Source organism: Phocoena phocoena, chromosome 15 (assembly GCF_963924675.1).
Source record: "Phocoena phocoena chromosome 15, mPhoPho1.1, whole genome shotgun sequence".
In the NCBI taxonomy this organism is placed as follows: domain Eukaryota; kingdom Metazoa; phylum Chordata; class Mammalia; order Artiodactyla; family Phocoenidae; genus Phocoena; species Phocoena phocoena.
Genome location: NC_089233.1, coordinates 51,855,571 through 53,001,758, shown reverse-complemented (window position 1 = coordinate 53,001,758; position 1,146,188 = coordinate 51,855,571). Strand labels below are relative to the sequence as shown.

At 38.4% G+C, this 1,146,188-nt stretch overlaps 2 protein-coding genes across 3 annotated transcripts; one reads left to right on the top strand and one right to left on the bottom strand.

Moving 5' to 3' along the window:
• Positions 1-44,753: 44,753 nt before the first annotated feature.
• TMX4 (thioredoxin related transmembrane protein 4) lies at positions 44,754-83,829 on the bottom strand. Its single transcript, XM_065893060.1, has 8 exons — positions 83,645-83,829; positions 75,915-76,030; positions 66,952-66,997; positions 65,191-65,319; positions 58,385-58,430; positions 51,653-51,754; positions 46,974-47,037; positions 44,754-45,118 (listed from the first exon to the last, which is right to left on the bottom strand). Exons 1-8 carry the CDS (start codon positions 83,827-83,829, stop codon positions 44,754-44,756), a joined length of 1,053 nt encoding a protein of 350 aa, XP_065749132.1.
• Positions 83,830-227,187: 143,358 nt separating this feature from the next.
• On the top strand, positions 227,188-913,267 carry PLCB1 (phospholipase C beta 1). 2 transcript variants are annotated; one of them, XM_065892597.1, is made up of 32 exons: positions 227,188-227,627; positions 245,280-245,357; positions 460,594-460,662; positions 688,342-688,479; positions 711,966-712,045; positions 713,821-713,874; positions 714,975-715,050; positions 722,458-722,558; positions 724,144-724,310; positions 744,878-745,024; positions 756,530-756,687; positions 767,988-768,070; positions 774,277-774,361; positions 775,612-775,789; positions 780,251-780,318; positions 782,545-782,641; positions 784,899-784,983; positions 786,572-786,696; positions 790,363-790,517; positions 793,463-793,627; positions 795,217-795,316; positions 796,131-796,235; positions 797,249-797,358; positions 809,810-809,942; positions 812,768-812,821; positions 816,084-816,303; positions 820,538-820,718; positions 838,880-838,956; positions 839,062-839,151; positions 839,620-839,677; positions 840,274-840,360; positions 912,259-913,267. In XM_065892597.1, the coding sequence occupies exons 1-32, from the start codon at positions 227,529-227,531 to the stop codon at positions 912,484-912,486; spliced, it is 3,651 nt and encodes a 1,216-aa protein (XP_065748669.1). In that variant the 5' UTR covers positions 227,188-227,528; the 3' UTR covers positions 912,487-913,267. The 2 variants fall into 2 exon arrangements, with proteins under 2 accessions (XP_065748669.1, XP_065748670.1); XM_065892598.1 differs by lacking the exon at positions 912,259-913,267 and adding an exon at positions 849,342-849,437.
• The last annotated feature ends 232,921 nt before the right edge of the window (positions 913,268-1,146,188 follow it).

Below are 1,146,188 nucleotides of genomic sequence, written 5' to 3'. Positions count from 1 at the left end.
CTTTATTGGGGTATAATTGCTTTACAATGGTGTGTTAGTTTCTGCTTTATAACAAAGTGAATCAGCTATACATATACATATGTTCCCATATGTCTTCCCTCTTGCGTCTCCCTCCCTCCCACTCTCCCCATCCCACACTTCCAGGCTGTCACAAAGCACCGAGCTAATATCCCTGTGCCTTGCGGCTGCTTCCCCCCAGCTATCTACCTTACTACGTTTGTTAGTGTGTATATGTCCATGACTCTCTCTCGCCCTGTCAAACCTCACCCTTCCCCCTCCCCATATCCTCAAGTCCGTTCTCCAGTAGGTCTGCGTCTTTATTCCTATCTTACCCCTAGGTTCTTCATGACATTTTTTTCCCTTAAATTCCATATATATGTGTTAGCATACGGTATTTGTCTTTTTCTTTCTGACTTACTTCACTCTGTATGACAGACTCTAGGTCTATCCATCTCATTACAAATAGCTCAATTTCATTTCTTTTTAAGGCTGAGTAATATTCCATTGTGTATATGTGCCACATCTTCTTTATCCATTCATCCGATGATGGGCGCTTAGGTTGTTTCCATGTCCTGGCTATTGTAAATAGAGCTGCAATGAACATTTTGGTACATGACTCTTTTTGAATTTTGGTTTTCTCAGGGTATATGCCAAGTAGTGGGATTGCTGGGTCATATGGTAATTCTATTTGTAGTTTTTTAAGGAACCTCCATACTGTTCTCCACAGTGGCTGAACCAATTCACATTCCCGCCAGCAGTGCAAGAGTGTCCCCTTTTCTCCACACCCTCTCCAGCATTTATTGTTTCTAGATTTTTTGATGATGGCCATTCTGACTGGTGTGAGATGATATCTCATTGTAGTTTTGATTTGCATTTCTCTAATGATTAATGATGTTGAGCATTCTTTCATGTGTTTGTTGGCATTCTGTATATCTTCTTTGGAGAAATGTCTATTTAGGTCTTCTGCCCATTTTTGGATGGGGTTGTTTGTTTTTTTGTTATTGAGCTGCATGAGCTCCTTGTAAATTTTGGAGATTAATCCTTTGTCAGTTGCTTCATTTGCAAATGTTTTCTCCAATTCTGAGGGTTGTCTTTTGGTCTTGGTTATGGTTTCCTTTGCTGTGCAAAAGCTTTGAAGTTTCATTAGGTCCCATTTGTTTATTTTTGTTTTTATTTCCATTACTCTAGGAGGTGGGTCAGAAAGGATCTTGCTGTGATTTATGTCATAGAGTGTTCTTCCTATGTTTTCTTCTAAGAGTTTGATAGTTTCTGGCCTTACATTTAGGTCTTTAATCCATTTTGAGCTTATTTTTCTGTATGGTGTTAGGGAGTGATCTAATCTCATACTTTTACATGTACCTGTCCAGATTTCCCAGCACCATTTATTGAAGAGGCTGTCCTTTCTCCACTGTACATTCCTGCCTCCTTTATCAAAGATAAGGTGTCCATATGTGCGTGGGTTTATCTCTGGGCTTTCTATCCTGTTCCACTGATCTATCTTTCTGTTTTTGTGCCAGTACCATACTGTCTTGATTACTGTTGCTTTGTAATATAGTCTAAAGTCAGGGAGCCTTATTCCTCCAGCTCCTTTTTTCGTTCTCAAGATTGCTTTGGCTATTCGGGGTCTTTTGTGTTTCCATACAAATTGCAAAATTTTTTGTTCTAGTTCTGTGAAAAATGCCAGTGGTAGTTTGATAGGGATTGCATTGAATCCGTAGATTGCTTTGGGTAGTAGAGTCATTTTCACAATGTTGATTCTTCCCATCCAAGAACATGGTATATCTCTCCATCTATTTGTATCATCTTTAATTTCTTTCATCAGTGTCTTATAATTTTCTGCATACAGGTCTTTCATATCCTTAGGTAGGTTTATTCCTAGATATTTTATTCTTTTTGTTGCAATGGTAAATGGAAGTGTTTTCTTGATTTCACTTTCAGATTTTTCATCATTAGTATATAGGAATGCCAGAGATTTCTGTGCATTAATTTTGTATCCTGCTACTTTACCAAATTCATTGATTAGCTCTAGTAGTTTTCTGGTAGCATCTTTAGGATTCTCTATGTATAGTATCATGTCATCTGCAAACAGTGACAGCTTTACTTCTTCTTGTCCGATTTGGATTCCTTTTATTTCCTTTTCTTCTCTGATTGCTGTGGCTAAAACTTCCAAAACTATGTTGAATAAGAGTGGTGAGAGTGGGCAACCTTGTCTTGTTCCTGATCTTAGTGGAAATGCTTTCAGTTTTTCACCATTGAGGATGATGTTTGCTGTGGGCTTGTCATATATGGCTTTTATTATGTTTAGGAAAGTTCCCTGTATGCCTACTTTCTGGAGGGTTTTTATCATAAATGGGTGTTGAATTTTGTCGAAAGCTTTCTCTGCATCTATTGAGATGATCATATGGTTTTTCTCCTTCAATTTGTTAATATGGTTTATCACATTGATAGATTTGCGTATATTGAAGAATCCTTGCATTCCTGGAATAAATCCCACTTGATCATGGTGTATGATCCTTTTAATGTGCTTTTGGATTCTGTTTGCTAGTATTTTGTTGAGGATTTTTGCATCTATGTTCATCAGTGATATTGGCCTGTAGTTTTCTTTCTTTGTGACATCCTTGTCTGGTTTTGGTATCAAGGTGATGGTGGCTTCGTAGAAGGAATTTGGGAGTGTTCCTCCCTCTGCTATATTTTGGAAGAGTTTGAGAAGGATAGGTGTTAGCTCTTCTCTAAACGTTTGATAGAATTCACCTGTGAAGCCATCTGGTCCTGGGCTTTTGTTTGTTGGAAGGTTTTTAATCACAGTTTCAATTTCAGTGCTTGTGATTGGTCTGTTCATATTTTCTATTTCTTCCTGATTCAGTCTTGGCAGGCTGTGCATTTCTAAGAATTTGTCCATTTCTTCCAGATTGTCCATTTTATTGGCATAGAGTTGCTTGTAGTAATCTCTCATGATTTTTTTTATTTCTGCAGTGTCAGTTGTTACTTCTCCTTTTTCATTTCTAATTCTATTGATTTGAGTCTTCTCCCTTTTTTTCTTGATGAGTCTGGCTAGTGGTTTATCTATTTTGTTTATCTTCTCAAAGAACCAGCTTTTAGTTTTATTGATCTTTGCTATTGTTTCCTTCATTTCTTTTTCATTTATTTCTGATCTGATTTTTATCATTTCTTTCCTTCTGCTAGCTTTGGGGTTTTTTTGTTCTTCTTTCTCTAGTTGCTTGAGGTGCAAGGTTAGGCTGTTTATTCGAGATGTTTCCTGCTTCTTAAGGTGGGCTTGTATTGCTATAAACTTCCCCCTTAGAACTGCTTTTGCTGCATCCCATAGGTTTTGGGTTGTTGTGTCTCCATTGTCATTTGTTTCTAGGTATTTTTTTATTTCCTCTTTGATTTCTTCAGTGATCACTTCATTATTAAGTAGTGTATTGTTTAGCCTCCATGTGTTTGTATTTTTTACAGATCTTTTCCTGTAATTGATATCTAGTCTCATGGCGTTGTGGTCGGAAAAGATACTTGATACAATTTCAGTTTTCTTAAATTTACCAAGGCTTGATTTGTGACCCAAGATATGATCTATCCTGGAGAATGTTCCATGAGCACTTGAGAAAAATGTGTATTCTGTTGTTTTTGGATGGAGTGTCCTATAAATATCAATTAAGTCCATCTTGTTTAATGTATCATTTAAAGCTTGTGTTTCCTTATTTATTTTCATTTTGGATGATCTGTCCATGGGTGAAAGTGGGGTGTTAAAGTCCCCTACTATGAATGTGTTACTGTTGATCTCTCCTTTTATGGTTGTTAGTATTTGCCTTATGTATTGAGGTGCTCCTATGTTGGGTGCATAAATATTTACAATTGTTATATCTTCTTCTTGGATCGATCCCTTGATCATTATGTAGTGTCCTTCTTTGTCCCTTTTAATAGTCCTTATTTTAAAGTCTATTTTGTCTGATATGAGAATTGCTACTCCAGCTTTCTTTTGGTTTCCATTTGCATGGAATATCTTTTTCCATCCCCTTACTTTCAGTCTGTATGTGTCTCTAGTTCTGAAGTGGGTCTCTTGTAGACAGCATATATAAGGGTCTTGTTTTTGTATCCATTCAGCCAATCTGTGTCTTTTGGTGGGAGCATTTAGTCCATTTACATTTAAGGTAATTATCGATATGTATGTTCCTATTTCCATTTTATATATTGTTTTGGGTTCGCTACTATAGGTCATTTCCTTCTCTTGTGTTTCGTGTCTAGAGAAATTCCTTTAGCATTTGTTGTAAAGCTGGTTTGGTGGTGCTGAACTCTCTCAGCTTTTGCTTGTCTGTAAAGGTTTTAATTTCTCCATCAAATGTGAATGAGATCCTTGCTGGGTAGAGTAGTCTTGGTTGCAGGCTATTCTCCTTCATCACTTTCAGTATGTCCTGCCACTCCCTTCTGGCTTGTAGGGTTTCTGCTGAGAGATCAGCTGTTAACCTTATGGGGATTCCCTTGTGTGTTATTTGTTGTTTTTCCCTTGCTGCTTTTAATATGCTTTCTTTGTATTTAATTTTTGACAGTTTGATTAATATGTGTCTTGGCGTGTTTCTCCTTGTATTTATCCTGTATGGGACCCTCTGTGCTTCCTGGACTTGATTAACTATTTCCTTTCCCATATTAGGGAAGTTTTCAACTATAATCTCTTCAAATATTTTCTCAGTCCCTTTCTTTCTTTCTTCTTCTTCTGGAACCCCTATAATTCGAATGTTGGTGCGTTTCATGTTGTCCCAGAGGTCTCTGAGACTGTCCTCAGTTCTTTTCATTCTTTTTTCTTTATTCTGCTCTGCAGTAGTTATTTCCACTACTTTATCTTCCAGGTCACTTATCCGTTCTTCTGCCTCAGTTATTCTGCTATTGATCCTATCTAGAGTGATTTTAATTTCATTTATTGCATTGTTCATCGTTGCTTGTTTCATCTTTAGTTCTTGTAGGTCCTTGTTAACTGTTTCTTGCATTTTGTCCATTCTATTTCCAAGATTTCGGATCATCCTTACTATCATTATTCTGAATTCTTTTTCAGGTAGATTGCCTATTTCCTCTTCATTTGTTAGGTCTGGTGGGTTTTTATCTTGCTCCTTCATCTGCTGTGTGTTTTTCTGTCTTCTCATTTTGCTTATCTTACTGTGTTTGGGGTCTCCTTTTTGCAGGCTGCACTTTCGTAGTTCCCGTTGTTTTTGATGTCTGTCTCCAGTGGCTAAGGTTGTTTCAGTGGGTTGTGTAGGCTTCCTGGTGGAGGGGACTAGTGCCTGTGTTGTGCTGGATGAGGCTGGATCTTGTCTCTCTAGTGGGCAGGTTCACGTCTGGTGGTGTGTTTTGGGGTGTCTGTGGCCTTATTATGATTTTAGGCAGCCTCTCTGCTAATGGGTGGGGTTGTGTTCCTGTTTTGCTAGTTGTTTGGCATAGGTTGTCCAGCACTGTGGCTTGCTGGTCGTTGAGTGAAGCTGGGTGCTGGTGTTAAGATGGAGGTCTCTGGGATATTTCCACCGTTTAATATTATGTGGAGCTGGGAGGTCTCTTGTTGACCAGTGTCCTGAAGTTGGCTCTGCTACCTCAGAGGCAGAGCCCTGACTCCTGGCTGGAGCACCAAGAGCCTTTCATCCACACAGCTCAGAATAAAAGGGAGAAAAAGTAGGGAGAATTAGTAGAAGTATGAGTAAAGAAAGAAGGAAAGGAGGAAAGGAAGGAAGGAAGAAAGAAGCAAAGAAGGAAAGAAAGGAGGGAGGGAGGGAGGAGGGAGGAAGGAAGGAAGGAGGGAAAGAAGGAAAAAAGAAAGAAAGATGATACAGTAAAAATAAAATAAAGTATAATATAGTTATTGAATTAAAAAATATTTAGAAAAAAAAAAGGGACGGATAGAACCTTAGGACAAATGTTGGAAGCAAAGCTATACAGAGAAAATCTTACACAGAAGCATACACATACACCTTCACAAAAAGAGGTAAAGGGGGAAAAATCATAAATCCTGCTCCCTGAGACCACCTCCTCAATTTGGGGTGATTCGTTGTCTAAAGGAGGGAAGGAAGGAAGGAAAGAAAGAAAGAACGAAGGTAAAGTATAATAAAGTTATTACAATTAAACTTAATTATTAAGAAAAAGAATTTTTAAAATAAAGTCATGGACGGATAGAGCCCTAGGACAAATGGTGGAAGCAAGAGTATACAGACAAGATCTCACACAGAAGCATACACGTACACATTCACAAAAAGAGGAAAAGGGAAAAAAATCATAGATCTCGCTCCTAAATTCCACCTCTTCAATTTGGGATCATTCTTTGTCTATTCAGGTATTCCACAGATGCAGGGTATATCAAGTTGATTGTGGAGCTTTAATCCGCTGCTTCTGTGGCTGCTGGGAGAGATTTCCCTTTCTCTTCTTTGTTTTCACAGCTCACAGGAGCTCAGCTTTGGATTTGGCCCTGCCTCTGCGTGTAGGTCGCTGGAGGGCGTCTTTTTTTTCGCTCAGACAGGACGGGGTTAAAGGAGCCGCTGATTCGGGGCCTCCGGCTCACTCAGGCCGGGGGTTGGGGGATGGGGGAAGGAGGGGCACTGCGTGCGGGGCGGGCCTGCGGCGGCAGAGGCAGCTTGACGTTGCACCAGCCTGAGGCCCGCCGTGCGTTGTCCCGGGGAAGTTGTCCCTGGATCCCGGGAACCTGGCAGTGGCGGGCTGCACAGGCTCCGCGGAAGAAGGGTGTGGAGAGTGACCTGTGCTCGCACACAGGCCCCTTGGTGGCGGCAGCAGCAGCCTTAGCGTCTCCTGCCCGTCTCTGGGGTCCGCGGTTTTAGCCGCGGCTCGCGCCCGTCTCTGGGGTTTGCGCTTTCAGCCGCGGCTCGCGCCCGTCTCGGGGGCTCGCGCCCTCAGCCGCGGCTCGCGCCCGTCTCTGGGGTTCGCGCCTTTAGCCGCGGATCGCGCCCGTCTCCGGAGTTCCCCCAAGCAGCGTTCTTAAACCCCTCTCCTTGCGCACCAGGAAACAAAGAGGGAAGAAAAAGTCTCTTGCCTCTTCGGCCGATGCAGGCTTTTCCCCGAACTCCCTCCCGGCTAGTCGTGGTGCACTAACCCCTTCAGGCTATGTTCAAGCCGCCAACCCCAGTCCTCTCCCTGAGCTCCGTCCAAAACCAAAACCCGAGCCTCAGCTCGCAGCCCCGCCCGCCCCGGCGGGTGAGCAGACAAGCCTCTCGGGTTGGTGAGTGCTGGTCGGCACCGATCGTCTGTGCAGGAATCTCCCCACCTTGCCCTCCGCACCCGTCGCTGTGCACTACTCCGCGGTCCCGAAACTCCCCCCTCTGCCTCCCGCAGTCTCCGCCCGCGGAGGGGCTTCCTAGTGTGTGGAAACTTTTCCTCCTTCACAGCTCCCTCCCACTGGTGCAGGTGCCGTCCTTATTCTTTTGTCTCTGTTTTTTCTTTTGCCCTACCCAGTTACGTGGGGGAGTTTCTTGCCTTTTGGGAGGTCTGAGGTCTTCTGCCAGCCTTCAGTAGGAGTTCTGTAGGAGTTGTTCCACGTGTGGATGTATTTCTGGTGTATCCGTGGGGAGGAAGGCGATCTCCGCGTCTTACTCTTCCGCCATCTTCAAGGTCCCCCTTGTCAACCCTTCTTAACATCCCAATAAAATGTTCAGCAGAATAATGTCTCTTACAAGGGTAAAAAATATTTCATTGTGAGTTTGTTAGCCGGAAACTGGGTTTGCCTCTTGGTGGGTGTTGAGACAATAGACAAAATCAAGCCAACGATCTGGAGAAGGAAGGATTTATTATTACTTGCAGAAAGTAAGGGAAGATTTATTATTACTTGTGGAAAGTAAGGGGGTCTTTCCCAAAGCAGTGTCTACCCTAACAGCAAAATTGGGGAAGTTTTTTTTTGGAATTTTATTTTATTTTTTTATACAGCAGTTTCTTCTTAGTTATCCATTTTATACATATTGGTGTATATATGTCAATCCCAATCTCCCAAAAATTGGGGAAGTTTTAAGCAAAGGGTAAATGTATATTCATGAAGGAGCTGGAGCAGAGAATTCAGCATAGAATTAGGGCAAAGGTCGACAGAGTCCAAGTTTTAGTTGATTGAAGTTATGAGGGTCAACTTAATCATTCCATCCTCCACCTGGGGGGAGGGGGGCTTAGTTCCTACAGAACTCAAAGATACATTATTACATATATCCCTTGAGGAGGAACTAGGACTCTGCTTTATCACTGCACTATTGTTTGACTGTCTTTTTTCTGTTCCTGCATTCTCTTGTTCCCTTGAGATCATTAATTACCTAGACCTTTTCAAGGGCAAGCATTGCAGCCATGCTTAGATCACTAAAATGGCTCAGGACAAAATGGCTTCTTTTATGCCAGAAAAAGAGAAGCCAAATGTGGTCTTTTCCTCTGGGGACCCTCCTACCCTATCTGCCTACAGTTTTACTTTGCATTTTCCTGATTATTAATGAGTTTGATAATCCTTTTATGTTTGTTTATTGGTTTTTTATGTTTCCCAACTTGTGAAATGCTTGCTCATGTCTTTGGTGAATTTTTATATTAGATTTGTTGTTGACAGGTAGAATTTCTTTATATACTTTGGATACATCTTTTGTGGTTATACATATATAAGGTACATTTTTACTAAGTTCTTGACGTTTTTCCCACACACAAAATGCCAATGTCAGTCTCAAAGCTGCCTGATTAAGGACAAGTGTTTAGATAGTCCCCATTTTCTTTCTCTTCCTTCTTTCCTCCTTTTCTTTCTCCCTCTCCCCTTCCTTCTCTTTGACTTTATCTTTAACTTCATTTTCTTTCTCTTCTTTTTCTTCTTTTTCTTCCCTTTCCTCTTCTTCATCCCCCTCATTCTCTTACTTTTGTTCCTCTTTTATCCCTCTCATTCTAATTAGAGTCAAGTTCTAAATGGGCAAGTTGCCTCTAGCCAGGTGAATTTGTTTTTTTCTGGTTCATCCAGTAAATGTGTTGCCCTTTGAGGTCCTGGCTTTGAGCTGCAATGAAAGCATGCACAACTGTTGCAAGCTTCTGGAAAGTTTCCCTCTTTCATTCTGTGCAAAAAGGCAGGACTTTGCAACAGTCCCTGGCAGTGGTCTGAAGATGGAGATGAGGTGCAAAGAGTTTTCTTGTGCTTCTCCACTACACTGGTTAACATCTTTTTGAGTATCCACCTTGAAAGTGATATGGTTTGTCTTCTGTTCCCCAAGGTCCATGAAGCAATTAAAATAGAAATCCAATTCAAGGGTTCAGCACATGCCCTTGGAGGAAAATTGTCTCTGCTTACCTCTCTGGGCTCTTGCTCTCATTCAACTTTTGTCTGTTTATTCCTTACTATTTTATGAAGATGCCGATGCCTTTTGCACTGTGTTACTCATTATTGCTCTTCAGCAAATAGATCTCTTGTCTTCCAGGCTCATCCTAGTATTGCATGTCCTGATTTACATGTGGTATGGTTGGGTCATAAAACCTGTTGGCCAAAGAATCATGGGTGGAAGTGTAGTGTGTCAATTCTGGGACAGAGAATTTAATAAGAACTGAAACCCTCTGGGTCTGTTGTTTCCTCTGCCATGATAACTAACAGTATTAATACCAGACAGGGCCCTGTGGGGCTCCTGGGTACAAAAGTTTTCTGTGTCCCCCCTTTCTTTGATTACAGGAAATAGCCTTCATTCAGCCTCCGTGAACTTCCCTGAGTTCCAAGGGGCAAATTCAAGCAGTTGTTAATTAGGGAAGGGAGGGGATGCAAGACAAGGGAGAAACAAACAGTCAAGAGAAACAATAGTGCAGCCTTGGGGCAAGGTCCTTGTTTCCCATCAAAGGATATACACAACAATATCTTTGAGCTGTTTTACAGATACTGAAACCCCCTCCAGGTGGGAAAAGTTAACGATTAACAATGGTATGCTGCCCACAAGCAAGTAGTCCCCAGACCAGTTGGAACCTGAAGGTTGATGATGCTGACTCCTACTTACCTCACCATCAGCCCATCAGAAGAATGTCCATGAGTGGATCACACCCTCTTTGAACCATTACTATAGAACTTCTCACTATCCTCTCCAAGTGGGGACACATAGTTTTTTGAGGCAGGAGGTCACTGTGTCCCCCTTTGCCTGGGAAAGTGACAAAGTTTTCCTTTTCTTCTTTACCCAAAACTCTGTTTCCAAGATTCAATTTGGCACTGGTGTACAGAGAAGCTGAGCTTTCGGCATCAATTTTCCAAATAGTGGCTGTTCCAGCAGCCTGAGTTCCCAAATGTGGGCATGATGGAGCATAGCCTCTAGCCAGTACAAAATGGTTACAGAGTGTGAGCAAGAATAAACTTTTGTTGTTTTAAGAGACTGACATTTTGAAGTTTTTTACTACTGCAGTACACCCTGACTGACTTAAAAATAGTATTAGAGAAAGAGTAACAAAAAAGAAAAAATGTTGGGTATTTGGTTAGGGGGTGAGTAGTAGGGAAACTATTAAAGTTAAGAAGGATTAAAATTCATGTCATGCAGTGGCAAAACCATTATTATTCATATCACTAGCAATAACTTGGAAGGCAGATCACCTACTTAATGAACCCCTAAGGGAAAGAGTTGGAAAGCAAATATATAGCATGTGTTGGCTACTATTTAGCTGTGTTGGGTGCATTACTACAAGAAAAACAAGCTCACAAAGACTTGGCTGATTTATGCACAGGGAAAAAAAAGATTCCCAAAAAGAGAGTCCAGAAATGTGGAGATTTGAAAGGCTTGCAGATGCTACTTGTTCCCAAACCCTGTCAATAAAAATTTAAAAGATGTTTGGGTGATAAATGTCATTTCAAGGATCAGTTCTGTGCAAGGATCAAATCTAGGACACATCCCTCACACTCCTTGTTAACACAACTGAATGAAGTAAGCCATCTCAGAGCAAGACCCAAAGAATATGATGCTCAATAAATCCTTTCAACAGGACAGCATGACAGGGAAAAGAGTAAAAAGGAGTGGCTGAGATATCCAAGTTATGACCCAGTCCTTCATCATCCCAAATTTAGTGACACAAAGCAAGATCTGTTTTGATATGCTCATAGATTCTGTACATCAGGAATCTGGACAAGGCAAACAGGGATGGCTTTATGCTCTTCCATGATGTGTTACCTCAGATGATATGACATGAATATATGGGGGCTAGAATCATCGAGGGGCCAATCACTCACATATCTGGCACCTTGGCTGGGATGTCTTAAAGGCTAGAGTCAGCTGAGACAATCAATCAGACAACCTACAACATTAAGCTTCTTCATGTCACTAGGATTTCTTCACAGCAAGGTAGCTCAGGTGATTGAACTTCGTACATGATGGTTTAGCACTCAGAGAGTGAATGTTCTAACAAACAATGCATAAGCTACGTGGCTCTTTACAACCCAGACTCAGAAGTCACATAGCACCACTTCTTCTGCTTTTAGTCAAAGCCATCTCAAATTCAAAGGAAAGGAGACACAGACTTCAACTCTTTTTTTTTTTTTAAATGGACCTACAATTATATTTCAGGTGTACAAGATAGTGATTCAATATATTTTTCTTTTTAACATCACTGACAGTTATTTATTTATTTATTTAAATTGAAGTATAGTTGGCATACAAAATTGGTTTCAGGTGTATAACATAGTGGTTCCACATTTATGTACATTATGAAATGATCTCCATTATAAGTCCAGTAACCATCTGTCACAATACAGTTATTACAATATTATTGATTGTATTCCCTATGATGTACATTACATTACCATGACTTATTTATTGTATGGCTGAAAGCTTGTACCTTTTAAAACCCTTTACTTATTTTGTCCATTTCCCTACCCCCATTACCTTTAGCACCGCCAGTTTTTCTATATCTATGAGTCTGTCTCTGTTTTCTTCTGTTGATATATGTGTTTGTTTTTTTAGATTCCACAAATAAGTGAAATCATGTAGTAGTTGTCTTTCTGTCTGACTTATTTCACTTAGCATAATACCTTCTAGGTCTATTTATGTTGTCCCAAAGGCAAGATTCCATTCATTTTTTTAATGACTGAATAGTATTCCATGGTGTGTTTGTACACACACACACACACCACATTTTCCTTCCTTATCCATCCATTGATGGGCACTTAGGTTGCTTCTGTACCTTGGCTATTGTAAGTCATGCTGCAATGAACATAGAGGTGCACGTATCTTTTTGAATTAGCATTTTCATTCTCTTTGGATAAATACCCAGCTGTGGAATTGCTGGACCTTCTGGTTGTTCTATTTTGAATTTTTTGAAGAACCGCCATATTGTTTTCTATAGTGGCTGTAGCAATTTGCATTCCTACCAACAGTGCACAAGTGTTCCCGTTTCTCTATATCCTCACCAATACTTGTTATTTGCTGCCTTTTTGATAATAGGTATTCTGACAGGTGTGAGGTGGTATCTCATTGTGAATTTGATTTGCATTTCCCCATGATTAGTGATGTTGAGCATCTTTTCATGTGCCTGTTGGCCGTCTGCATGTCCTCTTTGGGAAAATGTCCATCCAGGTCCTCTGCCTATTTTTCAATCAGATTTTTTTGATACTGAGTTATATGAGTTCCTTGTATATTTTTGTATAAGGATATCAATGCCTTATTAGATATGTGATTTGTAAATATTTTCTCCCATTCAGTAGGTTGCCATTTTGTTTTGTCGATATTTCCTTCACTGCGCAAAAGCTTTTTAGTTCGATGTGGTCCCATCTGTTTATTTTTCTTTTGTTTTTCTTGCCTGAGGAGACATAACCAAAAAAATTGCTAAGACTTATGTCAGAGAGCTTACTTCCCATGTTTCCTTCTAGGAGTTTAATGGTTTTAAGCTTACATTTAAGTCTTCAATCCATTTTGAGTTCATTGTTTTATTTTATTATTATTTTTTATTTTGGCTGCCTTGGGTCTTAGTTGCAGCATGCAGTATCTTCATTGAGGCATGTGTAATCTTCATTGCAGCACATGGGCTTCTCTCTAGTTGTGGCATTCAGGTTTTCTCTTTGTAGTTGTGGCACACAGTCTCCAGGGTATGGGGGCTCTATAGCTATGGCACACGGGATCCAGAGTGTGTGGGCTCTGAAGTTTGGTGGCACACAGGCTCTCTCGTTGAGGCATGTGAACTCAGTAGTTGTAGCATATGGACTTAGTTGCCCTGCAGGGTGTAGGATCTTGGTTCCCTGGCCAGGGATCAAATCCATGTCCCCTGCATTGGAAGGCAGATTCTTTACCACTGTACTACCAGGGAAGTCGCTGGGTTCATTTTTTTATATATGGTATAAGACAGAGACTCAAACTTTTTGTTGTTCTTGTTGTTCATTGCTATATATTCTTTTTTAAAAATCACCTTTATTGGAGTATAATTGCTGTACACTGCTGTGCCAGTTTCTGCTGTATAACAAAGTGAATCAGTTATATGTATACATATATCTCCATATCCCCTCCCTCTTGCACCTGCCTCACACCCTCCCTATCCTACCTCTCTAGGTGGTCACAAACCACCAAACTGATCTCTTTGTGCTATGCAGCTGCTTCCCACTAGCTATCTATTTTACATATGGTAGTGTATATATGTAAATGCTACACTTTCACTTCATCCCAGCTTATCCTTTCACATCCCTGTGTCCTCAAGTCCATTCTCTATCTCTGCGTCGTATTCCTATCTTGACCCTAGGTTCATCGGAACCATTTTTTTTTTTTAGATTCCATATATATGTGTTAGCATACGGTATTTATATTACTCTTTCTGACTTAATTCATTCTGTATGACACTCTAGGTCTACTCACCTCAAAACAAATAGGCCAATTTCGTTGCTTTTTATGGCTGAGTAATATTCCATTGTATATATGTTCCACATCTTTATCCATTCACCTGTTGATGGACACTTTGGATACTTCCAAGTCCTGGCTATTGTAAATAGTGCTGCAATAAATATTGTGGTACATGTCTCATTTTGAATTATGGTTTCCTCATGGTATATGACCAGTAGTGGGATTGCTGGGTCATATGGTAGTTCTATTTTCAGTTTCTTAAGGAAACTCCATATTGTTCTCCGTGGTGGCTCTATCAATTTACATTCACACCAACAGTGCAAGAGGGTTCCCTTTTCTCCATACCCTCTCCAGCATTTATTGTTTGTAGATTTTTTGATGATGGCCATTCTGACCGGTGTGAGGTAATACCTCATTGTAGTTTTGATTTGCATTTCTCTAATGATTAGTGATGTTGGGCATCCTTTCATGTTGGCAATCTGTATATCTTCTTTGGAGAAATGTCTGTTTAGGTCTTCTGCCCATTTATGGAATGGGTTGTTTGTTTTTTTTAATATTGAGCTGCATGAGCTCCTTGTAAATTTTGGAGATTAATCCTTTGTCATTTGCTTCATTTGCAAATATTTTCTCCCATTCTGAGGGTTGTCATTTGGTCTTCTTTATGGTTTCCTTTGCTGTGCAAAAGTTTTGAAGTTTCACTAGGTACCATTTGTTTATATTTCTATTTCTCTAGGAGGTGGGTCAAAAAGGATCTTGCTGTGATTTATGTCATAGAGTGTTCTGCCTATGTTTTCCTCTAAGAGTTTGATAGTGTCTGGCCTTACATTTAGGTCTTCAATCCATTTTGAGTTTATTTTTGTGTATGGTGTTAAGTGTTCTAACTTCATTCTTTTGCATTTAGCTGTCCAGTGTTCCCAGCACCACTTATTGAAGAGGCTGTCTTTTCTCCAGTGTATATTCTTGTCTCCTTTGTCAAAGATAAGGTGACCATATATGCGTGGGTTTATCTCTGGTCTTTCTATCCTTTCGATTGATCTAAATTTCTGTTTTTGTACTAATACCATACTATCTTGATTACTGTAGCTTTGTAGTATAGTCTGAAGTCAGGGAGCCTGATTCCTCCATCGCCGTTTTTATTTCTCAAGTTTGCTTTGGCTACTCGGAGTCCTTTGTGTTTCCATAAAAATTGTAAAATTTTTGTTCTAGTTCTGTGAAAAATGCCATTGGGAGCTTGATAGGGATTGCATTGAATCTGCAGATTGCTTTGCGTAGTATAATCATTTTCAAAATGTTGATTTGTCCAATCCAAGAACATGGTATATCACTCCACCTGTTTGTATCATCTTTAATTTCTTTCTTCAGTGTCTTACAGTTTTCTGCATACAGGTATTTTGTCTCCTTAGGTAGGTTTATTCCTAGGTTTTTTAGTCTTTTTGTTGCAATGGAGAATGAGATTGTTTCCTTAATTTCTCTTTCAGATTTTTAGTCATTAGTGTATAGGAATGCAAAACATTTCTGTGCATTAATTTTTTATCCTGCTACTTTACCAAATTCATTGATTAGCTTTCATAGTTTTCTGGTGGCATCTTTAGGATTATCTATGTATAGTATCATGTCATCTGCAAACAGTGACAGTTTTACTTCTTCTTTTCCTATTTGGATTCCTTTTATTTCTTTTTGTTCTTTGATTGCTGTGAGTAAAACTTCCAAAACTAGGTTGAATTATAGCTGTAAGAGTGGGCAACCTTGACTTGTTCTTGATCTTTAAGGAAATGGTTTCAGTTTTTCACCATTAAGAACGATGTTGGCTGTCAGTTTGGCATCTATGGCCTTTATTATGTTGAGGTACGTTTCCTCTATGCCCACTTTCTGGAGAGTTTTTTCATAAACGGGTGTTGAATTTTGTCAAAAGTTTTTTCTGCATCTATTGAGATTATTATATGGTTTTTATCCTTCAGTTTGTTAATATGGGGTATCACATTGATTGATTTGCATATATTGAAGAATCCTTGCGTTCCTGGGATAAACTCCACTTCATCATGGTGTATGATCCTTTTAATGTGCTGTTAGATTCTGTTTGCTAGTATTTTGTTGAGGATTTTTCATGTATCTTCATCAGTTATATTGGTCTGTAGTTTTCGTTCGTTGTGACATCTTTGTCTGGTTTTGGTATCAGGGTGATCATGGCCTCATAGAATGAATTTAGCAGTGTTCCTCCCTCTGCTATATTTTGGAAGAGTTTGAGAAGGATACATATTAGCTCTTTTCTAAATATTTGGTAGAATTCACCTGTGAAGCCATCTGGTCCTAGGCTTTTGTTTGTTGGAAGATTTTTAATAACAGTTTCAATTTCAGTGCTTGTGATTTGTCTGTTCATTTTTTCTTTTTCTTCCTAGTTCAGTCTTGGAAGTTTGTACTTTTCTAAGAATTTGTCTATTTCTTCCAGGTTGTCCATTTTATTGGCATATAGTTGCTTGTAGTAGTCTCTCATGATCCTTTGAATTTCTGCAGTGTCAGTTGTTACTTCTCCTTTTTCATTTCTAATTCAGTTGATTTCAGTCTTCTCCCTCTTTTTCTTGATGAGTCTGGCTAATTGTTTATTAATTTTGTTTATCTCCTCAAAGAACCAGCTCTTAGTTTTATTGATCTTTGCTATCTTTTCCTTTATTTCTTTTTCATTTATTTCTGATCTGATCTCTATTATTTCTTTCCTTCTGCTAACTTTGGGGTTTTTTTTGTTCTTTCTGTAATTGCTTTAGGTGTAAGGTTAGGTTGTTTATTTGAGATATTTCTTGTTTCTGGAGGTAGGATTGTATTGCTATAAACTTCCCTCTTAGAACTTCTTTTGCTGCATCCCATTGGTTTTGGGCTGTTGTGTTTTCATTGTCATGTGTCTCTAGGTATTTTTGGATTTGTACAGTGATCTCTTGGTTATTTAGTAGCATTTTGTTTAGCCTCCATGTGTTTGTATTTCTTACAGTTGTTTCCTGTAACTGATATCTAGTCTAATAGCGTTGTAGTCGGAAAAGGTACTTGATATGATTTCAATTTTCTTAAATTTACTGAGGCTTGACTTGTGATGCAAGATATGATCTACCCTGGAGAATGTTCCATGAGTACTTGAGAAGAAAGTATTCTGTTGTTTTTGGATGGAATGTCCTGTAAATATTAAATAAGTCTATCTGGTCTAATGAGTCTTTTAAAACTTGTGTTTCCTTATTTATTTTCATTTTGGATGATCTGTCCATTGGTGAAAGTGCAGTGTTAAAGTCCCCTACTATGATTGCGTTACTGTCAGTTTCCGCTTTTATGGCTGTTAGCATTTGCCTTATGTATTGAGGTGCTCCTATGTTGGGTGCATAAATATTTACAGTTCCGTGTTCTTCTTGGATTGATCCCTTGATCATTATGTAGTGTCCTTCTTTGTCTCTTGTAATAGTCTTTATTTTAAAGTCTATTTTATCTGATATGAATATTGCTACTCCAGCTTTCTTTTGATTTCAATTTTCATGGAATATATTTTTCCATCCCCTCATTTTCAGTCTGTATGTGTCCCTAGGTCTGAAGTGGGTCTCTTGAAGACAGCATATATATGGGTCTTGTTTTCATGTCCATTCAGCCAGTCTATGTCTTTTTGCTGGAGAATTTATTCCATTTACTTTTAAGGTAATTATTAATATGTATGTTCTTATTACCATTCTCTTAATTGTTTTGGGTTTGTTATTGTAGGTCTTTTCCTTCTCTTGTGTTTCCTGCCTAGAAAATTTCCTTTAGCATTTGCTGTAAAGATGGTTTGGTGGTGCTGAATTCTCTTAACTTTTGCTTGTCTGTAAAGGTTTTAATTTCTCCATCGAATCTGAATGAGATCCTTGCTGGGTAGAGTAATCTTGGTTGTGGTTTTTCCCTTTCATAACTTTAACTATGTCTTGCCACTCCCCTTTGGCTTGCAGAGTTTCTGTTGAAAGATCAGCTGTTAACTTTATGGCGTTTCCCTTTTATTTATTTGTTGCCTTTCCATTGCTGCTTTTAGTATTTGTTCTTTGTATTTAATTTCTGGTAGTTTGATTAATATGTGTCTTGGAATGTTTCTCCTTGGATTTATCCTGTATGGGCCTCTCTGTTCTTCCTAGAGTTGACTATTTCTTTTCCCATGTTAGTGAAGTTTTCAACTATAATCACTTCAAATATTTTCTCAGAGATTTCTTTTTCTCTTCTTCTTCTGGGTCCCCTGTAATTCGTATGTTGGTGCATTTAATGTTTTCCCAGTGGTGTCTGAGGCTGTCCTTAATTCTGTTCATTCTTTTTTCTTTATTCTTCTGTTTGGCAGATATTTCCACTATTTTGTCTTCCAGGTCACTTATCCGTTCTTCTTCCTCAGTTATTCTGCTTTTGATTCCTTCTAGAGTATTTTAAATTTCATTTACTGTGTTGTTCATCATTGTTTGTTTGCTCTTTAATTCTTGGATTTTGTTAAATGTTTCTTGTATTTCCTCCATTCTATTTCTGAGAATTTGATCATCTTTATTATCATTACTCTGAATTAGTTTTCAGGTAGACTACCTATTTCCTCTTTTTTTTTGGTCTGGTGGGTTTTTACCTTGCTACTTCATCTGCTGCATATTTCTCTGTTTTCTCATTTTGTTTAATTTACTGTGTTTGGGGTCTCCTTTTCCCAGGCTGCAGGTTTGTAGTTCCTGTTTTTTGTGTGTGTGTGTGCCCCTAGTAGGTGAGGTTGGTTCAGTGGCTTGTATAGGTTTCCTGTGGAGAGGACTGGTGCCTGTGGTCCGGTGAGTGGGGCTGTATCTTGTCCTTCTGCTAGGCAGAGCCATATCCAGTGGTGTGTTTTGGAGAATCTGTGAACTTAGTATGACTTTAGGCAGCCTCTCTGATAATGGGTAGGGTTGTGGTCCTGTGTTGCTAGCTGTTTGTCATGGGGCGTCTTGCACTGGAACTTGCTGGCCATTGGGTGGAGCTGGGTCTTAGTGTTGAGACGAAGATCTCTGGGAGAGCTCTCGCCGATTGATATTACGTGGGACTGGTAGGTTTCTGGTGGTCCAATATCCTGGACTCAGCCCTCCCATCTCAGAGGCGCAGGCCCGACAGCCAGCTGGAGTACCAAGACCCTACCAGCCACTCAGCTCAGAAGAAAAGGAAGACAGATTTATGTCATAGAGTGTCCTGCCTATGTTTTCCTCTAAGAGTTTTACAGTGTCTGGCCTTACATTTAGGTCTTTATTCCATTTTGAGTTTGAGTTTACTTTTAAGTATGGTGTTAAGAGTTCTAATTTCATTCATCTACATGTAGCTGTCCAGTTTTCCCAGCACCACTTATTGAAGAGGCTGTGTTTTCTCCACTATATATTCTTGCATCTTTTGTTGTAGATAATTGACCATATAAGTGTGGATTCGTTTCAGGCTCTCTATTCTATTCCATTGATCTATGGGTCTGTTTTCATGCCAGTACCATACTGTTTTGATGACTGTAGCTTTGTATTATGATTTGATTTCAGGGAGCATGATGCCTTCAGATATGTTCTTCTTTCTCAAGATTGTTTTGGCTATAAGGAGTCTTTTGTGTTTCCATACACATTTTAGAATTATTTGTTCTAATTCTGAAAAAAATGCCAGTGGTATTTTGATAGGAACTTCATTGAATCTGTAAATTGCCTTGGGTAGTATGGTCATTTTAACAATATTAATTCTTCCAATCCATGAAAACAGGATATTGTTCCATCTGTTTGTATTATCTTCAATTTCTTTCATCAGTGTTTTATAGTTTTCTGAGTACAGGTTTTTTACCCCCTTAGTTAGATTATTCATAGGTATTTTATTCTTTTTTTGATGTGGTTGTAAATGGGATTATTTTCTTAATTTCTCTTACTGATAGTTCACTTTTAGTGTACAGCAATAGATTTATCTATATTAATTTTTATTGTGCAACTTTACCAATTCACTGATGAGCTCTAGTATTTTGCTGATGGCATCTTCAGGATTTTCTATGTATAGCGTCATGTCATCTGCAAACATGACTTCCTTTCCAATTTGGATTTCTTCTATTTCTGTTTCTCATCTGATTGAGGCTAGGACTTCCAATACCATGCTGAATAAAAAAGTGGTGGGAGTAGACATGCTTGTTGTTTTCCTGATATTAGAGGAAAAGCTATAGTTGAGTATGATGTTAGATGTGAGCTTTTCATATACAACTTTTATTATGTTAAGTTATATTCCTTCTATGTCCAGTTTGCTGAGAGTTTTTATCATAAATGGAGGTTGGATTTTGTCAAAAGCTTTTTCCACATTTATTGAGATATTCATATGATTTTTATTCTTCGATTTGTTAATGTGTTGTATCACGTTGATTGGTTTTTAGATATTGAACCATCCACCTTGCATCCCTGGGATAATTCCATGGTGTATGATCCTTTTAATGTGTTGTTGAATTCTGTTTACTAGTATTTTAAGGTTTTATGCATCTATGTTTATCAGTGATATTACCCTATAATTTTCTTTTTTGTGTGATATCTTTGTCTGATTTTGGTATCAGGGTGATACTAGCCTCATAGAATGAATTTGGAAGCGTTTCTTCCTCTTCAACTTTTTGGAAAGATTTGAAAAGGAATGGTGTTAACTCTCCTGTAAATGTTTGGTAGAATTTACTTGTGAAGCCATCTGGTCCTAGACTTTTGTTTGTTGAGAGTTATTTATTACTGATTCAGTATCATTACTAGTAATTGGCCTCTTCATATTTTGTATTTCTTCCTAATTCAGTTTTTGGAAATTGAATGTTTCTAGGAATTTATCTGTTTCCTCTGCATTGTCCATTTTATTGGCATATAATTTTTGTAGAAATTTTTTATGATATTTTTTAATTTATGTGTTGTTCGTGAGTTTTCCTTTTTCATTTCTGATTTTATTTATTTGGATCATCTGTCTTTTTTTTTTTTCCCTTGATGATTCTAGCTAAAGGTTTATAAATTTTGTTTATCTTTTCAAAGAACCAGCTCTTAGTTTCATGATGTTTTCTAATATTTTAGCCTATTTCATAATTTCTGCTTTGATCTTTATTGTTTCTTTCCTCCTACTAACTTTGGGTTTGTTTGTCTTCTTTTAGTTACTTTAGACATAGGTTTAGGTTATTTATTTGAGATTTTTCTTGTTTCCTGAGGTAGGCTTGTATCTCTATAAACTTTCCTCTTAGAACTGTTTTTGCCATGTCCCATAGATTTTTGAATTGTTGTGGTTTCCATTTTCATTTGCCAATAGATACAGTTTTTATCTCCTTTCTTATTTCTTCAGTGACCCACTGGCTGTTTAGTAGCATACTGTTTAGCTTCCACGTGTTTTTGGTTTTTACAGACTTTTTCTTATAGTTGATTTGTAGTCTCACAGTACTGTGGTCAGAAATGAGGCTTGATATGATTTCAACATTCCTAAATTTATTGAGATTTGTTTTGTGGCTTAGCATGTGATCTATTCTGGAGAATGTTTCTTGTGTGCTTGAAAAGAATGTGTATTCTGCTTTTTTAGAATGGAATTTTATAAATATATTCCATCTGATCTAACGTTTCATTTAAGGCCAGGGTTCCCTTATTGATTTTTCTGTCTGGATTATTGGCCCATTGTTGTAAGTGGGATGTTCAAATCCCCTACTATGATTGTATTACTATCAGTTTCTCCCTTTACATTTGTTAATATTTGCTGTAGGTATTTATGTGCTTCTATGTTTGGGGCATATATATTTAAAATGGTTATATCTTCTTATTTGATTGATCCCTTTATCATTATATAATGTCCTTCTTTGTCTCTTGTTACAGTCTTTGTTTTAAAGTCTATTTTGTCTAAGTATTGCTACTCCACTTTTCTTTACATTTTCATTTGCATGTAATACCTTTTTCCATCTTCCATCTCCTTACTTTCAGTCTGTGTATGTTTTTAGACTGAAGTGACTCTCTTTTAGGCTGTTTTATTTTTTAATCCATTCAGCCACTCTATGTCTTTTGATGGGAGTATTTAGGTCATTAACATTTAAAGTAATTATTGATAGATATGTACTTTTTGTCATTTTGTCAATTGTTTTCAGGGTGTTTTGCAGTTCTTTTTTGTTCCTTTCTGCAGCATTTGTTCTTTTCCCTTGTCATTTGATGACTATCTTTAGTGTTATATTTGGATTCCTCTCTTTTTTGTGTTTGTACCTATTATAGAATTTTGGTTTGTAGTTTCCATGAGGTTTATATATAGCAATATATATATATTTAGGTTTCGGATCTCTTAGGCTCAAACACATTCTAAGAGCCATGCATTTTTACTCCCCCACCAACATTTAATATTTTTGACATCATATTTCACATCTTTTTGTTTTGTGTATTCCTTAACTACTTATGGTTGATGTAGAAGATTTTAATTCTTTTGTCTTTTAACCTTTCTACTAGCTTTATATGTGGTTGATCTACTACCATTACTACCAGTGAGAGGTTTTCATTCATAATTTTCACACATCTAGTTGTGGTCTTTTCTTCTGCATTTAGAGAAGTTCCTTTCATATTCCTTTTAAAGTTGGTTTAGTGGTGCTGAACTCTTTTAACTTTTGCTCGTCTGTAAAACTCTTTATCTCTCCTTCAAATCTGGGTTATAGTCTTGCTAAATAGAGTATTCTTGGTTGTAGAATTGTTCCTTCCATCAGTTAAAAAATATGACATTTCCTTCTGGTCTGCAAAATTCTTGCTGAAAAATCAGCTCATGTTCTTATGGAAGTTCTCTTTTGCATGACTAGCTGTTTTCCCTTGCTGCTTTTAATATTCTCTCTTTAGCTTTAATTTTTGCCATTTTAATTGTAATGTGTCTTGATGTGGACCTCTTGAGTTCATCTTGTTTGGGATTCTCTGTGCTTCCTGGATCTAGATATCTGTTTCATTTCCCAGGTTGGGGAAGTTTTTAACTATTATTGCTTCAAATAAATTCTCTGCCCCTTTCTTTCTCTTTTCTCCTTCTGGAACCTCTATAATGCAAATGTTAGTAGGCTTGATGTTGTCCCCAAGGTCTCTTAAATTGTCCTCCTTTTTTAAAATTCTTTTTTTCTGTTCAGCTTGGGTGATTTCACTATTCTGTCTTCCAGTTCACTGATGTGTTCCTTTGAATGATCTAATCTACTGTTGATTCCTTCTAGTGAATTTTTTATTTTAGCTATTGTATTCTTCATCTCTATTTGATTCTTATTGGTATATTTTGTCTCTGTGTTAAACTTCTCACTGTATTTATCCATTCTTCCCCTGAGTTCTTTGAGCATCTTTATGATCTTTACCTTGAACTCTTTTTGGGTACTTTGCTTTGTTCTGTGGTTTTATCTTCCTCTCTTTGGAGCATAGCCTTTTGTTACTTCATTTTGCCTAATTCTCTGGCAGGGGGCATTGTACATATCAGGTAGATTGATTACATTTCTCAATCTTGGAGAAGTAGCTTTTTAGAGGAGACATCATATGGGGCCCAGCAGCACACTCCTCTATGATCACCAGAGATATGTTATCTAGGGGTGTCCCCTGTGTTGGCTGAGTGGGCCCTTCTCTTTTAATGGGGCTAAATACTGTGGGTGCACTGGTTGGTAGTGCTGGCCCCTGGCCTGGTTGACTGCCAGGCCCTGTCTTGTACAGAAACTGCTGACCACTGCTGGGCAAGGCTGGGTCTTGAGGTGGCTGGCTGCATGGCCCAGGGGAACCTGGGGCTGGTGTCAGCCCACTAATGGGCAGGGCCTTGGCCTTGAAAGTCCTGGGTTGGTCCTGGCCTGCTGGTGAGCAGTGCCAGTGCCAGTGGAGTGGGTGGTAGGGCCCAGGGGTGCTGGCCCACTTGTGGGGGCCAGGTCCTGGTGTGGCTGGCTGAAGATGCTAGGGGAGCCCAGGACTGGTGCCAGCTGCTGGTGGGTGAAGCTATGAAGCCATATAACCAGCTGCTTGGCCTAGGGTGTCCCAGAGCTGATACTGGTTCACTGGTGGTTGGTGCCAGGTCCTGGCACTGCTGAGGTCCCCTTTCTTGAATGTGTAGTGCAAAACTAGAACTACCAACCACCTTGGTCTCTACAGAGAGTGCTTCAGCAACATCTTCCACTGGTAATTTCAATACTAGTGTATTACCAAGTAGTATTTTCTAAATTGATATTAAATACAGGTACCACAAGACTCTTTCAAGTATTTGTCTCTTTCTTACCAAATTTTACATTGTCAGGTCATAGGAAAAAGAAACAGTGGTTAAATTTCATGTTGGTGACCTATGCTGCCAAAATGGTATGTTTTATGTGTTAAAAGAAAAACTTTACCCTTCACCTCTCACCTTCCCCATGACCCTCCCCTCTAAATACCCTTCTATGGAGGATGACTCAGCCGACAGGTCCATTCTTTGCCTTTCCCAACCTTTTCCCTCTTTCTTCCTGACATGCAGTAAGCTCCAGCAATTATAAGACAAGGATGGGTGTCTGAGCTAAAGATGGTGAGACAAAGAGACAAAGAGCCTGGGTCCTGAGGCTCACAAAACCACCTTACCAACTCCAAACCACCTGCCTCCCAACTTCTTTCATATAATGGAGCATAACACTTTATCTTATTTAAGTTCTTTATATTTGGTGCATCTTTTACTAGCATCCAAACACAGTTCCTGATTGACCCAGACCTCAATTCATTGGAATGCCCAGAAAAGAATTTAATAAGGTAATAAGGTATACAACATATTATATATACACATATACATACCTATGTTACATATGTACATACAATTTTTTATGTTTATACAGATAGATGAAATTGCAGTTATAATTAACTGAGAATCAAATGTAGCTTAATAAAAAATCTATAGAATAGAGATAATTAGAATTCATTGAGATTAGTCTCAGTACAATCCCAGAAGCATTCATTAAAATATTACTTCCAGTTGTTTTGTTTTCTTCCTACAAATTTATTGGGATGAATATGGGGGTGTGTATGGGTGCGTGTGTTCTGTGATTTTGACACTGAACATTAAAAAAAATTTCCATTTGGAAATTTTGTTTTGGTTCTTATCAACTGAAATTTCCCAGTCTATTCAAACACTATCAACGAGGGCAGGACAGAAAATACAAGAATATTCATAGTGCCTAACTGTAGTTTCTGATGTCACAAGAGTAGACTGATTAATTCCTCTCCAGTTTATTTATAAACTATCAATACTGTTTTTAAGCTATATGCCCCCAAACTGGAGGACCTCATAGTTTCTTAGATTGCAACCAGATAAAATATGTAATCAATGACTAAGCCAGTCACTCTGCTTATTGAAATCTCAACAGAAGAAAAGTTCTTCTCTGTATACAAAAATATATAAAATACATATATTCTGGTCGTGAACACCAGCACCCCAGATGGACATTACCCCTCACTGCTGAGGCAGGGTAGCACTAATGGGATTTTGGCCTGAGTGATGTCTCTTGCCTCTTAATGAACCCATCCAGCAGCTGTCAGGCTCAAAGAAAGGCTCTCAATCTATTAAATGAGACCTTTACTATCCCAGCTCTCTCCTCAATAATAAACAACAACAGAATGTTCCCAAGCTTCTGTAGGTTATTATAAATTTACCTCCTGCCAATAACCTCATTACAATCGGGAAAACAAAGGCTCTTTTCAACTTCTGTGCAGCACCTGAGTGAAGTTTACCAGTCAGCTCATTACAGAAAATAAAAGCAGATGATTTTTCAGGTGTTCAATTCTTTGCATCTCTGTTAAGCCCCAGCACCTTGAGTGAAAAGACAGAGTATTTTTTTCATGGCTGTCCTTCTTTCTATGCTAGAATGAGATAATGTTGTAATGAAACATTGTAGCCCTTTTCTTTTCTAAGCCATGCTTTACTCACTGTGAATTAACTCCTAAAAATTAAATACACGTGTTTAAAAAGCCTATTGTATGTAGGCCTTGTCTAACAGGGAGAAAATTACCAAAAAAAGATAGGAATTGTTGAAAAAAACATGGTGAATTCGCAGCAGAATGACAATTGGAAAAATCTATCTTAACCTTCCCCACATCAAATGGCTTTCAAAAATTGTCCCCTTTGAGCTCTTAGATCACTTCTGAAAACAATAATAAGCCTCTGATGCTTTTCCACAAGTCCTCAGCACATCCTCATCTACCTTTTTCTTCTCTTAGTATCCACATTCATCTCTTCAGTTCAGTTAGAGAATATTGGGAACCAGGCCAGCTCTATAATTCTGAGCCCTTTTATCTTAATAGGATTTTCCAGAAATCATGTGGATATGGAGCATACAAATTAGTCTGCCCCTTCAGCTTTCAGTACCAGGAAACTGTCTGGTAATGAGATTTCAATATTGATAGACATCTACATTTTCCAGAAAGGAGATGGCATCATTTTCAATATGCAGGAAACAATTTTTCAAAGGATAGCCAAGTTCAAAAAACACAGGAAATATAAAATGATACACTTAAAACTATGGTCATGTGGGCAGGTTATTTATTTTGGGCCAATATTTCTCAGCAGAAATAAAATGTGTTGTTGGTTTTTTTTTTCCCAGTCTGGAGTCATTACCTATTGCTCCAAAAATCAATATTTGATAACGTTAAATAATTCCTGCCCACAGAGGATATGTAAGCTCTCAAAATGTTTGGATAAATATGAAAGAGTGGTACCCAGAATTCAAGTTCAACTAATGAGGCACATAATCTATTTTGTATCTGCCATTTTTCATTTCCTGTGATTGGCACACTCACAGAAAGGCAGCTGATTCTAAAGTCATTTCCCAAAGTGGGTTCCATGGATCACTAATAAATATTCCTTGATAGAAATATATATGGAAAAAATATTGCTTCAATGAAAAATTATGATTGTTTAGATGACAACCTTCCAGGTTATCTGATTATAGTGTCTCACCATCATTGAACAATTTTACAACCATGTAGGTTGTAAACAACTGAAGGAAATGCAAAATAATTCTTGATTATAGATAGACAGAAAATTCAGCCCTGTCTATAGGAAATCAATAGACTTCCCTCACCATCTTGTAGAAACACCAGTATTACTTCCGTTTGCACATTCATCTCATGCTCCTGATCTAGAAATATGTCTGTCAATGTTTTCTGTCTGGTTCTCTCACTGATTATGAGTTAAATGAAATTGTTAACGTATATTCATTTTTATATCTGTGTGAGAGGCATTTTACCCCTGTATAAAAATGATCTTTTAACACGTATATATATTTTTTAATAATACAAGTTTGGGGAAAGTTTGGGTATAGAGGACAGGGCACTGAGCTGAGACTTGGTGGCCTGAGTCTCTTCCAGACTTCTATTAACAATAGGAAGACTATTGCTTAACTCTGTATTATGGAAAATTTCGAGCAGATTCCAAAGCAGAAAGAACAGTAAAATGAGCTTCCCTCCATTTAACCATGAGCCAGCTTTTGCATTTGCCAATTCATGGTCAAGCTTATTTCTTCTATCCTCTCCCCACAACTTCCTGTGGGATTATGTTGAAGTAAATTCTAGATATAATATCATTTTGCACATCTCTAAAAGATAAAGTCTCTTTTAAAAAAATATATAGCCATAATACCATTATCACACCTGAAATTGAACAAAAATTCCTTTAAATCATGAAATAATTCAATTACTTTTCAAACTGTAATCTATTGACAAGTCATCTACTGGCTCTAAATGGCACTTCTTTGGCAAAGAGAGGCCAAATTCCTAAGACCCCATCCATCTCTGCTGCACTGTTTGAAAATATGTCTTTGTGGATATCTTGCTTTTATGCAGTGGCTACACTTCTGAAACACTGAACTTGGTCTGAAATTTTAGAAACCAAACCCTTGTTCAAATGTGCCACAATGAACTACTACTTTAAGAAAATGAGCAGTAAATAATTTTGACTGAGCACCTTCCATTAATGTGTTCATGTTTCTAGATTTTTAGGTGTCAGGTTTCCTAAGATAAGCTACTGCTTCACTATTGATCTACTTCAAGAAGTCCTATAAAATGACTATACCTCAGATGCACAAGCAATCACTGAAATAGAGTCTGAACATTTCTACAATGTCATGAACATAAGAGACATTCATTTCAAATCTTTAGAGGTGCCTCTAACATACAAGCCATTAGGAAGCACTCTGGAATCAAGAGCTGGAATTGTCTTCATTGTTAATGGTTGGAAGCTCTCTTAGTTTTCAGGCTGCTATAACAAAATACCACAGATGAGTGGCTTAAACAACAGAGTTTAATTTTTTTCCCAGTTCTGGAGGTTGGGGATCCCAAGATCAAGGTGCCAGCTGCTTTGGTCCCTGGGGAGAGTTCACTTCCTGGCTTTGAAATGACCACCTATTTAGTGTGTCCTCACATGAAAGAGAGAGAGAGGGAGAGAGAGGAACACGTTCTGATATCTCTTCATCTTATAAAGGCAACCAGACATATCAGGTTGGTGCCCCATGCTTATGACTTCATTTAACTTTATCACGTTACAGGCCTTATCTCCAAACACTTTGGGGGTTATGGCTTCAACACATGAGTTTTAGGGGGACACAATCGGTCCAGAACAATAGCTTAATCCAATAATTTTATCTTTCGTGTATCATTCACCCAGGTGCTCAGGCCCAAATCTAGGAAACATTACTAAATCTTCTCTTTCCCTTTGACCTCCACATCCAATCCAGTAGCAATTCCTACTGGCTTAATACTAAATTATATCCCAATTCTCCTCACTAATCAACACCTTTATTTCAACCATTGTGGTCTAAGCCACCATCCTCATTCACTTGAACTGATGATCACAAAATGAACTTTAAAACAAGTCAGATCATGTTAGTCCTCTGCTTTCAACCCTCCAGTGACTTGTCATCACACTTTCAATAAAATCTGTACTTCTTACCAGGTGACTTTCAAGGTGTTACTAATCTGCTCATCCTACCACACACACTCTGTGCTTCATCTCCAACAATTCTATTATTTTTGCTTGAAGATATCAGACTTATTCTAGCCCCAGAGACTTTATAATTGCTCTTTCTTCTCCAAGAAACCCTTACCTTCTAGATTTTTCTATAGCTGGATCCTTATGCAAAAAACTGTTCAAATGACATCTTTTCAGAGAGGGCTCCCTTGACAGCCCTACTGCATCCTCCTTCCCTAACCCTGCCCCTTATCCTGCTTTATTTTCTTCACATCACTTATGAAAATCTGAAACTAAACTTTTTACCATTTTTTAAAAAGTATTGGTGCCCCCCTACTAGAATGTAAACTATCTGAAATCACAGTTTCATCTCTCTTTTTCATGGTTGAATCTCCAGTGTCCAGAACTGGACCTTGGAGTGTGTCCTATAGGATGCTATGGTAGGCTTAATAACTTCCCCCCTCATCCCTCAAGGTGTCCACATTCTATTCTCTGGAACCTGTGAATATATTACCTTGAACAGCAAAGGGACTTTACAGATGTGGTTAAATTAAGGATCTTAAAATGAAGGAGACTATCCCAGATTATTCCAGTGAGCCCTAAATGTAATCACAAAGGTTTTTATGAGAGGTCAATAGGGGAGAAGGTGGTGAGGTGAGGACAAAAGTAGAGATTGCAGTGATATGGCCAGAAGCCAAAGAATGCTGGCAACTTCTTGAAGCTGGAAGAGGCAGGGAAACTGATTCTCCCCTGGAGCCTCCAGATGGAAATAGCCCTGCACCTTGATTTTAGCCCCCTGAGACCCATCTTGAGCTTCTGATCTCTGGAACTGTAAGAGAACACATTGCATTGTTTTAAGCCCCTACATTTGTAGTAATTTGTTACAGCAGCAATAGGAAACTAATATAGATGGATTTAACAGATATTTGCTTAATGATTAAATTCCTTATAGAGGCAATATAATCAATGATTGAGAGCACAGCTATAAACTAAGACTTTTTTTTTTTTTTTTTTTTTTTTTTTGCGGTACGCGGGCCTCTCACTGTTGTGGCCTCTACCGTTGCGGAGCACAGGCTCCGGACGCGCAGGCTTAGCGGCCATGGCTCACAGGCCCAGCCGCTCCGTGGCATGTGGGATTTTCCCGGACCGGGGCACGAACCCGTGTCCTCCGCATCGGCAGGCAGACTCTCAACCACTGCACCACCAGGGAAGCCCTAAACTAAGACTTTCTTGAATTCAAATCTAATCTGTTAGATTAATGAGATAGTATGTGCAAAGCACTCAATACAATCATTCAGTAAATGTCATTTATTATTATTGTGGTTTTAGTCCAAAGATAAGTCCTAGTCTTATGTTCCTTAACCCATGGTTGTATACTAAAATCGCTTGAAGAGGTTTAAAATGCTCATGTTTATCTCCCAAAGACAGGGTCAGCTACATAATATACGGAGCCCCTTATTCATAAGTTATTAAGAATTTCAAAATAGCAACAGCATAGCATTTAAACTGAGGTTTCAGCCCTTCTAAGTATGGGGCCCTGTACCACTGCACAAGTTGCATCCCCATGCAACCTACCTTGTGCAAAGGTTCTGAAAATTTATCTAGGGTGGTGTTCTGGTATCTGTGATATTTAAGTCGAGTTTTTCTAGTATAAAGCCATAGTTGAGAACCTCTGATATAGTCCAAAATTATCATTTAATAAGTCAAATATTGCTGAGACCTATGTCCTGTGCTGCCTCTCCAGAGCATCACTAAAACAGCCTGTTGTTAGACAAAGCTGAGTTTATTGCTCACTCTGGTAAGGCAGAGAGATGAGCACTACCTCGACACTCCAGAAACATCTCAGAGAGGGAGAGACAAAATTGTGATATAGATTGAAATTTGCAAGTCTCCTTTAAGGTTTATGTTTTTTAAATTTTTGCTTGTTTTGTTTTTCTCACAAGTAAGGACAGGCTTGGTTAGGACTGGGTAAGAATCAGGAAACAATAGTTTAGGATCAGTGAACACAGTAAAGCGGAAAAGACTTATAAACTACCATTTGATGCCTTCTGTTGAAGAGTGTGCTGGGCCTTTTAGAAAGTTTCTGGAAATACCTTATTTAAAAGTTATCTGTAACTTTTAAAGTCCTGTGTAAGTGCTTCCAGGAAGAGTAAAGTTAAATTCATGAAGACAATGGAATAATACAATAATGTTAATATATATAATAAGTTGTGCAGACAGTTTGGATTTTCCCCCAGAAATGTTAAGTGATTGGCACAGTATCACTCAAGTAGTGGGTGAGTCAGGCTAGACACTAAAGTTTCTGATTCTGAAGATAGTGCTTATACCACCTTACAGGCTGCTTCTATAGAACCATAGGTTGTATAGCCATCTAATTAAAATCTCTCAGGTTACACTCAGAATTCTCACAAATGGTATTTCAAAGACAGTATTCACAATAGGTATTAAACTTCCAGAAAATTGTAAGAGTAAAATATAATTGGATTTTATAACAGAAAAGTTCAAAGGATTACTTTTTCATCATTAAAAAGATAATAGTTTCAAATCCAAAGGTAAATTTGAAGATTTAAAAATTGTTATGCCACATATGTAATATATCTGTGCATCTTATACTTAAGTTTGTTTCTGAAAATACTTGAGTTGGTTCGGTACTCAGATTTGAGAAGGCTTCACAAATTACTATTTCATGGCTGTTACTGTAAATTGAAACATATCTCAATCTTTCAGTCTAAGTGTTTTCGTTTTTTCAAATAATGCAGCAATGTATGTTTTAGAAACTTTTACAAGAAATCCCCATCTTTCTGGGTTCACTGAGTTACACCAAGAAAAGAAGTCTTTGTTGAATTTTTCCTAAACTAAGTAAGCTGTTTTTCTGAAAAATAAGCCCATATTTTTGCAGACTTTTACAATAAATTCTGTTTAATTTCCTATTGGCATTAGCTATTTTTCTAAAGAGAACTAATTAATGATGCTTTCTTTGATGAAGAGTCTGTTTCCTTTGGTTGCCAATGGTGTAATGCTGAGAGGACTTGTATAACCCTCTGGAGACAGTTTTACATATAAAATTAAATTCCATACAGAAAAGCAAACAAACAAGCATCATCAGCCATTGCACACTCTTTTTTAAAAAAATTATTTTATTATTTAAAAAAATTTTTTAACATCTTTATTAGAGTATAATTGCTTTACAATGGTGTGTCAGTTTCTGCTTTATAACAAAGTGAATCAGCTAGCTATACATATACATATGTCCCCATATCTCTTCTCTCTTGCATCTCCCTCCCTCCCACCCTCCCTATCCCACCCCTCTAAGTGGTCACAAAGCACCGAGCTTACCTCCCTGTGCTATGTGGCTGCTTCCCATTAGCTATCTATGTTACGTTTGGTAGTGTATATATGTCTAGGCCACTCTCTCACTTTGTCCCAGCTTACACTTCCCCCTCCCCATATCCTCAAGTTCATTCTCTAGTAGGTCTGCATCTTTATTCCCGTCTTGCCCCTAGGTTCTTCTGACCATTTTCTTATTTTTCTTTTTTTTTCAGATTCCATATATATGTGTTAGCATACAGTATTTGTTTTTCTAACTTACTTCACTCTGTAGGACAGTCTCTAGGTCCATCCACCTCACTACAAATAACTCAGTTTCGTTCCTTTTTATGGCTGAGTAATATTCCATTGTATATATGTGCCACATCTTCTTTATCCATTCATCTGTTGATGGACACTTAGGTTGCTTCCATGTCCTGGCTATTGTAAATAGTGCTGCAATGAACATTTTGGTACATGACTCTTTTTGATTTATGGTTTTCTCAGGGTATATGCCCAGTAGTGAGATTGCTGGGTCATATGGTAGTTCTATTTTTAGTTTTTTAAGGAAACTCCATACTGTTCTCCATAGTGGCTGTATCAATTTACATTTCTACCAACAGTGCAAGAGGGTTCCCTTTTCTCCACACCCCCTCCAGCATTTATTGTTTCTAGATATTTTGATGATGGCCATTCTGACTGGTGTGAGATGATATCTCATTGTAGTTTTGAATTGCATTTCTCTAGTGATTAATGATGTTGAGCATTCTTTCATGTGTTTGTTAGCAATCTGTATATCTTCTTTGGAGAAATGTCTATTTAGGTCTTCTGCCCATTTTTGGATTGGAGTGCATGAGTTGCTTGTATGTTTTGGAGATTAATCCTTTGTCAGTTGCTTCACTTGCAAATATTTTCTCCCATTCTGAGGGTTGTCTTTGCATCTTGTTTATGGTTTCCTTTGCTGTGCAAAAGCTTTTAAGTTTCATTAGGTCCCATTGTTTTTATTTTTGTTTTTATTTCCATTTGTCTAGGAGGTGGGTCAAAAATGATCTTGCTGTGATCATTGCACACTTTGTTGGGAACTTATGGTGGAGCCATGGAAGGAAGGAAAGACAGAGGGAAAATTCTGAGCAGCAGGTGTGAGATTTTCTTTTTCTACACCCTCAAGGCTAATTTACTTCCAGGAAAACAGAAAACACTGACTGGAATTAATATCACTAACTTGGGAACTCACTGTAACATCTTTCACTCAGATGTGAAATTTGCTATACGTAAATGTTGGGGAAGGAAGAACTATTGTTTTATTTCTAGTTTTAGGCTGAATGCTCAAGGTGTCAAAGAGAGAGAAAAAAGATGGGAGCGGGGAGGAAGGTGATGTGCAAAAATATGGTCCAGAGAGGCAAAAAATTATATCAGCTGTAATTTATCATTATTTCCTTGTAATGTGACAGGGATAGTATATTAACCTATGAGTATTTGATGATTTCCCCCAGAAGGCAATAGTATAGATGTCTCTCATTTATTCCTTTGTCCTTCCTCTACCCGCCTAGACTTTATTACACAAATTCAGAGCAATCAGTAGAGCAGGGGAACAAAAGAAAATAAAAGATTAAAAGATTTTTAGAAGAAAAGGGTGAGGTTTATTTATGAAATCAGGAAAAAATGAGACATGGAAGGAGGAGGGAAAATCAAGAGCTTATGCAAAAAGAGTCCAGGGGAACATTTGTGGGGAAAAGAATGGAACGTGAGAAAGAGGTTGAGGTTGAAGGGTAGCCCATGCACCCTTGTATGAGATGGTAGAAGAATAAAAGAAATGAGTTGGAGCTTTTGAGCACTGTTAGTCTGGATAATGAATTGGACTCTCCTTAGTACTTTTCCAGAGATAAAATTAAGTATTCATGTTCCTGGGTTTAGCTGTGTTGGCTGGAAATACTGAACCATGTAGACCCACTAAATTTAGATGGGTTACACTTTGGGAGTGAATCTCCAAGTCTTTGGATTTGTGATGTGACATCCAACCGTGCTTTGAATTAAATTATCACCTGAGTCAACAGTTCATTTTGGTATGAAGGCCAGACTCTTGGAACAATGAAATAAAGTGGGAACTGAGGAGTGTGGTCTTGAAATAATTCTAGAAAGCCAGAGCAATGTGGTTGAGGCTTTGCTGAAATGGAAACTGTAATTGGGAGAGGAAGAAGGAAAAGTAGTTCCAATTTGGAAATCAGATTTATGAAGCAAATATAATGAATGAAATTGAGATTGTCTTTAAAAGGAAAACTTCTCTTGTGAAATTGCAAACTGGACATTTGTTTTAAGGCAGCTTCAATGGCCACTTAAATTCTTAAGGAATTGTATTCCCTTCTCAACAGAGAAAGAAGGCCTATGTCAATCCTGCTTGGAGCACACAAAATATGCTGCCTTGCTCCACTGCTGGTGAACACATTTATTCCAGGGCGATCTGGCTGCTGCCATGGAAGTCGACTTCAAGCAGACTTTGGAACCACCGAAACAAAATAATACCTCCCAGAAACTTGAGAAATCTGTGGGAAATACCATGCCAAGGAAGGGCCAAATAAAAAAATTTGAGTTGTGATTTGACCATTCCACCAAAATAATACAAAGATGCACAGACACAGAAATAACGAGATGCTAGCATCTAACATCCTCCACCAGGGATGATTTATGAAGTCAAAGCTAGAAAAGCTGCCATTAATGTTATGGATGGTTTTGAGAGGATGTGCCCATGAGAAGTAAGTGGCAGAAAGAATTCCCAAGGTGGACCATCTGCCAGGGGTGATGGAATGAGGCTTGGCAAACCTACTTGTTGGTGCAATTAGGTGAGGGGGGTCACGATTCGCTGGATGTTAATCTTGAAGCAAGAGCCTCATGAATTCTCACTATTGGTGAAGTAGACCTAGGCTGAGGAGGATAAAGAATGGATATTAATGGCCTTCAGGATCATCACCTAATGGGGTTCATGTCAGAGACCTTGAGCACATCTAGGGAACTGGAAATTACAGCAGGGATATTCCCTCTTATTGAAGTCTCCTCAGGGGGTCATAAATAGGACCCAAATCCCAGTCAGGGACCCCAAAAGACAGCTCTTCTTGCAGGTTGGGCACTAATTTGCTTCCAGTGCAGGTGGTTTTCCTATGATGAATGGAGATTTGAAAAAAACCTGCAGGGGTGAGTCCATACAGGGCTCACTCTCGGCCTGTGTGGTTGGACCTAGAAGGCTGGGCATGGCCACTGTCCCCGTCTGCCTTGGAGAAGAGGGGAGTCTAGTGGTGGCCTCCACCTTGAGGGGGCTTTTCAGATCAATCATCTTTCCTTATTTGAGGAGCAGAGACTGGAGCAGAGGGCTTGAGATTTTCTGGGGAGGCAGGGGTATTATTTACTAAATCTGATATATTTCTAGAAACTCCATTAGCGAATTTTCCCATTCTCTGCTTCCAAAGTTTCTGGAAAGGACAATAGTGAATTTTGGCAGAAGCTGCTGAGCCTGATAGTTTCTCCTGACAGAGACCCTGACAGGGATTTTTATCTGCCTGGAATAAACTAGAGAATTTGGGGGGTAGCAGATGGAAAGTGTAATAGGCGCAGTTACTTTTGACATCTGGGCATTCATGGCCTCTCCCCCATCTCCCCTCCCAATCAAAGAGAATTCTGGCAATGTCATTTTTGTATTTACTATTTTTCTGGAGCTCTGTGGCTTATTGTACAGTGAAGGAAACTTAGGAACTAAGATAGGGTATCTATATCAGAAAGGATCTGTGGAGAAAGGGTCTTTCTCCAGAAAGGGTAAAAATAGAGAGGTAGTAGGTGAGAGGAAAATGGAGGTGAAGAGAGACCAGTGAATGTTCACACTGGGGACACCAGAGAGAATTTTTCAGGAATAGATTAGAGAATAAAAGGAGGGAATAGTGCTGGCTCGGGGAAGGGGGTTGATCGCTTTGGGGACTAAAGGAGGCAGAAAAGGAAAGGAATATAAGAAAATCAATATTTACTTTTGATTACTAGATTATGGTCCTTTGAATTCAATAATCCACAAAGACAGGGCTATATTAGCCTCAGGATTTATTTAAACCATGAAATCCTACCTCATAGCAAAGTGAAAAATGTAAGAGAATCCACCGCTCAATTTAAGAACACAGTTATTACCAACTTCTTCCTCCCAGCATCTGCATTTACTTCCAGGATCACCTCATCCTGCTTTCAGGAACTGGATAGACCAAGGTTGTGCCTACTTCTGGTTCATCCTCATTCCTAGCATGAGCCTTTTCAGAGATCTAATCCAAACCGGGGGGTTTCACAGGCCATCCCACCCTTAGCCAATCCTTGTCTCCTCAATGAGACAAAGTTCTCAAAAACATCACTCAGCCTTTCGCTACATTCACCACCTCCACATCTAGAAATAGCAAGTGCCCTCAGTAGAAAAGCTGACCCTAACACCAGGATCACATTCCTGACCTTTCCATCTCCCCTGACCTGGTAATCCTTCATTATCTTATAAACTCTGATGCCCTTAAGCAAGATGTGTGTGTATGTAAAATTTATAATATATTACCATTTTAACATTTATATACATAAATATCAATATATATATACATATATATACATGTATATATATAAAGTAGCTTTTCTAGCTGTCCTCATTAGGAGGGTTGGTTAGAATTGTCTAGAATGTCATTAATGGATGTGGAAGTCCCTTACTATGCCCACTGTAAAGATGAGGCACAGAGAAGTTAGATAACTTGCTCAAGTTCACACCACTGGCAAATGGTTCACCCCCAGGAAGACTTGCTCCAGTATCTGTTTTCTCAAGCATCTGCTCCCTGCAAGGGTGAAATGCATTGCTTTTTGGTGACATAAGAACACATCTTGGAAAATCCTTAGGATATATTTCTAACATTCATTCCAATATTTCTACCACAGATTATTAGTAAAGTAGTTCAGGAATGTGTCATACTCAGAAGATAACATGGACCAGCCAAGAACTAGAAATACTCTGCATGTCTATTAACAGAAAAATAAACAATGTGCTATATATTCACACAATGAAGTCTACACATGAATAAAAAGGATTGAAGTGTTGATACATGCAGCATGGATGAATCTAAAACATTATTCTAAGGGGAAAAAAATGCTCTCCTTTTGTGTTTTATATTCCTTCTAGCCTTTTAATAATTTTTAAAAGTTTGAAGTTTTTATCTGATATTATTATCTCAAGGATTAGGGAAAATCTAATCCTGCTGTCTGATGAATATTTTTCTTGTGTATTTTGTAATTTTGAATTGTGAGTGCATCTTAAGTGGGCTTCATCTATGGGAATCTTTATGCCAGGTTGAAGGTGTTTTCAATGGTACTTAGTTTTGTGCTCACTTTTGCTAGTATACCCTCCTGACCCACTTTTTATGAGAATTTCTTGATTTGGGGCCTTTTGAGACTATGAAGCTTGTGTAAATTCAAACTTCAGTTTGTAAAGGTCAGGCCTGTGGTTATGATTTCCCAGGGAAGACTACTGTTTTCAACACACAGACCAGGCCAAGAGAGATAAGCTTTCCCCACGTGCTAGTGAGCAGATTTTTCATTTCACTGAGGATGTGGCTGGGAATTTTATGCAGTTTTGATCCCAACTTCCCACCCAATGTCAAGACACTGTACCCTGTAACTATGTGGTCAAAAAAACACACACCCTCTTGTTACCTAGGACAGCAGCTTCCACCACCACCATCACCCCCACCACCATCACTCCCACTGGGGCAGTCTCAGTACCAGGTCATGTTTATTTACTTCATGATTTTTGGCCCCTGTGAATTTTTCTTTCTTTTGTAGTTAGCTATGCCTTTAAAAGATGTCAGTTGTATTTTAGCCAACATTTCTAGTTTTTGTGGTGGGAGAGTTTTCAAATTTTCTGTTCCCTCAATATTACTTATCAAATAAGTTTCAGAAATGCTAAACTCAACTCTTCCTTGGAGATTCACATCATTAGCCTGCTAAAGGACAATTTAAATTTAACCTTTTAGGAACAATGTACACTAAAATCTCTCTTAACTTGGGCTTGCCCTTAAATCACTATTTTGTTTGCATATTATGAATGAGGCAGTTTCCCTCATGGGAGAACTCAGGAATAATCATGGACTTAACTGTTTCTCGAGGCCACTACTTTAATCTGTCACTAGGATTATGTTGTACTCACAGGATGGAGGGGGTGAGGGGGTTGTCCTTCTGCTATAGCATGAGAGCAGGCATGCACTTTTAAAACAAATGTCAATACTATTTATGTGTGTTTAAAAGCATAGAAGAAAAAAACCACCCTATTTTATGCCAATTAATAGGGCAGTTTGCTCTGTTAGGAGGTAACACTTTTCCAGAGTCAGTTGAATAAAGGCTCTGAAGGAGGGTCAAAGGATTTGATACCACAGTATAACCATGTGGCTTTGCCCACAGCTGGCTCTCATCTGTGGAGGAGTCAAGGGTATGAAAAGTCTTAGAATACTCTGTACAATATTGTTATCAGTTGGAATAGTTAAAAGTCAATGGTTAACCCAAAACCTGCTGGTTTCTAATGCTATTTATTAGATCGAGACTCATGCTCAGAACTTATTGCACAGAGAACTAATGATTGAGGGACAATCCTATAGAGTGACAGCTCTGTAATTTTGTAAACCTGGCAGGTTGTCCTTTTGAGTCTGGGTCTATCCTATGGATTCTACAGGGTAACTAGTTATAATTTTAGGAATTATATGCCCCACCAGGGACAACAGAACACAAAGAATGCTGGTGGTATAAACCTTTTCAAAGTATAATTTTTAAGGTTAACATGATTAATCAGCTGTCTATTAACTAGAAACCATTTTAGGGAGATTTATGGAGTTTATAAATTACTGATTAGATATCAAAGACATTGAAATAGTAGAAAAAGCTCATACTAAGATTAGTAACTGTTCCTCTCTCATTCCCTAAAAGGAAAATGAGGTCTAGAACTCACTCTGAATGCTCAGCAAAGAATCTCCCACTGAAATAAATATTAGTCTTATTTTTCCATATGTGCATCTTAAAGGTTGCTTGCGTGCATCAGAGGGGTTCCAAATCCATCTCTGCCTCAGAAACCACTAATCCTGCCCTCCTGGTCACATGTACCATCCAAACCCTCAGCCTAGATCAGCTTCCTCTCTTATAAACTCACATAGCATCTCTTAACTCTTCTATTTGTCATTCTTTTTTTAAGCTTACTCTTTCTTTAAAATTTTTATTGGAGTATAGTTGCTTTACAATGTTATTTTTGACTGTACAGCAAAGTGAATCAGTTGTATGTATATGTATATCCCCCGTCATTCTTATTGCACTTATTAATGTCCATCTTTCCAAACAAAACACGAACTCTATGAGAACGCACGACTCACAGTTTGAAAGCTCTGGTATCTTGAAGACCAATTATAGGCAAGTGCAGAAGGCAGACAACCAGCACTGGGCCCGTATGTATTCTTCCCTCTCCTGTGACATGTGCATTCATACGACTAATCTTCGTGAGGCAGTCAGGTTACAAAGGCAGGTAAGATAAAGTCACTGTGGCAGAGACACTAGCTCTCAATCCCCCTTTTTCTTAAGGACACGGCAAGATTACACAGCCCAGTCCCCCTTTAGGTTAGGCGTGACCTCTCTCCCAGCAAACGTAAGTGACACGGTCCAGCTATAACACCTCCCAGGAACACTCCTCATGCTCTCTCCACTTCCCAGTGACCGGGGGTGAAATGAACACAGTCACCTCAGAAGCCACAAGTTAGACAGCAGAGCCTCTCTTGACCTGGGTCCCAGAAAAACTTGCATGAAGCAGGGCCTCTGCTCTCTGGGATGCCTGAACTCAGTGAAACAGTAATAAATTTCTCGTTCTGAAAGTTCCTGAGATTTGGGAGTCTGTTAACACAGCCTAGACTAGCCTAATCCAGTTCTCAGTCTCAAAAGGATCACATGTCCTAAGAAAGATGTGTCCTATTATTGTGGAACAGGTTCCAAATAGCCTCCGAGATTGAAGCAAAGCAGGGGATTGCATTTTGCACCTGAAGTGCTGTTGGCTTCAAAAGATGCAGGTTTTGCTCCCAAGATGTATGACCAAGTTCAAGTAGGCTGAGATACCACATAATGGATATTTTTCCATTAGCATTCTGAGCCAGTTTCTCAGAGGGGAAGGATTTGGTGGTATGGAAGTTTAACCATTTTTTTTCCACACACCCCCCACCATCTTTCCAAAGTGAAAAATCCAATATCCATTATTTCAGTCCCTGAGGGTGTTTAATAAAAGCATCGCCTCATGTCCTTTGTGCTTTTCCACTGCTATACTGATAGGAAGGGTCAGGTGTAGGTCAGAATCTTCTGAATGCCCTAGGAGACCATGTCAACTCACAGTGTCTTGAAGGGTTAGCAACATCCCTTGCCATCCACTCCAGCCCTGGTCACCTCCAGACCTCAGGACAGAAGACACCTGAGGGCAGTGAGTTTCTATAGGCAACACAACAACTGTGACAAGGAGGAAGCCTTGTTTCTCTGCACTCATTCTTGGTTTCGTGAACCTTCCAGAGCAGCTAAAGGCAAGGGTTCAGGTTTCATGAAGTCAAGGAAAAGAGGGAGAAAGAAAGAGGGAAAATGAACAGACAGGATGGAGGATGGACACACGAAAATTATTTTTTAAGGAAGTAATATTTTTCACTGCCTAGGCAAATGACTTCTGTGAAATTCTTATATGAAAAGTAATACACTGTTTTGTTTTTACTTAGTTATCACTATCATTAGGTTTCGATGCAAGTGGAAATTTACAATAAAATGAAAACAAATAGCATCAAGGATGATATACAATTCTGTGATAATGTGATTTGTAATTCAGGCAATGCCCTGCTTGAGACTCATATCCTGATTTCCCACTCCAGTTGCTGCAGAAGCAAAAAATACAGAGATGAAGAAAAAATAATTAAGTATCACTAGGCTTAAAGATTAAGACCATTACAAGAATATAAATAATGAATTTATAATGTATTACAATACAAATAAACAGTATTTTTAGTATAAAAGCTGCATTTGCACGAAGAAGCTATTTAGTAACAAATATGATTAAAATACATCAGAAACATGTTAAAGTTGTATGAGTCACATATGTCACAGTTCACATGAAACTTCACTGAAAATAAGCCATCTGAAGGCCACATGTCCTGGTATGAAACTATCAAAGGCCTTTCAACCAAACCTCCTGGTTCAGGAAAGATGCTCAAAAAACTGCCCCATCTGGGTTCATCAGACTTGATGACTCCATGTTTGGTTTTCAAAACAAGCTATAAGGGATCAGAACGTAGGACTGAGGTACACAGATACTAAACAAGAAGGAACTTTTCTATTAGCGCAAAAGATTTACATGAATACTTCCCAAGATATTATATTGAAAGAATGGGTCAACCACACATTTAGAATACTGGCAGAAATAACACTTTAACACTGAGATGAAGGATATATCGAAACTACTGAGACACATTAGCAAAAGCACCAATCTTCCCCTTCTTTCTCTCACTTCATGCCACTTTAAGGTTTTATGCTAAAAGCTCAGGTACATCCTATCATTTCTACCCTTTTTTGGACTCTTTAATGTTTCCCATTCTGTAAAACAGGCTCCACTCTTAAAGGACTTGGTAATAAAGAGTCACATGCCAAGTACTTGCCTTAAAAGACACTTTTATCATCTACCCAAATTACACATACCCAAATCCTGGAGAAACACCATAGCTATCAACAAGGATATGGGCCATAAGAGAGTCAAAATTTGGCTTTCTCCACCGTCAACATCAACCTGACCAAAGCTTGTTTGCTTTTTGTCACATTAGTAATTTTGCATTTCTTTTTGTAGTCAGAGAGGCCTGTGGCTAACAGGGATTGTGTTCCCAAGATCAGGCTGGGGGTGCATGCCCATGTGGTGCCAGGCCCTGTGAGCTGAATGAGCAGGGCCTTGCCCCATTCATGCTTACATTTCAAAGGGAAAGAAGGAAGTGGGATTGCCTATATGTTGCTTCAGCATGAGATCTCTAAGCAAGTTGGGGTGGTCTGGCAAGAGATGAATAATAAAAGAAAGAAACTAAGGAAAATGTACCTAGAAGTTTCAGATTTTCCCTCTAATCAGTGAACAGGCACCCCATTCCCACTACTCACACATAAAGCACTGCACCCCCATTCCCAAATGAGCAGTTTTATTTACCTAATTTTGATATATATATAATACTATTCTGTAACTAAATAACTGATATTGTAATATAGGGAGGCATGACTTTTATTTTTTCAATCAAAATCATGTTTCCATGCACTTGACTTCTGTATTAAATATATTATCTAAAGGAAAAGTCTATCAATCCTATTGAAATGTTAAACTAATTTTTAATTATTTTGGGTTTTTTTTCCTTTAATTTTATATTCAGTAAGTATTGAAAATGAACCTAAAGGCCAGAAGTGGAAAGAAATTAAATTAAATGTATACATCTTTCACCTGAATATTAAAAAAAAACAAAAACAAAACAGGAAAAATGGTCCCTGTAGCCAGATACTTCAACTTTTAATGGATCTGGTTCTTCAAACTGTTTTATTCCTCTTCCTCCAATTTTTTTAAGTATTGCTGAGAAAGAAAATACAAGTATTGCTGAGAAAGAAAATACATGTCTCATTATATAATCAGATACTATTTGGAGCCCAACTGGGAATTGGCCTTACATTTATAAAAAGCCAAAGTAGACTTTACTTCTTCATTCCTTCCCCTTTAGTGAAATACTCCACTTAAAAAAAAAAAAAAATTTCAACATTGCAGGGGAGGAGGTATTGTACAGAAAAGCCAAACTTCTTTTTCCATACCCTTGAACTTGAACTCAATGATCTTTGAAAACTTTGTTTCAGCTGATTAGAAAAGAAAGAAAATCCAGTGACAGGAGGGCAGATCCAGCTCAGCTCTGATCCAGAAAGGCTTCCTGGTATCAGGGAGATGCAGCTGCCTCCCTCAGAACCATGGTGCTTTGGGTGATGAGGTATCAGAGCCCCAGGTGGTGGGAGGGGCAAGAAATGAGCACAAGTCAATGTTTTCCCAGTCTGTCAGTTCTGTGATAGCCTCAAACTTGAGGTCGTGTTGCTGTCTGAAGAAAAAAAATATTGGCAACTCTTAATGAATGTCACTGCACTGGGGGATGAGACTGTCAGGTCACTGAGTTGGGAAGATGAAAAACAACCAACTCTAAAAACTGGATTCCGTCAGAATAAAAACTCCCTTTGTATGAGGCTTGCAACAGATTCTTTCAGCCACACCAGGGTAGAGTTTCAGAACCTCCCCTTCCTCCAGTGAGCCCGAGTTCAAAGTTAGTACAACGTAAGGGTTATTGAAACAGCCAGATAGGCATATACTGCGTTTTTCTTTTTAAAGATGACAGAAGCTTTTTGAATTTCATAAACCTGTACTACTTATTATTCTGTCTGGACCCAAAGGGGTGTAGGATCAACTTTAGACATCTTTCATAAGCTTGGAATCTAATATTATGAATTTATTCTAAGACGCAAATCAGGTAGATGGATGGATTTTTTAAAAGACATTGGGCCCCTGGGTACTTTTAGCAGATTGAGTATTGAGAGATTTACAGGGATAAAATTCTTTACAAGATTAAGGAAGAAGGAAACGAAACCAAATCTTTCATTTCCAGATATACACTTTCATTAATTCTTTCACCAAAAGCACATCACTGAAGGAAAACCAGAAATGGTTTTTCAGTTATTATTAAAGTGGTTCAAGAGCCAGGGAACCCCTTGAGATAGAAACAAAACAACACAGTATTCAAGTTTTCTTCATAAGACTACCTTGTATTGGCAAGACTTAGGAGACTTCTGGCTTCAAAAAGAATATTGCTTCAAAAAGAATATTGCTAAAGGAACTTTTTGAAAAAAAAAATGACATTTTGGCTAAAAACAACAAGAAAAATCTCTCTTGTAAAACCCCTACTTCCTTTTGAATCTCCAAAGGTTACAACATTTGAGATGCTTGGCAGTCATGGCTTCATGGGCTGTGCTTCTTGATTATCTAAACCCTTAAGGTGGAATAAACACAGCTGATGTCAAGTAGACTGCTGTCTGAGTCCTCTCACTGAGGACGATTGTGAAGAGTGTGAGGGGCCTGCAGGCCCATGGTGGGAAAGTTGGAAATGCTAAAGGTAAGAAATAAAACATAAGAAGGGAGATTTAGAGAGTTAGGAAGATTTCCAAGCTCTTTTCTACAATAATATCCAAGGCCCTCTCAAGTTCTATCTCTAAAAAGTACACTTGTACTATGGTACCTGACGTTTCTTACAGTTTGACAAAAATAAATATTCAATACAAGAAGAGGAAGCAAGTTATCAGCTACACCCTGAGGACGTTCATTCGCCCTGCTTTCATGTTAGGGGCCTGCAGCCCTGTCTACCGCCCATGAACAGTGCTCATGATGGCTGGGGACTGCTTCCTCTGGTCAAAACTCTGGAGCCCCAAGGAAATGAATTTGTTCTCATCACAGGTCCCAAACAGATCCTAACAGCATGTTTGTTTTTCTGTACCCTGACTGTCATGCCTGAAAGATTCTCCTTAACATATATGAGACTTAATGCCATGAGACTACATGGGCTAGAGATCATTTTTTAAGAGAAGCTTACTCATTCAAGAAAAAATAAGGATTTGGTTTAAACTGCAGACCAGAAGGAAGCAGACATATTCTTTTGGTCTGTATCCTTGGAAACACTGTCATCAGGCTGACGGTCCCTTGTCGGCATGCTGACTTCTGCGCTGTCTCACTGTGTCTTCCGCTGCCTCTGTGCCAGCTGGACAGGGCTGCTCTGGGGCATTCTCTTCAGTCCCAGCAGGTCCTTCATCCTCCTGGGCCTCCCTCAGGGGCCCCTGGTCCCGGGCATCACTCCTCTTCTCGTCCATGCCAGCAGCCGGGCTGTCCTCCTCGTCCTCCTCTGCTTCTTCCTCATAACCAAGGTCTTCTTTCTCTTCTTCATCATCTCCAAGGCTGTCCTTGTTTTCTTCTTCATTTGAATCATCCTTTTCTTCCTCTGCATCCTGCAACTGTTCAGTTGTATGAGCCTCCTCTGACCTAAGATTCTGCTCTGTGGAGGGAAGAGAGGGGAACATCCTCTGAATAAACAATGGGCATTCACAAATACTGTATGTTTTCACTAGTATGTGGAATCTAAAAAAATAAAACAAATATAACTAAACAGAAACAGACTCATACAGAGAACAAACCAGTGGTTACCAACAGGGAGGGGCAAGACAGGGGAAGGGGGTAAGAGGTACAAGCTACTAGGTACAAAATCAATAAGACACAGGATGTAATGTACAGCATAGGGATATAAGCAATTTTTTTTTTTTTTTTTTTCAGTACGCGGGCCTCTCACGGTTGTGGCCTCTCCCGTTGCGGAGCACAGGCTCCGGACGCGCAGGCTCAGCGGCCATGGCTCACGGGCCCAGCCACTCCGCGGCATGTGGGATCTTCCCGGACTGGGGCACGAACCCCTGTCTCCTGCATCGGCAAGCAGACTCTCAACCACTGCACCACCAGGGAAGCCCCAGCAATATTTTATAATAACTTAAAATGGAGTATAATCTATAAATATATCAAATCTCTCTGTTGTACACCTGAAACTAATATAACATTGTACATCAACTATACTTCAATTAAAGAAAGGTCATTCAGCAATTGAGTACATTTAGCTGTGAAATGAAACAATGGGGCATATGACAGTCTTCTCCATCTTGGAACTATGTTATCACACAGGACAGATCTCTGGATGGCATCCTGGCCCCACCCATGGCCTCTGCAGCACCTCTCTCTGGAGATTTCACTAACCATGTTGACTTTGGCAGAGCCCAGGGGCATGGAGGGCAAAGGTTTCTTTGTGCTCTGTATTTTAAACTGTGTAGAATGTTCAGTGACCCACTCACTGGTCATGGTGATTGGTTCAGAACTGTGACTTAAGCCAAGCCAATCAGAGTTTTGGCCAGGAGTTTTTGGCCAGAGTCAGGAGCAAAAGCTTTCTCTCTTTCTACAGGGACTGCTAAGCTGATAAAATGTGAGTTGGGGCTGTTGAAAGCTACTGAATCAGCTTCATGAAGTAGAAACTATCATCCCTTGGGCTGTGCATGAAGCCAGAACATCCCTGGATTTTTCAGTTTTGTGAACTAATAAATTTTTCTTTTTTCCCCTAAGTTGTTTTAAAATGGGATTCTGTTACTTTTAAGAATTCAAAGGAACATATTTTATAATTATATATGGAAGTTTCAAAGCCTTAAAAACGTCAAGAACTAAAAAGAAATATAAGCTTATTTACTTGAACTCCCACATAAAATTCAACAATTATGAAATCTCATAAGAGTCTTCATGGGGACTTCCCTGGCAGTCCAGTAGTTAAGACTCTGCGCTTCCGCTCCAGGGGACATGGGTTCAATCTCTGGTCGTGGAACTAAGAACCCACATGCCTCACTGCACAGCCAGCCAAAAAATAAAAAAGAGTCTTCATGCAAACAATAGGAATAAAAGCATGGAAATCCAGGGGTATTTGGTCCCAGGAACAGAGTGAAATAGTGAAAGGATTTGAGGAGATGGCTTTTAAAGGACTCAGGACAGTTACTGGCACACAGTAGACACTCAGTAAGTGTCAGTTCCCCTCCCTCCCTGCTCATTCCAGTTTCAATGAAGGAAAAGATGTCAACTGATTAATGAAGGGCAAACAATTCAAGGGAAAAAGCAATTGCCAAAATGAAATGTTCCTTAATTTAAGAGAGGAGAAAAAAAGCATTTTTGCTCAAATCTATCTAGAGAACATATTTCAAAGGAATTTGGTAATGGTGATGGTTTGGTCACCTAGCAAATCAGGGGAAAAATCAACTATCTATATGAGCATGAAAGGGCACACCACAGAATTCCAAAAATACTCTATCTCATGAATCTGTCATACTTACCAGAACCTTCAGATAAATGCCTTGGAATTGGCAGATAGAAACATTCTGATATGACCACCAAGACCTGGAGGGAAAAAAGTGATTTCACAGTGAGTGGATAGGACATTTGTTACCAAACAACCTCAAAGTTAGGTCCTGCTTCTATAACCAGACATTCATAGACAAATATCAATACACAGCATTGGTCAAAAGTCCTCAAAAAAAGACAAGGGTATAATTAAGAATTTTCTATTTTTCAAATGTGATATAACATAGGAAAACACTATTAACTGTAGAACAGGGGTCACAAAGTCAAATGTATACACACAGACCACTAAAAATAGATGAATCAAGCAAGTGTAAGAAAACAGACACTATCAGCCAAGTCTAAAGTGATCTTTAAAAAAGAAAACATATTCTGACAAATAAAAGTAGTCTGTACATGGGTTGTCTCTCACCAGTGGGTAACCCTGATTGTGTGGAAGAATACTTCAGGGTGTAGAATTCTTAAGAGTCCTATAAGAAATTACTACAGGGACAAACTGTGAGAAAACACTTCAGTGATGTGAACTAAATCCTATTTTAAACAGTGATTGACTGGCTTCACACCTCTGACCTTGAATGCAGCATTGAGTCACTTGCTACTTACTATAAACATGCTGTTTCCCTTGATAAACCACAAGCTCCTAAGAGGCAGGTTCATTCTAGTCCATGTTCCAGGCCTGGATGGTGTGGGCCGTGGTGATGAAACTGACAGGACGACGTGTGAATCGGGGCCAAGTCAGCGGGAGCCCCTCGCTCTCTACGCCCTCCCCATGTCCTCCCCTACACAGTGCACAACACAGAGAAGTCAGCACAGGAGGAAGCTGCCCACTGAGAAGGGCTTCACAGTTCCTCTTTTACCTAGCTAACTCCTGGAGCTCACCTACACTTTGAACGACTGCCCAGTCTTTAAAATAGGAATAGTACTTCATAAATATGTTTTTAAGGGGCTCTAAAATTTTAAAAACCCAAAGTCATTGTCCTTTTGATTCAATTTTATAAACATCAAGTGAGAACCTCACTTTATTACCATCTGTATATTCATTTATTACTTTACTTAATATTTGCCTCATTAGGTTCAAGATATCATGTTAACTTCTGAGGGGAAGGGTTCAAAAAGAGAAAAAAATGGCAGTTTAATTAAGAAGCAGTATGGAACAGGGGTCTCATAAAAAATGAAGAAAGCTCTTTGATAGATACTTAAGAGATACAGAGATTACAACCAGTTATGGGGGTGGGGAAGACTCTAGAATGACCACTTGAAAGGTGGCATTTAGGGTCCTGGGCACGGTCAGAAGCGGAAGGGCAGCAGCAGCTATCTGGCTCTTGTAAGCGACACCAAACTGGACCACAGGGGCTCCTGGATCCAGAGAAAGGCCTAAATGCCAGGCTGAGGAGACCCATGTGCTGGGCAGTGTTCCTCCTTGGGAAGGAACAAGCTCCAAGCCATCAAATTGATTTGAACAGCAAAGAGGAAAACATTTCCATCTGAAAAGACTGAGGTTGAAAACCTATTTCTAATATGACAGTCACTTGCTTATAGTAGCTATTCACTGGACATAATGTTCTTTGTGACTTTTTTTTTTCCTTTTGGGTTTCTTAATACCAACTGGAGGGGAAATTTTTGGTCCTGACACATTGCAAGGGAAAGAAGAAACACCTGCCAGTGACAAATAATTGGCATTTACAACAAAGCCTGGGAGGGAGTAAGTCCCACCTGAGAGATACCTGGGCCATCTAGAACGCTAGGTAAGGGGGCCTAGCAAAGACTTACGGGACACCAGCCTCAACCCTGTCAGTTGTGTGACCCTGGGCAAGTCACTTAACTGTTCTCTCACTTGCACTTTCTCTTGAAAGGACAAGCTTGGGACTAGTCTATCATTAAGGGCTGTTTTATGTCTCTAAGACTATATAATTCCATTATACTGTCTTCCTTCCCAGAAATTGGGAGGAAAACCCTCTCATTCTATCAGTTCAGGATCTATTTTCCAGTCTCAAAAACCACTCCCTTGGGATGAGTCACTTTCTGAGCCACTAAGAATGGTACTGTTTAAAAACAGGGTCTATATAGGATTGGTGTCCTCATCTTCATCTTCCCTTCCATGGTTAGATTTTCAGGTTTCAGCTTAGCAGACAGCCAGGCATCTAAAAGAGGAGAGTAGACGGATTTGCCATCTTTCACAGGAAAGATGAAACTTTCTTCCACTAGGAACGGGTCAGCAGCATGTAGAAAAATAGTCCACCCAACCTGCAAAATCCAGACAGTGTCTATACATACCACCCGAAATGGAGACCAGATAACAGAGGCAAAAGATTGCTACCTGTGTTTTCCATTGCTTTTCTGCCTGTCTACAGATTTGCTATCTTCCACCTTTCAAAGCAGAGTTGCTGATGTCAGAAAATGATGCAGCCTGAGTGATTTGATACACAGACTATGCACTTCAGGATCTTTCCCATATTGGTTTAAAATGCAAAATATATACTTGATTTCTAAAACTGAGCTCTTTGTTTACATGTGAAAAATAACATTTAGTAAAATATTTCAACCACTAGGCTCAATCAAGACAGCAAGCAAAAATCAAACTAGCAGCCTTGTTTTGACTTCCCATCTTTTAAAATTAAGGAAAAATAGGAAATGTAATAGTCAGGCTTATGGGAAACAATGACTTGATCCGGAAATCACTTCTTATGGAAAACATCCTGCCCTTTCTGGCCACTGCAAAAGTTAAACTCCATAAAGACTCATAGAGGGAAGGAGACCCTCCAAGGTCACCAAGACCAAGTTTCACAAAACTGCACACTAGGCCTTGCTTTCAGCCCCCAGTTAATGGCAAAGGTGACACAGAGCAATGAACTGATCACCTGCAGACCTCATTGAAGGCAAAAATTCTAGCTGTTGTGTTTCTTTTAACATGTTACAGTTGTAGAAAAGGCATTTTGAGCAGAGACATGTGTTTGCTATTTTATGGAAATGTATTAACAGAAAATGTATGAGTCTATTACTGCTTTGAAATTATTATTTCCTTAAATAACATTCTCTTCCCAACTTCTTATGAAGGAACAGTAATCTCTATCACTTAGTCACTTGAATAGTCTAGAATCAACTCTCTTCTTTCTTCACGTCAAGTCTCTAATAACCTTCCTACACTGATTATTTGACTCTAAGTTTCCAAATAACTTAGGGCTTAGGCAGGCCTGACTTCTTGGACTTACGGTCAACCTCAAAAGTAAAATTCTAAAACTCTTTATGTGAGAAGATTTTTCAGTGATCTTCCAATAGGCCCACACTCAAACTACATTCCCCATAATTCCATCTCAGAATCACCCAGGATCTCATACTGTTCCCCCTACAGAAGCCTCACACTGATGCAGCTCCAGAGTAGACGGTAGATGGGCGAAGCACATTTATATCCAAAGTCAAAGTTATATCCAAAGTCAAATCATTTTAGGCCAGAGCATTAGGGAAATGTTAGTTAGCAGTAAGATTAATGCAGCAGAATGGAACATACCTAGGACCTAATGAATGACATATCTAAGTTCTATCCCCACCCATGAAGTTAACATCAGCAATCAAATGACAAATATAAACCATAATACGAAGTAAGCATGTTCATGGCAAAATAAAATCGAGCTTCCTTGGCTCCTTGGAATATGACTTTGTAGTACCAAGTTGTGACTTGCTATAAAGGCGACTGCTAACATTTTAAGTTTATTTTTTAAAAGACCTTGCAAAAGAGCTGAAATACATTACAAAATGTAAGGATAGACTTTAAGACAATCTTACCTAAAGGGCTGTCCTTTTCATACAAATTTTTAGTGATCATCAATTATTCCTATCATACAGTGTTTAAGGGCTATGTGATTAGTATATAGTATAGTAACTTTTACGAACTTCTTAGACTTTAAAGCCCAAACTGATCAAGTGTAGGTAAACAGAAAGATTTCAAAAATATATACAACCAAGAGTAAAACACGCCCAAACATTTATAGTTGCCTATATAGTTAAGTAAATAAATGTATTACTCCAACACTTACCTAAAACTCTAGGGAGAAAATACACACATACCTAATGGATAGTAATTTTCATATCCAAAGAAGACATAGTGATGTGGTTTGCATCTTATTTTTTCACATAATAATGACTGTGTTTTTTATCCACATTATCTTACACACTCCACCTGGGGAAAACTGCAGTGTATGTATAAGCAGCTGGTGAGTTTAGAGGTTCAATCTGAGTATACGAACAGGAAAGATCATCTTGTTCACCCAAGAAACAAAGTCACAGCTTTGGCCTTATCATCACAATGTTCTAATCAAGTAGGCAATTTGTGAATTCACAGCTGACTCAGTTGTCTTGGAAACTGACTATGAATTCAAGTAAGTCTCTATTTCTTTCTTCATTACTGCCTGTATTTTGGGCAGCACATGACTTCAGAATATTTAAGGGAGAGGAGTAGGCAATAATAATTTAATGAATTTTCCAGTATTTCTCAAATTTCCATTGAAAGCAGTATCAAACAAGCAAATATTATTTAACTGCTTAGATTACACACAAAATGATGTTTGTTTAAGAGCTTTTTCTTTCTTGGCTGCTTTCCAGTTTTGCATGAAACCAACTGGCTTTAAAGACAAGAAAAAAGATTGGCATTATCTCTTACCAGACCCATGAAAAGGCCAAAAATCAAGGTGGCTATGATGAAAAAGACATAAGAACACCAAGCAGGAACTCCAAGGGTCACTGTGAAATAGTTGTGAAGATGCTGTAATCAGAAGAAAAAAGTAAAAAAAATATATTTATAATGAGGACTAAGAATGTTTGAATCTCCCTCTTTACCTATAACTCAAGTCTGCAAATTGTTTCTACTTATATGAGCCCCCACAAAGGTGGTCCAGCAGTTTATGCATCTATATGATTCTTCAAAAACAAGTCAAATTTTACAACATTGGGAATCTGAGAGTAATAATCAAGGTCATATCTAGTAAGAGTTATACTTCCTTGAAGTTCATGATCAAATAGAACTCTGGTAGAATTGGTTATCTAGTCCCTTCTTCCATCCTGAGATTTTCTTGGTCACTCTGCCCTAATAATTTATAATCTTAATTTTTACTCATAATATGGCATCCATAAAAAATTAAACTTCTTCGGCCTTTACCAATTTTTAAGTAGAACTAAATTACTACTTACGGAACATCAACCATTTAAAATGTCTCCGTGCTTCCTTTTCTAATCAGATTCTTATTGCTCTACCCTCACTCATCCTTAACAACTTTCCTAATCACCATAAAACCTGAATGTAATAATAGAAGAAATTTTCCAGTTAATTCATTATGAACAAATAAGATTTAATCAGTCTTCGAATAGAGTGCACATCCCTTCTTGTTTACTGTCCCCTGGGACTCTATTTGATGCCAAACACTAAAAAATAAGTGAGGAGATACAATCTTAGCTAGAAATTATTTACATGCTAAATCATACAGGAATTACAGATATGAGCCTGCTAGTCTGGAGTCAAAGCACATTTATATATGGACTTGCAAGAGCCATGCTGCCTCATGATGGCTTTGTGATAATCTATTTTAGGCTCTTACCGCTTTAAAAACATTCACTAAAAAAACAATAGTTTTATGATTTTGTTATGTCTATAGATAGTTTTATCTATAAAATTACTGGGCACAGGATGAAATGGCTCCAAGCTAAATGCCACCAGCAAGCAGATATAATGACTGAATGACTTGCCTAGAACTGATAAGGTTGATGAAAATGAGGCCAAGATTCTATTTTAATATTTCTCAAAACCTAAGTTACTCGACTATCTCCCATTGGTTTCTCAGTTTATAACTATCAATACAATTAAATAATATATTTTATTCCGGCTTAATTCAGAATAATAAACAAAAAAGCTTGTTAACTGATCTAGAATAATCTGAGATCTCTTCTCTCCAATTTTTTACTCAGCAGTAGAGATATATCTAAAGACTCATCAAGTTTTTAAATACACATAATCAGTGTTCAATAAATATTTATTGAATAAGGAAAAGATACTAGCAAATCCTTAAACTATTCATAAGAAATGCAAACAACTCTTGATTTGAAAAACTGTCATCTGTCCTCTGCTGATGGCACTGGTCATCACTCTGTCTTCAGCCAGGGCAATTATTTATTAAGAATAAATAAGGGGACACAGGTTCGTGCCCCGGTCCGGGAAGATCCCACATGCCGCGGAGCGGCTAGGCCCGTAGCCATGGCCGCTGAGCCTGCGCGTCCGGAGCCTGTGCTCCGCAATGGGAGAGGCCACAACAGTGCGAGGCCCGCGTACAGCAAAAACAAACAAACAAAAAAGAAGAATCTAGTATTCTGCAGACCAAGTAGGCAAAAGAGGTGTTTGGGATACAAAAGGTTGTTTCATTCAAATTCCGTTCAATGGAAGTTTTAAGATGCACTGCAGAGTTCTCTACTTTAGGAAATTTTGTATATTGAACAGTTTATTTATGCCTTTTCTTGATTATTCAATATCATCATCAAGATTAAACTGTGAAATGTGCCAAAGAATTAGAAGACATGGAAAGCCAGTATTCCTTTGTGCTGACCCATGGATGTATGAATTCTGGAACTTGCTTTATAAGTAATATCTGCCCATATAGTTGGAATGAATAACAGCATCCAGTTATAAGTCCTTCTGGACAGTGTCTTGTGCCCTTTTGCAAAATAAATGATTTAAGAAACCCTCAAGAAATTTTCTAAGTTATTTTCTAGGATTCAGTAAATTGTGTGCCTTTGAATCACTGCATTCTGAGTCAGTCTTAGTGCTTTCAAAAACATCCTCTTATTATAATAGGTTCCACTTCAATTTTCTTGTATCAACTCACTCTTTAAAGGATTTATTTGAGCTTCTTAGAGAAACTCTGCCATCTTGTGGTCTTTTTAGGTGATTATTACTAAAGCCTCATTAATCAAGTTGTACTCTCACAACTGCAGCCACAAATCTTTACCTGTTTCCTTTGTCTGAGTCCACGATGGTTTCAGAGTACCTTTAAGAGTATTAGGGTTCCTGGTACTAGGCACTTGAAGTTTTGTTGTATATATGTTTCCAAGTAATAACTGATTAAAACTGACCTAGTTCAATTTTAGATTTCTGTGTTTCCTTTCGTTGCCAGGTAAAGTAACAGTTTTCACTTGTGGAAAATACTGACCTAGTTCAATATTATATATGCTCATTACAAGGAAGCATCCTGTTGTTTACTTATGCACGAAAATGTCGCCTGCTGAGCCCAATACCTTATACTTTTGCAATAGGTGACTGAATTAGAGCTAATTTTTGGCTATGTACATTTTGGCTACATACATTTGAATGAGAGAACTAAATGCAGAACAAATGAGAAGAATATTCCAACCAGTGGTCAGATGGATTTAAGGAATGGAGCCAGGCCAAGGCGTCCAGGGGTCAGAGGTGGAGCCTCCCCTCCACAGGGAGGCCAGCAAGCCCTCTGGGATCTGAACTACTGCAGGTCAGGTTAAATCCCGCCCAAGGGCACCACTCATCCAGCCCAGCGTCCCAGAGTCTCATTCAGAGCTGGGCTGGCCCCAAAGGACAGAGAGCCTTTTGAATTTAAATCCCATCTGCATCACAGGATATACCCTGAGGAGTTTGGGGATGATCCTTAAACCCCTTTCAGACACAGATTAGAATCCTCAAAATATCCTCCCTGTGTGGGAGTAGCTCAGAAAGCCTTCTCCAGTGATCACCAAGGGCTCACTTCCCCTTCTATGTTCTACCCTCTCAACACCTCCAACAAGACACAAATCTGCAGCCTCTTGTAGGCTCGAGGGTAGGTGACTTGTGGATGGCCACCATCTCACTGTAATATGGTTCCAGATATTTTTACAAACAACAAAAAATCCAAAAACACTAAGAGAAGAGACACCACCATCTAAAACACAGGGGGATGTTTTAGAGTTTTAAAATTCACTCTGGTTATTCTCCAGTCTAAACATTCATGGCCTTTAATTCTCATCATGAGATACTGATAAAGCATTAAATCTTCTCCATCACACAGCATGTCCAATAAGGTGTAGCACATCTTATTGTAACTAAAATTTGCCATATGCCTGCATCTTTTCGTAACAACAGTAACACTGAGGAGAGGTATTAACTTACATCCTGTATTAGCTCAGTAAGCAGCACAAATTCAACAAATAAAGTAATGCTTAAATACATTCAAATGCTAAACCTAGTTAACAAAAGTACACATTGTACAACTGTCATAAAACCCTATTTCAATCCTATCAACCATGGTTAAAAAATAAGTGAAAAAAGATAAAGTATTCTTTGTTGTCTAATCAGCGGAAAAACTAAAATAATGATGACAACAATGATTAATGAATAAAAGTAACAAAAAACAGTTTTCAAGTACATGATAGGCACTAGGTTCTATGCTAAGCACAGAACAACTGTCTATGGCAGGGAAAACAAATGGGTTGGGAAACATACAGCGGGTGGACTAGCAACCCATCCATGGGACACTGTTGCTGAGAAAAGACTGACTCCTATCTGTCTATGCATCCACAAAAATCTCAGTATGGTTAAGAGACTGTGGATTGGCATCAATAATCTTGCCTCACTGGCATTAGCCCCTCTGCGTCTTTCTTTCTTCCCTATTTTCACCTTCTTCCTCAGAGTCTTTACACTCTTTTAGTTCCAGGGCTGTGTTTCTTCTGTTCACTGTTAATACAGTTGCACTACAGTTTTATATTATCTAGACTTGAGTTAAAAACAGATTATGTTCCCCACAATTACATACTCAACATTGATGTGAGGATCTTGGGCACGGGAGAAGAACCAGCTAAATAAGCTAACTGAGCAGCCAGGTGGTCAGCTAGGAGAACGGGCTTAAGTATCAGTAGTTCTGTAAGGACAACAAGGCAAACTATAGCTAGAGGTTGCAGTGGGAATCAGAGACTGATGCATAGCCAAGGACTGGGTCACACCAGGCCAGAGATCATACCCTCTGAATAAGAGGACAAGGGCTGAATTCTGAAACCACAAGTGGTGAGAGCCCTTCCCAGAGATTTGATGAAAGGCTGGGGACTTGTATCTAAGAATAAAAGAAATTACAAAGGTTTGTCAAGAGGCTTGAGGAAACCAGATGCTGATACAGAGAGTAATACCACATTTCTATTATAGATATTTAAGGTAATGTGTACACATATGAGGAGACTAAAATAACCTACAAACCTACCATCTATATTCTTTTAGTCATGTACATCCCCACCCCGCCCCCCACCACACACACAGACACAATCTACAATCAGGGCAAATATATTAGTGACCCCAATAAATATAAATGGACTAACTTTATCAGTGAAAAGAATTACTTCTTGCTATATGCTTTTTAAAAGATTCACTTAAAACATAACAACAAAAAGGTTGAAAGTAGAAAAAAATATCCCAGGTATACACTAACCAGAAAGAAAAAATATGGTATTAATATTAGACAAAATGACCTAATAGAATGTAAAATACAATTGCTGTGTGTCAAATTCTACAGTTCATCTTATAAAATTGTATTTTTTGTTCTTTTTAAAAATATCTGGAAAGTCTAAACATACGTATATATAAAATATATAAATATCATATATCCTTTACTTCTCAGTCCTAATAAGAACATCTTAATTGGTTATTCAGAGATGGATCATATTCTATTCTCCAAATGGCCTTTTCTCTGAAGTCCAATGTATCCACACAGAATCCATCCATGCTGCCCAAGGCTGTGCACTGTGCCTACAAAGATAAAACATCAACTCCTGGCCTTGGTGTGCTCCAAATGCCACACATTGTAATCATTTGCATGACATGATGAAAAACTGCAACTCCTTGTTTATCAGTCAAGCTATAAGAGGTCTGAGCAATCATTTATTTTCCCTGGTACTACCTTTGAAAATAAAACTACTCTTTAACAATGTGTGAAGGTCACAATCAGCTTCCATCTAAGCTCTTCTTAACCCTCAGAACAAATTCATCTCTTGACCTGCAGTTATAATAGATTCTGTGCTAAGATCTTGATGATGATTCCTCACACTTATTAAATTATCCTCTTGGATTACACATTATATGGCTATAAGGTTTTCAGATAGCTATCAGAATATATGACTCCATCAACCTTTAGTGTCAAAATACTGCAATAGGCTGAATCCCTTACTCTCAGTTCCTGGTTTGCAATTCATAATTCTCAACCTTTGAATAAACTTCTTGACAATATTACGAAAATATCAGAAGAAAACCATATGAAACTCAAACTATCTGAAAAGGGAAAAACGCTAGTTATTGTTTAATATGATATACAAATATCAGAAAAGTCAGTTAACAAATCTTAACCAAAAAAAGACTGAATCTAAGTTACCAATTTGCTTTCTGTTTTAAAAATTAAACAAAAAAAACCTAAAGTAGGTATCTCACAAGGCAGGAAATATAATACAACTGAGAAACTAGGACACAAAAATTTGTTCTTAAATTTCCCTAAACATACAGTAAATGCATGAAAAACAGAGAGTCTTCATGAGCTCCCTGAATATTAAGTTCCAAATATGATGCATGAACTATAACCATAGCTTAGAAAAGACAAATATAGGGAGGGACTCACTTCTAAAGATCTTTTGAAATACTTTAAGGATATATATTTAATTTCACAGCTATTTTGTCAAATCTGGTAGGATTTATTAGTTCACCCTACATGTAAAGAGGAGCAAAAGCTTATGTGATACATTTAAGATTATGTAACAGTTCAACATTTTAACCTAAATAAGTTCTAAGCCACTGAAAGGACTCAGTGAAATGATACAATCACACATATCAGGGGCTCTCTTCCTTAAAGGGCCACATCATAAATATTTTAGGCTTGTGGGCCATATGATCTCCATCACAACTACCCATCTCTACCACTGTAGTGTGAAAGCAGTTACAGAATACAAGTAATAAGTGCATGTGACTGTGTTCCAACAAAACTTTATTTACCAAAAAGGGTGGCTTGGCCCACACACAAGTTGGCTGATCCCTGACAAATATTTGATCTGTAGGGAGATTACAACAATGGGAAAATAATATGAAGAGAAACCACATAAGCCCTTTCAGCTTTGTTAAAAGGATTCATTACCGATCTAAGAAAATATGACTTTGACACAGTAGTTACAGGTCTCTGTCCAATTTATGTCCTTACAAGGACACAAAGACACATTTCCACTGTGACCCCATGTAAGAGTAGTTCTGTGACTTAAAAAGAAAACGGAAATTATGAAAACATTTATAAGTGTTTATTTTCCAATTATTTAGGAGCTACCGTTTCACTCTTAAAAAGAACCCTCTGCCAATATAATAATAAAGGGCATATTTACTCACCCATATCTTGCCAGAGATGCTAAAAAGACCAGCCATTCCAGACATCCTAAAAACATAAAGAGAAGGAGAACCACTGGTGATGTATGGTATTAAAAAACAAACAAACAAACACAAGATTCAAGTCACAAGGACTACTCCTCCACTTCTTGCAATACATTGTCCTCTCTCCTGGATTCATTTCCATCCTTATAGAGCTTAGACCCCATGGTCACCATCTGAACTACTCTGCTGTAAATACGGTCAAGTCCCTGATCCTTTCTCCCTGCATGGTGCATGCCTGGCGAAATCCCTAACCCTGAGCAGCTGAATGTCTCTGGGGAAAAATCACGATCTCCCCTCACAGTCACAAACCTCAGCGAGCACTCAATACGGCCCAGTCCCACTGTAATCTTTTAGGCTCTTACCTGAGATGAGAGCTCCTTTTCTCTCCCTTCAAACTTTACACACCCTCCCCTCCCCATCCACTCTCAGCTAACAAACACTCCTTGTCTGTCACTGTGAAACCAGAAGCCATTATGTGATCTCTCTTATCTTCCCAGCAGCAAATCTGAGCCTGGTGTACAACTGCATCCACCTTCTCCTATTGCAACAGAGAAAGGCTACCTGCCTGAGCACAGTCCAAACCCTCCACTCGTGCCTTGCACCCCATCCCTTCTGTCTTGCTAATGACTTGGTTTTTCCTGTCATCCCATTTCCTGCATCAGTAATTTCTTCCTCTCTGCTGGATCATTTTCATCTGCACGAAAACAGGTTCTACCCTCTCTCATCTTTTGAAAAGAGCATCACTGGACCTCAGACGGCCCTCCAGCTTAGCTTCACAAACTTCTCCAAAGAGAAGCCTACGCTTGCTGCTGCTTCTTCCTCACCGTATCTTTAACACATTCAAATCTGGCTTCCATCACTACTGCACTATCACTCCTTGTCAAGGCCACAATGACATCGCACTGCTTCACTCAATGTCTCTATCTCAGACTTGATCTCTCTTAACCCCTTGGTAACATGGGACACGAGTGACTATTCCCTCCTTCTTGCGCACCTTTTACTTGGCTTCTAGGAAACTGTGTACCCTCGCCTGTCCTCCTGCCTCACCGGTACTCATTTTCAATTTCCTTTTGCTAACTCCTTCTCTACCCAACTTCTTAACTTTGGAGTGTCCTGTGGCTCAGGCCCAAGCACTTTTCTTTTTTTCTCTCTCTAGGTGATCCCCTTCCTTCTAAAACTTTAAATACCATCTATATGCCTTGTATTTGTGTTCCTGAATTCTCCACGGAGACCCAGCTCCATGCATCCAACTTGGCAGCTCTACAAAGAAGTCTGCATCTCAAACTTTACATGTCCAACACTGAACCCTTGATTTTCTCTTGCTCAAATCAGTAACTGGTACCAAGACCATCAAATTCTCAAATCAGAAACCAAGGAGTTGTGTGTGTGTGTGTGTGTGTGTGTGTGTGAATCTTCCCTCTCCTTCACCTGAGCAAAGTCTACCTTTAAAACATATTTTATTTTAATAGTAAAACAATTAGTAAAACATTTTACAACTACATTTACATCATAAAAAAATTTAAATTTCATTTAAAAGTATCAATTGATAGTGGTGTTGGATTCACATTAGCAATCACTACATGATCAAAGAGAGTGCTTTCCTTTGCTTTATTACACAGTTATTTCTATTGAGTTAACTACTCAAGTTTCAGACTGCTTTATTTTTTTTCTCCAGGTATACTCCTTTCTTTAGGGCTCCTAAAGCTTCAAACAATTGTTCCTTCCTATCTTTAAACTCAGTCCTGTCTCAGTTTAATTCAGCATCTATTAGCAGACATTGATTTCAATCTTATTCTTCTTAGCTATTATTATGACATACAGGGAAACAAAAGAAGCATCAAAGCTTAACATTTGCCAAGTGTTTTTTATTTATTAGGGGCCATGATTAGCACTGAATCTCAGTCTTCAGGGAAGAGCTGGGAAAGTGAAAAATATGATCTCATCTTCCATTTAGAGACTAAAAAGCCTGCTGTTAGTGGGCTCTGAGTGATGCTAAGTTTAATCACTTGGTTAACCAGTGATTGAGACAGACCTCTCCAGTGGAAATGCAGTTTTCCCTTGGTAATGGGTAGGTCATTTGTGGGGTGATATGTTGGCACCATACAAATACCCATTATCCCACAATCTTCTGCCCAAGAGTTTTACAAGTATTGATGACAATGGCCCTGGTCGGCCATCATGCTACTTTCATGCATCCACTCCACACAATTCCTATAACATTTAATAAACTGTAATATTATACTTATGTTCGGTATTCGGAAGGCATCTGAAGTTGTATGGCACTTAATTTAAAAGGCTTTAAAGGCCTGTTCAGCAGTCACTTGTTAACAGCAGAACTATAATTTTATTAGCACCAGCTTCCAAGTCTGTAGTGGTTCCCAACTTTGGCTGCTCCACAGGAACACGAGGCTGCCCCACCAGTACCAGTGTAATCAGAGTCTCTAGGATGGCAGCCAGGGGTCAATAGTTTTCAAAGTCCACAGGTGATTCCCCTGGACAAGCAAGGATGCAAACCACTGCTCTCAATCATAGTAATGGCACTTCTTACCACTTCAAATTCAGAAAGGTAGAGTTTTGGTGAATCAATAAGCTGACTTTACAGTTCTCTGAAAATGTGAAGAAAGTGCAACACTGTCAGTTTTCGCTAGAAAACTAGTGCTCTTGAAACTCATAATTCCTTAAGAAGAATCCAACATCACAGACCTTAAGCCACACTGCATGATTTTTGGGAAATCGAGTCCAGAATAAGGCATGTTTTCTGCCCAATTCTCAAAGAGATCACACTAATATTGGACCCCCCCCACGGGGTCCAAAAGTGGCCTTAAGTAAGTTTCCCTCAGAGAAGAAATTGACATCATCATGAAATACTAATGATACTCAGATATTTCAAATCTATCCCTAAGCCATTTTTTTCAACCAGAAATTTACTGCATTTCCCAAACTACACAAAAGTAAAAGTTTCAAGTAAGAGCCCAACCATCAGTCATGTCCATCTTTCTGCAAAAGTCACACAAAAGGATGATGGAGAGAACATCTTTATAACAGTTACACACTTCAAAACCACAAGCACCCAACCCAAGGGTATGTTAGCTAGAATTATGTAAGATTCACCTTTTAATTGTGTCCTGTGTCCTGCCAGGTCCAGTAAGGAGGGCTCTCACCCAGCTGGCAGGCCAGGTGTGACAGTCAGGCGCCTCCTTCCCCCATCCCTACCCCTGGCCCCCTGCCTACTGATGAATGTCCCTGAAGCTGAGCGGTGAGAGGTGGGAGCAGACAAGTGGCCCAGGTGGGCAGCGGGAGGAAAGCCTTGTTTGTATGTTATAACAATGACAGTGATGCTCATGACAATGGGACTGCTCAAGCTCAAACCATGTCAACAATGCGGATACAGAGCCTCAGCAAGACTGGACATGAGAATCTATTTGTTGGCCCTGAGTGGGCAGCAGCCGGAAAGTGAAAGTGCCACTGGATCCCTCTCCCTCTCCTCTGCATTACAGCTCCCATCTTACCTGGTCCATCACAAGGAGGGAGGCTGGGTCAAAGGGTGGCCCAGTGTGGCAGGGATGCCAGGAGGGGACAGAAGGAGCTCTGGGGTGAGGAGTGAAAAGAGAGAAAAGTCTCACAGGCGCACTCCAGCCACCAGCTGTCAGAGGTTCTCCAGGCCAGGCCAAACTACAGGAAGGGAAGCCCCAAGCAATGGGAGCTGAAAACTGAACACGGTCAAAGTGATGACTGAAAACGCTTAATCCCTCTGTCAGTCAAAGAAAAGCTGCTGTGTCTTCAGTCCCCATCACTAAGGAGGCCCAGCACATTATTGGATTCTGGGTACTGGAGAAAAATGCATGCCTCATTAAAGAGGTCTTGCCAATCACAAGGAAACAGAGCATCCATGGGTGCAGTTGCCTGGTCCTGGTATCTCAGTTTGGCATGGAGGGGTGGCAGCTGCTCTTTGGGGGAAATCTCTCTCACTTCACCTGAGGCAAAGCTGCTGGCAACAGTGTCTCCATTTAGAGGCTCCCCTGAGTGCCTGAAGGAGCTCTCCTAAATGCCACCAGTGATGTGCACCACAGCACCGCCAGTGTTCAACCTCAGCACCCACTCTGCACGGCCACCAGTGGTGGCCCCGCTCAGCAGGCAAAACTCAAGGCCATTCTCACTGCAATAGGATGAGGCCAACCTGCAATACGGACCTCAACCATGTCCCTCAGGAAGAAGTTAGAATCTTATTTCAGTCTATTATCTATTGTAACCCGCCCAAAGCAGCTTAGAGCAACCTGCTAATTTTTGTCATCACCAATAATCACAGGGGGATATAGGCCACCCCCACCCCACTAGAGAGACCACTCCCACTACCTGCAGCCCAAAGGGGCACAAGGCACTTCAGTTAGGTTTTGCAGCCCCCATTCCATTGGTCTGGGTGGGGTCAGATGGGTATAATAATAGGGTATTGTATTTATGATTTTTAAAACGAGTTCTTACCTTTAACAGAATGACACATTTGGTATCTCTTTCAAAACAATTGATTAAAAAAGCTATAATTTGATGATCATTATAGGTGGGTAAAGGGTACATGGGGGTTATTGTACTATTTTCTGTACTTTTATGTATGTTTGAAAGTTTCCATAATAAAAAGTGAAAAAAAAAATTGAGTTCTTGTACAAAAATATAGAACAAAGTGGCTCATACCATTATGATTTGTGTATGATTCATACTTGTTACAAGCAAAATAACATGTTGCCTTAAAATACTACCAGAATATAATAAGGAAAAAAATGGAAATGGATGAATTCCTAAAAATGCCACACATCTACTGGTAGCTACAATTTCCAAATTCAATACATCATTCCCAAGATAAGTTAAAAGGCAAACATTTGGGGCTTCACTGGTGGCACAGTGGTTGAGAGTCCACCTGCCGATGCAGGGGACACGGGTTCGTGCCCCGGTCCAAGGCAAACATTTTAAAAGGAAGGTCTGAAAAACATACATTTTTCAAAGGATCACCTGCAAGTTTAAGAATTAATTCCAAGTTTTCTACATTCTCAGAACTCATAAAGTCTCAAAAATCCTGTGGATCAGTCCCTTTTCCAGCCCACTTTCTAACCTTCTGGAATATGAAACCCATACACCATCCAGTGACACCTCCAATTAACAGCTGGGTTGCCACGCTATACTTCTTGGCTGAAGGCCCAGATTCCTACCCAAACACCTTGCGCCACCATGGCTGCTTTTTAGCAAGGTCTGCAAGGTCCAGTGACTCAAAATTTCCCTCAGTCTCCTTAACTGGCTGCGGCCATCTTGGCAAGCCTGTCTCATGATGACCCCTGCAGGGGCTCGGCACAGTGGGACGTGGAGTGGCAGGCACGCTGCCACCGGCGCGAGATGGCTTCCAGCATGTGGGGCAGATGTTTAAAACATATTTTAGATCCACCCATTCTCTCCATCCCCACTGCCACCACCCTGATCTGCACTGACACCATCCCTGGGCTAGACTCTGAGACAGCCTCCTACCTGTCTCACCTCTCCACATGGCCTTCTCCACTCTCTGCTCACCACGTGCGCTGCTAAACATCCCAGCTCCTCACTGGCCACAGGCCTGCATGATCTGCTTCCTGCCCTCCTCGCTTTCTCAGTTTACACTCCTCTCCCTCCCTTTCACTGGCCACCTTTCTGCTCCTCAACACACGGAGCTCTTTCCGATTTGGGGCGTGTGCGGATGCTATACCCGTTCCTGGGAACGTTCCTCCCCTGCTCGTCACCTGGCTGGGCCATGCTGTCTTTAGATCTCACTTGCAGTCCTCCCTTCAGAGCGACCTCTCCTAGCCCCCATCTAATGTCTAATGCAGGCACGCTCCCACAATTAGTCCCTGACTTAGTAAAGGTTTATTTTTTGTTTTTTTCTGAACAGTCCTTATCTAGACTATGATTCTTTACATCCCTAGTTTTTTTCTTAATCTGTCTTACTTTAAGTCACCCGAGGAGAGCAGAGGGGTCACATCTGTCTTGTTCACTGCTGCACATCTAGCACTTGGAAAAGTACCTGCATAAAATCAGTGCTCACATATTTGCAGAATGAAATGCCAGAGATGAGCTGCTTTTAGAACAAGCCATGTATTTCCTATAAATGCTACCAGATTACTTATTCCTGAAATATGGCATGATTTGACCCTATTTCAGCAGGGATAGTCCTTACACTTATATATACTAATATAAAATTAATTACAAATATGACAATTCATTCAAAATTAAAACTGTGAAAAAGTTATTATGGCTTGGCCTTATCTGTCTCACCAAGCATTATACAGTTTGCCATTATGGCCAAAAGTTACCCCAGCAGTATTCTGCTAGGCAGCCAAAGACACCATCAGTCTTATTTTCCACATGGATACATGAGCAATTCCTTCATGAACTATAATTCAAGAAACAGTTGCTCCTCTATCTTATGAATAATTTATACGGAAGGAAGGATGGTAAATGGTGTTCACCATATTTTGTAAAGAAAAAACAGGTGACATGGTGCAAAAGTTAGAAGAGAGGATTTCTGTAACCCACCTGAATCTGGGTACTTAATTCCCAGTATCCTAACAACCAGGTGAAACATATGTGGGTCACAAAACCAGAAACACAACATGGGCCAAGCATAGGCATGTGTAGTCTGGGTAACCAGAAGTGAATAGAAGAAAAATGTAGACTGTCAAGTTCTATGGGTTGTTAACTTGAGACCATCTGTTCTATTAATAACACCTTGTCATTAAAAAACAAGTTACGTTAGAGAAGCCGGGGATTTCCAGCCAGTCAGAGGCTCAACTGATTGCCACTTCTTCTCTAAGATATAGTTCTGCAGGTCTTCATAGATTCCTGGGCCACGGTAACGGCGGAATATCCCATCTTTTGCACTGTAAATTATAAAAACAAATAGAAAATAAATCCATTAAAATATCAAGTATTACAGACAATGAAAATCAAAATAACTATTGGTTTTACATGTGAACTCCACTCTGAATTTTAACTTGGCTCAAATGAAGAAAAAGAAATGTTATAGTTAGGTATAAGTCAGAAAGCATGCATAAATACTTATCTAGTACAAATGAGGAATTCCAAAACAGAAAGTATTAAATATTCTGTTTTATTACTGCACAATTTGTGACTATAAGCAAAGTCCTTGGCACTGTCTAATCTGCCAAGTTACTTTTTATTATTTTTGCAACCAATTATTCCGATTTTTCTTATAGCAGCAAAACAGCAATTGTTATCAAGTTTTAAAAAATTGTATCCACATTTCCAAATCTATGTCATCCAAGTCCCTCCCCTGAAAATTAACAAAATGCCTCTTAGTCTCACATACGCCTTTCGTCTTCCCTCCCTCTCGCTTTCTTGCCAGTCAAGCTTTCTAGAGGAGGAGTCTACACTTGCCATTTTCTCCTCTTACATTACTCATTCAACACTCCTGCAGTCGGGGGTCCTGCGTCCATGACTCCATGGAAACCGCTCATATTAGAGGTCTCCGATGACTCTTAAGTGCCGTATCCACGGAGCACTTTTCTGCCATTTTTCCTGGGTGGGTCATTGGCACTGTCCACTGCTGAGCCTCCCTTCCCTTGGCTTTTATGACATGAGCTCTCTGGACTTCTTCCTACTACTCTGTCCATCCCTTCTCATTTCCACATTCCCTGTTTCCCTTTGCAGATGTCCTAATGGTGGTCAACTCAGGTTCTATCCTTGACCTGCTTCTCTTCCCAATGTATCTATTTCTCATTGTCTATATTTCTACTGTTATCTAAACCTCAGTATGTATCTCTAGCCTAGATCTTTCTTAAGAGCTTTAGATCCTGAAATCAAGCTATCACCTAAACTTCCCCATTTGGAATTAGCATAAACCCTTCACATTATCTTCTCTATTCTGGCCTTTATCTTCCAAACTTCACCTTATTCTAACGGTTCCTCAAAAGCTTTCACTAGTTAAGAATGGCCCATTGGTAAGTCATCACAGGCTCCTTCTTCCTTATGGCTAATCAATCACCAGTTCCAATGATCCCATCTCCTAAGTATCTCCGGAATCCATCCCTTTCTCCTTCCCCCCTCTCACTACCTAAGCCTCTCTAGCCCCATCACCCAGGATGATCCAGCTGTACCCTATGGGCCAGCCACAGAGAACTAGTTACAGTTCTCTGAAGGTTATCTCCTTTTCTCCCGGGCTTTTCCATGATACATCCTCTATCTGGAAAGGCCTTCTCTACCTTGCCTGCTTAACCTATTCCTTCCTATCTATTAAGAATCATCCCATCTTTTAACATCATCAGAAAAATCTTCTTTGACCTCCTCACCTATTTGCTACTTGAAATTAGGTTCCTTTCTCTGCAGCACCCTGAGCATCCCTCTCTTCTAATCACTATCATTCAGTGCAGACCAGTCTTTCTCCCTTCAAATGCTAAGCTGCATGAGTGACCATTATGGAAAACAACTTAGAATACTGGTACACATCTACTGATTTCTAATCTTTGTAAAACCAGAAAATTATTTGAACTTACTGAAAAAATGCTGGGAGGGTAGTGACAAAGAAGCGGCCACTCAAACCTACAAGAAGCATAGACAAAAAAGTTACAAGTCAAACTCAGACTAAACCAAGCATCTAACTTAAGGTGCAAGAACAAACGGCCTTGAGCTTGTTCTTACAACCACATTAGCAAAATCTTTCCCATTACTGAATCACATTTACTATTTTTTTAAAATAAATTTTTACCCATTTTTATTTACCTAATACTTTCTAGTCATGACATACAACTTGCTTATCTTTGATGTGTTAAACTAGAGTTTTCTGGCTTGTGTAATACTTAGAATTATATGGTGGCTGAAAGGATAGGTATTAGAAACATGCAATCTGGGTTAAACAACTAAATTCTCCATTTACTAGCTTTGTGTCCTTAGATAAATTACTTAACCTTTCTGAGTCTTGGCTACCTCATCTATAAAATGGGGATATAAAAGCCTAACTGAATTGTTCTGAAGTTATATTGGATCATTATATCAAGTGTGTAGCACATAGTAAAGGACGCAATAAATAATAATAGGTATTATTACATCAGTCATACATTTAAAAAATAAGGAATACGAAATAAGTTATGTATAATCTTTGCACATTTATAATATTTGCAAGTACTGTCAACGGATTCTATATACATTAAATAGATTTTTTTCAATTTGTCTTGGCAAACCTTTACTGAACACTAACTACATATCAATTGTTATGCCAGGTACGTGTGAAGACAAAGATAAAGAAAACCCTTAGTCACTCAGCAAATATTTACTAAGCACCTTCTTTGTTCTGGGCACTGTGGTAACTATTCAAGATATAGATAAACAAAAAATGCGTACAGTCTAATGGCAGAGGGAAAAACTTAATCAAAATAATCACAACCATGACTACAAACAGAGATTGATGATATTAAGGGGCATGCAACAAAAACCTGAATGATATAGGAGTAATGAGCATAATGCTCTTTAAATGTTTACAAATAAATAATGTTTATGTGGGCACCAAAAGTGAGTAAGCCTGGTTCTGGCAAAGAGAAGCAAAGCTGAAGGCTATCTCTGACCAGCATGGAAAAATGAGACATTATTTTCACCTTTCTCAAAACTTCTGCTTTTCCCATTGAAGAACAATCTGGACAAAATCAAACAGCTATTCAAATAAAGTGGCTCAAATTTTACATCTCTCCTGTCTCACCTGCAATTTGAAACACTGAAGCTTTACTTTTAATAACACGGGAAATTTGCTTATATTCATTCTATAAGTTAAACCTATATTCAGTATAATAATTATTAATTAATGATGAGTCTTCCAAAAAAAAATTACTATTTTTTTTCTGATATCAAACCAAGAAGACTCTAAAACATCCCTATGGCACTTAAAAGAAAAGATAGTATTCTGAAGGTAATAAAAATCAATTTACAAAAAGAAACATTTACTACATACACTTATCATTGTACATCTGGGGGGAAAAAAAAAAAGGCTGTACTGGCAGTTGCAAAAACACATGTGACCTGAGAAGTCCACTGAGGATTTAACAAGCATGTTCACCTCTAACATTGTTTGGAAATACAGCCCAGCAGGGGAACAAGGGTATTTTTTAATAAATTTCCAATGCTTAATTACTAGGGGAAAAAGCATTGGTAATCCTAAACTATTATATGCTTTAAGCTTAAAATAATTATTGCAAACAGTTTCATCTCATTTCTCTCCTAGCTAGAGATTCTTATGACCATTCAAAAATTTTATCTAAGGAGTTACAGTATTAAGGAATTATGCTTTGTTTATATGGCCTTTTAAAGTAGAATGAACAAATAGCATCCCATCGCTACCTCAAGTTTCTATTTAGATTTTATTTTTATCAGAATAAATAGGATTTCTAATAAATGTTAGGTATCACTGAAAGCAGTATTTTTAACTTGTTCCTTAAAATCCTTCATGTGATCTTGGTCATCATTGGCCATGGCAATAAATAAAAAATAAATACATCTTTTTTTTTTTTTTTTTTTTGTGGTACGCGGGCCTCTCACTGTTGTGGCCTCTCCCATTGCGGAGCACAGGCTCCGGACGCGCAGGCTCAGCGGCCATGGCTCACGGGCCTAACCGCTCTGCAGCATGTGGGATCCTCCCGGACCGGGGCACAAACCCGTGTCCCCTGCATCGGCAGGTGGACTCTCAACCACTGCGCCACCAGGGAAGCCCAAAAATAAATCTTAAAAGTAGTTCATAAAACATTAAATTATACAAAGTCTTAAAAGTAGTTCATAAAACAAAAAGACAACCCTCAGAATGGGAGAAAATATTTGCAAACGAATCAACGGACAAAGGATTAATCTCCAAAACATACAAGCAGCTCATGCAGCTCAATATTAAAAAAACAAACAACCCAATCCAAAAATGGGCAGGAGACCTAAATAGGCATTTCTCCAAAGAAGACATACAGATGGCCAAGAGGCACATGAAAAGCCGCTCAACATCACTAATTATTAGAGAAATGCAAATCAAAACTCAATGAGGTAACACCTCACGCAGTTAGAATGGGAATCATCAGAAAATCTACAAACAACAAATGCTGGAGAGGGTGTGGAGAGAAGGGAACACTCTTGCACTGTTGGTGGGAATGTAAATTGATACAGCCACTATGGAGAACAGTATGGAGCTTCCTTAAAAAACTAAAAATAGAATTACCATATGACCCAGCAATCTCACTACTGGGCATATACCCAGAGAAAACCATAATTCAAAAAGACACATGTACCCCAGTGTTCACTGCAGCACTATTTACAATAGCCAGGTCATGGAAGCAACCTAAATGCCCATTGACAGACGAATGGACAAAGAAGATGTGGTACATATATACAATGGAATATTACTCAGCTATAAAAAGAACGAAATGGGTCATAGAGACATGGATGGACCTAGAGACTGTCATACAGAGAGAAGTAAGTCAGAAAGAGAAAAATATCATATATTAACGCATATATGTGGAATCTAGAAAAATGGTACAGATGAACCATTTGCAAGGCAGAAACAGAGACACAGATGTAGAGAACAAATGTATGGACACCAAAGAGGGAAACTGCGGGGCGGGGGTGGGATGAATTGGGAGATCAGGATTGACATATATACACTAATATGTATAAAATAGATAACTAATAAAAACCTGCTGTATAAAAAAAAATAGTTCATAAAACACATTAAATTATACAATATGAATTTCCAGATTCATGAGCCAGCTTACCTGGGGTTAAACTCCACTTCTGCCTCTTAGTTTTTAATATGAGACAGTTAATTTAAACTCTCTGGGCTTTAGTTTTCTTATTATAAATGGGCATCACAATTTCTATCTTGCAGTATTGTAGTATTAAGTGATTTTATATTTATATAGCACATAGAAAACAGGGTCTGACATATAGGTACTTAATTAATGTTATTAATTTCTTTATTTAAATCTCTGATTCGAAGTTAGAATAAAATAAGAGGATGTAACAAACACTAGTTTAGTCTTAAGTGCTTTGGAAATTGTGCCTTATTTTGGATAACATAACTTAAAATTTTATAAATAAATGCACCCATGAAAATCAATGCGAAAATAAAAAAGAAACACAGTGATGGATGGTCTCTGAGATTTCTGCATCTTTCTCATTCAGGCTAGACGGTACAACAGCACACTTGTTCCCCAAATGGCCACATTAAAGGGTATAAGAAATTTATAGTTTTTGATATGAATGTCTTCTAATTTTTAATACTGATACTATGAAATGTTAAGGGAGACCTTCATCACCTGAAAAGTTAAACCATGACCACCTTGGAACACAGAAGCACCATGTAAGGTCGTGGCTTTATGATTTAAAAACAAGTATAGATATTAAAGAATTAAAACAGGGCAGCAGCTCATTTCAAGGTTTGCATAATGGTTCACTGACACAAACTTCAGAAAGTATGGAAGAAACAAGCACACCTCAAATACTTAAGGAGACATCCCAAAATTTCTACGGTACCTTTTATACTTTAAGGGTAACTTCCACTTTAAAATGAAGACTGCACTGCAGCATAAAATGACAATAATCCAAAATGCAGAAAAAATTTTAATTTCTTATTAGCAAGCTTATCTTAAACACATATAGCAAAAGAAAAAGAAGAATTAAAGATTAGAGAAATAAAATTTATGGCAGGGAACTAATTTCATATGCAAAAGCACAACAGAAATTATTTAAATTTAATATTAAGAAAATGGGGACAGCTACTAGCTTTTGTTCTATCATTTATTAGCTGTTATTTTAGGCATGTTACTTAACCTCTCTGAGCCTCAGTTTTATGAGTAATAATATATAAATAGTTTGTTCTTCCTAGGATTGTAATGAAGCTAAAATGTATGTAAGTGCTTAACACAATTACAGGCTGAAGTAAATGCTGCTAAATGTTTTTTTTTTTTATTAATTTTTATTAGAGTATGGTTGCTTTACAATGTTGTGTTAGCCTACATTGCAGAACAAAATGAATCAGCCATACACATACAGATATCCCCTCCCTTTCATACTTCCCTCCCATTTAGGTTACCACCAGGCATTAGGCCGAGTTCCCTGTGCTTTACAGTACGTTCCCAGCAGTTGTCTATTTTATACATAGTATCAATAACGCATATGTGTCAATCCCAGTCTCCCAATTCCTCCCTCCCCACCCCTTTCCCCCTTGGTATCCATACATTTGTTCTCTACGTCTGTGTCTCTATTTCTGCCTTGCAAATAAAATCATCTATACCATTTTTCTAGATTCCACATGTATGAGTTACTATACGATACTCGCTTTTCTCTTTCTGACTTACTTCACTCTGTATAACACTCTCTAGGTACATCCACATCTCTACAAATGACCCAATTTCATTCCTTTTTATGGCTGAGTAATATTCCACAGTTAGTTATTATCACCAAAGAGAGAAGTAGAAGGAAAACAATTTTAAAAAAAAAGTAGAACTAATCTTACCTTTGAAATTGAAATAAAGTTGTCAGTATAATAGAACACAAAAGACTAAGTTTTACAATTATAAAATTAAAATATCAATACTAACTAAAGTACAGTAAACTAAATTGTCTTCTATAATAAATTAGTGGCTTTAAAGACAGCACTTATTCTTGACCATGGTAAGGGTCTGGTTTACCTCTCATCTAGTGCAACAGCAATGGGTGTTCTCTGAGCAGTTGCTCTTTTCCTGTCCTGGACAACTAAGCTCATCCGCATGGAACAGAAGGTTCAAGTATATACTCATTGAATTTAATTTTCCAAAGTCAACTCAACTGAAACATCATCTGGCCTATGCAGTATTAAACAGGCAATATAATGCAATCTAATCTAAGGCCTGTGCTCTCCTTGACTTCTACATCTCAGCTGTAAAAATGCAGTGTCTTTATAATCCTGAAATCTTATTTTCTATTTCAAATACCTAAAAAATCTCTTATTAGAGATACCAATGGAACAGTTACAGGCATAACTAAAGAGTATGCATTAACACCTCAAAAATTCTTGCTTTCCCTTCTTTTTAAAAAAGAAATGAAATTATCCCTAACTAGCACTCCTGTGCACAGCAGCCCTGATGAAAGATACAGTAATGCAGATCTGTACCCAAATATCAATCTGTATACAGAAATATCTAGTAAAGAGCTCAGCCCTGGGGAAAATAATATCATTTTGACGGTTTCCCACTCATTCAGGAGGTAAGATTTTGTAAAAATGAAGTAAATACTTAAATAGCTTCCAAGAATAGGGACAAGCTGCCCCAGGGGTTTGCCACATAAGGCATGTTCTCTTCATTCAGCTTTTAGGACCCCATACTTCTCCATCTCCTTCCTGCTTCACTGGCTTCTCCTTTTCTGCTGCTTGAACTTCTTTTCTTCTAAATGTTGTAATGCCCCAGTTCTCAATCCACAGAACACTTCTCTGCACACACTCCCTAGGTAATCTCAATTCGTCCCTTTGCTTCAAATACCATCTACACTGATGATCCTTAAATGCCTATCTCTAGCTCACCTCTATTTGGATTTCTATGAAACATCTCCAAATTAAACCCTGTCCCAAACCTGATCCTCCTTCAGTCTCCTCCATCTTCTTTCCTCTCACCAAGTGCTACAACCAATCTACTGGGAAATCCTTTAGGATATTCCACCCAAATGCTGTATCTCCAATCCAGTCACTTACCACTGCTGCTACTAGTGCAAGCCACCATCCTCTCCACTCTGGGCTATTGCATTAACCTCTGAACTTCTCTTCTTGCTTACACTTCCGACCTCCTACAGACAATTTTTCACATAGCCAAATGAATACTTTTAAAACATGAATCAAATAATGTCACTCCCGTGCACAAAACCTTCCAGTAGCTTCCTTTCTATCATACTTGGTATAAAACCTGAACTCCTTGCCATGGCCAACAACAGCCTAAATGGTCTGGTCCCTAGCTCCTTCTCCAGTCCCATTTGTCTCAAGGACCCCACTGGCTACCATATTGTTACTCAAATAAGCCAAGTACTCCTACCTGCACATGCTGTTTGCTCTGCCTGGAATGCTCCTCCCCTAAACCTTGTTGAAACTCATTTCCTTAATTTGTCAAGACCTACAGTCAAACAGCCCTTCCCTGGACATCCTATTAAAATAGCGGCTCCCACCATTTTCTACATTTTTACCCTGCTTTCTTTTTCATCATAGACCTTACTACCACCAGACATTATTTCCCAGTTTTCTTTTGTGATTGTTTATCCCCTTCACTAGAATGTAAGCTCAATGAGGAGCCAGGTCTTTTCTTCCTTATTCACCTGCACCATTATTTACCTGCATCATTCGTCTGTATCACTGCTATCCAGAACAGGGTCTGGTGCATGGTATCAACTCAAAAATTGGTTGCATAAACATATTATTTCTAAATGCTATTAAAATATTATTTGAAAGCATGAGGTTTGTAATTTAAAGTAAAATTATAAACATAAAAGTTTTATAAACATAAAATAATCTAAAGTGAAATATTCTCTAGGCCACTCAGTCATGTGTGTAGAATTCTGGCTCCTAATTTTTACCTATCAGTTACAGGTTTTCAGTTGTTATCATTTAAAAGAATTCTAGAGCCTCTACTTTAAAAATACTAAGACACAAAACAACCACATTTTGTTTTTTGGACTTTGTTTCTTCACTAGTTTCATAGGACATCAGACCAAAGACTTTTTTTCTTCTTCTTTGAAAAGGTTTTACACTTACATAAATACTATGAGTCAATGATAAATTTGCTTTTAATATATTTTGTCATAATCAATTTCTCTTACTTCATTATCGAAAAAGCATTTCATCCATTCACAATGGAAAAATAGTTTATAAGTCTACATTTTAGGAGGAAAGACAGTATTCAGTTAGACTTTAGATCTGTGAATCCATCACAAAGCTAACTGTTTAATTCGTTTAATTCAAATCATGCTGTGAATTCACAGCAGGTATGCCAAAAGGCTGAAATGAGAATAGGTCGGCTGCATGTCTAAGAAACTCATCATAAAATGTGTCTGGTGCCCACAAATTAACAAGGACTCAAACTATTAAAAACACAAAAACAAGTTTACCACAGATATGTCATTGCAATGATTTGACCTCCAAGCAGGAAAACTAATTATAATAGCCCAAATCATGAACTAATAACTATAACTGTCCATCTCTAAATAGCAGAGAGGCAGAAGTGGTTTTGTTTTAAATGCTTAAAAAGGTTGAGGCCTGAGGACTCATGGCTTGTAGCAGAAATCTCTCTCCATGGGTTTGTCAACACATAGATCTTAACGGACACCATTCATTTTGTTGTCCCAGTAACTGGTAATTCATTATTTTGTGTTTATTGAACTCAGTTATTACAGAGAAGGAATAGCTACATTTCCACACCTACCATCTTTTTCCCCCTTGTGAAAGGATGCAATAGGTAGAAATTAAATATAGATAAGAAAACAATTACTCATAAAGTTTTAAAATAGTCAAATTTGAGATTTAAATCATAAAAACCCAACTTTTCTCAATTTATATATAATACACAAAGTTACATAAAGTTATTTTTAAACTATAAATACAAATTTACTGTATCTTTTCAGAATTAAAGTCTCCTTTATCTCCCTCTTTTGAAAAATTATATCATTAACAACTAATAAATGTAGATGGTGACAGAATTAGAAATTTACCATTCTGGAGCTCTTAATAAAATATTTGATTCAGGTAAGATCATTACAGATCTTAAAAGTCTAAAGTATCACCCCACAGATTACTTTCCAGCTACAAAGTAGGGTCTTTTCTTTACAACTGAGATGTTTAGTGTCATCACCTTAACCAAATGCTCAAATTCAACATCACTAATAGTGACAGTACATGTCTTACGATGGGATACAATATAAAGTCACAGCATCACCTTTCCATAAATGTCTAATCCAAATTATGCATTTACACTGAAGTTCAAGATTACAGAAAATATAAGAACAAGTTAAATGTCACCATAAGGAAACATCTAGGCAAATCCTTGGCCTGTTCTCTTCAGAATATCAATGGCATAGAAAAAATGGAGGACTATTCTAGATTAACAGAGACTAAGAACACATAACAACCAAATGTAATTGGTGAACCATGATTGGATCCTGGTTTAAAAAACTATAAAAAGTCATGTGGGAAATAATTAGGGAGATTTTAATATGCTGAAGTATTGAAGAGTGAAGTCTCATGATGTCTGCAACTTATTTTCAAATGACTCAGCAAAAAAATAATAAAAATATAAATATATACACATATGTATGTGTAAATACAAACACAGACAGATGGCAGATATGCTAAAATATTATCTTGATTTTAGGTGGTCAGTTCATGGGTAATCAATATTCTGGTCTTCCAACTTTTCTGAATGCTTGAAAAAATTAAAATTAAAAGCAACTAACTTTTGCATTTAATGTTCAACATTTACAGTACCTGGTTCTTGAATGACATCTACCTTCCCCACACTGATCTGAAGTATTTCACCATTCTTTGCAAAAGTCTCCCATTCTGAATCAGTCTGCTGACAGGATGGACACCAAGGGGCATAACTATAAAAGAATAATAGCTAATCAATATACATACATGAAAAATATCTGTAAAACAAAATAGAGAAATAGAGTATTTAAATTGACAAAATAAATTCTTAACTAAAGGGAGACACAAAAGCAAGTTTTCCCAAAGTCATTAGACAACGAAAAACAGAAGCACATTTCCATCCTAGAATTTAATATAAATATTATGAATATATATTTATATATTATTTATATATTATAAATACATATTATTATATTATTTATATAAGTATATAATATTTATATATATATATTTATATATATATTCCAGGAGGAATATCAATTCCCTGGGAAAAAATTAGCCAAAGTTTAAGATTTTTCACAAATTACTATAATACTTAAAATATTTTATTTCAATGTTATTGCTACAATCAACCCAAATTTTATCACCTTCCAGATAGTTTTTGATATTTGAGGGTGCACACTGTTTTGAAAGTGCTACTAAAGGAGAACAATTTTCACAAGGGTGCCCCTAAACTAGCCAAACCAGTTTCAAATCCATCAAAGCTACAAATCTGATGAGCAAAGACCACAAGATCTGCTAGTGGGTCCCCAAGAACGTGAGTCATTTCCAAAGATCTGTGGCAGTTCTGAACCATTTCGAGAAAGAAAGCAGAAGCTATAGGCTAAACAAACTCTACCTGACACTTAAGAATTAGAAGAACCTGTGTCTTCAATCAGAACTCTGCTTTTTACATTAAGTTTTTTCATTCAATACGCATGAACTGAGCACCAACCAAGAAGCTGAGGCTATAGCTGTGAACAAGACAGATGTGCCTCCTCTCCTTAGGGAGTATACAGTCCAAAGAGGTAATTACAAACCAGGTGGCAAATGTGAGTATAGAAAAGATGGTATAGAGACACTCAGATGCTGGGTGATCTCAGAAGGGCCTAAAGAGAAAGAAGCAACTGTGCTAAGATCTAAAGGAGGAGTAACAGTCAGAGAGGGATTAAGGAACATTCTAATCTAAGCAGAGAGAACAATGTGTGTGAAGGTGCAGAGCACTGAGCATTTAACTAAAGTTGTATAAAGAGTTAGCACTCTATTTGAAGCTCCATGGTTAGCCCTAAAGAGGTAAGAGAATTCTGATCAGATTCACATTTTGTAAAATGCACCCAGCAGTTCTGTGGATAATGGATCAGGGAAGAATACGATGGAAGCAAAGAGAAGAGGTAGAAGGCTGGCCCTCTCTAGCTCTATCTTTAAGAAAGACTAGTATAGGGGTTCCCTGGTGGCGCAGTGGTTGAGAGTCCGCCTGCCGATGCAGGGGACACAGGTTCCTGCCCCGGCCCGGGAAGATCCCACATGCCACGGAGCGGCTGGGCCCATGAGCCATGGCCGCTGAGCCTGCACGTCCAGAGCCTGTGCTCCACAACAGGAGAGGCCACAACAGTGAGAGGCCCGTGTGCCGCAAAAAAAAAAGACTAGTATAGCCAATTCCAAGATCATTCTAAAAGGTCATTAATCTTCCCATTATAGCTCACTGTCCAATCCCTGAGGTCCAGGAGACATGGACCAGAGAACATGGTCCAAGAACAATCTGCTGACATGACATCTTTGAATGTGGATTTTTCTATAAACACTGTATACCTACACTTCCAAGGCAAAGTACATCCTGGTATAGAGTAAGTGCTCGATAAATGTTTGCAGAATATATAAGTGAACAAACTTTAAAGAAAATTATATTCTTCATCTGAGAAAATAGTTGTTTTCTACATATTTTCTAAATATCCAAATGGCAGATGAAACTGGCAAGCAGTTGGTAAACTCTAGGGAAAAAAGGAACATTTTATTATTAAGTACATTTCAATAGGCATTTCAATATATTGGATAAGAGTTCTGCCAGAGGCATCAGAGAGACCAATTACAAATTAACCATGTGTCTTTGAGCAAGTTAATAATCCCTCCATGCCTCAGCTTTCTCAACTATAAAATGGGATAATAACAGCAGCTACCTTAGAATGTTATTGAAAGATTAGACGACACATTTAAAGCAGGCACATATTAAGAAAATCATTAATGTAAATGACATTTGTAATATACGCCTGGTTTCAGAGACATTTTTATGATGCGTTAGCTCATCTGAACCTTATGGCCTCACCGTTGTAAGGCAACAAGGCAGATTCAGAGAGACTTGCTGACAGTCACCTCAGACCACACAGAGCAGGAACATAGATGGAGGTATTTGTGTGATAAAAATGTCCAAGGAAAATAAGATCCGACAGAGAAAGACAGAGAGACAGACAGTAGGAATAAGAAAGACATTACCAAAAGAAAGGAAGAAAGTTTGAGGTACAGTTTAACTTCTGATCCTCTTTGCTTTGTTTCCCTAGAACTGTTTCTGCATACAACTGTTTCTGTATACAACATATTTGCTATATCAGTAATGATTAAATCATGCAAATTTCATCATTTTAAAAAATCCTAGTCCCTAATCTCTAGACAGACTATTATATAAATAGGGATTTTGGGGAAACTGACCCTCAAAATATGCAAATGCCACTGAGGTAATTTTAGATACTCCATTTTCTTTGTCGCTGTTACCCACTGGTCTGTGGCACTGTTAATGCCATTATTGCTAAGATTTAATCAGAGTTTATTGTGCTGGAATGTACCAAGGTCATCCATTAACCTAGTGTATTCTTTTGGTGACGGAGATAAAGCAGCCCTGAGTCTCAGAAGTGGGAACTGGTCCATTGTTGTTGCAACTTTTTAAACTATTAGTATTCTTTTGTGTCTAAAAGATAGTCATTTAGGATCTACCATGACACCTGCTAGAGAAATTTCACTAGAATGAACACTCCATGAAGGCAGTGACTGGTGCATTGCTTGTACCTAGAACAGAGCCTGGCACATTCTAGGTCACAGTAAATATTTATTACATCAATGAACAAAGGGGAGGTGATAGTGATTATCCTTAGTACCTAAGAAAATATATACAGCTGTTTCCTTCAGTGATATACTAGCTCGTTATTAAAGAACAATTAAAGTCTATTATTCATTCATTCACTGAGTCAAAAAGTATTTATTGAACACCTAGAACTTGACAGTTATTAAGGTTCTGTAAACAGGAGGAGGAAAAACTTTGTTCCTCTACTTAAAAGCTTATCATCTAGAGGAGGAGTAAGACAAAAACCAAGTACAAAAACATATAAATTGATTATAAGTTATGATAAGGTCATGCTAGATACAAACAAGAAAGAATTTTCCTGGGTGGTTGGGGTACAGAGAAGGCAGGGCACCTGTATGAATGGTAAGGAGTGTCAGGAATGAACTCAAAGCGATGTTCTTAGTTTGCAGAAATTACAGAGATGCTAAGTCATGGGTGGACCTCTGAATCCCATAGGGAAAAGGCCTCCTCTTATATGGGTCAGGGTGCAGGCCAGTTGAAAGCGTAAGCATGAGTCAGCCAGGCTCTGTGCCTTCCTCCAGGCTCCCCCGCTATACAACTACTCTCCTCAGCTTGCACTGGGGATTGCAAAGCTCAGGCCAGCATTCTAGTTCTGGCCTTGCCCACCACTTACTAAGGATATGGGTTAAAACTGTAACCTCCCAAGTTTTCGTCTCCTTTAGTTAATGAGAATGAGAATAATAATTCTGCACCAGATTTCTGGGATGCTCAAATTCTGAAAGAGGGCATTCTGAATTGCTTACACTGATGTTAGCAATGTAACTATTTACTGTGATGATGATGACGATGGAGATGTGGATGATTACCCTTTGTGGAAACAATGTGAAATCAAATACTTCTATGTTAGCCTATAAGCTCCTCTTTTGCATGCTTTTAAATTACCCATAACAGTACCTAAGGCAGTGGTTTCCAGTCAGAGGCATTTGGAAGTGTGTATAGGGGATGGAGGTTTAAATATTTTTGATGTCACATGACTACTAGAATGTTATGGGCAGGGGCCAGGGATGCCAAAGGTTCTGCAATGTGTGAGCCATCCCCACATATCAAAGAACTGTCCAACTCAAAATGGTAATAGTACCCTGGTGAGAACCACTGAGGAATGCTCAATAGAGGAAGCATTCAACAAACATTTGCTAAATAAACAAATGCTACCTATGCTACTTATTTCCTTCACAGCCCAGCAGACATGCCAGTCCCTTGAGATCAAGAAATGTAATTTATTCACTTTCATCCTCCCAAGTCCCCAACCCTGAACCTGACACATAACAAGCATTTAATGACTATCTCTTATACATTCAATCAACAAATCACCACTATCGATGAAAATGCAAGAAATTATAACTATTTGATATGGGCAAGTTAAGGCAATGATGTTCTCTCCAAGTATAAGAAGGATACTAGAAAAACAACGCTAAAAGAGGAAATAAATGAGGCTTTTCTCCATCACCAGATGACTAGTTTCAATTTTGAAACATGATCATCCCAAGAACAAAGTCAGAAAAAGTATTGCTTTATAAAGATTTCTATGCCTTAGAGATAAATATTTTAGATATTTTAACCCAAAGACATATTTTTCCTCTAGATATCAGTTTAAAGTATGTGGGTCAAAATTAAGCTTTGTAGATATCTACTTATGTCTTTGGGGTAAAAAAGCCACCAGAACAGCATTATATTGTATATTTTTGTGTTTCAAAAGAACAAAAGTAGTATTCTCAAGCACTGATATGATGGGAACCAAGCAAGTGTTTAAAACAGCAAAAGGTTACAAAGCAACTTGAAAGAAGAACAGTATGAAACAATGGAAAGAGAGAAAAGAAAACATCAGAAGGCCTTTTAAAGATTAGATAATCTTCCCTAACCCAAGAAAGGACAAACTTTTCAACAGAGGTTAAGAGGAAGAAAGCACAGCAAACCAATTATAGAGACATGGCAGAAACAGGGGTAAAAAGTATAAAAGAATGTATGAAAGCAAATAAGAAGAGAAAAACTGAGTGTATAAAAAATCCACAGAATTAAAGAAAATGTTAATAGTAATGGGAGAATTTTTCAGGTTTTAAAAGGTTTCAGAATAAAAATGTGAATTACTGCAAATATAGTTTTAGCTGATATTTCTCCTTAACAGAGAAGTGCTTTTTTAAAAATTGAAAATTCAATTGCAAGAATATAAAAAAGTGTTTGACAGTCAAAGAAAACATAACAAATTAAATTTTACATTAAGGACTTTTCATGTCTCAGAGCAGACAAACACTGCTATGTGCTTCAAAATAAATTATTGATACCAATCTAACCAGGAATTGTATTATAGGAACTTTGTACGAAGTGGGATCAAAAAGAAAAAGTCCCCAGAGGAGAGGTAGCATGTAAACAAATGAACAAGTAAAGAACTGTCATTCAAAGTAATGTTAAAATTTTAATATTATCAGAAAGACTCCTAACTTGCTTCTTTTGAGAAGTTAAATATATCATCACCTGTGGATCCCTAAAAATCTCCATTTATTATGACCAGTTCATCTGAACAAAGTACTAACATGGGAGCAAGTATTAACACATTTTGTTTTCTTCTTATAGACACCAGAAAAAAAAATCAGATAACTTACTAGATGTTTGAAAGAATTTCTAGAAATTTATAGTAGGCTTATAGTGGTACTGAAGATATAAATTTTATTTTTTTTAAGTGTTGGATTTTGTCAAAGGGAGGAGGAATATCACAAATAAAGAGCCACAATTTTCTTCAGGACGAGCACTTAGCTTCTGGAATTTGGAGGGAATGGTTCTTTCCTTTCTAGCTGCACTTCATATCAACCTACTCTGAAGTGTACTAGATGAAAAGAGAACTTCTAAGAAGATCTCAAGTGTCTACACAGCTTACTTTCGGTTACAAGTATCATCCTGAACCAGAGCCCAAACATAACTCCATACAATGGACACATAGCAAGCTTACAACAATTGATTACTACACCTCAGCTTGTACATTTATGAAGTAAAATTTGAACCATCAACATAGCCATAAGAGTTGTTGGCTGTTGCTTGTTTATAATCTTAACTTGGCTTACACGTACCTGAGCTTTAGTGTTCTTAGTTTTTACTTAAAAAAAGAAAAATAAGAACATAGCTACTCCAAAAGGAACTATAAAGGAGTTAAGGCCATTAAACATAACAAGTCTTTTCTGCTTTGACCTTCATCATGCACATACACAAACTCAGTTTTAATCAGAAAACTGACATCTAGAAAACCTCCATTGTACAAGCACCTACTTAAAAAACAACTTTCTGTACTACTAGCTGATAAAACAATCTCTCTAAAACTCTTGCAATTATTACAAACATGACAGTCCTGTCATGCTTACTTTAAAATTTTCTCTCTTAAATAGAAAATGACCTCATCTCTATTCAAAGTAGTTAATTGGTTAATTTTAATCAGTGCTTCATGTCTACAGATCTCTTTAATAATTTCATTGATTTATTATGATACCAAAGGCATTTTACTTTGAAGTCTAAAATATCCCCTGCTTTGTGACCAAAAGGTAAATACTTGTTTGAAACAGTACTGTGCATTATGTTCTTTGAACAATGTCATCTACTAAGTGACTTACAACTTTTGGGCCTGAGGTTTTCAGTCTATAGAATAATCTGTTTGCAATCTAAATTCAAAGAATCAAAATTTAGTCTTAAGACAAATGAAGGAAAATTTCAATTCTGTTAAAGTCTGTGTCCTCAACGTAAAATTAGTTAACAGATGTTAGCAATCAAGTATGTGTATCATCTGAAAACCACAGGCTAAGGAGAAGTGGTCTCGGTGATTATTTCTTCAGCCATTCTCCATTTTCCTTACAAGCCCCCCACGATGGTCTCTCTAGCCTATTGAGACATCTGCCCACTGCCTATTTCAAGCCGTCTTTCGAATGGTTACTTCCTTCCTAAATTTTAAACTATAATGAATAAATCTTCCCTGCTCCTAACTCAAAACTGCATTTTCCCACCTCTCCTCAAGCCAAGGCACTATCCAATATGTACCTTTTATTGTTCAAAAGAGGCAATTTATTAATATCCTTTTCTTTAAGACACTAGCACAATTAAGTTATGATACCTACCCAGAAATCTCTACCTCTAAAAACTATAGCAAATATCAACATTTATTTGCAATCTTGTTTTAAAACTTCAAAGGCACCCACCTTTCCGTTTATCTTTCACAAGGACATCGGGCCTTCAAAATGAAGACTGAGATACTTTGTACAGACTGGTCTGCCCTTCACCATGCTGCAATTATTCATTCAACAAGTACCTTGCCTAGTCAGTGCTACGTTATTTGTTCTGTACAGAAGCGTCACTGAATGACAGCCCTTTCCCCTCTACATACACTTTTATCAAAAGCTAGAGACTTTCTTGCAGATTTCTCTGTTCCCCTTCCTCCCCTTGGTAAACCGCTCATCCAACCCATCCCTAAAACACTTCCTCTCAAAATAGGGAACTAGTCAGGCAGGAGAGGATGCGCTACAACCGCAGCCCTCAACGCGGAGGGCCGGGCGCGCATGCGCAGCGTCGGGGGCCTGGCCCAGCTCTGCAGGTCGCTGGCTGGGCGGGTCCCGGCCTGAGGTCTAGCCCAGTAGGCACTGCGGTAGCGGGAGAGGGCAGCAGCCGCGAGGGCCGTGTGGCGAGCGGGGCGGGCAGGCACACTCACAATTTCAGCATCCACTCGCCCTCCAACACCAGCGTCCAGTTGGAGGCTGTCATGGGCCGCACCAGGCTCCGCTCCTGCGGCAGCACGGCCTGCTCCGGGCCGGCCTCCGCCTCCGCAGCTGCCGCCGCCGCGACCCAGGCGACCAGGAGCGCCGTGAGCAGCGGGCCACGGCGCCCGCCCTCCATGTCGGGACGCGGAGCGAGGCTCCTCGGCAGGGTCTGGGGTAGAGGGTACGGCCGGCCTGCGGACCGGGCCTTCCCAAGTAGTGCGAGGAAAAACCGGGCCGCCCCGCCTCCACCGTACCGCGCCGACCAGCCCAGCTCGAGAACGGGATGGCAGTCACCGCCTCTTATCGGCCCGGGCCGCGGAGGCCACGCCCCCTCCCGGCTCGACTCGCCGTTGCCCGGGGCGTCGGTTGCCTTGGCAACGGCCGCCCTCCCCCTCCTGACCGCTGCGTTGAAAATAAACAGATGAGCCGTTGTTGCTTAACTTAGAACCTGCCCGGCGTGTGCCTGGGCTCCAGTTAGTGGGGGGTGGGGGTGGGGGTGGGGGGGGCGGTTGGTGCGTGTGGCTTTTTCTAAAGAGAAACGTCTCCAGTAATAAAAAAATGCATCACCTATTCAATGGTAGCAAAAATAACAGCAGTGGACTACAAGTAAACTGCTGAATGGAAAAACAAAAGGACATGTTGGGCATCTCTTACTGAATGGGAGAGGAAATTTTAAGTACTCTTTGCCTGTGTATAATGAAGTAGCACTGCCTAATTGGAGATAATGAAACTAGACCATGCAATTGTATTTTTTACAAAAATATTGTTAATTTCACAAAAAAAACGTTTAAAACATGGGTACTAACAGATAAAATGAGTCAATAAGAATAGTGCCAGTTGCGATTAAATGACTTCTCGCTTCTCTTGGCTACACTTTTGTTAGATCTAAAATGAGAATGGCTTTAAATGATTTCCACATCTCTTTCCAGATACCCATTCGATGCATCTGTACCTTGAGATCACTACACCCTTAGTATGTAACACTGAATTAAAATCAGAGGTCGGGTGTGCTGTTTCAAAGTGTTGCTTTACAAGAATTCATTAGATGTGAAAAGCATAAAACTGGGTAGTGTGGTCAATATATCATGAAAAAGTGTGATTTCTGTCTGGGCAGAAATCAAATCAACAAAGACAGCTATGCAACTAAGGGTATTGCAGGGCACATGAGATCAATCTCCAATCAGTACTTACAGGTGAGAAAGATGAATTTTGCTGGCAGAGATGATCATACCTGAATTAGGTGTTAATTAGTTGTTGCTCAATTCTGTGTGGAGCCAGCCCTTATCTGTAAGACCCAAATTTACAAACCACTGTAAACTTGGAAAGTGGCCTTGCAATAAATGTTACCAAAAGTCAGTTATTTTATACAGATCAGTCCTATAAACTCAGTGGGAAATATTTTATTTTGTTTTTAGAAAGAAATGGCATACACAGAAATTCTATCATTCTTTTCAGTGTAGCTTTTGTATATGATATATGATTGGTAAAACAAATTCTTAAAATAGGATCTGATATTAAGGAATTAGTGTTAATTTTGTTGGGTGTGATAATGGTGTTATGATTATATTTTAGAAGCTTTTATTGGTTACAGATAGTGAAATATTTATGGGTGAAATAATATGATGTCTAAAATTCTCTTTACTCCAAAAATAAAATGTGGGGGCGGTGGAAGGAAAATGGATGAAACAAAAGTAGCACAACATCAATCAGTGCTGAAGCTAAAGTTCATTTTTGCTATTCTCTCTATTTTTGTGTAGGCTGGAAAATTCGCAAAATGAAAAGTTAGGAAAGGAGAGTATCATTACTGAAGCTCTTCCTTACTTCTAACACAAAATGAGTGTTCAAGGATTGCATTTCTTGGCCTTCAGACTAGGGTCACTAGGAAGGAGTATAGCAAGCATGTGTGGGCAAGTGTGTGGTGGGGTGGCACAGACTAGGTTAGGGCATTGGCCTGACACTTTCTACCTATGTGACTTGGGGCTAAAACCAGTTAACACCAAATTTTCTTTTTAAATGCAGGTAATAATAGAACCTACTGTATAAGGTGGCTATAAAGATTAAATGAGATAAATATAATGCCTAGATAATTAGGTCAGGGCTCAATCCTTTTCATGTTTAAAGCATGGAATCACAGTTTATAGAAGACTGGTACTTGGCAATGGGAGAAAGAACTTTTGTCCCTAGAGCAGTTTCCAATGGTGGCACTGTGGGCAGCTATGGTTACACAAAAACGCATGGCTCCTAGTAGGAAAAGGAAGCCAGATAACAACAAATATTCCAATGGTAGAAACTTTAAAAACATAGTAACAAGCAAAGACCTTGATAAAATTGGCAATGTGGGACTTAATATTACTAAGATAATCAATGAGGGATAAGGAGATTGTATTCAGATTACAAACTCCATAGTAATAAGTTATAGAAGTAATATGCACTGATTTTCCTATTGAGGATGGAGAAACTGGTATGGAAACATTAAATAAGCTACACAATGCTGTAAAATTAGTCCATAAAGTAATAATAGTACAGGAATTTAATTACACAAACAGATTTGCTAAATGCCTTACAGGAACAAGAGGTGGAGGGAGAATTATTAAATAGGACACTTCCTAGAACAGATGGTAGAAGAAACCATAAATGATTGAAATAAACTGAATTGTTCCAGGCTAGTGACTAGAAATGAATCCAAAAGGAGCCATGGTAAGCCTCTAAGAAACAGCAAACAGCAACCCCAGGACCACCTGCTGGGGAAAGAGAATCAACTAATTTTTTTTCAAAACTAATAAGTGAGCTCAGGAAAAGCTGCATACAAGAGATATATACACAGGTCAATTCTCTTCCTATATACCAGTAAGAATTAATTTTAAAATGTAATATAGACAAACATCACATTCAAGAGCAACAAAAACTACCCAAAGAAAGAAAGAAACATGCAAGACATATGAAAAAAGCTAGAGGACTTTGTGGAGATGTCAATTTCCCCAAATTAATCTGTAAATCTAATGCAATAGGATTCAAAATCCAACCAACTTCTTTCATTTAGAATTCTAAAAATCTATCTTAAAAAGTTAATGCTTAAGTCTAGACAATAGTATTTTGAAAAAGACCAATGATGTAGGTCTTGCTCTCTCAGGTATTAAATCTGCTATAAAGTTACAATAAAACAGGGAGGTATTGGTATAAGAAGAAGCAAATAGAAAAATGGATCAGAGTAAAGACTCAATAAACAAAACTATATGTATGTGGATATTTATATATGTTAAAGGTGGTGTAGTTGACAGGATAAAGTAGACTTAGATTGCAGTGACAAACAACCCCCCAAATTTCAGAGGCTTGACTCATAAAGTTCCTTTCTCTGTCATACAAAATCCTCTTTGGCCTAAGAGACTCTGGGGAAGCTGAACACTAGGGAGGGTCTACGTAATACATGCTGCTTCAGTCTTATGGCTCTGCCACCTCAACACGAGACCTTCCCCGTGATCATAGCAGGGAAAGGGAAAAGTAAAAACCGCAAGGAGATTTTGGCTTCCTTAGGCCAGAAGTAGCACATCCCAATTCAGCTCATGGTCCACTGGCCAGAACTAATCATAAGACTGCATCACTTATAGGAAGGGTGGTCATCCATGGGAAATGAATATTGATGCATACTAATAATGTCCAAAAATGGCATTTCAAATAGGTGGGAGCAATTGGACTGATGCATAGTAGTGTTAGGACAATTTCCTCCTCATTGAGGAAAAAAATATCTCTACCTCAATCTACATATGAAAATATTTTTCAGATCCACTAGTGAAAAAGTATACTATAACAAATGTTCTTGGAAAGCTTTTGGGGGAATACTTTTATAATCATCTGATGGGCAAAGCCTTCCTGAGTAACACAAGAAACACTGAGGCCATAAAAGGATTCTGGTAAATTTGCCACCCAATAAAAACAATTTTTAAGTAAAGCCAAACTGAGCAAAATGACCTGAAATACACACAACACACAAAGGTTTAAATTCAAGAAGTTCTACAAATAATTAAGAAAAAGATATACCGCCCAATAAGAAAAATAGAAAAGAAAATAAATACCCACAGAAGAAGAAATCCAAAGGCCAGATGAGTATGAAAACCTGTGCCTGCATACTGCAGATCAGAAAAAGGACATTTTATAGTTGCAAATACAGTTTATTTGATAATTCCCTGTGATTCCCCTTGGAGTCCAGTCAACTGCGATTAGGACCAGCCACCCCAATATTATAAAGTCTTCACTGGACTCTAATTACAATAGCTCCCTTTCTGTAACTACTTGCCCCCTCATTTTCTGATTATATTGTCTGATTACATGATATTTGGGGACCTGGCAAGTTAGTGTCAATTTTAAAGTAGGATTAAATGGGAACTGGAAAAGAGAGAGGCACAAATTTTATTCAAAGCAATTGTGTGCTACAAATCTGGCAAATTGTACATGAAGGGGGAAAACAAAACCATCAACGAATCCAAGTATAAATATTATGTGTAATGTTTGGTAATCTCTAATAATCACCAGGCCCTGGACATTGGAGTATACCAGGCGGTTTCTTCATTTCATTCAGCAAATTTTATGGAGCATATATTATGTGCAGGCCTTATGCTAGATTCTGTGAGATCAAGAGAGGCATGAGTCTCCATTCTTAATGAGGAGGCATAATAAAAGTTAAATAATGTTCAGAAAACACTAAGTATTCGATGGTCTAGAGCATTTCAGAATAGGAAGGTTGAGAATATGCCACAGAAGATATTGAGCTTTAGAGCTCCTCTGATAGGAATAGAACAGACAAAGAAAAGAAGCAGAGAAAATTCCAGATGGAGAAGATGCCCTGATAACAAGAAAGCATAAGAACCCCCAAATTTAACTCTCAGCCTTAAAAAAAAATCTAAACCATGTTTATTATGAACAAATATCTGTTGTCTTGGCATTTGAAGGTTGGGAAATCAGGCTAACTGTATTCGTGTACTTAACACAGTTAGTCAAGATTTACTCTTATCGTAGAGAAGAAACTGGGAAGGAACAAAGATGTCCATTGAGTTTATTGCTCTGCTCCAAGGCAATAAAACATGTTAACTAAATCATCAGTTCTTGTTATCTACACAAGAATTCATTTTACAAATCTCATTTTAGTAAATATTTCTTGATATTTGAACCAAATATTTCCCAAGGTACTTAAATCATGCATTAAAAAAAGTTTTCCTTTTGTCTTATTTACATTTCAGTGAAGGTAAAGAACAACAGTTCACCATTTAATAAACTTAAGTTTATATTCCTAAGTATAATTTTTGTCCATATTTCAAGCTCCTCTCACTTTGTCATCATATTTGAAATCCAAAATTAGACACAGATAAGCATTAAAATATTAGACAGTACAGGCCAAGAATTGAACATTTCTCATTTTACCTAATAAAATACTTTGGGATAATCACTAGGCAGTAACTTATATGTTCCTGATAGAAGCTGAGAAAACAATTTTGCTTGTCTTACAAGAGAAAATATGAGTAAAATGTAACTAAAAGTCCATATTTCACATAAATCAGTAGTACAATTTACTATTAAAGCATAAACATAACACTTAAAAATTATAAACATAGTAGGATAGATTCTATATAACACCATTTTGCCCAACTGCCAGTGACTTGCTGGTAAATGATCAACAACCCACATCCCTGAGGCTGAGAAGCCCAGACTTGTTGAGTTTGCCAATTTTTGCGTGCTAAGTACTCCCACATGACTGATTTCAAACTACCAACTTGATATCCACCAGCTAGAAGCATTTCTGAAAATTTGCCAGTTGGCTCTTACAAGCTGGTGCAAGGTGACTCCAGCGTGTCACTGCAAACACTGATAATACTCTACTACCACTCAATACAATTGCTTACCCTTTATTGTTTTAAACACTAAAGATAGGGGTTTAAAAGCTTTAAAATACTTTTAAAATATATGGATATAAGTGTGTGTATGTGTTTTGCAAATTTATGAACTTAAAATACTACCCTTGATTCAATTCCATGCTTTGGGGCACTTACTAAATTTCTTAAAAAAAAAAAAATTTAAACATAACCAAAGAACATGTATGTTTTCAAGTGAGTCCTTACATAAAGATGTACCTGGTGTTGAGTTACTGTTTGCATCTGTTGCTGTGAATGCGTAGACACACACACACACATCATTGAATGTTTTCTTTGAAGTATAGTTGATTTACAATGTTTCAGGTATACAGCAAAGTGATTCAGTTATACATACATAGATATATGTATTCATTTTCAGATTTTTTTCCATTGTTGGTTATTACAAGATATTGAATATAGTTACCTGAGCTATACAATAGGTCCTTGTTTATCTATTTTGTATATACTAGTGTGTATCTGTTAAACCCAAATTCCCAATTTATCCCTCCCCCATCCTTTCCCGTTTGGTAACTGTAAGTTTGTTTTCTATGCCTGTGAATCTATTTCTGTTTTGTAAATGAGTTCATTTGTATCATCTTTTTAAGATTCCATATCTAAGTGCTATCATATATTTGTCTTTCACTGTCGGACTTCACTTAGTATGATAATCTCTAGGTCCATCCATGTTGCTGCATTAATCCCATACTGTTTTGATTAGTGTATCTTATAACATACCTTAATATCTGGTAGAGAAAAGTGTATGCCTTTGTCTATGCTTTTCATAATTTACTTGGATAGTCTTATTTCTCTATTTTTCCATATATATTTTAGAATCAATTGATTTGGACCAATCCTAAAAACAAACGAACTAAAACTGCTGAGATTTTTTAAATTGTGATTATACTGGATATATAAATCAATTTACAAGAACTAACATTTTAACAATATGGAATTTTCTAATCTATCAGTGATGTATAGCACTAAATACATCTTATTTAATGTTTTTGGCTAAAGTTTTATGATTTTCTCCATAGAGATAACACAGTTTTTTTGTCATGTATACTACTAACTACTTTTTTTTGGCTGCACCACGTGGCAGGCAGGATCTTATTTCCCCCACCAAGGATTGAACCCGTGCCCCCTGCAGTGGAAGCCAGGAAATTTCCTGGGATACCAGGAAAGTCCCTAATTACTCTATTTTAAAGTGCTATTTTAATTGGTCTCTCTTATATTTTCCCCTCTAAGACTTGTTTCTGGGACATATGGCTGCAAACGATTTTAAATATAGATTTAGTATACACTTAATTGTTAAACTCAGTTCTGGAAAAAGCTGTCTGAAGTTTTGTGGCAGAAAAAATTTTAAGGTGGCCTCTGGTGTACATACCCTGTATAAGCCCCTCCTCTTCCGTGTGGGCAGGACCTGTAAATATAATGAGATATCTCCCCATGATTAGGTCAAGCTATATGGCATAGGTGGAGGGATTCTGCAGATGTCATTAAATTCTCCAATCATTTGAAAGCTCTTAAAGCCCTTACTAAGGGCTTTAAGCTACTAAGGGCTAAGGGCTTAAAACTCTTAACCCTTCTTAAGGAACGACACTCTTCCTCTGGCCTTGGAGAAGGAGGCCCCCATATTGTGAGCTGGCTGTGGAGAGGTCTGGCCTCGAGCAGCTGAGAGCCTCAGTTCCACAACTAGAAGAAACTGAATTCTATCAATTACCTGAATGAGCTTGGAAAGGAGCCCTGCTATCCTGATGAGAACACTGGGGTCAACATGTTGATTTCAGATATGGGAGACTGTGACCAGAGAGCTCTAGTATGTCTGCCTGGGCTCGTGGCCCACAGAAACAATGAAATAATAAATATGTGTTTTTTAAGCCATTATGTTTCGGTAATTTGTCACACAAACTTGTAGACACTATCAGATTAAATAACTCCTGTTGGTCCCTAGTTTGCTAGGAAAATTTTTTAAGAACAGAGGTTGAATTTTATCAAATACATTTTGTGCACTTTTCAAAAATATCATAGAGTTTTCTTCCTTCAAAAGATTCATGTGTTGTATTATATTAACTGATATTCTTATATTAAAGCAACCTTTCATTCTGAGGGAGAGCTTTCTTATATCTTGACCTCCTGTTCCTCTCTTCAACAGGGGCCCCTAAATTTACAGATTCACTCAAGGTTGAGAGAAAGTGAGACTGGAGGAGACAAGGCCAACTTCACAACAGCACAAAAGGAGAAAACTGGAAAGTCACTGATAAACTGTGGGGTCTGGGGGCTTCCTGACACACATTGAGAGACCCCACCATTTGTGAAAGCCACGTACTAACAAGAGCAATTATATGTACATATGTGGTAATTTTCACTTATATTTGTAAGATTTTCTAAGAAAAAACTTTCCTGTTTTGTTTCTTTTCTTCCAATGGTACATCTGTCAGTTTTCTATGGAATACTAGGTGTCCAAGAAACACAATTTTCACAAAATTTACTGGTTTTTTAAAGCATCATTTAGTATTTAAATGTCTTTCTTAATCACTTTTTTTCAAATCACCATCTTTAAGGTGACTTACATAAGTCCTTGACGCAAGTGTACTAGATACTAAAATTGGTAAGTGTGGCATATAGCCCAGTGTCAACCATAGAAAAGAGACTCAGAAATGATTTGTGGCCTTAATTCATTAGACGTCTTCATCATGTTTAGCCAAGTGAGTTTATATGAATAGTTTCATGTCACACGTATCACATTATAGACCCTTCACAAGCTCAGATTTGTAAATGAGCAGTTGCTGTTTTAGTAAGAAGGACACTGTGAAATAAGTTTCAGTTAACTTGTTATCAGAAAGTGAAGTTATCACTGGCCCAATATTGCAGATGGAAACTATTTTGCAATACTTAAAATACAAAATTTGTAGTATATATAAACACTTCCATTTGTTAAAATGGGATTTTATTCCAAAAAGGACTGATTATGAATTCATAAACAAGTCAGGAGAGAGGATGTAGAGATTGCCACGGTGTTGTGAAGTGGGTTTTTTCATTTTATGATAATTCATTGAACTATACATTTGTGTTTTGTGTGCTTTTCTACATGTATGTGTTACTTTACCTAAAGTATTGGAAAATTTCATATTCTTGCAGTTTGTTTAACATAAGATAATGTTGATCATATTGGAAAAATCAATAAATTAGGTAGGTTATAAAATAGCACAAGTAGTATAATATCATATTGGAAAAATTCACAAGTATGTTCATGCACACACAAAAATCTTGAAATATATACACCAACAATTTCCCAGGGGCGAATGTAAAAGTGTTGTAGTGTGTAGCTATAACTAGTCTAGTTATAGATAACGCTATGTAGGTATATAAAGAGCTTCCTCATTTTTTTTTTTTTTTTGCGGTACGCGGGCCTCTCACTGTTGTGGCCTCTCCCATTGCGGAGCACAGGCTCCGGACGCGCAGGCTCAGCGGCCATGGCTCAAGGGCCTAGCCGCTCCGCGGCAGGGGGGTCTTCCCGGACCGGACACGAACCCATGTTCCCTGCATCGGCAGGCGGACTCTCAAACACTGCGCCGCCAGGGAAGCCCAAGCTTCCTCATTTTTTTACAGCTTCAGTATTTATGTATAAATTAATCCGTTTTCTGTCGATGACATTTAGTTTATTTCTAAGCTTTACTCTCCTAAACAATGTTGCAACGAATAATCCTTTACACACAATGAATTGCCTATGTGCAAGTCTATCTATAGAAGAGTTTCCTAGAAGTAGAATTGCTGACTTAAGGAAACATGCATTTGTACCTTTGACAGCCATGGCCCAATGGTCCTTCAAAGAGATTATCTCAATTTTATGCTTCCATAAGCAACGGCTGAAAGTACGTTTCCACATCCCACAATGTATGAAAGTACTTCTGTGTCAATGCAATTTGTATCTACTCCATTTCCACCCCCCTGAAAACTTGCTTAATGCAGAAAATGTGAAAACTATACAATAAACAAATATTTTGGATGGTATTAAAAGTGATCCCCTCTCCCCTGTCCCTTTTTCTGGCTTTGATTTTTTTTTTTAGATTTTCAAATTAACGGAAAAAAATCACGCTACAGAACAGTATGTATAATATACTACTAGGGGTGTAAAAAGTGTTAGAAAAAGAATAGAAGTATGTATGTGCAGAGAAGTTCTTTAGAAGTTGAAATAACACATAGATTCCCATGAATCAGAGAGATATTTCCCAGTCCTGAGCTTTGTTAAATGTGGCAAGGGCCTACACAACCAAAATGCTCAGATGAAGCACAGAGAGGTCTGTGAAGTTATGGAGGCCCTCCCCTTCCACCCCACATCAGCTAGAGCTGCACTCTCTATGTGAGGTCCACAGGATCACCTGCCACAGTGGGAGCGTTTAATTAGGAAGCATCTTCATTTTATACCCAGGTATAGCCTACCTGACATTCTCCCAGGATGCCCAAGTCAATGATACTGGGTTCTATTTACTATAGGTTACCCTTAGCCAGGACCGCCCCCCCAGGGACCTTTTAGAAACAGTGCCTCTGCCTCCTAACAGACATCAGTTAAGTCTATTTACCCAGAGGTCCAGATGCCTCCCCTTGGGGGCATATTCTCTGTAAAGGAACGAGTAGATCTCAGCCAGCTGATTTAACTTCCTCCTCCCAGAAGGATACACTACAGTGTCTTAGGGAAGCTGGATAGCTGGGAATGGGGTAAGATGGAGATTTTAAACTGAATATCTTTTTTGTCCCATGTGAATGTATTACCTATTAAAATGATTATATAAATACAAATAGCAAAATTAGTAAATTAGAAACATGCAGTTTATAACCAGTAGAACATGATATTTCTGAATCCTTATTTTGTGCACATTCATGGAAAAATGTTATATGCTTCTATGCTGTCGTTAAATATCGCCAATTTAATTTTGGTAATGGAATATTTGGCACAGAGAAAATTGAGAGTGAGGAAGAGAGTGTAACAAGATTAAAGTCCTTTGGCTAAGAACAGTACAGATTCTTGTGTTTGGTTTTGGAGCTTTGCCTAATAACAGCCTATTTTTTTCTTCCTGAAATATATTAGTGGATTTTATGGGATTTCTGAATGAATTAATAGCATTTCCATTTCTAGGTTTGACCATTGTATTTTATTGTGCTTTCTGAAGTAATGGCTAGGCTTCAGGACATTATACTAGTCCTGTCCTTGTCAGTTTATTGCCTTAGCAAGACAACTTTTTTGTCTTAGGTGCAGAGGTAATATGTTACAGACCTAGAATTTGGGCTGGATTGGGCCTGCCACTTGTTATTTATGTGACTTCAAAGTCACTCAACTTCTCTGAGTTTCAGTCATATTCTCCCTATCTGTAAAATGGGGATATCAGTGACAACTGTTTCAGCCCAGATTCTCTGGAAAACAGAGCCTGAGGCCAGGTTGACAACAATGATGCTTAATGTGTGGGATGTGTAAAAGTCTGGAGCAGTAATAGTGAGGGAAAGAAGGAAAGTGAGACACCAGGAGGTACAGAGCCATGGTCATCAGCAGATATATCCACCTGTCACGGGATATCCTGGATAACAGAAAAGAGAATCCATGCGCCAGACCAGTCCATCAGAGGGAGGAAAAAGAGGGAATCTACTGGCTAGGCTTCATGCATCTCCTCTTTCCCACTGGCCAAAGTTCTCATAAAATGGGATTCAATGCCCTGCACTGCCAAGTGGCATCATTTGGCCCTTTCAGCTGCTTCTTGGGATGCTGTAACCCAAGCCCTGGGGTGCAATGTTTCATTGAAATCCTCAAGTGTCTGGAGGAGTCAGAACTCTGGATGGCCTGCCTGGCTGCTTTGGGGTGGCCATGAGGAAGCTTCCAGCATTCATGAAAGTGACTGTCAGCCCCAGGAGGTAGGCATGAGCCAGAGTAGAGTTGGTAAGATGTGGAAGGTGGCTGAGGTTCCTGGAGATGAGCCTCACTCATGATCACCCCAATACTGTGCTGACAGTAGGACTGTTTTTGTTCCTCCATAAAAAGAGCAATGACTTATATTATACAATTTAGGGATATTAAACAAGGTGTTTTAACCTATTGTAATGCCTGAAATTCTAGCATTAGGTACTCATTTCTTTGGTCTTAAAGAGGTTTTGGTTTTGAGATTCTCAAATTAGAATTAAAATACTCCTATATGGTAAATATCTTAAGTCATCATCAAAGAACAGTTTAGAAGTTAAAAACTAGACTCAACCAAGCCCTGGAGGAATGCATTAGAATATTTGGTAAATGAGAATAGAATATAGAATTAAAGTAGAAGGATTCCTGGACCAACTCTGCCTAAATTTTTCATAGTCCATCCCAGAAATCACTAGCAAAGGAGTTTCATTAACATGCACTCTTGTTGGGAGTGCACTATCTTTCCTTAGTGAGCACTATAGTGAAATGATCTTTATGAGTGTAAGGGTCAAGATTATGCACTTTGTGGCCAGACTTCTGGATTCAAACCCCAACCAACACTGCCTCTTGTGAACTAGGAGACCCTGGTACAATTGTCCGGCTTCATGGTAGAGCAGTTCTCCGATCTGTAAAATAACCTAACAAACAGTAAACTAGTTAATGTATGTAAAGTTCCTGTAACAGTGCCTGGTACTTTGGTAGACACCCAACAAATCTTGGCAAACAATCCATCAGATTTCAGCTACTTTAGAAATATATTGTGACTCTGAGCTTGACTTTCCACTACTTCCTTGTAATGGGGCCATCAAGATCTTTGAATGAATAGAGTCACAATCATATGAGCTACATATTTTTTTATCACAGATTATTTTTATTGGAGATAGCTAGTCTCAATTCCATCACATCAAATCAGGTAAGACATGGAATTCCACGTTTTGTGTGAGAAATATTATGTGATTGTATTAAAAAACCCTACACTTTTACCATAATAATTATGCTCAATATCTATACATTTCCCCATCATAGCTGTGTTCTATAAAAGTAAGCTATCAAATTAATAATGAAAATGAAAATCTCTTTCAAATTTTTCTATAAGCCTTTGATGTAATTCTTTCCATTATTTGTCTATCCATTAACTTAATTATCTCTGAGGAGACGGCCAGGGGGTGTTTCTTGGGCTAGCACAAGATAGCTGATTCTTCTCCCCAGACATCCTGCTATGTTCTGTCCAGGGATCAGTGCTGGCGAAGGATCTAGAATGTTGAAAAATTCAATCCCTCCCTCTCTCTCTCTCTCTCTCTCTCTATATATATATATATATATATAGATAGATAGATAGATAGATAGATAGATATAGATATATAAAACATAGAATATATATATAAAACATAGAATACACATAGCATTTCTTTCTAAACATATGAGATAGTCCAAACAAGCTAGCTATATTTCAAGACTAAATCAGCACAAGAACAGTGAGAAAAGATGAAAAGGAAATGATTTTTGAAAAAAACTTTGAATGCAATACTAAGGCCAAGCCCATTCAGTAGGGAAAAGACAATCTTTTCAACAAATGATACTGGGAAAATTGGATATCTATATGCAGAAGAATGAATTTGGACCCTTACCTTACACCATTTACAAAAATTAATTCAAAGTGAATCAGAAACCTAAACATAGAGCTAAAACTATTGAAGTCTTAAAAGAACACAGGAAAAGTGGTTTCTTGAACGTGACACCAAAAGCATAGTCAACAAAAGAAAAAATAGATAAATTGGACTACATCAAAATTTAAAACTGTGCACAAAGGGCACAATCAACAGAATGAAAATATAACCCATGGGATGGGAGAAAAATATTTACCAACTTATATCTGGTAAGGGGTTAATATAAAAAATATATAAATAATCCCTATTACAAAATGGACTTTAATAGACATTTGTGCATTGAAGATATACAAATGACCAATAAGCACAGAAAAGATGTTTAACATCATTTATCATCAGGGAAATGCAAATCCAAACCACAAGGAGATACCACCTCATACCTATAGGATGGGCTACTATCAAAAAAATAGAAAATAACAAGTGTTGGCAAAGAGGTGGAAAAATGGGAGCCCCTGTGCACTATTTGTGGGAATGTAAATGGAGCCACTGTGGAAAAAAGTATGACAGTCCCTCAAAAGACTAAAAATAGAATTACCATATGATCCAGCAATTCCACTTCTGGTTCTGTATCCAAAATAATTGAAAGCTGGGTCTTGAAAAATATTTGTACACCCATGTTCATAGCAGCATTATTCACAATAGCCAAGAGGTGGCAACAGCCCAAATGTCCATCAACTGGTTAAATGGATAAGCACAATATAGTGTATAATGCAATATTATTCAACCTTAAATAGGAAGGAAATTCTGACACAAGCTGCAACATGGATAAAGCTTGAGAACATTATGCTAAGTGAAATAAACTCATCACAAAAAGGCAAATGCAGTATGATTCCACTTATACGAGGTACCTAGAGCTGAAAAATTCGTAGAGAAAGAAAGTAGAATGATGATTGCCCGTACTAGGGGGAGAAGGAAAAGGAAGTTTATTGTTTAAGGGTACATAGCTTCAGTTTTGCAAGATGAAAAGAGTTCTGTACTTAATGCCACTGGACTGCACACTTAAAACTGATTATGATGATAAAGTTTATGTCATATATATTTTAACACAATTTAAATAAAAATAAGAAATAAATATGAATGCAATTTCTAAGAAATTGGAACACTTGTACATTGCTGGTGGGCATGTAAAATCATGCAGCTGCTGTGGGAAACAGTTTGGAGGTTCCTCATTAAGTTAAATATAAAATTATAAGATGACTCACAGGGGCTAAAATAGATATTTATACAAATGCTCACAAAACATTATTCAAATAGTCAAAAGATGGAAACAACTGTCCATCAACAGATGAATGGATAAGCAAAAGGTGATATATAAATACAATGGAATATTATTCAGCTGTAAAAGGAATGAAGTTCTGATACGTAGTACAAAATAGATGAAACTTAAGACCAATAACCTGAGTGAAATAAGCCAGACACAAAAAGACAAATATTATAGGATTTCACTTTTATGAAATACCTGCAATAGGCAAATTCGTAAGGACAGAAACTAGATTAGAAGTTACCAGGAGCTGAGGACGGAGGAATGGGAGTTACTGTTTAATGGATAGAGTTTCTGTTTGGGGTGATGAAAAAGTTTTGAAATAGATAATGGTAATGGTTATACAACATCGTGGGTGTAATTAACGGCATAGAATTGTACACTTTAAAATTATTAAAATGGGAAATTTTGTTATATATTTATCATAATTCAAAAATAAATATAAAAAAGTGCTAATACCACTGACTTTTTGTTTTGTTTTTGTTTTTGCGGTACGCGGGCCTCTCACTGTTGTGGCCTCTCCCGTTGCGGAGCACAGGCTCCGGACGCGCAGGCTCAGCGGCCGTGGCTCACGGGCCCAGCCGCTCTGTGGCATGTGGGATCTTCTCGGACCGGGGCACGAACCCGTGTCCCCAGCATCGACAGACGGACTCTCAACCACTGCGCCATCAGGGAAGCCCCACTACTGAGCTTTTAAAGTTGGTTTTTAGGAAGTGAACAAAGGGAAGGAGTTGGAGGGCACCCTAAGATTTCATGGGCTGTGAGGCTATTCATGCTATCAAAACTGAGCATGTAGGAAGAAGGGGGATGGGATTATGAGAATGAGAGGAAATTGTTCCTTGGGTTTTGATTATGTTAAATTTGAGATGGTTACAGGGTACTGGTAATTTGATTCCAGATAATGGCGAAATCAATATTTGGAAATCATTAGCATTTAGTGGTAGCTGAAAAAAATAGCATAATGATAATTAAAACTTAAGACAATTTTAGGAAAATTTAAGCTCCTCTTCCAGTCTAATAAATATGATTACATTAAAACTGGAACAAAACCTAACAGAAAATAGCTTCCTCCTTAATGGTGGAGATAATTCTTTTCTTGACTGTTCTCAAAATGGAAAAAGTCAGAGTGAACATTGTTGTGCTACTCCATAGCAACAACCTAACTTGATTTTCTTTTAGTTACTGCCAAAAATTTAATTAGATCCATAATCTATGATCATTAGTAGTTTGTCTATTTATTCTAGGGAACCATGGGCTTTTGAAGGCTGGTTCTGAGAATTAACTTACTTAGATGCCCCTGTGCCTTCTGTGGGAACATGGATTGTTGCTAAGACCCCTAGACACATGAATTTGGATATTACCAGCAAAGATTAAGGAACTCTACCCTGGAATGACCTCACGTGATAACATCCCTAAGCCAAGGTTCATATGGTGTAACATGTGAGAAAATCTTGAGACAGTTTAAAGTTCTGTATAAATATTATTTATTGCTATTATTATTGTTATGAGACAATCAGGCTGAGTAGTGCATCAGCTTGCATCATTAGTACAAACATGTTAAGAAGGAAGTTAGCAGTGTGATTTTTTTTTTTTTTTATGTATGATTCCAGCTGGTTTTAGGACTAGAGAACTCTGATTCGATACCTAAAGTAGCTCCTAAAAAAATGGTGTCATTGGTATATACAACAGTATAGGCATTTTGGACCAGGTAACTCTTTTTGTGCGGGATTGTCTGGTGCATTGTAGGACGTTTATCAGCACCCCTGGCCTCTACCCACTAGATGCTGGTACCCCCTCTCCAGTTCTGACAATCATCAGTATTTCCAAATTTGCCAAATGTTCCCTGGGGATGAAAATTGCCCCTGGTTGAGAATCCCTGCTGTATACACAGGTGTTTACATCTTAACTCATTTATAATAAAGATAAATAGGATTCAATATAGTGGTCTAATTGTCACCTAATTGGACTATTGCCTTTGAGAGATGCTAAGGAGAGATGCTTCACTACTGGGGAGCAAGGGAGTTATTCTATGCAGCAGTGGATCCCAGGATGCCTGATAGCAGAGAGGCCTTTGGAGCAACCAAATGGAGCCACCGAATAGGGTGATTAGGTTAAGATTTTCCCACCTCCCTGGAGGGTTCTGTCCTCTCTGCAGCTCTAGTTTCACTTTCTTAGTCCCACCCCTCTCCCAACATAGCCACCAACACAAAAGTACCACCATCACAGAATAAATCACCCTGGGAAAAGGATGAAGTTTGCCCTGCTTAGGGAGAGACGGGTGATGTTTATCATTATTTTCCTTATAAGTTTCTGAGAAATAGAACATCGAGGCAGCCATAAAAATTCTAAACTCTAACCTCCCTCTTCTCTTAGTTCTCTGGTGTGAGCAAGAAAACATGCTGCACATTTATGGATAATCTATAAGATATTTAGAAAGTCTCACTGTTCTATTGCTGTTGTTCAAGGTACAAATGAGGAGTTCAGCGTAAGGTACATGGAAACCAAGGAGCCTTTTCTTCTTTGTTAAGTAAAAATAATATGAGCTGACACCAGCACAGAATGTAACTCCAAGAAGGAGAAAACTAATGTTTAATACAGACACATACATATGTATAGTACATCAAAACATATAACTTTTAATTTTGAAATGATTTTAGATTTACAGAAAAATTATAAAAAGAATACAGTTGCCATTCACTCCTCACCCAGATTTCCCTGATGTTAACATCTTACAGTTATCAAAACCAGGATATGAACATTAGTACAATATTATTAAATAAGCTGCCTTATTTGAAGTTCACCACTTTTCCCATTAATGTTCGTTTTTCTTTTCCAAGATCTAATTCAAAATCCTACATCATATTTAGCTGCCAAGTCTGCTTGTTGTCCTCCAATCTGTAATCATTTCACAGTCTTTCCCTGTTGGTTTGTTTTTTGCTTTGCTGAAGTTGGAATTTTTTGTCTTTCCTTGTTTTTCATGACCTTGGCTGTCAGGATATTCCTCGATTTGTGTTGATATATTTTCTCAGGATTAACCTGAGGTTCTGCATCTGTAGCAAGAACACCACACAAGTGATGCTGTACCCTTCTCAGGGCATCCTATCAGGGAGTTGAGATGAAAATGTGTCTTACTATCAATGACTTACCCCTGTTCTCTTGGTTAAGGTGGTGTCTGCCAGGTTTCTGCTCTATAACATTACTATTTTTCCTTTTTATACTTAATTAATATCTAAAAGTGAAAACACTTTGAGACTATGCACAAATCTTGCTTCTCAAACTCTGCCCACTTCTTTCAGCATTTATCAGTGGATCTTGCCTGCAACAATTGTTTCTCTGTTTGCCTTTTCACGATCTTCTATTTCCTCATTCCTTCTACATTTATTAAGTAGAATCCTTCTCTAGGTAGAGCTTTCCATTTTCTCCCACTTATTTATTTGTTCAGCTATTTGTCTTATCACCATGAATGCATGGATATTTCTTTCATTCTATGGGTTAGAAGCCAATACATATTCTCATTATTTATTTCATTGCTCAAATTGTTATAGCTTTTGGCCTCTTCCAGCTGAAGCTTGGGTTCCTTTGACATTCCTACATCCTTTTCTGATCATTTCCTTATTTTCAGCACCAAAAGAGGTTCTCTGCCCATTTTGTATTTTTAAAATTAGATCTTCTTTTTCTTTTCATTTAAAATGAAAAGCATTTTTCATGCAGTTAATAAAAAGGACTGGGATTTGCAAAAGCCGAATAATTATCTTGAAATAAAAAAGATTTAATCTCCAAAGAGAAGGAAGATGGTAGATTTTGAGAGAAAAGGAAGAAAAATACAGAAGAGCAATGCAAATGATACATAAAGAAAACAGATGAGCATGAGAAGAGCAACAAAGTGAGTGGGAAAAAAGAAAGACATTTTTTGAAATTTAAATGGCTCTAAAGCACGGTAAATGGGGAGAAAAGTAAATGAAAAAGAGAGGTGTGATGAAGATCTTAAAAAGTAATACACATTTGACTTTATATAACACTTGGGCACTTTATAATATTAAAATTAAATACTTCATTTGCATAAAATACTTATGAAAATTTGGGAAAATATCTAAATTTCCAATCTTTTATTGCTCAGGTTCTTTTGATTATAAGATTTGTTAAATTTGTAGATGGCTCCCTTCTCTGCGAGAGAACATACTTTTATTCCTTTATATTTATTTTTTCAAAGAAATGTGATGGAGGGGACAAAATGATCACAAGCTGTCATGAGCCCTTTCTTCTTTAACAGTTGCAAGGCTAAGCATTTGTTAGCTGCCACCATCCCCCATCCTCATTTCTCTTTCAGTACTCTCCTTGAAGTTCTAGTTTTAGGTTCTAGATCTAGATCTAGAACTAGATCAACTGGCGTTGATCCCCCATCACCGGGAGCTGGTGGCACAGTGTTGGCACTCTTTTCCCAGCCTTGTGTCTGCTGCCTCTCTGCTCTTGACTAGACTGCTCCTTAGCGTAGGCTCTCTGGGCTCTAGGTGAAATCAGAATTCATCTTCCTTCTGCATCACATAAAAGGATGGATTCTTCTCTACTCAGAGAGAAGACATATAAAAAAAGAATAAACTAGCAAGATCTGCTGGCCCCACTCCCCAGACTAACCCTGAACAACCACAGAGCAAGACCAATAAATCTGAAAAACTAACTTCAACCCTCAGAAATCCCTGAAGTAATCAAAGTGTGTTAGCTGTCTTTCATTGTATAACAAACAACTGTTTGTTATTGTTCCTGAGGATGAGGGTCAACAGGGAGTTTCCACAGTTGTGTCCTGGTCAGCTGGGGTTGGCCTGCCATGGCTTCATCACAAATCTGACCACTGGGTTGGCTGGCAGTGGAGACAATGAGGTGACCCTGCCAAATGCTTCTAAATGGATAAATTTCAGCAGACTTCGAAATGGTTATATGTCCGGAAAAAAACCACAAAATATCTACATTAGGACAAATAAATAGAAAACTTGATTAGAAAAATAACCATTAAGAAGCACTAAAAATGCCACATGCTGTCAGGTGAGTTCTATATATTGAGTGAAGGGATAATCTCTGCCTTAAAAAAAGAATCTCTGTTAATATATTTTTAATGTTCATTCTCCCTAACTTACTCTAAAATCTCAAAGAGGTTCCAGTCAAAATCCCGTTATTTCAAGAAACTGAAAAACTTATTCTTAAATTTACATGGCAGAATTGACACATATAAATGATTATGTTGATTTTGAAAAAGAAGAGATACAAGGAAGAATTTGCCAAACTAGCCATAAACTGCTGCTTCAAAAGGATCTTGTTCCAGACAAGAGTTCTCCCAAGGGCTAGGACTCTGGGCTCTGGGAAAAATGCTATTTCACCAGAAATGAAGAAATGCTACAAAGCCATTATAATAAAGACAAAGTTCAGAAAATAAACACACACATATATAAAAAAACTTGGTATAATATAGAAGTGGTACCTCTAATCAGTAGGGAAATGATGACTTGAAGATGTAGTTTTGGAAAAACTGGATAAACAAATAAAAATAAAGTTGGATCCATTCCTCACACTATACCTTCAACAAGTTTTGGAGTGGGTAAAAACTTCTTAAGAAATACTCTAAAAAATTATAAATCATAAGGTAAAAATATGGATGGATTAGACTTACAACATAATTAAGAGTTCCTGTTCAGTGTAGGCCATCATAGACAAAATCTGGGAGAAGTTAAATGCACTGTCAAAAATCCGTAAGATATTAATACCAGTAATATGCAAGGACATAAGAAAAGAATGGGCATCCAATAGAAAAATAGGCCAAAAATATGACTAATAGAAACAAAAATGGCTAGCAAGGCTATGGAGAGATACTTTATCACACTAGAGATCAGATAAATGGAATGTGACAATAATGACCCTATCTTTTTGGCAAAAAACAAAACAAAAGAAAACCCCAGTGGTATTATTATACCAAGTGATAGCAAGGCTACAGGGAAACGGAAGCCTTACTGAACTTCAGGTACAAGTTTGGACAGTGCAACATTCAGAAGAGAAATAATTCACTATTTTATGAAATTATACCTGTAAAATCCCTATAAAATACCTCTGAGAAGATAAATCAGAGACATTCCTGCATGAAGGACATATGTAAGGATTTTTATCTAAGGTCTCAAGCATAGAGGCAATCCTATTGGCTACCACTAGAAACACACTCAGACGAAAGGTGATGGATACTGTGTAGTGATTAGATGCAAAGAACTAGAGCAGAAACAGCAAAGGGGGGATTCTAAAAAGAATTTGGAGTGAAAATAGTAAGAAACTGAATAAGATCTAGAGCAAAACACTGGTGGTGAGAGTGAGAGGGATAAAGTAAAATAAAATGAGATAGAGGTTTTGAATGAAATAATCATAGCATCCTAAGAATTGGGTGTATGATTATTTTAACTGTGCAACCAGCTAAACTAAAGCAAACATTTCTGCACTTTTCTCCACTGCAGATATGCAACATGTCTTATTTTGTCCGGTGTCTACATGATAGGTAAACATTAAAGCCACACACTACTATATATAAAATAGATAACCAACAAGGACCAACGGTATAGCACAGGGAACTCTACTCAATATTTGTAATAACTTATATGGGAAAAGAATCTGAAAAAGAATGAATATGTATATATGTGTAACTGAATCACTATGCTGTACACCTGAAGCTAACACAACATTGTAAATCAACTATATTCCAATAATTTTTTTTAAAAACCTAAGGCCAAAACAAGTTTATACCTTATACATTGCCTGTTTTTATACTCAGAAAACTTTTAAAAATCATTTTTACTATAATCATGACACACATGGTTGTAATCTTTTTTAAATGTATTTTTTATTAAAGTAAAGTTGAATTACAATGCTGTGTTAATTACTGCTATACAGCAAAGTGACTCAGTTATACATGTGTGTGTATATATATATATATATATATATATATATATATCCTTTTTCATATTCTTTTCCATTATGTTTTATCACAGGATACTGAATATAGTTTCCTGAGCTGTACGGTAGGACTTTGTTGTTTATCCATTCTATATATACTAGTTTGCATCTGCTAATCCCAAGCTCCCAATCCAACCCGCTCCATGCCTTTCCCCCTTGGCAACCCCCAGTCTATTCACTATGTCCCTGTTTCTGTTTCTGTATCATAGGTAGGTTCATTTGTGTCATATTTTAGATTTCACAAATAAGTGATATCATATGGTATTTGTCTTTCTCTTTCTGACTTACTTCACTTAGTATGATAATCTCTAGTTGCATCCATGTTGCTGCACATGGCATTATTTCATCCTCTTTTATGGCTGAGTAATATATGTACCACATCTTCTTTATCCATTCATCTGTCATGGACATTTAGGTTGTTTCCATGTCTTGGCTATTGTCAATAGTGTTGCTATGAACATAGGGTCACATGCTTGTAATCTTATCATAAGTTAGGAAACCCATGGAGACTCATGCACATGGCCATTCCCACAAGGTCAAGTTATGGGTCTTCCAAAGCTTATGGGTGTCTTCTTAATATGATGCCACAGTACCTTAGAAAAGTTTACCTTTCCTTTAGTTTTTCAGATTGATGATTTTCACTGAATCTGATGGTCATCTGTTATTAAAATCAGGAAAACAAAGCTTAGAAAAAAATGTCCTATACCTTCAAATAGTTTAAATAAAAATCATTGATAATTCTCTTATTTTTATTTAAAAGAAAATACTGTTAAGTCGTATTTTGATGCAGCAAGTACCTTTCATGTGATAAGAGGAAGATAAAAAATTTCCTATAACGATAACTTAGCTTTTTCGCTATGTGAAATGGTGCACAAACATGTTTTGTATTCCATTGATACCATTTCCTTCCACACCCTTCCTTTAGAGTCGAAATAAGGAACCTATAAACCTATAACTCATATGTTAATTCTCCATATCACTCACTTTAGCGCATACTGGCTGAGAACAAAGAGAGAAAATCGCATTCTAGGGCATTTGGTTCTCTAGCTGAGTGCTCCCAGGCAGGTGGGGTTCTAACTGTTCTGCGGACTGGTTCTAGCTGGCTTTTAAGGTTTGTGCCACTAGATGGCGATAGAGTTCATAACGACGCAGTCATTTCTTGGATGCCGCGGGATCCTTTCAGTGCTCCGTTATTCATGCATTTGATTTATTTATTTTAGATTATTCTTTATTATTCAAATATAATTGTTACTCAGATAACTGCAAGATACTATGAATTTCTAGAGGACAGAATCCTTGTCTCTATATCTTTGTGTAATCTTTAATACTTCATTTCAGTAGTGTATATATTTTTAAATAATATATATTTAATATATAAATTACATATGCTATATATTATATATGAATATGAACTATAACATACAGGTAGGTGTTAAACAACAGTATACTCTCCTTTGTTACAGGCATATAAATAAGGACTTGCTGGCCTTCACACTTGAAGAAGCAATTTTTTTTTTTTTTTTTTTTTTTTTTTTTTTGTGGTACGCGGGCCTCTCACTGCCGTGGCCTCTCCCATTGTGGAGCACAGGCTCCGGACGCACAGGCCCAGCGGCCATGGCTCACAGGCCCAGCCGCTCCACGGCACGTGGGATCCTCCCAGACCGGGGCACGAACCCGTGTCCCCTGCATCAGCAGGCGGACTCTCAACCACTGCGCCACCTGGGAAGCCCAAGAAGCAATTTTTGTTTACCCCATTTAGTAAGTCTGACAAATGGCGAGAACTTAATAAATATTTGTCACATGAATGAATGTCATCACTCGGCTCTCATTCTCCCCCATTCTACTTAAACTAATAATCATCACTTCAAAAATATGCTATTTCTTTAAAATGACAATTAAATGACTATTACATTTGACAGTTGACAATTACTACACTGAATCAATACTTTGTTGCATCTCCTAAAAGAATCGTGTTTCCTACACTTATTTTAAAAGTTCCCTGTCACAGTAATCAAACACACAGGGAGAAAGAAAAAACTATCCTTCTTCAAGTGTCTAAAATCAGATGAAGCTGAAATGGACCGTGTGATTATAAACGAGAGGCAGAGTGAATTCCACATCTGCTTGGCTCTTGTGACTTCCTGTGTATCTTGGAAAAGTCACTCAGCATCACACAATAACCATGTAACAGAAGAGGCCCACTTAATGAGATGAGAGACCTACAGACTATGTTCAGTCAGTGGCTATATTTTCCCTATATTGTCCTTGCCTCCCCAGAGAGAGGCCATATCTGACCCACTCCTGAATTTTGGAGTGAAATTTAATATGCGCCCAAGTTTTTCTCACTCCCTAAGGCCCCTTCTCTGAGCCCAGAGATCCCATCAGCAGCTTCCCTGCTCCTCCTCAGGGGTCTGGGTGCCAGGCTTACAGGTCGCCTCCTCCAAGTTCAACTCACTAGTATCCCCTATGCAGAGACCCGAGGTGCACATCCACAGAATACCTTCTCTAAATTTCCAGTTTTGATTAGCCCAACACTTTCCATTTTTCCACTTAGCTCTTGGGGTGCTACTTGTTCCCTGTAATTGTTAATTGAGTGATTTTTTGTGTGTGTGCTATTATTTCTTCAGTGCTGGGTTAATACAACTTTATATTGAATTCTCACGGTGAACAAAACTGGCATGGTTCTGTCCTCTGAGTAGACACTGACTGATAAACCTTCTGTTGGCCGATAGTGCTCTTTGAATCTTCTCTGTTGAAAACTTGGTAAATTTCTCATCCAGGACAATGACAGGTGAACTAATACTTAGCAAACTTTCATCTGTATTCTAAAATGAAAATAAGAGAGATTTCTTATAACAATATAGAAAAAACACAAAGGGACATCTAGCAAACATACTAGCTATTTTTGCAAAGTAAATACCTTGATTCTACATCAAAAGCATCTTTGCAAATACTATTACTTAAACTGACTGGAAAAATACAGTTCAATGACTTCAAGAATGGGAAAGACACTTTGACCCTGAAACGGAAGCATCAGTATCCCATAAAACAGTAAAAAAAAAAACCCACAAAAAACAGGATATGTTTGAGGAATTCTGGCTATTACAGTGTCCACAAAGTTAGCTCAACACATTGTGTTTTATACACCTTGCTTATCAGAGATATAAGAAACCATTCGGATATTTCATTCTCATTCAACAGCATGCCTTCATGCCTTTCTCAAAGAGCCGCTCCAGTTTAAATAGGAAAGAGTCCTGTCAGAGGAAAGTTAAATGAGCTAGGATTAAGATACAAGGATCATTATTTCTTATCTGTTTTGATAGCTTTTGTTTATCAGTAACATTTCCCAGATAGATGGCTCAGTTTTAGTTAGTTTGTTTGTTTAATGAGATGTCCTGGCTTGCTTTTCTTATTACAGCATGTGTTACCATGGCTACTGTATTTTTTAAGATTCAACTTTTTGCTCATCAAGAAGATACCTTTACTGAACTTTTTTTCCCAGATTACGTAAATAATATTTGCCTAAAAGAAATTTGATACATCAAATTACGTGGAGGAAAGTAAAACTCATCTGAAATCTCACCATCCTACCTCACTATTAATTTACATACTTTTATGTAAAACCTATGATGGAAATATTTTTAACACCACCTTGACATTATCTTGTAAAGCTAACCATGGTCATAGACTGGAATCCAGCAATTCAAGCCCTCAGTACATACGATTGGGAAATTCAGGAGACATAGACAGGGATGTTCATAATAGCCCCCCAGGGAGAGAGAGAGAGCAACACACTTGTTCATGAACAGAGGTGGGGACAATGAATTGTGGTATAATCATAACTAGAAGATTATACAGCAGTGAAAATGAATAGACTACTCTGCTCACGAGCATGGATGAATCTTAAAACATATTTTTTTGTTAAATGTCATATTTATATAATATTCATTTTTATATTCATTGAAGAAATTAAATACAGACTCTTGCAGGTTGAAAACCAGTAAAAATGATATTTGACCTAATATCTGATAATCCAGAAGAAATTAACAAGTGTCATGCTAGAACGTAATTTTTAAAGGAAAAAAGCAAGTTGCAAAACAATACACGTAATATGATTCCGTTTTTATGAAGATAGTAAACAAGTGAAACTCAATTTTGTTTAGGGGTATGTAGTTAATCTATAAACAAAAGCAAGGAAATGATAAAGCACCATAATCTTCTCCAATTTTGTCACCTCTACCTTGCCCCCACCCTTCAGTCTTATATTTTTATCCCTACCAAAATCCCAGCATATGTGCAGCCTTGGAAATGCATCTCCTTTCAAGAAGGAGCTAGACATTCAGCTGCAAGGAATGCAGTCTGCTGAAAGCTATGGACTTTAGCTCCCCCTCAGCTTTTGGTTTGATATTACACATCACTTGGGGCAGACCTGAGCCAATGACTGGTCACTTGTGCCCAATGTGAGATTCCTTCAGTGGGAGACCTTTGTTTCAGGGCTTCCCATTGGACAGACCTAGACTTTGACAGAGCTGAATTATAATCTGTGGCTTACTCTATCCTATCCTGCATCTTCCCTCTTTTATCTTTCACAAGTACTAGCTATCACAAAACTACTTGCATTCTTAAGCCCATCTCAACATCTGCTTCCCAGTGGACACAATGAAAATACCTATTTTCTCCAGTTGGCCTAATTTTGTACAAATACACACGTTTGAAGGTTTAGCACTGTTTACTTTAAAAACTGTGATGATATCACAATTCTATTCATTTGTTTTTGTCACTTAGGATAGAGTGGCTCTGGTGCCAAGTCCACCTTAGAGATCTAACCCATTATTTCTTTTTTTGTTGTTGTTGTTTGTTTTTTTGCGGTACGCAGGCCTCTCACTGTTGTGGCCTCTCCCTTTGTGGAGCACAGGCTCCGGACGCGCAGGCTCAGCGGCCATGGCTCACGGGCTCAGCCGCTCCGCGGCATGTGGGATCTTCCCGGACAGGGGCACAAACCCGTGTCCCCCACATTGGCAGGCAGACTCTCAACCACTGCGCCACCAGGGAAGCCCCTAACCCATTATTTCAAAAGCTGCACAGCATTTGATGGCATTGATGTCCCTCAGTTCATCAGTTGCCCCACTTATGGGAATTTTTGTTTTCAATCTTTTTGCATTTCAAACAATTCTGCAATAAACTCACTTGTATATACATTCCTATGTACCAGACCTTTTATTTCAGTGGGATAGATTTTCAAAGTAGGATTTCAGGAGGCATGAATATGTGCATTTTGAGCTTAAATAAGTATTGCAGATTGCATTCCAAGTGTTCCTTAAACAGTACACATCCACATCGGCCAAGGGAGGGAATACCTTCTCCCACAACCATGCCGGTGGCAGTTGTAGTCACACTGATTTTTTTTCCAGTCTGAAAGATATAAAGTTTTATTTGCTGTTACTGATAATTCTACTCTCTAAGGACTGGAGAGATTGAACATTATTTCCATATGTTTATTGTTTATTTGTATTTGCTTCTCTATAGATTGCCTTTTCATATCACCTATGAATTTTTTCATAATAAAAAATTCCTATGAATTTTTAATTAATTTGTTACAGCTCTTTGAATATTGTGTAGTGTAACTACATATATTTTATTCTTTTATTAAAGTATAGTTGATTGACAATATTACATTAGTTTCACATTTACAACTTAAGTGACTATTTTTATATATAGATTATATGCCATTTAAAGTTATTATAAAATATTGGCTATATTCCTCATGCTTTGTAACTTATTTATTTATTTATATTCAAGTTCAAGACTACCTTTACTTTGAAAATTCATACAACATTATTTATTCATACAACACACAACAATGTATCAGGCACTACAACAAACTGAGAATCAAAAGATTTAAGGGAATCCTCTCAGTGGATGAACCAGGATGGACCCTGGGTCTCTGAGCTCCTTTTTAAAATTTTTATTTATTTTTACTTATTTTTTTAACATCTTTAATAGAGAATAATTGCTTTAAAATGGTGTGTTAGTTTCTGATTTATAACTAAGTGAATCAGTTATACATATACGTATGTCCCCATATCTCTTCCCTCTTGCATCTCCCTCGCTCCCACCCTCCCTATCCCACCCCTCTAGGTGGTCACAAAGCACTGAGCTGATCTCCCTGTGCTATGTGGCTGCTTCCCACTAGCATTCTACTTTATGTTTGATAGTGTATATATGTGCACGCCACACTCTCACTTTGTCCCAGCTTACCATTCTCCCTCCACGTATCCTTAAGTCCATTCTCTAGTAGGTCTGCATCTTTATTCCCGTCTTGCACCTAGGTTCTTCTGACAATTCTTTTCTCTTTTTTTTTTTTTTTTACATTCCATATATATGTGTTAGCATACAGTATTTGTTTTTCTCTTTCTGACTTACTTCACTCTGTATGACAGTCTCTAGGTCCATCCACCTCACTACAAATAACTCAGCTTCATTCTTTTCTAATGGCTGAGTAATATTCCACTGTATATATGTGCCATATCTTCTTTATCCATTCATCTGTTGATGGACACTTAGGTTGCTTCCATGTCTTGGTTATTCTAAATAGAGCAGCAATGAACAGTTTGGTACATGACTGTTTTTGAATTATGGTTTTCTCAGGGTATATGCCCAGTAGTGGGATTGCTGGGTCGTATGGAGGTTCTATTTTTTGTTTTCTAAGGAACCTCCATACTGTTCTCCATAGTGGCTGTATCATTTTACATTCCCACCAACAGTGAAAGAGGTTCCCTTTTCTCCACACCCTCTAAAGCATTTATTGTTTGTAGATTTTTGATGATGGCCATTCTGACTGGTGTGAGATGACATCTCATTGAAGATTTGATTTGCATTTCTCTAATGATTAATGATGTTGAGCATTCTTTCATGTGTTTGTTGGCAATCTGTATATCTTCTTTGGAGAAATGTCTATTTAGGTCTCCTGCCCATTTTTGGATTGGGTTTTATATATATATATATATATATATATATATATTTTTTTTTTTTTTTTTTTTTTTCCTGTGGTACATGGGCCTCTCACTGTTGTGGCCTCTCCTGTTGCGGAGCACAGGCTCCGGACCCCCAGGCTCAGCGGCCATGGCTCACGAGCCCAGCAGCTCTGCGGCATGTGGGATCTTCCCGGACCAGAGCATGAACCCATGTCCCCTGCCTCGGCAGGTAGACTCCCAACCACTGCGCCACAAGGGAAGCCCGGGTTGTTTGTTTTTATGATATTGAGTTGCATGAGTTGCGTCTATGTTTTGGAGATTAATCCTCTGCCAGTTGCTTCATTTGCAAATATTTTCTCCCATTCTGAGGATTGTCTTTTCGTCCTGATTATGGTTTCCATTGCTGTGCAAAACTTTTAAGTTTCATTAGGTCCCATTTGTTTATTTTTGTTTTTATTTCCATTTCTCTAAAAGGTGGGTCAAAAAGGATCTTGCTGTGATTTATGTCATAGAGTGTTCTGCCTATGTTTTCCTCTAAGAGTTTTATGGTGTCTGGCCTTACGTTTAGGTCTTTAATCCATTTTGAGTTTATTTTTGTGTATGGTGTTAGGGAGTATTCTAATTTCATTCTTTTACATGTTGCTGTCCAGTTTTCCCAGCACCACTTATTGAAAAGGCTGTCTTTTCTCCACTGTATATTCTTGCCTCCTTTAACAAAGATAAGTTGACCATATGTGCGTGGGTTTATCTCTGGGCTCTCTATCCTGTTCCATTGATCTATCTTTCTGTTTTTGTGCCAGTACCATACTGTCTTGATTACTGTAGCTTTGTAGTATAGTTTGAAGTCCAGGAGCATGATTCCTCCAGCTCTGTATTTCTTTCTCAAGATTGCTTTTGCTATTTGGGGTCTGTTGTGCTTCCATACAAATTTTGAAATATTTTGTTCTAGTTCTGTGAAAAATGCCCTTGGTAGTTTGATAGGGATTGCTTTGAATCTGTAGATTGCTTTGGGTAGTTGGGTCATTTTCACAATGTTGATTCTTCCAATCCAAGAACATGGTATATCTCTCCATCTATTTGTATCATCTTTAATTTCTTTCATCAGTGTCTTATAATTTTCTGCATACAGGTCTTTTGTCTCCTTAGGTAGGTTTATTCTTAGATATTATATTCCTTTTGTTGCAATGGTAAATGGAAGTGTTTTCTTAATTTCACTTTCAGATTTTCAGCATTACTATATACGAATGCAAGAGATTTCTGTGCATTAATTTTGTATCCTGCTACTTTACCAAATTCATTGATTAGCTCTAGAAGTTTACTGGTAGCATCTTTAGGATTCTCTATGTATAGTATCATGTCATCTGCAAACAGTGACAGCTTTACTTCTTTTACAATTTGGATTCTTTTTATTTCTTTTTCTTCTCTGATTGCTGTGGCTAAAACTTCCAAAACTATGTTGAATAATAGTGGTGAGAGGGGGCAACCTTGTCTTGTTCCTGATCTTAGTGGAAATGCTTGCAGTTTTTCACCATTGAGGGCAATGTTGGCTGTGGGTTTTTCATATATGGCCTTTATTATATTGAGGAAAGTTCCCTCTATGCCTACTTTCTGGCGGGTTTTTATCATAAATGGGTATTGAATTTTGCTGAAAGCTTTCTCTGCATCTATTGAGATGATCATATAGTTTTTATCCTTCAATTTGTTAATATGGTGAATCACATTGATTGATTTGATATATTGAAGCATCCTTGCATTCCTGGGATAAAGCCCCCTTGATCATAGTGTATGATCCTTTTAATGTGCTGCTGGACTCTGTTTGCTAGTACTTTGCTGAGGATTTTTGCATCTATGTTCATCAGTGATATTGGCCTGTAGTTTTCTTTCTTTGTGACATCTTTGTCTGGTTCTGGTATCAGAGTTTGGTGGCCTCGTAGAATGAGTTTGGGAGTGTTCCTCCCTCTGCTATATTTTGGAAGAGTTTGAGAAGATAGGTGTTACCTCTTCTCTAAATGTTTGATAGAATTCGGCTGTGAAGGCAACTGGTCCTGGGCTTTTGTCTGTTGGAAGATTTTTAATCACACTTTCAATTTCAGTGCTTGTGATTGGTGTGTTCATATTTTCTATTTCTTCTTGGCTCAGTCTTGGTAGGTTGTGCATTTCTAAGAAATTTTCCATTTCTTCCAGGTTGTCCATTTTATTGGCATAGAGTTGCTTGTAGTAATCTCTCATGATCCTTCGTATTTCTGCAGTGTCAGTTGTTACTTCTCCACTTTCATTTCTAATTCTATTGATTTGAGTCTTCTTCCTTTTTTTCTTGATAAGTCTGGCTAAAGGTTTATCAATTTTGTTTATCTTCTCAAAGAACCAACTTTTAGTATTATTGATCTTTGCTATTTTTTTCCTTCATTTATTTTTCATTTATTTCTGATCTGATCTTTATGATTTCTTTCCTTCTGCTAACTTTGGGGTTTTTTTGTTCTTTCTCTAATTTCTTTAGGTGTACGGTTAGGTTGTTTATTTGAGATGCTCTTAATTCTTAAGGTAGGCTTGTATAGCTATAAACTTCCCTCTTAGAACTGCTTTTGCTGCATCACATAGGTTTTGGGTCATTGTGTTTTCATTGTCAATTTTTTCTAGGTATTTTTTCATTTTCTCTGATATCTTCAGTGATCTCTTGGTTATTAAGTAGTGTATTGTTAAGCCTCCATGTGTTTGTATTTTTTACAGATTTTTCTCTGTAATTGATATCTAGTCTCCTAGAATTTTGGTCAGAAAAGATACTTGATAGAATTTCAATTTTCTTAAATTTACCAAGGTTTGATTTGTGACCCAAGATATGATCTATCCTGGAGAATGTTTCATGAGCACTTGAGAAGAATGTGTATTCTGTTGTTTTTGGACGGAATGTCCTATAAATATCAATTAAATCCATCTTGTTTAATGTATCATTTAAAGCTTGTGTTTCCTCATTTATTTTTATTTTGGATGATCTGTCCATTGGTGAAAGTGGGCTGTTAAAGTTCCCTACTATGAATGTGTTACTGTCAATTTCCCCTTTTATGGCTGTTAGTTTTTGCCTTATGTATTGAGGTGCTCCTATTTTGGGTGCATAAACATTTACAATTGTTATATCTTCTTCTTGGATTGACTCCTTGATCATTATGTAGTGTCCCTCTTTGCCTCTTGTAATAGTCTTTATTTTAAAGTTTATTTTGTCTGATATGAGAATTGCTACTCCAGCTTTGTTTTGATTTCCATTTGCATGGAATATCTTTTTCCATCCCCTCACTTTCAGTCTGTATGTGTCCCTAGGTCTGAAGTGGGTCTCTGTTGACAGCATATATATGGGTCTTTTTTTTGTATCTATTCAGCCAGTCTATGTCTTTTGGTTGGAGCATTTAGTCCATTTTCCTTTAAGGTAGTTATCAATATGTATATTCTTGTTACCATTTTCTTAATTGTTTTGGGTTTATCGTTGTAGATCTTTTCCTTTTTTTGTGTTTCATGCCTAGAGAAGTTACTTAACATTTGTTGTAAAGCTGGTTTGGTGGTGCTGAATTCTCTTAGCTTTTGCTGGTCTGTAAAGCTTTTAATTTCTCCATTAAATCTGAATGAGATCCTTGCTGGGTAGAGTCATCTTGGTTGTAGGTTTTTCTCTTTCATCATTTTAAATATGTCCTGCCAGTCCCTTCTGGCTTGCAGAGTGCAGAGTGAAAGATCAGCTGTTAACCTCATGGGGATTCCCTTTTGCGTTACTTGTTGTTTTTCCCTTGTTGCTTTTAATATTTGTTTTTTGTTTATAATTTTTGATAGTTTGATTAATATGTGTCTTGACATGTTTCTCCTTGGATTTATCCTGTATGAGACTCTCTGTGCTTCCTGGACTTTATTAACTATTTCCTTTCCCATATTAGGGAAGTTTTCAACTATAATCTCTTCAAATATTTTCTCAGTCCCTTTTTTTTCTCTTCTTCTTCTGGGAACCCTATACTTTGAATGTTGGTGCATGTAATGTTGTTATAGAGGTCTCTGAGATTGTCCTCAATTATTTTCATTCTTTTTTCTTTATTCTGCTCTGCAGTAGTTATTTCCACTATTTTATCTTCCAGGTCACTTATCCGTTCTTCTGCCTCAGTTATTCTGCTATTGATCCCTGCTACAGAATTTTAAATTTCATTTATTGTGTTGTTCATCTCTGTTTGTTTGCTCTTTATTTCTTCTAGATCCTTGTTAAACGTTTCTTGTATTTTCTCCATTCTATTTCCAAGATTTTGGATCATCTTTACTAGCATGTTTCTGAAATCTTTTTCAGGTAGACTGCCTATTTCTTCTTCATTTGTTAGATCTGGTGAGTTTTTGCCTTGCTCCTTCATCTTCTGTGTGTTTCTCTGTCTTCTCATTTTGCTTATCTCACTGTGTTTGGGGGTCTCCTTTTTGCAGGCTGCAGGTTTGTAGTTTCCGTTGTTTTTGGTGTCTTTCCCCAGTGGATAAGTTTGGTTCAGTGGGTTGTGTAGGCTTCCTGGTGGAGGGGACTAATGTCTGTGTTCTGGTGGATGAACCTGGATCTTGTCTTTCTGGTGGGCATGTCCATGTATGGTGGTGTGTTTTGGGGTGTCTGTGGCCTTATTATTATTTTAGGCAGCCTCTGTGCTAATGGATGGGGTTGTGTTCCTGTCTTGCTAGTTGTTTGGCATAGGGTGTCCTGCACTGTAGCTTGCTGGTCGTTGAGTGGAGCTGGGTCTTGGCGTTGAGATGGAGATCTCTGGGAGATTTTTGCCGATTGATATTATATGGAGCTGGGAGGTCTCTTGTGAACCAGTGTCCTGACTTTGGCTCTCCCACCTCAGTGGCACAGCCCTGACTCCTGGCTGGAGCACCAAGAGCCTGTCCTCCACACGGCTCAGAATAAAAGGGAGAAAAGAAAGAAAGAAAGAAGATAAAATAAAATAAAGTAAAATAAAATAAAGTTATTAAAATAAAAAATAATTATTAAGAAAAAAAAATTTTAAGTAATTTAAGAAAAGAAAAGAAAAAAAAAACGGACAGACAGAACCCTAGGACAAATGGTAAAAGCAAAGCTATACAGACAAAATCACACACAGGAGCCTACACATACACACTCACAAAAAGAGAAAAAGGGAAAAATATATATATATATTATTGCTCCCAAAATCCACGTCCTCAATTTGGGATGATTCGTTGTCTATTCAGGTATTCCACAGATGCAGGGTACATCAAGTTGACTGTGGAGATTTAATCCGCTGCTCCTGAGGCTGCTGGGAGAAACTTCCTTTTCTCTTCTTTGTCTGCATAGCTCCCGGGATTCAGCTTTGGATTTGAACCTGCCTCCACGTGTAAGTTGCCTGAGGGCGTGTTTTCTTGCCTCAGACAGGACAGGGTTAATGGAGCAGCTGATTCGGGGTCTCTGGCTCACTCAGGCCGGGGGTAGGAGGGGCACAGAGTGCGGGGCGATCCTGCGGCGGCAGAGGCCAGTGGGACGTGGCAGCAGCCTGAGGCATGCCGTGCTTTCTCTCAGCGAAGTTGTCCCTGGATAACGGGACCCTGGCACTGGTGGGCTGCACAGGGTCCCGGGAGGGGAGATGTGGATAGTGACCTGTGCTTGCACACAGGTTTCTTGGTGGCTGCAGCTGCAGCCTTAGCGTCCCATGCCCGTCTCTGTTGTCTGCGCTGAGAGCCGCAGCTCATGCTCGTCTCTGGAGCTCCTTTAACCGGCGATCTTAATCCCCTCTCCTCGCGCACCAGGAAACAAAGAGGAAAGAAAAAGTCTCTTGCATCTTCGGCAGGTCCAGACTTTTCCCGGACTCCCTCCCTGCTAGCTGTGGCGCACTAGCCCCCTTCAGGCTGTGTTCACGCAGCCAACCCCAGTCCTCTCCCTGGGGTCTGACCTCCGAAGCTGCAGCCTCAGCTCCCAGCCCCCGCCCATCCCGGCGGGTGAGCAGACAAGCCTCTCAGGCTGGTGAGTGCTGGTCTGCACCGATCCTCCATGTGGGAATCTCTCCGCTTTGCCTTCCGCATCCCTGTTGCTGTGCTCTCCTCCGCGGCTCCGAAGCTTCCCCCTTCCACCACCCGCAGTCTCTGCCTGCGAAGGGGCTTGTAGTGTGTGGAAACCTTTCCTCCTTCACAGCTCCCTCCCACTGGTGCAGGTCCCATCCCTATTCCTTTGTCTCTGTTTTTTCTTTTGCCCTACGCAGGTACGTGGGGAGTTTCCTGCTTTTTGGAATGTCTGAGGTTTTCTGCCAGTGTTCAGTAGGTGTTCTGTAGGAGTTGTTCTACATGTAGATATATTTCTGATGTATTTGTGGGGAGGAAGGTGATCTCCGTGTCTTACTCTTCCACCATCATGAAGCTCCTCCCCCTTATTTATTTTATACACAGTAGTTTGCACCTCTTAATCCCCCACCCCTTTCTTATCCCTCCCCACTTCCTTCTCCCCACTGGTAACCACTAGCTAGTTTGTTCTCTGTATCTGTGATTCTGTTTCTTTTTGTTATATTCATTAGTTTGTTTTAAGTTTTAGATTCCACATATAAGTGACATCATACAGTGTTTGTCTTTCTCTGTCTGATTTATTTCACTTGGCATAATACCCTCCAGGTCCATCTATGTTGTCACAAAGGGCAAATTTTCATTTTTTATGGCTTAGTAATATTCCATTGTGTATATGTGTGTGTGTGTGTGTGTGTGTGTGTGTGTGTATCTCATATCTTCTTTATCCATTCATCTGTTGATGGATACATAGGTTGCTTCCATAACTTGACTATCATAAATAATGCATTGGGGTGCATATGTCTTTTCAAATTTGTGTTTACATTTTGTTTGGATATATAACTAGGAGTGGAATTCCTGGGTCATATGATAGTTCTGTTTTCAGTTTCTTGAGGAAACTCCATACAGTTTTCCACAATGGCTACACTAGTTTACAATTCCACTAACAGTGTACAAAGGGCCCCTTTTCTCCACATCTTTGCCAACATTTGCTATTTGTGGTCTTTTTGATGACAGCCATTCTAACAGGTGTGAGGTGATATCTCATTGTGGTCTTAATTTGTATTTCCCTAATGATTAGTGATGTTGAGCATCTTTTCACGTGCCTATTGGCCATCTGTGTGTCTTCTTTGGAAAAATGTCCATTCAGGTCTTCATTTTTTAATTGAGTTGGGTTTTTTTCATTTGTTTGATATTGAGTTGTATAAGATGTTTATGTATTTTGGATATTAACCCCTCATAGGACATATCATTTGTAAATATCTTCTCCCCTTCAGTAGGTTGTCTTATAAAGTAGTGGTGATTAATGACAGTGGCAGACATCTGTGTCTTATTTTTTATTTTAGTGAGAATGGATTTAGTGCTTAATTAGGATGGCAGCCATTATTTTTTGAAGTTTGAGAATATTGGTTTATTTTTTCCTTATTTATTTTAGATTTCTATGGTCAATTGCTGCTGAATTTTCTCAAATTCCTTTTTAATATCTATATGTAGTGTTTTTGCTTTTTCTTTAATTTGTTGACAGTACAAAAAATGGGAAGAGTTTTCTGATATTGTACTGTTGAAGTATTCCTGAAACCCACCTTATGTTTTCACAATGTATTATTTTTGAATCTCTGACTTAATATAATGAAGAAGGGAGAGCTTTCCAAGTTTTTTCTTCTACTAAGGAGTTAACATTAAACTTATCTATTCTGAAAAACATAACAATCATTCATTTGATTTTAGTGCCATTTTTATTTATTTATTTGGTGGTACGCGGGCCTCTCACTGTTGTGGCCTCTCCCGTGTGGAGCACAGGTTCCGGACGCGCAGGCTCAGTGGCCATGTGGGATCTTCCCGGACCAGGGCACGAACCCGTGTTCCCTGCATCGGCAGGCGGACTCTCAACCACTGCGCCACCAGGGAAGCCCCATTTTCATACTTTTTAAAGAATGATTGTTTTCCTTCTCTCCTTAGGTAATTTGTTTCTTCATGATTTTTACAAATTTGGATGTCAATTTTGATAATATTCATTTTTGTAAGAAAGTATGTATTTTCTCTAAACTTTCTAATTTTATGTCATAGAATTCCATATAATCATTTCATTTGTTTCATCTCTTCACCTATGTATCCTCTTTTTCTTTCTTATTAGTGAATATTTTTTTACTTTCCCTTTTATCCACTAGTTATATTTACCTATTTTACGTCTAGGATTTGTTTATCCATTTTTATTTTTTATTTTCTATATTTAAAATTTCACTATATATCTTTATCCACTCCCTCTTTCCATTTTCATTTATATCTGTGTTCTTCCAGCTTCTTAAGATGAGTTTTAACATAGTGGTTCAGAGTGTACACTGGAGCCAGACTTCTCTGGCTTTGAAGACTGGTGCTACCACTTGCTATGTTACACTTGTCAAGCTGTTTAACTGTTCTTTGCCTCAGTTTCCTCATCTAAATAATAGGGATAATAATCTCCCTCCTAAAATTTTGTGAGAATTAAATAATATAATATAGATAAATAACATAGAAGATTATCTACCATATACTAAGTATTATGAAGTACCATTTTTTTCCTTTATTCTCTTTCTCTTTGGAAAGTAAAAGCATTTCAGACTGTATGTTTTCCTGTGATTATGCTTTAGCTATGTCTCGACTGGTGCGAAGTGTTACTCTTTATAGTCATTTATTGGTAGATTTTCATGTTAACTTTGTTTTCCTAATTAACTCAAAGGTGATTTGGTATTATGTTTAATAATTTTAATTCTTCAGTTTTTGGACATATTTTTATTATGTTTGGATATCATGATCAGAAGATGTGTCTTAGAAAATTGATTATTTTTGTTTTGGGTGGTCAATTATATAATCAATTTTTATAAATGTCCCATAGATATGGGAGAATTGCATATTCTCTACATATAAATATTTGCTGTATCAAAAAATCAATTTTTGATTGTGTTCCTCATTTCCTGTTCAAGAGCTTACTGATTCTTCAAGTGGTATTTATAATATCTCACCATAGTTCTGTTTTTTAATTAAGGTCTCCTTGCACTTCTGATTACTTTTGTTTTGCAGATTTAGCTGTCATATTCATTGGCTTATAATCTTTGTGTCTCCATTAATAATTGTGCCTTTTATTTTACATAATGTTCCTTTATGTTGTTAGTACTTTCAACCTTAAATTATCCTTCTTTACATTATATTGTAAAACATGTTCTTTTTAGTTTTGTTTGCCTTGGAGCTACCATGCGAATATGAATATTTCTCATTTTCTTAAAGGAATATTTTATTTCTTTCTTAAGTCTGGTATAAATTTCTATTTATGCTTGAAGTTCAGGAATTTTTCCAGGATGTGCCAAGTCTCATTTTATCAGTCCTGTGAGGAACTTATTTAGCCCTTTAACTATGAAGAATTTATCTTTCCTCCACTCAGAGCAAATCTCTCCCATTATTTAATTGTTACTCTCCTCCATCTTTTCCTTTATCTCTATTTGGGGTTCTTAGTAATAGCATTTTAGAATGTCTGGAGTTGTATTCAAATGGCTTTGGGTTTCCTCATGATTTCCAAATCTTTGTAATTAATTTTTGTGTTTAGAGATATTTATTACCCAGTTATCTGATCTCAGCTATACCTACACTCCCTTTCAATATCTCTCCTGAATCATAAAATGGAAAATCACTTGCTTATGTTCCCAAAAGAACTTTAGGTTTATAATTGAATCCTTTTACATCCATTTAGTTTGTTAGTTAATTAGTTATTTAAGGTTGCCATCAGTTCCCCGCAGGAGTTCTTTTCTGGTGGAAGCCACCTGTTCAGGGTGATCAGACCCATCACTCTCTCTCTGACTTCTAGGTTCAGCCCACTTTATGGTTATTTTGCTGCTTACTTATGGATGACTTACTCTTAGGACTCAGCCTTAAGTAGGTATTTGGTATCTATTAGAAGCTTCCAGCAAAAATCATATTTATTGGTGAAATGTAAGAGAAATTCCCATCAAAGTCTTAAACAAGGCAAGGATAGCTATCATGGTCACTGCGTTGGTGATCATAGCCAATGTAATAAAACAAGAAATGAATTATGTACATTGATTAGAAAGAAAAATGACAAAACAGGCATTATTAACAGATGATATCATCTGTGCAAAAAGTCTGAGTAGAAACCAAAATATCATTAAAAACAAGAAAAGAAATTGTCAAGGTTGTCAGACGTAAGATTAACATACAAATCTCAGATACTATTCATAAACGGTAATAAATGTTCTTAAATGTCTAGAAATAAATCTACCAGGATATAAATGTAAGGTATATAAGAAGAAACTCCACAAAAGGGAAAAGTACAGTAACATTCAGAGGAACATGCATAAAATTTAGATGAGAAAATTCAATATTGTAAATATTTCACTCCACACATTATTCCTTAAATTCAGTGCAATAATAAATAAAATTCACATTGGAATATTTATATGAATTTTTATGTAAACTTAAGAAAATATATCTAAATTTCGTCTGGGAGAAGAAAAATATACAAACAAAAGTATAGCCAATATATAATTTTCATTAAATAGACAAACAAACAAAATAATGAGTAACTTGCCTGGCCTGATAACAAGTTTATTCTAGATCTACAGAATAAAAGCAGTGTAGCAATAATTTTAGAAAATATAAATAGACGAATCAGATAGAATGAATAGTCCAAATATAGACCCATTTTCAGTGGAAAAATCAGTATACAGTAAAGATGACATTTAAATAAAAAGGATTAATTGTTTAGTATAAGGTACTAAGGTCGTGAATTCTGCATTCGGAAGAAAAATAAATTCAGTTAATTATTTCAAATTTGTTGCAGATCGGTTTCCCCAGGAAGCATTTTTGAGACAGATTTGTTGACAGGACGTTTATTGAGGATTTGCTCTCTGGAGCAAATACCTGAGGGATATGTGAAGGAAGCAGCAGTGCACAGAGGGAGAAGTTGGGCTGCAATTTAGTCTCAGGGGCTTCTGCCAATCCTAAGTGGAGCCTCTGAAGCCGGGTGTACATTGGGATGGTGTGCAGTAGTCCACAGGGAACAGTCATTGGATGTGGGCTGCCGGTGGGTAGGGGGCGTGACCCTGGCCAAGGCAGCTTTCCCCAGCTGCGGGCAATTTTTCCACAGAAGGTTGACACTACAACAATATTCACAAAATGAATTCCAGACGTATCTAAAAACCACTTATAGGAAACTAAAATATGGGATGTAAATTTTTTTTAAGTATAAAATATTTATAATCCTAGGGTAAGAAGGCCCTTCTAATGATAGGTTGACTACATGACTTAGAGTTGAGAATGTCTAGAAACATATTATAACACAAAGAAAGTCAAAGGACAGACTGGGAAAAAATATCTGCAGTGTGTTTTAACCAAGGCATGATGTATGGGATGTAACAAAAAGTAACATTACTTCTGTCTCCCAATGGACATCCTAAAGATGATTTAAGTAGGAGAAGCTCTGATGGGCACCATGACTTTTCTGTACTAAGTTCATGTTAAGTTAAAAACACATTCTCATTTCAGCCCAAGGTATTAATCCACACTTCTCCTCCTCCTCTCCAGCTCTGTGTGGCATTCGTGGGGCCCCAGATTTTAGGGAAGGGGATGTGGTTGCCTTCTGTTGGTTCTTTATCTCTCCTCACCTCATGCTCTCTAGCTGGCTGTGGTTTTAGACCCTGCCTGGTGGTAAAGGGTAGAAAGAAGGAAAGAGAGGTAAAAGAATAGAGCAGAAAAGTTTCTGCTTGGCTGGGGATGGCTTCTGTCACAGCTTATGTCTGGGCCTGGCTGTGTTCAAAGGAGACTCATGGGAAATTTGGTGTGGTCTTTGGAAACCAGGATGATCTCCCCCAACCCCAACCATAGCATTCATGCCTCTCTGGCCCATGCCTCCAGTAACTTGTGGAGCCCTCCTCAGGGATCCCCCAGGTGGTTTTGGCACAGTTGGAAAAGACTTCCACATTCCTGGACCCCCTGTGAGTGGGAGGAAATTACTCCCCCAATGCAGCCCTTTACACTCTTTTTCTCTGTTCCATTTGTCACCTTCTAGACATCTTGATCGGGAGACAAACAGCAGTCAGATTTTCCCCAACTGCAACCCCATGGACAACACTAGGTGTGAGGAGGAGAGAGACATGTACATGGGGCCAGCGATGGGCAGGGATGGAACTCACATGGGAAGAGGCCCTCCTAAGAAATCCCTTACAAATCTCTGCCCATCTTCTCAGCCCATTGTGAATGAGGTTGTTTGTCTGTTTGCTTTAGGTTCAAATGTACTCTGAAAACATCCCTGCACAATACATAACAGAAAAGTGATTAATATCTAGAACATATAAAGAGCTTCTACAAATCAATATGGGCAATTTATTGACACAGAAGACAAATACAAAAGAACAATTAAAGGGAGAAAAGATTCCCAAACTCATTGATAATCACAAGGATAGAATTTAAATCAACTGGCACTTGGATTATCAAAAACAGAGACGTTCAAAGCATCTAGCTTGACAAAGATGTGGGGGAATAAATATTCTCATTCACAGCAGTGGTGAATTGGCAATTGGACAAGGACTATGTATTACAATGGTGGAGGGTAATTTAGCTATATAATTAGAAATTTAAACCCTCACAGTCTTCAATGCAGCAATTCCACCAGAAGTGATTATACTAAGTTTTACAATAATGAGTGAAAATGGATTATCAGAGATAAGGAAAGTATGTACAGTTGTATAACAGAGATTTTTTTCTTTGGTACACATCTGATTTGTGACCATCAAAGTTCTGCCTGTAGCATATGCTTTACTGGAGTGTTTACAAGAATATGTTCTATATAATACTGTGCATTTAAAATATTTTAAGAGATTATAAAATTATTGTTTTGCAATAACTTAAGTACAACAAATACAACATTTGTTTCACAAGACATAAAATGACGTCACCAATACACTCTCTTTTGCTCTTTTCCAGGCTACTGGTTTCAGAGAAGATAAAAAACACTTTTTCACAATCATTTTATTGCAATGGAATGGTTTTTAAAATGGAAGAATTAGAAGGTCAAGACGTTCCTCTAAACCTTGGTTTCCCAATCTCAGTTGGCCATCACCTACATTCTCTTAAGATTATAAACACCAGGTGCAACTCTAATTTTCACAGTTAAAATGGTGTCCATGGACCTAAAATGAAAATAATTTTATTTCCATGGCCAATTTATGTTAAAATTATCTTCTAATTAAGAAGAATCTGCCGAGCCCATTTTTCCTTTCTTAGAGCTGTTTTCTAAGAGATCTTGGGCCTCACAACCATGTTTCTACTACAGGATCCTGTTTAACATGTTTCTAAATCTGAATGGGTCTGAATGACCCAAGATCTATAATCGGACTATCTCTTCCTGATATTTGGGAGTGAGCTTGAAGGACACTGAAGAGTCTAGTCTGGTTGCTTGAACAGAGGACACAGAAGCTCAAGAGACACAGGGCAGAAAAGTAACACAAGCATTCAGAAGGAGGGCAAACCATTCTGCAAAGACAGGGAGAAGATTAAAGTAGACACACAAAGAGGAGCTGAGAGGGAGACAGGGAGCAATTGCCTGGGTTCATAACCGTTTCCCTTGTGTTGAAAATAGTCCCTATTAGTAATGATACTTTTAGAATTTATTCTATGCTGGCAACCTTTCCAACCATCTTACACAAGATATACAGTCTCTTTCAATCCATATACCAGTAAGATGACTAAATACTCTTAGCAATCCTATAAGTGGAAGGAGAGTTTATATATCTATGGTCTCAGAGCTTGCAACGAGAAGATCAACAATCTGAACCCAGGCTGAATGACTCCAGAGCCTAAGTTTGCTCTCTCTTTCTCTCTCTTTTAACTTTTATTTTAAATCTGCTTCTTTTTTTCCAACAAGTTTTTATTTTGAAAAGTCCGTCTTTGTCCCTAATATTTTCCTTAGGTTGTTTTTGCCACTGAAGATGTAATGAAAATCATGTATTACATTTAGTTGTCAGGTTCCTTTAGTCGCCTTAAATCTAAAATAGTCTCTGACTTTTAAGGTGTCTTGTTGTGTTTGGATTTTTGTCTCATGCCTCTTCACAGTTATCTACTGTTGCACAACAAACTACCCTACTACCCTACAACTTAGTGATTTAATGCTATTAAACAACCATCCTTTGATTATGGTCACAGATACTGTGGGTCAGAATAATGGACAGAGTGCAGTGAGGATAGCTTGTCTGCTCCATGATGCTTCATGCCTCAGCACTTAAATGGCTGGAGGCTGGGATCATCTGAAGCCTTCTTCACTCACATATCCTCTGCCTGAGCTGGGATGATTCAAAGGCTGGACTCAGCTGTGGTTGTCAACTGGAACACCTACACATGGCCCTGCCATGTAGCTTAGGCTCCCTCACAACATGGCAGCCTCTGGGGAGTTAGGCTCAGGGCTCCACCACCAAGTGTTCTAACTCCATAGTGTAGAAACTGAAAGGCTTTCAGTGATCTTGCTCAAAGTCGCACAATGTCACTGCTGCTCTATTGTACTGATCAAAGCAGTCACAGAGGAAGGGAAACAGACCTTCTACCTTTTAATGGAAATAGTGTCAAAGAATTTACACCATGTTCTAAAACCACCAAAGTATCATTGATCTCTTTGAAGAATCCAACCCAGTTAAATACATTTCTAACATCATGACATATTATTTCTTTCACAAGTTACCGTACTAGCTTTCAATTTTTCTTTTATAACTCCAGCTTGAAGCAGATTTCTTTTTTTTTCTGTTTTTCTTTCCACTGCAGTGATTTTTTTGTTTTGCTCAAGGAATATTCCCATTGCTTAAGATTAACATTTGAAGTGAACTATGAATAGTGTTGTATATAATGAGTACTGTAAAGGATATACATTCTTTTTTTAAAAAAAATACATCTTTATTGGAGTATAATTGCTTCACAATGCTGTATTAGTTTCTGTTGTACAACAAAGTGAATCAGCCATATGCATACATGTATCCCCATATCCCCTCACTCTTGAGCGTCCCTCCCACCCTCCCTATCCCACCCCATTAGGTCATCGCAAAGCACTGAGCTGATCTCCCTTGAAGCAGATTTCTGTTAGTTAAGTTAAAAGAGCTCTAAAGAATAAGAAACATATTTCAAAATTCTTAATTACATTGAATCTTTATGTTGTATTGGTAACAAGCAGGCAGGTCTTCAACAAAACTGCCTTTTATTGCCACAGAAAAAGACTATCTATGACCTTCGCTTCCTCTTACATCACCAAATCAAAGCAACATGTAACACGTGCAAACACATAAGGACCATTCAGCCATAGCACCTCATAGCATGCACCAGGACATATTACAGGAAGAAAACAAGCGTGGCATGCAGTTCTTCTAATAAAAATGAAAAGGAAATGTAGTTTTCAACCAAGAACACTTTTTTAAAGTTAATTTATTTTATTGTATTTATTTATTTTGGCTGCGTTGCATCTTCGTTGCTGCATGCGGGCTTTCTCCAGTTGCAGTGAGCAGGGGCTACTCTTCATTGCGGTGTGTGGGCTTCTTATTGCAGTGGCTTCTCTTGTTGCAGAGCATGGGCTCTAGGTGTGCAGGCTTCAGTAGTTGTGGCTCGCGAGCTCTAGAGCGCAAGCTCAGTAGTTGTGGCGCACAGGCGTAGTTGTTTCATGGCATATGGGATCTTCCCGGGCCAGGTCTCGAACCTGTGTCCCCTGCATTGGCAGGCAGATTCTTAACCACTGCGCCACCAGGGAAGCCCCCAAGAACACTTTTAAAATAAGATTTATTGATGTATAATTTACATACAGTAAAATTCACCCTTTCTTGGTATGTCATTCTATGAGTTTTGACAAAATAAAGCATATAGTCATAGTCAGGTAACCACCACCAAAATTAAGTTATAGAACAATTCTATTACTTCAAATGATAGTCTACTGTGCCTTATAGTCAATTCTTTTCATCCATTCCCAGCTTTTGGCAAGCACTGATCTCATTTTCCCCCTATAGTTTAGAATCTTTCAGAAGAGGTCATGTATGTGGAATCACTTACCATATGCATTTGAGAGTCATCCATGTTGCTGCATTTATCAGTAGCTCGTTTCCTTTTCTTGTGGAGTATTCTTCCATTGTAAGAATACACCACAATTTTATACAATGAGGGAAATTTGGGTTGATTTCAACACACAACTTTTTAAAAACAGCAGAAAAAGGTAAAAATTAATCTTGTCAGAGAGTCTTTCATTTCTTAACTGTCTTCATATTTCCAGGCCATTTTGAGTTTCTTATAGCAAAAGTTAGAAATCATCAATCTGATGGGAATCAGGCAAGTTTGGGGGGGAGCAATGGTCTCTTTCTAATCAATCTTTTTACCCCTGAATTCCTTCTGGTGTGATGCAATTGCTCCTGCTTCCCAATCAGTATGTTTATGGAGAGCATTGAAAGATGATTATGTTTCAGTGGGGAACAGCTGGCCTCATAGCAACTGGATGATAAAGGGATTATCCAAGTGTATAACTTATAAAAATTGGGCCAGGAGCTGGGTTTGGGGATGGAACACCCTCTCTGGCCGACTTTTAAGGCTCAGTCCTCAACGATGATGTTGATTGGGCAATCGTGAGCTTTCTACAGGATGGAGAGTGATGGCAAGGACGATGGCAGGGCCCCTGGAGAAAGAACATGGATATTTCTGCTTTTTCCACATCCAGCTCCCTCTCAGCAATAACTCAGAGTGAGTCATTGCACATGCTATGCAAGATTTCAATAGAAATGAATTTTAAATCCATTAAAAACAAGCCCGTATCAGCATTGTCTCCATGACCCCTTGCCTTTAAAACAACTGAGAACAATGCTGCTTCACTGATTTTCTCCTGCTATTGTATCATTTGCATAAAACAGGGTTACCACAAACGTTTCCCTGCCCACTCAACATAATGCACCTGCACAATTCTCTAATTTCACTGTCAATGCAATAATCTTTTCTCCTTTGTTAAAAGGCTCTCGAAGTCACTGTAAGTAATGCCAATGCATACTGAATTTAAGTCAAATCATACCTTTGCCTTTCCCACTAACTTTGAAGCTGGAAAAAGCAAGACCTGAAAAATTAGAGATGGGTCCTGGAGTGAGTCACTCAAAACTCAAGATCCCTGGTTTTGTGACAGCCAATATTACTAAAAGGAAGAAAAATAATAGGAAAAGAAAAAAAGTTAACCATCAAGTTCGATTTTTTTTAAAATTTATTTTCAGTCCCTTTCATTTTATAATACTTCTTTCCTTTAAGGAGTTTCCATCAAGAAATGAAATGAGTATCAACTTACATTTACCTGTCAACCATCTGTTTTCCTTTTTCTTCTTCCAACTGTCTCCCCACCGATAGAGCTTTCTCAGTAACTCTTACCAGCAGTATCCTGGTTAAATGTGACTAGACATTTACAGAGTTATTCACAGAGACTTCAACCAGGGCTCACAAAATATACACTCACTCATCTACACTGCTCATTTCTGCACAATGACTGGGAATGAAAACAGATTTCATTATTTTCATCACCCATTAGACTGGTGTTTATAAATAACTACATAATTAATGTATAAAAATAATTATGTAAATATGTACCTATATTTATGAAATGTATATCTAATGAATACCTAGATATACAGGCATACATATGTGTACATATAATGCCTGTATACCTTTTACATGAATGTAGGCTCATGGAATTCCCATGATTGAACCCCCAGTGGTGCCCGGCACCTGCCCCAGTCCCCGCATGCTCTGACTACAGCCCTTCCCTCCCTTTCGTTGCTTACTTCACTCTGACCCCACAGGCCTCTTTGTTTCTTAAACACACCAAACTAATTCCTTCGTCCTGGATGTGTTGGATGTTCTCTTGGCCTCAGGAAGCTCTTCCTCTCGTGCAAGCAGGACCAAGTCCCTCTCATCTTGAATATTTCAGCTGAGCATCACACACTCAGAATGACTTTTCTTAGCCAATTGAACAGAGCTTTCCAGTCATTCTAGTTCTCTTATGCTTTTCTTGGCTTTTCCTTTGTTCCTAATTGGCGTACTACCCGTCCTCTGCAGTAGAGGGTGAGTGCCTCTCTAATGGCCCCTCATTCCCACGGCTCCCACTAGGTGGGCTCCCACTTGAAGCACCCGATCTTCTCTGCCTGGGGCTTCCTTTAGCCACAAAGCATGCTCAGCCTGCACAAGGGGGCTGGCCAAATCACCAGCGAGTTCATGCCCCAGGAGCAGCCCTCATCCAGTGACGGCTGAAAGCTGATGGACCCTTAGGTGGGACAGCTCTGAGGTGTACTTTGTGACATAGCCTAGAAAGCCAGAGCAGCATTGAACCCCAATTGCCCAGAGCACTAACAGCTCTTCAACACACTTTTCCCTGCTTTTCTTCCCCTCTTCCCTCTCCCCACCATCTCTCAAGTAAACCGTTAGTGTCCATGTACTTGTTTCAGGTCTGCTTCTGAAACATCCGACCTAAGACACTCCTTAAATTAGAATGTAAGCTCCACTAAAAGCAGGAAACATCTGAAACTATTTGTCATTATATCCACACCCCACACTCCCCACCCCAGCTCCCACTTCGCACACGGGATAGATATTTGTTGAATGAGTCAGTGATTACATTTGTATGCATGTATGTGTGGTAGGATATGATTTGGATACCTTAAGAAACTTTGCCACTGACCCTAGGGCCTGCCTATCTCCCAATATAGGAAAGCTCTTTATTGCCTGGGGGCCTGAGTATTGAAGAGAAAACACAAAAGCACACAGACAAAGTGAAAAGACAATGGGAGACTTTTGGGATTCTCAGTTGACATTTAAAAATGTTTCTGAAAAGTTGAGGATGTGATTTTTGAGAGGAGGACCAGCTACACTGCAGGGAGTGAGGACCATGGCTCAGGGGACCTAGGAACTTCCCATCTTGCTATCTTCCTGTGGTATTTCTCCACCAAACTTTCTCTGCTTCAACTTAGAGAAGAAGAGACATTAGGATTTCCTGGAGATTGTCAGTGGTTTGATAAAGTCATATTTAATATAATTCAATCAAAAATAGTTATCATACACCTATTATATATTTCCAGGTATTGTTTTCGGCATTGAGGTTATCACCATGAACAAACAGTACAAAACCCTTGGCCTGATAGAGCTTAGGTCTGAGAGGACAGAGGCAGTTCAATGAGTGAGCAACATTTTTAAGTGGCATAGATAATAATATCAGTGGTGAAAATAAACGTAAGAGAGTAGGGAGAAATGCTGCTATTTTATACGTAGAGGTAAATGCAGGTCGTCTGATGAGAAGACATTTGAGAAATGAGGAGGCCAACTCTGCAGATACCTCTGGAGGGAGAGCACTTGAAGCTGATGAAATAGCTCAGGGCAGAAGCCATGAGGCAGGAGACTGCTTGGCAAGTTGAAGCAGCTGCAGGGAGACTCTGAGTCTGGGGGCGGGAGAGTGAGATGGTGGGGGATGGGACCAGAGATGGAGCAAAGACACTCTGATATGGAATTGAAACTCTCCATTATTTCCAAATCATCTTTATTTGACCTAAAGTCAATTAATTTGACAATCGTGCATTAATTGAAGAAAGAATCTACGATGAAGTTGCTTCATGGTCACAAGATGGCTGCTGTCCTCCAGCCTCAGGCCACAATCTTAGGAAAAACAGCCAATGTTTACTTTTATACATAAAATTTTAATTGAAAAATGACAGCATGTTGAAAAGTGCAAAAATCATAAGTATGCAAATCGACGAATTTTCACGAACTGAACACATCCATGTAATCAACAACCAGACTAAGAAATAGAATGTGAATCAACCTCCCAACGGTAAGCGCTATTCTAAATTCTAGCACCATCTTTTGTTTACCTCTTTTGAGCTCTATATAAATGGAATAAAATCATATGTATTCTTTAGTATCTGACATCTTTTGCTCAACATTAAGTTATAAGATACATCTGTGTTGTTGTATGTAGGTGTATTTTGTTCATTCTCCTTGCTGTGGGTGAATTATTTGAGTTCAATGAACAATACAATTCATTTATCCATTCTGCTATTGGTGGGCATTAGTATTTTTTAGTTTGGGCTTCTATCAATACAAATAGTGCTGCTGTGAATATCTTTGTATATTTTGGTGTACATTTTTTTGGGTATTTAACTAGGAGTTGAATTGCTGGGTTAAAGAAAATGCTTTTTTTTTTTTAGCTTTAGTAGATTCTGTCACACAGTTCTCCAGAGCAATTGACCAATGTTTTTCTCCCTTAAGCAGTGTATTAGAATTTTTGTTGGTCTATATCAGACAGATGGTATGTCTGTCTTTTTAATTTTAGCCATTCTATGTAGCAGTATTGGATTTTAGTTTTAATTTATATTCCCTTGATGATTAATGAAGTTTAGCACTTTATATTTCTGCTGGTAATTAAATGTTCCTATTTTAAAGGCAGCTTATAAGTCATTTTAAAAGTAGTTATGGGAATTATAAATGAAGATGATAAATGTCTACATCACAGGGTGGGAGATAATTGCATGAAAGGATCCATGTACAAACACTCAATATGACGCCTGGTAGAGAGTAAGAGCACAATTAATATTATACGTTAATGGCATTATTTTATGTTCTAAATAAAGAATAGCCTAAAACCTGTGATGATCTTTGCTACTAAATATTCCATTTGAAGATGAAATCTAGAGGCACTGCTGAGTGAAAAGAAAGAAAAGATGAATCACTTTCACAGAGCCAATAAAAATGAAAGGGCACTGGAACAGAAATAAACTAATCAAAGTCACTTCAGAGGCTGCACTATTTTTGTTTCAGTGATAAATATAGTCTTAAACGTCAAAGTGTGAGGGTCAAAATACTGACATTAAAAAGCTTCATCTTTAACAGCTTGTATGTACTGTAAGTTTGATTATTGACATATTTCATTGAGTTAGATATTTTCATCTTTAGTCTGTGAATAAACATTCTTTTAAGATCTATAAAATACATTGGTAATATTCAGCACAATTCTTCTGAGGCTTATTTCCATAATTGTCACTTTTTGCTGTCAGTTGGGTCATTAAGTGGAGTATGGACTGGATTAGGGCTAACCTACTGTACAGGTAGAAGAAACAGAAATCAACATGGAGGAATGTTAATACTGAACTAGCATCTGATGTAAACCTTAAAGGATAAGTAGGGTTTATCGAAGTTGAAGGCAAAAAGGACACATCAAGTCATAAAAACAATAACAGCAAAAGAATTGACAAAATATTGTACATGTAATGTTCAGAGGATCATGAGGTCTGGAAACACAGATACACAAAAGGTAAGTAGAGTGATACAGGCTGCAAAGATTATGATGGATCCTGACTGTCATGCTGGATTTCGTTTTGTAGCCTTTAGGGGCTTGGGAAATGATTTTGAACTGAGAATGTTATGCCTATAATGTGGGAAGATAACTTTAGAAACCTTGAAAAGAGTGGATGACATTAGGTTTGAGAGCAAGAAAATCATAAAGACTTTTGCAAGAGAAGAGTTGGTATATGATGAGAGCCTGACCATAGGTGATAAGAGAGAAAAGGTGAGAGAGGTGATTAATTTGAAATATATTTTGAAAAAAACTTGATTAAACTTGATGATCTGTTGGATGAAGAGAATGAAGGAGTGGTCTAAGATTACAATGAGTATTTTAGGTTAGTACTAGTACTTTCTAATTTTAAAAAGTCTTAACAGGACTGGATGGGACCAAATTTGGGAAGAAGATAATGAGTTTACTTTTTAATTTGATAATTTTATTCCTTTGCGTTTGTTAATGTAATAGGAATAGTAATGAAAACTAATGTAAAACCAAAGGTGGGAGCATTTGTGGGGGAAAAGATAAATTAGAGGAAGGAGTAGAAAGATAAACAGCAACAACTATGGAGTAAATTCATGAGCCAAACAAATTTGGACAATGAAATGATAGAGATTCTCTATTGATGACATGATTTATGATAGACATCTAAAACATATCATAGATTTTTCTGTGAATACAAAGATTCTCTCTTTTGGTATTTTCATTCCAACCTAATTGAATGGGGAATTGTCAGCACCTAATAAGTGAGTAAAAGGAATAATATTCCTACATAGTTTTGAATACTCTTAAAATTGGAAAAGAGATCTTCCAAATAGATTGTCTTTTTTTTTTTTTTTTGCAGTACGGGGGTCTCTCACTGTTGTGGCCTCTCCCGTTGTGGAGCACAGGCTCCGGATGCAGGCTCAGCGGCCGTGGCTTACGGGCCTAGCCGCTCCGCGGCATGTGGGATCTTCCCGGACCGGGGCACGAACCTGCGTCTCCTGCATCGGCAGGCGGACTCTCAACTACTGCGCCACCAGGGAAGCCCAGGTTGTCTTTTTATGTTATTCTTTTATCAATGCTTTGTATTACTATAATTCATTCATTTGAAAGTTTTTTTTTTCTAAATTTCTTAACTGTTTCAGGCACTGTTCTAAGCACTGGGATACAGCAGTGCACACAATCAACCCCAAATCTCACTCTTCCTCAAGAACTGTTGAACAGTTATCCAAAAAGTAATCACCCCCCCAAAAAATTTACAGCAACTTTTCCCTATTTATTTACCTTCTTCCTCCCATCATGAAAGGCAAGCACAGCCAAACATACCCACGATTATAATGTAGAAACTGCATTAGACTTGGCAATCGCAATGGGCCAAGTGACATCTGTCTAATAGAGATAAGTGGGTATTGTGATTTCAGCACAACTATGCTAACTGTAAAATGCTAAATAAACATTTAATGTGCCTCCTGTATTTCAGTAAGTGGAGCCAGTATTTTGTGAATAGGTGTTAATCCATGTTCATGACTGTTCCAATTTTTCACGTCGTGAGAGCTTTTGACATTACACAGTTCATTTTCCCAGAAAGGACAGTGAGTCCTTAAAGTAATTATTTAACTAACCTCTGAGTGAACTGGCTCTGCTGTCACTGTAAAAATTTGGATGTACTCATTGTATTAATAGGCTTTGGCTAACTTCTGCTTCTTTACTTCCATCTTTTAAGCATGGATCTTGTTCTAAGTGGTCTCCACTGCGAAAAGATAAAAGGCATATTTTAAATAAACTCTACTGCTGCTTTTTACTTTTATTTCCCCATTTGAATTTGATTCTGGAATCCTACATAGTTAAATCATAAAAGAGAAGGCATTGAGGACACTTCATCATTGTGAGAAACCCCCTTATATAACATTGACTCACACTGTTAAAACTGGCTGATGTTTTACCTTAGTCCCAGAAAAGTTCCCAGGATTTGAAAGTAAATCTATACTTTCCTCATTTGTCACTAAAAATCAAAATAGTTACTACTGGCATGTTAGTAAATACTTATTTTAAAATCTTATTCAGACATATTTTGTCCTATTTGAACTATGGCCTTTCTGTGTTATAAATCTTGCTTTGAAGATTCATTGTCATCACTACTTATTTTTTGCTGCTTTGATTAACACAATTCAAGACTCACAGATGTACAAGTTGCCTGAAATACTAAAATTTTACTGAAATAAAGCAAAACATTTCAAAATAGCCATCTGAAAGAAATCCAGAATTTAGGAAGATATTCTCACCTTGAATGAGCATCATTTCTGTGCAATAAGGTTCTGTTCATTGTATTTATGGATTTTACAGATGCCTTGAAATATGTGTTTTTCTTCCGAGAGAATATAAAGAAAGCTAAATATCTACAGGAATTCTTGAAAAAGTATGTTTAAAAAAAACTGTGTGAAGAGAAAAAAAAAAAAGAAAAGGAATAAATAGATTTTTATTTTTCTTAGCACTGACTAGTTTCTCTTGAAAAGGTTCCAGTAGGGGAAATCATAAAATAAAATTATAAATAAGGTAGCTTGCTAAATTTATTATTCATTAAAAACTTCCTCTATGATGTGTTCCAAGGTAAAAGGAATTTACAACCATATTTCAATGTTAGTTATACATTCACTAAATAATCTATTGCTCATCATTATGTATTCCACAATCTTCAGATTATATCTTGAATCTTTTTATACATTATACTTCCAAGATTTTATTTGCAGTATTGGCTTAATTTTTCAAAACACATGATTAAGATGGTTCATATGCGCTTTTATTTTTAACACCACACTATATATATATCTTTATAGGCTTACTGTGTCTACATGTGATGGTAGCATATAAAACACTTCGTGGTCTTGATTAAAGGAATGGCATGCAGAGTTTCTCTCTCACTTTACTGGAGTTCAAAGTTTATTTCTCACTTTGTTGAAGTTCTGAATTTATTTCTTACTCTACTGAAGACTGCAAGATATAAACAAACCTTTTAAAAAATAAACCGCCAAGAGTGCAGTAGAGGTGAGCAACACTATGGTATTTCTTTGAGCGAAAGTCGATCATGTGAGTGAAGTTTCCACAGTCTTCAAAAACAAGTGGCTTTCATATTTGAAATAGCTGAAAAATATGGAGATACATAACTTTTGGCCATGGCTTTGAATTTTAAGAGTGGGCTAAAACCATCCTAGTCCTGTAAACAATCACATTGGTTGACTGAAGCTGCCAGGAAGGTGTTCCATAGTTTTGGGCTCCTGCTAGGCCACCATATTTTGAGGCTGCAAGACCTAGATCAGTAGCAATCCAGCTACTCGTTTCCATAGCTTACATCACTGGAGAAGGTAACAGGCTTTCAGCTGGGCATGGGAGGTGGGAGCTATAGCATCTCAGAAGAAAACTGAGATGTATCACAATAGAAACTCTCAGACTTCATTTTTACCAAAGCAAGAGCCATAAAATGATATTGTAACTGGAGAGAATGACTTTGGAGTGAAAGATAATCTTCACTGGGATGTAAACTTTTTGAGGAAATAATTAGATTTAAGTATAAAGACAATATTTTCAGTTTTTAAATGACAACATAGGTAACCTTCAGAGAGTAGTTGCAGACGCATTATTTTAGAAGATTTAAATAAGTATTGAAAAGCTCAAAAATATATTTGTGCATTCTTAATTTTTGAAAACTTATTTTTCATAGAAATATTTATAATGCTACTACTACTCACTGTTCATTGTATATTGGCTTCCTTCTTATTAAGAACTCTAACTCTTTTTATTAAAATTAGGGGCAAGTAAATTTATAATTCTTAGATGTTAAACTTTGGGAACCAACCATTTCCTTTATTTACAGTAGGATAAGCAAAGTAGTTTTGAATGTCTGCTAAGTGCTAGGTACTGGCCTGTAGAAGTATATATCAAAATGTGAGAAAATGGGTGCATAAATATAAAAATAATATTACAAAGTAGGACATGGCTATTGCAAATAACTGATACAGACAATAAGTACCATGTGGATTTAAAGGAGACAGATTTCTTGATGTCAGGCAGTCAGAGAAGGTTTTATGGAGAAGGTAGAGAAAGCAGGAACTGGAGATAAAACAAATAATTAAAGTATGTTGTGATAATTTTACGTGATAGAGGTACATATAAGAGTTTCGGCATCACTAATAAGAGAGGTCTTGCAGGATTAAATTCTTAGTGAATCATATTATTTCCCATTTGTACTTATTCTAGGACATCCTAAGACACGACTGTTTGGATTGTGGAGTAGATGCCACCAGTACCCTGTTACCTCCTGGACCACCTTCCAAATAAACTTCCTCCACTCAAATCTTTGTCATAGAGTCTGCTAAGGCAGGAACCCAGATGAAGACAGATGGGATGGGGTACATTTAATTGATTTTGTGTTAGTCAACGGAGTCATGTTTGAGCAGCACCGAAAACTATGCATGTGTGTATATATAAGTGACAGGAATTACTAAAGAACATCTTACTGAAATGCAAAAGCCTTAATATTTCACACTTTTATTAATTTTCTTTCTTAAGATGCTTAGGGCTCTGCTTTATCTTCGATACATTTAGAATAATATTACATTTTCTGGGTCAATGATATTTCATTTTATGTCATTATCATAAAATTGAAGTGATTTTAAAATGTAGAAAGAAGCAGTCTGAAAAAAACATAATTCACTTTGCGTTGCTTTTTTTGTCCAGGCATTACCAAGCTTAAGGTGGAATATGATGACTGAAGGAGATATATTCAATAACTGGTGATGGGAGAGAGCCATTAGCATGAGGAAAAGGCTGTTTTCCATGTATTTGACTTGTTTTATAGTGTTTCTCTTTTAGCCAGTGTATTTTCAGAGCATCACAAAAAATTTCATTTTATAAGAATGATCTCAGATTGCACTTAGCAACAATACTATATTTATACATTTTGTATGAAATTATAATATTTCTCTCATCTCATGTTAAAATTAGGAAAAAGGAAGTAGAATTAAAGACAGAAGCTATTACAGAGGCATATATGAGATGGCATATTTAGTGGTCTTAATTATAACCTGTGGATTCCAGATTACATGACAGGTAGTAAATGGACTTTTAGTTAAAAAATTAACCCCATCAAATTATATTCCCAAATCATATTTACTTACCTAATAAAACTCATATTCATTTCAACTTTATTACCAGCACTCTGCAGCTCCCTTAACACAAGCACACCCAAGAGTAGTGTATGATGAACACACCTATTAAGTGCTAGAAAACAGAACACTCGTTAAAATGACCAAGATGATTTAAAAAAAAAAGCATGACTTTTGTCCTCAAAAAAAAAAGAAGGAGAAGGATGATCCATAAAAAGTGTGATGACTTCCTTCTTATCCCTGGAACATCAAGAGTACTGAAACAGCAGCATTGTACAGGGAGGTCAGCTCAGTGCTTTGCGATGACCTAGAGGGGTGGGATAGGGAGGATGGGAGGGAGGCTCAAGGGGGAGGGGATATGGGGACATGTGTATGCGTATGGCTGATTCGCTTTGTTGTGCAACAGAAACTAACACAATATTGTGAAGCAATTATACTCCAATAAAGATTTATTAGAAAAAAAAAGAGTACTCCTGTCAAAAACTGGATTGACTTCCTCTTTAGCTGTAAAATGTACTGCCTACCTCAAATCAAATTGTGAAGAAACAATTTGCAAATATTAGTAACTGCTATATAGTGTAACCTAATTAAACAAATTATCTTTGGAAGTGAGCCACTTCTGTTAGAGGCCCAATTTATAAAGTTGCTACAACTAGTTTCATTTTATAAAAAATGAAATTAGGAAATTCTCCCAAAGTCTCAAAGCTGGTAAGTATGGATCTAGAAACTGCCCTTTACCACTACATGATGACTAAGGAGAAACAGGACCCAGGACAAATGTGACATAAGATCTGTTCATTTGAAAAAGTAGAGATTGAGAACATGAAGTACCGCCCTCATAGGCTGTTGCAGCTCTTTTGAACAGAGAAGAAAACAGTCTTAATTTCATTAGATTACTCATAATTTATACACTATTCTCCAATTTATGAAAAGAATAAAAATTCAAAACAGACATTGTTATTAGCCTTTGAGAATATAAGTATTTTTACTTCCTTTGCTGTGTCTTTGTTCTGGGGCCAGTCATATATAATTCCTGGGAAACACAAACAAGTGAGGGGAATCTCATTCCAGAAACTCTCTGCTCAGTTATTTTTCAACCTTTCATTACTTAGGTCAATCTTGAAAGCAAAGCCTCATCTGATTATGTGGGAGTTTCTCCAGTAATGAATTGACCGTTATAACATCTAACTAGTCATCAAAAGGGACAGTAGCTCATATTTTTATTTAGTTCCATTCTTCTTCTTCCATTTGTTTACTTGGCTATGTCTTTGAAAGATAAATAACAGGGAAGGAACAAGCCATGAATGCATTGTGATTTAGTGATATTACTTAGTTCTTATAAAGAGCAACAGATAGTAATGAATTTGTGTCAAATCTATAGATTAAATCATATCAAAATTCATAAATTCAGGTAACTTTGTCTAGCAGGAGCTATACATGAGTCAGAGAAAGAAGCATATTAAAATTATTTAAAGTAGGAACAATTTCGTAGGTCTTCTCTCCTGGTACCGTTTCCCCCCTTGTGACAGGAGGACTAGTCACAAATATCCATGTACCTCTGATCTGGAGTACATCTCAGATTAGCCATGGTATCAACAAGTGACACAGGGCCAAAAACTAGGAGCTGGGACTAAAGCCTATTAGGTAATGACACTTGACACAGTGTCTGACATGTCTTAGATTGTCTTCTCCATAGGCAAGCCTAAGACCAGGATACATAGGCAAATGAGTTCTTAAGTGAGCATTCTGAAGGGAAACTAGTAATACAGTGGTAGAAATGGAATAGAGAGGGGAGAAAGCTAAGCAAACATGATTTCAGGTAAAGTCCAATTCTTGGCCTGATCGCAGTGGGAGCTCTGGAGCTTAAGTCACACACTAGAGTTGACCCCTGCTCAAGATAACTGTACACACACATTGTACATTTAATCCAGCAATTCCCCTCTCTCTCTGGGGATCACTGTGGTCTCAAGGACCACAGCTTAAGTTAGGTGCTGTCCCTGAATCTTGGTCAAATCTTAGGGTAGGTTGTATCATAGCTGGTGGTCTCTCTGTCTTTGCAGAATAAATGTTCTAAAGGAAGTGGCTTTTATAGTCTTGTGCCAGGCAGTCATTGGTTACAGATTGTCTCTAGGGAAACAGGAAAACCCAATGACTTCTGACTCCCCAGAGACCTGATAAAATTGCCTAATGGTGGTCCTTTCAGGACAGTTGAGCTGTCAGGAACAAAACACACAGAACACAGGGGATCTGAGGGGATGGAGACGGGGAGAGCAACAATGCCTACTGCACATACTAATGTGTAGTTTTACTGTGTTGGACATGATAGTACTTGCCACTGTGTCCATTTATACTTGGGGTAAGTTGTATTACATTAGCTAGCTGTCTTGGTTAAATAAGAAACCCAGTTTGGCTCTCTTATTTCAGGAAGGGCTGGATTTGGCCCGTGTTCTGGGCCAAACTTTGCAGATCCCTGATCAAAATTAATGTTATGAAATAAACTTTCTGTGCAATTGTATGAGGGTTAATACTGAACTGGATTAGAATTTTACTATCTAAGCTAAAACAAGACAAATCTGCTATTTTACCCCCATTGCTGGGGTATTGCCCATAGCACCAAAAATAGAAATTCAGTCCATAAAGTTCAAAGGAATCCTTTTTATTGCTTTTTAAAGTTTCCTGTTCCCATTAACTCTGCATTTCCCTGTACTCTCAACAGGGCACTTTGCAGGAGAAAGAGTTTTGGAGTCAAACTGGATAGGGAAACAGAATTAAATACACATGTTTCTACCATGAGACTTTTTAGCACTATTAATATATGTTGTAAATCCCCAAGAAGGGTGATACCAAATACAAAATTGTCATATTGAGATGACAGTGTAACCTTTATTGTATGGGGCATCTTTTAAGACTAATGTCCCTGGGCACACTTTGGTGAACTCTATTATGAATGAGTAATATAGAAAATTTACAGATCTATTTGACTCGTGATTATAGATACAAATATCCTAAACAAAATGTATGCAAATTGAATCAGTGTATAAAAATAATATGCCATGACCAATATGAATTTAAGCTATAAGAATATATATATTTCATCATGTTAAGAGAAAAAATACATAATCATTTTAATAGTTGTAGAATAAGCACTTGCAAAATATGTAACCATTCATGACTTAAAAAAAAAAACTATTCATTAAAATTGGAGTAGAAGACAATTTTAAGTTCTGCCAAAAATTGAAAGAAACAACTAAAACTAGATAAGCCATCATTCTAAATGGAGGAACATTTAAAATATCCTCTTTCAAATTAATTATAAGGCTCTCTACTATCATTACTTTTACTAATTATATTGGAGGTCTTGTCTAGTGTAGTAAGAGAAGAAAAAGAAATGAGATATAAGGATTTGAAAGTTAAGAATTACATTTTTCACTAGTTTCATGGGATGTTTCTTTCACTATTTGCATGAGTCATAGAAACCACAAAAGAGTTCACAAACACATTAGATGTAATAGAGTTGATTAAGCTCATTAGTTATAAAATTAATAATCAAAAGTCATTTGCATATTTATACAACAGTTGCAAATACCTAGAAAACATAATTTTTAAAAAAGGTACCATATACAATTACATCAGAGAATACCAAGGACCTAGGAATAAATTGAACAGAAAATATGCATAACCTCCACAGAGAAAATTGTAAAGTTGTACTAAGATATACCAAAGAGGTTATAAATAAAAAGAGTTTTTATAAATACTCTAATTTCCCCCCAGTTACCTACAGATTCAATGTAAATACAATTAGATCCTGACAGAGCTTTTCCTGGAAACAGATAATACTAAAATTTACATGGAAGTATAATACGCCAGGAATACTCAGGACTTGTTTGAAGATCCTTTTGAAGCAGAGAGAAGACTTGCTGTATCAGGAATCCAGATATATAGTGGAGCTATGGAATTTAAAACAGAGAGGTAATGACATAAGAAGAGAAATATTAAATGGTGAAATTTAACAAAAACACAGAAAGAGACCTCAGTAAACAATGAACTTTGCTCTATAACAGCAGAGAAATGAATGGACTGTTCGGTAACAGAACTGGGAAGAGTGGTTGGTTATTTGGAAAATAATGAAGTTGGATTTCTTTCTCATACCCTATTCAAAACTAAACTTCTGCTGGATTAAAGCCTTAAATGTTTAAAAAAAGGTTGAAAGTTTGAAAACCATCGGTAAATATCTTTCAAATATTGGGTCAGGGAGAGGAAACCAAAGGAAATTATGAACATAGGATTCAGGATGATGGTTTTCTGCTGTGATGAGAGGTAATGATGGGATGGGAAGGGATCATATTTGGATAGGTTATTATCAGAAGTTCAGCTTTTGTTTTGGTAGTTGGCTGATTTATTATTAAATAAATAATATAACCATAAAAGTAAGCTATACGTGACAGTGTCACAAACCAAGGGTTGTGATTAATCCAATTCTAAACAACCAAGGTCCCAATACAAAAATAATAAATGTACTATCATTTTTAATATTTTTATGCTTTACAGTCCAGAGTATGTGAGCAAAGGAAACATTATAACACAACGGGTTTGAACATGGACTTCAAAGTCAAGGGGACTGCCTAATTTCACCACTTCAATCTAGGATGCTAGTTTGTTAACAGTTCTAAAGCCTCAGCTTCCTCATCTGAAAAAAGGGTGACATCACCTTTGCCTTGAGTTAGTTTGAAATTTAAAACAAGAGCATGAGATCACTAATGTCAGTGTTTCCCAAATATTTCACAAAAGTTTCCCAAATAGAAGAGGAGCGTGAATGTGTATCTCTGGGTAGAAGCAAAAGTAATCTTCCACAAACACACGCTTTCTTTAGGCTGTAGTCTGTTGTCTCTAAAATTTCATCCTAATTTTGACTATTTTAGGTCCTCTTTAAATGTTTCAAATCACTTATCATCAGCAAGAATGTGGAAAAATAAAACTGTGACAGAAGACCCAGCGAGAACTCAATTTGTGAATGTGTGTGTGTGTGTGTGTGTGTGTGTGCGTGTGTGTGTGTATGCGTGTCTGTTCTGTAGCAGGAAGATCCCACACTTGACTCTGTGGGTGAGGGGCCAAGAGCTGAGATAGGGAAATGTGAATTATCAAGAATGAGTCCACCTTCTGGAAAGGTGGACAAGTCTTTAGCATAACCAAAATCAGGCTTGCCCACGTAAGCCATCAAATCATGCTTTGAAATTTGATGGAATCTAATAAACTCTCAGAGGGCCAAGAAAGGAGAGTGGTGTCAGTTTTCAATGTCTCACTAGAACAGAGAGGGGGAAATGTTTTGGAATTTCTAAGAGGTGGGTGCATGCAGCTAATTACTTCTGCAGTGACAGGGTTTTGGGGAGAAGGACTGGCTGCTATTGGTTGAATCCTTAGAAGCCTAACCTAAGAGACCCTATAGTCAATCTGAGCATGGAAAGAATATAGTATAAGCCTTTGTAGGACCAAGAGAATCCCAACACAGCATGGCTCAACAGATTGGTGCCTTTTGCATTAAGGACAAACACCAGCAAGAACCAAATCAAAGTTTAAAACCCCATGATTCCTACTTACACAGGAGGGGAAATCTGAGATCCATAGCTCTGGAATGTTCATGAAGCTGCAAGAATTTGATACTAGATCTCCACTAGAGAGGGCCTAACACACCTTCTAATTTAATTTTAGCAATAAATTAAAATGATACTCCTTGTACTCACATTTTCATGGAACAATTCTTATCTGTTTCTGTCCAGTTAACAAGAGAAATTACACTGAATCAGTCTTCCCATACCAGAAAACCGGGCCAAACTGAAGAGAGCTGATACCTTATACAGGCAATGTCTCTTCTATTTTTGTAAACCAATGTTGTGACAACCCAGACTTTACTCAAACAGAGGATTGGGATATATGTATGTATATAAAATCTATCTACTTAAAAGATAATTCAAAATGGTAAAAAAAGTTACTAGGTATCTAAATAAATAAATTTGAATAAATAATCTGAAAAAAAAAAAAGCCATACAAGCCCTTTTTGGAGAAAATTGTTTTAAAAAACTTAAAGGACCAAAAGAAAGACCTTATTAAATGGTGAGATATATCATATCTTGGATGAAATAATCCAGTATAAAAAGATGTCCATTCTTTTGTGCTAGCCATAACAGGGAATACAATCAATTCCAATAAAATAGTAAATGCAATTCATCAAGGAATTTGACAAACTCATTTTTTTTTTTTTTTTTTTTTGATGATACGCGGGCCTCTCACTGCTGTGGCCTCTCCCATTGCGGAGCACAGGCTCCGGACGTGCAGGCTCAGCGGCCATGGCTCACGGGCTCAGCCGCTCCGCGGCATGTGGGATCTTCCTGGACTGGGGCACGAACCTGTGTCCCCTGCACTGGCGGGTGGACTCTCAACCACTGCGCCACCAGGGAAGCCCGACAAACTCATTTTAAAACTTGTATAGAAGAAGAAAAGTACAGGAATAACTAAGATCATTTTGAACAAGTAGGAGAAAGAAGACTGTCAATTATTAAGATTCATGATAAAGATATACTAATTAAGATAATTTCTTTTAAAACTGTGTAGTAGTGGTGACTAAATAAATAAATAGAATAAAACAGAAGGAAACAAAATCATGCATGGGACTTTGATATGAGAAAAAATAAGGATATGAAAATCTGGGGGACAGGATGTATTAGTATATTTGGTTTTCTATATGGAAAAAAGTAATCTAAAATTCATATCATAAAATGCAACAAAACTGGGTAAAGACTAGCTTGGAAAAAAGTAAACCTATAAAAGTATAGCTTATTCTCTTTATTATCTCAGAATATAATGTTTGAATAAGTAGATAAAGGAAAATGTAAAATCTTAAACAAGTTATTATCATAAGTAATAGATTGACAGGTTGAATTGCATCATAATTAAAAGCTTCTCTACAAATAAGACACTGCAGTAGGTAAGTTCTGAAATTGTCCCCTAATCTCCATTTCTCTTGGTGTTCATCACTTTGGGTAATTTCCTGGAGTAGCTTGTTTCTTTTTTTTTTTTTTAAATTTTATTATTTATTTATATAGCAAGTTCTTATTAGTTAACCATTTTATACATATTAGTGTATATGTGTCAATCCCAATCTCCCAATTCATCACACCACCCCCCCACTTCCCCGCATGGTGTCCATACGTTTATTCTCTACATCTGTGTCTCTATTTCTGCCCTGTAAACTGGTTCATCTGTACTGTTTTTCTAGGTTCCACATATATGCGTTAATATATGATCTTTGTTTTTCTCTTTCTGACTTACTTAACTCTGTATGACAGTCTCTAGATCCATCCACGTCTCTACAATGACCGAATTTCATCACTTCTTATGGTTGAGTAATATTGCATTTTATATATGTACCACATCTTCTTTATCCATTCATCTGTCAATGGGCATTTAGGTTGCTTCCATGACCTGGCTATTGTAAATAGAGCTGCAATGAACATTGTGGTACATGACTCTTTTTGAATTATGGTTTTCTCAGAGTATATGTCCAGTGGTGGGATTGCTGGGTCATATGGTAATTCTATTTTTCGTTTTTTAAGGAACATCCATACTGTTCTGGAGTAGCTTGCTTCTAACCAATTGTAATGCCCAACATCCGGGGCAAGTCATTTCTGTGATTAGATTACAAATGTTCTGACTGCTATCTTGCCAGTACTTTCTCTCCCTTGCTTGCTTTGATGAAGCAAGTTGCCATGTTGCGTTTTCAACAGCCAGCAAAGAAGTGAGTCTCTTAGTCCAGCCCAGAGGGAACTGAATACTGCCAAAAACCATGTCAATGTGCTGATCCTTCTTCAGCCGGCCCTTCAGATGAGACCCTGGCCCTGCGTGACACCTCGATTGTAGCTTTGTAAGAAGCTCTGCCACCGAGAGCTCAGTTAAGCCATGTCTAGATTCCTGACCCACAGAAACTCTAAGATAATACACATGTGTTGTTTTAATCCACTAAATTTGTGGTAATTTGTTTCACAGTGATAGATAGCTAATACAGATACCATGAACAAATAGATATGGTCAGAGTGAGACAAGACATTACAACACATATAATAGTCAAAGCCTTAGTATTTAGAAAGGTTAGTACATAAGAAAGACGTACCAATTAACATTTTTATGTTAACATTTTATGAGGATCACTCAAAATGGGCAAAAGAAATGATCAGGTAATTCATGGAACAGAAACCTGCATTGACAATACACAGATGAAATAATGGTTATTTTCACTAACATTCAGGGAAATGAAACTTAAAGAACAAGTAATATCTTATACCTATTTGACTGACACAAACTTTAAAAGTTTGATAAAGTCTAGTATGGCCTGTGGAAATGAGAATTCAAATGCACTGCTGTTAAAAGTGTAAGTTATCACAACTACTCTGAAAATCACAATTTGGTAAAAATTAAATGAAGCATAACTAGGGCTTCCCTGGTGGCACAGTGGTTGAGAGTCCACCTGCCAATGCAGGGGACACGAGTTCGTGCCCCGGACCGGGAAGATCCCACATGCCGCGGAGCAGCTGGGCCTGTGAGCCATGGCCACTGAGCCTGTGCGTCTGGAGCTTGTGCTGCACAACAGGAGAGGCCACAACAGTGAGAGGCCCGTGTACCGCAAAAGAAAAAAAAAAAAAAAAGCATAAGTAAGACCCAGAATTTTCATTTCTAGGTAAATTCTCAAGAAGATATGAACAAAGGTACATATTTTGGTATTTTTTGCAGTCATGAAAAATAGGAAACAGCCCAAATGTCCATCAGTAGTCAAATGTTATAGTCATGCTTTGAAATTATATACAACAGTTAAATGAATGAATTAGATCTATAATATTTAGATAAATTTCAGAAAAGAACATTGAGGAAAATACCAAGTTGAAAGGCATAATACACAATATGATATTATTTATGTAATTTATTAATAATATTTTAAAACACCATTCAAAAATAAAATGGATTAAATAATATTATAATATATAATACTAATAATAATTATTATTATTTTAAAAACCGACCAAATATACACTAAATTCATGATAGCTATCATCTTGGGAAAAGAGAGAAAAGTGATTCCAGGAGAAACCAAATTTTATTATTTTATTTTTATGCATATTTTTGATATTTTATTTCTTTAAACAAATTATTATTTATACAAAATGTGAGCATGTTTAAATGTGGGGTGATGGGTGCAAAAATGTTTGTTATCCTTGTATTTTTTGGTATTATTTTCCAAAAAGAAAAAGTATTAAAAATAAAAATGATCATGTGTGGCAATTGTTTCCTCAATGTATGAGGGTTGACGAAGAGAGAAACTGAGAGATTTTCAGAAAACTGCCTAAATTAATATAAGACAACATTTCTGACTGGTCAGTAAAAATGTCTGTGAGGAAATCTTCTTGCTTAGAAGTCTTATCACATGTCACATGTCAGGCTGGAAAGGTGGTATTATGAGTATTGGCTATTTTAACACTAATTAATGAATTAATGTTAATTATTTTAACATTAAAGTTATTTTAACATTAATTTAGCAGTCATTTTGTTTACATGTAAATGTAGACTCAAAGACAAATAATCTTTACTATCAGCTTTCTTTATTTAACTCATAACTTCATTGTTCATTGCTGTAATCTGATCGCATGCTGTATCACTTACTCCTGGTTAACAAATCACTCCAAATCTTAGTGGTTTAAAACAGTAACCACTTGTTATTTCATATGGGTGTAGAGCTTAGCTTAATGGTTCTGCTGATCTTGGCCAGGCTCACCCTTGTGTCTGATGTTAACTTCTGGGTTGGCTGAGTACTGGATGATGTAACATGACTTCAGTGGGACAGATCAGGTCCAACCACCTGTGTCATCCTCCCCAGTTTAATCCACACATGTTCTTGTGGTTGTGGCAGGGGTCCAAGGAAGTGAAAATACCCAAGTGCAGAGCTTGGGTCAATAATTACCTGTCCAAAGCCAAAATCAGTGCAAGCATGCACTACCACAGTATGTAGATGCCAGGAAGTGTGAAAAATTCAGGACGTTAGCAGAACTCATCTACCATACATACTTATAAACACTCATGGTTTTTCTTGTAGCCTTTTAATAAAATTTACTAAATTGGGCAACTTTAAAAACCATCTTATTATTATTAAATTGGTGACTACAAATAATATTTATTCAGTCCCCGGACTGTTACGTTTTATTCCCCACTGTCAATAATAGAAGTTCTGAAGTGAGTTTACTTTCCTCCACAATTCCAGTCCACTCCATTGAGACCAGGAATCTATGGTGCTCATAAATATAAAAGAGAGAGAGCATTCCTGTTCATTTTGGCCTTACAGTGTTGGAGGGGTGCTGGCTGCCAGTAGAAGTTCCATCTTCTAATTTTGAAGCAACCATCAGTGGTAGGGTGACACTATGGTGCTAGATTTTCCTCAAGATTGAATTCACACCACGATGGGAGGGTTGGAGTTCTTTTAGCTCCTTACCCAAAAGTTTTCTCCAGGTGCCATTAGATTCAGAGTGTTGGAGAGAGACTTGCTGTTGGATGTTCTTTGATGAAGACTCTAGGAGTGACTAAGCCTTTAGTGATACTCTTATGCAGACAGATGTCTCATAGGCAGGTGAGATGCTATCCACTCTAATAAAAGGATCCTTGATGGCTGGGGAGGAACCCTATTCTGCTGCGACCATCAAAGTCCATAGCTGAAAACATTCTTAGTATGGCAGAATCCACTGAGAAGAGACATAAGTTCTGGCTATGAGGATTTTTGGTGACAACCCCTTTCAGTTCATGCACAGTGACCTCTCTGGCTTAAGGAAGGGCTAGTGTTGCTGTTTAAAGAACTCTTAGTCTAGACTCTTCCTACACTGATAACCTGCTAAACTCAAACTTTGGACCTGTGAATTTCTCTTCAGACTTGTAACTTTATTTCAATTTATCTGTAGCCCTCCCCTGCTACTGGGTCTTAGTGGCTGTCACCTTGGTTCAGCCTTCTTATTCTCTCTGACTGGAACCTCACTTAGCAGAAAACATCTGGATTCCTTCCTCCAGGAGACCTGGAGCTCCTTGTACAAATTTGTTTGCCTCTTCCATCTTCAGTTTGCTCTGATAATCAAGCAATTCCCTTCTTGAAGCACCTTCCTTTGACTGAGCATTGCAAATTTGCCTCAGTGATGAGTATTTAAAACACACTTTTCAAAAACCACTTTTATCAGTCCAGGTATTGGATTGGCAGAGAAAACCAAGTTGCAGGCTCTCTGAAGCTTAGGTGGATAGACTTTAGAGGGCTGAAAGGGCTTGATTCAGTCTCCAAAGTTAGCCCCCTTGTAGGTGTAGGCCCACATTCCCACATATAAATCTCAGTTTATACTATATTCACTAAAAATCATGGCACATAATAATACACACATGTACATAATAATACATATATGTGCATACATGTGAACAATGCATATTCAGCATTAATGCATCATGAATATCGGTTTGCTCAGTACCCACCTCGTGCTAGACACAGTGCCAAGCACCAGGACAGAAAGACAAAAATGATATTACTGTTGTTACAGAACTCATGTACAATTTTTAGGTTGGAAAAGCTGTAGAAAATATATAAGATTTTTGCCATGAGTATATTGTTTCTAATTTTACACAAATATAAACACCCATTGTTCATTATCAGAGCTTAGAGTAAGAACGTGGATAATTTGTGTGCAACTCACCAAACAAACTCAGTTTGTAGGCCTGCAAGGATTCTTTAAATGAGTTTCAGGACAGAATTTATCAGAAGCAAGCCTCTTGCATACTTGGAAGAGATAACCAAGGTTAGTCAGCTCCTGGCTTTTTCATTTGATATAACTCAGATATCTGTGATTTTGCCAAAGTTATAAATAGCCAACAGGCCTTTGAAACACATTTTCTTTATCATGAAGTGTAAGTTTTATATCTCCTACTTTGGTAAATTTTATAAATGCCAACTAGAAGCAGCCATTTTGGAGAAAAGTCATGGACTCAAGTAACTTTTTCTTCCCACTCACTTGAGTAACCCTTGATATATGGAAAAAAAAAATCCATTATCATTATTTTAAAAGACTGAAGCAGCATTATAGTTAAAAGCATATACAAACACTTTTAGAAAGCATGAGACACTACAAAAGAATGCAAACCATAAAGCAGAATCAGTTCTCAATATTTAAGGAATTGATTTCAACCTGTAAAGAATTGGGAACTGGTACAAACTGGTCCCCAGTAATTGATAATGCACTTGGCAAAAATTACTTAAAAATAAATAAAAGGAAACAAAGGCAGAGATCAGCCAATCATGGACAACTTTATATTGTCAAAAAGAGCACCTTTAGGATGCTTACTAGTAGATCTGGCCTACATTTTTAGAGGGATTTTGAACACATGGTTTGATATTTCACATTAAAATTATTTAAAAATGAATATGGGGGCTTCCCTGGTGGCGCAGTGGTTGAGAGTCCGCCTGCCGATGCAGGGGACACAGGTTCGTGCCCCGGTCCGGGAAGATCCCATATGCCGCGGAGCGGCTGGGCCCGTGAGCCACGGCCGCTGAGCCTGCGCGTCCAGAGCCTGTCCTCCGCAACGGGAGAGGCCACAACAGTGAGAGGCCCGCGTAACGCATTAAAAAAAAAAAAAAAAAAAAAAATGAATATGGTAATTTTCCAAAATGAAAATTTTGTTTTGTCTTTATATGTTTATTCCAGCAAGCAATAGGAAAATTGGGAATTAAATCATTATTCAGAATTAATTTTTGTCATTGAAAAGACATTCTTTTATTATACAAAGATTCTAAAAATAGAATTTCAATCGAAAGGATGGCATTCTAAGTCCATTTATGAAAAATGGTCAATTTTTCAGAAATTGACTTAGTTAGTTATGACTAGTTAGTTCCTGGGCAATTTGTGCTCTGCTGGAGGACTTTGGTCATGAACTCCTTTGACTCTCAGAGAGGTCCAGCAGCTGCGTTCTCACATCTGTCCAGCCCTAGGAAATCACTGACTATGGTCAGAGCATGAGCAGACAGTTATCAAGGACCTGAGACACTGAGGGAGAAAAAACTCTGATGTCATAAGCATCTCCATCTTTCCCGCTTTCTGGAAACGCCTGTCTGACCTCCCATAGGCAGGCCTGGAGGAAACTGAGTAATAGGGATTTAAAATCTTGTTTAGTAGAATGCTTTCAATTAATAATTAATTTATATCCCCCAAGGCTTTTAAATTAATTTATTTTTATTATATGGATTAATACATGGATTCTCTTGCCAAATTTTGTGTTTAAAATAGCAAATAAAATGGAAGCGTTTTGAATAGTTACCAATACCAACCCTTCCACCATGTATGTATTCTTTCATCGCTTTTTTGATGTGTATATGCAGGTTTGTGAGGGTGTGTGGATGTGTGTGGATGCATTCAGATGTTTATAAAAATATAGAACGCAAGTGCAGTTGAACATATTTTACATATATTGGACATTTGCATTTCCTCCTCTATGAATTTCCTACTGGAAATTCAAAGGAAGACCTTATAGAAATGTAAATATATAGGGATTTTTGATATATGAATAGTTTCATATGCTTATATCACTGTACGGGTCACTTAGAAATAAATGTTTCAGAGATCTTTCCTTATAGAACATAAGGAATTATTAGTCGCTCTTTAACTGCTGTGTATAGTTATTCCAGAGGAGAGATTGGAAAGGTTTTATTTAACCATTTCCTTGTATGTGCCTCTCTCCACACGTGTCAGGTTTTTCTAGCATAACCAGAAGCAGAATTTTTAAGTCCAAGGGATACATAGTTTACTTTTTAAGAAATTGTGCCAAATTATCCTCCAAAAAGACCATGCCAAATTATTCTCACTAATCACGCATGAAAGTTAATGTATCTCCCACCCTTGTCAACAGGGTACTAACAAACATTTTTATTTTTGCCAAGCCGGCACAAATTACTGCATTAAATTTGTTTGAATTTTTAGTTCCCTGGGTAACAAGTGCAGTTGAACATATTTTCCGTATGGTTACTGGCCAGCTGTATTCCCTCCCTCTCAATTTTCTATTTTTGACATTCAAAGAGGAAATGCAATACATTTGTTGAAGTTTATTATGGTATTATGTTTAGCTATCTTTTAGCTATATTTTGTGAAAGTACTTTCTTGTTGAATTGAAAAAGTCATTTATATATCCTGGATATCTTTTTTTATATAAATTTATTTATTTGTTTTTATTTTTGACTGTGTTGAGTCTTCGTTGCTGTGCATGCGCTAGTTGCGGCGAGCGGGAGCTACTCTCCATTGCGGTGCAAGGTCTTCTCATTGTAGTCACTTCTTTTGTTGTGGAGCACGAGGTCTAGGCACACGGGCTTCAGTAGTTGTGGCACGCGGGCTCAGTAGTTGTGGCTCGCGGGCTCTAGAGTGCAGGCTCAGTAGTTGTGGCTCATGGGCTTAGTTGCTCTGCAGCATATGGGATCTTCCCAGGCCAGAGATCGAAACGGCAGGCAGATTCTTAACGACTGCACCACGAGGGAAGCCCTGGATATCTATTTAATTTGTGTGATAAATCATTTGCCCTATTTTCTGACTTGTATTTTAAATTTAATAATGATATATTTTATAATTATTTTAATAATTAACTTTGAAATTTTATAATTAAAGTTTATCAAACTTTCTCTTTATAACATTTTCAGGACTTTCCCAAAGTCATAAATATATGCTCTCATTTTTGCTAAGGTTTTGTTTATATATTTAGATTTTAACCCATCTGGAAATAATTTTTGTGAGTAGTGGGTGGGAGGTAGGGTTCAAATTTTATTTTTTCCAGAGGGAAAATCTATTGTCCCAGTCATTTAGTGAATACTTAATTTCCTCACTCTTGGGAGACGCCACCTAATTAATACATGAAATTCTCATAGATATAAATGTATTCTTGACTCACTCGTTTGTCACATCTCAATTTTTAAAATTATAACACAAATGTCAGGAATTTAACTATTAATGGCAACAATTAATCATGATCTTCATTCATTTAACAGAGTTTATTGAGTGCCTATTTTTTGCCAGTCACACTATTCTAAGCCCTGGGAGAAAGCAGTGAATGAAACAGGCCAAATCCTTGCACTCATGGCTGTTGTGTTCTGTATGGACCAGGTGTGCCAGAGGGCACCACACAACCAATGCATGATGATACAGCAGATCTACAAGATGTCAAGCTTAAAAATTGTTGACCTCCTCCTAGGTAGTGTTAAAGAATGTAGATCCATTTTACTTACACCAAAGTCTACGTAAGATACTTTTTGTTTTGTTTTGTTTTGTTTGCTTGTTTTAATGAACCCACATCTAAACTTCACTTCAGGAACAATCAACATGCAAAACTCTAAAACTACAGAAAATGCATATGGCAAGTTCTTTTCCCCAAAACAATTTAAACTATATCTGGAGAAATTAGACATAAACAAGAAAAATTATATAGCATGAATAGATAAAAGCAATAATAAATGAGGGGCTTCAAGATAACACAGCATTACTTTTCAAATTAATAGGATAAACCATAAAAATCACACCAGTTTGAGGAACCAGATAAATGTGCTCTGGAAAGATTGAGCTAGACGCTGAACTCTGATGTAACTATGAAAATGCAAGTACGTGGACACAAGTGGTATGGCATTCTTGATTGGGGGAGTTCCTCAATTCTTTGTGTCAGTTTTATTTATTTATTTTTTAAAACATCTTTATGGGAGTATAATTGCTTTACAATGGTGCGTTAGTTTCTGCTTTATAACAAAGTGAATCAGTTACACATATGTTCCCATATCTCTTCCCTCTTGTGTTTCCCTCCCTCCCACCCTCCCTATCCCACCCCTCTAGGTGGTCACAAAGCACCAAGCTGATCTCCCTGTGCTATGTGGCTGCTTCCCACTAGTTACCTATTTTATGTTTGGTAGTGTATATATGTCCATGCCACTCTCTCACTTTGTCACAGGGTAAGCTGTGTCAGTTTTATTGAAATGGAAAAAGGAGGATGTGTCATTAGACAACAGGCTGAAAAAAGCAGTAAAGAGAGAGGGCTTTAAATAGCTAAGAAGTGTTTGTTATATGTTATATGTATCAAGGGAAACCAAAAGAAAACTTTTAAGCAGAAGAAGGACTTGATCACCTTGGGTTTCATAGAACTGACACGCCTGGAAATCTTGAAGGCAGGACAGTCTGACACAAAAGACTGTCTTAACTTCTACTTTCCTTTGAGAGTCCCTTCTTTTCCCCAATGTGCTCTGTGTCATTGGGCCGACCTTCTCTCCTGCCATAGTGTCCTTTCATATTTTGGACCCTCCAGAAATACTAACTATTCTTCTCTACTTTTCAACCCTAAAGAAAAACTAAATGGCCTCTGCCACAGTTATAATGAATCTGAAGATGATCTATATCCTGAATTCTCACATCTGGTCCTGAAAGTAATGCTCCATGAAATACATGTGCATTTCACATAATTTGGGGATCAGGAGATGGGAAACCCTTTCCTAGAAAGCATGTGACAATTTCAGCTTCTGGGGCAGCCTGGGAAGAGAGATACTTTTGTCTCAGAGGAGTTTCAGGTCCTGTAGGAGCCTTTAAAATGGCTCCCACTGACTTCTCCCTCTGGGATTTCATGCCCAATGTATTCCATTTTTTGAGTGTAGGCTGGACTCATGACTTGCCTCCAGCAAACTGGATATGGCAAAAGTGATGGGATATCACTTCTGAGGTTAAGTTACAAAAGATTGTTTCAAAACAAAACAAAAAAAAGATTGTTTCAACTTGCTTGTCCACTCTGGCTTTCTCTCTCTTGCTCACTTTAATGAAGAACTTAAGGAGGACTCAGCCCAACAACTTGTGGTGAACAGAATCCTATCAGCAACAATACGAACACATTTTCCCTCAGTGGAGCCCTGACTAATAACATGATTGCAGCCTTGTGAGAAACCTTGAGACAGAAGACCCAGTTAAGCCACACACAGATTCTTGATCCACAGAATCTGTAAGATAATAAATGTTTATTGCCTTAAGCCTTATTGCCTAAATTTTGGGTAATTTGTTATACAGCATAGATAACCAATACAGGCCACCTAATTACAGAAAATTCCATGGGTATTGTAAGCAATCCAGAATCTTGGGGTAGGAAGAGACTTTAAAATCAACTAGCTCCATGCCCAGTTAAATGTTTGAGACTCTCATAAAATTCCTGCTAATGATGGTCAAGGCATACTTGAACACCTCCCCTCTTCTGAACATTTTAATATAATTTTCAGTTGGGTTTGGAAATTTCCCTGTAATAGTCACTTGATAATGATAAAATTTCTTATCTCTGTGATCAACTGTCATTAATGTTGGTTTCTCATTTGGGATAAGGAAAATTATATTATTGATTAAGAGTGATAGAAAAGAAAAAGCATGTTATTTAGGAGAAGGTCTAATGCATGTCGGGTCTAATGAATCTTTCTGTAGTCACATTTCCTGTGTAAAACATGTCATCTCCAGAAAATGGAAATGGAAAATGGCAACATAATAGTGCTCTAAAAACATGATAAAGAGTGAAAAATGAATTATCACCAGAGTTGTAATAAATACCCACAACTATTTTTTTAAAAGATAAAACACATGTGACAAATGTGCCTAGACATAATGATTTGGCTTCTTTAGGAAGAAAACCTGTACAGTAATAATCCAGATCATACAATTACCCTATGAACTAGTCTTCAGTAATAACAAGCATAGGATAGCTGCAGTGCATCTTGAAATCCCACAGCATTTCCCAACTGCATTACTAACAAATTGAAGTCATACACCCAAATGTGGTGAAGCAATTCATTCAATAGCAGCTGGGAAAGATTGGTCAGCTTAAATAGACTCTAAAGATAATTTAACTGGCAAGGACACTTGAAAGAATGCCACATTGGTGGATGATTTATGTAGCTGAGGCTATTGATAGCCTGCTCTTACTCCCTTGTGACTCAACCCTACACTAGGAAGGCTACTTAGTGCAAACACCTGCTGCTCTCTGCCTGTGAGCTTTCATTTTGGCCCATGCTCTTGGCAAACCAGAAATGCCGGAGGGAGGATAATGTTCTGGAAGCAAGGTCCAACCAATGTTGGAGCAGAGGTTAGAAGACAGATACACAATCTCCCTTGCTGCTCTGTTGGCATAACTCTAATGCGTGTTCTACACTGTCTCCCAGAGTTCCCCAGCTGCACTGAAGCAGCAATTACCCACGGTGGTAACTTGCTTGATGATGTAAACTTCATTGCCTGATTTCCCTTCCATGGTGTCAGTTCCCTGCTCCACTATAGGTGTTTCCTGAGATAACATGTAATAACAATAAGCATCCCTGGGGCCACCCAAATAAATTATTTGCACTCAAATCCATGTCTCAGGTTCAGTTGCTGGTTGGGTTCAGATCACATCTCAGGAACCCAACCCAAGACATCTTACTTAGCAGCTGTACATTTAAATCAGGTATTATATTCTGAAAGAATTGGGGGAAGTTTTATACACACAGAAACGCTTAACAATAGAGCACATAAAGGGAAGTAAATTTCCTTGATTTAGGAGCTAAAACCAGACTTGGGATGTCACCTTAATGTATTTGTGAATTTTTGTTACATTTTCTCTTTCTTATCTTTAATTTTGAGGTGATGCCAGAGGCAATGTGCTTTTTTTAAAAACACTTTTATTAGAGTATAATTACTTTACAATGCTGTGTTAGCTTCTGCTTTATAACAAAGTGAATCAGCTATATGTATACATATATCTCCTCCCTCTTGCATCTCCCTCCCACCCTCCCTACCCCACCCCTCTAGGTGGTCACAAAGCACAGAGCTGATCTCCCTGTGCTATGTGGCTGCTTACCCCTAGCTATCTATTTTACATTTGGTAGTATATATGAGTACATGCCCCTCTCTCACTTCGTCCCAGCTTACCCTTCCCCCTCCCCATGTCCTCAAGTACATTCTCTATGTCTGCATCTTTATTCATGTCCTGCCCCTAGGTTCTTCAGAACCTTTTTTTTTTTTTTTTTAGATTCCATATATATGTGTTACTTACGGTATTTGTCTTTCTCTTTCTGACTTACTTCACTCTGTATGACAGTCTCTAGGCCCATCACCTCACTATAAATAACTTTATTTCATTTCCTTTTATGGCTGAGTAATATTCCATTCTATATATGTACCACATCTCCTTTATCCATTCATCTGTTGATGGACACTTAGGTTGCTTCCATGTCCTTGGTTATTCTAAATAGAGCTGCAATGAACATTGTGGTACATGACTCTTTTTGAATTATGGTTTTCTCAGGGTATATGCCCAGTAGTGGGATTGCTGGGTCATATGGTAGTTCTATTTTTAGATTTTTAAGGAACCTCCATACTGTTCTCCATAGTGGCTGTATCAATTTACATTCCTACCAACAGTGCAAGAGGGTTCCCTTTTCTCCACACCCTCTCCAGCATTTAGTGTTTCTAGATTTTTTGATGATAGCCATTCTGACTGGTGTGAGGTGATACCTCATTGTAGTTTTGATTTGCATTTATCTAATGGTTAGTGATGTTGAGCATCCTTTCATGTGTTTGTTGGCAGTCTGTATATCTTCTTTGGAGAAATGTCTATTTAGGTCTTCTGCCCATTTTTGCATTGGGTTGTTTGTTTTTTTGATATTGAGCTGCATGAGCTACTTGTAAATTATCAGTTTCTTCATTTGCACATATTTTCTCCTATTCTAAGGGTTGTCTTCTCATCTTGTTTATGGTTTCCTTTGCTGTGCACAATCTTTTAAGTTTCATTAGGTCCCATTCATTTATTTTTGTTTTTATTTCCGTATCTCTAGGAGGTGGGTCAAAAAGGATCTTGCTGTGATTTATGTCATAGAGTGTTCTGCCTATGTTTTCCTCTAAGAGTTTTATAGTGCCTGGCCTTACATTTAGGTCTTTAATCCATTTTGAGTTTACTTTTGTGTATGGTGTTAGGGAGTGTTCTAATTTCATTCTTTTATATTTAGCTGTCTAATTTCGCTGTTCTAATTTCATTCTTTTATATTTAGCTGTCCAGTTTTCCCAGTATTGAAGAGACTGTCTTATTTCCATTGTATATACTTGCCTCCTTTATCAAAAATAAGGTGACCATATGTGCATGGGTTTATCTCTGAGCTTTCTATCCTGTTCCATTGATCTATATTTCTGTTCTTGTGCCAGTATCATACTATCTTGATGACCATAACTTTGTAGTATAGTCTAATGTCTGGGAGCCTATTTCCTCCAGCTCCGTTTTTCCTTCTCAAGATTGTTTTGGCTCTTCGGGGTCTTTAGTGTTTCCATACAAATTGTCAGTTTTTTCTAGATATTCTTTGATTTCCTCTTTGATTTCTTCAGTGATCTCTTGGTTATTTAGTAGTGTACTGTTTAGCCTCCATGTATTTGTATTTTTTACAGATTTTTTTCCTGTAATTGTTATCTAGTCTCATAGCATTGTCGTCAGAAAAGATGCTTGATACAATTTCAATTTTCTAAAATTTAGCAAGGTTTGATTTGTGACCCAAGATATAAACTATCCTGGAGAATGTTCCATGAATACTTGAGAAGAAAGTGTATTCTGTTGCTTTTGGATGGAATGTCCTATAAATATCAATTAAGTCCATCTTGTTTAATGTATCATTTAAAGCTTGTGTTTCCTTATTTATTTTCATTTTGGATGATCTGTCCATTTGTGAAAATCAGGTGTTAAAGTCCCCTACTATGAATGTGTTACTGTCGATTTCCCCTTTTATGGATGTTAGCATTTGCCTTATGTATTGAGGTACTCCTATTTTGGGTGCATAAATATTTACAATTGTTATATCTTCTTCTTAGATTGATCCCTTGATCATTATGTAGTGTCCTTCTTTGCCTCTTGTAACAGTCTTTATTTTAAAGTCAATTTTGTCTGTTCTGAGAATTGCTACTCCAGCTTTCTTTTGATTTCCATTTGCATGGATATCTTTTTCCATCCCCTTTATTTTCAGTCTGTATGTGTCCCTCGGTCTGAAGTGGGTCAGACCTATATATACTTGTAGACAGCATATATATGGGTCTTGTTTTTGTATGTATTTAGTGAGCCTGTGTCTTTTGGTGGGAGCATTTAATCCATTTACATTTAAGGTAATTATCAATATGTATGTTCCTATTACCCTTTTCTTAATTATTTTGGGCTTATTATTGTAGATCTTTTCATTTTCCTTTGTTTCCTGCCTAGAGAAGTTCCTTTAGCATTTGTTGTAAAGCTGGTTTGGTGTTGCTGAATTCTCTTCACTTTTGCTTGTCTGTAAAGGTTTTAATTTCTCCGTCAAATCTGAATGAGATCCTTGCTAGGTAGAGTCATATTGGTTGTTGGTTTTTCCTTTTCATCACTTTAAATATGTCTTGCCACTCGCTTCTGGCTTGCAGAGTTTCTGCTGAAAGATCAGATGTTAACCTTATGGGGAATCCCTTCTGTTATTTGTTGTTCTTCCCTTGCTGCTTTTAATAATTTTTTTTTGTATTTAATTTTTGATAGTTTGATTAATATGTGTCTTGGTGTGTTTCTTCTTGGATTTATCCTGTAAGGGACTCTCTGCACTTCCTGGACTTGATTGACTATTTTCTTTCCCATATTAGGGAAGTTTTCAACTATAATCTCTTCAAATATTTTCTCAGTCCTTTTCTTTTTCTCTTCTTCTTCTGGGACCCTTTTAATTCGAATGTTGGTGCACTTAATGCTGTCCCAGAGGTCTCTGAGACTGTTCTCATTTCTTTTCATTCTTTTTTCTTTACTCTGCTCTGCAATAGTTATTTCCACTATTTTATCTTGCAAGTCACTTACCCATTCTTCTGCCTCAGTTATTCTGCTATTGATTCCTTCTAGAGAATTTTTTATTTCATTTATTGTGCTGTTCATCATTGTTTGTTTGCTCTTTAGTTCTTCTGGTCTTGGTTAAACATTTCTTGTATTTTCTCCTTTCTATTTCCAATATTTTGGATCATCTTTACTATCATTACTCTGAATTCTTTTTCAGGTAGACTGCCTATTTCCTCTTCATTTGTTTGGTCTGATGGGTTTTTACCTTGCTCCTTCATCTGCTGTGTATTTCTCTGTCTTCTCATTTTGCTTAACTTACCGTGTTTGGGGTCTCCTTTTCTTAGGCTGAAGGTTTGTAGTTCCCATTGGTTTGGGTGTCTGCCCCCAGTGGGTAAGCTTGGTTCAGTGGGTTGTGTACGTATCCTGGTGGAGGGACTAGTGCCTGTGTTCTGGTGGATGAGGCTGGATGTTGTCTTTCTTGTGGGCAGGACCACATCTGGTGTGTGTTTTGGGGTGTCTGTGACCTTATTATGATTTTAGGCAGCCTTTCTGCTAATGGGTGGGGTTGTGTTCCTGTCTTGCTAGTTGTTTGGTATAGGGTGTCCAGCAGTGTAACTTGCTGGTCATTGAGTGGAGTGGAACTGGGTTTTAGCATTGAGATGGAGATCTCTGGGAGAGTTTTCACAGTTTGATATTATGTGGAGTCAGGAGGTCTTGGTGGGCCAATGTCCTGAACTCTGCTCTCCCACCTCAGAGGCACAGGCCTGACACCTGGCTGGAGCATGAAGACCCTGTCAGCCACATGGCTGTTTCTAGTGGCAGTTGAAAATGACAGTGTGTAGGGGAGGTATATCCATAATTCTCCACAGGAAAGGAGTATCCAAGGCTTGTCCTGGGTGCTGCTAGACAAGGAGATCTCCGGACCTGTCTGCCAGAATTTTAAAAGTTTGTATAGAAGCCTTAATGGGTTTCAGTCACTTATTCCGTCCACATGGGGATAACACATCGCTTGCCAGCACAGTTTCTAAACTTTCATGAAATTGAGGTTGAAATATAGCGTTCCTCAACCCAAGTGGACTGTGGATTCACAAAGAAAGATTCACAACTCAATAATAACCATAACTTACTGAATACTTAATAAGGGTCAGGAAATGTGCTAAGTGCTTTATATATATTTATCCGTTCTACGTCTAATTAACCTTAAACTCTACATACTGTTCTTATTGTGCTTTTTTTGTAACAAATTTACTGTTTACATGAAAACTGCACATAGTTACAGTTTACCATATTGTAAGTCTAAATGTTTACACCCATGAAACCATTACCACGATCAACATATCCAAAACCCCAGACATTTCTTCATGTTTTTTTTACAATTCTTCTCCCTTCCTTACCTCTCCTTTTCCTTAGGCAACTGTCACTATACATTAGTTTGCATTTCCTTGTATCTTACATAAATGAAACAATACAAAATATAGTCTTTTATATCTTCCTTCTTTCATTCATGATTTTTTTGGGATGCATTCATATCATTGTATATATCTATAATTCATTCATTTTCACTGCTGAACTTATTCCATTGTATGAATATCCTACAATATGTTTATACATTCACCTATTGAAACACACTTGGGCTCTTTCCAGCTTTTGACTATTACAAATGTGAACATTTATATACAATATCTTATATGCATTTATTCTTTCATTTCTCTTGGGTAGATGCTCAGAATTGGAATAACTGGATTGTATGGCAAGCGTATGTGTCACAATTTAAAAAATGGTCATTGTATCATTTTATATTCTGCCAGCAATGTATGAGAATTCCAGTTTTTTTCACATCCTCACCAGCACTTGGTATGGTTAGACTTTTTATTTTTAGCAATTCTTACAGGTGTGTGGTGCTATCCTAATATAGTTTTAACTTGCACTTCTCTAATGACTAATGATGTTGAACATCCTTTCATGTACTTATTTCACGTGCCTCCTGTATATCTTCTTTGGTGAAGTGTCTATTCAAATAACTTGCCCATTTTTATTTGGTTGGGTATTGTCTTATTTGGGTTTCAGAGTTAGTTACTTACTCTATGTACAAATCCTTTATCATATATATAATTGGCAAATGTTTTCTCACAGTCTGTGGTTTATCTTTTATTCTCTTAACACTATGTTTTGAATAGAAAAATTTTTAATTTTGATAAAGTTCAATTTATAAATGTTTTCATTTAGGGATTATGCTTTAGGCATCTTATCTAAGGACTCATTGCCTGACCTAAGATCATAAAGATTCTCTCCTATGGTTTCTCCTAGAAGTTTTAAATTTATCATTGAGGTCTATTGTTCATTTTGTGTTTATTTTTATATATGGATCAAACTTTATTTTTTTGTTTGAATATCCAATTTAGCCAGTGTCATTTGGTAAAAAAACTATGCTTTCTTCACTGTTTTGTTTTCTCAGTTTTTCCTAAAATCTGTTGTCAATATATGTATGGGTCTATTTATGGACTTTTCATTCCAATCCATTGATCTATTTGCCTGTCTTAACCCAAACACTAGAGACTCTCTTGATTATTATAGCTTTATGAGTGTTAAAGTAAAGTAGTATTAGTCCTTCAAGTGTGCCCTTGTTTTTCAAAGTTATTTTGGCTCTTCTAGACCCTTTATATTTCCACATGAATTTTAAAATCACTTTTTCAATCTCTACAAAAAAGCCTTCTGAGTTTTTTTTTTTTAATTTTTAATTTTTTGGCCACATCATGCAGCATGCGGGATGTTCTCCAACCAGAGATCGAACCCGCACCCCCTGCAGTGGAAGTGCAGAGTCTTAACCACTGAACCACCAAGGAAGTCCCACCTGCTGAGATTTTGATTGGGACTGTATTGAATCTATTCATCAAATTAGAAAAAAAAAATGTTGTCTTAACAGTATTGAGTCTCCTGACCCATGAACATGGGATATCTGTCTTTCCATTTATTTGAGTCTTCTTTAATTTCTCTCAGGAATATATTGTCATTAAAACTATAGTTTCCAGTGATTAGGCCTTCCACATATTTTATCAGTCTTATCCCTAAGTATTTCATATTTTTGATGCTATTGTAAATGGTGTTATTTAATTTCAATTTATGATTATTCATTTCTAGTATATAAAAATAAAATTAGTTTTTGTACATTGATCTTATATCCTGCATACTTGTTAAACTCATTTAGTTTGAGAAGCTTTTTTGCACATTCTTTTGGATTTTCAATATAGATTATCTGGTGTTCTTTGAATGAAGACAATTTTACTTCTTTCTGTCTAATTTGGATGATTTAAATTTATTTATTTTGCTTTATTCAGTGGATGGAATCTCCAGTACAGTGTTGAAAATAAATGATGAGAGTGTACATCCTTGTCTTGCTCTTTCACCATTAACTATGATGTTAGCTATAGTTTTGTCATGGATATACTTTATCAGATTAAGGAACTTCCCTTTCATTCTTAGTTTGCTAAGAATTTATACTGGCTTTCATCTAATATAAATTTATGGATGTTATCAATGCTTTTTCTGCCTCTATAGGGAAGACCATGGGGCTCTTCTTTTTTGGTCTATTAATATGATAAATTATATTGACAGTTTTTTAAATGTTAAACTTGCATTCATGGAATAAACTCTAATTGGTCATGAGGTATTGTCTTTTTTATATATCAAATGATTTGATTTGCTAAAATTTTGTGAAAAATATTTGCATGTGTTTCTGAGACATATTGGTTTTTAGTTTCTTATAATGTTTTTTCTGAATTTAGTACCAGGGTAATTCCACTTCATAGAATGAATTGGGACATATTCTCCGTATCAATTTTTGAATGTGTTTATATAAAACTGGTATTATTTCTTCCTTAACTGTTTAGTAGACTTCACCAGTGAAGCCATTTAGGCCTAGAGTTTTCTTTGTGGGAAAGTTTTTAGCTACAAATTAAATTTCTCTAGGAAATATAGGGCTAATCAGTTTATCTGTTTCTTCTTAAAGGAGCTTTAATAATTTCCTTCTTTCAAATTATTTGTGCATTTAATCTAAGTTGTTGGCTTTACTGGCATATAGTTTTTCATAAAATTTTCTTGTTCTCCTTTTAGTAACTGTGGTATCTAGAGTAATGTCATCTCTCTCATTACTGATACTTGTAATTTGTGTCTTCTCTCTTGCTTCTTGGGTTGTCTGTCAAGAGATATGTCAATTATAATAAACTTCTCAAAAAACCAGCTTTTGGTGTCATTGATTTTTGTCTATTTTTTCTATCTTCTATTCTATGGATTTCTATCATGATTCATATCATTTCCTTTTTTCTGCATACTTTGGGTTTAATCTGGAATATATTTTCTAGTTTCTTAAGGTAGAAGCTAAGGTCATGTTTCAAAACATTTCTTCTTTTGTAAAATAGTATTTGAGTGCTATAAAACTACCACTAAATAATGCTTTAGAGGCATCTCACAAATATTGGAATGTTTTGTTTTCATTTTTATTCAGTCTAAAATACTTTCTAATATCTATTTTGATTTCTTCTTTAACTTATGGGTTATTAGTATGTTATAATTAAATATGTTATAATTAAACACATGTATGTTATAATTAAATATCTGTGGATTTTTCAGAGATATTTTATTTCATTGATTTCTATTTTTATTCCATTGTTGACAGGTAGTATAATTTGTATAATATGAATACATTTTAATTTTCAAGACTTGTATTATGGTCCAGAATATTATCTATCTTGGTAAGTGTTCTATGTGTTACTAAGTCCAAGCTTATACTGCTTGCCACATGACAGGCCAATAAATTGAAAGACGAGGTGTTAGGGCAAGGAATAGTAGATATTGCTCCAAAGAACCATCTTACCCGAGTTAGAATTCAGACTTCTTTTATACTAAAGGGGGAGATAGTGATAGATCAAAAAAAGTATTGCTATAGGGCAAAGGAAATAAAAGCAAAAATAAACAAGTGGGACATAAGTAAACTTAAAAGCTTTTGCACAGCAAAGGAAACCATCAACAAAACAAAAAGACAGGAGGGACCTTCAAGATGGTGGAGGAGTAAGACGTGGAGATCACCTTCCTTTTCACAAATACATCAAAAATACATCTACATGTGGAACAACTCCTACAGAACACCTACTGAACGCTGGCAGGAGACCTCAGACTTCCCAAAAGGCAAGAAAATCCCCATGTACCTGATTAGGGCAAAAGAAAAAAGAAAAAGCAGAGACAAAAGAATAGGGATGGTACCTGCCCCTCTGGAAGGCAGCTGTGAAAGAGGAAAAGTTTCCACACAGTAGGAAGCCCCTTCACTGGTGGAGATGGGGGTGGGTGGTGGGGGAGAAGTTTCAGAGCCACGGAGGAGAGCGCAGCAACAGGGGTGCAGAGGGCAAAGCGGAGAGTTTCCCGCACAAAGGATTGGTGCCGACCAGCTCTCACTAGCCAGAGAGGCTTGTTTGTTCACCCATCGGCCAGGAAGGGAGGGGGCTGGGACCGGAGGCTCCGGCTTCGGAGGTCAGATATCAGGGAGAGGACTGGGTCTGGCTGCGTGAACACAGCCTGAAGGGGGCTAGTGCACCACAGCTAGCTGGGAGGGAGTCTGGGAAAATGTCTGGAACTGCCTAAGAGGCAAGAGACCACTGTTTTGGGGTGCACAAGGAGAGGTGATTCAGGGCACCACCTAAACGAGTTCCAGAGATGGGCGTGACCTGCAGCTATCAGCGTGGACACAAGAGACGGCCATGAAATGCTAAGGCTGCTGTTGCAGCCACCAAGAAGCCTGTGTGCAAGCACAGGTCACTATCCACACCTCCGCTCCCAGGAGGCTGTGCAGTCCACCACAGCCAGGGTCTTGTGATCCAGGGACAACTTCCCTGGGAGAACACATGGTTCGCCTCAGGCTGTTGCAACACCAAGCTGACCTCTGCTGCTGCAGGCTCACCCCTCATTCCGTCCCCCTCCTTCCCCCAGGCCTGAATGATCCAGAGCCCTCTAATCAGCTGCTACTTTAACCCCATCCTGTCTGAGCAGGTAACAGACGCCCTCAGGTGACCTACATGCAGAGGCAGGGCCAAGTCAAAAGCTGACCCCAGTAACTGTGTGAACAAAGAAGAGAAAGGGAAATTTCCCACAACAGCCTCAGGAGCAGCAGATTAAATCTCCACAATCAACTTGATGTACCCCACATTTCTGGAATGCCTGAATAGACAATGAATCATCCCAAAATTGAACAGTGGACAGTGAGAGCAACTGTAGATTTGGGGTTTGCTTTCTATATCTAATTTATTTCTGGCTTTATGTTTATCTTACTTTAGTATTTAGAGTTTATTATCATTGGTAGATATGTTTATTGATGTAGGGGCTCTCTCCCTTTTTAAAAATATATATATATATATTTTGTGAGTATATAGGTTTATACTTCTTTGTGTGATTTTGTCTGTATAGCTTTGATTTTACAATTTGTCCTAAGGTTCTGTCTGTCCAATTTTTTCGTTGTTTTACATTTTTAAATTTTTAATATTTTTTGTTGTAATAACTTTATTTTATTTTTTCTTTCCTTTTTTTCTCTCTTTTATTCTCCCTTTCCTTCTAAGCCATGTGGCTAAAGGGTCATGGTGCTCCGGCCAGGTGTCAGGCCTGTGCCTCTGAAGTAAGAGAGCCAATAACAGGACATTGGTCTACCAGGGACTTCACGGCTCCATGTAATATCAAATGATGAAAGCTCTCTCAGAGATCTCCATCTCAATGCTAAGACACAGCTCCACTCAACGACCAGCAAGCTACAGTGCTAGACACCCTATGCCAAACAACTACCAAGACAGGAACACAAACCCACGCATTAGCAGAGAGGCTGCCTAATATCATAATAAGGTCACAGACACCCCAAAACAAAACACCAGACATGGTCCTTCCCACCAGAAAGACAAGATCCAGCCTCATCCACAAGAACAAAGGCATCATTCCCCTCCAACAGGAAGCCTACATAGCCTATTGAACCAAGCTTACCCACTGGGGGCAGACACTAAAAACAACTGGAACTATGAACCTGCAGCCTGTGAAATGGAGACCCCCAAACACAGTAAGTTAAGCAAAGTGAGAAGACAGAGAAATACACAGCAGATGAAGGAGCAAGGTAAAAACCCATCAGACCAAACAAATGAAGAGGAAATAGGGAGTCTACCTGAAAAAAGAATTCAGAGTAATGATAGTAAAGACGCTGCAAAATCTTGGAAATAGAATGGAGAAAATACAAGAAACTTTTAACAAGGACCTAGAAGAACTAAAGAGCAAACAAACAATAATGAACAACCCAATAAATGAAATTTAAAATTCTCTAGAAGGAATCAATAGCAGAATAATTGAGGCAGAAGAACGGATAAGTGATCTGGAAGATAAAATAGTGGTAATAACTACTGCAGAGCAGAGTAAAGAAAAAAGAATAAAAAGAATTGAGGACAGGGTCAGAGACCTCTGGGAAAACATTAAACACACTAACATTTGAATTATAAGGGTCCCAGAAGAAGAAGAGAAAAAGAAAGGGATTGAGAAAATATTTGAAGAGACTATACTTGAAAATTACCCTAATATGGGGAAAGAAATAGTCAATCAAGACCAGGAAGCACAGAGTCCCATACAGATAAATCTAAGGAGAAACACACCAAGACACATATTAATCAAACTATCAAAAATTAAATACAAAGGAAAAATATTAAAAGCAGCAAGGGAAAAATAACAAATAACATACAAGGGAATCCCCATAAGGTTAACATCTGATCTTTCAGCAGAAACTCTGCAAGCCAGAAGGGAGTGGCAAGACATATTTAAAGTGATGAAAGGGAAAAACTGACAACCAAGATGACTGTATCCAGCAAGGATCTCATTCAGACTGGACGGAGATATTAAAACCTTTACAGACAGGCAAAAGGTAGGAGAATTCAGCACCACCAAACCATCTTTACAACAAATGCTAAAGGAACTTCACTAATTGGAAAACACAAGATAAAAAAAAGACCTACAAAAACAAACTGAGAACAATTAAGAAACTGGTAAAAGGAACATACACATCGATATTTACCTTAAATGTGAATGGTTTAAATGCTCCAACCAAAAGACACAGGCTCACTGATTGGATACAAAAATAAGACCCATATATATGTTGTCTACAAGAGACCCACTTCAGACCTAGGGATACATAGAGACTGAAAGTGAGGGGATGGAAAAAGGTATTCCATGCCAGTGGACAGCAAAAGAAAGCTGGAGTAGCAATACTCATATCAGATAAAGTAGGCTTTCAAATAAAGAATGTTACAAGAGTCAAGAAAGAATGCTACATAATGATCAAGGAATCAATCCAACAAGATATAACAACTATAAATATATATACACCCAACATAGGAGCACCTCAATACATAAGGCAACTGCTAACAGCTATAAAAGAGGAAATTGGCAGTAACACAAAAATAGTGGGCGATTTAACACCTCACTTATACCAATGGACAGATCATACAAACAGAAAATTAATAAGGAAACACAAGCGTTAAATGACACAATACACCAGATAGATTTAATTGATATTTATAGGACATTCCATCCAAAAACAGCAGATTACACTTTTTTCTCTATTGTTCATGGAACATGCTCCAGGCTAGATCACACCTTGTGTCACAAATCAAGCCTCAGTAAATTTAAGAAAATTGAAATCATATCAAGCATATTTTCTGACCACAGGCTATGAGATTAGAAATCAACTACAGGAGAAAAAACATTTAAAAAATCCCATACACATGGAGGATAAATAATATGTTACTAAATAACAAAAAAATCACTGAAGGAATCAAAGAGGAAATCAAAAAATACCTAGAGATAAATGACAATGAAAACACGATGACCCAGAACGTATGGGATGCAGCAAAAGCAGTTCTAAGAGGGAAGTTTATAGCAATACAAACCTACCTCAAGAAGCAACAAACATCTCAAATAAAAAATCTAACCTTGCAGGGCTTCCCTGGTGGCACAGTGGTTGAGAGTCCGCCTGCCAATGCAGGGGATACGGGTTCGTGCCCCAGTCCAGGAAGATCCCACATGCCGTGGAGCGGCTGGGTCCGTGAGCCATGGCCACAGAGCCTGCACATCCGGAGCCTGTGGTCTGCAACAAGAGAGGCCACAGCAGTGAGAGGCCCTCATACCGCAAAAAAAAAAAAAAAATCTAACCTTACAACTAAAGGAACTAGAGAAAGAAGAACAAACAAAACCTAAAGTTAGTAGAAGGAAAGAAGTCATAAAGGCCAGAGCAGGAAAACATGAAATAGAAACAAAGAAAACAATAGCAAAAATCAATAAAACTAAAAGCTGGTTCTTTGAGAAGATAAACAAAATTGATAAACCATTAGGCAGACACATCAAGAAAAATAGGGAGAGGACTCAAATCAATAAAATAAGAAATGAAAAGGAGAAGTTACAGCAGACACTACAGAAATACAAAGCATCCTAAGAGACTACTACAAGCAACTCTATGCCAGTAAAATGGACAACCTGGAAGAAATGGACAAATTCTTAGAAAGGTATAACCTTCCAAGACTGAACCAGGAAGAAATAGAAAATATGAACAGACCAAACAGATGTAATGAAATTGAAATTGTGACTAAAAATCTTCCAACAAACAAAAGTCCTGGACCAGATGGCTTCACAGGTGAATTCTATCAAAAATTAAGAGAAGGGCTTCCCCGGTGGCCCAGTGGTTGAGAGTCTGCCTGCTGATGCAGGGGACGTGGGTTCGTGCCCCGGTCTGGGAAGATCCCACATGCTGCAGAACGGCTAGGCCTGTGAGCCATGGCCACTGAGCCTGTGTGTCCGGTGCCTGTGCTCCGCAACAGGAAAGGCCACAACAGTGAGAGGCCTGAGTACCACAAAAAAAAAAAAAAAATTTAGAGAAGAGCTAACACCCATCCTTCTCAAACTCTTCCAAAAAAAGGAGAACTCCCAAACTCATTCTATGAGGCCATATTATGCTGATAACAAAACAAGGCAAACATACTACAAAAAAAAGAAAATCACAGACCAATATCACTGATGAATATAGATGCAAAAATCCTCCACAAAATACTAGCAAACAGAATCCAACAACACAGTAAAAGGATCATACACCGTGATCAAGTGGGATTTATCCCAGGGATGCAAGGATTCTTCAATATACTCAAATCAATCAATATGAATCACCACATTAACAAAGTGAAGAAGAAAAACCATATGATCATCTCAATAGATGCAGGAAAATCTTTTGACAAAATTCAACACCGATTTATGACAAAAACTCTCAAGAAAGTGGGCTAGAGGGAACCTACCTCAACTTCATTGTATAATGAAGTCCTTATACAACAAACGCACAGCAAAAATCATTCTCAATGGTGAAAAACTGAAAGCATTTCCTCGAAGATCAGGAACAAGACAAGGAGGTCCACTCTCTTGACTATTATTCAACATAGTTTTGGAAGTCCTAGCCACGGCCATCAGAGAATAAAAAGAAATAAAATGAATACAAATTGGAAGAGAAGAAATAAAACTGTCACTGTTCACAGATGACATGTTACTATACATAGAGAACCCTAAAGATGCCACCAGAAAAATGCTAGAGCTAATCAATGAATTTGGTAAAGTAGCAGGATACAAAATTAACACACAGAAATCTCTTGTATTCCTATACACTATTGATGAAAAATCTGAAAGAGAAATTAAGGAAACACTCCCATTTACCATTGCAACAAAAAGAATAAAATACCTAGGAATGAACCTACCCAGGGAAACAAAACACCTGTATGCAGAAAACTATAAGACACTGATGAAAGAAATTAGCAATGATACAAACAGTTGGAGAGATATACCATGTTCTTGAATTGGAAGATTCGATATTGTGAAAATGACTATAATACCCAAAGCAATCTACAGATTCAATGCAATCCCTATCAAATTACCAATTGCATTTTTTACAAAACTAGAACAAAAAATATTAAAATTTGTATGGAGACACAAAAGACCCTGAATAGCCAAAGCGGTCATGAGGGGAAAAAAACGGAACTGGAGGAATCAGACTCCCTTACTCCAGGCTATACTACAAAACAACAGTCATCAAGACAATATGGTACTGGGGAAAAAACTGAAATATAGATCAATGGAACAGGATAGAAAGCCCAGAGATAAACTCACGCACATATGGTCAACTAATCCATGACAAAGGAGACAAGTATATACAAGGGAGAAAAGACAGTCACGTCAATAACTGGTGCTGAGAAAACTGGACAGCTATATGTAAAAAAATGAAATTAGATCATTCCGTAACACCATACACAAAAATAAAGTCAAAATGGATTAGAGACCTAAACGTAAGACTGGACACTATAAAACTCTTAGAGGAAAACATAGGAAGAACACTCTTTGACATAAATCCACAGCAAGAGTTTTTTGATCCACCTCCCAGAGTAATGGAAATAAAAACAAAAATAAAGAAATGGGACCTAATGAAACTTAAAAGCTTTTGCACAGCAAAGGAAACTACAAAAAAGTTGAAATGACAACCCTCAGAATGGGAGAAAATATTTACAAACGAATCAATGGACAAAGGATTAATCTCCAAAATATATAAACATCTTATGCAGCTCAATATTAAAGAAACAAACAACCAAATCCAAAAATGGGCAGAAGACCTAAATCGACATTTCTCCAAAAGAGACATATAGATGGCCAAGAAGCATATGAAAGGCTTCTCAACATCACAAATTATTAGAGAAATGCAAATCAAAACTATAATGAGGTATCACCTCACACCAGTTAGAATGGGCATCATCAGAAAATCTACAAACAACAAATGCTGGAGAGGGTGTGGAGAAAAGGGAACCCTCTTCCACTGTTGGTGGGAATGTAAATTGATACAGCTACTATGGAGAACATTATGGAGGTTCCTTGAAAAACTAAAAATAAAATTACCATATGACCCAACAATACCACTGCCAGCCATAAACCCAGAGAAAACCATAATCCAAAAAGACACATGAACCTCAGTGTTCATTGCAACATGATTTACACTAAACAGGACATGGAAGCAACCTAACTCCCATCGACAGATGCATGGATAAAGATGTGGTCCATATATACAATGGAATATTACTCAGCCATATAAAGGAACGAAATTGGGTCATTTGTAGAGAGGTGAATAGATCTAGAACCTGTCTTACAGAGTGAAGTAAGTCAGAAAGAGAAGAAAAAATATCATATATTAACGCATATATATGGAACCCAGAAAAATGGTACAGATGAACCAATTTGCAGGGCAGAAATTGAAACACAGATGTAGAGAACAAACGTATGGACACCAAGGGGGGAAAGTGGCCTGGGGGGGTTGGTGGTGTGAATTGGGAGATTGGGATTGACATATATACACTAATAAGTATATATTAATATGTTTAATATGGATAACTAATAAGAACTTGCTATATAAAAAAATAAATTAAATTAAATAAAATTCAAGAGAAAGATAACATACACAGACTCAATTTCACAAGCACTGAAACTGAGAATGAGATTAAAAGTCTTCCAACAAACAAGAGCCGAGGACCAGATGTCTTCACAGGCGAATTCTATCAAACATTTAGAGAACAGCTAACACCAATCATTCTCAAACTGTTCTAAAATAAAGCAGAGAGAGGAATATGACCAAACTCATTCTGCAAGACCACAATCACCCTGATGCCAAAACCAGACAAAGATGTCACAAAGAAAGAAAACTACAGGCCAATATCAGTGATGAACATAGATGCAAAAATCCTCAACAAAATACTAACAAACAGAATCCAACAGCACATTAAAGGGATCATACACGATGATCAAGTGGGGTTTATCCCAGGAATGCAAGGATTCCTCAATATACGCAAATCAATCAATGTGATACACCATACTAACAAACTGAAGGATAAAAACCATATGATCATCTCAATAGATGCAGAAAAAGCTTTTGACAAAATTCAACACCGATTTATGATGAAAACCCTCCAGAAAATAGGCATACAGGGAGCTAACCTCAACATAATAAATGCCATATATGACAAGCCCACAGCTAGCATCGTTTTCAATGATGAAAAATGGAAACCATTTCCTCTAAGATCAGAAACAAGACAAGGTTGCCCACTCTCACTACTCTTATTCAACATAATTTTGGAAGCTTTAGCCACAGCAATCAGAGAATAAAAGGAAGTAAAAGGAATCCAAATTGGAAAACAAGAAGTAAAGCTGTCACTGTTTGCTGATGACATAATACTATACATAGAGAATCCTAAAGATGCTACCAGTAAACTTCTAGAGCTAATCAATGAATTTGGTAAAGTAGCAGGATACAAAATTAGTGCACAGAAATCTCTTGCATTCCTATACACTAATGATGAAAAATCTGAAAGCGAAATTAAGGAAAGACTCACACTTACCATTGAAACAAAAAGAATAAAACACCTAGGAATAAACCTACTTAAGGATACAAAGGACCTGTATGCAGAAAATTATAAGACACTGATGAAAGAAATTAAAGATGATGCAAACAGATGGAGAGATATATCATGTTCTTGATTTGGAAGAATCAACATTGTGAAACATTGTGAAAATTACCCAAAGCAATCTACAGATTCAATGCAATCCCTATCAAACTACCAACAGCATTTTTCAGAGAACTAGAACAAAAATTTCACAATTTGCATGGAAACATAAATGACCCCGAAGAGTTAAAGCAATCTTGAGAAAGAAAAATGGAGCTGGAAGAATTAGACTCCCTGACTTTAGACTATATTTCAAAGCTATAGTAATCAAGACAGTATGGTTCTGGCACAAGAACAGAAATATAGCTCAGTGGAACAGGATAGAACGCCCAGAGATAAACCAATGTACATATGGTCACCTTATCTTTGATAAAGGAGGCAAGAATATACAATGGAGAAAAGACAGCCTCTTCAATAAGTTGGGTTGGGTAAACTGGACAGCTACATGTAAAAGAATGAAATTAGAGCGCTCCTTAACACCATTCAGAAAAATAAACTCAAAATGGATTAAAGACCTAAATGTAAGGCCAGACACTATAAAACTCTTAGAGGAAAACATAGGCAGAACACTCTATGACATAAATCACAGCAAGATCCTTTTTGACCCACCTCCTAGAGAAATGGAAATAAAAACAAAAATAAACAAATGGTACCCAATGAAAATTAAAAGCTTTTGCACAGCAAAGGAAACCATAAACAGACAAAAAGGCAACCCTCAGAGTGGGAGAAAATATTTGCAGTTTAAGCAAATGTCAAAGTATTAATCTCCAAAATCTACAGGCAACTCATGCAGCTCAATATTAAAAAAACTAACAACACAATCCAAAAATATGCAGAAGAAGTAAATAGCCATTTCTCCAAAGAAGATATACAGATTGTTAATGAACACATGAAAGGATGCTCAACATCATTAATCATTAGAGAAATGCAAATCAAAACTACAATGAGATATCAGCTCACACCGGTCAGAATGGCCATCATCAAAATATCTACAAACAATAAATGCTGGAGAGGGTGTGGAGAAAAGCGGACCCTCTTGCAGTGTTGGTGAGAATGTAAATTGATACAGCCACTATGGAGAACAGTATGGAGTTTCCTTAAAAAAATAGACAAAGAACTACCATATGACCCAGCAATCCCACTACTGGGAAAACCATACCTGAGAAAACCATAATTCAAAAAGAGTCATGTACCACAATGTTCATTGCGGCTCTATTTAGAATAACCAAGGACATGGAAGCAACCTAAGGGTCCATCAACAGATGAATGGATAAAGGAGATGTGGTACATATATAGAATGGAATATTACTCAGCCATAAAAGGAAATGAAATTAAGTTATTTATAGTGAGGTGGATGGGCCTAGAGACTGTCATACAGAGTGGAGTAAGTCAGAAAGAGAAAAACAAATACCATATGTTAACACATATATATGGAATTTTAAAAAAATGGTTCTGAAGAACCTAGGGGCAGAAGAAGAATAAAGACGCAGTTGTAAAAAATGGACTTGAGGACACAGGGAGGGGGAAGTGTAACCTAGGATGAAGTGAGACAGTGGCATGGACATATATACACTACCAAATGTAAAATAGATAGCTATTGGGAAGCAGCTGCATGGCACAGGGAGATCAGCTCTGTGCTTTGTGACCACCTAGAGGGGTGCGATATGGAGGGTGTGAGGGATACACAAGAGGGAGGAGAATTGGGGATAAATGTATATGTATAGCTGATTCACCTTGTTATATAACAGAAACTAACACACCATTTTAAAGCAATTATACTCCAATAATGATGTTTTAAAAAAGATAAATACTGTATATCATTTATAGATAGAATTTTAAAATTAAAAAACTGCAAGGTCATAGATACAGAGAACAAATTGTTGGTTGTCAGAGGCAGGGGGTGTGGAGACATAAGTGAAATGGGTGAAGGGGCTCAAATGGTACAAACTTCCCAGTTATAAAGCATGGCAACTATAGTTAATAATGTACTATATTGCATTTTTGAAAGTTTCTGAGAGTAGATCTTAAAAGTTCTCATCACAAGAAAAATGTTATAACTATGTATGGTGACAGATGTTAACTAGACTTATGTGGTGATCATTTTGCAATATATATAAATATCAAATCATTATGTTGTACACCTGAAACTAATATATGTCAGTTTTACCACAACAAAAAAATAATAAAAATCTTTACTGTGAAAAGAGATCAACTAAACAGAAAAACCAAAAAAATATCCTAATGAATGGGATAAAATACTTGCAAATTATACGACTAATAAGGGTTTAATATCTAACATATATAAACAGCTAATACAACTCAACATCAAAATATAAGTAATCTGAATAAAAATTGGCAGAAGAACTAAATAGACAGTTTTCCAAAGAGGAAATTCCAATGGCCAAGAGGCACATGAAAAGATACTCAACATTGCTAATCATCAAGGAAATGCAAATCAAAACCACAGTGAGATATCACCTCACACCTGTTAGAATGGCTATCCTCAAAGAGAACAAAAATAACAAATGTTGGCAAGTATGTGAAACAAAGGGAACCCTCATATACTGTTGGTGAGAATATAAATTGTTGCTGCCATTGTGGAAAACAGCATGGAATTTTCTCCAAAAACTGAAAATAGAACTACCATATGACCCAGCAATACCACTCCTGGGTATATATCTGAAAAAAACAAAAACACTAATTCAGAAAATGCATGCACCTCAACGTTCATAGCAGCATTATTTACAATTGCCAAGATATGGAAGCAACATGTGTCCATCAACAGATGATTGGATTAAGAATAAATAGTATATATATAATGGAATACTACTGAGCCATAAAAATGAATGAAAAATTTTCCATTTATTTCAACATGGATGGACCTGGAGGGTATTATGCTAAGTGAACTAAGTCAGACAGAGAAAGACAAATATTGTATGCTCTCACTTATATGTGGAATCTAAAAAAGACAACTAACAAATGAATATAACAAAAAGGAAGCAGACTCACAAATACAGAGAACAAACTAGTGGTTACCAGTGAGGAAAGGGAAGGAGGGAGGGGCACGATAGGGGTAGGAGATTAAGAGGTACCAACTATTAGGTATAAAATAAGCTACAAGGATATATTGTGCAGCACAGGGAATATAGCAAGTATTTTATAATAATTATAAATGGAGTATAACTTTTAAAAATAGAGAATCACTACATTGTACACCTGTAACTTAGCTAATATTATACATCAACTATACTTAAATTAAAAAATTAAATTTAAAAAAAGAAACCACAATAAAGGTGTTTGCTTACAAAAAAGAAAGAAAAGTGTTATTAATTAATTACTTAATTTTAAAGAAGGTGGAAGGTTGTTACAAACTTGGTGTGGAGGGGATGTGATAATCCTTTGTTCTTTCAGTTTTCTTGCAGTTTTTGTTCTTGCAGTAGATCTGGTTATGAGGTTCCTGTAAACCTCCAACAAGAGAAATGCTATTCTCTGTTCTGCAACTTTTTATCTCTACATGAGTAGAAAAGTGTTATACCTTTAGAGGTCAAACGTTGGAGGCAGAGCCTTAAGAAAGGCTATTATATATATATATATATATATATATATATATATATATATATACATATATATATATATTTCAGGTTATATGCAACATTCTTTTACAAAGACGTAGAGTCAGCATGACTAAGCACAAGCAACAGAGCACACAGGTTAGAACTAAAGGAATAGATTCAATATGGAGTCAGGTTTGTTTGCTTTTACAAATGTGCACTTGCCAAAAGTGTGTATTCCTCTGGTGGATGAGGTGTTCTATAAAAGTCAGTTAGGTCAATCAAGTTGGATGATCATATTGTTCAAATCTTCTATATTCTTACTGACTTTCTGTCTTCTTGTTCTATCATTTTTCTGAGAGAGATATATTGAGAACTTTTACTATAATTATTGATTTGTTATTTTTCCTACAGTTCTATCAGTGTTCACTCGTGTGTTTTCAAACTCTGTTGTTAGGTGCATAAACAATTCGGATCAACCATTTTAGTATTATGAAATGATTTTTTTTATGCCTGTAATATCATCAGCTCTAAAATCTCCTCTGTCTGATACTAATATATAGCCTATCCACTTTTCTTTTGCTTAGGACTAGTGTGGCATTTTATTTTTCCATCCTTTTACTTTGAACTTGTTATTTCATATTAAATTATATTTTGTTTCTTGTATATAACATACAGTTGAGTCTTGTGTTTTTTTCAGTCTAATAACCGAATTAAAAGGCGGAGGCCTTTTAATTGGGGTGTTTGAATCATCTGCATTAATGTGATTACTGGTGTGCTTAGGTTTAAGACTATCATCTCCCTATGTGTTTTCCATTCATCTAATCTGCTTTTTGGTCTCTTTTCCTTTTTCCTTGGTTGAGATCATTTGAGTATGTTCATGACTTTATTTAATCTGCTTTGTTGGCTTATTATAACTTTTTGTTTTGTTTGCTTAATAGTCTCTTTGGTGTTTAAAACTTGAATCTTTTAATTTATCACATTCAACTGTCAATTGTTATTATACCACTTGGCATAGAGTTTAAGAATCTTACAAAAGTATGCTTCCATTTTTCCTCTCCCAGAGTTTATGATTATTGCCATACATGTTTACTTAAATGTATGTTATAAATCCTACATTACATTGTAATTATTTTTGTTTAAACAGTAAATTATATTTTAAAGAAATTAAATAATAAGGAAAATGATCACCATATATTTACACATATAGTTACCATTTCCAGGGATCTTCATTCTTTTGTGTAAATTTATATTTCTGTCTATGTCATTTTTCATTTGCCCAATGGAATTTCATTAAGATTTCTTATAATGTAGGTTTGTTGGTGGTGAATTTTTTCAGCTTTTGTACATTTGAAAAAATGTCACTATTTCACCTTCATCTTTGCAAGATATTTTCTCTGTGTACAGAAATCCAGGTTGATAGGGTTTTTCTTTTTTGGGGGGTCATGAGGGGTGGGGGCTGGATAGGGAGGTTTCAGTATTTTCAAGACGTTGCTCTGTTGGCTTCCTTCTTGTGTTTTTTCTGACAAGAAATCTGCTGTCATGTTTATTTTAGTTCTACCTAAAACATGTCTTTTTTCTCTTGCTGCTTTTAAGATTTTCTCTTTATTACTGATATTGAGCAATTTGGTTATGCTCTACCTATGTATACGTTTTTCATGTCTCTTGGACTTGTTGTTCACTGAGCTTCTTGGATTTGGTTTTTCAGTATTCATCAAGTTGGGAAAAATTTCAACTTTTGTTTCTTTAAATAGCCCCTCCCCCTTTGGAGTCTATTTACACATATAAGCAGGGCAGTTGACTTTGTTTCATAGCTCATTGATGCTATTTTCAGGTGTGCTTTTTTACTCCTCTCTCAGTATTTCATTGTGGATAACTTCCATTGCTATGTCTTCTAAATCTCTAATATTTTACTCTGCAGTGTTTAATTGCTATTAATCCCATCCAGTGTATTTTTCATCTCATACATAATAGTTTTCAATCTGGGACATTTAATTTAGTCTTTTAAAAATCTTTCATTTTTCTACTTATCTTTTTGAATGTATGGGAACTATGTCAATGTCCTTGTCTGCTAACTATAACATCTGTGTCAGTTCTAGACCCATTTCAGTTGATTGATTTTTCTTATTGTCATGAATATTACTTCCCTGATTCTTTTTCTACATAGTAATTTTAATTGGATGCTTCGTGTTGATTGTAAATTTTACCTTTTTGGAGTGCTAAATATTTTTATATTACTATAACTATCTTTCAGCTTTATTCTGGAAGAGATAAATTACTTGCAAATGGTTAGATTGTTTTTAGGGTCTTGCTTTTATAATTTTTTTGGTGGATCCATGCGGATATTTAGTCTAGGGTTAAGTATTTCCCACTACTGAGGCCCACTACTGAGTACCTTCTGGGTACTAAATCCAATGTCTTGTCCTGTGAAGTTGGAGGTAGTTGGTACAGCCACAATTACCAGCACAGAATGGGTGCCAAACAATGTTACAGTGATTCTAATCCTTACATATGATTTTTTCCTGGCCTTGGATAGTTTCTTTTTATGCACATGCTGATGGATGCTCTGCTGAATATTCCAGAGAGGCCTTCTACATACCTCCAGAGTTCTCCCTCTATTTAGCTCTCCTCTTTCCAGTGCTCTGTCAAGAGATCGGTTGCTAACTTGTTCTCCTTAGACTCAGCTGTCTCTCACCAACTCATGGAATCTGTTGCGCCCTCCTGGGTTTCTCCTTCTCTGTGCCAGGACATGGAGATTCTCTCAAGGCTAAAAACTGGGCCCAGGGCTTCCCTGGTGGAACAGTGGTTGAGAGTCCGCCTGCCGATGCAGGGGACACGGGTTCGTGCCCTGGTCCGGGAAGATCCCACATGCCGTGGAGCGGCTGGGCCCATGAGCCATGGCCACTGAGCCTGCGCGTCCCAAGCCTGGGCTCTGGAACAGGAGAGGGCACAACAGTGAGAGGCCCGCGTACAGCAAAAAAAAAAAAAAAAAAAAAAAAAAAAATTGGGCCCATTGTAAGGTTCACCTCTTTTTTTGTTTCATGTCTCTTGAGGATTACCATTGTTGGGTGTCTGATGCCCACTGTCTTGAAAACCATTGCTTGTATATTTTGTCTGGTTGTTTTATTATTTCAGATGGAAAGATAAATCTAGTCCTTATTATTTCATTTTTTCTGTAAGCAGAATAAGGAATAAGTAATTCCTTATTGTAATTTAATAAATGAGTAAACTGAAACTAAGGGAGTAACTTCCTCAAGTGGTGAAGTCAGAATTCAAACGTAGATTTTCAAACTCCAGAGCATTAATTCTTGACCACTACTCCCTACAAATTATGTAAATACTATTCCAATACTTGCCACCTAATTAGCACTCAATAAATATTACTTATTTTGATATATTAACAAAAGCTATTAAACTGAAGTAAAAAATTTTAATGGAACCAGAAATTTTTTAAGGATCAGATTAGTTACACACAAGCAAGGAACTCTAGATCTTATAAGCTAATTACAAGAAATTTGTGACAAAAGTAATTCAAGTATAGACATTAAAAGGTTGTTTTGAAATAGCTAAGGTTGACCAAGAAGAAATAGATCTAAATCCTAAAGCAATGGATTCAGATTAAACTTTAAGAAGTTTTATTTTTGAACACTTAAGAACCCTTTACTTGGGTTACCAAAAGTTGTGAATCAGATATGCATACATGGATCCGAAACGGATTTCTCCAATGAGTTTTCCCTTGAAAGTCACTGACTTAAATCTTAACAGAACTGATTCATGAAAAATGGGCCAAAATTTCTAATTAGTTCATTTTTTAGAGATATGTGAATGAGAGGCCCAGGTGGTTATGTCTGAGTTAAGAGGAAAAATAGAAGGTAGACTTCACCAATAAACTATTATCACATTTTTTTATATTTAAAAATGGGGCATCTTTATCATTTTGTTTCTGAAGCATATATCTAAAAGTTTATACTGAATTAATACATATATTTCCCAAACCACAAAAGGCTGATAAACCTAGAATTGGCATCTTAATATCTCTTCTAGCCCGATGATTCTACCTGATTAATTCTAACCATTTCTCATTACTTGCTGAAGCAGGCAGGTAATACTCTGTATTTGGCTGCTGATAAAGTGATGTCTATTGCAAACCCTGAAGTGGGAAAATATATGAGATAGTTCCTTTTCTTCATCCCTCTCTGCCTCCATACAGCTAGAGAAGCTGGCCTAGTGCCTAATAACTGGCTTCTTATAAATGAACACTTTGGGGATAAAAATATTATTGGGGGAAGAATAATGTGGAATTTGAGAGAAAGGAAAAGAATAAGAGAGGATAGTGTAGCATGGCACTCAGAATAATTTTGCATTCACTCAGAAATAGGAAAATATGTAGAAGAGGTAGATAAAACAATGGAGAACATAAGGAATCTATTTTTCTTTTGGATCAAGGTCAAGTTAACAACTTATCCAAAGGCTCTAAAAAAGATGAAGCATGCGATAAGCATAGCTAACTACCATAACAACTGACTCATGCGACAAACTTTATTTGCAAGAAAGTTTTGAGGCTACTGAATCAAGAAAAGAAATGCAAAACTGAAGATTTCAACAGGATTGCAGAGGATGAAGGAGATAAAATTATATTTTAAAAGTAGATATTCCAGGATAAGTGATGTCAGGCTTGGACAACAAATGCCTCCCCCATCTTTGGTAATTCTATGCTGACTCTAGTGGTTTTTTTCTAATTCAATTACTAATGCTTCAAATTTAAAAAAATATTATGCATATTTAACTTCATTGAAATGGGATTTGAGTATATAAAATACTGCAAATATTTAGTGGACTATCTACATATTTTATCAGACAATTTTATACAGTGAGTATAAACCTCGTATTTTTCCTTTTTTAAAAAAAAGAACTACCTCAGGACTTCTCTGCTGGCACAGTGGTTAGGACTCCATGCTCCCAATGCAGGGGGCCCAGGTTCAATCCCTGGTCAGGGAACTAGATCCCACATGCATGCCGCAACTAAACAGCCCACAAGCCACAACTAAGGAGCCCACCTGCCGCAACTAAGGCCCAGCACAACCAAATAAATAAAATGAATATTTTTAAAAACCCAAAAACATGTTAAAAAAAAAACAAACACCTTCCAATATCTCATATCAACACCTCTCATGAAATTCTTCAGATGAGATTTGCTCTTTTCTTTTGTAATTCATAAGTAGTTTTGTTTCTAAGCCCACTGTACTGAGTCAGCTTTTACTCACATCTGTAGTACCCATGTGTTTTTTTCCTCACCTTTTCAGACAATAGAAATATGATTATTACAGACAATGGTTTTGCTATCTGCAACTCCCAGAAGACACAGTGCCTTAGATATTCTCAGTATTTCATCATAGGCCCCACCAATGTACATTTAGGAATGAACTGATAAGAACTGAGTGTCCACTTGAGCAAGAAATTTTTGTGGTTACAAAAATTATTCTGGAGAAATTATATTTTTCCTCCTCCTTCTTATCATTTAATAGCATGCTTTGAAGTGCATACACTTTAAGGGGAGATATGGTTTCTGTCCAGTGGGGTTATTGCTGAGAGGGCCCCCACTGACCTTGTTTCATCAAACCCATATCAACTCTTTTTCTAGACCCTTTTTTTTTTTTTTTTGGTCATAGATGTATTTAGCTCTGAATTGGAAAATAAATGGTATCCAGGGCTGAGTGACTTAGCAAACAAATGATGCATGGATATTGCAAAGCCAACCACTCTCTTGAATTGTCTCACAAAATTGTTTAATGGGAAGGAGATGGCAATTAACTTTTTCCAGTTACCATTTCTCTAATTCAACATTCAGTTGCTGAGTGTCAATGGGAGCTCCACAAATCATTCAGGGGTCAACAATTAAACTCCGTGACCGGACTTTTAATGATTTCACTTTCTCTTTTTAAAATGAATTTTGATAAGCTTTAAATGTGTCTCCTTCCTTTTCAAAATATTAAGGCTGTGGGCTGTGCCTCTCCTTTGCTCCAAACACAGGGAAAAAATATCTTTTTGAAATCCTATGGCTTCAAAGAACTTCTTTATCTTTATCTAGATGGGAGGAACCACAGTCTAAGACCAGGGCATTTGGGATCAAGAAAAACTGGATCTGAATCTGAGCTCTTGCCTTCCTCGCTGTGAGATAATAGGCAAATTACATAGTCTCTGGGTCCTTCCCTGTAATATGGGAGTAATATTAGCTACTTTTCTACAGAGCTGAAATGAGGGTTAGATGAATTAACATATGTAAAGTGCTTGACCAAAAAAAGAATCAATTCCTTCTGTCTTCACGGTAAAACACCTACTGTGAGTTTGAATCTTGTTAACTGCTAATGGTGGAAGAATCAGGGAAGTATCAATTTATGGCTTGCAGTGATATATGAGCCAATTTAATATTATAAGGTATTTTATCCTCTCTTAGCAGATTTTTTCCCAAGGAACTTGTGTAATTCGTCTTAGCATTTCTCACCCATCACAGTCCTGAAGGCAACTAACTGCTGTGATACATATAAAAAAACTGGAGGAAAACCTATTAGTTTATCTAGAGCTTAGCAGATTCTTTGAATCTTGCTAGTCTACCCTAGAGGCATGCTGATTCAACTATAGGTTGCCTTAAAACCACATCTTATCCTCTAAATTTGTAATATCCAACATTTTGATCCCCAAATGCTCATCAGTAAAAGCAATTTGTGCATACCATCTTTAAAATACATTTATTTATAAATGATATATATGTTCTTCTATACTGAGGCAGTTCACACATTTTAAAAACATAGATAAAAAACAAGTTGAAATGGAAGTTCCAATCTTTTCTTGCCATGCTCCAATAGATCATCTTGTACTTTCCTTGGTGTGCCTCCCCTTTGAGCCAGGATGTTTTTGTTGTTGAATCTCACACGATGGTGGAGCATGCATGAGGCAGAGCAGTGGATGCTGAGACGAGCGTTGCTTTCTGTTGGCCATATTTATGGCATGGCAGGTTCTCCTGATCTTATTTTACAGGGAGCTGAGTCAGGTTCCTTTACTTTTTCAACAAGGACTGGAGGAAACTGGACTCTTGGCCCATTGCCAGCCAACCCTTTTTTTTTGGCTTTATGCTTTTATAATCAAATATTGCATCGTGTCCTTTGAGATTTGCAAAATTGGCTTGAATTCCCACTCTGAGTCCTGTGTAAGTGTTCTTGCCCTCTCTAAGATTTCCCCAAACTCCAGGGTGGTTTTATATCCCTACAGTTAGCTTTCCCTCCACTTTCTTATTCTTTGAAATTTTCTATCTTGTTTACTTTTGCCACCCAGCAAGGGTTCTCTTCTCTCACCTTGTGCCACTCAGGGGAAGGACAGGGGGCACCAGCATGGGACACAATTGTAACAGCTGAAAAGAGTGTTTCATCATGGCACAGAAGAGCAGATATTTACAATTATATATTACTATCCTGTGATATTTACTTTTAGATTCCCTTTGTCCTTATCTGTCTCTATGCTGAATTTCCTCTTAGATGTCCCTGGCCTTTCACTATGATGATATGTCAATCTCTCTCAAGGTTATCCATCCATCACCCACTATCTTGGGCAAATATTTTCCAGAACAAGTGGGGGGACCAAGACCATACTTATATGACAGTACTTCATACAACTGTTGATCCTTGTGTCACTACATTGATGTGTCACAATCTATTGTGAAGTGAAATGCAAGTAATTTCTTACTATCATACTGTGAATAATCTTTATTACCAAATGAGGATGAATTCAAAGTTACTCCTGAAAAAACGTTGTTCTTATTTCTTTGCATTGTAATATAAATTCTAGAGTGGAAGAGAGAGAGGTAGAGTTGCAACAGGTGTGTTGGGAAATGTGCATAAAAGTGGTACATCCACGAGAGTGTGTCCCATATGTGAACATCAACCATCATTAAGGCTTTAGCAGACAAGTGTTGTTTCTCACTTATTCAGACCAATGTATCTCCAGTGTGGAGTCCATACCCAAAGGAATGAGCAAGGTGATTCAATGGGGCAAAAAGAAAATATTACAACTTATATTGCAGTTTATTTTTATCTCATCGTTTTAAAATTATCTTTTGAGTGTATGTAATGTCACATGCAGAAGGGTTAAAGCATAGCCATAATTCTTTGACATTTCTCCTGTGAAGAGATAGGTCCTTGTCTCCTCCTCTTGAATTTGAATATACTTGTATTAATAGAGTATGGCAGAGGGAAGACCATGCAACTTCCCGGCCTAGGCCATGCAGCCTTCATCTTGTTTGCTGAAACACTTGCCCTGGCAACCCTGAACCACCATGTAAGAAATCCAAATACCTTGAAACCACTATGCTGTGTGGGAATCCAAGCTATAAAACACCCTGATACTTCAAAATTATAGCCGAGCCCAGCCTAGGCACCAGGCATGTGAGTAAAATGGTCTTTAGATGATTCCAGCAACTGAACTTCCTAATTGAAGCTCCAGGCATTATGGAGCAAAGTTAGACCATAATTCCCTGTCCGAGTTCCTGATCTACAGGGTACATGAGCATACGAAAATGCTGTTTTATATTTTTAGGTTTTATGATGCTTTTTAATGCAATAACAGTGATCTGAACAAAAATGTATAAATATATTAGTACAAGGACAGATATATATTGTGATGGTATATGAAAAAATTTTTACTGATGGAGTGCAAGGTCAAGAAATTTAAAGACTACTGAAGCTAGACCTTAGATAGTGATCATAGGCATACAGAAACTAAAGATAAGAAGTTTGCATAACCAGATAGCCTAGTCTGATCCAAGTATAGAGCTGAACAGCAGAGAGAATATACAGCATATTGGTCAAACAAGTGGTCAGAAATCAAACTGGACAAATGCAAGAATCAAAGACTCCATGGAGATTAGATAAAACAAATGCAATTGCGTAGGCAAAGTAGGCAAAATACCTCAGATACTTTGAGGCGACCTAGAGAACCAGAGGAAAATTTCAGCCCCATTAACAGCTCTCATGAAACATCTATTAGGGTAGAAATAAACTTCAGGCCAGTGAGGCAGCAGAAGCAAGTACGTAATGCTCCAAACTGGAAATGAGAGCTGGGAAGCAGCGCTGAGGACAGTCCTGGCAAGTTAGGATTTTCTTGACTATCGGAGACCTATTACTTTCTCCTACAGCTCTACACATTTCCTTCAGAGTATTAAGATATAACTCACACACCATAAAATTTACCCATTAAAAGTATACAATCCAGTGGTTTCCAGTATATTCACAAAGTGGTACAACTGTCACCACTATCTGATTCCAGAATATTTTCATCATACCAAGAAGAAACCTTTGAAAATATTAAAGTGGGAGGAATTGACCTGTTTGATTTTAAAAATTTTATACAGATACAATAGTCAAGACTGTGGTATTGACAGTGGAATAAGTGCAGAGAGCAATGGAACAGAATAGAGACGCAAGAGAACCAACACAAATATGCCCATCTGATTTTTGACAAATTTGCAAAAGCAATTCAGTGGAGGAAAGTAAGCCTTTTCAACAAATGGTGTTGAAGCCATAGGCCAAACATCCACAGGCAAAAAAAGAAAATGTTATAAGAACCTTTAAATGTCATGCTTTATCCTAAAATTAAATCAAAATTGATCACAGACAAATATAAAATGTAAATCTATAAAATTTTAGAAAAAAAGTCACAGGAGAGGACCTTTGTGATCTAGGGCTAGGCAAAGAGTCCTTAGACTTGACACCAAAAGCATGATTTTTTTTAAAAAATCATAAATTTGACTTCATCAAATTAAAAAAAATTTGTTCTGTGAAAAATCATGTTAGGAGGATGAAATGACAAGCTATATATAATGGCAGAAAATATTTGCAAACCACATGTCTTAGTCCGTTCAGGCTGCTATAACAAAAACAAAACAAAACAAAACAAAAAAACAAAAAACACAGACTGGGTGCCTTATAAAAACAACTGTATTGCGTACAGTCTTGGAGGCTGAAAGTCTGATATCAGGGTGCCAGTATGGTCAGGTCACATATGAAACAAAAGACTAGTTAGTATCTAGTATATATAAAGAACACTCAAAACTCAATAATAAAAGACCAAGCAATCCAGTTAGAACATGGTCTAAAGACATGAAGAAACATTGTTTCTTTGCAACCTTGGGAGTTCCCCCAGTGAAATTTGAAACTGTCTCCTGTTCTAGGAGGGCAAGGAGAAGAGACAGACCACTCCAGATTGGTATGTGTCAGGGTTATTTTAAATATTTTTTTTAGTTGAAGTATAGTTCATTTACAATGTTGTGTTAGTTTCAGGTGTACAGCAAAGTGATTCAGTTAAACATGTACATACATATAGTGTTTTTCAGATTCTTTTCCATTATAGGTTATTGCAAGATATTGGATATAATTTCCTGTGCTATACAGTAGGTCCTTATTGTTTATTTTATATATAGTATTGTGTATATGTTAATCCTAAACTCCTAATTTACCTCTCCCCTCTTCCCCCTGCTATCTCCTTTGTCAACTATAAGTTTGTTTTCTGTCTTTGAGTCTATTTGTGTTTTGTAAATAAGTTCCTTGGTAACATTTTTTAAGATTCCACATATAAGTGATATCATATGATATTTGTCTTTCTCTGTCTGTCTTACTTCACTTGGTATGATAATCTCTAGGTCTATCCATGTTGCTGCAAGTGGCATTATTTCATTCTTTTTTATGACTAAGTAATATTCCAGTGTGTGTGTGTATATGTGTGTGTGTGTGTGTGTCTGAGTGTGTGTGTGTATACACATATATATACACATATATATATACGTATATGTACCACATTCATCTGTCAATGGACATTTAAGTTGCTTCCATGTCTGGGCTATTGTAAGTAGGGCTGCCGTGAACAGCACTATTGGGGTGGGGTGCATGTATCTTTAGAGTTTTCACATTTTCTGGGTATACGTGCAGGAGTGGGATTGCAGGATCATATGGTAACTCTATTTTAGGTTTTTTAAGGAACCTCAATACTGTTCTCCATAGTGGCTGTACCAATTTACATTCCCACCAACAGTGCAGGAAGGTTCCTTTTTCTCCACACCCTCTCCAGGTAGCTGTTAGTTTTTAATAAGCAAGGGAACTTACACATGAAGCTTTTCTTGGGCAGTCGAAAGATAAGTAGATTTCTGCATCCATCCACCAGAATTGTAAGAGTTTATATAGAGGCCTTAACTGGGTTCAGTCATGTATCCAGCCCAGATGGACTCAATAACACATTGCTCTCTCAAGGTTGTGTCCTTGAAGTGGCTCCTAGTGCAGAAATAGTGGGTAGAACTACATTGCAAGGATAAAGGAGGGAGTAAGGAGCCTTAGATTGCCCAGGTCTAGCATGAGGTTGACCCAGCAGCCACGTCCTCTCAATGACCTCCTCCAACAGAAATTGTATCAAAAAAGATATACAGATGGCAAATAAGCACATAAAAAGGTGTTCAACATCATTAGCCATTAGGGAAATACAAATTAAAACCTCAATGAAATATCACTAGCATAATGGCTAAAATAAAAAATATTGATAACACCAAATGCTGGCAATGATGGAAAGAAGCTAGATCACTCAGCCATTGCTGAATGGAATGTAAAATACTAGAGCCACTCCAGGAGAGTGTTTGGCAGTTTCTTAAAAAACTAAAACGTGCAACAAGTATACAACCCTGCAATTTTACTGCTGGGTTTTTATCCCAGAAAAATAAAGACATAAAAACCTGTACACAAAGGTATATACCAGCTTTATTCATAAAAGCTTAAAACTAGCCAGATGTTCAACAGGTAAATTGCTAGACACTTTGTTATATATCCACACTATGAAATACTACTAGCAATTAAACTATTGCTACATGCAACAACCTGGGTGGATCTCCATGGCATTATGCTGAGGGGGAAAAAGCCAACCCCCAAACGTTTTATATTATATGATTCTACTTATATAACATTATTGAAATGACAAAATTATAGAAATGGAGAACAGATTAGTGGTTGTCAGGGTCAAAGAGGGGATGGGCTTAGGAGGTAAGTGGGCGTGGCTATAGCAAGACAATTTCAGGGATTCTTGTGGTGATTCTGTACCCTCACTGTATCAATGTCAGTATTCTGGTTGTGATATTGTATTATGGTTTTCCCTTTGGGGGTAATTGGGTAAAATGTACAAAGGATATCTTTATATTATTTCTTAAAACTGGATATGAACCTACAATTACATCAAAATAAAAAGTTAAAGTTAAAAAAAATAAAGATGGAACTGACACCCTCAGTAGAAGAATTGCAGGACCCTTTAGCCTGGATTAGATTATGATAGCATCAGGATGACATGATGCTGTTGATTTGTTACTACAGAACAATCCATTAAGCAAAAGAGGAAAAAGAACTAAGCTTTCCAGAAGGCAGGTGTCTAGTTGGTAAACAGTAGTCTCACAGGAGCAAGGCTTGTGTGTGAACAAAACAGACATTTCTTCTGAAGATGCCACCCATTGGGACATTTAGCTTGGCAAGGGGAGAATGGAGTAGATTTTAGTTTCCAGTAGCTGAGGACAACAAAAGCCCTTCTGATATTGCATGACAGGGATTGTACACAAAACAGAAAGAAGGGTCATTTTCAGCCAAAAAGAATGGTCAGTCAGAAAAGTGCTGCGAAGGAAACAGGAAAATTCAGTGGGACTCTTTAGGATGCTGTTGGTAGAAGATGATTTGCAAGGACAACCAAACTAGCCCACCATGTTAAAAGCTCCTTCACTAAGCAGTGCACACCAGCTGTGGGGAATTTGCTTACATTTAAGGAATCTTTGACTTTAAGGCGGGATTCAGTGGGAAAAATTAGAAAGTGTTTTTAACCACATTCATACTGCAGGTACTCATATGGTGTTCATATCTTGTTTTTGCTGTTTTAGTGAACTTATTTCCAAGACCAGTTTTCTTCATCTGTAAAATACCTATAAAGTTATTGGAAAAATGGAAAACATGCACAAATTCCCTATGACAGTGACTGATACATGAAAATTAGAACTTTTGAGAGATCATCTCTATTCCTGATCTTATATGTACTTGATAATATTTTGAGTTATTCTCTGTGAAATTATCTTCTACAATTAGATGTGATGAGTATAATAGGCACTGGGGTATTATGTGTATCTTTTAAACCTGTATTGTTTTAGTTGCAACCTCATAGACTAATTACAGAATTAAAAATTCGCTATTAGTCAAATGACTAGTTATACCTTCCCTGATTGCCTATTATATTCTAGACCACAGCTTGACTTGGGGGAAAGTTTAAAAGTTGCTTTTTTAATAGACAGGCTTTTCTGTTTGCATTACATTATAACAGATGACATTTCTTGTGTTCATCAGTGCCTATCATATTCGCACATTACCCATGAATGGTGTTTTGGATTTCTTTTTAAGGCATTCTACTTTATTCCCTAAGTTTCAGTGAAAATGAGAAACAGAAAAACAACATTTTAAATTTTGTTAATTTCTTATAAAAGTAAAATGTACATATAGAAACAAAACTGTAAACAAAATGGAACAGTACAAATGAACAGTAATTGTCTTCTTCCTTCTGACTCTCTAGCTCCACTTTTCAGAGAGAATCATTTAAAAATTTTTATTAGTTACTTCCTAATTCTAAATAATTGTGTTAATTCTTCTATTTCCCTTTACAAATTTTTTCGTTTCTTTTTTTTTTTTTACATCTTTATTGGAGTATAATTGCTTTACAATGGTGTGTTAGTTTCTGCTTTATAACAAAGTGAATCAGTTATACATATACATATGTTCCCATATCTCTTCCCACTTGAGTCTCCCTCCTTCCCACCCTCCCTATCCCACCCCTCCAGGCAGTCACAAAGCTGATCTCCCTGTGCTATGCGGCTGCTTCCCACTAGCTATTTATTTTACGTTTCGTAGTGTATATATGTCCATGCCACTCTCTCGCTTTGTCACAGCTTACCCTTGCCCCTCCCCATATCCTCAAGTCCATTCTCTAGTAGGTCTGTGTCTTTATACCTGTCTTAACCCTAGGTTCTTCATGACATTTTTTTTCTTAAATTCCATATATATGTGTTAGCATACGGTATTTGTTTTTCTCTTTCTGACTTACTTCACTCTGTATGACACACTCTAGGTCCATCCACCTCATTACAAATAGTTCAATTTCGTTTCTTTTTATGGCTGAGTAATATTCCATTGTATATATGTGCCACATCTTCTTTATCCATTCATCCAATGACAGACACTTAGGTTGCTTCCATCTCTGGGCTATTGTAAATAGAGCGGCAATGAACATTTTGGTACATGACTCTTTTTGAACTATGGTTTTCTCAGGATATATGCCCAGTAGTGGGATTGCTGGGTCATATAGAAGTTCTATTTGTAGTTTTTTAAGAAACCTCCATACTGTTCTCCACAGTGGCTGTATCAATTTACATTCCCACCAATAGTACAAGAGGGTTCCATTTTCTCCACTCCCTCTCCAGCATTTATTGTTTCTAGATTTTTTGATGATGGCCATTCTGACAGGTGTAATATGATACCTCATTGCAGTTTTGATTTGCACTTCTCTAATGATTAATGAAGTTGAGCATTCTTTCATGTGTTTGTTGGCAGTCTGCATATCTTCTTTGGAGAAATGTCTATTTAGGTCTTCTACCCATTTTTGGATTGGGTTTTTTGCTTTTTTGTTATTGAGCTGCATGAGCTGCTTATAAATTTTGGAGATTAATCCTTTGTCAGTTGCTTCATTTGCAACTATTTGCTCCCATTCTGAGGGTTGTCTTTTGGTCTTTTTTATAGTTTCCTTTGCTGTGCAACACCTTTTAAGTTTCATTAGGTCCCATTTGTTTATTTTTGTTTTTATTCCCATTTCTCTAGGAGGTGGGTCAAAAAGGATCTTGCTGTGATTTATGTCGTAGAGTGTTCTGCCTATTATTTCCTCTATGAGTTTGATAGTTTCTGGCCTTACATTTAGGTCTTCAATCTATTTTGAGCTTATTTTTGTGTATGGTGTTAGGGAGTGATCTAATCTCATACTATTACAGGTACCTGTCCAGTTTTCCCAGCACCACTTATTGAAGAGGCTGTCCTCTACTGTACATCCTTGCCTCCTTTATGAAAGATAAGGTGACCATATGTGCATGGGTTTATCTCTGGGCTTTCTATCCTCTTCCATTGATATATCTTTCTGTTTCTGTGCCAGTACCATACTGTCTTGGTTACTGTAGCTTTGTAGTATAGTCTGATGTCAGGGAGCCTGATTCCTCTGTCTCCATTTTTCGTTCTCAAGATTGTTTCAGTTATTTGGGGTCTTTTGTGTTTCCATACAAATTGTGAATTTTTTTGTTCTAGTTCTGTGGAAAATGCCGTTGGTAATTTGATAGGAATTGCATTGAATCTGTAGGTTGCTTTGGGTAGTAGAGTCATTTTCACAATGTTGATTCTTCCATTCCAAGAACATGGTATATCTCTCCATCTATTTATATCATCCTTAATTTCTTTCATCAGTGTCTTATAATTTTCTGCATACAGGTCTTTTGTCTCCTTAGGTAGGTTTATTCCTAGATGTTTTATTCTTTTTGTTGCAATGGCAAATGGGAGGGTTTTCTTGATTTCACTTTCAGATTTTTCATCATTAGTGTATAGGAATGCGAGAGATTTCCGTGCATTAATTTTGTATCCTGCTACTTTACCAAATTCATTGATTAGCTCTAGTAGTTTTCTGGTAGCATCTTTAGGATTCTCTATGTATAGTATCATGTCATCTGCAAACAGTGACAGCTATACTTCTTCTTTTCCAATTTGGATTCCTTTTATTTCCTTTTCTTCTCTGATTGCTGTGGCTAAAACTTCCAAAACTATGTTGAATAATAGTGGTGAGAGTGGGCAACCTTGTCTTGTTCCTGATTTTAGTGGAAATGGTTTCAGTTTTTCACCATTGAGGACAATGTTGGCTGTGGGTTTTTCATAGTGGCCTTTATTTGTTGAGGAAAGTTCCATCTATGCCTACTTCCTGCAGGGTTTTTTATCATAAATGGGTGTTGAATTTTTTCAAAAGATTTCTCTGCATCTATTGCAATGATCATATGGTTTTTCTCCTTCAGTTTGTTAATACGGTTTATCACATTGATTGTTTTGCATATATTGAAGAATCCTTGCATTCCTGGAATAAACCCCACTTGATCATGATGTATGATCCTTTTAATGTGCCGTTGTATTCTGTTTGGTAGTATTTTGTTGAGGATTTTTGCATCTATGTTCATCACTGATATTGGCCTGTTGTTTTCTTTCTTTGTGACATTCTTGTCTGGTTTTGGTATCAGGGTGATGGTGGCCTCGTACAATGCGTTTGGGAGTGTTCCTCCCTCTGCTATATTTTGGAAGAGTTTGAGAAGGATAGGTGTTAGCTCTTCTTTAAATGTTTGATAGAATTCGCCTGTGAAGCCATCTGGTCCTGGGCTTTTGTTTGTTGGAAGATTTTTAATCACAGTTTCAATTTCAGTGCTTGTGATTGGTCTGTTCATATTTTCTATTTCTTCCTGATTCAGTCTTGGCAGGTTGTGCATTTCTAAGAATTTGTCCATTTCTTCCAGGTTGTCCTTTTTTTTTTTTTTTGCTGTACACAGGCCTCTCGCTGTTGTGGCCTCTCCCGTTGTGGAGCACAGGCTCCAGACGCTCAGGCTCAGCAGCCATGGCTCACAGGCCCAAGCTGTCCGTGGCATGTGGGATCTTCCCGGACTGGGGCACGAACCCACGTCCCCTGCATCGGCAGGCGGACTCTCAACCGCTGTGCCACCAGGGAAGCCCTCCAGGTTGTCCATTTTATTGGCATAGAGTTGCTTGTAGTAATCGCATGATCTTTTGTATTTCTGCATTGTCAGTTGTTACTTCTCCTTTTTCATTTCTAACTCTATTGATTTGAGTCTTCTCCCTTTTTTTCTTGATGAGTCTGGCTAATGGTTTATCAATTTCGTTTATCTTCTCAAAGAACAAGCTTTTAGTTTTATTAATCTTTGCTATCGTTTCCTTCATTTCTTTTTCATTTATTTCTAATCTGATTTTTATGATTTCTTTCCTTCTGCTAACTTTGGGTTTTTTTTGTTCTTCTTTCTCTAATTGCTTTAGGTGGAAGGTTAGGTTAGTTATTCGAGATGTTTCCAGTTTCTTAAGGTAGGATTGTATTGCTATAAACTTCCCTCTTGGAACTGCTTTTGCTTCATCCCATAGGTTTTGGGTCATCATGTCTCCATTGTCATTTGTTTCTAGTTATTTGTTTAAATTTCCTCTTTGATTTCTTCAGTGATCACTTCATTATTAAGTAGTGTATTGTTTAGCCTCCATGTGTTTGTATTTTTTACAGATCTTTTCCTGTAATTGATATCTAGTCTCATAGCGTTGTGGTCGGAAAAGATACTTGAAACAATTTCAATTTTCTTAAACTTACCAAGGCTTGATTGGTGCCCCAAGATATGATCTATCCTGGAGAATGTTCCATGAGCACTTGAGAAAAATGTGCGTTCTGTTGTTTTTGGATGGAATGTCCTATAAATATCAATTAAGTCCATCTTGTTTAATGTATCATTTAAAGCTTGTGTTTCCTTATTTATTTTCATTTTAGATGATCTGTCCATTGGTGTAAGTGGGGTGTTAAAGTCCCCTACTATGAATGTGTTACTGTTGATTTCCCCTTTTATGGCTGTTAGTATTTGCCTTATGTATTGAGGTGCTCCTATGTTGGGTGCATAAATATTTACAATTGTTATATCTTCTTCTTGGATTGATCCCTTGATCATTATGTAGTGTCCTTATTTGTCTCTTGTAATACTCTTTATTTTAAAGTCTATTTTGTCTGATATGAGAATTGCTACTCCAGCTTTCTTTTGGTTTCCATTTGCATGGAATATCTTTTTCCATCCCCTTACTTTCAGTCTGTATGTGTCTCTAGGTCTGAAGTGGGTCTCTTGTAGACAGCAAATATATGCATCTTGTTTCTGTATCCATTCAGCCAATCTGTGTCTTTTGGTGGGAGCATTTAGTCCATTTACATTTAAGGTTATTATCAATATGTATGTTCCTATTCTCATTTTCTTAATTGCTTTGGGTTCGTTATTGTAGGTCTTTTCCTTCTCTTGTGTTTCTTGCCTAGAGAAGTCCCTTTAGCAGTTGTTGTAAAGCTGGTTTGGTGGTGCTGAACTCTCTCAGCTTTTGCTTCTCTGTAAAGGTTTTAATTTCTCCATCAAATCTGAATGAGATCCTTGCTGGGGAGAGTAATCTTGGTTGCAGATTTTTCTCCTTCATCACTTTAAATATGTCCTGCCAGTCCTTTCTGGCTTGCAGTTTCTGCTGAAAGATCAGCTGTTAACCTTATTGGTATTTCCTTGTGTATTATTTGTTGTTTTTCCCTTGCTGCTTTTAATATGTTTTCTTTGCATTTAATTTTTGACAGTTTGATTAATATGTGTCTTGGCATATTTCTCCTTGGATTTATCCTGTAAGGGACTCTCTGTGCTTCCTGGACTTGATTAACTATTTCCTTTCCCATATAAGGGAAGTTTTCAACTATAATCTCTTCAAATATTTTCTCAACCCCTTTCTTTTCTCTTCTTCTAGAACCCCTATAATTCGAATGTTTGTGCATTTAATTTTGTCCCAGAGGTCTCTGAGACTGTCCTCAGATCTTTTCATTCTTTTTTCTTTATTCTGCTCTGCAGTAGTTATGTCCAGTATTTTATCTTCCAGGTCACTTATCCATTCTTCTGTCTCAGTTATTCTGCTATTGGTCCCATCTAGAGTATTTTTAATTTCATTTATTGGGTTGTTCATTGTTGTTTGTTTCATCTTTAGTTCTTCTAGGTCCTTGTTAATTGTTTCGTGCATTTTGTCCATTCTATTTCTAAGATTTTGGATCATCTGTACTATTATTATTCTGAAATCTTTTTCAGGTAGACTGCCTATTTCCTCTTCATTTATTAGGTCTGGTGGGTTTTTATCTTGCTCCTTCATCTGCTGTGTGTTTTTCTGTCTTCTCATTTTGCTTATCTTACTGTGTTTGGGGTCTCCTTTCTGCAGGCTGCAGGTTCGTAGTTCTCGTTGTTTATGGTGTCTGTCCCCAGTGGCTAAAGTTGGTTCAGTGGGTTGTGTAGGCTTCCTGGTGGAGGGGACTAGTGCCTGTGTTCTGGTGGATGAGGCTGGATCTTGTCTTTCTGGTGGGCAGGTCCACATCTGGTGCTGTGTTTTGGGGTGTCTGTGGACTTATTATGATTTCAGGCAGCCTCTGTGCTAATGGGTGGGGTTTTGTTCCTGTCTTGCTAGTTTTTTGGCATAGGATGTCCAGCACTGTAGCTTGCTGGTTGTTGAGTGAGGCTGGGTGCTGGTGTTAAGATGGAGATCTCTGGGATATTTTTGCCGTTTGATATTATGTGGAGCTGGGAGGTCTCTTGTGGACCAGTGTCCTGAAGTTGGCTCTCCCACCTTAGAGGCACAGCACTGACTCCTGGCTGCAGCACCAAAGCCTTTCATCCACACGGCTCAGAATAAAAGGGAGAAAAAGTAGAAAGAATAAATTAGTAGAAGTAGAAAGAAAGAAAGAAGGGAGGGAGGGAGGGAGGGAAGGAGGGAGGGAGGAAGGAAAGATGGAAGGAGGGAAGGAAGGAAAAGAAAGAAAGAAAGAAAGAAGATAAAGTAAAATAAAATATAATATAATAAATTTATTAAAAGAAAAAAATAATTATTAAGAAAACAAAAACGGACGGATAGAACCCTAGGACAAATGGTGGAAGCAAAGCTATACAGACAAAAATCTCACAGAGAAGCATACACATACACACTCACAAAAAGAGGAAAAGGGGAAAAAATCAAAAATCTTGCTCTCAAAGTTCACCTCCTCAATTTGGGATGATTCTTGTCTATACATGTATTCCGCAGATGCAGGGTACATCAAGTTGATTGTGGAGCTTTAATCCGCTGCTTCTGAGGCTGCTGGGAGAGATTTCTCTTTCTCTTCTTTGTTCTCAAAGCTCCCAGGGGCTCAGCTTTGGATTTGGCCCCGCCTCTGCGTGTAGGTCACCAGAGGGCGTCTCTTCTTCGCTCAGACAGGACGGGGTTAAAGAGCAGCTGCTTCGGGGACTCTCGCTCACTCAGGCCGGGGGGAGGGAGGGGTACGGAGTGCAGGGCGAGCCTGCGGCAGCAGAGGCCGGCATGATGTTGCACCAGCCTGAGGCCCGCCGTGCGTTCTCCCGAGGAAGTTGTCCCTGGATCCTGGGACCCTGGCAGTGGCGGGCTGAACAGGCTCCCCGGAAGGGAGATGTAGATAGTGACCTGTGCTCGCACACAGGCTTCTTGGTGGCGGCAGCAGCAGCCTTACTGTCTCATGCCCGTCTCTTGGGTCTGCGCTTTTAGCCGCAGCTTGCGCCTGTCTCTGGACCTCCTTTAAGCAGCGCTCTTAATCCCCTCTCCTCGCGCACCAGGAAACAAAGAGGCAAGAAAATGTCTCTTGCCTCTCCGGCCAACCCCAGTCCTCTCCCTGCGTTCTGACCAAAGCCCGAACCTCAGCTCCCAGCCCCGCCCACCCCGGCGGGTGAGCAGACAAACCTCTCAGGGTGGTGAGTGCCAGTTGGCTCCGATCCTCAGTGCGGGAATCTCACCGCTTTGCCCTCCGCACCCCTGTGGCTGTGTTCTCCTCCACGGCTCCGAAGTTTTCTTCTCCCTCCTCCACCCACAGTCTCCGCCTGCGAAGGGGCTTCCTAGTGTGTGGAAACCTTTCCTCCTTCACTGCTCCCTCCCACTGGTGCAGGTCCCGTCTCTATCCTTTTGTCTCTGTTTATTCTTTTTTCTTTTGCCCTACCCAGGTACGTGGGGACTTTCTTGCCTTTTGGGAGGTCTGAGGTCTTCTGCCAGCATTCAGTAGGTGTTCTGTAGGAGTTGTTCCACGTTTAGATGTATTTCTGGTGTATCTGTGGGGAGGAAGGTGATCTCCGCGTCTTACAAATTTCTCCCTTTACAAATTTTAAACTGTATATTGGCATTGATTTTAAAAAGTAACTTTCCTCATTTCTATCACAGACCTATTTACTTCCCTCTCTTTTCAACTTTTGTTAGTCTTGTTTTAATTTTCAGTTGTTTCATTGGTTATCTTTATAATTTCAAAAAATATATTTATTCCCAATACTTATTATTTTACTTCCAATGTCCTCAAAGTTCTTGAATTTCCTTTGTATTTGGTTAAGGTTTACTCTCAAGTAGAGTTTCCACAAAATCAATTTGAATCTTTTCATGTGAGGAGACATCTTTATTTTTCTCTTATACTTGCTTGGCTGTAAGTTGGACTGATTTGGAATTCTTCGTTTAAAATAATTTTCTCTCCAAACTTGGAAGGCATTATTATATCATTTTCTGGCAGCTATCTGATGTCATTCTTACTCTAGTTTTTGGGGAATTACCTTATTGTTTTTTTCCTGTTTGAAAGTTTCTGGGTTCTATTTCTTTTCAGTTAAAAACATTGATTTCAGAAATTGATCTTTTTAATTTACCCAAATCCCAGTGAGCCTTTTAGGCAGAAAACATGTTTTTTTGTTTGTTTGTTTGTTTTGCAGTACACGGGCCTCTCACTGTTGCAGCCTCTCCTGTTGTGGAGCACAGGCTCTGGACACACAGGCTCAGCGGCCATGGCTCATGGGCCTAGCCGCTCCGTGACATGTGGAATCTTCCCAGACTGGGGCACGAACCCCTGTCCCCTGCAACGGCAGGCGGACTCTCTACCACTGCACCACCAGGGAAGCCCAAGACGTGTTTTAAGTTGTCAATGAGAAATTTGTTGCTATGATTCCTGTGATTATTTCTCCCGTTCCTCAACCCCTCACCTAAATTTCCATTTTCTTTTTTTGGAACTTCTCTTATATATCAATAGGTGTTAAATTTCCTAAACAGACCTTTGATGATTTTAACTGTGATTTAAAATACTTTTTCTGAGTAGTGAGTGGAGACCTTCAAGATGGCAGAGGAGTAAGACGTGGAGATCACTTTCCTCCCCCCAAATACATCTACATGTGGAACAACTCCTACAGAACACCTACTGAACGCTGGCAGAAGAGCTCAGACTTCCCAAAAGGCAAGAACCTCCCCACGTACCTGGGTAGGGCAAAAGAAAAGAGACAAAAGAATAGGGACAGGATCTGCAAAGGAGGAAAACTTTCCATACACTAGGAAGCCCCTTCACTGGCAGAGACCCGGCGGGCAGGGTGTTGGCGGTGGCCAGAGGGAAGCTTCAGAGCTTCAGAGCCATGCAACAGGGGTGCAGAGGGCTAAGCAGAGAGATTCCTGCACAGAGGATCAGTGCTGACCAGCTCTCACCAGCCCGAGAGGCTTGTCTGCTCACCAGCCAGGGCTGCTGCCGGCTGGGAGCTGAGGCTCGGTCTTCAGAGGTCAGATCCCAGGGAGAGGACTGGGGTTGGCTGTGTGAAAACAGCCTGAAAGGGGATACTGCACCACAGCTAGCAGGGAGGGAGTCCGGGGAAATGTCTGGACCTGCCTAAGAGACAAGAGACCATTGTTTCAGGGTGCGTGAGTAGAGGGGATTCAGAGCACTGCCTAAATGAGCTCCAGAGATGGGCATGAGCTGAGGCTATCAGCACAGAAACCAGAGACGGGCTTGAGATGCAAAGGCTGCTGCTGCAGCCACCAAGAAGCCTGTGTGCAAGCACAGGTCACTATCCACACCTTCCCTCCCGGGAACCTGTGCAGACTGCTACTGCCAGTGTCCTGTGACCCAGGGACAAGTTCTCTGGGAGAACACACGGTGTGCCTCAGTCTGGTGCAACGCCATGCTGGCCTCTGCCACTGCAGGCTCACCCCACATTCCGTACTCCTCCCTCCCCCTCAGCCTGAGTGAGCCAGAGCCCCCTAATCAGCTGCTCCTTTAACCTCATACTGTCTGGGTGGGAACAGATGTGCTCAGGCGATCTACTAGCAGAGGTGGGGCCAAATCCAAAGCTGAACCCCAGGAGCTGTGTGAACAAAGAAGAGAAATGGAAATCTCTCCCAGCAGCCTCAGGAGCAGTGGATTAAATCTCCACAGTCAACTTGATGTACGCTGCATCTGTGGAATACCTAAATAGATACTTAATCATCCCAAAATTGAGGTGGTGGACTTTGGGAACAACTGTAGACTTGGGGTTTGCTTTCTGCATCTAATTTGTTTCTGGTTTTATGTTTATCTTAGTTTAGTATTTAGAGTTTATTATCACTGGTAGATTTGTTTATTGATTTGGTTGCTCCCTCACTTTTTTTTATACATAGATATATATATAGTTTTACTTTTTCTGTTTTTGGTAGTGTGTATATGTATGCTACTTTGTGTGATTTTGTCTATATAGCTTTGCTTTGGCCATTTGTCCTAGGGTTCTGTCTGTCCATTTCCTTTTTTTTTTTTTTTTTTACTTTTTAAAATTTTGAATAATTTAAAAAATTTTTAATTCTTTTCTTTTCTTTCTTTCTTTCTTTCTTTTTTTCTCCCTTTTCTTCTGAGCCATGTGGCTGACAGGGTCTTCGTGCTCCGGGCAGGTGTCAGGCCTGTGCCTCTGAAGTGGGAGAGCCGAGTTCAGGACATTGGTCTACCAGAGACCTCCCAGCTCCATGTAATATCAAAGGTAGAAAGTTCTCACAGAGATTTCCGTTTCAATGCGAAGATCCAGCTCCACTCAAAGACCAGCAAGCTACAGTGCTAGACACCCTATGCCAAACAACAACCAAGACAGGAACACAAACCCACCCATTAGCAGAGAGGCTGCCAAAAATCAAAATAAGTTCACAGACACCCCAAAACACACACCGGATGTGGTCCTGCCCACCAGAAAGACAGGATCCAGCCTCATCCACCAGAACACAGGCAGCAGTCCCCTCCAGCAGGAAACCTACACAGCCCACTGAGCCACACTTATCCACTGGGTGCAGACACCAAAAACAACAGGAACTATGAACCTGCAGCCTGTGAAATGGAGACCCCAAACACAGTAAGCTAAGCAAAATGAGAAGACACAGAAATACACAGCAGATGAAGGAGCAAGGTAAAAACCCAACAGACCAAACAAATGAAGAGGAAATAGGCAGTCTACCTGAAAAAGAATTCAGAGTAATGATAGTAAAGATGATTCAATATCTTAGAAAGAGAATGCAAAATCTTGGAAATAGAATGGAGAAAATACAAGAAACGTTTAACAAGGACCTAGCAGAACTAAAGAGGAAACAAACAATGATGAACAACACAATAAATGAAATTTAAAATTCTCTAGAAGGAATCAATAGCAGAATAACTGAGGCAGAAGAATGGATAAGTGACCTGGAGTTTAAAAAAATGGAAATAACTACTGCAGAGCAAAATAAATAAAAGAGAGTGAAAAGATTGAGGACAGTCTCAGAAACATCTGGGACAACATTAAATGCACCAACATTCGAATTATAAGGGTCCCAGAAGAAAAAGAGAAAAAGAAAGGGACTGAGAAAATATTTGAAGAGATTATAGTTGAAAACTTCCCTGATATCGGAAAGGAAATATTTAATCAAGTCCAGGAAGTGCAGTGAGTCCCTTACAGGATAAATCCAAGGAGAAACATGCCAAGATGTATATTAATCAAACTTTCAAAAATTAAATACAAAGAAAAACTATTAAAAGCAGCAAAGGAAAAACAACAAATAACATACAAGGGAATCCCCATAAGGTTAACAGCTGATCTTTCAGTGGAAACTCTGCAAGCCAGAAGGGAGTGGCAGGACATATTTAAAGTGAGGCAAGGGAAAAACTGACAACCAGGATGACTCTACCCAGCAAGGATCTCATTCAGATTGGATGGAGAAATTAAAACCTTTACAGACAAGCAAAAGCTAAGAGAACTCAGCATCACCAAGCCAGCTTTACAACAAATTCTAAAGGAACTTCTCTCAGCAGGAAAAACAAGAGAAGGAAAAGACCTACAATAACAAACCCAAAGCAATTAAGAAAATGGCAGTAGGAACATACATATCGATAATTACTTCAAATGTACATGGATTAAATGCTCCAACCAAAAGATATAGACTGGCTGTATGGATACAAATATGAGACCAATATATATATGCTATCTACAAGAGACCCACTTCAGACCTAGGGAAACATGCAGACTGAAAGTGAGGGGATGGAAAAAGATATTCCATGCAAATGGAAATCAAAAGAGAGCTGGAGTAGCAATTCTCATATCAGACAAAATAAACTTTAAAATAAAGAGTATTACAAGAGACAAATAAGGACACTACATAATGCTCAAGGATCAATCCAAGAAGATATGAAATTTGTAAATATTTATGCACCCAAAATAGAAGCACCTCAATACATAAGGCAAATACTAACAGCCATAAAAGGGGAAATCGACAGTAACACATTCATAGTAGGGGACTTTAACACCCCACTTACACCAATGGGCAGATCATCCAAAATGAAAAGAAGTAAGGAAACACAAGCTTTAAAAGATACATTAAATAGATGGATATAATTGATATTTACAGGACATTCCATCCAAAAACAACTGAATACACTTTCTTATCAAGTGCTCATGGAACATTCTCCAGGATAGATCATATGTTGGGTCACAAATGAAACCTTGGTAAATTTAAGAAAAGTGAAATTGTATCAAGTATCTTTTCCAACCACAACGCTATGAGACTAGATATCAATTACAGAAAAAAATCTGTAAAACATACAAACACATGGAGGCTTAACAGTACACTACTAAATAACCAAGAGATTACTGAAGAAATCAAAGAGGAAATCAAAAAATACCTAGAAACAAATGACAACAAAAACTCGATGACCCAAACCCTATGGGATACAGCAAAAACAGTTCTAAGAGGGAAGTTTATAGCTATACAATCCTACCTCAAGAAACAAAAAACATCTCAAATAAACAATCTAAAGTTACACCTAAAGCAATTAGAGGAAGAAGAACAACAACAACAAAAAAAAAACCCCAAAGGTAGCAGAAGGAAAGATATCATAAAGATCAGATTAGAAGTAAATGAAAAAGAAATGAAGGAAACAATAGCCAAGATCAATAAAACTAAAAAGTGGTCCTTTGAGAAGATAAACAAAATTGATAAACCATTAGCCAGACTCATCAAGAAAAAAAGGGAGAACACTCAAATCAATAGAATTAGAAATGAAAAAGGAAAAGTAACAACTGACACTGCAGAAATACAAAGGATCATGAGAGATTATTACAAGCAACTATATGCCAATAAAATGGACAACCTGGAAGAACTGGACAAATTCTTAGAAAAGCCAAAGCTTCTGAGGCTGAACTAGGAAAAAATAGAAAATGTTAACAGAGCAATCATAAGCACTGAAATTGAGAATGTGATTAAAAATCTTCCAACATACAAAAGCCCAGGACCAGATGGCTTCACAGGTGAATTCTATCAAACATTTAGAGAAGAGCTAACATCTAACCTTCTCAAACTCTTCCAAAATATAGCAGAGGAAGGAACACTTCCAAACTCATTCTATGAGGCCACCATAACCCTGATACCAAAACGAGACAAAGATGTCACAAAGAAAGGAAACTAAAGGCCAATATCACTGATGAACATAGATGCAAAAATCCTCAACAAAATACTACCAAACAGAATCCAACAGTACATTAAAAGGATCATACACCATGACCAAGTGGGGTTTATCCCAGGAATGCAAGGATTCTTCAAAATACACAAATCAATCCATGTGATACACCATATTAACAAATTGAAGGATAAAAACCATATGATCATCTTAATAGATGCAGAAAAAGCTTCTGACAAAATTCAACACCCATTTATGATAAAAATCCTCCAGAAAGTAGGCATAGAGGGAACTTACCTCAACATAATAAAGGCCATATATGGCAAACCCACAGCCAACATAGTTCTGAATGGTGAAAAACTGAAATCATTTCCTCTAAGATCAGCAACAAGACTAGGCTGTCCACTCTCACCACTATTATTCAACATAGTTTTGGAAGTTTTAGCCACAGCAATCAGAGAAGCAAAATAAATAAAAGGAATCGAAATTGGAAAAGAAGAAGTAAAGCTGTCACTTTTCACAGATGACATGATACTATACATAGAGAATCCTAAAGATGCTACTAGAAAACTACTAGAGCTAATCAATGAATTTGGTAAAGTAGCAGGATACAAAATTAATGCACGGAAATCTCTTGCATTCCTATACACTAATGATGAAAAATTTGAAAGAAAAATTAAGGAAATCCTCCCATTTACCATTGTAACAAAAAGAATAAAATACCTAGGAATAAACCTATCTAAGGAGACGAAAGACCTGTATGCAGAAGACTATAAGACACTGATGAACGAAGTTAAAAATGATGCAAACAGATGGAGAGATATACCATGTTCTTGGATCGGAAGAATCAATGTAGTGACAATGGCTATACTACCCACAGCAACCTACATATTCAATGCAATCACTATCAAACTACCAATGGTATTTTTCACAGAAGTAGAACAAAAAATTTTACAATTTGTATGGAAACACAACAGACCCCAAATAGCCAAAGCAATCTTGATAATGAAAAATGGAGCTAGAGGAATCAGGCTTCCAGACTTCAGACTCTACTACAAAGCTACAGTCATCAAGACAGTATGGTACTGGCACAAAAACAGAAATATAGATCAAAGGAGAAGGATAGAAAGCCCAGAGATAAACCCATGCACATATGGTCACCTTATTTTTGATAAAGGAGGAAAGTATATACAATGGAGATAAGACATCCTCTTCAATAAGTGGTGTTGGGAAAACTGGACAGCTACATGTAAAAGAATGAAATTAGAACACTCCCTAACACCATACACAAAAATAAACTCAAATGGATTAACGACCTAAATGTAATACTAGACACTATAAAACTCTTAGAGGAAAACATATGCAGAACACTCTATGACATAAATCATGGCAAGATCCTTTTTGACCCATCTCCTAGAGAAATAGAAGCAAAAACAAATATAAACAAATGGGATCTAATGAAACTTAAAAAGCTTTTTCACAGGAAAGGAAACCATAAACAAGATGAAAAGACAACCCTCAGAATGGGAGAAAATATTTGCAAATGAAGCAACTGACAAAGGATTAATCTCCAAAATGTACAAGCAGTTCATGCAGTTCAATATCAAGAAAACAAACAACCCATTCCAAAAATGCGCAGAAGACCTAAATAGACATTTCTCCAAAGAAGATATACAGATTGCCAACAAACACATGAAAGCATGCTCAACATCACTAATCACTAGAGAAATACAAATGAAAACTACAATGAGGTATCACCTCACACCAGTCTGAATGGCCATCATCAAAATATCTACAAACAATAAATGGTGGAGAGGGTGTGGAGAAAAGGGAACCCTCTTGCCCTGTTGGTGGGAATGTAAATTGATACAGCCACTATGGACAACAGTATGGAGGTTCCTTAAAAAACTAAAAGTAGAACTACCATACAACCCAGCAATCCCACTACTGGGCATATATCCTGAGAAAACTCTATTTACAATAGCCAGGACATGGAAGCAACCTAAGTGTCCATCGACAGACGAATGGATAAAGAAGATTTGGCCCATATATACAATGGAATATTACTCAGCCATAAAAAGAAATGAAATTGAGTTATTTGTAGTGAGGTGGATGGACCTAGAGTCTGTCATACAGAGTGAAGTATGTCAGAAAGAGAAAAACAAATAACATATGCTAACACATTTATATGGAATCTAAAAAAAAAAAAGTTTCTGAAAGACCTTGGGGCAGGACAGGAATAAAGATACAGATGTAGAGTATGGACTTGTGGACATGGGGAGGGGGAAGTTTAAGCTGGGATGAAGTGAGACAGTAGCAAAGACATATATACACTACAATATATAAAATAGATAGCTGGTGGGAAGAAGCTGCATAACACAGGGAGATCAGCCCTGTGCTTTGTACCACCTAGAAAGGTGGGATAGGGTGGGAGGGAGGGAGATGCAAGAGGGAAGAGATATGGGGATATATGTATATGTATAACTGATTCACATTGTTATAATGCAGAAACTAACAACCATTTTAAAGTAATTATACTCCAATAAATGTGTTAGAAAAATAAAATAAAATATTTTTTTCTTTTTTACCCCTTATATCTGTGGTTTTAGTCTTGGCATTTTGCCCAACACAGTAGCCAGAGTGAACTGGCCTTAACATAAGTCAGATCATGACATTGTTTATTCAAACCCTGCAGTGGCTCCCCCTTTCTCTGAGAGCAAAGTCCCTGCAATAGCCAATAAAACTCTACATGATCTTCCTCTTGCACCTCTCTGTCTTCATCTTCTGCTACCTTCACCCTGCTCATTCCAATCCAGCAATATTGCCTCTTTGCTGTATCTCTACCTCCCCAGGCTCACACCTGCCTTAGAGACTTTGTGCAAACTATTCCGTCTTCCTGGAATTCCCATTTCTTCTAGATACTCTCTTAACCCACTCCTCCTATTTCTCATCTTTGCTTATATCTTAATTGCACAGTAAGCCTGGCCCCAATGGTCCCATTTAAGTTCCAAAACCTGCCTATCCCAGAGGATTCCCAAGTTTGTTCCCATGCTCTTATTTCTTGCCTAATATGCTGACATTTATCTATTTATTATGTTTATATTTATTGTTCTCCAGCAGCTAGAAGGTCAGCTCTGAAGGACAGGATTCTGTGTCTGCTTACACTAGTATAACCGAAGAATCTAGTTATACTATCAGAACTAGGCACATAGTACGTATTTAATTAATATTCATTAACTAAATAAATAACTTGTGTCCTAGAAAATTAAATGATTTTTTCTTCCAGCTCCTCAATGAAGCATTTTATTCAGTAACTCTATTTTGAATTTACATGAATCCTTTCTTTTTCTCAAAAAATTATTCCTTGATCATAGCTTCTTATTTTTCTTTTACAATCACAACAAAATAGGAATATTTCTAAGTTCTTTTTTCCTCGAATTTTCTTAAGCAAAAAGGTGAATCCTAATTTCCAATTAATTCAGTCATTTTCATTTTAAGTTATATGGCAGTATACAATAATCATCTTGATTGTCAAAAAATAAAAAAGAACTTGGGAGTGAATATAAGTAGCTCATTGTTTAAAATAGAAAAAAAAAAGACTTGACTGTCACAGCTGGGTATGTAAATCAAATTAGCTTAAGCAAAGAAAGGATTTTTTTTCCTCTTTTTGCTGATATAATTGAAAACTCCATGGGTTTATCTGTCTTAATTTATTGCTGAATCATCTATCTCACTCTCCATCATTTGAATACCCTCTATTCATGAGGGCAAGATGCCCCCGGATACATGGGAGCCTTTCTAAGTAGTCACAGCAGAATAGTTTCAGTGACATTTCTGATTGGTTTGCCTTAGGTCACATGACTAATCTTAAGCCAAACTTGTGGTCAGGTATTTGAGATTCTCTGATTTTTCTAGACCTTGATCTTGTGTTCCCAAGGTGAAAAGAGGTAAAAGATAAGCAGCTTAACCTAAACTACATGAATAAAGTTCTCCCAAACAAAGAGTTATTAATATTGCTGCAAGAAGAGGGAGACAAAAATTGTGCATCAGTCATAATCTCCGTGCATTTTGAGGAAAATAACTGGTGCTTAGTTTCACCTAGAAGTTTAGCTAAAGATACAGAAGAGCATTTATCTTCAGGGAAAGCCACCTGAGTACAACCAGCAAACTATTTTATTAATAGCTTTTTAAATTAGTTGAAGCAGTATCTTCAACTCTTATCTGGACAGATCTATTTTTAGCTCAATGTAATCAACAGGATTCCATTGACTTTGTGATTTAATTTTTATAGTCTATCATAAATACTGCTTGCTGAATCTGAGACTAAATTCATAAGATTAGATATGCAAAATGTTTATTCTTATTTCTTCAAAATTGTGCCAGGCAAAATTTTTCCTAGAGAGAAGTAATACCTAAGTTTCTGATAAAGGTGGGGGGGGGGGAAGAAACACTATAATTAATTCATTTTAAAAGGATAAGGAGGGACTTCCCTGGTGGCGCAGTGGTTACGAGTCCACCTGCCAATGCAGGGGACATGGGTTTGATCCCTGGTCCAGAAAGATCTCACATGCTGCAGAGCAACAAAGCCCATGTGCCATAACTATGGAGCCTGAGCTCTAGAGCTTGCGAACCACAACTACTGAGCCCGGGTGTTGTAACTATTGAAGTCCTGTGCCTAGAGCCCATGCTCTGCAACAAGAGTAGCCACCACGATGAGAAGCCTCACACCACAATGAAGGGTAGCCCTGGCTCACACAGCAGCAAAGACCCGTCACAACCAAAAATAACTAACTAACTAAATAAATGAATAAAAAGGAAATAGGTTAAAAAAAAAAGGATAAGGAGTAAAGCAAGTAACACAATAATAACATAATAATAAGTAACACTAGTAATACTTCTACTAATAACTTTACTGTTGAATATTCTTAAGTCTTTCAAAATATTTTCACTTATGCTATCAAATCACTTGTTTTCTCACCTCATGAATTCAGCAGGACAGATATCATTGTGTTCATTTACCGAACAAGAAAATTGAAGGTCATGTAGGTAAATATAACATTTATACAAGCCATCACGCAGTTTGCTCATGCTGTATTCGAGATCTTTATTTATGTCTCTACATCACCTTTTTGGATTATGAGCATTATGGGGGTGGATATCTTGCATTATTTACTTGTGTAGTCCCAGATCTTAGCCAGAGCCTGGCATATATCAGATAACAAGAAAAAACTTTTCAAAATAGAATTTAACTGCCTGTGGTCACAAAGCTAAGTCACACATGGCTGGGATGAAAACCAAGTTCTTGTGCTTTTCGATACAGCATGTAGACTCATTAAATTGCAATCAACGTGTCACATATGTTTTTAAAATAAATGAACACAGTAACCTTGAGTCTAGTGAGATGTCATCCAGCAAAGTGTTAGTCAGGAGTCCCAGCAGGAAGAAGATGACACACCCAAGCTGAGTAAATGAGGAAGGTTAATAAAAGGACTATTATAAAGGTCAAGGAAGAAAACAAGGAAGAGTGCAGGACACTGGGACTAGTGATAACAGCAGGGAGCTTCTACCACTCCTAGACCTGGAGAGGTAAGGAGAAGAAGTTCCATAAGGAGTTCCATAAGAAGGAGTTCCATAAGGAGTTCCATAAGTTCCATAAGAAGTTACATAAGGGCAACTTGATGGGAGCTGGGGTCCTCAGGAGATGGGACCAGCTAACTTACAGGGTTCCAGAAGGCAGTGAGCCAGGAGAATAAATACCCTAACTTTACCTTCCTCCCATCTCATCCTGGTATATACCATGGCTGAAGCCAACCAGAAAACAAAGAGCAGATACTCCTATTGATAAATTCATCCAGATTAGCATTGCAAGGGCCAGGGCAGAGAGCAGGATGGAAAAGGATGGAGAATGGAGCGGTCAACAGAAGACATCTAACATGGAGGATTTGCTACCCCAAGCCTTCAGTGACAGAAGTGAAAACTCCCTTGAGTACTTAGCCTACGCTTGACTAGAGACTGAGGAAGCTAATATACTTGGAAGGACCTGGTGTGCTAACAGGGCTGCTGCCAATCTTTGGAAGAATAACTCATTCTTGCCAAGAAGCATAACAGATGGGGTCTGTGGTTTAGCTCACCACTTCCATTGTGTGCAGCTGTCAGTTGTGGCTACAGTCCTGGGTTCTAGAGGGTTGCAGGCTGTAATATGTACCCCAGATCTTCCAGAGAACTACTGGCATACTCTGCCCAGTAAGTACAGGCACAATCCATCCACACTGTTAGAATCAAAGGATATTTTTCATTAATTGAATGTGACAGTGCATTTACCCCTCTTTTTTTTAGAGAACAAAATACTGATTCAAAGATTGTTCTGACTATGAGCTCCAAACAACACACACCACAGAAGCCAATGACTCAGTTTGGTCTATTTCTTTATGAATAGATTCTTCTGTGTGGCGTTTCCAAGTGAGTCCTAGCTTGCAAATTCTCAGCACTGCTCACCCAGCAGTAGTCTCCCTTTAACTTACTTGGCATGGCTTTTCCTCTTGGGCCATGATGATTTCAGCTGTGTTGGTGTGCAACTTGTACATGCAGAATATTAAGGAAATGACCTGAATAAATCTCCTTCAAGCAAAGGGTCAGAATCAGGCTTCTGGTAACAGTGTCTAAAAACTGGGATGAACCACATCTGTTTCCACCATTGTATGACCCTGTGAACTTGTTAACCTCTGTAAACTTTGGTATTTCCATCTATGGAAAGGATATAGATTTATCTCCCCTTCCTACATCCCCAGATTTTGGAAATCTCTGATAAGATTTCCTTATTATAAGATATTATAAGATATTATAACCCATAATATATAGTTATTAAAGATAAACATTATTATAAGATATTATAACCCATAATATATAGTTATTAAAGATAAACATTAATTTTAAATATTTTAAAGGGTTTACATATGCCTCTTGTTCTCTCCAGAATAGTTGCTGGGGCTTATGAAGTAGCATGTCTTAATTAAAATAGAGGAAATGTGCTTTTATTTCAACCTATCATGAAAAGTTGAATGAAAAAGGAAAAGTCACTTATTCATTTTAAGATTCAGACTTTTTATGTGAGAAATGGTGATAATAGGAATTTACTTTATGAATTTTCTCTGGAACTAAAAGAATAAGTGCTTTAAAAAAATGAAGTATTATAAAAGTGAAAGTTACTTTTTAGGTTAGTTTAGATGAGTCATAATATTTGATAGATCTATTTATTTTCATGTTATGTACACAGTGTTTTGCTACTCTTGACTAATATTAGAGTCAGAATTCTACTCTATGAAAATGGAATATTTCAGTATTTCTAAAAAGAAAATATGAAAGTCATGACCTAAGTGACTCTGGTCAAGTGGAAGAAACCCTGGATGTGCAAAGAGAAAGAACATTAAAGAACTGATTTTTTTTTAAAAGTCTTTTATAGGTTTAGTAAGATTTTGGTTTAATAACTAGAGGTATCCATACTCATAATTTATCTATTGCTGCTACAATGTTGTGTTATAAACCACCTCAAAGCCAGTGGTTTAAAAAAGCAGACATTATGATTGCTGATGGGTATGGGGTGAGTTGGACAGGTCTTCTGCTATTGGCTGGACACATTCATATGTCTGCAGTCAGCTGTGGGTTGGGAGGCAAGTCTGTTGACATTGGCTGGGTTCTATCACATATTTGGAGGTGGGCTGGCTCTAAGCTGGTTTGGATGGGTTCAGCTGGAATGACTAAGCTTTTCTTCATTGGTTTCTTACTCACCTCTGGCAGGCCAACCGGGGCTTATTTTCATGATGGCTAGACGTGGTAGAGGCTTAGGCTCAAAAGTAGTCTATTGCTACTTCTGCATCATGTTTTTCTGGGCAAACCAAGTTATAACACCAAGCTAGATTTGAGGAGTAGACAAAGACTCTACTGCTGGATGGGAGAAGCTACAAAATCACATTGCAAAGTGTATGGATACAGGGGGAAGTAGAGGATTGGGGCCATTTTTGCATTCAGCCTACCACACTTCTCTACTTAAATTGTCTTGTGAGCAATAGGCAAGGGCTTATAAACATCTGGGAGGTTTCAAAACTTTGGACATTGCTATATCAGTGTGCCACTACAACAAGCCATCTGTGTAGAGCAAGCCAAGTTTGTACTTAAAGGGATCTATGAGACATGCCGACTATTCTTATGAATGTACAACTTTGTCTGACATACATTTTTTAATATCTGGAATATCCCATTTGTGCAACTTGAGCAATCAAATCAGATGCAGTAACTGGTGGTGTGACACCTTTCTCAGCCACCCTTATAACAGGATAATTCTTAGGCTGCTATTTATTTTACATATTGGATTTAATTTACAGAATAAACATATGTCATTTTCTGAAAACTTCCATCTCATTTGCTTATATTTTTAGAGGGAGGAAAATTATCTTTACTTAATTATATTTGGAAATGTGGGCCTTTGTACAAAGGGCTGTTATATAGCACAGTGGTCCCCAATCTTATCGGCACCAGGGGCCAGTTTCGTGGAGGACAATCTTTCCATGGGGGTGGGGAGGGACAGATATGGTTCAGACGGTAATGTGAGTGATGGGGAGTGGCTGTAAATACAGATGAAGCTTCGCTCACTCGCCCGCCGCTCACCTCCTGCTGTGAGGCCCTGTTCCTAACAGGCCGTGGACCAGTCGTGGTCCATGGCCTGGGGGTTGGGGACCCCTGATATAGCATATTTATTTGTAACTCAACATTAAAAAGGGTGTATGTAGAGGGGGAAGCTGGGGAGTATTTACAATTCTTCGCTTCTGCAGTGTAGATTATTTCTTTACTTAAACATGGAGCTTCAAAGAGGAAGTTAGATCAATGAAAATAACATATTTGCTTGGCCTTTGTTAATAACAAAGATTTTTGCCTGTATCTTCATGAATATGGAAAAAATAGAATTAAAAATATTTGGGAAAGTAAAACCAGATAATTATAATAAAACCAGTTAAATCAGATGCAAACTATTATATATAGGATGGATAAACAGCAAGGTCCTACTGCATAGCACAGGGAACTATATTCAATATCCTGTGATAAACAGGACGGAAAGGAATATATGGAAAGGAATATGAAAAAGAATATATATATGCATAACGGAATCACTTTGCTGTACAGCAGAAATTAAACACATCGTAAATCAACTATACTTCAATAAAATTTTAAAAAATAAGTCAAAACAGAAAATTTTAAATTATATAATTGAGAAAACAGTGACTATAACCCCAGGGATGGTTTTGGATATTTCAGAATACAGCCTGGCCATGGTCATTCCTAAGAGAAAGTTTGAAGTTATAATAAAATGTAGCCGTAATGTATTTAGAGGAGTCAACCAACTTTCTAACTAGTCATAAAGTAGGAAAATAATCTTTCACGTTATTATGCAACCTGCAACGTTTTTACTAGTTATAGTCAGGATTAAAAATGTCAGTTAGGGGCTTCCCTGGTGGTGCAGTGGTTGAGAGTCCACCTGCCGATGCAGGGGAAACGGGTTCGTGCCCCGGTCCGGGAAGATCCCACATGCTGCGGAGTGGCTGGGCCCGTGAGCCATGGCCACTGAGCCTGCACATCCGGAGCCTGTGCTCCGCAACGGGAGAAGCCACAACAGTGAGAGGACCGTGTACCGAAAAAAAAAAAAAAAAAGTCAGTTAATGTATATAATATATACGTAGTGGGATTATATGGGAAATTTACTGTTACTCCAATATTTCATTGTCCAAAGTTCTAACTAGAATTCTTGTTTCTTTCAAGTATTCATTCTCCTTAGCCTGTTGAACTGCCTTTGAACCCAAAGACCTGTGATAATCTACAGGCTATGTGTGGAGACTAAAATCCCGTGCTAGTCTTCAATTTCAGAGTTCTATTTTGGCTTTATTTACTGAACATTAACTGATTGTATATTGTAACCTCTTGTTCACTGAATTCATGTATTAAGTGGGGTCTTTATAACATTTTAAAATAATAATTATTTTTAAAGCTATGGTGGAGAAAGGTGAGTTTAAGATTCAAATCCTGGCTCCTACATCACTAATGAGATGACTTTGATAAGAGCGTTGTTCGCCTCCTAAGCCTCCTCTTCTCATCTTTAAATTGGAGATAGTAATGTTACTGATCTCATATGATTACTATAATAATAATGAGGTAATATGCACAGAGTAAAAATGTAGTGAGCTTTCAATAAATAACGATAGCTAGAAGTCATGCTTTGTTTAAAATACACCTGTTTCCTAACCCCTGGAAGAATCTTTGCTAGGAAATCTGAGCAACATAAGAGAAAAGACTATAAATGCTGTTATTTAAGTTACCCAAGGAAATATTCCAGTCTGATTATCTTACAACCACATTTAATAAGCTCTGCCCATGTCTTTAGAGCTTTTAATCAGTTTTTTTCTTTGCTCTACTCTTTTAAATAAGCTAGCAGCCAAAAATCACCAGATATTTGTGGGAAGTATCTGATATGAAAGATAGAGACAAAGCAAGCAGGAGAAAGCAACCAGATGGGAACAAAGACTAGCCATTGGAAGAAGACTTTAAAAATAAAGAGTCAATTAACATCATGGAGGGAATTGGAAATGAGACCAGGATGCTATAAAAATGATCAGAGAACAAAAAAAGAGCTCCTTAAAATTCAAAACATGATAGCAGAGAGGAAAACTGAAACAGAAGAGTTGGAAGGTAAAGTTTGAAAATGCCACAGAATGTAGAACAAAAAGATAAAGTAGGCAGACAGGAAAAAAAGATAAGAAAATTAGAGGAACAATCCAGAAAGTTCAATACCCAAGACAGGAGGTGTTCCAGAAGAAAAGAAAATTAAGAAGAGGAAGTAATAAATAAAATATTTCTGGAGAATAATTTCTAGAACTTTTCCCAGAATTACAACATGATTTTCTAAGTTGAAAGAACCCAATGGATGCCCAGAGTAGTGAATAAAAATAACTCGAACCAAAGTCCAAAATTCATGTAAATTCAGGACAATTGAGGGCAGAGAGAAAGTCCAACAAATTTTCAGAGAAAAAAAAATTTTCATATCAAGAAAGAGAACTAGGTTTACAACACTGGAATCTAAAAGACAATGGAAGAAAGCCTTCCAAATTCTGAGGGAAAATCATTTCTAAACTAGAATTTTCTGTTCAGCCAAAATATCAATTAATTTTGAAGGGCAGAATGAAAGTATTTTCATACATATCAGGTCCCAAATAATATACCTCCCTTGCATACTTTCTCAGGAGGCCACATAAATATAAAATCCTTGAAATCAAAGGGTTAAGCAAAAATGAGGAAGAATTGGGAGTTCCAACACAGTAACAAGGCAAAGGTAATCCATTCTCAACCTTATGAAGAAAAAGCCCCAGAAGACAGTGGTACAAAATCTGGACAGAGAATCCAGGTTGGAAAGTGTCAGAAGTGCCCAGGAAGACATCTTCAAGAAAAAGATGAGAGAATATCAACATGCCCTCAAGACGAGGAGATTTCAACAACTGTAGCTATGTGGAATTAACAGTAAGTACAAAACAATCTGATCAAATGAGAAAAGAAGGTATAGAGAACAAAATATTGTTCAGGAAATGAAAACTAATTATGACAGTTGCATGACAGCTATGAATATACTATATATATACACATGTATGTTTAGTAATAACATTTAAATATGAAATATAGAGCTAACCAAAATTAAGATAAATCTACATCTATGGTGGGATAATGAGGGCAGGAGAAAGATGAGGAAAGGATGATGCCAAAAGCAAATTCCTCATCTTCTCAATTCTTGATTGAGAAATCAACAGATAGTGAACAGAGTGAATCAGTCAGTTGTGATGTAAATGTATTATTTAACGATATGGCGCTAAATGGCAAAAGAATCAGGTAATGTGATTAAAAGTATTTAAACTGAAGAGAGGGAAATTGGGTGGGGTTGGGACAGGAAGCTTCATCTATTTATGGAAGCTTTATACATTTATTTGGCACTTAAAAACTAAGAGTTTGCATATTTGATAAACATGAAATCTAAAAAGCAATGTATCTATGACATTGTACTGATTCAATTTTTTGAAAAATGAGGATAAATATTTCCCCAAAGAAACAGGTTTTTGAGAACTTTTAAACATGAACACACTCACACACACACACACACACACACACACACACACACACACACAGACATTCATTACTGTCACCAAGCAACTATTTTCTATCAATAAATGTGAGACGATTCTTTTCCCCCATGTGTGAGTACTGCAATTCTTTGCCTAACTTTTATCTGTAGATTTAACCTCATATTCTTGAGAATCAAACCTACCAAGCAACTTTACAGCTAAGGCTAGTCCACAAGAAAGCAGTGACCAACTTTCTCCTTCTGTCCCTTCCTCTGGAATAAAAAGCAATTATACAAATATAGAACATATTTTATTATTAAAAAATGCTTGTAAAAATAGAACTAGATAATTGGTCTCATCAAAATTTATATGTCTTTGCCTAAATGAGGGATCAGAAATTAAACACATATCAATACAAAGGAGACAAATCATTATATAAATAGAAAATCTCAATATTTAAAAATTCAAATACCAACTGTTAGCAACTTAGTGCATTTTTTTGTAGTAGCCCTGGTTATTGTACTATGAAGAAAAAAATCTATTCTCTCAACATTCAGGCATGAAAAAGAGACAGGGCATTAAGACAAATTAATTTTCTGAGTATAGATATTAAGCAGCATGTTAGCTTTCTCCTGTGGTACAATCTTAGTTTTCCACCACAGCACATAAAAACATATTCTAATATCAGTAACTAGCCAGATGGTATGTTACCCATGGAGTATGGAGTCAACATGGATTTTTTGCCCAACTTCAACAGTCCATGAAAGCTTAGCGTGTGACTCCATTATATGGAGTTCAGCTATTTTGTAAAGAGCATACATCTCAGGAGATGAAGCTTAAGATGTATGCCTAAAAGGCACTATGATTATTTTATAAGTAATAAAATAGATTCTCCTCAATGCCAAGATATTCCTTGAGAAGAAGTTAGTTCCTTAGGAAATTGGAATCAGGACTGCAGGACACTGGAGAATCACTTGCTTGCCTGTGGCGCTAATACACTGCACAGGTACTTCTCAGCTCCTGTGTGCACACCAATCTCTCAGGTTTTTGGCTAAAAGCACACTGTGATACAGTTGGTCTGAGGTGGGGCCCAAGATTCCGTATCTCTAAAAAGTTCCCAAGGGATGCTGATGCTGCTGGTTTGTGGACCACAAATTGAGTGGTTAGGTGCTAAATGATACCATAAGCTTCTCATTGATTAGATTGCTAGGTTTCCTATGTTGGCATAAAAGAGAGAAAACTAATTATAGAGTTTAATAGATTTCCTATCACACAGTAGGAATTCAATTTACATCTTTTGAGAGACTATGCTATCCTCAGATAAGTATGGAGTTGAAGAGAACCCCCAGAGAACATATCTTAGGCATATTTAATGAGAACTGAACTCTATATCTCTATATGCTTGGTGCAATTTTATATTTCATTTATACAAACAATGTAATGAGAAATGCTATTTTAATAACTGAATTTCTCACATATTTGCAGAAAAGATTAATTTGAATAATTATAAATTATACACCAAACATTATTTTATGGGGAATGTGATTTTGCAAGATGATTTCCTTAGATTTTTCTTTATTGTAGGTTTTGCTGTTGTCAGGCTCTTTTTGTTGCTAGGGGTTGTTATGGGCCAAAATTTATATTCACTTATATTCACCTAGTTCAGACAGTTGCCTGTCTTCATGTATAAAACATATTTTGCTTCCAATCTGCTATATTATGTGGGCTTACTTCTTTATAGTTTATTAGTAGAATTAACTGGACCTACACATTCCATGCCATAGAGAAATAAAGAAATAGGACACTTTATGAGGCAATAAATGCTCAGTTACTTTAAGGGAAAGGTTCAAGAAGTCTTGAACTTTTTTCTTCCTATAGAACAGAGGTTTGCAGACTATAGTCTATGGACCAAATCCAGCCTGCCACCTCTGTTTGTAAATAAAGTTTTATTGGAACACGGACACACTCAATATGTGTGTGTCTATACTGTCTATAGCTAATTTCAGTCTACAGTGGTGGAGTTGAGTAGTGATAGAGATCATGTGGCCTGCAGAGCCTAAAGTATTTACTCTCTGACCTTAAAAGTTTGCCTATGGGCTTCCCTCGTGGCGCAGTGGTTGAGAGGCTGCCTGCCAATGCAGGGGACACGGGTTCATGCCCTGGTCCGGGAAGATCCCACATCCCACATGCCGCGGAGTGGCTGGGCCCGTGAGCCGTGGCCGCTGGGCCTGCGCGTCTGGAGCCTGTACTCTGTGGTGGGAGAGGCCGCAGCGGTGAGAGGCCCGTGTACCGCAAAAAAAAAAAAAAAAAAAAAAAAAAAAGTTTGCCTATTCATTCTGCCATACAGTTAAAGAGTATATTCTTTCTAATAAATTAATTTGAATAGGTAACAGGAGACAACATTATTATCTTCACTCAGACTAGAATTAGAATGTAGGGTGATGCAAATCTTGCATTGTTTCATCCTTTGGAAGGTGCAGTGGCAACAACATAGCTCAAATAACAGTATATATATTCTGTTTGGTGGAGAGGTTCTCTCCATTGTCTATATGCAACTTAATTTTTCTTTTTTAACCAATCCCCAAAACAAAAGTGACTACTTGTTATTAGGGTATTTTCATTTTTTTCTCTGTAGTCAAGAAAAGGGTGTTTTGCATCTTCATATTTATGACCTGAAATTTTTTACTACAGTTTTAAGTAAACCATTTTCCAAGTTATTTTTCTTTTCAGATTTGTAACATAATCACTGCCATCTGTTGCTTGGCTTGGCTGTTCTCTGCTCCTTGTACATATTTGTATATGGGAATCTGATATTTAATATGTACCAGTGGAGGTAACCTATATTGGGGAAATGCGTACATGTTTATAAAATATCTGTATTTACCCAATAAATATATGTACAACTTGATTCAATTTTTAAAATCTGTCTTAAACTGCTAACCTGGTACTATTTTTGTGAATGCAAAATCCCAGCTCAATATTATTCTTTATCTATATGATTCAGTTTGGCATTACAAAGCTGGGTCAACAAAGATGTGGGGTTATTTATTTATTTCCATCTCTAAAATCAGAAGGAAACTGGAATATATGTCTTTCCTTTTAGTCATGCTATTTAGTTAGATAAAGAATGAAATCGTCCAAACCCTTATTCTGTCAATTCTCTAGCATATTATAATGTCAGCATTAAAGTAAAAGATGGTATTCAAGTGAGAAAAGCACAAGTTCACAGTCTCTGTAAATCATCATAGATTGACATACATGGCAACATCTATCTCTAATTATGTAGCTGCTACTGTAGCATTGGGGCCTATTTTTAATAAAATGCAACACTATGCCAGCTCCCTCATTACTTAACCTCACAAATACTTTGAAGTACAATTATTTTCCATGAAAACCAGTGTTTCTACCCTGATCCTGAATTGGTGGAATGACTGAAAACCAGCAATTTCTTCAGGAACAGAAACCCCGGGGAAATACATGAAAAAACAAAAGGCATTTTTCATAACCTGCTGGCACAGAGCACTGAAAGACGTTTAGAGAATTGAAGTGGAACAAAACAATAGCATCAGAAGCCGCAAGAGTGTTCGCTGTTTGCTTTAGTATCAGTTAGGGCTGTTTGTGGCTTCATGGGCTAACCCCCCCCCCCCAAATTGTAGGGATTTAAACGAGATAGAAACCTTTTTCTGATTTAAAATCTAGGTGATCCAGGATGATGTGATTGTTGGGAGACCCAAGAACTTCTATCTTCCTGCTCTACCCACCTCACTTCTGACTTCCATTCTCAAGGTCACCTCAGGGCTGAAAGTTTAGCCCTCAAGTGGGCATTCCATGGAGCAAGAAGTGGGAATGAGGGCAGGTGAACAAAGCATACTGTCGTCCCAAATAAGATTGGAGTCTGTTGGAGGAGGTCATCGAGCGGGTGTGACATGTTGTCCCGTGAGCTTGATCTGGGCAATTGGAGGCTCCTCACCTATCCCCTGTCCCTGAAATGTACCTTCTGCCCAATAATTCACAGTGGGAGCCATTGTCAAGGATGCATCCTTGAGAGAGCATGAGTTGTTGAGCCCATCTGGATGGGATACGTGACTGAACCACGTTAAGTATAAACTTTAAGATTCTGGTGGGCCGGTGCCCGATATAAGCCTGTTATGTAAATTCCCTTGATTTTAACCTGTCATCTACCAGTCTAGAGTGTCTGCTTCTTTCTTTGGTCTCTTCCTGCCCTCTGTGTACCTGCAGTAGTTTTGAATTCCCCCCCAGGGAACTTTTGAGGTTTCAAACCAACAGAATCCTACTGCCACTGGCCTCGAGGAGTATGGATACTGGGTAGGCAACCAGACTCTCTCTAACAGGGACTCCCTGATGAGCATCTTTCCCCACTGCTTTTGTATGTTTTACATAATAATTTGATTGGTTATAACACAAAAGTTTGCTCTTAGATCCCTAAGGTGGGGTGACTATAGAGAAATGACAGAATGCCAGAAAAGAGAAGTCCTGATTAGAAACAAAGTCATGTTCTTGTTTGTTAAAGCCCAAGAAAATGTGAAAAGATGGTTATCCATATTTTATAGATGTTAGTGTACCAGTAAATGGTGACTGAAGTCTTTGCATAAGAAGAGGTTCAAAATTGGGGAATTTAAGTTCAGTTTAATTAGGAGGGGAATTATTATCTGAAACTAGTCAATAGGCCAAAAGATTTTTTAAAAGTGTGAATTCATTCATATGTTCAAAAACTCAAAAATAATAATAAATTTCCTTTAAATTCTGGTGAGATATCACTAGAGACCCAAAGGTTGGTGGTTATATTTGAAGTGAGAGAGGATTGGGGGGTGCTGATATTTATTTTTATAGAATAGAGAAGACAGAATGACTCATGAAGATTATATATACTGACAGAGTGCTGCATCACTCTGTCAGAGGGTCTGGAGATGGCAGGAGAGAAACAGGGTGAGGTGGAGAGGTCTTTCCTAGATGCTTCTTGTCCTAAGGCATTGTTTCCATGGGCCACACTCCCTAACACCTGCATTTTCTGTGAAATTGGATTCTTAGAGCATCTCTCCTTAGACATTTTTGGATCTGCACTTCCAAATTCTTTTTTTTTCAAAATGGTGTTTAAGGTGATCAGACAGATTTCAATAAAAGCTTTTACTTTAAATGAAGGATAAAACAGAGCTTAAATGAATATTGGGTCATTTTTCTTCTTTTTCAAGAAGAAAAAAAACCCCACCATTTTTGTAACATAACTAAAACAATCTGAAAGCTTTTTTCTTTTGTGTGATAGAATTTAGAGAAAATGCATTGTGCTATTAAGAAAGGGTTCAAAGGAGAGCCTCTGGGGAGGGAAAGCATAGCTTTTCCCCCCATGCATCAGTGATAATTTTAAGTTGTCTTCTTTTGAGTCCCTGCCTGTCCCAGGGTTTTACTTGATAATAGAACTCACTGAGTCAGAACTTGGCAATTTCATCACGATGCCTGTTCTTATTTACCATCTAAGATGTATAAATCTTATCTCTTATATTGATGTGAAATGTAATAATGGTAATAATGTTGCTAATGACATTTACTTCTTGGCTTGAATACTCTCAAAGTATAGTTCTTGTTCACAGAATTATACTGTGCAGGTGATCACGTGACCCTCACCCAGCAGTCCCTTCAGGTACCCAGGCTAACAGAAGCTCTGCTTTCTTCAATGTGTGGTCCTCAAGGTCACCATAGGGATCATCTTCATTCGAGACAGTCAGGGAGGGAAAGGGTATGGAGTAGCACAGATGGAGGGTTTTATGTACCAAAGACTATTTAATGTAACCCAGATGCGGTTATTATAAAGCTGGTTCTAGGCGGTTTTTCCTCCCTATCTCTCTGTTATTTCCAAAAAGATAGAGTTAGAGGAACCCTGATGCTTAGATGCAATTAGAACACATTTATTGGTAATGGAAAAGAACTTTTCAATTCTAGAAGGTTAGAGATGAAAATGGATATGATTAAAGTTTATAGAATCAATGCAGGCAGAAAGAAGTTGACTAAATCACAGACCACAGAATTAGGATGCTGCCTTTGAATACTGCTCATAAAAAGTTATTCTAGGGCACATAAAGGCAATATAGTACAATTTTAGAATAATTATAAGTGCATTAACTACTATTGATTAGCACTATGTGACAGAGACTTGCATACATGATTTCATTTGATCTTCACAATAACTCTTCAAGAAAGTGTAGTGTGGTGATTAAACGTGTCTGCTCTAGGGCCAAGCTGCCTGGGATTTAATTCTGGTTCTTCCACTTACTAGCTGGAAAATCCTGTACAAGTATTTAACCCTTCCCTGACTCAGTTTTCTCTGCTATGAGATGGAGATGATAATGATAACCCGGTTCATGGGGTTAATGTGAGGATTAATGAATTAAAAGTGTAAAACCCTTATAGCTTTCATCATCATTATTATTTACCCATTAATATATTAGGCTTCTGTATTTCAGAAAGAGGAAGATACTTTCCCAATGTCACAAAGCTAGTCATTGGTAGAGCTGGCTCTTAGAAAGTATGTCTATTCAAATCAAAACACCCTTCCTTCCCACTGTGGCAGGCCTCGAGTGAGTGATGAACTGCTAAGAGACAGGGCTACATACCACAGTTTTCTAGAGGAAATGGGAATATTTACATTATATTGCAGTTAAAAGTAGGGAAAAACTACTCAGATCTGAGTTGTAAGTTCTAGAGGTGCCTAGCATGGTGGTTGAGAGTTAAGTTCTCAAATCAGAGATCCTAGGTGTCAAACCTGGTTCCAAGTTGGGTAACCTTAAGCAGGTTAATTCACCTCTCCAAGTCTTAATTTTATAATCAATAAAACTGGGGATAATAATATGGTCCACCAGGTCAGCTGAGACTAATAGTAAGGCTTAAGCAATAAACACACTTATTGCCTCACTTATCAGGAAGTCTAGAGACTTGCAAAGGGCTAACAATCTCATGAAGGACTAAGTAAGGCTCTTTGCATGTTTCTAGTTGGCTATCCTCTTTACAGGGTAACACAGAGAGAGAGACAGAGAGGGAGAGACAAAGTCAGAGAGAGACAGAGAAAGGAGCAGCCCCTACTTCCCTTAATCCATTGGGCAGATTTGGGTCTCCTAATGACCTCCTAAACGTCAGAGAGAAGGAGAATGTGATTTCTATAATTGCTTTAGACCAATAGACCAATAGTAGTTCATTTCCTGGGAAGAGGGAGGAGCCACCTTTCCTAAGCACATTGCCAGCTGAACCAAATCAGGGTTTGCTTAACAAGGAAAAGGTGGTGGGAGGGTGCTGTTGAACAGTAAGTGTTATGTTATCAAGTATCTGGGAAGTGCTTAGCCTAGTGCTCTGGCCTATAGTTAATTCTCAGTAATGGTTAGCTTTGCCAACTCCCTGACATTCCCGAGGGCAATTCTGTGCTCTCACATAAAACAGACCTTTTTATTGTTTTAAAAACAGAACAGAGCACTGAACTTGATGGATCACAGGCCTGGCTCACACAATTTTGGATGTTCTTACCAGTCCCTTTGCATGGCAAAAATCCCCACATGTTAAAACTACTTCTGTCTTGTATCTTAACCAGAGGTGTGGAAAATGGGGGAGTTGAACCAAGCTGCCTCAAGCCTCATCTTACATGTTGAAGGGGGTTATTGCACAGCTCTCCTGGCTCAAACTGCATCCTTCTGCTGGCAGAAGGAGTTCCCACAGTCCATGCTTGTCTTGAAGACAAACACTGTTCAGAATTCTACAGCTTTATTCTCCTTACATTCACAGCAACAAGCAACAGCTGGGAAGGATCAAGAATACTAGATGAGTGACTCAACCAGCTACTTCCCACAATAATGGTGCATAATAAATGATCCCCCAGTCCCTGGCCAGATCGGTGGATCCAACAATGAGCATATATTGTCATGCTCATAAGTCTGCAGGTTGTCTGGGTTCTGACAGATCTCAGATGGGTTCTGTTGGATTTGCCTCTAGGCTGCAGATCGGGCCTACATCTTCCCCTTATGGCTCTCTGAGTTGTGTTTTTCTCATGGTAATAGCCAGAAACCCCAGAGGGCACGGATATTTCCCACCCATCCTCACAAGTATATTTCCAAGCCTTTTCTTAGGTCACATCTTCTAACATCTCATTAGCCATTATCAATGGGGTGAATAAATACACAGGTCACCATAAGGTCACATGGCAAAGTGTGTGGATACAGAGAAGGACAAGGAACAGAGAGAGATGATGCAATCAGCCACCACGAAGAGCCTCATTCTACCTTCTCATTTAGCCTAGAGCCCATTTCTAATCCTCCAAACTCATCTTCTAGAGGGCACATCTCTGGTCTATCTTGCCTTCCTACATCATTCTGCTGTTAAGCCTATTTGGCCAATAATCTTTTCAGTACAAAACTGAGGGCGGTGGAGAAATAAAAGAGAGAACAGAGAAGAGAAAAGAACAAGTCTGGTAGGATGAATTATAAGCACAATTGAGAAGGGCAGGAATGCTAGAAGTAGAGTTGTGTTGCTGTTTTCAAGAGAAGCAGTGTGAAAATGTGATGGTGCTTTCTGCACTTAGCAAGCCAAGGCCACTGGATAGAGAGTCTTTGGACAATATACTCAGGTTTTAGTTTAGGGACATGTGATCAAAATGAAACAAGTCAGTCTTTAAAGAGATTCTTTGTGGCAAGTGGCTTCCAAGGACCAGGTAAGGCCCCCCCAAAAGAGCAGGAGTCTGGGGTCATGTTCACCAGGTTATCCTTGGTGATTATCATAGTGCCTAGCATACAGCCGCTAATTAACACATATGTTTTGAATGCATTGAAATATTTAACAGCAAATTTCCCCATCAGATTTTGGGTAATATTTTGACCGAGTTTATAAACATTGGGCCTTGGAAGCCTCTGGGGCAGAGGAAAAAAGACAAACACTTAAGAGAAAAGAATGTTTCTCTCTTTCTTTGTTCATATTCTGTTTCTTTTTTAAAATCAGCTTTATTGAGGTACAATTTACTTACAATAAAACATACTCATTTTAGGTATACAGTTCTATAATTTTGACAACTGTGTACACACATGATATGGAACATTTTCGTCGCTCTCAAAAGTTCCCTGGTTCACCTTCCCTGTCAATCTCTGCCACTCCTGGCCACAGGCGACCACTGATCTGCTTTCTGTCAACATAGACTGGTTTACCTGTTGTAGGATTCCTCAAATAGAATCAAACAGTATGTAGTCTATTGTGTCCAGCTTCTTTCACTAAGGCTTAGAGTCTGTGTGATTTATCTGTGTGGTTGTATGCCCATTACTTTTTTATTGCTGAATAGTATTCCATTGTTTGGCATACCACATTTTGTTTATCCATTTACCTGTTGATGGACATTTGTGGTTTCCAGTTTTGGGATATGATGAAGAAAGCTATGAGCATTATTGAACAAGTCTGTGAGAACATATGTTTTCATTTCTCTTGGCTAAATACCTAGAAGTAGAAGTTCTGGGTTTTATGATAAGTAAATGTTTAACTTCATAAAAAACTGTTTTTCCAAGTGGCTTTACCATTTTATACTCTCTCCAGCAGTGGATGAAATTTCCAGTTGCTCCTCATTCTCTCAACACTGGTATTATCGGTCTTTTAAACTTGATCTACCCTGATGGGGCTATCTCTTTCTTTGTTTTAAAAGAAATGAGAAATGTTTGTTGAATGAGTACAAACATCCTTACACCTATGTTCCTAAATGAGCAAGTTTCTATCAGTTAGACACCTCTCTCTCTCTCCTCCTCTGTCTCTGTCTGATACACGCGCGCGCGCACACACACACACACACACACACACACACACACGCAGGGGCCTTCTGTCATCGTGGGAAATAAAAGCATTGTTTCTCTTAGAATAGGCTTGCTTTCTCAGAAACACAACTTAATCGAAGAATGCCCAGGCTTCAAGACCAGCGCGCTGCAAATTCTCAGGGCTGGCAAGGTTTCCCCAAAGAGCTCTCACTCCATGCCTCTCAAGTGCTCTCTTTACTAATAAATAATAATTGTCTTTTCAAAAAGCTGGTTTGTGGTCAGCGCTGGAGAGCTCCAGCTACAGGGGAAAGCAGTGGGTCGCTTCTCCGCTCCCTCCGACGGCTCCCTTTTCCCACCCCGTTTGGACCCAAGGACATTTTCGGGCTCGGGCTCACGTTCCCCAGCAAACCCCCAGGAACGCCTGACTCCTGGACACCCCAGCACCCCCAGCACCCCGCCACCAGGGCACGAGGCATGCTCAGAGGTGCGGCGGCGCAGGCGTTGGCTGCAGTGGAGCCCGGGAGCCGGAAGGTGCCGCTGCGTCCCCGCTTCCCAGTGCCTGACCCAGTGCGCAAAGTTGGGCTGGAAGCCGCCGGGGGAAGGAGGGACTGAGCGAGCGCTGGTGGCGGGGAAGGGGGGCGGGAGGAGGAGGGAGGAGGGGAAGGAGCAGGGCGGGGGGGCGCCGAGCGTGTGTCATTCGCGCTCTCCCTCCATGTCTAGAGGATGTGCTGAATGGTACGCCAGGAGGCGACGGCGGCCGAGGAGCAGTATCCGGCGGCGGCTGGCAGCCCTGTTTGGCGGCTCTTTGCCCTCCGAGGCTCCGCATCCACCGCGGGCGCCCGACCCCGCGTGCCGCCCGAGCATGGCCGGGCGCCTCGCCCCCGCGCACCCCGCCTGCTGAGCCGCGCCGGAGGAGGTGCGGAGACCGGCGCGGGAGCAGAGGCGAGCGCCTCTGGAACCGGGAAAGGAGCCCGCGCCCTGCGCCCCGTCCCTGCCGCTCTCGCCCGGGCTGCCCGGAGCCCCGATGAGCCCTGATGGCCGGGGCTCAGCCCGGAGTACACGCTCTGCAACTCAAGCCCGTGTGCGTGTCCGACAGCCTCAAGAAGGGCACCAAATTCGTCAAGTGGGATGATGTAAGTCGGGGCGGCTGGCGGGGGTGCCGGCGGGGCGCGGGGCAGGCGCGGGCCTCTCGTGGGGGTGGGGCGAGGGGTGCGTTATGCAATGGGCGCACCCGGGCGGGCGCGGGGGCTTCGGAGCGCTCAGGTCGCCGCCGCCCGGGCGGGTGGCCGACAGCGGCGGCTGGGCGCCTGCTCCTGGGTCCTTGGGTTCAGTAGTTGACGTCCTGGCTGGGTCTGGTCAGCGCCCCCTGAGGTCTGAAATCTTTTGGGCCAGTGGAGCCGAAGGGGCCGGCGTTGCCGGTGACGGGTCCTGACAGTTTGGAAAGTGGGGAGGGTGAAGTTGGGACCCGCAGGAAAGCGCGGCGGTGTGAACAAGTCGCGCCCCTCTCCGCGCGCAGACGCACCCCCTGTTACCTCCTTTGGTCCCTTTCGAGAAGGAACTGCCCGGGAGTCCGAAACTGTTGAATGGTTGCTCAGCGTCTTAGCGCTTTTCTGGGCGCCCACGCGGCAGAGGCAGAGGACACAGCGGTCCAGCCGACAGGTGGTCGGTGATGCCAAACTTTAGCGCCCGGCTCCGCAGAGAAGGGCCCTGAGAAAGGCTGGGGAGGACACACCAGGGGAGGGCTGAAGAGCAGAAGGGGGTAACTGAAGGGTCGATGAGGGCTCGGTGGGCCTGCAGGCCAAGCGGGAGGGCAAGTTTCTGAGAACTGAGCTGGCTGGAGTCTTCAGTTCGAAATAGACTACAGAATAGAATACAGGACATTACCTCAGTTTACCTTCATCTTATGCCAGGAGGGGCTGGGCTAAGTCCAGTACTTTACAGGAACCCTGGACCCTAGGACTTCAAGTGAATCCCCCCCGCCACCACCACCCCCTGCCCCCCGCTCATTGCCTTCAGACACTTTAATAATCTTGCTGAATACATGGGAATCTTCGGATATTAGTTTATCAATTTTATGGCCTAGATATCATTCAACAGGTTTGATAAGAACAACCCATGGGCATAAACCTGAGCTGCTGGATCTAAGGAAATTTGGGTCCAAATGACTAAGACATCTCTTAAACAGGAGGAATTATAGGAGAATGAGGCATTCTTCTTGCTGAAAAGATTTTCCACCTAGTAAATTATAGCCTGTTATTCTCCAGGGTATTTTTCTTTAATCTTCTTAAGCTATTTTCCAGTGTCTGAAAACAATTTAAATATTCCAGGTAGAGAATCCAGTTACTTAGCTGAGCAGGGCTGTGTCTATATTTTGTCCATTTGGAAGTGCAAACAGGACTTGGAGGCTGAGCCCACAGCTTCCTTGAAAGCTCATACCAGTTATTAAATGCTGTAGGCATCCTTTTACTATGGACTTTACACTTTTCTCCTTCTGACCTAGTCTAATGACCGGATGCTTTGTAAATGGATTGTTCCAGAATCTAAACAATAAGTTCAGACACAGATGAAATGCTTTGTCTGTCTCAAGGAAAAACAAAGAAAATGCAGTTCAACAACAAATAAAGCAGTCTTGCCCATCTTGAGATCCTCAGATAGAAAGCTAATATGATGATGGGTTTACTGAGAAAGAGAATGAAGAGCAGAAGGAAGAGAGAGCGAGCGAGCAAGGGAGAGAGAAGGAGACTATGCAGAATAAGAAGGGTATCCCAGGATAAGCTCTGGATTTATTCACAGAGATGATTTTAAACTGCATTTTAAATAATTCTCCAGATGAACCGGTTTGCAAGGCAGAAACAGAGACACAGATGTAGAGAGCAAACGTATGGACACCAAGGAGGGAAAGTGGCGGGGGGTGGTGGTGGTGGGATGAATTGGGAAATTGGGATTGACATATATACACTAATATGTATAAAATAGATAACTAATATAAATAATAATGAATAAAATAAAATTTAAAAAGTATTTGAAGAAAAAATAATTCTCTAGAATGTCTTGTTTGGAAGAAAATATGTCACTTTGAAAATGAAGTTCTTCTGTGGAAACACTTTTTGATACATCCAGGTAGATGACTTTTATTATGTGCATTTATGTCACATATATTTCTTCCTCACCTACTAATGCCAGGCCCTGGATTAGAGCCTGCTGTGATGAAGAAATCAGCAAACCCCCTGCTGTTACCAACCTTACATACTAGGTGGAGGAGCCAGAAAATTATCAAGAACACCAATGATACAGAGATTATGAGGGCTGCAGGGAGAGTGATAGAGAGGCTGCTAGTCAAACGCCACCTGCAGAAGGTGAGAAGGGCTCCCTCTGAGCATTGAACAGTGAGTTTCTGGGGCAGTTCGGTAGGAAGGATATGGGCACTAAGGAGAGGGCCAGGGGAATCTCAGATCTTTCATAGGGGAGAAACCAGACTGCACCCAGGAGTCAGGTTATGTGGAATGCAGTGGACTATCCTGTAAGTTCCTTGGTTGGCCTTCTTGGTCTCCATGGTGATCTGTGGAGTAAGAGGGACCCAGACCTTCTTAGGATGGTTTTTTCCTCCCCCGGTGTCACCCTTCCACTCTTCCCCGTTCATATTTGTCCTTCTAGGGTCAAGCCAGTTTAGGTTATCTGGCTAATTATATTGCATATTAGTGAGACTGTGTGTTGAAGACACAGAGAGCTAGATCTTGAGTCCAAAGGCCTGGGTGTACCTGCTGATTCTTTTACCAGCTGGCTGTGTGACTTTAGCTTAATCACTTACCCTCTGTGAATCTTTGCTGCCTCTTGCTCAGACTGTGAGAATGCTGCATTTCCTACCTATTTCATCTAAAAGTTGGCAGTAGCTGATAGGTAAAGCAGCCCTTCTCACACTTGAGCATGCATCAGAAACATCTGGGGGGATTGGTAAGGTTCAGACTGCTGGGGCCCACCCTCAGTTTCTGATTCAGAAGGTCTGAGATGGAGCCTGGGAATTTGCCTTTCTCATAGGGTCTTGGGTAGCACTGATGCTGCTGGTTGGGGAACCACACTTTGAAACCACTGAGATAAGGTTTGTGAAAAAAACTTGGAAAGTATGGTAGAGAGCACAATCTTGCTGGCCTGTGTACATTTTCACTGGTTTGTAAGTTTAATTTTATCTCTGTGTTGTATTTTGAGAAATTCTTCCAATTATTACCTTTCTACCTACCTAGGAGGTAGAAAAAACTCAGTGACATAATCGTGGACAATCTTTTTAGGTCTTCTGGGATATTTAGGAAGTGTCTCTGACGCCCAGGCTGACTTAACTCACATTCATGCATTTCTTTTGAATTTCTTAGAGGCAATGAAACATTTTCAGCATTTTCGTCTGCTTCTAGTGGGAGTGTTAGACAAGGAAAGGAAGGAGAGAAGCTTCTTGAGAGGCTGTCTAGTCTGACTTCCTGCCTCTGAGCAGGGGAGGCTGCTGTGTTTTTCCTTTTCGCTCTGACTTTGGGAAATACCTGCTGCCCACACCCCCGCCCCAAGGGTGTGCCCCATCTGCTAGTGAGGAAAAGTAAATGCTGGAAATAATTTAAAATATCTGATCTCACTTAAAAATTGTAAACCCTCTTCTCTGATCTTTAAGCCGAAGGATGGGCAAACTCAAAACAGATTTTCAATAGCCCATTAGAAAGCATAATGGTACATTTGAAAATTATGAGTTTGGGGCTATTTAGAATTGTGTAGAGATTCTGTCTTGTTCTTTGAGTGGCTAAAGCACCATAATCACCAGTCCTGTTGTCCTGACCATCATGTAGAATGGGGGATGTCACCCAGAGGGCGCAGTGCCCTGCATAGTCTGTTGGCTACCTACCAATGTCATGGTGAGGCTGTGGATGCTCTAAGGGTGGTAGCCAAAAGCTTTGACATTGGCGTTAACCAATCACAACAGACAGCAGGCGGGCAGTGGAGCTGGAGTGGAGTCCTGGAGACATCCTGTTCCACCAGGGCCAGGCATGAACCATGCTTTTGCCTGATCCTGGGAAGGTCTGCGGGTCCCCAGTGTCTGTGGGAGCATGTGGAAATATTTCCATTTTTGAACAACTAGTAATGGTGTATAGGTATACACAGTCTGAACATCAAGGCCAAGCCTTGTCCTCCGGAACTTGGCCAACAGATAAAGGACTGACCTATGGTGGCTATGTGTCTCACCAGTGATATGAAAGGATGCACCTTGCTTTTATTGTGTGTTTGTATCTTTGCTTTCATTTTGCATTTGTATACGATCAGTCTCTGGTAGTAGGAGGTGGGTGTACAGGACTAGAGTGTTTGAGAGTGAGCTAACTTTCTCCATCTCAGCTAGGGAGTTTGGGAGATTGTGAGCCTGGCCTCTCTTGCTTCTCTGTGTTGGACAAGATGTGGAGGGAAAGACAAAGGTTTCCCAAACCCTGATTTGCCTCAAACTCCTCATTTTCAAATGTACAATTATGCTTTCTAATGAGCTGTTGAGAATCTGTTTTCTGAGTTTGCCCACCCTTCCTCTTAAAGATCTGTGTCTTTGTTCTACAACCTCTGGGGCATGGAGGGCTTCTCATTTGATTGTTTTCTTTTTCTCCACTCTCACCCTCCAAATTCAGAGCTCACTGTGGGTGAATTGCTTAATGCATCTCAACCTGTTTCCTCATGTGTAATGTAAGGATTGTAGTATCTCCTACTGCACAGAACCACTGTTAGCATTAAAGGAGCGAAGGCACATGCATTGCTCTGTGTGGCACCTGACATACAACACTCAATAAAATAAGTTGTTAAAAGTGATGGTCCCCCAATAATTAGAGGGCCATGAACTTTATCAAGGTGGTCAGTTTGTGTTGGATGACTCTTTTATTCTATAGGTGGGAAGATCCAGACCTTCCTTCCATTCCCTTTAAAGTGTGTTTTGATTTTCATATTTTATGATTTGAAAGGGAAAAAAAAGTTTTTTTACCCTTTTAAAAAATATAGGTATTTTAGAGAAAATGAATCTACGTAAAAAATGCAGGACTCTTTCTCTTTAAAGGAAGTCAGTTTTACTTCTTAAGTTTTACTTCTACTTAAAAACCTTAGAGTACACACAACACACACACACACACACACACACACACACACAGAGTAAGTGCACAGGTATGATGCCCAGAAGGAAGAGGAAACAGTTAAAAAAACTTTTGTAATTTAGCAAGAAAAAATTATATATAGATAGATATATGTAAGTCTCGCATCATACATCATGTCTCAGAAGCATAATCTTACATTCAAAGGTCATAATTGCTAGACTGGCTAAGTTGTTTGAGAAGAAGGCTGAGGAAGCTTGGAGGTTTGGATGTGCTGAGCGCCCTGTGGATTTGAACAAGTAACTCCCTCACCCCTCTCCACCACTCTGCCCTCCCCACCAAAAAACCCACAGCTAAAACAGGTAATAATAATAAAAAATCATGTTAGTATATTGCACATTTCCCAGAATCCTACACAAAAGCTCAGTTAGAACTTTTGCATTATGTAGAATCTGTAGTTGTGGTTTCCAAAGTGATGACAAAGTGACACTGACAAGATTAATGAGGGAGCAGAGGAGAAGGGTTTACAAGGTGGGCAGTCAGCAGCATTCACTTTGGACAGGCTATAGGGGAAAGAGGGAAGAAACAGTCCTGGTTGGTAGGTGGTGGATCCAAACGCAGCCCCCAGAAGGGCTGGCAGGTGCCCTCTAATATATTACTTAAATATGTCCAGATGTGTCCCTTTTTCATGTCCAAAGAGCTTTTGTGAATTTCTTATCGACAGTGATTACTGTAATCTAAGTGTAAGAATATCACTTTTCCAGAGTAAGTCAATAAAGCTATTTTAAGCTTTGGATCAGAGTGTAACCTTCATGAAGTAAAACACGCAAATCTCATGTCCAGCTGGGTCAGTTTTCACAAAATGAACACTCACGTGATCAGCACCAGATGGAGAAACAGCATCGCCTGCCCACCAAGCCCCTGAATGCTCCCCTCTGGCCCCGACGCCCGCTCTCCTGACTTGCAGCTCCGTAGGTTGGTTTTGCCTGTCTTGGATCTAGGAAAGCTATTTTCTTCTTATTTTCAATGAAAACAAAAGCCTAAAGCATTTTTATTATTGCTTTAGGACCCTCTTCAACAGTAACAAAAATGACTTATCCTGGGTTTAGATGGACCTTGATTAGGTCCTTATCTAGCCTAAGGTAAGGCCTGGGAAGTGAAGCAGGTGTAGTAAATGCCCCAAATGAGAAAGCAGCTGAATAAAACGGTAATAATTGAGCAAGGAAATGTAGTGCCTACAGGCTGTTATTGGCATAGCAGAGCAGACTAGTAGAGTGCTGTTTCTGGAATATAATTTTCTCTAGTAGTTTTTCTCTCGCATCTTGCCTGACTTTGATATTCCCGCCTATGGTGCAGTAGGATAATTTACTCTGGCTATTAGCATATCTCTAATCCTTCCCAGGAAAGTTTAGCATATCAGTAAATAGCTTCAAATGATATTTACGTGCAATGACTGTTTAAATGGGACGGGAACATTTTGCTTTTTTACATTGAACTTGATTAAACTGTAGTTAAATGTTTCTTTATCAAGATTGCTTCACATTATCATGAACAAGGAGTGCCGGCAGAAAATGGAATGAGATTGATTGTGAATTGTCGACTAATGCTGTGGGTCTTCACCTAAATAACAAATATTTTGTAACTGAAGACCTTAGTTTTCCTGTTACTGGAGCTAATACGAGGTTCAAGCAGCCTTTTCAGACTGTATCATAAATTCCATCTGCCCAGAAAGATTTCATAATGCTCCCCTTCCCCCATCTATTCCATGTCCCATCCCACAGTCAGTGCCAGTGCCCCTGTATATCAGTAAGGAAAGGAACTAGGACATATTTCTGAGATTTACTTGAGATTTTAAAGAAGCTATTGATTTCTGTTAAAAACTAAATGAAATAGCATATAAAGAAGGCTAGACTCTTGAAGAGCTCTTTGGCTTCCCCTTTGATCTCTTTGTGCTCTGATATTTGATTTTATTATTTTCTTCATATGTTAATTTTCAATTTGGGGAAATTTTTATTTTAATTTTATTCTGAAAAAAATGCTTAAGTATATGCTTAGATATAATTGATGTTGACGAAATCTGTATACATTTATCAAGAAACTAAATTATTGTCAGTGGAGAAACATTATTCTATAAAATAATAAAAAATATTTAGTGTTAAAAGAGAATTAAAAGCATCCTACATATGGTTTTCATTTCAAGGACTTTTTTAGTTCACAGTACTTGCTCAGTGTTTTGTTTCTTTTCATCACAATGAAGTTTTATGAACAAGTTTAAGGAAAATGAATTAGTTAACAAAGCACTTTTACCTGAACTAGTCATTGTGGATCTTAATATATAACATTGATACATAGGAGATTAAGAAGTTATTTTGCTGTTAAAAAATCAAACTTTCATTGGAACTTGTTTATGAAGTAGGTAAGGGAAAGTTAATTTGATTCATTTTATAGGAGAGGCCATATAAGCTGAAAAAGGAAGACCCCAGAGCAAGTCAGCAAGTGGTCCCGTAGATTAAAAAAAAAATGAAGAATACTGACAGGGATGCTTTCTCAGGTTTGCTGTTTGGTTGAATCTCACTTAGTCTCCATCCCCAGCGTCTAATATTCTGGCTGTAAATTCATTCCACCAGTATGAGATGCACTTATATGATATGTGAAGGAGGCCACTTCTCTGCATTCTTTGGTTTGTCTCTACAGATGTGTGGGATGTTGAAGGACGAAGTATGATCTTCTTTAGTCGTTCTTCTGTGTTTGGTTATAAAGAGGCAGTGGCGACAGTGGCTGCTCCCTGTCTCAGATTACTCTTCCTTTGTCTTCAGCTAAGCCGGCGTGTGTTTGACTCTAGCAGTTCCTCCTTGATTTCTCTCTCACCTTTCTGAATGTGGTGGAGGCAACAGCTGTTCTCAAGGGTCAGTGTATCATGTTCTGGGGTCATTCACAGAGGCTCAGCCTGAAGCCTATGTCTCCAGTCCTTCTAGTGATACTGTCAAGTACCTGTAATTAAACTCCTTTATGTTCAGAGTTTCCAGAGAGGTTTTTGTTTTCTTCATTAACCCCTACCCAATACGGCCTTTTATGGTTCTAGGATTCCATGAATTTCAGTTTTAATGTGCAATAACCACCCACACATCCTATGTAATCTTCTCCTTCAATATTACAGTTGAGTAAAATGGAGTTTTGCTATAATGCTGCCTCTCAAGTTCAATACTGAGAGTGAGTCCTAATAACAGGCCCTGATATTTATAAACCACTCTTATTTATTTACAGTCATGCTCCTTCAGTCTTCAAGACCACCTCGAGTGGTAGGAAAAGGCCAGATGTTATTATTCCCATCTTACATAGAAGCACAGTGGGGCTTGTGTGTGGTGAGTTGTCCAAGGCACACAACTAGAGCCAAAGTCAGGTTTAAAGCTAGGTCTTCTGGTTAAATTCAGGACCTTTTCCAGTCTACCATGATATCCCCAAACAGTGGTAACAAAAGGCTTTTAATCGAATCCAAATGATTACCAGTTGAAAGAGAATCATTGACTTTTCCAAAGAATCCCCCTGATTTTAGGATTCGTACAAATGAGGCTTAGAACCCTACAAATGCCTTCCTCTTTGCTAGTGTCTTCAAAAACAGCTATTTTTATGATGTGTATACAAAGCCCATTTTTGTTCCACAGTGTAGGATGTGGGAACATAGGAAAACTTAATTTCTGCTTTGAGGCACAAAGACCAGGGCACAGTCTAGTCTACAAATGTTCTACATCAGTCAGTCAGTGTAAAACATGCTCACGGAAGGTAATTCAGGAATGGTGTTAAAGCAAAGGTCATTTTTTTCATTACCTAATAAGTGGCACTTTTGTATCTGGCAAGACTCATTACATGTGCTTTTCCATCTTTTTCTCTTCCAAACATACTTGCAAATGTTGTCTTTTGCTGGATGCCCATTAAGACTGGTCCCATGGCTTCCTATGGGAAATCTTTGATGTTGGAAGATGAAAGACAAAGTGGGCATGAAGGAAGTGTAGAGGATGCCACTTGCACCCAAACATGAGGCAGAATGGCTTGGAATTCAAGGTGCTGTCAATTGAGAGCCCAGATGTAGATTGCCAGTGCAGGAGGGTGCATGCAAGGAGGTGGTTATGCCTCGTCTGTACAACAACTGGACCAGGGCTCCTCAAAGACTGTAGCTTTGTGTTATTTATCTTCTTCCCTAGGGCAAAGCATAGGCCTGGCACTGAGTTGGTGCTCAGGGAATCTTTGTGGAATGAAGGAATGATCTGGTGTGTTTCTGGGTCACAGTGGGTTCATGGGAAGGGGGAGTGTGCAGTCATGAGGGAGGGTGGTCATGCTCCCAAGACACCTGCATGACACACTGTGTGTGGCATTGGTTATAAAGCCCTGCCCTCCATCCTTCCATTCCATCTGACATCTCCCAGAGTCTGAGGGACCCTGTGACCTTCTTAACTTTGGTTTCTCCATGTGAGTTCAAGAAGCAAACTATTTATTGTCAATACAGAGCTGATTGCTGTCATAGCACAGATTTCCCATAAGGGCTAAATATGGCTTAAGGCTGAGTGTGTAATCAATTGTGATTCGATATTGGTTGAAAATTGTGATGCTTAATGTATTTACATCTCTCATTCTGAATGTTACAAGTGGCTTCTGTTTTCTGGAAAAGATACACATATACCGAGATTTTGCAAGGAAAATTGCCCTTAAAGAAATTCAGAAGTGTTGGGAATGACAGAGCAAAAGACTGATGGGTGTGAAAACATCCTCTCTATCTGGATAATGATTCACAAGGAGAAAAATGGATACGTGAGCTTTATTGCCAAAATGAGAAAAATATTAAAGACATATGGTTTTAAAAATATTAGTTATAATAAAAATTCTACCTACACTATTTCTTCTGTATAGAGGGAATGGAAGTTACTGGGACAATATTATTGACATCCTCCCTTCCCCACTCCTAGTTCAATATACTTGGGCCACCTCTATGGTCCCACCTTCCCTCCTGTCCCTGGAAATGCTCTATGTCCTGGAGCCCATGCCTCCTGGTTTCTTTGGATTCTGGATTCATAATTATCCTCCCCTTTGACAGTATCTGTGAAAGATTCCCTTCTTTTGAGGCTCTTCTAAGAACATAGAAATATGCTTTTTAGTCATACAAATGCCAACATAGAATCCAGCCCAATGTCCCCCACTCCACCTTCCTCCTATTGTTACTGCCCTCTTTTCCTCATCCTTCCCTCCACAAGGAACATGCAGCTTCTGCCCACTTTCTCCTCTCCTAACATCCCACTCACTCCTTCTCTGCCCTCCAAAGCCTTATTCTGCCTTTGCCATTGCTTTGAGATTTCTCTTGCCACAGCTTCTGGCAACCTGTTGGGTGCCAGCCCAATTGATATTTTTCAGAATCTACCTTGATTCTTTTTCTGCAGTTTCCTTCCATCTACCCATTCAGTGTTCATACTTTAAATTTGTATTGATGCCTCTTATAAGCTGTACATTTTGCTAGTGTTGTGGATTTACAATGGTAAATGATTTGGTTCCTGCCCTCACGGAGTTGGTGCTCTGCTGGGGGAGATAGATGCTCAACAAAGAGAGGTAAATGATGTTACTATAATTGTGATAAGTACTACTGAAAAAAGTACAAGTGAGTATAAGAAGTTTGGAAGGTTTCCATGGAGAAATTCTGTTTAAGGAAAGACCTGAGTTATAAGTAGGACTTAAGCCAACATGAGGATGGGGAGTGTATTAGGTCAAATGTACAGGACATGTGGGCATCCCAAGGAGGGAAGGCACATGGGACTTTGAAGGACAGGGAAGAATAAGCAAATGGGGCACTTGGTGGCTCAGATGAGGCGGGATGGCAAGGGGTGCATATATGCTACTTAGGCCACTGCAAAATTTTATCATGAAGTCAGTAGGAAGCCATTAAAGCTGTGTTTCTGAACCTCAGTACTATGGACATTTGGGGCCAGACAATTCTTTGTTATGGGGTTTGGCCGGTGCATTGCAGAATGTTTAGCAGCATCCCTGGCTATCTAATAGATTCCAGTAACAAAATCCCCAGTGTAACAACCAAAATTGTTTCTGGACATTGCCAACATTTCCCTGGGGTGAAAAACTGACCCTGGTCCAGAACCACTGATTAAAATGTAAACCACTGATTTAAATCTTAACTGATTTAAAAAAGTACTGGGCCCCTGTGTGCGCACGTGTGCGCGCACACACACGGCCAGTAGGGACATGAAAAGATGTTCAACAACATTAGTCATTAGTCATCAGGGAAATGCATATTAAAACCACAGCCCACCAGACCTATAGCTTCCTGAAATGATTGGTTTACTCATCTGATGCCCCCACTAAACATTGAGCACCTTGTATGATGGGGGATCTGGACTTTCATTTGAATCCCTAGTATAGGCCTGCAGTATCTTGCATGGTATTTGAAGGAGCATGCTTCCAGCTTTTTGCTGTATTTTGTTAAAAGAGATTTGTATACCTGTCAGTAAAAGGCAACTTTTTAATGGTACTTCTCTCCACTGTTTTGCATCCTCCACCCTGGACCTTCTTCCCTTCTCTGCTTTCCTTTCCTCGGGGAAATTTCAGACTGGACAGGCCCTGGGAAGAAAATCCTCTTCCATGCTGATGCACATAGAACATTTACTTCACTGATCTTAATCTCACAGTCCATCATCCAAGACTGCCTTTAGTGTGTGTGTGTGTGTGTGTGTGTGTGTGTGTGTGTGTGTGTGCGTGCGTGTGTGTGTTTCAGAGTCAGGGCTGCATCGCTGATGTTTGTTGGGCATCACATCTGATTTTCTGTGACACTTGGAATTTTTTTTCCTTACATAGCTGTTTGTGTATGTGTTTGCCGTCTTTGGCTCTGCTGCTTTCTGAGGCAAGTCTTGGGCAATCCCTGTGGAGCATGGCTGGTTATTTTCCCTTGTTGACTCTGTAACATTGATTAGTTGAGAAGTGCACATCTCTAGCCATGTGTGTTTTCTGTTTAACAACATGAGGACACGGAATCACTGTGGAGTCAGGATTGTGGTCAATCTAGGCCAGTAGACTTTCTGACAGTGGCACCAACGTGTGGGCTGTGGGTCTGTGGGTCTGCGAGCCGGTCCTCGACATTAGCCTTAATGGGTTATAGCTTGTATCAGTTTTATAGGGTGTCCATAACAAAGTAGCACAGACTGAGAGTCTTAAACAACAAAAATGTGTTTTCTCACAGTTTTGGAGGCTGCAGGTCTGAGATCAAGGTTTTAGTGGAGTTGGTTCCTTCTGAAGACCCTGATCTGTTCCAGGCCTCTCTCCATAGCTTGTAGGTGGCTGGCCTCCCTGTGTTGTCACATCATCTTCCTTCTGTATGTGTCTGTGTCCACATTTCTTCTTTTTATAAGGACACCAATCCTATAGAATTAGGGCCCACCCTTAGTGACCTCCTTTTAATTTAATCGCCTATGTAAAGATTGTTAACCATATAGGGTTGCACTTTGAAGCACTGGGTGGGACTTGAACATACGGATTTTGGGGTGGGGCACAATTTAGCTCATTACTAACCTGAACCTGGTAAAGTAGAACTCAGAGGGCAGCAACGTATTGGCTCTATTCAGATACTTGAAGAATTGACACTTAGAGAAGCAACTAGATTTATTTTGTATAATTGGGTTGGCTAAAAAGTTCATTTGGAAAAACCCAAATGAACATTTTGGCCAACCCAATAATTAGGAGTTAAAACTAAATGGTAGCTGCATATATGGAAAAAAATCCCCAAACTTTCTAGCTGGCATTATCTGACCAAGTTTGCTTTGTGAAAAAGATTTCCCTGTTAAGGAGAAAACTTATTTTCTCATGAAGATTTAGAGCTCCACTGCCCAGTAGAAATATAAAATGAGCCACACTGGAAATTTTAAATTTTTTAGTAGCCACATTAATAAAGTAAAAACAAAAACAGGTGGAATTAATTTTTTTTTTTTTTTGCGATACGCGGGCCTCTCACCGTTGTGGCCTCTCCTGTTGCGAGCACAGGCTCCGGACGCGCAGGCTCAGCGGCCATGGCTCACGGGCCCAGCCGCTCCGCGGCACGTGGGATCTTCCCGGACCAGGGCACGAACCCGTGTTGCCTGCATCGGCAGGCGGACTCTCAACCACTGCACCACCAGGGAAGCCCCTGGAATTAATTTTAGCAATATAGTTTGTTTAACCCGATATATTTATTTACATATATAATTAATATAAACAATTATTCATTAACTACTTTACATTCTTGTTTTCATTGTCAGTCTTTCAAATCTTATAGCACATCTTAGCCAACTCGCCACATTTCAAGCGCTCCGTGGTCTCAGGTGAGCCCATATTCAACAGTGCAGGTGGATAGCGTTGCCATCTCAGTTGGGGCCAGATCATCTCCAAACAAATGAAAAATGGTTCTTGAGGGACAAAAAGTCTTCTTATTCTTTACTTTTTATTTTGTATAAAGCACAGAATACATACAGCATATAAATAGATATACAGAATATCTGTGATATTAACATTTCATGGAAGATGATTAGGAAAACAAATGTCGAAAAAAGCCCTAATTTAGCAGATCAGTAATGAAACTGTTGAGTGACCTTGGTGTAGAGTCTGTCCTTGAGGCTTAATTCCAGTGCTTCCCTTACTAGCTTAGCTAGGTTTCCTTGGACCTAGTTATTTAAGCTAAGCCTTAGTCTATTTATATGTAAAATCGGGATAAGTGTCTACCTCTTAAAATATTATAAATATCAAAGGAGAAATTCCATTTCGAGTTCATATTGCAGTGATTGGCTCAGACCAAACATTTAGGATGTGTCTATTACTATTTGGTCAGTGAGTTTTGTAAAGAATATTCTGGTATTGGGAGGGAGTTTGGACTGTTTTGTCATTTCCTCCCAGTTTCTTTAGGACATTTTGTTTATTTATTTATTATTAAAGTATAGTTGCCTTATTATATTAGTTTTGGGTGTACAGCGTATCGATTCAATATTTTTATAGATTATACTCCTGGGTATATAATTTGTTTTATAGTGATTCATTTATTTTCACATTTCATCTTTTTTTTGAGATGTAATTATCATATAACATTGCATTATTATGTTATTGATTTATATCAGCACATTGATGCACAAGTCATAATAAAGAAGTTATAGGACTTTGTAATTTTAATATTGATTGCAGTGACTCTTTTTACTGAAATATCTCTCATTCTTTTGGATGTTGAGGTTTTAAGAAGTCCCTTTACTTTGTTCCTTGACTGTCCTTTATTTAACCTAAAATCTTTTTGGAGATTCATGTAAATTGTAGAACAACAGCTTCTTATATCATAATATTAGTCTTCACTTTTGATAAGATGGGATGAGAGTAAAATGGTTTCTGTCAACGAAAGAGGGGTAAATAGAGATTTACTGTACATTATCCACAATTACTAACTTAAGACAGGTATGTTTATTAGTGTTCTTCTTTTCAAAGTAGATGTTTATTGGAAAAAATACCTTATAACTTTAAATAAGCAAATTAAAGTTGAATTCCTAGTTAGAAGCCATGTACTTAGAAGACACAGGGATGTCTACATTTCAAGCTCACTGATGCTCCTGGGCATTTACATCATGGTATTCCTGATTCAAAGCCTCACCCATTGTGGGCCTGTGTCAGTGGATCTGAGTCTGGTTCCTGGACCAGTAGCAGCAGCATCACTGAAAATTAAGTAGAAATGCAGATTCTCAGACTCTATTCCAGATCTCCTAAGTGAGAAGCTCCAGAGAAAGGGCTCAGTAGTCTGCATTTTAACCAGTACTCCTTGTAAATCTGATGCACCCAAAAGTTTGAAAACCACCTTCTTATGGAATACACATCTTACGGATATTGATGGAGGGAGAAAGAATAAAACATAGACCATCTGAGAGTTACCTCCATTATTCTGCAGTAAAATGCTGCAGTTGCCTTGGAAATGAAGGATGGCCGTATATTTCAAACTTCAAACTACAGCATATATTCTGACAATTAAGAATACTTGAGATCTGGGTTGAGTAGGGGGAGAATATAGGCACTTGCAGCTATGTGAGAGGTGTGAAAAAAGGAGGTGGAGTTGAAAATGGATATTCATGTATTTCTGGGTCAAACCCTGCCTTGCATGGCAAGAATGCTAAGTTCCAGCTGATCTTGGAATGTCAAAGGTGATTATGGAGGAAGCAGGCAGGGAGCCACGATAAATGATCATTTAGTAGAGGAACTATGGCCGGAAGAGTGGGTCAAGAAAATACTGAACAAAGGAGCTTTAATTTTGAAGGAGGAAAAGGAATAAGCTAGAAAAAGCAGTATCCGAAACAATGAGGCAGCCTAACACAATGTTCCAACATATAAATTTGAGCTGTTTTGCTCTGCTAACTTTAAATATTTTATTGTCTGGGATCTTTGCAGTGAATTGTCACTAAGTTTTTGATTAGAATCCTATCAGATACTCTTGTCAGACACTCTGATTAGAAAAGGAACTGATGTGAAAATGATAAGTTACACCTACAGGTTAATTCCAAATTTACCTGGAAATTGGGATGTGTGTTCTGTGAAGCCTATTGGAAACTTTTATTTCACCCAACTCTGGAAGAGTAGGTGATGAAACAGAACTGAAAATATTGCTATGATTTACTGGAAATATTACTGTGAACTTCTATGCATGTAATCTCATAGGAGAAGCTTCAGATATTTTAAAAATTATTCTTCCATTATACTATCAAATTTGTTTCCAAGTGTCTTTTTTTTTTTAACATTTAAAAGTAATTTTGGAATTTAAAAATTCCAGCTGAAGCTCTATGTAACAGCATATTTTCAGACTGCATGTTAAGAATGAATCTTAAGACTATCAGAATAAAACAGCAAGGCAGTTGCTCAAAAAATTAAATATAGAACTATCATATGATCCAGTTATTTCACTTCTGGGTATATATGGAAAAGAATTGAAAGCAGGGACGCAAACAGATATTTGTAGGCCCATGTTTATAGCAGCATTGTTCACAACAGCCAGAAGGTGGAAAGAAACAACCCAAATGTCCATCAGTGAATGAATGGATAAACTAAATGATACAGACATATAATTGAGTATTATTCAGTCTTAAAAAGGAAGGAAATTTTGATACCTACTATAACATGGATGAACCTTGAACACATTATGCTGAGTGAAATCAACCAGATACAAAAGGAAAAATACTGTATGATTCTATTTATATAAGGTACCAAAAAGTAGTCAAATTCATAGATATAGAAAATAGAATGGTGATTGTCAAGGCCTAGGGGGAGGAGGGAATGGTGAGTTAGTGTTTAATGAGTGTGAAGTTTCAGTTTGGGAAGATGAGGGTGGATGGTGGTCATGGTTGCAGAGCAATGTGAAAGTACTTAATGTCCCTGAACTTTACACTTAAAAATGGTAAGTTTTATGTTATATATACTTACCACAATAAAAAAAGAATGCCATGATAAACTTTCATTTAATATTTTAATAAATCAGGTTTTAAACATAATCCACTATAATAATAATGAACATTTTTATGTGCCAAGAATTGATCCAAGTGCTTTACCCAAATTATCCTATTTAATTCTCACAAAAATCTCTGATGGAAGTATGATTATTATCTCTTTTTTTTCCAGTGTGGTTGTGCAGAATGAGGCACGGGAGGGGACAGGCAGAGATTTGAGCCCGAGGGGTTGGCCTCCAGAACCTGGCTCTTATAATAAAACTTACCATGTGTACAAAAGCCTTAAATCTGCTCTACCCATCAGGAAGACAATCCCAAATTCCAAAATTATCTCTGCAAGTTCTAAATTTATTACAAATCTTTTTAATCAGATAGAGGATATGACACACCAGAGTTACAATGTGTATGAAAAAGTTGAAATAAACTGGTTTTATTTATGTCTCTTTAAAAAATGCAATTCCTGCAAAGATCCCAGTATTTCAGTATAAAAATCCATATCCAGTGACATGTGTTTCTTTGTGCAGATGGTATGCCTTTCTGAAAATTGCCAAAAGAAAAGAACACATATTTTAGAAATGTTTAATATTGTAATTACAATACAGGCAGTTTTTGCTTTATAATATGCATGCTTTAAACTAAGAAGACTGTCTATGATGTTTTATTTTATTGTGTGAAATTTAAATTTATAACAGTTTTGTGTATAGCCTTCCGAACGTATAGAAGATGACCTTATTTACTGTTACCTTGGAAACAGCAATACCTAAATGCTGTGTTTACTGTCTTCAGTACAATTAAAAATCATTTTATAGAGCAAATGTAATTTAAAATAATATCCTGAAGCATGGATTTTAATTAACTTTAATCATATAAAATATGTAATGATGTTTAGTGTTATTATTTGGAAAACCAAATATAGCTTTTTGTTAGAAAACATGCCAGTGCCTTTAAAAACTTGCCTTAATCAATAAATACATGCATCACTGGCCTTTTCCTTTATAAGTAATGTCCCAATATTCTAATTATTAGTAAAGTACCTCAGTTATGTAATTAGCAATCCTATGATGTTAAAGATATCATGTTTAATTTTTTATTAGTTTTACTAATAATTGATGATCTTGGAGAAACTTAACAATTATAACTTGTTAAGTAATTCACAGGTAAGGCTTTCTATAGTGGCATATGTTGATATACATGTATTTTCTTACATTTCTAGGACTCCACTATTGTCACTCCAATTATTTTGAGGACCGACCCTCAGGGATTTTTCTTTTACTGGACAGATCAAAACAAGGTAAGAAGTGAGATATGTCTTTCTTACATTTTCCAGTTAGTTGCTGATTTGCGAAGTATTTAGCTTTCTATCTGTTTCATGGATGACTCTGTAATTTATTTAAAGATTCTACTTAAAAATAATATCTTAGATATAAATGTCTTGGGATTTTCCAAGGTCTGAAATATTAGATGTGCTAAATCCTAGAACAATTGGCATTTTTCAGGGTAAGAACATGGAATTGTGAATTACATTTGTTGTAGAGGGAAGTTAGCCAGTATTACTGCTGTTAAGTCTCCCCCCAACTCTACCCATAAAAAATGAAGAAACATGATGAGAAAGTCATTTTTGACCCTGATGACTGTAACTGTGGCTTTCCCTTTCTCTTCCTTCTCCCCTTTGCTGCTTATTAAGTGTTCTCCCAGCCTCAGCAGGAATTTGGCCTTGATAATTTGTTTTTTGTTAGAAAATCAGGAATAAGATCCCTTTAGACTATACCTTCACTTTTTCAGGAATTTCTTCCCATTTTAGCTTTCTGTCCACCATACCATGAATTTAGAATCTCATTTATTATGAAACCAATTGAGATGATTCCATATTGAATTATTAAAAACTAGACTGTCTGCAGATCATAAGATTTATTTGGAGTTTAACGGGTAGTTAGGTCAGAATATTCATAAAAAGTAGGTTATTATTTCCATAGACGATGGAACATACACTTGAACATACGCTTGATGTTGCACTTGAACATACAATGCCACAGACCACAGAATATTTTGGTCCTATAAGTTCTGATATTTGGAAAGATGGGACAGGCTTTATTGAGAGTGCTAAATCCATACTGAAACCAATAAAATACCTGGCATCAAACTGTGAGGTGCTTTTTCATGTTCTGGTGTTAGTTCTCTATATCCAAGGTTACTGGTGTTTGTCAGCTTAGCTTTCGGCCATTGGGGGCAACCTGGACTTCACCAGTGAGTAGTGGTATGGAAACTGCTCTGTGCAGTGGCATATTTGGGGTCAGAGTAGAGCCTGGGGAAACTCTTAGGGTGCTAGACAGTAATATCTGGCTCCCAGGGCCACTCCTGAATGGGTCTGTTAACACGTCATCCAAAAGGCAGATTTTAGCTTTGTGGTCCTGGAGTTACTTTCTGAATATGGGTGCCCTGTAATCATCTCTGGCCACAGACATGGGGCTAAATCATAGACCCCGAGCTAACGTCAAAAACCGTATTTGAGTAAGATTTCATACTGACTGTTCATGTTTATTACTGGGTGTGTTAATCACTTTGGCTTTGACATTCTGTTTGGTTTCCTGCTGTTATGTATAAAACAATGGCTTGAAAGAGGTTTTTTATTTTTTTCTCCTAAAGGCTATTTTTAGAACTGTTGAAGCTATATTCATGAAAGATATATTTATAATGCCTAGAGCATTTTTAAATGTTGGGTATTTGTACAAGAGACTAGACTGTCAGTTTGATTTTTCAACTTGTAAATCAAGCTTCTATAAAAGCAACAGAAGGTATTTGGGGGTTTTTAAATAATTCATAGCAACTCAGTTAAGCTCCCCTTTAAGACCAATCATAAATATTTCATTGCTTAAGAAAGAGAAACTGTTTAGGACCAGAGGCTTTTTGATGTACCTCTGTTGTCCTGTGAACCCAGTATTTTAACTCATGCTTATTTTCAAATGTAGAAAATTCTCAGTTTTTTAATACTAACCACTTTCTCTTGGTTGTAATGCTGTTTATGACCAACTTAAACAAATACTGTGGTAGCAATACTTCTGTCTCTTTATTACTTTTCTTTTCATGGATATTAATCTTCCAGTTCTAGCCAAGAGATGGGAATTTCATTTTTCACTTTTTAAGTCAACGGTCAGTCATGTATCAGAATTTTGAGGTTTATTTTTTTAGTTAATGATCATATATCAGTATCTAAAAGATGAGACGATTTAAGAAAAAAATTAAACTTTCCATGATTCTAAGTTTGTCATTTTCTTCTGGCTTTAAGCCTAGTCCTGGAGTCAGAATGAGTGATGAATCCACTTCTAAGAGGTAGACTCCTGTAAGTGATATATTAGGAGCATAAATGTACGTAAGCAGAGATGGTACCCACAAGTGAGTGGGGAGGGCACACAAGCTTTAAATCCATGTTTTTGCATAAAATCATTTGAAGGGATGGGCCTAATGTTGCAGTCAGATGATGCTTAGAGGCCCAGTTTCTTTAAGATATTTTTTCTGACAATCAGTCTTGTTGATATGAATCTATCACATGTACTACAGGGGTTACGACTCAAAGAAAAAATGTGATACTTTTAAGTTTATCCCCTGATTCCCTCCCCACCCCTGTTTGGAAGCTTGTGTTGGTATCTGGGTGATGTGCCTCTCTTCTCCCTGGAGCTTCTTCCTTTGTCTTTGTCCATGTTTCTCCTTGGTCCATGAAGCCTGTGCTGAAGCCCTTTGATTAGCGATCCCTTGAAGCCTACTCTGCTCAGAGGCGAGCTGAGTGGCTTAAGAAGCTCTTGGTAAAGAATATTGTTAAAAGATCTTTCTCTTTATAGCCCTGGAGGAGAATCCTCACGTTTGACAGTTTCTCATCCATGTCTTCTCTCCTGTCATGGCCACATTGTACCATGCACCACTGATTTCAAGCCACTGGTTTCACTCTCTGTGAACATTGACATGCTTCCTTCTGTAACCCCTCCTTTGATTTGTCACCATAGAAATGATAGGTGGCAAAGAAGACAGACAGCCCAGATGATTTAAGAACTTAAAAACCAGAGCAGGCAGGTAATTTTTATGTAGCAGAAATGTGCTCTGATGAAACATTGAAAGAATGTTTGGGGTTGGTTGGGAGCAGATAAATATGAACATCATCTTAAGGGATAAATGTTCATACTTTGTACCAGCTCTGGGCTTATTTTAATCATTCTTTCCCTTTTATTGTTGGCTCTGTAAATCTTATTGACTGTAATTAGCAAGAATGAGTTTCTGAATATGACTATTTTAAGCATGGTTGTTTTTCTTATGTCAGTGTGTGTTATGTAAAGAAGATCAGTTTATTTGTAATCATGAGTGAGAAGGGGCTCCTGTACAGCCTGAGTATGGAAGAGGTTGCCTGCATTACACTATGACTTGACTTTGGAGCTCTGCCATATCAGGACCAGAAACCAACACAGGAAGTGTTGGCCGTGAAAACCATGCGAACTGCAAGAAGAATCTGTATGGGAGCTAAAGAAGAAAAAAGGGTCAGTGTAAAAGGCTAATAACAAAAACCTATCCTGCTAGAACATGAAACATAGTAAGCTGATGCCCTGCTTCTGTGCCAAGGTTGGTGTAAAAATAAAACTACTCACTACTAGATCCAAGAAATTCAATATAGTTTAGTAAGCTCTTCCTTGTATCCCTAAAACAGGAGCTTGCAGGAGGGGAAAGAGGAACATATAATTAAATTAACAAGGAAGAGGAGGAAAAACACATTTTAAAGGAAGGACCCCTACTACTTTATCTTTTTTGTTACAGATATTATTTATTTTTTATTTTGTGGATAATCCACTAATAGGTTCTTTTTGTAAGAGAGTAAAGCAGTATTGATGCCTTTGACTCCATCCCACCATTGACCCAATCCTAGTCTCTTCCAAAGTCAATTGCTCGTAACAGCTTCATGGTATCTTTCCAGGTCTCCTTTTAATGAATTTGTGCATACATTAACTATGGAAATATTTCAGTTTGTTTCATTTATATCCATTTGTACCCTAAATAACATCATATTATTTTTACAGTTCCACAAACTGGCTTTTCACTTTACAATATGTCTTACAGAACTTTTTGTGTAAGTACATGTGAATGCACTTGATTCTTTTAAATTGCTCTACGTATCCCATAGAATGGATGAGCAAATTTCATTTAACAATAAAAAATTCTCATTGATGGACTCTTGGTAGCTGTCTGTTTCTAGTCCACAGAAAACAATCCTGAACTATAGAGTAATAGTCAGCCTTGTGTATCCCTCTCTGAGTATATGGGTCAGGCGTCCCTGAGGTAAATTTTGAGAAGTACAATTGCTGATTGAAGGCTATATATATCCTAAATTTTAGTTAATAGTTGTGTCATTTTATAACTTTGCCAGTCTTGTGTGAGAGGAACTGTTTCCTCCATCCCCACCAACACTATTAAGAAACATTTTAATTTTTGTCAATCTGTTGCAAGCATTGTATCTCTGCTCTAATTTGCTATTGCCTGATTTGCTACTGAGCTGTGTACATTTTCTTACATTTGTGGACAATTTCTATTTTCTCTTACAGGAGTTACCTGCTGAATTTCCTTGCCTTGTGTTGAGAGTTGTCCAGGTATTCTGGATGTTAATCCTTTAGCTGTTAGGGATGTTGCAAATATTTTCTTCCTGTCTGTGGCTTGTCTTTTGAATTTCTTAACTTTTAACTTATGCATGACAAAAGATGACTCGACAGTCTCAAATTTGATGTATTCACATTTCAACCTTTTTTCTTTATTTTGCTTTATTTAAAGCCTTTCTTATTCGTCATCCTCATAGCCATCATTATTATTAGTTTAGATTTTTAATTCATGTATAGTTGTCTTAGTCCATTTGGGCTGCTCTAACAAAATACTATAGAAAGGGTAGTTTATAAATGACAGATATTTATTTCTCACAGTTCAGGAGGCTGGAAGTCCAAGACCAGGGTATCAGCATGGTCCAGTGAGAACCCTCTTCTGGGTTGCAGACTTCTGGTGTCCTCATGTGGTGGAAGGGGCTAAGGATCTCTCTGGAGCCTCTTTTATAAGGATGCTAATCCCATTCAGGAGGACTCTGCCCTCAGGACCTAATCACCTCCCAAAGGCCCCATCTTCTAATACCATCCTTGGGCATTAGGTGTTCAACATATGAATTTGGCCTGGGGGGTAGGGACACAAACATTCAGGCCATAGCAATTATATAATGTATTTTGAACACTGATGTGAAGTTTGGTTCTAAATTTAATTTCTTCAAATGATTAGTCTTGTCTGTGGGTGGCTCCTCATTCTTTCTTGTTGGAGCCAGCTCTGATAGCACCATCTCTTCTGTAGCTTTCTTCTGGCTGAGAGTGGAGGGTGTGGGAGGTGGGATCTGTGATGATGGGTTTACCTGAGTTGATGCTCCCATTTCATTCCTAGTGCTAATACCTTCACCGCCTGTTTGGGTGGCCCAGATCTACTCCTATGTTTTAATGTCTGTGGGTTTCTGGGATGTCATTTCCTACTTTTTATTCCATTTATCTTTTTTCTTCCATTCTTTCTGATTGAACAAGTACAATCCTTTCTGTGTACCCATGATCCTAGATGATAGACATATATTTACACCTGCATATCCAGCCATTTCTAGGGACCCAGGACCAGAGGAGGGCTCCACCATCTGCACCATATGCCATCTTTTTCTGGCCTGTGATTTTGCACGAGACAACTATTTGGGATCCTTGTAGAGCAATGATTAAGCTTCTATTAAAGACAACTATAGACCTCATTCTCTTATGGTAGCCTTAAATTTCTATACAGCGTTCAAAAGCAAAGTTTAAAAATTAAATATTTACATAAGACACAGTGACGTTTTCAGCATAGAAGTCCAGAATTCAAAAACATTTAAAATGATGCCTCATAAACCTCTAAGAAAATCTAGAAATATCATGTTAAAAAAATAGTCTGGCCTCCAAAAGAACCACCAGGCACCACGGATTTCATTAATCATCATTTAACAATGGCGCTTCCTCTTTCACACACACTTCCCTAGTATATCCCAGAAACATCAATTTTGGACTTTCTTGTCTATGGTGAATGGGGTAAGACACTCAACAGTCAATTGAGTGCAGTGATGTGATTATAAATTAAGAAGATCAACTCTATTCACTTTTATTTGGCAGTTTCCCCCAAACCCTGAAACAACAACTGATTTACCTTAGAAAACAGCATGTGAGTATCACTCTTGGAGGGCTGGGATCATTGCTTGGCCTGCAGTGGTGTACCAATCATTGCCAACAAACCAGCAGCAACTATGGACTAAGTCTTTTCTTTCACCCTCCATGAATTTCCTTCACATAAAGAAATTAATAGAGCAGACATGGCCCAAAATCTAAACCCACGTCCTTACTACTCCTGAGGCTGAGAGTTGGACCCCAGTGGCCAGCATTTGCATTCCTTTGATTTTTCTGGCCTCTGGAGCTCATGTCACTGCCTGAATGAACACCCACTCAACCAAAGAAGTTTGATGGGCAAATACCACAGCTCCCTCACTTCTTGGATGGGATAACTCAAAGGTGCTAGCTTTCTGTTTTCCTCTAGTGCCCTCCAGGGTTAATAAGCCCATTTACCCTCAGTGGTAACTGGCTTGAAAACACACCCTATTTGGGCTTCCTTCCCTTCCTGTCTCGATTACCCATGTATCCTGGAACCACCTCTAAAATAAACTCATTTTACTAGAATCCTTGTTTAGCAACTGCTTAACATGGATGCTTTGTACGTAACAACTTAATATAGATACCCCATAGTTAAGGGCATTAAAAAGATTCCTTAGTAAGAGGTACTGGAAACTGTTAGGTATATACTTTAAGCCAGGGAGGTTTTCTTTGCTTTTTCTTAAAAGAGTCCTGATTTGGGAGGCCAGAACTTGAAGTCAGACAGATGTGGGTTGGAGTTTCTGCTCTGCCTTGTACTCCATGAGTCATGTCTGGTGAATCTCTTCAACCATTTAAGCCTCCGTTTCCTCATCTGCAAGATGGGGTGTAACTTTCTCAGAGTTGCTCATAAACATGATGCATGTGTGTAGCACAATGCCTGGCACTTTGTAAACTCACTCTTTGTGGTGGCTTTTTTTTAAAAAATTAATTTTAAAATTAGTTTAATTTTTAAATTAAATTTTAAAATGACAGCATTCCTGAGGTATGATTGACAAAATTTAAGATAGTTAAAGTGTACATCTGATTTGATGTACATATCCATTGTGAAAGGATCCCCCCATCTAGTTAATTAGCACATCCATCACCTACCTCACTTATTTTTCTTATTTTTGTGTATGTGTGAGAATATATAGGTTCTACTCTCTTAGCAAATTTCATTTATATAATACAGTGTTGTCAGCTGTAGTCACCATACTATGCATTAGATTCTCAGCCCTTATTCATTTTATAGTTGAAAGTTTATAGCCTTTGACCAACCTCTCCCTAGTTCCCTGGCACCCCAGCCTCTGGCAACCACTTTTCTGCTCTCTGTTGCTATGAGTCTGACACCTCACCCCTTTCTGAAGGTTTCACATGTAAGTGATACCTGTCATATTTGCCCCTCTCTCTCTGGCTTTATTTCACTTGGCATAATGCCCTCAAGGTTCACTGTGGTGGCTTCTATTATTGGTATATAATGGACAGTTAGTCTCTGACTAAACAGTTAGTCCCTAACTAATTGTTAGGGACCACAAATGTGCTGTTTTGAAAGCCAAGTGACCATCTATTTACATATATTTTAAAAGAGTTTTTCTTCTTCTTCGAGGTAATAGTGACTTGTTTTCTGTTTAGACTCTGCTGTGGTCTTTTGATCTAAAGTATCGAAACTTAGGTCTGTTTGGGCAAACAAGATGTTTATTTATGTATTTTGTAATGTTTTGGGAACAGAACTGTGCAAGGCAAAAGAAGGGATTTATTGTTGAGAAGACCTTCCCACTAAGGATAATTTGCTAATAAATACTGCATCATAGGTGAAAGGTTTTTGACCCTCGGGAATCGGAAGCATCTTATGAAATAAGCTTTAAGATGATTTAAAAGTCTTGGATAGGAGAAAATGCTATTATTCACAAGAGGAATTGGGCTCCGCCATGGTTGTCTGTGTCTTTTTTCCTAAGATAATCACTTTGGGATTGGATTTTCACTGCTGTATTGGCACCAGGAGCTCCTTTTCCTCCATACTGATCAGACCCTTAGAGATTAAACGTTCAGTGTTTGTGAGAATAATTTAGTCAGTGGTCTGTTAGATTGTTGAGGAACAAACTTCTTCTCATCAATTCTACTTCCAGATTAAGTTTTATTTATTATCAACACTTCCTTCTTTTCACTGCCTTGAGTCCCATAACTTTTGCCTCCATGAACTCTAGCTACTGTAGGACAGCTAATATGATTGCTTAGCCTATGCAGATGCAATAGAAGAAAACATGTTATTAGAATGGAAATTTTTACAAGGTTGTGAATCATGGTTTTTTAGTAAATGCATTTTAAAATCAAGCTGATTATTATGAAATGGTATCATTGTTCTTTCTTTGGAATCATTTCTAGGGTGTGAGTGCATTAACCTGATTTTCATGTCTCCATCATAGCACTTCATCAGGCAAATAACAACATTGCTTGTGTGAATACATTGTAACCAGAGTTTATTACTCCTAATATAATTTAATTACAAAATTATGCCTCAGTTTTATGAGTTGCTTATATTTAGCTCTTCCTAGTCTTGTAGTAGAAATTAAATTGGATGCTTTCTATGCTATGAAGGTATTATAATGGGATATTTGTACCTTTTGATACAAAATTAGTTTGAGATGCTGGATTAAAGGAATGTGTAGAGGAAATACATTTTGTATGTTGTTCATAATTTTATTTCTTGTTATCTGGAAAACCCATTTGCGCTTGTTGTGAGTAGAATTTCCAAATATATTGGTATTGACCCAATGTCTTGCTCCTTTGCTTGAATTATAGATGTTATAGATAGAGTGAGTATATTTGTTTGACCTCTAGTTGCTTTTCTTGCCAATTCAAAATTGTGTGATCCTACTGATGGGGTCCTTGTCAAACTCTTTCTATATTTAATAGCAGGACAAGCCTCTTTTTTCCTTCTGGTAACATAAATGGAGACTTACAGTTGAGTCATTTAAGCATTTACCAAAATAAAAATAGACTTAAAAATATAATTATTTTCCATTTTTCACATTTTATCTTCATTTGTTTCATTTAAATAGTTTTAAGAGGGAAAAACATAAACTTTAAACTATATGACAAACCCACAGCCAATATCGTTTTCAATGGTGAAAAACTGAAACCATTTCCTCTAAGATCAGGAATAAGACAAGGTTGTACACTCTCACCACTATTATTCAACATAGTTTTGGAAGTTTTAGCCACAACAGTCAGAGAAGAAAAAGAAATAAAAGGAATCCAAATTGGAAAAGAAGAAGTAAAGCTGTCACTGTTCACAGATGACATGATACTATACATAGAGAATCCTAAAGATGCTACCAGAAAACTACTAGAGCTAATCAATGAATCTGATAAAGTAGCAGGATACAAAATTAATGCACAGAAATCTCTGGCATTCCTATACACTAATGATGAAAAAACTGAAACAGAAATTAAGGAAACACTCCCTTTTACCACTGCAACAAAAAGAATAAAATACCTAGGGATAAACCTACCTAAGGAGGCAAAAGACCTGTAAGCAGAAGACTATAAGACACTGATGAAAGAAATTAAAGATGATACAAACAGATGGAGAGATATACAATGTTCTTAGATTGGAAGAATCAACATTGTGAAAATGACTCTACTACCCAAAGCAATCTACAGATTCAATGCAATCCCTATCAAACTACCAATGGCATTTTTCACAGAACTAGAACAAAAAATTTCACAATTTGTATGGAAACACAAAAGACCCTGAATAGCCAAAAAAGTCTTAAGAAAGAAAAACAGGGCTGGAGGAATCAGGCTCGCAGACTTCAGACTCTACTACAAAGCTATAGTAATCAAGACAGTATGGTACTGGCACAAAAACAGAAAGATAGATCAATGGAACAGGATAGAAAGCCCAGAGATAAACCCATGCACATATGGTCACCTTATTTTTGATAAAGGAGGCAAGAATATACAGTGGAGAAAAGACAGCCTTTTCAATAAGTGGTGCTGGGAAGACTGGACAGCTACATGTAAAAGAATGAAATTAGAACACTCCCTAACACCATACACAAAAATAAACTCAAAATGGATTAAAGACCTAAATGTAAGGCCAGACACTATAAAACTCTTAGAGGAAAACATAGGCAGAACACTCTATGACATAAATCACAGCAAGATCCTTTTTGACCCACTTCCTAGAGAAATGGAAATAAAAACAAAAGTAAACAAATGCAACTTAAAAGCTTTTGCACATCAAAGGAGAACATAAACAAGACAAAAAAGGCAACCCTCAGAATGGGAAAAATATTTGCAAATGAAGCAACTGACAAAGGATTAATCTCCAAAATTTACAAGCAGCTCATGCAACTCAATATCAAAAAACAACCCAATCCAAAAATGGGCAGAAGACCTAAATAGACATTTCTCCAAAGAAGATATACAGATTGCCAACAAACACATGAAAGCATGCTCAACATCACTAATCATTAGAGAAATGCAAGTGAAAACTACAATGAGGTATCACCTCACACCAGTCTGAATGGCCATCATCAAAATATCTACAAACAATAAATGGTGGAGAGGGTGTGGAGAAAAGGGAACCCTCTTGCACTGTTGGTGGGAATGTAAATTGATACAGGCACTATGGAGAATGGTATGGAGGTTCCTTAAAAAACTACAAATAGAACTACTGTATGACCCAGCAATCCCACTACTGGGCATATACCCTGAGAGTACCATAATTCAAAAAAAGTCATATTAGCACAATGTTCATTGCAGCTCTGTTTACAATAGCCAGGAAATGGAAGCAACCTAAGTGTCCTTTGACAGATGAATGGATAAAGAAGATGTGGCACATATATACAATGGAATATTACTCAGCCATAAAAAGAAATGAAATTGAGTTATTTATAGTTAGGAGGATGGACCTAGAGTATGTCATACAGAGTGAAGTAAGTCAGAAATAGAAAAACAAATACTATATGCAAACACATATATATGGAATCTAAAAAAAGCTTCTGACAAACCTAGGGGCCAGACAAGAATAAAGACGCAGACATAGAGAATGGACTTGAGGACTTGGGGAGGGGGAAGGGTAAGCTGGGACGAAGTGAGAGAGTAGCATGGACATATATACACTACCAAATGTAAAATAGAGATAGCTAGTGGGAAGCAGTGGCATAGCACAGGGAGATCAGCTCGGTGCTTTGTGACCACCTAGAGGGGTGGGATAGGGAGAATGGGAGGGAGATACAAGAGGGAGGAGATACGGGGATATATGTATAAGTATAGCTGATTCACTGTGTTATATAGCAGAAGCTAACACACCATTGTAAAGCAATTATACTCCAATAAAGATGTTAAGAAAAAGAGCAATCGATTTATTAAGTAATTGGTGTCACATATTTTAAGGTGTTTTTTTATATGCACTAATTCAGTTTGCACTAATTCAATATTTTATTTTTTAAAATTTTTATTGGAGTATAGTTGATTTACAATGTTGTGTTATTTTCAGGTGTACCACAAGGTGAATCAGTTATACATATACATATATCCACTCTTTTTTTTTTTTTTTTTTTTTTTGGCGGTACGCGGGCCTCTCACTGTTGTGGCCTCTCCCATTGCGGAGCACAGTCTCCGGACGCTCAGGCTCAGTGGCCATGGCTCACGGGCCCAGCTGCTCCACGGCATGTGGGATCCTCCTGGACTGGGACACGAACCCGTGTCCCCTGCATCGGCAGGCGGACTCTCAACCACTGCGCCACCAGGGAAGCCCTTTTTTTTTATTTTTAAGATGCTTTTTGCATCTAGGCCATTACAGAGTATTGAGTAGAGTTCCCTGCGCTATACAGCAGGTTCTTATTAGTTACCTATTTTATATATAGTAGTGTTTATGCACATTTAATTTTTTTATCATTGTTATCATAATCACCAATAATAGCAATCACATATATGGTGTTTTCTGCATGCCAGACACTGCTCTGATACATATGTACATGTGCATGCTCACACACACACACACACACACACACACACACACACACACTCAATCATTTCCATGAACCTGTGAAGCTAGGGCTATTATCACCCCCATTTCCAGATGAGGACATTGACGTGCACACAGAGCTTGAGTAATGACCTTGGTCATACAGTTTGTGAATTGAGGCAGGAATACAACCCAGGCAATCTGGCTCTGTGTCCTGGCTCTTAACTTCTTGCTTTTTAAAGACCCTGTTTAATCTGTCAAGTTAAGTGTCTCTCTGAGCTTTTTTTCTCATAGATTTGTCTGAAAATAAACCTCAGTAGGCATACTGCATGTGCATGGAAAAGGCAAAAAATATGAAGTGATTCTCAACTTGGGCTGCACATGGAAACACTGAAATCACTGGGGGAGCTTCAAAGAGTGCTGATGCCTGGGCCCCAGCCCCAGAGAGTTTGAGTTAATTGCTCTAGGGTGCAGTCAGGACATTGGATTTTCTTTTTTTTTTGTTTTGGAAAGCTCCTCATTTGATTCTAATGTGCAGCCAAGGTGAACACTGAGAGGAAGCAAGCTGACATCACAAATCAATTCAGTGAACATCCTGAGGGGTTGTGCTCACTCTACCTTTCCTGTCCGTGGCCTCATTTCTATCAGAAGTCAGACTTAGCTTGAGCACCCAGAGGCCCTACAAGACTCTGAATTATTTAGCTATGATTGAATAATATTCCCTATACTGCACTTAGGAAGGCAGGAAATTACTAGCATGTTTTAGAAAGATTCTCAGTATCCAAGATTGAATCAAAATAGATATTTTTATTATATTCAGTTGATTAAGATTCATTTAATTTTCCATTCCCCAAATGTTCCAGGTACTAGCTATTTGTTTTATTTTTACTGAACATGTCCTCAGCACTCAAGCCCTGTTTATTAACCTTATGTTTATGTTTTATAGATCCCCTAGTAGACCAAGTTACTGTTTGAATTCCATATTTCATTAAATTAGTTGCACTTTTGAATAGCAAATGTGGTTTTAAAAATGATTTTATATAATTATTTCATATCTTAAATTTGTATTGTAGATACAAAAGCAGATATCATCTTGGTAAATTATGGCATCATGTCACTTCTTATTAATTCGTAGGAATCCTTACTTTATTGATACATAAGCCCAGCAGGGAAACCAGAGAGAGCCAGGTCATATACAGGTGTGACAGGAAGCTTGTGATACAATCACTTCTGTGTGATACATTTGAGTGGTAAAATGTGTGTTTCTCCCTTAAGAATTCTTGGTTTTCACTTCTGTCTTCTATGCGGATTGTGATGGGAATGATTTTGCATGAGATTTCTCTTTAGTGTTTTACATGGTGAACAATGCACCTGTTTGAAGTGAATGCCTCAATAAAAAGTTTTATGGGGCAGAACTAGTTGCTATGCTAAGAAACTAAGGGCTGTGCTGATATACATAATGGATTCTATTTTTAGTTGAGTATGTGTTTCTATAGCCTGGCTTCCTTATGCAAGAGGCCAGCAGTTTCAGCACTACATTGTGAGTACTGAGACATTAGATGATCAGAAGAGGTGGGATTTTAGGTTGTGAAATTTTCATCTATTGTAGCCCTGACAGAGTTCATGACTAGAGGGAAAAATTAAAAATGAAACAAACAGATGAACATATACACACTACTATATATAAAATAGATAACCAACAAAGACCTACTGTATGGCACAGGAAACTATACTCAATATGTTGTAATAAGCTATAAGGAAAAAGAATCTGAAAAAAAGTTAAATATGTATAAATTTATCACTTTGCTGTATACCTGAAACTAACGCAACATTATAAATCAACTATACTTCCATAAACAAAACAAAACAAAAAACCCATGTCCTGGCTACTGTAAATAGAGCTGCAATGAACACTGTTATAAAGCAGAAACTAACACACCATTGTAAAGCAATTATACTCCAATAAAGATGTTAAGAACAAAGTTCTAAAATGACTTCAGCTTTATGGTGTTTGTAGGGTGAGTTCTCCCAGAAGCTGATCCCAAGACAAAGATTCAAGCTCAAGTACTTGATTTGGAAGGTGACCTCATGAAGCATGGACAGAACAGTGGGGAAGTGAGACAGGCAAGGGAAGACAGCCCATAATGGTTGAATTATCAAATAGGTTACACTCTGGGCAACTGAAGCTTCAACCCACTGGGGAGCCCTGGGGGACCTTGTGGCACACACCACAGCGAGAGAGCTGTGATATTTACCTATCAGTTCCCGCCTGTCAGTGTTTGAGGACAGCTCTTCCCTGGGCTGTTATGTCCTCAGCACTTTGTCAGCCCCTCTCCATGGCCAAGGGACCTCCAGATCAACGGGCCCCAGGCTTCAAGAAAGCAGGCTTCAAGAAAGCACTCATAGTTGTGGTTAGAAGTTGTCAGTGGGCATGCGTAGGAACACATGGGCACAAGCAGCAGCGACTACTCTGAAGGCCTTAATTTTCAGGTCAGACTTTATAAATCTCTACCACAGGCGCAAACAGGTGGCTGAACCCATTCACAGGCAGACAGATCTTTTTTTTTTTTTTTTTTTTGGCAGTACGCGGGCCTCTCACTGTTGTGGCCTCTCCCATTGCGGAGCACAGGCTCCGGACGTGCAGGCTCAGCGGCCATGGCTCACGGGCCCAGCTGCTCCGTGACATGTGGGATCCTCCCGGACTGGGGCACGAACCCGCGTCCCCTGCATCGGCAGGCGGACTCTCATCAACCACTGCACCACCAGGGAAGCCCGGCAGACAGATCTTACTTGGCCTGCTTAACATATTAAAATGTAAAGGCCAGCATTTAAAGAATCTGGGGAGTTAATATGCAAATCTGGATTTCTCAGAAAATCAAAAGGCCTGGCAACACTGGTCACCAGTACCCCCATGGCCACATTTGGCCACCTGCAGTCAGGGCATGTGGGATCCGGTCGACCACTGTCCCCACCAGGCCAGCCTGCCTGCCTCATTGACATGATCACTTAGACTCATTTAGACTTTTGAGCGTAGAGTATCAGGCGTCTTTGGCAACATCCTTTACTGGAAGTTTCAATAAGCTAATGATTACGAAGCTTCCTGTGGAATGTAGTCAGTTCTGTCACAATAGGCCTGTTGGTTGCTGTGGCGTAAAGACTGATTTTACAGTGGAAAATGGCTGAAGGTCAGCAAATTCAGGCCCTGCTCATAACTGCCAGAAGCAAAGCAATTGATACCCCAAGCCCATTTTCTTTGTGAGATATGGATTTGAAGTGTGTGAGCCTTGAGGTCACTCTCAGCTTTAAAAGGCTATTATTCCAAAGTGACTTTCACACGGCATTGTGCTAGGTTAGATTTATCAATATGACTCCTTGGCAAAGGATTTCATGTTGAGTTGGGCCATTAATCTATGGGAAATAAAAATGGTGGGCTCTGGGACACCAGGCAGAACAACTTCCCTTTGTGGAATGAATGGCATTAACTGCGTCCCCAGTTCAAGGCAATGGGCACTGACTAGTTTAGCCAGCTACTGTAACCTGACCTTTCCCCATTAGAGAGCTTCACTGTCCCATATGGTGGCCACTAGATGCATGTTGCGTTTTACATTTAAATTGTAATTAAAATAAGAAATGCGTTTCCTCAGCCACAGTAGCCACATTTCAAGTGCTCTGTAGTCATCTGTGGACAGGTACAGTTAAAGAACATTTCCATCACTAACAGAAAGTTCTGTTGGATGTCACTGCATAGAGATTGGGTCAGAAATGGTCTAGTCAGAGCCAGTGCAAAGCAAAAGTTTCCTTGAATTTATAGAGAAAGAACCTTTCTCTCTCTTGCTGGATCATGTCCTGCAAGGATGTTGTATGGACCTGACTTTGTTATTTTGTTCCCATGGATGAAGATGTTCAGGTGCTCTGGATACCACTTTGGGAGCCTAACAGGTAAGCTAACCCTTCAGAAGACAAACCAGTGAAGGACCAGATCCTCAGTGATGTCATTTGAGATATAGATCAGACCATTTCAAATCCATGAGCTAATCAGTCTCCTTCATTGTCTAAGCCAGTTTCAGATGGGATGTTGTGCTAGGTACCATGAAGATAATGACTCTTAGTTGGAGGGTTAAATGCAGTGTTTTATTCCATCATAGAAATCAAAGAAATGTAGCGGTAAAAAATGCTAATGTTTCAGACAAAAATGGCATAAAATCTTTCATTTTAGAATTGGACCAGGCCTTAATTAAGTTATCACATCTGATCCTTTCATTTTTCTCTCTTGTAATCGAGGGACAGGGACTGGGGTCTGGCACAATTACATAGCTAGCTGGTAAAAGAACCCAAGTTAAAATGCACATCTCTTAATTACCAACATACATTCCTTCCACTATATCACACCATCATTTCCCAAAAAAGTAAAATTTTCTAATATTAATGATTAATTCAGGTTGTGTTATTATATAGTGGTGTGGTTGAACATATGGTAAATAAACCCACTTTACAAAAGGAAAAGCAATGTTTGATCATTCCTTATTAGATTTTGTCCATTGAGAGAGATTTTCCCTTTATCATTCTCCTCCTCCCTTAATTATCTCTTGTAGTTATTTACAGAATAAATATATCAGTCACCTTCTGTTGTGCAGCAAACCACCCCCAAACTTAGTGCCTTAGAACAACAACCATTTATTTCAGTCACTCCTGTGTGGGCTGACAGTCTGGTGTGGGCTCAGGCAGACCCTTTTTCTTGTTCAGCCGGGCTCCTCTGGCATCTGTAGGTAGCTGGCGGATGGGTGTGAGGCTCTGCTGATCATGGCTGGCCTCTCATGTCTGAGGCTGCATCTGGGATGGCTGGGATGGCTCGGATCTGGTCCAGGTGGTCCCTCATCCTCCAGCTTGTTCTTGTGGTGGGTTCTGAGACAGAATGGAAGTTTCAAGGCCCTAGAGTCAAAATTGCCATATTGGCACTTCTGCCCCATTTTATGTGCAAAACCAAATCATTCATAGGGTGAGGAAATAGATGCCAGCTCTTTATATCAAGTTCTGCAAAGAGGCCTGGATACACATAATGGAATGATTTGTGGCCATTTTTGCAATCAAATACAGAAAAGGAATTGTTTCCTCAAATCATAGGAGACTCTCTTCATTATAGTGAAATGTCTCAATGGGGAAGAACTGACCAATGGCTTCCAAAGCTTCCTGAAATATCAAGGCAGTGCTAAATACCCTAGCCAGGCAATTGTGTTAACTGCATACATGCAGCATTTGAGCCTTATACTGCTGTGAGGTAGGGTTCTCTCTTCATACCCTAGACTTTGGGTCCTCCATTGATGTTCAGAGAAGAAAGGATCCCTGTGAGGTGAGGGGGAAGTGGAGCCATATTCCAACCCAGGATGCACCTGGGCAGTACCCTGCTAGCAACGGCTTTTAAAAACAGTGTTTTTAAGTGTATTGAGGAATGAGGCTGGGAGTGGGCAATTGCAACAAGAGAGGGAACTCTTAATTAGTCTTCAAGGGTATGAGTTTGCTGTTATAAATCTCTCAGTTTTTATTCCTCTCCTGCCCCTAGGTTCTTCAGAACCATTTTTTTTGATTCCATATATATGTGTTAGCATACAGTATTTGTTTTTCTCTTTCTGACTTATTTCACTCTGTATGACAGACTCTAGGTCCATCCACTTCACTACAAATAACTCAATTTTGTTTCTCTTTATGGCTGAGTAATATTCCATTTTATATATGTGCCACATCTACTTTACGCAAACGTAGAGAATAGACTTGAGGACATGGGGAGGGGGAAGGGTAAGCTGGGATGAAGTGAGAGAGTGGCATGGACATATATACACTACCAAATGTAAAATAGATAGCTAGTGGGAAGCAGCTGCATAGCACAGGGAGATCAGCTCCGTGCTTTGTGACCACCTAGAGGGGTGGGATAGGGAGGGTGGGAGGGAGATGCAAGAGGGAGGGGATATGGAGATATATGTATACATATAGCTGATTCACTTTGTTATGCAGCAGAGACTAACACAGCATTGTAAAGCAATTATACTCCAATAAAGATGTTAAAAAAATAATATGAAGAATAAATGAATGGAAAGTAGAAAAAACATAAAAAGGATAAATTAAAAAAATAGGGGCTTCCCTGGTGGCACAGTGGTTGAGAGTCTGCCTGCCGATGCAGGGGACACGGGTTTGTGCCCCGGTCCAGGAAGATCCCACATGCCACGGAGCGGCTGGGCCTGTGAGCCATGGCTGCTGAGCCTGCGCGTCCGGAGCCTGTGCTCCGCAATGGGATAGGCCACAACAGTGAGAGGCCCGCATACCGCAAAAAATAAATAAAAAATAAAATAAATAAATCTCGCAGCTTTCTGTGCTATATTTTCCTCTCCCTAAATGATTTTGAAGTGATTTTTCTGTGCCTAATATAGCCCTTTTTTTTTTTTTAAGTATTCCTGTGTTGGGAACATGGAAATAATTCAAAATCTGTAAGAACACTGGGGAAGTGGAAATTAAACCTCAGGATTCTTTACTTCTGGAAAATGATCGTGGGGGATTTTCCATAGTAGAGAGGTAGAAATCTTTCTAGATCTCTTCTTCTCTCCTGGGCCACAACATGCATTTTTCTGGGATGAAAAACACATGAGTTTGACCAAGGGAGAGTTTGGTAGGTTTTGTCAGTGAAGCATGGGAAGGGATCAGTCCTTACTCTGAGCTCATCTTTTTCTAAGCTGAGTGTGCTCTGGGAAGATGCAGGCATCAGCGCATTTATATCCGACAGAACCAACAGAGCGGCAGTGAAAGGGAAGAAAGGCCATTATCTAGCAAATGTATATTGAGCTGGGAGACACTGAGGTTAAAACATTCAGTTTATTGCCATCTCTTTATTTGTATTTTATAGAATTAGTCCACGACCTCCATAATTGTTCTTTTGTAAGATACCCTGTGTAAGATCATGGAGTCTGAAATCCAACTCCCTGGGTTTGAAACCCAGCTCAGCACTCTGTGTCTCTGAGGAAGCCATTTAACCACTCTGAGCTTCCGTTTCCTCTTCTCTGATATGGGAATAATATATCTCTTTCATAGGAATCTTGTGAGGATTAAATGAGATCACACATCTGAAACACTTGGTACAGCACACAGAGTAAATGCTCCACACTTGCTAGCGACCTTTAGTAGAAACTTTAGTACATTTAGAATATATATATAATATATATATATATAATATATATATACATATATAGTGTGTGTGTATGTATGTGTGTGTATGTGTGTGTGTGAGAGAGAGAGAGAATTTGAACTATGGCAGGTGTTCAGGTACTTTTGGTTCATATTTTAAATCTTTTTATTTTTTTAACTCAATTTGATTAAAAAGTTGGGATCCCCAAGGAATGCCAGTGTCCCAGGTTGCAGATGTCCTCGTAAATGAGTGTAGATTGGGAGGCTGTCAAATAATTAGTACGTCAACTAGATGCCTGAAGTCAGAGAGGACATGGGGCATGTGACCTACATCAGTGGATGTGAGGAATGGAAGGCTGAGCAGGAAAAGACACTTTGTCACCTAAACCAAGGATCTGGACAAGCTTGATGGACCCACTTGCCAGGTTGGCCTTGGAAAATGAGATCCAGTTCTCTGTGTTTTTGAAAACAGGAGCCATGTTTGATTTCTCTTTGTGTCTCTGGCAGCTTTTAGCAAGGCTTCTTATATTAAAAGAATGGCGTTAAGGTCTCAATCAGGATGGCCTGAGGCAGTTAGAGGGAAACTGAATTAGTCCCTCTACTGGGCAATGTCAACCAGTGTTGCACCCAGATTCCCTGGGATCCCTGTGTGCCCGTTACTTTTGAGTGCCTATGATGTGCTCTTCTTGTTGTATCTGAACTCTAGCTAGGGAGGCCTGCTCAGATCAATACATTATTTTATCCGCCTTGGATAAATAGAAAATCATACTCATTCTGAGGAAAAATTGGCATATCTCAAAGCCTAAAGTAGCTCTGGTTGGATATTTAAAGAACATATGTAATAAACTCTTAAAAACCAGAGGTAAGAAAGGGGAAGCATTTGAAAGTATAACTTTGCAGTATATCACAGTTTCACTCAAATGTAAGTGGGAAAATTGGAACAGGAAATAATGCCACTTACAAATTTATTTTAAATCATATTTAAATTTTTAGTCTTGCAAGGTCTGGGCAAGATAAAAGAATGTAATTGCTTAGAACTTCTTAGGAAAACAAATCAGTACATCAGTAAGAAGTAGCCTATGCAGTAGGCATTATTCTGCTTTCTGACCTGGAAAAACATATTATATTAAAAGGGTAAGCTAGGTACATAATCAAGGCAGCCTTTAATCTCTGACTTTTTATAGACATAAAATACATGAATAGAAATGACTGATTCTAAGCAGAAAAACAAAGGAGCCCTGAATCTCGTAAGCTGAGCCATATGAAATTGCCATAATTGTAGGTCAAAAATGGTCAAACATGGGCAGCTTCACATAGTCAACAAGCCAGTCATTAGGAAGAGCAAGTGTTACTTTTGCTAAATTGGCCATCTATTGATGACAGTGTAGAGCCAACATTGATGCAGCAAATAGGAGTCCACTTCTTCTATTGTTAATGGATCTGATTTTATTCTAATAGATTAGTACGTGGTGCAACGTTTCACAAATAACAGGAGATAATATGCTACTTTTACGATTCTGTATAGGCTTCTTATATTTCATTATATGCATGTAATTAAGTGCAAGCGTAACTTTTGCTTAAGAGGTCAGCTTCCGATTCAGGTTTGGGGAAAATAAACTTGGAGTTAGCTTCCCACATATTTATCATTTTATTTGCTCATGAGTTATGTTCTCTTTTTGTTGTGTAGGAGAAAAACTGATTTAGGTTGCTTCCTTTGCAGTATAGGTTGGCAGTTAATAGTACAGACTCTGAAACCCCTCTGCTTGGGCTTGAATCTCAGCTCATTAACTTGTGAGCTGTGTGACTTAATCCATTTGTACCTCAGTTTTCACAGATATAAAAAGAGGATACTGATAACACTTCCTCGATAGGTTGCTGTGAGGAGTACATGAATTAACAGAAGATGTGTAGATCAGTGCTTTCCATATTGGAAGCGTGAGTGTTTATTGTTTTCCATTGAAGTCTTCTTTATGAAACTTCTGTACCTGGACTTTCTGGAGACTGACTGGTTGCTCTCCAGCATCAGAAGCCATCCTAATTCTCTTGTAGTACCAGAAATTCATCTATGAGGAGTGTCACTTTGTCAATAGAAAGTCCACACAAGTTGGTGAGCCTAGAGGGTGGGGTTTCCTTAATCAGTTGACATTTAGTGAGGATTGGTTTGTGGGAGTAAACTGCTCTGAGTATTCACATGGCTGGGAACTACCCCACCTGCGGTTGCCTTATGAATGTTCTAGTACAATTTCTTTGCAGGTGTCCTTTTACCCACAGAGCAGTAAGTGATGGTTGGGTCTATGTACTATATGCATGTGCATCCTGTTATTCATTCATTTATCCAGCACAGTTTTACTGAGCACCTACTAAGTGTCAGGCGTTCTTCTACGTAATACACAACGGCCTTATTTGCATCGTAAGTCAGATGTGCTGGAGAGCAATGGGAAGAGCTGGGACTGGGGGTGGTGGTGACTGTGTAGGTGCTCAGGGAAGGCATCTCTGAAAAGCTAAGTTTTTTTTAATCAGTATATTTTTAATTGAAGTATAGTTGATTTACAATGTTGTGTGAATTTCTGCTGTACAGCAAAATGATTCAGTTTTATATATATATATATATATATATACTTTTTAAAATATTCTTTTCCCTTATGGTTTATCATAGCATATCGTGTAGTTCCCTGTGCTATACAGTAGGACCTTATTGTATATCCATTCTATATATAAAAGCTTGCATCTGCTAACCCAACCTCCCCCTTCATCCCTTCACCAACCCCCTTCCCCTTGGCAACCATCAGTCTGTCCTCTATGTCTTTGAGTCTGTTTCTGTGAAAAGTTGAGATTTTGAGCAGAGACTTAAAGGAGCTGGGGGACAAGCCAGGTGGAGATCTGAAAGAAGAATAGGCAAAAGAATTAGTAAGTGTGAAGTTGTGTGACCTGGGATAGTTTGATGAACAGAAACGTGGCTGTTTGGCTGCAGCAGAGTAAATGGGGGCTGGGGCAGTAGTAGGAGACAGTGCCAGAGAGGTCACTGTAAGACAAGGTCAAGTTATGTTGGGTTTTATAGACTATTTTAAGGACTTTGACTTTTCTCTGAGTGAAATCTGAAGCCATTATAAGCTTTTGAACAAAGGTATGAGTGTGTTTCAAAAAAGGATCCCTATGACTTATGATTTGGACGAAATGGTGTGGATTTGTGTCTCTCCGCTTTTCTCCACTAAGTATAACATAAATCCTGGAAGTAATGCCAGAGACAACCAGCAGAGAACTCTGACAGGTGCTGACAGGAAGGAAACTGGTTTGTGACATCAGGACTAGAGGAGCAGCACGGTGGCAGCAGGGCATCTCCTGTTCTTCCCAACCAGCAGAAGAAGGTGACCCGGGTCCCACATTGCATTGCATGAGCTCTGATGTAGAAACACGGGTGACCCAGGAAGCTCCTTTGTTCCATGAATCTAGTGGGAGTCCTTCCACTGTCACCAGGAGAGCCTGGCACCGCTGGCAAGGGGGACCAACTGGGATCTCAGCTAGTGACAGAGGCTGGAAGAAGTGCTCTCCTTCCTCCCTACGTCTGAAGCTCTTCTCCGTCATGAGACTCAACCTGGGGGTGGCTGAGGCACTGGCCAAATGGAACCCACTGCAACAAACAGCCCTGGCCTGGGAAACCTCTTGTTCCCATGGGCCTGAGGCTACCCTCCTCTGCCCAGGGACACTGGGACTGCTGGGCAGCTCCAGGAACAGAGATTCCACTGCAGGGAGCACGTGGCCTGGAAAGTCTACTTGTTCCCACAGCCCTGAGGCTCCCCTCCCTGAGGAGGACTGAGGAAGCAAACCCATTCTGCCCCCTCAGGTACAAGGAGCCCCTGCAGTATCAGATAAACCCAGCAGATCAAAGTAACACAGCAAAGGCTCTGAAAATTAACCTGTCCTTGGAACCATAGCCCATGAAAGTACACCAGGAACCTCATGATAAACTAAGCAGGGTGATTGCCTGCTAGAATAAAAGATGTGAAGAGGGTTCAGAGTCTTCTACCATAATAGACAAAATGTGCAGGATACAGCTGACGACTGCCCAGCATACTAAGAACCAGGAAAATGAAAATGTGGATGAGAAAAGACAATCGACTGATGCTAACACCAAGATGAATCAGAGGTTGGAATGATCTGATATGGATTTTAAAGTCACAGGATAAAAATACTTCAACAATCAATAATTCTTTTGGAGGGCTTCCCTGCTGGCGCAGTGGTTGAGAGTCTGCCTGCCGATGCAGGGGACACGGGTTCATGCCCCGGTCTGGGAAGTTCCCACATGCCGCGGAACGGCTGGGCCCGTGAGCCAAGGCTGCTGAGCCTGCCTGTCCGGAGCCTGTGCTCTGCAACAGGAGAGGCCACAACAGTGTGAGGCCTGTGTACCGCAAAAAAAAAAAGAATTCTTTTGGAATAAATGCAAAACTAGAGAACCTCAGCAAAGAAATTGAAGTTTTAGAAAAAGAACCAAATGGAAATGATAAAACTGAAAAAATGTAATAAAACAAACATATAATAGACACATACATATATTTTAATAGCCAGAGCAATCACTACAAAAACTATACAAAGATGTCCACTTAAAAAATATATATAAAAACATGGAATCCTAAAAAGTGTTCATGTAACTCCCAAGAAGGCAAAAAAAGGGGGATAGCGGAGCGAGAACCAGAGTAAACAAATAGAAAACAATAAAATGGCAGAGTTAAACTCCAGCATATCAATAATTAACTCAAACATAGTAGCATGGAAAACCCAGAAACAAACCTACAAAAATATGAACAACAGTTTTTGACAAGGTGCAAAATCAATTTAATGGGAGAAAATCTTTTAACAAATGATGCTAGAGAAGTTGGACATCCATAGGCAATAAATAAATAAATAAATACTCAATGTAGCTTCACCCTTTACACAAGAATTAACAAATAAATTATGGACATAAGTGTGTAACATAAAACTATAAAACTTAGGGGAAAAACATAAGGAAATATTTGGACCAAGGACTAGGCCAAGAATTCTTAGAATTGAAACCAAAATCGTGATACATTGAAAGAAAAGTTAGCTCTTATTAGAATTAAAATCTTTTGCTCTGTGAAAGACTCTGAAAAGAGAATTAAAAGACAAGCTACAGACTGGGAGGAAGTATTTGCAAATAATACAAATAATACAAGTTCTTGTATGACAGAGAACTTATATCTAGAATACATAAATAACCTTAAACTCAACAGTTAAAAACCAAAACTGAATGATCCAATTAGAAAATGGACAGAAGATGCTCAAATAATCCACCAAAGGGCATCTATAGATGACACATAAACATATGACAGGATGTCCACCGTTATTGACCATCAGGGAAGTGCAAATTAAAATTCCAATAAAATATCGCTACCTACTTCTCAGGTTGGTTAAAATGAGAATAGTGACATTACCAAATGCTGGCAAGGGTGTGGAGCCTGATCACTCACACGTTGCTGGTGGGAATGTAATATGGTACAGAACTTTCAAAAAGAGTTTGGCAGTTTCTTATAAAACGTACCATGTAACTACTATATGACACAGCAATGTCTTGAGCACTTATTTCAGAAAAGTGAAAATGTATGTTCACACAAAAAACCTTTACACAAATGTTCATAGAAGCTTTATTCACAACAGCCTCAAACTGAAAACAGCCCAGATGTTCTTCAGTAGGTGAATGTTGGTACTTCCAGATCATGGAATAATACTCAGCAATAAAAAGGAACGAATTATTGGTACACACAGCAACCTGGATAAATCTCCAGGATGCTGAATGGAAAAAGCCATTCTCAAAAGATTATATACTCTGTGATCCCATTTACATAAGTGTTCCGAAATGACAACATTTTAGAAATGGAGAACATATTTGTGGCTGCTACGTGTTAGTTACAGGCATATGGAGCGAGGGAGGTTGGTGTGGTTGCAAAAGGGTAACATGAGGGATCCTTGTGATGATAGTACTGTTCTATATCTTGACTGTGGTGGTGGATGCGTGAACCTGCACATGATAAAATTGTATAGAATTAAACACACGCACATGCATAATACACACACACATACACAAATGAGTACAAGTAAACCTGGGGAAATCTGAATTAGATCCGTGGATGGCATCAATGTCAATACCCTGGTCATGATATTTCACTATATTTTGCAAGATAGTACCATTAGGGGAAACTGTAAAGGGTACTTGGGATCTCTATGTATTATTTCTTACAGCTGCCTGTGAATCTATAATTATCTCAAAAAGAATTTCAGTCAAATAAAAAGAAACACCCAAAGTAGCACCTGAAGATTTTCAGTAATATCCCTGATCTCAGGACATCCTTAAACAAAAATAATAGAGTGAGTCTCCCTTTTCGAGGCATTTTTCGTAATGTGATATTGTTACTACTCCCTTCTCAACAATAAGTATGATGTTCATAGGAAAACAGCTCGTGGTATATCAGTAAATGTTAGTTGTTATTGCACACTAATATGCAAATGAGGGACAAGCTTAATTATCTGGGTGTTGTTTACATTTTAGGAAAAGAATATTTAAATATATATGACTGCTATGAGAGAGATGATTCTGGACAATATGGTTTTATGCTGTGTGATCGTACTCCAGGCTGCTACTGACTTCTATAAAACACAAGGACAGAAATTAGCAACTCCAAACTCTGCTCATGAAAAATGCCATGCAATGCCCAAGTCGTCGTCTTCTTCTTCTTTTTCTTCTTCTTTTTCTTCTTCTCCTTCTCCTTCCTCTTCCTCTTTCTTCTTCTTCTTCTCCTCCTCCTCCTCCTCCTCCTCCTCCTCTTTCTTCTCCTTCTTCTTCTTCATATCCTTATCAGGAATTATATTTTATCTCTAACAGGAAGATGAGTTCAGGATAAAAATTTTGGCAACTACAAAATGCTATGTAAATACACATTTCTGGTTGAATTTGGAAATTGGTTTGTAGTAGGCCCAAAATAAGAAATATAAAATGTGTGTGATATACTTTCTGAAATCCAAAGTCCAGCTTATTAAAATAAAGTTTATTTGTTAATTCTCTTCTTTATTACAAGTGAGAATTTGAGGTAGCTTACAGAATATATAGTACCCAGGATAACAATAAATGAGGCTAAAAGTCTCTAAGTGTCTGGTGATGTAGGGTTGCTTGAATCATGGTACTTATAAACAATGCAGCCCTAAAGCTCATGCTATAGGTGTATCATTAGTACAATGGAAAACTATGATAAATTAAATTTTTAAAAAATGAACTTTCACTTTTACATGTATACATATCAATAAATGTGTATATATGTGTATATATAAAAAGAAGAAAAAAAAAACTAGTCAGTTTGGGCTGCTATAACAAGAATACCATAGACTGGGGGGCTTAAACACAGTATTTATTTCTCACCATTCTGGAGGCTGGAAATCCAAGATCAGGGTGCTAGCATGATTGGGATATTGGTGAAGTCTCTCTTCCTGGCTTATGGCCATCTTCCTGTATCCTCACATGGCATAGATAGAAAGAGGAAGTGAGTTCTCTCCTGTCTCTTCTTATAAGGCTCCACCCTCATTACCTAATTACTTCCCAAAGGCCCCATCTCCAAATACCATCCTGTTGGGGCTTAAGGTATCAACACACAAATTTTGCGGGGACACAAACATTCAGTCCATAGCAATATGCTAGAATGTTAGCAGTTACCAGTAGTGGTGCTGATAGGAATATGTGTGGAATTAATTTTCTTTCTTATGCCATTCATATTCAGACTTTCTTATGATGATGTCATATTATTTTTGAAACTGGAAACTAATACAATAAATGGGGTTTTCTTTTTAAGGAAAATGTCAGAGTAAAGAGAAAACTAGGATATGAGAAAAAAAAGTGATGAAACCAGAGGTATAGCTGGTACACCATAAAGGGCCCACATAATAACTCAAAGCGATTTACAGTTTGACTCTGAGTTTCCTAGCAGCACATACAAAGATTCTCAGTGCTGATTAGAGCAAACAGACTTAGCTATTCAGAAGTTTTATGATGACCATAGCTAATAATATAACTACCATTGATACGGATACCTAAGAGTTTTCTCCGGTGTGTCCCTATAAAGAAGATCACGCCACCTCTTCTTTTAGTGAGTGATGCCTGCAGTGACATCTCTGTAAGACACAGAGGCAACAGCATTCACAGAGTTTGTCTCATATCTTTCTGAAACAGAGGTCAAAAACTACTCAGTGCTAGAAGTTCTAGGAGAAATAAACCATGTGAACCTTGTGTGCAGCAGCTATACTATTTGTGGCCTCAAATTTTCCCTTCTCTGTCTCCACCCCTCTTTGTAATTTCACTTTGTAGGTCCTCCCATAAAAAGGTGGAGATTATTCCCTCACTCTTTGGTTTGGGCTGGCATTGTGACTTTCTTTGTCCAATAGAATGTGATAGAAGTGATGGGGTGTCATATCTGAGCCTAGACCTCAAGAGTTCTTTTGTGCTTCTGCTTCTTCTTCTGTCAAGAGAACAAGCTTAGGTGAGCCTAATAGAAGCCAGCAGATCACGTGGGACAGAGCTGAGTCATGCTAGACTATCCGGCTTCCACGTGACTTGCTAGTTGATTGCATGTGCGTGAGCAAGACGAGCTGAGTTCAGCTGAGCTGGTCCAGATCAGCAGATCCATTGATCTGGCCCATACTCTCATAAGCAAAGATAAATATTTATTCTATGCCCTTGAAGTTTTATAGTTGGTTGTCATGCAGCATTATTGTAGTAATAGATAACAAACACATCTTGCTTCATCCATTACAGGGAAAGAGATGGACTATATAGCCTTTAGGGTTTCCATTCTGGTTCTGCATTTAACTAGATAGGTGACTGTCAGCAAATATTTTAACCTCTGTTGAGTGGCATACGTAAAATGGGAAAGAAAAAAGATTATCTGTCTAAGTCACAAAATTGCTAGTGTGAAATGAAGTATTTGTGAAATAATTTAGTAGCTGTGAAGTACAATTCAAATTTAGGTTAATTTGAAACTCTCTGCTCTACAGTAATACACCAAATTTAAATTTTCTCCAATACAGTTGATCTTTCACCTGCTAAATAAAACAAACAAACATAAAGAGTATTTTAATGCCATGCCAATCAGTGTTAGATTAATCCAGGCATGTTTTGATATCTCATTATCAAATATGAAATTAGCTAGAGGAGAAAATTTTTTTAGTTTTTATAAATATGGCTTACAGAAGGTGATCTTTAAATAAAATAAAGCAAAACAAGCTTTGGCTTACTCAAGGCAACGTTTTAGTTCAGAACATCGAATATGACTGTCAGGCTCCAGGCACGTCAGGGTGTGAACCTGCTGCACCCTTGAGGTCAGGTAATGGCATGTGCAAAGAGAGAATTAATTAAAAATTGGATGAATGAATAAAGAAGATGTGGCACATATATACAATGGAATATTACTCAGCCATAAAAAGAAACAAAATTGAGTTATTTGTAGTGAGGTGGATGGGCCTAGAGTCTGTCATACAGAGTGAAGTAAGTCAGAAAGAGAAAGACAAATACCGTATGCTAACACATATATATATGGAATCTAAGAAAAAAAAATGTCATGAAGAACCTAGGGGTAAGACAGGAATAAAGACACAGACCTACTAGAGAATGGACTTGAGGATATGGGGAGGGGGAAGGGTAAGCTGTGACAAAGCGAGAGAGTGGCATGGACATATATACACTACCAAACATAAAATAGGTAGCTAATGGGAAGCAGCCGCATAGCACAGGGAGATCAACTTGGTGCTTTGTGACCACCTAGAGGGGTGGGATAGGGAGGGTGGGAGGGAGACGCAAGAGGGAGGAGATATGGGAACATATGTATATGTATAACTGATTCACTTTGTTATAAAGCAGAAACTAACACACCATTGTAAAGCAATTACACTCCAATAAAGATGTAAAAAAAAAAATTAGCTTTATTTAAATGCATTTTCACCTTTTTGTTTCATGGTCTACAGATCCCTGTAGGATTTTGAAATATAGGAAAGAATTTCTCAAATTAAATCTCAACAATATTCAGTTGTTTTATTTGCAGCCACAGAGATAAAAGTGACTCTTGATATCTGATTTATTTTTAAACAAAAATTAAATAAAATTTAAATAAATTTCTAAAATAATTTTTCATTTAAATTAATTTAATTTAATTTATTATTAGAATAACCAAAAAATATTACTAAGGAAAATGGTTTTCTTGGTTTGGCTGTAAAATACATTCTTTGCATATACTATCATCTTGAAAATTCTGGATATTTCTAGTTTTTAAATAATGGCTTTTTTCTAATAATGATATACAATCATTATAATATTTAAAATAATAATAAAATATACAATAAAATAAAATTTTATTCAGATACCTTCACCCAGAAACACATTAACTTTTAGAGAATATAATTTCAGATATTGGCCTGTACATCTATACATATAGAAAGGTAACACATAAATAGGAGTACTTTTAGAACAACTGGAACATGTGATACATTCTAATTCAATTAACATTTTAGATTTCATTTTAGTTCAAACTAAGCATGAAAAATAAGCTGAATATAATCTAAAGGGCTGAACTCCAGATGACAGTTTCACTGCAGGATAAGTTGTTTCTAAAGGATCCCTCTAAAATTAAGGAAAAAAGTGATTATAAAGTAATTGACTTTCAAGTCAGTACTTATGTAACCAAATTTTGCCCTTTAACCATATGCAGTTCTTGTTGTGAATGATTAATACATTAGATAACGTATGCTTCTTTTTCACTTTATTCTCACAGCCCCTAAAGTTATAATATTATTTTTACATTTTTAAGGCTTCTACCATGTCATGATACTCTGTGGTCATTATTCCTGAAATTATTTAAAATTAATGAAAAAGCCAGCAATCAAATTAAAATGGGAAATGCAAAAAGTACTTAGATATGAAAAAGGAGACCCAAACTTATTCATAATAGTAGAAATGCAAATTATAACCACAGTGAATTTCCATTTTTTACCTGTCAGATTGTCAACAATCTAGGAGTCTGACAACATCTTCTAATGGTGAGGCTGTGGGAAAATAGACCTTATCATGCATTGCTGGGAAAAGTGCAATTAAGCACCACTCTTATGGAGGTTATTCAGTAATATCTATCAGGACTATAAATGCATTTATCTTTCAACCCAGTAATTTCTCTTCTGGGTATTTACCTTTTTATGTATATCTGCACATGTACAAAATGACATATGTACAAGGTTATTCATCTCAGAGTTGCTTATAAAAGCATATCTTAGAAACACCCTAAGTGTCCGTCAATAGGGGACTTGTTGACATAATTATTAATTTATATTTTGCAGCTAAGGAGGAGGAAGGGGATAGGAGAAATGAGAGTTCTTTGTATTAATGTAGAAAGATCTCTAAGATATGCTGATCAGTAAAATGTTCATAGTTCAGAAAGTGTATAATAAAGGGAAGTGATAAGAATATTCTTGTCTATATTTGCATATAGACAGTTATGTATGACATTAATGAAAGTATTTGCCTGGTGTGGGAGGGGCTGAGGCAGAAGGGGCACTGGTGGACTCTAGCTCTCTGAATTATTCTGCTTTATTAATCAGTGACCATTACTTATTACAAAAAGAAAATTAAAGCATTAACTGAATGGATTCAGTTCTCAGCAGCACTGCTTTTGTCTCAGACTCTTCATTTCTGACTTCTTTCATTTGATTTGCTTTTTGGTTAGCTGGATTTTTGTCACATAGCTAATTTAAAAGGAAGATTCATGAGTATTCTGTGTCCTAAATTGCTGCATGAGTGAGAATATCTGTCTATCACAGTTTTGTTTGTGAATCCTTACCTGAAAACACTTACAATCCTTTGGTCTCACTTGTTTCTGCCTCAAAATATTGTTAGCATCATTTCACTTTCTTCTGGAATGGGACTGTGGCATTTTCACCAAAGTGGATCTTTTTTTTTTTTTTTACCTCTACTTTTGTTGTTGTTGTAGTTTTGGAGATTTTTTTTAAGGTGGAGTAATTCACTAAAAATGGCTCATACTCTTTAATTTTACCCAGAAGTTTGGATTTCTTTTTAGAATATCTATTAATGTTGCATTATTTTGTGAATCTTAATCTCTAACTCTTGAGTATAAACTATATTCAGGGAGGAATTTTAGCTCTTAAGAGGTTTAATTCAAAATTTTCTTTATGAAATTATTCCTATATTCTCCATGAGTATGTGAATGAAATACAAGAATAATCTGAAGTTTTGTACTTGTTTGAATTGCCTGTATCTTGAAACCGATGCTAAGGTTTTTAACTCTTTACTATACTGCTTAGGTTTTGAATTGTATGAGTGCTCTTTAATAGAGAGGTAGGTTACTTAATAGCTTTATTCTTTATTGACTGTGATATATGCATTGTAGATAAAATTTTTCTATGTGCAGATGATACAAAATGTCTTGCAGACCTCTATGAGTTTGCCTGTGCAATGCTAAAACAATCTGATTGAAACAATAAGGGAAGGAAAGTCACCTGGGTACCTCTGTGTGCCTGTAGTAGTCCAGATGATCTGAGAAGCAAGTGCCAAGATGGGATTAAATGTGAAAAGGTTTAATTAGGGGAAACGTGTGTGAGTGAAACAAGGCAGAGAGCTGGGGGAGGTTGGGAGAGCCTTCTGACTGCGATGTAAGTTTGGCCCAGAGTGAAGGAGAGAGGGAGAAGAGGTTGGTTGGAAGTATACTAGACTGGCATGCCTTTTAAGGAGGGTACAGCAAACTTGAAGGTGAATCTTTGAGGCAAAGTCAATTGTCAGAGGAGTCCCATGTCTCCTAGGAATGGGCCTGCCTTCTTCTCTTCGTAAGGATTACTCATTGCCTGGGAGCACCAGTAGGGGCTGTGGCTTCAGCATAAGTGTGGTGATGACTTTCAGAGGAGCTGTGCAGGCTGATTCCATCTTTCCCAGGCTTACACTGGACCTCCTCCTTTGTATTTGTTCTTGGATGACTTCATCCACTCCTAGCACATGGTCTGTCACTTAGTCTCAGTCTGTAGTTTTGGTCACTATCCTATCTGACATGCCAAAACTATTTTCCAATTGCCTTCTGTATATTTCCACCTTGCTGCCCTGAAGACCTTCCCAACTCAAAACCCTACAATGAACTCATGTTCCTTCATCCCTCCCCCATTTTCTCTATCTCTCTATCCCTGTCTTAATTCACCACTTTATCTTCTTTCCCCTTCCCAAGTTAAAAACCTTGGAGGTATCTGTATCTCTTCCTCTCTTCACCTCAAATATCCAACCAGCTGCCATGACCTTTCGTGTATCTAAAATTCTAGACTTTGGTCTCTCCTTCCATTTCTGTTGTAACAGTCCTAATTTAGACTACAAGTTTCTCTTCATGGTTAAATAGATTTAATTTAATTTGATTTAACTAATTTGATGCACTTTTTGTTTAGCTAGATTTTGTCATCTAGCTAATTTTAAAGGAGGATTCATGAGTGTTCCATTTCCCAAATTACTGCTTGAGTGAATGGAATAGAGTGGATAGGGCCTGCCACTCCATTTCCTAATGGTAGTGACTGACAGGCATCTCTCCTCTTCCTAGAATTCTCATAGTAGATCACCTCTTTTTTGACAGTTGTTCAGCCCTTCTGTTTGTATGAAAAGCCAAAATCTGCAATGAGGGATGCTGGCAGAGTCGTGGCGATTTTTCTACCTCTGCTTGTCACATTGGTTTCGTGAATGATAATTTTTTTGTGTCATGGGAAAATTCCAGATGCTACAGCCCACACTGCATAATCCAGTATAGAAGTACAGAAAGTATCAAAAGTTGGTAACTAAATCAGTAAATGTATAAGAATGTTACACATTTTATGGTGGTGTGTGTGTGTGTATAAATATATAGACAAGATAAAACATTACATAATTAATTACTGAATTGGTAAGTTATTTGTGTAACAAACAACCACAGATTCTTTGTAGCAGACAACTATGATCAATGTTTCTAGGTCTCTTGTCTGTGGGTTGCTGGAGTTTAGCTGATCTAGGCTTGGCTCAGCAAGGCTTGACCTCAGGTCTACTCCCAGATCTGGCTGTGGGTTAGGCTCTGGTCTTTCCTCCATGTTTTCATTGTGGAGCTCAGGCTCAAGAGCCAAGCCCATAGCCATCTGGAGAAGGCTCTTCTCAGGGTGATGGCAGAAGTGCTAGAAAGCAAGACCCACGGAACAAGTACATTTGAAGTTTCTGCTTTATCACGTCCACTAACATTCCTTTGGCCAAAGCAAGTTACATGAACAAATCCAACCTCAGAGGGTCCAGTGAGAGGAACTGCAAAAAAAATAGACATAGGGAGGGGTGAAGTACAGAGAACAATAATGCAGTCTAACCCAATTATAATTATTGCTTTCCATAAAAAGAACACAGATATAAAAAACCTGGGCTCTGTTGTGTGTACATGCCTTTCATGCTGTATGTTTAATCTCATTGGGAGGAGAGACCCATTTTCCTGTGAAAATTAAATCAGAAACTAAAAAGAAGGTAATTTGTATTTTTAGACAATAGATTTATGGCATTATTACATGCTAATTCTCTGATAAGAGTAGCCACCAACTGACAAACAACTTTCACAGTTCCTTTGGAGACTTCCTGGGAATTGTTTATTTTCATTCACATTTGTAATCCCTGACCAATTCAAAGAGCTAAGTATAGTGTGATGGTTTTCATTTTTCAAAACTAGTCTCAACCAACTATGTTAGTGTCTCATAAAATGAGCTAAATAGTCAAACATTAACACATAAGCATTTAATATGGATTCCCAGGAAGTGGATTCCCGGAAGGTGAATTTATAATTCTTAAAGCATTGTGTAGTTGACTGTTAAAATTAGTATATAATTGGTGCTATTGTGATTTGATTGGTAATTAAAATATTTTGTTAAGTGTTTCAGAGGAGAAGGACTCTATAAATCAAATGATATAGAAATTAAAATGAGACCTGTCCCAAGAGGTGAGTAGTTGTAATATTTAAACATAATGTTGCCTAAATGAGCATGATTTAAGTTTTCTATTACTAATATTAGGAAGAATTTTAATTTTCTATGTAAGCAAAAGACTCTTTCATTTGAATTTTATATAGAAGCAAAGATATTACACACAGAAAATGAGTCTCTTTCTTCTATACCGGAAATGTTGGCAGGTATACTTTTATCCAGTCATAGGAAACACAATGAACTTGTGGTTGAATGTGCTAGAATTTTCTATCAAGTTGTGAAATTTGTCAGAATTGCAATACATTATCATCTATGTCTTCTTAAGAAACATGGATATGATAATGTCTTTAATTTCAGTCACTCAGTCACTCAGATTTTCTACAGTCATGTTATTCATGGTGAAATTCATTCAATAAATTTATCTTTTTCAAATTGGAAGGATTCAAGAAGTGACAGCTTCCCACCTCTTTTATATTTGTCATTCTTAAATTCCCTTAGAAACCACAATACTTAACCATTTACCATGAGTTAAGGGAATGTTTTACTAGAAAAAGAATTGCACAAGTGTGGGAGAGAAAAAAATACAAATTTTATCGAATAGTCAAGAAAAGGTCATGATGTGAAAACCAGATAGCATATTCTTAGCATGTCCTGAATTAATAATGAACATGTGGCTTCACTGATCTTTTTTTCCCCATGTACGGATATATAAATATATGAAAAATACAGATTCCATACCAAGCAATAAAATCAGAGTTCTTATTTATTCTTTTAAGTTATTTTATTTTATTTGGCCACACCACGTGTCATGCGGGTCTTAGCTCCCTAACCAGGGATGGAATCTGTGCCCCCTGCAGTGGAGGTGTGGATTCTTAACCACTGGACCACCAGGGAAGTCCCTGTAAGTTATATTTTTGAAAAATTAAATTCTAAATGGCAGGTGACACCAGTACCATTGTGTTCTTGAAGTATGGTCTGCATTCCCCATTTTGTTCATAGCACACATTCCTAATCCCCTTTTTGTAAAACCCAGTTAATTATTAAATAGGTCAGAGTGTACACACTACGTGAAATTATCAGATAAGTTGTTTCTTAATATCTCCTTTGTATTTACTGTTTAAAAAAAGTTAGCATTGTTTTTGCTTGATTCTGTGAAATTGTTCACTTCTACACTTTCTTTTCGAACCAGTTGTTCCTAACTAATAATTTTGAAGTTTGAAACGCCCTGGCCTTCCCTGTCATGCACAAATTCTGTACTTAATGGGCTTGATACCCGCATACACCTCCGTGTTTATGATGGCACAGCAAAGTGAAGGTTTCAGACAATCATCTTGACAGTCAGGCCTCCGGGTTGGCTGGCTGCTGTGTTTATAGGCAAAGCAAGCTGGACGCTGGGCTGTCGCAGACAACCTGTTAAAGTACATAATGCTCCGATGGATTTTTGTTCTCAGTGCCCAAGTAACTGGCTGGTGTAAGTTGGGTATTTAAGGGTGAGCATTAACTCTCCAGGGTTACCAGGGAACCATTTAATAAGTAACCAGAGGCCTGGAGATGTTCATGTAATTCTCTAAATACCCAGGTTTTGTTAAGGTGCAGTTCACTGAAGGTCACTCCACAGTTTCAAATATTTAATGTCCTTTCCCAAGTGAGTGACCCAGGTCTCGTAGACAAGCTGCTTGATTCCTTATTTGTAGCCGGCCAGTACATAGTCAACAAATCAAGTACATAATTATTATATTCTGGCAAGGAAAAGCTGATCATCAGATGAAATAGGAGTTCAGAGAGGCTAAAGTAAATCTGAGGTATAACAACTTTCATTAGATAAGAGTATATATTCATAAGGATTTTTGAGCTGAATACCTTTTGTGGGATTTTATGGGGTAACTTTTAATTTTGATATATTTCAAACTTACAGAAAATTTGTAAGACTAAAACAAGGAACAGCTATATATTCTTCACACATATTCACTGATGGTGTCTAATTTTTCCCACTTGTTTCATCATTCTCTCTATCTACCAAGCTATCAATCCACATGAATTTTTTTTTTTTTTTTTCCTGAACCATTTGGAAGTAAGTTGCAGACACCATGTCCCTTGACCTCTAGGTAATTCTGTGTATATATTCCAGAGCAAAGGTATTTTTAACATTACCAGAGTGTATAATTTTCAAAATCAGGAAATTTAATAATGATGCTTACTTAATTGTGGGTGTGTTTTTTTGATAAATTATATGCTATATAGAGAAATGAGAATATGCAAGTGAATGACTACAATTCCCACATTAGTTGCACTGGAGCAGATTGTTATGCTACATGAATGTGAAATAAAGAGGACTTAATTATTTAATGGTCACATAGTGGGCTAAATTTCAGTTATAAACTTGCTAGATGATCCAAAAGCTGATTAGATGAGGGTCACTTTTTCAATAACTCCTTTGTGTCTTTTAGCCACTTCGAAGCTTTCTCTTTTTTCCCAGTGACTTACCAAGGAAATGATTATTGGCACTTAAGCACCAGTTTACAGTGTATTTGTATATCAGGTTTGAATTAAAAATCAAGGAAGGTTGACTTTGACCTTAATATTCAGCCATAACTGCACCTCTTTGGAGCTGAATTTTTAGGTGAACTTCATTGCTGGCATCCTTGAACTTGATCACCATATTGGATTTCTAGTTTGGAATTTAGTACAAATATAATGAAGATAGAATATAAGGTTGGCAAGATCCATCTAAAATAAAGAGAACTGCTAATTTAACAATGTACCCTAAGGGATAGTCAGTGTAACAATGTAAGTAACACAATCAAAGCTTACTTGTAGGAAATCAGATTTTTAAAAATGTCATAAATGTATTCAGACTTTCTAGTGTAGCACTACTATAGTAATAATTAAGAAGTTTAAATCCTTCTTCCTGATGACTTTAGGCAGATGCCTGCCCATTAGAATCATCTGTTCCTACCTGACTCTCTCCTGTTCATTTTCCAAGTCTGTGTTTCAAGAAATGGTATTATGCCAAGTGGAGTTCTTTTGCCTTAGAAACTAATTCAAAAAATGCATGGCTGAAGTGTAGACTGGTAAGTGGTGGGGTTAAGATGAACACTGAGGAACCACATAAAGGCAGGTGTAGCCAGGAGGACTACCCACCTGTGAGGATGAGTTAGAGGTGCAGAAGGAGGTCCCATCTTCAGCTATACATCCAGAGTATCTTAACATGCAAGCCTCTTAGTTGGCATTGGGAGTTTTTGAAAAACAAATATAGCATCACCTGGATGATCACATGAGTTATGGAGGTATGATGTACATCAGTCCCAAGCCAAGTGTGGAAGCAGGATGGCACTCAAATCATGGACAGGAGTAAATGCCATCTGAGTGACACCAGTGTAAGTACCTAAGGATTCAGGGGGTGAAGAGAGTGTCTTAGAGACAAATAGAGAAGACTTGGGAGGAATTGGACATGGACAAAGGTGGGAAGAAAACTTCCTAAGAAATGTTGTAAATAAAATTATATCGCTGCAGAGAAGCAGGTAGCTGCTGAGTGTAGCCATATATGATGGGAGCTAGGGGTGAATGTGTATGTCAGAGATCTCCAGTTTGATGTCAGTTCTCATGAAAATAGGGTGCAGAGGAAATGGTCTCTAACATCCAGTTAGTAGAATAGACTGTCCCTAATGGGTGAATGACTTTCAAATATCCATTTTTAATACTATATATATATATATATATATATATAAATTTTTATTACATCTATAACTTTGCTATGATATTTGTTCATTCACGTTACCAACATGAGGTCCAGCCTGGGAATTTCTGCCTTTGCATACAGAATTTATGACATAAATCACAGGAAGAATAAGATGCTGACAAAGCATATCCAGTATAAAGAGGACTGTTAACTTGACACATTTTGTAGAAGAGGCTGTGGGAAAACAGACACATTCACATGTTGCTAGAAGGAGTGCAAATCATTACAGTACACAGGTAAAGCAACTTGGTGATATCTATCAACAATACAAATATGCTCTTTGTCCTGGAAGTCCAGCTTCTGTAATTTTTCTTATAGATTCACTTATGCAAAAGAACTTTTGTTCATTGTTTGTAACAGAAAAAGACAGAAGCCCAAACTAAATGTTTGAAAATGGGGACTGGACAAATCAACCCTGGTAGATCCAGCCATGGAATACTATGCAGCTGTAAAAGAAAAATAAAAAAGGAGAGGAATGAAGACATGCTCTATGTGCAGATTCGGAAATAGCTCCTAGAGGAAAGGCAGGAATAATCTCATTTGCATGTATTTACATAAAGAAACTGGAAGAATATATAAAAAATGAATACAAGTGTTGTGTGGTGGGTGGAAACTGGCAGATGGAGACAGGGGTGGGTGTGAAAGTCTTCACTGTGTAAGCCTTTTTATACTTAAAAAATTTTGAACTGTGTTTACATACTAGTTAATGAAAAAAATTAAAAAGAGGACTAATGCATTCTTATAGGAATGGCAGAGACTGCTAGTTTTCTATCCAAACATCTATCCTAATTGTTTTGATTTTAAACCAGAACATTGTCCTCTAGGCTTAAAATAATATTTTCCCAGCTTCCCTTGCAGCTAGGTGTGGCTCTGTGACCAGTAAGATATCATGAGAAGTGTTATATACATTTTCATACTTTTTACATGGATCTATTCATCCAGGAGGGCCTTTCTCCCTTGGCTTTTTCTTCCTAAATATAGATTTGATGTCTGGAGGCTCAGCAGATATCTTGGACAATGAAATGACCTTGAAATTGGAAACCATGTATTAAGGCAGCAGAGCAGAAAGATAGAATCATGAGTCCCTGTGGGCACTGTGGAGCCAACATATTGGCTCCTTCCTGTTTTCTGTTATATGAAAAAAAAAAAAATCCAAACATCAAAACAAAACAAAAAACTAGCTCCTATCTTGTATGCATCACTCTTATTTTGACCATTATGTTGTGGATTATACATTACAATCGAATCCAGTATTTACCCTCAATGTAGGAGAATCCTGTTTTCCTTAAGATCTTTTCTTTCATGAACTTCATTAGGGCACTCTCAGCCTCTGCCTTTGTTGCTTCTTCAAATTTAGTCACTCTTTGGGTTGAAATAATATGGTTTGTGATAAATCTTTCCAGAGAATCATGAGATGTGACTCTTATCTGTCACTGTGTGTTACAGTCCAAAGTACTGGTCTTGGAAAAATTCCCATAAGTGCATCATGTCATTTTTCTTTTTAATATAGATGTACAGCTGAATTTTTAATATTTAATATTCAGTTAAAATAACCATACTTGTCATGTCAGAATATATGTTCAAATTCTCAATTGTGGACTTAAGGATGTGGAAATACATTGATTTTTGGAAAGGGACATGTCCGTGTTATTGCCATACCTATAATTCAGGCAAAAAGTATAATGAGTAATAAAGAAAAAGACATGGAGACATGGATGAAATTTATTTCTTAGACTCATGGGTTATTTGTTTAGTGGTGGGAAGGGCTGATGTATTTTCAGCAAGACATCCGTTAATGTGACTAAATAAACAGTATCTATTAAGTAAACATTAACTTTTTTTCAGAAAGATATATTGTTATCTCATGGCTGGAAGACTCACAGTTTGTTCATATTAGAAGCAGGCAATTCCATCACAGTTGCACAGTACCATCTGTTTAAATCAAGATTTGCTCACCTGAAAAGTTATGTAATAACTTCACTACAGAGAAATTTTAATAGATTGAAGAAGTAAACAAATTCAAGTGCTGTTTCATAATATCTAATTTCCCTTAGACCTCAAATGACTTCTTCTGGGGCCCTTATACTGATTCTAATTTGCACACACAATTTAGCAGCTTCTTTCTCTGCTTTAAGTAGAAAAAAGTATTCTACAGCACATTTTTACATAATTATTCTACATTATGGAGATGGGCTTTCCCACATTTTTTATTAAGTAAAAAATCTTTTAGGAAAGTAAAGAAGAAACTATGCAAAAAGAAAATACTTTTTTGGAAAGAAGTTTAGAAGATATAGCAATCATTTGTCTTTATGTCATGCAATATAAGTCTTCTCCTCATCATAATACAATAATTTACACAGATAAAGGTCATATGGCCTTTATACCAAGTATATTCTGTTTTGTTTTTTTTTTTTTTGAGGTACGTGGGCCTCTCATTGTTGTGGCCTCTCTCATTGCGGAGGACAGGCTCCAGACACGCAGGCTCAGTGGCCATGGCTCACCGGCCTAGCTGCTCTGCAGCATGTGGGATCTTCCCTGACCGGGACACGAACCCGTGTCCCCTGCATCGGCAGGCAGACTCTCAACCACTGTGCCACCAGGGAAGCCCCCAAGTATATTCTTTATTCATTCATTTCTGTATTATTCTGAAGATATTTATTGATCATCTACTTTGTGCCAGAACCTTGGAGCTGGAGATAATAGAGTTGGTCCCTGATGTCATTAGTGCTGTGTAAAGTAGTCTTACAAGAATGAATTCCTCAATAAATGCTGTTGACTACAAACTGAGATAGGTGCTAGGGCGGGAGAGTAGGCCATCCTGCAAGAGTGCATGACAAAGGAACCTGACTCAGTGTATGGGCTCAGAAAGCCCTGAGCAAGTGGGAGCTGAAGCTAGGTAAAGTGTGGGTAAAAGTGGGGTGCACCTCATGTTCTAGATGGATGAGTCCTTGACGGTTTCTCAGTATTTCCTTGTCTTTCACGTCCTTGATACTTTTGGAAAGTATTGACCAGTTATTTTGTAGACTGTATCTCCATTTGAGTTTGGAGATTTGGGATGTTTTCTCATGATTAGATGGAGGTTATGTGTTTTGGGCAAGAACATCACAGAAGTGAGCCTGTGCCCTTCTCAGTGCATCATAACCAGGGAGAAAATGATCTTTTGAAGTATCATTTGACAATGGGCTGTTGGACGAATTTGCCTCTAATTTGAGCTCTGCATTGTTATTGAGCAAGCTCTTGATGGCTTGCAATTTTAGCTGCCTACTCTCCATTTTACTCACAAATGCATAGAATAAAGAGGGAAAGATGGGGGCTTCCCTGGTGGCGCAGTGGTTGAGAGTCCACCTGCTGATGCAGGGAACGCGGGTTCGTGTCCCGGTCCGGGAAGATCCCATATGCCGCCGAGCGGCTGGGCCCGTGAGCCATGGCCGCTGAGCCTGCGCGTCCGGAGCCTGTGCTCCGCAACGGGAGAGGCCACAACAGTGAGAGGCCCGCTTACCACAAAAAATTAAAAAAAAAAAAAAAAAAAATTTTAAATTTAAAAAATTAAAAAAAAAGAAAGATGGAATTACTTTACAATTTAGCATTTTAGTCTGATATTTTTTCCTACGTATGTTGAAATGGGAAACTAAAATTTCACACCCAAATATTGCAAAGTGTTCTTATAAGCTGGGGTAGGAGGAGGGGTAAAGACAGTTGCACTGAAGTGGGCTTGGGGAGGGGGCTGCTGCTCAAGTGCACCTACCCCTGAAAAGAGCCTCAAAGGTATTCCTTTCAGTCTTGCTGTCGGTCAGAACCTTTGCTCCTTTTCCAAGGAATCCCTTCCCTATCCCAGTTTGCAGAGGCTGTGACACCATGGAAGAAGCAGTAGCAATGGACAAACGGACAGGCACAGACAGGCAGAAGCACAAGAACCCACTATGTAGACAGAAACATGTTAACTTTTGAGTATATTTTGAGGTTTTTTTCATATGTGCTTATACATAATTGTTTACAAATATACAATTATATTTACCAAAATTAGGATAATTATACACACACAATTTACTTGCTTTTAATAATAGACGTATTTTCCTTGACTGTGAATACAGAGCAATATTATCATTTTTCAAGGCTCAACAGTATTCCCTTCTGTATTCTATATTCCATGCTGGCTTGAATTGGTCTCATATTGTTGGAAACTTCACTATTCTCAACATTGTTGCCATGGACATCCTTGTATGTTGATTTTACATTCTGCCCAGATACTTCCCTTTGGATAAAAGTCTAGGATTGGAATTATTAAATCAACCTTATGAACATTTGAGCCTGGTTACATATAAATTGACTTCCAGAATAAGATTGTTCCAATTTTAACTCCCACCAATATGAAACTGTCCATTTCTGTGAACATTTGCCAAAATAAGAAAATTTCAACATATGAAGATACCTCACTCTTGCCTCAGTTTTATTTCTTTGATTGCTTTGAAGTTGAACCTCCTTGTGTATATTATACCTTCTTTTATTTTATCATTTATTTGTAATTTGTTAGCTATAGTTTAGTTATTTTTCAATTAGGTTGTATGTCTTATTGATTTTATAGATTTACGTATTAGTGATGTATCAGTTATATTGCAAATAAATCTTCTATTTTGTAACTTATTTTTTAACTTCATAATTACTTAAATATTACTAATGAAATAATTAAAAACACAAATAACATAATGGGCATCTTTGTACCTATGGCTCATATTTAATATATAATAATGAAGCAATACTTGTGATTACTGTGACAGGTACTTCTCCACGAATTTGTGAATTTTAGCTTATCTGATCCTCATAAAAATTATTTAAGAGAGGTCCTGATTTTATATCCATTTTACAAATGAGCATACTCAGGTACAGAGAGGTTGAATAAGTTGTCTAAGCTCACATAGCTACTGAATGGAGACACTGGGATTCAAAGTCAGACAATTGGTTTTTGAGTTCATGCTCTTACCACTACATTTTGTTATTAATTAAAAAAAAATCTTTATTTATGGTAGATACTAATTCTTTGTTGAATCATTTGCACTGCAAATATCTTCTTCCACTTGGAAGTCTCCCTTTTAATTTTGCTTATGCTATCTTTTGACATGAAGAAGTATGTCATAACTGTTGTATGACCATAATAATGAGGTCAGTTTTATCAATCTTCTCCTTTGTGGGTTATGCTTTTTTGTGACACTCTTAATAAAACCCATCCCAACTGTTGTATCATCAAGGTAGGCTCCAATACTTTCTTCAAAAAGTCTCCAATATTTATTTCATTCAGAGCCTTAATCAACATGGAATTGATTTTTCCATTTGGTATGGGATAGGAACTTCATCATTTCCATTTTGTCATAGAAAACTTATAGTCTCAGTAGTATTTGTTAATCTAATTTCTTTATAAAGGGCTTGGACCTCATATTTTATTTACTTCTAGGTGCTTTTATAGTTTTCTTGTTACAGAGAATGAACTCATTTTGTTTACTACCTTGGTTATTCTAGTGTGTAGGAAATGCTATTGTCTTGGAATGTTGATTTATTAACCATTAACCTTGATCAACTGTCTTTTGCATTCTAATCATCTTTTCTGAAGATTTTCTTGGATTTTCCATGTAGAAAAGTAATAAGTATATAACCTATACATAACCACATTTTTTCTTTCCAAACCTCTTTACCATTTAACTTTTTTCTTGTCTTCTTGAATCATCTAGGGTCTCTGGCACAATACTGAATAAAGGCAGAGCTGTCTGGATCTGTGTGTTTTCCCTGATCTTAGAGGGAGTGCTTCCCATGTTTACTGTTAAGCATGATGTCTGCTTTAGATTTTTAGAAGATACTCCTTAACAAGCTAAGGAAATTCCCTTTTATATCTGATTTGCTGAAGGCTTTAGAACACTCATAAATATGTGTTAAGTTTTGTCAGATGACTTCTCTGTATGTATTGAAATGAACTTTTCTCTTCTCATATGTTAGGATAAACCCTACTTGCTCATTGCTAAAAATCTGCTTGCTAATATTTTATTTTGCTTCTTTATTCACAAGACAGACATAGAATTATTCTTTCTTGTACTGTCCTTGTTCAATATCAAGATAATATAGCTTCATAAAATGTTTGAGAAATGTTCTTATTTGTTTGTTTCTGTATTAGTTATTTAATGTTTTCTATGTTTCCAAATCTTCTCAGTTATTTCCTTTTAGTCCTTGGTTAATGTGTTACTAAGAAGGGGCTCCCTTGCCAACGTTATCAAGAGTCAACTCCCTTTATCTTATATTTTAGATATAGTATTTTGTTTGTTAACCTTTAAATCTTAAATGAAGTTTGCTCCTTATCTATTATAGGATTTCCTTCTGTATATACATGACCAAGATGGGGTTATGCAATTCTTATTTTAAAACCAGAGAAAAAAGTCCAAAGCCATTTTTAGCAGAAGCCTCAAATATATTCTTCATGGTACCAGCTGGGGTGCCCAAGAGAATTGCTATAGTTTTCAGGCTTAAAATAAATCTAAGTCTCTACCTAATTCAACAATATGATTCCCTACTCAATGCAGAAGTAAGCCTTCATCTCGAAATATAACAGAGAATAGAATATACTTGGGAAATCTTCTTAACTCGTATAGACTATTACTCAGCCAGAACTAAGGATTTACTTTGCAAGCAGTTAGAATTCCCAAGCATACAGAAGCAAGGTGAATAGCACAAAAAAAAAATGTGATGTTTTGCACATCTGGAGCTAAATTTTCTCTTAAGGATTTGCAATCAATGATGATACCATTGACATGATTTTAGATTAACGCTGAAGGAAAATTATAACTTTTTAAAAAATGAGCAGATGCATGAAGAACACAGTTTACTTTTCACATGAATGAAGACTCGCAGAGTTTTTACCTGTGTTGGGTTTTATAGGTCCTTCTTGATTCTTCCCCGTATTTAATACGTATGTTCGAATGAAAATTTCCAACATGGTTAATCTTAATTTTATTCCTCAGCCAGTTTATTCAGGAAGGCAGTATTTGGGGATATTGTTCTTTATTTCTTTATTATAAAGTCTGTTTCTACAGTGATATCTATCTGTCTCTGGATATTTAAGACATACATGCAGACATTAAAATACAGTAGATATTCAACTGTTTGTTGGACTAAATAATTCTGATATCATACATGGGAGGTTGCTCGTTTGTCTATTTAATTCAGTAACATATATTGAGAGTACATTGTGTGCCAGGCAATGCATTGTGTTCTGGCATTTTACACACAGATAAAAATTTCATAATAGGGGGAGATTGTCTGCAACAATAATCACATCAGATAATGTGATGATTGACAATCCAGTATCATGAATAATGTGTTGAGGGAGCACAGGGGAGAAATCAATCAGTTTTTCAGAGGTTTGGGGGTAGATGTGAGAGCAGAGGTGAGGAAGGACATAAAGAGAAAGTAGAATTTGGTCTAGGCCTTGAAGGGAGGTGTAATTCAGGTAGAAGGGGACCAAAGCATTGAATCATGGATGCTCTTTGCCTCCTTGGGGAATGGCAGATTATATAGGGTATATGTGGTGAGCAGTGAATGGTGATTATGGACCAGAAGAGTTTAGGCTGAATGGGTTTATCCATTATGTTTTTTATATAGATTAACCTGGCAGCTATATGGAGGGTCATGTACAATGTGGAGAAAGTAAAAATCACTACACAGTTGAGAATGCAGTTCAAAGTCTGAACAATGGTAATAGTAATAGGAACATGGGTGAGAGGTGGAATTGATGGCAGTTTTATGTGGAGAATAAGGAAGAGAAGAAAGCAAAGATGATGTAGAGGTGTCTAGTTTGAGAAACCAGAGGGAAGGTGGTGTCATAAATGGAATGGAGAATTAGAAAGAAGAAATTGTTTATTTTGTTTTATTTTATTTTTAAGTGATTTCCAGTGTGGCGATGAAGAGTAAAAAGATAGTGAATTTGGTTTTGAACAGGAGCTTACCTAACTATTTAGATGGAGATGTCAGTATATGATGGGGACGATGAATTTGGAGCTCAGAAGAGTGAGATGTACATATCACCAGGACATGGGTGATGGTTGTAGAAAAGGGAGAGCATGAACTAGTTCAGAGAGTGATGCACAGAGAAACCAGGTTCCTGATCAGTAGAAACTTTTTTTTTTTAATTTTTTTTATTTTGCGGTACGTGGGCCTCTCACTGTTGTGGCCTCTCCCATTGTGGAGCACGGGCTCTGGACGCGCAGGCTCAGTGGCCATGGCTCACGGGCCCAGCCGCTCCACGGCATGTGGGATCTTCCCGGACTGGGGCACGAACCCGTGTCCCCTGAATCGGCAGGTGGACTCTCAACCACTGCGCCACCAGTGAAGCCCTAGTAGAAACTTTTAAGGTTTATCATGGGAAGGAGCCAGCCTCTTGCTGAAGAACAGTCAGTGAGATGAGGGAGAAAAGTTGGAGAATATTTTCTTGAAAATTGAAGGACAAGTGGTTCCCAAAGGGAATAGTCAAGAAGAGTGTAGATGGGAGTTGTTTAATAAGTCCCTCAGCTCTTTGCCCTTTCATTGGTACAACCCTGAAGCAAGTTCCACATGGTCTTTGAGAATTCTACTGCAGGGTTCAGCCCAGTTGTTCACAGTGAGTCACTTTTTCATTAGAATACACCTTTCATTACATTCCTGTCTCACTTCTCAACTCCCCTCGCTGGGGTCACCTCAGTATAATCAACTTGCAGTCAAATCCTTGAATCGGGGTCTTTTTCTGGGGGGAAACAAACCTAAAGCAAAATGGAAGTTTGGTTTTTTTCTTCCTAAAAATGAAAGGCTGAAACAGTCCAACTACTCACTCTTTGGACATTTTAAGAGGAGAGGCATGTGACTAGTCCATGGGGGATACAAAGGCACAAATACACACTACAGGAAATAAATAAGCTGAGGAAAGAGAGAACTTGGACGTGATGGGATAGAGAAGCCATTGATTAAGAGTCAGACCAGAGGAGGATCAAGGGCTCTTCATCCCTTGAGCCACAAATGAAGAGATTGGAATGAATCAAGTTTGAGGTGTGGTCATTCTTGATCATTCATTCTGTCATTTCCTACAGAAGGAGACAGACTTGTTTTCAAGCATACCCTGGGAGGGATAGTCCCTTCATTTCAATGTCTATGGTGATTATTCATTCAACAAATACTGTTTATCAGTATAAAGCACATACTATGTGACACACTTGAGATTTTCTGTCTTACAGACAGGTTCCCCTTCTATCATTTTTTTTTCTTCCTTGCCATTTATTTGATAACATTGGTTGCTTCTACTTTTCTGACATTGAACTCAGTTAAACTTATGCTACTTGTGCCACCTATGATAATAAATTATTATCCTAGAAATATGTTTTGCATTTAAATGGAATATCCATCTTGAAGTTGCTGTAAATTATTTGTGGTAAAATCCACTGATCATAATAATCAGGAAAGACAAAGCTAAAAAATTAAATTATTTAAAATAGTGATTTAAGAGTGTTGCTGTGAAATATAATGGGACTATAGAAGGTAGTTAATATTCTAAAACTTGCTGAAATAAAGAAAAATGAATTTTTGTTATCTCATTCTGTTATCTGGTTCTTCTCTGGCATCTAACTGTATTAGTGTGCACATATTGCATTTATATAATTAAAAGTCTTGTTGATACACCACCTATGGAGTAGTCTTGCCAAAAAAAAAAATCAAACCTGACATTTACGAAACCTCTAGGTCCAACTACTGACTCTTTGGAAATACCAAGAGGAGAAGCATATGACTAGTCCATGGGGGATACATAAGCACAGTACATATTACAGGAAATAGGAAACTCTTTAGGACAGTCAACCTGGTTTACTGAATAAATAAATTGCACGAAAAAAATAAAACAGAAGGAGAAACTATAGTTTAAAATACTTAAACTATAGAGACTTCCCTGGCTGTCCAGTGATTAAGGCTGTGCGATTCCAATGCAGGGGGCATGGGTTCAATTTCTGGTTGGGGAACTAAGATCCCACATGCTACCTGGTGCAGCCAAAAAAAAAATTATAATAATAATAAACAGAAATGTTAAAAAAATACTTAAACTGTACAGTCATTTTAACCAGTTGTGATATATAGCCTTTATTAAGATTGTGGTTTAAAAAAAGAATTATGACCTTTATGAGATAACTTAAACATTGAGTATTTGCTGATATTTAGGAATTGTTGCTAATTTAAAGGTGTTTTTGTTATAAGATAGAATCCACATCTTTAGAGATGAATTCTAAGTTGCTTACAGATAAAATTATACGATACCTGGGATATAATTTAAAATAGAACAAAGCAGTGGGAGGAGAGGATGGTCTGTGGATGGGGCAGATGGGCCATGGTTGAATAATTTGAGGGTGGTTTACAGCTCTGGGTGTTCATTATACTCTTCTGTGTACTTTTGTGTATGTTGAAAATTATACATGATAAAAACATGAAAATTAAATTAATAAAATAGATCACCTCCAGTGTATGAACAGAGCATGATTTATATTTCTACGAAAAATGTTTTATTATATAATACCATGGTTTCTTAAATTCATCTGTTTGATAGAAATAAGGTTAACCAGTTCAAGAATCAATTAAAATCATCCTATGATAAGTTTCATTGCAAATCCAGCTCTGACCTTTGTTCACAGAAGAAAAGAATATGAAAATCACACATTTGTGCATGTTTTTTCCCTTACTCATGGCTTGTATAGATGTTAGCACAGTGTGTTTTTTTTTCTGAAAATATTTCACCCTTCTCCCATCTTTCTATTACCCTTCTTTAAATTTTAATCATTACTATATATTGCCAGTATTTTAAATAAGATGTCTAAATCTTATATGCTGTTCCTCCATTAAATTTGCTTAGTTTCAGAACTGCATAATTCAATAAAATGTGGTAGAAAAGATAGGTAATTTAATAATGGAGTATAAAGGTATTGCTATATTTGTTACATTTTTAAAGGAAATATCCTTAATCTGAGTTAGAAATTGTTACAGTTGCTTACATAATATAGTAATTTGGTAAAATTAATAAAATTTATTTTTGGAGCTGCATCTAGATTTTGCTTCTGCCTAAAATATGAAATACAAAATAAATAATTCATTGTACTGTGTCTTTGCTAACACACTAAGTTTTTAATTATTTTTATTCCTAAGAATGGTATGTATGAAAAATTATCAGAATTGCTATGCTGAATCATATAAATGTATCCCAAGAAAATATTTCAAAAATGAAAATATACGTGAAGATAGTTACTATAGTATTTTCTAGACTAAAATAATTAGACATGAGTTGAATGATAAAAAGTTGCAAAAAGTAAATCATGGTATTTCAGCAAATTGAATTATTGAACTACTATGAGAAATGGATTTTTAAAAAGAAGCAATATGGAAATGTTTAGATATGAAATTAGGGAAAAAGACAAGCAGAATAAAAATTATGCTTTTGGGCTTCCCTGGTGGCGCAGTGGTTGAGAATCTGCCTGCCGATGCAGGGGACACGGGTTTGTGCCCCGGTCTGGGAAGATCCCACATGCCGCGGAGCGGCTGGGCCCGTGAGCCACGGCCGCTGAGCCTGCGCGTCTGGAGCCTGTGCTCCACAACGGGAGAGGCCACAACAGTGAGAGGCCCGCGTACCGCAAAAAAAAAAAAAATTATGCTTTTACTCTGATAATAAATATGTAAAATATGTTCATTTATAAAGACTGGAAGATTATATTTAAAAATGAAGCCAGCAGTTGCATTATAGTGGTGCCATTAAGGGTGATTTTGTTTTTCTTTAGAATTCCCTTCTGTTGTTATAATGAAAAAAAAAAGTTGTAATGAAGCAAATATACAGAAAACAAAAAATTCTGCTATGAAAAGCTCTAATTATGTCAAATATAGTTCTAAAGGGAAGAAAATGGAAGGTTAATTTTAGGTCAACCCTAAGAAATACAATAAATAAATTGCAATGAACTGGCACATATTTTAAGTCTAGATTATAAGAGACAATGCAGGACATCTCATGGCTCTGTCCTTCTTACTCTTAATGAATCATTGCATCAACAAGAAGATGAACTTGTTCCATTTTCAGCAATGACCAGTGTCCAGTACAGTGCCTGGCCCCAGGTCGTCACTTACAAAACACTAGTGGAGTGGTTGAAGGGATACTCTTGAGTCCCTGCCTCCCAGAAGCAATATTTTCTTCAACGATGTCACATTTTATTTCTCTTCAAGTTCCTTTTTCAATAACTGCCTCCCTTTTCCACCTGCATTACAGCTCTGGAATTATAGATAAAAGTTTTCCAGTTCTGGCATTTGAGTCCTACTCTCCCTATATTCTTGAGGAGTATTTGCATTGCTGATGTAGGAAAGAGATTGGGGAAGGAGTTGACTTTTTGTTGGGGGTTATTGAAGTGCCAGGCATTTTCAAAACATCTGGTTGTTTGTTTCCCATTGTCAGGATCCCAAAGAGTAGACAGGTATTTGAACCAAACTGTAGAAAACTGTTTTTGTTTTTCTTTTTCTTCCCCCCAGACACTGTGGGTCCTCTTCTAAGGTTTTGTCCCATAGAGTTAAAGAAACTATTGGAACGTGGGGTCAGAAGGCAAGATCATGCTTTGGAATGTTTCTAGAGTTAATTCCTTTTTACTGTACAATTAACTTAAAATTAGAAACTCTGAAAAGCTGGCTTCTTTTTGAAGGGAGATTATGGACACAACTTTTTTTTTTTTTTTTCCGGTACGCGGGCCTCTCACTGTTGTGGCCTCTCCTGTTGCGGAGCACAGGCTCCGGACGCGCAGGCTCAGCGGCCATGGCTCACGGGCCCAGCTGCCCCACGGCATGTGGGATCTTCCCGGACCAGGGCATGAACCCGTGTCCCCTGCATCGGCAGGCAGACTCTCAACCACTGCGCCACCAGGGAAGCCCGGACATAACTTTTGATAAGGGCTGGCAATGGAAGGGGAAGGGAGGAGGTGTCATTTTTCTGTATATTAATAAACACAGACATGCTTGGTTCATTCCACCACTCACATATTGCTACTGGGAAGCAAATATTTCCCTCTCTTGTTTATGCAGTACATTTAAAAAAGTTAATTAAAGGGTTTAACAGGTATTATTTCACTAAACACACAGAAGTCTTAATAAAACGTAGACCTATGCTTAGCATCATTACATTCTTTTAAGATGTAGTTTTCTTAGAGTGTGAAAATATGATCTCTGTGCCAAGGAGTTTATATGTGCTTTTTGATATACATGTTGTATACATATCAAATATGAGAAATTTGCAAATCAAATTAGCAATGAGGACTAAAGTAATGTTTTTCATTTATTTCATGAGATTGTTGAAAATAATAAAAAATGAAAATGTTGTTTCAGATAAGTTAGTGTGCAAAATAAGCATTTTATTGATGAACTTAATTTATTTAACCAAAGCTACAGATCAATGAAGTAAAATGGAGCATGGAAGAGATTTTGGTCCTGCATGATACTAACATTTTCCTCAGCTTTTGTCTTGGCTTTTTTAGTGAAGATTATAGTCAGGTAGTCAAGATTGAATTAATGTGTTTGTTTCTAAAAGTGCTTTGCTCGCCATTATCTTTGGAGAGTATGATTGATACTGGCAGAGATCAGTAAAGAAAAACTTGTTCTATGGACTGTACAGATGGTCTTTGAGGGGCAGCCACCCTGACCATAGGAACTCTGATTGCTATTTTAATTAAACTTGAAGGCAGAAGCAAAGAGCCTTTTTAAAAAAAAAAAAAGTATTGAGGTTACACAATGTGTTTAACCTTAAGGTATATCAACAGTTGTAGAATAAAATGAACAATTCACAGGAACAAACCAGTAAGCAGTTTTACAGGTCAGCCACCAAGATGACTTTTCCATTGTAAGTGAAAGTAGGAAATAACTTTCCTTGGCAAATGTAGCATTTGTTCTCAGAGGAGTTATTGTCTTAAAACAATGGGTATATGTAAAATGTAATTTAGGAAAAGAAAAGGAATGTGTCATTTTATGGTAATTTTGCTGTGGTGTGTTTTACTTCTCTAAATTTAAAAATGTGTTTTCGTCATTTTCTAAATTACAAAAGTAGTACTTGCTTAATGAAATTAGTTGATGATTGTCAAACATCCAAAGTCAAAATCCCAGTTGGAAAAGAAAAGCAAATGTATCTGTATGTGAAATAAAAATACTTCTCATAATTTCCTGGCCTTTCTAGAAGCCATGATTCGGGTCAGTTTGATGTGTTGCTATACAGAGTATTTTATTCTAAGTAACAATAAAATTTTAATATGTTATTCTAAGTAAGAGGAAAACTTACACATACATATAATCATCATATTTAGCATTCGTGAGTGTTTATCCCAGCCCTGTGTCTATTTAAGTGCTTTTATACACATTTGTCATTTAAATTTTATAGCCCTCTATGATACAGATATCATCCTCCATGTTATAAAGGAGAAAACGAGACAGGGAGAAGTTAAAAGTAATTTGTGCAAACTCACACAGTTAGTAAAAGGCTGAATGGGGATTCGAACCTGGGAGTATGTACTCCAATGCTTAATTACCACATATAACCCTAAATAAATAAACTGAATATCTATGTATGTCCAGATGTATAATATTTGTTTTTGTAATAAAAAATAGGGTTACTCTATGTATATTCTGCATTTTCCTTTTTTTAATTAACAATAAATCAAGCCTATCTCTCCATGTTTGTGTACCTAGCTCTGTTTTATTGTTTTTAAAAGTTTTATGACTTTTAATAATTCCATAGTTTGTATACACCATCATTTGTTTTAGAGATCTTCTCTTTATTGAAGGCATTTAGGTTGCTTCTCTTTGAGTCCTGTGAAAACAGTGATGGACATTCTTTTATATACATCCTTGTGCTCATGTGGAGGTATTGTTGTAGTATTGATTCTTAGAAGTAGAGTTGTTGGGTCAAACACTGTGTTGAAGTACTGCTAAATACCCTACCACCTTACACTCCCACCAAAGGGCAGTTTGTAATAAAGCAGGAAGGACCACCCAAGAGAAATGTAATCATTTATTCAATAAGTTAATTGAGTTATATGCCATTCATTCAGGAGTACTATCAAAGAAGAACAAAACATGATTCTTTCCCTCTGGAAGCTTCTGATTCATTTACATAGGCCAGAAATACAGTCAAACTGACACAGGCAATTTCTGCAGGCAAGCAATTCCATAGATAATGTTGTTTCACAGTCTCTTAACTTTGACCTCCTTCTAGGGACACACATCATGGGTAGCAGAGACTTGAACTACACTTAGCCTGATCTTTTAGATCCAAGGTGATCAAATGTTTTAGCTAATGTACCCTAGAAAATAATTTTGATAATCTATATGTCTCTTCACAAATGTTTAATTTAACATCTACATTTTTTAAATCTGAAGTTTAGATAGCCACAAAAGATGTAAATTCTGCCTTTATTATAAATATGAACATTAAAAAATTGATCACCCAGAATGTCTCCCATGGAATCCAAAAGCCATAGTTTTTTTATGCCAACATTATCCAATTAGAAAACACCTAAGTTCTCTTTTAACAAGAGATTTATGTTTGGGTTTTGCTTTAACTTGAACCTCTATACTACTTCTCCCACAGAATTTTAACCTAACATACTTATGCTTGAAATTCTTGTACTGATTATTTTATCATTTTTCTGCAGCAAACGTATATATGTATGTGTGTATTTATATGTGAATTAAAAAAATTCTGTGACCATAGTCTCTAAGTGTTGAAAACATTATTCTGGATGGAATATTTTAATTATTTTTAGTTACAGTTGACAAACACAACTATTTCTTGGTAAATAATTTTTTAATATTCTATAATTTATTATAATAATTCTAAAATAAAAAGTAAAACTTTATTGGAATTATATCTCTTGTGTGACAAACAAGGCTATCTTTTAAAAATTCATGCATCTGGGGTGAAAATTATGATTGCTAAAATGAAATAAGCTTCAGCATCAAGTGTATCCTTTTTATTAATGCACATGCTGAGAAGTATGCTTGTATAAATAAATGGATGGTAATGGAAATACTTTTCTTATAGCAATGCCCCTCAAGTCTTTGGATTCCTAAGCTATGTATCAAAAAATATCATCATTGATAAATCACGAAAAGTCATTTTATTAATCTATTGGCTGACAACTTACTTTCTTTAAATTTTGTTAAATTTAAATAATTGGAAACAATTTGACTTGTAAAATAATTTTTTTTGCCAATTTTGAGGTCTTTTACTTTCTGAATTTCCAGGAAAGACATCAAGAGATCATTCTCTATACCAGTTAGTATTTCACTTAGAGGCAGCATGTGAAATCTTTGTAGGTTTCAGAAGAATCGGAATATTGGTAATCTCAATGCACTTTGACTATATAATATTTTCTGAGAAAAGCTTTCATCATAATTTTATTTCTATCCCAACCTTGGAGCTACAGTCTTAGCTCATTCAATTTATGGGAAATGTTCATCCTATAGTCTAATTAGGAAACCTAGCCGTCATTGTCAGAAAACGTCTGATTTTATTTATAATTCAAATAAACATGTTGGGCTTCCCTGGTGGCGCAGTGGTTGAGAGTCCGCCTGCCGATGCAGGGGACACGGGTTCCTGCCCCGGTCCGGGAGGATCCCACATGCCGTGGAGCGGCTGGGCCCGTGAGCCATGGCCGCTGAGCCTGCGCGTCCGGAGCCTGTGCTCCGCAAGGGGAGAGGCCACAACAGTGAGAGGCCCGCGTACCGCAAAAATAAATAAATAAATAAAATTAAAAAAATAATAAACATGTTAATACAAACAGCCATCGTGCTGCAATGATCTGCCTCTCATTTTTCTGAGTGGGAGACAGAAAAGACCCAAAGCTTTGCCATGCATTGTTGTAGCACTCTGCTGCTGTCAAGATGTTTTCCAACTTTGTTTCCATTTGTTCTCATGGGACTCCCCCTCAGGATGGGTGCATTCATCCTCCAGAGTAGGGGATGGGAGAGGCAAGTGTGTTAAATGAAAATTGTTAGCCCTCCCATCGCCTTACTTGACAATATATCTGAACTCAGAGTGTACTCATGATGGATGGTCCAAAGCACCATTACAAGCTTATGTATGATGTTTGGATAAAGGAGCCTGTTATCATTCCTTCATTTGGGTGCCCCTGGGATAATGCCCTTTAGTAAGATTCTGATTGGATGAGGGGCAGGCTTTGCTTGGTAAGGAGTGTGAAGGGTGCCAGAGAAAGGGTGGGTGGGAGAGACAGAGCAGCCAGTGTTACTAAGCTGTCTTCTCAGGTTACTCAGACTTAAGAAAGATCAAAACTTGCTGGAATCTCGTTCCCTGAAAACTCTCCATGCCTGTGTTTCTCTTGGAAAATGTTGGTGTACCCTCACGTCTCCATTTGAGTAACAGCATTCTAGATGGTGTGTCAGAAGAGTTAGTTGGTTACTAAGAGAAAAATGCCAGTGATGAGCATTAACTAATTTTCCTGAATTAGAACTTTTGGATTCTCTACATATAATTATATTCAAATGAAATTGTCAGGGGTGTGGATTGGTCTATACAGGTCTTCAAAAAAGGAAAAGATGCAGAACTGTGGGTGTTAATGATGAAATAAATGAGGAAAATATTTACCGTGTTGTCTTTGGTTGCTGAAATTCTTTAAGTTTTTCTTAATTTTGTATTTTATAGTGGTAGATATGTTTATTCCAATTGCTGTTGAAATCTATTGCAGTTCTTCAATGATTTATGATTGGGAAAGATTGTAAAATCTCCTTGTATCAATTTTCTTAAAATAAATTATTCAAAGAGTTCATTATCTATAATTCTATCCTGAGTTAAAATAAAAATCTGCTTTCTAGGTCAATCTTCATTAAGCTATTAATATCCTTTTCATATTATAAGACTTCTTAATTTCCTTTATTAGCAACTGCAAGCCACTGAAATACAAATGTCATTGCTTTGAGTATTTATTGATATTGAATTCTCTTTAGCAGTTTTGCTCTGATGTCAGCAACCTTCAGTCTAGTACACACAGGTATAAGGTCTTTATTTACTGACATATATACAGTAAATATATATATTCTATACATATTTATGCATATGTATTATGTATGTGTATATACATATTTATGTTTTTATTTTACTTCTGATGATAGACATGCCTCTTTTCTATAATTTGTATGACAGCAAAATGCAGAATTGTCACACAGACAGTTATTGGTGCATTTGGAAAAGCTGAAACTTTATTATCCTACTTTATGTTCAAGAACATAAAAACCTTGAGGATAAATAAATGAGAAGTCGACTTAAAAAGTTCAGCACAGCATCTGAATTTTTTGTTCATTATATTAATTGATATGCAGTTTTTACAAAAAGAATATCTATACATTTTAAATATATTTTATTCTAAACAAAATTCATATCAAGGAAATGTGATAGGTGGAAAAAGCACTGGCATAAGAATCCAGCTTTTCCTTCAGTTCTGTGACCTTTGCCCAGTGAACCCATCTCTGGGTCTCTTGGTGAGTCTCTTTGTCCCAATTTATAAAATGAAATGATTGAATCATGGTGATTATTCTTATTCCAAGTCCTGTATTTTAGGACCTCACAGAGTCATAAGTTTAATTGCTATTGTGTCTTAGGATTATAAACGTAATATCATATAGAAAACACAAACCATATAGATATACATAACACAAAAGGCAAAATATCTCCACAGTTTCCAAACTTGGATAAAAGCACTGTTCACTGCTGACAACTGACTGGTGTGCCCTTGCATGAATACACCATTGTTTATTTACCTATTAAAGGACATTTAGAGCACTTTTAAGTTTCAGTTACACCCCCCACACAGAGACTCCTAAAGTACATTCTTGTACAGTTTAGAATTCTAACATGAAAATGCTTCATCAAAGTATGTGAGAATTTAATTTTTTACCTGTGCTACCACAAAGCTATGCCAAAAATCAACATTATGAATTTTTTTTTTTTTTTTTTTTTTATGCGTTACGCGGGCCTCTCACTGCTGTGGCCTCTCCCGTTGCGGAGGACAGGCTCCGGACGCGCAGGCCCAGCGGCCATGGCTCACGGGCCCAGCCGCTCCGCGGCATGTGGGATCCTCCCAGACCGGGGCACGAACCCGCGTCCCCTGCATCGGCAGGCGGACTCTCAACCACTGCGCCACCAGGGAAGCCCTATGAATTTTTTATTGTTTGCACATTTGAAAACTGGAAGCCAAGTTCTCTCTCTTCTTGAGTCACTTCCTCCACCCGCTAAAGGCTCTCCAGCTGCCCTTTAGATTGTACACCATGTTTCCTGCTGGTACTCGAAGACTCTATATTGTCTCAAAACTTGATAGTGATCAAAAGTATATTCACTAATTCACCCAAGAATTTACTGGGTCCAGTATTGCACTGGAGGCTGAGGCCACAGTAGTGAACAAAAGCAGTATCTCCCACAGCTGCTTTTATGGAACTTACAGTCCAGGTGGTCGGGACACAGATGTCACTGAGATAGTTGCAGGAATGCATGTGGATTTTGCAACTGTGGGAAGAGACCTGTGAGTACAGAAGGACCGGTTTCAGTCTGGTGGTGGTGGCTGGCAAGGAAGAGTTCACTGGGAAGAGATCTTAGCTCTGAAGATGCATAAAAGCGAATTGCTCGTCATGGTGGGGGTAGTAAATGGGCTGGGAAGAAGAGCTTTGTAATCAGAGGAGACTGAACATGCAAAGCCCCTGTGGCAGGAGGCAACAAAGTGAGTTTGAGGAACTGAAAGAAAGGTGTGTGGCTGAGCTCAGAACACAAGTTGAAGTTTGGTGAAAGGTAATGCCAGAACAGGGGCAAGAATTAAGCCTGCCCTGTTGGTCAGACTTATTTCTTAAATTCAGTAGGAAGCCAGTGAAGAATTTAAGCAAAGGTGGAAGTCCAGGCAGGGATGGGTGTTATGTGTGTGTGTGTGTGTGTGTGTTTACAGGCAAGTAACATGATTAGATATGCATTAACATAAATTGTAATAAAATATGAAAAGAACGCTTAGATTTTAAAAAGTTATGATTTTGCTTACCTTGTACCAGTTACCCATGTTAGCAGATAGTTCATAATTCTTTTGGAAGTAGTTCTTTTCAACAATGCAGTGATGTTCCAGAGTTAGCAGAGAAATACTAATAAAGTCATTTTCCTACTGGGCAGAGAGTCCCAGTCCAATTTAATGTCCATAACTAACAGTTTCAGTATAATTTAATCCTTAACTACTCGATCAAAGCTGGGACGATGGTAAACATGTTTTTTAAATCCTCGTCCTTAAGGCTGCGAAAAGCAAAAGTTAAACCAAGGTGGTGGAAGTAAAGAACAGCTTTAGATGGAATGTTTCAGCTTCGGGAACGATGTACAAATAATGACTTGGTAGAAATGGGTCCAACATATGCTGATGAAAGTAGCTGTGTCTTCATTCATTAAAAGGCTCCTGAAATGTACCTCATACTACATTTTGCAGCCTTGCTTTTCCCCTATTTAGGACTAATGTCTTTTGTTTTATGGACAAATGTAGCCTCATTCCTTTTTTATATGATAATATTCTCTGATGTGGCCTTTGTGTTGACCATTAAGAAATTGTGGGATTTAGAATGGTGGTTTGGGGGTACTGTGCTATTTAACTTGTCTTTTATTCTCTCAGATACAAAGGGCCCAGGCACCACTTCTGAATTATTTGGAAGACTGTTTGCACTTTCTCGCTTGAGGATTGTGTCTGTGGGGTTGCTAAGACTATAAAAAAAGCCAAGCTAACTTGAAAATGGTGCAGTTACGGCTGAAATATGTCTCCCACCATCTATCCTTTGTGTCCTACTGGCTAAGAAAGGCTTTCCTTAACAGCTCCATACCAGCTTCTTCGGGACTATTTTCATCTCATCTACTAGGCCTAATGCAGAAGCTATGTGTTTGCCATGTGAGTTTAAGACCACTTAGAAGACTTTTGTTTTTCTGATCTCTTGACTCCCAGAAAGCTCCCATCATCCCTTTCTCGCCCACCTACTGCCACCACACTACGAGTAGAAGCCAGCCCATAGGCATTTTACATTTCTAAGTCAGTTTGTGAATCTCAAAAGGTCATAAAAATATTAAACTTAAATAGCTAACAGAGAAAAAAAATGTTAAATTCCTGGATGACTTTGAAGCTAGGATGTTTGAGGAGCATCTTTGTTGTTTGCTGAGGGCTTAGAAATGACAGAGTCCTGTCACATAGCAGGACATACAATCCCTTTGAGTTATAGCCAGTCAAAGGCCATACTTTGTTTTGTAAGGTGGTGAAGGCCAGTTTTTCCCCTTCAGATAGCTGACAGTTCACTGCCCCTGCCCCCTTTGGAGCACTACAGCCCTAGATTATGCAATCTGTTTGGAATTCTTCCTCAGCAGTCCTAGTTTGAGGCTCAGGCTGGGTTGTGAACAGTGAGAGCTTTGGTCTGTCTTGACAAACTTGAATTCGTTGGATGTTCTGTTTTGGTTATATAGACCAAGTGCTCTGGGCTCGGATCCAAAACTTGAACAAAATGATCAGCCCTGGAAAGAAGCCTGAAAATCTTTGAGTACTTAAATGGGGCAAAATATTAGATAATCTACCATATTTAAAATTTTATATGTAGTATATACTTACATATATATATATATATATATATATATTTACATTTATTGAAGGGGGCAGTACACACACCATGAATATAAGAGAAATATCTAGTTTATGCAGAGTTAATTTGCTAATACCCTAACCACTCAATAATTCAGTGTTGGGCTTTCTTTCTTTTATTCTTATCATTTAAAAAGCTATTTATGTGATTTTGAGGGGTTTGTTCAAATTAGCTGATATTTTAAGATCCTTTTGACATTTTACATGATTATAGGACATAGGGACATAAGTTCAGAAAAACTGGAAGGCTCTCAGTCACAGAACTGCCATATTTGGAAGTTCTTGGCAAAGTTTTATGTAAACTGTATGTTTTTGACCCAGGGAGTCTTTATAATGGAACTAAGTCCATACTTTGTACATGGACTAATAGCCACAGAAGGAATACAGCAAATCTACTGAGAAAGATAGAATTTGAATCAGAGAAAAGAGAATATGCAGTTAGAGAAAGGAGAGAGTACTATACAGACCTAAGGGCATGGTGGGTCTTAGGTTCAGAACCAGGCTGTAGGATTTTCTCCTGACACTTGAAACAGACAGGAACCTGGGACTACACTGGAATTGTGAAGTTGTCTTCCAAAGAGCCAAAGCAGAGTTTGTGTTCTGTTTTGGTCTTCACAGTTTTAAAGGGATTTCTAAAACCAAGACAGACTTCAGAGATGCATCTGAGTTTCAAAAGAAAATTTGGAGAAAAGACAGGAAGTGAGTATATTTAAGTAGAAGTAAAAAGTCTGATCAAGATATAGGGTATCCACTCAGCTCAGGGTAGATTTGTGGGAAGTAGAAGATCCTTGCCCTCAAAGAGGTCAACATCTATTACAGAACCACACAAAAAAAGGATATAGCATAAAAGAGAGAAATTCAGATGATTTCCCTCACTATACATGAACACAAAAATATCTGTTATCTACTATATAGAAACACAAGTACTTAGAGCTCTAAGTCTATGAGTGGAACATTCAGAAGCCAGAATAAACTGAAATGGTAAGTCAGCCAGTTTCTCTGACCTGACACAGTTAGGAGCAGAGCCTCCCTGTCCTCCTGCCTCCCCAGAGACATTCTTCCTAATGTGTCATCTGTATACAACTTACCTCTGAGGTGGGTTGACTCACTCCCTTTCTCTACATAATTTCAGTCTACACGATGGTGAGTGGCTGCCATGAAGCCTTGGTCTACCTCTCCTAAATCTTGTTTCAAATTCACCTTACTTTACTAAAGGTGACGTTATTCCCAGTCATTCCAAGACCACATTCCTTATCCACATCTTTTTAAAAGCAATCGGAACCTTGACACTGAAACCAAAGTGTGTTATATAATTCTGAGTAAAGACCCCTTGGGATGCACGGGGTCTAGGTTAGTGTTAGGAGAGAGTCTCCACAGCAAGTTGGGGTGAAGAGACAGAGTAAGGGTGTTAGGAGATGGGAAGAGTTGAAAATAAGCTGATCGATTAGCTGACAGGGAAGAAAGCTCAGATGAGATTGAAGGGATTGAGTCAAGCAGAAAAAAAAGTGACAGGAGATGGAACACCCCATCTCTCCCTGAGGGTGGAAGGAGGGTGGGTAGGGGAGAACAGTACAGAGGAACTTGCAGGTGGGTGGATGGGTGGATATATGCACTAACCTGGAGGAGATAGAAAGGAATTTGTGGGCATTTGATATCAATGACTATAAACTTCTTGCCAAAGTAAGAGATGAAGTCATCTGACAATAGCATGAGGCATACAACTGAAGGTCCTGAGGAGAGTTGGAAAGGGTTGGGTTAACTGCTGAAGGAACTGAACGTTTAATTCACACTTACTCATCCATCTATTCAACAGTATTTAGATTTCTCATCGTTACATACCCAAGGCTCAGAGGGACACGTGCAGTGAGCAAGGGAGGTGTAATCCTTGTTTACGTCAGTGGGGAATGTGGTGTGGTACCTTGCTATTCCAAGTCTAATGAACAGATGAGCAGCATCTGCTTCCCTGGGAGGATGTAAGAGATGGGCAACTCGATGTACATTAAAGTAGGTGGCATTGGTATAGGGTTTTGATTCCAGAACCATACTGCCTGGGTACAGATCTCAGCTTCCACCTCTTACTAGCTCTGTGGTCTTGGGCAGATTTTAAAATCTTTATTTTCCCTTACCTAAACTGGTAAGAAGAATAATAATACTTACTTCATAGAGTTGCTTTGAAGATTAACTAAATTAATATTTATAAAATGTCTTGGCACATGGTAAACACAATGTAAGTATTGGTAAATAACAATAGGCAGTTAGCTAAACAAAATTCAGGATATAATAGAGAACATAGAGCATGAACCAGTGGGTGTGAGACAGTACCATGCTCTAGATCTAGACTATGTTTTAGAATTTTGTGGGGGGTTGGTTGTTCAATTGACTGGGGAATATAATGGGAAAGGGCTAGCACATCCTGCACAAGTTTCAAATTTCCTAGCAGACATTCAAGTAGGTGAAAAAAAAGTTTATAATATTCTGAAGTTCCATTAACTCCATCTTACATGTAATTGCAAGAGTAAGGTGTTACAGAGTTTCATTATGCACTGAACTTTCCAGGACTGCAACTGCCTTGCAGATTGAGGGATGATCATACTTTATTTGTTTCAGAACATTACCAAGAATTATTCACCATTTCAGAATGTCACTAATTCAACATCAATCCCAGCATATGAGTCCTGATGCAAGGCAACTCTGTCAGCCTGAAGCACTCACTGTGGTTCTCCTTATTTGTACAAAAATCCAGAGACTTCCCATGTGTTCTAGTGAAGCTGTGGCCAAGCATTGATATAATGAAATACATATGCTTTTGGAGTAATTTACTTTCTTATTTCTTGGTATTACAATAAGAGCATTATGTTGGTCTTTAAGTCATTATATCAGTGGATGGCTAGATAATGGTTACATTCTCAATGAATTTTATTTTATTGCCAATATTTGTTAGACGGTGACAGAACTGGGACTGATATGGGTGGGATCCAGTGGTACAAGCAAGTGCCCTGGGGAAGCGTCTGTGAGAGGTGTGGAGCCTGGGCAGTTGTTGCAGGCTGGACCATGGCTTCTGTCCATGAGGAAGGTATTTGTTAAATGGGCACAAATTTTCCCATGAGGGATTTAGTGTAGTCTTAGCTTGCCAAGCTCTGTTTACTTGAAGAGGATATTGACACTTCTCTCTGAACCCTTATAAACAAGGTAGAGGTTAATATCGTTGTTGTGGAAAACAGGCACTACACCTAAACCAGCCTTGAATTTATGTCTAAGCGCATTCACATACTCACTCACTTCTGGACTTAAGCTCGGTTGCTAACAGGAGATGGTTTTCCTAGACCCCTACCTTCTTCCAATGAGTGTGACATTATTACACAGATAGATAAGAATTTGAATTGTTATATATTAAAAACTTACTCTTTCACAAGTGTAATACATTGTTATTCCTAATAAGTATATATGGTCAGTTTAAAGAATCTGGATTTCACAAGTGATTTTTTTCTTAGAGGTTGCAAACTATTTGCAGACAGGGAGTCAATTTTGAATATCTTTGTGAACCTTGTAACTAAAACTGCCTGGCATAGAATAAGAATGCAGTACATCTTTGAGGAATGGATGAACATTTGTGTGGGGCACTGGTGAGTTTGGGAAGGTGAACTGAGCTGGAGTCATACATTCTAGGTTTTACTTACAGATTTGTCACTCAAGTGAGTTTTGAACTTGGGTTCAAATTTTAATATTTTGGTTTCATCATCCAAAAGCTGAGGTAATATATTTCTTGCCCAGATTATGTATAACATTTTTAAAATCAAAAGAGATAAATCAGATAAAACTACTTGAAAACAATAAAGTCCAAACCAAATGCAAGCTTTAATAATTCTCACAAAAAGTGTAGAATCGAATTTGTGTTTATTCACAGAGGAATGGTGCATTCATGAGGGTTGTAGTAGGCCGAATAGTGTACAAAATTCACATCTGCTTGGAACCTCAGAATGTAACCTTATTTAGAAATATTATTGCTTTTTGAAGATTAATTAGTTAAGATGAAGTCATCCTGGATTAAGGTGGGCCCTAAATCCAATGACCAGTGCTCTTACAAAGAGGAGAGAGGGGAAGAGGCCCACGTAAAGATGGAGGCAGAGATTGGCATCATACAGCTACAAACCAGGGAATGCCAAGGACTGTCAGGGGCCACCAGAAGCTAGGAAGAGGCAAGGAAGACTTCTTCCCTGGAGCTTTTAGAGGAGCATGGCCCTACTGACACTTTGACTTTGGGCCACTAGCTTCCAGAACTGTTTAAAGTCACCCAGTGTGTATTACTTTGTTATGGCAGCCCTAGGAAACTGATACAAAAGGTAATCGTTTTTTCCTCTTGTGAAGAATTGGATAGGATCAGAGGTGAAATCATGCTTCTGTAAATTTGCCTGGTGTCCTTGGCATCATTATCATTAACCAGACCTTCGTGGAAAGAGAAGCAGCTAGCACAGGGTTTAAAAGCAGGGCATTTTGAGACAGACTCAGTTGGGATCTGGTTCTGCCATTGGCAGCACTCTGGGAGGCTGGGCACACTCCACCTTCCAGCTGTAAAATCCAGGTGATAGTAGCTGATCTGAATATTAAATGTAGCTTGGAATATATTTTGTATATGTAACTTGGAATAATACCTTTTAAGGTTTACTGGTTATTGCTATAAACTAGGTAACTTGAGGCAACCATAGTCCAATTCCATATAGTTCTACTTTACCAAGGTATCAACAAAGAACTTGATTCATTATTCTTGATCACCGTGTCCTCAAAGCATCAGAATTCGCCTTTGTCATGATGACGATAACCAGAACTGAGAAATTAACCGCATTTGGTTGGTGTCCATTCCAATTGTAGATGTCTTTTTATTATATTTTTTAAGTTACTGCAACAACTTTTTGCCACTATTTAATAGGAACCCAGGAATAGAAAGCAAGAATTTGAAAAAGTCCTTGACCTTGCAATTGCTTTAAAGTCTTGGCTTATGTTTCAAAATAAAAGCAAGATTTTATTTTATTTATTTTTAAAAATTTATTTATTATTTTTGGCTGCATTGGGTCTTCATTGCTGCACGTGGGCTTTCCCTAGTTGCGGCGAGTGGGAGCTACTCTCCGTTGCGGTGCGCAGGCTTCTCATTACAGTAGCTTCCCTTGTTGTGGAGCACGGGCTGTAGGTGCACGGGCTTCAGTAGCTGTGGCACAAGGGCTCAGTGGTTGTGGTGCACAGGCTTAGTTGCTCTGGGGCATGTGGGATCTTCCTGGACCAGGGCTTGAACCCGTGTCCCCTGCATTGGCAGGCGGACTCTTAACCACCGCACCACCAGGGAAGTCCCTAAAAGCAAGATTTTATTCCAAACTGGCTTTTTGCCAGTGCTTTGTTTTTTTTTTTCTTAAATTAAAAAAAAAATTAACATCTTTAATTGCTTTACAATGGTGTGTCAGTTTCTGCTTTATAACAAAGTGAATCAGTTATACATATGTCCCCATATCCCTTCCCTCTTGCATCTCCCTCCCTCCCACCCTCCCTGTCCCTCACGGAGCTGATCTCCCTGTGCAATTTTGCCAGTGTTTTTGATTGAGAGACAAGCAGGCCAGATCCTCCTCACACACCATCACTACCTTCTGTGAAGTCAGGCTGGGCTTTCCTGTCCTCTGTCAATGAACGGTTCTTCATTAGCTTTAAAATCTCAGATAGCAACCCAAATGCATTAACAAAATAGGTATTATGAGAAACTTACAAAGAAGTTCAAATTCACACAAATTTTCAATATTTGAGACCTGAAAATTCCGTATTCCATAGGTTTGTATATTTAGCTGTACTTCTGCAACATCTGCTTGGATGTTTTGTCAGACTGAACTGAAGTGAAAAGATCAAATGTCTGGAAATTTAGGCTTAACTTAACATTATTTTTCAGTTTATTTTGAAAGTTTTCAAAACATCATTAATATTGTACCATGTCTTATGGAAATCATGCAACCCTATAGGCCCATTTATGTAGTTCTTTGTTCCTTAGTAGTTGTATGTTAGCTACATCTACATTCATTCTGATCCCAACAAGACAATGTTATAATTTTGCTTTAAGCAGTATTATATATTTTAAAGAAATTCAGAGGAAGGCTATCTTTAAAAAAATTTACCCACATATTTACTGCTTCCAGTGCTCATTATTCATTTCTGGTGATTCACGTTTACATTTTGTATCATTTCCTTTCAACCTGAAGAACTTCCTTTGGAATTTGCTTCAGTTCAGGTCTGTTGAAGAAAAATTCTCTTAGTTTTATGCTTTGAAAATGTCTCTATTTTCTCTTTATTCCCGAATGATACTTTTTCTGGATATAGAATTCTAGGGTGACATTTTTTCCCTTTCAGTACTGCAAAGGTGTTCGTCTAATTCTTGTGCCCATAGCAGTCATTCAAATCATTGTTCATCTGTAGGAAATATCTTGTTTTACTCTAGCAGCTTTCAAGATTTTTTCTATAGCACTGGTTTTCAGCATTTACAAAATGATGAGTCTAGGTGTGTTTTTCTTTGTGTTAATTCTATTTGGGTTTTGTTGAGTGGCTTTAACTGCAAATTCATATCTTTCACCAAATTTGGCAAAATTTCAGCTATTATTCTTTAAATATCTTCTGTTCCACTTTCTCCATTCCTTCTGGGGCTCCAATTGCATGTATGTTAGACTTTTTTATATTGCCCCACTTTACATTATTTTAAATAATTTTACTCAACATATATCTTCAATATTGCAATCAGATACAAATAAATTGGCTTTCTCAACCTTGGTTACTGTGGCTTTCTCAGTGAAATAAATCCAATGCTTTCACTATATCCTTTTCATATGGGTTATTATTTGTTTGTTTAAAGAAATACTGTTCAGCTGTCCAGCAAGTATGTGTGACCAGGCCTTTATGTAAATCTGCTAGATCACCATTTTACTCATGAGCCATATTTATAGGTCAATATTTATTGACTCTTTCAAAACAAACAGCTCGTTCAGTTACACTGATCAAGCTTCCACCGATAGGTAAATGTTCCGACCTTACTGTAGCACTGAGCAGTGCTTCTTTTAAGTGGAATTCTCTTCTGCACCAGCCTCGTTAAGTTTTCTTGTTTACCACCCTTATAAGGACTTGGTTGCATTTCTACTATAGAAACCATAGGGCAGTTCTGAGGAGTCTTACCCTTTTAGCAAACTTGTTATTCAAATAACTTGCCGCCTTTGGACATTTATATTGTCTCACAACTCTATTTAGAGCAAGGCTGTGAGACCTCTCTGTCCTGAGCAAGACTTAAAAACTCATTCTTACCATCACATTGGCAAATACCCTGGAAGCCAGCCATTTGGAGGAACCCTAATTGAACATTCAAGCCTGAAGGCTTGGTAGAGTCCCAACACTGACCTTTTAGTCTTTCTTTCTTTTCTTTTTCTTAAGAAAATAGAAGAATGACTGCTTACTATTGATTACAACGTGTATCAACTTTTAAAATTCAGCAGTTGAGCAGTAAACTTGTTTTACTGTGCACATTTGCTTTTGTTGAATTAAGTCCAGGTCTCTTCATTTCCCAGGGCATAAAATCTTGGTTAAATTCCATGGGAAAGGATTAAGTTCTGGATATATAAACATCTAACCAAATACTTGTAAAATTCAGAAAGAGCATACATTCTTAACAGTGACTCAATTCAAACACATGCATGTAGATTAAACCTCTTTTTCAAGGAGGCATATTATGTTAATAGTTTTGAAAATGACTTTTCCAAGCCCGATTCAAAGAACTCCTGTTCTGCAGAATAAAATACACCTTCCGTTCAGGTGGGAGAATTAGCATCACCCCTAAAGTACTTGCTTGGAGGGAGGCAATTAAATTTTAGAAAGCACAAGAGGCATAGAATTGGTATGTGAATTATAGTGAGATTTGGCACATGTGAGGTTAATGGGATTTTTAAAAGTAAACCATTGCTTACAGTTTCAAATTGTTTTCATTTTGAGTTATTTTGGTTAAAAACAGAAACCCAAATTTAAACAAACATCCTGCTTAATGTAAAATAAACATGTAACATAATTTGCACATTTGTTGGATGCTTGTTTTGGAAATCATTGTGGTGAAATGGAAATAGTCACATAGTTTTCTGAGCCAGGTAAGTGTGGGTTTGAATCCTGGATGACTAGCTCTGTGGCTTTGATCAAGTCACTTAACTCCTTTGAGCCACAGATTCCTTTTTTATACGTTAGAAATGATGTCTACCTTTTAGGGTGGATTAAGGGATAAGAGATTCAGCCAGCACCCAGTGGGTCTTCAACAAATGCTATTATTATTGGGAATAGACAAGACCAGAAAATGAGAACATTTTATTTATGACTAATAATTTCTAGGTTGTTTTCATTGTGATGTTGCTGGGTTGAAACAATTGAGACTTTATATTAAAATCTCTTTAATTCTTAAATATGTACCACACATATAATGCATAAACCATAGATGTATGTTAATAGAGTTAATGCTTACCATTACTCAATATTTCAGCGTTTTGAGGAAACTTTAAAAAAAACTTTTTAATGGAGTTATACATGTAGAAGAGTACACAAGTAATAAGTGTGCAAGTCACAATAATTTTCACAAAATGAACAAATCCTGTAGCCATTGTCCAGATCAAGAAATAGGACATTCCCAGCACCAACCGGAATCCCTATATGCTCCCCCCATTCTATCCTCTCCTCACCAAGGGTAATGTGACTTCTCATACATGAGATTAGTTTTGCCTGTTTTTTAACTTTATATACATGGAATCATATCATGTGTACTGTCTGATGTCTGGCTTCTTCAGCTCACTATCATGTTTCTGGTATTTATTTACTTATTTTTAAAATTTATTTTATTGAAGTATAGTTGATTTACAATGTTGTGTTAATTTCTGCTATACAGTGATTTAGTTATACATACATATACGTTCTTTTTCATAATCTTTTCTATTATGGTTTATCACAGGATATTGAATATAGTTCCATGTGCTAGACCATAGGACCTTGTTATTTATCCATTCTCTGACATTTATTTTTAAAGATTTACTTATTATGGAAAATTTCAAATGTACACAAATAAAGAGAAAGCACAATGAATCCAAACATGTTCACTAACTGTTTAAAACCAAACTTTCTTTGTTTCATCAGAACAGCCACCTAATTTCTTCCTGCCCCAAAGCACTGGATGACTTTCCTCAACCATTCTGTCATAAATATTTCAGTATGAGTCTCAACAAGAAAAGGATTCTTTTTGTCACACCTAAAAATTTAACAGTAACTACATTCTATCAGTATTCTATTAGGAACCAAATATTTCCCCATTGTCTCAGAAGCGATTTATTTTTCCAGTTAGATTTTTCACAATAGGGTCTGAATAAAGTATGCGTAAACCTTCTTTTAAATGCCCAGTGTAAGGTTGGAGATTGTGTTCTATTTATATACACTGAATATTTGAGTGGGGATATGGTTCTTTATCACATAAGAAGAGAGAGAAATTCTGAATATATTCAAATTACGTTGGTTGCTGGGGAGTTCTAAAAATTGAGGTAGTCTTAATTTCCTGACATGTCTTGGCATTCTTCAGATCTCTCTTTGTCTTTGGAGGTGAACTTCTTGCCTGATCTATCTTTTTGCCTTTGGTATTATAGAGTCCTTTTTTTTTTTTTTTTTTTTTGCTGTTTTATTCCTTTGATTTACCTGCAAAGTGACAAGCACAATGGGCTATTTTAGCTCAGCTCCTCGGAAGGAATTCATCACTGAGCCCTGAGAATGTTCCTTGAAAGGAGCTCTATAGAGAAAGCCAAAGTGTTCTCACCCTCAAATTATCACTTCTCCGAGTGGGGCTGGAATTTAACAGTAAAGCTGACACAATCAGATGTTTGTTGAAATGATTTTTCATAGAAAACATTTGAAGTTTCCAATTAAATATCTCTCAGTTTTTTCCAATTTAAGCCTCAGGCCACTCATTGGCCTTAGGTTTCTGCTTCCTTACCTGTCACCTGTGCAAGAGTTTGGCGTTTTGTCCCTTCCATCACAAGATGGCACCTGGGTGCAGGGGGAGGGGCATCTTGCCCTTAACAATGGTCACAGGTTGATTGAGGGCTCTCTTCTTGTCTTCTTTTAAAAATTTTTTATTTTATTTTGGAGTATAGTTGATTAACAATGTTCTGTTAGTTTCAGGTGTACAGCAAAGTGCTTCAGTTATACAAGTATCTATTCTTTTATCATATTGTTTGATGTCAAGCCAAGTTTTCTGTGGTCACTGAGAATTCAGTATCTTTTGGAGGTCATCCTGGCACCCCTTCTTGGTGACCTTCACCTTCGCCTCTAGTCACAAGCTCACCTCTCATTATGAACTCCTTACCCCACCCTCAGGCCTTCATCTGTCCACTGATCCTTGGAACTTGTACCCTCCTGGCTGCTTTCCCTTCACCTGCTGTGGTGTGCTGACTCTGTGAGGCCACCCTGAAGCCCGGTCACCTCCCTCACCTTTGCCATTTGATTGTGCCTGAGTCATACTGAGCGCGCTGTCAGGGTGATGGCTGAGCTTAGATTATACACATATGGAGAAGCAGGGAACCAATAGCATTGGTTTTGAAATCTTTGAAACTTGGATGAGTGCTTCTCCCTCATCTTCTAGGTGTCTTTGGAGAAATAACCAGGACTCTTTGAGCTCTTTCCTCCTTATCTCCTTTATATCATAACTTCCTGCTTCTTTCTCCAGTGCTGTAGTAAAGCTCTGTGCTTTTCAGTCTTCCAAGGTTGATTTAGTTCCTTTCTTTAAGTTATATAGGTAATGTTAAATATTCTAGTTGCCACATTAAGGGAAAATAAAAAGAAACAAATGAAACTAATGTAAAACTATTTTTATTTGACACAATATATCTAAAATATTATAATTTCAACATGTAAATAATATAAAAATAATTGAGATATTTTACATTCTTTTTTTGTACATGGTCTTTGAACTCCAGTGTGTATGTTTTATACTTTACACATGTCAATTTAGACCAGCAGCATTCAGGACTAGTGTGGCCACCATATTGGACAGCCCAGGTCTAGGCAATCCAAGGTCCTATACAGGAAATACACTAGATAATTTTAAAAGAAAAATAAACAATAAATAAACTAAGCAATTAGAATGATGCCGTTTTGCCTGCCTATCTCGGCTTCTGAGTGAGCACATTTTAGTTATCTAACCCCAGATCCCCAGTTCTGTACATCCTCCCTTTTTAGTTTAAGGTTCATACAGCCACACTTGAAGAAGATTTCATTATGCAGCGTTTGGGAGTTAATAAAGAGAATTGGAAGCTGTGCAATAAAAGTGGAAACTGTAGGACTCGAATAAAGCATGCCTCAAAGATTTAAGAATGAGAGTCAGAAATGGTCACTTTGACTTTAACACTCACAAAAATACAAGTAAAGTATATGGGATTAGGAAACTTTCTGGAACAACCCACTCAAAAGGATGATTTATCAATAGAAGGATGAGGCTAGATTAACTCCAAATCTTATCTAAAAATATGTCTAATGATAATATATGAAAGTGATAATTCTAATTAAATGTATTTCAATAAATTGAAAAATTAAGTCAGCTATATCCCCTAGGAGTGTGGCGTTACTCTAATGACCAAAACAAAAAAAAAAAAAAAAAGGAAAAAATTCTGCCCCTGGAGGAGGATGTTGGCTTTAGTGACCAGCATTAGTTCTTTTTCTTTTTTTTTAATAAATTTATTTCATTGATTTATTTGTTTTTGGCTGCTTTGGGTCTTTGTTGCTGAGTGTGGACTTTCTCTAGTTGCGGCGAGTGGGGACTACTCTTCGTTGCGGTGCTCGGGCTTCTTATTATTACGGTGGCTTCTCTTGTTGCGGAGCAAGGGCTCTAGACGCATGGGCTTCAGTAGTTGTGGCACGTGGGCTCTAGAGCCCAGGCTCAGTAGGTTTGGCACACAGGCTTAGCTGCTCCGTGGCATGTGGGATCTTCCCCTACCAGGGCTTGAACCCCTGTCCCCTGCATTGGCAGGTGGATTGTTAACCACTGCACCACCAGGGAAGCCCCAGCATTGATTCTTGATGTAAGCACACACCCTCCACTCACATGCATCCACTCAGTCACCAAATCTTGTTCATTATGCCCCTTCAATTCCTCTTGGAACTTCACTTGCTTCTCTGTGTCACTGTCCACCTGATTTCTGGAATGGCTTCCTAGCAAGTCTCTTTGCCTTATGTTTACATCCCTACCTCCACATTTGTCCTCTAGGCTAGTGCTTTGCTAATGCTCAGTGGCGAAGACCACTCAGTGGAGGAAAGCTTGATGAGACAATGCTGATCTAGTGTCTAGTTCAGCATCCACAGGTCAACATTATCTGCCCCTGCCTACGTCTTGAGCTTCAAATGCTGTGGTGCCCCAGGTTGACCCTTCTGTCCGAGACGAATGATCATGTAGTTTAGTTCTCATGTGTCTTCACACCTGCTGGTCCTTTGTCTTGAACACAGTTGTTCCCTTTCCTTCTCTCTACCCACCTCCCCATATTCTTCAATTAATCTGTATGTTCATCTCATGTGTAATCTGCTCCAAAAAGCTTTTCTAGAAACCATCCACACCCCACACCCCCTACACACACACACACACACACACACACACACACACACACACAATTTAGATGGTCCCCTTTCATTTCTTAGGTAGAGGGCTATGTATGCATGTATCACATTCTTTGTTATGGTTGATTTATTCTCTCCGTTTAGATCAGCATTTCTCAACCTCAGTACTTTGAACATTTGGGGCCAAATAATTCTTTGCTAGGAAAGTAGGGAGCTGTCCTGTGCATTGTGGGATGTTTAGCAGCATCTCTGACCTCTACCCACTGGGTACTGGTAACACCCCCGGCGTGTCTCCAGACATTGTTGTATGTTTCCTGAGTGACAAAATCGTCAGAGGTTGAGCACCACTACTTAGACCTATAAACTCTGTAAGGGGAGTCTTTCAAGGTGTATGAGATACTCTGAATCCATAACACTTCAGTTTCTGCACACAACTGGCATTATGTTGTCACAAATGTTAAATGAATGATTGTTGGGAAAATTTGTCATCATCAGTTCTTTCCTTGCTTTGTTCCTTTCTTCTTTTTTCCTTTATTCCATTTCTTTGCACAGTAAGCAATGAGTTCTCATGTCTAATTTGATTTCCTGAGTGAACTCACCAACCAGGAGGGAGGATTCAACAGAAAGGACCGTCTCTGGTCGGGTGTGTCTCCCACGGTCAGTTGGTTTGGTTGGCTGATCCACAGTAGAAGGATGGACAAAAATCATCAACCTCCTAAACTGAAGACTTGGGCTGGGAGTGAATCGGAGGTGACAGCCCCCCTGTGATGCTCAGTTTTACTGTTTTAACTGTGAGTCAGAGTTGGCAGATCTGTTAGCTTTTCAAGCAGCTATTAGCTAAAGATTTTAGACTTTGGAGGAACCTTAAAGATCATGCATTCCAGTAGCCTCATTTTATCTACATGTGGATGATTTTCTGGGTCCTACTCCAGTCATCATCAGCATCCTGGATGAACATAGAGTTTTGTGGCTCCATCATTTACAGCCAATTAATACAAAGTTGCAGGACAGTGTAGTTCATGACCTGAAATCCCTAAGCTTTGTAGTCTGCTGCATGCTGCTCTCCAGGAAGTCCCCTGGCACTGGAACAGTGTTATGGGATGGTGACACAGCTTAGCTCTATGGTACTGCTCCAGCCAAGCAGAAAGGACCCAGAAGTTATATCCCAGGTCTCCAGCATCGTTGAGGTCTGCTTTTCTGCTTTGCTCTTCTTTCTAGGATCCTCTGAAAAGACTGAACCCCCACCTCCACATTCTGAAAACCTGTACTTCATAATGTCTGTCCTTCATGCTGGGTACCATTTCTGCCCAGGGGTTTCCTGTGTGTCTTTATGTCAGGCTCTGATTGTCAAGGCATTGCCATTCTCTTGTTTTGGACTGGCGGGAAGATGGTGGTGAAGTCCTCTCCCCTGTCTTGGTTCATCACTTTTGCCACTGCCTTTCTAGAGCCTGATCACATTTGATCCCCGCAGACGTCTGATACCCTTGTAGCAGCTTATGTTAGCATCTCACTCTGACATTGCCTTGAGTCTGGGCTTGAAATGGAAATGTGTCAACATTTCTCTTTTGTGTGTGGTGGGTAAAATATGTATAACATAAAATACTGTCTTTATCCTGAGTTCAGTGGTATTAAGTATACTCATATGGTTGTGCAACCATTACCACCATGCATCTCCAGAACTCCTTTCATTCTGTAAAACTGAAACTGTCTGCAGTAAACAATAACTAGCCAAGTTCCCCTCCACCCAACCCCTGGCAACCATCACTATACTTCCTTTTTAAAAAAATCTCCCCTTTTCTCCTACCATCTACCCCAGCCCCTGGTAATCACCATTCTACTCTCTCTTTCTATGAATTTGACTTTTTTTTTTTTAAAAGATTTCACATGTAAGTGAGATCAGTCAGTATTTGTCTATGTCTGGCTTATTTCACTTAGTAGAATATCCTCCAGGTTCATCCACATTATTGCAAATGGCAGGATTTCCTTCTTTTTTAAGAATGAATAAAGATCCATTGTGTGTGTGTGTGTGTATGTTCTGTATCCATTAATCTGTCAATGGACATTTAGTTTGTTTTCATATCTTGGTTATTGTGAAGGTTGCAGTGAGTGTGGGAATGCAGATACTGTTTTGAGATCCAAGGAAGTAAAATCACTATCTTGAGGAAATGTGTATACAGTTCTTCACAGCAAAAGTGAGTTCCCTCTCTAGCCCAGGAGATGCTTTTCTCAGCCCTAGCACACTCTCAGCTCTGGGTAGCTGTTTTTAGCTTCCTTTGCATCTCAACCACATGGTCAGTTAGATGGACTGAGAGAAAGATGCACAAGTCACCTGGGACCTACTCATCAGTCCCGGAGCTTTGTTACAGACTTTCATTCAATCCCATCAAATATTTATCAAATACCTGCTCTGTTCTAGCCCCTGTGGATATGATTAAGTTGTTGTCTTGTGCTTCAAGCTGCTGGTCATCCAGTAGGACCGGAAATGAAGCAAAAACATGATTACAGTACAGTGTGGAATAATTATACAAAATGATATGGTAACACAGATAAGGGGCGAGTCAGAGAATGATGATAAGAATAAATACTCTTTGGAGGGGCAGACTTTATGCCAGACACTATACTAGTCATTTTATTAAAAAAGTTACACTTCTGTTTAAAGTCTCACAACCATTTGGTTAGGTTGACAGGTGTCTGAGATAAGGGAAAGCCCCTTTAGAAATTGATACCTGTCTGAGCTTTTTTCTTTCTCTCTTCCTTCCTTCCTTCCTTCCTTCCTTTCTTATATATTTTTATTGAAATATAAAATACATTTAGAAAAGTACACAGTTCCTGAACTTTTACAACCTGAGCATATCCATGTAACCAGCACCCTGACACCCAGATTAAGAAACAGGACATTCCCAGCATCCCAGAAGTCCTCACATGCCCCCAACCTAACCCTCTGTTCCCCTGCCCCACTCATCCTGCTTCCTTCCAGATGCTACTGCCCCTCCCCCCAAGGGTAATCTCCTGACTTTAACAGCGTAGATGAGCTGTGTCTGTTTTGTACTTTGTATCAGTGGAAACGTAAGGCAGGTCTTCTTTTGTGCTGAGTTCTATCACTCAACAAAATGTTTGGATGATTCATCCATATTGTCATACGCAATTGCAATTCTCATTGCTGAAAAGTATTCCGTTGTGTGAATGTTCCAACATTCATTTCATTTATCCATTGTAAAGTTATGGGCCTTTGGCTAGTTTCTAGTTTGGAGCTGTTACTAATGGTACTGCAGTGGATTTTCTAGTGCACATCTATGTTGTGTATGTGAAAGCTTGTCTTCTGGGCATGTACCTCAGAGTAAAACTACTGAGTTATAAGCAGTGGTGTACTCGACTGCAGAGTGGAGAGGACCTGTGTACAGTGGGCTTATGAGCTGGTGGGCGCCAGCTTGGCACACCACTGCTTACAGACAGAGCATATGTCTAGCTTTAGTAGATACTAACAGTTTTCCAAAGTGCTTTTACCCAGTGCTCAGTTTCAAGGAGCAAGTAAGAGCCTGAGGGTTAAAAAGAAAGCAGGAAATAGTTTTCCAGCAATGCACAGTGTGCGATTGTCAGAATTGCTTGTTGCTGGTTGAGCCATGTGCATGAATTTGAAATCCTGCCATGGGCTCGCCTTGCTTATTCTTGCCTGAAATTTCCAGCCACTAATGGAATGTAACACTTTACCCTTTTTGAACTTCTTCCTTCTCAACGCAGTACCACATTAAAGGTCAACTGTAAAATTTCCACATCCTATTAAATCCTGTTCCTGGAGCCGGATATGATACTTCAAAATGCTACTCCTGTTCAAAGGCATACACGTACTCGTTGTCATGGGAGGATCTAGTGAACGTGAAATTTTTTGTTTGAAAATCCAGAGTTTTTTTGGCCTCAGTTGTCTTTGCTTTGACTTTGTGGATCTGACAAAAACTGATAATTTTTTTCTTTTGGAGTAGAGGATTATTAGGTTAAACAGTATTTTACTAAAAATAGACCTTTTGGCTGACTATTAGTGTCTCAAGAGACAATGTGAGTGTCTGTTTCTATTTACCACGATGTTAAGTATCACCGGGAACGTAATGCTGACAGCTTAACCCCTTTTTGTCTACAATATTATGGTTAGAATTCCTTTTCTCTCTTTGTTAGAATCTACTTTTGGGGGGGTTCAGAATTACATAGTGAATGTGCCATGTGAATAATGATTTCTGAGGTAGTCATTTAAAAAAAAAGTCATTTCCCCTAAAAGGTAGCAAAGAAGTGCCTTTTTGCCAAGTGCAATTCGTGTAACTTCTTTTCGGGTTAAGAGGCTGTTCATTGGACGTTTCTGAACACACGCTATATATGTGATTTTCTTGGAAAGCATTACCCAAGATAATTTTAATAGCCTTTCTTCCAACCATGTAGAAATATGTGTGGAGCTTTGAGAAGATGAAAATATTACATGCATTATTTCCTATTACTTCATATAAGGTATTCCATTTATAAACCACACTGAAGAATTATTCTACTGGGTGAATAAGATTGAAGGTGTCTATACATAAAATCTAGCATTATAAGAAATATACAACATAATAAAGTAGAGATTGATCCTCAAATGTAAGAATATTCTAATATTGGAAAACGTATCTATATTGGCACTACTTTAACAGACAAAAGGAGGAGAACCACGAGATCATACTGATAAGTGACAGACATGTGTTCAACATCTATTCCTAATAATTTTTAAGAGATCTTACAAATTAAGGATAGTAAGATACTAATGTCAAACTGGCAACCAACATCATGAATAATAGTAACATTTTTGGGGCATCCTCCCATTAAATTAAGAAGAAGCCAAGTTTTTCACTGTCATTTGTATTAGCGAACACTGGCCCAAAAAATGAAATAAGGACTATAAATATTAGAAAAAAAGCTATTCTATAATTTGCATATGACATGATTGTCTACCCTAAGAACACAAGATCATCTGAAAAGATTAATGCTAATAAAGAATTCAATAAGGAGGATATTTCCAAAATAAATTTACGAAATGAGAAGTTTCCTATGTTTGGTAATAAAAAGTTTGTGGAAATGATATTCAAAACAACAACCCAACCCAAAATATAAAATACCTACATTTTAAAAAATCTTATGGAGAATACGGAATTTATACATTAAAAACAATTTAAAACATTCTCAAAATAATAAAAGAAACAGTTTTAAATAAATAGAAATGCCCTATTTCTAGATAGGATAATATTTTAAAGACACACATCATTCCCAAATTAAATTAATGCAAATTCAAAGATGGAAAGTTATTTTATAAATTTGGAAAACAACTCAAGTTAATCTGAAATTTTTTGGAGAAACTACTTGAGAAACACTGAGGGAATTTTGGCAATCAAAATTTCAAACACAGTGTAAGACAACTAATGCAGCATTTTATTGACAATGGAAACCAACACATCAGTAAAACAGAACAGAAAGTTCATAAACATACCTAATGACTATGAAGCAAACAGACAAACAAAACTAACATAATAAAAGTACTAAATCAGTTGGGTAAGAGTGGATTATTCAATAAGAGGCAGAATCTACAAAAGGAAAGTTAAATTTGGCAGCATTATGAAAAATACTTCCACATAAAGCAATTCACAAATTAAAAAAACAAAATGCAAAGGCACAACGAAACAAAGCAGACAGAATATTTTTTGCAAAATAAATGACATTTAGAAGATTTAGATCCTTATTCAGTACCTAGAATATAAGAAAAACAGAAAAATGTGCAAAGAATACAAATGGGCAATTAATGAAAAGAAAAGCAAGAGAAAGAAAGGAAGAAAGAAATACAAGCATAAATAAGTTTAAGAAAATTATTAACTTCACTACTAACCAAAGAAATACAAATTAAAACAGCAGTTATTTTCACCCATAAAGTTTCCTTTTTTCTAAAACTAAGAGAGCTGGTGGTTGGCAGTGATGAGGTTAAATACCACTCTAAGCTATTTTCAGAGAATTTAAATTGATTCAGCTTTTCTGGGTAGCTTTTGACATATTTATCAAAAGCATAAAAACCCTCAAGTCCTTTGATCTAACAGTTTCACTTTTAATGCATTATTCTAAGGAAATTTTCATGAAAGTGGGTAGAAATTATAAAGAAGTTCATCGTGGTACTGATCAATAGCATAATAAATTGGAAAATAAACTATAAATATTCAACAATAGGAAATCAGTTAAATAATTAGGATATATGTCTATAATGGAACCTTATGCAGGCATTAAAAATGATGTTGCCAAATTAGCTAATACATAAAAATGTTCATGTTGTAATGTCAAGAGAAATATGCAGACTACAAAGGAAAATGAACAAAAATATCTTATGTTTTAAAAAAGAGAAAATGCTTAAAAACTGTATGGATAAGCACCAAAATAACAGTGGTTTTCTCTAGCTGGTGGGCTTATGAATGATTTTAATTTACTTACTTGTAGTTGCCTCACACTTGCAATTTTCTCTACAGTGACTATACATAACTTTCATAATTTATTGTAATAAAATCATACTTTACTTTACAAGAGATGTGTTTCGGTTTTTAAAAATAGAAATCAGAAATTGAATGATTAGACCTATCGATTAAATTCAGAGTTTGAAAGAGGAATCTTTATTCACTGGTTTCTCCATTACTATTTTTTGGATAAACTGGCTTTTTCATTAACTTCAATGCAGACACAAATAACATTAACAGTATAATCTAGGCACCAACCATAGAATTAATTAGTTAACTGTTTACTTGAACTGGATCCCAATTTCAACAATCATACTTATGCAAAGAATGTCCTTTTCTTTGCAAAACTAGTGAAGTACCAACTTGTAAAATGAAGTCTGTTAACTTGTTATAAAAAGCTTGTGTAATGCCCTGAGAAAAGATTTAGAATGTTCAAGTTGAAGATGACCTTTGAAAAATGGGTAGATTTGAATTCAATATTTACCTCTTCTCTAAGGACTTAAAAGTTTTCTCAAAAAGAAAATGAATGCTCTGAAGACTTGACAAAATATTTTCTAAATGAGTTATGCCCTCAGGGTGCCCCCTGTAGGAATTAGAGTTGAATGAGTGGAATAAGTGATGATTTGTACTCTTGAGAAACTTACTGGAAAGAGAGGTGGCTTGGAGGGTGTAGGTGGGAATAAGCAAGGTAAAACCGTGATTTCCGGTAAGATGACTTGAGGAGCTGGCAGGTTACCCAGTGGAAGTATCCAGCAGGCATGTGGGAATATGAAACTGGCCCTTGAATCAGACATGTCAGGGGCGATGATCCTGATGTGAGGAGTCAGTTGCCAAAAGTGAAAGCTGAAGCACAGTGAAAGTATGGGTTCCAGGTGGGTTCAGAGGCTCCTGATCACACAATTCTCAGTCCAGGAATAGTTCTTCTTATTCTGTTCTTTGAAGTTATGCTCCGGGGCAAGCCACTCACATAAACTGTATTAACAACAATGCCCCTTTTATGCCTTCATCATGCATGGTGGCACATACTAGGTGAGTTCTCTCAGCAGAGCAAGACAAGATGTACAAGGACTCACACTTACATGTAAAATGAGAGAGGGGAAAACAGGAGTCAGTGGACTGGTATAAAATGGGAAGAATGAAAAGGGGCAAATTTCAGGGAGTGTTAGGCCCGTGGTGTCATATGTTCTAGATACACTGTAGATAGTAAGAACTGAGGCAGACCACTGGGCCTCAAAGTATAAAGAAATGGAAAATCCTGGAGACAGTGGAGTCCACTGAGCAACGGAGAAGACATCAAAGCACCGGGAAGCAGAGGCCGGTCCCTGGACTCTGGGTTCTGAGTGTAATATCCCTGATTGAAGGACTTGTATTTCTATTTAGAGAAGCCTGAGCATTTCTAAGTATAACAAAAGGAATCAGGGGAAAGGAGGAAATTGGAGGTGCAAGAGAAAGAGGGGAAGATTAATCAGAGTCACGAGGAAAGAGGGATGGAATTGGATAAATATACCAAGGCGGCCAGAATTGGCCCTAGAAAAGAGAAGGAATGCCCATTTCTCAGGATGAAACTGAGGTAGACGAGGAATGAACTCTTTCCAGAAGAGAAATGGGTTAAGTCGTGGAATCCAACTTAAAATCTGGTTGGAATGTGAAATAAAGGGAGAGACCTGAAGTCACGAACAAGGTCTCTTGCAAGCTCGCAGTCACTAAGTTTCTTGTAGATGAAGAAATACTTTTAAGTCATTGTATGCAGTACTAATAATACTCTTTCACCGTGTCACCATCATCGGATGTAAGACATGGGGGACCAATTTACAGTTTTGCAAATGGGCCAGTGATGGGCATGGATACATTGTGCCAAATGCAGTTTGCAAAAGTGTTACGTTTTGCCTCCAGTAAATTGTGTTTAGTTTTACCAAGCAGTGCTTCATGTTTTCTATACCTGTGTTTCCTCTCTCTAATACTTGAAAAAAAAAAAAAAAAAAGATAAAGCCAGGTCAGGTATACTCTGAGATAACTGTTGAGAAAAGAATATTGAATGGGATATTGAGTTGATTGGTTAACACTTTAGAAAGATATGATGGTTTATAGCAGATCCTTTTTATTAAACACAGAGAATAGCGTTTCATTCTGTGCCTTAGAATTTTGTGGTAGAATTGGCAACACCAGAGTACTTTGAGTTCTTTTAGTCCAGAAAAGCCCAGCACTGTAGCCACTGACACACTGTAAATTGGGTCCTTTGTTGATGCTGACTTGGAAACCGTGTTAAATATCCTGCCCAAGGCTCTGAGGATTTGGCTACAAATCTATAAAGCTATTTCACATTTGTGTCACTTCCTTTTGAAATGATAGGTAATTCCCAGCTATTTGCTTGTAAATCAGATATGGGTTTACAAAATACTAGACTAACAGATAATAAAGACTAGTTAAGTGTAGGTATGTTACAATATGAGATATAAATTAAGATTTCCAAATAAGAAATCATCCATACTTTCTCAACAAACAGAGAACTCAGAAGGGACTTTGAGATTATCTAGACTGGAACTCTAATTTTTTAAAAAATTCATTGTAATTACACATATAATCTATGAATATCTTCTTCATGTGAAAACCAAAAACAACACAAATGAGGTCAACGTCCTCTTTGGCACTTCCGTTTCCCAAACGAGCACCAGTGGTCAGTCTGCTGTGCAACCTTCCAAACTTGTCACGAACATTGACATACAAATACATGTATCTGCAGGAAATATGAAATACCATTAGTGTGTGTGCAATAACTAGCACCATGTTTTATGTAACTTACTTTTTATATTTAATGATATATCTTAGAGACCTTTGCGTATTAATAGGCATAGAGCTACTTCACACTTTTTATCAGATGCAGAGCAGTTCATCACATGGATGCCCCATAGTTTGTTTCATGTCATTCTCTTCAGATGGATATTTAGCTTGTTTCAGAATTTTCCCGATTGCAAATAATGCTGGAACACAAGTGCTTCCTTGCACTGGCTTTCTTTAGGATGCATAGAGAAGGGAAATGCTGGGCCAGAAATTATAAGCATTTCACATTTTAGTAGGCATTGCCAAATTACCCTTTAAAAGGATTGTACTAATTTTCTCTCCCATCAGCTATCTTTTAATTTCATGAATGAGGAAAATGAGGAACAGAAATTATATAACTTGCCAAATATCTTAAAAATCTAAGGAATAGGAATCAGATATCCCATCTCCCTGATTGATTTCTAATGCCTGCACCGAATCTTCTCCAAATTTATAAAAGAAGAAAAGAATATATATTAAGCTAGCTTCCTTGAAACTTTGCTTTATATTTTTCTTATCCTTTACTAACTTTGCAAAACCATTTCTGATTGGTCATTTAACTCAATGAGTTGAAGAATAATAAGAATATAATTTTCAATTTAGGGGTTATGGGAAACTATTAAAAACACAAGATTCTTTACTTGTTGGCTTTAAGTTATGTTTTCTGGGTTGTGTGATCGTGTAATCTTATATCTGCTAAAATTTTCATGGTTGAGGTATTTCCTAATATAATTGAAATTCTTCTGGTTTAGAAATTTCATTTTCATATACTTATCAACCGAGTCATCTTTATTTCTTCACTTGATGTGTTTCCAAAAGTAATAAAATATGCAGAGTGAGTTGATGGGAAAAATACATACAAGTAATATACTTGAAAAATCAAACCTTTACTTTCTAGAAAAAAAATCATTTTAATGGAGTTTGGGTTCACTCTCCAGAAGTCCTTTCATATCCTAGGGTCAGGATGGGTCATAGACATCTAGTGATCCAGGCTAGGCATTCAGTTAACCTCACTTGGGTTCTCTTCACCTCTTGATCTGGAAGAACATGTCACTAGAACTTTCTGATATTTGAAGATAATTGGGCCCACATCATACATATTTCTGAATAACTGACATGTCTTTGTTGCTACCTGGTGGCAGCTTGATGTTGAAGCAAAATTCTATAGGAATCAAAAAATAGAGGAAATGCAATGGACTATTCAGTGGGCATGGAATAGAGCAAGGAACTGGCTAGGCATTTTCGTGTATGTTCTCTAATGTAGGCTCACAAGAAACTCATATAGTAAATTTTATTTTACTCGATTTCCATATCAGGAAATGGAGCCTGAGAGGGGAAAGTAAATATAAAGTTTCCCAAGCCTTCCCTGACTCCCATCTTGGTAGAAATCAGTGAAAGCTGGAGCAAAGAGAGCCTCCTGGAAGAAGTGGAGTGGAGTTGAAAAGTCCAAAAAGGTGGCCTAGAGTCAGATGCGGGGGGCAGGGGGAGTGCGGGGAGCATTTAAGGACAGGGAGAGGGCTTCCCTGGTGGCGCAGTGGTTGAGAGTCTGCCTGCCGATGCAGGAAGACGCACAGCTGAAGGCAGGCATGGTGCTCAAATAAGGCTTAGGCAGATTTATCCACAAGGAACAGAGCCCTGTCCAACTGGCTTTGGGCAGTATAATTTTGGAGGATAAAGGGCTTTGGCAAGAAACTCAGTAGGCCCTCATGAAAAATAGCAGCCAGAAACTAGGAGTCAGGAGCTCAGATGACTTCCTGTGTCTCTCTAGGAAATTTAGTGTCTCTTCCCTACTTCTTTGACCTTCCTGCTACCTACTTCTTTGTCTCTTTAGAAGGGCTTGTTTACTTTGCCTCGTGTGTGGCCACCTCACTACAGCAGAGATGCACTAGCATCACCGAGCCTCGATGCCAGATTTCAAGGGCCAGATGTCCATCTCTGGCCTAGTGAGCTGTGATGAGAAGAATGGCTTTCAGTGGTCACTTCCCTTGGCTTGGGAGCAGGGTCTTTGATAGTGTGGCTCAGGCTGCTTCTCTAAGAAGGAATGATTGGCATTTGAATCACAGGAGCAAGAGAAATGGGAGATCACTAGGGTCCAACTTATAGAGTATCTCGAAGGCCAGTGGAAACACATGCACTAATTCTCTAATTGAGAGGGGAAGGTTTGCAAGGTGGAAGGGTTTGGTGCGGGGCAAGTTGCAAGGGTGGAGAGACTGCGGCACAGAGGTGAGCTAAGAGATAATGGCATAGGACATAGTAACTAGACTTAGAGGGTTGGGAAAGGAACGGTGATGGCAAAGGAGACAGGAGCTACTTTGAAAGGCCAAGCAGGATTTATTGACTGGTTGTAAAGAAAAGGCAGCTTTCACCACCAGGGACAGGGACAAGAGTGTGTGACTTTGGGAGATAAAGAAGGAGGAGATGGAATGTAATTTCAAGAAGAAGGAGAATGAATCTATTTGGGGGAATGTTGTCTCAGATTCATCTGAGGTGTGTAAACACCGGCCATAGGCTACGGGTGCTGTGGGCAAAGGGAATTGGATAGGATGTGAAGTCATGTTAATCTGAAGTTAAGGAGTTGAGATGGGAGATGGACTCTGGAGGAAAAGGGGAATCGAATCCGTGGCCAATAGCCTTCCATCCAAATTTGCATCATTGTAGGACAGGCTGTCTCTGGGTTTGTGACTGAACTTCCAGGTGGACAGGTCAGGTCATGAGGTGGTTTTCTAAGACTGAAACACCTGAAAAATATCATGACCTAATACTGTGCTGAAACAGTGATGATAGATGAGGTCCCTGCAGTGAGGAAAACTCTAGAAGCAAGTCCAATTTTACTGTGGATAAGACCAATGCCGGAACCTGCTTTAAAGACTGTGCTAGGCTGATGGTCAGTGATTCCCAAAGTGTGCCTTAGACCACCAGTGCAAACAGGAAATGGTTAAATTTTCAAATATGGGGATAAACATTTCTTCCTCTTATATCAATACTAATGGGACTTAGTCTAATGCAGTCAACATTGGTCTGAAAGAATGGTTGTGTTTTGGCCAAGCCGCGAACTCCTTTTTGAGATTCTGCCAGTTCCTGGTGGAAGCCAGGAAATATATTTTTAGGACTCTATAACTTGAGCTAAGGGAACTATGTACTGCCTGGTGGTTGTCATCCAATGGATATAAATAGAACCTTTAAGGAGACAAACCATATGCTTTGTAGTGGTTACTTTATTTAACTCCAGATCTGATTTACAATCACTTTAATTCCCAAAACCACTCAATTTTATTCATTAAGAATATGCATTGCACATAGGAATGCTTTGTAATTTGGCTGTGGAATCAGAAACCAATACTTTCCTCCCCCAAACTTGTAATAAGGTCAAACACTAAAGGCTTATAATTGTTTTTAGCTGTTCTCTTAGAATTGAAAACAAATGTTATCTAGTTTCCCAAAAGTAATATACTGTTAATAATGTATTCGTATAGTATACTTTCAATTTCTTCATCATTTTTATGCATTATATCAAAATTAAATGTGACAAATACTTTAGTCCTTTAATTTTTTTTGTGTGTGTGTGGTACGCGGGCCTCTCACTGTTGTGGCCTCTCCCGTTGCGGAGCACAGGCTCCGGACGCGCAGGCCCAGCAGCCATGGCTCACGGGCCCAGCCGCTCTGCGGCATGTGGGATCCTCCTGGACCGGGGCATGAACCCATGTCCCCGCATCAGCAGGCAGACTCTCAACCACTGTGCCACCAGGGAAGCCCCAGTCCTCTAATTTTTGAAGAATTAAAAGAGCTGGTTTTTACTAATTAATATCAAATTTATGCTCCTCTGTAGCAGAGATTTTTATGGTAAAAATTAATATAGCAAACTTATAATGACATATACTTTTACCCAGTGTAAAGATATGCTGCATGCCCACCAGAAGGACAAAAATTGAAAAGACCGACGGTACTAAGTTTTGCAAAGATGTGGATAACTGGAAGTCTCATTCAGTGGGAGAGCAAATTGGTTGGGAATATAAATTGGTTACACAACCACTTTGGAAAACTGTTTATTAGTATTTATTAAAGGAATGTTTGTGTTTACCATATAAGCCTAAGAGAAATGAGCATATATGTTCTTCAGGAGACAGTTATTAGAATGTTCATAATGTTTTCTATTTGTAATAATCCCAAACTGCAAACAACCCAATTGTCTATCAACAAGAGAATGCATAAACACATTGTTAGAATGAACTATTAATACATGCTACCATAGGGATGAAATCTCATAAATGTCATGTTGAATGAAAGAAGCCAGATATAAAAGATACAGAAGATTTCTTTTGTATGAAGTTCAAGAAGAGGCAAAACTAGTCTCTGGTGATAGAGATCAGAATAGTAATCTACTTTCCTCTTGAGGAAGGTAATGTTGGAAAGTGGCACCTGAGAAATTTGGGGGTGATATGGAAATGTAGATCTCACTTTGGATGGTGCCTCCATGAGTGTAAACATATGTAAACATTCACCCAACTCTGCTTTAGAGTACTTCACCACGTGTATGTTATACCTCAGCAAATGTATAGAATTCATGTTGTATGTTTCAGGATGATTCACAACAAATTATTTTCCTCTTTCCAATTCCAGTGAGAATGCAGAGGCTAATTCTAATGTAAACCATTGATCCTCAGCTAAATTGGGGCGGAGATGGATGCAACTGAAGTATTGAGACAAATACGGGCGGCTTTAACTTCCCTGTATTTATTGCAAAGAGTTCTACTGTGAAAGTAGTAAAACGATGTGGCTTTGGAGAGATCCTATTTTTTTTTTTTGCCTGTAGAACAAGTAATAACACTTTTATATTTGATACCACATCACATCAGATATATTCAAAAAGAGAAAAAATATTTTTAATTTTAAGCATATTAAAAAATTTTATATCTACATATCCATATATATCCATCTCCTATAAATAAGATCATATGCATGCTTGTAGGATTCTTTAGTACAGTTTTTTGGGGGGATGTTTTTCCTGTTTCTTCTCATGTCACTTCCTCTCTTAGTGTTACAACCTACTGTGTATCTTACATAATTTTCTTTAAGCTCATGTAGTAAGGCACACTTATTATATATACATAGATATTTGTATGTATGTATATGTACACGTCCATAGATACAAGTGTCTTTGTGCTACAAAAGTAGTATTATACCATACACATTTTCTTGCATCTTGCTTTAATTCTCCCAGTAAAACTCCATGAAAATGCCTGTAAGTCAAGTGGTAATGTCATGGTAGCCTTATAGTCCATGGGGTGGATATACCATAATTTACTCAACCAGTCCTTTGTGTATGGGCTTTGGTTGGGCAAGGTCTTTTGCGTACTGTGGTGAGAGAGTTTTGGACTCAAAAACAGTGACTAGGGTGATGTCACTTAAATTGTCTGAGCCTGGGCTTCCCTGGTGGCGCAGTGGTTGAGAATCTGCCTGCCAATGCAGGGGACACGGGTTTGAGCCCTGGTCTGGGAAGATCCCATATGCCGCGGAGCAACTGGGCCCGTGAACCACAACTACTGAGCCTGCGCATCTGGAGCTTGTGCTCCACAAGAGAGGCCGCGACAGGGAGAGGCCCGCGCACCACGATGAAGAGTGGGCCCCCGCTCGCCGCAACTAGAGAAAGCCCATGCACAGAAACGAAGACCCAACACAGCCAAAAGTAAATAAATAAATAAATGATTTAAACTGACATGTCATTTAAAAAAAAAAAAAATTGTCTGAGCCTGTGTCTCCTCATCCACCAAAGGGGGATGCATTTATATCTGCCCACCCACAATACAGGGAAACTATATGAATCAGAAAGATGGTATGTAGGCATATACATGTTTGACATGATGGGAAGAGATTTGTCATTGTAACCATCACGATGTATTTGTGTTTAGTGCTTGTTATGTATGAAGCACCATTCTAAGGGTTTTTAGTGTATTCATTTAATTCTCACGATAACCAAATGAGGCACTGTGTGTTGTTATTTTTCCCATTTTCCAGATGAGAAAAGTTGAGGTAACTTAGGCAAGGCCAGCAGAAGATCTCAGATTCGAATCCTGCATGTCCCACTTTGATTTTATCTACCATGCAACACTGCCTCTTAAATGTGATGCTCACTAGACATTTTATTTTATACATAAATATTCACAGAACACATAAAATAGAATGGTTCTCAAAAAATGATGGAATTACACTGTCAATTGTAAACATTTAAAAACAAAAGCAGAGGCGTGTATCAGATAGCTATTTATGTGTAGGAAACCATCAGACATGTAGTGGCTTAAAACAACAACCATGTATATAGGTCACTATCCTGAGTCAGCAATCTGTGCTGGGCTTAGTTGGGTGATTCTTCTGCTTTTATCTGGGGTCACTCAAGAATCTGTGGTTAGCTGCTGGGTCAGCAGGACAGCACAGCTTGGATATTTCCTGACTGTAAACTGGGATAACGGGGACAGTTGGACCATGGAGGTCTCATCCTCCAGCAGGCTTTGTCAGGCTTATGCAAACAGTGATAGTGTGGTTTCAAGAGGGAGAATGGAAACATAGGGGAATTCTTGAGGCTAACAATTAATACTGGCTCACCCTGGCTTCTGCCACATTCTCTAAATCAAAGCAAGTCACAAGCCTAACCTAGATCCAGCCCCTTGATGGGAATAACCACCAACTCACATGGCAGAGAGGCTAAGATCTAGGCTGATGAAAAATTTCTGTCTCATCCAATGTGGGAAAGAAAGAAAGAAAAAAATGTCTTACTATTTTCAACCCACAGAGCCCCAGAACTGGTTTCTTATTAGTATCAGTACTGTGCGTGTGTTTGTGTATGTGTGTGTTTCTGCTGAGAATGCCTCCTATGTATTATCCTCTGGCTTGCAAATAGCTGGTTTTCTTTTGGGGGGATGTTTCTTCCTGAGATAGTGGCTTACTCTGAATGTCTAAGCTGAATCAAATCTCCCACGCTTTAGAGCCATCCTCATGTTCTTGATTAAAGTCCCTCTGTCTTGAATGATTTTAATCTGTATTTCTCAGGCAGCCAGAGGACATGATATTACGTTATGGCTTTTCAAATAGCGGGACTATTTGGCTACATAATCAATGTATCACAACCAAATTTTCTAATTCACATGGCTTATAATATGTGTAAGTTGTACATTTTACAATGAGCACTGTCATGCTTTCTTTCCAAGACAGGTACTCTTCCTCCTTCAGCACCCTCTTTTAATACGCTCTGTTCCCAGCATCCTTGCCCCATTGTGTTAAAGAAGGACACACATTCAACAGATAAGTAACCTGAGACACAGGAAAATATCTGTCAATTTCATACAGAGTTCATGGACTGAGATGCAAGATTTTCTCATTTCTTGGCTATTGACCATATGCACTGTCTAATGTGATTTTCAGGTTGTTCCAGGATATTCTAGAGACCACCTCTTCTTTTTCTTTTGAAGGCTTAAATTGATATATTGGTTAGCTCATCCTTTCAACATATTTCTCCTAGCTGCAGAGGAATGATGGTGTCTTTGCATAAGGAGCCTTAGGAAACCATGTAAAATTGGTTAGTGAATGTTCCTTATTTTGTTTTAGTCACATGGCATAGTAGATGAAAGTATGGATTCAGGAATAGACCAGATTAAGATTTGTATTCCAGATCCACCACTTACAAGATGTGTGACATTAGGCAACACACACACACACACACACACACACACACACACACACATACACACACGCATATTAGCATATATTAGGCTGGCACATTGTGGTAAAAATTCGATAAATGTTTATTGTTATTATTTTTATTGAGGTATAATTAACGTATAACATTATATTAGCTTCAGGTATACAACATAATGATTCAATATATGGATATATTGAGACATAATCACCACAATAAGTCTAGTTAACATCCATCACCACACATAGTTACAGTTTTGTTTCTCGTGGTGAGAACTTTTACAATTTACTCTCTTAGTGACTTTCAAATGCGTGGTACAGTTTAAACTATATTAGCCATGCTATACATTATATCCCATGACTTATTTGTCTTATAACTGGAGGTTTGAACCTTTTGACTCCATTCACCCATTTTGCCCACTCCCCTCCCACTGCCTCTGGCAAAGAACAATCTGTTCTCTGTATCTATGAGCTATTTTTGTTTTACAGATTCCACATGTAAGTGAGAGTGTATGGTATTTGTCTTTCTCTGTCTGACTTATTTGACTTAGCAAACACCCTCCAGGTCCATCCATGTTGTCACAAAGAGCCAGGCTTCCTTTTTATGGCTGAATAATATTCCATTGTATATCTGTGTCACATTTTCTTTATTCATCTGTCGATGGACACCTAGGTTGTTTCCATATCTTGGCTATTGTATATAATGCTGCAAGGGACAGGGGTGTGTGTATACCTTTCTGAGTTAGTGGGTGTTTTTGACTTCAGATAAATGTTCAGAAGTGGCATTGCTAGATCAAATAGTGGTTCTCTTTTTAAATTTGTGGAATTTCCATACTGTTTTCCATAGTAACTCCACCAATTTGCATTCCTATCAACAGAGCACGAGGGTTCTTTTTTCTCCACATCCTCACCAACATTTGTTATTTGTTGTCTGTTTGATGATGGCCATTTTAACAGGTCTGAGGTGATATCTCATTGTGGTCTTGATTTGCATTTCCCTGATGATTAGTGACACTGAGCATCTTTTCATGGACCTATTGTCCATCTGTATGTCTTTACTATTCTTTTTTTTTTTTTTTTTTTCCTGCGGTATGCGGGCCTCTCACTGTTGTGGCCTCTCCCGTTGCGGAGCACAGGCTCCGGACGTGCAGGCTCAGCGGCCATGGCTCACGGGCCCAGCCGCTCCGCAGCACATGTGATCTTCCCAGACCGGGGCACGAACCCGTGTCCTCTGCATCGGCAGGCGGACTCTCAACCACTGCGCCACCAGGGAAGCCCTGTCTTTAGTATTCTTGTTCTTGAAAACAAGGGGCAGAATAGGTATATGCCCTTCTGACATCTGATGTGGAGGCCACAGGACAAAGGATCACTTGTGCAGACTTCCTTGTGTTTTTCTACCTTAGACGATCCATGTCTCACCCTTCGGTAAGAGCCAGTGAAATAATATATATGAAGTGCTTAGTGCTGGGTCTGTACAGATTAGCTTCCTTCCTGTTTTACTCCCTCTCCTCCTGGAGACTGAACAGTCCTTACACCAGCATTTTGTCTTAGTTTGGGTTCCCCAGAAGCAGACTCTGAGATGTGGGTTGTGTGCAGGGGAATCCTAGGAACGGATCCCAGGAGAGAATGGCAAAGGAGTGGTGGGAACAGGCCAGGGATGGGGACGAAGCTAAATAAGGGCTCTATTTCGGGGGCAGTCCAGGCCTCAGCATGATGTTGTGGGGTGCTCTAGAGCATAAATACGCCTCAGAATATGTCCCGCTTTGAGGCAAAAGACCCTTCCTTTCATATTCCTGCACCCGTCTCTTATTGGTCATGGGCCATCCTGGTGTAACTTCCAGACACTTCCAGCTCTCCGTACTGAATGGGCAGTCCCAGGGGCCCAAGGAAAACCCCTGAAGAAGGCTATGGGTACAAGCATTTAGAAACAGAGCGCATAGAAGCTGGGGGTAGGTGCATGGAAGCTGCAAAAAGGATGGAGGTAGCATATCTGGGTGGGCAAGAGCAGTGTCCACTGCACCCTCTTGGAGTTTATAGGGACCAGGTAACCAGTCTCTGGTTAAATGGTGGCCTTCCAGTGGGAAAGGCAAGGCTACCGTTTAGGTCAAAGTCACGCCTTATTTTTGTAAGCGGCTACTAAAGCAATATCAGTCAGCAAGAATAAGTCCATATCTGAAGATCAAACACCCAGGAAATCTGTGTCAAGCTTCAGTCTCCCCTGTTAATCTGCCAGACGTGATCTGAGTGTGGCTAGGGGTATTTGATGAGCGCATTAGTGATAACGGCGGATAGTGTTCAAGAATCAGCTTTACTGTAGTGTTCAAGAATCAGCTTTACTACTATCCCTTTTAAGGAAACAACTGGTGATTAATTTTCAGGCCAAATAGGGCTCTCCCTCCTAAAAGAATGGCTAAACTGAGAGATTTACTTCTAAAAGTGTAAACTTTTAACTGGAGCTTTTAGGAAAGAGCAGCTTAGAAAGAAAGCAAAGAAAGTTTCAGGATTGAGAAGGAATTCTGAAATTCCTCTTTTGGGAAATGAAATACTAACAGTTTCATGGATATTTGTTAAAATAAAAATGAAATATTCTGGTTACACAAATCTTCCATTATAGTCTTTTAGTTGAGGAAATGTCATAATGAAAAAAAAAATCCAAGGGCTTGATTTAAATAAGAAATAGAGTTATTAGAAAGGAAATTTCCAAAAAGCTGCTCATGGTGTTTGACATATTAAAAAGGGCACTTATATTTGTGAAAAAATGAACTATTTTAAATGTAATTATTTCTAATGTTCCTTATTTTGGGGTCTCGTGAGAAATTAGAAATTGCTGATAACTGATTTTGAATATTTTGGAGATAAGTTAATAAAACACTTTATCTGTGATTCATGGCTTTTTATCCTTCTTACATTATTCTTGTCTGGGTTAAGGACCTGTCCATCACTGGAAGCAGTTGTAAAGAAAACTTTGCCTGAAGCTGCTTGAGAACTGGAATCAGAATCTTAAATGGTGAATGGTGGCAAGATTCCAAAATTAATTATGAAGGCTATTGAAATGATGTGGCATTTTTCAGCCTATTTTGATTGACAAGAGATATCATAAATGGAGAGCTCATTTTCCATTTCCCCTTGCTTCCCTGTGATTTTGGGTCTCATCACTCTGAAATCTGAGCCTCCATGGAAGCCATGTCTTCATCTATGTCAGTCTGAAGCAGCAAAGACGAAACAGCTTGTCTGTGTATCTGACTCTGTAGAGTCCCATAACCAGAAGGCCTTAAGCTTCAATTTGTTTCTTTTGATTATTGGCAGATTGCTGTCTGTGCTCTCTGATGTAACTGAGCATATTAGCTATGTCCTCCCTAATTATTCATGCTTCCAGTGTTACCCGTTCATAATGTATGACCAAAAGGACAGTGGATTAGAAGCCTCAGGAATTTAGGCTTAAGTCTGCTGCCAGAGATTTATTGTCATTGTTTTAGTTGCAGTGTATTAACAGGCAGGCCAAGTCACTCCCGTTCCTGGCTTTTGGTACATTTAGTGTAGGATTATCTGAGAAAGGGTGCATTTTCTCTGACACACCAGAAAATCAAACAAATAAGGAGTTGTTGAAAAATAGGATTTAAGTTTAAGTCTGTTATTCTGTATCTGATGGGCATCACCCCAATCTGTGAAAATCTGATGCTGGGGATGTGCAGGCTTAGATAGATACTTTCAAGGTGTGTCTCAAAGGCTGTCTTACTCCTTTTGTTCCCCACTTAATACTTTGCAAGTTTTCCTTAGTTGGTTAAAGAGAAAATCATTGACTAATCATATAGCATATATCGCTGCTATAAATACCTCACCTGCTGTGACACAATGTCTTATTTATTTTACTTTATTATTGTGATCTGTTGGCTTTTGTAGCCTAGCGCTTCAAATGCTTTTGCATTTGTAAAGTACTTAGTAATTAGATACCATCTTTGAATGGTATTTTAAACCTTTTAAAAAAAAATCCCTAAATGTATAGTCTAAGCAAATTAGGAAAAAACTGCCTATAAAGTATACTGACAAGTTCCATTTTAAATTTTTAGTGAACTGATGCATTTAATCTTCCTTTCTCTCTGTCAGTCAACAAATATTTATTGAGCCCAACAATATACTGGAGGCATTGCTGGCTGCTGGGTCACAGGGCAAGAACACTGATGCATTTCATCTTACTTTGAGGCTGTCAGTCCCCAAATATTTATTGAGCCCTAACAATATGCCAGGGATTTTGTTAGCTGCTGGGGATTCGGAGCTGGAAAGACATAGTTCCCTTTTTTCACAGAATTTATAGAAGAGACAAACAAGACAATGTAGACTTAAGGTACATACTCTGGTGAAGGGCTAGGCCAAGTACAGTGAAGTCCTCACAGGGAAAGGTTTTATAGCTGCCAGGGAGAGTAGGAAGACAGCCTTGGAGCTGAGACTTGGTAGATGGAGAGGAGTTTGCCAGGTGGATAAGAGCATGGAGGGGCATTTAAGGCAGGGGAAATAACACGGTCAAAGGCACAAAAGCCTGCCAGGGCCCTCAGGATCTACCAGTGACTCTGCATTATTGGAGAATGAAGTGTAAGTCAAGGAGCAGCTGCAGCTGAGAGGCATGGATGGGTGGAGGTCAGATCATAAACAGCTGTAAATGCTGTTCAAAGTGGTTCATATCTTACCTGCGTCCTTCTAGGAGGCAACTGTTATGGTTAAGACAACAGGAAAGAGAATTTTCCAGTAGCAGAAATTACATACTTGCAAGTGATACTCAAACCCAGATCTTCTTGCCCCCCAAACCTTTAGAGTTGGAATAGATTTTGTGATAAAGTTTGCGCTCATTTGTTTGTTGTGGTAGTGATGATTAGAATTGAGAATGGCCATAAATGAAGGATATTTATTGCTCTAGACTTAGGGATCTTGGTATGAGTGTTTTCTTATTGTTGGGTCAGCACTGACAACTGCCCTTTGCAAGTTCTTTGAAAAGGCAGGAGGCTCTGAACGGCCTGGATGATGTTGCTTGAGGGCTCAATCAGAGATCGATATTCAAGATGAGAGAGGAAGGTAGTAAGAAATTATGGATGATGAGAGAGCAAGGGTAGAGTGGTACATCCACCATAGACTGGAAAGGAAAAAAAGAAACCTAAGGGGAACTTGGGGGCCTCCTGATACAGCTGCCCAAATAAGCATGGAGATGCTGTCCTTGTCCAAGCTTGACTCCAAAGGGGCACTGCTTGGAATCAGGCAGCTGCTGGTCCCACGTCCAATGGGAACATAGCTCTTCCAGTTTGTAATGAATGATACACAGGGCTCTCAGATTGTGTGAAACTACCGGCTTCACTTGGAAAAACTGTCTAATTCAACACAGGTGTAAACGGTCACTAACAACAAGAAAACCTTACATGGTAACTCCTTTCAGTTATGCCTGCTGAGTGTTGCGATGGAGGAGAAAATAATGAGAAGAAGGTCCTATAAATCAGTAATGGCTAATTCTGATCCAGTGATCTCACATAACATTAGAGTAAATGTGAGCTTCATTTTGAAGACATTTCAGCTTTATTAAATAGCTGTTTTCATGCATAAGCAATAGAGCTGGACCACACTATTCCAAAGATTGCTTTTAATAATACCTCATTAGCACACCAAGGCAAATTGAATTCTCACTTGATTAACCCTCCCACCATCCCTCATTTACCTCTGCAGTACAAAACACTGAGTGTAGAATTTCACTGGCCACTCCACTGAGCATTTGATGGAGAAGTGCATGTAGGGAATGACCTTTATCTACACCGTGTCTTCCTCTCAAGGCTAAAATTAGTATCAATCCAACAGGCATGAGATAAAACAGTATCTATGGTAACATTATAGTTTTCGTTTGCCTTGCTTGTATTTAGGTGACCGCATGTTCAGGTTTATCTGGGACAGTCCCATTTGAGTGACTTTACATTTGTGGGTCTATTTTTGGACTCTCTTCTAATCCATTGATCTACCTTTATACTGATACAAGATAACTGTATTTATCCCCAGGTGACTATAATTTGTCATCAGAGTTGAGCATCACTGTTTAAGATAAATCATGATTCATTGCCTAGGGCTAAATGCATTGCTGATCTAAATGAAATTGGGATTTTATTCACAAAGAAGTTATGAGTATTGAATTGACAGATAACAGTGACTGCTACATATGTATTTAAATCATATGTTGTATTAAGCGATACTTTTTATGAATAGTGCTTTTACCTTACTCATTTCATAGAACCTCCCCCACCCTCCGAATCTTCACATGACTTTTGGGCACATTGCCTTTTTATATTTTACCACTGGAGCATCTTTTGGAGTCATCTAATAGAGTTTTCCAGGATAAATCTGTCCACTTCCATTTATATTGTTTGAAATGCAGCAATTTTTGAAACCCTATATGATACAGCCACTGGAAATTTTAGCCCCAGCCATAAATATCATTTGCAAAAAGTATGATAGTTTTTTGACCATTAATCCTGCATATATTGGAGGAGATCTGTGAAACCATTTACTGTATTTATTTTTGAAGTGATCCTGAAAAGGCCCCTTTAAATTATCTACAACATTTGCAATTGTGAGGTCATGCCCACCTAGGAATAATCCTCTTACTTTCTGTTATACTAGTTCTGTTTACATAAACCTCTAAAGGTATCTAAACTAGGATTAATAGAAGTAATTTTAGGCTAAGGTGTCATCCCCAAATATTATCCTGTTGTTCAAAATAAAGTAATTAAGAAAACATGGTAACATTAGTGACTTTATTAAAACCTGACTATATAAATCAGGCCCTTTGTTTCTGAGGGACACTTATCAAGAATAAAATGTCACCACTTATACACAGGCAGGCTTATATAATAGTTTTCTGAGTAGAAATCTTTTTAAAAAAAACTTTATTGAAGTATAGTTGATTTACAATGTTGTGTTAATTTCTGCTGTACAGTGAAGTGATTCAGTTTTATGTATATATTATTTTTCCTGTTCTTTTCCATTATGGTTTATCACATGATACTGAATATAGTTCCCTGAGCTATACAGTAGGACCTTGTTGTTTATCCATCCTGTATACACTAGTTTGCATCTGCTAATCCCAAACTCCCAGTCTATCCTTTCCTACCCCCACTCCCCTTTGTCAACCACAAGCCTCTGACTACAGATCTTTGTAACTTCTTTTGACCATGGTTCGAAGTGGTAAATTCTAAACAATTTGAAAACTGCAGTCTAACATGGCTGCCTTATTTTATATGGCTATGAGAAGCTTTTTGGTTTAAATAATGTGTACCTTTTCCAGAAAATCCCTGCACATCACACATTCAAAACTAACTAATTTACCAGGACATGGGAAAATGATGTGAGGTGTCTTACTTGCTGAAATTTCACTTTATCTTGAATAACGAAATTACAGATCTACCTAGAATTTAACTTAATTGCACAATATTGTGTTTCCTTTGCCAATTAACCCAGTGGAGGTTTGAAGTAATATATATGAAAACTGCTTTGTAATCTCAAAATCACTAGGCAGTTGTTAATCGTTGTCATTACTATATTGGAAAAACTACCTGTGGCCACTCAGAGTGGAGAAAAAGTTTTAACTGTGAGCAAAGAACAGCTCAACCCTTAGGCAAGTACTTCATCATCAAAACATTTTCCAACGATTGTGATACATAGCAGATGGAAACTAAGTCCTAAGCCAGTGTTTTCAAACTAGAGGTCTTGACCCATGAGTAGGTTGTGAAATCAGTTTATTGGTTAGAGACCAGCATTAAAAGAAAAAGAACAGGAGAATAGAATATAACAGAACATAGAAGAAAAAAAATACTAGAGATTGTATGGACACATATTGTTTTGATATATATACTTACACAAACACTGGACGGAAATTAAAATGTTCTTACTGAGAATCACTGCTTGAAAACAAAGCAAAACAAATCCTATAACAATGAATACCATTGCCCTAATCTTGTTTCAGAATTTTAAGAACATTACAGTTGTCCTTAGACTTGGCAATTATTTTATTAAATTTAAATTGTGACAAAAATTCTTAAGGGTTTTGTGTATTATAAGATCATTATTTCTGAATCCAGAATAAAGGTTTTTTAATTAATATTTTTCTCATAAATCATTGAGTTATTAAGGACAACCAGATATCCAGTTCGATTCAACACGTTTATTGAGAATTAGGCATATATAAAAGTTACATCAAGCAAGAGGAATTAAGCTAATTATGTAATTATACTATATGTTAAATAACAATTTAGTTTCATCTGTGAGATATAAATATTTCATAAATATCAGTATTTAAAAGGCTGATACAAATTTTAAAATATTATTTGAATTATTTTTACAAATATTTTCCTGTATCAGTTAGCTATTGTTGTGTAACAAACCATTCTAAAACGTAGCGACTTAAACAGCAGCCATTTATTTAGTGCCAATTCCATGGGTCAGTAATTTAAGCTGGGCTATCCTGGGTTGTTCTGGTCTTGGTTGGCTCCCTTATGTGCATGGTCAGCCCTGAGCCTGCTAAGCTGCTCTGTTCTAAGAGCTGGTTGGCTTTTGGCTGGGGTGCTTCAGCTGTCCCCTACCCCAATCATCTCTCATCCTCAAGAGAGCAGTCTCTTCAGAGGGCAGAGACAGGGCCCTGAGTGACAGAGAGAGAGAAAGTGAGAGACAGAGAGAGACAGAGAGAGACAGAGACAGAGACAGAGACAGAGACAGGGCCCTGAGTGACAGAGAGAGAGAAAGTGAGAGAGAGAGACAGAGACAGAGACAGAGAGAGACAGAGAGACAGAGAGAGAGAGAGAGAGACAAAGAGAGAGACTGGGAATAGAAAGCATGCTGAGGCTAAATTGGAACTGGAATGGTGTTACGTTGGCTGCACCCTGCTGGCTAAAGCAAGTCACAGGTCAGCCAGATTTAAGGGGAGGGCAGATAGACTACCTCTTGATAAGAGAAATGGCAAAGTAGTCAGTCACAGGGCAAAGGATAGAGATACAAGAAAGTCATTAATTGGGACCATCGGTGCAGTCAACCTAACATTGTTTTTTCTTTGCCATCCTGTTCTTTGGCACAATATAAAGGAATTCTTCAGACAAATGTCCATAAAGACCCTCTTTCCTGCTTCTGTCTGAGCTTCTAGTAAAAAGAAGATAAATGTGGAAATTAATCTAATCCATGCATTACTCAGTAGAACCTTTACTTAAACTGGTCAATTTTTCTCTCAATTTGATTGTAATAAATATTATGCGTTAGAAAGTCTAATATTGCTAACAGAAGGATTCTGTTTGCTCTGAGAACATTATGAAGCACGCCTTACTTATTAATAAATGCTTTCCTAAAAGCGTGTGGTAAATAAAATTGTAACTCAAACCAGATTTTGTATATTGAGACTAAAATTTAAAGAGATCCTTTTACATGTATTCTCTTTCCATAGGTGTCTCTGAAAGTCCTAGTTTTTAGATGGCACATTCCGCAAAGTGACCTTCACCTGTAGAACATAATTGCTATATTTAGCCCAAAACTTGGGCCAGAAGGGCTAATGTGTCATTTAAAACTTGCAGTTAAAATGAATATAATCTGCTGAGAATAGTTTCATCAACTAAGTCTAGAAATAACTAGGTACTCGAGTGATTTTTACATAATCATTTGTTTCATTTTGAACAAATTAGAAAGAAAATTAGAGGAATCTAGAAGGAAAATTAGAAACGGTGGTGCTAAATACCTATCCATATGGTAATAATTTTACAGTATAAGGAAAACTTAAGCAAAATATAGCATTTGTGTATACCTGTCTTGCCTATGAATACTGTAGTCTATTAGAATTAGCAAGCTAATATGAAGTAGTTAGAAGATGACTGACTCCAAAGACAAACTGCTTGGATTTGAATCTGAACTTCATCATGTGTTACTTTTGCGTTCCACATTACTTTATCTTTTTACACCTCCCAGTGGAATGGGGATGATAATGGTACCTAATTCATAAGTTATTGTGAAGATTCAATAAGGCACAGGCAATGACCATGCATGGTAAACATTCAATAAATGTTTATTCTCACTATCAATACTTAAGGTTTGTTTTTATTTCAAACTTCATGTATCTTCACGGATTCATTCCAGACTTGTTTGGACTCACATGTTCTGTCTTGTGCCAGCGGCCTGGGAGACAGAGATGAAAAACAAAGGCATTAAAAAAAAAAAAAAAACCCAAAAAAACAAAGGCATTCCCCCAAGTAGCTGGAAACATTAGATGAGTGCCCCACCCCCGGATGTTTACATGGTGATGCACCCATAAAGGGGATATCAAGCTTGAAGGTCATTGAGAATGTCCATGAGACTTGTTTCTTTTTTTAAAAAAAGATTTTACATATATAGTTCCCTGAACCAAGGTGCATACTTTCAGTTGTTAACTAAAGTATATTGAATTAGCTGGATTTACTGAAGTTTACACTCAGCCTCTATATTTCTCAGAAATATACATAAAGTATATTATTAAATATTATATTATTAAATATCTTAAATTATTATACAGAAATGTCCCAATATTATGTAAGGCATGCTTTGTAGATAGAGTATATTAAGCCTTAGACAAGGGGCACAATTCTTCATTCTTGCAGTATTTAAGGATTTTAATCTTCATTTGGTGGTTCCTAATTGTCCCCTGAAAATGACCCCTCCGTGCCAACCTTAACATTGACTGAATTCTGCCAAAAAGGAAAGGAAGTGATTATAATTCTCTTTATAGATCCTGGGATCCTGTAAAATGCACTGGTTGGTTATGGAGCTTGCCTGGAGAACAGGCTATATCAACAGCATAAAATCTTTACTACCAACTTTGCTACTCTTGGTTCGGTTGCATCCCCTTCCCTGCAGTGGATTCACATTTGCTTTGAGCATGGTGAGCTATGTGGTAGGAAAAATTGTGGTGTATGAGTTTCATTTGCTCTTTGAAGAAATGGGTCTTGAGTTCAACCTTTTCCTGCCAAGTCCCAGGCCTTGGGTCAGTCCCCAAAATGTAGAGTTGACAAAGACCTCCCATAACTGCAAGCCTGTAGAGAAATCAGAGATGGGTTCACTTTGGCTTTTATGTGCTCCTGGATCATTAGAACAGGTCCAGCACATGCAGCATCTGGGCGACTTCCTTGTCAAAGAGGTGTATTGAAACAGATATTTAGATGGGATTGACTTTTTGGAGGGCTACTTTGAATGTGTTTTACTCTAACAATCTGATCTGCAATGGATTTGACTAACTATGAAGGAGAATTCATTACAGATTAAAATTAATTTTTTGAGGACACAATATTTTGAAATTTCTCTTAGAATTCAAGATTCTGATGCTTGCAAATTAAAAATGGGCAGAGATTTTTAAGTCTCTCAATAAATTTATGAATCATGTTTTTAATTTTATTGTTATTTTTGGCTTATATAACAATAGGTTTATTGGTAAGCTGTGCTTTCTTTTTTTAAATTTAGGTATAATTTGTATAGAGTTAAATTTACCTCTGTTAAGTCTACAGTTCTGTAAGTTTTAACAAATGTTAAATGTTGAAGTGTTGTAACCATCACCACAATTAACATATTGAATACTTCTGTCACCCCCCCCACCCCAAATTCCCATGGACCCTTTTGTAATCAGCCCTTTCCCCCAGTCCCTGGCAAAAACTGATTTGTTTTCTTTCCCTATAATTTTGACTTTCCCAAAATGTAGTATAAGTGGAATCATACAGGTGCAGCCTTTTGAGTCTAGCTCCTTTCATGTAGCATAAGGAATTTGAGATTCATCCATGTTGTTGCTTTTGTCAGTAATTCATTCCTTTTATCACTGAGTAGTAGTTCATTGTATGGATACAATATGGTTTGTTTATCCATTCCCCATTTGAGGGACATTTGTTTCCAGTTTTTGTTAATAACAAGTATTGTCACTTAATTATGTTTTTACTCATTTTGGAAAAGGTCAAATAAGATGGTGAAAGAAGTACTTTGTGTGTACAGGGGTGAGGGTAGGGGTGGGGAAGTCTCAGTCCATTTGCATTTTCCAAATCTTAAGTTTTTCTCTAATGAACTGTTTGAAATACCTTGGTAACTCACAAAGCATAAAATTATACCTGGTTTGGCACAAATCATTACACTGATTTTCCTGAAATTGAATCAAGTAATTTGGGGGTGTACCATATAATCATGTAACTGCCAGGAGCTCCATCCCTCAAAAAGAGTATGCCATATGGAAAAGATTCTAAATTAATCTATCAGGGTGTTAAAATAGAACTCTTCTTGTGCCAGTTTTGGCCAAGGCGTAAAGACAATGGCCACTACATTGCTTCATGAAGATCGCCAGGAACAGAAGAGAGGCTTGGAGAGTCTGCGGAAGTGGAGACTAGAGCTTGGTGGAGGACTTGCGGGAGAGTTCTTAATGTTCTCTGATTCCCATCATACACCTTTGGTGTCGTGAGCCAGGGTTCAGTAGGACTATTTTCAGGATAGCCTGTAGCTAGCATGGGGTCTCCTTTTATCCTTTCCATGGGGCTTCCAGGAGGGGCAACCAGAGCTTAGCAGAGAAAAGCTAGGATTATCTATGCTTAGTGTTGAGGAGGGAATGAAAAATGAGCTACAGGAAAATGCATCGTACACATCAAAAGAGCTGAAGACAGAAGGGCTCTAGTCGGGGGAGTGAGGTTAGCACGTGTTAGTTCTTTGTCCATATCTTTACCTGAGGAGGTGCGTCCATTCTCAAGCAGCTGTGGGTACCAGCTGCTAACAACTCACAGCTGACCTTATGGTCTGGAGGACTGCCCTTGGCTGACAGGAGCCTCCTTGCCCAGAGATGCCTTGTGGTTTATACCTCCCATCAATCTGGAGGCTGCCTATGTCCACTGACTGAAAAATCCAGAAGTGTAAAATCTCAGCATCTTTGCCTCAAGGCATTAGAGCCATGCTCCAGAGCTCTCCATGGCTCAGGCTGATAATAAACTTCGGCTGAAATAAGCTCTTTGCCAAGCTCATTCTCTTGTCCCATCTCAGTCCCTTAGAGGTTTCTTCTGAGAGTTTTCCCTCGAAAATTATTTGCACAAGAATCCCTGTCTCAGGCTCTACACCTAGGGCACCTAACTTAATATAGGGGTCTCTGAAGAATCCACAAAAGCATGAGAAAGTGAGAATGAGAGAGAGACACACACAGATAGGGATCATGCATTTTAAACATCTGCCGAGCTCACAGAGGTTAATTTCAGCTTGCTACTATAACAGTCAGGTAAGAACTTTCCTACCTCCCCCATCTCTTCAGTAAGTTTCTCGAAGTGTCAGAAACCATGATAGCAGGGCAAGAAGGCGATACCTAACCAAGCTGTTTAGGGAAAGAGAGCATAAGTCAATCATGGACCTTTCCTTCCTCCAAGATTCCGGTTTTTTCACTGGCCTTGTGCCTTAGGAGGAGAAGCCTTAATGCAAAAGCAACATGACTTTTCCATGATCCAGGATACTGATTGAGGGACCCGGGAAAGTGTAACCAAAATTTCATGGGGTCTGCCTAGTTTTCATCTAGGAGCTAGAGAATAATCAACTCACCCAGTCCATTTAAGGAGAGATGGGAGAAAAGTGCTTAATGATTATATCTCATGAGTCTTGCCCATTTGGTTACTTGTTACCCTAGAATAATTGAAAGGGCAAAAATATAATAAATTGCTGGACCCTGAAAGATGAAAGCAGAGAACTTGCCTTCCTTCTTAAGCTGAGGGTATGAGTATTCTAATTAGTAATGACATTAATTCTCAGTGAGATATATTCCGTTAAACACACAAGTCTCTGTGCCCTAGTCATCTTGGCAGTCCCACAGATACATCTGACAGGGAACTCTTTCTCTCCCAACTTTATTGAGGAATAAGTGACAAATGCAGTTATACATAACATGATAATTTGATTTACATATACACTGTGGGATGATTATCAAAATCAATATTATTAACCCATCCATCACCTTCCATCATTAACTCTTTGTGGGTGTGGTGAGAATGCTTAAGACCTGCTCTGCAACTTTCAAGTATCTAATGCTGTATTATTAATGACAGTCACTGACAGGGCACTCTTAGTTGCTTTTTTTTCTTTTTTTTTTTGCAGTACATGGGCCTCTCACTGTTGTGGCCTCTCCCGTTGCGGAGCACAGGCTCCGGACATGCAGGCTCAGTGGCCACGGCCCACGGGCCCAGTCGCTCCATGGCATGTGGGATCCCTCTGGACCGGGGCACGAACCCGCGTCCCCCGCATCAGCAGGCGGACTCCCAACCACTGTGCCACCAGGGAAGCCCAGTTGCTTTCTTCTTGATAGCAGGTGGATCTTTTTCTTTCCTTGCTTAGCACAAGAAATACCCAGATACCTGGAGGAAAGAAAGAGTAGGGAATGTATAACCATGAAGTCCTTGTTTTATGAAAATCCCAGTGAAAGGAGAGAAACAGGAAGACACAGCTTAGAGCACAGGACTGAGCAGAAGAGAATCAAATTTAGAATTGCCTTCAGTCATTGGAAAACCTTCGGTGTGACTGATGCTTTTAGATGCCTAGAAGCCCAGTTTCATTTTTTGAATTTCTTATGTTCCCCTATATTTCTGGTTCTAATGCAGTATAGAGGTAATAGAGTCAGCGTTGTAAACTGACTACCTGAGTGACCTTGAACAAGTTATTTAATCTCTTTAAGACTTAATTCCTTCATCTATTAAATGGGGAAGAATTAATGTCTACATTAATTCTAATGTCTACAGCACCTAAAATTGTGTCTGACGCATACTAAATATTCAGTATTTTTAATTGTTAGCTTAGACCAAACTCTGGAGTAGTTAATTGAGAAATAACAATTATTTCATTAATAAGGAGATGCTGAGCATCATATTACCAACAAAATGTTCTGTTGATCTGATATTTCAAATAGTGACATTAAATGTCCTGAGGTTGTTTCCTTAAACATGACAGCATCAGTTGACTCAATTCAGAAGAAAGTTGAGTGCCTACATAATGTAACACAAAAGTTGAGAATTCAGTTCTAGTTTTATATATATATAAATATATAATATGTGTATATATATATTTCTTACTCTCTCACGCATGATTAGGTTTCTTCATTAATGTGATATAGAAGGTCAATATTTATTGGCATCGAAGGATGTTTTCATCTTAGCAGGAGCCAGATATGAAGTCTCATGCTAAAAAGTTTTTGTTCTTTCTTCCTGTTTCCCAAGGAAAATTTAGCAATTCTCCATGACTCACCAACATGTATAGTTGTGGATGCATTATGAGAAATGATTAACAAGGAAGTCTTGAAAGCTGGACCCAAATTCACCAGCTCTCAGAGAGGAAATTCCTCATAAGTCCAGGACCTGGCCATGTCAAGAATAACTTATTTGTCTAACATTATACATAATTCTGAATGTTTAAGAGCATAGGCTTTGGTGACAGGCATATTTGAGTTCAGTCCTACCAGTCATTAGCTGTGTGATTTGGGGCAGTGTCAGTTTTCTCATCCATAAACTGGGAATAGCAGTGTCTATCCTGTAGGACAGTTGTGAGAATTAAATGAGCAATGCATATAGAACACTTGGTCCTGAATCTGACATATGGTAGCACTGAGGTAGTTATTATTGTTGGAATTGTCTGATTCAAAACATTTTCATTTTACAAGGGAATGACGAAATATCATTTAAGACTTGCCAAAGAGTGGGAGAGCTCTTTAATATCCAAGTAATGATATCACTGATAATTTCTAATTAACTTGAGGTCACTCCATATTTTTAGTGCAAGGGAACTTTTAGTAGAAGCCAGCTCTTTCATAAGTATTTTCATCCTTTCATTTATACTTTAAAAAATGTTTTTGGAGCACATACTGTTGTGGGTATATGCCAAGTTTACATCTTAATGTTGTCTTGTACTTAACCTTCTTTGATTCTGCACTGCCTGCACTTCAGTAATTTCTAAAATAGAGAATTGTGGAGCATAAATACATGTATCCATTTTCGACCATGTTTGCTATGTCATCACAATATTATTATCGAAATCATAATCTTTTCACTGCAACAGTGACTTAACAGAAAGAGCGTGTACCAAGACAGAAATAACAGTTTTAAGTGATTTTTGAACCACTGTTTTATTATTTTTATTTTTTCTACAATCACCATTAGGAAATCATATGAGTGTCATGGTAGAAATTAAGTCATCAGATTAGGGTGGATAATTCATTTTTTATTATAAGAATAGCCATATTTATCTGGATGTTTACGTAGAGTATAAGTAAGATTGGCTAACTTTTAAAGTCCCTTACTTTATCAAACGCTGGGTTACATGCTGCTGAACCTCCAGATTCTCCTTGGACAGCCAGTGACAATGCTGAGGCTTTGTGTGTTGAAAACTTTGAATTATGTATCAGTTGACTATTGCCACAGTAATGCTGTGTAACAAACAACCCCAAAACTCAGGGCTTAAAACAACAACCACTTATTGCTTCTTGCAGTCCAGTTGTGGTGGTCCTGCTGATCTGAGCATGTCTCAGCAGGATGCATTCAAGCGTCTGCAGTCGGCTGTGGGTTAGCTAGGTGGTGTCATTGTTCTTGGCTAGGTGCTCACATGGCTTGGCCTCATCAGAGAGGATTAGGCTCCGCTCCACATGGCAAGTCATACTCCAGCAGGCTAGCTCTGCCGTTTTCTCAGGCTACCCCAGTTATATTTTCGTGACAACCACAAAGCAGCAAAAGAGAGAGTGGGAGTACTCAGACTTGGCATTGACATCTGAGAACATAGGTAGATCATTCAACTTGAGTCTCGATATCTTCATATGCAAAATAGGAATACTATTCCTATTGTGAGAGATTACGTTGAGAATTGTTAAATGTGATAATGCACATCAAAGGACTTTGTTAAGTGGCAACAGAGATGTTACTTTTACTTGTAGTGTGCCAATAAAATAGAGTAATGGAGTAATAAACTGATTTTATGCTTACTATTTTTTTAAAAAATGGATTTTGTTGCTTACTGTTTTGTTTTTAAAAATGATTTTGTTGCTTACTATTTATATCATTTAGTTGAAATTGAAACATAAGTTTTATATCTCTATCCAGGGGATATGAAGACACATTTTTGGCTTTAATCACATCAGTTTAGTAAGATAAAGGAATGTTCACTTCATTTTAACATTATATTTTGACTTCCTCTTATAAATGCTACTTCAAGCATATGGCAAAATAAACTTTCAAAATTAGTAAGCTTTGAGGAATAAATGATGATTTAAATATTCTTTTTGTGTAAAATGTACATACTTTTTTTAAATTTTAATTTTTTATTTTATTTTTTTAACATCTTTATTAGAGTATAATTGCTTTACAGTGGTGTGTTAGTTTCTGCTTTATAATAAAGTGAATCAGCTATACATATACATATATCCCCATAAATTCTCCCTCTTGTGTCTCCCTCCCACCCTCCCTATACCACCCTTCTAGGTGATCACAAAGCACTGAGCTGATCTCCCTGTGCTATGCAGCTGCTTCCCACTAGCTATCTGTTTTACATTTGGTAGTGTATATATGTCCATGCTACTCTCTCACTTCGTCCCAGCTTACCCTTCTGCCTCTCTGTGTCCTCAAGTCCATTCCCTACATCTGCATATTTATTCCTGTCCTGCCACTAGGTTCTTCGAACCTTTTTTTTTTTTTTTTAGATCCCATATATATGTGTTAGCATACGGTATTTGTTTTTCTCTTTCTGACTTACTTCACTCTGTATGACAGACTCCAGGTCCATCCACCTCACCACAAATAACTCAATTTTGTTTCTTTTTATGGCTGAGTAATATTCCATTGTATATATGTGCCACATCTTCTTTATCCATTCATCTGTTGATGGACACTTAGGTTGCTTCCATGCCCTGGCTATTGTAAATAGAGCTACAATGAACATTGTGGTACATGACTCTTTTTGAATTATGGTTTTCTCAGGATATATGACCAGTAGTGGGATTGCTGGGTCATAGGGTAGTTCTATTTTTAGTTTTTTAAGGAAACTCCATACCGTTCTCCATACTGGCTGTATCAACTTAAATTTCCACCAACAGTGCAAGAGGGTTCCCTTTTCTCCACACCCTCTCCAGCATTTATTGTTTGTAGATTTTTTTGATGAGGGCTATTCGGACTGGTGTGAGGTGATACCTCATTGTAGTCTTGATTTGCATTTCTCTAATGATTAGTGATGTTGAGCATCCTTTCATGTGTTTGTTGGCAATCTATATCTTCTTTGGAGAAATGTCTATTTAGATCTTCTGCCCATTTTTGGATTGGGTTGTTTGTTTTTCTGATATTGAGCTACATGAGCTGCTTGTAAATTTTGGAGATTATTCCTTTGTCAGTTGCTTCATTTGCAAATATTTTTCACCATTCTGAGGGTTGTCTTTTTGTCTTGTTTATGGTTTCCTTTGCTGTGCAAAAGCTTTTTAGTTTCATTAGGTTCCATTTGTTTATTTTTATTTCCATTTCTCTAGGAGTTGTGTCAAAAACTATCTTGCAGTGATTTATGTCATAGAGTGTTCTGCCTATGTTTTCCTCTAAGAGGTTTATAGTGTCTGGCCTTACATTTAGGTCTTTAATCCATTTTGAGTTTATTTTTGTGTATGGTGTTAGCGAGTGTTCTAATTTCATTCTTTTACATGTAGCTGTTCCGTTTTCACAGCACCACTTATTGAAAAGGCTGTCTTTTCTCCATTATATATTCTTGCCTCCATTATCAAAAGTAAGGTGACCATATGTGCGTGGGCTTATCTCTGAGCTTTCTATCCTGTTCCATTGATCTATATTTCTGTTTTTTTGTCAGTACCATACTGTCTTGATGGCTGTAGCTTTGTTGATACTGGGTCAGGGTATCAACTGTCTGGGTCAGGGAGCCTTATTCCTGTAGCTCCATTTTTCTTTCTCAAGATTGCTTTGGCTATTCAGAGTCTTTTGTGTTTCCATACAAATTGTCAAATTTTTTGTTCTAGTTCTGTGAAAAATGCCATTGGTCATTTAATAGGGATTGCATTGAATCTGTAGATTGCTTTGGGTAGTAGAGTCATTTGCACAATGTTGATTCTTCCAATCCAAGAAAGTGGTATATCTCTTCTTCTGTTTGTATTATCTTTAATTCCTTCCATCAGTGTCTTATAGTTTTCTGCATACAGGTCGTTTGTCTCCTTAAGTAGGTTTATTCCTAGGTATTTTATTCTTTTTGTTGCAGTGATAAATGGGAGTGTTTCTTTAATTTCTCTTTCAGATTGTTCATCATTAGTGTATAGGAATTCAAGAGATTTCAGTGCATTAATTTTGTATCCTGCTACTTTACCAAATTCATTGATTATCTCTAGTAGTTTTCTGATAGCATCTTTAGGATTCTCTATGTATAATATCATGTCATCTTCAAACAGTGACAGCTTTGCTTCTAACTTAGGTTCCTTTTATCTCTTTTTCTTCTCTGATTGCTTTGGCTAAAACTTCCAAAACTGTGTTGAATAATAGTGGTGAGAGTAGACAACCTAGTCTTGTTCCTGATCTTAGAGGAAATGGTTTGTTTGTCACCATTGAGAACAATGTTGGCTGTGGGTTTGTCATATATGGCCTTTATTGTGTTGAGGTAAGTTCCCTCTATGCCTACTTTCTGGAGAGTTTCTGTCATGCACGGATGTTGAATTTTGTCAAAAGCTTTTTCTGCATCTCTTGAGATTATCATGTTTTTATCCTTCAATTTGTTAATATGGTTTCTCACATTGATTGATTAGTGTATTTGAAGTATCCTTGCATTCCTTGGGTAAAACCCACTTGGTCATTACGTATGATCCTTTTAATGCGTGGTTGGATTTTGTTTGCTAGTACTTTTTTGAGCATTTTTGCATCTGTGTTCATCAGTGATATTGGCCTGTAGTTTCCTTTCTTTGTAACATCTTTGTCTAGTTTTGGTGTCAGGGTGATGGTGACCTTGTAGAATGACTTTAGGAGTGTTCCTCCCTCTGCTGTATTTTTGAAGAGTTTGAGAAGGATAGGTGTTAGCTCTTCTCTAAATGTTTGATAGAATTCACCTGTGAAGCCATCTGGTCCTGGGCTTTTTTTTTGTTGGAAGATTTTTAATCACAGTCTCAATATCAGTGCTTGTGATTGGTCTGTTTATATTTTCTGTTTCTTCCTGGTTCAGTCTCGGAACATTGTGCTTTTCTAAGAGTTTGTCCATTCCTTCCAGGTTGTCCCTTTTATTGGCATACAGTTGGTTGTAGTAATCTCTCATGATCCTTTGTATTTCTTTAGTGTCAGTTGTTACTTCTCCTTTTGCATTTGTAATTCTATTGATTTGAGTCTTCTCCCTTTTTTTTTCATGAGTCTGGCTAATGGTTTATCAATTCTGTTTATCTTCTCAAAGAACCAGTTTTTAGTTTTATTAATCTTTGCTATTGTTTCCTTCATTTCTTTCTTTTTTTTTTTTATTTTGGTACGCGGGCCTCTCACTGCCGTGGCCTCTCCCGCTGAGGAGCACAGGCTCTGGACGCGCAGGCCCAGAGGCCACGGCTCACAGGCCCTGCCGCTCCGCGGCACGCAGTATCCTCCCGGACCGGGGCACAAACCTGCGTCCCCTGCATTGGCAGGCGGACTCCCAACCACTGCACCACCAGGGAAGCCCCTTCATTTCTTTTTCATTTATTTCTGATCTGATCTTGATGATTTCTTTCCTTCTGCTAACTTTGGGGTTTTTTTGTTCTTCTTTCTCTAATTGCTTTAGGTGTAAGTTTCAGTTGTTGTTTTGAGATGCTTCTTATTTCTTGGGGTAGGATTGTAGTGCTATAAACTTCCCTCTTAGAATTGCTTTTGCTGCATCCCATAGGTATTGGGTCATCATGTGTTCATTGTCATTTGTTTCTAGGTATTTTTTGATTTCCTCTTTGGTTTTTTCAGTGATCTCTTGGTTATTACATAGTGTATTGTTTAGCCTTCATATGTTTGTATTTTTTACAGTGTTTTTCCTGTAATTGATACCTAGTCTCATAGCATTGTGGTCAGAAAAGATACTTGATACGATTTCAGTTTTCTCAAATTTACCAAGGCTTGATTTGTGACCCAAGATATGATCTATCCTGGAGAATGTGTCATGAGCACTTGAGCAGAAGGTATATTCGGTTGTTTTTGGATGGTATGTCCTATAAATATCATTTAAGTCCATCTTGTTTCCTTATTTATTTTCATTTTGCATGATCTGTCCATTGGTGAAAGTGGGGCTTTAACGTCCTCTATTATGATTGTGTTACTGTCAATTTCCCCTTTTATGGCTGTTAGCATTTGCCTTATGTATTGAGCTGCTCCGATGTTGGGTGCATAACTATTTATAATTGTTATATCTTCTTCTTGGATTGATCCCTTGATCATTATGTAGTGTCCTTCTTTGTCTCTTGTAATAGTGTTTATTTTAAAGTCTATTTTTTCTGATATGAGAATTGCTACACCAGTTTTCTTTTGATTTCTATTTACGTGGAATATCTTTTTCCATCCCCTGACTTTCAGTCTGTATGTGTCCCTAGGTCTGAAGTGGGTCTCTTGTAGACAGCATATTTATGGGTCTTGTTTTTGTATCCATTCATAGATTTTGTATCCATTCATAGACATATCCATCCAGTCTATGTCTTTTGGTTGGAGCATTTAATCCATTTATATTTAAGGTAGTTATCGATATGTATGTACCAATTACCATTTTCTTAATTGTTTTGGGTTTGTTATTGTAGGTCTTTTCCTTCTCTTGTGTTTCCTACCTAGAGACATTTCTTTAGCTTGTTTGGTGGTGCTGAATTCTCTTAGCTTTTGCTTGTCTGTAAAGGTTTTAATTTCTCTGTCGAATCAGAATGAGATCCTTGCTGGGTAGAGTCATCTTGGTTGTCGGTTTTTCCCTTTCATCAATTTAAATATGTCCTGCCACTCCCTTCTGGCTTGCAGAGTTTCTGCTGAAAGATCAGCTGTTAAGCTTATGGGGATTCCTTTGTATGTTATTTGTTGTTTTTCCCTTGCTGCTTTTAATATTTTTTCTTTGTATTTAATTTTTGATAGTTAGATTAATATGTGTCTTGGCGTATTTCTCCTTGGATTTCTCCTGTATGGGACTTTCTGCACTTCCTGGGGTTGATTGACTATTTCCTTTCCCATATTAGGGAAGTTTTCAACTATAATCTCTTCAAATCTTTTCTCAGTCCCTTTCTTTTTCTTTTCTTCTTCTGGGACCCCTATAATTCGAATGTTGGTGTGTTTAATGTTGTCCCAGTGGTCTTTGAGACTGTTCTGAATTCTTTTCATTCTTTTTTCTACATTGCGGTATTTATTTCCACTATTTTATCTTCCAGGTCACTTATCCATTCTTCTGCCTCAGTTATTCTGCTATTGATTCCTTCTAGAGAATTTTTAATTTCATTTATTGTTGTGTCCATCATTGTTTGTTTGCTCTTTAGTTCTTCTAGGTCCTTGTTAAACGTTTCTTGTATTTTCTCCATTCTATTTCCAAGATTTTGGCTCATCTTTACTATCATTACTCTGAATTCTTTTTCAAGTACACTGCCTATTTCGTCTTCATTTGTTTGGTCTCCTGGGTTTCTACATTGCTCCTTCATCTGCTGTGTATTTCTCTGTCTTCTCATTTTGCTTAAGTTACTGTATTTGGGGTCTTCTTTTCTCAGGCTGCAGGTTCTTAGTTCCCATTGTGTTTGGTGTCTCCCCTCAGTGCGTAAGGTTTGTTCAGTGGGTTGCATAGGCTTCGTGGTGAAGAGGACTGTTGCCTGTGTTCTGGTGGATGAGGCTGGATCTTGCCTTTCTCATGGGCAGGACCATGTCCTGTGGTGCGTTTTGGGGTGCCTGTGTCCCTATTATGATTTTAGGCATCCTCTCTGCTAATGGGTGTGGTTGTGTTCCTGTCTTGCTAGTTGTTTGGCATAGGGTGTCCAGCGCTGTGTCTTGCTGGTTGTTGAGTGTAGCTGGGTCTTAGTGTTGAGATGGCAATCTCTGGGAGAGCTCTCACCATTTGATATTACATGGAGCTGGGAGGTCTGTTTGACCAATGTCCCGATCTCGGCTCTCCCACCTCAGAGGCACAGGCCTGACATCCGGCTGGAGCACCAAGACCCTATCAGTCACACAGCTTAGAAGAAAAGGGAGAAAAAAAAGAAAGAAAGAAAGAAAGAGAAAAATAAAGAGTAAAAAAATTATTAAAGAGAAAAAAATAAGGCAAGAAAGAAAGCAGAGAGCAAGAAAACCAAAAAACAAATCCACCAATGATATCAAGTTCTGAAAACTGTACAAAAAGAAATTAAAAAAAAAGAATAAATGGATGGACTGAACCCTAGGACAAATGGTAAAAGCAAAACTATACAGACAAAATCACACAGCGAATCCTACACATACACACTCACAGAAAGAGAAAAAGGAAAAAAAAAAATATATATCTATATATAAAAAAAGGAAGAGAGCAGCCCAATCAATAAACAAATCTACCAATGATAATAAACTCTCAATACTAAATTAAGATAAACATAAAACCAGAAACAAATTAGATGCAGAAAGCAAACCCAAAATCTACAGTTGCTCCCAAAGTCTGCCGCCTCAATTTTGGGATGATTCGTTGTCTATTCAGGTATTCCACAGATACAGGGTACATCAAGTTGATTGTGGAGACTTAATCCACTGCTCCTGAGTCTGCTGGGAGAAATTTCACTTTCTCTTCTTTGTTCACACAGCTCCTAGGGTTCAGCTTTGGATTTGGACCCACCTCTGCGTGTAGGTCGCCTGAGGTAGTCTGTTCTTTGCTCAGACAGGACGGGGTTAAAGTAGCAGCTGATTAAGGGCTCTGGCTCACTCAGGCCAGGGGGATGGAGGGGTACAGATTGTGGGGCGAGCCTGCAGCGGCAGGGGGCGAGCCTGCAGCGGCAGAGGACAGCGGCAGAGGACAGCGTGAGGTTGCAATAGCCTGAGGCATGTCGTGTGTTCTCCCGAGGAAGTTGTCCCTGGATCACAGGACCCTGGCAGTGGCGGGCTGCACAGGCTCCTGGTAAGAGAGGTGTGGATAGTGACCTGTGCTTGCACACAGGCTTCTTGGTGGCTGCAGCAGCATTCTTAGCATTTCATGCCCGTCTCTGGGGTCCACGCTGACAGCCGCAGCTTGCACCTGTCTCTGGAGCTCCTTTAGGTGGTGCTCTGAATCCCCTCTCCTGGCGCCCCCTGAGCAATGTTCTCTTGCCTCTTAGGCAGGTCCAGACTTTTTCCTGGACTCCCTCCTGGCTAGCTGTGGCGCATTAGCCCCCTTCAGGCTGTGTTCACGCCGCCAACCCCAGTCCTCTCCCTGGGATCCGACCTCCAAAGCCCAAGCCTCAGCTCCCAGCCCCCACCCACGCCGGCGGGTGAGCAGACAAGCCTCTCGGGCTGGTGAGTGCTGGTCGGCACCAATCCTCTCTGCAGGAATCTCTCTGCTTTACCCTCTGCACCCCTGTTGCTGTGCTCTCCTCCATGGCTCCAAAGCTTCCCTCCCACCCAACCCTCATCTCCACCAGTTTGTGGAAACTTTTCTTCCTTAGGTGCAGGTCCTGTCCCTATTCTTTTGTCTCTGTTTTTTCCTTTTTTTTTGCCCTACCCAGGTACATGGAGGGTTTCTTGCCTTTTGTGAAGTCTGAGGTCTTCTGCCAGTGTTTGGTAGGTGTTCTGTAGGAGTTGTTCCACATGTAGATGTATTTCTGATGTATTTGTGGGGAGGAAGGTGATCTCCATGTCTTACTCCTCCGCCATCTTGAAGGTCTCCTAGATATTTTTCTAAAAACAAAATTCAGTGAATTTTATTTAATTCTACTGAGCTGTAATAATTCTTGTATATTAAGATTGGCAGATTTTAGATTCAAGTTGAAAATGACACTTTTCTCGGTACCGCATTGGTGGTAAAATTTGCGTGTATTTTGAGTTAGTGTAGGGTTAAATTGAAAATAATCCTTTTTAGGGTTGTGGCCAGAATGATTAGTAAACAATCTACCAAAACAACCATTTTTTCTTAATGAAAATAAAATGCTGATCAGGATTTTGCAAAACACTGTGAATCAAATTCACACACTCAGAATGCTAGTGTCTGCAAACAAATCCCCTCTTACAATCACTATTCTAATCACACTGCATTTTTATTTGCATCTTTCTTTTTCCTCCCTTTTACTTGGTGAAATACACACTGTATTTCCTTTCTTAAATACTTTTTCTGTTCAAAAATATTTTTTTAGGAATTTGAAAAATTCAAGGGAAGGCCAAAATGATAGTAGACTTAAATTCCAATAAAGGTTGATGCTGATTATGATGTAATGGTGGGTGTGTAATAAATGGGCTTGAAAATCTCCAAGACTGTTGAGACTGGCTAGTGTTTGGGGGAACTTTGGACACAGATGTTCATATGTATTACTGCACATTCATTTAATGAGGGAAAAATATGTGTTTAGATTGATAGATTGATTGATCAAGCAAGAGATTGATTAATCTGGGGAAAAATAAGAGGATGGAATTTGGCAAAGAAAACCTAGTGATGAGAATTATTAAGATCAAGATTTTTAAAATTCTTTTTCTTTGAATTTGCCCTCTGATGTGTGCTAATCTTGATGTCTGTGATTAAAATCCAACTTTTGCTCTTCTACTTTTTGAACGTGAAAACTGGTGGAAGATTCTTGTTTCTTTCTGTCAGTAATGTTTGGAATAAGTCATCTGCCTTTGGATGAAATGCCTCAGTCATATAACAGCATTTAAAACTTATAGAGCTGCTGTTATATAATTGGCCTCAATCACATCTTGTGCCCCTTCTGCTGATATAGCAAAAACATACCTATGCAAATATGGAAGAAATTGTCCACAGCAGACACCAACCCCCGTGCCACACAGTAGAATGCATTGTTTTACCTAAACTCAAGATGAAAATACTGAACATTCTTCAACCATGGCCGTGTGTTACTTGTCATACCATTGTGTTTTGTTTGCTATTTAAAAATTTTTCTTTACAATAAGTTTCACTGAAAGTGGTAGGAATCATTCCCCTGAAGCTTTGGTTTGCCTAGAAGAAATGTCAGGAAAAAAAAAAAAGAGAGAGAGAAAGAGAGAGATGGGGATGATTCTGGCTTCCTCCCATTTTTCCCCCTGGGGTTTGGTCTAATCTCCTCATCATTTTTTGTTGATTGTATAATATTAACCACTAAGGCATTCAATAGCAGGTTATATGATTGAAATTTCTGGCCATCTGACTCATTTAATTTGAGCTTTCATGAAGTTTTTGCTATATCCCTCCCCAGTATAATCACAAAATCCCACTGTTTCATTGTCACCCTTGAGAGAATTAACCATATTCTAAAATTAATTAAAACCTGAAAATCAGATTAAATTTATTTTAAAGAAAACAATGTATATTGCTTTAAACCTGTGGTTATTCTTTGTTCCCTACACTGTTATTTCTTTCTGACTCTCTTTTGTTCTAAGGCAGAGAAATTTCTGCATAAGATTATCTAAGAAGTATAGCATATAAAATAGTTGGGGCATAAGAGAGTTTGACTTATAAATTGTCTGATTAATAGAGAAAAGAGGCAAGGCAGAGTGTCTTGTATTCAAAGAAAAAGTTGTCCTTAAAAGTGTAAAATTAGAGCTTGAATGTCTTGGAATCAAAGGACAGAAATAAAATTAATATTAATGTAGGTGTATGGGCTTAAGCATCCTACAACCCAATTACATAACAGGGACAAAATGAGGTAACCATGGTATAACATCTTGTAAAAGAAGAAGTGAAGTTATATAATTAGTCTGCATTTATCAAGCAGCCCATTCCTCCTACATAGGCTCTGAAGAAAGAGGGAGGAGGTGGATAGGGAAGGATTTCTAAGGAATAATGACTAAGAACAATTTGATATGTGCATTGGTTTCATCCTTTCAAACTTTTTTTGGTATCACGCAGAATATCACTCAGGTGCCTGATGACCTACAGTTTCATTCCTAAAAGTTCTTGATCAAGATGGTCTTTGGAGCAAAAAAAAATGAACTCAGTGATTTGAGAAACAACCAATGTTTGCCCTAAGAGCTGAGTCTAAGGAAAGAAGGCAAGAACCTCTAACTAAGAACGTATTTATTTGGATAGATTGTCTTTAGTATTGGGAAGGAGAGTTATTAGGTGTGTAGAGAGCACATCTTTTGTGCTTTGGGTTGTGTGAGCTAGAAAATTGGACTGATATATTATTAGCACAGTTAAAGATAATGCAGGTAATATGGAATGTTTTGTTAGTTCAACAGTATCATGGTAAGGTACAAAAGAGAGAAGGAAAAGGAAGATGCTAATAAGAGGCTTTATTATAGTAATCAATGGTTCTGGTTCTAAGGGGCAATCAATACAGCAGAATCATTCCAACCACCATGCTTACAGTTGTTTCCAGTTCTCTTATTTAGTAGCAGTCTTAATAAGGCTTTTCTCTCTCCTGTGCTATTAAATCTGAAACAACAGTAATTCCTGATGAGGAAGTGTACTAACTGTCCTTGAGTACACCCAAATTGGAAAAATCTGAACTGATTTCCAGGTTGTTTCTATTATTTTCTCCAAAGTTGGAGCTTATCAACAGTGATGAACCAGCTAGAAGTATGTCCTGATACCATCTCTGTCAGACACCAGGAGTTTAATGTCTTTTGCTTATCTCAAATTTGGAGTGGCAACTTAAAGTCCCTGATGAATTACATGTAATTGCTGAAATTGACAACACTGTAATTAATACATAGCTATTTTGCTACCTACATTGATGCTTCCTCTGAATGCCAAACATCTGGTGATGAAGATAAATGCATGTGTGACTTCCCTGTTTTCAAGGGAACTATTCACTCAGCAATAGAATTTTGAAACTCAAAGAACAAATAGGAGTTAACCAGTGACAATAAACATGTAACAGTTCCTGAAACCAGCTAAAGAGGTAGCAGTAAATAAACGTTATCAAACAGGTGAGAAAAATTGTCTCAAATTCTACCCTTTAGAAATTACCATCATTAATGTTGGATGAACTAAATGTTAACAAGGGAGGCTGGCAAATAACCAAGTTTGTATTTAAAGACATTTGGTGGGTAATATTATAATTTCATAGTATTTATCTCTCATTTTATGACTTGGCTTTTTATTTCATTAATATTAACCAAAAACTATTTACTTTTGGCTCTGATGGACTTAAATCTGAATGTCTCACAAATTGAAATTGGCAAGAGTGAATTGAATTGCTTTTTAAACTCATTTCTGACAGTTAATTTGACTTGTTTTAAGATGGGACTATATTTTACATATATGTCATTTGGCAACAGTTATTTGCTTCTAAACTTTTACAGTGGAAAATAAATCACAAACTTGGTGGTAATGTAGATAGGCCCTAAATCAGTGAAATTACCTCTTTGCTGCTTCAGAGCATCCAGCCTGAGAATGTTTATAAGCAGGCAAACTGCCCACTGGCTGAACCGAGGTAAAGAACTGCCTCCCATGCATTCCTTTATATATTAATTTTTCAAGCCTCCTTCAAAATATTGGATTTTAGGAGTGGTAACAATTTCCATTTATTTCATGAAGTTGATTTCCAGTAGACTTCAAAGGTATTACTTTTCTACATAGATTCATTTAAAAAAATAGAGTAAGAAAATAAATTGTTCCTAAAATGTTATGGTGTAAATACTGCAGGCACTGGCTTGAGACGGATCTGGGTACTGATGTCACCTCTTCCGTATAAGGTGTACTTGGGCAAAGCTGTTTCCTGGTCTGTAACATTCAGATACCAATAGTTCGAAAGGTAACAACATAGAAGATGTAAAGATGTCTCCATATATAAACACTGTTGAAAGTGTTAGAAAGGGAAGTACAGGAGAAAAATCATATATTAATAGATGCTATGAGTACAGACAGGAGAAACTGATTGGGACTTTCAGTATAAAAACTTATTTTAAATGATAAATAAACAGTGTTAGCAACTTTCCATATTTACTTTCAGTCGTTTTTTTTTAAACGTGACATTGTTTTTGTAATACACACACACATATATTCACGTATGTGTATATGTATATTCAGATAATGAAAATAGGACAAAAATCAAGTTAAAAATAATCACCTGAAATCCTAATACCCAGAAATAACCATCATTAACATTGGAGTAATGTCATTCCAGATATATTTCTAAGCATATATGCAGATAAAAATATAGATAAGGGATTAAAAATTGTTTTATAAAAATAGGATCATTCCAAAGGTATTATTTTAACATGAAGCCTTAAAATTTCGATCTTGTACTGAATGCCTCTCTATGAAGCATGAAAACATTCACCCCTAGTGTGTCTCACCCTTTCCACCTGGCCCCATGTCTCCATATTTGTTACTTGTGTTATGTTTACATTGTTACATTAAAACATTCACACAGGGAATTCTGCTCAATGTTATGTGGCAGCCTGGATGGGAGGGGAGTTTGGGGGAGAATGGAACATGTACATGTATGGCTGAATCCCTTTGCTGTGCACCTGAAACTATCACAACATTGTTAATCAGCTATACTTCAATGTAAAGTAAAAAGTTAAAAAAACAAACAAAAAAATTCACATTGTCCTAGAACCATGATTTCCATGTTTGATTAGTATTAAGAGTATATTTCAATGAAATCAGTGTTCTCCATCCATCATTCACCATGGCTTTGCATTTCTAAACAGTTTATCGTCTCTCTAAATTGGCTCTGTTTCATGGTCAAAATCTATGTAAAGATAAATTTCAGAAGGGCTCATAGGCGCCTGTATATCATGAGGTCTTCCATGTTTGCCAATGTCACTCTTTTACCTTAAACATGAATAATACTAAACCTCAGTGCGATATTCTTGGGTCACATTTGTAGCCATTGTTCCATGGTCTTCTAGCACTAGATGTTGCTGCACAAAAGTCTAAGGAGAACCTGAACTTTCACTGCAAAGGGTTATTTGTTTTTCATGCCCAGATGCTTTAAACATTCTTTTCTTTATTTTCCTCTAGACTGGGATATTTTGCATAGTTGCTCTGCTTTTTTTCTTCATCTTGTTTGAATGGCCCTTTTCAAACATTCTGTTTTGTTTTTTGTTTTTTTTCCTAATAAAGTATTGCTGACTTCTTGACTGTCTCCCTTTATCTGAGACCAGAGTGCTTTCCCTTCACAGGCTATGGTTTGAGAGCTGAGAGTTTTTAGTTCTTTCTGTTTCTCTTCAGATAGAAGGCTGGAGGGAGTACTGATGGCCATATACATTCTTTCTTAGAACACTAGGGTCTGTTTTCCCTTCTGACATTTTGGTAAATGTCCTGTATCAGGGAGAATGGGTATCTCCCTTTCCTATAGGGAGACATCCTCAGTCTTGAGGTAACTTTCTCAACTCATTATGAAGCAGTGGATGGATTCCTCCCTTATTTCAGAGAGAAGCATTCTCACCCACATTCCTCACTCAGAGGCATGTCTGTATTTCTCAGACAAGGGAAACTGTAAGGAAACCTATTCAACTTATTTTTTTCTCAATTTGTGGTTATGGATGCAAATTCTTAGTAAGTTTGGACTCAACCATTGGCTTGGGGGAGGGATCAGTGTTTGAAGTCAGACAGTGACTCACAGCAACTCTCTGCCCCAGAAGTTTCTCTTAGTTTCTTAGCTGCCAGAGCTACTGCACTGGGTCAAGCTTCAATTCTTGTTTGTTTGTTTTGGTTGTATTTTGTGTTTAACTGTTTTTGCTCTTTTTAAAAATGTATTCTGCAAGGCAGCTTTCGTCTTTCATCTTAACCTGAAAATCAGTACAGGATTTTGACCTAAGCCCAGAAAGCTTCTCTGGTCTTTGAAGGTGGTGTGTTGTCCCTGGGGGGAAACTCTCTGTAAGAGTAGAGCCTCCTGTGTGAGCTAAGCTTCTGAGAAGGATATTTAACCAACAGGCTCTTTTATTTTTTTACTCTTAGCTCTCACCAGTGTCAAGGGTCCTGTATTTTTCCCAGTTTTGTTGTTGTTGTTACTGCTTAGAAGCTGAATAAGAAAGAAGACTCACACCTCCCTGACTTTCCTGTGGTTGGGAAATTCTTATATTTCCTCTTGATTTATTCTTCTTGCTCTGAGATTTACAACCCTAAAGGGAGATGGGGAGCAACCAGATGAGACACACTATCAAGATTGTTTAAAACTCCAGCATGTTTAATGATTGGAAAGCAAAACTTTAAAAAAGAAGTAGCTAAAATAAAGTAAGCCTAAAATTGGAAGGCCTTTTCCTTTCCAAAATGTGTTTCTGCAGGAATTCTCTCAGGTTTGAAAGGCAGAATTATATCAGGTTAATATCTCCAGGTGGAGAGGTAGCTTTCTGTTTTACTTTCAAATGCTATTAATTGAATAATATTAATTTTTTTTCCTAAGCATCCATCTTGTTCACGTATGAGAATAACGGGGTGGAGTTAGGTTTTCCTCCGTATTCTTCATTGTGAAGAGCACTGCTTGAGAAACCTGCCTCATACCATGACTATGAGGATTAAGTGAGCAAATATTTAGAGAGCACTTGGTAAATGCTTGATGAGTATTATCTATCTGCAGCGGCAACAGTGGGAGTTTCCTCATTTGTCTTTGTTCTTATTGAACATTCTCCTTGAGGTGTTTTGGCCTTAAAAGAGATTTTGCACAGTATTTAAAGGCATAAGCTCTACTGGTTTTCCATATGAACTTTTGTCTGGAACATGTTGGTTTCATTGGTTAAAACATGATGTAAGTAAAGTTGATGGGTTTCGTTGAGGACAGGCTTCAGGTGCACTTTTTATAATGGTCCCCAGCAACAGGCTTAGTCTTCTTAACCTGTGTCCAGGCCCAGGGAAGTAAGGAAACCACATATACGACAACACACCCATAGCCCTTCCATGAAAAATGTCACTGGAATTGAGGATTTGGATTGCTATATCCGTGACTTCAATCTTGACCTCACTCAAGCGTAGTTCACCGTTCATTATGTTGCATTTCTCCAAGAGGTTTATTCCCTTTGCACACATGAAAATTATACACGGAGTCATTTATGTATGAGGATGCCATCATACCGAGCCACCCACAAAAGAGAAGGTATTTTGATTATAGCATTCTAAATCTGGATTATTTTAAATAAGTGATTATTTTACTTGATTTGCTTTGAATTTCTTCATTAAGTTGCTGCAACTGTTTTATACCATCCATGATACTCAGGTGGGTCCTTGGATCTGCAGCTTGGGCACCATCTGAGACGGTGTTAGGAATGCAGAAGCTCAGGCCCCAGCCCAGACCTTCTGAATCAGAATTTTCATTTTTCCAAAATTCGCCAGAAATTCACATAGACATTAATATTCAATGTTATAGTACCAGTGTAGCTGAGACCTTCTTTGATAGGGGAAGCCGTAACACTCAGAAGAAACCTGGATATAAAAGACCTTTAAATGTATGACTCAGAAGCTGATAATGATAATGAATTGTAGTCTTATAATGGTTAAAATGGTCAATATTATGTTATGGATGTTTTACCATAACAAAACAAAACAAAAAAACAAATTATAGTATATTAACAGAAAAGAACAGAGATGAAAATAAAGGTAGTACAGCTACACTCAGTATGATGAATCTCTCAAATATAATGCTGAGTAAAGAAAGCTGTATAGAACATAATGTATAACATCAAATGTATGTAAGTTCATTTATATAAATGACAAAGTAGGCAAAGCTAAAATATACAGTATAGGGGTGTAAGTGAAGTGATTAGTGTAAAAAGAAAAGCACTGAGGCAATTACCATAGAAGGCAGATTGGAGATTATCTTTAGTGAGGGGTGTAAGGATCCGGAGGGCAAATGAAAGGTCCTCTGGGGTGCTGGCCCTCTATTTATTTAGTTATTCACTTGATAAAATTTTAAGTGTGCATTTTAAATGCATTTTTCTGTATGTGTTATATTTCACAAGAAGATGAAGAATTATAAAAGTGGTTATGTGGTAAGGATGCTAGTGGAAGAACTGGATGGAGTGAGTATTTTAATTTTTAATTTTGTGCCATTTCTATTTAATGTTTTAAACTATGAGGTTATTACATTTATTTTTTTAATTTGAAATACTATATCAGTAAGCCATCAAATGACCTGGATTAGATAACTGCAAAAAAATCTTGATTTTACATATTCAACCTCTATCACCTTCCAGAAAATACAAAGACTTTTTGTGCAAATATAAATACAAATGTCTTAATGGTAAGTATTAAATTTGGTTTCTCTTCAAAATCCAACATTCTGTATTAAGTTCCACTTGGAAACCCTACTTTTTGACCAAACACCGCTTAGCCAGGGCCTGTACCAGGGTAGCAGTTCTCCCCACAGAGAGGCCTCACAGCAAGCCAAATTAACTTCCTTGTTTGGATCACACATTACATTTCTGAATAAAGCCATTTCCCTACCGAAGATCAGGAAATACTGATGTGCAAGAAGGTTAGCCTTCCAAGTTGAGAATATCATCTGTTACCCTTGGCCCATTGGGCGGCTACTTCTTCCCTGGTCTATGTTCCTTGTTCAGGTACCCTTCTGAATGGCTACACAAAAAATTAATAACCCCTTCTAAAAGTAAAAGTCTTATTTTGGGGTAAGATGGCATTGAAAGTTGAATAAAAAATCAGGGTAAACAATGTTAACATGTTTCTTTTGAAAAAATACATTTAGTTCTGAAAGCAGCATCCTGTTGGAAATCCAGAGAATGGCTTATCAAGGACAGCCAGTTTAAGAAAAGATATATACTTTAGGAAGCTTATGGGTTATATTTGGGGAGCCATTCTTTACTTAAAATCACTGGGGGCTTCCCTTGTGGCGCAGTGGTTGAGAGTCTGCCTGCCGATGCAGGGGACACGGGTTCGTGCCCCGGTCCGGGAGGATCCCACATGCCGCGGAGCGGCTAGGCCCGTGAGCCATGGCCGCTGAGCCTGCGCATCTGGAGCCTGTGCTCCGCAACGGGAGAGGCCACAGCAGGGAGAGGCCCGCGAACCCCCCACCAAAAAAAAAAAAAAAAATCACTGGGACTTTTTATTTATGTTTAAATAAAGTCATGTGAGTAAACCTAGAACCCTTTTTCTTAATTGAAGTATAGTTGATTCACAGTGTTCCAGGTGTACAACAAAGTGGTTCGGTTATACATACATACATACATATGTGTGTGTGTGTGTGTATATATATATATACATAGAGACATATATGTTCTTTTTCAGCTTCTTTTCCATTATAGGTTATTACAAGACATTGAATACAGCTCCCTGTGCTATGAAGTAGGTCCTTGTTGTTTATCTATTTTATATACATTAGTATATATTTGTTAATCCCAAATTCCTAATTTATCCCTTTCCCCCCTTTCCCTTTTGTAACCATAAGTTTGTTTTCTATGTAGGACTCTTTTTAGAGCAATTTCATCCTTTTTTTCTCCTGGGCTATGTGTTTGATTAAATTATTTTTGAAAATCATTTTACTGTGTTGTAGACACCATGAACTATATTCAGTAAATAATTCAGCAGCAAAGATCGGATGTTAAAAGTGCATATGAAGTGAGGATGTTTGTTTATTAGATACTTTTAAACTTTTAGACTCATTTTACCAATAAATCTTCACACATCAAAAAACAAAGATCTACACAAAGATTTCAATTAGGTAACCCTTCTTTCTCTCCTTAATTCATTTCCAAATTGACTTTGTGTCTTTGGCCTAAAGAAATTCTCAACAGTGTAGGTTGAATTTGGATGAAGATGTTGCCTAGTGTTATTGTCTTCGTATGGTTGTTTTTAATTATTGCCTTTTACTTTTTTCCTAATTTTTCTTTTAAATTAACAAATAATAACTGCTATGCTTATTCAACAAATACATGTTTCCATCTAGAAGTCTCCCTTCCTTTTATCCTTTAACATTCTACTTGTGGAAGATACTGCATATATATTACAATAACAGGCAGTATTCTAAATTCTGTCTATTTAGTAATTCAGAAATTGAGATGCTTGATTTTTTTCACTTTATTGTTGTGTATTCCTAGTATGTTTTGCATCGACTTATTATTTGCATTAAAAAGAAAAGTTTGGATAAACTATCATAGGAAAATCTGACCTGGAACCTGTAAAAAACATTTGAAAAATTCAAGTGTTCAAATGCTCAAGCTATCATTTCATATTTAATACCTTGTAACTGTTATATACATTGGTTTGCATGTAATACAGTCACCATGATCTCTTATTAGAATGTACCATTTTTATGTAGTACAGTTTCTCTAGCAGTGTGGATAATACCTACTATGGGGATCAGCTGTACATCCAGCATTTATGTTGTCCTTCCTACTGGTTTTAGTTTATGGTAAAAAGGGGAAGAGGATAAAGATGAAATAGAAGCAATCCAAAGTGTGTAAATCGTGCTTTCTCCCCTTATGATCCTAATCTTGGCTTTTATTGCCTCATTTGGGGACAAGGTTTTGTATACCCATGCTATTAGACCTAGGTTAGGTCAGCTGGCCGTATTGGGTAAGAGAACTTTTTGGCTCTCAGCTTTTAGTCATCTGATATTTTCGGTTTGCATTGGGAGGCAATGAAGGCGTATAAACCATATTCTCTGTTCCTTCCTTCAGCAGGAAGCTGTCTTAAGTCAACTGTTTGTTCAGATATCTGGTTAAAAATGAAATAATCTTCACTTTGTGCTATATGCTGCAAAGAAAATGACAGCAGCAATATGGAAGCAGGATATAAGTAGATTTTATTACCTCAAATCTACTTGGTTAAAAAAGAAATGAGCAAGGGCTTCCCTGGTAGTGCAGTGGGTGAGAGTCTGCCTGCTGATGCAGGGGACATGGGTTTGTGACCCGGTCCGGGAAGATCCCACATGCCGTGGAGTGGCTGGGCCCGTGAGCCATGGCCGCTAAGCCTGTGTGTCCGGAGCCTGTGCTCCGCAACGGGAGAGGCCACAACACTGAGAGGCCCATGTACCACAAAAAAAAAAAAAGAGAGAAAAAAAAGAAATGAGCAAAATAAGGGAAAATTGTCAATCAAAATGGTTATATTTGGGTTGGCCAAAAAGTTTGTTCGGGTTTTTCCGTAACGTACAAAACCTGAAAGAACTTTTTGGCCAACCCAATAGCTTGTTTTATTTTTTTGACTACGTGCTTCCCAATTAGGTCAAACAAACTGCTTTCAATTAAACCTCCATTTCTCTTTCTTTTAATACTGCTTTTTTCCCCCATAAAATTAATAAGGAATCATTGTAGAAATTTTGGAAAGCGTCTAGCTACTGTAACAAAGATTCGAGTGTCTTATGATTAGAGTTTATTTCTGTCCCATATTACTCTGAGATAAGCAGTCAAGAGCTGATGTAGTGCCCCGTGGTGTCGAGGACCTGGACTCCTTCCATATTACTATGCTAGCCTCTTCAAACATTGCTTTTGCCTTAAGGTCTAATATGGCTGCTTCCACTCCAGCCTTCACAGTCACCTTTCAGCAAGAAACAGAAAAGAGAAAAGAATATTCTGGACATTCCTAGAAGCCTTATACATAACTTCCATTTAAATTCCATTAGTCTATGCTTAGTCACACAGCAGAAACTGAAAATTTTAGTCCTAATTTCAGATAGTCATATGCTCAGTAAAATTAGTGGTCCTATTACTACAGGAAGAGAAGGAAGACTGAATATTGGGAAACAGCTGGCAATCTTTGCTGCCATACATAAAAGTATAAAGAAGAAAATAATTATCTCCCATAAACTCACCACCTAAAGATAATCTCACCTTTAACTTATGGCACATTTCCTTTCATTACTTTAATGCATTCGATATTGTAAAACAGAATTACACTGTATGTTAAAATATGCTGTTTTTGTTTTTTGTGACAGCTTACTGTTGAACACCTCCCCCCAAATTTAATGACCTTCACTGCATTCTTTTAATGGCCGCACAGTATTACATACTATATATGTATCATATATTTAACTGAAGTCATACTTTTGAATATTTAGGTTTTTCTGAAGTCATCAGTGTTTATAAATCTTTTTGTGGCAAAATCCTTAACTTAGAGATACAATGAACATTTTAAAGTTATTAATAATTTCACAAAGGTGATACAAACTTGTACTCCCATAGTTATGTCTAAGAGTACTTATTGCACCAAGCATTTCCCACTACTTAGTATAATTTTTAAGATTTGAGAGTTAACAAGTGGTCTCTTATAACTGTTTTTTTTTTAACATCTTTATTGGAATATAATTGCTTTACATTGTTGTGTTAGTTGCTGCTGTATAGCAATACACATATCCCCATATCCCTTCCCTCTGGCGTCTCCCTCCCACCTTCCCTATCCCACCCCTCTAGGTGGTCACAAAGCACGGAGATGATCTCCCTGTGCTATGCAACTGCTTCCCACTAGCTATCTATTATACATTTGGTAGTGTATATATGTCAATGCCAGTGAACACTATTGAAACTTTAAAACATTTTATTGGTAATTTGAGCATCTAGTTTAAATTTCCTGCGTATGACATTTATCTCTTTCCCTACTTAAATTATGAAAGTTCTTTGTATGATAAAAATATTATTAATGTTTTTAATTATATTCAAATAATTTCCCAGTTTCAAGTTAGTCTTCTGTTTCATTATTTATATTCTTAGAAATTTGTTTTGTTACCATATTTACAAGTTTTTATTCACATTTAGTAAGCAATCAGTAAATGTTTATTTAGAAATAATGCCATCTGCAGCAACACGGATGGACCTAGAGATTATCATACTAAGTGAAGTAAGTCGGAAAGAGAAAGACAAATACCATGTAATATCACTTATATGTGGAATCTAAAATACAACAGAAATGAACTTATCTATGAAGCAAAAACAGACTCACAGATATAAAGAACAGACTGTGGTTGTCAAAGGGGTGGGGAAGAGTAGGATTGGGAGTTTGGGATTAGCAGATGTAAACTATTATATATAGGATGGACAAAAAACAAGGTCGTACTGTATAGCACAGGGAACTATATTCAATATCTTATGATAAACCATAGTGGAAAAGAATATGAAAAGGAATATATATATATATATATATATATATGTGTGTGTGTGTGTGTGTGTGTGTGATATATGTGTGTGTGTATAACTGAGTCACTTTGCTGTACAGCAGAAATTAAACACAACATTGTATTTAAAAAAAAATGAATGTTCATTTAATGAGACGCTGAAAGAGTAAGCAATTAGGTTTATTAACAGGTTTTATGGTACTTGATTCTACTGCTAGTTTTTTCTTCTTTTTATCAGGGCTCCCCCATTCTGAAGCTTTAATTTTTATTTGTATCTTGGTTGACTAGAATATATATTTTAGTGATACTTTAGAGAAAGATTTCATATATATCAAGCTTGATGTTCTCATGCATATCAAAATATCATTCTATTGACTTTACCCAAATACTTGGATGATTGTATAGAATCCTTCATTACAGCTATTTCCCTTCAAAACTCTGTTGACCTTCTTCCCTTATCTTCTGGTATGTGATAGGAGAGGTGCAGGCATCCTGATTTTTATTTCTTTGTAAGAGATTGTTGCTGTTTTTATCTTCCTGAAAGCTCTAAGGACTCTTTCTCTCCCCTTGAAATATTAAAAAAAAATCATCATTATAATATGTGTTGACATTGATAATGTTTCATAACTTTTGCCTAGAATTTTGGGAATTATTTTAGATGGACAGATTTGGAAATGTTTCCTTCTGCCTTGTCCTTAATTCTTACTTCCTGGTCTGTCTGGCCTTAGCCTCTGGAGTATCAGTTTGCACTATTTGGGTGTATTTTTCATATGTATTCCTCATTGTTTTAATCTTTTTTTTCCTTCCCATTCTGTGAGAGTTTAAAAGGTTTGTTTCTGTACCAGTGACTCGATTTTTCTTCTCTGACAATTATGTGCCCTATTTCTAATAAAGACTTTAATTTTGTTATGGTATTTTCCTTTCTTGATGTTGCCTTCTTTGGCTATTCAGCTCTTGCTTTGTTTCTGCCTGTGTCTTAGCTCCTGTTTTATCTCATCCTCTGGCCCTATCCTCTCATTGTTTATATGCTTCTTATTTCAAGGAATTTTATTGATCCTATAAAACAGATTCCTCACTTGTTTTGCTCTATATATTTGCTCTCTCTATATATTTCTCCAAATATATGTTCCTCTTCTTTGTCTTATTTATATATAGTGCAGTATCTTTAGGGCTCAAGCTTTTAAAACTTTTTAAAATTCTTTTTAATATTTATTCATCTTTGAACAAAGAGTCATCTAGATGTAGACCTGACATTTGCCCATAACCATGAAATAATGGTGGTTGGATTCTTGGATCCTTTCATGTATCTATAGTAAAAGAAAAATTTTAAAGGAATCCTTTTCTGGGTGTTATATTAATATATTTATATTGCTAGTTCAGTGACCTAGCTACTTGAAGGACATGGTGGTTTTCTCTATTTAACTTTCTTCCTGGCCTGGCCTCCTTATCAGGTATACAATGTGACCAGACATGGCCTTCTTCTACCTGCTGCATCACTGAAATATACTCTGGGTCAGGAAGATGATCAAAACTTTTCTTGGATAGCTGGTTCGTAAGGCCAGGGCCTCTCCACTGGGGCAGCTACTTGCAGTCTCCTCACTTGTACCCACCATTTGAGGGGGTGGTTTCCTAAGAACCTGCAAGGATTACTTTCAATCATGTTATGTTTATTTCTGAATATGGAAGCATGCAAGCTAGCCCTTGGCGTTTTCCTTCAATTTCCCTTCTGTGTAGCAGAAGTTTGATGTTGAATATTGTTGGTGTTGTTTTAGGGCTAATCTATTATTTCCTGCATACTATAGTCCACTGGTGTTTTTAGAATGGATCTGAGAGGCATAGCATAAGATAGTAAAGTGTGTCTTCTTAGGCTGCCATCTAAAGGCCAAGTTTATATCAATGCCATTAACTTAGCCTATAAATACTTTTATGACCTGCATAGTATATAATGACCACATCTCCATATTATTTGATATTCTGACAAAAATTATTTAGATGATTTCCTTCTAGTCCATGAAATTATCACACATAATTTTTCTACTTTCTCTTGTCACCTGGCCCAGTTCCACCCATAAGAGTCAGGGATTGGCCAAGGTTGACCCCAGGATATATCTGTAGGCTCCAGGTGAGGCAGCTCCCATTTGGATGAAGGCAGTTTTCAGAAAGGGTAACTATGAGCGGTTAGCAGACAACACTCAGGAGCTGGAAGGTGGACCTCAGGGGGAGCACCCACAGAATCTCATGTATGAATCCTGTGCATTTCCTTCCATGTGAATTGTATGTGTATGCTCTTTATCCATGTCCCTGTTTGTTAATTAATTGTTAATTACTGAACAAATAGTTATATAGTGCCTATTACATGTTAGAGATCTTGAATATTTGTAAGAGATTTCCTTCAGTGAACCTCCAGAGATCCACTGATCAGAGGTCTTTATATTAAGGAGAGGATCTCTTCATAATAAGGCCATTATCTATTTTATTTCTAATAAAATGCCTTCCTAATTTTCTCTTTTCTTTGTAAGATATATGATGGTTTTAGCCTAGAGAAGTTGATAATTTACTGTTGAAATTGTCAGTGGCTTTGTTTTTAATTCTTCCATTTGCTTTATGTGTGAAAAAATATCCAAGTAATCAATAAGACTGATATATACCCAGATCCATATTTTTCATCTATTATTTTAATATTTACCTTTTAAAAAATCTAACAGGAATTTATTTTGAATTTTTGTGATAAGTGAGATTCAAATGAATGTATTTACTTCAGAAATCACCAGCCAATTTTTACAGTGTTGTTTATTAAGTATTTCTTACCTGCTCATATGTGACTTTCTTTATCCTGTACCCAAAAGGATCACACTTCAATATTTTATATGTGTATATATATAGTGTATGTATATATTTATGTATACATATATTTTTATAATGTTATATAAACTGGCATACAATACACTTATGATATAATATTATTTGATATAATAAGAACATAAATTTATGTATTTGTGTATATATATATTTAGCATAGTGTTGCAGGTGTCAGGGATGTTTAATAATACAAAATTTGTGATTAGAATAAAGAAGGAGACAGGATGCCACCAGCTTATTGATGAGTACTGCCACCCAAAATACTTCATTCTGACCCCAGGAGACTTGCTGGGCGTGTGGGGGAGGGACAGAGAGCCAAATGGTGCCTGTGGTTCCATGTCAATGATTCCTACAGGGATGGAAAGCAATTACTCAGCACTGGTCCCCTGGGAAGCTGCCAACAAGGCAATCATGTTCCCTGCATTCATCTCTACAAGGTGTAATAATTAAGCCAACAGAATCATAGCATCCGCCTAATAGATGTACAGAGAATCAGCATGGACCCTCTTGGCTTGTTCATCACCTCAGCGTCACCTACACAGACTAGTAATTGCTCAAAGAATTTATGACATTTACATGTGACCATGAGTTTTGTTTCATTACTGCCTCAGAAACCTTAAGTACATTGGACAGTTAAAAATTTATGACCAGTGAAGCTTAAGCATTGGGGTTTAGGTAGCTTTTACTGATGTCACTTTTATGAAAGAGTTTAGATGTTTTCATCAGGAAGAGGACCAAGGGTATGTCCTGGATTTGGCCATTTTGATATGTGAAGTTGGCAACTGTACATATTAAGTGCACTATAAACTAGAGGATTTCTCTGTTCGTGATGTAATTGTCAATTATGGGTCTCTCCACGACTCAGGCTAGTTGCCAGGAAGCTGGACAGCAGGGGACCCTCGCAACTGGTCCGTTGAGAATTCTTGGCAGATCTTGAAGTCTGTTTTATAGTTCTGCCCTTCCCTACTCTTGCATTCCCATCAGGAGGCCAGTACAAATGGAAATGAGGCCTTTTGCTCCCCTGATTCCTCTCTTGGAGGGGCCTGGAGGCTACAAGGAAGTGAGAGAGAAGTGGCTACTCATATAGCTTGGGACTCTGGCTGTGGGACACTGCAGGGAAAGAGAATTCTGGAGAGAAGAGAAGTTACTGTCTTCTCTCGGGGCCCCTAGAAGCAGAGCCAGAGAGTGCGATTCTCCTGCAAGTAACGTATTGAGTGAATCCTCTCAGGAGAAAGAGAGTGAGGGAATCCGAATAGGGTAGAGCTGGAAGGAAGTAAAGAAGGTGAGGGAGGGGTCTCGCCTCAGCCTGTCCCTCAGGAAGCTCTGGAGTAGGAATTGCCCCACGTGGACCCCAGCCCATCCTTGGCTACCAGCAGCTTCCCCAACCCAGGGGTGGGTTCCAGCCACTTCCAGCCAAGGTGGTGCTCCTCAGAAAAGGATAATTCCCCCCTGAGAAGAATGTGGGTGGGAACTGTTAGCGAGCACCTGCGGTATCTGTGGAGTTGGGGCGCCCGCCCAGCACAGGGGACCTAAGTGGGGCACTGAAGCACCAGCTATAGTTTCTGACTTCACCTTCCTCTCCCTGCCCCGGCAGTCACTCTATTACTCTGTGAATATAGTCTTAGCACGTATCAGTGGCTGGAAGTATCTCGTATATCTCTGTGTTTACTGCTTATTGTCTCTCTCTTCTCCACTAGATTTCATAAACCCCATACCATATTGCATCAATACTCTATCACCAGCTTCTAAAACAGTGCCTGGCACTTAGTAGATAATCAGGACTTTTTTTTTTTTTTTTTTTTTTTGCGGTATGCGGGCCTCTCACTGTTGTGGCCTCTCCCGTTGCGGAGCACAGGCTCCGGACACGCAGGCTCAGCGGCCATGGCTCACGGGCCCAGCCGCTCCACGGCATGTGGGTTCTTCCCGGACCAGGGCACGAACCCGTGTCCTCTGCATCGGCAGGCGGACTCTCAATTACTGCGCCACCAGGGAAGCCCCAGGACATAATTTTTTGAATACAGGAATGAGTGCCTGGGGGTGGCGTGAGGTAGGATGGCAAAGGGGCCCATTTGGGACCATCAGACATCTGGGTAGTGCCCAGCTGTAGTGGACAATGTCAGTTCCCTACCTCGACCGCCGCAGATCCCTGCTTTTTGGTCCTGGGTTCCCATCCCCACCTGTCACATGCTTCACTCCTAACACCTGCTCCCTTTTTCAGAAGATAGCCCTTAGCTCCTCTTCCAAGGTGCCAGGAGTGCCTGGGAGTTTCCTCCTAGGGAAGTCTTGGCCAGTGATTGACTGGGGTATGAGGATGAAGTCCAGGTCCCTTGCCTCAAGGCTGGAAACACTAATTTAATCTATCCTATGGAGTTCCCTGTAGGATCAGGCTAAGGCCAGGGCTTTGCTTGAAATCATAACTTGCTCAGCTTCTTTCTCTTCTCTACCCTGTTTTTTCCTGCCTCCACTATCTGTTTCTCCTTAAGTCACAAATCACATGTGTATGTACCTCTCCCTCAAGGGTCTCCTTTTAGGAAATCAGATCTGTGATATCATGTAATAAGTCCATGAGAAAGACGTGAATCAAGTAGCTATGAAAAATATGTAAAAGGATGACTATGACTTGTGCCACAAAAGAATGGTCTTATAGAAGCACTTACACGACTCTTGGAGATCACTAAAGACTTTCCTGGGGAAGTGTCTCATCAGCTGAGATAATCATAGCGAAAATTGATTGGGCACGTTCATCCTGTCGAGCTCTGCTTCAAGCACTGGACGTGTGTTAGTCGGTGCTTCTCAGGCTTTAATGTGCACACCTCCTCCCCCCGAGGATTTTGTTAAAATGCACACTCTGGTCCAGGGGCTCTGGTATGGGGCCTGAGGAATTTCTATCCAGCTCCCCAGTGCCGATGCTGCTGGATGTAGCTTAGCTCATTAATCCTCATAACAGCTGTATGATATAGATTCTGTTATTATTTCCATTTTGCAGTAGAGAAAAGTGAGGTGCAGAGAGGTTAAGTAATTTGCTGAAAATTACACAGCTGGTTAGAGGTGAAGCCAGGGTTTGAACCCAGGCAGCCTGACTCCCAAATATATCATCTTAAGTGCTATAAAGGAAGGTCTCTGCTGAAAGATGAAGTTATGAGTGGGGTTGATCAGGCCAATAAGTGAAGCCAGTGATCTCAGGGTGAACAAAGCCTTGATACTATCCCAGGAAACTCAGTCACTGAGCTTGTGTGACTCAAAGACAGACTTTTCTACCATTTTTCTCTGCCAGCCTCCCATCACTTGGACCCATTAGGTGCTGGGTTCTGACAGTGTTTCCCAACTGCTTGAAAGTAGCTAATGAGTGAGTGCCAGTACCTAATAGAGGTGAATGACAACAGTTGTAAATAAGTTCTCAAAGATCATTTGATTTGTCTTTTGTGATATTTCAACATGTAATGTTAAAAAGCAGGCAACTGGAGATTTATAACCTGATTCACTCTAATTGATTTCTTGGCTTCCTTGGGTCTAATTAACTTTTCCTGTGTACCTAAAATAGTGCAGTAGGCTTCCTGAAAGCTGTTAGAAGGCAGCTGTATCACAGTTATGAAAAATTGAGACCTGGCTTTTATTTGGTAGTTAAATAGAAATTGATTTTACTGTTGAGGTCCAGACATAAAGGGAGAAAATTGACTCCAAAACTCAGCAGACCACTGTGGATTACCCTGTCTTGGTTTGAGTTCCCCCAGGAGGAGATTCTGAGACAAGGATTTCTGTGCAAGTAGTTTATTTGGAAGGCAGTGCCAGGAAAACCCCTGTAACGAATGGAAGGAGAGACAGGGAAAGAAGAGTCCGTAACACTCACAGTGGGTGCGTTGTCAAACTAGTTACCGCTGTGGGAGCTCTGTCTCTGGGCTTCCCCGGGACACAGTGTAGACCTTCCACTTCAGAGTAAGTCCAACGAAGGAACAAGTAAACTGGGATATTTATTCAACCCTCCCATCAGTCATGGGTGAAGAGCTGCGCCTTGGGGAAAAGGGCATGAACCCTCAGCACTTCTGGCCATAGCCTGGCAGGCTAAGGCAGCCAGAGAAAACCCTTAATCAAAGAGATGGAAGTGAATTTTCACTTGGAGTCATAGGGTTGGGCCTGCAGAGGGGTGGTCAATGCCAAGGGGATGTGGGCAGGTCACCTACAGCACCTGTTGCAATGTCCATAAATCAGTTGTGTTGCTTTGATCTTCTTTTGTGCACAAGAAACGCCCTACTCCCCACCCCCAGTTCCCAGCCTCTTGCACCTAACCTTGCATAGATCCCAGAATCTAGACTATGCCACTGACTTGGAGACATTTAACTAAAGCAGTTACCTGTCTTACATTTTATAGTACAACACTGTATCCCAGTCTAGAAGAATAGAAATTAGACTACAGCTACGGATGAGGTTATGCAGACTGTAAAATGCTTTGGGATTGTTTTCATCAGTTTATTCAGAAAGCCATCATGATGACGACTTGGCCTGGAGTGGACCCTCAGTAACAGTGTTTTGAAAAAAAAAAAGAAGAAAGAATTCCCAGCCAAACTGAAAATTGAATAGAAGCTTCTATGTTGCAATACTTTTTAATGGGTTTAAAAATTAATCTTGAAAATATAACATTTATGTTTAGCATTATCAGAGAATAAGGAGGAATAACAAAGTGCATTCCAGGCCAAGGAGAAATAAATTTGGCTCCTTCCCAGGGGCTGCTACCTCTGTGGTGTCATTACCTCGGTCTTTGGAGTGGCACCACACAGGCCGTCTTACCACCTCTCAGACCCAGCTGCTGTTTGCCCACCTGTGTGCCTTCGTCCTGCCCACAGGAAGAGAAACAAAACAGAAACAGTGCGATCTGACACCAGACTCAAGGTTCAAGAAAGACTTTGCCCTCTGGTTCTATTGTCCCCAGCATGAAGCTACTCAGAGAGGCCTGGGAATATCTAGCTGTTGACCTGTAGGCATCAACCACTTCCTTAGGAATAACGTGCTTTATGGGCCCTACAGACCAGGAGAATGATTCACAACCTCTCTCTGATTTACACTTTGATATTGGAAATGTACGTCCATTTTTCTGTGCTTCATTACATAACTCAATAACACATTTTCATTTTATTTTAATTAACAAAGCTTAGTTGTTCACCGTATGCCGGACAATATCCTAAGCATTTGGCAAATTAACCTCATTTCCTCTTCATCACTTTGCCATGACATAAGTGCTGTTTTTATCCCCATTTTACAGTTGTGTAAATTGAAATACTGAGAAGTTAGCATGGTGGTATTCTCATGAAAACAGCATTAAGACTGATGAAATGTATGTATTAACTCATTTTGACTCCGAGGTTAATCCTTCTACCCCTCCCTGCTCCCACTCCAGATGGCTTTAGGTATGTTATTTATCAATACATATTAGAGGGTTTTTCTGTGTTCTCTCTAGATTATTGTAAGAAAAATGTTGCCCTGGTTTAGTTATAGTGAAGGATGGTTTTAAAGTCAGTCCATAGGGGAGAAAATGCCACAGAGTCAAAGTTGCCCTTGAAGATGCTCCCAAACATCTCCGAGACACTTCTATATGATTTTTTGTGCACAACTCTCTGTAGTAATTCTAAGGATGCTGAAATTCTAGAACAAAAGAACTTGACTAAAGAAAGGAACAAAAAGTCTAGATAGATTTTTGGGCTCTCAAATCAGCAACTTTTAAGATAACCATCAAATCCCTAAGTATAAATGAGGGTTGGATGAATGAATCACAAAAGGTTTTGCTTGCCTGCCAAGTAGATTCCCTTCTATTTTCACATCAAGCTTATAAATCTTAATTACTGGTAATTGGTTTATTTGTCACCTTTGAGAATGTGAACTCAAGCACAATTGTACTTTACAAGTATAGTATAGCCTATACAAGTACTTTACAAGTATAGCCTAGTGGTTAAGAAAAGGATCTCAAGGAGCAGAAGGACTGAGTTTAACTCTTGTTTTCTTAGATATTTAACACTGGCAAATTACATAAAGTGTTGAACCTCAGTTTCCTCATGTGTAAAATAGGCACATGATCTGTACTTACCTCCTAGGATTAACTTCCATGAAGCTCTTTGAAGGGTATCTGGAACTTAGTAAGGATGCTCTGAATGTTTGATGCTATTATTATTCTAGAGTCAGAGGGTAATTTAAAGTGTTTGTGATGAGATTAAACTGTATCATATTGTCTTGCATAATAGTACTATGATGAATAGACTTAATAAGCTCTTATTTCCATTACTTGCAAGCTTGTGACAAAATCAAGATACTCATCTTCCCTATGGCTCATTTTCCCCAACTGCAAAATGAGATTATTAATACTGCTTTTCTCATAACATTATTTTAAGCATTAAATTAATTAATATATGCAAAACTTCTAGGACAGTGTCTGGAATTTTTGTCTTTTTGTTATTACTAGTCTATTCCAGAACCTAGCCCAGAGTAGGTGCTCAATAATGAATCAATAGCCACAATAGAGAAGAACTTTTCACATTAAAGTGTCATCTTTGGTTGATACTGTAGTTCCCAGGACATATTATGTGGTCTTAGCATGAACTGATTTCATATGTAGGCCCATTCATTAATATTATTACTACCACTGATCTCATCAGAAAAGTCTGTAAGCATTGAGAAGCTGTCAAGCTCATGGTGATGGATACAAGTTTTCCAAAATAATTTTTGCTTAGTAGCTTGCATTTTATCTCTGGAAACAAATACTGTTAGTTATTTACCTCGAAGTGACAGACTCTCTTCATTAATTTTCAAGAAAATGTCTGCCATGTCCCCAAGTCTGAATAACCCTGATTTCCCTGTCAGGCATTTTTTCAAGTAAAAAAAAGGTTTTACATGGGAAGAACAACTTTAGTTCAAAATTCAGACAATCCCATTATGCTTCAGTATCCTGCAGGAGTAATACTTCTGCATACTTCCTGTTTTGCAACACAAAGTATTTTTAAAAACATGCTCTTAAGAATCAAGATTTAAGAAAATTGATAATTGTTACTGCTTCAAGAAGGACATATTTTCCAACAGTGTGTGAGAATGAAGAATCCAATGACTTCTGGTACCCTAAAACTGTGGTGCCGTCATCTTGTTCCTTGTGAATTTACCAGCAGTTATATCCATCATTGCTTTTGTATAAAGTGTGAATGTCAACATAGTGAGAAAAGGAATAACCTCTTAGGATCATTATAAAATCCTTTTGACCCCAGGGATGCTCTGAAAAGGGTCTTAGGATAACCCAGTGATCTGTGGACCATGCTTTGAGAATCACTGAGCTGTAGACACATTCAGTAGGTAAAACTGGCAGGATTCTGTCTTCAATGAATGAAGGCATGAAAAGTATAAAAGAGTCAAGGATGATTTAGTGTTCCATTCTGAAAATGGCAGTGGGCACAGATGTCACTGCAGAGAAGGCAGAGACTAGAGGAAGAATAGATTTGGGGTAGAAAAGATTATTTCCGTTTTGGAGCATGAGGTGGTTCGAAGATATCCTTTTTGAGTTGTTCATTTTAGGACATCTTGTGCAATTGTTCATTCATGAAAGATTTCTGGAGCACCCAGTGGTGCTGGGGACAAAAATACTGTGTTTCGTTCCAAACTTTTTTCATTCAGGAGTCATTTTATTAGTGAAATTGTAAGCTTCCTTAGAGGATGACCTAAATTGTACATTTAGAAAAAAAATTTTATGACCCGATCATGGTGCCAGGCAATGACAAATTATCCCAGTTTGCCAAAGACAATGTTCTCCTCCTTGCTTCCCCACAATAACATACAGTTTTCCTCCTTCATCCCTGGTCAGATTAATATACACAGCTATTCTAACCCTCATCATTAATCAGGGAAATGCAAATATCACACAAAATGGTGTCTACTCAATAGATGGGTGAAAATTTAAAATTGGCCAATCCCAAGGGTTGAGGATGGTATGCATTAACAAGAGTGCTCATAGCCTTCCAGTTGGGAGAGGAGATGAGTACTGCCATGTGGAAAACAATTTCACAATGTTTTGTGAAATTGAACATTATATTCCCTACAATCCAGAGAATCCGCTAGGGAGAGACCCTACCAAAAGTCTGGCACAGGTGCACCAAGATAACTCTAAAAGAAAATGGATGATAGCACGTTCATGATGACAAAAGAAAAAATGATGGGGGTAGCAATCTAAATGACCATCAGGTGGGAAGCAGCCACATAGCGCCGGGAGATCAGCTCAGTGCTTTGTGACCACCTAGAGGGGTGGGATAGGGAGGGTGGGAGGGAGGGAGACGCAAGAGGGAAGAGATATGGGGATATAGGTATATGTATAGCTGGTTCACTTTGTTATAAAGCAGAAACTAACACACCACTGTAAAGCAATTATACTTCAATGAAGATATTTTAAAAAATAATAAAATAAATGAGCATCAGTTGGAGACTAGTGATATATTCCTACATCAAGATACTATACTACAGTTAAAAGGAATGAACTGCTAAATGCAATTATATCTGGAAATCTTAGAAATACAAGCTCAAAAAAAAAAGAAAACTCTAGAAGACTACATACTGTAAGATACACTTTTTATAAAGTTCAAAGCAAACAAAACTTAAATGTGTTATTTATGGATACGTACCTATTTGATAAAACTATACAAGAAATAACACAGGCCTGCAATCAACCCAAAATTTTAAGGAAATGTTTTCTTCTGGCAGGTGTGTAGACAGAAAGCTGTGATATGGGAGGAAAATACAGGTCATACAATAGTATTGGTAATCTATGTTTTATATTAGAAACGTGGGTAAATCAGTGTTTATTTTATTATAATGATTTAGAATATGTTCATATATCATATAGTATATATATATGTTTGTAACAAAATATATGCAAATTTTGTACGTATATATTTGTAATAAAATATGTATACAAATATATATATTTGTAACAAAATAGTATTAACATGAAATAAAGGAAAAGTTTCCTTGTTAAGGTTGTTCCTTTTTATTTAGTCATTTTTGTATTTTTCACATTGTACTGTGAATATGAGTTTATCTGCATGTTTCCTGATAATTACCAGAACTTCCAGGGCAAAATACTAATTTTAGTCACGTTTCTATCCTGTCTTAAAGAAAAACGCTGATTTTTAGGATATGTAAGGCACCAAATCTGTTTGCTGACCAAAAATAATTAATATAAATAAATAAATAAATAAATAAACGGAATCTACTTTCTGTATTGATCTGTAAGCAAGAAATTCACTGACTTTTCATTTGGCTGTATTCAGAATATGTATAAAATCCTCAATTATTTTTCCTGCATAGGATTTTAGGTAAATATTCTGAGGATTACAGTTTATATGCACACAAGAAGGAATGTCTTTTTGTATTTGGTTTAATACTAGTTGTTCAACCTAATGCAGCGATGAATAAATTTTGTATTTTTTTAAGTAGGAGAAAGATTGCTGGGCTGATTTTAACTGTTTATTGAGTGAGTTTGCCTCAACCAGCTAAGACAGGGAATTGACATGTATGCTAAGATAGTTACTCCAGTTATTTTCATGATAAGACCATCTGTCCAAACAATGCCACATTTTACAAACAAATATGTAGTAACCAGCCACTGAATATGTCAATCTAATTACATCAGTTAAGCCTTGCTGTGGCTTGACATGAGAAACATACACATTTGTTTAGTGCAATGTTGTATTTTAATAATGTGTGTGTATGTGTTTAGAATGTGTTCCGCTATCCTGCAAAATTATCTGAAGTCATTTCCCATAGCCCGTTAGTATCGTTTAGGGAATCATAAGGACTATCATTGTCCTAATTTCCCGTACTGTGTCCTGCTCCCCTTAAACCTTCACGTAGTCATGACAGTGGGGCATAGAAACAAATATGTGCTCACCAAAGACTGTGAGTTCTCTACATCTTGTCCAACTGAGGCAATAACACAAGTTTATTGGCCTAGAAAAGTTCTTTTAGGTCCCTTTTCCCATTAACTTTTTAGTTGTAAACACTGATCTTGAGGTTAGGAGGAAAGGTGATTTGAGGAAAACAAGGGAGGAAAGGGAGGGAAGATGTGAAGAGTCATTTTCTCCTGAATTATGTCTCCTTGTTTTGTGTTCCTTCCTTTGGGTGTTAAGTCAGCCAAGGTATGTCCAACTTTTATTGATCCTGTTCTCCCACCAGCAAATCAGGGAGCAGATGGAAGATCTCTGGAGCAATTGGGCTTCTTCATAAAGCGTGGGACAGGTACAGAGAAAGGTTATAAAAATGACAGTAGCTTTGCACGTGCTGTAGCTTCATCCAGATATGACTTGTAGATGATGAAACAATCATATGTTGGAGTAACCATATATATAGAAAATGAGAGGGTTTAAAAGTTGACTTTTTTGATCCAAAATAATTTTTGTTCAGATATAGCCTATGCTGTGTTATTTTCACATATATATGATATATATATATAATTTATGTATATATATTATGTATGTTTGTGCATGTATATATATGCATGTATATACATATATATATAAGCAAGGATTAGATGGCTCTGGTATGGAACTGTATCACCTGAGGACTTTTTTCTTATATTGAAAACTATCAGCCTTTTTCCTTATCTGCAGGAAAGATAAATTTAAACTCAGAAAGGGTGATTAGTCATGTGAGTGGTAATAATGTCCAATATGCAGAGATCAGCTGAGTACATTGATGTCCTATGCAGTCAATACCAAAGTAACATAGGAAAAAAACACACTAAATAACATGTTCTCTTTAACTGTTTATTGATAAAAATTCTGAAGGGGAATGGGAGAAAATGGGGAAGGGCAATTTCATGGCAAGTCATAGTAATGATAACCACTGTGGGACAGCTGAGCAAGGATGCTGTTGTTTGGCTGAAGAAAGCTTTCTTGGGACTCTGAGGATGTCAGTATCATTAATGCATGACCATGGGGAAGGATTTTAAAAGGTGAGGTACAGACACAGTTGTTAGAAATAAAAGCAAGACATTTTTCAGGAAGGTTCAAGGCATTCTGGTCAGTCAAGAGCTATTAATTTCAATGCATTCTGCGTGTGTTCTATGAGCAGTTCCCCTGCAGGGCCACCTTTGATCTTGAACCTCCACGTTCATTTTCTGTCTCACTACCCTAGTGGTGTTCTCTTGCATTTTGTTGCCCAAAGCTTCCCTGTGTGATCTGGCAGACTCACACCCTCCTCATTTTCCATTTTAAATCAAAATCCCACCAAATGCCTGTGCTCTTTTATAAGATGAAGCAAGAATTTGAATCAAGATCATAAAACTGAAAACCCAGAAGAGTCATTAATAGTTTCCATTCTCTGTTCAAGAGTCCTTGCAGCTCACAGGTACTGAGAGAAAAATACATTTTGTTTCCCTGTTCCTCAAACTTTTCATTATTTTAAGAAATATGACTTAGTCATATTTCTAATATTTGTTTTTTAATCTGTTATACTTTAAAGTACTGAAAAAGGCTTTATTCACTGACTGAACAAGGACTTCTATTTAGAAGTGTGGAATCTGGGCTTATTTTCCCCTTACCATGGAATGAGCCAGTGTGAAGCACTGATTCTTTATTCATTTGAGTATTTGAATTTTGTTTTGTTTTTGCTCTTTGTATGTGGTATTTTTTTTGTTGGTCAGAAAAATAAATAATTGCATGTAAAAACCATCTATTCTTTAATTTCAGAAGTATTTATTCAGCACTTAACTGTATTGCAAGCTTTGATGGTATTACACAGCACGTGGGAATTATTTATTTATATTTATTATTTTAACATCTTTATTGGAGTATAATTGCTTTACAGTGGTGTGTTAGTTTCTGCTTTATAACAAAGTGAATCAGCTATACATATATCCCCATATCTCCTCCCTCTTGCATCTCCCTCCCATCCTCCCTATCCCACCCCTCTATGTGGTCACAGAGCACCAAGCTGATCTCCCTATGCTATGCGGCTGCTTCCCATTAGCTATCTATTTTATGTTTGGTAGTGTATATATGTCCATGCCACTCTCTCACTTCCTCCCAGCTTCCCCTTCCCCTTCCCTGTGTCCTCAAGTCCATTTTCTACGTCTGTGTCTTTACTCCTGTCCTGCTCCTAAGTTCTTCAGAACCATTTTTTTTTTAAGATTCCATATCTATGTGTTAGCATATGGTATTTGTTTTTCTCTTTCTGACTTCACTCTGTATGACAGTCTCTAAGTCCATCCACCTCACTACAAATAACTTAATTTCATTTATTTTTATGTCTGAGTAATATTCCATTGTATATAAGCACACAGGAATTTAAGTGCAGTGGAGCATCCCAAAGGACCCAACAGAGGGATGGGGCATGTGTTCTGCTAAAAGGAAAAGATATCTAAAGTACCACCCTAACTATAAACATGTTTCAGTACAATTAGAGAAACACAGAGAGACAGAGAGAGAGAGGAGGGAGGGAAGGAGGAAAGTCGAGGGAGCGGGGGTAGACAAACTACATTTATTTATGTTTTACTGAAAAAATAGCTAAAGGGAGACTGTAAAACTTCCTAAATTCTCTTAAGGCAAAGTCCTAATCTATCAGCAGCTGTTCCTCCCATGCTTCATTCCCACAACCACTGCTTTCTAGATCTCTTTTCCTCCAGGTGTGTCACCATGACTTTTCTGATGGAAATTTATTTGGACTCTTTTCTTAGACTATTCTATCCATTATGCTGATCAACATATAAAGGCTTAGGAGTCAAGCAACCCAAAAACTATGTCTTAGAACAGTGTTTTTGAGGTTTTTTGTTTGGTTTTGTTTTTGATGAAGTCCCAATAAAACATATTCTATTGTGTACCTCAAGGTACAGATGAACATGCACACACACACACACACACACACACACACACTTCTTTTATGCCCAGACCTTCTTTTATTCTCAATCAATAGTCTTGCTCAAGGTCGTATCATTCAATCTCATGGATGGAAATATACCTGCTATCCACTCCCAAATTCATACCACCATTCCTTCTCTATGCTTCTTTTGATCTTGAAGTTGTCTGACACTGCCACTTGCATGTCTGTCATGCACCCTGATTCCTCATCTGCCACTGAACCCTCAGTTTCCATACACCCCCAAATTGCTGCTCCTCCTTCCTTCCTTTTTAATAAATTCCATAACTATCTACTGACTTGCCTAAACTGGATACGTAGGGATCACCCTTGGGTACTCTTAAACCCTTGTCTCCCACTATCTGATCTATCACAGTGTCCTGTTTATTTATATCCAACATCCATCTAGAATCCACACATGACCCCCCATTTGTACTTTCTCTCAAGGCTCAAGGTCTTCCCTGGATTTTCTTGGCTGCCTCTTCCTTAGGGCTCAACTCTAATGTCACCTTATGTATCAGTGATCTCTTGCCACTTAATGCTGTGTCTTAACCACAAAACCTCCCTCGCATACAATCCAACAGTGGGCATTTGTTGTTCACACATTTCAGGGGGTGGTATCTACCTTGATAACTCTGCCTGTCTTAGCTGAGCTCACTCACCTGTCTGGTGCCCAACAGCGTGTTGGCTGATCTAGGATGGCTTCAACTAGGAAGGCCAGGATGGCTTGGTCCTAATCCACAACATCCTCCAGCAGCCCAGCTGGAGAATATTCTCCAGGTGTATGGTAGAGACACAATAGCACAAGTAGACACCCCACGTCTGTTCAGTGCTCTGGTTTGTCACATCTCCTAACATCCTATTGGCTGAAGCAAATCACATTTCTGAACTTGGGATCAAGGGGCAGGGTATTAGACTTTGTTTCCTGAGTGAAAATCAGCAGATTCCATGGTGAGGAGCATGGATGGGAGGAGGACAATGAATTGGGGCCATTAAAGCAATCAATCTACCACACTGGGTCAGAGATGCTCTTCCCCCCAGATTTGAGTCTCACCTCCCCCATTTATACTGTCTCACAGCATCCTTTCAATTACATCATATCCATATGTTTGGAAGTGGTTACTTTTCAGTACCTATTTACTATTTAAAACTATTATCCTTCTGAGAAAGGAGAGAAAGGAGCTCCCTTTTGTTTCTTCATTTTCAGAGCCTAACACAATGCCTAGTTCATGGTAAGTACTTGATAGATGTGGAATATGTGACAGAGCAGAATCAGCAGTGGGGCGTCTCAGGGTGCCCCAGACTAGGGTGCTGTTTACATCTGAAGGTAGAGAGAACTTCAGATCAGTGAATTGGCCCATCCCCCATGAGACCTCTGATATCATGAGCCTTTTGAGAGATGCCCCAGTTCCGGAGGCTGTGGCTGTGATGTCCCTCTCTCCATGGACCAAAGATGCAGGCAGGAGTCATTACTATAACACTGAACTCAGAGGCACCTTCCCTGCCTATTTCTGCCTGTTAGACTCCTGCCTGGAATCACAGGAACCAGTCAAGGGAGCTGGAGAAACCCTACCACTCCCTGAAAATTCAGCTCCCTGGAAATTCAGCTCTCCTTTGAGGAATGTATCCTAAGGCAATGTATACCCTGCTAATGGCAGGTGAGGCAGTATCATCTTCCGTTCAAAGGGCAACATTTTTGTTAGTAAAACTTTCTTGCAGTTCAAAAATAGGCCATTTCAAAGAGCTGACTGAGTTTGGTACTTCACAATTTAATAGTTAAGTCATTCTCTGTCTATTGTAAAGAGTTTTCAAGAGAATTCATGAAGAACTAGAATGCCCTTGAAAGATCCATAATACTCTTTTTTTTTCTGACCAAATAGCGAATGCAAGCTTCATTAGAACAGTTGAGTACAGTTGCACGGATTCAAGAGGAATCTATATCCTTTGAGAGAAAAGGCAGCCAGAACTCTGGTAAAGAGAGCCCCCACCCACTGCTCTACCAAGACCTGCCATTATGCATCCCATCCCATCCCCCACATGCTGAACAAATGAAGCTCCCACTGCTGCTGGATCCGGTTCCCCACCATCCTGCTGTGCATGCTGTTTCCACCATCTGGAATACCCTCTTCCTCCCTTCCTGCCAGTCCAGAGTCTATGCAACATCTAGGCACTAGGTATTATGGAAATTTTAAACGTGCATATGCTTTGACCCAGTGCATTTGTCTTGAAGGATTTATTCTAAGGATGGAATTGAAGTTGTGCTTTGAGATTGCATGGCAAGACTTCAGAACATCAGCAGTATTTCTGTCATCTCCAGGGGTGGGAATATGGCGACCAGGGACGTGGCTTTGACATCACATTGCCTGGATTCAAATCCTGGCTCCACTGTTTGCCAGCTACATGACCTTGGCCAAATCAGTTAACCTTTTTGCCCCAAGTATCTCATACATAAAATGGAATTGATATTAGCAACTACTTCCAGAGGTTGTTGGGAAGATTTGAAGTATCAGTAAACATGATGTACTTTGAACACTGCCTGGCACCCAGTAAGAACTCGGTGCATATGAGCACTTATTGTTTCCATTATTTTTGGATTTTTCTTCCTTTTTCTTGTGCAGTTGCTACTACTAGCACAGTTAGATCCTACTCTTTGTTGAGGCCTTTTACGTGGGGCTTTAGCTAGTGTAGATGTTCCATGAATAATTGTTAACTTGTCAAGAAAAATAATGAAGATTCTTAAACTAAACTAATTTCTCTTAGAGGAACACATGCCAACTCTCTAGTTTGGGGAAACTACTTCTCTTTTCTGATATCATCTGAAGATGTCATGATAGTTATTCAAGACACTGGCAACTTGATAATAGGCCCAGATATGTGGTCAATTTAAATTACTATGAGTCCAATTTAAACAGGCTTGATTGGGTCAAAATTAGCCTTTTAATTATACTGTATCTAACATCAGGAGTCAGTGTTGTGCTTTATCTATTTAAAACTTTGGCTTTCAATTAGAAATGTAATAGCAATGCATTGCATCTTCTCATTGCATGTGCAGAATGTAGCTTTCTAGTTTTTTCTCTCCTTCGATTAAATAGCATTCTAATCACAGCTGCTGAGAGTAGTTGCTAGTTGCATGCTCTGATGCCTCTTTCAATGTTTAACTTTCTTTTATTTTTTAACACTCTTATTTATTCATATTCAAACTGTGTCTGAGATGAATTATTTCTGTCTTCCCTTTCAAGTAAAACCTAGGGTTCTTTTTTATTTTCCAAAGAACAATTTTATTTATCAAATATCATATTGTGTCATTAATGTAGTATCTGGACAATGGGATGGAGTCTTGAAGATGGTAGGAGACAGTCTTGGTGTAAGAAGATGAAAAAGGAAAGTAGACAAATAGAATTACAATGGATTACATTGATTGCAGGTAGGGAATCTATTACAAGCCTTGGTGTACATGGAAAGAATTGGTGGTCTCTCCTAGGAGAACAAGTAGAGGTGAGGAATATTCTGTCCTGGACCAGGCAGGGTTGACCCCATCTCAGTGTCCTGCGTGTATCCCTGAAATGGAAGGTCTCCTCCCATGAACAGCTCCTGAAAATATGAGAAGAACATCTGGGCTGAAAGAAGGCTTCCTGTTCCCTCTTTGTTACATTAGTCTTTATATAGATCTGGGGTTTCAGATGAAAGGTCATGATTTTCTCTCCTGGGTTATTTTGTCTCTGGGTTGGTTTGCCTTTACAGAAAGGGGAGCCGCTACTTCCTGACCCTGCCAAGAGGGCTGAGTTTCACCTCCTGAGCAGATGGAAGCTAGAAGAATCCCACAAAGATGGATATAAATTTTAAAAGGGGTTTGGGAGAGAAACAAGGGAAATTCAAGGGTGATAAATCTTTTTTTACTACCCTTCTTATATATGGTGTATTACTTCCTTCAAAAAGAACCAGAGAAGCACAATGCGAAGAGGATCATTTTTAAATCTCCAGAGAACATTCTATTTTTTTTTCCTCCAAATTGGCCTTTTATGTCCAGTCCTAGGTAGAATTTTTTTTTTTCTGGCAAAATCAGCAGGAACTTCCAGGTGGCTAAAATCCACCCCACATGTTGTTGCAGAGAACATTTATAGCACATTGTTCAGAGCAGAATAACTGAGAACGACAGGGGGCTCTTGAAATATGCCTCTTCGAGCCCCAAATTGGAGACCTGTTTTTGTCATTTCAAAGTTTTGATTGGGGTCTAGGATTCAAAGCAAATACCAGCTCCTGTGGAACACAAACTTTAATTAATTTCCAGCAGGAGATGAGTGATTGCCAATAAGCCATGAATTAAAATGGAACGGTGCACCAAAGGCCAGGTTCTCATCTCAAATGAATAGCATTTCTTGCTGTTTTCTTGAAAGATCATCTCAGACAGAGAGGTGAACAAGCTTCCACGCCAGCTCTCCAACTGTGAGGGGTGAGCAGTACTGGCAAACGCAAAGAAGTAAGTTCTGGTCCAGCAGAAAAGGGGGAACATGACTGATGGACTCAAAGGCATTTTGTTAGTGTCCCCAACAGTGATACCTGTGATATTTATGGAGCATTGATTTTCCTGGACTCATTATTTCCCATATCGTCATAAGCCTTGGTCTTGGGAGGGTTCGTGAGGGTTGTCTGTTCCCATCACTCAGTGGAGGCTTGTAGGGACCACTTGTGCCAAAGGCATGTCCAGGTGCTGCTTGAATCCTCCTGTGACCTGAAACTCCCTCCCTCTAGGAACAGCCTGTTTCATCTCTGAGCAACTCGGCCAGTTTCCATTTTTTCCTAAACTGGAGCCAAAATGCATCCCCTACTGCTTTAATCCACCGAGGCTGATTTATCCCTGAGGGCCAAACACAATGAATCAAAACCCTTGTCATGCTTGATAGCCCTTTAATAAAAGGGAAGGCAGGTCTCGCACTCCCCCTGAGGTGCCTCCTTTATGATAAAAACATCTCTGAATCTTTCAAACAGGCTTCACTGGGCATGCTTTGTGTGTGAGTGTATATCCACTTGGTCTTGGGCAAATGATAATAATAATCATTATAATCATAAATAGCACTTACAGTGGGCCAGACAGTGTTCTAAGAGCTCACAAACTCCCCACTGCAATCCTATGAACTGGTTACTAGGATTATCCCATTTTATAGGTGAGGAAAAATGAGACAGAGCTTAAGTAACTTGCCCACCAGGATTTGAATCCAGAATTTACACTCCTAACCATGACATTTCAACATTTCCCATGCTCTTATCTATTTCAACCATACCTTTCCAGAAGACAGGAGCCATTCACAGTTTTCTGTGGGAAGCTGATATTTCAACATTTGCTCCACACTGGACGTGTGCCTGTAATTTGAGATTTATTGTCTTGATTAAGCCTCTCAACGCTCAGCAAACATTATGAGCCCCATTTTTCCTGCTGAGAAATGGACTCAAAGTGGTTAAAGATAACAATGCAGTAGAGTCAGGATTTGAACCCAGGCACTTCTGGGTCAAAACCATGGGGTTTCCATTCTACTGTATGCCTTAAGGTCCACGGCCAGTTGAGGTTTTCCACAAGCTTCAGCCACCTGTGGTGAATGAATGAGGAGCTACTTCCTGCAAAGTGGAGCCAGGCTATCTCAACTAGTGTCCCCTAGTGGTGTGAGAGGTGGGGCGAGGGGACTTCTAGTTTATGGTTTGACCTCAGGCATTCAGAGGCAAAATCACCACAAATCTGGTTCTCTGAATCCCCTTCAATCTTGTTATTTATCTTTTCCTTAATCCTAAGGTCCTCACCTCACATGCACTGCCATGTAGATTCAGCCTTTAACAACTGTCCAGATTATCTACTGAAATGCTCATTTCTGTGCCAGTGCAATGGCTAGCTTTGATTTTTATAGAGCTGCATGCAAAGAGAGAGTCTGAGAGTGGGAAGCTTGATTTGTGGGTTGCTAAAATAACTTGGGTCTGTGAACGTGGCCTCCTAATGATGAGAGGCCAGTAGCAGAGGGTGGGCAGGGATGCTCCCTGGAGTGAACCCTAGGAGCCTAAACGAGGGCCTATTCTTCCATGTCTGCCATGGACAGGACGGTTAGGGGTTTGTGGAGATTAACACATTCCTCTTTTGGAGCGTAAATACTCTCAGAGGATGTGAAGCCAGTGGATAAATCTCATAGAATAAATTGCTTCATTGGGTTGCAATTTACAGAGATTGACTTTAGGGAATAAGTGATTTGTTGGAAAAGAAGGAACCCAAGAGGGTGGAAAGATCAAAGGCCCATCTTAGTTATGAATCATTAGGGCTGGGAGGTCCCACGTGGATTCCTGGACACGTTTAGAAGGAATGTCCCAGAAATACCACCTGCAGGTCACTGGTCATGCCGATCTGTGGAATCTTGTATACAAGTCAAGTATAAGAAAGAAACTCATTACCTTTTGATCACATTTACTCAAGTGTTGGATGTAATGCTAGGTCAGCTTCTCACTTTGGGCAAATTTTTTTATGTCTGCAATCCACAGTGTTTTCATCTGAAAGTGAAGCTTATACTACTAACTTTTTGAGCCTTAGGGATTGAGCTAATGTCTTACATATCAGAGACAGACTAGTGCTGACACGTGACGAATGCTCAATAAAGTATAATATTATTAAAATTATTGTTGTTTGAATATTAGGTTGTGGACTTATTAAAAAGTGAATGAAGGGCTCTCCTCTTATACAGTTTTCTTTTCAGTTTAAATAAATACTTGATTTGGAAACAGGGAATCCTTACAAGTTACCATGAAATGTTACCATCTGAGAACTGCCCCTGCGATTTATAAACATTAACCAAATCCCCAAGAATTAAACTAGAACTAAGTGCTTTCTTAACGAGGCAGTTTGGAGTTTTCAGACACATCTTTTTTCCTTTAGCTCGTTTGCAAATACTTATCTCTGATTTAAATCATTCAAATGACTTCAGAAACACAATGGAAGCAGTGCAGAACTAACTGTTTCCAACTGTCAGTTCTGGTGAGGGATGATGTAAAATGGGACGTTTAGCTGGCATCCTGCAATGGTCTCTAAATAGAATAAACAAAAGCATCATGTTTAGTGGCTAAAAATAGTGTTTCTTGTAAATGCAGCGTTCCTGGAGACCTCAGGGTGGGAGTGGGTGCCTCTGGGAATGGGCGAAGTGCTTGCGGGCAGGGGCACTCTGAGGGTCAGTTAAAAGGTTCTTAGTCTCTGGATTCAACTTTAATTGGATAAAATTGAGTAAAAATGGCCTTTCTTCTCTCTCCGATGTCATCTTCAACTGAATTATGGACTGAATCTGCAGAGATAAATCTAGTGGAAGAACTGAACACTCCATTGATTTACTACAGATTATCAGTTGGAATAGTCCACTGAAGACCTGACTGCAAAGATGAGACTGCTTCCCTTTATCCTTCAGACAGTATTTCAATGTTAATGAGATTTTTTGTTTGTTCTTTCTGTTTTGTCTTTTTTTTGGCGGGGGGGGGGGGGGGGGGGGGGGGGGGGTGTGTTCAGCAGATTCCCCTCCCTGCCCTGCTAATCGTTAATTATGTTGTTAGTTAAGAACATGTGTACTTGACTCATGGAGCTTTATTTCTTTTCTACAGATTATACAGTAGAGCTATTTATTGTCTGTTTTATAGGGAGCTTTAAATATCAAAGTGGTTAATCCAGAAATTTTTTTGCTTGGATTGGACAAGCAAAATACATTACTGTTTTCTGCACAAGACCTGCTTTGAATAAGGGGACAGTGTTGCATAGCCAACAATGAAAAGCCAGATCGGATAGGAAGGCCATACACAATTTTTTTCTGAGCAAAACATTTGCTTTCAATTTATTATTCAATACATGGATATATAGCACTTACCATCTGCCAGGTAATCTATATTCTTCACAAACATTATTTAATCTTCATAATGATGAAATGAGTGAAATACTATGAACTTTTCCATTTTATGGATGAGTAAACTAAAACACAGAGTGAAGACTGTATACACAGTAAGTGAAGAAGGTGGGATTTGAACCCAGGCAGTGTTCATGAGCTCAGTCAACACTCTATCTGTACTTTTGTTCATACCTCTTGATTAAGTGTAATAAAAGATATAATAATGACAATAATAAAGCCTGCCAACATAAGCACTGTCACTCTTTTGCCTTTATAATGCTGTTCATTCAGAATCCCAGATAGAAATTCTCATAGAAGCTTTCCTTTTAATATTAAAAATAGCCTCAAATTTGGGGATTTAAAATAAAGATCCAAATAGAAAATTTCCAAAGGGTGGACTTAGAAGCGAGTATTATTGGGAGAAAACATTGTAGACTTAGAACCAAGTGTTACTGGGGAAAACATTATGTTTCAGTCAATAGTGTGGTCTTTGGGATCATCACCTGATGGGGCTGGGAGGCTCAGTATTTTTTTCTCTTTGTTTTTGGAGATGAAGAACCTGAGATGTGGAAGGGAGAGTGGCTGGACCAGGGTTTTACGTCCCACTATTGATAGAGATCCATCTGGGCATATGATTCCCAGCTCCTAAACCAGCCTTTCCGCTGGACCGTTTTCCTGAAATAGCTTCAGACGTCACAGCCCAGAAGCCAGGTCAAGGACGTGCCAAAGTCTGAATCCAGCAGATGCCCTTAGTCTTTTCTGTATTCCCCAAGCAGCTTAAAGCAACTTAACAGTTTTTCCATAGGACCTGGAGCAAGGTGGGTACAAGGGCTGTCTGACTCTTTGGCAGGAAGGAGCCAGTTGTCTTTTGAAAAGATGAACAGCCGATGAGTATCACCTGGACTTGTGCTAATTGATGAGTTTTTTTAAGTTGGTCCAATCTCAGTTTCCCTTCCTATCAGTGATGGTGTTGGATGAACTTCTAGAGTGAGCCTGACTGGTGCTTGATTTTGAAAAACCAGAGTGAGGAAACGCTTTGGTGGAGCACAATTACCATATGCCCCTTGCCAGTTTTCAGAGGTTGGGAGACCACTGCAGGGTTGGGGGCTCCATTGCTGCCTGTCTCAGTGTAGGATGTCATCTTGTCTTAACTGGAGGCGGGCTTTTCTCTCAAGCCATCAGGGCCTTGCAACGTGTCCAAGCATTCCTCCCATCTGTCTTGGGCTGGGGAGTGGATGGCACAGTGAGTCTGATGAGTGTCTTGGGCTACGTTTGAGGATTGTCCACGTGGGACTGGCTAACTGGATGGGGACCTGGAGAGATTCTCCGAGCAGAGTTGCGGGCACTCACACTGGGCAATTTATGAGCTCTGGGCTGATTGTGGATTGTGGGTGGCAACTCAAGGGTCAGTTTAGTGCTGATTTGGCTTTCCTGAAGCTCCAAGGTACTGTTAGGACATCAGGGGTTGTTAACCTCTTCTGAGTCCTTGGCCCCTTTGACGAAACCCTTGGAATAATGTTGTTTTCAGTACTTTATTGAGATAAATTTACATATTATAAAGTGAACATATCTTATGTACAGTCGTGACAAATGTAAACATAGTCACCATCATCCAGACCAAAATAAGAACACTTCTATTATCCTAGAAAGGTTCCTCATTCATTTCCCAATTAATCTTCCCTACCCTAGCGTCCACTACTGGTTTCTACCAGCACAGATAGTTGTGAACTTCATACTGTTGTCTTTTATGGATAGCTTCTTTCCTTCCTTATAATTTTTTGAGCTTAATCATGTTATTGTGCATATCAGTGGTTTGTTTTCATTACTGCATAATTACATAAGGTTTTTGAGTATATAATTCTATACATGCAAAGGAAACTATTTTGAAATACAATTGTCAGCATATTTTTAGAAAACATTGATTATGTAGTTTGGTATGTATGCCTCTTTATTAATGCATTAATAGCAAGCTCTAGCCATGGGTCTAATAGTCTAGTAACTACTGTAATTTTGAAGTAGCACTGAACATATGCAGTGGACATCTGGCATATCTGTAATGTCATATGAAAGCATGTCATTTTTTATTGGTGACAAAATAACAAATATTACCAATATTAATGTGGTTTATTATCTACATTCTTAATTAAAGAAATTGCTTTGTTAGAGGCTAGTAAAAGTAAAGATATTTTGCCATCCTAATCACTGGCCCCCTGAATTCTGTGGACACCATGTTGTAAACCCTGGTGATCTGTGGTTGTTACGTGGGATGGTCATCCTGGCTGAGTCATTCATTGCTTCTCTTTCACTTTTTGGCCTTTGAAATCTCTAATAAAGTCTTTGGGGGCTGGACAGCTGGCTTCATCCAACTCCTCTCTTACATGTGGAATGGGAGCTTTTAGCCAAAAGGTCTTTTCAGGTCTCCATTTTCATACAGCCCTAGGCTGTCTCTCTGAGTGGACTCAGGGAGGCACTTGGGATAAGAGAAGGATTTCTGTGAACAAGAGGGTATGGTTTTCTAAGAGAGCTTTGATTGGTCCTTGGAAATATCCCTCCATGAGGCGTTGAGAGGGAAATTCTCTCTGCCCCCAGAAGAACGCCCAAGACATTCCTAGACCACAAGGGTCATGCCAGTAGAACCAAGGACAAGAGAATTCCTGTGCCCACAAAATAGCTAACATAGAAAAGCATTTATTTTGTTGTTTGAACACAAAATATAACATTTGAAGATTTCTACAAATATATTCCTTAGATCTGGAAACTAACTAAAATAATGTCACACATTGATGTCTGTATTCTAAATGGCTAAGATTTTGTCAGCTGAGGCTACGAATGAGAAATAGAGGCCCCATGATGACCTAGTCCATTCAAGTGTCAAGTTTAAGTCTCCTGGTTCAGAATAAAGGGAGCCATAGGGTGAGAAGCAATCTGTGTCCATAATCCTGTTGACAGCACTTTTCTTCAGGCTTTGATTCAGAGCTCATCTGCTCCTTGCAGATAACCCAACAGCCCGGAGCTCAGCATTGCCAGGCTGGTTTCCATGGAGCTGATGTGCATACCAAACCAGGACTTATATTTTTGTGTTTGCCTCACACATTTCCTGTGCTAAGTGTTCTTCTAAGAAAGGGATTAGCGTGCTAGCCAATTAAGAGAGTATGCCAGAAATAAAGCACCCAGGGAATTATTCTTCAGGTTATATTACTGCTGCTATGCCCAAGAACAGAAAAACGGTTGATTGGCTTTCTTAGGCCAGCACTGAGTTTTAAAGATAAAATGTCTCCAGTGAGGTCTGTAGTGGTTTCTTTCTTTCCTTTTTTTTTTTTTCTTATTATATCTTTTAAGCAGTTTGCAAATGATTAAAACAGATTTTGTGTGTGCATGTGTGTGTGTGATTTTATTGTGGAGCAGGAATGGATTTCTGGAAGGTTATTAACTTTGGAGATTTTTTGCTTTTATGGCCGTGGGTCTCTCTAGTGGAAAAATATTGCCAAATTCACTTCAAAATATTTTCTTAAAAGACATCACTTTTTAAAGAAATTATCTGAATCAGCTTTTCCTTTTTTTTTTTGCCGTACGCGGGCCTCTCAGGACGCGCAGGCTCAGCGGACAAGGCTCAGCGGCCAAGGCTCACGGGCCCAGCCGCTCTGCAGCATGTGAGATCTTCCCAGATCGGGGTACGAACCCGTGTCCCCTGCATCGGCAGGCGGACTCCCAACCAGTGCGCCACCAGGGAAGCCCTGAGTCAGAATTTTTAATTAGCTTTAGTCATCAGAACTAAAGCTGGAAAAAGTTTGGTTCTAAAATTTCTCCATTGGGCTTCCCTGGTGGCGCAGTGGTTAAGAGTCCGCCTGCCGATGCAGGGGACATGGGTTCGTGCCCCGGTTCGGGAGGATCCCACATGCCGCAGAGCGGCTGGGCCCGTGAGCCATGGCCACTGAGCCTGCGCGTCCGGAGCCTGTGCTCCGCAACGGGAGAGGCCACAACAGTGAGAGGCCCGTGTACCGCAAAAAAAAAAAAAAAACATGATGCTGAGTGAAAGAAGCCTTTAACAAAGGAGTATATACTGTTCGATTCTATTTAGAGGAACTTCTAGAATAAGAAAAATTAATCGATGGGGAAAAAAGTAACAGTAGTTGCTTCTCGGTGGTGGGGGCAAGGATTGGAGGGAGAAGATGTTTCATATTTTGATGAGGTTTGGGTTACATGTGGGTGCATTCAAAACTCAGGAAAGTATACTTAAGATTTATGTGTTTCACCCTACATACATTTTACCTCAAGAGAATAAAACAATAAAGTTCTCCATTGCAAAATCTGGGGTTATTGTATCAGATATTTAGAAAACCTAGGAGCTCCATGGCACAACTGGTTAGCGTGTGGTACTTGTACACAACAACTCGACTCTGAGAAAAAGTGGCATAATGAGTGACAGTTCAATCAGCAATACTTGGAAATTATGTGTGGCTATGTTCATTCTGCTACTTCAAATATTTACCCGAGTCTCTAGATACCTGTGGAAAGGAGTCTGCTTCCAGAAAGCACTACCTTGATTTATAATTTTGTTTGGTCAGCCCTGATTTGATTAGATTGGAAAGTGCACCATTTGGACTTCATTTTGATCCATCTTCCTTTTTAGAAATGAGAGGAAAGGTATCAGTGACCATGCCTTTGACTGGGTGGCATTTGGTAACCCAGTTTCTCAGGGAAAATTTAGTTTTTATCTCTTTTAAATGTATCAGTTCTCAGACAGTGGCCTGTCCGATGGTTCAGAAAGCCTTGGCTTTCTAAAATACTACTAGAGCTCTGGAGTGATCTTTTGCTTTTACCAATGCTTTGACTTTTCTAAGTTGCCATTTGAACTTGGCAAGGAAGCTGAGGAAGTGGTACCCGAGGCAGTTGAATCTGATGAAAGTGGGCTCTGAAGTCCTGCCTTGAAGTTATGGTTGATCCATATTACACAAGTGACAGAAACATGAATGGACAGATGTGGGCTTAGAATGTGAGCAACGAAGTATACCTCATGTCTAGGTGGGAGGAGAATGAGTTCTTGATCTCCATCTGCTTGATGGATTTTCTCTCTGTTGATGCCCCTCTCTCCTCTCACCACTCAACCTCTGAATCCATGCTGCTGTAGAAATCACTGTGGTGGCTCCCCCAGATTCCCTTCAAAAGGCTGTGCATCTCCATCCCAGCTGTGAGTGGTTCTGAGGCTCACAGCTGCCTCCCTTCTCAGAGGATTACCCTTGGCCGATGGGAGCTGTCTTGTCAGGGAAATACAGATCTACCCTCAACACACACACATACACAATTCTCCCAGTTGCCACAAGTAGTAATAACTCTGTGGTGTGATTCATGTTCCAGAGCTCCCTATGGGACTGGGGCAAAGACTGAACTCAAACACTTGTCTTCCTATTTATCTTCCCCATGAAAATGGTGAAAATCCTCAGCAGAACTCTAAAGGGACTGATTCAGATCAGGATTCTTGGCCTTCCCCAAACAATAGACGTTAACCAGAGGCCAGTCAGGAAATTCAGGCAAGGCTTTATTGGGGCCCCTGCAGCTGCAGGAGGGAGCGAAAACAAGTAACAGGTTCCTTTGCTCAATCCCTGAGGAGGAGGGGGGCCGAGTTCGTTCCCTATATGGGGTGATGGTAGGGGTGTGTCCAGGGGTCGGGCTGGAGGTGTGGCTTAGGTGGTCTGCCCACCCCTTTGGTGGTGTTGAGTGCAGGGGGCATGCGCAGTACGCTGCTTTTGCTCCTGACACCCTGTTTTTACTCTCGGCTCTTCAGAAGTGGCAGTCGGGGTTTTTCTGGTCTTTTTGTAACTTATCATCCATAATTTGCCCCAATTGAGCATGCACACAGTTATTTTTACTCCCTTATAGTTTCTTTGTATTCTGTTGCTCGAGGAGACATTTGTCTAGGTGCAAGCTCTGCAGCCAAGGGTCCCAGGTCCCGGGTCCCAGTCTGTCTCAGGACCAAGGCACCCACCTAAAGGCAGCAGCAGTGACTGCCTCTAAGATGAATTTACATGTGTGTAGTTTGGTCTATGTAATTAGCTATTGGCCATTTTCATGTTTTTCCTGCCCTGAAATCAGCTGATTGTTGTGCTTGGGGAGAGCAACAATTCTTGTATGAAACAGAGCCAAGAGTAATTAACCTCTCACATGTTAATATTGGAGGGAAAACCAGGAAAAGCATGTTTTTAACATTTTACTTCTGTTGCTTCCCTACCATATCTGAAAGGGCATCACTTATCGCTCATTCCATCTGTAGAACTTTTAACAGGAGGAACACATACAGAAATATAAATCCTAACCTTGAGCCATTAGAATATTCATCCCAGATACTTTGTAGCTTCTGGGAGCCAAGAGCCTCTATGTTTTCTCTCTGGGGGAAAAAATGACTTCACCCTTCAGTTGGCTCTACCATGTATTGAAAGGGCCACCATTTGTTGCAAGTGACTGTTCTGTTCAAAATAACTGTGATTATAGAGTCACAGAAAAAGTATAACTGTTTATTCTGCTTACTTTACATTGAAAATGATGTTTATGCATATTTGTGTTTTAATGAAATGTGAAAGGAAGGGAAATCCATTTCTTTCTCTTTAGAGTAAAATTTGGGTGCCCTGGAGGGCTTCTCAGCCTGCCTGCAGTATGAATTTTTAAAGCAGAAAATACCAGCAGTTTTTTATTTTTAAGTAAGGGGAAGCAACAACAACAACAAAATGTATCAAATATTTGTTTGCAGAATAGTGCTGTGTAGTGAGCTCAGGAGTCTGTGGTTCACCAGGAGAGACGAGGCTTATCTGGTGGTTCTTCTGGTCCTGGCCAGGCTCACTGATGTGCCTGGTGGTCAGCTGGTAGTTGTCTCATCGCTGGAGCCATGGAGACAACTGAGCCATCTCTCTCTCATTCTTCAGCATCCAGCCTGAACATGTTCTCCAGAAAAGCAAGGATAAGAGCAAGCAAGTTCTCTAACCTAGTTTTCATGCCCCTGCTTGTGTGACATTTGCTAAGATCTCATTGGCTAAACTGTGTCACATAGTCAAGCCTAGGGTCACTGTAGGAGAATCTATAAGATTAGTGGCCAAAGGTGTAAATACTGAGAGAGACAAAGAATTGTATGCATTGAAGCATCAGCTTTACACAAATACATAATTTTATCAAGTGAAGTAGAGATCTCCCTAGCTAGAACCCTAAAGAACTTGATATTTTCTGTCTTTTTCTTTCCAGACACCTGCTTCTACTCATTTTGACCTTTTTCATCAGAAATTTTGCACCCATCATTTCTCCTTTTTGGATTATCTTTTTTTTCTCTTCCCTTTATCTATCCAAATCCTATTTTCCAAAACCCAGCTCAAATTCACTTTCCTGGAAACCAAATGCCTGTGTCATTGTTCAACATTTACAAACTACCTTATTTAATAATTATTTTTATGTGTGTAAAGGTCTGGATTACTCCAATATAAGTTCCAATAAGTTCCTTAAAGTCAAGGACCTTAAAGTCCTTAAATTATGTCTTATAATTATTTGTGTCTTATAATTATGTCTTATAATTATTTGTGTCCCCCAGATGTGCTTATTCTATAGTAAGAGCTTAATAAGTATGTTGATAAATTTCCTCTTCCTTGTCTCTACCAACATTATCTACTTCTCTGAGTTAGCATCTTGAGTGTCATCTTCAGTCAATTAGTACCAGCTGCCTTAGCTGTGGTGTTGAGAACTCCATAACCAGGAAGAGTTGTAATGAGCATCATCATCGATTAGTAATGTCTGCCATGGATGCAAGAAGAGGATAGGCCATTCATAGGCCAAAACAGTTCTTAGTTCTTCTCTGAGTGGCATTACATGTTCCAAACTCTGGAGGAAAATAGTAGTAATAGTCATTCAAAAACCATACATTCAATCAAAGTATCTTCATAAGCATCAGTAAACTGCTAAGAATGGGGCCTTCAGTCAACCAACCTGACTTTAAATTATGGTTTTGCTAACTTCTAACTCTGTGCCTTTGGGAAAGCTATATAATCTTAGGTTTCCTGAGTTTCTCCATATGCTAAGAATGACACCATATGACACAAAATGCTTAGGATTGTTCTTGGTCCCTAGTAAGCACTCAGTAAAAACTAGCTACTATTTTATTATTAAGCAGTAGTAAAATTTACAAGGAAGTAAAATATACATTTAAAATGAAAATAAATATAACTGCTGAAGTTGGAAATCTTAGATGATGGTAGTTGATGAGAAGAATGGAAGGTTAGTGACCCTGGGTCTAACATTGCTTCAGGCCATTCTCAACATACCACTTTGAGCAATGATTCCATCAGCACCTAGTTTCAGTCAAGTTGAATTCCAGTTGGAAAACCACCAATATGGATTTGTTATAGGGTTTTATGACAATTATAACTTAGACAATTGTGGGAGCTACTAAACAGTCTCTGTAGGTCTGTTGTTTGCACATCTGAAGCTGGAGCTTGAAGGGAAGATGGGTGTAATGTAGGGGAGAACAGGACAGGCTGGACCTCATGAGTATGAATGGGATGGATACCACTAAAACAGACTGGACCTGTGACAGTTCTCACTTCCTCCGACCTTGACAAACAGGTATCCTGCAGGAGAAGCCTCATCATGGAGCTGAACACGTGACTTACCAGGAGTGGACAACGTGAGAGCAGGAAAAGGCAGAGCAATTGCCTGCCCATTAAGTGAGCCATCAAATAAGTGACAGTGAACATGAACTACAAAGCACAGTGTGACCCTCTGAGTGTGAGGAACAGTATGGCTGCCACTTCACTTCTTCTTCTGACTCCTACAAGGCATCTTTTGTGACCCACCCTAATCAGAAACATACAGGGAAGGAAACTGGGGAATTTTGTTCAGCCCAGCTAAGCTGACACATTACAGAGTCACCATGTACCTCTAGGGACCATGTTTTACAGCAGAAAGAGAACTGGCCTTCAGACTGGGAGATCTGGCCATGTGACTTTAGGCAAAACCATGTAACCTCTCTCTCCGGGTTTTAGGTCTTAATACTCTCATGTGTAATAGTGAGTGTAGGGTGGACTTTTTCGTCCTTAAGACCCCTTCCAGCTCTAAGTCTGTACTTTGTCATCCCACCTCCATTATGTTTCTTGTGTCTGCCCGTCTTGTTTACACATTTCCTGCAATTCTGTCCCAGGGCAGTCAGCTAAGCCAAAAGGAATGCCAGGCAAGTAGAAGGAGCCCGTGTGTTTGCCTAAGCTCTCAGAGCTGCTGAGGTAAATGCTGGGGGCAAAGGGCAGTTGTCAGTGATGGAATTAAATATTTACCGTGTTAACCATGACCACTCATGGATTTCAGGGCAAGTTGACCATACTGACTGAAACGTTTCACTCCAGTTTTTCTAATGATGTGCAATCTTGGCTAAATTTGCCAGCTCTCAGAGGGCTGCATGCTATTCAGCAACATTAATTTCTTTGCCTCCTTCCAGTTACGAGCAATTATCATCGTGGCAGATTTACTCTCCTTGAATAAGCACGTGCACACTTTCTTGAAGTCTGGCAGGGCTGACGCCCTCCACGCAGAGACTCACTTAGGGTTTCGACATGAACCTGACAGAGTGCTCCCGCTGCAGAACCACACTACGGAGCGTTCTGGGGGAAGATGTTATCATGGAATACTCTGGAACAGAAGATTCCAAGAAAGTTGAAGGGAACTGGTTTGGGGGCTCTTATATCTTTCCCCTCCCGCACAAATTGGTGAATTAACCAGTCCTGGTAAGGTACTAGTTACTGGTTCACAATCACTTATTGGCAATCCCCTCTTTAGGAACTGACATTGCCTGGAGAGAGCTGTCTTGCCCATAGTCACGTCCTTTCCTGCCACGCACATCCAATGAGTGTTGATTCCAGTATATGAGACCCCACTCTCTCTGTCCAGTTCAGGACGACTCTGTAGGGCCATCTCAATTCAGAGCCCTAGTGAGGTTGGCTGAGACTTCTTTAGCAACTGTATCACAGCCTGATTTCTCCTTCTGCCCCCACCGGCTCCCTTCCCTTCCCTTCCCCTTCTTCTCCCTTCACCTCCCTTATATAATTGCTGATCCCACATGCATTCCCTAATAAATGTTTGTGTAAAAATCTCTATCTCAGCATCTGCTTTCCAGGGAACCAAAGCTGCAACTGCAGTGACATGGTGGGACATTAACGTTTGGGAGGCAGAGACACCTGTGTGGAAACTACCTAGTAACTCATAGATCTTGGAAGTTGAGTTTCTTTTCCAATTTATACATTGGTTTTGTTGAGAGGATTAAAGGCCACTCACTTAGTACAGATCTCTGGTCCCTGTTGGGAACATAAACACTCTTACAACACTTATTACCTTCTAGCTTATCTAATTTGTTCATGTATTATGTTTTTTGTTTAGTTTCTGTTCACTCTCCCCTTTGCCCACACACCCACAAACAAGAATGCAAACTTCACAAGGACAAGCATCTTTGTTTTGTTTGCTAACATGTTACAAACACATAGTGGTGCCAATAAATACTAAAAGAAAGAATGAATGAATGAATGAAAAGACAAATAGAGACAGGGAGACCAGTTGGGAGACTGTGACAATAAGGTAGGTGAGAGGCGATAGAGGCTGCATGACACGAAAGAATGCAAATGAGAAGAAGCGGAAAGATTCTAAGGATTTGGGGAAAGTACAGTACACAGAAGTGCTTTAAAAACAACCTCAACTTCTCAAACTTGAGGGTGCATCAGATTCCCCTGGAGGGGTTCCTGGGCCCCACCCCTAGAGTGTCTGATTCTAGAGGTCTGGGATGAAGCCTGATGGTTTGCATTTCTTACACATTCCCAGGTGATGTTGCTGTGCTCATCTGGATTCACACCAGCTTAGAATAGCCTGCCTCTGGCTTCCGCCGGGTTTCCAGCCTTATCCCCTGTCCTTGTCCCCTGTGCCTACCCTGCTTCCTTCACAAAAGTCTCCTTCCAGTTCATCAGACTCATCACTGTTTCTCCTTATCTTCTTTTGGCTTTGAGATCTTCACACCTTTGAGACCTCAAAGCCAAAGCACTCAAAGCGCTCACTTGGCAAGTCCTTGGAGAAGCCTTCCTGAGCCTCCCAGGCGAGCATAAGACCTTCTGTGAGTCACTGCAATAAGCAATTTGTAATCCCAGCCTCATTTGGGTAATGATTTCTTTAAGGCATGTCCACCATCATGGACTGGGAGCTCCATGGCGGCGGGGGCTCCGTCATGCTTATCACACGCTCTCTCCTCTTACCTACTGGAGTGGTTGGCACAAGTAAGCACTCTTGAAGTATTTGTTGAATGAGCAATTTTAACCCCTGCCCCAAACCCATGCAAATATGTGAAATCGGGGAACTTGCAAATCCTTTGTATCGTAAAATGAAAATAACAATTCCTATACCCGAATTGTTACCAGATTCGATAGGCAAAAGAGCTCAGCATCCAACCCACACTATTGTTAAAGCTGTACAGAGGGAGAGGGTCCTCAGCCTCTTCTGGTACTTGCTTTTACTATTTATTGTTTACCCATCTTGGTTCTGTTTAGTAAGGTTTTTGGTTATTTTGTTCATTGTAGACATAAGGAGTAAAATGTTAGTGTTCACCTGGTACCAATAAAACTTCATAGTTTTAAAGATAATTATTAAATAACCCATTCATCTGCTCTCTTTTAGATTGTTTGAAACTCTCATTATTTATTTCCTCTTGAGCACCATTGGCATTATTTTCCTTCCATGGAGAGTACATTAAGAGTTATTTCTTTTCTTCTTTTTTTTTTAAATTTAGCATCTCAACTCCTATATTAGAATGCAGAGACCAACAGTGAGCTTGGAATTCATAAATAAAGTGGCAGTTATAAACAGACAGTATTTCTCTAAAGCCTGATTTCTGTGATACATCCTAGTGTTCATCTTAGGGCTTTAATCAGAAAAAATTTGTAATTTTTTGTATAGTTTATATGACCTTCGGTTTTTTTTTAATTCTTTAACTATATCAGAGATAGATATTTGTATTTTTTTCTGACCTTACAGTTATTCAAGTTCATTATTAACTCCTACTTTGATTTTCCAGGGGAAAATACTTTTATTGAATATAATGAACCTGAATTAAGACCATTTTGACTAGCCAAATGCAGATCTTCTGAACCTTTCATTTCAGAACATTTTTAAGGTACTAGACTAGATGTTGTTTTATAGAAACTCTTCATTCTTTTTTTTTTTAATTAATATTCTGTGTTGATACACAGTTACACAGATAAATTAGCAAAGGACTAAGGCTGCTTTATTCATCCCTGGGTTCCCACTGGTTAGCACGGTGCCTTCCACATGGTAGATGCACAGTGAATGTTTGTTGACTGATTGCCATTAACAAAGTTTTATTATTATTTATTTACCCAAGGGCACTGTGTTTCCTTGTGTGTATATTTTGTGGGTTTGCATGACAATACTATGTTCCTTGAAAAGCAGACAAGAAAAAGTTAGAAAAAAAGATGTTTTCAGTGAATCAATAAAATGCTTATCTTTGGGTATAATTTTGTGGTCTGATTTTCAAATAATATTGAGAGTCAAAGAGTAAAATCCTTAAAAAATAATGATTTATAATCTGTTAAGTATTAAAAGTGAGAGTGGTGCTCCCTGCTTGTTTTTATAAAATTGTCATTTATTTTTTGTCTGGCCAAGGTGATATATTTTTTTTAGTTTTTTATTTTTTATTTTTTTTTATTTTTGTTTTGCGGTACCCGGGCCTCTCACTGTTGTGGCCTCTCCCGTTGTGGAGCACAGGCTCCGGACGCACAGGCTCAATGGCCATGGTTCACAGGCCTAGCCGCTCCGCGGCATGTGGGATCTTCCCGGACTGGGGCACAAACCCGTGTCCCCTGCATCGGCAGGCAGACTCTCAACCACTGTGCCACCAGGGAAGCCCCAAGGTGATATATTTTTACCCTCCTTCCAACAGCGAATCTGTTCTACTTAAAGTAGGCTTTGTTTAGTTGTACTGTATTATATCTACGTCTACTCAATATATCTTCTTTGTAATGTAATATATTATATATATATATATATATATATACACACACACACACACACATACACATATATTTTAATTATGCAGTGACTGCTTTTTTACAGCTTCAAGAACAGAGGTCTTGGAGTCACAAAAACTAATGTTGGAATCTTACCTCCATTATTGTATCAGTTATCTATTGCTGAATCATGCTGCGTAACAAATTACTCCAAAATGTGGTTGCTTAAAACAATAAGCATTTATTTAGCCCCTGTATCTGAAGGTTGGAGATGGGCAGGGATCAACTGGTCAGTTCTTCTGGTCTTCTGATCTGTCTCACCTGTATGTCTGTAGTTGTTTGACTACAGTGAAAGGGGTGACTGGGTCATGGGTCTCACTTCCAGTGCGATGGCCCAGGCATGTTCACAAATTGGCTGGGCTAGGCTCTGAGAGAGAGATAGAGAAAGAGACAGAGACAGAGACAGAGAGAAAAAGTACAGGCCTAGACTCCACATGACACACTCTCACTTCTGGTGCATTCTTATGGCCAAAGAACATCACAAGGCCAGCCAGATTCGAGAGATGTGGAAAGAGACCCAATTTCTTGATGGTAGAGGGTATGGTTGCAGGGAGGTTGGTGATCTGGGACCATTTATGCAGTCTTCCACAGCTATTTACAAACCAGCTTGGAGCAATTTCCTCATACCTCACCTGGGTAAGGGAGGGTTCACGCTTTTCTTTTCCTTATTGTGACCTCATGGGTGGTGCATTACTTTGATGAAATAGAGACCCTCCTCACTCAACCAAGGCACTGAGTGAGCCGCATGCCTAGGGTCACTACGAATGAGATGAGGGGAGGAGCAACCTCAGTGAAGGTATCATCACCAGGTTTGCAGTGACAGGGTAAGATATGTGACTTGGTATTGTGGCTGCCTGTGTACACCTGGATTTAGAGCAATGCATGGAACTTTTTCCATAAGTATATGATACATGAATAAATGTTCTTCTCTTTGTGTTGTTATTGAGTTGTTATTAATAAAGTAAGTATGTTTTAACTTTAGGATCTTTCATAGGAACATGGACACACATACATATGAAATTGAGGATTGTGGGAATCAACCACAAACATCTGAGAGTCTGTGTAACTGCAGTTAATGCTTATGGAGGGTCTGTTATATGACAGGCTCTGTTCTAGCTCCCTTCTATTAGCATATTTGAGTTTTAGAAGGTACATGTAAGGCATCATGAACTTCCCCGTTTTGCAGATGAGGAAATTCAAGTTCATAGACATTGTCTTGCTCCAAGTTACCAGCTAATAAAGGTCAATGGCAAGTTTTGCCCTCAGACAGGATTGTTCCAGGCTCAGAGCCCTAAACCATTGCTCTGCAGCTTCTGCTTCAGTGAGGACTTCCTTATGTGGTCCCCTTTCCTTCAAGCCAACTCTCAGGGAAACCAAACCATGACTTGCAGATCATTCCATAGGCATTGTTCATCTAACTCTGGCTTTGCCCCGATACCCACTCGGTACCTAACTACAGTAATAAGACTTTCCTTTGCCATCCATTCACATGTTATCTTATCAAGGAATGTAAATCATTTTTACGAGAAGTAGTTTTTTTCAGCTTTACTGAGACCTGAGTGACAAATAAAAATTGAATATATTTACACTGTACAACATGATGTTTTGATATACAAATACTTTTTGAAATGGTTACCACAATCAAGCTAATTAACAAATCCATCACCTCACATAATTGCCTTTTTTATGGTGAAAACATTTGAAACCTACTTTCTTTACAAATTTCAAATTATTATTGACTAGAGTCACCATGCATACATTAGGCCACCAGAACTTAATTGTCGTGTAACTGAGAGTTTATATCCTTTGATCCATACCTTCCCGTCTTCCCTACCTCCTAGTTTCTGGTAAGCTCCATAAAGAAAGAAAGGAAAGAAATAAGGAAAAAAGGAAAAATAAAAGGACAGAAAGAGAGGAAGGGGTGGAGGGAGAGGAAAAGACAAGAGAAGAAAAGAGAAAAAGCAAGCAGAGTGCATTGCAATATTTTTCTATTGTCCTCAGTTTTGGGCTCATCCAGCCATCACTATGAACTTCTCTGAGAGCACACATCATTGAAATAAACTATTTAGGTAGTAAACTAATTTTCTATGTTCAGAAGAAGACGGTACACAATCTCACAACTCACAAAAGTATTCTTCTCTCTTTATTTTGTTTGTATAGTTCTGTACTTGTTCCCTTTTATAATAAAATGTAAACACATGTGAGAAAAATTCTGATTCAAAACAGATTTTAAATCAGGAAGCCCTTTGCCTGATCCCAATTGTTATTCATCAGACCCCTTATTGTCATTCTCTAAGCATTTCATAAATTTGTTTTTCAGTCCTCTGGTTTCCTCATATAAACCTTCATGTTCTGTTGCCTATGTGTTTGGTATATTTGTTAGTGAAAATCGACTTTTTCAATAAACACTTTTGGTGCCCTGGAGGTTAGGAGAGAATCTGAAGCAACTGGAGGGATGATATGGGTCCTGAGATGGGAACAGTAGGCTTTTGATAATAAGCCAAAGAGGGCAAGGGGTCCTTTAAATATTTTATCAGTACTCTGTGATTCTCAAAATAGCACATATAATAAACTCTGTTGGTACAGGGTTAACAACAAAATTAGACTGGCTTTGGTAATGATAAATGATCTAGAGCTGTGTTAACCAAGTCATCAAGATGTCTCCATGTAAGTGAAAATCCCTAATTAAAAACCATCATCATATATCTGGTCTACCCTGAGCATGGCATTGGGGAGGACACGGGCTGCTGTAGCGGGTGAGTCGGTGCCCCACCCATGCTCCCTCAGCAGTACCTCTGCTGCTAGCTTCTTGCTGTAACTACTTGTGACTTTCTAACCAAGAGAGCTCTCTGGCCTCTAGAATGTTCTCAGCATGTGCTGGGCAGGCTGAAAGTGTAGAGAGTTAAAGCATCTGGAAACAGCGCTCTGCCGATTGCAGATGGGCTTGGTAGAAGCCAAATCCTTTGGCTCTCAGTTGGGATAAATCTGTGGTACTTTCTCCCCAGCAGGATGGAGACCCGTTACCAGCAGCAATTACCTGTTTCATAAAAAACCCGCTTCTGGCTTCCTTCACCTTCCTGCCCTGCCTCCCCACTTACCTTGTTTCTTGGGATCACTTTTCCCATACAAACTCCTTGCACACCAGCCTTTATCTCAGGTGTGTTTCGTGGGGAGCCCTATTGAAGACATCTATCATAATATTCCAACAGTTAGATGACTGAAGCCATTCTAATTTTTAAATTAATTTTTTCTGTCCTTTTCTTTCCTCTGTCAACTCTTTTCCCTTTCTCCTTTTCCCTTGCATTGTAAGGTTATGCCCCATCCTACAAGGTAAAAATCTTTGGGATAATGTATACGGAACGCACCAGCGAAGGGATAATGTATAAAGTAAGAGAGTACGTAGGTAGAATGCAACACTGGAATCCTAATAATTCTTGTGGATGATGCCCTTCAGATAAAACAAAACATTAAATTCTAAGATAGAAGGTGGTTATAAAAATAGAATAAAGAGGGGCTTCCCTGGTGGAGCAGTGGTTGAGAGTCCGCCTGCCGATGCAGGGGACACAGGTTCGTGCCCTGGTCCGGGAAGATCCCACATGCCGCCGAGTGGCTGGGCCCGTGAGCCATGGCCGCTGAGCCTGCACGTCCGGAGCCTGTGCTCCGCAATGGGAGAGGCCACAACAGTGAGAGGCCCACATACAGCAAAAAAAAAAAAAAAAGAATAAAGAGATAGGAGATATTCTACAAGCACTTCTTAAACTACTTTTAAAGAGCTTTAGATCATCAGACATAAAGTAGAAAAACACTTACCTAAATCAACACATGGTATTTCTCAGAAAGTAGAGGAGCCCATAAATTTACTTCCAATGTTTTGAATGAAAAATGGCAGGTGAAGGTGTACATTTGGAAACGCTTCCTCAGAATTCTCCTTCTCTGGGTAGAGTGGGCAGCCTATGTGGTCTGTCAGGGGATAGGAAGTAGCTGCTACTGACCAGACAGGTGTTGAATTGTTTAGGGCTGCACCACACGTCAAAGTGTGATAGAACTGACATAAAAAATATACCTCACATTGTGTTAGAATTGAAAGGAACTGTTTGTGTTCATTAGAGAAGTGAAACTTTTCAAAAAAACTGCCTGCTGCAGTCAGAGCTCCATCCCACTGAGTGAAAAGGGTTTCAAATCCAACCCAGTTCACCGATTACTTTGGAAACAGTCCCAAGAGGGATTTGATGCCAGAATGAACTTTGTAACACACACACCTGAAGAATTTGACTCTCCTTTTCTTTCTAATATGTTTTTCATCCTTTCTAAAATATAATCTCGGATACTTTAAAGTAGGACAGTTTATTTACAAGTACATAATGTGACAGTTATCAATTGATATATAATATACCACCCCAAACTTAGTTTTGTAAAACAGAAATAATCACTTGTTATCATTATATATTATGGTTCCAGGTTCATGTAGGTAGTCATCATTGGAGGTCTCTCAGGAATTTTCACTCAGAAGGTACCTGGGGCCAGAGTTACCTCAAAGGCTTCCTTCTCCACTCATACATTTGTTGTCTGGCTGGGAAGACTCCAACAGCTGGGGTGTAGAAGAGCTGGGGCTCCTGGGCTTGGCTGTCTGTCCTTTCCATGTTGTCTTTGAGCAGCGTGGATTCAGGAGAGCTGGGCTTCTCACTGGTGCCTCAGTGCTCCAAAAGGGCAATGTCTCGAGAGAGAGAACCAGGCAACCAGCTGGGTTGCCCTTTGGGACCTAGGCTTCTGTAAATTAGAAGCAAATCACTAAAGACCCGTGTTTAAGAAAGAGACTCCACCTCTTGAGGGAAGGATTATCAAAGAATTTGAAGACTTTTTTTTAACCTTTCATCATTACAGGGCCTTATGTAAGCCCACTGGCTTGTAGCGTCTGGCCTAATACCATGCTCAGTCATTGCTGGAAAAAATTGGCTAATTTAATATATCAAAATTATCATACAGCAATACTTTTGCTAACTTGAATGTGGAGTCCAGCTGTTCTTTTAAACATATTTATCTAGAGGGAAGGGTTAAGTGGGAGAACTGGAGATTTAGAAGTAAGATGTTGACTTCTAAATCAAGAAGAAGTATGTACTATTGCTTTTCTCCTTGAATTCAGCTGACATCTACAGTGGCCACTATAAGCGTCACTGTACTAGGCTGCTGTGATGAATACAGCTCACTAACACAACATTGTAAATAACTATACTTCAATAAAATTTTTGTTTAATTCAAAGAGTATTTATAATATAGAGGAACTAAACAGAAAGGAATGATGGTGAGGGATAAGGAAACAGAAAGAAAAATTAAAAATAAAATTATGAAAGAACTTAGTCCCAGGTCTTTCAGGAGCTCACAGTCATGTGTGTGTGTGTGTGTGTGAACGTGCACAAGCATGCACGTGCACAAAATTCATTAACAAAGATTATTTAGCCATCATTGCAGAAGTCACGCTAATGAAATATTATGGAAAGATATGTCTTAATATTCTGTAGAAGCATCAGGCAAGAGTTCCCAACATTCTCCCAAATCCATAATCAATCCAAAGGACATTCTAAACAACAGGCTTTGTTAGAGAGGGTACAAAAAAGGTTAATCACATCTGGTAATAATTACCTGGTTGACATTTTTTCTGTCCTACAAATTATGATTTATGTATCATAAATATCATGAAAATGTTTGCTGAATTAATGAGACTTTACATAGTATCATTGGGCTAAACCTACCATTGAGAGGTCTTCTATCTGGGGACCGGGGACTTCCTGAGCTCTTTTGAGAGAGAACTGTTGAAAGGGAATAAGAGCACTAATTTCCTCTCACTTTATTTTATAAAAGTGTAATCGATATAAAGGGGCATTTTCTCATTGGTCTTCAGTGTTATTTTGGTCTCAAGAATGCATAAACATCAGTATCCCAACCTATTTCCAGAATCACTTTCTCAATGAGCAGACACAGGTTGTGTTTATTTGTTAGGTTCTTTCTCTTAATTATTTAAGTTCTTTTCCTCTCAGAGTTTATAAGTGGACAGAGGATTAGCTAGGTAGAGCGGGTGCCATCAGCATCTCCTCCCATTTCCCTCAAACCTTTCACTGTGCTCCAGCCCTTTTCCAAAAGCTGGGATCTACAATGTGTGTCTGAATGCTGCTCCTTTTATTTTTTCTCAAAATTCTGACTGCTGCTCTGCTAGAATGTGTAGCAGCTGGATGTGCCATTGAATGTTGGTAACCACAGGAGCAGTCCTTAAACAATGACTTTCATGAGCTGGTGTATAAATGCCTGGGCTCCCTCCAGCCTTGGGCATGATAATGTGACACGTGTTTACTCAGGCTCTGAGAGTTCTAATGAGACCTTCCCGAGGGTCTGCAGAGCTGCCTTTCTTGATATCACACTTTCATTTCACTTTCATCGCGCTCTCCCTCTCTCTCCTTTTCTCTCCCTCTTTCTCTTGCTTTACCTTCCAAAAAAATGACTGTGCTCAAATCCTTGTCACAACCGCTGCTTCTGAAAACCCAAACTAAGATGCTATGACTGGGGTGCTAGGTATTTGCCAGGTATTCATAGGGACTTTCCACGTAAGTAGAATTTTCTAAATGATTTTCAAAGGATGAAAATGTTAAATTAAAAATTTTGATGCTATTAGACACTGACACAGTAAGGAGACATATTTTCAGGTATTTTCTTGTGAAACAGTGCCTTTAAATAGAAGTTTTTTTTTCATGTAACAATCATGATATGCGCAATTAGAGACACCAGCTATTCACAGGAGTGGAAGTTATGGGAGTTAAAAGATGAGATGGAAAAGAAGAGACATTTCAGACTTTCTCTGTAATAAATAAATGACTTAAAACTACACATAGTTTTCTTGGTTAGACAAATTAATGCATATTCTCTAAAGCAGTATTTTAGATTTCCAGACACAGGTCTTCAAAGGAAGGACAGCCATTCTGAGCTAAGATTTTGCACTTTAGACCATTATTCTGGAATCTTCTCTTGAGATAATTTTGTTGGGTTGTGGCCATCCCAGCGTTTCATGAAGCTATGTTTCCACTGGAAAAGTTTTAAGTATTTTAACAGCAGTACTTGCTTGTAAGATTCATATTATTCTTGAAGCTGGTGTGCCATGGTGTTAACCTACCTTTCTGTTTAAATAAGTTCTTATTAGGCACCTGTGGAATCAGGAACTGACTTGAAAAAACACTTATGTGGCACTTACTACATGCCAGGCACTTGTCTGAGAAATGTATTGTGTATTAACTCATTTAATCCTCAGACGTGCTTGCCCATTTAATACTATTGAGTATTTTAGAGATTGGGCTCAGGAAGGTAAGGTAACATGCCTAAGGTCATATGCACATGATCTGGTGGAACTAGGATTTGAACCTTGCCTGTCTTTAGAGTCCATGCTCTTGAATGTATGTGAGGTTCCATCTAGGGCTGTTTTCAAGGAGTTCCTAGTTAAATGGGAAGGCAGTGGAGAAACACATAATTACAGAATTAAGTGGTATAGTAGAATGCTCAGGAAGTGCTAGAAAGTGCAGAGGATGAAAGGCTGACTTTGCCTGGCGGATTTGGAAGCTCCACCAAGAATAGCACCCTTGACCTGAATTGCAAAGGACATAGTTCATTGAAGAAGCTGTTGTTTCCAGGCAGCAAAATATTTTAGAATATATATTGAAAATATGTATGAAGCTACAAAGGACTTGTACTCACTATTCTACTCTAGTTAAGAGTAATTAAATGTTTATTCTTTTAAAAGAGATTTACCCTTTGGGATTATGTAAGTAAATATTTTGCTTCTTGTTAAGTATTCCTGCTTGGAAGTGTAAATAGCTGCTGATGTGTTTACCTGGGTCTCTAACTTCAAAAAGATTCCTAACCTATTTTCTTAAAACTCTTGATACTAAGAATTAATTCTCTGGGAAATTATGGGGTAAGTATTGACCTCTAAGAAATAAATTTTTAATACAAAGTAATTTATGTGGTTTTAATTTTGTGTTGTTGCTCATTTGTCAGCTTGTAAATGTTCACCCATGTACCAAGGATAAGACTATGGAGCTGGAAGGTCTGCATTCCAGCCCAGCTCCCGAAGCAGAGCAGAATGATGGCCAGAGTAGGCAATTTGCAATTGTTCTAAAGCTTTCTAGGAATGATAGGTTATGGTTTTTCTTGGCCTATGATTAAACCAGTCCTGAAAAATACATTTCTTTCTCATGACTCAGAAAATTGTTCTTGGTGTAGGTTATTTACATCTTCAAAGTTCTACTGGTGACTTAATTCAACTACTAAGCAATGACATACTGAAGCCGCAAAGTGCCTGTTACTAGACATACCTTCTGTCCAGGTAACCCCCAATGTCCTCTCCTTTTTAAAAACAAACTTTAAAAAGAAATCAGAGCCAGGTCACATCTTGTTTCTATTTTACTTCTGTGGCTTTCCAGAAATTTCTCAAACATATACCTGGTTATCAAGCCTGAAACATACACTGAAACAAAAGTTAATATTTGATATTCAATAAAAGTTGAATGTTGACATGGCTACTTTCAAGGGATGTAAACAGATCTAAACAAGATGGAAGGTTTATTCCTTTTCCATGTTCTATTTCATGTCTGAACCTATGGACAGTTTAAGGTGACCCCACCCCATGTGGCTGTCCAGATACCCTGGCTTCTTTTATCTAGATTCTGCCATATATATGCTGGAATAGTTCTGTGGCTGAACATGGGTTACAGCACCATATCCTCATTCCAGCTATGGAAAGGGAGAAGAAAGTGGAGGACAATAGTTTCCTTTTAAAGATGTGAGGTAGAATGTTATACATCCTGATGCTTACATCCTATTGGTCAGAACAGAGTCAGATGACCATGTTTAGCTGCAAGGAAAGATGGGAAATGTAGTCTCTAGCTCAGTAGGCAAGAGTCCATCCAACACTTAGAGGTTGCACTTACCTAAAGGAAGAAAAGTAGCTTGGATATTGGAGAGCAATTAGCAGTCTCTGCCAAAGAAGGCCTGCTCAACATAGTTTAGTTTGGTGGAAAAAAGGGGTCTTCCTAATTTCACTTCATGCACATTCTATATTCCAATTTTTAAATGAACTTGTGGTATACTTAGGCCTCCAGATATTTTTCTGAGGCTTTTCTGTCTGGTAAATTATTTCACACATTGTTGAAAAAGTATACTGTCTTCTAGTTTTCACCATATAAAACTAGTTATCTTTAATTCATTTCACTAAAAACAAATATATATTATATACATAGTGATATATATAAACATATATGTAGTAATACACATACATGCAGACACAAACACCCACATGAGAAAGTGATTAGGGGTAATTTTCTTATACTGTTCACCAGACGTTTTTCTCTCATTTCTTTTGCTGAACTTCTTTGTCATAGCTTAAATTTGAATTCTGTTACTCCTGCAGACCGTTCAAAATGGAAAGAGGAGGCAGATGCAGGAATTGCAGGTGTCGGCAGCCAGCCCTTCTTGTCACTGTGTTGGCTTTTACTATCTTAATTTTTAAGCATATGAGCCGTGGTTGTTTTTTTTTTTTTTTTTTTGGTACATTGCCAAAAAATAGTGGTCCTAAACATTCCATTTCTATTGGTATGTTTTATTTATTTATTTATTTACAGGACTTATATGTATATGTTTTAGGTATTATTATATAGGACTTACATAATTTTATGAATCAAATAAGTCTATAGACATATAAAACCATAGCTTACTACAACTCTACTGCTTTTCTACCTTGAGCATATTAAAGTTGAAGCTGTTTTAAGTTTTGATATGCTCTGAGATAAATGCCCCAAAATAAAATATCTCAAGAGAGTTCTTGCTGCTCCAGGGTTCCTAGAAGACTCCCTTGGGGAAGAAGCAAGGAGATTGCTTAGAAAGAAAAATTAACCATAAGCATTACATTATGGTATTGCCAACTAATCCTGGACATTTAGTCAACTAACTAAGCAGATACATAAGACACAGCATTGAGTGAAAAATCAAGGAAATGCTTTCAACCTTGAACAGTGCCAACATTTTCAAAATCCAGTGTCAAATAAGAATGAAACATTCCAAAAAGAGTCATGTACCACAATGTTCATTGCAGCACTATTTACAATAGCCAGGACATGGAAGCAACCTAAGTGTCCACTGACAGATGAATGGATAAAGAAGATGTGGCACATATATACAATGGAATATTACCCAGCCATAAAAAGAAATGAAATTGAGTTATTTGTAGTGAGGTGGATGGACTTAGAGTTTGTCATACAGAGTGAAGTAAGTCAGAAAGGGAAAAAAAAAATACCGTATGCTAACACATATATATGGAATCTAAAAAAAAAAAAAAAGTTCTGAAGAACCTAGGGGCAGGACAGCAATAAAGACGCAGATGTAGAGAATGGACTTGAGGACATGGGGAGGGGGAAGGGTAAGCTGGGACGAAGTGAGAGAGTGGCACTGACATATATGCACTACTAAATGTATAATAGATAGCTAGTGGGAAGCAGCTGCATAGCACAGGGAGATCAGCTCGGTGCTTTGAGACCACCTAGAGGGATGGGATAGGGAGGGTGGGAGGGACATACAAGAGGGAGGGGATATGGAGATATATGTATACATATAGCTAATTCACTTTGTTATACAGCAGCAACTAACACAACAGTGTAAAGCAATTATACTCCAATAAAGATGTTAACAAAAAAAAGAATGCAAAATTCAAGTGATAGCCTCACTCAATTGGCTAGCTTTGGGAGGTCTTAAATAGCAAAATTTAATTCTGTATTCCTGTATTTATAGCCAGTATTTTTTTTTTTTTTAATTTTTTGGCTGTGCTGCGCAGCATGCGGGATCTTAGTTCCCTGACCAGGGATCTAACCTGTGCCCCCTGCAGTGGGACCTCGGAGTGTTAACCACTGGACTGCCAGGGAAGTCCCAGCCAGTATTTTCTATATAAGAGAAGTTTGGTTTTATATGTGTTCCTATTAATCTCAGCCTCTTTCAGAGAAGATTTCTAAAATGTTTACTTGCCTTTCTACCAGATATGTTTGGAAATGGTTGAAAGTCTCTCAACCAGAGCTGCCAGATCTTTGAAGACAGATAGCATTTTGTCCCATCAGCCTAAAATAAAGAGTCATTTTCTATCTGCCACATTTTCAGCCATTGTTTCCTTTCCACCCTTGCATGCGGACAACTGGAATGTTGGCTTCTTTCATCAGCAAGAAATGTCAATGATCCAGCTTCCTCTTGAAGCTACCATATTTTGTCCCATGTGCAATGATAATGCCACTGATGGCAATGACATCTTCCTCTGCTAGTGGAGCCCAAAGCTAGATTTACAGTGAGACTGTTCAGCATCATTCTTTTATGAAAATCATCATTTGATTTGGGTTGTGGTTCACTCATAAAGTTTGCTTCAGAGTCAACCTGTGCATTATTCAGAGCTCTGCCCCAGCATGTACTTAGTTAGAGTTAGGTCTCTTTAACTCTAGACTGGCTCACCACAGTGCTGACTCATGAGGACCTTGCATTATGAATTTCATGAAATCTCCTACAGCTGAAATGTGCGGTAAAATAAGCATTACTTCAGTGTTTGTAAAGGAGATGTGTTTCAGGTTGCTTTCTTGTCATTAAATGTTTTTTTGCATTTAAAATAGGAAAATAGGTAGGTGACAAAGTCTTCAGGAATCATTCTTTCCTGTTTGCAAAACCTACTTAGTTAATGACCCTCCCCCACTCCTGCTAAAAAAAAAATGTAGGATACAATTTGGGAGCCTTAGAATGAATGGAAACAATTATGCTGAATCAGTAAGAATAGGTATCATTTATTAATTGCTTACCCAATTGCTGGGCCTTGTCCTTAGAACTGTACACTGTATTAACTCAATCATTACAGCAACTAGAGGGGGCAGATCTTACTCTCATTTTCTGTTTTACGTGGGAAACTGAAGCACAGAGAGGTTAAGTAACTTGCACTGTCTCACAGCTGCAACCAAAAAGCTGAGATGTGAACCCAGACCGTCTAATTCCTGAGCCTGCATGCTTAACAAGGACACTGTTCTTCCAAGTGTTGTATGTAAATGCTCAAGAGGCTGCATTTTATGGCCATAGGAGAGCCATGCTGCATTAGTATAGAGTGTTCATTGAAAGTCTCTCGAATGTTACTCTAGCTGACTGGATGGGGTTATTCAACCTCCTTTCATGGGTTCAGTTGCATCAGACCAGCACTCATATCTCATATCCACTGATCAGCTCTCAGTTCTGTAATTCTGATGAACATCTGTCATTGTATGGAGCTTTTCTGTTTCTGTAGAAGAGATTGGTTCAGGATTTCTGTTTCCTCAATAGCATTCAAGGTTTCCTGCAAAGTCAGCAATGTTCCACAAGCCTATTTTAAGGATAAACTTGTTGGCATGTAACAGATTCTGAAAGACTGTGTCTGGGCATTTTGATGGCATTTGTTGTTAGTTGAGTTGAAGGAATATTATCTGGGTCTATGATAAGAGCCTCTTAAGTCCTTTGCTGTGTCATAAAGGATGGATGTATAATAGAACGAACTATGAAGGAGAGAAGTAGGAAATATGATGTCATATTCTCCCAGGGCATAAAGTAGGTTTTTGGTGTACCTTGCGTAGTTCATATATCTTAGGCACTTCTTGAATATATGAGGTTGAACCCTAAGAAATAGCCATTTTTGAAAGTCAAAAGCAGTCGACTAGAAGAAATTTCATTCACACACATGCACACATATGCACAGACTCACATGTACATACATATCAAAGGATACTTATGCTGTCAACTCAGTCAGTAAAACAAAGCTCAAAAGTACCCAGTGGAATTTTGCTTGACCTCTAGATGATATTAAAATCTTGCATAGCTGAAATTAAGAGTTGGCTCTGAGAACCCATTCTTAGGGTTCTATCTGAAAAGAATGTTTTTGAGACTGAGACTTGCTTTTGGAATAATATGCTTGCCATCATATTCTCAAGCCCAGACTTATACCCTAAAAGAATGAGACTCAATCCATGTGATTTTTTTTTTCCTTATTAAAATCAGGAGAAGCATGTTACCCAGAACTGACATTTGAGATTTTTTTTTTTTTTTTACGCTATTCTGCTGCTGATGAAGACTCTGCTCTTGGCAGGCTGACGCCTTTCATGAAGTTCTGTGGTTGGGGGCATGTCCGTGCCAAAGTGCTGGGAGCGATTTTTCATGCCTCATCTTTTTGACAGAAGTTACTGAGGTGTGATGTCCACATCCACCAAACCATTTCATCTTCAGCTATCAAGGCCCCAACGGAAAGAAGGGCTTTGGAGTATTTTGGTCCTAAACGAAGAGCTTGTCATTGGAGTAAAGTTGCTGTTTTTTGTTCAGCTTTGTTTTTATTAAACAAGTAAGGTCAAGTGCTCACAGAAGGTGGGGACGTACCTTCAATTTGGGGGAAATATCTCTTAAACTGGAAGAGGCATTTGTGTATGGGAAAAATTGATGGCTTCTGGAAAGGTACTCTGTAGACTTCTGTATTTGCCTCAGGTAGCTTAATATCACTTCACTTTGTAGAATTGTGGAATATAAAGTAACACAGATATGAAAGCAGCACAGGTAAGACAACTGGCCCAAGAATTGGCAATTGTGGCTTTGGGACTCATGTCTCCTATATTTTTTTTAACATCTTTATTGGAGTATAATTGCTTTACAATGCTGTGTTAGTTTCTGTTTTATAACAAAGTTAATCAGCTATACATATAGATATATACCCATATCTCCTCCCTCTTGCATCTCCCTCCCACCCTCCCTATCCCACCCCTCTAGGTGGTCACAATGCGCTGAGCTAATCTCCCTGTTCTATGTGGCTGCTTCTAACTAGGTATCTGTTTTACATTTGGTAGTGTATATATGTCCCTGCCACTCTCTCACTTCATCCCAGCTTACTCTTCCCCCTCCCTGTGTCCTGAAGTCCATTCTCTATGTCTGCATCTTTATTCCTTTATTCCTGCATCTTTATTCCAGCCCCTAGTTTCTTCAGAACATTTTTTTTTTTTAGATTCCATATATATGTGTTAGCATATGGTATTTGTTTTTCTCTTTCTGACTTACTTCAGTCTGTATGACAGACTTTAGGTCCATCCACCTCATCACAAATAACTCAATTTCGTTTCTTTTAATGGCTGAGTAATATTCCATTGTATATATATGCCACATCTTCTTTATCCATTCATCGGTCGATGGACACTTAGATGCTTCCATGTCCTGGCTACTGTAAATAGTGATGCAACGAACATTGTGATACATGACTCTTTTTTGAATTATGGTTTTCTCAGGATATATGCCCAGTAGTGGGATTGCTGGGTCGTATGGTAGTTCTATTTTTAGATTTTTAAGCAACCTCCATACTGTTCTCCATAGTGGCTGTAAGAATTTACATTCCCACCAACAGTGAAAGAGTGTTCCCTTTTCTCTACACCTTCTCCAGCATTTACTATTTGTAGATTTTTTGATGATGGCCATTCTGACTTGTGTGAGGTGATTATAGTTTTGATTTGCATTTCTCGAATGATTAGTGATGTTGAGCATCCTTTCATGTGTTTGTTGGCAATCTGTATATCTTCTTTGGAGAAATGTCTATTTTTGTCTTCTGCCCATTTTTGGATTGGGTTGTTTGTTTCTTTGATATTGAGCTGTATGAGCTGCTTGTAAATTTTGGAGATTAATCCTTTGTCAGTTGCTTCATTTGCAAATATTTTCTCCCATTCTGAGGGTTGTCTTTTTATCTTGTTTATGTTTTCCTTTACTGTGCAAAGGAAAGTTTCATTAGGTCAAAACTAAGTTTCATTAGGTCCCATTTCTTTCTTTTTGTATTTATTTCCATTTCTCTAGGAATTGTGTCAAAACAGATCTTGCTGTAATTTATGTCATAGAGTGTTCTGCCTATGTTTTCCTCTAAGAGTTTTAGAGTGTCTGGCCTTACAATTAGGTCTTTAATCCATTTTGAGTTTACTTTTGTGTATGGTGTTAGGGAGTGTTCTCATTTCATTCTTTTACATGTAGCTCTCCAGTTTTCCCAGCACCACTTATTGAAGAGGCTGTCTTTTTTCCATTGTATATTCTTGCCTCCTTTATGAAAGATAAGGTGACCATATGTGCGTGGGTTTATCTCTGGGCTTTCTATCCTGTTCCATTGATCTCTATTTCTGTTTTTGTGCCAGTACCATACCATCTTGATTACTGTAGCTTTGTAGTATAGTCTGAAGTCAAGGAGCCTGATTCCTCTATCTCCATTTTTCTTTCTCAAAATTGCTTTGGCTATTTTGGGGTCTTTTGTGTTTCCATGCAAATTGTGAAATATTTTGTTCTACTTCTGTGAAAAATGCCATTGGTAATTTGATAGGGATTGCACTGAATCTGTAGATTGCTTTGTGTAGTATAGTCATTTTCACAATGTTGATTCTTCCAATCCAAGAACATAGTATATGTCTCCATCTGTTTGTATCATCTTTAATTTCTTTCAGCAGTGTCTTTTAGTTTTCTGCATACAGGTCTTTTGTCTCCCTAGGTAGGTTTATTCCTAGTATTTTATTCTTTTTGTTGTAGGGTAAATGGGGTGTTTCCTTAATTTCTCTTTCAGATTTTTCATCATTAGTGTATAGGAATGCAAGAGATTTCTGTGCATTAGTTTTGTATCCTGCGACTTTACCAAATTCATTGATTAGCTTTAGTAGTTTTCTGGTAGCATCTTTAGGATTCTCTATGTATACTATCATGTCATCGGCAAACAGTGACAGGTTTACCTCTTCTTTTCCGATTTGGATTCCTTTTATTTATTTTTCTTCTCTGATTGCTGTGCCTAAAACTTCCAAAACTGTGTTGAATAATAGTGGTGAGAGTGGGCAACCTTGTCTGGTTCCTGATCTTCATGGAAATGGTTTCTGTTTTTCACCATTGAGAGCGATGTTGGCTGTGGGTTTGCCATATATGGCCTTTATTATGTTGAGGCAAGTTCCCTCTATACTTACTTTCTGGAGGGTTTTTATCATAAATGGGTGTTGATTTTGTTGGAAGCAGTTTATGCATCTACTGAGACGATCATATGGTTTTTCTCCTTCAATTTTTTGGTTATTCAGTAGCATATTGTATAGCCTCCATGTGTTTGTATTTTTTACAGTTTTTTTTTCCTGTTATTGATATCTAGTTCCATAGTGTTGTGGTTGGAAAAGATACTTGATGCAATTTCAATTTTCTTAAATTTACCAAGGCTTAACTTGTGACCCAGGATATGATCTATCCTGGAAAATGTTCCACGAGCACTTGAGAAGAAAGTGTATTCTATTGTTTTTGAATGGAATGTCCTATAAATATCAATTAACTCCATCCTGTTTAATGTATCATTTAAAGCTTATATTTCCTTATTTATTTTCATTTTGGTTGATCTGTCCTTTGGTGAAAGTGGGGTGTTTAAGTCTCGTACTATGATTGTGTTACTGTCAATTTCCCCTTTTACGGCTGTTAGCATTTGCCTTATGTATTGAGGTACTCCGATGTTGGGTGCATAGTTATTTACAAGTGTTATATCTTCTCTTGGATTGATGCCTTGATCATTATGTGGTGTCCTTCTTTGTCTCTTGTAATAGTCTTTATTTTAAAGTCTATTTTGTCTAATATGAGAATTGCTACTCCAGCTTTCTTTTGATTTCCATTTGCATTGTATATCTTTTTCCATCCCCTCACTTTCAGTCTGTATGTGTCCCTAGGTCTGAAGTGGGTCTCTTTTAGACAGCATATGTACAGGTCTTGTTTTTTTGTATACATTCAGCCAGTCTGTGTCTTTTTGGTTGGAGCATTTAATCCATTTACATTTAAGGTAATTATTGATATGTATGTTCCTATTACCATTTTCTTAATTGTTTGTTATTGTAGGTCTTTTCCTTCTCTTGTGTTTCCTGCCTAGAGAAGTTCCTTTAGCAGTTGTTGTAAAGCTGGTTTTGTGGTGCTGATTTCTCTTAGCTTTTGCTTGTCTGTAAAGGTTTTAATTTCTCTGTCGAATCTGAATGAGATCCTTGCTGGGTAGAGTCATCTTGGTTGTAGGTTTTCCCCTTTCATCACTTTAAATATGTCCTGCTGCTCCCTTCTGGCTTGCAGTTTCTGCTGAAAGATCAGCTGTTAACCTTATGGGGATCCCCTTGTATGCTATTTGTTGTTTTTCCCTTTGTGCTCATAATATTTTTTCTTTGTATTTAATTTTTGATAGTTTGATTAGTGTGTGTCTTGGCATGTTTCTCCTTGGATTTATCCTGTATGGGACACTCTCCACTTCCTGGACCTGATTGATTATTTCCTTTCCCATACTGGGGAAGTTTTCAACTATAATCTCTTCTAATATTTTCTCAGTCCCTTTCTTTTCCTCTTCTTCTTCTGGGACACCTATAATTCAAATGTTCATGCATTTAACATTGTCCCAGAAGTCTCTGAGACTGTCCTCAATTCTTTTCATTCTTTTTTCTTTATTCTGCTCTGCGGTAGTTATTTCCACTATTTTAACTTCCAGGTCTTCTGCCTCAGTTATTCTGCTATTGATTCTTTCTAGAGAGTTTTTAATTTCATTTATTGTGTTGTTCATCATTGTTTGTTTTCTGTGTAGTTCTTCTAGGTCCTTGTTAAACGTTTCTTGTATTTTCTCCATTCTATTTCCAAGATTTTGGATCATCTTTACTATCATTACTCTGAATTCTTTTTCAGGTAGACTGCCTATTTCCTCTTCATTTGCTTGGTCTGGTGGGTTTTCTGCTGCATATTGCTCTGTCTTCTCCTTTTGTTTAGCTTACTGTGTTTGGGGTCTCCTTTTCACAGGCTGTAGGTTCATAGTTCCCATTGTTTTTGGTGTCTGCCCCCAGTGGGTAAGGTTGGTTCAGTGCCTTGTGTAGGCTTCCTGGTGGAGTGGACTGGTGCCTGTGTTCTGGTGGATGAGGTTGGATCTTGTCCTTTTGGTGGGCAGAACCATGTCTGGTGGTGTGTTTTGAGGTGTCTGTGACCTTATTATGACTTTAGGGAGCCTCTCTGCTAATGGATGGGATTGTGTTCCTGTCTTGCTAGTTGTTTGGCATGAGGTGTCCAGCACTGGAGCTTGCTGGTCATTGAGTGGAGCTGTGTCTTAGCATTGAGACGGAGATCTCTGGGAGAGCTGTCACTGTTTGATATTCCGTGAGGCCAGGAGGTCTCAGGTGGTCCATTGTCCTGAACTTGGCTCTCCCACCTCAGAGGCTCAGACCTGACACCTGGCCAGAGCACCAAGTCCCTGTCAGCCACACAGCTGGGCTCCAAGGGCTTTGCACTCTCTGGACCTGCAAGGGCTCAGCCAGGGCCCTCTGCTTCTGCTCTGAGAATGGCCACAGAAGATAGAGGGCTGGTGTTTGGGCCAGACTTGATGTCCTGCCTGCTGCCTGAGGTGGGTTCACAGCCTTTGCCTTGCATGGCCAGAGCCGCCATGTCTCCTATTAAAACACCGATCTTGTTGGCCCTCCGTTTCCTCATCTGTAAAACAAGATGACTCAAAACCATGGACTGGAAAGTGAGGTTGGGTGCTGGGTTTCTGTTCTTGGCCCTAGAGTTTCTGGCCGCTGAGCTGGCATAAGAACACACAAAGCATTTGACCTTGCTTCCATCTTTCATGATGCTCCCTGCTGCCCTTGGCATTTAAATGAACATGATTCTACTGCCTTGCCGTCAGTGGGGTTTGCACTCTGGGCTGCTTTCCAGCAGTGGGGATGGATTTACCCTGATTCATCTGCACTTTCTTCCCCAGATGCTTCCTCTCTCTGTTTCTATTGTAGAAACGAGCAAATCTGCTAAGGTCAATGAGCATTTATTTGTTCTTTGTAATCAGGCTAATGTGGACAAACCTAAAGACACCCCAAATTCATAGAACTTAAGTGTGATGTATATTAGCCAGAAAATTTTGTAAATTTATAGATAATGTATTATTTATTTCTTATGGCATGATATCAATAGCCAAAATTTATTGTACATTGTCTTCAGTACTTTCTATGTATCATCTCATTTAAACTTCATTTCCCCAGATGTGAAAATGGAGGCTCTGAGGGACTAAATTCTTTTTTGATGTCACATACAACCATCAGTGGCAGAGACAAGTCACTCCAGCATCAGTGCTTATAACACCATCCCTCTTTGTAGCTAATGTCACTCTCTGCTCTTCTTAATATTCGTCACCTGCCTTGCAGTTGGAAACTGTCAACTGAGATTCAGACTGGGGTTCTGTCTCTAGGATATCACCCTCAAGTCACAGGAATTATTCGTGTACAAACTTCACCATGTGTAAAATGGGGAAATAAAACATATACAATTGCAATCATATTTGCCTAACTTACAGGGTTCTTATTAGGCTGGAATATTTATGCAGCTGCTTTGGAAAATACAGAGCTGTGGCACAGATGGCTAGAAAAAACACTAAAAATACCTACCCCTTTCCAAAATATAGTGTTATTGTTGGAAGAAGTTTTCTCAGTGCAGGACTGCCTGACCATTTTCCACCAAAAAATGTCAGGAGTGATGTGTGATGCTTCCAGGCTGATGTGGTTACACAGAGGATGTGCCATCCTTACCATCTCCCCTCACCACCCTGCCGCTGGCCGAATGGAATGGAGGGAATTCCAGTCATGTGTTAAATATGATGGAGCCAAAGACATAAGGAGATGGGGTTCCTGAGTGATCACCTGGAGTTAAGACATCTGACAGACACACCTACACTGGATTGTAAGGAATAATCTTGCAATGAATTAAGGCACTGAGATTTTATCTGTTATAGCAGCTAGAGTTACTTAGTCTAACTACCATAAAGGCCCAGAACAAAAGTTCTGTTGCTTCAGTCTAGGTCCAGAGTAAAAAAAATGAGGATTCTATTATCATCCAGCCTTTAAATTGCTGAGCAAGTATCCGCTCAGGGCAGTGTTTCTCAAATAGAGCAATTTTGCCCTCGCCCTCCCTCTGCAGGGGGCATTTAGCAATGTCTGGAGACATTTTTGGTTGTCACAACTTGAGGGGGGACATCTAGTGGTAGAGGCCAAGGATACTGCTCAACATCCCACAATGCACATGACAGCCCCTTACAACAAAAAAATCATATGGCGCCAAATGTCAATAGTGCTGAGATTGAGAAACCGTAGAAGCATATTTGGAGGCACAGCTATGAACAGTTATAGTGCTCTTGAGACGTGTAGCAAGAACTGGTGGAGATATTGTCCAGTTCCTACTCCTTTGGGATCCTGTTTTCTAGGTCTATCATTCAGGGCACATACTCTTGACAATATTCTTTTGGTCCTCAGGTAGCATGTTGTGGGGTAATAAACACTGGGTGGAGTAGAAGACTTTGACTTTAAAGCTAGATCTTTCTGTTAATAGCTGTATGATTTGGGGAAGGTTAATAAACCTCCTTAAGCTTCACTTCTTTCATTTGTAATAATCTCATAGTTTATAAGCATTAAATGGAATGATACATATTAAAACATTTGTTATAATCTCTGACATAACAAGCATTCAATGTCAGTATTCATTTCCTTCCCAGGACTTTATAAATGTGAGAAAAATAACTTGTTAACAAGATCTGAAACCACACAGTTGTATAAATCAGAAATAATTTACTGAACAGCATAATGTTCCAACCCATATATTTATATAATGTCAGTTTATTGGTTGAATAAACAACTGGTTTCCAAAAAAAAAAAAAAAACTAAACTAAACTTAATGTTCAGCTGTAACTCATATAGTTCTAGCTTTAATTCCAGGCCCTTCTTGACAAAGAAGTTGGAGACCCTCTATTAGCAGTGAGTTGGAAAAATGTTACTATGCTGTGGTCATTCTAGTTCTTTGTAGTCTTTTGCTTCTCTTTCACATCCTAAGCTAGTCTGTGCCCCATACTAACCTCTGCTCCATGCTTTTCTGTGCATGGCTGCTCGTGTTCTTGTATCATGGTTGATAGGCCAGTGCAGAATATGCTCAGGTGTTATTTGCAGTGGCTCCAAGTTTAGACATTGGATTAGAATCTTTATCTACTTTCCCATAACCATAGGTATTTCTGAACCAAATAATGTCAGCACAGATTAATGCAGTGTTCAGACTTAATGAACAGGGGTCTACCCATCAAGGCTTGCACTATAAATGTCTCTTTCTGTTTCATGGGGAATATTTTCTTTGCTCTACTGCGATGATGTATGTTTTCAAAATAGCCATGGAAGTTGACAAGAAAAAAATATCTTTTTATACCAGGGCTTCTGAATAAATATTTTTGTGTGGGAAAAGTGGATCTACATACATAGGAAAAATATAATGTGTCTGCAGTTCCCCTAGTGCTGGAGGTGACCAGCTGGGGTATTCAACTGACCAGGCCTCACTCAGTTACACCAAGAGGCAGACCTGTCACAACCCATCCGTGTCACACTGACTTGTCGTTCTAGACTTCCTTGACATGGAACTATAAAAAAGACAGTTTCACACGAAGTTCTAACCCTCAGCCCCTTAAGTATTTCCTATTAAAGTCTTGTTCTTCATTTATATTTTCCGGGCTATTATATCAGTTGTCACCTTATCTGTAGGAACTCAATTCAAGGTTCTCGACTGTTCCTGTTGGCTAACCTTGAGTGTCTGTATGCATATGACCAGAACTCCCCCCTGCCCCTCCCCCAATGCTTGTTCTCCTTCTGTCTTGGGAATTGCTTGCTGCCCCTGCATGATCTTCCTTCAAGGACTATACACATGATAGTTATTCTTTTGTTTCTGTTCTGTGCAATTAATGACATTATAGGGTCCTTCCTAGCATTTCCAATACATTTGGGGCATCTCAGTAGAAAAAGACTATAATAATTTATGTGACTTAAGGACTAATTTCTTTCATGACGTTTAAAATGACATTTCAAAATGAAGACATTATTAGCCGAGAAGAAAGCAGTCCTGGAGATCAACTGATTGTTATTAATAGTGCTGGTCAGGGAGATCCGGGTTCTGGCACTGCTCCTAAGAGACCTGTTGGCAGCGTGGAGGGACCTAGAAGGGGAAGGTAAGGGTGGTAGAACAGCAGGAGCCACTGAGAACATTCAGAGCCTTTAGCCTGGAGAAAAAAAAGTCCAAGGGGTGGCAGAGAGTTATTTTCAGCTCTCTGAGGAAGAATTAACAGAACTGATCTTGAATTTTCCAGCTGACAAGAACTAAGAGTAAAGGGTAAAAAGAAAAGTAGTCACAGATTCAAACAGAGCATATAAAAGTTGCTTACTAGTGGCTACAATCGGATGATATCCTCCCAGAAGTTTTTCTATGTAAACTTAAACATACACCTACCTACTTACATACATATATATATACATATGTGCTTTATATCATACCTATATATTTAAGCATATTTTAAAAATGAGATCGTGGTCTATATATTTTTCTTAAACTGGGAGGCAAATTTGGACTTCATATAATAAAGGCCTTCTAAGAACTGGGAATTTCTAGGAGTGGAACAGCTGCCTCATGTGTAGTGAGCTTGCCACGAGTACAGGTAATTAGAATAATATAGTCCACCTCGTCTCCAAATTTAATAAGCATGCAGATACCCTGGGGATATTATTAAAATGCACATTCTGATTCAGTAGGTCTGGGGTGGGGTGTGAGATTGTGCATTTCTGATAAGCTCCCAGGTAGTGCTAGTACTAGGACCATATTTTGAGTAGCAGAGATTCTAACTGAACATCTCTAGGGATGCTTAGAATGGATGCCGGTCTTGGGTTGGGATAAAATAGTTCTAAATTCCCTTCAAACTGGAAGGTTTTATGTTATCTCGATTACATATACATCTATGGAAGAGAATGTTTGTTATATATAGGTGTTTTCATTTACTGTTTCACCATCACATATCAGCTTTCTTTTCTCTCCTTTTCTCTTTCCTCTAGTACAGACTGCACCACTATGCTGGTAATCATGTTTATCATCTTTCCTATTTTAACGTTTAAAACAAGCATTATAGTCCTTAACTTCCACTGGTTCCATGTATCTTTATTTAGAAAAAAATATGTATTTATATTAGGATTATTTCTATGTGTCTAAGTTAATTCACATAGTAATAGAAGTGTTATATTTTTTTTCCTGTGAGAGCAACCCTGTAATATTTAATTTATTATTTAGACATTAATCTGTGTATTTGAAGCAAAATTCTTCACTGATGGAAGCTTTTAGACTGGAAAAGCAGATAGTTGGATCATGCCAAGTCAAGGGCACGGAGCTATAGAAATCCTCAAAACTGCTGGAGGGCGTGTGGGCTGGGCTACCCTCCTGGACAGCAGTGTGACACTTCACTGTGAAACTAAGGATATGCACACCAGCAATATCACTCCTTTGATGTACGTGGCACCATGCAGATATCATTCTTTTTCTGGTCTAATGCATATAATATGACCGCTTGTTTTCTTTGCTTTTTGTCTGGTTACTAATGATTTGTGCATCTCTTTGTGAGCTTATTCCTTATTGTGTGTTGTCTGTAGAAGTGTTATATTTAAGTGCTGTCCCTAGTAATGCTAATAGAAGGAACCAGAATAAAAAAAATAATAAATATTAATGGCTGAGAACAATTAAGCACAGCTTACATCATAGGCCCTGCTTTAAGGGTTTTATATGCATTAAATGATTCAATGTAAAATACAGACCGATGAAATAGGCACTATTATTATCCCATTTTATGGCAAAAGAAAGTGAGGTACAGAAAAATTAATTAATTTGCCCAAGGTCACCCAGCTGTAAGTGGCAGAATTAAGATTTGAACCCAAGCAGATTGGCCCCCTGTTGGCAATCTCAACTATTACAGCCAGATTAGGGAAATTCATTGGGGTGATGTGGAATAAGACAGTAACTTAAACTTGTATCAAAGTGTAGGTTTTCATTTTATTATCGTTAGGGTGCCATTTTTGTGATAACAGTCTTTTAAGTATACATTTGAGAGATCCATGCTGCATTTTGTAAATTCTAACTTATTTGTGAAATGGTCTTAAACACATGGAATCTGTTGGACTAACCAATTTCATGACGTAAAACTTAAAATAACACTTGTACGATGCATATGAGACTTTTGTAAATTTATGACTGTAATGTTATGACATTTGGTGAAAGTAAAGGATACCTGTGTTTCAGTATTGGTTTGAGTAATTTAAATGTTTTCTTTGCAAAATTACACCATCTTTAAGAGGGAAGTTAATTCAGATATACAGTTTTTTTCCAAAGAGGCTTATTTTCTTAGTAAGTTAACTATGCTTAAGTCACTATTTACTCTTTACGTTTTTTTTTTTTTTTTTTTCCTGTAAGCAAGATGAAAAGGAATAATTAAATGAATAAGAGTGAGTTCCTGGTATCTCAAGCCACACAGGTGTCCATAGTCAGGAGATCTACCCATTTCAGCACATGATGGCCATTGCTAAGAGCTGGAGAGGAAGATAAGCCGTGAAATAGGACCAATGCCCCAAAGGTGCCTGTGACTGAGATTCTGATGCCCAAGAATCTAGAGACACTAGAATGTCAGTGACATGGGGGCATTGGTGTTCCTTGTGGAGTGATTTGCAGATCTGGGAATTAGCAGGGGCTATTTGTTTCTATTTTCCAAATACTTAAGTTTATTAAATTTTAATAATATATAATATATTCCCATGAGTCCAAAACATGAAAGGCAGGATTTTAACAATGAGAGGCCTGCTGATTATTCAGAGCTTGGCACATTCCTAAAGAAAGCTCACGTACTGTCCTGTTTCTCTGTGGGAGGATACCCTGCCAATGGACCTCCAGCATCATAATTATTTTGTTAATGTTAATGGTATGTATGCCTTTTTATCAATACCCTCTTACAGGAAGAAAGCGATAAAATGGTCCACTACAAGGATAGTTGTTGAGTAGCTCTGGTGTGGGTTCTCTGATGCGTTGATTCTCTTTGCTTTTTGTGATGTGTGGTGATGGTCAAGAACCTGATTAGCAGACATGGGACAAGGGTGATAAACTTAAAAGTCATCAGTGAAGAGTTTTTATTTCCCCAGCCCTCAGAACAAGGACAATTTTTAATATTTTTATTTTGTACACTAATGGTTCTTCTTTAAGACACAATTTATGTACAGTATAATGCACAAATCTCAAATATATCAATATCACTGAATGAATTTTGACAAATGTGTATACCTGTATAGAGTAGCTCCAGATAGAATATTGTCATGGCCCCAGATCTTTTGCCCTTTCCAGACAGTATCTCTCCTGCTACTCTTGCACATACAGGAATACCCAGGGACAACTATTATCCTATCACCCAGCTTAGTTTTACCTATTCTTGCCCTTCTAAGTGGAATCACACAGCATGTTTTTGTGTGTCTCGCTTCTTTCACTCAACACAGTGTTTTCGGGATTCATCTGTGTAGCTGCATGTTGTGTTGCTCTTATTTATTGCTCTGTAGTATTCCTTTGTGTGACTTTACCACAATTTGTCCATTCTCCAGTGGATGGATGTTTGGTTTGTTTCCAGTTTTGAGCTATTGTGAGTAAAGTTGCTATAATCAATACCATACAGACTTTTTGTGAGGATATCTTTTCATTTTTCTTGGGTAATTACCTAGGAGGGGACTTGTTGAGTCACAAGGTGGGTGTCTGTTTAACTTTATTAGAAACTCACAGTTGTCCAAAGTGTCGGTGTCACTTATACTCTTACCAGCAGTGTATGAGCAGACAAGGATGGTCCTGATCACAGTGAGAAGCTTCCTCCACTCCTAATGTGGGCAGCTTCTCAGTCTTATGTATCCCTGAGCTGTAGAGAGTAGGAGAGAGTAATGGGCTGGGGATGGGAGGCACTGGAATTAGAGTTAGTGCACTGGAGAGCTAGCCATCCTTCCCCTGCCAGCAGGGCGAGCTCATTTGCTCCCAGAATCTCTCCCCAGCCCAGTGATGCCTTCCAACCTTCCATTAAGAATTACACCACCGGCAGACTGGCTGTGTTACAGAATTAATTCCGGGACTGGCTTTCAGCCCACCTGCACTTTGACCTCATCTCTGCTTGTTCTCTCTCCACACCCACACAACATTCATCCAGCTTCACAAAACCTCTGTCCTTCTATTTTTGGTAATTAACTTCATTGGCCTTCTTATCGCTGAAGCGTCAGAGTCATGAGTTCTCTCACTTAATAAGAAGTGTGTAACTTTGGGCAAGTTACTTAACATCTCAGTGCTTCTGTTTCTTTGTTTGTGAGATGGGGATGGGGATGCCGTGAGTGATAGAAAGTTGATGCAGCTGTTCCTGCCTGCAGAGGGCGCTGCACAGGCTCTGCTGCCCGTAGTGTGTGCTCAGTAAATGCTGACTCTGCCGATGCCTGCACGACCCCTCCTGCTGTGCTTCTTACATATGGTCTCTCCACTCCCCTGGGTCTCTTTAATTGATAATTCTAGCAAAAAGCCCTCCTTGGAACTGCCTTACAAATACTTATCCAAGTCCCTTCCCTTTCCAAGGCTCAGCCAGAAACTCACTCTGAGAAATAGTTAAGATGAAACAGGAACCATTTATACTGCAGACCTTAGAGTTCCTGCCAGTTTGACCTGGGGCCCTGTGGATTTCCTCTTCCCTATTTCTCAGGATGAGGAGTAAATTTTAAGGATGCTATGCTAAATCTACATCTCCCTTTTGCATTTTCGAGGATTTTAATAAACTGGTACCCTCTGGTCTTGACATGTAGCGTGCCTCCCCCTTAGCACATGCTGAGCACATGAACACTCTCCCTAGGATCGCATGGATGTCAAGGGTGCCTTTCAGATGACAACAGAGGGGACTTAGTGAGTCCTGGGAACAGAGAGGTCATTGCTTTTATTTTAAACTCTGCTGCCATCTAATAGCGGCTCCCTTTTTTCCAAGCTCTCCATTCATGCAGGATGCCCGTAACCAGTCTGGCTCACGTGGTCACTCCCGGCCACCTCTTGCTCCCGCTTGGGTACCCTGAGCCTGCACGCGGACCTGCCTGCTTGCCCCATGCACCGGGATCCCTCCCGCGGAACACACGCCCCATGCTTCTCTTCTCCGTGCCTTTACTCACCTCACCCCTCGCTCTGGTTAGTGCTTCCTTTTCACTATCGTGGGATCACCTGATTTTGCTGTCCACTTCGCAGCAGGACTCTTTAGTGAGCCCTCCACTCCTGGTGTCTACTTGCTCCCCTTCCTTTCTCTCCCCAACTCACCACTGAAAAAGGTCTTTTCACAGTCACCCTTGTCCAACATCTTGTCATCTGTTTTCATCTCAACTTGGTTAGAATCACTTGATATGGGAAATGGCTCCCAGACCTACTTCTTCCTTGAAATTCTCTCTTCTTGTAGTTTCTGAGGCACCATCCTTGCTGCTTTTTCTTACTGAATTCTCTTCTCCTAGATCGTCATGGCAAAGCCGCTTCTCATGGATTTAACCTGCTTGCATAGGCCTGCTTAGTCCTGGACTGTCCTAACCAGAGCAGCTTCCATTGCTCCTTTGCCTCACTTTCGACCTTTAAAAAAAACAGCATTTATCCATACCTGACACTCTCATTGATTGATATGCATGTTAACATTTCATGGGACAGTTTCTAACTATCAAATCGCACATTTGGCAATAATGATAGGTGACATTTATGATGACCATGCCAGTGCACTTAGCACTTTGCATACGTTAGTTCATTTCATATTCATGATAAGCTTGTGAAGTAGGAAGTATTATCTTCATTTTACATATGTGGAAACTGAAGTACAGAGAAGTTCAATAACTCGTACTTGGTGTCAGTAACTGTAGGTATCAGAGCAAAGATTCAGACCTGGACATTCTGACTCCAGGATCTGTGAGCAGAATCACTGTGGTGAAAACTACTGAATTATGCTGCTTCCCCATGCTTTCTGAGAGGACACAGGAAGACTTGGGTCAGAATATCTTCAGTGACACCAACTGGGGAGAACCAACATTTTATGTTTCCTCTGGAGCACTGAGAATTTCAAGGTTTGGTTTTGTGATGACTCAAAAAGTAATAGATCAGACACAGTAAAGTATTCAGCACATTTTGCACTGAGTGTGGCAGAGATTCATTACGTGATAAAGAAGTGCATTATAAGTATTGTAATAATGTCTTAGAATACGAAAATACACATTTCTGAAGCGTGTAGTTTATAAATAACAAGGTATGTTAGCTTACTTGTTAATGAATCAGTAATCTGGGCTAAACCGGAACTAGCTCCCAATTAAAACAAAATAAAGACAATGAGCTGATCTCTATTTTCTGCCCTTTGACTCTCCACTTAATCATTAAAGCCAAGCCCTTCTCGCATTATTGGCAAGGGACAGCTGGCAATAAGGCATTTTGCGGCTAGAGAGAGCAGGCGTCTCCCACCTGTTGGGTTCTGTCTCCAAGCTGAACTTTGCCTCCTTTACCCCCATCTGCAGCAAAGATTGTTAGCGTTCCTGTAAACTGTTGATCTGTGGCTGGCAAGCCTGCATAGCCCTGGGCCAGAGCCAGCCGCCCCAGAAACCCTGAACTGGGGCTCACCTGATCCCAGCAAATCCCATCTCTGCCTGCTGGGCGGCTCCTTATGGCACCCTCACCTCCTGCCTGTGGTTCCCAAAAAAGAGGCCAAAACCTCAGTGGAAGTGTCATATTAATGGATTCATATATCCTCCCCCTCCCAGAAATGTTTGCATTTGGGGTGAAGAGGACAGTTAGAAAGGTTGATTGTGGAACCCCACAGGATGAAATATCTCTGTCACTAGCTATGGTAGACCCTGAGAACCCTCAAATCCCAAGAGGCCAGCAAAGCGAGTCCCCGCTGGTATCTGAAGGGTAGTTTTATGTGATTGGATTACCAGTGAAGTGTCAGAGCTGTTCACTAACCTTCCCAAGCATCCCTCCAGGCTGTACCTCTTCCCCATACCCACAGTGGCTCCTTCTTTTAGCATCTTATTCACCTCCTGGTCCAGCCTTTCAAACTCTAATGTACCTATCAAGCACCTGGGCTCTGGATAAGACACAGATGATGACTCAGCAGGTGTGCAGTATGGCCTGGGAGTCTGCATTTCTAACCATCTCGCTGGCCGGAGCCCTCTCTTTGAAAATCACTGCCCTCAATTATTATAGTAGCCCCTGACTTGTCTCTCTGCCCCTTCTACTTCCTTTATCAATGTCCTACCACCAGAATTCTCCCTAAAATTCTGAAAATGATAATTTTGTACACTTTCTCACCTTGTTTATAAAACTGCTAATGAATCTCAGTGGGCCATCTAATGCACTTCTAGATGCTTTGGCATGGTATCACACACAGCTGGAAATAAGCATCCCTTAGACAGAATTTTGTCATAAGCCTGCCTCTCTGGTTAGCTAATGGCAACTGTGAGCCAGTGCTCATGTCTGCGTTTATCAGGGCTTTAAGCAATTCTTTATTTCAGGAACTTCTGCAGACAACAGAAGCATTTATTGAGAATGAATAAACATACACTAGAGAATGACGTCTACAAACTTTTTAGTAATCCGTAATCAAAACATAATAACCAGCAACGGGCTCATTAGACCATACATCAGACTTCTGCTGTCAACCCCATGTGCAATGTCTTGAGAAACGGGCCAGTGTCAGCAAGAGATGCTTCTCCACTCTCTCCTGACCTGAGCTGCCCTTTGCTTCACAATAGTTGTACTAATTCTCTCCTGTGAGACCCAAGCTATTTCTTTTCCAGGCTTCTAGATGCGAGGATTATTTGTTGTTGCTGCTGCTTGTTTTGTTGTGGGGATCTTGGTCCTAATTCCTTTTCTCTGAATCTGTAAATACTCCAAGTGCAGTCCATAAAGAGGCTTGACTGGCTTCCAGAATACACTGCCAGATGCCTGCTTCCAGCTTTACTAACCAACCCGAGAGCTGGATTTTGTGGGTTTGTTTGGTCTCGTGGTTTGTACCAACTGGGCACCCTGTGCTCGGTCCACCTTCTTCTCTGCACACAAGTACAAAGGAGAACATGTTATTCCTCTCCCTTGGGTGGAAATTTGATTTCCTGATTGCCTGATGCTCTGACTTTATCTGTGTAAATTACGATTTTGCCATTTCATGGCCAAGTTCTTCTAGGCTTATGAGAGCATCTGAGCCCTTGGTGGCCTCGGTCTTCCTCTTCAGCCTCAGCTCCTGGCACTGGGATACCTCTACCCCAAGTTCCCTCAGGAAAGTCACAAACTGATACCTCCCTGCCTCTGCTTATTTACTTAGTTCCCTCTTCCCAAAATGTCCTCTGCAGTGGCTTCTCCTCTGGTTCTCACCCCAACCTGGTGAAGCCCACACATGCAGGCCTACTCAGACCATACACTGATCTTTTTAAGCCCAATGAAAATCAGGTGGTTTGTCCCCAGAAGGCAATAGCCTCTAACTTGTCTCAGTTTTCCTTTTGTCTGGTTTTCCTAGGAATGTGTGTGAGGGAGGGAAGGGGGTATTTGCTGCAGGCAAATATTTGAACATCCAGGCAGATTTAAGGGGAGCAGGATATAAGAGTCTGTCAATGTGGGCACAGCTGATGCAGACTTGGCATATGGAAAGGAATTTTTGCCCCTTAATGATCTCTGCTTTCTTTTTTTAAAGTAAGACGTAAGGCAATTAAAAGCAGAAAACAGCTCTAACCAAAATGATATTTATTTTTCAGTATATTTGGTACACTGTATACTCATTCTCCATATTTTTAGAGTTTTTGAAAAGTGAAAAAGCTTTAAAACTGTCAAAGCCAGCTCTTCCTTCGCTCTTCACTATGCCTTAGGAGGCAAAAGGAAAGAGCTGGGCTGTTTGTCCTAGGTTTTTTATGCGTTGACACAGATGCATTTGAAGAATTTGAAAAGAATTGCAATTTGAAACTTGAGTTCCTTTTACTCTCCATGTTGTTTTGTGTTTTCACCCATGGGTACCCTTGATGGATATTATATATTGTTCATGTTAGGGAACAGACCACGGGTTTAGGACTTTGATATTTTCGGGGAATAGGGCAGAATGTCCTTACACCTAAAAGGGTGCTAAAAATTCATCATGTCTGAGGTTTTAAGATAGTATTTTTAAAATTATGCACCTATTAATGAGCAGCAGCTTCCCTCTTTAGGACTATGAATTTGGAAGCCTTGAATAGCAGATGATGTGAGTCTTCTGACCAGACCCCTTTGGGGTCAGTGCACCCATCCTTCTGCTGTTACAGGTGCTGGCCTGGGCACTAGGAGATAATCAGCAGCACCCACGTCCTCTACCCATGAATATGCCAGTAATGCCCCACCAGAGTGGCAACCAAAATGTCTCCAAACTTTTGCCCAATGCCCAGGGCTCGAGGAGGGGAAGCAGTGGGCAGCAAAACTACTCCCTGTAGGGAACCATTGGTCTTCTGAGAATCTAAAAGTGAGCTGGGCAAAAGCTAGGTCTTTCCCTAAAACTTTTCCAGGAGAAAGGAGAGCAGAGATATCCTGCAAAACAAAGACAACATTCTTTTATTTTTTTCACATGGTATCACCATTTCCCTTCCCTCCAATTTTAACTGAACTTTTACAGGGAAGACTTCCTCAAACGTCCAAAATGGCAGAAGAGAGATGAGATGCTTTCTACTTTGAAGAATGCAAAGAGGTTGAAAATGGTCCTGGTTTAAAGTAGCGAGGCCAAGGATATTCGTGTTTTACATTAAATTGTGGCAGGATACAACATTTTAAAAGAGGTTTAACAGTTTCCCAGACTTCTACAATATTTTTTGAAAGAAAATAACGTATTGAATATAACTGCCTGACATTATAAAGATGGAGACAAACTATTCAATATGTTATCCCCAAATCATGGACCTGACTAAACTAATATTAACGTTTCCTTGCTGATAAATTTCATCCTTTTTTTATCTGCCTTTGCAGCTCAACCCTTCAAATTTATCCCTGATAGAAGGACTACACATGATAGAGATAATTAAGCCAATCTGATTTTCAAGGCTTGAATAATTAACTACTATGATTTTGACATTTCAAGAATGTTATGTTGACCTTGTACTTTGCTCAGTGAGGAGAATTAAATGCAAGAGATGTGCATCAGAGCAGGGCCCTTAGCATAATAAAGATTTAATTTATAATGTTTCCTAACATTCTCTTCTTTTTGGTTTACACTGCCTACATTGTGCCTTTTCCCAAAGTAATCATTAGTTATTATTTGAGCTATTAAACACACACCTCCTTCATTTTATATTATGTTGTTCCATTAATCAAGGCAGTGACAAGAAAAATTTTGTCCCAAAATCTTAACCTGCTTTAAAATAAAACTAATGTTCACTTTTTAAATGAGCCATTAAACATATCAACTGAATTTTGGGGTGAAAAATATTCTCCTATCTCGGGAGCTCAAATTGCACTTGACAGTTGCCTTTGGAATGTGTTCCTTCTCCCAAAGAGACGAGCAACAGCAGGAGTTGTGTCCTTGGAACACTTCTTCAGTTCCAAAAGGCAATTTCCATACTCTCCAGAGAGAAATCAAAGAGGAAAGGCAAGAATCATCTGCAAGAGAACCCATGAAGAAATTGCACAGCTTGGTAGAAAGCTAGCCAGCAAGAGAGAGAGAGACAGAGGATACAGAATTGTGAGAGAAAAGGGAATTTTCAAGTGTTTGCAGAGTGGAGGAGAGATGACTGTAAACAAAGCCATGAGCTAAATATAGAAACTATGGAAATAAATAGCCCACACTCCCTGGATAGCCTTAGCTTTGATGTTAAGCAGTAAAGCAGCTCCGAAAGTGTTCCTGCCTAAAGCTGTAAACAGGAAAGCCTTAAGAATATGCTGATTAAGAGAAACAAATATGTTTTACCTCTGGATTTTGCTATTTATGAAATAAAAAGCAAGAATGTCAGAGTAAGGATTTTTGTATAATTAAAATTCTAGAGCATATGGAGGGGAAAAGGCATATCATCCATTGTCTTGAAATACCTATTACACAATCTGTTGCAGTGGAGCTTTAAAAGAGTAGGTGCCTCATTCTAATCATCCTTGTTGACTAGGAAAGAAACCATGGCCATGAACTTTGAGGAGCAGGACTGAAACCAAACCAGAAGGTAGAGCAGGAATGAAGGGAGAATCTAATTGGAGCTAGGCGACGTATCTAAAGTACACTTCATGTGTACTTTCTTTTTTATTTCCTTGGCTTGGTTATCGTGTACATTTCCATTAGTTGGGTGACACTGGGTACATAATGGACAGGGACACTTAGTTTATTTGCTGTTAGTTGAGAATGTAGCTATTTTAGGGGAGTTGGAATGGTCAAAAAATATAAGAATAGTTCCTCAGAATACGGTTATACCTACTGTTTCTTTTAGAGCTACTTATGATTTTTACTTACAATGTTACCATTACAATGGACTGACTTAGACCTTAGAGTTAAGACAAAACTTAAGGATGATGAATTTTTAAAGTTAAATTTCCATTTAATTCTATGATGAGAGATCTACGAAATCTCAAATTGGCTTTAGTTTCAAGTCGTTGGAAGACAAAGAAGTCCCAGCTCCTTAAGAAGCCAGGTGGTAAGGTGGTAAATCGTTCCCCAGGAGAAAAAAGATGGGAGTATTCTGGGGGGAGATGTGATTGTAGGAACATTGCAAGTTTCTGTTGAAAAAGAGGTCTTTGGAGTCATGGCTGAGAGAGAATATTCTGGAGAAGGTCATTGGGCAGTCCCAAAGAAAGGAGGAATTATTCATCCAGTGACTTCACTGTCTTTTAGCAAATGCTTATTTCAGTACTGTTGAATACACAAGTTGTGTTGATTCACACACACATATGCAGAAATAAATGTTCTTCCAGTAGACAGAGGAAGTCTGCTAGCAGTTGGGCCATATCCATTCCCCTTTACACTTCCCAGCCTCCCTTGCAGCTAGGTGTGCCTATGAGACTAAATTCTGGCCGAGAGGTATAAGCAGAAGCCTGTGAGACTTCTGGAACATCATTTTCTTATAGGGACGGCATGTGCTTTTTCAACCTTCCTCCTTTGCTGTAGGCTGAAATGTTGCTAATATGAATTGTGTTTGAGCAGCCATCTCTACCATGAGGTTGGTGTCATATGCTGAGGATTGAGAAACTGTCAGATAGAAAAAGCTGGGATACAAACCACCTTGTGGTGCAGCCCTACCAAGCCTGGGCTCCTACCTCCAGGGCTTCTTTTATCTGAGAGAGAAGTAAGTCACTATCCTGTCTAAGCTACTGTTATCTTGGCCATTTTTTTTTTTTTTTTTTTACTTATAGCTGAACATATATTAATGGTTGCACATTCATTACGATTATAAGTAGGATTAAAAGACATTTATATTTAGAACTTTAAATTATTTCCCCAGTTCATGCTAAAACTAGGGCAGTATCTCATTAAAAACAAATATTAATCAATTAAATGTATTTGATTTTATATGGATTGAAAAGAAGTATGAATGGAATTTTGGCCTTTGAGAGACTTTCTTTAAAGTGAAAAAAACAATTAAAAATGTGCCTACACACACACATACATACATACAAAACAGTATAAAACAACCCATTGTGTAACAGTTCAATCCAATATAACCAGTGGAGCAAAGAGCAAAAGATTAGCACAGGCAATAAAATCCTCAGCAGTTCAGAGGAAATAGCTGAAAAAGACTGAAAGAGACTGAAGAGTTTGGGCAGAGAACTAGATTTAGAAGATTAGAAGAAAAGATTAGACAGGTGACAAGAAGAGGAAATGGGATGCAGTGAATATATTGTCAACAAAATGAAAGAATTTATATTATCTTAATATGACATATTGGCAATCAGAATCCTGGTTAAACGATCTCTTGCTAATGCTCATTTCTTTCAGCTGGTCTTGGTGGAATGTAACGCTGCCATGATAGACCACACAGTTCCACTGGTGGCATTTTCAGGAAAACTGTGCAGTTGGTGTCTGGATTCTTTCTATGAAGAATCCTTACTGTTTCCATTTCAACTGGCAATTCTGTGGTCAAAGAGATGAGTGGATGACTGCAGTGTGATGATTGTGTCTGGAAAGGAGAAAAGTACAACAGGATGCTTTGGTTTCTGTTGGCAGCATTTCTCACGGAAATTGGAAAGTTAGGGCATTTAAAAAGATGAAGCAAGAGGAGCTAAGTAAGATGGAGAAATGCGACAAGGAGGTTTGATGGAATCAGACGGAGAGAGTTAGTACTCTGAGGAAAAGAAATATGGGGTTGATGGAGGCTGTGGAAAAAGTACCAATTATGGCCCAGTTGAAGAGGAAGAGAATCAGTGAATTAAAAAAACAAACAAACAAACAAATAAAGAACTAAAATTGTCTTTACTCACAAATGACATGATATTTTATGTAGGAGCCCCTGAAGAAGCTATGAAAAAACTCCATGTGGTTATAATAAGTGAGTCCAGTAAGATTCCAGGATACAAAGTTAATGTATCAATATAAAAAGTCAATTGCTTTTCTATATTCCAACAATGAAAATTGGAAGTTGAAATGTAAAAAAATATCATAATCACACTAAAAATTGAAATAATTAAGGTTAAGTCTAACAATCTATGTCAAGGATCTTGCATGTGAAAAACTACAAAACACTGATGAATGAAGTCAAGAAGATCCAAATAAATTGGGAGATATTCCACACTCATGGATGGGAAAATTCAATATGGTAAAGATGACAGTTCTTGCAACTAAACTACAGATTCAATGCAGTCCCAACTAAAAGCCCAGAAACCATTTTTTAAAGATATCAACATACTTAAAAAATTAGATGGTAATGCAAAGAACTGGGAATTACCCAACTCAATACTGAAAAGGAAGAACAAAGTTGGAGAACTCCCACTATCAGATTTCAAGTCTTACTATACAGTTATAGTAATCAAGACTCCTGTATTAGAGAATGCTTGCTGAAACTTCAATGAGATTCTGTCTACCAAGTCAGAGAACTGGGTTAAGCCAGGTATGTTGAGATCCCTGGGGTATTAGAATCCTCAGCCATCTAGGGGTCTCAGTCTCACCATCTATAAAATGGGGATAAAATTAGTTTTTCACTTACTTACAATTTTTTTCCCATTTTTAACGTTCTGTGTATGTATTTTCAGTGTTATCCAGAGAAATAGATCTATCTATCTAGAAAGAGAGAGTTACATTGTAAGGAATTGGCTCACATGATTATGGAGGCTGAAAAGTCCCACAATCTGCTGTCCAAGTCCAAAGGCCTGGGAGCCAAGGGAGTTGATGGTATAAGTCCCGATGTGAGTGCAGGAGAAGATTGTTGTTTCAGCTCAGACAGTCTGGCAGAGAGGGGATTCTTCCTTTCTCTGCTTTTTTTGTTCTATTCAGGCCCTTAGGGGATTCGATGATGCCCACCCACATGGGGAGGGCAGTCTGCTTTCTCAGCCTACTGATTCGAATGCTCATCTCATTCCAGAAACACCCTCATCAGGACACACCCAGATGTTTGACCAATATCTGGGTACACCATGGCCCGGTAAAGTTGACACATAAAATTAACAATCACAATGTGTCTGTGATGTTTTATAACCTAAAATAGTGGAATTTGTCTTTTTTAAAAAAGATCATATAAGCCCTATATTAACTGGAGTAGCCTAACTATTATAAAAGATAAACTCTAGAATGTCAATGGCTTAATACAATTATTTCTCATTCACTTAAGAGTCCAGTGTGGGGGTATGTGGTCTGGAGACGGCTTTTTTCTACCTGGTGATTCAGGGACCTAGGCTCTTTGACCATAGTGTAAAGGAAGAAGAGGAAGGAAAAAGGCTCTGAAATGATCCTCATCCCTTCTATTTACGTTCTGTTTATGAAAACTAGTTATGTGACCCTCCTTAAATGAAAGGCATGCTGTGAAATATGGTTTATGACTAGGCAGTGATTTTGCTGTAATTCTCTACAGTGTGTAAGGCAAAGTGCAAACTTGTGATGGAAAGTTAGTCACCTCTGCCTTAAAGCCTGCACTGCCCATCAATGCTGAACTGCACAAGCCCACCCACCTGGGTATAGGGAACAGTGGCACCATAAGAATACAGTCCTTCAGAAATCACCAAGTAGCATGGTGCAGTTAACCCCTTAGGTTTCTGTGCCCTGTAAATGACTTAATACTAATTTTATCAGAAAATGTTTTAAAAGCACTTGCTTTTAGTAATATGCTTACATATTACTAAAATAATATTAAGGAAATCACTCATTCCAGTCTCAGCATTAAATGATATTTTATGTTACAAAGAACCCCTTCATGCTGTATTTTTCTTCTTTAAAAATAGACTTGCAGAATGGATATGACGTAAAATGAGGACCATCATGTCTGAAATTTATTTGTCTTTATATTTGCACTGATAAGTTCTCTTCCCCTCTTTCTCTTTCTTCTTCTCTCCCCTCGCATCTCGATTTTCAATTACTCACGTATTTTATTTTAAAATAGCGTCTGATCATTGTTAACATCAGTGATTTTCTTTAAAGAAGATGAGATGCTTTTTCTGTGTGCTTTAATCTAAATATGAGCTTTTATAAGTCAGGGAATTATTAAGAACAAGAAAGCCTGTCATATCCACATGCTATTTGTTACTAATTTATGTGTGTCTGTGCCAGTGGTTCTCAAACTTGAGAGTATATCAGAATCATCTGGATGGTTTGTTATAACACTGCTTTCTGGATCCCACCCCCAGAATGTCCTATACAGTGGGTCTGGGATGGGACCCAGGAATTTGTTTTTCTAACAAGTTCCTAGGTGATGCTGATGCTGCTGGCCCAGGGACCATACTTTGAGAACCAATGACCTTTCTATCAAGTAATACCAAAGAGGTAGGAATAAAGACATTGAATCTATACCTTTGGACTATTTGATGTGTCCCACCTTTTGTACTAAAAAAATAATGCCAAAAGACATACAGTGCTTAAGACTCAAGTTAATTTAATTTCATAATCATAAGGCAGAACAATACCAATTTCAGTACATGGAGAGTTCTGTACTTAATTTTGACTGACCCACATAGAGCAAATGTGATTCATCTGACTTAAAATTGAAAACCCAAATAACCTAGGTTGTGAAACACAATATATTTTTATGATGGGGCCTAAAAGGAGACAAATTGGTTATTAGAATGACAGGAGTGATTTGGCCAAAGGTACACAGGGAGTAAGCTGCTCAGACATCAAGCAAAGTAACAAGAAAATTATGAAAACTTTATGAATAAGCAGGGTAGGCTATTTTCACTAAACATGAGTCCAGGGTCTGAGCTATACAGATTTAAGAATTTTCTCCTGAATATTTACTTTCTTAGTTATACAGGGGAGGTAATTCTGAGGAAGATTTATTTTTAAGGTTTACTTTCATCTAAGCAAGAAGAAATCTATTGTGCAATAATGAAAACAAAAATGGTCTGTTCTCTGGGTGTTCAACACTTCTGTTAAGGATTCATGAGTTAGTTATTTAGAAAATCATATACCCAGGAACATTGACCCTGGTCAAAATGTAGGCTTTACAGGAAATGATAAAATGCAGTTGCTCTATACTCTAGAGAGTAACGTAGTTCACCCTAACATGAAAAACTGTGAAATGAAAGAACAAGAATTACAGTGGGTCCCCTTTTTGTAAGTATGATGCCTGCCTGGAATCAGCATACAGGACTCGCTTCAAAAGGTGAGCAGTGATGACGATCAATAATGTGATTTTTCTAGGAGATGATCTGGAACAAGAAGATAATTCACATACCAGGAAGGTAATATTCAGGCAGCCAAGGAAGCTAATGATTATTTCTTCTGGCTATTCTGCCCTTGATGAAAAATTTTAGTACAATTATCTTTTCTCAGTTATATGTACAAAGGAGGCATTAACAATGAGAATGTCTTGATTTGAAGAAATGAGAGGATACAAGGAAATCTGCCCCGCCTTCTGCCAGTGACAGTTTTATTTGGGAGCAATTCCACTCTCCATTGCTCCTTCTTTTATCACCCGATTTAATATTTCAGGAAAGTTATCCAAGGACGGGTTCTTGTGGTTGTCTTTCTTGGCACCATTCTATGGCTTCTCTGTGTATTCAGAGTGTTCTTCTGCCTTGAGGAGGTGAAGTTCATGCCTAAGCATGTACAGAAACCCAAGGTCTGGTGCTGCTCCCAGGGCCCTCAGAGTGAGTTTTCAGGAAGTCAAGTTGGCACACCTGCCATGCATTGTCATCAAGCAGCGTCATCAGGAAGGGAGGTGGCCCTGTGGCCCCACTGTTTCTGTCCCTCTCTCCCATTTTCAGTCTTGGGTGTGTCCTTCCTGCCCTGACTCTGTCCAGGCATGGCCAGCCTATGAGATGACCCCAGCATATCTGCTTTCCTCGTACTGTTGCTCCATCACCTCACAGAGCTACCAGAGATGGAAAGCTCCATGAATTTCTCGTGAAGGTCAAGACACGGATGGGTGGGAAGAAGACAGTGTCTTCTATTAACTGTCCTTCTGTCTTGTTTCTACCTGTTGTTCTGAAGCTGTAATTGGAGTAAACATAAGGCCTCATAAAAGAAGTTTTACACAGTATGATTTTCTTTCTTGTTGTGGAGTGCAAATGCAGAGCATATAGGTATGTCACCCCATCCTTCCCTTTTTGGCTCCAAGCTGAAGAATTCCAACAAAATCATTCATTCAAGCTTCCTCTTGACAAGTAGCTCACTTCCCACCTCCCAGTTCTGTCCACATCTTACTCTGGCAACTTAAAGTTCTGTATTCCCTCTTTAAAACATTTTAGTGTTTAACGAACTTACAGAGTTCATTAAACTTAATGTTTAATGGAATTCCCTCCTTTCCACGTTAGCTACTAAAATCTGATTCCTATAAAACTGTAAGCCCCAATTTCATCTTCTCGTCCAGATCTGTGCCATCTCTGTGTTATCCCAAAATTCCTGTTGGGTAACCTTTACGGAGTCACTTGACTTGTTCTTGAACTTTATCCTTGTTTGACCCCTTAATGATTATCAGCTCTTTTCTTTTCCCTCTTCCTACAGGGTTCTCCCCTCAAGAGCTGTAACTCTTCAATTTCACAGTCTTCCCATACATTGCCTTTCAAATCTGTCCCACACTAGGTCTGACTGTGTTTGCTTTTCAATTAACTCCCTCGCCATTCATAGAGAGGTAGTAATACTAAACTAGTAGCGTTTGTGAAGAACACTTAGAAAAGTGATGTTACTTACATAAAAGCTTTTAAAAATGTCATCTTTATTCATTTTTAAAGTTTTAATGAAATTATGAAATGAATTATTTTTCTTCATCTTTGGAGTAAAATTTGTATGTTTAGGGATATATTTTTTTTAAAGAAGGGAAGCCAGAGTAGCTGGTTGAAAATGGAATAAATCCTTACCAAAAAGAAAGTGACCTAAAATGTAGTGGGTATGAAAATATTTCTTTTTAGCCCTGAATATGACAAAAATGAACTCTGGTTCGGGAATTAGGTAAGCTGATGCTTTTATAGTTTTTTATCACTAAGAAAAAGAGAAAACTATTTGCACATTAAATTAGATGATATATACTCATATATGTATTTCCCAGGAAATAGTCAAGATATTTTAAAACCTGATGAAGGATGATACAAGATAAAATACAGTGTACAGTGACTGAGAACTCACTGCTTCAAAAAATGCTCGTTTAGTAGATGTATCATAATGATTAAGACTGTTTTCAAAGAAAATTTAAGGATTCCAAAAACCTGCAGAAATATATCAAAAGCCAAAGATAATAATAAATATACCAAATATATACAGAAATATATCAAAGGCCAAAGACAATAATAAATATAAAAATGTGATTCAAAAAATTGTATGTATGTGATTCAGAATGCTTTTGAGTTTAAGAATAACTTCTAAGTTGTTTATTTGCAAATGATAGCTGTCTTGGATCATGTTCTCCAAAGAGACCCAAATACAAGTGGCTGCGCACAAGAGATTTATTAAGGAAGGGTTTCCAGGAGACAACAGTAAGAGAGTGGAGGAAACAGGACAGTGAAGGAACAGAAGCCAACCCAGGGTGAGCTTTCAGGTGAAGTCCAAGCCTCAGCCTGGGAGTGTGTTCTGCCCCAAGGCAGGGTAGCTGGGCTTTCATGCTCCTGCACCTGTCACCCCTAGCTGTAGCACTCTGAGCAGAAATAGCCTCCCAGGCACTTCCTGTTCTCTGTGCAAGGGGGTCAAGTGCTCCAGGAGGCCAAAGACAGTCAAAGGTCAGAGGGTCAGTTATTAGGAAGGAATCAGACAGGCATTGGGGAATGGATGTCCAGCCAGTAAAGGGGACCAGCAAGCATCAGGGTGGGCATTAATAGTTTCCTACAGGAGCTTTATTAAAATTTCCTGGAAAGTAGAAAATGACCCTAGATTTAGTGAACTTTCTATTATATCAAGTTCTTGACGTGAACGGCTGGCCTCATTATGTGTACTTACATTAGGGTTGAGGTTGATCAATAGTTGAATGAAAAAGAGTTTACCTCTGGTGAAATTACAGCACCCAGGCAGGACCTTGGGAATGATGTGTTTACTGACTAAGTGACTATTCTTCTAGGGACAATTCATTAAGCATGGTACTCCCCATTAGACATATCCAGTCCTTATCCCAACAAATGAGCATTGGAAGAAGCTCAGCTGGATTCCTTTTGTCTTACCAGAAAGCAAAAAGTGATCTTAAGAAACAAGTCTTCTTTGAAAAAAAAAGAAATGACGTTATTACATACTTGTCAACTTCAAATATCTCATTTTAGAAGCTATATTAACTCCTTGCATGTTCAGGGTGTCATGTGAGATTAAAAGGTCATCAGAATCCTATGGTTGCTGCTTTTCCTGCATGCCATAAGTTCTGGTTTATTGTTTTTTCATTTTTGCTTGTTTTAAGATATTTTCTGTTTTCCCTTTTGATTTCTTTTTTGATTCATTGGTTGGTTGTTCAAGAGTACATTGTTTAATTTCCATGAATCACAGGTTTTAAAAAAAAAGCCTTAGAATGTCCTTGATTAAGCAGTAAAAATTTTATTAAATCTTAAAAAAAAAAAATCTTGTGGTTGCCAGAACCCTGGGAGAGGCATGGAAAAGTAAAAACAAACTTCTGGGCAGAAACATGCATGATAATATGTAGGAATGATTAGCTGAAGGAGAAAAATGAGACAATCTGATTAGACATTACAATGTGGCTACCAGGGAAGGAAAGGATAAATGCCATTTTTGTATACTTCAGATAATTTGGAAGTCATCAGACATTCCATGATTGTGTGATTGTAAAGAAAAGGAAATACATCAGTTGCCAGCTCAGTTGTCTCATGCACAAGGTTGAATCACAACATCAGGAAATAGGCCAAGCATCTTTAGAACCTCTCCTTGACTTTGTCTGGGCTCTAGGGCACAATGAGGAAATCACTGCTTTAATCTATTATATTTATTTAATTTAAAATCTATTAAATCTATTATTTAATTTAAAATCTATTAAATCTATTTAATCTATTAAAGCAGTTATTGATGCTACCAATAAAGACAGTAGTCTGAAGAAGACTTTTCTCAAACAGTCTTATTATCAGTTCTCTCATTGTTTTTAGGATTCTGTTGCAATTGTTTCTTAAATGGATCTAGGCAGCTTGTCCAACATCCTACAGAATGTCCTACAACAAGTTCTAGCCCTGGTGAATTAGCCATCTTTATGTGCAGCTGTTGTCTTCTCCTTAATATCTAGGACAGAGGTTCTCAAACTTCAGATTGCTTCTGAATCATCCCAAAGTTTAATTAAAATACAGATTGCTGGACCCCACCCCAGAGATTCAGATTCAGTAGGTCTCGGGTATTACCTGAGAATTTGCATTTTGCACATATTTCAAGGTGATGTTGATGCTGAGCCTGTTGGTCCAGGGACCACATTTTAAGAACTACTGGTCTAGGGAAATGAAAGAATTTAAGTCATATAAGCAGATAACTGATATGGTCAAATATTACAGTAGGATAAGATTAAGAGACTAGAAGCAGCTTGCACTACCAGATAAAAAAAAGTTGGCTGGCTGTTCAGCCATAGGGAAATAGGTGTAGACCAGAAATAACATTTTAGATGATTTAAGGGGAAAGTCTGGCTATGTTTAAATTATATGGACGTTTCAAGCGGAAATAGTTTGTTTGCCTGATTAATCAATATCATTTCCATATGTCTTTTCAAGAGACCTTTTATGGAGATTGGATTTTATGCTCACCCAAAATATCCACAAAGATAGTTTTCCACAATTATGACACTATTTGCCAAATGATGAATGCTGTTTCTAGTTAATCTGATTAGACTGAAATCAGGACTTTTGCTGAGCACAGGCGTAATAGAAAAATGTGACAATGCAATCTTTATCACCCTAACACAATTAAAAAACAAACTCTGAGTCTTTAACAAATGCAATATCACTATTTGTCCATAAAAATGCCATGAATCCCTCCATGAGATGCCTGTTAATAAATACAAACTAGGAAAATAAAACATTGGTCATCAACTTTCATTATACTTCTGAATTTATCTTTAGCATATGTATAGATCTTCCATGTTGATTATAGAGTCTTTTTTCTCAGTTTTTAAAACGATAACCAAATAAGTTTAAAATAAACCCAGTTACTATTATTTTAAATCTCCCCAGTTTTTCATTTATCATTTTAAAAAATTGCTAAAAGATATTTTCTGAAGTAATATGGTCTAGAAACTTTTCCTTCCACAATCGTACATGCATGGAGTTATAAATGTATCATGTTATAAACATACATGTTGTTAGAATTAAGTTTTATTAACATTATATCTTAATAAAAGGTTTGGTACTATGGACATAATTTTATGTTCAGCAGCGTTACCTTTCAACTTAAGCAACTTTTTATTATTAGATGAATACATAAAAGTTTCTCAGGGCGCTAAAGAAGGAAGTAAGAAGGAGAAAATTTGGCTATTGCATAACCAGGAGCTGAACTGTCTTGCTGGTTATGTGCGAAGGAGGAGTTAAATAGATATTTGCCAATACAATTCACTTTGCCTTGTGGGGACCCAGCCTCACAGCTTCTTAAAATTACTGTTACATTCTATTTATCATGATATTTGTTTTCTTGTACATGAACAAAGAAATGTTCTTTTTCTGTTTGTACCACTCAGTTAATATTCATGCTATTTTATTAATACTGAAAAATAATTCTTTAGCAAAAAAATCGGTCTGGGGGAATATGAATTCTTTTCCTATCCTGTACTGAGTCTCAGTGATCTTGATCAATGGGTATATTTTTCTCTGGGACTCAGTTTCCTTATCTGCAATCTCCCCCAGTTCCCAAAGTCTGTGGTTCCATTACAGTAATTGTTTCCTGTTGGACATATTCAAAAAAGATTACAGCATTGCAGTCATTTTTATACTGGGAAGAGTGCCAACATATGTAAAGTCATTTACGTTTTAATTAAATGCATTAGAACATGGAAACAATGGGGGTAGTGTATTAGTTATCTATTGCTGCGTAACAAATGACCACAAACTTAGTGGCTTGGAACAACACACATGTATTATCTCACAGTTTCAAGTGGGTTAGGGTCTCACCTGCCTAGGGTCTCACAGGCTGCAGTGAAGGTGTCTACTGGGCTGTGTTCTGTGGATCTGGAGTTCCTCCTCCAAACTCATTCATGTTGTTGCCACAGTTCAGTTCCTTGTCACCACAGGACTGAGGCCCTTAGCTCTTACAGGACTTGTCTTTTCATAGACAATACAGGACAGAGCCAACACGTAAGCATCTCTGCTGCTTTGAGTCTCTCACTGCTGGATCTCTTTTGAAAGACTCACCCAGGATATCTCTCATTCAGTTAAAGTTAAGTCATCTGTTCAGAGACTTCAATGACACCTGCAAGATGCCTTCACATTTGCCATATAAGGTTACATAGTCATGAGAGGAATAGTCCATCACATTTGCCATACTCTGTTGTCTAGAAGCAAGCTGCAGGTCCTGACCGCACTAAGTGGGAGGGGATTGCACAGAGGCATGGACGTCAGGGGCAGGAGTCGTGATGGCCAGCTTGGAATTCGGCTTGCTACAGGTGGGCAAAATGTTGGGTTCCTGATGCAGTTGTTTAACTGACTAGAAATTGTCACTGAAGGTCTCCGTCAGTTCTCTCATCAGCAAAGGGGAGGAATATAATACTCATGACAGTGGTGCTGCCAAGACTGATGAGATAATATGTACGAATTATCTTACAATTCTCGGCACATGGTTGGTTCTCTGTTGGTAATAGTTAAAAGTATTATTGCTGTTGTTATTATTAATTATATTATTTGACTTTGCCTCTTTTAGTGATAGGAAACTTTTATCTCATTACAGTAATTTTTTCAGTTTTATTTTATTAGCTCAAAACTGTCAATAGTTACAGTTCATAACACATGAACTAGTTCATTGCTTTTTCTCCATTTCAAATATTAGTCTTATTGATATTTCGCATTTAACTGTGACATTAAAAGTAAAACCAGTTTCCTCTACAAGTTGCCTCTTACTTTATTCTCTTATTTTGTTTTATGAACTATCTCTGGAGTACTAGATTTTCATATCACATTTTGTTTGTTTCTTTGTTTGCATTCTGTGCTTTTCTTCTAGATGCTTTACCTATCCATTTTTGGCTTTTCTACTGGGGTCTTTTCCCTTTCACTTAGAATGGGAACTATTACAAGAATAAGGATGTATATGTATGCAGGACTCCCTGCTTGCTAAGTGGAGATCTCAGTTTAATATCTCAGTTGATTGAACAGCAGCCCACTGAGAAAGGTATTGCTGGTGTTGGCATCTCTGTTTGACAGAAAAGGATTCAAGGCACAATCATCTGTGGTAACTGGCTTAATAATGCATAGGTTACAAATGATAATTCTGAGAGACAACTTAAGTGTTCTGCCTTCTAGTTCTATGAAATTTGCACCATATTAAACCTAGAATTTCTTAAATAAAGAAATCCAGATGTATCAACTTTCTTTTTTCTCTGCTGCTTGGTATTGATGACCTGGGCATCTCATTTCCTTGGATGTTTCCTACTCTGAGTCTCCATTGCAGACTGGGAAAGAAAGAGAAGAATCGAGGCTAGGGAACAAAGACAACAAGAGACCAGGTGAAACAGGGTGCAAGGACTTTTTGAGAGGTATACTAAATACATTTTCACTCCCTCAGAAGTGGAATCAAGTTAAGGAACAAAGAGTCTATTTTATCTGCTTCTCTTTAAAATAAAACACTTCATTAACTGACTCTAAAGTTGTTTTGTTTAAACATTGGACATTTTAGGGGTGTTGACAGTCAATAAAACATATTAGTGTCTTCTACTTTTGGGAAATTGAGGTTGAACAACTTAATGAATATACCACATGGGGAGGTATACACACCCAGCCATTAATATCTTCCCTGTGTAATGTTTATGACTGTAATCGCTGCTCTGATTATATATTGTGTGAACTTGAAGCACATTATTATAATAGGTGACAAATGGAATTTGGTGACAATGCACAGAAACTGGTATTCTGGAAGAGGGTTGAGTTTTAAATTGTATTCTTGAGTTTTCAGTGCATTTCATGGATCATCTATTTCACAGTGTGTTGGTGGCTGATGGATTGAAATCCTTCTGCTGAATAGTAAACATCAGAGATAATTTCGTCTTCCCTTAGCTCGTCTGTCTCAGTTTTCTCATCACTCATTCAAACTATCAAAAGTAAATCCCTGATTACTGTTAATTCACTTTTGTCCATACTGACCTAGAGAGAAGACACATCTGTCCACACTTCAGGGCATGCATCGGGGGTCCTAGGAATGTGGCCTCCAAGCTTTGCAGGGGCCATTGTGGGCCTTGGAAATAAAGGGTTTCTGTTAGTTCATTCTTCCTTTGCTGGTTCAGGTAGCCCACAGGGCTTTGGGCACCCCAATATCCTTTCCTTGTTGGATGGGCTTAGAGGCAAGAGAGAACAAATTTCCTCCTTTCACTTTTCTAAATGTCTCTAATGTTATGAAGTATAACACAAAAGATATATAGTGTAGCATTTTCAACAAAAATAAAACAATTTCAATGATTGCTTGAATTTCTGAACAGAGGCATTTATTCTACAGAGTAAAATTTAATGCTAAGGACACATTAGAATAGGAGTTAGTGGCATTTGTCATTCGATAGTTTATGTTTAATTAAGTCAAATCTGAGCCTAGGTTATTCACCATTAGGCACACTTTTGCATTCAGTAGGTATAAAATTTTTATTTGACAGTTCCCTATATAAAGAAATGACTGTTTTAAGTTCGTCATACAACATAGTATAAGTAGTGTATAGTTTTATCAATCATGTTCATCTAAAAAGCCTTATAATAACAACCCTATGAATTAGTACATCAGTGCTTTTCAGTATGCTCCATGGACCAGTGGCAACAGCATCACCTGAGAGATGCAGATCCTCAGGCCTGTCCCAGTCCCGCTGAACCAGAAACTCTGATGGATGGTGCTCAGCCAATTTATGTTTTAACAGGTATTCTAGGTGACTCCAGTGCAGCCTTTGAGAACCACTGATATAGAAAGTATTATCATACTTATTTTATAGATGATACAATTAATGCTAAGTGTGGTCTGATAATTGGCCAAATACATGACTAGTTAATTTTAGGGCCCTTCCTCAAACCCAGGTTTTCCACTTAAAAATCACGGGGCCTCCCTTTCTTAAAGAAAAGAGCAAAGGAATAGTAAATCCCGTAAACTGGAAAACAGTAACTCTTAAATGAATTGAGAAAGGGACCATTTTCCTGCTTTCTCATCATGCAAGTGGGATGTTAAAACTATTAACACAAGAAAATTAACCTAGAAAAGTTTTAATGACACAAGTAACATTTTTGTGGTCCCATGCATTGAGTTCCTCATTTTCTTTTTAGTGGAGGAGCAAATAGGATGTAGTTAAGTCCCAGAGGGGTGGCTGTTGTGTGTTAATAGAAGTGGGAGACTATTTTGATCATGGCTTTCTAACCGAATGAGTCCGTGGATAGATTTCCACCTGGGTCTTTCCTATGCCACATTACCCACACTGAGAGTGCCCTGCGGTGGTTTTCCTGCACGCACAATTTTACACGAGCTCCAGAGTCGCTGTGGTATCAGAATGAAAACCTAGGGCAGCTGGCGCTAACTACCCACCCTGTGACTTGGAAAATGAATGTTTCCTCTTGAGCTGGAAGTAGAAAACAGCGTTCATGATCTGTAATAGAAAAGTCTATAGAATGCTGCCTGCTAAGGTCTATTTCCTTGTGAACTCAGTTTGGGCTTTGTGTATAAAAACAAATAAGTAAAGTTTAAGTCTATTGTTTATTCAACTGGAATTTCCTTGAATAGAAAATGTTATACAATTAGGTAAATGTACTGTGTATGTGTGCGTGATTTTTATTCTGCATATATATAAAACATCATGCCACGTTTATGGAAAAGTGCATCAAACCATCAAACATACATGTCAATGTTTTATGAATAATTACAAAGCGGACGTGCAGATAACGACTGCTAAGTTCAGAAGTGACTGATAACTCTCCATGAGCTTCTGCTGTGTGTCCAGAGTGACTTGTTTTCTGCACAGGACTCCTGACTCTGTGCATTTGTAACTGCTGTTTCCTCTCCCTGGAACCCTCCCCACCAAACACACAGAATTATAAGGCTGGCAAACTCCTTTTCCTCCTTGCGCATCAGCTGAAAAGATGCCATAGCCCTTTGTAGTCCATGTCTGCAGTGCACTTTGAAATGTCTCCTTTAGAGTATAATCATTAGCTTTGTGCATGAGCTCCTCTTTGTATTTTGAGATATCATTCCTCAGTACCTAGCCTGTACCTAACACATTGCAGCATTCAATAAGTAATGCTCGACTGAATTAATGACTGGTATTTCCACTTGGATAAAGCCCTCAAGCCAGCATCTCCAAAATGCAGTATCATTTTGCCCAAACTTCCAAGCCCCAGCGAGGAAGCTGGAACCCCTAGAGCTGTAGATGCCTCCTGTCTTTCCTTTAGTCAACTCTACCTCCTTATCATCACTCTCATCTTTGTCCCCAGTACCTCTACCCTCATTTGGTCTCCGGTCTTTCAACACTCTACTCAGTTCTGGTCTTCTAGATTAAGCTTCGTCAAGCTTGGTTCTCTTTCTGTTACTCCTCTTTCAACAAATGTTTTTGCTGCCATTGCCATGGAGATGAAGAAACCTGGGCCAAATGCTCCACTTCTTCACATCTGAATGCTTTGTATGCATTTGCCTAAGTGAGGCCTTGAGTCCAGCAGTTGATACCATTGGTTTCTAACACTCACTAGGTGACCTTTGATATTGCGGATGGTGCATCCTTGGGGGAACCATGGCACCTGCTACTCTGTCTTGCAGGATCCTTGCTGGGTTGCTACCTATCACACCCCAGGGTTTGGGAGGGTTTCCACAGAGTCATGCACAATAGAGAATGGGTTAAGGAATTCACTAAAATGGGGGAAAGCAAACTTACAAGGCCAGTGTGAGCAAAAGAAGAGAAGGCGCTGTTTCCTGTCCTCCCTGCAGCCCACAGAGAGGTGTGCGGGGCCAGGTGTTCTATTGGACCTGCTGTGTGGTTTGCACCCCAGTGGAGAGATTCCATCTCATCTTTGACCCTTATTATGCTGCAATCATGAAATCAACCTTAGGTTCAGGAAAATAATCAGACCATTTTTCACCAAACATTTGGAATCAGGGGCAGCTGTTTGAAGGAATTGTCTGGGAACCCATGGCGCCAGTCCTTGTAGATGTTGGGGCCTATGAGAAATTATAGCCACTCCTGTCCAGATGCAGTTCCTTCCGCTGGGAGATGGGAGTAGATGCCTGAATCCCACTGGCTCCTTCTCTAGAAAACAGGTTGGATGGCTCTGCTTATTGCACCACAGTCTCATCTGGCTGGTGACAGAGTTCACCGGATAACTCGGTGACGTGTGTGTCCCAAATTTCATGGCTCAGTGCCCTTAGCCAGACTTTCAGGGTTTCCATCCTTTTGCCCAAATCCCTTTCTGGTCTCATCTCCCATGATTTTTCTTCATATGTTCAGCATATGGAATTCTGAATGTCGACCATGTGGATCCCCTCCCCCACTGCCACTGTGCCTTCCCTTGTGGTCTTCCTCACTCTTGGATGCCCCCTTATCCCCCTCTTCTTCCCACCTGCTTCCCATGCATTATTCTCCTGCTCTGAGCCCTAAGGGCCATGAAGACCTCAAGGTTCTGCCCAAACCTCTGGTCCTCTCTTGTCTGGATATTTGCTCATGTGGTACACTCCAGCTGGGTGAGCCCCTTCCCTCCCCACTTCTCTTCTCTGTGCTCCACAGACTTTTTTCTGAGCCTCTCAGGGAAAAATGATCTTTTCTCTGTTGACCGCACCCCCCCACCCCAGCAGTTAACTTTAAAGTTGGCATTAGCATGCTCTCCCTTGTCTTATGTGTACACTTTACTCCACAGGTCCATCCAGAGAAGCAGCCATATCTTTTTTTTTATTTTTTTTTTTGCGGTATGCGGGCCTCTCACTGTTGTGGCCTCTCCCGTTGCGAAGCACAGGCTCCAGACGCGCAGGCTTAGCGGCCATGGCTCACGGGCCCAGCCGCTCCGCGGCATGTGGAATCTTCCCAGACCGGGGCATGAACCCGTGTCCTCTGCATCAGCAGGCGGACTCTCAACCACTGCGCCACCAGGGGAGCCCCTATGCAGCCATATCTTATATGTCTTGTACCCTAGAGTAACTTGCATGTTATAGGTGTTCAATAATATATAATGAATAAATGAAAAGATCAGGGCATAAGGGATGTGTGCAAAAGGCTGGGGTGCAGGTAGGGGAGGCAGGTCTGCGTCTTTACCTTGGCCAGGTGGGCTGGGTATCCTGTGAGCTGAGGGGAGCACCTCCTTCCACTTCCCCATCCTAATCCCCCACCCCGCTCACAAATCCTCACCTACACTCAGAGTGACTCTCAGGATTATTTTTCAACAAGGGAACAGGAAGGCCTGATTCATCATGACTTAGGAATGGCTTGTAGGATAGGCTGAGGACCCAAACCACACGTATTATACATTTCAAAATGTATTATGATATATATATATATATAAAACTGAAGAACTAGCAGGTAGCTATCTTTTTGTTTCCATTCCAATTTGATCGATAGGCAATGCATGTAAGAGGAAAAATATCCCAACAGCAGAGAAATTTTCAGGCAAGTCTTAAGATAATATTATTTTTTAAAGTGATGTCAATGCTATAAAACAAAGAAAAAAGATCTGTGTGTATGCTTAACGATTTCACATTTTTGCCTTCCAGGAGACGGAGCTGTTAGATCTCAGCCTTGTCAAAGATGCCAGATGTGGGAAACACGCCAAGGCTCCCAAGGTAGGAAGTGGAGTGTAGTATGCACACCAGCTGCTGCCTTGATTATTTAGCTGTGTCCTGGTATCAATTAATTGCCCCAGTTAAAAGTTTCTCTGTTGTAGATGTTATAAAACGCAATAAAACAGCCAGTCCTTTCAGAGACCAGTATGCTCTAAACACTACCATTTTTGTTAAAAGACGGAAACAACGAGCAAATATAGAGGCAGTTGGACATGGGGCTTGCTTTATGCCCTCAAATCTTATTTTTGTTTTGGAAAAAAAAAAAAAAAAGCAATGCCAGAGTTACTGGGTAATTCTAAATATTCAAAACGTGCTTAAAAGTATTTGAAAAATTCCTTGAGCCTCGTGAGCATACGTGAACTAACCTTTTAGACAGATAAACAAGACCCTTTAGCTCAAATGCTTTGCAGTTGGAATCATTCCATCCATAAAGCCAGAGAGTGTCAGATCTTTCTGCAGATGTTCCTAGTGAACACCCGCAGACTTTGGGATCAGTTATGTGGAATGTCAACTAGCTTGGGTTTGAAAAACTTACTGAAGAAATATCTAAAGCAGTGTTTGCAGTTTATTTAGTTTTGGAAGATGGTTTAAAAATGTTGAATATGGGACTTCCCTGGCTGTCCAGTGGTTAAGACTCTGTGCTTCCACTGCAGGGGGCATGGGTTCATTCCCTGGTCGGGTAACTAAGATCCCGCATGCCATGCGGTATGGCCAAAAAAAATTATTGAATAAAACATACATATATTTTAAAAATTTAGATTGTCTGGTAGGGTATAGTAGCAAGATGTGTTGACTTGCCATCAAAGTGGGAAACTGCTCTTTATTTAAGTTTTAGTACTTTAAAGACTTCTGTAGCACAGAGAATATTGGCAAATAGGGAAGTACAGGTGCCATTCAGGGACTCTTGCCTCCTTCCATAATTGATATAAAACTAGCGATTTTCTATTTGAGTATCTACCTGCAACTTTTGTTTTATTCCTTAAAAAGTCAAAACACTTTCTTTGACATCAAAAATTAGCTGTTGCTGTGGAGATGCAGGAAGGGAAAAAGTCACCTACAATGATTATTCTTCAGATACCTAACAGTGCAGTAGTTGCTGGCAAATTTTGTCATAGAGCAAACAGGCAAATACTGCTTTTATGGCTGAAGGGGTTAAGATGATCTACAGGAAAATGTGGAAAATGAAAAGAGAGAAAAATCAGAATTATTTTCAAGAGGGTTTCTATAAGTGTTTCATGTGAAAACGGCCCATTATTTACATTCATCTCTTAGTAATACAATGATATTTCATTGGTTTGGTCTTTTGGTTTTATATCAAGCTTATCATCTTTAATGCTTTGTTGATGATTCAAAATTGTTCAATTTTCAGGGTAGAAAACAAATTTTTTTCTTCTTCTCTCAACAACATTTCAGCCAGGTTTCATGTAAGCCTGTTGTGGATAGTTCTGAGAACTGTATTGATAACAGTTATAAAGTTTGTCTTTCAACGCAAGTTTATTGGCCTAACTTGAAGTTTCATTGTCAGTATTGGTTAAAGACAGTTGCCTACCCTCTATCAGACCCCCTTTGTTTCTGGACTTAGGGAATTCAAGTCAATTCTTCTGACACATGGAGACTGGCTTTCAGGTTTGACTCTTTTACTGCAGCCCACAGCCTGCTTATCAGTTAAGTGTTTCATTTGCGTACGTGGTTTGATAAATGTCTGTTGAATGATGAGAAATGAACAGAACTAGGATGTGTACTCTGCTCAGTTGATAAACCACTATTAGATTCTAAAAGGCTTCTATTGAGGACAGATTTCAACACTCAGAGTGCTCTGGCTTTTACTGTTTTTTTCCACTAAGATTTGCTTTCTCTGTGGACTATCCATGTTCTTGGTTTTTTTTCACTTCCTATTCCCTGCTGGGGTTCAAGCACCTCAATCTATTTTAATATTTTCAAAGCCGGATTCTGTCACATGTTACCTGTGTGAAATTCCTGAGACTTCTTCCTCGCTGGCTAAATAGTGATAATACTAATGCTATTAATAATAAATGACTACTTCATATCATTGCTGTAAGGATTAAATAAAATAATTCATTGGCAAAGATTTAGCAGAGAAGTTCTCAAATTTAAGAGCTTGTAGAATTACCTGGAGAGCTTTAAAAAAAGGCTGATTCTTGTTGTCTACTTCCAGAGATGCTACAAGAATCTAATTAAATGTGCAATGTGGCATCAGGGTTTTGAAAAGTAAATTTGCCACAAAATTTGAACACTGCTGCCTGAACTCATCACCACTATATAGTAAGCACCCATTCAGTAGTAGCCACTGTTGTTGGTATTATCATCATTAGTTTTGTATTTATTATTATTAAAATTACAATTCAGATTTTCAGGAAGTCAGATTCATTTCACTCAACTTGGAAAAGTTGCTGTTATAAAGAGAGATTGGAGCAGGGGCTTGGCTGAAAGGGGCTTGGTGGATGGACAGGCAAGAAAGAATTAGGTATTAATGCCAGTTCTAAAATCTTTAAGTTGCAAAAGAAAACCTTGGCTTGAATTGGATAAATAAAAAGATAATTTATTAAAAAATGATTGGAATGTATTGAACAATTCAGTGGAATTTCTGGGTTTAGATGAAGTCACATTCAGCTGCTCAAAAAATTGTCACCAAAGAATAGGTGCCTCTTTCTCTCACCAAACTGCTTCCAAGGTGCTGGAGGGGATTCCCTTTCCATCCTCAGGGTCCCCATGGTGGCCACCTCTGCACACCATCCCTGGCAGCTCCCAGCTTCCCACGTGGCAGCAGTTCTATGTGGCAGGAACCAAAAGAGAAGCTAGTTTCCTCCAGAGTATTCCAGAATGATTGCAGCATAGCCACCTCATAGAAGGGGGCATATGGACCGGAGGAGGAAAACTAAATAAGAGGGGACCATTGTGTTGGCTAGAACAGAAGCAGCAGGACAATTACAAAGTGTAAAGACACCAACCGATATGGAGTGAGAAAAGCTTGGGGACTTAGGACAAGAAGGCAATGTAATATGAAGACAGATTGAGTGGAAGACTTTCTGCGGGGGCTTATAGATCAGAGAGGAAGGCGGAACATGTGTGGAGCAGATACTATTTATCAAAACACCCAGGCACCCTGCAAATATTTATCTGTGTATTCATATTATTTTTGTTTTTCACAGCATCTCATTATATAAAAATTCACAATCTAGTTGAAGATGAACTGTTTTCTATGCCTGCTGTGATTTGAAATAACATTTATAGGACATGAAAAAGCTTCTACGTGTTGCCCCATTAATGAATTTTAAATGTAGACTCCCAACGCAATGCATACGATTCCAGATCTGCTTTTCTGTACACAGCTTTTGTTCAAGTTATCAGTTTTGAAATTTCTCACTGGAGAGAAATTGGGAGATTTTTATCCAAAAGGAAAAATCACAGTAAAAAAATCTTATCCTTTGAAATCTAAAATGTATTTATGTTTCCTTTCTTGCTCTCTCCGTTGTCTCCCCTTCCACCTTCCCTACCTTGCCGTCCCCCCTCCCGCCTCCAGGTTTATGAAGCACATGTAAAGAGAAAGGTTCTGTGTTATATACATCTTGTCTATGCCATATACACATGCTCTCTGGATCTTCATTTCAACAGGATCTTTGCTTTTAAAAGGAGTGTTTATCGCTGTGGTTTCTGATCTGTTAGTGACATAGCATTAACAAAATGAATTAGGCCTAACTAGAATGAAAAATATCAGTGTCTTGTGCAGAGCAAGTTTTCTGATACTTTTTTTTGTGTGTGTGAGTGTATGTTCTAGAACACAACAAGAAGTGTATTTTTTCTATAGGCTATCCCAGAAAGTTTTCAGCAGCATTTCTGAATGCATTTCTGATAAAGATAGTTTCTTTATCTTCAGGATTCTTAGGAATTATTTCATCCTTAGGAATGTTGAAAAGTAGATGGGACTAAGAAAGTGGAGATGTGGTTTTGGGTGCCCACTCTGCCATTAACGAGGTTAAGTTGATCTTTCTATCTGTGCCTCTACTTCCTCATCTATGAAATGGGTGTCGGGGAAGCACAGGATTTTAGGTGTGTAAGTCTTGTTAAGTATTGATTCCAACTTTTAAGGGCAGTTAATCAAGCCAAGGCACTCCATCTTACAGATTATAAAACATGTCCAGCAGGTTTACATGACCTAAAACTTCTTACTTTGGTCATAGCAAATCAGGTGAACTTAAGAAAAAAAGTCAGGTAACATTTGAACCAAGATAAGGTCTTATGCAAACAAAAAGAAAAGAAAAGAAGAAAGACATGTCAAATTTTTCATATGAACTTCTTGAAAGTTCTAGGTTTGCTTTGGATTCCTGAGGAGGTAATACCACAGTTACAGAGGCCCTCCCAGATTTTAGTCCATGATCAAGTCTCCATATGCATGCAGCAGTATCACTAAAAAATATGTCTATGGTAGTACTTTCAAACTGTATTTTGTGCAAAGAAAACTGCTTCTTTTGCTTAACTGACAATTACCTAGTTCCTCCTATCGGTAAAAGGCAGTGTATTTCAAGTGTGTGATATTAATTTGAACACAAATACCTTGTATATATCCAGGTCACAATTAAATTCTAGGTGGTACAGGTACTCCCTACTTTTCGAAAGTTCACTTTACACCACTGCATTTTTATCAAAAGGCCTACATTAGTATGTGTTTTAGCTAAATGAAAGAAATCTGAAGAGGATTTTCACTTTTACAAAATATGGCGAAAAGCAGAAAAATAGCATTCAGCTTTTGTCTGCGGCAGAGGAGCGCTTCTAGAGGTAAGCCTTGAGCGGGGCACCGCCAAGCTCCTTTCCTGGGAACGGTACTCAGCATCAAGCCACCCCAGCTTTGTGCCGTGTCTGTGAGCATCTATGCTTTTTCTCAGTTTATTTTGTGCCTCCCTTAGCAAGATGTGCCCTAAGGTAATTGCTTCTTCACTTTATGCCATTTCAGCTTGTGAAAACTTTCACAGGGGTGCTCTACTTTTCGATAATGGGGGAAATCTGTATATAATATCACCACAATCACATAAGGTAGATTAGAGTAAAACTAAATTTTAAAAGCTGAACAGGTTTTGTTTTCCTAATCCTTATATAAAAATGATGGTTTTTCAATTTCATCATTGTTTTGACGACATTGAGTACCTGTTTCTGCCAGGCACTGTTCTGGGCACTAGAAAAACAGCAATGAACAAAAAAGACAAATAATTCTGTTCTCATCTAACATTCCTTTTCGGAGTAGGGAAGAGGTGGTAGTGGTAAACTGACTTTCAAAAAAAGAGAGAGAAAGAAAGAAAAAGGAAGGAAGGAAGGAAGGGAGGGAGTGGAGAAAGAAGGAAGGAAGGAAGGAGGGAGGGAGGGAGATGGAGGGGAGGAAGGAAGGAGGGAAGGAAGGAAGGAAGGAAGGAAGGAAGGAAGGAAGGAAGGGAGATGGAGGGAAGGAGGGAAGGAGGGAAGGAAATCCCTGGTTTGTTGTGTTTCCTGGTTTCCTTTGGGTGAATATTCCGAACCTGATGGGTTTCAAACCACACTCTGACATTACCGAGAGTTGGAAAGCAGTGTACACCACAGCCTTCAGCCCTGTGAGCAGGCTGCCTCCAGCACTGCTCTGGGTGAGGGAAACATAACTGATAAGTCCCACAGAGACAAATAAAACAAGGACAGGAGACCATAGACCATGAGTGATAAAGAGGCTTCTTGTTTTATTGAGCCCTAGTGAGTAAGTTCTCTTGATAAGATGAGATCATATAAGCAGAGACATGAATTAAGAGAAGGAGAAGCATTCCAGGCAGAGAGGGCACAGCAAGAGCAAAGGCCCTGAGGTAGGAACAAGTTTGGCATATTTGAAGAACAAATATGAGGCCAGTGTGGCTACAGTGGAGTGCAGCAAAGAAAGGTGAAAGTCAGAGAGGTGGCTAAGGGCCACATTATTTTGGGCTTCATAGGCCATGCTGATGATTTTGGCTTTTCCTCTGAGAGACATGGGAAAGGATCTGAATGTTCTGAGCAGAGGAGAGACAAAGATCTGACCTAGCTTTTAAAAGCATCACTGGCCACAGCCTTGAGAACAGACCACAGAGGACAAAGAAAAAAGCAGGGAGACCAACTAAATGGCTGTTGCAAATATCCTGGTCAGTGTTGATGATGAATTTTGACCAAAAGGTGTAGAAAAACACCAAAATCTGAATATGTTTTAAAGGCAGAACCACAGGATTTGTCAATGCATTGGATGGGAAGTATGGGGAAAAGAAAGGATTCAAGAACAACTCTGAGTGCTTTGACCTGGGAAAGTGGGAGAATTGAGTTGCCATATCCTGAGATGGGAAGGAAGAAGCACATTTAAACAGAAAAATTCAGCTTGGTTTTTGGATATTTAAAGTTTGAGATGCCTATTAGACTTCTATCTGATATCATATTTGGATCTACAAATCTGGAGGTCAGGGGAAATGGCCATGGAGTTATAAATAACTTTGATTCTTTAAAGCTCAAGGCCAAGGGAGGTCTCCTAAGGAACGTAGGTGTCCAAGAAAGTTCTGATATCTAAACCCTGGGACCGCCAGCATTTAGACTTTGAGGAGATGAGGAGGAACCAATAAAAGAGACTGAGACTGGTATATTCCCCCAAAGAATGGAAAGCAGGAACCTTAAAGATACTTGTATATCCGTGTTCATAGTAACATTACTTACAATGACCAAAAGGTGAAAAAACCCAAATGTCAATCAGTAGATGAATAGATATACAAAATGTACTAGATACATAAAATGGAATATTATTCAGCCTTAAAAATGAATGAAATTTTAACACAGGCTACAACATGGGTAAACCTAGGAGAAAGTATGCTAAGTAAAATAAGCCAGACACAAAATGACAAACATTATGTGATTCCACTTATATGAGGCAGCTAGAGTACTCAAATCCATAGAGCAGAAAGGAGAATGGTGGTTTCTGGGGCTGGGGGCAGTGGGTAGGGGGCGTTACTGTTTACTGGGGACAGAATTTCAGTTTGAGACGATGAAAGGCTCTGTAGATAAATGGTGGTGATATTGTGCAACAATCTAAATTAATGTCAGTAAACTGCATCACTTGACAACCATTAAAATGATAAATTTTATGGTATATATATTTTGCCACAATAAAAAGAAAGAGAGAGAGAGAGAGAGACTGAGAAAGAACAGCCAGTGAGGAGGGAGGAGAATCAGAAGAGAGCATATCTTGGACACCTAAAGAAGTATTTCAAGAAGGAGGGAGTTGTCATTTGGGTAAAATGGTGGAATTTCCTTCTAGTCTTTTTTTTTTTTCACTTTTACATACTTGTAACTTTATTGAGATACCATTTTATGTATGCTTTAAATGTTTTCCCTATATCAATAGCATCAAATAGGTTATTTATTTAAGGGCTGTCCAATCTTCAATAGCTCATCATAGAATCTGGATGCCAATATGTAAATCTCATAATGAGCTGTTATTTGAATGTTATACAACAGTGGTTTCAATGAATCATCCATGAGTACTGGAGTTGTGCTTTATTTACTGTCCCCCTTTGCTGATTATAAGCTATTTCCCTGACTTTGAACAGATTTCACCATTGTGTGAAGCCGCAGTCATAAAATTTGGTGTAGATATTTGAGGTTTACTAAAGAATAAGAAAACCCTTTATACAACAAAATAAAAGTTTCTCTCTCTTTCCACTCAGTTGCTGAGGAGATTTACCTTCAGCCCATAATCTTGGTTCCAACTGTTTCTTAATTTACCTGACATGGTGCAATAGCTGATTTGGGGGTGTGGGGTGTGCATTTGTTGAGGTCATTTTGTTTACATAAATGTTTATTTACATCTTTACAAAATGGAGAAAAATAGGGCTAAAAATCCACAGAATTATCAATGTATGTGTAATGGTTTTGACAACTATTCACATTTATCTCCAGATGTAAATTATATGGCATAGTTCCTTTTTCATGTTCATTAAATTCCATAGATGTCAGTGGTTTCCTTGGAAACGAAAACCTTTATATAACTAGTTGGAGATTTGGTAGCAGAAATATCAGGATGCTGAGGGGGGTAAGGAATGGTTCCCTTAGTAGATCTTTGCTTTTAAAACTCTTCTGTCTTTTCCACCTGCCCCTCAACCTCATGGCTGTTCAATAGTGAACAAGAGAAGATTTTTAAAGCTACCATTAAAGTATGAATATCTTCTCTAACGGTTAAAAACTTTTAACCTTTTTATAAGCAATCACAGCTAAGCTAAGTCTTGTCTGGGATGTTGATATAAATTCCCAAATTTGAGAAGGCATTGGATTGTCTCTTATCAACAATTAAATCTGAGCATTTGAGTGATGCCGCCATTACTCAGTATATATATATATATATATATATATATATATATATATATATATATGTCCATCTGTAAAATATGGTGAACTAAACATGTGTATGGCTGAATAAAGATTCCATTTTACTTTTTATAATAGCAAGCATCTGTCTTAGTATCTACTGCCACAGAGTTCAAAAGGCCCCTGAAGAGTTGTGGAAGGGGAAGGGAGAGGCCACAGTTCTGGCAAAGGTTAATAGTAGGTGAAAGACATGGCAGCTAAGAGCATTCTCACGATGGCCAGAGTGGACCCCTTGTTGAAGACAGGATTAGTTCCATGCGGTAACTAAACCCCAGGTCTTTTCAGAAGGTTCTGACTCATTCTATCACTGCTTTTATCTGCTGTAATTTCAATCTAAATCCAATCTGTTTTACATACAATGGTACAGAGTTGCATTTTGGAAACATTTCTCAATTTTAATTCTTTTGAATGAAATAATACGCCACCTTGTGGATATACTTGATATTAATTTCTTAAGTTAATTCAAAATAGTGAACTGCTCTCTAAGCCAGGGTTTTCAAACTTTGGTTCTAATATAGAGATATGAGAGGCACCCGAGGAGTTTTTAAAATCTCGATGTCCAGGCCACATCCATATCAATTAAATCAAAATGTCTGATGTGGGGCTTAAGCATCGCTTTTTTCTTTAAAGCTCCCCAGCGATCCCTGTGTTTAACCAAGTCTGAGAACCGTTGCCCTCAGTAAAAAGAGTGTCAGCTTAAATGGATGTTTCTCTTTTTAAAATAAGGACTCTATGCAGTAAGGCATTGAGAACTTTCCTACAATATTCTCTTGTCAAAAGGACTACTTTTCAGTCTAGTCTTCCTTCTCAACTTGCCCAGCTATACTTAATATAATAAGTGTGCCATAGTACTTGTATGAGAGTTTTCCAGCTGCCATAACAAAGTACCAAAGACAGGGTGACTTAGACAACAGAAATTTATATTCTCATCATTCTGGAGGTTTGACGTCTGAGATCAGGTGTTGCGGCAGGCTTGGTTTCTTCTGAAGCCTCTCTCCTTGGCTTGTAGATGGCTGTCTTTTCCCTTTGTCTTCACATGGTCCTCCCTGTATACCTATCTGTGTCCTGGTTTCCTCTTCTTATAAGGACCCCAGTCATATTAGACTAGGGCCCACCCTAATTACCTCATTTCAATATAATTAACTCTTTAAAGACTTTATCCTCAGATATAATCACACTCTGGCAGGGGCAGTTAGGGATTCAACATATGAATATAGGTGGGGGGAGCACAACTCAGCCCATAACAGTATTTTCTCACTACATTACAAAGGATTATTTCACAATAGATCTAATATAAATAAGTAGATTTTTTTCTTTATAATCAATAGTCAAAATGGATATAAATGTGTAGCTGGAATCATTTCAGAAATAGATATTATTTATTGCTTTTACAGAGGACCTTTATTGCAGCTTATGATTTTTTTTGTTTCATCAGCACATTCATACCCATTCTTCTATACCCCAGACCCCCAGTAAGTGTCTTTGCACATCTAAGTGCCTAATATAGTGTAGTCATTATGTGTACAAGCTTTTGGGTCAGATGCCCAAGGCTCAAAGCCAATTACTAGCTATATAACTCAGGAGGTTATTCCATATCTCTGAGATTTAGTTGCCCCATTTGAATTATGGAAATAATCTCTATGTTTATCTTATCTGGTTACTATAAGGACTCAGCGTTACAATGCATGTAAAGCCCTTAACACAACTCTCATGTCTATTGTATGTGTTAAATACATTTTAGCTATCATCCTTAATGACTTTTAGTAAGTAAATAAAATGTATAACTGATGCTCATGTGATGTACTGTAGTAGGCAAAAGCAAATTAGAGTTGCATAATTTACCTATTTACAGTAGAACTCAGGCTATGGGTTACTCCACATGAGAGATTTATACTTTTGTAGCTTTACTTAAACCTACCTGTGAAAATCTATTTTTATATATTAACTGTAGGAAACTCAAAACACATTTATCTTTGCAGCCAAACCACTGTCCACAGTGAACTATCACAGCAACCCATTGTACTAAGATTTACAGTTCTTATTTAGAAAACTGCCTAGATTTGCAAAGAGTTAAATAGATATTCCCAACAATCAGAATAATTTTAGAGCAATTTACTTTCAGTTAAGAACATGTTGGTAACTTTTTCTGCACAATGAAACCGTTGAAGTAAAATTGGAAACACTGTTTGGAAATGGAAGACCAAACTTAGGGTCAGAGAGACCCAAGTTCAAATCCCAGTGCACATATTAACTGAGGGATCCCAAGAAGGTTTCTTAGCTTCTCTGTGGGAATAATACCCACTAGATAGGGTTGTCTGGTAAGTTGGAATATAGTTGGTAACAAGACACACATCCTAATATCGGACACACTTTAGGAGCTCACTCCTTGTGACTTAACTGCCTACCTGCCTTGGGTTCAATGTTGGTTTTTTCTTCTTAGCACTCAGTAAGTCTGATGGGTAATTAAGCATATATATTACTTGAGCTACCTTCTTGTTGGAGATTAGGTTCTAAAGTATTTTTCATGTAATTTGACACGTGTCCAACAGGGAAAGAAACTGGATTGTGATTTGACTCATGATATAAGAGAAGAAAAAGTTGGGGGAGTAAAAGGAATGTTTATGACTACCATGGAGTCATTGTGAGAATTAAATGATGCATATACCTGAAATGGCTTCGCCAGCCACAGTGTGCTATATAGTAATATTAATTTGTGAGCAGCTTAGTAGAATGGAAGGAATTTAAGAATATGTACTAGGTCTTACTGTATAGCACAGAGAACTATATTCAAAATCCTATGATAAACCATAATGGAAAAGAATATGAAAAAAGAATGTACATATATGTATAACTAAATCACTTTGCTATTCAGCAGAAATTAACACACTTTGTAAATCAACTATACTTCAATAAAAAATAAATTAAAATAAAAAAGAATATGTACTAGAAATTCATTTTTATCATCCTTCAATGGAAAATGGCTGAAAATTCCTGAATTCCTTCTATTTACCACAAAAGCATAAAATCCCAGATTGCGGACTTGGAATATGATACCTAACACACAGTAAGGTATTTTCATGGATGAAATAATACTTCCACCGTAGTTTTTCTCGTTCCTTGATGTGAACACAATTAACATTCTTAGCTGTCTAAAATGTGAAATTTCAAGTGCCTGAAGAAATAGCCTTGGTTTTATGTAAAGAGTGACATTTAAAAGACAAAATAACGTAGTGAAATATTTGCTACTTCATAGATCTTTGTTAAGGGCAGAAATAAAGTTTTCTAAGGCTACAGAACTTAACATCCATAGAGATTTATAGGAGAAGGAATAGCCTAACTAATTAAGCAGAATATGTGTTGTTTGCCTGTGAAACAGGATCATTGGTTCTAACAGGTCAGAAAATTCACATTTCAGTCTCACACAGCAACACATTTTCTCCGTGCCATCCAGATGTTTCTTGATACTGTAATTTGTATTCGAGCTTTACCGATTTCAGGAAAGACCAGTGCAGCTGGAAGAAGAGCTTGTTGGTCACTATTGGCTGTGAATGGATGTAATGTGAAGATGATTCACTTTATTTTCTCTTAGGGACAGAGAAAACTTTAAAAAAATAATTAACTCAGTATTTCTCTGAGTTCCTTGGAATACTAGCAGTTGTTATGAGATAGAAGTGTCAGATAAGTTTTGTAGATGTTGTTTCTTTACTACAGGACTTCTCAGAGCCTATGATGTGTTAGACATGGATCGGGGCCATTTTCCTTTTTTTTTGGACAACAGGCCCCTTTGTCAAGCATATCTCATAGAACTACTGTTCTGCTGAATTAGCTTTGGTGAATGTCTCTATAGTCAGTTCTTATGAAGTTAATCATACTCCATATTGGGACTGGAACACCAGTTTAATAGTGGTGCTTGTTCCTACAGTAATGCAGATACCTAATTAGAGATGTTTAAAAACCAAATTCTTGAGTGATCTAAACTATATTTTTACCTTTCTTTAGGTAAAAAGATGATATACAATTGAATTTTATCTCGTATCATATCGTGTATTGCTTTTAATTTTAAACTTTATTAGCATTACCCCACTTTTTTTTTTAACATAGACCTTGGTTTATGACAGAAGGTCATCAGCATTGTCAATACCTCATTTAAAACACAAGAGTTTAATTTATTTCCACAGTATCTGGGATGTAGTTTGGCATTTAGGCCAGCTTAATGCATGGTGCAATGCTAGGGTGTGATTCCAGGTCTACTGATAATTCTGGGGATCAGTTTCCTACAGCTTTACATCTTATCATTTGTTTTAAACTGATACCACTTAGATTTTTGGAAAGATCTGAAGTCAAGATAAAGCTTGAATTGAGGTTAAATTAAAAGTAAGTAAGAGTTGGGCTTCCCTGGTGGCGCAGTGGTTAAGAATCTGCCTGCCAATTCAGGGGACACAGGTTCGAGCCCTGGTCCAGGAAGATACCACATGCCTCAGAGCAAGTAAGCCCGTGCGCCACAACTACTGAGCCTATGCTCTAGAGCTCATGTGCCACAACTACTGAGCCTGCGTGCCACAGCTACTGAAGCCTGTGTGCCTAGAGCCCATGCTCACAACAAGAGAAGCCACTGCAATGAGAAGCCCGTGCACTGCAACGAAGAGTAGCCCCTGCTCGCCGAGCTGTTGTACACAGCAGCGAAGACCCAACACAGCCAAAAAAAAAAAAGTAAGTAAGAGTTACTTGGGGAGCAATAATTTTTAAAACCATCGCTTCTTCCTGGTTCCCTTATGGGTGTGTGTGTGTGTGTGTGTGTGTGTGTGTGTGTGTGTGTAGTTGGGAGCAGGGGGAGGCACTGCTGATTCTCTGATCACATGAATTGACTTTAATGCTCTGAAAATGAGGCTTTAACTCTGTAACCTCGTGTTAAAGGGACAGCAGTCGTTCAGAGCCCCAACCAGTGTTATCTTAGTGACCACAGTCAGTCATCAATTTCTTCATATCTTGATTTCCTTATTCATAAAATGAAGTTCATAATACTATTTCTCAGGGTTGTTGTGAGGATTAAAGGCCATAATATATGTTTCATAGTCAGGGCTCTGTAACTGTAGCTATCGTTATCCCAAAAACTAAAGGCCATTGGCACATACGTTTAATAGACTTGAACTCAGGGTCATTATTTGACAAATTAGACTCTTTCCTTGATCAGCTATAGTTTCAATTTTTTCCTTTAAATACTTACATTTGCCATCTATATTATGCAGTCTTTTCACTTTCTGGCAGTTTTCAATTTTAATCATATCTTGAACAACATTTAAAAAAAGAACTTTGCTCATTATTCATATTTCAAATATCTAATTTTTAAATTGAACATTTCCTTACAAGAAGTTTTCAGGATTTGTAATATCTGGTCAAAAATTGCCAAGCATAACTTTTCTTTTTACAAATATTAATTAACAATTAAATTTCATTGTTTTTAGTTGAAATTAAGTATGTCCTTTTGTATCTGTGCATGAATTACATTTGCTTTCACCCTTAGAGTACCTTAGTGTGAATTTAATAAAGAAGTTTCATGGGTTGGGACATACACAAAGATCTGAGAAATTAACTATTGACTTGATTATTTTTGCCATAGGTAAACCCCTACTGTCTAAAATAGGAATTAATGAGCGAGATTTATTTTTTGTTGTTGGGTACTCTGAAAACATGCTTCTATATTAAGTTCCACCCATGCAGTTTTATTTAAAGATTAAATAATTTAGAAGGCATTGTCTACATATTTTTACTTACAAATATGGATACCAGATGAAAATCTAAATAAAATTAAGATCTCATGTTAGTTTTGTCTCACACATATGCTTAAGTATGTTGAATAGCTGAAAACTGAAAATCAACTTCTCCATTTACACATTTTTAAAGTCAACAATGCTTTCAAATAAATTATCAATGTACAATATTGAAAAAGAAAAGCTCTTAGAACATCAGAAATTAAAAGACGATTGAGTGAGGTATTTCATGAGTTAGTGGTTGATGGAAATTTTGGAAAGTGTGTTAAAGAATAAATTGTGTCACTAATAGCAGACTAGACTGGATATCTAATTTTGTGGCTACCTGCTCAAAATTTCATGGTTCCTGTTGATAATTCTTAGTCAAATAATTTATTTGAAGGATACTGTAGAGCATTTGAAATACTGTAGAGGTATGACTAGAGACCTTATTTTTTTCCATGAAAAAAAAGAAAAGTAAATTATTATTCCAGTGCAAAGATTACAAAAAGTCATATAGATTGATTCTCTGCTCTGTAAATATTTTCCCCAGATACTTGTTTGCTACATTACTCTAAATTCTTTAAGTAAATTCTTACAAATGTTCTAAGAACCAAGAAATTCATCAAGCTTCTTTTAATCACATTTTAAAATGTTCTGCTTTTTAATTTACCAATATTCATGCCCAATTCAAGATTATGAATTGAGAAACTATAAAGTTACAAGAGAAAAATAATATATTGTGCTGAAGGAGACCTTGCCTTTGTAAGTTGAGCTAGTTTCTCTGGCAACAAGATGTTACATGATAAATCATGTATCAAAAACCATATAGTTTTGGAGGTGGTGAGAAGCAGGAAATTCAGGGCTGTCATCTGACTTCAGTCGATGGTATCTTTGCCACAATGAATAAGGTGTGGCCTTGTTAACTCAAGGGCAGAAATTCAGGCTGTGGTGAATCCAAGTCCATTCACAATATTTCCTTTAATCATAACAAAACATATTGCTTTAATCGCATTTGTTGGTATTAGTTGCATGTGGCAAAAATTTCATGCGCTATTAATTCTTTTTTTTTTCATGCACTATTAATTCTAACTCTACATTGGAACACTAGAATTATGCCGCCTTGGCTCTAAATAAATCCTCTTGGCTCTGACTGAGAAGAGAAAACCGATTATTTTAGGAGCCAGCCCTGAATTGTCTTAATACAGGCTCAGTCACCAATAAAGGGAGCTTGCATAAAGAATAGTTTAAGAACTAGTTGGAGGGGCTTCCCCGGTGGCGCACAGTGGTTAAGAATCCGCCTGCGAATGCAGGGGACACGGGTTGGAGCCCGGATCTGGGAAGATCCCACATGCCGTGGAGCAACTAAGCCCAGGAGCCACAACTCCTGAAGCCCACGGGCCTACAGCCTGTGCTCCACAACAAGAGAAGTCACCGCAAAGAGAAGCCCAGGCACCGCCCCCGCTCTCCACAACTAGAGAAAAGCCCACGTGCAGCAACGAAGACCCAACGCAGCCAAAAAAATTAAATAAATAAAATTTTAAAAAATTACAAAAGAAAAAAAAGAACAAGTTGGAGAAAGTGATGGAAAGGGATTCTGTCCTCAATTTTGGCAACATTGAAGCTATTACAAAAAATTCCTTTGAAAAAATACTTAAATTGCCTTAAAGCTTGAATAATTCCAAATACGCAAAAGAAAAACCGGGTCATGTGTTTATCTTCCAGAAGATCACACTGTGTTCATCTATTCATTTGCATACATGACATAGTAAAGTTCTTTTATTTAACATAACAGCTTAAGTACAGCCATGGTGCTAAATATCTTTTTTCATATTTATCACTTATATGGCTGAATAATAATCCATTGAAATCATGTGAATATTTACCATCAATTTACTATTGAATAGTTACACAATTTCCATTTTATTTTTATTATAAGTAACTTTGAAGCAAACATCTGTCATTTTGCATTTTTCTTCTCTGTTGTTATTTTCTTAAATTGTAGTCCTAGCAATGGAATTACTTGTTCAAATGCATCTGATTTAATGCATTATCATAGGGTTCTTCCTCATTTTCTCTCCTTAGGGCACCCTGTGGGGTGGCCATGCACTCCCTGGTGTATAGCCAAGGAGGGAACTCCATATTGGTCCTGGGGATCTTTTTCATTCTTTTATACGGCGGTATATTATTCCACCGCGTAGTGTACTGTAGTTTATTCAAACAGTCTTATGTGGATGAACATTTAGGTTGTTTCCAATATTTTACTGTGCGTATGAGGCTGCAATTTAAAAAACAAAACAAAACAGAAAACAGCTCTATGTATGTCTTGTCATACATATCCAGAGGTTCAGTTTCAGGGTAAATTCCTAGGACTGGTTATTTTGCTAACTTTTCCTTCATAGGATTTTTGCTTTGTTTTGTTTTGTTTTTATCATTTTCTATTCCCCCTGCAACGTATAAGATGATCTTTGCCCCCTCACCCCCAGCCTTAACACAAAGTATACTGTCAAGTTTTAGATTTTTGTCAGTTTGGTAAGAAATGCTATCAGTGTACTTTTAACTTGCATTTCTCTTACTATGCTTGAAATTAAGCATCTTTTCATGTGTTTAAGAGCCACATGTATTTTTACTATGAACTTCTGTTCATATATTTTGCATTTTTCTACCTGGTCTTGCAGCCTCCTTAATTTTTTTTACAGCTCTTTAGGAGAATTATCTCTTTATCTGTCATAGAGCTGCAAAAATGTTTTCCTGGTTTGTCTTTTGACTTTGCTTATGGTGCTTTTTGCCGTGTAAGTTTTTGTTTGTATTTTTATATAGTCAACTTGTTAATTATTGCTTTTGGATTTTGAGTCACAGAAAGTCTTTTTCCATATCTAGTTTATGAAGAAATTAACCCATAGTTTTTTCCTAGTATGGTTTCATGTTTTTACATTTCAGTCTTGGATAATCTACAAGTTTTTTATGTTGTATGTTGTGAGGTATGGATCCAATTTTACCTTTTTCTAACTTGATATCCTTTTATTACAACACTATTTTTTTTTAAACATCTTTATTGGAATATAATTGCCTTACAATGGTGTGTTAGTTTCTGCTTTATAACAAAGTGAATCAGTTATACATATATATATGTTCCCATATCTCTTCCCTCTTGCGTCTCCCTCCCTCCCACCCTCCCTATCCCACCCCTCCAGGTGGTCACAAAGCACCAAGCTGATCTCCCTGTGCTATGCGGCTGCTTCCCACTAGCTATCTACCTTACGTTTGGTAGTGTATATATGTCCATGCCTCTCTCTCGCTTTGTCACAGCTTACCCTTCCCGCTCCCCATATCCTCAAGTCCATTCTCTAGTAGGTCTGTATCTTTATTCCTGTCTTACCCCTAGGTTCTTCATGACATTTTTTTCCTTAAATTCCATATATATGTGTTAGCATATGGTATTTGTCCTCCTCTTTCTGACTTACTTCACTCTGTATGACAGACTCTAGGTCTATCCACCTCATTACAAATAGCTCAATTTCGTTTCTTTTTATGGATGAGTAATATTCCATTGTATATACGTGCCACATCTTCTTTATCCATTCATCTGATGGTGGACACTTAGGTTGTTTCCATCTCTGGGCTATTGTATATAGAGCTGCAATGAACATTTTGGTACATGACTCTTTTTGAATTATGGTTTTCTCAGGGTATATGCCCAGTAGTGGGATTGCTGGGTCATATGGTAGTTCTATTTGTAGTTTTTTAAGGAACCTCCATGCTGTTCTCCATAGTGGCTATAACAACACTATTTTTTTAAGACCTTCATTTGTCCTAATCTGGTCTTGAGGTGTTTCAATATAATTTAAAAATCGAATTGTATCTTTCTGCAACTTGCTATACACTCGTGCCTAGACCATTTATTATAAAGTCCATTTTTGGCACAATTTATTTAGCAGTCTAACTTTTGTCCTAGTGAGTTGAGATACTACTCTTTTCATATATAGTATTTCCACATGCAACTGAGCCTATTTCTGGACTATATTCTATTTCACTGTTAAGTCTGACTATTAATATATACTGTAGTACTTTAAATTCAGATTCTGCAAGGGAAAGGTGGATTCTTAGTCCAGAATAACAACAAAAAATAGAAAGTTATAATTTTTTATCAACCCATATGTCTGCTGAATTTTGCTTTCAATACTATTCTCTCCTTTACTCTTAATCCCTCATGGAAAAATTATTTTTCTCTAAGGCAATTTTTGTTTGTTTCATATATTTTATGTAGCTATGGCATGCCTTTGCTAATTTTAAAAAATTTAATTTTTTTAATTTTATTTTTTAAAATCCTTAGAAAACAAAAACAAAATCATTATCAGTTAAGCAATTGACATTGATATCTTGTAAATTTAACCACGAGGCCCAGGAAATAAAAACAAGAGAACATGTGTGCTTATTCTATCTGTCTTACCAATCTGACTTTTAGAAATCTATGCCATCGTTGAGTTGTCTGATCTATAATTTCTGAGCACGTTTTACTAAAAATAACTCCTGTGCATTATTCATGTTGACAGGCCCTTTAAATAGCCATATAAAACGTGGGAGCAGATTAATGCTGCATCTGCCCTGTGCTTTTTAAGTCTATCAATTGTATGGGATAGAAATCTTACATAATGTCAGAAGTTTTTTACATTCTCCATTGCTTGTGGTGGCATAGTGAAGTACCCGAGCTGCATTATGTGGGTGAAAATGTCACATTTTCTGATTGGATTTTTATCTAAGGAAGGTGAGAGCTGTCAGTTTCGCTTCGTAACTGTTACAACCATGTTCCCGGTTGACTAAGTTTTCTTGTAAAAGAATGTCAGGAATAGCAAATGTCTGTGACCTGTCTATTTGAGTCAGAACTTTTCTTGACAGTGATTACCATTCTTACCATTTATAACCTTTGAGATGTGAAAATTCAAATAATATTAGCCATTTGGGTAGCAGTGCAATTGGTCTAGTTTAATGTACTTAAATTGTTTTTATTTTTGGAAAAAAGTAATTCATGCATCTACTAAAAAGGTAAATTCCAACAGTGTTAAAGTTTATCATTAAAAAGTATACACTTTACCCTCATTTCTTCTGTTCCCTTCCCAGAAACAACAATTCATAGTTATTTCCTTTTTTTATTTCCCAGGAAATCTATGCATTTACCAGCCCAATTTAAAAAAATTAAATTCTATATAAATGATGGCACACCATCAAATGTTATTTAAATGCAACAATGTGTCTCAGAAATTAAACCATATTATTACACATATATCTACTTCATTATTTTTTTAGAAGCTATATTTTATTTTATAGGTGCATCAACATTTATTTATTGAGTCATCTCTTAATAGGTATTTTGTTATTTCCACTTTTTTGCTGCTCCAAAAATGCTTCAATATAGATTTATTAAATATATTTTGGGACGTAATATGGGTACATTTGAATTTCCTACAAGTGAAATTCCTGCATCCACATGCATTTTAAATTTTGAAGTATGTTACCATATTGCTCTACAAAGAAATTGGATCTATTTACACTTCCATCAATAGCATTCAAAATTACCTATTTGTTCACATTCTTACCAGCATGGTGTTTCATTAAAACCTTTTTTTGATTTTTGTAAATATGGTAGATGAAACATCGGTAGCTCTTTATTCTTTAAATTCATATTTCTCCCATTATGAGTGAAGAAAAACCTTTTTCTCCTGTGCAATATATTTATATTGTTTTGTATAAACTTTGCCCATTTTCCAATGGATTGTTGTACTTCTTGCTTTATAAGATATTTTGATATATTAAGAGCTGTCTGTCATGTGTTATCTCCAACTTTTTAATTTGACTTTGTGGAATTTTTGCTTTCCAGATATTTTTGGTCATCAGATTTATTAATCCTTTTCTTTATGAGTTTTCAATTTGGAGTGCTACTTATAAAAGTTATCCATTCTAAAATAATAAAGATAATTTTGTGATTTCTTCCGATGTTTTTATGTTTTAATTTTTATGATTGTGTCTTTACACCGTCTGGACCTTATTTTATGACGGTGACAAAGGGATCTTCACTAGTCAGGATAGGCTAAGGTAGTCCCTAATAACAAACAACTGCTCAATGTCAGTGGAAAAACACATCAAAAGTTTCTCTCCTCCTCTGTTTGCTAAAGGTCTGAAACACATTACAAGCTACCCTCAGCAATGTAGGCTGTTTCTCTTTTGAGCTCTGCCATCTCAACAAGAGGACTTTGCTTTTGCTGGGTAAGTAGAAGAGAAACAGCTGGAGAATCAAGAGGGACTTTTCAGTGGGTCAGCCCAGAATTGACACCTGTCCCTCTGCTCACATTTCATTGACCAGATCTAGTCACATGGCACAGCTCAATTGCATGTGGGCTGGGAAATGTAGTCTCCAATATGCCCAGGGAAGAAAGGAAAACTAAATAATAGTGAACTGATAATGTCTACTACAATACCAATTTTATTGAACTCTGCATGGCTGCCCCATTGTCCAACATCAATTATTGCATAATCTATTTCTTTTTCTCACTGATTTGAAATGCTATCCTGATTATATACTGAAAACCTCTGTATATTTCCATTCTTCCCTCTGGTATCATTGACCTTTCTATATATTTTAGACTAGTAATAAAGTGTTTTAATTATTATAGCTTTATAATATATTATTATTTAATAGAGATAGTCCTACTTCATTAGTCTATTTTTTTCATTTATTTTTATTTTCATATGAATTTCAGGAACAATTTATACTATTTTCCAAAAATTTCTGTTGATTATTTATTGGTATTACTTAAATATTTAGATGGATACAGTAACAGTTTATACTTTAGCATACTAAGTATTTCCATCCAAGTAAAGAGTATGTCTTTACTTTTATTTAAGTTGTCTTTTATATCCCTTCTTAATGTTTTCAAGTCTTCATCATAGAGATCATATACATTTAAAATTGTTTTCCATCATTTTGATGCTGTTCTAAGTAGAGCTTTCATTTACATTTCTAAGTGCCTTGTATTTAATGAAGGAAAACTGATTTGCAGTATATCATTGTATACCCAGGAACTTCACTGAATCTCATTGCAGTATTTTTCACTTGATGTTTTCATTCTGACAGGTGTACAACCATACCCTATATAATAAATGATAATGTTGCCTCCTCATTTCTAAATTTTATATCTAATTTTTCTTTATCTTTGAACTTAAGTTTATGTATTTTGATGATTTGGTAAAGTTCTTATCCCTTTATGGCTGGGCAAAAATTAATCAATATTGTATACAATATCATTTTATTAGATTCTGAACTCTTTTTGAATTAGAACTATCTAATTCAATAAAAAATATTGAATATCTCCCACAGGAAAATCCCTATGATTTGTCCCAAATGATATAACAAGAGAAATAAAACAAAGTCCTTGTTCTCATAGTTCTTATACTTGAAACAAGAAAGCAGCAGGAAGTATGCAAATATCTATAATTCAGATTTAAATGTGGTTAATGATACAATTGGAAGGCAAGGAAGCATTCGGGGTTAACAAGATTTTAATTTTGCCCATTTGGGCTGGGAACTGAGATGTTAGGAATGGGAGAAGATGGGCAAGGCATCACTGCAAAAGTAGCATTTAAATGGAATCTCAATAGATGTTCAGAAAGGAGACAGGAGGTGCATTGCTCAGGTGGCCAGCTGAGATCCAGGGGCCAATCTGGACTCATTTTTGAAGCTTAATTTTATTCAGCACCTAGAATAAATATGCCCATGCACATTCAATATCATTTGGAGACTGCATGTCTGTGGAAATAAGACACTAGTAGCTCATTTGTCTTCAATTGAATGTCCATTCTATTGGAAATTAGGATAATTTCTTTTGTCATTAATTTCATGAGTTCTCTATAATTTATTTTTTTCTTTTCTTTATTTCTTTTTTATACAGCAGGTTCGCAAAGATCGAGAAGATGCAAGGCAGAAATAGAGACACATATTTATAATTTCATTTATTGTTCAGAATCTATCCAAGACTTTGGCTTATAAATCAGGCTTTTTTTTTTTTTTTTTTTTTGGCTCTTAAGTGTTTATATATGGGCAGAGGTTTTCTACTTTTTATGTATTTTTAATAAGTAAAGAAGGCAACATTCATTTTGTAGCAAGAGTAAAATTGTTTTTCCTTTGCAGACACGTTTTAGTTTAATGGCAGTCTACCTTCATTAAAAGCAATGACTTTTATGATTTTATGGGAAGAATACTCTGTGCTAAGAGTTAACTGACATAAGTTTTTGTTTCAGGGCTTTGGTCAAATATCTGTATATCTGTAAGCCAGTTGCTATCAGTTTCCTATTGTGTTCAATCAAGATATGGGATCATAACACTCCTAGGTTCCTTCTGTCCTGAGTGGTTTTAACCAATCCCAATTTTGCCTTGTATGTCCAGTGGTTTGTATTTCTCTATGCAAAGCACATGTTTTGGTGCTGACCTAAAGATAAGAGATTAACAAGTACCTAGTACAGAGGACACGAGACGATTCTCAAGATTATTTTGTGTTTCCTTCCTTCTTTCCTTTTTCACCTTACTCCTCAGAGAAGCAAGAGATCAAGCTCTTTGGGAAGTTGAAACATTATGATAAGTTATTATACCTTTGGTTTATTGTATACATCGGAGTCTTCTCCACGGCACTTGTATCTCTTGATGATAAAGGCTCTTCAGTATTGTTCCCAGTTCGAGACATACTTTGTGTTTCTCCAGAAAGATTCCCTAGCAAGGCTGTGTGTAAGAATCCACAAAGATCCAGTCATAGAAGTGACCCTGAGTATTCTAGGACTTTGCCTTTAGATATTTGAATTTATTTCCCATCACACTCTTTATTTCAAAGCTTAAACCATCTAATCTTCCTTGTGCTAAATTAAAACCCCTCGTCACTTGTTTCCCTTTCCTTTTGAATACTCTTCAGGATAAGAAAATGTGTATTATATGAAGGAGATCATAGGAGTCTTACTCTTCAAAAATCTTACCACATTAAAAAAGAATGGATGAAGTATTTTCTTGCCATTATATTATTTCTACTACCAATAAGGGAAATAGTGCGTTTTGAAATAGTGAAGCCATTTGATTCCATACATCAGTGGCAATCTGATTATGGTGGCTGGGGTAGCAGTCTATGATTTGAAGATTCAAATTTAAAAATATAAAGATCCTTTCAATTATCCTTCCCCCCGAAATACTAGTATTTACTAGTGGTATTTTTTAAAAAGCAAGTCTTAGTTTTCACAAGATATATTCAATATTGAATCCATAAATCATAGTAAGAATATTCTGGAAATATGACTCTAACATTTAAAAATGGCAGAATTCTTGCTGATTATGACTAGAGTTTGGAATCTAAACAATATACCAAACCATACACATGTCCAGATTAGCAAAAAAAGCAGTATCTCTCAACTGCGAATCAACCTGCTGCCTGATTTCCCCTGATATTGTCAGCAGTCCTCTACTTGCTTCCAGCAATTGTCCAAATGATTATTCTCTTTTTCTTAATTCTCAATACAGAAAGCAGAAGTCAGTCTTATTCTCAAGCTCTACCAAACCTCCCCAAAATTCAGGGTCATAAAACAATAAATATTTGTTATTGCAAATGAGTCTACAGGTCAGCTCCATGGTTCTGGCTTACCCTGGGTTCACTTATATGTCTATGGTCAGCTGTGGGTTGGAGAAATGGCTCTGCCAAATTTTGTCTGGGCTTTTGCATGTGTTTTGGAGTCACCTGGCTCTAGGCTTATCTGCGCTGGCCTCCACCCATCTCTGTGTGTCTTGCATCCCTCAGAGTCAGTCTAGCCTTGACCTGTTCTCATGGTGGAGACAAGGGTGCCAGAGCAGGCTAGCCTGAGAGTATTCTCAAGGTGGAAGCAGAAGGCTAAGAGAGAGACTAAAAGCACACAAGGCCTCTCAAGGTCTAGACCCCAAATGGGCATCCCGTTAATTATGCCGCATTTTTTAGCCCAAAGCAAGTCTCAGGGTCAGCTGAGATTTAAGGGTGGGTTAATAGACCACCTCTCAATAGGAAGAACTGCAATGTCACATTGCAAAATGGCGTAGATACAGGGAGAGTGGGGAATTTTGGCCAGTTTTGCGATCAGTCAAGCTTGATTGCTTTCACCAATATCAAAACCAGCTGAAACCTGGACAATCAGTGGCCAAAAACCTTCTTTGTAAATGTGAGTATTTTTGAGTTGGCTTTTACTAGCTTACAGAGCCAGTTGTTAAACAAAGCTCTTAAATTACATAAACTTTAAAGTAAATACACTGAAAAAAGGTAATATTACTAAACCCCCACGACTTCCTGATTATTTTTATTATTATCTATGTTCTCAAGGTTATTTACAACAATAATATCTAAATGGTGGAAACGCTATGTAATGGATCACTATTGCATATCGCTGCCCAAATCTGTGCTATCATGTTGGTAGCTTGAAACTGGCCATGGGAGTATTACGATTCTGGAATTGGCAAACACTACTAATCAGGGCCCTTTTTTCTTGTTTTGATATCTGCTTGTTAACGTTTACCAACACATCATTGACTGTAAGTGTGATGGAGGATTTGGAGGCTTAAGTGAAGTCCTTCTTGTACTTTGTAGCATGAGTTACAGATTCACCTTATTTATTCTTTTTTTAAAAATTGAGATATAATTGACATAAACATTACATTAGTTTCGATATTTGTATGTATTGTGAAATGATCATCGCGAGTCTTTTTAACATTCATCACCACACATAGTTAGAGAATTTTTTTCTTGTGATGAGAACTTTTAAGAGATACCGTCTTAGCAAATTTCAAATATGCAGTACAGCATTAGTAACAATCCTGCACAGTAATCCCCATGACTTATTTTATAACTAGAAGTTTGTGCATTTTAAGCCCCTTCACCCATTTCATCCACCACCCCCCACTACCTGCCTCTGGTAACCACAAATCTGATCACTTTTTCTATGAGTTGGGCTTTTGTTTTGTTGTTGTTGTTTTCAGATTCCAAATACAAGTGAGAGCATACAGCGTTTGACTTTCTGTCTGATTTATTTAACTTAGCGTAATACCCTTAAGGTCCATCCATGTTGCCACAAATTCACCTTATTTATTCTTTTATGTTCTGCTTTGGTTTAAGAAAGGAAAGGTATGGATGGAGTAATTACAGAAAGGACATCTCCTAATGTGAAGTTTTTAAATCAGTGAAGACCATGGTGGTAAAAAAATGCTTTTCTCTTTCTTTGGTAAGCTCAAATGTTTGTAACTGAAAACATAAATTAATTCAAGTTACTAGTGTTAAGGTACAAGCCTAACCTTAAGCTTATATGGAAGGATAAGGCAGGCAGTATTTCACATGATAGCCATGGTCATAGCTTAGGGTAGATACATGCAGGAAAATAATTGCCTTATATTAAGTGTTTTCAATACATTAATTTCAGGATGAGGTTTTTTCTTGAGAAGCAACAAAAAGCAAGTGAGTTACTGTGTTTTATCTCCTTGTTAATGGAGACCAAGGCTTATTTATTTTCCTGAGTCAGATGGGTTGACGTTTGCCTTCCAGTATTCCTGTACAGCAAAAGGTCATTCCATCTACACAAAAGCCTGTCAAGCAGAGAGCCTTTTCAGAAAGAAAACTCACTGAAGAAGCACTAGAAAATAGATAAAATACAAAAAGTAGGGCTACTCTAATTCTGTTCTTTTGTTGTACCAGCTTCACTATGAATTCCCAGAAAAAGCAAGAATTGCAGCAGTTCTGTGTGAGGGATCAGCTTGGCTGAGCTGTTCCTTATTTTTAAAATCCATTTATTAGGGGGGCTTTGATGAATTGTTAGACTATGGTATGGCATGGTGGGAACTTAGGATAAATGATATGATGTTTCAGAGTGGGAAAAATTAGACTGGTAACTAAGTAAAGAATCAGGATTCTATTTCTAAATCTCTCGTAGCTCTAAGAAGGTCATTTTTTTTAACTTTCAGTCCATAGCCTCCTGATATTTTAATTGTTACAGATAACCAAGGGGTGAAAGGTAGAATGAATCATGTGATACTAGAATGAGACATCAGTGTGAACACATGTTTAGCTTAATATATTTACAGACGGATTAATAGGGAAATAATTATAGATATGTGTACATATACAGGTGTATATATATATATATATATGTATATAATACACACACACACACACACACACACACACACACACACACCTATATATTCTCAAGCTCTGCCCATTAACAAAACTTAGGAGCAACAATACCACCCAGAAGCAATAAGCACATCTCATGCCCAGATCTTGGTTTCTAATACCATTCTCCAATAAAAGAACCAGGGCTTCTTGGAGAAGTGGCTGATTTCTGGAACTGTGACAGGAAATTTACATGATAAGCCTGGATCATTTGTGGTTCCAGAAAGCAAGTAAGTAAGTACTCAAAAAACTAAAAAATGAGGGTATGTCAACGGAACACCAGAGCCACCTGAAATATCTCCCGATAGTCATGCTGGAACCATGTGAGCAAGAAAATAAATAAGTTAATATTGGCTTGTAATCCAAAGTATTAAATAAACATCCATGAATCCATGCTGATGTAATTATGTGATTTAATAAAAATTTTAAATGGGACATAATAGACAATAATAGAAAATTCTTCCATACAGAAAAATCCAAATAATTGATGTAAGTAACACCCCCTTAATAGGGTGGGAACTGTAACTGCAGACTTAAGTGTGGACTTCACACAGTGCCCGCCTTCCAAAGAGAACAGGATAGAAACAGGGGGAAAGAGTAACTTTACGGTGGGAGAACCTGCCAGCCACTGCCTCAGTCAGGGGGTCAAGGTCAGCATGTCAGCACTGAGTCAGGTTAATGGTATGTAACCTTTATATGATGTCATAAAGGTGACACTTTAGCTTGTGGCTTTCTCCTTAAAACTGATAATTCCGGTCCAGTCATGAGAAAAAACATCAACCAAACCCAAATTAAAGGATATTTTACAAAGTGCCTGAACAGTGCTTCTCTAAACTGTGAAGGTCATAAAAAACAAGGAAAGTCTAAGAAACAGCAACAGTAGGGTACCCTAAGGAGACATAAAGACTAAACATAATGTATCAATATTATCCTGGGTGGAATCCTGGAACAGAAAAATAAAATGTAGATTAAAAACTAAGGAAAAATTATTGAAGTATGAGCATTAGTTCAAAATAATGTATCAGTATTGGTTCTTTACTTGTAACAAATGTATCATATATTTGTAAGTTACAACTGGGGAAACTGGATGTGAGGTGTAATTGGATTCTCTCTACCATCCTGGCAACAGTAGTGTATATCTGTTGACAGAAATCTAACATAGTTGCTGCAAAAACATTCCAAATTGGAAATTTATCATTTTTATTTTACTGAGGTATAACTGACATATAACATTTTATTAGTTTTAGGTGTATAGCATAATGATTTAAAATTTATATAAATTATGAAGGAAATTTTATTAAAAAATTACAATGACATAAATGCTAGATTTCCCTTACCAAATTTTCTTATATCTTAAAGAAGATGCTTGGATATATTATGGTGTTTGGTTTTGAAGTCAAGTGTCTGTAGTGTAAATCTGTAGGCAGTAGATGACAAGACACGCTCAGTACAATGATGCTTAATTTTGGAAAGCTTTACACCTTGAAGCATATTAGCGTTTTAATCTAAGTAGCTGAAATCACACTGTAAAAAAGTCAACTGTGTTACGGTCTATTTCTAGCTGTGCCACGATCCAGCATGGCAACTGAGACAAATTTCTTCATCTCACACTCATCAGCCTTTCTGCCAAAGCCACGCACATATTACAACCTGTTCAGGACACTTGAGAACCCCGTATATCTAGTAATAGTAATAATAACTATTTTTCTGTTACTAATAACCATGTAATTTCATTACTAATATTAATCCTTTGTGTTCTGTGTGAATAAACCCTCTAGAATCCAAAGTACAGTTGATTTTCTATCAAATAAGTCTAATTTTCAATATTTTACATAGTGCTGAGCTTTGAAATTTAAAATTTTCGGAAACAAGTAGCATTGTAGTGTGTTTTAGATTAATGGAGAGAGATCATACCCACATCCACTCACCACGTGGTCCCAGCTAAGTTAGCTGAGATGCAAAAAAGATCTGTCCATATCCTGAATCCCAGAAGCTGTGAATGTTACCTTATTCGGAAAAGGGGTCTTTGAGGGTGTCATTAAGTATCTTGAGATGAAAAGATCATCCTGGATTATCCAGGTAGGTCCTAAATCCAATGAGAAGAATCCTTGTAGGAGACACGCAGGGAAGATTTGAAATAGACAGAAGAGGACGAGCCAGTGTGAAACAGAGGCAGAGATTAGAGTGATGCAGCCACAAGCTAAGGTATGCTTAGCACCACCATAACCTGGAAGAGGCAAGGAACAGAACCTCCCCTAGAGCCTTCAGGGGAAGTACCACACTCTGCTGACATCTTAATTTTGAACTTTTTGCCTCCAGAACTATGAGAGAATAAATTTCTGTTGTTTTAAGCCACCAAAATGTGTGGCAATTTGTTACTGCAGTCGAAGGAAATGAATACATTGAAATAGACAATTTATCACATTATCTAAAACCATACCATCCAATATGGTAACCACTAGCCACATTTGAGATGTAGCTGGTCCAAATTAGATGTACTGTACCTATGAAATACCCAATGAATTTTGAAGACTTAGTATGACAAAAAGGCATGTAAAGTAGTTCACTAGTAGCATTTTATGTTATTAATATATTGAAATAATATTTTGGATATATTGGGTTAAGTAAAATATATTATTAAACTTAATTTCATCTTTTTTTGCCTTTCTAAAAAATGTGGTTACCAGAAAATTTAAAAGAACACATGTGGCTCACATTATAGTTCTATTGGACAGAGCTACTCAAATACAACAGTGAAAACATGTAGAGGTCTGTCTGTAAGAAGTACAACCTTGCCACTGCCAGTTCACCATAAAGTCATCCTTCTACTCTTTATTCATCCTGTAAAAGAATAAAGACTCTTATTGTTTTGCTGTTTTCAAGTTCTGTTACACAGCTTGTTTGGGGTACAAACTCAGACATCCTGTTTTTCATTTTTCTAGTTAAACTAAGTCTGTAAAGACAATCCTTTTAGCAAAAGCATGTGGATTTCTTACCTGACAAACAGGCATTTTCCCTCATGACCTTGTCAAGTAGAAGGCAATTTCCTCATTAAAAAACTGACAAATTTAATAAGAAAACTACGGATCAGCTTACCCTAGTTACTGCATGCTAATGAATACATTGCAAGGTTTATTAGTCAGTTTTTGCTGCAGTAAGACTGCATGAAAAGAAAAAACCTCAAACTCAATAGTTTACAAAACATGCATTTATTTTCTTGTCCAGGGATGCGTAACCAGCTATGTTATGCTGTGCTATGTTGTGTGGTGGCTGAGTGTCTCAGATCTCAAACAGGGTTCAGATTTTCTCTTCTGGTCTACTGTAATCTCCGTGAAGTAGTACTTACCTGAGGCTGTTCTTCCATGGCAGGGCCAGGAAGTGAAAAAGATGAGCAAAATCCTCCCTGCCACTTAAAACCTTGAATCATGTCTGGCACAATCTACTTCCACCACATTTTATTGGTGAAAACCTGTCACATGGCCAAACCCAAAGTCAGTGGGACAGGAATGTATACTCTACCTACTGGACCCCACTATGGGGTCCCAGTAGTGAGGGAGTGAAAAACTGAGAACAATAATCCCATCTCCCACACAATCATACAGTTTTCCTCTTTTGCCTTTCCTTTCAATACATTAATCAACTATCTAATAGGTGATCAAATTCTTCAGCAGGAAACGTGGGACTCAGAGATGAGGAAACAGCCAGGCCTTGCTTTATAGAACTTTATAGTCTAATGGAGAACACAGGTTCATTATTTAACACATTTTGCTTCCTCATCTGTAAAGCAGAGATAACACTGTTGCCTGCCTTGTACAGTTACCAGGAGAATTCATGTGGTTACACCTAAGAAGAGTGTGCACAGCACTTGGCACATAAAGATTATAAAGATTATAGCTGTTGTATGTATCTGTCTCCTTGTCCATTTAGCTACTTAGTTTGACCTTAATTTAAAAGAATGCAATATATCTGTATTTATATGTACTTTGCAAAGAAAACCAACATGGAAGAAACACACCAGCATGTTAATAGTGCCTACATTTGGGTTTTGGCATAAGGAAGGATTTTTTTTTTTCTTATGCATTTAGGTAGTTTAAAAAATTTCTACAGGGCTTCCCTGGTGACTCAGTGGTTGGGAGTCCGCCTGCCGATGCGGGGGACGCGGGTTCGTGCACTGGTCCGGGAGGATCCCGCGTGCCGCGGAGCGGCTGGGCCCGTGGGCCGTGGCCGCTGGGCCTGCGCGTCCGGAGCCTGTGCTCTGCGACGGGAGAGGCCACAGCAGTTAGAGGCCCACGTACAAAAAAAAAAAAAAAAATACATTTTAAAAGGTAATTTACCCAATGTATTGGATCACATTGGGAAATTCCAGCTCCACATTGTTTGTTTCCTAAAGACTTTCACCAAATTATGTAGATAATTATGCAAACATTAAAACTTTCATAGATATCACTTGGATTCTTTAGAAATTTTTTATTGTGTATATATGTGAATTTGATTTCTAACTGATACAAATTTTATTTTAGTACTACATCTGCTCAAACTCTGTAACCAATAAAATCATCCATTTCTTTCTTGCCTTACCCTCTTGTTTAAAATGGTCAAGTATTACTTGATTTCCTCTCTTGCACAAAGATGTGTGTGTACTACCACAATAAACACTCATTATATGCAGGGTCTCCCAGGTTCATTTTAATTGTTAAAACTTAATGTCATGAACACAGAACAGTGAGCAATCTGTTTTTTTCTTTTTTCAAGTTGTCAGTGTAAATAAGTTGGGGCATTTGAAAATATGAGCTTTTGCTTCCACTAGCAGTTTCAGTAATTAATGTACAGAAGGTTTATCACACATTTGAAATAAGCTGAGTATTTTGCTGAATTTGTTCCAGATCTTGGAGTTGAGTAGATTACTACGTGCTACTTTTCAGACACTCTTTCAAAGTACTCTAGCTAAATACGAAAGGAGTAAGATTGGAAGGTTCACATCACTGCTGTTTGACCACGAAGGTAAAGGACAACCAGGAGACAGCCCAGTTCTAGGTCCTTCTCTATTTGCAGTATCAGAAGCATTTTAACATGTTCTAAATCTTTCAATTTTTGCAACTATTCCTTTCTCAAATTCGATTTTAAAACTCAAGAGCTAGAATGATTGAAGTGGTGCCATTTCTAGCACCTTCCATGGAAGTTTTGCCACAGCATATTCTGCCATTAAATGTAGTTTTCTAAACCTAATTGCATTTCATTATAATTAAGCAATTCACGCTGCATTTGAACTTTGGGTGTATCTTTATTTTCTAGAAAAATTGTTACCTAACAGCCAATTTTGACTTCCTGAGACGTTAATAGATTAACTGAGAAACAAACAAGTATATTTCTAAAGCATTTTCAGCTATTAGAGAGATAAATTATTATGTGAGTCAATAAAAAGTATCATTTTTATGAAAAGGTAGTTAGAGAGAGCACTATCAGGACAAAAGCAGAAATCTGTTTTTTTTTTTTTTTTATTAGAAGTGCCCTATTTTTTCAATCTTGACACTACGAGATGAATGACATCTTCACATATTCTGGTTAATAAAATTGAGAAAGATTATTGCTGTAGCTCATATTCTAAGAGGGCATTTAAGCATATCAGATTTAGGGTGTTCGCCCCAAACTATCTGACTGAATATGTTATTCATTAAATCTACAAAACACAGACTAGAAATAAGGGTAGTTATGGAGGGTCCATTGTCTTGATGGCCTTGGAGTTTCTACCAATTCTTTCAGAAGACATGTATCCACAAGATGCCTGCGAGCCCCCCCATTGCAGAATTTTTATGGAAGTGTAAAAAATAACTTCACAAACAGTGTAGGGAATTGGAGGGGAGTAGGAAGGAAAGATTAAAAGAGTGAAAAATCAAAGAAAAATAAGATATCTGAGAACATCTCTCCAATGTTTAAAGTAATTCTATCCAATGAACTTTTTGCACTACTGGAAATATTCTCTGTCTGTGCTCTCCAATATGGTAGCCACTTAGCCTCATGTGGCTATTGAGCACTTTCAAACGTGACTAATGTGACTGAGGACACTGAATTTTTAATTTTATTTAATTTCTAATTTAAATAGGCGCATGTAGCTAGTGGCTGCCTTAGGGGAAAGCATGGGTTAGCAGTTTTACCACTCACAGTGTGGTCTTTGAACCAGAAGCATCAACAACATCTGGGAGCTTATTAGAAATGCAGACTTGGCTCCCACTCAGACCTGCTGATCCAGAATATGTGTTTTAACAACATCCTAAGGCAAGTGGTATGAAAGTTTGAGAGGCACTGCCCTAGAGCAAGTTTCACTTGCTAATTAATCACCCATTCAGAAAAAAACTGGGAATTCTCTATTTTTACCATGCACTAACAAACATTAGCAACATATTCATTTTACCCTCCAAAGAGTATGTGATGCAGTAGGAGTGAGTTGTAATCCTGTTGGAACTGCTTACTTTAAATCTTTTCCAAATGTGAACAAAATGTACCCCCTTGATTGATCCGTTGATTCATCCACTTATGAAAGAAACACAGAGTCCTTACATGGAAGGTGCTGCCTGAGATTTATTGAGCATCTCTAGTTAAATTTGGGCATGTATTTTATTTCTCTGCAGTGAAGGAAAAGGGGAGGAAATAAACAGATTACCAGGTTCATTCTTGGGACTGAGATTTAAAAATTACCATTAAAAATTTTAAAGCAAGGAAACATCTTCAGAGCTAGAATTGGAGAATGATGTTGATTAAACAGTTTATTGTGTTTGACTCTTTACCATATGTCTTAATTTGAATTCCCCTAAATCTGACTCTGAGATAGGAACTTGCGTACAAGAAGTCTAGTTGACAATAATCCCAAGAACCACAGTGAGTGGAGTGGTGAGAGTGAAGCAGGGACGGGAAGAAGGACAATAAAGGGCACATTGCTGTGTGTGTCATAGATGTGGGCAACTGGGGTTCAGTCCCTCTTGGGGGACATCTGAGAAGCTATAGGTATTTGAGGGAGGAAGACGTCAGCATGTATGGGAACTATCCACCTAAGCTTCTGGTGACTTCCTGAGTGGTGGTGGTGGTGTGGCGCACCTGCAGGGTCTTCTCCACCATAATGTAAATTGCTTCTGTAATAGGATACTACCCTGCAGAAAGACATCAAGGGCTGTTGGGAACTGAGAACTAAGAACCAGTGAGACACACAAATCTCACCTAGGTCTCCTGTTGTTTAATTATTTGGCTTAGGTACATTGCTCTGGGCCCCACAGTACAGCAGAGGCATTGGATTTTGTAATCAGAGAGGTTACTCCCTGCTCTAAGGTCAGTATTCTTCTGCACCCTTCCTTACCAGTATCTGTTATCTCTATTTTCCTGAAACTTACCTTTTTTATCTCCTTCCCTATTCCTCCAGAGAACACTAAAAATAACCTATAGGCTAATGAATCTCAAAAACACAGGTATGATTTGCTAGAAGTTCCATTTGGCCCATGTGTGTTTAGCTACTTCTAAGTTCAAGATATTGTGAGTATTTGAATTATATTTGCAGAATCAAGAGAGATGATGCATGGTATGATAAAGGAGATTTTTGTTTTTTGTATGGCTTCATTTATGTTTATCTCAAAAATGATTTAAAACCACTTACATAGGTTCCTAGTACAATAAGTTCTGGATGGATAGAAAATAAGGGCAAGTATTTATAGAAAATACGTCTTTTAGATTTAAAAATATTACAGTAAATCAGATTTAGCTATATATTATCAAGTTGACTTTCCTACATAAAACAAAATTCTAAAGGCTCTACAATAAAATCCAGGGCAAATGGTCACACTAATTGCAGAGGATGCAAAGGTACATTCACTTACCTTAAGTAACCTTAAGTAAGTGTCCCTTTGGGAGGTAAGATATATCCCCAAGAATAGGGAACATAAGCTTATATGGGCACACATTTTATGCACAGTCACATGAGTAGGACTAGAATAAGATTCTGTATATATTTGGGAGAATGTGTGTGGAAAGCCCAGGGGAGACACAATGCTGTCTTTTAGCATCCTCAGCAAGGACTCTTTTGGACATGGGAGCATTTGAACCAAGCCTTGAAGAATTACTGATAGGTGTAGAGACTTCCAGGGAGATCATGCAAATAGTGCTTGGTTTGATTGTGTTGGGTTTAGGGGACTGTGTGTAGATTGCCTGACTGAAGAAGAATATTTGGCGGAAAAGAGAAGACACAGTTGGATATGCCAGGGGAAACATGAGTGCCAGGGGTAGAACTTTAGTTGCGTAATCCTTGGGATCTCTTCTACAGCTGAACAGACTAGGTTCAGTATACATATATTTTTGGCAAAGTGAAATTGATCATGGCAATAGGACATTATTGCCCTGATAGTTCATTTTCTTTTTAGTCCCGTATAAGAATAGTGTTTATTCATTAAAGAGTTCATCCATTTATTTGCTTTTGTTGAGTGCCTTGGACTAGAACTGCAACACTGAACAGAAGAGCTCACCCTACAGGTAGATAAATGTTCAATGCAATAAATCTTAATAAAAGTGCTCATGAAACTATATACGGTCTAATCAGATTCTCTAATTGATTTGTTATTTAATTCTTATTTTCAATGGAGTCCCATATACTTTGTAAGAAGACAGAATGTCTGGCAGAAAATCTTACAAGAGAAAATCAGAAAACCAATCTGTCAGACACTAGAAGCCCGTTTTTTATTCATGAGTAATAGTTCTTCTAGCAGGATGTTCCGATGCCTGCTGAAATGGGCCTGCAGACCTACCTCTAGGAAAGCCAGGCTGCCCACAAGCATTATACATGGGGTGTCACTCATTTGCAGTCATTTTGCTGGAGTAGGCAGCAACCTGCAGTCCCTGAACTCCAGCTGGATCCTTTCCATTAAGTCCAAGGCTGAGGCTCCTGGGCAGTTCTCTGGTGAAGGATGCCAGGGTCTTCTGCAGGTCAGCTGAGTTGAAGGTTGGAGCTGGTGAGAGTCAGACATAGATTCCTGGTTGCCCTCACTGCTCCCCCCTTCATTCCCATCTTTCTTTACAAATTGCTTGATGTACAGTTGTGTGGGTCCCACCAGTAGATGCAAACGTGCCGATCTTCCACAGATGTCTTGACCAGCTCCCACGGTTTTGTAAGATGGAATTGCTCTAGTAAACCCTACTTCCCTGTCACTCTGAGTGGCTCTGCCTCCCTGATCTGTGCCGGTTGCATTAGTACCTGTTCACTCCAACCCCTTCATCAGGCCATCTCCAAGCCTTAAAAGCATCACATGACACACCTCTGTGATTGAATATCTTCAGAACATTAAGATCATGGCTTTTTGTTCACCTGCCCTAAAAAGGCCTTAGAAATGAATATATGTAAGTTCTTATGCTGTTGAAATCTGCAGTGAGTGATGAATGGCAATCCCTTATCTATCAATGGAGCACTTTTTTTTTAACTTTTTTTTTTAATAAGTGTATTTATTTATTTTTGGCTGCCTTGGTCTTCATTGCTGCTCGCAGGCTTTCTCTAGTTGCGGCGAGTGGGGGCTACTCTTTGTTGCGGTGCGCAGGCTTCTCATTGTGGTCGCTTCTCTTGTTGGGGAGAATGGTTTTCAGGCGTGCGGGCTTCAGTAGTTGTGGCTTGAGGGCTCTAGAGTGCAGGCTCAGTAGTTGTGGTGCATGGTCGTAGTTGCTTCGCGGCATTGTGGGATTTTCCCGGACCAGGGCTCAAACCCATGTCCCCTACATTGGGAGGTAGATTTCCAACCACTGCACCACCAGGGAAGTCCCTCAATGGAGCAGTTTCTAAACGCTTTCTTTGTTCTCTCTTTTTCTTTATTTTTTCAAAGATGATCTTGGAGTTTTGCAAAAGTATGTTGTAATGAGAAAATCAAAATCTTTACATTTTATAAAAAGGGTAACTACTTTGTCTGTGAACTTCTTATCTAATTATAGTCTATCTTTCATACAATTGCTAAGTACTCTTTATGCATGGGTTGGCTCAAACACACTGATGACCTTGTTTATCTTACCCAACCATCCTGGGGAGAAACTGGAAGAAATGATAGCCTTTCTCCAAAGCCTCTGGAGCCTCCTGCCTGCACAAAGGGGAGGAGACAACACTGAAATTTCTCAGAGTCCCAGGAGAACCTTTTTGAAATCCCCATCTGTATAAAATACTTTGGGTATGTTTCCATTAGCTCAGTAATGTAATTTTCACATGATTATTGCAGTTAAGCTCATAATGTAATTTTCACATGATTATTGCAGCTAATGATAATGTAAATATCCCTGATCATGTGGAAAATTAAAGATGTTAAATTAAAATATCGACACTGATATTAGTGAGTAATGGTTGTTTATAAGATATATAAGTTTTGAAAACTTTTTAAATGTAATCTTTTAAAAATGAAAGTTAACATGTCTTTGGTGTACAGAATTAAACATGTGACACTCATTTTGAACTTCACACAATGCTTAACAGCTTTTGTAATACTAGTTTTCTTTTTTTTAAATTGAAGTATTGTTGATTCACAGTGTTGTGGTAGTTTCAGGTATACAGCAAAGTGATTCAGTTATACATGCATATATATATATATATATATATATGTATATGTATTCTTTTTCAGAGTCTTTTCCATTATAGGTTATTACAAGATATTGAATATAATTCCTTATGCTATACAGTAGGCCCTTGTTGCTTATCTATTTTATACATAGTAGTATGTATCTGTTAATCCAAAACTCCTAATTTAAGCCTCTCCTCTTTCCCCTTTGGTAGCCATAAGTTTTTTTCTATGTCTATGAGTCTATCTGTTTTGTAAATAAGTTCACTTGCATCAGTTTTTCAGATTCCACATGTAAGTGATATCATACGATATTTGCGTTTCTCTGTCTGACTTACTTCACTGATGAGTATGGTAATCTCCTGGTCCATCCATGTTGCTGCAAATGGCATTATTTCATTCTTTTTTATGGCTGAGTAGTATTTCAGTGTGTGTGTGTGTGTGTGTGTGTGTGTGTGTGCTCCACATTTTCTTTATGCATTCATATGTTGATGGACATTTATGCTGCTTCCATGTCTTGACTACTGTAAGCAGTGCTGCTGTGAACTCTGGGGTGCATGTATCTTTTTGAATTAGAGTTTTTGTCTTTTCCAGATATATGCCCAGGAGTCGGATTGCTGGATCATATGGTACCTCTATTTTTAGTTTTTTAAGGAACCTGCATACTGTTTTCCATAGTAGCTGCACCAATTTACATTCCCACCAACAATGTAGGAAGGTTGCCTTTCTCCACACCGTCTCCAGCATTTATTATTTGTAGACTTTTTGATGATGGCCATTCTGACCAGTGTGAGGTGATACCTCATTGTAGCTTTGATTTGCATTTCTCTAATAATTAGCGACATGAGCCTGTTTTCACTTCTGTAATACTTTTATGAGGCTTCTGCATTTGTCATGAGAAAGGCTTTTTTACTGAACCAGCTTATATTTTCAGAAATGTGACTTCAGTCACAGGTCTGAGCCAGTGCTTGGCTTATAAAAAGCATCCAAAATGTTAGTGATTGTTAGGATAATTTCGCAGGGAGGGAATAGTAGGAAATGGGACCATTTGTTCAAAAGTACAGTTTATTTGTAACTCAGATGTTTATGTATCCAGTTTGCTTATAATGTCTGAAAATTTTGAGGTAACTCTGTGGTCTTAACATTGTGGTAGGTTTGTCGTTGTCTTTGATTTGTAGGCCTCAGGTATCTACGTGAGCAGCAGTTTGTATCTGAAATTATTATAAATGGATTTGCATGTTAGAAATGAGCCTGTCAAAACTCCATTATTAAATAAGGTCACAGCAGTAATTCTGATTGATGGAGGTGATTCTTGACAGCTCTGAGGATTCCAAGACCTTTATAAATATACACTTTCATAACAGAAAATGCCCTTCATTTCCTTACCTGTAAAGTATGGGTAATAAATATGTGCCCTATGTATTATAATGAAAGTGAGAGAGGTTCCTGAATTAGCTAAATGAGAACAAGCAAGCAGAGCTTAGATGCAGGTACTGGGCCATCAGTTAGTCAGTTTCAGTGGTCTATACATCCTGCTCCTGACTATGGTCCTTGCAGAGGACACGACTCCAGTTTGTAATTTTTAAATATTCTGTGAACCCCCAGGTTTGTTCGGGATTTTTTGAAACCATAAATATAAAATCTTAGAGTGACAAGATTCTACTGAATAGCTATAGTGGCATTTTTTAATGTTATCTTCAGTAGATACAATTTTGAAAACGCTATACATTAAATCAATGCACTTAAGTAGCTAAAACAAGAAAGGCATAACACAATGCAAGGCTGTACTTCAAAAATTCCAAGTGTATCTGTGAGAGTAACAGAAAGATCCAAATCAGAAAGAAAAATTTGCCATCATCGTTCGGAATTTCTTAAGCTTACTGGCAGTGCATACTTTTTTGTCTGTTTGTGTTTTAAATACCCTGATGGAATAGACCAGTTTGACAATCTGAAAAAGAAATGTAAAAACTCAGCTGTCAGGCAAATATCATGTCCCTAGCAAGAGGCATACTGAGGAAAGGATATAACTTAGAAAAATGACACAGGACTCAGCTTTCCCAATTAAGCTAGTGAGAGGAATGAACAGCATTGTTACAATGGGGGAAAAATGAATCCTATAACCTTATAATTATTTGTGAAACTCCCAATGCCATTAATTTTCTTAGATAGGTTATATGTTACACAGCTTTATATGCATCCACTTGTCCTTGTTTTTAGGCAATAAATTGCCAAATTGTACAAACGTAGCCTTCTGGCTCTGAAAGTTTGTGGAACCTGTCATTTCAGAAAGGGAAAAGCAGAAATAGGAGTACAAAACAATGGGAAGTTTTGTGTTTTATTTATTATTTTCAAGACAATCAAATCCTTGAGAGAGTTTCCTTGGAAATAATAGAAGTTTAGGTTCAGAAGGAATCTACAAGGTCCTCTCACCCTACTGGCGGGGTAACGGACCCATCAGATGCTCTTCAAAAAAGTGCTCCCTGATCTAATAAATGTGGAAATCCTCATATACTGTATTGCTCTCTTGGAGAGTAACAATTCACATTAGCATGTTAAAGGTTCTGATGAGTCCTGTCTTAAAGAACCCATTTTAAGTTTAACCCACTGACTCCCAAATTTATTTGACCAGAGTCCTTTTTATGCCCTGAAACCTTGGCACATGGGTAAATGTTTATTTAATCCGACCTTGAATATGTCCTGAGTACTCAACCTGTGATCTTTGGACCAGCAGCATCAGCATCACCCAGAACTCGTTAGAAATGTAGAGTCTCTGGCCCAGCCCCAGACCTGCTGAATCATAATTTGCATTTTAACAAGATCCTCAGGTAGTTCACGGGCAGGTTCAAGTTTGAGAAGCACAGGTTTGTTTCCGTTCTAATTAACCACCTTCACTTCTGTGAAGTTAGAGGCCTACTGAAAAAATACCTCCTGCACAGAATTTAAATAATTGAGGAACTACAGGGAAGTTGTTGAACCCAAGCAGTGTCTGCATGCACCTTCTCTCTAGTTTCTGTGATTCTGGGAGCTGTCTTTGGAGACCTGCTCTGTTGTTCAGTGGGTTATGAGTGATGAATCTCTAGATTACAAACAGCGAACAGTGGAGCCCATGTCCTTGCCTAGGCACAGTGTCAGCTGGTGGAGTGTATAGAACCAGATGTATTGAACTGAAATCAGAGCAGGACTAACACTTCAAAAGAAGATATGCATATGCACAAAAAAGGAAAGAAAGTACAGAATTGCAGCTTGCTGTTGAAAATTGAAATGGATGTTATAACTTTCAAATATGATTACTGGTTTGTCCTGGAAGGTGAAACATTTATGAGAAATCAAAACACTGCTCATTATGCAAAACTTCCGCAGAAGTATCTCTACCAGAAGCAACTAAAATGGATACAATTGACTGAGAAGGGGCAGAGGGACCTTTCTGGGGTGATGGAAATGGTATCTTGATAGGGGTTCCATGGGTATATGCTTTTGTCAGATTTGGTGAATTGTTCACTTAATATTTGTATATTTTACTGTATATTAATTATACCTCAATAAAAAAGTAAAATATTTTCTTTTATGAAATTTGAGTACAGTTGGTATTAGATGGAGCAGTGTGGGCCGTCAAAACTCCTTTGATGAAAATGTGCATTTGGAAGTGCCCTTTACTTGGTATAGGGATAGTATTGCATTAGAGGGCATAGCCATATGGATTGTGTAGGCTGGTTTACATTGACCTCATAGGCAGGCCAATCAGGGTGCCAGCTCTCCAGGGAAGCCATACATAGGGGTTGTAGAGTATCGATAAAATGGCAATGATAAATGTATTGTTTTTTGGACGGCTGGTTTGGAAGATTGAATGATTTAATATTTGTAAAGAACTTAGAATAGTCCTAGCACATAGCAAACACTATAAATATGTTTATTAGGTAAGTAAAACAGCTCCAATAAAGTAGCTACTACAACCACCATTACTCTCATCTTCTCCAGTTTTATTTTCTTAACAGCACTTTTCATTGTTTAAAATGATCCTGTTGTGAATCTTTTTTTCCATGTTATTGTCAGTTACCCACCCACCTATTCCATGAGCCCCAAGATATAAGGAACCAACCTGTACTGTTCATTGCTGTACCTATCCTCCGCCCCACCACCCGGCACTAGAACAATGCCTTACACACAGTAGATGATCAGTAACATATTGAATGAATGAATATGTGAATAAAGTTTAAACAAAACCAGTTCTTAAAGAAGTGAATTCTGAGATGTAATCTCATTTTCTTAAATACTGAATAAATTATCGTGGACCTATCACGTGCACTTAGTGATATATAAATAGATTCCTGGAGCTGAGGTGTCTGTTTTGATGGGATCAAGAAAGTCTCTTGAATAAAAGAGACAACAGTTGGAAAAACCAAGACATGAGCATTCCAGGTAGAGGGAAATGCCAGTGCCAAGCCCTGAATATCGAATGGTTGTAGCTCATCCCAGAATCTGAAGAAAGTGTGAATATCAATATTTAGGCTAAGATTTTGTCTCCAGAGAAACAAAAACTTGTTTTTCAGGAAACTTAAAAGCTTAGCTAATACATTTATTACAGCATCTAATTATGCTAGATTTACCTTTTTTCCCTTTAGGATATACATCAACTAAGATTAAGGCAGTTTATATTATGACTGGGAATAAAGCCAAATTAACAACAGGAAAGATTTGACCTTCAAATCTGGCAAGTGCTATATTTCCATTAACCCCTGCACCTGGCTTCAAACTGCAAGGGGAGGGACCTAATCATCTTCCTCTGTGTACCTTTTAGAAGCTTCCCAAAGTAACTTGTACTTAATAAGCACAATTAATATATAATCAAGTTATATGAATTGAATTTAAAAATGTAGACCACATGCCCAAGAGCTTGAGACCCAGGATTTAAGGAAAGGCTTAGTGTTATCGCTAAGACTTTGCCTGCTGGAAGGACAGAGGGGCCACCACACAATCCAGAAGTTGGGCCCACTCCTTATAGCTCACAATTTTCTTACTGACCTTGCTAGGCCTGCTGTTTATCTCCCCCGCCAAAAACAAAAAAAAACCTCCAAAACATAGTAATGAGCAATGGATTTGCTTCCAGGACCATGAGTTTTAAGATAAGCTGCTGGGAGCAAGAGTTTACAACACTGCAAAATATGTTGTGAAGATTTATGTTTGAGTCAAAGGATGGGAATTCAAACGTTTATTTCCAAGGAGCTCAGATAACACACTTACATTTGAAAGATGACAAGATATTTGTTCAATAACACGTTTACTGTTTTGTTGAGATGAACTATCTTCTCTGATTTTCACTGTGCAATACTGTTTGAATAGGGGGCTGCAGGGGGTGGCTCGTTTTAGCATTTGCAGAACATTTTAGGGGAAAAAAAATATTTGATACAAGACCAGATGAGTGTCTCTTTCAGCTATCTCCTCTGACTTGCACTTCTGCATTTTTTTTTTTTTTTTTTTTGCGATACGCGGGCCTCTCAGTGTTGTGGCCTCTCCCGTTGCGGAGCACAGGCTCCAGACGCGCAGGCTTAGCAGCCATGGCTCACGGGCCCAGCCGCTCCGCGGCATGTGGGATCCTCCCGGATCGGGGCACGAACCCATGTGCCCTGCATCAGCAGGCGGACTCTCAACCACTGCGCCACCAGGGAAGCCCCTTCTGCATTTTTTTATCATAAGGATACATTAGCCTTCTGGGTTGCCTTCCGCCTTCCCCAACATCATTTTCAGAGCCTGAATTAAAACAATGTCTAGCATTTAACAGAACTTGTCCACCTGTACACTTACCAACACTCAGAGAGACCCAATCAAGTCAGCTAGGACAGTGCTTTTCAAGCTACAAAGTGCATCCAGATCCCCTGGGGAGCCTTTAAAAGACCATTCTGATTCCACAGGACTGGGCTGGACCTGAGATTCCATATCTGTAACAAGGTCCCAGGTGATCTCATGGACCACACTCTGTGTAGCAAAGGTCTAGAAGGAAATCCATGTGTCTTCTGGAACTGACCCCTTTTTTCTTTTTCTTTCTTTTTTTTTTTTAATGAAATCTGGTTTTAATCCTTGAAACATCATTGCATATCTTTTGCCTCTGAAATGGATGGATATAAACCTCCTAGGCAGTGAGTGCCAAAGAAGCTAATCTTATACACCATCAGCAGCCATGTCCAGGAGAGCTGAGTCCTTAATTTCTGGATTTTCCCTTGCAGTGGGCTGGTGTGTACGTCTACACTGCATTCAATTTTAGAAAAAAGAAAGTTTTTGCAATTTTCTTCAAGAGAGAACACTTCTCTGCTGTTTATAAAACCTACTTCTCATTTTTCTGGTATCTTCCAGCAGGCAATGGAGGAACCTGATTAACCTCAGCCCTCTTTCACTTTGAGTTTCATGGTGATACTTTTCTGGCACCATCGTCAGCAGATCCTGCTTTTATGTGGAGTTGAAAGGACCACAGGAAGCACTGCTTCTTTTCTCTCGGGAAAATCCAGGGACTCACTGGCAATGTGATTTCTTTCCCTGAAATGTGGAAGGATGATTGGCAAAAATGAAACATAGCACAGCAGTCATTCTTCACTGGGGGCCAAGTCCATGAGCAATGAGGTAGTTTAACTCTTAGCAGTTTCTGGACAAGGCTTTAAATAATTCATAATCCTAAGGAAAGAAAAGTTCTATTTATTTCCAGTGGTGTTTGAGAAAATAGGAAATCTATTACAATTTGATTTTCACTCCATTCATGGAAAACCAAACAAGTTAACTAGTTTTCTTTATTTGTTTGCACGCACATATGCGTGCATATGTACACACACACACACACACCACAAACTTGAAGTTCAGAATAGAAAATCGATGAGGAAAATGGAATATAAATTTAAGCTATTTTACAGTCTAAGCTTCAGACCCTTATATAGGCTGAGATATTCAGAGCACAAAGGAAAATAATGAACTGGATGAGGATGAAAAGTGCCAAAAGTGGAAAAAGATTATTATAACAAGATAACAATGCAGATCAGGAATCTGGATATACCCAGATTCGCGGTATAGACTCATGGAAGATGAAAGTCCAGTTTGTTCCCCCAACTAGAGAGTCTAATAGGAAACCAGGCATCTGAGGATTTGAAGGTTTAAACCTTGAAATTTGATTCTCTAAACATAATTGGTCTTAGCTAAGTTAGAAAATACAGAGGTGGGATGGAGCTTGAATGGGGATGGGAGGGTTGCACAGACAGCTGTCTGGAGAGGGAGACAGTTAAAAAGACTGTTTGGGCCCAAATGATTCAGGACGTACTCAGCTAAAGCTTCTATGACCTGAGTCTCAAAAAACTAAATCTGAGGTTGACGGTAAGGGTTTTTATGGCTATGTTTAGATAAAAGAAAAGAAAAATGCACAGGGGAAAAAAATGTAGTGTCAGTAGAAAGGGCAGGATTATTCACTTCTTGTTTGTATACTCCATCACCAAAAATCACTTTTAAACTGCAAAGACGTACCAAGTGTCATGAAGAACAAATTGTGACAGATTAAATAAGAAAGATGAGTTCAGAGATCTCAGGGAAACATGTGACTGTGGACTCAGGTAGTCCAGGCTGTCTTTGGGAAATGATGGAGAAAAAATGTGGTGTCAGAAGTTAGGAACTTCTTTGACTTCCATCTAGAGTTTTGCTTGGCATCTTTCTCAAATACTTCTCAGAAATATTAGAATTAAGTGGAAAAAGTTTTCATTCTATCCCATGACAGTTAATAGAGAATGTGTGGATTATGGATTAGATTTGTGATTCAGGTGCCATTGATGGTTCCTGAAAGAGAAGGCTTCTTAAAAGCCGCCAGGAAACCAATATGACACCCAGTAAGAAAAGAGGAGTTTCTGCGTTGTCTGTGGATCCCTTTACTCACTTGTTTCCTATCCTCATCTCTCCTGGGAACATGCTCCAGGTAGGAGAGACCACCTTCCTGCCAGTCTTGGACATTTTAGGTATGTGCTGGGAACACCAAAATAGCTGCTGCAAGTAACTACTCAGTCAATTTTAATTTCCAGAGTAAAAAATTCAACTGACTTGAATTTTTTAACTTCTTAAACTCTTTAATAACTAAATGAAATAACTTGTGGTGGGAAGATAAGAGAATTTCCTATAGACCTTTTGAACTAGAGCTCATAGATTTCAGTGCCGTCACTGGCTAAGGTGATACAATGAGATTATCAATCAGTGCTTTTCAGGCCTTGACCTGAATGGTTATGAATTCCATTTTGAGGGTTGGGAACTACAATATTAAAAAATGAAATATGGGCTTCCCTGGTGGTGCAGTGGTTGAGAATCTTCCTGCCGATGCAGGGGACACGGGTTCGAGCCCTGGTCTGGGAAGATCCCGCGTGCCGCGGAGCTACTAGTCCCGTGAGCCACAACTACTGAGCCTGCGCGTCTGGAGCCTGTGCTCCTCAACAAGAGAGGCCGCGATAGTGAGAGGCCCGTGCACCGCGATGAAGAGTGACCCCTGCTTGCCGCAACTAGGGAAAGCCCTTGCACACAAAAACGAAGACCCAACACAGCCAAAAAGAAAAAAAAGAAAAAAGAAATAGAATATAATAAAGTCAGAAATAAAAGGAATCCACATCGGAAAAGAAGAAGTAAAGCTGTCACTGTTTGCAGATGACATGATACTATACATAGAGAATCCTAAAGATGCTACCAGAAAACTACTAGAGCTAATCAATGAATTTGGTAAAGTAGCAGGATACAAAATTAATGCACAGAAATCTCTGGCATTCCTATATACTAATGATGAAAAAGCTGAAAGTGAAATCAAGAAAACACTCCCATTTACCATTGCAACAAAAACAATAAAATATCTAGGAATAAACCTACCTAAGGATACGAAAGACCTGTATGCAGAAAATTATAAGACACTGATGAAAGAAATTAAAGATGATACAAATAGATGGAGAGATATACCATGTTCTTGGATGGGAAGAATCAACATTGTGAAAATGACTCTACTACCCAAAGCAATCTACAGATTCAATGCAATCCCTATCAAACTACCACTGGCATTTTTCACAGAACTAGAACAAAAAATTTTGCAATTTGTATGGAAACACAAAAGACCCCGAATAGCCAAAGCAATCTTGAGAATGAAGAAAGGAGCTGGAGGAATCAGGCTCCCTGACTTCAGACTATACTACAAAGCAACAGTAATTAAGACAGTATGGTACTGGCACAAAAACAGAAAGATAGATCAGTGGAACAGGATAGAAAGCCCAGAGATAAACCCACGCACATATGGACACCTTATCTTTGATAAAGGAGGCAGGAATGTACAGTGGAGAAAGGACAGCCTCTTCAATAAATGGTGCTGGGAAAACTGGACAGATACATGTAAAAGTATGAGATTAGATCACTCCCTAACACCATACACAAAAATAAGCTCAAAATGGATTAAAGACCTAAATGTAAGGCCAGAAACTATCAAACTCTTAGAGGAAAACATAGGAAGAACACTCTATGACATAAATCACAGCAAGATCCTTTCTGACCCACCTCCTAGAGTAATGGAAATAAAAACAAAAATAAACAAATGGGACCTAATGAAACTTCAAAGCTTTTGCACAGCAAAGGAAACCATAATCAAGACCAAAAGACAACCCTCAGAATGGGAGAAAACATTTGCAAATGAAGCAACTGACAAAGGATTAACCTCCAAAATTTACAAGCAGCTCATGCAGCTCAATAACAAAAAAACAAACAACCCCATCCAAAAATGGGCAGAAGACCTAAACAGACATTTCTCCAAAGAAGATATACAGAATGCCAACAAACACATGAAAGAATGCTCAACATCATTAATCATTAGAGAAATGCAAATCAAAACTACAATGAGATATCATCTCACACCAGTCAGAATGGCCATCATCAAAAAATCTAGAAACAATAAATGCTGGAGAGGGTGTGGAGAAAAGGGGACACTTTTGCACTGCTGGTGGGAATGTGAATTGGTTCAGCCACTATGGAGAACAGTATGGAGGTTCCTTAAAAAACTACAAATAGAATTACCATATGACCCAGCAATCCCACTACTGGGCATATACACTGAGAAAACCAAAATTCAAAAAGAGTCATGTACCAAAATGTTCATTGCAGCTCTATTTACAACAGCCCGGAGATGGAAAGAACCTAAGCGCCCATCATCGGACGAATGGATAAAGAAGATGTGGCACATATACACAATGGAATATTACTCAGCCTTAAAAAGAAATGAAATTGAGTTATTTGTAATGAGATGGATAGACCTAGAGTCTGTCATACAGAGTGAAGTAAGTCAGAAAGACAAAGACAAATACCGTATGCTAACACATATATATGGAATTTAAGGGGAAAAAATGTCATGAAGAACCTAGGGATAAGACAGGAATAGAGGCGCAGACCTACTGGAGAACGGACTTGAGGATATGGGGAGGGGGAAGGGTGAGTTTTGACAGGGCGAGAGAGAGTCATGGACATATACACACTAACAAACGTAGTAAGGTAGATAGCTAGGGGGAAGCAGCCGCAAGGCACAGGGATATTAGCTCGGGGCTTTGGGACAGCCTGGAAGGGTGGGGGGGGAGAGTGGGAGGGAGGGAGACGCAAGAGGGAAGACACATGGGAGCACATGTATATGTATGGCTGATTCACTTTGTTATAAATCAGAAACTAACACACCATTGTAAAGCAATTATACCCCAATAAAGATGTTAAAAATAAAATAAAATAAAATAAAGTCAAGTATAATATAGTGGAAAACACCAGAGCATATCACAACTAGTAAGGTTAAGTGCTGGTTTGCGTATGTTTCAGTTACGTATATACCTGTGTGTATGAGTGTATTGAGTGATGATGTGCATTTTGACTGAGGGGCGTGATCAGAAAAATGTAAAACCACTGACAAGCATCGATGTATTTCTGTTAGAAAGATTTTTAAATGAAGCTCTTTATGGTAAAAGGAAAGAAGAACACAAAATTTTGAGGATCTACTCTACAAAGGCACTTTTATCCTTTCAACCTCTGATTATTAAGCATTATGTTTTACTGTGTTTATGGATGAACTCTCAATGGCCTAAAAAAGGTGAATTAGCTTCAGTGGATTAAAAATATAAATTACCTTGAGTCTTCCCTGTTGCTTGTAAGTGTCAGAGCCTGAATTCGAACATGAATCTGCATTAGCCACACTAAATACATATGTTTGTTAGAGTTCAAGGTTGGGCAACAGAAGGGCAGGTCAACTTGAGAAGCTGTAAGCATATGATGAAGGCTGAGAGTCTGAACCCTGGAGTAAAATCCAGGGTTACTTACTTTGTAGTTGGGCAAGTAAAAGTGTGAATCTGAAGACAGGTCTGAAACTAGAAGATAAACCCATGGGAGAAGTAGGAAAATGCGCCATGAGTTTGAGTTACATTTGCAAAAGAGCAAAGCTGAGTTCACGATGGAAGAATTTCTACGTAAGTAGAGAGGGTAGAGGTGATCATCAAAGGCTGAGGTCGCTGGAGAGAGGCTGCAGATGATGTGAAAGCCAGGCATGTTTAGAAGTGAAGGGAATAGGAAGGAGGTTCTCCCAGGTCAGTTTTAAGGCTGAGATTATACTTAGGAAAACTGGGTGCATGGTTGGAACAGGCTGAGCTGGTGCACCTGTGGACAGTAGCCTCAGGATCACCCTGCCTGGGAACGGGATGGGCCCAAAGCTGGGCTGAGAATGCAAGTTGCAGGTGCATGTTTAATGAAACTAGCTGAGAGAATTAGGGGACAAAGGATGTTAGGATTCAAACTGGTTCTGATGTAAGAATTTCCTTTTCAAAGACTAAGCTAACAGAACTATAGCAGTGCTGATGATGAAAATTTCTATTTTTATTTTTCATCAAAAGAAAGAAGAGAAAGTGGAAATTAAAGGACAAAATCTTTTCCCATTGTTTATCTTTATTGGTTTAAAACATAAAAAGAATTTATATTATGTTATTATTACATATTATGTATTACTATACAACTATATATTGATTTAATATGTATTTTTTACCATCTTTATGGAGTAAAATTGCTTTACAATGGTGTGTTAGTTTCTGCTTTATAACAAAGTGAATCAGTTATACATATACATATATCCCTATATCTCCTCCCTCTTGCATCTCCCTCTAGGTGGTAATAAAACATGGAGCTGATCTCCATGTGCTATGCGGCTGCTTCCCACTAGCTATCTATTATACATTTGCTAGTATATATAAGTCCATGCCAGTCTCTCACTTCGTCCCAGCTTACCCTTCCCCCTCCCCATGTCCTCAAGTCCATTCTCTACATCTACGTCTTTATTCCTATCCAGGCCCTAGGTTCCTCATAACCTATTTTTCTTTTTCTTTTTTTTTATTCCATATATATGTGTTAGCATATGGTATTTGTTTTTCTCTTTCTGACTTTCTTCACTCTGTATCACAGATTCTAGGTCCATCCACCTCACTACAAATAACTCAATTTCCTTTCTTTTTATGGCTGAGTAATATTCCATTATATATATGTGCCACATCTTCTTTATCCATTCATCTGTTGATGGACACTTAGGTTGCTTCCATGTCCTGGCTATTGTAAATAGAGCTTCAATGAACATTGTGGTACATGACTCTTTTTGAATTATGGTTTTCTCAGGGTATATGCCGAGGAGTGGGATTCTTGGGTCATATGGTAGTTCTATTTTTAGTTTTGTAAGGAACCACATACTGTTCTCCATAGTGGCTGTATCAATTTACACTCCTACCAACAGTGCAAGAGGGTTCCCTTTTCTCCAAACCCTCTCCAGCATGTACTGTTTGTAGATTTTTTGATGATGGCCATTCTGACTGCTGTGAGGTGATACCTCATTGTAGTTTTCATTTGCATTTCTCTAATGATTAGTGATGTTGAGCATCCTTTCATGTGTTTGTTGGCAATCTGTATATCTTCTTTGGAGAAATGTCTATTTAGGTCTTTTGCCCATTTTTGGATTGGAATTTTTGTTTTTTTGATATTGAGCTGCATGGGCTGCTTGTAGATTTTGGAGATTAATCCTTTGTCAGTTGCTTCATTTGCCAATATTTCCTCCCATTCTGAGGGTTGTCTTTTCATCTTGTTTGTTTCCCTTTGATGTGCAAAAGCTTTTAAGTTTCATTAGGTCCCATTTGTTTATTTTTGTTTTTAGTTCCATTTTTCTAGGGGGTGGGTCAAAAAGGATCTTGCTGTGATTTATGTCACAGAGTGTTCTGCCTATGTTTTCCTCTAAGAGTCTTATAGTGTCTGGCCTTACATTTAGGACTTAATCTATTTTGAGTGTATTTTTGTGTATGGTGTTAGGGAGTGTTCTAATTTCATTCTTTTTCATGTAGCTGTCCAGTTTTCCCAGCACCACTTATTGAAGAGGCTGTCTTTTCTCCACTGTATATTTTTGCCTCCTTTATCAAAAATAAGGTGACCATATGTGCATGGGTTTATCTCTGGGCTTTCTATCCTGTTCCATTGATCTATATTTCTGTCTTTGTGCCAGTACCATACTGTCTTGATTCCTGTAGCTTTGTAGTATAGTCTGAAGTCAAGGAGCCTGATTCCTCCAGCTGCGCTTTTCTTTGTCACGATTGCTTTGGCTATTTGGGGTCTTTTGTGTTTCCATACAAATTGTGAAATTTTTTGTTCTAGTTCTGTGAAAAATGCCATTGGTAGTTTGATAGGAATTGCATTGAATCTGTAGATTGCTTTGGGTAGCATAGTCATTTTCACAATGTTGATTCTTCCAATCCAAGAACATGGTATATCTCTCCATCTGTTTGTATCATCTTTAATTTCTTTCATCAGTGTCTTATAGTTTTCTACATAGAGGTCTTTTGTCTCCGTAGGTAGGTTTATTCTTAGGTATTTTATTTTTTTTGTTGCAGTGGTAAATGAGAGTGTTGCCTTAATTTCTTTTTCAGTTTTTCATCATTAGTGTATAGGAATGCAAAAGATTTCTGTGCATTAATTTTGTATCCTGCTACTTTACCAAATTCATTGATTAGCTTTAGTAGTTTTCTGGTAACATCTTTAGGATTCTCTCCATATAGTATCATGTCATCTGCAGACAGGGACAGCTTTACTGCTTTTTTTCTGGTTTGGATTCTTTTTATTTCTTTTTCTTCTCTGATTGCTGTCGGTAAAACTTCCAAAACTATGTTGAATAATACTGGTGAGAGTGGGCAACCTTGTCTTGTTCCTGATCTTAGTGGAAATGGTTTCAGTTTTTCACCATTGAGAATGATGTTGACTGTGTGTTTGTCATATATGGCTTTTATTATGTTGAGGTAAATATGCCTACTTTCTGGAGGGTTTTTTATCATAAATGGGAGTTGAATTTTGTTTACAGCTTTTTCTGCATCTATTGAGATGATCATATGGTTTTTATCCTTCAATTTGTTAATATGATGTATCACATTGGTTGATTTGCATATACTGAAGAATCCTTGCATTCCTGGGATAAACCCCACTTGATCATGGTGTATGATCCTTTTAATGTGCTATTGGATTCTGTTTGCTAGTATTTTGTTAAGGATTTTTGAATCAATATGTATTATTATGCTTTTTTAATTTAATTAATTATAAGCTCCAAATGAGATAGAAAAGAAAGCAAAACAGTCAAAAATGCTACTCAGTTTTAAGCACTATTCTGAATGTTGAAGTTCTTTATGGGAATTAACAGGACCTCTAAGATTATTTTCAGTAGGCTATTTTCATTGTCAGTAGGTAGACATGAAGCTTGGATTACGGTCATGATCTGAAAGCTATACTAGAAGAATGTTTACCTGAATGGAAACATCAGTCTTTTTTGCTTTGAAAAAGAAACAGAAGCAAAGGAAAAGCAGAAGGAGATGGAGGAGAAAAAGAAAAAAATATCTTTCCAACAAAATGCAACAAATGTATGAATCCAAAAGTGATTTTTAAATACCATAAATTGTTTCACATTCTTTCTTGATAAGTTTTGCCACCAAATGAGTTTATGGCAAACTCATGGCCAGATTTGTGGTTTTCAGAGATTTTAGGATTTCCAGATTATGGGTGGGGGGATTATAGACCTGTATTTGGTATGCAGAGCATTGGCGAGGGGCTTCACTATTCATTCTGATGTCCCCTTTCTGGGTTTCTGTCTGTGTCAGCACATTCTGCACAATGGTGTAAAGTTCTCCTGATAATTTAGTGTCCGCAAAGATTACTTTGGAGGTCACATTTTCACATGAGGGTCTTGGAAAGAGCAAAGTATTAGTTGATATATAATTTAACAATTGATTTGAAGGGGCTTAGATGCTGTAATTAGTCTGCTCAGGCTGCCTTTAACAAAATACCAGAGAATGGATAAACTACAGAAATTTATTTCTCATATTCTGGAGGCTGGGAAATCCAAATTCAAGATGCCAGTAAGAGAAGTTTCATTTTGAGGCTTCTTCTCTTGACTTGTAGATAGCTGACATCTCCCTATATGTGCATATGACCTCTCCATTGTGTGAACCAGAAGAGAAAGAAAGAGGAAGAGAAATAGGGAGAGAGACTTCTCTGGTGTCTCTTCTTATAAGACCACTAATCCTATCATATTGGGACTGCACTCTTGTGATTATTGGATTTTCATTACTTACATTACTTCATTACCTACATATAGTCACATTGGGGTTTAGGGTTTCAACATATGAATTTGGGTGGACACAATTCAGTCTGTAGCATAGATTGAAATTCAGAAGTGGCTTTCGCTGCTTACCAGATGATTATGTGCTGTGGTTTGTGGCAGTTTTTTTTTTTTTTTAATCCTATTTCTTTTCAATTCCATGTTTGCTTCTTTTCTAAGAAATTCTTTCCCACATGATCAAAGAGACAGGAACCTAAAAGTGGCATTTGAAGTTGTCAGCATTAAACCTTTGATCGATGGAGCCTAGTTGCCAGTAGAGCAAGGAGGAGAGAGATCAATCAGTCATCTAAATTCGCGGGGCAGAGGTGCTGAAATCCAGTTGGCATGGAAAATATTTCCTGTCCTGAGTTAAATTTAGTACTGAACCCACCATTTCTGGATGATTTCTCCCAGGGGTGCCCGTAGGGGCCGGCAGTGTGTGACCCCTTCTGCCTGTGCCATCTGTAGGTTTTCTCATCACACATGGGATCCATTCACCAGTCCTGGCTAGAACCAGTTTCCCAGAGTGAAGGGATTCAGCATCATGGGTACAGTCAGCTGAGGTTAAACAAACTTCTAATTAGACCCAGGACGGTTTATTAACACAGTTAGCTTTCTGGAGGACAGTTACAACAGGAAGCAAATTTCTTGCAGCATCCTGTCTTTTTTTGAGCAATGTTAGTTGATCAAGAGGGAAACCTCAGAATCAGGAGTGTAATTGTAAACACCTAGGAACTTAACTTTCTAATAACTGTAAAATTTTAACTGCAAACTTTCTAATAACTCTAAAGGAATATATAACTTTCTAAGAACTGTAGTGCAAGAATGGATTCTAGAAAAATTGCTGGGAAATTAATTGTTAAAGTGCTGAAGGTTTTAAATTTGGGGAGAATATAGTTATTTTGGTTTGCAACATGAAAGCTGTTTTTGCCCGTGCTTTCTGGAGGTCTCCTGAAAAGAGGGGACCTATGAATTGCAAAGTCAAGCATAGACTGTGGAGTGACATTGTTGGTGTCATATTCTATCCTTGTGACCTTTGGCAAGTTCTCTAATCATGTGTGTCTCAGTTTCCTGAGCTGTAAATGCAAGTAGTAAAAAGCAACTGTCTCACAGGATTGTTGCAAGGATTAAATGAGAAAATATACAGAGAACATAAAAGGGGAGCTGGCATCAAATGAGTGTTCAGTAAATGATGGATATAACATCATCATCATCATCATCATCATTATCATCATCATCTTCTATATAATCAGCACCATTATCATCATCATCATGGATGGGCTTTATCAGATGATAATCATTGTATCCATCTGATAATGTTCCACTGCTAATTGCCCCAGGAGTGGTGTGAAAGAAGTCTGTACATAGGTGCTGAAAGTGTTTAATTCTAACAGTATAATATCTGGAGTATCTGATTCTAACAGTATCAGAGGAAAAGCTGGTTCTCTGGAAGAAGGGTATACTTCCTTCTATTGAAAAATATGAATTAGTCAACCCATCATATTTTTTGTTCTTGCCCTTATTACCAGAAAATTACAAGATGATTTTCTATCACAGTGACTATTAATTTCTATGACTAACATGTTTATTTCTTTCCTTTCTTATGAATTTAATTTTCTATTCATAAGCTAAAAAACACACACATTCTAAAATGTGTGTACCAGGAAGAGACAGGAAGTTAGTCGACAATTGTTTAATTCCTGTATTCATTCCAGTTAGTTAGTGTCTGCACTTCCTTCTGAAATGTAAACATTTTTGGAAGTATGGTCTCTATCTTGTTATTTTTCATTCTTTCATTCATAAAAACTTGGATGAAGGTGTCCAAAACGCTAGACACTAAGGTTTCACAGTGGTGAAACACCTGGTCTCTATCTTTAACTGTATAGCATAGAGCAGAGGACAAATTTATAAAATAATAGTAATAATATCTACTATCTATATGAACACATAAGATCAGGAGGGTGGGAATTTCTTTCTTATTCACTGCTTTATCTGTACTCCTAAGACAGTGCCTGGAACAGATTAGATGCTCAATTAATATTTCTTCAATAAATTACTATGCCAAGCATTTTATATATATTAAAAATATAAGAACTAACATTTATTGAGCAATTCATATCTATATGCTAAGCACTATACTTGGCATTTCACAATACCATGAGAAACAATTATTAATACTTTGAAACAGAAGTGAACATTAAGGTCTAGAGAGATCATATAGTTCGCCCAGGGTCACGCAACTAATAAGAGCCAGACAGAGCCTGGTTCCAGAGTCCACACCCTTAACCAATACCTCCATCTTTTACACTGTCTTACCCTAATACCACAGAGGTGGAGAGATAGTTTCTCCTAATGAAACTGAGACTTCCTAATGCAGGACCTGCTTACTCCAAAGAGTACACCCTTTCACTATACCACCCAGCCTCTCATGCACATAGACAACTAGACCTATACATGTTCTAATGAAAGTCTGTACACATTGTACTGGGACCTTGTCATGTAGTCACAGTTCTTGATTCCATGACATGTGACATGCCTGAAGTAGAATACCTGTTGAGTTGAGCTACAAAGTTAACCCATTGGTGGTGATGGAATTTGGCATGAAACTTACAAGCTACCCATTGATTTGCATTGGTCACCCTTCACTACACTCCTTAGTTCTTGTGTAGATATTCTCTAAACATTAAGGCAGTTTCTATTCTTACCATAGAGAATTGTGGAACATAGATGCGGTAGACAGAATTCTGAGATGGTCCCCCTAACCCCCACCCTGTGTTGTCCTTGCCCTCCATAATTCGCTCCCCTGGAGGGTGGGCAGGATCTAGGACTTTCTTCTAGCCAACAGAATATGACAAAGGTGAAGGAATTCTCTGCAGATATAATTAAAGTCCCAAGTCAGCTCATTTAGAGTGAATCAAAAGAGATCTCCCATCTTAGATGGGCTTGACTTAATTAAGTGAAAGCCCTTAAAAAATAGACTGGGCCATTCCTGAGATGAGAGACTGTCCTCACAGACTTGATGAAGTTGGTAGCCATGTTGGAGGGGCCCACATGGCGAGGACACGTGGCAGGTTCTAGGAACTGCGAGCAACCAACTTCTGGGATCTATGGAAGTCAGTAAAAAGCCAGGGCCTTCAGTCATACAGCTCAAGAAATTGAAATTAGTCAACAACCTGAATGATCTTGGAAGAGAACTATTTCCCAGTCAAGTCTCTCGGTGATAACACAGCCTAGCCTAGCTGACACCTTAGTTGCAGCCTTGTGAACCTCTGACAGAGGACTCTGCGAGGCTGTGCTCAGACATCTAATCTGTGGACACAGAGAAAACGTGTGCTGTTTAAGCTGCTGGATTGGTGGTAATTTATTATGTAGCAATGGAAAACTAATACTGGTGCCTTAGTGACACGTCAGTTGTAATCCCAAAAGGTTAGTTAATGCCACCATTATGTCACTGGCCTTATTCCTGTGGTTTCATTTCTTACAAGTAAACTTTTGGATTCAGTTAAAAGTTAATGTTCCAGTTCCCCTTATCAGATAGACTAAAATGCAAAGAGTTTTTTGAAGGAAGCTGTATGTTCTAAAGTACCATTATTGTGGCTGAGTAACTCCAGGTGGAAAGATGAGCTATAACAAGATTTCAAGCATCTCTAAGGATAAATTAGAAAAATGCTAGGTGATCCCTAGATGAGCTGTGCTAAATTTCCTCTCCATATGAGGTAGATAATGATGTGTTTCTCTACTTCTTTTGAAAGTTCCATCATTAAGAATATTGAATATAATATGTGTGTACATACATTAATTTTTTGGATCAATGACTATCACTGCTAAACTAAATCTAGAAACCTCACTTTGTGTTCAGAAAATCAAGCAAGCACTTCAAGGTAAGCTTTCACACTCTTACTACATGGGAAGAGATTTTTAATTAAACAAATCTGTTATCACCTAACACTGTTTGTCTTCCTTCTCTCCCTCTCCTCTCTCTCTTCCCCCATCATTTCTCAGATCTTAATATCTGTTAGCTCCCCTCCACATAATCCAACCCCCCACCCCCACTCTAGGTTTACATTCTTCTAGCTCCAAATCCAAGAGAGAGCCCTGGTTCCACATACTCTAGCAAGAACCCTGGAGTACCTTTCATTGGACCAACTTATGTTGTGGGCCAACCCTTGACCTAGTCGCTCTGGCCATGGGCTTTGATGATCTGGTAGCCAGGCCTGGAATTCATGCCCTTCCCTATAGTCAGGAGCAAAGTTGGTTAATCAAAACCATGTGGACTGGAGTTCTGTTTTCAAAAAAAGGGAAGTGGATGAAAAGTTTCTTTTACAGAAACGACTTCCAAAAAAAAGCAGGAGTTTTTCCAGGGGATGGAAGTTGAGAAACACATTTAGAATCATCTGAAGATTGGAGGGAGTTGGGGATAGAAGAAAGGACATTCTAAAACACCTGTTTACTAAAATATCACCTACTAGTACAGGTAGAGACCACTAGATCAGTGGAATAGAAAAGATTAGAAGCTGTTCAAATAGGCATGACTCATTTAGAATGGCTGCATGAAATGCTATTTCATTATAAAGCCATTGTTTTAGAAACGTTTTTAATAAACTATACACAAACACATGAACACAAAATCTTACAGTTCTTAGTGCATTTAATATGTATTTCTCAAATAGCCAGTCATCTAGTAGAGTGACAGCTTATTGGATTCACATCAATTTATTCTCTCTGATGTGGTGTCTATTTCTAGCAGTATTTTGTATTATCATGAACATTTCTGAGCCAAGATGGCTGATAAAAATGTGCATATGTTAGCTGTGGCAGTGTGCACAAGAATGGCAAAGAAAAATATCCAATTTGATGTTAAAATACCACTTTTACTGGGGCTCTGGGCACTCACAAGGTGATGATCAAGGAAATACTAGGTAAAATTACCAATTATATAGGTATTAGGGAAGATCTTTGAAAACTTAATAGGTCATATACACATTGCTGCAGCCTCAGAGGACTGACAGCTGGAGAAAAAGAAATTGCCAATAAGTGATACTGAGATTGCATCTCTTTATAGAGACTATGCCATAATGAGGAGGTCATGCACTCAAACATAAATAAATCTACATGAATAATTTTATACATTTGGTATATTTATAAATACATTTTATTGCATATATTTATCATTTATGTAATTACTGTATTCTATATACTTTATATATTTATATTACACTTTTTTTATATTTTGGTATTTTTAATGTATATGAGTAATTTCATATATGTTTATTTTTGGTAATTAAGCACCAGGTGTAAGTGACATTTTCAATTAATTGGGAAATGGTATCTTTTGTAAGGGTTTTGGGACAATGTATAAACATGTAATGTGAGTAATTTTGTCACCCTGCCTTACACCATATAAATAAATAAGTTCCAGATGGCATAAATATCTAAAACATTGAAGGAAATCCAAAATTACTAGAATATGCAAAAAATACTTTTTATAATTGTGGAGGGAGAGAAGACATTTCTAGACATGATACAAAACCCAGAAACCAGAAAGGAAATCATAGGCAGATTATCTGTTTAGCATTGTTGACTGTCTGATTGGCCAAAGATGCAACAAAGGTCAAAGATAAGTTATAGACTGAAAGAAAACACATATGATATATATTTATAACTATTATATATATATGGCTCAAATCAACATGAAATGAGGTTCTTGGGCATCTCTGAATGTAAGCCCCACTTGTCTCCTATCTAAAAGGTCTAGAGTGCTTCAGGAATCAATTCCTACTGCCCCTGGCTGGGTGCTCTGAGGTCTGCCTCTCTATGGCTTCTGTACAGCATTCCTTCCCAGAGGATCCTTGGGACCCAGCTCCTCACCCCCCTTCTCAGCAGAGCCACAAAATTCTCAGTCCTCACCCCAAACCACAAGGAGAGTATCTCCTTAATCACTAGCCACAGGCTATCTCACCTGGTCCCATGATGAAAGAAGCACACCCCCTGTTCTTCTTTGGTGATTTGGCACACTCCTGGCCTTACGTGGGCCCTCCAGGCACTGCCTATTTACTCTTTGATGTTGACTTCACTCCAGAAAGAAAATTGAGAAGAAAAGAGGGTCAGGAACATACTTTCAAGAAGGCCATCTCCTCCGAATCCCCCTCTCTGCAGTTAGTTTTGAGCATCTCTTGAGAGCCTGTAAGGTTACTTTAAACTACGTTTGTATCCCCAGTGCTTTACATAGAGCAGGCATTCAGGAAGTATTTTGGCAAGACTGAGCAAAGGATTTAACAGTTGACCGAGAGCACATTGCCAACTCCCTCTCTTTTCTATCCACAGGATTCAGGTTGGGTGGCTGAAGTAGTTGTAGTAAAGATGTCAAGCTTTGAGGTATCTAGTGGACATTAGCACACTGGCATGTTTCTTAAGACTAAGGGATTCTTTTATTGACCCTTTCTAAACAATACCTAAAACAAAAACCTCTTAAAGCCTTCAAGTGATGGCAGGATGTATTTTTCCCTAAAATTCATAAATACAAGTAGCATAAACCGTTATTATTTCATAAGAAAAACTGTGCTACAGAAATACTCAGATGCTCAACCAAGGGAGCTGGGTTTTCTGTCACATTTTTATTTGAAGTCTTATATGTATCATACTATTCAGACCACATCCCAAACAGGCATCTATTACTCTTTAAAGTTGTGTGGCATTTGGATATTTAGATTTATGACATTTAGGTATTTGGATAGATATGTGGGTAGCAGATCTATAAGTAAAACTTGGATCTTTTCTAATATTATCCTACTTCTACAGTATTTTCTAAATTCTGCCTTCTATTTGATTTATACCTTTCCCTGCCTTTTTTTGACTGGTTAGATTTTTTTCTTTTCTTTTCTTTTCTTTCTATATTATTGGCCTTTATACAGGCATAGAAAACTCCACTTACCATGTACCAAAAATCTTACATTTTTAAAAATGTCCTTTGACTAAATCATCCCTTGTCCTCTTCTGAAACTATTATGACCTTTACTTTCTATTTTATTTTAATTAACAATATCTTAGAGATTTGCAAGCTTATTTGTGGGTGCATATATATTATCTTGTTAAGTATACAGAAGTGATGCATATAAAAGATTATGTTACTTTCAAAGAATTGTGTGCTAAAGAAACGATAAGAATCCTAAATAATAGAATTTCACATATTCAGAGCTTCTTTCATTAGAGCATTTGAAATATAAGCTGATCACATCAAGGTCACCATGAAGTAGGATGATTTAAACTAGTTGTGTTTGGACAGGAATACCTTGTAGCTTGAAAGCCAGCAATCAATCAATGACTGGAAAACATATCTCTGAGGCTGGAAAATCATTTTAATGGTGGCCAATATTCTGCTGGCAAAAAGGCTTAAACATTTGAGAAGCCCATAGCTAATATTGATATGAGTGATGATAAATAAGGACACATTACTTTTATTGTTCTGTTTTCTTTCTTCAAAAACCTTTGGACTTTTTTATTCACATTTTTGTTGTCTAAGAAAACTGCTTAACAGTTATAGCTGGGACCTTGAAAGGAGAAGGGAAACTCAGAGCAAAGGGGTCCCCAGAGATTCCTTATGTTTTCTGGACTTTCTGCAGGAATTGATTGCTATATGTTATTCCGTCTCACACCTTTTTTTTTTTTTTTTTTTTTTTTTTTTTGCGGTACGAGGGCCTCTCACTGTTGTGGCCTCTCCCCTTGCGGAGCACAGGCTCCGGACGCGCAGGCTCAGTGGCCATGGCTCACGGGCCCAGCCGCTCCGCGGCATGTGGGATCTTCCCGGACCTGGGCAAGCTCCCGTATCCCCTGCATCAGCAGGCGGACTCTCAACCACTGCGCCACCAGGGGAGTCCGTCTCACACCTTTTAACTGGTAAAACACCTGTCTCTTCGGGGCTTACTCATGTTTCCATATATCTGGAAAGTTTGTATATTACAGCTAGCACACAGCTAAGAAATTAACACAGACGCACTATTTTACAGTAGAAGGGACTTGAAACAGAACAAATTCAAACGACTTTACTGCAGTCATTCAGCAGAGTAATCTTTTCCAAAACGCATCATCACAAGAAATCTGATTATGTCCCTGCAAATAAGTAGCTCCATCTCTTAACAATGTTTCAATTATTATTATTGCACACAATTAAAGGTAAATCATTGTTTCTAACTGTTGATATTACAATTAAGGCAGTATCACCATTTCTTCATTGAAGTCAAGCATGGTTAGCTCTGCCGAATTTGAGTAAAAATTTCACCCATGTGATTCTCTTTAATAAAATATAAATTCAGAATTACATGGTCTTAGTTGAAATCTATGTGAAAGTATCAATTTCAAACTTACAGACCTTAATAGGATACTTACAGAAGAGCCGGATAATGAAGACCATCAGCCAAAGACTTCCTGAATATGATATAAATTTCTGAAGGGTAGACTGATTTGCTACAAGAGAGAATTGCTTTGAATGCATTTTCCAGCTCAGGCTTTTGATACCTTGCATTGTACTGGTTGCAAGATAATCTGATCACAAAATAAGAAATTTGATCAGTGTAATTCCAACTCATGTCAGTAAGAAATAATAAATACTCCTTATTCTGGAGGTTTGCTGAGTGGCTTAATATTTATCTAAATATAGATGGTTTTGCATGAACACTGAGAGCTATGTTTGCTTACTCATGAACCAGGCAGATATGAAACATGAGCAATGACTGACCAGGGCAGAAGATGTCTCTGAAATTATTCATGTTTCCAGCAGAAGTAAGAATTCCTATGGGGGAGGGGGAGGGGACTGTTGCCTCTTCAAACTGTTTAGGAAGGATGACCATTCCCCTTGGCTTGCTCAACTATGAAGCTCTTTGTATTGGAAAAATTCCTTAAACCAGTTTAAATATCAATACAGGAGGATTAACTGAGCAGCAACAGTAAGGCACCTTACCTCTACCTGTTATATAACTAATATAAAGAAGCATTGTATCAAGATAAATGAATGTGGACAAAATAAAGATCTGGTTTCAAGAAATATATTTTGTCTAGTTCTAATTTCACATAAAAGAAAATAAGGCACATTGAATATAACTGAAACCAGAATATACATAGAAATAAAATAACATTCCCTTTGTGTGTATGTTTGTGTGTAGAAGATATATTTTAGTGATTTTGTCATCTTTTATTTTTATTTTGAGAGTTTTCTAAAGAAGTCTGTATATGTTTTAAGAACTTAAGTTTATCTCTTTATTTTTTTAAGAATTTTCCTGATTTTTTAAAAAAGTTTAAAGCCCAGTTCAATGAATAGCTACATTAAAAGTTTAGTGAAAGCCCCAAATCAAAATTATCTTCTTTTGCAAGTAATTCACTGCATATTCTTGACATCAATTATCGAAATTTACAATACTATTCAATTCTTCTTGGTTTTATTGATGAAACCCAGGAGATTCAAGTACTTTTGCCACGTTGTAGAAAAACCAGTAAAACAGCCAAACATAAAAACCAAGCATGCTAGGATAATACTATTTAATTATGAAATAGCTACTGAGTCATCTTTATTTTCTTGAACATTAGTACAATGCAATAAGACTCAGTAAAGCCCAGTTTTCCAGAGTAGAAAAAATTGCATTTGACATTTTGATATAAAAACTGTACTGTGAAGTTTAATGCAAATGACACTTGGTGGGTCCTGGCCTTGGACTACGTTTTTCTCAAAAATTATTGGCTGGTGTGGAAGAGGCCACTTCCTCCATCTCAATGGGATGAGACATCTGATTTTTACCTGGTAATGGAAGAGTATACCATTCACTATCAATTTAAGCATCACTTTTACCAATGTGAAAAAGAAATTGGCAAGAAAGCTTATAGACCATTAGCCGAACTGGAGAAGGGACATATGCTTAGTTTTCACTCTTTGCTGCCTCCCAATCACTCCCTCTCCCCCGAAATCCAGTTTCTACCATTGTCTTCTCCGCTCCGTGGGTGCCCTGGGAAGGTGACTCTCGGGGAAAGTTTGAGTTTGGCCAGTGGGATACCGAGTCAAGGCTATTAGAGGGTGGAGGGATAGAGATGTGGGGTGATTATCCTTTGCTCCCCTCTCCTTCAGCACATTTCTGGCAGTGGCAGAATATCTCTTCAACTACAACTCCCAAAAGGCAGCCCCTCTTTTATGGCTCCAGCTCTGACCACATACAGTCAGTCATTCTCTTCCCATCACACCCCCTTACTTCCACTTCAGGCCCAGGAGTTATGACAGCTCTCCACAGTGGCTAATTCTGCATGAACCAGCTTCCCTTATTGGCTGTGTCCTAACCTGCCCTATACCTCTGAGTTCTATACCTTCATTAAAGCCTCTTCACTTAATATATCTTCTCATTAAAATTTAGAGGGTGTGGGGGGCTAGGATCTTGACTGATATGGGGTTTTTAAGTTCCTGGTTTGGGAACACTTAGGAAAGAACAAGTTGAGCATTAGGAGTCTGCATGAGTAGGTCATTTAGTCAAGCAAATTAGTGTCTCTTTGTATAGTCATTCCCAATGAATGGGTGTTTATGATGGATTATATCTCACTGTTATATCCTTCCTCTTCTTCTGATCAATTATTTTTATTAAGCAATTCTATGAAGCCATCATAGAAGATGCTGTTTTCTTTTTCCTTTTTTTTTTTTTAAATAGATCTTTATTGGAGTATAATTGCTTCACAATACTGTGTTAGTTTCTGTTGTACAACAAAGTGAATCAGTCATATGCATACATATATCCGCATATCCCTTCCCTCTTGACCCTCCCTCCCACCCTCCCTATCCCACGGCTCTAGGTCATCGCAAAGCACCAAGCTAATCTCCCTCTGCTATGCTGCTGCTTCCCATTAGCTAACTATTTGACATTCGGTAGTGTATATATGTCAATGCAACTCTCACTTTGCCCCAGCTTCCCCCTCCCACCCTCTATGTCCTCAAGTCCATTCTCTATGTCTACATCTATTCCTGCCCTGCCACTAGGTTCATCAGTACCTCTTTTTTTTTTTTTTAGATTCCATATATATGTGTTAGCATACAGTATTTGTTTTTCCCTTTCCGACTTACTTCACTCTGTATGACAGACTCTAGGTCCATCCACCTCACAACAAATAACTCAATTTTGTTTCTTTTTGTGGCTGAGTAATATTCCATTGTATACATGTGCCACATCTTTATCCATTCATCTGTTGATGGACACAATCTTGAAAAAGAAAAATGGAGCTGGAGGAATCAGGCTCCCCAACTTCAAGTTATACTACAAAGCTACAGTAATCAAGACAGTATGGTACTGGCACAAAAACAGAAATATAGATCAATGGTACAGGATAGAAAGCCCAGAGATAAACCCACTCACATATTGTCACTTAATTTACGACAAAGGAGCCAAGAACATACAATGGAGAAAAGACAGCCTCTTTGATAAGTGGTGCTGGGAAAACTGGACAGCTACATGTAAAAGAATGAAATTAGAAGTTGCTATTTTCAAATGTTATGTGATGCACAATTTGGAGATATGGTTGATTCATTGAATAATAGCATGAAGACTCAAAGAGGTCTCAGTGATCTGGAATCCTGTATGTGCAGAATTGGAGTTTCATTGAAATTGCACACAAATTACAATATGCATGTATGAATGTCAAGATACTGAGTGATTTGCTTTGATCATAAATTCAGTGTGAGGTAATATTGTGATTTGGCTGTTTAGAAATATTCATCACATTCTAGACATCATTAAAAGTAGTCAAAGGCCAACTATACTCTGCACCAATCAGACCCTACCTGGAGACATGCTTCTAGTTTGGGGCACTACGATGAACAGGTAAACAAACAGGAGAGCTGTGTGGCAAATGGTTCCAAGCACAGGATTTTGAGTGGCTGGATTTTAGTGGCCTGGGTTTTACTGTCAACTCTTTTACTTACTAGCTGTGAAATTTGGGACAGCTGCATACCTCATGTTCCTCATCTCTTAAGTGGGGATCCCAAGACCTTGGGAGCAGTCATTGAGAAAATGTACATAAAGCTGTGCCAACCAGATTCCAAATGCTCTACAAGTAATACCTAGAATACTACTGATAATCACTAGGGTGTGACTGGTCTGGAAACCAAGTTACATGAGTAACAGTCCAGGAAACTGGGGAGAGTTTTGTTTCTAGTAGAAAAGACATGGTGAGGAAGGGGCTTGGCTTCTTCAGAAATGTGAAAGATTGTTCAGTAGGAAAGAGAGTTGCCCTAGGGAGTCAGAAGGAGACAGTCAGTGCAGATTACAGGGAAATGTAATTTTGCCCAATATCAGAAATACCTTTCCAGTTTCTTCATGTCCATCAAGGAAACAGGCTAACAAGCAAGTCTTTTTGAGTCATTTGTCAACAAAACTGGATAATTACAATGTGGAATATGATTTTAGCAGGAAATCCTGCAATAAGGGCTGGTGTGGGGGGAGGGGCATGACAGAAGGAAAAGGTGACAAAATGACCTTTAATTCCCTTTTTGGGACTCTATGATTTCCGACTCTGTGTATGTTGGACAGAATATCAGGAAAATGGCTGCAACCTTTGTTTGTATTCTTGTTGTCTCTTTCAAATCAGCCCTTTGGCTGTAGCCCTGAGACACGTTGTCCCAGCTAGGCTTGGTAATCCCACCTATATTTTTCTGTGGAGAGGATTTTGCCTGCCAGATTTTGCCTTTGGGTGGCACACAATGGCTTCTATATCACCAGCTTTGTAGACTTCTTCAAGAAACAGTTTTTTGGGGCTAGAAGCTTACTAACTTGGACTAAATCCCTTTCAAAAGGGATTTCTTTTCTTGACCAGAAGGAAAAATATATTGAGCGGGGGAAGAAACCTCACAGTGTTTGTGCTTTTCTTTTGGCCCTGCCAGGTATTTTTACCCTGATTGAGCAGGCTCTGGAAACCTTCAGCACACATCAGTCTTGTGTCTATTTCTGTTTGTACCACTAGGAGTTGATAATTACAGCTTTTCAAAGATACTCAGCACATGTCATGTTTTTGGTGAGAGCAGAGCCTTTGCGTGGAAAAGTGGCTGATATACTTCTAAGTAAATCTGTGGATGTGTTATGTTTAGAAGGCAGCGGAAGAAGGCTGAGCTGGCAGAGTAATTGCTGTGCTAGGGCGCCACTGAAGACAAATAGTGCACCCAAGATTGTGAACACCCTGTGTTATAAAAACTTGTTTCAACATCAGGACTCCTACTGGGACAGAAATAGCAATGTCTACCATTTCTGAGCAAATTTGGAGAAAATGTCAGTGTAATAGCTCAAGGATAATTCATTTTTGAAAAATGGGCGTCCTTTCTACTGACTACTTCTTTTTGGACGGACATTTTTAGCTTTTCAAACTGTGCTTTCCTGCCCTGTCTGGATTTTAGCCATTTATATAAGTGGTGATGACAACAAAGTAAAGAAATGAGTCTCACACAAATCAGTCTCAATTATTTAAGGTCAATAGGTGGCTCCTAGTTAAGAAAGGAAATTCTGTCTGCTGAGAGGCATGGCACAGGCAATTGGATGGGCTGAACTGGGAGGTCCCTTCCTGTCCTGATGTTTTCTGATTCCATGAGCATAGCAACTACCAGAGAATGTGACATTTCATAACTCATCGACGGGCTATTTCAAATGCCAACTAAAGTGAGAAGTGGAGTAGAATAGTCTTCAATGAAAATTAAATGAAAAGAGTAACAGAAATTGGATATATTTCCTTGGTTTGGTGAGCATTTTTGGCAATAAAAAAGATGTTTAAAAATATTTCTTTAAGAAAACGAATTCATTTCCCTTGAATGCCGACTACATGCTAGGTCCTTTATTTTATATGCATTATGGATTTTATTATTATCACCATCTTATGGATGAGGAAACTAAGGACTGTAGATTATCTGTAATGGTGTCATGGAGCTGACACTAAAGAAATACTCTGTCAGCTGTTATGTCATCCTGCATCTCTATAACAGATGGTGATATCAAGCACCCTTGGCCCCTAGATATTGGAGCAAATGTCATAGACACTTCATTGCATATTGCCAGCATTTCACCTCTAGTGCACGTGGGAGGGAAATTGGAAAACCAATCAGTGGGCAGGAGCAACATAGAATACAGGGGAGTTAACATCCTCAATGGAAAGCCCTTAACCAATGGAATGATAGGGGGTAGTTTCCGGGTAAACACACAGCCTGAGGCACAATTTCTGAGGGTGACCCCAGCAGGACTGAGCCACCACTCAGTGAAAAGTGGTAATAAACTCATTTCTATATCTTTCATTAAAAACTCTTCCTTCCCTATCTCATTGTCCATACTCCTCTTTTCTGCTTCTGGGATCACCTCCTAAATCAACTTCCTGCACTCACATCCTTGTCTAAGATGCCATTCTCAGGGGAAGCCACACTAAGACATTCCCTAAGTACAATATGTGTAACCGCTATATTTGTTATAGGCATAACCCCACTAATGGACTACAATGTCCATTGCACCATGGGGTTGACTATCACAAAACCTAAGTTAATGGAGGAATATTTCCATGGCATCAAATCGCTAATTACATAATGGAAGTTAATGATAATATATTGAACTTTGCTCTTTGGAATTCAATTATTCAATAAAATAAAAGAATCTTTACCCTTTGAAGTCTTCAAAAAGCCTAATGATTTAGCATGAATATTTCAAGATCGTTTTTCCTAGGCTTCCTCCCAGACCAATCTCGGAAGTGTCTGCTATTTATTTCCTTTGTGGTCTTAGATGAGTCAGAGATTGTAGGTGAAATGATTGTGTACCCATTCCCTTTGAAAAATGTAATGCCAAATCTCTTACACCTACTTCAACCCTAATATTTAGCTCTAATGGATTAAAATAGCTACATCTATTTGGGGAAGTGACTGTAGTGAACAAAATCATCACATACATTTTTCTTTCAATTTCTTGTCAATCTATGAAATTAACGGACAGGTAGAAATGTCCATTAGTTGGGACCATTTTTTGGTGGTGTTTTTAATGTGAAAACAATGCAATTCAGGAGTGATAAGACTTGTCCACAATTGTCTCATCAGAATTCTACCAATGTACTACTGTTTTCTTTTCATCTCTCCTTTCTTTAATCTCTGTTCCTCAAGTATCTGGTGGATTTACTTTATGCTTCAAGGAGAGTACTGGATTATGCATACCTTTCTTCCTTAGCCTTATAGAAAGCCTGCTCCCTTTTTAAGGACTCTGTTTTTAGTGAAGCATCCACCAGAGATTCCACATTTTGTGCCAACAACCAATCTAGCTGCAGGATTTTCTTTGAGGAATTCTACCATCCTCCATTGATGACATATGACCAACTCAATACTATTGGGCTAAAGATAAGAACTGGTTCCTGGAAGCATGGACAGTTGACAAACATTCTCTGAAAGAACTGTGGTATTAGAACAAACACCAACTAGTAGAAGCCCCCAAATATCACTTTGCTGCTAAGTTGTAAAGAGTGGGCTTGTACTTGATGAAAATATTTTTGCAAATTTGTATGCGATGCCCAGGGGATATGCAACAAAGAGCAAGCAGAGATAAAATTCTCACTGCGTCTATGCTCAAGAACTATACTAGCAGTGAGCTGAATGCTAAACTTTACAATAATATAGAAACCGTATGCTTATTTTTCACCAGTGATAACACAGACTTCATTTTTGAAACACATGGTACTCATTCATGGATTCTATATTCAGCTATACCTATATATGTTCATATCACAAGGTTATTTTCAGGTTAAAAATTCACTCTATCTTTGTGGTAAGAAATAAAAGAATTAGCTCAAAGAAAAAAATTGTAATTTGTATTTGGATACAAATTTTAAGTGGACTTGCTTATTTCTGACTCATCCTGAGAACCCCTTTCAGCTTGCCTTCTTTAAAAAAAAGCATTTACTTCTTAAAAGCAATTTCTTTCCTTTCTTCTTTCCTTCTTTCTTTCACTCATCTAAAAATCCTGTAATATAGATGTTTGGTGGAATTATTTTAGTTTTGATATCCACTACAAGATTCGCTGGAACTCAGTCATAGAATTCTGTCCTGTTTTTAAAATTGCTACCAACTATAATAAGAGATCTACTAGGAAAGTTCAAAACAATTTCAATTGTGAGTATTTTGTTAAATGGTAATATTCATGAAAACAGCTGTACTTTGGATGGTTCTTAATATGCAAAACAACATTCTGTTTTAATTTTTAACTCTTTTCTTATGCCACTGCTGGAAATAAGTACCTTCTGGTAGAAAGAGATTTTTCCTTTTTTATAGTTTTCTTTTATATTTTCATTTTTACTCATCCCTTAACCTTTTTGCCAGAGCCAGAAGTTCAAGAGAAAGGTGAGCAGGGCCCCTCCTGGGAGTTTGTTAGCCATGTGAGAACATATGCTAAAATGACTTAAAGAGATTCAATACAGCCTCTGGAAAAACTTTTAGGGAGAAAAATTAGATTCATTTCTCAGCTCTGCCATTAGTTAATTATCTTGGGCAAGCATCAAGATCCTCATCTGGAAATTGAAGTTCCATTTCCAAACATTTATTGCGTTTCTCCAAAGTACTAAGCATACATTGGTATGCTGGAGATGTAAGATGAATAACATATAGGTGGTGTATTTCAGGAACACCACAGAAGACAGTATGAGCTAAAACAAATAATGGTTTGTGTGCCAGAATAGAGCCAGCTTCTACAGTGAAGAGCTCTGTTAATACTGCTTAGTGAACCCTGGAAAAGAAGCATTTGTTTCTGTACAAGGAGACAGGGAGCAGAAAAAGTCAAAGAGAGTAAATGATATTTGATTTGGATTTTTAAAGATGAATAGAATTATACCAGATGAATACACTGGAGAAAAGCTTTCCTCATAGATGCAGCATGAGTTAAATAACTCAGGACTGAAGGAGGGCTTGTGAGTAGAGTGCATGAGATGGAACTTTTGTTGGCATAATGATGATCTGTGATCAACAACACCATCTTTGCTTCCCCAATAAATGCCCCTGAGCACACCAGCTGTCATGGACACCAGAATTCCAGCGATGAGAATGTTCCTCTGTTCATTTCAAACTTAGGCACAAATTCGTTCACCCAGGACCCTGCTAGACTTTGCATCCTGGTTTCTTCATCTTATCTACTCCTCTGTGGGTGAGGTAACCCAACTGTGGAAAGATAACTCTGTTTCTGGCATAGCATCCTTCCTAGGATGCTTCTTCCTGCAGCTACACTTCGCCTCCAATATTTGGGCAAGAAGCCCACTGCCTCTGAGTCCCAGGGCCCCCTCATCAAGCCAGTTCTGTGCCCTGTAGATTCTGATGGGAGCTCAACAGTTACAGTAACTCATGTAGCCATCTCACAGGGCTGTTGTGAAGGACAGAGATGATAATACATGGAACCTGTTCACTTGGGAGGTAAGCAGACTTGGATTTAAATCCTGGTTCTGACCGAGGGAGCCAAGGCAAATTATTGAACTTCTCTGGTCATCATTTTTCTCCTCTGTATGATGGGGCTAATAGCACCCACTTGGTATAAATGCTCTGAGAGTTTTCATCCAACTAATAGGGACACTTGCTATATACAGGTTACTATTCTAGGGCCTGGATATACAGCAAAGAACAAAGTCCCTGCTTTCTAGGATGCAGAGAGGAAATGTAATATCAGGTAGGGATTGGAGGCTGGAAGAAGAATAACAAAGAGTAAAGGGAGAGAGAGAGAGAGGAAGAGTGAGAGTAGTATTATTGCAACGGGTGATCAAGGAAGGGCTCATGTCCACATGAAGGGAAGGAGCCAACCATGCAGAAACCTGGGAGAAGAGCATCTTAGGCGGAGAGAACAGCAAATGCAAAGGCTCTGTGATGGACTGAATTGTGTCCCCAAAATTCCTACGTTGAAGCCCTAACCTTCAATGTGACTGTATTTGGAGATAGAGCCTTTAAGGAGGTAATTAGTATTAAATGAGGTCAGAAGAGTAGGACTCTAATCCATGGACTGGTGTCCTTATGAGAAGCAGAAGAGATCTCTGTTTCTGTCTGCACATGCAAAAAGAAAGACCATGTGAGGACACAGCAAGAAGGCAGCCGTCTACAAGCCAGGGTGAGAGGTGTCACTAGAAACCAACCCTCATAGCACCTTGATCTTGGACTTCCAGCCTTATTTTCTCAACAGTGAGAAAATAAGATTCTGTTGTTTAAGCCACCCAGTCTGTGGTAGTATTTTGTTATAGTAGCCCAAGTAGACTAATGCAGGCTCTGAGGCTGAAAGGAGTTGGCAGGGGGCTGCAGCAGAGTCAGTGGTGGGAGAGAGGGCTGGGAAGTCAGGCAGAGAAGGAGCCAGGATGCAGGAACCCTCTGCTCTGACGAGGAGTCAGCATTTTACGCCAGAGGTAATACATGCTGGATGATAAGCTTCCAGAAGTGAAAGGATGGGATGTATGTTTTTAAAAGGTCAGTCTGGCTGTGTGGAATTGACTCTGGGCCAGGGAAGGCATGGCCTTGGGGAGAGCAGTTGGGTGGATGAGGGTGTGAGCCTAGAGTAGAGATGGAGAGAAGTGGCTGGGATAAATTTTGGAGATGGAGGTATCAGAATGTGGTGATGGATTGGATGGGAAGTGATAAGAAACAATTCAGGATGACTAACAGGTCATTGGACTGAGCATTGGACCGAGTGATGGTGCTTTGGTGGAGATTCCTGCTCTCGTGTCTGTAACACTGTGCTCCAGATTCCAGCATGGCTCACTCCTTCCTGTGTGTCTTCACCCAAACGTCACCTACGAATAGAGGCTTCCATAACCAGCATTCTTAAAATTGCACTGTCTCTTCAGTTACTTTCATGCTTTACTTTGCTCTATAGCATTTATCCCCAACTAACATATTATATCTTTTACTCAGCAATTTTTTTTGTCTTCTAGAATGTATACCTCATGACAGTATATATTTTTGTCTGTTTTGTTTACTGCTTTTTGGTTCATCATGCCTAGAACATTGTCTGGCACGTAACAGGTAATCAGTAAATATTTGTTGAATATACAGATGAATGAATGAATGAATGGGTGAAGCCTGAGGAAGAGGAATCAAGAAAGCTGTCAAGATGCCTACTAAACAGCCAAATGGAAATATCTAGTGTGTCATCGCCCGTGTGATTAACTGAGATAAGGCACATGAAATGTGTGGTGTCCTGCCTGCCACGTAGTAATGATTATTATTACAAGTATTATAATTCTATTTCTAAGCCTACTGCGTCTGCCTCTTACTGCACTTTGGTTGAAATTATCTCTGACCCGTAATTCTTAGTTCTGTGACTCTGTGGGTATGTGGTTGGGAGGAAAGTGGTGAGGGAAGTGGCTGCAGACCACCTTTGTCCTTTTGTAGCCACCCACACACCACCATCACACAAATGGACGCTTATGCAGATCCCCTACTTCCTTCACAGGCTCTCATCTTTGTGCTGAGTATTAATTCTCATCTGCATTCAAGGATCTTAATCAAGCAGGGGCAGTAATCAAAATGTTGTGTACAGCAAAATCAAAGCTTTTTACTTCAGAATCAAAACCGCACGGAAAATTAGAGGAATGCGTATTATGATTTAATCAATGACTCCGATCTTTCTTTCATGATTGATACAGAGAGAATCAAAGATTAAGTTTAAAAGTGGCCAAGACAAAAGTATTATGAATTTATCTCATAAACTTAGCCTGTTAAGACTTATTTTTAAGTAATAAGATTTTGCTGTATATCTCACGATACTACCATTCTCTTTTGGCACATGAGGACCAAAAAAAAAGAAAAAACCCGTAAAAGAGAAAACTTTTAGTATCTGCCTTTACGTAGTGCCTTGCAGAATGATCTGTCCCACCCCCCATCAAAAGAAGTTCTTTACAAGTGAGATGATATAGGCATCAGAAAAAAATGGCTAATGTGCTTATTCCACAGCAGTAAGCAGATTCCTATCTTTGCTGTGGTTTGCGAGAAAAAGATTTGGGGTGATTTTTTGTTTCTTTCTGAGAAGTGACGATGTCATTAGTTTATTTGGTGGCACTGTCTTATCTTCACAAGTTAAAGAATTGATATTTTTTACCTGACCCTCCCCTTAACAGTAGGAATAGGTTTATCTTTTAAAGGATGCATTTTCTGCTTTTAAAAGTTTATAATTCACATAAGGAAAAGTACATAAATTCTAATATAAAAGGTAAGAATTAACATGCATAGGAGGGAAAAAATCATTTTACCGTCTTCACCTATGGTGCATTTTATCCAAAAGTATCCTCCTTGGACTTCTGTAGAGGTCGTTAGATTTCTTAACCTATCGCTGTTTTATACAAGAACGTATTTTTACATGCACATCATCTCCACTTGCAAAAGGATCTCCTAATGAGGTCATACTTCTTTTTAAATGTACCGAGAGAGTTCAAGTGTGGAGCAATGTCCACTGTCATGCAGTGTCTAAGTCTACCTGGGACATGACATGTTCAATAGGAGTAATGTGAGCTTTCCAGAAGTCATCTTGACCTTGTGTCCCAGGTCCACCATTTAGCAGGTGTTCTTAGTTATTGCTGTGATTTACTTCCTAACCTGTTCTTCTCCATGAGCATGCCACCTAGAAACCTGGAGTGATTCTCAGTTTTTCTCTTGTCTCTACCACATCTTGTAAGTTGTGTGTCTGTAACATAAATATCATCTCTTTTATTCTGTCCTCATTTCTGTCCCCACTGCCAGTGTTTAGGTCTTCAGCATCTTTCATCTGGGCCACAGTGATGATTTCCTAGGCATACTCACCTCATGGATTGCCTACCATCCATTCATCTTCCATCCTGCTGCTAGAGTAACGTTTCAAAATTTCAAGTTAAATCGCATTAGTTCCCTATTTAAATGTTTTCACTGTTGTCCATAACTAAAGGATAAATTTACAGACTTGCAAGTTTGTCATTTAATGTCCTTCATCATCTACCTGGTCTCTTTGTTCAAAGTCATGTCACACTTATACTCCCAAGTACATACACACACACACACACACACACACACACACCACTCTACCCTCCAGACACACTCAGCCACCAGTACTACCCTTTGCATGCCATCCTGTGCGTAACTCTCAGTGCCTTAGCTCTTTGTAAAATCTCCCTCTCCATCCACTTACTGGATCACTTTATAAAGTTGATATTAATATGTGTTTATGGAAATAAATGAAGACCACGCAAATGTGAATAAACAAAAGCTATTCATTTAGAGCTTGCAAGGGTATCAGCAACAATTACTTGCACTTGGCAGAGACTCAAAGGCCAGCAGAAGAATAGGAAACGTTTATAGTAAAACAAACAGAAATTTGCAGGTGGGCTTTTCCGTCCGGGAGGATTTTGGCATGGGGAAGCTGAAATTGGGCTAACTAGAAGTGAGCATTTGATGAGCTTGGTTTGGGAAGCATACTTGGCTTTCTCTGAGTTGGAAAGACAGTGGGGAGAAAAATAGGAAAGATGAAAGCCATTGACCAAATCATGATTGTTTGTGTCAAGTTGCTGCAGAGGTTCTGGTTTTGCTTCCTGGTCTAGTTACTGGAGAGTTTGTGGTGTGGCTCCTGGTCTGGTTACTACAGAGGCTGTGGTCAGAGTTCTATTGTCATGTATGGCCTGGTCATTATCTGTTTGTATATTCAGTCTCTCATGGTCAATCAATTTTTGTTGAATGAGTAGATGAACATTTCAGCTTAGTCAGTGTTCATTCCCGCCACTTCCAACTTGATAAAATTCCAATATCCTAGCTTATCTCTCAACAAATTTTATGTTCTATTCTTAAGGTGTAGGTCTTCCACATAGGTCTAGATGTGTTGATTCCAAGGGAAAGCAGATTTCCTTGTCCAGATAAATATCCCAAGCCTTTACGCTTAAACACTAGGTGATCCCACCGTCGTTGGATGAAACAGGAACTTGGGAGCACATGTTTTCTTCTGTTACGCAGTCCATTCCTATTGCTTGTCTGATTTGGCCTGCTTACCTCATTTGCACTACCTGCCTGGAGTAAAAGACAGTTAAGATTGTAGTTCTGGACTCTTATGTAACTTCTTCCTTCAGGTAAAGAAGCTGACCTTCAAAGCTAACTTTTCCCACTACAAAACGGTGATAATAACATGCCGTCCACTCCAGAAAGGAGATCATGCAGATGAAAAAATAATGTTTGTACAGAGCTTGACACTCTACTAAATATTCTAATACCATGGTGTCCACTCCAAGAAATGTTTACATCTATTTCAACAGAATTAAAAGCCAACATAGGATAAAATGTAAGTCGCCTGTCATGCTTTTTCATGGAGGCATAAGGCTACATTGATGCCATTCAACAGTTTCAAAGCTGAGGTCTAGCAAAGTCTCTGAAGAATGTTATTGGTTTGGAGGGGAGGAGGTGATGGTGGTATTTGTTTAAATCCATCTTTGTAGAGAAACAGTGGGCTACAGTGTGAACCAAAAAACACTTATGCAGCTAAATCACGGAAATCTGTCTACTCATCTCCAAGGGAAAGTTTTGGCTAAGCAAGTTAATTTTGTCTTAAGGCATTTGCACAGTGATTGTATTGGGCCTGAATGTGCATCTGCATGGAGATCATTTCTTTTTCTTTCAATCATGTTCTTTGGACAGGGATTAATATAGTTCCTAGAGAATCATTATATAGTAGATTATTGATGTTGCGTGCTTAATTACTTTTGTGGTTTGGTCCTTTATAACTTGATGCTTGAGACTCTAGTCTGCTATGTGTTGCACCTGCCTTTATTGTTGTTACCAGGTAATGGCCACTTGAATTTTGTGTGTGGGCTTGGTTTAGGGGCACTAATGAATGCCCTCACATAATGTAAGGTTTCAAGTATTATTAGAGAATGATAGTTAAATGTGCTTTTATGAAAGAGATATGTGGCATTCTAACATTTTTATTGTGACTGTTACGATGCTCATGAAAAATATGACCATGTGAATTATCTAATGGGATTCTTCCAGGAACCTCAGATGACCTCAAATCGTTGAAACCATTGCATGCCATTATCTTCCATGGAGGCCACAACATTCTATATGTCCCCACTGTATTCAAGGTTATTTCCCAAACCACCACTTTGAATAGCACAACTATCAGGGTTTCTAGAAATTACCCTGGAGTGATGAATGAGGGTATGTTCACCAACAGGATTTCCCAGAATTAGTGAAAAAGGTGTAATCAAGTTACTATGTAATATTTTTCCCCAAATTGATGAATGTCGACATGAGACAACTCAATTTTTGCTCATATTATGCCAATTTCAGTGGCAATTCTTGCCCAGAAATTGTTTGTGAACTAATGTTTTGTCTTTCTGGACCAGTTTGGTCTCTGTGAATAGAAAAGACATATTTTTGCAGATCTTCTTTGTTGTTCTTTGTTAATAGAAAAATGGTAGAAATTATTCTACCACACACAAGATTGTAATGAGGCAAGGGCAGAGACGTTACCAGGGTGAGTTCTGTCTTCTGGTACTTTCTTGAATCCTTCTTAGTCATAGCATTCATAGCATTTTTCTAGGCTTCTTGGCTACAGTTGCATATTGACATTATCCAGTATCAATCAGAAGGGACCCCACAACTACTTTCCTGGCATCCCCTGAGAGCTGGGAAGGGATCATTTTACACATGGCTTAGAGTATCATTTTTAGATACATGATCATGTGCTTGCTGACACTCAGTGCATCTGCCTTAAATGCACCCCACTCAGACCTGTGAACGCCTCCTGTAGATTATTCTGCCTAGTCAACGTTCATTGGAAACATTCCCTCCTCTCAAACATTCATCAAAGCACAAAGTGAATGCATTATCAGCACCAATCACTGTTTGAAATTCAAGGTCCATGAAATTACTTTAACATGTGAAAGACTCTATTTGATGCCTGGCATGTAGGTCACCCATAGTTGATGGCCATTACCTTTATTATTGATCTTTTAGTGTTTGTTCTGAATGTAAAGTCCTCTGTATTCTGTTAAATGTTCCTCACTGTTGCCCGCACCCACCCACCAGCCCACATATTTTACTTGGTAAAAGTGTTTGGGGAAAGCTCTTAAAGCTTTTCTCTAAGAACCCATTTAAGATGTTAATGTTCACATGGATCACTGAGGGCTCTTGCTATTGTTCTGATTCAGTAGGTCTAGTTTGGGGCCTGAGATTCTTCATGTCTAACTAGCTCCCAGTGATGAGGATGGTGTTGAGAGCACCCCTCGAGTAGCAAAGCCCTAGAGCAGTGCCTTCTAATGGAACTTGCTGCAGCGATGGAAATATTCCACATCTGCATTGTCCAAAGCAGTGGTCACTTGCCCCTTGTAGATGTTGAGTGCTTGAAATGTGGCTGTTGTAACTGGGGTACTGAAATTTTATTTTTTGAATTTTAATTAGTCTACATTTCAATAGCTGCAATATGGTAAATATTTGACTATGTCAGAGGACTTAAGGTTTTTATAGTTCATTGGCTTTCCCCAGTCTCGAGAAGGGTGATCTCGAGATTGAGGGCTTCTTCTTACTTATCTCTGAACTTCCAGGATCTTGCACAGGGCCAAGAACATTATGTGTGCATATAAACGGCTTTCCTAGTAAGAGATCTAGTCTCCAGTTATGGGAGCAGATTCATAGAACTGTCATATAGTAAAAAAGGTTCTACTTTAAAGCTGTAACACATAGTAGGTAGGTAGTTCTGCCTCCACCAATTATGGGATAATTTCTGGTAAGTCACTTAATCGCTCTAAACATCAATTTACTCATCTCAAAATAGCACTCATGATTATGGTAATACCTACCACACAGAGTTGCTGTGTTATTCACATGAAATTTTTGCCAAATCAATTTTTCAAGTGGTATTTGCTCTGCAAATGCTAGTTTTTGTTGTTATATTATCATATGTTCTTTCCCTCCCCTAAATATTTATATTTTTGGTGAAGCAATATAGAAATATGCCTTATGTGGACAGGACTGCAGTCTTAATTGAGAGGTGAAATAATCACACAAACCCATGTGCAGTTTTGTATGTTTCCTCACGTGGAGAAAACAGTTCTGATGGTCAAGGAAGAAGGCTTTAGCAAGTTTCTCTTATTGTATTGCCTTGCAGTTTAATTTATGTGGAAATAAATATAGCATTTTTTTTTCAGGATTCTGTGTTGTTTGACTTAATTCCCTAATAAAATTGGGGTCATAAATGTCTTGCTAAGTCTAATTGTAATTGTATGAGTCCATCTTATCTTAAAAATACACCATTCTAACCTGCCAAATACCTAACTTCCCACTTGTTTATAGTGATAAACAACAGACATTTTCTTAAGCAGATTGGCTTTGGGATAGCCTTTTTTATTTTTTCACATTCTCTTTTGATAAAGCATTGCCAGCTTCATGGCCATAAGAAAAATCACAATAATTAACATTTAGCAAGTGTGCAAAGCACTATTCTAAACACTTTGCATGTATAAACTCATTGAGTTGTTGTGGGACTGAATAAACCTTTTAAGCTCTTTTACTGTTTACGAATGTGGTGAGTTCTGAAAATATTGATGGCCTTCTTATTACTGGTGATGGCCTGGAGCAGCTATCCAGTGACCTTTGTACAATCTTGATTTATAAATGGGTTGAACTGAGAGCTTCACCAGAATGATTTAAGAATGATTGATTAAGACAAATCAAGGCATTTCTGAAAAAGGACAGATTGATTTTATGTTTCTTGGTTAAAGTGTTTATAGCTTGTAATGCAGCTGTATGCTTTTATATACTCTTAAACAAGCTCCATAGACCTTATTAAATAATTTAAATGTTTTGTTTAAAACTTGATATTGCAAGTGAATTCAGCTTCCTCTTTGCATTCATCAGTGTTTCTTTATAGACATTTAACCTTCATTCTAGATTACATTTTAAAGTAAATCAACCAGTCTGGTTAAAGGTAAAAGCCATGGTGTGTTAACTGTTAACAATCTAAAAGCCATGGTGTGTTAACTGTTAACAATCTCTCAAGACTGAATCAATGCTGTCTTAGGTCTGAGTTTCTATGGCAGGTAAAAGACCTAAACTCTGACTCTCTCACCCCCGCTGCAGTGTGCTTTCTTCCTTGCCTCACTCCACAGTAAGACTTAGATGCAAAATACTTGATTTTCCTAATCACCTCTCAAATGCGATAGACCATGAACTACCGATAAGCAGAAAACAACTAGGGAGAACCTCCTTCCATGAATAGAAAGGCAAAGAATTGTGAGAGCACCTTTCTGTGTTATTCCAATCTCAAATAAATGAGAAATGGAGGTCTAGTAACCATCTTGTGACCATGGAGACCAAATCCACAGGGCGAAAATATCAGAGCAGAGAAACATAAAGAACCCAGAATCCTAAACGGCCGTAACAGCCCTACAAACCTGCAGACATCTCATTATGTAAGAAAAAGAAAACCCTATATGTTTGCTGTATTCTCTGAGCCAAACGTCCATAACTAGGAGTTCCACAATTGAAGTGGAAACCAGAGAATTGCAGGCTACTAATGTAGAAATATGGTGTAAAAAATGACCATATGGTGTAAAACATGACCAGAAAAGTGTAAAAAACAGTTCTGGACAGCCTCTGATAACCTGATATCTTTAAAGCAAGAGCGATGTCTCCATGAGGTATAAAGAGACCCAAAGGGAAATTTTTATATCTGTGGATTGACTATAAGATATTTTGAAAGTTATCTAACACCAGAATCCTTGTAAGAAGGCTAAATGTTTCCTCATGCAAAGACGTCACCCTTTCCTGCGTCGCCAAATTTCACCTCTGGACCATGTCTGAGAAAGAGGGCAGAATGTTTTCCCTTTAATGAACCTGAATCTATATGTCTCCATAAACTGCCATGGAACAGTACTAACTTTTCCCTTGGAGCCGTCTAACCAGTTGAGTGTATAAAAGGCACCCAAGTATTTGAAGAGTATTTTCCTGAAGTCATTTAACTTCTTCATTCTCTGATGGAAAAACTGCTGTTAGTTCATGTATTTCCAATGCAGTCTGGTTTCTAGGCACCTTCCTATCCTGATGTTTTTTATTTTTTCAGATTGTGTTCATTTGTCTCCTTAAAGTGGGGTTTCTACAAATGAAGGCATTTTTCCAGCAGCAATCTAACCTGGCACAGAGCAGCGTACTAGTGTGTGTGTGTGTGTGTGTGTGTGTGTGTGTGTGTGAGCACACGTGCACCCATGCACACACATGCTTTTGTGTATTGAATATATACTAAAATGTTTATAATATGTATAAAAGATTCAAATAATAAAATGAGTCTGTGTGTAATTACCACTGGCTTGCCCTACCGTAGAAACCCTCAGTGTATCCCGTCCCAATCCCCTGCTTTTCTTTCCCACCAAAGTAACCACTGTTATGAATTTTGTGCTTATTTTTACCATCCTTCTCTTTATAGTCATACTACATACCAAACAGCTCTAAAAATATGTTGTTGAATTTTACATCAGGATCCTGTAACAAAAAATCACACTGAATGTAAATGGAATCACATGGTATACATTCTTGTGAAACTTGATTTTTCATTCAATATCACTACTTGAAATTTATTTATGTTGGTGCAATTAGCTACTGTCATTCATGTTTCACTGTTCTATATTTGTCTCAATTGTTCCAGGTTTAATTTTTTTTTCTTTTCCCTATTGAGCTAGTTTGAAATTATGTACTGTACTCTTTTTCCCCAACCGGAGATTGAACCTGTGCGCTTGGCAGTGAAAGCACAGAATCCTAACCACTGGACCGCCAGGGAATTCCCCTGTACTCTTTTTTCTAATCTCTTGGTTACCCCGGAAATGTTTAGCCTAATACTTAATTCTTATTTAATCAACATCTTTATGTTTGTCTTAAGTAATAAAAATGAGTTAAGCATTTAAGCTTCAGCTATTATCCAGTATTTACTTTTATCTTCTTTAACCACACAAAATAGATATTTTAATATGATCAATGCTTATTTAAATTCATTCCCATGTTTACTAGTTTCTTAGTTTACCTCTCTGTGCATCTCTGACTTTGCATTTGGAAATATTTTCCTTCTGCCTGGAGTATTCTGTATGAATGCCTTTAGTGAGGATCTGTTGTTAATCATTTTCCTTTTTTTTTTTTTTTTTTTTAATGAAAATGACTTTCTTTTATCCTTTATAGTGAAAGTTAGATTCACTGGGTTCTGGTTCCGGGTTGACACTGGTTCTGTCTTAGCACATTGACAAGAGTCTCCCACAGTCTGGTACCCACTGGAGCTGTTGGCAAGCCAGCTGTCCGTCCAATTGTTCTTCCTGAAGTTACCTTTCCTTCTGGCTGCTTCTAATATTTTTATGTTATCTTGTGTGTTCTGCAGTTTCACTGTAATGTTTCCAGGTGTGGGTTTCCTTTTAAGTATCCCTCTTGGGATTTGTTCAGCTTCCTAAAATGAGGATTAGGTCAATCAGTTCTGAAGCATTTACAGCTGTGTTGTCTTCACTGCCTCTCTCCCATTTCATTTCTCCCGGGGGCATATACCAAGGAGGGCGTCATATGATAACTCTGTACTTAAAATTTAAGGAAGCTCCAGACTGTTTTCCTAAAGAGTTGCACTGTTTTACATTCCTACCAGCAGTGCATGATGATTCTAATTTCTCTATATTCTCACCAACACTTGTCATTATTTGTCTTTTTGTTTATAGCCATTATAGTGGGTGAGAAGTGGTATCTCATCGTGGTTTTCATTTGCATTTACCTAATCTTAGTGATGTTGAGCATCTTTACATGTGCTTATTGGTCATTTCTATATCTCCTTTGGAGGAATGCTTATTCAGATCCTTTGCTCATTTTTTTTAAATGGGTTACGTGTCTCTTAATAATTGAGTTGTAAAAATTGTCATTTTTTTTTGTAGGTTTGTATGTTTTGTTCTTGTTTGATTAACCATTTGCTATTGGTTAAAAGTGAGTAATTAATGAAAAAATAAAGGAATGGGTAAGGGGAGAAGAGAGAGAACTAAATAGTGTGGAATACTTGCGAACATAACTAAGTTTCACCAATTAGGAACAGGTTAATATTTGTTTTACTAGCATAGAGGAGGGAGGAGTTTCCTTTGACCCTCTTAGGGTCCCTGGCTAGATCTGAAAATTAAACTGACAGAGGCAGATTAACAGGAGAAAAACATACAAATTTATTTAATGTAAGTTTTACTTGACAGAAGAGCCTTCATAAGAAAATGAAAACCTGAAGAAATAGTTGATCCTGAGTATTTTTATGCTAGATTTGATGAAGAGTGGACAGTCGTAGAGTAATATGATACATGAAGGAGTGCAAGATAAGTGTGATAAACCGGGGGAAACTTAGTAAGGCCTGTTTTTTCAGAATATTCCTGGCATCCATTTATCTTTGGACCTAAGGTTGCTTCTTTCCTCCAGGTGTAGGGAGGGTACCTCTTTCTGGAGGGTTCTTTGACCTGTTTCAGGGAAGAAGGGCAGAGGGAAGGTCAGAATGACCTTCCCCTTTCTGCTCTTTTCTCAAACTCCTTTAGTTTAAAATATTCAGTTTGCTAAGGTGCCATATTTTGGGGTGGTGTGTCCTGAACCCCATCACTAGTTAGAAAGATATCATGGGCAACCTACATGTTGGTTTTAATATAGTAATTAATTCATATTTTCTATGCCATATTTAATATCACCATTTCCCTAATTGTTCCATTGAATGTTATTAGGTGTTAACAGCCAGAGGTTCTGTAGCTTAATAAGCCTAGAACCTCAGACTCGATAAATAGAATGCAGTGTCTTTACTAAAGGGCTTCCTTGAGCCTTTAATATTTAAATGAACAATGTAAATGTTCTGTATGGAGGCTGGGCTTCCGTCTACAGTAGTCTCCCCTTATCCTTGAGGGATACGTTCCAAGACCCCCAGTGGACACCTGAAACCTATTTATACAGTGTTTTCTCCTATATATACATATCTATGGTATAGTTTAATTTATAAATTAGGCACAGGAAGAGATTAGCAACAATAACTAATAATAAAATAGAACAATTAAAACAATATGCTGTAATAAAAGTTATGAGAATGTGGTCTGTCTCTCTCAAAATGCCTCATTGTACAAATTTAATGCCTTTTCACTATTAACTATGCACTCATCATGCACTGCGGCTATAACTGTTGCAGTTTAACAACAAAATCAGCACAAATTTTTTTTTTCCTTCTTCACAGTTTCACAGATAGAAGATTCCTTCCTTTTGTAGATCTTAGCAACCTGAGCATACAATTTTTTTTCTTTCTTTATGAAGTAGAGAATTTTTACCTTTTCACTTAAAGGAAGTGCTTTACAATCCGAATCGTCAGCATCACTTCTTGTGCTTTGGGTCCATTATTAAGTAAAATAAGGGTTAGTTGGACACTGTCATTGAGATACTATGGTTACCAGTTAATCTGGTAACCGTGGAGGCTACTGGCTACTGTGTGACTAATGGGGGCAGAGGGGCAGGGGACAAAGGGAGGTTTCACAACCTCCCTTGGAACAAGAACAGCTGAGATATCACTACTCAAAACAGCGGCAATTTAAAACTTATTGAACTATTTCTGGAATTTTTCATTTAATATTTTCATACCAAGGTTGACCAAGGGTAACTGAAACCAAAGAAAGTGAATAGAGGGGACTACTGTAAAACTCTCCTCTTTCCCTAATAATCTTGTTTTGAGATTCATGTTCTAAGGAACATACTGAGGAAAGCATTGCTTTAAAGACATTAATTTCCCTAAAAGAGAGAGACTTGCCATAGTGAGCTCTGATTGTGATAATAGGACAGGGATGATGGTCAGGTGAAGCAGCAATTGGTAAGTTGACTGTTACAAGGTCAGAATTAATATTGGAAGGAGCCTGACATTTTACCAAATGAAAATTAACATTAATTAAACAGAAAGAGGAAAAATCTGGGAATATTTGAGACAGTGATTCCTCTCCACTAGCTGGCATGTTTATTTTTCACTAGAGTTCATGACTGACCCCCTGCTAAGCGAATTGGAGTTTGCAGGCCTTCTTTGTTAGGTATTTCAAAGAGCTCTAAATTCAACACATAGGTGTAAGCTTTCACCAGCCCTCCATTTATGGCCTGTAGTCTAGCTGGGAAAGTTTCTCTGTCTGTTAAATTAGAACAATAACTTTTTTAATGCAGCCAGTGTAATTCTGGAGAATCCTCTCATTTACATAATATTTTGGTGACTCTGATGTTTTCTCGTAAATGTATAGGGAATGGAGCTGTTTCTGGAAATATGAATTGAGAGTTTATTTTTTCCTGACTCTCTTACTGCCCTTATCAGAACCACAACAAAATAGGCTTTGCCAGTTCCCATTGCTGTGGGATATAGATATAAGATATAAAAGAGTTTTAAATGATTCCATGTTAATAATACATGAAAATAATAATCATTTAACAAATTTCCCCTAAGGATACTAGCGATGTCTTCCTTAGGAAATTTAGCTTTTATTTTTTGTTTTACTTTTGGTGAAGTAGCTGAACTTTTGTTTCAAGGCAAATTAAGCATAGATAACTTGATTGTAAAGATATTATTGTTTGCAAACCTCTGTGGAATTTATTTTGGGCCAGAATAAAACCATGGCATATAACTCAAAAGAAAAGTGTTTTTTTTTCTATCATTGTTATTTTATTTCATTTTACTTTAATATTTTGCTTATTTCATTTATTATTCATTTTATTTTTGTGCGCATGGTACCAGGGATGGTGTTCTGGTGGTTACTTAGTTTTATCGTTAGGTAGAAGGTAGATGGTATGTGAGCCAACCCCTATGTAATAGTTAAAGCCATCTCCACCAGCTACACTGATATGATAAAACTTATTCGGACCCCAGATACACCATCATTTTGTAGAATGACTCTCTGGAACAGAGAAGTTTTCTTAATCATTGAGATCTGTAGACTGAAAGAAAAATGCACAACCTAAAAGTTGAGAATTATATTTTATTTGGTGGACTTTCTGAGGACTTCAAGCCCAGGAGACAGCTTCTCAGAATAGCTCTGAGGGACTGCTATGAAGAGGTAAGGGGGGAGCCAGGATATATAGGAGTTTTTGCAATGAAGACCAGGTAGTTGGAACATCAAAAGATTACTGTTAATTAAAGAAAACCAGATACCTCAAGTTAATGAATTTAGCACTTTTCTATGTATGGGAAGATGCAAGAATCTGGGTTCATTGAAATCATCCCTTTGATATATACCTCAGCTACCTGGGGCCAGTATCCTGCTTCTTTCCATCCTGAGTCCCCTTAGGGTGCGCAGTTGGGGGTGGCTCCAGTGGCTGAGGGCTTGGCAGACAATTGAAGAATGACAGATCAAAGCACTGGATTATAAAGACAAGATGTAGGAGAAGGATAAGGAAGGGGGCCGTTTTCCTCTGATGCTGGATGCTGGAAAAGATGAACTTCCAAATCTCAGGAACTTGACACTAGAGAAGTCTGTTTTGTTGTTTACAAAATGCTCCTTATGGTGGACTGTTCTCTTTCAGGCCGTGGTTTACAGACCCAGGATTCTTACATTTTGTAGGTCCATCATCTTCAAATACCTGCTAGGCTGCAGCAGGCCAAAAGGGGAAAAAAACATGGAGGATTACGAATGGAAGGTTGTTTTGAACACACACTTTAGCTTTTATTCCACTGGCTCAAAGTTAATGTCACTCGACTACATCTTCCCTCTGGGACAAGGGGTCCAACCTGATGCCTAAAAGAGGAAATGAATTCTTTTGAACATGCAACTATCTCTGCCACAACTCTCTCAGGATATTTGCTTTTTTGTATTTATGGTGTTGAAATTAATTTGAGTCATGAAATGGAGTGAGTTATATCCAAAGGAAATAAAATTATACATGCATATTAATTATACATTTAAAACCAGCCTAATAATTAATATATAGCATTTTAAGTAATTTCCTTAATAAGTTCTTTACAAATTCCTTCAAAGATGTTTTTTGGCATTCCTGGAAGGCAAATTTTATTGAGCAAAGGCTCTGGTCTCAGTTTACAAAACAAATAACCAGCTCATTTTCATATCTCTGGAATCACCTTACAGCAACAAGACTGAATAGCTAACATCACACCTGGCTAGAGAATGGATTTTGACAGCCCAGCCTTGTTAGTTATCATTCAAACGGGTACCATTAGCAGGAAGATGAAGCCGTCTGCCATAGCTCTATATGCTAATGGAAGTAAAGATCTATCCAAGTTCCCTGGCCTCCTTTTTGAAATAGAAAATGACATCATGTAATTGGTTTTGTCTGAACTGCTCAGTGGGTGAAAATGTGATTCACAGGAGTTAAGGCCTGATGTCATTTTTCCCAAAGCAGACTGTCAGGGAAGCTGGGTGCTTAGCAGCCTGATTCTTGGAGCTAGCAGCAGTATGTAAAACTGGTGAAGAACTTTAATCTCATTAGTACAATGTAGTGACTTTCTTCTTAAACAGAAACATGGCGGGTTATTTTTAAAAACAGGGAATATGCTCCAGAGCACTATTGATACCCTTAAGAGAACTTGTTGGGTTAAAGAATTGTCCGTATTGGTCTGGTCGTTGTCTCACCTGAGCATGTATTCTGGACTAGGTATAATAGTCTTCAGCTTATTCCAATCCTGAGTGGCAAAGAGGGGCAGAATATGGAGATGGTTTTTATTTACATATTTAGCAATACTGCCCACCTGCTATGTGCCTGGTAGTAAGCTAGGTGCTGGAGATTTAGCTGTGAATAAAATAAAATTTTTCTTCTTGTAGATAATAAGCAAATAAAAACATAATCTAATACCAGGTAGGAGCTAAATGCCAGGAAGAATGATGGGTGGAGTGCTAGAGAGGGATGGAGTAATGGCATGTCATGGAAAAAGGTGGTCTGAGAATATGACATTTAAGCAGAGAGAGACCTAAGGAAGTGAGGGAAAAATTATGTGGAAAGTTTGGGAAAGAAGATTGCAAGTGGTGGGAACAGCAGGGGCAAAGGCTGTGAGGCTGGGAGCATGCTTGACAAGTTTACAGATCAGCAAAAGTGAAGGAGAGTGGATGGCATCCGCCAGTCTCCATCCCAAAGAGCACCTCAGCAATCTCCAAATGTGAGTCAAAGCAGATGCCTGCATCTCAGGCTGATGCTCCAAGACAAGCAAATGAGCCTCTTCCAAACACAGTCCAGGAGCCCCTTGATGGGCAACTTCCCTCCTGGTCCCTGAGGCAGATTCAACAAAGACATCCAGATGGCTCTTTGTGGTATTTTGAGAGCAGACCCTGTTGGAAGCCGTGTGGCTGACAGGATCTTGGTGCTCCAGCTGGGTGTCAGGCCTGCGACTCTGAGATGGGGGAGCCAAGTTCAGGACACTGGTCCACAAAAGACCTCCCAGCTCCATGTAACATCAAATGGTGAAAGCTCTCCTAGAGATCTCCATTCCAATGCTAAGACCCATCTCCACTCAACGACCAGCAAACTACAGTGCTGGACACCCTATGACAAACAACTAGCAAGACAAGAACACAACCCCACCCATTAGCAGAGAGGTTGCGTAAAATCATAATAAGGTCACAGACACCCCAAAACACACCACTGGATGTGTTCCTGACCACCAGAAGGACAAGATCCAACCTCATCCACCAGAGCACAGGCACCAGTCCCCTCCACCAGGAACCCTACACAAGGCACTGAACCAACCTTACCCACTGGGGGCAGACACCAAAAACAATGGGAACTATGAACCTACAGCCTGCAAAAAGGAGACCTCAAACACAGTAAGTTAAGCAAAATGAGAAGACAGAGAAATATGCAGCAGAAAACCCACCAGACCAAGCAAATGAAGAGGAAATAGGCAGTCTACCTGAAAAAGAATTCAGAGTAATGATAGTAAAGATGATCCAAAATCTTGGAAATAGAATGGAGAAAATACAAGAAACGTTTAACAAGGACTTGGAAAACTAAAGAGCAAACAAACAATGATGAACAACACCATAAATGAAATTAAAAATTCTCTAGAAGGAATCAATAGCAGAATAACTGAGGCAGAAGAATGGATAAATGACCTGGAAGATAAAATAGTGTAAATAACTACTGAAGAGCAGAATAAAGAAAAAAGAATGAAAATAATTAAGGACAGTCTCAGAGACCTCTGGGACAACATTAAACACACCAACATTTGAATTATAGGGGTCCCAGAAGAAGAAGAGAGAAAGAAAAGGACTGAGAAAATATTTGAAGAGATTATAGTGGAAAACTTAACTAATATGGGAAAGGAAATAGTCAATCAACCCCAGGAAGTGCAGAAAGTCCCATACAGGATAAATCCAAGGAGAAAAACGACAGGACACATATTAATCAAACTATCAAAAATTAAATACAAAGAAAAAATATTAAAAGCAGCAAGGGAAAAACAACAAACAACATACAAGGGGATCCCCATAAGGTTAACAGCTGATCTTTCAGCAGAAACTCTGCAAGCCAGAAGGGAGTGGCAGGACATATTTAAAGTGATGAAAGGGAGAAGCCTACAACCAAGATTACTTTACCCAGCAAGAATCTCATTCAGATTCGATGGAGAAATTAAAACCTTTACAGACAAGCAAAAGCTAAGAGAATTCAGCACCACCAAACGAGTTTTACAACAAATGCTAAAGGAACTTCTCTAGGCAGGGAATATAAGAGAAGGAAAAGACTTACAATAACAAACTCAAAACAGTTAAGAAAATGGTAATAGGAACATACATATCAATAAGTACCTTAAATGTAAATGGATTAAATGCTCCAAACAAAAGACATAGACTGGCTGAATGGATACAAAAATAAGACCTGTATATATGCTCTCTATAAGAGACCCACTTCAGACCTAGAGACACATACAGACTGAAAGTGAAGGGATGAAAAAAGATATTCCATGCAAATGGAAATCAAAAGAAAGCTGGAGTCGCAATTCTCATATCATATAAAATAGAGTTTAAAATAAAGACTGTTACAAGAGACAAAGATGTACACTACATAATGATCAAGGTATCAATCCAAGAAGAAGATATAACAATTGTAAATATTTATGCACCCAACATAGGAGCACCTCAATACATAAGGCAAATGCTAACAGCCATAAAAGGGTAAATCGACAGTAACACAATCATAGTAGGGGACTTTAACAACCCACTTTCACCAATAGACAGATCATCCAAAATGAAAATGAATAAGAAAACACAAGCTTAAATTATACATTAAATGAGACGGACTTAATTGATATTTATAGGGCATTTCATCCAAAAACAACAGAATACACTTTCTTCTCAAGTGCTCATGGAACATTCTCCAGGATAGATCATATCTTGGGTCACAAATCAAGCCTTGGTAAGTTTAAGAAAAATGAAATTGTATAAAGTATCTTTTCTGACCACAATGCTGTGAGACTAGATATCAATTACAGGAAAATATCTGAAAAAATACAAACACATGAAGGCTAAGCAATACACTACTAAATAACCAAGACATCCCTGAAGAAATCAAAGAGGAAATCAAAAAATACTAGAAACAAATGACAATGAAAACACGATGACCCAAAACCTATGTGATGTAGCAAAAGCAGTTCTAAGAGGGAAGTTTATAGCAATACAATCCTACCTCAAGAAACAAGAAACATCTCAAAGAGACAACCTAAGCTTACACCTAAAACAATTAGAGAAAGAAGAACAAAAAAACCCCAAAGTTAGCAGAAGAAAATAAATCATAAAGATCAGATCAGAAATAAATGAAAAAGAAGGAAACAATAGCAAAGATCAGTAAAACTAAAAGCTGGTTCTTTGAGAATATAAATAAAATTGATAAACCGTTAGCCAGACTCATCAAGAAAGAAAGGGAGAAGACTCAAATCAATAGAATTAGAAATGAAAAAGGAGAAGTAACAACTGACACTGCAGAAATAAAAAGGACCATGAGAGATTGCTACAAGCAACTCTATGCCAATAAAATGGGCAACCTGGAAGAAATGGACAAATTCTTAGAAAAGCACAACCTTCTGAGACTGAAACAGGAAGAAATAGAAAATATAAACTGACCAATCACAAGCACTGAAATTGAGACTGTGATTAAAAATCTTCCAACTAACAAAAACCCAGGACCAGATGTCTTCACAGGCAAATTCTCTCAAACATATAGAGAAGAGTTAATGCTTATCCTTCTCAAACTTCCAAAATATAGCAGAGAGAGTACTCCCAAACTCATTCTACGAGGCCACCATCACCCTGATACCAACACCAGACAAAGATGTCACAAAGCAAGAAAACTACAGGCCAATATCACTGATGAACATATATGCAAATATCCTCAACAACATACTAGCAAACAGAACCCAACAGCACATAAAAAGGATCATACAACGTGATCAACTGGGATTTATCCCAGGAATGCAAGGAATCTTCAATATACACAAATCAATCAATGTGATAAACCATAGTAACAAATTGAAGGAGAAAAAACATATGATCATCTCAATAGATGCAGAAAAAGCTTTCAACAATATTCAACACCCATTTATGATAAAAACCCTCCAGAAAGTAGGCATAGAGGGAACTTACCTCAACATAATAAAGGCCATATATTACAAATCCACAACCAACATCATTGTCAATGGTGAAAAACTGAAACGATTCCCTCTAAGATCAGGAGGAAGACAAGGTTGTCCACTCTCACCATTATTATTCAACATAGTTTTGGAAGCATTAGCCACAGCAATCAGAGAAGGAAAAGAAATAAAAGGAATCCAAATCGGAAAAGAAGAAGTAAAGCTGTCACTGTTTGCAGATGACATGGTACTATATAGAGAGAATCCTAAAAGTGCTACCAGAAAGCTACTAGAGCTAATCAATGAATTTGCTAAAATAGCAGGATACAAAATTAATGCACAGAAATCTCTTGCACTCCTATACACTAATGATGAAAAATCTGAAAGTGAAATTAAGGAAACACTCCCATTTACCATTGCAACAAAAAGAATAAAATATCTAGGAATAAACCTACCTAAGGAAAGAAAAGACCTGTATGCAGAAAGCTGGAAGACACTGATGAAAGAAATTAAAGATGATACAAACAGATGGAGATATATACCATGTTCTGAGATTGGAAGAATAAACATTGTGAAAATGACTGTACTATCCAAAGCAATCTACAGATTCAATGCAATCCCTATCAAACTACCATTGGCATTTTTCACAAAACTAGAACAAAAAATTTCACAATTTGTATAGAAACACAAAGACCCCAAATAGCCAAAGCTATCTTGAGAAAGAAAAACAGAGCTGGAGGAAATAGGCTCCCAGACTTTAGACTATACTACAAAGCTAGAGTAATCAAGACAGTATGGTACTGGCACAAAAACAGAAATATAGATCAACGGAACAGGATAGAAAGCCCAGAGATAAACTCACACACATTTGGTCACCTTATTTCATTTTATTTATTTATTTATTTATTTTTGCGGTACGCGGGCTTCTCACTGTTGTGGCCTCTTCCGTTGCAGAGCACAGGCTCTCGACCTGCAGGCTCAGTAGTCATGGCTTACAGGCCCAGCCGCTCCGTGGCATGTGGGATCTTCCCGGACCGGGGCATGAACCCGTGTCCCCTGCATCGGCAGGCGGACTATCAACCACTGCACCACCAGGGAAGCCCTGGTCACCTTATTTTTGATAAAGGAGGCAAGAATACACAATAGATAAAAGACAGCCTCTTCAATAAGTGGTGCTGGGAAAACTGGACAGCTACATGTAAAAGTATGAAATTAGAACACTCCCTAACACCATACACAAAAATAAACTCAAAATGGATTAAAGACCTAAATGTAAGGCCAGACACTATCAAGCTCTTAGAGGAAAACATAGGCAGAACACTCTATGACATAAATCACAGAAAGATCCTTTTTCACCCACCTCCTAGAGAAATGGAAATAAAAACAAAAATAAACAAATGGGACCTAATGAAACTTAAAAGATTTTGCACAGCAAAAGAAACCTTAAACGGGCTTCCCTGGTGGCGCAGTGGTTGGGAGTCTGCCTGCCGATGCAGTGGACACGGGTTCGTGCCCCGGTCCCGGGAGGATCCCACATGCCGCGGAGCGGCTGGGCCCGTGGGCCATGGCCGCTGAGCCTGCGTGTCCGGAGCCTGTGCTCCGCAACGGGAGAGGCCACAACAGTGAGAGGCCCGTGTACCGCAAAAAAAAAAAAAAAAAAAAAAAAAAAGAAACCTTAAACAAGATGAAAAGGCAACCCTCAGAATGGGAGAAAGTATTTGCAAATGAAGCAACTGACAAAGGATTAATCTCCAAAATTTAGAAGCAGCTCATGCAGCTCAGTATCATAAAAACAAACAACTCAATCCAAAAATGGCAGAAGACCTAAATAGACATTTCTCCAAAGAAGATATACAGATTGCCAGCAAACACATGAAAGGTTGCTCAACATCACTAATCATTAGAGAAATGCAAATCAAACTTCAATGGGGTATCACCTCACACCAGTCTGAGTGGCCATCATCAAAAAATCTAGAAACAATAGATGCTGGAGAGGGTGTGGAGAAAAGGAAACCCTCCTGCTCTATTGGTGGGAGTGTAAATTGATACAGCCACTATGGAGAACCATATGGAGGTTCCTTAAGAAACTAAAAATAGAACTACCATACAACTCAGCAATCCAACTACTAGGCATATGCCCTGAGAAAACCATAGTTCCAAAAGAGACATGTACCTCATTGTTCATTGCAGCTCTATTTACAGTAGCCAGGACATGGAAGCAACCTACGTTTCCATTGACAGATGAATGGATAAAGAAGATTTGGTACATATATACAAGGGAATATTACTCAGCTGTAAAAAAGTGAAATTGAGTTATTGGTAGCGAGGTGGATGGACCTTGAGTCTGTCATTCAGAGTGAATAAGTCAGAAAGAGAAAAACAAATACCGTATGCTAACACATATATGGAATCTAAAACAGAAAACAAAAAAACCCCCCATGGTTCTGAAGAACCTAGTGGCAGGACAGGAATAAAGATGCAGACATAAAGAATGGACTTGAGGACACGGGGAGGGGAAACAGTAAGCTTGGACAAAGTGGCAGAGTGGCATGGACATACATACACTACCAAATGTAAAATAGATAGCTAGGACAAAGTGGCAGAGTGGCATGGACATACATACACTACCAAATGTAAAATAGATAGCTAGTGGGAAGCAGTCGCATAGCACAGGGAGATCAGCTTGGTGCTTTGTGACCACCTAGAGGGGTGGGATAGGGAGCGTGGGAGGGAGACGCAAGAGGGAAGAGTTATGGGGATATATGTATATGTATATGTATATGTGTAGCTGATTCAATTTTTTATAAAGTAGAAACTAACACACCATTGTAAAGCAATTATACTCCAATGAAGATGTTAAAAAAAGAAAAGAAAAGTGAAGGAGAGGGAGAGGGGTAGGGAGTATGGTCGGGGGGCAGCAGGATGGGAGCAAAACCTGCTCAGCGCTGGTGTTGACCATCGTAAGGGATTGTGTGTAGAACCATGATGCTGTGCCGTTGAGGCTTCTATTTCATGACGAAGCACCAGGAGCAATGATCCTCTGTAGTCACTGATCTCTGCATTGGGCTGGGGGACTACAATTGGCCTTTTTTGGGCCCTGGGTGATTGGTTAAGTTTAGGAGGTCCTGAGTTCAGGCAATGAGGAGATGCATTGTCCATAAAGAACTTTAAAACAATTATAAGCCATCTTAAAGTTGACCTACTCTTTATTATCATAATGCTTAAACAATTTCAGAGATAAAATACTATTCTCCCCAGGGGCAGAGTACCTTCATCTTCCTGCATCCCTTGGTACCACCACTGCTTTCACCTTGAAGTTGGCCAAGAACAATCAAACACTGACTTAACAAAAGCCTCCAGACATCTAATAATAATATATAGTTGTTTAAAAAAGAAGACTATACGTATATACAGACACATACACAAACACACACACACATACATACATATTCTTTAACATATATAGCAAGGACAAATCATGGAGTATATAGATTTAAAATGAAATTTGAATTTAAATTTAAAATATTTGGAATCAAAAGATCCTACATGGAAAATGTTAAATTATTAAGGTAGAGAAACTAATATATACTCAGTACCTATGATGCACCAGGCTTGTTTTTTTCTTACATTTTCATCTGTTCAAAAACCATTTTGTGGAACTTACCTGTGCTGCTGAAGAAATAAAGAAAAACAAAAGTGATATGCTTGCAACAAACCACAAAGTATGGCTTGACTATTCCAATTTTACAAATAAGAAAACTGAGATTTGGAGGAGTTCAACCTGTACTCGGTCCACAGAGCTGGTAACAAAGAGCTGGAACTCAAATGCCATTTTTTCTACGCCTTGTCTCTTGTTTGAAACAAAAACAAAGTTGAGATACTTGCTCTATTCTTAATTGAGATAAGTGGCACGTGTGAAGTATTGCTATCCACATGGACTATTTGGATAGATGACATCTAAGATCTAATTTTTTTAAATATATATTTATATATTGATTTACTTTTGGCTGCGTTGGGTCTTCGTCGCTGCACATGGGCTTTCTCTAGCTGTGGCAAGTGGGGGCTACTCTTCGTTGAGGTGTGTGGGCTTCTCATTGCAGTGGCTTCTCTTGTTGCGGAGCACGGGCTCTAGGAGCGTGGTCTTCAGTAGTTGTGGCTCACAGGCTCTAGAGCGCAGGCTAAGTAGTTGTGATGCACAGACTTAGTTGCTCCATGGCATGTGGGATCCTCCTGGACCGGGGCTCGAACCCATGTCCCCTGCATTGGCAGGCAGATTCTTTACCACTGCGCCAACAGGGAAGCCCAGAAGATCTAATTAATATCTGCTCAATAGCAATGTTTATATGTGTATAAAAACAATTAATAAGAATCTAATACAAGTAGAATCTGCTCACACAGAATTAATTAATACTTGGATAAATGGTAGAGAAGATATGATCTTGTCTTTAAGAGCAAGTCTTCATCCCCCTGTGGTACCTTATATCAGTGATTCTGTGACTTACAATCATGCACATGGCTGCTTCTCCACACGTCTCCTGGGACAATATCTAACACTGTGTCACATACCACTGCTTCTCAAATTTTAAGATGCATATGAATCTCTTAGGGATCTTGTTAAGCTGCAGATTCTGATTCGCAGGTCTAGGTGGGGCCTGAGATTCTGAGTTTCTAACAAGCTCCCAGGTGACAGAGATGCGCAGGTCTGCACGCTTTGAGTTTAAAGTCGTTACAGTCATTTCTGGCGCCAACCAGAAGCTGTATCTTGGACCCCAACTCCACCATTGGTTCCTTTTGCAAGAGTGTTTGCTGTGCCGACCTTCCAGTAGAGCAGTTTACAGGATTTGAAGAAGGTGTAGAGTAATGGTAGGAAAGAAGTAAGTGTTCCAATGGATGCTGTACCTCATTCCTAAAGCAACCACAAGCCAATCATTTACTCCTTGTTATGAGGGTCATAGGCAGCAAAGCTGTTGGTCACCTTGAGGAATAAGTATTCTGCTCTTTGGTATAAGCTCAGTTTTATCTTGCTGAAACAAAACAGAAAGAAGCCAATAGTTTAAAAAAAAATAAGCCAATAGTACATTCCCTCATATTATTCATTCTGGCTGGATGCTAAAGTTAATTTCCTTAAGTGCTTTGGCCACTGTATTAAAATTATCCTTTTTATGAAATGGATTAATGTGAATCATTTGAAAACATGCAAGAAAATTTCATTTGAGCATTGCTTCTGAAATTTTAATGAGCAAACAAATCACCTTGGAATCTTATTAAAAATATAAATTTTGATTCTGTGGGTTTGGGGGTTTGGGGTGGAGACTGAAATTTTGCATTTCTTAAGAGCTCCTAGGTAAGGCTGACACAGCAGATCCTTGGGCCACTCTGAGTAGAGAGGCCTTAGAATGCTTGACTTTGTCTTGCACTAAGATGGCACTTGTGTGTGTGTGTGTGTGTGTGTGTGTGAGGTTTTCAAAGTGGGGAGGAAGTTATATATTGACAGATAGCTTGAAATGTTGGAAAGGAGGCATCTTCCTCATCACACAGGCCAGTTATCAAAGATTTCACAGTCACATTATTTCCTTAACATGAAGGACTATTCAAACACCAATATTACAAGAAAGGACTTTTTTCAGTAAGGTGATGGTCCATTTTAATTTTTCTGAGGTCAAGCTCTATTTTAGATCACTCAGCAGATTCTAAAAGCATAGATACTCAGGGCCCACTCCAGACCAACTAAATCAGCATCTTTGGGCTTGGATCTATCGAGTCATCTTTAGACCAGCAACATCAGCAGCTTATTACACATATAGACTCTCAGGCCCCATCCAGATCTACTGAATACAAATGTGCAGTTCAGAAAGTTCCCCAAGCATTCCAATACATGTTCAATTTCCAGAGACACTGCTGAGTGGGAGGCAAACCTAGATAGTTGCAACAGCAATGTAATTGTAAGGTATTAAACACTTCCTTTCCTGTCTGATAGTTTGGGCCTCTGCCTGATATGAAGACCAAAAGAAGACAGACAGACACAATGGTACTTCGACTGAACCTGAAGCATCTGGGTTGGTGTAAAATAATAGGGAGCAGGTACAAAAAGTGTACCCAGTTCCCTGTAATGAGCGTTTTACATCAGCAATTCCATCTCTTCTTAGCTCTTCTTTTTTTTTTTTTAGGAGTTTATTAATTAATTAATTAATTTTTGCTGTGTTGGGTCTTTGCTTCTGTGCGAGGGCTTTCTCTAGTTGTGGCAAACAGGGGCCACTCTTCATCGTGGTGCGTGGGCCTCTCACTGTCACGGCCTCTCTTGTGGAGCACAGGCTCCAGACGCGCAGGCTCAGTAGTTGTGGCTCACGGGCCTAGTTGCTCTGTGGCATGTGGGATCCTCCCAGACCAGGGCTCGAACCTGTGTCCCCTGCATTAGCAGGCAGATTCTCAACCACTGCGCCACCAGGGAAGCCCCTTAGCTCTTCTTTATCATGGTTTTTCCTCAGCTTTTTCACAGAGTTTCATCACTTGCTTCAAGCTTCAAATCTATTGAGTAAATGTTAATCCAAAGGAAACCAAATAGATAGTTGAAGTCTGGAATTGCTTGACCATAGGGACAGCTGTGCTCATATTCTTGCTACTTTGCAGGGAGGCAGTTCTTGTCACTGGGCTAAAACCCAGGCAAGGGAAGGAATGATCAGGCATTTACTGAGGAACCACTTTGTGCCTAGCATCAAGCTAAAGATGTTGGTGACAAATGGAAAGAGTCAGTTGCTTGAAACCTGTTGAAGTCACATGTATTTAACTCACAAATAATGTGCAAATTGTGTGTTATTAGGTTCTGAAGTAGTGAAAAAGCATCAATTAAAGGCTTAACAGTGGAACAGATATTCTGAACAACAACAAAAAAAAATTAGAGAAGGGCAACGTCAGTTTGAGGTGAGGCTTCACAGAGCCAGTGGGCCTTGACTTGAGTAGTTACAAGATGGAAGCCATTCCATTTAGAGGCGACAGTTTGAACAAAGGCAAAAAAATTAAATGGCACGAGATGACAGGCAGCAAGTAATGAGAACTTGCTCCTAAACATGCAGTGCTATTTTATAGCACACATTTTAAATTGTGCACATAGAATATTACGTATGTTGGGGAAATTGTAGCTGTTTTTCTAATTCTTATTACAGAAGGTAGTTAGTTCTGAAATTAAACATTTTCAATAGTTACAACTTTCATTATTTTTTTCCTCAAGGGTATGGATTATGGTGTTTCCTGGTAATTTTTGCTAACTTCAAAATGGAAAGCATAAAGGTTTAATGAAATATTAATATTTTGAAAAGTTTTCCTGCTAGTAACGATCTAAAAACTGAAAAGTGTTAATTTGAGCAGGTTCTTTCCATAAATTAAAAATGCTCAAAATTGCTTGGATGCTATGGACTGATATTTCATGAACTTCATTCAACTATACTTGTAAAATCTTCACTATGTGGTTTATAGAGGCAATTTTGCAGTCTGGCAGTAGTTATGCCTAATTCTATAGATAAATGTTATTTGGAATTTCTGTTGTCATTAACTTTTCCATGTGGGAAATGGGATTTATAACGCCAGTCTAAATAAGTGTTCTCTGTTTTGGGGTTAAAAATATGAATGTGCTAATAAGAAGTGCATGTGTTCAAAATAGTACAGAATGATATGCCCAATAAATTCATGTATTTGTTTTATATCTTTACTTTTATTATCAGCTCTGCTTATTTGACTTATCTACTTTAGAAGGCTAATTGTAACAAATTACACTATTATAGAATAGGTGTAGGCCACCAAACTGAACATTTGATGGAAACATTTTTATTTAGATTGTAGATAAATGCAGTGTATTCTCAACAAGAAGGTAGTGCTGAAACGTATTACAGAAGATACAGTACTTCTAACCTCACAAGAACTTGTAAAACACCCGCTTACATGAAATAATTTCTATGCTCTGTCAGCTTTGTTATTATAAAGCCTATGGCTATTAACTGGCACTGGAAGTTGTAGGAGGAAAATGGTTGTGTGCTGTATATGCCTCCACTGATAGAAGATATTATCAAATGTGTACAGCTCACTAGACTGCAGACTTGTCTACGACAAGCCATACCCTACTCACTTTCATAGCCCGAGCAGCCATATGAATAGCATCATGTGCTCACAGCTCTCTTGCTCCCCATTTTTGCTATGGCTGGGTGTGGGTCAAGTAAACGGTAGCAGACCCCATCATAGTACAGTTCCTGCAGACACCGGTCGGTACCCACAAAGCACCTCCATGCTGTCATGTCTTAGTTCTGGGATTTCTGTGTACAGGCATCCCCTGAGCTGAGCTCCAGCATATGTTGCTGGTGGGGAAATATCTAAATATTGGTTTCTAGAGGTTTTCTGAGTAGTGGGACAGTAGCCAAGAAACAGAGGAGAAATCAGCTAGGCCAGCAGCCTTCTCCATTTCTGGGGCTCCAGATACTGGTTCAAAGTAGTTCAGAGATACAAAGGGGAAGCATTAGGGTCAAGTGATACCAGAAGGTTCCACAAGCCATGACTTGGTGCCTGAGTGGGTAGTGAGCCAGTGTCCCTGTCCAATGCTCCAGCTGGGCAGAGGGTAAAAAATCGGGGGTATGATTAAGCTCATATTCAACAGTACAAAATGAACAGGAAAATACCAACACAAGTTTGGCTGACAACTGGTAGTTCAAGGAATGAGAAAAAGGAATGAGGAACAAACTTGAAGCACTGGGAAAGGGAGTGGGGAGGAGTTGTTCCAAAGGAGATTGCTGAGAAAGGGGTATTTATCCTTGAATGGGTGCTCTGGGATCTGACTTCAATTTAAGGTAGTTTTCATATGGACAGATTACAGCTTTTGGGTGCAACCTTTGTCACAAATGGGGAGGGCACGGTTCCATATCTACTGATAACTGCTATAAAAGGGAGGTTTCCTATCATGTCCTCCAAATTCTAACCAGGCAATAATCCCAGGGAATCCAATGGTGCCTGGATTGGGGGAAGCTTCTGAAGACAGCCTGAGAACCACGATAGGAATGGTGTTGAAGTTGGCTTTAAAAAGTAAAAACAGAGAACTCTGCTCAATATTATGTAACAACCTAAATAGGAAAATAATTTGAAAAAGAATAGATACATGTATATCACTTAGCTGTACACCTGAAACTAACACAACATTGCTAATCAACTATACTCCAATATGAAATTAAAAATTTTAAAAAACAAGACTGATCAATTGGTGAGAAAAAAAAAATAGGAGACAAACTGTCTGCTATTTCAGTTCAGGGAACTGAAACTGAAAGTTTACTTTTGCAGACAGTCAAATTTTAAATGTATTTGTTATTTGAAAAATTAAATTGTAGTGTATTAAGTTTTTATACTATGTTATCACCAGGCAGATAATAAAAATCTCCACATATATTACCTTGAAAGGGTCTCGAGGTGTCTTCTGATATAATTGCTAATGAATTCCTAGTAAAATTGAACTAATTTGAAAATACTAATTATTGTGAATTTTTGGATGACTTCCGATACATATATTTTATTTTGAAAGTATTGGGTTTTTTTCTCTAAGAATACTAACACTCAATATCCATCTTATCTTTCATTTATAGCTGATTATTGTGTGCTATTTGTCCTGTACTTAAAAGGTAGGGCTTTGGGAAGCTCTGTTGCTACTAGTGGCGGTTGCATGTAGTCTGACCAAACTGAATGCTTAATAAACATTTTGTATTGTTCTTTCTTGGCTGTACAATTAATTTAGCTCATTTTTGTTAATTTTCTCAAAAGGAATCATAGATTACCTTATATGTAATAGTCCTTAATTACCATTTTAGAGGGAACTATTTTTATATGCTATTTGTTTTCCCCCCATTAGATTGTGCCTTATTTATCCTTCTTTGTCTTTTACTTTGATAATATTACATTGATAATGTAATGATAATATTACATTGAACATTATGTTGTAGGCACTAAACAAATAAATAATTTGAATTGGTTCTTTGATCTGAAATTCACAGATAATAAAAGCAACTGAAAGCCATTACTTTCTGTGAATAATTTTTTATTTTAACCAAGTTGGAGTTGGTGTCTACTTAAATATCCCTCTCTTATGAAAGAGGAAAAATTAAATATAGGAGAACATTATAGCTTAGAATTAAAAGAAAAAAAGCTTAATAGTGATGTGAATTTTCATGAGCATCCACAGCTAAGAAGTTATTTAAGTATGTCATTTATTCACAGTTTAATAAAAATCTGTCTTTTTCTACAGCTTGACTTATTTTGTGCTTGAAGGAAATTTTAAAACTGATTCTGTAAACCCAGGGTGAGATGTGTGTCTTTTGTCTAGCTTCACAAAGCAGCATACCATTAACCTGAAGTAGTGAATAAAAAGGACATTTCTCAAAAGTATATATTTGTATCACATCTTATAATACACCCTTACTGAAAGTAATAAGAGCAATATTTTCAAAACTATTTAGCTCTCCAGTCAACCACATACAATCTCGATTGTAGGGAAATGCTTTCCGTTTTTGAGACTGCTTCTTGCAGGTCCCATTTGCACTCAGAAAAATAAAAAACAATTTAATTACAAAGGACTCGATTTTATATATTGGAAACAATATAAAAATGTGACTGCTTGCCAAATGGGACTGTGTGTAATAAAGTGGGTTTTAAAAACTTATGCTGAAAAGATAATCAGGAAGTCACAAGAGTGTGAGACTCATAAATAGCATAGAGATATTGGGCCAATATAAGCAGAGCAGGCAGTCCGACTTTCTTTTTTACCTCTTTTTCTAAAGGTCCTCTACTGAATTGAGCAGAGTTGTTTGAGGGTGGGGAAGTGATAGTGGGAGAAGCTTTTCTCTCCACTTATCTGAAACCTGTAACATCACTCTAGTCATCTACGGTAACAAAAAGAAATGAGACAGGCTAAATAAAACCTTAGTTGATTAACCAGACCAGTATTATTTGAGAGCACAATTTTCTACACCAGCCCTCTTTTTTCATCTAATAAACATTAAACTCAAATACATAAAAACATTTATTCTCTTTCCAATTCTGCTGTAAGCTCCTTGAGACAAAAGTCTTCTATCTTCTACTTTGTCCTCCTGACCAACAGCTGATACAATATTCTATCCATAGAAGACCCTCCAGAAATGTTTTCTGCTGAGATTACTGATCTTACTCTTCCTTAATATGCGGCTTTCGGCATTTAACTAGCCTCGTACCTCAGTCTCTTCAACCATGCAGTAAGGATAATAATTCCACCTGCAGTTAGCACTGAAGATAATGGGTACAAATTACCTGGTATACAGTAGGGCTCTAGGCTGATGGACCCTCTGTCTCAGCATAGAGTTTCCTGATTATTCTTGTTCCATCCTTTCTCACTGTTTCATCTCCCCTACTTCATAATGTGGCACTCACACATACCTTATAAATGCACATATATTTTCTTTTTTTTAAATTTATTTTACCAAAATATAGTTGACTTACAATGTTGTGTTAATTTCTACAGTACAGCAAAGTGATTCAGTTACACATATATATACATTCTCTTAATATTCTTTTCTATCGTGGTTGATCATCGGTTATTGAGTATAGTTCCCTGCACTATACAGTAGGACTTGTTGTTTATTCATTCTGTATATAATAGCTTGCATCTGCAAGCCCAAACTCCCAGTCCATCCCTCTCCCACCTACCCCCTTAGCAAGTCTATTCTCTATGTCTCTGAGTCTGTTTCCTAGATAAGTTTGTTTGTGTCATATTTTAGATTCCACATATAAGTGATATGATACACATATATTTTCATAGTTTCATTAATCACATGCCACATGCTAACAATACCAGCTTAAACTGTTTCATCAAATTGTTAAAGTTAACATTAGTGATATGAAGTTAGTCCTCAAAAATATGGAACACATTTTTTACAGTGATTTATTGTTCAATATTATTCTCCTAAATGCCTGCCAAGTGACTTGCCTGATCAGCCTTCCTCTACTTCAGATCAAAAGCACATGAACACATAGTTCTTCTTTGGGGTCTTTCTAATTAAAAGTATTGAGGTCAGTACCTTAAATTCATAAGCAACTTTGGGGCATTTGATTTGAGTCAGGTTATAACAGTACTGTCCAATAGAAATTCAATGACAACCACATATATAATTTAAAATTTTCTAGGCAAACAATATTGCAGAGAATGTACTATCACTTCAAACAAAGAATTGTATCTTGCTAAAAACATTTAATTCTTCTGGCTGTCTTGCTTCATTCTATAATGGATCAAAGACAACTGAGACAAAGTATTATATAGTCAATAAAATAATTGTAAAATAAGAATTGGAACCCCCAAAATAGAAATAAATTAGGAAACCAAGAGCAAGGAAAATGAAACACAAATACACAGACCTAACACCCAGGCTGGCTCACATCTTAGGGCCTTTGCACATGCTCTTTCCTATGCTTGGACCAGTCACTTTCCCAGATCTTTTGATAGCTTCTTCTTTCTTATGCTGTGTGTCTCTTTTTGAGATTTCACTATCTCCAAGATGTTCTCACTGACCACCTTGTCTGAACAAGGTTTCGAGTCTCTTTTGTCACCTCCCTTTGCTTTATGTTCTTTGGAACATTCATCAAAACCAAGTAATTTCTTGTTCACATGTGTTTATATTTTGTTATCTCTCTTCCCCAATTCTGATACCAACTCTAGGAGAGCAAGAGTCTTGTTCACTACTGTATCCCCCAACTTTGAAAATTATGCCCAATATAAGAGGACTCTTTATAAATAATGTTAAGTGAATAAGTGTTCTTATGACGTTGTTATGTGGCCCTAAGCTTTCTGGAAGTCAAGATGAAGAGAGGAGGATTCTTCCCCATGCTTGTCTTGCACAGGACCCCATTCGGTGTGTACTGACTGATGCAGTGAGCAAGGCTCCATATATTTTTACAGTAAACTTGGGAACAGAAGCCTTACAGCTATTACTTAAGGTTTCTTCAATCAAAATTAAAAAGAATGTGAAAGACTTAATTGTCAAATAGAACTTTGTGCAGGAGACAAACGTATATGATCCGCATCTGGAGCTTTCTGCTAGGCTGGCTCCATCTGAACATAGAACTTAGGTTAAAGGAGTAAATAATTGCATATTCCTCAATTAACCCTCCACAAATCTCATTTCTCTCCAATGGAATTTTGATAGGAGCTGGGAAACAAGCAAACAACAATAACAACAAAAACAAAAAAATAGCTATTCAGTAGTTTTTTTTTTTTTTTAAGTTTCCTTTTGTTCTTGTATTCATGGTTCATTTTAACTCCTCAAATAAATTGTAAGCTGCTTAAGGGCAGAAACTATAGCATACTTAATATTTCTTCTTATCCCTATGACATAAGATGGCCCCTCTACAAGACAGGTATTAATTAAGAATCAAAGTTTGGTGATGCTAATGCTATTAGATGGATTCATTAGTCACATAGAAATCCATTATGTGCATAAGCAAATTTTATTATCCGTACTCTTTCAAGGTAAGTTCTGAGAAGGAACATTAGCCAGAGTGGGACACAGAACTTCGGAGTCAGAGGTCCTCAGCCAGGGAACTTGGGCCTGAATGAGCACAACTAATTAGTGGCAGAGCCTCATTCTGCTATACCAGTGTTAAAAGATAAACTGGAACATATTTAAAAAGCTAAGATTTTATGAGCAAAAATCAATTTGAATCAGCAACACCAACTGGAAATAGTAAGGAGTACTTCACTAACAGGAGCTGGGGAAAGACTCTTACAGAGAAGATGTGGAAGCGAAGCAAGGAAATTATTTGATGGGCTTTAGTGTGAGCGATTGCCTTATTTGGGAAAGTCTATTTGGCTGTTTGTGATTGGTTGTAATTAGGTTTCAATTTCTTAACTTTGAAGCTTAGGTTTTTGGTTTGCTGCTAAGGCATTAAGGTCATCTCAGTCTAGTGGCCTTATTGCTTAATTAATTTAATACCAGTGATTCTTCAAAGTTAGTGTGTTATCTCAGTTACATAAGGAAAGCATTAAAAATGTAGATGTCTACTTCATACATATGCAGGCTGCACAGGGATGTTATTTAAACCCTCCTCAGATCTTGGAGGGATATACTGAGATTCAAGGAGAATAAATTAGGTATCTGGGAAAAGTAGAGAAACCAAGACAGAGGGATCTAATAAAAAGAAAAAAAAAAAAAAAAAACTACTCCAAAACTTAAAGGCTTGAAACAACCATTTTATTATTGTTATTGCCATGGCGGTGGACAGAGCACTGTGGGCAGAGACTTGTCTCAGCTCCACAATGCCTGTTCCATCCTGAGCCAGAGAGTGGAAACAGCTGGGGGTGGTTAGCACCTCTGTTTTTCTGGAGCCTCAGACCTGTAAGGGTTTCTCACCTTCCCTCCCAGGTAGACAGGTTTCCTGGGGCTCAGGGTATTCTGAGAGACTCAAAGAGGAACCTGTCAATCTCCTAAAGCCTGGTCTCAGAAGCTAGCACAGCATCACTTCCACTGCATTCTGTTGGTCAAAGCAGAGCCCACCAAGAATTGGGGGTGGGAGGAGAGACAGAAACACCTCCTCTCCTTGGGAGGTGTGTCAAAGATTTCATGACCTTCAGTCTACAACTAGTACAACCTTGAGAAATCCTAGTCTGACTTCACAATTATAGCAGTACATTTTTTTCTAGCTCACCAAATCAAGAGCAAGAATTGGACAGTTTTCTAACAATACAAAATATTGATTTTACACCATAAACCCTAAAATATGTGGGATTTAAAACGCTTTTAAAATTAGACTTGGAAAAGTTTTTTAAAAAAAATTTTTTATAAATATATATGATATAGGATTGCAGTATAATTAGTGCTGTGTTAATTTATTATACATTGATTTTTATTTGAATATGTAATACGGAAAGGACAATTTAAATGATAGATAAAATGTTTCAATGTTATGTTAGGAAATGGAAATTTTTTTAGTGTAGTTATTTTAGGAGTTTTTCTGGTTATTGTTAAAGCCAAAAAAATGGTACATTGTTATGAGGAAAGAAAATATAGAAATTAAACTTTACTGAATTGAATGCAAATGTCAACACATTCAATGTTTATAAGTGTCAAGTGGAAAAATAATCTGGGTGGAGTTAGAAAAGTTAATTTTAGTGTAGGCATAAAAATCTCTGGAGCATTTTATACTGAAAATAAAATGCCAAAGCATTTCAAGGCCAATGAGAAAGCTATTGTTGCTTGCCTTTTTTTCTGTCCTACCCAGTTCCCTTGCTGTCGCCTAAACCTATGCTCTCAGAGTTTTCACAGGCTTGAATAATCACCTATTGTCTTAAACTTGCAGAATACATAGTACTTTTAACTGCAAAATGTTCTAGTAGGGGTGGTTTCCCCCAGGCCATTGCATTTTAGCTAACTGAAAATTAATCCACTTTCTCACACTTTAGTCCCTTATCAGATTAGCCATCTATGATGGGGAGACTTTTGTTTTGATTTTTGTTGTTGATATTTTAGTGCTTTCATTAAGAATGTATTTTAGAGCACTCTTAGATTCCCAATTAAGTACCTGACTCACCACTTTTATACCTCTCCTGTCTTTAACTGTAGGTGATTTGTATGGTATATTGTTTTTTTGTTTTATATTAAATAATGATGGTTTTGTAACTGGCAAAGACTCGCTGTGTGGTTTTGATATTAAAAACCAGAACAGAAACATTGAAGTGGATTATTTATATGGGTTAGACCAAAACAGTCATTGCTTCCACTGGAAATGCAATTAGTTGTAGACTTTTATAAGAAGTTTTTGTATACTGTTATTTATTTCTTAGAAGTGGCTAAATGCTATTTCCAAATGCTCATCATTTGGAAATAAATGATATGCTGCTTGGTAATGCAGATGGCTTTCTAAATAAGGACATATGACTTGGATTTAGGAAGAGTCAGTGTGAACTGACTCACTATGGAATAGATGCCAAATACAGTTAAGATTTTGATTGTTCGTACTGGAGCTCAAATTATTGCTATTATCTATAACAAATCCATCTTCTCTAACTGGCTTCCCCATTTTACCCTAGACCTTTTACATCATCTACTTCTCCATCAGTTACTTTGTAATAAGCAAGTAAACTAATTTATTATTCACTGTTATGGCATAAACTAAACATGTTCTTGAAAGATGTATAGTTGTCCCAGATGGTAACAGACCGGGATCACATCTAATTTGCTGATCAAATCCAATACAATGAGAACTTAATAGTAAATCAAATGATGCTTATTAAAGTCCTCTCAAAGACCTTCTGTGTAAAATACTAAAGGAACTGTAGGCTTTTAGTCCTGATGTTTGTCAATAATGGCATATTTAGAAGGACGCTTGTTTTGATGAATAATAAAATTGAAACTTCCATTCTCCATAGGACTCAATAAAAGAGAAGTAGCTTGATGGTGTCTATATACCCATTACTTTGAGTTTCTGAATGATTTTCTGGGAACACAGAAATTGGTTACAAAATTAAATAATATAGTCTAACCTGTTTTGAACAAACCACTGCAATGTACACTCCACAAAAATGAGATTTTGTGGGGGGGTTTATCCACTACGGTATCTCCAAAACCTAAACCAGTGCCTGACACATAATTAAGTGCTCACTATCTGTTGGATGAATGAATGAAACTCAATGTCCTGGCGGTTGTGAAATCTGGACATTGCTATTCTAACTCTATAATTTAGCCACCACATGAGGAAGCACATTAGTTGATCAAGCTGCCCTTGTCCACTAGTTAAAAAGAATCTTAATCTATTCAGGACAGTTAAAGCAGAAAAAAGGCAAACTCCAACTGAGTATCTCAGGTATCTGTGATTCTAACCCATTCAAATCTATACATTTGTCCAATGCCACAGTTACTTTCCTAGTTTAATCTTTCAAGTTGGAAAAACATTTGAGATTCAGAAAGATAAAATAGCCATGTAGTAAATGCATTTTTCTTTTTTTCCCTCTCAACTGCTCCTATCCCAAAATCTTCTTGAGTTGCTGACCCTTGTGCAGGTATGTAAAAGAGAAATGGTATTTGTTTATGAACATTCTCTATCAAAGCACCTTCTAAGCACTTTTGTAATTCTGATGTGAACAGTAGAAATAGATCTTTGCATCGGGTTTGCTATTTCACAAAGTCCTCGCCCTCTAAACTCTACATGGAAAGAAATCTTGTCGCATATACAGCAACAGACATCTTGACAGAAATGTGAACGTTTCAACTGCTTTAAGTTCACAAATTCTTCCTAACATTTCCCTCTTTCTCATATTACAAAATGAGCCATGTGACTTTGTGTACATGTGTATATGTGTGTGTGTGAGTTCAAAGGCTTATCCAGTTACAAGATAGAATCAGAAGATGGAGTCCTTGCTATTCTCAAGTTATTTTTTTCTTTGTTCATATATGTGTATTTTTAAATTTAAGTATAAATACTTATACAAGACACGTTGGAGATATTTTGTGAATAAATCCTAAAATTTTCAAAATAGGTCATGCACAACATTTTTTTTTCCCTTTGGGTGCTGGTTTGGCCATTCTTGGTTGGATTTCTGGAAGTAAGGAGTAGAGGTTTTCCAGCTACACCTTTATCAATGCTTCCAGAAAACATAGAAATTACTCCAAATACTCTCGTCCTGGACTTCTTCCAGGAGATCAGCACTTGCCTTGCAATAATCATCTGTGATGATGACTCAGGTTTAGAAGGGTTTGCAAGAGCTACTTTGTAATATGGGATTGGCTGTCTTCTACTTCCTCTGCGATGACTGGAATTTTCAACACAGGACAGGTACCAAGTCTTTCTTAATTGGTTTGAATCAGATAGGGAGGGGACAAGCAGACATGTGGAACTTCCAGGTCGGGTCTCTTCTTAAGCTCCTCAGAGAATTTCTATGGCAACCCAAGGCCTATCTGTTTAGATAAAAAAGACACTTCGATGAAATTATTTATTTCACTAGATAACCCACATCAGAGGTTGGCCTGAAGAAGGTGGAGTATTTTTTTTTAACATCTTTATTGGAGTATAATTGCTTTACAATGGTGTGTTAGTTTCTGGTTTATAACAAAATGAATCAGTTATACATATACATATATCCCCATATCTCTTCCCTCTTTCATCTCCCTCCCTCCCACGCTCCCTATCCCACCCCTCTAGGTGGTCACAAAGCACCAAGCTGATCTCCCTGTGCTATGCGGCTGCTTCCCACTAGCTATCCGTTTTATGTTTGGTAGTGTATATATGTCCATGCCACTCTCTCACTTTGTCCCAGCTTACCCTTCCCCCTCCCCGTGTCCTCAAGTCCATTCTCTAGTGGGTCTGCGTCTTTATTCCTGACCTGCCCCTAGATTCTTCACGACCTTTTTTTTTTTTTTTAGATTCTATATATATGTTTTAAAGATAACTGTTTTATTTTTTAAACAACTTTCTTAAGGTATAATTTATATACATATTTATTTTTGTAAAAACATTTGAGGGCAGAATATGAAGGACCTATTCATTGTAGAAAATTTGAAAAATACAAACAAATATGAACTCAGAATTCTCAGATTATCTCCTCTTAAAAATTTGGTCTATTAACACCAATATTTTCCTTTATTGATCTATATATACATAAAAATAATTGGGATAATATTTGATATAGATTTTTGTAATTTGAGTTTTCATTGAAAACACAAAACCTTTAACCTTTCATCATAAATTCTTCAAAAGTCTTATACTAGTGTTTATGATGAAACGATATGTTTGACATTTACTTCAAAATAATCAGAGAAGGAGAGTCAAGCCAGTGAAGGAGATATAGATAAAACAAGCTAGCACTTAGGTGATATTTGTTAATGTTGAGTGGTGAGTACTTACGGGATCTTAATGTGCTTCTTCTGTATACTTTCATATGTTTGACATTTTCTGTGATAAAACAATGTAAAGCCTTGTTTTGAGCAGTTACGCTATATTTCAATGCAGATGTTTATTAAAGACTGAGATTGTTGATAGTTCCTTACTGTCGTAAACAGCACTGTGATAGACAGAAAGTGGGGTTTTAACAACAAATGTGTTGGTGCCCGGCCCGCATCCCTTTCTCTAGGCTGGTGCACCCAGCTCTCAGCTAGACCCCGCTCCCGGATCATTTAAAACTTCATTGTTCTGTAAGTAACCAATGGGCATTTTTAGAATTTGTCTGTCTCCTCATCATAACATAGAATCAAAATTTATGGAACTGCATTTGGTAGCTATATTGTTCGCCATTAAACATAGTAAAATTCCAAATAGAGAAATTCAGTGTATCTATGTAAATTTCCTAGATTTACTGACTCTGTTCTGGACAGTGTTGTCATAGAGATCAACATTTAATTGATGGTTTACATTATGAAAAATATAACATGGCGAAGATTCATAGTCCTGTTTAATCTCAGCAGTGGCATGTTATGAAGACAAATGGAGACTAGGAAACATTTTCCTAAATACAATACCTCATTTTATGTGGTTCTGATAAGCAGAGTTTACAGCATGAAATAATTTAGTACTCATTGAGTACCTTAAAAGTATGTATACTCTGGTAGGAACTGGGAACCCAGGGTAGTAGAATATGGATCCTACTCCCAAGAAGACAGCACAATCTATTCTGGGGAAGGGATGGGGTGACACAGTAGTTGAGGGTGAGCTCAGACCTGTAAATAACTTATAAGTAAAGATATGTACACCAGACCTGTCTATAGCATGGCAGAACGTAGGATATGACTTTAGCAAGGGAATGAGCAAAGTACAAAGGGAACTCCGAGGAAAGCTCTGTTGAAACTGAATATTATTTTTCTCGTTAAGATTAGTATTACATAACTAAAATACTTCAGCTGAATGACCTAGAAAAATAAACAGTCATGGGAAATGAAAACGTCTTCATATCTTTATACAACTATTCATTTTGTAGAAAGCATAACTTGGTGGCACACCTTTTCTTTCTACGGCTTCCCCCACTAAATTCTTGGAGTTCAAAAGGTATCTTTTTGTTTGTTTTGTTTAACATCTTTATTGGAGTATAATTGCTTTACAATGGTGTGTTAGTTTCTGCTGTATAGCAAAGTGAATCAGCTATACATATACATACATCCCCATATCTCCTCCCTCTTGTGTCTCCCTCCTACCCTCCGTATCCCACCCCTCTAGGTGGTCACAAAACACAGAGCTGATCTCCCTGTGCTATGCGGCTGCTTCCAACTAGCTACCTATTTTACAATTTGGCAGTGTATATATGTCCATGCCCTAGAGTCTGTCATACAGAGTGAAATAAGTCAGAAAGAGAAAAACGAATACCGTATGTTAACACATGTTCTGGAATCTAAAAAAAAATGGTTCTGAAGAACGTAGAGGCAGGACAGGAATAAAGATACGGACATAGAGAATGGACTTGAGGACACGGGGCGCGGGGAAGGGTTAGCTGGGACGAAGTGAGAGAGTGACAAGGACATATATACACTACCAAAAGGTATCTTTGATTTAGTAGGTTTTTCAAGATATTTATGTTGTAGCAAGTTATGGTTTGGGGGAGGGAAGTGATGAAAACCATAACTGCCTCCAGAGATCTGGTGGGTCCAAGCCATGGACTGGTAGGGTCCTGGTGACCTAAGGTTGGCCAAAGTACAGATGCAATGCAGCTAATCATAGTGCCAGGATAATTCTAAAAAGCTGTCACTTTGGAGAAGTATTGGTTTGAAAGAGAATTTTCTAGGGTGGTCACGTTCACCCTGGAACCTTCCACATCTGAATCTAAAGAGGAACTCTTTCTTTTCTGCAGATTTGGGATTCTCTAGGATGTTCTGGGGCCCCAGTGATTCCACTGGGGTAGATATCTGGCTTATTTGACTAAGAGTCTTTCTTCCTTGCTGGCATCTGAGGGCTCATTCACAGTGATCCAGTCATCACTGGAGGTAAGATAAGAGGAATCCAGGTAGAGCACTATATAAAGTGTCTTGAACCAGGCAAGAGAGGACTCTAGTACTGTGGTGGGTTGAATTATTGTCAAAATATTCGCGGCCTCTTCCATCTGTTCTTCCCTATTGAGCCCCTCCATTCTAAAGGACTATCCTTCATGCCCCATTGCTGTAAGGATGGAACATATGTCTTGCTTTGAACATTGATATGTAAGAGAAGCAATGTAATTTTCTCGCAAAAGAGACATTAGTCATTCAGCCATAGTCTGGAGTTTTGGAATCATTTTGTCAATTTCTACAAAGAATTTTGGATTTTGATTGGGATTATGTTGAGCATATAGATGAATTTAGAGAAAATTTACTGTTTAAAAAATACTAAGTTACCTGACCTATGAACATGGTATGTCTTCCCATTTATTTAGTTTTTCTTTAATTTCTTTCAGTGATGGTTTTCAGTGTACATGATTTTGGAACCTTTTTTTTTTCAAAGTTATCACTAAATAGTCCATGTTTTTATGCTATTACTTTTTTTGTGTCAATTTAAAGTTATTTGTTGCCATATACAGAAATAAAATTTATAGAAATAAAATTGAATTTTATATTGATCTTGAGTACTACAATTATGCTAAACTTGTTTATTTCTTATAATAGCTTTTTATAGATTCCACTGGATTTTCTACAGAGACAGTCATGTCATTCTTCCTTTCTAATCTAATTGCCTTGCCTTATTGCATTGGCTAGAACTTCCAGGACAATGCTGAATAGTAGTGGCAAGAGTGGATCCATTTGTCTTGTTCTTGATCTTAAAGGGAAAGTGTTTATATTTTCATGATTAAATATGATATTACCTGTAGGCTTTTCATAGATGCCCTTTATCTAAGTGAGAAAATCCTTATTTTGTTGAGAGTTCTTATCAGGAATGTATGTTGGATTTTGTCAGATGTTTTTCTGCATCCATTGAGATGAGCATATGATTTCTCTTTTTAGTTTGTTATTATGATGAATTACATTGATTAATTTTCAAAAGATAAGACCACCTTTGCATTCCTAGGATAAAACACTCATTTGATCATTCAATATTGTTTTTTGCATATATTATTGGATTCAGTTTGCTAAAATTTTGTTTCCAAATTGGCATCTATATTGATGAAGGATACCGATCTACAATTTTCTTTTCCCATGATTTTGTCTGATTTTGGCACTGGGGTAAAGCTGGCCTCATGAAATGAGTTGGAGCATTCAATTTTCTTTTAATTTTCTGTAAGAATTTGTAAATAATTGGTATTATTTCTTTTTTGAATGTTTGGTAGAATTCACCAGGAAAGCCATCTGGGCTTCTAGTGTCCTTTGAGGGAAGATTTTTCATCTCACCTATTGTAATTTTATTTCTAGAAGTTTGACTGGGTCTATTTTTATACCCTCCATGTCTTTACTTAACATTTTGTACATGTGTAATAGTCATGAAAACTGTTTATTATGTCCTGGTATGCTAATTCTAACATTTGTATCTGGTCTAGGTCACTTTCAATTGCTTGATTTTTCTCCTCATTATGTATTCTATATTTCTACTTATTTGAAAATCTGGTAATTTTTGATTGGATACCAGACATTGTGAATTTTACATTGTTGGGTACTGGATATTTTTCTATTCCAATGTCTTTGGCTTTGTTCTGGACACAATTAAGTTACTAAGAAAGTGTTTAGTCCTTGTGGGTCTTGCATTTAAGCTTTTTTTAGACCACAGCAGTGTTCATTCAACCTACTGTTAAGTATTTCTCATTACAGAGACAAAACCTTTTTGTTTTGTCTCTCCAGAGTTCTTTCTGCAGCTCTCTCTTCTCCAGTCCTCTTGACTTAGTCTGCCTAAATCCTCAGCTCCAACTCCTCACCTCAGGGAATCCCTGGAATCTGCCTGGGTTCCTTCTCTCTGAACCTCAGACTGCCAACTTTCTCTAGACAATAGCTGGGTCGCACGTAGGACTCACCTCATTTGTTTAACCATCACCCAGAGATCACTGTTCTTTGTGATATGATGTTCTGTGTCTTGAAAAGAGTAGCTTCATACATTTTAACTGTTGTTGTTGTTTCAGGTAGGAGGGTTATTCTGATCCCTGTTACTCTATTCTGACTAGAAGCAGAAATAACTAAATTGATTTAGAAATCAGTATATATTCTTGGTTCAAAGTCTGGTGGGCTAAAGATGTTGTCTCCAAATTGTATTATTTATCTTGGCCACATCATTTACTGCTGTTGACTTAAAAAAAACGCACAACATGAGAGTTGCGAGTTAAGTTTTATTGGGGACAAAATGGGGACTGCAGCCTGGGAGACAGCATCCCAGATAGGTCTGAGAAACTGCTCCAAAGAGGCAAGGGGGAAGTTCAGTATACATGTGATTTTGGTGAAGGGGGATACATGCAACTGAGCACATATTTTTTTTACAGAAGGTTTCTGCTAGTCTCATGTGGGTTACTGCTAGTCACGAGGAGCAGACGTCACCATGAAGAATTTTAGTGTTTTTCTAGATATGAGGAGATACAAGAATTGGGCTCATAAAATTGGCTCCTGAAAATATCTAACTATCTGAAGACCTGTTCTGCCAGTTTTTCCCAGAGCAAAGAGTGCCTCATTTCTGCTCTCCACCTGAACTCCTTTCAGGGGGTGTTGAAAGTCAGCAGCTGCACCTGCACATGATTTAATACTTGTAGAGGTAGATGACAAGTGCCAATGGAAAATGCCAATTCGTCGTTGACACTAGCAAACCTGCTCATTTTTAATGAATAGCTGCTTTGCCAACCATTTATATCCATCCAGTACCTCTCTGTTTGTTTTTCTTTTAAAAAATTTTTGCCCACTTCCTATTGACTTACGTAGAGTTCCATTATTTAGGATTCTGAAAACAGCCTTTCTGTCGTGTAAAGAACTATTTAACTGCATGTATGAGTCACTCACTTTTGTGTAGCTTGAATAGCTAACTGTATCTTCCAAAAGGAATTCTGGTGGTGTTGATAAACTGTTCAAATAGGTCTTTTGTAAGTTTGCATCAAAGAAAGTTTTATGGACATGTTTGGCATAACTGTCTTTTCTTACCTTTTTAAAAATAACATGGCATCATGGTAAATAATTTAAGCAGGAAATATTTGGGGTTTTTTGGGGTTTTTTTGTTTGTTTGTTTTGAATCATATTTCCACCTGTACCTATGTTAGGGAATAATTTTAGCAGCTTATAGTTTCAGTGTGATAAAATGGGGGAAAATGATGCATTTCCTCCGGGCTTCGTCTTGAATTATAATGTAGACTTAAGTCAGGAACTAAGAATATCTGCCTTGGAATACATAATGGGTTTAAATCTAAGCACAGATATTCCCAGAGGTAGATTTTTTCATGTAATGACTTAGTCTTGAATTTGGAAATTTGTTTTCATGCCTCAATTTCAATAACACAAAGGTTATTTTATATATGTTCATTTTTTTCTGTTTATTTCTTGAATTTTTTTAATTACATACATACAAGAGTAATGACAGCATTCTCATTGTAAAGAAGTCAATTCAATAAAATAAAATTCCCCTGGTATCTTCTTATCTCCAATCTCTTTCTTTCCCAGGAAGTAATCATTGAAATGAGTTTGATGTGAATAACTCTCAATGATGGTCTCCAAATCCTCTTCTGCACCTATACCTGCCACCTTTGAGGTGTGAACACTCATGGGCAGCTCTCTTCTTTTGTAAAAGTCTACCCATGCACTACGATTTTCTGTTTCAATCAATCCTATGCTTCACTCATCTTTCATTGATTTCTCAAACTTTCTGGTCATCAAGGGCACTACTTGTTCTATTGCTTGGAAGATAAAGTGGTAAAAAATGAACACTAACTTTAAAAAATATATATTCCAAAAACAATTTCAGAATTTAGAACAAAAGTAAATGAATTTAATTTTTGTTTAATTCCAAGATCATACATCACTAGATTTTAACACTAGATTTGATTTTATGGCAGGTTCCAAATGTGGCACTATTTAGGGTAGATGAAGGGCTCTGTTTTATTTTTGGTCTCTGGAAAAGTTATTAAATCTCTGTATGATTTTCAGAACCTAGCAAATGGGAAGCTTTTAATACTTCATTTCTTGTAAAGTTTTCAGAGTGCTGCTTGGTTTGGCATGATTAAAAGGTGAACCTTGGGCTTCCCTGGTGGCGCAGTGGTTGAGAGTCTGCCTGCCGATGCAGGGGACACGGGTTCGTGCCCTGGTCTGGGAGGATCCCACATGCTGCAGAGTGACTGGGCCCGTGAGCCATGGTCGCTGGACCTACGCATCCGGAGCCTGTGCTCCGCAACGGGAGAGGCCACAGCAGTGAGAGGCCCATGTACCGCAAAAAAAAACCCAAAACAAAACAGTACATTTCATAAAAAGGTGAACCTCAAGTAGTCCTTACTTTGGTTTGCATTTCCACTTTAGAAGATTCTGAAACTGAATTAATAATAATGTCTTGAGCATTTGATAAACTAGAAGATTATAAGAAAACATTTTGGAGCATTGTTTTCCTTCTGCTTTTTAAACGTTTCTATTTCTTTTTCTCTAGATTTTTCGGTAGATGTTTGGAGGTATTTTGGGTTGAATTATTATGTCTTTAAGGAATTCTAAGACAATAATTACCAGGAAATTAACTCAAATTACATAAGAATGTATTCTAGACAAGATAGGTCTTGTATTGTTGTAGTGGGGGAAATGCCAGGATCCATCACAATATTTTAAAATTAGTAATGTATTTTAAATACTTGAACATTTTCTTTCATCTCAGAAGCTAGTCTGCTCTTAAATCAGAAAACAAAAGCCAGATGCCAGAGTGAAGGAAGTACTTTAGGAACTAAAAGAGGAGAAAAAATAGGCTTTTCTCAGTCTGTAATTCTGGGTGTTCTTTAAATGTGTCAAAATGCTCCTCTTGTCAATTTTTTTGTGTAAATTTCTACTTCTTCTTTATTGCTCAAAGAGTTCTATAATTCTTTTCCCTCCAAAACAAGTTGCTTACTCTCCCCCTAACTTGCTCGCTTGCCCTTCCGTCTTCTCTCCCTTCCTCCCTCCCCCCTTCCCTCCCTTCCTCCCTCATCCCTCCATCCCTTCCTTCCTTCTATCTCTACATCCTATGGTTTACATACCAGCTCTACTACTAGATACTTTTGGACCTTGAGTAGTAACTTAACTTTTGACTTTCAGTCTCCTGATCTGTAAAATGCAGATGATACTTACCTATGTCAAAAGGTTCTTATGATAATGATTGAGCCACAATACTACAATACGTGAGAAGACCAAACATGGTGTTTAGTATCTAATATTCAATAAATATTATTTTTCTTTTTCTCTTTCTCTTTTTTTATGCTACTCTGAGATTTTTTTCTTCATCTGAGATTTAGTTCAAAATAGTTTTTTAAAATCTTATGGAGAAGAGGAAGAGTTATGAATCCATGAACAGAAGGAAAAGAACACCATCAACAATAATGAACTGAGAATATTGAGCACTTATTATAGCTGGTCATCATTTTAAGCCCTTCACTTGCATAAATTCATTTAATCTCATTACAATCCTATGAAATAAGGGTTATCATTATGTCAGTTTTATACTTAAGGAAACAAGGTCTTAGGAAAAACCAGTAACTAATGGAGTCAAAATGTAGCATTTTGGTTTCAGACCCTGCAATCTCAGCTCAGCTGGAGTTTGGAGCAGAATTGATATTCATAAAATGTGATCTGGCTCTACTTGGTCTGGCCTTACCTGCCTTTCTTATCAATCATGCCACTGACCTGCATTGGCTTAAAAATCCAACTTCTTTCCTACCTCAGGGCCTTTGTATATGCTATTTCATTCTCTCTGCAATTTTTCCAGATCTTCCCAGCTCAGCAAAATATTATTTCCCCAAAAAGCCTTCTGTGATCACTCTCTTCAAAGTAATAGAGTCTTTTCCCACCAACCACTCTTGGGTTTCCATGGTTTGCTTTGTTCAGAATACTTATCACAGTAGGATATTATCATCTATATTTACTAGGTTTTATTCCTTGTCTTCTGTCTGTCCTCTGAAGGAGGTAAGCTGTAACAGAGCACGGACATTGCTTTTTCACTTCCTGTTTTGTTTTCTGTGCCAAGTATTATTGCTGGCATATGATAAATGTGTACTGTGAACGAACAAATGAGAGGTTTGTATTTTAAACTGCCATGAAGATTTGTCCCAGGCTTACAGCATTTAAAGAGAATTTACTCTTCAAATATGTAGGGTCATTCAGATGTATCCCAACTTTGCCATGATTAGTTTCAGTTCTGTATTTCTTGTGGGCCTTTTAAGGAGAAGCTGATGGACACTGTCAACAGACTACACCTTAAAGCCACTTATAAAGGTAGATTTTCTTCCAGGGGTACTTTTTGGCACAGAGTTGACTAAGGACATTTTTAAATGCCGTCTACATTGACATAACTTGGCAATCTGTCAGGCAAAGCCTGTGGTAAAGTGGACCCTAAGTTAATGCATGAACCCCACAAAATATAGTCTTTTGTTCAGTACCAAACTTTCATACTCATATTGATGCTTCAAAAATGAGCCTTCATGCTCATTTTTATAATAATGCTGAATGTAAGTCAACAGATAATATCTTTTACAGATATAAGAACTGAGTCACAGAAGTAAGAGACTTACTTACATAAACTAGCCTGTATGGGGTCTCTATGTACTAGGTCTGAACGACTTTGAAGATATTAGAAGCTTGCTTGACATAAAGTTGTAAAGGACTATTTTAATTACAGGGAATGTTATATATAATATATGTGTGTCTGAGGAATGTGATAAATAATTGTACATTAGATGTGCTAATGAATTTAATTGCTTGGAAATGAAGGAAAAGATCTACAAAATTTTTATTTAGGCTCATGCATTTTATGTAGAAAAAAACATTGAAATTTGGAAGCAAATAGCAAATCTGCATCTTATTTTGTATATACCTGCTGCCCATATATTAATTGCAAAATGTTTTAAGTATTTTAATTTATTAATACTTTGTCAAATATTTGAAACACCCATATGATATTTGTTACTGAACTTAAAAATGGTATATGAGGGTTTAGGTAAATACCGTCTGTCCAAAAGTAATTTTGGAAAGTAATGTAGAAGATAATATTTTGAATACAATTCTGGCAACAGTTATTAAATATGTTTTGAGGAGAAAATTACTATCCAAATTACCCATCTTATCTTGGCACTTTCTGAAAAACAAGACAAAGATTTTATTTTCTTTTTAGTTTTTGAAGGCTGTGCACAGCAATTAGAAGCCAATTAATTATAAAAGATTTAACCATGCACTTAACCATGAAATGGCTTGGTTGTGACTGCTGGATTATAGTTTCAGATGATTTTATGTAGACCCCTGCATTACTTTGACTTACTGATTATTATGATGATTATCTGTGTGAGTGATCAAAAAAAATCCCAATAAGATTAAGATATTTTTCTTGGTAAAGGTACAGAATATGTTTGAATAAATAAATAAAGTTAAATAAGGTATAGAAAAATATCTGAACATCTCATGAATTTTAAAAATCAGTTAATAAGTAGTAAAAAGGCAAGAAGCTCATTAATTACAGATTTTTAGTCTTATTTCTTAGGGAGTGTTTCTCTTTAATCACTGCATTCATTTGCTCATCTAGGGCATAATATTTTTCACAAGTACTTAAGGTCCTCATTTGTCTTTTTATGTGATATTGACTTTCTGCATTTTTTTTATTTCTTGGTCACTAGTTATCTTTTAGGTTATCTTAAAGTCCACAACAAACATCTATTCTTATAGTAAGCCAAATGCCAAGAATTGAAATATTCATTTTATAGGTTATTTTATTTAAACTTCAAAGTAATTCTATGAAATAGATACATTTTTTCACTCCACAAATATTTACTGAGCAACTAATAAGTATGAACTCTTCTAAGACCTTGGGACACGTGGTAAAATAAGGTTGTCAAAGATCTCTGCCCTTATAGAGATTACATTCTGAAGGGGAAGAAATATCCAATAGAGAGGATAGTCACAGTTTGACATATGACACTGTAATAGTGACCAACTCATGGACAGTAGGTGAGTTTTTACTTCATCACAAGCTACCTCAAAATTTAGTGACTTAAGAGAACCCTTTATTTAGGCTCGTATTTCAGCTGGTTGCAGTACAGCTAGGCTCAGCTGGCTGGTTCTGCTGATCGAGGTTGGGCTAAGTTGATCGCATTTGGAGCAAATTCTCAGCTTCCAGATCAGTTGGAGTCTGGCCGAGGGTGTCCTCAACTGAGATGTTTTGTGTCTGCTTCCCATGGTCTCTCCTGTTCTAGCAGTTGATCCCAGATTTTTCACGTGGTGCTGGTTACATGGGTCCCAAGCGCGGCAGAGATCCTTGTGAAAGCTAACATTCCGGATTTTGCTTCATTCTTCTGAGTGTATGCCATATAAAAATTGATCAGATTATCCAGAAACCTTCCTGTATCACTTATCAGGGTTGAAAACCCATGAGAAAAATAAGATTCATTCTGCTGATGGAGTGATAGTAGTGAGCTTTTCAAAATCTACCCACAAGCCAAGATGTATGTTCTTTGAATTTTGAACCAGTATATGATTTTCATTCAGAGAAAAACTATTTTGCTGTGACCACCCTAATTAGTAAGACCTACAATAACTTAGGAACTTATGGGCTATTTCAGGTAAGGGTGAAAAAAAAATGATTCGGAGAAAAATACAAGTATTGCTTTTTTCTAATATTCTCCTGCTTCCTTCTATTGTACGTGTCATGGAGAGATGCTTTCTCATTTATCCACCTGGCCTGTCAAACACAAATGCAATATGAAAACAAAACATTGAGCAGGAGTTACACTGGGGGAAGTAAACAACTGTGCAATTTTTGTTAGTGTTATAAGGAAGCCAGAAAGATATACAGAAAGACATGCCTTGGAGATACCGTGGGTTGGCTCCCAGACCACCACAATAAAGTATATTTGAAATGAAGTGAATCACAGAAAAATTTTGGTTTCCCAGTGCATATAAAAGTTATGCTTAGGGACTTCCCTGGTGGTCCATCGGTTAAGACTTCACCTTCCAATGCAGGGGGTTCAGGTTCGATCCCTGGTCAGTGAGCTAAGATCCCACATGCCTCACGGCCAAAAAACCAAAGCATAAAACAGAGGCAATATTGTAACAAATTCAATAAATACTTTAAAAATGGTCCACATCAAAAAAAATCTTTAAAAAGAAAGTTATGCTTAGACTATACTATAGTCTATTAAGTGTGCAATATCATTATGTCTAAAAAACAATCTATATACCTTAATTTAAAAATATTTTATTGCTAAAATATGCTAACTATCATCTTGAGCCTTCGATGAGTCTTAATCTTTTTGCAATGGTAACATCAGAGATCACTGATCACAAATCACCATAACAAATATAATCATAATGAAAAAGTTTGAAAAGCAGTGAGAATTACTAAAATGTGACACAGAGACAAAAAGTGAGCAAATGCTGTCGGAAAAATGGCGCTTATAGGACTTGCTCGAGACAAACCGTCACAAACCTTCAATTTGTAAAAAGGCAATAAAGTGAAATACAATGCAAGGAGGTATGACTGTACAGAGTCAGTGCCAGATACTTTGTATCACGTGTTCAGTGAAGAGGAGGTAAAGAAGGTTGTCATGTAGCAGAGACCCATATTTCTATACTCTGGTCCATAAAATTTAGAGTATTTTGGTTCTTATTTAAATTCACATAACATATATAAAATGAAATCAAGTAGAGAAAAATGCTATAATATTACATTTGAATTAGAAATATCAACTCATGATATAAAAAAAAATTTGCTTCTTAGTTCTGTCCACTAATCATTTAAACAATGGTATTCCAGTAGCAGTAGCAGACCTAGCACCCCATCTTGGTTTTTCATATGCTTATTATTCATTTGCATATCTTCCTTTGTAAAGTGTCTGCTCAAATATTTTCCGTTTTTATTGGATTGTTTGCGTTTCTTATGATGGAGTTGAAGGGCTTCTTTCTGTATTCTGGATAGGAGTTCATTATCAGATATGTTTTGTGAACATTTTCTCTGATTGCATGGCTATATTATTTATTTTCTTGAGCAGTTTTTAATTATGATGAAGTACAATTTATCCATTTTTTTTCCTTTTATTGCTTTTCTGTGTCTTGCCCCAGAAACCTTTGCCTACCTAAATTACAGATATACAGATATTCTTCTTATGTTTTCTTCTAAAAGCTTTATAGTTTTGCTTTTTATGTATAAGTCTATGGTCTATCTAAAATAAATTTTTGGATGTATTTCTTTCATTAAATACCATCAGGTGCTTAAACAGAAGAGAATAAATTCATACAATCTTGTATTCTTGGTATGTGTGCCAACATCTCTCTTTCAAAGTTTGTTGAATTAAAGTACTCAACTCTCCTACACTTCTAATAAGGGAATAGATATGTAAATTTGCTGCATTTTAAGAAAAGCAGGACTACACATAAAAGTAAATATTTGTGGAGATTTCTATGTGATTCACAAAGTTTTTGTCTTTACTGATATTTTTCATTAATTCACTCAACAAATATGTATTAAACGCTTATTATGTGCTAAGCATTATTTTAGGTGCTAGGGACACATTGATAAATGAGGCAGGAATGGCCCTGCTCCCCTTGAGCTTACAGTATGTTGGATATTAGGTGAACAACTCAGTTTTTCTATTTTTTTTAAAACAAGCTGCTGATATTTTTAACAAAAATCATAATATAAGAAATTTACCAAAGGAATTCAAAAAACATTACATGACAATTGAGCTGGACCCAGTATTCTAGAAAGGTTTTATTTTAGTTTTTAGCAGTTTATTCATTTAGGAAGAGGTCACTTTGGTTTGAAACATCTGTAAATTCAGCCAATGAGGTATAAAGAAGCTAAAGGCAAAGAAGCAGAGTCTAAGCAAGTACACAGAACATGGTAGAGACCTTTAAATTCTCTTTCTTACCATACAAATTGGTCTCTCGAGAATTCAGATATTTACAACCAATACAACAAATGTTTGGGTATGGGTTCTATATACTATTCTAGGCTATAGAATTGTAAAGATATTTAAGATATGTGAGAAACTGGTCCTGCCTAAAATGCTAACATCTTTGCTGACATCTAGAGCTTTGCATGCTCCCTTGTCGTATGAGCAGTGATGGTAGAAATCACAAAACGATAGGGATCACGGAAGTCGTACTGAGAATTCTCTATGTGCGCAGAGTTCATAGTCTTTACACATTGCTTTTTTCTTGTAATATAGGAAAGTAAACTTTTACCAAATTTTTCGTTCCTCATCTTTATTATGTGTCTCTTATTAGTGATTATAAGCCCATGTGCAGATGTTTTCTTGTCTGAATCCAAGTCTTAGAGTCACTCTTACTATTTTTACTGCCTTGGGCAAGTGGCTTAACCGCTAAGACTTAGTTTCCTCCTCTGCAACGTGGAATTCATGGGGTTGGCCCTAACTTGCTGGTAGGCTGATCATGAGGCTTAAATGAGATCATGCCTGAAATAGTTTACAACAGAGCCTGGAGCATCACAAGCACTCCCCAAATCTTGGCTATTTTTATTCCTATTTGTATTCATTTTTGCATTAGTTCTATTATATGTGTATAAAATGTGCCACTGTTTTCTCATGTAGCTTGAAAGAATAAAAGAGAAGGGTCTCCTTTCTGTTTCTTGCTCTTAGTTCAGGGGCAATGTTTGTCCTCTTTTTAAGATTTTCAAGAATCTGAAAAAGAATACATATATATCTGAATCACTTTGCTGTACACTTGAAACTAACCCAACATTGTAAATTAACTATACCTCCATTAAAAGAAAAAAAGATTTCCAAGATTTCCTAACAGTTCAAGTCCAGACAACTCACTGGGACACCCGAGACTGATCCCAGTCCCATCCCCCATTCTCACACTGCCAGCTGCCCTAGAAAAAATGCTCTGATGTAACGTGGACCAACCAGACAGAGGGCACATTCCATTCACAGCCTGGGACAGATAATGCTTTTTCCACAGCAAAGACCAACCTCGGCCAAACCAAATCACTTGGCACAATTTCCAACTCCAAATTCACTTCTTCACTTATTTGCTTAGTAACTGTCTTCTCGGCAGTCAGCCAGCCTGAGAGAGACAGTGGACGTGCCTTGCACACAGCAGGTTCCTAGCAGAGTGCCTGAGGCCCTCAGTGTGCTCCTTGAAGAAACCAAGCCAGCAAAGTGCCCTCTGCATTGGAAGCAGCGTGTGCCAACCACGTCACCTCTGCTGTGCCTCCCTATGAAGCCTTCTGAATGGTCTCCCACGGCTTGAGGCTGCTCTGCAGAGAAGCCCGCACCAGCTTGCTGCACAGTCCCTCTTCAGCTACTGGACAGTAACCCCGGCCCTACTAGATTTTCAGACTGGGTCAAGGGAAATGTCAATCTGTGAAAAATTCCATGCCATGGTCTGGTCAGCTGCATGATTCTTCTGTGGAGCTAAGTTTCCCTTAAATTAATGGTCTTTGCTTGTCACTGTGCAGTCTTAAGGTCTTAACATGCAGTTCCAGACAGTCTTCTTTCTAAACGATATTAAAAAGTACAGCAGTGTGTATCATATGCTACTATTTGGTGGGGGGGGGGAGTTATAGACATACTTTGGGTTTCTCTTGCTTCTATTTATGCCTGTGTTTTACTTCTTCTAAGGTTGATACTTTCTTCTAAGGCACGAAGAATGCAATTCAAAAATAAATAAATAAAAAGAAATAAAATTTATAGTCTATGACTTCCCTTCCTTGTTGAATTAATTTAAGTTATATATCTTCTTTATTACTAAGATTGTTTTCCATTTTTAATGTATATAATGACTACTGTTTAAAAAATACTGTTGTGTAAACTAAAATTAACAATGTTCTATGGGTTGGCTCTAAAGATAGTATAACTATTAAAATATATATATATATTTTAAAGTATTCCAGAAAGGAAAAATACTTGACATGAACTGTTCTGACATATAAATCTTTTCTTATTCTTGTCAACGCTGTCACAGTAAATGACCAAGGTGGTATTAATAGCTATACATTTTTTCTGAAAATTAATTTTCTAACATCTTTCAATTGACAAGGCCAGATGGACATATTTACACTTTGAAAATCTTTTATTGTATTATTTGCAGATAAATAAATCTACTATATATATGTGTGTGTGTATATAAATATATATATATATATGTATATATATATTATATATATACATATATATATATATATATATATATATATATATCCTTGTTTCGAGGAAATAAAATGATTATTTTCTGGCACACTGACTTGAATTTAATTAAGTACAGCTTTTTCCTATCTAAGTGTATTTATCTATTGAACATTTTCAAGTTCTTGTTATTCTTTAAACAACTGCATTCTCATAGATTAGAAGAAAATAACAGCAACTCTATTGTTAGTTCTAAGTAGTTTTCCAAGTGCTAGTCTCCAAACTTTGGAGAAAATATTTTGTTCTCTGTGCCTCTTTGCAGAATTCTTAGACTACTCGCTAGTAGAATAGTAGTACAAATCCCCAATCCAAGACAATATTTTGCCATTTTGTTGATAATTCTTAGAATACATTTGCAAAATAAGTTTAATTTTATTTTATTCCTGTGTCTCATGTTTTCCCATCTCCTTTCCTCAAGTCATAGAAAATTCATAAACCTTCCTCTGTTCTACTCAACTTCAGCTGGTCACCTCTCTTCCACAATCCTGGGTGTGGCTGAACAGAGGACCAGTTATGTGCTGGGAAATCTTGGCAACTGAGTTGACCATTATCTGGACCATGAAAAATGAGACCCACCTTAGAGCTTAATATGAAGATCAAATTAGTTAATAGAGGGGAGGGCACATTGGACAGTGAACCACAAAAGCCACCAGTAGTAGTAGAATGCTAAGAAGTAATCTTTCTAACCCCCAATTGATGAAGTGTTTCTTCCAACACACTTCCAACAATACAACGTGTCCAAACTCCTTAGAATAACATTCAGCTATCTAACAATGGTGGTAGCTGCTTGGACCAGCTATTTCTTCCATTTCTTAAAGATGCTGCCCATCGTTTTTCCTTTCCCTGGGATTCCTGGCAAGATACTTCTGTCCAACTCCTACACACAGTTCAAATCCAGTCTCCTCCTTGACACAACCTCTTCCCTCCAACACTGTTCATTTCTCTCTCACCTGAAGGGTTAGCAGACACTTTGCTACATGAAGATACATGAAACATACTTCATGGACCAAATCTCCAAAATATCAGTTTTTGTCCCTTCTCCCTTCTTTCCTATTGAATCAGTCACATGGACAATTTATTGGATGAATATGGAGAGAAAAGAAAGTTACTTTATTTCTTATCTCACAAACTTTTAATCAAGTTCTATTGGTTTATTTTCGCTTTCCCTGATAAATTACAGCGATTTAGATTGCTATCATATATTTACACACAGTCTCTTTTTAAAAAGATATTTAACATGACAGTGTATATAGTATGCTACCACTGAAATAAAGTGTAAAAGTCTCTGGAAGCATACGTGAGTATGAATGGGAGAAAACATTTGCAAATGAAACAACTGACAAAGGATTAACCTCCAAAATTTACAAGCAGCTCATGCAGCTGAATATCAAAAAAACAAACAACCCAATCCAAAAATGGGCAGAAGACCTAAATAGACATTTCTCCAAGGAAGATATACAGATTGCCAGCAAACACATGAAAGGATGCTCAACATCACTAATCATTAGAGAAATGCACATCAATGATATCAATGAGATATCACCTCACACCAGTCAGAATGGCCATCATCAAAAAATCTAGAAACAATAAATGCTGGAGAGGGTGTGGAGAAAAGGGAACCCTCTTGCACTGTTGGGGGGAATGTAAGTTGATATAGCCACTATGGAGAACAATATGGAGGTTCCATAAAAAAACACAAATAGAACTACCATACAACCCAGCAATCCCACTACTGGGCATATACCCTGAGAAAACCATAATTCCAAAAGAGTCATGTACCACAATGTTCATTGCAGCTCTATTTACAATAGCCAGGACATGGAAGCAACCTAAGTGTCCGTCAACAGATGAATGGATAAAGAAGATGTGGCCCATATATACAATGGAATATTACTCAGCCATAAAATTAAAGGAAATTGAGTTATTTGTAGTGAGGTGGATAGACCTAGAGTCTGTCATACAGAGTGAAGTCAGAAAGAGAAAATCAAATACTGTATGCTAACACATATATATGGAATCTAAAAAAAAAGAAAAAAAAAGATTCTGAAGAACCTAGGGGCAGCACAGGAATAAAGACGCAGACGTAGAGAATGGACTTGAGGACATGGGGAAGGGGAAGGGTAAGCTGGGACGAAATGAGAGAGGGGCATGGACTTATAAATACTAGCAAATGTAAAATAGATCACTAGTGGGAAGCAGCCGCGTAGCATAGGGAGATCAGCTTGGTTGCTTTGTGACCACCTAGACGGGTGGGATAGATAGGGTGGGAGGGAGACGCAAGAGCGAGGAGATATGGGGATATATGTATATGTATAGCTCACATTGTTGTAAAGCAGAAACTAACACACCATTGTAAAGCAATTATACTCCAATAAAGATGTTAAAAAAAACCCAAACAAAAAGGAATTGAGGGTTAAGACTGGGCTGATAGAATCAGGGGTTGGAGAGAGACTTCACTGTATACACTTTTTGAATTTTGAATCACGGGAGTATATTTCTCATTGAAATATTAAATAACAAACATTTAACATAAAATTTTAAAAGTCTAGGAGAGTATAATATAAAAAATTTATTCATTCAAGTAGTCTGTAAATTCCCTGGCTCGTAAGCTTACAGGGGAGAAAATAATGTGGCTGGCTTTGTTACTGTTTCCACCTTTGTCTATTTTTCCTACGTTACTCAGTATGACACTTCTGACATCTCTAGATCTAGAGCCAGGACAGGGAGAGGAGTCAGGGACATAAAGGTTTTACTTCAAAGGTATAGTTTTAATTGGGTATTGATAGAAGGGCTTAATGCAAAGAATATTTCTCAGTCAAGCTCCACTGCAGTCAAATTCCTCTAGATTGGCAGGTGCTGTGCTCCATATCATCTTCACTCTGAAGTCACTGTGATGGAGCGGCCACCATTTGTTGCATCAAATTACTATGCCAGTTGCTGTGGCAGAAGGAAAGGACAAGTGACAAATCATGTGCTAGCTCTTAAAGTGTCCACCCAGATGTGACCCAGGCCACTTCAGCGGACATTTCCTTGGTCAAAACCAACCACAGGGCTACACCTAACTTCAAAGTGGGTGGAGAGACGCAATACCTCCATGTGTTCAGAAATTATCAAAAATGATGGCAAACACACTGATAAATATTTTCTGGGAAATATAAGTCAAGAGTGGAATTCCTTTTAAGTACTTATTTAGTTGTAATCTGGGCCCCAAGATATTTTGGGTTACACATGTAACTAAAAATTAATAAGTGACTGTGCCTCAGCCCTCCCCGCCCCACCCCCTGGCCCAGACTTTCTCCTCTTTCTCTGTTCTTGTTCTCTTTCTTTCCTAATACCACCTGGATGCCCTCTAAAATATTTGGTACCACAAAAATATTGAAAGCAGGGTACCACTGGATTGTCCAATATTGCCAACATGGCATTGAGACATGGGCAGTTGTGTTCTTTGGTACCTTTTCTCTCCAGAAGGAAGATACAGGGTAGTTCTTACTGTGATGAAGAAACCACAAGCCTTTATTCAAGGAGGACCACTGGCAATTCTTTTTGCCCTACTCTTCCATCAACGGTTCTAGCAGGGCCATTTCTTTTTCTTGTGTCTGTTACCTCCTCTCTGAATGAGAACACACTCTTGAGACTCAGCAGCTTGCTCTATGTCAACCCACTGTGTCTAAGAGGGAAACATGGGCTGGGATGTAGGGAATGGATATTGGTTTTAGTTACCCCTCTGGAGGCATTTTGAATTAATGCAACTGGTGCATAAAACAGCAATGGAATGTTTATGTCCTTTTCCAATTAGTGGAGGAAAGGAGTAGAAAGAATAAAGAAATAGAACCTAGTAGTCTGTTTGGTGTGTTCCAAATATAAATTTAAAAGCCTCTGAAATCTTTGCAATGACAAATTTCTCATTGCTGGGATATCAATGCTCTGTAAAATATATCCTGTTTTGCTAGATGTGATGGAGACAATTTTCTGAAATTGTCATATTGCTCAGTGAGGTTAACTCTTCAAGAGACCGCTGGAAATTTTAGCATCTAAAAGAGAGAGGAGGGGAAATACAGTTGGCTCAGTTGAGAAGCAGTCCTTTGGAGCTGATAATTATGTCACATCGTTTGGAGGTACAAGTTGGCCTTTAAGGGAGTGAATGGAGTAGCAACTTAAAGATGGGTTAGATTACATGAAAATTACTTGCTATTATTATTGGAGAAATCTGTTAAAACAGACAACTGGGAAAGCACTGTTTTCCTTTTTTCTTGAGGGAACAACTCTTGACACAGCAGGAGAATTCAACTTGCTTTATTGGATGTAAGTTTTAACTCCGGTGTATGAATGGAGGTCATTGCACCCAGTCTGTGCATTTCCCGGTTTTCTCTTTCCTTCTTTCTTTCTTACTCAGGTGCTGTCATTCATAACTCGGTTTGATGTAACACTTGAGCCAACAGAGCATTATGTGGTTTTCAGTTGCCTTCTTTGGTTTGCAGGGATTTTAGAAACATTCATTTGCCTTAAAAAAACTGAAAAGCTGGTTAAAAAAAAAAAAAAAAATATATATATATATATATATATATATATATATATATATATATATATATATATGAACATATAGTCCATAATTCTAACCTGGTATTTTTAGCTTTGTGGGTTTGAAACTAACTCAACTGAAATTCTCTATCTAATAATAAATCATTTTCTCTCCCTAGTATTGTCTTTGAGATATTAGAAGGCTTATAAGCAACTCATTCTTTCTCAGTGTGAATTTATCTATATCACCCTTTTTGATGGTATTCTCTATATGGAACATGGAAATTTAATATTTTAACATGCCGAACAACTAGCAAAGAACTTCTCCATGAATAATGAACTTGAAAATTATACATTTTAATAAGCTGAAGCACATCTCAAGAAAAATCAACTTTAATGAAGCTACAATTGTAGATGTGTTTAAAAGGACACTAGGCCCGGAATTTCCATATGTTGGCTGTTTATTTATAGAGTGAATTGCCAAAGAAGAGTTCAAAAAATCAGTCCATCTAAATAACCACAATTAATCTAAAAATGCTCTCTATAAACCCAGGAAAGTTATGAAAAGAGTGATGCTTTACCCCGTTTTATTTTATATAATCTCCGATGACATTTGTTGTCCACTTTATCATTTGCCCAAGATTTTTAATTTTTATAAGATGCTATTGTGGAAATTTTGTTTTTAAAATAACTTCAATAAAACTATTATGTATGCCTATTAATATAATAAAATTTACTTATTAGACAAAAACCTTTTAGTCTTACAAGTGTCATGGTTTGAACAATAAAATGTAAGGTCGCAGTCTCACTAGGTAGAAATTTGACTTCAATAAATTCGAGGTTACTTTATGACTGTCAAGATGTGAGAAAGTAACTGGGAAGTAACAGTTGCCAAAGATCAGAGTAAGTAACAAGTTGCAAACCCTTTAGGATAGTGAAAGTATTAGGGAGTATGTTTTTCCCACTTGCTATAATCCACAGTAAGCAATGATTGAAGTCAAGGTAGAATAGGAATTTATATTTAAATAAGTGCTATGACTACATTATGGAACACTTAGCATCATTTCTGGTGACAGTTATAATTTCTGACCCACAGTGGAGGATTGCATAATGCCTTGTTTGATTGACTGATTAATGTAGATCTCATGGCTGACAAGGGGCAAAGAGTCTGAGAAGATTATCTAGGAATGTAAAAGTCGTCATTTTGTCACTATGTATGAGTCCCAAGTAAATAAATACAGTGAGAGAGAGAGAGAATTGTATTTCATATGCATATAATGAAAATTAGGTAGTAGCCTCAGCAATTGTTTAAATCAACAAAGAGATTTTTTTTGGGTAGGGGGATGGGGGTAGTATTTTATCACTGACATTATTAAGAATTGCCAGGGAAGGATGATAATAAAAAGCAACCAACTTGTAGTTATAAATGCTTAGAAGTTCTTTCAGATAATCCGTTCCTCTGTTATCTGCACCTAGAGTAGACAACTCCCTCCAGCCTACCCTTGTCTACATGACTGCCTAAACTGTCTTATATTTTAATTATATTTTTTCCTTTAATGTCAGTTAAAAAAATTATAACTCATTGGCTACCAAAGCCTTACACTTTTTTAGTAGTAGCAATTCAGTGTTAAAACTTCACTGGTATTTAATAATCCTAGGGGTCTTCGTGCTGTACTGCAGCAGAAACATCATGCAAGTCCTCTGCCTGGGTCTGGCTAGACAATGGAAATGGTTCCTTGCTTCAGAGTGCCTCCAAACCACATGTCACAGGAGAGAGCACTAATCCTTGTCAGACAACTTGGAAATGAAGTCATCAATTTCAGCTGAAGCAGGGAGATTATTGAACATATTTTCCATGTGCTTTGGAAACAAACACAAATTCAAAGGAAAAATCCTTCAGTGAGGTCTAATCAAAGGCAGTTGATGTTTACCATTCTTTTTGTATTCTAAGAGAAAGCTGGTTAATGTTATTCATCAAACTATATTATTCTTTCTGCTTATAAAATACAATGAAGAGGAAGTAAAGAGAAGAGTAGCTAGATGAGTTAATTAACCTAAAGTTGTTTCAGTTCTTAGACATTGGCACCCTCTAGGAAAGACACTGGCATGAGAAAAACCATTAAAAATATTAGAGGTCAGTTAAAAAAAATGTTATTTTGGCAATATGAAGACTATTAAGTTGAGGTGACTTCAATCTAGCTTTCATTCTGAAGACCCAGGAGTAAATGTACATTTTCAAATGACTGCTTGATACGATATTGCTCCATTAAGCCACTGAAGGGCTTGTGTGTAGGCATGAAAAAGCATTGCCATCTGTTTTGTTGCTTGTGTCCTTGCTTATATTTCTGCTTTCTTTTGAGGGACTACATTATGGAACACCCTCCATCATTTCTGGCAGCGACTATAATTTTATGACCCACAGTTCAGGACTGCATAATGCTTGACTGATTGAGTGATTAATGTAGATTCTGTGGCTAACAAGGGGCAATGAGTCTGAGAAGATTTTCTAGGAATGTAAAAGTCATCGTTTTGTCTACTATGTCTGAGACCTAAAGATTTGGTAATTTCATAGTGAATCTAGTGTCAAGTATAATGAGGATCTTGCTTATTCTATTAACCGAATGATTTCAGAACTGGGACAGGTTGCTTCCAAGTGAGGAATTTTCCACTAGCCAAATTGAATCCTCTATATTCATAACAAAGTTAATTGTGTGAATTTTTTTTTTTAGGATAATACTGATCTCTTTTAAACTGTAATTTTAAAATTTACTGTTCTCACAGAAGAAGTGAATTTATTTTTAATTACTGTTCTGCAGAAGCTAATTAAACTTCAGCTGGACTACTTGTAAAGGAGAGGACTTTTTACCATGATTTTACCTAAACTTGTTTAGATAGGACAACCATTATTTTAAATAGAAGCAGTAAAAAAGTTTCGTATTCTGAAATTTCAGTCTATATGATTGAAATATTTGTTGGATTTGTGATTAAATGATTAGTTATTTTGGAATTAGAAGTTGAAGTTTTAATCAGAAATCTATGAAGTTAAGAGTGCAATCATCGCTTTTAGTATATTTCTTATTCATTGAGATAGTGTGAGCATTTACTGAAAAAACTATGTAAATAAGCTGTAAATAAGTTACTGTTTCATACCAAAAATCACATTTAGACATAGGTGCTTTAGTTACAATTCGTAAGTACTTTTAATACATTTCATAGATTTTTAAACTAGTATTACTAGTTTTTTTTTTTTTTTTTCCTCTGTGGCTGTGTTTGGAGAAAGTATTGAAGTTTTGTAAATATAAACCTACTACAACTGCTCCAAAATATTTTTTAAATGAATTGCTTTATATTCTTGAAGAATTTGTCAACTTTTCTCCCCTTTTTTATTTTTAATTTTGTGGTTTCTTTTTTTAAATGTTTAAACAAAAGGATTCAATATATAAATCTGACACAAACAAGTACAGACTGTATTATTCTATGTATATGATGTACAAGACAGGCAAAATTAATCAAAGAGAAGAGACCAGAGGAAAACTTCAGGGGTAGTGGAAATATTATTTTATCTAAGAGGAGGTCACACAGGGATATAGATGGGGACAAATTTCTTCAGCTGTGAACTCAGTATTAGAGCCCTGGCAGTAATGAAGGGCACACACATACACTCACTCATTTACATTCAGGAAAAGAAGTCTAGTAAGTGAACATAGGGGTGCAGAATGAGCATTAGTTCATGTTAAGTTGCAGTAAGACAAATTATATTTTCTTACAGTATAAACAGTTATCTTCATTTAAATGCACTAAGTGTGTTAGAATACACTGGACAATTCAAAATGAAGACATATACTACATGTACAGCAAGTGCTGAAAACAAAAGAATTACATCCCTGTTAAAGTCTTGTAAAAATTCTATTCCCTTTCTGCCAGTTGCTGTCATTAAATAGTGTGTGAAATAAGATGGTGTTCCCTAAAACTTACTGGGTGAGGATAGGGCCAAACTACTTTCAAACAAATGATAAAGGGCTACCAGAGCTGAGGAAACAAAATCATTTTAAACTTTATTATTAAAAAGAAAGATTACCTATTATAAAATAGCAAAAAATCCTATCCCTAATCAATATTATACCCCATAGAGTAAAGCCCTTTCTTTTCTCCCATAATGTTGTTTCTGCCACAACAAAGTAAACTAAGGTTAAAAGTTAAAACAGGGGCTTCCCTGGTGGCGCAGTGGTTGGGAATCCGCCTGCCGATGCAGGGGTTGAGGGCTCGTGCCCCGGTCCGGAAGCATCCCACGGAGCGGCTGGGCCCGTGAGCCATGGCCGCTGGGCCTGCGCGTCCGGAGCCTGTGCTCCCCAGCGGGAGAGGCCGCAACGGTGAGAGGCCCGCGTACCGCAAAAAAAAAAAAAAGTTAAAACAGTATATTTTAGTTTATTCATGATATATTCCATATAGTGTGCATGAATGAATACTCTCATATTATCTTTTGCTTCACATGTAAAGAAATTCTTTAGAAAGGGAAATTAGAGCCTTGCTTCTCAAACTGTAATATACACACAAATTACCTGAAGACCTTGTTAAAACTGAGATTCTTCTACAGTACTGCTGGGGTGTACTGCTGTACCAGGACTGCTGGTAGTACCCAGGGTGGTGCTGGGTCCCTAACAATTCCCAGGTGATGCTAAAACTGCTGCATAGACCACACTGTGAATATTTAGACTTTGATTCAATTATATAGAAATACCCCCTGAGTTTTACCATAGAAGTTTGGATATTAGATTGTAATACATCTTTATGATATGAAGGAGATATTTTTTATAACAGCTTTGCATATTTCAATGTGCATATGAATCTTGCTAAAGTTGGATTCTGATTCTGCAGTTCTGTGTTGGGACCTACAGATCACACTTTGGGTAACAAGGTCCTAGATTAAAAGATATTTAGACTCACTGATACTGATTAACTTATAAAAGTCAGAGATGAGGTTGGGGGAGAATGAAAGGCAAAATGTTAGTCAAGGCACAAAATACAGTTGACCCTTGAACAACATGAGTTTGTACTGCGTGCACTTATATGCAGATTTTTCTTTTCAGTGAATGCGTAGGTACTACAACTTCGCGTCCACAGTTGGTTGAATCCATGGATGCAGAACCGTGGATAAAGAGGGCCCACAGTAAAGTTATACGAGGATTTTTGACACTGCGGGGGTGGGTGCCCCTAACCCCCGTGTTGTTCAAGGGCCAACTGTATTGCTGTGTAGAAAATGGTATAAGTTTAAATATATTCAGCCCTGGAGAAACAGCCCCACACTTTTAATAGTACCACTGCTTCTTTACTGTTTCTGTTTTAATGTGACTATAATAATAGCCCTTCAATTAGAGAGCTGTTTCAGTAATAGCATCTGCTTTATTAGAGCAGTGGTTTTATTAAACTAATAACTGTTAGCATGCAGACATCATTACTGTAAATTATATTTATAATTATGACAGTAAATATACTCAGGTTGTATATAATTGTTAGAAATTTTACCCTAATTATTATTTACCTCTCCCACAGCTTTCTTGCTGTCATACACTCTGAATTTGTGTCAGTGTAGGCCAGCTTTTAGATGAAGCTGTTTTCCTGTATCGCATATAGCTATTCAAACTGATGCATGGTCTGTCCAGAAGCTTGTGTCACCAGCTTAGAGAGTAGTTAATTAGAACTTTCTCCACAATTTCTACTTCCCACAATGTGGGTCAGGTCAATGTTTAGGGCCTTAATCAGAAATAATTTGGTATCTGGCTGTGCATGGCACTGAGGGAGGCACCAAATAAAGAAAAGTTTAAATAAGAAATGCACACATTAAGTGTTGATGCATAGCAAACACCCCTAAGTGCAGAGGCTTAAACCAAAAACCATTTTTCTCACTCCTGTCAGGTCAGCCTGTCATGCTTACCTAGACTCAGCTCAGCATGGGGATTAGGTATGTGTGTGTGTGGGGGGTGTCTGCTCTACACACACCTCCTCTGAGCCATGCCCTCCTCCTAGCGATGGCCCGTGCCTATGGGAGCACTTCCAACAATGGAAGCACATTGCAAGCCTCCACTATGTCATATCTGCTAATATTACATTGGTCAAAGCCAGCCACACAGGTCAGCCCAATGGCTAATCACTCTGCTCCTGATGAGGCTGAAGGAAGTCACATGACCAAACCCAACTTACATGGAGAAGAGAAATATCATCCTCCCGTGGGATAGAAGGGGAATGAGTGATCCTTTCAGGATAACAGTCTAACCTACCAGTGGCAGTTTTCCTTTTATATGTATAAGTACAAGTGATATCTAAAGTCTGTGAGTCAGTTATTTTTATAACATGCCAAATAGCCATAGCTATATTTAGCCGAATCAGAAACATTTGTATTGCTTTTTTTCTTTAAGAATCTCAGGTTTTAATAGGCAGGGAGAAATTAAGATCCTAACATCTGAGATGCATTATTGTTTCAGTTTAGTTTTATATATTACTAGTCACAAATAAGGGCTTTTTTTTTAAAACATCTTTTTTGGAGTATAATTGCTTTACAATGGTGTGTTAGCTTCTGCTTTATAAAAATGTGAATCAGCTATACATATACATATATCCCCATATCTCTTCCCTCTTGCGTCTCCCTCCCTCCCACCCTCCCTATCCGCGCCCCCCACCCCCGGCCGAACCAGGTGGTCACAAAGCACTGAGCTGATCTCCCTGTGCTATGCTCCTGCTTCCCACTTTCAAAAAGTCTGGTGACTAAAGCCTCAGGCCAGAGAGATGTAACAGTCGAGTCATGGTCAAGGTGGTAGGGCATTCATTCAACCAAGAAACCATTCATCAAAGCTTTTCCATGTACCCTTTGTCATGGCCATAGAGATGAATTCAACACAGTTCCAGGCTTTATAATTCTTACACTATTTACAGACAAACGAACAGAACATTCAGTAGAAGGTGGCAGGTTCTATATACCGTGTGTATGCCACCTCTCACAGAGAGTGAGTTTAACCACCTGATGGAAGGGGCAGGGGGGCAGGCTGGATCTGAATGTTGACGGATGAGAAAAAATTCACCAGGAGGATAGAGGAGTTAGGCATTCTGCATAGACAGATGACATCATGCTCCATTCAGGGAACTGCAAGTAATGGGTTAGGAGTGTTGTTTGTGTCCAATACCTTCTCCCTGACATCCTGTCCCAAGGGTGTTAGACCCTGAAGGGGCCTGTGTCATAAGCCTGGAGCCTAGTGAAGATACAGGAACAAGACAGGATTGCCAGAACATGGAAAGATATGAAGCAGAAGTAGGTGCTCTAAAAGGTATTGTCTATGTTTAAAACTGGAACCAGTGCCAAGCTGATGAGACCATGGGATCATCCGTCAGAGCCACTGGAGTCTGACAGCCAGTGAGAGTTCACCTTTCTATGAGCAGTGTTAGTTTGATTCAGGATAGAGAGAAATGAAGTTAGAGGATCCAGTGATTCATGTGTCACAGAAACAGCTTCAACAGCTCCAGCAACATTAATGTTCTTCCCTCTTCTTCCTGGGCACACATTAGGTTGCATTTTGAGCCTGCCTTGTAGTTAGAGGGCCATATACCCGAGCTCTGGTCAACAGAATGTGAGTGGAAGTGGTAGACCCACCTCTAGTGCCAACCCATCTGCTCATCACAGAGGATTCTGAGACCAGTAGAAGAGCAGAGGGGAAGACGGAAGGAATTTGGGTCCCTGAATGACTGTGTGGAGGAGACAAGCATGCCTTTCTTAACCCACGTGAACTGTAATGTGATCTTAGAAATTAACTTGTATTATGCCACTTAGATCTAGAAGTTTCTTAGCATTATTAGCCTACATTGACTAATAAAATCAGAAATACTGAGTTTGCTTTATGTCTCCTCTCTCCCAGCTTCAGAAATACTACGTGTTTGGGGATAAAGAACTTTCTCATAGATCACAGAGGATCCTCTCAAAGAGGTGGGAGGCAAGATAGGACTGAAGAAAGAAAACCCAGCTGGGGAGAAAATGGCAAATGGAGACTGGGTATCACAAGGTGGCCACCCGGCTCTTCACTAAGGGAGCAGTTAATGTTCTTCTCCCAGTTTAAGTTCAGAACCTTGTCAGTTTCAGAGGGAAGTTTCATTAATTCATTGATTTATTCAGACATATATGCATCCAGTAAATACTTACTGAGCATTTACTACAATGCACCAGGCAGTACGGCTGGGGCTGAAATTGCAAAATGAGCAAAAATAGACACAGTCCTTTTCTCAGTAGCTTCTGGTGTGTAGAGAAAGAAAGAGATTACAGCTGTGGTGAATACTGCAGAGGGGAAATAGGCAACATGTGAGTGCATTTAGTATGAAAGAGGAAGAAATCTATGGGAGGGAAAGATAAGGAAAAGCTTCTCTGATTAAGGGACTTGGAGCTGAGATTTGAAAAAAAAAAAAAAAAAAAAAAAGGAAAGTAAACTAGATAACCAGGATGGGAAAAAGGATGTAGGAAGTAGAAAATATGAAACAAAGTACAAAATATCATCAATAACAGCAAAGCCTCTTCATCCTTTGTAACCCCTTCCGCACTCAATGATGATTAAATGTTTAGGGAAAGGAGTTGCTCTTAGCAATCTGAATATTTTTGTATAAGTACTTTCATTTTGTATAATTGCCTAGTTTTACTAGAGCAAATAAAGACAGAAGACATGAAGACACACTAGGAACCGAACATGGAACTCTACAACTCCAGAAACCCATCAAAATGATATACAAATATTCTATGTAGATGTTCTACTTTTTTCCCAAAAAATCCCATATTGAAAATTAATTTTTGTATCTATAATCTCATTAGCTCAATAATTTTAAGGCACTGTTAGAACAACATTCATTAAATCTTGAAGAATGTTTAGTTCTCAAATTTCTTGTAGGATATTTCCTGACCCATAATGTGCAAAAGGACGTGGTATTTGGCCAGAGCAACCACTTTATAATTTCTGTATCATAAGACAGCCTGACTCAGCTCTTTAATATATAGTTTCCTCTTTAAATCATGAATGCTTTAGAATTCATGTTTTAGTCAAGGGGCAATTTGGGTTTTGTCAAGCCTGGCAAACACAGAGAAAAGCTACTTAGAAAATCACACTTAGGCAACAGAGTGGTAACAAAAGTCCCTGTAGTGGTTATTAGCACTTTGCCTGAAGAATAACTGTTTGGAGGAACCTCTTAACTTTTTAAGTTACAGAGGCATCAGAAACTAACACACCATTGTAAAGCAATTATACTCCAATAAAGATGTTAAAAACAAAACAAAGCAAAACAAAAACACTGTTGAAAAGTTCTTAGTGAGACAAAGACTTGGTGAAGGAGAAGTTTATTTTGGAATTTCCTTTTCAGAATTTCAGGATATCCCATTGGTTTATTTAAAGTTAGCGTCCAGTTTGCAAAGATAGCAGATTGTAATTGAAATTTCCACCATAATCAATATCTAAAATTTGTACTAGGTGTTGGGACAAAGCCTGCAGTTTGGATAAATCATAGAAACATAGGGCACTGCTATCTAACTACTCTTCCAGTTACCTGTACCCAACTGTTTTTTTTCTGTGTTCACCATCTCTCTAAAGTTGGATCTATGATTCAAATCACAACCTATGCATCTTTTTGCTAATAATACTTTATTAAAGTATAATTTACTTTCAGTAAAATCTGTAAGTGTTAAGTGTGCAGCTCAAAGAACCTTGACATACGTGCCAACCTATTTAAAAATCACCCAGTTGTGGAATATCACCATCATAAGTTCCATATTGCCCTACTCCAACTAGCCACACCCCACCTCCAAAGGCAACAACCATTCAGTTTGTACGACCATAAATTACTTCTGTCTGTTCTTGAACTTCGTATCAATAGAATTATGGAGTATGTAGTATTTGGGGTCTGGCTTCTTTTACTCAAAATCTGTGCATTTTGAGGAATTCTGAAGCTTTAAAGATACCCAGGGCTTCTGTAAACATGGGATGCACACACAACTTCATCTATCTATACCTGTCAGAATTAACCTAATACTTCTTAACCTGAAAGTTTCTGACTATGATGACATGTTACTCTAGGCAGGGACTTTGTTAAGTTAGTTACACACTATGGAAGAAAACTATCCTGAAACAAATTAAAAATAGAAATAAAATTGCAGGTAGTAGAAGATATCTAATCTTCTTAGAGATAAGCTCATCCTAAGTACTTTTCAAGTGCAAAAGAAAAGACATTATAAAGTATTCTTATCCATGTATTAAGACTACTCCCTTAGGCAATGCTTCGTCAACCTTGTGTCAGTTACTTATTCTTGAATTTCAAAAATTCTTTTTTTTTGATAATTTTTATTAACTCAGAACTTTTCATTAATTCAGGCAGGCCCTCCTTATCGTTTGTACAAATTAGTGAGGTGGTTATATATATGTGGAGTCCTGGAGATTCATCTTAAGAAGGAGAAGGAAGAGAAAGAGAAAAAGTAAATGTATTGAGGGCCTACTGTGTACTCATGGTCCAGGGTACTTTCTCCTACATTCATAAATTAAATCCTTCCAATAAATTGTGATACACAGAATGCAATACACCCAGTGGAGTACTGGTTCAAAATCATTGGTACTTAAGCATGTGTTGCATTCTAACAGTTCACCTCAAAGTTAATATTTTACCATTAAAACACAGATATAAGTAAAGACTACTTTTCTAAAATGGTCAATATACTGTTATGTGGATAATAGAACATATTTTATCAAATCTAAGAAGCTGCTGACTATAAAAGTCACCCTTATTCATGTAACCAGCGCTAAAGGGAAAAAATTGCCAGTTATTATGGTATATCACATTTAACTTCTGAGATGTTAAAATGTGCAAATATGTCTTAGAATTAATGGAATACAGTACTTGTGTAGAACTGGAATCAAGAATATAGCCAAGAATCAAGAATTGAAGTGGGGAGGAGAATCAAGAGCTCAGAGCAGTGAAAATATTCATTCAAAACCACTTTCAGCAGAATGAGGAAAGTAAAGAGATGCTGGGAGACTCAGCTGCTGTCCTGAACCAACAATAATGATAACCAAAAGGAAGAAGAAACACAAAAACCTTCAAGAAAGGGTGAAATTTATATTTAAACCACACAGAAACCAAGCAGAGTTCAAGAGTGCAAACTAGATCTTCTCTCAATACAGGATGTCTCCACTGTAGCAAATGTAGTTGGTGCCCTGTCTAAATCACCCAGCTGCTGTGTGTGCCTTTGCTAAAGCTCAGATTTGCAAATGCCTCTGAAAGATTGTCCTTGAGCGACTGGAGTCACCTTCTGTTGAGGCAGTCGGGAGTCTCCTATTATCCCCATGCCTCCTAAATCTTATAAGCAAAGACTATCCAATCCTGTGATATGAAAACCCAGCCACCTTGTATCAAGGCTAGATGAATTCTGAGATGCAGTTCACACTCCAGAAGTCCCCTTGGGAACAGGCTCCTTCTACTGTTCTAGCCTGCTTTCCTTACTCTCTTACTGGCTTCTCCTGAGAGCACCCTTTATAAGGATCCCTTATAAAGGGTGCATCACTTTATAAGGATCCCTATCTCAGGCTCTGCTTCTAGGGAACCCAGCTTAAGATAGACTTTTTATCTATGTTGTAGTCCTCATGCTGCCCTGAAGCTACACTAACAGCTGTCTTCTCCCAAAGAAAGGCAAAGGCAATTTAAGGAAAGTGACTGCAGTGATGAAACAGATTGTCTTCTGTGCGTGGAAAGCAGACACTGCCTTTGTAAGCACATGTAATTTAAAAACAAAGAATTAAATATTCCTTATCACAATAAATATAAGAATAAGCTTTAAAAAACTGTTCTAAACCACAAAAAAGGTGAAAAATATTGTACATTATTCTAAACATAGGAGGGTAATTAAGACAAGAATATGAAATGAAAGTTTAATATTTATTTGAGACAAATCTACTGAAACAAGAAAGATAGGGGGATACCTCTGCTTCTCAAATGAGGACATCTCAGATTAAAGCAAGGCCGAATCAAGCTGGCATTTTAGTCAAACTGGCTGAAATGCAGGCCAAACTATCAGGTAGAATGTTGGCCATAAGACACGGTTTATGGTTCTCAATGGAGTAAGCAGTTCAGGATATCACTATAGATTCTCATCGTCCTCTACCAGAAAGAAATGGTCCATTGTGAGGTACTGGCACCTTACATGTTTGAGTGCCTGCTATGTGCCGGGCATCAGTCTAGACAATCAGGATATGGTGGGAAAGAGGATGGATGAGGCCCAAAAAGCTTGTGATTTTGTGAGGGTTCAGAAAAAAGATCAGCATGTCCATGGAACAAGAATTAGATTCAAGAGGAGGCTTTGTAAATGATCATATATATATATAAATATATACATATATATATATATAAATATATATATATATATGTATATATATATATATATATATATATGAATACCACCCTCAAAGACAAAAAAGGAAGGAAAAACACATGATCATCAGCAAATAGAATGGAATAGTATGCGGATTTAATTTAATTGAAAGTCTCAGGAAGGTGTGAGACAGAGCGATTTGTTTGGCTACAGTGGTGGTGTCAGTGAACATCATTTGCGTTATTAACCCAAGGTTTTAGATCCACTGGAAGGAGAAACATGGAATTTGCTCAGCGTCTAGAGGGTGGAGATGGCACTCAGATCAATGTGCAGTGGGAGGCGGAGGAGATCCTCGTGTGTTATGAGAGTTTATGTGAGACTCTGAGTGCGTGCGAGATGCCCAGTGATACACAGAGGCATCGACTTGGAGGGATCTGAAAACTACGCTTATGTCCTCTAGTGCCCAGAGGCCAGTATGCAGAGCATCTATTACATGGAATAAGGCAGGACAGTGTTACTGCTCAAGATTTAACAATAATTAATTAGTTTGTTGTTTAATTAATTCATTTTAAAATTCCCAAAACTTCCAACATACATTTCAGTGTTTTGTGTAAAATTTGAAAAATGACAACCAAACAAAATTACAAAAGACAAAAAAAAATCTCCATTCATTTCAGTGCCATGTATTAAAAGCCTTTATCCATAAAGTGGAAAGAATGTTTTATTCAGATACTCCAGTCACAACTGTAATATTCTGTAAACTAATATTAGAGAAGACATTTAAGAAAAACAAATATTTAAATACCACTCTATGACTTTGGCAATTCAGAAAATTCAATAAATCATGAGGAAAATTAATCTCTCTGGGTTTTTTTGGAAGGGATGAGAACACTGTTTTTTTTAAAAAACACGATTTTCCAGGCTACCCAAGCCTGGGTCAATTTTTTTAATAACTCAAGTTTGCTAATCAGTTATGGCACTTGTTTCCCTTCTTAAATGCAAATCAGAGTAATGCAAATGAGAGTAACATTGTGTGTCTGTCTTTTCAAGGTCATGTTTGGCCAAGAGAGTATAAGCCAGGGTTTCTTTTTCCTCTTTTAAGCAAGCAGCAACGATCTAATTAAATATTTATAAGTCCAGTTAGGTAAAGTTAAATGGAGCAGAAGATACAATTAAGAAGTAAAATCAAGTATCACACTGCAGGGTCTATTTACATTATATAAAACATTGGTATCATAAAACTTTGGGCACTGTTTTTAAGCCAGAGTTGGGTTGTTTGGTATGATAAGTGAACAGTGATTTCTAAGATTTATTAATCAATGTTCAGAAGTTGTCTAAAAATACTGAGTAATGTATGCCCTCTCCATTTTCTCCAGAAATAGTTTTACTATTCCCCAGTAGGGGTGGGGCGTAAGAGGGAAGTGGTGACTGTGATGTTTTACTGTCACAGCTGTGGACACTGCAGCATCCTCTTCCAAAATGCTGTCATAGACACCTTTGGGGCTTGTTAAGAATATCTGGAGAGATGTGAGCAGAGGTTAAATGTTTGACCACTTTTTTTCAGAAAAAAAAGGGGAATCATGATTAGCAACATACATCCCTTCAGTTGCTTTGACAGCCTTCCAATGACCATGACATATATGTAAATGAAAAGAAAAAAGGAAAATAAATAAATAAAGAAAAGAAAAGAAAAGAAAAAGTAATTTTTCAATCTCAGATTGAATGTTGGTGGATGGGGAGGTGAGCATAAATTCATTATCTAATACCTTCTTCACCCACACATAGATAGGAGGAAAGGAGCTAACTGCAGACCAATTACAGAAGGAGCTTAACCTTGGCAGAAATGGATGCTCTTTAATTATAATTAGGAGTATGTATTCATAAGCATTTTCAAGGTTTGTATTTATTTGGGGTTGAAATGTCATAAATATTTGTCTGTGTGGTATCATTCTAGTTAATTTGATCATAATGTTGATAAGGTCAGGTTCAGGTAATCAATCTCAATTAGGCTAGTTAGTTTCACACTAAAAACTGTACCAAGGGGACACAGTTCACTCCACCTCTAGCTGACAGTGTTGTGCCTTTGGGCCCTAGGAGATCGTGAAAAGCAGATCTCAGGGTAATCACTCTATACAAATACTGGAAAAACAAACTCAATTTTCACATCTTACCCACAGTCAGTTGTGCTGCTGTTGTATATAGATGAAGTAGAACTTCAATGGAAAATAGGTTATGTGATCGATTAATAACACCTGAATTCCGTGAAGTGAAATTGAGAAAAATCAGTAAAAAATGAGGGAAAATGAAATTTTCTTTTTACTTGGGGGCTGAAGAGGGATGTCAAGTTTTCTTTCAGTAACTATCCTGTAAAATCTTTATGAAACTTGTTCAACTTCTCAAATGCAAATTGGCATTAGGTTACAATTTTCATTATTTTTTTCCTAAAGTATCAGTTGAAGTCTTGTATTACTATGAATGATTATTGTTAAGGTGAAAGAACAGTGGTTACTTTTGGAGTGGTGTAGTAACGAGTAGGGGTATGTGGGTAGCTCCTGGGACACAGTAAATGTTCTATATCATGATCTGGGTGGAGGTTACCTGGTGTGTTAACTGTGTGAAATATCATTGACTTGTGCACTTATGATTTATGCACATACAGTTTTACCTCTTTTATATTCCAAAAGTTTTTAAAAAGATTTTTTAAATTAAAGTATAGTTGATTTACAATGTTGTATTAATTTCAGGTGAACATAAGAGTGATTCAGTTATATAGATATATTTTTTTTTCTTTTCTTTTTCAGATTCTTTTCCATTATAGGTTATTACAAGATATTGAATATAGTTCCCTGTACTATACAGTAGGACTTTGTTGTTTATCTATTTTATATATAGTAGTTTGTGTCTGCTAATTCCAAACTCCTAATTTTTCCCTTCCCCCTTCCCCAAACTTAAACATGTTTGTTTTCTATGTCTGTGAGTCTGTTTCTAAGTTCATTTGTATCATAGTTTAGATTCCACATATAAATGATATCATATAATATTTATCTTTGTTTGACTTACTTCACTTAATATGATAATCTTTAGGTCCATCCATGTTGCCACAAATGGCAGTATTTCATTCTTTGTTATGGCTGAGTAATATTCAATTATATATATATATATATATATATATATATATATCAGATCTTCTTTATCCATTCATCTGTCGGTCAGTTAAAGGAATTATTAAAAAACCAGTTGGGTTCCTATATTCCTTCCTGTAAACGAAGTTGTCACACAGACCTGAAATTTTATTTAATTACTGGCTGCATTATTTTCTTTGATGACAGCATGTTTCCTGGATACATGCATTTTTATCAAAGGTCTTCTAACATTTTTCTTTGATTTTTTTACTGGGACCTTGTTACCGTAATGCAAAACCTATTTGCAGTTTCCAATATATTATAAAATTAATATCTTCTTCCCAGTTGGGATTAGAAAATCACTTGGTTTTAATGGTGTCCCAAGCTTCCAGCTACCTTCACATATAAGCCCTAGCTTTGATTTATGTTTCTAGCATCCATTCCTGGGCAGTGAGCATCCTTATTATCCTCCAGTATGGTAAAATGTTCAGTGTAAGAGTCCTCTTTACTCACAGTATACTTTTGAATCTATACTGTTTTTCTGGCACTGGATACTCAATTCATTACATTCTGTATAATTTTGTATGCTGATGTCTTGGGGAGTAATAATTGCATTTTAATGAAAAAATGGCCTGGATTAGCAGTAATATGAGGAGCTGTGGTCTACAGTGTTAATATATACCTACTGTTTCAGTTTTCTAGTAAAGCTGATAATGACTGAAGAACACAGGTGATTCAGAAAATCATGCCTGGCAACTGTATCTGTCATCATGTTGACTTTTGATGCTTCATCTCTAGCAGTTTGCATTTAGCTTTTATTGAAGAGTGGTGAAAAGCAGCGCTAGTGCAGATATCCTCTGGTGCTTGTTTAGATGTTTTACCTGGTGCTCAAGCATTTACAGTTCTAAAAGACTAGTCTCTAGTAATCATTAAAGCATGGACTATGATATCAGACACAGCTGGGTGATGTTAGACACACCTGGGTACTCGTTCTTACTGAGTCACATACTAGCCTTGTGAGTTGGGCAATCTAGTTTCCAGTCTTAGCCTCAGATTTATTATCAGAAAATGGGTATAATTGTATCTTTCTTATTGGGTTATTGGAAAGATCAAACGAGATTATGCATGTAAATTCCTTAGATAGCACCTGGTGTGCATTCCCGAGCTCAAGAAATGGTGACCTTTATTTTTATTAAATACTGTGTTGTAGCTCATTCCAATCAATATCAGAAATTAAGCTTTACTTTGTCTTTTAAACCTTGCATATGAGAATAAATGGGTATAACGGTATGATTTAACTTATGTAAAGTTTAAACACAAGCACAGTCATTTTATGGGATCAATATCAGAGTAGCAGGTCCTTCTGTGAGGCGTAGTAGAGTCTGGGAGAAGCAGAGTTTCTAAGGTGCTAAAAATATTCTTTCTTGATCTAAGCCATAGCTATTGAATTTTATATGTGTAAAAATTTATCGAGCTGTACACTTAAGATCTATCCTTGTTAAAACTCGTTAAAATAGAAAGAAGTGGCTTTACAATAGTACATTTCTCAAATTTATTGAGGGAATATAAATTACTACAGACTTTTGGGAAAGTAAGAAGTCATAATACTCTAACTCTGCCCCTTTTGTTTCAAATAACTATTCCGACAGCAGAAATATTCCCACAACAGCTAAAAATTAATTGCATGAAAATGTTAATTGCAAAATTTCTTATTTTAAAAAAATAAGTAGTATTGAAAACAATATAAATTAAATGTTCAATAATCTAGAAAAAAATTACTTATTTGGTGATGTGTCAATTCCAGAATTATGCAGTCATCCAAAATAATTGCAAAATGGTGGTGCAGCCATTTTAGAGGACTCCTTAGCAGTGTTTTGTAAAGCAAAATATACATTGGCCCTATGACCCAACAATTCCACTTCTGGATCTTTACACAATACAAATGAAGACATATGAGTCCACACAAAGACTTGTGCATGAATGTTCATAGCAACCTTATTCATGGTAGTAGCACAAAGCTGGAAACAATCCAAACACCCCTCCATAGGAGAATGGATAAAGAAATGGTGGTATATTCATACAATGCAATACTACTTAGCAATTACTATAACATGAATGAATCTCAAAAAAAGTTAAAGACTCCAGATACAAAAGAGTACATGCTGTGTGATTCCATTTATATGTGTTCCAGAAGAGGCAAATTAGTCTATAGTAATAGATACTAGAACAGTGGTTGCCTATAGTTGGAAGATGGGGAATTGCCTGGTGATGGACATAGTCTTTATCTTGTTTGGCAGAATCTGCAGCAGCCATCTTGTGACCTTGAGGGTTTGCCCAGTAGAACTGTAAAGATACCAATCCTAAAATTGTTGAGCTGGTGACCCAATGCCAGGACTCATATACTTCCATACTTCTTAACATAAAAGAAAGTAAAGCCATATTTATTCACGCACTGTAACCGATAACATCCTATAAGAGAAGACTCAAGGAAATGCTGTTCTAATTTATGTCAGTGTAACAAGGAGTTATTAATAAGGGCTGCAGGAATTCCAGAAGCCTTCTGGCAGTCTCTCTGGCCTTATAGAATGATAGGGATAGAAGGGACATTAGCATTTATAGAAAATGACACCAAAGCCCGGAGAGGTTATGTGTCTTTCCCAAGGACACATACGGCCAAGTTTAGATCATATAACATCCAATTCTCAGTCTCCCATATGAGAAAAAAGAGATTAAAAGAACTGTGACAATTCCCAGAGAAACTGAAATGGTATTTCCTATATAACTTTAAAATAGCACAACATATAAGATAAGAAAGTTTGAGGAGAAGCTTTGACACTGAAAATATAGTTCTACACAGAAGCCTCCTAATGATATCTCATTGTGGAGGCACGGGTGGATCCATGTGTGGATATTTGCATGTCCAGTCCCTTCAGTATCAGATATTTATCATAGCTCAAAGTCACACACTTGACGTTTTTACTTTTCACTGAATTTTTTTATCTGTTTGTTCTTGTTCTATGTTAAGAAGTGTTGATGATAAGTTTAAATTGTGTTCTTATCATGAAATTTATGAAAATCTGTAGTAATTTCATGCTTGTATTTAATTATGTATCCATTTATCATTTTCCAAAAGATTAAAATATGCACAAATATGCCCCTGTGATCTTTATGGCATTATTAACAGTTTCCTTTATCTATGAGAAAAAGATAATTTTAATTTTCTCCTGTGTTATTTAAATATGTTCTACAATTCCTCCTGCAGGAGGAGGAGTTATACCTTTGAACATCAACACTTACCCCCACAACTTGTCACATATGCCCAAGGAATATTTGTAGGTGTTTTCAGTAACCCTGTTGCTTCTTGTCATATGCTTTTATAGATAAGGAGAAGTTCCATCTTTCAGAAAGTGTTATTTCTATGGCATTTGACTAGTCATTGCCAGATTTTTGGTTCAGTCTCTTGACAGAGCCCTACTGAATGAGAACTGGGTGGTTTTATTTTCTATTGTTTTAATGTTATTTTGTTTATTTTATCAATAGTTAATATAAGCATTGTGTTGCAGTCACAAAATTCAAAATGAACGAATAAATGATAAATGATAAAACGGGTGTGGGTCAACGTCACATCTTTCTCCAGTCATTCTGTTCCCTTCCCCAGAAATAATATTTTCAAATAGTTCAGCATAGAAACTTATATACATATATATGTATTTTCCTCATCCTAGTTTATACATGTATTGTTGACATGTTATACACAATGTTTTATACCGTTTCTTAAACTTAACAGTTTCTTTGAGATCTTCACGTATTGTCGTAAAGAGCTTGAGCAATGTTTTGTGTAGCTCCATTGTATTTCATTGCATAGATGAACCATAACTGAATCAACCAATCCCTTTGTGATAGGATTACAATGTGTCTGATATTTTACTCTTACAAATACTGCTGCAGTGAATAACCTTAGATGTAGATTATTAAGTATGTTTTGCAGTATTCATTCTTATAAGAGTATGTGCTTTGGCAATTTTAGTTAATATCACCTTGCTCTCTGTAGAGGTTACTGTGGTAATAAAGCATGTTCCTGGAACCCTAGACACTCCCTGCAGGCCCCTTTAAAAACCCATCCCTAACACTCTTCTCACTTCCAATAGAGATAAACGCTATCCTGAATTTTTATTTATGATCCTCCTTTTCTCTTTCTGCTTTTACCACTTCCATATATGTGTACATTTCTAAGTAGCACAGACATATGTATAGATTCCTAAATAGCATATTGTTTTTAAATATAGGTACATAAATAGAACCATACAGTATAAATTCTTCTGTAATTTGATTTTTCCTCAGAACATAACAGTTTTGAGGTCATTCATGTTGATCCAAATAACAGTAGTTCTTTCATTTTCACTTGTGTGATGTGCCATTGTAAGAACACACTGCAATTCATTTATCCATTCTAGTGATAGACGTTTCTGTGCTGATTAACAGTTTTACTATTTCAGCATTTCTATGAATCTTCTTGTCAATGTCTCCTACTGTACACGTTTTCAAAAGTTCTGTAACTCTTGGAGTGCAATTTCTGCATTGTGTGTGCTGTGTGTGCTAGGTATTTTCAGCCTAGCTATGTTATTGTTAACTTTTCCAAACAAATGGCCTAATTTACCATCAGGAGTGGGTGAGGGTTGTTGTGACCCCACAACCTTGCTAGTACCTAAAGTCAGGCTTTTCAACAGAGTGGGTGAGAAATCGTATCTCACTGTGGTTAAAATGCGCATATTGTGGATAGTAATAAAATTGATCATCTTTTCAGATGCTTATTCAGGTTTTTGCTTCCATAAATTGTCTCTTCAAGTATCCTGCCCATTCTCTTTTTTTTTTTTTTTTCTATTGGGTTGTTGGTAGTTTTTTTTTTCTTATTGACTCATAAACTGATCCTTATACTTTGGATTTAGGTATTTGTCAATTATATATTTTTTAGATCCCTAAGTTGGATGCAGCACTCCCTAATTTCAAACCTGTCTTATTCTCTAATGTAAATATCTAAGACTGGTTGATTTCTCTTAAAGTGTTAGTTTATCTTAATCTTACAAACTTTGATGCATGGTATGTGTGCTGTATTTCATCTCAATACATATAGTCTAATTTCCATTATTATTTCTGCTTTGACCTATAAATTGTTTAGAAGTGTGTTTTTGTATTAATAAAAATAAAGATGGGCTATTTCTTGTAATTTTTTATTATTTATTTAAATTAAATTGCATGTGATCAGAGAATGTGTTCAGTATGATACCAATACTTTGAAATTTGATAACATTAGCTTTATTGCTATGTAATCAGCTTTCAGAAAGGCCTACATATGCTTGAACATAATATATATTCTCCACTAAATCAAAATTCTAAATTATAGTTTTCAACTATTCTATATCTTTACTATTAGACCCACCAATTACAAGAGTCTTATTTGTCTATTATTAGTATAACTAATGCTTTCAGTTTTTATATACAAACATTTGGTTTGTTCTGGGTTTATTTTGATATAAAGTGTGAGGTAGGGATCCAACTGTTTTTTCCAGATCCTAATTATAACAATAGCTTTTATAATATATATTTATACAATAGTGGAATATATAAATAAATGTATATAAATATGTATTTACTTAATATGTTTTATGTATAAATAATATATTTATAAAATATATTTATACAATAGTGGAATAATTCATCATTTTCACTACCTATTTGTTATGTCACCTTTATTATATACCAACTTATCATGTTTTTGGTTTACTTGAGGATCTGTATCCTATTCCACTGATCTGTCTATTCATATAAGGATGAGTCTTTTTTATTTGATGACAATCAGCAATGAAAATTAAAATTGGGTCTTGATGGAATGATACACTGAAGGGCCAAAGGCAGACAACTGAAGCAGAGACTTTAGAAAGATGGATAGGATCATAGTCTTTTTTGCCTAAAGAGGAGTAAGCCTAGAATGGATGAAAATGCAAGTTTCATCAGAGGGAAGTGCACATCGTTAGCAATTTATTTAAATCGTGTATCAAAGTACTCTGCAATGCTTTGCTCTGTAAGAGGCATCATATTATGGAGATAAACATCACACTAAATTATACTTGTAGCATGTACTCATGTCTCCAGAGAAATGGGTGAATATGGTTAATGCATGTTTTATGCTATTTTGACTCTAGTCTAAACCAACAAGATTAAAGAAATTTACTTTTTGAACAAAAATGGCAAGACATGATGGTTGCAATTAGAATGTGATGTTAAAGTTAATATACCTGTATTCCTTACACCTAAAACACATCCTCCTAGTAAATTAAGCCAGTGTTTCATGTTTGTACTTACAATCTATTCTCTAGGATACGTGGAGTTCATACAAATTAATGCTCATTTACATAATTTCATTGATGCTTCTTCCACCTCTAGGTCTCCCCTTCTTATGCATTAAAAGAATTCATCCCGAACACCCCAGGAGGCTGTGGGTAGAAGGGAAAGAGAGAGAGAAAAAATAGTTCACCAAGATTTTACAAATTCTTCCAGGATAAAAAATATATATCTTGAAAGTGCTGTGATGATGTTATATCAAAAACAAATTTGTTACCACTCATACATGGTTTTAGGACTTATGAATTTTTTAAAGTTTAAGTCATTTTTTAAATAACTTTTAGTTTAATTTCACTTGACTGTATTTTTAAAAACTAGAAATTAAAAATAATATATATAGCAATGTTAATAGTGAATTTAATGGTGAAATCTGATCTACTGGGCTTTGCTTAGCCTAATATCCAAAGCCCAAGTATTAATTAAGTTGGGGTATGGCGAGGCCTATTACAGTCTTAGGGACATTATTATTTTTTTCCTTCCTTAGTGTAGGAAGTGCCATATTTGCCGATCTAATGTTTTATGAACCAATTCTATGCTGCCTGAATTTATTTCTATTTAAATAAAACAAAATGAGCATTTAAATTGGAAACTTACTGAATTCTTCTGAGCTATTGGTAATATCAGATTCTTCAGCAAGAAAGCTGTTTTATCAGTTGCTAAACACACAGACACCGCATAATCTTGCCCATTAGAAAGCCAGGTCAGGTACACATTTTGGTTGCTAGACAGCTGTTAGAGAAGTAATCCCTTCCAGACCTGTGGCTCACAGGCCTGCATTTCACACCAACCTCCCCAAACTTGCCAAAGAGTTGCTAGAGAGGTTTGTCATTTCCCTGTCATAAGCACACCATTTGTGTGTCAGCTTTTATCAGGGACATTTCTGGGAGGTAAATATGGTAAATTTTTATTTATATATTTATATATATATATATATTATATATAATATATATCTTATATATTTATATATTTTATATATTTATATTAACTGATTCTGAAGATTCACATTGAACAGAAATAGAACAAAGCCATAAAGCCATTGTGGAATTTGAGAATGTGGATGAGAATATATTAAGATTAAAAGGCAATCTCTGTTATACTTCTATTTTCATGAAATTTGGTAAAAAGTCTTCAGAAGAAGAGGAAAAAGTGGGACAGTGAAAAGGAGAGAAGAAAGGGAAGAATAGAGGGATTCAGGGAGGGAAGAAAGGAAGGAAGGGAGGGAGGAGGGTGGGGGAGACGAAAGGAGAAAATGCACCTTTTAACACCTCGATAAATACTGTATGTGAATATGAACTGTCATGGAATATTCCCTATGTGGCAGACGTTTTATGCTCTTTGGCTACCTGTACTATGTCAATTCCTTTTTTAAAACATACTAAAAACCATTCAGTTTTATTAATAGACATACATTAAGTTCACCTATAGTCTAAGTAAAGCCTTTCACAATTTGTTGTCTGATCTTCAATCAAATTTCAGATTACAAGAATTCAGGAACATTCTTTTTCTTCTGATATAATGACCTGAGAATTGTAATTTTTATGGTTTACATACAGAGGCTAATTATTTAGTAAACTTGGATGTACATTAATTCTATGACCTCTTAGGGAAGGGTTACCTATACTTTTCTTGGATATCTGTGAATATGTCTTTTTTTCAACAATGTTAACTAATATTCATGACTTCTATCTGTTGCTTTTATGAGTATTTATCAGGATTTTAATGAACTGCCATCTTTTCATACTAAAAAGTAAATGGCACAACCATTTAAAATTTCGACTGATAATCTGTCTTACTTTAATACAGAGAACGATTCCCTGAACTCTTACCTAATAGTCACCTATGGGAATATTTTAAATCAATGACAAACATCATCTCCATTTAGTTTTCACTGGACAAACCTCGCCCACCTAGTGGTTGAGAGCTTTGGCCATCATACCCTGAGCAGAAATGGAGTGGATGAGGCAGGCCTGTGGGAGGGGCTTGTAGATTCCTTGAAAGCAAAGCCAGTTGGGGTAGCCCACTGAGAGAGGTCTGCCCCACTCCTTGAACATCATGCAACTGGAGTAAAACAACAGGAGGCCATGTTTCCAACCATCTGGGAAAGAGGTTGGATAGCTTTCTCTCAAAGACAAGGGATGTTCACAGCGGGCATCAGAGAGAGCAAAAAAGCCATGTTTTAGATTCTCTTCCTGACACAAAACAACTGAAATCTTTGTTTATCTTTGGGGGTGGCAGGCACGGAGGGGAAAATGGGGCTTTGGTAGTGATGCAAGGGAACAAGAGGGCTGCAGTTAATTATCCATCATGACAGTATAGACACAGTCTGGGGAGCCTGATCTGTCTTCCCTGTTCAAGGAACAACCAGAGCAAGAAGCCTATGATTTTCCCAAACCAGCAAGTCCTTTACATTGAAACAGTTTCACTCCTTGCTTTCTGAATTCAAATACAGACTTCCCTTATGAAGGGCTAAACTTGGCAGACTGTGAGAAAAACAGCAAACTAGAATGCTATTTTCAAGTCCCTTCTCCTCGTTGACGGAAATAGAACAATTCTTTTCGAAAACATAATTTTTCAACTTTCAAAGTAAAAAAAAAAAAAAAAAAGGATAGATGCAGTTCAGAATTTCTTTGCTGACCATTCTATAGGAGGGTACATTCTCAGACAATAATTACAATTAGCAAAATAAATAACTTTAGTATAACAGCCTAAGTATATTATATAGCTTAAATATACTATTTTGTTATAATTCATTATACTATATTAAATATACCTACATCTATACTAAAATATGTTGCTGCCCTATAATTCAGATAACTGTAAGCCTTTTGGGGAAGGAAATTTGGCAGTATACATCAAAAGCCATGTCAGTGTCATTCTCTTTGACCTAATAATTCCATTTCTAGGAGTTTAACTTAAAGAAAAATGTTAAAAATTGAATAAAATAATATTCATGAAAAGGCTTAAGTTATAATGGTTAGAAAGGAAATAATATAAGTAACCAGAGTAGGAAATTTATTAGGGCACTGGCTCTCAAGGGGAGGGGCACTTTTGTCCCCTAGGAGACATTTGGTAATGTACAGGACTGTTCCCCTCAACAAATAATTACCGGCCCCCAAATGTAAATAGTTCTTCTAAGGTTCAAAAACTCTACCTCAGGGAAATTAGAGGACACTGACTGGAAAGAAACATATGCAATCTTTAAAGGTCATATCATAAAGGATAGGCTTTGACATGGAAAATCATTTTAATATAATATGAGAGAAAACAAGATATAAATGTATATATTCATTACAGTCAACAGCAATTTACCATGAAGCTAATGAGACCTAAGATGAAGGGCCTCTCATTTACATAAGCCCCTTCAAAAGCTCTTAGAGACTTTGTACAATGTGTTTCATATGGTTATAGATTTTTGAAAAGAAATTTTTCAAGTTAGATTATTTAAATTTCCTCTTGAACTAAGATTTTTCCTTTTTTCCCCCATTATGTTTTACAAGCTTCAGGTACCACTAAACTAGATCCCCTTTTGTTTATAATTTTAATATAACGTAATGCACATGATCAAGGAAAAAAAAAACGAAAACCTGTTGGGAAATTCCCAAAATAGCTAACTGCAATAATGTAAGGCTGGTGGGGTCAGGGGAATGTTTTTTTCTTCTCTAGTTTCCGAATGTTTTGCAAAGCTGTTGTATTAGTTTATAATGAAAGAAATTATTTTTAAGAGAAAGAAAATTATAGTCATATGAGAAGAAAAATATGTGGAGGAAAACCACCATTTTAAGCTCCTGATGAGTTTTTTATGGTTTAAATCTTGATCTTCTCATGCTGCCCCTTCTGGCTTATAATTCACCCTGGTCTCTGTCACTCGTACTAGTGTTCAACTCTTGGCCTAAGAGGGCACGTGTTCCAGTCGCCTATTGCTATATAACAAGGCACCCCACAGCCTAACAGGTTGTCTAGGATTTGCAGGGTGGTTCTCATTTGGGTAAGTGGTTGCAATAAGAGGGTGGTTGGAACTAGAATCATCTGAAGGCTCATCTGGGCTAGGCGTCCCAGATGGTCATCACTCACACGTCTGGTGTCTCAGTGCTCCTGCCTGTGGCCTCTCTGGACAGTACAGTATCCTGGTCTCCCTACATAGCAATCAATAGTCCAAGAGGCAGGATGAAGAAAGTGCCAGTCCTCTTAACCACTAGACTCAGAACTAGGAGAGCATCACTTTTACCATATTCTATGGTTCAACACAATCATAAGTTAGCTCAGATTGAAAAGAGTGGAAGAATAGACACCTTCCCTCCCTGGCGGATTGTCATGTGCATATAGAGAAGGAACAGCTTGATGGCAGCCATCTTTGAGCACCAGCCAGGGACATGTGGTTTCTGGAGTTGGCCCAATATAGGGAGGGGTCTGCAATATAGAGCAAGGACCTTCCCTACAAATAGGGATGTGATGAAAATTCCTACCATATGGTGATATCCTCATGTCTGTGAAGTCCAAAACTTTTCTTCCTTAAGTCCAGGAACATTTCTTAAGACAAAAATTCAGGATTATTGGGAATAACCTCAACAGATGTCAGACTTCCCTTATTTCTCAATAAATTTGGATGTTCTGCATTCACTTGAAATATCACTTGTCTTAGCAATCCTAAGCATGCCCATTTCTTGCTTCTCAAAGTAAGGCCCCCATTACTAGGAAATTACTTCACAGCTGGGCACCATTTACACTTCTACTCATGCCAGTCCTGAAGATTCTGTTCTTAAGCCTGTGTTATAGTGTCGTCACCTATGAGAGCATCTTTAAAAGTTAATGGATCTATTGTAAAGGAAAATGGGTGAGTCTTACACTGGAATTCACAGTTCCCCTTTTCCTCAAGTGTTTAGTAATGCAACAGTGTGAGAAATTTTGACTGATGGGTATTGCAGATTCTCCTGGGCATTCAGAGGGAATAATGAATTACATGTGGAAATGAACTGCATTCTCAAAAAAACGGTATTGAGACATATCCATACTTACAACATGAAAAATATCTGACCATCAGCTATAGAAACTAAAAAACTCTTAAGCAGCATTTTTCCAAGTAGAATGCTCTATAAAAAGGACCTTCCTGAAATCCTCCAGTATAATTTTCTATTATGAAAATTAATCACAATAGAGCAATTACATCTAGCTGAAATTTATAAATATTTACTTGTAATAGCACATAGATATATATGGATAGTAAACTAATATTTGGATTAGAAACTTCTTTAAAAGAGAAGATACAGACTACTTTCTACTGAAGAAAAGTGTCTCAAGCTAAAAAGACTACCTTTCCATGATTGTGGAGTACCTGGTAGAGTAACTAGTGGATGAAGCAGAGCTCGCTGAGGCCACCTGCATCCGCACGGAATTAATCAGGATTCTTGGGTTGTGTCCCTCTTTGCTGGATCACTGGGAATTCTTATTATGTTTCTAAATGTATGAGTAAGTGATCAGGGCTGTTGTTTGCCTTGGGGATTGATATTCCATGGATTCAGTTAGTCTTACTTGCAATTAATGAGCAAATAATTAAGATAATTATAATATGTACACATTTGATGAAATAAAGAGACAATTTGCAAGTATCAACACAGAAGGACAGACTCAGTCCACTTATTAGAAGCATGCCACAAATTAATCAGCATTTAGCATTATTTTCCTTTCTTTGTCCCACATTTCATGCTACCTCTGACATTTTTGTCAAAGATCTCCAGCAATCCTATTTCTTGATATCAAAGTACAGTGCCTCAAATCTGTGACTATAAGAGAATAAATTTAAAATACCTTACACTTTCCATTCCCCATTTTATTTTATGGCTAACTTCTTAACCACCTTGCCCTAAAAAATGTCATCAAATATTTTCACCATACTCTTAATTCTCACAGCTGGAGCAGAAATGCAATTTAAAATGAATAGAGAACAATTTTTTTCAGTCATTTATATGGCAAAAGGAACCTCTTATGAGAGTGCTAGGCCTGATGTCATAAAGGCTGTAAAGAAATACTCCCAGGAAAATAATTTAAAATCAAGTGTCTCTGATTTTGGATGCATTTTCAAACGAACTTGTATAATATGTTTTCCCAACCTGTAACATACCTGTTCATGTTCATTTATTCAATGACCAAATCAGGCACCCAATGAATACATATTTATTAACTATCCTAGGTGCAATGCTGATGCTGAGGTTATAGAATTAAAGATAAGTTACAGTCTCTCCCTTGGAGAACAGGGAAGGACTCACCTGTCTTGTTTGCTGTCATATCCCCAATGCCTGAGATTATACTTGACACAGAATAGGCACTCACAATGGTCATTCTTTCCTTCCTACTTTCTTTCTTTCCTTCCTTCTTTCTTTCTCTCCTTCCCTTCTCTCTTCCTTTCCCTCTTTCTCTCTTGTTTTCTGCTTGTCCTTTTTTCTTTTTCTGTTTTTTAAATGAGTGACATTTTAAAAACACAAACACCAGTGGAAATACACAGAGATAAGAAGATAACAAGCTTAACAGACCGAGATTTGACCAAATGGTCTTCCATATCTTAGCAGCCCTCGTAGGGTTGAGGTTATGTCAGTCTTACTCCCCAGTGAACCTCCAGCATTACCCCAGTGACTTGACAAAAGAAGTAATCAATTAATAATTGATATTGAAAGGAATGATTCAGTATATTTGCCACCTAGGACAGCATACTCATAGATGCTCATAAGAATCATATCAGTTTATTGAAAAAAATGTTAAATGATGCTCTTTATACTCTACTCAAAGAAAAAAAGGTTTAAAGTTTTTTTTCATTCATCTGGAAACTTCATCTACACCAAAGTCCTTATTTAGCTTTGGTGCCTGATGAATGAGCGATTACTTGCTATTCTCTTGCTTTGTCGATAACCGTTTCATCTAGAGAGCAGGGTGGGATTTCTTTAGCTTTCTTGACATGGTGAAGCTTCTGTCAAAACATGTTCTCTCACTGGGAACACACTCCGCAGTTTGCAGAAGCCCACAGGTTGTTGAAACCTAACCCAGTTGTAAATCAAAACATGGAAAAAGTCTTGCATATTTTAGAAGACAGAAAAGAAAATAACTTGTCAGCCAGCAATCAGAAGCACATTGTATCTCAGAAAGCCTGTCCCTTGTACCTGTTGGGCTAAATGGCTCCTTTCACACAAACCTTCTTTCCAATTCATTTGGAGCCTCCAGACAACTCCCTCCCTCTCGTCTCTCAAATTACCCCACAAGTCTCAATGACACCACAAGTCTTAGTTTTCCTTTAAAATGTTTCCAAACCACTGGAGCACACCTCGTCATAGACCCCCATTGATGAAAAGTAGGATGGAGGTTGTGCCAGATATAATTAATGATTAGAATTATTCCCACCTTCTCCACATTGTTGACAGACAACGAATAAAGGCAGCATTGTTACACCTACAATTGATCTGTTGAAGTTAAGACTTGTTTTTGACTCATGAAAATACCACCTTTTGCCAGGGCTGTTCTAAGCCAATGATTTAGAGCCCTGATTCTCTATATTTATTTTTAAAAATAATTCTCCTACTGCTCATGCAATGAGGCATGTTATTATTATTATGACTGCCTGGCTTTGGACAGTGCACGTGTGTCGTACGCACAAACTCATGGAAAGAAAAAGCATACAGATCTTGCGTTCAAGTAGAAAAGGAAAAGACACCATCATTGTTTTCGTTCTGTCTCTTCTATTTTAAGTAGTGAGGTTGTTACCTCAGTTAAGCACTTCTGGCTTAAGAATAGATTGTATGAGAAGCTGTATGAGTAGAAATTAGGAGTTAAGGCTTTGGAACCAGCCCCCTGAGGGTTGGTTCTAAAATGTGGGCTCCACCATCTAGTAGTGATGTGACTGCTCAGGAACCACTAACCCCCTTCAAACTCTGAGGGAGGTTTTGAAGGTCCTTCCAAGATGTTTAGACTTTCTTCTGCAGGCAGAAGAGAGCCTTTGCAGAAGAGTAACATGGTAGGAGGGAAGACTTGAGATAACTTGCAAAGGAGAGATGTCAATGACAGGGCTTGCTAAGTTCCATTCTCATTCTGGACACACAGACGTGCTCTATGTCTGTCACTGTTGATTCTCCTTATTTTATAAACAAACAAACAAAAGTTGCTGTAAATGACTGTGACGATTGAAATTAACCAACAAATCCAAGTAAAGAAAGAAAGATGATGAAATGGGGACATGTAGACTGACTGATGAGAGCTCAGGACAGGGTCCATAATTTACTTATCTTTTGAATAATTTATATTCATTTTTTTGAGAATTACCTGAGTAAAGGACATAATTTGCTCCATGCCTCATGTAATGGTTTAATAATCCAGTACTGAATCAACACTGACCTTCAAGCAATGTCTCAAATCCAGAAGCCACAAAGAGTTCTGAGATGTAATTTTCCCTTCAAACTTCCCTCCCTTTATATTTGCATAAGATTTTGAAATAGCAGTACAATTTAGATCAGATGAAGAGGAATGAGGTGGCTTCGGCTAGCTGCAGAACAGAGATGCGACTTCATTACCTAGCTGTGAGTAATTTTCCTCCCAATCGGAGGTAGAATTTTGAATAGGCTGCAAGCACATTCTGTAGCAGGAGCACTGCACCCAAGATGCTCTGTCAATGCAGGCACTCACTTACTTAACTCATATGGTGGCCTCAGATGGTTGCCCTTCCTCTTCTTTCTGCCATGATGAATGCAGGTATGAATGGCCAGGTCAACAGTCCAGAAGTGAATGATCCCCAGGCTTCTGTGTTTTCATGACCTGTTCTTTCATAGACATGAACTTGGCCATGTGGAACCCACTGGTGCCTCAGGGACTCACCTAATCTTTGCCTAAACAGAAAGGGCATATTTCTTAAACCCCCGGAAGTGAAACACAAAAGCAAGGGTCAGTGTGAATATTGGGAATGAGCTGGTGAAACTGGCAGCCACTTTTGATCATTTGAAGCAATAAATGTGTTCTCCCCACATTCTCCACATTAATGGCTCACTCTTGTCAAATGTCTCACTGGGTATTATGTGGATTTGCCTAAGAATCCTTGTAGCTGTGAATATGGTCTGGGCCCTTTTTCTTTTTATAATCTTCAGCAGACACCTGTTCTGAAATCACATGCTGGAAGCTCTTGACCAGAAATGGTGGAGAGAAGGGGAAAGAACAACACTTTAAAAAATAGAAGAGCTTCAATGACATTTGCAAAATTGCCTTTCTTTCTGATTTGGTTGGAAAAATATTTTTCAGATTCTAGGGAGTTATTGTTCTCACATACTTCATAGAATAATATGCTTCAAGCCAAAAAGGCCCTTCGAGGTGATGTTCAGTGTCCTTTGTACAGATCAGGAAACTGAGACTCAAAGTTAATTGACCTGCACTTCAGTTGTGAATGCAAAGCACAGCTTTAAATGTTAGGCAGACAGAGAGCAGATCAGTGGTGGCCTGGAAATGGGGGATAGGCTACAAAGGGTGACAGAAATAGTCTGTATCTTGACTGTGGTGGGAATACATATGGATTGTCAAAACCCATCTAATGGTGCAGTTAGAATGAATGCATTCTATTAAAGGGAAATTATCCCAAAATAATTAAAAGAAAAAAATGTTAGGCACATCCTAACCAGGACATGACATGACATAACATAACATAACATAACATAACATAACATAACATAACATAACATAACATAACGTAACATAACATAAAGTAGCAGTGAGATAAAAGCTTTTGCAAAGTGTCACAGTTGAAGCCACACTTCTCACCAAACCTGGGGAGAAACGGGATATGTGGCATGTACAAGATTGTGCACTTCAAACAATCATTCCGGGAACCCAAAAAGCTTGGGAGTTGGCAGAATAAAAGAATAGAGAACCCAGCGAGTTACTGAAATGAGGAAACACCTGGTCAGCATCTAGAAGACAGATTCTATTTCTGCTTCCGATTCTATTACTTCCCAGCTTTGTGACCTTGGCTAAGTCACTTCTTCTCCTTGGGAAGGCAGTTTTCTTCTCTCTCAAGTAGTGATCAGAGCACCTGTTCCCACTTTGCTCTTTAAGGGTCAAGTGCAGCATAAGAGCTTTCAAAGTGCTTTGAAAGTTCAAAGTAACCATATACATGTAAGTGATTGCTAAAATTTCCTTCTCTGCATTCATATCAATGAGACCAAGAAGCTGGAAATGACTCCAAATATAAGGCACTAGTGACACTGACAAAATTTCAGGGCCTGGTCAGCTTTTACTGATGTTCATGCAAAATTCTGTGCTGAAATGTTCCCAAAATAGGTCCAGCCTCCGCACTTCTAATACATATTTTAGGTAGATTCTTCTCAATAAAAGACAAAATGGTGAAAAGCAAAAATGTGTTTTGTAAAGAAAGGGCACGTGGAACAAATTTGAAGGTCACAAAGTAGATTTGATATAGACATTTACATTCATGTATCCAATGACATTTTTTGAATATCTGGCATGAGCAAGGCCTGGAAGTATATACAAAGATGAAGAAAACACAGTCAAGGAGAAGGATAAATAAAGCACAGATTCATTGTCATCTGGAAGGATTGATCATATATGTCTAAAAGTAACTTGAGTGCAAAACCATATGTGGAAAATATTATCAGAAAAAGTTTAGTGCAATGGAGTTGGATAAGGGTGTAAACACTTGTTTCTTGGAAGCCTTCATGAGAGAGGTGGTATTTGAAGTGAGCATTGAGGAGTGAGTAGGAATCCCCTGAGAACAAGTAAGGCATCCCAGGTGGATGAATAGATTAAGCCAAGTCATAGAATTGGGAAAATACAAGGCATTTTTGGAATGACATGATGGCTGGTTTGGCTGGGGAAGAGTTTATGTTCAGGGCGTTAGTGTGGGAGGTTAGGCTGAAGAAGAGGAATTGAGGACAGGACCATGGAAGGCTTTATGTGACAGGCTTTCTTGGCTGGAAATGAGAAACAACTGGAGGTTTCTGAGCAGTAGTATGACTTGAAATGTGCCAACGGAAAATGAATTTGGCAACTTTGTTCTGTGTACACTCATGTTGGGAGAGACCACTGCTAGGCAGGCCAATTAGAAAAGAAATGCAAAGATCAAGGGGAGAGAAAATGAGGTTTTGAACTAGTATAGTAGGTAGAGATAGGAAGGTAAGTGTTGCAGGAAAATGGGATGCGAGAGGACGGTCATGTCCCAGGTCTCAGGTGAGACCCTGGGACGGGCCGCCAGGTGAGGGTCCTTGGCTTCGCTCAGGAAAGAATTCAAGAGTGAGCCATAGTAAAGTGAAAGCAGGTTTATTCAGGGAGATACACAATCCATAGATAGAGTGGGGGCCATCTCAGAAGGGGAGAGCAGCCCTGAGGTGTCCGGTAGTTAGTTTTTATGGGCTGGGTAATTTCATAGGCTAATGAGTAGGAGAAATGTTCTAACTATCTTGGAGGAGGGGTGGGGATTTCTAGGAGTTGGGCCACCTTCCACTTTTTTGGCCTCTTATGGTAGGCCTCGGAACTATCATGGCACCTGTGGGTGTGTCATTTAGATGCTAATGTATTACAGTGAGTGTATAGTGAGGCTAAGGTCTACTGAAAGTCAAATCTTCTGCCATCTTGGGCCTAGTAGGTTCTAACCGCTTTTGGTGACATCCTGTTTTTCTTAATGGTTGTGTCATTCTTTTAATGGTTGTGCCCTGCCCACTTCCTTCCTGTCTCATAAGCACAAATACAAGTAACACTGGTATTAAAAATTTGGCTGGACTTTAAAACTTCTTGGTGTGGGAGGTCAATAAGGAGTATCAAAGAAGACGCTCAGATTTCCAGCCAGAAAATCCTTGGAAGAGTGCATTGGGTGAAAGATAGTATATTTATTTTTAAGACATGCTGAGTTAGTGGTGCAAGTGGGACAGCTAAGATTATTGGGTATTTCTTTTATACTGTACACATATACATGTATTATCCTATTTAATCTTCCAGATGGCTTTGCGAGAAGAGTAAGGTCATACGATTTTACAGATAGAGGGATTTAAGCTCAAGAGGTACAGTAACCTGCCTAAGGTGGCAAGATCATCATTCAAAAAGAAATCTAAATATTGTGTCCTTTGTATATCACCACAGCAAAAAATCTAGCAGACAGCTGGATGTGGAATCCACATGGTGGCTTTATTGAGAAAATGCATTTTTCCCTTCCCTGACACAGTACAGAGCACTATAAAATCTATTCAATACATCTGCATAGTTTTACAAACTCTAGAGCATAGAGATGATTTCCTGGTCCAGCGATAATTTCTAATGTATATCAAAGAATCATTCCAGTGAATTTCTCAGTAGTATTTTGCTAACATATGATACATACAAATTAGTTCCTAAACTGTGTTTTGAGAGTACACTGTGATTCAGAATATTCTTATATTGCCAAGAATGCCACTCTGATTCTATACGCAAATCCATACCATACACTAAAGATCTGGGGGGAAGGTAATGTAACACAACCTATGTATCAAAGGTCAGTCACCCCCTAAACAGACCTTGCTACAAAAATAAGTATATTCAGAAAACAGTTGATGAATCTCAGATCTGTGGCTGAAATTAGAAGTTGATGATATTCTAATACACATCGTTACCATTGTTATGTTCTGGCTTCTTATTCAAGTTTGTAGGAAATGACTAGTATCATAAAGCTTCCTAACAAAAATCACATTTCTGTTTTGCAAATAAGAGTTTTTTTATGCCACAGCAAATGAGTTCTTCTTTTGAATTCAGCTGTGCTTTTCTGAATATTATCTGCTGGCAATGGCTTTGCTTTATCTCTACTCCGCTGTTTCCAGATAGCCTATTTTGCTATATGTATCTGAAGGTGTATAATTGCAGCTCCTGGTTGGAAATCAAGGGTTAGCATTAATTAACAGTTACTGGTAAAATGGCCCACTGATAAAACAAATGCATACATTTCTAAAATAATAACTTCAGTTCTTCTCTGAAGAATCTGAAGCGGCAGGCTGTCAATTCACAGAACTTCCTTATTTCCCCAAACTTGTAATAAAGCCAGCTCATTGTTTCTTCAGGCTACTAAGCATCAAGCAATTTGTTCTCTGTGCTCATTCTGTCTACTCTCGCTTTTCTGTTCACTGAAGCCCTACAGCTGACTCCAGGATCATTTTTTTTTAAAATAAACAATTACAGTACCTTTGAATATGGATATTATCAAAAAGGGATCTAATTGTCCATCACAGATATGGACCAGACAGTTATTTCGTATAAAACCTAAGGTTGATTCTAAGGAAATTATTCCTGCATGGGGACACATGTCAAATGCATTATAAAAGCATCGCCTCCTTGCTTTAAATGGTGTCACCTGCTTCCATCCAGTTTTGCGGTCTGAGAATTTAAAAGTCATCCTTTATACTTTGTCCTTCCAACCCATTTCCAAAGCATTCAGTGTTCTGAAGTGTTACTTCTGGAATCCATCCTAGTAAGTCCTAGATGTATTCATTTTTCTCTTTTCCAACTGCCCCTCTCAGTCAGTTGATGTTTCACAGTGGCTTCCTAACTGGTCTCCCCACCATTCACTTGTGCTCCTTTCCAGCATTTTTTCCGCACTATAGTGAAAGTGATATTTTCAGATTAACAAGTACATCAAGTGAACCCCAGGTTGAAACCCCTTCAATAGCTTTCATTGCTCTGAGTACCAAGACCAAAATCCTTATCATGACCTCCAAGGCTCTGTGTGTTCTAGCCCCACTTCTCCAGACCATTTGTTACTATTATCCTCTTCTCTGGGAGGAAGAGATCCCCTCCATCAATACTGCGTCTTCTCTCCCATCTCTTCTCTTGGCTAATTCTTTTCCTTTGTCTTTGTATCTCAAGTGCCACTTCCTCAAAAAGTCTTCCTAACTACCCCCACCCCTGCCTCCAGGATCAATCTATCTATGTATCTATCTATCTATTTATCATCTATCTATCCATCTTTGTATGTACATATTCAATAGGACTGACTCTTTGTACTTCAGAGCCTTTATTTCTTTTTGTAAATGTATATTTATTTGTGTTCACAATCTCCACCAGTAGACTGTAAATTCCATGAGAACATTGGTTATATCTGGCATTGCTTAACTTTATATGTTCAACATCTAATTCAATGTCTGGCACAGGTGATTCTCATAAATATTCGTAGAATAAGTTGAAGTGTTTTGCTGTGCTTTGAATGTTGATCAAGAAGACCTTACCACTGGCAAAAGACTAAATTCCAAAAAATAAAGTACTTTACCACTTCTCAGCAAATGGTTTTCAGTGATGCAGAGAGGAAAAGGAAGACATACTTCTTGAAAATCAAAAGAAATTAAAAGGGATATGAGAAGGTAAATAAAACACATAAAAATGAGAGCCTTCCTTTAGCTACTCTTATCTTATATTTGAAATAAAGTGAAATTGAAGAAGAATGCCAGTGCTTGCTTTTATATATTCTCATATTTTTAAGCCAATTAGTAATTAAAAGCAGTTTAGGATCAGTTTACGACCCATTGGAAGGTCCAGATGGCAAAGGGACATTTGATTTTTTTTAATTTATTTTACTGAAGTATAATTGATTTACAATTTGTGTTAATTTCTGCATATAGCAAAGTGATTCAGTTATACATAGCATTTGATTCTGATTACTAAAATAAGCCCTAGCTCATACATACCCCAAACCTCCCTTCATTCTCTGGGCCATCACAGTGCCTTCAGTATATTCTTAGAGTCAAAGTTTAAACCAGTGCTTTGCTTTTAAGTTTTTTCTATGGTTTCTTGTGCACCTTACATGAAATTCACCACATATAATGAATTAAGAGAACAACTCCACGTAGTTAAGAGGGAGAATCCCAGCTAACAGCTCACTCATATTCTCTCTCTTTTTCTCTCTCTCTCTTTCTCTTTCTCACTCTCTCTCTGAATGATGAAATTTTTACCAGAAGCAGATTAAAAGATACACCAATTTAGATTCTATAACAAAGAATGACAAGTGGGGTAGACAAAGAACAGACATTAACACTTTGCATTAAATAAGGTCTGGGGCTAATTGTCCTCTGTTCCCAAGGTTCTTTCAACTGATTAACAGGAATAACTTGAATTAAGTGTAATATCATAAAATATTAGTGACTGCATTTCACCACAAATCACTCATAAATTCCTCTCTTGCTAAATTAGGGGGTTTTAATTTAGTATAACTGAAGGGTAGGAATTTTACCTTTAGGTTGGCTATAACCAAAACTACGAAAAAAAACCCATATTTTAATATTATTTGTAGTTAATTTGGCACCTGCCTGACCCGATTTAAAGTAAATTTCTTCCTTTGATTACTGGGTAGAGAAGACCTTGAAGTTCTATTCCCCTAACTCAGTCTTTGTTACTTCTCTGAATAGACATCCTTTGGCCCTTGGTGTCCCACTGATACATGCTAGATTTGTAGGGATGTGGTTAGAGTAGAGAGACAGGAGAAGGAAGGATGGAGAGAACAGTCAAGACCTGATAAACTTCTAGGAAACCTTGTCAGCATTTCAATTTCAGCTGCCCTTACAAACAACAGGATGCCTACTAGAATACCATGGATTGGACTTTCCTGGGATTATGCTTACATTTCTGCCTCTGCTTTTTTTTTCTAGATTGAAAAGGTTCATTAGGAAAGAAATGTAAGACCAAGCTTCTCCACCCCCCACCCCCAAAGCACACACACACAATTCCATAGTGAATATTTGCTCTTTGACCAGATATGTGTGGTGGATTAAATTCCAGGCCCAGAGCCAGGTGTCAGAGCCACTACCCACATCACCACCCCCAGGTAGCAGACATTTAACATCTGGTCCTGCATTCCCAGATCCCCATCCAGGTTGTAAGTTTTATAGCTGGAAAAGCATTTTCACGCTGATTTCATAGTGATTATGTGTTAATCACCTTGGGGAGTTATTAAGAATTCAGGATAATCTTGGGTTGGGAAGCAAGGAGCATGTATCCAAAGGACAGCTATTCCTGAGATGCACCCTCATAGATGTGGTAACCCCAGAAAACAGTCCAATTTGCATCCATAACTGCCTTCTACGGAGTGGGGCTGAAGCTTCAGAAGCTGAGTTTTGTTACAAATGCCCAAGTCTGGGCCACAGATAAATCAGATATCAGGACTAGGGTGATTTTATAACCTGTATGCATTTTATAGTTTCTCATGACACACACAGTAATCACGAAATTCAAAAGACACACTCTTTACAAGTGTGAAAAAGGCAATTTCAGGGTTCCTTTTGCTTTTTGTTGTCGTAAGGCAGGATTTAGATACTGTTTCTCATTATTTAGATTTGCTGCTGAAGTTTTAGTGGAATGCCAAAAATGTCAGTTAACGAATGTCAATAAATGATGTCAACACAACTCGAAGTTCAAGGTGGAATAACTTCTTGAAATAAAGCAAGAATTTGATGCCCAGAAATCTTGTTTTGAGAATTCTTTTTTTTTTTTTTTTTTTTTTTTTTTTGTGGTATGTGGGCCTCTCACTGTTGTGGCCTCTCCCGTTGCGGAGCACAGGCTCCAGTCGCACAGGCTCAGCGACCATGACTCATGGGCCTAGCCGGTCCGCAGCATGTGGGAGCTTCTCGGACTGGGGCACGAACCTGTGTCCCCTGCATCGGCCGGCAGACTCTCAACCACTGCGCCACCAGGGAAGCCCCAGATGTCTTGTTTTAAGATCCACAAACTTCTCAGCCCTTGAAGTCTCTTTATTAAAAAAAAAAAAAAAAAAGAAAGAAAGAAAGAAAAAACAGGTCTTCCCTGTTGGTCCAGTGGTTATGACTCCGCGCTCTCACTGAGGGAGACGTGGGTTCAATCCCTGGTTGGGGAACTAGGATCAGTGCAGCAAAAAAAACAGAACAAAACAAAACACCATATTCTTATACATATATAAGTATACTTTTCTCCCATGTGCCTGTTTCTGACATTTGTACACATACACAGTAAAGTGTTGGTTTTGTTTTTTTTTCTAATCTTTTATTCCTGTCTACAATTGTTGATAGCATTTGGAATGTGGAAATGTTTTATAAAACAAAAAATCAAGCAAATGAAGCTAGAGAAAAATAGAAGCCTTAATAAAATCATTTACTAACCCAAAAAACCTATTCTACAACTACATACTCATTAAAATGGCTAAAGTTAAAAAAAAAATACTAATAAGACCAAGTGGTAACAAGAATGTAGAATAACTGAACTCTCAGGCAGTGGGATGTAAAATGGTTCAACTACTTTGGAAAACTTTTTGGTAGTATCTAATGAAGTTCAGTATATACCTACCTACCCTTGACCCAGCAATTCCACTCCTAGGTATTTACCCAAAAGAGATAAAACATATATCCACATACTGATCTGTAAAAAAATGTTCATAGCACCTTTATTCAGAATAACCCCAAAAAGGAAAAAAACCCAAATGGCCATCACCTGGTGAATGAATAAACAAATCGTAGTATACGTATATCCGAATACTACCCAGCTATACATAGGGATGAATTACTGATACAAAATGATTGAATCTGAAAAATATACTTTTCAGTAGAGTTGAAGAGATACAAAAGAGAATATATTTCACAATTTCATTTATATTAAGTTCAGAGATAGGCAAATACTCTATAGTGATAGCATGATTGACTCTGGAGTGCAGGACAGTTGGTTGGAAAAGAGCACGAGGAGAGTTTTCTGGAGAGATGAAATGTTTTATACCTTGGTCTGGGTTATGATTACTTATATGGTCCTCTACAACTGCCAAATTACACTGATCTGTATGCTTAACGTGTGCATTATCTGTATATAAATGACACCTCAATAAAGGGCTGCTGACATTAACTAAAGTGATTGTCCAGCTTCTGAGTTCCTGTTTGACAATATTATGTGCTGTTTTTCTACATTAGCTTGGAGGCCAAATTCAAATTCAGCATATGGCAGGATCTAATTCATGTGAAATTACTGGGATGTGTACTGTTCCATTTAAGGAAACTCTCCAGAATATTGAAACTTCCCCCTTCAAGTGCCAAGCCTTAAAAAAAAAAAAAAAAGAAAGAAAGAAGGAAAAGAAAAAATTAACCAGTTTCATGGCAAAATCTCCTGTGATTGCATTTTTTTTTTCCTTCTTGGTAGTGCCTCATATTGATCATCTCAAGTTGCATTGGCAAAGTTTTTTCCCACATTTTTAATATTCTTCAAAGTAGCTGGACAAGTATTTTCTATACACTAGGACATTTCATACATTAGAAAGATTTTCACCGTGTGGAATGTACCACAATTCCCTTTGCTTGTGTCTTTCTCTAGTCCTATTGCTTGATATTAATGAATATGTAGAATTCTTTGGGACTTGAGAAAAGCAAAATGATTAAACTGGGAGAGAAGAGATGGATGTGATCACAGGGTCAGGTTGAGGGAAGCTAACAGACACCCAAGTGATCAGACACATTAACCCAAATAATTTTTCTTTTTCTTTTTTTTTTTTTTTAAATTGGAGTATAGTTGATTTACAATGTTGTTTTAGTTTCAGGTGTACAGCAAAGTGAATCAGTTATACATATACATACATCCACTCTTTTTTAGATTATTTTCCCATATAGGCCATTACAGAGTAGAGTGCCCTCTGCTATACAGTAGGTCCTTATTAGTTATCTATTTTATATATAGTAGAGTGTATTAGTCAATCCCAATCTTCCAATTTATCCCCCTCCTTACCCACTGATAACCTTAAGTTTGTTTTCTACATCTGTAGCTCTATTTCTGTTTTGTAGATAAGAGCATTTGTACCCTTTTTATAGACTCCAAATATAAGCAATATCATATGATATATATCTTTCTCTGTCTGACTTATTTCACTCGGTATGATGACTTCTAGGTCTATCCATGTTGCTGCAAATGGCATTATTTTGTTCTTTTTTAAGGCTGAGTAATATTCCATTGTATATATGTATCACATCTTCTTTATCCATTCCTCTGTTGATGGACATTTAGGTTGCTTCCATGTCCTGGCTATTGTAAATAGTGCTGCAATGAACACTGGGGGTGCATGTATCTTTTCGAATTATGGTTTTCTCCAGATATATGCCCAGGAGTAGGATTGCTGGATCATAAGGAAGGTTCCCTTTTCTCCACAACCTCTCCAGCATTTATTGTTTGTAGGTGTTTTGTTGTTGCCCGTTCTGACTGGTGTGAGGTGATACCTCATTGTAGTTTTGATTTGCATTTCTCTAATAACTAGTGATGTTAAGCATATTTTCATGTGGTTTTTAGCCATCTCTATGTCTTCTTTGGAGAAATGTCTATTTAGATCTTCTGTCCATTTTTTGATTGGGTTGTTTGTTTTTCTGATATTGATCTGCATGAGCTGTTTGTATATTTTGGAGATTAATCCCTTGTCGGTTGCTTCATTTGCAAATGTTTTCTCCTATTCTGAGAGTTGTCTTTTCATTTTGTTTATGGTTTCCTTTGCTATAAAAAAGCTTTATTTATTCCCAATAAATAAAAAATTTTATTAGGTCCTATTTGTTTATTTTCATTAAAAGACAGTCTCTTGATTAAGTGGTACTAGGAAAACAGGACAGCTACATGTAAAAGAATGAAATTAGAACACTCCCTAACACCGTACACAAAAATAAACTCAAAATGGATTAAAGACCTAAATATAAGGCAGGATACTACAAAACTCTTAGAGGAAAACATAGGCAGAACTCTCTGACATAAATTGCAGCAAGATCTTTAACTCAAAGAATTTTTCAATCCCAACATTAACCTAGATGTTTGGTTACTACCAGACAGATCTTTGATCATGCAACAGTGGGCTGCCCAGCATATCAACAGACATTCATGGCCACTTATTAAATTTCTCTTCATTTAAAAATCATTCCTATGACTCACTGTCTCTTTCATGTAATTTTAGTCAGGTTTATAAATTATTTTAAAAATTCTTTCTGAAAATAATATTTATTTATTAATTTTTGATGGAATAGAGAAAATTGGATCTATCTTTATCGGTAAGAATTTTTAAGTTGTTGGTAACTGATATTTGAGGCAGATATGGAAATTATAGTCTATTCCCCTCGAACTTAAGCAATTTTCTGATGCTTTTGATGAAGCCCTGACAACCAAATAGCTCCTGTAACATTTGTGATGAGAGCACATGCCATATTCTACCCTGACATACACACTGGAGCCAACCTTATCATTAAAGCAGAATGCTTCCACTTGCTTTTTATTTGTCACATTTGAAAGAAATACTTAAGAATTGAGAGAAAGCCAGAGATTTATAGAAAATGCAAATGTATGACTTTTCCAGAGAAGTCTTCAGACCAACCAGGACGGAGAAAGTATGTCTTCAGAAGTACTTAAATCATAAAAGCTACCTCAAATAGCTCAAACCAAGGTCCTACATTGAGTGAGGTGCTGCGTTCCAGGTTGTGGTGGATGGTTTTAGTCTGTGAGTTGGTGCTTCTGGATTATATGATATAAGTGTGGGGAGAAGGGAGAGGAGAGAGGGAATGTGTGTCCAGATTGTGTCAGAACTGCCTCTTTTACTTCAAAGCTCATACCTTTGCTTGACCTGCCTTTTGAATCCCATTCAACTTTATTAAAAATACAGGGTTATGAGTGTGACGTTTGGTGGTCAAGTCGGCAAAAATAGCAGATTGGGAAATCCAAGGGTCCATCCCTCCACAGAAACACCAATAAAACTAGCAAAAAACTGTCATAATCAACTCTATGAGAACTCTGGAAAATAGCCAAAGGTTTAAAGGAACCAAGCCAGGGACTTCCCTGGTGGTCCAGTGGCTGAGACTCCATGCTCCTCATGCAGGGAGTCTGGGTTCGATCCCTGGTCGGGAAACTAGATCCCACATGCCGCAACTAAAGATCCCACGTGCTGCAACTAAGACCCAACACAGCTAAATAAATAAATATTAAAAATAAATAAAGGAAATAAGGAAACGAGCAAAAGGTGACTCAAGGAAAAGGCCCCTTAAACACTATAAGGGAGGTTTGTGGCATTCTGCCTTAGGCTTGTCACACATCTCTCCTCAGCATGGTGGTGGTGTAGATGGCAGTCCATGTTCTCAATATGGGTTCCTGGTTCTAGAGGGAACAGAGTGAATCTTGTTATCAAGGAATTGTGCTTGTCTGTTTTGATATCCGGGGGTTCCCTGAAGGAATGACACAAGGTGTTTGCTTTTTTTTTTTTTGCTTAATTTGAGGTTCTCTCAGGACAGAAAACAAGTTATGCAGAGGGCATTCTTCAAAAACATTGAAAGGCAAATGAACAAGCTGCTCCCACCAGGGACAAAAGATTACAGTTGGGTCAAACAATAGTCATGCCTAAAGCCTAAGAGGCAAATCTGCAGAGGGAGTTACTTTGAGGAATAATTGTTTTGAAAATACCCCAATATAACAAGGAATCTAAAAAGCCATGCAGATTCCCAGAGTAGGGTGTACGCTTAGAAAGGATTCGAGGAGACTTTCACCTCCAACTAATCTTTAGGCTCCATGCCAGCAGAAAGTCACAGCTAAGATAGAGCTGTAAACATTGAAAGAATGTCTCAAAGGACTTGAATAGAAATTTCTCCAAAGAAGATATACAAGTGGCCAAAAAGTACATAAAAAGATCTTCAACATCACTAATCAAAATCACAATGAGGTACCACTTCACACCCATAAGAATGAGTACTCTACCAAACAGAAACAGAAAATAACAAGTGTTAGTAAAGATGTGGAGAAATGCAAACACTTGCACATTGCTGGTGAGAATGTAAAATGTTGCAGGCACTGTAGAAAATAGTAGAGCAGTTTCTGGAAAAGGTGAACATAGAATTACCATATGATCCAGCAATTCAGCTCCTGGTATATATCTCAAAATGTTGAAAGCAGGGATTGAAACAGATATTTGTACACTCATGTTTATAGCAGTAAATATCTGTTCCAATCAAAAGGTGGAAGTAACCCAAGTATCCACTGATGGATGAATGGATAAATAAAATGTGATGTGTAAACACAATGGAATATTATTCAACCATAAAAAGGAAGGAAATTTTGACATGCTACAACATGGATCATTATGCTAAGTGAAATAAGCCAGACACAATTTGTGTGATTTCACTTACATGAGGCAGCTAGAGTAGTCAAGTTCATAGAGGCAAAAAGTAGAGTGACGGTTTCTATGAGCTGGTGGGAAGGAGAATGAGGAGTTATTGTTTAATGAGTACAGCGTTTCAGTTTGGGAAAATAAAAAAGTTCTAGAGATGTTGATAATGATGACAGCACAACACAATATGAGTTCACTTAATGCCCCTGAATTATTATGTATACTTAAAAATGGTTAAAATGGGGGCTTCCCTGGTGGCACAGTGGTTGAGAATCTGCCTGCCAATGCAGGGGACACGGGTCCGAGCCCTGGTCTGGGAAGGTCCCACATGCCATGGAGCAACTAAGCCTGTGCGCCACAACTACTGAGCCTGTGCTCTAGAGCCTGCGAGCCACAACTACTGAGCCCGCAAGCCACAGCTACTGAGCCTGCGTGTCTGGAGTCTGTGCTCCACAACAAGAGAGGCCACGACAGTGAGAGGCCCGCGCACCGTGATGAGGTGTGGCCCCTGCTTGCTGCAAGTAAAGAAAGCCCTTGCACAGAAACGAAGACCCAACACAGCCAAAAATAAATAAATAAATAAATAAATAAATAAATTTATTTTAAAAAAATGGTTAAAATGGGAAATTTTATATGTATATTTTGCCACAATAAAAATAGTTTATAAAATTCACTAAACAAAGAAACAACCCCAACCCATAGCAAGCAGCAACAACAAACCCTGAGGAGAGGAAAGAATCTGATTTCCAGAGTCATCACATAATAATATTCAAAGTGTCTACTTTTCAACAAAGAATTATGAAGCATGCAAAGAAACAAGAAAGTATGGCTCATTCACAGGAAGAAAAAGAAAAAGAAATTAACTGAAAGTCTTCCTGAGGAAGAACAGACATTGAACTTACTAGACAAAGACTTTAAATCAACTCTTAAATATGTTCAAAAATTATAAAAGAAACCATGGTCAAAAAAGAACTAATCTAACTAATCATATACTTTTCCCATCCAATCTTTGGCCATATGTGTATATTTTATCCAGATCATACATGTGCAATTTGAAACTCTACAAGAAAATATTTAAGCCACAGAATGATCTTTCCTTGTTCATTGAGGAAAGATAATAAGAATAAACTCTCATATCAGCAGGATGATTTGGATTTTTCACTAGAAAGAACTTCTTGGTCAGTAGAGTTAAACTGTTCAAGAGGTGAATGTGTTGATTAATCAAGTTATAGAAGACATGAACAGGGTCCTGTCTAAGAGGTCGGGTGATGGAGAAATGGCCATGGAGAGACGACCTGGGATTTGTCAAGGATGGTTCCAGGTAGAGTGCTGAACACTACTGGTAGAAATTATTTGCCTATTCATACATCTTTCGCTTAGATGTCCTTCTGTGTATACTTTACCATCTTATTGTAGTTTATGGATATAGCTTCTAGCCTAAAGGAATGAAAATAGATTTACTTTTCCCATTGTACAATTTGGTATTTATAACTTAGAACATAATATGATTATGACTCATGTAAATAAGATTTGCAGTTCGAGCACAGGGATGATGTGTAATTCTAGGGCCCTCATTCTTAGTCTGTGCTTCTAAGACAGTTGGGACATGAGCAGCTTGAAAACACTTCTCTTAGTTAGTTCAAGTGGATGCCAAGCCCCAAAAAGCATTGGAGACTTGAAATCTAATGGGTTTGACATTTCAGGTAGATGTCCAAAACCACTTTCTATTCTGTCTAGATGTCACATTGAAATAACTGCTATGGTTTAATTCTATGAATAAAAGTAATACAATGAAATATTACTCAGCCATAAAAAGGAATGAAATTGGGTCATTTGTAGAGATGTAGAAGGACCTAGAGACTGTCATACAGAGTGAAGTAAGTCAGAAAGAGAAAAACAAATATATTAGCACATATATGTGGAATTTAGAAAAATGGTACAGATGAACCAGTTTGCAAGGCAGAAATAGAGATACACATGTAGAGAACAAATGTATGGACACCAAGGGGGGAAAGCAGGATGGGTGGTGGTGGGATGAATTGGGAGATTGGGATTGACATATATATATATATACTAATATGTATAAAATAGATAACTAATAAAAAAAAAGTAAAGTTTTTTGTTTAATTTTTTTCCGTCCTCGTTACCTTTCCTCATTTGTGTCCAGTAAATTTGCTTCAACGCCTCAGTTTGCACGAGGATTAACTTTCATTAAGATGCAATTAGAGAGTGTGGTTTATAGAATAAATCTGCTTTATACCCTAACCACATAGACATCAAGATCATCAGTGCAATTGATTAGAAATCCTTTAAAGAAAGTCAAGTCTACAGTTAATAGAATTTTTTGGTATAAAACTAAGAACATTCACTACAATCAACATATATGAACTAATAAATCTGGCCCCCCTCACCCCATCACCTGAAATTATAGAGCTAGGTCAGTTTGATATTCTTGCAGCAAGTAATTCTCCCTGGCATGAGATGAAACAAAGTCTGCTTAAGCGTGCTTTCCATTTTCCTTTTAGCAGATCTTCCCCTGGGTGAAGAAAGATGGAGGGGAGGGAGAGGTCTTTGCTCAGTTCGCCCTTGGCCTGTTTAACCACACTGCGTCATAGCTGAGTACGGGAAGGCTGCCTGCATGGGAAGCATAAATTAACACCCACATCCTACTCACATCTTGAGCCTTGTCTCTTTACAGCAGTGGTGCTCAACCATGACTGTTGGTTGGAATCACCTTGGGTGCCTTAAAAATTCTAATGTCCAGCCCCACTCCAAGATTTTGATGTGCTTGGGCTGGGGTGAAATCCAGCGACTAGGAATCTGAAAAGCTGTTCAGTGATCTAAAGGTATGGTCACGTTTGAGAGCAGCTGCTTTATAGGTAGCAGTGCTTTACCTAAAACAGGTAAAGCAAGGGTGTGCCTGAGACTTTGGGAAAGGAAAGGCGCTTGTCTCAATAAGAGCCGAAAAGCAGACTAAGTGTCCTCTGCTCATCGAAATATTTTTCCCTCTTGCTGCACATTTAAGTAGAAACCGTGCCAGAGCAATCTCATTTTCTCTGGCCGCACTAGTTTTATGAAGCCAACCAGTCTAACAGAATGGTATGCAGTCTTTTTGCCAAACAGTACACCAACTCCTCTATGGACAGGAAATCGCTCTTCAAAAAAAATGGGTGGCATTTTTAATAAGTGTAACCCCAGTTTAAATATAACCAACTGAAAGTCTAAGCAATTAGGCAACATGGCTTCACATGGGGGTAATCTTAACATTAGTAAAACCTGAAATGAAGTTATTTCTAGAATATTGCTAATCTCAAATGTTACCTTTGGTAACATTTTTGGTGGTACGCTATTTTTACTAACTAGAATAAACTCTAAACCAGGAAAAGTACATCATTGAGGCCAATCTGTGGACCATTAATGGCATTACCTCTCCCTCTTGCATGAAACTGCACCTTCCTGGTGGCTTATAGTGTAGACTTATGAGACTGAGACCAAAAAAAAAAAAAAGAGTGTACATATTATGCTTCATCAAAGGGCAAGAAAGTAGCCAATTTGTAAATAATTACCAATTGGAACAACCCTTCTGTGAATTGGCAAATGAAACTTGCATTCACACAATGGATTGAAAAGTTTTGCTTAAGAATTGGAAAGCAAGTAATTGATTTTCTTAAAATGGTGTAGGGGGAGTAGAATAGCTTTATGGATGGAAAAAAACAAATCAAGTTAAAAGGTCTCATTTGAAAAATAATTTAGCTTCCATCTACAAGGGGTCTGGCCTTAGCTAGAGCAGGAGGAATAAAAGCCCCATCATTTCCCTCCTGCCAACCTTCAGTCTCCTGTGGGAGTTCTCATTGTCCAAACTCAAAGGGAAGCTGGAGGGTGAAGGCTGGTGGGTACACTTCATTAAGGTCTGTCCCCTGGGGCCCAGAACTGGGTGAGGAAGGCTGGAAAGTGGGTCTGAATGGGCACACAGAAAATATACAGTGTAGTGGCTCAACCAATAGTCTTTCTCTCCTCCTTCAGTAACATTCACGGTGGCACTGTAATCAGCTAAAAGTCTAGGTTTGGTCATATGACTACTTTCTGAGCAATGTGATATAAGCAAAATCCTAAGGTAGAATTTTAAGGAAGGTTTTCTCCAAGAGAGTAAAGACACCTGGGGTTTGCAGTTTATCCACCCTCCCCTTTCTGCTTCCTGATGCCTTATACTACAGAGGTGAAGATTGAAGCTGCAACTGCCATTTTGGACCAGGAAGCAACCTTGCAGTTGGAAGTCATTGCTAAGGATGATAGAGCAGAAATTTACAAGGGGCTTGGGTCTCTAGTGAATGAAGCCACTGCACCAGACCTGTATCCCAACTTTGGGTTTGTTCCATAAGATGGGAAATTAATTCTTATATATTAAAAAGAATCCTCAATGGCTCAAAAGTTTCATCTCATTATTTATTTGTTATCAATTATATAATTAAAGTATGATACAGATATTTTAAAATCATTCCTTTTTAATTTTTAAAGTTAGTTTTGGGAAGGGTAAGCTGGGACAAAGTGACAGAGAGGCATGGACATATATACACTACCAAATGTAAGGTAGATAGCTAATGGGAAGCAGCCGCATAGCACAGGGAGATCAGCTCGGTGCTTAATGACCGACTGGAGGGGTGGGATAGGGAGGGTGGGAAGGAGGGAGACGCAAGAGGGAAGAGATATGGGAACATATGTATATGTATAACTGATTCACTTTGTTATAAAGCAGAAACTAACACACCATTGTAAAGCAATTATACTTCAATATGTAAATAAATAAGTTAGTTTTAAGCCCCCAACCTGTTTGTAATTTTACATAATATATTTGACTGCCTTACAGTAGCCACTGTCTGCTTGTGAGCTATATTCATTTGAAATGAAGTTTGTGCCTCATTAATAGATGGAGACATCATTAAGTATAAAGAATGTCTATTTAATGTATCAAGTGAATATGCGAACAAAGCACCCCAACTTATATTGGTTTTTTCAGTCTATGAACCAAGTGCATACTTCATCAAAAAGTTGCTTTTTTTCTAATAAACACGACAACAAATATCCCAGCACCTTCAAAGTCAAACAGGGCTGAGAAATGATGCAATGATGTGTGATTTATCCTTGGAAATGTGAAAAACAACATTTCTTCAGAATCATGTGAGTATGAGTGAGATCATGATCATTATTTAAATATCACCAAATAAACATAACATTTCCATTGGACACCTTTTAAGCAGTTGGAGTTTCCATAGAATATATTTTAGCTTTGTTTTGCTTGCTTGATAATCATAACACTAAATTTAATAAATAGTTATTACTGAATTTCTTGGGAATGTTCCCAATGATGTGCACAATTGGCTGTGACACATGACTATTTATCTATAGTACTTAAGGGTACTGAAGCCTGTTTTAGATTTTCTGGACCTCAGTTACCTAGCTTGAACTATCTTGAGAGTTAATTCACTTCTTTTTTTTTTTAATTTTTACTGGAGTGTAGTTGATTTACAATGTGTTAGTTTCTGCTGTACAGCAAAGTGGATTGATCAGACTACATCTGGTTTTTCACAATGAATGTACTATTGGTATTCGGAGCCATTATGTAATATGGACCTCAAAATTTTTCTTATAAACACTGGAAAGGAGTAGCCCTCTCACCCAGCTAAAGTGCTAGGGGTTTCCAGGGTAGAGTTTTGATTTGTGTGTTCTTAACCTTGAGCTCCAGGTAGGATGGGCCAAATCTGGGGTCAAGTATTAGAGTTTGGGAAAAGTATTGCAATTACCATGAAATTAGGACTGCTAAAACAGTGACCCTGGGCTTCCCTGGTGGCGCAGTGGTTGAGAGTCCGCCTGCCGATGCAGGGGACGTGGGTTCGTGCCCCGGTCCGGGAGGATCCCACATGCTACGGAGCGGCTGGGCCCGTGAGCCATGGCCGCTGGGCCTGTGCGTCCGGAGCCTGTGCTCCACAACGGGCGAGGCCACAACAGTGAGAGGCCCGCGTACCGCAAAAAAAAAAAAAAAAAACCAGTGACCCTGACAGTGGTCTGTGGTGATTTCATTAGGTCTCCCTCCCCCTTTCTCTTGAACCCTTTCACTCAATTACATTAACAGCTTTTAGCCTAAATTATCCAGATGCCTCAATCTTCACACTTCATTTTGCCCTTGTAGGACAGCCTGAGTCCTGAGTTCATGACGTTCATAGATGGAATATTCTACAATAACATCAAGATCTTGATGGAAGATCTCTCTAAATTGTGATGGCAAAAATCTTCCTTCCGAATTACAGATATTTTGAGTGAACATCATGATGCCCATAAACCTGTAACTTCATTGGTATAAACCAAAAACTATTTTATGGTACTTCATTTAAAATAGGTTAAGCAATAATCATTATTAGTAGGTGGTACCCGCTTCTATTTTGCTTAAAAGCAACGAATGTTGAAATGCCCATTGAAGTTGTTAAAATTTCTTTAAAGATATTATTTAGAAGTTGTGACTTAGCAATCAAAGCTGTGGCTTTGAAGTAAATTTATACTTTAAAGGGAATTTATGATCAGTTGAGTTTCAGATCTCATGCTCAAATATCTAAAGAAGTTAGAAGTTCTAAAATGCAGTGTTTGGAAAGGACATGCATGTATAGTTGTGATATTGTCTTAGCAACAAACTTTCTTTTAAAAGAAGAATTTCTTTTTACGTTATCAATCCTTAGAACAGAAGGTCATATATACTTGGAAAACAGGCTCTTCATGAAATCTGTAAAACACCATCTAAACTCCAAGTGAACCTCAAACAGCCCAAACCAAATATATGCTAGAGAAAGTGTATTGTGGTTGTTGGAAAACTTTAAAATATGAAAAGTTCCCATTACTCTTGGTATTTTACCTCTGAGAATTTTCTAGCCAACGTTCTATTTGAACTGAGGTCAACAATCAGTTACTGTTTGGGCTTTTCTTACAGAATAAATTTAATGAAAGGGCCTAGTTATTGCAACAGATGCTGCCTTCATTTCAAAAGATTTCCTTATAGCATGATGATTAAGGCCTAGGGAGAAATACATTTTTACTTATCAAAAGCTCTAAAAAGTCCCCTAGAGAAAAAAACTGAGTCCCGAAGCCATGATGTAATGAATAAATACTCCTTTTAGCTTAAAAATCATAACAAATCATTAGTTATTTTTGCTTCTTTTTCTTGAATGTGCTTTTAGAATTTTAAAAGACTGGTGTACATTGTACAGAGTACTTCTGTCTGTCTCTAAAGAAAAGTGAACTGCTTTATTTTGAATTTTGTGGTTCTTTTTTTTTTTTTTTTACATAGAGTAGGGAAGATTTCAAATTCTTAATAAAGATTTTTTAAAGCCTAAGTAAGTCATTATACTATAGTAAATCTCATATGATATGTGTCTTAAGACACATTCCCTAGAGAGAAAGCCTGAGAGAAGGTTTTGGGTACAGAATTTATTTGGAAGGTGATGTCAATAAGCACCAATGTAGGAGTGAGGACTGACACAGGGAAGGGAAGGCAGCCAACGTAATGTGAGTCATCAAGCAGATTTCCACTATGGACAACTGGAACTTAATCCCACTGGGGTGCTCTGAGTGAGAATGTAAAAACCTGACCTTACTGTTATCCACATGAGGGAAAGGGAGCTGGGGTATTTATACACCAATTCCCATCAGTCTTTGAATGATGGATGCTTTTGGTTTGTGAGGGAGGGCATTTGACTCAGCCACTTTCTGCTCATCCCATACTTCGGCCTAGTGGGCACCAGCAACAAAGCTTTTTTTTTTTTTTAACATCTTTATTGGAGTATAATTGCTTTACAATGGTGTGTTAGTTTCTGCTTTATGACAAAGTCAATCAGCCATACATATACATATATCCCCATATATCCTCCCTCTTGCATCTCCCTCTCACTCTCCCTATCCCATCCCTCTAGGTGGTCACAAAGCACCGAGCTAATCTCCCTGAGAAAAGAACTTCAACTGTTTTCTGTGAAAGTCATTGGTCTTAGTACATGGAAGTGATGAGGACCCAGAAGATATTGCTAGGACACTGACAGCATCTGCCACAATGAGTCTGAAAAGTTGACTATAAATTCCAACTACAAAGTGACAAATGTTTCCCAGAAGAATAAATATCAATACATATCAGAAATTATCCAAACACCAGATAATCAGAGAAGATGCAAATTAAAACATACGAGAAATCAATTATTAGGTGCATCTAAATTTTTGTAAAAAGTAAGTTTGTTATAAAGTCTAATACAGGCAGGATACTGATGATATTAAAATATTTAAATCATTTAAAAAAGCACTATGGCATTGTATTTCAAGAAGTAAAGCAATTTCCATACATTTTAACCTAATAATTGTATTTCTGGGAAATAAGCATTAAAGAAATTAATCAAAGCATGAGAAAAGTGATAATACCCTATGTGTCTGAAAAATGGACAAATGGTTAAGTTATAGTATATGCAATCAATGGATATTTATATATCAAACAAGATTATGGTTGTGAAGATAAGTATTAGCATGAAAATAAATGCTTACACTGTAACAATAAGGAGAAAAAATAATACACAAAAGTATACATGCATTCTGGTTACAACCATCTTATCTTTTAACAGCATTAAAATTTCCTGGAAGAAAATACCCCCAAAATGTTAACAGTAATTAGAATTTAGTGCCAATGTCAAGTACAATGTTTTATACACAAATAACAGAAAATCCAGCTAATACTGGCTTGAGCAATGAAAGAAATTATTGCCTTGTGTAACTGGAAATCCCAGTGGTCAGGCTTCAGGTTTGATCTAGCAGGTCAATCAGGTCATTGAGTTCAGTTGCTTACTTTCTCTTCACTCTGCCTTCTGGAATGTCTGCTTCATATGCAGGCAGGCTCTTCTCTTGGTTGTCATTTTGACACCAGCAGAAAATAGAACTAGGTGCTGCCTTGGTTACACTGAGACTCAGAATAAGGCTTCTCTTCCTCAAATATTGAACAAAATCACAAAGTTCTGGGTTATATGCCCATCACTGAATCAAAAAAATATGGCCAGATGGTGAGATTGGCTTTAAGCCAATTAGGGCACCCCTCTACAACTGTGATTGGGTCAATTCTACTCTAAATCCATGGCTGCTTCACAATGAGCATAAGTGCTGAGGAAGCAATGCCAATATCTACTACCGTATGTAAATATACATGTATATATGTGTTTATACATGTGGGTACATATATGCACGATATAGACATACATACACACCCATCTCCAGAAGAAGCACAACTGCACTACCAAGCTGATTCATTTGTTCATTTATTCATTCAGTAGGCATGTATTTACTAAGTACCTGTCTTGTTCCAGATACTATTCTAGGCACTGCAGGCACAACATTAAATGAGAAAAGGAAGGTCCCTTATCTCATGGAGCTGAAATCTCTGTGGGAGAAAACCAACAATAAACAAATAAATGAATAAACAAGAAAAATGACGTGAAGGAATTAAAGCAAGATGCCTGTTGGAGTAACAAGATGGAGATATATATATATATATATATATATATATATATATATATTTGGTGTGGTTGGTTAAAGGACTCATTTTTATTTTATTTAATTTTTTTAACATCTTTATTGGAGGATAATTGCTTTACAATGGTGTGTTAGTTTCTGCTTTATAACAAAGTGAATCAGCTATACATATACACATATCCCCATATCTCCTTCCTCTTGCATCTCCTTCCCACCTTCCCTATCCCACCCCTCTAGGTGGTCACAAAGCAATGAGCTGATCTCCCTGTGCTATGTGGCTGCTTTGAAGAGGAAACATTTAAGCTAAGATCTGTATGAAAAAAGAGCTTCCCAGGCAAAGATCAGCGTGTAGAGCACATCAAGAAGGTCCATTAGCGTAAGAGGCCTAAAAGTGCAAGGAATCCTGAGATTCTGGAGAAACCACAAGAAGCTCTGTGAGGCAGAGATACAGGGTATGAAAAAGAGTGTGGGCTGAGTAGAGTTTGGAGCAGTACGTAGATACCAGGTTATGTAGAACTTTGGAAACCATAGTAGAAATCTGAGTTTCATGCAAAGAATAATGAGACACATTAGAGCATATTTAGCAGGGAAGAGCAAATCTCTTTGTACATCTTTAAAAGGTCTCTTTAAAAGATCTCTTTTGAACCTACTACAGATTTTATATATTTTTTCTAAATATTTGGACATTAGAACTGTTTCTAAATATATTTTTCCTAGTTTAAAACAATATATGTATGGATGTTTATGTATACATCTGTTTTACAAAGTGGTTGTACCAATTTACACTTCCACCAATAAAGAAAAGAGCTCCCAATTATTCACATCCTCATTCATGAGTGTTAGACTCTGGCCATGTGATCCTTCTGACCCCTCTGTAAAAAGATCAAGTTCTCAGTGGTTTCACTTTGATCTCTGCTAATCAAGCCTTACTCTAAGCTCCCAAAGGCATAATGAGTTTTTTTTTGTTTTTAAATTTTCATTTGTTGTTTCTGTCTGAGCAGAACTCTAGAGTATCAATTGGTGATTACAGCAATAGTTTCTGTAGTGACTTTCAGAACAAGATCAAATGTAAACAAAACAAAAATCCAAGAATTCCATTCCTCTTTAAGCCTGTTATTTCAGGATAATTGAGCACTTACATTTTTCAGTCTGTAGTTGATGAACATCATTTCATGGGCAAAAGAGGAGTGAGATAAATGTGGATCTTTTTAGAATTTCCTCTAAGACTTTGTTTTTAAAGTCTGATTCATGTTTGAAGCATAGAGATTCAATCTCAAAAGTTCATAGCAATCAGTGTACACAGCAAATGAGAAGGAATCAAGAGGCAAAGAGCAATCTTATTTAAAATGATAAGGTTAAGAGTAGGGAATCTTCAGCTCACACAATGTTAGAGTCTTTAGAAAACAGAATTAATAAATATTTATGATTCTTAATTATTTTCTACCACAAAACACTTAAAGGTGGAAAGTATCTTAGTCTGATCCTGGTCCTAAGTCAAGGATTTGAATGGAAATAGTTTATTTTGAAGGAGTTTCCAGGAAATAGTGGTGGAGGTATGGGGGAAGTGAGACAGGGGAGGAATGTAGTCATATAGGATGTTATCAAGCTAGTTACCACTGTGGGCAACCAGAGTCAATCCCACTGGAAACTGGGAGACAGGATCGAATACAATCCTCAGGTTTTCCCACCTGAGATGCAAGGGAGCTGGGGTATTTATCCACCAACTTCCTTTAGTCATTGGTTGAAGGTTGTTTCCAGGGGATATTAATTCTGCGGCACTTCCAGCCTGCTAGACACTAAGCAGTCACTGGCCACAGGAAAATCACTCCACTCTAAAAGATACAAAGGCTGGCAGTTGAAAGTTCAAGTCCAAATGCAATAAAATGGTAAAGGGGAACCTCAGAGGGGCACCAACATAGGCCTGGTGGGAGGAGACACAACGGTAATTAAAACAAAGCTCCTCTAGTACTTGTTTCGAATACTATTCCAAACAGACCCTCCACAACCCCACTGGAAATCAGCCATTGTGTCTAACCCAATGACTGCTATATGAGGACACAGAGGCTCAGTGACATTTAGGGACTTGCTCCAAGATGCACAGATGTAACCGAGAAATCAGACATCATGATGTTTATTCTATGAGTCTGATGAACATCAGTAAATTGTGCGTCTTCAAATATTTAGAGAGGAAGAAAATAGCTGTCTTGGACTTTCAAGTGAAGCATTTCAAAGTGGGGACTGTCTAACTTATCCTTTCTTCCAACCAGAGCCAGAAGCAGACACGGAGACTAGAGTAGACAGCATCAGGACCCCAACAGGAGTCTTCGTCTTGCCATGGAGGCTGACTATTGTGCCCGTAGAATATGTCTGTGGGTAGATAGATTCCATGTGACTCCCATGTTTTCTTTCTTGACTCAGACATAAATTTAGCAAAGGGAAGTCATGAGAAGTGAGGAGACTAATCCTTTTGTCCTTTGAACTAGACCTGGGCCAAGTAGTGACCCCACCTTAGCACTTCATCAGGAGATAAGTTCTCCTGCTTTGGGGCTTTAGTCATCCCTTTGGTGAACAGATTTGATTCACCATTAGTGGGGAAACTCTTGGCTGTTTCTCAGCTCACTCAAGAGTGCTAGCAGAGGGGGTTCATATTCATCTGACTTGTTTATAAAGTAAGGCTGGATTTCAGGTAGAATTCTGACCTGTAATCATCTTGATTTGATTTGCCTTTGGCTCAACATAAGAGTTGATATCCACCCCACCTTCAGAAATTGTGGTCCCTGCCACATGTTTTATCCCTTTATTTTATACCAATAACAAGCTTAGAGACGTACATCAATCACCACTTGAAACTGGTTGATCAAATTGAGTAGGAAACAAACCTTCCTGCTCCATGAAGGACACCCATACTTCAACATTTGCATATTCAATAAGTCATAAATAGACTAGACTAATTTATATAATACAATAAAAATATTATCCCAGTTAAAATCATATATGCTCTCACATATTCAGGGGCAGTATGCTTTTTGAAAAAATTGTTTAGGAAATATAATTTCTTTAATTTTATAAATTACTTCACAACTGATCAAATTAATATTTGAAAAACATCTGACAGTTGGTGGGCATTTCTACCTAATTTTCATTAAAGGCAAGTAGTTGAGCCTGTCCTCCTGAAACACTTAAACTGATTTCATATCTTAATTTTTTAAAAATGCAGTTTAGGATTTCAGAGACTGTGCTAGGCTGTGAAAGGCATTCCTGTGAGCCCATCTTCAGTCTGGGATGAAAAAAGTGTAAAGCAATAAATAAGAGACCAAGGAGAATAAAAGAACTCTCTCTGACTAGATATTCTTAATTCTAAATAGAGTTTAACAGGAAATGACACAGCACTGACATACTTTTAAACAGTATTTTCAGACAATAATTTAAATTTATGATTTTCCAATTTTTCATATAAGTATTATACATATATATGTACTTTCACATAAGTGCATATATGTATATGCATACATACATAAAAGTACATATATATGTATATATGTGTACACATGCTTAAATAATGGAAGCTCATTTTAGAAGTATTTGAGGAACATGAATCTGTAAGGATCAGAAAATAATTCATTACTCATTTTTCTTAGTAGTATTTTTAAGCATTCATTCATTTTTCACTTTAGCTGAACTAAAATTGAATGTGGGATTGTGTTTCCTGCCATTTTTTGTTTTAAATTTTTAAGTGGTAGTCATTAATGAACTACATAATATTCTATATATTCCCTAAATTTCTCAGATTTTAAAACCTATGAGTGATGGTGAGTGAGACCTGTAGCTGAGATGAGGAGCAAACAGAGATCACTGTAGGAAGCAAAGACGTAATATTGCAGAACTGACCTTAATTCTTTAAGGCCAGGTCTTAGAAAGGGAGTAAAGAACCCCAACAGAGGAACAGAGGGTAAAGGAATGAAGGGCAATAATGAATGCTGTTAAGGAAACAGTCAAATCATGTATTATCTGTAGATGTATCACAGATAAATATTTTTAAGTCTTGAAAGCAACCACATTCAGTCATAAGATAGTTTCACATATTCTTTGATGACCTTCTAATATAAGCAATCTTATACCGGCAAAAGAAAACAATAATTAAGAATTCTCTCACAATATGGTGTCCTAGTTTAGTATCTAAGGAGTCTGATGAGAACTGACATTAAAAAAAAAAAAAACCTTTAAAAATTTAAAAGGCTAAACATAAATGCATATACAACAAACCATGCTAATTCTCTTCTCTTAGCTAATTTATAGGTTATCAATTACTTTTGGCTTTTTTTCCCTCTTGTTTTCCTTGTTTGATTTTGTGTTCAAAGTTAAAATGCCAAGGAGCTCATTACTGCTTACTGTGTTTGGTTGTCCTGTGAAAACCACTTGTGCTTTTATATACACCATATTCTCATTACAACTGAGTCCATGCAATGTGGGCTGTGGGGCCTCTGCCTTTGTGAACATGTCCTAAAAAATTGCTCCAGCAACTAGTAAATCTGACCCTTTAGGCCATAGAGAGCTCTTTCATCTCTGTATTCTAATAAAAGTTACTAACAAGTAACTATAATATTAACTGTTGTAAGCCTTTGTAATTTACTTTTGGTGTACTCATTTCTTTGTCTTCACTGATGAATAGCTTAGTTAGGGCAAGGACAATGCAAACATTGTGCTTCTGTGTGTTTTCCAGACACCAGTCCAGTGCTTGGTATATATTATATCTGCCATTAATATTTTTGCTGAATGAACCAACTTTGGATGGACATGAGACAGTCACTTCTGTAGAATACATTCTTGTCTCCAGGGTGAATAAAGCCATACTTTCAGTGTGTGAAGGTTATAGATGATCAGAACTGAACAGTCTTTGATCTGTTGAAGCACAGTGAGTGAAGGGAACAAAGATATTGACCCATAAAAATTAATGAATAAGAAATAACCTTTCCTAAATAAGAAATGGAATACAAAGGATCTGTTGATCGGTCACAAGGACGATAATTGGAAGTTATGATGGAGAACATATCTAAGTTATTTGTAAGAGAAGTCAATATGTTACAGATAGAAAGTTCTATGCAAAGATTGTTCCAACCATTATTGTTTAAAGGACTATCCAGAGTGTAGAAATTAGATTAAATTCTTTTTGGGAAACAGCCCTTCCTGTTCCTCAGTTATTTCTCTTGTTTTTTTTTAAACATTACACTTTTCTTCTTTGTTCATTACCACTCAGGGTCAGGGTCATCAAACAAGAAATCAACCATGACCTGGATTCCTGAGAAATAAATCACACTGTTTCATATCTTCCAGTGTAACTTGAAGCAATGATTCAAAGTCTTCTTTAAGCCTCTCATATATAAGCACAAGTGAGTAGATCAATAATAAGATGGATAATCATATACAAACCTGAGGATATTTCCTGTAGCAGTCACAACATCTTGATAGGAATAAATATTAGTTCAATGGAAATAATTTAATAAACGTATGTCTGCATTCCCAAGCTTTATGCAGATGATAAAATATTAATCTAGTTTGTTTTCAGAGTACTCATTTTCCTTTAGGTATACTTGCTGCTTTTTACTTTGTTGGAAGATTGATTGCATTACTGGCCCCATTTCTTCACTGTCACCACCCCCTGTAACCATGCCCTTAGACATGTAACTTTATAATTACCTTGTTGTACTCTGACTTTGAGCTCAACAATGTGACTCATAGTGGCAAATGAAATGTTGGCAAATGTGAAATTCACAGATATGAATTCACAGTGCAATTGGGCTTGTTCTTAGAGTTGCCCTCTGACACCATGAGAAGGATATGCCCAGACTAACCTGCGAAAAGAGGAAACACATGGAGCAGAGCTGGTACCCACAGCTGTCTCAGTCAAGACCATCCTAAGTCAACCAACAGCACATGTACCTGCAGGCATGTGAGCATGCCAGGTCAGGACCAGCAGAACCACACAACCGACCCACAGAAGTGTAAGCAAATAGTTATCTATTGTTTTAAGTCATTATGCGTTGGGGCAGTTTGTTTCATGGCATTAATATGATAATTCCTACCTGATACAGTTTGATTTCTCAATATGTAAATATATAATTAATTGTTTCTTATTAACTGAAAGTATTAAAGCACATGGACAATGAACAGTGATTCCTCAAATATGTCCATGATTCTATTTTAAGGATATGGTATCAAATTAAAGTAAAAAACACAATGGATTTCTTTTTTTACAAAGTTCTGAGAATGTTCGAACTATGATCTCTTCATTTTTTCCCATAACAAGAATTGAGCAACCATGGAGGAATCCAGCTGGCCTATATCTTGAGTTCTCTAGGATTATATGAAGTTTTCCAATTGATAATATGACAGTAGACTTTAGTAATGCTCCGGAAGGCAGTCTCCTCAGCTGCATAGGATAGAGTAGAACAATAAATGTTTATTATTTCTCACTATTCTGTGGGTTGACTAGGCAGTTCTGGTCTGAGGTAGCTCGGTAGCAGCTTAACAGCCAAGAATGGCCTCGTCACATGTCTAGGGTCTCAGCTCAGGTAGCTGAGACCTCTCTCCAAGAAATCTTTTGTCCTCCAGTGGGCTAACTTGAGCTTGTCCATTGGTACCAGAAGGGTTCCCAGCAGCAAGGGAGGGTAAGACCAATGAGCAAAAACCTTTAAAACCTCTGCTGGCATCACATTTACTGTTGTCCCATTGGCCAAACCCAGAGTTGGTGTCGGGGAAAGAGGGGTCGGCAGCGGGGAGGGGAACCTGGCATGGGCATTGTTACAGAGAGAAGAATCATGGTAGCCATTTTGCAAACAGTCTACCTCTTGTATCATACCTAAATCTTCTTGATGGGGGACTAGAACTCTACATGCCCATTTCTGCAAACTATTCAGTAAGTTCTACACTCTGGCCCATGGAAGACAATTCCACCCCTGTTTTAAAATGTAGGTTTTATTATTATTAGTTATGGTGAGGCCAACAGATCAGGAGACAACTGCCATTGGAAAGATAGTTTGCTACTCATAGCTCCCAAAAGGAGGGGGCACACCATGCTACAGGGGGCCATATGGGGAAGCACCAGGGTCAGTCAGGAAGTGGAAGGAGCAAAGGGAAAATGTGGGCAAGAACTTTACTGTGGTTTCCACTGGAAGGAATGGGCAAGGCTGAGGATTGGCTGGTTTGAGTAATTTCAGTTGGGTCTGGGGTGTAAGAGTTGGCCTGGGTGATTAAGGCAGGAAGTATAAGGGCCCAAAAGAGGAAGTCGGGGGTTGGAGGGTAGGGTTCTGGATTTGTTGGTTTGCATATGAACCTTTAGCGTGAGTTATTTACTCTTCTAGGAATTAGTTTGCCCCGGAAGGGGCAGTCCCTCCAGTGTCAGCAAGGCCCCAGATGTCAAAGCATCAGAAAAGCAGAAAATAAAAAAGCATGGTTAATACACCACCCCACTTCAAAATTATATTCCTAAAGCAATAATATATTACTGTTCTGAGAGACTGAAGTTCAGGGAGTCTGAACTTTACTTCATAAAATCATGTCCATTGGCCCTGCTGGTGATACAATGACCACAACATTCTCAAAATATTTTTTAAAAGATTTCTCAGTTCCATATGAGGTGTGTAACATTGACTTCTTGCTATACTGTCTCCTTTCTAGGATTTTCTTTCCAGTGTTAAGACATTAATGTAGGACCATCTTAGCATTCTGCTAAGTGCCCACTCTAAATGTGTGTGAAAAATATCTGACATGCTCTCTGAATGCATGAAAATGTGGGGGGAGAAGCAATGTCAGATAAATAGAAGGCAGCGTCAACTAAATACACTTTAGCAATGATTTATTTGGTACCTACTATGTGCCAGGCACTGTGATAAGTGCTGTGGGATTTTAATCAAATGCCATTTAGGCTCTCAAAGGGCTCACAGTTTACTGAGCAATCAGGAAGAAACAATGTTAAAACATGTAGCACTTTATGGGGTCTGCTTAAAGTTTAGGGTTACCTGTCCAGGGTTGAGGAGTTTCTCTAGGATGCAGGAGGAATTTTCTGTGCCAAAACTGAGATAGCCCCAGGCAAACCAGGATGGTTGGTCACCGTAGGTCTGCTTGGTCATACAACCTGCAAAAAATGGCTAATGATGGGACTTCCCTGGTGGTCCAGTGGTTAAGACTTCGCCTTCCAATGCAGGGGGTGTGGGTTTGATTCCTGATCAGAGAGCTATGATCCCACATGCCTTGTGGCCAAAAGACCAAAACATAAAACAGAAGCAATATTGTAACAAATTTAATAAAGACTTTAAATATGGTCCACATAAAAAAAATCTTAAAAAAAAAAATGGCTCATGAGTAGTTCTCCTCTGAATTCAGAAATTTTGACTAGAGAGATCTGGACTCCTCCAAACTTCTGTATCTCAGCTACCATTCAGTTACGTTGACCATGAATCCTGATTTGCCAGGATAGGGAAGAAAGTGTGGATGCTCTAAGCCAGAGTTGTGCTAGTATCAACTCACACGAGCTCACAAGAGCTGGTTCTGCTCATTTCTTCCCAACTCCACATTTAGTGAGTCATGCTGATAGATCAGAATTGGCCATGCTGGGAGAATTTATATGATGGAAATTGGCAAATAGTACTATAAATCAGGGCTGCTCTCCCCCATGCCCAACCCCAGAGCTGGGTTTTAAACATTTATCAGCACACCACTGCCCAAAGCTGAGCTGAAAAATCTGGCAGCCCAATGGATATGCAGTTGCTGCTCTACTCCATCCCTTTTCTAAGGCAGTGCATCTATCCCCCAGATGCTGTGTGTGCTGGTTGTCAACAACTCTTAGTCACCCCCTTCTTCTGAGAATTATCCTCAGCTGACAGGAGCTGCCTTGCCTGTAAATGCATGGGAGGTAATACCCTGTACCCAGTGGTGGCCTGTAGCCAGTGACTGACTTATGGAGTGATATCAAAGGTCAGCCCTCTTGCCTCACGTTGGGAGCACACTATGGTACCATGCATGTGCCAATACTTCCTGTGAGATCAGGCTGAGACTAATCACCAGTTGGAACCACATCCTTGCCCACCTGCTTCCCCTTCTCTATCTTGCTTCTCTTATTTCTTTATATGTTTTCCCCAAGAGTCTCCCTAAAAAAAATCACTGGCTTGGGCTTCCCTGGTGGCGCAGTGGTTGAGAGTCCGCCTGCCGATGCAGGGGACACGGGTTCGTGCCCCGATCCGGGAAGAATCCCACATGCCCGTGAGCCATGGCCGCTGAGCCTGCGCATCTGGAGCCTGTGCTCCGCAACGGGAGAGGCCACAACAGTGAGAGGCCCGCGTACCACAAAAAAAAAAAAAAAAAATCACTGGCTTAAGAGTCCCCATCTTGACCTGGAGTTTATCATACTAAGTGAATTACGCCAGACAGAGAAAGACAAATATCATATGATATGTCAAATCTTAAAAAAAAAAAAAAAAAAAAAAAAAGATGCAAATGAACTTATTTACAAAACAGAAATAGACCCACAGACATAGAAAACAAACTTATGGTTACCAAACGGGAAAGCGGGGTGGGGAATAAACTAAGAGTTTGGTATTAACATATACACACTCCTATATATAAAATAGATAACCAACAAGGACCTACTGTATAGCACAGAGAACTATACTCAATATTTTGTAATAACCTATAAGGAAAAAGAATCTAAAAAGAATTATATATACATCTGAATTACTGTGCTGTATACCTGAAATTAACAGAGCATTGTAAATCAACTCTGCTTCAAATTTTTAAAAAATGGGCAATAAAAAAGACTCCCCATATTAGGCTCTGCTTCTAAGGAACATGACATAACATACCCAGCCCAGGAGAATCTCTAGGGAATGAACATTTGATCCCTAGTATATCTCATGTACTAACTTATGAATTGTTGAGAGAACTTTTTGATCTTCATCCCTCCTTTGAGCAAAGAGCATCCCCTTGATTCTTGAGCTTTCTGGAATCTCATTTGTAATTCTCCTTCATTTCCTTGTGTATACCTAGTAGTAACCACAAAATGCTTTTGAGGGCAGTTTTCAGTTTTTCATTTTGAACTTTGGATCCTCCTTTATTTAACTAAATTGGGAGAAGGAGAAATGAAATTCCAGTGTATTCACATGACAGTTAAGGTAGAGAAATTTAGTGGCAGTAGGCAATCACGTGTAGCAGCCATTTATGACTGAATTATAACATTTGTAGCTACTTAACATGCTGAACCATTCCTCTCTGTCTGGAAAAATCATAAAAAGGGACCCGTCAGCACTCTGAGTCACTGCTAAGAAGCTTATGAATCCTCACACCTGCATTTAAATGAGTGTTTGTGGGGCACAAATATAAAGACCTTAGAGAAATGAAATGAAGCACTCTAGCAGAGAAAAACAATATTGGTTTCTGTCTACATTTGTAAATTGACTGCAGGAAGAACACTTCTGGAATTAGTTTATTAATAAGAATCATTCTGAATAACTTTTTTACTTCATATGTTTTTTAAACGAGGATAGATCATATAAGAAGGATTAAAACCAAGGGGCAAATTTTGATAATATCCAAATTATGAAGGAATAGTAAATGGTAGGATACTTTGCTCCATTCCAAGTAGGAATTCTGTAAATATGTGAATACATAAATCATATCAACAGTAGGATTCAAAACCAGGAACTGTGAATACCTCATCTTTAGTTTATTCTTTCTTAAATTTTACATTTTATTACGATATAACTTACAGCAAGTATAGTGAATAAATCTCAGGTGTAAGTCTTGATAAATTTATAAACACGCACACACACACATAATCACTACCCATATAGAAACTGAGCATTTCTGGTACCCCAGCAAGCTTCCTCAATTACCTCCCCACCAAAAGGTAACCACCATCTGACCTTACACTGTAGATTTTCCTAGATTTTCATGTTTCCGTGGAATAATTGTTTCCCTGAAGAGCAGCAGGAGTCTAGTCATAGCACCTCTTGTTGACTATTTCATGCATCCCTTTAACCCACCATTATCTGAAGAATCATTAGCCTTTTGCTACTTATACTCAGAAGAGCTCACCCTCCCATTGTCCCCACTGGGCATCCTTACCCATGCTACGGCCACATTCTCAATGTGATCCTTGGAGCTTTTGCCCACTTTCTGGGAGCAAAATACACCCCAGACTCTCAGTGCTTCTGTTCTAGGTGCTTATCTACAGGTTCTAGGACCTGTATCTAGATCCTTTCAGGAACTCTCACATGACAGAGGTAAGACATGTCCTCAAGGCAGTGCCACCATGCTGTCATATGAGCAAGGGCCATATGGCAGTGGCAGACTCCATTGCCAGTCCTCCAGTTTACTGACTCTTAAATGTGCACACCTCAGAAGATGTCACAGTTTGGCTCAACCAGAGACCAGCCTCTTACAGAATGGTTCAAGATGAGGCAGAGTTGGAAAAACTGCAACCTCTTCTCTTTGCATGATGCTGTATACACATTTTACTCCATTATAACCCAACAGAGCCTAGTTTCTGGTATACCATGTTGGTTCATGTCTCCCTGCCTTTAATCATATTACTACATCTTTTTAGAACTACCAAGTTTTTACCTTTCTTGACTTCAGTTCTTTTCTTTCTCTCAAGTCTTGGCTGAGTTGTCACATCCCAGAATCTCAAGTTTAGCTGAGTCCTCTTCTCTGGGTCCTCATGCTAATGTGCTTTTTTTTAGCATTACTTCCAGTATTTCCCAAACTTGAGGTGGCCGCTGCTCCTTGACAGCTCCCAATGTTCAAATATTCTTCATTCTTTAAATTCAAATTTGGATACTATCTCCAAATTTCCAGCTCTTCTCTAATGAAGCTTATTGCTTCCTCTCTATACAAATTTGACAGTTGGTTAATACCTCCTCATGGCTTTCACATTTTATATTTCCTGCCAAGTTGTAAAAATGCCTTGAGAAGAGGAACCATGTCTTATTCAATATTGTATTCCAATCCACTCCAGCACCCAGCTCAGCACCATTCAATTAACGCCGGCTGAATGCATGCAGACCTGAGTGAATAAGCACGCCTCATTGATTAATCACATCAGTTAAACTGGGTCAAAGACATTTTTATTAAATTGTTTCCATTGTCTGACTTTTGGGAAAGCAATATGACCTACAGAGTTGACATGCCCTTGATATCACAGAGGATGTGTCTGAAGAATCATCTTTCTGGATCACTTCACCAACTCCACCCTTTGGCTTTTGTTCCAGGCACATTTTTCACAAAGAAACATGTTAAACAACTAAATGTGATGATGGCAGATTTATTATCAACATGATGTGGTGTAGAGAAAAACAAATTTGCATTTAAAAGCAGATAGTGGGCCAGTGGCTAGGCCAGACTTGCTAATTTCCTCACTTCCTTATGGCCTTGTATAGTCTGATACTCACAATGACAAATCCCAATGGGCCATAGACCCTAGTGGTCACTCTCAAATAGGAAAAGCTTGAATTTTAAATTTGCAGATTCAACAGGTCTCCTTTGCACATTTTTTGCAAAATTTGTTTTGATGAGAATTAGATTAAGAACAATTTGTTTCCCATAGAAGTACACCATAGTCTGTACATGCAGCACTACCCTCAACCCCTCTATACCTTTTAAGCAAACAAAGCCCACAAATTTTAATTTCAAAATCCAGAACCATTATATTAACTCAAAAGTCTGAGCTACAAAAACTGGGACACATATAAACCCAGTGTGGAATCTCTGAGACATAGATCTCCAGCATCACATGGTATGTTTTAATTTAGGAGTTTGTAAAAGTGTAGAGGATGAACTTTTGCTGTAGGTTATATAATGATGATATTTTTATTAAATTTGCAGACCTAAAAATATCTTTTAGTAGATGAAAGTATTTTAACTTACAAGAAGCATTATATAGTTGGTAAAATTGTGCCAAAATTTTAAGAGCAAAAAATGATCTGCTTTCTTTGCTATTTTGGAGGACTAATGCCAGAGCTATCAAATATAAAAAACTGTTGGGAACTCCAAGAGGGGGATCATGAAGGATCTACTTAGCTCTGAGCAGTACCAATAGAGAATTCTCCCAGGGCTTATACTAAATGAGTTGGGTTATTATTAATTAGTAAGAATTAAAACAATTATCTGATAATGCACAGCACTGCTCTTAATGTAGTCTAGGGACCCTCTCAAGAGGAGGTCTGGCAGTTTACCTCTTTGCTTTCTTATATAATAATATCATTATGGTCCAAGCAAGGGGGAAGTCCAACAAGAATGTATTCAAGCCCATTCAAAAGAAGTCTCCCTGACATTTCAAGGAGTTAAGGAAAAAACAGAAAAACAAGCATGTGAGCAGAGACATTCCTTTTTGAAGACATTAGGAGTCTTTTGTTTTTCTATTTTCTAATTTTTCTTTCTAATTTTGAGAGTACTTGCATTCATCCTGCAAGCTTGCATGGGGAAGAAATAATATAATTGTACATTTGTCACCATTGTGTCCCAGCTTATAACACTCTTACCTGAGATTATAAATTTTTCAAATTAGTGGAGTTTTAATACAGAATTGCTCATACTGAGATTTGTATATGTAACATAATAATTAAAACCCAAGAGACAAGTAATACATGAAGTCAGAGGTCCTGGGTTCTAGTTTTCCCTAGCTGGGTGTCTATGGATTAATTATTAAACATTTCTGAGTGTTCAAGTCCATGACTATAAAATAGAAATGTTGAATCATGTGACTTCTCAAGCCACTTGAGCTTTTGAAATTGTAAGATTTTACATGATCACTTCAATCCCCACCAAAATAAAAATTTCCAAAAAAATTGAAGCCAAGTTTGCTTGTCCCTTTGGTGTTGGGGTGAATAGCCATAACTATCAATTACTATAAAAAAATAGTTGAGACTTATGTAAGATATGATTCAATAAATGCTTATTGAGTATGTATTACTTCATGTGAGGCTCTGCACTTGGAATTGTAGAAAAGTTCAAATATATTTAAAACTTAGCTCTGGCATGGTGTCTGGTATGAAGTGGCCTCCAGGGGAGGTGGGGAGATAAAGGAGATATTTATCAAAATTATTTTGGGGAATGGTGGAATAGTCACCATAGTAGTGGTCTGTCTCTCCACCAGATGCTTATATATTGCCTTGGGTTTTGTTTCTAACTTGATTATTTTCTAAATTCTGTGTGGAACCAGAACTCATGTTGTATTATTTACATAGTAGATGTTACCGACTGAACTTTGTCCCCAGAAATTCATACATTGAAGCTTTAACCCCCTATGTGACTGTATTTTGAGAGCACCCTTGAAGAGGTAATCAAGGTTAAATGAGGTCATAAGGGGGGATGCCTTAATCCAACGTGACTGGTGTCCTTATAAGAAGAAGAAGAAGAAAGATCAGGGATGCACACCCACAACAAAAGGCCATGGGAAGACACAGTGAGAAGGCTGCCATCTGCAAGCCAAGGAGAGAAGTCTCAGGAGAAACCAAACCTGCTTATGCCTTCTTCCAGTCTCCAGAACTGTGGGAAAATAAATTTCTGTTGTTTAAATCACCAAGTGTGGCATTTAGTTATGGCAGATCTAGCAAACTAATTCAGTTTATTTCATGCAATTTCATGTTTTCTACACTGTTGTGCTTTTGATGTTTATAATCCCCTTTTTAATCAGGAAAGTGGAGTATCTATATGGGGGAAAGACACTTGTCCCCACCTCCTGCCCCCCAGCACAAACACCCTGATACAAATGTCTATCAAAACAACCCAAATTTGGTAAATGTCTCGTGAGTGATGTCAGGCTTCATGATAGGTCAGCAAGGGAGAAACCCCTGGGTATCTAGAGTGCCCAGGGCAGGCTCTAAGGATACTGAGCTGGACCAGGTTAACTTCCATCACCACTTTTGCCTCTGGGCTTAGCCGTGCTCCCTCCTCCAACTTCTTAGGGCAGAAAGAATGGGTTAAGGCATGAACATGTTTTGAAAACTGTTCCTTGATTTGCCCAGTCCTAGGTGCTTGAGTTACATGAGTGACCAAAACAGACCGAAATTTTGCCTTTCTGGAATTTATACTCTGGTGGAAGGAGGAGAATAAGACGGCCCCTGCCTCTGAGAAGTTCATCTTGTGGGGAGATGGCCCCACTTAAACTAATGGTATCAATAAAATGATAGAAATAGAGCAAAGGAAGCCTGAACAGGGAGTTTTAGAAGGACCTAGAAGGAGCCTGAAGATGATTGAGCTGATGATTCCTTGAAGATTTCATTTGTCCAGAGAGTACCAAGAAAAAAGCCAGCCCAATATGCCTATCACAAACTCTGAAATAATGTCATCTGAATTGTCTTCTTTATGTTCAACTTACTGTATAAATGTAAAATACAGAAGAAACATCAGTTGAATTATTTTTAGCTCCTTTTGTAGGAATTTAATTGTTTATATAACTAAATATAGTCCAGTAGTAGGTAAAATTGATAGTCTTTTTTTTTTTCCCCCACAAATTTAGTACCTTCAATAACACAAATTGATTATCTTACAGTTCTGAAGGTCTGACACAGGTCCTACTGGGCTAAGATCAAAGTGCCAGCAGGGTGTGTTTCTTCCTGGAGGCCCTAGGGAAAATCTATTTCTTTGCCTTTTCCAGTTTCTACAGACCACCTGCATTCCTTGGATTGTGACCCCGTTCCTCCATCTTCAAAGCCAGCAACATTGGACTGAGTCCTTCTCACCCAGACTTCTCTCTGGTTCTCTTTTCTGAGTCCCTCTTTCAATTTGAATGACCCTTGTGGTACAGTGAAGCCTTGAACAACATAAGTTTGAACGGTGCAGGCCCACTTATATGCAGATTGTATACAAAGGATCTGCAGTTGGTCGAATCAGTGGATGTGGAACCTTAGATACTGAGGGCTGACTGTCAAGTTCTGTGCAAATTTTCAACTGCTCTGAGGGTCACTGCCCCTAACCCCCATGTTGTTCAAGGGTCAACTGTACCTCGAGCTCACTGGGATAATTCAGGATAATCACCCTAGATCAGCTAATTAGCATCCTTAATTCCATCCGACTTTAACATCCCTTTGCCTTGTATGCTAGCACATACACAGGTTCCAGCAATTAAGAGATAGAGACCTTTGGGGAGCCATTACTCTGCCTACCACTCTAGTGTATTACATATATTCTGATCACCAGGAAAAAAAGTAAATAATAAACATAAAAGAAACCAACTGAAAGAAAAAAGGTTTGTCTACCCTGCAACCCTAGAGAGCAGAGAAAATCAAAGAGCTGTATTTTTCATTTCAATCATTTTGACAAGATAATAATGTAGAAGGCAAGATAAAGGAAGACAGACTTTTTTTTTGAAAGCACAATTCAGATTCAGTGCTCCCTCAAGTAGTGTCCACCTGTGTGTATGGGGCAGGTGGTGTCAGTGATAATGAGACATTATCTTCTGAGCACTTGCAGTAGATGTGCTCTACACCATAGAGCCATGTGGGAATTCCCACTTGAGAAGCATTTGCTGTTACACACTTTTCTTGCCTGTCTTCACCTCACGTTGTACGCACTTCAGAGGCAGGTATCAGTATTGTGCACAGCTCTTCACATATTTTGGTGGGTGACTAAAACACATATCATTATATGCAACTTCTAGTCACCCAAAACATTATGGTAACAATAACCACTACCTTTTATTGAACCGTTACTAACTAAGGGCCAAGACTCTGTGCCAAGTGCTAGACATATATTATCTCATTTAAAGGTGACAGCAATGCCACAGGGAAGGTACCACCATGCCCAGTCTCACCTTGACTACACATTAGAGCCACCTGGGCAGCTTGTAAAACTTCCAAAGCCCAGACTGCACGCAGGCCAACCAATCAGAGCCTCTGAGGGTGGGATCCAGGCATCTTATTTTTTAAAGCTTCTGGATGGTTCTGACATGCAGCCAAGGTTGAGCCTAGGTCCTAATATATTGGATCCCAAGCCCAGATACTTTCCTTTGCCAAGTAAGCCAAATGCCCAGGCCCCTCCCACCTTCTGCCTCCACCATCCCCATTGTGATGCTTGCCAGTTTCTGCCATGGACTCTTCTACTCCCAGTTAGATTCTTGCCCACTTCACACAAGCTGAACATTCTTGAAGTCTTTAGTATGATCCCAGTGACCATCTGACATTGCTTTCACCTAAAATACCCTTACTGTTCTTGGTATTTTGGGAGGTTTTTCTTGGGAGGGGGTATCTTTATCATTAACAGTACTAGTATTTTGCAAAATTAATTATAATAGCTTGAAATTTACCACATTATTTTATATACCAGACATTTTGATGGACTTTACATGGCCTTGTGACACTTTGGGGAAGGTTCTGTTATTGTGAGTGAAGGGAGTATGACCCTCAGTGACACTGCCTCCACGGGGTGACATTCAAGACCAGACTGTTATTTCAGAACATCAGCTTATACCCTCCCCTTAGTTTTCCAAAACTGACTGCTAATAAATCTTTCTTGAGCAACTTGTTCACTTCCTGAAAATATGCATTAGCTAGTGGTGTTCCAGGGATAGACCACCACATGACAAGACAGTGGGCCCTTAAACAATGGCGCATTTGAATTGCGAGGATTTTTTTCAATAGTAAATACTACAGTCGTACAGGATCTGAAGTTGGTTGAATCTGTGGATGCAGCACCTTGGATAGGGAAGAATTGCATATAGGGAAGGCAGACTATATAGGTGGATTTTCAACTGCGTGGATGGTGGGCGCCCCTGACCCCCACATTGTTCAAGGGTCAACTGTATTTCCTCAGGTCAGGGCTTCTCAGAAGTTCACGTGCAAACAAGTCACCCAGGGATCCTATTAAAATGCAGATCCTGACTGAGTAGGTCAGGGGTGAGCCTGAGATCCTGTATCCCTACCTGGATCCCAGGGCATGCGATGCTGCTGGTCCGCAAACCACACTCTGAGTTGTGACCCAGTGCCTGTGAACTAAGTTAAGTTTTCTGAGAGCACTGTTACTCTCTATTCATTGTTGCATCTTTCTCATACATTGATTTACAAGAATCCCCTAGTATGTCCTTGAGGAAGCAAAAAAAATTGGCACTTTTTAGACAATGGGATCACTAAGAGCTCAGTGCTTTAAATGAATTTTATAACTAGAACAACAGATAAATTACCTTTTCTAGAAATAAAATATTTAATCAACTACATCTTTTACCCATTATACATTAAACCCATGTCTGTTTCATTCTTAGAAAACAGTTCTTCACCCAAACTGGGTTCTTAAAAAGACATTTCTTAAAGGAATAACATATTATCTTAATCTCTGATTTGTTTTGAAGTGGGTCTTACATTTTATATTCCATATTCTAGCACCTTGATCCTTTTTTTTTTTTTTTTGCGGTATGTGGGCCTCTCACTGCTGTGGCCTCTCCCGCCGCTGAGCACAGGCTCCGGATGCGCAGGCTCAGTGGCCATGGCTCACGGGCCCAGCCGCTCCGTGGCATGTGAGATCTTCCTGGACTGGGGCATGAACCCGTATCCCCTGCATAGGCAGGCGGACTCTCAACCACTGCGCCATCAGGGAAGCCCCCACCTTGGTACTTTTTTTAGGATGTGCCTGTGAATTTTCATTCAAGAGGACATACTCCTAGGTACAAGATTTTTATATTTTATACAGATTTTTAAGGCAATTAATAACCCTGTAAAAATACAAGGAGAAAAAGAAGACTTTTAATGAGACTAAAACTAACTTAAATGTACCAAACAAGAGAAAAAATAAAACTGACCTCGTTTTTAATTCACTTCCCAGAGTTGTGATTCCCAATGTGAAATGTATATAAACCACAGATTTTAAAATAATACTGGTAATAACAGCAATGTTAAAGAAAACCAGAGCCAGGCAAAAATTAAAGTGGTAGAAGCAGATTTTGTTCAGGAACCATTGCAATAAGGGAGAGGAGACCATGGTTATAGGACTGGGCTCAATTCTGAATACAGCAGGGCAGGTGGGGATTTATAGACAAGGAGCAAGGTTGGGGCAGTGGATGGAAAATTCCTAAAAGGCAACATCAGCGGTAAGGGTGAGTGTTGTCTAAACTGATTTCAGAGGATTCTTGCTGAAGGCAGGCCAGGATGGTCAGATACCAAGGGTATGGATGAGGAATTTGATCGTATATTGAGGTGGCCAGACGTGAAGGGTGGGGAGTGCTCTCCAAACTGACTTAGCACCATCTTTGCTACAACTGGGCGATGCAGACCCTATAAGAGGAGGCCAAGGTCGAGGCCCACAGGGCTTGAGGAGGCTGACTGGAGTTAGGTCAAGGAGGGAGTCTTATCAAAAGCAACGCTAAAAACTCACATTTAATGAGCACTTCCTTTTTACCTATGTACTAATCAGTAGGCAAAGCAATAAGCCTCTTAGGCAAGTGCCCTCTGACCCCTTGTATAGATGAGGAAATGGAGAAGTGGAAGAGCTTACCCCACTTACAGAGCTCGTACAGGGCAAAGCTAGACACACTCAGGTGTTCATTTCTAAACTAGACGCCTCTGAGCTAGTTTTCTTTGTACTGGAGTAAAGTGGAGGGGTTCATACTCATTGGAAAACTTTTAGACGTTGATGGCGTGCCATGTTTGAAAGGAAAAAATCATCCAAACCTCCTAATGTTAACTGGTGTGCTCTCCCCTTGCTTTGAGACAAGGCTTGTTCTGGAAGGCTTGTTACTTTCACAGTTCTGTTTATCCCTCCCATCCTCCCTCCCTCTTCCTAGCACCACTACCTCCGCCACTACCACCATTTTATCTCCTAGGACTGTATGAGTTCCAGGTTTAAGGAGACCTGAAGTTCTTCTAATGTCACATTCTTAAAAACACATTTTAAACACATTTTCACATGGGGCATCACCTTTTGTAGCTTCAGATCAGCTAAGAATTAAAGTTCTCTGATGAGACTAGTTTGAAAGCTGATCATAAGAGACAAAGAACAATTTTCTAATATCCATAAGGAGGTTCTATATATAGGAGAGTGCTTGACACCTTTTGTGGGCTTTTATTTTTAATCAAATAAAGGCAAGGTTGACTCTTGCAAATCCCAGAAGAGGAGCTCTTATAACAGACCTTAAACAGCCTTAATTTAGAGAAGGCATATAAAATACAAAATGGTATTTAAAGAGGTGTAGAGATATTAATTAAAACGGACTTAACTGAAATGCCAGGAATATCATCACTTCTGAAAATTGAATTACTGAATGTCAATGGTGAATTAAAATGAATAGAGTTATCTATCTCTGTCCAAAGGTATTTTATCCACAAAATGTGTAATACACGACAATTAACCAGAGGTCATGGATTCTAGCTGAAACCCAATCAAATTCTTCAGAACTCTAATAGAGGAATGCATCCAGGTCAAATAACATTAACAGAAAAGCTTCCATCATTGAAAGGGCAAGCAGAGGGAGTCTTTAAAGAAGTGCTAGAAATATGCTTAATTGTTCTCTTCTTGATCTATTGTTCTTGATGATGTAGAAAACCTGTGTGCTGCAAGTTAAGCTACATTAATTACAGTCTTGTCAAATATGTAGGCCTTTCTTTTTTTTTTAAAAAAAAATGAGTTTAATTTCTATGGCTTCTGAAAGTGAGAGGAACTGAATGCACATTTAAAAGCTGGTATATCTGTTGAGAAGTTTTTCTGCTTTTCCCAAACAGTAGAATTTTTCTAAAGGCTTGCCTGTTGGAGAACCAGGGTCCAAAGGCAGTTAAAGCTCCTGTTAGAGGTCCAGCATCCAGTACTTCTGTTTTGTTTTGTTTTTTGTCCTCAGCACACCTTGGTTTCAAAAAGCCCCAGATATAAAAAACTCACTGTTAAAGCACTGCATTGTTTGTGTACTAGGATCATTTGAACTGTATTAAGAATTCTGAAACTATGGAGAATGAAAGAAGATTTATTGTCTATGATAAACAGGATAAATGCTCTAGCAAAAAAGAAATTTTGATTTTCACCTGTTATTTAAAAACATGAAATGCTCCAGATGCTTTTATTTATTTGTCTGTTTATTATTATTATTTTTGCTCATTGACCTTAACTCATTATGAAAGGAATCTGTCACTAAAAATACATTTCAGGAATCAAGTGCCCTTTTTTTGTATACATCCCTCTATATCTATGACTAAGCCCAATGTTTAAGGTTTTGAAAGTGGCTTTGATCCAAAATGAGCTTAACATTTACACTTTTCCTGAAGTGGGACTCCAAGATGCAGCTCAAACAACCTTTGCGGTAATCCTCCCTAGTGGGTTTTAGCATCACCAGCTGTCTCCAAATGGGCCATTTGCTCTCTCTACAGAGGAGGGAGTCTTAAACACTTAAACAAGAGTCAGAGCTTGTCAATTCAGCTGTTTCTGAATTCATAGATCAGTGGTTATCACAGTGGTGTGGTCCCTAGACCAGCATCCTCTAAGAACTTTTTAGAAATTCAAATTCTCAGGTCCCGACCTACTGAATCAACACTTCTGGGATGAGGTTCAGCAATATGTATTAACAAGCCCTATAAGTGATTCTGATGCACACCAAAGTTTGAGAACCACTTTTGTAGACACTTCTTTCTTTCTTTTTTTTTTTAAACATTTATTTATTTACTTAGTTGTGCTGGGTCTTAGTTGCAGCATGCAGGATCTAGTTCCCTGACCAGGGATCAAACCCGTGCCCCCTGTGTTGGGAACATGGAGTCTTAATCACTGGACCACCAGAGAAGTCCCTGTAGATACTTGTTTCAACTTGATACTAACCAATAATTCCACCATTTAGAATTAGCAGCTTTCATTTTTATGATCATTTATGTTGGACAAGTAAAAGTGACCAATTTCAACTACTTAGAGCACCAGGTTTTATTCTGGGTTGTTGAAAATGTTTTGGAACTAGATAGAGGTGGTAGTTGTATAACACTGTGAATGTACTAAATATCACTAGATTCTTCACCTTAAAAATGGTTTTATGTCATGTGAATCTTACCACAATGTTTTAAAAGATGTAATATAAATGAAAGCATTTTGAAATGCAACTGCTTCAGGCATGCCAGTCTAGACAATAAACCTACAGATTAAAAAATTCTCTAACCTATAATCATGTGATTTGGGGTACATCCTAATTTTAATATTTTTTCCTAGACACATATGAGATATTTTAATTGCATAATTACTAAATTTTACTATGTGTGCATGGAACATAGAGTATCCATAAAACTGTGATTTGAGTGCTGGCCATGGAAGGTTTCTTGTTAGAATTTCTTCATGAGTCAAACCATAGTTTCAACTATAAACAGAACAAGGGAAATTTTTTTCTTGCCTATCATTGTTAGCATGAGGATTAGAAAAGAAGCAGAAAGAATAAAAACGAGGCTTTTAAAATTAAATTTCAGGAAATGTCTTATAGGGCCTCCACCCTATGACTCATTTATTCTGTGAGTAGAGTTTTATTCCTTATGGAATGTACATTTTTTATATTCTTTTCCATTATGATTTATGATAGGATACTGGATATAGTTCCCTGTGCTATACAGTAGGACCTTGTTTATCCTCTTTATGGAATCTAGTATAGAATATTATCTTTTATAATATGCTCTGAGAGTGTCCCCTGCAGTTGTGCATCACAAAATTCTTGGGGTATTGTCTTTTGTGGGTAAAGGATTTGTTAGCTACTGAACATATATGTGTTTCATTAAGGAATTTTTTTCAGTAAATAAAAAAAAAATTCTATGAAGATTTACTTAATGTGAAAAACAAAAATCAATTAAGGCTTAAAATAACATTTTAGTTTATTATATAACCCTATAACCTCACCTCCCAACTATCTATCTATCTCTTATATTTATAGATATAATGCATTATAATTTAGAGTATTAGAAAATATGAAAAATATTAAAAAAAAAATTTCCCTGAATCTTCACAACTGAGAAATAACATCTGCTGTATCTCATGGAAGTGCGTATGTGTGAGCACACAGCACACATGCATGCACAGATTACAGTCAATAACACAGCATATTCCAGTTTGAAACCTATTTTCTCCTTAGCATATCATATTCCCCTTGACAAGAAATGCTCTTCCACAATATTAATACAATTTTAAAGGCTGCATAATATTCCAACCTAAGGACTTAATTTACTTGATTAATTGATTAATTCCCCACAAATGAATATAATAATTGCATCACTATGACTAACGTCTTTATATATGTGTTTTTGTGATTTTGCTGATTATTTTTCCATTATATTGATACGTAAGATCTCTTTTTACACTAAAAATGTCAGCCTTTCTATTTATCTGTCAAATATTTTTCCCAGTTTGTCATATTCTTTTTAATTTTGGTTTTAATGCCTGTTTTATGGTCAACATTTTCTTTCATGATATTGTCTTCCTATCCCAATATTATATGAGATACCTGTACTTTCTTCATCATGGTTTTGTTGTTTACATTTAACACTTTATTTGAACATCATTATGATCGGTGAGATGGTAAAAAGATCTAAATTAATTTTTCCAAATAATTAAAACAAATTTAATTGCCATTTATTGAACGATACAATGCTTTCATCACAGATTTGGAAAAAAGCTTATCAGACTAGGTGTGTAAAATAGAACAAACGTGCCTTAGTTTCTTCCTCTGACAAAATGAAGACACAGCACCTTCCTCAAAAGGCTAATATAAGGGAGGAATTTTAAAGGTGTCTGACGCAGAATAAACACTTGATCAGCATTAGATTACCACTATTGCCATGATATGTAATATTTAATTATTATTGCCCTCTCCAGCTCAACATGCTACTATTCTTTCTAGGACATTTACATGTGTATTCAGAAGTGAGTGATCTGTGTTTCTTGTGTTTATGTTAACTTTGTCAGGCTTTGAATAGGGACTTGATAATTTCACTTTTTTTCTATATTATAAATGTAAAATTTATTTTACATTACATTTGCATTTCATTTACATTACAATTGAAAGAATTCCTCTCAAACTCTTATGAGCCCTGAACCTTTCTTTAAGACAAGACTTTGAAAACCATTTCAGGGTTTTCTTTGATTTGGAGTCTCTTAAAAACTTACTCTTCTTTTGGATCAGCTTTGGTAAGATTTTTGTCTAGAATGAATTATTAGGAACATGCCCGAAAGTAGACACCAGTAAGGAAGTTGTTCTAACAGTGTAGGCAGTAGATGTTGGTCCCCTCTCCTAAATTCATCTCTTTCTTAGTACTTTCAGGCTCAGTAAATGACAACACCTTCATCTCTATCAGAAGACTCCCTGGGAGCCCCCCTTAATTCCCTCCTTTCCTCAGTACCACCTACCACCATCCCCACATCCCGTCCCTCAGTAAGGCCAGTTGCCTCGTATCTAGATCACATCTAGAATGCATCCATTTCCATCCCCATTGATTCCACGTTAATCCAGCCACCATGAAACAGACTTTGAAATAGCTTCCTAACTGGCCTCTCTGTTTCCAGTTTGCACACAGCAGTGTGAACTTCCAAAAATATAAATCAAATCATGTCACTTCCCTGCATTAAACCTAACAGCTTTCCTGTGTTTCAAATACAAATCCAGACTCCATCCCTACAAGAGCCCAGATGACTTGGTCCAGCATTCAGCCCCCATCCACCTCACCACAGATCACTGTCCCCTTCTCTTGCTGTGTTCCAGCCTCTCTGGTTTTTATGTTCCTTGAACAAGCCAAAGCATTCCCACCTCAGAGCATTAGCACCGCCTGGAACATTCTTCTCCAGACTTTTGTGTGCCTCATACTTCTGCCATCTGGGTTTTGTTCTATGGGTACCTCCCTTGCCACTCTATCTAAAGGTATCCCCCTACCCCCAATCCACTCACGATTCTACCTTCTCTCATTTTATTTTCTTCATAGACTAACCACTGTTTGAAATTTTCTTGTTCATTGTAGCTGTTTGTTTATTGCTCTCCTACACTATAAACATGATAATGTGTTGTTTATGTATCTCTGGCAGGTGTTTGCCTTCAATAAATATGCATCGAGGGAATGTGTGAATGAATGAATGCAGTCAGGATGATAAAACAGGTGAATTTAAGAGATTGAAGAATGAGAATATTTTAAAGTTAAGATATAAAAATAACTACCAAATATGTACATTAAGCCGTACACTTAAAATTAATGCACTCTGTACTCTTTAATACATGTGTGTTATCCCTTAAAAAAAATCCATGAATATATGTTTAAAATAGAAAGCACAAAGCTTAAATAATATGCCCAACTCAGAAGGTTCCATTTTCACATACTTTAGGACCTAACAGCCTGTGCAAATTAAACATTTATTTGAGAATAAGACTGGGGATTTTGTAAAGATTTGGGGCTCTACCGTGAGGTTGATAAACAAAATTGCTCGCTTTGTTCAAGGTAGTAAGTGGACCTCATAATGAGCTGGTAATCATCTCTGGCTTAAAAGAAAAGGGTATGCCCACAGGGCAAACTTGTTTCAGCCCAAAAAGCATTTTATCATGCCCATCTAAATTAGATAGCTTTACATTACCATGTGACATTTGTTAAATATCCAAATGAAATAGTCCCTGATGTTTAGAAAATGATACTTAGATTTATAGAGTGGTTTCTTGCATAAGACACTAATGCTGTTCATAAGACGTCTCATAAATGGATTTCATATGAGTCGTTTGGCACAGAGACACACACAATGTAGAAACGCAAATCTTTTCTGAATAAATAAGTGAATGGGGATAAAAAATAAAAAATTAGAGGTAATTAGTCAGGTTCCAAACAAACCTTTATTTTATTTACAGATCCTAATATTTGAATGAATTCAATTTTCACTTTATCATAATTGGAAGACTGCAACAATTGTCAATTAATTGTACAACAGTGATGGGCTGTGTAATTCAGTAATATTAGCTCCTAAAATGTTTGAGACATAAAAATACAGACACCCTAGTCTTTTAAGTGTACGTTAAAAAACGGGCCCCAGAGTTTCTGGAACTTTAAGCTCAGGCAAAATTAAATACCTTTCTCTGATTCCCTGCCCAATCAGAAAAACTTTATTGATTGGAAAGTGTTCTTTTCCTCCAACTTTTTTTGCATTCTTTTACTCATTTACATGGCAGGCAGGTCAGTAGAACAAAAAGTGTTGGTTACTGGGGATTAGATTCCTGATTTTAGATAGACGTATGCTGTAACTATACATTTCCCAAAGAAACTAGGCCTAGTTCAAGCATTTATATTTGTGGCTTAGAGCATAAGAATGAGGAGATTACAAGTTTAGAAATTCCCCAGCATTTGGAAGTAGTGGGCAAGGTGAGGTTCAGCCAAAGGGAGTTAAGTCACTGGGCCAGGCTACCTGTATCCTTCAAAAGCTGTGCATGTTATAATCGCTGACTCCAAGCCATCTACCTAGTCAGCCACTGCTGTTCTAAGCATCTCCTTCCCCTTCAATTCACTACCTATCATTAGGCCAAGAAAACCCCATCACCTACCAAGAATAAAAATATTTTGAAACTTTCTCCAAAAACACTGAATTCCATGATTCACCCATGTCTTCTGTCTGAGACATAGAGCAAATTTTTCACAGCATGGTGGGGGGAGGTGGTGGTACACAGATGCTTTAGGAGGTGCATGAATGAATATTTGTATTCACACCCCAATTAGTTAACCTCTCCAGAGTGTACAGTTCAGTGGCTTTTAGTATATTCAGAGTTGTACAGTCATCACGACTATACAATATTAGAATATTTTCATCACTCTAAAAGGAAGTCCTCTATTCATTAACAATCACTCCCTTGCCTACCTCCACCCAGACCCTGGTAACCATTAATCTACTTTCTGTCACTATCGGTTTGACTATTCTAGAGATTTAATGTAAATGGACTCATACAACATGTGGTCTTTCATGACTGGATTCTTTAACTTAACATAATATTTTTAAGATTCTTCCATGTTGTGGAATGTAACAGTATTTTGTTGCTGTTAATTGCTGCGTACTATTCCACTGTAGAGGTAGACCACGTTTTGTTCCTACCTTCACCAGTTCATGGACGTTTGGCTTGTTTCTACTTCTTGGCTGTTTTGAATGATGCTACTATGAACTTCCATGTACAAGATTTTGTTTGGACATGTTTTCATTTCACTTGACTAGGTACTTAGGAGTGGAATTGCTGGGTCACATGGTCATGCTATGTTTAACACCTTGAGGAACTGCAAAGCTGTTTTCCAAATTGGCTGCACCATTTTCCATGGCCACTGGTAGTGTATCTATTAAGTCCCTTAACAGATAGACTTTACAAATATTATCTCTCATTCTATCAGTTGTTTTTTTTTTACTTTTTTTATAGTGTCCTTTGAAGCACAAAGTTTTCTGTTCTGATGAAATCCAATTTATCCCTTTTTTTCTTTTGTTGCTTGTGCTCTTAGTGTCTAAGAAACCACTGCTGAACCCAAGGTCACACAGATTTACACCTGTTTTCTTCTAAGATCTTTGTAGCTTTACCTTTTACATTTAGGTCTCTGATTTATTTTGAGTTAATATTTTTTATATAGTGTAAGGTTTAGGTCCAGTTTCATTATGATAATGATAAGAAGTTTCATTTTAAATTAGTGTATTTTAATTAAGAAATTTGACAACTAAAATAAAAACCTTAAATGAATGCTAAACTGTAAGCATCTAAGAAATGTGCCATAATTTTTTCAGGCTTCCTAGAAAAATTAATCTAGTTTCCATATTACTGAGGGAATTTATACTTAAATTTTAACTTTTATTTAATTTCAATTTACAGAGGGTTAGGATGGAATAGAGGAGTATATATACATATACAAATATGTGCCAAGTTCTGTGTGAATGCAAACTTTTATTTTAAAGTAAAAACCCTTGTGTTTTTAAGGTTAGGAAAGCTTGTATGCAAGATGGACCTCATCAGGCCCCATCTTCTTGAGTTATTAGTTATGAAATACAGAGGAATACTTTGGCTTTGATAAGGTTAAGCCTTAATGTTAAAAGTCCTTATATAAGGCTAAAATTAAAAACTACATCAGTACCTTTAACAAAGGGATTACCAAGAGAGATTTCCACTGTACTCAGTTCATTCACATCAAGTTACCTGCTGTCTGATTATCTGAAAATGTTAGAAGCCTGTACTAAGACTTTATTTTAATAATAACTTAAATTATGGGTTACTCAATCCCTGAAAACATGATTTCCATATGTTTTTCATTTGTAGAAGCTGTAAAAACAACTTTTTCATGAGGACTAGGATTACCAGGAGGGCTAATAACATGAACTAGAAGAAATTTTATTGGCCAAATACAGTTTATGGAGTTTTATTGGCTGAGTGTGCAGGAAATACTGACTCTTTGATCACTTTTCCTAGTATTTCTACTGGTATTTTCAGAACATTTCCTTTACACTATTCATGTGTCTGCAAACTCTTAAGAGATACAGTCTTAAGAAAACTTTTCTACCAGCTTTGTAGCTGGTTTTAACTTCCTTAAACACAATTAGGTGGCCTTCTTCAATGCTCCAGAAGCATTTATCCCATTACACACTAAGGATCTATGTACATTTCTCCTCTACCAGATCATTAGAACCTTAAGGGCAAAGGTTATACCTCGGTAATAAACATACCCCTAGTATAGAGAATGGAAATACAAGCATAAAGTTTGTTGAATTAAAGCGGGGTGGAGGGGGGAGTACAAATGAAAGAACACCTGAAAAAAGAAGTATTTTTACAGTATTTGTAAAGCTCTCAGAATATTCAGTTGTACATAGGTGAATCAATTCTTGTACTAAATTTCACCTAAGTGAACATTCACAGTTTTCCTGGGATTCTGTGATATAAAGATCCAAAAAGCAATTTTGAAGAAGGCTGACCTTAAGGCCTCATCTTTGTTGTTCACTGGAGAGACAAAGTAGGGAAAGGGTGGTATATAAATGTGAGATAGTTGTCTCTCCTCAACCCAATGCCCTATACATTTCAGGTCCCATCTTCTCATAGCCTTGTTTTCCTGCACCCTGCAGTCCTCTCCTCTACCATGACCAAGTGGAATTCTAGAGCAATAGAAGGCCCATTACCCTCTGCTTACACAGAAGCATTACATGCCCTGTGTTCCCTGGGTGCATTGGGTTATCATGGACCCACTAAACCCCATAGCTCTCCTTAAAATCTATATATGTGCCTACATGTATGTACACTTTTCTTCAAGTACTCAGGTGTTAGAGCATGATCATTGTGGAGCCCTTTCAAGGTCTTCTAAGAGTGTTAAGTTCAACAATAGCAACATTTGGGTACTGACTTCAGGGACATTAGCTATACTCATTAAGCATCCCTATGGGTATTGTAATAACCTCACAAGGGGAAATTCAGAACATAGGCTAGTGCTGGCTCCCTTCTGTGCTAGTATGTAACCTTCAGTCAATATCATAAGATTCTCTTACAAAGTCTAGCATTAGTAAATGCTCATCTATAGAATGAAAAGAAACTAGTAGCATAAGTTCCCATTTAAAAGAAAGCTTGGGGCTTCCCTGGTGGCGCAGTGGTTGGGAGTCTGCCTGCCGATGCAGGGGACGCGGGTTCGTGCCCCGGTCTGGGAGGATCCCACATGCCATGGAGCGGCTGGGCCCGTGAGCCATGGCCGCTGAGCCTGTGGGTCCGGAGCCTGTGCTCCGTAATGGGAGAGGCCACAACAGTGAGAGGCCTGCGTACCGCAAAAAAAAAAAAAAAAAAAAAAGAAAGCTTGATTCTTTGTTTTAAAAAGCATTTTCCTCATTATATTTTTCTTGATACTACAATAATGTATTAAAAGTGCATGGTCCTTGTAAACATTTGCAAATTACATAAAGGATATTGAAGAAATAAATGCTTGTAAATTGAATATTTCTGTAATGTCAAGATAAGGAAAGTCTTTCACACATGACAGTAAGTCAGAAAATAATTTAAAAGACTGATAGGTTTGAATATAAAATTGTTTTAAATTTCTGTAGGGGGAAAATACATCATGACAAGAATTTAAGACAAATGATTTAGAAAAAATATTACAACATATATGCCAGGCAAAGGGTCAATAAAAGCAAAAGCTTCTTATAAATTAATAAGAAACACAGAAATAGCCTACCAGAATAGAGGGGTAACAGCCTGAACAAACAGTTCATACTATAAAAGACATGTGAATAGCCAATAAATAAAGAGATACCCTCACAAGTAATTTTTAAAACAAATAAAAACAGTAAAAAGATACTATTTTTCTTCCAGTAGACTGCCAAAATGAAAAAATTGCCAATAACCCATGTTTGTGACCTCATCTGCTATTTGTGGGGCTGTAAACTAGTAAAGACTCTTTAGAGAGCATCTGGCGATATGTATCACAAGTTAAACATGGATACCCTTGACCCTGCAGTTCCCTGCCTAGGAATTTATCTCAAACAGATCTTCAGTCAAGTAGATGATAACATAGACACAAAGATGTTTGTTAAAGCATCGTTTATAATTAAAACCTGTCCAATGACGAAAGATATATTAAATAAATTGTGGTACATCTATATAATGGGAGGCAGCAGGATCAGTTAAAAAGGCAATACATACCTGTATTTATATAAACATTTCATTAATATATTAAGTGCAAGATAAAAATAAATATGTGTAGTTTGGTCCCATTTATATACAATTATTTGGATACTTGGGTATGTGTCTAAGTAGAGAAATATTTATTTTTTTCACATTTTTATTGGAGTATAATTGCTTTACAATGTTGTGTTAGTTTCTGCTGTACAACAAAGTGAATCAGCTGTATGCATACATATATCCCCATATGCCCTCCCTCTTGAGCCTCCTTCCCACCCTCCCAATCCCATCCCTCTAGGTCATCACAAAGTATTGAGTTGATCTCCCTGTGCTATGCAGCAGCTTACCACGAGCCATACATTTTACATTTGGTAGTGTACATATGTCAATGCTACTCTCTCACTCTCCCAGCTTCCCCTTCCCCCACTGTGTCCTCAAATCTGTTCTCTATGTCTGCGTCTTTATTCCTGCCATGCCACTAGGTTCGTCAGTACCATTTTTTTAGAGTCCATATATATGCATTAGCATATGGTATTTTTTTTTTAATTTTTTTTTTTTGCGGTTCACGGGCCTCTCACTGTTGTGGCCTCTCCTGCTGTGGAGCACAGGCTCCGGACGTGCAGGCTCAGCGGCCATGGCCCACGGCCCAGCCGCTCCGTGGCATGGGGGATCCTCCTGGACTGGGGCACAAACCCGTGTCCCCTGCATAGGCAGGCGGACTCCCAACCACTGTGCCACCAGGGGAGCCCAGCATACGGTATTTGTTTTTCTCTTTCTTACTCCACTCTGTACGACAGACTCTAGGTCCATCCATCTCACTACAAATAACTCAATTTCGTTCCTTTTTATGGCCGAGTAATATTCCATTGTATATATGTGCCACATCTTCTTTATCCATTCATCTGTCAGTGGACATTTAGGTTGCTTCCATGTCCTGGCTATTGTAAATAGTACTGTAATGAACATTGTGGTACATGTATCTTTTTGAATTATGGTTTTCCCAGAGTGCATGCCCAGTAGTGGTATTGCTGGGTCATATGGTAGTTCTGTTTTTAATTTCTTAAGGAACCTCCATACTGTTCTCCATAGTGACTGTATCACTTTACATTCCTATCAACAGTGCAGGAGGGTTCCCTTTAGAGAAATGTTTAGAACTACGCAGTCAACTTGCCAACCAGTGGCCTCACATGATTATTTAAATTTAAATTAATTTAAATCAGATTAAATTAAATTAGATTAAAAATTAACTTCCTCAATTGCAATAGACACATATCAAGTGTTCTATAGGCACTTGTGGCTAATGGCTACCATATTGGACAGCACAGATACAGAACAATGCCATCAACACAGAAAGTTGTATTAGGCAACACTGATCTAGAAAGATGTTTTCCAACATGTTTTCAGTGGTTGCTTCTGGGTGGTAGAATTCAGAGTTAATTTTGTTTCATTATCCTTTTCTAAATTACTTGAATTTTTTATAAGTGTATGCCACATCTTCATATTCAGAAGTTATTTTCATCTGAAAAAAGAAACAACATCTTACAATGTAGATATGAGCATTGCTAATAGTTTGTTATATTTCTTTTGAGTGCTCTCTGTACTTATAGTTGCACCGAATTAGCACCATGTGTACAAGTTCTTCGGGTTGCTTTTATACCTAATATTACACCATCAACATGATTTTTAAAAGCTGCATAAAATTCCATCCTATGTGCTTAAGTGATTTTTGTTTTATATGTTGCCTTAAAAATATTACTAAAATATTTAAGAGTTTTGCAAATCACTTGGATTTGGGGAAATCAAATTCATAATGAAATTTATAGTCCTTTTGTTATAGTTACATAAACATCTAATATATCACACTTCAAAGATGCTGTTTTTGTTCTAAATCACTATTCAGAACCACCCTCCTAAAACATAATAGCCTTAGAAATCAGTGTTTTTGATGAAGTACCTTTATAATTCAATCACCCACTTCCACTATTGAATGTAACAATGCACAGAAATCTTTGTTAACATCTGTCTTCTGTGGAGACTTATCCAAAATGTATCACCTCTCCTTAAGTCCTTTAGAAGCTGTTCTTTAAATGTACATACTTCATTTGGCTTCCTGGGGCTACATTTTGATAAATATAAAGTGATTTTAATGATGTGAATCAAAGGAAAAAAAATATTTGAGGGATTAAAGAACAATGACCCAAAATCCATGTAAGAGGAGAAAGTGTAACAAATCCACTTGGCATCTTACTCTTCAGGTTGTTTTTGCTGTATTTAGAGTTCTATCCAGAATAAAACTGAAATCAGGGGCTCTGTTTCTGTAGCCATTCTCTGGTAGATAAGACTTTTGCAATTGGATTTATGATCCACAAACAGGAATAGTCTCCAAAGCACCTCAGACTTAGCATATTAAAAACCCAACTCATTACCATACCATCTACTCCCCTTAAACCTATTCCTTCTCCAGGTGTCCCTGTGTCTCTTGGCTACACCACATCTCAGTTGTTCAGAACCTGCTAACACCTCCATCTCTTCAATCCCAGTACCCAATCTAACATCAGGTCAAGCTAATTTTGCCTCTTCCATGTCTTTCAAATCTGTCCAGCTACACCACGATGCCCCTGAAATGCTGCAAGTGCCTCCCTTCCAATCTGTCCTCTATGTTCTAGCAAATCACACCGTGTTCTTCCTCTGCTTGAACCTATTCAATGGCTTCCCTTTGTTCAAAGGCTTAGAACTCCCTAAGCAGTACAGACCATACCTCTTAGTATAGTCTGGCTCCCTACCTACCTCCCAGCTTCATTTCACGCAAACTCCCTTCCCGCTTTGAACTTTCTCTTGCTTTGAACTTTCTCTTACTTGATTGTCTTCCTCCACCCACAAGGTATTTACATATGCTGTTTCCCCTGACTGAAGGGCTTCTTACTACTCTTCCTTCACTTGCTTAAGACTCTTCCTCATTTTTCAAATTTTAGTTCACCTAATACATCTTTAAGGAAGCCCTCCCTTATTCCATTAATTATATCATAACAAGCTCTGTCTTGTTTATTTAGAGACTCTTTGATTAATTTAATGCTTGTGTCCTAACCGGATTATAAATATCACCAGGGTGTATAGTATCTGTTTTCTTTCCCTAATGTAGCTTCATCAACCAGCATCATGCCAGGTAAACAGCAGGTACTTACAAACATTTGTTCACGGGATGAATAAAGAACTTGTGGCAGATGCCCACAAACACTAGGAACACTCTAAATGTTCTTCCACAAAGGAGCCTTTGGAATATCTGTCAATAGCAGAGTGTCTCTAGACAACCAGACTCTCTATTGAGGAGAAAACCATGCTAGTCATAGTACTTTGGAGTGAAATGCTCTTATTACATTTCACTTTGAGTTGGACTATAATTGTATTTGAAGGTGAGAGTCCAGGACCCAGCCCTATAGGTTTAGAGCCCAGGAAGCTGGGATCTACCCAACAGAACCATTCTAGGGGAGTACCCAGAGTGAGGTCCTCTTACATGTGTCAGATAAGGCCCGAGGAGAGCAATCTGTGACAATAAAGCAATTGCGAAGCAATCTCCAGCCAGGAAGAAAACCAGAAAGAAGCTAAAATAGATAAATTGATGCTTATAGAGATTTGGGGGTGATGCTGTTCAAACAGACACGTTTCCCTATTTCCCAGAAGCATAGCAGTCTCTTTTAACTTTTATAGACCACCTCTGGACACAACCAGTGATGAGCTGGAGCCAGCTCATACCAGTTCATGATAGTCAATTGTTAAATTTTTGGTAAATGTGCTATGGGTTGTTAAACACAGCCATTATTATAAATTACATAAGATGAATTTGCAACTAAATACATTATATTAAATACATAGGTAATAAATACTCAACACTCATCACTTTCTATTTATTTTGTTATATTTTATGATTATCTATGATCTTGAGGCTATTTATAGCTCTTGTGTCTGTACAGTGAAATATTATATAATAGTTTGCTACATCTGTAGCACATCTGTACATCTCTTTCCACTTCTGAATCCAGTGATGTTATTTGGGTAGTTTAAAATTGACTATAGTGGCAGTATTTACATCATGAAAAGTGGTAAGTGCTACAATTCAGGGATATGGGGGTTTTTGTTCTTGTTGTTTGTTTGCTTGGGTTTTTGGGTTTTGTTGGGGTTTTTTCCTTTGAAAGCCTTAAACATGTACCAGCATACCATGAGAGGCAACCTATTCATGGCTCAGTGCAATCCATTTTTTGTACTTAATTGTTGAAATTAGCCAACAATGCTAGGAAATCACTAGACTGAAGTGAAACTCTGAGCGAATCTTCCAATATCTTCTACAGTATATTTTGCAAGAAGGTATCAAGTGGGAATCGTTAAAGAAAAGAAAGGAAAGTGCATGAATCCTCTTACTCCCACTTTGTAGACTACTCTGTTTCTTGAGTCCCTAAGTCAGTGTTTGCTATGAGTTAATCATAAAGCAAGTATTTGAATGAATTGGAGAACTCAAGAAGTGGAATAATTTGAATTGATCCTTGACAGTAGGATGATTTCTCTTTATATGAAACTGGGTTACATTACAGTTCATCCTAAAACAGTCCATGCCTCAAATGTTGTCTTCTTAAGATGATATAAAAACATGTAGTTTGCCAGTTTCCAAAGGCTTTACAAAATCCCCCAGGGAATACTTTGGTAGGGGAGAGAAAAGATGAGTGAGTGGGAAGGAGGGAAAAGGTGAGAGAGGGATAAATGATATTTGAGAACAAAGTTAAAATAAATTACTTCAAAACTGATTAGTGCAGGTCGACAAGTAAAATGCAAAGAATTGGCTAATAATGTCCTGGGAATACTTACTTGTTTTTTTGTACAATTTTTGTAAAATTTTGAGAGCTTCATAACTCATTGAATTCTTTTTACATTCCGGTTTAGAATTGTACTAGCAATCTTGGCGATACCGTAATGGCATGGAGATATTATTAACCTGCCTGATTTTACTAACTAGACACATTCAAATAACTCTCAGGATAATTGTTTTCTCATGGAAAGTTGAGATGACAACTTTGGTCTTCATGTGTAATGTTGGATTATTCTGATGGATGGATAGCAAAGAATTTTAGAAGACATTTTCTTACTTTCAAAGAGAAGCACACACATAAAAAGGCATATTTAAGACAGGGCTTATTTAGATGCTATTTGTTATTTCTTATAAAAGTAGATATCAAACCTCCTCCAGACTTTGAATTATAAAGAGCTTTATAATACCTGTGTTTCTGAAGAAATAATACATTATTGATCTTTATTCATTATGGAATATAGTTAACTCATTTATCTAGAGTAACGGAAAATAAAAGAGATATAAATAAAACAGAGATAAATGTGAAAATCAAATAATTTTTAATCTTGAAATATTTTTAGAACCTTTAGTAGACACACATTCATACCTATATTTAGACACTGCTAGATAACTTATCTATTTACTTCAAACTCCTTTAGTTACCTATAGCAAATTGACAGGAAAATTTCTTTCCTTTAAGCTCCTGTATCCCTTTTATAATTTTAATAAGAAAAAGATAAACAGCTGACAAGTTTTCACTGCTATTTTTCATGTCATACTTAAAATAAATTATTACATCAGTCACCAAAAAAATATGTAAATTCTTTCTTTACACGTGACACAGTACAGTTTGCAGATTCAATTTTGATTACCACACTAATGCATTAAGGTGAGAAGACATTATTATCATCCATATTGAGTAAAAACTAAGCTGAAACTCAGAGGAAAAAGTTGCCTAATTTTCAAAGCTAGTTGAACACAGGAGCCAGAAACATAAAAGTTCTAGAAATGTCTTTTAGCACTCTTTAAATTATGCTTCCCATGAAAGAGCAAATTAAGGAAAATATAAAGGAAAAGTGTGTGTGTTTAAATATAATATAATAAATAGATACAAATGTAAATACAAATATATGTCTTGCTTGATAAGTCACAAAGTAAATAAATATATATATGTGTGTATATATATGTACATATATATATTTGTAGTAACATGTTCTGGTGTCCATAAGAAATTAAATTATTCAGTAGATGCCCCTATATTGTCTTTCATTTTCAGGCTATTGATTTATTTTTCACATACTCACAGCTTGTTATGTGCTGCCCCGAGCACTTAACATATAATTATTCATTTATTCCGGTAACAAAGAAACTGAGTCATAGAAGGATTAAGAAAACTCACGAGGTTACATTGCTTTTAATTGGCGCATCTGAAACTCAGAGTCAGATAGACAGGATACAATTTCTGCTGTCTCCCTCAAAGTGTCAGAAGTCCTTAGCATCTACGCTAAGCACATGGATTTTCCAGAAACTGCAAAGGGGGCATTGTTTGTGTTTGTCATTGCTAAGGAATTGTTGGGCCTTCTTTTTTTAATATGCTTGATTTTCACTTCTGTTCTGAGGTTTCAGAAGCCCCTTTGGTGCCCTCTAATTGTATCAAATACGGTATTAGGAGGCAAATCCCACAACAAAATAGGAAAAAAAAATATCTCACCAATTAAAGGACTCATGGACCAGAGAGAACTTAGTAAATATTATCTGCATTCTTTTAACAAACAGGCCTCATTATTCTAAAACTTGGAAACAATGATAATGAAACTTACCCAGAAGCACCACGCTCCCCCTCAACCCACCCCACCCCCCAAAATGTAATGCATGTCACCCGCTCTGTGGGGAATTTTAACCAGGATGGAACATATGCGGACTAATTGCCTGCTTTGTACACACCGCTAGCCTTCAGGACATGTGGCTTTTTATGCACTGGAGTGGAAATGATGGTGTATACGAATTTTGCTGGGAGTTAGGTGGTTGCATGTGTCACAGAAGGCCTGGGGAGAGTTTGAAACATGAATGACAAGCTATCTATACTTTAAAATTTTTAAGTTTGACAAATACTGAGTCCATGAGGAGGAGGAAGCTCACTTCTTTTCCCACTGACTTTTTTTAAAAAACTGCTATATATTTCATGCACTTTGACTTTCAGTAAAGATTACTGTACAAATGATGATTGAACTTGGCTGTTTGGCTCCCATTCTTTCCTAGCAAGACAAGTGGTACCACTAGACCATATTTCTTTCCTGTTTTAATTTCACATTCGGATTATTTTGTACTTTTAGGAACTGCCTAAAATATCACTAAGGGAGATGACTTGAATGGATGCTGATTTATTTGTTTATTCTGCCATTTGAAATATTTGCACTATTTTTATATCAACTCCATCAACTTGGCTACACTTTTTAACACAATGTGATACACAGAGGGCTTAGACTTTATGATCCACTGTACCGGGTGGCAAATCTTCCTTCCCCCATTTTACAAAACTGGGCAAATTACTTTACCAACCCCCAAACCTCAGAGTTCTTATTTGCAAACTGAAGGGAAGAAAAACATAGCTACCTTTCAACATTAGTTTGCAGATGAAGCAGAGCGAAAAATATAGAACAGCTAGGATGGTGCTTGACAAACGATTACTAATTAGAACTTACTGTGGCTATATTTATTATTTTTTATAGAGGACTGATCAGTTAGGAATCTAAATCTATTTGCCCTAATGAAATTCCTTCAAATGTAGATCCCATAGAATACATGAAGATTAATCAATATCAGGACCAAATTTTATTTCTTGTAGTCATTCCTTCAACAGTGTAACAGACATTTTCTGTGCACTCATATTCTACTGGCCCACCCCAGAGTTTACCTGTAGAGTTCCTACATAGTCCTGAGAATGTTTTCTGGCCGTAATGCAAGGGAGTGGGCATCCCAGGAGAGATGCTCCATCAACAAGAGATGGGAGTTGACAGGTCGGTACTCCAGTTTCCAGGATCCTTGGGGGTATGTTCACACAGTCTTAGGGTTGTGCTGGTTGGATTGAGCCTCAGTTGCCCAAAGTGGTAATCTGCTGTATATCCTACATACTGTAAACATGCTATCTATTGGCTTTCTTTCCTCCTTGTCTTACTCTGTCATTGTACTTCCTGTGATCACCTCCAAAGTAATGTATCAATACTTGCCCCCAGATCATTGACCCAGGTCTGTTTCTGAAGCACCAAGCCAAGCATCCTGTTAGCTGAGCATGTGTACTGCGACCTAGGAACCTAGCTCAGATAATGCAACTTCTTAAAATAACAGCATTTGTGCAGCTCTAACAAGTTTCACTTGGACATCTCTACATTCTGGGACTTACTTGTTCCCAGGAATCCAGGCAGCTTATTTTAATGCCCTTTTTAGTCTCCTTCTGAGTGTCAGCTGGCTGAACGCCTCCAGCACCCACTTCCTCTTTCTCTTCATTCTTTGAAACTACGTAACTCTGAAACTACGTTAAAACCACACCCTGAGCTTGTTCACTGAAAGGAGGAAAACCTCAAGCAGTTAAATTTTACGTTAATCACTAGAATGCTAAATGGAGACTTTCCTTGAATTTATATCTCTCTCCTCTGTAGCCATTCCCAAGGATAAACAAAATTTTAGCTGCATGGATATGCCTATGATCAAGGGGAATATTTTTCAGGGTGATTGCATTTACATTTCTTCTAAAGTATTTTTTTTTCTTTTAGATTTGAACAGTCTGTTAGTTTTTAGCTCAATAAACTCATGTCTGGCACCTTCAGGACACTTTATTTTGGATGGAGATGCATAGCCAGGCCAACTAAATGTTTTCTTCTCCTCCAATAGATTTTTTTACTTGTACATGGAGGCCTCCCATGAGTGCAGTGAAGACTGTGTGTACAACTTCATCACCACTCTATCCAAACAAGTATAAATAATCTTGTTATGATAATGCCTCTGTGAGATATGAAGGACTGTACTGCTCTTTTTCTTTCTAGTATTTGCCCATAGTCACTTTTCTTTGTCATAGTCAGTCTGTTCTCACTTTGCTATTTCCTCCATCTAAAGAAATAGCTGAAAACTATTCAAGCCACCCCCGTCCTCACTTACAGGAAAAAAATGGATAAACAACGTCCTCCAAGTTTTCCCTTCTGTGTAGGAAAATGTTCATGGCACCACATTTCAGAGTTAAAAATCCATGCAAGTGGAAACTTTTATCTGAAAAGGCTTGCTGGCTGTGTGAGCTGCCTAAACTACTGGTATATCCTGAAGAAGAGAATAGTATTCCTCATGACGTTCATAAAAAAGAGCAAAACTTTTGTAATGAGAGGTGTGAGAATAAGTATTGATTCCAAGGGGTTTGTTCATCTATGTTTTATTTTCCAAAAGGCAAATGTTAAATTCAAAACCTTGATGGAAAACCACCCTTGACATAAGTTTATATCTTTCTTTCACAACAGATTTAAATAAAGCATAAGCATGCTAATGTCATTTTAATCTAACAAGGTATCTATCTCCTTCATTTCTGACTGTTGTACTGAGTGTTAATAGAAAGATTTTTATATACCTGGCTCTTTATCTGAATGATGGATTAAAGTTACATCTATATAATTTTAATTCAGATCAAAAATATTGTATTAAGTGCTGGGAATAAAATTAACCTAATATGCAAATTGTTCAATAAGCCTAACATCCAGTAAAGATATATTTTATGGGAATGAAAAATGAGTGAGGTATATTTTCTGCACCAAGAACGTTTTTGGTATCAAAATGAAATCTAAGGTCTTAAAAGATTTTTTTTTACTTTGCATATATCTGACATACAAATAAAATAGCTTTTCTTTGAAAGTCATATATATTAAGGAATGAAGGTTGAAACTGGGATTTGACTCTTTTAAAAAGCATCTTTTAGCATGTGATTATCCTTTTTATTAACTTCTATTTTGTTGAATGATATGTTATAATTATAGTAATGCACACCTGTGTCTCAGGTGTAGGCGGGTCTTAACTTTCTTCAGTTGCCTATTACCTAGAAATGGGAATCATTAATCTGAGCAACTTCACTTTCTTTGCAGCAGAACTGAAGAAATTTAATCACGAATCCTAATGATTAAGAGAAAATGAACTTATTTAGTCAGACAGTCTCTATTTTGTAACACTTATGGGAATGAATAGAGATGATCCTTCACTTAACATTAAAATTACACTTAAATTATAGCTGCCAGGATTCTTAGTTAGTCTGGCTAATTCCAATGGTGGAGACACATGTAGGATATTCTCTGGGGAAAGCAGGCCTGAGTGCCAGCTTAGTGAAACTAGGAAATTTCAAGTTCACCTCACCTCTTTTTTTTTTTTTCTGAGCTATATTCTTTAGTGTTCTGCAACAGAGAAATTGGACATTTTTATAGAGTTGTGGGGATAGCTTGTTTTCTTTGTAAAATTTTCAAAGAATTTATATCATTGCAGGGACGAAGAAATATGTTTGAACTTGGTAGTAACCTACGTACGTAAATCCTTTTCTGAAAACTGGTCAGGAGGTTCAATCAATGAGAAACAGAAATAAGATTCCTTAGTAGAATAGATTTTGGGAAGAGGGTGGTTTTTATGCAAGCTGTCTATAGGTTTTTTTTATTGTTACAACATATTTTGATTTTGTTTGTTTTTGAAATGCAGCCACCCATATCCCCAGACCTGAGAAACAACTCCCGAGAGACAACCATTTTTTAGACATATTTACTTTATTTTTAGTTTGTTTTTGTTTTTGTTTTGGCCATCCCACGTGGCTTGCGGGATCTTAGTTCCCAACCAGAGATTGAACCCCGGGCAGTGAAAGCACTGAGTCCTAACCACTGGACTGTCAGGGAACTCCCTAGACATGTTTACTTTAAATCCTTCCACTTACAAGTTTCTCCAAACACTGGGTGCCTTTGCTATTTATTCTTCTAGATAATTTCCCCCTTTTGCCTATTCTCTGAGGGTCTCCTTTGCTGAAAACAACTGAGGGCAACTTTTGGTACTTGAAAGGACAGATATCTTTTCCAAGTATACCCTTCACATAACAATCTGCTCAGTAATGAGGAATGAGATTTGAAGCCACCACATCAGCTTGGGATGTTGTGTTCAAAATAGAAAACAGTACAGGTAAAAAGAAAGTGAAGTCATGTCCTAAGAGAGATTTCTAACATAACCATGTTTGGTGTTGATAAAAATGAAATAGATGAAGAAAAGGTACAATTTTAAAGAGAAATAAAATGATTAATGATGGAAAAGAAAGTAAAATATAGTTTAAAAATTAGTATGATCCATCACCAAGAAAAGGTATTAGTAAGAAAGTTGCTTGTTATATATTTAAACGATTTCTCTGCTTGCTTTCAGAATGACATAACTTTAAAATATTGTGGTTTCTCTTGAATTTCTAAATTTTATTTCTAAAATTTCTTGCACCTCCAGTTCATGCTCAATACTTTTTAAAAATTTATTATTGATGTATAAATGTTAACTATCTCAGATGTAGATAGATATATAACAATGAACCCTCAAATACCTACCCCTCAGATTCAGTCATCATCATCATTTTGCCAGCCTGCATTATCCTCCCAATCCCATATATATATATATATATATATATATATATATATATATATATATATATATGTATGTAACCATTAAAACATTAGTGGGAAAACTTAACAGAGCTGCCACAAAGAGTTGGTCATCTTTCTCAAAACGTCCTGTTGACTGTACCTAACAGTATTGTTAGGGACAGTGTGAATCCCCGAATCCCTCTTCCAGAATTATCTTCTATTCTAGGCACCTTCCCTCGGTCCTCTGTACTTGCCCGGTGTTCCTATTTCTCAAGGAAAACTCAAATGAATCCCTGAGCCCCACACCTAGTCCCTGAAGTTCTGAGAGGTGACACTCTTTAATCCATCAAATATTAATAAGTGGGCAAAAGTATTTTTAATGGATATGTGAATTAGGCAGCAAAGTAGTATAGAAGGAAGAGAAAATACTTGAAAGAGAAAAGAGCCAGAGGGTGAGTCACATGGCTGTCAATGGAAGGAAAGAAAGGATACAAAGTATAGAGTGCATTCAATTCCAAATATTGTCCCATTAAATGTTGTAGAACCGAAGATATTGGTGGATTTTTTAATCACTGATTTAACACTAGGGATTTATAATTACAAGTTTCAGGTGGTTTCTGAAGTTTATTTTTCTCTTCTAAGTACACACACAAAAAATTTTAAGTACTGATCAAATGTATTTTCCCTTTGAAACTTGCCTCAATGGTGATCAAAACCTGAGATGCAGTTGTTTCACAGAACAGCTGGTATCATTCTTTAATTAGCCTTCACAAAAAGTCCATTCTTTCGGAACATTCTCCTTTAATCTTTCATTAATGGTAAAATGTTAAACATTTCCCTTTTTGCTATGATTGTTTATTTAATATTTTTTTACTGTGTTCCTCTCCTTTTCTAGGTCATGCAAATTGATACTTTTGTGATAGCATTTGATCTTTCAAGGAGGCCTGATGTTCTTGATAAATTCTCAGCTTGTTAGTCAAGTTGAAATTTTGATTATATTGGGCACAGCTTTGAAATGGGATTTCCTCTCATCATAACTTACCTGAAAATGTTCCTCTTCATTCGGCCGAACAGAGGAGAAAGCTTTATTAACTAAAGAGAGAATTAATGTCACCAAATCAAATAACTCAGCTGGAAACGTTTTGTTGTTTCTTTCTTGGTTTTTTCAAGTTTGCTTTTTCTTTATAAGCGTGCTGTATATAAAAACCTCAGAAGGGAGATCAGAATAACCAGCCTAAGTCATTAAGCCCTGTTGGCCCAGCATTTAGCTAAATAAATAAGAATGTAAATTTATTCCTTGCTCAGAAGCTGGCTGAAAATTTGCTAAGTGATTGATTTCGTGCTAATTTTCTGCATGAAGCTCTTATCTTCTTCAAGGCCTATATGAAAGGAAAATAAATTCAGCCAAAATGGCGGAGCCCGATGTAGATTTTGTTTTGAATTCAGAAAATTTGGAAACCTCCTTTGCCCAGCAGGACTATATCTCCGAGGGATCCATACTTATGATGTCACAAAGAAGGCAACTTGCTCTGAAAAGACTGCAGAATTTCTCTATGTCCAAATCCCATTACTTGGATAGAACTGAAATAACATATTCATGGCAGGTGCCGCCATGTGGCTCACTTTAACAGTCCTCTCTGTCAGTGTTCAGTGTGGAGAAAGTCCATGCTGTGACCCTCAGCTAGGTTTCTGCCCCAGCCCTAGGTGGCACTGTTGTGTTTTGATTCTGCCAAACCACCCTCTTCATTTCAATGTGTTCATGAATTGAGGAGAAGGATGAGATTTTGCATTTCACTATGTGATTCCTGGGATAATTTGAGGAAATAAAGGGAGAATTGTGACACATAAAAATGTGTTACTGAATGACAGTATGACAGAAAGAGCTCTTGACTTAGGACCATAAGTCTTTTTTCCAGCTTTATTGAGATATAATTAACACACAATATTGTGTAAGTTTAGGTGCATAGCATGTTGATTTGTTACATTTATATATTGCAAAATGATTACCACCAGATTGTTAGCTAATGCCTCCATCACCTCACATAATTATCATTTCTTTTTTGTGGCGAGAACATTTCAGATCTACTCCCCTAGCATTTTTCCAATATATAATACAATATTATTAACTATAATCACCATGCTATACATTAGATCCCCAGAACTTATCTTATATCTGTAAATTTATACCCTCTGACCAACATCTCCCCATTTTTCCCACCCTCCAGTCCCTGGTAACCACTACTCTAATCTCTGTTACTATGAGTTCAGCTTTTTTAAAATAATGTATAAGTGATATCATGCAGTATTTGTCCTTCTCTTTCTGACTTAGTTCACTTAGCATAATACCATGAGGATCGGGACTTCCCTGGTGGCGCAGTGGTTAAGACTCCACGCTCCCAATGCAGGCGGCCCAGGTTCTATCCCTAGTCAGGGAACTATATCCTACATGCATGCCACAACTAAGGAGCACACCTGCTGCAACTAAGACCCAGCACAACCAAATAAATATATAAATATAATATAATATAAAAAAATACCATAAGGATCTGAGGATCATAAATCTTTATGCAGAAATTCTCTCTTCACAACCTTTGGGCAAGTTATTTCACCTCTCTGGGCCTTTCTGGGTTGAAGGACTTCAACTCATACCAGTTTCTAGTAAGAATAAAAGGCAACTTTACCTAGAGATTATCATACTAAGTGAAGTAAGCCAGACAGAGAAAAACAAATATCATATGATATTGCTTATATATGGAATCTAAAAATGTGATGCAAATGAACTTATTTACAAAACAGAAATTGATCCACAGATGTAGAGAACAAACTTATGGTTACCAAAGAGGAAAGGAGGGGGGAGGGATAATTTAGGAGTTTGAGATTAACATATACACACTACTACATATAAAATAGACGACGAACAAGGACCTACTGCATAGCATGGGGAACTCTACTCAGTTTTTGTAATAACCTATAAGGGAAAAGAACCTGAAAAAGAATATATATACGTATATATCTCCAAATCACTTTGCTGTACACCTGAAACTAACACAAGATTGTCAATCAACTATACTTCAATAAAAATTTAAAAATTAAAAAAAAGAATAAAAGGCAACTTTGTTTTTAAGGCATTCTAATTCTAATTCTTTTGATATTGTGCTCTAAAATCTCTAGCTAAGACTAAATATTTCAACATTTATTATTATCCAGGACCCCAAATTACGTGAACTTCTGGATGTGGGGAACATCGGGCGCCTGGAACATCGCATGATAACAGTGGTGTATGGGCCTGACTTAGTTAACATCTCCCATTTGAACCTCGTGGCTTTCCAAGAAGAAGTGGCCAAGGTATGTGGATTGAAACTTCTGAAGCTTGTCACCTCTATCTGAATCTGTATGACATTGTCCTGATTCCTATGAAAGACTTTGAGTTTTTGTCATATTTAGCATGTGTTAAAATTCCATCTAAAAATCATTCTGCTGCCAAGTAGAAGTGTAATTCAAACACTTCCAAGTAATGGCATTGGCTTAGAATAATGGATATTTTACATTAGAAAATAAGGCATTTTATATAATTTCTTTGCAAAAGAAAATATAGATGAAACCACATTCCATTTCACCTAAGCATCTTATCCCAACCCATTTTCTCTTAGCCTTACCATCTTCTTTCCATCCCTCTCCTAGAGGGCAGACATTTCAGTACCTATTTAACTTCTTTTACCATGTGCACACTTAACCCATGATTATGCACATAGTAGCTGCTCAATTAATATGGGAAAGAATGAAAAGTTTAAAATTTTAAATAACAATTTTAAATAATAATAAATATTTATTCAGCCATGGACTAGAAAGATGAATTAGACGTCGCCCTCTCCATTAAGGAGTTGCTAGTTTACTAAGACTGTGGGCCTTTCAGATGCATACAGAAATAACTAGAACAAAGGCAAGATATATCAAACAAGAAGCTATGAACTTCTGGGAAACTTGGACTCAAGTTTGATGCTTTCTCTAAAAATGTCCAACTGCCATTAGAAGAGAACTGAAATGAACATATTGAAAGAAAAAGTTTCTTTTTCCATGTTTATAGTTTATAAGATACTAATGATGATCCTGACCCCTCATACAATTTCTTTCCAGAGTTAAGAATATGAATCTAGGAACACTTTGAAGTCTGCAGATCATGTCTGTGCCCTTACACAGCTTCTCACATCATGGATCAGAACTATGGGGTCATGTCAGGCTGGTGTTCATTGCCTGAGCATTATGATCTATAGTTTTTTAAGCCTCAGTGCTCTGACATTTTTTTGAGCTACACCAGATAATCTGACCTGACCTCTAATTCTTCAGTGATTACGGTAGAGGTTTATTTCCAAAAGTTGCATAACATCAACTTCAGTTCTTATAATGGAATAAATAAAATGCCAACTAGTTTTGACACACTGAGGTCTTTAGAAACTCCTCATCAAGACTGTGTTACAAACCCCATCTATTTTCTCTCTTTAAGAACCAAGTCACCCATTTACTTCTATGGTATAATTTATGCTTGGAGAGAGACTTCGGTTCAATGAAACATTGTCTGCATGACAGCATTGTACTTGCCTTGCAATCATTCTTATTCTGGTACCTGCTGGTATTCTGTTGAGTGTATATACTTCACTTCTCAATATATGTATGTATGGTTGGATAGATGGATGAACATAGATAAACAAATACTAAATATTTCTAAAATATTTTTAAAATATCATTCCTGAAATACAGTCATATTCAGTTTCTTAAAAAGATGACCAATTCATGATATTCATTAACTCTCAGTTAAAAGCATTCCCTAAATGACAGTGACTTTCAGGGAGAATTTTACTGTGAGTGAATATAGTTTTTATTACAAACAAATCTGCATATCTTATATTGCATTAAACCTTTGTGCGGTTGAGTCGAAAACATTTTAATTTCCTCCTCTCTGTGGGCTTCTGCTCACTAATTGTCTTTAGGGATTTTGATTACTGAGCCCTGTAGTATTCCCTGTCAGAAATGAATCTATAGACGTTTTTCCAGCAGCTACTAGCTTAGTATAATTAATGAAGATACAGAATATGTTTTGCCTTCCCAGACTGTGATATTCTATAGGATACTTTTCCTCCATTGAAATTGCTCAGCCAGAAGATTAAAATTTGCAAACACCATGTACTCTGAAAACTTAATTTCCACCCTTCTAATTTTCAGCACTGTCTCATAACATCACACCTTCTGTTTAGTCTCCAGAGCCAACATACCTAGTACCTTGCGTAGTGCCAGCACCAAAGGAAACAGTTTTCCTCATTATGTAGAACACCCGACAGGAACCTGAGCTTCTTTGAAAGTCAAATGTCTTCAGAAAAAATTGTTTACCAGGGGATTCTGGCTCATTCATTCATTCAACACACATTTGTCAGGTGCCTTCTGTGTTCCAGTGTCAGGGACACAGCATTCTGGAGGAAATAAATAGATAAATCACAATGATGAAGTACACTTACTGTGGGTCAGATGGAGGTCTGTGTGGAAGGATATAGCAGGAGGAGAGGGTATGAGGATGGGGGAAGGGGATTATTTCTTCATGGAATGCTCAGAGAAGGCAAAAATCTGAAGACAGTTGCTCAATTGCAACAATATCATAGATTCCTGAGAAATCTGAGTCGATTAAATTTTTTTTATCAGAACCAGGACTTCAGCTTTCCTAAATATATTATTCCAGATTTGTGTGCTTTCTTTCTTACATAAATCACTTGAGATTGAATTTTTTATTTATTCTTTAAGACAAGTGACTCAAAAGTGGATTGGGAGAAAGCTGTCTTTCAATTTTTCCCTCTGTAGTTGGACTAAAAGAGTGGTATCTTTTGCAATTAAGTAAGTCACTCTTCTTGTTATGCAGCATGATTTGCCAACTCTCTGTGTCCTAAAGATGGACTTTCCCTGATCTCTCGAGGGATACCTCCCTTTAATATACCTGGAAAATGGGTGGTTTGTTTCACATTTGCCCTCTGAGTCTCACACTTCTCCCTGCATCTCCTGCTGCCCCGAGGACCAATGAACACATCCACATTTGCTACCCCTGGAACTCCTGGACTTCAGTCCCCCTCTCTGGGATGCCCTGACACCTCCTCAGAGCTTCAGGGGGGAGGTGAATGCCATCATCCTTCCCTTTACTCCCCCACTGTTAATTCCCAATAGTCCTCCACGCACAGCTACGTGAATCCTGGCAAAGGTGGAGGTACCAGCAAAGGAAACTAGCAAAGGCAACAGAAGTCGATTTCTTGTATGGTAATGTAGGCTTTTGAAGGACTTTGGCTTTTATTTTGAGGGAGATGGAAGCCATTGGAGGGTTTTGAGCAGATGGTGGACTTGGTTTGACTTAACTCTTCAGTCAATAATGGACTGCAAGGGCAGAGGCAATAATGGAAGCAGGGAGATCAGGTAAAAAAACTGTAGAAATATTTTAAGTGGGTTATTAGTATCTTGGACCAAGGGGGAGCTATGTAGGAGATAAGAAGGGGTCTGAATATCTATATCTACATCTACTTAAAGGAAGAATCCAGAGCATAAACAATTGCAATTGTATGTTACATGTGAGAGAAAGAGAAGAATCAAGGATGATGTTAGAGTTTTGGTGCAAGAGACAGGAAGGTTGGAAATGCCACTTACTTCAAAAGGAAAGTTTAAAGTAGAACACATTTGGTGGTATACAACAAGGCTTCAGCTTTGATTATGTTCAATTTGAGATTATTATTAGATACCCAAAGAAACATGTTGAGTAGGCAGTTAGATATATGAACCTGGGGTTCAATGCCAAATATAATGCAACAGTTTGGAACTCATCAGGTTATCGATAGTATTTAATGAGGCAGGATGAGCTAAGCCAGGAAATGACTGTAGATACAGAAGATGTCCAAGACCTGAGTCACTGATACTCCAACATGAAGAGATTGAGGAGATAAGAAAGAATCAGAAAAAGTAGGCTGAGAAGGAGTAGCCAGTGAGGTGGCAAAGAGTCCAGTATGTGTGTTTGGAAGCCAGGTAAGCAAAGTGTTTCAAGAAGAAGAGAGTGATCAACAGGATCAAATGCTACTCATAGGTCAAGTAAGATGAAGACCAAGAATTGACTGGTGGATTTAAGGATATAGAGGTCATTGGTGACCTTGATTAGAGCAACTACAGTGGAGTAGCAGGGTCAAAGTCTATTGGAGAGGGCTCTGGGGAATATCAGTGGAGGCAAATTAAGAAACCAAAAGAGATTGCTCTTGTGAGTTTTGATGTAAAGGGCAGGGGAAAAATGAGAAAGCTGCTAGAAGGGGGAAGTGAGACCAAGAGATAGTTTTTAAGATGGGCGAAACCACAAAATACATGTATGCTTGTGGGAATGATCCTGTGGAGGGAAAACAATGTAAGCGAGTCAGAGAATTGCTAGAGCATGTCCTTGAGCGGGCAAGAGAGTGGTAGGATCTAGTACAAGGCTCAATAAACTACAGCCTGAGACCAAGTCTGACCTACCACTTGTTTTTATAAAGTTTTATTGGAACATAACAATGCCTATTTGTTTACAAATTGTCTATGGCTGCTTTCACTAGACATAGTTGAGTAGTTATGACATAGAACATATGGAGTACAAAGCCTAAAATACTTACTCTCTGGTCCTTTACAAAGAAAAAGAAAATTGTTGACTCTCTCTTATTCACAAATAGAGGGGCTGTGCTCATACAGGAGCAAGGGCATTTAATCAATAAGAGGAGGAAAACTGGAGTCCATCAGTAGAGATGCTGGTAAATCGTCCATGTAATAGAGGGAATTGTAGATGTTTTTTGATTGCTTCTGTTTTCTCAGTGCCAAAGACAGAAGTCAGTAGCTGAGAGTAAGGACTATTAAATCCTCAAGCCTTTTTTCCACACCAGTTGGCAAATTTCTTTAAATATCTGACTGGTAAGGTTAACATGGACTGCAAAAGACAGATCAGTTACATCAGCTCCAAAAAACAGTGTCATTTGAACAAGTTAACTGATTTATCAGGTCAATGCAAATTTTTCTATTGGTCAAGAAGTCTGAAGATAAAATAATTCTCTTCTTCCTGCCCAGTTCTAGTCCCTCTTTCTAATATTGTGCTTTCCTTTGAGGTGGGAAGCTACATATAGATGTCTAATTGTGCCTACTTCTTCCTGCAGTCATGCAACCTAAACACCATTGTGTAGGTTAAAACAGATTGCTCTGAGCCAGGAGCAGGGTTCACAGGATTGCCATATGCTGGTGTTTACTGTCAGGTCTCAGGGATCCAGTATGTAACTCATGGGAGATCACTCTTCATCAAGAGAATTTCGGTAAGAAATGAATCTGTCTCAGGATTAGTAAAGAGGAATCTCTGTGTGCAAAGGCAACAGAGGTGGAGCCTTCCCTGTTTGGATTTAGAAATCTAAAATGATTTTCAGCATGTCTTCCCTCTGGGTTCTGGTCCCTGGAGGCTCACCCCATCACCCACCTGCCCAATTCCTATCCCAGATCCTTGTTCAATCCAATATAATAGCGAGATGGCCTATCACCCCGAGAGACAGGATTTGAGATTCCAGCTCTGATAATTCCGTTCTAATTGGTTAGATATTCTGATAGGCCCCCTGGGTAGATACATTGTTGAACCACCCCCCAGTTTGGCAAATTTCAGCCCAGACATTGTTTCAGTGTATTAAAATGCAGTGGATTATGACAGCAAGGATCCAGGGGGTTAAGATTGAGATGCCTAATGACAGAGCCATGAAGGGGAAATTTTGTGTCCACTTCTCTGCACAAGAATTGAGAGATGCCATTGCTTCCAATCCTTAATATTTTACACACTAAATTCTCTTGAGCATTTATAAATTGGAAAAACAAAATTAAAAAATTAATTATTTTGTTTAGCCATGCTACTCGCAGGGACTTGACCGGATTTTTTTTAACTTTGATTGAAATATAATATGCACAGAAAAGTGCACAAGCTGTAACTATATAACTTGATGAATTTTTGAAAAGAGCACACACCCATGTGAGCAGCACCCCAATAAAGAAACAGAGCTGGAATCTCAAATCCTGTCTCTCGGGGTGATAGGCCATCACCAGTCACCAGCACCCCAGGTGTCTACCCTACTAACACACCCTATTTTAACCTGCAACTTTATAAATTAGTTTTACCTGTTTTTAAAATTTCTGTAAATGAAATCATAGACTATGTTTTCTTTTTGGTCTGACTTCTATTACTCAAAATTTATATTTATGAGATTCTTCTACATTTTGCATGTGGTTGCACTTTGTTCATTCTCTTTGCTAAATAGTATACCATAATTTATTTATCTATCCTATAGTTGGTGGACATTCAGGCAGTTTCCAGTTTAGGGTTATTACAAATAGTGTTGTTATAAATGAAAACTACAACAAGGTATCAATTCACACCAGTCAGAATAGCCATGATTAAAAAGTCTACAAATAACACATGCTGGAGAGGGTATGGAGAAAAGGGAACTCTCCTACAGTGTTCTCCTACAGGGAATGTAAATTGGTGCAGCCACTATGGAAAACAGTTTGAAGTTCCTTTAAAAACTAAAAGTAGAGTTGCCATATGATCCAGCAATCCCACTCCTGAGGATATATCCAGAGAAAACTATAATTTGAAAAGATATATACACACCAATGTTCATAGCAGCACTACTTACAATAGCCAAGACATAGAAGCAACCTAAATGTCTATCAACAGATGAATGGATAAAGAAGATGTGTTTATATATATATTCACACACACACACACACACACACACACACACACACACACACACACACACACAGTGGAATATTACTCAGCCATAAAAAAGAATGAAATAATGCCATTTGCAGCAACATGGATGCACTTAGAGATTATGCACTAAGTGAAGTAAGTCAGAAAGAGAAAGACATGGACTTACACAGTGGTCCAGTGGTTAAGACTTTGCACTTCCAATGCAGGGGGTGTGGGTTCAATGCCTGGTTGGGGAAATAAGATCCCACATGCCATGCAGTGTGGCCAAAAAAATAAAATAAAATAAAAAGAAAGACAAATACTATATGATATCATATGTGGAATCTAAAATATGATACAAAATGAACTTATTTATGAAACAGAAACAGACTCACAGACATAGAAAACAAACTTATGGTTACCAAAGGGGAAAGTGGGTGGGGGTGGGATAAATTAGGAGTTTGGGATTAGCAGATACAAACTACTATATATGAAATAGATAAACAAAAATGTCCTACTGTATAGCACAGGCAACTATATTCAATATTCTGTGATTAAACCATAATGGGAAAGAATATGAAAAAGAATATGTATATATATATATATATATATATATATATATATGTATAACTGAATCATTGTACACCAGAAACTAAAACAACATTATAACTCAACTATACTTCAATTTAAAAATAAAAACAAACAGTGTTGTTATAAACATATGCCTTTCTGTGAGGTATGTAATTGCTGGTCATAGGTCTTCCTATGTCCAGCCTTGATGGATATTGCCAATTTCCCAAACTGGTTGAGCCAGTTAGTTTTCTAAATGTTAATTCACTCATGCAAAAAAAAACTTTAACAGAGGATCTCTGTCTGCTAAATTATTAGATTTTGAAGTAACTGTCACAGAATAAATGTGCTCTCCAAAAATATGTTCTATAAACTGACATCAGTTTTCAATAGCTATTTCAGAATTTGGGGGTAACCTCTGTCACCTCTGCAGGTATGAATATCATAGACAATCTAGTTTACTCATTTGGGGAGTATGATCTGGGATTTCCTGGAAGTTTGCCTTAACTGCATCCACACCATTTGCTTGCCCACCATCCAAATAACTTGCAAGCTCTCTGAATTTCCTAATTAGCTCTCATATCTCTTTCCTCATCCTGCTCCCCCCTCCCATCTTGTTCAAGTTCTTGATGGGTCCCATCTGTAGACGCCTTCTACCTCCTCTCCTAGAATCCTCTCTTTGCCCTCCAACTCTGTGTGTCTATCTGCTAGGAATGATCCTAAGAAACCTCAAACCTGATCTTGCTTCAAATCATTTTTATTGCATATTACCCACAAAATGAAGTTTTCTGCACATATCATTCAGTCATTCATTTAATGAACAAATATTCATTGAGGGTGTAGTATGTGCCAAGTACTAGGGATTTACCCGTGACCAAAACAAACATAGCCTCTGCCCTTAGGTGTCAGTGAATCACCACTTGGACCCTAGCACTATTCTGCCTCAACTGTTCTAAACCACCTGTGATTCTTTCTTCCTTTATAATGGTAATTCTGTGCCCTCAGAAGTGTGTGCTTTCCTAGATGTCCCTTCTCCATTCTGTCCAGAATTTCCAAGCCTCCATAGGGACTCAGCTTACTCACCCATCTCCCCTTCTGTTTCATGCGTTCCATGAACAACTGATGGTTCCTTCCTGTTCTTTGATGAACCCCATGCATATTTGCTATTGCATTTCTCACACTTTAATTATCGGTCAGTGTGTCTGACACCCTACCCTGGATTTGTGAGCTGCTTAAAATCAGAAAATATAGCTTAGTCATTTGTGTTCCCAAGATCTACCTTAGTGCTTAGCCGGTATTAGGCACTCAATAAATGTGTGCTTTGGCAGAAAAAATAAAAAGAAAGAAAGGAAAAAGGAGGGAGAAGGGAAGGGAAAGAGCAAGAAGGGGAGAAAGAAGCTTATGAATTCTTGAAAGCAATTGATAGATCATGAAAAATTGTAAAGCCATGGAGACTTTGAACATCATACACTCCAATATCCTCATTTTTGAGTTCAAAAAATTGAGGCTCCTGAGCTAGTTGCTCCAAGATCCCTTCCCCCCAGCACAGAACTCCCCCTAAGGTTTTCCAGGATTCTTGGTGGCTTCCAACCTCATCTTTCCCGATCCCAACCTTGTTCCCACTCAAAGTCATTGTCACTGTCATCCCCCTCTACCCACCAGTTACCACATGTTTTCTGGAGAAAAGAGAAAATATCTTCAGCTCGCCAAATAATTGAGACCTTTTAGGGGAAGGAATAAGAGAAGGTGCCACAAAGGGGAGGCTTTTTTTGAGAAAAAGAAATAATAGTCTACTAAATGAAATAGAAAAGAAAAGAGGGAAGGGTCCTGCCACAGCCTCCTCTGGCCATTCCTGGTATAGAACTTGATTCCTCAAAAACCTTGGGACTTTTCTTAGACTGTCCTTCAAATTAATAATATAGATATTTAAAACTGACCTCAATAGACACAAAGTTCTTACATTTCTTTTTATTCTGAGACATGTACATTGAGATAATAATTTTCAAACACTAATGGATATTCTGTACAAAATGTGAAGTTGATCTCATTTCGTTTTTGAATTTAGCACCAACTTATGGTAAGTGAGCAATGGGTATGTTTGGCTTTTCTTTAAATGAAAATGATTAAGAAAAAGAGAATGAGGTACCATATATTCTTTTCAGCAATGTATTTTGGGACATAATGGAAAACTGTGCTGATCTCCTTGGGGGTAGACTATATGCGCCAAAAATATTGCCATATTGAATATATATTGCTTTTTACACATGTGAAAAGTTAGCCCTCTTGGTTATTGTATTTTATGAGATCTTCATTTACTGCTATTCCTGGCCTTCTCATATGCCTATGTCATCTTAGGATATTCCCCCCACCCAATCATAAGTAAGGACCAAGTTCTTGCCAAGTCAATACATTGCACTGTTAGTCTTGGGATTTTACAGTTGTGGATGTCCTTTGTTGGAAAATGAGATTTACCCCACGTTCTGCACTTGAGTTTTGGATGAGTGTGGGGCAGGTGAAAGATGTACATTATAAACTTTCAACTTGTGAAAGTGTTACCCATCTGGAACATCCATATAAAAGTTTAAAAGTTCAAAAGTAAAAAAATATATAAAAAATAAAATAAAATAAAAAAGACATTCATTAAAAAAAAAAAAATAGAGGGGAAACAAAAGGCAACTCAGATGGTAATCTCTTCTTACACTCAGATAAGAACCAGCAATTGCAATTCTGTTGATCGTGGAAGAAATCACCCTTGCCCACCTCCCCCGCCATCTCTTCTCATTCCTTAAACATAGAGCTTCTTTGGAACCAGGCATTGTTCAAGGGTGCCACAAAAAGGAATTAATGCTTAACTTAAGGGAAAGTACATGCGCAAGGACACAGAAGTGATCGTGATTTCAGACTGTGGGCTACTGTGAGTCCACTTTCCCCAGGAAAAGACAGGAAACTGCTTAAGCAGCAGCATCTTCGCTTTTCTTCCATCCATTCCATAACACAGAAATAAGCTGCTTCCCACTCATTCCTCTGCCTCCCTGTCTTCTGAGCCTGGCAGCTGAGAAAGCCCTAATTGTATTATCTGTGTACCTTACCTTAAAGCAGGCACAAAGATACATTTTAAAAACTCAGGGCTTCCCTGGTGGCGCATGACTAAGTATCCTGCTGTCAATGCAGGGGACCCGGGTTCGAGCCCTGGTCCGGGAAGATCCCACATGCCATGGAACAACTAAGCCCGTGCGCCACAACTACAGAGCCTGTGCTCTAGATCCCATGAACCACACTACTGAGCCCACGTGCCACAACTACTGAAGCCTGGGCGCCTAGTCCCCGTGCTCCACAACAAGAGAAGCCACCGCAGTGAGAAGCCTGCACACCGCAACGAAGAGTAGCCCCCGCTCACAACAACTACAGAAAGCCCATGCACAGCAACGAAGACCCAATGCAGTGAAAAATAAATAAAGTTTTTAAAAAAGAGAGTTTATAAAAAATCACCATGGGCTTCCCTGTTGGAGCAGTGGTTGTGAGTCCGCCTGCCAATGCAAGGGACACGGGTTCGAGCCCTGGTCCGGGAAGATCCCACATGCTGCGGAGCAACTAAGCCTGTGTGCCACAACTACTGAGCCTGCACTCTAGAGCCCGCGAGCGACAACTACTGAAGCCTGCGCGGCCTAGAGCCCGTGCTCCGCAACAAGAGAAGCCACCGCAGTAGAAGCCCATGCACCGCAATGAAGAGTAGCTCCACTCGCTGCAACTAGAGAAAGCCTGTGTGCAGCAACAAAGAACCAAAGCAGCCAAAAATAAATAAATAAATAAAAAATTTAAAAATCACCATAATTTTTTATTATGAATACACAATGATGAAGAGAATGGATAAATCACTAAGACATGACATAAAGGAAGAAGAAATCTAAGAAAATTTGGCTTCCGTGTTTAATTACTGTGGAAAAATACCAGCTATCCTTTGAAAGTGGCATGTTGATCTGTTTCATCTAATGCCTTAATATCAGTTGTTATGTTTCGGTTTCCAATGCATCAAAGGCTCCCAAGGAATAAGATGCTCCTAAGAATAAAACACAAAATTTTTGAAAATACTTTAAAATAATCTTCCTATTGGCTATATAATAATAATAATCATTCATTCATTCACTCAACAAATACTTAACTGCCTACTGTGTACCAGGTACAATGTTGAGTGCTGGGGATAAACTAGACAAAAATGATTGTCTTCATGAAGCTTACTTAATGGTGGGTGTAGGGTGACGATAACAAAATAAATAAGATGGTGATAGGTTCCAGGGGGAAATAAAGCAGGGAAGAGAGATAGGAAGTGTTGCGGGGGGTGGGGGTGTATTTCAATTTTAAATAAGTTGGTCACATAAGGTTACACTGATATGATGAAGAAAACCATGAAGATGTTGGAGTGTGTCAAGTGGTTATCATGGAGGAGCGTGATGCTGAGATAGATGTGACCCAGTGTGTTGGTGGAAGGGAATGATAAGCAGGGAGGAGAACAGGGGAGAGGTGAGAGGAAGAGGATGGGGGATGTGACAGGTGACCCAAATAGTGGTGGGTGGCCACTGTGAGAATTTTGTTTTACTCTCAGTGACACAGGTATCTATTACATCATTTTGAGCAAGGGATGGATTTGGGGTGATGTATTTTAACAGGATTGTTCTGGTCACTCTGTTGAAAAGCTACAGTAGGGGTATAGAAACAGAAACAAGGAGAGCAGAGTGCTTGGGATAGAGGTGGTGAGAAATGGTTAGGTTCTGGATGTATTTTGAATGTGAAGCCAAAAGAGTTACTGAATGTACCAGATACATGAAATAAGAGAAAGAGAGAGCTAGGGATGATCTCAGGGCCTTTTGGAATTTCATTTATTGAGAGAGGGAGTGAGTTAGGAAGGGAAAATCAGATATTTGGCTTTGGACATAAAATTTAAAGCAGTGTTAGCCCAAAACAGCAAAATGAGCACAGGTGTGATCTCTTATCTCTTTTGAGTTATTGTGAATATGATGATAAAGGAATATAAATACACAATGATGAAGAGAATGGATAGGTCACTAAGACATGACATATTTTAGTAAGTTTGCAGGAGAAGAAAATGGAAAGAGGAAAGTGTCTGATAAGATAGAGTCAAGAAGACCACAGTCTAGGTTACATAGAGAGTTACAGCCAAGAAAACTCCTGACCTACTCAGAAACAATTGAGACATGCTCTAGACTCAAGTTCTACCAGCCCAGCAGAACATGGAGTAAGAATTGGGGGTGAGAAAAATAACCTTCCACTCCTTCCTCTTGATCCTCATGTAGAATTAATCAATAACCAATTACTTCCTGGGTCAAAGAGCTGAATGTCTGTCTTTTATGAAATTGAACAAACTAGTTGAAAAATATTATGGTGGCTAGCATTGGAGTTCAGGATCCAGAGTAAAGCTCTTCTCATTCTAGCATTTGTGGATACTACACTATGGTGGCTGGCACCCACATGCTCACTGGGAAAGAAGTCTGCAAGCTGGTCATTCCCACTCCCACACCCAGAGCTCCCAGTCGGCCCTCCTATTGCCCCATCTAAGATGTGAACTAACAATAAAATATCCACAGACTATAGAGAAATGCTACAATACTGAATGACAAAGGAAGCCAAGATGAACAAAAAGAGAATAATAGACACACAAGGATAATTAAAGAAACAAATAAAATAAAAAAGGAGAAAGTATCTTCAAAGAGAATTTTAAATATATTTTATCCTTAAGAAAAGAACAAGGACTTCCCTGATGGTGCAGTGGTTAAGAATCCACTTGCCAATGCAGGGGACACAGGTTTGAGCCCTGGTCCAGGAATATCCCACACGCTGCAGAGCAATTAAGCCCGTGTGCCGCAACTACTGAGCCCATGCGCCACAACTACTGAGCCTGAGTGCCACAACTGCTGAAGCCCATGCACCTAGAGCTGGTGCTCTGCAACAAAAGAAGACACTGCAATAAGAAGCCCGTGCACCGCAACCAATAGTAGCCCCTGCTCACCGCAACTAGGGAAAGCCCATGTGCAGCAACGAAGACCCAGTGCAGCCAAAAATAAATAAATTTATTTAAAAAAAGAAAAAATAATAAAGTGACATGAGGGTTTTAGACAGAACCACTTCAAGAATATGGCTGAGTGACATGAACGCTATGGAAAGGATACTTTGGGTATTTCATATTGGGGCATTTGATGGACATTTTCTCAGTTGTACAAATTAGCAATGACTCAGGAAACTAGCTGGAGATAGAGGTGGGTGTCTCCTCAGCTGATGCTCAAAATACATGAGATTCGCAGAGATACAACTGAAAACCTCTCATCATGAAAACGTAACCAAAGCAAACATTTTTTCTCTTTTCTTCCACTCTGTGCCAAGGATGTTGCGCTTTTGGGTGTTTTATTTCTTTCCATTTGAAGAATTCTCTTAAGGTTCATTTTAACTTGATATCACCACATTAAACTTTTCCCATTGGAAAGGAGAATGTCAAAAGGTGTTAGAACAGGGCTAGGGATATACTAGACAGTTAGCTCTCAAAACGTGGATCCTTACATCCACATCTTGTACACTGCACTTGCAGGCATGTAAACTCTTCCTTAGACCATCAGGATAGAGCAGTGCTTCACTTATCCAGGGAAAGATAATTGGGCAACAATCTTCAGAATACAGCCCAAAACATAAAACAAAGCATAAGGTATATCTATGAAGCCAATGCAGATGCTCTAAGCCCTAAAATTAAAGTTTCTGTACTTTATTAACTGGATAGTCCCCTCAGGCCCATGCTACACACAGGACTGTGAGTTCTTATAACTTATTCCAGCATAGTTCAAATTACAATAGGAAATGTGTAAAGCTATTATCCAAAACCGTGTAGCAAACAATGATGAATGAATACTTATGACAATGAAGAAGACATAAAAATTAATTTCACAAACAATAAATTATAAAGCATGGATGTAATTCTGTTTCATTTACACATTCATTCATTCATGCAGTCAACTCAGGTCAACAAGTATGGATTTATTCCCCAGTGTATAAAAAACTGGCTTCAGAACTATAAGATCTCACACAAGCTGTGGGATGATGCACATCCTTTTCTTCGCTACTCCTATGAATGGTTATATGTAGTGTTTTCTATACTCTTCCAGTTACAATGATTTGATTTTCATGGACACTGCTAGGTTCTTACTCAAATAGATTGTTCTAGAGGTAGACCAATCAGAGACCTTTCCCAGGATTTTTCATACTGGTTATGAGGAAATCAATCAGACTCTCTCTGGTGGTAGGAGGCACCATATGTGACAACTCTTGGTGCAGTTGGTGGCCATGGGGAAGAAGTTGGTCAGTCAGGAAAAAAGTAATGACATCAGGAAGAGAGAGCAGTGAAAAAGCAATGAAGAAATCCTCCCTGGTATCCAGACCACAGTTTCCTGATACTCTGCAAACTGCAGTTTGTCAATTTTTTCCTTCAGTTACAGGAAATACCCAGTGTCCTTGACAAATTCTCCTATTTCCTAGGCTAGTTTGAGTTGTACTTTTGGCAACTGTAGCCTAAAGACATTTGAATAACATGCACCTTTCCTTGATATTACATTATATGAGTAATATGGATTCTAGTGTCCCAGTGCTGATAATATTGGGTTGTAATATACTTCCTGATTTTGGTAATTATATTGTATTTGACAAACATTTCTCTTTGAATATGAGATCAACATTTTGACTATAAAATATAAATCTTCACTGCCACCCAAAACAGAGGAACTGTGCCAGAAATTTTGCCAAAATTCTGAATGCTCTACATAGACCTGTAAACACAGTTACTTTTCAGACAGTCTTTTCTGCTTTTAATGAAAGTCTTTGCAGCTCATATACCATCTTTCACCATGAAAAGATTCTTTACTGTGCCATTAAGACAAATGCACGGCAAGATGAATTCTGATGCCTGCCAGCAGGTGGGAGAAACGTGCTCAGCCAGGCAACTCAACCCTGAATGAGCTGTGCATTGTTCCTTCTTACTCAAATCCCAACCTGCTAGGTAATGGGAATGACACCATTATCAATGACTGCAATAGGGGTTTGCCAATAAATTAAAAATAAATGGAAAGCTATTAAAAATTGTTAGGACTTTCATATGTCTCACAAATATTAAAATACCCTGTTTTAAATTATTATTTATTCCAGGAACCTTTTATTTAAAAAATACAATAGATTGAGGCTTCCAAATCAGGTACTTTGGACATACCTGCTTTTAGATTATTGTCATCTGTCACTCCTTTTACTTCATTAGGGTAACCATTGACTCATAATTGCTTATATAATTATAGACTATAATTATATATATATATATATATATATATACACACACACACAGAGAAAGAGATTTGGTATTCCTTTTAGAATATTGTCATTTCCCCAAAGAACTCACTGAATAAATACATGTCTTTGAGGACAGACTTCACATTCTGCCTTTTCTCTGTGACTCTAGATGCTTGGTATCAGGTCACAGCCATGGACTGGGTGCCTGGCATGCCACGGTCATGGGTGACATTTACAAGACACAGTTACTATGTGTAATTTTGTTTCTATCAATAGGACTAAGACTGACCACCACCTTGTGCTTGAGCTCAAACCTCAAACAAACAAACAAAACCCTCCCCTTTTTAAAGACAACGAGCACAAATACCCAAAGAAAAAAATGGGTTAAGAATGTGAACAGGAAATTTGCAGAAAAGAAAAAGTGGAACAACCCTGACATGTAAAACAAGGCTCAACCAGGCAGGTGAATCAGGGATGCCAATTAAGACCAATCCAAGGTCCCACACTGCATACATCAAATTTGCAAAAATTTTCTGAAAGGCTGATAATAGCAAATTGCTTTTGAAAATGTAGGAAAATACAAACTCTCCTACACTGCCAAAAGGAACACAGAGTGTCCTTACCGCTTTGGTGAGCAAGCAGCTGCCTCTAGTACTGCTGAAGATGCATGGATCCTAAGAATACATCATGGTAATAACCCTAGAGAAACTTCTGGATGTGGCTTGAGTCAACAAGAAATAGGTTTGTGCAAATAAACTTTTTTTTTTTTTTTTTTTTTTTTTGCGGTATGCGGGCCTTTCACTGTTGTGGCCTCTCCCGTTGCAGAGCACAGGCTCCGGACGCACAGGCTCAGCGACCATGGCTCACGGGCCCAGCCGCTCCATGGCATGTGGGATCTTCCCAGACCGGGGCACGAACCCATGTCCCCTGCATCGGCAGGCGGACTCTCAACCACTGCACCACCAGGGAAGCCCACAAATAAACATTTTTGAAGGAAAAAACTACATATGTACATGAACAGAAGAATGAATTAGTTATACATTCTTATAGTGGAATATTTAGTAGTTAAAATTAATGACCTAGATCTACATGAGAAGCAAGGACACATTTTAAAGACATAATGTTGACTGCAAATAGACATTGGCCAAAGGATGCATACAGTATGATATGATTTATGTAATATTTTAAATAACCATATATGAGTCCATACCAGGGACTGGCAAACTTTTTCTGTAAAGGGCCAGCTAGTAAATACTTTGCCCCTTGGGAGTCTCTGTTGCAACTACTCTACTGGGCCACTATAGCATGAAAGCAGTCATAGACAATACGTAAATGAACGAGCATGGCTGTGTTCCAGTAAAACTTTATTTAGAAAAACAGGTAAGGCCAGAAACTATCAAACTCTTAGAGGAAAACATAGGAAGAACACTCTATGACATAAATCACAGCAAGATCCTTTCTGACCCACCTCCTAGAGTAATGGAAATAAAAACAAAAATAAACAAATGGGACCTAATGAAACTTCAAAGCTTTTGCACAGCAAAGGAAACCATAATCAAGACCAAAAGACAACCCTCAGAATGGGAGAAAACATTTGCAAATGAAGCAACTGACAAAGGATTAATCTCCAAAATTTACAAGCAGCTCATGCAGCTCAATAACAAAAAAACAAACAACCCCATCCAAAAATGGGCAGAAGACCTAAACAGACATTTCTCCAAAGAAGATATACAGAATGCCAACAAACACATGAAAGAATGCTCAACATCATTAATCATTAGAGAAATGCAAATCAAAACTACAATGAGATATCATCTCACACCAGTCAGAATGGCCATCATCAAAAAATCTAGAAACAATAAATGCTGGAGAGGGTGTGGAGAAAAGGGGACACTTTTGCACTGCTGGTGGGAATGTGAATTGGTTCAGCCACTATGGAGAACAGTATGGAGGTTCCTTAAAAAACTACAAATAGAATTACCATATGACCCAGCAATCCCACTACTGGGCATATACCCTGAGAAAACCAAAATTCAAAAAGAGTCATGTACCAAAATGTTCATTGCAGCTCTATTTACAATAGCCCGGAGATGGAAAGAACCTAAGCGCCCATCATCGGACGAATGGATAAAGAAGATGTGGCACATATACACAATGGAATATTACTCAGCCTTAAAAAGAAATGAAATTGAGTTATTTGTAATGAGATGGATAGACCTAGAGCCTGTCATACAGAGTGAAGTAAGTCAGAAAGAAAAACACAAATACCATATGCTAACACATATATATGGAATTTAAGGGAAAAAAATGTCATGAAGAACCTAGGAGTAAGACAGGAATAAAGACACAGACCTACTGGAGAACGGACTTGAGGATATGGGGAGGGGGAAGGGTGAGTTTTGACAGGGCGAGAGAGAGTCATGGACATATACACACTAACAAAGGTAGTAAGGTAGATAGCTAGGGGGAAGCAGCCACAAGGCACAGGGATATTAACTCGGGGCTTTGGGACAGCCTGGAGGGGTGGGATGGGGAGAGTGGGAGGGAGGGAGACGCAAGAGGGAAGACATATGGGAACATATGTATATGTATAGCTGATTCACTTTGTTATAAAGCAGAAACTAACACACCATTGTAAAGCAATTATACCCCAATAAAGATGGTTAAAAAAAAAAAAAGAAAAGAAAAACAGGTGGCAGGCTGGATTTAGCCCTCAGGGGTTTGTTGAACCCTGATAAAGACCACTGTCCTCAGAATCCATATGAAAATAGATAAGGTATTGATATCTGCTTTTCAAAATAGAGCTTGCTCCTGGGAAAGTGAGAAGAATGGAATCAGGGAGAAGCACAACATAGAATGAGTCTGCACTGCAGTGTCTTAAGTATATAATTTTTTAAAAGCACGGAAGGAAATATCACAAATTGATAACATTTGTTAAATATGGATATGTGTTAGTTACACTGTTCTTTGTATTTTCAGGTGTAACAGAGATACGTAATGCTAGAAAAAGGAAAGATTAAAAAATACATTAAAATACTAAAGATAGCATGCATCAGAACAATGGGAAACAAATATCTGCAAGAATGATATTTCTTCCAGAAGGTTCTGTCTTAGTCTGTATACCACTTGTGTTCATAAGTTGAGCCAAAAAGTTAAGAGGTGTGAATTGCTGATAGGAGAAATTTCTCTCTGTTCTCAGAATTATGAACGGTTGTTGAATAGCTTCATGACTAGTATTTGGATCTAGGGCAACTAGATCTAAAAGTTATTGAATCTCTCTCTTCACATTAGTTCAGTCACGTTCAAGTTGAATCTGTGACTTCCTCTATCAAAGTTCTAAGACTTTAGAGCTGCATTTTGTGATGGACCTCACCCCTCTCTCCATCTTATCATTTTTCCTCTACCATCATTATCGTAGCATGGTGGTAAGGTGTATACTTTATGAACTTCACACATTGTTTCATCACTGTAACATAATGGTAAGGTGTTCAGACTCCAGAGGCAAACTTCCTGGGTTCAAACCTTGGATGTGCCTCTAACCATCTGTGGGACCTTATGCTAGTCATTGCATGCCTCTGTGCCTCAGTTCTCTCATTTGTTAAAATAGGGTGGTAATAACAGAGTACATCTCATAGGGTTGTTGTGAGTATTAAAACGTTAATTACTGGGCTTCCCTGGTGGCGCAGTGGTTGCGAGTCCGCCTGCCGATGCAGGGGACGCGGGTTCGTGCCCCGGTCCGGGAAGATCCCACATGCCGCGGAGTGGCTGGGCCCGTGAGCCATGGTCACTGAGCCTGCACGTCCAGAGCCTGTGCTCTGCAATGGGAGAGGCCACAACAGTGAGAGGCCCGCGTACCACAAAAAAAAAAAAAAGTTAATTACTTACAAAATGCTTAGAACAGTGCATAGCCCATAGTAAGTGCTAAGTCAGTGTTTTAAACACAGCATAGTTAAGTGGATTTATTTATCATTTTTATCTTTTTGAACTGTATGTAGCAGCCATCTTAAAGTGTTCTAGGACAAGACAAAAGCACAGTATCTAAGAGTACAGGTTTTGGAGCCCAAGAAATCAGTTATCTAACCCCAAACTGTGATCTTATTAACTCTGAGGATATAAATAAATTTTATAAGTGCTTTGAAACTTTGAATCCTCATCTGTAAAATGAGGCTAATAACAGTACCTGCCTCCTAGAGAATTACTGTAAGAATTAATTAAGTTGTTGGATGCAAAGAATTTAGCTCAGTACCTAGTAAAAACTCAAACAATACCTATGAGAGTAACTGAAACTTGTAAAATAATTGTTCGTAGTATTAAGCAAACACATAAATCCTGTGGCAAGAATGACAGAACTTAAATAACTTTAGAAATAAAAGTACATTAACTTTGTGACATGTTAGGAAAACTTAATGGTGTCAAGACTGGGATCTCGGGCTTCCCTGGTGGCGCAGTGGTTGAGAATCCACCTGCCGATGCGGGGAGCACGGGTTCGTGTCCCGGTCCGGGAAGATCCCACATGCCGCGGAGCGGCTGGGCCCGTGAGCCGTGACCGCTGAGCCTGCGCATCTGGAGCCTGTGCTCCGCAACGGGAGAGGCCACAACAGTGAGAGGCCCGCGTACCGAAAAAAAAAAAAAAAGACTGCGATCTCAGTAACGACGCCAGGGTGAGGGAATTGCAGAAATCATCTTGCAATGGAAGATACGAACATGTGCATTTAAACATGTGCATTTTTCTTGGAAAAAATGCAGATTTTGAGTCAGAGATCTAGTGTGGAGCTTACAGTCCTACATTTCTATCAAGCTTTCCATCAGTGCTGTAAGTCCTCTTGCTACTCATAGCATCATCTGACATAGCCCTCACTTGGGATACAGATTCTCTGCCACCCCCTCCCCAGCCTCTGCGTCAGCATCTGCATTTTAACAAGACCTGCGTTGATTTGTATGCACATGAAAGTTTGAGAAGCCCTGCTCTAGAACGTATGTGAACCAATTTCTCCAACACTTTGGTTGCACATCCCCTATTTACACAATGTAGCTACTTCTGGCACCCAAAAGTCCTGAAATTTGTTATCCGTCTGACTCTAACAGTGCTCTACCCATATTCCCTCCAATTCATTCACCATTTTCATATACAGCACCTCGATGAGGATGGGCTTTCACTTCCAACAGCCAGCACCCATGTCTCTTTGTTGTATGCACCCTCTGGATGCTGGAACCCCCTTTGCCTACTATTAAGGAAAGCAGGAAGTGCCTGGGGATTTCCATCCCCTCCAGCAAGCCCTGATCCAAGACTAACAGGCACAGGGATCACCATACTCCAGCTCCTTTTCTGCTCATCAGAAAACTCAAGTTTCAGGAGTGGTCTACACAGGGAAAGATTAAGCCAAAATTACCATCTGCGGAGTTTGCTTGGTATCTCAACTTTCTGCCTTCTTCGCTTCCCAATCCCTCTCACTCCCTTATAATGTTGCCAGGGAACACTTTGTAATAAACCCATTTCTCATAAATCCTTGTCTCAGGGTCTGCTTCTGGGGAACTCAAAGTAATACACATGCTGTTTTAGCTCAGTGTAATATAGACTGAGACCAGTACCCCACCAAGGATTGAGTTATTTCTCAAGTTGCTTTGGTTAATGTTTTAGACCCTGAATTTTGATTCAGCCTGGGTCAGATTTTCTGCATATCTCAAAAGGCTGCAGGAAGTCCATGGATTCTAGGAATTCCACACTTGGAAATTTAGATGCTCACATTCTGAGAATGTGGTCAAATAAATTATGCCTTACTTTCTGAAACAGCTGTGGCTGTGCAGTGAAGGTGGTGACGATGCAATCCTTCAGCTGGCTTTATAAAGGACCCATAGAAGGAGCGAAGGATCTAGAAGACCTGCCCTGACCCATGCTGCAGCCACAGCTCCCAGCTATGTGTGGCTGTTGAGCACTTGAAAGGCTGCCAGTGCAAATTAAGACAGGCTCTCAGTGCCAAATGCACACCTCATTTCAAAGACTAAGCACATAAAAAGAATTATATAATAGCTCAGTAATTTTTATGTTGATTACATGGCTAATAATATGTTTGAAATATTGGCTTAAATAAAATATATTATTAAATTTGTTTCACCTGTCTATTTCTACTTTTTTTAAAGTGGCTACTGGAAATTTAAAATTGTATGTGTAGTTCACATTATATTTCTGCTGGACTAGATGTAATAGAGGTCTTATCTTTCAACCTAAAAGGTCAGACCCAATTAAATCTCCCCAACTCTTCATAATACCTTCTCTGTACCTATTTCTGTTGTGGAATTGGCCCCCAGTAAACGTACAAAATGGTACATTGCCTCCAATTATAAATACTTTTACCAAAGCATAAAGTTGCCATGGAGCCAGAAAAGTCTAAAGTTCTACCCCTAGCCTGGAAAATATTATACCAGAAACATATTTTGAAAATCAGTGCCAGTAGTTATTACTCTTAGTTTAAAATAATCTATTTTGAGGACATTTTATTTTAAAGCTGTTAAAAAGTTATTCCAAAGCTTTTCTGTGTGTCCATCAAGTTTGTTTCACTGATAGCTCTTCTGTGCTATCTTCCCCAAGCCCTCCACCAACAGTCCATAGAATCCAAAGCCTCACTGTGTCTCACCTGGACTGTGACAGCTTCCTAATTGAGATCCCCCGTCTGGTTTCTCAGCCTCAAATCCACCCAGCATTTGGCTTCCAGATAACCTCCTTAACAAACCATCTAGCCCTGGCTCTCCTTACCTTCACCCTAAAAGAAAGGCCTTCAGTGATATTATATTTTTTTGCCAAATTCCAGAAAACTGAACAGACATTAAATGCTCTCCATACTCTCACCCCAGCTCTATGTTTTTTTTGTTGCAACTTCCCCTCTTTCTTCCAATTCCTTTTAGGCTACTCCCCATTCCCACTAAGTCCTGCCGCTAAAACATACCCAACAGAATAATGTAAATCTTCTTATAGTACGTAGAGTGATGTCATCTGGGATTTTTCTCTAAAGTCCAAGTATTTCAGGTGATAATGTAAGCTGCTTGATCACACTTATTTGTGCAAAATTGATTTGCATTTAATGTGAATGTTTTCCTGCTTAATTTTATATAACCTCAGAATTTAAAAGACTTCAAGGGAAATTAAAGGTTTTTAATTTGTGTGACAGTTTTTACTGTGCTGATTTTTAAAATAAACTCAATATTTTAAAGTAAAACAAACACCTAAACAAACAAAAAGCACTGCTTAGAGTGCCCTCTTCCCTCTCCCATGACTCTATACCCCAAGTTCTATCTCAAATGTTACAGTATTACATGACGGCATATTATCAGGGCCTTAAATCAGGAGGCAAAACACAAAAGACCAACAAAGCTATAGTAGAAATAACAAAACTAGGTGGAAAAGCTGTTGAACTAAAAAACATGATTTCATTGAGGAGGGAGCCAAGTCAACTACAACATCAGATGATTACATTACTTAGCTCTTATGTCATCTTCTCTTATTTTTTTTCAGCCCGGAATGTTAATTGTGTGTTCAAAATCATCACCCAGAATGGAACTTCAACTGTTTTTTTGTAGATTTGTTCTTTCCCATTTTCTTGGAAGCCAAGAGAGATCAGTGGTGAATGGTGTGAGGTAGGGGTTGAGATTAGGTCAGCAGTAAGGAATGGACTCAGCTCGGGGGTGGGGGGCAGGGGAGAGACAGTACTGGATATTGTATGACATTGTGACGGCACCTAGTTTAGAGAATTTCTAGAACTGTAATTAACATTTAAAGAGTTCCTGGTATAGCTGCTTTGACTTGAGTAGTAAAATAGGAAGATCTTATTTGCAGGTGTGTTGAAAAGATAATTATTTTAAACTCTTTATCTGTTTATAATGCAAGGAAAGGAATAACATATACTTACTTATTAAAGGCAACATACCAGGTCTCCATCTGTAAGGATTTTAAAAAGCAGATAAAATTTGTTTATGGGTAAAGAATATTTCCTTAGGAAAGGAGTAATCGCTCAGGGATTTGAATTTAATTATGTCATTTTTACAGGATAAAAACGGGAAAAAAACCCAAAACCCTTAGGCATACAAATTGAGCTAATTTGTCTTCCTAGTAGCCTAGCTAAAAACATGCGTCTAATGACTGTACAGTAGTTAAGCTAATGCAAGTGTGATTTACATTTTTCAGGAATGGACAAATGAAGTTTTCAGTCTGGCAACGAACCTGCTGGCCCAAAACATGTCTAGGGATGCATTTCTGGAAAAAGCGTAAGTAGCTCTAATTTTATTGCTAAGGGTGCTGCTTCATTTGAATCAGTTTCCTTTCTCCTTTGTGAGTCTTTTGTTTATGCTGCACTGGCTTCTCACATTGATAAACATAAATTTCCCTCTGGCACTTGATAGAGAACTGATACGTCCACTGTTTCAAACTGGAAGACTTCCAAGAAAGATCGTTCTTTCCTCTGAGCCACACATCAGGGTTACGCTGAGCTCGCCTGAATGTCAATGCCTTTGACACACAGTAAGCAGATACTTCTAGATCCTGGCAGCTGTGCTCAGAACCAAAAATTATTCATCTCAGGGAGTCTTCAGCCCTACATCTGCCTGTGTTGTATCAATTATTAATCTGAGGAAGAGAATGAACAACATATGGGACACAATTCTCTCGAGTCTAAGATCTCTGATAGATGCTACTTAAATCAATAGGCTGATGTCCTGACTCCTGTCCTTATAGACAATCACAGCAAATGTTAGTAAGAAAAGAGAAAGAACATGTAGAGGAAAGAGCAGAATGAAAAGGAAAAGGAAAGAAAGCAAATCAGGATTACCCAGTCGCTCTCAAATTACAGTCTTTCTGAAATTTATTTGACCAAGGAAAATAATGATTTCTGCCAGATGAGCAGCTAGGAAAGCTGGTTGTGTTCAGTTTGGAAACAGTGGGTATCCAGGATTTTGGGAAGCCTTGAAATGAAAACCACAAGTGGAAACATTACTAGGTGGTCCTCTATTTTATTTAATAACTTTCTTCTCTCTTCTTCTGTAAGACATACCCATCATTCCAGACCAAAGACTCCAGACCACATTTCTTTCATACACTTCTATGAAATCCTTTTACTGTTAGTCAGTACTCACAGGTCTTCACTTAAATGTTCTTTCATGTCATCATCTCATCTCCTTACTTTGTCACCTTCAAGACCTTTCCTATGTGCCTCCCCCTTCCCTCTTCCTTTATTCCTCATTTTTAAAAAATTGTCTTTGATCTTACCATTCTTCATCTAACACATTTCTGGAACATCTGTTGTGCCACACAATGTTGGTGGAAGGTGACACAGAGAGAGATAAGATGTTTTACCTGAAACATAGCATGTTATAGCTCGTAAAACATCTAGCTGGCTAATAATATCTATTGCAAATAGGCATCTCCCTATGAATAGCTGCTATGGACATTCTAGAACATGCCTTTTGATGAACACACTGTAAGCATTTCTGTTGCATCTACACCTAGGTATAGGATTGTTGTGTCATAGCATGAGCAGCTGGTGGTCCCAGTTTACACACCCATCAGCAGAGTTTGTAAGCTCTCCTGCCCCTTCTCTCTATCCACATGTCCAGAAGCAGTGGAAGAGAAAAATGTAGTTGTATATTCACACAATAGAATACCATACAGCAACGAGAGTGAAAGATCTACAATGAAAAGCAAAAATATGGATGGATCTCAAAAGCATAATATTGAGTGAAAGAAGCCAGACACAAAAGAATGTGATTCCATTATGTAAAGGGCAAAAATAATCTGAGTTGTTTAAAGTCAGGATAGTGGTTCCCACTTTGGGGATAAGCCCTGGAAGGAGGCATGACAGGGGCTTCTGGGATGCTACTAAGGTGATAATATTCTTTTTCTTGATCTGGGTGGTGATTGCAGAAACTTGGACAATTGGTGAAAATTCAGCGAACTGTACATATGCAGGAGCCCTTTTCTATGCATTTTATTCTTCAATAAAAAGCTTTTAAAAAAACTAAACACTTGTTTTCTGCTTCTCCAACAGCTATACTAAACTTAAGCTGCAAGTCACTCCAGAAGGACGCATTCCTCTCAAAAAGTAAGCTTCATGAGCATTTCCCATTATTCTTTTTTTTTTTCCCTCAAAGATGTGAATCCGTGCCATGGCTCTGTTTTGGTCCAAGTAGGAGCATGGAAATGTGTGCTAACCCTGTCCTCCCACACACTCCATATGCACATCAGTGCAGCTGGTTTTCTCATAGAGATTTCCTGGGCCTCCCCGCTTCCTGTGGCATCATTCTCAAGAAACACCAAAGCAGGAAGGGGGTGGAGGGGATGGGGGACCCTTGCTGTTAAACCTAAAAGACCATCTGAGACTCAGATCTATTCTAGGAATGGAAACTGGGCGACCACAATGCCTCTTTCTTCCAAGATGACACTAGCCTTGAAGAGGGGTTGCAAACTCATATGTCAACAGAAGCCAGGCAGGGAACATGCATGATGAAGCAGGCCAGGAACAGGAAGGAAAACTGAAGAGTGAAACCCCGTCTCAAGGAGTCAAGGACAACTCAACTCCACCATATTCCCTGTGGGACTGGTGGGCTCTGGACGCTAGATTTTCTAATGTTTCAATAGAACCCATAAATCCAAATTGTTATATTAAATTGTTCAGTACTTAAGTTATATTTTTTAAACCCAAGTTACTGAGCAACAAAAGCACATCTCTAGACCATTCAGTCAAAAGCCTTTAACCTTTGACTTACTAGCTACCAGTGGGCTTCTGCTCATAAAAAATTTACATTATTAATAATAATACTATTAATTAATTGTTTATTATTAATAATATTAGCAACGGACACCTTTAGAGCAGTGAGTAGCAGCAAGGAGACAGAGTTGTCAAGGATGTTGTTTTTAGTGCTTAATACAATACCAGAGGCTATTTAGTGCAATGTTTTTTAACTGGGTCATCGCCATTGTCTCAAAATATTGATTTTATTTTAGGCACTTTGATTTTAAAAAGCACACACATTGAACTTCCAGAACACATATGCTGATGCTAGAACAATCAGTATCTTTTAATTCTCTAAAGATGAATTATAAGGAGGTTTGATTGAATGGAATGTTTCAGCTGGCGTCATCTACAAGTGTGATCCAAATGCCTTTTAAGCATCTCTCACGTGGTGTGCTTTCACTTCACAGCATATACCGCTTGTTCTCAGCAGACCGGAAGCGAGTTGAAACTGCTTTAGAGGCTTGTAGTCTTCCATCTTCAAGGGTGAGCATGTTGCCTTCCTAAAACTAGCACTGCTAAATAGCCCTGAATAATCATACTAAAATATATCTTGCCCCAATATTATCCAAACATTTTTAAAACTAAGAAGTACATAGGACTTATTTGTTAATATGTACAATATACGGGGTCACTGTATTAGTTTCTTTCACTCCCATAACTCCAACATTTTCAATAAGAAAGACCCTTTGCAAGTTGAAAATGATAAATAAATAACCAGTTAATACAAAAAAAGTACTGGTCAAAAAATATTAACGTTACTAAGAATTTAAGCTTCTTATTCATTATAAATCCTTTCTTGATGTCCGTTGAGATATTAGCTAATGATTATAGATTATGATTAGTAGTATTTTAAAATATTAATTTCATCTTATCCCCCTTTTTAAATGTCTAGGGCTAATATTTTTAATTTAATAAGCAATTAGAATGGTAGTACATTTTATAAATAAATATATTTATGTACATTGCAGTGTGGTTCTCAAAAGGCTTTTGCAAGAGAAGTACAGGATCAAAACAGTTTGAAAATTGTCTACTTTGCTCCTATGGTAGTCAAGTAGATGAGAGGATAAGCTTGTAAGATGCTTTTTTTTTTTTCTCCCAATACATTTGAGGCACTTAATATATGTTGACCACTTAAAATAAAGCAATTCGCCTTCATTTCAATGCATTTCTACATACCTGGCTCTAATTATCGTTGTTTCTGGGATAGCTGGGTCTGTTGCATAAAACCTTTTCCTTGTGCTATATGCAGAACACTCCTTTCTATTATGAATTATTTTTATCCCAGTATCTAAGCAACAAGTAAGCAAGAATAACACTTATACCCATAGAAGAACCTTTGAGTCTCTTGAAACATGCTGGCAGTGTTGAAGTTGCACTGAATGAAGTTGAGAAGCCATTCTTAAATGTATGGTTAAGTTATGAAAAGTATTGAGAGCTGTTGCATCAGTTACATCAGCCAGTTCTTGTGAATATTTTTCAGAAAAATGAAGTTTATTAACGACTTTGGTCGGTAACAGAAAAGAAATTAAAAAGTCACTCTCCGCTATCAGTTTCTTGCTATCTGTGGAAAAAGCTGCTGATGCTGCAAACACTGGGCAGAGCTGTGGAAAGGCCCCCAAACATTTAACCTTCACTTTAATAAAGCAAAAGAAAATGATCAAACTTGTTTATTATTGCTCTTTCATTTGATGCTTTAGAGCAGGAAAGATATAACTGTTAAGGTCTTGTCCTTGACTCAACAAATATTTTTTTTTATTTGACCTATTTTTTTTCTTTTTTTAATTGAAATACAGTTGACTCACAATGTGTTAATTTCTGTTGTACAGCAAAGTGATTCAGTTATATATATATATATATATATATATATATATATATATATATATATGTGTGTGTGTATATATATACATTCTTTTTCATATTTTTTTCATTATGATTTATCACAGGATATTGAATATAGTTCCCTGTGCTATACAGTAGGACCTTGTTGCTTATTTATCCTATATATAATATTGTAGTTTGCATCTGCGAATTCCAAACTCCCAGTCCATCCCTCCCCCACCACCTTTCCCCTTTGGTAACCATAAGTTTGTTTTCTATGTCTCTGAGTCTGTTTCTGTTTCATACATAAGTTCATTTGTGTCATATTTTAGATTCCACATATAAGTGATATCATATGGTATTTGTTTTTCTAGTTCTGACTTCACTTAGTATGATAATCTTAAGTCCATCCATGTGCTGCAAATGGCATTGTTTTGTTCTTTTTTATGGCTCAGTAGTATTCCATTATGTATATATGTACCACATCTTCTTTATCCGTTCAGACTTGACAGATATCGCTTGAGCTCTTACTATGTGCCCTCCATCACTGAGAATATGGTAGTGAGCAAAATGAAGTTCCAGTCCCAGGATTCAAGGACCATATACTCTCTGGAGGTGCTAGTCAAACACTTTGACTGACGTGTGTAAATTGGGGAGGAATGCCATGAACAAAAGGAATGGAGCACTGCCACTGAAAATAAGGGAAGTTCATTCCAGAAAAAGAAAACAATGTGTGCAAAACCCTGAGGCTGGAAAAAATTTACTGGTTTGAGTAACTGAAAAAAGACCACTGCATTTAAGCATGAAAAGAAAGTGTGAGACATGAATTTAGAAAGACATGCAAAGAATTTTTTTCCTCTGCAGTTGCTCCTGAATTGACCTTTACTAGAAAACATCTTGTGAAAAAAAAAAAAAAAAAGATCAAAAATGTTAACTTATTACTATAAAACTAGCTAAGGGAAAGAAGGAATAGAAAAATGAAGCTGAATAGAAAATCAAATCCATCAATCAATTCTCTATAAATTGCAATTTTCTAAACAATTGGATTCTGACAATTCAGTCGATAAATGCAGATTGAGTTTTTACAATCCACTATGTCTATTATAGGTTCACACTTTCAATCCAATGTCAACTGGAGACATTTTTAAAGGAAAATGAGTTTCAAATAACAGGAGTTATGTTTAAATTGAAAAAAAATATTTATCTTTAGTAAATTAAATGTTATGACAATTTTCTGAAAACAGATTGGAGACTTTTTAAAAATATAATCAACTTCCATCATAAAGTTTTGAAAGTTCATTATTCACAGTAAAGTATACTTTAGTTGGAGGACTCGTAGAATTACAATGCTGTAAAAAGATCTAAAAAACAAAGTCAGTTTCAGAGCTAGGAAATAAATGCTTCCTTGAACTGACTATATTTTAAATCCTTGTTGTAAGTTCATATCTACAGAACAGTGGCCCTAGAAAATACCCACTAATTAGCAAAGATATACTGACAAGAGGTGTTTTAAACACTCCACAGAAGAAAAGGTTATGTAAATGGTAGACGGTAGTACATATCTGGGAGCCTTATATAGCCAGTGGTTGTTCAAACTAGATTTAATTGTGTTCTGTAAATAGACACATTACCAGAAATACTGTGGATATCCTGTTGAGATTTTTTAAACATTATCTTTGTGCACATTGTTAGGGATAATTAATGCACTTGAACTTGTATCCTGACCAACATGATCCATTGAGATAGCACATTCCTTAAAGGGTACTCCTTTAGAGATTTCAAATGCTTCCTAAAGTTACCTTAATTGTTAAAAAGTAGTACTATATCTAAAAAGAGAGACAGAGTAATTACTGTCTTCTTTAATAATCCAAACGTATTTTCCAGTGAGATGTTTGAAGACTTTTCCATATTCAGAAAACTACTACTTTACTCACAAACTTTCTGAGAACAGAAAATAGTGTGTTTGCACCAAATTCCCTTTGATTTAAGGCTTTATTAACTTGAAAAAAAAGCTCACTGACATTTGGAATCATATTATAGTCTTGGCATAGCACTGATCTTTTAATGAAGAAGATAAGAATAAATCCATATTTTTTTATAAAATAAAGCTTACTATAGTTATCAACATACATGTAATACCAAAGAAAACAGCGATTATTCTGGATTTAAAGAATTCCATAAATTTTACTAAAGAATACTATGAACAAAATTTACAAAAGAACTTCTCCCAGGATAACTATAATAGGTTGCCTTTCTCCTATGCCTTATACCCAGAATGTAAATTAGGAATTATAGTTATTCATTCAGCTGTGATTCTTAAAATCACTAATATCACAATTCCATTTTAGAACTACATTATGTATTCAGTTCATTATCAGTAGTTTACTTGTAATTATTTCATGTACTCTCTGGCTGTCTCAACCTTTGATTTATAACTTTAGGACAAAAATACTGAAAATAGATTGAAATCCTGAATTTACCGGAAAATAATTCATTGATTTGTGAAGATAAAATCTGTATGTGGACTCCTTATTCATTAAAGTCCACTGAATTAAATTAATATGTTTTTGAATAACATTTCTGAATGTTAAGTACCTGTTCATTATAGAATTGTTTTTTAAATCTACAAATGTATAAAGAAGAAAATACAAACAGTATCCAAAAACTGATATGCAATTTAGTTTTCTGGATTGCAGTGTGAGTTGAGGAATCAAGCGACCTTACTTCAAAACATAGCAACCGCCCCCCCTCAATTTGATGCCTTAGACAAGTTTTGTAAGCTCCCATCTCTTCAGTGTATGTATCTGTAAAAGGGCTCCCTAACCATGCCAACCTCATAGAGTTGACATGGGATTAACTGAAAACAAACCATTCAAGTAAAGCTCATAGAACTATATGCTTGACATACAGTAAGTGCTCAATAAATATTAATTCCTATTATCCTCTGAGTATTTTTACATATGCATATATATATAAGAGTTTTTTCTCTTTTTTTATTTTCAATTTGTCATAACCTGGTCTTTGGAATCTGGAAATGTAAATGCCACCAGTACTATCTCAAGTTTTTTGTTTAATCTTTTCTCTTTTGAGATTCTTTGTATACAAGCATGGAATTGAAGCAACTATGTTTTTAAAGTATGGAAATTCTTTGTAGTTTCTGGAATAAATGGGCCTGATTCTGACTGTATTGGTCTTCTTAGTTCTCCCTCAAAAAGTTTGGATAACAATGGCAACAAATAATCACTGACCATCTGTTTTGTATTGGAGCCATGATGTGGTGAACCAAGTCCTAGACTACGAGACAGAAGACCTAAGGTCTTGTCCCATACCCAGGTTCACCCAACAGACATTGAATAGGTGCATATTATATGCTGGGCATCATTCTTGGGACACAAAGGAATTAAATAAGAGATAGTCACTTTGCTCTAAAACACGCAGTCTAGTAGATCATCAGAAATATAAAAAATAAAGGAAAAATTGTGTGATGGATCCTCTAAGGAAGGTATATAAAGGTGGATTATGGACACAAAAAGAGAATGTGTCATCTCTACCTGGTTTGGTAAGGAAGGGTTCACAGAAGAGTATTTGAACTTTGGGTACAATCTTAAGGGTATTGGACTTTAAGTTTCCTCCTGCTTAAACAGGACAATGAATCTATTCTATCCACTTCACCAAATCATGAGGTCCAGGAAAAGAAAATAGGTGAATGACCTTTGTGAATTTCAGCCTTATTTAAAATATACAGAATTGGTAATTGCCTGTAGCTTTCCCCTAAGTATCTCCCCCATACTCTTTCACTTGAGTTTTCAGTGGCGCACATTTTAACTTTTTTCTCCAAAATATATTTTTCTCCCATTTTCACCCACTGACCCTAAAGGGTATCTTCATCAGTCAAGTTGGGCAAGAGAAAAATGAAGCTGTATTGAAATGTTGTCCATTTTCTATGTGCTAACATCCAACTGGTAATAAAAATAATACTGTATTTATTCAGCTTATTTCATCAATGTGTCCTCTCTAATAAGAAGTTCTAATTCATAGCTGGTAAGTAAACATGGTTAGAGTTTTAGTAAAGCATATTGCTCTATGAAATTATGTTTATGGAATATTATACAAATGGCTTTAGTTGAATCTGATGTTCTATGGGAAGCATACTTGCTGTCGACTTCCACTTTTGTCATAAATTACACTCATTCATTTAGTAAATATTTATTGTGGACCTTCTGAACTTAATGGTGTAATGCATCTTGCTATATATAAATGACACATGTGTTGTTTGGTTGTCCCAAAATGCTGTTTTGCAAAATGGATTTTTTTTTCTGCCCTATAAATTGATTTAGTAAAGAAAATATTATTTTATTCGTTCATTTCTCAAATATGGGACTCCTGCTGTTTGCCAAGTGGTGAGCTAAGTTTTCTTATCTGTTAGCAAGCAGTGTAGTCTCAGACCATAATTCAGACAATAATTTTTAGATATTTCTGTAAAGGTACATTTCCAAAAATAAGAATACGGTAAAAGGAAGGGTGTTTTCTTTGGTTTAAGGACTTGAAAATAAAAATAATCATATAAACACATACCTGAAAAAGGAAAAACGACATGAAGAATGTCCTTCCTGTCAACAAAGGCTTGAATACATGCTTCCGGTTTCCATGGCAGCCTGACTAAACAGAAAAATAAGTCATAGAAGTCACTTTTTATATCAATGACTTGCTTTCCAAACAATAGGAAACAAGAGGAATCAGTGAGAAATAATGACCAATGTCCTACTTATGAAAAGTGTTTTGCAACTTATCAGATTACTTAAACCAGAAAGAACGTTGTTTGAAAAAAAGACACAAAATTGGGATTTTATCTTTTCATTTTGAAAATGTCTTTCTACAGGTTCTTTACTTTAAAAAAAAAATACATTCATTCAAAAGTCTGCTAAACAGCACATAAACAATGTGGATGTGCTTCATGCCACTGATTTGTACACTTAAAAATGGTGAAATGCTATATTTATCTTCTGTATATTTTATCACAATTAAAAATGAGATTAAAGTCACCAAAAACAGCAACCTAAAAAAAAAAAAATCTGCTGAACAGACCCTGTTTTCACTAGACCTAACCTTATTTATTTATTTATTTGTTTTTTAACATCTTTATTGGGGTATAATTGCTTTACAATGGAGTGTTAGTTTCTGCTTTATAGCAAAGTGAATCAGTTATACATATACGTATGTTCCCATATCTCTTCCCTCTTGCGTCTCCCTCCCTCCCACCCTCCCTATCCCACCCCTCCAGGCAGTCACAAGGCACCGAGCCGATCTCCCTGTGCCATGCGGCTGCTTCCCACTAGCTGGGACAAACGTATCTACCTTACGTTTGTTAGTGTATATATGTCCATGCCTCTCTCTCGCCCTGTCACAGCTCACACTTCCCCCTCCCCATATCCTCAAGTTCGTTCTCCAGTAGGGCTGTGTCTTTATTCCTGTCTTACCCCTAGGTTCTTCATGACATTTTTTTTTTCTTAAATTCCATATATATGTGTTAGCATACGGTATTTGTCTTTCTCTTTCTGACTTACTTCACTCTGTATGACAGACTCTAGGTCTATCCACCTCATTACAAATAGCTCAATTTCTTTTCTTTTTATGGCTGAGTAATATTCCAACGTAAGTGCCCATCATTGGATGAATGGATAAAGAAGATGTGGCACATATATACAATGGAATATTACTCAGCCATAACCTTATTTATTGAATGTACTTCAGAAATTGCCTTAACATCCCTTTAGAAGGAGAAAACTCTTAAGCTTAAAATATAATGAAAAAAACAGAAAATAAGGCTTTTGATACCTCAAAGCCAGTGTTCAAGTGAACTCTACCACTGGCCTCATAGATGTTTTCTGAATGTTCACCCTGGCCTCCTATTGATCTTATGGAAAAATCCCGAATGAACTTTTTGGCCAACCCAATAAAAGAAAGAAAAGAGGAAAGAAGGAGGGAGGGAAGAGAGAGAGAGAGACAAAACTGGGAGGATGAAAGATAACAAAGAAAAAGACCATTTACTGACCCTCTTGTTTTATTTCCCAGAATGATTTGATACCTCAAGAAGATTTCACTCCAGAAGTGTACAGAGTTTTCCTGAACAACCTTTGTCCTCGACCTGAAATTGATAACATCTTTTCTGAATTGTAAGGGAACACATTTTAACTCGTTTTGTTCTGCCTTGGTGATGGTACTCAGGGTGCTAGCTAGGGCAGGATTTTGAGCAGTAGAGGGAGATGGCAGAACCTGTTTGTACATGATAAATAATAGCAGTGATTCTGTGTAATTTGATGGAGACAATCACGCATTCCTACCCCTGAGGTTCAACCACTTTTTTAAAATTAATTAATTTATTTGTTTTTATTTTTGCCTGTGTTGGGTCTTCGTTGCTGTGCGCAGGCTTTCTCTAGTTGCAGCGAGCAGGGGCTACTGTTCGTTGAGGTGCGCGGGCTTCTCGTTGCGGTGGCTTCTCTTGTTGCAGAGCACAGGCTCTAGGTGCGCGGGCTTCAGTAGCTGTGGCACGCAGGCTCAGTAGTTGTGGTTTTTGGGCTCTAGAGTGCAGGCTCAGTATTTGTAGCACACGGGCTTAGTTGTTCCACGGCATGTGGGATCGAACCTGTGTCCCCTGCATTGGCAGGTAGATTCTTAACTACTCGCTACCAGGGAAGCCCTCAACCACCACTTTTAATGAGTGAAGTTGGCTATGATTTGTTGCAGGGTGTCTGTGTTTTAGAATCCTCAGGGGGCTCTGTGTAGTTTGAAGATTATGGCTAGAACAGAGAAGCATCTAGGCTTACTTTGTGGAGATAGACTGTTGTAGAAAGAATGTTGACCTGGGAACCCATCATATTACCTCTTTGCATCACATTAATGAAATGAGAAGTTTGGATTACTAAGAACCTTCCTAGCTGAAAATTATTTGCTTTTATGTTAGAAATCATATAGGCATTACTTTTTAAAAAATGAATGAAAAAAAGAAAAACACATCAAAACACGCAAGGCAAATATGGGGAAGTAGCAACTTATCAATACCTTTCGTGATAGACTGAAATCTATGTGATCACAGATCAATCCAAAACTGACAGACTAAATAAAGATTTCTTTATATGAAAAACAAGCAAACAGTGCTGCTGAGAATGATATCAGATGTACTCACTTTGTCATGTTCATTGCCATCGACTATTGATTGAACATCTGCAATATCTGTACTATTGAACTTGTCTTTGGGTTGTCAACTGGATTGAAATGGGAAGTTTGAATCACACTATATTGCAGAGTTATAGACTCTTGCTGAAGCGTAATTTTAATGAAAAGAAAAATGTGCCCAAACATATTGGGTATTTTTAATAATGAGAAATAAATACATCTTTAGATGATTAAGCGGGATATGAGAATTTGATGACTAAACCAGAAGTTAAGCATCATAATCAAAAAACAACCCATACTCTGTGTTCCATTTAGAGTGGTGCATCTTCACACACAAGATACAGTATTTCCCTATTGTGGTTTTCTTATGCATCTAGTAGAGTTCAAGGGCATTGGGATTTGGTGGCAGTGATTGCAAAAGGTTGTGATGGAGCAACACAATGTTTTTAGGGCAAGATAGGAATTCCAGTATAGCATACTCTTGCCAGGTATGGCAGGAGTTTGTTTCCACATAGCTAAATGCAAATATATGAATGAGACTTGGTGGAAAACCCTTCTAATTTCCTTGTTTTTAATTGTTTTTAGTGGTGCCAAAAGCAAACCATACCTTACGGTTGATCAGATGATGGATTTTATCAACCTCAAGCAGCGAGATCCCAGGCTAAATGAAATTCTTTACCCACCTTTAAAGCAAGAGCAAGTCCAGGTGTTGATTGAGAAGTATGAACCCAACAACAGTCTTGCCAGAAAAGGTCAGTCCACTTTTTCCCACACCAGAGCAAAGCTCGAGTTCTAATTGTGAGTGGGCCACTCTTGGTAGTCATGGGCATCAAGGATTATTCAGGAGGATTTCCCACATTTATATGCCTGCTTTTCTTTCTGACTTAAATCACTGGTGGTTTAATCAGAAGATTTTTTTAGAGTTTGGTATGTGATGTTTTTGTTATGTATATATGTGTGTGTGTGTGTAACATTGTTTTTTAAATGTCTAATCATTTGTTTTGTTTTAAATTTTCCCAGTGACTGAATGTATCTTTTATTCAGACAGGAAATTCATTATCTTAAAGGTTGCCCTTTTGGGTCTGTTTCTAGCTCTGTGACATGACCCATAGATTTTTCTAAATCTCTAAAACTGAAGAGTATATTCAGTTCATTAGACCCTTATCTTATAGTAGTTTATAGTTTACACTACTAACGAATTTTTCCACTTGAAAAGATATTTTAAACTTTGGTCTTCTGTGTTAAAAAAAAAAATAGTGTTTGTAGGAAAAAAAAAAACAAAACTGATATCAGAAAGACAACACTAAGATGCCTGAAAGTTATTGAGAAATTTATATTTTTGATTCTGGAGAAATGACTTGCCAAAATAAGATCATGAAAATTCAGGTGCCAGGAGTTTTCAACTATATGTGGCATCATGGTCTCTAAACTCGATCATCCTTTACCACTAAGACCAAGTCTCATCTGGATTGAAATTCCTTCACTGAGAATATTAGTGTGTTATTACTGATGTTATTGTAAATTGAATAGATATTCCATAGGGAGCAAAATAAAGTGCAATTAACCAATTATTAAGAAATAAATTGCATGTTAATATGCAAGTAATTTATAAGTAACAAATAGCTCTGGCAAGCTTGTGGTCATTAATAAGATGGTTATCTTAAAACTATCCTCTAAATGAAAAATGAGAGTATTTATTAAATATCAAAGTAAAATCTTATCACTAATTGTATCTTACATGTTATTAGTTGGGAATTTATAGATGAATTATTTTAGTTTTTAGTTTTATCATTTTACATATTTTAGTTTTAGTCTTAGTTTCTTCGTCAGGCACTTTGCCTTTGTTGTTGTCATCATTCTTACTGTTGCCGAGGTCAAAGGAAACAACTGACCCAATAGTACATGTTGGCGTTGCCAGGCCTGCCCCTCCAACCCCCTCAGATCTGACTCCCTTTCATCCCTGGTGTCACAGAGATGGGATTTCTCCTTTCATTAAACCAGAAGAACTCCTTGGAGGTTTCTCATAGATAGCTTGACAGTTCCCTTCTGAAATCCAAACTTTGCCAAAAATAACTAACACAGTGTTTTAACAATTCTGACAAGACTTCTAAAAGCAGTTAGCCCATGACACCAGGAAAACAAAAAGCTTTTGTGAAACCAATGAGGCACTTCAGAACCTAAACTTTGCCCTTTTCTCCTTCCTTCATACCACTTTGCTGGTGGTCCAGGCTTCATCTAGTCCGTGGCGCCCCCATACATCATACTCTGATGACTTGGACAAAGTAGAGGATACAAAGGAAAATAGTACAATAAGTTATTGTAAAACTCTATCATCCTGGAAGAATTGATTTTGATTCTAATGGAATTAAGACTATATCTCTTAACATTTGCATGAGTATTTAGTTCCATCTTATAGCTGTACTAGGTGTGAATTCCATAATCATGCAGACATGTAAAATTCAGGTATATTTAAAAAATAGCAACTTGATTTATTTTTCTACAACTTAATATGATATTAATCATGAGCCTGTCTGTCAGCATTGATGTGATTTTTTAAAATCACAGTATTCATTTCTCAACCCCAAAACTCCAGTAGGAAGATGAACTTGAGATGTCTCACACCATGTCATTTTGTTTGCTGCTTTGGCTCTGTTTATGTGAACAAAGAAGATTGTTTTATTCTAGCAATTGCTGTTTCACAGTCAAAAGAATAACAATTTTGAAATCTTTATTTGTAAGAATAAGAAATTGTTGAGTTAGATCTCAATTCTTTAGTAATCAAAAGTTTGAAATATTTTTTCCAAGGATGAAAATCATTTTTTACTTGCCTTTGCAGTTTATAATATCTGATGTTTGATTTTAAGATCTTTACAGGAACTCCTTTTTATATGCAACAAAGTACAATTTAAGAAAGTATTTATTATATGGCTTCAGTGATGACTGATGCAAGGAAATTAGCTCTCACTTATCATGTGACTTTCAAAATGTGCATTATCATTTTACAAAGAAGCAAACCAAAGCTTTGAGGTCAAATGACTTATCTAAGATCTCATACCAAGATGCTCTTCAGGAAAGCAGAGTTTTTAACTTTCAGTCAACTAGTTAATATGTTTTAATCAATAAACACATAAGAAAATAAGTAGGGAAGTTTAATATTACATTATCATTTTTTTCTGCGGCACCGTACATTTTTACTAGTTCTTCAAATGTGCCCAAGCGTTAATTAAATTGACCACAAACTCAGTTTCATTTATCAGAGAAAGAGACTTCCATATTGCCTATATTGATATAAAATCATGGGAATAAGATACATACAGAAAATCCATATATAATAGCAGATATATACTATCTGATACAAGAAACATATTTTAAAGTAGATGTTAAACAAATAAACAATACACAAAATTGACATATGCTAATGTTTAGTTTTATAGCATTTGGTATAATTTTGACATAAAAGGTAATCTTAAATTAATGAAACATTTTCAGTGTGGCTAAAAGCCTAATGGCTAAAGCCGAGTGTAAGTGTGAAGTGAAAACCCAGAAGAGCTGACCAACAGTGATGCTCTGTTGGCCGCCTGTCATGAGGATGTTACCCACATTCCACGCCGGAATTTCTGTTTCTGTAGATGTATGTATTGGTTATAAATAATCAGAAGGTTTCTGTGCAGTCTAAGGCCAAATGTTCACAGGTTTGGGTTTCACAGAGTTGGAATCTTGCTGCAGAAGATACTATTCTCAAGGGAGTTAGGTTTATTTTTACAATTTAAAATCACACACTGAAAAATGCTGTGGTCCCAAGTCAGCAAATGTTTCTTCCTTACAATGTTGTTTGCACTGTAGGCCTAACTGTACTTAATGCAGGGCTACACAATGACTCCTTCCTCTTCCAAACAAAAGGGTCATGAATGTCAGTTTGAAGACTCATGTCTCTTAGAGTTATTTTGTTTATAACTTAAACTCTTTAGAAGAAAGGCATTGAGTAAAATTAGCATGAAAAATGAAATAGTTATTGATGCCTTAGGTAACAGGCTGCAGACCTCTAGATTCAGCAGCTTTGTCCGTAAAAGAAGGCCAAATTATGCTTAAACTGCCAAGCTGAAAGAAAAGAGTTAAGTTTGTTCGTATGTTAATTCTTCTGTGAAGAGCAGGTGTTCATGGGTATTTGTTAAGCAATTGAATTAATATAACAGATCATAATATTAGCAGATGTTTCAAGCTACGTTTCTTTTTTATCAGCAGTTCTTCCTCTTAAATTTTTATACAGTGTGGTATAAAAAAGCTTCCCTGCTTTGTTGCAATTAAGATGAAACTAAAACTTTTAGTATTTGGCCAGTACTCCATGAGTTAATAGTTTAATAGTTGAACTCAAAATTAATAATAGCAGAACAATTTGTTTTTAAGCAAAGCAAATAGAAGTTCAGGTATAGCTAGCATATTTGCTCCAAATAGACCTAAGCTAACAATGATTTGCATACTAGAAATAACCTATTGTATTTTTAATATTGTTTTATTTTAAAATTTTTATGCAAGTGAACTATACTGTGTCATTATTATCAACAACCAGAAGCACCCAGAGTGTGCTAGAGAGAGCACTGGACTTGGAAACTTGCAACCTGTAGTATTAGGTGGAACTCCTTCAGTTGAAAAATGACAAACTTAACTCAGACTGAAGCACAGAAAGGAACTGACAGGTACATATAAGCAAAAAGTGAGGGTGTTAATGACTTCAGGCATGACTACATCCAGGGGCTCAAATGATGTCATCAAGACCTGTCATCTCCCATCATGTGCTCTGCACTGGCTGTAATTCTTGGGCAGACTCTTCTGAAGTGACAAGAAAGCCAACAGCAGCTCCAGGCCTACCAATCTCATAGTTCCATCAAAATACCAGAAACCAGAACATGGCTTAAGCCACCCAGGACCACTCCTGAACTAGGATCGCTGTGGCCTGGAGGATGGAATGTACCAATTGGACAGACTTTGGTCACATGACTCTCCCTAGAGCCAATAAGGAGTCAGCTACCTGAACCATGTGGACTGACAGTGGGAGGGGGTGGTTCCCTGAAATTCACCTGGGGTGTGTACCTAGAAAGAGGAGGACTAGTCACCAGACAGATGAAAACAGCAGATCCCACTAAAACTGGTCACAAATCAACAATTCATCATCTCTGTTTACCTTACCTTAGGAAGCCATTTAATCTCTTTGACCAGTTCCACCCCTAGTTTTCTGATCTTTGAAAATATTCTGAGAGAATTTCTGGGAGAATTAAGTGAGTTTCTTATGATAAGAAGGTTGCATGTATTAATTGTTGCCTGTTGAACCCTTGTTGACCTGAACTAATGAAAAATGAGAATTGGCATTTGTGCCAAATTATTTTTGAGTCTGGAAGTGAGATTCAGAGCACTGGGCAGAGGCATTTCTGAATGCTGCTGTCCCTTGGCTAACAGGCTTATTTTACTTATTGCAATTAATAAAAAATTAGACTCATTTGGTGATGAAACCTGAAAAAATATGGTGAGTCATATCTGTGCACAAATGTTCATTTCTGACTCATCAATATTTTATCTACATTTTTATTAAAATGGAATTATAATTATAGTTTAAAATGTAAAGATTTACACTGGAATCTTACTATTTACTTTATCACTTAATTTTCCTAATAGAGTTTTAAAAATTGTTATTTTCCCAACACCATTTCCCTTTACTAGGTAGAAGTTATAAAAAATAATGATTATTTTTATTAATGTGTATTATGCATTCTTGAGACATCAAACATGCCGTAATTAAGGAAAGAGACTGGCACTGTATTATGGTTAAGCCAGTTAACCTCAGGCAAGTGACTTGACTTGCTTGAACTTCAGGTTCCTCATCTGTAAAATAGGATGATACCAGTTCTAGCAAACATCAGTGCTTATCCTGTATCCCTCGGCATACATGGTTCCAACACAGTCAACAGCATCTTCTGCAAATCTCTGGGACTTTCTCTCAGCCCAACCACAGCCAGCCTACAAGTTCCCAGGACTTCATGGCCCCAGGAGTAATTTTCACTCAGGTGATAGTACCTCTCTTCCTTGCCCCTTGTGTGGGACATTTCTGATACGTGTTCTTCACATTCTCCCAGAGTTCCCATGTATGAATGAGCCCGTTTCCCACAACTGCAACCTGCTTGATAAGGTTCCCTTTATTTACTGCCTTTTCTTCCCTTCTCTTTTCTCCACTCCCCTACTGTTAGTTCCTGGGTTATCTCCCAAATAAGCTGCTTGCACTCAAATCCTTATCTCAAAGCCTACTTTTAGAAGAACCAAAACTAAGACAAGCATTTCTCAATAAATGGCCTTAACAGAATCTAAAGTGAAAGATGGGTAAGTTCAGAGTAGCTGAGCATTCAGAGAAAAAAAAAAAAAATGGGGCTTCCCTGGTGGCGCAGTGGTTGAGAGTCCGCCTGCCGATGCAGGGGACATGGGTTCATGCCCCGGTTCGGGAAGATCCTACATGCCGCAGAGCGGCTGGGCCCGTGGGCCATGGCCGCTGAGCCTGCGCGTCTGGAGCCTGTGCTCCGCAATGGGAGAGGCCACAACAGTGAGAGGCCCTCTTACCGCAAAAAAAAAAAAAAAAAAAAAAAAAAAAATGGAAGGGCTGTGCCCATGGCTCATCCCTTCCAACATGTCACATGTTATCTTAGCTGTTACCACTCCTGAAGTCCTGGCTGGTAGCCTCAAAATCACAGGATCTCCTGTCTACAATGGACTTAGCCATTTAGTCCCAACTCTCAGGTCATAGAAGAGGCAGCTAAGTGACAATGTTGAGAGTAGGACTATATTTTCTGTGTCCCAGTTCTTTGCACCACTCCAGACTCCCACGTGGAGCCCTCCATTAGGCCTTGCTCAAAAAACGCAATGTCAACTCTTTAGAAGTTAGCAATTTGCATCCATAGCAGTGGTTTTCAGACTGTCCTTGACATAGCATCCTTTTATTTGTGTTTGTTTCTTCTCACAATGTCTCATTGGATTGGTCAATGTGTAGGAAGAACTGTTAGAAGCACTGTTTTGGTTGAATGAGCAGAGCCTGCATTGTAGCTGGTGATGGCTGCCCTACTCCTGTTTATTCTCCTGTTCCATCCCATTCTCTGCAGGCACTTCTGCCCAAACCCCAGGAGATCTGAGATGCTCAGTTTAAAAACCACACATCTGAAGGAGATATTCACTGGCCTAATGATCTGCCTCACCATTAAGGTGGCATCCGTTTAAATATTTTTATATAGATGACCTGTGTAGCAATAAAATAAATAAAAGAACAGAAATGAGTGATCAAAGGCAACTCAAATGAGATAGATTTTCTTCCCAAAAGACAAAGACAGATGAAAGCTGTATGATGTAGCCAGTTCTTTTCATATCTTAAGTTACTACACTAAGAAAGCTGCCAAAAAGCCACTCTAGTATTTTATTGATTACAATCCCATTTAAATCCCACCTATTGACTTCTTAGCCTCTGTGGAAGGTCAAAGAAGAATGACATTAGCATCTGTGAGTATATTCCAAGCTCCTCTTAACTCTGTGTTTTGTTTATTCATAGACTTCTCTGAAGTATTTGAGACTGGCAAAAATGAAAAAAAAATATTTTCAAGAGAGCCATTATGGGGCTTCCCTGGTGGCGCAGTGGTTGAGAGTCCACCTGCCGATGCAGGGGACACGGGTTTGTGCCCCGGTCTGGGAAGATCCCACATGCCGCAGAGCGGCTGGACCCATGAGCCATGGCCGCTGAGCCTGCGCGTCCAGAGCCTGTGCTCCGCAACTGGAGAGGCCACAACAGTGAGAGGCCCGCGTACTGAAAAAAAAAAGAAAAAAAAGATAGCCATTATGAATTCACTGTTCATCAGTTGGCTTGATAATTTCCTTGAATTTCCTTTCTTGATTGCATTTCCTCCTTTCCCAGGAGGGAGGAACTGGGCTTGAGGAAAACAAATGCCTGGCCCAGGAGTCCTGGTTTTTTTCTCTTGCATCCTTTCTTTCTGTGACCTCAGTGTCCACTCAGAATTACAGCTCTAGCCAGAAAGCCACAACCATGTTCATTCAAAGCTGAAATGGCTTTTGTTCAGAAAACAACCAGTCAGGAAAAAAAACAAACAAACATATATATATATATAGTAAAAAACAAATGCAAGTTTTAAAGAGGTGCAGGAGTGAACTTGGTAGCATAATCCACCCCAGTCTGTTGAGTGTTTTTAAAACCTCTTTCCCTCATCAGACTATACCTTCCCAAGATGCCTTGCCGTTGTGGGTGAGAACTAATAGAACAAAGCTGATAATGGCTATTTTCTCGTAGAGGTAACCTCCCATCAGAACAAAGCATTAATAATCACTGACTGTTACACCTTTTCCCTTGCCAGCAGGGGACAGGGGGCAGGCTATGGCTCAGTTAGAAGGAACAGCTTAGCAGCTTGCACTGTGCTGCAGAAAAGCCAGGAAGCCACAGGCATTGGACCCCAACATCTGCTTTTCCCAGAGCTGAGTTTTGTTGATAGTTGATTTTACACCAAATAAGCGGGAAGGAAGCTGATTGAATGCAGAGAGAATCAACTCCATGGCAAACATATGGTGACCGCAAGGAAGCCAGATGAGGTGAGGGGTAGACTGTCTAACCTAACACTTCACAGGAAAGCTGAAAAATGAACTGTGGCAATGGGTGAAATGTCGGGAAGCTGAGAATGACCAATAATTTCATTCATTCATTATAGAGATTATAGGAGCCCTGTGTGAACCACTGCAGTCTGTAGGACTCCAGTTGCAAAAGCAAAATTACCGACAGAGTAGGGATGACACCATTTTAAGAGGAAGACTTAACTGAGGATGTTTGAAAAAATTAAATTTCTCACCTAACACCCTACCTTACGTGTAGAAAAGGAGTCCAAAATGCTTCTTATTAATGTTGTTACTGTTACCTAAAGACTGGGTTCGCCTCTTGGTGGGTATTGAGCCAATAGACACAGCCAAGCCAAAGATTGGGAGAAGTAAGGATTATTACTTGCAGCAAATAAGGAGAACACCAGGGATCTTTTCTAAAGCAGGGTCTCCCCTAACAGCAAAATTGGGGAAGTTTTAAGCTAAGGGTACTTGCATATTCATGAAGAGGCTAGAGCAGATGAGAATTCAGCATAAAATTGAGGCAAAAGTCGAGAGAGTCCGAGCTTTAATTGATTGAAGTCAGGAGGGTCAACATCACAATTCCATCTTCCACCTGGGAGGGGGCCTTAGTTCCTGCAGAACTCAAAGATACATTATTATTATGTATATCCCTTGAGGAGGAACTAGGACTCTGCTTTATCATTGCACTACTCTTTGACTGCCTTTTCTTTGTTCCTGCATTCCTTTGTTCCCTTAATATCTTTGATTCCTGAGACCTGTTCAAGGGTAAGCGTTGTGGCCAAGCTTAGATCACTAAATGGCTTAGACCAAAATGGGTTCTCTTATGTGAAGAAAGCCATGCCTGGTTCTCTTTCTCCAGGGACTCCCCCTAACCTATCTGCTTACACTACTTACCTTTCTTTAGGTTCCCCCAGCAGTGACTCTGGGAGAAGAATCCAAATATAAAGAGTTTATTTGAAAGGTGATCCCAGGTAGCACCAGTAGGGCAATTTAGGAGGTGAGAATGAGGAACGGTAGGCAACCATTAAATGTTGCATCATCTCTCAGTCCTGGGCAAAACTAATGTCCATCTTACCCAAGGAACATGACATTCTCGTTAAGGATCTAGAACATTTTGCTCTCCTTTGTGTTATGGTCAAGAACCGTTGTGAAGGGTCTCCTCTCATGGAACAATGTGATGGTGCACTAATAAAATGCGACAGACTTGTTCCCTACCCTCGGAGAACCTCTAGCCCTAATGATCAATCAGCCGTTACATACATCTAGTGAAAAAGACTCCAAGCCCATGTTTAAGAGAGTAGGGTGCCAATCTGGATTCTGTTTTTATCTAGCCATGTCAACTTAAAAGGACTGTTTAATCTCACTGGGTCAAAGTTTATCTGTCCTGTTAAATAATAAAATGCTGTCTCACCTACCAAACAGAACAGTGTGATGTAAATAAATTGCAGATGTGAGAATACTTTGAAAAAAGGAAAGTGCTAAATCAAAGTTAGGTGCTATTATTAAGAACTTTCACACAAAACCACATGAACAAGTTCAGCTGAATACAGGGAGAACTACAGGGCCACAAAAAGCCAGGACAGCTGGGTCGTGGGGTTGATCTGCAAAGGCTTTTGAGAAGAGCACATATTCATTTAGTGGAGATTATTACATGATATCTTGGACTTGTATTTGTTCATAATTATGGTAATTGAACAGCTTTGCAATCAAGATGGAATAAGAATGCATGACACTTTTCAGCCTAAGATAACATAATAATGCCTGAGAACACGTATAGAATATACTAACTCCAGGATTGAAAAGAAGTGGCTAAAATAGGCAAAGAAACCAGCAAAGTTCATACACTATACAAAAACACAGTTAACTGGCAAATGTAATAGGAAAGTCTGTGCCCAAGCAAAGAGAATTGAAAAGGGAACATTTTATAGATTATTTCTGTAAGCAGGCAAATAGATTTTGGTGAGCCATGGGATATTAGAGCCATCTGCACTTACTGTCTAGCAGAACTCACAGAAGGGTCAAAGCACCAGGAATAAATGTGAGCCAAGGAAATACCTTCTCAGAGCTGTGCTTGGAAGTGATTTTAGGAGGTGCTAAGCCATTGGACCAGTAGCTTTCCAACATGCCCTGGTATCATTACATTAGGACTGAGGATTGAATGGTGATGAATGGATTCTCAACCACCTAATCCCAGTGACATCCAAACATGTGAGTGCCAGATCCTGCCTAATTGGCATTTGGCTCAACAAAGTGAGGCTGGTGGCCATGCTAGCTGGCAGACACATTGTTCAGTTTGCCCATCCTAACTGTGTGATGATTCTGTAAGGATTTATAGGCCATCTGTCTTCCAAGGCATAATTTGTCAAGATTTCTCTGTGCTTCCAGGCTTTGAAAGATGTTATTTGCATGTGTTTGGCTATTCCTTTTAAAAGGTAACCTGCATTTTTTTTTTTTTTTTGCAAAACCCACAAAACAATGTCATATTTTCTGTTTAGCATTTCTGTTGTCCTCACATTGGCATAACACATTTTTTTGTGGTATTTTATTTTTCTTCCTACAAGTTAGACTCATGGATTGGAGAATAAAAATGTTAGAGGGTGCCTTTGAATTACTTGTGGAGATTAGAATGTAAATTGAGTCTGGAAAAGAATTTTAGATCTTGATAGACAAATCCAAATCAAAGAGCTAATCCTCACGCCTCTACTAGATGGGTCATTTGTCCTGCCTGAGTCCAGCTTCTTTTAACAAAAAGATTAAAGTCACACGTTTTAAAGAGATAAGTAAATCATGGGAAAAAGCTCTTCTTTGGTCACATTCAGGGCTATTTTTAGGACTAATTCACATTGCCTCAATTGAAGCCAACGGCTACATAGGCAGGATCCTCTCCTTTCATCATCCTTGTTCCTCATCCAGGCCAGTGCTGGGAAAGTTATGTGGATAAACATCATCAGTCGCACGCACCACCATCTGCCTTCCCGTTGCCCTGGCACCATCTCCAGATCCAGCTCTCACACTGAGTACCCCCTGTTACCTTAGAAAAGTTGCTTACCTCTCTAAGCCTCAGTTTGCTCATCTGAAAATGGGAAGTAAAAAGTACCTCTCTTATAGGATTTCTGTGCCTGCCACATGGTCAATGCTCAGGTAATGCTAGCTCTTCCTGTTATGATGATGATGGTGATGATGATGAAGATTATGATTTACCTTCTCCTAGTACTAGATGATGTGTTGTACAGCAGGATAGCATAGTAGTTAATGGCATGGAACACAAAGCCTCACTTTGGGTTCAAATCCCATTTTATCCACTTGTAAGCCATGTGATCTTGGGCAAGCTACTTGAGTTTCTCACCCATAAAATAAGCATAAAAGTAGTACCTACTTCATAGAGTTATTATGAGGATAGAATGAGTTAATATTTGCATATAGTAAATAGTATATAAAGGTTTATAAAATAATATATGGGAGATAGACTAAATTCATGAAGCTCTTCAAAGGCTGGCTCTCTCTTCCTTTACCATCCTGCTTGCACACGTATAAATATACTTCCTTTCAAGTCAGAATCCATTCTTTTTTTTAAAAAGTACTATGTTTGTAGACACAGCCAGCCACATTTTCTTTCTTTGACTCTCCACAGAATTATTTTTCACTTTAGCACTTCGCCACTGTTACCTTACATCTGCTTTTAGGACGAACGAGGTAGCAGTTCCATGTTGGTGCTTTGATGCCATGATGAGGTCATTTCCAAGGTAACCATCCCAGTAAAAAACACACACTGAACAAGAAAGAACCTGACTTTCAAAACTTTCTAGTCACTTTAGTAATGTGCCATGAATTCTATTTAGAGATTAGCTTGTGACCATGCCCTGCTGTCCTTTTCCCTTTCCTGGTCACAGAGCCCATGTAAAGCATCATGTGAGAGTCTGGTGCTGAGGACTTGCCATCAGGCTCATCTGTGCAATAAGGAGCATCAGCTTATGTTACACAACCTTATTGAAAGTCACTTTCATAAGCTTCTAGGTAGAAGGTGAGGGCTATAGATTTATATCAGATAAACTTCTTACTTGTGAATTTCAAAAGAAATTCTAGCATTGCTGAGCAAAGATGTTAGAAGGAGAAAATATTGACAGGGCGGGTAACTTGTCATGTCAGTGTCATGAAGGACAATCAGCTCTTTCATTGTTTAAGGATTGATTTGTTCTGTTGTGAATTATCCTAGTCCCCTATTTCTATTTTGATGGCTTTAGACATTTAATACTGTCTGATTAGTGCTTCTGCCAGGGACTAGGCAGAGGGAGAGAGTAAAGATAAAACTCTCCTTCTGTTCCAGCCACTGGGGAACACCAGGGCTTGGAACTTTCTAGAGCATCTCCTAGAAAGGAGCCACAGGCTTCTCTCTTCAGGATTTGGGACTTCCCCTAGGCTTGGGGACAAGGAAGCCTTCGTAGAAGAGTGCCCTCAGAACCAAGCCAAAAAGGTACTCTTAAGTCCTCCCTTCTCTTCCATCCCTCCATTCCCTGAGACAAAATTAGAATGCTGTGTCGCTGCCTGTATTGGAGAAGAGTGAGAGGGTCTTGGAAATTATAAGGGAGGAGATATTTTGTCTGTTAAATACTCCCGCCTGATAAATACCTGGGAGCTCCGGCTGCCTCTGTGACTGACTACATTCTACCTGGGAAAAGACACAGCAAGGAAAACTTGACTGACAAATTATCCATATAGTGCCATCTATGGTGAGATATTAGTCACTGCATCTTCTCACCAAAAAGATTTGAATGAAAGACAACCAAAGAGATCCACGATAAGTCCCTGACCAGGCAAAGCAGGTCTATAGCAGAAGACCTTCGGATCAAAAGGATAAAGCATGTGAAATCTGATTTTTTTTAACTTAATCAACACAATTCTGCAGTCTGGTATAGTAGAGAAACCATGGATCATCAGGATAAATAGAATGAATAGTCTAGACGTATTCAACTAATTAAACTCTCTCTTGAAACCACACTAAAATCGCATTGTATTTTTTTAAGGCATAATCTGGCAAGGGAGGATATAATAGGGTAAGAGACAATAATTACACAATTTTGGCAACGATCTATAGGTTTACAGCTATAACACATCTGAGGAAACTGATCATAGGTTTAGAGTTACAGCCTAGAATAAGGAGGGTTGGTTGACAGCTGTTTAAGGAATAGTCTCCCACCTGGGAGAAAACTAAAGGTTTCCCTTCTGGAGACAAGAAAGCAGGGGGTCTGAGGATAACACAATCCCTGGTGAAGGCAGGGATACCATTTGAAAGCAAAGAGATAAAGTGATCATAAACATTCTACCCCTTCCCCCATTTGGCTCTGGAAGGCTGGCATCCAGGCCTTTATTTTCCTGGCAAGTGATTAAACAGATCTTCTCTCAGGACTTGATCGGCTCAAGAAGAAAGAACTAAAGGTATTGACATTAGGGGTTACTCCAAAGAGACAAAGACTGATCCCTCTACAATGATGCCTTATTAACTCTTATACTTTGCATGTTAATATTCAGATATACAGATGCTTTGAAAAGTCCAATCAGCTTTTTAGTCCACCCATTTGAAATATGAACAGGCAATTAAAAATCACTAGACATATGAGGAAAACTTACTTAAAAAGTAGAAGTAAGCAAGAATAAAAGTAACCTTAAGGAAAACAATGACTATGTAGTGAGAAGAAAACTTTAAATATACATTTATCATTAATATCCTTAGAAAGATAATAAAACATATTGAACCACTGAAAAAATAACAATGCTATTTTTTGAAGAAATGTCAGAGAACATAAACTGGCTCTTAGACATTAAATAGAGTGTAGCAGAAACAAAACACTCAAAGAAGGGTTGGAAATAAGGTGTGGAAAGCTCCCAGAGAGTAGAGCAAACAAATAAAATGAAAAATTGGAGGGAGAATATATGAAAATGTAAAATTTGATCAAATAATATTCCAGAAGAAAGAGAACAGAAATTAGCATAGAGATAATTTTTTTTTTCTTTCTTTTTTTTTTTTTTTTTTTGTGGTACTCAGGCCTCTCACTGTTGTGGCCTCTGCCGTTGCAGAGCACAGGCTCTGGATGCACAGGCTCAGCGGCCATGGCTCACAGGCCCACCCAGCCACTCCGGGGCATGTGGGATCTTCCCGGACCGGGGCACGAACCCGTGTCCCCTGCATTGGCAGGCGGACTCTCAACCACTGCACCACCAGGGAAGCCCCAAGATAATTTATGAAAATGTTCCAAATAGAAGAAAAATAGCTTTCAGACTACAAGGGCTTCAAGAGTGTCCAGCACAGGGGATAAAAATAAACCTATACCAAAGCACATCATTGTGAAGTTTCCAGAAACTGGAACTTAATAAGATGCTAGAAATTTCCAAAGAGACAAAATAAAAAAACAGACCACATATATTTTTAGGGTGATGAAATAGTAATTCTTCAAATCTCTTAACAGCCCACTAAAAGCTAAAAGACAATGAAGCAACTTTTCTCACAAAAATCTAAAAGAAAATTTTCTTAACCTACAATATTATACCCAGATAAACTAGCAATAAAGAATGCAAATGTCATAAAGCCATTTTTAGACGTACAAGGCTCAAAAAACTTAACACTCAGGAACCCTTTCTCAGGAAGCTACTGACAAATGTGCTCCCACTGAAATGAAAAGCTAACTATGAAGGAGGAAGATGCAGTTTACAAAAAATAAAAGAGATTCAACAAAGAATAGAATTTTTAAAAATGTTAATTGATTAATCTAAATTGGATTAGGTCATAAGACTCTAGGAAAGGCTTCATCAAGTAAATGAAACTGGGAGAACAGTTGTGCCTGAACATATTGCAAAGAGGTTTAGATAACTGTGTCTTCTTCCTGGAGAGACTTAAGCTGAAACATCTTTTCTTAGATGCCTGGAACATGAGGTCAAGCTGGAAAGTTCTGTTGGAAGTAGGTTTCAAGAAGTCAATTAATAAAAGGGGTCAGGACCTGAGAAAATGGGAGAACCAGTCCATAAACCTCTTTAGACTGTTCCATTCTGTTCTCCAGAGCTCCCTTTTCTGGACACAGATCCTCCTCTTCTTAATTGTTCCCAAGGCCTGGGACTTCCCTGGTGGTCCAGTGGTAAAGAATCTTCCTTCCAATGCAGGGAACATGGGTTTGATCCCTGATTGGGGAACTAAGATCCCATGTGCCACAGGGCAACTAAGTCCATGCGCCACAACTACTGAGCTCATGTGCCTCAACTAGAGAGGAGCCCCCGCACCACAACGAAGAGCCCGTGCACTATAACAAAAGATCCCGCATGCCTCAACGAAGATCCCACGTGCTGCAACTAAGACCCGACACAGCCAAAAATATAAAAATAAATTAATTGTTCCCAAGGCCCATAGGATGGTCCCAGGTTTAAAGAAGACAAGGGAGTAGCTTGTTCCCCAGTATATATTCAAAGGCCTTGGCATGCACTTGTAAGCATGAAATGCATCCAGCTGTATGTCCCTGGATATACAGCAAGATTTAAAAGCATCCCTGGGAGGTCTCATTTTGTCACAACAAAATTTCACATTTTTGTCTTCCTGACATTTTCAAGAGGACACAAGTGGAGCCTCAGTCATCATCTACCCCAGGGGAAGGAAAGAGGCAGAAGGAGGCAGAGGTACAGTTCCTGGCCATGGCATATGTGTACAGCTACCTGACATTTGAGAGTTTCTCTGCAGCAAAGATATTGCTGAAGAATGACAAGCCATATAAATGGCCATTGGGGACCATCATTTTGTCATGCCACTTTCTTCTCGTATCCCTTTGAAGATGGTTCCTCCCCATTGAAGTCAGATCTTTTCACATTTGATCACCAGCCTTCTTTTTTCAGCATACACTAGAACTTCTTTTGAATGAAAAAGCTTCATAGAGCAGTGTTTTCTCCATTCCTTGAGACATATTTTTCCTACTTTGGCTCTAAGTGGTTCAAATAATATAAATGCTTATAAAGATCTTTAGGTGCCTTTATATGAGTGGCATGTCCACTTGGAAGCATATCAATCTTTTATTAAGAAAATATAGAAGGGACTTTATTTTTAGCCTTTGTCAGCTGGTATTATCCTTCTGAACTTAACTTTTCTTCCTGTTTTTATTCCAGAAAATCATCCCATTGCTTTTAATTGTGGTTTGATGTTTCATAATCTCATTCTAATATGGACATTTTGTTTTAATTTAGCTGGTAATCATCCAGAGTATATTAAACCACTTGAATTCATAGAACTTTAGAGCTGAAAGAGACATAAGAGCCCATCTAGTTTTCTCATCCTGTGGTTGAAGAGTTTGTCGCTGATCAATTACTGCTGGCAGGAATGGAAGCCGCATTTCTTGTACTGTTACTAAATTGACTGGTTTAGAAAAACAGTGTTTTCCCCATCTTAGTTCTCAAGGCTTTTCATTTTTCTATGTGCCTCAGTGGACCTGAAAAAAAATTGTAAGCAGTTTCGCAAAAACAGTGACGGGTTGGTGGAAAAGTACTGATGCATTTAAGTCATCAGCAGCAACAGTATTCCAGCTGTAGGTTACATGCAACAAAGAAAAATCCTCTAAGGGTCTGTTTTCATCCAAAAGCCTTTACTGGTCAGAACTATATTTTTAGGCTAATTCATTATGCCAAAAACATCTACATTTTTGCAAATGAACTCTTGACCCCTCAGCTGATGCCTTGCAACTTATAAACCTCCAACTCCTGATCTTTACTTTTTCATTGGCTTTTCTTGACTTTGACATATCTCTGCCTAGTCATTTGATATATCAAAAGTCTTGCACATTTGCTCCTTTAGTTAGCAAGGCAAGCTTTGGGGTTGAAAAGTTGCTCTGCCTACTTGCAGTCTACAATCATATTCTGAACTGTCCTCCAAACTCATATATTGTTCCTATTCAAAATTAGGTAAATTCCTCAGCTGGGGATTTTTAAATTATTTGATATAATTAATTGTAAATAAAGCTTACAAACACTGATTCACCTAACTCTTGTTTTTACTAATTTTAATCTATGCTAAAAACTCTGTTAAAATCTTTGACTCCTAGGAAATAGTAAAGGTAGAGAAGGTAACCCAAAGATTATATTAATTGACCTATAGGACTTTAAGCAAGTTTATATTCAATTTAGCAATATTTTAATAGGTTTGGGGGGTTGCTGGCACACATATATGTATGTATCAATATCCCATAGCCTTCTTTGAAATGGGTTTGTCATCATCCTGATTTTCTCATTAATGAATCAAATAAAATTTTGACACATGTTCTTTGGCATGTTGCAGAGCATAACTGAAATATAATATCCTGGTTTGAGAATAACAAATATATAGCTTGCATACCCCCACTTTTCTGTCATGCATTCCATGACCGACATCAAAATTATTCACAAGCATGGCTCAGAATCTTTCTCAACACAAGTGCCCGGAAGGCACTAGAGACAATATAATGGAAATCCATGCTAAAATTAGAATTAATTTGTCATCCATGCCATATTGGCATATGTTTTGTTTTAATTGCTTTTAAAAGTTGCTGATCACACCAAGGGATATTTATTCCCAAGATACCAGACACAAACACAGCCTTCACCCGCACCATAAAGATGGTATGTCTTGGTCACACCATATTGTATTGCTGTCATTTGCATGCCTTTAGAAGGAGCATATATACTTGTGAGTTTTCCTTCGGTACACTTTATTCCAGGAGTCACATTACTTTCTTTTGTTGGCCCCTAAAGCCACTTGCATTTATTGCCTGTCCTTTGAGGAACAGCTGTGGTTAGAAATTGAGATGTATGAAACTGTCATTTGCATAGGTTAAAAACACCAAATATTAATAATTTCATATGATTTGACCTAATCAGATAAAAGAATCAAAATTATGCCATCTTTAGTGATCTCCCAGTTTCAAAACCATTTATTTTCTCTTTTGAATCACTAATTGTCAAAAGTAAGTGCTGATTTTACAGCTACAGTGCACAGAGAATTGTGGTATATTCCAAGGATGACAAAGATAGAAACATACATCCTGCTCTGGAGGAGCGCATGCCTGCTGTTCAAGGGGTGAATGGTCTTATTTTCTATTAGACTATGAGCTCTTTGAAGGCATAGTCTGTGCTTTGCTCTGCTTTATTTTTTTGTGTATTCATCACATTGCAGGCGTTCAATAAATGTTTGTTAAGTGAGTGGAAGGTAAAGAGACGGGAGAAGGAAAGGAAAGAGAGAGGGAGGAATAGACACTCATTTGAGAATAAGGTGACAGGATGGCGATAAATCAGAGTAAAATGATAATTGTCCACAATGCAGACGAAGGATCACCCCAAACCTCAAACAGAAGACTGAAAGTCACTTAACAACAAAGTAAATAAAATAACACCCATTTTTCTATTTTAAAAAGTGCCAGCTCTCGAGTGCCAAAGCATGGAAATACCCAGGACCCGGGACTCCAGTAACACTGATGCTCGAGAGGACGGGCCACCTGGCTTCTAAAGCTTAATTTAAGCATCTCAGATCTTCATCTTTTGTATACCTGCTCTATGATTTTCATTCCTACCGATAAAAGGAATGAAAAGGAAGACGATGAAGAAATTAGATTTTTTTAAAAAAAATACTTTATCTCTAAATGTTTTATGCTCCAAAATATTGTTGAAAGCTATCTATTGAGATAACTTTGGCCCTAAGAGGCACTGACTTTGGTTTGTTCCCAAAAATTGAAACCAGTCTGAAAGAGTATATGCATTCCACCATAAATGAATTTCAAAAGAAGGTTTCAAAGGCAATAACCAAAGTGTTCTCATCAATGACAGCATGATTGGAACCATCACATGGTAGGTGATGGTTATTTGGAGGTATAAACTATGGCATCTCTAAGATTTTCTTTTTGTAAGATACAGCTCCACTCGTCAAAAGCCAGTAACCAAATTTCTTTCTATTTATTTATTCCTGGAAAATATTAAAGGTGATTTAGCTATAATGTTTCCAGAATTATGGAACATACTCATCAGTTATTTTGAGAAACTTATTGAATGTAAAAAGATTTACACTGTGGGTAAACAGTCAGTGCTAGCTTTTCCATTTGCAGATGACACATCTCTTACCATTCAAGAATAAATAATGCTCAGATCAATAAAAATTAGAATTATTAGATATCGTGTTTTTACGTATGAGTTTGGCATAAGGGTGAAGAGAAGGCAAACCACTGGTGAAAGAGTAAATTGCTAGAACTTTAACAGAAAGCAAATTGGTTATGTGTAGTAAAAGCTTTAAAAATATGCATAGTCTTTGAACCAGCAATTCTATTTCTGGAAATTCATTCTCAGGAAATAATTAAAAGTTTGTACAGAGGTTCAACTACCAGAGTATTCCATACAATGTCATTTATACTAGTGAAAAATGAGAGACAACTCCAAAGATAATGGAATATTACTTAGTCATGTGATGGCTATATATTTTATAATATATAAAATGTAAATATTATATAATTATATGACAGTGTTCATAATATATTGTTCAGTTAATATAAACAAACGTTTCTAAATCATATACAGATATATAGGATTGCAGTTTCATAAAAGAATTACACACACACACGCATACACACTTTTTTTTTTCTGGAAGCATATACAACAAGAGTTTAATAGTAATTGTCTCTGAAGGAAGAGTTAGGCATGTTCAGAAAAGTTTTACTTTTCCTCTCTGTTCATCTTATTTCCTAATTTTTCTTCCATAAACATATACCACTTTTATATTAATACAAAACTTTTTCAACAAGGAAAAAAACTTACTTCCCTCTAACATTTACTAGCAAGATCTTTACTGCTCACAAATGCACTGGTGATTGTGTTTATTTTGTTTGTTTGTTTGTTTGTGGCTTTGATTGTTAAGGTTGAAGAGACAAACTGTGATGATGAACCAAAATCATGAAGATGGCCCTTTCTATGTATTACATAAAATTCACTTTAATAAAGAATTATCTCAGTATTTAGTATTAGTCACCTCAGAAAGATTACAACAAAAGAAAAATTCTAAATACAATCTGAATAAACTAACTAAAGTGTGAGTCATATTTCTTTCATTTGAAGTAAAGTCATTCTAAATAAGAACTTTAAAGACCTTCCTTTTTATGAGCATTCAAATTTTTGTTCCTCAGTATGGTCATCTTTATTTTCTGTTTTAGAGATAAAAAATCATTATTTGAAAACATTTTCACTTTATTTTAAATAATAAAACCACTTGTGAATAACTCTTTTAATTATAAAAGTAACATATTTTCATGATAGAACATTGGGAAGTGCACTCCTAATTCTATCACCTAGAGATAAGCACTAATAACATTTTGCTGTCCATACGCAAAGTTGATAAGCATTCTTATATTTAAAAACAGGAGATCGGTGTTCAGGTATTTAACTCCTCTGAAAGTCTGTGATACTCATGTAACTACATTTTCCTCTATTATTTCTGGCATTTGGAGATAAATGTAGTGAAATAGCATGATCCTAGACTACTGTTTATCCATATTAAATTGCAATTGGGGCTACTGTCTTCCATCTTGGATGCTACCAGAGTTTTCTGGCAAAAAAAAAAAAAAGTTAAAGCAACATGATGCCAGAAACCCATGAAAATAATACATTCACATTCTTCTTAACTCTTCATTTCCTCCAGGACAGATATCAGTGGATGGATTTATGCGCTATCTGAGTGGAGAAGAAAATGGAGTCGTTCCACCTGAGAAACTGGATTTGAATGAAGATATGTCTCAGCCACTTACTCACTATTTCATTAATTCCTCACACAACACCTACCTCACAGGTATGAGTTCATAGTTCTTTGACAATTATTTTATCCAGTCTCACCAAATGTCACCAACCTCTGCTTACTGTTGTTCTGAAGTGGAGGCGTATTTCCTTTCACTTCCTGTGAAAAACCTCTGAGAACTGAGGTTCCATGACCAGAGGCTCCACCCACAAGCAACAATATCATTTCTTCACATCTATTCCTAAGTTTTCATGTCATCTAAAATGTATTCATGTCTGGTATCTTCAGACCAATGGAATTTTTGCATAACTGAATTCTTTCTTCAATAGACTTCAAGCCACTTATAAAGCCACATAGTTCTCTGGACTGTTTTCATCTACAGGAAAGTTCTTCCCTAAATAACTTCCACTCAAGGCATATTAATAATTTTGCTCAGGTGCACAGGGCTTTAGACATAAACAAATTTCTTTGTGAGTGACAACTTATATATACTTTGTTGCAAATATTATGATAAAGGAGTGCGTTTCCTAACTTGACCCTAAACTGAGCACTGCCATGGCTTTTAGTAGATTGTTAAATAGAAAAAAATATTAAAACATATATATAATATATATTATCTCAATATAGTTTAGAATAAAAATTTTAATAAATACCAATCTCAATAAACTAAAAATGTTTTTATAATCAAAATACATTTCTTGCAGAATACTCTCTGATTACCAGCCTTAGAAAGACTTTGTAAAAAAAAAAAAAAACCTACTGGTTTAAGAAAAAAGGACTTTTCAAAACCTTATCACTTTCTTGCTTCATACAGTCCATCACCCAAATGAATATAAGATTGCCAGACCTTAAGACCCACAATGCAACCAAAGTCTGGGGTCTCATTTGGTATCTGTAAGTTACAGGTACTTGCCGTGCCTTGAGGGAGGTTTTGATGTGCTTATGGCTCTTTGCCTAGGGGTGTGTGGTTTGTGTGGCAGGATAGACCAGCAATGCCATGCACATAGTGGCAGGGAGGTCCAGGCACTAGGTATTCATGAGAGTGTTCAAGAGAATTTCACAGGGTTCAGCCATCTGACAAATAAGCAGTTCAGTCTTCTGAATTCCTTAAGGGGATCCATTTCTCTAGGCACAAATGTATGTTGTGCTAGCATCGAATCCAGCGTTAGCCTGGTATCCCACACTTGGTGAAAAATAGCTTAGAATAGAAATGACTCATGGACAGAGATAGCAATGTGGCCCCTGGACAGCTAGAATGAGCTATTTCAGGATGATTCCATATCATCTGAGACCATCTTGTCAGAATCATATACTCTGAGTTCTACAGGCAGTTGAACTGCAACTTGCATGTTCTTCATGAAAATCGGACTGTTCTCATGCTACTTGTGGTCTGTTTTGTTTCAACTACATACCTACTAAGAGAGATTCAGGCTATAAAACTAATTAGATTCGTGTCTGGCTCATCCTAAACCCTATTCTTCTCATCTCTTGGCTGTATAACCAATCACGCCAAAACACAGGGACATAAGACAGCCACCATTTTATTTTGACCATATTCTATATGTCAGGAATTCAGACAGGACACAGGGCAGATGGCTTGTTTCTGTTCCCTGGTGTCTTGGGCTACAGCTGGGAAGTGAATGGCTGGGGTGACACAAAAGGCTTGATTGTTGGAATCATCTGGAGGTTTCACCACCAACATGTCTGGACCTGGGCTAGTGACCTAACAGCTGGGCTCAGTTAAGACTGCTGACCTAATTGCCTAAAATTGGCCTCCCCATGTGGCTTGGGCTTCCTCACAGCATGGCAGCCCCAGGGTAGGTAGACTTCTTACATGGCAGCTTACAGCTGCAAAAACAAGTGTCCCAAAGAAACGTGGAGGAAGCTTAATTGCCCTTTTTTGCACTTAGCCTCTGAAGTTCCATACTTTCACTTCTTTCTTTATTTGTCAGAAATGTCACAAACCTACCCAGCTTCAAGGTTCTTTATTTGTCAGAAATGTCACAAACCTACCCAGCTTCAAGGTAAGGGACATAGACCACAGCTCTCAATGGGAGGAATGTCAGAATATTTTTAGCCGTGTTTTATTTTTTTTCTAAGTTTATTTATTTATTTGTTTGTCTTATTTTTGGCTGCATTGGGTCTTCGTTGTGGTGCACGGGCTCCTCATTGTCGTGGTTTCTCTTGTTGCAGAGCACAGGCTCTAGGAACGCAGGCTTCAGTAGTTGTGGCTTGCAGGCTCTAGAGCACAGGCTCAGTAGTTGTGGCACACAGGCTTAGTTGCTCCGCAGCATGTGGGATCTTCCTGGACCAGGGCTCGAACCCGTGTCCCTTGCATCGGCAGGCAGATTCTTAACCAATGCGCCACCAGGGAAGCCCCTTAACCTGTTTTAAAATTACTACAGGTTTCATAGCTTCAAGAAGAGAGTGTCCACTTAGCCCACTTTCTTGGATTCAGTTTCTTAGACTTATTACAAAAATTTTGCAGCTCCCACTCAAATTGCTAAGCATTTGTAAAGGATTTTTTCCTTCCCAGAGGTCCTTAATCTTATTCGGTAGCATTGATGTATCTGGCAGTCTGGTGAAGCCTATGGACCCTTCTAAGAATGTTAAACGTATAAAATAATGTACATAGAATTAAAGAGGAAAAACTTCCATTGAAATATTTTAATCAAATATTGAAAAACAAATTTGGATAAAATTGTATATATTTTATTAACACAATTTTTAAAAATTGTATAAGTAATACGTGTGATATTTGCAACAATTGGAATATGATATGAAAATATCTGTGATTCCTACTGGTAACAAAGTCACTGTCCTGCTAGTACTACAGTGATTTGTGGCCTACATTCATAACTGAAGAGAATGTTAAATTGCACATAGTGATTTGAGTTAAAGATGTAATCTTTTTTCTCATCCAAGTTTGAGGAGGTCTATAGAACCTCAAGTAAAAGTCTAGATCTTTGACTTGATAGGATCCTAAGAAATATAACTTTAAAGACTTTGACACATGATTGAATCTTGCATTTATCTTGTACTTAGGACCCCAAAGTGCTTAAAAATACTTAAACATATGTTCAGTTAAATTTTGGACATTGTGTGTTGTTTTATCTATCTGGAAGTCACACTATGCAATAATTTTACCAATAGTCTTTTTTAAGTCCAAAAATGAATATATTTACTTGTGTTAGTATCTGTATTATTTGCCATATAACAAATCAGGCAATGATACCAAAATGACTGAATGACAAGACTGACTGGGTATATATACGTTCTATTCTTTTTACCTTCTTCCAGAGTATGTTAATTTTTCCCTTTTTGCATATCATTATGGACAAAGTTTTCAGAGTTTACATAGGTTCACTCAACCACAGCCACTATTCTCCTTTTGATGTTCAAATCATCTCAGCTTTGGTCAGTGGAAACATTTTTTAGGCTGGCTTCTCTCTCCTCTTGACATGACCCATTGATCTTTGAAAAATGTCCTTGTTTTCTGGCACATAAAGATCTTCCAGTCTCATCTTTCTGCACCACGCATGGAATCAGACTTTTCCCCCAATGATCCCTTGTTCCTTTTAGTGTGAATAAATACGCATATGGGTAACAGCAATTTGAACCCTGTGCTATGGAATGTTGTTTCTGGACCATTTCAGTGAACAAATCAAGAAAAGATACATTTTTCTTCTTGTTAAGGCACAAGAATTCACATAAAGATTTATACTCCTATCTTCCAGTTTAAATTCTTGATTCTATAGCTGTGCTTTTTGTATCAATCTTGATACCTAGCAAATTATACATAATTACTCATTTGTTTTACTGACAACACAATAATAGTTCCAAGAAAATTGTTCAATAGCAACACAAACAATAGAACTACAAAATACTGTTCAATTTTTCTCAGCAGTTCTTTTTGTTTTTTAACTGCATTTTACTAAGGACTTTTAGTCCAATTAATTTCTTCCAGGGTCACTCATTTGCCCTCCCTCTGATTAACTTGGTCAGCACAAATATGGTAGAGAACTTGGCTCCATTGTGTCAGTTGGGTTTGGGGTGTTACCATATTAATGGCCAATAGTTTTCAGAAAGTAGAGCTTTCAGCTACTATAAAAGAGAACGGTCCACTCTACTTTTTGCTGAAGAAAGAACTCAAAGAGCTGTCTCCAAATTTCTGTACAACTAAACCAACTCTCTCCCCAATTTTTAAATTTCTAATAGTATTTTTAAATTTCTTAAGTATTTCTAGTAATACTTAAAAGTATTCACATCTTTTTAAGTATTCAATTTTTAAAGCTATGTTACCTATGTTAGACCATGTTCTGATCTTTAAGGTTTTTTTTTAAACTTATCTTCCTCACGTTTCTGAGACATATATTTTCATACCAGGGTTTGCATTATGTAAATCTCCATTCTTACAATATTACCTTGTCCCAATACCAGTCAAAATCTCTGCAGGGGAACTAAGGAGAATTCCATATAATTAATTTTAAAAATTAATATAAATTCTAATATAGGTTCCTGAGGTTTTGCCTAAAATCCTCTTCTAACAGGTAAAATTTGGTTTTACTTCATATGATATTATTAGTGTCCTTGTTTTAATTATAGAGAGTCAGAACTCTTATCTCTCAGAGACCTTTGGGTAAGCATCTAAAATATAGAAATTCAAACTTCCCAAAGCCTATTAAGAATGTTATAAAATAAAATTATAACCAAGGTATAACCCGATAAAATCCAGTTAAATGTTAAAATCAATACCTAGAAAATGAGTTAGATTTTATACTTTACAAGCAGTTCCAGAGCAAGTAGAAATATTTTCTACAGAAACATTATTTCACGGAAGGGGTATTGTGGTGGAAAAAGAAAAGTTTTCCTATTCAAATGAGTTTTTAAAACGCTAGATTCAAACAAAGGTTGGCATCTACTGCAGTATGTTTCGAATATAGGGAAAAAAAGCTTACAGATTCACTCACACTAAGGTTATGATCAACCCTCCTCCCCTAGTCATGACCACGCTAGGTACTTTCTTGGAGTATTTTAAGAACAAGTATTCCTGAGAAATGCCAGTCTAAATTCAAATAAGGAGAACTTCATTATTTGGAACGTTTTCTTTTGAGCATTCAAAGGGACCATAAAGATTAAACATACAGTATAAAAACCAATCAATTTAGCAATGCATTTTCATTATTATGTCTATTTCTCTGCTCATTATTGCCCCTTTGTTGACTATCAAGACACTCAGAAGGAAAAATAAAATCCAATCACTGAGAGAAATACATGCACAAAATGAGTTGATGTTTAATTACGATGGTCATTTTCTAGGGTTTTGGATAGACTTGGCAGTACATCAGGTAGTGATTACGGTTTAAGTTATTGTTTTTCCTTGAGGAATCTACCCTTATGACTCAAAACAAGATTGTCTCAGGACTGAACAGTGTGCATTCATTTCAATTACACTTTTTCAGCTCTTCATAAATCTTTCCATACTCTAAACCATTTGGGAGATGATGGCTCCATATACTCAGGAAAAGCAAAGTGACATATCTCTGAATAATTAACATTTTTATTCAGCTTGGGAAGTAAAACATTAGATTGGAGGTTTTAGTTATCCCTCTGATGAATTAAACTATCTGATTATTCAATTCCTCTCCTATACCTTAAGGTATAGTTTTTCCCTTGGCAATCCACTACCAACCCAAGCTTAGTGTCACTCCCTCCCTTTACATCTCTCCTACTCATTTAGTCCTTAGCATATGCAACTTTTTATAATTTATTTTTGGTTTAAAGCACACACAGACCTATGAAAGTTGGGTGGTAGAATGGAAAGAAGTTGAGCTTAGCAAATAAACAGACCAAATTTCAATTTGCCTTTAAGTAAATTAAGTCTTCTAAGCCTTAATTTCTTCATGTGAAAATGAAAGTAAATTGAAACAGCCAGGGTATTTTGGGCTATGCATAAGAGGATACTATTACTTAATGGCTTAAACATTAAGAAATTTACTACCTCACACAGCAAGAAGTCCAGAAGCAGAGTGGTTGAGTATTGATTAAATCAGGAATTCATTGATGTCATCAGAGACCCAGATGCTTTCTTTTTGCTCCTCTTATGGTTTCTTTTCCTTTTTTAAAAAAATATATATGTATTTATTTATTTTGGCTGTGCTGGGTCTTAGTTGTGGTATGCAGGATCTTCGTTGCAGCATGTGGGATCTTTACTTGTGGCATGTGGGATCTTTTAGTAGCAGCATGAGGACTTCTTAGTTGCGGCATGCAGACTTCTTAGTTGCGGCATGCATGTGGGATCTAGTTCCCCAACCAAGGATCAAACCTGGGCCTCCTGCATTGGGAGCATGGAGTTTTACCCACTGGACCACCAGGGAAGTCCCATCCTCTTATTGTTTCAAGATGACTGTGCACCCTGAGCATTGCCTCCATAAGAAATAAGCTGCACATGTGGCCCAGGGAACATCCGCATCTTGTGGCCCTTTGTATGAGTGAGGTCTTCCCCAACTCACCCAGCAGACTTTCCTTTACACCCTATTAGATGTAGCCCAGAGTTACACCATACAGCAATGCCCTACAATAAGTACCAACATGGACCACAGAACCACTGTGACTGGCTGAGAAGAATTAAGATTTATCCCAGGGCTGGAGAGCGGACCCTGAAGCATATCAGAGCCTAAATAGATTATTCTGTTGGCAAGGAAAAAGAGAAAGAAATGACAGCCAGAAGTGTAATAGTGCAGTGAGGGTGTAAACTCCCTGGCACATAAGAGCCTTCTCCTTTGTTTGTACTTGCCTCTTTACCTAAATGGTAAGGTAAGGAAGATGTCTTGTGTCATTTTTGTATCCAAAGCAGCCAGTATTTTACCTCCCACAGAGAATATTTGAGAATATGAATATATCCTGTAATCAGTAAGGCATATGCTTAAAGTTCTTTTCCCACTTGCCTAAGCCATCCAATGGCAATTGGATCTATGTTCAAAAGAGGTTCATGGTGAGAAATCATAATGGAAAAGAATATAAAAAAGAATGTGTGTGTGTGTGTGTGTGTGTGTGTGTGTGTGTGTGTGTGTGTGTATATATAAACTGAATCACTTTGCTATGCAGCAGAAATGAACACAACACGGTAAATCAACTATACTTCAATAAAAAAAAAAAAAGACCTTCACAGTCTTACTGGGGCAGCAGACAGATAATGTAGAAGAGAGAGATCAGATCAAACTGATGGCCCTAGAGACGGTCAAGATGAACAACACATCCTCTGTATTTTGCATAGTTCCCTCAAGTGTAGCTGTTGGTTTCACAGCATTGAAAGCAAGTAGAAATGGTTCCCACATCCATTTATTGAAGGAGACAGTGTTTATTGAAGAAAGCCACTGAATTAACAAAAGTTTCACAATCTGGAAACTTCTTACCCTAAAGATTGAAGAGAAGACAATAAATAACGATAAATATAAATATAGGCAATTAATCATCACACTCCACAAGATGAGAAATTTCTCAGAAGCTTATGTTAATAGACGGATTGTGATTTTCAATTTTCTGGTCTCTTCCATCCATGGATGCCTTGACTAATCTGAGACAAACTCAAGTGAATGAAGCCAGCTGCCCAAAATGAGTGCAGTCAAGTGAGAAGTTGCAGAGCTCTGACTCGGGGCAGTATTATGAATTAATCTGAGATGGAGCTTCAGCGCCAAAGTTCAATCATAGGCTTGTAATGTACTCCAGAGGGTGTTCACAGCCAGGCAGAGGTGATGCCAGATACTAGTTTCAGAAACAACAAGGGTTGAGGGACTCATGACATATCATTAATCCCAACCTGTGGCAATCCCCTGGCCCCAGAAGCTTTATTTATTGGATCTAATCAAATGGAAATATAATGGTTGGATGGGATATAATAATGAGGAGTTAGGAATTTTAGGGAAGAAAAATAAACCAGCTTTGAGGCTTTAAGCAGAAAAGGAGAGAGTAGTGGCGAATATTAATTCACATATTTGGAAAAAATCTCCATAAATGAAGGAAAACATACAGAAAACCTAATATGCATTCCAAGCAATAAGACAGTTATGGATAAATGTGTGTTTTCTAATGCTTTCTTTGGAAGATTTTCTTTTCTAATACAGATTATTCATTTTAATAATGAACAAATTTACCTTAGAGGAATTCTTTTGGGCTTAGATGTTGGACAATAAACACGACACAGGCACACACACACACACACACACACACACACACACACACACATATACACCCTCCTCTTCCATTCTTTTTTTTTTTCAGAATCATTTCCATCTCTAACCCCATGCCTTACCATCTCTTTCAAAACATTAACTGATCAACATTCAAAAAGTACATCAAATTGCTTCTATTATATATATATATATTGCAAGCAAATCCAAAGAAATGTTTCTGGAAACTTCTTGAATCTTTTATGACAGAACACTCTAGTGTGGGTTAGGTATTTTTCTACCTTCAATCTATTATTAGATTGAAGCAACTTGCTTACTGGCAACTTCTTTACTGGCAATTCCCTTTCAGAAGTTAGTAACACTTAACAGAATATTAATGAAATTGCACATTATTGGATATAGTCAGTAATACACTTAAACAATTTCCTAGGTAGTACACAAGAAAATCTGCTCCACTCTTGAATAGCTGTGCAGTGGTCTGAAGGAGCTAGCATTTTTAAAGAATTAACCTGATAATTGTTTGAATTCTTCACTTCTTTAGCTAAAGTAGCCCTCCTTTAAGTTTAGGAATAACATATAAATGATCATCTTTTCCCCTTCACTACCACTCTCCATTTTTCCTTTATGCAGCAGAGACCTTTATTACAACAAACTTTGAAGCATTTTAAATGGCAAATTGATTATCTAGCATCAGGAATTTTCTAGATTATTTTGTCAGCATTTCTGCTTTTGCAAACACTTGTGTATTTAAAATGTCCTATTTTTTCCAGTAAAGAAAAGTGATTATGCAAACCTACTTAATCAGCCTTTCAGTGCATTTACTAGGGCTCTATAGAACTGAAAAATGTCACCCTTTTGTTATGCTGATATCGGATGTTGTGACATGCATATAAAAATAAAATTAAGCCAATAGGTTTAATCCCATTTTCTTTGTCCTGTGTGTCTCCAATGGACAGATCTTATCCATTTCAGTCATTTTGACAGTTTTCATCAATATGTCATCTTTTAAATGACTGCTAAAAAAAATGATGGACGCTTATAACGTATAAGTCACAGAAAATCTTTAATATGGAAAACCAAAAACTTCCATTTGTGTGTTTGATGTTGGGCTTGTCTCAAAACTTATTTATTATTAATCTTTTAAAAATAATTTATCAAGGGGATTCCCTGGCTGTGCAGTGGTCAGGACTGAGGGCTTTCACTGCCGTGGCCCAGGTTCAATCCCTGGTCAGGGAACTAAGATCCCGAAAGCCACATGATGCAGCCAAAATAATAATAATAAAAACTTATCAAAAAATTAGTACCTTCCATCGACTTCTTAAATGAAACAGAAATAGCTTGGCTTCTCTTTCCGCCCTCAGATTTCTTGGGTGCCTTGATTATTACAATTCTTATCACTTTACTAGAGGATATCAGTTCTGCTTCCAAAGGTTTTTAATTTTGATAAATTTTATCTATTTTATTCCTTTGATACTTGTGCTTTTGGTGTCATATCTATGAAACCATTGCCTAATTTAAGTCACAAAGATTTACCTCTACATTCTCTTCTAAGAGTTTTATAATTTTACCTCTTACAGTTAGGAGCTTCATTGATTTCAAGTTATTATTCTTTTAATATGATGTGATAGGGATCCAACTTCATTATTTTCCATTTAGCAATCCAGTTGTCCCAGCACCATTTCTTGAAAAGATGATTTTCGGCAATGAATTGTTTTGGCACCCTTGTTGTAAGTCAATAAATGTAAGGGTTTATTTCTGGGGTCTCAATTCTATTCCATTGATCTATGTGTCTAATCTTATGCCACTACCACGCTGTCTTTTTTTTTTTTTTAACATCTTTATTGGAGTATAATTGCTTTACAATCATGTGTTAGTTTCTGCTTTATAACAAAGTGAATCAGCTATACATATACATATATCCCCATATCTCCTCCCTCTTGTATCTCCCTCCCACCCTCCCAATCCCACCCCTCTAGGTGGTCACAAAGCACCAAGCTGATCTCCCTGTGCTATGTGACTGCTTCCCACTAGTTATCTATTTTACATTTGGTAGTGTATATATGTCAGTGCTACTCTCTCACTTTGTCCCAGTTTACCCTTCCTCCTCCTTGTGTCCTCAAGTCCATTCTTTACGTCTGTGTCTTTATTCCTGTCCTGCCCCTAGGTTCATCAGAACCTTTTTTTTTTTTTTTAGATTCCATATATATGACCACACTGTCTTGATCACTGGAGCTTTGTAGCTAAGTTTTGAAACTGGGAAGTGTGAGTCTTCCAACTTTTTCCTTATTTTTTAAGATCATTTTGGCTATTCTGAGTCTTTTACATTTCCATATGAATTTTGGGATCAGCTTATCGATTTGTGCAAAAAAAAGCCAGATATGATTTTGATAGGAATTGAATTTGTAAATCAATTTGGGGAGTAGTGCCATCTTAACAATTTTGAGTCTTCTGCTCCATGAACATGGGATATCTTTTCGTTTACTTAGGTCTTGTTTAATTTCTTTAACAGTGTCTTGTAAGTTTTATACTTCACTTGTCAAATTTAAATTTATTCCTACAAATTTATTTCACTTTTTCTAAGAGAATATTTAGCTATCCTAAGCATTTGTGCCTTGGACAAACATGACAGAAGGTTTGACTTATATAATAGAATAGCCTGTCAACAATACCCCTTCATACGGAGGGTCAGAATTAAAAGACTGAGTTTTGAAGTTATAATCCTGATCTTCCACTTACCAGCTTTGGAAACTTGGGCAAATAAAATGCTCTATGCCATGTTCATTATCAGAAAATAAGCATTTAAAAGTAAAGATAGGGCTTCCCTGGTGGCGCAGTGGTTGAGAGTCCGCCTGCCGATGCAGGGGACGCAGGTTCGTGCCCCGGTCCGGGAAGATCCCACATGCCGCGGAGCGGCTAGGCCCGTGAGCCATGGCCGCTGAGCCTGCGCGTCCGGAGCCTGTGCTCCACAATGGGAGAGGCCACAACAGTGAGAGGCCCGCGTACAGCAAAAAAAAAAAAAAAAAAGTAAAGGTAGTTATACCAGGTAGATTTTTATGAAGATTAAATGTAGTAATATACGTAAAGTCCAAAGAACTATAATTGGCACATGGTAAGCAGTTAATAAACATGAGTTATTGTTATTGTTACAATGCTCTCCTCCTATTCTCTCTTCCCCAAACCACTGCTAGGGAGCCACAATTCCATTTGGGATTGTGCCACTACCTTCTGGTATGTTGAGGCAGAAGAAAGACTGAGAACTGCTCAAGGTCTTGAACTCTGTTTTCCTATCATTGACGAGCTTTTCTAGGAAGCCACCAGTGTCTTCCTTGCTTTGTGGGAGTTTGAGCTTCATTTCGTTGACGTTTTACAGCTGGCCAGCTGGCTGGAAACTCCTCCGTCGAGATGTATCGCCAAGTGCTCCTGTCTGGTTGTCGCTGTGTGGAGTTGGACTGCTGGAAGGGACGGACCGCAGAAGAGGAGCCAGTCATCACCCATGGGTTCACCATGACCACAGAGATATCCTTCAAGGTAGAGTGAATGAATATTGCTAAGAGAGGAAGCTGGGGAGACCTGGCACCTTTTTGGCTAAAGCCTACTAGGGTAGAAAGTCCCAGTGGTCCCAATTAAGTCCATAGGCAATTAATCATCTTTGCAATTTCAGAGGCTAAAATTTAGCAATCCATGATTAACTGGCATCAGGTAAACTGCTAACCAAAATCTAAAGAAACTGTCTTATTAAAGGAAATATCAATTTATTTGTCTATTTAACACTCATTCTTTTTATTGCATTTTATCATTGTGAAATATAACATACATTAAGAATACATACAACTTATTTGTATAGTTTAACCAATGGATATAAAGTGTACACCCATGTATTTACCACCTAAAGCAAGCAGTGGAAAATTACTGGCACCCCAGAAACCCCATGTACCTACTCCCATTAGAATGACCTCCTTACCTCCAGAGATGACCACTTTCCTGACCATTATAGTGATCACTATTTTGCTTTTCTTCAGATGTGTACTAGTTTATGTGCAGCTCTAAACATTGTAGTTTCACCACTGTTTTAACTTGATATAAGTGGATTCATGCTGTAGTATGCATTTTGTGTTGTGCTTTTTGAACTCCATGTTCTTTGGGAGATTCAACAATATTATTGCATGTTTCTCTAGCTTCTTTGCTTTCTTGATGATGATGATATTAATCACCACTATTTACTTATTACATACTATTCCATTCTGTGGAATATTATATAATAGCCAATATAGGAGATTGACTATTATAACGAGCTTTTGACACATTGATACCTATCAGTCAAAGACCCCTAGGAATACACCAGTGGTCCAAGTTGGCTCTACTGGCTTATGCAACAAGAGAGTACACATGTCATGGGGAACTGTGTTTGTCAGTAAAATTGTATTAAAGAGGATTTACAGGATTTGGCCTGTATTAGGTGATTTGGGTGAGGGTTCAAGGAGACAGGGTTTTGCTATAGGTTGGATGCTGTCAGTAAGCAGAAATAATCGTACGATTGGGTATCTTAATAAATCCTATCTAGGAGGCAAGACTAAAGTGGTAATTGATAAAGAAGCATCAGCTACCCTTATTAATCAGGAAGGAGGGAATATTTGGTCATCTCCCTTCTCTCTCCACCCAAGGTTCCATCCTACACCATAAAGGGCCTAACATTCATGCATATGGACACCCAAGCCCAAATATCCAGGTTCTATTCACATTCCCTGCAAAGAGCTGTCTGCAGGAGCTTGGGGTCATTTGGGCTGGGGAAATCTGGTGTCCTAGGTAACTCTAGAGAGATCTAGAAAGAGGATATGTGGGCTTTTGGGGACATGTTCTCTTGACTGACTCAGGCTTCTCATCTCTTTGGAAGGGATCAGAAAAGAAGGGCCAGAGGATAACTCTAGAGCATAGGGTCCCAAGGCATGAGCCCCATTACCTGGGTTACTTGGCTCTCAGGGCAGAACTGGCTCTGGGTCACTAACTCTTACCCTAAGTAACCAAGGAAACAGAGCTCAAGTGGGTGGTAGGTAAGGTGGAGTGGGGAGAAGGCCATTGAAAATGGGGAGGTCGGAGTGCTGAGAGGACAGAATATTGGATGAGTTAGATGTTAGCATCACCAAGACTGGTGACAAAGCTTTGGATGAAGAAAAAGTGAGCCACTTGCCAAAGTCTTTGCTGAATGAGGGGACATTCAGTAGATGGCAGAAGTGAAGAAGTGGTAAAAGCTGGTTTGGCTGCTGCATGAAAACTGGGTTTGGTTTGGTTTTGTTTTAAGATAAGAAGATTGAAATGTAATATTTCAGAAGTAGCATTGGGAGCAAAAAAATTTCCAATATCCAGCTTTTAGCCCTGGAGCACTTGGGATGAGATAAAATAAACATCTGTCTTTTGAGAGGGCAGCATAAAGAAGCAAGATTTTCAAGGGACAGCCAGGTTTCAGTTTAGACAAATGAATTTCCTGATCAAAGGTACTATACTTGACAGCAATAAAAATGTGTTCAGAAGGAATATTAGCACCTTAAAGTATATTTACTATGTTGTGAAGTTGACTTTTCATGATTTCTGAAACTTCGGCTCTTACATAGCAATTAGTGAAAAATAGCACCCTTCATTAAATTTTACAACAAAGTTTAATATGGGGTTGACCTTAATTCTGATCAAAATCTTTGTATCTGCTTCTGAAGTTGAGCACTCTTAATGTCATTTGTTTTTTCTTTAATGGAAAATCAATGGGTTTCTGTTCCATTTCCATAGTCCCCCACCTTCCCAGCTCCTGCCATGGTCCCTCGTCAGCTAAGATACCAGCCTTCACCTGTTGGGCTCTTTTTAAAAAGTGGGGCACACACGACCCTTGTGTGGAGTGGATACCATTTGTGCTCATCCGTCTGTTGATGGATGGACAGGGTCCTGGAAAGGGAGACAGCACATCCTGATGGAGCCATTGCTGAGCTAGGGGACTGATGGCCTTGTGCACACACCCGCTGCCAGGAGGGCCACCCACACCCCCGCCCACCATCCCCTCAAGAGTCCCTGTGAGGATCAATTATATTTTCTTAAACATTTATAATCCTCGAGGTTCTTTGATTTCCTTTGGGGGAAGGGGAGACTGTGGCGGGGGGAGATAAAGCACATTCCAAGCACATTCTAAGGCATATTTATTTTGTGTGAAGCATTGGCTTCTTGGCCTTGGCCATCAAGTCAGCTTAGAGTGACTCCTGTGCACTCGACCGTACAAGTGGTCCTTCAATCACATCTGTGATCCCAGAGTCATGGGCCGATTGAGCATCTATTCCTGGGCTCCGGAAGCACAACTTCCCACCACATACACAAACTTGCTGACAGATTTAGGGACTGAAAGACTAAATCTAGCCCAGAATTCTGCTTCCTCTCTCTGCCTGCTGGAATTGGGGGTGGGGGGGCAGCCAAAAAAGAGCAGGAAACTCGTCATCCTGGTGCTTAGTTGGTACAGCTTTGCTTCCTGCTATTGTGCATTTGCAGGATAGATAATTCTGGCAGAGATGTGGGTGCATGTGTGGTGGTGGTGGTGGTGGGTGGGGATGAGTGTGAGGCCTAGAAATGCCAGCCTGTTTTGTGGACAAATACACAGAGCAGGAATTCTCTGCATCAGGACTAGGACTAGAGTGAGGAAAGTGAAGCATCTGTCATGCAAAATTTAAGGAGGTGCTTATTCTCACTGACATATAAATGCGGACTTGGCATCTGAGATTGAGTGTCTCTTTAAATTTTGCACTTTCGCGCCTCACTTGACTCACCCAAGTCCCAGCCCTCTCTGCCTGATAATCAGCAGGCAGTCTGCTTTTCCAGAAACTACTGTGTAAAATGACTTTGTAAGAAAGGATGCGAAGAGAAATGGGGGACAAAGCTCCATGTGATCTCTCTCCCCCTCATCACCCCTTTCCCCCTCACTCACATGGCTGGGCTCTGTGCGGTCCCCTGACCATGATAGTTAGGTCCTGCCTCACAGCCTTTGCAAGGTTGCCCCTCTGCCTGAAACACTCTTCCCCCAGGTATATGCATGGCTCACCGCTTACCTCCTCGAAGCATTTCTCAAATGCCACCTTCTCAAGGAGGCCTCCTGGGACATATTTAATACTGTGACCAGCACCCCCACACTCCTGATAGGCTCCCCACTACTTTATTACTTCTATTTACCAAGAGACACTTATCACCTTCTACCACTCGGCTTAATCTACTCAGGTATCATGTTCCTTCTTTATTGTCTGTGTCCTTCTGTCAATAAGAGCATTGAGCTCCACAAAAGACGGAGATCTTTGTTTTGTTCCCTGATCTGTCCCAAGCACTTTAAAAAGAATCTGGCATATAGTAGGTGCTCAATAAATTTTTAATGACTTTTTCCATCCCCAGGAAAATAGACAAATTATAGTATAGCCTTCATTTTTAGTCTTTCTTGCCTCTGTTCATCAGATAAAAGAATTTTGTCTTTCTCCGTTTTTGCTGTGAAATTCCATATATCAGTAGGCGGTGAAAAGATTCTCCCAATGTTTGCCAGTTTGGGCTATCCCATAGATTTGGACCTGATCTTCACGGTGTAATTAGACTATATTCTATAGCCACAGAGTGTATTGCAGCAGCAACATAAACCAATTGCAAAAGTTCATCATTTTTTTGTCACACAGTTTATCTGCTCTGAGTCTATGTAATCTGGAAAGCTTCCACGCGATCTATGATAAATCCCCAAAAGCAAAAGTTCCTGTTGGCATTTACCGCCTGTTTATTGTTGGGCCAAAATAAAAAGTTGTGTTCTGGGAAAGCAGACATGCTGTAATTCAGCCTCTTTATGGAGGACTTTTTATTTTGCACTCTGGATTTATTTATTATATATCCCATATATCGGCTCTTCACTTTCTTTGCCTCATTGCCTGAGCCTTTCCGATGCTCATGAAATATAGCAGTTCGCCACGTGGTCTGCAGACTCTCTGCTCCCACTCAGTCTCCTCCGCCCCACACCGATCCCCACCCACCTTCTCCATCCCCAAGCTGCTGCTTTTTCTCACCCCTCAGGCAGCTCCTTTGTAACCAGCAATTGCATAAGATGGAAAACTGAGTAAAGTGATAAAATACATAATTAAAATATATTAAATTTGAGTATGTGGTTAAACGGAGCATTTCTGAAAATGAAGTGTCATTCTCTGAGAGAGTAATAATTTAGGATGCAATTTAACTGCCACATACATGCTCACATAAAATGGATATCCAAATACACCCTGCTGTTGTCTGTCAAGGATAAAAGATTTCAAGGGCAGTTTTTCCCCTGGAGGTTAGTAACTAAGCCATATGGTTTATAGATTATTGGATCCAGTGTTAGAGGTCTCTGAAAAAATGATTTTGACTTAATGAGAAGCAGTCGAGCAGTAAGGTACTTTCAAATCCATTGTCCACTAAGGACAGCTGATGTGAAAGAACCAAACTTAAAACCTAGACTAGCCTTCTCATCCTCAGTGATCAGGTGCTCTATGCAAAGTATTAGAAAGGTATGAAAAACCAAAAGGGAACTTCCAGAGTTTTGAAGTGCTCCCAACTAAAATGGTTAGATGAAATTCAGTAAATGTTTTCTTTAAAGGTTCCAAAAACTTTCCTAAGCTGGTGACTAGAGTTGTGGTAGAGATGGGGGGAGGGGGGAGGGAGGAGGGAGAGGCTGGGAAGGAAAGAGAGAAAGGAGACCATAGAAGTTTAGAATGCAGCTCTAGAGCTGACTGCCAGGGTTCCAGCACCAGCACTGACTGGCTGCAAGGCCAGGAGAAGCTCCCTTACAGGCCGAGCCTCTTGTTCTAAGCCATGTCTGTATATTAAGTAGGGTTGCTGAATGCTGTTGTTCTAAGCATTCAGTGAGCTTACTTAATATACAGGCATGGCTTAGAACAATGCATGGCATGCAGTGAGTACTCTATAAATGTTAGCTACTGATATTATAATTGAAAAATTTAAAGCCACACTTTAGCTTTCCTTCTAGAAATATAATGGTAGGGTATTATATATGCAAGGAGTTGTTAAGTCAGGGTGAGGGCAGGGAGTTGAATGAAGTCATTTGTAAAGCTGCCATGGTAGAGGATGTGGGTGACACCCAGACACAACCCCTGGCATCCACTTTACCTCTAGGAGGAGGCCAGAAGCCCAAACCATGTGACAAATGAAAACACAGCCCAGCCTTGGTAAGAGGCCCAGTGGGAGCTGAGAAGAGTGTAACCAGTGAGCTTGGAGGCTTCATTGCAAACATGGGGTCCTTGGTCAAGTGCACAAGACCAAACATGTACAATATCAGAGGTAGGAAAAGGGAAGAAATAGGATACATCAGGCAAGAAACTCTAGGAACCCCAGAACCCAGTGGCAGTTCAGGGCACACCAGCATCCCTCCTGTGGGAAGAGAGAACCCCACCCAGAGAGTTAGGAAGACAGGTAAGGGCACAAACTCTTTACAGGTGTCTGTAAGAGGAGGCCCAGAAAAACATGGGCATTTCATTGGCTAAAGATAAAGAGAGATAGGCCCTTGGGTTTTCACTCACCTTCAGGCATGATTCTCACTGGCTCAAACGGTGATGGGGCAGGGCTACGATCAACGTTCATTATTAACAGCAACTGGAGCAGTATGCATATAGCCAAAATTGTCAAAGACTAATTACACTATCATTTGAAAGACTTTTTAAAATTTAAGCCTTGATCTTGATTGGAAATTTTGCCCAAGAAATTATTAAAGTTAACCAGACTATTGAGTATGGAATCAACATTCAAATTTCTATAATACAAAATTACATTTACCTTTGGTTACAGTCACATTTTAAGATTTGCTTAGGCCAATGATCAGACCAGTCCAGGGGCTGACAACCTATCTTCTGTAGCCCACATTCAGCCTGTCACTTGCGTTCATAAATTCAGTTTTGTTGGAACATGGGCACATCCACATGTTTGCATATTCTCTGTGCCCACTTTGGGGCTACAAAGGCAGAGTTGAATATTTGCCACAGAAACCATATAGCCCATAAAGCCTAAAATACTCACTACCTGGCCCTTTATGGGAAAAATGTGATGTCCTCTGAAAGAGTCAGTAGAGAAATAAATGGGAACACAAGTAGGCAGATTGTGTCTCTCTTCTATTAATGATTTTAAGAGTCCATTTATTCACTTGGAAATATTTAGTGAGCATCTAGAATACTCCATAGTAGTTTCTACATCCTAGGGGCAGAGCAATGGAGAAAACTGAGTGCTTACCCTTAAAAAGCTTACATTCTAGTGTGGAGAAATAGACCAAAATAAACACACCACATGGCACGTGGAAATATCCCTTTAAGACAACGTTAATCAGTATTGAAGGCAAAGAAGGGCTAGAGGTATGCTATTTTCAGCAGGATGGTGGGAGAAGACCCTGGTAATGTGGAATTTAAGCAGAGATTACCACCCCTCAAAATTAAGGAAGTTAAGCCTTGCTGTCAGATAAGAGTATTCCTGAAAGAAGTAACAAGGATAAACAAAGAAATGAGAGATGAACAAAGAGATGAAGTAATGCTTGGTCTGTTGGAGGGAAAGCAAGAATGTCAGTGGACTATAGCAGTGTGAGCAATGGAAAAGAAGTATTTCGTGAGATAGCAGGTGCAGGATCTGATAAAGAACTTGGAGTTCACTCTGTGAAATTGGAGGTCATTGAAAGTTTACTCCAAAGGAATGAAATAGAAATCATCTGACTCATGTTTAGGAGCAATCACTCTGGCTGTGGTAGGCAGTACAGGAGGCAAACATAGAAGCAGCTAAAAGCTTTACTAGTCAGCCTCCACTAGGTTTTGCTGCTAAAACTAGAAACTCCAGAATCTCAGTGGTTTAGAACCACACAGGTTTATTTATTGCTCAGGTTAGATGTTGACTGTTGCTGCCATCAGTATTGTCTGCAATCCATACAGAAAGAACAGCCCCAATATGTGATATCACCAGGCTCACAGCAGTGGGGAAAGAAAGGTGGCAGACCCCAAGATGGCTCTTGAAGACTCTGCTCAAAAGAACGGTGTGCCATTTTCACATGCATTTCAGCAACCAAAACAAAACACAGGGCCATGCCTATGGTCAACAGATCTCACAGGAAGGGTAGTGAATATGTGGGAATGATGACAGAATCTATCCCAGAAGTTACTGCAAGGGTTTTTGGGTCAGGATGATAGAGGTGGAGGTGCTGCTATGTGGTTATATTCTGATTATATTTTGGACAGGATTACAGATGAATTGAAAGATGTTATAATAAGAGGAATCAAGAATGGCTCTCATGTGTTTTGCAAGTAGCAAATAAAACAGGGCCAAATTCAGGAAATAAACAAAATCTAGCCCCCCTTTTCTCCCCATACTACCCACTTCCTTTAGATATCTATTTGCAATTCTTTCTTTTTTTTATCAAAGTAGAATTGATGTAAAATGTTGTGCCAATCTCTGCTGTACAGCAAAGTGACTCAGTTTTATACATATATACATTTTTTTAATATTCTTTTCCATTAGGGTTTATCCCAGGAGATTGGATACGGTTCCTTGTGCTATACAGTAGGACCTTATTGTTTATCCATTCTCTATATATAATAGTTTGTATCTGCTAATCCCAAACTCCAATCCATCCCTCCCCCACCTACCTCCCCCTTGTCAACCACAAGTCTGTTCTCTATGTCTGTGAGTCTGTTTCTGTTTTGTAGATAGGTTCATTTGTGCCATATTTTAGATTCCACATGTAAGTGATATCATATGGTATTTGTCCTTCTCTTTCTGACTTACTTAGTATGATAATCTCTAGTTGCATCCTATGTTGCTGCAAATGGCATTATTTTGTTCTTTTTTTATGGCTGAGTAATACCCCATTGTATATATGTACCACACCTTCTTTATCCATTCATCTGTTGATGGACATTTAGGTTGTTTCCATGTTTTGGCTACTGTGAATAGTGCTGTGCAATTCTTTTGAGGGCTTTGATCTTAGTTGGTTAAGGTCATTAGCTGCATGAGAGTTACTGAAATGATTAAGAGAATAAACTCTAGAGTCAGACAAACTTTCCTGGGGTTTCCTGGACTCTCCTCTCTGTGACCTTGGGCAAATTGGTTAATATCTCTGAGTTTCCATTTTATAATCTGTGAGATGACAGATAATATTTTCCTTAAGGAATGTTTATAGCGGGAGATAAGATCTGTATCTAGAATGCAAATGCTCATTTAATGGCAGCTCTTGTTTGTATTAGTTGGGTTTAGGGTGAATGGGGGGGGCACCAGGAAGCTGAGTAACCTTAGTTGTTTTGAGAATATCTGCCCATCACGAGCTGTGTCCTTTACCTCCTCTCGCTGCATTCTTTTTTTTTACATCTTTATTGGAGTATAATTGCTTTACAATGGTGTGCCAGTTTCTGCTTCACAACAAAGTGAATCAGTTATACATATACATATGTTCCCATATATCTTCCCTCTTGCATCTCCCTCCCCCCCACCCCCCCATCCCACCCCTCTAGGTGGTCACAAAGCACTGAGCTGATCTTCCTGTGCTATGCAGCTGCTTCCCACTAGCTACCCATTCCACGCTTGGTAGTGTATATATGTCCATGCCACCCTCCCGCCCTGTCACAGCTTACCCCTCCTCCTCCCCATATCCCCAAGTCCATTCCCCAGCAGGTCCACATCTCCATTCCCGTCCTACCCCCAGGTTCTTCATGACATTTTTTTCTTTTTTTTCCTTAAATTCCATATATATGTGTTAGCATACGGTATTTGTCTTTCTCTTTCTGACTTACTTCACTCTGCATGACAGACTCTAGGTCCATCCACCTCATTACAAATAGCTCAATTTCGTTTCTTTTTATGGCTGAGTAATATTCCATTGTATATATGTGCCACATCTTCTTTATCCATTCATCCGATGATGGACACTTAGGTTGTTTCCATCTCCGGGCTATTGTAAATCGAGCTGCAATGAGCATTTTGGTACATGACTCTTTTTGAATTATGGTTTTCTCAGGGTGTATGCCCAGTAGTGGGATTGCTGGGTTCTTGCAACAGGCTTGTGGAATGAGGCTTATCACTCGTACTTTACAGGCCAGCAAGCCAAGTGCACATAGGCATTAAGTTATTTTTCTCAAGGTCACACAGCTTGTAAGGATAAGAAGAAGGATTCAAACACAAGCCTGTTGGACTCCAAAGCCTGTACTCAAAAAAGTCAAAGAGTTTTAAATCTGGGCATTGCTTACTATTTATAGTGTACTTATTTTTGATGGTATCAACTATCATAATGTATGAAAGGCAATCTGTGGATTCACTTTTAAGAAACAGTGAGTGATTCTTTTGCTCCATGCAGGCAAATCCTTCTTAGAGGATATATGCAAATGTAGTACAGAATTAGAAAGCCTTATTTATACTCTGGGGCTGGAGAAATAGCTTTCTGGCATGGATAGAAAGCAAACTATGAATTGTTTAAGGAAGGTAGAGAAGATAATGGAAAAGCCTCAGGCATAAGGGATCAGAGTGAAAATTCCTACTTGAGAGGAAAAGATGTAAAGAATAAACGTAACTAAAAAAAAAAAAAAAATGGATATGAAGCCACAGGAGTATTGGCATTGATATAATTAAAAATAAATGAGATCATCCTTTAATACCAGTTCAATAAGGAAAACAAATGCCCAAAGCTGGTGAATATTCATTGAAATCTGGTCCTTCATATATTACTCTAGGCAATCTAAGATGAAAAATAACTTGGAGAAACACAGGAGACTGTAAAAATATTCCTATTCTTTAATTTAATAATTCCCCTTCTAAGAATTCATTCCCCGAAAATAATTCAAAATATCAGGGGAAAAAATAAAGAGGTTCTTTGGAGAATTATTTGAATGATAGCTCTTAAAATATGTCTGTCCAACAATTGGGTAATGGTTAAATCAGTTATGATACTGCCACTCCCTAGAATTTTATACAGATACTAAAACTATGACCTATACATTTTTTCTAAATACAGATTGAGGAATGAAGTACTGACACATGTTACAGCATGGATGAACCCTGAAAGCAGGCTCAATGAAAGATGCCAGACATAAAAGGCCACATATTGTATGATTCCATTTATTTGAAATGTTAGGAGTAAGCAAATCTATGGAGACACAAAGTAGATTAATGGTTGCCTAGGTCTGAGTCTGTGGGGTGGGGTTGGTGAAATGGGGAGTGACTGTTAATGGGGACATGGCTTTTGGGGGGGGTGATAAAAATGTCCGAACTTAGACTGGGGTGATGGTTGCACAACCCTGTGAATATTAAAAACCATTTAGCCGTACACTTTAAATGGGTGAATTATATCTCTTAACGATGTTTAAAAATACAAATAGAGTATTTACTGTAATTAAAACTAAGTTATACAGATATACGAAAAACAAACTAGAAATAAATATAACCAAATGTCAGCAGTGGTTTGATTCAAAGGGTGAATTTATGGGTGAAAAATGTTGCCTTCTCTTGTCCAAAATTTTTATAATGTGATCTGATTTTTTTCATTATTAAAAAAAAAAAGTAGATATAATTACCAAAGAGGAGAACCATTCACCCTCACAGTTATGACTCCCCCTCTACCCAAATCCAGTTTTCTTTCTTTTATCTTCCTAAATCAAGAGCAAGAAAACTTATAATCCAGCAGCCTGCAAACCGCCTCTAGCCATTTTAGGCCATTTGATAAAATTCTATGAATGAAAAAGACAGTGATATTAAAGGGTGGAACCCAAAAGAAAAAACGTTACACATTAAAATTCTGGCTTATTGAATATAGATATTCTCATTTTTAGGAAGTGATAGAAGCCATTGCTGAGTGTGCATTTAAGACTTCACCTTTTCCAATTCTGCTTTCATTTGAGAACCACGTGGATTCGTAAGTATTCAGCACATTCAATAGGGAGTATTTTCCCCAAATAGGGCATGTTTAGTCATTGTTCATCAGATATAAGATTATTTGATGTTACTAATGGTGTTCCTCAATTATGCTATATATTAAGTGGCATGTGTTCATCTGTATATAATGGAATTCATTCATCTAAATCTCGTTAATATTAAAAAGATCCATTGGACTTGTGGAATCTATTTTCATGCCACGGTAGGATTTAAATTAAGGACTCCTCTTTTTACAATGCAGTGAAACCCATTTCCTTGTATAACAGGTGTGTCTATTTCAGGGGACCACTTTTATAATCCTCCTTCGTTTGCTTCTTCTGTTGTGTGCAGATTTATAGTCAGTTTTACCACCCTAAAATAGCCAGTTCTGTACACACTGGAGCTGGTGTAGAGAAAGCTAAATAAATTAAATAAATTCTATTCTGCCACTTTGAACTTACATAGAACTGAGACCACCAAATTCTCCCTACTTCCTGTTTTCGTTGGTTTCCCCTGTTTGTTAGTATTTGTAAATATTTTCCTATTTCAAAATAGCCTGCACTTTTTGCTGAGCTATACAAAGAATAGGTAATTTTGACTTAACTCTTATACTCATTTTATGACAGAGGATCAGAGTAAGACACATCTACATCAGACACGAGGATGTTAGTTTATTATATAGTTATTCAATCTAAAGAGCCTCAACATGAAAGATTCTCATCTATTACTGAATCAAAATTCAAGAAACTAAAATTCTAGTCCCTGGAATTAATGTCTGAAGACTATATAGTAGTGACCATCACTGCTCAAAAGAGCATTTGGGAAGCCCTTTGTTTCATTCAACCACCTAAGCCAGTTTTCTCAACTAAAAGCCTACAACACCTATCCTAATTTGGCTCACAAGTTCCTTAGATCCTTTTTTATCCTCCTTCCTATCAAAAATCTTTCCCAGGTCACTGATTCTCTTTGTCCAACTAATTTGCAACACATGCGTCAATTCACTAATTCTTAAAGGATTTACTAAACCTTAAAGAACCAGTTAGGTAGTGACCAAATTTTAGCTTGAGGAATTTCAGAGTAATTCAATGTGATCATTTGTTAATGTATATGTGGAGAAAGACCTTATTTTGAAGTAACCAAATTATAGCTATCTGTATTTCTAGTTTGCCTTCAGGAAATCCATACTACATTTACCAGCTCATGACTCTGTTTCATTAGGAAACAATCATCCAGTGAATAATGTAATCATTTGGCATATAGTTTTTCTACCACTTCTGAGGGCCAACTGAAGAGACAAGAATTTATTCTGTTTCACTATTTCTTTTCTAACGAAAGGGGGAACCTCTTTAGGTACTGTATTTAGTACTTCATTTGCTGTGACAGCTCTGATTTGCATGTGACTTTCCTCATCTCGGCCTGTCCCTTTGTAATTGGGCTCTACAATGCCTTAGCACCTTTTTTTCAGGCACTCTAGTTCCTAGACAATCAGTCATTTCCTTTTTGGAGAAATATTTCCATATCTAGCACATTTATTTTCTTCAAGAAATGTTTCTATATAAATTAGACAAAATGAAAAACTCTACTTCCATTCTTGATGGTCATACCCGCTACACTGGTACGACTCTGCCATGCAGCCAGAGAGGTATCAGAGCCACCACTACCACAAACATAATGACAGCTAATATTTATTGAATGTGTATTATGTGCTGAGCATAAGCTCATGTAACCCTCACCACAAAGCCAGGTGCTCCTAAGAATAAATATTATTACTATTATCCCTATTTTACAAATGATGAAACTGAATCCCAAAGAGGGTAAGTTACTTCCCCAAGGTCATGCAGGTAAAATGTGGCAGGGGTTCAAAGATGGCTAGTACGACTTCAAAACTCATCTGTTTAACCAACTCCATCCCCCACACCTAAACAAAAGCATCACAACCTTACAAACATCGAATTAAGACAACCAGAGCATCCCACAAGGCAACTGCCTGTGAATGGTCACATTTTTGTGGCTCGTGACCCTTAACCACAGCTTATTTTTTTCAGTCTTCAGCCTTAATTCTACAGAGAACCAAACTGAGCATGAAAACGAAATCCACATTGAACACATAATCAAAAAAGATTGTAACATAATACAGCCCTTTCTGGTTTAAAAGTGAGAAATTTAGCTGTTAAAAGTTCATTAATAATGCATGAATACAAAAGAAAACAGGATAACAACCTTCCCTGGATGCCATGATATTGATCCCAAACCACTGAGATAACTGAATGGCAGTGAAATACTGAGATACTGAATTCTATTGTGGAAGGAAGTTTTTGCTTCCTATTTCCATTGTCCTTGAGCCTCACACACATATCAACATCATTCAGCTACAATTCTTTCCTGGCTGGACTATCACACACCCAAAGAAAACCTGCAAGCTTTTCCTTTGCTGGTAAAACCCTGTGCTTGACCTGCAGGCCATCCCACCTCATTGCTGAAAGAACCAGTGACAGACACCATTCATCAGTAACAGCAGTCTTTCCCATGAAACTAGATACACCCTTAGAATCCTACTCAACACAGTGACACAGGGACACAGCCCCCAAAATATCTGAAACCTATATGTTACCTCTAGCAGCAGTTCTTTTTTTCTCCTTTGTGCTGTGTATACAAAATACCAGATTCAGAATCCTGGCCCCAGCCCACTTGAGCCGTACTCCAAAACAATCCCACACTGGAAGAAAGGAAGAAAGCCTCTTAATTTTCTGGTTCTCTCTCCAAATATTTGAAATCACCTGTCCATGGACAGCAAAGAGAAAGCTGCCATGAGCCACTGGTGACTTATCCTTCTCCACCTGCTACATCAGAATCCCATAAAATGCAGATTCCCGAGCTTCACCCGCATACCTTATTTGAATTTCTGCAAATAAAATTTTTTTAAAGTCCTAGTTAACTGATGGGCCACCTAGTTTGTGAACTAGCATTTTCACTAAAGGAGTTCTCCACTGAATTCAAGTGCAGAAACCACTAGCTCTGGTTCAGCCACCGAGAATGTGAGATTTTGGACAAGTTCCTTAATAGCCGTGAGTTGTAGATCCCTCATCTATAGAGAAGGAGGTTGGTTTAGTTCAACTTGGAAGATGTGGGCCTGTTCCTTGGTCAGAAAACTGATCACTTTGCCAGGTGTTTAAATGTGACCGGATGGGTCTGCTGTGGCCTGAAGCTCAAAACGTATTTGTGAATATTTTCCTCTCGCTTCATCTCCATGGTAGCTGATGTTGATGTTCCAAATGCTTCAGGATTTTTTTTTGCTCTCTCGTGGCCAATGCAATGTCTTGTTTCTGCAGTTCTGACCCCACAATTAAAGTTGTTTTGTTTTCCTCTGACTTTTTCTATTCAGTTTTCTCTCTGCTCTGATTCAGTTCCCTGTCAGGTGGGCATGTATGTTTGTGGAGAACACGAAAAGCCTGATTATCAAATAGCACATTTTCCTTTCTCCTTGGACACCTGCCTCTTGTTCTCTCCAACTCAGTGGATGCTTAAGCAGGTTTTTAGAAGTCTAGGTCAGACACAGATGCTTGCTCTTCAAAGTGACATTGATCCATCGACCAGCAGCATCTGCGTGTCGGGAAGCTTGTTAGAAATGCAGTCTCGATCTCCATCTCAAACTTTGCCTTGGAATCTTCATTTTCTTAAGACCCTAGGTGGTTTGGTGAAGTGTCAGAGCACAGTTGTAAACACCGTAGTCCATTAACCACCTGCCTCAGAATTAGTTGCAGGCTTGTTACAAATGCAGGTTCCAGGGCTCTGCTCCCAGCTCAGTGTATCAGGGGATTGGGCACAGGGCCCTGCCACCTGCAGCATTAACAGCCCAGGTGATTCTTTAGTGGAATCGAGTAAGATTTTGCTCCAGCAAAATCTTTCAGGGCCTGATTTGGGGACAGCTTGACAGAGGACAGAGGACTCTGCCTTTCACCTGCTTAGGGACACCTGGAACACCACCCAGGAATCCCTCTACTGGTGAGCCTATGGCTCCACTAGAAGTCCTGAAAGCAGGGTGTTGGGGTACAATCCTTCCTTTTCCCTCCAGGCCTCTGTTCAAAGGAAGTTGCGGCTCTCAAGTTCCAGCCCTCAAGAAAAGTGTCATTTACTTAAGCACCTGGTGACTTGGTTCATCCATCACAGTGGTTCTCGAACTTGAGTGTGCATGAGAATCCCCCAGAGGGCTTCTTAAGACCCCTGAGCCCTGCTTCCCCAGAGATTTCTACTCAATTTGCCTGCCTTCCTAGGAGGCCTTGAATCTGCATTTCTAACCAGCTCCAGGCCCTGTGGATGCTGCTGGTCTATGGACCACACTTGGAATAGCAAACAAAGCTCTATTTAATAGCATCATTCCATGAAAGTGAAATGGGAGGGTTGGACAATTTCTTTTGTGCAACCTGGAAAGTGTAGGTCCAGCACAAATGGATTTGTCTCAGCTACAGACACAGAGCTCACTGGCTTGGTGGAGCCCCAGGGCCAGCTGTCTGTTGAGCAAGGGTGTCTGAATTGTGGATGCCCAAGGCTGCTCTGCTAAATCAGTCACTTTTCTGCTTGTTCCCTAACTATAACACGTCATCCCTAAACAACCAGCCCCAGTGCTTTCCAGGATCAGTTCTCCAATTGGTAGGTTTTCCTCCCTCGGTGATACTGCTGGAGAAAGCTGCAGGATATTCTGAGAGCTACATGAGCTGCCCAGCAAAATCTCTTACAGGTCAAAAAAGGCATGATGAGAATTTGGGAGTTTGTCATGTAGGTCTTCTCTGAATCTTTCCTTTGCCTCCCCTTGCAGTTCCAAGAAAGCGGTGACCTTGGGCTCATATTTGAAGCCCAGAGAATTCATCTGATCCCCCAAATATATGTTTTTTTAAAAGGGTGATATAAAGAGTGCTTTTCCCTGTGGACCATCGCAGTATGATATGAACCCCCAAAGCATCCCCCTTCCCATGAAAAAACTGTTCACGATCCAGGTTTAACAGTCATGGTAGAAGGAATGAAAATAAGAATCACATTTTATAATCGATTTGAATTGTAGTTAAGAAGGATCTTTATCACTTACCTATTCTTACTACAGCCCCAGTTCTGCTAAAACGTATTAACATTGCAGCACATAAAGACAACTATTGGAAATCAAGTCCGACAGCCTATAGGTCAAAGTCACAGTCCATAAAACCCGATGGAATTGGATACCTTTATAATGATATTTAACATCCTACAGAATGAGAATTGCTTTTTTAAAAGGTCAAGGGAAGCAGGAGTTTTGAAAGAGTAAGGATGTTCCCTCACATCAACTGTGTTTACATGTGAACGGACCCTCGTTTGTCTGGTCTAGCTGGCGGAGGCTGCCTTGCATCTCTAGGATCAATCATCTTACATTTCAAAGTGTTTTCATCTATTATTTCACTTCATCTTCTCAGCATCCTCTGCCCCTTTCCAAGAACAATTACTTTCCTCTGCATTTTATAGATCCCGAGTGGTTGATAGCCTGGAGCTCAGCTCAGTGAACCCAGCAGCTCCAACCTTTTCCAATGAAACCAGGTTCCTACTGGCACCTCATCAGGCTAACACCACCTTTGCTTCCCTCTAGTGCACAAAAGGGCTACAGACACCCTTCCCCAAGGTGCCTGCTTCTCTTGTCTTTCCTCCAGGGCCCCCTCCCAAGTGGACATACTTCTGCCTGTCAGCCTTTTCTCTTCTGCATTTTGAGATTCTCTCTCCCTCTCTCTGTCCAGATCCCTCTCCTCTCTTCCCTCACTTCCTTGTAAACACTTCTTTGCAGTGCAGCTCTGTTCATTAGACAAATTTCACCCAAGAATTCACGTAGAGTTGAATGAGTTCCACCTGCCAAGTATCTGGCATTTGACTTAGAATCAGGAACTTAAGCAAAAGGGACTGAGTCTGTAACTCTGCGACATTCAAACATCCAGTGACAGGCAGGTGACCTTCTGTCCTCTCCATCTATGTCCATGCCGCTCAGCTTTGTGAAGAGCCTCCCCTGCCCACCTGTGTGTGGCATTCAAATCCACACAAGTTAGAACTGTAAACAGGGATTTAGAATAATGAAAACAATCCTGACAGGTAGGAGGAGGAAATGACCTCTCTCTGTAATTGATAACACAAAGTCATCCTGTCCGGCCTCTTTGAATAACCTTCTTATTTGCTTGCTTTCCTTCTCTCTCCCCTCAGCCCAAAGCAGCAGGCCAAGATGGCAGAGTATTGCCGACTGATCTTCGGGGACGCCCTTCTCATGGAGCCCCTGGAAAAGTACCCAGTAAGCAGTTTTGATGCTCATCCCAAAGGAACGCACACCTTCTTTATGATTGGATTAGGGAGAGACTTCCTTACATCCTTTCCATGTTTATGTTTCTTGGTATGAGTTGACAATGAGCCCTCTGACCAGTGGAGGCCGGCAGGGACCTCCTGAGGGGGACAGACCTGCATCTGTCCTCTTCCTCTGCCCACAGCTTTCTCCCTCCCTCACTCCCCGATGTGAGCCAGTCAGGACTGCAGAATTCCCACAACCACAATCAGCCCACAGAGGGAGTCCCAAGGGACAGGCTCTGGCCACCTCCCAGGGAACCTCATCACACCGCTTTGAAAGAAATGGGTCAGCAAAATGGGACATTGAAGGTGGCACAATGACATTCCAGCCTATCCCTGCTGGCCACCCCTCACTTCCTTGCACTCTCCCAGCAGAATCTGGACCTCCTATTGCCGTGGTAACAATCCTTGCTTTGGGAAGGAAAGCAGCAGAAAGATCGTCAAGTAGCCTCTTCTGTCTTCAACCCTTTCCCCAGTCTCCACACATCCTTGCATGATTTCATACCAGTCCCCGGACTGGTTGCAAGTGAAGAATAAAGGGCCTGCTTACAGGAGTTCATAGATTTCTAAAAATAACCTGTTTTGGGACTTGCATACATTCTGTCTGTTACAATATATAATAACCTTCTCAAGGGAAATTGATTTTCCCATAGATGTACAAGCTGGACACACCAGAAACTTAATTACCTCGTGCCAGGATGAGGATTTTGCTGTTTGCAAACTGCATATGAAAAGTTGATTCTAAGGGCCTGCCTGGAAACGCCTGCCTGTCTTTACCATCCTCCTGGCAGATGCCATACTCTAACTGGCTTCCATCCTTTGAAAATCCAAGACAAGGCTGTCCTATCTGTCCTAAATCACGATGGTTGGATTCAGAGGGTCCATCAGAAAACTCATGAAACTTTGGGTTAACATGCCAAATCACCCAGTACATTTCTGTGGTGTTATTCATGTAGATTTCTCATGGACAAATAATTACAGTACAGTAATTAAAATATACCTTTCATGTGAAAAAAGCAAGAGCTATGAGCTAGCCCCTACATAAGACACCCTTAGAGCAGCTTAATGAGCTGTGTTGAGGTAGTAAAGAATAATCTAGAAGCCCTTGGTATCTAATGCAGTCCTGGGAGTTTGTTTTGGGGAAGGAACTTGAAAGGAAGGGACAGTGTTTTTAAAGAATGTGTCTTTTCTTTCCATTAGCTGGAATCTGGAGTTCCTCTTCCAAGCCCTCTGGACTTAATGTACAAAATTTTGGTGAAAAATAAGAAGAAATCCCACAAATCGTCAGAAGGAAGTGGCAAAAAGAAGCTCTCAGAACAGACCTCCAACACGTACAGCGACTCCTCCAGTGTGTTTGAGCCCTCGTCCCCAGGAGCTGGTGAGGGGCTGGCGGGCTCTCATTCCCCTATTATGTATGGACTTAAGAATTACTGCCCTGGAATTAACTTAGAAGGACTTTTAACATTTCTACCTGGCACAGTTTTAGAGCGTGTTGTTTTTTTGACTTCTGTTATAAACCTGGAGGCTTAAAGCTACACAAACATATGAACACCCAGTTCTGCAGGACAGAAGGCCCACATGGCCTCACTGGGCTAAACTCCAGGTGTCAGCAGGGCTGCTTTCCTTTCTGGAGGCTCTAGGCAATATTATTCCCTGCATTTCCAGCTCCTAGAGGCCACATTCATTGGCTTGTGGACCCCTTCCTCCAGCTTCAAAGCCAGGAATGTCCCATCTCACTTCTTCTGTCATCACATTTCCCTTGGACCACAGCTGGAAAAGGTCCTCTGCTTTTCTGAACTCATGTCTTTCCATTGGACCCATCCAGATAATCTAGAGTAATCTCTTGCATTTCAAGGTCCTTAACTTAATCTCATCTGCAAATTCCCTCTTGCAATGTATTCACAGGACACAGGAGATATTCATAGGACATGGGCATTTTGGGGGAGACCATAATTTCTGGCTACCACATAAGCCAAATAATCTTTGTAGTGACCATGTTATTTTAAACTTCTCAAGGGCAGGGATCCCTTGACACTAACTACAGGTCTGGACACAAGATGTTCATCAAATGGATTCTCATTGATGATGTGCTGAAGAGTTCTGGGCCATTCAACTTATCCATATTCTACAGAGCTCTTTAAAAATGTGAAATGGTAAAGTTACTTGAATTATCTATCAAAGCTACTAGGTGATATTTACTGTCACTAATTTTTGGTTTAGATTTAAGTTGAAATAGATTTTTGTGATTGATGAGAAAAGAATTCAGAGTGGTCACGCATTTCCTTTGAATTATTTGTCATTTAGTCTAAGTTCTTTTCCAACTCTAGTCAGAGTCTTGGCAATCTTAAAAGTGCATTGCAGATATGTTCACCCTGACTGGAGGGTGAACAAGTAAAGAAAACTTTAAGCTTAAATCTAGAAACTTCTTCAATAAAAAGTTTAGCTAACCTTGGAATAATCATTTTGGAAAACTGTTTGGCAGCATCTACAGAAGCTAAGCTGAACATATGCAAATGAACCCCCTCTGCCCCAGAGAATTCTATTCCTAGGTATATACCCAACAGAAATGCATGTAGATGTTCACCAAGAGACATTGGTGAAGAATTGCTTAAAGCAGCACTATTCAGAATAGCCCATCAACAGATAAATACATGTGCTATATTCACCCCATGGAATAATATGTAGCAATAATGATCTACAGTGCATACAACAATATGGATGAATCTCGTTTTAGAAGCATAATGTTGAGTAAAGAAGTCAAATGCAAAAGATAAGTATCCACTGTCTGATTCCATCCATATAAAGTACCAAAACAGCAGGACTAACCTGCACTATTAGAGGTCAGGAGATGGTTACCCCTGGTGAAAAAGTGACTAAAAGGGACCCAAGGAGGCTTCTGGACACAGTTACATTTTGTTTCTTGATCTGGGTACTGTTTCCTAAGGTCTGTTTGGTATGTTAAGGCACTGTACACGTACGGTATGTGTACTTTTCTGTATACTTATCACATGTCAATTAAAAGGTTTAAAAATAATTTTTAAAAATTAAAATATAAACTCTACGGCAATCAGAAAAAAAAGGTTGGCCAAGACTCTGATTTATCTTTTCCTGTATTTTTCCATTACAGTTACCAATTACTTTTTTCTCCCCGCCCCCCGCCCCCCCCCCCCCCAGCTGCGTTGGGTCTTCGTTGCCACACATGGGCTTTCTCTAGTTGTGGTGAGCGGGGGCTACTGTTAGTTGCGGTGCGCGAGCTTCTCATTGCGGTGGCTTCTCTTGTTGCGGAGCATGGACTCTAGGCTCCCAGGCTTCAGTAGTTGTGGCTCATGGGCTCAGTAGTTGTGGCTTGCGGGCTCTAGAGCACAGGCTCAGTAGTTGCGGCGCACGGGCTTAGTTGCTCTGCAGCATGTGGGATTTTCCGGGACCAGGGCTCGAACCCATGTCCCTTGCATTGGCAGACGGATTCTTAACCACTGCATCACCAGGGAATTACTTTTATTGTTTAGATTAACATCCTTGTCCACAGGCGTTATGTGATTCCTTGAAAGATTTTTTTTTTTTTTTGGTAGTTTTAAAATGTGTGTTTCAAACGTTATTACACAATTCTGATTCTTTTCTCAAAAATAACTTTTGTTCTCAGTGAGAATGTTCTTTTTGAAGTTTTGGAACGAAAAGTCACTAACAGGCCACCTATTTCTCAGCACGATTCTATCTCTTGAGTGTTAGCGAGTAAATTGTATCTTCCTTTGCATGTGGGAGCTTGTCGTTTTACCATCTGCCTTCCCCAGTTCTCTTCCCTCTTATTAACCGGATGCATAACACAAATAACAATTTTTAACAGGCAGTGAATATTATTGCTTAGTTCAGAGAAAGAGCAGCAATCTGTTACTAATTTGGTAGATTTCCTAAGCTAGCCCCATACTCTGTTGTGCAATTTTCATTTATTTCGATGGAAATTTTTGGACATTTAAATATGTAGGTAGGGACCTGAATAAACAGCACTGCTAATTTACCATTTGGTTTGTAGATGTTTTCAGTATTGGAAACTCAAATAACTTGAAAAACATGTTTCTTATATCAAAGCTAATCTACTTATCATGGCGCCTGTTGGCCAGATCTTCCCCCAAGAGATCCAGTCGTTTGCCTGTACACTTGTCTTAAAGAACTAGGATATATATATATATATATTTTTTTTTTTTTTTCAACAAGATTCCTCCAGACACTTATAAGGGAGAAATCAGGTCCCTGCTCATAGAGCAAAGAATGACAAATTCTTTCCTTCCCACATAAACTAGAGGATGGCCTGATTACTTGAAATTCTGGTGTGTTGTTAATGGAGCATGAAGAACTGTCCTGCCAAACTTCTTAAATTACTCAATAAAAAGAACCCCTTCTCTAATTAAAAAAAACGATAAATAGTTACAAAAACTTGAGGCAACAAATTTGACTCTAAAAAGTTTTGTGTCAACCTCCTAAAAGAATGTCTCTAATAGGATAAGCTATGTTTTCTTTTCAAAGTGGAATTGATTCCCCTTATTAACTAACACAATATTAACGTCATAAAACAGTTGTATGTGGCTTTCTTTAATAAACAAGCTGAAAATAATAAGCCATGTTGGTCCCAGACATCTTTTCCCTCTGAAGGTTACTTCCCTAATGCTAACTGCTATCATTAGTAATCGATTGAACTTTGTCAGCCAAATGAAAACATTTATAAGCTTCTTGGAGGTAGTGCTGTGGGCAGTGTTATTGATAGAGATTGCGCAGGGCAGCTAATTTATAGAAGGCAGGGAGGGGAGGTACTGGCCCGTGTTAGTTGCCTCATTGTTGAACTAATATTGCCATCTTCTGGACTTATTATCCTATTGCATTGTATGGACCCTGACAGAAGTCAAATCAAACAATTTAAAAGTATGCTTTCTTTACTTTATACTTGAAAATCTTTTTACATAAGTGATATTACTGGGTCTGACTGAATCCCAGAGCTGGGAAGAATGTAATGCCTCATACCAATGTGACTATTTAAGCTGGTGGAATCATCCACCTAAACTTTGGAGAGAAAAACAATCTATTGAAATGACTGTATATTGACTACATGTGAAGCTGCATTATAACTGACCAAGGTAGATTTACATGCATAATTATGTTAAGAGTTCACCCATTTTATCCTGCCGTCTTAAACAGAATATCTCCATTTTTAAAGATATGTGCATTGTTTAGACAACAATGCCTCCATCAAATAAGCCTGCAGGCAAATCACAGGATACAGGTGGTACCTTACAGTTTTGTAGAATCAGGTGTGCTACTATAGCCTCCATTCCTGTCCCAGCTCTTGTACTCTACCTCGACTTCTGTGATGTCCTCTCTGGCCTTGGAAAAATAGCTACAAGGTCACTGAGCTCTGGCCAAGCATCACACAGAAGAGTCAGGACCAGGAAGAAGAGGGAAAGGTGGCAAAGTGATAGTTTATCTGTTTTAGGGTCATGGAGACACTAAAATAGAATGTATACATCAAAATAGGATATGTGCACCAGAGAGAGCTAACTGTATAAGATGCCATATGTTTTGTAAAACATATAGATAAAAATGTAAAGACAAGCATCTTTTATAGAGCTTGGAAATTTCAAATGGTATTCACAAATCAAATTTAGAAAACTAAATCCATATTCAAAATGTCAGTATAATTCTGTATAATTAATAAAATTTAAAAAACCAAAAGAATAACTTCAGAACAGTGAAAGGCCAACTTCCAAGGAAATTTTGGGTAATGCACATGTCACATGTGCTTCGAACTTGTAAATGCTTATTTACTTCATGATCTGTTATTAAAATTTGACAGGAGAAGCTGATACGGAGAGTGACGATGATGACGATGAGGATGACTGTAAAAAGTCCTCGATGGATGAGGTAGGTTTCTAGGGCTTGACTTCTGGTCACAGAAGCTTTCAGCTAACTTGCCCGTCCAGACTGCTCCCTCTGGATTGTAGTTCCTGGTCGCTTTCTGCCATCTAGTGGTGAAAAGAGTTTGAAAACTGAAGATGCAAACTGGTCGCTAGAGGAACAAGCATTGCATTAAGCAAAGTTCTCTATAAGGAACAGTGTTGCTGAGGCTGCCTTCCATCAAATGTGGTATGTTGAGAATGAATTCAAAATTTGTGGCCTCGGGCTTCCCTGGTGGCGCAGTGGTTGAGAGTTCGCCTGCCAATGCAGGGGATAGGGGTTCGTGCCCCGGTCCGGGGGAAGATCCCACATGCTGCGGAGCGGCTAGGCCCGTGAGCCATGGCCGCTGAGCTTGCGCGTCCGGAGCCCGTGCTCCGCAGCAGGAGAGGCCACAACAGTAAGAGACCCGCGTACCGCAAAAAAAAAAAAAAAAAATTTGTGACCTCCAACTGCCCGCTTCAATTTTTGAGGCAATTAAATGGATTGTCAATGGTCCAGAATCCAGAGAAGACATGAGGTTTGGAGAAATGTTTATAAACATGACATTAATTTCGTTGTTATAATTTTGACCCTTTTTTGGCTTATGGGGTCTTAGTTCCCCCACCAGGGATTGAACCCAGGTCTCTGGCAGTGGAAGTGCAGAGTCCTAACCACTGGACCGCCAGGGAATTCCCCATTGTAATTTTAACACCACTAGCAGTTATCTACTGACAGAAGCTCAAGCTTCCCAAATAACTTCATCAGCTCAGAAATATTCATTGCACAGAATCCAGAAACAAATCAAGGATAGGTCAATTGGATTTTTAAAACTTTGTTTTAGTCTTGTTCAAAAAGTTTAAACTGGATCTGCTTTCAAATATATTGGAAAGTATCTGTCTCAGTATTTGTATCTTTACATTTTAGTTAATACAGATAAATAACAAATAATAAGCTGTTCTCACATAATGTTCTTCCTCTTATAATTATTTCCTTTAATAGAGTCTAAATTTTTGATTAATTATGTTTCCCCACTAAATTTCAACTCAATATCCAGAAGGAAAACTGTTACAGAGTAATTTTTCCAGAATTATTTCAATTGTGTAAACTTTTTGTCAGTGATTTTTGATCATTTTAAAACTGTCTTACTACCTGGATGGCCATTTGCAAATGAATATTTCCCAATTCACATTTAACCTTAATATTGCTACAGAAGTTTTCAAAAGAAACCATGTCTCCACGTATTTTCTCTTCTAAAAATGGGAGAAAATATTAGATCAGCCTACAGAGGTCTGTCCACACGAATACTGCAATATTGGCTTTCTTCTTTATTAAATACTTTATCAAAGTGGTATGTAATACATAATAGTAGCTAAAGTAACACCAGGTTTTACTATGTGCCAGATACTGTTCTGAGCTTTCACATAAATTAATTCATTTAATAATCACAAAAACCCTATATGCTGTTGGGACTGATTTTATCATAATTTTACAGGTGAGCAAGCTGAGGCACAGAACAGTTAAGTGACTTGCCCAAGAATGCACAGTTTCTAAGTGGTGGGCTTGGGATTTAAAATTAGACAGTCTGGCTCTAGACCCTGAGCTACTGACCTACACTGTTTTGGGCTGCTTGCCTAATAGGTGCCCAGGAGCCAGAAAGGGAGGGACAGAGGAAAGTTTGTAAAAAAAAGCCATATATGTTTACCCATCCCCACCCACTTCCACCAGCAACCTTTTTTTATAACAGTTCGTGATTGAGCCAGTGGTCACCTACATACTCACTTTCATGTTGTACAGTGAATTCTTGGTATGTAACTTCAGACATCACCTGTGGACTCCCTGCTTTGGCAGATGAGACACAGCTCAGGGCTTCTTAAACTTTGCTGTGCATTTGAATCACCTCAGTAAAATGCAGATTCTGGTTCAGGAGGCCTGCGCTCAGGGGGCTGAGAGGCTGCATCTCTCACAAGCTCTCAGGTGGTGCTGATACCGCTGGTCCCAGAGTGCCCCAGGAGCTGCCCCTAAACCTCCCTCCTCCCACCCCGCACTGTGTAACGTGAGGTGTTGCTTTTCCTTTCTCCCGTAATCCATTTTCTGTTGGCGATAACCGTTTTCAGAAGAGGCGTGATAATCTTCTGCTCTCTTGGGTCATTTGATCATTGCCCTGGGAAAACATAATGCTGACTCTGGGAACGTTATTTTTACTCCTGCTTCCAGGGGACTGCTGGGAGCGAGGCCATGGCCACAGAAGAGATGTCTAATCTGGTGAACTATATTCAGCCAGTCAAGTTCGAGTCATTCGAAATTTCAAAAAGTAAGTTTTCCCTGGAGAAAAACCCCTAATGTAGCATATGATAAGTATATTTTAAACACAAGGTTATTAGACCAAAAAATGCGACCCTTATTAGAACTATTCTATGAAGTCTTGAGTATATGTGTGAATTTACTATCTGTTTTTTATATATCTAAATAAATATATATAACTATATGTAAGTATATTGCATATATATATATATATATAACCATATGAGAAAGTATTCCATGTATGTTTTCCCAAAATTCTTAATAGAGCTACAGGCCATACGTGGTTATCTAAAAGATATTAGACCAGAGTACAGCTGACTGAGTATTTTACATTACTTTCGTTTGTGACCACATGGGCATTCCATCAATTATATAAATGACAGTGTTGAAATAAACTATTTAACCATCCCCTCAAAAGGAAGCAATCAGAGACTTGATCAGTCTCAATATTGAATAGAAATAAAACCAAATCAACCAGTTCATCCACATTCCATTTGTTCAGCCTATGTTTTATATATTTAGGAGAATATATCATTAACTGCACATTACTTGGTGTTTTCCGCTCATCCAACTACCCATCCTTACTGGATGCAAATTATATATGTACATTATCTCTCCTCATACTAGAGAAAGGAGCCCTTTTATCAAATTGCCCTTTGTGTTTGCATGAACTGTAAAATACTATTAGGTTAATAGTAATGTAATAGGACAGTTTAGCTACTTTTATAAGCATATGCTCTTAAAAGCTGATTTTTTTCTTAAACACAGCAGCCTCTTATAAAGGAGAGTTTTATAGATATACCAAACTCTAAGCCTCTACATTAACACACTTATGTATAATTGTATAATTTTGCCCAAAGAGTCTTAACTTAAATAACATATGGTATCTAGATCTCTACAACAAAGAATTTAACTTCCAATAAGATTTATACATAAAGATTTCAACAGTTTGTTTGATGTTGTAATTACTGGTGCTTCTTACTATAAGCTGTTCAATGTGAAGCATACTATAAAGTAGTTATTTTTATATTACTATAACTTCCTTTGGCTGTAAAACGAGTTTTCCTAATTCATGAGTCAAAAGCTCCCAGACAAGTAGCTAAACTGAGAAGGGGCTGATACATTTAGGTCCGTAAGAACCTGGTGACAATATCACCAGCCAAAGATTTACAAACAAGTACTTTTCTCCCTGTGTTTTATATCATTTTCTCACTTTTTTCAAAAGAACACTGCACATATTTCACTAAGAACCTATTAAATTGACTTAATTTTAATTAGCAGTCACGCTTAAGATAGTCATATGAAAGTAGAATTTTGATGGACCAAAATAAGAGAAGTAAAGGTTTCCTTTAGAGTCAATTAAATTGGGGAAGGTGACGAGGTGGATAAAGGAGAAATCTGGGAATGACTAGGAAGAAGAATGAGGCTTTAATTATGGAAAGTGGGCATCAAAGAGGAAAGATGCCTCAAGGTAACTCAGTTTAAATCACCAAGCTCCAGATAACACATCTTAGTCTGTATGTAACAGTGTGATTTCTTTCTAGTTGGGAAGAGGACAGAGAAGCTGTTTGACGCTTAGTCTTTCTAAACTAAGATAACTTTGTTTGGTTTCTCTCACTCTAATTAGAAGCTTAGCTTTCACTTTCAAGATGTTTCTCTGTGTCCAAGAATATTGAGCCCTCTAGTACATTCACCTCTACAGCCTCTGTCATCTAATCTGAAAATGTGGCCATCAGACTGAAAAATGTCCAAGGATCCTTCTGCTTTAAAATAACAAAATTCTTATGTCAAATTAGTAGTTTCTAAAGGGTCTCTACAAACGTGAGGCAATGACAGTGTGGGTATAAAAGAGAGTCAGCATCTAGCAGGAATGTACACACGGTCTGTATTGTTAATTCTCAGTGATGGCTTCCAGAAAGCAATCTGAATGGATTTAGAGCAACAGATTCCCACAGGACCCCTGCTCTTTTGACAAAACAGCTTTCCTGGCCACACTCTCCAAGTCTAAAATTCATTTTCCCACCCTAACGCCACCAGGTCCCTAACTTGCCCAACACCTGACCCAGGTAGCAAATATTAGAAGAGACAAAACTAAGACTTGACTTTTGTTACAGGTAAATAGTCCACTGAAAACAACATTAAATATAAAAGTTATTTGAGGATTCTTTGCCATCAACTTCACAGAACATTTGCCTACATTTTATATGCTATCATTTATATTATTGAATTTTATTTCTCACTTTTTGTTGTTGTTGTTGTTAACTCAGAAAGAAACAGAAGCTTCGAAATGTCTTCCTTTGTGGAAACCAAAGGACTTGAGCAACTTACAAAGTCTCCAGTGGAATTTGTAGAGTATCCTTGATTTGACGGACATCTGCTGAATCGGCAAGAGTGAAGTCGTGCTATTTGTTTAATGTTTTGTCTTTAATAAAGGAGAAAGGTGCATGAGATGGCTTAAGTCTGTCACCTGGGCAATAAATAGTTTCAGGTTTCATATGTAATGGTGAATGGGATAGTCTGGCATGTGGAAAAGAGAACTGGCCTTGGAGTAGAGGAAGCCCAGATTTCCAGGATACCTTCAGAACACCAACCTCTTTATCCCTTGGTAATTTGCATAATCCTTCTGAGTTTTCTCACCTGTAAAACAGAAATGATGATAACAGCTTTATGGCTTGCTGTTGGGTTATGGACAACATATGTAAAATGTGTGTGTATGCTTTATGCATATGTAAAATATGATAGGTATAAAGTGTATATATTATATGTATATAATATAGACATGTTTTTGGTGTCTCACATCCTTACATGTAATAGATGTCCAATTGAAAAATAGTTGGGATGATGATGATGAGAATATAAATTACTAATAATGGCTTTATTTGATACTCCTGACAACCAAAAATGTTTAACTTTATCCCTGAATCAAAATGAAATGACCCAGATCTTTAAAATTTTTTCATAAAGCAAATATTAAATGTCCCAAACAACCCAATTTCATGAAAGTCCTATAATAAAAAAGTCACCTTTAAAACTCATCAACAATAGAGGAAACAAGTGTAAACTCCATAAGCAAAGTGACAGTATATCATGATCATTAGTATTCATCAAGTACTAACTATGTGATAGACCTTTTGTTATATGTCTTATTTACTCCTTACAATAGCCGTATAATGTAGGAATTCACATCTTTTATAGATGAGGAAACTGAAGCACAGAAAAGGGAAATAACTTGTCCTGAATCATACAGCTAACAAGTTCCAGAATTTAAGTTTCAAACTCTATTTGGCCTAACTCCCCTGCCGAGCTCAGAACCTGAGCTAACCTCTACCAAACTTGGTAATAGAAATAGTCAGTTGTGTTTTAAAGACATAGCATCCTTCAATAACTAAAAGGTTCTCAGGATGGAAAACTGATGATGGTAGGAACAAAAATATGAGACAAGGTCAAAACCTTCTGTGCTATATTTACCTTGTTATCAATCATAAAGAGTACCACAGTCTTGGCCAATAGCATTCCCTGAGAAGGTTAAGAAAATGAGCAGAGAGCATTTCAAAAATAGCCGTACAGTTCATGATATCCGCTTCTGCCAAGCACAATATCAACCTGTCACGTGACTTGCTATGCTTGGACTTCCTCATGTGTCCTTAATTGCTAAGCCAGTCCTTCATAATCTCCACAAAATCACATTGACTCAACCATCTTTGCACCTCATTAGTTTTTACCCACAGGGCTCTGCAAAGGTGATGCTACATTTCTATTATAAAAGCACATTTATTCAGTTTGTTCAGAAAGCTTTTTACCTATTTCACCCACCAGCCCAGTGAGATCATCAATCTTTAATTTATTTCCCCAATGGAGAAAGATGGGAGGCAGCTTCTCAGCTAATATTATTGGCTAATTCTTTTTATAATTGTATTCACTACTTAACATGATGGTCCAGATATAACAAAATGCAGCTTAGCAGGATATATCCAAAAGGAACACGTGTGGATTCATCCAACTACATGCCCCAGCTCTTCTGGAATGCAGGCTGCCAAATGGTTGCACTTAATTTCCAAACAGTGGGTAAGTAGCACAATTAATGTTCATTTCCTTTCTATTATAAAGGCACATTTCCTCGTGGCTCTATAACCATTCCCAAGGAGAAAAAAACTGCCAGACTTGACTGAAAAAACAAACAAAAGCACATTTTCATAAAGGAAATATCATTGCAAAAAAAAGTGAATGTTGAAAATTGAGAAATTGTCTTCAATGGTTTATAAACAAGTCTTTATTTCTACTTGTTTTGCATTATTTTCAAACAAAAACTTTTATACTTTTTAAAGTAATATGTATTTATTATAGAAAATGTAAAAAAAAAAACTATAAAGAAAAGAATAAAACTGCGAGGACTGTTACCACTCAGAAATTCAACATTGTTAACTTTTGGCATTGTAATCTGTAAGTTTTTTGCATATGCATATACATGCTTTTTCACTTAATAACTTGTTTAAATATATATATATCTTTATATATATTTAAATGTGATACAGAATCATGAATTTTAATAGCTGTATATTAAGCACATCTCACAATTCACTAAAACCCATTTCCTATCACTGAACATTAGGGTATTTTTTTCCTACTATAAATAGTGCCCTGAGAACAGCCTTGAATATAAATTGTCAAGTCTATCTCCTAATGTTCTTTTGGAACAGTTCCTGAAATAGAATTAAAAGAAGTGAAAGTTTTAAGAACCTTTGTGCACAATGCCAAATTGTTCATCAAAAATGTTGCACTAGATTTCTCCTCCATCAGCAATGTATAAGTTGTTCCCTCTCACTTGAGATCTTGGTTAAGTATTATAATTAAATAATAATAATAATAATTCAGAAAAACATCTCCTTGTTCTTTTTTATTTCATTCCTTTGATTATTTTTGAGGTTGAACATTTTAAGTATGTGTTTTGATTTTTACATTTCTGCTTTTATGAATTGACTATTCAGGACTCTTGTCAATTTTTCTATCCATTTATAACAGTACTTTTTATATAAAGGTCATGTTGCCTTATTTTGTGAAACAGATGAGATCAGGTTGATTAATGTTTTATTTTATGGAATCTTGGTTTACTGTCATGATTACAGGCTCCACACCCAATGATCCATCCATATTTACTCCTATTTCTTTCATGGTTTCTTTTTTATCTGTAATTTAACCCTTTCATCCATGCAAATTTAATTTTCATGTATAATCTCAGTAAGAGATCAAACTGAAATTACAATTTATTAGATGTAGCCTTTTTATTTTTAAAAAATTTATTTATTTTTGGCTGTGTTGGGTCTTCATTGCTGCCTGCGGGCTTTCTCTAATTGTGGAGAGTGGGGGCTACTCTTCGTTGCGGTGCATGGGCTTCTCATTGCAGTGGCTTCTCTTGTTGCAGAGCACGGGCCCTAGGAGCATGGGCTTCAGTAGTTGTGGCTCGTGGGCTTTAGAGCACAGGCTCAGTAGTTGTGGTGCATGGGCTTAGTTGCTCTGTGGCATGTGGGATCTTTCCGGACCAGGCCTCCAACCCGTGTCCCCTGCATTGGCAGGTAGATTCTTAACCACTGCGCCACTAGGGAAGCCCCTAGATGTAACCTTTTTAGTTGTTAATTTGGGTACATTTTTTCAATGTATAGTCTTCTCCATTAATAAATTTTTCACCTTCCTGGAGCCAATAACTTATTGTTATTATTGTAATATTTAATAATATGGTTTAATACGTGGAAGTGGAAATTCTTCATGGCTATTAACGTTCAATTCTTCTTTCCTTGACAGTGGGATTCTTTTTCCAAGTGAATTTAGTTTAATTGTTATTTTCTCCCCCACTGAAAAGAAAATGAGATTTTGATTAAAATCGCCGTAAATTTATATTAGTTTAATTGTTATGTTCCCCTCCCCCCCACTGGAAAAAAATGAGATTTTGATTAAAATCCCATTAAATTTATAAATTCATCTGAAGAAAACTGACAACTTCTAATTTTTAGGGGTTTTTGTAATCACAGAAAATTATTATATCTAGTTTCTCAACAAAATCACTTGTCTTCATTAGAGGTATAGTTTCTTTAGATTAAATCCTTTTTTTAACATTACATTTTTCACAGATTGTTTCTGGATATTGATATTTGTATATTTATTTTATAAATAAATGTATTTTATAAATGATCATCTTCCTAAACTCATAATAGCCTATTTTGCCAGTAGATTTTATTGTTTTTTTCATATACACAATTATAATAATTTAATCACATCTACTTTTTCCCCCTTCTTAGTGCCTTGGACTGACCATTGTAAAATAATATTAAATAATAGTATTAAGAGTGGGCACTTCCTTTTCATCTTAACACTAACAGGAATTTCACATTGTGATACCAATGAGTAGATGCCGGCTGTGACTTTGAGACAACTAGTCTTTTACACACTAAAGGAATCTACACTTGCTTTAAGTGACAACAGTGTTTTAGGAATTTATGTTGAATATTATTAAATGTCTCTGTGACATCTATTGGGATGATCGTATGCTCATTTCTTCTTTTGTGAGAAATGTGATAAATTATATTAATATATCTCCTAATATGTAAGTATCCTTTTGTTCCCAGGATAAATTCTACTTGCTTGTGTATTATTTTTTAGAACATATGTTTTGCTAATTAATTTTTTAGACTTTTAAAGTTATTTTTTTTTAAGTATGATAAGTCCATCATTTTCTTTTTTCGGTACTCTGTCCAATTTTGGTATCATAGTCATAATACTTTAAAAAATGAGAGATAAAATTTCACTTATTTTCCCTGCTCTAAAAATGGTTTGTTACATGGAACATTGGAATGATTCTACCATCTCTTCTTTACTGTCCACCTAAATAGACTCAGATAATATGGAGGAAATTGACAGTTTCCCAGATTCCTTATGACTTTAAAGTATTTGTTTGTTTGTTAAGCTCTAGCAATTGCAACAAGCGTAGACATTTATTTCATACATTGACTGAGTCTTAGCAAAACTTTGACCAGGAATCTTTGTCCATTAGAAACTAGTCAGTGTGTGATTAGATACTGGTAGTAAATAATCAAAGAAATGAAAATTTTTAAAAGAAAATCTTTTTTCTTTCTTATAATTGATAAAAGAAGAATTTCACCACTTTACCACTGTTGGTGAAGTATGAAGAAGTCCATCCTCAAAAACATGGATTGGAGGTTTGAAGTGATTTAAACTTTCTGAAGGGCATCTTAGCAAGAATTATCAAAAAACTTTTCCAATATGCATATTTTCTGACCTAGAAATTTCACTCCTAAGAACATTGTTAATGATGGCTTCAAAGATTTCATCACAACGATGTTCATCAAAACATTATATGTAATGACAAAAACTTGGAAGACAGGAGGCTGTTATAAACCGTGTATTCAGACATATGTATTCAAAAGAAGTTTATACAGTTGTTAAAATTAAAGCAGACGAATATTTAATGAAATGGACATACTGCATTTTCAAAATATATCTGAATTAGAAAAACAGGATATATACCAACCTGTTGGTAGTGGTTTACCTCTGGATTTGGAGATGACGGCTCAATTTCTTTTTCTTGTCTGTATTTCCTGTTTCTATAATGATTAAATCTTTATTTTTAAAGGAGGAACAAAAGTGGACTGTAATACAATCTTGCTTTCTTGCTCCAAGTATAAATACAGTCACAATAAAGTTTGTGTTTTTGATATGCAGACCTGGCTATGCAAATAAACATGGGGATGTATGAATACAATGGGAAAAGTGGCTACAGACTGAAGCCAGAATTCATGAGGAGACCTGACAAGCACTTTGATCCATTCACCGAAGGCATTGTGGATGGGATCGTGGCCAACACTTTATCTGTTAAGGTATGTGCTACCCTATCACACAATTGTACCCAGCAAAAGTCTTCAACATCACCTATTTTGTATAAAGTAGTTCAGTCATGAAGAATTTAATTCCCAGTAAAGTCTTCACTTCTTTCTTACATTTTTTTCTTCAAGGACTAAATCTGAATTAGCAGTTTTCAAAAGCATGAAGTAAACGGACTAAGCCCCACTTTTAATAGGATAAAAATCAGACCCCAAATTAATAAAACAAGTTGGTGAGATTCACCATGGCTTGTCCTTTCTTTTGGTGTAAAGATCCCATGGTGAAATTTACCACGAAAATTACTGACTTATACTGAAGAAATCTTCTGGTCTTTCCCCCCCCCCACCCATTAGTCCTAGGAAGATAGCCAAACTGAGCAAAATTAGAGAAAAAGTATTCTCTCAATAAATTGTTAAATATTGAATAAAAGCTCTCAAGTTACCATAGCATGGCTTTTGAAAATCTATCAGAGTATTCAGGGAGTAATTCACGTAGTAATGATATTAAATGCGTAGTAATGATATTAAATACAAGAATCATGTCATTAAGCATACATCTGACCCTCAAAAAATTAATTCCAAATGATTTCTGCAGTCTTTGAAATTGATGTTACAGGAGATACAATTTTTTTTTAGTTGTGAGAAAACATTTTTAATACTATGAATGGGAAATCATTTTTATAAAGAGCTTTTTACATGAATCCTATAAGCCTGTGGTTGTTGTATTTAAGTTGCATTTACATTTTAAAGTTTCATTTCTTTTCTGTTTAACTGGATAAGTGCAGAACTAAGAAACATTTTTTAATCGGGCATAAATTCAATTTTCCAATTGACCCTAAACTAAAGGCATATAAAAAACTGTGCAAAAAAAAAATGCTCTGTCACAATTTCACTAATTTATAGCTACCCTAATCTTGCTGAGCCCATTTTACTTTAAAATTTATGTTATTTACACCAACGATTAAAAATAAAATTGCAATGAAGTGTCTCACAGTGATATCATTTGAAATTATTTCGCACTGTATATCTGCAGAGTGAACTTGGCAGAATCAGAGCTTCAAGATTATATTTAGTTTAGGAAATTGTTTTCAGCAGAGGATGTTTAATTCCTGTCAAATTTAAGATAAACTCTTAAGCATCACACACTGATAAAATGTTATTTTTAGAATCCTTGTCAATTGTAGTTATAGTTGGGTCCACTTAAAAATATTTTGACAAAATAATAATCTTTTGTCCTCGTTTGTTAGCTCATCTTGTTTTATATGTTTGCTTGCATATTTATTTTTTCTTGAAAATTCCACTATGACAATGTAAGCAATTATAAACAATGACATAGAGAAGTTGAGGGGAAACAGTTGAGTCCCAGGCAGGTGTACACTGCTGCTTGAGTCCAGAATGGAGACAGTGTTCTGGAGATGTCAGTGTCCTCTGAATGGACAGGCTGTGATGCATCAGAGACCTGCAGCTGAGTCCTGCCTTCAACATTACATCTGGAGCCAGGATGTGGCTCACTTACGCCTAGTACTACCTTTGTTTTGAACCCCTGACATAGACTTTATCATGCCAAAATGGACTTGTGAGCTCCAGTGGTGTTCCATCATCCTATTTTACTGAGGAGAACATTGAAGCTCAGTGTCATTAATTTAGTTAAGGATTCTGCTTTAATCAAACTCTTAAGTACACAACATCTTTGATGCATCTGAATTCCCAATGTGAATCTCATCGCTTAACTTGGAAGTTTCAAACATGTTGTAAAATGTCAGCTAAGTTGTTTTTAAGAAGAACCTGAAATTAAACAAAGAGATTGTTGCCTGCAGGTCTCATGCACCCAGGCAAAGAGAACATTCAGGAGAAATGAGTTGTCTCGGGGTAAATTCAGACAGCCTCTTCCTCATGGCTTTCTCTCTATCTTGTATGGCATCTCTGGCCACATCAGCATATAGCTGCCTTTGGCCTCACTCAGCCTCTGATGGCCATCCTCAGGCCGCCACTGTGTCTCATTTCTGGCCCAGCCACAATCTTGGTAATTTTGTCCCCTTTCACCAGCCAGAGCTCAGAAAGTGAAGGTTTGTCAACAAGACAACCCAGATCAGATCTCTGGGTCTGCTCCATCAGCACTTGCTTTCTTGCTCCCCTCTCTGTTAAAGCAGAGGACACCTCAGAGTCTGAAAATTCAGTTAGAAAAAGAAGCAGACGTGGGAGACATTTTATGAACATGTAATTTTAAAATCTCGTTTAACTCCACAATATTCATTAATTTTATAGCTAGGCAAAGGATACCCACTACTGTGTGGATGGCTAACCAGGTGAGGTTAGGAGTGATGATAAATTGGGCTTAATGGTTTAAGGTCATTATTTGTTTTCAGTATTTTTTTTATCATCATTGTGGCTTTTTATTTAAAGTGTAACAGCTTTGAGAATTGGAATAGCATGATGTTATAACCACTCTTTCAAGTCGAATTTTATGAACAAGAGGAAGTTTTTTAAATGCTAGACTTTCTAGTGTGTTATGTTTTAAATTTGTACTCTTAAATGACCTTTTAATTTCATTTACAATCATGCTAAAATGAGAATTTTTTTCTCTTATAACATTTTTAAGTATTAGAAAAACATTTATATTCAGATAAAGGCTCTACAGATCAATCTTTAACATTTAATAGATGTATCTCTCAAATGCAAAGGCATAATCTCATCAAACTTTTGATACTTGTTCATTTACTTCCTCCTATAAAACTTTGTCTTATTAATTGACTTCTAACCTCAGCATTTTCAGTATTCCTCTACAAATTCCTTAACGGAAAAAGAAATCATATTTGTACTCTGGTTTCTATTTTATTTTGATTATGGTTCAACATTCACCATCAGCATTTGTACCTCCCTAAAGTATTCTTTTATATCATTGTTATTCATTTATCAAGAGTTCCTTTTTTATTACTTTCTAGATTATTTCAGGTCAGTTTCTCTCTGATAAGAAAGTTGGGACTTATGTGGAAGTGGATATGTTTGGTTTGCCTGTGGACACAAGGAGGAAGGCATTTAAGACAAAGACATCACAAGGAAATGCTGTAAATCCTGTCTGGGAAGAAGAACCCATTGTGTTCAAAAAGGTTGGTCTAGTGTCCTTAATATGAGATGTTACTGCATCTTCTAGGTGTTTTACACTGGGGAAAAAATAAAATGAGGAATTATTGGTTACTTCATTTGGGAATTTACACATTAATAATGCAATAGCATTTTCAAAGGTATGTTAAAAACTATTCAAGATTTCCATGAGTTACTTTTTTGGATTTTTCATAATTGCATTGTAAATCAATTAATTCTAGGATACCTCATTTGGAAGGCCAGAATAAGATATAAATTTAACTCATAGCCTCTCATAATACAAGTGATAAATGATATGTTTTCACTATAATTCAAATGAAGTAGAGTGGGAAGTAGGGAATAATATGGTAGCGGAGAGAAAGGAAGTCCATATTTCCTTTAAAAAGTATTTTAATTAAACTCCCTAGAATCTCCAGCCACTGGTGCTGGTCTTTGTAGCTTGTCTGGAGTCTGTCTGATAGAGTTAAAATCTTTTATATTCAACTGGGCTTTCCCTCTGCCTTCACCAGAAAGCAAATCATTTTCACACATGCTTCACACACAAAGGGAGATGCTAAGTCTAGTAGAAAGTAGAGTGGATACTTACCCTTTGCTTTTTTTTTTTTTCGGTATGTGGGCCTCTCACTGTTGTGGCCTCTCCCGCTGCGGAGCACAGGCTCCAGACGTGCAGGCTCAGCGGCCACGGCTCATGGGCCCAGCCGCTCCGCAGCATGTGGGATCTGCCCGGACCGGGGTACGAACCTGTGTCCCCTGCATCAGCAGGCGGACTCTCAACCACTGCGCCACCAGGGAAGCCCACCCTTTGGTTTTATCTGGCCAAAATATCTACAAAGGCAGTCTTTTGTGGAGAGAATATCTATGGTAAAGGTCTCTGTGCTTCAGGGTTTTTTTTTTTTTTAATAGGCTAATTGGATTTAATAATACCGTCTGCTTCATAGAGTTATTATAAGTATTCCCTAATGCACTGAAAACATTTAGAAAATATCGAACACACTGAAAATAGTCAATAAATGTTAGTTTGTTTATGTTACCAAAGAAATAAATATTTAAGGATACAATTGGCCTCATGTTCTTGACATGGGATATGTGTACTCCATATGTTTTACATTGGGGGGAAAAAAGTGAGCAGTACTTTTGGCTAATTTGGGAATTTACAAATATATAAATCAATCCCATTCTGAAAGTTATCCTTGAAAGCTACTTTTTAATTTTTGCTTTTGCTCCACAGTATAAAAGTAATTTGCTTTGAAAATATAATAGTGAATGCTCAAACAGTGATAAAACCACCCGCTCTTTGTCTCTAAACATAGAACTTTTGTCATTTCTACCTTGAGAATGTTCATGTCAAAAGAAAATGGTCTATTTGTTGAACAGATTCCTCATTTGGACAAGGTGAGGAAACATAGATGAAGCCATATCTCTGGTAATCCTTCTCTTTTTGAAAATCTAAATTATAGACCACCAACTTTTTATCAATTTGCTCAGTAGAAACTTCTTGGATTTGGAAAAGTGGGGCCAGTTTAAATAATACCTTTCTAATTCTTTCTTGCAGTTGCTCCTTCTTGTAACCACATGTACTGTTAATGTCCTATAGGTAGTTCTTCCTTCTCTGGCCTGTTTGAGGATAGCAGTTTATGAAGAAGGAGGTAAATTTATTGGTCACCGAATCTTGCCAGTACAAGCAATTCGACCAGGTATGGAGAGCGTGGTGAGAAACTTTTTATCAAAGTTGTCGAGAAAACCATCACTGCCTTACATGATTGTTAAAGAATGATCTAGGAATCCATTTGTTGCTTTGGTGTTTTGTTACATAAGAAGGACTATAAATTTATGTATTTAAATCTGGCAGTTTTATGTTTTTGTGACATGCTATGATCAGTAGGCAAGTCACCTCTTGCCAGTTAATTATGTGTAACAAACTATCTGAAGATTCAAAGGCTTATAACAAGTGTTTTATCTTCATGCTCACAGGTCTGTGGGGTGGCGGGGTTTGGCAAGTCTCAGCCATGTAGCTGTGCTTTAGGCTGTGGGCTGGGCTTAGGTCTTCCCACATCTGCTCATTCAGGGGCCCCAGCTGAAGGAGCAGTGGCGCCCACAGACATCTCATGGCAGCCCAGTGGAATGCATAAGGGCACACCTGTTTCTGCAAGTGCATTTTAAGCCTCTGCTTGTACTACATCACTAACATCCCATTGTCCAAAGCAGGCTGAGCCCCAAGTCAAGAGATCATATACAAGGGATAAATTTGGACCAATAATTCAATGTATGACATATGGTTTCAAATTCTCTCTTGTGGGGATAAACATGGTAAAAGGAAAAAAAATCAGCATCAACACTGTTTTCCTGTCTGATGAGAAAAATAGTACCCTACCACTCAAAACCATATGATTAAAATGAGAAAGAAGTGAGCTGTTTGTCACCCAAAGTCACCTAAAATAAACACACATGTCAAATAGTTGTTCCTGTGTTACAAGAAAATATGATGCATGGTATGATGTCACCCTCCAGGCTATCACTATATCTGTCTGAGGAATGAAAGGAACCAGCCTCTGATGCTGCCAGCTCTCTTTGTCTACATAGAGGTGAAGGACTATGTCCCAGATACATATGCAGGTAAACAACCTAACTCAAAAAGATATTTCCATCTGGGGTCATCCATATTTTTGTGACTTAGTGGAAAGCAAAGTGGACCAAACAAAGGCAGGAGATTCTGGCCTCAGAATTACCTCTATGTTTGTATGCATGTTTAGAGGTAAATTGATCAAGCCTTTGTGAATAAATTATAGTTTAATTTAAGTCCCCATAAAGTATTGACCATTTTTATCCATTGGGTAATATGATTCTCATGGACCCAGTACTTTCTAACCAATGCTACCTGATACTATACAGTCTATCTAGGCCTGTGCAATGAATTTGCCTTCAGCCAGTTTTAGAACCCTGATCCTTTCCACGGGTGAAATCCTAAATTAGAGGAATTAATTTACGATGATGTCAACCAGGAATCATAAATTTAAATGCTTATACTGTCAAGTGGCCTGAGTGCAAGATACTGGGGAGTGGTGGAGACTCTGGTAGTCTTGGAGCACATGCCCCATCCAAAGATGGCAGCTATAACTCACTCCAGCTAGATAGTATCATGTGCAAATGAGACCCATATTGCCAAGTCATTGAGTTTTTCAACAGTTTGGAAAGCAGTCTTTTTATGTGAAATGTCTCCATTATGAAACACCGTTTGGCCCAAATAAGACAGGTGTGTGGGCCATTGCTGGAATGGATGAAACACTCAAAAATAAACTATAAAATTTGGAGTATTGAGGCATCCTGAGTTGGAGCTTGTCCAGTTTGGCTCTCAGAGATGACTTCCTTTGAGTTCTCTCTTCCTGAGGGTTCAGCAAAGGGTCCTCACTCTTGTCCCTTTCCAAAATGTTGGATGGATAAGTAGATAGTCATATGGGTAGATGGAAGGATGGAAGATGGATGGTGAATCAGTAAATGGATAGGTAAGTAAATAGATAATGAACAAATGCATGGATGGATGGGTGATTGAATGGATGGATGGATTGATGGATGGTGGATAATCAATATCTCCAGGACCTTTGGATCTAAAATGTCTCTTCCCTATTTAGATGTGATTGAAGCTTTGTCAAATCCGATCCGATATGTGAATCTGATGGAGCAGAGAGCTAAACAACTGGCAGCTTTGACGCTGGAAGATGAAGAAGAAGTAAAGAAAGAGGTGAGAGGGTGTTCTAGTTTTGGGCACAGCGTGAAGCATGATTACCACATCTTGTTGCTGCCTTTGCCTACATAACATCACCCCTCAGGAGAAGAAAAGAACACATTGGAAAACCACTTTGATGGAGTTCAGCCTCATCTCCCAAAACATCTATATGACACCCTGAATTTTTCGTATTTCATTCTCTTTTGGCATTCTGTGGCCACCACCAGCATCTTATTTTGTGATCACATTAAACAGTACACATCTTGCTGTTTCAGGGGAAAGTTTCTAGATAATTTCATGTCGATTAAAGGTGAATAAGGCACTTAAAAAAGAAGATGATCATCAAGTTATTTGGTGTTTTCTTTTGTCTTTAATTTAAAGTACAGGGTTTTCAAAGTGCTTTTGTGATTTCTTACAATACATAAGGTACTTAACACAGTGCCTGGTGTGCAGTGTGAGCCATAAAGTCATTACTATTATTACTGTATATATATGTATTATAATACATATTCCCAAAATAATTGGTGTATTATTCTAAATTAGGTGTCACTATGCAAAGAATAATTAAGGAAGGTTCTAGAAATAATAGAAGTAAGTTTAAAAATATGAAGCCTCTGTGTAGACTGAAATAGAATTTAATGATTATTGGAGATGATAGCAATATTACAAATAGTGATAGAAACTAGCTATTTTCATATTTCATTTGAATGTTCAGAGGTTAAATTCAGGGAAACATGAGAAAAATGGAGAGTTATCAGTATAGAAAAGAAAACCTTGAAAATTGTTTGGGTAACTATAACTAATAGCAAGTCCGTTAAAGTGGACAATATTTATTAAATCATCTTTTTCTTATTCCAAAAGAATAAAGAAACCTAGACTTATCATAGAAAATTTTTAAAATAAAAATGAGAAAAGAAAATCCCAAATAATTCACCTATAATCCAGACACCCAAGCCACCCAGAGATAACACTGTAAATATGGGGTATATATGTAGCTCATCTTTTTATGCACAATTAGTACTTTTTCATAAAATGGGATAATATTCACAATCTGTGTTTTAACCTTTTATTTCCACCTAATGCAAACATTTTGCATGCCTTAAAATATTCTTTTACATGACTTTTAATAACTTCATAATGTTCTATCATACATATGTACATAATTTATTTTTCCAATCTCCTATTGTTGGATATTTTAAGTGCTTCACTATTTTAAACAGATCTTCAGGGAACATCACATAAATATGTTTTTGAGCACATTTATGATTATTTCCTTGTTTTTTGTATAGAATTTTAGAAATTTTTGATCTAAGATGTTGAGTTAATTGAACATGAGAAAAAATGAAATGTAAAAAAGAAAAATATTTAACATCAGAGTAAAATTTTCTGGGCTCTTATTTATACTGCAGACATCATATCCTATAGAACCAATAAATACATATCATCCTCTCTGATGAAATTTAAAGTTAGACTGGAAAGTTTTATAAATAATGCTTTCTGTTGTATGCAGTATTATAGGGAAATTTTACACTGCTGGAAAATTATGCCTAATGGTAGACATGAATTTACTTCCAAATTAGTAGTTTGGGATTAACAGATACACACTATTATATACAAAATAGATAATCAACAAGGACCTACTGTATAGCCCAGAGAATTCAATATCTTGTAACAACCTATAATGGAAAAGAATCTGAAAAAGAATATATATATACATATACATGTATATGTATAACTGAATCACTTTGCTGTACACCTGGAACTAACACAACATTGTAAATCAACTATACTTCAATTTTTTTTAAAAAAAAAAAGCTATTTGGGGAGAATGTAATACTAATGGTTATAAAAATACAGAAGTAGAATTTTAGGTCAACATTATTTTTGTTTCTTCTCTAAAAATGATGGTCATAAGGATTTTCAGTAATGCTGATTAAACTCAAAGAATATTTGAACATTTGCAATTTTAGAAATAATTTTAGAGGCACTGAATCACATCGATTCCATATGGCAATAGAGAAAATACAGTTTTTTCCTTTGAAATGTCTAAACCCTTAACTGATCTCATTTTTAAAGCTTGAGAAAAAAGTCATTTGCCCTACCATGTAATGCTGGGAGAGGAAAGTCATTTCACACCTTTGAACACCAGTATGCCCTTTATCTTGTCTTGTAATAATGTAAGTTTGTTTGAATGAGGCCACTGAAAATAAGTAACTGGTTTTCTCAAAAGAAAATTATATCTAGGACATGGCAGGCACTGGAGACACTATTTTAGCAGCAAAGACTTTTTTAGTATAATCCTTTTAACTTGGTAGTTATAAAGGTCATTTCTATTTGAAAATGAAAGACTTTGTTGGACTACAAAATATTCCCAGAATTGAAACAGTCTAATAAATTATCTTCATAGAGTACTTTGCAAACCAAATAAGTAGGAAAGTTGAAAATCCCCCCATGCTTTGAACAGCAGACATTTGTTTCAGATCATGTGAAATAGATAGATAGGTAGATAGAATTACAAATATATATATATATAATTCCAGTATATAATTGGAAGTTAAGGGATAACAGAGATTTGAGTTGCTGGATTTATTTTGTCTCTTTTAAAGTCACAATTCAGGATGATGCGTTAGTAAAGTCATAGAAGGTTGCCTAATCTGAATCATAACAAAGGCTTTATAATATTTATACTTATTTCTCTAAATAAAATATTGTTTAAAAACAAAGAAACAAAAAGCCTTCTCAGTAATCTTGCAGATACTGTTAACACTTTTGGTGTATGTCCTTCTAGCATGTTTTCTATGTATATATATTTTTCTTTACAAAAGTTCTTAATTTAAAAAAAAATGTTCCACAGCCCTAATAGTTTAATGTGGTTAATAGAGATGACTAATGAGACATCAGTAACATTTTTATTTTCTATTTTTAAAATACACCTCTAGGGCTTCCCTGGTGGCGCAGTGGTTGGGGGTTCGCCTGCCGATGCAGGGGACACGGGTTCGTGCCCCGGTCCGGGGGGATCCCACATGCCATGGAGTGGCTAGGCCCGTGGGCCATGGCCGCTGAGCCTGCACGTCTGGAGCCTGTGCTCCGCAACGGGAGAGGCCACAGCAGTGAGAGGCCCGCGTACCGCAAAAAAATAAAAATAAATAAATAATAATAAAATAAAACACACCTCTAAAGAGAATAAAGGAGATATCCAATGTACTGACTGCAAAATATATGTGATATTCCAAATGCAATATTTGAACATGACTTGTTTTTAGCACATCAAGGAGCGCAGAAACATTTTACTGAGTGCTTACAATGTACCTGGCACCATTCTGAGCCTTTTAATGTTTATTAACACATTAAGTCCTAAAACATCCGTATTTCTTAACGACTATTTTTATTGCCGTTTAACAGATGAAGAAACTGAGGCACTGAGAAATTCTGTTCCTTGTCCAGTGCCACACAACTACTAAGGAGCAGAATTGGGATTGAAATCCAAGCAATGTAGCTCCAGAACTCATGTTCCACACCAACACTTCTAGAAGTTTAATGTGCAGACCAAGGCATCATAATAACATGCTGATCCCATCTAATAACATAGGTCTGGACTAGGGCCTGAGGCTCAGCATCTCTGACCAGCCCCAGGTGATGGGATAACACTTCCATGGTCCACACCTTGAGTAGCAAGGGTCTACACTACACCACATCTCACTACCTCAATAACAAAACTGTAATTTTCTACTAACCTTTAATAAGGACTAGCCCTTTTTCATCTTTCTGTCCTCTGTAGCAGGTCACCTGGATGACTGACCACAGGATATAAGACCTTTACTTTAAATAATAATCCTTTGAATTGAATTTTCTGTTGAATCAAATGTCAAGATTTCTCCCTTTCAATCACTGGATATTATTAGAACTTGTTCTTCAGTAAGTTAGGTTTATATATGTGGGATCTATTCGGCTAGTTTGTACACTGCCTGCTGGCCCTCTATCACCTGTGTGTTCATGATACAAGTGAAGGTGTGTGAGTGGTCTTCACATTCTTTTGATGTTGAAAAGAGAAAAGCTGTTTGGTAGTATTCAAATTTCATTTATTCCAAGAGGCCTACTTTATTTATTTATTTTTTTATTATTATTTTTATTTATTTATTTATTTATTTTATTTTATTTTTTTGTGGTACGCGGGCCCCTTACTGTTGTGGCCTCTCCTGTTGTGGAGCACAGGCTCCAGACGCGCAGACTCAGCGGCCATGGCTCACGGGCCTAGCCGCTCTGCGGCATGTGGGATCTTCCCGGACCAGGGCACGAACCCGTGTCCCCTACATCGGAGGGCAGACTCTCAACCACTGCGCCACCAGGGAAGCCCAGACCTACTTTTTTAAGTTGTCAGATTCATATGCTCTTATAAGTGAACTGAAATTTATCTAAAATAATTTATTTCCTAATTCTGTGTATGGCACTGTGAGCATCTTCAGTGGGATTGATTATTTGAAAAGAAAAAGATCCTATGGTATGGTATGAACTTTACCAGTAGGATAATCCAACAGAAAAAAATCCAAGGTGGTGCTCTCAAAAAGTTAGGTGTTTAAACTTAATAAGGCCTTGGGTGTCATTTAAATTTTCCAAGATGGGATCTTGATGCTTTACCCACTGTCCAAGAACTTGGCACTAAAATCAAAGATGAGGTTTAGTGGTCATTTTGGATTCTCTTCCTCCTCAAATAATGATTTAGCAAAATACCAACTTACATAAAAGAGAAACAAATATTAGAAGTAGTTGGGGAGGTGGGAGGGGTTATACTTTGGTTTATAAAAAAGCTCTAAGTCCTAGGGGTGTATTGTACAGCATGGTGACTATAGTTAATAATACCGTGTGTATACTTGAAAGTTTCCAAGAGAGTAGGTCTTAAGAGGCCTCATCACAAGAAAATGTTTGTAACTATGTGTGGTGATGGATGTTAACTAGACTTATTGTGGTGATCATTTCATAATATATGCAAGTATGGAGTCATTATGTTGTACATCTGAAACTAATATAATGTTATATGTCAATTATATCTCAAAAAAGCCTCTGTACTTAGAAAAATACATACACTAAATAAATGTTTCTTGATAATGATGGTGATAGTCCCATAGTTTGATAAAAAATATTAAGAAATTTTCTCTTTTAATATTTTTAAATTATAGATCAAGGACCATTTCATTCTAACTTTTCACTTGCATGTGTATAAAAATATGCCACATATATCACAGAAGTAATGTCATGTTATTTTAAAGAAAATTTTTATGGAGTCACATGAATTTATTTTCTGCAAAGACTCATAAGTGTGGTATTCCAGGTTTAAGTCAAATACATATGTGCTATGATCTAAAATAAAAATTTGAAAGAAAAGAAAAAAAATACCAACTTACAGAAACAATAGTTTCTCACCATCCCTGAACTTTAAAGCATCCAATAAAGTAGGAAGAGAAAGTTTGCCTTTTAGGTAATGGCCTTTAGATAATGACCCTGTCCCTTTCATTTCTACACAGTTTTGGAGTTTATAAGGCACTTTGATTGGATACCCTGGGTAAAACTAGGCCTGAACTAGCACAAACATATAGTCCCCATTTTTAGAAGAGGGAACAGTTGCTTATAATGATAGAGTGACTTGCTTAGTATCAATGGCCAATAAATGGAGGAACCAGGGTCTTTTTAAATGAGATCTCAAGAGAAGACCATATATTCACTTGAGTTAAAACTACTCAATGAACAGTTCAATTCCACTGCTTTTATAGACCTCCTCCATAACAATTTTTAAAATTTCAATGGATTCTAATGAGGGGCTTTGGGTTCATCTGCCTAAAACAGCGATGAATCCAGAATCCATGCCATGACCAATACCACAAGGATTATAAAAGCATGACTAAATGACAAAGTTTTTCACTCTGCTTTACAGCAAGGTTTCTCAAATTTTAATGTGCATACGGATCACTCAGGGATCTTGTTTCAATACAGATTCAGATTTAATCGGTCTGGAGAAGGGCACAAAATTCTGCATTTCTGACAAGATTCCAGGTGATGCTGACGCTGCTGGGCTGGACCATATTTTGAGTAGCAAAGCTCTCAGATTTTAGTATGTATCGGGATCACCTGGATGGCTCCTAAAAGCACAGATTGCTGGGCCCAACCGCAGAGTTTCTGGTTCAGTAGGTCTGAGGTAGTCCAAGAATTGGCATTTCTAAGTTTGTAGCGATGCTAATGATGCTGGTCCAGGGACCACACATTGAGAACCAATGCTTTGGAGCCCTGCATCTGTCTCTCACAAGAACCTGGCTCTCCCCATATGGAACTGAATAGCCATTAATTCCATCCACTGTAAAATGTCAGTTCAATCTCAGGAACCTGGAAAGAGCTACAGGAGAAACTCTCCTTGGAGGATTGTCCAGAATCTGTTCTGTGAGTGATTGATGATAGTCTTTGACAAATAATTTGCTTAGTTAATATAAAAGATACATTTCCAAAAGATGAATGTGAAGGGTGTTTGGCCCATGTTTTCTTTAAAGGAGGAATCCTTGATTTCTGCTTAACTCAAAGAATTCATTTCTGCTGATTTGTTTGGAGACTGTATCAAAATATTTCCAACAAATTAAAGCTGGTAGGAATGGTAACATAGGCAACACAAAATAGTCAGCAGAGCTGTCACCCTTTAATCTCTTTCTAAATAAGCTGTTGCAATTATGAACTAAATGCAGATTCTCTAGCCACAGACACAGAAAGAGCAGCATCTTCATATTTTTCACCCATTGATTCATTCATTCAAAAATATTTTTTAACATGGTTCTTTAGTTTCAGGATTTTGTCACTGATACTACGTCTATTGATTATACATGAGGAGGAAACAAACTGTGTATGTCTTAATGCATTCATTTAATAAAAGTTTTTTTTTAACACGCTGCATCAGTCACCATTCTGGGCAATATAGAGATATAATGATGAGAAAAATCAGATGCTCTCATAGTCTTTAAAGTCTGGAGAAAGACTGTAATAAAAATTTACACATATGTATGTAACTTGCAGCTGTCACTAAGGCTTCAACAAAGAGACACCATGTGAATGCTGATGATTTCTTTGTATGATGACACATATGATGACAAAAACTGAAGTCAACAGATGAATTTATTCAGCTCCTTAAAGCTGTCTTTTGCTTTAACTCACTTCGGTAAACTCTTAAAAATATCAGAGTTTTGTCATAATTTATTATAAAAATTTTCAAACATACACAGATGTTGAAAAAGAACACCCATATATCAATCACCTGGATTCCACAATTCCAATTTTGATGCATTTTCTTTATAACATATATATCCATCTATAAATCCCTCTATCCTTTCATTATTGCAACTGATTTTTGATGCATTTCAAAGTAGGCTGCAAATATTAGCATACTTCATCCCTCAATGCTTCAGAACACATACAGGGTATAGTTTTTAGAAATGTTATGAAATTTTTAGAAATGTGGGGTAGATACATCATCTAATTTCATTCAGGTAATATAAATTTAAGGTACCAGTTGTACATGTGTTTAAGCAAGCTCTTTCTTAAGGCTAGTTTTGATGAAGCCACATCCACTGCCCACATTTGTCCTGAGTGGACTGGAATTCTGCATGATGAAATTATGAGTCTTGCCCTCAGTATTCTGGAAACACTGATGACCTTGCCCTTGCCCTCACTCCTCTAGTATCTGAGTCAAGATGCTGTCATCCTTACCACTACCTGGAAGGGACTGTACTTTTTAGATGACTCAGGAAGGACACCGACACCTCCAATAGCTCAGTCAACACATTCTGGTGTTTGGAAGACCCTTAACTTACCATCTTAACCACCCCACTAAATTCCCGAAATTTGAGTTCTCTCTTGCTTCATCATCAGATCCAAATTTTCAGTGCCTGGGATAGAAATCTTTTCAACTAACCAAATGGCATCTCCTCCTTCTCTAAAACTTGTAAAAATGGCCTTTCCATTTATACTTTTACTGATCCACTTGTGTTATATTTTAAGGCGCTCCTGTTTATTTTTGATATAGTAAGGATATAAATATTATTTTTTATAAAATCTTGGCTTTAAAAAGTCCACTGTTTCATGTTTTGAAGGAAAAATAGTGTAATGCTCTCATTTGGCCACTGGAGGGCAGTGACCTACTTCTGCTGTAGTTGATTTTTCTCTACCCAGCTAAGCAAAACTTGGTGCAAGTGAAATATCAATTTCTGAACCTTCTTTCCTTGAAATTTGTTTAATTGGATCCCAAGAGTCTCACCATTAAATTGAGAAAACTGATATTTCTAGTTCTTTTGTTTCTATTGTAATTTCCAGTGCAATACGAAAGAATTTCAGGCTTATTTCATTGAAGCACATAAAAAAGAATATTTGGACAAAGACTGGGGAGAAAGCAAGTCACAAGTGTTGACTTCCACTGATGCTTGTGAGTGGGGCAAGGAATTTGGTTTTTGCATTTCATCTCACATATCCACAGAGTGGGAATTATTCAACCTTTCAGTGATGATATCAAAAATTTAATTTTTAATACCTGAATGCCTTTTTAGTGCAACAGAGTAAGCTCTTTGAGAATGGTCTTTACATTTATATATCTCTGTATCTCCGCAGTAACGTAAGTTACTATTGTGGTTCCTTAAGTTGCTATTATCATAGAATACAGGGTGAACTAGTGCAGTAGAAAAATTCAAACTTTAGACTATGACATATATTCAAACACCAGTCGCACCCTTAACGGTGTGGCTTCTAGCAAGTCTTTAGTAAAGACTTTAATAACGCCTCTGACTTCTTTGCTGTATAATGGAGTTGAGCGGCTGCCTTCACTGTCTGGCTGCGACGAAGCTGGCGTATGTAACAGTGTCTGGCTCGCGGTGATCTACAGCTGCTTCTATGGTCAATCTCCAATAGGGAACAGCCAATTCAAATCTGTATATACTGTCCTTTGTTAGCAACATATTTTAAGCATCAGTCCGATATATTTGCCACTATAGATTCTCACTAAGTTAATAAAATCTGTTTCCAGAAAATCCTAATAGGTCCCTGACAAGGGTCAGTCTACAGAAGGAGCCCCAAATTCCTTAGCCTAGCATTCAGGGTCCTCCTTACCCGCTCTTTTCTCTCCACTTTTGCTGGGTCCCCGGGGGGGGGGGGCGGGGGGAGGTGGGGGGGGGCTGCAGACCAGTTGGCCCCGCCCACTGCGTTTCCAGCGGTGGCTCTGGGTACATTGCTGACTGACACAATCCCGAAAATCCAGGCAAACTCTCTCCTCTGAGCAGAGGGTACAGATGGGCAGCTTCTGGACCACTTGCGCTCTGAAGATGTGCTTTGTTTGGCATCTCAGTGGTTTTAAATTGGGAGATATTGCACCAAAAAGTCAGTTTCCCAGCTTTCCTCGCAGCCTAGGCAATAATTGGCTGGAATTCAGTCGCCCCTCCCAGGAGCTCCCCCTCCAGGTCTGGGCACAGCCTCGCTTTGCCCCATTGCGTGAAATCTAGTCCATTTCGCTCATTTCCATCATTTCTATTGACTACCTGTTACTGTACAGTGCCAAGGGTGCCCCTGCAACCCCCAGGGTTATGTGGTGCCGGCCACCCTGCCTGGAGGCATCCCCAGGACCCCTGGACCAAGCATTTCTCCAAAGCTTACCTCAAATCCAGCACCAAACTTTGGTGATCTCTTGATCCTCAGTTGTAACTACAAAGTGTTTGCCAGTGCGTTTCCTCAACATTTATCTATTTTTTAAAAAATGTCTTTGAATTCATACATTATATCAGTTTCTGCAATGTAAGGGCTTTGTCTTACATACCCTTGATAAGCAGAGTTTCTATTTCTTGCATCTTGATTCAAGTTAATGACTGAACTTGATTTCCCAAGGGCACACAGCCCCATGGAATGCCTGCAAACCTGGTACAGACAAAATAAGCTTGCTGGGTTCATTTTGAATACACCTCCAGCCTGAGACCCCCCAGGGCACTACGCCTAGTTGCCAAAAAGAAGCCACACAGTATTGCCTTCATGGAAGCTGGCTTTCCATCACCTCCATGCTTTCCAACATCAAAATTTTCTTCTTCCCTGTCCTCTTCCAGAGGGCTAATTTCAGCCAGCTATCACACTGGGAAGAATCTGATTCATCCCCACCTGTTTCCAGAAACCTGCCTGGATATAAAAAATGGGCAAGATCAACCGCCCATGGAACAGGAGCACCTTCTGTCCCTGTTTTCCCGGAAGCTGAGTTTGGTGACCACGGGCGCCCCCTATGGCTGGGAGGCTGGGAAGTTTTACCCTCACTGTACTCAAGCCAGAGGACCAAGGCCAATGGGTAACTTTGCTGATGACCCAGTGCTCTGTCCAGCACTCCCTTTACTTCAGTCTCTCCTATGCAATGTAAATGCATTTCCTTTATGAATTGTGTGGTCAAACATCTATGATAGTTCAGTCTTCTCAAGTATCTCCTGCAAACCCAAATGCCTACACGACTGAGGCAGGTAAAGTTTAAATGAGTCACAGGGGAGTGTCCTTAAAGAGGCAGAAACCCCTCCGTTCTCATCCAGAGCGGGAAAGCAGGCCCAGTGTTGCCCAATCTGATTTTTCAACTGAAGCAAGAGATCCATTTTATTAATGTAAAATCTCCTTATTTTTAAAATCTGGCAGCACTGGGTGAACATTTCGTTGCATTCCATTTGGACCCTAGAACATTTCAGTGCACTGCAGTTGGACCCTAAGCCTCCAGTTTGCAATCTCTTGCTGAACAAAAAATATGAAATCCCTCCCCTTGGCATAATGATTCTAGGGAGACTTTTCCTGATGGATGTAACTGAACAACACAAACATACCAGAACTTCCCCATTCAAAGTAGCCATTTTTCAGAAGACAGAGTTCTGCATCGTGAGTTCTACAGGCTGCCAAGGTCACTGGCCTAGGTTCCTTAGCCCCCACTCTGCCCCCTGCCCCGCCACTGACCCCAGGCTCATCCCTTACATCTCAATACCATCAGCTCTGAGCAGAGCAGGCTGTGGTAGGTAAACAGGGATTGTTTGTTGAATTAAAATAAGTTCTGCCATCACCAAAAACAGTGTTGGAACTTGTGTTTTAAAGATGCTTTGGGGGGACAGATTAAAAGCCACTTGTGACAATGTGTCATTATTTCATTCTCATCTTACATTTTCTAAAAATGTTATCATAAGGCAATCTACTGTCTGTAATTACATAACAAAATGTCACAACATTGAACTCCAAATGACTCTTGGCCATTTCCTAATATATTTTCTTAATGTACAACAAAGTAGAGCATCAGGATAGCCTCATTGTCAGTAAAATCTGCCTTGGACTCAGAAGGCAATTCTGAGACAAGAGTTGCAGAACCCTGAAAAGCATCGCTAAAATGGTATATAATTACTGAGGCAATTATTTTATAAAGATCAACATTTACTCATCAAACGTTAAATGTTTGCTCTGCACAGGGCATAGCAGACTAGCTGCTGGAGGGAATGGAGTAGGGATTTCATAAGTTTTAATGTATCTGTTATTATTATTTATTGGTAGTATTATACAAGCTTAAATGTTTTATCTATTTATTTAACATGCACAAATTTACTCTGTGCCAGGAATTATTCTAAGCACTTTATGAACAGTAACTTATTTGATCCTCTAAACAACCTTACAATATAGATAATATTATGATCCCCAGTACATACATATCCCCATCTATAAAGATGAGGAAAGTGAGGGACAGACAGTTAAGTGACTTGCCCAATATCACAATACTAATAAGTGGCAGGGCCAGAAATTGAACCCAGGTAAGTCTGGCTCCAAAATCGATGTTTATAACCAGTGTATCAATTAGCTACTGCTGCATAACAAAAAATCCTCCAACTCAGTGGCTTACAACATCAACTACTTATTATTATTCATGAGTCATTTGGTCAGCTGAGCAGTTCTGTTGATCTGGACCAGGTTCAGCTAATCTTAGGTGGGCTCACTTAAGTGTATGTTGTCAGCTCAGGGCTGGCTGGTCCAGGACATCCTTGTCTACATGACTCAGCTCTCCTCCATGTGGGCTCTCATCCTCCATGGCTATAGCAGGGGTCTGAGAAAGAGAAGAAACATTTGCAAATGGCTTTTCAATCCACTGCTTATATCTAGTTTGCTACTCTCTCATTTTACCAAAGCAAATCACATGCTCAGGTCCAGAGTCAGTGCTGGAGAACACATCCAAGAGCAGTGGGCATAGAAAAGCATAAATATCGGGTCCTTTAAAACAATTAACTGGCCAGAATCATGGTTCAACACCATGCTGTTTTTACCCTGCTTTCTGCACAGTTTCAGATGTGATATTTCAGAGTCCAAATGAGTTGTGAAAATGCTATCAAATGTAGCTTTTGGGTTTAGGAAGATCACAAAAGAACCATAAGAAGTGTGAAAAATTAAAGGATGTTTATGATTTTAGGCTGATCCTGGGGAAACACAGTCAGAAGCTCCAAGTGAAGCCAGGACAACTCCAGCAGAAAACGGGATGAATCACACTACATCCCTGACACCCAAACCACCCTCCCAGGCTCTCCACAGCCAACCAGCTCCAGGTAAACACTCTGATGAGAGAGCTGTGCTACTTGACTAGTAGCCTTTAGTTTATATGTACCACTGAAGGAGGTAGCATGATTGACTTAGCGAAAACATCACATGGGCAAAAATACATGGACTTAGGAGATGCTCCAGAAACATGTGATGAGGGAATGAATGAGGGAAGGAAGGAAGGAATGAAGGAAGGCCAAGAGACTCGTAAGTGCTCATCTGGCTCTGCTGACAATTTACGAAGCCACAACAAAATATCACCCAGATTTCCCATGTCTTTATTTAGTGATGGATTATGGTCCATCTGCTGGCAGGGTGTGTGAAGGGTTCTTCAAGCACCTTATATGCAGCTATGCTTTAGAAGCACATTCTTAGTTCTACCTCACTAAGTTACATTTCTGCCAAGAATTCCTTCGCATCTTTCTCCACTTCCTTTCACCAATTTTAAGTGCCTATCATGTGCTGAGCACGCTGCTAAATGCTTCACGTGGATTATCTCATTTAACTCTTAAACCAGGCTTCTGAGGGTTGATTCTACCACTGCCCCCATGGTGCAGATGAATAAATTGCAGTTTTGAAATGACAAGGTACTTCTTGAAGGCCATGTCGCCATTGAAGAGTGAAGACAAGACTGACACCCGTTCTCCACGATCCTAAAATTCTTCCCTTTAGCTTCTATGCTCCTACTGAGACTACTTAAGAAAGGAGGTTGTTGAGATTAATAGTAATAAGGAGATAACCTGTGTATAAAAAGAAGTGATATTTTTAAATCACTTGGTATTTTTATATACCAAATACAAACATTTAGTGTGTTTCTAGAATATGAATAATTAATTTAAGTAGTGAATATAACCTTGTGCTTTTGAGAGTAAAAGAGAATTTAGCATTTGATGTTTTTACTGGGTGCTTTGGAATCATTTGACTTACAGAATAATTTTTAAAATAGCACAGAATACATTGCAAAACTGGACCCCTCTTCTCTGGCATTTACATCTGTCAGAGTCACACCAGGAAATTAACGATGGCACAAGACCCTGAACTAAACCACAGACCTTGTTTGAACTTCCCCTGCTTTCCACTAATGCCTTTGATTGTCCCAGGTTCCAGCTCAGGATCCCACATTGTACTAATTGTCAGGTCTCCTTAGCCTCCTTGAATCTGTGACAGTCCCTCAGTCTGTCCTGTCTTTCATGCCCTTGACACTTCTGAAGAGTCTGTTATTTTGTAGATTATCCTTCAATTTGGGTTGGCCTGATGTTTTCTCATGATTAAACTAAAATTACACATTTTTGGCAAGAACATCACAGAAGCAATGCTGTTCTGAGAGCATTATGTCGGGGGTATCTGATGTTGCTGTGTCTCATCGTCAGTGATGTTGGATCACTTGGTTAAGGTGCCATCTACCAGGTTTCTCCACTGAAAGTTACCATTTTCCCCTTTATAGTTAATTGATATCCTAGTGGAGACACTTTGAGACTATGCAACTATCCTGTTTCTCCTTAAACGTTTGTCCAGTGATTTTGGCACCCTCTAATGGATCTTGCCTGCAACATTATTCCTGCCTGCTGGTCAGCCTTTGATTTTTTTTTTTAAACATCTTTATTGGAGTATAATTGCTTTACAATGGTATGGTAGTTTCAGCTTCACAACAAAATGAATCAGTTATACATATATATATGTTCCCATATCTCTTCCCTCTTGCGTCTCCCTCCCTCCCACCCTCCCTATCCCACCCCTCCAGGTGGTCACAAAGCACCAAGCTGATCTCCCTGTGCTATGCGGCTGCTTCCCACTAGCTATCTATTTTACATTTGGTAGTGTATGTATGTCCATGCCACTCTCTCGCTTTGTCAGAGCTTACCCTTCCCCCTCCCCATATCCTTAAGTCCATTCTCTAGTAGGTCTGCGTCTTTATTCCCGTTTTACCCGTAAGTTCTTCATGACATTTTTTTTTCTTAAATTCCATATATATGTGTTAGCATACGGTATTTTTCTTTTTCGTTCTGACTTACTTCATTCTGTATGACAGACTCTAGGTCTATCCACCTCATTACAAATAGCTCAATTTCATTTCTTTTTATGGCTGAGTAACACTCCATTGTATATACGTGCCACATCTTCTTTATCCATTCATCTGTCGATGGACACTTACGTTTTTTCCATCTCCGGGCTATTGTAAATAGAGCTGCAATGAGCATTTTGGTACATGACTCTTTTTGAATTATGGTTTTCTCAGGGTATATGCTCAGTAGTGGGATTGCTGGGTCATATGGTAGTTCTATTTGTAGTTTTTTAAGGAACCTCCATACTGTTCTCCACAGTGGCTGTATCAGTTTACATTCCCACCAACAGTGCAAGAGTGTTCCCTTTTCTCCACACCGTCTCCAGCATTTATTGTTTCTAGATTTTTTGATGATGGCCATTCTGACTGGTATGAGATGATATCTCATTGTAGTTTTGATTTGCATTTCTCTAATGATTAGTGATGTTGAGCATTCTTTCATGTGTTTGTTGGCAGTCTGTATATCTTTTAAAAGATCACTTGTCATTCCTGTTATGGCCAGAAGGAAGCAGTAGCCTAAACTGAATTTGTTGACAGAGTTTTGATTCAAAGTGGAGGAATGGCCTTTCTATAACTGGAGCATATAGATTCACATTTAATTAGGTTTGCCCCAAAGTTACAAAGTGAAGACATTTCTTAGAATATTTTTAGGATAATTTTCTCCCACAATTTGTAATTTCTCCATAAAGAGACTTAGAGTCAAGAGCCAAACATTGTTTTACAGGAAGAAAACAATTTCAAAAGTTAAAAGAGGCTTTTTTTTTTTTTCAGGCTCTGTAAAGGCACCTGCCAAAACGGAAGATCTTATTCAGAGTGTTTTAACAGGTAAATACCACCTTTTTTCCCTATGGAATTAGGCAGCTGAATATTATGCAGGGTAAGTATTTAGAGGAGAGGACATTTCATCTTTGAAATATAACATCATTAATATTTCTCTTCTAAAACCATCTACAGATACATCCTACTTCAAGCCATGTTACACAATATAATCACAGAGAAGTAACCATACTTGGCAAATAGGACCCTACTGGTATAAAAAAATAACATAATTTCACAAGATGTATTTTGGAATCAAGGAATAGTTTCATACTGGAAATGTGACCCAGTGAACAGGAATGCAATCTTCCCAAAGTGCCCACAATAAAGCATATTTTAGAAATGCAGAATGTGAACTGTTTGTGACCATAGAATACACAGAGTTTAAGAATGATGATACAGTTTGGGAATATTTTATATTTGGTTAATTTGTTAAGCTAGTGGGACTAAAATGGGTACCAGCTTTCTTTAATTAGCAGTATGTAGCAGTGTATAACATGTTGGCCCAACATACAACAGAAATGTACACAAAAAACAGCACTATGGATAAGAACCAGAAACTGCAAACAACTTAAATATCCATAACCAGTAGAGTGGATAAATTATGGTATAGTCACAGAATAAAATAGGATACAGCTGTAGAAATAAACTACAGCTACATACAACTGCATGGATAAAATTCACAGCATAATGTTGAAGAAAAGAAGACAGACACCAAAGAGCACATTCTTTATGATTCCAGCTACACAAAGTTCAAAATCAGACAAAAGTAATTTGTGTTCTTAGAAATATGGATTTGGATTATATTTAGGGGGTGGGAGGGAAGGCTGGAACCGAAAAGAGCGTCTCTTGGGGTGCTGATAATATTCTGATTTTGATCTAAGTGATGGCTACAGAAACCTCTTCACTTTGTGAAAATGGAGAGGGATATGTATTTATGATTTCACCAAAATAATACATAAAATATGCATCAAAAACTTATTTTAGGAATGTATGAAAAGAAAACATGTGTTTAAAGATTTAATTCCATGGGAAACAATACAATGTTCACACATAAAACAAGAGACAGAAGTGTAAATAAGAGCATGATTCCAACATTATTTAAAAATACACAAATGCATAGATGAAAGGTGGGTGTCTATATCAATATATTAGCAGTGATTATCTCTGGTTGGTTTATGAGTGGTATTTGTTTCCTTATATAAATGGACATTACCTTTACGCTTCAGGACGTATTCAAACAATAGCCTTTCATCCACAGACTTTTTAAAAAATGATACTTTCCGTGGAATTATTTTTAGTCATAGGTTGGAACATCTTGAACCCTGTTGCTAAACTTGCCACAGCTGGTGTGCTGCACACCATTTTTAAAGAAATGAGGTTGAATCTGTCACCAAAACTGCAGCAATTCCTTAGGATTATAAATTTTAATATAATCAGTCATTATGCAACCATAATGAGTCCATCTGGGCCTGAGGGAAACCATTAAATAAATATACCTGATTCTCTCCCTGGCCTCTTTCTCAAAAGGAATCAAATGTCAGGAGAATAGATACATTATTAAAAAGGGAAACATATTTCAATTGCTTAAAGACCTTATCATTTAAGAGCATAAATTGTTATTCTGATTTCAACATTTATCCACTAGATATATCATTTGCTATCCAGGTCTGTTGTTATTCATGGCATATATCATTTCTGAGTCTCTTGACAGTTCTAAATATTTATGATAACTTATTTTTGTTCCCAGAAGCAGAAAGTTCACATCAAAGGATGAAAACATGTGAACTATGACTTAATCTAGGTCTAAATAAATGATAATTAATTGAATTTAAGGCACCATCCTTTTTAAGGTACCTCACTACTCATGGATGGCCAAGAAAGAAAAGCACCAACAAGTTGTGACACTCCATTGACTACGTGATGCATCTTAGTTTTAGAAATGTTAACATATTTTTTAAATGCATATTTTTACAATTGATTAAACAAATCAGTAAAACACAGACTGTTTTAAAATCAAGCTCTGTCACATTAAATGTTTTATTAGCATTAAATAAAACACTATGTAGTGATATAAACTACCACCAACCCTTATGGTGCCTTTGGGTAAATCACAGCACAGACCTTCCCTCACCTTACTGATCTATACTGGAGCAATGTTGTGATAAATATACAAGCCTACAATATCTATACTGTGAATAGTGCCCCTTAGAAATGGTGCTGTAGAACCTGTACAATCATTTGTTAAGCCTCTAACAGGCACACTGCCAGAAACTATGTTAAAAACTTTGCATTAATTCTTTTATTTCATCATCACCATAACAACCCTAAAAAGTGAAAATTGTGTGATCTTTAAAGTGGATCCTGTTAGTGCCCATCAAAATCCCCTTTACCATCTGTGGCACCCAGCTCCCAGCTGTAGTAAACGTTGGCTACTAACAGCTCATAGCTTCCTCTGCTTTTGAAAATTGCCCTCATGGAAGGCACACTGATCATGAAGAGGGATTTCTTATCTGATAAATATCTTGCTACTCTGTTGATCATGGAGCATATCTCATTGTATCCATTTGAGCTATTTATTACACAACTATGTCTCTGACAATGCCCTGATACATTTGATGCTCTAGGCATCAAAAATTTATATAAAAGCAGGTGCAGTGCCATTTGCAAACATATTAGCAAACCACAGGGATAGCTGAAGATTGTGTGGGAGATCTTTTATAAAAAAAAAGAAAGAAAGAAAGGAAATTGCCCTCAGCCAAAAGGAAGCCCCCTCTCCAGGAGTTTATGCCTCCCCACAACTGACATTCCCAAATAGGCAAAAAGCTGGCTTTCTTGCCTCAAGGTGAGACTAACTCTGTAGTACAGTTCACGCTCCAGAGCTCCCCGTGGGATCAGGCAGAAGCCAGACTCCAGCCGAGACCACATCCTTGTTTAGCTACATCTTCTTCTGTATCTGCTGCCCTCACTCCCCTCCTACTGAGAGCCCCCCTTGGTAAATCACATGTAGCTGAATCCCTCTCTTGGGCTCTGTTTCTAGGGAACCCAAACTTTTTTTTAAATTATGAGTAAAGAAATTGGGTCTTTGAGAAATTTAGTAACATAGTCACAAAGTTAGCAAGCCATAAAGCCAGCCTGGAACACACGTTTGACTTCCAAGCTCTGCTCTCAAGGTCCAGTGGGCTGGGGTCAGAAAACTACTGCTCAACAGCAACTGCTCTGTCCTCTCAGCCCTTCCAGGCCTCTCAGCTCTCATACCCATTTGTTGCAGAAGTAGAAGCGCAGACAATTGAAGAGCTGAAGCAACAGAAGTCGTTTGTGAAACTTCAAAAGAAGCACTACAAAGAAATGAAAGACCTGGTTAAGAGACACCACAAGAAAACCACCGACCTTATCAAAGAACACACTACAAAATATAATGAAATCCAGAATGACTACTTGCGAAGGAGGGCAGCTTTGGAAAAGACAGCCAAAAAGGATAGTAAGAAAAAGTAAGTTGAAGGGGTATTTCTTGTTTGTTTTATAGTATAAAGGAGGAGAGTCATTTACATGGATTTTCAGTGTTGTTTTTTTTGAATGGACAAACTACAATTAATTTAAATGATTTTTTATTGATGAACATAAGTGTTGTTTTTGATTATTTGCTATTATAAGAAATGTATTAATAAATATGTATGTATAAATTTTTTCATATATTCCTATTTTCTTAAAATTTTAAAAGTGGGATCCCTAGATCAATTTAAAGACTTTTCTGTTTCAGTTTGTAACTATCAGCAAGATATGAAAGTGCAAACTGATGGAGAAAAAAGTGATGTCATTAGTATCTTAATTTGCATTTCCTTATTAAGTTGAATTTTTTGGCATATTTATTGTCAATTTATATTTATTCCTTTGAAAATTGTCATATCACAGTCTTTGCTTGATAGTTCTCTTTTCTTTTAATTGAAGTTTAGTTGATGGATTTTCAGTGTTTTGCACCACGTTTTGGATCTACACCACTGTAAGAAGGAAAGCCACCCAACTCCTTCCACTCTCTACAGCTTTTGTGTCCTCTCAGCTCACTTTTGCTTGTAGACTGAATTTCTTTATTTGACCAAATTCTGAGACTAGATATGCAGGAAGTCCTACCATTGAGTTCTAGCCTGTAGGCCCAGGACCAACTGGCTGACTTGCCATATTGCAGCTGCCAACCTGGGGGGGTCTGACATTTTGCTGTGGACTAGAACCAAGCTGAAGAGGCAACTTGTCTTATTGAAAAGAGAACCTCTACTGCCCTTTGCTGTTCTATCTGAAACCCACAAAGCCCTGTACAGATAATCCTTGTTTGGGGCCTAAGAGTCCCCACAGCCCCATGTACTCAGACCTTGCTGGAGAGAAGCGTTTTTCACACATTCATTCAACCAATATTTATTGAGCACTTTCTGTGTGCCCTGGGGACACAGCAGTGAGTACGACCTACTCAGTTATCACCCCAAAGTGCCTAACGTGGTAACGTGGGGAAACTATGTGAACATAGAAGCTAAGAGTCAGGCAGGCTGTACCATATCCTTCCATCCTTCCCTTCACTTCCTTATTCAATATTCCGATCAGGTTAGAGAGAAAGGTAAGAGGCATTTTTCAGATTCATATGAATCTGAAACATATGATTCTTGTGACATATGATTTAACATGTGCTTAACTTAAAAGCACAATCAAAACCCAGTACCTGGGTTTTTAAAAGCAGCAAAAGCATCATTTTTTAGACCTGGAGCAGCCTTAGAAGCCATCTAGGTGAACTGTTATCACTTCTTCAAGGAGGAATCTGAAAACTAAAGACTTAACATTTACCCACCGTTACAAAAGAGTTCAGGCAAAGCTTGGCCTAAAACTTCTAAATTTTGATCTTAGTAATATGTATGTAGTCATTTGTTTATTCCTGTATTCATTTATTTATAAGTCATATCCTGAAAACTTCCAATAGAATGTTAAAGTAAATTCATAGACGATATGTAAGAAAATCCTATAAAAATAGGAAAAAAAATGTACACACATACATATGCACACAGACTGTCTACAAGTTACCAGATCTGCTGTCCAATACATGAGTCACTAACCACAAACAGTGACTCATTGGAATTGAAATGTGCTTCAACTATAAAATAACACACTAGAATTCAGACTTCACTAAAAAAAAAAAAAAAAAAAGAATCTCACATTTTTATATTGATGTGTATTGATTTTAATTACATGTTGAAATGATAATATTTTTGATAATCAAGCTATGTAAAATATATTATTAAAATTAATTTCACTCATTTAATTTTACTTTTTAAGATGGCTACTAAAAATTTCAAATCACATATGTGGAAAAAAATCAAATATGTGACCCGTGTTGTATTTTGACTGGACAGAAGTAATCATTTAACGGAATTTCTGTCCTTGAACACTAAAACTAGCTCTTAGCTTCTGAGAAAAGGAAATACGGGTTAGATAATTCTCCTTGTCTGATTAAAGGAAACTTGCATTTCCAAGAGGGACAAACATTTTCCTGGTATTAAATTACAAAAGAATTCATCTCTTGGATCATACACAGGCAACATTAGGCAACAGGGGATAATATCTTTAACCCTGTTTTTAGAGAAGATGCAGAAACATTCGTCCCTTGGTTATTTTTCTTTACTTTCCCTCAAAAAACAAACAAACAAAAATCCCTAAGCATCTTCTGTCAAAAAAATACATCAGGAGAAACTTTTCTTCAAGAGGCAAAGACACTGAGGTCTGATTATGTCTGTCCATTTCCCATCCCCCCATGATACACATTAAAATCCTGAAAACTCCTCAGAGTAATAAATGGACATAATGTCCATTATATTCATTTTTTTTTTTTGCCAGTGAGATTTTTATCATCTCACTGATTTTCTTCTTGTTTTGAAAGTATAATTATTTTTCACAAAATATATTAATATGTAACGGGCTTATATTTTCTAATGAATTAATAAATAATTTTTAGATCTATTTTTTATTGAGGTAACATTGGTTTATAACATTATATGTTTCATATGTACAACGTTATATTAGATCAGTTTCTTATTCAAATATCCGTAGTCTCAACTGAGTTTTCACATAATGTGAAGGGTAGATCATTCAAAGATGGTTTCTGTCACACACTGTGTTGTTCTCAGAACACAGACTTTGCTGTTTTCTAGATGTCTGTCCTTGGGTAAGCTGCACTGCTGCTCCCCCATACTGTGTCCTTAGGAAAATTGTCTCACTGAAACTCAGTTTCCTCAAATGTAAACAGGAGATTGTCACACCTGCTAGCTGGGTTGTTGTGAAAGCCAGAAGTAAAGCAGAAAGTCCCTGGCACCTGCTGAGTGGTCAAGAAATGTTGCCCTGTTGCCTCTGCTATGGTGATTGTGGCTCACTGAAGCAACACTTTATGTCTGGCTACACCAACTTCCTGCTGCAGCAGATTATAAATGTATCTCGTGTTCATGCCAAGACGGAGGTCACCCCTCCAATGCTCCTCTCCTCTGATGTTGATAAATAGACTTGTTCTCATGCCAGGATGGAGGGCCACCTCAGTGCTGCCATGTGATTTTGATGTTTAGAAACCTTTGAGGGAATTCTGCATCCCTTATTTGACAAAATAGGATCCTAACACTAGCTTCTACCAACTGCCTCTCCATGTGGCACCATTGTGTTGGCCTAATTCAAAGAGAAAGTAAGAGGAATTAGCACCAGCTGATTCAAGAAACCTCTTCTACTCGTTCCAATTGGCCACAAGTGAAAACATGGAGACAGAATCTGATGTGTTGGGTATCTTAGGTGGTTGTTTCTGCATCGGTTTCCATATAAATGAAAAGAACAGACCTGCTCTTGGTACCCCGTTTCCAACACTGTCTCTCATTCTATTTGTCCTACAAGAAGTAAGAGCACAAAATTTGAAAGAATCACACCGTATGTTTTAACACTATAATGTTAGTGAGAATTGCTTTGTTTTATTTCAACATTAGTCCTAAACGTCAAAATAGCTATATAATTCTTTATGAATAACTCAAAGAAAGTCCTCCTGCACAGAGTGAGCACTCGATAAATATTTTAGAATGAATCCAATTCATCCTCCTTTCTCTTGGAACCAAAGTGCCATTTTGGGTGGAGATATCAATGAAGTTGGTTCAGCCCCCAAAGAAACTTATTTTAATAACAAATCTTGCTATTAAAAGACGTCAGGAAACAGAACATGTCAGCTGGGAGTGTTGCTGGCCTGTGACGTCTGCACATGCTCTCTGTTGTCAGTCTACATCACACAGATGCAAACTTCATCACCTTTTCAACTCCCCCTACAGAATCATCAATGCAGCAGAGTATACAGGAGAAATGTAGGTGGAAATTACATTATACATGCTACGTTAAAAAATAAAAGCCTTAAAAAGTCCTTATTAGGCATTGTTTTTCCCAAGGGGGGATTGTCATTCTCTCCACCACCACTGCCAGGGCCCCCAGCCTCTTGGCTTTCCTTTTCTGCCACTACCTCTTTCTAGAGCAGCACAAATTTCATCTACTTTCTGTGTTTGGAGACCTTCTGCTGCTAAGCTTGTCCTTGGGGTATCAGCTTCTGTCTCAAGTGGTTTATCGAAATATTTATTTCCAAACAGAGTCTCTAGGAGGGACTCTGGTGAGCAGCCCTCCCTCCACCTTGCTCTGACCTACATGTTTTGTGAGTCAAGCTCTGTGTCTCTGCAGATCGGAACCCAGCAGCCCTGACCATGGTTCGTCAACAATTGAGCAAGACCTTGCTGCCCTGGATGCCGAAATGACCCAAAAGTTAATAGACTTGAAGGACAAACAACAGCAGCAGCTGCTTAATCTTCGACAAGAACAGTATTACAGCGAAAAATACCAGAAGCGAGAACATATTAAACTGGTAAGCCTGAGAAATGTGATTTCTCTTTCTGTAGCTGGAACCCTCTTTTCTATAGAAAAATTTTGATGCCCTTGGATAACATAACAGGAGACAGCAGCAGTTCTGGCTGGCACTTTCATTTCGCTTCCTGACTGAATAATCTTATTTTGATGCCAGGTTGTAGAGGGAGATAAGAGGCATTTCTCAGATCCATGTTGTGACATGTGATTTAACACGTGCTTAACTTAAAAGCAGGATCAAACCCCAGTACTTCGGTTTTAAAAAGCAATAAAATCATCATTTCTTAGAAATGGAAATTGCATAGGCCAAATAGTATCCACCATACTGATATCTTACAAGCCCCACTATTCCAGAATCTTTACCAAGTTCCTCTCTGTTCTCCAGTGAAGCTATGTTTTATTATTTTTATTTTCACTAACTCATGTTTGGGCTATAGTAGTTTTTTGGGATTTTTGAAATCGCACAAGATAATTACACACTTATCTTTAAGAAAACTAAGAACGTGCTGCAAATAAATGTTCACTTTTTATGTAGTAGTGTAGCTTTGCAGTGATACAAAGAGAACTGTACAGTCCACTCTCCTACATTTAGAAAAGTCAGTATTTAAGTGGCCTGTATGGAATGTTGTCTACCCAATTCCTGAGGCTCCCTATGAAAGAAAATGTCATCATCTCCATGAATGATCAGTTTTGTCCTCTAAAATGTTTTCTCAGGAAATGTGATAATCCAGTTTTTTTAATTGAAATATCATTGATTTACAATGTTGTGTTAATTTCTGCTGTACATAAAAGTGATTCAGTCATATATATATATGTATATATACACATATATATATTCTTTTTAAAATTATTTTCAATTATGGTTTATCACAGGATATTGAATATAGTTCCCTGTGCTATACAGTAGGACCTCGTTGTTTAACCATTCTCTATATAATACTTTTCATCTGCTAGTCCCAAACTCCCAATCCGCCCCTTCCCCACCCGCCATTGTCAACCACAAGTCTGTTCTCTATGTCTGTGAGTTGGTTTTTGTTTCATAGATAGGTTCCTTTGTGTCATATTTCATTTATTTATTTATTTTAATTTTTATTTTTTAAAATATTTTAATTTATGTATTTACTTGGCTCTGCCGGGTCTTAGTTGTGGCATGTGAACTCTTAGTTGCAGCATGTGGGATCTAGTTCCCTGACCAGGGATCGAACCCAGGCCCCCTGCATTGGGAGTGCAAAGTCTTAGCCACTGGACCACCAGGGAAGTCCCTGTGTCATATATTAGATTCCACATATAAGTGATATCATATGTTATTTATCTTTCTCTTTCTTACTTCACTTAGTATGATAATCTCTAGGTCCATCCATTTTGCTGTAAATGGTGTGATTGCATTCTTTTTATGGCTGAGTAATATTCCATTGTACATATGTACCACATCTTCTTTATACATTCATCTGTCAGTGGACATTTAAGTTGCTTCCATGTCTTGGCTATTGTGAATAGCCATTAGCCATCGGCTGTGAACATAGTGGTGCCTGTATTTTTTTGAATTATAGTTTTGTCCAGATATATGCCCAGGAGTGGGATTGCTGGATCATATGGCAAGTCTACTTTTACTTTTTTGAGGAACCTCCATATTGTTTCCCATAGTGGCTTCACCAACATACGTTACATTGTTGTTGATGGCTTGACACAGAGTAGGGACATGATAAATGTTTGGTGACAGATAAATTAAATGAATCAAGCAATAAAGTAGCCTTGAAAACAAGCTTGTGCCAAAAACAAGTGAGTAAGCTTAACAGAAATTAAAGTAGTGTACCCAGGGGAAATGGGTTCTCAAAGCTGTTTACATGACCTGTTCGTTTCATTGCTGAAGGCCTGTCCATGGAAGAGAATTCTGAGGCTGTTTCTGCTAATAGGTTGCAAACAGTGAATGGTTTAGTCATGACTATGTAATAGATGGATCAGGGTATTGCTGTCATTGTAGTACTGGTTCCCAATGACAGTATGCAAATGAGCAGGTCAAAATCACAAGAGGAGCTTATCAAAAATCAGATTCCAATTGGTCAGGTACTGTCGACTTGAGCATGCATCAGAATCACCTGGAGGACTGGTTAAAACACAGATTGTTGGGCCCTACACTGAATTTCCAACTCAACAGGCCTTGTGTAGGGCTGGCGATGCTGGTGCTTCTGGTCCCATGCCCACACTTTAAGACCCACTGCTCTATACCTAAATGTGAGGTTCAAGGATTTATTTTTAAAAGCTCCATATGCTTTTGATGGGCTGCCTTGTTTGTGAACTACCGAAGTAAGATCAAGCAGTGAAAGAACATGCGGGCAGAGGTCAGGTTTAGTGTAAACCGGGGATTGCCTTGACAGACCTGAGAAAATCCAAGTGAATTTTAATGGGAGATAATAGCTTTGGGAGCTACAACCACTGCCATCTTTCTTTCTCAGTACCCCATCCCTAGGACTCCAAAAAATAATAACAATAATAAAAATTAAAATAGCAGCTGTGTATTGAACACACCCAATGGGGTATGCTGTGCTAAACCATTTGCAGAAATTGTCTGATTTAATCCTCACAACACTGGCATTTGGTACCCTTTTTAGCCCATTTTGCAGATTAAAAACTTACAGAGAAATGTAGTGACTTTCCCAAGTTTCCACAACCAGAAAATGGAGTAGTTGGGATTTGAACTTGGTCCTCAGACTCTAGAGCCCCTACTTTATAACCATTGTTCAGATGCCTCCTAATTCAGATCTCACACCAATGTTTTCAGACGACCTCACATCTACTCACACAGAGCACAGAGCACACACAAGCCAATTCCTGCATTAGGATGGCTGAGATACCATGCCTCTCTTTTTAAAAAGCTTTATTTCACATTCCTTGCAATTCATATATTTAAAGTGTACAGTTCAATGGTTTTTAGCTTATGTATATTCATAAATATGTACAGCCATCACCAATTTTAGAACATTTTCATCACCTCAGAAAGAAATCCTGATTCATTCATTCATCTAGTCAACAAATACTTAATAGACAGCCACTCAGCAAATACTTTTAAATAGTAGAGGATAAAAATTACAATCCTAGCCTTTATGGAGCTTACATTCTAGATGTGGGCGTGAGACCATAAACACAATAAGTTGGTAAAATATGTCAGTTGGTAATAAGGGTTTAGGAAAAAAAAATCAATCCCAAGTGGAAAACTAGGGAGTGGGTGTGGGGGAAGGATGAGGAACGTGGTTTGAAATTTTACATGGAGTAGCCAGAGAGGTACTCACTGAGAAGCCAGCATCTGAGTGAGGAGGAGAAGGATGGGCCCATGCAAACATATGGGGCAAGATTTTCCCAGGGAGAAGGATTAGCAAACGCAAAGACTCTGGGCTGGGAATGGGCCTGTGTGTTGGAACAGTAGGGGTGACCGTGTTTAAGGAGGACTGTAGGGTCTTAGGTCAGAGAGATGGGACTTCTGGAGCTGGAGAAAGATCTCTCAGGTCTTGTAGGCCCCTTGTGGCCTCTGTGTTCCACTCAGAGCACAATGGGAGCCAGTGGAGGGTTCTGAGCAGAGGAGTGATGTGATCTGAAGTAACTTTCACAAGGATGGCTCTGGGGCTGAGCTAGGAGTACATGGTGAGGAATGGGGCCCCAGGAAAGTGCCATCCAGAAGCACAGTTCAGAGGAATAGCAGCCTGAGGGTTAGAAGTCCTGGGGTTCTCCCGCAGATTACTGAAGTTGACTAACAGGGTCAATGTTACTTCAAAGACGAGGCAATCCAGCCACAATCATCTGAAGCTTCCTCAGAGTGCCAACCTCTGGCAAGATCCATTCCCCAAGGAAAGAAACATGGCAATTCATAAGAGACATGGCAGAATAAGAGGGAAGACCAGTACTCACAGAACATTCCTGAAAAAAGAATTAAGAGTGTGAATTAACACAGAAGCCCAGACATCCCAGAAAGGCCTCCTGGGACGAAGGAGACTTGAGCTTCAGAAATTAGATTCAGAAATCACAGGCAACAGCTACACAATCTCAGAGTTCTGGGAGGCATACGTGAGGGTGAGCACCACATCAAATCCCACCAGATGGAGGCATGAAAAGCTGTGCAACAGATTTTCCCCTGAAGGAGGAGGTTGGCGGGGAACTGGGGAAGACCAAGCTGAAGTTATAGGTGGGAAAAATCCCACCCGAAGGGCCACTGGAGCAGGAGAGCTGTTGGAACTGCCACTCGAGGTGACAATCTCAGAATATGTGCCTCTGCCTACTTTTCCCCAAGAAGGAATGAGTGTGTCCACGATGAAAGCTTGAAAGCGTTTTCAGAAAAACAAACATATACATCCAAGCCAGCCTGGCCCGTTCAGGCCAAATATAAGCAACCTACTCAAAATGCTCCATCCTTCGCCACTGTGATTGTGGATTTGGGTTTAGATAAAGTGCCAGTGCCCTTGAACGTACCTGTATGGGCCTTTGTTAAGAAGGCTAAGACCCAAACACCTGGGATTTAGAACCACACAGAGTTTATTTTATGGCCATTTCAGGGCATCCACAACTTACACTACATGCCTTTAGCTAACATGTGGCAGAACTTTCTATAAATCCTATTTGTAATAACTACAAATTGTTCTGCCAGGAAGTCTTTTGGCTGAAAGGCACCTAGAAGTGTCAGTTCTATCTTTGGTTGTGGTTCTGAATTACCAACAAGCCTCTTAGGCTAAATTAGACAAGTGGAAGTGTAATTAAAAAGCAAGTCAGCCCCAGGTAAAATGGAGCATTTGGGTGATGCGGAGCATTAGGCAGAAGACATTTTATCTCCCACAATTGCTTTGGGAATTAAATGCAAATGTGAACCCACAGTTCAAGGATTGAGAAAGAAACCATGGCATCAATAAACTCCCTGCCAAATGTGCATTACAACTTAATATCTGTCAAACCCTGTGATAGCCACTGGAGGTAAAGATGAGGAAGGCGTGGTCAGCACATGCACAGGGAGCATGTACTACAGTCATTAATACCATGTGATAAATGAAACCATAGACAGCCATCAGCAAACTGCTATGGAGACACAGATGTGGGAACAATTTGCCTAACCATAGAAATTAATAAACGCCAAGAGAATATTTTTGAGATAACTTTTCATGTTATCATAGGAGGTGTTAAATGCACACCAAGCTTCATAGACTCTATAGCTCAAAGGACTCTAAGGACTTGTTCTACCTGTCTAAATAAGAACCATCTTCTTTAAAACTCTATATCCAAGCAACTCTGCAGCCCAGTTACTCAAAATGTGGTCCCCAAATCACCTGAGAGCCAGCCTGTTAGACACGCAGAGTCTCAGGTCCCACCCCAGACCTGCTAAATCACAATTCGCATTTTGATAGGAGTCCCAGGTGATGTGTTACACATTCACATTGAAGAATCAGGTTTTAGAGCCATTGATCCTTATCTCTGTTCAAAATGCATTTTAAAATAAGTGTACATTTCCTCTTGGTTGAAATAGGAAATGCATCATGCTCTCCACTTTTCATAGCTTGACCATCAAGCTGGATGGTTATCTCTTGGTGACAAAGGCACAGGTCCTATGGAAATCACTCCTGTGATTTCCTGCCTGTGTTCATTATAGAAGGAAACAGTTACTTTCAGTTAAGGGTGAGTGAAAATAAAGATGTAGGTTCCCCAACCCCACTGAAGTTCTTGCACCCCCTGAAATCTCCTCATAAATACCTTGGGGGTCTGTGGAGCCCAGTGAAGGATGTCTGTTCCAGGAAATAACTCTATGGTTGGGGAATCTGCTCTAACTTACCTGTTTTTCATCAACTGCCATAGGTTGACCCTGGGTTTTGTCATACCATTAGGGTAAGGTCTTAATTTTAAATGTGAGTTTGGTAAGTGATAGAAATTCTTAGGGGGTCCCTCTGAGGGTTCTCAATCACTCTCAGAATCAGCCCGAACATCACGTTCAAGGCTCAACATCCACCACCTAGGGAGAGGAGGTTTTGTGGTGACATCCATGGGGTCGCTTCTCAGTTGCTGCAGGGTTTGACCCACCATTTTGTCTTCTCTCTTCTTTCTCCTTTTCAGCGGCATCAAGAAAAGATGTCCTCATTCTGTCTCACAGCACCATACTCTTTATCCTCTGCAGAGGCTTGTTTTGTTTTGCTTTACTTCCTACCTTTTCTCCTCTTTCTCGTATTTTGTCTCCCACATGTTCCAAGCCCATTCATTTCTCCTTTCCTTCACATAGACCTTAATGGTTGGGATTCTTCTTATACATACTCCTGTCTGTCCCACCAGCAATCATTCCTGGACCTCAAACCAACACTAGTACCTGTTGAGCTGAGTGCTCCCAATTCCCTGCCAATCCTAGGGAATGAAAGTTGTGTTTCACAGTGAAAGCTCTGGGTAGATACTGACCAGCTACTAATGGAATGGCCCATCAGATGTGAGTGGTGATGAGTGAGGGTCTGCAGTCAAAAGTCCTCATTTCTGGCCACTGCTCACCCAGAGTAGTTGTGTGACCACTCAGAATTTCTGTTTTCTCAACTTTCCAATGAAGATAAGAATAATCCTCACTTTATTGAACTTTAAGGAGGAATAATGAGATAATGTGCACAAATCATTGTTTTTAATGAAAGACCCCACCTCCGCTTTTTTTCTTACAATACATGAATTGGCTAGGAAATCTTAAGCTCAAATATACATGTGTATTTGCAGTTTTTGACATCCTGCTACAGCCTGAGGGTGCTCACCATCTTCCTTTTTGATGATTTCTATTAGCACCATTTGCTGCTGCAGCCTGAGATCCAGCCTTGAATTTTCTCACTTCTATGGTCGCTCAGCTGAAGTATATGTGCCAGGAGTAATTGCAGTGTCAGGAAGTAACTAACTCTATGGTAGTGTGATCTGTCTTCCTCCAATATTCTGACTTTAAGGCAGGATCATCTTTCTTGAGAAATAAATGATTTAGCTTTTCTGAAAACTTTACATTCTCTACCAAACAAGAAATGACAAATCAATATAAGACTTTAGTAATGAAATAAAGAATGAAACAATTTGTCAAAATGTGTTCTTATTTGTTAATTTTCCTAATCATCATTGGGTAACCCTAATAGAATTGATTTGTTCTAGAGATAGATAGATAGATATGGATATATAGATAGAAATGATATTTATCTTCATTTCTATTGATGTAATCATGATCAAAAATGAGCATATGTGAGCAGAAGACCTAAATAAACATTTCTCCAAAGAAGATATACAGATTGCCAACAAACACATGAAAGGATACTCAACATCATTAATCATTAGAGAAATGCAAATCAAAACTACAATGTGATATCATCTCACACCAGTCAGAACGGCCATCATCAAAAAATCTACAACAATAAATGCTGGAGAGGGTGTGGAGAAAGGGAACCTTCTTGCACTGTTGGTGGGAATGTAAATTGATACAGCCACTATAGAGAACAGTATGGAGATTCCTTAAAAAACTACAACTAGAACTACCATATGACCCAGCAATCCCACTACTGGGCATATACCCTGAGAAAACCACCATAATTCAGAAAGAGTCATGTACCACAATGCTCATCGCAGCTCTATTTACAATAGCCAGGACATGGAAGCAACCTAAGTGTCCATCGACAGATGAATGGATAAAGAAGATGTGGCACATATATATAATGGAATATTAGCCATAAAAAGAAATGAAATTGAGTTATTTGTATTGAGGTGGATGGAACTAGAGTCTGTCATACAGAGTGAAGTAAGTCAGAAAGAGAAAAACAAATACCGTATGCTAACACATATATATGGAATCTAAAAAAAAAGAGGTCATGAAGAACCTAAGGGCAAGATGGGAATAAAGATGCAGACCTACTAGAGAATGGACTTGAGGACATGGGGAGGGGGAAGGGTAAGCTGGGACAAAGTGAGAGAGTGGTAGTGTATGTATGGACATATATACACTACCAAATGTAAAATAGATAGCTAGTGGGAAGCAGTGGCATAGCACAGGGAGATCAGCTTGGTGCTTTGTGACCAGCTAGAAGGGTGGGATAGGGAGGGTAGGAGAGAGGGAGACACAAGAGGGAAGAGATATGGGGATATATGTAGATGTATAACTGATTCACCTTGTTGTAAAGCAGAAACTAACACACCATTGTAAAGCAATTATACTCCAATAAAAATGTTTTAAAAAAAATGAGCATATGTCCATGTGTGTATTGTCCATTTGTATTCATTTTTTCTACAAACTGTTTATATCCATTGCCTACTTTTCTGTTGGATTGTCTTGTTCTTTTGACCCACAGAGTTTATACTATCTTTTAGTTTATTGTTTTTGGGAGTTTGTGCAATTTAGAGAGCATAAAATATGCTTATATAATTGTTTAAGTCAAAGTTATTGAAGGCCTCCTGTGGTCCTCATACTGGTGGGGGGATTCCTGTGGACCAAGCCTAAATGTTGTCTCTTCCCTCAAGGGCTTACCGTGGTTAAGAACACAGGTTATGATGTCAGATGGACCTAGTAATAGTATACCCATCTTTATCCATTAGCTTTGTTGCATAACAAACGCCTCAAAGCTTATTGCCTTAAAACAACAACTATTTACTTAGCTCATGTTTCTATGTGTAGCAATATGAGCTTGACTCAACTGGATGTATCTTCTAGTCCTGGCTGGGCTCATTCATGTGTCTGTGGTTCAGTTGCCAGTTACTTAGAGGCTCTGCTCCTGAAGGTTGGCTGACTGTCAACTGGTCCAGGCAGATAACTGATACACATCTCTCATCATCTAGCAAGGCTAGCCTGGGCTTGTCCATGTGGAATTTGGAAAGGATTCCAAATGAGAGCAAGCAAAAGTAGGTAAAGTCTCAACAGATCTACCTCCAAGCAAGTCGTAAGACTTGCCTGGATACAAGGGATAGGGAAATAGACTATCTCTTGTTCAGAGGAACCACAAGTCACATTGCAAAGAGTGTGAATGCAGGGAATGGTGGAGAATTAGGCCTTTTTTTTTTTGCAAGAATCAACACATAGCCCTCACAGTTTGGATGTGAGATTCAATAAAATAATCCATGGAAACTTAACACAGTGCCTAGAACACAGTCATCACTCTTTATCAAAGGACAATTTGTACAGGATTTAAAGTGAGGAGACATGACTTTCACTTTTAGTTACGTAACTTTAGCTAAATCATTTCACCTCTTTGAGTGTTTGTATCCTTGTTTCTAAATAAAAATTTGTACAAGAGTGCTTGTAAAGTTTCCCTCTAACTATAATGCTAGTTTAACTTAGTTTATAGAATGCAGAGATGATTCAACTCTCAGATCTATTAAAATAATAATTAAGGATTTCAGTTTAAAGCAATAAAAAAATCTTGTTTTTACTTTTGTGTGCACACAGTATGTCTTAGTATATTTTTTGTGTTAATTGATAACTATTTAGATTAGATTGAGGGAAAAGAGTCAGTAAACAAAACCTATCCCCAAAGGCAAATAAAATAATAGTTTTGACTTGCATCAACCTAAAGAAGCTTAAAGAACAGAAAAAATTCTGCTGAAAGGAAAATTCCAAAATAGAATTCACAAGTCTGACAATTTAGTTTGTGCCCTCTGGAATTACAAGACTCATTGCACTCCATCTGGTAAGTTTCAAGATGCTTGAAACGATATATTTTGCATTAAGGAAAAAAGAAGCTGACATGCTGTGCTACTCATCTTCATGGGCAGCTCTTCTGGTTCTAGCTTTCAAACAGACTATTGAATATTAAGCCCTTGATTTATTGCACTATTTCAGTTACAAACCACAGGACAAATCATGTCTCTTTTAATCAGGTCTCCTTTCTTAATTATTTGAAAACCTCCAGTTTGAACAGTATAGTTATTTTCCCACATCTGAGTGATAAGCAATATTTATTTCATCTATTCTAAATTAAATGGTCTTGATATCTTTCAGAATTATGAAGCCTGATCCTGAAATTTTGGTGGTTTGGATTTTTGTTTGCAAATGGTTTAATCAGATATAATGATCTCAACTAACTTGATCCTATACAACCATTTTCTCATTTTCTTTTTATTTAATCAAAAATCCATAATTGTGTCATATGTGATACTACACCAACTTTTAAAAAAACTCTTACGAGTAACTTCCTTAACCTTTTATAATTGCAAAGGGGTAATTCTTTGCCTGTTATAAATTTGTACTGAAAACTATATATGAATCATTTTAAGTGAAACTTCTTTTATCATAAAAATGAATTCCAGTTATCACTAAAATAAATATTTCATGGCCATAAATATCTACTTTTTATGATTTTCAGGACATTTAAAGATCATCACTGAATTTTTAAAAAATTTAAAAACACACATAATATACTTTTAAAATTTTGCTGTATTTTACTGGTCAGGAAACAAGGCCCAAGAATTAAGATGGAAAAACCCAGGCATCATCTAGGATGATAAAACACATTTACTAGAGCTTCCTTTACCAAATTTCTTGATTTTTTTTAAAGTTTGAAGATATTTCCAGTTGAGAGCCTTATAAAAGAATACCAGAAATATCATTCAAGGGCGTATGCTACATTGACCCATTTATATTTCCCAGAAAGCTAAGAAGCTGACATTTACTTTGGCATATTTTAAAAGTGAAAAACAATTTTAAATGCTGTAGATTCATTGGGCCAACTTGTTGACATTGACTAGGAGTCGTGCTCAGATTTTCACTTTCATTTATTGCTCTGCCCAGCAAGTAAAAAGAAAATTTCAAGGATTCCTTAAACCTTTAGATTCAAATAAGCAGCTATAAATTCTGTTTAGATATGGAAATTTTAAAAGAAATGAATTTCATAGGCATGAAAGACTATCTCAGAAAAGAATCAAGGTGGTTGGTCTTTTAGTCCAAGACTTTCTGCTCCTTCTGAGAAAAGAAGTGAGCTGGTGGGGAACATGAGCTCCACCTGGACAGGACTTTGCTGCCAACTCTCAGTTGGACCATCAATACACAGTATCCAGCACAGGTGCTCAGTAAATATTGGTGGAATGAATGAATAAATATTTTTCAATTTGAATGGACAGGAAACACGCCAGTATAAAAATCCACCTAGTTTTTAAATTATCAATAATGCGTTTAATCAGTAGATCATTTCTTAGTTTAGAAGCATCATAAATTAATACTTTGTAGAAGATAAACAAGCAATTTATGGTGAAAACTCAGAGTGGATGCTTTGACTAGCAGAAAAGAAGGTGCTATCTTCTCCACTTATGAGTGAAGGGAGAAGGAAGATGAGTTTGCCTGAAGTATGTACACTCTACACTTGGCTCTTTGCACATTTTCCCAAATTGTCCTTCTTATAAGAGGCTCTAAACATGACAATATCTGTCCACATATTTTTCTATCCCTTTTAAGTTAGAGTCAAGGAATTAGTCTCTTCCTTGGAAACCATTCCCTCACCCTCAAATGACTAAACCAAGTGAAATTCAGCATGGAGCTGAGAACAAGCATGAAATTATATTCCCCAGAGCTTTTCTTTTTCATTCCATAAAAGGTTTGGAACATTTAACTAGGAGAGTTGTCATGAGTGGTAAACAAACAAGCAAAATAATTGAAATGTCTATTCCTTTGGGCCAGAAAAAAAAATCATATTAAAAGTTAAAATTAAATGTTGTTTACTGCATTTCAGTTTACCATGTACTCTCGACTTTTTTCCCCCTAGGAATTCTAAACGAATTTTTTGTTCTTTTCTATCTTCAGTGAGTCTTGTGGCTAATATATGATTGAACGGTTCTTTGAGTAGAGCCTGTCTGCTAATAAATACACCAAAGTGAGAGTACCCTTAGGTCAGTTAAAAGGCACTTCAATTATTGTGTGAAAAATCCCTCTTCTGGGTCCGATTTTCACACTTCATGAAATAGAAACCCCGGACCCAATGCTCATAGGTTCTTTCATCTTATTTGGGGATTAAGGAGTAAAATTTTTTATTTTTGTTTCTTTGCTTGTTTGTCGGGATTCCCTTGGTTACAAGTGACAAAAACCTATATTGGACTAACTTAGACAAGAATAGTATATACTAGAAAAGTACATAGGGGAAGGCCATGTAAGGAAGGGTTGACCATCCACACTGGAGAAGGGAAGGGATAAATAGACGCCTACCAGAAACCACTCACAGCACTTCCTATGTTTGTCTGTCTCCGTCTCTCTCCCTTTCTCTCCTGATTTTGTCTGCACGTCCGTATTATTTTTGTCCAAAGCAGCACACAGGCTTCCCCTTGTCAGAAAATATAGGCATCAACTCCTTCCAAGTTATATTTCTTTCACTAATGACAGGTTGGAGAAATCTTGGGGCAAGCCTTTTTAGTGTGATATGATTGGCCAAGCTTGCAACCTTAGACCAATCACCTGTGGCTAGTGTCGGGGTATGACTGGTCCTACTTGCATCTATGCCTCCCCGGACCAGTTACCTTGGCCCAGGGATGGGCGTAAAGAACACAGCAGCTCCATGGAAACCACATTAGGCACAGAGCCAGTTCTCAGAAAGCAGAGGAAGTTCTTTCTGAAGTAGTGTTGGGTAGAGAAAACTATAGTTGAGCCCCACACTCTCTCTTTCTAGGGTAAGAAAGAGATAAATTATTAACGCCTAGACGTAATCTCATTGCCAGTTTAATGTGAGTCTGACAATAGTGTCATATTATTGACAAAATCATAATATTAATCACTCTGCCTCCTGGACTTTAATAGAGGAAGTTTAAATGAAAACAGTAAATGCTGTAAGAGCAGAATTATAGTAAGAGTGATCTTTTGAAAATAGCTGAAAAGGGCAGAATGTTACAGGGAGGGGTCTGTTGTATGAGAGAGTTGGGGAGACCAAGGGGAGCTGAGTAGAGTGGAAGAACATTTGTCATATTAAACACAGAGATATTGTCCTTTTTTAAACATATTCTTTGGGATTCTATGGAGACACTATTTTCATTAGTTTCATGCAAAAGCCACATTAAAAAAAAAACACATGCCTGGATTTCACAATAAGGCATTTGTTCTTAAAGGAACAAAACTTAGCTTGTTAAATATCAAAATTATGTAGTTTAAGAAGTATTTTCAATAAGACAGCCCATGGCTTGGACATGATGCACCATAGCCATAACCAAGGTCTGGGTCAATGTGGTTCTTAAACTTAACAGATTTTTTTTTTTTTTTGTGCGGTACGCGGGCCTCTCACTGTTGTGGCCCCTCCCGTTGCAGAGCACAGGCTCTGGACGCGCAGGCTCAGCGGTCATGGCTCGCCGGCCCAGCCGCTCCGCGGCATGTGGGATCTTCCTGGACCGGGGCACAAACCTGCGTCCCCTGCATCGGCAGGCAGACTCTCAACCACTGTGCCACCAGGGAAGCCCCACAATAATTTTTGAGTGCCTATTTTATGTAGAGCCTGGTGTCCAAAAAACCACTGGCTGGTGCCTACTCCCTTATCAGGAGTTGAGCAGCACAGTCCAGTGGAATTTCTGCAACCATGGGAATGCCTTACATCTGTGCTGTCTCTCATTCAAATGGGAATATCATCCAGGTGGAAAAATAACATGAGAAAAAGTATAGAAGCAGGTATGTGCCCAGACAGTCTGAGAGTAAAATACAGCCTAGTTTATTGAGTGTGCTGAATGCTAATCAGGAAAGGAAATTTAGAGCTGGAGTGTAACGTATTTGAGGATACAGAGCCAGTTAAGGCTCGGCACATACAAAAAATACTATTTGTGATATGGAGCAGAAAGACTAAGGAGAGACTGAGGGCAGGGAGAGAATACTTGCCAAGTCCAGACAGGAGTTAATGAGGACCTACACCAGAGTGCTGTTAACACAGAGCCAAGAGATAACATGGTGACAGAAGAAATGAACAATTCTCCAGGACTCAACAGATGGGGAAAGCACCCAAGAGGGCAGTCAAATGTAATGCACACTTTTAACCTGAGTGATGATACTTAATGGGAAAATACGATGACTTACCTCTGTGAAAGATGTTGAGATGCTGGTGAGCCATCCTCAGCCAGAGATGGTCAAAGACAGTTGATGCAGAAATGAATTGAAGCACTTAAAAGAATCAGAGAAGAGTGACTGTGGGAATTGCTGGAGATACTGTAAATGAAGGAAAGAGAGCTTCTTATGAGAGTGGTTGGCAGCTGGCATCCTATCAAAAGGATAAAGTCACGATTCCCAAACCATGTGCCACGTCACTCTGAAGCACCATGTTGAACTCACAGGGGTATTGTGGGATATCTTATGTTTTTGAAGGAAACAGAGCAACATCTGTTGGATTCTGTGCAAAGTACTACTATTAAGTTATTTGGACCTAACCATTTAATAAATAAATGGAACTGTTCTTTTATTTCTTTTGGCCTAGGGGGTGCCATGAAAAAATTACTGAGATCCTAAGGATACAATGAGCTAAGAAAATTTGTGAATCTCTAGAATAATAAAAGTTCATCCTGAGACATGGCCAATGAGTTTAGTGACAAAAAAGTTTTTGTAATCTTAAAGCAAAATCAGGTAAATGCCAGTAGTTGGAATGGAAGAGATGGTGGGGTTGAAGACAGTGGCAGTGGGGCATTGCAGCTGTGTAAGCAGCCATTGGTCTTCCATTTTAGGGATGGAAAGGAAAGGAAGGTCAAAGGTGGAACAAAAGTTCAGGGTTCTGGGAGGATAAGAAAATAGAGATGTGTTTTTAGGCAAAGGGAATGAATGTATCCAGTGCAGAAGAAAGTTTGAGAGAAGAAAGTGAAATGGTGATCCACAGGGAGAAGAAGATGGGACAAAAAGCAAAGGAAAACCTTCCTCTGGGAAGGAAGGGTAAGGAAACCAAGCTAAGAACCTATGACCTGGTTTATTAGGAATCACACATGTGTCTTCTCTTCCAGCTTTCACAACCACCCCAGGAAGGAAACATTATCCCTGACTCAGAGGTGAGGAAGCTGAGTCTTGGGTAATGAAGACAATGCACATAAAGTTCTGCAGCTCTTTTGAGACAGAAAAGAGGGAATTTGAGAAGGTGCCTTAGAGACTGGGTGGCTTAAACAATGAATATTTATTTCTGACAGTTCCGAAGGCTGAGAAGTCCAAAATTAAGGCACCAGTAGATTTGGCGTCTGGTGAGAGCCCACTTCCCAGTTTATAGAGAGCTTTCTTCTAACTGTGTCCTCACGTGGTGGAAGGGGTGAGAGAGCTCTTGTGGTTTCTTTTACAATTATGGGCACTAATCCCATTCATGAGGGCTCCACCCTCATGACCAAATCACCCAAAGGCCCCACCTCCTAATACCGTTACACTGGGGGTCAGGATTTCAATATATTTATTTTGAGGGAACACAAACATTCAGTGCATAACAGAGGGCTTCTTCTAAACTGTCTCCATCTTCCCCAAAAATGTGCACATGAATTTCCTGGGAATTTTGTTATAATGCAGATTTTTGTTTAGTCCATTGTGTTAGGGCCTGAGAATTTGCATTTCTGCTGTGTTCCCTCGTAATGCCAATGCTGCTGGCTCCTGGACTATATTTTGAGTAGCAAGATCTAGAAAGCCAACTCATCAGCTCAGTGTTTCTAGAATAATGCCAGGTCTTTAGTAGGCATTTGATAAATATTTGTTGAATTGTGGCTAACTTGAATAGTTTAGATAAAGGTGTGTGTTCTGGGAGCAAAGGAGGTGGGAATTAGTTCTGAGAAGAATAAAAAACAAGTACAGATGGTGCGAGGGAGGGGCAAAAAGGAAGGCCAGGGGATGCAGCAGACAGGAAACTTTTGCAGAACCTTGAGGGAAGTTGGTGTTGGCAGTTGTGTGGGGGCTGAAAACAAATGGAAATAAAACTCAGAATCAAGTGGGTAGAGGGCTGGGAGATCTCAAGCTCAGTGGCTTCATTGCCTGGATGTTGATGTTGCTGAGGAAGAGGGCAGGAGTTGGGAGGAAAGCTGTAAATGTGAACAGGTGCTGCCATAATCAAGAAACGATTCTGGTCTAGGGTGAATGATGGAGATGAGAACACGGAAACAGAAGCATGAATGTCACTGAATTCAGAAGTGTTGCTGGGAGACTTAGCAGTGGCTATAGAAGGAGGGCGAGCTCACTGAGACTCCCTAAATCTGACAAAGAATCCACATCATCTGAGGAGATTTTGAAAACACTGATTCCCAGGCCCTGCCCCTAGACATGTGGAGTCCATAGGCCTAGGAACAGGTCCTGGAACGTGTATTTTTAAGAAATTGCTCACAAGGGATTCTGATGTTGCCACCAAGGTTGGGGCTCCCCTGATAACCCTCTAACTCCTTAGGCTGAACGGGGGAGGAGAAAGGTCCTCTGAGGAGGCGAAGGCCCTGTGTGTACCCCTCAGCTAGAAAAGACGTGCTGCGGGAATCCTCAAGGAAACGGTCAGAGTCTTTGCACAGCAGGATTTTACATCTAGACGGTTTGATAAATGGCATTACTAAACTGCAGTATTTCATGATTTCTTTAATTGTGACAGTCATGATCAGGCAACCTCTTTTGAATGATTTTCAATGGTTTCAAATAGGCTTTCTGCTGGCCCAAGCTCCAGTTAATATTTGTTCAGATTTAATCCACTTCACAGATGAGTGCATCAAATTTCATGTTCATGTCAAGTTAATGTGGATTCTTTATGGTAATTCTGTGAGAGAATTTCTCCCTCGATTTCTTTTATTCTCTTAGATAAGAAGAGGTTTTTAAAACAATTTCTAAAATCACAACAAAAGGCAGCTTGGGAGAGTGGTGAAGGCCACAAGCTGCAGAGGCTGATTTGTCTGGGTTTGTACCCAGCTCTGCCAAGTACCACCAAGTACAAGAGCCCAGAACTTGAGTCCCCTGCGTCAGTATCTTCATATGTAAAACGAGGACAGTAGCTCTTACCTCACAGGACAATTCTTAGGATTGAATAAGTTAATACATTTAAAACTCTTCAAACTATGCCGGGCATGTGTAAATTACCAATGAAAGTTTGCTAGTGGTATGATTATATTGCCTTGGTATTGTCATAGCTACTATGTATATATATATATAACTGGTTAACTCAGTCTGCTATATGTGAGAATCTCCATCTCTGGGGAACAGAATGGACCTTTCGTCGGAAGCCCACACCACCTATTTGATGCTCCAGTAAGAAGGGTTGAGTCCAGTTGCTATTGCTGCCTGAGCAATGGCAGAAGGTTCCATAAGTTCTTCATGTAGAATAAAGAAAGAGAAGCAACTGGAAGTTACCCACACAGGACACAAACATCAGTTTCTAAGATGGGTAACTCATGTCATTCTTGAAGCAATTAAGCAAGGAATGAAAGCTGGAAACCAAGAATTATAATTGACAGTTGATTACCTCTTACATTTGTATCACACTCAGTTTTATTTTAAGCTTCATAGTACCTCCAAGATATAAAGGCATTGATTATCTCATTTATAACCAAGAAAATATAGGTTCAGAAAATATAGGTTCCGTGACCAAAGTCATAGCTATAGTGAGTCGTAGACTGGGGATTGGTACCTGGGTCCACACTGTTCGTTGTCTTTGCACTTGGCAAAGACAAGCCGCAGTAACTAACCCAATAATTTAAGAAATCCTGTTTAATTAGAAACAGATAAGAAGAAGAATTTCATATTAAAACCTAGATAATGTAATGGTTGAAAATTATGTCCTTATTTCCTATGTAAGATGTCTGATGATTTTAACTATTGTTTTTTGTTAAAATCTATTTATTTATTTTTGGCTCCATTGGGTCTTCATTGCTGCGTGCGGGCTTTCTCTAGTTACAGCTAGTGGGGGCTACTCTTCGTTGTGGTGTGTGGGCTTCTTGTCGCGGTGGCTTCCCTTGTGGAGCATGGGGTCTAGGCGTATGGGCTTCAGTAGTTGTGGCTCATGGGCTCCAGAGTACAGGCTCAGTAGCTGTGGCACACGGGCTTAGTTGCTCCGCGCATGTGGGATCTTCCCGGACTAGGGCTTGAACCCGTGTCCCCTGCACTGGCAGGCGGATTCTTAACTGCTGCGCCACGAGGGGAGTCCCTTAACTATTGTTAAACATCAGATTTTCTAACCTCAGATACTGTTGTTTGATGTGGAGGGGGAGGAAGGGAAAAGGTACTTTGTTTATGATAATGTAAAATAGCCAACTTGCATTTTCTTTCCTCAGCTTATTCAAAAATTGACAGATGTTGCTGAAGAATGTCAGAATAATCAGTTAAAGAAGCTTAAAGAAATTTGTGAGAAGTAAGTCTTCATTCTCATTACAATGGATTTGTGTATGTAAATGTATTAAACACCAATTGCTATTTGCTTGACCATTTTTCCCTTTTACTTCCATTTTGCCTTCAGAGAGAAGAAGGAATTAAAGAAGAAAATGGATAAAAAGAGGCAGGAGAAGATAACAGAAGCTAAATCCAAAGACAAAAGCCAGATGGAAGAGTAAGTAGAAAGAACCCCCTTTCTCCCACCTTTTACCTGGGAATTATTCTACAGCAGAATAACAGCTTCCAACCATACAAAGACCCATCTGTGAAATTTCTCCTCTAACTAACCTTTTTGAAGATCCCTTTTATAAGGTTTTTCATAGTGAACTCAAAGAGCAGTTCAATAAAGGGTTGAGGTGCCCACAGGGCCTGTAGGTAAAGGCTGAGTAAAGACCCACCCTAAGGGAAAGGCTAAATCTTCACTTCTGATATTGTCAGATAACCCTCCTGGCATTTAGTGAAAACAGAGCTTGTGCCTTGGGTGGAACCTGACCTTTGTTCAGAGCTGGCAGATTGGTACCTTCCTTGCAGCAGTAAGAAGGATGTTGAGAGTTCTGTAAACTTTCATCTGGAAGCCTGAGGTTCCCATGTTTGTTGATGATGGATGAGTTCATATAATGATCTTTTTGTCATTTGCTTTCAGGGAAAAGACAGAGATGATCCGGTCATACATCCAGGAGGTGGTGCAGTACATCAAGAGGGTATGTCATGCCGATGAGTATCTCTCTCTTTTGCAAACCATGTATGAATGTTTGATAAATACCATGTGAGCCTATGGAGAGAAAAGCCATGCTTCATTGTAAGTCTTTATCACCAGCACCCAGCAGAGCTACTTCCCAGAGCAGCTAGTCTGTAATCAGTGTTTCTGCAAGTTTAATTGCAAACCTCTATGTAGAAAAGTTCATCTGAAGATAGACATTAAGAATCATTTCTAGAGTCAGGAACCCAGAAACATGATGTCAAGGGGACCTTCCACAAAAGAACCTTTAGTTGTCACCAACAGTGGAGAGGTGGCAACCTCCAAAGGTTTTTCATTAATTTTTAAATTGGTATTATGGACATTTTCAAACATTAACAAAAATATGAGAATGGTATAATCCATCGATCACCTCACTCCCACCCTCTGTGTACCCATCACCCAGCTTCAATACTTGCAGTCTCCTACCCTTATAAGGTCAGTTCTTGACCAGGATATGAAATAAACATATGCTACAGATCTGAAAAGGTTTTAATTTCTTCTGAAAACATTCACTTGAATATTTAGATGAAAATGACTTTATTTGTAACTTTCTTATAGTTAGAAGAGGCACAAAGTAAACGGCAAGAAAAACTCGTAGAGAAACACAAAGAGATACGTCAGCAGATCCTGGACGAAAAGCCCAAGGTAAACTGAACGAAATAATAATACACAGTGATTTCATTTTCTTTCCATTTAATTAGAATAAAACCTCCCTAGTTCAGGTATGTCTCACAGAGTCTCAGACCAGTTCTTGCATGTGAAACTCATGTAACTTTCTCAATGATGGTAAAAATCTTGATAGCAATATTCAGTAAGCACTCATCACCGGTCATCTTTAAAAATTGCAAATGCACGAAACCCAGATCCTGAGATTTGGTTTCAGTTGGTCTGGGATGTAGCTCAGGCACAGATATTTTTAAAGCACACCTCCCCCCCACCACCACTACCACCTCCCCACCAGGAAAGAGAGAAATTAAGCAAGTTTCTTCAGCTCTAAATAGATGATGTAATATTGTAATGGCAGACTCTGTCCAGCAGAGGATGTCTTGTACCAAAGTCTTGGTACCCTAGTTTTTAATTTAACAAAATATTAAAAATATTTTTTAATTTAATTTAATTTTTTAATTTAACAAAATATTTTTTTTATATTTCTAAAACATCTTTTTTATATTTCTAAAACAGTTTTTATATTTCTAAAACATCTCTCTTGGAAAATATTGTTATTCCCACAATTTTTGTTTTGTTTTCATTGTTGTTCAAAAATGTCAGCTACTTTACTCATAAATAAAATGTGATGACAAATGTGTTTAAATTACATAAATCTCAGTATAAATAACCCTACAAAGATTTTATGTTACTGCTCTAGCTTACCATGATTGAAATCAAATTTAGTAGTAAATTTCTTCATTGGATATAACCAAATATTAGAAGAACTAATAACTGTTGGATAATTTATCAGTCAGGCGTATTCAGCAGCAGCTTTACAGAAAACCCAATTAAAACTGGCTTAAGTTTAAGCAATAATATCATTTAATAAGTCACATTACTGGAAGTTCAGAGGTATTGAAACTTGAAGAATAGTTAATTTAGTGGTTCAATAACCTCATCAAGAATCAGGGTATGTTTCAGAATTTCCACAGTGTTATCTCAGTTTATTGCCTTTCATCCCCAGGCTGTAAACCCACAGTCACAAGACGTCTGCCTTAGCTCCATGCATCATAACCTTCGTCTTGTAACTGATTATAGGTTTGAGGAAAACTTTCCTAAATCTCCTCAGTAGACCTCCCCTCATTGGCTAGAATTGTGTCCATGTCCATTCCTAAACCAATTATGAGCATAAGAATGTAATTTTCATGATTGGCTTAGAGTAATTAAGACTTACTCAAAAGGGTAGAGGGATTTCACCTTCTCTTCAATTCCACGATCACCAGGTACCTGAACAAAACTGATGTTTTCTTATCAAAAAAATAGAGGAGAGATAATAGTTGGGTAGGTAATTAACAGTGTGCACCCTACCGTATGTATAGCAATTTTCCATTTCTTTTTTGGCCCCTGAGAAAGAGATCGGAAGTGTTTCTATGAATTTTTAGTCATTCTGTTGCCTTTATTTTTTACTGTAAATAGGTACCACAATGATTTCTCTTTGCTTTTCACCCAAGAGGCTGCTTTTAATGACCATCTTATTGTGTCTGGATTTGAAGGTTGCCCTTGAAGATTGTTGGTTCCACGTCACACTAAAGCATTTATTGAGAGGTTTTCTTCAGGGCTTAAAAATTTTGTGCTTTGGAACCATGACTTTAATAATATAATAAGAAACCATGACTGTTAATATTGTAAGACACAGTGGCTAATAAAGGGAAATGACCGTGACCAGAAAGAGGAATAATAAACAGTGAAATAAAACAATAAGCTCAAGTGTAGGTCATGTGGAGAAAGACCAAAACACGGGATGGCAAAACTGAGCAAATGAAAGGCCAGGCCAGCAGAGCAGTTATCTGTGCTCCTATAATTACTGGATGTGGACCAGAAATAGAACAGCACTGGCTTTGAAATAATCCCTCTTCACATCAGTATTGGAGTAGCCTTTGATACCTGACATAGATATGAGGGAAATTAGCAGAAGTAGAAACAAAATACAAAGAGGAGCAACTCAAGGAAATGAATGACCAGCAGTACCTATAAAAGAGGTTAACTGAGTGAGTTCCATTCAGTCAGAAGGATGAGAAGATGGGGTGATTTTATGACATCTAGAAATTTATGAACTGTTCCATCACTCAATGTTGGACAAGGAAATTGAGTTGACACCGTAGCAGGTAATATTAAAGATAGTTGCAATCTTCTTATGAAGAGGAAAGCATGCCAAACGTTGCCAGAATTTGCCGAGGGGAATAGAGTTCCTCCTTCAAGTGTTTTTTAGGTGGGATAAGCAGTTTTAAACTAGAAACCAAGAAAGGCTAATCTTTCACTTATGGCAAAAACATACACTATATGGCATCATGTCTCTTCCCATTCATCAGTGTCTTTCACCTTACTGTCGATTATATCATTTACTTCCTCTTTATCCACTTATTCTAACTAATGTGATCATGTGTTTTATGTTCCTAACCTCCTTTTAAACAAAAGGGTGCTCTTTTTCCATTCCTATTTTCTCCTAGTGTCACTATTTGCAGTTGTCCTGAACCCCAATCACAATCTGTGTGATTTTCCAAGCATTTGGTAACCAAACAACTTGTTTGTTTAAAAGTGAACAAACAAGTATAAAAAAATTTTTTAACCAAAGAAATTTGAAAATCCAATTGGTGAAACACAATAGTTCTTCAGTGGCAAGGAGTTCTGGCTAGATTTAGAGCAAGTTAACAGATGTAGATTAATTGAAAGGGTAGCTTTTTACTCAACCATACTTATGATCTGGAAGGATTAACTCAAGTTCCAAACATTTTTACCATGATGCTACAGAATAGAACAATGTGCCTCAATCAAAACCAGGTTAAAAGTCCATTTCATTTACACATATGGACGAAGAACTTCCATCCTGCTGGTCTGTATTTGGTAGGGGACCAAATTGGACCAACTCCACAATGTGAAAGTTTATGTGTAGAGTCCATTTTTCCCATTCAAAAAGATATTCAGTGAGTCTTTTCCTTTTGTATGTAATTTTTAAAGGAGTTGAAGAAATTGGATGTAGGTGATCCTTAGAGGCAACTTATACAATAGATAAGCATTTTGGCTCTCAATTTGACATAAAATTATGTCGTGCATTCCTGTACGTAAGTCCCACTGAAATTTATAAAGTCCTTAAAAGGGAATACTCAGCTCCTTTTCAGTAGAGTTCTAAATCCTGGAGAAATGTTCAGCTGCATGTTCCTTAGCAGTGAGATATTTGATTCAGTCCCTGAGTGTATGCTGTTTTCAGCTTTGTTCAAAGCTATGAAATCCATAGCTTCAGAGTTCTTAAGATGAATGCAATAAACTCTAACCAGTCTTTCAACTCAGTGACGTAATTGGTTTCATTGGGATTTCCATATCTGGGTTTGCCAAAGCCAATAGGAAAGGGTTTATGTGTACAAATGGTGTTAGAAAAAACCGCAGGACCCAACTGCCACTGCAAAGGAACACACCTTTTGTGGTTGTGTTCAACTCAGAATTGATTCATTATAAAAAGGACGTTCTGCCTTTTTCCTGAACACTTCAAAGAGATTTATTTTAACATGTTGAAACATCGTTAATCAGGAGTTTCCCTGAATCTGCTGCGAATATTCCAATGTCTATTGATCACTTTGCGGCTACGGGCTCTCATTACAAGAAGAATCATCTTTTGAGGGGACTTTTTAATGAATCGTCTCCATAACCTCATAAAACAGTCGATAAATGTGTAATTTACTTTTTCTCTGACACTTAATTTGTCTTTGATGCTTCTTAGCACACAGGTTTTCTGTTTTTATATAGCTCATCAGCAAGAGAGAATTCCAAGAAGCTTTAGGGCATTTTAATTTCTACCCAAAAAACATTTCATCATGTAGCTACTGGCTTTATTTTTTCCTCCACCAGGGGAATATAGACTGACCTTCCTCCTTTCCCTGCCGACATCTTTGTAACAGGATGAGTGACTCATCCCTCTGCATGAAGTTAGTCTTGTCAGACCCACCGCTGGGTCCTGAGACAGAACCCTAAGTGCAACTATTTCAGTACTGCCTTCCCAGTGCTCAGGGAGAAAGAGACTACCTTGGGGATTTAAAGTAGATGCTTCTCTTTTCCATGATTCATTTGTGCCTCCTCTAATCCTCTGCTGCTTGATGGGGAAACGTGCATTCTCCCTGCCAACAACCACTGGACCCTTTCTTAAAAACCAGACCAAAGAGTGCTAACTGGCTGCTTACCTTTTATGTTTTACTCTTTGTCAAGGCTTGGCTGACCTACTCAGTAGTTTGCTTTTTTGTTTGTGTGTGTGTGTATGTGTGAAAGAAATTTCCTTTTCCTTTGTTTCAGTGTGAAGAATTGCCTTTTAAAAAATATATAGTCATTCACTATTTTCTTGAAAGTAAAACTTACACATGCTTGATTTCCTTCAGGCAATACTCAAATATTAAAACAGTTTTTTAACTCCGTTTTTCTCTTCTTGATTTATTTTTGAAATTTACTTTAATGCTATAGATTTCTAAACCCATAAGACATTATTATTCTATGTTATACAGGCAGTGTTCATTCACAGGCTTCTTAGCTAGATATTCTTTCTTGTGTCTCAGATCATCCATTTGGGATCATTATCTTCTACATCCTTTGGAAGTTCCTTTTATACAGTCTACTGGTGGTAAACTCCTTGGGTTTTTGGGTTTGTTTGTTTTCATTTCTTTCTGAAAATGACTTTATTTTAGCTTTATTCTGGAATGATATTTTCACTGGGTATAAAATTTTAGGTTGGCAGCTATTTTCTTTTAGCACATTGAAGATGAGATTCTACTGTCCTCTGGTCTCTCTTGTTATTGAGAAGTTAATTGTGAGTCTTAGTGTAATTCTTTTGGTGATAACTTGTATTTTTACTCCTTTGCTTGCATTTAGAATTTTTTCTTATGTTTTATGCAAATTTCTATAATGTATCTAAATATGCATTTGAGGTGGCTGGATGGATAGCTTTCATCAGTTCTGTAAAAACTCAGCTATCATGTCAGCAAATTGGCTTCCATCACACTTTCTAAAAATTTCCTTCCATCACATTATTTACATATAAAATAAAATGGACCCTCTTATTCCATCTCCTCTTTTAACTCGTTCTAGTATACTCCATCTTTTTGCCTCTCTATGGTACCCTGTGGACAATTTTCTTTCTGACCTTTATTCTAATTCCCTAATTCTTTGTTTATACTGCTACTTCACTCATCCACTGAGTTAATTATATACAGCTTTTGTATTTTATGTAATTCTAAAAGTTCTATTTGGTTTATTTTCAAATCTACAATTTGTGTGTCTGGCTTATAGTAAGGAAATTTTCCTGTGAGATTCCTCATTCCTGGCCAGCCACAGGCTTTGAATTTTGTCCTCATCCTAGAAGGCTGTCAAAAGATGAATTCAAAATATCCAGCATTAGCAAAAGCCTGTCAGGACAAAAGCAGCTTCTCTGCCTGTTACCTGTCTAGGTGTGATGTTCCTTGGAGTTTGGGCCTGATCATTCTTTAAATTTTTGTGATTCTTAGTTTCTTTAAAGAATATAGTTTTTAATATCAAGTTCATCTTTTCTAGTTGTTTTCAGTGAGTAAGATGGCCCAAATAACCTAACCAGCCATTAAGAGAAATATAAAATTCCCACATAGTGTCAGTTTGGACATCATTTGAACATCTGTATCAGTCAGGGTTCAACTAGAGAAGCAGAGCCAGTAGCAGATTATGTGTGTGTGTTACAGGGAAGTGGCTCATGTAATTGTGGGGACAGGCTATGCAATCTCCACAAGGCCATCTCTCCATCTAATGCTGGACCCTGGCAGGCAGGCAGGCAGGCAGTCTGGAAGAGAAGACCATGTGTGGGCTTGGCAACTAGGATAACCTGCAGAAGCTGAAATTCTGTCACAGAGCTGAATGCACACACACACACACACACACACACACACACATAAACACACCTGACCCAGGAGTCGGAAGAACCAAGGAGAAGGAAAAGTGATTACAGGCCCAGTTGCTGCTTCACCCCAACAAGACAAGTCAACAGATCAGCAACAGTGCATGTGTGTTACAAAGTGGATGCTGCCTCTCTCATCAGCCCTCCAACTCTTGGGAGAGTCTTCCTTGTAACCCACTCTAACTAGGAACATACGTGAAGGAAACCCTGGCATATGTCCAGCCTAGCCAAGTTGGCACATTACAAAATCATCACACTATTATTTTTAAATCAGAAATTTTCTTATTAATTTTTTTTTCCTTTTAAAAATTAGATTATATGATTACAGGGATCCAACATGGAAACAAATCTCTAGAGCGGAGAAGAGGCTGCTCCTTAGGCCTGCAGGGCATTCCCCAGGCTGCTTCATGGATTTCAGTTATCTGTTGGCCCCTGCAAGACAACTGAGTTTGAGATTTAAATAGAATTGGAACTGAGATTCCCATGTATGCCATTGATTCCTCCCCCTTTTCTCCATCCCATTAACTTTCTTTCCCCTTCTTTTGTCTTTATTTTCCTTTCCTAAAGATGAGAAAATATGGGAGTATGGTGATGGGTGTATTGGATGGAGGGGAGGGGATCCAAAGACAATACCCACAACCTACTAGAGTAGCCAGTGTTTGTGTTGATGGGGTTGAGTCTTCCCAACAAGCACTGAGTTTAGCATCAGGGATAGGATGAGATGGATTTCAATCTCACTGACTTTCATCAGCCTTCCTACCATAAACTGGAAGTCCACAACTATGGATAGCCCACAAAACCTTTGGGATTTACTTCTGTTTCTACTCTGTGTGCCTGTCATTGTGCACAATTTATATGAATTTTACCAACAAACGTTAGATGTCTTGTTCCAAATGCATCTCTAGTTTGTTTTTAAACCCCTGCTTTGGTATAACCAGCATAAGAAAAGTAGTCAAACACATTATTAACTGTAAAAATTTAATTGATCTCAGGAAACCACTATCTGATTTTTCTATGACCTTCAACAATTTAAGGGGAGGAATGGCCAAACTCAAACCAAGAGAAATATTTACCTGTAGAATATCCAAAGAGGAAATGTATTAGTGCTTTGAAATATTTGATGAAGCAGTATGTGGAGACTAAAGTCTAATGCAAAAGGGCATATGCTGAAGAAAGTTTCAGTTCAAAATAGGAAAGCAATTTCTCAGAGCAAGAGTCACTTTCTCTATTTTCCATGTATTATGCTTAAAGCCAAATTAATGTAACAAATCTACCACTTAGAGTCCTGATTATACATCTTTTGTCAGCAAAAATCAATTGACACAAGCTTTTGCATTTATCATAATCATTTGCTGAGGATAATCTTTGAATTTGACAAGGAAGTTGAATTTGTAGCTGAAAGTAATACAAATAATATTTTAATATTTCAAAGAGTTTTATCAATAGAGTTGGTTTTATCTTTTGCTAATATTTATGATAGAATAGTAAACACACACACAAACACACAACTTGATACACTTGGGGGGAATCTTAGAGTGTTTAACCATTTGGGCATCAAAACAGATTTTGACCTAGTTAATCATGCTAGTATATGGAAATACATGTCTAAGATAGTAGCCAGCAGAATGTACATGTTTTTTGTGACATACAGAAAACAGGAAATATGTTAACTTCTAGCTTTAGTTGAAAAGGATTTCACTAGGTTTTGGGAAATACAAAATGAGCTGTTTTAATTCTTAAATTTTTTACAGGGGTCTTTGTTTTCAATGGAATCAAAGCAACCCTAGGACTTGCAAAATATTATGAAGCAGTTAGGACATCTTTATAATTGTTAAGCTGCCAACTGCAGGTAAACCATCCTAGCCAAAGCCACCGCCATCTCTCACCTGGATTTCTAAATAGCCTCCTAAGGGGTCTTCCTGCTTCCACGTGTGGACACTCACAATCAATTCTCAACATGGCAGCCAGAGTCATCCTTTGAGAACATAAATCAGACCACTCCTCTCTTCAAGACCCTTCCATGGCTCCCATATTTCTCAGAATAAAAGTCCTCAAGGTCTGACATGATCTGACCCCACTCAGCTGCAGCCCCTCTTTATCTCCTTGTTGACATATTCTCTGCTCAGGCCATCCTGGGCTCCCTGCTGGGCCCCAATAAGCCAGGACAGTGCCACCTTGGGCTATTGCACAGACTCTTTCCTCTGCCCAAAATGTTTATCGCCCAAGTGTACGCTTGGGCAACTCTCTCCTGCCTTTCAAGCCTTTGCTCAAATCTGCCTTCTCAAAAAGGCCTTCCATGACCACTATTAAGTTTACACCACCCTCCACCACTCTCCCATCCCTGGCATCTCCTTTCCCTTTTATTCTGCTCTACTTTCTGGTGTTTATAGCATTTGTCACCTCTCATTAGGTCATTGAATTCTTTCTTAAGTGTGTCACTCAGCATTGGTCCCTTCCCATTAGAATGTAAACTCCATGATAGCAGGGGCTTTGACTGTTTTGTTCACTGGTGCTCTTGAGTTCTAAGCATCCAGGAGCGATTCCTGGTTCGTAGTTGGTGTTCAATACATATTTTTTTAATGAAACGTGTCGAGGGCTAACAAAACTAATTTTGTGTGTTAAAAAATAGTTCTCTTTCTTGGAGAGAGAAAAGTAAAGCCATTAAGCTCAGACTCATTGGGCTGCATTGTTCAACTGCTGTCCATGACTCAGTGCAGTCTTTTCTCAGGTTTCTTGACAGTAGTGGGATTTTGTGGAGAATTTCTCAAAAGTAGTAGTTGTGATCATATTTAACATCTAATTCCTACAAAGGTAGAGAAGAACCAAAGAGAATTCAATTGCCAATTCCATTGCATTTGTGATGGGAAATGTTGGAGTAGATAAAGGAGCTTGAGGTTTTAAATCTCCATACTAAAAGGCACTCCAAGAGAACTCCCAGACAGATAATTTGAAACAGAAGATGACTCAGAAGTCAGTTTCAATGTCACAAAAATGACAGCCTCCCTTTTTTTCCACACAGGGGGACGGTTCCTCCTCATTCTTGTCGGAAACTTGCCATGAGGATCCCTCTGTTTCCCCCAACTTTACTCCCCCCAACCCTCAAGCTCTCAAGTGATGACCAGTGAGACCGGTGTCCTTCCGGCCAGGTAGGACAGGATGGGAGGGGTCGCTTTTGAGAGAAGGGTGGCGTGTAGCCATCCGGTTTACAGGCATCGTGGACTTGCTCCTTTGTTCTTCACCCCCCCTCTCTTTACATTCCCATCTTTTTCCTGCTATAGTTCGGGTGGGTGATGCGTCCCTCATATTTACGTGTCTTCCTCAGGTATTTATTGCTTCATCATTGTTCTCTCTCCTCCTGACATAAATTCCATTCTTCCATATTTTCTTCTTCTTCGTTTGTCTTTTTGTTTCTCTCTTTGCTAAACTGGCTTCCCCTTTGACCTTGATCTTTCTCTCTTACACTATTATTTCCACTTTTGAAACATTTTTAAAATTCCTCCTTCTCACAGTACTGGTTTCCAATCATATTACCTTAAAATCCAGTGGGATTAAATTAACCCTCAGGGAGTCTTCTTGACTCACTCCACTCAATTTACCACACCCCTCCTTTTAAAACTACAGTAAAAGTCATTGTATTCCTAAACGGTATTTTGAGTTAAGGGGATAGCTCAGGAGTTCCTTATTCTCTAGAATCAAGAGCTCTTGAAAATATCTAACCAATAGGGATGCTTGGGCCAGGGGCTGCTGGCTAGAGCAAATTGAAGCTTGAAAATTAAAGAGGACTTTAACTTGCTAGAGGAAATAATACATCATGAAATCTATTGGATTCCTTTGCTAATAAGAAAACTGGACTATGCCATTGCAAGGGGTGTATATTTCAGGGAGAAAAGAGGCTTTATAGTGATTATAAAAAAGAAAACTTCTATTCTGATATATTGAAAACAGGGTTGTAGTGAGGTTTATAATGTTTTTGTCTTCAAGCACTTGTTGACTTGTGAAGCAGTGCAGTTCAGAAACATGTTGAAGAATTAGTGAAAACAACAATTTTACTGAGAAAGAGGTGTAAGTTCTTTCTCAAATACAGATTCTGCTTCAGGAGGTCTGGATGGCACCTGAGATTTGTATTTCTGACTCGCTCCCAGAGAATGTCCTGGATGCCACATCTCCAGGGACCACATTTGACTAGCAGGGATCTAGTATATTCCTTCCTCCTGGCTGGAGCACCTGGAAGGAAAAGCTTTAAGCTGCCTTCATGGTGTTTTATTGTATTTTAATTTTTTTGCCTAATCAAGAGCCTGACCCTTTGATATCTTTTTATTTTGTACTATTGATTGTTATACTAGAAAGAGAAGCAGAGAATGTCATTTGAGAGCTAAGCCACGCCCTTAGCTTTTAGCTATGAATTCTGTCCATGTCCTCCCAGCAGTGATGATCTCGTCCCTGTGGTGACCTTGTGATAAAACTCACATTGGAAGGTGGGGTGGAGGAGGGGTGAGTACTATCAGTTTCCCCAGGAAGATGTCAGGGGGACCTTGAAGCTGTCTTCCTCATTGGTCTATCAATGTTTAGGCTACCTTTTAAGTCATCCATTATAAGCATCATCGGATTGTGTTTTGCTGCACTTGCTGTTTCTGTCCTGGTATTTTTGAGAGTTATTGTGAAACATTTAACAACCCAGGTAGAGTACTGAATTCTCTCAGAAGAGGTAAATGACAGTGGAGCTCAGACACATGACTTGGGTTTTGTCTTTCAAAAAAAATGCAATAGAGACGTAAAGGTTACATTTGTGTCACTGTACTCCATAACGCTTGTGATGGCTGGTTCACAACTTGTTTTCCGTTCAGAATGTCAACTGACCTTCCTACTTAGCAAAAAATTATTTTCAAAAGAGATAGATATTCCCACAATACCTGGACATTATAAAAAATTCTTTAGTCACATAGTTAGTTTGACCCCTTTAGCTTCCCACATATAAAAAGACAACATAAAAATAAACCAATTTCACATTTTCCATGGAAAAATAGGTCTCATTGCTAAAATAGAAAAAAAATAATTACACTATTTTGTATTTGAAAAAGAACAAAATATTCTTCTTTTATAGCAGTGTACAGAAAGTATATTTCATACCATATTTAGTATTTCCCCAAATGTTCATTCCACACCTTAAACATCTCCTTTGATAGACTAAACCTGAAAACAAAATGAATGAATAAAAAGTAATTGTACATAAAGCCATCGCACATTTGCCAGAAAAGAATGGGTTTTTACTATAAAATTGATCCCAAGAATACTCATCATATAAATACTTGAAATTTCACATTTTTAAATTTGTGAATGCAAACCTTCAGGTATAAAAATATATTCCTTGTTATCAACTAAAGATTAATAGGTGAAGCTGAACAGCTTAGTCATACTTTTAACCCTGGTAACTTCTATTTTTTAATAAATACAAATTACTGTAGAGCAAGATTAAAAAAAATATACAGGGATGTTTGCTCGTTGTGCATACGTATTAACCTTTAGGTAAAGAGCTATAAAATGACCAATTAAAAAAATAATGGTGGGCTTCCATGGTGGTGCAGTGGTTGAGAGGCTGCCTGCCGATGCAGGGGACACGGGTTCGTGCCCCGGTCTGGGAGGATCCCACATGCCGTGGAGCGGCTAGGCCCGTGAGCCATGGCCGCTGAGCCTGCATGTCCAGAGCCTGTGCTCTGCAGCGGGAGAGGCCATGACAGTGAGAGGCCTGCGTACCGAAAAAAAAAAAAAAAAAAGTAATAAAAAAAATAAATAAATAAAATGACCAATTTCTAAAAATGCTAATGGTATAGCTTTGGAAAATCATAAATTTATGTCAAGTACTGTTTGCTTTATTCTAAGCTATACCTATTTCAATAGGGAGTACAAATGCATGAAAACCACAGTTCCTACAATCAGTAAAACAAATAAAGAGCAATTCAAGGCCATAGAAGGACATTAACATTTTTTTCCTGACACTTAAATAATAAGAACAAGAAGAACTAACATTTACTGAGCACGTACTATGTTAACGAGCACCTTCTAAGCACATTACGTGTGTCATCTTATTCTTGCCATTGTGCAATTGAGGGAACTAAAGTTTTTAAAGGTTAATTAGTTTACTAAAGTCATACAAGAAGTGCCAAACCTTGGAGACCCCATGTTTTGTATCCTTCAGTTTTCTCAGTAAATATCAGAAGCTATGATTCTGTGATCTAGTTGTCAGGGGTGTGAGATCACTTTCTCACATTTCGTGGGCAGGCAAGCAATAAGGGTCCACCGTCTGTGCCTCAGTACATTCATATGTAGAATGGAGAGACTCCCAGCCTCTCTGTTGAAGGAGGCAGGTCTCTGAGTGGTGAGAAGGGGTAGACACCTGTCACATATAACAAAGCCTGTTTTGTTTGCTGGTGGCACACCCCGGCCTCCACAAGATCATGACCAAATCTTGCCAGGGATTTAGCCCCCAAACTGGTCACAGGTGCAAAGGAATTAACCATCATGGGCAGGATGTTCAAGTTTCTCAATATCACTTGTTTTTAACAAACATCTGGGAGAAGAACATCTCTCAGGACTAGATGTTAGAAAACTTCCAGCCCAGTGAAAACAGACCTTACCTCCAGGAAGCCTGTACTTGAGAGGTGGGCAGCTGTTTTCTGTGTTCACCGCATCCAGCGGGAAAGCACTGCCAAGCAGAGGGGGGACTCTGAGGCATGGTGGTGCCTGCATGGGTGGGTTCAAAGGATTTGACACAACCTTCTTCCCTACCTGCTGAACATGCACTGCTCCCCTGTGTGAAGCATCGGGATTGAGGTCAGACACCCTCACCTCCTCCCAACCTTGACTTGCCTTCTCCCCTCACATCTCCACTCACAGGCACCCAGCTTACGTGTACTGATGCTGAGCTCAACCAGAGACCCAGTGGGCTTGCTTCTCTTGAGATCCCCTTCCCTCCACATTTTCTCTCCACATTCTCCCCTCTTAAATCCTTCTCTTCCCCCAGCTCTAGAACAGCATCCTTGTTAACTAACACCTACTTCTCCCACTTGAAAAGTCCTGTCCTGGATTATGAGAAAGAAGTTTGGGTCCACACTAGTCTCTGTGCCATGGTCTATTTGTATTTGTTAAGGGATTATTTTTATGGCTTTTGTTCTTTTCATTCAAAGAATATTTACTCAGCCCTACTATTTACCCTGAGGTTACTAGGAAATCCAAAGGAACGTTAGGAAAAGCAATATCTCCTTTTGGATTGTATCTATGTCTCAGTTAAAGCACAGAAAGGGGCTTCTCCGGAGCATGTGACAGATGACCCTGTTCTCCTTTTGCTCTGGAGTTAGAGTGAGGAGAACTGCTTTGGACTAAATCGTGAAAGATTTAAGCAAGAAACAAAAGTTTCCGAGAGAGGTAGAATATCTAAATACCTAAAGGGATTCCCAAGGGTTATTCTATGTCTCTTTGAAGATCTTTAAATGTGGCAACAAAGAGGCTGTCTGCAAGCAGGGAGTTGTGTACCAACTGGGTGACCTTTTTATGATCTCCTTTAGTCCATGAAGAATACGGTTAATTAAACTCAGAAGTTTGCCACTAAAATAATAGGTATGAGATCCAGAGAATTCAAGGTGTTGGAGGACTCATTAAATAAGGTTGCATAAATATCATGCTGAAAGATTTAATGAGTCCATAGGGTCAGTTATAGAACAATGGAGCATAGATGACCTAGAAAAAATAAATTAGAATCGATATTGTGCTTCTGAGTTAACAACTATAGATTGCTATATGAACACCTGAGAGAGAAATTCTATAATTATATCTTAATTCTGCATGTTGGTTTTCTCATCCCAGGGAAAATGAAAATTGCTTAGTTTTCTTTTACTTGTCAGTAATAAAAATAAATTTTTATATATGTGTTCATTCCTGTGGTCTCTAGGAACCATGAATGCTTAAGTAGCTACAACTAGATAAATAGTGACAATTTTTTCCTTTAAATCAACTAATATTTATTGAATGCTACTGCATAGCAGGCACTAGGCTGCATGCTGGGAAAATAAAAGGATGTAAAAAGATGTAACCTTACCAACCCCCCACCTCAAATTACAGTCTAGGGCAACACTGTCAATAGAACTTTCTGCATTAAGGGAATGTTCCTTGTCTGAGAGTCCAATGCAGTAGCCACAGGTAGTTATTTAGTATTTGAAATGTGATTAGTGCAACTGAGGAATTGAATATTTAATTTCATTTAAATTTAAGTATAACAGCGGTATGGCTAACATATGGGCGGCCCAGGAAGATAAGATGCTGAATCTAAATTTCTAATGTAATGTACCTTTCTACAAAGGATTTGTGTTGGGACCAGACACTATGATCATTATTATAATAGAGCTCTTTACAGGGGAGGAAGGGCTGACTCTTCTTGGGGAAACCAAGGAAAGCTTCCCAGAGCTGGTAGCCTTTGACCTACAGGAGGAAGTGGAAGTTTATCTAGCAGAGGAGCAGGTAGGAAGGAATTCCTCATGACATTGTGACAAAGCCTGAGGTGCAAGGATCACATTACTGCTGTGGAATTACATGTAATTTCATAATTCACATGTTGTATTAGTTAGTCTGTGCTGCCATCACAAAACATCTCCAACTGGGTGGCCTAAACAAGAGAAATTATTTTCTCACAGTTGTGCAGTCTGAAGTCCAATATCAAGGGGCCAGCAGGGTGGTTTCTGTGAGGCTTCTTGCTTCCTGGTAGGTGGTGCCTTCTTGCTGTGTCCTTACATGGCCTTTGACCTGCAGTCATGCACAGAGAGGGAGAGAGAGAGACAGAAACTCTGGTGTATCTTCCTCTTCCTATAAGGACACCAGTTCTATCAGATTAGGGCCCTACCCTTATGACCTCATTTAACCTCCTTAAAGGTTCCATCTCCCAAAACAGTCACATACAATGAGGCTTCAACATATGAATTTTGAGGGGACACAATTCAGTTCATAAAACATGTTTCAATAAGCAAATATCTTCTTTTCTGTTTTTCTTTTTTTACCCCGAGAAAAGGAGATATATACCTCACACTCAGCTCACACACATATATAGAAAACTATCACCTACTGATCTAGCATCCAATGATTTTAATCCTTGTTTTTTATTTGTCTATTAATAGATAACATAGAGTTCTGGAAAATTAACAAGCAAACAAACCTCTAAAGCAAAGTGTCCACCTCTCAGAACTCGAATGTAATTAAATATTGCTTAAGCAAACAGTAATAATTTTCCTTTCTTCTCTGAGGACAAACCATTGATGAGCTGGAGCTGGTCATACTAGCTCAGAGGAACTCATTTTTAAATTTTCCAGGAATTCTGTGAGCCAGTTGTTAAACACAGACACTATTGAAAAGTAAATTATATAGATTTACAATTAAACATATCATACTAAAAACAAAGGGATCTATAAGGGAAAAGAATCCATATAAAATGGAATCACTTTGCTGTACACTTGAAACTAACACAACATTGTAAATCAACTATACTTCAATTTAAAAAAAAGAAAAAGAAAATAAAACAAAAAATAAAAACAAAGGTAACAAATATCCCAAACTCACCACTGCTAATTAATTAAGACATTTCACTATTGCCTGTGCCCTGGAGGTAAGTTACATCTGTGGTGCCTGTAGGGTCACTGCAATGGATTCCTACCACACACCTCTTCCTAACTCTTTGTTCAGGGTCCTCACATTGGTATCTTGAAATTGGCTACAGTGAGTATATTTACACCATGGAAATCAACAAATGCCACAAACCAGGCTCTTTTTTTTCCCTAGGAGAACAGCCTATTCAACAGTCACCAGTACACCACTGGCACAAACCTTACTGTTTTATGGCATAGGTTTTTCCCAGAATTGTGCAGAGTTCCTTTTGCAAACATTATTACCCGTCCTTTGTATACAAAACCTTCTACTGAAACATAATTTATTACCTTTTTTAAACCTTTTTTTTTTTTTTTTTTTTTGCTGTACGCGGGCCTCTCCCTGTTGCGGCCTCTCCCGTTGCAGAGCACAGGCTCCGGATGCGCAGGCTCAACGGCCATGGCTCACGGGCCCAGCCGCTCTGCAGCATGTGGGATCTTCCCGGACCGGGGCACGAACCCATGTTCCCGGCATCGGCAGGCAGACTCTCAACCACTGCGCCACCAGGGAAGCCCATAAAGAGGCAATTTTTTTTCTCTGCTAAGTTTTAAGTAACAATAAATGAAATAGAATAGAAAATTGCTGGGGTAAATAACAGTTTTCAGATGAAATTTTATTTTCTGTAGGAAACATTTCTCTCCAAGGTTGCTTTTATTCCAAGTAAAAAGTGGCACAGCCTTTGAAAATGAAATGCCAATTCTCATTCAATCTTTTATTAAAACTACAATTAAGCCACACCTGTGTTCTCTAAACTCTGCAGCCCAGGAAGTCAAAGTGACTTGTCTGAGGTCACAGAGGGACAGCACTCAGCGCCTGCCCACATCTTTCACTCCAAACTGACACCCGGTACCTCTTGCTTTCTGACTACAACCATGTTCATTTATGATTTCTTTTATCATCATCATATTGTATGAGGCTGTTATGAGGGTGATGAGAGAAGAAGATGTTCAAGCAGAAAAGATTAAGTGACTTGAAGTTTTCACCCATTCTCCAGGTGTAACTTACATGCACAAAAACTTGAGAATCATGAATCTAGGTTGAATTGAAGCATAGGGTGGATAAAATCCTTGGCATGGAGAAGGAAAAAAGAAAGGATCCCAGGACTTAGTTCCCGATAATTCTTCCTTTTAAGAAGTCTGGTAGAGGAAAAAAAAGCCTGAAAGGGACAGAAAAGGTACAACCTGTGAGTTGGGAGGGAAACCAAGAAGAACAAAAGGCATTCCTATGAGGGCAATGATACATAGTGCCTACACGACTCAGTAGACGCTACTTTAGTGACCACGTGTCCTTTGACTTTAGTGACCAGGACGTTATTGGTGCCCTGGGTGTGAGTGAGGGGTCACAGGAAACGTGGGAGTGGAGCAAAACAAGAGTGGAATGAACAGGAGGCAAGGAATAGGAGATAGCTTACCTACCACTCTTCTCGAAGCCTAGACTTGAAGAGAAGCAGAAATCTGAAATAGTAATGAGGGATGTCAGGAATTGGGGGAAAACCCATTTGAAGAGAGGTGAATGAGTACTTCTAACCTATGGTCCAGTCTAGTTTATCATGAGATTACTAAATAACATGATTGCCAGGGAAGAATGGGGAAAAAGAGATTTCACCCATTTATTGGTTGGCGGGGTTGTGTTTTCCTCTGGTGAATCAGTATTCAGCAGAAGGACAATATCTTGATGAGTGTGCAACATCAATTATCCAGAACTATCAAGAACAATAAAGAGCTTCCCTACACACTGTTTAAATGTTAGGTTGTTTTCTCTTGCTATTTAGTACATTGATTGTGATCTTCAGAGCTGGTGCAGAAGGGCACAGAGCCTGCATGGCTGCCACACGAAAGCATCAATAGATCAAGAGACTTTCACATTTACCATCCTGTAATTAGAATTCACTCCGCCTTGTCTAGCGGTGAAATTATTTTGCACATGATAAGCTGATATATTTTCTTTTCCTTTTAAGCTTCCTCCTTCCCTCTCTGCCATCCACCCCACCCCACCCCGCCCTGGTGGAGTCATGGCTCCAGGAGAGGCAAGGCTGAGACTCCCTTAAGGAGAAGACCCTCGTTAGCAGGGCAGAAATCTTGCAAAAGTGAGATTTCAGGAGAGGAAAGGATTTCTCCAAATTTCTTTAGTTTCTTTTAACTCCAGGCCTGAAGCGCTAAGCCTTACTAAACACCCACCCTAGCACTCAGGATGTGACAAGAGGAAGAGGAGAGCCTGTCTTTTCCAACCCTAGGAATTGTGGGGAAAAGAAGGGAGAGAGGATAGAGCAGGAGGTAAGATTTGTATGTTACCTCTCTGACTTCTACTTTCTGGGCTAAAATCTGGAAGATTCTGGACAGGGCTCTTGGCTCCCATATCATGTGTGCCTTAGAAGGGACAGGAGCATTCCTGAGTGCCCCAGTGATGGGAAACAGTGGTGGTGAGGGGGCCGGTGGAAGCCTAAGAACAAGACAGAGGTCCCACCAGGTCCATTGGCCCAGACCATGGACTCAAGCAGTGGCTAGCAATCAATCACCCCAAATAGCCAGTAGGCATTTGTCCATGGAGAATTTTAGAACAGCCCCTTCACAGCAGAGACCTGTGAGGATGTAAGGGAAGCCTGCCACCCTCTCTTCTCCCACTTTGAAGACACAGAGTTCTATAGAGACTTAGCCACCATCTTGGAAAGCTAAAAATGGGAAGGACATCTTTGAAAGATTGCACTTTACCCAAAGAGACTGATTTATGCAAGAAACTTTTAAGACCAACCCTATAGGGAGCTGGAATTTTTAAGCAACTCTAAGGAAATTGTCTATTTCCTTTAATAGTTAGAAAGGCTAGGACAGCTCTCCTCGCTGTCATTGGAAAAGCAGCTCCTACACCTCCAGGGAGAGTGGTTTGGGGAAGTGTTTCCACTGTGACTTAAATGACAACCATTTCACGGGCAGGCAGCTCAGGGACTGCGGTGGGCAGTGCCAGCCACTCAGAGTCAATTGAAAGGGAATAGGTCATCTGGGAGTTTTCTAACCTGATTGCAGGTTTCCTGGACACCGTGTCCTCTCCTGACCCAACATCTGCTGTGACACAGATGTTTGTAATGAGGTGAATAACAAACAGTTTTGTGGAGATTGGGTCACACGGGAAGAAAAGGCACCCTTGCCCTGGTGGCGCCCACCTTTTCCTGTTCTCTCCTATCATTTTCTCTACCAAATTGGACTTTGATCAAATACTTCAGCAAGATTTTTAGTCAAAACCTTTAAATACACATTTTTCGAAGAAGATTTTTTTGCTGTTTCAGGGCTGAAAATTATGCTTAGTTCTGCTGAGCTATAACCAGAAATTTGTTTTTTAATGTCCATTTCACATGTAAGAGCTCAGAATATCTTTCTGTTAAGAGCAGCTCTAAAATAAAATATTCCTAATAGACAGATTAATTAGACTGGCTCTTGACAGCCACTGCTCTGGTGTTATTTCAATGGATTTATCCCACAGGTGTATCCATAGGTGAATGTGTGTCCCTGTGAGAGCACAGAGCCAGCAAAGCTTTCCGTGTGACCTGCCAGTCTCCTCTCCATGCTGACATGACCCCTAGAACTGAGGCTCAGCTGGGGCTTTCAGAAATAATCACTTCCTTTTCTTTAAACCTTGTGCCTAAATATATTGTTCAGTGTGTTGGCAGAGTTCATCATGATCATTTACATAACTACAATTCCTGCATATTTAAATCCTATTGGCAAACTAAAATGTGAAAACGCTATTATGTGAGATTTTACAAGAGCCCAAGATGAAAAATAAAGACACCTAGGATGGTCCTCAACTGCACTGCCCTGCTGTCATTGTGTTACCAGGATTCTGGCCTTCAGGAACATTCTATCTAAGGATTAAAGCTAATTTAGTTGGAAAACCTAGAGATTGTATATTGAGAACTGTTTTATCACGTAGATTTCTAATCTTGAAATTATAGTACTCGCTTATCAAGGAGTAAAATAGAAAATAGGTTTTGTTTTTAATTTTTTTTATCTCTTGAAACTGGAGGCAGTGAGCTTGAAAGTAGCTCTCCAATCCTTCATCTGTCCATTTATCCATCCATCTATGATACATACTTGCATATATATATGTAAACATATTTTATATATATTTTAAAATATATATTTTATCTATATTGCACGTATTGATATATATGTAAACATATTTAAAAGGCAGACTTACTCATTGTTTTGGTACATATCTCTAACCTAAACAAGCCTGTGTTGGTACTTAACAGTTTATTGTCAGTGAAACTGTATTACAATGCAATACAATAAGGGTGTGAATGCCCCTAAATAGCCTCTTGCCCACTTTGAGCTTTGCACCATGTGTATTAGCTATCTCTTAAATTTGTTAATCCATTGACTGTTTTTTTTCAAAACACATGTAAATGTTATTACACACATCCTCTACTATGACACCAACAAACAGATCCTCAAATGAGCACGCCTCTCTGTGGCTTGCTTCACAGCTATCCACACTGGCTATCCAGGTATAATGTCCATTATTTTAAAAATCCAGTCCCCTTTAATTTCAGATCACGTGCTTCCCTTCTCTGTTGTGCAGATGTCAGATAAATGTGATTTCTGCTGTATTGCATTGTTTGTTCCAGTCTTCTTTCCTCTGTGTTCCTTTCTTTATTCGTTTTCAGCTGCTATTAATTTATACACAGTTAAAGGGGGAGGGAAGCATATTAATTGAAAACTTGATTACATAACCTTGAGGGTTTGCTTGCATGTCCAGGAATGGCATTTCCCCTGATTGATTTATCTGCCCTGACTTAATAGAGGATTTTTCCACTGGTCTGACAACATCATGTGTTCAGACTCTGATGTCATGCTTTGTTATTCTCATTATTCACACAAAAATGTGTTGATGGGCTGTGAACAAATTAAATTTATAATCATCCAAAGGTGGGATAACAGAGCCATTGCTAACTCTGGTGATCCTAAGGTACAAAATTTTAGAAAATTACATAAACAATAAGAATTGCAAGGGGTTTTGAAAGAAACTGACCTACACCTTCACTTAGCAGATGTGAAAAGAGGCCCAGAGAGGTCCACTTGCAGGTGGACAACTGAAAACTTATGTAAGAAAAAAGAATTTTATTAGACACTGGATGAAATTTGAATATTAAAAGTCAAAAGTTTTCTTCTATAGCAGCAGTAATCTCTCCTATATATATAATATATATACATATAATAATTATGTAAAAAATAAAACCACAGAAACCATAAAATATAGAACATATATTTAAAAACAAATTTATGTAAACTATGTATAGATATTCTTAAGGAGTCTTGTGGATTTCTGTGGGACAGATTCCTAGAAGTGATATTTAAGTGATTTCTCATAAAATGATAGTTAAAAAAAAAAAAAAAGAGTCCAAGAATACAAAAGAGGAGATAACGGTGTTTAGAAGATCAATATAAAATTGGAAGATAGAAGGCAAATGGAAGGGAGGTAACTGATTTTGCAGAAGAAGGAAGGAGAAAGCTAAGTGCCCGGAGCATAGGATCCCAATAGAGAGGGGCACCAGAAAGAAAACTGAAGGAAGCAAATTATCAAAGAAATATGATAAGAAACATTTTTCACAACTGAAGGACATTAGTTATCAGATCGAAAGGCTCAGCACCAAGAAGGGAAGAATCCACAGTAAGTTCCAAAGCTGGGAAGTTTTGGAACATCAGAAACAGAGGGAAACTTCTAAATGTTTCCATAAAGAAAACTACAGGTCGCAAGTTGAAAGTCAGAATGAGGTCAAGCTTCTCTACAGAAACTTTGGAAAATTGAAGGGAGTGAAGCAATGTCTCTATTAAATGATTTAATGCAGAATTGTATATCTGGACTCTTAAGCAAGAGAGTAGAACTGAAAAACATGTGGAGACATGCAAAATAGAATACCACCTATATATTTTTCTAAAATGCAGAACAAACTCTATGTTTCTCTCTGTGTATATGCATAGATATGAATATGAAGAATAGAGAAGTTCTGGACATTTACACACCAAACTTTTAAACCGTGGGTAAACTTGATGGAGGGGCTGGGATTGGAAAGGTGGTCAAGGGGTACTATACAGCTCTCTATATTGTGTGTTGCATGTGTTTCTTGAAATAATGTATCTATATTATCTGGGTGATCAAAAATATTCTGAATTTTAATGTAAAAGTCTCCATTACTGCTAAAAGTTAGTTCTAAATAGGAGATTGTTTGAAATTTTAAGCTTTTCTCTAACTGTTCATCTGGATCCACTTCTTTCAAGTGCCCTCTTTCTTTCTATTTCTAGCTTTAAAAAAGCCAATTTAGTCTAAAAGGAGCCATTATGGTTCCTGGATATCATTGCATCTCTGCTAATGAGCCCTTCAAACTTGATTGGTTTTTAGTAGAATTACTGTGATTCTGAAGTCACCTGTTTTCCTCAGCCATATAAAAACCTACATCCATTGCTGATAGGATCTAAGATGTGAAAACATCAAAAAGCAAGCTGGAGAGACCTGAGTTTCCAATAAAAACAAATAAAGACTCTGTATAACTTTTAAAATATGTTTAAATGAGTCAAGCCATGGAAAAGAAATTAAGGAATGCTCAAAGGACAATTTCCAAGTGAAAGCAGGAACCCAGAGGGCAGTAAAGCTGTCTTTCAGCTTAAAAGTATCTGTCAAGTTGACATTGAGCTTAGATTTTTCATGATGTGTGGATAATGGGAAAACAGAAAGAGAAGTGAGGAATCTATTAAGAGACCCACTACATAAACCTGGAACCACAAAGGGCCACACAACCTCAGAGCAGTCATGAATAAAAAAATAAACCCATCATCTCAAAGAACTGCAAGAAAATTGTTGATCTCAAAACTAGATGTTGAAGACAGGTAGAAAAAATTCTTCCTGAGAATTCATGGTTACAAGCTCTCCCTCATGTGGGCTTGAAGCCTGAATTCAATTCACACCACCTGACAAACTCAGAAGTTAGTGTAAATCTGTCTCATCCTGGAAATCCTCTGATCTCCTGGCATAATTAGTTTGTCTGTAAAGGAGTCTGTCTTCAAATCATGCTTAAGCTATTACTACATTTAAAGTTCCGAGAAATGTCAGCTTATCAAAGCAATTACAATGAATATAAAGAAAGTCCATAAGTGAGAACCAGCAGAAGCAAAAGGTAGTGTAAAAAGCCCTGTAAAAACTTAATATTCTGGAATTATGAGAAAAAGAATGTTAAACAAGTATTGATATTTTTAAGACTGACAATAAGAGTAAAGATTAATTGACTTAAAAAATGATGTATATTTGAAAACGAACTGATTTCCTATAAATGAATATATGTTTAAAATTCAATGCATTATTCCAACAAAAGAGAGAGAAGTAGTAAATTTTTTAAAAAGGTCTATAATATTATCCAGAATATAGCAGAGTGTCAAAGAGATGGAAAATATGATAGAGAGATTAAAAGGCATGAAGGATAGAGTGAGAAGAGGTGAGCAAAAATTAGGGCAGTAAAATATTTGAAATATTTGAAGAGGTTATGTTTCAGAATTGATGAAAGACACAAACTCATAGATTCAGGAATCCTAAGCAAGACACATTTTAAACAATTCTATATCTAAATACATCATATCAAAATTTCCGAAGACCAAGGAAAAAGCAAATATCTTAAAAGCAACCAAAGAGAAATTACTTTTAGAGAAATGACAATTAGATAGATAATTGGTTTCTCAGCAGTTAACAGTGGAAGCAAGAAGATAGTGGGATAATATCAACAATGTGCTGAAAGAAAATTTTTGCCAATCTAGAGTTTTATACCCAGAGAAAGTATCACTTTAGAGTGAAAGCAATAAATACATTTTCAGCCCTGCCCAGGATGACTGGAGATGGTGGGGGGAGAGTATGGCAGAAAGGGCTGAGAGTTTGCCACAAGTAGACATTCACTAAAATAAATAATAAATCTATATGCTAGTCAGAGGAATTAAATAAATATACATCAAAATGTTCCATTTACAAATAACAGAAATTGTCAGCTCAGCTTGTTGGGTTTTTTTTTTATTAAAAAATGTTTTTTTATTTAGTTCCTTTGCTTAATAAAAACATGTCTGAAGAATAAGGGTTAGGAAAGAACAGAAAAAAATATATCAGGCAAATACTAACCGAAAGAAACCTGCTTTAGCTATGTTCACATTAAATAAAATGGATTTTAAAGCAAAAGCAAAGAAGGCTGCTATGTAATGATAAAATGTTCAGTTCTCAAACAGAATATAAACTTATGTGCATGTGATAATGTACTCTTACAATGGTTAAAGCAAAAAATATTGACAGTATTGAATCTACCTCTCCTAGAAAATATTTATATTTTTCTCAGTAATCAATATTTCAAGCAGACCCCCCAAAATATCATCAAAGTATACAAGATTTGGGTAAGACAACACAATTAGAAACTTCACTAATGTTTGTGCATACATATGTATATGTGTGTGTACAACAAAATGAAAACAAATACAAGGAAAACCTCATAATTAAAATGTTCCTATTAGACAAAGATGTCCCCTGTTATTCCCTTCTATCCAAGAAAAAGAAAGAAATGGTATAACATTTAAATAGTAAGTGAAGAAAAATATAATTTGCAAATGCTTTGAATCTCTATTAGAAAGGATTTCCAGAAAAAGTATTTTAATTAATGAGTTTAGCAAATTTATTGACTATAAAATCAATATACAGAAATCATTTGCATTTCTATAAATAAGTAATAGGCAGCTAGAATAACTTTAAAATTCACAATATTATAGCAGATATACTATACCCACTAATAACTTTAGCAACATGTATTGAAGGTTATGGGAAAATATATAACCTTTTATTGAAAAACATCAAAGACCTGTTATAATATGCTAAAGAATTAGAAGAGTCGTTAGCATAAAAATGAGTTCTTCCAAATTGATCTATAGATTAAATGCAATGCCTTAAAAATCCCCTCAACATTTGCAGAATTTGACAAGGTGATTCCAAAATTTACATGGAGAAGCAAAGGCCCAGAAATTGCTGAGACACTCCTGAAGCAGAACAGAGTGTAAAGACTTAACACACATAAAGAATCATTATGAAGATAAACAAGGTCCTACTGTATAGCACAGGGAACTATATTCAATACCCTGTGATAAACCATGATGGAAAAGAATATGAAAAAGAATACACACACACACACATATCTGAATCCCTTTGCCGTATAGCAGAAATTAACGCAACATTGTAAATCAACTATACTTCAATAAAATATTTTTAAAAGAACCATTATGAAAATATAGTAATTAAGATATTGGTGGAATATTGGCAAATTGAACATTGGCACAAATAGATGGTTCATAAGCAAATGCACAGAGGTGTGAAAACTCCACTTATGATAAAGTTGGCACTGGAAATCAGTGGAGAAAGTCAGGCTTTTTGAGAAATGCTGTCAGGACTATTGGTTATTGATATGGAAAAGAAACAAAATTGGATCCTTAACTTGCACCATACACAAAAGTCAAGTCCTGCTCTTGATTGCCCTTCCTGCTGTCAACCACCATCCCTCCAGATTTCCCTGTGGCTGGTTCCTTTTTCTTTAGTCAGTTCAAATATCAACTTCATATAAGGACCTTCCCAGACTACAGAATAGACTAACCTCCTTTCTCTGTTTTCTTTTATTTGTGGCACCATTCACTCTGAGAATATCCTATTCATGTGGTTACTTGTTTATTGCCTGTCCCACTTCCACACAAGGGCCACATCCCTTTTATTCTTGCCCCAAGTACTTGACATATAGTCAATTAAAAATAATGGAATGAATTAATATTTTTTGCCTAAATATTTGTGGGGAAAAACTAGCATTTATTTATTTTTTCTTTTTTATTAATTTTTATTGGAGTATAGTTGATTTACAATATTGTATTAGTTTCTGCTGTACAGCAAAGTGAATAAGTTATATATGTACATATATCCACTCTTTTTTAGATTCTTTTCCCTTTATATGTCATTACAGAGTACTGAATAGAGTTCCCGGTGCTATACAGTAGGTTCTTAATTGGTTATCTATTTTATATATAGTAGTGTGTATATGTCAATCCAATCTCCCATTTATCCCCCTTTCCCCCTTGGTAACCATAAGTTTGTTTTCTACGTCTGTGACTCCATTTCTGTTTTGTAAATAAGTTCATGAGTACCATTTTTTTTAGATTCCACATACAAGTGATATCATATGATATTTATCTTTCTCTGTATAATTTTTTTTTAATTTGGAAAACAATACATTTCAAAGAGCCATTCACTTCATTTATTCATTCAGCAAGTATTTATTGTCTACTATGTGTTAGGGCCTGTGCTAGACGCCAGCATGCAGAGTGAACAGTTAAGTAGCCAGTAACCTCATACTGGGAATGGACGGGCCTCCAGCTGTTAGGTGCAGGGGCTTATGAAGGTTAAAGTAAAATCAAGAATGGAGTAATTTGGAGGCCAAGATACTGAAGAGCTAAGGGGAAGATTATGGGTATTTCTCTTCACTAGTTCTATAGTGACACCTAAGGACAGCATGAAGATTAAAGGATGAAAATATCAGAGGTAAGGAAAGCTTTAGGACACAAAGGCCATCATTGCATCAATGCCAGTTTCCAGCAGAAAGCAAAAGGACGGGCCTCCAGCTGTTAGGTGCAGGGGCTTATGAAGGTTAAAGTAAAATCAAGAATGGAGTAATTTGGAGGCCAAGATACTGAAGAGCTAAGGGGAAGATCATGGGTATTTCTCTTCACTAGTTCTATAGTGACACCTAAGGACAGCATGAAGATTAAAGGATGAAAATATCAGAGGTAAGGAAAGCTTTAGGACACAAAGGCCATCATTGCATCAATGCCAGTTTCCAGCAGAAAGCAAAAATAAGTGGCAACAAAGCTGGATCAGTTTCTGAAAAAATGGTCCTACATCTCCCTAAACACTTCCTCATAATTGTCATTGAAACCCCCAGCTGGGAAAACCCTTCTGAATCCCAAGACTCATTAATGAAATAATGCTTCTACTTTTGGTCTGTAAGAAGGACCAAATGAAAGATAAATGAGAAGTGAACTGGGGAGAACAGAGATGTCTCTATAATATTCCCCAATACAATGTTATATAAGCTTCCTAATCAATTAATATACACTTTAGATCATACTGAAATATTAATATTTGATTTGACATGTTTGTGGCCAGTTTTGAACAAGGCCATTTTGATCCAGTTATGTCTTGATGTGGGGCACATGCTCCAGTTGTATCTTTGTTTTTATGGGACTCTCTGATTCATTCATATTCTTTTGATTTATACCATTTCTAATAGAGAACATGTTCAAAGCAAGAAGGCTTTCTATATAAGGGGTGAACTTATCCTCTACAATCTCTCTGAGATAGTTCAGAAAACCCTGAGGAATTTGCACATTCTAACTACCATGGGACACTTCTGAACATGTTGTAAGGTCATCACAATTGTCTGCTAGTGACCTTTTGCTCCTTAGGTTCCTAAATGGGCAATCCTGGTTCTCAATGGCTTTTGTTACCACCGCACTAGGTTGGCAATGACACCTACCAACACGTCTCATCACCCATCCTTTGGGAATCAGTTTTGCATCTTACCTCCTTGCTTGTTAAAAACCGATGCATTCAATGGGCATATATACACTACCAAATGTAAAATAGGTAGCTAGTGGGAAGCAGCCACATAGCACAGGGAAATCAGCTCTGTGCTTTGTGACCACCTAGAGTGATGGGGTAGGGAGGGTGGGAGGGAGACGCAAGAGGGAGGAGATATGGGAATACATGTATATGTATAGCTGATTCACTTTGTTATAAAGCAGAAACAAACACACCATTGAAAACAATTATACTCCAATAAAGACGTTAAAAAAAAAAAAAAACTGATTCATTCAGACTGTTCATGCTGAGTATAAGATAACCAATAAATCAGTCTGTATTTTTTAACTCAAAACCTCAATTCTTTCATTTAATATTAAACCACAGATTGTTGGACCTCTAAGTGGGTCACACATTGTGTTAAGTGATCCAGCTCCGTCCTCTGCCATCTGGCTACATGAATCAATGTCAGATGGATGCAAATATATCTCTGAGAGAGGACCTTGGGAAACATTGCTGATATACCAAGCACAGACCCCAGGACATTTACCTACTCCCAGAAGAATGATTTCAAGGTAAATCCAAAGACATCACAGCACAGGTTTAAATACTGGCTGCATGATTTCACTGTCTATTATTTTTATTTGATGCTAAGAGTCTGAATAAGCTCTATCTCTGTTTCATTTACCTTAATTTTATTGCATGCCCAGAAGTTCAGGGGAATTCAAGGACAGCAGGGAGTGAATGAGGAACAGTGTGTGACAGAAACTACAAATAGCCTCAAGGGCAAAAATAATAATAATAATACTGAGACAATGAAGCTTGTATATCAAACTGGCTACTGGATTGTCACATAACCACCGGAACTGGTTCCCAACTTGGACTTCAGAGCTTTACTGGTATAGTTAGGATTGGGATTAATAAGTGTAATTATAAATGTTTCCAATTAGATGGAACACAGATGACAGTAGTGTATACAGAATTAAAAGATAAAAATCAATAGAGAATAAGTGAGGAAAATGAGATCAAGGGAAAATAAGAATAGAAAAGTAACTAAGAGGCAGGAAGGAATGAGTTAGTAAACCACACACAACACACACCCCACAATAGCCTGTATATTAGTTGGTGTTGGGTCATAGAGTCCATAGGTCAAAACTAGCTGTAGAGGAGCAAAATCCTTGGAGTAGTTTGGGCTTGCAAAGAAGGTTGGCATTATATACCTTCCCATACCTAGAGGCCTCCATGTACTTATACTATCCCCAGATCCTCATTGATGTACTCATTCATCCATTCAAATACTTCTTAATGTGCCAGAACCATGCCAGCTTCTCGAGAAACCATGGTTTGTAAAGTAGACATGGTCCCTGATCTAGTGAAGCTTACAGAGAAGTGACAGAGGTGACAAAAAACAAATAATCACATAAATGAATGTGTAGCTAAAAACTGAGATACCTTCTCTGTAGGAAAGGAACATTGTTCCAAGAAGAAAAATCCAGAATTGTCTGGATGGGATAGGTACAGAAAGGTAAAGATCAGGCAGGACTTCTTGGAGCAAGTAATGTTTGAACTGAGAGCTGAAGCTGAGTAGGAAATAACTGAGTAAATGATGTGGGGTCCAGTGGAGTGAGAAGGAGTGTATGGATGCAGGAAGCCCTTCAGGGGAGAGGAAATAGTACATGCAAAGACAGTGTGGAAGCAGGGACCGTGGTGTGTTCAAGGAACTGAACTGCCCTATGGTAGATAGGGCACAGAGAACAAGGAAGAGAATATACGATGGGGAAAGAAAGTTAGACAGAAGTGAAACCCGAACAGCCTTGGTTGCCGCCTTAGCAATGTTGGTTTTTATCCTAACAAAATTTAATCCACAGTGGAAGTAGTGATATGACCAGATTTAAGTTTTGAAAAGATTTCTATTGATTGAAGTGGAGAACAAATAGAAGGGAGGAAAGGGAAAACAGGATGCAAGAGATTTGTTAGGGCTATTATATTAGTTCAGGCAAGAGACAGTCACAGCATGGACTTGGAGATGGAGAGAAGTATAAGGAGGTGAGAGGTAGGACTTAGTACTGGTTGATGATAGGGTGTAGGGCAAGGGAGGAGTCAAGGAATGACCTGAATGTGTAGTGTGTGCAACTGGATGGGTATTGTCACCCATCACTGCAGAAGACAGCCAAACTTGGAATGAGGGCAGGGTGGTGTTGGACATGGCGTGACTGAAATGTCTTTGAGACATCTAAGTAGAGAAGTCATGGAGATGGTGAGATATACCAATTTGGAATTGAGAGAAGTCTTCTGGAGAAAAAAGATTTATGAATCAGATATATAGATATAGATATAGATATAGATATAGATAGATATAGATATAGATATAGATATAGATATAGATATAGATATAGATATAGATGGAGGAAAGTACAAGCATAGATGAGGTTCCCAAGAGAAAGAAAAGGCCTCAGATGGAGTCTTGAAGAGCTTTCAAGGAGCTAACTGGCCTGGCATTATTCTGAAAACAGCACTAAGATTGTAGGGTCCAGTCTTTTTTTTTCCACCACTAACTTACACTTCTTTCCTATTGTTTTGTTTTGTTTTGTTTTACCAACGATAGACATCTATCCTCCATCTCTCACTCTAGAATTTCCTTTGTTAACCCTGAATTGCCTCTGCCAGGGATGATAGGAGAAGTTTCACCATAAAAGGGCTTAATTAAGATGAAGAATACTTTATACTTGGGTTAGAGTTTAATGAATAGAACTTTATACGTGTGCTAAATGATGCTTGTTACCAAAACTATTTAAGTGTTAGTGATTTTATGCTTTTGTCTTTTAATGGTCAGTTACTCTGTCCTTCATCTGTGAGATCAGCATAAGGTGCTGCCCAGAGATGCTCTGAGATTTGATTTGAAATGACCTAGGGCTTGCAATATCATTTACTTAGAAATGATCACTATGCATATTTTAGAAGAGGACATCCCTTCAGTCCGTTTTGCAAGTTCATTATTGCAAACAATGGCTAAAGAAAGTATAGGCGTTTGTAACAGATAATTGAGGAAACCAACAGAAAATTTTAAGTTCATATTATTGTCCAATATCGTGTTTTCATAGTAGACATTGCATAAGAGGGAAAGATCCTTATTGATAAGCATGGTTTTCTTTCCATGATTATTTGTTCACTGGGTAGTGATGGCATTCCAAGGAAGAGCTGCATTGTGTTCATGGGTGCACATGTGCACTATGGGTATTTGCATGTTCTCTGTGTGTTTGCCCATGTTTACTATGTAATTAAAACAAGATATCAACTGTGATCTCCCCAAAAGGAGCAGTAACTATATAACTTAAGCAGCAAACAGAAGGATTTTTTTCCTTTTTTTTGCTGTCTGTTTTAATGTAGGCAAGAAATAAGAATGTTTTTCAAGATAATATGAAAGAATATTATGGAGCTGCACTTTCCAACAGGGAAGCCACTAACCATAAGTGGTGCTTCAAGTTTAAATTAATTAAAACTAAATAAAATTAGAAATAAATTCTTCCATCACACCGGCCACATCTCAATAGTGTCTACAGTATTGGACAGTGCCAATATCCAACTTTTCCACCATCACAGAAAGTTCTAGTGAACAGCTCTGAACTGAAGCTGGGATCTAATCCAGGCTGTGGCCAGTTTTTGCATAGCCCATGAACTAAGAATGATGCTACATTTTGAAATGATTGAAAAACAGAAGAATAATATTTTAAAGCACACGAAAATCATTTGAAATTCAAAGTTGAGTGTTACTAAATAAAGTTTTGTTGAACACAGCCACACCCATTCCTTTACATCCTATCTGTGAATTTTCATGCTGCAACAGCCCCATTGAGTAGTAGTGACAGAGACCTTATAGCCTGCAACGTCTAAAATATTTACTCTGGCTCTTTATAGAAAAGTTTGCCCACCTTTGAGCTAAGGAATGGAATGTAGCAGGGTCACAGATCACTTTACTGGTGACTGTTCCCTGTGGTTTGGAAAAGGAAATCAGGGAAAGAGAACATGTGTCCAGAGCTCTTGCCCTGATTTGACTGCTATGGGACATCCCCCTGCCTTTTAGGATTTGATGGTGGAGTGGAGTGAAGTCTCCAGAAATGCTGGAGATTGCCTTTAACATGAATCCAAAGGGCTTCATCGAACTCTCAGCTTTCTCAGTGTCTTTTTGTAATTTTTTTAAGATACTGTCTAAAGCTCACTACTCTCTGTGGTTCACTGTCCTCCTCATTGTCAAAAGGCAAATTAAGTTCTCTCAAAGGCTTGACAATAAGAAACAAGGAAAGTCAGTTACCCTCTTGACAACAATGCCAATTATCTTTTTAACCTTCTCTTAGGCTAATGGCTGAGGAAATGAAAAATTATTTTGCAGTGGGATCTGAGCCAACTCAGCACCCATCTGCTCTCATTCTACCATCCCTCCCTATCTCTTGAGAATGGGCTCACTACGAATATGTCGTCTCTTATTGGGCCATGCTTAAATCCATGCAAGAACTTCATGAAGTCATTCTCCATCAGACATGCCACAAGGCTATTGAGAACTTCTGTAGGACTAGGATTGTATCTTCTGTACCTGTGAATTGACTGGTCCACGACAGATCACCCTCGGGGGCCCAGCCAATCCATTTGATAATGCTGCTGGACAAGGTTATATCTGGGGGGGGAAAGGTCCTCAGCAAATGCATTTCTAGTTTAAGCCTCTAACCCCTCAGCATTAACGTTAAGCCTAACTGACTTCAAAGGAATAAATCATCAGGAAAAGTCCAGGACCCAAAGGATTGCTGTCCAGGTTTTCCTGGGCATGGCTCAGGTTCAGGCACAAGTACATGTCCGCTCCTCAGGAATGTGTGCCCAGTGACCTTCCACTTGTTGGCTGCTGGGGGGAATTCAAGTTAAAACCACGGTGCAATGGAAAGAACGTGAGCACTTATACTTCAGTCTCTAGGATTTCTGAGCCTGATCCTTACATACCTACCTTAGTTTGCACCCTTTCTTTACATCCTCTGGCCAGTAGATGTATTCCGAGTGTCTTGTAGGTGGATTTGAGGACGCTGATTTGTTGGAATGTTAAGAGGAGCACTCCTAGAAGGAGCCATTGGACCAACACTTCAATAGCAAAAGGGAGGTAGTAAAAATCATCCATTTTGACATTTAGATTTCTCATTGACATGCAACTGATTTATTTAATTCTTTTTAATATTAAAGAATGAGGAGAGTAGAACAAACTGTTTGGAAATGGATAAGCCATTTAGTTTTTATTTTAGCCATTTGGTTTTTAAACCAAAACAAACCTAGAGTAAAAATTTTCATGACTGAAAGGATTTCGAAATTATTATTGAGATGCCTAGAGCACACAGCGGCAGTTTTGGAAGCACTAGATCTTTTTTCACCACTTAGAGTACCTAAGGCCAGATGGATGGCTTTGTCAGAAAATATGAAGCCAACCTGTCTTTGATAATTATTTCAAATTGTCTACATCTATAATCCTAAGTCTCTTTTTAACTGCTTATTTGATCAGTGGTCTTTGATGTATAACTACTGGACCAATAAATGATGTCCTGTTAATAATGAAACAGTCTTAACTTCACCATGCATCATTTCTAGAGGGTGTGAGTGCTAAGGCAATAACCGATGTGTGAGTAAGAGTGAGAACTCTAGAAGTTGTGGGAAGAGGTTCCAGGTAGAGGGACAGCAGGTGTGGCTGCCCAGAGGCAAGGGGATCATTGGAGGAAATGGAGGAAGTTCATTACCATAGAGATGAGGCTGAGGAGGAACATGGGGCCAGAACAGGCAGATCATTGTAAGAAGGAATAAGGGCTTGAAGCTTTATCCACGGGACAGTAGCAGCCATTGAAGACACAAGGTCTAATTTCTGTTTTAGTAGAATCTCTCTGTGAACTGGACAATGAATTAGAAAAAAGAACCAGGAGATTTATTAGAAGGCTATTCCTATAATCCATAAAATAGTGATATTCTGTGTTTATGTCCTTGAGAAGAAAGCATAGGTAAGGATCACTCGATGTATGTTTGGTAGCATATTCCACAACCAATCATGAAGGAAGATAAAGAACACAATTAGGAGACTGCTAACTCATTACCTCCATTTTCCTTTATGTATCAGCTCAAGCACACTTTCTAAATGAAACTAAACTTTATCATTACTTTTAAAAAATATTTAAGAGTCTCATGATTACCTCTTGAATGTAAATCTCCATGTATTCATTGTAATCAAACCTATCCAAAGGCTGGCATCAATATACCTAGGCAGCGTGTATATTCTAGCCCAGATTTCACATGGATGACACCAGAGTCCCAGACAAACTTTAGAAGCAATGCTGTTCTCCACAGGTGGGGGCCTCCACTACTCTCAGAGTATATTACATCTGCTCAAGTTCAGAGCAGCCTGGGTGAGGGCAGCCCTGCTTTTTCACTGGCCCACACAACTGTCTGCCACATGATAAGCTATCCCATCAGGTTTCATTAGGATGTTGACCACAGACTAACCAGTGACCTTTCCTTCTCTCAAGACTTATTTAGAATATCCCTGCTATTTATCCAAATCACTGCATGATTTGACCTTGGCTTCCTGTGCCTTCAGGTTATCAACATGAAGGTCAGGTCATTATAAAAGTGTGGGGTCCATCACTAATGACCTCAGGACATACCTTAGATATTGGGATGTTGAATAAATCCCACTAGTTCCTTTTATTATAATGTGCCTGTTTATCTTGAAAGCTAAGCCCCGAAATAAAATAATTTAAATGGCAATTTATTTTTTAATAAATGAATTTTGTGAAATAAATTTCATGAATACTTCCCCCTTCTTCCAGTTAAAACATAATTCTCATGGGGCTTTAAAAGTCAGGCTAATGAATTCACCTAGTAGCTATTACTTACCATCTGTATATGATCTTTTAATAGACATTTTATTGACCTAGGGATGGTAAGGACTGAGGCTTAAGTGGTTCCATTTCTAACAGTAAAAAAGAAACAATTTCTGGCTATAATAAAATTAAGTGGCCTTAAAATTTAAATAGAACAGTTGTTTATACTTACTCAGGGAAATGGAGAGTTATATAGGATACTTAAATAAATTGTGGATCACTTGGTCCTAAAAAGTGCCCATTATAATACTTTAAACAAATTAAATTTTATTTAAAAGTTTCAGGTCTCCTGAATGTCAGGGGAAGGTGAAAATGCAGTCAGGAGATATAAAGGCTAGCACCAGGAAATACAGCCAGAAATTATGAACTTAGATTTCTTTGCATGTCCTTGTACGGCATCATTGCTTAAAAGATGATCTTGATGAACACTGACATTTTATAAACTTGAGTGCAAAGTGCAGTGTGTTCCTTTTCCATGGACTGAAGCACATGATAGCCCTTGGGCCAGATTATAAGAATGCCTATCATAAGATTATAGAAAATGAGAGGAAAAAATCAGGATTGAAAGCCTGACCCACTCATGACTCCCTGTTTTAAAGAAAACTTTTGATCTTGCTTTCAGCACATGGCTTCCTGAGCAAAGATCTGTAATAAGTAATTGTTTAAAATTTAGCCACATGGATTAATCTTAGTCCCTAGGGAAACCCAAGAGGATGTGGACAAAGGCCCACGTCCCTTAGAAAGCACCCCCTGTTGGCAGCTGGAAATACAATCAAGAATTGTCTTGTAGAATCATAGTGAACTCCAGGTCTTTTCAGAACTCTAGTACTAGAGTTGAGAGGTGGTCCCCTAAAAGATATGTCCACATTCTAATTCACTGAACCTATGAATATTACCTTATTTGGAAAAAGGGCCTTCAAAGAAGTAATTAAGTGAAGTGTGCTCGGCCCCGGGCGTCCCCGGGAGTCCCGACCAGCAGGACAAATCCTTGTGAGTCCGAGGAGGAACCTGTAGGGGTTGAAAAGAGAAGAAGGGGCAGGAGACGCGAAAGAATGGAGGCAAGACAAAATCCTGATCAAGCCTCAAACTTTTATTGCTGCAGTAGCTGTATTTATACAGTACAGAGAAAGGGGGGCGGGATCCAGAATAAGGGAAGTATTTGGCAAATTATCATTGGTGCTGCGTGCGCGGGCTTTCGTTTTAGGCGCGGGCTTTTGTTTTTAGGCGCGGGCTTTTATCTCATTAAGCAGGAAGAGAAGCAGGATGTCGGCCATCTTCTAATGGCGAAAACTTCTTGGCTCCCAACATCTCCTCCCTTTTTATTTCTTTTAAGGAGGTGGGCATTAACCAAGTGAGGGAGTAGTGACCTGAATCCTCCCGTGGACAATGTATGTGTGTCCACCATTGCTGGCTCTTGGTATCTTTTGGGGAGGAGAGGCAGAGCCAAGAATAATCTTAGATACTGAAGCCAAAAACAATGTTTAGATACCAACCTCTTTCATAATTCAGGTATACTCACAGGGAATAACAGAGATTACCTTATGTATAAAGGTTTTCCCTTGTGCATGCTTTGCTGTCACACTCAACTCGGTACCCATACCCTCCCATCAAAGAGGGGGGTAGGCATGTCTCTGTCTCATGCCGCTCCAGTGGAGGGGCAGCCAGAATCATCTTTTGGTTCTGCTTCAGGTTAAATTCTGAGGCAAGTGTGGAGGGGGTTCAGCCTGGCTGACAACCAGCAAAGATGACAGGATCAGGGTCACAACGGATAGTCCTTGTTGTCTTTGTCGTCTTTTCAATGCCAAGAGGATCTCCATCTTTTTCTGAAAAGGAAAAGAAATACAATCTCAGGGAACAGGGCCCTGGATAATTTTCATTATTTCATAGAATTTATAGGTTTAATAAGACGCTCGGGCAGCCAACGTGCTCCACCTTCCTTGGTACTGTATACACATGCAGACCCCCTCCCCCAGATGAGGAGTGGATCGGGCCCATGCCACTTAAAGGTCAAAGGGTCTTTCCACATAACTTGTGCATATTGATTTTTAGTTTCTTGATGCCAAAGACGATCGGCGGCAGATCTACCATTAATATCTAATTGTAAAAAATTAATAACAAATAGGGCATGACTAAGAATATTTTTTGGGGAATTTTTTGTAGCAGTTAAATCATTATTTTTAAGTTTGGAAATGGTATTTTTAAGAGTTTGATGGGCTCTTTCTACTATGCCTTGACCCTGGGGGTTATAGGGAATTCCCGTAAGATGTTTTATTTGAAACCGGGTGCAAAAATCTTGGAAAGCCTGGGAAGTATACCCAGGCCCATTATCTGTTTTAATTATTTGAGGCTTGCCTAAAACTGTAAAACATTGGAGCACATGTGAAATAATGTTTCTTGTGGCTTCTCCTCCCTGGAGGGAGGCATATATAAAGCCGCTAAAAGTGTCAATGGACACATGAATAAATTTTAATTTTCCAAATTCAGCAAGATGGGTGACATCCATTTGCCAAATTTCATTAGGTAATAAACCTCTTGGGTTTACTCCAAGATGTGGAAGAGGTAAAAGTGTAACGCACTCTGGACAATTTTTTACAATTTGTCTTGCCTGCTCTCGAGTGAGCTTGAACAACAAGCGAAGAGTATGTGCATTAACATGATGTAGCTGATGAAACTGAGTAGCTTGAGAAATAGGATCAGAGGTTATGGTGCACATTAGGCGGGCATTTTTATCAGCTAAATCATTGCCCTGAGAAAGGGGTCCAGGGAGATCTGTATGAGCCCTAAGATGATCAATAAAAAAAGGCACTTGTCTCTGGAGTATAAGACTCTGAAGCTGTTGAAAAAGGGGAACAGCATTGGAAGAGGGTTTAATATATGGAACAGTTTCTAAAAGGGGGACGGACAAGGCTATATATGAGCTATCCGTATATAAATTAAAGGGGGTTTCTTGTAATATTTCAAAAACCTGAAGAATGGCAAAAAGCTCAACAAGCTGTGCTGACAAAAAGGGGGATTGTACCCTATAGGACTGATTGTTTATAACATATACAGCAACACCGGATGATGATCCATCAGTAAATACTAAGGCAGCATCTACCAAAGGAACAGCAGAAGTAATTTTGGGAAATATAAAGAGATGTTTTCTAGCAAACTGAAGGAGCTTATCAGGAGGATAATGATTATCAATATTACCCTGAAAGGAGGATAAGGAAACAAGCCATTTATCATCAGTTTGCAGTAACCAATTAAGTTCTTCTTTGGTATAGGGGAGAATCAAATGATCAGGATCTCTGCCAAAAAATTGACGGCTTTTTTCCCTGCCTAAAGTAAGAACCTTTGCTACTAAGGAAGGGTAGGTCTTAAGCACTTTGTTAGGAGAAACGGACAAATGTATCCTATAGCAAGTTTTTTGTTGTTTGTCTAGGGCGGATGTGTCTTTAATAAAATCTTTTAGGGCGGCTCCTATTGCAAGACCAACAGAATGGGAGGGACCAATTCCGGAACACAATTTAATATAATCAGCAAGGCTACCACCACGATGAGCCCGAAGGGCAGCCTGGCAGGCTGGATTAGCATTTTCATAAGCTAAATGTTTAACAAAGGCGTTATCAGTTTCACTATCGCCCACCAGACGTTCGGTGGCGTCCGTGAGGCGGCTAATAAACTCACAATAAGGCTCTTCTGGTCCCTGGCGAATTTTCGCCAAAGAAGTTGTGGCCGAACCCTTAGGCGGAAGGCGGCGCCAGGCCTTAAGGCCAGCATTTTGTATTTGAGCCAACAGACCAGGGGGAAAAGCAGCCTGAGCCTCATTGGAATCATAGGGGCTGCTTTAAGAATTGTTTCTCCGGTCTCAACAACCTTTTGGATATCGGGGTCAAAAAAAAAAATGACCCATAAGAATCTCTCTAATTAAATTCCAATATGAAAATGCAGTCACAGGTACTTTAGAAGGCCCAAAAGCCTTATAATAATCATTTAAACAATCTCCTACACGATTCCAACATTTTTTATCTATCGTCCCTTCTTGTGGGAACCATGGACAAACATCAGACAAAAATATAAAAAAATCACGCAAATCTTTTTTTCTAGCCTTAATCTTTCGCATCTTGAGGGAATCCTCGATCCCCTGAAGAAAGAGTTCGTGGGAACTCAATTCCTGTCCCATTTTTAAGCTCCACTTACCTTACTCTCTACCGGTCACAACTGCCGAAGGGCGGCTAGTCCTCCGGGGACCTAATCGAGCTGCACTTTCGAGTTCACTCTCGCGGCGGCTCAGTGGGTGCCTGGCCAGGCCTTCGTAAGCGTGCTACCTCCGTTAGGATCCGTTCCTCGAGCCCCACGTTGGGCGCCAATTGTGCTCGGCCCCGGGCGTCCCCGGGAGTCCCGACCAGCAGGACAAATCCTTGTGAGTCCGAGGAGGAACCTGTAGGGGTTGAAAAGAGAAGAAGGGGCAGGAGACGCGAAAGAATGGAGGCAAGACAAAATCCTGATCAAGCCTCAAACTTTTATTGCTGCAGTAGCTGTATTTATACAGTACAGAGAAAGGGGGGCGGGATCCAGAATAAGGGAAGTATTTGGCAAATTATCATTGGTGCTGCGTGCGCGGGCTTTCGTTTTAGGCGCGGGCTTTTGTTTTTAGGCGCGGGCTTTTATCTCATTAAGCAGGAAGAGAAGCAGGATGTCGGCCATCTTCTAATGGCGAAAACTTCTTGGCTCCCAACAGTGAAGGATTTTGTGATGAGGAAGTCATCCTGAATTTCCCAAGTGGTCCCTAAATCCAATAGCACGTGTCCTTATAAGAGTGAGACAAGGATACAGCAAAGCGAATTTACGCCTGAAACTAACACAACATGGTAAATCAACTATACTCCAATGAAAATTAAAACAAAAAACAAAAAACAAAATAACAGTGAGGCAAGGACACATTTGACACAGAGAGAAGAGGAGGAGGCGATGTGACCACAGAGGCAGAGATTGAAGTGGTATAGGCCCCAGTCAAAGAATGCTGGCATCCACAAGAAGTTGAAAGAGTCAAGGAACCAATTCTCCCCAAGAGCCTTTGGAGGGGGTATGGTCCTCCCAACACCTTGATTTCAGGCTTCTGGCCTCCAGAACTGTAAGAGAATAAGTTTCTGTTGTTTTAAGCTACCCAGTGTATGGTAATTTGTTACAGCCTGAGCAAGAAACTAATATGCTACCAATGCATTCTGTTCCCTCTATTTATTGGTACCCTCCCTAATGTCTGCTTTTCTGGGTGAGGTTATCTTGAAGGTCTTTTTCCTTTCTGTGCTCTTGCACACCCATCTGGAATATACTCTGTGGCAGTAGTCTAAGCCATTACAACCACATTTCTTATAGATTGTATGTGTGAAATCTGCAGAGGTCAAAAAACAATATTTGATCAAAAGCAACTCTTGAACAAGTGAATTGCTTTTTTCTTAAGTTCATTCATTCAACAAATATTTGTTGAGCATCTATTATGTATCAGGCATTGTCCTCAGTGGTGGGGATACACTGGGGAAGAAAATGGACAAAAATCCCTGTTCCCCTGAAGTGTTCATAGGCAAGCAGTAAGTGAAATAAAATTATAACATGATGGGTGGAAACAAAAACTACAGAGAAAATTAAAGGAAGAGGAGGGATGGGGAGTAGAAGTTCTGCATCCTTACTAGGATGATTGGGGAAGGCGTAACTGAGACGGTAACCTTGAGGAGGTGGCTCTCCAGAGAAACTGAACCAATAGGAGATACAAAAGGATTTATTATAAAGAATTGGTTCACATGCTTATGGAGGCTGGCAAGTCCAAAATCTGCAGAGCAGATGTCCCAGTTCAAGTCCAAAAGCCAGAAGCTGCTGTAGAACCAGGAAGATGCTTCAGTCCAAAGGCCGTTAGGCAGGAAAATTCTTTCTTACTTGGAGGAGAGTCAACCTTTAGTTCTATTCAGGCCTTCAACTGATTGGATGATCTAATGGGATCTAGGTTTAACATTATGTATCGTATCCTAATAAACCTGGGAAATAGTTATTACCACCACACACACACACACACACACACACACACACACGCACGCACACACCATGGAGGGACAAAGAGCTCAAACCAGTTAAGTGACTAGTCTTACAACACACAGGTAATAGAACCAGGCATCAGGCATGATTATGGCAGATTCTAAAGCCTACTTTCTTTCCATTATTTTATTAGATTTTTTTCATACTTCTGAAAGAAACTACTAAAGCTGTGGACTCCAAAATATTCAAGGCTGATCTGTGTGTTGTTTTTCTTCCATAGTTTCCCCAGTGTTCTGTTCACATTTCATAGAACTGCTGAGAATCCTCCAGCATTTTCAGCGCTGCCAAAGGGCCTGAAAGTATCTCGCAGACTGAATTGAAGCAGCAATAATAGGTCTTCTCCTATCTGAGCCCACACACAGCTCTGCACCTCAATCAGCCAATCCAAAAATAGCGTGAGCATATAAAGATGAAAGGACATGATCCCTGCTTTCAGTTCGCTGGTAATCTCATTAGGGTGATATAACTAAGTGAAATGCTGAGATGAGATAAGGGCCAGGCTGTGTGACATTGACCTTAGGTAGACAAAAATTCAATAACAACAAAAAAGAGTGATTAGTCTGTGGAAGCTGCACAGGAGAAAGGACATTGTGAGTTGAGTGGAGAAGGATATTGTAAAGATCTAGGGAAGGGGGTAAGTCTGCAAAGGGTCGGAGCAATTGAGCAAATTATCTCAGAGCGAAACATGGACTCCATCTTTTAAAGTTGTAAACATTCATAACTTCATAATAACTTCCCGATAACTTTGGCCAGTATGCTTTTTTTTTTGAAGGCAATAAATTCACAAACGCTGTAAGAGCAAATTGAGCATGAAACCCTTGGTTGACTTCATTCTCTTTTTTAATTTAGCAGAGACCTCTTTGGTCTCTATATTATGCTAAATCTTATCAAGCATAATGTGACCTGAGCCACCCATTGTACTGAATGACTTCCCCTTCTTTTTAAATTTGCAATCAGTTTTTATTTCATATGCAGGCATAACATCCCACAACAATTATAAGTAAAAAAAAAAAAACAACAAAAAAACCCAATAAAAACCTTTCCATCAGCATTTTCTATGATTGCAATTTATATGCAGAAGTAGCCTGGTGTTATCTCATGAGGCAATTTCCTTAAAATATGTGAGTAATGGCAATTAAGTCATTGTATGGAGTCATTTCTAAAATAATACAGTTTGTCACGTTACCTTAATTACCTTAAGCTGTGGCTGTATTTTAAAGAACAGAACGTCTTCTCATCACTGTTATAAATACAGACAAATTATTTTTCCCCTTGTGGTAATCATGAGGCTAATGTGCTTGCCTTTTTCCTTCTAAAACCAATCTTTATTAACAAGAAATCAGCGCAATCACAGGAATTGGGATCAACAATTCTCTTAATTCTGTGTTCAGTTGAATTCCAAGTTTTTTCTGCCTTCCTAGCTCTATTCTTCCATAAGACAAATCCTTTTGCTGGCAGGGGCTCTCCAGCAGCACATGGGTAAACATGTGCAGGCACCTCCTGGTTTGTAATCTCCACTCTTAACACTTGTGCTAGTAGATATTAAAATCAGAATTCCAGGGTAAATGCAAATAGAGGCAATAAATCTGAACTATGCAGACCATGATTTCTGTTGGTTGTATTTATATGCGTGGGGCTATGAGGATCTACAATTCCAAATTCAAGTTCTCTACTGACTGAGCTCATGTCCTTGACTGTGTGATTCATACTTGTGGTAACACCTTGGAGTCATTTTATAAGGATGCTGAACTTGTTCGGAGAGGCTTTAACTTGATTCTTTTGCTTCGTGCAAAGAGCTAGTTATCTGATGTGGTCTCTGTTTTGGAGTAATAAGGGGGTAAATGTAAATAAGACATTAACATTGTTCAACCTTTCTCATAGTTAGAATGAATACCCTTTGTTTGTAGTTTTGAAAGCATCTTGGCTTGTGTGGCCACTGTTGCCTTATGTAATAAAATTAGGATAAAACAAGGAAATGATGACATCATTGTAAAATAGAATGAAATTTGACCACCAGAAATACCCTACTTTACAACATTCTCAAAGCCTGGAGAAAATGGCCAGGGCCAGCTTCCTCATGCACAAGGATAGGCAAACAATCAGTAAAAAAGCTTACATAGAAAGTAAATAATGAGATCTTTAACATGAATTTTCAATATTTTATCAATATTGGTGGTTTTAGTCAACCTTATATCAAATAAACAGAGTTATTTATTGTTATCATTACTTGCTAATAAATACTGTTTTTGACCACCTGTAGGTTTTGTCTTACAATTTAGTCAGAAATGTGGTTTTGGATCATATTAAGTGCATTGTGGCAATGCAAAATCTTCTACTGAAGCATTTTGTTTTGTGTGCTCCTATTTTTTGAATGACGTATAGCTACTGTACAACATTATGTGTTACAGGTATACAATATAGTGATTCGCAATTTTTAAAGGTTATACTCCATTTTTAGTTATTACAAAATACTGGCTACATTACCTGTGTTGCACAATACATCCTTGCAGCTTATTTTATACCCAATGTTTTGTACCTTCTACTCTCCTTCCCCATCATGCCCGTCCCTCCTCCCTCTCCCCACCAGCAACCACCAGTTTATTCTCTATATCCGTGAGTCTGCTTTTTTGATAACAAAAAATATAAGTTCACTAATTTGTTGTATATTTTTAGATTCCACATATAAGTGATATCATTCAGTATTTGTCCTTCTCTGTCTGACTTACTTAACTTAGTGTAATACCCTCCAGGTCCATCATGTTGCTGCAAATGGCAAGAATGAAATTCTCATTCTTTTTTATGGCTGAGTAATATTTCATTGTATATATATACCACATCTTCTTTATCCATCCATCAGGTTTAATTCATGGAGTTGACAGTGAAATGATTTTGGAATAACAACAGGCAAAAATGTGGAAGAGAAGAAATCATAAATTCTAAATACGTATTTTTTAATTTATGTTAACTTGCACAGTAAGTTTTTAAAATATCAGGGAACATAAAGTTTACTGTGATGAAACTATGAATATTTGAATTTGGAGAATGACAATATTTCATCCATTTTTATTTTACCAAGTTGTGAATAAATCATGGCCTGATGGCATTATCTAGACATAAATTTTGAGAAACTTCTACATTATAATTCTATAGAAGCTCTATAAGGCAGTATTTCAAAATTAGGACCTGGCTTTGGAAATTTTCATTTTGTGAAGATTAAAGTTAGACATTGGCAATCCAAAAACTTTTACTTTCCTGATGGAACAGAATTAGATGTTAAGGACAATAGTTTAGGGTACTTTAGTTTTTTAGTGGCATCCAAATTTTTTGACTTTATACCCCTAGAAACTGAGCACTCACACACAGGCATATTCAATTAGTTACTGTATGCTTAGAATAACACATTCATTATAATACATTCATTATAAATGAATGTATATGTAATATATAAATACATTTTTAAATTATAATGAAATAAAAATAATGAAAAAGGGTGAGGTAAAGATGAAAATCATGTTTTATTTTATTTGCTAATGATTCAAAATGCCTCTTTGCTCTCCAAGTGAGAGTAGATGTGTTTGGATCGACTTCATTATTTTCAAAACCCTTGGTTTGACTCTTTGATTCAGAAATCCAAAGCTCTGGCTCTAAGTTTAGCTTTTTTCAATATTTGGCTTTAACATCCCTCACTGCTGGAAAAAAAAAAAAAAAAATGAGCCCTCACATAGATTTGAAGATTGAAATGGAAGAAGTGCATCCTTTGCTGTGCTTACTGCATTATTATACCCTTTTTATTCAATTCCATTCACCAATTGTAAAGGTTTGACTTTATGGTGGATGATTAATTTTTAAGTGCTCTGTTAATTACAATGTCTTTGCACTTTCATTAACATGCTATAGGCTTAAGGCAAGGTTTGTTGTTAGCCATAGAGGAAGCAAATCTATATTTCAAAGAGTCTTCTTTTTTAAACTGATTCTCCTGTGATAACTGATTATTTTCACCTTTTAATGTAGGAAAGGGGGACATGAAAACCCGGTTTCCTTTTGTTTACCACTTGCATTGTTGCTAATATGGTTCATCTCCATTTCTTTGCAGGGATTTAGTCTTTCTGGTGAGGGTTTGTTAGTTAAAATAGGTAAAGTAGCCTGTAAATCCACTTAACTTGGCCACATGTGAACAGAACATGTTGCAGGAAGCCGAAAGTGAATGTATAAGCAAGGGCACCACTGTCTAGCCCTCAATATGTGAGACCCTCCTCTTTCCTCAGAAGGCCTTCAGCACTATGTGGCATCCATAACCGTCAAACAAACACCAATATGGCACCAGTGTTGAACTTTATACAAGGTATACATGAAGTTAAATGCTCTTGCAAATGGAAGTTCTGGTACTCTTTTCCCATATTGCAATGGATCATTTCTCCTCTGAGCATACACATGCCTCTTTGAAGACTACAGGTCTAGGGCATTAAATTGCTTGCTTTCTTGCCAAGACAAAAGATCATGAATTCTTTTGGTAATTAGAGAGTTCTGGTATTTTGTAGGCAAGAAATATACTAGAAGTTCCCATATCTAAGCCTATTAGGCTTGTCAGTTTTTTTCTTTATATGGTTGGAGGGTAGAATTATTGGGTACATACATATTTAGTATTGTTATGCTTCCCTATTAAATTAATGCTTTTATCAATATGAAATGTCCCCCTTTAGTAATTTTTCTTGCCTTAAAGTGATACTGTCCAATAGAGAAGCCATTAGCTATGTGTGTCTATTTAAATTTAAATTAATTAAAGATAAACTTGTATATTCAGTTCCTCGATTGTACTACTCATGTTTCAAATGCTCAATAGCCACATGGCTAGTGGCTACCCTATGGGATAGGGCAAAGCACATTTCCATCATCTCAGAAAGTTCTGTTGGACAGGTCTATCTTAAAGCTACTTCATCTGATAATTAAAACAGCCATGCAACGTTTCTTTTTTGGTTGATGATTACATGGAGAATTAGACAAATCTGCAATCACAGATGGAGATTTTAACATACCCCTCTCCTTTACTTACAGAACAAGCAGGGAAAAAAATCAATAAGCATATAGAGGATTTGAGTAACACAATTAGCTAGCATGGTCTAATTCATTACATCCAACAACAGGACCATACCTACTCTCTTTAGCACTCAGAAAATTTACTAACATGGGCCATGTGCCAGGTCATTAGCAGGTCTCAAAACCTCACATTATTTCAATCATGCAGTGTGTTATTTGACCATTGTGGAAAGTAAGTTGGAAAATCAATAACAGAAAGATAACTAGAAAATCTCCAAATACCTGGAAAATAATCAACATGCTTCTGAATAACCTAGAGGTCAGAGAAGAAATCAAAATTAAAAGGAGAACATATTTTGAACTGAACAGCATACCAAAACATATGAGATGAAGCTTATGCAGCGTTTGGAGGGAAATGCATAAATTTAAATGCGTATATTAGAAAAGAAGAAAGGAAGAAACTCAAGCTCTAAGCTTCCATCTCAAGAAAGTAGAAAGGAAACAGCACCTTAAACCTAGAGAAAGTAAAAGGAAGCAAATACAAAAAATGAAAACAGAAATCAGCAAAACAGAAAACAGGCAATATTAGAGAAAGTCCATAGGGATAAAGGTTTGGTTTATTAGTCTAACATGATTAATAAAATTGATAAACACCCCCTCCAAGACTGATTTCTCTCTAAGTTAATTGCATTTGTTGCCCAGATACAAAGAAGTTTACTTTGAAATTATAATTTACTAAACTTCCATCCAAGTCAATTCTCTTTCCATTATGACAGCTTTTTAAAGCCTGTTTTTCATCAGTTAAGTTGAATCATAATGAAAAAAGCATAATCAGGATAACAAAAGTGCTGAGAGAGGAAAGAATGCTGAGTAAATCTGTGAACCTGATGAGGGCAGGGAACGTGACATTTAAAACAAGTCTTTCTAACGGCCTCAATGGACAGTGTGGGGAAGGAAGAACAATTAAATATTAATATTTTAAAGACGAAAAAGAGTTTCTCTTCTATTTCACCTTTCAGACAGCTAGGAGGACATGACCAACAGACCATGAATATTGGTTTTAATAGAAGAGACAGGGCAGAGCAGTAGGTAGAGTTGGATGCCAGGTCTCCCCACAGGGCAGGCATTGATTGTTGACGTCACCCAGCAGGAGGTATGTAATTCTACAATCAGGAAACTCAGAATAACTGGTGGCACAGGAAAGAAACACTCCTACAGTTTGGGTTTTGCTGGCACCATACTGTTTAACCTGTTAATCAGTGATTCTCAAACTTTAATATAGATGCAAATCACCTGGGGAATCCTATTAAAACGCAGGCTCTAAGTTAGTAGGTCTGGGTAGATTTTATAAAAAGTCTACCTTTATAGTCTGACTTTATAACAAGCTCCCAGGTGATGCCAATACTGTTGGTCCATGGACCACACTGTGAGTAGGAAGATTAACTCAGAAGCACAAACTGGCAGCCCAAACACCAAGTCATGACAGTAGTTCTTTCACTACTACTGTGTGGAATTAGTTACTAACGTATGCAAAGTGTGAAATTTCATATGAGCATCTGAAGCTTCCCTTGAAAATTGGGAAGAGCCGGCCAGAGTGATCCTTCTTCCCTGCATGGCAGTAGTCAGCTGGAGCCAAGTAGAGGCTGTCACTTTAGGGATGCCATGATTTACCCTCTGAGACAATCCCCATCTCTGTGACACTAACCGCCTGCCCATGATCCTTGGCATTGTTCATCTGCCTTCCAAACCTCAGAGGCTCTCAACCTTGGCTAAATGTTGGAATCACAGGGGAGCTTCGAGAACTACTGATGCCTTGGTCCCACCCCAAAAGATCCTCATGTCATTGGTTTTGGGTGAGACCTGGTCTTTTATTTTTTTTCATTTTTGGCTGCACTCTGTGGCTTGTGGGATCTTAGTTCCCCAATCAGGGATTGAACCCAACCCCTCAACAGTGAAAGTGTGGAGTCCTCACCACTGGACTGCCAGGGAATTCATGAGGCCTGGTGATTTTAAAAGCTTCCAGTTGATTCTGATGTACAGCAAAGATTGAGAACTTCTGTTTAAATTTAGCAAACATTCCAGCAAGATTCTCAGCCACCACCCTCAGATTCTGATTCAGAAGGTCAGGACCACCTACGTCCTAATATTTGCAGGACCTAAGACAAAAGGAGACTCTGAGCACATGACCTTCTCCCTTCCCTTCCAAGGCCCCACCCCACCCCATTTCTTCTTGCACCATAGGGGATCTTCTGTACATAGAAGTATACACCCTAACACATGTGTCCAAGATCTGTCCTTACTCCCATCAAACATCCCCCCCTTGGTGATGCCTTAGACTTAGGTGTATGCAAAATGGCAGCAAGGTTCTGCTTTCAGGAGGACTGACTGGGGAAAGAAGACTGTAAGGGACTATAAGGGGGGCTGGGGGCCAGTTGGGAAGGGAATCCCGGTATCCCAGTGGTGTGTTTCATGAAACCAAAATTTTCTGAGACCAGCTGGGTGTCCTACAATTCATTTCTGACACTACTCAGAGTTAGCACAGACCCCACAGCTTAAGAGTTCAGTCCCACAAGTCTGCCCCTACTTGAGATGCTCACAACAAGTCTTGGGCTACCTGTACTTCTGACCAACCAGCTATAAATTGGGGGTTTCCACAACCCCCTCTTCATGTTTGATAATTTGCTAGAATGGCTCACAGAACTCAGAAAGGTACTTCACTTCCATTTATCAGTTTATTAAAAAGGGTACAAATGAACAATGGATAAAAAGGCACATGGGGTGAGGTCTGGAAGGATCCTGAGTGCAGGACCTTCTGTGCCCAGAATCTAGGCATGTGCCATCCTCCCAGCAAGCTTTCTCCAACCCAGAAACTCTCTGAACACTGCTGTTCAAGAGTTTTTATAACCCAGTCTCCAGCTATGTCCTTCCTTCCCTGGTGCTTGGTACTGGGGGCTGAAATTTCCAACTGTCTCATCACTTGGTCCTTCAGCCCCATTCTGAGATTATCCAGGGCTCTATTCTAAGTCACCTCATTCGCATTAAGTCAGGTGTAAAGACATTCCTATCACTTAGGAAATTCCAAGGGTTTTAGGAGCTCTGTGCAAGAAGCAGAGACAAAAACCCACCTGCGTATTCCAGCACTGGGGAGGCCGTGTCTCCAGATGAGCGAGCGCAGTGAGAAGCACATGCATGGAGGGCCGGAAGGAGTCATGAAGGCCAAGGAATGGGCCCCTCTGCCCAGAACGAAGGGTGCTCTCGTGGGAGGTCTAGGATGAGTCTGAGAGTTATTCACATAGTCTCGCCCAGGGGATTCCGAAGCAGATGGTCCACAGGGTACACTGGGAAAGACAAACTCTGCAAGAGAATCAGAGCTAAAGAAGAACAGCTTTCCTTCTTTTTTCTTTTCTGCCCAACAGTCCTCCATAAAAATCAGATCCTGGAAACCACACTCGTAATGTCAAACCAGGAATTCGTCATACTTTTGCAGATGAATCGTGCTTTGGGGGCTTTGAAGCCAGAGTTAGAGTCTCCAAACAGTTTATTTGAAGAGAGTGGCCACAGGCCTCGAAAAAATTAGAGATTTAAGTTGGCTACACTCCCTGCTTCTGGGAGCTCTTTCTGATAGAATGCTGTTGTCAAGTGTGGACTTGGAAATACAAGAGAAGCCAAACAGCCAAGTGGGCACTGCCTTCATCTGGATGCTCCCCCGGAAAGTAAAGCCCTCCTTGGCTTCAGGATTTTGAATAATGAGAGCTCATTTGAGCGAGTTCTTTTGAGGGGCCCAAGCACTGAGCCATCTCCTGTGATCCCCTATAGTGTCTGCAGGGCTGACTCAGCATCCTCACGTTATGCACAGAAACTGAGACACAGAGACCAGCCACTGGCCCAAGCCCCTGCAGCTCCTCACTGACAGAGCTGAGATGTGAATCAAGGCACCTGGCCCTGGAACTCACATTCTCCAAACCACCACCGTCCACTGCCTCCCCAAAACACACATGTGTAAAAGTGCCACCGTTTTCAGCTGGGAGCTCTGTGACTCCCAGCAGAGTTTCTGTCCCCAAAGTCCAAAGGAGACGACACCGTGAAGGTTAATGTTTGTTGCAGCCAGAGCAGACCTTGTAGCTTCAGGGCGAACCAAGTTGCTCAGAAATACCCACAGGAACATTTTCTACTTGTGCTTATGGAACCAGGAAATGTGATCGGCATTCAAGAGGCTGTAGTTGTACCATAGTCCTCACGAATCGTAGATGCACAGGAACTTCCTGGGGCAAACGTTCCTTAGAAACCAGGCTGGACTCCCTTTACTTGGTCAGGAAGAGATAAAAGGCTAAACTTCCCAGGGCAGCTGATTTGTGAATGTCATCCTAAGTATCTGAAGAAATTGGAATAAAAATTCCCCAGCCTACTCTTGGAGCCTGTCCCTGACAATACTCTTCCAAGCAAACTCCATAAGCCAGACATTGCAAACAGACAACCAGGCTGCAATAACCAGCAAACACAATTTATTTGACTCACACATTGTTATAGTGCTTTTTCTTTACTATAATTTTCTTTTTGATTGGTCTCTAACTTTTAAAAATCAGATGATGGGCTTCCCTGGTGGCTCAGTTGTTGAGAGTCTGCCTGTCGATACAGGGGACGCAGGTTTGTGCCCCGTTCCGGGAAGATCCCACATGCTGTGGAGCGGCTGGGCCCGTGAGCCATGGCCGCTGAGCCTGTGCGTCCAGAGCCTGTGCTCTGCAACGGGAGAGGCCACAACAGTGAGAGGCCCGCGTACCGCAAAAAAAGTAAAAATTTACAAAAATCAGGTGATTTTTGGGAAAGTGCCAGAAGTCCCCACAATCCTCCAGAAGCATTGTTTTCTTTCTGATTTTCTTTCTGATTTTCTCCACTCTTTCCCCTCTGTGTAACGTTTGTTGTTTTCTTATACTCTTCACCTGCCATTTCTATCTCCCTAGTGCTAGATGTCACAGGCAGAGGAAGCTTAATACAACAGCACAATTACATCTAAGCAGCCCCCAGACAGCCCCCAGTGTCCTGAAAGTGAGCTCTGAGTTTATCACGGCCCCTGGGTGGCCAGAAATTACACTGTCATTTACAGTGCAATAGTCCATAGACGAATGGGGAGATGAGGACCGGGGAGGTAAGGTGAGCATCACCCAGCTGGTGAGTGGAAATATCCCTAATAACAACCTCTACCAACCGCATGAGTTTCAAGATGGCACAAAAACATACACATATTGAAGTTTCTGAAAAGTAGCTTATCCAGAAAAAAAAGAAAAAGAACATTTAAAAGAAATGATGAGCATATAAGAAGTAAAATACATTATTAGTCTATAGGTGAAAGCCAGGGAGAAAACATTAAATGCCCAGGTCATAAGTGAACAACTTGACAAATTTAAACGGTTATGAAATTACCACTTATATCAAGATACAGAATATTATCAGCATCCTAGAAGTTTTCCTCATGCTCCTGTCTGATCGATACTACCTCCATCTTGAAGTAACCACCATTCCACCTTCACTCAATATAGAGATTATTTTATCTACAAGTTTGGGGACTCTATATTAACAGACTCATAGTTTGTAGTCTTCTGCATCTGGCATCATTTATTTGTTGTATGTAGCCATAGTTGGAAATTTTTCATCGTTATACAGTATTTGAATACATTACAATTTACTTACCCGTTTCACTCTTGGTAGACGCTTGGGTTGTTTCCAGCTTTTGACTATTTTAAGTAGTGCTGCTGTGAACCCTTGAACTGCAGAGAAAAATGTAAAGACTTAAGGATAACTGCCTCTAAGTTATAAATCCAATACAAGAAAGGGAATGAAAACATTTCCCTAGAAATATTATCTTACTTCTCTGTGAATCTCCTAAACAAAGACACCCAGAATGGTATGTTTCTGCCCCTTCAACAATCTCCTGTGCTGAGACATTTTATATGATTAGGTGGGCTCTGGCCAAAGCATTATTCTACAAAGAAAATGCTTCCATGCTTCCCCCAAGCTCTAAACATTACTTGTCTTAAAGCATTTCTAGTAAAGAATCCCCTGTTTTTTGAAAGTTCACTCTATGACACTGCACTTTCATAAAAGACCTATATTAGGACCTGTTTTGCTAACAAAAAGAAATCTGAAGACCCCTCACAGACAAAATAAATAAATAAATACATAATAAAATATTTTTAAAAATTGGGCTTCCCTGGTGGCACAGTGGTTGAGAGTCCGCCTGCCGATGCAGGGGACACGGGTTCGTGACCCGGTCCAGGAAGATCACACATGCAGCGGAACGGCTGGGCCCATAAGCCATGGCCGCTGAGCCTGCGCGTCCGGAGCCTGTGCTCCGCAACGGGAGAGGCCACAACAGTGAGAGGCCCGCGTACCGCAAGAACCAAAAAAAAAAGAAATCTGAAGAGGATTTCCACTTTGAAAAAAGGCGAGAATAGCATTCAGCATCTGTTTTACAATGGACCCCAAGCCAGGAGAGGGGCACCGCCAAGCTCCTTCTCTGGGAGCTACTCTCAGCATCTCAGCATCAAGCTGCCAGAGATGTGAACTGTGTCTGTGAGCATCTGTGCTTTATCTCGATTTATTTTGTGCATCTGTTAGCAAGATGTGTCCTCAGCTTCTTCGCTTTAGGCCATTTATGCTTACAAAGGTTTCATAGGACCGCTCTACTTTCGGATAACGGGGAGACCTGCCCTTTAAGGTACCATTTCACCACTAGAGGGCAAGAATGACTCCGCAGCACTTGCCTTTGCCAGACCTGAAGTCAAAATGATTAATCATAATCACGGAGAGGCAAAGACAAAAAACCAGAGAGAAAAGAGGTGAGCACTCGAAGGCAAAATAAACACCCATACACTTAAACTTTCCTGGGTAGGGAGGATATGAAAAAATGTCACTCGTGAGTCACTTTCTAACTTTCTTTCCGTCTTTCCTTTCACCCTCCGTTTTTAAAAAATCGATGCCACGGTCCTCAGTTGTTGAAACTACCACTCAGTAGGGTGGGAGTGAGTCATATCTCAAAGGGCATTTTTCAGCACAACCTAGAGTCTTGATTAGGGAGGGACAGGGGGAAGTTTACGTAACCCACAAAGCACTAGGGGTTCTCAGCAAGCAACAGGGAATCCTGCCACCTCCTCTTCCTTATAAGTAATATTTCTTCCAATAAAACCACAGTGTTTACTAAAATTGAGGCACTGGTGGATAAGGTTGCCAGCTGCCCACACCTCTCCTCTCTCCATCCCCTTTACCTCCTACAAAATTAACCAAGATCACAGACCAAGATGTGTTGTCTTTGCAGGGGGAGGAAAGGTTGGGAAATTCATTATGAAGGCGAGTTGCCTTTAGGCTATTTATAATAAATGTCTACTAGAAAAGGACATTTGGCTGACAACCCTTTTCTTCTGCCTTCGCATGACCAAATACAGTAAGAATTCAAAATGAAAACTGAAAAGCAATGAAGAAGAGCCTACAGCTGGAGCAGTCTGTTTTCACATCTCACGCTGGCGAATGACAAACTCAGAAAGGAGCCCCCTGTGTATTCACTGTCCCGGTTATCTCCTGCTTCTCCGAAGGGCTAAGAAGCCTTTTCTGTTAGCCAAGACTCCTTTGTGCTGCAGCTTAATTTTCCTGGCGTAATTTTAAATACAGATCATGTCTACAGCGCAGCAATTAATGGATAGCCTAAAGACTTATTATTTCAAACTAATTGATATGTAGGAAAAGTTTAAATAACTTAACAGGGAGGGGGAAATTTTAAATGATGTGTGCATGGTGAAATTTAGAATTTCTGTCTGTTTCGGAAGTAGCAAAAACATCTGATTAAGTAGGGGATGTGACCGAAATGTAGAATTGATCTGGAAATCTTTCCCTATTGACGTTCTTGAGCTTGTGATTAGAAGACAGAAAGATTCAAACATTTCAGAAAAGGGGGATGAGGGGGGTCAGGTCCTCCCCCCAATCCACCCCACCAATTCTAGGGGATTTTCTTATAAGAGAAATGAAGGCCAGGGTATATTTTGAGTTGTGCTTTTAGGTAAGCGATAAGTAATGGGAAAACGATGCCATTTTTCCATTGTAACTCTGTGGCCAAATCTTCTTGATTTAAACTAGACTTGAGAGGGAAGTCTACAAAGGCCAAGTTCACCCGGCTGCAACAGAACTTACTCCAAATCACCAATGCTTCCTCACCCAGGATTGCCTCCAACTTCTAAGAAATGTAAGAAATATGCTGCAATTAATGACAGTACTGGCAAAACAGAACAAAACAAAACAACCCACTTTTCTAATTTCCTCATTCTTCATTCCAGCAAGTTTAAAAGGAAAGTTCAGAAAATTTATCTGAAGAAAGAATATTCTTTAAATGAAAGAAAGCAGGAACCTTTTAAGAAGCAATTGAGACCTACGATGCTAGATTATGTTGGCAACATTTTGAAGAACAGAAGTTGGCGTTTGTAAGGAAACAGAATTCATACCAAGAATAAACCACAGAGGAAAAAAAATCAACCTACCTTTGAAATGTCCTTTTTCACGCTGGATTCATGTCATGAAAATATCTGAATGACTTTGGCCAAGTCACTTAAACTTCATGGTCTTTGGTCTTTTCAAATATAAAATTGCCACATGGGTTGGTGACTTTTCAGGACCCTTCAATTCTAGCTGCCTACTTCATTTTAGGTAGCTCTACCTACTTTTTAATAGATATTATGTCAGGTGTACAGTATTGTATAAATAATAATCTTTAGTTCATGACACACCCATCTCACTGGTTTGCACAAGACCATATTGGTCTATTTATAATATAATAAATACCCTTGAAATAATTACGCAACACAAAAACTAGAACACTGTTTTTTTTTTCCTTCTGGTACCCCTGCCTCTTTTTCCCCACCCACAATCCTCCAAAGTAGTCATGGATCTGAATCTTGTATATGTAATTGTTGTATTTTTATATTTACATAGGTATAGATATACATACATGCATTATACACATAAATGTATGTATATACATATATATGCACATGTCTACATCATATGCATATATTCCTATAACAGTTTTTTGTTTGTTTTAGTTTTTAATTTCATAAAATATGAGTTTAAAAGTATCATACTGAACTATGATAACATAGGTAAAAGTATCATAATGAAATATTACACTGTATATAATCTCTTAAGACCTATGTTTTTCACTAAAATATATGACTAACCCCAACAGCAATGAGCACATGTATTCACCAAAAGACGCCTACAAGAATGTGCACTGTTTGTAATAGCCCCAAACTGGAATCAGCCTGATGTCTATCAAGTGTTACATGGATTAATAGAGCGTAATATATTCACACCATTGAATATTGTACAGCCATGAGAATGGACAATCCACAATGGTACACAACATAATGAATGCTTTTCACAAACAAGACATGGCATGAAAGGATCTAGATACAAAAGTATACACAATATTATTACTTTCATAGGAAGCTAAAAGGGTAGCTACCTTGGGTTGGGGACAGGACGAGGTGATTGGAAGGTGGCAAAAGGGGGACTTCTCGAGTGCTGGTCATGGTCTCTTTCCCGATCTGGGTGCTGGTTAAATGGGTGTGTTCACTTTGTGAAAGAAAAAACACAAATCCGTACACTTATTGTATCAGCTGTTGTTGCATAACAAATACCACTCCAAACTCAGTGCCTGAAATAATAAGCATTTAGTATTAGTCACAAGTTGGGGAGCTGGGTCTCTTCTGGTCTTGCTTGGTCCCACTCATGTGTCAGCTGAGCTCTGCTGATCTTGGCTGGACCCTCTTTCATGGTTGGGGGTCAGCTGGCTCTAGGCTGGTCTAGGATGGCCTCGGCAAGATCAGGTCTCTTCACCTGGTCTCTCATCTGCCAACAGGCAAGCCCAGGCTTATTCACATGCTGGTGGCAGGGTTTAAAGAGCACGAGTGGAAGCACAGGAGGCCTTTTGAGAAATAGAACTAGGGCAGTGTCACCTTTGTCATAGTCTCTTGACAAAAAAAGTCACAAGTGAGGAGTGAATAATTGTGGCCTTTTAAAATATCAATCTACCACACTTGTGATATAATGCACTTTTAACTATGCATACTAATAAAAAATTTTAATAAAATTAATATATCTATATACAGTTTATCTGTATTGTTGGATGTAACTCTAGTTTGTTTTGACTTCTAACATTTTACACCATGACTATATTACAGTTTATTTATCCACTCTCTTTTTGGTGGGCATTTTAGGGATTTTCAGTTTATTGCTGTGATATGCGGATCTGCTACAAACATTCTTGCACATGTCGCCTCATACAGAAATTCTGTTCAAGAGATTTTCTTGACTGTATACCAAAGTGTGGATTTGCTATGTCATAAGGAATAGGAATCTTCAGTTTTACAAGAAGATGCTAAATTGTTTTCCAAAGTAACTCCATCACTGTATACTTCCCTAAGAGACCCTTTGATCCAGACACTTGCCAACAATCAATATTCAAGTCAGATGTCTTAAGAGTTCCCAATAAAATGGGAATAAGATAGCATCTCATTGTGGTCTTTGCCTTTCTCTGATGAGTGAAGAGAATGATCATCCTTTCATTTCTATTTCTTTGTTGTGTCTCTGGTTTTGGCCACACATGTTTTTTAAGTAAAATGCCTATTTGTATCTTATGTTCATTTAAAAAATTGGGTTTTTTTTCTTATTTCTTTATAGCAATTTTTTTGTATATTCTCGATACTACATTTTTGTCAGATGTGTGTGTTGTGAACATCTTTGCCAGGTTCATACCTGTTTCTTACTTTGTTGAAGGTATAATATGATTTACAGATTTCTTAATTTTAAGTGTCAAAATTTTTGTTCTAATGTTTATCATTAGCTATTGAGGCCTGTTTAAGCAATACTTAACTACCCCAAGGTCTGAATTATATTTATTTATATTGCCTTCTAGAAGTTTCAGAGTTTTGGATTTGGCTTTTAAATCTTTCATCTATCTGGAGTTTATCTTTGTGCATGGTTTGTGGTAAGGATCTAATTTCCTATTTATTTATGTAGATAACCATATTTTAAAACTTTATCTATCAAATAATTCCTCTTTTTCCCACTGATCTGCCATGCCACCATGTTCATATATAAAATTTGCATACATGCATGGGCCAGTTTCTTAGCCACCTATTCCATTCCATTGGTTAACCTGTCTATTCTTGTGTCTGCACCAATCTCTTGATTACCATAACTCCATAACACACCCTGTGTCTGCTATGATACCCCTTCCTATTACTAATTGGTTCATCCACTTCTAAGTGAGCCTTCTAAGGCTCACTTAGAAAGAGTGAGCTCAATCTTATTTGGCTCAATACCTTGAATTCATCTCAAAGAAGCACCAAATCTGTAACTTTCTTATAAAAAACATCTGCTGAAAATAGAAAATATTTCAAAATAGCACAGCCTAAACTTTTTCAGTTTAACCCTTCATATGCACACTTAAAAATTAATAACAAATATCTTTAAATCCGTTTCTCAGATTTCAATGTGCATACGAATTACCTAGAGATCTTGTTAAGAATGCAAATTCCGATTCATTGGGTCTGGGGTAAGCCTGATGTGATACTGCTCATCCTAGTACTTTGAGTAGCAGTGCTTTATAAAGTGATTTTATCCCACACAACTGAGTCGGAGAACTTTTCCTTCTAGAGATGGCATTCTGGCTATCTTTGGAAAACCTTTTGAATTTTTTACCTCACACTTCTATTAATTCAAGAACCTGTTGGGTTCTTTTTAAATCTCTCTGGACGTTTTCAGGATCCCTTCTTAATTCTGAGGCATTGGTCAGATATTTCTTTTTTTTTAATGCATTTTTTTCAGTCGACACATACACATACATACATATATATATATATATATATTAGTTAATTAATTTTATTTTTGGATGTGTTGGGTCTTCGTCTCTGTGCGAGGGCTTTCTCTAGTTGCGGCAAGCGGGGGCCATTCTTCATCGTGATGTGCGGGCCTCTCACTGTCGCGGCCTCTCTTGTTGCGGAGCACAGGCTCCAGATGCGCAGGCTCAGTAGTTGTGGCTCACGGGCCCAGTTGCTCCGTGGCATGTGAGATCTTCCCAGGGCTCCCAGGGTTCGAACCAGTGTCCCCTGTACTGGCAGGCAGATTCTCAACCACTGCGCCACCAGGGAAGCTCAGTCAGATATTTCTTGTTCAAGTCTTTTTTTTTCAGTGTAGACTCTTAAGTCTATTGGACCATGTCATGTATTTTCAAAGGTATAGACTATTCAACTGAATAAATGTCTACTTGGATGTGGTAAGACCTGGATAACACAGTGGGAATAGGAGAGGGAAGAAAAAAAGAACATAATATCCTCTTCTCCATTCTACCTACCATGACAATGTATATCAATTTTGCCTTTGTTCTTCCACTATTCTATATAAGAGTGTCTACCAACTTTCTGCTTTAGTGAATCATTGAGGGAATACAAATATATGGCTTCTTGCTAATGCTTGATAGAAGAGGAGGTTATTGTAAGTAGAAACTGTGGTGTAAGAATAACTAAGTTTGAATTCTGACTTCATTATTTACCAGCTGTGTGACATAGCCACTAAATGATAGTAGTATTTACCTCATAGAATAATGTAAGAATTCAAAGAGGTAATCCATGCATATAATTCATGCCAGTTACTTAACCTAGTGCCCAGCATATAATAAATGCTTAAAAATATTCATAGTAATAGTCATTGTTATTTGACAACTATGACAGATAAATTACTAAAAGCCTAGTGGAAGAAAACTTTTGTGCTTAAGACACTGGTGATTAGTTCATTTTCATGTTTGGTAATTGGAGGCTTTGATTTCATGGATTAACTCAGATGCAAGTCTGCCCACAGTGATTTACAGTTTCTAAATCAATAATACATACTGATTTGACAATTCATGTTGTATGACTAGCTCAGGTTATTGTGTAACTTTACCTTGGCTCACCAATTATATTTTAAGTTTTTAACGCTTAAGAGACAACTGTTAAACACCATTCAGGATTCCTCAAGCCAGCTACCACAGAGCCAGCCATTTACATTAGTAAGTGCTCAATAAATATTCATTAGTCAATTCAGTGATTAACTGTAGCAGTTCATACACCTCCACAGGGACTTAAGTGGGTAAAGCAGGAAGATTTAATCTCTTAAATCAAGAGATTAAGGCTGTTATCTTCGAGAAATTAGTATATTATCAGTGTGCTTCCATTTGTTTCTTGAACATAATTTTCCTGATGTCTTAAGAGAACTCACAGGAAGAATTCCTATACTAATAGAATAACCATTCATTAGTTTTCAAGTTCAATGAGACACTAAATAACTCCAACCAGTTGCTTGGCTTTCAACTCATCATTTTGACCTCATAGCAGACACAACTTTCTCAGAAGAGTCCATACCATCATGGTGGCCATGACAGAGGCATTTGCAATTTTATTCTGTTACATGTTTTCCAAAGAAGTTGGTTACAGATTTATTAAGTAAATATTAGATATAAAAATAGATATTTTAGGGGAGTAGGATAAGAAAGTGAGTGGGGGGAGGGATAGATCGGGAGTTTGGGATTGACATGTACACACAGCTATATTTAAAATAGATAGCCAGGCAAGGACCTACTGTATAGCACAGGGAACTCTGCTTAATATTCTGTAATAACCTAAATGGGAAGAGAATTTGAAAAAGAATAGATATATGTATAACTGAATCACTTTGCTGTATACCTGAAACGAACACAACATTGTTAATCAACTATACTCCAATATAAAATACATTTTAAAAAAAGAGTGAATAGAAATTTATGGCTGAGTAAAGGTGAAAGAAAGCCAAATCATCGATTCTATTTCTGATTATATTTTAATCCAAAAGACCATATTTTAAATCAGGTTCCATGTCTTGATTAGTGGCATTTCTCCTTGAAAATATTGATTGCATTTGGCTCCCAAGTCTGAACTGCTAACATACTTGCATAAAGCAAAGAAGTTTAGTTTGTATTAATGATATGTGATCAAGGCACAGGAACTCTTAGTAAAGAATTATGCACTTACTATGTTTGTTTGAAATATAAACAAAGGATAATTTATTACTTGGTGAGGTGGGTCATTTTCTTTGAGACAAAGCATTTAGTTAGAAGGCAAGCTAAAGAGAAAAAAGTATCAACTTGATTTATTAGAAAAACATTGAAAATAAACATTTTAACAGATATTTATTTTAAAGCAGAAAGCTTTTCCTTTAAACATACATGATACCTCTGGAATTGTTACTCAATTATTTAATGCAAAGGCCATTTTCTTAAAGGCATTATATTTCTGCTACTAAATTCAGTGCAGTAACATATTTCCTTTTGCAAAATACATTTGATCTTCTTTTGATGGGATAAACTGTTTCTGAATATGCTCAGTACATCATACATTATTTATTCATCTCAATGCTCAGCATAATTTTTCTTGACAGCCTTTCTCTCACTTGAAATGTTATGTAACAAAACCACCAAAACCAATTGGCATTTGAGTTTATCCCTCTGTTCCATATGCTGCTGAATGAAGAAGGAAATAAACACACATCATCACTCTGCTGGGCACATTTCAGACACAGCCTATCTTTTCTCCTGTACATCAATGCCTCTTCTCCACAGAAATAATTTCACAGCAGTTTTAGATTCGTGCTACATTATATATGACCACTGAGGTTACAGTCTATATAGCAGAGACCAAAAGATATCCAAGTTCACATTTACTTGGATTGCTGCTAGAATTTAATGTGCTTCAAGGCCAAATAGATCTGTGTAGATTCAGAAAGGAATGACTGTTTTTCAACTTAAATCTAGGCATTGGACAATTTATGGTAGATCTTCAGCTCAAGTAATTTATAAGCAAGTCAAATAATATCAACCTGCATTATACGTTAGGGCACATCAATCCCAAAACTATAAGTAAATCCCTGTAATTTTTACACCTAATGTATGTCAGCTAATAAATTCAAAAACTAAGTGAATGTCTTAGTTTGCATGCCCCTGGAGGCAAACCCTCAGACGAGGATTTAAGTACACACAGTGATTCTGAGAAGTGATCCCAGGAAACTAGTAGAGGGTAGTGAAAGGAGGCAGGAAAGGGAAGGCAGCAGTAAAAAGTGTGTTTGTTATCAAGCAAGTTACAACCATGGGCAACTGGTGCTCAACCTTATTGGGAGACTATGTAGAAGATGCACCTTAGAGTTATTCCATCTAAAGGGTAAGGGAGCTAGAGTATATGCTTATGCCAACTACTGGGCTGCACTTCCAGGCATCTGTGCTCTCTACTAGAGAAAGCAGGCAGTTGGAAATAGTAATTGTAATCGTTAGTCCAAAGGGCTGTAGGCTCGACGATGACTATCACTGCTATAGTTACTTCTGAATTGAATGAGAAGCCTCCCCGCCACCCAAGATTATAATGCTACAGCCTCAATAATCCAGACTTCAATGTCATTGAATCCAGTACTTTCCATCTGATATATGTACGTTGACAATAGTCAAATGTGTTTAGGTTTACAAAATACTTTCCAAATCTGACGCTACTTTTTTGGCAAGACTTAATCACTAAATACACAAATGGTTCCCAAGAATCCATGTATATCAGACTGTCCTGCAAAGCTACCTTAAGTTCTAAATCAGTAGTTCTCAAACTTTGGGATGTATCAGAATCAGCCAGAGGGTTTACTAATACACAGATCACTGGGCCTGATAACTTGCATTTCTAATAAGATCCCAGGTGATGTTGATGCTCTATGTAACTTCACCCACTTCACTTGCCCCAGGCCTAATCATTTTTGTTTTACCATTATTACCAAAAGGATACTATACATTTTAGAGAAAGGAAATTTTAGGAAGCCTTGAAATACACTTTCCAAATAACTGGAAGTGTTAAGCAGAGGAAGTTTTTTCCACCTCAAAGAAGTCAAGGTTGGAATCTTCTATCCACAGTTGAAAATTCTATAATATTTATTTGACTGACATGTATAGAAAGATGGTCATTCATAGGTAAGGATTAGATTGATAGGTTTTCTGAGTGGGATTTCCTTTAACACTATGAAAAATTATGCATTTAATAATGTTTTTATTATTGTTTGGTCACTGATCTCTGGGGTATTTCCAACTTTTACAGTATTTTATTTTACTTAGCCTACAATTAGACAAAATAGTCATGTCTTAAAAAGATAATTTGGAGTTCTTATATTGTTACTTTTTCAGTTATTTTGGAATGTAATTGGATGTGCCACAGAGAGTAAGAGGGAAATGATATGAGTGAGCCTTTGATAAATTTAAGTGGCAGTCACATGAACAAGTGTGCAAGGGGACAGGAATTTAATGATGTCCAGTACTTCTGGTCTTAGGTAATTCCTACTCTGGGATATCAAGGAGAGATGATCACTTCCTCCTCTGTGCTACTGCTGTATATTGCTTATCACTTTATCATGGTATTTATCTCAGCATATCACATTATTATTTTATGTTTCACATCTCCCGCTGGTCTTGAAACCAGGGCTGTGTCTCGTTCATGTCTCTATGTCTAGCATTAGTCACAGTGCCAGGTACACAGAAGGGCACTCAGTAAATTTTGGATAAATGAATGAATAAATCAAAGAATTTATGAGGGAGTAAAGGCAAAAAAGTGAGTAAATGTAGAGAATGAACCATGAATCGATGGCATTTGCCATCCAGCCCAGTACTGCAAGTATTGGGACATGTTCCCTAATTTGGGATTAGGATGGCTTTCTGGCCAACGAAGTCACCTGAGAACTAGAACAGGTTTGGTAGAACCTACTAGACTTTTCTTTCACCAGTAACTTTTCCTAAAGTCATTTATCCCTGTGTAAGTAAGGTTGCCTATGACCCATTAGAAGGGCTTTCAATCCCTTAGATTGGGTGATTTGAAGAAGTCACCCAGGTTTTTAGAAGCAGCCTTGGGGTTATCCACAGCAGGAGATGGTCAGATGATGGCAAGTTGGAAGCAGAAATTAAGATTTAGCTGACTAGTTCAGCTTTGTTCTCGAAGCAGAAGGAAAAGGAATAATGTCTTAAAATTGATTTGCAATATTACTTAATTGAAGTCTCCCATTTCTGTCCTTATAAGAATAGCTTCATGATAGCCATAGACTATATATTGTGTTGGCCAAGAAGCTCTTTTGGGTTTTTCCGTAAGATGTATGGAAAACCTGAACGAGCTTTTTGGCCAAACCAATACATTTTAATCCAGTGATAACAATGGAAGAAAATGGAGATTTTTTTCACCCAACACTTTTCTTGTAGAAGAGAAATAAAGATTGATGGAAAATTATAATGCCCCTGGGATTCATAACACTAGCTCTTTCTTATAGCTATAAAATAGCTATAAAGTACTCAAGATTTATTGTTAGGATTATTCTCTAACTTTACTTTAAATCCAGAATAAATAAGCCAAATATGCCCCCAAGCAACCTTAAGAGACCATCTTTATGGCATAAAATTGCCTAATAAAGATGAATCATAAATTGGAGAAACACTTGTCATAACTACACATACTCCCTCAACCTTAACATAAATCATGCAACACAAATTATATATGTGAGAATGTATTGGTTAGCATAACACTGGCTGCTGTAACAAACAGCACCAAAATACAATATAATTCTATTTCTTCTTTCATATAACAGCCCATTGTGGGTGTTTCTGGTTGGTAGACAACATGCTTCCACATGGTAATTTAGAGAACCATATTCTTTTCATAATGTGGCTCCATCATCCTCTAGGACTTAGCTGGAAAAGGGAAAGAGACAGTAAAGATGCCCCCATACGCCTTTTAACAAGCTGGCCCTGACATTTCATTGGCAAGAACTGGTCAAGTGCCCCCCTAGGTGCAAAGATAGTGAGGGGGCTTGTAAACATCGTTCTTGTCTAGGCAGCTGCCATCCAGGCATAGCAGACACTATGAAAGGGTGAATGTAAATTCGGGGGATAACTTGTCATATTTTACCATGTAGACCAAGATAATGGAATTCAAATCTGCTATACCTAGAATTACTCTGAATTGACTGCCACTCATGTAAGACCCCAAAGATAAGTCAGCAGAGTAACCACTCTATGTTCCAAATCACCTCTGAAGACCTCATGAAAAAAAGAGATCCATCAGAGAAAGGATTTGGCCTTGAAGACTTAAAAAAGAGCATTTCTATAAAACACCTTGGAATTGGGTTAATCAGATTCCCCATTCCAAACCCTGTGGGTTTAGCAGTCACATCACCAAATTTTGATAAAGGAGGAAATAGGAAAATAGACATCTCAAATTATTTAGCAAGTCCCTTCCAGAGGAGCTGCCTAGAATAGGGTCAAAAGCTTATTCCAGGTATAAGTGTCTTTTTCTTCCCAGCAAGGAGCGCCTTGCCACAAATTCAGAACACCAGCGCGATGTGGTTATGTCTCCATTCATGCAGCAAAGAGGATGGCAGCCAATCCCTGAGCTGGGAGGACTCAGCAGACTTCTGGGTAGCTGCCTATCACGTCCAAAGACATACCTATAGAATATATTACCCAGATACTCTGGAAGTTGCAAATTGACCTGCAAGGTAGCTTTTTTTGTTTTTTAATTTCTAATTTAGGTGCTAAAACTGACAAACCAGAAGATTTAACATGAAAATCCATATTGCTAGCTTCCTTTGAAAACTCAAATGCAGCAACCTTGGGCAGGTATGTGGCAGCAATCTAGTTGGCAATTTTGGGCGGCTCCTCTTTGTAACCAAGAACCCGAGGACCACCCTCTGCAATCCCACAGTTCTCGCCTGGCCCCAGTCTCTCATTTACCTTTCTACCTGGCCCCATTTCAGTTTTCTGGCTCTGAGAAAATTCATTATAGTTGCCAACTTGACCTGAGATGGAGAATTCAGGAGTGAAAACCAGACTGCTCCAAACCCCTCCAAGGCCAAGAGATCAAATGTCTAATTTCCCCTCAGATTGAGTTGTAAACGGTCAACCTAAAACCACAGTAATTTAAGCAGAAGACATAAACATCATGTTTAGAAGGAGTGACCATCTAATTAGAAAATACTCGCTCCCTAAACATCAAAATCAATTGTCCTGATAAAACCCGAGTATGGCTAACCACTCTTGAAATACACATTTACAAAAAGAAAAAGAAAAACCCAAACTAATTTTAGGTGATTGGGAGAAGAGCATTCTCTAGGGATGTGGCTGAGTTCATTCTAGGACACAACACAGCCTGTCTCTTGCTTTTTAAATGCACAGGCTTTAAATCAAGAGGGAGAGCAGTTCTGGCTGGGGCTCAAGTGTGGATAATTAAGAATTAAAAGGAGTTAAGACAGGTGCGTGCAGGTGAGGACACTGATCTGAAGGGAGGCCCAATCAGGGCAGGACCTCCTTGAGAATAAGTCTTGGGAGGCCACTCTGGCAGGTCTGAAGGGCTCCCAGCCCAAGACTTTCCTAAGAGGATGTTTCCCTGGGACTCCCACTTCTCTGAGATGATTGCAGCACCACCTGCACTATAAACATTTGTTTCTAATGTGACTCAGCCTAGGAACTGAAATCATAATGTAAGTTCAATTCTTCCCTGCTGGTGGTATTCCACTTGATGGCAAAAAAATACACACTTCATCTACAAATAATTAGCCCTTGCATGGCTTTTATTTCCACTGACTTGAGGCTTTTTATTGATTCTTTTAGGGTTTCTGTGGTTGAGAGAATGGGATTCTTCTGGTAATGCCTTCTTAGCCTCCGTCCAGTGGACATAAATCACGCTTTGCTGTCATGCCCTTGCTTCTGATGGAGCAGCTAAATCAGGAGCCACAAACTGAAGACTAAACTGAGCTTTTTATTTGACTCTTGGTACCTGTTAACATTTTTGAATTTGAGTGTTTTAAACATGAAATACAATTCTAGTTAGCCACAGGTGTTGGTACTCCTCTATTGCCTTATACCAAACCTAATTCACAGATTTATGTTGTTTCTTGGTCCCCATGGATATTTGAATTTAGAGATTTTGAAATTAATATTCCTGTATTAAATTGATTCATGCATGAAAAGTCTTAAGAACAGTGCATGCCATACAGTAAACACACAGTAAATTGCAATTACTACTTTCATTGTATTACCATCATTATTTTTGTGGTTCTATATTTCATTGCAATTTACTACCAATATTTACTAGATTGGTTCTATCCCAAGAGATCTTTCTTTTTCCTTTAAACTGGACTTTTTAAATTCCAATTTTCCATTTGCTTATCCTTTCTTGGAGTATCCAACTCTTTACAGAAATAGTCTGATTAAATTAGACTGCACTTAATGGCAAACAGGAAAACAGCCAGCTGACCAAATAAACAGGTCCTAAACTGAAGAATTACATAGGGGGAGTGAACAGCCAGTGTCTTCCAAGCATGACAGACACAAACAGAAAAGTCCAGTGAAGGCTTAGAAATAGACCAGGTTAACTGCAGCTGGCTTAGAGCCCCTTTTGTTTTCCAAGAGCCTGAATAGGCGTACCTTGTTTTATCACACTTCACTTTATTGCACTTTGCAGATATCGCTTTTTTTTTTTTTTTTAACAAATTGAGAGTTTGTGGCAGCCCCATGTCAAGCAAGTCTATCAGTACCATTTTTCCAACAGCATTTGCTCACTTCTTGTTTCTATGTCACATTTTGGTAATTCTCATAATATTTCAAACCCTCCACCAGCAAAGAGATTTACAACTCACTGAAGGCTCAGATGATTGCTAGTATTTTTAGCAATAAAATATTTTTAATTAAGGTATATACATTGGTTTTTTAGACATAATGCTATTGCACATTTAGTAGACTATAGTATTGTATAAACGTAACTTTTATATGCACTGGGAAACAAAAAATTCATGTAACTTTTGTTATTGCAATATTCGCTTTATTGCGGTGGTCTGGAACTGAAACTACAGTATCTCCGAAGTATGCCTGTAGTCTATCATTAAGAGGGCATGTCAGTAAGACCCTATGCCATGGAACCCCTCCTCAGCATCACTTTTCATTAACAGACACTTCCCAGTTATTTGTGACAGCAACTGTAATACCCTAGTCACATAAGGAAAATACACTGAAGTTATTTGTTATTCTTCTATCAACACACAGAATATCAGGTTATTAAGATCTTCACAAACCCTGTTTTTACAGAGGAAAGGGATTGGCCTGGAATGGTTGGGTTGGAGCCTGGATTAGGAGGCAAGAGTTTGGTGTTCAGATCTTGCTTCTGCACTAAACCACCTGGGTGGTAGGCTTCAGTTTCCTTATTTAAAAAATAATGGTTAATAATGTGCAGAATGTGTATTCACTCAAGTCTCTTAGCTTCCTTAGCCCAGAGCACAGGTCTTCAAAGATTTCAACCATATTTTGGTAGTTTAAGTACAATAGCAACTTTCAGTTTGACAAGGTGTCTCTGGACCATGATTAATCATTTTGGTAGAATCAAAATTGTTTTTCTCTTTCACATTCATTTTTATTCCCAGCTATGATAGTCCTCTGCTGAGTCTTCCTACAGAAAGCACCAAACTAAAAATAGAAAATTCCTAGTGTTACTAAACCCAACTTGGACCCACTCATTCGCTGCACAGCAAACCCAATCTATTGACACTGGGTTGTAGTGAAGGAAAGTACAGCATTTATTTGCAGGGTGCCAAGCAAGGAGAATGAGCAGCTCATGCTCAAAAGACCTGAAGTTCCCAATGGCTTTCAGGGAAGGGTTTTTGAAGGCAACATTTGAGGTGAGGGCTGCAGGGTGCATGACTTTCTTCTGATTGGTTGGTGCTGAGGTAACAGGGTGGTGTCTCAGAATCTTAATCATCAGCCTTCTGGTTCCAGCCAGTTTGGGGCCTATGTGCTTGTGGTCAGCATGTAGTCACCATCCTCTACCTGGGTGGGGGGATCTTACTTTCTGTAGAAAAACTCAGAGATATGTGTCAGACTGTTATGTATATCTCTTGAGAGAAACTAGGGCTCTGTTTTATCACTGACTATTGTTTGAGCTGTCATTACTTTTCTTGCTTAACTGCTTTTCCTTTGTTTCTGCGTTCCTTCACTTCCCTAATTAGTAACTGCTTGTGCCTGCTCTTTGAAACTCAGGGAAGGCCTAGGAGACTAAAAGACCTTTTCTTCAAACAAGAAACAGGGGACATGGAGGAGCTTTTGTACCCAGGAGGGTCCCACAGGGTTCTGCTCAGTTTCAATCTCCCCTTTTCTTTGATATTCCTCAATCCTAAGGGGAACCAGGGTGGGATAAGAAAGGGAATAAAGTTTTGGATAGAGAGGTTAGTCATAAACTTGGCAGGGGAACTCTGTTTTAGGGACACTTGATTTCAATAGGCCTTAATAGCAGGCATCTATAAGGAGAGAGTACTCCAGCTCTAACACAAAATTTTCAAGGTCTAGAACGCACACATTAGCTGGGATGAAGTGGCTTAGCCAGTAGCATAATTATTGTCTTATGTTTTAGTATACAGCCAGCCCTCTGTATCCATGGGTTCCATATCTATGGATTCAACCAACCTCAGATTGAAAATCTTTGAAAACAATTTCAGAAAGTTACAGAAAGCAACACTTGAATTTACTACATGCCAGCAACTATTTACCTAGCATTTACATTGAATTTACAACTATTTACATAGCACTGACATTGTATTAAGTATTATAAGTAATCTAGAGGTGATTTAATGGGAAGATGCTCATATGTTATATGCACCATATCATATAAGGGACTTGAGCATCCTCAGATTTTGGTGAGGCCCACACCACAGAATTTCATGAACATTTTTGAGAGAAATTATGGGAGTCATAGGGGAAATGCTACAATAATACTGCATAAAACACAAAACTTCTCTGACAATAATAAATATTTATTTAGTTCACGACTTTCAGAGTTCAGCTGATCTGGGCTGAGCATAGCTGATCTTAGTTGGGCTCTAGACTCCTAATAGATGGAGCTTTTTAGAAACAGAGCCAGATCTTGCCCTGCATACTTTTCATATTTTCTTGTAATAAACAGGTATTCCATTTATAAGAAGAAAAAAATAAAGAGAAAAGCTCTAAGTTGAAATTCAAGTAAATGCACATTTGTAATTCATTCATTAATAAAGACTTTTTTTTAAAGAGTGAAATATATGGCATTTAATATACATTTAATTTAGTTTATAAATTAATCATATTAATTTATTAAAATAGTTTAGAGTATAATAAAATCTACTACTAATCCATGATAAAAGGAAGAATCTACCAAAGTTATAATTTAGCCACAACTGGGTCAATTTTTAAATTAAAAAAATATAAAATTAGATTATTATTATTATTGTGATTTATAATAAGGAATATACATTTGGTCTTCATCACAGTTCCTGGCACAGAGCTCCTGAAACCCTTGAATTTCCTAAGTGTTAAGAGCAATAAAAGTGTCTTTTGTTATGTTAATGAGGAGACTTGGGGGAAGCACCTAAGGATTGGGCTGGTTGTCAGGGGAACTAAGCTAATGATTGGAGGGTTGAAACTTTAATGTCCATCCTCCTGACCTCCTCCTTGGAGAGGGCAGGGGCTGCAAATTGAGTTCACTGGCCAGTGGCCAACGAGTTACATCAGTCATGACTACATAGAAAGCCTACACAAAACCCCAAAAGGACAGGGTTCAGAGATCTTCCACATTGGTGAACACATGGAGATTGGGGAAAGGGGTCCACCTGGAGAGGGCATAGAAGCTCTGTGCCCTTTCCCCATACCTTGTCCTGTACATCTGGCTGTTCCTGAGTTGTGTCCTTTTATAATAAACCAATGAGGCGCAGTGGTTGAGAATCTGCCTGCCAATGCAGGGTACATGGGTTCAAGCCCTGGTCTGGGAAGATCCCACATGCCGCGGAGCAACTGGGCATGTGAGGCACAACTACTGAGCCTGCGCGTCTGGAGCCTATGCTCTGCAACAAGAGAGGCCGCGACAATAAGAGGCCTGCGCACCGCGATGAAGAGTGGCCCCTGCTTGCTGCAACTAGAGAAAGCCCTCGCACAGAAACAAAGACCCAACACAGCCCAAAAAAATAATTAATTAATTAATTAATTAATTATAAGAAGCCAATGATCTAGTAAGAAAATGTTTCTCTGAGTTCTGTGAGCGACTCTACCAATCTAATCTAAGTGAGGGGATCGTGGGAGCCTCCAAACTATAGCCAGTCAGGCAGAAGCACAGGTGACAACCTGGACTTGCAATTGGCCTCTAAAGTTGGGGGAGGGGTGTAGGGCAGTCTTGTAGGACTGAGCCCTTAACCTGGGGGATCTGATGCTATCTCCAGGTATATATAGTGTCAGAATCGAATTCAATTGTAGGACACCCAGCTGGTGTCACAGAGAATTGCTTGGCGGTGTAGGGAAAAATACCCCCATATCTGAACTGGGTGCAGAATCATAATTATTAAAATTAGATTATTAAAAATTACCAGAAAATATAAGTTTAAGTGTTTATTTGGCATTTTCTCACATTTTATATTTTCTTTTTTTTTTTCATAAGTTAAAAAAGGAAATAGCCTATCAAGCACCATAGGGTCTTGTCCACCAATGACCTAAGAGAAATCGGTGTCTAAGTCAGGTGCAATATATCTATACTGAAGGTCCCCCAGTCTAACCTAAATGAAATCCGCTGTTTCTTAAACATAGGGCCCCATGCTTTTCTCCCTTTCCCTACATTTTTTGGAAACGAAACTTTAACTGCATGTGTTGCTGAACTAAAATTGAGACAAATTCATGACGAGGTCTGAATGGTGGTAAATGGAAGCTGTCAGACACCAGGGTGAGATTCCACTTATGCCAGAGTGTGTCAGTGTAAAAGCCCCACCTGGGGAGAAACTGGCCATTGCCTTCTTATATCTGATGCTCTGGAGGGTTGTCCCCAGTGCTGAGGGTGGAGCTGTGTGTGAAGGTGCCTTTACCACATCATGGCAATGTGAATCTCAGGCCCTGTGGGTATCCCTCTCATAGAGTGTTTCCTTCTTGGTTTATTGGAATTCACATGCCAGGACAACATATTCATAAATACCCAATATTTGATATTTGGGGGGAATAGGGGACTTTCAATACTCAGGTCAGCCATTTTTATCAGGCACTTTTTGGTGTGGAAAAAAAAATGCTCATTCAAAAAGATCCACAACCCATTATTCGAGACTCTTGGGGCCTCTTGTTTTTCAGAATTCGTAATTTTTCTGATTTTAGAAAAGGAATATGGTGCATATACCATAAGCATTATATCCCAAGGGGGGCCGGGTCACCCTCATAATCAAACAAATTAATATGTCTACAGTACCGTGTATGGACATTCACAAGAAATGGGATTAAATAAGGATTATAAATAGCATTATATCGAAGTCAATGATTTTGTTACAAATTTATAAAAAACTTCTCAATTTCAGAATTTTGGGGATTTTAGAATTGCAGATAAGGGATTACTGATCTCTATTAAGTTTGGCAAAGTTAATACATAATACTTAATACATAATAATAAGGGATTACTGATCTGTACTAATTTTGGCAAAACTTCTCTGGCATAGAAGCGAGAACAAAAAGGAATTGAACTAAAGGGGATGTTCTCAAGCTGCTGGCACTGAAGAAAGGGGGGTCAGGACACCGCAGGGCAGATGACCTGAGGACTATCTTCATCCCAGGTGGTCAGGGGTCAGACTGCACTGATGCTGCAGATAGAGGACATACAGCCAGGATTGAGACCAAAAGTAGAATTGGGAGCTCAGAGTAGAACCAGGACAGGAAGATCGTCAGTGTGTCCAAAGTAGACCAGCCACAGCCACATTGGCATCACCCGGGAGCTGCTGAGAAATGCAAGATCTTGGGCGTTTAGGAAAAGCATTTAGTCTCTCACGCCGTATCTAAGATTAAGCTCCCTGCTTATCATTCAATAAGCAGAGAGAATTTTATTCAAAATCCTGGGTTTCATCTGGGCTCTGAGCAGCAGAGCGTCCTAGCAGGCAGCACCCACCACCCCTCACCCCACTTCTACCAGATGCCCAGCTTTTACTTGTTTTATGGCTCAGGCCAGCATAAGCCTGCATTTGAAGAAAGGGTTCTGTGACTTTTAAAAGTCTGAAAATTCTCCAGAGCATTAAACAGATAAATTTGAAGGCAGTTTTAAAAGGTAGGTAAAACGGTTTATGAAGCAAATAAAAATTAGAAAGAAAAAAAGGAATCAGAATAAACAGGTGATAAAAGAAGTGAAGATAGAAGTTCAGGTTGGCTATATGAGTATGCTCAGTTTGTAAAATGCATTTAGCTCCTGGTTAGAAACAGCCTCTGGATGAGGCTGCACTTCATAAAGCCCACGCCTTGACCGTCTGTCCACTCCAATTGACTTTGTGGCTCTCCCAGCCTGATTCATGGCTGACCTTGATACCCTCAGCTATTGGTGACTTTTAGCTGTGAACAAATGACATGTCCAACGAGCCTCAGTTTCACATCATGATATTAAAATTAATTGGTCCCTCCCCTCTTTGTACATCTCTTTCAAGGAGTTTCTACATGGGTGGTTATAGAAACCTAAATGACATAAAATCATCCTCTTTCTTGCTGTCTCCCAGCTGCAGGTGGAGCTAGAGCAGGAGTACCAAGACAAGTTCAAAAGGCTGCCCCTGGAGATTTTGGAATTCGTGCAGGAAGCCATGAAAGGGAAGATCAGTGAGGACAGCAATCACAGCTCTGCCCCTCCACTGCTGACCTCAGACCCTGGAAAACTGAACCACAAGCCTCCTTCCAGTGAGAAGCTGGAAGGAGAAAACCCAGGAAAAGAATTTGATACTCCCCTGTGATTGTTTCTTCCTGGCCTTCAGAACACGCATGGCCACTCCAGCTCCATCGGACTCTCTCTTACAAAGATCACTGCCCAGGAGCATCTTCCTGAGAAGCATCCCTTAGATTAAAATCCACACTGGAGGGAGAGTTCCAGAAGGATCCATTCAGCTTCCCCATACCCAGGCTCCATGTGTTATGTGGAAACTACTGCAGGTCTGCTAGTGAAGAGTGCATGTATGTGGTGGGATTTTGGTTTTCTTTCCAGTAGTAAATTCAAAGCAGGCAACTTCCAGGCTCCATGGAACATTTAATGAAGGACAGCGTCTTCTTTGAAGAAAAGCAAGCTCATGTTTTTAGTTGAAGCTCTGATGTAAAGTATGTCAAAGTAATAGAAATAGTTGAGAAATGCATAGCACTATTTAACACTATTGAACAGCCAACTTTGAGCACTTTTTTTCCTAACTGCCCCTCAACTACCATATCTTCGAGTTAACATGCATATTAAATTGTTTCATCCTTTGCTTTGCAAGCACTGGCGGCTTGCAATTTATTTATCATAGAGTCATCAGTGTATTTGTTGCTGACATGGCTTTATTTGATACCATAGTGGCTCAAATAAGCTGGTTTTCTGCCTTGATTGTGTCCTTGTCCAGTAAAGCCATCCCCAGACTTGGCAACATGACTTGTACATTTGGCTGTGTGAGCAAGTTGGCCACACACTTCCAGGCAGTGTGCTATCTGAGTCGACTATTTGCACTCAAAGTCTGGGTACTCATTGGTTATTGGCCTAAAATCCTTAAACAACTACAAAGATCTTTTTAATTGAATAAAAATAGTTGAGCCGATGTATGATGAGCAGAGATTCAATCAGAGTGAATAGGTTCCAGCAGTTATTTTGCTGTCTGACTTTCTTTATGGTTCATTTATTTTTAATATAGAGATAAAGATTAAATATTTATCTAGAGACTACACAGACCCACATATAAATGGTATATGTTATCTACATGTATATATGTATGCACTCAGCCATATAAGTACATACATATACACCACATACACACACACACATTCATATGTGTGTGAATATGAGTTTCTTAATTGGCAATAATCCAGATCTCTTCCACAAGACGTAAAACCAATTCAATGACAGAGAAGAAAATGGTCAAATATCTATATTATGTGGATATTAAATTACATTAAAATTCTAAGAAACAATTGATGGAGGCTTTGATGCAAGTTGAGGTAGATTGAGAACTTAGAAGATGACTTTGATGTATATTTTGTAAGATCAAAAACTGGATTTTAAGTATTTTAAGCTTGTTTTAATGGTCAGAATATACAAAAATGTATAGGACAGCAATATGGAAATGTATTAGTATCTTCCATAATTTTTAAATCTGACAGATTTCAATTTATTTCTCACATTAAAATAATCTTTCATTATATATTTCCTATGTACATTTAATTCACTTAACTGTCTTTTTGTTAAGTTCCTATGTTAAGTGGCATAGGAGAAACAAATTATATTATGGTGAAACTGATTTAAAACATTATTGAAAGGTCTTAAGTAAGAGAGAATAATTATATAGAGGAAAATATAACTTAGAGAGTAACACAAAGAACATTGAAGTTAAAGCCCTGAAGCAAGATGTGCAGTTTTATTTTACTTTAAACCTGTCTGATTGTAGCTTAGTAAAACATTTTAAAACACAAAAACTAGTTGTGTCCTGAAAATTGTGTTTTAAGAATTTAATATTTTTATGGAAATTATTCTATTTAACTTTAAGCAATAACTGGGGATCACAATTAAGTTTTAATCAAAATGAGGGCTTAGTTCAAACATTAGGAAGTAGTGTTTGATTAAAAAACACATCTAGGGAGACACAAGGGGAAAAAAAATCCCATCCCCTTTGGAGATGACTATATTTTGATCTAAAGGATTTAGGGTGTTAATTAGACACTTAATAAAACTTAACTTCCGTTGAATGAGAACTCTTTTGTAAATCATTCTACTTTTGCACCTTGAAAGAAAGGCATTAATCATAAGGAAGCAAGAATGGTCAAAATAGAATGCTGCATTTTTATAAACAAAATTACAGACTGGCTAAAATTGCAGAAGAATGAACTAATAATAGCATTAATAACCAAATGCAATGGTGATTATTACAGAACATTGTATCACATTTTAGTCCAGAGATAGACTGAAGTTGAATAACCTTGACTTACACAAAACTGTTTTGGTAGTTGGATTTCATTACCTTAGTGACTCTAGTCATTTTGCAATATGTTTGTATTTGGCCATTTCCTGTAATCACATTTTTATATCTGTACAATGACACTTTTTGCAGTTGTGGGGGTAGCGCGTAACACTGTCCATCTTGCATCATTGAAGTTACTACAGTGATACTATCATTTAATAATATTAATATTACTTGAAATAGACTAAGATAAAGAAAAAGGGTCTATATGATGTGCAGTTTTGTGCCTTTCTGTATTTGCCTTGTTCTTTGTTGAATGTGTGAAATTCTGTACTGTGGTTTTTCCTATAATAGAGAGTAGAGCTGTGTATTAAATTAGACTATGCCCCTATGATACCCTTACACTACTGAGAATAGCATGGGTTGGGCCATGTACTGAGAATTTTCAAAGTTCTAATGACATGCCATGTGTTTTTGGTTTTTAACAGTTCATTTCACCATTTCAACATCACCATACATTAATTAATACTCCTATGATAGATAAGCTGTCATTAAATAATTTCGAAAGAAAGGGCCATTGCTTGCGTTACTTTGGATTTAATGTTGTGCCTGTGCCCTGTATAAATATTGTTTGTGATGGATCGGACATTGTGACTTTTGCCTTTTCAGAAGAAAAAAAGATAGAACAAAGTATTTGAAGCTCTTAAAATGTACATATTTTGGTTCTTCTAGCTCAAATTATTTAAAATGCATAATTCACATTTTTGTAATAATTCTATGCAATTTTGTGGCATGATGTTTCTTCCACTTGTAATTTTATGTGCTTTCATCACAAATCCAAAGGAAACAATAAAAATTTCTTAACACAACCCAGCTGTTATTTCGTGGTGTTGGGGCCAAACTTCTTCTGATGGGCAGGAAGGTGGGAGCAGCATTGATACCAATTTTTAGGGAAGTAATGCCCACCCTGATGGGGCACATCAGTGCCTGTGCAGGAAATCAGGAGACTGCAATGCTTGGGTCGGAGGGCACAGTTGTCATCATTCCATCAGTCCACCACCTCCTTCCGGAAATGGCGTTAAACTTGCCCATTACTCCCATATTCAGAATCCTCCCTTCCTCCCCTCCTTCCTTGACCAAAGCTAAGGAAGGAAAAATTTTCAAAAGTTTTTTGACAAATAGTGGATGTGACAAGAACTGACAGAGTATTTGATACAAGTTTCTTCATACAACAGATAAAAAAAGAGTTGGCCACACTGATTTTTGAAAAAGAAATATACATTTGAGTTATGAGGATGTCTCCAATTGCAATATGTTAGTTAGTTATGGCTATGTTACACATTACTCCAAAGCCTAGTGGATTAAAGCAATAAGAATTATTTCTTAATCTCTCATAGTTTTTGTGGGTCAAGAATTCAGACAGGGCAGAGCAGAGATACCGTGTCTCTACGCCATGATATCTGGGGCTTCGGTTGGAAGATTAGAAGGCTGGGAGCTGGAATTTTCCAAAGACTAATTTACTTTCATGTCTGGTGGTTGATGATACATCACTGAGAGACTAACTGGGGCTCCGGGCTGGACCACAACATGTGTCCTCTCCATATGGCCTGGGCTTTCTCACAATATGTTGGCTGGACTCCAAGTATGAGCTTCCCAAGTGAGAACCAGGCAGAAACTGGATCAAAATTTTTATGACTGAACCTCTACATTGCATACTATCACTTCTGCTGGACCCCATTCATTGGTGTTCTCACAGCCCCTTCCCAGATTCAAGGGGAGGGAACAAATACAGACCCCATCTCACTTTGGGAGCAGTGTTGCTTACACTGAAGTACATGAATATATAGGCATCTTTGGAAAATGTAATCTGCCACATACAGTATACACCAAACTGAATTTCCTTACGCTCAAACCTGCTCCACATCCTTTGTTTTCTTCATCAGTGAATAAAACCAATACCAATTCTTCAGTTGCCCAAGCCAAAAGGTGGGCATCATCACTGACAGCTGGCTCTCTATCATCCCCATTCCAATAATTCACCAACCTCGGTCAATTCTGACCCTGTGGAATAGCCCCCAGCTTCGTTCACTTTCTATCCTCTCTGCTAATACCCAAGTTCAGCCACCATCCCCACCACCACCTACCAAGGTTCTAAACGATTTCCATGCCTCAAGTCTTTTTTTTTTTTTTTTTTTTTTCTGTGAAGCCAGTTGGTAGTGGCTCTCAAATTTTTTTTTTTTAAACATCTTTATTGGGGTATAATTGCTTTACAATGGTGTGTTAGTTTCTGCTTTATAACAAAGTGAATCAGTTATACATATACATATATTCCCATATGTCTTCCCTCTTGCGTCTCCCTCCCTCCCACTCTCCCTATCCCACCCCTCCAGGCTGTCACAAAGCACCGAGCTAATATCCCTGTGCCTTGCGCATGCCTCAAGTCTTAAATCATGTAACCATTTCTCCATACTGGAGCAAGACTGAACATACAAGAGTAAAAATGGAATTAAAAGCCTTTAATGGACCCCAGCAATCCTCAGGATAAAGTCTAAATCCCTTAATAATTGTTTGAGATCTTACATGATTTGGTTCATACATAACTCTCCATTCCTGCCTTATGGACCATCTCACTTCCTGGGCTTTTTAAATACTATTCCCTCAACTACTTAGACCCTTTCTGTTCCTCTTTCCCTTGAACCACTCCTGAAAACACACTTATACACACACTCAGGTTCTCTCTTTTCCTTGTCTCTTATTCATCTTTAGCTTTATAGACTAAATGTCACTTCCTCTAGGAAGACTTCTCTGATACACCCAAGCTCCCCATCATCTGTGCTCCCATTGCATCCTACATCAGTTATTTCTTGCTGCATAACAAACACCACCAACACTTGGTGTTTTTAACAACCATGTTCCATTGATTGTGAGTCTACAGATAAGTGCCAGGCTCTGCTGATCTGAGCTGGGACAGGCTGATCTCATCTGGGCTCATCTGTACATCTGTAGTCAGCTAGGAGTTGGCTGGTGGCTGATCCTGCCTGGGTTCTTTTACATGTCTGGAGCCTTGACTGGAACAACTGTGCTGATCTGGCTCTTCTCCATGTGCTTTTTCCACTCTTTGGCAAGCTAGTCATGGGTTTTTCACATGTCCAAGGCAGGATCTGGAGAACAAGCAAAGGCATTCAAGCCCTCTTGAAGTCTAAACTCAGAACTAATATACCATTACTTCCACCACATTCTATTGGTGAATGTAAGAGACAAGACCAGCCCTGATCAAGATTAAAAGGATACTATGGTGTTATAGGGAAAATGATGTGGACACAGGGTGGCTGCTAATACAATTAATCCATTAACACCATGTACTTTCTTTCACTTATAGAGTATATACCAACTGCAATGTACTGGCCTTCTTACTTAAATACATCCTCCATTGACACCTTTGATGTCAAGGGTCATGTCTCATTCACTACTGAAACCCCAAACCCACCATAGTGAAATCTCTCAATAAATACTGCATTTACAGTGAATAAATTTGTTTACCCATCCAGCTATTAGTACTAAGGTGGAAAAAAATAATGATTGATATGTGAATAATAAATGTCATTAACTCAAAGCTACAGTGTTGTTTAGGCACCTCATGAGTCAGCAGCACCCTGATAGTAGGGCTAGACCACACAGAGCCATGTTCTTTGACTTTCACTTATGGCACCAACCCCAAAGCACAAAACTGCTTATGACAGATGAAATTAGGTCAGTCACCAAATAGTAGATTCTGGATCACAGGTGGAGAAAGCCAGGCTCACCTTGGATTCCAGGCATACCAACAGCCTCTTTCTGCACACAAGCGAGAATTCAGTAGCCATTCTTTGTCCCCTGGAGTCCCTGCACTGTTCATTTGTTTCTTTGACCCTTCTGCATATATTTTTAATTACAGTTTTATTAAGCTATAATTCATATACATAAAGTTCACCTTCTTAAAGTACACATTTCAATGGTTTTTAGTATAGTCAAAAGTTGCTCATCAATCACCACTCTTAATTCCAGAACATTTTCATCTCCCCAAAAAGAAACACCGGGGCTTCCCTGGTGGCGCAGTGATTGAGAGTCCGCCTGCCGAGGCAGGGGACACGGGTTCGTGCCCCGGTCAGGGAAGATCCCACATGCCGCAGAGCGGTTGGGCTCATGAGCCATGGCCGCTGAGCCTGCGCGTCCGGAGCCTGTGCTCTGCAGCGGGTGAGGCCGCAACAGTGAGAGGCCCGCGTACCGCAAAAAAAAAAAAAAAAGAAAAAAAAAAAAAGAAACACCATACTCATCAACAGTCACTTCCCATTCCTCATTTTCCCCCATTTCCTCTCCTTAGTCCCTGGAAACCACTAATCTATCTTCTGTCTCTGAGGATTTGTTTATTCTGGACAGTTTAAATGATTAGATTTATACAATATGGGGTCTTTTGTGTCTGGCTTCTCTCATTTAGCATAAAAATTTTAAGGTTCAGTTTTCAGCATGGATCAGTGCTTCATTCCTTTTAATAGTTGAATAATACACTATTGTGTAGACATTGTATTTCTTCATTCATCACTTGATGGACATTTGGTTTGTTTCCACTCTCTGACTATTATAAATAATGGTGCTATAAACACTCATGTATAAGTTTTTGCATGGAAATATGTTTTCAGCTCTCTTGGGTATATACCTAGGAGTGGAACTGCTAGTTCAAATGGTAACTCTGTTTAATTTTTGGAGCTGCCGACAGTTTTCCATTTCACAGTGCACCATTTTACATCCCCAGCAATATATGAAGATTCCAATCTTGCCACATCCTTGCCAACACTTGTTGTTTTCTGCCTTTTTGATTATTGCCATCCTAGTGGATATGAAGAGTATTTCACTGCAGTTTTGATTTGCATTTTCCTGATGACTAATGATGTTATGTGACTTGGCCATATGCATATCTTCTCTGGGGAAATGCCTATTCAAATCCTTGGTGCATTTTTTTTTTTTTTTTTTTTTTTTTTTTTTTTGCGATACGCGGGCCTCTCACTGCTGTGGCCTCTCCCGTTGTGGAGCACAGGCTCCGGACGCGCAGGCTCAGCGGCCATGGCTCACGGGCCCAGCCGCTGCCGCGGCATGTGGGATCTTCCCGGACCGGGACACGAACCCATGTCCCCTGCATCGGCAGGCGGACTCCCAACCACTGCGCCACCAGGGAAGCCCTTGGTGCATTTTTAATTGGGTGGATACTTATTTTAAAATCTGGGTCCCCTTTCTTGATTTTTGTCCTCCAGTCCCTTCTGCACCTGTCTACCCCAAAGCTTAGTCTAAAAAGCCTCTCTCAGTTATCATTCTTCCCAGGGCCACTGAAGAACTGGAGGTTATTTGGAAAACGGTGCTGGTTATTTTCTATGTGAAGTCAGAAAGTCACTTGTCTGCTTTTTTTTTTTTTTTTAAAAAAAACTAAATGTCAAATATTTGTTTATTTTCCCAGATTTCACTCTTCCTTTTAAAAACAAGCTGCAAAATAAGTCTCATAAATGTGGGTTGAATTCACAGGGATTCAGTGACATTTTATGGAAGGAAATTTATTAAGGACAAGTGGCATGGGATATTGCCATGAAAATATTTGCCACATAGCCTTTAAGAATTGAAGTGAATTACATAACATGCTATCAAGAAGCTTATGCTGTCAAGAAGCTTAATGTGTCAATAATAAATATATCAATAACAAAGAAAAGATCTTACCAATTAAACCCTGATTCTTCATCAAACATAAAGGCACATCCCAATTTCAGAAAGGTTAAAAGTAAAAGTGTATCCAAGCATACTACTAAAGAAAATCATCAAACCACAGGGGAGGAAACAAAAAGAAAAAGAAATCAACAGAGAAGAAGTACAAAAAACAATGGGAAAAAAGTAATAAAATGGCAATAAGTACACACCTATCAATAATTACTTTAAATTTCAATGAAATAAATGCTCCAATCAAAAGACATAGAGTGGCTTATTGGATTTAAAAAAAGAAAAAAAAAAAAGACTCATCTATATGTTGCCCATAGGAGACTTACTTCAGGGCTAAAAACACAGAGACTGAAAGTGAGGGGATGGAAAAAGATATATCATGCAAATGGAATTGACAAGAAAGCAGGGGTAGCAATATTCATATCAGACAAAATAGACTTTAAAACAGAGGCTCTAACAAAAGACAAATAAGCGCATTATATAGTGACAAAAGTATCAATACAAGGAGAGAATATTATACTCATTAACATTTCATCAGAGAAATGTAAATCAAAACTATGAGATATCAACTCACACCTGTCAGAATGCTTATCATCAAAATATCTACAAATAACAAATGTTGGCAAGGATATGGAGAAAAGGGAAGCCTTGTATGCTCTTGGTGGGAATGGAAAGCAGTAAGGACATTCCTCAAAAAACAAAAATAGAACTACCATATGATCCAGCAATCTTATTCCTGGATATATATCCAGAAACAAAGAAAACACTAATTCAATAAAATACATGCACCCCAATATTCATAACATCATTATTTACAGTAGCCAACTTATGGAAACAACCTAAGTATCTATCAACAGATGAATGGATAAAGAAGATGTGGCATATTACTCAGCCGTAAAAAAAATGAAATTCTGCCATTTGCAGCAATGTGGATGGACTTAGAGACTATCATACTTAGTGAAATAAGTCAGACAGAGAAAGAAAAATACTCTATGATAGCACTTATTTGTGGAATCTAAAAAGTAAAACAAACAAATATATATAGCAAAACAGAAACAGACTCGCAGATATAGAAACCAGACTAGTGGTTGCCAGTGGGGAGAGGAAAGTTAGGAAGGGCAAGATAGGTGTATGGAACTTGGAAATACAAATTATTATGTATAAAAATAGATAAGCAACAAGGATCTATTGTATAGCACAGAGAATTATAGTCATTACTTTGTAATAACTTTTCATGGAGTATAATCTGTAAAAATACCAAATCACTATGCTGCATACCTGAAATCAATTAGACTTCAATTTTTAAAACAATTTTTAACAATTTTTTAAAAAGTAAAAGTATATCTTAGAACCAATAAAATGTCATAATTTCCTTTCTTTTTTTATTTCAAAGAAATATCTGCTTCATAAGAACCTAGGGTTGTACATTTCATTTATTTAAAATCATCAGAAAGCCCAGTCTCCAGAGAGCACAGTATTCAAAGTAACACCAGTCCAAGACCCAAAAAATAGTTTAAAAGAAAATAAATTTGTTCTGAAATGTCTATAAAATGTGCCAAAATAGGATTTGATTCATAGCATACTATAAAGTCTCTTAAAATTGCTTTTCCCATTTCTTCTTGTTTCTCTGTATGTGATTGTCATATATAAAGGAGCTTTGGTAGTTCCCTGGTGGTCCAGTGGTCAGGACCCAGTGCTTTCACTGCCGTGGCCAGGGTTCAATCCCTGATCAGGAAACTAAGATCCTGCAAGCCCGGCTGTGTGGCAAATCAATCAATCAATTTAAATTTCAAAAAAGAAAGCTTCCCCTCAAATCTCCTTCAAACACCAGTCTGTGTGAGCTCTTGCTTTCTCTGCCCACAACCTTCATCTTTCGATTTATTCTATTTTCTTTAACCTTCTGAGTAATCCTTTAAACTTTCCAATGTAAATCATTCTCGCCTTCCTGAATGCTCTAGTGTTGCCCAATTCAGCTCCCAAAAGGCTCATAAGTGAAGTGGGCAAAAATAGAATTATTCTTACACTGGGAGAGACTGTAAATAGTCCAATATCAACATTTTTCCAGTAACACATTCAGTCAATTCAATTCAATAGACACCTACTCTGTTCCAGGCACTGGTTCTGCCCCAGGTTCAATTGGGTTAGAAGCTCAGGTTTCTTGGTCATAATTGTGCCCAAATAAGTCTATCTTTAAGGCTACTCCCTCAAAATGAATCATATTGTGTGTCTGTACCCCCAACACAGTTAAAAAGGAAAGGTTTACTTCTCTTTTATCATGAGAGTGCTACACACATGCATGTGTATGCACACTCACCCAGATTGGGACAGAGGGTCTTCAGCATCAAAATGACATTTAATACCTTTTTATCTTCCAAGAGTTGCTTCCCTAAGTCCCCAGTTACCTGCAGCAAAGGGCAGCCCCAGACCTGGGTATACCTGAATTTTCACCTGAATATGCTGAATGCCACACTCTGCCTTTTCTATTCCAATGGCTGTAGACGTTGGCAACATGTAAATAATGTGAAAGCAAGTTTTTATGATTAAGGAATCAAATTTATTGAATTTTATTACTGAAAGTTGAAACAACATGTATGAACAAAATCAATAAAAGAATGTACTCTTTTCATGGAAAAAAATTAAATAGTATGAATTATTCTATCTTATTATTTGCTAGACTCTAATTTTGGAGATATAAGGCCATGCTCTTTATTTATTACCTCCTGAAGCCCCACATAACCCAAGGGAGATTGGATAACCACGTGGCTTAAATTAGTTATTCCAGCTGTCCATGCCCACCCAAATCCTCTTTGCTCATCTCGAGTTCTTCCCTGTCCATTCAGAACATTGATTTTATAGTGGCCTCTGAGAAAACTATCATTTTCAACTAATAATCCTACTTCACGATTCTTCTGACCCATCTTTCCATTCATGATACTCTCTTCAGCTGTGTCTAAACTACTGATATCTTATCTATTGAGTTGTTTGTTTGTATTTCAGTTATTGTATTTTTTTAAATTTCTACATGTTTTATTTGGTACTCTTTTAAAACTGTTAAGTCACTTTCCATAGTGTCTGTTCTCTGAAGATTATTTCTACTTGTCTTTTTTCTTTTAGGTATATTAAATTACTTTATAACTGTCAGTTGCCCAGTTTGGTTTCTGCTGGTTCTTGCTTATGCTTTATCTTCTTCTGTGCTTAATTAATTTTTACTGTATAGTATTTATTTTCCTTGAAAAGTCATTTATGAACATTCTCTGAGACCTAAAATGGATATACATTCTGAAAGAAAGAATTGGTGTTTTTTTCTACATGGTGTCTAGGGGAGTATCCAACCTAAGTACTTTCTGCATGTTTTTTTTTTTAATGTTTCTGAACCATTAATGTATGTGATGGTCTATATTAAGGATGAAAATTCTTGGAAGGCTAGTTTGTAGACACAATCTCTTTGGGACTATTTTTCCTCCAGCCAAGAATCAAAGAAACTTTTTGCGGGCCCTATAATAAATACAGGGTTAAGATTACTTCTGATTCTCCTTTATTCTAACATTGAACCCCTTGGGGCACTAGCCTAATGGGTGAAGGGTGTACAGTTACTACTCTCTGATTTGAATGGACTCTTAGGCTTTAATTTTTATGTGTCTCATCCAATGAGGCCATCAAAATTGAAGTCCACATTTGTCTGAACAGGTAAATATTCTCAGGATAAAACTGGCTTCAGTGCTCTGCTTACTTCCCTGGATTCCAGCTTTCCCTTATATTTTGGCCCAGTAACGACTTGCTACCTTGCCAACTCTTCATTACCTCTAAGAAAATATTTTGGTTTCTACTTTATCTAGCATTTTAGTTATTCTCTACAGGACAGTTACTTAGTTTCTATTGGGTATATTTTGAAAATTTTAAACTATTTTCCTAAAGAACATCTTTGATCCTGACTAGACCAGGCCCTGCATCTGGATAACATGAAAATACTACTGTCAATACCTGGCAAAGTAATCAATCAAAGTCTAAAAATTCTAAAAATTAAGTGACTCATTCATTGCTTGGGGACACTCTTCAGTCTGCCTTACACATCTCAGCTGAAATAACAATTAGATGGGGAAATATCAGATATAGATGGCAAAAACTCTCCCTGTAATCTAAAAACCTTCAAGTTGTCAAATGTACGTATGATATCCTTGTAAGATAAATTTAGCATTTAGAGCTCCAGTTTCTCCCTGAGATCTGTAAAAACTCATCTAGCCTGAACAGTTCCTTATTGGCTGCGTTTCTGAGAAGTCAGTTATTCTCACCAAGGCCAATTTTCATTTATACACACTAAATTACTACTGATTTTTGTGTGATTTTTTTTTAATAGAAGGTGTAATATCAAATTTAAGGACTAATGACTTTCAGGACAGTGTTAAGAAATCTGATCCTGAATCACCAGATTACCTAAGGAAAGAGATGTTTTGGTTATTTGATATTTTTCACTAAGAAATAAGCACAAAATTGATTCTTATTATTTATTGTATCTCTAGTGTTTATTGTAACACTAGGCCAGGCACAATCAATAAAGTATGACAGGAAGACAATCAATAAAGTTTGAATGAATTAATTAATTATGTCAGATTGACTGAAAAACATGGCATTAATTCTTTACAGCTTCTCTATATTTTTGTAATGTGATTTAGTAGATTCTGCCATCAAGGAGTTGATATCTTGTCTCCAAACTTGAATCTGGATTTTGGCTAGTAGAGTGAGATGATTCCCATAATCCAGTTCCCAGACTAGAACTCTACCTTTTGGAACTCTGAGATCACCATGAGAACAGGTCTGTGTTGCTTACTGGAGGATTGAACCTTATGAAGCATAGTTGACCTCATTTTCCCAGCTGAAGCACTGGATTTTACATCACACCAGGTATGTGATAGAGCCCGACCAAGATTAGCTAAGCCATCTAGCCAACAAGCTGCTGATCATGGACCCATGAGTGAGCCCAGCTGAGGTAGCAGAGCTGGCCCAAGGCAGCAGAACCACCCAGCCAACCTGCACATTTACAAACATTAACTAATGGCTTCTTTTTCAGCAGCTAAATTTTTAGGTGGTTTGTTACACAGCTGTAACCAACTGATACAAAATCTTTGTTACAAGACATCCTAAGGTGTTTTAGAGGAGAGGACACCACATTGGGATAAGAATTCCTCAGTTCCAGTTCAGTCTCTGCCATAAGCTTACTAATCTTGAAGGAAACACTTCAACCTCTCTATGCCTCAGATTTGATGTTCCTTTAAGTTCTAATCTTATGTATTGTGTGGAATCCCCCCAAATACTTTACTCTATATTTTGCCTAAATAGTGAGAAAAGTTGGTTTTTTAAAATAGTTGAGCATTTACCGAGTCCCCAGGGAATCTGCTTGTATCAAGTATTGGAAATTGTAGGAACTTGAGCTGAGTGTGTTCTTACTCTTATCCACTACCGCCCACCCCTGAAAGTATATTTTTAGAACAAATCCTATTGGAAGCTGCCTATGATTTTTGTTTTCTTTTGATTTTGCCATTCCATTCTCAAAGCAGAAGTCAAACAAACAAAATCTATTAAAATAAGCATCCTTGTTAATCAAGGCTTTAGTGAACTTTATACTATACCATCATCCCAAAGAGGGACACAAAACAGATTTAGCTATGGAACAAAAATACCACTTTATTATCCATCTGGATTTTATTAATTGAATATTTTGGGGTAGAGAGATGTAGAGAATTGGACTTCACAGTCCTCAATTCTGAAAAGCATAATGGATTCATGGACACAAACACACAGATCTGTGTCTATAAAAGGGAAGTCCATGTAACAGTGATTCTTAATATGTAAGGATTAGGAACCTCTCTGAAGATATGATGAAAACTAGGAACACTTGATTCAGAAAAGCCCACATATGTACACATTCACGTGATGGACTTTTTTGTGTTTTTGCCTTCTCAGTACCTTATAAACACTGTTCTTGTGCTTGAAGATTTTTCCACCTTATCCCCAGAATAGACGCTAGAAATCCACTTCCTATAGTTGCAACTATGGTACAGACACATGGCCTAGGTTCAACCTTTCAAGTACAAATGCACAAGACATTTGGAAGCAGGTGTAGCACAGATCCTTTCTGGCTAGGACAGAGGCAAAGACAGTGAGCTTTCAGAAACAATAGTGGGTAGAGGTCCTAGCACTGTGCTCTGTGACAGCTGGTGAGGTGCGGTGAGTCTGTCCAAGAACAGTGGTGGTAGTTCTTCCCCAGAACAGTCTGCGGTATAATGCTGGAGTTGTTCCTAGCTCTGAAGCTTCCAGGCCTGGTTCTCAGACTTTTTCAGGGATGCAGTGAACTATCTAAAGCCCTTTAATAAATTCTTAAACTATGTGTGCAACAGAGAGCTCTGACTGATACACACATAAAAACATATTTTCCACATAATTCCAAGATTTTGTACGACTTTCCAAAGACCATTTCATGGCTTAGCTCTCTTAGAATAGATAGGTGCTCATACATTAATAATATAATATATGTAATAGTATAATACAAGTGGAAAGGTAAAAAGTAGAATGGAGAATGGAGGCAGATAGGGCTTCTTGGAATGAAAAAATACACATTGGGTGGAGTAACAGACTTGGCTCTAGTCTTCACTTTGCCACTAACTGCCTAGTCATTCAGCACTAGGCGGCATCTAAGTCCCCTGCCCTGAATCTGGGTGGCATGGTGACCAATAGAATGACATGGTAGTAATGATGCATCACTTTCAAGGCCAATTCAAACAAAGTGATACAGCTTCTGCCTTGTAACCCTGGGACACCCTGAGCCACCATATAAGATTTTGAACTACCAGAGACCACGATGCTGTGAGCAAACCCAGACCGAATGGAGAGGCATATGTGGCGCACCTGAGGTAATAAAAGCCAGTATTACCTGCCAGATAGTCCTCCAGAATTTTTCATGCAAATTGATAAATTAGCCCAGGACAATAGGCATCAACCAGGACTGTCATGGGCAAAATTGATGTATGGTTACCCTACTGAGCATTGCCTCTGAGCTAAGCACTTGAGTGTCTCTTTACCTCTAGATTTCCTTAAAATTAGGGGGACGGTTGTTGAACTAGTAGTTGTCACAATTCCCAATTCCTGTGCTTAAGGATAAGACAAGCAACCAATTCACACGAGACAGCTGAAAATGAATAACAGAACATGGCAGGGACTTCAGGGAACAACTCAGCTCCCATATTTATTATCAGGAAGAAATGTGAGCTCACCATTTTCTGACATTCTGATTTTTTTTTCAAGAGATGCTAGGAATCTGAAAATCTAAGTTAAAAATTTCAACTTAAATTCAAAATGTTTTAGACAATTTTAAGGTGGTCTCTATGAGCTAGAGAATTTCAATGAATTCTTCAGGTTTATGGACCAAATTAACTTAAATATTCTGCTGCCACCTTTTAGTATCTGCTAATCCTGGCTCTCCATGGCCTCACTTTGGAGACAGCTGTCATCTTTGTTAGAGCGTAGCCCACTGTGTCACAAGCCACTGTTTTTACTTGTCTCATAGTTCCAGATCAAAGCTCCCTTCTTATACCTTGTGTAAAAGGAGTTTTAACTCTATCATGTCAGTTTACATAAATGTCCACCTAGGTTCAGAAAAAACATAAAAATCATTAACCCCATGTATTAGTCAGCTATTGCTATCCTAATGTTATGTAACAAATATCCTAACAGCTTATAACAACAAGCATTAATACCACAATCACAAATCTGGGCTGGGCTCAGCTGGATGGCTCTACTTTAGGCTGTGGGTCCACTAGACTGTGCACTGAATTCAGATTTGGTTTTTGTAGGAAAGGCAGCTATCCAGACGCTCTCTGGCAGATCACCAGAGTACAAGAGCCAAGCTGAAACACACAAGTTCAGTTAAGGCCTCTGTCTGCCTTATACCTGCTAACATTTGATGGGCTAAAGCAAACCCCATGGCCAACCCCAAAATTAAAAGAGCAGAGAAGAATACTCTACCCACAACAGAAAGGGGAGAGAAGTGAATACTTAATCAAATAGAATCCAAACTCTCATACCCAAGAGGTCTTTTCCAAAAGCTCATTTTCTTTCTAAATAATCTCCCCAAACAACCTCTCTCCCAGGCTTTGCTGGCTCCCTGTGGAGCTGACGAACTCTTGGACTTCACCACAGTGGACTTTGGCCTGCTGCAAAACATGTAGTGGGTGGCAGCAGATGCCGAGGGCTTGGAAGCTCTCAGTACAAGTGCTCTAAATTAGGAAAAAAGCATTCCTCGGACTACGTCAAACTTTAAAAATAAGCCTTTGCTCCATACACAGCTAACGACCTTGGTGAAAGCATTCAAATGCCTCATATATGATGTTCAAGTAATTTCTTGGGAGCAGTTACCATAAGGTTTTTCCATCCCATCTGTGCCCTGCCTCTGAGGTCTCTCGTTCCCCTTGTTGTCTTGGGTCTCGGTTCCCAGGTGGCCTGTTCTGCACCGAACATGATCCTTGGCCGGTTCTGCAGTTGTAATCTGTGCAGACAAACTTTTTGGGCACATTAACAGATGCCAACCTAATGTAAGAAAGCTGAAAATAGGTGGTACCTTGGAGGGATTTCTTTGATATGAATATTGCTTACTTAGTCTGCTGTCATGATGCCTTGTAAGGAGAAAAGTCAACCACTTTCATGGTATTATTTCACTAAGGCAGAGCCTCATGGGACTGGAGCATAGGGCACAAGCTCCTTTAAGATGTCTTTTTCTAAAGAAATTGTGGAGCAAGGTGAACCTATTGCCAATTCGAGCCTGAGTGAAAGCACACATGCACACACCACACACACACACCCACACTGGAACCAAGGTGCACAAAAAATCTTGAAGGAAATATTAGTCAGAAGTAGATTGACAGATAGGATGGACTGCCCCAGTGATTCTTTATTCACTTTAGAACCCAGAGATAACTGGACCACCTCCTGGCCAATCTTGGTACATTATCACATTCCAAAGAAATACAAGTCCCTAATTTTTTTTTAAAGTACTTTATTTTAAATCTTTCAAGAATACTCAAAGTAGTGTCAAAGTTAGAGGTAAATATGATCGCATAATAAGACTCACTTGTCTCCCCATCACCAGCTTCTTGAAGTCTTGCATATCACAGCAACTACTTAACCATATTTGTTTCCTCCAATTCTTCCCATCTATTTCTCCAAAAATCACACGCACAAAAAAACAAAACAAAACAAAAAAACCTAAGCAGCCAAACAAGGATTCCCCAGAAGGTAGAGAGGCAATGGATGCATATCAGTGAAATGTATGTCCTGCTCAAATTTCCACACCTCAGACCAGTGTTGGTTCTTACACTGGGCCCAGAGCTTCTCTGGTCAGATGCCACATTCAAAGCCATACTCTGTGTTATAAAAAATAGATAATCAACAAGGACCTACTGAAGAGCACAGGGAACTCTATTCAATACTCTGTATATGGGAAAAGAATCTGAAAAAGAATAGATATATGTATATGTATGACTAAATCACTTTGCTGTGCACCTGAAACTAATACAACATCAACTGTACTCCAATATGAAATAAAAATTTAAAAAAAAACCAGACTGTGTGATTAAGAAAACAGAACTGCAGCCTGAAGACCTTGGGTCAAAACTGTCCCATTACTTAATCAGCTATTTGATTTGGACAAGTCCCTTTGTTTTAATTAACCTCTTTCTTCAACTACAAAACAGGAACAAAAATTCCTACTTCACAGTATCATGGTCAAGGTTAAATGATACAATGAACATGAAATCTGGAGACAAATGGGCACTCTACAAACCTGTGCTGATTCTGCAAGACAGTCCAGGTGGGAAAGATCACCTAGATAAGTCATTTCTCAAACTTGTTTCCTCATTTATATCCTGACCCTAGAAAAATATTAGAGCTTCCTGAGAAATATAGTGCCAGTCCACTGAAGCAGTCTTTGGGAAGTGGTACAGCTTTCACAGGGCAGGACATCTAGTGTTGAGAGTTCTTCCCCATGTACTAAGAGTACAGTTATAGTTAACAAGATGGTGGAATATGAATTAGACTCCATGGATCAACCTTGGGACAGAGAAACAAACTCCAAGGAGCCAGGTACCTGCTCTCTGAGACTCTTCGTGTACCCCTCTGTCCCACTTGGAGGTTTGCTATGTTGGTGGCCCTTATAAACTTCAGTGAGTTTTAGTTTGTCTCTGCCTCCTTTTACTATCTAAACAGTGCCTGAAATGTCTGGTTCTTGGAGAGCATTAACTAAGCTATCCGGAGTACAGAATAGATTGCTAGTTATCCAACTTGGTGTCAAATCCAAGAGGAGGTTTTCTGAATTGAGGCAATTCAGGATGGCTTCGTGGGCTTGTGCAGTCTGTGGACCCACTGAGGGGGTAACAGAGGATGAAATGAAGCCCTGAGTCATAACCTCATCAGAAGGGATGTCATCTCCATAACTCGACTGCCTGCATTTTTAAAGTAATTATCACCGAGGTTCTGTAGGTGCTGACCACAGTCCTGGAGAGTTTGATAAACCTTCTGATTATTGATCTAAGAATATTAGGGAGAGACTGAAACTCATCAGAACTCCTTAGAGGAAAGATGCTATTATGTGGACATGATCCTTAATTGCTTTCAGGACTTTTCATGGAAGCCATTACCTATCAAGGAGAGAGAAAACTTAGCTAATGGCCACAGAACAAACTCACATATTGAGTAGAGGGCCTCAGAAAAAGAGAAAGAAGTACGCCATTTCAAAACAACAAAAGTCGGTTTTCACAGGGAAGTCAATCTGGCAGGTTGTCAAGAATTGGTGGTTTCATTTCAGTCACTTAAGCTATTTAACATAACAGGAATTCTGACTTCTTCTCAGTGTTAGACAGTCTGCTCCATTAAGAAAACAGCCATCTGTTGGAGCCGTATGCTTTCCGGAACAAGAATTCTTTCTCATTTTGTACCTGAATTGTTGAAAGTTTCAGTAACAAGTTTGTAAACAGAAATGTCTTCTCAGGCTTGATAATGAAACAAGACTCTTCCTTCAATATGGAAAGAGAACTTCAGTGGAGATATCTTTTATAAAAGTTACCATAATGCTTAGAAATGTATATTTGTCTCTCACTAGGCTGAATCACCATCCCCCTCTCCGAAGGTAAGGACATTATCTTACTTCACTTCCAATGCTTGAGATAAAATAGACACCCAGTGTCTGATTAATGAACGAAGGGACTAAAGTGATGTCGTTATTTTGCATTGTCTTTCTTTTCAAAGCCCAATGTGAAACTTGTTCTACATTAGTCTAATAGGAAAGTACATATAGCACATTTTTGATTGAAAAAGTTTATATATACACCAAAATGTGTGTTTTTTTGGTATATTAAACATTATGTAGTATATTCTTTATATGTATATGTATATATATATGTTTTATTTGTATATAACACACACATTTATGTAATACAGAATATCTTCCATTTCTTTCCCAGCACTTAAATAACCTTGTCTAGCCACCATCAAATGTTAAGTAGTAGATAGAATTTGTCATTGTTTCCAATTGATGAGCCAGAAGTTCCCAAGTATTCCTTTTCCTGTCCAGGTAGACGTAACCTGGTAAATCCGTGCTTTCAACCACAATAAGGATGTTTCTCTAGACCTTTTCTCCCCAGGTGTGGTCTGTGAACATCATCTGGGGGCTTGTTAGAAATGTGGAATGTTGTCTCTGCCCCAGACCTAATGAATCAACATCTTCATTTTAACACGATTTGGGGCTGGCAGACCATGGTTAAATAAAAGTTTCCAGGCCTCTGTGATGGACTGCCCCACTACACCTGGAGAGATAGCCAATGCCTAAGACAAGGAAGTTCAACTTCAACAAAGAGGAGACCCCAACCAGCCCCCCTTATCTCTTCCATCTTTCTCCTTGGATTTGAAATAGATGCGAGGCTGGTCACTCCCAGACCTATTCCCTTCTCTCAGAAATGTTGGCTGTGGGAATTAAGTACTTTGGATAGAATGGGTAAAAAACAATATTAATTCTTTATGAATTTGTGAGATTATTTCACCCTGTGCTTTGTTTTCTGTGCCTTGTCAGCCTGGGCTATTTTTCTTAGAATGAAGTAACTGTCTACATACTCTCTATTCAACCTTGCATGGAGCTTATGAACATGTAGGCTTTTAGTGTTTCTAAAGATGATGACAATGATGATGATGACAGTGATGGTAATGACATGCTGAGAGTACTTCAAAAACTCCCTCCTAATCATTCTTACCGATCTGCTCAGAATTCTAAGGAACCCATGATTTTCGAACCTAGTTCTATAGAGCCCTCGGTCTTATGGTAACAGAGAGGGAGAGGAGGGTAGAAGGGGGAGGCAGCTGGCTGGCTTGGCAAACCCACACAGATTGAGGTTAATATCCAGAGGATAGGTGAGCATCTTTGCACTGATCAGTTTTCTATACTAAAGACTGACCATTTCTTTGCAAATAAATTTTATTTGAACATAAGATTCTCCTCTTAAAGCAAGTCATTGGCCTCAATTACTGCTGTGGTTGTATAGCTATTAGATCTTGGAATATCTAGTAGTAAGCTATTCCTGGAAAGGAAAGAAAAACATTTAAGAGAATGAAAAAATATATTTTAGTTTGGAGAGATTTTTCAGTCTATGGTGGTTGATAGAATTTGTTTGCATATTTCAGATTCAGACCTAGATTTCAGTGATACCATGAGATATTATGATGAGGGAAATACAAATATTGATAACATTTAAAAAATTTTAAAGGTCCCAAATTCTTTAAAGAACCTGGAACACACAACTGAGAAATTCCATAAAAGACTCTCCTTGTATGGGTACATTCTGGACAGGGTGATTTTTAAAAGTTTCCTTGGAATGTGTTAAACTCAGTTTTGTCTGGAGTCATATGAATGTGCTAGATATTCTCTAGTGACCTGCTCCACTACAGCAATTCTATGATTCTGAGTTTACTTTTCTATTACTGAGGTAGAAGGCTGTGTCAGTTCAGAATCATAAAGTTGGTAAGTTATGTTGTATTAATAATAAACCCATACTTGTGATATTTCCATTTTCCATTCATTTTGCTCTCACTCTATTCCATGATCTTGTTGATTCTTAGATACACCAAAAAATAAAGAAGAAAGAGGAATTATATCCATCATTGAATTGTTATTACTATAGGTGTGTGGCAGATGAAATTCTCTAAAGATGGCCACCAAATCCCATCCCATATGTTCTTCTTACAGTGTGATGGTAACACTCCTCCCATCAAATGGTGGGACTGTGCCTTCTCCCCTTGAACCTGGACAGACCTTTTGTGATTGCCTTTACCAACATAATACGGAGGAAGTGACACTGTAAGACTTCTAAGACTATATGATAAAAATGGCACTTACTTCTGCCTTGGTCTCTTGGGACACTTGATCTTGGAACCTAGGTGCCATGCTGTGAGGAAGTACATGATACATGGGAAGACAACTTGTAGGTGCTCCAGCTGACGTCAGCTGAGCTCCCAGCCAACAACTAATGTTGATCACTAGACAAATGCCCAAGGAAGCCTTCAGATAACACCAGCCCCAGTGATAGTATGACAGCAGCCCCATGAGAAACCCTGCCAAGCTGAGCCCAATGAACCCTCAGAACCATGAGATAAGAAGAAAATCCTTACAGTTGTTTTAAGCCAGTAATATTGGGGTTATTTATTACACGGAAACGGAAAAAATACTCAACACCCTGTGTTTATTAGGACAGAAGAGTAAGCTGTGGTCCTGCATGCTCAACTGAACTTTCTGTCCTGAATAATTAATACATCATAAGAAGTGGGTGCTATTAATTTTAGACTATACTGTAATAGCTTTCATTTCCTAAGGGAGCAATTGGATTTTGCTTATAAACCAAACATCATTCCACCCTCATAACTAATTTGACTAATTTCTCCATTTTCATCATGATTAACCATTCAGTTATCAAGGTCTTCAGATACTTTATATTTGCAATGTCGTCCAAATCCCTCATACTAAAATGTCTCTAACCCCTTAGCCTCCTGTCTCCACATTCCCAGTTCTAAACATTGCCACCAGAAAGACTTTTTTAAAAATTACATTTATCATGTCATTCTATGGCTCCCACATCCCCCAAAATATTCATGCTACTTAAACTAGTGTTGCAAACTCAGAGAAAAGCAGAAATGAGAGACTAACAGAGTTCTGAGACTGATCAAGTCCCTACTTCAGCAACACCTTAGTTAAACGGACAACAAATCTCTCTTTTTCACTTACGCCAGTTCAAGTTGAGTTTCTCTCATCTGCAAGCAGAGAAGTCCTGACAAATACATTAGGAATATCCTTCAGAATCCAGCATAGTCCTAGGCCCACAACAGGTTATTTAATAAATACATGTTAAATTCATATAGAAAGGAATACAATGTGATACTATACAACCTAAAAGAATGACTAAATTTTAAATAGACAAACAGGGGCTTCCCTGGTGGTAGAGTAGTTAAGAATCTGCCTACTGTGGGGCGGAGTCAAGATGGCGGACTAGGAGGACATGGAATTCGTGTCTCCGAACAACTAGGGCACCTACCAGGCACTGTTGGGGGACCACGGACACCTAAGCAGACAGGAGGAACCCCCAGTGACCAGGTAGGATGTGGGGCATGGGGGGAGTGAGGGGAGAGGAGAAGTGGAGGTGGGACAGGACTGGCACTCCTTAGGGGCTGCTGGGAGAGGGGAAGGAGTCCCACACGTGAGGGGGGAAATTGGGGAACCATTGGGAGGGCAGAGGATCAAAAGGGAGATTGGCCAGGTTTCCCCTGCCCACTTGGGCCCCCAGGAGCCTGCTGAGATCCTTGGCCTGATCCTCTGCTCATCAAGGCCCCCCTCCAGTGCGTAGGTCCTGAGGGAGAAGGAGGGAGGGAAGGGGGGGCAAAAGTAAAGGCTGGACCTCTGGGACCTGGACCCCTGAGGGGTGGCTGGGGGAAGGGAGGAGTTCCTACACCCAGTGGGACCCACCCACAGTTAGGGGTCCAGCAGGGATGGGGGATACCCTGGGGGTGACCATGGGGGTGGGACACAGAGGAATGGAAGGGAATGCGGCCAGCACTTTCTCTGTCCACTTAGGCACCAGGGAGCCTCTTGGGCTCCCTGGTTTCAATTATATTTTTATTGCTCTTAATATATTTTTTATCTTTCTAACTTTATTTTGATTTTTATTCTTTGTTATTGTGTTGCATTTTGTTTTTTGTTTTTCTGTTTTTGCTATGCCACATGGCTTGCAGGATCTTGGTTCTGAGGTGGGAGGTTGGGCCTGAGTTCCTGTGGTGAGAGCTTTGAGTCCAAACCTCTGGACTAACAGAGAACCTCAGACCCAAGGGAATATTAATCAGAGTGAGGCCTCCTGGAGGTCCTCATCTCAGCACCAAGACCTAGCTCTATCCAAATACCTGCAAACTCAAGTGCTGGACGCCTCATGCCAAACAAACAGGAAGACAGGAATACAGCTCCATCCATCAAAAAAAAAAAAAAAAATGAAACGACAAAAAATATGTTACAAATGAAGTAGCAATGTAAAAACCTACAAGACCAAATAAATGAAGACAAAATAGGCAACCTACCTGGAAAAGAATTCAGAGTAATGATAGTAAAGATGATCCAAAATCTTGGAAACAGAATGGAGAAAATACAAGAAACATTCAACAAGGATCAACAAGGATCTAGAAAAACTAAAGAGCAAACAAACAGTGATGAATAGCACAATAACTGAAATTTAAAATACTCTAGAAGGAATCAACAGCAGAATAACTGATGCAGAAGAACAGATAAGTGACCTGGAATAAATGGTGGAAATAACTGCCAGGGAGCAGAATAAAGAAAAAAGAATGAAAAGACTTGAGGACAGTCTCAGTGACTTCTGGGACAACATTAACACAACAACATTTGAATTATAGGGTTTCCAGAAGAAGAAGAGAAAAAGAAAGGTCTTAGAAAATATTTGAAAAGATTATAATTGAAAACTTCCCTAACATGGGAAAGGAAAGAGTCAATCAACTCCAGGAAGCACAGAGAGTCCCATACAGGATAAACCCAAAGAGAAACACGCTGAGACACATATTAATCAAGCTATCAAAAATTAAATACACAGAAAAAATATTAAAAGCAACAAGGGAAAAGCAACAAATAATATACAAGGGAATCCCCCTAAGGTTAACAGCTGATCTTTCAGCAGAAACTCTGCAAGCCAGAAAGGAGTGGCAGGACATATTTAAAGTGATAAAAGGGAAAAACCTACAACCAAGATTACTCTACCCAGCAAGGATATTATTCAGATTCAATAGAGAAATCAAAAGCTTACAGACAAGCAAAAGCTATGAGAATTCAGCAACACCAAACCAGCTTTACAACAAATGCTAAAGAAACTTCTCTTAGCAGGAAACACAAGAGAAGAAAAGACCCACAAAAACAAACCCAAATCAATTAAGAAAATGGTAATAGGAACATACATATCGATAATCATATTGCATGTAAATGGATTAAATGCTCCAACCAAAAGACACAGACTGGCTGAATGGATACAAAAACAAGACCCTTATATATGCTATCTACAAGAGACCCACTTCAGACCTAGGGACGCATACACACTGAAAGTGAGGGGATGGAAAAAGATATTGCATGTAAATGGAAATCACAGGAAAGCTGGAGTAGCGATACTCACATCAGATAAAATAGACTGTAAAATAAAGACTGTTACAAGAGATAAGGAAGGACACTACATAACAATCAAGGGATGGATCCAAGAAGAAAACATAACAACTTTAAATATTTATGCACCCAACATAGGAGCACCTCAATACATAAGGCAAATGCTAACAGCCATAAAAGGAGAAATTGACAGTAACACAAAAATAGTGGGGGTCTTTAACACCTCACTTACACCAATAGACAGATCATCCAAACAGAAAATAGAAAATAAATAAGGAAGCACAACTTTAACTGATACAATAGACCAGATAGGCTTATTTTTAGGACATTACACCCAAAAGCGGAAGAATACACTTTGTTCTCAAGTTCACATGGAATGTTCTCAAGAATAGATCACATTTTGGGTCACAAATCAAACCTCAGGAAATTTAAGAAAATTGAAATCATATCAAACATTTTTTTCTGATCACAATGCAATGAGATTAGAAATTAATTATAGGGAAAAAAAAAACAGTAAAAAACACAAACACGTGGAGGCTAAACAGTGTGCTGCTAAATAACCAAGAGATCACTGAAGAAATCAAAGAGGAAATGAAAAAAACAAATGACAGTGAAAACACGATGATCCACAACCTATGGGATGCAGTAAAAACAGTTCTAAGATGGAAGTCCATAGCAATTCGGTTTCACCTCAAGAAACAAGAAAAATCTCAAAGAAACAATCTAACCTTACACTTAAAGAAACTAGAAAAAGAAGAACAAAGAAAATCCAAAATTAGTAGAAGGAAAGAAATCATAAAGATCAGAGCAGGAATAAATGAAATAGAAACAAAGAAAACAATAGCAAAGGTCAAAAAACCTAAAAGCTGGTTCTTTAAGAAGATAAACAAAATTGATAAACCTTTAGCCAGATTCATCAAGAACAAAAGGGAGAGGATGCAAATCAATGAAATTAGAAATGAAAAAGGAGAGATTACAACTGACACCACAGAAATACAAAAGATCATAAGAGACTACTACAAGCAACTATATGCCAATAAAATTGACAACCTGAAAGAAATGGACAAATTCTTGGAAAAGTACAGACTTCCAAGATTGAACCAGGAAGAATTAGAAAATATAAACAGACCAATCAGAGGTAATGAAATTGAAACTGTAATTAAAAATCTTCCAACAAACAAAAGTCCAGGACTAGATGGCTTCACAGGCAAATTCTATCAAACATTTAGGGAAGAGTTAACACCTATCCTTCTCAAACTCTTCCAAAAAGTTGTGGAGGGAGGAACGCTCCCAAACTCATTCTACGAGGCAACCATCACCCTGATACCAAAACCAGACAAAGATATCACAAAAAAAGAAAATTATAGACCAATATCACTGAGGAACATAGATGCAAAAATCCTGAACAAAATACTAGCAAACAGAATCCAACAACACATTAAAAGGATCATACACCATGATCAAGGGGGATTTATTTCAGGGATGCAAGGATTCTTCAGTATATGCAAAACAATCAATGTGATACGCCATATTAACAAATTAAAGAATAAAAACCATATGATCATCACAATAGATGCAGAAAAAGCTTTCCACAAAATTCAACACTGATTTATGATAAAAATTCTCCAGAAAGTGGGCATAGAGGGAACCTACCTCAACATAATAAAAGCCATGTATGACAAACCCACAGCAAACATCATCCTCAATGGTGAAAAACTGAAAGCATTTCCTCTAAGATCAGGAACAAGACAAGGATGTTCACTCTCACCACTATTATTCAACATAGTATTGGAAGCCCTAGCCACAGCAATCAGAGAAGAAAAAGAAATAAAAGGAATACAAATTGGCAAAGAAGAAGTAAAACTCACTGTTTGCAAGTGACATGATACTATACACAGAAAATCCTAAAGATGCCACCAGAAAACTACTAGAACTAATCAATGAATTTGCTAAGGTTGCAGGATACAAAATTAATGCACAGAAATCTTTTGCATTCCTATACACTAACAATGAAAGATCAGAAAGATAAATTAAGGAAACAATCTCATTTACCATTGCAACAAAATAATAAAATACCTAGGAGTAAACCTACCTAAGGAGGCAAAAGACCTGTACTCAGAAAACTATAAAACACTGATGACAGAAATCAAAGATAACATAAACAGATGGAGAGATATACCACACTCCTGGATTGGAAGAATCAACATTGTGAAAATGAGTATACTATCCAAAGCAATTTACAGGTTCAATGCAATCCCTATCAAATTACCAATGGCATTTTTCACAGAACTAGAACAAGAAATTTCACAATTTGTATGGAAACACAAAATACCCCGAATAGCCAAAGCAATCATGGGAAAGAAAAACGGAGCTGGAGGAATCAGGCTCCTGGACTTCAGACTATACTACAAAGATACAGTAATCAAGACAGTATAGTACTGGCACAAAAACAGGAATATAGATCAATGGAACAAGGTAGAAAGCCCAGAGATAAACCCACGGGCATATTGTCACCTTATTTTTGATAAAGGAAGCAAGGATACACAAAAGAGAAAAGATAGCCTCTTCAATAAGTGGTGCTGAGAAAAATGGACAGCTACATGTAACAGAATGAAATTAGAACACACCCTAACATCATACACAAAAATAAACTCAAAATGGGTTAAAGACCTAAATATAAGGTCAAACACTATAAAACTAGAGGAAAACATAGGCAGAACACTCTATGATATAAATCACAGCAAGATCCTTTTTGACCCACCTCCTAGAGTAAGGGAAATAAGAACAAAAATAAACAAATGAAACTTAATGAAACTTAAAATCTTTTGCATATCAAAGGAAACCATAAACAAGATGAAAAGACAACCCTCAGAATGGGAGAAAATATTTGCCATTGAAGCAACTGACAAAGGATTAATCTCCAAAATATACAAGCAGCTCATGCCACTCAATATCACAAAAACAAACAACCCAGTCCAAAAATGGGAGGAAGACCTAAATAGACATTTCTCTAAAGAAGATATACAGATGGCCAACAAATACATGAAAGGATGTTCAACATCACTAATCATTAGAGAAATGCAAATCAAAGCCACAATGAGGTATCACCTCACACCAGTCAGACTGACCATCATCAAAAAATCTAGAAACAATAAATGCTGGAGCAGGTATGGAGAAAAGGGAACCCTCCTGCACTGTTGGTGGGAATGTAAATTGATACAACCACTATGGAGAACAGTATGGAGGTTCCTTAGAAATCTAAAAATAGAACTACCATATGGCCCAGCAATCCCACTACTGGTCATATACCCTAAGAAAAACATAATTCATAAAGAGACATGTACCACAATGTTCACTGGAGCACTGTTTACATTAGCCAGGACATGGAAGCAACCTAAATGTCCATCAACAGATGATTGGATAAAGAAGATGTGATACATATATACAATGGAATATTACTCAGCCATAAAAAGGAACAGAATTGAGTTATTTGTAGTGAGGTGGATGGATCTAGAATCTGTCATACAGTGTGAAGTAAGTCAGAAAGAGAAAAACAAATATCGTTTGCTAACGCATATATGTGGAAATTAAAAAAGTGGTACTGATGAACCTAGTGGCAGAGCAGGAATAAAGACACAGACATAGAGAACAGACTTGAGGGCACTGGGGGGGGAGGGGAGGCTGGGATGAAGTGAGAGAGGAGCACTGACATATATATACTACCAAATGTAAAAGAGAACACTAGTGGGAAGCTGCTGCATAGCACAGGGAAATCAGCTTTGTGCTTTGTGACGACCTAGAGGGATGGGATAGTGAGGGTGGGAGGGAGGCTCAAGAGGGAGGGGATATGGGGAAATATGTATACATATAGCTGATTCACTTTGTTGTACAGCAGAAGTTAACACAATATTGTAAAGCATTTATGCTGCAATAAAGATGTGAAAAATTAAATAAATAAGAATAAATAAATAAATAAATCTGCCTGCCAATGCAGGGGACACGGGTTTGAGCCCTGCTCCAGGAAGCTCCCATGTGCCACAGAGCAACTAAGCCCGTGCACCACAACTACTGAGCCTGTACTCTAGAGCCTGCAAGCCACAACTACTGAACACATGTGCCACAGCTACTGAAGCCCGCATGCCTAGAATCCGTGCTGTGCAACAAGAGAAGCCACTGCAATGAGAAGCCTGCACACCGCAACAAAGAGTATCCCCTGCTTGCCACAAGTAGAGAAAGCCTGCACACAGCAACGAAGACTCAACACAGCCAAAAATAAATAAATAAATTAAAAATAAATAAATAGACAAACAGTACCAGTGTCGGCAAAGTTGAACAATTGGAATACTCACACAGTGCTCGTGAGAAGGAAAATTAACACAACCATTTTTGAAACCTATTTGGTATTGAATAAAACTGAATATATAGCTATATCGTGGGACCCAGAGATGCCAACTCTAAGTGCAGACACATAGAAATGTAAATAGAGTTCAACAAAAGACATACAAGAGACCATTCTTCTTAGTAGCCTCAAACTAGAAACAATTCAAGTGTTCAACAGTAGTTAAGTTGTAGTGTATTTATACAAGGAGATATTATACAGCAGTGAGGACAGATGAACTTCAGTTAATGTAACAATATCGATAAATTTCACAAATACAATGTTGAGCAAGAGAAGTCAATACAGAAGTATACATAAAGCATGATTTTATTCGTAAAACACAAAACAGGAGAAACAAATTTTCACTGTTAGAAACCAGGAAAATCATTACCCTTGTGGAGGAGTTTTGATGGGAAGGGGATATAGGGACCTTCTGTATTGACTCCATTGTGTGTAAACTCATGGTTTGTAGCACTTTTATAAACTTTTATGAAAAATGTATTTAAAGAAATTAGAGTAGAAATGGTGTTGTTGTTCCCTGGACTGTTGTACGCCAGCCAGTTTCCTTGTTTCCCTCTGAGTGCCAAGCCTGGCACGTCCTTTCTCTGAAGCAGAGTGGGGAGGAAGTGAGAACTGTGAGAAAGACAGCTATGCCCATAAAGGAGCAAAGCCATCAAGAGAAAACACTTCTGTGACAAGGGAAAAACACATTCCCTGACTTTCTCCATCTGTCACACCATATGCAGCAGCATCTATCAACACCCAATTTGCTGTGTGTAGTTGAGGACGCTCCTTCCATGTAGGAGAATAACTTGCCTCATTTAGATCTTAAGATGAACATTTTTGAAGCTTGATGTTCTGTGAGTCAAGTCATTATCATTTCAAGCACTCTCGAGTCAACAGAATTGGATCCTGGACCTATCAAAACCCAGAACTCCACACCTAAAATCTAAAATCCCAATCACCCCATCTTGGTCCACAATCTTTCAACTTTCATTCTCCTCATTTTTCTACACTTGTACCTTTTATTAGACCTTGATCCATAGGATGTTCAACTCTCAGGCATTATATAAGCACCTTCTATGCATGGTAATTTCCCTAACCCATCCTCAGGGATTTAGTAATTCCAGTCAGTCTAATCATTAACTTTGATTCTTTTGCTCTTTTGATCTTCAATAACATTTGCCTAGAAAAACCTCACTCCTACTATTCAGGTTGTTTTAAGCCCTGTAACTAATCTTTTGAAATCCAATAGTGAAAAATCACAATCATATTACTACAAATTCAGGTTCTCTGACCAATGCTGGGCTTTTATCCCTGCCTAGTGATTCTCTTTCAAGTCAATAGCCAGTACTGTCTTCAGTTTCCCTCGAGGGCAATTCCATATTTCCACCCATTCCCTCATTTCAGCTACTCCGGTAACTTGACTTTCTTCCTATTTCCATGAGAAAATGCACCTGGTGAGATCTCCCTCCTGCAGGCTGGCTTCATGGCTCTTCAACCTGTGCAGTCACCTAGGCCCCAGCCTTGGTTTAATGCTTTGCCAACACTGTCTTAAAATTTTTAATAATTTTTGAATATAGGGCCTAACACTTCCATTTTGCCATGAACCTCACAAATCATGTAGCAGGTATAATGCAGGCCCTCCTGCAATATATTGAGGTCTAATCTCCTATTTGATGGTATTTGGAGGTGGGGTCTTTAGGAGATAATTAGGTCATGAGGGTAGAGCCCTCACAGATGGAATTAGTGCTCTTATAAGAACAAGCCAGAGAGTTAGCTTACCCTCTTTCAGCCAGATGAGGACACAATAAGAAGTAGACAGTCTGCAACCCAGAAGAGGGTTCTCACCAGAACCCAACCAAGCTGGCATCCTGATCTTAGACTTCCAGCCTCCAAAACTGTGAGAAATACATTTCTGTTATTTATAAGCCACCCAGTCTGTGGTAATTTGTTATAGCAGCCCAAACTGATTAAAACACTAGTACTATGAATGGCATTCAGAATGTACTCGATTAATGCTTAATAAATCACTTTTAGAGGTTCCATATGGTTCTGTGATTATTTCAGTTGATTCTTAAAGAGTTTTATATAGGAAGCAGCACAACATACCCAATGGGTTAGAGACTGTCCCTAAAGAAATGTTCATACAAATCCAGGGGTTTGTATACAATTTTGTTCAATCCCTAAAACTTATTTATAGTCTCTGCTTAAGATCTCAGGTTTTAAACCTGAGTTTCACTCTCTCCCATGTACTTCTTGGCCTGAGAAACACAAGCTCTACCGCAAAGCTGGGCAACAGGGAATTAGGTACAACCGCCACCACTTCATGACTCAAAATTACGGATAGCTTTACCAGCAAGTTTGGGGCCACCCTTCACTGGAGAAAGTCAACACACAACCCACCCCCAACCTTGCTCCTAAATAATCCAGGGCAGCCCCCACATATCCTGGCCTATGAGGCAGGAAGCACCACATCCTTGCCCATCTCCCTGATCCTGGGTTGAACCCAAGGAGCTTCAGTCAGCTTGGCTGAGAGCTCCCTGCCCTAACCTTCCCCCAGCTGAGAGGTGGGCCACTATCAGAGTTGCTACTCTGGTGCCACACATTGTCACTTGGGACTAATATGGAAGCAAGAACCCCTCCCCCTGCACTAGCTTCTCTCCCCTGTAATGACTCAGCAAGGACAGCTTCTGTGCTGCAAGCATGTTCCCTCCAGCATGATCTGGATGCTGGGATGACATGAAGGTGGGAGATATGATTTCTTATAAATTTCCATATGTAAATCTGGAAGTATGCAATGACCCCTGGGCAGACACTAGACGGCATGGAGACTTGGAGGAGAAGAGAGGTGGCCAACATCCTACCTACTATGGCATTTCAAGGTTTGAAGCAGGGGTAGGAAATTTTTCTAAAAGAAACAAACATTTTCAGTTTTGTGGGCTTTATGATCTCTGTCACAACTACTCAACTCTACCTTTGCAGCAGAGGGCAGCCATAAACTGTCCCTAAAGGAATGGGTATGGCTGGATTTGACCTCCTGGATATAGTTTGCCAACTTCTGAGTAAGCACTGCATTCTGGGAAACTGCTTGCAGGCACCACAAGATGTGTTTGATGACACAGGGACATTCCACCCTTCCAGTCATGCAGCCCCCAGTCACTGCACACAGGGAGAAAGCAGGAGTTAGTAAATGTTAATTTACAAAGTTCAGATCTCTGTTCCTCTTAAACTAGCAAACTTGGCTATGTGAAGCCCACCCCTGGTTGAGCACAGGAGTCTGAGCCTCAGAGCCCAGAGCCATTTTAAATTCTCCAAAGTAATAAATGCCTTGCATTTGAAATCTTTGGGGAGCAGCCAGATTTTACTTGTTTGCTGGTAGCACAGTATTTCCAGTAGTATCTGTTCACCTCCTTGTTGAGATAGTGCTTCAGGTATAGTATGTGGAGAGAGGATGAGCTATTAGAACTCAAGTGGTATGGTGCCGAATCTCAGCCCAGCCTCTAACTTTCTAGGAACCATTTAGTCTCCCACCTTCAATCAGGGATAAGGGGACATGTCCCTGGCATCCAACAGAGCATCACAAGACTCAAGTAAGAGCACGTGGGAAATGATCTGCAAAAGGGGGAATCCTGACTCTTATACCAAGTTACTCATGATGCATTACACGCTCAAGTGTCTCATCTTTAACATAGAGATTGCATGCTCCCCACCAAGCTGTGGTGAAGACTAAACAAGAAAACCCTGTGAAGGCTGCAGCATGGTCTCTGGCACATTTTGAAACAAAGACTAGCTTATGGCCAGCAAATATTGTCACAAGTAATCAGCTGCTGGGCCTGCTCCAGATGAAACAACCACAGCCCACCAGAGCATTCCCTGGATGAGTTGAATTTAAAACGCAAGACAAAGCCTTCTGTACCACCATATGAGCCATCTAGTTTAGGAGGCAGACTCTATTTTTTTGTGTGTGTGGTACACGGGCCTCTCACTGTTGTGGCCTCTCCCGCTGCGGAGCACAGGCTCCAGACGTGCAGGCTCAGCAGCCATGGCTCACAGGCCTGGCTGCTCCACAGCATGTGGGATCTTCCCAGCCTGGGGCACGAACCCGTGTCCCCTGCATCGGCAGGCGGACTCTCAACCACTGCGCCACCAGGGAAGCCAAGGAGGCAGACTCTTAAGGTTAATTGTTTCATTTCATCTGGACTTGAAAAGACATTTCATTATTTATTATTGCCTGCTATTTTCCAAGGGACCAACAATATTCTCTAAATTGAAACCTGCTGTTTTTTTTGCTATGGAGAGCCTTGGGAAGAAAATTTTTCTTAAATTTTTGAAGAGGAGCTGCTATTTCAGACTTGTTTTTAATTTTCACCTCGATACTTAAGTATCTCCTCTTTCATTAATTCATTCCCTCATTCATTCAACAAATTTAACTGAGCACCTATTGTATGCAGGACCATTCATAACAATGAATGGACCTTACATCACAATGTGTCTAAGAGATAATAAATAAAAATGTTAAGTGTTATAGTATTCAGATGCCAGTGCAATGGAGGAAAAGCAAACAGAATAAGGGGGACAGGAAAGCTGAGATGGGGGAGTCTGGCTATTTTATGTAAGATGGCTGAGGAAGGCTGAAGAGATATCGAAGCCAAGACCCCAGAGACATGAAAGAACAAGCTGTGCAGACATGTGCAGGAAAGATGGTTCCCGCAAACATGAAAAGGAGCTGCAACGTGATTTGTTACCTCGTCAAAGATCAAAGAAGCCAGTGTGTCTGGAGAAGAGTGAGCAGGGGTAAGTGGGGTGAAGTACTGAGGTCACAGAGGAGAGAGGAAGGGGCCATCATGTGGTGCCTTGTGGGTTTTGTTGTGAGTAGGCTGGGAAACCATATGATGATTTCAAGCAGAGTGATACCCTCTCTTCACGGGCTGTTTCCTGGGTGGAAGATAAACTGTAGAAAGACAGAAGTGGACATAGGAGTCTACTGACAAAATCCAGGGAGTAGAGATAGAGCTTGAGAACAGGGTGATATCAGTGGAGAAGGTGAAAAGTGTTAGATTCTGAATATATTTTAAGCAACAGTTGCCAGAATTTGCTGATGGCTTGGATGCCAGGTATGACAGAAGGCAAGAAGTCAAGTCAAGAAGACTCCGAGGTCTGCAAATTTAAGGTGAGCAGGCTCATCCAATATAAATTTGCTGCCAAACCACCTGTGGTTAAAATTCAGGGTCTGACCCAGCAGCCTAAGAAGGGCCTGAGATTCATCATCTCTCACAAGCTCCCAGGTCCTACTGGTGATGCAGGTCCATGGAACACATTTTGCTCACTGTTAAAGGATTCCATGCATCTTAATGGTAACAGCCTGGACTCTGGAGCCAGAATATATTGGTTCACGTCCCAGTGACATTCCTAACAATGTCACCATGGGCGAGCAACTGCCCTACTCATGTCTCAGTTTCTTCACCTGTAAGATAAGGATCATTGTGAGAATGTCATGAGATAGAAATATAAAGTTCATAGAACAATGCCTAGTACATAGTAAACAGATAATACATATTATTTGTTACTATTATCATCGCAATTACCATTATTTCCTTTTGGCAGGACAAAGTTTGCCCTTTCCTCAATCCTTTGGTTTGTAGTGTGTTTTTCCTAGAAGAGGTAGGAAGATTTGACTGGAAACCAAGAAGTATTCTAAAAGACAAATTATCTAGACAAGATCTGTGTCTTTGGACATTCTAAGTCATTAGAGATTCTCTGAGTCTAGAATGACATAGATCAGTGTTTATCAAGAGAGACAGAAACCAAATTATTCAAAACACTCCTACCTTGGCAAAGGTGATGTAATAATATCTCTACCTTCCTGTAGTTCAAAAGGCTATATTAGTCACAAAAGGTTTTCTAAAAGAGAAACCAGAACCCTTAAAACTGTGTCAGAGAACATCTTGTTTCCCAGTAAAAGGCATTTCAGAGTGGAAGGAGCCAAGTGGCAGTGAGAAAGTCTACACTTAAGAAACTCAGAAAGGGTTATTCAACAAAGTTTTGGAAGTTTTAGCTACAGCAATCAGAGAAGAAAACAAAATAAAGGAATTCAAATCAGAAAAGAAGAAGTAAACCTGTCACTGTTTGCAGATGACATGATACTCTACATAGAGAATCCTAAAGATGGTACCAGAAAACTACTAGAACTACCAATGAATTTGGTAAAGTAGCAGGATACAAAATTAATGCACAGAAATCTCTCACATTCCTATACACTAATGATGAAAAATCTGAAAGTGAAATTAAGGAAACACTCCCGTTTACCGTTGCAACAAAAAGAATAAAATATCTAGGAATAAACCTACCTAAGGAGACAAAAAACCTGTATGCAGAAAATTATAAGACAATGATGAAAGAAATTAAAGATGATACAAATAGATGGAGAGCTATACCATGTTCTTGGATTGGAAGAATCAACATTGTGAAAATGACTCTACTACCCAAAGTAATCTACAGATTCAATGCAATCCCTATCAAACTACCAATGGCATTTTTCACAGAAATAGAACAAAAAATTTCACAATTTGTATGGAAAAACAAAAGACCCCAAATAGCCAAAGCAATCTTGAGAACGAAAAAGGGAGCTGGAGGAATCAGGCTCCAGGACTTCAGACTATACTACAAAGCTACAGTAATCAAGACAGTATGGTACTGACACAAAAACAGAAATATAATCAATGGAACAGGATAGAAAGCCCAGAGATAAACCCACACACATATGGTTACCTTATCTCTGATAAAGGAGGCAAGAATATACAGTGGAGAAAAGACAGCCTCTTCAATAAGTGGTGCTGGGAAAACTGGACAGTTACATGTAAAAGTATGAAATTAGAACACTCCCTAACACCATACACAAAAATAAACTCAAAATGAATTAAAGACCTAAATGTAAGGCCAGACACTATCAAACTCTTAGAGGAAAACATAGGCAGAACACTCTATGACATAAATCACAGCAAGATCCTTTTTGACCCACCTCCTAGAGAAATGGAAATAAAACCAAAAATAAACAAATGAGACCTAACAAAACTTAAAAGCTTTTGTACAGCAAAGGAAACCATAAACAATATGGAAAGACAACCCTCGGAATGGAAGAAAATATTTGCAAATGAAGCAACTGACAAAGGATTAATCTCCAAAATTTACAACGAGCTCATGCAGCTCAATATCAAAAAAACAAACAACCCAACCCAAAAATGGACAGAAGACCTAAATAGACATTTCTCCAACGAATATATACAGATTGCCAACAAACACATGAAAGGATGCTCAACATCACTAATCATTAGAGAAATGCAAATCAAAACTACAATGAGGTATCACCTCACAGCAGTCAGAATGGCCATCATCAAAAAATCTAGAAACAGTAAATGCTGGAGACGGTGTGGAGAAAAGGAAACACTCTTGCACTGTTGGTGGGAATGTAAATTGATACAGCCACTATGGAGAACAGTATGGAGGTTCCTTAAAAATCTAAAAATAGAACTACCATACGACCCAGCAATCCCACTACTGGGCATATATCCTGAGAAAACCATAATTCAAAAAGAGTCATGTACCAAAATGTTCATTGCAGCTCTAATTACAACAGCCAGGACATGGAAGCAACCTAAGTGTCCTTCATCAGATGAATGGATAAAGAAGATGTGGCACATATATACAATGGAATATTTCTCAGCCATAAAAAGGAACGAAATTGAGCTATTTGTAATGAGGTGGATAGACCTAGAGTCTGTCATACAGAGTGAAGTAAGTCAGAAAGAGAAAAACAAATCCTGTATGCTAACACATATATATGGGATCTAAGAAAAAAAAAAAAAGGTCATGAAGAGCCTAGGGGTAAGACGGGAATAAAGACACAGACCTACTAGAGAATGGACTTGAGGATATGGGGAGGGGGAAGGGTTAGCTGTGATGAAGTGAGAGAGTGGCATGGACATATATATATACTGCCAAATGTAAAATAGATAGCTAGTGGGAAGCAGCCGCATAGCACAGGGAGATCAGCTCGGTGCTTTGTGACCACCTAGAGGGGTGGGATAGGGAGGGTGGGAGGGAGGGAGACGCAAGAGGGAAGAGATATGGGAACATATGTATATGTATTACTGATTCACTTTGTTATAAAGCAGAAACTAACAGACCATTGTAAAGCAATTATACTGCAATAAAGTTGTTAAAAAAAAAAAGAAACTCTGAAGGGTTATAGGTAGAAGTAGATTGACTCAGTGACCTCAGGGGTGGTTTTTGAAATATGACATGCATGTGACACCTGCTGTCCTTAATGACCATAAGTTCCCTGCTTGTGATTTAATACTAGGACAAAGAGTAAATATGCTCATTTGGGCTTTGTATGGGCAAATCAGAGCAAGAAAGCTCTTGTTTCATCAGGGCAAATTTTCCCCTTTTCCAACATGCTACAGGTATTAGTGCCAGTACTGGTTGTGACAGCCTAGGTTTTTGTCCCAGAATAGCTATTAAGAAGCCTGATATTAATGGAATAAGTAGAGAAATCATTGCCTCAATTAGCTTTGCAGAAACTGTAGAGGGAGGGATAGCAGAGGAGGCTAAGTTAGTGCAGTTCTAACCCCAGTCCTGTCTAAGTATTGCCTCAGCCTCATCTGCAATAAGTCTCCTAAATAATTGGTCATATAGATTTTACGAGAACAGACACCACCTGAAAATTCTCTCTTCCAGATTTTGATTGTAGTGGTTTTAAAACATGACCTCAAATTCTTTGGGACCCCTCCCATCAAAAGATGAGCTCTATGTCCTCTCCACCTGAATCTGAGCCAGTCATGGTGACTTGATTGAAATCAATAGAATACAGCAGAAATGACACTGCTCCCAAAGCTGGGTAGGAAAAAGTCATACAGCTTCTGCTGCCTCTCTTGGGGCACTTGTTCTGGGGAAGCCAGTTGTGTAAGAAACACAACTACTCTGAGACTACCATGCTGGAAAGGCCATATGGAGGTGTTCCCATCATCAACCTAGATGAGCTGGTGGCTGATAGCCAGCATTCACTGTCAGCACGTAAGCCACTGTGGACATCTGACCCAGTCAAGACATTGGATGACTCTAGCCCCACCGATGTTTGACTTCAGCTATATGAGAGACCCCAAGAGAATGCTTTCCAAATTTCTGAACCACAAGATTGTGAGCAAAAATTAAGTAAATATTAGGCTGCTACATTTTGTGGTAATTTATTCCTGAGTTATTGAGACAAAATAGTTTTCCTGGGGAATGAGTTAATAGTAACAGGAATAACCATCTGCACTACAAGGAAACAGCTCTGCCAGACTGTAAGCTCTCTGAGGGCAAAACTGCATCCACTGTGTTCCCTCTTGTATCCTCAGGGTCAAACCCGTAGCATGTGCCCGTAAGAAATCTGGAAAATGTTTTATTGCTCTTGTACTTTCAAATAAATTAGCTTTGATTATTTTTTTAAAAATCATAGAAATAAATAAATTTTTACTAAGAGTCCCTGACTGACTTCAGGTGGTAATGTTTTCTGGTTATAGCTAAAACAGGTATTACAAATTAGGGCTATTCCTAACTACAGAGACCTTAGAACATAAACCTGTATGTAAGAGTAATCTGGGGCTAATTTCTTAAATACAGACATATGCTTGATGATTAGTCATGTTTACGCTCCTGCGTTCAACTGTAGTCATTTATTTATTCAGACAGCACAGCCCCTTTGGTGTAGATCTAAGCCCCCAGTCATAGTGTGTGACACACCTCACATTGGGACACACACACACACACACACACACACACACACACACCCTCACACACAACCAAAATTTGCCTCAATGCAGACAAAGTGGCTGAGGCAGTTTGCAAAATAAAACATATTGTCATATAGCACAATCAGAAGGGCAGAAGCCACTTAAAAGGAGCAAAGACTGATGTTTCTAGATACAGCAGATGGGCTAATTGCCATCATTGGGCAAGGACTCGGTTCTGAGGCTACAGGCAGTCAAGAAAGAAAACACGTTGGTTTTATGACCTGATCTCAGATGTGTCTCTTCAGGAAAACACTTCCCAGGAACCAAACTCTACTTTTATCTGCATATTTGTAGAGGGGACAATGTCTCCAGTCACAATTTTGGATAAGACATAGAAATATATCATTTAGATGAGTCATTCTTGCTCATAAAAATGACTGAGAATATAGCCAATGAGCGGGACACCCAGGGAAGTGGGGGCAGGGAGGGTTTCTTCACAGGTGCTGCCGTGACCCCGCCCTAATGGCTTAGCTGTGCAAATGCTGACCTCCTGTTGGGGCACCCTTGAAGATGTTTCCCAGGGTACTTTAGATCCAGCAATTCCACTTCTAGGAATTGTTCCTAAAGAAATTATCAGGAACGAGACACTGATGTATGCAAAAGAATGCTCATTGACGTGTATTAATTAAATTACCATATTAATTAATACAATGGAATATTATGCACTTGTTAGAAGTCACATTATAGTTAATAAAACATGGGAGTGTTCATGATACATTAAGTGAAAAAAGCCAGCACGAAATAGCACTATGGTATGATCTACTTCTATGGAGGACGTGTGGAAGAAGATAGGAAAAAAGTGTTAACAGGGGTTATCTCTCAGGAGCAGAGAGATTATGGATGGTTTTACTTTATTTCCCATACTTTTCTGGGACTTAGGTGTAAGTGGTCTTTTCTTTTCTTTTTAGTAAATGTATACTACTTTCTTTTTAGTAAATTTATACTTTTTAGTAAATGTATACTACTTTTGCAATCAGAAGAAACAATAAATATTATTTTAAACAAGAAGAAATAAAATCCAGATGAGCAATTAGTTTATCATTTATGGTTGAAGACAATAGGACTGAAGGAGATTTGGCCCAGAAGGGATTTGTAGTGGGGAGAGAAGTATTACCAAAAGGGATTACTTTGTTTTGATGATAAGAACATTCCTCCGGTTGTGATCTGAAGGTAGGTCAAGCAACATTCCAATTGTGTGTGTGTGTGTGTGTGTGTGTGTGTGTGTGTGTGTGTGTTCACAAGAGAATTATGAAAAGGAAGAAGAAGAGGAGGAGGAGGAATTTCCTGGGATTTAACATGGCAATAATATTGATAGGTGAACCTCCAGGTTGACCTCTTGATAACCCTGAGTTATATTTATGTCAGTATTTATCCATGGATCACAGGGGCTAAGAGCTTGGGCTCTTAATTGAGCTCAAGTTGCAGCTGTTTTACTCATCTGCCATGTGACCTTGGAAAATTGTTTAATCTCTCTCAGTTACCACCTCAGGAAAATGGAAATAACAACAACAACAGTAATAATAATAACACCCACTATATATGGCTGTTTTGAAGACTGAGTGAATTAATACATGTAAAGCACTGAGAACATCATCTTGCATATAATACAAGCCTAATAAAAGTTACCTATTACAACTATTGTTATTGCAAATAACTTCTTGTAGCACATTGCTGTGGAAAGCCCCAGCCTGGGAGTCAGAAAGCCTGAGCTTGAGGACAGATCTCACCACTTGAGAGGAGTGTGACTTGGACCAAGCACTTACCTTTTCAGAACCCCCTTCTCCAAGATGGGGATAGCTGTATCTGTCTCCCCTTCTCCATAACACCATGGGATGGGTGAGGTATAATTATTAAAATCCTGATCAACTGAAGTAGGCTGGACAGTTCCCACTGTTCTTTTCCTGTGAATATAGGATTTCAAGACTCCCCTGTGTAGAGGATTTTAGCCTGGCCTCGTTAGGATAAGTCAAGGCTCTGGGATAATAACCAGGTGTCTAGTTTAATAGCTTTGAAACTGCCACCTGCATGGTGGAAATATCGAATGCAATTACAATAACTCATCTATAAGAATCGGTTGCAGGAATAAGACACCCAGCACTTCCTCCTTCATTTACAATCATGACAAACCAGAAATCATCTAAGTGCTCAACAGAAAGACTTGGTTAAATGAATTTCTTTCCATATGGGCAAAGGGATGTTTTGTTAGGACATTAAAGACAGAAATTTAATGGGAAGGGAAATTGCTCATTACCTACAGTCAACAAAGCAGGCTCATAAAAACACAACTTTATATATAACATGGGTGGGGTATGTATGGAAAAAAAAGATGTGGTTAAGTTTTAAACTTAACCTGTTGATGTCCTGCTGTATGGAAAGGGATATGGGGAGCAGGTCATTGATAAAAGAAATTTTCACATTTTAAGTTATGGGGAAGTCATTCTGGCTTATACATGAGTTAACTTGAATTTTATGCTAACTGAAATAGCCTGTTTGTGGCCTATCAAACATACATTGTACATCTGCTTTAACTATTAAAGAAAAGGGCACATTTACCAGAAGTAAATAATGTCCATGTTAAAAATAAAGATTGAATGCCTTTCTTCCTGGGAAGAAGTGCGGGCACTTCTTTGATAATAAGTCTCCCTTCCCAGGTGCCAAGGCAATACTGACTGTGTATGTTCTGGTCTGCTTTTTTTAATCCTTGAAGAAATGTTTCACTGACTTATTTAATATTCTTTGCTCTGAAAAGATACAAAACTGTGCTGAAAACCATGCTTCTCTGGAGCAGTTTCTCACAGTAATCTGGGAGTAATCTGGCTTCCAGGCTATAGTCCTCAGTTTGGCTCAGATAAAACTCTTTTCTATTATTATTGATTGTTTATTGATTATTTTCATTGACACTGTAAACCAGGACTGCTCACCTACTGACCTCAAGTCAATAAGGAAAATCAAGTCAGCATAACAAAAACTTCATAATGATGCCCAGAACAGGCAGGAGACAAATGCTCTTTTTGCAAACAGGGACAAATAGAAAGATTACAAACAGACCAGGCAGGGATTTCAGAAGGAAATCAGCCTTGAAATGTGGAGTGCGTTTTATTTCAGATATTCTGTTAGAGAACAAACAGGATTCCAGAGTAGAAGTCCCTCACTGCCTCTCTTATCATCCCATGACTTCGGAGCTCACCTAACCCCATATCCATCTTCAGAACCAGCAAAATGGAGAAAGGTCAAGAAGTGAGCAAGTCCACTAGAATACCCAGGACGTACTCACTATACCCTGAGACAGTACAAGAAAGAGCTTGGGAACTGTCCTAGATAACTATGCTGATGGAATTTCTGCCCAGCCCTCTGAATATAGAAATGCTTAAAGCTTAGTTAGAAACAAGAGAGTGACTTTCCTTTCACCAGGGGAAATGAGAGAGTGAGATAGACATTGATAATCTACACATTGTGGACATTTGGGTAGTAAGGGACAGTCTCCAGTTAGATGAGCAGGCCTTTCTCCACTGAGAGGTGTCTACCCTCCTTTCCCCTTTCCAGAGGTAGCTAGAAATTCACCCTATGGAACAGAAAAGGAAGAAGCTAAAGTGAATTAATGAAATTGATTCCAGAGAGACTGTCACGTGAATTCTAAGTTTCAATATGCCTAAATGCACCTCGGATTGAACTAAACTTTATTGATCACTATAGAAGACTGAATGTGTTAATGGCCCAATTATTTTTCCTCTCTATATTCATGCCCCTTGCCTTGTGAATTGCTATTCGATTCCTTCTGCTAAAGAGACAAAGTCAGTTACCCCAGTCCTTAAATCCGGGCTAGGCTGTATGACATGCTTCAGTTAACAGAATGCAGTGGAAGTGATGGTATGCTACTTCTGAGCCTTGGCTGCAGAGAATTTATGCATTTCTGTTGCTCTCTGTGCCCTTGTTATCAGCATGATGACATTTTCAGGCTAATCTGCTAGAGGATGAGACATAAATGGAAGAGAACCAAACCACCCCGTCATCCCAGCCAAAGCCAGCCTAGATCAGCTGACAGCCAGCCTAACCCCAGATACATAAATGAGTCCAGTCAGGAGCAGAGCTGCCCAGTTGAACCCCAGCTGACCCCATATGTGTAAGCCATCAATTTATTGTTGTATGTCACTGTGGTTTTGTGGTTGTTTGTTACACTGTTGTATATTGTTACAACCACAGGTCACTGACATAATTGCCTACCTCTCAGTGCTCAATTTACCACCTTCTAAACCTCTGAATCATCTGTAAGAGATGTATTATTATTTCTACTTTGCAGATGAGGAAACTGAGACAGAGTAAGATTAAGTGATTTTCCCCAAATCACAAATATACTAAGACAAAGACTTTTCATACTCCAAGTCCAATACTTTTCATACACCAAGTCCAATACTCTAACGAACTACAGATTAATTGGGAGAAGAAAATATATTTATATCATATTTTTAAAATAAATATGAACGCAGATTGACTGTCTGGGTTAAAATTCTGGCCCTTCCATTTACTTGTTTTAGAACTTTTTGCAGATTTCTTAGTCTTACCAAGTCACAGAATTCATTTCTGTAAAATGCTAATTAAATGACCTGTCTTGAAGGTAATTCATTCCCCACATATTTATTGAGTGATGACTATGTCCCAAATACTGTTTTTAAGTGCTGGAGATCCATTACTGATGGAAAGTGCTAAGGTCCAGAGGCAGTAATATAGCTAGCAAATTTGAGGAACAGCCTAAACTTCAGAAAAAGGGGAGGATTTGGGTTTAGACAAAACATCTTGGCCAGAAACTTGAAAGAAGAAGAGTTTCTCTTGCTAAGATTTTGAGCTAAACTCCTCCATTTGGAATTAGGATTAAGAGAACAGTGCTTGAGAGAGTTCTGGGATCTCAGAGCAAAGAGGAACAGAACACTATCCCTTCAATATTTCTTTTCTATGAGATTCATTTATGAGAAGATCCATGAAAATACCCATGCCCTGAGAAGAACAAAATCACTAGAACTAAAGGGAAAAATATTTGCTACAGTGGACATCTCACAAAGACCTATGTCAACAGATGAATCAATGATAAGATTCCAGCCCTGCTCCCCAACATTCTAGAACACTGGCATAAATTCTGGGGAGGGAATACCTTGGAGACCACCTCTACCCCAATTAAATGACCTTGCTATACTAGAGGGATAGAGCTTCAAAATGCAAATTATTTTGACTTATAGAAAATAGAATGATATATTTTTGCACACCCAATCTTGAAGTCTTAGATTCTCATTTTACTTAAAACCCATGTTAGCTGTTATTATAATTGGTTCTTATAATATAAGGTAAAATGTAATATCCCACATGTTCTACAGAAGAGACTGCTAGTTTGCCACCAAAATTTGTGCTCCCTACTCTATGATATTGTGCTTAACTGGAAAGCAACTGCCCACAAAGAGATTACATTTCCCAGAATTCCTGTATCTCAGCAGGGTCATGTGATTAGTTCCCACCAGTGGATTGAAGTCATGTGTGTCCTTTCCAGACTGAAGTACCTTCCCTACTTTCTCTTTCCTTGTTTGCTATCTAAGTTGCAGAGGACTCTGAGGCTGTGGGGATGCAGAGACAAAATAGAAGGAAACTGAACTCTTAGATGTCACCTGCAAGGCCACCCACTGACAAGGAACACCTGCATTAGACTACTATGTGGGCAAGAAATAAATGCCTCTTATCTTGAACCACTGATATTTGGGGACTTATTTGTTACAGCAGTTAATGTTACCCCAATTAATACAAAATCACCCCAGCAAATCACAAAATGACCCAAGCCAAAAAGCAATGTGTAGATCTTAAGAAACTAACTCCGGAAAGAAGGAATTCACCTGTGGCAACTTGTAGAGTTAATGCTAGATTAATTAGAGGTTTCAGGAGTAGAATTCCTCCTAAAATAGCGCTGCATAAAGGTGTGTGTTGAGGAGTCTAAGTAAAGAGAATCTTTAGGTTTAACACAATGTTCCCTAGTTTTTATACAAAAGAAGAGTCAACTAGTCAGATGGGGGTCTAAGTTGTAGGTAGATATCACAGCCTGTTTCTGCCCCAAACCCTTCCTAATGCCGGAAGATCTGTGTTTATTGCAGTCATCATCATTGCTGTTGGAAAGTGTTAATGAGCTTGCTTTTTTCCAACAGGTGTGAATTGCATGGATTCTGTTTCCTAATATGAGTCTAGTGTCACTTGATATTTTCACATAAAGAGAGTTGCCTCACGGCATGGCTTCTGAAGCTAACATGAACTTCTTCATAACCCCACTAACACTGCAAACTGCGGTTCAAAATTTTGATTTGGTTATTCTTGTGAAACCTCATGAGCTCAATGATTTCCTTAGCTCAATGTTTTCCATGCCATAAACTTACCCTCAGCAGGAAGCACAGACATGTTTAGAGCTGTATCCCAAAGGATTCTGAGGCCCAAAGGATACAATGACTCAACCAGGATCATTAACATGGTACACATAGAGCCAACTCTGTATTTTTTTGCCATTAAAAAAATTTATCAAAGACAATGGTTGCCATTCCAAAAGTCTCCATAGTGGGCGATCAATAATAAGATCACTGTGAACCCATATTCCAAAAATCTACCGCATCAAATGCTCAAGATCTTCAGTGGAGTGATTCCAGCTAGAGTTGCAAATTTTTCATTAAGCTAAATGAAATATTATAAATTTATTAAGACTATCAATAGAAGAATGGATTATGGTATAAATGATAAATTATGGTAAATTGTGGTATATTGCCACAATGGCATACCATATTGCAATGAGAATTAACAAAATTCAATTACATCTGACCACATGTACAAATTTCACAAACATAATATTGAGCAAAAAAGCCCACACAAAACAATGCATGATTTATGACACTTTTTATATGAAGTTAAAAAATAGGGCAAATTAATTTACTGTGTTAGAAGTTAGAACAGTGGTTATGTTTCAAGGATGGGAAGAAACTGGAGGAAGATACATAGGGACTACTAGGGAATTGATAATGTTCTGTTTTCAGACTTGGGCTCTTGTTCCCCAGGTGTGCTGAGCTTGTAAAAAAATTCACTGAGCCATACTTAGTGCATTTTTCTATATAAATGTTATACTTCAATAAAATGTATACTTAAAAATCAAACAAAACCCTTAAAGACCCTTGTAGAGATCCCTCAAAGTTTAGAGATCTCAGGTAATGAATCATTACCTTACTCCCCATATACTTTTTAAAAAATTGCATCTTGGATTTTGTCATATGTCATCAATTACATTCAACCAGGTTAAAACCATTTTACAAAAGTGGAGTTTGGACAGATGTTTTGTAATTGGACTCCTCTTCTTCCTTCTCACCTATTGCAGTTTTTTATTATAAGCAAACATCACATTTTAAAGTGGTGACTAAGGTTCAAATGTGGTCTGTGCTTCATAGATAATGTGTGGAAGTAAAACCAGACCTTGCTTGACAGTGTGAAGCAGTCATGGTTTTTATGTGATCGAAAGAGTCAATACTGCAATTAAAACATTATCTCTAATACCCCAATGGGAATGGGAGGCAACCAAGGCTTGGATCTCAACCCAATACTTCCATTATGCTTTTTGTTTGAGTCTATCCTAGTGACACAACTAAGTCACAATCAGTAAGTGTAAAACATTTTAAAGCTGTGTTATTTCACCACCACTCCCAGCATCTCTACCAAGCATCCTGATATGGTTACAGTTATATCCACCTGGTATTGTGACTGTCGGTACCTTCTGATTTATATTGCTGGCAGTATTGCTACATAACATGTTACCCCCCAAATATAGAAGCTTTAGTATTTTTGGTTTTGTGGGTCAGGAATTCAGGAATAGCTGAGCTGGGCAGTTATCTCTTGAGATCTGTCATGCAGTTGCAATCATATAATAGCTGGGTAGCAGTCATCTGAGGGCTCGACTGGGCTGGACATCCAAGATGGTTCACTCAGATGGCTGGCCAGTGAGGCAAGCTGTCAGCTGAGCTCAGCTGGGGCTGATAACCAGAGCACTGACAAGTGCTTGCCCAGCATGATGATCTCTGGGTGGTAGGTTTTCTTAAAGGGTGCCTAAACTTCTAGCTTCCCAGCAGTGAGTGTTCCCTGAGAACCCAGGGGAACTGACATTGCCTCAGAAGATGTGCAGCATTGCTTCTGTTGCATTCTGTTGGTTAAAAGTGAGACACAAACCCACCCAAATTAGAGGGGAGGGGATTAGACCCCATCATTTGAGGGGAGGAATAACAATGAATTTTCAGTTATTTTCTAAAGCTGTCACAGTATGTGACCAGGGCAATAACCATATTAAATTTAATTGATTGCTTCCTTATACTGATGTGCTCTGGGGTCTTCGCCCAGAAAGTTACAAATAGTCATAGAAATGCCGAACAACTAACAAAAATTTTTCAACATTTATTATCAAAGAAACAACGAGATGCTCCCATTTAATGAAAACTGATCCTTGATCCTATAATTTTGTAGGAGAAGCATTGTTATCAACTTGCTTCATTTGAAGAACCTAAAACCTAAAAGGGCTCACAGGCTCCTAGCTGTTATGTTGCAGGGCTAAAATCTGAACTTACGTTTTCTGACTCTAAGTTCAATATTTACAGCTATGACCCTGAGCGTATAGAGTTTACATGAGTGTCAATCATTTCAGGGACATATTCTGCACCAAGCCCCTAGATGCTTTGGACATGAGTATATCTTACTTCCTAGCACTGTATCCTGGGATATTCTGACCCATTTGTCTAAGCTGGACCTTGTACTAGTGCCAACTGAGCAAAGTACTTGCTGCTCTTCTGAGTAAAGAAAATGGAATATACAATCTCTAGATGTTTAGAACTGCATCAGACCTATGCACCCAGGAGGGAAGAATATTTTACTCTGAGTGTAGAATATCTTTATCAATTGCCTAGCTGAAGGAATTGAGGATTAATAAGGATTAAAATGGTAAGCAAGATGAAACTAGATGGAGTTCCTAAGGGCTCAAGGGGCAAGACTAGAATTCAATATGATCCTAGACAAATTAAAAAGCAGCTGATTAGAAATGAGATAAAATACAGTGGAAACAAATGTAGGAGATGGCTCCTCTCAGTGAAAATCCACTTAACTGCAAAAGTGGATAAGACTGTCTGGATACAAGTGTGGTAGATACTCGTCTGTGCCAGAGCCAACAGGCACCATGTGATGGGGGCAGGGGCAGGCACCATGTGGTGGCAGTCAGCAATATTAGTTTCAGCTGTGAAACCCATGGGAGAGACCAGAAATATTACCCCTATACATAAGGGCTTTCTCTGACTCCTCCAAATTAGATCACCCATAGTTGTAATACATATTCAAAGTTCCTTTGTCTTTTCTTCAGTGGCCCTTATCACCATTGAATTTTTTTTTCAATTTTGGCGTGATCATTTGACTAATATTGTCTTCCCACTAATGGTGAGTTCCACAAAAGCAAGGTCTAGATCTATTTCCATCCTGTATGCAGTGTCCGCCACAGTGCCTAATATATAGCTGGTGACTCCTCAATGTTTATTGAATAAATAGATTAATATTAGGAGGAGAATAATTTAAACCATGGGTGAGCAAGCTATGGCCCACTGACCAAATGTGGCCTGCCTCCTGGTTTTTTGTTTGTTTGTTTGTTTTTTGCAGTACGCGGGCCTCTCACTGTTGTGGTTTCTCCCATTGCGGAGCACAGGCTCCGGACGCACAGGCTCAGCGGCTATGGCTCACGGGCCTAGCCTCTCCGCGGCATGTGGGATCTTCCCAGACCAGGGCACGAACTCGTGTCCCCTGCATCGGCAGACAGACCCTCAACAACTGTGCCACCAGGGAAGCCCCTGCCTCCTGTTTTTGTTTGGTTTGTAAGCTAAGAATGGTTTCTACTTTTCTTAAATGGTTAAAAAAAAAAATCAAAAGAAGACTAGTATCTTGTGACATGAAGATTATATGAAAGTTTTCTTGGAACACAGTCATTCTCATGCATCTACATACTGTCTATGTAACATGTAGCTTTTGCACTTTAGTGATTTTGTGCTAAAACAATAGCGCTGAGTAGTTGTAACAGAGACCCTATGGCCCACAAAATCTGAAACATTTACTCCCTGGCTTTTTACAGAAAAGTTTGCTGAACCTCTGATAAAATCTTGCTTTCATCAAATATGTTCCATCTATGGGGAACATATTCGTAAGCTTTTGGCTGAAACCAAACAAAGTGATTTTTGTTGTTCCCATTTTGAACCATAGAAATAGTCGCTCTCTTTTTTCTAATAGGATGTTGGTTATAAGAAAGAAAGTGCTCAGCTCTCCAGAATTAAGGAAACAGTTATTGAATTAAAAATTAAAGTTTGAGAATCATGTAGACTAGGGTTTGGCAAGACCATGAGCTTTGGGGTCATGGAGAGCTGTGTTCACATCCTCTATACACGCAGTCTTGGGCAATTCTCTAAGCTGCAACTAAGCTTTCTGTAAAATGGGAATAAAATTATCTTCTTTGTAGGAGGCTGCGGTGATTAAATTAGATAAGATAGACACCTTCTAGGTATGTTTGCTCATCCAAAAGTCCTTCTCTGAGAACTGTTTCCCCAACCGCAGGGGCAGCCTATGCAGCCTCTTTCGACCTCCTCTCCTCTGGCCACAATTGACTAGACAAAGCATGGACAGCTAATACAAAGTCTGTCCTGGGCCAACTGAATCCTTTTCCCTGAATTATTGAAAATGGAACATAGGAATTCCAGGTCGTTCATTTGAGGCACTTGGACTTGAGCCACCTGTTTGAGCCACAGCAAAGGTGGAAGAAACTGGTTTGCAGACTGGGTATAATGAACACATAGAAAGTTATTTATGTGGAGAGAATGAAAGTAGTCTCTTCCTGCTGGGATGGGGCCCTCCTGCACCATCCCCCATGACAGCTGGCATTCTCTGCTCATGAGTACAGGGCTGAAGTCATAAATCCTGCCCATGGAGACATGCCCACCTCCATCTCCAAGCTGCATACTCATCTCAGTCCCTCAAGCATCCACACCACTTTACGGATAAGTCACAGAAACAGGGGAGATAAAGTGTCCCTTATATTCCACTATTTATGCTAAACATTCACTGCAGACCCCTTCTTTTGGAATCAGAGACGTGAGACTGGGAAAGAAAACAACTGCACCCAGAGAGAGAGGTGACCCCAATCCCATAAAACCAGAGCTTTGGAACTTGAGCATCAAGACCAGTGAGTCTCGGGAACGGTGTTCCCAAAACATATTGTTAAAAACTGAGCTTCCGATAGAGGCTGGCATAACAACTCCCTGACCGCATAACCTCAAGGTCTGAGGATTGCTTAAGAATGGGATACATGCAAGAATTTATAAGAAAAAACAGAAACAAAGGAGCCAGGGATTTCTCTTGCTACAGATTTGTCAGAGAAACATATGGCGGCTCAGAAAACCCTCTATTGCTAACAACTTTCCATTTCCTACTTTCATGCCCTTGGGTTCAACCTGATACATTTTGCCCTTGGTTCAGGGAGATAATTATCCACAAATCCTGCTTTTTTTTTTTTTAATACATCTTTAGTGGAGTATAATTGCTTCACAATACCATGCAGTTTCTGTTGCACAACAAAGCAAATCAGCCATATGCATGCACATGTCCCCATATCCCCTCCCCCTTGAGCCTCCCTCCCACCCTCCCTACCCCACCCCAAAGCACCGAGCCAATCTCCCTGTGCTATGCTGCTTGCTTCCCACCAGCCAACAATTTTACATTTGGTAGTGTATATACGTCAACGCTACTTTCACTTCACCCCAGCTTTGCCCTCCTACCCCATGTCCTCAAGTCCATTCTCTATATGGACCTCTTTATTCCTGCCCTGCAACTAGGTTTATCAGTACCATTTTTTTATTTTTGTAGATTCTATATATATATACATTAGATACGGTATTTGTTTTTCTCTTTCTGACTTATTTCACTCTGTATGACAGACTCTAGGTCCATCCACCTCACTAAAAATAACTCAATTTCGTTTCTTTTTATGGTTGAGTAATATTCCATTGTATATATGTGCCACATCTTCTTTATCCATTCATCTATCAATGGACATTTAGGTTAGTTCCATGTCCTGGCTATTGTAAAGAGTGCTGCAATGAACACTGTGGTGCACGTATCTTTTTGAATTATGGTTTTCTCTGGGTATATGCCCAGTAGTGGGATTGCTGGGTCATAAGGTGATTCTATTTTCAGTTTTTTAAGGAACCTCCATACTGTTCTCCATAGTGGCTATATCAATTTACACTCTTTCACCAACAGTGCAAGAGGGTTCCCTTTCCTCCACATCCTCTCCAGCATTTGTTGTTTTTAGATTTTCTCATGATGCCCATTCTAACCAGTGTGAGGTGATACCTCATTGTAGTTTTGATTTGCATTTCTCTAATAATTAGTGATGTTGAGCAGATTTTCATGTGCTTCTTGGCCATCTGTATGTCTTCCTTGGTGAAATGTCTATCTAGGTCTTCTGCCCATTTTTGGATTATCTTTTTAATATTGAGCTGCATGAGCTGTTTATATATTTTGGAGATTAATCCTTTGTCCATTTATTCATTTGCAAATATTTTCTCCCATTCTGAGGGTTGCCTTTTCGTCTTGTTTTTTTTGCTGTTGTTTTTTTAAATTATTTATTTACTTTTGGCTGTGTTGGGTCTTCATTTCTGTGCAAGAGCTTTCTCTAGTTGTGGCAAGTGGGGGCCACTCTTCATCGCGGTGCGCTGGCCTCTCACTATCGCGGCCTCTCTTGTTGCGGAGCACAGGCTCCAGACGCGTAGTTGTAGCTCACGGGCCTAGTTGCTCCGCGGCATGTGGGATCCTCCCAGACCAGGGCTCGAACCCATGTCTCCTGCATCAGCAGGCAGACTCTCAACCACTGCGCCGCCAGGGAAGCCCTCGTCTTGTTTATGGTTTCCTTTGCTGTGCAAAAGCTTTGAAGTTTAATTAAGTCCCATTTGTTTACTTTTGTTTTTATTTCTGTTACTCTAGGAGGTGGGTCAAAAAAGATCTTACTGTGGTTTATGTCAAAGAATGTTTGTCCTATGTTTTCCTCTAAAAGTTTTATAGTGTCTGGTCTTAAATTTAAATCTTTAACCATTTTGAGTTTATTTTTATGTATGGTGTTAGGGAGTGTTCTAATTTCATTCTGTTACTTGTAGCTGTCCAGTTTTCCCAGCACCACTTATTGAAGAGGCTGTCTTTACTCCATTATATGTTCTTGCCTCCTTTGTCATAAATTAGGTGCCCACATGTGCGTGGGTTTATCTCTGGGCATTCTATCCTGTACCATTGATCTATATTTCTGTTTTTGTGCCAGTACAATACTGTCTTGATTACTTTAGCTTTGTGGTACAGTTTGAAGTCAGGGAGCCTGATTCCTCAAACTCCATTTTTCTTTCTCAAGATTGCTTTGGCTATTCAGAGTCTATTGTGTTTCCATATGAATTGTAAGATTTTTTGTTCTAATTCTGTGAAGAATGCCATTGGTAATTTGATAGGGGTTGCACTGAATCTGTAGATTGCTTTGGGCAGTATAGTCATTTTCACAATATTGATTCTTCCAATCCAAGAACATGGTATATTTCTCCAATTGTTTATGTTATTTTTGATTTCTTTCATCAGTGTTTTATAGTTTTCTGAGTACAAGTATTTTGCCTCCTTTGGCAACTTTATTCCTAGGTATTTTATTTATTTATTTATTTTTATTTATTTTTTTTTTTTGCGGTACATGGGCCTCTCACTGTTGTGGCCTCTCCTGTTGCGGAGCACAGGCTCCAGACGCGCAGGCTCAGCGGCCATGGCTCACGGGCCCAGCTGCTCCGCGGCATGTGGGGTCTTCCTGGACCGGGGCACGAACCCGTGTCCCCTGCATTAGCAGGCGGACTCTCAACCACTGCACCACCAGGGAAGCCCTAGGTATTTTATTCCTTGTGTTGCAATGTTAAATGGAACTGTTTCCTTAATTTCTCTTTCAGATTTTTCATCATTAGTGTATAGGAATGCCAGAGATTTCTGTGCATTAATTTTGTATCTTGCAACATTACCAAATTCATTGACTTGTTCTAATAGTTTTCTGGTGGCATCTTTAGGATTTTCTATGTATGGTGTCATGTCATTGGCAAACAGTGACAGTTTTATTTCGTTTCTAATTTGTATTCCTTTTATTTCTTTTTCTTCTCTAGGACTTCCAAAACTATGTTGAATAAGAGTGGCGAGAGTGGACTTCTTTGTCGTTACTGATCCTAGTGGAAATGCTTTCAGATTTTCACCACTGAGTATGATGCTTGCTGTGGGTTGGTCATATATGGCCTTTATTATGTTGAGGTAGGTTCCCTCTATGCCCATTTTCTGGAGAGTTTTTATAAATGGGTGTTGAATTTTGTCAAAAGCTTTTTCTGCTTTTGAGATGATCATATGGTTTTTATTCCTTAATTTATTAATGTGGTGTATCACATTGATTGATTTGCATATACTGAAGAATCCTTGCATCCCTGGGATAAATCCCACTTGATCATAGTGTATGATCCTTTTAATGTGCTGTTGGATTCTGTTTGCTAGTATTTTGTTCAGGATTTTTGCATCTATGTTCATCAGTGATATTGGTCTATAATTTTCTTTTTTTGTGTGATTTTTTTTTTCTGGTTTTGGTATCAGGGTGATGGTGGCTTTGTAGAATCAATTTGGGAGTGTTTCTCCCTCTGCAATTTCTTGGAAGAGTTTGAGAAGGATAGGTGTTAGCTCTTCTCTAAATGTTTGATAGAATTCGTCTGTGAAGCCATCTGGTCCTGCACTTTTATTTGTTGGAAGATTTTTAATTACGTTTTCAATTTTATTACTTGTGATAGGTCTGTTTATATTTTCTAATTCTTCCTGGTTCAGTCTTGTAAAATTGTACCTTTCCAAGAATTTGTACATTTCTTTGTGGTTGTCCATTTTATTGGCATATAGTTGTTTGTAGTAGTCTCTTATAATCCTTTGTATTTCTGCGGTGTCTGTTGCAATTTCTCCTTTTTCATTTCTAATTTTATTGATTTGTGTTCTCTCCCTTTTTTTCTTGATGAGTCTGGCTAAGGGTTTATCAATTTTGTTTACCTTTTCAAAGAATGAGCTTTTAGTTTTATTGATCTTTGCTATGGTTTTCTTCATTTCTATTTCATTTATTTCTGCTTTGATCTTTATGATTTCTTTCCTTCTACTGACTTTGGGTTTTCTTTGTTCTTCTTTCTCTAGTTGTTTTAAGTGTAGGGTTAGATTGTTTATTTGGGATTTTTCTTGTTTCTTGAGGTGAGATTGAATTGCTATAAACTTCCCTCTTAGAACTGCTTTTGCTGTGTCCCATAGGTTTTGGGTGGTCATGTTTTCACTGTCATTTGTTTCTATGTATTTTTAAAATTTCTTCTTTGATTTCTTCAGTAATTTCTTGGTTATTTAGTAGCTCACTGTTTAGCCTCCATGTATTTGTGTTTTTTACAGTTTCTTTTCCTGTAATTGATTTTTAATCTCATAGCATTGTTGTCAGAAAATATGTTTGATATGATTTCAATTTTCTTAAATTTTCTGAGGCTTGATTTGTGACCCAAGATGTGATCTATCTTGGAGAATGTTCCATGTGCACTTGAGAAGAAAGTGCATTCTGCCACTTTTGGGTGGAATGTTCTATAAATATCAATTAGATCTATCTGGTCTATTGTGTCATTTAAAGCTTGTGTTTCCTTATTTATTTTCTGTTTGGATGATCTGTCTATTGGTGTAAGTGGGGTGTTAAAGTCCCCTACAATTAGTGTGCTACTGTTGATTTCTCCTTTTGTGGTTATTAGCATTTGCCTGCCTTATGTATTGAGGTGCTCCTTTGTTGGGTGCATAAACATTTATAATTGTTATATCTTCTTCTTGGATTGATCCTTTGATCATTATGTATTGCCCCTCTTTATCTCTTGTAACAGTCTTTATTTTAAAGTCTATTATATCTGATATGAGTATTGCTACTCTGGCTTTCTTTTGATTTCTATTTGCATGGAATATCTTTTTCCATCCCTTCACTTTCAGTCTGTATTTGTCCCTTGGTCTGAAGTGGGTCTCTTGCAGCCAGCATATATTTGGGTCTTGTTTTTGTATCCATTTAGCCAGTCTGTGTCTTTTGGTTGGGGCATTTAATCCATTTACATTCAAGGTTATTATTGATATTTATGTTCCTATTACCATTTTCTTAATTGTTTTGGGTTTGTTTTTGTGGGTCCTTTTCTTCTCTTTTGTTTCCTGCTTAGAGAAGTTTCTATAGCATTTGTTGTAAAGCTAGTTTGGTGGTGCTAAATTCTCTTAGCTTTTGTTTGTCTGAAAAGCTTTTGACTTCTCCATCGAATCTGAATGAGATCCTTGCTGGGTAGAGTAATCTTGGTTGTAGGTTTTTCTCTTTCATCACTTTAAGTATATCCTGGCACTCCCTTCTGGCCTGCAGAGTTTTCACTGAAAAGTCAGCTGATAAACTTATGGGGATTCCTTTGTATATTATTTTTTGTTTTTCCCTTGCTGCTATTAATATTTTTTCTTTGTATTTCACTTTTGTTAGTTTGGTTAATATGTGTCTTGGTGTGTTTTTCCTAGGGTTTATCCTGTATGGGACTCTCTGTTCTTCCTGGACTTGATTGACTATTTCCTTTCCCTTATTAGGGAAATTTCCACTATAATCTCTTCAAATATTTTCTCAGACCCTTTCTTTTTCTCTTCTTCTGGGACCCCTATAATTCGAATGTTGGTGTGGTTAGTATTGTCCCAGAGGTCTCTGAGATTGTCTTCAATTCTTTTCATTCTTTTTTCTTTATTCTGCTCCTTGGCAGTGAATTCTACCATTTTGTCTTCCAGCTCACTTATTTGTTCTTCTGCCTCCATTTTTCTGTTGTTAATTCCTTCTAGTGTATTTTTCATTTCAATTATTGTGTTGTTCATTTCTGTTTGTTTGTTCTTTAGTTCTTCTAGATCTTTGTTAAACATTTCTTGTATTTTCTTAATCCGTGTTTCCATTCTATTTCCGAGATTCTGGATCATCTTTACTATCATTACTCTGAATTCTTTTTCAGGTAGATCTCCTATTTCCTCTTCATTTATTTGGTCTTGTAGGTTTTTACCTTGCTCCTTCATCTGTGACATATTTTTTTGCCATCTCATTTTTTTTTTTTTATGAGTGGGATTGTGTTCCTGTTTTACTGGTTATTTGGCCTGAGGCTTCCAACACTGGAGTTTGTAGGCTATTGGGTAGAGCTGGGTCTTGGTGCTGAGATGAGGAACTCTGTGGGACCTCACTCTGATGAATATTCCCTGGGGTCTGAGGTTCTCTGTTTGTCCAGTGGCTCAGACTCAGAGCTCCCACTGCAGGAGCTTCTGCCCAACCCTCGACTTGTGAATCAAGATCCCACAAGCTGCATGGGACAGCAAAAAAAAAAAAAAAAAAGAGAACCATAACAAAGTAAAAAATAAAATTATACTAGGAAACTAACAGATATGTTAGAAAGAATGTAAAAATAAAAATATAGATGAATCAACAATCAGAAGGTACATCAGTACCACAATAGTAAAAAAGAAGAGGAAGGAAGGGAAAGAAAGAAAAGAAAGGGTGGGAGGGGGGAGAAAGGCATTGGCTGTGGAGAGCAGGACCTAAGCAAGGGCGAGGTTTGGGTGGTGGGTGGGGCCAATGCTCAGGACCCACAGGGTGGAAAATGTCCTGGGGTCTGTGGGGTGTGGGGCTTAAGCTCAAGGAACAGAAGGGACCCAGGAGTGACCCCACCCCTGGTCTCAGAGGGCAGGGGACTACTCCTGGGAGCCCAGCAGGCTTCCTGGGCTCAAGTGGATGGGCAAACGCCCTCCTCTCCTGTTCCTCTGGTCTGGGGTCTGGAAGGGCCCCTCCCACCTGCTTCTTCTGATCGTCCAGGTCATCCTCCTTTACCCCCAGGACCAATGCGCCCAGGGGAGGGGGAAGGGAGGCCTTGGAGGGCAGGGTACCTACCGGCCTAGGAACTCAGCAGTCTCCCCGTGCCTGAGTGGGAGGGGCACTTGCCCTCCACTTCTCTCCTGCTCCTCCCAGAGGGCCCCTCCCACCTGCCTCCCACAAATCCTGCTTTTAAAACTAGTTCTGGGACTTCCCTGGTGGTCCAGTGGTTAAGAATCAGTCTTGCAATGCAGGGGATGCTCGTTCAATCCCTGGTAGGGGAACTAAGATCCCACAAGCCATGAGGCAGCTAAGCCTGCACACCACAATTACAGAGCCCATGCACTCTGGAGCCCACTCACCACAACTAGAGAGACACCTATGCCACAGCTAGAGAGAAGTGCATGCAATTCAATTAAGAGCCCGTGTGCCACAACGAAAGATCCTGCATGCTGCAACTAAGAGCCAACACAACCAAAATAAATAAATAAATAAATATTTTTAAAAAACCAAAAACCTAGTTCTAAGAAATTTCAGTCTCTTGTCACAAACATGCCCTGACTGAAGCAATATGCAGTTTCTAGATCATAACTGTGGTTCAATAATGTAATGGTTGTTATTATTTTTTTATTATTATTAATTGGCCATTAGAATTCAATGGCCATAGCTTTTATAGATGCATATGCAGTACAGAGTACTACAGTTTATACTGCAGTATGTAGCCACAATATGACATTTCTGGGACTTGCTTCAGAATAAATCCATATTAAAACTTAAAAAAAATAGATAAAGCAAGTTTGGCAAAATCTTGGTAATTGTTTAATCTAGAGATGGGTATATGGGAGTTCATTGTACTATCTGTTCTACTTTGTGTATATTAGAAAATTTCATAGAAAAAATATTAAAATTATTTGAGTTAAAAACATTAGATTTTAAATATACTAAGTTGATTAGACAACAGCTCCAAAAAGCCAGTTCATCATGCCTGCTTGTAAAAAAAGCTTTAGAATAATTTATTTGCCAAAAAAAAGTGAGAGAAATATCTGTCTCAAATAATGTGAACTGGCCCAGAAACAGGGCAATGGACCAAAAGATGCTTTAGGGTCCCTCGTCCCACCACACACACACACACACACACACACACACACTTATCAGCTCTACTACGCTATATTGGAAACTGAAGTGTTTCTCCCAAAACAGAGGCCAAGGTATTCTCCTGCCTGAGAAAGCTTAGAAAATCATGAATAACCCGCATGTGTCAAAGAACCACAATATTTCCTTAAATCTCAAGGTGGGAGAGGGAATCACATTACTGATTTCTTCTTTTTCCAATATAGGATGCTAGTGGAAATGAGTGATTTGGTGTCTGTGTCTTCAAGTGTTCTGTTGGTGGTGGATAAATCAGCCCCTGGTAACTCTTCATGCTGCCCTGGCCAGCTTCCTTCCACAAGTACAGCCACCAACCTCCTTTGAGTCCAGTTGCTCTGTAAAGCTGGGGTTTTTCCAGATTGGAAAAAATGGGAGAAATAAAGACCAGATATGGCCTAGCCAAAGTCAGAGAGTATCACTTTTCAGCTGCATATTTGATGTCAAGAAAGAGGCAGAAAACAAAGGCTCCAGCAAACTGAACAAGGAGATCCTCTCTAAGGCACACGTGCTCTCCACTCCAGAGGCAGCAGGAGAAGATGCTCCCTCCATCTCTGAGAGGGCAAGGCTGCCTGAGGTTAGCACAAAGGATGAGCAGAGGGAGGGAGGAGAGAACTTGGTGCCTCTTCGATCTGTTTATTTAGCCACTGATGGCTGTGGTCTGAAACTCCAAACTCCTGCCCATTCAGCCTGGAGAACTGACGTGAGGAACTTTTACTTGAAAAGAAAGATGATTCCTGGAGGCAAGTCGAGAGAAGTGGGTTACTGAAAGACAACTTAAAGAAAGGAGCAAGGTGGCAGCTGGCACAGAACCTGGTCCATGAGAGGTTCTCCATAAATTCATTCATTCTTTAGAAAAGATGCTGAGTGGGTGTTTACTATGTGCTCTGTATTAGGAATTCAGCCCTGAATGAAATAAACCTAAGGTCATTTCCTGGAACAGAGGGTCTGCTGGGAGGATTGGTATTCTCTCAGATAAATGTACAATTGCTAGGAGTGATAAGCAGAACATCACTGATCTAGAGGAGTTCTGGGATTTTTTTCAGTGTTTTGTGCCCAGAGGCACCCAATGGCAAGATAGCAAGGTAACCAGGACTCCAGGATCTAGAAGGAGACTCTCTGGATTCGAATCCCAGTTATACTACTCCCTACCTGAATGACTATAGGCCAGTTATTTAACCTCTCTGTCTCACTGTAAAACAGTGATGATGAGAAGAGAGTGAATATGAGAACCAGCTTAGCTCAGCTCTGTGCCCCAGGACTCTGATCTCTAATGACTGTACCACCCAGCTCCCTTGCCCTCTGACTTCTGCTTGGATTTGACCAGTGGGAAGTGATTCCAGGAGATTGGACAGCCAAGGCAATGCCCACATTCTCCTGTCTCCGGGCCATCTTCTAGAATCCTATTAGCTTTAAAACCCCACCTCCTTCAGGCCAATGAGTGATAAAGACTGCAGCTAGCCCGACAACTTCCCCTGTTAGTTTCCCAAAGTAGTCCCTTCACCAAACACCCTTTGACCATCCCTTTTGAGTGTACCCTGTTCTTTACACTGGGGTCCTGACTGGAGAACCTTAAAATAATGCCTGGCCCTAGATAAGCATTCAATAAACAGAAACTAAATATTATCCAAGTGAAACTTTGTTTTAGATTTGTGCCATTTCACAGAAAATGTCTAGGACCTCCACACTGAAAATATACTGAGGGGAGGTAGCCCAACTTTTCCCAAATTCTCCAGGAACATATCAAAAGAGGATAAGAAAGTTAGGACCCTGCAAAACACTAACATCAAGTGGCCATACCTGTGTATGGCCACTTGATGCAATAAATATTAGTAATACTTACTGCACTTGAAGCAATAATAATTTTAATCACTCGCAGCCTTTGCCTTGTGTTCAGAGATCATGGTGTCACCATAAGAAATAATAACGCTGTAGCTCCTTTCACAGTGATGAGAAAAGGGAGATTTTCCAGCAAGAGAGCCCCAGCCAAATTTGAGGGCATTATTTACCCACTTAAGACAGAAACTATCCTCTCTGGGCTCTTAGTGATCTAATCCTTTAAGCCTTCTGCTGGCACTGGAAACAATGTTAATCTTTGGGATCAGGCCCTTTGGTTTTTATAATCCATGGGAATTTGAAGATGATAAATGTGTGGAGAGCCTGAAAGTTCCTGACATGTAATTGGAGCCCGAGGGGGAAATAATTAGGATCGAGTCATGTAACTCCATCAACTCCTCTTGAAGGCTCTGAATTATGTAAGTCCCTTGCTGCCACATCCCTTCTCTGTATGCCCTATTTTGCCATGGAACAAGAAATAAAAGCAGAGGCAATGAAAGGCAATGAAAGAAAAGATCTGCCCAATATGACTACTTATTAGCATCTGTGGTGAGAGATCTGATAGGGAAAGAACTCCAACTGCTGTCACAAACGTAAAGCACGCTCAGCATCACCTTGAACTTAGGCTGTCGCAGCCACCCCTCGACCCTTGGCCACTCTTGCCAAGGATAACTGGCAGCTACATGTAACAAAGAGCACTCTGATCTATTCTTATGAATAAGATTTGTGGGGGCAGGTTAGTCCTCATTATGGTGGCTAAGGCTACAGTTTTGAACGTAAGAGGATGAACAAAAAGTTTCTTTCATTTTGGCTGTAACTGTCACCGTAAATAGGGCATCTGCTAAGAGAATGGGCTTCTGTAGGATGTTCAAGTAATGGCCATGAAAGGTTTAGCAAAACCTCTGAAGATGAATTCTTATTTCTCTAGTTGTCAGAGGCACTAACGTAAACTTGTCAGCCAACCCAAGCAAGAAGAGAGCATGGGAAGAGCTAGGTGGGCACCATGTGGGGCCAGAAAAGAGGCTTACCGTGGCTGGTGCTTGCATCTGTTTTGTCTCCTCTCTCACCTACAGTCTGATGAGACATTATCTGACTCATTTTTATTCCAACAGACTTGGTAGGAACCCATATTGAGCCAGAAGGGAAAGATCATTGAGAGCCACCCCTGACTTTTAAGCCCAAATAGCTCTGAATAATATCTGGCATTGAGTGTGTGCTTAAAAAAATGTTTACCGGATTCAGGTGGAGTCCGTATGTGAGTTTTTGTTGTGAAGCAGACCAGCACCTGCTGGTGTAGCTCTTGGTTTGTTTTCTCTTGAGTTAACCAACATCTTGGTGGGCTTTTAATCCCTGAGGAGAACAGACTCATCAATAAACAGGTGGGACAGGTAAATTCAGGTATACGGCACAACCTGAAGAATTGTGGGCCCACCCTATTTCCAGGCTCTTGAAGTGCTACTACTGCTGAATCACTCTAGGGGGAAGATACTGCCTTCTCAAAGGACTCCTCTTGGGAGTAAATCCCATGTGATCTCATTTTTTTCCCAGCACTTTGGACTTTTCAGTTTGTTTTCTCTTCCTTTAACTTACTTGATTCTCAAAACTGTTCTTTGCCTTAGGTAGGATCTTTAGTGGTAATCACTGTGCACAATAGAAAACTGAGGCCCTAGGGGCTTCCCTGGTGGCGCAATGGTTGAGAGTCCGCCTGCCGATGCAGGGGATGCGGGTTTGTGCCCCGGTCCAGGAAGATCCCACGTGCTGCGGAGCGGCTGGGCCCGTGAGCCATGGCCGCTGAGCCTGTGCGTCCGGAGCCTGTGCTCCGCAACGGGAGAGGCCACAACAGTGAGAGGCCCGCGTACCACAAAAAAAAAAAAAAAAAAGAAAGAAAAAGAAAGAAAATTGAGGCCCTGCCATCTTGACTTTGGGTAAAATGCCTTTCTAGAAATTTGACTCGGGGATTCCAGAACAGGTGGCATTCAGAGTGTGCATGTATTTTGCAGAGCAATTTCTTTCCCTACTGGAGACTTTAAACAGTGGGAAGCCTCAGGACCCCTTGGTTGGGAGCTGGAAGCAGAATCAGTCAAGAGCTGCAAAAGAACTTGGCACTTCTGCCTATGGTACATTCTGAATAATTTAGGTAACTATTCTCAAATTAAAAGCAGAGTCTAGACCCTAAAATAATGAACAGATTCTAAGAACACCTCACATGGGCACTGTCTGGGCACTGACAGAAGGGCTTTAAATGCAGCTTTCCTTCCAACCAGCTGGCAGCGGATGTTGGTGGTCTTGTTGGGGAAGCTGGTACTTGTGCCTCTGCTGGTCCTGCCACCTGCAGACAGACTTCATCAAGTGGCTTGATAAAGCCTCCTGATCGGGAAGTTTCTTGGAAAGTTCCTGTGTAGAGCATGTCGGTACAGCCTCACTTCCAAATATTTATCTACACATAGGCAGAAAGCAGTGGGGTCAGAAGGAAGAAATTAAAGAATTATTGCCAAGTGTAGGGTCTTGAAGAAAATCAGTTCATCAATTCAGAGGCAGCAGAATGCATAGCTGTAGGAGATAGCACTCAGGTGCACTCATGAAACATTCCTTGGGCAACTTCTGCTCAGTAAGAGCTCACCTTTGGATCTGTGCCTTCGAGTGACTTTCACTGCATTTCACCCTTTGGCTTCTGGTTTGGCTTGGCCTGAGCTAGAAATTAGTTTCTTTTGTTAACACTGCATCTTCAGCTTTCTCCTCTTCGGCCTGCTTCCCCACTGCCTTCTTTCTTTCTTTGAAAGGTATGTTTTTTTCGGCTTTATTGAAAAATAATTGATGTACACCACTGTGTGTGATGAGAACCCTTAGGATTTACTCTTTTAACGTCTTTCCTTGTGTATCTATCTTACAGCAGTGTTAGCTATAGTCACTGTGTTGTAAGTTACATCCTTAGTACTTTTTTATCTTGTAATTGGAAGTCTGTACCTTTTGACCACCTTCCTCCAGTTTACCCTCCCCCACCCCTTGCCTCTGGTAACTACAAATCTGATCTTTTTTTCTATGAGTTTGATTTGTTGTTGTTGCTGTTAAACTTCCACATATAAGTGAGACAAACAATGTTTGTCTTTTCTCTGCCTGACTTATTTCACTTAGCATAATGCCTTCAAAGTCCATCCATTTTGTCACAAATGTTAAGATTTCCTTGTTTTGTTTATGGCTGAATATATTCCACTGTATGTAATACCACTTCTTTATTCATTCATCCATCAGTCAACACTTAGGTTGTTTCCATGTCTTGGCTGTTATAAATAATGCTGCGATGAACATGGGATTGCAGATATCTTTTTGAGTTAGTGTTTTTGTTTCCTTTCAATATATTCTCAGAAATGGAATTGCTGGCTCATATGGTAGTTCTGTTTTTATTTTTTGAGGATCCTCCATACTGTTTTCCACAGAGGCTGTACCAATTTTCAATCCCACCAACACTGCACAAGGGTTCCTTCTTCTCTACATCTATGCCAGCATTTGTTATCTCTTGTCTTTTTGATAATGGCCATTCTAACAGGCATGATGTGATATCTCATTGTGGTTTTAATTTCATTTCCCTAATGACTAGTGAAGCTAAGCATGTTTTCATGTACCTGTTGGCCTTTCTTATATCCTCTTTGAAGAAATGTCTATTCAGGTACTTTGACCATTTTTTAATTGGGTTCCTTGGGGTTTTTTGCTATTGAGTTTTATGAGTTTTTTTAATATATTTTGGATATGAACTCCATATCAGATATATGGTTTGCAAATTTTTTCTCCCATTCTGTAGGTTGTCTTTTCACTTTGTTGGTGGTTTCTTTTGCTGTGCAGAAGCTTTTTAGTTTAGTTAATGTAGTCTCAGTTGTCTATTTTTTTTATTTTGTTGCTTATGCTTTAGGTGTCATATCTAAGAAATCATTACCAATACCCATATCAAGGAGTTTTACACCTGTTTTCTTCTGGGAGTTTTATAGTTTCAGGTCTTACATTTAAGTCCTTAATCCATTATGAGTTAATTTTTGTGAGTGGTGAAAGGTATGAGTCTAGTTTTATTCTTTTACATATGAATATCTAATTATCCTAGCACCATTTATTGAAGGGACTGTCTTTTCTCCATTAAGTGTTCTTGGCTCCCTTGTCAAATATTAATTGCCCATATATGCTTGGGTTTATTTTGCGCTCTCCATTCTTTGGTCTATTCTTTTGTTTTTATGCCAGTACCATACTCTTTTGATGACTATAATTTTATAGTATAGCTTGAAATTAGGAAGTATAATACGTCCTGATTTGTTCTTCTTTCTCAGAATTTCTTTGGCTTTACAGGGTCTTTTGTAGTTCCATATAAATTTTAGAAGTTTTTTTTTCTACTTCTGTAAAAAAAAAAAACCACCATTTGAATATTATAGGAATTGCATTGAATCTATAGATTGCTTTTGGTCAAATTAACATTTTAACAATATTATTTCTTCTAATCCACGAACATAGGATATCTTTCCATTTATTTTGTCTTCTTTTATTTCTTTCATTAGGGTCTTACAATTTTCAGAGTAGAGATGTTCCACCTCTTTAATTTTATTCCTAAATATTTTTTGGCTGCTATTGTAGATGGGATTGATTTCTTTACTTCTTTTTCAGAAATTTTGAATTCATTAATCAGATCTAACAATTTTTTGGCTGAGTCTTTAGGATTTTCTATATATAAAATCATGTCCTCTACAAATAGAGACAATTTTGCTTCTTCCTTTCCAATTCTGATATCTTTTATAACTTTTTCCTGCCTGATTGCTCTAGCTAGGACTTCTAGTCCTATGTTTAATAGGATTGGTGAGAGTGGGTACCCTTGTCTTGTTCCTGATCTTGCAGGAAAAGCTTTCAGTCTTTCACCATTGAGTATGATGTTAGCTGTAGCTTGTCATATATAGCTCTTATTATTTTGAGAAATGTTACCTCTATGCCGAAGTTTGTTAAGAGTTCTTATCATGAATGGATGTTGAATTTTGTCATATGCTTTTTCTACATCTACTGAAATGATCCTATGGTTCTTTTCTTTCATTCTATTCATGTGATTTATTCCATTGATTAATTTGCCTGTGTTGAACCATCCTTGCATCCCAGGTATAAATCCCATTTTGTTATTGTGAATGATTCTTTTAATACCCTGCTGAATTCAGTTTGCTAGTATTTTATTGAGATTTTTTGCATCTATATTCATCAGGGATACTGGCCTATAGTTTTCTTTTCCAGTAGTGTCATTTTCTGATTTTGGTATCAGAATAATGCTGTCCTTGTGAAAAGTTTGGGAGTGTTCTCTCCTCTTTGATTTTTTGGAAGAGTTTGAGAAGGACTGTTGTTAATTCTTCTTTAAATGTTTGGTAAAATTCACAGTGAAGCCATCTGGTCCTAGGCTTTTCTCTGTTGGGAGTTTTTGATTACTGAAATAATCTTACTAGTAATTGATCTATTCAGATTTTCTATTTCTTTCTGATTCAGTCTCAGTAAGTTACATGTTTCTAAGAATTTTTTTCATTTCTTCTAGGCTGTCCAGTTTGTTGGCTATAGTTGTTCATACCTGTTGCCTTCTTTCTAACACTCACCTGACCAGAAGTGACATTTCAGGGAAATTTCACACCCCATTCTTACCCAGATTTATCCCACTGCCTTCTTCACCTGGAGGTCAAGAAAGAGTTCTCAGAGTATCTCTGAATTCTGCTAAGGAAGAACCGTAAACTCTGCAAAGAAAGCACCATGGAGAGGAAAATATTCCTCAGAAAGCTTTTTTTTCTTAACTCTATCAGTTATCTATTATGCAACACACCATGCAAAACTTCATGGCTTAAAATGACAAACATTTTACCTCCCAATTTTGAGTTGGCAGTTAGGCTGGGCTCAGCTGATTGGCTCTTCTGGTGCTATGTCTTGGCTCAGGCATCTACAGACTGGAGCTGATCAGCTGACAAATTATGTCCTCAGGGTCTGCCTAATCTAAGATGGTCTCACTCATATATCTTATGGTTGACTCACTGTTAGCTGGGGTGATGGGGGCAAATGAATCATGTGTTTCTCATCCTCCAGCAGGATAACCTGGGCTTGTTCATAAGGCAGTTTGATACAGTTCTGGGAGAAACTAGAAGTGTGTAAGACCTTTTGAAACATTGGTCAGAACTAGCACATTACTTTCATTGCATGCTATAGAACAAAGAAAGTCAAAAGACCAGCCCAGAATCAAGAGTTGGAGAAGTAAATGTGATGGATATGTGTTGCTCCACAGGGAGGTAGATACAGGAGAGAGTGAAAAATTGAGGTCATTTTTGAATGACTCAGCCATGAGAACAGAACTACTAACCTAAGTAGTCTTTTAGTCTTTTTTCCTGACCCCATAGGCCTCACACTCTGCCCTTTGAGCCTCCAGAAGCAGTTCAGAGAGGTCAGGGTGGCTAACAATTCCATCTGTATAAATCAACAAAATGGTTGTTGAATGGCTGTTCTTTCCAAAAGCTTCTCATTAATTACATCACAAGGTGAGAGAAGTTGTAGACCATGCTGTACATGCATAAACAAAACCCTTGATGTGACCAGCAAAAGGCTTTGGCCTGTGAGGACTTGTCACTCCAGTCACGTTTTCCTTACTGAAAGAGTCATTTTGTGCTGTAGCTTTTTGATCAGATTCTTGTATGCTTGGTCCTTGCCCTTCAGGGTCAGCTCTGGGATGCCCAGGTCTTCTACCAAGCTGGATGTATTGGACCTATCATTCAGTCTGCGTAGAGAGGGAGATGAAATAAAGACTTTCAGGCCTATTGAGGTTATGGCTGTATTTTTTTGTGTTTCAAAGTACAGCCAATTGTGTTCCTTAGACTGATGAATGACATTTTCCACAATCATCTAAATTGAGGGAGGTGTGGGGAGGTGTATATAACATCTTCTATAACATCTATTATCCATTTCTATAACATCTTCATTTATTGCAGTGATTCTGCTCCTTCAATATACTGATTCACATGGGCGTGACTCTTCTTCATCAGGACCAGAGCTCTATGCATACAGTCACCAAAATAGCATCCCTGCCATGCCATGGCTGGGTCTCCCTAGACTGACAATTCTGTTACGTGCTTCCTTCATGGCTCAGAGTTCACCTGGCTGTATGGGCTGCTGGACCAGATAATATGTGATTGAGACCCTCATTTTGGTTTTGGTTATGAAGAGGGCTACACTTTACTCTTCTTCTTATACTTACTGTCTCCCATCAAATGGAAAGAATAATCAGACAGTAGAATATTCCTCACAATTACAGGATATTAACCTCTGTTACTTACAATTTCTGTGACAGAACCACAATCCCACCTCCACACAGAACACCCCCTCTCTCTATTTGGAGTTTTACTCCCAATCACCTCATCCTACTGGTTTTTCCTGATGCCAGCCTCAATTTCTACTCTCATGGTTAAAAAATAACTAGCTGAGCTTTGTTTTTAAGTGTAGCTTTTGTTGTTTTCCAGTTATGGTGAGGTCAACAGATCAGGAGAAGGCTGCCATTGAAAAGGGTTTATTACTCACAGTTTCTAAGAGGAGGGGCCATGCTACATGACATAGGGCCACATGGGGAAGCACCAGAGTCAGTCAGGAGGCAAAGGGAGTGAGGAGAAAGTGTGGGTGAGAGCTTTTTTGTGTTTCCATAGGAAGACATGAGCAAGGCAGGGTAAGCAGCCTTAGGATTACCTAGTCTGAATAATTTCAGTGAGCTCTGAGGTGTAGGGGCTGTCCTGAGTTGTCTGGTGCCTGGCCCAGAGTGATTAGTGCAGGGAAATGTTGGTCTGGAGTGTCAAAGCTAGATGAAGGAGCTAGTTTGCAGTTATGGGCTTTGGATTGGTTGGTTTGCATTTGAAAGGTACACTTAGAGGTAAATTCTTTGCTATCTCTAAGAACTGGCCAGCCCTGGGAGGGGCAGTCTTTCCCCTTCAGGAGGGCCCCAGATGCCAGAGCATCAAGAATACAGAAAATAAGAAGATATAGTTATACAAGTTTCCAACACTTTCTAATAGCCATTTTCAGAATAAACCAGCTATTGACTATTTGTGGTCCCTAGAGAGCCCCTGCACATAGGGTACCCCACCTCCACTGTGCTCTCTGCCTACTTTGCACCAACACTAGAACTTTCCTCACAATACGAAGAGTTGGGTGTACCTTCCCACCTCCATCTCCCACTGTCATTCCCACTGGCTTCTATGTGCTTTGATTCAAATGGCCTGCATCTGTCATTCTATTCATAGATGTGCTTTGGGCCACTAGATCTGTTGTGCCCTCTACTCCCAAGAGTGCTAAGTGCCTTAGAGTCTGTGCATTCACCCTTCTCCTTGCCCCCTGTGACAATCAGTCTAAGACTGACTTATATATAATGTAAAAGCGAGCTCCCTTCCCTCCACTGGGGAAAAACTCTGAGGTGTGTGTATTTTATGCTCCAGAGCTGCCTCGCAGGATCAGCCTGAGGCTGGGGTCTCACCAGAAACCACATCTCTGGCCTCTTCTCCTTCCCTGTCATGCACCCACCACACTCCATTTCTGGTTTCTCCTGGGCATGCTGCCTTTTGAAAACAAATCACTGCACACAAATCCTTATCTCAGGGTCTGCTTGTGGGTAACCTAACCTAAGACAAAGAGGAAACTAGAAGAATCTGTGTGGGCCATGGAAGACGCCTGGTGGAACTATAACCATCCACAAGCCTTGTAGAGAGCTTGGGTCAAATGCTCAAAGACATCCACCTCAAAACCTGTTTTATGAATCGGCTTTATTCACCATCTCCCCAGTAAAATCAGTTTCCACGATGAGTCTTGGGGTGTGTGACTTCTGGGGGAAAAATCCCCACTGACAGTCTCGTAGAGATGCCTCCTTACCCTGTCTCCCAGACCATAGCTTATTGCATCCATCCTGATCCAAAGCAGCCCATGTTGGCACTTCAGCAGCCTGTGTGGCCCAACTTGATAACATAGAGTAGACCAGTGAGATTCAATTCTTGGAAATGCAGATTTGTAAACAGAGGGACTAAGGCAGTGAGCAGCAAAGTAAGAACCTGGCGAATGCAACCCATGTTCCAATGATGAATAGACTCAGGAATATCATGAGATATGCCCAGGGAACCCATTTCATTGACTAAACATCTTGCAATGTTTTGATGCTATCCTTCCTGAGTGCATCACATGTAGGAGAAATGTAATCAACATTACCTTTCTTCAATCTTTTCACAAAATAATCTAGACACTCCTGTGCCCCTTTCCTTGTTTACCAGCAACAAAGTATTTTTTTGTGGGAAATATTTTGAAGTTGCTTTGGGGAATATTAACATGTCCAGAGCACTCTTTGTTTCACGAAAATGTCAATGCAGCCGCAGATGCTAAGGATCCTTAAAACTGAGGGAGAACAAGATAAAAATCCATATACTTACTGTAAGATAGCATACATTTGGCTCTCCCGTTAGAGAAGAGGAATGGCAGACTGGGGGTTGGATATGCTCCCAGCCAGGCCTCCCCTACATAGACCTGCCTTTTACTTCTTTGTTCCTTCCGGGCAGAGGGATGCCTGGGAGGGAGAAGGGGGCAAAGGGGATGGAATGCTGTAATTTTTTTTTGATGTTTCAGTTCTTCTTCCCTTTCCCTGGGGGCTTGAGATATCCTTTGCAGGTGGTTGACTATAAAGCCTCAATGTTAACTCATTTGAAACACTGGGTACAAGAGCATTTTCCCTACTTACAGCCATTCTGGGTCTAATCAAATAATTATCACAGCAGCTGTACGCCTCTCCCCACAGACCCTCAGCCCACCCCTGAGTCATCCGCAGCTGTGGTGGGGACAGTTCCTGATCGCTTCATCTGCTCCCAACCTGAAGCATCTGTTTTTCGCTTTTTCACTGTTTGAGGGCTTTCTCCAGAGCCTCAGAAGCTGCCTCAGCCCACCTGAATAAACTGAGAAAGCCAACTATCAAAGAGATCAGGAGAGAAATCAAGTTATCATAACTACTACAAGCCTATATGGTGCCTTTTGCATATTTCAGAAAGGTTTCATTTCCTCAAGACACTTTACTTTCATTTACTGAAACATTTTGTAATATAGGACAAGACACTTTTAATGTCATCTGCCAGAAAATTGTCATAATAAATACAAAATGTATAATAGATAAGATGTGCAAGGCTAACGCTGAGCACCCAGCTTTCACAATCAGATGTAGTGACTCTGGTTTTTTACCTTGGTTCCAATGTCAATTCCTGTTCCCCTATGGATCAGCTAGGTCAGGTTCCTCATCTCGGATTCTGGTGAGAATTCTCACTGCGTTCTTTCTGTCCTTAAACAGAGTTTGAGTGGGTCTCTGGCCTTAGACTAATAACAAAAAAGTCCTCTGTCACCTCTCTCAATTACTATGGACAGGGCAGGACGCTCAGGGCCAATGGTAAAATCAGTTACTAGTTTTCAAATTTTTTAAATGGATATTGATGAATTATAGATAGGAATCCAGCTAAATAACTTAAATGAATTTTTAATTATATGAACTAATTCAGGTACATATAATTCTTAACATAGAATATAGATTTTTAATAGTGTTTCTCTTTATTTAGAAAAATTATGTGTACTAGTCAGGCTTCTCTGATGATTATGCTCCATAACAAACAATTCCAAAATCTCAGCAGCTTGAAACAACAAACATTTGTTTTACTATCACAGGTCTGCTGGCTGACTGTGGTTTAGCCATTTGGGGCTGCACTGGGCTGGGCTGGACCCCAAATTGAGTTAAGTTTGGGTCTTCTCTACATTCTCTCCAGGCCTCAGGCTAAAGGAACAACAGCTACCCAGGGCACACTCTTCTGAGGGTCAAGAACAAGAGTGTAAGAAGCCAAGGCAAACCATGCAGGCACATTTAAAGGCCCTGTTTGGACATCCCATGTCAAGTCTATTCACATTTCATTGACCAAATAATATCCTTGGGCTGAGTCCAGTATCTGAGGAGAGGGGACATATACTATGCCTAGTAGAGTGAGAGGCACAGCACAAATAACAAAAGGTATGCACGTGTAATTCTATTACTCAAAGGGAGTGAAGCATTAGAAATCTACCACAATATGGAAAATTTTAAACATATCCAAAAGTAGAGAGAATGTCATAATAATTCCCAGTGTACCTATCATACAGCTACAACAACCCTCTCACTACTAATCTTGATTCACTACCCCTCACTGCCTCATTATTTTGAAGCAAATCCTGGATATTATGAGTGCCTTTTAAGGGAAGAAAGTGAATCTATATTTTTGTAGGACACTTGAGATTACTTAGGCCTCAAAGAGTTTATAAAACAATAAAAGGGATTTACTGGTAAGTTAACTTGATGTGAAATAAAGCACAAGAACATGTTCAACAATATTGAGAGTTGATTCCAAGATGCTGTCATGGACAGTTTACACTGAATATTGATGAGTTTTATATTTAACTGCCTGGTCTAGTTGGAATAATGAATAGTACAAAAAAAAATACCTAAAAGTAAACGCCTACTCTTTATCTAGTTCATGAACCCTAGTGACAGAAGAGGAGGAAGAAGAGAAAACGAAAATTTAAAGTAACAGAATTTTAAGATGCAAACTGAAGTTAATTTATCTGTGGACTAGTATTGTATTGCTTTTGGCCAAAACCTCACTTCCTCAAGACACTTTATTTTCATCTATTGGAACATTTTTAAATAATGGACAGTTACAAAAATAAACTTCAAATGTGTTACAAATGTCAAACGAGAACAAGATTTTTAAGTACAAAAATGAGAAATATTTCAGTGTGTTCAATAAAAAGAATCCTCAGAACAATTTATTAAAATATTATTTTTAACTCATATTTTAAATATCTCAACTTCTGAAATGGCCAATGGAAATCCATTTTTAAAGTCATGTGTTTGATTACTATATAGTTTGCTAGAGATGCCATAACGATACCTAAGGCGGGGTGGCTGAAACAACAGAATTTATTTCCTCACAGTTCTGGAGGCTGGAGGTCCAAGATCAGGGTGCCGGAAGGTTTCTTTTCTCTTGAGACCTCTTTCCTGGGTTTGTAGATGGCCGTCTCCTCACTGTGTCCTCACATGGACTTTTCTCTGTGTGTACACATCACTGGTATCTCTCCCTCTTTTTATAGGGATAAGAACACCAGTCATATTGCATTAGGATCTCACCCTTATGATCTCATTTAACTTTAATTACATGTTTAAAGACGCTATCTCTATATACAGTCACAAGGGGAAGGGTGGTTTATGTATTCAATGTATGAATTTTGGGAGGAACACAATTCAGTCCATAACAATTATATCAGTCAGTAAGTATTATTACAACCATTTATAACCAATATCACTACTACTAATAGTTAATTAGCTTACAACATAACTAATATTAGTTAATAGGTGGTAATATAGCACTCACCACACACCAGGAACTCTTCTATGTGCTTTCAAATACTGTATTAACTTCATTTTTAATAAATCCTGTTATGTATGTAGTATAATTTCCCCATTTTACAGATTTTCATCTCATTACAGATAAGGCACAGAGAGGCTAAGTAAAGAAGTAGAGACAGCCTTGCCAGTTAATTGCAGGATGTCCATTTAAATTTGAATTTCAGATCAACAACAAATAACTTTTTAGTATATGTATGTTCCATATATGGCATATCATATGCTTATACTAAGAAAACGGTATATTGTTGACCTGAAATTCAAATTTAACTGGGTATCCTGTATTTTTATTTGCTGAATCTTGTAACCCTAATTAGAGGCAAGGTGTGTTTTCTATTATACTGGAGCAGGATTTTAAGTTCTGTTCAAGAGATCCTAGAACTTTCTAGAAATATATTTGGAGGTTGCCGAGAGGGCAAAAGGGAAGATGAATAGTCAGATCTCCCCTTTCAAATACAGCAACTCCTTTTTAACCTTTTATACACTGAGATTTCCTATAAATGCTTATTTGAGAAAAAAATATATTTCCTTGACCTAAAAATAAAGTTTACAAACCATTATATTTCAGGTAAAGCTAGCATACATTTTGGGTTGGTTTTCCTCTTTTTTTTTTTTTTTTTTTGGTTTGGTTTTAGGTTGTTTTGTGGGGGGGGGGTTTATTTTCCAAAAATTTTACCTTTGGCTTCTCCAACTTTGATATTCTCTAACTCAGTTTCCTCCACTAAGAACAATCAAGGTTGGCCATTTGCTTGGAGGACTCTGAAAGAATTTGCAATTATGGTCAAAGACCTACAGGCCACCCAGTTTTTGTAAATAAAGTTGTATTGGGGTACAACATCATTCACTCATTTACATATTATCCACAGCTGCTCTGGGGCTATAAAGGTAGGTTTGAGTAGTCAAGAGAGAGACCATATGTCCCAGAAAGCCAAAAATATCAATATTTACTATCAGGCTCTTTACCAAAAATTTTTTGCTAACTCCAAATCTATAAGAATCTGCTTCTGATGGCTGATGGAATAGTTTAGAAGCAAGTTGTCGTGAAGATTATTCTGAGTTTAGAAGAAGCAAGATTGACTGGGCAGATTGATTTTCTATGATAACTCAGTTACTTTATGTCACTTGAAAAAACTGTACTATAAAATAGTACAGCTATTAGACCAAGTGTTTCTATTGAAATTTCAGTCACATGGATTGTTGCTGGTAATGACCTATAATTCGGCAGAGATAAAATAGAAATGAAGTTTCACTGGGAAAAACTCTATCATTATTTTCTGTACCGTTTGTGTCTATTCAAAAGTGATCCATGAAGCAGAAAGTCCATCATTTCTTCCGATTTCAGATCACTCTCTGAGTCAAGTCTCTAACAAATTACAATAATCAGCAACATTAGAATTACAGACAAGGTATTTCAGGCCACTGGACACTTAGAATAACCTAAAAGGGTTTAGGTTGACTATCCCAGGATTAGCAATGGAAATTTTAATAGAGCTGCTGTGTCTTTGAAGTCACATCTTACCAGCACCTTTGTCTTCCTTCATGAAAAGTTGTCCATAAATGCATTATCCAGCACTAGACCCTAGAGAACTCAGTTCATAATTTGCTGCTTCATGTAGCATTTTAAACAGTTATTCTCTGTAGCTCCCCAGATTCTTCCTGAATAATCAATAACCATAATTACTCTAGGGCCATGAGGGGAAGTAATACCATTTAGAGAAATGTTAATACTATGAAAATCAGATGGTAGATCTAGCTGGTATGTGTATTGCTGATATTAATTTTCTTTCCTTTTTCTTGTCCAAAGAAAGTAAGAAAATATTTTAAAGGAAGGATGTTATGATATAATTTAATTTTTTAATGCATGAAAAGATAGTCATATTCATTGAAACACCAATTTTTGCACTATTATTGTGGTTTGAATTTCCTTCCCTTTGAAGCCTTGAAAGGAGTATATTAATAGTAGTTTTCAAAAACCTATTCATTATAAATGAGAAGACAATCCTTTTACACCATTTATGATGTCTACAGAAATATATTAGAGACCACCTCCCTAAGAATGAGACATCCCTTGGTCCAAACAAGGATCAGTCATTTTAGAGACTTCTTGAATGTGTAAAAAATGGTTTAAACAGATGGGGCAGTTAGGGAGGCCAGTGAGTGCCATCTTGTTTGATTGGTGTTACCTTGGTGCTGTGTCTGCCTTGGTGCTTCATTTGGGATTGGCATTGGTCCAAAGACACCACCTCAGAATGAGGCAAACTGATTTATGTCCAGGGCTCAAAGAATAAATGCCCCCCGCCAGGGCCACAGTAAGATGTAGATGGATTTCCAGATAGAACTTGGGAAGAAGTCATCCCAGGAGACCCATCATGAGGCTGGTGTTTTCCAGATGGAATGAATCTCCACTTTCTTTCTCTAATAGATATGGAAAAAAATAATCAGCCTGTGAGACTCCACACTTAAGGTAGAAGAATGAAGGTATTCAAAAACCCAGACACAGCCCCAGTCAAGCCAATAAACTACGCTAAATACAGAAAGTTGTCCTAAGCTGTGACGGCCTAGAGCCACTGCTTACTATTGTGTGATTTGTGTACTATACTCCAGTTAAGAATCTTTCATTTGGACTGTGGTATTACAACTATTTGTGCCAGGGTAATTCTTTTTTAAATATCACTTTTTTCTTTTGTTGTCTATGAAAGAATAATTCATTCATTCATTCATTAACAAGATGTGGATTTAGTGTCTTCTTTCACATAGTAAGAGCTATGGATACCAAGGTCATTGGTGACCTTGACAAGAGCAATCTCCACAGAACGTGGGGCAAGCATGGACTAGGCTGCATTCAAGGAAGGGACACAATGAACCATTGTCCACGAAGGGGAATAGAGACATTTCACAACAGTTGGAGGGAGAGAAGTGGTGCTTTGTGTTGAATCATGTCCCCCCAAAGATATATTCAAGTCAACTCTTGATCCCTGTGAATGTGAGCTTATATGGAAATAGGGTTTTGCAGATGTAATACTTAGTTAAGACGAGATCATATTGGTGTCAGGTGAGTCCCTAATTCAGTATGGCTGTTGTCATTATAAGAAAAGGGGACGAGACGGAGACACACGAGAGGCAGAATTTGGGGTGATGCTGCCACAAGCCACTAAACACCTGGGGCCACCATAAGCTGAAAGAGGTAAGGAAGTATTTTCCCCCAGAAACTTTGGAGGGAGGATAGTCTTGCCAACACTCTGATTTCTCACAGGAATCTGAAGCAGATCATCAGCTGAGGGGGTGGAGATGTATGTGTCTTGGGGATGGCGAAGGGACTGAGTAGGAAGTTAGAGAAGAGGTGAGATGGTGTGGAGGAGTCACTTGGGAAACCAGGACATTGAATATTCTTGGGAAATATTAAAGGATTCCAGGCCCATTTGATATTAGTGGCCTTAAATTTGAAGTAAGACCAGTCAGCATGGTTGTGTGTTTCCTTCACAGTCTGTGGTTCTGGGACTGGTGTGGAATGGGCGGGTATTTAGCTTTAAGAGGGGTTTTGTGTTGGGTTATTTTTTTTTTTTTCTTTTCTTGCCAAGTGACTATGAAGAAGCTGGGATTAAAATAGATCACAAGGAGTGACTTTAATAATTCACCAAAGTGAGCAACTTATTGGAGATTGGAGATTTTGCTGAGAGGTCAGAGAGTAGCTGAGTGGAGCCTGGGAGTAGCAATCTCAGGAGAACCCATCAGACACGGCCTGTATGTCTCTGACCCAGGTCAGGGTACAGAGAAGTTGCTGGAAGAAAGCAATCTTATTCCTGGCTTTTGTAAAAGGAAAGGATGAGGATGTGGTGGCAGGTTCCTGGGTCTGGAGATTCCCCAAGACTGGGCAACAAAGGCAGGGCTGGGTGCCCCCAGTTCTGAGGATCCAAGATGGAGCCTTGAGAAGGGGAAGGACCTCCAGGGGTTGCTGCAAGGATGCCTGGGGCATCCTTCCGGCACTGAGGCCCTGGGCCTCATAGAGGTCCCATGTTTCCTGGAAGCCCAGTGGTTTCAAAACTCTGCGTAGGGATGTCAGGGCGATCTGGCTGTGACATCTGTCACCGCATTGATCGCCAGGGTTGATTCGGCTGATCTGCCTGGCTAGGCGGGTGTCCCCTTCTTCCCTCACCACTCCATGTGTGTCCCTCCCGAAGCTGCGCGCTTGGTCAAAGAGGACCACCTTCTCCGATAGAGGAGGACCGTTCTTCGATCAAGGGTATATGAGTAGCTGCACTCCCCTGCTAGAACCTCCAAACAAGCTCTCAAAACTCTGCGTAGGCTCAGACAATTGACCAACCATCATGGACTGAGGAAGGGAGGGGCCTCACCAAACGCTTCTGTGCCTGAGACCTCCCCTCCTCCCTACTCCAGGTTTGCTGTGACCTTGTAGCTGAGGTGGGGGTGAGGGCCCTCATACTAATTCAGAGGAATGTCCAACAGCCTAATGTCACAGGGGCTCAGAGTCAGGTAATTTGATTTTTAAGAAAATTAAGAAAGGTGACATCTGTGTCTCAAAAACACTGTGTTGAAGGAAAGAAGCCAGACATTTATACGAAGTTCAAAAACAGGGAAATCTATGATGATAAAGATCAGAACAGCAGTTTCCTCTGGCAGGGAGGAGGGGGCAATTGACTGAAGAGGAGATGATGAGATTTTCTGGGGTGATAGAGATGTTCTTTTCTTGACCCAGGCAAAGGTTATGACTCCATCAAACTGTATGTGAAGACTTGTCCATTTCACTGCACGTACATTATGTCTCAGTAGAGTATTGACTTGGCACTCTGATGGAACCCCATGAAGGAAGGAAGAAGGAGGGAGGGTTGGAGGAAGGAAAGGCAGAAATAAAGGTGCCACCAATTTTTACCCAGAGCTGTCACAGCTGAGTCACACACTTTACAATAATACACATTTGCCACCTGTTTGTTTCACAAACTTTTATTGAGCACCTGGTCTGTGCCAAGGGCCAGAGAGAAAAAGTGGAAGCAAATAGGTAAGTACACAGGGCTCAGACCTGGAGGGATTAGTTCTCTCTGGGGGTGAAGGGGCTGTGCTCCTGGGAAAGGTGTGAAGAGGGGTTGAAGGGGTACATGGGCTGCAGGGATGGGGGTTCCTGAGACCCGAATCCACCTGTGCTCACACTTCCATTTCTCCTTAAAAACCTGAACATAAACCCACGATCTTGAAGCCCAGGACTTCTCCGTGGAAGATACTTGTGACTGATGCTGATGTGATGCTAAGCCTGGGAAACGATTCACAGGGACACAGGACTGCCCTGAGGAGACTTGGGAAAATGACATTTCCTCAGGCTGGAGGACTTCCTGAGGTGACTTTCCAAAACACTGGGTTAAATTTGCTTGATTGTTTATCTTCTTCAATTTTCTTCTGGAAGAAAACATGTCCCTCTGGATCTTGATATCAATAAAGAGAACATTTGAGACTATTATAAACATTGATAGACATTTGTTTAGGGTAACAGAAAACAGCAACACCACTCATTGAAAATGACGACACACAGCCTTCCATGGAGCCATTTCTCTGCCACGAACTTAAAGCTTAAATAATGTCAACTCTGGCTTCTCAGCATTTTGATCTCAGAGAAAGAACTCATTACCCATCTTCTCCTGTCATTTAAATGAAAACTTCCCAGGACGCCATTCATCAGGAGTTTGGAAGTAAAATTTAAATGTGTTTTGTAAGGCAGCATTTTGCTGACACCCTATAATCTAGGTTGTAACACCATTTTGCTAAGAGGCAGAGGTTTCTTTCTTCCTGTTCTTCAAATGAATTGGAAGAGACAGTGGTTCTCAAAGTGTGGTCCCTGGGCCATCACCGCCAGCATCACCTGGGAGCTCATTAGAAGAATAAATTATCTGATTCCACCCCAGATGTACTTAATCGGAATCTCTAGGGATGCACCCAGTAATCCATGTTTTAACAATCCCTCTGATACATGCTGAAGTTTGAGAAATGCCGTTCTGAGAAAATCAGAAGCTAGGCTCTCTCTGGTACCAGTTCAGTGAATTCAGCTCCCATTAAAGACTTTCAAAATAACAGTAACTTAAACAAGGTAGAAGTTCATTTTTCCAACATATAAAAGAAGTTCAGAGGTGGATGTGCAGAGCTAGTATGAATGCTCCATGGTGTCAGAGGAAACCTAGGTTCTTTCTATTTTTCTGCCCTGCCATCCTTAATATATGTTTTCCACTCTCGAGATGACTCTGTGGTTCAAAATGGCTGCTGGAGCTCCAGATATTACATCTCTCTTCTGGCAAGAAGCAGGAGGAAGAGGGAGAAAGAAAATAAGGTCCATTCTATCTGTTTACATCTCTCTAAAGGAGTTTTCCCAGAAGTCCAACCCAACCATTCCTACTTATATTTTGAGGTCTCCCATAGTTTTTAAGAGAGGTTTGGGTATACAGTCTTTCGCTTGGATTGAAATTACAGTTATTGAGTGGCAACTTACTTTCTCTGCCACCACAGTTCCAGACCCTCGTCCATACAAATACACACAACTCCAGATATAAAACAAGGTCAAATTCTTATATATCAAAGAAAAATCAAATGTGATTTTGACTGTATTTTTTTTGAATTTTATGAAAGAATATGAAATCACATAGTCAGAATCTCATAGATTATCTTTTTCAAACTTTTCATTTCACAGATGAATAAACTGTGGCCACAAGAGGTAGATTTTCATGTCCATGGAGTACAGAGATGATTAGGATCAGACCTGGGGTACTAGAACCTAAGGGAGATTGGAATAGATGTGTGATGGTGAAGTGCATGGTCAACTTGACTGGACTATGGGGTGCCCAGATACTGGGTCCCACATTATTCTGGATGTGTCTGTGAGGGTGTTTCTGGATGAGATTAGCATTTGAATTTGTAGACTGAGAGAGCCGATTGCCCTCCCCAGTGTGGGTGGACTGAATAGAATAAAAAGCTGAGTCAGAGAAAATTCCATTTTTTCCTGACTGTCTTCAAGCTGGGACATTGGTCTTCTCCTGCCTTTGGACATGGACTCACCTCAAAACCATGGTCTCTCCTGGTTCTCAGTCCCTTGGGCTCAAACTGGAGCTGTACCTTCAGCCTTCCTGGGTCTCCAGATTGCCCACTGTAGACCTTGGACTTTTCAGCCAACATAATCCTGAGCCAATTCCATATAGTACATCCCTATATCTATCTATCTATCTATCTATCTATCTATCTATCATCTATCTATCTATCTATCATCTACCTATCATCTAGCATCTCCTACTGGTTTTGTTTTTAATGGAGAACCTAGATGAATACAAAATCTGAGCCTTCCCAAAATATATTCTGAAGCAGTAAACTCATGAGAGACTCCATGGAAAAAGAACTCTCTGGTCAAATGTTATCAGTCAACATAGCAAAGAACCTGGAACACACTATAATTAGAAGGAAAAAAAAAAGGCTGATCTTCTTAGAAAAGACATCTACATATCTAACAGACATACTGCTTATCATTTAGAGTGAGTTCTTAGAACGATAAGAAATAAAATTGCTGCATTGGTGGGGGCTTCCCTGGTGATGCAATGGTTAAGAATCCACCTGCCAAAGCAGGGGACATGGGTTCGAGCCCTGGTCTGGGAAGATCCCACATGCCACAGAGCAACTAAGCCCATGAGCCACAGCTACTGAGCCCGCATGCCACAGCTACTGAAGCCCACGTGCCTGGAGCCTGTGCTCCGCAACAAGAGAAGCCGCTGCTGTGAGAAGCCCACACACCGCGACGAAGAGTAGCCCCCGCTCGCCACAGCTAGAGAAAGCCCATGCACAGCAAGGAAGACCCAAAACAGCCAAAAATAAATAAATAAAATAAATAAATTAATTTAAAAAAAAAAAAAACTGTTGCATTGGGAATAATTTCTATTGTAAATTCTCAGGAATTATTTCTGAACTCCTGGGGCCTGGTTAGACTACTGTAGGGTCCACTCATGGTACATGGACCGGTCATGACACCTGCATTCTCAGCCTGGGGAAAGGGGAAAGACTGCAGAGAGGAAAGCAGGGTGAAAAAGAGGTGAATGGGGTAAAGAAAAGCAGTGCGCCTGCCTCCAGATCACTTTGACACAAGAATCCTGATTAACTCATACATTGATTAAACCATTTTCAGATTTTGTACAGTTTGAAAGTAGGCCACCTTCCCCAACACCCCGTCACTCAAGGCGATAGCAAGACCCTTGCAATCTAAAGGACACTCACGGGGCCTCCCTTCGTGGTAACTGCAGCAATGGTGCTTGATCATGTAGGTTCACTCCCTTCCTCACTGGGATTCTTGCCAAGGCAGCTGCAGCTCTCTAGCAGCTGTTTAAATAATCAGCTAGAACGATAAGGCCGGGGCTGCCCTTTTGTTATTTCCTTGGGACTCTGTGCTCAGGAAAAAGCTCCCCTGAACTGATGGGTGTGGCCAGGGCAGGACCACATGGAAATCAAAAGTGGGAAGGAAGGGAGCCACCTCAGGAACTTCACCTAAATGCACTGACAAGTGAGCAAGGCACTGGGTGGGAATCATCAGGATCTGTTGGGAATTGTGTTTTCAAGAGCAGAAACCAGTGGTTGTCCACACTGGTCATGTCCAGCAATAGTTTAAAAAAGAAAATGACATCAATATATATTGGAGGGATTAAATCAAACAGGAGACAATCTCTAAGTGAAAGAATGGCATTATGGGAATATCAGTGTTAGATACTCCTTTCGAGGTAGTAGTGGGTGCTGCTTTTGCCCACCCAGATTTCCTTACTGGCTGCTAAGAGGATTCACTGCTAACAAAGAAAGTTCCTTTCTCCAGAGAATTGCCCTGGGATGAACAGGGATCACGTTCATTACCCAGATGCGCCATCCCCTCGGGGAACAGCCCATAGTTGATGACACTCGGGTACAAAATGCCATCACTCTTGTCTCAAGGTGAGACAGCTCCATGGTACCACCCGTGCACCAGAGCTCTCTATGAATCAGGCCAAGCTGAGACTTTCCTTAAGGACACATCCTTGCTCAGGTCCCAGACTCATCCTGCTTCCTTCACTCCCCATCTCCTGAGAGGTCCCCTCAAAAAATCACACACACCCAAACCCTTGTCTCAGGCTCAGGTTCCAGGGAACCCAACCTAAGACAGTCACTGAGTCTAGAAATCTTTTATGGAGCTATTCTAAATCCCTCCTGCTTTAGTTGAAGACCTCACATAAATTTTTGTTTCTATCCTGTGGTCACTACCCAAAGTTAAGAATTCAAAGAAAAGTCTAATCATATTTCTTCATCCTTATATTTACCCTAATGATCAGTGGTTTCCCTGTTGAATCACTAACTTCCTGAGTCGCTTTACATCTGCTTTGCAGTCTGCAGCACACACGTAATGCTGGGGATACAAAGCCGTAGGGAGTAAAAATATGCTGCGTCCTCCTGAAGCCTCAATATCATTCAAAGATTTCGGAGGTAAAAAGCAAACAGTTTTAGGTTAAGGTAAGCATCAATATACATGGAATAAAGTGCAACATTCACATGAATTTCTAAGATGAAACAAGAGACGTTAAAGAAAGTATGGGCTTTCTATGAGCTGCTTTTGGTTCTGTCCAGAAAAACTCTGGACAGTATCCAAAGAGATATAAAATATGTCCATTCCAAATTATGGTTGTAAGAAATCAGTAAGCAAGGGAGACATAAGCCTACAATATGAGCCAAAATAGTAAGTGGTCCTAGGATATTGTTCCCTAAAGCTGAGCTTCTGAAATTGTAATGTGCATAGAAATCACCCAGAGGTCCTGATTCAGCAGGGCTGGGGTGGGCTCCATGTTTCTGCATTTCTATCAAGCTCCCAGGTGATACCCAAGTTGCTGGTCCCAGAACACTCTTAGAATAGCAAAGCTGTAGAGCCCAGCCTCCCATCTGTGTTTCCACTGGGCTTCAAAACATGGATTTCCCCAGCCTGTAGAGAAGGGATGAGGGTGGAGAGGAGGTGGACATCCTGCTCCAAAGCGCCTGTCCTTCTGACATCAGGTCCTGGTGGCCACTGTGTGAGATGTTGGTGGGATCTCCTGTGTGAGCCCCGCCCCTCCCCAGACACAGCCAGGCTGTAGCCACACTCTTATTTTGGACCATGGGACTGGAAGGAGGAATTGTTCTCAGTCCAAGACCCCACTGGGTTATACAGTATATCCTTGTAGCTTATTTTATACATAATAATTTGTACCTTTTAATCCCCTACCCCTGTACTGCCCCTCCTCCCTTCCCTCTCCCCTCTCCCCACTGGTGACCACTGGTTTAGTTCTCTATATCTGTGAGTCTGTTTCTTTTTTGTTATATTCACTAGTTTGTCATATTTTTTAGATTCCACATATAGCCAATATTTTATAATAACTAAATGGAGTATAAACTTTAAAAATTGTGAATCACTATATTGTACACCTGTAACTTATAGAATATTATAAATACATAACTATACTTTAATTAAAAAAAATTAAAGACTCCACTGGGCAAATGTAGAGGTCAATCTCTTGATAGTCTCCTGTGAGCAGAACAGATGTTCAGCCAGTGTACCTTAGGAGAACTGTCTAGTTGTTAAGATCTTGAGACACTTCCCTACTGAGGGTAAACAATCACTGTCCTGAACCCCCAGAATGCCCCCTGATTCATCCATAGAAGACCTGCCTTCTAGGCCTCTCCAGACCTTCCCTCCTGCACCACGGCTGGTCCATATTAAGGTTGCTAAAGAGTTAGAATATCAACCCTGACTGCATGAATAGATGAGAAGGACATTACCATCTGAGTAATAAAATCTTCAATGCATACCTTTTTAAAATGGAAGTAAAATTCACGTAACATAGAATTAACCATTAACCATTTTAAAGTGTACAATTCAGTGGCATTTAGTACATCCACAACATTATATAACCATCATATCTATCTGTTTCCAAGATATATTCATTACCCTAAAAGAAAACCTCATAACCATTCATCAATCCCTCCCTGTTCCCACCTCCTGGCAACCACTAATCTGCTCTCTTCCTCCATGTATTTATCTCTTTTGGATGTTTTATATAAATAGAATCATACAGTATGTGACCTTTTGTGTCTGGCTTCTTTCACTTAATTTTTTCAAACTTCATCCATGTTGTCACATATACCAGTCAGTATTCTTTTTTAGGGCTGAATAATATTCCATTGTATGGATAAACCACCTTTGTTTATCCGTTTGTCACTTGGGAGACATTTGGGTTGTTTCTACCTTATGACCGGTGTGAATTGGACAACACATTATTGGAACTCCCCCTCAGATCCATTTTTGATCCACAGAAGAAAATAGAGTTCTATCACCTTACCTGAATCAACCTTACTTTTTGGACTTTGAATTAACTTCTGGCAGTTTAAAACAATTTGCTTAATGCTCAACATGTGAAAATTTCTGGAGCTCTGAATCCGCTATTCTGTGGGAGCCAAAGGCAGTTCAAGATAGGAGCTCCACAAATGTCTGAACAATGGCAGCATTAGTGGTCCAAGGAGCCCGCATTGGATGAGTCTGCTTGACCCTGGGTTTGTTACTCTGTGGGCCCCTCTGACTAAGCTGGGGTTCCCCCAGATCAAATCCTGAGACAGGACCATGGGTGCAAGGAATTTGTGTGGGAGATATTCTCAACAAACACGAGTAGGGGTGATGATGGCAAAGTGAGACAGGGAAGGAGGGAAAGCTGTTAAAAGATATATTGATGAGCAGATTACCACTCGGACACCTAGGGCTCATTCCATCTGAGAATATACCACAGAATAAATCCCCCTGGAGGCTGAAAAAGGTGGGCTATTTATCTACCAACTCCTGTCCTTGATTGGTTGCAGATTTCTTCTGAGCTGTTAAATCCCTGCCGGTCCAGGCTGAGCACAGCCACCCTGAGCACCCTTCTGGGGCCAAGGAAACCCTTCAGGCCAATAGTGTAGCAGGTACTTGAGATAGGGAGCCATCCACATGGACAGAACATGTCCCCAGAGCCACAGCAGACCTCGGGCAGCTCACCAACCACGGCAGCTGCAGTGAGAGAGGAGCTGAGTGGGGAGAGGAGGATGTAATTCAGGCCTGGGCAGGCTGGCCATGGGCACTGAGAATCTTCTCAGAGGAGGTGAGGCCCCTGCCTGGAGCTGCCTGAAGCAAAGTCACCACAAAAACAACTATTTTTTTGTTCAGGACTCAACACCGACCTCCTAGGAAACAAGCCACAAAAGTCAACTCTGCCAGCAAAGGTGATGGCTCCGTGAAGGGGCAAAAGAGGACTATTTTTTGCACTCGACACAGAGGCATCTTTGTGGGGTGGGGGAAGGCTGGAAAGAAAAGGAATTCACTGCTTCCTGCCCCTAGGGTTTCCTGAGGAGCAGGGTCTTAATTGGAAAAGTGGAAGGAAACTTGATAACCGGATAAGGAGCAATGGGTCAAATGGACACCAGGCCCCTTGTCCTCTTAAAGTGATCCAGGAGATTTTCCCTGATGTTCACATCATCTTGTCAGTTCTACGCAGTGGTTTATTTTATTTCATGATATAAATTCAGTTACTTAAATTCATGATAGTTAGCACTTCATAGAAACCTTAAATCAGAACCTCTCTGCTTATTTATCAAGCACAGTCGCGGGCCGGGGTTCTGAAGTTTGCGTTCCTGCCGATGGACCCCACCAGACTCTGGGAAAGCCTATAACCTCCCTTATCAGAATAACGGTGTTGTCATTTTAAGGGTTCTATTGAGATGTAATTTCCATGCCATAAAGTCCATGTGTTTAAAATGTACAATTCAATTGTTTTCCGTATAATTGCAGAGTGCAACCATCACCAGAATGTAATTTTAGAACATTTCTCTTCACCCCAAAATGAAACCCCACACTCATTAGTAGTCACTCCCCATCTCCCCTCCCCAACCTCTGGCAAGCACTGATTTGCTTTCTGTTTCTATGGATTTGCCTATTCTGGGCATTTCATATAAATTGAATCATATATTATGTGGTCCTCTGTGACTGGATTCTTTCATTTAATATGATGTTTTTGAGGTTTACTAAGGTTGGAGCATGTATCAGTGTTTCATTCAGAACGACATTAAAATAAATAACCAACAAGGACCTACGGTATAGCACAGGGAACACTGCTCAATATTCTGTAATAACCTAAATGGGAAGAGAATTTGAAAAAGAATAGATACACATATATGTATAACTGAATCACTTTGCTGTACACCTGAAACTAACACAACATTGTTAATCAAATATACCCCAATATAAAATAAAAATTAAAAAAGAATATTTTAAATGCATAAATTTAAAACATAGGATTACAAAGGAAAACAATTTCTTAAAACAGTTAAAATATCTTAATACTTTAAACAACAGCATGTAGTGGTGGGTATAATAACCACCATAATTACTAAGTAATTAGGAGAACGTAAACAAGATTTTGAGAGAGCAGCCACAACTGTCATGTAATAAAAAAAAATATCTGTGATGTGTCCTGGTGACAAATTCCCAGATTCTGAAAACACTGCTGTGGTGTGCTGCCTACATTCACCATTGAAGGAAGTGCTACAATTCAGTTAAAAATTATTAAAAGACAGAATTTTTCCCATCCTTGTATAACAGCCCCCCTGGATTCTATTCATGGACTCGGGGGTCTTTGGATTCCAGATGAGGAAACACTGATAAGACTAAAATCTGGACTTGGAAGCCACACTAGGCACTCTGCCTGATTTGAAACCTGTTTTAGCCATCTCCTGGCTGTGTGACCTCTGGCAAGTTACTTAACCTCTCTGTGCCTTGTTCCTCATTTGCAAAACAGGAATAATAAAATGCTTGAGAAGGTTAAATGAGTTACTGTAACATTCTTGAAATAGTGTATTTCTGTAGCAAGTACTTAGTAAATATTATCTATTTTCATTATTATTCAAATTTCTATACTCTGGGCTGACCTTTGCCCTGGAGAAACTCATAGTGTATTTTTAGGGTGAGATACATAAAGAAGAAAACGTCTAGGGAATGTATTACAAATTATGGTGTATCCACCTAGCTGAGTTGGGGGCAGCTCTCAGAGTAGGTACTATTTGAACTATGTCTTGAAATGTGAGTAAGAGTTTGGAAGGCAGAAAAGAACGGGAAAGGAATTCCCAGTAGCAGAATGTATGTCCAAAGACACTATAGTTCGGAAAATATGCTTTGATAAGAATTCTAAGTACAGTGTTCAATATTAAAAGGCTAAATATAAACGTTAAGTGAAAAGGCTATACTTATATGTACTCATTATGTGGGTCCCTATTGTGGAAAATTTACACAGGCTGTCACAGTGGGGATTCCAATAAGGTGAGAATGCTGTAAACCCCAGTATAGATTGTGATCCATATAGAACTCCAGAGCCCCCATGATACAGTCTCTGGTCCTTTTCTTTGGAAGCCATTATTTTCATTGTAATTTTAAAAATAAACTAAAATATCTTCATATCAATAGACCATAACTTTCCCACAGCAAATCTGGGTTGGGTTCATGGCTGCATCCTCATTACTGAACACACTGCTACATTCAGTAGGTGCTCTATAAATGTTTCTGGGAAATGGCAAATCCCCTTCTGGTCTGCTGAGATGCCGGTGAGGGACCAGTTTCTAGAACATATTTGAGAAAATTTGAGCCCTCAGAGGCAGGATAATAGAAGCCCCCTGGAAAGAGCTTCTTGGCCTCAAAGTGTGAAAGCCACTAAGTGCTGACCCATTTCAAGCTTTGCTGAAGTGAAGGTGCCCATTAAATGAGCAAACACAATCACCCTTCCTCAGCTCCTCACTCAGTCTCCTAGAAGCCACCTTTCCTTGGCGACAGTGGCCTAGATGCTGCCATCAGAATGATGAAGGGCCATCCATCACTTTGCATAGTCTCTATGGTCCCTCACCCCATTTTGCCCCAAAAATTTCACTGTGAGGATTGGGCTTCCCTGGTGGCGCAGTGGTTAAGAATCCGCCTGCCAATGCAGGAGACACGGGTTTGAGCCCTGGTCCGAGAAGATCCCACATGCCGCGGAGGAACTAAGCCTGTGCGCCACAACTACTGAGCCTGCGCTCTAGACCCTCGAGCCACAACTACTGAAGCCCACATGCCTCGAGTCCGTGCTCCGTGTCGACAAGCCACCACAATGAGAAGCCTGAGCACCGCATCAAAGAATAGCCCTTACTTGCCGCAACTAGAGAAAGCCTGCGCACAGCAATAAAGACCCAACGCAACCATAAATAAATTAATTGATTAATTTAATTGAATTTTTAAAAAATATATAAAAATAAATAAAATGAGGACTTATCACCATAAATATTATTGTAGCCCCAGAGGCAGCATGAGCAAAGGGGAGGAAGAGCTGGGGGTTGGGAGTGAAAGTATCTTAGTTTTGTTTCCCTATAGTCAGAGCCTGAGACATGGATTGAGGAGCCTATGATTTATTGAGGGAGCGTTCTCAGGGGAAGGGGGATGGTGGTTAGGATATGGGGTAGAAGCGAGAGCACAGCGAGGATGTGGACTCACTGGAATTCAGCTTCAACCCAATCCCTCAGGAGCTCTGGACCTTGAACAGCATCACAGCGTTAGTCCACTTGGAGGACAGGGGCTGGCCCCACATCTCCCTGTGTCAGCAAGTCACTGTCTGCAGGCTGTAGAAGTAGAGTGAAGGGGTGGAGGCAAGGGATTTGCTCCCATCAGGCTCAGAGCAAATCTCTAGAGAAGAGGCAGGGGTGAGTCATTACTAGTGAACTGTCACAGAAGCTTCAGGAGAGGGTCCAAGGCCTGGTAACAGAGATGGAGGCAGAACACCAACAGTATCCAACAGTGAGCTTTTCAAGCTTTGCTGAAATGAAACTGCTAATTAGATGAGCTAATATGACCACCTTTCTCCTCCAAACTTACTTTTCCTTATATATAATGTGGATATATAGATATAGATACAGTAGTGAACAAAACAGTAGGTACATATATGTCAATTAGGGATCTTCTGTTATAAGCTACAGGAACCGACTCTTTATAACTCATTAAATAATAACTCATTTGAGTGATGTAGGAGAACTAGGCTGGGAAACAGGACAGGGAAATAGACCAACAGTAGGCATCTAAGCAGCAAAAACTGCTCCATTACCTGGTATGGGCACTATCAGTGGAATAAATGTGGAGTTTTGTTGTTGTTGTTATTGTTGTGGTTTTTGCTTAATGTTTTAGATTCTCACTTTTCTCCACCAATTAGATCTATGCTCTGAGCCACACAGGTTCTGAGACTATGTTTTAGGACCTTACATTAGTCAGCCTTTGCTATGAATAGGCTGTGTAACAAGCATCCCCAAAGTCTCAGTGCTCTTCAGAAGCAAACTTTTATTTCTCATTCATGGGTTTGCAGTTTGGCCACAGAGTTTCTGCTCCAGACTAAGAGTAAAATGCACATATGCTCTACCTATCTTTCCTTCTAAGCTTAGGGAGCACTGACTGCCTGGGGCATACTTTTCTCACAACAGAGCCCAGGAGTGTAAGATGCCAAGCCATCTTGATTATGGAAGCTCCTTTTGAATGTGAAGGATGTCATGTCTGCTTCTATTTCATTGTCCAAAGCAAGTCACATAAGCAAGCCCAACTTCAATGAAGTAGTAAAGTATACTCTCCCATGGAAGGGGTAAGAGAGAGGGAGTATTTTCTGAACAATAGTGCAACAGAACACATAGAACTCCTCTGGGGTGAGATGGAGATTAGGGCTCTGGCTCCCATCCAGGCTTTAGCTAAAGTAGTTTACTTTGATCTGTTTTCTATCCTGGACTTGAGTAATATTTTATCTGAAAGAAGTATTCTGTTGCTTTAAAAAAAGGAGTTTGCAAGCTATTGATTCCAAGTCTCTTATTTTGCCAATGAAGAATCTGGGGTCAGAGGGTAAATGCCTTGCTGATTTGTATCTGTGCCAAGACCTGAGCTATAGGATTTGAAGTCAACCAGATTTGGATTTTTAATCCCATCTCTACCATTTCCTAGCCAAGACATCTTGGACATCCTCCCACCATCACAGGCAAACATCTGTCGAGGACCCTAAGTCCTAAGGCCCTCCCATCGCTGACCATACTGAAGGGATGAAATGCATGATGGGGCCTCAACCTGGCCCAGTGATGACCTGCACTCAGTTGGGGAAGGCTCTCTGCTCTCAATCATGTCCCTGGGATGAGATGGAAATGTGCACTGTTTGTAATATAGTTAAACTACTGGATTTCCCACCTTGCCCTTCTCTCCCACCTTCCTTTGGCAAAGTCAAGGGACTCAGGCATACAGTTGTCTCCTCTAGAAGAGCACAGACTTTTTGAGGGAAAGGGTTACTCTTTTTGTGTTTATTTCTCCCCATGCCTACACCTCACACCTCTTTTCCACAACACAACAACAATCCTACCTGTACACATCAGGGATTCTGTAAATGGTTATACATTAAATAATGCTTTTTCTGCTCATGACACACAGGCAGCTTTTTGGAGAAGATATGACTTCAAGCATGATTTCCCAGAAATTCTGAAGGTCCTTAAAACTAGAGGGGAAAGTCTTATGCCATCTGCAAAGGCTCATTTGCAGATACCGGCCCAGCCCAAATATACAGAAACAAAGAAACAGAGTTAGTCAAAACCATTAGGGCCTTTGGCTCTGATTTCAAATAAGCAAAACAAACAAACTCCAGTCCAAGCAGGAACTAGTTCTGCCGTCCTTGTCTTTCAACTTTCCAAAGCCAAGTACAATGTTTGAATGTTTCCTTCTAATGGATTTCCTTTTATTGTATCTTCCAGATGGCCAATGGATCCTAGGATAGTAAATAGACATGACCATTTAAAATTTTGACTTAATTTCCTTAGCACTTTTCTCGCATCACTTGTGCATATTATAGGGGGAAAATTGTAGCTATTACATTGTCTATAATAAATCCAGCTGTGTTTTACCCATATAGTCACTCTAAATATTGTGCTTCTGGTTACACACAGGTTGACCACAAGGGCAGTAGGTATATATACACACACAGATCCTCTACCCAACATTCCTGGTAAGTAACCAAATCCATCCTCCACCCTGAAATTCAACAGCCTTGTGGTTAAAATGGATGCTTTGAGACATGATGAAAGATTCATGTCAACCCCTCTGGTTCTTAGAATTCATAGGCTCAGACTTTTCCATACCCAGTTTTCTTCTTGTATCTGCTTTGCTAAGACCAAGATAGTTGATGAAACTACCTAATTATGAAGAGCTCTTCCCACCCTACCCATTTAAATTTCACAACATAAGCAAGAGAGATGAAATCACCAGTTGGTCTTCTTCAACTCACGCTGACTCTCTCTCCACTGCAAATGTCAGGATTGCTCAGACAAGCTGTTCACAGTGGCTCTAAACCAGACAACACAGTGATGCCCTCCAAGAGTGCCTCATGGCTGAATAAACGTAGTGCTTTTAAGAAGTCAAGGAAAAAGCCTAATCAATAGGTTGAATCTCAAATGCCTCAGCAATCAGTAAAGCAGGACACATATAAATGCCCACAACTTAAACCTGAACAGCAAAAACAGCAGAAGCTCTCCTTCCAGATCCAAGATGGTGGACCAAGAGCTGATCCTGCAAGAAGAATCATCTTAGAAAAGTATTTCACCTCCAAACTTGGCCTTCAAATTCCAGCTCAGATGTCCCCTTCTTTCTGAAGATTTTCTCATCCTCTCCTCTCCAGATATGGTTAATCATATCCTTCCATATCATACTTATGAACCTTGTTTGTACTTCTACTGCAGCATTAATCTCACTGTATTGTCATTTTTAATTTATACCTCTCTCTCTTCTACTAGCCCCTGATCTCTTCAAGGTCAAGAATAGTGCCAAGCTACCCAAAGAACTTACTACCATGCCAGTTCCTTAGCATAAAATTGTGGGGCTTTCAAGTCAAATCACCTAGTGTTAGTAAATTATTTCTTCCCTCTGAAACAGTGAAAACCAGGAACCGGCAACTGTAACCTCTTCTGAGGGTTTAGAATCAAGAAAAAGTGGACACAACTCATCAATGCCTGATTCTGCAGAGCTGAGATATTACTTTGCCTGCTTCCTCTAAGCTTAGCCTGCCCCCTGCTCCCCACCCCATCCTATAGCCATAGATGAAGGAGTACACAGGCTCTTGTTACCATGAGTACTATATGTGCCCTCTGTGGTCACAGCTCATTGGACTAGCTCAATGGTCATTTAACCCCCAAAATTGGGGAAATTGGATTATATGACTGAGGGTTTGAATGAAGAAGCCTGGGAGTTGAGAATCCATATATCTAAGGTCCTGTAGATTCAAGATGAAGCATCCATTTACTATTTTATGGCCACATGTGATGAAGAATGATTACACAGAAAAGCAGGACAATGAAGCAGACACAGAGAGAAGCAGAAAATCACGTTTCACATGTCTCCAAAGAGAGACAGATAGACAGAGAGAGACATAGATAGAGAAGTGAATATTTATAGTTTTATTTTTCCCAATCCTTGTCCTGTGGGAAGCCTGCTATTCTCCTGACTTTGAATTCCATGAACCACCCCTCCACCATTTATTCAATATCAATTTTAGCTGACTTGTTTGGGTTTTAATTTCTCATATGTAATAAGGTATCCTGCAAGATAATTCAATCTTGATCCAATATAGCCATTATTGGTATATGCTTAGAAAATGGGGCTTGATTAATTATGTTCAGAGCAGTAAAAAAAAAATCTGTCTGCAGGGCTCACCCATGAAAATAACCTTAACAACCAGATATCATTTATCTTGCTTCCTACTCTTCATAATGTAAAGGTCACAGATTTTTTCAATCAAACTAATCTGGGTCCTAATTCTAGCTCTGCTCATTTAATAACTAAGTCAATTTTAAAAAGTTATGTAACCTCCCCCTGCCTTATTTTTTTAAATTTTATGCCTAGTAAAGAAATTTTCAAAACCTAGACTTACATTACCCAACTTCAGTAATTATCAACATAACATCAGTCTAATCATGAGAAAGCATCAGGCAAACTGCAACTGAGGGATGGTCTACAAAATAACTGACCAGTATTCTTTGAGTGTCAAGGGCATGAAAAACAGGACAGACTGAGGGATTGTCATAGAGCCAAGGACAATTGGTGACAGAACAATTAAATACAATGTGGGGCACTGGGTTTGATCCTGCAATCGAAAAAGGACTTGGTAGGAAAAAAACAGAGAAGAAATTAGAATAAAATCTGTAGGTTAGTTAATTATGTTATATCAATGTTAATTTTTGGGTTTTGATCATCGTTCCACAGTTACATAAGATGTTTACATTAGGGGAAGTTAGGCAATATATATTCAGGATGCTGTGCTAAAAATAGCACAGCTTTTCTTTAAATCTAAAATTGTTTCTAAATAGAGTTTTAAAAAATAATATGAATCAACATTCTGCCACTATTGATTCTTTTCTTGAGTCTTGTTTCTTCTACTTGTCTTTATTTTTTGTTTTTATTTTATTATTTTTTTGCTGGAGTATTTTAAAGCAAATTCAGACAGGATATAATTTCACCAGTTAGCCTCTGACAGATAAGAATTCTGTTTTATAACATAATTTCAATAACATTACCACACCTAACAAAATTAGTGCAAATTCCTGAATAGCTAATATTCAGTCCATGATCCATTTTACCAATGTCTCAAACGTGTCTATTTATGAGTTTTTTTTTGTTTTGTTTTTTGGTAAAATCAGGTTCCAAAAAAGATCCCAATGTTGCTTGTGTTTGCCGTGTCTTTTAAGCCTCTTTCATCTGTGACAGTTCCTGCCCCTCCTCTTTTTTTCATGCCATTTATTGTTTTTAAGAAATGAGGTCATTTTTCCTGTAGAATTCCCCACATTTTGCTTTGGATGGTTGTAAGCTTGTGATTTGGCTCCTTATTATTATAAAATGGGGACAATCACACTTACCTCAGAGCATTTTTGTAAGGCTTAAGTGAGAAAAAATATATGAAAAAAAGCCCAGAGCGTAGTAGTGAAAAGGGGTTGAAGAATGTTCATCTCTGATCCCCATTCACCACCACCTCCTCCAATCCTTTCCAAAGATTTCTAACTTATTTGGTTTTGAATAGTCACCAATTACTAAGTCTTCATTAGACTCACTCTCAGAACTCTTGTGGGTAACAGGTGAGTTATCACGAATGATGTATAATAAAGACCTGACCCTAGAACGAGAAAATGCTCTCCTGACTCTAAAAGTGACCAAGTGGCCACAATTCAAAGTGTGGTCCACGGACCAGCAGCAGCACGTCCCCTGGGAGCTAGTGAGATGCAGAATCTCTGGCCCATCCTAGACCTGCTGAGTCAGAATCTGCATTTTAACAAAATCCCCAGGGTTTTCTATGGGTACATTGCAGACTGAGAGGCTCCGCTCCTTAGAGCACTAAAAGGTTGTTTGGTGCAGAAATTGGGGATATCCTTTCTTTACCCTGACAGAGAAGGTTCTAGTCTCTCTTCAAACTGTGGAGGCCTTAGAAAGTCTGTCTCCTTTCCCTCAACTCCTGCCTCCCTTTAACTTCCAACAGGAGCTGAACTAGAGGACGTCTGTGAACAGAGGTCAGCAGGAGGTGAACCCTTTCTTTCCTTCCTTTCTCCACTGACTCTCCAAAAGGAGTATCGGGAAAGAGATGGCAGTTCTTAGGGGCTGTAGTCAGCATTTGGGTAAATGAGCTGTGAAGTCTCACTTTCCTCAGTTGTGCAAAGGAGGCCTAGAAAAATCCTTGAAAGAGCTGTCATTTGCCCACAGATTTTGCTCCCTTCAGAGCTGCCAACCCTGAGGACTATAGGACAGAGATGTCCTTGCTTTGATTTGAAGAGATACCTCAAAGTGGAACATGTCAGTTGACCTTGGAGGGTTTGCAGGGAACATGGTCCATCCTGATTCCACAGTGATGGTCTCCTCACAAGGGAAGAGTGAGGGTTTCAATTATATCAATACCTGAGCTTATCAGGCTGCATACATTTTTGACTTTGCAGAAGTTTGGTTTTGTTTTAACATGGAATCATAGTAAACATGTATGAAGAATTGTAATCTTGCCTTAGACTTCAGAGTGGAACTGATATCTTACCTTAGAGCCAAACCAAATTAATGGCTCTAGGTATTATAGCTTTTATTAAAAACATACCTTTTAATTGCATACTAGTATATGAATGCATCTGGAACATTTTAAAGTAAATACCAGACATTGTATCTTTTCACTCATAATTACTTAGGTCTGAATCTCTAACACAAGGATTTTTTAAAAAATAACCAAAATATTGGTTTCATACCAAAAAAATGCACAATAGTCCTTAATATCTTCTAATACTAGTTCATGTTCAATTTCTTCCATTTTCTCAATTTTCTTCTTTTTACCATTTGTTCAGAAATTAGGATCCAACCACAGTTCCATAGGTCACATCTGGTTTATATGTCTCTTACTATATAGTAGTCCCTTCCTTTCCCCATTGTTGTTGTTTTAATGCCATTTATTTGTTGAAGAAATTGGGTCATTTGCCCTCTAAGATTTCCCCAATTCTGGATAAGGCTGATGGTTTCCTTGGGATATCTTGTAACATATTTCTCTAACTCTGTATTTCTTGTAAATGGTTAGATAGCTATTACATGCTTCTAAGTTAGTATCAGGCAATGCAAAATTCTTGCACTTAGGGGCTGCCTGGGTTGAGTGTAAGGAAAGGAGCATGGCTTTGGAGGTCAGCAAAACCAGCTTTGCTCAGGCTTCATGGACTTGACCTTGTCACTTGAAGTCTGTCGTGCCATGATCTCTCACAGTGTGGTCCTCTTTCTCACAGCAAATGTTGAGTATGCAAGCTGTTACTGTGAAAATTCAATATTTGCAAAGTACTGGTCCAGCATAGAGTTGGTGCCCTATAAATGTTTATTTGTCCTTTCCTCTATGAGCCTCACGCTTCTCCACAGTCAGCTGAGGTGACTGGACTGTGTGGCCTAAGTTTCCTCTCCAGCTACGAAATTCTATGACCTCTGTTACATTTTAGTATCAGAGGTTGGGTCAGTTCAATTGGCATGGAACAGAATCCACTGTTTACTTATGCTCTCTTTCTAATGTAAACTGCTTAAAACTAACTTTTAAATTATTTTTTTCATGCAATAAATATTCATTTGTCACTGACTGTGCCCAGAGATACTCCTCTGGGAAACATAGAAATCATTTAGATGTGGTTCTTCCACACAGCAGCTGACAGTCTGGGAGCCGGGGAGGAGATAAACGTAAGAGGTAGAGAAGCTGAGCTGAAGTTTGAGGGAAGTGCTTTCTCTACCAGGGCATCAAAGATGACATCAATGCTTGGCTCACGTTGGAGGAGCTCTCTTCCGTTGGTGGGGGTGAGCTTGGGCTGGTCTAACTTCTCTCTCTCATCATGCTTTCTGCCCTTCTTGTGGCCTAAGACAAGCTGCCTGTGGTTTTTTGAGGAACAGTCTACAGACAGAAAGAAGGGATTGGGACCTAAGGACAGTGTCTGTGTGGGGAAGCCTGAACTCTGTCATCTCCAACCAGGGGATCAGGATGCTGCCTTGAAGGCCAGCTTTGTAGAGACGCCATTGAAAGAGTTAGGAAGGAACAGCTGGGCTTGGGGACCATGAACAATACTTAGGGAAGTTAGCCAAAGAAAACAATCCAGTGAAGAAAACAACGTAAAAGAAAAGGAAGAAATCTGTCTCTAAAAGTGAAAAGCAGACAGAGCAGTAAAGAACGCTGCGTTTTACATAATCAGCATTTTCTAAGCTGCGCCAAGATAGCAAAGTCAGTATAAACAACTTCAGTTACATCAAGAAACATCTGAGCTTGGCAAGCTCTTTCCTGCTTCAAGGTCTCACCCTCCATTTTCTTTGTAGATTATTGCTTTTCACACACTGTACAACACACACACACCTTCACACACCTACAAACACAGAGTCTATGCACACACACCCCCACCCACAAACATATATACTCAGGCTACTTAATATTTTGTTGCATACGATAATACTAGTGGCGTGATATATATTAAGTACACAAGAGACATATGTCTATGATATATAAGTATGATATATATTATTAGGTAGACTGAGGCCCTGAGATTTGTGTTTTCTACAGTTTTTCAGTCTTCTCAAGCACAGCCTTCACAAAAGCCTGTAGAAGACTTGAGATAAACGTAAGTGCACAAAGGCATCAGAATGGAATTTTATCACTGACTTTCCCTGAATCGGAAAATAAAAATCAAAATATAAAAATGCTATGAAATAACAGGACAATCATCTTGTGACAATTGGTTACCTCAAAATAGCCATCTGTCCTCCTTCCACACGAGCACATCAAAGAACCCATCTGAAAGTATTTCTTGATACGAAAAAGAAAATATAAGCAGTGTGTATATATCAGGAGAGCTTTTAAGAAAAAGAGAGAAAGAGCTTCGCTGATTCCAAAGTCCACTTTAACACTCGATGACATTGTTGGACACATCATTTAAGGATATGTGATTGGATTTGAGATGATTTTATCAGAATGCAGCAACAAGTTTTACCAAAATCCCCCATGACAACTATCTAGGGCATAAAGAACCTGGATTTATCCACTGAGAAACACAACATACTCCTACCCCTTCCCAACCAATGGTTTGGTGCCCAAGTAGCTGAAACAAAAATCAGATCACTTACATTCTGGCATGTCCAGAAAATTCTCAAAAATAACTATGGAACACTCATCAACGTGACATGAGGACTTAAGTTCACATTCAGAAAAAGGGACTGAGGCTTGAAGTAACTTATGCATGCATTTAAATATTTGACAGTCCTCTGAAGGGACACCCCACTGTCACTCCTATACTAGGGGGTCAAAAAATATTTCATGTAAAGGGCAGATAAATATTTTCAACTTTGCATTCATGGAGTCTGAATTGATCACAACTACTCAAGACAGCTATTGTACTGTGAAAGTGACCCTAGAAAATATGTAAACAACTAAGCATGACTCTGTTCCAATAAAATTTTACTTAGAAGGCAGGGGCTGGCTGGATTTGGACAACAGGCTATAATTTGGACAACAGGCTATAACTACTGTCCTGTGTAATTTACTATATTTTCCTGCCTAATTAAAGCAGAATTTCTTCTTTAATATGCACGTTCACAGAAAAAAAATAAAAGTAAACGCCAAAAAGACAAGCAAAACTCAATAATATAAATTTGGTTGGCTTGGAATAGCAGGCAGCTTGTTAATTATTTTTATATTATTTTATTTGGGGGGATGATAGAAACATGATTTTGAGTGAACTCTAGTCTATGTGATTTAGCTACCTGTTGAAATTGGCATGGCATGTAAAGTCTGTGATTCTTGATATATTTTAGTGGGGAGCATTTCTTTCTGAACATTTGCATTTTGCTCTCAACTTTGGATTTGTAAGACTAAATAGATTTTCTTCTGAATTAATGGAATCAAAGTCTGTGTTTTTATTGTAAGCATTTGATAGAATCTGTGCATGAGACGACGATTTTTCTTGGAGGTTTGGCTCTGAAATAGTGGCCACCTGCATGGTGGTTTTGGCTCTAATGTCAGGCTGATAATATTTGAGAATACCATATTTCCGACTTTTACTTCCATTGTGAACAAACAAGGCTAGGAACCACCATTTTGCACAATCATGATACAGAACATAATGTAAAGGAGCTGTCTCACTTTGCATTTTATTCTTGTTTTAAAAGCCCTGTGAAGGAGGATCCGGTTCTGAGTCAATTAAGGGAGACCCACACATGCTGAAACTAAGTGGTATTTGGCGTAGAACGGTGGTTCTCAACCAGGAGCACTTGGCCAAGTCTGACAGACATTGTCTGAAGACATTTTTGGTTGTGACAACTGGGGTGCTATTGACATCTCGTGGGTAGAGTCCTGGATGTTGCCACACAATTTACAATGCACAGGACAGTCCCCACCACAAAGAATTATCTGACTGCAAATGTCAATATAAGAAGCAGACCTAGGGCTTCCCTGGTGGCGCAGTGGTTGAGAGTCCGCCTGCCGATGCAGGGGACACGGGTTCGTGCCCCGGTCTGGGAAGATCCCACATGCCGCGGAGCGGCTGGGCCCGTGAGCCATGGCCGCTGAGCCTGCGCGTCCGGAGCCTGTGCTCCGCAAGGGGAGAGGCCACAACAGTGAGAGGCCCACGTACAAAAAAAAAAAAAAAAAAAAAAAAAAAAAAAAAAAAAAAAGAAGCAGACCTACTTGGTAGTACACGTACCCCTAAGCGCAACAAGTAGCATGCCGGCTGAGGTGGGTGTACACGTACACAAAGCTCCTCACAGTGAGGGGAAGAGTTTCAGCAAAGACATGGGGGGCATTTAAACTCCATTTGTTACCTTGGCCCAGGCATGAAGTTGTTTGAAGTGGGCCTGACCAGTTTATCTTGTGGAGGGCCTATGGCCCCATCTCACAGCCCCACAGGTACTGGTGGTCTACATGCCCACATGCTTCCATGTTGATGTGTGTGTATGTGTGTACTTAGTGGGTGAGGATAGGCTTTGCAGGGCGTGCCAGCCCAAATATTGTCTCAGGCAAAACTGGACCAATAGCCACCCATTGGGCAAGACTCTGAATGCTGCAGAAATCCCCAAATAGCCAAAAGCCACCAGGGGTTTTCAGAGCATCTTCAACCCAAATAATCTGACTTTTCCTGAGATAGTTCTGGGGATCCTGGAACAGGCCTAAATTCAGGGGCAGAGATTTACAGAAAGGAATGTGAAGACCCAGCATCAGTAAGCTATAGGCCCAATTCCCAAGGTCAGTGTTCTATTCTGGCCCTATTCTGCATATCACTTAAGATTCCACATTCTCTATCCTTATGACGGATGGGCAGAGGGCCACTTTTACTGCTTGTTAGTTTACATTCAAGCATGCACTTTCCAGTTATGAATGCTAGCTTATAGGCATACCTTGCTGAAAGCAAAAAAAAAAAATGTTCTGAAAATAAGACTTGCAATGAATTATTGTCAGTAGAATCCCATTTAGGTGTAAGCAGGGAGATTATTATTTCAAGTAAATTACTTATTGAATATCTTGGGAACCTGGGCTAATTTATGTACTCTGTATTTTCATATATAATGTTTAAAGAGTGATATAACAGGATTGCATTAAGGACTTTAAAAATAAATTTATATATCCCTCTACTGAATCCACCTTAAAGATATTTATCTTTCTTGAAGAAAAAGGTATTAAATCTACAAAAACAGACACGTAGACACATGCCTTCTACTTCTTGTGCAGTAACATTTGCAAGCTGGAAACGTCTTTTGAAACCACCCTGAACTACTTTGTAAGCTAAAAAGTGTTATCAAAATGTTATTTTTTGTTATTATAAAATGGTATCTGAGAGTGACAGGAAATTCATTTGGTATGAAAATCATCATCAATCTGCCCAAATTAATTTTTAAAGTACAATTTTAATTGTGTCCTTCCCAGATTGTGATCCTTTGGGATCCTACATGATGCCAACTACATGGCTTATAGACTAATATCTTTGGCACACCTGCAACCCATTAGCAACATCTGGTTGGGATGCTCTGACCCAGGGGAGTCTCAAGAATGCATCAGAATTACCCAGAAGGTTTGTTAAAACAGAGATCATGGGCCCCATCTCCAGATGCTTTTATTCCTTGGGTCTGAGATAGGGCTGGAAATTTTGCATTCTAACAAATTCTTAGATTCAGTAGATGCTGAATCTGCTGGTCTGGGACTACCCTTTGGAAAATAATGTTTGGCTTTTGGCTGGGTCAGCAAATGTTTTCTGTAATGGGCCAGATAATAAATATTTTAGGCTTGGCTAGGCATATGGTCTCTGTCACTACTACTCAGCTCTGCCATTGTACCCTGAAAGCAGCCACAGACAATATGTAAATAAATGGGTATAACTATATTCCAGTAAGCCTTTACATACCAAAAAAAAAAAAAAAAAGCAAGGGCAGGATTTGGCCAGTGGACTGTACCAACCCCTGGTCTGTGGGATAAAGTGTCCCTAGGTGAGATTTTTATTCTCATTTTCCATTACTCTACACTGGGTTTCAGCCGCAATAGGCCCATCTTGTTCACCAGGGTATGTGTGTGCGTGTGTGTGTGTGTGTGTGTGTGTGTGTACTTTCACAATGTTGTAAAACTATTACCATGCACCAGGAATGGAAAACAGGAGAGGTTAGTGAGAAAATAAGACAGAGAATTAGCAAGGAAAAAACCATTTTAACTAACCAAACTGAGCCCCAAACTAAAACATCTCTTAGTTGTAAAAGGTATTTAAAAAGTTTGAAAACATCTTTTCAATGTTTCCCCATCCTCCAACTGTTTTTTCCTACTCCTAACTTGGGGATCACACAACCTTTCCAGGATGGCAGTCTTGGGTTTTAGTGCATGAACACTTTCCTAAAGCTTCAGTTTCCAAACCTGATGGAAAAGCTTATTGTGAGTTATATGCTACCATTATCACAGGAGAAAAGTGGCTCCAAAAACAAGAACATTTCATGGGAAAAAGGGAGGCTTTGGAGTTTCTGTTATTGATGCTGTCTTTGCAATACATCTAAAACCCTTCAATGCTTCTGAGTTTCATCTCCCAAGCTCTCAAGAAAAAAGGCAATTTCAATTCCTCCCCTGTCTTTATCCTTCCATTCAAACAAACCAAAAATATTTTATAGATAGCTTGTATTTTTAGTTCACTCAAAGGAACTAAATCCACTGGATCAAAAGTCATTTCGGTTTCTACAATTTCATTAAAATTGTAAAGGGAAGGACAGGCATGAGGTAATCAAATGAATTATTCACTTATGTGACCACAGTCTCTTACTTATTTTTATTTTTATTTATTTATTTTTTTGCGGTGCGCGGGCCTCTCACTGTTGTGGCCTCTCCCATTGCGGAGCACAGGCTCCGGACGTGCAGGCTCAGAGGCCATGGCTCATGGGCCCAGCCGCTCCGCGGCATGTGGGATATTCCCGGACCGGGGCACGAACCCGTGTCCCCTGCATCGGCAGGCGGACTCTCGACCACTGTGCCACCAGGGAAGCCCAATTTTTTAAATTTTTATTTATTTATGTCTCTTAATTAAGTGCACTGTCTCTACAGGTAAGGGTCACACATAAAAAAATGTTAAATCGTTTTGAATGGTTTCACTATTTTTCATTTAAATCAAAAATAGAAAAAGAACAATGTTATCTTCCCAGTAGAGAACCAACTCAACCATAAAAGAAAGGGTAAAAAAGATTAATAAGAACATCAAGCCGAATTCAACTTTGTAATTTCCTTTTTATGATACTATCTCATGTAAAATTACACACTCTACAGAAACATTCCTATGGCTTCAATCCAAAATGAATAATAACGCTCCTTGAGAAATGGCTGTGAACAAGTTTCCTTCCCTCCTTTGATCTGGAATGCCATGCAGACTATCGAGAGAGTTTCCATTTCCCTGTTTCCGACAGATACCTGGTTAATTCAGTTGCTGACATTAGTACCAGCAATTGGAACAAATTCTGAGCCACTCAGTGCAGAGCCTTGAGTAATCAATATACTTTTAAAACAAAGCAGAAATATCCTGAAATTAGACATAATTATAATGCAGTTGGTAAAATGTCATTAAGAGAGTTCAGTCGACGGAGGAGTAGGGTAGAAATATTTAAAATGTTCAAAATCACTGTGTCTGAAAAATTACTTTGGAGCTCGAAATTACTCAAAGACAGGACTGAATGCTTGATTTTAATCACATTATATGACACTTACACAAAACACAGAGCAAACAAGGAAACTCCACACGTGCAGGCTTGTAGAATCATTATCACTTACCCGTTCCTGCTTCCCAGTCCATTAACTTGTAGGAGGCCAGAGACTAAGCACCGCTGCAGCTCTTTGTCTTCCTTATCCACTTTGGTTTCATATTTGTCTTTCACTCTGTTCTGAAAATCAAAATCCTTAAGGGGAAATCCTTCTGGAGATTTTTCCTCAAAGGCACTGCAACAATTGAGATTTGGGTCAACTGGATCATACTGGTTAGCAAAGCACAGGGAGCTGGGCTGCTGTGTGGAAATGTAGCTTACCTTCTGTGCTTGGGTGTTGGAATGTTCTTCCAATAAGTAATATCCTTTTTCTTCATCATTACTGGTATTTTAGTTCTAAAGGGAAATCATATAAAAAGTAGGTTACCATATATCATTGTTCATGTGAACTGTATAGAATCACCAGTCTTATTCTCTAAGTAGGCAAGCAAATATTTTTTGATTTTACTATTCCTTTTCTTGAGACAATTTTAATTTTATATATTATCTTAAGTTTTATTTCCAGATGTGTGACTTCTTAAGAAACGTTTTGGAGATCATTGATCTGCCAAACGTGTTCAGATCCATATGTTCTGTGTTTCATAATAGACCACTGATGCCTAACTACAGCTTTATGGCACCACAGCATTGACCCCAATTATGCAGTTTTATCAGGGAATGTCTCAAAGCCCTAAGTTCATTTATATTCTCCTAATTGAAACGTACGTGTGTGTGTGTGTGTGTGTGTGTGTGTGTGTCTCCACATAAAGCAGAGTAGTTTAAAGGCAAAAGGATGAGGGATTTTTGTAAAATTCAAACCACAAACTGACTTAATCTAAAGAAACTGCAACTGTGTCTGTAGATTTGAAGTACTACCCATTCTAAACCAGCCATTTTTAAAACTATTTTTTAATGTCAGCAGATTATATATAAAATTAGCCTGTGCACTACAAAAATGTCAATGTCATGAAAGACAAAAAAAGGTTGATGATGTTTTCCAAATTAAAAGAGACTAAAAGATAAAATGCCTGATCCTATAATAGATACTGGATGGAGGAAAATATTGCTGTTAAACACATCAAGGCAATTAACAAAATTTGAATATGTATTCTACATTAGACAATAATATTGTGTCAATGTTGTATTGTCTGATTTTGATCATTGTACTGTGATTATATAAGAGAATACTCTTGTCTGGGCAAATACATGCAAAAGTATTCAGGAAAAAAGGTGATGTCAGCAACTTACTCTCAAATGGTTCATCAAATATGTACATGTATATATGAATATATACATACATACTACACACAAACACATATATAGAGAGAGAAGAGAGACAGAGACAGAGAAAAAGATAGATACAGAGAAAGAGAGGAAAAGCAAATGTGGCAAAAAGTTAATTGGTGAATTTAAGTGAAGGATATATGCAAGTTCATTGTACTATTCCTTGAACATTTGATGTTTTTCAAAATAAAAAAAGATTTTTAAATATAAGCACAGTTGATAATTAATTTTGATGCTAGAGAAATGTTACTAAGATATTGTCACATATATCTGGGTTTAATTTAAACTTCCCTCCACCACAATTATAATAAAGGTGATGCATTTTTCCAGTAGATGAGCTAAGCTCAAAAGAAACAGCCAGTTATGCAAAATCAGGGTTTCTTTGCACAAAAACACAAGACTAATACTGTAACTTCCACCTAGAAAATGCTCAATAACTGATCTGGCCATGGATGGTTATTGAAAGACTGTTGAGGATGTGAAAGATTTTTGTAATCACTGTGACTGATTCCCCAACTGAAAACAGGAAATGACATAAACACATATTCAATATGGAGAACTTTGCCCTCTTCCCACTTTAGCTGCCAGATGGCAGGAAAATAGAAGATAGTCTTTAGGGAATATTAGCAGCTCAGGAGAAAAGACCCCAAAACACCATCACTGGGAGTTTCCCAAATAAACAGCCAGATTCTCCGCCAGCTGTGCCTCCCTGTGGGTTGAGTGTTACCATTTGCTGGAAGGCTGAGCAGCTTCCTGAGGCTTAAGACAAGACTCCAAAGCAAAGAGCTTAAGACGTGGCTTGTTTCAGTTGTAATGCTGTCAGCAAGGTGGCTGAGCTCACGCAGAAACAGCCACAACAGCTGTAGCCGGAATCAGAGCTGAGCCAAGAGACTGTGACATGGGAAACTGGAAGTGTCTTCTACAGGCCACTTTCAGGAGGGGACTTCTGCCAATACTCCCTCCCCCTCATTTGCTTCTCCCCAAAGGAGAGAGTTGGTTAATTCAACTGGGCATATACTGATCTTTATCGGGCCAAGTTACTGTGTCCCCCAGGCCTCATCTGTGTTTTCTCTCTTTAACCACCTGGTTAAACTCAGGCACAGCTGGTCCTCCTGCTTGTTCTTGCATTCCTCAGTTTAGTCATGGCAGGGACACCAGACAGGGTCTATCTAAGGAGACCATCTGTACTCTCTCTCTGTTCTGGCTTCTTGCCCTGCCACTGCTCAGGTTAACTTGTAGATGTGTACTGTAGGTGAAGAGGTCTTTAATTTATGAGATGGAGCAGAATCTTAGATCTTTGGGTTTAATGGATGGATGGAGGACCAAGCAGGATGAGAGGTCACCAGAATAAGGCTGACAAAAACAGCTGATGTTTATATTAACTGACGTGAAAAAGGAGAGAAATTTTTAATATTATTTTTTAAAATCCTAAAGGATACTGAAATAATGACAGTGGAATAACAGACTGTTTATCAGGAAGATTTGAAAAATAATCTGGTCTAATGGATGGATTAAACATTGAGGAGTCAGGTAGATATGAAGAAATTATCTAAAATGCAACTCATAAAGCAAAAGATGGAAATTATGAAAGAGAGGTTAAGAGATGTGGACGGTAGAGTGAGAAGTTCCAATACACATCTACTCAGTTTCAGAGGGAGAAAACCAAGTGAATGTGGGAATGAGGAGAGAGGCAATATCTGAGAGATAGTGGCTATCATTTTCCAAAATTGATCAAAGTTCGTGAGTTCAATAAATTCCTAGCACCTCGACATACATTACTAAGCAAAGAAGAAAAGATCTAAAAGCAACCAGAAAAGAAAGACACATTACTTACAAAGGAATAAAACTTAGCAAATTTCTTCTAAAAAATAATGGACGAGAGAAACAAATGTGATGATAAATTCAAAGAGAAGATGTTGGTCAACATCGAATTATATACTCAATAAAAATCTCTCAAGGGCTTCCCTGGTGACGCAGTGGTTGAGAGTCCACCTGCCGATGCAGGGGACACAGGTTCGTGTCCCGCTCCAGGAAGATCAGCATGCCGCGGAGCAGCTGGGCCCATGAGCCATGGCCGCTGAGCCTGCGTGTCCAGAGCCTGTGCTCCACAACGGGAGAGACCACAACAGTGAGAGGCCCGCACACCGCAAAAAAAAAAAAAAAAAAAAAATCTCTCAAGAACAAGGGCAAAATGTAGACATTTTCAGACAAACAGAACCTGAGAAAGCTTCACCTGGGTGGGTGTTTGTTTTGATATTATACTTTAAACTACACATTTTCATTATATCATTCATGGCATACTTCATGAGAGAGACAGAAAGAAAGACATACACAGAATGAGTGGGTTTGCTCACAACAATTCCCCTCTAAAGATTTTCTAAAGAATGTGCTCTAGGAAGAACGCAAATTATTTTAGAAAGATAGAGCTGAGATATGAGAAGGAATTGTCAGCCAGAAAAATGGATAAAAGATGCAAAAAGCCAAACAATTATTCACAAATAATAAGAAAACATGCAGAATTCAAGATAGACCCAAAATCCTGAAAAACAAAACATAACTTGAGTGGATGATTAAAGTGTCTTAAAAGTATTGTATTGTTCAGGAGGCAGGTAAATATACTGATACTCATTTTAGGCTATTATTAGGTTAAACAGTGATATTAAAGTTTCCAGGGTATTTTCTAAAACAAAAGAATACTAATTATTTTTTTAGGAAAGAGAAAATTAGTACAGAGAAAAAAGTTAGAATTAGGTGAACATTATTTCAAAACAAAATAAGAAAGGAGAACATAAAAGCAATATTTTAAAAATAGGTCAGGTAGAAAGGGCAAAATGAATTGGAATAAGTGAGTTCAAATATATCAGTAATGACAATAAATGTAAATGAACTAAACCTCCAGGTAATAAACAAATATTATCATATTAAGCATATTTTAAAAGATTATTAAATTTTTAAATCAAATATTCAAATTGATCTCCTCTGAGCTTGCTTTGGAATTTGAAATCCTAGAAAGAAAGGTATGGTAAAGGTAGATCTTCCAAATTACTGAATCTATTTTTTTTCTTTTGAGAAATTTACTAAATTTTGAACTGGAAAACCCATTTGAAACAATTTCTCAATCTCCATGTTTTGTTCTATGCTGTGTGGTTCCTATGAAACTCAAATAGCTCCAAGTTGACCAGCTTGAGATAAACATGTTCGTGTGGCTCGTGGTTGTTTATTTATCCACCCACAGCAAATTTGTTTTTGTAGTCCCCGGACAAGTGGTCATTTCACCCACAGCCACTTACCCAGGGTGTACAGTAAATAATTTTAATATTATTAATTAGCTTAATTCCTGGGTTTACCCACATTTTATTGGACTGACATTTTTTAAAGAAAATACCACCATGGGGTTTCTGGTGGCATCAGACCAGGGATTAGATGTGACAGTGAGAAGGAGTAAGCAGTTCAATCCCCGTCACCCTCCACTCTGCCCCATTACCGTCTCTGGCATCTAACCACACCTCCTAATATATACGTGAACCAGTGTGACCATGAAGAGAATAATTTAAACTCTGTCTAGACTGAAACTTCACAACTAAGAAAGAGGCAAGTATTTGAGATTATTATAGAGGGAAAAAAAGAGTTGGTATGAAAGATGAATGGTGGGAGAGTGCTACAGGAATGTAAAAAAATTAAAGGAGGTTAAGCCTGGCCTTGCTGAGGGTGCTGTGCCGGGAAACTTTATCTTTCCTTCTTCTGCCCAAACATTAAATACTTGGGAATGAGTTGATGTATTTTGTCCCATTTACTACAGCTGGTAAACAGTCTCCAGAAAAAAAGCAGGTGGGGTAGCCAAAGGAAGAATGCAGGAATATATAAAAATGCCAGGTGGGGTCTTCCCTAGTGGTGCAGTGGTTAAGAATCCGCCTGCCAATGCAGGGGACACGGGTTCAAGCCCTGCTCCGGGAAGATCCCACATGCTGCAGAGCAACTAAGCCCGTGTGCCACAACTGCTGAGCCCACGCTCTAGAGTCCAAAAGCCATAACTATTGAGCCTGTGTGCCACAACCACTGAAGCCCGCACACCTAGAGCCTGTGCTCCACAGCAAGGGAAACCACTGCAATGAGGAGTCCGTGCACTTCAGTGAAGAGTAGCCCCTGCTCCCCGCAACTAGAGAAAGCCCACGCACAGCAACAAAGACCCAATGCAGCCAAAAATAAATAAATTAATTAAATAAATTTATAAAAAAAAATGCCGTGTGGAAGAGCAAAGGTAAACTTCTGAGTCCTGGTGGAACCCTCCCTAACTGGGGACGGGAGCAGCAGCTGAAAATATTTATGCAGACTTGGAGATTTTGGAAGTCTGGGTCTCCATCTCCATGGCTTTCCATATTCTTTGCCTTTAAAGAAATAGCTCATCTTCTAACTGAGCTTGTTGCCAGTTTTCCATTATCCACACCACCATTCCATCATGACATCCACAAGCGACCTAGAGAGGAAAGTTTCCTTAACTGAGGAAGAGTGTGAGATCATAATCTACACTCAACAGGTCCTGAATATAGAAAAAGGCAGTGGGCCTAGGTTTAGCGGGTAATGGAAACAGGAAATCGGGAAAACAAGGAGTCTCTCTGTGCTTCAGTTTCCTCATCTATAAAATGGAAATAATAACCTCTAACTCTTAGACTAAAATTAATTCAATATAAATAGTGATGACGAGTAAGAATTTATTGTTCCCTAATAATAATTCTCATTACATGAGTATGCACTTGAACTGGTGCCCCTGGGGCATTCCTATATGCACATGGAAGGAGAGAGAGCTCATGGTAAAACTGAAATAACAATATTAATTGAGGCACAAACATCTCTGCTATCAGGATTTAGTCTCAAAAAAGAAAGAGTTTAGGAGAAAGTGTGTCCTGACCAAAAAAAAAACCAAAAAAAATCCAAGCAAAAAATGGGTAGGGCTTCCCTTGTGGCTCAGTGGTTGAGAGTCTGCCTGCCGATGCAGGGACATGGGTTCGTGCCCCGGTCCGGGAAGATCCCACATGCCATGGAGCGGCTGGGCCCGTGAGCCATGGCTGCTGAGCCTGCGTGTCCGGAGCCTGTGCTCCGCAATGGGAGAGGCCACAACAGTGAGAAGCCCGCATGCCGCAAAAAAAAAAAAAAAAGGATAGAAGACCTAAACAGACATTTCCGCAAAGAAGACAGATAGATGGCCAACAGGCACATGAAAAGATGCTCAGTATCACTAATTATTAAAGAAATGCAAATCAAAACTACAATGAGGTATCACCTCACACCAGTCAGAATGGCCATCATGAAAAGTCTACAATTAATAAATTCTGGAAAGGGTGTGGAGAAAAAAGAATCTTCCTACACTATTGGTAGGAAAGTAAATTGGTGGAGCCACTGTGGAGAACAGCATAGAGGTTCCTTAAAAAACTAAAAATAGGGGCTTTCCTGGTGGCGCAGTGGTTGGGAGTCCGCCTGCTGATGCGGGGGACGCGGGTTCGTGCCCCGGTCTGGGGGGATCCCACGTGCTGCGGAGCGGCTGGGCCCGTGAGCCATGGCCGCTGGGCCTGCGCGTCCGGAGCCTGTCCTCCGCAACGGGAGAGGCCACGGCGGTGAGAGGCCCGCGTAACGCATAAAAAAAAAAAACAACAAAAAAAACAAAAAAAAAAAAAACTAAAAATAGAGTTGCCATATGATCCTGCAATCCCACTCCTAGGCATATATCTGGAGAAAGTTCTAATTCGAAAAGATACATGCACCCCAATGTTCATAACAGCACTATTTACAATAGCCAGGACATGGAAGCAACTTAAATGCCCATCAACAGATGAATGAATAAAGAAGCGGTGGTATACATATACAATGGAATATTATTCAGCCATAAAAAAGAATAAACTAATGCCATTTGCAGCAACATGGATGGACCTAGAGATTACCATATTAAATGAAGAAGAAAGACAAATATATCACTTATATATGGAATCTTAAAAAATAATACAAATGAACTTATTTACAAAAGAGAAATAGGCTCACAGACACAGAAAAAAAAAATTATGGTTACCAAAGGGCATAGCAGGGGGGAGGGGGAGAAATAAATTAAGAATTTGGAATTAACACATACACACTACTATATATAAAATAGGTAAGCAACAAGGACCTACTGTATAGCACAAGGAACTATACTCAATATCTTATAATAACCTATAATGGAAAAGAATCTGAAAAAGGGTATATATATATATATATATATATATATATATATATATATATACATATATTATAGGAATCACTTTGCTGTACACTTGAAACTAACACAACATTGTAAATTAACCATATTCCAAATTAAAAAAAAGAAGAAATTTAGGAGAAAGTGTGCCCTGACTGACCACAGAGAGAAACAAACCCAGGAGATTCAGGGGCACATGGGATAAGGAAAAGCAGGAGTCCCAAGCATAAAAAATGATTGCTTGGGGCCAAGGGTAGATGGGCACCACTTTGGGGGCCCAGGCTGAGCATTGGTTGGATTGGGGTTAGAGTTAAATGTCGAGCTCTGGCAAAGCTGGTAATGTCACTGTGAGTATCAAACAATGGCTTATATGTTACGTAAAACCAGCTTTCTCACTTTGCAGATTCCTATAGAGAGTAGACTGTGTGACCAACAAACTCTTAAAGTTAGGTTAACCTAAAACTGGGTGGGAATAGTTAGACAGAGTGTGTATCTTATACATAGATGGGTGATTACATTAAAGAATAGAAAATAATTTTCTGGCCAGTGCTGATAAGAGCCCCTTCACTCTCCATTGCAATTATCGGGATAAGCCAGAGTGTTTTGTTCCTTGTGCTCGAGGCATGAGCTGCAAATACTGCACTTAAAAAGCATTGGCTCATATCTTGGAAAGAGTGAGTGGTTTTTCTCTGTTATTATTATACTAATTCTCTGTTGGTAGAGGGTCAGGTTCATAGACTCCCCAGGGATTCAGCTGAGACCTTTTGTGGGTTCTGATTGAAAACTGTTCACTGGATGAGTGAGTTCACTGTAAAGTCTCAGACTTTCATTGTTGGGACCGGAGGTTTCACGCTGCTTTGCTGCAGCTACTCCAAATCTTCATCTTTTCTCATCATTTAATAGAGAGCTGGAAGGGAAGACATAGAAAAGGATTGTTAGTCAAGTGAGTGCCCTGGAGAGGTCCATGAAAAGTCTCAGGCAATTGGAACAGTCTCTTGTCCCAGCAGAGGACCCTTCCCCTGTGGCAGGATGACTTACTCTCTGGCTGTATCTAAATGCCCTGCAGTAAAAGATTTTGAGAACTCCTGCAAAAGTTGCTTTGGCTCACAGTGATAACCACAGCCCTTTTAGAGGGCAATGAGGCCATGCTGGTTAGACGCTATGTTTGGCTAAGGCCATGTCTACACGTGTGGTTTCTCAAAATGTCCTGTCCAATAAGCAACAGCAGCGGCACCTGAGAACTTCCAAGGCATATTCTTGGGCCCCACCCCGGACCTATTTATTCAGAATCTCTGGGGATGGGGTTCAGCAATCTGTGTTTTAACAAGCCCTCCATGTGATTCTGATACACACTAAAGTTTGAGGACATCTGAGCTATGGGACCAATTTTAACTGTTTTTACTGGATTGGTCTGTCAAGTTAGCTGGACCAAAATAGTGTTTGCATATCAAAAAGTTCTGAACTATCTAAAAGTTTACTAACTATAAAGTAAGTTTCTCAAAGGAGCCCTCCTGCACTGTTGGTAGGAATGTAAATTGGTACAGCCATTATGGAAAACAGTATGGAGGTTCCTTAAGAAACTAAAAATAGAGCTACCATATGATCCTACAATCCCACTCCTGGGCATATATCTCAACAAAACTATAATTCAAAAAGATACATGCACCCCTATATTCATAGCAGCACTATTTGCAATAGCCAAGACATGGAGACAACCTAAAAGTCCACTGACAGATGAACGGATAAAGAAAATGTGGTACATATATACCATGGAATACTACTCAACCGTAAAAAAGAATGAAATAATGCCATTTGAAGCAACATGGATGGACCTAGAGATTATCATACTAAGTGAAGTAAGTCAGACAAAGACAAATACCATATGATATCGCTTATATGTGGAATCTAAAAAAATGATACAAATGGACATATTTACAAAACAGAGATAGATCCACAGACATAGAAAACAAACTTATGGTTACCAAAGGAGATGGGGGGGATGGATAAATTAGGAGTTTGGGATTAACATATATATACTCCTATATATAAAATAGATAACCAACAAGGACCTACTATATAGCACAGGGAAATATACTCAATATTTTGTAATAACCTATAAGAGAAAAGAATCTGAAAAAAATGTATAAAACTGAATCACTGTGCTGTACACCTGAGACTAACACAACATGGTAAATCAACTGTTTCAATTTTTAAAAATAAATAAAAATAAAAATCTTGTATCCCTACTAAAAAATAAATAAATAATGTTTCTCAGGAGGCCTAACTCTTCTATAAACTGGTGTCACAGAGCTAGAGATAGAGCTCTAGATCATTGGCAAAAAATAAAAATTAAAAACAAAAAACGTAAACACTGATACCACTTCCTACTCACAGAAATTCTGATGTAATCAGTCTGATGTTCCATCTAGGCATCAGGCATATCCCCAGTTGACTTTAATGTGCAGCTGTAGTGGTCTGGTTGCCAAAAATGGCCACAAATTATATCTCTCCTGGTATCTGTATCCTTTGTAATGTGCCTTTGTCATTCCTTACTCCTTCCATTAAGAGGAGGAATATGACCTCGGACAGGTAGCAAACATAACGTAAGCAGAGACTTATAACATGTTTACTCATCAGTGCTTACTCATTTGTTGCTTTGGAACATGGGACACCGTGTAATCCAGCTTGGAGGATAAGAGACCCAAGTGGTCCAGCTGTAACAACCACAAACGTCAGAAACGCAGCCAGTCCCAGCCCACTTGCTATCCATAAATGTGTGAGCAAGGCCAACAAAGATAAGCCAGACTTGAGCCAAGAACTGATCTTCTATAATGAGCTAAATAAATAGTGGTTGTTTTAAGCCACTAAGATTTGGGGAGGTTTGTTAAGCAATCAGGGTCAGGTAGAAGATAACGCTTGCAGTCAATGAAATGGTGGCTCCTGGAAAGTGAATCATCAAGCTGAGGAGATCATCCCAGACACCCCTAGCCTGAGGGTTGCGTGGCTTAGCTCACCAGGCAACTCTGAGCTTCCTCCTTCTCTCCCTTCAAGTAAGAATGCCCAGTTACCAGACCTTCCACAAGTCCCCAGATTCACTCAGCTATCACTAAAGGCAAAAGGGGAACTGGACCATGAAAGCATAAAGGGTTTGGAGAATTTCAAGGAAAATAGAGCACAAATTTGAGTCCAAAACATGTTTTTAAAAGAGAATATTGAATAGAATATTTATTGTTAAGCATCTGAGATAAAGCTTGGTTTCTGGATTACCCCCAGCTAAGATTAAGGAAAGCTTATGAGATTTGTATCTTGAATCATCCCAGAATTTTTCAGTACGTGTAAGGAGATTTATTTCTTGACAAAAAGGAGAACAGTAGCTAATAAATGACTGAACATAATCTCTTGTCTATAATGCATCATGGCTACAATACTCTTCTGCCACTCAGCATAGAAGAAGTGATATTTTAGCCGCAGTGTGGCTTGGGGGAGGTTTGATTTGACTCACATCTTGCCCTTGGCTCTCTATCCTCATTTGGCTTTACTCCTTTCTCATCTTCTAACAACTGTCTTGTTGCTATTGTTTCTACTCTTGCTCTAGTCCACTTAACCTTGTACCTAACTCCTTTTTTTTTTTTTTTTTTTTTTGCGGTACGCGGGCCTCTCACTGTCGCGGCCTCTCCCGTTGCGGAGCACAGGCTCCGGAAGCGCAGGCTCAGCGGCCATGGCTCACGGGCCCAGCCGCTCCGCGGCATGCGGAATCTTCCCAGACCGGGGCACGAACCCGTGTCCCCTGCATAGGCAGGTGGACTCTCTACCACTGCACTACCAGGGAAGACCTCCTAACTCCTTTTTTACCTTGGATTTAACTATTCCAAAAAGTCCATCCTAGACTAAATTAGTGGCCCATTTTCTATTTGCAGCCTTTCTGTATTTACCTTTATAATAAGGCTTTTCACCTATATTGAGGTCACTCTAGACTATGAACAGCTTCAGAGTAGGAAGTATATCTTATCCACTGTTGCGTATCATATATTAGGAAAGCATTTGACTGCAAGTGACAAAAACCTGACTAGCAGAGCCTTAATAAGTAAGATTTATTACCCCCACAGACTGAAAAGGAATCTGGAGGAATGCACTTGGTGGCTTTGATTCCTATCATTTCAGTTGCCAACAGGAATTTTGGCTCCTTCTATATTCCTGCTTCAACATGCTTAGTTCATGATTGATTTCATTTCACCCTTATTATTACTTTTATCTTCATGGGTGCAAGATAACTGCTGTGCTTCCGGGTCTACAGTTAACTCAGGAAAAAGAAAAAAATGAAGAAATGCCAGCAAGGTTTATACTTTTTTCCTATGAAAGTAAGTCTTTCCAGAAGTTGCACAGCAGAAGTTTGTTTAGGTCTCATAATTTAGAAATGTGTCTAATGGGCATCCCTTGCAGCAAGAGTATAGGGCAGCAGATGCAGAGTTGTTATGTGTGCAGCATGTGTATTTGTTGAATAAGTATATGAGGGAATTGCATTTCAAATAAAAGAAGATAAAACTTCTCCCTTTAAGGATCCTGGACTCTCAAATCATGAACCATACAGAGGTATTTAGTCTAAAAATTGTCACACCTGACCTATTTGTGGCACTCCTAATGAAGTCCATGGTTTGTGTGTTTCATACATGGGACGTGGGGTTAGCCATATAGGTGGTATAAATTATGGAATCTAGCCATTCTATGGTCTAACTGAAGGGCGGTGTATAGAAGTTGAACCTGAGAAAGTTATCTCAACGTTAGAAAAACTTCTTTTAAGGGGAATTCATGTGCAGATTTAAGGAAGCAACTGTCTAGCACCCATCTTTTTACCCATCGAAATATGCAGCCAACTGATAGATGTAGGCATCAGTCAGAGATCAAAGAATAACTTTTATGATTGAAAAAGGCTAGTTCAAGAAAGTACCTTCTATCTGCTATCCAATATGGCTCCTTTGGAACTTACATATGAGTTACAGGTACTTGGGGAAATACCATCCTCCCCATGGGGGCATGTTCCTGAAAAACTTACATACAGAACAGATGGGAATGCATGCTCTTTGCTGGCAAGCTGATCCCACAGAGCAGGACCTGAGTCAAGCATGCTCAGCTTCTTCTGACCTCACCTATTAGTTGCTCCCTGCAGGGTAAGGGGTGAGGGGATGGAGAGAGGCCAGAGTGTTACTCTAGTAGAAATTCTTGCCTCTCCCAGTAGACCACAGTATAAAAATGCTCTATTACCTCCTTATCTAGGTACACCAATCAGCTGTTTTCGCTAACACCTGCTGCTAAATCAGCCAGGTGTAAAGGACTTGTATCTTTGGGAACTCCATGGTAACAAGGATAGAGAACTCTGTGGCAGATGGAATATATTTATCCAGAGAGAGTGTTTGCTAGTGGCTCCTTACAAAAAGTAAATAATTAATGGTGGTGGTGATGATGAAAATATTAGCGAGGATTCTACTCTGGAAGTTACTCCAGAAATGAGGAGAGATGGATTTCATTTTGAATGAAATTGGAAAACAGAAGCCAGAAGCATTAAAGGCTACATGCCACTGTTTCTCTTTTTCATAAAGAAATCAATATTTTGAGAGTTAATGCTGGGGTTTTTTTGTTTCCTTTTCTTCTAATTTGCTGTTACTCTGTTTTACAATCATAAAAACTACTCAGTTTCCTTAGAGCAGTGTCCTCTATCTCTCATGAAACTGACACCAGCATGTGAACAAGCCCAGGCTAGCTTGCTGGAAGAACAGAGATCACATAAGAAAGGGCCCATTTGTACTAGCTGAGGCCATCCTAGACTAGCCTTCAGCCAGGTAACTCCCAAATATGTGAGAGAGCCCGGCCAAGATCAACAGAGCTGCCTCCTTGATCTATAACTACCTGTGAAGGCAAGGCTACAAGTACACTCAGCTGACATGGAGACCTATGAGCAATAATAAATGTTTATTACTTTAAGATACTGAATTTTGGGGTGGGTTGTTATGCAGCAACAGCTAAATGATGCAAAGCCTTGTCTTAGGGACTGGCAGTATAGGTTTGACATAGGCAAACCACCACAGTTTCTACCAACTACTCAGTTGGTTTGAGAAGATAATGCATTTGGAATCTGACTTCCAAATCAAACACTAAACTTTTTTTTTTTAAGTTGCAAAACTGCTTGCCTGTCTGATAGATTGATGGTGTATCTCTGTGTACAGAGGTAATTTGAAGATGTGTTGGTTGTGCCAATTGGCTGAATATCATTAAATATAAAACTTACCTGGCTGTTAATATTTTGATGAATAGCAGTGGATGGGTTGTTTTAAAAGTACCTGGTCATTTCGCTAAAACAACTTTTAATTCCCTGCTTCATACATTTCAAATCTCTTTATAAGGAATCCCAAAGTTCCCAAGGAATGGGCCCAGAATATAGAGTGGAGTAAGAGTTATTATGCTAAGCTGTGCATTCTCATTGGGGGCAGTATGGCCCCCAAAGGAAAGAAAATTGGTTCTTGGGGGTCAAGAAAACTTAGACGTTTCAGTGGCCTGTGGCCTTCCAAAGAGCTATAGTACATAAACAGATATATAGTATATCTATGATATTAGAATTTCTTGGGGGAGGGGAGGGGTGACTTAATATACAAAAGAGTCTAAAAAGTCTCCTTACGGGAGACAGTAATAAAAAAAACAGTTGAGAAACACTGTTCTAAGCAGAGGCCAGAATTAAATTCTCATGGGCAATAATTTCTTCACCATATCCTCTTACATTATTTATTTTCCTCTTAACTAGATTTGAAAATTCCTAAGATTTCTTCTACCCCTCAGACTCTAAATTAACTGGTCTTTTACTGCAACAAGTTAAAATTTACTACTTATGTTAGCAAAGTTAAAGAGAAAGTAGAGGGCTTCCCTGGTGGCGCAGTGGTTGAGAGTCCGCCTGCCGATGCAGGGGGTGCGGGTTCGTGCCCCAGTCCGGGAGGATCCCGTGAGCCGTGGCCGCTGAGCCTGCGCGTCTGGAAACTGTGCTCTGTGACGGGAGAGGCCACGGCCTCTAAGAAAGTAGATAGAATTTTAAGGTTGGGAGGACTGTAGGGAGGGAGAGTATTGAGAGCACAAGTGACAGGAAATAGACATAGGATGAGCAGCATGGTCCACAGGTGTTAAACTAAAGTTCTACCAGCGGGCACTCAGAATGGTTTTACAAAGTCAACACAATACTTAATTGTTTTAAGTGGAACATCTTTAACTGGGGCAAAACTTCTCTGTTTGGCCACAGTTTCTAACCCTCAATCCAAATTACACCTTCATGTTACCTATTTCATTTCTTTCAGAATCTGATTTTGCAATCCCTGATTGTGATGAGAAGCACTTAAAGTGAGAATCCAACACCTTAGACCAGGGGTCCCAACCCCCAGGCCATGGACCGGTGCTGGTCCGTGGCCTGATAGGAGCTAAGCCGCACAGCAGGAGGTGAGCAGCAGGCCAGCAAGCAAAGCTTCATCTGCATTTACAGCTGCTCCCCATCGCTCGCATTACCGCCTGAGCTCCACCTCATATCAGATCAGTGGCGGCATTATATCCTCATAGGAGCACAAACCCTACTGTGAACTGTGCATGCGAGGGATCTAGGTTGCACGCTCCTTATGAGAATCTAATGCCTGATGATCTGAGGTGGAGCTGAGACGGTGATGTTAGCACTGGAGAGCGGCTGCAAATACAGATTATCATTAGCAGAGAGGTTTGACTGCACAGAGACCATAATAAATCAATTGCTTGCCGACTCATATCAAAACTCTATCAGTGAGTGGCAAGTGAAAATGAGCTCAGGGCTCCCACTGACTCTGCATTATGATGAGTTGTATAATTATTTCATTATATATTACAATGTAATAATAATAGAAATAAAGTGCACAATAAATGTAATGTGCTTGAATCATCCCCAAACCATCACTTCTCCCCACCTCCCCAGTCCACGGAAAAATTGTCTTCCATGAAACGAGTCCCTGGTGCCAAAAAGTTTGGGGACCGCTGCCTTAGACAGTGCAGTCTGTAGATTCCAACAGCCCCAGCCCTACACTGTACGAACAAGTTACTCAGCCTCTTCTCTGTCTCTATTTCCTTTAAATTATAAGCAGTAACATCTAATGTAGGAAGTTTTGTGAGAATGAATGGGGTTAGCAGGTCTTCAGTGGATAGCAGAGTAGCTGGCACACTGAAGGTACTCAATATATCCTGGTTCATTTTTCCTACATCTTTCTCTTCTGTCCATTTCTCTTCTGCCCCATTTTCATCCTGTATCTCTCCTCTTTCTTTCTCCTCACGTTTCTCCTCTGTTTCTCTCCTGCCTCTTCCTGAAGGGCTCACCCTTCCAGGACTTGTGAGCTCAGCTTCTACTCCTTAGAAAAGACCTTGCTTCCTCCAGGATTAGAATGAGCCCTGCCTGCAGCCAAATCCTACTGCCGGCTTCACACTATGGTGATAAGTGGAACAAGAGGGGCTCTCCTTTCCAGACTTGGGGCTTCTAGAATCAATGTCATATCCACAAACAGAAGTTCCATTACAAAATCCATGTAAATTGGTGCAACCACTATGGAAAGCAGTATGGAGCTTCCTCAAAAAACTAAGAATAGAGCTACCATATGATCCAGGGATCCCACTCCTGGGCATATATTGGGAGAAAACTATAATTTGGAAAGATACATGCACCCCTGCATTCATAGCAGCACTATTCACAATCACCAAGACATGGAAACAACCTTAATGTCCATCAACAGATGAATGGATAAAGAAGATATGGTATATATATATACAATGGAATACTACTCAGCCATAAGAAAAAATGAAATAATGCCATTTGAAGCAAGATGGATGGACCTAGAGATTATCATACTAAGTGAAGTAAATCAGAAAGAGAAAGACAAATGCCATATGATATCACATTTATGTGGAATCTAAAATATGACCCAAAGGAACTTATCTACAAACTAGAAACAGACTCACAGACATAGAGAAAAGACTTCTGGTTGCCAAGGGGGAAGAGAAGTGGGGGAGGAATGGATTGGGAGTTTGGGATTAGCAGATATGAACTATTATATATAGGATGGATAAACAACAAAGTCCTACTGTATAGTACAGGGAGCTATATTCAATATCCTGTGATAAACCATAATGGAAAAGAATATGAAAAAGAATGTATATGCATAACTGAATCACTTTGCTGTACGGTAGAAATTAACACAACATTGTAAATCAACTGTACTTAAATAAAGCAAAGTTTTTTTAAAAAAACTTGTATTCCAAATACCAAGAAATGAAGAACAAAAGTGATTTGAAAAACATTTCTACTCAAGAAGATAAAAACGTCCAGCAGCTGCACCTACTTAACCTCCAAAATCAAGGGAAGTTACTTTAATTACTTTTTCTTCCTTTGGCTGAAATTGTTTGCTATGGCCAATACTGAAATATAAATGCTGAAGAATCTAAGGGTTTTATTTTCAAGTGGTGATTCTCTGGAATTATACTGCACTCAGTGCCAGTTGAATTGTTTCATTTATTTGTGATACTGCTCTTTATGTAAGTTAACACTGTGAAGTGCGTTGAAGAAAAACAACTTGAATTCTTTTTCCTTTAATAGTTTCTAAAACAATCTAGAAGATTGGTGTAACCATTAATGAGACTCCTTTTAATTTTTTTTCTAATGGGTTATCTATCCTTTCTACATGGGACTTTCCTGGGTAATTGATTCTATTATTTTCATTCCACTTTTCAGCTGTGAGATTAACGCTTGTTCACACCATTTGGGAACCATTTTTATCTCTGTTGCTTCCCCCTTATCATTTCAGATGCCTGTGTGTGTACTTCTTAAAGAACAAAATTCAAAATAAAATTTGCTCAACATATAAGGTGCTAAGATGTTCTCCCTACACCCCATGTGATTGGCCTTGACTTTGATACCCTCAGGGGCCAGAGCCTTGCTACTCAGTTTTGAAACCCCAGCATAAAGCTCTGCACAGAAGGACTCAGAAGGTGAAGAATGGCCCTCATGACAACTAGGCCACAACATTTCTCACTGAACATAAACAACTCTCAAAGCACATAAACAGGACAGGGGCAAGGCCACTTGGTACCCTCAACAAACCATTAACCATGGCCCCCTCCTGACTACCATCGACACATCTAGCTCTGTTTAACCTTCCCATCTCTCGGAGAAAAATTATTCAGATATCCCAGCTTGGACAACATCCCCTCAAAACTGGCCCCTGTTTCCTTAAACTCATTGTAGAATCATCCACCATGAACCCACATCCCATAAGATGCTCCCCATAACGCCTCATGGCAGGGTCTCCTTTGCTGCTGCAAGTTAACTCAGGTTCATTTTATTTGACTCAGGGTGTGTTCCAGAAGGGCTTTAACAGTCAGTGAGCTTTAACAGTAGGTCCTTAATAAATGCCTGATTAATAAATTTTCTTTAAAAAAGAAAAAAAACAGCACATTTTTATGAGCACAGAGACTCCTCCTTTTCAAACTCCTTCTAACTTCATTTCTGAAGTACTGTTCTCTCTTGACCTTCCTACTGGCCCCTATTCTCCTTCTCTGGCTCCTGTGTTCCTTTTCCTAAATCTGCCCATTTTAGGTACCAGCCTAGGATGCCATCCATGGCTCCCTTCTAAGTCACAGTTTCTTCATCTATAAATTCAACGTACATTATTATATACACTGTGGTCGAAATTTCTAGTTTCCTGCCATTATTCATTATTTCTATCTTCCATAGATAGCAATTAAAAATTTTATTATTGAAAATTTAAAACATATACTAAAAGATAGAAATTAGTATAATGACCCCTATGTACCTATCACATAGTTTTAACAATTACTGACTCATGACAAATCTGGTTTCACGTGTATCTCTCATCCCAAACTTGCCATATTATTTTGAAGCCAATCACAGAAATATCATCCATTCTGTCATTTTATTCAGAAATATACCAGTATGTATTTCTAAAAGATAATGATTTTTCTGCAATGTATCACACTTAAAAAGTAATAATAGTTCATATCTTCCAATATCCATCAGTCTTTGACTTTCCCTCAATGTTTCCTAACTTTCTTTATTTAAATCAAGATCCAGGTAAGGTTTACACATTACATTTGGTTGACATAATCTACTCCTTGAATTTTTGGCCCTTGGCATTTTTTATTGAATAAACCATGTTTTTTTGTCCTGTTTGGTTTCCCACAGTCTTGAGTCTGATGATGGGTATCACCTAGATGTTGTTTGGCATGTTCCTTTGTTCCCTGTAATTTCCTATGAATTGGTAGTTAGGTTTAAAGACTAAATAAAAATAGATTTGAGTTTGAGTGGTGGTGTGTATTTGGTTGGGAAGCAAATAATACTTTGCTTTTTTATGATGTTAACAGGTACTGAGGATCATTGCCTAAATCAATATGTACCTAATTTTTAAGAATTGTGAAGTGACAATACTCTGATTCTATTTTTTCTTCTTCATTTCTTAGCTAGAAAATGTTAGCTAGAGTTCATTACAAAATAAACTTCCTCTAATCAACTGTTTGGCAACCTGAAATATAGTTCATATTATATTGTTTTCAAAATAATCATTTGTTCCCTGGAGTCCTCCAAAGGTAAGCAAACAGATGTTTTATTCTGCTGTTATTTGGTTTTGGATTTTGAACTGATATATTTCAATCTATTGCAGTTACTAACCTTATTGATGGTCTGTATTTCCCATTTTTGGTCAGTGACTCTCCAAGTTTGTTCCTGAGACTTTTGACAGGCACTTAGTAGTTTTGATAACTTCCCTGTTCCAGGCACATCGTGGACACTTCCTGCCCTGGACCCAGAACTAGCCATTTTCCAGATGAAGCAAGAGCATTTACAGATAACACTCTTACATAAGAGGTACTTGTTTTATTGAGTTTGTTGTTGTATCCAGCTAGGCCTTTTCAGTGGAGAGATCTAGAAAATATTTGTGTGTGTGTGTGTGTGTGTGTACATATATCTTTTTTTTTAAAAGAAAATGTGTCATTAATTATTAATAAAACTTCAAATTCAGAACTACAGAATTTTTGTCTTAACTTTATTGATTTTTACCTCCCTATGCCTTTTCTTTCTGTCTAAAAATCCTGCTTCTTAATAACACTGAACAAAATTATTCATTGCTTTATTCCACTGTCCACAGACTCAGAATAACAATCAATACCACCATCAAAAAGGTTTTTTTATTACAATTTGTTTTTGTCCATGGGGTACAGCTCACTAAGAATGTACTATCAAGTTCCCGTGTTTTAAATTTACTCAAAATAGGGTGGTATGTGACCAAATAAATTTATAATCAGATTTATTTGTTTCATTTTGTATTGGGTGTTTAGGAATTAGTTTTTAATTTTTAATTTTTTTCTATAATTATGTAAAATATTTACAAGGCTCCAAACTAGCATGCCATCTATTCAGAAAAGTCAACTTCTAGCCTCATCTCTTCCACCTGTTCCTTTCCTCCCTCTACAGAATACTAATTTTTAAATGGTACTGTTCATCTTCCAACTTCTTCTTAAAAGCAAATGTATATGTATATGTATATGCCTTCCCCTTCTTAGATAAATGGTAGCATACTCTACTGTGCTTTTTCACACTCATTCCAGAAATTCTTCTCTAAGAGTTTATAGAGCTATTTCTCATTCCTTCCTACAGCTGCATAGTACTCCCTATGTAGAATTACCTGTTCCCTTTTGATGGATATATGTGTTGTCTTCAATGTTGTTTTTATAGATAGCGCTACAAGGATCTCTCAGAATAAAGACCAGCCTTCCTTGGAACCATATATTGACACAGACTAAATTCCTATCAATGAGTCAAAAGTGGAAGTGACATATTCAACTTTGGGTCATAACTTTAAGGGAATGGATGTGTTCTTCTGTCCTTGTCCCCTTTCTTCTGGCTGGATGTAGGCATGGAAGTGAGCTTAGGAATGATAGAACAACAAAAGAGGACCCCGGGTCCCTCACACCATGGAGCATCATATCTGGAACACGGCCTTCACATCCAGCTCAAATTTTTACATAAGAGAAAAATAACTGTGTATCTGCTTTAAGCCATTGTTGTTTGGTCTCAGTCACACATAGCTAGAACCATGTTCTAACTAATACCTTTAATTTACAGGGTTGTTATGAGTGTTAATTAAAATGACACATGCAACTTGTCTAATAAAGGGAGGACATGTCCTTAGGCCACTTATCTAGTTGGTGTCCTCTCCTGCCTATCAGCTGACAATTTTCCAAATCTCAGTCATCAACCTAAACCTTTCCAGATCCCTATATCCAATTCCTCACTAACATCTCTACCTCAGACACAAAGTATCCACAAATGAATCTCTCTCCCTTCTTCCTCCTTTATTTGTATCCATGGGGAACAGTCGCCATCTCCTCAGTTGCCCAAGGCAGTGACCCAATAGGCCTTCATCTCTCTCACCTCCCATATCCAATTGGTTTCCACGTCTCATTATTCAACTTCCTAAAAGGCTTGCATATCCATCCTCTCCTCTAACCCACTAAGCCTTCACTTCCTTATCCACTGTTTCAGTTCAAACCTGTGGCATTAGTCTCTTTGACTCTTGCCATGGACACCTATGTGGTTTCCTTGCTTCCAGTCTTAACCTTCATCCTATTAAAGCACTTCTTGTCATTGTCAGCACAACTGTTTTTCTGAATAGAGTGGAAGACATTTGAGGATAGTAACATTGTTTTCCTTCTTCATATCCCTAGTACTTAGCAGAGTCATTGGCACACAGCAGTTACTCAATAATTAAAATGAATCCAGAACACTTACCACCAGGTACCAGGCACAAGTCCGAGACCATTATGTGAACTAACTTAATTCACCCTCACCATAACCCTGCAGGTAAATATTATCATTATTCCCACTTTACAGAAGAGGAAACTGATGCATAAAGTAATTAAGTAATTACCAAATGTATTCATCTAGGAACAGATGGAAAAAGAATGATCCCCAGTTGTTTATTGAAAAATGAAAAAAAAAACAATTGTATGAAAGGATAAATATATCAATGAAGACAGATTATTCTCTATTTTATGATTAGTAAGACTCTTATCTGAGTTGATTTGCAAAACCTTCTCTCCCAGAGATACCAGAAAGGTATCTGGAAAAACCCGTGAGGGCCCAAAATGCATCCTCTATCTTCTCACTCGTACTGGATATCTCACCGTCAGAACTCATGGTCCTATCTTGAAGCTTTGCTCTCTTAAGTCACCAAGACACTTTGAAAGAGAAGTAGCTTTAGTTACTCACTGTCATACGTTCCTGAGTGTGGATGAGAGAAGGCTAGTTTAGGAGGGGTTTGGATGGAAATGAGCATGAGGGTGGTAGTCTCCTGAGTTGGGTGGAAAAGAAGAAAGACTTTAGAATTTAATGACCAGCAACATCAGATACTAAATTCCCCTATGTCTGGATTCTTTATGAGTTTTTACTGCTGAATGTTTATTGGCTTTTATGTTTGTTTTGATGTCTTTTTAATAAAAAGGTCTGGATTGCCAGAACTGGAAATGAAAGGTGATAACGTGGAAATGTACTGTGTCCATAAACTCACCAGGGATGGAGGAAATCTCACAATGCCAGAATTTATGAGACCAGACAAGGCCTGGCTACCCACCAGGAACTTTTAATCCTCATGCCTGATGATAAATTACACCATTTTCAGGGACCATTTGCTATAGAAAAGCAAATTAACCTAGTAATTTTTAAATTATACCTCTGAGGTTTCACAAAGATATATCCAATCTGGTAATGTTTTGGTCCTGAGGCCCTAGCTTCCTGATTCTTCTCTGATTGTACTAACTCAAGTTGTTATTATTTGATTCTGAAGGAAGTTCCATTATTTTTACAGGCTTAAAGCCCATGATGGTAGAAAGCTAGGAATTATGAACGTTTTAACTCCTTACTTTTCTCATGACTTTGTCCTCTACCTGTCAGTATTGAGTTTCCTTAAGCCAAGTTGATCCTCAGGGTGTATGTATTTTAAGGGTTTGGGATATTTGATTTTATTTCCTAACTTGTATTCATGTCCATGTGGAAGAAAAATTACAGCTTCTTTTATGATTGTATGTTGTATGTCATTAATTGATGACTGTTGATAATGTAGTATTTGAATCAATACTATGTATTTTGTTTTTTTTTTAAACATCTTTATTGGAGTATAATTGCTTTACAACGGTGTGTTAGTTTCTGCTTTATAGCAAAGTGAATCAGTTATACATCTACATATGTTGCCATATCTCTTCCCTCTTGCATCTCCCTCCCTCCCACCCTCCCTATCCCACCCCCCTAGGTGGTCACAAAGCACCGAGCTGATCTCCCTGTGCTATGCGGCTGCTTCCCACTAGCTATCTATTTTACGTTTGGCAGTGTATATATGTCCATGCCTCTCTCTCACTTTGTCACAGCTTACCCTTCCTCCTCCCCATATCCTCAAGTCCATTCTCTAGTAGGTCTGTGTCTTTATTCCCATCTTGCTGCAACCTAAGTGTCCATCAACAGATGAATGGATAAAGAAGATGTGGCACATATATACAATGGAATATTACTCAGCCATAAAAAGAAATGAAATTGAGTTATTTGTAGTGAGATGGATGGACCTAGAGTCTGTTGTACAGAGTGAAGTAAGTCAGAAAGTTAAAAACAAATACCGTACACTAACACATATATATGGAATCTAAGAAGAAAATAAAATACTATGTGTTTTTTACATTAATGTTTCTTTTCAACTCTGTTGAAGTGTAATTGATGTATAAAGTTGTAAGATATTTAAAGTGTATGTTGTGGTGATTTGATATACATACACATTGTGACAGGATTCCATCCATCTAGTTAATTAATATATCCATCATCACACATATTTATCTTTTTTTACGGGGAGGTGGGAGGACCATGGTAAGAACATTTACACTCTACTCTCTTAGCAAATTTCAGTTACACAATACAATACTGTCAACTATAGTCACCATGTTTTACATTAGATCCTAAGACCTTATTCATCTTACAGCTGAAAGTGTAAGTAAGTTTGTGCCCTTTTACCAAGCTCTCACTATTGGCCTACCCCGCAGTCCCTGGCAACTACTTTTCTACTCTCTGTTTCTAAGAGTCTGACTCTTTTTTTTTTTTTTTTTCAGATTTCCATGTATAAGTGATACCACACCCTATTTGTATTCCTCTGTCTGGCTTACTTCACTTAGCATAATGTCCTCAAGGTCCATCCATGTTGTCACAAATGGCAGGATTTCTTTCTTCCTCATGACTGAATAATATTCCACTGTATATATATATATATACCAGATCTTTAACTATTAATCTTTAACTATTTAAGTTATTTCCCAGTCTTGGCTATTGTAAATAACTCTGCAATGAACATGGGGGTACAGCTACCTCTTTGATATTCTGTTTTCATTTCTTTGGGATATACACCCAGAAATGGGTTTGCTAGATCATTTTGTAGTTCTAGTTTTAATTTTTTGAAGAAACTTTCTATTAATTAAAGTTTTTTAAAATATGAAAATGTTAAAGTATTCCCTGACTCCTCAGCTTAACTAGGCACTGTCCTTGTAGTTAGATCGAGGAAAACAGATTTCCTCTGTGAGATTCTTTTTCTTTTTGTTTTCAAAGTCGTTCACCCACTCATCCACCATCCCTTCATTCATTTAGCACCAAGTGTGTCCCAGAGGCTGTACCAAGGAATACAAGAGAGAGCATGTCCCAGTCTCATGCCTGAGTGGGTTTTGCAGACCAGGTAACAGCCAACAGGCAGTGCAACCCTGAGAGTAAGTAGAGTGCTCTGTAGAAGGCAAAGGCACCTGGTAGCCCAGACTGAGCTCCGGGGGTGTTATCAGTTCTCTCTCTCTCCTTGCCTCTCCTCCTTTCCTTCCTTCCCCTCTCCTGTTTCTGCTCTCCTCTCCCTGACCCCACAAAGCATTCTTCCCTCTCGGTGTGTCAGCATCATTTCATCTTCACTCAGATATGCTTCCTCAATATGGCCACCCACTGCTCATACGCATCTTGCCCCAGTTTGGCAACCCTAGTAGAAAGAAAACGTCTTTTTGCTCTGTGCATGTGTGAATCCAGGAAACACTCTAATGGGCCCTTCTTAAGTCACATGTCCATTTTTTGGACCCATCCCTGTTGCCAGAGCAACGGGGCACTATTTTTGGCCTGGCCTGAGCTATATTATTTTCTATATGAAGGTGGGTAAGGTAATATGATTGTGAATTCCAAAGAACCACCTAGAATAAAGAACACAAATTTCACCATACCCTTTACTCACTTCTGAGTACTTATCACAACTCATAAAATATTGTTGTGTCTTAGTTGTTTGTTAACTGCCAGTTCCTCTAGAACTAACATTCATGAAAGTAGAAAATGTGGGAAATATTCTGCTACTGATACATACCCCAGAAGTTTATATTCTTATTCTGCTTGAATCTTATCTCTATATCCCCATATCCCTAGCACCTGGCATAGAGTAGGCATTTAATACATATTTCATGACTGAATGAATAATTGATTCTATTGATTTACTCTGCTTGCCTGGAATGGTCCTGCTTTGTATCCTGAAATTTTCTGTTTCAATTCTGCTGGAATCTTCGCATCTTTTTGGACTAAGGTATTAGAGTGCAGTGGATGAGAGAATAGGATTATGCTGTGGATTCAGGCAGATGTGAGTTTGAATCCAAGTTCTATCACTTCCTACCTGAGTGTCTGATTCCTCCATAGGACTATGAAGATAATGTCTACTTTGCACTAATAATTTGGTAATTAAATAAGGTAATGATGCAAAGTGTTTATTATTGTTCCGTGGTGGGTTTAAAACAAGTCTGCAAATTATTTGTCTCTCTTCCTGTTGTGAGACAGAGACTAATTCCCCTCCCTCAAAGATGGGCTGGCTCTCTAATGACTCCCCTCTAAATGATAGAATGTGGTGGAAATTACCCTGCATGACTCTCCATGCGGGGTAACACAGCTTTGGAGCCCTGAGCCGCATCTGAGAAGTCGGACCACCTCAAGTGACCGTGTTGGAGAGATGGAAAGAGAGAGAGACCCACCCACTCCAACCCACAACAGTCTGTATCCTCCTGGTCCAGGCACCAGGCATGTGAGTGAAGGAGTTTTCAAGTTGACTCCACCCTGTCCGCAGCCTGACTGCCCAGCCACCACCAGCCTGCAACTGCCTGAGAGGCGGCAATCAGAACCGCCCTGCTGAGCCCAGTCAATGTCCGGAAGCAGGGGAGATAATGATCATAAACAGTTGTTGTTTTATGGCACGAAGGTTGAGTCAGTTTGACACAGAGCAATTTATAGATAATAAGAATACTGGCTGGATAGTAGGTAGTCAATAAATAGCAACTTTAAAGTATAAATCATAAACCACATACCACCATCTCTGAACAGAGTGTATAATAGGTACCAAAATAAGGAGGCAAATATTAGAGTTAGCTATCTTCAGCAGTAATTCCCACTTGTTGTAAATAAATTAGAGTTGGCTTTATACTCTGCATATTTGATTTAAAGTAACAGGTGTGAGACAATGTAGCCCAATGGTTAAGGTCACCAGTTTTGGAGACAGACCACTCAGCTTCAAAACTTACTGTTATTTCCTAAGTGCATGACCTCAGATAAGCTGCTTGTCCTCTGTAAAATTCAATTTTCTCATAAAGCAGGAATTCTCAAGGTATTTTTGTAATAAGCATGAAATTGAATAATTCACATAAACTTAGCCCAATGCTTGGAAAACAGTGCCTGGTAAATGTTAGCTATTATTATACTGGGAATCTACAACCAAGCAAAAGCAACCTCCTGGGCCAAATGGCCATGGACTTCTGAACCATGAGATATGTTCATGAAGGAGAGAGACAGTGACCCACCCACTCCAGCCCTCATTAATTCCAAACTGTCACCTGGAGATGACAGTCCACAAATAAAATGTGTGCTTGATAAAATGGCCTGCAGATGCCATCTGAGGATAGCTAAATTACCCTAAGGTAACAATTAACATTCTATAGCATGTTTTTATTATGTTTTTTATTGGATAATATTGTTGTTGCCCAAGCTGGCATTCTCATTGTGTCACATTCTTCTGGCTGTGAATTTTCTCCTTGCACTTCATAAGCTCTTTGAAAATTACATGAAAATGTTCATTTTCCTGGAACAAAATGTATGTCTATTGTGAAATTCTTTCATTTAAACTAGTGAAATCAGAGCCACAGAACATTAATTTTTAGAATTCTGCCTGTAAGAATAGATTATAAAGCTTTGCTTTACTCAAATGATGTTTCAGATTTAAGTGGCCCTCTGACATGTGTTGTTCTTAAGTTTTGCCATACATTCATGGTAGAATGGAGGAGCACACAAATATTAACAGTGCAACTCTTTTTTTTTTCTTTTTATAAATTTATTTATTTATTTATTTTTGGCTGCATTGGGTCATCATTGCTGCACACGGGCTTTCTCTAGTTGTGGCGAGCAGGGGCTACTCTTCATTGCAGTGTGTGAGCTTCTCATTGTGGTGGCTTCTCCCGTTGCAGAACACAGGCTCTAGGCACGCAGGCTTCAGTACTTGTGGCATGTGGACTCAGTAGTTGTAGCTCATGGGCTTAGCTGCTCCGTGGCATGTGGGATCGTCCCAGACCAGGGCTCAAACTGTTGTCCCCTGCATTGGCAGGCGGATTCTTAACCACTGCGCCACCAGGGAAGTCCCAATGGTGCAACTCTTGAATGTGCATTTAGTGTTTTAAACCTGGGGCTATACCTAGATATTTGGTAAGCTTATAGCTTCATATCTCTAAGTGAAATCAGTTTTTAAGTTATTCTTCTCAATGTTCAAGGTTTGCTTCTTACTTTTCGGCTCCACTTTTATTCCTCTTGTAGACAAAAATACAATACTACTATTGAAAACTGACAAAGTAGATGAACAAAGGAAGTGACTCAGCAAAGGGAAGCCCCAGGAGTGCCCTTCTCTCGACCTTTCTTTCCCTCTAATTCTTTCTGTGGCTTTGAAAAAAAGAATCTTGTCTCCCTGTCTTGCTGCCTCTTTCTTACTTCTTAGTGTACCAAGTGGGAACAATGGCTTCTCTGCAGGGAGAAGATAAATGTTGATACCCTGGGATGAGAGCTTTAGGATGGTGGATGTTTGTGCAGTCATTTTATAGGCATTACACCATATGACATGTTCCTTATGGCAGGAGCCCTGTTTTCTCTATGACAGGATACAGGAGAGGTGGTTTTATGTGCTGCTGTATCAGGAGACAGTTTTCTGAGTGCTTGTCAATGGGTGATATGTAAAGGGGAATAAAAGTTTAAATACAATGTTACTGAGGTCTCTAAGTTTTTCGGGATAGGAATATATAGGGAAATTTAAAAGATGGATACTTTTGATGTTTGAACCATCTGACTGACACCTCCTCATATGAATATCAAGTCAAAGAGAGTGCAGGAAAATGCCTTATGCAGGACAGCATGCATCGGACAGGCACAACTTACGTGCAAAATATTCTATTTGTACTTTATCCATTATGATAACAAACCTCATTGTTCAACACCGGACTCAGAGGAAACATATACTGTATTCATCTGAGGATTTGACACATAGTAGGTCCTCTTTCTTCAAACCCTACAGTACTCCAGCTCAAGAAAATGACAGTGGAACCCGTGTCAAGTTTGAATCTCAAATTGTCTCAAAGCACGAGAGTCTTTTCAGTACAAAGGGGATTACAAGGGAGGGCTTAGATTTTATGGTTTCAGGAAATTAAAGGGAAAATGCCCTTGAAAGGTAGGAACTGTAAACAGGATCATAAATTTGATTCCAGAGTCTGTATTTTTACATCCCAGCTGAAACAGAATAAAAAGGATAAAGAAAGTAAATGTATATATTTACAGAACCAGCTTGTCAAAATATATTCAAATGTGTTATTAGCCAGAGCTGTTTTACAAATAATAATAATAGTAAAGATAACAACATACACTTATGCAGCACTTACTCTGTGCTAGACACAGTTCTAATTGCTGCACACGTATAAATTAATTAAATCCTCAGAACAACCCTCTATTGATTAATTAAATCCTCAGAAATGAGATATGAAGGGCATAAGTAAGTTTTCCAAGTTCTCACAGAACTATGGTTTAAACCCCAGCATTGCGGCTCCAGAGTTTGTCCTCTTAATCACTGTAGGTGTGTTGGCAAAGCTTTAATTGTAAATCCATGAAACAGATGAATCAAACACCATGAACTGCCACATGCAGTAGATTATTCGGTAGATTATGCCTGAACATAATGACCAGAGAATAAAAAGTCCAAATGGAACCTCCTAATAATAAAGGAATTTACTCATTCAAAAATTCAATCCTTATTTAATAACTGTGAGGGATCCTGAGGACACCAGAATAAATAAGACTTCCTTCCAACTCTCAGAGGGACTCAGTCAGTCTTCCAGGGAGGACAGACAGATAAAATGAGGATTTAAATACAGGGTCGTATGTACTACGAGGGCGTGTATCATGGGAGTATAAAGGAGAAGCTCCTGGTTCAGATGTTCCAGAGGAAGGAAATCAGGAAAGACATTCTGAAGGAGGTGACCTCCAATCAGAGATCCTGGGAAGACAAGACTTTAACTTATGGAGGAGAAGCTGAGGGTTTGCAGGTTTCGGAGGAGTAAAAGAGTCCAGATAAAGAGGACAGCATAAGAATCGGGCACTTCTCTTCCAGTACAAAAAAAAAAAAAAAAAAAAGAGTTAAATTTTAAAAAATATTTTGAATATATGTGCGCATTACTTTAAATTGGATTCAATAAAGTTAGCAACTACTACCCTCTTGTTTTGGCGTGATGTCGGAATAATAAAGATTATGAAATCGTTATTCCTTTTTTTCCTCCTTATTTCTAGAATACAGCGCTTTAAGATGTGATATTTCACATCTGTGTGTGTGTTAGATGTGTGTTTATGCCCATGAGTTAATTATTTAAAATCTTTGGGAATTTTAACACCATATCAACGCCTGAGGCCAAACCCAGGTGATATATATATGTAATTATATACACACACACATATACCTTTGAAGAGATATATATATATTCTGCCCCAACATAACTCATATAAATATTCTTTTTCACATTATGAAACGAACATCCATCATGTCTCTGTGTAACCTCGTTTAAAAGGCACAATTTTATCTCTGAATGGCTATATACAACCACTAAAAAAATTCCAGCAATGTGTTTTTAATTTGTTTCAGTTATACAAGTGGGCGTTCTATTTTGCAATCAACAAAAGACCACATTGATAGTGAAACTACTGAGAACATTTTGTGCATTTTTTTTTTTTCCGGTACGCGGGCCTCTCACTGCCGCGGCCTCTCCCGTTGCGGAGCACAGGCTCTGGACGCGCAGGCTCAGCGGCCATGGCTCACGCGCCCAGCCGCTCTGCGGCATGTGGGATCTTCCCAGACCGGGGCACGAACTCGTGTGCCCTGCATCGGCAGGCGGACCCTCAACCACTGCACCACCAGGGAAGCCCCATTTTGTGAATTTTTAAGGAATGTTTTTTGAAGTTTTAGCAAAGGCCATCAAAAGCAACTGCATCTTTCTTTTCTGTTGCAAAAAAGACTTGTACAGGTGAAAACTAAGACACGTCTGAGACCGTGCTAGTAGTCATCAGGACTGAAATCTCTCTCAGAAACCCCAATAGGTGTAAAAGTACGCTCTCGCACCCATGCAGTGTAGGGATTCATTTAACCTGGCTGCCGTCTACCTCAAATTAGTATGACCGTCTTAAATTAACGTTATTCCCTATGACACTGGGGTTTAAAGGAGATCCCTTAACTTCTTAAAGCCACTAAGACATCTCTAGGTTTTTTTACTGCTTGATAATTTAATCATAAAGCACCAAGCAGTGCAGCTACTGTATACTTCTATGAGCAGTGCAGCTCATAGAATTATATATTTTAATGTATTCACTGTATTTCTGCATCCTGAAGGATGTTTGAGGCATCTTGTTCTATTATTTCTGCCCAGCAATCTTCTAGGCAGAGCAACATTGGTGTGTGCTGTTGTGTCAGTCTACATAACTCATTAAAAAGAAATGAGAAAAATTCAAGAAAGTAAAAGAAAATCCTGACCTGTAAGTGTGTTTCATGGGCAGAATTCCACTGTGGTTTGTATGCATATTAAAACTGTGGTTTCATTTTCTTATTCAGTATTATTACGAATAATAAAGTCATGGGTAGAGACACAAAGGTGTGAAAGGAAAGTGGGAAAGCAAATTTTACTTTGTGGAAATACTATTAGAACAAAATTGAAGAGTGTTTTGAAGAGAGATGTAGTTATATTTATGTAACAGGGAAAGGTACCTGGAAATGGACACATGACCATTTTCATTTTCTGAGAAGATTACTGTCTCAAAATAAAGTCCCAGGCACCCCATACCTCGTCCAACCAGATCCTGTTACCTTAGAAGTTTGTGTCGGTGACTTCTGCATTATCCTAGGGGCAATATTCGTGATTTAACTGAATATAAAATTGCCTCATTCATTCTGCATCACTGGGTATATTAAATTTTTAGGTAATGGAATCCTCTCCCTTTCAACTACAAAACTTTTTTTTTTCGTTTTTAATGATGTTACTCTACTGCTCAGGGTCTCAGTGGCTCCATATTACTTGGAAGTAAAAAGGCTGAACTCCTGATATATCCTACAATGACCCCTTTACTGTCTTTCTAGCATCTTCTCTACCATACTTTAAAGTCTATGCCCCAGCCATGCAATTGTTTAATGATTAACACTGGCACCTCTTACTGAAGTCTACCTGATGAAATGAAATTCATATTTTAAGGCAAGACAAGAAAAATTTAAGCAGCATTTTTTTTCTCTGCCCATTTGGACCTCCTCCCTTCCCTCTAGTGTGCATTGTGCATCTGTGTTATGCATTAACCAGACTTCCCCAATAGCAGAAATACCTGCTCAACCATGAAGATCAATTTTTCTTTTTCTGGAGACAGCCACTTACCTCCTTACAAGATAGCATTCCTTTCTGAATCCTGTAAATGTTCACAATGATTCACCACTCACCTTGTGCATGCAGACATCTTTGGTGAACTTTATGTACAATGCCAATTTCTCATTTCCCTTAAAGATAGTGATTGGTGCAGAACAGACAGGGCAGATGACCTGGGGAGATGCTGGGTTGTACCTAATGGAAGTTTTTAGCTTAGATACTGACTTATGACCTTATTAATGATACTTGCTATGTTATTTGCATTCTGCCTATTGTTTCTTGCACTACCAAATGTGTGACTGAGCCTCAGGTAAAATTAATGATGATTAGGCAATTTGACCAAGTATATATTCCTATAAGATCAATGATTCTAAGTGTAACTCTAGATATGGGAAGAAGCAACAAGAGGGAACCATTTCCTGGACCATAACAGACATAAGACAGGTGGTCCAGAGGCTTTGGGCCACTGTTAACAGGGCCTAGTCCAGTAATAGCACATTGAGTGACCTATCAACAAAATCCTTGTCTGACCTGGGAATGAGCATTCCTAGCACCACAGGACAAATCGGTCAAGAAATGACTCCCAAATCTTGGTCGAAATTAAGAGCAAAAGGGAAGGGATTGTCAGATAAAGAAGGTTGCCCACCCTCCGGTTCTACAAGGATCAAGTCATTAGCACTGCAGCCACTGACCTACGACATACCCTGAAAGGAATTCAAGGTGAAGATTAGGATGAGGTACTTTGTGCTCTGGGAAAGCTGACAGAACTGGCCCGCAGAGTTAGATATTTTCAGGAGAAAATTTTATGAACCCAGTGTCTTTCATCTTCCCATACTTAGAAAGACACTAAAACCATTAACTAAGATATCTGTTCCTCGCGAATAGCGGCAATCTTCTACCAAGATGAGTACTTGATTGCATGTACCCCTTTGCCAAAATCACATATACACAGGCCTCCCCCTTTACCTCTTTGCAACAGTTCTCAGAGAGAACTGTCTCCTGGGTTATAATCCTCACGTTGGCTCAAATAAAAATATTCATTTCTTTCTTAGATTGATGATTAATTTTTTCATTGAGATACTGCTTCTCACTCCTTTAGTTCACACTTAAATGATCCTAAGACCTCTCTCTGCCTGCTTAGGGCCTGTGTTTGTTTATTTTCCCCCATATTTTCTGTTGTCATCTGTTTCGCTCTTTGCTTTCTCCAGGACAGTGGAAGCAAAATTTGAGCTTGCATCAGAATCACCTGGAGGGCCTGTTGAACTGCCAAAGGCTGGATCCCATCCTCCATATTCCTAAATCCAGTGCGCGGAGCTGGATAGGAGCTCTGCATTTCTAACAAGTCTGTAGGGCATGCATATGCTGCTGGTCCAGGATTACAGTTTGAGATCCAGTGCTCCAGGAAATCACTTTCCCCCTCTTAATTGCTCTCAAACTTCCAGTAGACTTTAAAACCAGGTAATTAATAACCCCAGTTCTAGGCTCTTTTCTTGGCAGTACAAGGTAGAGGAGAAACGACCTGTAGTTAAATGAGCTTTTATTCCATCTTGATCATTCATTTTTGTGGATTCTGACTATAGCTTCAAATTTTTACAGTTATCGACCATGCAAAACTCACCCATAGGACATCTTTGAACAAGTGTTCTCAAACTTTCATGTGTAGAAGAATCTCCTGCGGAATCTTGTTTACAATGCAAATTCTGACTCAGCTGGCCTGGGGTGGGGTCCAAGATTCTGCATCTCTAACAAGCTCCCAGGTGATGCTGATGCTGTTGGTCCATGGATCATATTTCATAGGTGAGGTGTTAGGGTGCTTTCAAGGGAGAACTCCACCCAGACCAGTTTTCGACTTTGTTAAAAATAAGATATTATGCAGAGATTCAGTGGACACTCCTAAAGGTCAAACATTTTGCAGATAGTAATGGTCTTCTGTGAAATCCTTGTGATTGCTTGGTACCTTGTTTTGCAACGTATGTTGCCCTCTTTATGTTGTGGCCGTAGTTAGGTGGCATTTGTCTATAAATTCAGCCTTGAAGCAAGTCCATGGCAATCAAGTGAGCACAAAATACCAAGAAGCCTCTCTTGGAGGGACAACAGATGGTTGCCAATGGTCTTCTGTCACCCTCTGTGATATTCTACACACCAAGAGAATTTGCTTGACAAAACAAAAAGGGCAGTGTTCTCCCACCCCCACAAGGTAAGATGTCATAGCAAATTCTCCTCACTCTGGAATTAGGAGAGCATTCTCTTAGTTTCCTTAGAAGCAGAGCCTGAGCCAGGCTGCACATAAGTTATCCAGGGAGTACTCTCAGAAGACACCTGTAAGAGAACCAGAAGTAGGCTAGAGAAGGGGAGGGCACCGAACAAGGATGTGGTCTCAAGACCCAAAGCTTGAATCTCATTAGTGAGGCTCGGAAGCATAAATTGCACCACAGAGTTGTTTGCCCGTGGGGCAAAGACACCGAGCTTTTGTGATCTCTGACTAGTCACTGGCCACTTGAGGGTGGGAGAACTAACCTGCCAGGCTTCTCCGGGCAAGGGGGCTCCCATCGGCCAAGGGCAATTCTCCAGAGATGGGTGCAGCTGTGGGTCATTATCAACAGCTCTCACCACCGGGATGAGTGTACAGGATGGTAAACGGGGTGTGAGCTGGGCACCAGTGGACACAGATCGCTTCAGTTCAGAATTTTCCCCAATGACATTGAAGTTAGAGGCAAACAGAGATCCAGAGAGATGTGAGACAAGCAAAGGGCAGTCCTTGTTCATGACACAAGAAACATGGGTATGTTTAGGACCCAAAAGTGAATCTGGAGCACCAGCCAGGAACTTGGGGAAATAGGGAGATGCCCTGAGTTCCTCTTGGCCTAACAATGCAGTCCCTGTTCTGCAAAGACTTCCCCAAGAGAAAGCTTGGCAGGGCTGTGGGCCTTCTGTAGGGGTTTCCTATCACGTTACCTTTTAGCTGGCTTCACCTTCTCTGAGTTTGTTTTCTCCTAGGAAATCAAAGAGGACTTCTGTCCTATCACATGACAAACATTTTATATTCTTGGCACCAGCCCAAGAACCGACAAATGCCAAGCTCCCAGACTTTCCTATATGAAAGATTCCAAAGCCTAGAAAATCGGGGGGGGGGGGGGGGGGTAAAAAAGAAAGAAACTCTTTACATTATTTTTTTTAACCCAGTGTCTATGCATTTTAAAGTGAGTTGCATTTATTTTCTACATCATACCTTTCTAGTTTTAAACAAATGTATGTAAAATAAGGGAGAATTTATTTTTAAATGACTTAACAATAGGCAATGTTTTGTCCCCAGGATATACACATTTTGAAAATCATTTTTGTGCTAAAATTGTGTAATGTTTTCTAGTCTTGGAATGCAAGTACCTTGGGGAGCAAACACAATGTATTCAATCTATTCACCACCTTAAAATTAAATTTTAAAAAAGGGCAGAACTCTATTAGTAAGGAGTGAAAGACGTTGTCTAGACAGCTTCCTTCAGGCAGAATAAACAGTGGCTGGCCCAGTTGGATGCTTTGCTCTTTGGAAGATGGGCTGTCATACACAGCTGAAGCCTCGGGAGGAGGGGGTAGCTGGGGAGAACTGCCACATCCTGACAGAGCAGGAGATCTTCAGGCTTCTCTGTGTCCCCTAAGGTGGGCAGTGCTACCTTCTGCTGTAATGACAGACGTCTGTATCCCTGGAGCTGGAGATTCAGAAGCACATTCATTCTTCATTCCAGATTGGGACTTAACAGATGCCAGATGGAACTCCTGGTCTGCTCTCCATCCTGCCCAGTTCAGTGAAGACCCATTCCACCAGTCTAGCTGCCCAGACCAATATAATTTCAGTCATCTTTGCCTCATTTCTTTTTCTCACAGCCCATGGCCAATCCATTAGCTAAGCTGTTGGCATTACTTCTAAAACCAGAATCTGGTCATTCACACCATTTTACCATGGTTGTGGCCCAAGTTGCCACCATCTCTTGCTTGGATCGTTGGGGTTTCTCCCTACATGGGTATCTCCCTACCAGAGCATCTCCTTACTTCTGTACTTGGCCCAAGGCACTCTTAACAGGGCAGCCAGAGTGATTCTTTGAAAACATAAATCAGATCATATCACAGTCCTCTGCTCAAAACCCTCAGATTTATACTGAGCCTTGAAAATCAGGTCATCTTTCTGGCATCCATGGAACCTATTGCTTATAGCTGAACAGTAGCCATAGAAGATAAACTGCTCAGACCCTCAAGCTTCTCATTCTTTTAGAGGAATCAGCTGAATCAATTGTGCATTCAATGATTAAGAAAAGCAAAATGTAACCATTTCCAGATTCCTAGGTCATTCTAGCTTTGAAAAGCTCTTTAGGAAAATACTCGGAAAGCTGAGGCTTAAAGTGCTCTGTTGCTTCAGAAGTTCTGGTGATAAATATTTGTGACCTGTGCAAAATTAGGCATCAATACTGTCAGTCATTCTAATCTACTCAGGAAATTTGTCCGAAGGGAAAATGCAGTGAGCAATGTTGAGCTGGTAAGAGAACTTTCCAAGTTTGAGAGTATCCACAGCGTAAAACTGTTCATGAGTACTTAGGAATAAAATAGTCTCATATGTGAATTTACCATATTTAATTTCCATTCCCCAAATGATTGGGCATTTAATTTTTTTTCTAAAAGGAAAGAGTCTGTATCAACCACATTGACCTAATTGATATTTATAGCCATCTTACCCAATAACTGCAAAATGCATATTCTTTTCAAGTGCAAGCCAAAGATCTCTCTTTTTTTTTTTTCCCCTGTACGCAGGCCTCTCACTGTTGTGGCCTCTCCCATTGCGGAACACAGGCTCCGGACGCACAGGCTCAGCGGCCATGGCTCACAGGCCCAGCCGCTCCGCGGCACGTGGGATCCTCCCGGACCAGGACACGAACCCGTGTCCCCTGCATCGGCAGGCAGACTCTCAACAACTGCACCACCAGGGAAGCCCTGTAGATCTCTTGAGATAGACTAAATTCTGGGCATAAAAAAAAAAAAAACTATAAATTTCAACTGATTTAAATCCTACAGAGTGTGTTCTATGGCCATGATGGAATTAGATTAATAACATAAAATAGCTAGAAAAACTTCAAATATTTGGAAATTCAAATAAATAACTCACTTATAAATAACCCAACAGTCAAAGAAAAATCACAGTGGGTATTTGAAGAGATTTCAAACTGATTGATAAAAGTAAAAGTCTAAAGGAATTCAAGTGAGGAACATTTTAACATCAAACTCCAAGATAAAAGTAATGATTAAAACCTACCTAAGGTTTGTATAACAGTTTACAGTTTACATATATTGTGACATCATATATTCATCTTCACAACTGCTGTAGGAAACATGTTAATATTCATGGGCAGGACATTAAACATCTCCACATTTTCAAGGTATCATAAAAAGGCCTGTTGGTCTGCTGATTGACCCATGGAGGGGTGATCTTGGTCCTTGCCCCAGCTTCCAGCCTGGCCCCATGATCTCCCCCCAATCAGCCTCCACTCTCTCTGTACCTGAGCTGATTCTGTTGCTTCCCTTGCAATATATCATAACATTCAAGAATACTTGTGCATGGACTTGTGTGTCTACCTCTTTGTTGGATAGTTTAAACCAAGGTTAGCTGTGACTTAACCTCTACAACTCAGTAAAAGGGCCAGCAAATACCAAATGTCACACGTGGCTTGTGGCTTTCACGTTGGACAAAGCAGAAGCTGAACATTTCCGTCATCACAGAAAGCTCTATTTGAAATTGCTGAATGCAGTTCAAGGCCAAGGCTTTTCCATTAATGGCAGCTTTTGCTATTTGAACAGATTTGGTACTGGAAAACTTAATTCCACTTAAAGTAGTGACCACATTTTCATAAGAAGTACTGAAGAAAGGGCTTGATATTGACATAAGCCTGAGAAATGAAAGGGAAAAAAGTCATGAAAATAAATGTATTTCATATATTTTTAAAAACAGGTTAAAATGATAGCTTTGTGCTAGTTTTAGAGCAGAGAGTGAATAAATCAAATTCTAACTGTAGCGTATAAGTAGTTATAAAGAATTATGTGTGATTAAGCATTCAAATCACATTTGACTTTTGTAGCATGATCATAAAAAGGCTATTTGTTTTTTAAATTGAGGGCTTCACCAGTTTTTCCATTGGGTTCTCTTAACTTGATATTTTAATTGTTCACCTCTTAAGTACATATTTCATCAAAATCACATTCTCGTTTCTCTTCTTGTTAATCCTGTGAACATCTCATTTATCAGATTTGGGGGAGGGGGTCAAAATTCATCAATATCACATTTACTGACATCATAAAATTTGGCATCTTTTACGAGATTTTTAATTCCTTTGGCAATTGTTTGTAATCCAGTCACATAATATTATTGAATGTCATCCACCACACAGTTGAGAGTAGAAGATAATGTTAAGCAAAGAGAAATGTTTGATTCAGAATTAATTTTATATGTAGTTACATGGGCTCCTGTAACTGCAGGGAGGTAAATAATTAATATTCAGAAAACAAGCATCTCTCCCCACTCCATCCTGTGACTACTTCAATATGAAACATTCAAAACAAAAGAAATATGTGATTTAATTAAATATTATATTATCAAATGAGTGTCATCTTAGGAGTCATGCATATTATGGCCAAGACTGCCTGGGTTCACTGATGTCCATGCTCTCCTCTTCCTTCTAGACACACTGTACTCCCCAACCCCCTTGCAATCAGGTGGATCCATGTGACTAGTTTTCACCAATGGAATGTGAGCAGAGTAATGGGGATCACTTCTGGGCTAATGTAGTGAAGCATGGATGAATATCTTCCATGTTGTCTTGCTTCCCTCATCTGCCAGTCAAGTGCAAAGGATCCAGGGAAGGACTCCAAGACCCTAGGCAATGGTGGTTCTCTCCCTTAAGAAATAAACCTCTTTGGGTTAAGACACTGAGACTTTAAGGGTTTTAAATTATAGCTAAGTCTATAATTAGACTTAATTAGTGAATAACACCATGGGTAAAACCATACACTGAATTGGTATATCTATAAGGAGGTTATGTTAAATGGACTGAATTTGTCCTGGAATTTGGCAGATTTTGAACAGTTAATGGTCCATTGCACAAGAATGTATTGAGTACTTATTCTATGTTTATCAGTACATGGAGCATGGCAGGAAGTATCTAGAGAGAAGAAGCTGGAAGAGGAGGATAAATAGTTATTGAATCCACGTTCATAACAGCTCACCCACCTTCATTCCTTTCCTGGGTCATTGGTAGCAGCCACTCATTGCTCTTCCCGAGACCACAATGGCCTAACTCTAATCCATTCTTTAAATCACACCACAGTGGTGTCTCCAAAGCGTCAAGCTAATCACATAATTCTCAATTTAAAATCCTTCAGGTGCCTCTCTTTGCCTTTGAAATAAGTGAAAATCCTTATCACAGTTTACAAAGACCTCCCTTCATGATCCGGCCTCTGCTTGCCTATCCAGCCTCATTTCTTGCGACCCTCCTGCCCCTTCTCTCTGTGTTTCAGCTGGATCAGGAGCTGCTTGAAGTCCCTTGTACAAATACATGCTCTTGGAGACCACTGTGCCTTTGCACATTCTGTTCACCCTGTCCACATTCTTCTCCCACTCACTTCCCCAAAGCAGAATAGTTATTTCAGGTCTCAGCTTGGTACTGTCTGTGTTAGAAATCCCTCCCCTGTGTCCCATTACGTATTGTATCTTTCACTCACCCCTGACTGGGCACCGCATCATATTTCCTTAGTCTATCATAGTCATGTGTATCTCCTACGATTTTATGAACTCCTTTAAAATGGTGTGATTGCCTACTCTTTACCTTTACAGTCTTATATTATAGTCTTGTCATAGACAACATGTTTGATAAATGTTGAATGAATACATGATTAAATGGTATCAGCATTGTATATGGTAGAAACACATGCAACAGAGTTCAATACAAAGTGATATATACAATGAAATTCTGAATTAAATGATGTTAGTTTCCAACTTGTATTCTATGAAGAATATGTTCAATAGGCAAAAAAAATGTCTTTGCAGTTGTGATAAAATTAAGCATTTTGAGATTGGGAAATTATTCTGGATTATTCAGGTAGGTCTTAAACGCATTCTCGGAATCCTTATCTATAAGAGGCAGCAGAAGGAGATTATCCACACACAGAGAAAGCAGTGTGAGGACAGATCAGAGAGATATTTGAAGATGCTGTCCTTGAAGATTGGAGTGATGTGGCCACAAATCAAGGAATGTCAGCAGCCACCACATGGTGAAAGAGGCAAAGAACAGATTCTCCCCTAGAGCCTCCAGAGGAGGGGCAACCCTACGGACACCTTGATTAAGGTGATACTGATTAAAGACTTCTGGCCTCCAGAACTGTGAGGGAATACATTTTGGGCTACCAAGTTTGTGTAATTTGTTACAGCAGTCACAGGAAACTAATATAAGGCAGGAAAAAGACAAGGTCTATGTTTCCTCAATTATTAGTAAAATATTCAGGAAACAGGTGGAATTTGAACTTGACCTTGAGGTAATTGCTATATTTTGTTAGGTTAGATGTTAAAAGTTCATTCCAGACAGACATGGATAGCTTTCACATTAGCAGAAGTTTACAACTTTGAAGGAGAATAATAAGGGTATAAATTACAGTAATGCTAGCTGCTGTAACAAATAAACCTAACATTTCAATGGCTTAACACCTTAAATTTTTATTGCTGTCTCACAGAATCCAGTGCAGATGTTGCAGTCAGTATGTGGTGGGTGCTTCACTCAGTCCCTGAGGGACTCATGCTGATGGAGGCACTGCCATTTCCAACATGTGGCTTTTAGAGTTGCCCAGCATATTAACAAAAAAAAAAAAAAGCATAGAGAAACCTACATGGGAAATCTTTATGTTTCCAACCTGAAACTTTTGTGAACATTCCATTGTCTATTATTATGGACTGAATGTTTGTATTCTCTCCAGACTTCTATGTTGAAATGGAATCCCCAACATGATGCTTATTTGGGGGTGGGGCCTTTGGAAGTTAGTTGGGTCTTGCAGATGGAGCCCTCACTAATGGGATTAGTGCCCTTATAAGAAGAGGCCAGAGAATTAGCTTTCACTTTTTCTGCCATGTGAGGACGCAACAAGAAATCAGGAGTGTGCCACCTGGAAGAGCATTCTCACCAGAATCCAGCCACACTGGCACCCTGACTCAGACTTCCAGCCTCCAGAACTGTGAGAAATAACTGTCTGTTGTTTATAAGCTACACAGTCATGGTATTTTGCTACAGCAGCCTGAACTGGCTACATTTCAGTCACACAGCCACACGTAACTTCAAAAGAGACTGGGAAATGTAGGCCATCTGGGAGCCCAGAAAGAAAAGAGGAAACAGATTGGAGAACACACCGTCATTCTCTTGATGCTCAAATATTTACTTTGATTTTCTTCCCACACAAGAACATATTCCCTCCCCAAGGAAGACAACTCAAAGCTCCATTCAATCACTATAGTCAGCTGCATTCCAAGATCACAGGTGATGGCAGAGACCACGCCATCCAGAACCCAATGACCTATCATAATCAAATGACCTATTATCTGAAAAGACAAGTTATCTGCAAACTCCCACAACACACACTAATCAATGATCCAGGAGAGACCAAATAAATGTTCCTTTCATGAAAGGGACACTGGGAGACACACACAGAGATCATGAGATCCTGATCAGCAGGCATGGTGAAACCCCTCTCACAATGAGTACCTTGAGGGTTGGGGGAGTACTTGATAGACCTTGATTCTGCCCTCTGGGGGCAACCCCCATATCCATGGTCCCACGTCCGTGGATCTGCCCTCAAAGAGTCTCTTTCTTTCTTTCTTTCGTTTTTTTCTTTAATTAGAGTATAGTTGATTTACAATGTTGCGTTAGCTTCTGCTGTACAGCAAAGTGTATCAGTTATACATATACATATATCCACTCTTTTTTAGATCCTTTTCCCATATAGGTCATTACAGAGTATTGAGAAGAGTTCCCTGTGCTATACGGTAGGTCCTTATTAGTTGCCTATTTTATATATAATAGTGTGTATATATGTCAATCACAGTCTGCCAATTGATCCCTCCCCACGCCCTCCCGCCATTTTCTCCCCAGTAACCATAAGTTTGTTTTCTACATCTGTAAATAGTCTCTTTCTTGTCCATAAACATCCATGGCCATATCCAAGGTGCCCAGAGAGTATACCTTCCCTGGGGATACACAGCTTTCATAGCCAGATTCTAGCTGGTGCAACTTTCAGGTCTCTGAACAATGTTTTGTTTTGTTTTGTTTTTCCCAACACATACATAATAAGCTTATACTCTGCATGAGACCCCATGCTAGGCACAGGTACAGTGGTTTAAAGGCATAGGCAAGGGACTTCCCTGGTGGCGCAGTGGTTAATAATCCGCCTGCCAGTGCAGGGGACAGAGGTTCGATCCCTGGTTCAGGAAGATCCCACATACAGCGGAGCAACTACGCCCATGCATCACAACTACTGAGCCTACGCTCTAGAGCCCACAAGCCACAACTACTGAAGCCTGCGTGCCTAGAGCCCATGCTCCGCAACAAGAGAAGCCACTGCAATGAGAAGCCCACACACAACAATGAAGAGTAGCCCCCACTCGCCACAACTAGAGAAAGCCCACACACAGCAATGAAGATCCAACACAGACAAAAATTTTTTAAAATTAAAATTAAAAATATAAATTAAATAAAAACACAGGCAAAGTCCCTCTTTTCATGTATCTTACCTCCTAGTGAAGGAGACAGACTGAATGTTGTTTTAAAGTTCAAACGCTACAAAATTTTTCAGTCTTGGCTCACAGTTTCTTTGGCAATGCAGTTGCCTAAAAAATTTAGTACACTCACGTCATTACATAGTTCTGGACCTAAACATAGATCTCAAATCTGTTTTTCATTACTTTTTGTCCTAGCCCCCATGCCTTTCTCTTTAGCTAACGGCAGCTACTCTTTGAGGCCATGTGAAACCATAGGCTCGAGGTGAGAAGGTAAGGCCATTTATCTGATCTTTGTCTCTGGCTGAATCTCTTTGTTCAATGACGAAGTCTTCCTGGAACTTTCAGAATCAAAACCTTTCCAGTTTTATCTACGTGAAAGTCCAATCCTGTAATAGGAATTCTCTCAAGTTCCTTTGATATTTGCATTGAAACCAGCTATTACTTGTCTAAGCCTATTGTGATCTTCTAACATCTTGCTAAAATCTACCTGCAGTTGCCAACACACAAACATGCTTACTTTTCCATCTACTTTTGCTAGAGCAGTTGTTCTCAGAATTTGGTCCCCAGAGCAACAGAGTGGGCACCACCTGAAAGGCTTTTAGAAATGCAAATTCTCAGTCCAGATCTACCAAATCAAATACTCTAGGTGTGGTGCCCAGGAATCTGTGCTTTCACAAGCCCTCTGGGTGAGTCTGATATACAGCTAAACTGAGAACCATTGCTCTGTGGCTACAGGAATGGGTCTTCAGTGTTATGACAGGTGGAAACTTACACGGTTGGAGCAGGGAGTTCATGGTGGTGGTAGAATGACACAAAATCATAAAAAGAAAGAAGGGCAGTCACCCAATATGTTAAGGTGATTATTTTCAGATATTGAGAAATTCAACTTGGTTTTTCCTGAACAAAAATTTTTAGGTAAGAATTACAGGCTCTTCGAAGATAATCCTGTTCTTCTGTGATCGTTGTGCAAGCAGTGGGCATTAATGGTTTCACTTTAGATGATGTCATTGCAGATGCTCCTATTTCCTCTGGGATCAGTTTCTTCCCCATTCTGTGTGGCCTCAGGAGTATTGTCTGTCAATCATGGAATTCCATGCCTTTGGTCAAAAGGGAAGGTGTACGACTCAGGCCCAGCTGAATCTGGTAATCTATCTCTGTGACATTAGCAATTATTATGAGGAAGGACATGTGACACAGGCATGATCAATTGGAGTCTAATCAGAGCTAGTAACTAACTAACACTTGGTACTGAAGGCCACAGTTGTCTTCTCACCTTTCCACAGGTCAGCCCCAAACTCATCCTTTATGGTGACCTGAGCCAATAACGTCCCTCTGCTTTAAGCAAGTTTGAATTGAGTCCTCATATATACAGCCTTGGTAAGATGCTTGACTTCTTTCCTGATGTAGCTTAAAATCGAGTCCTAGACATTCTTCTATAACATCTCTACTAGAATGGAAAGGGAGGGGAAAGGCAATTTCATTTAGTATGAAGCAAGTAAGCCTTTCTCACTCCCTTTTTTCTTGTATTTTTTTAATAGTTTTAAAACATATGTATTCATTGTAGAGATAAGTAAAAACAAGAAATGGATGGAAATTCCCTGGTGGTCCAGTGGTTAGGACTTGGTGCTCTCACTGCCATGGCCCAGGTTCAATCTCTGGTCGGGGAACTACAGGATCCTGCAAGCTCTGTGGTGCAGCCAGAGAAAAAAAAGAAGGAAAGAAAGAAGGAAAGAAAGAAGGAAAGAAAGAAGGAAAGAAAGAAAGAAAGAAAGAAAGAAAGAAAGAAAGAAAGAAAGAAAGAAAGGAAGGAAGGAAGGAAGGAAGGAAGGAAGGAAGGAAGGAAGGAAGGAAGGAAGAAAGTAAAAGAAAGAAAGAAAGGGAGAAAGAAAAAGGAAGCATTACATAAAAAGCTCATTTAAAAAAAATCAGTATCCAGTGTGCCACTAAGTCTTATCAAAGCTCTTCTAGTATTTATGAATTTGGTGTCTCACCCAGACACTCAGTTGACATAAGTGATGGCTGTTCATAGTTCACAGATGCATCATTCTCTGGAGAATTGCCCTTGACCTACAGGAACCACTTTACCTGAAATGGCCTGGGAAGCTGTGCCTTTTCCTGGGAGGAGCCTCCAATCAGTGGTTGATAAAATGGAAAAAAAATCCCTGCCCGCCCCTTGCTTTAAGGGAGAACATTTGCAGTGGCATTCATGCTCCAGAGCTCCCTGTAGGACCAGGCTGAGTCTAAACTTCAGCTGAAGGTGATCCTCTCTAGCTTCTTTCCTGGTACTGTCCTGAGGGTTTCTCCTGAGAACATCTCAGGTTCTGCTTCTGGGGAATCTCATCTAAGGCATCATTTTTAGTCCCTTCATATTTCTTATCTATTTCCTCCTTTTCATTTTGATTGAAACTACCTTCTTCCTCTATGTTTCAAGGTGTTCATACAACTCAAGTTTTTCCTGTACAGAAGGATCAACTTCAGTGCATTACACCTCTATGAAAAATGCTTTTGAAGAACCTGGCTCTGTTACAGGTGTTCTATAAAGCCTACCTGAATACTCGCTCCCATCCCGCATCCATTCCAAGTTGCTAGAGCATTCTGCTTGGATCTTTAAAGCATGATTTTACTGTATTTAGGTATTTGCATGCCTGTCTTTCTTGAGAGAAAAGTTTATCTTTCATCCATGTGCTCCTAAAGTGTTTTTCTTAATTTTCCTTTCAGGATGCAAACCAATAATATGCACTGGTGGGGATGCCTTAGCTACATCCTTAAGATCCTTTAAATTCTGCCACAGCAAGGCTGGCACAAGAGCCCAGAGAAGAGCAGAAGGGTCATGTGAGATGAATTCACCTCAAGAAGCTATGGACATTGTAGGCGCAAACGGGATAGGAAAAAGGGTAAATTAGAAGGATGTCCTGATTTGCAGGAGCGTAACAATATACTCATGGGCAGAGATGGCTTTTACTGTATAGGAAGATGGGAGCCAGGTCTTCTCCTGTGTTGATCAGGTGGCAGGAACATGGTGGCAGTAGGTGACTCTGTTGGTATACTCGTTATATGGTTAGAGTGTACTCAGGTCCTGATCAGGGTTAGGTTCTATGTGAAAGGCACCAGGGTCTCAAGGCTGGTGAGACCAGCTGGGGACAGCAGGTATTTTCATGGCTCCCTGTCTTATTCCCACAGGGGGTTTCAAGGATTAGTTATAAAGTAGGAGATAACTATCCATGGGAGTGTGTCATCCTGGATTGGAACTCATAAAAGGAAGAATATGTCCTTAGGTTATATAGCTGACTTGTGTCTGAACTTTCCCATGCCCCATCAATGAAAGGCAACAGACAAGCCAAAAGGTCCTTGGAAATTCTCCCATGTATTCCCAGCTGTGATTAATCAGGGTAGTGGTACTTGGATACATGGATTGGGCAATTTGGTATCACTTTTTTTTTTTTTTTTCAGTACGAGGGGCCTCTCACTGTTGTGGCCTCTCCCGTTGAGGAGCATAGGCTCCAGACGCGCAAGCCCAGCGGCCATGGCTCACGGGCCCAGCCACTCCGCGGCATCTCCGGGATCTTCCCGGACTGGGGCATGAACCCATGACCCTGCATCGGCAGGCGGACTCTCAACCACTGCACCACCAGGGAAGCCCTGGTATCACTTTTTGAAACCCTGTCTTGAACTGAATGTCTAATATTTTTTTCACAGCTATGCCTTTAATTGTAACTTTAAAGGAAAAGAAATGCTCGCAATGAAACATTAGCACATCACTGGTTGTCAGCTGTATTCAGATTTCAGAGATATTAAGATGTGAAAAGCTATATATCTTACAACCAACATAATGCAGGACTATTTAGAGTTTGGTGAAAAACTCTGACTTAGGGAGAAATGATTAGTGGAGAAATGAAAATATCAGCAACAAAATAGAATAAGATGTCCCTCAATCATGCCGCACTGCCACCCCCAACAACAACAATCTGGCAATGATCCACAGTCAAAAGTGCCTTTATGGAAGCTGTGGGATCCAGAACCATATGCCAAGGGACTCAGGAGGAATCTGCCCCATGTGCTCATTGGGTAATAGGCATAGATATCTTAGTCTAGGCTGTGGACCCTGCAGTGGCCCATGAACCAACTCTAGCCCTTCTTGGCCATGGAATAGGAACCTCTAAAGAATGTTATCTCAGACAATCACCCACAGATGAGAGAGCCTTTGTGGAAGTCCAGGTTTCCAGTGGAGAAATTCCAGCACACCATTGGAGCAAAAAATATATGTATATGTATATATATATATATATATATATATATATATATATATATATATATCAGTTTGGATGCATTGGAAAGGGTAAGAGGGACAGCTTGACTTTATCCATATCACCCCTCCCCCAAGGTGGCACAGCTTAGAGTCCAGAGAGATCTTTTTTGCCTGTGATTTCTCCCATGGTGTATGGAGGTCAGGGAGTGAGACCATGTGAGTGAGTGTCCAACTTCTCCAGCTGTGTCAGATGATGCCAAAGAGGTCCATTTCCCTTGTGCTGAATTGCGACTGGCTGGGAGGAGGTGGCTGGAAGAGCAGCAGATAGGACTCTGGAGGACATTAAAGTGACACAGATACTACTAACTGTATCATGAACCCCATCAAAAAGCCCACCTATGAGCCGCTGAACTCACCTCATCCACAGATCCCCCCAACTGGCACATGGACGACCCCAGGACTCCACATACCTCACCCACACACATCTCCACCCTCTGGCCAACTCCCTGTATGAGCTCATAGGGGTGGTGATGAGAGCAAGCTTTGGCAGATGGCTAGTGAGCACATGCAGAAAGTCAACCCAAATATGTGGGCCAAGGAGAGACCACAATATTGAGTTTTAGTGGCACCACCATTGGGAAGGCAAAAGGGAGACTGTCAGCACATGGCATGGTGTGTTGCACAAATGAAAGGAGGCTTACAAGCTTAAGAATTTTGCCACAAGAGGGAGCAAGAAATGTGGAGCAGGCATAGCCATATAAGGTCAGGGAAAGCCTCAGGATCCCTAGCTGGGCTGACGGAAGGCATTTCTTTCCCAAAGGCAGTTAGTAACTACTGGAGGAGGTGACTACTACGTCAAATGCAAAGACAGCAAGGCAAAACTTCAAGAAATGTGAAAAATCAAGGAAATATGACACCATCAGAGGATTTCAATAATCTTCCAGTAATCAGTCCCAAAGACATGGAGATCTGCAATTTACCTGATAAAGAATTCAAAGTAGCTGTTTTAAGGAAGCTAAAAGAGCTACAAGAAAACACAAAAATAATTCAATGAAATCAGGAAAACAATACACAAACAAAATGAGAATTTTGAGAAAGACATAGAAAGCGTAAAAAAGAACCAAACAGAAATTTTGAAGCTGAAGAATACAGTGAATTAAATGAAAAATGTAATAAAGAGCATCAGCAGTAGAATAGACTAATCAGAAGATAGAATCAAAGATCTAGAGGATGGGAACTTTGAAAAACCTAGTCAGAGGAGAACAGAGAAAAAAATTTTAAAAAGCAAAAGAAGCCTACATGATCTATAGGACACCATCAAATAAACAAATATCAGAATCACTGGAGTTCCAGAGGGAGACAGAGAGAGAATGAAAGTTTATTAAAAAAAATAATAGTAGCTGAGAACTTCCCAAGCTGGAGGAGAAACTTGAACATCCAAGTTCACAAAGCTAAAAATTGTATGATCATCTCAATAGATGCAGAAAAAGCATTTGATAAAATTCAACATTCATTTATGATAAAAATCCTCAACAAATTGTGTACAGAAGAAACATACATCACCATAAAAAAGCCCCTATATCATACTCAACAGTGAAAGTTTAAAAGCTTTTCCTCTAAGATCAGTAACAAGACAAGGGTGGCCACTCTCACTACTCTTAGCTAGAGCAATCAGGCAAGATAAGGAAATAAAAGAAATTGAAAGCAGAAAGTTATCATTATTTGAAAATGATATGATCTTACATATAGAAAATTCTAAAGACTCAACCCAAAACTATTGAAACTGATCAATGAATTCAGTAAAAAATGCAGTATATAAAATCAACATACAGAAATTAGTTGCATTTCTATACACTAACAACAAAGTAACTGAAAGAGAAATTTTAAAAATTGTCTCATTAACAATGGCATCAAAAACAATAAAACATACTTAGGAATAAATTTAACCAAAGAAATGAAAGACTTGAAGAAGTTACAACCAAGTGAAAGGATATCCTGTGTTCATGGATCAAAGGAATTAATATTGTTAAAATGTCCATACCATCCAAAACCATCTATAGGTTCAATGCAATCCCTATCAAAATCCCAATGGACTTTTTCACAGAAATAGAACAAACAACATTAAGATGTACGTGGAATCACAAAAGACCCTGAATAACCAAATCAATACTGAAGAACAAAGCTGGAAGCACCATATCTCCTGATTTCAAACTATACTACAAAGCTACAGTAATGAAAATAATATGGTACCAGCATAAAAATAGACACAGAGGCCAATGGAACAAAATTTGAGCTCTCATGTGATCGGTTAATGTTTGACAAGGGAGATAAGAACACTCAATGGGCAAAGGATAGTCTATTCAACAGATTATGTTATGAAAACTGGATAACCACATGCAAAAGAATAAAATTGGATCTCTATCTTATACCACTTACAAAATTAATTCAAAATAGGTTAAAGACTTAAACATAAGACCTGAAACCATAAAATTCATAGAAAAGGCTACTTGACATTGGTCTTGCAATAATTTTTTGGGTATGATACCAAAAGCACAATCAACAAAAGCAATCTACTTGAGTCTAATAACAGCTTATTAGTTACAGAGTCTTTGGGAACACTTAGTGAGTTGATACAGAAAGATACTCTACACAGTGACTGGTACATGGTAAGAGATAGTGAGAGATATTTTGGGTGCTTATCCAACCGCCTTTCTTCTCTTTCTCCCTCATTAACAGAACCCCAGTTTTATTGACCTGCCTCAGAAGACCATGACCATTAGAAGACCAGGATTCTCCTAAGCCTACAGGGATAAATAATTTGTCTAAATCAGTCTGATTTGTTTACTTCTTGTCAAGTGATTGATTTAGGCATAGGTATGTGATGTAATTCTGGCCAATGAGATATGTGGGGACGTGTTTTGTGAAGGCTTTAATAATGGGATACATGGTAGGGATGTTTTAGAAGTTGTCATCTGCATGTGAAGCGTGGAATTGCTGCAGCCATCTTGGTAATATGAGGTGAGCAATATCACCATGCTGAGGGTGGTAAGACAGAAACAAGGAAGCCCCTGGGTCTTTGCAGATACTAATGAATCACTGAGCTCACCAAACCTAGAATCCCCTACTTCTGGATTTTTTGCACAGTAAACAATTAATGGTATCATTGAAGCTATGTCAGTTCAATTTTCTATTACTTATAGCAGGAAAAGTCTAAAATTGATGTTTACTTTTGTGATTTGTCGATAGGATGGATGAGATAATGCATACAGAGTGTTTAGGCCACTGGCTAATCCAAAGAAAGTGCTTGACAAAGGGTCAAAATATACTCCTTCTCTTTTTCTGCTTCCTTCTCCTCTTCCTCCTATTATTTTATTGTTGTTATTATCACTGTATAGTCCAGTGTTGTAGATTCTATTAATTTTTTTTTCACAGTTCTATATTTGCTCTGGGGACATGCCATGGCTCACTATGAGCAGGGAATACTACTCTACACTGTATGGACTTGACCATATGTGTTGCTTTGGCCAATGGAATGTGAGCAGATAAAATCTATACCATGTATGTCAAAGGTTTTGCATGTGCTCATATAGTTTGGCTTGTTCTCTTGCACTCCTGTCATTTGCCGTGAGAATAACATGGGCCAAGTAGTCTCCATTCCTTTGGCCTGGGTCCTAAAATGAAAGACATGGGAGCAGATCTAATCCTATATTTCAGTCTGAAGCAGAGCTGGTCCAACAAGCTCCTGGACAGACATCTGGGCACAAAATGTTTGTTCCTCTAAGTCAATGAGATTTGGGGGCTGTTTATTATGCAGCATCATCGCAATTTAAAAAACTTACTAATATAGCCCCTAAGCCCCCAAATGAATAGAACCTCAGAGTGTTCCCCAAATTTGCTGCCTGGTCCAGGGAGACCTATGGCATCTGGAGTAGACCCTGACATAGCAGAAAGGCTGATTGAGACAGTGGATTTGGGGCTCTGCATCTTATCTTCTTAGTGGTAAAAGGCTCAGGCTACTAGATAGACTTCCTCAGCACATCTTTAACTACCATGCATGGAGCAGGTTCTTCCTGCAGTAAGTTTCTTCAGGGCTTCCATTGAAGGTAATTGAGATGAAGTAGGCTAAGCTTGGTTTGGGAATACGGAAAGGATTTGGACACTGTCAGAGGCATCTCTTGATTACTCTGTGTGCAACATAAGTTACTCTAAGGGAAGTGAGTCTAAGAAGCTGGAACTAGTGCCAGATATTGAGAATGCAGGGAAGTTATCTGGTGAGACACAGAAATGGGAGTGAGAGCACAGAAAGGTCAGCAGCAAGATGCTCCAAAAATCCTGAGTTGAAGTGAGTGGAGGTCAGTTCTGGAGAACAGATGAGGCCTGGAGTGTGCAAATGAGGCACGTTAAGTGTCTGTCTGGATAAAAGCCATGGCACACTTGTTCCAAACCATTTGAACTGGATCTAGCTGCTTTTGAGTGAGCACTGGAGCCAAGGTCTCAGGTGCTATAAAGACCACAGTGATTCCTGACTCTGGTTTCCTGGCTGGTGCTCCCATGCCTCTTGGACTCAACTTCAGAATTTCTCATCCTGTTGCTCTGAAAAACTGAGCCTGCCTTAAATTCCAAATCCCTAGTTGAGTCCATGTTTTCTGACACTGCTGTCTCCTTGTCTGCATATTGCCTGTTGCCAGGTTCCCATCCTGTCTGCCAGGAGCCCAACAGGCTTTGTCTTCTTAGGCCTCTCATAGGACACCCCTGGAGGAGCTGGACCACTGACCTCTCCCTGCTACTGAGCCATCCCATCCCATGCTCCACCCCCCCCCCTTTGCCCTGGCTCATGCAGGAGCATCCACAATGTTCTGCCTTGTCCTCAGCTCCTGGCTGCTCCTCACAGATCTTGCTGTGCCCCACAGCTCAGGATCTGACACATGTAAGCCTGAGAAATACCTACAGCCTCCTTGAATGACTTTTCTGATCCCTGAAATTATACTTTTATAGATGCAGTCCTTTGGTCCACATTAAAATATAAATCCCCCATGGGAGAGACCCTATTAAGACTTGCAGGGAATTACTAACTTACATCTTAATGTGAGTGAGGTTATTGGATTTTTCCCCCCTTTAAGGCAGTCTTTGATGGGGGAAGGGGAAAAGTAGAGAAAGCATAATCGCCAAAGAGAGATGTAGGGTCAGAAAGATGGTTGTGGAGACAGGGAAAGGACACAAGAGTGGAAATTTTGGTCCACAATTTTGTCTGGGGCATTTAATGTGGATAGTGGTTCCAGGTGCCTCTTTTAACCTCGATGGGTAAAGTGTTTTTGTTTTGCTTTGCTCTTTTTGAGATTTAACTCTTATTGGGTCATTTCTGTGGTGGAGTGGTACAAAATATTTGGAAAGCGAAAAGATTAGTGGTAAATATGGATGCATCCTTATGATAAAAATCAGCCAGGATATAGGATGATGGATATAAATGAATCACAAAACTGTCTGGCTATTGTGTCAGCTGTAGATAAGACAACTCAACAGAGTGGGTTTATCTAGGAAGGCTGATCACTCTGCTTGACAGTGTAGTGAGTGTCTTATTTGGTCATTCTATTTTAGGGGCTGGTCCAAAATATGCATTTTCAGAACTTACAGTTTTGCTGGTACATGCAATAGCTCAGCCTCAAAGGACTGACTCTTGGCTCTCAAACTCACAAGAGTATGAGAGGTAAGTCTTCGTAGTGTGCATAGTATTTTATACACTGTCAGCACACCTGCCTGCTAGAATCAGAATCATAGGGAAGCCAAATCAGTGGCTAGATGGTAGCTATGGAAATGAGTGGTGGAAATGGGGGGGAGGGGTGAAGAAAGTCTTGACAGCTAAGATTGAATACTTGTAGGTGCCAGGAACAATGCTGAGCAGTTTATTTCTCATTTAACCATTAAAACAATCTTCAGATAAGGTGCTTTCATTTTTCCCCTGTTGCAGGTGAGTAAGTGAGGCTCCAAGAATTTAAGTCTTTCTCCAGATCCTCAGACTAGAAAGAGCCTGAGCCATTCAAATCCAGGTTAACTGAGTCTGTGAAACCAAACTTAATGTCTCTGGCTACATGGAAAACCTGGAGGTGGGCCTAGACATGGAAAAATGGGTGAGCAACAGGAAGGGAAGGCAACCAGGACTCGAGTCCAGAAGGAATGAAACCAAATGGTGGTTCAGTGTGGCTCTCAAAGCTGAGTTGACTGTATAAAATTGGTAGGTTAAGAAATGCTCTTGGTCTTCCTTGATGTCGAAAGAACCAAATCTTATTTTCCATATAAGTACGTGTCTACATGGGTTGTGTTCTTCCTGTGAACTGAGAATTGTTTAAGTGAACAATTAAGCAATAAGTAATAAAAATAATAATGATATTAGCCACAAAGAAGAAGAAATGCTCCTCTAACAACCACACGCTTCCCCATCTCACACACTTGAAACAAACTGGGAAAGATAAGACAATTTGCTGGTTCTCTAGAGATGAATCTCTGCTCTGAAACTTTTGGTGTTCGGATTCTTATTGCTTTTATTGATTTTTGAAAAATTTAAGGTAAACTTTATAAATAATTTATTACAAACTCTATAAAAAATATAAAAGCAAAACTTTAATCTGATAGACCCACAAGAGAAGTAAAATGACATAGTCAAAGATTGACTTATCATGGTATTTTTTGCATATAAGGATATTTTAGATATTTGTGGGGGGAGACACTGTATGGAAAAATAACTCCAATATTGTCTGTGTCAGTAACATGGAAGAAGGCATCCAAATATGGTACACACTTAAATATCCTTATCATTTCAAAAACTTCCCTATTGAATCTAATTTTATTCACTGACATGAAAATTCTATGTGAATTGGGGAACCAAATTCATAGGGTTATTCAACCAGGGTAATATGTCCAATAAGAACTTAGTAATGTATTTTATGCCAAGTTGATCATAAGTAACTGAGCAGTAACTTCTAACCAAAGTAACTTAAGACAAATGAAGAGACTCTACTGGCAAGCAATGAAAGTTTCATAATCACATTTATGTCCTAGTGCTTATAATATGATCATTCTTCTGCTATAATCAAGCCTACTATTTTTTCCTAGATAAATTTTAGGAATAATTCTAGAAATCAAAGTAGAGTGTCTAAATACACAATCCAATCAAAAAATGGATGGAAGATCTAAATAGACATTTCTTCAAAGAAGACATACAGATGGTTAAAAACACATGAAAAGATGCTCAACATCACTAATTATTAGAGAAATGCAAGTCAAAATTACGATGAGGTATTACCTCACACCGGTCAGAATGGCTATCATCAAAAGTATCTAGGAACAATAAATGCTGGAGGGGGTATGGAGAAAAGGGAACCTTCCTATACTGTTAGTGGGAATGTATATTGGTACAGCCACTATGGAGAACAGTATGGAGGTTCCTAAAAAAACTAAAAATAGAGTTACCATGTGAGCCAGCCATCCTACTTCTGGGTATATATCCAGAGAAAATCATAATTCGAAAAGATACATACACTGCAATGTTCATTGCAACACTATTTACAATAGCCAGGACATGGAAGCAACCTAAATGGCCATCACCAGAGGAATGTATAAAGAAGATACGGTACATATATACAATGGAATATTACTCAGCCATAAAAAAGAATGAAATAATACCATTTGCAGCCACATAGATGGGCCTAGAGATTGTCATACTGAGTGAAGTAAGTCAGACAGAGAAAGACAAATATCATACAATATCACTTACATGTGGAATCTAAAAAAAGGGTACAAATGAACTCACCTACAAAATAGAAATAGAGTTACAGATGTAGAAAATATACTTATGGTTACCAGGGGATAAGGGAGGGGAGGGATAAATTGGAAGAATGGGATTGACATATACACACTGCTATATATAAAATAGATAACTAATAAGAACCTACTGTATAGCACAGGGAACTCAACTCAATAATCTGTAGTGGCCTATATGGGAAAAGAATCTAAAAAAGAGTGCATATATGTATATGTGTAATAGATTCACTTTGCTGTACACCTGAAACCAGCACAACATTGTAAATGAACTACTCTATACTCCAATAAAAATTTTAATAAAATAAAATAAATACATGTGCTTAACAATGTGTGCTGAGTGCCTACATTTGTCTACATTAGGAGCATTCTTGTCATGTACTACTATCTTTTTCTTGCCTTAGTATTTTCAATTAGTTTTTCTATTTTAAACAAAATAGGGCTCTAGAATAATAGCGTGATCTTAAAGAACCTTCTGAGGTAATGAAATGTTCTATATGCATGCTGTCTGACTCAGTAGCCGCCATCAACACGTGGCTGCTGAGCATTTGAAACTGGCTAGTGTGACTAAGGAGTTAAATTTCAAGTTTTAATAAATTTAATCGAAATAGTTATATATGGCTAATAACTACTGTATTAGACGTATAACTCTAGAACATAAAAATACGCCTGCTTAGAGAAAACCAAAAGTGGAGGGAGTTTTGTAAGAAGCTCTTTGTCATGTAACATCTATGATTCTTAGGTATTATTGTTCCTATTTTTCAGATGAGACACTAGTATTCAGAGAGATGAAGTGTTTTGCTCAAGGTTTTACAACTTGTCCAGATCAGAGACATCAAAAGCTCAACTTTTTCAAGGAATCCTTACTGCTTTAAATGCATAAAAGCGTGCTTCTATTGTTAACCTTTATAGGCTCAGTTTTTTTACTTTTCAGAATTCATTATTCATTGAAATGAATGTTTTAGAATATTAGACATTGTCCTCATATTTTGAAGAGACTACTTTATAAGTGAACTTACAGTGACAGAGTATAATAAGTGTTGCAAATTATTTTCAGGAAAATTTATAATCCCACCAACCGGATTAGAGAGTGTCTTATCTGTATTAAGTATGGTCATTTAAGAAAGTCTTTGCCAGTTCAATGAGTGGAAGATACTATTTTGTTTTAAAATTTTACATTTATTCAATTACCACAAGCGGGGCCAAACATTTTCCGCTTGTCTAACTCTTCTGTAAATTGTCTATTCCTATCCTTTTTTGAGACCATAACATATTTTCCTGAGGGCTCCTCAGTTGTAGATCTTCAAAGGCTACGAACTGTTGGAAAAGTGTGTTCAAGAGAAGCCAGGCCTTTACTGAGATTTTTTCCCTTTTGAATTCAGAGGCATAACTTTAAAAAGAAACTGCTTTGAATAGTTGCATGGGCAGCTGCCCAAATATTTAGGGACTATTCCCAATTGTTTCTTTTCCTGGGCTTCCAAATACCAAAGGTTCTTAAGAATTTTGTGGATATACAAAAATGAAAACCCCAAATTATCATCATTACCATCATCAATCAGCAGTGATGAGTGATTCCACTATATAATGATTAAAGAGGAATCATCCTAGTATATTTAAATGTTTATTTAGATCCTTAACTCCTGAGCAGATTAACCAGGAGCTAGAGAAATTTATTAGCTTAAAAGATGCTACCATTTAAAGATTAATAGGAGAGAAGATAAAACAGCTCTAAAACATAAATAAATGTTTGACAGCAAAAAATTCACATTTTATAGAACTTCAGGAATATATCACCAAGTAAAGTGAGTTACACCTGTAGAATGAAATTTAGTGATGATGACAGGGGTTAGTTGCACACTGAGTTTAGTACTTAATTAGTGAATCTCAAAAGATAATCATCTATAAAATGGAAATCAGTGAGAAACTGGGAAAATCAGCCTTTCTCCTGTTCCTTCTCAATCATCTCAACGTGAAACAATATGTTGGACCATCACGTTGCTCAAACTAAGATTCTGTAAAATAGATAGTTTATTTTATAACTAATGAGAAGGCTGATATTTGGCAATACCTTGTCTGATTTATTCACAAAGAAACTTGACTGTATTTGGAAAGGTTGCAAGGTAAGAGAATCTTCTTCTAGAATCCATTTTATTTCTTCAGCATCACTGTATTTCTTAAACATTATGTAACAAGTGCAAATGTTCATTTTTATAGTTTTTCCTCCCAGTCTCTTAAAAATATACACATGTAACTGAACAGTCTCAAAGAGGAGGCGTACAAACATGAATTGATTTCCATTTTTTCCAGGTGCAACTTCAAATGTTCTGGGCTGATTTGCTCCCTCCACTCTTAATGGCAGCCTGGAAATATTCTAAAACTTACTGGCTACTTTCTGACTAGTCAGGATAGGGTTGCTTAGGCCAAGGTGACAAATTAACTTTAAAAATTTCAGTAGTCTAGAACACCAAAAATGTATCTTTTACTCATGCGAACTCTAGTAAGGATCTGGTGACTCTTCAAGGCAGCATATGTCCACACTGTGGCTTCATCAACTTGGCTCATGGCTTCCAACAGAGAAGAGAGACTTGTACAACTCTGAGAGCGAGTGCTTCATTCTTCCACCCTAATCTCAGTCCATGGAGTCTGTCTTAATTTAAAGTGCTGAAATTTATCATGGGCTCCTCTGCATGATTTTTTATTTCTAAGAAAATTTTGAAATATTTAAAACAAGATTTTAAACATTAAATTTTAATAATAAAATATTCATTTTATTAATTTTAAATATTCATAAATGTTTTGAAACATAAATGCTGAGTTTGGGGGCAGGTGTACAAATTTGGTGCCTGAAACAAGTGTCAGCCCTGTCCTGGGTGGGTAATGTTCCTTGCTCAGCAGCCTGTTCCTGGGGTCTGTGGCCATGAGCTCTGACTTCTGGCACTTCTTCTTAACCCCTCATCCTTTTCAGCCACATTTGAAATTGGCATTTGAGAAAAGACTCTCCTTAGGGGCTCAGAAGTTGCTTTACATCAGAAATAGTCAAAGATTTATGTTTTCTTGGCAATACGTTTATCTCAAAAAACTAGCAGGCTTATGATCTATTTGCCTGCAATCAGTTCCATGTGACTGATGACCACAGTCGAGGTTTTCTTGGTTGTGATTACTAAGCCTGTTTCACTTCACTCACTCAGTGCCATGCCTCTTTGGAAAAATGTCTGTTCAACAACTCTGCCCATTTTTTAATCAGGTTATTTTTGTTGTTGTTGTTGAGTTGTATCAGTTCTTTATATTTTGGATATTAACCACTTATTAGATTTATCATTAGCAAATATCTTCTTCCATTCAGTAGGTTGTCTTTTTCTCTTGTAGATAGTTTTCTTTTCTGTGAAGAAGATTTTTAATTTGATTTAATCCCATTTGTTTATTTTTGCTTTTGCTTACCTTGCCTGAGGAGTCATATCTAGAAAGATATTGCTAAGACCACTGTCAAAGAGCGTACTGCCTATGTTTTCTCCTAGGAGTTTTATGGTTTCCCCAACAAGGGCCTACTGTATAGCACAGGGAACTATACACAATATCTTGTAATAACCTATAATGGAAAAGAATCTAGAAAAGAATATATGGGTTGGTCAAGAAGTTCTTTGGTTTTTAAGTAAAAATAAAAGACATATTTTTCATTTTCACCAAGAACTTTATTGAACAACATAGTCACTGTTTTGTTCCACTACCTTCTGTCATTTTTCAGGCAGCTTCATAATTCCATCTCCCCAAAACTTTTTATCTTTTTGAGCAAAGAACTGTTCCAGGTGCCTTTTACAGTCTTCCAGGGAGTTGAAATTTTTTCCATTAAGAGAATTTTGTAAAGACCGGAATCAATGGAAATCCGAAGGTGCAATGTCTCGTGAATTCAACAGATGAATCAGAACTTCCCAGCCAAGCTGTAACAGTTTTTGCTTGGTCATCAAAGGAACATGTGGTCTTGCTTTATCCTGATGGAAGATTATGTGTTCTCTGTTGACTAATTCTGGATGCTTTTCGTGGAGTGCTGCTTTCAGTTGGTCTAATTAGGAGCAGTATTTGTTGGAATTAATCATTTCGTTTTCCAGAAGGAACTCATAATAGAGGACTCCCTTCCAATCCCACCATATACACAACATCACCTTCTTTGGATGAAGACTGGTCTTTGGTGTGGTTGGTGGTGGTTGATTTCATTGCCCCACGATCTCTTCTGTTCCACATTATTGTACAGTATCCACTTTTCATCATCCATCACAATTCGTTTTAAAAAATGAACATTTTCATTACATTTAAGTAGAGAATCACATGCAGAAATACAGTCAAGAAGGTTTTATTCACTTAACTTATATGGAACCTAAACATCAAAGCGATGAACATAACCAAGCTGGAGCAAACGATTTTCGATGCTTCATTTGGAAAGTTTGAGTATGTCAGCTATCTCCCGCGTGGTGTAACGTAGACTGGTCTCAATTAATGTCTCGATATGATCACTATCAACTTCATCTGGTCTACCCAACTGTGCAGCATCGTCCAGCAAGAAATCTCCAGCACGAAACTTCACAAACCACTTTTGACACGTCTGATCAGTCACAGCACCATCTCCATAAACTGAATAAATCTCTTTTTGCATTTCAGTTGTGTTTTTACCTTTCTTGAGATAATAAAGCATAATATGCTGAAAATGTTGCTTTTTTTCTTCCATCTTCAATATTAAAATGGCTACACAAAATTTCACCAATTTTGATGGTTTTTTAAAATGCATGCTGCTATGACAGCTGTCACAATACAATGTAACAAAATTGTTTTGAATGAAGTTAAAAAAACTAAACACCAAAAAAAAAAAAAATAACTAAGCACTACTAGAGCCACCTTAGGGAAAACACTGAACGAATTTTTGGACTATATATATATATATATAACTTTACTGTACACCTGAAACTGACACAACATTGTAAATCAACTATATTTCAATAAAAACTTTTAAAAAAAGTTTTATGGTTTCAGGTTTTACATTCAAGTCTAATCTATTTGGGGTTGATTTTTGTGTATGGTGTGAGATAGTGATCTAGTTTCATTGCTTTTGCATGTAGTAGTCCAGTTTTCACAACACCATTTTTTTTTTTTTTTTTTTGCGGTATGCGGGCCTCTCTCTGTTGTGGCCTCTCCCATTGTGGAGCACAGGCTCCAAACACGCAGGCTCAGCGGCCATGGCTCACAGGCCTAGCCGCTCCGCGGCATGTGGGATCTTCCCGGACCAGGGCACGAACCCGTGTCCCCTGCATTGGCAGGCGGACTCTCAACCACTGCGCCACCAGGGAAGCCCTCACAACACCATTTATTGAAGAGACTATCCTTTCTCTATTGTGTGTTCTTTTCTCCTTTATTGAATATTAATTGTCTATATATGCATGTGTTTATTTCTGGGCTCTCAGTTCTGTTCCATTGATCTATGTATCTGTTTTTCTGTCAATACCATGCTGTTTTGATTACTACAGCTTTTTAAAATAGTTTGAAATCTGGGCATATGATTACTTCCAGCTTTGCTCTTTTTTCTCATGATTGTTTTGACTATTCAAAGTCTTTTTTGGTTCCATATAAATTTTAGAATTTTTTATTCTATTTCTATGAAAAATGTCCTTGGAATTTTGATAGGGATTGTGATAAGGATTTGATAGTAGATTGCTTTGTGTAGTATAGACATTTTAACAATGTTATACTTCTTCCAATCCATGAGTGTGGAATATCTTTCCATTTATATGTGTCTTCTTCAATTTCTTCCAAGAATGTCTTACAGTTTTCAGTTTATAGGCCTTTCACCTCCTTGGTTAATTTTTTTCCTAGGTATTTTATTCCTTTAGCTGTGATTGTAATTGGGTTGCTTACTTAATTTCTCTTTCAGCTAGTTCATTTTTAGTGTATAGAAATGCAACCAATTTTTGTATGTTGATTTTGTACTCTGCAACTTTACTGTATTTGTTTATTATTTCTAATAGGTTTGTGTGTGTGTGTGTGTGTGTGTGTGTGTGTGTGTGTGTGTGTGTGTAGTCTTTAGGGTTTATTACATATAAAATGATGTCATCTGCAAATAGCGACAGTTTTACTTCTTCCATTCCAATTTGGATTCCTCTTATTTCTTTTCCTTGCCTAACTGTTCTGACTAGGACTTGCAAATACTGTGTTAAATAGAAGTGGTGAGAGTGGGCATTCTTGTCTTGTTCCTGATTTTAGAGGGATGGTTTTCAGTTTTTCACCATTGACTATGATGTTAGCTGTGCCCACATACTTTCATCTTTGCCTTGAGTCATTTTGTCAAACTCAACAGTTTTACTGGGTACTATGTACTCAGTCTTTGCCTTAAGGTCCTTTAATCAATTGGAGTTTATCTTGGTATTTTTTTTATTACGTGAGATCTATTTTGAGAACCCATCTCTTTCTTTAGGAACTGGAAACAGAAAACTTTTCCAAACCCTCAAGGCTCTGAATTTCAGGAATCTCTCTAGTTTTTCTCATTTCTACTTGCAAATTGGCAGTTGTTTTCTGAGCTCATCTCTTTCTTGTAACACCTTTACCAAATGCAGCCAACAGCAATCAACAACTAAAGTTCTATTTTCCAGTTTCTACCCCTGGAGCGCAAGCCCATTAGGCTCAAACACCTCCTGTCTTAGGCACACTAATGACTCCAAAAGATGTCCATACCCTAATCCTGCAAATCTGGGAAAATGCTATTTTATATGGCAAAGGGGGATTAAGATTGCAGATGGAACAATGTTGTTAATCCTGGACCTTACCTGGGCAATTATCCTGCACTATCTAGATGGCCCCAATCTAGTCATGTGAGTTCTTAAAAGTAAAAGAGGGAAGTAGAAGAGTTGAGTCAAAGACAATCGACATGAGGACTATACCTGCCCTTGCTAGTTTTGGCGATAGAGGAAGGGGTCCATGGGTCATGGAATGTGGAGGCCTCTAATGCTGGCTTAGTTCACAGCCAGCAAGGAAATGTAAACCTTAATCCTACAAGGAATTAGAATTCTGCAAGGAACTGGATTCTGCCAATAACCCAACTGAGCTAGGAAATATGATCTGAAAAACAAAATGTAGCTTGCTGCCACCTTGATGATAGTCTGGTGAGATTTGTGTAGGACTTCTGACCTAACAGAACTTTAAAATAATAAATTTTTGTTGTTTTAAGTCTAAGTTTGTGGAAGTTTGTTTCCTCAGTGATAGAAATCTAAAATATCTCCAAGGTTGTCTCTGACAAGCATTTTAACAAATATTTTGCTCCTGCACACACGCATAACTGTCTCTCCAGACTCAGGTACATATTACCTTATCACCCACCATTGACTGATAAGCCTCTACCAAGTATTTTAAGTTTTTGTTATGGTGACACCCCACTTTCAGTTTCAGCTTCTGCATTCATCAGAATAGGTTGTTATCCTATTACAACATATCCTATCCTGGTTAAATGAACCAGGAACCCCAGTGACCTCAACAAAGGTCTATTTCTTACTTACGGAAAATCTGCTGTGGGACCAGCAGAACTCCATGGCATCTCCTTTCTAAGAGATGGCTCGGAGATCCAGCCTGCTTCCATCTTATGACTGTTTTAATGTAATACGTACCTTTCAGAGGACCACAACAGAGGAAGAACACACTGGAAGTCTCCAAGGATCTTAACTTTCTCAGATCAGAAATGACACTTGTCACTGTTGCTTATAGTCCATTGGCCAGAATTAAATCACAGCTCTGTATACCCTTTAGAGGGATGAGAAATGCAATTTTTCTGTGTGCCCAGAAGATAATTGATATTAGTGGTTCTCTCTAATAGTGGTATCTTACTATGCTTCATCATTTTAAATGAATTCAGACTGGTCCATGTGAGAAGTAGGCATTGCACTTAATGTTCATTCAGTCTCCCAGACTCTGGGACTACATCTCCCAAGACTCCCAAGAACTTCATCCTCAAGCCCCACTTAGCACAAAGTGAGCTACAGGTTTTGTAGTCCAGCTGTTGCCCAACTCAACACCAAATACGATATCAGTCCTCCCTTCTAATGAGCAAACTCAAATTTTTAGGAATGGTTTGCTCACAGCATCATCCTTTCCTTGATTTGATGTGGAACAAGAACTCCTCTCCTTTCTCTCTTAGATGGGAAGCGGGTAAAAAAATCCCAGTTTGCCTTACTTACTCCATGACTGAAGTTGCCAATGATTTCTTTTGCTTTTTGCCTCCCCAATCTATCTATGAAAACAAAATGGATATAAACAATCAATAAGGGTATTACAGTGTTATATCTACTGTATAGAGTTATTCCTTTATAGTACTACCACTAAAACATTATAGAAGTTCAGAGAAAGAAAGAGGTTAATGAGAACTAGAAGTAGTCCAACAGAGCTCCTGAGTTAGCATTCACTGAATCCTTAGAGGTGCCAGGTACTGCGTTAAGCACTTGTGATGGTTAATTTCATGTCTCAACTTGACAGGGTCATGAGGTACCCAGATATTTGGCCATACACTATTTTGAGTAAGTCTGGGAGGGCGTTTCTGGATCAGATTAACATTTGAATCAGTAGACTGTAAAGCTGATGGCCCTCCCTAACATGGGTAGGCCTCACCCAATCAGCTGAAGACCTGAATAGAACAAAAAAAGTGAGTAAGAAGGAATCCTCCTGCTTGACTCTGAGCTGGGACATTGGCCTTTCCAGCCTTCAGACTCAGCCTGAAACATCAGGTTGGGTCTCAAACCTGCTTGCTTTTTGACTGGAACTTACTTACACCATCAACCCTCCTGGTTTTTGGGTCTTTGGGCTCAGACTAGAACTACACATTTGCTCTCCCTGGTCTCCAGTTTGCTACCTGCAGATCTTGGGACACTCCAGTGTCTATAATTGTATGAGTCATTTCCTTATAATAAATCCCTTTACATAGATATGTATGTATGTGTTTATATACATGTATGTTTGCATAAATATCTTTATGTATATATATACACCAAGGATTCTAGGAGACTGCCCTGCCTGAGGTCCCTATGAAGCTTACAGTGAGTCATGCTGGGGAGGGAAACCTTGTGTAAGTGGAAAAAAAACACTATGCCATCTTCTGCAATAGATTACAAGAGGAAAAAATATAAGTCAAATAATGTTATATGTAAATATAGATTGTCTTGAGGAAAAAATTTTGCTAAGGCATGCTCTGTACAGCCCCCATAGATCTCAACATCAGTCTGGGCATCTAATAAAGAACCAATATTTTTCCTGATATTAAGAAAATTGTGGAGAAACTGGAGTAAGAGAAGCCACCTTGATGGGCACTACCTAAATTCACTGAAACTGCATGTGAAACTCCATTGCACTGTTGAGTCCCTCATGTACCTACATGTAATTTTACTTAACTCATTTCTGCTTCTATTTATTTTTATTTTTCTAATATTAAACCAAAAGCTGAATCAACCCAGTTTTAATGCCCATAAAGAGATGGGTCTTGTGCACTGAAAAAGTGTGGCTATGCCCTCACGGAAATGACATTAAAGTAGGAAAGAGAAAAATGAGCCCAAAGTTGTTCATTCCAGTAAGCAGATGAAAGTAGAGCCATGCTTCCTTGGAAAAGCATCAATGTGGTATTAAAAATAGTGAGAAACAGTGGGCAATAGATGCTATCCATTCTGAATGACACTTCCAAGCTTCTAGATCTGCATTCTGGGTCTGGAAGAAATAGGGCCACCTTAAGAAGCAGCACAGAAACTACTAACATTTCAAATAAGATTTAAGCAAAATTAAAACCTTTTCCACATGCTATAAGCAGTTTCAAATAAATGATTTGCTTTGGGATTTTCAGTAATCCACATGATAGTTCTCAGAACTATTCTTCATTCTCTCTTTTTTTAAAAATAATGAATTTATTTATTTCATTAAGATGTCATAGAGTTAATCCAAGTAGTAATCAGTAGTTTGCCTCTTGAAATACATTTTACAGCTACAGTCTAGATGTTTTCCTTTGCAAAGTTCCTGAATGGCACTTGTGTTAACTTAATATTTTTTGTACGGTCTCTCTGTATCAAAAGTTTCCCATTTGAGGACAACCTGGAAAAAATGGACAAATTCTTGGAAAAGTACAACTTTCCAAGATTGAACCAGGAAGCGTTAGAAAATATAAACAGACCAGTCACAGGTAATGAAATTGAAACTGTAGTTAAAAATCTTCCAACAAACAAAAGTCCAGGACCAGATGGCTTCACAGGCGAATTCTATCAAACATTTAGAGAAGAGTTAACACCTATCCTTCTCAAGCTCTTCAAAAACATTGCAGAGGGAGGAACACTCTCAAACTTGTTCTATGAGGCCACCATCACCCTGATACCAAAACCAGACAAAGATATCACAAAAAAAAAGAAAATTATAGACCAATATCACTGATGAACATAGATGCAAAAATCCTCAACAAAATACTAGCAAACAGAATCCAACAACACATTAAAAGAATCATACGCCCTGTTCAAGTGGAATTTATCCCAGGGATTCAAGGATTCTTCAACATATGCAAAACAATCAATGTGACACACCATATTAACAAATTAAAGAATAAAAACCATATGATCATCTCAATAGATGCAGACAAAACTTTTGACAAAATTCTACACCTATTTATGATAAAAACTCTCCAGAAAGGGGGCAGAGAGGGAATCTACCTCAACATAATAAAAGCCATATACGACAACAAAGCAAACATCATTCTCAATGGTGAAAAACTGAAAGCATTTCCTCTAAGATCAGGAACAAGACAAGGATGTCCACTCTCGCCACAATTATTCAACATAGTATTGGAAATGCTAGCCAACGCAATCAGAGAAGAAAAGAAATAAAAGTAATACAAATTGGAAAAGAAGAAGTAAAACTGTCACTGTTTGCCAATGACATGATACTATACATAGAGAACCCTAAAGATTCTACGAGAAAACTACTAGAGCTAATCAATGAATGTGGTAAAGTTGGAGGATACAAAAGTAATGCACAGAAATCTCTTGCATTCCTATAAAGTAATGATGAAAAATCTGAAAGAGAAATTAAGGAAACAATCCCATTTACCTTCACAACAAAAAGAATAAAACACTTAGGAATAAACATACCTAAGGAGGCAAAAGACCTGTACTCAGAAAACTATAAAACACTGATGAAAGAAATCAAAGATGATAAACAGATGGAGAGATATACTATGCTCCTGGATTGGAAGAATCAATATTGTGAAAATGACTATACTACCTAAAGCAATCTACAGGTTTAATGCAATCCCTATCAAATTACCAATGGCATTTTTTACTGAACAACAGCAAGAAATTTTACAATTTGTATGGAAACCCAAAAGACCCCAAATAGCCAAAGCAATCTTGAGAAAGAAAAACGGAGCTGGAGGAATCAGGCTCCCTGGCTTCAGCCTATACTACAAAGCTACAGTAATCAAGACAATATGGTACTAGCACAAAAACTGAAATATAGATCAATGGAACAGGATAGAAAGCCTAGAGATAAACCCATGAACATATGGTCACCTTATCTTTGATAAAGGAGGCAAGTATATACAGTGGAGAAAAGACAGCCTTTTCAATAAGTGGTGCTGGGGAAAATGGATAGATACATGTAAAAGAATGCAATTGGAACATACTCTAACACCATACACACAAATAAACTCAAAATGGGTTATAGACCTAAATATACGGCCAGACACTATAAAACCCTTAGAGGAAAACATAGGCAGAATACTCTATGACATAAATCTCAGCAAGATCCTTTTGACCCACCTCCTAAAGTAAAGGAAATAAAAACAAAAATAAACAAATGGGACCTAATGAAATTTATAAAGCTTTTGCACAACCAAGGAAACCATAAACAAAATGAAAAGACAACCCTCAGAATGGGAGAAAATATTTGCAAATGAAGCAACTGTCAAAGGATTAATCTCCAAAATATACAAGCTGCTCATGTCACTCAATATCAAAAAAAAACAAACAACCCAGTCCAAAAATGGGCGGAAGACCTAAATAGACATTTCTCCAAAGAAGACATACAGATGGTCAAAATACACATGAAAAGATGCTCAACATCACTAATCATTAAAGAAATGCAAATCAAAACCACAATGTGGTATCACCTCACACTGGTCAGAATGGCCATTATCAAAAAATCTAGAAACAATAAATGCTGGAGAGGGTGTGGAGAAAAGTGAACCCTCCTGCACTGTTGGTGGGAATGTAAATTCACACAGCCACTATGGAGAACAGTAGGGAAGTTCCTTACAAAACTACAAATAGAACTACCATATGACCCAGCAATCCCACTACTGGGCATGAGACATGCACCACAATGTTCATTGCAGCACTATTTACAATAGCCAGGACATAGAAGCAACATAAATGTCCATAGACAGATGAACGGGTAAAGAAGATGTGGCACATATGTACAATGGAATACTACTCAGCCGTAAAAAGGAACGAAACTGAGTTATTTGTAGTGAGGTGGATGGACCTAGAATCTGTCATACAGAGTGAAGTAAGTCAGGAAGAGAAAAACAAATACCGTATGCTAACTCATATATATGGAAATCTGAAAAGCAGTACTGATGAACCTAGTGGCAGGGCAGGAATAAAGACGCAGATGTAGAGAATAGACTTGAGGGCACAGGGGTGAAGGGGAAGCTGGGATGAAGTGAGAGAGTAGCATTGACATATACACACTACCAAATGTAAAATAGATAGCTCGTGGGAAGCAGTCGCATAGTACAGGGAGATCAACTCGATGCTTTGTGACGACCTAGAGGGATGGGATAGTGAGGGTGGGAGGGAGGCTCAAGATGGAGGGGATATGGGGATATATGTATACATATAGCTGATTCACTTTGTTGTACAGCAGAACCTAACACAACATTATAAAGCATTTATACTCTAATAAAGATGTGAAAAAAAAGTTTCCCATTTGTTTCATCTTATTTCCCATGATAAACATAGATTTCAAAAATTAAGTTTAGAAAAGCCTCTTTTCATCTCATAAATTTGAAACATTTCCTCATTTACTCTCAAAGTTTAGTGTTTACGAATCCTTTATACCTATCTGCTTTTCTATTATATGGTATATTTTAATTCACATATTATTCTTATATTTAAACTATATATGCTATTTTAAATTTAAACTTAATTTTATAGTTATATTTAACCTCTTATACTACTTACTACATTGATAACCAGAACATCAAGGAAACACTTTAACAATTTTTCAAATAATATATTTTAATCATATATTTTATTCCTCCTAGATACAAGATTAATCCAGGCATCTTCCTTATTTGAGCCACAATATAATTTTCAACCTTGCTCTGAAAGGTACAAGATTTTCAATTCTCTCACAGATAGTCCAAATGCTTGATCACTGTGAAAATTTAAAGCTCTTATTAATAGGAACTCACTATTGCAGTATAGAATTAAATTTGCATAAGAACAGGTGACTTACTTTTTCCTACACTGCTTTTTCCTCCTCTGTGGTAGACAGAATAATGTCCCCTCCACAAGAAGTCCATGCCTTAATCTCTAGGGCCTATGAATATCTTTCCTTACATGGCAAAAGGGACTTTGCAGGTATGATTAAATTAAAATTTTTGAGATTTGGGAGATTAGTATAGCTTATCTACGTGGGCCCAATGTAATCACAGATGTCCTCAAGGGTGGAAAAGGGAGGGAGAAAAGAAGGTCAGAATGATGCCATGCGAAAAGTGCATTACTTTCTGTTGCTGATTCTGAAGATGGAGGAAGGGGGCCATGAGCCAAGGAATGTGGGCTGCCTCTAGGAGGTGGAATAGGCAAGGGAATGGATTCTCCCCTGGAGACTTCAGAAGTGGGGGGTAGCCTTGCTGGCACCTTGATTTTAACCCAGGGAGACCCATTTCAGACTGCTAACCTACAGAACTGTGAGATAATAAATTTATGTTGTTTTAAGCCACGAAGATCATAAGTAATTTGATACAACAGCAATAAGAAACTAATATTCCTCCCTTCCTTCTTTATCTTTTAGCAAATAGTTATTAAGCATATAAGACATTGGAAATGAAAAGAAAACTGAGTTAGAAGATTGAAAGTATTGCTGTTCTTTCTCCTATTTTAAAATTTAGAACTTCTGAATGATCCAGCAATTCCAGTTCTGGGTATTTTTTTTTGAAGAAAATAAAGAGACAAATTTTAAAAGATATGTGCACCCCTATGTTCGTTGCAGCACTATTTACACTAGCCAAGATATGGAAGCAACCCATGTGTCTATTGATAAATGAATGGATAAGGAAGATGTGGTTAATGGAATATTAACCATAAAAAGAATGAGATCTTGCTATTTCTGATGACATGGATGGACCTAGAGGATATTATGCTAAATGAAATAAGTCAGAGAGGAAAAGACAAATACCATATGATTTCATTTCCATGTAGATTATTAAAAGCAAAACAAAAGAAGAAACATAACAAAATAAAGACAGACTCATAGATAAGAGAACAAACTGGTGGTTGCCCAAGGGGAGATAGGTGGGGGAGATGAATGAAATAGGTGAAGGGGATTAAGAGGTACAAACTTCCAGTTAGAAAATAAATACATTACAGTGATATAATGTACAGCATAAAGCATATTGTCAATAATACTTTAATTACTTTGTATGGTGACAGATGATAAGTAGACTTACAGCAGTGATCATTTCGGAATGTATAACAATATCAAATCACTATGTTGTACAGCTGAAACCAATATAAGATTGTAAGTCAATTATACTGCAATTAAAATATTTTAAATAAATAAAATAGAGAACTGAAATAATAGAACATAAAATATTTAATGATACCCAAGAAAATGTTCCAGACATTGTAACTTTGAATCTAAAGCTTAAAAAGGCATGCCATCTCTCACCACTAAATATTACCACTGATGCAAAAATATTCTAGTAGGATTATTTTACTTGAAAGATAAAGAAAGAATTCTTTGTGGATGTAGATACATAAATTAATCACCTTTCAGGGGGAAAACTTTAGGCTGGCCTCAGACTTTGTCACAGCAACGTTAGATGCTAGAAGCAAGTCCTATAAGGTCCTGAAGGAAAGACAAGGTAAACCAAGAATTTTATATAAAGCCAAACAATCATTCAAGTATACAGTGAACGAACAGACATCTTGACATGCAATCATTAGGAACTATGAATCCCACAATCCATTTAAAAGATACTAGAGGACAAATTTCAGCAAACCAAGTTTTAAATGGAGAAAATAGAGCAAATGGACTACCAGGGAATCCATTTAATCATAAGACTAAGACTAAATCAAATACCAACCAAACCCTGAAAATGTAGGAATAATATAAGTAACTTTCAGGAAAGGAAGAAGGAGAAAATGTGGAAAGTAATATAAATATACTGATAATCTTTACAGCCAGCGTCAAAGATATTATTATAGATCAATAAAGCAAGTAACAGAAGTGAAAATATATTTAAAGCTACAAAAAAAAACCACTAACAAAATAAAGTAAGTAACTAAATTTTGGGTGGTGAAGAGGAGGAAGAGGAATAGGGAAGAAGTGAAAACATATTACTTTCAACATTGCTTATAGCAAGGAGTAGTAATTAATTGTACTGATATAAATTATGGCACATCCATACAATGGAATGACATGAAACCATTAAAAAGATTAAGGTTGCTCTACAAGTGTGGATATCATTTCCAAAATAGACTAAATTTAAAAAGCAGTATAGTGTGTAAGAAGTAGAAAGAATACATTTATATAAGTTGGTATGGTAAGACTCATAGGCACAGGAATATGATTTCCTCCTGGTACCTGAAGCATTGTGGGCGGGAAGTAGTCCTTACTTTTGAATTTTGTATCTTGTGCCTGTATTACCTATTTTAAAAATATATACTGTTGGGGCTTCCCTGGTGGCGCAGTGGTTGAGAGTCCGCCTGCCGATGCAGGGGACGCGGGTTCGTGCCCCGGTCCGGGGGGATCCCACATGCCGCGGAGTGGCTGGACCCGTGAGCCATGGCCGCTGGGCCTGCGCGTCCGGGGCCTGTGCTCCGCGACGGGAGAGGCCACAACAGTGAGAGGCCCGCATACCGCAAAAAAAAAAAAAATATATATATATACTGTTATTTCTTTTGCAAGAAAAAGAGTTGGAATCCTGATTTTTTGCCCTCCGGAGTTTCACACTCCTTTAAGGTGAAACAGACAAACAGATAACTCTAAACAATGAGGCAAGGGCTATAAAATAGAAATGTACAAGGTGCTTTGGGGAAACATAAGAAGCTTAATTCCTCCTGGAGGCGTTAGAGAAGCTGAGTCTTGAATGGAAAGAAGAATGATTTAAGAGATATTTATAAAACAGAGTCAATCAATATTACTTAGTGAACGCTTCAGGTGTAATGTGAGGCTGCAAAAGAAGTAAAAAATGACTCACTGGTTCTGGTTCCAGCCACTCGGTGGCTTGCAGGGCCATTCATTTTTAGCTCAGCAAACACTTATTACTACCTCACTATGTTCCAAGCACCATGCTGAGCCTTGAGGATTAGATGTTAGATAAGAAATGGTCCCTACCCTCAAGGAATGTGAAGCAGTGTGGCAGATGGCTATGATGGCCTCAGTTATTCACCCTTCCCTTTGCAGCACCCTCCCATCATGGACAGATCACCCTGTCCTGTCCCTAAACATGGGACCCAACCCAGTGACTCAGATGGGGCAATGACATGTTAGCAGACAGGACACAGAGGTTGGGGTCCCAGTAAGCCATCGACCTGCCGCAAGTCACAAGAGCCTCTCTGAGACTTAAAATGTTCATCCATTAGGTGAAGTGATTGGATCACATGATCCTCTAAATCACTTCTGGGTGGAAAGTTGTAAAAACCCATTGTTTTTATCTTGGCTAGCATGAACCACAATGTCAAAAATGACTAAAAGAGGGAGATCAAAGAAATTTATTTTTGCGTGTGGGTGAAAATTTTGGTCTTCCTGAGACATGGAGGAACAATCAATTTAACTGAATTGTGCTTTTGTTGTGATTCCAACCACATGGAGTCAGTGAAGGAAAGAAAAGAACATTGAGTCTTGTTGAACGTGCAATTGACATTTATATTGTAAGTTAATGTATTTTTCTAATCTTGTTGCTGCATAACAGAGATGGTAAGAACAAATCACTGTATTTTTTAAAAAGCTGATTTGTTCACATTGAAAGAATGGAGAGAAACATAAAATCATGCAATTAGGCCAGCAGTTTAGCAGCCTCGTTAAGTGGTGTGTATATTTTCCATACGCTCTCATTTCATTTTATGTAATCTTGCCATAAACATCAGGTAGGTGGGAACCAGTGCACTCATTTATAAACCATATCCCATAGGTTAAATGCTGACATCCATATTTGAAGCTTTCTAATTTAAATCTAACAGCACATATTCCTTACACTTCAAGGAAAAGATTACAAATGTTTTGGCATCAGAAAAAAATAACTTAATTGTCCTTTGACTTACTTGGGAAAAATCCTTTTTTATCCAGAAATATGTCATAATTTAATTTGCACTTTTGCATAAAGCACTGAGGAATTCACTTTACCATGACACAAAATAATCTTTATTTTCACAAAATAATCCATTAAATATGGAGTACTTAGTATACTATTGTCCTAGTAATAGGGAATACATAAGGAAGTGATATGAGAGTGTAGGATCGGCTTTCAAGGACTTTCAAGTACACTTTTTAAAAAATCCCTGTAAAATTTTACCATCACAATAGATCAGATAAATACATTTTGATACATTCATACAAGGATGTACAATGCAACAATAAAAAGGAATAAACTATAGGTATAAGCTGCAAAGTGGATGAATCTCACAGACATAATAATTATGACATAATAATTATCGAAAGAAGCCAGGCAGAAGAGTACATTCTGCATGATTCCATTTATATGAAGTTCAGAAACAAAGAAGACAGTTCTACGGTGTTAGAATAGTGATTAGTACCTGTGGTGGTGATGATGGTGGTGGTGGTGATGATGGTGGTGGTGGTGATGGTGGTGGTGTGTGTGCATGTGTGGTATTGACTGGGAGGGAGTATGAAGGAACTTTTTGGGGTGCTGAAAATGTTGATCCTGGTGGTGGTCACATAGGTATTTATATAAGTGAAAATTCCTCAAGCTCTCATTTAAGACTTAAAAAAAATATATATATATATATATATATTTATTTATTTATTTATTTATTTATTTATTGGCTGTGTTGGGTCTCAGTTGCGGCACGCAGGGTTCTTTGCAATGTGTGGGCTCTGTTGTGGCACGTGGGCTTCTCTCTAGTTGTCACGTGCAGGCTCCAGAGCATGTGGGCTCTGTAGTTGAGGCACGTGGGCTCTCTAGTTGTGGCATGTGGGCTCAGTTGCCCTGCGACATGTGGTATCTTAGTTCCCCAACCAGGGATCGAACCTGCTTCCCCTGCATTGCAAGGCAGATTCTTAACCACTGGACCACCAGGGAAGTCCCTCATTTAAGATTTTCATGCTTTATTGTGTATTTTATATTTCCATAAAAACAATTATCACCATCATCATCACCACCATCATTATCACACAGTGGGTTTGAACCTCTACATTCTAGTCAAATTCTAAGACTAGATCACACATGGAAAATCCTATTCTCAAGTCAAGTTGTTTGGAATGGAATTAAATGCTCTTCTCTACTTTTCTTCTTATCTTCCCTTTACACTCCAATCAACAATTGATTTGAGACTTCCCTGGTAGTGCACTGGTTAAGAATCCACCTGCCAATGCAGGGGACACGGGTTCAAACCCTGGTCCAGGAAGATCCCACATGCCGTAGAGCAACTAAGCTCATGCACAACAACTACTGAGACTGCACTCTAGAGCCCGTGAGCCACAACTACTGAGCCCACGTGCTACAACTACTGAAGCCTGCGCACCTAGAGCCCGTGCTCCGCAACAAAAGCCACCACAATGAGAAGCCTGCACACTGCAATAAAAAGTAGCCCCACTCTCCACAACTAGAGAAAGCCCACACGCAGCCAGGAAGACCCAATGCTGCCAAAAATAAATAAGTGAATTAATTAATTAATTTTAAAAAAGAGTTTAAAAAATTGATTTAACAGAAAGTTTAGTGTTTTGTTCTTTTTTTTTTTTCCAACTGCCATTGTGTTCTACATAAACTGAATCCTCAGGCAATTTTCTTGATTATCATTCTTTTTGGTTCTCAGTGCCCCTAACAAGTTTTAGTGGAACAAGACACACAAGGTTAGGGAGGAGACACCCTGGGGCAGAGACAGCCCATGTCAGGTTGTTTTGTGTGCTGCCCACTTTTCAAAGATTATGTCCTTAATTAAGGCAAACTGGACAAATGGGCCAGTGGTGATTTTTTCATTTCCAAAGACTGCAGGTAAAGGGCTAGGTGGAAGCTGCGATTAATGTACCACTTTAAATCAGGACAAGAGATGTACTGCCCTTTCTCTAAAAAGAATGCAATATGATCTTTTGCAAACACAGGTGTGACTATTAACTTAAAGGTCCTCATTTTATGTTGTTTCATATAAGGCAACAATAACACATAGGTTTTAAAAAAATTGAAATAAGGAACTGAATGTTAATTCCCGTAACAAGATGTTGCCCCAGAACTGAAAACTAGAGCCTTTTAAGTACAAAGACATGTTCAGGGATCCACATTCTTGAGAAGGAACTGGGTCTAGGCATCCCCTTGTGACGGAAATAGCTCCATCTTATCTGCCTCCTTCCCTACCAACTTTTTAGCCTGGCCGGGATGGGCAATTTTCTCTAGTTTCTCTGTACTTCCAGTGGACACTGTGGAAGGCTGCTGGGATAACTTTCCTGTGTGTGCCCCACCCTACAGTGGCCTGCCTGGCACGTGAGCCCCAGCAGTAAGATGCACTGGGCTCAACTGCCATGGAGAGAACCATGGGGCTTGGAATAAAAGGAGCAGAGCTAGAGGGAGGGGACTTGTGGGAGGTCCAGAAGGACCTTCCAAGGGCCTCACTATGTCCTCCACAGCAGAAAGCTGGCTCTGGGGACACCTGCCCCAGTGTCACTGGTCTCTTATCCAGAGAAGCAGCCACAGTTAGCCAAGCAAGGACCACGATGGCTGCAAGGATAGACACTCATCCCTTTCTTTCCTCTTTTCTGCCCAACTTTGGAGGAACTAGGCCTTGAAGGTCAGGTGGCAAGGGCAAGGGGCAGGAGACAAAGTGTTTAAGGGCTAGATCCTGTGCCACCAGCCTTCCACTTCAAGGAGTAAAGGATCCAGCTAGAGCCTGCAATGGGGACTAGATTGGATTTAAGTTGAGTCTAAGGTTGAAGATTTAAAAGTCTAAGTTTTAGAACTGAAAATGATAAAATCTGCCCATGTAGAACCACTGCTATGTCCTTTTAATGGGCTCCCTTTTTGTACTCTTGTCCCCATGGGCATTCTCAATGCAAGCTCTCTATACTGTCAACCAGATCATGTCCCCACCCTGATCTACACCTTCCAATGGCCTTCCATCACACTTAGACTAAAGCCCAAAGTCCTTTCTATTGGCCTTCCACGGTCTGGCTCCCTGCTGCCTCTGTGACCCCAATTCCACCCACTCTGTGCCTCACTCTTCCAGTCTGGCCTCTTTTCTGTTTCTTGAGCATGCCGAATACACTCGTGTCTCAGGGCTTTTACTGTTCCCTCTGCTGGAAACACTGTTCCCCAGATATGCACATCTCTCTCTTTATTCCCATCTCTGTTCAAATGCTGCGTCCTCAGAGAGGCCATCCCTGATCAAGGTTTCAAAATCGTTTGTTGAGTGAATGACTGTCTGAAATGTTATTAAAGGGAAGAAGAGACAATTTCAAAAGAATCGAATTGAACTTTGTACTTCAAAATAACATTTAACTATTTAAACCCTCTAAATTGAGGTTCCTTAATAAACTCAATATTAAAGACCTAGCAAAACAGAAAATGACTGCTGTGATTTGGTCTACCAATATGTAAAACTAAAGATAGGCTTAATCTATGACACTCTGAGTGAACCCTAGGGCAGGGGGGTTACTTTTATGGAAGGTGGTGTATGTAGTAGATTCAGGGAAAAGAAACCAAGCACCAAAACATAAAACCTCTCTATTTTGTTCTCCTCCCATCAAAAATTGAAGTTCACTATTTTTCCATACTTTGAGTTTGGACATGACCATGTGACTTTCTTTGATCAATAGGACATTAGCAAACGGAGGTGTGAAATGCTGTTTTAAACTAGGGCTTGCCTTCCTTTGCCCTTGGGAGCCAGGAGCTCACCATATAAAAAAGCCCTATGGAGAAAACACCCTGTCATCCTAGCCATCCAAACTCCACGTGCCCATCTGCATTAATGGAACCAGCAGAAAACAGCAGACAACTGCTCTGCTGATTGCACGAATAGTTGTTGCTTTAGGCCACTAAGTTTGGTGTAGTTTTTACACAGCAAGGGCTAACTGATGTACTATATTTGGAAGTACTATGTTCCACTGTTAAAACAGTCAAGAGACATAGACGACAGCTTCTAGCTCATCTGTCTATGGGTGGTACACAGAGAATACAGGAACTTACACAGGAAGCCCTCCAGAACTGGGTTCGAAACTAGCTACATTACTTATAGGCTGTGTGAGCAGTTGGCTGGGACAAACTGCTTAGCCCTTCTAAACCTTAGTTAAATATAAAATAGAGAACAGGCCTAAAATACTGACCCAACCTCAAAGTCTGATCTGAGGACCATGGCACTCGAGCTTGTCAGAAATGCAGAATCTCAGGTCCCACCCCAGACCCGCTGAATGAAAATCTGCACTTTAACAAGATCTCCAGGCGACTTGTGTGCACATTACAGTTTGAGGAGAGCGGTCATAGTACCCTGTCATCACTGAAGATCACCACATCTCGAAGACTCCAACAGTGAAGAGCCTCACAGCTTCTCCCTGGGATCTTGCAGGGAAACTCAGTCTAGGCTATTTTTCTTGGCTTCTTCAAAAGGCTCGGTGGCTTCCAGCTTTTCTCAGGGCTCAGCAAAGATTGCAGTTTAGCGATTGAGCTGAGGAGTTGTCAGCGGGCCCTCAGCCCCCTCCCACTGAAGGATGCCCAGTTGGTAAACTTTTGATCACCCTCCTCTTAGCTCTGCCTGAAAAATGCCAGGATGTGTCAGGAGAATGAGCCTTTTGCATCTACATCTGCCTCTAGTCCTTGGGGCCTGGCTATTGTTTGCGCCCACTTCCCCCCTCCACTCCCCACCGCTCAGTAGCGGCCAGGCTCGCTCTTTCCTCCTGGCCAGCCGGACCAGCTCCTGTGGCTGAGCATGCCCAGTTGAGCTGCTAGCGTGGCCCCAGTCCCCAATGCGCAGGTGCCACGTCTCCGGGTTTTGGTGGCCGCCGGCCCAGATGAGGAGGCGGGGTGGCTTCGGGGAGGAGGGAGCCCTCCCTGGAGGGAGTCCTGGAGCCTCACGTTATGAGGGTCCACACAAAGGGTGATGCTAAAGGGAACACCATTAGGGTCTAAATGCGTGGGTGACTCGGAGTCACCTGGGGCCGAATTAGGGCCGAAAACTGGCTGAAGCTGCGCCCCAGCATCCCAGGGACCAAAGTCTGGGGGGTTTGCGTCTGAGGTTGCACATGGGGGAAGACTTTTTGGAACCACTTAATCTTTCTGTGGCTCAGTTTAAGCCTCCGGGGTTAGGGGGGTAGATAGTAGTACCTGCTTTGGAAGATTGTTTTAAGGAATACAGGAATAAAAAGCCTTTATGACAGTGCCTGAAGCACTGTAAGCGCTTTATGTGTTTATTAAACAAAATATAAACAAATAAGCACCCCACCCTCGCCAAAGGCTTTGGGTTGTCAGCTTTCTCCAGTCCTGACCCCTGTCCACTCTTTAACCCCCACCCTAGCTCCAGGGCCCACAGCCGGCTGCGCTTCTAGAATCGGAGAGGGGTGTCCCCCACCCCTTACAGGTGGTGCTCGCAAGGCGCCACGCTGTGCGTCCCCCGACCCCAGGAGCGGGGCACGCGCGGGGGCGCCGGGACCCCAGGGGGCGGCCGGAGAGACCCCAGAGGAGCGCGCTGCGGGGCGGCTTCCCCGGGCGCCCCACCTACCGTTTCCCGGCGCAGCCCTCCACCCAGCCCGGCCGCCACCCCTGGCGCCCCCTCCCCGCCCCGCTGGCTCGCGGCCGGCCCGGCCCCTGCCCACCCCCAGCCCGGCCGGGCGCGCCGCACTGGGCATGCTCCGTAGCCCGGGCAGGTTGGGGCTGCGAGGCGACAGCTCGGGCTCCAGAGCCGGGAGGCGAGAACGAGGAGGGAGACTCGGGGGCTGGGAAGGAGGGAGCGGCCGGCCGCGAGGCCCGGAGCCGGGACACGCCGAGCCCGGCGGGAGGGCGGGCGCAGCGGGCCGGCGGTGCCCCGCTGCTTGCCTAGGGAGCGCCCGCAGAGACCCCCGCCAGGGGCTGAGGTGAGAACCTAGCGCCCTGGAGGCAGGGGGCGGGGGCGGGGCGGGGCGGGGGCGGGGCGGGGGGCGGGCCCGCGCGCCAGGAGGGGGCTCGGCGGCTGGCGCTTTCTGCGGGGAGGGGGTTGGTAGCGCCGGGAGCAGTTAGTGAGCCGCACCGCAAACAAGAGCTCACACACACACACGCGCGCGCACAGTCGCGCGCGCACCCACTGGGTCTCCAGGCGGCGGCCGTGGCCGCATCCTCGGCAGCTGCTCCAGGCAAAGTGACAGGTAGGAGAAGGCTTTCCGGGTCCCGCCCGAGGATGCTCCGGCCCGCCCGGGCCCGCTGGGCTTGTTTGCTCCCGGCGGGTGCGTCCCGGACGCGCGCCCGCGCGCGCGCACCCAGATGCCCAGCCCCGAAGCCGGTGCAGGTGCCGGTGCCAGGCGCCCGGCGCGCGCGGGAGGCGGGGGTCCCCGCCGCCACCCCCTTCCCCTGTAGTCATCGCCCGCTGGGTTTCCTTAGACTCAGTCCAGACATTCGCCGCTTCTGGCTAGAAATAGCTCGGCTCGACGTGAATATGATTATTTTGGTTGGAAATTGTTGGCACCGTGCAACGCCATGTAAATGTGTATGCGTGTGACTCTTCTTACCTCTTTTGGGGAAATAATAGAAATGACTGACCATTTCCACTTAAGACAACACTGACAGGCCGGCACTCTTTGGGGGCTGTGTTCCAGCCTCCTAAGAGCATACAAATGATGGAGACTAAAGGTTGTCTTATTTTCAGAATTTTGAAGTTGCCTTTTCCGTAAGTAATTAGACCCTGTCTACATAGTACAATACTTCTGACTGTAGACTTTGTAGGCAGTACTGTTACAGAAGTATGGAAATACGGAGTTCTTCAATTTCCCAGTGTGACTCAGTGCAACTTAATCTAGAATCATAAAAGTAGCATTTTTTTCTAGAGAAAAATGCAAATGCACATTATAGTTTCATAAATGTGCATGTGTTTGGGAGATGGCCCTCTGACTTTTTTTTTTTTTCTTTATGACTCTTGAGGTGATTCTATCTATTGTTCTAAAGCACATGTTCGAAATTTAATTCTGGCCAAAACGTCCATGGAAGGTCACCATTTTTACCGTAAATGTGATACGTGGTGGCCTGTAAATTAAGTTGAGTGTGTGGAGATAGCTGTTTAATAATTCTGTTTCGTTGGTAATGATGTCATTCAAACTTTAGCTATATAACAGCTAAAATAGTTATTTCCCCTTTAAAGAGAAATCAGGTTCATAAAATAGACTGACCAGTAAAAGCAACTAGTGACTTTATCTGGGCAGTCTATCTACAAGGTTAATAAGCTGTCCGAGGAACTGTATTCTTCAGAAAAAAAAAACATATTTGTGTGTGTGTGTAAATTTTAACTTTATCCTTTTTGTTTTTTCAAGACTCTTGGTTTCAAAAATATATGCTTGAACCGAGAACCTAATATTTTGTGTGCTTCAAACTTCAGTGGCCCAAGTTATTAGAATCATGCAGAAGGACAAAAATTTAGCTGGGCAGGGGCATGTGATTTAATCTGCCCTTATCCGTGTTATGTAATCTAGAATGCTGTGTTTTGATAGGACAGTCTTGCATATTTTTCAGCTGGTGTTTTTATCTATTATGTCATCTTCCTTTTGAAGTTTAATAAATGATGGCCATCTTGAAAGAACACCTGTTTTCATAAAAATTCACTTTTTAAGCAGAATAACATTTTTTATTGGCATTTTTATGGACAGGAGAGACTTCGCTGCCATAACTAGTAACCCTTTGAGTGTAACTTATTATAACACATCTGCGGTAGCCCATATTAGATTACTGATTATACTTTTCTACAACTATATTATTATTCAGCCATCCCAACTTAGTTTTGATTTAGCTTTGATATCACTACCTAGCTCTGAATTAATCGCTGGTGAAAATGCTCTTCTACACGTAACTGTCAAAACAGAATTTCTAAGACTCCATTTGATCACTGGGTACACATTGATATGTGTTGGGATAACGCTACCTTTATTTTACAAATGTACACCCACACAGAGAGCTTTGTTCTAAAATACTCTTTTGCAAGTTTAAAATTGGTGTGCCTGAAAAATGTGATTGATGTTAAACTACTTCTACGCCCTGGAATCTTGAGGAGGTGTGTTTTTGCCTAATGAGATAGTGAAATAGGGAAGTTTAAAAAGTGTTAAGGGTTACCAGAATGATTTTGCAGAAATGGAGTTTTAAATCTGTATCACCTCTTTGAAATATTTCATCCCCAGCAGAGACTTAGCCAGTGCTTTTGGCCTTGCTATTTTGTCTCTTAAGAACAAATCCAACATCTTTAGATTAATGCGTACTGCTGATTTTGGCAACGTGGGACAGTTATATTTGGCAATCCAAATGAACATGGCATTTTCCTAGGATACTAGTAAATTCACTTTGGGGTTTGATTTGTTAAGAATTGAAATGATGTCTAAGGCTTGCCAGATATTCAGCCCTAACCCATCTTCCAAGTTAAAATTGAGGTAAAATTGAGCTTTAGTGCTGTTGTGTTGTTTTCCTTGAACCCATCAGATGGCATGCCAATTTGTGAAAAGATGTGATAGATAAGTCTGCTTCTGGATTTTGTGTCTGCATTTTTTCCCCCAAACTTTCAGATGTAGCTGGCAAACTTAAATTATCTAATTCCTTCATTCTATCAATTATTTCTGTGGATTATTTTTAAAAAAATACATTAGTAATTAGTTGCCGAGTTTATTTTTTACTTTAAAAACCTTGTGTTGAGAATAAATTTGATCTTTGTGGATCACAGCCCTTATGTAATATAGTCACAGGAAAGAAAGATTATGTATTTCTTACATTCTCCACAAATGTCTTTAATAGTGAGCTCAAGTATTTTGGGGGAGGTAAAAATATTCTTTGAAACTTAAACTTATTTTGCAGACTGTGACTGAATTTTCGTCGTTTGTGACCACTCGTAAAGTAAGGATGAAACAGCGTGTTTATTAGCACGAAGGACCCAGGTCTTTAATAAGCCATCTATCACAGTGAGTCCTGTAAAACCAAGAACTTGTGTGTTTGATATGCAGAATGAGGTCAAGGACTAATGGAAACGCTTTAATGATCACAGTTAGTATATTTCATGTCCAGATTGAAGTTTCTAAAATAGTTGCTGTTCACCATGTAATGTGAATTTGTGTGTCTTATTAGTGCCTGCCAAAAAGACTTACCCACCTATCAGGAAATCAATACAACTCTTCATCGCTGAGTTTCTGTGGTTTTACTATCTGTGAGGACACTCAGTAATTCTCAGTACTGTCCATTCTGCACTCTTCTATTTCTCTGTAATATTTAGGAACTATAATAACCCTGTGTAGGTCATTCTTTTCATTCCTCAATATTTGTTTTTCTGTTTCATAGTTTTTCTTTTGATCAAGCCTCCTCCTTGGAAGTAGAAATACTTCCTCAAGGTGTAATATTACTTATCTAGTTATGCCTTAGAAAGAGATAAGGTTTTGCGCATTCACAGGCTGGGACTCTTTAGCTCACCAGATATATAAATGGGTTTACTTCACCCCCGGGGAAGGAGAGGTGGGTGAAAATGCATCACCAAGTAGATGAGTGAGAAGTTTGCATTGTCCTTCACTGGAATGAAGCCTGTTTTTAAAATTCACCCCAGAGTCACTGGGAGATCCTTATGTTCAAGAGGATGAAGGGCCAGCAGAGGTTCTGTTTTCTCTGTGTGAACTCCACCTACTTTCCTTTTCTTTGCGGAATCAAAAATAGATGAAAGGGACATAAATCAGAAGACGGTTTTTCTCTGCACACCCCTTTGCCTACTACCTAGAAAACCTTCAGTGAGAAGGTCGCATACCATGTGACTGCAAGATAGTGTTATCTTATCCCCTTGACCAGGAGTCTCCTTTAGGGCCCTTGTCCCCTAATCCTTTGGTGTGCAGAGGGCTAGGAAATTCCACCTCTGTCCACCGAGCCACCCTGGGGGCAGTCAAATCATTGCTTTAAGATGTAGTGCCCTTGTTATAGCATTCTTCTCCTCCTGAACAGTTAGAGGAGGTGGTTGGCTCCCTGATATGAATGAAGTAGCCATTTCCTCAGAGCAGGAGGAAGACAGTAACGCAAAGAAACTAATTATAAGCAGCTCATTCAGAGAGAAGAGAACACAGACCACTAGATTTACACTTGACATCTTTGCTGTCTCCCCCAGGACAGGAGCTCTTCACCTCAGGACCACCCTCTAATCGCCTAATGATGGCATTTGGTAGGTCCATCTAGCTGGCAAATACATCTTTATTTTCACTTACTTCCAAATGACAATTAGGGCAGGTATTAGAGTCACTGATGAGTCTCGGCATTTAATGGGTTGTAAAAAGAAGCACGTACGTTACTATGTGTGCCTTAATTTTCTTTTTTTTTGGTAAGTATATTTCAATATAATTGGTTTCTTCTGTACTTAATTTTATACATTTCAAAATATTTTGCTGAGAAGGGTCTGTAGGATTCATTACATTGAAGGGGGGTCTGCGACCCACTCAAGTTAAAGGACCACTGCTCTCGAGATGCTTCCTCTTGGAGGCAGCTGGCGGCGGCGGGGGAGCGGTAAGTTGGGGTTTGCTTTCAACAGTGTAAAGTTGCTGTGACCTTCGGGTGTTGGAATCAGGTGGACCCAAGCTTGAATCCTGGCTATGTCATGTGTTAGTATGTGACTCTGGAGTGTCTGTTGCCCCATCTGTAAATGAGGAGAACAACACTATAAGGCAAAATTGCCCTGCAGTGTAGTGTGAATGATGCCAGCTGTTGTGTTACTGCTGCTATTGCTACAAATGCTCTTGGCTACCAGTATGACTATTCACCCCCTTGTTCTCCTCCTCCATAGGGGGCAAAGGCCAGTGGCCTATCCATACAAAGCAGGCTGTGCCAATTCCTATAAAACTTTTAACAAGGGACACTTGCCCTGCCCCTCTACTAACACAGAAGTTCTAGTTACCTTTTAGGGCTACTGTGAATGCCAGATCTTCCTCTGGACTTGCCTGACTCTGTGACTGCAGTTGGACAGAGGGGCCTCATGTTAACTCAGCCCTAACTGCCTCGAAGTTCTGTGAGTGGGGGGTTTCAAAGAACTCAGTGAGCTGGAAGCTATCCCCAGGGCGTCTGTGTCTCCCAGCCAGGCTTTGAAAAAAGACCATATGAAGCCAGTTAGGCCTGGAAGGAGAGGGGCATCTGCCAGAATAATTTGGGGATCTGTGATGTTTACGGGGAGGTGTCATGACTCCTGTTTCTCCACGGGCTTCCACGGGCATGCTGATGGCGACAACAGTAACAAAACCACAGATGTAGGTTAAGCTCTTAAAATGTGCCACTTTATTTAACTCTCCCTACAGCTTTTCTTGGTGGTTCCTAATAGTATCTCCATTTTACATATGGGGAAACTGAGGCTGGGAAAGGTGAAGTTATTCACTTCTGGGAGGGAAAGTTAGAGATGGGAAGTCAAACCCATGTAGGCTGACACCAGAACTCCAACTTCTAACCACTGTGCTGTGTTACCTGCCACTCAGGTACATGCTGCCAAGAGGTTTGCTACAGTGAAAACTTTTGAGACCATTATTTTAAGTGACGGGGCTGAGGTATGACAGAGAAGCTTCTGGCAACCCTGCCTTGACCACGGAATTGAAATGGGAAGTTGAAGATAAAACCACGTGCCCTTATCTAATCCTAGATGCTTTTGTTTCCGCAGATACATGGGGCAGAAGTCTGAGAGGGAGGTTACTAAATGCTGCTCCAGGGTAGGCTAAAAACTAATTTAGTTTTCTGAAGGGCCAGCTCTTCCTGGGTGAGGTTCCTCATGGTTTCAATCAGGTGTGACCCACTCTGATTCCTCTGAGGGCCAGGTAAGCATCATGGGGCTGCCCAGGTGTCAGCTCCCTTAGCGGATGGGGAGGCCGTGTGCATCGGGAGCTCTGCCCTGACCCTTCCCGGGGGCCAGGTCTATTAGATTTCTGCCAGGTGGGCATGGGGCTCAGGGTTGCCAGCACCTCTCCATTTTCAAGAGAAGCATGAAATACAGATTTCTTTAAAGCGTGAGATATCATTGCAAAAACTTTAGAAATAATTACAGTAGAAACAAACATGTCAGCCCATGGGCTGGCCAAACAAAACACGTTTGTGGAACATATTCGGCTCATGAGCTCCCACTTTGAGCTTTGTCAAGTATAAGTGCTTGGAAACCTTGTGAACTAGTGTTGTCTTGATTAAGTAAGCATGGTGCCTTCTTTATTCATGCTTTTCTTTTCTTCCCCCTGTTAAATTTCTTACAAAGGTGGTTATGGCCATTTGTTTCCAGTGGACGTTAGTTTCAGAGTCTGAATTTCTGCCTGTTTTTCCCCTCCCTCATTTTTCTAAGATGTTAGCAAGTCTGCGGAGTTGAAGGAGGAAGGCCAGGGCTTTGTCTCCTATTTCGCGGGCTCCTTTGAAATAAGACCACCTAACTGTGGAGAAATGCGTGACTCCATTTATGGGGACATGGAGGGTCTCTTGTGTACATCACTGATCTGAACTCTAACCAGTCACAAAATGTGCCCCCTGCTATTTGGTAGTTGCTGGCTTTGTCCTGGACACACAGAATGTAGATCTGTTTCTGCAGGTCGGTGTTTCAACGTGCAGTCTATTTAACAGCCCTCATTTTCCTTTTGGCTCTTAAAGGAGGAATCCCAATGTATCAAATGAAACTGAAGTCCTTTGAGATAGGATGTCTGCTGATGCACTATCACTGGATAAATCACCAGAGCCCCCTCTAGAATTTCTATTAATTTTTTGTCTTCATTGGTTTTTAAAATGATGGATGTGATACATTAATATGTTCCAATTGCAGTGATAATGCAGAAGCACAGAAACAAAATGTAAAACAACCTTTCCCACCTACACCCATACCCAGATATAACCATTGGCAACAGTTTAGAGCACCTCTCTCTTCTTTTTCTATGCATTTACATATATAAGTACATATACATGCCTTTTTCTTACTACATAAACTGGATCGTACTGTGTATGTTTTTCTGTGACTTGCTTACTTGCCACTTAGTGTATGTTGTGGTGATCTTTCCATGTCCATATACTAGTTATATTTTTCTTTCTAACATTACATAAACTCTAGTAGTACCATAAATAAACTATGGGTGTACGATGTTTTATTTTAACCATTCTCCTGTTATCACTGTTGCAAACTGAAAGACTGAAGATCTTTGTACCTGTCTTCAAGCACATGTGTGAGAATTTCTTGTAGATAAATTCCTAGAAATAGAACTATTTGGTCAAAAAGGTATGCACATTTTACATTTTGAGAGAGCACTGCCAAATTGCCTTTAACAAAGTCTGCATGGAATTTCTATCTCGTGGAACCTCAAATTATGAATATGGTGTCTAATTGAAGCATGCCCCACATTGTTTCATTGCTTTACTAGTTCAGTTGGATCTCAGTTATATACAGTACACCAGGAAATGACTTTAGAAATAGTCTATGTCCTTAAAATTCCTTGAAGTTACAATACTTAATCAAAAATAATTTACCAATTAATAGGCCAATTAAAAAAGTTGTTAGTAAAGAGATATTGAGTAGAATCTGAGTTGAAAATCTATATTCTGATCAATTTGGTTAGCTGTGAACCTCTAAATTCCTCAGACCAGGGACATGTCATAAACACCCTTGAATATATGGTCAAAAAAGTGAGGTGCTGCACAGACAACAGAGGTTGATATTGACCTGGGAGAATCAAATTAATTTCATTGCTAAAAATTCTATCCAGGTGTATTTATAGCTTTAGACTTTCAAGTACTTAATTATTTAAGAATCTCTTTTACCTTCTACTTTCTACTTTGAGAATTAGAAGATTCAGAGATAAATTTATTTTATTGAGTTTTATTATTTAATAGATACCTGAAGTGAATTTCCATGCTAGTTAGAAGTGATATATAGACAAAGGGCTGTATAAATTAGAAACTACACTGTATTTTCATTTAGAGACATTAGGAAAAATACAGAAAATCTAGGTCACCGATTCTCAACTTCTTTCAGAAGTTAACTTCAGTAATTATAGTTGTTTTCAATAATATGAAGTGAATTATTAGTTAATTTTTAGAATTTTATAACATCCCTTGAAAGACTTGGAATCACCCTAAAGTATCATATTATCAGAGTTAGTAAATCTCGATGTGGATAAATAGCAGGAAATGAAATATTGTTTCTGTTTTCAAAGATGAATTCAGTTCTTTCATCTGTTTCTCCAGATACCCATTTTTAAGAAAAAATCTGGTGAGGTTGGCAATGATATTTGGATTCTGATTGTATGCTTTCTGCGTGTTTATTTTTATAACACACAGTGAATTGTAGAAATATGGTAGGATTCAGTCATGTTTCCTTGGCATTAAAACCTTGCATATTCAGGAAAGTCTGTACTAGGTTTTGTTCATGGAAATGTCATAGCATTTTACAATTTACAGACAATTTCCTTTGATGATATCTCTGAAAGCCGCAGTGGAGGGCCCCACCTGGTCACTCTTTAATCTTGTGTCATTCAGGGCCTGCCAGGGAACAGATGGTGGGTGTAGACTGAGTCCTTTGAAGAAGGCTTCATAAGGAGACCCTTCAGGAGGTATGGGCAGATGTAGGGAACAAAACCACAACCAGGGTGAGGGCTGAAGAGGGACTTAGCAATGATGGGGAGCTTTCCTACTCTAAGTAAAGGGGCAAGAAAAGCTGTCCTACAAGAGATGTATCCTGTTGTAGAGGGACACAATCAACCTGTAATGTCCCTGCGGGAAGATGGCAGGGGAATAAATATAACTACATCACTCTCCTCTTGTCCCCTAGGCTCTGGCTGGTGCCTTCCATTAGCTGATTCAGATAGAAACTAGAGGGCAGGAGCAAAGAGGCAGGAGTGAACAAGGATGGTGAATGGGTCTGGGCTGGCAAACTGCACGCTCTACCTGCCTGCTGTTCTAGAGCAGAGGTGTGCGTGGGTCAGGCCAGGCTGGAAAGCCTGTGGTCTGGTTTTGTGGCCAAAGAAAAGAAAACTGTAGCCATGAGGACTAAATTTAAATGGAAGTTGGGAATGTCCCATAGCATCACATGGCTGATATCACTAAGATGTGTGGTGGGCCTTAGAGTAACACTTAATTGTTTTTTTGTTTTTTTTTTCACTTGGAATGGATTGTGCTTCTTGGGAGATGAGCAGAATGGGAAACTTTATGTATTTACCTGAAGAACCAAAAGTGTAGGCTCTAGAAAGAAGAGACAGAAGGGATTCATAAAGTCCATGAACAACATGGAGTTAGATACCTAAGATATAATTCCTTTGCTTTTAATATTTTATGAAAACATTTTATCTAAAATGTCAGGTACCTGGGGAAAGAGACAAGGAGGAAATTAAGGTTATTAACAGTAATTTTCCTTCAAAGAAGTCAATGTAACTGAATCATTAGCATCACTGAGGAGAAATGAACAAGCTGTATTTTCCCATTGTTCAGCATGACAGTGAGACTCTGAGATTTCAGGCTCATCTGTTCCCTTGTTTTCTTGGTGCTGTCGTTTGAAAAGGTGAAGACTGGGCTCTGGACTCTGTTTAGTTTGTGTACTTGTCCTGAATGAACAAGCAATGAATTGGTTAGAATCATAAAGTCAGACTGCTGGAAGGAATGACAGAATTCATCTCTTCTTCCCTCCACATTTTATGGTACAAAAAACCAAGACACTATTAACAACTGCTGCTGTGCAAATTCCCCAAGTTTGTGAATGGGAAAGTCGCATCCCTTCACTCTGAAGGAATTGCACTAGATGAATTCATTTTTGCTGTTACCCTTGTAGATTCCTGAAGTTCCTGATTCCTAGGCCTTGCTTGGCCATTCAATACTGTTTTCATATATCAGAGGCAGGCCTTCTTGAGCACCTCTTCCACCACCCAGCCCTTAAAATGGTATCCTCTGGAGGTCTCTGAATTGCTCTCGACTCTTCTTATGGTACATATTCTTTCAGTGCAAGACAACTCACCCACTTCTACCTTTTTTACAACCACTTATTCACTGATGACTCCCATATCCCTAACTTGTCTGAGCTTCAGTTATATCCCATTGTCTGCTGGAGATCTTGACATTGAAGTCTTATGGCTACTTTCAAATCAGTGTGCCCAAAACAGAAGTCCTCAACTTCACTCCAGATCTATGTCTCATCTTAGGTTCTAAATCTTCGTGAATCCAACAGTCACCAATTATTTGAGTTTACCATTAATATCTTGAATTTCTATCCATTCCTCTATTCTTATTGATGCTACCTAAGTTTCTGTCCTCAACTTTCATGCCTTGGTTGTTCCAATAACCTTTCAATCAATTTCCTATTGCCTTCTCTCTCATTCATTCAATGTTTCATGTTTTCTATTAGCTATTAAGTGAGTATCAGGTACTGTAACAGTGAGCAAGCTGCAGCTCCTGCCCTCAGGGGTTTGCAGTTCCCTGGAGGAGAGAGACAAATAACTACTTTATAAGTTTACGTTTTTACCCCTTTACTCCAGTCTCTATACTCAGCTAAAGTCATTCGCACACAGCAAATCTTATTATAGCATTACCTCTAAAATGCTTTTACAGTGCCCTGTTGCTTTCAGGACTTAACTTTATTCCCCTAATTTGCCAAATACAAACCATCCATGGCTAAACCTCTGCAGTGAAGTTTTAACACCTTTGTTTGGGTCAACAATACTGAGCTATATTAAAATCCCAGGAACATAAAGTCTGTGGCCACAGTGCTTGTGCTGACTTTGCACTAAACCCCATTCTTCAACTGGCGAATCCCACAGGCCCTTACACACCTCGCACAGTTGCCATTTTTTCCTCAAAGCCTTCACTAATTTCAGCTCTAGGTTGGTGCCCCACCCTCAGATCTTCTGTTGAATGGTTTGCAAATTTTAGCCATAGCATGACTTTCTTGGGGAAGGGAAGAATCTGCATATTAGAGACTAATTCAGCGTCTCTTCAATGAATGAATAATGAACCGCCATTATTGCCAAGTTAGGAAACCAATCTGATGAATAAGCAGAAGAGGTGCCACGTTTAATAAATTGAAGTCATCTGCAGACTTATTACAGAGGGTAAAAAGTATTCCATTATTGTTTACACTGGTTGCTGAGAAGTACCACAACAATTCATTTGGAAAGATGATCAGTAACTTGAAAAGTCTGTATTCATGATTTCTGCTAACAGGGATTCGGATATTTCAATTTCTTAGTGTACTAGAAACAGAGGAGACACTTCCCTGAAGATAGTTTGTCACTTATTCCTTGTGGTACACTCTCATATAGTTTTTTCTATTTTATGGGTTCGATTTTAATCAAGTTATGCTTAATTTTCTTACAGTGTGTTAGACCCCAAATCAGAGAAGTTCTCTTATTTCAAACTTGGCTGAAAACTTAGAGGAAAAAAACATTTATTTAATCAGATTATTTTTATTAAGTGGGTCTCTTGGTAATCTGAAATGCTTTGTATTTATTTTCTTGTAGCATTTTATTTTCCAAATGACCTGTGAATGAACCAGTGCCAAAGAGAGAAAGCAAGAGAGCTGTTACTTAATTGAAGGAAAATATTCTGCTGAATGTTGTTTTTAGGAGAGCATCTTTTCCAAATCAGGAAGGAACTCATTATTCAGGACATCGGTTTGAATCTTATGAAAAGTGTGGCTTTGACAGTCTTCACGTTCTCCCCTCCGCAAGCCTGTGGTGTCAGTAGCGTTTATGAGGTTCCTTCTTCACAATTGGCATCTTTTTGGGATTTAGAAAATTTTTTTTAGCTTTGTGTTGAAAAAGTGCTAGCTAAGTATGTTAATTATTAGATATATGATTTTTCAGATTTGAATGGAGACAACATTTAGAAGGGTGACAGTTTAGTTATTGCAGCTGATGGGAAACATTTTTACGATAGCCCTGTGGAAATACAGATGAATTTTTATTTAGAGCCTTTTTGGACCTGTGAGGCCCTCCGAGAATCTCAAGTCTGGCCTCATTCTGTCCATTTTTCATTCCCTTTGAAAGACTTTAAAAGTAACTGGGTAAAGTTCCTCTCCCATCTGTCATAAGTAACACACAGAGATTTTTTTTTTTTTTTAAAGCATGGATCATTCTTTTTTTTTTTTTAGTTTTATTTATTTGTTTATTTTTTTATGGCTGTGTTGAGTCTTCGTCTCTGTGCGAGGGCTTTCTCTAGTTGCGGCAAGTGGGGGCCACTCTTCATCGCGGTGTGCGGGCTTCTCACTATCGTGGCCTCTCTTGTTGTGGAGACAGGCTCCAGACACGCAGGCTCAGTAACTGTGGCTCACGGGCCTAGTCGCTCTGTGGCATGTGGGATTTTCCCAGACCAAGGCTCGAACCTGTGTCCCCTGCATTGGCAGGCAGACTCTCAACCACTGCGCCACCAGGGAAGCCCACACAGAGATTTTTTTGTGCAGCTATCAGAGGAAAAGGAGGAAATTTAAAAGCACAGATGATTTGGGTATTAATACCTATCCTGAAAGTGACTCTGCTTGAACCAAGCTCTCTTGAACTGTTCTGTCACATGTTAATTTTTATTTTCTCAGCTTGAATTTATAAACATGACGGACCAACAGATTTTACATCAAGGTTGACAACCAGAAGGAACCCACTCCTCAATTTAGAGCAGCAAATGTTCGAAAAACCTTCTGGAAAAGTTCCACTGTTTATCAAACCAAGGCTGTCCCAGCTTTCTTTTTTTTTTTTTTAAGTTTTTTTAATTGAAGTATATGTACAATATATTTTGAAAAGTTATAATGTATACCTGATTTTTATCCAATATTTGCATGTAAGTTTTAAATATTCAACTAATACTAAAAGGCTTTAGTAAAAACTACACTCCCTTGCCTGGTCTGCAGTCCTGTTCCCCCACCCCAACTCCAGTGGGAACCACTTTCAACTTTTTTGCTATTTCTACTAGTAATTATTGACATATTTTTATAGGATTGTACTGCTGTTTCTTGATCTATGTTAAATATTTTCTAAACACCCCCTGTTACAGAAGTTAAAGTATGTCATCTCTCTCTCTCACACACACACACACACACAACTTCCCTTTCCTTCTTCATCCCCTCCATGTAAGGCTCTCCCAGCTTTGTTGGAGAGGTGAAAGCATAAATTCCCTGGAAGGTATACCTCACTGCTAAATAGGTTTCTGGTCTAGAATATCTCAAGAGAAATTCCTGAAAGCAGCCTTTTGATTACGAAAGGATGAGAAAGGATGTGATGCAAGGAACACAAGTACTAGTAAATTGGTGCTTCCTACCCTCATGAAAGGTGTAAGACCATCAGAAAGGAAGTCCCCCCCTTCCCCCCAGCAAACATGTGTGTGCATTCACACACACAGAGAAACACACATACACACACGAGAGTCAGAGACTGCAGGCTCTCTGGCCATGCTGTGGACTGGAATACATGAAAAGTCACACAATAAAGAAATTGAGTCAGTTCCTTGGTGTTTTTGAGTCTTGACTGGGTGCTCTGTGATATTTTAGAATCTTGTGACTCCCCAGGATACCTAAAGACCAGGCCTCAGACCCAGGTCCATTAGGGCTTAGGTAGTGTGCCCTGGGCTTTCTGATTCATGCAACCCTATTTCATTCTCACAGCGATTTTGCAGTCTGGGTACCATTCCCACCCCTCCATACTCAGAGAACGGAATGATGAAAGCATTTACTTAAGGTCACAAGGTTGATCAGTAGTATAGACCCAAGTCTACATGGTGCATCTGTGGTCAGTGAGGTGCATGGGACATAGTTCTCTCTCCCTTCTTTCTGCTGGAGCTGTTTTTTTGGTTCAGGGTAGCAATGTGTCTACTTGAAGATACTCCTCTCCTTGGCCTCCCTGCAGCCAGGAGGGCTCACCCAGTTCTGACCAGGGAGACGTAGGTTTCTTCCTCCTGATTCTTTCCTTTCCTTCCTGGACACTTGTAGCTGCTGTCTTGTGGTTGTGACAGTGAGAACCATACACTGAGGTTGGCAGGGCAGGAAATGGAGGTGTCCAGTTTCTGGATGCCTTACTTGAGTGGCTTTATCAACCCTGATCAACTTCCGTGTGAATTTCCTGTTAACTGAGAAAAGTAAGTGACTCTTTGGTTAAGTCACTATTTTTTTTTTTTTTTTTTTTGCGGTACGTGGGCCTCCCACTGTTGTGGCCTCTCCCATTGCGGAGCACAGGTTCTGGACGTGCAGGCTCAGCGGCCATGGCTCACGGGCCCAGCCGCTCAGTGGCATGTGGAATCTTCCTGGACTGTGGCATGAACCCGTGTCCCCTGCATCAGCAGGCAGACTCTCAACCACTGCGCCACCAGGGAAACCCTGGTTAAGTCACTTTGATGGCTGTTGTGGACTGAACTGTGTCCCTCCAAAATTCATAGGTTGAAGCCCTACCCCTCAGTACCTCAGAATGTGACTGTATTTGGAGATAAGGCCTTAAAAGAGATAAATAAGGTTAAAATGAAGCTCTTAGATCTAATCCAGTCTGACTGGTATCCTTATAAGCAGAGATGTTAGGATGCAGGAGAGAAGGCAGGGGTGTGTGCATACCTACAGAGGGAAGGCCGTGTGAGGACGCGGTGAGGAGGTGGCTGTCTTCACGCCAAGGAATGTTCCCAGAAAACAACCCTCGATCTTGGACCTCCAGCCTTCAGAACTGTTAAAAAAATAAATTCTGTTGTTTAAGCCACCTAGTCTGGTATTTTGTTGTTACGGCAGCCCTAGCAGAGGAATACAGTGGGGTTTCTTTTACATGCAGCTGAAAGCAGTCCTACTGATATAGAAACCAAACAAAGTATTACAGACCAAAATAATATAACTGATTTGAATTATTCCACCCTTTCTTTTTTTATGAATGCTGTCTCCATAGCACTCATGGCACTGTGCTCTGTCTGTTTACTTGTTTAAGTTCCAGCGTCCCAGCCCTACACACACACACACGCACACACGCACACACACGCCCGTGCATGCGTACACACACACACAGAGCTTCCTTAGGCTGAGGTTGCCTATTTCTGTTTCCTCATTCACCTAGCACAATGTTTAGCACGTATATAGTCTGTTAAATAAATTATTTAAAGGAATGAACTTGATAATATTTAGGAAAACAGAATGGTCAAATTAGAATAATGATAAAAAACACATCTGCTCTTTTATCATTTCAGAATAATAATTTTGGTATTGGAACATATATTCCTAATTTCAAAAGGTGATTTTTGTCTCGACTTGGCTTAGTTTACAGGGTGTTTGCTTTCTCTGAACTTTCATGAGTCAGTTTGTTTACCGGAAAAGATTAGATAAATCATGTATTTCCTTTTGTCTGTTTACCTGTATATCTATCCATCATCTATTTTTCCTCTGTGAATTTCCCATCCTTCTTTAAGGTATCTTATGGTTGAAACATTTCACGTTAAACTTTCCATAATTAGGAACTTGAATCATTGCCTAACTTACAATTTGATAGGCAATGTGTAATTATTGAATTTCTCTGCTATCAATCTCAGTCCTGGGGTAAGTTTTTTTAAGCAAAATAAAAGTGGTTTTGCTTCTTCTAACTTAACTTTTGAGTAGTCCAGGAAATATTTTAATTTCTCTTTAGGTAGTTGGTACTTTTCTAATATTCTTTTGGGGAGAATAAATTATGTGAACTTTCAGTAAGTGTAATGTAGTATTTTGCTGGATTTGGTACTTTTTAAACAGTATCTAGTGCTATTTTCTTAAATCATGAAGAAATTTGGTAGTTTAGATATGATATATTCAATATTTTGTTTAAAATACTCTACCCAGAACCTGACATAGCTACAACATAGAATAGGGTCAAGATAATATGATGTCTTGACTCATTTATGTGCATTAAGTTTCCGTGACCACATGAATTCATTTGAATTTATTTGAATAAACTAATTTTGAGCCCTTTGGTGCTTTCAAGTGTTCATAATTATTCTCAATTTTAAAATTAAATTTGTGCAGGACCTAACACACAGTAGGCTCTTAAGTGTCTCCTAAAATGAGTATGAAAGATGTGGACATTGACCGCATACTGTTTTTCCACTTCTCTTCCTTATTTGATGGTTTTGTATGTCTTATTTTGGATTCGTATGCACTCTGCTGTTTCTAAAATTGGTAGCCAAGCGATGCATTTTTTTAACATTAGTTATCAAGTTTTGTCTTACTTTTAAATTTCATGTGGTTTGTGGGGCGCCACTGTGGGCAACTGTTTACCTTGCTGACATCCACTTTCCTGGGTGGAAAATATGTTGACCTTGATTATAACCTTGACTATAAGAGAGTTTAGGAGAGTTGCCTAGAATCTGAAAACATGAAGCCCGGTGTGATTGTAAATGCCTACTCCTATAACATGCTCAATTATGTAATAAAAATAATCCAGAAAGTTGTCAAGTTTCTTGAACATTTTATACTGGGATTCACCTTATACAGTACAGACTTACCTATGAGAAAGAGTTCCTTTTTTGAATAATCTTTCACCAAACTGAAGGTTGGCCTTACGGTCCTGAGGCTGTGACTCTCTGGTCATCTGGAGGAATGTCTCTTTCTTCTTTGAACAAGATGATACGTTTAAACTTTTTTTTTTTTTGGAGGAATGTGTTAAATTGTGTCCATTGAATGACTCATTTTGTAGTGTAAAAAGTGATATGAATAAAATTATCATTGAAATTTCTACCCTGTCTGCTTTACTCACTTAGACAATATGACCTTACAGAGTTAGGCAAAGCTAACATGGCAGAAGAAAAAGTGATTATCTGAAACACATTGTATCTAGATTGAAAAGAATGTGTTTTATAATTGAGGGTCCCATACAGAAAATACCTTCCTAGACTTACTCTCAAGTATAGATAGCATCAGTGTGTTGGGAAGGGAACCAACATTTTTCAAGTGCTTAGTAAAGGTCACGCATTCCACCAGGTACTTACAATTGGGCATAATGCATCTGGGAGACAGCTTAACAAAATGGTTGTGAGTGTGTATTGTGGGGTCCCAGCTTTGTCACTGATTAGCTGGGTAAGTTACTGTCCTCTTCTTCCTCATCGTCTTTTCCATCAATCCCGTGAGAGAGGTGATGGTATTCCCATTCTGTAGATAAGGAGACTAAGGCCCATTTAAGTAATTTGTTCAGGGCTACACAACTAGCAAGTTGCAGTGCTTGAATCTGGAGCCAGACCCAGCTCAGGCACACCCCCGCCCCTCTACCCTTCCATGTGGCACTCCCCCACTTCCCCGACTAAGGCTGTGTCTGGGTAGCTAATGAGTTAATGGTTTTGACCAAGTTGGCTGGTTGCTTTCGTGTCAAATGAGCTCAGATTTGGGGCACTGGTTATATGAAAAAGGCTCTGAAAAAGGAATTGGGAGAAGTGACTTGTAGGTGACCATTCTCTTAGCTAAGTGACCTTGAGCAAGTCATCTGTCTCACTTTTCTTATCTCTTGTACCATTCTTTCAGATTTACTGTTTTATCATCATGAAGTGTTAGTCTTTGTCTCTAGTAACACCCCCTTGTGTTGAAGTCTGTCTTATGTTAATATGGCCAGTTCAGCTGTTTTATGCTTAGTGTTTGCATGCATGGTGTAGCTTTTTTTTCCTAATCTATCTGTGTTTCTGTTTGTTTCTTTGCAGAGAGTGCATAGTTGAGGTATAGTTGATTCTAGCTTTATGATTGTTATTATTTTATCCATTCTGACAATCTTTGCCATTTGAATGGAATGTTTAGTGCATTTATATATATTTTTTAATTTTTTTATAAATTTATTTATTTTTTTACGGCTGCCTTGGGTCTTCATTGCCGTATGTGGGCTTTCTTTAGTTGCGGTGAGTGGGGGCTACTCTTCGTTATGGTGTACGGGCTTCTCATTGCAGTGGCTTCTCTTGTTGCGGAGCACGGGCTCTAGGCGCACAGGCTTCAGTAGTTGTGGCATGCAAGCTTCAGTAGTTGTGGCTCGTGGGCTCTAGAGCACAGGCTCAGTAGTTGTGGTGCACGGGCTTAGTTGCTCCAAGGCATGTGGGATATTCCCGGACCAGAACTCGAACCTGTGTCCCCTGCATTGGCAGGCAGATTCTTAACTACTGTGCCACCAGGGAAGCCCCTCCATTTACACTTAAAGTTGTTAATATGGTTATATTCTTGAGTTAATGTCTTCAGAGTTATATTAAATTTACATTTTGATTTTCTATATAGTCTTACTTTTCTTTCTCTTTTAACTTAATGAAAATAATCTTTAATAGGTTGGATACTTATTAGTGTAGCTGGTTTGTTGAATGTGTCACTCTTAATAAGACACAAACAGAAAATAGCTTTATTCTTCTTTTAAAAGTGTTGGAAAATCTAATTTAAAATATTAGAAAATGTAGTACAATGTAAATAAAATTTCCACTCTCTTGTCCAGTTTATAGCTTCTCCCCTTTTCCATCCTCAGGCCTGAACCTCAGCTTGGTGATGAACATCAACAAGGAAGAAGGGTCATTTCTCCTTCTGTACTTCTTTCTGCCCACTGTCTCTGGCTCCTCCAGTGTTGGCAGGGGCAGAAAAGGGGCCAAGGCTGTAGCAGTTAGCTGGTGCTATTGTTTTCATGGCCAGTGCTTTCTCATAGGCAGCCTAATGTGTTCTTGGGAGATCTTCTGCAGGGTCCATCTCTACCATGCCATTTTTGGATGTGGGCAGTGCAACTCCTGAGTGACCACTTAATGCCGTGCAGCTCCTGTCCTCCAGTGGTATCACTGGAGTATCCCTGAGTGCCTGTCCAGGCAGTCCACTTGGGTAGAGACCTATCAGGATCACTCAAACCTCATTACCTCCATGGGATCCACTTGGTCCACAGGAAAAGTCACGTTAGCACCATCAAACTCAGTTCCACTTTCTCTGAGGCTCTGTTGCCTTGCCCTACGATTGCAGGCAGCATCCGCCAGGCTTGAGGGCTCCATCCTCACACATGTGCCACCGAGCAGGCTGTGAGTTTTGGCATAGATGATCAACCTCCCTCACTGCAGAGAACCCCAAGGTATGAGTGTTGTTTTGGGCACTTCATCTGAGCTGGTCAAGAGGGAAAATAAAAGGAACCACTGTCTGTTCCCGAGAATTTTCTTTGAAAAAGTGACTTCTGCGATGCAAGTTCTCATACATAGACTTTGGGGGTGACCTCTGGACTGGTTTGACCATGTGTAGCAAGTCCTGTGGTCTGGTCCTGTGACCGGAACTCATCATCTATTGCCTTTAGCATTGAGACTTTAGCTGAAAATTTGAAATGATAGGAAACTTTCCATCCAACTTCTGTTGAAGAGAATCTAAAAGTTATTGGCTTAACTGGCAAGATGCACAGAGAAGCTTTATACCTTCAGTTACGTTTAGAACTTGTGAACTTCCACACTCTAATCTTCTCCCTTCACAGTAATGAGAAATACTAAGTACAAAATAAATACTTAATGAATCGACTCATGGTGATTTGCGGTTATTGGTCTCTGGGGAAGGTAAGGGTGACCAGAATAATAAGATGAATGAGGTTTCTAATCTGCAGTGCTCTTTACTAATTTGGTTAAACAATTGGTCACTTAAGTGGAAACAAAATTCAAAACTATTGTTAACTCAGTCAAACTAGTTGGTCAGGTTGGCTAAGGTAGCTAAAACCTGAAACTGGGTTGACAGGCTTCTCTGGTGGAAATCTTTAAACCGTGCAGTTCATATATATATTTATACATTTATGTATATATAAAAGATGTATGTGTATGTAATATGTGTATATGTTTATATACTGTATGTGTATATAACATGTATATAGCATAGGTATATAACATAGATATATATTTTTATAGTCCTGATAAAGCTGTCAGAGAAAGAGTTGACATATGGTGGGTTCACCCCAAATAGATTTTAAGAGTTGGCAAAGAATGAATAGCACAGATGAAGGAGAATGGTTGGAACAAGAAACAGGTAATTTTCTAAATTTTTGGCACAGATACAGATAAATATAAAAATGTATTTATCAGTTCATTAGTTAGCTTATTTTGAAGTAGAAGGTAACCTTAAAACATTTAATATGGTTTTGTACTAGAATCTATAGGTGACAGTATGATAAGAAGTTATTTTAAAGGTATAAATTTAATTATCAATATATTTTCTAAATATATTAACATGCATTATTTATTTCACAGTAGTGATTTATGTGAATAAAAAGGAGATTATATATCAGTAATATCTAAGATTAAAGAAATAACATTGGAGCTTGTAACAATAATACATGATCATGCTAAAAATATTGGAGAATAACTGAAAGGTACAAAAAAGTCATCAAAAGTGCTTGCTCTTAATCTAATCATAAACAGACAACCATTATAGGCCAGAATGAGAAACACCAGATTGCTTCTTGTTTATTGATACATTTTTTCCCACGAGTTATAGAAAATTGGCCTTTTCATGACAGAACTTCCTTTGATCTATATTTAATCAGCTCAATTATTTTTCTGTTAAAGACTAATAAGAATTCCCTTTCATGGCTAGGAAGCTGCACCAAGATTGTGTCCAGTATCATCAGAAATCTGCTAAATATAACTTCTCAAACTTTATTTGTAGATTTTCGTGTAAATTTTTGAGCCTTAGTCAGTTGTTATGAACTACTTTAAGATGCAAAAAAAAAAAAAAAAGAAATAAAGAAAGTGAACTGGTGCCTAAGAAAAGAGGTATTTTAATGTTTAAGCCTTTTCTTAGTTCAAGCTCTGGAACTTCTTACGGCAGTTAATTTAATGTGAACCTCGATATATTTTTTTCTGTAAATGGGGCAGTGTCTGGCTGCTGGTGGGGTCAAGTGTAAGGGGGAATATGAATGCTTTTGGCCTATTTTTCTGGGTGTACTTTAAGCAAAGTAAGCATTCGTGAAGGGATTCCGAATTTGCTAGAAAGCTTGGAGTTTTCGGCAAGAGATTTAAAAGGAGAAGTTGTGTACAGAGATCTACTTTAAGCATCTTTAAGCAAAGGGGTAAAAGTATCTTTACCCCATTTCTTTTATTATAAGGCCCATCTTTGAAAATGATTAGCCTTTGGTGAAGATTGAACACTTTGAAAAATAACCTTGTAGAGGAAAAACTGTGTGTGCAATAGTGGTATTTAACTGAGAATACACTTTTTCTTTACCATGGGAAAGTATTGAAATGGGTTAGCTGAAAAAAAATAAAAAAGAGTAGCTTATCTTCCTAAAGATAATTCATCCATTATTTAGAAGAAGACCCCGGGTCCTTATACTAATGAATTTTTTTTTTCGCCAAAGATCTGTGTATGGAACATTTGAAAATGATAGATAACTAATAGAAAGGGGGAGGAAAAAATGGAAACATGTTTTATCACATAAGAACCATCCCACAGTAAGTTTGGCTTCTAACACATTTTTCAGGTTAAAAAAAAAAATGGATATTAGATAGCTGTCCTGATAGAAATGGTGACTTGCAAAATACTCTGTATTGTTTAAAAATTGGTGGAAGACTTAACCTGAAATAGCAGAGCAAAGAAGATTGTGATTAGGCTAATACAGTTAAGTTTTTCATCTCTGCGCATAGACAGACTGTGCACATATTGTGGCAAAATAATTACCAAATGTTTCAGGGGTGGTGAGTCTATTTCTTCTCCATGAGAATTTATAAAGTTGTTAAATTAGGTTTCTTTGGAGTCATAACAGTTTATTTCATTAAGATGTTTACTGGATAAATATTTCCACTAAATTTTCATCAGTTTCGAAGAGGTATTATTTATTCAATGAAAAGTGTTAGCAGTCTGTTGCAAAATGCATCCTTTTTATTTTCCCTCAACAGTGGATTTTTTCCCCCTTTGGTTCAAATGAGTCTCTTACTTTAAACTGCTTCAGTAGATCTGATATCTTGTGTGGACAGATGCCGTGGGTTTTATTGTAAGCCCACCCACCGGCATCTCCAAGGCACATACATGCAAGCTGTCATGTGTGTGTTTACTATACGTGAGTGGGGCGGGGAGGGCTGTTGATTTCTAAGAGAAACTGAAACCCTTGGCACATAGGTTTATTTTGCATCATTTCTAGGTCATATAAGTACATAGTGACTTTTTTTTGGGGGGGGGGGACATGCTGTAGGTATGTAGCTCCTTTGTAATTCCTTACAGCTGTCAAATGAGCTAGAGGTTAGTGTCTGTGTCATGCCAAAGCATGTCTGATTAGTGACATGGGCAAAAAGTAATTGTTCTTGAGGTTACAATGGACCCTCACCCTGTATATATGGTTTTGAGGCCATAAACTGAAGGTTCTCGTGAATGTTATATCAGCTAACGTATGCAATTTATAAACAGTGTTTTAGTAAAGACCAAAGTGAGGAAGCAGCATGATAAAGCAGAAAAGTGAGAGCTGACATTCCTGGGTCTGAATATCAGGTCTGCCTTTTAGTGGGTATGTGACCCTGGTTTAGCTCCCTAGCTCCCTCTGAACTTGTCCTGGTCTGAAAGGGGAGACCCTAGTGACTAACTGGGATGCGGGGGTGTGTTGTGGAGATTAATGAAATACTGGGTGTAAAGCCCCTAACACATCACCTGGCTTAAAATAGTTTCTTCCTAAGTGTAGTTCTTTCCCCTTTTCTTTTCTTTTCTTCTCGTAGACATTTGAATTAAATATGTTATGTTGGGTCACTTGAACAGTTCATACACCTCATTATATTTCTAGAAAAATCATGATCCCAGATTCGATTTTATTTTGGGGGGATTGCATGCTTTTCATAAAATCTCTTGGAAAAGGAATCTGTACGTTGCTTTGCTCATTTCTTCATTCAGCGGTTGTCAGTACTTGTTACACACCAGCTTTCCTGAGCCCTGGGAGTTTATGTTCCATCAAAAGACATCAATTAAGAGAGAAGTGACTGTAGAATTTTACCTTCCACAGGAGGTACATTGCTGAGGCCCCGTAGAAGCACAGAGTAGCGGCCTCTGAACCAGGATACTCTTCAAGCCCTCAAGAGGTGCCCTCCTTCCTATTCTTGTTTTCTGTTTCTCAGAGATGTTTCATTTCTGATGTTTAGTTTAGCCAGACCTCTAAATATTCCCTTTCCTTCTTTGTTGAGGCACACATGTTTTGAAGACTGTCTTAAGTTAGAAGATCCTCCATTTCTTGATCATTGGAATAGTACTACTCTCTTTTCCTGATGGCTGCCTGCCCTTAATCTTGTTGGCATTTTAGTGTGAGGGATCCTCTTGACAAGTGGGAACTGTTGATAAGGTAAGCGATGATTACATAACCCTGTTACTGGACAGTTATATGGAGCATCACAGTCACTGGAAATAGAAGCAGCTTCTGAGAACACAGGGGGAAAGATAAATTATATCTGGTGTTTGCTAGAATATTTCTGCCTGTGAATTATAGAAGACAGCAGCTTAAACTCAAAGAAGTCACACCTAACATGAAGTGCGAGGTTAGGAATCCAGACATTTTGGTAGGGGCAGCATCTCAGCAATGCCACTGAGAACCAGGCTCTTTCTGTTTTCACTCTTTATCATCTGGCTTTTGTCCTCATGATGATGAGGTGGCTCTGCACTGTCCAGAAGCTATTCCCAAGAAAGTGGGAAGGGGTTGTCTTCATATCTTGATTGCAGACTTTCTCAGAGCCTTCTTTCTTGCATCTTGTTGGTCAAAACTGCGTCACATGGCTTCCCCTTCATTTTCCTAAGGGTGTCTGGGGAACAGACCATTTTAGCCTGAAACATTGCCTCACCCCCCAGAAGAAAATTAAGGTTATGAATGTTGGTTAGACAAATAGCCATGACCACCATACCTGGGGATTTTATTTTTGTCATTTCTAATGACCTTTGATTTAGATTTCATGATGTGGTATAAGTAACCACCTCATTCATTCTTTTATCTGACAAATATTTATTAAATGCATAGGACTTTGTATTATACTATTCCCAATTTAATAAAACTAGGCCTCGAATTATGGCTGCTTGAATGAAAAATATGTGAGTGTGGGTGTAAGCTAATGGAAGTTTCTCTTAGCTCATGTAGTAAATTGCTGGAACCGTGATTTTCAAATTGACAAAAACTCAGTTTTGTTTAGCTGACCTTCATCGTGCAACTCATTCGTAATTATTACCCCCACACTCCCTTCTCTGACCCTCAGTCCTTTTTTACCAATAAATTTGGAGGCCTGCCTCCTAAGGCCAAGTTGTACTGGTTTTCCCCTAATACTCCCTTTTCCAGCTTTTATGTGCTTATCCATTAAGTCAGACAAATTTCCTTTTCAGAATTTGGCATTGTTTCTTTACTGGAAAGGAAATAGGTTGTTTTAGGCCTGGAAAACTTGAAAAAGAAAACAGAAAACCGTCAACGACTTTTTTTTTTCTTTTTTTTTTCAAATCATCAAATCCCTTGTTAGGATTTTCAGTGTTGGGTCTTGTGAATACTCTGGTAAGAGGGAACCAAAGTTTGTTCTTGTCCTGGCTCATCTTTGAAGCAGGCGTGGCACATCTCGACACATGGTCTTTCCCCGAACCATGACATAAATCAGCTTTTTAACTTATGTCCAGAATTAGATTTCCAGTAGTGGTGACTGGCAGGGTCAGTCAGTCAAATTCCAAGGCTGTGAGGATGATCTTACTTGGTATGTGACTTTCCCCGTTTATTGTGGAAGCTGGATTCTGGCCTTGTATGACCCCTTCTAGTTTCTTCCAAATTCTGGCCAAATTAATGGTTTTCATATATTAAGTGCCCATATTTTGTCTGATTCCCAGTGACAGATCTCTCAGGTAGCATAAGTGGTTTGGAGATATGATGATTTATATCCGTGGTCCCAAAGTTTGCACCAATAAAGGACGCTACTTTTTTTTTTTTAAATGGTGTCCTCTCAGATCTCTTGTTTAATAGGATATTTGTTCATGACACAGATCATGTTGATATTAGTTGTAGGTCATCCATTTTCCCACTTATATTAATCAAAGTCATATTAACTACCAACAATTTCTGACAAGCATGAGATAACCAGTGTTTCTATGTTGATATCACTTATTTCAAATCAGAGATATTTAAAATAAAAAAATAAGCTTTATTATAGTTAAATACATACCTCTAATTTGGCTTTTGAAATATTGAAAGGAAGCTTTAAGGCCATTATTACTTCATTTATAAAACCATAACTACAGGCTGTTCATTTTTCCTAGTGTGATATTCAATTAATTTTTTTTTTTGCTTATTTCCCTAGATTTTCCATTTTTGGTGAAGGGTGTTTGGAAAACAAGGTTATGGTATTTATGGTCTGTGTATTCCTCTCTTATATTTTCACACATGAGTTTCGTCGGGTGATCATTCATTTTAACTCTTCGTCATGGAAAATTTTAAATTTAAAAGTAGAGCAAATATTATAATGAACCTTCATGTGTTCATGGTTAAACTACAGAAAACTCATGGTTGCTTTTGTTTCATCTCTCACTTGCCATCTACGACCCCAACTGGATTGTTTGGAGACAAATCCTAGATATCATATTTTTTTCTGGACAGCCAGTTATGAATTAAAGATCTGCAAGGAGCCCCATCCCAGTAATTACTAAGCCAGAGATTAGGGTTTGGCTCAGTGTGTGCATGTTGACCCATGTTTCTAGATTAGTCATCAATCTGTCTTGGCTTTCTTTTGTTAGCAGGACTTATCTGCAACTGCGATTTCAGAAACTAGAATGGGCAGCTGTGACACTTAGTACTACACTGGCAGTGAGAGAGTAATGCTGGCTGATGTCTAAGTTAAGGAAGCAGGAGAGAAGAGGTCCCAGATGCTTGTTTAATCTAGGGATTCCATGTGGGGAATTGGTGATGCTTTAAAGCAAAGAGGTTCTGGAGCTAAATGTAGCCAAAAGGGTCGTATTCAGCCTTGGCTCTTTGCAGGCGTGGGTGTGGTTGCAGGTTTCATGCTCCTTAAGGTAAGACGTTGGGAGAATTTCTTATTTAAAGTTTAGAAAGGATTTTGATTGTCTGAAAAGAAAGGGCAGCCTAAAAAAGCACAGGCTAATCTAGGAGTTCCCATTGAATGTTTCTGTGTGTGTGTGTGTGTGTGTGTGTGAGAGAGAGAGAATGTGTGTGTGTGTGAGAGAAAGTGTGTGTGTGTGTGTGTGTGTGTGTGTGTGTGTGTGTGTGTGTGTGTGTGTGTGTGTGTGTATGAGTCCTCTGGGCTGTGATTGCCTTGAATTTATGCCTTGGTGGTCATTTCAAATCGTTGAAGCTCTTTTGGTTCGGAAATCGTGGTCATTGTTTCTGAATCTACACATCCCCCACTGGAAGTTAAATTAGTTTTCACATGGAACCTAACGCATCAGGGTCAGAGTCAGAATTACATTCTTGTGAACATTATTCCATTAGCTGTTTTACTTAGATTTGGTGGAAATCGTTAATAGTAGTAGATGATTAACTTGCATTAAATTAAACCATTCCCTTTCTAATTTGGGCTTGAGTGTATAGGGTCAAAATATTAGAATAACTTAATGTACAACAAAAAGTAATTTTGAATAGAAAAGTTAGTATTTATTACTGACTAATAGATTTTTATGTCAACTATTTATTGTAAATAGTAAATGTAAAATAAAATTAGAGGTATCCTTTTAAAAAATTTATTGAAGTATAGTTGATGTACAATGTTGTGTTAATTTCTACTATACAGCAAAGTGATTCAGTTATACACACACACACACACACATATATATATATATACATTCTTTTTCATATTCTTTCCCATTATGGTTTACCACAGGATACTGAATTTAGTTCCCTGTGCTATACAGTAGGACCTTGTTTACCCATTGTATATATAATAGTTTGCATCTGCTAATCCCAAACTCCCAATCCACCCCCCATCCTACCCTCCCCCTTGGCAACCACAACTCTGTTCTGTATGACTGTGAGTCTGTTTCTGTTTCATAAAAGTTCATTTGTGTCATATTTTAGGTTGAGGAATCCTATTTTGATTTGCTTTCCTTTTTTTCTTTTTTACTTTCCTTTCCTGTTTTTCTTAATTCAAAAGTCTAAGCTAAGAAAAACAGAGCCCTTAAATGGCTTATTGGTCTGGACAATAAAAAATGCTTTAACAGAAGGAGATAGTAGCTTATGATTCTGTTACATTACGTTACCTGCACAGGCTATTACAATCTCCTCATATCATTTCCCACTGGGAGTATTGAAACAGGAGTGGAATTTTATACATTTACTTCTTTATTTATACATTTACTTCGTGAAATTAAACTGTTTGAGGATATGACATTGGGATAGATGTGAAGTGAATATTCAAATTCTAATTTTGAAAAATTCCCATTTATTTTTACCATTTGCTCCTAAGAAATCGTCTTTTTTTTTGCGTGGCTTGCAGAATCTTAGTTCCCGCACCAGGGATTGAACCCTGGCCCAAGGCAGTGAAAGTGTGGAATCTTAACCACTGGACAACCAGGAATTCCCAGAAATCAAGTCTTTGGAATCAAAGTCTTTAACATATTTCATTTAGGTAGAAATTAAGAAATATTTTAAGTCTAAGATGATAGATTGCATTTGTGAATGTTGTAACTGAAACCGTAACATGAGGAAATTATAGCAGGTCTTAAAAGTTCACCTTTGCTACTTTCTGTTATTAGTGGATAGTCTTTCTTCTTTTCTCCCCACAGGAAAAGATGGTTTCTCTACGCTATGGAATCCTGAAACATGATCTTTCTTAAAAGGGTAGGTGTCTGTGCTTTTAAAATTAACTTATTATGACTTTAAAAAAATTTTGTTATCTTGAATAAATTACAACCCAAGCTATTTAATTGAGAAGCCAATTTTAGGCAGCTAATGCATGCCATTGTAAGTTGAATTAAAACCTCAGATTCAGCTTTCTAAATTCAATATTGAGTTTTCCAGGCTTTTTAAAGAATGACTATTTTGAGTGAATAGCTGTTATCTACAGTAGTCAATGCATGTGATGTGTAATAAGTGAATGTCTCTCACTAGGCACATTTTTTATTGAAGTAGACAATTTCAACCTATGTGCATGAAATATGTTCCTATTTTTTCAGTGGGTGACATCATTCCGGGAAGCCCAGAGAGTTTGGAAATATACAATGGTCTGTGGCCAAAGTTGTCACATCTTCCATTTTTTCTATGAGATTTCTTTCTCAGAGCATGGACTGTGATTTGCTTGATACTTTATCAGCTATAACAAGGTCGTGGCCACTCTAGGTTTATGGAGGCTTTTGGTAATCTACACAGAGTCTCCAAGAGGTTACTAAATTACATGGATGGAGCTCCTAGCCTAGCAGTTGCTTTGTTTTCCTGGTAACTTTTACTCTGTCATATGGACCAACATCTGCTGGCTCTTCTGTTCTGAAAGATATGCTTGGGGACTTTGATTCTGATGAGAGTGATGTGTCCAGAAGTCTGTATAGATGCTGGAAAAGCTCTAGACACAAGTGCTGTGGTGGGTCTGATGTGGCCATCACCCCAAACCACAGGATTACCTCTGAGATTTTGGGATGTTCCAAGATCCCAGCAGTCAAACTTGACCTTGAACCACTATCCTTCAATGTGTCCCTCCAGTCTCCTCTCAGATTTTAGGAGTTTAGCTCTTAGATCTTTAGGCAGAGAAGTTATGGTGTGGAAACATTCTTCCCCATTTTATAATCACAGATTTGTGAAGCTGATGGGGTCTGTCTTCATTCTTCTGTCAGCTTCATAAAAGTGGCTTTTCACCTCCAGCATTCAATGACCTTGTCCAGCTCATGGCCATCTCCAGCCAGGGGATGGCTCAGTTCTCTCTGCCAGAGCTCCCAAAGTTACTTACCCATATATCACTTATAAAACACCACCTACCTCTAGATAGCAAAAAGGGAGAATTATGACATGGACTAGATCTTTGGAAATCTGGGGTGGAGAACAAACATGCTTTCTTATCTCTGAATTGGAAATAGAGGAGGTGAAACTGAGATGAAATATTTGTCCCATTTAAGATAAATTGAAACACCAGTGTACACTCAGCATTTGGACATAAATACTACAGGGGTGTATTTGTAAATAGAGATATTAAATGGAGAAATTGCAGCTAATTTGCTGTACAAATGGACTTCAGAAATCTGCTCTGTGCAGATTACTTACATGAAGTGACTGCAGAGTTACTAAGTAAATGTTTGCTTTATTTTATTTTTTCCTGAAATTATTTCTTCAGATTTTTGGCTTCAAAGATGACACAGAGAAACATGAGTTAATCACAGGCGGAGAACTGATGAACATTATATAAATATTGAGTTATAAAAGTACACTTTTAGGAAATCCAAATTGTTAGACCTTGATCTTCGCAGCTAGAATGATAATTGGGCTTCACTGCAGCATAAATAATTTATATTGTACATCTGCTACCAGATATACATTGAAAAAATTTGACTTCCAAGCTTTAGAAAAGTTGCATTTTCTCATTTCTCTAATACCAATCCAAACTCCCTCTTGTGAACAAAGACCTACATCGTACAACATATATCACATATCTGGTGGATACTTGGGAACATGGTCTTTAAAAGAGGGTTCCTAACCTGTGTGCACAGAGCCCAGGAGGCAGTGGGAGATTGTAAGAGGTCCTAGAATCCATGATAATATCAAGGATTGCTCATATATTAAATAAATGATGTATCCTGTGTTTATGTGTATGATTATTTGAAAACCCTATATAGTTGCTGCTGTTATGAGGACATATACATGAATATAAGTGCTATTGAATTAAGAGGAGCTCTCTACTATAGTAGATTTTCTTAACAGGAGGTAAAGCACAACTATTGTAAACAGTTAATAACTCATTTTGACTTTAAAAATGGGTCCTCACCACCTCACACAGGTTAGAATGATCATCATTAAAAAGTCTACAAATAATAAATACTGGAGAAGGTGTGGAAAAAAGGGAACCCTCTTGCACTGTTGATGGGAATGTAAGTTGATACAGCCACTATGGAAAACAGTATGGAAGTTACCCAAAAAACAAAAAATAGAGTTGCCATATGATCCAGCAATCCCACTGCTGGGCATAAACCCAGACAAGACTATAATTTGAAAAGATACACGCACTCCTATGTTCATAGCAGCACTATTTACAATAGCTAAGACAACCTAAATGTCCATCGACAGATGAATGGGTAAAGAAGATGTGGTACATATATACAATAGAATATTACTCAGCCATAAAAAAAGAATGAAATAATGCCATTTGCAGCAATGTGGATGGACCTAGAGATTATCATACCAAGCAAAGTAAATCAGAAAGAGAAAGACAAATACTATATTATATCATTTATATGTACAATCTAAAATACAATATAAATGAACCTATCTACAAAAGAGGAACAGACTGACAGACACAGAGAACAGACTTGTGGTTGCCAAGGGGGAGGAGGGGAGGGGGAAGGAAGTATTGGGATTAGCAGATGCAAACTATTACATATAGGATGGATAAACAACAAGGTCCTACTGTATAGCACAGGGAACTATATTCAATATCCTGTGATAAACCATAATGGAAAAGAATGTGAAAAAGAATATATACATGTGTAACTGAATCATTTTGCTGTACAGCAGAAATTAACACAACATTGTAAATCAACTGTACTTCAGTGAAATAAAAATATGGGTTCTCATAATCAGGATTTAGAATTGTTGCTCTAGAGCTTTGTGAGGTTATTTAAATCAGGTTAGAATTGAACCCATGATCCAGCCAAGACAGAGCCAGAATGTTTTAAACAGTCACAGGAAAGAAATACCCACACATATTTTTTTATGATATTAGATTGGATTGCTGAGGGCAATGAAGCAACTTCCTTCTAAAAGACTTCAGTCTCCTTTCTTATACACTGGGTTGGTTCAACACTACCAGGAAGGGTAGACCTGCAGTGTCCACTGTGATAGCCGGTAGTCACATGTGGTTATTGAAATCTAAATTTAAATTAAGAAGATTAAAAATTGAGTTCATCATTCACACTAGCAACAATTTCAGTGCTCAGTGGCCACATGTGGCTAGAGGCTGTATACCAGACAACACATAGAACATTTGCATCATCACAGAAAGTTCTTTTAGACAGTGCTGGGAATGACTGTCATCACTGGGACTATTCCCTACCACTTTTAGTAGCTTTATCCTGAGGTCCTGGCATTGAATGGAGAAGACAAAGCCTGGTTTGCCTGGTAGAGTCTTCGGGGATTTTGTGGACATGAAACCCGAGGGCATGAGTAGAAAATCGTTTCCCCTATAATCTTCTTCCAGGTTTTCTCCCTCTGATAACAGCCCACATCTCATGACAGGTGGCAGGAGTCTGTGTCTATTAAAGTTGTTAACATTTTATCATGTCTGTAGTAGACATTTGTCACAATTTGGGCTGTCTAGCATATGGATCCTTTTCCTGAATTTGGGGGAATCCATCATTTTTGAAGGTGGGTGGGTGAGACAGCCCTGTTCCTCTTAGATTCCCAAATAGAAATGCCTACTTTTGTTTTCCCTGAGTTCTGCCAGCTAGAAGGAGCACAGGACTTCAGGCCTGCCAAAGCTGGGACTGTGCCTCTGGAATGAGGACTCAGAGACGCAGAAGATGGTTTAGAATTCTGCCCATCACTGGTGCACAAAGCAGCATTGGTGGCCATGGACAGGAGCCAGCTGTGTTACCAGGGCCGGCAGCTTTGGTAGCAGGTCTGTGTCTATACCCGTTGAGTCAGCTGTTAAGAAAAAAAGAGAAATACTAAGGAAATCAGGTTTTCTAAGTATGTAAGGAGCCCAGACTAGCTTTGCCTATTCCTACTGACATCCTTCTTTATGTGGAGTAATAATAACAGGATAATTGAAGAAAATCAAGAGAATCAGACATCAGTATTCCCTTAAATTAGTCATAACACAAGTAAGATATCCCAATATTCTGTAATGGAAAGAAAGCCTTTCATTATCCTTTAATGAAAGAATACATATCTCAGACTTATAAACATCCCACTTTGATTAAAAATGGAATGACTCTGTTTTTTTTTTTAGAGATTGGTGTTTATAATTCTGTTTCTTACACTCAGAGTCTAATCAAAACTGTTGCCTGTGAATAATTACACCATATATGATTCCTACCAGCTAGATGGAATAGGCAGTTTTATTTGTTTTCTAGAAGTAAACTGTGGCATATTGTTTGTTTGTTTTTGAATTTTATTTTATTTATATTTTTATACAGCGTGTTCTTATTAGTTATCCATTTTATACATATTAGTGTATATATGTCAATCCCAATCTCCCAATTCATCACACACACACACCCCCCACCACTTTCCCCTCTCGGTGTCCATACGTTTGTTCTCTACATCTGTGTCTCTATTTCTGCCCTGCAAACCGGTTCATCTGTACTGTTTTTATAGGTTCCACATATATGTGTTGATATACAATATTTGTTTTTCTTTTTCTGACTACCTTCACTTTGTATGACAGTCTCTAGATCCATCCATGTCTCTACAAATGACCCATTTTCTTTCCTTTTTATGGCGGAGTAATATTCCATTGTATATAGGTACCACATCTTCTTTATCCATTCATCTGTACATGGGCATTTAGGTTGCTTCCATGACCTGGCTATTGAAAATAGTGCTGCAATGAACATTGGGGTGCATGTGTCTTTTTGAATTATGGCTTTCTCTGGGTATATGCCCAGTAGTGGGATTGCTGGATCATATGGTACTTCTATTTTTAGTTTATTAAGGAACCTCCATACTGTTTTCCATAGTGGCTATATCAATTTACATTCCCACCAACAGTGCAAGAGGGTATACCCTTTCTACACGCCCTCTCCAGCATTTATTGTTTGTAGATTTTCTGATGATGCCCATTATAACTGGTGTGAGGTGATACCTCATTGTAGTTTTGATTTGCATTTCTCTAATAATTAGTGATGTTGAGCATCTTTTCATGTGTTTTTAACCATCTGTATGTCTTCTGTGAAGAAATGTCTATTTAGGTCTTCTGCCCACTTTTTGATAGGGCTGTTTGTTTTTTTAAAATTGAGCTGCATGAGCTGTTTATATGTTTTGGAAATTAATCCTTTGTCCATTAATTCGTTTGCAAATATTTTCTCCCATTCTGAGGGTTGTCTTTTTGTCTTGTTTGTAGTTTCCTTTGCTTTGCAAAAGCTTTAAGTTTCATTAGGTCCCATTTGTTTATTTTTGTTTTTATTTCCATTACTCTAGGAGGTGAGTCAAAAAAGATCTTGCTGTGACTTATGTCAAAGAGTGTTCTGCCTATGTTTTCCTCTCAGAGTTTTATAGTGCCCGGTCTTACATTTAGGTCTCTAATCCATTTTGAGTTTATTTTTGTGTATGGTGTTAGGGAGTGTTCTAATTTCATTCTTTTACATGTACCTGTCCAGTTTTCCCAGCACCACTTATTGAAGGGGCTGTCTTGTCTCCATTATATATCCCTGCCTCCTTGGGCATAGATTAGTTGACCATAGGTGTGTGGGTTTATCTCCAGGCTTTCTATCCTGTTCCATTGATCTATAATTCTGTTTTTGTGCCAGTACCATATTGTCTTGATTACTGTAGCTCTGTAGTATAGTCTGATGTCAGGGAGCCTGATTCCTCCAGCTCCGTTATTTTCCCTCAAGACTGCTTTGGCTATTCGGGGTCTTTTGTGTCTCCATACAAATTTTAAGATTTTTTGCTCTACTTCTGTAAAAAATGACATTGGTAATTTGATAGGGATAGCATTGAATCTGTAGGTTGCTTTGGGTAGTATAGTCATTTTCACAATATTGATTCTTCCAATGCAAAAACATGGTATATCTCTCCATCTGTTTGTATCATCTTTCATTTCTTTCATCAGTGTCTTATAGTTTTCTGCCTACAGTTCTTTTGTCTCCCTAGGTAGGTTTATTCCTAGGTATTTTATTCTTTTTGTTGCAGTGGTAAATAGGAGTGTTTCCTTAATTTCTTTTTCAGATTTTTCATCATTAGTGTATAGGAATGCAAGAGATTGCTGTGCATTAATTTTGTATCCTGCAACTTTACCAAATTCATGGATTAGCTCTAGTAGTTTTCTGGTGGCATATTTAGAATTCTATATGAATAGTATCATGTCATGTGCAAACAATGACAGTTTTACTTCTTCTTTTCCAATTTGGATTCCTTTTATTTCTGTTTCTTCTCTGACTGCTGTGGCTGGGACTTGAAAACTATGTTGAATAATTGTGGCAAGAGTGGACATCCTTGTCTTGTTCCTGATCTTAGAGGAAATGCTTTCAGTTTTTCACCATTGAGAATGATGTTTGCTGTGGGTTTTTCATATATGGCCTTTATTATGTTGAGGTAGCTTCCCACTATGTCCACATTCTTGAGAGTTTTTATGATAAATGGGTGTTGAATTTTTTCAAAAGCTTTTTCTGCCTCTATTGAGGTGATCATATGGTTTTCCTTCTTCAATTTGTTAATATGGTATATCACATTGATTGATTTGCATATATTGAAGAATCCTTGCATCCCTGGGATAAATCCCACTTTATCATGGTGTATGATCTTTTTAATGTTTTTTTGGATTCTGTTAGCTAGTATTTCGTTGAGGATTTATGCATCTATATTCATCAGTGATATTGGTCTGTAATTTTCTTTATTTTGTAGTATCTCTGTCTGGTTTTGGTAGCAGGGTGATGGTGGCCTCATAGAATGAGTTTGGGAGTGTTCCTTCCTCTGCAATATTTTGGAAGAGTTTGAGAAGGATGGGTGTTAGCTCTTCTTTAAATGTTTGATAGAATTCACCTGTGAAGCCATCTGGTCCGGGACTTTTGTTTGTTGGAAGATTTTTCATCACAGTTTCAATTTCATTACTTGTGATTGGTCTGTTCATATTTTCTATTTCTTCCTGGTTCAGTCTTGGAAGGTTATACCTTTTTAAGAATTTGTCCATTTCTTCCAGGTTGTCCATTTTATTGGCATAGAGTTGCTTGTAGTAGTCTCTTAGGATGCTTTGTATTTCTGTGGTGTCAGTTGTAACTTCTCCTTTTTCATTTCTGATTTTATTGATTTGAGTCCTCTCCCCCTTTTCTTGATGAGCCTGGCTAATGGTTTATCAATTTTGTTTATGTTCTCAAAGAACCAGCTTTTAGTTTTACTGATCTTTGCTATTGCTTTATTTGTTTCTATTTCATTTATTTCTGTTCTGATCTTTATGATTTCTTTCCTTGTACTAATTTTGGGTTTTGTTTGTTCTTCTTTCTCTAGGTTCTTTACTTGTAAGCTAGATTGTTTATTTGAGATTTTTCTTGTTTCTTGAGGTAGGCTTGTATTGCTATAAACTTCACGCTTAGAACCACTTCTGCTGTATCCCATAGGTTTTGGATTGTCGTGTTTTCATTGTCATTTGTCTCTAGGTATTTTTTGATTTCCTCTTTGATTTCTTCAGTGATCTCTTGGTTATTTAGTAACATATTGTTTAGCCTCCATGTGTTTGTGTTTTTTTTACGTTTTTTTCCCTGTAATTGATTTCTAATCTCATAGTGTTGTGGTCAGAAAAGATGCTTGATATGATTTCAGTTTTCTTAAATTTGCTGAGGCTTGATTTGTGACCCAAGATGTGATCTATCCTGGAGTATGTTCCGTGTGCACTTGAGAAGAAAGTGTAATCTGCTGTTTATGGATGGAATGTCCTATAAATATCGATTAAATCTATCTGATGTATTGTGTCATTTAAAGCTTGTGTTTCCTTATTTATTTTCTGTTTGAATGATCTGTCCATTGGTGTAAGTAAGGTGTTAAAGTCCCCCACTATTATTGTGTTACTGTCAATTTCCTCTTTTATAGCTGTTAGCAGTTGCCTTATGTATTGGGGTGCTCCTATGTTGGGTGCATATATATTTATAATTGTTATATCTTCTTCTTGGATTGATCTCTTGATCAATTATAGCATTGCATTTTAAAGTCTATTTTATCTGATATGCGTATTGCTACTCCAGCTTTCTTTTGATTTCCATTTTCATGGAATATCTTTTTCCATCCCCTCACTTTCAGTCTGTATGTATCCCTAGGTCTGAAGTGGGTCTCTTGTAGGCAGCATATATATGGGTCTTGTTTTTGTATCCATTAGCAAGCCTGTGACTTTTGGTTGGAGCATTTAATCCATTCACATTTAAGGTAATTATATGTATGTTCCTATTACCACTTTCTTAATCGTTATGGGTTTGTTTTTGTAGGTCCTTTTCTTCTCTTGTGTTTCCACTTAGAGAAGTTCCTTTAGCATTTGTTGTAGAGCTGGTTTGGTGCTGCTGAATTCTCATAGCTTTTGCTTGTCTGTAAAGCTTTTGATTTCTCCATCGAACTTGAGTGAGATCCTTGCCGGTTAGAGTAATCTTGGTTGTAGTTTCTTCCCTTTCATCACTTTAAATATATCATGCCACTCCCTTCCGGCTTGTAGAGTTTCTGCTGAGTAATCAGCTGTTAACCTTATGGGGGTTCCCTTGTATGTTATTTGTCATTTTTCACTTGTTGCTCTCAATAATTTTTCTTTGTCTGTAATTTATGTCAACTTGATTACTATGTGTCTTGGCGTGTTTCTTCTTAGGTTTATCCTGCTTGGAACTCTCTGCGCTTCCTGGACTTGGGTGGCTATTTCCTTTACCATGTTAGGGAAGTTTTCAACTATAATCTCTTCAAATATTTTCTCGGGTCCTTTCTGTCTCTCCTCTCCTTCTGGGACCCCTATAATGTAAATGTTTGTGCGTTTAATGTTGTCCCAGAGGTCTCTTAGGCTGTCTTCTCATTCTTTTTTCTTTATTCTGTTTCAAACAGTGAATTCCACCATTCTGTCTTCCAGGTCACTTATCCATTCTTCTGCCTCAGTTATTCTGCTATTGATTCCTTCTAGTGTATTTTTTATTTCAGTTATTGTATTCCTCATCTCTGTTTGTTTGTTCTTTCATTCTTCTCGGTGTTTTTTCTTTAATTCTTCTACGTCTTTGTTAAACATTTCTTGCATCTTCTCGATTTTTGCCTCCATTATTTTTCTGAGGTCCTGGATCATCTTCACTATCATTATTCTGAATTCTTTTTCTGGAACGTTTCCTATCTTCACTTCATTTAGTTGTTTTTCTGGCATTTTATCTTGTTCCTTCATCTGGTACATAGCCCTCTGCCTTTTCATCTTGTCTATCTTTCTGTGAATGTGTTTTTTATTCCACAGGCTGCAGGATTGTAGTTCTTGCTTCTGCTGTCTGTCCTGTGGTGGATGAAGCTATCTAAGAGGCTTGTGCAAGTTTCCTAATGGGAGGGACTGGTGGTGGATAGAGCTGGGTCTTGATCTGGTGGGCAGAGCTCAGTAAAACTTTAATCCACTTGTTTGCTGATGGGTTGGGCTGGGTTTCCTCCCTGTTGGTTGTTTGGCCTGAGGTGACCCAACACTGGAGCCTACCTGGCTGCTTGGTGGGCCTAATGGCAGACTCTGGGAGGGCTCACACCAAGGAGTACTTTCCAGAACTTCTGCTAGTGTCCTTGTCCTCATCGTGAGCCACAGCCATACCCTGCCTCTGCAGGAGACCCTCCAACACTAGCAGGTAAGTCTGGTTCAGTCTCCTGTGGGGTCACTGCGCCTTCCCCTGGGTCCCAATGCATACACTACTTTTTGTGTGCCCTCCAAGAGTGGAGTCTCTGTTTCCCCCAGTCCTATCAAAGTCCTGCAATCAAATCCCACTAGGCTTCAAAGTCTGATTCTCTAGGAATTCCTCCTCCTGTTGCCAGACCCCCAGGTTGTGAAGCCTGACGTGGGGCTCAGAACCTTCACTCCACTGGGTGGACTTCTGTGGTATACTTGTTCTCCAGTTTGTGAGTCACCCACCCAGCAGTTATGGGATTTTATTTTATTGTGATTGCGCCCCTCCTACTGTCTCTTTGTGGCTTCTTCTTTGTCTTTGGAGGTGGGGTATCTTTTTTGGTGAGTTCCACTGTCTTCCTGTCAATGACTGTTCAGCAGTTAGTTGTGATTCCAGTGCTCTCACAAGAGGGTGTGAACACACGTCCTTCTACTCCACCATCTTGAACCAATCTTCTGGCATATTGTTTTACATTATGTTTAAACACATTGTCTGTTCTTCCTGTGTGCTGTTTCCATACTTTGGCACACATAGCAGCTGTGTAACCATTGTGTCATCATGTGTGTCAAATCTGGGACAAGGATTCTGTGCTCTGTCTCCCTTCTGGTTGGATGTAGATGGCTGTGAAGCCAATAATGGATGGTGGGGAGACAGGATTGAAGACATCTGGGTCTCCATAACTGTGTGAAGGAGGGCTCTTCACTAGCCAGAACACCCACATATTCCTGAAGAGAAAATCTTTGATGATCAATATTTGCTGTCTTTCCCAGTAATAACTATGCAATGAAAAAAAGAGCATAAATTATATGAACATGAGAGAGAGAGAGAGAGAAATAAATTTCTGTTGTGTTGAGGCCTTATATATTGTTGGACCTATTTGTTCCAGAGGCTGACATTACTCTTGTGCACCCTCATTCAACCATGTAAACTCATCATTTCTTCTTAACAGGTGGTGGCTGACATTTTTCTTTTTATAGTTGCTGATTATCTGGAATGTTTTTCCTTACTGAATAGTAGTATGAGTTATACAGAATTATGATGAAACTATTGGAAAAGCTCACGCACATATTACCCTATATTACTTCATGTTGTTTACAGATAGGCCTAAGATAAAGGAGAGCTTAATGACTCATGGAAGAACATTTTGCTAGTTTTGTAAAATGTAGATTTAGCATTTTGAGTGACTTTGTAATCTTCTCGGATCATCATGAAGATTGTGGTGCCTTAGTATCCAAGTTCAGTGGCTAATTTTCACTTCATATACAGAAATGTATAGAAAATCTTTGATAGGCTTATTAGAAAATGTTTTCCAGGCTTAATGTATTCATGTAGGCTGTATAGGCAGACAATGAAGGTGGAAAGGATGCTATGAAATCATCTTATATTAAAACAGAGGGACAAATGTATTTGATGCTCATTCAAAAGTCTCAAATGTGGTGGTTCAAGAGATTATCCATTTTGCAATTGCCATGATGTATAAATGACTGCTTGGCAGAGAGGAGGTATTAGGGATTTCATGTTTCTTCTTTGTAGTTTACTGTGTATGAACTAATAACATTTTCCTCTTCTAAAATGTGGTAAAAGCAACTGTGTATCTGTGAGGTTATTAACAGAGGTTTTATCTATGCTCATATATTTGAAATGTTTTGAGTCCTTAATAAATTTAATAGTACTTAATAAACACAAATAACTACTTCTGTTAACAGTTCATTTCTGTTTACTTAATACACTTCCATTTTTCTCCCATAATAATGCCAGAGCATCTTATAAGCTCTGTGTAGCAGCTTGAGCAAAAATAAGACTATTTAGTGTCAACACTCTGTAACCCTAGCATTTAAAGGCACAATTCAGCAGGATTATTATGAACAAAGTAAAAAGTTTGCACAAAGGAGCCACATGGCTGTCACTTCTGTCTAAATTATGAAGGTAATGGTATTTAAGTCTAAGACTTGTTCTTATAGGAGCCCCCAAAACTCTTTTTTTTTCTTTGCGGTACATGGGCCTCTCACTGTTGTGGCCTCTCCCATTGCAGAGCACAGGCTCCGGACGCACAGGCTCAGTGGCCATGGCTCATGGACCTAGCCGGTCCGCAGCATGTGGGATCTTCCCAGACCGGGGCACGAACCCGTGTCCCCTGCATCGGCAGGCGGACTCTCAACCACTGCACCACCAGGGAAGCCCTAAAACTCTTCTTAAAGTCTGCTTTTCCATTGTACTTTTTAACATATTGGTGTGTACTCTGGGCCACGGTATAGCATGTATCTTGAACTTTTTGGTCTCAGGCCCCTTTATACTCTTAAAAATTTTTCAGGGTCCTGAACAACCTTAGTTTATGTGGCTTATATCATAAATATTTGCTATATTAGAAAGGAAATGTCCCCATTTTGGAACACTTAAAAATATTTCTTTATTAATTAATTTTAATTAATAATAAACTCATTTTATGCTAACATAACAATTTTTAATTAAAAAATTGCTATATTTTTCAAAACAAGCTTGGTGAGAAGAATGGCACTTTTTTTTTTTTTAAAAATTAATTTTTGCAAATCTTTAATTTCTGGCTTAATAGAAGATAGCTGGATTCTCTTATTTATTTCTGTAGTCAGTCTGTTGAGATATAAAACACGCTGAGACCCCTGGAAAACTGCAGCTTGTGAGAGAATGAGAGTGAAAAAGGCAAATCATGTCCTTGTATCATTATGAAAATACTTTTGACCTCCCAGATCCCCTTGGGTACCACACTTTGAGAACTGTTGTGTATACTAACCCATAAAGGCTGTCCTTAGAGTATCTCCATTTTGTCACGTTTATTACTTTGTACCAGAAAATCCCCTTCCCATCCAGTGAGTGGGTGGTTGTAGTAAGAAATCAAAGATTAGAAAAAAAAATTGCATACTTTATTTAAAAATTCTCATTTGGTTCCATCTACAGAAAGCTTTGCTTCTTAATTCAACCAAATGGAAGCATTTAAAATATCAGTGTATAGGGCTTCCCTGGTAGCACAGTGGTTGAGAGTCCGCCTGCCGATGCAGGGGACACGGGTTCATGCCCTGGTCCGGGAAGATCCCGCATGCCGTGGAGCGGCTGGGCCTGTGAGCCATGGCCGCTGAGCCTGCGCGTCCGGAGCCTGTGCTTCGCGGGAGAGGCCCCAGCAGCAAGAGGCCCCAGCAGCGAGAGGCCCGAGTGCTGCCAAAAAAAACCAAAACCAAAACAAAAATAAAATATCAGTGTATATATATCTATATATATTTCTGTAAGTGAGAGGCATATCTCTAAGTGTTGGTAATTAGGATTATGATCTTATATATTTCTGATAAGTTGGTGGCAGTGGACAATTCCCAAAGATTAGTAAGTATATTTGTCAGACACAGTGATTTCTATGTGATAAACCAGTGCATATAGTAATACTCAATTATTTATCTATTACAATTACTTATTTATATTTTGTTACTTATGTATGACAATAAGTGTTTCTTGCTTGTGCGTCTGTAGCTTAGCTGGGATTTGACTTACCTGGGCTGGGCTCCAGACCGTGGGTTGGGTTCAGGATTGCTCTGCATGTATCTCTCCAAGACTTACATGGGACATGCTCCTCTGTGATGGCAGAAGTGTAAAGACCAAGCAGAAACTTGCAGTGTCTCTTCAGGCCTCTACTTGGACCTGACCCACTGTCATTTCAGCTCACATACCACTGATAAAGCAAGTTACATGGCTAAGCTCAATATCAATGTGGCAGGAAAGTATACTCTTCAGTGGGGAGTGTTGGGGTGGGTGGGGAGAGGGAGTGGCTTTTGACTTTAAAATAATCTACCACAATGTGCAATTCCAAAATAGTAGTAAAGAATAGTGTCTACTTACTTAATTCTTATTCAGTGAAATAACTAAGTGGCTAGATTTTAATTGTAATTTTAGGCTGCAGTCCTTCTATTGATTGTATCTTCTGAATATTGCTGGTGTCTAGCTCTATTCCCTCATTCTCACACTGCTTTTCAAGTTGTTTCATAATCTTATTGATCTGAACTATTGTGAGAGCCTCTAAATTGGTCTCTGTCCTGTTACTATTGCTATGCCACAAACCACCCCAAAATTAAGTGCTTAAAAGAACAGCAATCTTGAATCTGCAGTTAGGGCAGGGTCCAGCAGAGAGGGTTTGTCTCTGTTTCTTGTAGCATCAGCTGGAGTATTTTGACTGGGTGCTAGAGGATCCACTTCTGAGATAATTCACTAACATGCCTGCTAAGTTGGTGCTAAAGACCAGGAACTTGAGTTTATCTCCATGTGAGTTCTCCACAGACCGCTTGGGCTTCCTCATAGCATGGTTATGAGTTGCAAGAGTAGCTGAGTTGCAAGAGTTAGTTTCCCAAGAGATAGGATGTGAAAGTTGCCAGTTTCTTAAGGTGTGGGCCTGGGAACTGGCCCAGTGTCACTTTTACCGGATTATGTCAGTCAAGCAGTCACAAAGTTCAGATTTAAGGGGAGGGGACATAGACCCCACCTCTCAATAGAAGGGGTGTCAAAGGATTTTGGACCTGTATTTTAAAACCAGTATACTCTGTCTCAGTGCTTCTCTCCCCCAAATTGCCCATGTTTGCATCCTGCCCCAGATTCATCTTCCTAAAAGCATAGCTGTATTCATCCAGTAGCTCCCCATTTTCTACCGAACAAGAAGCAAGTTACTCTAATCTCTTTTTAGCATACCCTGTGCTCTGGCCAAACTTGGGGCTATTTCTTCTTTTGCCTTTGATCATATGTATTTTTTTCTCTTTCTAGAATATTATCCCTCTGATCTTTTCACATCTTGACATTCTGTGTTTAAAATAAATGCTAGCCTCTCATGAAGATTTCCTTAAACTCTCCATCCTTCTGTAACGTATCCTTCTGTAGTCTCCCATAGTACATTTTAACTGTATCCCGTTTAAAGACCTCCCAGTTTTTTAGACAATAATATATGCATATATATGTGTTTTATAATCTCTAGTAGATTTTATGTCCCTTGGAGGGGTCCACATTTTTTATACAATATTAATATTCAATTACAATGATACCTTGAGATACATGTAATAAGTGCCTGATTTTTTTTTTAATGAATGACTTGAAAGTGTGACTAGAATTAACAGAGTATGTTTAGACTCACTTGAAAACCTATTAGAAGCACTCCGGTTGTTGACTAAGGTTGCTGGTTGCGTATAAAGTAAATAAGTAAAAATAGATTGATGACTTAACCACCAACATGAATGTTAGAAAATATTGTTAAAAGAGATTCCATTTACAGTAACAATCCAGCTGTACAATGTTGGAAGTAACTTACTTAGAAATGTGTAGTAACTAAGTGAGGAAAGCTATAAAACTCAATTGTAGGACATAAAATAAGTTTCAAATAAGTGGAGAGAGGGCTTCCCTGGTGGCGCAGTGGTTGAGAGTCCACCTGCTGATGCAGGGGATGTGGGTTCGTGCCCCGGTCTGGGAGGATCCCACATGCCGCGGAGCGGCTGGGCCCGTGACCCATGGCCACTGGGCCTGCGCGTCCGGAGCCTGTGCTCCGCAATGGGAGAGGTCGCAACAGTGAGAGGCCCGCGTACCACAAAAAAAAAAAAAAAAAAAAAAAAAAAATAAGTGGAGAGAGATACTTTGTTCTTGTAAAGTAAGATTCACTACAATAATGCATACATTTCACTTTTGTTCAATTAAACTACACAATACCATCCTTATGAAAACTGGGGAACTTGCTTAAAAAATTCTGAAGTTCTTCTTGAAGAATGAACCTATAAAATACTTCCAAAATTATGAGAAATATTTATCAGGGGCACTTGCCATCTCAAATATTAAAGAATACTATGTCAGTGATTATTGAACAGTGGTATTGGTAAAATAATACTTCAATGAATAAAATACAGAGAGTCTATTTTTGGATTAGTATATATGGTAATTTAGTATGTCATAAGGTTGGTATTTCTGATTGGAAGGAAAAAGATGAATTATTCAATAAAAGGTGTTGGGACACCTGCCTAGTCATCTGGAAAAATAAAGCAGAATCCCTACCAAACAATTCATGCAAAAATAATTCTAAGGGACAAAAATAATACATGGAACAAGGTAAGCTATAAATGTATGAGCAAAATATATGGATGATTACTTTTACAATCTTGTGGTAGGAAAGGTATCTCTAAGTAGAAACCATGAAGGAAAGGATAAAGAAGATGAAACTACATACCACATTTTAAGTCTTTTTTTAATTTTAGTTCGTGGAAAACTATCTAAACTTGTTGTGGAGACAATGTTCTGGGGAAATATTTGCATAGCATATGATCAACAAAGGGCTGATATCTCTAATGTACAAACAGTTATTATGATTTTATCAATAAGATAGAACATCTTTATAGAATTGTGGGGAAAAATATAAACAGGTAATTCATAAGATAATGAATATAGAGCCAGCAAACACATGAAAAAGTATGCAATCAAAGTGCCAATTAAACCAACATGGGTATATCTTAATAATTGAAATGATAAAAATAAAAAAAATATATCTGGTGAAGGACCATTTTTTTCCCAGTCTGTGACTGAAACACTTATAGAATACAATAAAAATAAATAGTTAGGGAAAGAAAATGAAAAATATTCAAAATAAAATCTCAAATGCATTTCTATTTATTTATACACTGCTTTCTATATGTATTCTATGTGTATAGAATATATATCTATATGTATCTTATGTACTTCTATAAACTGTTCATCAGCTATAAAATTACTCTGTAAAATTCTCTTAAATCTTTCAACTGCTGAATTCAGAATAGACTATAAGGGGACAAATCCAGAAGGGAAAAAATCAGATACCAGGTTATTGTGATAACCGGGGAAGAGTTGGATGATATTAACTTGGATGAGGGTGGGAAGGGTAGAGGTGGTTTGAAGGGGTCAGAGTCTTGATCTGCTTTGAATCACTAAGATCTGCTCATGGATTCCATGTAGGTATGAGAAAGGGAGAGGTAGGTGGTAAGGGTGATTCTGAGGTTTTGGACCTGGGCTCCTGGAAGGATGGAGTTGCTGTTTACTAGAATGAGGAAGACTGCATTACACGAGCTTTGAATGGGGAAGATCAGAAGGTGGCTTTGGATGTGTTAAGTTTGAGATTCCCATTAGACATCCAAGAGAAGATGACTAGCAGATGGTTGGATAGAAGGGTCTGGAATTCAGGGAGCAGTCTGGGCTGAAGGTGTGTAAGTGTGGGAGTGTGAGTCTGGGTGAGGTCAATAAAGAGGTAAATGCGTATGGAAAACTAAGAGGTCTGAGGACTAAGCCCAAGGGTGCTCACCCTTAAAGGGCAGGGAGATCAGGAAGAATTAATATTGAGACCAGGGATAAGAGAGAGTTAATGAAGTAGGAGGAACACCAAGGGCATGGGGTATCTTGGAGGCCAACCAACAAGTGTCATAAGGAGGGAGGAATAATCAGACGGCTGCAAGGAAGAGACGGTGACTTGACCGAACAGGATGCTGAGATGAAAGTCCAACCAACAGGAAGCATCAGCTTGAATTTCCTTATTGATGTGTGAATTGTGAAGCATGGAGATGATGATGATGATACTAATTATTGTTATTTTAAGAATTCATAAGGAGCAGTGTCTTCTTATTTCTTTGTCAGGAATGTCAAATATATACCCTACCATTAAAATTGGATATCGCAGCCAAAAGAGAAAGAGAAAGAAACTAAAATTACTGAAAGACAGGTTTTCCATGTCCTGTCAGATTGTTTAAACTAATTATAAAGCTGGTTAATGCAGATGAAGCTGCCCAAACTTGTATTACATATTGGCAGGGAATATCCCTGTGGAGAAGGCCTGCTGAGAAAGTGAATTGGGGGGGCGGGGAGAGAGAGAGAGAGAGAGAGAGAGAGAGAGAGAGAGAGAGAGAGAGAGAGAGAGAGAAAGAAAGAGAGAAAGAAAGGAGAAGTTAGAAATGGAAAACCTAGGAGGATCAGAAGGATTGCTTGAAGCTGCTGGTTGTGGGAGATGTATGATGTATACGGAGTAGAAATCAGGTGCCTGGTAAACTTTGTTGAGTCTCCAGAAATATGACACCAGAAAAATGTTAGTTGCCTTTAACAATAGCTTTAGCTCGAATAGATTTGAAAGGTGTACATTTGTCATAGATGAATAGTTTTCCTGGTACTTAAAACAATATGCCATGATCCCCTTCAGGGAAAGAGGTGTGAATTCATGTCTCTGAGGCTGAATACAATAAAAGTTCATAAAATGATGCTACTAAAAAAGTGACAGTAGTTGTGCCAGATTTTCTTCTCTAGGCATTGATTTGATTAAAAAATGACCACATTTTTGGTTACTTTCTCTAGAAAATACTGATAAAATATTAAAATAAAACTCTAAAATGTAATTTTAATTGTAAATCAATGGTACTTCAATAAAATATATGTTACTATTTGGAAGGGAAAATCTGACCATTTTCACTGGCAGGGAATTCATGTGGGGTCTGACTGTATAAGTTTGGGAAATAGAATGATTTTTTTTTTTTTTTTTGGTAACAGACAAAAATGATTGCTTCCTGATTTAATAAACATTTTGAAAACTCCCCTACCCGCCCCACCCCCAACTGCAGCACACACACAATGCACATATTCTAGTGCTTATCAAATTGTGAAAGCTGGATTCAGATAAAATAACAGGAGGAATTTTTTGGCCTTAGCCAAGAGTTATTTGGAAAACAGGCAGAACAAGTTAAAGTGAAGGGAAAGATTTGTGTGCCAGCCATAGATGCACTTAGTTCTTTCTCACATAAATATTATCTCTTTGTTCTTGTCAGAGCTGAGATACAGTTATTGTCTTAATTAGCCCAAAGAGTTCTCAGTTATGGCTCCAAGACCTTAGTCTTCTGGAAATCGTCCTCTGGCTTCATGTTGCCCTATCAGTGTGACCTTCAATGGACCATTCAACCAGTGTAGGCCTCGGTATTAGGAGTGATGGCTGTGGAGGGGCAGGCTAACCTCTTGTTTCCAGGTTGTATGTTCTGTGCATCCATTATTCAAGTTTATGGACAAATTTCAACAGAGAAGCTTAGCAGCTTTTCTATTTTTAATAAATGGATATTTTACTCAACAGCACTTAACTAATTTTTGCTGTGTGTTGATATATAGAACATTTTGAAACCCAGCCTAAAAAGTGAGTTCACTATCAAGGCTAATGTACACTTTTCAACTCTTTTGCTTGAAATTGTGGTATTTTAAAAAAGTTTTTCAGTAAACATTATAGTTGAAGATAGGCAAAAAAAAATGTATTTTTGTTTGAAAAGATTATTTACACCAGTGAGCATTTATTTCAACAAAACTTGGGTCTCTAAAACATGGAATGTAAATGTCTTTCCATTGTTACTAATATGGGCATTATTGTCACACATACATAGAAATGTCTCTCAAGATATGATTTCTCTTCTATTTACACTATTTTTTGTGGGGGGGAAATAAACAGAACAGTGTTTAGATTATCGCTACACGTTTAAAATTTCTCCCAATGGCTGAGTGCAATGGTTGGCATCTGAGAGAATAAACAGGAAATTAGAGGCACAAACGTTCCCCTTCATCTCCCGCCAGGGCTGGACTCCCTGCTTCATTTATTTTCATAGGACACCAGAAACCTGAGAGTGGTGTTTAAGCGGACCACAGTTCTTTTATAGCTGGTGTACACATGGCAATCTACAGATTGCCTGATCTTTCTCCTTTTCTCCAAGTTAGTATATTGGCATTCCAAGTACCAAATGTACTTTTCATCAGTGAATGGTTTAAAATGAAGTGGAACAGCATAGCACTTTCATCATCCTATGACATTGCATTTTATTTTTTTTGAACGATGAAAGTGATACACGTGTGTTGTAGAAAATTTGGGAAAGTATTATACCCTGAAGTCTCACAACCCACAGGTCACCACACTTGGTATTTTAGTCTTTTTCTCTAGATCTACCTGTATTTAGTAAGTACTAAGTCCTTTTGTGTTTAACAAACTGTTTCCAAGGGGAGCTGGCAAGAATGTTAATAGATGTTCTGGGGAAAAAAAAAACAAAAAAACTTTCCATGGTCACATGTGTTTGGAAAATGCCAGGTTGAATCATGTTAGACTTAGCTTGTCATACATGTCCTCCCCAGGGTGGACCCCCTCAGGACTCTCCTCCACCAGGCAGGAATGGCGGGGACAACCCTGGAAGTACTAACTGGGCACAGCCCCAACTTGACAGTGCACCTGCTAACACTGCACAGGTGTGTCCTGCAGCCGGTACTGAGCATCACGTTTTGTTTCTGTTCGTTTTGTAAAATTGAGTTTTCATGTTTTTGTAACCTGCTTTTTACACTTAACATAGTATGAATGTTTTGCACTTAAAATTTTTTTTTCCTCCAGATTGCTTTCCCTCCTTGTGATTTTTCAAAATGTTCATGTATAAAGATTCTGTGTAGAAAGCTGGGGCCTAACCCAGGCGAAAGATCATTTCAGCCCTTGGTGATTGTCTTGAAAGGTTCTGAGGTATAAAGTGTTTATACTCCTTTTGGTTTTGCCTTCCACCCACCCACTCTGAACAAAACTTTAATTTTGGACTACTGTTGTTGAAGCATGTGGATTCACAGTTCCCGAAGCCAAGACTAACTTGTTTGCTTTGGGAAGTCCTGATGAAAATAGGCTGCTTTTAATGCAAATGGCTCATTTTCTCCTGTTGGGGCAGTTCATTTAAGAATAGCATCTTATTTATTGTATTGTAAAAATAGCTCTTTGGGAAGAATAGATGGTTCTGGGTAATTCTCCCAGATTGGCTTTTCTTCCATATAGAAATGACTGCTTTGATTTAGAGTAGTTTATTGCCTTCCCCAGTCTCTTTTCCACTACAAAATAGAAATTTTTTATTTTTTAATTTTTTTTAATTTTTGTGGTACGCGGGCCTCTCACTGTTGAGGCCTCTCCCGTTGCGGAGCACAGGCTCCAGACGTGCAGGCTCAGCGGCCATGGCTCACGGGCCTAGCCGCTCTGTGGCACATGGGATCTTCCTGGACCGGGGCACGAACCTATGTCCCCTGCATCAGCAGGCAGACTCTCAACCACTGCGCCACCAGGGAAGCCCAGAAATGTGTATTTAATGTTTCCTAAAGGTCACCAGTGCCTTTACTAGTATTACTAGTACCTTTTCTCCATGGTTGATTATCTAAAATGTTTTTCTACAGTTACAGGGAGACACATATTTGCCTTGAGTTTAGCCCAAATTATCAATACAAACGGGTTTCCATTTGTTCCCTTCACCCATTCTTTATTTCCTTTATCACAAAAATATCCTTGAATCTTAGCATTTAACAACAACTGTGACTATTTTTTTATTGTGTAGTTGGAAGTGTTAAGAATCAGAGGAGACTGACTTCAGACTGTACTACAAAGTTACAGTAATCAAGACAGTATGGTACTGGCAGAAAACCAGAAATATAGATCAATGGAATGGGATAGAAATCCCAGAGATAAACCCATGCACATATGGTCACCTTATCTTTGATAAAGGAGTCAAGAATATACAATGGAGAAGACAGCCTCTTCAATAAGTGGTGCTGGGAAAACTGGACAGCTACATATAAAAGAATGAAATTAAAACACTCCCTAACACCGTATACAAAAATAAACTCAGAATGGTTTAAAGACCTAAATGTAAGGCCACACACTATAAAACTCTTAGAGGGAAACATAGGCAGAACACTCTATGACATAAATCACAGCAAGATCCTTTTTGACCCACCTCCTAGAGAAATGAAAATAAAAACAAAAATGAACAAATGGGATCTAATGAAATTTGAAAGCTTTTGCACAGCCAATGAAACCATAAACAAAATGAAAGGACAACCCTCAGAATGGGAGAAAATATTTGCAAATGAAGCAACTGACAAAGGATTAAACTCCAAAATATACAAGCAGCTCATGTCTCTCAATATCAAAAAACCAAACAATCCAATCCAAAAATGGGCAGAAGACCTAAATAGACATTTCTCCAGAGAAGATATACAGATTGCCAACAAACACATGAAAGGATGCTTAACATCATTAATCATTAGAGAAATGCAAATAAAAACTACAATGAGGTATCACCTCACACCAGTCAGAATGGCCATCATCAAAAAATCTACAAACACTAAATGCTGGAGAGGGTGTGGAGAAAAGGGAACCCTCTTGCACTGTTGGTGGGAATGTAAATTGATAGAGCCACTATGGAGAACAGTATGGAGGTTCCTTAGAAAACTAAAAATAGAACTACCGTACAACCCAGCAACCCCACTACTGGGCATATACCCTGAGAAAACTATAATTCAAAAAGAGTCGTGTAGCAATATGCTCATTGCAACTCTATTTACTACAATAGCCAGGACATGGAAGCAACCTAAGTGTCCCTCAACAGATGAATGGATAAGGAAGATGTGGTACATATATACAATGCAATATTACTCAGCCATAAAAAGAAATGAAATTGAGTTATATGTAGTGAAATGAATGGACCTTGAGACTGTCATACAGAGTGAAGTAAGTCAGGAAGAGAAAAACAAATACCGTATGCTAACACATATATATGGAATCTAAAAAAAAAAAAAAAACGGTTCTGAAGAACCTAGGGCCCAGGATAGGAATAAACACGCAGACATAGAGAATGGGCTTGAGGACACGGAGAGGGGGAAGGGTAAGCTGGGATGAAGTGAGAGAGTGGCATGGACATATATACACTACCAAATGTAAAATAGATAGCTAGTGGGAAGCAGCGGCATAGCACAGGGAGATCAGCTCAGTGTTTTGTGACCACCTAGAGGGGTGAGATTGGGAGGGTGGGAGGGAGATGCGTGAGGGAGGAGATATGGGGATATATGTATACGTATAGCTGATTCACTTTGTTATACAGCAGAAACTAGCACACCATTTTAAAGCAACTATACTCCAATAAAGATGTTAAAAAAAAAAGAGAGGAGAAATGAATCTTTTAAAATGTATTTATCTTTATGAAAAAGGGTTTAGGTAAGTTTTGGAGCCCTGTTGAAACACTGTCCTACTCTTTATTGGTTGTCTCAGCCTGATTGATAACTGTCACCTCTTGCAGCATAAATGTTGTACCTTTTAAATATTATAAACTGCATTGTAAAGTCCTTTCTTTTATAACCAGCATATCTGGGCCAGGCCTGGAACATATTCACAGACTATGCAATTCCTGGCCATGTGCATCGCTTTTAAAGACTGGAGCTAAAAAGCGTTGCGTTTACTTTTGGCATGGGGATTCCTTGTAGAGTATGCAAATTTCCCCCAAGGAAAACTGAATTTGCATGCAAAAGCTCTCACTGTAATTATAACAATTTCCTCTTTTTTTAAAAATCAGCTTCTCAGCATGCTAAGTATAAGGTTTTCTCCTTCCCACCAAGACAGGTCTTGTGGCAGACTCGGGCTGCTGAAAAGCCTCATGCCAGCTCCCTAAAGTAGCTAAAATGAGACATTATAAGGTTTGAAATGCACAGTGTGGGGGACAGAGAGTCTTGGTCCCATGTGCCTTGAATATCATATATATGTGTGCATGCAAGGTGCCATCTGATTGTAGTTGGAAGAATAAATTAATGGAGTCATTAAAGGGGAAAAAAGGTTTGATCATCAAGTTTTCCTTTTCCTGAGGGCTGTGCTTACATAGTTTAAATTGTAATAAAAATTAAAATGCCTGAAATGTTTGCGAGTTGGAATTCTCTGCTGCTTTAGCTCATGGGCACCTCCCAGAATACTCCCTCAGATACCAATACAAAACCCTGGCAGCCCTCCAGGAGAACATTCTTTGAGGTCCTCACTGGCAATTGGGAAAGGGAACTTCACGTTCTGGCTGTGCAGAGTGCAGGCAGGTGTGTAGTCTCCATTCTAAGGTTGCTTGTTGTCATCCGTGTAAAGTATATAATTTTATTATTTTCTTCAGATATGCCCTAGGTGGGACATCCTTATAAACAGCTGTATCTTGGTCAGGAAAGTCAGGGAATTGGTGTATTGGGGAAAATCACATATTACTAGAGACACTTTAATTACCTTTGTGGAGAATTTGCTTTCTAATAACCACAGTTGTTAAAATATTAAATTTTATTTGTTTTCTAATAACCCAAGTTGTGAAATCGCTAAATAATCTAACACACCAGACTGCTAAAGTACTACCAAAATAATTAAAATTTCATTTGAACAACTTTGTGACCCTGGGTCATTATCAATGTTGTATTAATGTGGAATTCTAGTCATTGGAGGTCCCTGTTAATAGAATGCCAGACAGATGGAGTCAGCGGACATAGCAGCATTGCATCGTGTGGCCTGTGGCAGGTGACTAGGGGGAGGGCTGGAATCAAGCTCACAACGTGACTTTTGCTCAAGATGTGATGTCTTCCTTATCTGGAGGGCTTACTCCTGTTGCAGGCTCAGATTTCTGATGATCTGGGCTTGACCGAGGACTGTGCTTCATAAGATGTTCAGATGGGTAGTGCAGATGCTGGGGGCAGAGAAGGGAACACGGGATAACCGGATTGTTGAGTTTTGAGCTAAGCAGTGACCAACTTGTGTAGCATTTGAAGGGAAAGTTAGAAAATGAAAGAAACAGTACAGCTGGAGGGTCAGAGGTGAGGGTGCGTATTGACTGTGTCAGGGAGGGTAATGATCACTTATTCTGAGCTCACTGCACTACGAGGAGGTGGTAAATACTAAAACTGAAGTTGGTTGCAGACTCTCAGCCTTCCTCTTTCTCCCTCTCCTATTCATCGAGGAAATGAATGAGTGATGACTTTCAGGTGAGCTGAGACAGGGGAAGAAGAGTATCAAGTCCTGTTTGTGCATCACAGAGGAGCAGCTTAGAGCAGTGGCCGGTGGAGATTTTCACAGGCCTGGGTGGCACAGGCCTTCTCCTGATGTCAACCGGAATCCTCACTGCGTGTTTCGGCTGCTTGCTTCCCCAGTTAAAGGCCGCTTTCTGGAACCATTTTGTGGCACTCGGGGAGAATTAACATAGTTTTCTGAGATGCCCGAGTAATGACATTTCTTCCTGTCCAAGAACGCTGCTGTGAAAGGACTGGATTCCTTCTGATGGCCTTGATTGACCTCACATTCAAGGGACGGTTACCTGGAGAAGGTGAGCTGAGACACCAGCCTTTGGTCGCTGATGTTTGGCCACAAATCCACCCTGATTGACTGTGAACTTCACACAATACTGGCCTCACTGGCCTCTCCCTTACTGTCATACTTGCTGAGGCATTTCCTTCTGCAAATAGTATCCTATGTGGACCTTATTTCGTCTGAAGAAAGGTGAAGGACTTTATGTATTTTTCTGCTCTAGCTCCTTTTTTATTTTGAGTAGTGAACCTTATTCTAAACGTTAGTTCCTATGCAGAGGCAATGAGTTTATGGACTACTTTAAAATTTCCATAAATCTTATTTTATGCATTTTTAAAATCTTCAATTAATAAATCAAAACCACAACAGTGCCTGATGGTTCTCAAAGAAATCGAAGTGTGGACATTCTTGTAAAAAATTAGGTAAATTGGTATTTCCAGGCATAATACAAATACAATTCCCCCCAAATTACAACTTACTTAATAATAAAAACACCTTCATACCCTAGTGCTATATGAATAATAGAATTTCAAAACTTACAGTATAATTAATATGTAACTGTAGTGTAATTAAGTGAATTTATTCAGTTATTTGAATTATTGACTGGACTCTCCTTCATCCTAGGTAATACTTGCAGACACATGTTGCTGTTCTGCATTGATAAAATTTACCCTGAATTATGTATTAACTATAATTTTAAGCTCTAAATCTGGTCTTTTTCTGATTTAGAGTATGTTTTCTTTACTAAACATTAAATACGACTTGTAAAGTAATGTAACAGGAGTTTGGAACTCCTATTAACAATAACCAATATCATTTTTGTGCATTTTCAATACCCCATGTGGACCACACATATTTATAGTTAAAA

Excerpts from the sequence above, each read along its gene's own strand:
- TMX4 (XM_065893060.1), bottom strand. The coding sequence starts at position 83,829 with ATGGAGGGCGGGCGCCGTGGCCCGCTGCTCACGGCGCTCCTGGTCGCC. Across the intron at positions 65,320-66,951 it reads ACCCTCCCAGCATTTTTTCA|TGCAAAAGATGGGATATTCC; the intron begins GTAAGTTCAAAT and ends TATAATTTACAG. Across the intron at positions 58,431-65,190 it reads AAATCCCCGGCTTCTCTAAC|GATGTCTGGAATGGCTGGTC; the intron begins GTAACTTGTTTT and ends TTATGTTTTTAG.
- PLCB1 (XM_065892597.1), top strand. The coding sequence starts at position 227,529 with ATGGCCGGGGCTCAGCCCGGAGTACACGCTCTGCAACTCAAGCCCGTG. Across the intron at positions 722,559-724,143 it reads GATAACATCTTTTCTGAATT|TGGTGCCAAAAGCAAACCAT; the intron begins GTAAGGGAACAC and ends AATTGTTTTTAG. Across the intron at positions 839,152-839,619 it reads GACAAAAGCCAGATGGAAGA|GGAAAAGACAGAGATGATCC; the intron begins GTAAGTAGAAAG and ends ATTTGCTTTCAG.